The 1,153,433-nt window shown below is 41.0% G+C and overlaps 1 protein-coding gene across 5 annotated transcripts; it reads right to left on the reverse strand.

Moving 5' to 3' along the window:
* Positions 1-96,375: 96,375 nt before the first annotated feature.
* Positions 96,376-813,048, reverse strand: LOC124167603 (RNA-binding protein Musashi homolog Rbp6). Of its 5 annotated transcripts, none has more exons than XR_006866741.1 (14): positions 812,970-813,048; positions 669,377-669,461; positions 643,024-643,065; positions 628,991-629,026; positions 526,501-526,593; positions 377,506-377,554; positions 180,053-180,135; positions 166,509-166,593; positions 158,400-158,432; positions 156,758-156,841; positions 131,739-131,804; positions 126,751-127,130; positions 117,291-118,032; positions 112,192-112,278 (listed from the first exon to the last, which is right to left on the reverse strand). XR_006866741.1 is itself a non-coding variant. In XM_046545586.1 (13 exons), the coding sequence occupies exons 1-13, from the start codon at positions 813,002-813,004 to the stop codon at positions 112,198-112,200; spliced, it is 1,152 nt and encodes a 383-aa protein (XP_046401542.1). In that variant the 5' UTR covers positions 813,005-813,048; the 3' UTR covers positions 96,376-112,197. The 5 variants fall into 5 exon arrangements, 1 of the variants encoding a protein (XP_046401542.1); XR_006866740.1 differs by having other exon boundaries at positions 117,291-118,044; XM_046545586.1 differs by lacking the exon at positions 117,291-118,032 and having other exon boundaries at positions 96,376-112,278.
* Positions 813,049-1,153,433: the final 340,385 nt, after the last annotated feature.

Consider the following 1,153,433-nt stretch of genomic DNA (forward strand, 5'->3'; position numbering starts at 1 on the left):
AGGAACCTATCACAAAGTTAAAATATTTTAGAGATCTCTTTCTTTAAAGGCATTTGTTCTTGGGCAACAAAATGGCTACTAAAAGTCTAATTAAACGGTAAGACAACATTGCATAAATTAATGATGAACAAAAATGATGCATGAGATGGATTTCAGCGTACAACTTTGGGGTGTCAAAAAAAACTTGTTGATTTGTAATTAATTTTTATCTTTCAATTTATTTTATTTACAATGTATCAAGTTTTGTTCATGTTACAGAAAAAGTGAAATAAAGAAAAATTACTTGTTTAAGTGTTTATTCGATCCACACAAGTTCTTGAATTCCCATCATCAGGAAATATCAGACCACTAGTCTGATTTCAAATAAATATCTAAAACAGAAAAAAATACGAATAAAAATAAACGAGTGTGGAAACAAATTTCCCATTCTGATAATTGAGATCATTCCACGTTCATTGACTACAATTAATAGTCCCATTGCCAAGCAGCTGTGAAACAATTAAATACCCTTTTTTCGGGTGCAAAACTAAGACAAATTCCTCCGCCACTCGACCTCTGGAACAAAAAGACGAGGCAGCAGCAGCCCGAGAAATGTGCCCGTCACTTTATTTGTATACCTTATATTTTTTATTTTGAAGCCATTCATGGAGGGAGGTGGATTTGCGACACTTCTTTATTCCCTCACGACGAGCACTGTCGACCCATATTTCAGGCTAAACGATCAAATAACTTCCTTAAGTACCCATTTCCTCGGGGCGCTGAAACAATTTAACGCGACGTTTTTCGCATCCGTCCATGCCTCTGCATCCGTCTCAATGGTGGCCGGAAGGGGGGGGGGGAAGGTGAAGGGGGTGGGGAGTGAGTTTCCATCCACCCCTCTCCACTCTTTGGCGACTCACTTCATTGCAACCAATCTGCAAAACCTCCACCACGACTCCTTCCCGGGGATATATCCTTCCTCCCACCCCTCCCCGCTGCCCCCAATAGTCCCAGTCTCCCCGTCCCGCACCACTTCCCCTCCCCCGTCCCCCGCACCTAAATTACTCAAGCACCGCAGCTTAATCTTCTCACGCCACCATTCTCCGCTCTTTTCTCTCCGTGGCCAACTATTCTTGGTCGGCTGCGACGTGCCCAACAATTAGTCTCCGAGCGGACAACAATGGGCGAAACTTGCTTGCAATCGTCCGTACAATGGAGTTGACAAAGCGAGTCCCTGGGACGGTCGGGGGTTGGGGTAGGGTGGGGCGAGGTCGTAATCGGGGACTTTCAGTTCGGTGGGGTGGGGGAATGGGGAGTACTTGTTTAAGGGTGCTTCCTATGTGGGGAGGTTTTGGTGGGGAGGTTTTGTTGGGGAGGCGTTGGGGGAGTGGTGTAGCAGCCGCGAGTGTGGAAAATGGGGGTTATCCGGCGTGTCCGTGTGTCGAGAAACATAGGTGTCGGACGTGCATGGTGAGGAGATGTGGAGAGTTGGTAAGGCTTCAGAGTCACCCACCCCTCTTGCGAACGACATTCGCCCTTCGCGCATTTGCGTTCTGGGCGGTTAAAGGAGGCGGTCGTCGTCGGCGGTGATGTCTTCAACCCCTGGAGATGCAAACACGGCAATTCCTCGCGAGATTGCCGACTCCTCCCCCCTCGTCCACACTTCCTTTCCTCGCTTGATTAGGATGACCTGCCTCCGTCCTCCACAGTGGAGCCGATTCACCGCTTGATGGTTCCCGTTGTGGTGTGGGGATTTGGTGATAATGAGAATAGTGCGGGCGGAGTAGGCAATTGGCCGCCGGTTCTGTATTGGGGGAACGGTAGTGAATGGAGAGGAAGTGAATGAGATGCCGAAGACGGGATGGTAAGAAATCAAGTTTCGACGCTACAGTAGAGGGAGAAGAGGATACGTGCCCCATTGAAAAAAAGAAACAAGAGGTCACAGGGACATAGATTCTTCACAAAATTATACCAGATCAGTTTCTAAAACTTACTTGTTCGGACAAAAAAGCTACTTCTCAAATATGCATATATGATGCAAAGGTTATATTTTTAATCATGCAACAGTATTAGCATAAGAAATATAATTTAGAAATGGCATCTTAATTCATTGCCCCAGCCCCAACTTTCTACAAAAAAGAACCATTTATAAGGTTACTGAATTTGTTTTACACAGTAGTAGTAATAAAATGCAGTGTTATTCTATAATTTCCGTAATGGAAAGTTTTCTCACATTTAAGCCTGAAGTTACCTGTTACAACTGGTACAAAGTGTGTTTTGCGGCAAAAAAATACTTACTGGTTATTTTCACTATGCGGAAATTGTGTCTATTTTCCATATTTAATTTCACTATATATTTTCTGGCTACAAGGAAATGGGTATCCAAAGGGAAGGACAAAACCTCGGGCACTAAATGATAACATTGGATTGTAAATAAAAGTTTGAATCAACAAAATTGAGTACAATTTGGATTAAACACCGTAGCATAATGTGATACGAATAATTAACCCTACTTACAATAATTTCTTCTTCCGAAAATATAAGATAAAGCAAAATTTAAGCTGTAGCTCAGAATAAAATGAGATACGATTTTAGAGACAAAGCCAAAGTTGTTAGTAAAGATATCTGAACGAGTAGCTATTCTACTTGATTTTTAAAAGCCAAACAATGCGGACCCTCTGAAGGAGAAAAAATGAGAGCTCCTTTTTCAATCCCCAAAAGGAAGATGTATTCTGACCTCTTCAGAGTCTAAGATATTACAAAGTTAAAAAAAGCTGATTACTATCCCTATGCTGTCGTTAGATTTTAAAATGGCATAGCTATCACACATTGCCTCACTATGTGCTATAAGTTGGCATATGTATTGGAAAATAGAATGCTGGTAACGCGGATTGATTTGTATCCAAGTCTTCTCACATATGCCTATCGAAAATCCACTGATTATCCCTTTCATGAAGAGAGCTTACAATTAGTAGTGGAAGTCAATATAACTGGCAATTAGAGATGAAAAGTCTAATTACAGTCGAGAATTATGAATTTTATTGATAAATATTGAAAAAATATCATGAATATAAACCCTTATAGTCTCTCTGTTATTCATAAAATTTGATTATGAAGTCATCTAACTAACAGGAGGGTTAATTCTTTAGTTTTTAATACTAATCGTACCGAGAAAATTTGGCGTTTTACGTAAAATTTTATTTAATATTTATGGAAAGAAAAGTTTATTTCCTAGCCGGTATCCCACTAAGGAGAGTCAAATCCATACGCTACTTTCTTATACTCCATTCAATCCTTTTGAGCAACCACAATTTGCAATGTAACAAATATTTTCCATACATAATGCAACTAGAGATATTCATGGCTGGTAAAATGGCAAGACGCCTAAGATGTCCTACACCCGCAAGATGTCAGTGAAAGGCAAGTGGAAGTGTGGCCAGGGAAGAGAGAGATGCACACACATTGGAGCCAACGAGAGGAAAGACGGAGAGGCGTATGAAGGACTCTCTTTCCCTCTCGTGGCACGGAGGCGATAATGCCGAGGCTCACGGTATAAAATGGAGGTCGAGAAGAGGAGCTTACGTGGCCCGTGTTCAATGGACTACCAGGCAGTCGCGCGCATACTTATGGTAAAGACTGTCGGCGGCGGCCTGCAATATGGGAATCGCAGAGAGGATCTGCACGGCGGAAGGGATCTCAGATGACTACTTCCACCAATCCGTAACAATTTCTCCTCCTACCTCCCCTAACATTCCACTTTAATCTGGTGTAAGATATTCCCACCTCCTTTCTTTAGTCTCTAGGGGGCTTTAGGTGTGTAGGATGATAAACCCCCTCGAAACCAATATTATATTTTCTATTGAGGCAAAAAAATTATCAGAAAATCATAAGAAAAATGAGTTGAGGGTGATGAAAATTCAGGAATAATTATCACGTTATAACCTTTAGCTAAGAATCATAATTTTGGGGTGATATACCTGTGTGATGTGAAAAAAAATTCATGTACCTAAGCCTATTCCCACTAGTAGTACAACTTTAATATTAAAGAAAATACCATGGTTTTCATAAATACGCTACTATAAATTAAATGTTGTTGATATGAAACAGTGTCAGTTATTACAAGTTATATCCTGCACTATTGAGTCATATTTTGATTGCTCTTGAGCTAAAGCATCTAATTTTTACAAAAGAATTGCTATGAGAGAGATAAGCCCTCAAAGAAGAGCCCTCAAAGAGATATGAAATTTGAGCAGTGGAGAGGGAAAGAACATAAATCTTAGATCAGTTGTACAGTATAAAAGTGGTCATAAACGGTTACTTGAATCGAATGGTACTGCAAAAAGAATGTTTCGGCGGGGTAAAAAGCGATTATTCAAGTGTAACAAAAAATATGCTGATGTGTATTTTACCTTTATTAAAAAAATAATAATAAAAATTTTGATCAGACATCAAAAAGAACTAAAAACGTGCACATTTTCCATTTATCTAAGTTTGAGTTTTTCTGAGTATGTACGCTAAATCAATTTCCAAATGACAACTAAATAATGCCATAAATAACTCCCCGTTTAGGATTGATTCCTTATTTGAAAACAGATCCTATCAGAAAAGAAAGCCTGTTGTGACGGCAAATATACAAATTTTTGTTGCATTGAAAATTCAATAGAGTCCAAAGCGTCGAAAAACAATTTTATTTCCATTACCAATAATATTTGTACACTTTGGAATGAATTTGGTCAACTAATACTTAATATAAATTATCAAAAACGCAAATGAGATACAATAAATACAAATAGGTCCTTAAAACTCTAGCGTATTTCCTTTCGAAATTTTTGATTGTAGTCAACGTGGATTATTGCGTTAGTTAATTTATTTAATGGAGAATTGAATTAGCGCTGAACAGATGCCAAAGTAACTTACTTCTGTCTGGAAGATGAAAAGAACGGTGCATCCTCTCAGCACGTGGATGCTGTTCAAATGTATGGTGGCTTTTAACATCTCGATCCAAGTGCTTAAGCATACGGCAGAAATGCCTGAACATAAGCTTCCAACTAGGAGCACGTTATATTACTGCCTAATAATCCCTTGCACTCCGTTTAGTCATCGCTGCCTTGTAACTCAGTAATACTCAATCCACTTAGAGGTAGGATAAAATGAAACAGCAGGAGGTAGGACCCTTATTCTGAGGCAATTAAACCACTATCACACAGGGGAAGCAAAACTTCGTCACGAATATGTGGATAAGAGGAATAAAAAGGTGTAAGTGGGGCAATATTTTCTATAAAAAAAGGTGAGAACAATGACTGTAGTACTTGAATTTTTGCTAACATAATGGCTGATTTTCAATGAAAATGCAATTAAAGAGGAAAGAAAACTTTTAGGTAAATACACTGATATATTTGCATTGCACAGATTTTACTCGTAAATGTATTTTGAAATGAAAAGATGGATACGAGTAGATGTTACCTACTTTGTTTTATTCCGAAAGAATTGGAACGCATATTCAGAAATATATAAAATTTTCAAATTTTAAAATTAAATGCCGTACAATATGATTTATTTTATCTTTTATCCGTATTCAATATATTTTATCATCGTATACGACGAAATGTACTGGACAAGATATATTGTACATTAAAAAATCGAGAATGAACGCTATTGTGCGAGTCTTTCTGAATTAAATTATTCATTGGAACCGATTTCGGTATATCAAGATTATAAACTTATTATTCTCGTCGAAATTCATGGTTAATAATTTTTTAAGCGAGTAACGCTGCATTAAATGGTGCCCCTTTAAGTTTCATTTAAAAAAAGAACACAGATTTATTTTGCTAAGTAAAAAAGGGAAAAAAGAACGTGGTAACAAAAGCAGATATTAGGCAGAGACACAATAATATATCCAACGTGGAGATCACAAGATAAGGCCATAAGGGAGCAAGAGAGACGAAAAGGCGAGGTGATCCCGATGACCTGGGAAATATACGTGTAGAATGCTAGTGACACGTTTATGATATCATTGGAATGAAGAAAATGACCAGCACACGAGGCTATTTATGGGCGGAGGATTACTAGAGAGGAAAGAAAAAGCGTAGTTGCGTGAATAGAAGAGAAATATAGAGACGAATGTAGAGGAGATTAAACGTGTGTGGGTATAACACACAACCTCATAACGCCATACTCACTGCAGCGGTACCCAAACCCGCCGCTAGCCTGCGCAGGTGGCCACGACGTTCCCTGCAGTCGATCTTCTGGCGATTTACGACCGCGACCCGAAAAGATGGAGGAGAGAGCGCCAATTAATGTTACAGACATGGGAGGGCGAATAGAGAGATGGTGGGAGGGTGGCGAAAACCCCGGGAGGCGGCGATGGGTGGTGCAAGGGGAGGCGGAGAAGGCGAGTAGCAAATGCAGGGGCAGAAAAGGTAGGAGAGGCCCAGGGCACAAGTGAATTTCGTGTTGGAGGCAAGTGAGGCTTGGCGGTTATGGCGGCCTCTGCTTCGATACACAATGCTCTGACTGGCCCCACAGTCAACCCCTTCCCCCGTATTTCCTCTTACCCCCCTCCTCCCGCAAAAAGTCTCCTATGCCACACCTCCATCCCTTTAACTGACTTTGTCTGCTGAATTTCACGACTTAAACGTTTTGCACCCGCATAGATATTCTCGTTAACGCCGTTAAGGTCCCGTTTAAGGGTGAAAAGATTGGGAGATAAAATATGAAAGGAGAGAAGACAGAAGAATATCTAGAGAGAGAGAGAGAGAGAGAGAGAGCGGGGCGAAGCTTAAACTCTATGAAATGGTACGTTAAGCGTAACGGAATGTTGCTTAACGAATTCGTGGTTCTCGGTCGTAAATGGGAGGGGAGGATAAAAGGCGTTGCCGTGGAGATGGGGAATTGCTTTTGATGAAGGATGCGTTTTCGGAGAGGCGGTGTTTAAAGGGATAAGTTGTGACTACATTTCAGGGCCGTTACGAGAGGAAACGATTATAACGTGAATTTCCGGGGCTTGCAATTAGAGCGCACGGCCATTTCTGAAAGGAGAACGTTTACAAAGGTTTAACCTCATTCACAAGGCTAAAAAATTGCCGTAGGTCCAATTAAAATAGTCAGAAATTAACTTCGCGATTAAACAACCTCTGTATAGAGAAGGAGAGGCTTGTATGTGTAGTTTTATTGATATTAAAATTATTATAATATTTTGAAAATCAGTAGAGTTGATAATTAATTTTAAAAATTAATTCTTTCGTGTACTTGCTACCAAATGGAAACGGTGTAGAACCAATAAGATTATAATACTCAATTTAAATTTAAAGTACATTCTCGTTTAGTTGCAGAGAAATCGATTAAAATCGTATCAACAGAGGACTGCAGTATCATAACTTTAGACCAAGGGATACTATTAACAACTAAATACTCCCGATCGATTAATAAATCCCATAATTCGTCTTACTCGTTTTGAGATATAACTGATTAAATACAATATTAGATAGACTTATTACATAGAGTAAAATGTGGTATATATCCTGAAAACTTGACTGTGTTAATTTAAAAATTATTATTTAAATAACCATAGCCATCACATGCTCAGAAAAAATGGACAATTTCTCTCATAGCAAATGAAGATATGTGTAAATACTTTTTATTAAATTTTATCAAATAGGTTCCTATTTTATAAAACTACATGGTAAAAATTTTTGGCTGAAGGAAATAAAATGTAGCTGATAAGAAAATATTTACCGCCACTTAGACGATTTTGACAAATTGTAAATCGAATATATTGAAGGCCATATGTATAATTGTAAATCGTATAAATTGAAGGTATGAACCATGTATTGAAGGAAATTGTCAAGGACGTCAAAAATGGTGAAGGAAGGCCCAGCATGTAATACATGGATGAGGTATTGAAGAGTGCAAGGGAAAAATGTGCATGAAGATTAACGGACAAAAGAAAAGAATACACAGAGAGTAAAATAACACATACACCAGCACTGGGGGTGCATACCGTGGCGATGAAACTTATTGAAAGCTTAAACGAGTGGAACTTCCATGAACCTATACATTTTCATTGCATACAATTCAGCATGAAATCATTGGCCAAATGAAAGGAGTATTGAATATGCTGGGGGAACATTCCATTATTGACACTTACATAAATATGTTTGGTTTGTCATCATGCAACAGCTTTCTGATTTGTTGTTGAATGGAATTATGCATAAACATTTTCAATTATTCACATTTCATTAAGGCGTCGTGACAATTCGGGAACTCGAGTCTACGAAAAAGTACATCAACTGAACAACGCAATAATTCAGCACGTAAATATGAACTGCTGTAAATATACCATATGCTTTCACTGCTTAATAATTCAAAGCAAATCGTATCGATTGATTTGATTTCAAATTGAATGACGCACATTTTGTATCAGCTTGAAAGAGGGAAAATAATGCTCCATACCTCTGACTCAACAGACAGCTAATATGGAAAACTATAACCTGTAGTGACTCAGCCATTAAAGTTTTAAGTATACGGAGAATCATTGCTAAATACACATATTATATTTCAGATTACATCATAAAGGATTCTATTGCGGCATTTAACCATAATGCTGCTTTTTTTATAACATATGGTTCACACCGAAGCCTCAGGTCCACCAACCCCTTCAGGAAACATTTTTTCGCGAATTTTTATTTGAATAAAAATTTTTTGGATTATGAAGAAATTCCCGTCCGATAATAGTATTTTGTACTTTAATACAAAAAAAGAAAATCAATAGCATGTTGAGGTTACATGTCACTGTGGACCTCACTTAGAGACCACTGAGAAAGTTATTCTCCGGAATATTTATTGCCCAACGATACAGCAGATGTTATTAAGATAGATCCCCAAAGGTGAATATTATAATTAATGTGCACAGGAGATCAGATGCAGGAGAAAAATAGACAGAAATAGAAAACGTAAATGTAAAAATGATGAGTGATGGACACAACTTGATCCAATAAGAAATTTCAAGGAGGAGCAAAATAAAAAAAAGTATGCTACATAATATAGATTTGAGGTTGGTTGCAAAATATTTTGAGGCTGTTATCCCGTCTTTCGTAGCTCAATTGGCCATTTTTTAAGGTTGTAACTTTGATAACTATCTGCAGCAAGCGGGGCACTTACAGGTACCGGCTTCTACTGATACTGCTTCCTTAACTATGAAAGAAACAGGGTGAAATGCATTAACGTTTCGTGGCATATTTACTGATGAAATCTTGGGCACAATAAATTACATAAGGATTTTGGGAATGCACCCGTGATTGTAGAAAGAAAAAGGAAGGAGTTCAAGGAAGCACAGCAATAGGACTCAACCTAAGTTTAAGGACGTCTAAATATAATTTACTAGTACGTATCTTAAGACAGAGAGGAAAGGGTATATCAAGAAGATAATTGCGATAGCAAAGGAAGCATTTATGAGGAAAAGATTAGAGGATCTTAATGTCACAGGGTAAAGGAAAGAGCATAGCGGATTTGACCTGGAGTAGCCTAGTAACGGTACTCAAAACGCAGACGCTGAGGAGATAGGATGATGAAACACTTCTTTTGTTCGAGATGTGGGATTGAAGGAGAATGAAATATATTAAATAGACTGACATTGAAAGGAGCGACAATGTACTACAGATGTTGAGTGAGGAGAGAAAACGAGAGTTTACTTCTAGATGGTGCGGGCACTATGAGGGTGATGACAGGGTAAAAACCATGTCAGAGGTATGAATGCGTAGTTGGCGGAGAAAGGAGAAAAAATAATAGCGTTTATAAATAGATTGAAAGCCAAATAACCTTGCCAGGGATTAGAGAGGGAACTTAAACAAGTAAGGGAGAAACTCTGTGATTATTTGTAAAATTCTCTGAGTAAAACTACCGCTAAAATGCCATTATCTTTGTTTAATACAATTATATTACTATACAGTTGTTAAATACAATTTCTCGGTAAATTAAGGAGTGGATCACCAATTCCAAATGAAACTAAAGTATGGTGTGGCTTCTAACCATTTTTCACTACCAGCACTTCTCTGCACCTAATAATTTTTACATGTTGGTAAAAGTAATAGATAATACAGCTTGAGGAATATTAGGCTCCCTTGATTAGGCATTAGGACTAAAGAAGGAAAAAAAAGTGTCGAGCTGAATTTATTCCACTACATACTGCTGGTGCCTTCGAGTTCATGTATAAAGACCTACTTCGTGCCCGGAATTGGGGCACAGTCTGCACCAAGAAATGGCAAAATTAGCCACCAGAACTTCTATTGCCAGCCAAATTACAAATCCCTTAATGGCACGGCATTTAAAACGCCCTGAGATGTAGAGGAGGACGGAGTTCTAGCTCTTTTAAATCTACGCGCCCCCCCCAGAAGGCTGAAGAAAAAAGAAGCACAACGCGCGCGATAACTGTCTTGTTATCGCGCAGACATCGCGAGTGAGAAGTGGCTAAGAAAAAAATATGAGGCGTGGGAGGGCAAAAGAAATCTTGCGAGCACATTCTCGCTATATTTTCACCAGCCACACGTGACCTCATTCATTCCTCTCAAAGTGAGAACATGGATCCATGTTAAACAAAAAATATATAAAAGGCAAGTTCGTACAGGCTACGTCTTAATTTTAAATCAAACCTCGCTTCACTGACAATATTGATTTCTGAATACCTATTTTTTTCATTTCCATCTCTTTACATTTGCCTTACTTACAAATTTCTCCTGTTGGACATTGGATATCCTGAAAAAATATATAATCTGTTGAAGCAGTAAGTAGTTTTGCATTAGCAACGGCCATTTTGAATTTTTACACTATAACGTTCCAATTACGCTAATTACTCTGTTGTAGGCATACGCCGTATATTGTTGGTATAGGCATACAGAACGTAATAGCGTAACAATGAAAAATTGCCGTTGTTTTTTTTATCCTGAAGAGATAGAATTTGAGGTTTATTCCTGCTAAAGCCTCTCACTTTGGTGGTGAATGGATAAGGCTTGTATCTAGATTCCAGCGTACGGTAAAAATAGCGCAAAGTGATGAAAACCCCTCATGTGAAGGTTTTTATAACCAGCGAGAGAAGTTTTTATTCCGTAAAGCCTAACCCAATACCATTCTTTTTTAAGAATGCATCACTTGGTTATGCCAGCACTTTTCAGCTAACAATTAGAAGTTTTTCCGCGCTGTTGGTTACAGTCGAGCGAGAAAAATTCCGATAAGCGTGTCATCTTGAGTCTCTGCGCAAAGATTCTTTCCTTGCGTTGCAGATCACATCTATTTCAAATTTTTTTAATGAAAATAGATACCTATACTAAGAAGGCAATGATTTTTTTAGACAAAGCCGTCAAATTTCCAAAGTTGTTTCATTTTAACAAACTCTTAATACTAATTTGAGAATAGTTAAGATGTTTATGGAAGAACATTCAGTATGTACTTTCATGAACTTTATGAGCACTGCTCTACAATGTAGTCGTTCGATATTCAATATCAGTAGTTCGTGATGCATTTTCCTGATGAATAGAAGCTTTGATATTTTGGAGGTTAACATTATATGATTAGATGGAATATAGAAAAATGCCAAAAATGAAACCTTTTATAGGAATAGTAAATAAAATTTATGTGCATAATATGAACCCCTGAGTGAAATGAAAACGAAAAGGTAGATGCCACGAAAATTCATCATACTTTTTATGGTTGTAAGGCAAACTAAAATGAACAAATCAAAACGAATTCTAAATAATAATACAGGTGTATCGTACAGTACAGTTGATAGATTATAAAGGGATTGCTTCTTATTCTAGGAAAACAAATTTTGTAATAAATTTCGAATAAATTGGCAAATAAAATGTATCTGTAAAATATATTCTTTAACAGTGTGCAAATTTGGAATTGAGCTACGCTCTTAGTAGTGCCATTTATTTCCTCATGAACTGCATCTGCTGCGATGTTCCATTTCCTGCCAGAGTACTCGGGGGCATATATTGCTGCAACTTTTTTACAGTCAAGAATCGTTTTCAAGGAACTATATCAGAATGTAACTACGAGAATTTGGCGAGAAAATACCATTACCATTACGCACCTACACCTAGCCTTAATTGTTTCGTGCTCCTTTAACTCGTAGGAATTATAATCACGGAGGTACTTGGGTAGAATTGTGTTGCCTACTTTAATCATCATTTTTCTTACGGACTGTCATTGCCGGCTTTTTTAGAAGAATGATGCTACCCAGTTGCTCTGTTTAAATTAATTGGAGGATGCTTGTGGGTTCTGCTGAATAAGTATGAAAATTCCCCGGGATGGCCAGCAAGTGAGAAAATGGACTTCCAACAGTTTTCCTACCCGGTGTCGTTCGCGAGGAAAGTTCACACACTTCATTGTCCATTAAAACTCTTCGACCATAGATGCTTTTGAATAGAGTTGAAAGCAATTAGCTGCGTCTTTTTCAAACTATTTTCACCCATACTATAATTACCATAATTTTGTTAGTCCATGAAGGATATTTATAGCCAGATTTGCTTCAGCTTTTTTAACCCCATAGTATCGTAATGTCAAGGAAAATGTCTTATGAAATAATTATATTGTAAAATTATATCAGGCCAATACGTTTCCAACGTTAAATTCAGTTCCTGGAATCTCCTCACGCTAGCTGGCTAAGCAATGGAGCCCTTAACTGAAGTAGAATTTTATAGGAGCTTGAATGAGGATTTATTGAGAGAAAATAGAAAATTATAGTGCAGCGCTGCACTGTTTATGAGAAATATACGACTAAATGCTCGTTAAAAAATCAAAATAAACAAATTTAAAGGTCGAGTAATAATTTGAAATTACTTTTCAAGCGTTGGTGTATATTTCCGCCAAACCTAGTCTAACCAATATTCAAGAACATTGCTTCACTAGAGCACCGATTAATGTAGATTTTTGCTCGGCTAAATTGTCGCTCAATCTCGCAAGGTGCTACAAATTACGCGTAATATCCAATTTCAGCAAGCTGTTGCCTTAAGCGAGCCCCTAATCCAGGTACTACCCTATATACTTTAGTGCTGCTTCAGCTTTTAAAGAATGCTTACGGCTTTGTTGCTTGAGCAGTTTCATGATACTCCCATATTCCCCAAATGGAACCCTTCACTTTCAAGCAAGAAAAAAAAAACTGCAAAAAGTTTTAGCTCCAACTGCAAGAAATTTATTTTTGCCCCTTTCCTAGTAATAATTTTACATTTTATTCCAAAATCCTGTAGCTCTTTCTCTACGCTATTTAAATGTTGATTGACATGCAATATTTTCTCTGGTAATTAATACCTTCCTTTGCTATTTCCACGAGTTTGCGGAATTTTTGGAAAGCAATTATATTGCAAGTGATTAGGGATATGGAGAAGGGGACATCTTTCTCAAAGACCTTAATTACTATCAGCAAAGTTTACAATTTTTTCGTTTCCTCTATCGAACGTTTGTGATATTGTTATTCTTGAACGGCGCTTGATTATGTTGTTTTTCCTATGTAAGGTTTTACCCAGAGATAACTTTAATGGGTTCAATTCAATTCATACAATTTTACCAAAGCGTCTGTATTTATATTATTTGATGTCGGAAACTAACTTATTGGAATTGAAGTATCCAAATGGGATCGAATTTTCCTCATAATCATTTGGAATATCGCGAGACCGAAACAAATGCGAGTGAGTCATCCGGTTCAAAAATTCTCGATATTCGGTGGTAAACGTAAAACCTCCATTTTTGCCCCAAAAATGTATTCTCTCACCATATCCCACTCCCTCCGAAATTTTTTCTAGCTACTACTGTGATTCATCACCACACAAAAAGATACGTGGCTCAGAAGGAGGAGATCCAAGCTGATAGCAATGTAAAACTACCCTCTCTCCTATTCTGGACTAGATGGGACACCTCCCGTCGAGGCATTGCATGGCTGAGCGACACACCCGGGGAGAACGGAAAGCGGATAAAAGAAGCTCTCGGGATTGGCGCTGCCCAAGTGGCGGCGAGGACGGCCGCCCCTCCCCACACAGCTCACATGAAAGGAACGATGTCGAGGGCGTGCTGCTCAACGGGGTGGGATGGACCCACGTCAACCCGAGCGCGAGACTGCACCCGCCCCACCTACATGCGCCCCTCCCGAGTAGTCCCCGTTCTGTCTCCTTAGAAATTTGCTTCAGGGGAGAGCTTGGGTGGTATGCGGGTTTCCGACGCTAATATTTTGTTGCCAGTTCACACGTATCGGCAAATAGTTTTATGAAATCAGCCATATATTTCGTCTGCATAGTTCTAGAAGTATAATTCATCGTTGGCTATAGGGAGACGCTGTGAAATGTTACTAAACCGAGAATTTGAGTATCAGAGGATAGATTGTCTCCTCTGCAGAAGTATCGCAAGCAGTCACCGGAAGGGAAATAAAGTGTGGGGTGGGGGGGGACGAAGCTTTCAGTGTGTTCCCCTACTTGCTACTGGCCTGTCGGGACTTGTTCATCGAACGCCCCCAGTGGGGATAGGTGGTGCACGAAATTGAGCTCTGGTTTTGCAATTCAAGAGAACATACATTTTGCCGTCAGGGCACACTGGCCATTAGAAATTTAGGGTTCCATCTCAAGTAATGGCTCATTGTTACCGGAGTTCCTTCATGGTTCCTTCAATCATGGATAATCAAACAAAACCGAATCTAAAATTTAAATAAAACTGCTGGCTTCGTACAACAATTACGGTTTACCAAAAGTAGTCACTCGACTGAAGATCAAAAATATTCCTCATGATTTATCGAATGAGGACACGATTACTTGAATGGTACGATCACATGAGAACTCAATGAGAGACTTTTACAATGAATAAAAGATGAATTCCATAGCAGCAAGGCGTTAGTCAAGTGCAGTCGAGGTACTGAATTAATGTGTTTTCATACCTAGTCTTCCGATTTAATATTATTCGCTACGCAACCCGAGGACTTAGCTGCTTTGATATTCGAATAGCTTGGAATATTCATTGAAGGTGAATGACAATCATCACTGTTTTTCACCAAAAACCATAACCATTGGACCATAGGTGTTAGAGCTTCGTTTCAAGTTCGTGACTCCTCCGGGAAAACCAGTTTTCGGCCTCAGTAGATATATTTTGACGAACTGCAGGAAGAAGGTGACCATTCTCACTGGGCTCTATTTAAAATGCTCTGGCATTTGCTGCCAACCATCTCGCATTTGCTTCCTTAAGATCATTCTATCAGTGTTTCAGCCCGAAGGTTGGTATGGATAGGTGGGAATAGACCTCTTCGCAGACTTAGCCATAGGCCTGTGTATATCTAACATTCAGGGCAGGGTGCCAGTTTATTACCCTAAGCCACCATGCACTACGAATATTTTGTTTTGGTGTCTCCTAAAGCCTCACCCAGGATTTTATCCCGCGATCCTTCGATTAACAGCAAAGCACTGTACCAATTAGGCTACAACGCTCCTCATTCTCAAGATAAACAGCTTAAAACAATACCCTTTTTAGGTTGGCTACCTATCTCTCTCTCCTCCCACTTTTCCATTGGCTGAAAGCGGAAGGGAATTTCGCCTTTCTCTCCAAAAAACCTTCTCTGAAATTGCTATACCCTCTTTTTCCTGCTGTGGCCTCCGTAGTGGTGGGCAAACATCCTTGTCTTTCAGCCCATGAGTCGCGGGTTCGGATCCAGCCTGTTTGAGTTAAACCCCATTAAGGCCATTAATTAGTTGTGATTGCCCAACATGTTAAATGTAAGATAGGACTACGTAGTCCTAATTTTGCTTGGAAAATAAGGATGACATATAATCTAGTTTAATTTTTTTTCGATATGCTAGAAAATTATTAAATAGGTCAGGCAAATGTTGGATTGCAAACCTCCAGAAAGATTGAAAAGAGGGTGACCAAGGGTAATTTGGAGATAGGATATTAAAAGAGAAATAGAATCAAGAGGAATGAGACAAGAGGAGTATGTTATTAAAGAAGGAAATGGAGGCAGGATAAGGACAACAGTCCTAAACAACCTGATGTAGGTTTATAAAAACTTAAAAAAGAGCTTTACACATCCACATATCTACAAAATAACTATTCAAGTCCCAAAATCGTCTACTGCGCAGCACTGTAAGCTTTCGTGGGAAATGAAGCCGACGGTCAACACCACCACCACCACCACCGCCGCTGTCGGCGGCTGAAGGCGCGGACGGTCCCCGCCCATCAACCCTTTCCCGTGCATCCCCGTCTCCCAGAGCCATCCGCCCTCTCACCCTCTAGCCGACCAGCCGACACCTCTCTCCTTTCAATCCCGTGCGACGGGCCGAGACAAAAGAAAGTGTCATCAACGTGAAAGCCCTCCACTCGCGCCTCAGAATCCTTCCTTCACCCACCTACCCCTTCTCCTTTCTCTCTCAAGGTGGTTCAAATAAACTGCAGGGGTTACTGCTGTCACCAAATACATGAAAAACGCCCGGGAATACTGGGTTCTTAGGATTGCAAAGAGTAAGTTATGGGCTCGTCAACTTACTGACGGGGAAAGGGATAGTAAGAAAATTCTCGGGTTTTTCTCCGGGCCCTAGGGTCAATTTCTTCCGATGTTTCGAAAGATATAATATGGAATAGCCTTTATCACCTTGAAGAGAATGCAGACCACCTTAATCAATTACTCTTTCCATTTTATTCGCAATCGAAAACGGTGGGAAATTCCTCCATTAATTTTCAAACCCTAATCGTTCATCAAGAGCAGCTGAAACATGAATATGGCTGACAACGATCTAGAAATATCACAGCTAATATCTATCTATTACCTTCCTACTATCAATTCGCTGGGAAAGCCTAAGATCGTTCGTCAAGGTGTGGGATAAAACTTGATCAGTATATTTTGTCCCGTAAAAGTAACAGATCTAAAATCTCTTCCCTGACGAACGGTAAGCGCGTTAAAATTAACAGAAGAAGTTACTGCTATGATTAAGTTCTGCAAAAATATGTGGAGCAACTGATTTATGAGTTCAGGCCGCGCCAAAAGAATACCTGAAGTTATAGTGGCCAGAATAGTCTAGTTTAGATATCCCTGTAGCAGATAATATATTGGCGGTCGATTGATGACAAAATCAATGGAATATGTAGAAAAGAGAATGATTGAGAAAAGATGATATGTTTAAATGCAATGTTTTGTCATGACTTTTCCAACTTTGTTGGTAAATGTTGAGCCCTGCAAGAATCTGAATAAATAACATGAACGAATAAAAATTTAATCAAACCAAGTATTACCTCATAACATAGGAGTAAATTCTTAACTAACGGCTACCCTGTGAAGACCAAACATAAAAAAACAGGAAAACGAAAAAAATATTAAAAATGAGAACTGTCACTCGCGCTGAACACGGGAATAGAATTTCAGTATTTATCGAAGATTATGAGTTGAAACGATAGTATACCACGAAATACTTCATCAATAAATGCATAAAAAGTTAGCGTTTAATAATCCTATTTATTTTATAAATAGTTAGGAATAAATTGATCTTTAAGAATATGACTATTACGAAGTATATTAATTGTTGCTCCCGAAAAGCTCGAGTTCCAGTCAAGAATAATCGGATCACAATTTTTATTAATTTGACTAGTTCAACCAACATGAGAAATGAATGATCATGATGAGCTATGGCCCTCTAGCCCACTTCATTTTGTTGTATTTGCCAATGCAAAAGATCATTGTCTGGCAGTAAATTCTATTCTCCTGGCTGAAAGAAACCTTATCCCCTTGTACCACTGCGTGAAATACGGTAAAGTTATTTTTTTAAATTATATGGTAGAAAGGTTTTTCATTTTTGCAATAAGTGATAACGAAAACAAGCAGATTTGGCGGGATGAAATATAAATTAAAGAATGAAAAATGTATATCATATTGTTCCATTTCGAAATGAATATACATTTCCAATACTTTCACTCGCATTTTGGACACAAAAAAAACGTTCACAATAGATAGATAGATAGATAGATAGATAGTCTGTTATTAAGCCCATTGTTAAAAAAATGACGCCAAAGAAAATCTCCCCACTCGAAAAGCGATCACTTTCCCAAGTCTCTCCTAAGGGGAGAATGAAACATCGGCGTGGTTAATATATTCCGGGAGGTCATGACCCAAGAAAATTTTGGGCACACAATGGAATCGCGTATCGGGGGAAAAGTTTTGGGAGGGATTCGCAATGAGTGCGTTCATGGTGCACAAAAACTGTATACTCAGTCAATAGCGACAGAAGAGTGCACTAACTTCGGCTTCCTTCCTGCTGATGATAAAATGATGGATGAGTGTGCATATTTTTACCAGTACTGTACAATGCGCTAGCAGCACTGAATATTTCACTCTTCTGAAATAATTAAACAGGAATATTTGACGATTTGACCGTCGTAGACAGTTTCTATTGTGCAAAATCATAGAATATTGCTATATGGCATTTGTTACTATGACCTCATGGAATATTATTGTTAATATGTAATAATTATTATCATAAATAGTTGATACCTGGGTCGTAAATGCTATGAAATTGGAATTATAATTTTCATTCCTGAACATTCTTTGTCACTTATCGAAATGCTACCTTCTAGCATAAAAAGGAACTGTAAGGCGAATTTATTTTGTAATGGAACTCATGAAAATTATTGTTCTTTAAGTACATAAAAAAATAAGGAGAACATTTAAAGACGCGATGGAAAGATTAGTTGACAAGATTATTCTATTCAATGATGTATATGCGTTTACAAAATATTTTCCAAGCTCATCAAACGATTTTGTTTAAAAACGCCCTTCACCATAAATAATGTAATTATTCTACCATTCCTTCACAAATTTTATACAGCTTAAGGCAAATAATTTCCTTTTTTACTATTTTTAAGTTGGTCTGAGAGGTATGACCGTATGTAGCATATTCTCCATTTATAATCACAGGAAGGAAGAAAATGTAAGAAATTTACTTTATACCATTCATTTATTGCTCTACCATTTGCAAGGGGTCATGAAATGTGTGTATACTACTGATCCATATTTGGCTCATCTGTCATCTTTATCCCTGAAAAGCAAATGAAAACGATGTGGATGTAAGATTGTGTAAATATATGACCCTTATACACGTTTTTGTTCGAGTGCATTAGCAAAATTCTTTATTTCTAGGGATTGTGAATAATCAAAGGAAATGTTCGTACGCAGGTTTCCGCGGTGATTACTTGAGTTCAGCATCCTTTCGGGCTGCATCCGCGTCCGTTGTCGAAGAACCACAACAGTTTCGCCAGCTCTCCTGCCAGCGTCCTCAGGTGAAGGATGAAGTGAAGCTTTTAGTCCTCTCTTAAATAGTCAATTTTTGGCGCCAATTCGGTGGATTTCTTTCGACCAATCAGGGAACGTCCTCGTATTTGCGTCGAATATACCTTTTCCACGCGCTGTGCAAAGGATAGCCATCCTCCCTGTTAAAGTTCGCTGGTCTTTTGACTATCTCAATGGCCTCTCTTATTATTCTCGGGAAGTACTTGTCTTCTCTCGCAATTATTTTGGCGTCGTCAAATAAAATTGAATGTCCGGATTCACTCCAGGCGTGCTCTGCGATGGCAGAGGCTTTGAACAGTTTGCTTCTGGTCGCTCTTCGGTGTTCGCTCATACGGGTGTTCAGCGCTCTGCATGTTTCACCAATGTACCATTTGCCGCAAGAGCATGGCACTTGGTACACGCCTGCGGAGAGTACACGCCTTCAAAGGAAAATAATCACAAGATAAAGTTAAAGAAATAAAAGTAAAAGGTACTTCGATACGACTCTTGTTTCGAGTATTTTTCTTTCATCTCTATGTGCCCTCAATCATTCCATTTCTAAAACCTCTTTACGCTTCAATTTTGAAATAAATCATCTGAATTTTCTTATTACAAATTGATTTGCTTACAACACAAAATTAGACTAAAAAATTATCAGAAACGACTATATAACAATATTTTTTACACCTCACCGTAAAGATTATATCCATTCCTTTCTCATATTTTATCCCTCAAGACTATTACTATTGTACATCGCACACTCCCACAGCAGCTCGCAGGACACCACTTACATGCAAATTTACACCATCAGCACGCTCACTCGTGAAACCACCACATTGAGCAGGAACATGTTAAGATTTCAATGCATTCCGTGAAGTTGCCACGCGAAAATTTGTCAGAAAATGTGACGTCAGCAAGACCCGCATGATACCTCAGCTCCCTCGCCTCCCTTCCGGGTCCCAACTTTTCCCCGACGAGGTGGAGGAGGGCAAAACTTCCGGCGAGCGGGCCGCACAATGGAATAGAACCCGCATTCCGGAAAGATGCATAGGAGAGGCGCCCCGAATCCTTCGCCGAAGAATGCAAGAAAACCCCTTTCCCTCCCAACTCCCCACCTCTCCGAGAGAGGGCGCCATCTTCCTCGCCTTCGTGTGCTTCCTTATCACTTATACCCCACCTTTTTTCCACCCCCCCCCCACGAAAAAAACCCTTCTCTCTCACACACCAACGCTCCGCTGCACCCCTTTTTAATTCTTTCAACTTCTCTCGTTTCTTTATTTTTTTCGCACCGAATCTCACGCTGCCCGGGTTCCTTTTTCCATTCTGCTCATCCTCCCCCTCGCCCTTCTTAATTTCCCGCACCGCATCTCTCTCCACGTTCCTTCACCCCGTCTTATCTCCACCTTTCCACACTCGCCCATCTCCGGGTTCTTCCCGAAGCCCTGGCTCCTACAGAATTTCACACACCCCCCCCCTTTACGTCTCAGGGCGGGGTGAGTAGTGGGGGTGGGGTGAGCGGCTGGCTTGCAGCGCGCCCGAGGGAGGGAGAGAGTGGCGAGAGAGAAAAGCCCACGGTGGAGAGAGAGAGAGAGAGGCAGTCGCAAATTAATTTATCGCGTCTCCGTGACGAAGATTGTGTCGCTGCTTTACGACATAATAAAGTGATATGAATGTCGGCGCTCAGTTATGCGCAGACGGAAATTGGAAGAGGAGAGCAGAGAGCGGGAAGGGAGGAGAGAAAAGAGAATGGTAAGGAGAGGAAAGATTGTTTGGGAAAGACTATGGAGGGAGAGGATGGAAACGGGAGATGTAGTTAGGTTTGCTCTATGAAGACGAGAGATATGGTATTTGCGACGAGATGTTGTACGTTCCACGCATAAGGTATGAAAAGGTATGATGAAAAAAGGTATATTTGAGGTGTATTTGATCTGATATAAATGCTAGAAGACTCTTGAACGATGAAAAATATGAATGAAAAAATTCAAATAGTTACAAAACTACGTTATCTCAATGGAAACCTATAACCACAGGTATTATTTCCTACAAAGTAATTCATAAGGAAAGTAAAACTAAAAAACCTCTTATTTGGAGTTTTTGCTATAAACTCACTATAGGGAAATGAATGTCGAAAGAAAGTAAATATGTTGAATTGGCAGTAAAGTTAAGAATATATTGGAAGAATACTTGAATTACCTTAATACTTAGATATGCCAGGCTCTTCCCACTTTATGTCCCACTATACACAGTTACAGAAATGGTCCAAATGAATTTCCATCGAATGTAATTGGAAGCATTATAATTCATTAAAATTTATTTTTATACCTACAGTGTGTGTGTGTTGCATCTATCAAGAAATCGACCCTTATAGCTAATTTCTTTCCAGAAAATAATGAATGGTCGTACATTGCTCATCACTAGCTTGAAACTATTCTGACCCCTCTGGTCTCTTAGGTGGCATTGATTATCTCTGCTACATTGTTTTAATTAAATAAAGAAAAAATATGTTCAAAAATGCAAGTAAGCTACATTGGTTGTGAGACTTTTCACTTAACTCGTTCGACAAAATTACTGCGAAATAGTTCCAATCTTAAAACCCAAAAATATTTTAATTATAATCAAAATTCACGTACGTCGGTGGCCTAAATAAATGCGCTAAGAGATGCTAGGGATAGAAAGTGGCTCTAGGTTTTCTAAGATGCCGACGGTAGACCTAAATGTCTACCGTCATTGCCATTCGTTGCCGTAAAATGTCATAGGTCTGAATGATCAAGTACAAATATGATAAAGTGTCGGCGTATTCAAAAACGCCCCTGAATTAATTGGCGTTGCTATTTTGCCCTCTCACACACATTCAGTTTTCCACCTCAGGGTGTTGATTCTTTTTTTCCGAATTTTGGTTCAAATTCGGAAACACAATGTAAAATACATTTTCATTCGAAATGTAGAGCAACTCTCAGATCCTCAAGACTCAGATCGAATGATATTTGTTTGATTGAAGTGCTATTTGTTTGGGTGGTATCTCTCGGACGAAGACATTGGTAGGAGCTTTAATACCTGTAGTCGGATACCTTAGATCGGATTACACTTGCCTACTTGAATAAGTGTTTCTCTGGATTCTAGGAGTATTCAAACGAATGCATTGGAAGGCACTCGAATACTTGCTTGGGTACTCGAATATTTGTTTGGGAACTAGAATACTTGTTTGGGAACTCGAATATTTGCTTCGGTACTAGAATACTTGTTTCGGTCCTTGAATACTTGTTTTGGTCCTTGAATACTTGTTTCGGTCCTTGAAAACTTGCTTGGATACTCGAATACCAGTCCGTGCGATGGAATACCATCTGGGCAATGGAATGCCTCTGTTCGTATGCGCTTGGCACACTTATAGCGTGAAGGAATGGAGAGAGAGATGGGAAAACGATGGCGGGGAAAGAAAAAAGCGAGAAATGCGTCCGAAGAATACACAGTACAGAACCATTCACATCCCTTCCCCTCGAGATCCACCTGAAGACGAAAGAAAGCCTCCCCTACTCTCTCCAACCCCCCCCCCCCCCCAACTCTTTACCGACACCTTGAGCCGTTCTTCCACGGATGCTCCCCAGCCACTCTTAAGGTGTGAATTTTTGAATCCACTCCTCTCCCACCAACTCCCTCCGACTCTCCGCTACTCCCTGCACCTTTTGAGATCCTCCCTTCCCCCCGCTAACCCCTCTCCCGACTGCTTAACCCTGAACACTTTCCACCCCTTATTCTCAGTCCGCGTTTACTCCCGCGTCGGCCGCTCTCAGGGCTGGCAGTCGATGAAACAGGAATTCCCTCAGAGCGGAGGGCGTGAGTGATAATGATAACGCAAAGGGAAAGAGGGTGACCCTGGAGCAGGTCGAAAAGGAAACCTCTAGGAGGCTGTAAGAATACGTACGCATAATTCTTACTGATCCCACTAAAGATGAAATGAGCAAAATATATACGATAAGATAAGTAGATTTACGAATGAACCAGTCGGTACATATCCATTTAAACAAATATTTATCTTAATTAAGGAATGTGATTTTTCTTCATGCTACAAAAACCACTAAGCTTTCCGTAAAATAAATATGGCATGGCATTAGCGTGTTCAAACTTGGTCACAGTGGTGCAGTGATACATCATATATAGGTATATACTTTTATCATAAATGATGAGAAATAATGTTGAATGAATTATATTTAATACATTTTAACGATTCATTATGGAAAAAATCTATTCATACCTCGATTGGACGTCGATTTAATTTTACTTTGTCCTGAAGCCCAATTTGACCACGGATGGTTGAAGGGCTCCCTAAACCGGTCCATTGAGCCTCTGGATGGACGAAAACATATTACTTTTTTCCCGCTTATTGTTAGTACTCCTACAAATTCTGGCGCAAAGTTCATAATAAGTAGGTAGCTGGAATAGACAGACGTTTTCTTAGGTAGAGACTTTTCGTTGAAATTGATTAAATATTTTTTTCACTTTTTGTCCCCCTCTCAGGAAGGAAAAGTTGTCGTCCTCGGATATTTAGTAAAACGTTGTCATCATCTTTTTATTCAAAGTTTATCCAGGTTTACCTCTTTAATGATATTGACATGCGAAATTGGAGTTATATTAGAGACAAGTAATAGCCACATCAAATGTTTTAAAATTAAGAATAACAAGAGAACTTGATTTATTTCCTCACATTTCGAATACGCGCCGCGTTGAACTTGGTTCGGAAAGGAAAATCATAAATTTTTTTAGATTCTTAGCAGATGACAGCATTGGTGACAGATTTTACTGAAAAAATGGGAGAAGGCGAGAAAAATGAATAAATTGCGAAGATCAGTGAAAATTATGAAAATAAATGAGAGAATTTTTGTATCAATCATACAGATAAAATAAAAAAAAATTTAGTCTGCTTCTTGAAACCTGTAATTAACAATGAAATTTGTGTTCTCACCCTGAATGATCAAAAGTGGTCATAAGCAAGGTAACTAAAAATGTGGTGTCACATTCTAGATGACAAATATTTTTTTCATTCACATCACTTTTATATCAAACGTTTGGAAAAAGGAAAGCATTTTAATCATATATGGTGACTTAATAACTAATCACAGGCAAAATAGCGTCGTAGATATTCCACATCATTACGTGCATGGTACTTGTAGGCATATTTACCTATGACAAACGCTGGACATCACTGTAACATTTCACGAACGTTTAGTTCCATAATGCACAAAATGTTAAGAGCAATATCACACACGCGATGTTACACACGACAGTGCACCTTGTATCCGTAATATCTTCACGCTATAGATTATCATTCTGTGAGAAGGTTACCGTACGCAGGGAAATGCTGGGAAGGAATGAGCGTGGGAAACAGGAGGAGAGAGACACGCACTGATCGCATTCTCGCGTTCCATTATGCATTCATGCTTACATGTGTGCCTGATACACGTGCCAACGTACGCCAGCGTCCTGACGTGCACGGCAACCGCTCGCGCTCCCCAGCATGAACGGCGGTTTTTACTCACGTGCGACACGGCCGAGTACCGATGGGCGCGTGCCATCCTTTCCGTCAGAGCCGAGGGCAAATACAAGAGTCGTTTTCGCGGTCCACGGGAAATAGTGGAGTAAAATTAATGCGCGGAGGAGGGGAGGAATAAGATAACTGCCCAAGTTAAGATATTGCGTACAGAGACTATGAGGGTTCTAGGTGAACCCTCTTAAGGATACAACGCACCGGGGCCGGGAACCAAGCCCGTGGCTTATACGCCCGATCACCCGGGGAGGGGCTGGAGAGGTAGGAAAAAGGATAGAGGCACCGCCGCGATGGGAGCCCGCCGACGCCTCTGGGAAGGGATAGGAGCGAAAGGGAGGGGACGAGGGAAAAACACCCCAAAGCTATAGAAGCGAAGGAGGCCCTACCAAGCGTAGCGAAACCAAGCGTAAGCTAAGCTGTTAATGTTCTACCAATCCTAGTGGATTTTCCTATGAGGAAGAAAAATCCATCGATCGAATCGGTAGATGATATTGCGTACAATTTATATCTAAACCATATGCATTATCCTGCATAAATTTGTAGGTCACAAACAACTGAGCAAACTAAGTATGAATCAAAATTGTGCCTTTTAAGAAGAAGTGCAACATTGCTTCTAAAAGACTTTCAGTTTTACACGGTATATTCTGATAATTTATGCATTGTACATGCTCAAATTGTTCTGTATAAATTACAAAAGCCTGGAATAATGCAAAAATACTTTGGAAGTTAAAGAAATGCGCAAAGTTGGACAAAATTTTTTTTTGGACAAAAGACTCTTTATTTTCCAGCTCACCTTAGTGAACTGTGCGTTAACAATGTATTCCTTGCAATGAATAAATTCGGATTCCTCAGCAGTCGCTCCGGAGCAAAAATACGATTTGAATTCAATTCTTTGAAACAGAGGTACGATTGAAAGATTCGCATATGCACATGAAGGATAGACGTTAATAATATTAACCAGTCAGACTCTTCGCCCCTAAACAATCAGGAAACAGTAAATAAGTATAGCCGTAATGAATGTTTACTTCAATCTGAGCTGATTTTGCGCGCGCTTTTTAGAATTCCACATTTTACCGTTACACTCACCAGCTTGATTCACGCAATATGCTCTTAATTTTGTAATTCTACTCCTTATTTGCAAACGGAACGTATTTTTTTAACACAGACACATTTAAACTTGCGCCCTTCCTCCTCAAAACTGTTTCTTTGTCCGGAAATAATTGAGATACAACGAAAGATATCATTCGCTTTACGATCGGTCCTTCGAAACGGATTAATATCGCAAAACCAGGTTATAATGCGTAAGTGCACCTTGTAGTGAAATTGTTTGCAATTTTTATTTCGCCGGGGAGTAAGCTCTTTCACACGAAATAAATCCAGGAGGAACAAGGGGTTGACAGGCTGAGGAAAGCTTCCCAACATACAAAAATAAACCAAGCAGATTGGGGGAAGGTGGGGGGAACGAAGGGGAGGTTATGGAGTGCGTTGGGGCAGTGAAAGAACTCGAGGGCGAGGGTAGGTGAGGGGTTAAAAGGAAATGATGGAAATAGGCGCTGGGTAGGGGTTTCGCACCACTATTTCTCGCTGAAATATTCATGCGTTCGCGCTCCTCCTTTCCCTCCACGTATCACCCCGTAAAGGACGTCAATTTATGCGATAAAAGTGGAGAACAGCGGATCTACAGCCACCTTCCCCCAAAAACAGTCCTTTCACGCACAGGTTTTACGGATGCGGAAAAAAAATCCATCCCTCCTCCTGCCTTCTAGAATATTTCCGTTTGGGCCGCCATCGCTCCGGCGTTATTTTTTATTTACTTTTTCCCTTTCCTTCGCCTCGCGCTTCTCCTGGGAGGTCTTTTTTACATTCGCAAATTGCATGTCTTCTCTGAGGCGAGGCGATGGTGCTCAAGCGCGCATATTTTGCTCGGGAACAACCTTGTGAGGTAGAAAGAAGTTTCGGAATGAGGGTTAGAGATTTATTCATTTTTACGCGATAGTCATTGGCAAATAATACCATAGCATGAAATTGTACGAAACACTTCTCGGTGGCCTTACCTCTGAGTAACGCATTTATTTCAACCGGTGATAATACTTTCCGTAGAATGTATTGATAGAATTGGTATCTTTCGGATTTGAATATTTGCAAGGATTGGGCGTTTTCACACCAAGGACCTGGATAACCATGACGCATAGAAAAAACAATCAATCTTTGGAAATACTCCCATGTTTACAGTGATAATTATTGAAAAAATTCCAATTTTATAGAATAAAGGTGGTATTTCGCATTTTATTCTCAGGATATCCGCTGGCATAGAGGTATACATGTGGGATTTGTCGTTATGTGAGACGAACAAAGAATTTGCTATCAACAGGATGGAAGATAGTAAATGAGAGAATGAAACTACCCTGTCGTAGATTCTTAAGGTAACTACTATGTCGCTATTTTAAACTCAACTATTGAGAGTCAAGACAATATGTATTTAGTTTCACGCAGGATTTTGCCAATGTCTCTCAAGGGTTCGGGGAATAAATATTATTCTCATTCCCGAGTACAGGAATCACAAACTTCCACAGTTTAAGGAATAATCGTTCAAAAAATTTGTTATTTGATTGATCCTTCTGACTGTGGTTATTTAAGATTCCATCCTCGGACTTTTGGATTTGGAAATTTTAACACAATATGAATTAATATAAATCGCTGCTGGGGGAAATGACCGTCATACATAGATGATGCATTCCACTTCGATAACACTGGACGGCATGAAAATCGGCCCTGACACCATTCCTGCCGATTACTATATTAAATGACCTCCTAAATCCGAATATGAACTCCGTTTTTTCCCATCATACACTATTTTCGGGGGAGCTCCCCCCCTCTAATTTTCATCACTTTTCGGTCATTTGAAGGAATTAAAAGGATTATTTTAGCATTTAAATTTTTTCTAGGGGTTTTTAGGGGAGCACAATCCTAAAAAATTAATATTTATGGTAAAGTGGTAGATTTGGGGGGAATTAGTCTCCGTAAATTGTGTAAAAACGCATTAAAAAAGATCAATTTTGCATTTTTTTTCGCAAATTTTCATTAATTTATTGAAAATTTCCAGCTTCCATTTCACATCATCCTACCCCGAATGATAAAAATATATAACAACTAGAAGCATCAGTAATAATAAAAATATTTTAATGCATAGCATAGTAACAACAATTAAAAAATATAGCAATGGCTAGGAAGATTCACTTTACTACGATGGCCTCTCCCGCCTGTCCCGCTCAGGGTCGGACGGCAATTCTCTTGCTTTCGCAGCTAAAAAAGGAAAAGTAATACTTTTTAACTATACGAATAATATAAGATTGAGATTTTTATACTCTCATTGGAGTTGAAAAGTATTCTCTCTCCTTAATCATGGAGTTCCACAAAGTATCAGCCTCTCAAATCAAGTATGTAAGTATTTTGAAGTTGTCGTCACCTTCCCTCAGTATACCTCTAATGATCGCAGAGTCAACTCTTTCGGTGTTTTGGACAAGGGTCCTTTTTCCAAAGTAGTTGAAATTGTGCAAAGCAGTAAAAGTTGTTGTACTCAGGCTTTTTCCGAGTGAATTTCAGTATGTGGGCTTGAGTTGTGATTTTTACCGTGATTTAATGTGTAATTATGTGTAAAAATCATCCTCATCGCTTCAGCTATGTTTGCGGTGAATTGACTTAAACATCCCAGCAATAACCTCTTTTTGTAATTCTTAAAACTGCATATAAATTTTACTCTGACTGCCAAATTGGCTAGGATTAAGCTCCAAGGGTTTGCTGTACCACTTGTTACAGTAATTTGACGAAATACTTGGTCAAAGTATTGCTGCTTCCTTTGTGAATACAACAGCCGCGCCTGAGAAAAACGTTATATCTTACGGATCTGGCCTCTGCGAGAAATCTTCACACATGGTTATAAAAATGTCGCTCATGTTTCCCTGGCTCCGACAGAAAATGTTCACTTGCCACCATTGCACACCAAACTAGGACAGATGAAATATTTTGTGAAAGCAATCGACAAGACAGGAGCTTAATTTCAATTTTTAACTTAAAGTCTTCGTTTTAGTGAGGCTAAAACCAAGGAAGAAATTCGTGGGCCCCCAGAATAGGAAACTTTTCCAAGAATCGACGTTTATGAAACACCTGAATCATAAAGAAAATTGAGCTTACCTTGGATTCTGAAACGTGTGTTAGAACTTTTTGGGTGACAATGAAGTGATGATTATGTCGCCCATGTCGAGGAATTGCTGTCAGCGTATTAGGCCATGGGGTGTAACATATCACTAAAAATGCATTTCCTTCATTCACTCCTGGACCTTTTCATAGAATATTTTGGAGCAGTTTCAAATTATCATAGGGAACGGTTCCACGAAGATATCACCAAAAGATAGGAGATTTTCAGAGAAGTTGAATGCGGGCATGTTGGTATGTATATTAGGCCTACTGCTGGTTTTTGTATGAGAAACTTCTACTTCAGTATAAAAAAGGGAAATCAAATACCAAATTACTTTTGCTATTCATCGTTATTCACATTTGTTATTTTTCTTTTTGCTGATGCGCGTTTGGTATTGAGGGGGCCAGCGTGGTAGCGTACCTTCTGAACTGTTGGCACAAATTTTCATTATTTTTTCTATACCGTGTTATTAAATATTTTTATTATTGCTAATATGAGCTATTGATATATTTTTCAATCATTCTGGGATATTTCGGGTAGGGGAAGATGAAATGGGAGCTGAAAAATGATGAAAATAAGTGAAAACATTGCGAAAAAAGGAAAGGTTGATAAATTTTAATGCATTTTTTTAAATCATTAACGGAAACTAATCCCCCCAAATCTACATCCTCATCATTAATTATCATGTTTTAGAACTTTTCACCTCCCAAAAACCTAGTAAGAAATATAAATGTTAATATAATCCTTTTCATTGCTACAAATTATTGCAAAAGTGATGAAATTCAGTGGGGCTTCCCCCAAAAAATGGTGGGTGATGGAGGAAAACGGATGTCATATTCGAATTCAGGAGGTCATTTTACATAAGAATCTGCAGGAATGGTGAAGTGAATCCCCATCTTGTATTTTCTTGACGAAAATGATAAATGAATAATCAAGAGTAATTTGGCATTTATAGCAGTGCTGTTTCGTCTCTATCGCCGAAGAATCGTTGGAAAATAAACTGAGATTTGCAGGAGCGCATTTCTCTTCGAATATATTTGATCACTTAACCCTGCAGGACTCGCGCCCCTTCTTGGAACGCGAGTACCCGCGCTGAGCCTGTCAGGCTTTATATTCTTTTTGAGGTCCTCGCCTATGAAAGTCGATTATTTTTCCTCTCTTATTTGTTTAAATCAATCTAATAATGCTGAAATGGTCCATTTCATGAAAATCAAGTCCATTTAAGTCTGATAAAATATGTAATTATTACTTCATATCGAGTGTGATGTAAAATAAATAACCATTAGGTGTTATTGATTTATTGACTCGTAAAACCACTACACAGTGTTAGTATTAGGATAAAAAGAAGGCAAAATTAGCAATAAACATTATTCTGCAAGCATGCGAGTAGAGCCTGAGGGGCTCAGACAGCGTGCATACGAAGCAAAGTATCATATGCCAATCTTATGATAGGTTGATCGGGATATTCTGCACATGTAAAACGTAACCAAAAGAGTATGTAAAAGGTAGAGAAAATCTGAGCGCATTATTGAGAATTGGTCAAGAACTAAGAAAATATCAACAATGTGAGCCTAGCAGGCTCAGCGCGAGTTCCGGAGGGTTAACCATCGTTAAACATCATGGGCATTTTTGATATACCATGAGCACTGATCAAAAATATAAACTCCATTACAAACGAGTCAACGTTAAAAAAAATGGCAACTTAACTTCCAATGCTGAACCTTGTGAATGCTTCTCGCTGAATGCTAGCGTAACACACTAAAATTTTGATTAGTGTTTCTACTGGATTTTACTGGTAAATACTACCAAACTCAGTTATCAGAGCTACTTACGTCTGTTGAATTGAAGATTTTCAACCAAGGAGGTAGCCTAACATTTTACATCTATGAGTGTCGGTCTGAACATCTCTCGAATTGCATAACTTAAGGTGTAGCAATTATTAAATCCCACCGTAAGATATGCGAGAGAGAGACATCACGGAGATACAAAGGCATATTCTCCTAGAATTAATTTTTAACTCAATGAGATGCACGCAGAGCTTGAGAGGCGTGGTGCTTCATAATTCTCCCGCCAGCCCGCTTGCGCCTCGATTTTTAATCCGAGATTCGGGCGAGAAAAATGAGTGAAAAGAATGGGGATGACTCCAGACGGAATCTGCAAAAACATTTAGAAATCTCTCTCCCTCTCTCTTACCCGTCTAAGAGTTGGAGAAAATTTTTCGACGCTATCTCGGTGTTCATCGAAGGTTCCAACGTTCTCGAGAACGAGGTGCGAACGGAGGCAAAGAGGTCTCAAAGGAATAATCGGGCGAGGGCTGAGAGGATGGGAGGGTGAGAAATGGTATGGAGGAAGGGGTGGCGGTGAGTGCTAGCAAACTGCGACGAGAGTTGGAGGGCGCTCTGACGAAAAGAAAAAAAAGGAATAGAGAAGTAGTGTTGATTAAAGCGTACTACTCGGTGAATGGCTGAGGAGACTAAAAAGGTGGAGGCGGTGGAATGTTAGAACGATAGACGTCCGTGGAAGTAAGTTGAGTTGAGACTGTCCAATGAGTTTTGGAAAGAAGGATGAGCCGTTGATTAAATTCTTTTGTCGAGATAGAGGGAGAAAGATTGCACGGGTGTGAGTAGGTGTGTCTGTGAGATAGTGGGAGGACTAGGTTGCTATATAAAGAAGCGAGAGGTTAATGCGTCTCCCCCTGCTCGTCTAAATTTTCCCTTATTCTTTCTCTAATTTTCATGTTCTGATGCCCCGGATTCTCCGTTTCTCGCAGAGTTCCCCACGTCTTCAAACCTCCAGTTCCCCGAACACTTTCTACCCTTCACCCAGTTGAACTGAGAGAAAGCGGGGCTGAATCGACCCTGGAGAAGTGAGATAAAGCCTAGTACGGTGACTATTGGGGCAGTGCGTTAGCCTTTCGGAGGGTAAGAGCTGAGGGCCAAGTAAAGTGAAAGAGGTTTTTTGCATCTCTCACGACTCGAACGGAAAGAAAATGGGGTTCAACAAAGCAAACGTCATCCTGAGAATCTTTCTTCACCAGAAAGAGCTTTACAGTTCCTCCCTTTTTAATCACGTTTACGAGCAAAGGTAACTTTTCGGCTTTCTGCAGGAAAGTTTTCCGCCAATGAAGGTGAGTACAGCATTCGTTTCTCTCGTTCTTTTTTTTGCGCCGTCGCGACAGAAATCTCTTACAATTAGCATTTTTTCAGCTGGTGAAATGAAATCGAAGTCTAAGTAAGTCTAAGATTAGGTAACGGAAAAAGTTATCTTTGAAAATTAGTGAGCTATCACCGTAAGTTATTTTAGTAGACTGACGATGCGATAGGGACATGATTGCGCTGTCTTTTTTCAATTTTTTCCCGTAAATTAATTTCTCCTATTTAATAAACTGGAACATAGCTCGAAAAAAAGTAAAGGAACTAAGTAATTCAATCATTGAAAATAAATTTACAAAGAGTATAGGATTCATTTTTAACGTAAGGTATAAAACGTGCAATCACAAGATATTACAATGAAATTCTCAATTTTTAAGCGGGGCTATCGTAAATATTTCAAAAATTGTTTTTGCCACATTTTGAAGCTTTGATTGATAAAATTTATTCTATCTCCCTGCAGAAGCCATATAACTAAATTCTATTTCATTTAATAGGCTTAAAATTCCATTGCGACATGCATTTAATCGCTCCGTGGAGATGAAACCAGCCGACGCTATGAGTGCTACGCTACTGACCCTGGGCTAGTTCATTTAGAAGTTATGAAGCCTTCCAGGCTGTGATGAAGGGACCATTTTCTCATAAATAACCCATCAACCGTATATATCATGGAAACTACGTTGAGGAGACCCCACGTAGTCCCATGGAATCTTTGTTTATACTGCCATTTCGGGCGCGTTGTAGTTGTTTTCGAAAATGTCCGTAGCGGGGCGATGAGCTCACGGCATTTCAAAGGTTCGAAATATTTTCAGCATATTATTTGAAACCACGAGTAGCAGCATTCATAACTTATGAACTCGATTGTTTACTTCATCACGAATAATAATAATAAATCGTTAGACAGCCAAAATACCGCAATACTGAACTTCTACACCAGCCCAATTTCAATATCAATGGCAATATCTCAAAGATACCTCTTTTTCCGCCTACCTTCTATTTTCAATTCAGTCTCCAATACTTCTTCCTCTCTTGACATCTTCGCCTCCCGCTCTAATTTTAATAACCAAGTGAAAAGTCTATCTTTCTGACACTGACCTTTTGTATCTGTTGTATAAGCTGAAAATGATTGTTATTTATGATATTATTTTTTTACATGTTCATTGTTATATTTATATAATTTATTTTGTTTATAAGCCCAATGTAAAGGCCTTAGTGCTGTTTTTGGTGTGACATAAATAAATAAAAATAAATAAAATTATCGCTAATTTCTGCGAGTACGTCGATCGATCCGCTATTAGTGACGTGAAAGGTGACTTATATAAACCCAGATAAAATCGCGGTGAGTGGCAAAACATCTAGAGCCTCAATAGCGAATCATCTATTGTAATATTCTTGGTATAAATGCAGATGTTCGAGGGAGCTCTTCCCCACTCAGTTTCACTGAAATCTCCTCTAAGAACAAGAGAAAGAAAACTATAACATATAAGGGCGTGGAGCGTAAGAGGAGGAGAAGATTGGATTAAATCACGGTCGTAGAGAAAGAAAGATTTGGATACTTTTCGGCCATGCATGGAACCTTAAATAAGTTCTTTACCTATGCTGGAGGCCGCTAGAGGCGCCACCTATTATGTGGAACCTGCAGATATTTTACCTATACCTATCAGCGAATGAATTTACCGTCATCAAGAAGTTAACCACTGCGATTATAATCAATGATGTGATATCATCGTATCGTCACCATGGCGCTCCTTGGAGAGGAAAACAGCTGACGTAAGCATTTTACGCTCGTGATTCTGGGCTAGCTCATCAAACTTTTATATCAAGGGACTACATCACTGCGATATCATCATTGAAGACACTACATTTATATCAGACTTTTAAATGCCTAATAGTCGACCCATAGAGGCCTCATCATAAACAGCAGTGTCAATGAAATTAAATTTACATCTGCTGGCATTCGGATGAAATCCTCAGCGAGGTCTCCACCATAAGAAGCGAGTAAAATGGCGAGAAAGGGGAAACGATGGCTATACGAGTCAAAGCGTGGATTGAGGTGGAGGGGAGTGGAGTGGGTTGGTTCGGAGGCGTGCTCACGAGGCGTTTGGGTTTGAATGGGGCCGGGTCGTCGATATGAAGGCGAGACGGATGATAAATCAGGCACGCTCGCCGTGCCACGAACACGCCCGGGAAAGAATAGGAGGAATTCCGCGATGGAAGTGGCGAAGTGTCAGACAAGGGGGGAGGAGAGGGCTGTGACCTGGGGAAGGGGGGGGGGGGAAAGGCATACTCCACGATACCATTAATCGATACCAACACCTATAAGTATTAGTCGACGACGATGCCAAAGTTAGTTTGAAAATCGGTTGCAAACATCCAATTTATCTTATCGATAATTTCAATTGTAGAAATTATATTTTCTCCCTCAATAATAATAATAATAATAACAAGAGTATGAGTACCACCCCGAAACAGTGCTTTAAAACAGTGCATTTAAAATTTACTATGATTTGCCTTCCAAATAGATAAAGCTATAGTTAATAACAGACCACATATAATGTTGATTTACAAGAAATATGGAACTTGTAACATAGTTGATATTGCTGTGCCACTGTCGCATAACATCGAAAAGACAGATAAATAAGAAAAATAAAGAAAGAAAAATAAATAAGTACAAAGAATTGGCTATAAAAATGAAAAGAATATGGAATATGGAACAGGTTTATTTAGCTCCAATTGTCATCTCAGCTACCGGTATCATCCCAAAACATATACAACATAGTTTCAATATACTCAATCTTCATCCAAATATATACATCAAATTGCAAAAGGCTGTAATAATTTCAACCAATAATATCACGAGAAAACTTCTCAACGCAATTAAATAGTAAAGAGTTACCTTGGTGAGAACCCGTGCTCTTTACAATAAAACTACGCAGTGAAAACTGAAGAAAATATTAAGAAAAAAATAATAATACTAATAATAATAGCAATAATATTTTCTGAAAAATTGATTGTATTTTTTGAATTTATCATAAAATTTTATCATAAATTGGTTATACTTACAGTAGCCATTTCAACTTGTAGCTTAAGAAAACAGCACTTCCTCATTTTGTCTTGGTTTCATCTCTTGCAGGTCATTATTGATGTATTTATTTCTTTTAAGTCACTAGATAGTGATGTGATAAAGGGCAAAAAAGGCATCAATAATCGCAGACGAGCAGAACTTTGATTTTGTGCTATAATTTGCGGTATTTGCCCTGAAAAGAAAAATTATTGGCTGGAATGGACGGAGGCCGCATTTAAGCTGATTTATTCCGAAATCTTTCTATGTCACAGTTTTGTTGAGGCTATATGGTCAATGTACTGTAGTATCACATTGTTACCTATTTTTTGAGAATTAAATTATAATTGATAGCATTTATTTTCACGGGGCACATGCGCCACTTGGGCCGCGGTTTAACTATCACTGCCGTATGTGATTTTTCTGATTTTTTTTTCAAATCTCCTCAGAACAGGTCTGCTCCCTGACTGTCACGTTTCTACCAGGATCCGGGTTCCTGCTTCCGGCCTGGTGAATGCACGTGTGAGAAGGCTGTGAGGGATGTGCGGAAACAGGGAGGCAATGGAGGGGTTTTCAAAAACTTTCATATCATGTGAGGGTACTGAGGGGAGAAATCCAAGGATATTGTCATGGGAGAGGTACCGAAATGGATGTCACTATAATTGATGTCACTATAATTGATGTCACTATCACTTAGAAAAATTAGCAAAGCATCGCAAGAACATCACGATGATATAATCTGTGACTCGGCCCAAAGGTTAATTGGTAAGAGCTCAAAAGATTCTGGTACAGTAAAGGATTCTCCATTCGTCCGTTAGATGCGCTGCTACTCACTGCGGGATCAAATAATAATAATAATAATGCCTGTTCCCAAATTGGGCGGCATCCTGGTCAGTGTCTGTTCCCATGTTAGGGGCGGCTGTTAAAACACCTGGCAGTAGGTATAAAATGCAACACCCATTTTATGGAGATGAGTAGACGGCATAAAGCCTCGGATGAAAAGTCGCTGCCTGGGGTTCTCCAGGGCACTTCTGGAGCCACTGCTGGAAGTGACAGCACACGAGCCAGTGGTGATAGTGGGCTGAACAGGCAGGCCCCTATCGGGTCACCCGAACAACCGATAGCCGAAAACAGAAGTGGCAACCAAGACCTCGTAGCCACAACTGCCTACTGTGCTTCCCAAGGTAACAGTCTTGGGACCACGCAAGCAGGACGACCCAGAGTACGCCGAAAATGGACTGTAGAAATTAACACGTTTATTATGCGTACATATTATCAGGTAACGTCATTGGAAACAGATCTAACTGGTTATCGCAGTAGCCTCAGGAATAACTTTGTTAATCAATTCCCGCATTGGGCAAACGTCTCGGAACAAAGACTTTCTGATCAGGTTAGAGCTATAATCAGACGAAACCTTATCCCAGAAACAGTATTGAACCAAATAAAAGAGGATATCCAGAGGGAGGCCGATAGTGGTAATGAGAATGATAATGGAATGGGAATGTCAGCTGAATCCATGACCTTGGACATCAATGCTATAGACCAATCTCTAAGTAATGCTCCTGAAAATGACACGGACATCAGTGTTAATGAACCATACGTCTGTAATGCTTTTGAGGGGGAAAACGAAAACAGGAACCTTAAAGCTGAAAATGAAGTTGAAAAGGCGATTATAGAATTCCTTGGTCTTCATCCAACAGCAAGGCCCCGGTTACCAAAGCTAAAGACTAGCAAACAAACAGGAGAAATACTAAAATCCGTAAATTCCCTTATATCTAAGAAAGTTAGGCATAATGCATGCCTAGAAGAAATACATTCGATGATTTACTGTGCAGCTATTGCAGTGCTGCGTCTGCATTGCCAAAAAATTGACTCACCGGGAAGGAATAAAAAACATTGCGAGGAACGAATACCCCCGTGGCAGAAACGCTTACAATATAAGATTGCATGCTTAAGAGAAGAAATAGGAAGGTTAACAAAATATCATCAAGGAGTAAGAACAAGAAAACTCCTTAATAGATTGAATGGTGTATTCCAAAAATTGGACACAAAGGATAAAGAAAAAGATCATCAGGAAAAAATCGCCAAGTACTTAGATAAACAAAAACAGCAGCTCATGGTCACCAGCTCTAGACTAAAGAGATACTTACAGAGCTACAAAAGAAGATCAGATAATAGCTCATTTCATAACAATGAGAAATTTTTTTATCAGAAATTAATTAAAGCAAATGAAAAAATTTTGGAGCACCCAAACATTGCTGACCTAGAATCCCATTGGGCGAGTATATGGGCTGACGATGCTGATCAAAGGATAGAAGAGACAAGTTGGATTAAAGAAGAGAGGAATAGGATGAAAGAAGTTGAAGAAATGGGTGCAATACAAATTACAGAAAATGATGTATCGGAGAGTGTAAGAAACACACAAAGTTGGAAAGCACCAGGGGCAGATAAAATCCAGAATTATTGGTATAAAAAATTCACATCCATCCACAAAAGTCTAGCGTTTGGTCTAAACGAGATCCTTAAAAACCCAGAATCCTCACCAAACTTCCTCACACAAGGAATAACATACCTAAAACCAAAATCCGATAATACAATGGACCCAAATAAATATAGACCAATTACATGTCTACCCACAATCTATAAAATACTATCATCAATTTTGGCAAAAAAGATTTACAAGCATATCGAGACACATGACATCTTGTCGGAGGAACAAAAGGGATGTAGAAAGAAATCACAAGGCTGTAAAGAGCAATTGATAATCGACGGTGTAATTATGAACACTGCGAAAAAGGCCAAGAGAAATCTATTGATAGCATACATAGACTACCAAAAGGCATACGATTCGGTTCCACATTATTGCCTAAAAGAAATCTTAAAAATTTACAAAATAGATATTTCAATTGTGGAGTTTTTAAACACAGTAATGAGCAAGTGGCAAACTCAGTTGGTATTGAATACCTCTCAAGGTCAAATTCAAAGTAGTATTATCCGAATAAAAAAAGGAATATTTCAAGGGGATTCACTGAGCCCATTATGGTTCTGCCTAGCTGTCAACCCATTATCAAATATATTAAATTCAACAAAATATGGATTCAAATTAAAAATTGATAGAAATCAGATACATATGATTAATCATCTTTTCTACATGGATGATCTAAAGATATATGCCCACAATCAGAAGGAGTTAAATTATATGTTGAAATTAACGGAGAGCTTTAGTAATGACATATGTATGAAGTTTGGAATAGATAAATGCAGAAAATTAGAAATTAATAAAGGGAGATACGTTAAAGGGCAAGATATTCTTTTAGATAGCGGAAAAATCGAAAACATGGAAGAACATGAAAAATATAAATATCTTGGCATAGTGCAGAACACTCAAATCCCACAGAAAGAAATTAAGGAAAAAGTCACAAGAGAATATAAAAATAGGCTTCAACTTATACTTAAAACGCAGTTAAATAGCAGGAATACAACAAAAGCCATAAATACATTTGCTGTTCCAACTTTAACGTACCTATACATTTGGTGTAATTCATTGGACTAACACGGATTTAGAAGACCTAGATAGATTGACAAGGAAAGCGTTAACAGATTACAAATCACATCATCCACATGCTGCTGTCGAAAGGTTATACATTAAGAGAAAAAATGGTGGTAGAGGTTTAATACGCATTAAGAACCTACATTACAGAATTATAGATAAATTTAGAAATTACTTTTTCCAAAAAGGCGAGACGACTAACCTCTTTAAGTCAGTCGTAAAAAATGATGATAAAGCAACACCACTCCAGCTTAATGTCAGAGACAAATCGATAGATGAAGAAAAAATAGAGGAGCTAGAAGACACATGGAGAAGCAAGCAAATACATGGCATTCATCACAAATTTCTTCATCAGGAATGTGTAGACACCTCACTATCAAATGCCTGGTTAAAAAGAGGTGAGCTATATAAGGAAACGGAGGGGACAATGGTAGCCATCCAGGACAGAGTAATTGGTACGAAGAATTATAGGAAATATATAATCAAAGACGGAAGCGTATTAAATGACTTATGTCGCAAATGTAATGCAAAGAGTGAGACGATAGAACACATAATTAGCGAATGTACGAATCTAGTAGGTAATGAATACACCAAAAGACACAATAATGTATGCAAAATTATTTATTTAGAAATAGCGTATGTTACCGGATTAAAAGTGGATCATGAACCATATTACCTTTTCACCCCTGCTACAGTGCTGGAAAATGAAAATTACAAATTATACTGGGACAACACAATTTACACAGACAAACCTGTCCAGCATAACAGACCGGACATAATGTGGATTAAAAAAAAAGAAAAGCAGACCTTTATAATTGAAATAGCAGTTCCGGCTGACCACAACCTTAAGAAGAAATACGAGGAAAAGAAACAAAAATATCAAGACCTCGCAAGGCAAATAAAAACTATATGGAAACAGGACGTGGTCACCATCATCCCCATAGTAATATCATCAACAGGAATAATACATTCATCACTAAATTTTGGAATTGAACAATTAAAAATTAAAAGAAACACAATATATAACATTCAAAAATCTGTAATACTGGATGCATGTAGAACAGTTAGATTGTTTTTAAATGAATTGTAACTTGAGGCAGCGTCTTGGCAAGGCCCGACGCTGGCAGACCTCCAAGTAAATCTTGTGGAATAAAGAATAATAATAATAATTTCGTCTTTATTTTTCAAGCAAATTAAGGACAAAATTGACCTCTCTTACTTGATTATCTTGTTAACTTGATTGACAATCACAAAAATCTATGCCCTGGATGTTGGTCAATCAACCCAGGCGGGATTCGAACCATCGACCTCTAGGTTAGCAGTCGTGGACTTTACCCCGGCGTCACCGAGGCCGACAATGGGTTTACATTTGTCTCCACTCGCGTTGCTGAAGTTATAGCGATCCGAGTTCCACCGGGAAATATAATAGCAGTTGAGACTATTGACGAAACATTAGATCACATCAGATCTGTTACAATTTTCTATGATATTATTTTAGAACTCTACTGTAAAAATTTGAAGTAAATGGAGCGCTCTGCATTCATTATTCCGCTGCGGACTCAATTGAAAACCGATTAAAAATAAACCAAAGCGGTTGCATAAATCAAGCTTCTACGGGAAGGGGAAAATACCTCTTCTACGTGGTCCTATTTAATACCTACGCAAGCAAGGCGACGTCCGATACATTCATGTGTCGCTGGCGAGCAGAGAAAAAGATTGACAGGCTCAGAAATAGCGGTTAAGCTTACTGTAAATACCTCTAAAGGAATTATAATTCACGTTAAATACGAGGAAAGATAAAATCATTATTGCATTAAGCTCGACCACAGGAAGTGAGCTATTCAGCCGGAGGACAATATATATGTGCGCTTTCGCATGAGGGTAGACAGAGTAAAGAGTAATTATTTCGACGATTTTTTCTCAATCGACTATTTACCTGAAAAACGCCTATTAATATAATAAAATGTTAATATATTATATATTCCCGTAATATTCTAACATACATCACCATTACATCCAGCGTGGGGATAACACGATTACTCATTACCCACTGAAAACACTTATGTATAAACGAAACTGATGTATCCATTCATGGAACCGAAATATTACTTTAAAATTGAGGCTACAATTGCATGGAAAAGTCACTATGAAAGACACAAAAAGTTTTGACGCCATACACATTTTGAATCATTTATCCATTGCAGTATTAAAAATATTACATTGAAACCATTAATACACAATTAATAAACATTCTGAACACTTCACCGAGGCACAGCCTAAGTAGCAATAGAACAGCATTTTAGCATATGAATTTCACTGACGGATTTATTTATAGAATGTTAGTTATCTTTCATTGTAATATTGACTGAGTTGATTGTTATATTTATGTAAAGCTATAAATTAGACTGAGTAAATCCGTATATTCTGATTTAATTCACGCCTCACATTTAGCAGTTTATTCGTACGCATAATTTTCCCTGTAGATGACATTTCCTGCTTGAGAACTTGGAGACACATGACACCGTGGCCTTAACCACCACCACGACAGCCATTCTAATAGAAATACTTGTGACAAATGTCACCCATTAAGCGAACGACCCCGAGAACGAGGCGAAAAGGGTCCTATTAATTAATTAGGGCACTAAACCGGAACGTTAAACTCGGGGACAGTAGCGAGCTTTCACGTGTAGCGTTCCCAGACCTAAAATTCCTCGCGCCTCTCGACAATACAGCTCTTTGATATACCTACCGGGACCTTATATCTAACTGGCAGTGACGTTTTAATTGACAAGCATCACGCGGTCCAATCCAAAAACAAGGGAAACCCTCTCGTGGGATGGTTGTTTGGGGTGGCAGCGGGTAGGAGGGGTGGTCGGAAGAAAGCAGGGAGTCGTGGAGAGTGAATTTATGCAGATGTGGAGGGTGAGGAGTGGATTTTATGGTAATATGTCCTTTCCTAGTTGCGGGGTTTTGGGTTTCGCCGGCGTAGAATTGTAAATTCGTTAATTTCTTGAGGGTGGAGAAACTTAACGAGCCCCTGCCTCTCACTCCGAGCGGTGAAGATAACAGCTGATGTCATGATTAGGGGTTAATTAATGAGGCATTCATTACCGGAAGCAAAGAATCCGCCATCTGCTGAGAACACCGACTCTTCCTCACCACCTAAACCAATCCCCATGTCCTTTCCGCGCCTCTCCCAGCTACAAAAATCCTAAGTTCTTCTCTACTCGCCCCATATTCAACACCCCCTTTCGAGAAGGCCGCCCACCTAACATCCCCCCCCCCAAAAAAACCCGTCAAAACTGACGTCACACCTTCGCCCCTCTAAAAACTTCCCCTCCGCTTCTCCTGCTCCTTGGCGGAAGATGATCTGTCTCTTTCCGCCGCTCTCCGAGGGTCTATCCGCTCTGAAGTTTGCTCATAATGTGGGCGCGGGGGTGAGATGAAGAGGGTGCGGGTTGATGGCTGAGCTGGGAAAGGGAGGGAGGCGAAGGCCGTGGCGGGGGTTGGTGGGAGGGTGGTGGTGGGTAAGTTAGCCCGATCGAGAAACTGGTCTCAAGTTTCCGACGTCGCACCAAATTTTCCAGGGGATTTCGAAATTTGTGTCGGGCTCTTAACGCACGCGGACCTGGGGAAAATGCATACCACACAGCGTGATGGTGGAGTTTATGAGAAGAAAAGCCTAATCGACCGAGATAGCTATGAAAAAAACAGTTTAATTTTGGGCTATTACACGATTTTACTGAGCTGGCTTTGCATAAGACATTTTTTAATGTGGTAGGATTATTTTAATAGAGATTTAAAGAATTAAGGCATATGATTAGAGATCAACTCGACAGAGCTACGAGCAGTTTCAGCAGAACCAAACTCATCTAACAAGCAGCTCAAATGTGTGTACTAAATTATGGCCTGATGCAGCATAATGTGTTATTACCATGTACCGGCTGAGTTTTCTTGAAGTCTGTAGACACACTGAATCCCATTAGGCGCGTCAAGCAGTAGTCAAGAGGATTAACAAGAAAGGAAGAATGAGAATGGAGCGTGGATTGAGAAATACTTTATAATCATATGAAGGCTTGCGACCGACATTCGAACCAAAAATAGGCTACATTGGAAATATTATATGAAAAAAATTAAATTATCCATAAATTTGACGTCAAAAATATTTAGAATAAATATCTATCGCAGAATTGGAAAAAATTCATATATCTATATATATAAAAGAAAGTCGAAAATCGTGTTAGTTAGAACACTTATAACTCGAGAACGGCTGCACCGATTTCAATGAGATTTGGTTCGTTGGATTCGTCTAAGGCGGGGTTAACATATAGGCCATTAAAAAAGGATAATTTCACAAAATAAATTCATCTCTTTCCGAAGGACATGCTTTTAGGAGTTATAGTAACACAACAATTGATAAGTCGGTCAAAACTACAAATTAAATAATTTGTTTTGTTTTTACCACTTTAATAACTGAATTTAGTAACAATATAACATTTTAATTACTAACTATATTCAAAATATTAATTAAATTGAAATTACATTTATAAAATTTAATTCGAGGTGATTGTAAGCCCAGCCGTGGCCGAGCTCGAGTTGACACTTCACTACCGTGTTTGTAAACAAATCTCCAAGCAATTGTTGACAAACGGTAATGTCCGTGTTCCTGTCGAGGAATCGAGTAGTTTTAACTCATTTCCTTGGAATGATTGCAAATTAGTTTCAGCTCATCAACAAAGAGTTCCAGAATATGAATGATCACCAAAAGAATCAAAGATGGTTGATTTAGCGAGCAAGAACGAAGATGTGGATGACTAAAACGAGGTAAATTCAAATAGTTCGTACTCTGCATGGATTCGAATCTTTTAAATGTGTAACAAACGAAGACGAAATCACCAACTATCTATCTGAATATTTTAAGTCCTTGGACGTACCTGGCTTACCAAGGCACGATTTACAGAAAAATGTAGTGTCTGTGCTCATGATCTTTCGAAGCCTAAACCAACCATAAATATCCAACGGAACGTGTTTGATCATTAAAAAAATTGGTGATGAATGTGATTCACGCAACTTTACTCAAAGTAAAATTCAAAGGTTAGGAAGTCCTCATTCCGTAGATTCCATGATCTCAACTCATATGCCCTTTTTAGCTTAAGCGTATTCAATTTACAATTCGTGTTGCATTCGTGATAACGATTAAAAAATCGCATGGTCAGTCTTTCAGTTTTTGTGTTGTTTGTGCTCATGTGCTAATGAAAACCCATGATTTTTTCATGGTCAATTTAGCGTGCTATGTTCACGAGTCGATAAACCATCCTCTGTATTTCTCCCTTCGCTTCAAGTGCGTAGCTAGGATAGGGTGTTTTGGGCGCAGCTAATACCACGGGTCTTTAGTGTATAGAAAACTCGCTAAGGTAAGCGGGAAGTGTGGGGGCACTTCCCCCAGACATTTTTTAAGATAAATGGTTCAAAATTGTGGGGTTTGTGGCTGTGTGAATAGTTAAATGTGTTTTGTTTGTTAGTCATCCGTCCCCCTAATATTAATAACAAAATCTTTCATAAAAAAATTCTCTTAGCTCTTGGGGGGGTTTATCCCCCAAAACCTCCCCTCGCTGCGTCACTGCTTTGCTTCGCTATATTTATTTAGCTTCATCCGCTTCATCTTGCGCCTGATAACAAAACAAAAACTGTTGTTTATCAGAAGGTGCTTGACGAAAGGCATTAAACCCGAATGCGTAGGGCTCACCGTGGTGCGTTTACGCATGCAGTACGTTTACGCAGTGCATTTTTTTTCAAACAGAGATACTAAAACTGGCGCGCCTTAAGTCATTTAATGCGAATGATGCTTCATAGGGGCTTTTCTTGCACGATTTTGAGCATCAGTCAAGCGTCGGTCTGGGGTCGTGTCAACCTGCCCCCTGAATGGGCCAAGTGTATGCAACAGACTTAGACCTAAAAACATTTTTTACAGCTAATAACGCAAATAGCCAACAACTGAATGCGTGTAATTTTTATTTCATGAACTGCTTTATTAAACCACAACGCCCAAAATTTCTTAAGCTAAAACGTAAGAAAATATGTTGAAAAAAATCCGCGTAAACGTGATCCGATCCACCCTATGTAGATTCAATAAAGAAAATATCTTTCTGACAAACAATTTTGGTACTCATTTACGTAGTTTTATTGAATTTGTATCCTTATTTTATTATAGTAAATTAAACATGATTGAAAACGATACAGCCGCTCTTGATTTATAAATGGTGTAAGTAAACTGTAAGTTCATTGATTGTTAGGCGGTACGAAGTTCGCCGGGTCAGCTAGTTACATATAGAAATCATTTATAAACAATCAATAAATGTGAACTTTTCACCGCGGTACAGCCACAGTAACGATTAAACTCCATTTAACAGCAGACTTTCGACCATCATTGGAACTAGAAATTGTCGATGAGGGAAATTATTCATGAAAAACAATGGAAAAATCTCATTTGATTTTTTTCCGATTGATATCCAACATAACAATGTCAATAGACAAATTATGAAAAGAGAAAGTTGAAAATAAGGTGTATGTGGAGGAGAAATTGCAAAAAGAGGAATGGGGATAGTAGAAGTGTGGGATGAGGGAGTTTTGCGCGGTTTTGGCGATGAGAAAGACCATCGCCGCGTCCTCGGTGCCATGTTGAAGCGGATGGCGTTCGTTTTTTATTTTTGTCATATATTTTTTTCGGAAATTAAAAACTTTGGCCGTGGCTGAGGAAGATCCGAAGCGGAGGGCGGGGGGGAGGGGAAGTGGGTCGTTTTTGTTTCGCCGCCGTGGGCCGCTGCAAATGATGACAACTTGATGGCGACTGAGGGCTAATTGACCGAAGAATGATTGATGACCCCGCCGCGGGGGAGCGTCGCATCTGGCTCGAGAGTTGAAGCGTGTCCTTGTCTAAAGGAGTGGAAGGGGTTGGGATTGATAAAAATTCATAAATAAGGATATTATTATTATTTCGCGGACGGTAAATAAATTTGATTTTTTTTATTGGACATGCCGTCAATAAATGATTGCGGGAGTGAAAGGCAAAATATTTCCATCAAGGTATTACACGCTACAATTACACAGGTTATTTGACAGAGCGTCAGCCATAAACCATCGATATAATTACAAATAGCGAAGTTCCTATTTCCATTTAATAACACGCAACAATATGAGCAACCAAAGACAAAAATATCTTCATATTATTTAGTGCTTCAGAGGTATAACTAATTCCAAATTACCTTTTTTATGGAAAAGGGCATTATGTTTTAAATAATTACAGCAATTAATTAGCATAACAGCGCATGGCGAAAGAATATTTCACATCGAGAATTAACTACTTGAAATGTATATATTCAAGTTCAAATAGCTGACAATGTTATCTTCATTCTTTATCATTTGAAAAATTAATTTCATCTAAGTGTAAGGGAATTATAACAAGGAATTGCAGAATAAATTTTAATATAAGATTAATATTTTTGCGATACGATCTAATATACAACGAAAAATTTCACGAGTTAAAACTGTTTGCAGATCAAAGGTGAACGCTCTAAGAGCATTAAAGTGAAATGCTATAAGTTTAAGGTTAATCAGCGTGCCGGTAACACTTTTCTGGATAATAAAACTAAAGAACTATCAATTCCAAATACGGAAGCGAGTGATTACAAATAATAGATACGACTTAAAAAGATATAAAACGGATACTGATAAATGCGTGAAATTTAACTTGATATATTATAAAATTTAAGCAGTAGAAAAAATACCATAACTATATCGGTACCGATAAACAGTAACGCCCTATTCACAGAATGAACATACGTATACTTAAGAATAAATACACGTATAATGTAGAACGATAAGAGATTTTCTTCGTGAAAAATTATCAGCCGGCGGAATTATGAGTGGGACGCGCTGGATTGGTCGTGTGAACAAGAAGATAGCAGCGAAATTCTAAAATGAGCTATACTCTTGAAAACTTGTCTGTGGTCCACCTCAAGCTCGCATGGATTTATGGCTCCTTCATTTTAGGCCACTCATGGCAGCGTAAACGGGATAAAAAAATCACTATTTGTTGACACGTATGCCCAATAATTCACTCAAAACAATATTTTTTTGCACACACTGATTTGTACAGACATGATGAAAGTGATAACAGCCAAAATAAAATTTCCTTTTTAAAGATAAAAAGCGTTCATTCTGAGTATTAAATACATGTGAAGAGAGGAAAATTTTAACTTAGCCAAAATTTAATTGATAATTCATTGTATAAAGCTAACAGATAGTACCGATATATTATTTTTCTAAAAAAAAAGATATTTCGAAAAAGATATTTAGAATTAGAGGAAACGAAACAATGATACATCGATGAGAGGCGCACGCTATTTAATATCATTGTAGGTATTCCTGCTTAAATATTCATCTTCTGTTCTTCTTTTCTTTCCGGCTTAGTGGTATATATCATCTTACGCTTTTAGCGCAGAAGCATTTTTAGTGTTGCTGTCAATTCATTCAAGTAATGATCAGTTAGCATCATGAATGTGAGGAATGCTGGATGAGTAATGAACAAGAAAACTTTTCCAAAAATGATACGAATCTAATTATTATTAAATTGCCTAAACGTACTTCGGAAAATTAAGTCGCAAACTAAATTAATATTTTGAGTGCACATCTGATGATGAATTAGTGAGATGCATCAAATGTTGCGTGATCCTATACTATGTAGATTTAACAATTAGTTATAAGAGTGAAAGTTTTTCACCTCTGATAAATAAGAACAAGGGATAAAATGTTGTGAGGAACGGCGTTGAGATATCGTTACAGTTTTAATTGGACTGAAAATCGAACCCGAAGGCTTCAATTTCGAAAGAATATATTTTTTAACTTCAGCTATCGAATCATATTCTTGATATGCGTGCACAAACGGAATATATGTCTTCTCAACTACTATAACTATTACTCTATTCACTATAACTAACTATTAAAAGAACTAATTTTTACACTCCCTCACCCGCAGAGAGAAAAACATTCTTAACTGTCAATGAGGAAAAGAAAAATTGTCCACCTCTTCCTCTCACTCCAAGAAGTTTCCATCCCTTGCCCTCATTCACTCTCACGATGTCCCGTGCCTTGATTTCTTTTGCCGCGTCCAAAACTTCACCATTGCGAATGCCCACACGAAAAGACGGGGGTGTGAGGGGCGAAAGAAAAAACGCCACCAAGAGTAGCAACACAGGCGTGTCAGAAAAGTCTTCTTAGACGATACAATAGCAAGGAGAGAGAGAGAAAGACGGAGACATTGACGTGTTTGGGATGGGATTTGAGTGGAAAGAGGAGAGGGAGAAAGGGAACAGGGGTGGGGGGTGAAGGGGAATGGAAGGTGGGGTTCCCATTGTTGAGTGGCTGCCGAGTAACGGGGGAAGTTAGGGGACGGAGGAGGGGGACGAAGAGATTGGTTGGTAAGGATAAATGACAGGGGCAAAAGAGAGAGAGAGAGAAGGAAAAAAATGATACAGATAAAGAGTGAAAGGGGTAGAGGGCGTATATGGGAGGGATGGAAGGGTCAAGGAATAGGGAGAGATGGATAAGTGGAGTGAGAGAGAGAAAGAGAGTGAGGGATCATGTTTTTTTTCCTGGACACCATGATACCCTTCACATCATCCGGATCAAAAAAAAAGAATACATTTTCCTCCCGAGGGAATGTTTCAGTTATGGCACTTGTATGATTTTTTCGCCTCTCGTCGCACTCAGTGCCATCAGAAATTGAGCAGAAAGCGTAAGAGGAAAGGTGATACTAACGAAACCAACAATATCTGTGTATTAGGAATATTAAGGATGGGAATATGATAATATTTGCACTCCTGTTTCTCACAAATGTTTAAGAAAATACTCAAAGATATTCAAGAACACATAGAGAAAAACTTTTTAAAGAAGAATTATCGGGTATTTTTTTCATTGCATAATCAACGAAGCCATAAACCTCTGTGGAAAAATACATAAATTAATTGATGGCATGTGAAAATAACATTCATTACGATTTAAAATGTTGCAAAGTTCAATTTGGACAAGGTTTACCGCACGTGGAAATATTAGGATTTTGGTGAGTGAAACAGCTATGGATCAAGTAATAAACGAAAGATTTCAGCAACAAATGTGTGGTAAACCAGGTAATGAGCATGTGGCAAAAGAAAGGAGAACGGGACAAAAATCAAGCAAGGAAAATAAAAGCATTGGAAAGTGAAAGAGTTTTGCTGCCTAAGAAGTCCAGTAACCATCGATGAATTATACAAGAAAAATTGCAGTTTTTCTCAGGCAAAGAGGTCATTCTGAGTATGGAGAAATCTACTTAAAGTTGATCATATATGCATGGAAGTAAAGAAACAATTCATTCGATGCTATATATTGAGCTCGTTTCTTATTTGTAGTGAGTTATGGACGTTGAAAAGAAGAGAAGTCAAGAGTGGAATCATATGAAACGTGGTTTCACCCAAGAATGTGGACGATAAAATGAATCATCCGAGTAACTAATAAGGCAATGCATTAACGATGAGAGAAAAGAGAAGTATTAAAAAAAAACCCAAAAGGAAGACAGGAAAACCTATCTGCTTCAGCATTAGGCTTGATGGCCTCGTGAAGATAATCATTGAAGGGCAAGTAAAAAGAGAGGGGCTTAAGAGTTTTTCCTCTGGATTCCCGACCAATTTATGCTATACACATGTTTTATTTTTCACACAATATTAGTATTTACACAAATTATTTAGAAAAAACTAAAATGTTACCCACTGGCTCGTTAAAATTTTTATGTGACACCTTCACTTTCAAAACTCAAAGAAAGCGTCAACTTGAATAAGAATTTACAAAAAATCTTCTTTCTCTAACTTTGAGATATGATTTTGATCATCAACAAACCATTCATACACAAAATTAACTTATTAAATAACAAGGCGCCGAATACTCTTTTCTATCGTTAGGAATAACTCTAGATGCCTCAATATTGATTATCTGTGGCAATTAAGTCATACGTTAAGGATAGCGAAATATCACTTAATGGAAATGAAAAGGTAACTATTTGAAATATTAATTCAAGTAACATATAAATTTAGCATAGAATGAAAAGGTTGACTAACTTGAGTTCAGCTTTTCTTCTGTAACGATAAATAAAAACTTATGACTCGGTGGACTTTTTCCTTCAGACAAAGAATAATATGCAAATTACACGTTCGGGATGAGAACAATATGCTCCTATGGACGCTTCTTGGCCTAATTCTGAAACTCAACGAGGCAAATACGTTCCATTTAACCTCCCACATTCATTTTTTTCCCCTCTCTCTCTCTCTAACTCAGGAATCATCCACCACCTTAGCAAACCTATTTACACCATCCCTCCTCGCATATTTCGCACCATCTCCGCCGCCTTGCAATTGCCTCCCAACCTCCTCTCCACGATATTTTTTCTCGGAAGAGGCGCCTGAAACTCACTTTTCTGGGTTCTTTATCGATGCATTCTTCATACAACCACGCCTACTTCCCTACCCCGTGCCCCATTGTCTTCCTATTCCAAGTTCTTTTCCCGTTAAATTTCGTTTTTTTAAAAATATTTTTTCCTCCGCCTTCGCTTGCCATATTCCTCACGTACACACTGCTCCACCTCAATTCGACCCGAAGGCACGAACAGCACGGCGTATAATAAGCCTGCACTCGAAGGTGTGGCCAGAGAGGTAAGAGTCGGGAAGGAGTGGGAAGGAAAGAGATTAGGGTTTGGAACGGGCGTTTCTCGAGAATGAAAAAAAAAATTCATTTTTTTGTCTCCCTGTAGTCCTACAGAGAACCTCGTTCCGTGCTGGAATAACTAAAGCCAGAAGACGTCTGATTAAGTAGAGAATGAGGAATGGAAGAAGAATAAGCACGAGAGGAAATAGGGTTGGAAATCAAATTGCTTAGAAAGGGATTTTATTTCACAAGTTACGGCATCGTCAACTAGTAAACTAAGCCGAGTCATTGTCTATATTAGAAATAGGTATAATAAATTTAAACCTTGGCGGTACCTGACTTCAATATAAGTCCATAAGATACTGTTATAGTAATAGCTACTGCCATATTAATACATGCCTATTTTAAAGCATTTTGGACTCATTTTCTAGTTTCAGAAAAAACGTTTGAGCCTGACAGAGCTTACTAACGGAGTGATAAAAGCAGTAGTTACAAAAAAATGATATAAAGATGTTAAATCCTGTAAGTAAGCGACCCAGTATGTTTCAAATTATATTCCAAGTTCAACCAATTATGTTTAAAATGGGGGAGAAGTATTTTCTTGAGCTTTTACGTTCATTTCGGCCAGTCGAAAAGTTGTAGTCTTGACTTTCAACTTTTTATATTACTTAATAATAATTTTTTCTTAGAAATATTTAGAGCATTCTTGTAAGCATGGATTTCGCGATGGTTCTAATACCTTAGGTAAAATCAAATACGGATAAGGTCAAACGAATTTTGAAACAGTCGCCAGGTAATGAAAATTAATTTTATTTATATTTATGATTGTGTAATAATTATATAGTTTGATTCGACTGATAAATATAAACATTCATCATTGCTGTTGAAAAATGTGTTGCATTCATCAGCCGAATACAATGAAAAAAAATCTAAGTCAATGAAATCTGATACCTTATATTTTCCTGCTCTTTATTGAAAATGGTGAAGCCATGGTTGTGACACAAATCAATTTTGCTATAATTGTTTTTGAATAAAAATCTATAAATGCAAACTCAGAACGGTATCAGGAATTTTTTCCATCATCAGAGCAGGCCAAGGTTCATTCCTTACGCCCAATTCACCAGAAATTCTGAAAAAATGCCCAAGCTTTAAAACAATTGCCACTTGTAAAATAATAATGAATACGTAACTCACTAAAATGTTTAGTCGGCCGCTCTTTCTACGACCGTGAACGAAGAACAAACGCGAGCATTCTGATTGATGCCCGCGCTATACCGCCCAATACGAACCTCACCAGAGATCGCACAGAAAATGCGATTTCTGGCTGAGCACCCCGCGAGGCTCCAGATAAAAGAGAGAAAAACCGCGCTGTCTTTTTTTTAAGCGGCATGCACTCATGCGATGCACTTAACACACAAACACACGTGCACGTGAGAGCATTCCCCCTCCTCCCCACTGCACCCCGTTAAAAGTCACTGCAGCCTGAAATAATGAACCCGGGGCGAACGAAACATGGGCAAAAGTCTCAAAATAAGTTAACGGAAAACGTTCAAATCCATTTCCCTTCGCGACACGGAAGGAGAGGCCGACGGCTGTTTGAGGTCGCCCGTTCGCTCGGCGGCAGTGGACGGGGGCGTTTGCCGACGCATTCGGGAAGCGCTAGCTTGCCTGGAAATGTTCGGAAAAGAACGCAGGGAACGCGGCGAGACGGAGTTTAATGCAGGCGAGGGAAAAGTAAGGGCATTTCTTTGGGGAACTCAGAACGAGGTGCATCTACGATGGAGGTGGGAGGGGTTAGGCAATAGCGTTCCTTAAAAGGTCGCAATCCTCCCGCTCGACTGGTCTTACTTAGTGACGTTTAAACAAACTAGTTTTATCGCATTGAAAATTTCAAGTTATATACAGCAGACCCTGACCAAGATTTTCCTGCACCTAAAATTTGAAATTTTTATTTATAAATTTACATTTCCGGCCTCGGTGTCGGTGGGTCCTTGCTTGCCAAAGCGAAGATCCTGGGTTTGAGTCTCACCTGGATAGCCCGGGCATGGGTACTGTGTATTTATAGTGTTGAAACCCGTTGGAAAAGCCGATATTTGTTGTTTGCGTGGTAGTTGAAATTAAGTAAACAAATAGATAAATATTCTTTCTGGCGTTATATTCTTATATTGGAGACGCAGAAAAGAGTTGACAAGGAATTTCTCTATATTCCCACACATTTCCATCATGATAACGCAAGTTTGAAATGCATTTGTCATGAAGAAAGAAGAAAATACGACCGGTATAGAGGGCGTAGTGCCTCCTCTTAAGGCAGGCATGGCAATTAAACATCTCGTTTAAGAGAAACAAAGTGGCAAACATGAAGGTGGGAAAGTAGGAGGGTAAAAAGAGAAAAATAACTGAAGTTTGATATTTAACCAAATAAAGTAAATAAAGTAACTAATAGGTGGGATACAATGATATTTTGGATAATTTGCGTGCGATAGAGACTGTTAAGGCGGGATTGTCGTGGTTTTCTTGTGCTTGCTTGAGGAAATATATTTACACAATATTCGTAATTCCTTACCTAAATGAAAAAATAAATAGTCGTACAGAGAAAAGGTAAATAATAATTGGTGAAAAAAGCGACAGTTTTAGGTGCTCAACAATTTCATCAGTGAAAACATCACATCCGGTAGGAAATACTGCACGAGCACGTTCAGCGTATCCCTTTCTATATGGCTGGATTTCCTTGCTTACGACTTTAGGTACTGCCCGTATTTCTCTCAAAACAACTATCAAGGCATTCCAATGGAGAGGTTGCGGCTCCAAATGAGTGCTCCAAGGTTTTCCCAATGAGTTAATTGGAACACTTATTTTCCCATGTTTCTGAATTTACCCTCTTATCGAACAGATTTGTTTTACGAAAGAACTTCTTTCTCACAACCATAACTACAAAAAAGACAAAAGTCAAATAGTATGATTCGAAATATATTTGAGAAAAAAATTACTTACTTTCCGATTAGCGTTCGAAATCATCGCGGACTACCAGACTCTTGAATGCATCTCCTGTCTGCTTGGGAATTGGTTCCCCGGCCATGCGGAAGATGTCATCCACATCGTCAATACCCCGCAAAAAGCATTCCGTGCGGAGCTAAGCGTGAAAGTTGGTGAAGACGAAATACCATTTTTTATACAAAATGGTATACAATCCTCACGGATGATGCAGCACTCTGCGATTGCGTTTATAGTGTATATTGGTTGGCAAAATATATATTTTTTAAACTCTTTTACGAGTAAAAAACATTGTCCGGAGTAAATCGGTAAATTGTTTATAATCTTGCACCTCACTGTAAGTGAATCCACTGGGATTAAAAACTAATTGTACTCATCTATGAATCCCTCGTTCGTACACACACTTGCACTTCGTAAAAATGTCTTAAAGCAGTCCAAATCCTAAGGTCAATGAAGGCACAGGCTCCACACACGTAAAACACAAACAAAAAACTCTATATTGTCCTTAAACTGAAGAGATAACGCTCCTCTTGCCTTTCTTTGCTCTTGCAAACTAGGAGGCAACGGGAAAACTGAACTATGCAGGCCTCGGGAGACGCCGAGAAATTGGACAAAAATTCTTCGGCTACCAATGGAAGGTGGAGAGCCCAGGCAACCAACTTTCCTCGGCGAAGAACACAAAAATACTTCCTTTTTCTTCGACTTTTAAGGCATGACGAATATCAGATACGGCCTTATAGCAAGGAGTAAACAAGACGACCGCAAGGATGAGTCACATGTGCGAAATCATTTTCTATGAATCACGCGTTCTAAGTCTCCTTCACAGCCGAGAGCTCATGAAGAGCGAGGTAGAGGAGGTACATGTCTGTCTAGTAAAAGAAGGAATGCTAAGGCTCTGAGGTGTGGCACAATACCGCAATCAGTAGATGAAAGAATAGGCCCAGTAGAAGCAGAGAATTACTCATCCCTCGATCGCCTATCTTCGTAATGAAAATCCCAAACCTCAGCTTATCAGAAGTGTTCCCTCGAACTCTTCCATTTTTTTGGGGTCGTCATTGAATCATTTGATGACATGATTGATCTATGCATCTACTCAAATTATAGATTGCCTTTAAATAAATCGATAAGGGCGCGCATAGGAAACTTTGCGAAATCAGATAAATCCATGAAATAGACAATGGAAATACATTTGATTTCGTCAATCGATCGCTAAGAATAATGGTATGAATTCAATGAAAAATAGGAATGAAAATCTCACTCCACTTCAAATTTGTTTTCAAATTATATATGCTAACCTGAACGTATTTCATTATTCCTAAAGTCGCTTTTATTATTTTGAAAATAAGATAGAATAACTGAGGCCGATAAATTCTTTTAGGTTGCATAAAATTCAATTTGTGTAGCTCTTTGACGATCTTAGAGCAACTATTACTATCGCCGATATCAGCGATGCTTCGATAGCAATAAATTAAAGTTGTTCTATCAGAATCATTCGAAGTACTGAGCATCGCTTACTAAATTTGCCTCCACTTGATAGTTTTTCCACTACATTAGACCAAAACTGAACAAAAATGTGCGTTCCGAATCGAAATAACCGAGAAAGCGATAAAAAGAGAACAAACAGAAGAGTAGCCGCTCAGAATTCCTATCAGGATATGGTATCTTGAAGCGTAATTTATGGTAAATTGGATGCAAAAGAAAAAGCTCTTGAAAATTAAACTAAAATAACCAATGAAATGTTTTATTGTTCGGTGGCCAAGTTGGCCGAAGTTGAACTTTCAGGGAAACTATCTTTCACATTCGTAGATGAACGAAGATTCGAAGTCTTATTTGAAGGGCGCAAACGGGGACAGTCCAAGATCCCTGGCAGAAGAAATACTGCAAGTGAGGGAAAAAGTTAAGAGGCGCGGGTAGCATCTATGTTACTGATCTAAATGGAATGTGCCAAAAAAAAGGAATTGCAGCGTATGCAAGTTCGAGTCGAGATCTCGTGCTTTTATTATTTTTTTGCGAGAGGGCAAATGTACCGATATCTCAAAGGTCTCAAGTTGATAATTTATTGGCAAAGGTGGACTGCAATGCTCGAGAAAATTTTACACAGAGTGACCATCTCAAAATGTGAGGAAAATTCATCATGTTTACTTTTTTTTCAAGCACAATCCTGGAAAGAATGGGAAGATGTTATCAAATTTAACATTCGTGCCTATTCTTTGCTATTCCACATCGTTCAAGTCAGATTTAACTTTGAAAGGAATTGAGTGGCAATTTTGGCACAAAACTTTATTGTACAGAATTATGAAAAAAATGATAAAATTACCAATGAAATAACGAAACCGATGCGCAAGGAAAAAACTATAGTTTTTCTCCAACGATATTTTCAAAATAATTCTGTGATCCGCTCATAAATAATATAGTCCCGCTACACCCCGAATACCAATCCTGTATCCATTTTAAAATAAATGCCAGACTTTGGTGGAGAGATTTAGGGAAGTGAATTAGATTGTTAAAGTACCCTATCAAGCCACATTTTACTTACTTTCAACGAATTTTCACTCATAAAAAATAAAAAAGTAATCGTATAAAGTGTAAAATGCATAAATTTTGAAAACTTTATTGGTTATATGATGAGCCCAGAGACAAAATGGAAAATATAGGGTGCAAAACTTGGATGTCAAAACTCTTTTAGTATAAAATGAAAGTATGATATTTAAAATACATTGCATTTACTGATATACTTATCGTTAATGTAAATCCAAATACATTGTAAACTAACTTTTCATAAGCTATCTAGCTTTAAATATCTTTATTGCTCGAGGATGGATATTCATCTCATTATCTGAGTTGTACTTAAAGTATGAAAAGTATATGTTTATACTAAAAAGGCGTATAAATTAATTTATTTAAAATATTTTGGTTATGAAAGTTTGAATAGATTAGCAGCGGGAAAAATGAAAAAGATAACGAGCAAAATCTGAAAGAACTTCTTTGAGTACTTTTTTTTTAAGAAAATACGAAAGAGACTATGAAACTTCTGACATAAATGGGATGACAATTTATGGAAAAGAGTAACATAGACTGCCATTCGCCAAGTCACATTAAGCCTTTTGCTGTCTATGAGAATAATAGTACGCATTTACTGTTTATCAGCCATACTTTTATTCTTTAAATCACTGTTTTTATCACAAAGAAATGGACATTGAAAGTAACGACTCAGCCAACAAAGGAGGCGCACCCAATCCACAGCGATGGCCTTAGCGTGGAAGATATTATGGTAGTCATCGTTAATATTTGGGAGAAATTCTATTTTGAGGACTCGAAAGGAATTAAAACTAGAACAATTCAAATCCCGTTAATGGGAGAATAATGAATAAATTACCACTCACCCAAGGTTCCAAATTAGATAACTAACATCCCTTTGCTCCTTAGTACAACCAGCTACCAATTTATATGGCATAAGAAAATCAACACAGGCGAAGTAGAAGCTATGGGGTGAAAAGGCAGTAGCAATATGGATTAAGCGAAAAATGAATGTTTATCGGGTGTACAAAAATTGTGGTAAACCTAAAATATAATGTAAATGAATCATATTTCTAGGTGTGACAGAATGAATAAAACTGTAGAACTGCATTAATTATCCTTTAATTGTAAACAACCATTAATCTATTTGATGACGAATGTCTACACGAGTAGTACCATTTCATTACTATTTTTACAGCTTCGGCCTCCTTTATCTTGAGCGATTGTTCAATGATTTCGGGTATCATGACTCCAATGATATTTTCGGGAAAAAGAAATGTGTTTTTGTGACATATCCACAGCATAACTGCATGAGTGGACCAGGTAGCGATTTCATGGTAACTATATACAAGAGCGCTAATGCAACCAACGGCCGAGGTGAAGAAACCCTAACCTTAATAATACAGGGTGTCCCATTTATCTTGACCACCCGAAATAACTTTTTTCCAGATGCAAATTCAAACATTTGTCAAGCAAATGTTCATTAGCCGTCTGGGGGACATAAATCAGCATGATTGCCTTCCTTGTAGATTTGTTATTTACAAATATATGAACAGCCTGTATGCCTGTTTTAAATGGCACCCTATAGTTTTTACTCGGCAATTCATTTCCTCTCCTATAACTCCTCCTGTTCATATCATTGTAAATAACAAAGCTACAAGGAAGGCAATTATGCTGATTAATGTCCCCCTGACGGCTAATGAATATTTGCTTGACACATTTTTGAATTTGCATCTGGACAAAAAGTTATTTCGGGTGGTCAAGATAAATGGGACACCCTGTATAATGGGAAATGGTGATAGAATACAAGTAAATAAATTTTATTTAAATCCTGCAATTACTTTACTATGTATAGCAAACGGGTATGTCATTTCCGATCGAAATAAAACACATAAAAACAAACTTTATCGCCAAATCCAACAGAGCAGACTCATCAGGCACATCATGTGACCTCGGTTTCTTCTATTTCAATCCAGTTATCATTAGCAAGTAGCTTATAATACCTCCTGTTCGTATTTGCTCAGAGGTTTTCACATAGTAAGCTTTCACTGAGTCACTTAAACACTCCTTTTCCTATTTTTCGCAGATCATTATCCCCTCTCCCCACATGGCCTAAAATCTATGGTGGCCTTTCGCTCTATCCCGGTGTCACCCATATGCAAAACGAAGAAATCCCTTCCCACCACATGCACTCGGAAAACCGAAACGCAAAACCCTGCTCCGTGGCCTCGCCTGGACAAATCCGGAACGGGAGGCCCTCCAACACAAGACCTGCACATTCAGTCGCTCCCATAACTACCTTCAAATTCCCATCGACAAATCCATCCGGATTTCCCGGCCCTGCCAAACAAACGGTAACCACGGGACCAGAATGACGGCGGGCTGAAAGGACTAGCATTCGGGAAGGGGATTTCGGAATGAAGGGAAAGGGAAGGAAATGTGTTGTCTCGTTCACAACGGATAGACCAGCAGATATTGAGCAATGACCTTGGAGGAGGGAATGCGAAAGAATTATCCTGCCATCACTGCATCTGAAAAGTGACAGTGTGCAGTCATGCGCACGGGGGAAAGTATACAACATTGGTGACATTTTCCAAGAAAAAATCATTTGGCTAAGCCTTATCTCGAATATCCCAATTGCCGACCAGGCATGCTATTGTAGTTCGTTTCAGTTTAGCTGAGTGGTGTAACTATTAATACTTGCATACCTTACCATCAATCGGGAGATTTGGATTGGAATTCCGTCCAAGAAAATTTAAAATTTTCATGGAGAATTTTACACTTAATGCATCCTCCCGGGATGAACTGGATATAAATGGAAGCTTGTTTATTATCCATATTGGAAGAAGAAAGGACGACGGGAAACGGTCGCTGTTTTCTAAGATCATTATTGTCTATATAGACATGGATCAACGTTAATGCCGTTTTAAAACGTTACAAATAAATTATATTAATATTTACTTACGTTCAAGGAGAACTTACGTACTTTTTACACTCAGAGCAGCAATTTTAATGTGTGGAATGAGTAAGTAAAAGGAATAGAGAGAAAATTTTAAAAGATGCAGGAAGCATGGCTGGCTCACTCAGTCAAGATCGCCGCGTATAATTGGAATTATGAGCATTGATGGGTAATAATCCAAAGGTTAGTGGAGTATTGACAAGTTGGTCAACCTTTTGCCCGCGAAAACCTTGTAAAGAAACAGTAAAAGCCCACCGATTCCAAAAATTTCAAAGTTTTTTCAGATTTTTTTAAACATTTCCATCGCAAATATTAGCTCGCTGGTAATATCCACTGGCGGTATACCAGGTTTTTATAAAATACTCACTGTTGATCGCTTGCTGAAAATTCTATTAGCTTTTGTAGGAGCTGTGGTTAGGGATGAAACGATTTTTCTCTATTGAAAATAGTTGGAGGAGGAGAAGAAATTTAATGTTAAGTTGGTCGTATAGTCCCCGCCAAATCGTAAAGCACAGTGCACCACAAGTCTTTTGACCGGGTCTATTTATTAAACACCTGTTGTCATCAGCGGAGGGTGACAAAAGAAGGGCTAATGTTTATGGTATTCATTGCCAACTTTGAAATTCGTTAAATGCCGTCAGTTTAGTTTAATGTCAACATCTATTCTCATAACTGAGTTATGAAAGGATGCGGCAAATTACCAATATGTTCACCATAGTGGTTTATGCATGTGGCGTAGTTTCTTATTTTCTAAGTGCACCAAGGTAAGTCGAATACATAATTCTGATAGGAATTCGTTGGTTGACATTGCGCTGGTTATTCTATCTTTCGTATTCTCTCTTTCCCTCCGTTTTTTTCCTTCACACCCACCACATATATCACCTCCCCTGACCTTTTTTTAAAAGAAGAACCCTAGCTCTTGCCAGGACTGTAGTACCCAGCATACAACTAGGATCGAAACTAGGGCCTGTACTCATTCTCTCTCGCGCCGTTCGGGACAGGCGCGTAACATTCGTACATGTTCCAACTACAAAGCTTACTCACTCACTCACACACACACAGTCACTGCTATTGTGACGAACTGAACTCGCGGATTCACATAAGAGTGGCGTGGAGGTCGGACAAACGCCGAGACAGACAGACAGACAGTGGGTGGGTTTTAGGGTTAGGGAGCAGAGCTAGGACTGAATAACGAGGCGCCCGCCGAAAATTGCTAACCCATTAGGATTCCCCGAAGAGGAGAAATTTATTCTCACCGGGGAAAGCACGCCAATATTTCATGTGTGAATCGGATCCTTGCCTGAATCTTCACGCATGTGCCCGGATGTGGGTGGGTGCTTAATTCCTCCCTTTGTTTCGCCCGCCGTGAGTTCACGATATTACAGAAAGGAACAGAGGCCTAGTGAATAGGGTTCTCTGGGATCAGAGATATCATTGCCAGATTTTAAAAGAGTTCTTGGCTTGATATTTTTTAATTTTCACACCCTAATAAATTAAACCATTATGTAACTTAGTATGCAAAACCAGGCTACCATTCCAGACACAGAAAGAAACATACAAATAGCAATAAAAATGTCCATTAAATATGGCTGTAAAAATCATCATCTGGTTATTTTAAGTATTTGCAGGATACGAAGTATTGCCTAGGAATTTAAAAAAATCGAGGCCTATTTCAAGTGATATCAAGTGATAAAAATTGTCCATATTTAACCAATGATCACTGTACTTAAAAAAACGTTAATTATAAGACAACGAAGTTGTAACTAAAATTTTATGGTAAAAAATATAAAAATGGTCAATTCCACACATTTTCTCCCTGGTCCTATAAACAGCTATGGCATTGAAAAGGGCTAATTTATTTTTAAATTCAAATGAAAAGTCACGATAATTTTAACGCTATCTCTTAAATCAATCATGAAGATCAATATTTTACAGTAAACGTTAAGGGAATATTATTAAAAAATCTTCTAACATGGGCATTTTCATGTAGATATATTCTGACTTAGTTTAATGGATGCTTCCTTACAAGACTCTTATGTTTCACACTAATTGTCCCTTCTCATTTTTAAGGTAGTAAACTAGCTTAATCTCACCTGCTCGCAGATACGAGGTTCATTTATAAATATTTTATTCTCTTACCTCTGTAATCCAATTTTTCCCGCCTCATCACCTAAAGAGATAAATTCTAAAATGAAAGCTGTTAATGGCTGCATATATGGCCCAAATTAAAATTCGGAGTCGGTAGTGTTCTGGTATGGTCGTGTTTTTCATGGAGAGCGGTTGCACCCCTTGTTGTTTTACGTGGCCCAATCATAGCACAGGCCTTGATGTTTTATGCACGTTCTTGCTTCCCACTCTTGAAGAGCGATTCGGGGATGCCGATTGCATCTTTCAACACAGTCGAGCACGTGTTCATAATGCACGGCCTTTGGCCTAGTGATTACACGGCAATGACATCCCTGTAATAGACTGGCCTGCTCAGGGTCCTGAATTGAATCGTACAGAACAACTTCGGGATATTTTTGAACGCCGACTTCGTGTAAGGCCTCATCAACCTACATCGATACTTCTCGTCAGTGCAGAATCTCGTGAAGAATGGGCTGCCATTCCCCAAGAAACCTTCCGGCTCCTGATTAAACGCATGCTTGAGAGAGTGTAAGCTGTCATCAGGGCTAAGGGTGGGCCAACACCATTTTGAATTCCAGCATTACCGATGGAGGGCTACACGAACATGTAAGTCATTTTCAGCGAGGTGTCCGGATAATTTTGATCATATAATGTATATTAAATGAAGTCACCTAAATTAGGCCGTTTGAGTCACCTCGTCTTTAGACGACGAGCTGTTTTACACAAAGATTTGAAATACACTAATGATGAATTATGATCAGTTACTCAGTCTACAGGTCTGTAGTCTCAGTCTGTAGAAGGTCGGTATGAATACATAAACCTAATCCCGTAAATCATTCGTCACTAGAGTTCCAACTAAACAACAAAATTTACGAATAAGGTAAAAGATATGGTACACCGTTGATTTAAGAATACTTTCAAGGCTATAATTACCAATATATCACTAACGATAAAAAATTAAGTAAGTCTATTATTACAATGGATCGAAGGAATAACTGTATTGGAAGTGAAACTTCAGACAAAACTTTACCAACGTTACCTAGAGTATTAGTTTCCCATTGAAGGAAATATTAATTTTTTTCAATTTTACGCATTATGAAACGAAATCTAACAAAATTTTTATGTAATTTATTCGCATAAAAATCAAATTTCTTTGTATTATCTTCTAAAAGTTGGAAATGCTTTCAAAGGAAAACTAATAGAAAATGAATTTACTGATATTCTCCCGTCTCTGTTCATAAAATTTAGATATATTCTGGATTAGCTATCATACAAACGTTGATTCTTCTCAGCACCCAGTAAAATACAACTTTAGCAGCTTAGATAACGAGAGAAAACAAGACAGTAAGAGATTAACGCAATAAGAGATCCTCTCGCCGTAAGGAGACTTTAACGCTTGGCTAGACGAAAGGAAAAACTTGGATAATCAATTTAAACCATTTATTAAAGCACTCTGGAGGCATTCGAGATGTGGGTGTGAAGAAGAATGGAGGAGATGAAGTGGACGGAGAGGAAGAGGAACGAAGAAGTGCTGGACATGGTGGGTGAGGAGAGGCAGCTTTTAGATATGATACGGAGGAGACAGAAGGTATGAATGGAGCGAGTAATTAGGGGGATGGGATGTTGAAAACAGTTTAAGAAGGTAGAATGTTTGTTAAATGAGGGTGAGGAAGAAAATGGAATAGCATCTTAGATAGGATGAAAGGAAGGGATTAGATAGGAGGAAAGGGTAGTCCTTATTCTGAATTGAAGAGGGAAGTGCTTGATGGAAGGGGAGGCTTCCAAAATGGTTCATAAGTACTCCACGGAATCCTACCTCAATCGGTAGAATACTATAGTTGTAATAAAAAATAATATTAGAGCACTTAAGAATCTACCTAATCATTTTTAATCCCAATAAAATGAAGACAATTACCAAAGCATTATAAAATGGAATGTTCGGGCTAGGATGTTGGCTGGTAATAGAGAGAATGCAAAATGGAAGAATGTATCAAAATCGCAGTATTAATGGCGCCGCACATTATTTGATTTACTATAAGCCGAATTAACTACAGCTGGAACAGTTGAAGAAAAAGTGGTGAGGAAATTGTATTATAAATTAAAGTCCGAATTCAAAGAGAGCAATTCATACTAGACATCACTCATCGAAATACAATGCCGGATTGAAAAAGTTTCCTTTCGGGTTCAGAAGAATTTCATGCAATCAAAATTATTAAAAAGATATCTGGTACAAAAACGCTGCATTTATTACGCAGTTGACGTTTACAAAGTTAACAAGTGTAAGGGGCCGGATGCTAGCTCGTCATGTTCCAAAGCACCTGCCTAAGCGTCCCACGCTCTCTCCGTTCTTTTCCTCTGTTTGAACCTTACCTGCACAACTGGTCGGTTTCTGGTCGGTCCTTTCCCACCCATAGATACTGCAACATCAGCAACCTACGAGCCACACGCCACGGCAATGGCAGCGAATGGGAGAGGTGAGTATGGACGCCTAAGGTTGACTTCGGAGAGCAAGTGGCTTTGCAGCGGGCGGTCGACCCCGGGATGTAGAATGTATAACAATGGGAAACATGCATGAAATAAGTTCATCATGCAAGTAAGTCTCACTGAATAGACAATGTTCTCACGAGTCCAAATATATAAGTCAAAACTCTCCTAGTATTCTACATACGTCATTAAATGCTAATTAAAAGTGCTCGAATATCGCTTGAAGTCACGTGACCTGAAACGCCTTCTGACGTCATCGGATGTTACACCATTCACTTCGCTAAGAAAGTAGAGCAGTAGAGCCTTGAATGCAAGATATTGAAGTAAAAATAGCAATTATTTTCGCCAAATTTGCGTTAGATAGACTGATTTTCTATCCACTTCCTCAGTCTGTCATCAGTGGATACAGTACCGTGACGTCACGCTCCGATGACGTCGTGTTTTCAAGCAGCCGATGAAGATTAATTTTTAAAGACTCATAACTCAGTTAAAATACATCATTCATCCGCCAGATTTTTGGCGAGTACATTTGAGGTAGAGACCTTCATGTTACAGGGTTTTAATAAAAGTGTGCATGTTCCCCATTGATCGGGACGAATAAAATTATGGTCTCAAAAGCGCTAACTCTTTTAATTCTGATCCCTGTACTTCCTCTGAAGGACCAGTCGCGGTCGTAATTCTTACAAAAGTTAATTTGAGAGAGAAAAATGGGCAATGCAGATCTTGAAATGGGATTCTTCGGAAAAGTTGGAGAGAAACTCTAGAAATGGGATAAAAATTAAGGGAGGAAAATATGTTCAGTAATTAAAAGTTCAAAGAATTAATTCTGAGTAATATGGCATAGGATTCGCAAATTTAAAACATTCAGAAATTAGAACCGGGTAAATAAGACCCTCTCTCTAAACCGAGTGCAGCCTTTGTTTTCAATTCCCCCTATAAGATTAAGCGGTAAGCAAAACCGTTAGACAGGTATTTCCCAGAGTTTCTGAGTCTCCCAAGAGTGGGACGGAGATTTTGGTATGAATTTTGATGTAAACATGATCAACCACTTACCATTGTATCCAATTTATGTAACCCGGGTCGTGTGTGTTAAGAAATGTTTAGCGAACCTTGCTTAGTTTTATTCTTTTGAATTCCAATAAGAAAAGGTTTCACACACATTTGAGTCTGAATTTATCAGCCATACGCAGGAGAAATTATCGTGGGGATGGAAATGCTCAATTTTTTTTACGAATTATTCAGAAATTTTTTATTTCCCACTGTCAAAATATGGGTAAATTTAAATTTGCCCGAAAATTGGTAGAATGGGTAGATTCATCGGTAGATCAAAGCACCATTACATTTTGAATTTAATTCGGTGAAAATAAATTATTATAATGTATGTGCACAAGCTGATAAAATAAGGATATAGTACATATCAAAAGATTTCTCTGCTCTTCACAAAAACACTTCTCCTAACTATAAATAAACTACCTCCTAAAAATATCGCGGAAGCGCAAAGGAGCAAATAATGAGAGAAAATTAGGCATTTCACTTCTGGGGAAGAAGAAAAAGCGCGTTTCCGGTTCTATGTTCTGTATTTTAATGTTATGGAACCAATGTGTAGGAAAATAAATTTATCTCCTGACTTCCACCCCGACTACTTATTTCCGACCATGGTTTCAAGAAATATTATATTATCAAGTTGACGATACGTTTATTGGTATCATTGATAGGTATGAATAAATTCGTAACAGGTATGATGCCTAAATGAAAGAATAAATCTGGATAACTTTAAAATGATGGTTATCCGTTAACACTTGAGTCTGTTCATGCTTCATGAAAAGGCGGAAATTATCATGAAGATTTTTCCCGCATCATCGTGATGGAAAAATTCCACAAAATTTGACCAAAGTCTTTGTTTTTAACTATACCTTGATACTAGATACACGAGTTCAGAAACCGTGGTTGCTAATAAATTATGTGTGAAATTATAAATAAGTGTGAAATTCAGGAATTGAATTCCATTTTCCACGTTGACGCCACCGGAACAATATGTAGTAAAGTTTTGCAAGACGGTAGACCAAGCATTTTAATCGCCAAGCAAACCTCTCATTCTCAATCCTCCCTTTACCCCTTCCATTTCCTCTCGCCGCAGCCATCAACTGCCACCGCTTTGCTCTTGGACGCAGCTTCGAGTGGCGGGCGACCGTGGAACGATGAACAAAAATATAAAGAGGACGCGATCTCGAGACGATCTTGAGAGCAATAAAAAAAATAAAGGCGAATCGAAAGAGGCGAATGATCGATTTCACGGCGTTTCATTTCCTTCTGAAGAGGAGCGATTCGGGAGAGAGGGAGGGGATGGAGGTGGGGTGACATCTGAGCAGGAGGTGGGGGACCAGTGCGGAGTAAGGGGTACGAGGGGGTGGGGACGAGAGAGAGAGAGAGAGAGAGAGAGAGAGAGAGAGGGTTGTCGGAGTTTTCAAGAGTGGTGAGTGAGATGAGGGACCAGATTGAAAGGTCGATGCATCTGAGTGAAAGAAAGGGAAAAAAAGGCATCCGAGGAAAAATGTCGCAGAAATAAAAGAAAAACGTTTTCTCCGATAGAAACATATTCTGATTTCAGCTCCGCCGCGCTAACGCTATAAAATTTTGCTCGTTATAATGGAACATGTAAGTGCACTCCGATGGTCTTTATAAAAAAAAAGGCTTCGATTCGAATATTAAAATACTTTGGGGACTGAATGGTTTAGTGGTCGGGTGGACTTTTAAGTTGAGAGTGACATGTGCAAAGCGCGCAAATGACGGGGAAACGCAACCGATGCAATTTATTCGAGCATTGCATAGTAATTAAACGATTATTTTTACAGATAGGTTAGACTTTTTAAGAATATTTAAAAAGCATAGCACTTTGTGCATTGCATTAGCAGTGCACACAATCAATGTATCATACCGAATTTCAGACTATAATTATTCAGAATACCTAAGTTATTCGTCAGCTGTGGTAAAAATTTAAATAAATTTAAGAAAAATTGAAATTAATAACTCACATTTCTATTACGTGGAGAATTATACTGAAATAGATGTAATCGTTTTATTATTTTTTCTTGTTCATCCAAAAAATTTGAAATATTTTATAGGAGGTAAATTCTAAAAATACCGATAAAAGCCCATTTACCTATCCTAATTTGAGATTAAAAAAAACAATTTGACGAGTAAAAGCTCAAAATTCAGCCGCAGCAGTCGAAATCAATGTTACTGAACTATTACGAATTCAAAAAATAATTATCACTCATCACCGTACATGCTATCGATCAATTGCTACATTCGCCCATAAAATTGTTCCGCTAACCAGCGGCGGAACCAGGATAGAGACAAGGAGTAACCTCCCTGCAGTATTGCGGGCCCGAAAAAAAAATACCATACTATCTAGGGTAAATTGGATATTCAAGGGGGGGGGGGGCCCCTTCTAAAGCCCCCTCAGCCCCCCCATAGATCTCCCAATGCCCCTAATTGTATTAATGAAAAACCCCTCCTATTACTAGCCTTTTTTTGACATTCAACGGAATTTGAGCATTTGAGCCCAAACCGTAAGGACTAAAAAATTATCCTGATCCCTCCTTACTTAAGCAATGAGAAATAAGTGGGATCCACCATGATCAATTAGATGCATAAAAACCGCCCATTCATCCAAATATTGAGGGAAATGGGAAGACTAGATGAGGAGGAAGGGCTGTTAGGGTGGGTACGTTCTCTATTCATACTTTTTTTTCTAATTTATTATTTTATTTCCCTTACCTACTCGAATCCCTTCCCTGGATGGTAAGCACGGTGGTGCGCCCATGCCCGTCCCGAGTTGGTGGCTTTTTATGCAACTCGGCTCAATCGATATCTGGCACCAGTCGTCTTCCCTCTCCGCTATAGGCCGTGCCTCGCATCCTCCCCCACCTCTCCGCCCTCTTCACCTCCCTCCTCCCCAGACACCCACGCGTCACTCGCCCCTCCTGCTGGCGGGCAGAGGAACCATCGGCCGCGGCGGAGGAGAGCGCGCCCCGCTCCACGACGGACACGTCGAAATTCTTGGGTCCACAAAGGTGTACAACAGCTGATCTCTGCAGGTGAGGATAAGGAAACTCACTCCCCTATGGCCCCGTGTGGTTCACCATAACGATATCAAGAGTCCCACAAACTTTTATCATTGGAAAATATCATGTATGATTTGTAGCTCGATGTAGTGGAATTTTTTAATATTGATGAAATTAAACATACAATATTTCCAATACGTTTTGTAGAAATAATACTAATAATAATAATAAATTTATCGCAACCATAATTTTAGACAATTACAAAGTATAACAGGTATTTGATTGGAATATTGGTACCCCATTGGGAAAAAAACTGATAATATTTGTTCACGGCTATCATGGTTCTATTATAAATTGAGTCTACATTGATTAAATTAGAAATTGTACAATATTTCTACACAATTTCGCAGAAATATTTATAATGTCTAATTTCATCAATATTAATATAAATAAGTAAAAAAATATTGTACAATTTCTAATTTCATCAATATAGACTCAATATCTAATGGTGAACAAATATTATCAGTTGGTTACTTATATGCTTTAGGACGTAAAAATGTCCAACAAGAAAGTTAACTTATTACATTATACACTTATCTATCATCTCAATTACCATGTAAAACAGCACAATGAGGCCTTTACCTCGGGTGTTGTAAACAATAAACAACAGACGATCACCCACACCCATGTCCTGGAGGGGGCAACCTAACCAGGCGGGACTCGAACCCGCGACATTCGGTATGGTAGGCGAGGACTTATCCCCACCGCCACTGAGGCTGACAAATACAATTATAAACCAACCATTATAAAAATAAATATTTCGTAAAAATTCTCTTTTTCGTCTTAAGTTGACAACTAGCAGTCATCAAGATGAGTTATTTCACTCAATCACAATAACCTAGGGTTAGTTTGAATTGGCGAGGATAGGAGTCAACACATTTGGGGGCGTCCAAATATCTTTCCCTGTTTTTGCAGACAAGGTCCATCGGTCAGTTAGCAAGCACTCCACACTCCAGACTGGTGACTCTAGAGGGATAAGTTATAATATACAATTTCAGCTATTTTTTTTCCTATGAACGTGGATTCCACACAACATAGTTAGACAGCATCGGGAACGTTAGTATTTGCGTTACTAATGACCAAAGCGATGGCCAAGGTGGTAAATGTATCAAAAGCCGATGATTTAAGCAGAAGAATGAAAATTGAGGATTAACCTCCTATTTTTCGGTTAATTAGAAATATTCTTGGGTATCAATTTATATAATGCACTATGTACAGTGGGTAAGATGCGAAATTGACGACGGGTTTCGATAGTTATGGAACGACCAAACATCTATTCAAATACTACTTTTCACCAATAATAAAATTTTGGTGGGATAATTTAGGTCCCTTACCTGCGGAAATGCGCACTATCCTCTCAGTGGTCTATTTTACCTATAGGTAAAATCTTTGCCATAGCTATTATTCCTCGTGAATACAAGTAAAAATGAAGCGCGAAGTTTACAATAATTTTTATATACCAGCAGTTGAATGTCCTATATTCAGTCAAACACCAGAAGCAGGAAAAGAAAAAAACTATTGCTCATTTAGCTGCAACCTACCTTGGAGAAACCTATGTTCCTCAAATGCCTCAGATTACATAAAACCGAATAAATAAATAATGGACAGTGATTTTAATTGTTTAGCGAGCTGCTATTTAGTAGCATGAAATTGATTGAATTATAAATAAATGAGAAATTAAGTAATTTCTACTACGCACAAAAAAGATAGATACATATACATATTAAAGGGAATGATAGGCGGCCGAAAAAAGTTCTTCTTCGTTGAAAACGCTATATTATTTGTCAAATGAGATACGTTTTCACAAAAATTATATCGTGCCACTTTAATCTCTTTGCTATTGAAATTATTGCCAAAACCAGTTGGTACGGAGGAACGATATATTTCATCTATCAAATTAATCATGTTCGCGTTCAATCAAATTCTTGCAGTCTATATCTACACTCCAGTACTTTCACGACGGATATTACTCAAGGATGGTTCCAAGATTTGTTTCCAGGGGTTACACAGGTAAACTGTCTTCTCATCTTTAGGATTAAAACTACATGCAACAATTACTCTACGAAATATACTCTTTAAAATAAAAGTCATTAATATGTATACATTTAAAACACTTATATTAAAATGTACATCAAAAAAATATTTGTATTAAAACATCGTCTATTTTTTATGCGTCTAGGGGGGCACGTGCCCCGTGCCCCCCTAAATCCTCCTGTGATATTATTGTAGTTAAGCCAAATAAATAGCTTTAAAATTGAACTTCATTTCCATTACAACCAAGGTGCACGGAGATGAATTCATGCACCGTTTCGTAAAAATAACTCGAACAATATTTAAAAATAAGTGAGACGAGTAATGTAACGGACAGTAACTCTTGAAGAGTGACAAAAAGTAAACAGAACGAGCATTTTCAAGAAGAGATTAAAAACGAAGGTGACGAGAGTTCTTCTGAGTGAAGGACGGCAGATGTCAAAGCGTAGAGAAGGCAAGAGGGTTATGGTAGACGAGACAGGAAACAAGAGAGAATGCAGGTGCGACGATGGATCTCGCTGAACTGAAAACCCTTTGAATTCATTCTCGCCTGCCACTGTGTTTTCCACGACGAAACACCTCCACAGCCATCCATTTTTGTGATTCATTTCCCCATCTCCACTTCATTCCACCATCATCTGCCATCTCTTCAAATGCATGGGTCAAAATGAGGAGAAGATGGACTGCTACTTCGAAAATCTCCAAATCGATGAAATATACGGATTCGCAAGGCTGAATGAACAGAAGGTCTTTATGGACAAAAAGGAGAGTGTATGGCACCTATCGCAATCCTTTTAAAAATAATTTTTTACCTATAAATTATATTTTTAGAATGTATGTTCAAACAGAAATGCCTTTAAAGACATTCACATTAGAAGCACACATTTTTAAAAAATTGTCCTCACAGAATAGTTCAATGGTTAAAGGGCAGAACGAAAGGAGATCAAGGGTGTTATTTGGGAAACCAAATACTTTATTGGTATCGCGCCTGGCATAATGAGGATTAGCTATGTTTATAGATCCATCTCTAGCGTTATTACTGACAAGAAGAGAAAATCTATCTTAATTATTTTTATTTTAAATTCTTAAGATATACTCATCATCATCATCATCATCAGTGATTACTGTCCTTAGACAGGTTTCCACTGGACTTCTCTCCATCTTTCTCTATCCTGAGCATCCTCCTTTAGGTCTTTGTATTTTCTTCCTCTTCTTATATCATCCAACATTCCCATCCTCCTTCTTCCTCTTCCTCTCTTTCCTTCTATCTTCCCTTCTATTATTCTCCGTTCCAAACAATTCCTTCTTAATATATGCCCTAACCAACTTGCCTTCCTCTTATGAATCATATGTATTAATTTTCTTTCCTCGCCTATTCTTCTTAGAACTTCCTCATTCTTCACTCTGTCAGTCCACTTCACTTTCAACATTCGTCTCCATACCCACATTTCAAAACTTTCTAAATATCTCTCCTCCTTCTTTTTAACAGTCCATGATTCACATCCGTACAACACTACACTCCACACAAAACATTTCATAAACCTCTTCCTCATCTCTATTGGAAAGAAGATTGAAAAAGGATATCTAGATAATATATGCGACGCTATGCCAATTTTTAAAAAGCTGTTTGCAGCAATTCCTGTGTGGTATGGCAGTTCCTACCCAAATTCAACTCTAAATCACATGATACCGCAACACGATGAAACGCAACTGCGCAATCTTATGCAAATAAAGCTTTTACATAAAAAAATGATCGAAAACGTTCGGGTTCGTGTTTTACTCGTGGAAGTAGGAATCCGAAAAACCATCAACGGGAGTCTAACAACTTCATAGTACTCGTGTCACCAAAAACTATGATAGAAAATACATTTATGTTTAAGAAAACCTGACCTGCATTTGTGCCATTTTATAGGTAATACTGATATTTGAGGGGATGTATATTCTGTTACTTTTAAGGTTCTCTAAATCCTTTCAAAAGGGATAATTAGAAGTAAAACCTCGAAATAAACGATTTTATTCTGCATGCTGTTAAATTTCACCTTTCATTCCAACGTCTAGACCTCAATAATTTTAAGTTTTCTTACATAATGAGTTAAAGCATCCCTATTTTATATGGCAGTAAAACTCTACATCGAGGGGATAATCTGTTATTCAACCATGCCTAAAACGTCTTAGCAATCTTTGATTCACTTTGACCCGCACGTCAATTATATGTTATTGAAAGAAGTAAGAGAAAAAAATATTCATGTGTCCAAAAGAAGAGTAGGTACTAGCTGAGGCAAACTTAGTCAATATTTCTGCAAACATTTGATTAGAAAGTATAAGAATAACACTTTTGGAAAATCTTAGACTGAAATTATTTAGTTTCTGATGTTATCACTAACTTCAAGCTCAATTTTCTCCAAATAAATTATTTGAGATAAGCCTAGTTTCATTGCGCATGGAATTAAATCGGTACGTCCTATTGTTGCAGTGCTGAATGCAATTTATTCTTACGCGCAATACTCTAATTTCCCGTCTCTCCCTCAGACGCACGGTTCTTCAATATACGTATACTTGGTCCGCCCTCGCATCTACTTACTTCTCAATCATCCTTATTTCAGCTCCTCGTTTTCGTATCATCTTCCAACCATGCCGTGCCTTCCTTCTTACCCATTCCCTATATATGCATCTCTCTCTCTCTCTTCATTCTTTTCCTTCCCTCTTCCCTCTCCCTCCCTCTCTTCCTTCCCCATCCTACACACTCCATGAAGTTATCTGCAGTCTTATATTTCGTCATAATGGACCGCGGAGTCTTTTGTCGGGTGAGGAATTGCACATAATGGCCGTGCTTCCTGCGAGCCTCCCGTACGTATTTCCGGTTCACCGGACCGGAAACGCGAAGATAAGGAAGGGGGAGGAGGGTGGAGTTAAATCTGAGTGGCGAAGGGGAGGTGGGAGGAGGGGGAGAAGGGGGTCGGGGAGGTTGGGATGAACCCGAAAGGGTGGGGGAAATGGAGGGAGAGGAGGAGGGGGGATAAGGTGTGTGGTGGGGGAAGTCTTCGAGGGAGAGTTCAACGTCGGGGTTGGGCTTTCTGAGGAGGCAGGGGGTGGGACTGTGGATGAGTTTCCGTGGAGAGGAGGAGTAGCAGTGGTTGGTCCCACGTTGTCGACACCATGCCACCGCTGCGATACCGGAAGACATCCCGAAAACACAACCAACACACTCCTCCTCCAACCCTTAAAAAAACTTGCTCGCAAAGACCGTGATGTTGTTGCGAAAAAGTGATGCAATACATTTTTACTCCCTGCTGTTATCCGCACCCTTTTAAAATCTTCCATCCTCCATGACATACTGGAGGGGTAACGTTCTCACTTGTAAAGCCTGAGTTAGCGGGTTAGAGTCCCGCCTGGGTGAGTTACACTACCCAGGGTATGGATGTAAGTGATTATCAGACTAACTCACAGCTTAGGAGGACTGTATAGATTTGATGTCGCCAGTTGAATAAAGGAGTAACCACTGACTCCGTCATACACCATGTTTCCACATTGGATTTCGCTAAAAAAGTTACCTGGTACATAAATTCACCGTGGCTAGTGCCGATATGCTTAAATAAATTTATGCAGGGAGTAAATTATAATATTGCAGATTTTGATATCATTCACTATGAGATTTGAATTTTTTTTTCCTTTTCTTGACCTTGTTTAATATACAATATAATACTTCCTGGAGTTTAGGTCAATTTTAAAACAAGTTTCAGCCAACGTTTCGATTTATTTTTAAAATCATCATCAGGGCTATGTAAGAAAAAGTATGAAAAATATAAAATACAAAGATTAAAACGATATACAATGTTTATACATAAAAAAAGGTACCATCGGGTTTTTTATACAATAATATAATTTAAAAAATATATATAAATAAACAAATATATATAAGAACAGAATGGAATAGACAAAACATTTTGACATACCTCTTAACTTTCAACATATTTACTGATGTTTTGTTGCTAAGGTATTTCCACACCTAGGTTACCATTAATTTTGATGATTTTTTTTATTTTTGACTTTTTTCTTACATAGCCCTGATGATGGTTTGAAATTAAATCGAAACGTTGGCTGAAACTTGTTTTAAAATTGACCTAAACAGGAAATATTATATCGTATGAGATTTGAAGTAATGCGGGTGTCCGGTTGAGCGGTGATGAGCAATTTAAGGACTAATATAAGAAAGGTGGCAAATTTACAGCTATCGATTTTATTTCACGGCTCATACTCATGTTTTTAATTTTACTTGGAATCGATGTTAAGCTGTGCCAGAGGTTGAGCTATGGAGGGCGTCAAGATAATTTTTACGAAGCCAGTAATCGAACCGAAAGAAATACACCTTCTAATCAAATCAAAATCATTATCCCACAGCGGTCGCATTCCAGGTAAATAATTGCTTTAAATGTTAAATTTTAGAACGAATTCTTCAAGAATTCACAGGCTGGAATGATGCAGTTAGGATTAAATTTTTCAGAGATACATAAGATTTTCCTTAGACAAGTCTGACTACAGAACTCAAGCTGTAGGTCTCTCTTGAAGCAATAGAAACCTAGGACTGTTGGGAAAGTTTTTTCTACAGATATCTTTAAACATTACACCTATTAGCTTCAGTGCTCAAGATTAAAAAGCTTCGGTAATCATCAGAAAATGTTATGCTTATCAAGCTAGATATTAGCCTTTCTCAGTTAATAATTTGCATTTGTAGTACTTCTGAACAACAAAGCTCACATTTAGCGTATTTTTCTTCAAGTAAACTCATTCCTCGCCATTTACCCCACCGATAGCTTTTAGGGTAAAATATGAGAGCAAATTTCTTTTAATGAAATCAAAAGGACGGAAGGAAAAAAGGATATATTGGATAAAAAGAGGGTGGAATGTGGAGATACTCGGAACGGAGACCCTGATATGCGAGGTAACCAAAGGATTTTAGGGATAGTGAGGAAAGGAACGCTAAGTCGATGGCCTTAGAGATTAAAAGAGAGAATGTCGAAGGGAGTACGTGGAAATGGGTTAAGAGGTGCCGTCTGATCGGCCGCAGCCGGATAAGAACTTTCATACAAACTCGAGAGAATTGTTAAAAAAAAAAAAAACGTGTTAGGGACGCCTTTTCTTTCATTTAGACTGCCGGTTGAAGGGGAGCTGGTTGGTTAGAATGAGAGGGGAAGGAGGTGTGTGAAATGAACAAAGGTAGGAGGAAAGGCCGCAGGATGGGGATAAAATGGAAAAAAAGCAATTATGACGATAAGGAGGAGCCGATAAGGGGTGAGGTTGGGAGAAGAGAGAGAATTTTGAGTGCGGAGACTTTTAAATCAAGGAAAATTATGGGCGCCCGAAAATTGGAAAGAAATGAAAAGGATTCCGAGCAAAAGTCACTTGAGTGCAGAAGAGCGAAAATAACAGATAACATTTTGCTAAATTATTGATTCTTATAAAAAATGAAGAGGAATTAATTAAGCGGTGACTAAGGTCAAAAGCATTTCCTCCTCTACAACTTGCCTTCGACGAATACACGATTCTTGAAAGGTTTTTAGTGGGCTGGAAGAATTATCTTAATGCTACCATTAATAGCATGTACACTATCGACAGTACGTAGGCACATAATACTTAAAGGAGTTAAATGCAAAGGTGGAGAATCATTTTGTGAAATCGTCTTACACATCATTTGCATCCAATGAAAGATGAGATTCTGATTTTATCAAAAAGGTTCATACTTTTTCCATTTTTTAAAGGTTGACTATCTTGAGAAAGGAAGAAGAGGCCAAGTACTTCCTTCAATTGACATGTACAGTGTGAGAAAAAAGTATCTCGCCATCTGCCATTGTCTTCCCACAAGAAATCCCATTTCTTCTCTTATGGCATATTACACAATAACCAAACTCTGACGATGGACTTTTGAGCTGAAAAATAGTAAAAATAACGAAAAAATAAACCTCGCCTGATGCTGAGCGCAATAAAATAAGTAGTTTATAACCCTATGTAACACGTATTCCCGGAGAAATAATACTTAACCAAAAAGATATTTTTTTACAATAGACGAGTGAACTAATAGGAATGATAAAATCGTCTTTACCTTTTATGCACCTTTCCTGGGATGAGAGCAGTTAGCGTCACCAAATAATGAAACTGAAAAAAAGGGTAGCGTGCCACAAACTTGGCCATCGAGAACACGGAAGCAGGAAGCCCATCGTGCCGCGAACCAAGTCTCATACCTCGCATTAATGCCGCATTGCACGAGAAATAAAAATCACTCATTCGGGCCACGAATGTTAAAAGAAGGCCATAACATCTTTAGAGAGGAATGGATGAGAATCAGGAGGAGTAGGATTATACTTTTATGGCGTCGCGATGCGCTGGGGAGATAAGGCAGGATAAGATGGTGGCACAAGAAAAGAGGAGTAAAAGGAATGGGGCCGAGAACACTGGAAGGAAAAGGAGGTAGGACGGGCGCATGCATATAAAAAAAGACGGGGGGGCGGTTTCAGAGGGGCGCGTGGGGCTCAAGGGACCCTAATGAGGATGGAAATGAAGACGCGTTAAAAAGTGAAGGGGATAGGGAGCAGTTTCGTGAGAAAGCCAGGGTGTGGGGTCGCCAGATAAGCGGATGAGAAGAAAGAAAAGATCCCGCAAAGAGGAGTTAGGAGAGCCACGAAAGAGTGTATACATAATATACTACATACACGGGCTAAAGGGGGCGAACGCAAGAGCAAGAAGACGTGAGGGGAGGTTGGCATAAGGACATTCGTGTCCTGGGGCGCGGAACCGAGCGTTAGGAACCCAACTACGAGCTTTTTGAATAGGCTGCTCTACTTGAAAACGTCTCGTGGAAATCATTAAGTCGCCACGATAATTTGGGCTTATTTAACTTCCTGCTCAGTGAAACCAGGACGCTAAGCTAAGGATTCCCCCGGTGCACTGAAAAGCACCGTATGCTATGTCGTAGTCTCTTGAGAATTTCCTGGCCAGGTTGCGCCTGGCTTCCTCAGCAAATTAAAATTTATACTTAGGTTTTGATACATAAAATGTAGTCACAAGAAGGCAAGGTAATACATCCACAAGAAGACATAGCGAATGCCTCTGTTTTCATCATAATCGAAAATCAATAATATAAACATTAATATAATGCAGCTCTCCACTCTGCTCTCCTATCTGCTAACCTATTCGTATTTACATATTTATTCTCTGTTAAATAACTTGTCCAATGTAACTTTTCCTGTCCGTTCATTGGCTTTCATCTCGTTCATCTGTTCTTCCGAGATTCTCTCCATCAGCCATCATGCCTGATTATTTGGCGAATTAAGTTTTACCGAACTCATGATTTCAATTCTGAGATCATAAAAACAGGCTAGTTCTAATCATTTGACGTTCGAATATGGTTTAGACATAACAATGCCCTCCTCAATTCCTCATCTCTTTCTGCTCCTTATAAATAAATAAGTAGCTCGAAAGTCGCCTTGTGCTGACGTTTATGGATTTTTTGACAGGTTTCGTTGAGGAAGGAATAAGGAGGTTAGGGGAAGCTGAAGGAAATGACGAAACCGGATGGCTTAGGAGAGGGAAAACAGAGACAGACATCGGAGGCCGCAAAGAAAAGCTGCGTTTGCCAGTACATACCCCAACCAGCGAGTCCCCGTGACAGAATGGTTGGAACTTCCAACGCAATGTGCCACAAGGATGAGAGTGGAAGTCAGAAGCAGCGATAGAAATTGTATTATAACTGATCCACAGGGATATTTATGTATTTCACGTCTGTATTCTTGATTTTTGAAACTACAAGCAAGCATAGGAAATGCACCCCAAGTACACGAATCCTTCATTTACGAACAAATGATGCACTGCAATCAGCTTCATTTAATAGGAATATTTAGGTTGATCTTTTCGTGGCTTTGGTTAAAGTGAAGTTATTTCTCAATATGTAAAGAAAAAGATTGTGAAGTATGATATTTAAAGACGTTTGTAATACGTCAACACTCCCAAATATCTTTTGACCGCTTAATAATATATCTTTTATATTAGTTCCTTGGATTTAGATAAGAGTTAAGGCAATGATGGATGAGATACGGAATTATAGAAAGGTTAACCCCTCGATAAGCCCTTCAGGATGGAAGGAATAACCTTGCTTGAAAGTGGTTCAACTGATGGTATACCAGACCGGCATTCAGAAGACCTGGAGTCGAGTCTCGGCAAAGCCAAATAAATACGATGCTACTGTTTGGATTGATATTTACGTGGCTTTGATTATTTTATGTAATTCCTTAAAATAAATTAACTTTTTATGGTGCATGATTATTTTCATCTTTTGTTACACTTGCATCTGTGCGCATGAGTGTTACAAAGGTACTTTTTCCATGCAGTGCTTGAAATTTCGGATTTGACTGGTAAAAAAAAGGTAGCTACAGCTGGTTATTTTTCAATGCCTTACTAATAATACAGTTATAAATTGTACATTTTAACAACAATAGTAAAAAAAACGCCTACAACACAGCAAATATGAAAACATTTTCGCGAAAATCAAGGAGCTCTCCCTATGAATCATAAACTAGAGAAGGCGAAAGAATTTATGTTTGGCCACGGGTATTAATTTTCTTTATCCAAATCTGGCATCACGAAAAGTCTCGTAAAAGTTCTGCGCTGCTAATCGTTGCAAGATATTGTTTTTTAATCAGTAACATAGCAGTCAACTTAGCTGTATGGTGTACACCCAGCGAAGCTTAGCTAGAGATGGACACTAGTAGGGATCTGAAAGCGAGATGGGGGGAGGGGGGGAGGTGAATTGGATCTGCTGCGAGAGCGATGAAGATGTAGGAGGAGATTGGATGGCTGCATCGAAGGGGGGAGGGGGGAAGAGGCGTTTACGGGAAATGGGGGAAGAAGAGAGAACGAGTCAAGCGAACCGGAAGTCGAGATTGCGAAGCTAAAAGGGGAATAAATTGCCTGATACGTTCGCGCCGAACCGCTTTAACCACTCCCCACACTTCCGAAACGTTGCAAAACTTTTTACTCTTTCTTCCTCTCTCTCTCTCTCTCTCTCTCTCTCTCTCTCTCTCTCTCTCTCTTCCCTCATCATCCCACCTGCGATTTTTGTCATTCTCTTTTATTATAACTCTTCTCCCAATTCATTATATGCTAAACAGTTCGCATAGACAAATAATTTGCATGCTTTTCTGAGGTTAGATCATTTGCACTTACTCATTTGTTATGCGTAAGAGTCGTTCACTGACTATGACAATTTGCCTCAGACATTTGGGCATCGGTTCAGACCCAAAGTGTCACCACACGGAGTGTTGCTACTTCCAAACTAATTTCCTTTCCCTGATAATTGTACAACCTATTCTCATGGAGAGGATAAGGCCCTCACTAGGTTTCCCTCATATTAGCTATTCTTTTATTGCGGTAGCCTAGATATATTTGCGTCATAAAAATACCCATGATAATGAAAACAAGTTCCAATAACTAGTAGAGCTCAGTCCTTTTAAAAATATGCTGTCTTTTCACTTACCAAATGATATTTTCCATAATCAGAAAGTTTTCATATTTACATACATTCAATGGACGAGTTTGATGGCCTACATGAAGTTATGCAGTACACTCATGTACGATTACCTTACCTGCCTTTAAGTGACATGCACATTGAATATTTCTTCGGCCCATAAGAAATTACTTCCAACTTCACTGCCCATTTCATTATTCAAAGCTTTGCGGATATGCATAGAATTTAATAATCTATATTTTAGTCAAATAATTTTGGAGTCGAATAATACATAATGTTATATCACGAGAGCATGCGTGGATGGGTCAACGTGGAATATCACGGCGGCAGGGACAAGTAATGGATTCGATACCCGCCAAGTCCAAAGGCCTGGTTACACGGTACATTAGAATGTACAAGATTCTGTACATTTTTCTCAATGGTTTTATGAACAGATTCTTGTGCATTCACATGAAAAAGATCCACGAATAGGTGGTTTCACGGTACATTTTTTCGGACATTTTTACGGACATTTTTTCGAACATTTTAAAACGTTTTTTGAACGTATGTCTCTTTGTCTACCAAATGCTTTTTTATTACCTTTTTGCGATCATTTGTATCTCAATCTTGGACGATTATCGCGCTTCATACATTCAGCGCCTATCCATCTGATCCTTCCTTTTACCCATCCCCTTTTCTTCCGTTTCATCCTTTCGCTACCCATATCCAATCAGTGAAAAATCCAAGACAAGAAAGACGTTAAAATCAAAAAAAGCCGTTGCGTAAACAAAGTCGCCAATTCAAACCATATGAACTGAATGTGTTGTTTTCGTAGTCTTCCACCAGGTGACTCTGTAAGGAGTCCAACTTGTAAGATTTTCTGAACGAAATTAGAACAGGCGTTCAGAAATTCATACATTCTTACATTTTTGCGTGGTTACACTGTGAATTCTCGCGTTTATTCTAAGATTCAGACATTCTCACATTTTGTTGTACAGTCTAATGTACCGTGTAACCAGGCCTCAAAAGACAATTGAAAAAAATTGCACGCTGAGAGGGGTCGCATCACTTTCAATCTTTCGGTCACAATCAAGATAAGCTTAGCACTGCTTTCCATTCTCGTTGTTGGACAAATCAGGAACTACGAAGAACACCTATCTTACTATTAATTGCTGATTTAAATCTCTAGGGTTTTGCAATTGAATCGAAATGTAGGCTTAAGTGATTAAACTCGTTAATTATTAATTGATGACTTCTTCAACCCTATCACTAATCATCAGCACATATTAATAATTCTCTCTATCATTTTCTTGAGATAAACGTATATGTTCCTTCCAAGACGGTGGAACACCAATATAGACAGAATGCGAGCTTGCAACCCTTTGGTTAACCAATAGTCTTAGCTTGGCTAGTATTTTTGTCGCACTCCTTTCGAATTAAACCTGCACTATTTGAAATATTTGGCATCAAAATCAATAAAATATTGACCATTATGAAAACAGTGCTCAATGTACAGTAAAAAATATTTACCTCTTTATCGCGGAGATATTATTACCTCAAAATCTTGTCTTTGTTGTCCATATCGCGTCTATGCGAAGTAATTATGTAAAGTGGACGCACCCACTCATCAATCTGGGAAGTGCTTATGTGAGGATTCCTATCAGTTGATGAAAAGGGGATTCTTGGCCGATATTGAACGGGGTGTGGCAGAGAATAAAGAAAAACATTAGGCAAACAGGTTAGCTAAATAAATGTTTCAGTCGGGTCCGGTTTTCTTAGCTAGAATACAACGCAAAAACCTATTGCTGATTTTTGTAATCCTCGTTCATAAAATCACCTTATTTTTGCGTTGGCCGTTGATATATTAAATATTTTTCATATGCTCATCCACTGGCAAGTTCAAGTCACCGTGGCATTTACCATGTTCTCATGTCAGTATAAAAGAGATACATAATTCAAGAAAAATAAGCAATACCTGACGTAGTACTTCCTGGATCAATAAAGCGTAAGATGTCTTATTATAGTAAAACACTTAAATTATCATTCAAACGTTTATGATACCTGTGTAATATTTTCAAATAAATAAAAAGACCGAAAGAGTAAAACAGTAAACTTTGTAGTTAAAATGCGATACTTTTCCATGCAATGATTTGTTGACTACGATAAAAAAGGCATACTTCCTGGTTGCTAAATAAGAGAACCCCTTATATTTTACGATGCTCGTAAAAAATTATGGTAATGAGTAGAATAAATTTCACCTTTTTGATGATAACAGGAAAGAGGAAGAATGATTGGGTTAACCGATATCATCTGGTTTTCAAATTGTATATCAGAATATCATCAGATTAAATACGCCGAGATGAATAAATATTAAGAGAAAAAGAGCGCAAATATGAAAAATAAACGCAATTTATATTATCTCTCCTCCATTATCATTTTTAATCACAGAAAACTCATTACTAGGTCCATGTCATTGCCAAATCGAATCCAAAGTGAAAAACATCATTATTCGATTGCTTTTTAACATTGTTATTCGAGATATAGTAAGTAACTACATAGCAGTAGTTATAAAACGTGAGAGGAGAGGTCGAACATGAATAGATTTTTGTAATGTACCACTAACGCTTGTTGCGAGGTAATATTTTCAATATAGAATATATATGGAGAATAACAGCAGGAGTATTCCATCTGTGATGCTATAGTTGACGTGGCAATAACATATATTGCACAATAATGAATGAATTACTGACTCAATGCTGTTATTATTCTCGGCGGAATATTTTGCAGCAGTACTATTGCTATTTCGAAAAAAAATTACAGAACTGAGCATCAAAATCGCTAAGGTGAAAGCATTAAAATATCCAGTATTAAGCATTTGTTACTGATGCCGCTCACAGGAAAAATTATTCCCATGTCACGAAAAATGGTCTTACGGCCACAAGTCATCGAAATAAATTGGTTTAGAAAATGTATGGTTTTCTCGTCGCATTAGCGCTCCGATTGGTATCCTGCTAACGGCTGGAACAAGGGTGGGACCAGAGAGATTACTTCAGAGCCCTCTGACCCCGTAGCATGAGCTCAGTCGACGATCATTGAGGATCCGTAGCTCTTACACACAATGCCTTTTAACGTATTTACCGAATTGGTGAGCAATCCCATGTTATCCGTTGCCAGCGTTAGGGGGATCCATCAAGAGATCCTTTTAAATCCCCGTGAGATACGCCAGCGATAAACATTAAGGATTAGTGATTCACGTAAATCGCAATCATATCCGATTGCAGTGATTCCCATTTTGGCCTAAATTCTTTTAGGGGCCTCGTAAATACAAAGAAGCCTCCCTTTTCAAATAAAACTAGTGAGGAATTTTGCAATAATAAACGTGAATCTGATAACAATGGTCAAAAACAATACTTTTTTGTAGTAAGTAAACTAAACTATTCCATTCATCTACATCTGATGACCCTAAATTGTTTAATAAGTACTTATACTGCTCTGATTCAAGTACACAGGCATCAAATTTAGTGTCCAAGGACTTTACAGCTCCATTATAGCGCCAAATGTATGCAGTCAGTCACCGAAAAATATCTTTCATGAACTTAAATACCCACTATAAGACCTTATCCTGCATAGGGCTCTTTGATAGCCATAAATAAAAACTCCTTACAAAAAAGGGCCAATAATTGGTATGAGAAGTCGGCATATGATTCGACTTTAACGATTTTCTTGCTAGGCTAACACTGGCTCCACGTGCTCTAATTCTATTTGCCATTCAGGAGGAGGATACTCCATTTCCTGTCGGTCAAATGCGCCGTGTTCGGATACTTAATTTCCGGATAAGAGCGGATGTGTTTGAATGATCATTCCCGCTTTCTCTAAGGTATGGCAACGAATAATTCCATCGGTATTTGAGGCATCAGGAAGGAATGAAAGATATTCAAACGACCTCTTCACCAATCCTTATGAATACTAATGCTTGCTTACTTTCACTCTCGTGAACGACCGAGGAAAAGAGAAAAGAAAAGAACTCAACCGGTAAAATTGTACGTACCAAGTATGCAGCGTTTTATTTTCAATATTTACGGCTCTTAGGTGACGAGGGAGCAGAAAACATTAAAAGTACAGAAAATGAATTGTTCTGATATTAAATAACATAAAGCATAAAATGAAAACAGCATATTTTTGAGGCATTGAGGGACTTAATTGTTTGAGTAGGAAGAAAATTATCAAGAAAAAACCAGCAATAATTTCCTTAATCAAACGTTCCATATGACAAATGCACAATGAAATACTGGATGCCAGCAAATGTCATGAGACAAAAAAATGTCCATTCATCATTTGGGTACTCATTATTATAAATTTCAAAAAGATATTTAAATGTACTTCCCAGGGATAAATGAGCGACGAATTACTTTTTAGACAGAGAGTAGCGGAAAATTATTAAAATACATTTTTCAAAGGTAAATTGACACCAAATTACTTTTTATGATAGTGAAAACGGCTAAAAAAATATGAACGAAGCCTGAGGGCTAAAAACCAAAGCTATTTCAATAAGATCTCCAACGTCCACCTTAATTTGGTATGTACGTCGTATGAGTGTCCATTAAAGCGTGAATTAATCACCCGTACAAAATATCTAGCGTAAGAGATAGAATTAATGAACCATGAGAGCGATACATATACGAATATTTCTAGCCTATTGCCTGAACAAAAAAGAAGATATTCGACCGCCTGAGGGAAATAATTATTTTTTTCAATACACCTTTGTACACGTTAAAAAACGGAAGAGCGATTCCCGCTGGAAAACATTGGCGGAAAAACAAGGGCCACCGTCAACAAAACAAATCAACTTTGCTCCCTTCTTTACCTCCTGGTGTCCCATACTCCCTCAAACATTAACTCTTGCTATCCTTCGCGACCGCTCCGACCGTAAAAATAATAAATGGCCCGCTACCACTTTTCCCCCGTTGGACGTTTATTGAATATAAAAATATCGATTCAAATTATTACGGAGGATTTTTTTGGGGTGACAAGGTTAAAAAAATGAACAAATTAAACGAATTCCCCTCCCTAACTTCTTCCCCTAATATTTTTTCACTGCTCGTCGTGACCGCTCAGCTGCTCCCTCGTCACCTATGAGCCGTAAATATTGAAAATAGAACGCTGTGTACGCCTGGATTTCGAAAAAATATAAAAATTAATATTCGTTCCAGTTCAGTGATCTGCACGGAAGGAAAAAATCTCCCAGCATACACTCCCCATTTATGGCTATTATCAACAGTAAGCCTCGTCACTTGTCACTCTACCTTCTCAACAGCTCAATTACTTGCTCGGCTTCGTCCACGCTTTTATCAATGATCATACTGCGCAATGGACATGGCCAATGTTGACGATTGGCATCGGCAGCTGTATTTTGCAGATCAATAATCAACAATTGTTAATAAGTAATCTGACAGCCAATTTTCCAAGTTACTGTCGCTTTTCAGGAATTAAAGGGTAATCTGATTAAATGCCAAAATTATACCAAATTTCTGAGAGTAAAATAGCTCGATGAGATGATAAAACACATTTTTAATAAAATAATTGTACTTATATATACACAAAATAAACTCTGATTACAAACATTTTAACTATCTAACCCTGGTTTCCACATACATATTACTGCTGCGATGTATAATGGATGACGTGATGTTTAACCTCCGAATAATGGCCGATGAGCAAAAATATTTTATTAGATAACCAATCGTATGAGCGTACCTATATTCTATCCATCCCCTAAATTGTGTTCAAGTGACTGCTTATGATTAACTTTTCGTTTATGGTCATCCCTGAGTCGATGAGAAACCGATTTAGTATGGTATCTAGTGGTATGGTGTTGGCCACTTCAGCTAGTGGCCACACTTCACTCATGCCGTCAGTTAACCACCAAAAAATACGGCTCAATTTGAAAATTTTCTGCCCATTGCTCAGTAACAGTAATTAACGGATTCATAGCAAACACATAGGTGAGGTGTCTCTCTGTTGAAGTCAATATTTTTAAAAAAATCGTCTACATTGGATCGATTCATGTGTATTCCTGGTATCGCCATTCAAACCATGGTAAACATTTTTGGTTGGAAAACTATCGTCGAAGATCACTGGAATTCCGTTGCTGACCATCGAAAATGGGCAACAAAAATCATTCCTACAGTCGATTTTTTTGTGTGTCATCTGTTTTCATTTATACAAGAATAGAATATTATCGATGATATTGTTAGCTATTGGTTTCGCCCACCTCTGAACGACCTTCTCGGAAACTTTTGGCTTCAGTCAAGCGCAGTCACCCCCTTCCACGCACTTAAAAAAGAAAAAAAAACGTTCTTCCCCTCCACTCCGCCCTCTCGCCAGAATCCACGCACCCGCGAGGCTGCCGCACACCGCACCCATATCCACGAGACGCAAATTGAAGGCGCGATTATTTATCAGCGCATCACTCAGCCGCTAAGTGACGAAATGAAATATGGCCAGCGAAGGGGAAGGGGTGGGGTAATCGGGCGGGAATAACCGAGGAGAGGGGGAAGGGAATGTGGAGGTGGAGTGGCGGGGGGGTGGTGTGAAAAGACTTTGTGTGTGAGGGACGAGGGTGGAATGCGTGTACGTGAGCGTGATCGCTCACGCAATGAAAGTTTTGCGTGCACAAATTATCAGTAGCGTATTCCTTATCCATTACAGAAGGGAATACAGAAAGCAGAAAATTGACGTTAGATAACGAACACTGCTTCCCTAGTGGTAGTTGGTCATTCTGACGCAGTCAGCAGCCCATTCGGAGATCGCTATCGAGCGTATAGCATATATTCGAGCATATATTCGGAGGATCCCCTGAGGATGATCTGCAAGTCGCTGCTCGAAACGTCGGGAGACATGGACGACATCGACCGGTGGAAAACCCGAGAAACTTTTCTGCTTTCGAGCATAGTTTTCACATGAAAATGTCAGGCTCACCACTTTATTTCCGTAGGAAATTTTATAATTAGATTGGCTAAATATCATTCATCCTGTAAGACGGATTATTTTGTAATACCCATTAATTAAAAAAAAAGCTATACTGGTGACTTTATTCCGACTCTGCTCTTTACCCTGAATTATATCACAGTATATAGCACAGTACATTTTATATACGAGTAGACTTTTGGTGACTTATTAGAAGATCACACTTTATGAAGACTTTTCAATCCTGAATGAGTATAATGCAAAGAAAATTTCCATGTGCTCTCTGATTTAAATTTTAGATTATGAAATCTGTAAATCAATAGGTGGAACATAAATAGCAAACAATGAAATTTTTTACGCTCCTCCATTTTCCTCAGTCATCAAATTATATAATTTATGAGATGTATAAAGTTTTATTATTAATTGTAGGATGAAATTCTTGACGCGGCAGAATACAGGAGAAGAAGTAGGTATTCTAATATTTTAGGTATGGTAGGTATTTTATACCAACCATCATCGGTAATATTATGCATATTCATAATGTACGTTTGTTATGAATGGGATTTTCTAATGAAGATTTTCACAGCTTCTTTTTTCATATGTCAATGGTATTCGTAGTCGTGTTGACCATAGATTGAGAGAATCAAGATTCATTTTTTCCCTATTTCATTCGCGTACTGACAGAAACGGGTGCAAACACGCACAGAAAATTCGCTGCGGCAAACAGTGCAGTGAAGTTATTCGATAATCCTCTAGTTTGTTTCCGGAGTTGTCCCAACAGTTGGGGCTGCTATGATGAAAAGGTGAAGGTGTGAAGATATTTAAAGGAGGGGGGAAACGATCATTATGTTAATGTAAGGGAAAGCGTTATCCAAGTTTGCTGTTCCATGATGAAGGCATTAGTGGAAGGCAGCCTACAATATCAATGTCATTTCATGAGAGAAGGAAAGTGAAAAGAGTATACCCAAGTCTTGCCAACAGCGAATGAAAGGCTGTAACCTAACATCCTGTAGGGCAGGGAGTGTGTTATATTTCTATTGCCCAATACCTCAGACAAATAGGGCATCTTCTGACTCATTGGCAAGAGTAGGCTTTGAACCCTGGTCCACGATGTAGGATGTCAGAACTTCGGTTATCACATCATACAGATCCTCCGTTTAGCCCTTAGTGTGGTGTGCAGTTAAACCTATGAGAAAAAACCTGGCAGTCAATTTTCGTCAATAATGACACTATTTTAAGCAGTGATATACGAATCTGGACCGTGTTTTGTATCAAAATCTTTAATGAAATCATGCGATAGAAGGTATAAAATTGCAATCAATATCAATATTGTGAATATGGTGCCATAAACTTCCGCCGGAGATTGCTATGCTCATTTAAAAAATTTTAATTTCAATAACGACTCCCAATATTTGCACTACTAATTATTCTCACCTATTCTTTTATTTTCGTCTTCCTAATAAAGCATGTTTCAACTAATGGCACATGGTAGACAAGTTCGTAAGTAAATCCGGAAGAGCGTTAGAAAGAATTATGAAAAGGGCAAGGTTTGGAAACAGTCGCTCACATGCAGTGCCTTATGTCCAAGGAAATTTAGTGGGTATTTATTTTCTTGCCCTTGACCAGGAGCCCGGATCCTTTTCATACCTGCATATTCAAATTGGCATTAAGAGGGCGAATTACTTCCGATCGACCAGTATTTACGTGTCCTATTACTTGTTTAAAGCGTACGGTATCACGTTAAAATATTACGAGTATGTGATGCAGATCTTGGTCAATACTCGCCTGTATCTACATTTTTTGGCTTTTGGTTGGCTGTATTATTATCCCGAAGGACAAAATGACGGGAAGAGAGACAAAAGAATGCCTTGAATCAGTTTGTGAAGTGAACAAATAAGGATATAAAAGAGAAGAAATACGTAGACATAAAAACGTCAGCTGATAGATGAGTGGGGTGGAGAAGTGCACACAACCAATCTCTAGACTATTGGCTGGCGACAATGACAACGCCCAGGACTATAAAAAAAACTATTCAGGCGGACCTCAAACCCGCAACCTTCGCAACGACAGGCTGGAGCACCTCACCCCTCTGCCATCGAGGCCGAAAAAGGTCTCGTTGGCATGAAGAGAGAAACTCAAGCGACGCGCGCGTGGGGGCTGTTGGTGTGAGCAGTTCGCTGTTATACGTGCGCGGGAGGGAAGAGTAGTGTGGGTGGAGGAGGAGGAGGAGGAGGAGGAGGAGGAGGAGGGAGAGAGAGAGAGAGAGGGAGAGAACTAAAGGCTGATGGAGTGAAATTTGATGCCGTCGTTCCCTTAAATTAGGGCGCGGGAGAATGGGCCGGGGGACGGAGGTGGTTTCTCTCGGGGTTGTGAACGGGGGGAATGGGGGGGAAGGACGGAGGTGTGCCGGCACCTGGATCGGATGAGGGGTGGAGTGGGGAGAAGGGTATCGGGCGACGGTGGCGCGCTCGGTGGGAGGACGGGGAAGGATCCCCCGCGGCGCGCTGCCGCCGCCGCCTTGCGGTGGTAAAGGGGCCGTGAAGTGGGGGCGGAGAGAGAGAGAGAGAGTTTAGGGGCCGCTTGTGCTGTTCGAGGACTGTTGGGGCGGGTGGTGTGGGTTAAGCAATGGTGTGACGGAAGCCCCGTGGATTCCCGTCACGGCGCCGACGGTGGCGCCTGATTAATCGATTGCGTGATTGATTAACGAGGCGATTGGGGCTACTGGGTTGTGTGTGGACCACCTCCTCCTCCTCCTCCCCCCCCAAACCCCCCTTCCTGCCACCGCCTCCCCGAATCCTTGCCACCCGTCTCTGCGACTCTTGTCAATCCTTCCTCGTCCCGCCCCATGCATTGTCCCCCTGCCCTCATCCCCGCTCGGTGCCGTGCCCAAACCAATCAGTCCACCGGGCTAGTCCACCTCTCCCTCCCCGTTTATTGTCCTCACCTATTATATATCCTCACTTATATGGTCATCCCAATATTTGATATGTATTTCTAATTCCTCTTACTTCTTTCTCTTTCGTTACCATTTCATTTTACTGAGCTCCCTACCGCAACATACGAATTATAATTAATCTACCACCTCTGGAATTTTAATTTTCAAAAAGCCACAACAAAAAAGTTATCGTCCCTATGCCACGAAGTCGTCTTGTTGTCGAATTTGTCCACGCAAAGAGAAAGTTTTTCAATCCTAAATTAATCCCTTTTTATTCGTTTATTTTTTTAATTGTTAGCTTACACAAAAAAAGTTTTCTTTGAATTTTAAGATAACTGTTATGCAAGGCTTTAATAGGATGCGATGTCATAACTAAAAGGAAACACCCCATCCGCATTTTGGAAATAATTAAATCCGTTACCAGGCAACGAAAAATTTTATTATGAGTTGAAATATCAAATTGGGCTGCAAATTGTTATTTTCCAACATAAGCCACCTTCTTTCTTAGCCACTGCCTTTTACTCGTCGCCCAAACTACACCGCTGAATTCAAATGCCAATCAAGTGGACTCATTACCAATCCACTCCTAAATCAAATCCAAGGCGTAGCAATTCTATACCGTCATTTGCCCAGAAAGCTACACTACTAGCTGTCTCAAAATAACATGCCAGCTGCCAAATAAATCTACCTTAAAACCGTAATTAAAAATACTGGAAAAGGATAATTTTTCCATATAAATTGAGCCAATGAATTCATTGAATTATACAATGACAATTTTATATTTCTACTTAACCATTTATATTTAAAAAATAGAAAATTTTGATTCATTCATTCGGCGAATTTATAGCGGGAAAAATGTCATTTCCGATTAAAAACATCCATGCATAGGTTGCTGAAGAACCTTAAGTCTTCACGCGAGTCCTACATGTATTCTGCTAAAGTCAGAAAGAGGGTCTTCTGGTCATAGCGTTAAAATATAAGGTATATAAAATCAAGCTACGCCGGTGGGTACTTTCACTCGAAAGTAAGATAAAAATCATATATTAAACCTTGACGTGAGTTGCATTTAAGACCATTTACACCATGGAGCCATCATTTGCTTTGCGGGATGGTACGAAATAGGTAAACGAAATTAGAACACGAGTCATGATTTTAAGGCAAACGGTGACTCTGTACGCAATTGCCCTGCCGGAGCCGTGTGAGGAATTTGTACAATAGAAATTTGGAAGGGGTCAAGATTATTGAACGTGCCATTCGTCTTATATTACTTGGAGAGAAACATTTTTGAATGGCCTACGATTTCAGATAGAACACCTAGATATAAATAACGATAACGCACAGTAAATCTTAAGGGGAAAGCCTCCAATTGGGGGTACAAGGCGAAAGGCAACGCGTCAATATCCACAGAGGCTTGGGAACTGCACATGCGTAGATGATTTTAAAATACCATAAACGTGGGCCCATATTCATTCAATCTTTGAAGACAAGGGCATTACGAGGACATTTAATACTTCCGACTCCCAATTTTTCCCCACCTAACCTCTCGCTAAGGCTCCTTCGTCCTCATCTCCTCATCCAGACGCTCATAAACTTTTCCAATCTGCATTCCGCACTCCCTTCCACTGTTTATTCTCCGGCACCTCATCCGTTCATTTCAATCCCATTCCCCCACTCCGGACGGAAAGCCTTCGCCTTGCATATTCAAGACCTTTCCACGTCGCCATAGCAGGAGGCGGGCAGGAGTTAGCGAGCGTGCGGAGGAGGTTAGAGGGATGGTGGGAGGATGGGGATGCGTAGATTAAGGGGAGTAAGAAAAGCGGGCGGAGGGGACGGGGGTGAAAAGACGGCAGGTGTGACGTGGAGACGCGAAATCAAGGAAGCGTGAGGGTCCGCAAAGGCACAAAAACAGGGAATTTTGGATAGGAAAGCCTTGAGAAGTCGCATCATTCCCATTGAAACTGCGTTTTTTCATGCTGCGAACCTCTCGTTTAAAACTCACGCCGTCGTTTGACACAGGATTCTCAAGTCCATTGCTAGAATTGTTGTCACTCCGCGCGCATTAAAACATATTTCAAAATCGCCACTCGCGGCTCTACGAGACATCCATATCCACTTTTCACGAATAAATGCACGGAAGTAATATGTAATTATGGCACATTTAAACTAAATCATATGAACCACACATTTAACGCATGCAGGACGATTGTCAACTAAAAAAAGACTTCTTCCACTACTGTCAATGACGAACGGCACATTGAACGAGAGTCTGAACGAGACTGACTGGTATGAACGAGTCCAAAGTCTACTAGTCTAAACGAGTCCAAACGAGACGCCTAGTGGCTCCGCCGAATGAAATGCGCTCGTGACAGCAACATATATATAACGCTTGAACGCCATGTTCTTGGGCCTCCTAAAATTGAGTCCCCTTGGATACAGTATATGGAGGACACGATCAAAAGCTCAATTTCTTTGGTCCATTAAAAATGGCTGGGAGGGAAGTGAGGAGAGAAACCCGGCGTCAAGCCAGTCTACTCTAAACAGAAAGCGCCATAGGGACCACGGCTTAACACCACCCCCAAAGGACGCAGTATGGCCTCTTGTAGAGCCCAAAGCAAGGTTCAGGATGACTATAAAAATCTCTGAAATGCCGGTATTTGAATTAGGGCCCGCTAGGGGTAAAGACAAAACACTATCCATCACACCTACGTGGTCCTCCTTCACGCTGTCATGATTGAACTTTTCGGGGGGTAGAATGTCACCATTCAGCTGTATCTCAAATTGGAAAATGTCCCCTCAGTACGTCAGACGTTTAATATTTAAATTTCAAACTCAGAAAACTGTTGGCAAACTTGACTCTATCCAGCATGAATATTTCAAAATGATGACACAAATTTTAAATGGGGTAATTTTCCGGTAATTAAGACAAATGGCCTCTTCTAGAGCCCAAAGCAAGGTTCAGGATGACTCTAAAAAATCTCTGAAATGCCGGTATTTGAATTAGGGCCCGCTAGGGGTAAAGACAAAACACTATCCATCACACCTACGTGGTCCTCCTTCACGCTGTCATGATTGAACTTTTCGGCGGTTAGAATGTCACCATTCAGCTCTATCTCAAATTGGAAAATGTCCCCTCAGTACGTCAGACGTTTAATATTTAAATTTCAAACTCAGAAAACTGTTGGAAAACTTGACTCTATCCAGCATAAACATTTCAAAATGATGACACAAATTTTAAATGGGGTAATTTTCCGGTAATTAAGACAAAATACGACCAGTCGAGAGAGTATGGAGCGTCCTCTGAAATCGGTAGAGGAGGCAAAAAAATACTGCCGGAGCCCACGACGAGATTTACAAGTGGATCAGCCAATACAAGGAAGTAAACTGAAAAAGGCACATGGCGAATACTAATTGACTTACGGATCTCCGGAGGAGCCGCGGCAAACTAACTCCCAGCGTCAAAGATTATAGAGTCAAGAGATTCGAGTGGAGACAGACGATTTCACGCACCCTGGCTCCATCCCTCGGGTGAAGTCGATCCGCCGGAATCCTCGCCAGTGCGTCCATGCGTTATGCGAAGAGTCCGAGCGAGGAGTAAAGCCGGTGATCGACGGAGTACTGCCACGGTGGAAGTAAAGGAGGGACTGGCCGAAAAACCGAATTTCACCGCGCGTTTACCACGCGGGTGCGTCATCGGATGGGCGAGCGTGTTTTGTGTGCAACGAAGTCCCTCGGATGCGACTTGGTTGACCCCGCCAAAGAGACGGGGTCGCAGAGTTCTAATCGCCCGTGGAACCATGCCCGAGTTCCAACGTACCGAACTCGTCCGTCCAGGAGATTGTCAAATTGAGCGCGCGTGCAAGGTGCGATAGGCCGGTACGCGGCCCTCGTAAACCCGGCAGCCGCTACTGACCGAAGGAATTCCTTTGAACATAGCAAACCTTTCGCGTGCAGGAATTCGATTGTTGTAGATCAAATTGGCAAGCGATGAAGTGCGGTGGAAATGTCCGCGATTGGAAGGTAAACATGAAAAAATATTGGGAATGGCTGACAAAAGTCGTCATTTACTCTTAAAACTATCAGAGATGGACAACAGCAACCACCAGGTATTCGTTATAACTTCATTTATATTATTATTGCCGATTTTTATGTTCTTTTAAGTAGAAGTATATTCTTTAAATATTATTTTAACTACAATGAATCATTGTTCTATCATACATAATTTATTATAATAACCTTTGAATAACTGATTTTTTCTGCTAAAATTTAATAGATACAAATTTTGCACCCTTATAACCATTTGTACTGACAATTTTTGGAGGAGGACCACTTATTTCATTCTAGTTTAATTTCTTTGGCATAACGGTGTAGCTTTTCTTGTGCGTTTACTAATTGTAAGTTGCGCTGATCGAACTCTCTACATGTTTCTAGATGTCTCAATAATCATTCAGTGGCATACGATATAATCTGCCTATTGCAAGGAAATTCTGAGAGCTAGTGAGGTACATTCATACAATTCACGACTGAATCAAAGGTAATTCCAAAAACATGTTTTTCAATGAAATGAAAGAATTTATTTCCAATAGCCTCGGATACCACGCTTTGATGAAGCCTACGATGTCGCCTCCAAGGGAGACAGGCAAAATGTGTTTGGTGGAGGAACAGGTGCTTCGAAGATTAGAGGAAGGCGATGGAGGGCAAAGAGGAAGGGAAGAGGTTTACGGTTAGGAAGTCAAAATTTGAGAGAGAAGTGGAAGAGGGAAGGAAGGAGGGAGAGGGATTGGGCTTGAAAGTTGTGACAGACTTGAGTGCGGCGAAGGGTGCGAGCTCAGAGCGGGAATCTTTGTGTAATTGAATTCATCTCCCGGCGACGTGGCGCACGGAGGCCAGGGGTGGGAGAGAATTAAGAAGAGGTAAACAGAGTGGAAGTGGGGGGGGGGGTGGGACAGGGGAATATTCCCTTAGTTAGGTCATCGGGGGAGCATGAGGCAGGTGCGCCACAACGGTGAAATAGAGGGGCCAAAAATGTATATATAATCAACAATAATGCGTATATTAGAGCTGAGAATTATCAAACTCTACTAAGATGTTTTTAGTCATGTAAGGACTTCAATGCACATTGTGAAAAATGGTCACAAGGCTAAAAATTTTTAATTTACTTTGTGATTTGAAGCTTGAAATATTTTTCATAACGTAATAGTTTGAAGAAAGCAGTACCTAATTAGATAAGGAGAGGCAATACCAATGTAGGGACTTGAATAAAAAGATGTGCTGTGCACATTTTAGTGAACTTAAAATCTTGGCAGTAAATATACTTACTGAGGCCTCGGAATAAATTGTTATTTCCGTAAAAAAGTGTAATAGAATACTCAAAATGCCAATGTTGAGACTAATAAAAAATATGCGCTGCATATTTCTGGGAACTTAAGATCTTGGCACTTAATATCCCAAATACTTACCGAAGTTTCGGAATAAATTGTCATTTCAACATCTGGTTGATTTTCCAGTGTATGTCAAATTACCTCTCCCCCCCCTCAATCCCTATTGTGGTGAGGGGGCTATCTCTCCACCCCCGAGAAATCATAGGTTGTGGCTCACTTCCCGATCAACACTGCCCCGTTTGCAAAGTTATTCGCACCCTCATCCCTTTCGACTTCACTTTGATTTTGAATGCTGCACAAAATTTGATGCGTAGAAGATGAAACTCCCCCTCTCTTACATGGAGAATAATTCTTAAAACTACAGTTTTATTTTTCCATTTATCGGGGGTTAGGGAGGGGGGGGCATCCCCCTACCCCAAGCACGAGAGTTCACCACGCTCTTTCGATTCCTTTCGCATTGGCATTTGGCTTGGCATTTCGGTTGGTGCGCTCCTGACAGGAGGTATAAGACGGTGTGAGACGATTGGGCTCAAAACCAGTGAAATAGAAGCGCCAAAAATGTATATACAATCAACAATAATGCGCATATTTGGACTGAGAATTATCAAACTCTACTAAGATGTTTTTAGTCATTTAAGGACTTCAATGGACATTGTGAAAAATGGTCACAAGGCTAAAATGTTTAAATTTACTTTGTGATTTGAAGCTTGAAATATTTTTCGTAATGTAATAGTTTGAAGAAAGAAGTACCTAATTAGAAATAATTTACTCTATACGGCGAGAAATGTTTAATACATCACCCAAAATGCCAATGCAGAGACTAAATAAAGATATTTTGTGAATATTTCTGTGAACTTAAAATCTTGGAACAAAATATCCCAATACTTACCGTGGCCTCGGAATAAATTCTTATTTCAGCAGTTTTGTTGATTTTTCAGCGTATATCAAATTACCTCTCTTGCCTTGGCTCCACCAGCATATTCGATGGGACACCGGAACTTTTCTACTTACCATCCATAAAAACTCTTATTCTTCTACGTTGACAGCATTCCCATGGTGATATCTCCAGTAAGTACCTTGATTATCATATCTGCAAGCTCTAAATATTATTACCTCATTCTTATGTTCCACGTGAGACTGAAAACCTGACCAAGTATTTGGTTATGACTGCAAGGGAGTGGCTAAGACAATTTGCTTCCAAAAAAACACTTTAAATAAAGGTGAAATGAGGACATTAATTTTGACATGGTAGTTCAATCAATTCATTAATGTGAAATTTGCACTTCAATACGTTTTTCATGAATTTCCAATGGATGATATCACAAAGATTCTATCCTGCTCAATGGAATTAAATATATATTATTTAAACTTTTGCCATAAAAGTTTAAATAATATATTTAGGCTTACTCAGATTTTTTATACCTCGGAACGATGTATTTTTTAAAAGAAGGAACAAAACGACTTAGTTACATTCAAATTAATAGGTATTTCTAGCGTAGATTCGACCATGAAACTGATTGAAATGAATTGAAACAAATTACTTACGAAAACCACGAATCCGTGAGTAACATCTTCTCTATATGGAGATTGGAAAAATCTCACGGATCTCTTATGATTGCTCAAGATTACCGTTTGTGATTTACAAAGTTTGCTAATGATATCAAACTTTGATCAATAGGGTAATGATCGTTCCCTTTATTGTTCTACACTATCAGAGAAGATAGAGGGAACAACATGCTATATTCTGAGATGAAAGAAGCCATTCTTTCACTTTAAGGGTGAGCAAATGACAACACACTATCAGTCTCACCGCGGTAAATATTCCGATAGGAAATTTACTGTGACTCAAGGGATGGGGTTGGTTCTCAGTTGCAAGTAAATGAAAATGCAGTTTATTTCTTTGAACAATGTCCATATTATATAATCCCACATACACGCATTGCGTTTTGTGAATCATTTTTATGTATGCATTCATGTATTTTTGTAGTATTATCTTAATCATTATCATAATTATTATTAATATTATTTACAAGGTACAATCATTGTTGTACACAATTACACGCACACCCCTGAAAAAAATGGAACACACACCTTTGCAGTGGGGCAAAAAAAGAGATCCAATTTAATACTCTCTCAGTAATGTCTATTTTTCTCTGGTCTCTCCACTCGAAAAAGAGCCTCACCCACTGAGTCATAGACCGCCCCTACTCCTTGCAGATTCCAGCGCCGCAATTCCAAATGTGGCCACAGAACGAAGCACTCAGATGGCTCTACACAAAATGGCGTCTAAGGGTCACGGGAACGGGGCAGCCGGAGTAATGCTCTTTCAATTTTATTGGGGTGGTCGATCACAGAGAAAAAAATCTCCTTCCACCTCTTATCACACAGTAAAAGAGCAATAATCGACCATAGTATTCACCACATACATCATACATCTTCCTAGCTTTCCCGTTCTCAAATTCAAATGCATGGATGCCTTATAATCAACTTCATGGATTATGAATACTTTTTTCATATTTATATATTCACTCAACGTCTCATAAAAACGTCTTCACCAGACCTGCGTAAAACTGTAGAGCACACTTTTTTTTCTATCCTTCGTTACCAATTGACCAAGAAGCAAACAAATCAATTTTATTCTCTCCCTTAGCAACTCTACCACGGTTTCTTTTCGCAAACCCCTATTTTTGGAAAGAAAACAAAGGTTTAAACATTACTCTACGGTTATTGCTTTCTTTTATTGCAAGAAGCCTTATTTATTTATGATTTCTTTCTTATATGTTTCTCGGCTGATTTTTTTAAAAATCGAGTTAAAATAGATCAAGCAATTTCTTTGCTTCATGTCATTATCCAGCTAGAAATTGTTCCTCTGGGACAGGAAAAAAAATTAAGGAAAAGTTGGACAAAAATCGTGTGATATGAAAAAGAGATGCGTAAGACAAAAAGAATGGCAAGGTCGGTGAACACTTCATTCCTCCTGAATTTTTTTACCATATACCCATCACCCAAAAAAGATGGAAAGGAAGAGTTGAGTTTCTTAAAAATTTGAAGATTTCGCTTTTGTCTCTTGCCTAACAGAGAAAAAATGAAAATTTGGAAAATGCTGAGAAATCCTGAAGATTTGAGGGAAAACTGCAATGTCATTCACGCTGAGATAGTAAATTAATCGCCAAGAAAATTTTCAAAGGCCTTATATAATAGTAAATCTTTATGCATGATAAAAATATTTTTAGAAACGATTCTCTTAATGGAAGGGTCTATTAAACTATCAGGATGGGGAACTTAGGTAAGGGTCTGAGGTCCACTAGCTCTATTCGCTCGCTTTGCTTGTAACATTCAATATTTTTCTTTGCACATATCCCCGATTTTCTCTCCTTCCAATCTAAAACACTACGCCATAGTCCTCTCATTCTCTTATGCCTTATCAAAATTAACAGTCTATTTCAATTCTCTCCCAGTATGGCAAGAGATTTAATCCTTCTGGGATACATGGGTGGAAATCAGGCCGAAAACATTATTTCGTAAATTGAAGGAAATGCAACTTATATTAAGGCAAGAAAATTCATCATCTTCGAATTCTTAAGGGCATTATAAGAAAAAGATATTTAGGATGAGGTATTTATATGTAAAATAAAGTAGGTTTTTGAAGAATAAAAGTGAAATTCATATTAAGAATTTGGTGTTTATATTTAATGAATTAACTATTCGGGAAAGGATTTGAAGGAGCTCAGTATTTTCACTGCACATCAGTCCATCATTAAACTACGTCTAGGTTAATAGACCGCTTACTAATGAATTGATTGAATGAGAGAATACGAATTAAATTTGGCAAACATATACTTATATACGCAAATAATTATGTCGTAATTACATTATGAGAACGAATAACACTTAAATGACCAAAGAACATATGTAATGTAATGAATTAACGTTTACTTTGGTGATGCCTCAAAAAGAAGAACAAGTTTGCCCGGAAAGTACGGACACGTTTCTACATAAGGTACCGTTGATTAAAAGGTGCTATTGAAATTGCGTGTACGTAATTATGGATAATTACTTGAAGACAAAATATATATAAAGGCATGACGCATTTTCTGCTTCAAACAAAGGTCTCCTTCACACTTATTGTTTAATATTTACTGCTTCAAGACTTTCCGTGCTCCATATTGTCAAAAATCACATCTTTAATCATAAGTAAAAATATTCAAGGGGCTTTGTGTAGGACTTTGGACGAAACATGAGTAAAAAATTTAAATATTCGGTTTCTTTGGTGAAGAAGAATCTAGGGCACCATCAAAACCTTGTACAAAAACGATCAAATGAAAGTTCTCATAAGGACGTTCTCCGTGAAAAGTCATGGTTTCAGCGCTATTTCTACTACTCGGCTTTACGGCAAGACCATAACGTATAATGTTCCTGCACCTTTTCTCTATACGCGTTTCCTCGAACTAACACCAATGTCTTATACTTTAATTTAACTAAGCAACAGTCTCGGTCTTCACAGAAGTGGCGCTTCGAGCTCTGTCATATTACAACAAGAAAAAATAACAATAATTAATAACATGTAGAAACAAGTGACATTACAATTGTAATGCTTTAGTTGATTTGGCATGAACAAGATCACTCATTCAGGAGGAAATAATAACAGCTATCTCATAATAGGCTACGTGAAAATTACTCAGGGGAACAAGTGTATTGAAATTATTAAGAAAGAAGATCAACAATATTAAATATAAAATAGGTATTTTCACAAAAAGCTATGAATATGCTACGTCATTGACATTCCTTCTTTCGAAAGCTTTGAGTTTCAAAATTTAACAAATCATATTTTGCTAACTTGAGGATGGGTTCCTAACTAAAATCTTCAACTATCGCGGAAAAAGTTGAAATAAGAGCTTAATTGTAAAACTAGCATTCTACAATCTGCCTAAGATATCTGTTGCCGCACCTCGCAATGAACCACAGTGCTATATTTTTCTTCCCGCCGGCATTAAAACCTCTCCCCATACAGAAGAATTTAGTTTGTTTTTAACGGGATTTTTTTGATAGTGTGGCACATATATTTATTTAATCATTGATTAAAAATTTATTTCGGGTAATTTTAAATAATATTCATTTAAATTTTGATGCTGCTAAAGGATATATTACAAAACTAAAGAGAAATATCATAGTAACGCTTGTATAGCTAGGCAAAATTATTTATCGTATTATTTAAAAATGAAAATTATAAATGCGAACCCTGATGATAATTAAAAATTAAGATATATGAAACTACTTTTAGGTAGAACCTTCGGATATTATTAATGAATGCCAATTAAAAAATGAAGCATCCACCCCAACTGTAACTGACAACGGCTACCAGTAAGACGGAAAGTTAAATTCTTAGTAGGGGAAGGATAAGAAAGGGTTAAGATAATGAAAAATGGCGGATGGAAAGAATTCACACCTACATTAAATTATCTTGGATTCCAAATTCTAGCTTCTCAACTCTTCAAATTAAAAGCCAAAAGTGTGCACGAAAAATACAGAAGAAAAGGAGGAAAAAATCGTCAAACAAGTCAAGAATGAGAATTGCCGAATGAAAAATAATTACTGCACTTGAATACAGCCGTGAGGGAAATTAACTTCAGACCGTAGGGAGGCCAGTTTGTCGCTCGCAATTAATAAACTCAAAGATAGAAGTTTCCTTCGAAAATGCATTTATGGCCAACAGAGAATGATTATGAAAACGTGTCGAAGGACAAAGGGAAAAACTAAAAGCGCACCACGGCAAAGTTTCAGGAGCCATATCCGTCACAGTTAGTTTCCACAAAGTAAACAACGCAAAAATTTCAGACAAAACGTGTTGAGAACTCTCTCTAGCCTGATATCCATAAACCTAAACCACACGAGCTGAGCGGTGTACTTATTGAATGATATGTGAACATTTTTTTTTATAATATTGGGTAGTAAATCACCTTACGTACTACGCGGTGGCTGATGGTGATTAAAATTTTATTTCCATCAAAAAGATTCTCATTCTCCCTTATCATAAAAAATATAATATATTAGCTGAGGAAAAATAGGTCAAAATAAGAATAATTAACTTGGAGTATATTAGAAAAGTTATGGGCACAAAAGGACGATGCAATTATCATAAAATGGAAGTGGCTTTAGGGATAGGCCTGTTTTTTTTAAAAAGTGTGGACAAGGGAATGGCCCGGTCAAAAAACATGTGAGGCCCTCCATTTACCACCACGTGAGCAACGTCTCTCCAAACCAATTTTGGAGTATCGCAAGCTTCTTTATTAGACAAAGCATACTCGACATTCCTAACGCAGCCATTGATTTAAAAATACAAAGCAAATGGGTCAAAATATTTCCTTTCTCTCTTACTACATTATCCACTCCTTTATCGGAGTAAACGTTTTATGAAAAAGCTCGTGTTCAATTTATATGCCGACTACAGTTTTTTTTCCCGAAAATTTAATCGGCTGATTATTCGGTTAAAATTTTAATGAAATTTTTAATTAACTGAATAAGAGTTGCGGAAAAACCTACAGTTTAACACTTGTATATAGAAATGCATTGATGCATTCGCATTAGTAATTGACTCTGTTCACAATTTTGTTCTGAGGGGGAAAATCCTGGGTTCGTCGGTGTTATGAACCAAAACAAACACTTTCATGCCAGACTATTTACCTTAGCAGCAATTACTCTAATGTGACGAATACCAAAGGCTCCACTCCTTTTAGTCTTTACTATTAATCCGAAGGAAACTGAAGAAAATGAAAAATCGAAGGACATAGAACTACAAGGAAAACTTTCAATGCAGAGGGAAAAGTAACAGCAAAATAAGTAGGGTGCATACGCAAGTGTACGGAAGATATTGTAAAAGTTCATGCAAGTATTGATCACAGGAAAAGCTGAGAGGTGTATGAAATAGAAACTTAGCACGGAAATCAAAAAGTGCACACCGTAGTATCTAGTGGCTTTGCCCTATTATATTTCACGCACAATTCTTTGGGTCCCTTGAACGCTTACAAATTATGACAGGAAATTGTATTCACACAAGTCATCATTAGAAAAAAAAAACTTGCTTCGAGAAACGTCATAATATTCCTCGAGCATTCTCACAACTACACATAGGCGACAGACAATCAAATATTGTTGCATTCGACGAGGAGAATTTCATTACTAATTCATTTCTTTCCATCAATTTTTTTCTCCCATAACTAGTCACAAATCTGTCTTTCTATCATTAGCCAAGAATTGTTTTTTTTTAATGTTGAGCGAAATCATTAGTATTCACTCGAGTCTTCCTAGAGCACAGCAACCCTTTTAAATATATGCCTGTCTATTGGGTTTTTGTTTATTATTTTTTTTCCGTAACTAAAGCTATAAATCATGAGAAAGGGATGGGTATTGAACGAAGGATATATATTTTTATTTGAACACATATCATTAAATGTTGTAAAGCGGTAGTCGTATCGCTCAAATCACAGTTTGCAATTATTTTTCATTTTCATCTGTGTAACATCATCAATAATAGCCTGTAAATAACTTTCCTAACTTTTTTTCTCGTAAGAAATTTGATTAATGTATCATACAATATATTTTTTTACAGCTGCTGGGTCTCTGTACTACTGGTTGCTTCTCGTTACACCGACTGGAATATTATTGTTCAGTCCTTTTTACATGCTCATGTTGTCGACGCCCGGTCGATCTTGTGAGTTCTTAGAAAAATTTCTTTCCTTAACGTTTAAAATCGCGTCCTAGACCGTCTAAAGTAGGGAATCAAAGGAAGGGCAGCGAAAATTTTGAATAAAAAAAACTGAAGGTCGAACGCAAACTGCGAGAAAAAAATAACTCCTTCGAGAGGTTGTCATGGGGGAAAGGTGTGGTTCTGGTGCTAATTTCATTCGTCTGCTAAAAGGGTGCTATTATAAGAGGTCATTCATTCACTACAGCAATTTATATATATATTTATATATTATAATGTATGTACACATATGTATCACAACGCCATCAATAATGGTATCTTATGCTGTCCGTTCATCCCTTCCTCCTACGGAAAATTCTTTCCCAATCTCTCCGGTACGGCAGTGTACTCCCGTTCTCAATTTAAAAAATCCTTCCCTGTCCTTTTGTATATATATATAACATGTAATATATGCACACAATGATATACAGGCCACGAAAAGGCTTGTTGCATCGGTTTAGGTACACTCGGTCGCTCCCCATTTTAATTTGCAGACGAGGAGCGGAAGAAAAAGGCCTTGATGATAATTTTTAAAACACAAACAATTTTTTTTTACAAACATTACCATCAACGATTACTCATATAGGCATATTTATCATATTAAAAAAAGACACGCACACACGCATTAATATTATTGATATTAATATTATTATAATTATTATTATCAGGCCAAGGGTGAACAGGAATAATATGTAGTGTAAATATTTGTAAGTATTTCTCACATTAATATTCCTCGCCTTGTTTGCATCTGTTAACAAGTAATGACTTATCTTTACTGCTTGCTTTACATGCATAATGCGTAGTAGAGGGTTGTTAATGTGGCCTAGTATCCTTTGCTACGACATAACAGAGGAAGCTGCCGGATGAGGGCTTAAAATTATTGGCACTGAATTTCTCTATAAGCATCCCACGCACACGAATTTAGGAACTGGTTGGAAACAAAATTAGCGGCTCTCTACCCTGATCAATTCATTTTTCGCACAAAAAAAGACGTTTTTAATCCAAAAAGTAAGAAAATCACGGAGACGAAAAATGTTATTGGTAATATTAAACAAGGTAATTACTCACCCTAGTTGTGAGTGTACGGTAAAAAAAAATAAGCTTCCACTTTTTCTTCAGGAAAGATGCTACCAAGCCTTCACCCTGGATTCTTAAATCGTCAACCTTTCACATTTTTATATACCCACTGCTCAATCTCTCTATTCTGGAGATAATTTTGTTCAATTTTTGTCGTACAGCAAACGATTATGCATGCAATAATCATAATTCCTCAAATAATGCTGTTTCACGAACCCTCATATTTTTTTCTTTTTACGTCGCAAATAAATACCTACATCCATTACCAGATAACCGCAAGGCCCAAGCGTTACCCAGCGAAATTCCATGCGTTGACTCAAGGAAATGAGTAACATCCTATGCACACGATGGTTCAACATGGCCACTTCTCGTAAATTTCAATCTAATTCCTCAAGATCATACCCATTCCAAAGGCAAAGGCCAACTATTCCTTCTTTTAATCAGCATTTGCGTTACTCACACCCAGTTTAGAAAGCCTTGTTTGCTTAACATGAAAACTTACAACTAAGTCCACTAATACGATGCATGTATTACAACGCACATAAAAAAACACAAGCATACATTGCTTCATCTGTCACATGTTGTTTTGGTATTATTACTTCCTTTCATAACAAAGAGGTAACGGTTTCTAGCCATTGTTTACAGATAATAACATACATTTTACAGAATACCATATTGTAAACAGTACATCAACCACAGTAACACTTTTTAGATTAAACAGGATATATTTAACACAATACTTTCATGTTGTTTCATCTCTTCAAATTTTATATACTGCATGCCTACGAAGGAAGACATGCCCAATCTTGGACAATTTACATTTTTTCAATCATATGTTTGCGACAAGGTGTGTTCACATGTGTTCATAGTGTTCTTTGAGACATATATCATTAAATAGCATATGCAATAGTTCAACCGTGTCCTTCTGTGAAATACATGTGTTATGTGTGTGCCTGTGTTTTGTTTATTTAAATATGCTGTTCACATACATACATTGTTTATTTACAAATATGTTTAGAGCCAGACGCTGATCGCTTCTCACAAGTTTTTGACAACCAATCGTCAATTTAGTCTGATCCACGAGTCATAGTCACTCTCCCTCTCAAACACGAAGCTTTTGGCAACGTTCAAGGTTAATTCATGTGGCTCTTTCCTGTTATCCACTTGCTAAAGTAGAAAACGTTGAGATTATATTTGGAATATACCTTTGCCGTGTAAAAACACTCACGAAAAGACATTGACTCCAACAAGAGTGCAGTGATTATGGATATTACTGAGTAGTCAATAAAACGCTGTAGCTATTGCGGCTTTCAGCGTGAACTCTTAAAATTTTTTTTTCAAAATTTGTACGCTCAGAATACACAGTTGCCATTATATATTTTATTTAGATATATGATTTTCATAACACAGCGGTGCAAACAGTTGACTGTGATTTTTGTATGCGCATACGTGTTAGTGTGATTGTGTAGAGATGTAACAGTTCAGTGATCGTATATCATTAATGCATTCATTACTTAATCAAGAATGAAGTACCTTCATAAATCGGAGTGTTAAAGAAATGTAATTTCCAACATTCTCATTTACTTTTTCTTCCATAGTGCGCCAATAATATACATCATTAATATATTTATATTTATATATAAATATATTAATGTATTTATATTTAATAATATGCGTTCACAAATGCAGTGTCACACAAGTATATATATATATTTTTAGAAGATAACATTTACACACTGAAAAAAGTGTTTTCTAAAAGTGAGCAGAAGTCCGAACACGAATCAATTTTTATCCCATATTTCTGCAATGATCTCTTTTCAACACTACCTCGTTCCCTAAACGAATCTACTTCAGTCCCTTGGAATAGGTCAATACCCATTTTTATGCATAACTTCTCCAAACGCGTCTCGCATTCCAATATTTCAGGAAAATCCATAAGTTACAGAGTAAGAATCCATTTTATGTACAGGCATTACGCTCTTTTTTTAAATTAACGATTTAATGTACAGCTCAGTTAAAAAAACTTCGCATCCTTAGTGATTTTTTTTTGTATTTAACGGTCACGACCTTCTAGCCGTCTAATTTAAATATATCAGAAGCTCGAGTGTTTTTATAAGATCTCCACACTAAATACAGAGGCCCATCACGATCACAAAAATAGTATTTTTTAAATAATTAAGTGGATGCTCATGGAGTTTCTTTTCATATCAAATTGGTGTAGCTTTGAGGAGGATATAATATCAATATATCCAACTATATTCATTTTTTCAAACTATCAACTTACGAAGGGAGAGGATGATCTACAGAGCCGAAGCAATCTGTAGAATCCAAGTTATTGCTTTAAATGTTCAGTCAATACATACTAGAGATTACATAAAATTTTCCATGTTTTTGCATTGATGATATTTACACATGAATATTCATGGAATATAGTCCGTTTAATAACGCTAATCCCAAAAAGGTGAAATGGCAAAGTAACTTTAGACGAGGAACAAGAAGAGAAAAAGCGATCAACGTTCGGCTCATAACTCACACACGAGCAAAAATGCTGGATTCTCCTCGACATTCCATGGCCCAACCACACTGTTAATAATAATCATTTTTTACAGATCACAAAAGAAACAATTAATACAGGATTTACTTCAATTCTCAACAATTTCATGGTATCAAAATACAGGTTCAATTAAAATTACTTGTGATATTTATAGTGTATTGCTCTTTGCCTTGCCTAATGGTAAAAATATGACTACCACAGAGAAAAGGAGTAAAAAAATTTAACATATGAATAAAAAGAGCTATTATTCACACATACGTTACGCGTAGAAATCGCCTCTGATTTAAGTCTGTTTTAATTCTTAAAGCACACTTCTGGGCCGTGTTCAACACCTTATCCCGCGAGGTGACAGACAACATGCCAGTCTTTTTTTTTAACATCAGAGGAAGTCACGTGGTCAAAAAACTTTAGCAGTCATGATTGCAATAATTTAAAAAATATATATGTAAACCAACAGAACGCAATACAAATTTTCATAAACTTGTTCATAACTATTATCTCTCATCTGCTATTTCATTTAGGAAACCCAAAAGTTTCCAAGTCCCTGATTTGCAAAATACTCATCACGAATAAGACTTTTGACATATATTGCTTGCATTCATTACCTATCATTTATATTCACACTAATATTTTCCTAAACTTGGGGAATAAACTTTTTTTTCTAAATTAACGCTCTTGCAAAAAAATCACTTCCTTCACAAAATGTAAACAAGAATTCCGCGTGAAAGAGAGAGAAAAATAAACAATATGAAAATTTTAACCACTCTTATTAGGAGACCAATGCGTCCCACAGTATAAACTGTTGCTTAATGTCAATAAAATACATAAAAAACAAATTATACAGTTTATAATAGGACACTTGCTTTTTTGTGTATACATATATTTATATGTATATATAGATATATTTTCACTTTTTCACTACCGACAAAGTTCCTGCCATTTTTTTTTACTAATGATAGATCTCTTGGATTTTAGCCTTTAGTCTTTTTTTCTTTATTAAAGTTGGAGAGGTAACTCTCCAGAAACAAACAAGCGTCTTGAAGCTTATTCCTAATACTCATTCCACATCTAGCCAATGCTTTCCTTATCAGCACTGAGATCTTTTATCCGGCAAACTTTCTCGACATACCCAGAATCATTTGACGATTACATCATTAAAGAAATCAACTGGGAGTGACTAAAGGATAACTTTAGATTGATATAAATTAAAATTTGGCATTCAATTCCAATTGGAGCCCGTAACCCGCACGTCCCTCCAAGAATCACGACACACACAAAAATAAAAGATACACTAAGAGCACAGAGAAATCGTGATAAACATTTGACCTTAAAAGTAAACCGCATATCATAAAAGTAGCTTATCAAATAACGGAAGGGAATTAAGTTCGATCGGGAAAACAGCATATATGAAAAAAAACAAAAGTTGATATTATGCCACGAATAACACTTCTTTTTTTGTACATGTATTCTCTCCCCCTACCTTTGCTGCGAACGTTATATCAGGATGTTTAGATTGAATTGTATTCGCTTTAAAGCGCCATAGTGTAAAATTTTCAGGAGAAAAAGATTTTATGCTTCCAAGAGAAATAAAGTACGTGAGCGAGTGCGGAAATAATCATAGAAGTAGTGATGGGAAAACAGATACCCGGTCCGTAGTTCGACATTAGCGAAGTGAAGAGAGCGGGAGGGCTGAGGCAATGACATGCTACGCAAGACAGGTCGAATATGAAAAGACCACGTCACAGCTTAAGGAATAAGGAAACAAGCCGACGGAAAGTAAAAACTACTCCTACTTTCCCACGCTTGTTCGCACTAAAAACTACATAATATGATCGATTGAGGGAGCAAGAGGGTTCTTTCTACAGTTTCCATTTTTTCAAACTTCATTTTAAAAAACTGTACCGTTTGTTACTTTGCGGCATCAATTAAAAAAAACGCATGACCGAACTAACCGAACTAATTTGGTTACTTTTAATTGAATTTGTTTTCTGCTCTACAGTTATACTTATTAGATTAACGAAATCCATTGCCCATGGCTACTCATCAATTGAATGTGTTTTCCCACGAGGCGATATCGCTGAAGAAGCTGAGATGTTAAGAGCCTTATCTATGTATCGGATATTTTATACAAAAAATTGGGATTCAAAATGCATTGAGAATCAAATTTCACAGCCAAGGGCACCTAAATAATGTACCTCCATCCATTTCAACACTACCCTCGTGCTCTCTCGGTTCATATAAACTTCTCATAGCCATTAGGAGTCGCAATCCTGACAGCAAACAGTAAAATACACAATAATTTGACAACTTGTATGCCATATTTGGCTTCAATTGATCACTTCACTACTAGATGAAAAGTGGTCATATGATTCACTAGATTTAATAATCCTTAAATATATGCCAATATGCAATTGTCTTGCCATACTAGAACACTAACAGCTGGAATCTACATTTACAGTAACAGCAATGTATGTATATACAACATTATATATACATCCACATTTTTTTTTTTAATTTTCCTCGTTTGAGTAGCAAGTGCCTACTCTTAGCTGATCATGAAATTACAGTCCATGAATATTAAACATTCACAATTATATTTATATACAAATGCAAAAAGAATTAAAATATATAAATATGTTTAACATGGTATATTACTCTCAGTGAAGATAGCTCAGATTATATATTTGCCGCTTATTCACCGCGAAACATTATTGACTTAATCAAAAATCAACATACCATCATCAATCAACATCGGATGATACATTGAGAATTACGATGTAAGAAGCAATTCAAGTATGCCATAGCGGATAAAGTACAGTATGGTTATGAGCGAGTAAGCAATAATTTTCAAATACAGACTTTGGCAAACACGCACGAACACGATGATATACCAATTGCAAAATTATTTTTTTTTAATTCATGCTCAAATGAAAACGAATTATGATGCTATATGTACAAACATGAAAATCAGATAGGGAACAATAAGTATACATAATGCACATACATTTCAAGATAAATCCGTGTGTTCTCAATGAAAACATTAACGCATCAATTTTTCTAATACATTGGTCCGTAATATAAAAAAGTGAATAAAATACCACTTCATGGTTAGCTTGACTTATATACCCTGTACTTTTATCGTAGTTACTTGAACAAGATAAGTTACATAATGATAAACGCGAACAACAGCACGACGAACCCAAAATAATCGGAATTTGACAAACAGTTTCCGCTCAAAACAGTTTCCGTTACAATCAAGGAATTTGGTATTTAGCCTACCCAGATCAGTACTGAAACAGGTTTGCAAATAGTGAGACAAAGCCCTTTTGCAATATAATTTAAGCGTTGCATCATAAATTTTAATAATCATCAAAATTGTCAATATATTTCTACGTTTAAAATAAAAGCTAAGAAGCTGATCTCTCTCTCTCTCTAGTAAACAGGCTAAAACAGGTGAAGATTTAAAGATAAGTAGTAATTTTGGCATGACAGACACACCAGAACTCAATTCTGAAGCATAGAATAAACTAATTGAAGTAAATTCATGATCACAGCAGTAATATAAAACGAATTAATATTAAGCTGACTGAATTCATATTTAAAATAGCTGAATCGAAATTCGTACTCTTGAGTCTGCTAAAAAGTGCCGGAAAGTTTCAAGAAAGGATGTCTGACGGTAAAATTAACGAAAATAATTTCTCACCACTTTATGATGGTGACGCAACGAGCAATCATGCATTGTAAGGGGAGAGACCATGTTCTCGAAAGCAAAAAACCAACACATTAAAAATATAAAAATATCTAAACGTAGTAACTGTACGCGTCAACAATGAAAAGGGTGAAAGTGACCTCGGAACATAAACGTAGGCACGTTAAATTTCACAAGACACTCATTTAAAATGACAACCACAGATAACACGAATTAACCACTCATGCAATCATACGTAAAATGATCATCAGAGGGGGTGCCTCAGACTCTTATGATTAATATATCATATGTATATGTACACCCTCCACTCGCATTTGGAGATGTTGTTAATATTCACTTCTCCATTAATTTCACACCATTGGTCCAGGGGGAATTTTTGCAACGAAACATTATTCAAGTAATATTCATCAGCAAAGAAATGAAAAGTTGAAAAACATCTTTCGTCCAATTGAGAGTATAGAGAGGGGGAGAACCACATGTAAACAATTCTACGAAGAGTCGGTCCTTTCGGAAAGAAGCTCCCATACACTCACACGCAAAACAAACAAGTAACACAGCATTTTTATGAGAGCATTTTGCCACGATAGTTCTTCAAAAGGGCGACTTTTTCTTTAGTAGAAGTGGTAATAGCGCACAGGCGCTTACGGATAGATTGAAAGGGTTTCTTGTCAAAGGATAAGTGAAGGAGACGGAGATGATAGGCAAGATGCCGAGACAGCACTCACGGAAAGACTGTTTATGGATGAGCCTGAAGCGTCCCTTACAAGATCAATGGGAACGAAGATTGGAGACCGCGGGTACGCAGGAGCTCTTTTTGAGACTTGTGAAGCACACATATGCAAAACAGAGGTATGCACATTGCCACATTTTACAATAACACATATAGTGTACGCTTACGTGCCTTGGGTTGGACGAGGAAACGATGGCTTCAAGCAATGGAAGGGATTCAAGTCCTCAGCCAAGGCGATTGCACGCCCGCCATGCAACAAAATGGCTGACACTCGACCACGTGACTGGCACGCGACAGCATGACCACCATGAAAGCGGAAACAACGGGAGAAGGGACATTTGGTAGTCAGAAGAACCAATGATCGAGATATCTGCCTTCAGAATCCACGATAATACACCAGCAGAGCGTATTGGCCGGCTCTTTAAAGCGTAGGACGTGAACTGGAGGAGCGGGAGGTGAAAACGCTTGCTTTGTAGACAGATTTATTTTCGCTAACACGTCAACACACGGAAAGCGTGAACAAAGGGACTCGGGTGTCTTTGTCGTAAGAGGCGCGGGCAGGGAGACACACTGGCGTACAATTGGCAGGATTGCGTCTGTAGATAGCTTGCACAATAGAGTGGAGGAGAGTGTTAAGATTATGGAGACGAGAGGAACATCGAGCGAGAGCTCGAAGAGGTAACACATACTGCATACACCATTAAAATATATGGATATATATGTAAATATGTCATACACATGTTCAAATTTGCGATCGCGGTGTGCATGTGGTGGTGGGAAGAAAGAAAAACAGAGGTGTAGCCAGGGGGCATGGTATTCACTGGGGAAAAGGGAGGAAGTAAGACGATAGGTGGGTGTGGTAACAAACAGATCAACTTATGCGTGACTCTCCCTCCCGCCTTCCTACTGCCTATTTTCCTTCTCTCTCTCCACGGCACGTCGGGGGAATCTAGAATTCCCTCAACATCCACAAGTCACCATTCTGGAGGCGGCGAACGATGGTTACTTCGCGAGCACAAACCGAAAACGAACACCGCAGATCCTTAAACCCTCCACAAAACCCTACAGACGAAGCTGGGCCTTCCTCAATGTCCAGCGCCGTTATTGCAGTGTCACCATTCCCTGCCTTCCAACAAGCCAACACCATCCCCCAGACACAATGCACACAAGAAAATTTTAGGGTGGTCGGAGCACTGGGGGGATTGGGTTTACAATAATCAACTCTGCCGATAAATAACAACACCTCCGAAGGCAATCGTTTACCTAATCTCCAAAATTCCTTTTCCGTGGTCTTCTTGCAAAGTTGTCCGCTTTCCATGTCCTCTCGTGATTGACCGTGGGCTTACTTAAAAAGTGTCTTTCATTCCCGTTTGGGGTTGATAGAAGGGAGCACTTTCATCGAATCCATTTGATCCCACCACTACCGTGCTGCCACCTTAATCAAAAAGCACAACACTGGGTCTTTTTCACGGGCCGCAATCTCAAATTTCTTCTTGCACCACATTTAATTATTACCATTTTTTTAATTTCACACCTCACGTAGCGAGAACACTAAATTTACTTGATGCCAATATAACCACAATGAGTACAAACATTTACTTAATACGTAGAAATATTGATGTTGATGCACTTTTCCCAAATAGCTTTCAAAGCGGACATTTTTTTTTGTCTGAGTTAACTGTGTTCATCGGAGATGACAAACACATACACACATATAGATACATGCACACAGGTAGACCTTGTATTGTGTTTCCAAGTCAATTTTTGTGTAAACGATGTTTTCTTTGGCAAAACCCCTCTATCGAAGAAACACTCCGTAATCCATCTCGTCTTACCTTTCCTTAAATCTCCATAAAACAATAATCCGCACCGTCGTAGGCAGCAGTCTCTTCAAGAACGCGTCTACGACGGGAGGAGTTCTGGTCCTGATTCCTCAAGGAAGTTCCATCCGATGCACTTCATCAGCCCAAATCCACTCCATTGCTGCATTGCAAAGGTGAGAGGACAAAAAATATTGAAACTGCATTAGAAATACAAAATGAAGCCCAAAAGTGAAGGAACTTATTCATACAACTAGAATCGGGTATTGAACCGGTAATTTCTAACAGTTTTATTTCACTTTTTTTCAATTGGAAATTTGATACTGCACATTGAAGATAGCACTGATGGAAGTGATAAAAGTACAACATTTGCTCGATAAAGAAAAATTTAGTGCAGAGGCTAATTTTTTAAAGGTACATTTTAGTGTAAAGTCAAATCCATTTTAGTGCCAAAATAATTATCGAACGGTTGAACAATGAGATGGAAAATATATAAAATACCAACTGATCCATGAGCTGCATTAAAAAATATTATAACTTACAGCTAGGTGTGAAAAGGTTCTAGGTTTTGACATTCATAAAGGGAAGTGATAGAAGAAAATAAACACTAATGAGTACATGGGAAGGGTATGTAAATATATGCCGATTTTCCCTAACCGCTTCGGAACCTAGGTTGACTTAACCTTAAGAAGAAGCCAATCTTATTAAGCCAATTATTTCTCCTGGAATCAAATGTTTATTTTTCCCATTTGCTTTATAATGGTACCCACATGACGAAAATGCATAACAATACTCAAACAATTGAAAGGTGAATGTAAGACCGCCCTTGCACATCGACAGCCAAGTTCCCCAGCACGATACCAAACATTGGACTCGAAGCTACCGGACACGTTTCAAGCAAAGTATATTTTTTATATTTCGTCACGCTCAACAAAAAAACCTGAGTAAGGATCGACATTTCACCCTCATTTTTTCCCCTCCTACTTATAAATTTATTTCTTCCGAAGGACGCAACCCCTGCTTTTGGAGAATTTTGCAAGGAAGAGCCCTCATCCCCCGGCCTTTCTCTCTCTCTCTCTCACATCCTTATCTTGTGGAAGAACCGCGCTGCCCAGGGAGTCTTGTGTGAGAGCGGGGGACAAGACGCCGAGGGCTCGCTACTACTTGCACTTGACGCGTCTACCCGACCAACGGAGAGAAAAAGAAGCCCATGCAATTTAATGAGCCGCTATGGAACCTCACCCTGAGCTCAATGACTGCGGGTTTATATTTAGAAGATGGCTGAGGGAGAGACGAACGGCATGAGAAAAATGAAAGGGAGAGAGGTTCGAGGAGAAGAGAGGGGGGGAGAGAGAGAGGGAGGGGGCGAGGTCATGAGGTAAGGTAGGGAAAGGAAGAAAGAGAGATGTGAGGGTGTTACGTCGTGCTTCACCCTTGAAAACACGAAAAAAAATGAGTGAATAAAATAAGGATCATCCCCACTCGCCGTGGAAGCAATTACGTGGCCGACTCTTCATCTTCAGTGCGTCCTTCCTCTCTTACACCCCCTCCCTCACCCCTGGAAACTTCATTTCCCCCCCCCTCCCAAACTCACTTGCCCACCCAAACAGCCTGACACGTACCCCACTCTATAGTCATATACTGGTGCACATCCTCTCTTCACCTCCCGTAAACTTCCTCCGACCGCACTTAGCCCAACCTCCCCGCGGTTTCCCCTGGAAAGTGTGGACACACCGGGGGACTGAAAACTGAGGCTCCATTCAAAAGAAAAAAAAAAAGGTTGAAAAAATTTAAAAGTGAACCTGTTCTTGAGACTATGGAGGTCGCAAGGAGAAATAATCCGCGCTCCCACGGCGGTAGTCTTAATGAAAAACTATTCAACAAAAAAGTAGGATGGAAGCAAGGAAGAGATAACCACGGCAAAGCTCGCAATAAGTGTATTTTTTTTTCGTCTCCTTTTTCTAAGTTGCTTTCGAAACATAAATACATGCATGCATACGTTTATTTTAGCGAATCATTAATTTTTTTCCTACCGAGGCCCGCGTTCCCTTTCCTGCGCTATCCACCCTCTCGTACCTCGCGCTCAGAACTCGTGACCCGTCTGAAAGACTCCACGCTGAGATGGAAATGCGGCGAAATGTATACGCCAAACTGCAGTAAGGACGATCCTGGGATGGTTCCTCATGCTGCAAGACCCGAGCTACGATCTATATGAAATACCTATAGGTATTTCTTTCTCATTAAATATTTTCATCCACCCTTCCGGGCAAGGGTAGTAAGTGCAGCGAAACGAAAGTCAAAACCAGTAAAATTTCAATAGCTTCGTTCCCGGCAGCGAAATGTAGAAACGAAACGAAAGGGAATTCAAATTCGGTGAGTTAGGGCCGTATTCTTAGTCGACCCTGTAGGGCCAACCGACCCTGGATACGTCATCAGCCCCTACATAAACCGATCTCGCCCTACATACGCCACATCGAGCCCTACATATGGCCGTTTTTGGAACTAAACAGGCCCTACTTGATGTAGGGTAGCTGAACCAGTCCTACACCCTACCAAACAATATGCTCGGTCATAAATTTTCGGTCGTCTTTTCTTAGTTTCATTGTTAGTTCCATTACACCACCAGAGTGTAAAATTAGCACTGCGCCATCATCTACGTCATCTCAGAGAACTTCACGACGGAATTACCCCCCACCACTTATGTAGGGTCGACTGAGAAACGCATGTAGGGGCCTTTTGTTATGTAGGGACGGATATGTAGGGTCCACTAAGAATACGGCCCTTAAACTCTGGGACGAAACGAAACGCAAATAACGTTTCGCACCGGAGGGACCACGTGCTTCACCTTCGAACAGTTTGTTTTCGACCCACACACCGAGTACGAAGTATGGCTAAATGAAGCAGAGGTCCGTCCTACCGCTATGAGATGCATGGGGCACTCATATTTTTTTTACCACTAACAGGAGAACGGTGAACGCAAACTTGCCATTCGATTTTTAAATTCAATGTTTTAACCTCTTTACACGCATGTCAAACGTAATGCGTCGAAATTATTCCCTCTCATCCTCCCCCACCCAAATTCTGGGATCGAAACTTAACAATGAGCAGTGGATTTTCGATTAATTTCGTTTCGTTCCCGGGAGTAAAGTCTCGTCCCGGGTCGAAATTAAACTCCATAGTGATTTTAATTTCGTGCGGGAACGAAACTAAACCCAGGCCTCGTATTTTCGTTTCACTCCGGTTCGAAACGAAACATTTTCGTTTCGTTTCACTTGCCATCCCTGCTTACGAGACGATAAGACTCATTTATTAGTGAATAATAAGTTGGCGTGAATGTGAGATGAGGGGACAACACGTGCAAGATTGACGCTAATGCGGGAAATCCAAACATTTACACCTTAATCTACGTACGTATTTCCAGCTCTATCCTAACAAATTAAGAAAAATAGACGGTGGAAGTTTTTTAATGCATTACAAAATTTTAACCCTAACATCACGCGTCATGTTCGCGTGCCAACAATCATCTTGGTGTCACTCGGAAAGAACTGTTGGAGGCAACATCATATCAAGAGAAGGAGACGCAGGACTAGAAAGGCCTGGTAATAAAAGGCGTATCGTTAAAGACGACTAACACCATTTTACCTTTACTTCTGGGAATAAAGGCCACGTGCGACCTTGAATATTGAAACCTATCGTTTCAACATCGGGAAATTCATCGTCGTGGTAGACGACTTGAGTGGGCGTTGAGTGACGCGTATCACAAAAGCCCATGGTTTCACATTACCAAGAAATATCACCGCCTACGCTAATGACACGCTCTCAGTACCATGGGAGGAATGACACAATACGGCAGCAGTACGTAATGATGGAACGATAAGCACATTGACAGTCACGTATTTTACTTTTGGTCCAAGTATTTATTGATTTCTAATCTATCTGCATTCGTACTCTCTGTGCACAGTTCCCGCATTGAAAACATTAACCCATTAATTCCCAGATTATTTTCTTTTCACAAATACTTTTGAAGTGATTTTCTTTCATTAACACCCAGCCTAAGTTATTTGAAAAAAAATGAAAAAATTCTAATTAGTTTATTTAAATAAATATAGGGTGGGTCATTGCCGACCCACCCTATATTTATCGTTTCGTTAAAATTGTTCCTGGCATTGTATTACGAGTATAAATGTTTACACAGCCAACGCGATATCGCTGAGCATTACTTTTTCATAAATAAAATTTAAACGAAATAATATAAATACTTTTTTCCACTTTCTGCTCATTTAGTTCATTAAAAACCATCAAGAGAGAAATAGCTATCGGATTGATGATTTTGAATTTGTATTTCACCCGACTGGCCCTGGTTCAGGATGAAAGGGGACCCCTGGAAAACTCCGACGAAAATCCCTCAATACTTAGTAGATGTTGTAAGAATGGACATTTCGCAAAAATCCATCTTAGAGACTGAAACCAGCTAAGCCGGTATCAATGCGCGCGCATTAACGCGCAAATGGATTAGTTGTAGGTGAGCTTATCCATCTTGTAAAACACCAAACTCTGTGTGAAAATAAAGGCGTTCACTTATAACCGAAATGAACATTTAGCAAAATAATTCGGTATGAAAGGAAAAGCGACGGCGATAAAAGAGTCACCGATATTCAACTATTTTTTCATAGCTTAAATACGAAAGAAACGAAAAAGTTACTGATAACTTTTCGTCCATTCGAGACGTCGTTAGAGTCCCAGTTCATTGACTCGCTCCGAGAGACTCGATCCTTGACGGAAAGAATCGCTCAATAGATAGATAATAACGACGAAACGCGTGAAACGCATGCACGAGTTTGAGAATCGTGAGAAAGAACGAGATGAGCCGCTCGGCATGAGCTAGTGACGCCACCAACTTATCAGCGAAAGGGTTAGACCCGCCGATTTTCGGCCGCAAATGGTTCGATAAGCAAAAGACGGATCACAAAACAGAACAATACGGGCCTCTGCATTATAATTCAAACTCTTTCAATATCCAAAACGAGCCCATTAGCGAGTAAGCAAATGACATTAATGCTAGAGGAAAAATAAGGTTTTTTGACGTTTTAAGAAATGGAAAGGCATGGGACAGAAAATGTACAACATCTACAAAAATGAATGTGGGGTTGAATTTCTCCCCAAACATTATCTCACCTTTCGGTTCTCACCACCATCGCCTCGCCTTCAGAAGTCCACACCCACACACTCCCACAGCAATGAACAAGTGACGAAAGCCATAAAAAGACGCACAGCACCCGCGGACAGATTCTTCGTATAATAGTTTCTAAATATTTTTTTCTCATATAATTATATATTCATATTTATATATGTATACATTTTCTTTTTCAAGAAGGAATCGATCAGATCATCGATTTCTCTCTCAAAGGTCCTCTCTTCTTTGCCACGTTAAAAACTTAAAACAACATCAACACACACACAAACAAACAGACAGACACGCCACTCCCACCCCATATTAGCCAGCAGTCTCTTTCCCGCAGGGGAGGGGGACCCCACAAGGGAAAAAAAAGGTCCTCGGAAATCACTCTAGAATCGCCATCTTCTGCATCATCGATCCGTTAAGATCGAATGCCTTGGGTACATTTATTTTTATCTCGAAGACCAAGGCGTTTCTTCATCAATCCCTCCTCTTCACTCTTCCACTCCATTACAACAATAATCCCGATACTCCATCCATCCTCAGCAATATCCTCTTCCGTCACCTTTCTCGTGGACACCTTTCGCCATCATCATCTTCTTCATCTTCATCATCCTCATCATCTCTCTGATTCGCGACTACGTCACGCGGCTTCCTTCAGTGGTAGCCGTTGGTGAAGGCCGCTGGGATGAGGGGCCCCTGCGGCAAGAAGAGGAGGGGAGAGGGGGGACAGTCCCCGGACTGTGGCGTCGTCTACAGATCAATTCCACTGGGTTTCAAACGCCCGGATAGCGGGCGAGGCGATATCAAAACTTAACATATACATCACAACCACACACATACAAACAATTTCACTTAAAACAGCTTATTTCATCAATATGCCTCTCATTAAGTATGACATCATTTCCATTTGAAATATATTCCATTTTAATCTTTGCCCAATTTTGGCATGGCTTGATAGATGAATTCATGAATAATAATGATTTCAATCACACAATCATATGATCAAAGTGAAGATGAGTTTAAAACTTTGACTTTTAATTAATTCATTCAGCCATAAACTCGGCACAAAGCCGATGGGCAAATACAACAAAAGAGTGATTGATCTTTGAGATAAATTCATTAAAATTTTATGGTCCTTAAATATTAGGAAAAGTTCGACATGTCCCGTTCATGAAGCTTAATGGGATATTTATCAAATATCTTTTGCTTTACAAATAAGACGTGGCAGAGGATTCTCGTAGTAAGTCTTTTCACCGATTCCTTTCTCTCGTAAGAAAATGTTTACAAGTGTTCCTGTCGAAGATTTTGTCCGTCAGTTTAAATTTTGGTGCTTTTTATCGAATGTGCGGTGTGGACGGAAAAGGCGGCGACTGATGATGGAAATCGTGAACATTATTGGCAGTGGGCTACCGTCCCAGATCAGTCCAAAGACGGTAGAGCTCACCGATAAATTCAAGCACGAGTATTTTGAAAAGTAACTACATTTCACAGTGCAGGCATAAAACATCACGAGTAAAAAAATAAAAAAAAAATAATAACAGGTTAACTTCAATAATGAAATAAGATAAAAATAATATCAGGTTGGAATAATAAAATCATAGAAGCAAATAAAAAACAGTTTTCCTAGTTTTTTTATATTGACCGAAATCACACTAAATTGGTGATGAACTCACTAGAAATTTGTCATTCCATACGAAAATCCTCGCCATGACATTGAACATGTCGAACTGAATTCAGATTTAGCTCAAAGAGACCACTGAGTTAAAAAAGTTGAAGGTATGAGAAGCATGATATTTAAATTCCTTATATTTACTTTACGTTAATTTAATTTTCAAAATATCTGCTTAAATTATGGTTATGTTAGTAATGAGATGTTATCATTTACATTCAACAATAATGCAAAGATGATGCAACATGAAACAATGAGATAAGCGTTAGAATGACTTATATTATAAGCACAGATAACATTTTTCTTTGTTACATTAATGACCACTTCCAAAGCCTTTGAAATTCAAACATTAATATGCGAAATCGGAATAGGTGCATTATATCTGACAACGGAAACGTAAAAGGAGCAAAAAAATACGTAAAAATGAGCAAATGGTGATAAGGGAAACATGCCATCAGCATGCGTACGCTCTATTTTCATTTGAAAAACCAGCGCCACACACAGTTTGGACAACACACAACATGCTTGAACACAGTGCAGGTAAGCATATCCATAATATAAACGCATTAATGCCGCATTCTAGGTGGGCTTAAAATATAAATTACGGTATTGCTATTATTTTAAAATATCATCAAAAAGCTATAATTTTTACTCAAGTGCTGCGCATTTTTTTCTATCAACAAAGGATAATGGGTCGGATAACGGTGCCATTGAACCATGCAGTAAAGTACCCTTAAATGTCAGTCCGAAATAACTCCACGCCATTTTCTTCATTCATTATAAAGTATGTGACGTAAAAATCCTTCATTTTCGATTATTAAAATGAAATTATTTTAATAATTATTAAAATATATTTTATTATATATTAATGCGAGATACGGCAAACTAAACAAAAATTCTCAACGAAGATAGACAAGCTACGAATGCACGGGACGTCTCCAAATACTCCTCCACTCGATTTTTTGGCAAAACCAGACAAGGAGAGTTTCCCTTCCTGCGCTGCCGTGCACAGCGGTAACCGGGGGCCGCTTAGTGAGTTCCCGCGGTATTTATGGAATGCAAACTTGACGGGCAATGTGGAGAAAGATGCGTAGGTGGGGAAGAGACCAACGAGGTGGTAACGAACGAGGGAGGCTTACGCGTAGGAGGAGTGAAGAGGAGTGTAAACGGGGTGAATTTTCGGTGCTGGCTCTCGTGGGGGAAGTTGACTATAGGGAGGAGGGTGTCCGGGAATCGGGCGCATTGAAACGCGATTATTAAATTCCCGCAAACATCACATTTCCTCATCCCACTCTCTCTATCTCTCTCCCTCTTCTCCCTCATTCCTTCCCATCCCACTTTGCTCCGACCGCCTCCCCTTCGAGAGAGCTAGTCGAGAAGAAGAAAGTCAAGAAGACTATTGGGAAAAACTTCCTCCTTTCCTCGCCTGCTTCGCCCTCGACTTCACCCCAGCGTTTCTGCAACTCGTTGAACTTTCCCGTGCCACACTTCCCTCGCTCAGAAAGCAGAAAACACGCATCGCCTCCGAGCCATATCGCCATCTACCCTTCCACCGCTTCCGGGTGGACCGATGAAAATTCAAAAGGAAGGAGATGAGATTTATTTCTCCCACCCTTCCCATTTTGAGAGTGAAATTAAAATTTTCTCTTAATTTTTTTTTTTTTATCATTTCGGAAGATTCTCAAAGAAATACGATTCCGTGCGCAGTAATTTAGATGAAAATCAAGAGTATACCTCCAGAAAATACAACCGATCAAAAAAATAAAATTGAGATTTAGCTTCAGATAAGTCTTACTTGTTACAATAACTCGTTTAAGGCATCCAACTTCGTGACGTCCCATCCTCGACCTTCTATCGAAAGAATCTTGATCAAAATATAAATATCGGTTAAAAGCTCCAGGGATTTCGTAGCCTTAAAAGCGCTGCAATAGGGGAATACAGAAAATCCTTTCCATTCAATTAACCATAGTGTATTAAATAGCATAAATAAAATTAAGCATAGGAGACAGATAATAAACATAATAATGTGTGATAAGTAAGCTAAAACATAGAACAAGAAGAGAGGGAGATAAGAGTTGAAATACGGAGTCGAAATAGGAAATGATGATTCACTTTGCACATTCTACTTTAATGCTTTATTCCCGAACATCGTACTTGCAGTATTATTCCTTCAACAAGGAGGGGTTTTGAAAAATATGATCGGAAACATAGCGTTATAGTGGAATATACAGTGAGAAATTTAATTTATCATTGCGTAGTTCCATAAAGTAAAGCAGCAATCGTTAAGCAGAGTCAAAAATTGAAAATAGGGGAAAAATTACGGAGAAATTTGGGGTTGGGAAGGAACGAAACTCCAAAAAGTTGAGTGGAAAAAGATATGATGAAAAGAGAGAGAAACAAAGTTAAAAAAAAGTGAAAAAAGCATAGCAGTGTGGAGTACGCAGAGGAAAATGCGACCGTGAATAATAGTTTTTTGAAGGAAAAGATATATGGTAGAAAAATTTGGCCGCTCCTTTTTCTCTCGTCCTCGTTTCAAGCCCTGCATGTCTTCCTTTGGACGCTTTTCGTACTACTAAGCCCGCCTCTCATTCCATCTCGCTTCCTCCCTCGCATTCTGCCACATTCATATTTTTTCCCTCCCTCCCAGCAAGCAGCTTTTTCCCAGAGGAATGACATAATTTTTAATTGCGTTTTTCTTAGCGGATAAATTTTTCAATAATTCTTATGCCCCTCGGTTAGTTATTAGGACACGCGAAATATATTTTTTTTAGAGGGTCGCATATCTCTCTCTCTTTTTTTTTTCGCCGTTCCAATCTGAATTCGCTTGGCTGCGCGGTTCGTTTTCAAATAGGAAGCGTCCTTTTTCTCTCATTAATTTCCAGAAAACGGAGGAACAAATTTAAACGACGTAAATTTCTGCCGAGAGAAGCCGAGGAAGATTCCGAAAAAAATATTATACCGGCAACATTGGTGATCGCTGAGCAAAGCGTTTTTAGAGTTGGAAAAGGCCTCATTATACATTTTGGTAATTACAATGGAATTATTTCCAATGAATCATTTCCATAATGACTGAATATTGTCGGCCAAAATGTACATCTGGGACCAAACTAGCACCTGAGCACGGAGAAGCCACTCGGAAAATTAAAGCAGTTTGGTGCAAAAAAGTGTAATTAATTTCAAGTAATTGTTACTCAATTTTAATGCTAAATACTTCGGCTTTCTTCCCGAATATCCGTTGCCAGTCAGGCGTTTGGAAAGAGAGTTAAGAATGAATATGTGTCATGCAAGAATTGACAATAAGCCTAAGATCTGGGAAGCAGGATTTAAAAATTACGGAAATAAGAGCATAGAAAGTCGCAAAAAGTTATTGGTCACGGGCAATTTAAGCTTTACGTAGCGAAAATACAAAAATATATATCGCCGACGCCCGCTTCGCTTGCTCTAAGCAAAGCGAAATCACCTCGAATGTCAGGAGATTAAATAAAAATTTGATACGGCGGACGTGGGGTTGAAAAAAATGAACACAAAACAAAACTCGAGGACGAAACAATATATTTCACCTCGTCCATTCACAATATCAAGGCACGGCGCGGAAGCCCTTGAGTCATCTCCGTAGGGTAGTCATATTAAAATATCATGCATGAAACTTCATCTTCACCTATTCGGCTCCGTGAGGCAGTGGGGCAACACGAGGAAAAAAAGTACCGAGCTCCGGGGTAACGATATAAGCTCACCTACGCTGTCATCCTCGCTAAAGTAATCCTTTACGTCTATATCGCCGGCGAGCGATCTGCCTACGGGAGAGCTTTGGACAGGGAACCAGGAAAGGAAGAAGAAAGAGAGACATCGCAGAGTTGGTAGGTAGTAAATGCGACCTCAGGTTTTAATAAAAGTCTTGCCCGCCGGTGCAATGAACGATTCCCTATGTATTCCTGAGATTAAAACGAAAAAAATACGGAAAAAAGGATACTCGCATAAAAAGAATGTTATCTCCCAACCAAGAATAGCCGCCCACATAAACGATGCCCACCCTTTTACGAGCAAGTAGGAATCTTTGAACAACTTATGCTCTCAATAAAAACCGGCCGATATTCATTCCGCTACCCTTCGTTCCCCATAAGGCTCATCCAATCCCATATTTCCTCCAGCTCTTCCACCACCTACGGCTTTTCCAAACTATTTCCTATATACTCCGAGAATTCAACCATTTAGGACCACGCCCACCGTGCAAAAATATTCATTCCACTTTCTCGACCTCCACTCTCCTGCACATTAAACTAGCGCTAGGGGACGATGTACGACAGTACACACTCCACTCATATATTCCTACGCGAACTGATCATTGGGGTGATGGGGGACAAGGACACTAAGTCGGACTGGGAAGGGAATAGATATGGACGGGGTGCTAATGAAACGTAAATATGTTTTATACAAGTTGGTTATGAAATTTTACAATAAGCTTCGAGTTCCAATTACGATTTTTTATCGCTGTCACACTGGAAAGAGTAACATTAGCCTTTTAGGCCGACATTTTTAACTAAACAAAAGCTACACTAACATCCATGCTCGGGATAGGGGCAACCTTCTCAGCTGGGACTCGAACTCAAGACGCGACGTCTTATGTGGTAGACACTACTAGGTAGAACCAAGTAACAGTCACAAGAACTTCAGCGATTACCTTTCATAAATAATTTGTGAAGAAATCCAGAGTTGATTAATACACTAGAATCCATTCCAAGACGCTTCCCAAAACGAAATTTTAACTCACTGCATGTGATGCTCAAAATGCCTATTTTACTTATCCATACATCGATAATGAATAGGGTTTATTCTGTATAGCCTTACGTGTCCGTGTACCCCAAGTCAATTCGCAAAGTGCTAAAGAAATTTTGTTTATTCCCAGGAAAAAAAAACTAGTAAAATGCCAAAAATAGTTATACGCTCAAAATTATTACCATTTAAAATAAAAATTACTGAATTGAATTTTAAGGCAAAATCAGTTACTTTCATCGAATTACACCCTATCTTTGGGAATATGATACAGCGGAAGCAAGGTTTTTGGGAGGATGAGTGTGGGGGATGAAGCAAACGGCACCATCGTTTCGTAAGCCCCGCGAGGATAAATTCCGGGGATTTTATCTCGTAGGGATGGGGAAGCGCCTATTAAAAAAATAAAGGATCACATACTAATTTCCATCGAAAATCCCACTTACGGTTTAATGGCGCCGACTGAGTGTTTATGAAGAAACCAAATCCTCTGAAAAGAACATGTAACACCGGAACACAAGCTAGCAGAGGTGGTAGGGCGGATAATAATAAAAAAAACGGGAAAATTCTACTCCTCCCCCATCGACCCTGTCCAGAAACCCACGCGAAAAACAAAACCCCGGCCAAGTGCGCTTTCCCCTTTACCTTTATTGTGTGTATAACTCGCGGAGAATCCCTGGCAAAAAACCCCTCGCCGAAGAAAATGATAATAATAAAATTAAAAGAACAAAGCCCCTTTTTCCACCGACCTGACCCTTTATATGCGCTCCCCTTTTTTTGGATACCAACGTTTCTTACGCCTGCGTCCCCACCCTTTTTTCTTCCGTCTTCCTCAAGTGCCGACCCAGGATTCGACCCCACCAGGGTTCACATTTTTTTCTTTTTCATCTCTCTTCCCGCCACCTCTTCGCAGCTTCTTCCCAGTAGCCGGCACAGTGGCGATATGCCCACCCTCCCTCGCTAAACCTGTCCTCCATCGTGCTCCCATATGCAAACGTACGAGGAGAAAATTGGCTCTTGAGAGGAAATTGAAAAGACTGTAACAGTTGGTCTTGAAAGTTATATTGCCGAAGGAAATTTTGACCGCCCGCTCCCTGCCGGATGGCGAAATGGGTCCCATGCATTCCGTATGCTCCCGAATAGCTTTTCTAGCATCTTTTATGATAACGGCCGGCGGCTCTAAGTGTCTCACTACAGTTAGCAATGTAACAAGGAGGAAATATGTAGGTTTCTCTCACGAGCGGGAAGTGGGTGGAATTGCGCTAGCTAAAAAAATGGGCTAGCAAGGGTTTTAACGAGCTCACTTCTAGTGCAGTACTGAAACAAATTGAATTTATACGAATTATCTCCGCGAAATCTACAGCAAAATGCTCCATAATTACTGAGATTTTGAAGATTTTTAGTAGCATGAAAGCTGTAATTGATTTCAGAGCTTTCGCATACATTAGACTTGACAATGGCATCAAAACCCTTCCAGTGCGGGAATAAAACGACAGTAATACCTGTTCCCAGCACATCGAACCACTAAAAAGACTTCTTAAGCTGTCCTTCGATGAAACCAAGAAAATTTTTAAAAACTTTCAAAGAAAATGGCAATGAGAACACACCATTAAAATGTTTTTCAGAAGATTCAGGGTAAGCTCTACATTTAAGGGGAAAATTATTCCCTTAATTTCGGAGATATGCGTATATATGATAAGGATGGTACCTTTCTTCAGCTGACATAACATTAAGGACTGCCACTACATTAATAGGGAATATAAGCATGCGAGATGAACTTGAAATTGGGAGTAAAGCATAAGAACGTATCATGGTTAATTAATTTTACAAAATAGGCGAAAGAAAACGACATATTATGCAATAGTGATGGACTAGATTGACGAATGCTGATGAAGAAAAATTAATAATTTTCAGCAAAGTTTTATGAGAAACCAAGGTTTCGATTTTACATGCCATTAAAAGGTAGTATTGGACGTACAAGAAATACAACGAGAAAGATCATCTCGACCTGTATTCGAAACATGCACCTTTTGATAACGAAACCATTCACCAGACTAATTCTGTATCGAGCTTCCCCCCAGAGAGGACTCCCAAATTTGAGGTAAGGCCTTTATGATGATTGCATAGTATACGTATACATTGAGACTCGGGTCGGAATTCACAGATGGAAAATTAGGAATTGTTTTCTTTCATGATGATTAAATTCATCTTCAGCATCCAGAAAATCTCATTTTGCAAGTTAAACCTTATTTTTATTCTGGGATTTATAAAAATCTTGGATGGAAATTTATAAGATTCAATTACTAATTTCACACACCTATTCCAGTATAAAAAATTCCCGACATAAAATTCCGCCACACAATTCCAGACTTGCATCTGAACTGAGCACAAGATATCGGGAAGATTGAAGTTTCGACAGTAAAATCATATATAGACTTTCAACGTCTAGCAATAAACAACAAGCGATCAAGTCATTTGCGAAATTTTACGACAGCCATTTTTAGCCAACAGAACTCTTAAACGGAGTCGATCGAAAGTGTGCACGGAGAATTATTTGCCAGTAGGGGGGATATGATTAGATTTCGTGTGCAAATAATTGTTGGGTATGACGCTACAGCTCATCAATTCCATGGTTAGATCTCAAGAAATTTAAAATTTCCAATTTTTACTCACGCTAATTACTAGAGAAGAAAGGCGCAAATCGATCGGGGAGATAGAAACACCCCCAAAATCTCATTGGTTCGGAGCTAATGATTGAAAATTAATCACGAGAAAATAAGGCAACAAACACGTTTCAATCGAAAAAAAACCACCGAAGCCTACATGAAATTGCTTAATTTTGACTTATGGATGAACCGGCACTGAATAAATCGCCGCAAGGCGATCAAGCATTCTCGTAAAGGTGATTACAAAATGCCATGCCTTGACACCAGACGACATTCACAAACATGGCGACCCTTCTATTAAGGGTAGCCCGTATCACTACAACAAACAGGTAGAGTACTCAATGTCACACTTACTGGGCTGTAGGCGAGCGGTGCGCGACTCACGGCGATCGCTGGGAAGCCCGAGGGCTGTGGGGATGCGGCCTGCACGTATCCCACGCCCGCCGCCGCCGCCGCTGCCGCCGCCGCCTCCGCCGCTCCCGCTCCGGTCACTCCTCCCTGGTTGCCGCCGCCGCCGCCACCGGTGCCACCACCCCCGGTGCCACCGCCTCCGGCTCCGCCGTACATGTCCATGGGGCCGGGCGAGCCCGCGTTGGGCACGAATCCTCGGGAGCTAGCTGCCGCCGCGGCGGCTGCAGCGGCCGCGGCCGCCGCCGCCGACGCGCCCACCGCCGGGAATCCCTGGTGGTGGGGATGAGGGGGCGGGGGAGGAGGAGGCGCGTAGTTGCTCATCACTGAAGCGGGTGGGATTGGAGGAGGATCGGCAGTTGGCAGGGGAATAAAAGAGAAAAAGAAGAGGAAAGTAGGTTAGTCTCAATATTGAATCATTTCGACCATTATATCATAAATTACGATGCGAGAATTTTACTGCGGAGAAATCATTTGCCTTCTTAGTACACCAATGCCCGACATGGATGCCATGACTCCATAACTTGAGAGTTCAAATGAAAAGCGCATTATATGTATGAGGGTCTAGTATGACTCTAGTGGAAGCATTTGACATTTCTGGACGGAAGCATTATGAATGCCCATCACGCTTTTATCGCATGTCTCCTTTGTTACGTGCAGTAATCGTGTGTAGTAAGTGTCAAACGGTTCAAACACATCCCCCCAAATAGAAAATGTTTTTCTGTTAAATATTCGCGCTTCTAGTGAAGTTGCGAAAGACTTCGGAGGAGTTCAAAAAAACATTGCGATGAATTTTTCTCAATTCTAAATGCTAGAAGTTCTGCATAAAATAACAGTATACACTAATAAAAAACATAACAATTAGCAAAGAAAATACAGTAATAACATATAAACCGGTGTGGGTTCATTCAGGGCAAGTAAAGGATGCAATGGACATTATGCGCAGCAGGGAAGAATTCTTCAAGGGAGATTATGATACCAAATAAAACGAACCGCAATATGGACTATATCATCAACTGGAAAGTAAAATTAAGGAATCCGAGATGTACACGAATTTCACTTACATTTGGTTAACAATCACATGGTGCTGAATTAGCATCAATGCCTTGACCACTTTACAACAAAAAATAATAAAATTGCATTTCATTCTCTAATTTTTACAAAAGAAAATCAGTTTGGTAGGAATGGCTGAATTAACAGCTTCCGTCTTGGCAATATGTGCCTATAAATCTAAATAGTAGCTCAACTCACTGAGAAGATTATCAAAACACCTATTTACAATAGTGTATCAAAAATAGAATGACATTAGTGACAAAACAACTCTCAGTCAGAGCATTGAAATGTGATTTCCTTACAGAACTCCATCATACGTAGGCTAAGTACAACGCCATATTGTATCCTTTCTCAACCTACACTCAGTGCGACCTTTCCCTTCTCTACCCCAACCATTGCATCCGGGATTAAATGACCTTAAGTCGATTGCCTCCACAAATAACGGAACCCACTAACCCTGAGTATTTCGAGTCATGAAACCTTAAACCGGGTAATGACGCAGTGCGGTAATTTGCATGGCTAGATCGATCATAACAAAGTTTTAGCACGCGCATGCATTAAAGATTTACCCTCAAATTGATCAAATAATTGAAAACTACTCGATGCACTGGGGACCATCATTCAATTACAGCAGACCATGACCACTCGGTATGAATATATAAAATTTAATCCATGCACCACACCGCGGCCTTCCAAATATACATAACTTTTTGGAGGAACGGTGCCCTCGTCATCTCAATTAACATTTATAAATGTCAATTTAACCAAAACATTGGGAAGAACATGCGGAATTTGCATGCAATGTACAAGTTAATTTCAATTTATGGCCCTGAGACGCCGCAGGGCATTACTCCGCAAAGAGTAACCTCCGAGTGTAATAACCGAAAACTATTTCCGCCAGGGGAACATGGATAGATATTTCTGCTTGTGTTGGGAATTGATTAAATATGTACCGATAATACAGCCGGGCAAAACGCGGCCTGCAGTCAGTGGAGTAGCCATGAATTTCGTCCGTGGGGGGGTCCAAAACCAGGGGGGAGAAATTTATTTAAAAACAGGATACTAAGTAGAGGGTTTTAAACTAATCTCAACAATTTTCATAATCGAAAAAACTCCATGTTTCATAGAAATATTTGGTAAATTCATGATTTTTCAATATTTTGTTTTCATTTGTGAAGCAAAGTAATTGTGTTTTTATACTTCGGGTGAAGGAGGTGTCCCCATCGCTACGCCACTGCCTGCAGCTGAGAATGTAAGCATGCTTATGTTGCAGCGAACTGATGGAGGGGGTGATTTCTTTCCTACCATCCACTCCAAAGTTCCCCAAAGATCCGTAAAATTCCCACTTCCCGCGGCCTCGAAGTTTATATGACGATTTTTCCGTGTTTTCTTCCCCTCCTCCCCCCCCCGCCACATCTCTCCGGCCGTATCATTTATGGCAAGTGCATGATGCAGTTAACGCGCCACAAATTTCCTCCGTGAACTGCACCGTAATGGTGGCGCGTATATATTCGACCTGGGGTTTAATCGAGCGTCACTGGTGATATAAAAATAACCGTGGGTGAAGTAATGGCTGCAGCTGAAAATCTATTTCCAGCCCCCCCCCCCTCCCTTCTCACCCCGCGCCCATAACCCTCCTCCCGTGCGCTCCGTACGCCAATGAGGGCTCGTAAATTGAGGGCCAGCGGGAGTGTGAGTGAAAATGAGGTGGGCAAAAGGGGTGGGAGTTCGGCGAAAGGGTGGGAGGAAGGAGTTCCTCCTCTGCCGAGGATAGGGTTTTAAGTTTACGCCCAATCCACAACACACGCCCCTATCAAAAGAAATTTTTGTATAGTATATACCGAGAAGGATGCAACCCGCTTCGTAAATACTTCCGCGTGGTTTTAGACCGCATTTCACGGAGGAAAAAAAGTGAACTGCCCCCGAGGGTCGAATGTTCTCCGAAAAGGAAAACCGCCGCTTCATTTCCCTTCTGTCTTCCCTCTTCCTATCCTCGTCCTCACATGCTCGCATCTTGAAAATGCCGCGCCCTGCGTTCGTTCTTTCCTCGACCGTTCATTAGCGCCGCCGGTAAAAGTCTCGCCGAAAGTCAAATCCACCACTCTCCTTTCCCGGGCCCTTTCCTTATTTTCCGCCGTTTCTCCACGAAACGTCTTTCCAACTGCTCCTCTCCGAAGAGATGTTACTCTTGGGATGTTTGCCACTCGCCCGCATGCCCAACGTTCATTCTCCCGAGCATTAAGAAAAAACTAACGCAAACAAATGAAGTTTCATCTTCTCCGGGTACAATTCGATTTTGGAACATCCTCAAGGGGATATCTCCTCTGAAATAGCCTGCTGTACCAACCCTCATTGTTAACTAGGATTCTACTTCTGATTTTGAGTCCATCCACGGAGCTAATTAAACACGTCGAAAATACTGAAAAGGAAAGATGCAGTTTTTCGGTTCTTCGGTGGTGATTTTTCTGTACTAGAGCACGGTGGTTACGTTTTTGGAGTACGGTGAGGAGAGAGCATAGTGCATCTCCAAGTACTGAACTTCAATATCTTTGCTGATACAAATTTAAGTTAACCGTATAAATATCTGACGAAATTTTAATTTTATCTGTCCCAATGGCATCCCGTTTCCAAACAGTATTATCGGCATCACATGGATATTACCACTTCCCCATATCATTAGAGGACATATGCATTCTGACATCTGTGAAATTACTTTTCATCACCATAAATTGCGGACGGTAGGTATTCATCCAAAATAAACAATTCTAATAGATAATCGTGCCAATCGAGAATGGATTGCATTATTTAATAACGCTTCATTTGCTACTTCCTGATTAAATTATTGATAAACGAGAAGCATAGGGAATAATCACCTCCTAATTACATCAAATAACGAGGTGTCATCAAAGGGCGATTAGAGTTGAATCCATTTTTGGGTCAACAGCTACATATTAGTCCACATTTAATTGGATACAGTCCTAGGACATCGCTTCATTTACCTAGATAAGCAGGCATGTTTAATTAGAATGTCACCTTACTTGAAGCATATATTTGGTTCAATAATCGGAACTTAGAGGATAAGGAGTTTTGGCAATTAATTACAGAATATCCAAAATTAACATTTATTGTAATAATTAAAAACCCAATTTATGGCACATTTATAATATTTTTTTGGTGATGGGTGTGATGTACAGGAAATAATTCAAATATAAATAATAAATAAGCCAAAAAATTCTTTTGTTCGCGAAAATTTTAACAATCGAACTCTAAGATATTGTTAATTTATGAAAACCGTTGGAGTTTAAAGGCATTTTTATACGTTAGTTTTGCCGTTAGTTACGCTAAAGGAAAAATTATCCAACAAAAAGAACGGAAGAAAAAATATATCTTCATAATGAGCAGAGTCATCGATAAAACGGACGTAAATGCTGGTACATAACGTTATTACGTCACTGGTTTCGTATTCATATGATTTTTGTCCTAAGTTACGACTTATGGCGTCACGAGTCTAAAACACTACTTAGATATACATTTTATCAGGAGTTACGCATATCTTTACCGAATCGTAGATGGAAAATAAAACTGAGTATAAAAGAAAATCCCACAATCACGAATGATATATTGTGAATATGGTCATGGCTAACTTTAAAAATTCATACAATACCACTTGAAAAATCGAACGATTCCCTCTGCGAACAATAAATTTTCCAGTATTTTAATCACAAAAATCAGCATAGATATAATAATTATCAGGCATATAATTATTCGGGCAAGCGATTGTTCAGGAAATTGAAAAGTCGTCGACGTAATGGGCGAAAAATGGAAGGAACAGAGACAGTAAGGAACAAGAAGTGGAAAGGTTAGTTGGGCAGTGCTCTCACCTGACAGTGCTTGGGTAAGCAGCGGAGTGTTATTGTTCGGAGTCAGCTGGCCATTCGTGATGTCCACTGTTGATGGTGAAGTGGACATCGTAGAGGATGTTTCCACGTTACCAGCGGAAAGCGTAAAGAGAGAGAAAGAGAGGAAATATTAGGAAAGTTCAAGACTCTAAAAACTACAAAAATTGAAAAGAATTATTCAAAAAACTTTAGACAGAGAATCCCTATATGCCCAATGTTTCATTCGTTAAAAACTTAAATGGTATAAAAATATGAAAATAATATTTTTGTTAGTTAGAACGAAAGAGATGGAAAGAATCACTGGAGGAGAGATGAAAGCTCCAGCTTAAGAGAAGACGGACACCGCGCATTTGTGATCTTAACCCACACCTGAGTTACATTGATAACATAAGAGGTTACACACATTTATGTGGTATCAATTTATTGCAACACACATTTACTGTGATAGTTTTCCCCTATAAGGAAGATAGATGGATGCACGCTTAAAGACTTAGATTTACACTCTATCCTGCGGTCAAATAATAAATACGGCTCCATACAGCTTCATTTTTGAGAGCGGAGAATACGCATAGCTGCAATAGCGTGATATACACACAGCGCCCTCAAGGAGTCTCTAGTACGTTAAAAATGCTATTGCTGCTACGGATACACATGGAGGGGAAGCACAGCCTTAATGTAAGTACTAACACACCACTTGCGCTAATGAACGAGGTCTAGAGCAGGTAAACTCACTGGTATGGGATATAACAAGCGCAATCGTCGGCCTTTTTAAGCGGTGTAAAACATCAATTCTACATTAAGCCTCTCAAGTCATCCACTCCGCACACCAGAAGTCCTATGTATACTTATGCATATACATGGTGCCTCAGTCACTCGGCAGCAAACATACCCAGCACATGTAACATTCACGCAATATGGCCAACCATTGACCACAGCTTTTACATCAACGCATCCATGCACGAGCCACACATAGAGCGGGAAAGTCAGTTACGGGCGGCGAGCAGGAGGGCAGGAAGTGTGATTATCCCTAGGGGGGAGGGAGGGAGTCGCTCAAAAGATGCAAATCTCTCACGACTGAACAATTCACATGGGCAGTACGAGGAGGACAGGTCGAGCAGACTGGGTGCAACTTCATTCTCAACGGAGTGACAAGAAGCCAGAGGAGGACAGAGAGAGAGAGATAGAGAAAGAGAGAACAAAAATAGACGCTTAAATCTCGATTCTGACGAGCTTACCAAGATGAATAATTTTCAATTGGTCAACTGGGTGATTTTGTAAAATTGTGACGTTCTGAAAACCAATTCCACCTTCTCCTAACGAAAACAACTCATAGAAGACGATGATGGAATTGATTGTCTAAAGATCAATATTCAAAAAGCTACTACGCTGATATAGGCAAAAAAATTCATCAACCAGAGCTACGGCATTATTGTATCTGGGCATCGAAATCGTTCGTCTAACTTTAAAGATGATAAGTCTCCCCTGATTTTGAAGACCCGAGCGAAGCCATAAGAGAGAGAACAAGACATCTAAAAATGACTTGTTCATGAAGGTGAGGCTCGCACACAATGGTGTTATGGTCGAGTTACGATAACCACGCAAAGCTGTTTGACAGGGTGACTGTAGAGAAACTCTTTCTGCTCCTCCAGCTTCATGAAGACCTTTAATAAACGAATGCAGCGGTCATTCATTACGGGAGTACATTCTCTCCTACATCAATCTCTCATCCCTTCCCTAGCAACAAGCATTCACAGTCACACGCGTCCTAAATAATATACAGCCACACAACGGAAAACGAACGTCCCTCCCTTACTCTGGGAACCGGGATTGGCTCGAGAGTTGTGGTGGTAAGCGGCGACGGCCTGGGCGGCGGCCGCCGCTGCTGCGTGAGCCGCGGCCGCCGCCGCCGGGTCCTGTTGGAGGGTGTTGGGTTGGTGATGGTGGTTTTGGTGTTGGTGGTGATGTTGTTGGTGGGGGTTGGGTTGCTGGTGTCGCTGCTGGTGCAGGTGGTGATCCCCACCGCGCGAGGCCTGGTGCTGGGCCGCCGCCACGGCCGCGGAGTAGTCGTAATACGTGGTGCCGGAATGTTGCTGCTGGTGATGTTGCTGTAGGCGTTGCTGAAGATGGTGCTGGGGTGGCCCGACCCCACCTCCTTCGAATCCTCCGCTGTTGCCCGCTCCTTCGCCACCACTCCCGATCCCGTTGGAGGTCAAGTGAGCCAAACCCAATAAGCCCCCTTCCGCACCAGCACCACCACTTCCTCCTCCTCCTCCCATATTGTTGGGGTCGCACCCACCCATGGGGACCCGCACCGCTTCGACCCCGGCCGCCGAGTTGCCGGCGGCTGCGGCGGCCGCGGCTGCAGCGGCGGCGGCGGCGGCTGCCGCGTTCGGGTTAGGGAAGTAACCGTAGCCGGGGAAGCCTGCGAAGGAGCGGAGAGAGGGGGCGTGGCGAGGGGGCAGTGGGAGTGCGGGCCGATAGAACAGATTTAGAGAAGAGAGAGACAGTGGAGGAAGGAAGGATGGGTTTTTCGTGTGAGTCCAGAGAAAAGAGTCGGTAGGGTAGGTAAGGGATGAGAGAGGGACAGTTAAAAGAGTCAAGATTGGAAGAGCCAACCGCTTTATTTTCTCATTTCAATTTTTCTCTCAACTCCTCACCTTGTCATCGACCGAAAACAAAAGAATAAAGGACCAGTCAATGCCGTTTCCCGTTCAGTGCCCAGTGTTTTTTTTCTGACTCAGAATTATGAAGCGTTCCCGGGGACAAAATCCGGATAATTAAAAAGAAATTTCCCAGGCATAAAAAAGCTAAAGAAAACTGTTACTAAATGGAAAACAGAATTTCGGTTTTATAAAAAAAAAAGAATCCGGATTTGTGTGAACTCCCGGGAAGGCCTGGATGTAACCGGGAATCGACTGATAATCTATGACACTCATTCTAAATTGTGAAATGGATTCCGCGTGGGGTGGGGGACAGTAATTCTAGGGCGGGGATTCAAAAACATAAAAACACAACGGTGGAAAAAATGTGACACCTTCACTCAGAGAAAATGTATCCAATAATTAAAAAACCCAGAGCTTCATTGATGTCAACTATTTTATCGAATTAGGTACAACTGAAGGTGCCACTAAAAAGTAAATGGCCAAATTGACAACTGATCTCCCGCAATAAATCTATGGAAACCGTTCTACCGGGAGATACGATGAGGCAAGGGTAAGGGAAATATCTTTCATCCACCCGAGTGAAGATATTTGAGAGAAGAGGTGTAAGGGAAGGTAAGGAAAAATAGGTTATCGCAGGCTTTCCTCGAGGTTCGCCGATTCTGTTTTAGCACATCTGGTTTACAGAATTTGGTGCAGTCGTTTATATTAGCACAAAACACACGGGCACCCAATCTCTCTTTCTAAGGCACGGAGGATCACACAAAACTCATTCATCTCACGGATTTCAAAACATGAAGCAAACAAGCACCATGCATTCGGTCACATATTTCGATCGTCCTTTCCACAACACGTGCCAAAGCTGTTCGACCTTCACATTTCCCAATGTAGACCCCACCACTAGGGTCAAACCACATTCACACAACTGAACTAGAGCAATTTCACAACCTCAAAATCGGTGCTTAAATGAAGAGGAGAAAACAATTTGACATATACAGAGACATACGCTTGAAGTGTCCACACGCTGAGTCCTTATGCTATTATTCACGTTTTGTAACTACGTCTCTCGTGTGCAGTGGATAAATCCCATATTATTTGAGTCTTATCTCTGCTCGTTTCCAGGGAATACGAAACATAAATGCAACGAAGAGCTTAGGTCTCACAACTTGGGACTTAAGCAGGAAAATAGTTTTCACGCCAAATTTCATCCTCGATAAATAGGCCAATCAAAATCTATCGTCACTCCAAAATTGGAAAAAAAACTATTCAATTACACCACTGAAGGCAGATACTACCTGGATTTTAAAACATGAAAAAGGATTACTTCATCATAATTCACTAGGAATTCCCTGAATTTATTCACACACGCAATAAAAGGATTACTCGATTAAAATAAGCGAACTGAAAAGAGAGAGAGAGAGTGAAAAAGATTTTGTTGGATATTGAAAAATGTTACAACCATATATGATACTTATTTTGTGATATGCACCTGATATTAAGTGGTAATTAATATTGATTGTGGTAATAATATTTTATTATTGATAAATCATTTTTCCACATATTAAGGCATAAATGTATCAGTGAGAAATGTCAAGAAAAAACTATCATCGGTATTTGAAGATGAGACTTAAACAGGCATCGAATAATTTCATTTGCAGTTGGTCAGTATTTTACAGCAGGTTTTAGCCGACGCTTTTTGATGGGGCATTAAAGAATCGTAACACGTTTTTTTACAAGAAGTCAAAAAGAGGCAATGAATCGTTGAATACATAAGTGACAATCACTTCAGGACAAGACAACTTTGGGTCCTAATGAAAACTTCCTCTAAGGAACACAATTAGCTACGCAGGGAGACATTTTTGTGGCCAACATCTTCATTGCTGTTGAATGAGAAAGAAAATCACAAGGGTTCTATGTTACGGAGAGATTGGGCTTGCGTGACGAGAATTTGTATCAGAACGAGTCTATCAGAGACCGGAGGAATTTTTGAAGGCCAATATGAAGCCTGAGGACATGGGTTGTGTGAAAGGTGTGGTGCGACGGAAATAGGCAAAAAAGTAGGAATAAATGGGCCAACACGAAGTGAACTAGGAGAGAAAGACTTTTCCAAGACATAGGTAATAAGTTTACTAGGAAAGGTTTACTCTATATTAAAAGACCAATGGGTAGACTTACGCGACCACGAAGAGAGTCTAAAATATTCATCATAGAACTACGGTTTACTCGAAAAGAGTTTCTGATACAAGGTACAAATTTCAAAGTGGTGACAACCATAAATCATGAAATATGAAAAGTAGTTACCAGGTACAGTAAACGGGCCATCTACTCTCGAATGTAAACATTACCATATATTCTATTCGAACAAGCTGGAGCAATTTCATATAAAATACGAAAATGTCTACTTCAATAAGTTTAATAATATTACTACGCTCTACTGGAGTCTAAGTAAGCAAAGGGTGTTTCTACCAACGGAAGAAGAATGTGAAATATCTACTAGTTACAAGGAGACTTTTATTTCACCAATTTGAATATTTACTAAATTCGAAAATAGTCGTTCATGACATCCAAGCTTAAACAATTGTAAAAGTCAACACTCCGGAAAAATTGGCGCATTGACCTTTTTTTAAAAGTTACAAAAACACGAACTTATATGGCCATTGTAAAATAATTTAAAGACAGTATTTTAAGTTCTGGTGAATATTTTATGAATCAAATATCAGCGAAATGAACAACCATTTTCCCATTAAATACACTATTAGTTACACTCCGGCATATATTGTGCTTAGGAGTCATCAATAGAGATTATCCATTATTTTAGGACCAATTATCTTGCTTTAAGATTAACATTAGTGGAGAAAAAATCATTTAAACTTAAAAAGGATGACTTCTGTCGTAGTAAAATCTTTAGTTATTTTTCCCAAGTACTTGGATGATAGTTTATTTAATGGAAGATAGTTGGCCAAACATTTTGGATTTTAAAATTTATTTAAGCTTAAATACAATTTTCTTCATAAGTCACGAATTTGAAACAATTTTTCACATGCATCAAATGCTGCGACGAACATCGTCATGGAATAAAAACGAGAAACAAATGAGGCCATCGAGTTGCACCGAGAAAGTAAGTTAGTGCACTTCGCCGGCCCTTTCGTTAACCAAATGGGGTCACGAGGCATTTCAATCTCGGAACTTTCGACTCTTCGACCTGACGTCCGACCCAACACCTAGCCAATGTTCTTGATCTCCTTAAAACCCTTCCCCGTAGAAGCACTTCACTCGAATGACTCCTCTCGCACGATAAAACTCCCGAGGAAGTCATGCGACCGCCCAAATAAAAATAAAGAAACGAGAGGAGAAAAAAAAGACCCTCCCTTCCGGACTTGTTAAAAACACACACTCACACCTGTCTGTCCTACTGTTAAGGTCTTCATCCCCATTTCTCCTTCTCCACCTCTTTCTCTCTGGTGCGCCCGTGAGAGAAAACCCCCTTATATTTTCCGGAATACCCATCCAAACTGACCAGGGAAAAGTCAGAGAGGAGTTGTACCGAGGAGGGTCCGTAAAAAAAAGGAAACGAAGAAGACTTGAGGGACTTCCCTAAGTGCCAATTGGCGAACCTTAACACGCTCTCTCAACACCCTCGCGTGGGCTCTCTATGGGAGGAAAATACGCAGCAGTCAATCCTCGTTGTCGATCCGAACAGTTTGGAAGCTTACAAAAGTAGTAACGGCAGTAGCAGGGAGAGAGGTTTGTGACAGTGGGGAAAACGTGGGAGGAAGTAAGACCTTTCTCTCTCTCTATATGTACCACCCGGCTGTTAGGTACTTTGCAGATGCCCTAGTCCTTTCCATCTCCTTCCGCTGGCTTTCGTTTAAAAGGCACTCCCGCAAAAAGATCGAAAACTTTCGGCGAGACCGCTTTTGAACTTTGCTTTGAGTTGCAGACTCCAACCGAGTGCCAGACCATTCTTGTCCATCCAAGAATGGTAATTTACACTTTTTCATAGTAAGAGTTAAATGAATGCTTTTTTTGTATTCCTTGCAACACACCGGGTGCCTAACAATGCGGCACGTGTAATGATATATTTTTTTTAAATCCTCACACACATTGGGCATATAAGGCTAGATAAGTTTAGAAAAAAATATATGCATATAGACTCATGAGAGTAACTTTGAAATGGATATATAAATGCATTAGTGTCATTAGCAAATAGAAATATTAATAAAAAAGATCAAGGCATGGCTGTTAATAAGCCATTCGCCCAGATTTGAGCATTTGAGCATAATATGTAGCAAGAAAGTTAAAATGCTTTAAGATTAAAAGTTTTTAAGTTACAGAAGCAGAGCTGTTATAAATATTTCCTTAATCAACAGCAATTTGTTTTTAATATTATGACTCACTACACGCCATTACACTCAATTTAAACATGTAACACATATGCCACCATAAGCTAGCACGTCTAATATACTACAAACTACTACGTCCGTAGGGGATTTACTCTAATATCTCTATGGTTTTTAACACTTGTAATTATTTTAGACGCAAACATATCTAATTAATAGTAAACTCATCTAAGAAGTACTGCACAAAGTTATGGAATTAATGGCCACTACTGCCAAATTTGCAGCTATATTATTCAAACGACAACCCAAAAACATAGAAGCTCCTCTTCATCTATGTAGAATACCATGTTTATGGGCTGACCACATCCTTTTTAAGACCACTCCTAAGCTATGAAAACACACACTCTAAACTACTACATTAAGGATGAAGTTCTAGACGAGTTTCAAATTACTACAAGCTAAGTTCGTTAGTATTAATGAAAATAATATCCAAATACCATACACACATATATAAATATAAAAAACCATCTCCAATTATCTCCTCGACGCCAAATATAGGCGGATGATTGTTAGATCTAGTGAAGAAGCTGCGGTTATTCTAGGAATGAATATACGAATATGAAAAAATATGTTCTATCTAAGAAAGGTTATGGTTTCTCCCCTTGACACCAAAGTAACTAATAGACATCTTCTATGACTGTCGTCTAGGTGTCCTAAAGAGTATTAGAGAGTTAAAAAAAACCACACTCTACTCGCACACACACACACGCACGCACTGGCACACACTGTATTAATGTAAATATTCATTACGGATTACTCAACTATGGGAAGAGAAGTGGAAAGAGGAGAAAACACTGAGTGTTAGTAAGTGAGACTGGTTAATTAGCCACCCACTCTCAAATCTAAAGCCACATATGCACACAGATATATACGATATAATCGAAGGCTGGCTGCTTTCACAAACTTTTGCTAATTAATAAAGCTATTTAAGAATGAAAAATTACATAAAACACATTCTCACACACAAAAATTACACCAAAAAATATAGATAAGATATTATACTCCCAAGTAAGATGGGGTACACTAGCACGACTCTGCACACTACTAAGTATTATTCAAAACGAACGAAAAAGAGGCATGAGTTAAACTCCATTAGAGATTATTTCTAAGGCTGCTGCTGAAACTAATTAAAAAGGTTTTCATTGTAAAATGGGCTAGGGGTCATTAGGCTTGAGGAAAGAAGGATGGAGAGGAGGTGTCAAAAAATATTTCACGCTGAGAACAGATAACGGAAAATCAAACGTTTCGAACAACGAAAAAACACCCTTACTCAGCGTACTTATTCAACAAACAACATAAAAAGTAAAGCAACGAAAACGGTTATTTAAAAAACTGCATGGGGTCGCTCAAACAATGAATGATAGAGGAAAGAAAAAGCTTAATACGGTAAACGAAACAGAGCAAAAACAAACTTACGATCAAACCTGCATATAAAACAGCACGATATACACAGAAAAGACGAAAACTGAAGTAATTCTAATGAAAACAATTCTTTCAATTTTTTTTAAACTTTCAAATAATTATGTGTGCAATTAAATGAATAACAGTGAGAAAGAAAACGAGCAAAAAACACAAAAAATGAGGTATTTTCTTTCTTGAGTCAACTAAAGTTCTAGAAATGAGTTGGGATGTAACCAATACCAGTGGCACTGTTACTTAGTAAAAGAGAAAAAAGGGGAAAATTCAGAAGGAAATGTGAAGGGGTTTTGATATATTTTTTTAAGGGTTAACAAACGAGAAAAGATGGGATATTTTTAGGGGGATGAAAGGAGGGAAGGGGGTTTTAAAAAAATCTGGGTAGTATCAAAATGGCCCTCCCTTTTAAAAATGATTATTTTTTTTCAGGGAGACGACCGGAAATCACAACTACTCGCCCCTTCCAAAGACGGATGTGACGTGAAGACGAGTGAGGAGACAGTGGCGCCTTTATCCCTCGGGGGTGACACTGCATACAATCTCTCTGCCTGCCTGAGAGTCTCAATCTCCTCCCTCTTTTTCTCTCTCTCTCTCCCCAATGCATCACACACTGGCCGCCGCCGAGTCAGCTGTGCCGTCCGTCGACTTTCTTTCTCTATGCTTTGCATAGCACAAGTGCAACGTCCACCTTTGCCACAGTCCTCCCTCTGTTTCTACATCATACCCACATTCACACACCCACGCTTTCACCCTATCACCGACCACAAACATACACTCACACTCAATCACACATCACACATTTTAAGTTTTCATGTTTTTTTTTAACTTTTTTTTTATTTGGATAATAAGGTCTCAAATTCCTTCAGAGCGCCCCTGCGGGAAATGTGTTCCCGTACCCCTTCTTCACCACCTCAGGAATCCTAAACAAATGTTTTTTTTATATTTATTTTTAGTCACATATATCACTATATGGAGGTACACAAATATGTTTGACTATGTTCCTACTCGATTGTGAAAACATTTGCGAAAAAATCTCCCTCCTCAAAGAATTGACCGTTACTTTTTTTAACAGGAAATTAAATTTTGGATACCTAAGTTATCGACAGAAAAAATTAGATAAAACATTTATAACCAACGTTCTGCAGTACCAAAGTCCTCTCCAAAAAAACACACAATACTTTATTGTTACCACATCATTTTAGCTAGTGGTGTTTTTACAAAGTCACTTATGCAGGAACTTGCAAGTGAAACCCAATGATCTAAATCATTAAGCACAGCATCTTTAAGGGTGATAATTCCCCAAGATAATTTTGATTACATACGACGATTATGGAGGACAAGAGGGAGATGAAGCTAGAAGTTTTCACATTCGAGTATTTTCGACAATATTAGATCACTACTATAGCTGGTGACCTTGTGTTTTTTTTTTTTTTTTTTGGATTCCGTAGGTAAAACGTCTGGTGACATAGTAGAGTTTGCTATTGTAGCTAATACAACTACAGCTTGTGTTAGGCAACTAAAATTAATAATTTGGATCATTATTGTATTTCCGTAGTCTTGCGTGATTTCAAAAGGCTTGATGTGTGAAAAGCAATGTTAGTGTGTCTAAAGTAGTCACTTGCTAAGTTGAGGATAGTTAAGCGAGAATGTCCCATGAGCTTTTTATAATCATTGGAAACCTTCATTGACTATGCGATCACACTCAAAGCAATCGCACACCATTGCAGAGGGGCAAAAAAGAAAACTAATGCACTATAGCTTTCTGAAACGAGTAAGGAGGAAATCAAATAAAGAAATAAGATTTGAGAAGTTTAATTTTGAGAGATATGATGCACAAAATTATTCTCCCTGATTACATCCAGCGCGCTACAAGAAAGGGTGCAAACAGCGGTTCAGGAGGTAAGCACATACAACCCCTACGAAAAAAATAACTTAACAGGAAAGAAGGAATAGCCGAAAAGTCACGAGGCAGCGTGGCGAGTCGATCTTTTTAGAGAGGGATGGACGGTAAGGAAAGTTAACTCGCTCGCCTGAAAGGTGCACACGGCTTGAACAAGGGTTGGGAATAAAAAAAGGACGTATAAACATCTTCACGGGCTGCGGAGGTGGTAGGCAGAGCCCCTTCGCAAAACCAAGAGGCAAAGAAATGAGAGTATGGCAAAAAGGTTGGCTATGAGTGGATGGGTCACGCCAGCGGTGCACTTTCTATAAATATAGCAGCTGCAATGCGGGGCTGAGAAGAGACGAGAGGGGGACTTACATTCACGGGGGAGAGTTTCGGAGTGAAGTGGGGTGGAGAGAGCGAACGGGGTTGCAGGGCAAGAGAGAGCAAGGGAGGTGAGGGCGCCATTTTAAATATGCCTGCTAAAACGACCCTCCCCACGTGCCGTCGGTCCAGAGATTCCTTCGCATCATGGAGACTCCACGAGAACCTGGTGGCGCAGAATCAAACTTCGTTAGGCTTGTTCAATGGTCGGAGTTTTTACACAGAGCTAGTGGTTAAGGATGAATTTGGCATCGAGGATTAGCAAGATCAGACTGATCAACTGCCACCGATTCACCAACTGGTGAGATGACTAACACTGAGACCAATGACCACTATACCACCAAATGGTTTATAAGTGGCTGCTAATCAGTGCATTTAGATCAGGGAGAACATCATTCCAACAGCTTTATTACTGCCCAAATTTCTACGGTTGAATCCTGCATTGTTCATAAGACTCAGTAAGGATATCGTCCTCAGGAGGATAGCTATCAAGGCCTGTAGATGACTCGACGATGGATGACTCGACCACCGAAATGTGAGCAGTAACCCAGCGCTGTATCCGAAGGAAAACACGTATTGCCTTTGCAAATAAAATGCGCTGGGAGCATCACATGTTATTTCTGAGGTCGTCACTGCAGAGTTTTTCTGCAAAAATCGTTGTCGAACAGCAAGAACAGTGTAGCATCGAGAATCGTTGGGCTTATTATATGGTTGCAATTACAAATTGCAGGGTATATTAAATACGATAACTGCAGAACATAGCTACGTTTAAAATTGCAGTGTGATATTGAGAGAGAGATTTCAGATTCATAGAACTTGTGAACACTGGAAATTGGCGACTTGAGAACTCCAAAATTGCTTTGTACCGACAGGGAAAATCGCCACTGTTTGTCTATTAGCTAAATAGAGAGTTGATACTTAGAATCATCGTACCATCGAACAAGCCTAGTATTTGGTTCTACTTAGAGCACGCACCGTTCACCGATGAGCCAAACATCGTGTATGGCTGTGGTTGTGTGCCTGCGTGTAGTGTATTATGTGAATCAGCAGCTTAGCCGGCAATAATTAACAAGCACTAATTAATAAGTATAATAAGAGCATTAAAACTTGTTTAAAACTACTCAACTCTGATTAAGGTTGACTACTCTTTAATATTTTAATGTAGTCTACCTAATTAACCGGCCAGCGCAATCGGACTGTCAGTAAGGACGCCGATTGAGGACGGCCGGGGAAATGGGTTGCGATAAATAAAGAATGGTGCACTGCAAGATACCAACAACAACAGTGGGGTGGATAAGGTTTGGGATTATTATACTGGGTTACTAAGGACTGCCCCTAAGAAGTATTTTTATCAAAAGGATAAGCGACATACGTCCTAATTATTTTCTTAATGACTCTCTATGTAAAAAAATGGAATAACGAACAAACAAAAAGGATAAGAATATATATATGTACCGTACGTACCATACAGTCTTCATTAACAAACGATCCGACAAAAAAATCTACGTATGTACCACAAGACAAACGTATCCTTCTACGACGACCTAATTAGACACCATTTGTACCAGGTAAGATTTTATAAAGCATAGAAAAGGGAGAAGAGAGGGTAGTTATTCTAAAAAATGAGACCTAAAAATGTATAGGGAGGCAAGTAGGCCTATAGGGAGGGTGGTAGGTGTACCAGAAGGCTCTTCTTTGTATGGAGGGGTCGACTTGCAAAATAAATAGGTGTAAACGAACTAAGATGACGCATTACTCCCAGTCAACTGATCTTTGTTCATGACGAATTAGTCGTTTAAAACGTAAGCTATCATCTTAATATGTTTAGAGTGGAAAATACAGACCTTTGTCAAAATTTTACTCAATCTCATATTTGAAAATATTACCTCAGTACGGTGGTGGATCCAGAGAGCGGTTAAGGAGGCAAAACCCCATCCTTGGGTATTCAATTTGCACTAGATAAAATGGTAATTTTGTAAAACCCCACCTCCTGCTGGAAAGTTATTTCTCAGGCCCCTACCAAACCCCCCCCCCCTGTTCTTGTCCTGGATCCACCACTGCCTCAGTATATTCTCATGTGTATTACTTTTTTTTCAGAAATACGCAAATACCGGCAAAGTTTCTACTATATGTAGTCTAAAAATTTCAAAATGATAAAGCGAGTTTCAACCAGGCAATCTGTCAACAAAGAGATACGAACTACCACAGAAGGAGTGATGCGTCTCTTAAAAGGGATGAATCATAGAGGAGGCTGACAGAAGGGTTAGGTATCATTTAGGGTATTTATATTGGACAAAATAATAGAAAAGAGAGCTTTACTGGTTGAGGTAGGGAGATGACAAGAAAGAGGAGGGTGGAGACAGACAGAGAGATAGTGTGTGACAGAGAGAGATAGAGAGAGAGGAAGAGGCGGAGGCTTACCGGCCGGCAGGTTCGTGAGACATCTGGTGGCAGATGAGCGAACACTGCTCCGCGCCCTACCGTAGCCCATGGAGGGCGGGAGAAGGGCCGTGGTGGCTAAGGTGAGCCCTTGTAACGATAGAACAAGGAGGTAGCGTAAGCGAGAGGTCAGAGGTGACCAAAAAGAGTAGACAGACTGCGAGGAGGGTCCTTAGGAGGTGGTTTCCAATGGAGAAGCCGGGTTGAGGGAAGGAGTTTGAGGGATGAGATGCGATTAAGGTGGAGTCGACTCAACCACTCGCACAAGCTGGATGGGGGAGACATGTTTGCTGTCATGGCGGCTAGGCCAACTCATGTGGGGGACGCCCGAGAATTATTGCGGGGCGCAATGGTCGGGAATAGACCGGTCGTGCTCAATCGAAGATGACCTTAATTATTCCCGCTGTCCCCCGGCTGTTACCAGGGAACGGAGAGAAGGGAAAAATACTCAAGACAGATGTGACGAAGGAGACAAAATTCACTCTGATCATAGTACAAGTCAGTTTATACAATTCATACAATATGGGCAAATTAAATAATTTTATCGAAGAAAGTCATAAGTTAAAACCAGAAAAATTAGCCTATAAGATACATGTACAAAAATGGCTTATTCTTGCCTGATATTTGAGGCAAAACTAAAAAGAATAGTTTAAAATGGATACTTTATTTCATCAACAAAAGCTATCAAAGAAAATAGACTGGATGAAATTGTTATTTAAAAAAGTGTCATAAAAATGGTTGGTCAAATTAAATGTGGTCCCATAGGATCCACCATAAATAACGAGACATACGTTCAACAAGAATGGTAAGTTTTTCAAGCGCTTGTGATGAGGTCAGTGTTCATATACACAAAGAACGAGTGAACTGGACTCCTTTCCGTAAATGCGAATAGTTAGGAATACATATCAATTCAAATGAAATACGTTAGATTTAGAAGTGTATAGCGTGATAGCTACAGCATTAAAGGATGAGCTCATACGATAAAATCAACCTCAGGAGAATTTACATATTTATAATTGACCATCGGCTATCATGCTGGATGCGGCTTGATATCAGCTTAGGGAAATTTCTTACTAATATAGTCCTCACCGACGGATCGTCAAATACTGAGACGTGAACCTAAGGTATACTCAGATCCACAGTTTTTATAACAATTAATGTTGGCAACACCATACTATGTCCTTAAACAGGTTTTCCAATTTCTGCAATTAAGATTAAACCTTTATTTACAGTATTAATTTATTGATACGCAGGAAAATTACGACGTTGACTATCTTTATCCGCGGGATTGCCATTAAAATTTTCCAACGCGATACCGCCCGAGGTATTTCAATTTATACATTTTCGCGTACATATTTTCTGTGAAGGGTGGGATTGAAGGGTAGAATAAAAGGGAACTGTGCTTATTTGTGAAGGGCGTGGACTTGGGCGGAAAACATCACATATCCTTTGTAGTAGAGTTAAAAAAAGGGAGCTATTGCACACTTACGGCCGTCATTGTTCAATAGATTGGTGAGTACAAACTAAATAGTTGATTTTAATATATACCCAATGCAACAAAAGTGTACCATACAACAAAAATTCGATATTTGGATGAACCGATCATTTTTACCTGAAGAAATTTTGTAAATGAGATTTAAAGTTGAATATACTGCTTACTGATTAGTGATCTAAAATACTGCACCCAACTAGATAAACATGTAAAACGAATACATCCGTGTTATTTAAATGAACAGATGTTCACAGTAACCCAAATAACTTAGATATTTTTCAAGAGGATAACAATCCAAAGAAGACAGGCTAGGAACCCCAATAGTTGATGCTTTTTGAATTTCCTATTCAATTCAGGGAAAATAGCAAAGGTAATAGCTCTAAAAATTTTCATTAAACGGCAAACAAACGCTTCCTTGAAGCATCGTCATTTCTTATCATTAGATGGGACCGATAAAAGGGAATTGTTGACATTTGAACGGTAGCCAATGTCCACAAATATTCGGTCAAGTTGCACATTGGATAAATATCAAACTAAGTTTCTGCATTCCTTCAATTTAATTAACAATCAGCAATTAATCTTTGTTTTATGAACTTCGGAGGGACAATCGTTGGTACTCTAACAATTATAATGCAAGCTAAAATATTGCACGCCTTATAACAATGAGAGTAGCATTCTCTTCGCTCTCGCAATCAGCATGTCACATAAATTTATAGAAAGAACTACATTTGACTTCAGAGCGAGAACTCCAGAAAAAAAAACTTTATAAAAGCTAACTTAGCCACTGTTTGTGAGTGGAAAAAATAGACCAAACATTCAATTCCCGACGAATTTTCGGGCATCTCGCATTTCCTTCCGAAGAAGATAAATTGTTCGACATTCCCAACCGCCCGGTCAGACTAAATGATAATCTGCCGGGCATAAATCAAGGTGAGGGGAAAAAAAGACCCTGGACAAAAACAAAAGAAGAACTGAAACGTGCGAATCGATGGAACGGAGGAACGTCACTTTTTCCCGGCATCGGAAAATGCATCCTCTCTCCTATCCAGCCAAATTCATTTAAAAATCCACCCCAAAAACTCCCATTGCTGCACCAACTCGCCAAACCAACCACCGACCGCTGCTCAAACCCAGACAGTGGGCGACGCGATCGCACCTCGCGGCAACAAAAGAAAAAAAAATAACCCTGACTCTTAAGAGACTCGATCTCTTTCCTTCTCTATCTCAATCCAATTTGATCGCAGCAATTGGTATGCCACTCAGGACGATGGAACCACGGTCATGCGAGAAGGCTCCCACCATGGCTTGCAATCCTGTTAAACGCAGATACATTTTTTAAGGGGATTACACCGAGGTATGAATTGAATGTCATCGTCATGAAAATATTAAAATAATTCCTCCTAATAGCACTTTATTTAAATAGATAAACAATTGGACTTTCTGAGTTATATTTTCTAGGAATTGCATGAGAAAATCACATTTTTTTGCATAATGCGATCCTGACGGAAACCGTGAAAAATAGGCTGATTTTATGTGGAAGATAAATTTATATGTAATACAAATCCTGACTTGAAACATTTCCCGTAGCTAATCTATTTTTTATTGCAAAATGGAAACAAGAAATAATTTATCTAGGACACATGTGTTTTCGTCAATCAATTGATTATATTAAAACAGCTAAAGTTTAGTTATCTTTCGTGACGCACATATATTGTGTAAGAAGTGATGATAAATATAATTTTTTTCAATTGTCTTTGTAAAGAATAAAATATAAGAAATGAACGAAAATATTAAGACATATTAAGGGAAATATAACAGATAAACCGAGTAAAATCAGGTTCATAATACTGCAACAGCTCTGGCCAAAACACAAAATAGAACAAGGATAGAAGAGAAGAAAGCCAGGAAAATAATAATTTGGAAAGGAAAAAGTAAGCCACTACAGTATGAGGAAATGGCGCAAGGAGCATTTCACATGGTGATTCATATAAAGGAAGGTCTGTATCACTACCAGATTTAATATAACTAAATGGCAGGAAGCAGGAGATAGAAGTCTTGAAGCGAGCTGGATGTTCAAATATCAGGAGTACGCTATCATTTCTAAAGGTCTTTCCTCGAGGGTATGCCAACCCTCGAAAACAATTTTAAATGGATTAGAATTAAAAGTTACGTCACTATTGTAAATGTTAAATAATTTGAATATCCATAATAATGCTTGTGTATAGTTGCCTCCACGCTTGCCCCTGAAATCTATATCCTTAATAGTTAAACGTAAGTTAACAGTGCGAATTTATAGCAGCTAGATCGAGGACCACATAACTTTAAAATATGAAGATTTATCGTAATTCACACGTAGATTCCCGCAAAGATCTACTTAGGTGACGAATGAAAAACCTTTTTAGTCTTAATACTATCACTGAATTGCAATATTGCAGCTATGAGTTAGGAATTATGATCAAAATGTACAAGTGAATGAATCTAAATAACCAACCTATCTCATCAATTAAAACTCGTAACATTCCAATGTAACGTTGAGGTAAGAAATGCGAGTGTGTTGATTTGGACGCGATGGAGGATTAAAATTTGTGTAACTTTTTCTATACAACCTTGACTAACAATTCAATCCCATTTTCTGTATGTATGCTTGTTTGATCATGTTACTTTTGCTACGCATCTGCAGCGAAGCCACAACAGTAGTGTACCAAATCGGTATCATACGCCAGCATACTCTCCACAGACTCAAGAGGACGGGGGAAATAGACAATGATCTACACTCAAATTTAATGTTTATTTCATTTATTTTTTTTTCAGACCATCAAATATCCATCCCATAACTGTCTCAAGAGCAAGCTTAAAAAAAACATTTTGCAATATAAGTTTTATTCAGTTTTTTAATATTTTCAGAGGATTAAAAACAAGATTTAAATATATATATTCATATATAATTTACATCGGGGAGAAAGAACAATGAGGGGCGGGTGGGTAGGAAGGACTATGGGAGGGGGAGTGAGGGAGGGAGAGATAGAGGGAATAAGGGTTTCACGGGATATTTATCGGTAATAGGTTCACATGGGGATTTCGCCATGTGACGTGGAGAAACAAGTTGTTCGAGGCACGGTTATAAGGTTGACTCATTAGGAGTTTTAGGTGACATAATCTTAATATAACGCGTTTCCACCCCTCCCCCCTAATAGACACGTAAGTAACACAGCTATATATATGCATATATATAGATTTACACATAAGAGTGGGAGTTTCACATATTTACCATAATCTGCTGTGTGTATCCGTTTCGTCATCATGAGTATGCGTGTTTTCAAAGTGTACATAAATAGGTATGTTTGTGTGTGTGATGTATTTATGTGTCTGTACGTGTGAGTGTGTGTGCTTGTTTTTTTATTATCAACGTGTTATATTGAGTGATATTGAACATATAAACAACTTTCATACATAGGTATGCATGTGTATTGGGCGAGTAGGAATAAATATTCGTGTTTTCATATTTAATAGTTATGCTTTTTCACTGTCATTCTGCCTGACAAGCTCTTGGATTCTCAATTCCCGATCTCTCTGCTTCGATTGATCAAGGAAATCATGTTCATAGTGAACTTTTGTCAACGTGGGATACATTGACATTGCGTAGTAAAATAAAAAAAGTTAATAACAATCAAGACGCAAATATGAAGTGAGCGACGGCTTCTAGAGTCGAAAACGTGAAGACACCGCGGCCTGTGACTGCAAGTGGGTAGTGCACGTTGATCTCGCATTATTTCTCAACATTCAATCGAGTTTATCCACTATTTTTCTTGAAAGAGAATGTTAAATGAGACATAATGACAAGTGGATAGCAAAGAAGTTGCAAAAAAAGGACGTGCAATACACCGGATACGACTCAACATAAGCGGCTCTTTTCGATAGTAGGTGAAAAATTTTAAAATTTACTCATTATGTGCTAAAATTTATGGCAAAATCTCTATCATTTGCGAAGAAATAGTGCATTAAAAAGCACGGAATATCTCCTTATAAGCAAAATTGTGATTTAGATCGATATTACGCATAATATACCGACAATGCATTTCTCACGTGGAACCTGAAAGGCAACATGCTGCTAGTCAATTAAAAATCAAACATGTTTCGTCCACGCTATTGAAAACAAATAATTTTGTTGATGCACGACATTTGGTAGCTGAGCTTACAACTGAAAACCTTTTGCTATGTAATTAAAAATAATAGTTCACTACACCGATAAGTAACTACACCAATTATTCCGGGAGCAAAACATGGGATGAGCCTACCATCAAATGGGCAGGTACTTCCCAACCTAAGCGTGGTCAGCAAGCAGACCAGTGAGTACGGCAGGCATGTTAAAGAATGGCGGCGAGGAGGCGAGGGAACGGCCGGCAGGGAAAATAAAAAATTGCCCGCAAGAGAGAAAGAGAGAGAGATAGAAGGCGGCCCACGCGCGATTCTTGCATGAGCCGTTTGTTGGCAATTAATTGCTACGGGGAAACATATAAATGAAAAAGCACGCGAAATAGTTGAATTAAAAAAGAGAGGGAGAATGGGAGGGGAGGGATACGCTGCCAATTTCATGACCAGTCCCGCCTCGACGCTCTCTCGGCGCGTTGCGTCGTTCAAATGTTTTCTACAGGAGCCGGGGCATGGATGTGAGGCAAAACGAACAATCGCAATGAATTTTCGCTTTGGCTATCTCTCTCTCTCAACCTTCGCCACCACTCCTTAATTAATTTCCACTACAGACTGCGGCGTGCATTCTTTTTGTCTCGCCATACTACTCCACCTCTACGTCATTCTCGTACCAATCGTGGAAAATGCATCGCATCATAATGAATATAACGGACTAAAAAGAAATAATTACGAGTGCGAGAGACTAACCTCGGAAGTTAATAATCTAACGTTGACCACCCTCCGACAGCGGAATAGACCGCGACACAGAATGCAATTTCCGGAGATGCAAAAAAGGAGAAGAAAAGATAAGGATTAAAAGACACGGTCACGTGGCGCACACAGACATTTGAGGTACTACGCTGCCGATCGCATTATTTCTTCATAAATTCGCTCGTAACGAAAGTGATGACCAAACGAAATGAGAGAAGAAGTATCCTAGATATTTCATTCGCCTTTCATCGCATTGCTAAGTGGGTACTTTCCTTGGTAATGCTTTACAAGGCAAATCCCGTAGTATGTTCTCAGGATTGTCATTTTAAAAATTAGTTTCCACGCGGCACAGCTTCGTGAAAAAACGAGCCAATATATTATATCCAGGCGTTTTTACAAAATCGCGATATTTCCAAAAAGCATTTTCTCGCGAGCGAGATAATTAGTTTTGCTTTTATTTACAAATAATTGAGTCAATCTTTCTTGTTACAATAGAAAGTTGCAGTTATAAAACGTCGATAAAATTATAATTCAGGTGGTAATGCAAGTGGATGAAACATTCTTCATGTGCATGATAGAATTCAACATACCGAATTCAACAAATAATTGCATTTTCAACATTGCCTTAAATCCTCTTTTGACATTGATATCACAGCGCAAGTAATTATTTTGATATACAAAGCGGACGTATATGAGTGTTTCACGCTTAATTATAATAAATAAGTATAAAAATAAGGCCAAAATATTCACAAAGAAGGCATCAAAGTGTTTAACTTCGTGACTTCAAAATCCATTGGACGGATGGGAATGAGAGTTTCAAAAAGAATTAAAAAACAATAAAAAAAATTGCAAGTTCTAAATAAAAATCTGCAGGGTTACAAAACTATTAACGCTGAAATATTAATTTACAGAATTATATTAAACTATAAAACATTACAAAAGAGGTTAAAAAGAAAAAAAATTACTGGCAAGCATGACACTGAAAATGCTAATACGTTATTGCAAGTGCCTAGTATACTCGACCAAATCAATAGCTAGAACTCGCGAACTCAGAGAGCGGTGTTATACTAGTAATTTTACGAGTATACAAATATTTAGACACATGATAATAGTAAATAGGACGAATACCTTGAAAGTAGCACTCAGCAATGCAGCGCTTGGCGAAGGAAAATTCAGGAGTTAATCGTTTGAGAAAATTAAATAAAGCTGTGCCCACTTCTGAAAGAGAAACTGATCCCTGGTAGACTCTTCTAACCCTCAATCGGAGCAATTACTTGGCGAAGCAGAGAGATAGGCATTAGAATCCAAAGGGAGGACTGATGACCGTTAGAGAAAAATTAACAAAAATAAATGGACAGCAGTGGATCCTCATTTGAGTGTCATTTTTCAACGCACAAATACATTGTTATGCGCGAAAAATATTCGATTACATATATTATATTCGTAAATTGTTTAAACATGGAATGGCGAAAGAAGGACAACGAATGTGTGCTTTCCTGTGGAGAAATTTTGTCGAAGGCTTACATTTTTCTTTTGAATTTTCTGTCAGAATTTCTCTTTACTTAGGAGTCTGTCTACTGCTACCGTGATGCATGAAGTGTGTGATCAAGAAAAAGTTAGCAAAAGAAAAAAATCTACCAAATGAAAAAAAATGTACCTTATGTCTATAGTACCTATATTTGTGTTATCTTAGAAGACTGAAAGGATAGATGTGGGGGAGATTATGATATTTCAAAAGGATCAACGGCTACCCATGAAAATTTTACGCAAACTCTACCACTCGAAAATTAATTCAAGTCCTTCAACAATCGAAAAAATGTAAATCACAAGCTACAAGAGATTTTTGGTATTTACTCAGCAACTGCATAGAACCAGAATTGATTGAATAAAGAAGTAACCATATTTTTGGATCAACTTCCATCTAAAAATTACTACGAAACTACGATATTTACTATGAATCACGTCTACTATATTATCCAAGAAGAATTTTCTTACTCTACGAGGATGTAAAAGTCAACAGTTTCTACGAGTGTTTTTTTTTCACTTAACATCGCGATCGACCTCTCCACGTTAATTTGGTCCAAAAAGTTTCCAGGGGACCTTATAGGATAGGCTGAACGTCACAAGGAGCATGTGCTTGCACAGAAAAAAAAATATTGTCAGGATGAGGATGAAGGGGTAGACCAATTTTTTTGGCTTTTTTTGCGAACAAAATATTAAAAAATGTTTAGCATCTTGCAACATTGCTTTAAGCCAAATATCAAAATGAGTGCGTTTTAGACTTCTGCTTTTTTTCTAAACTTATTTTCGGGATCATGTAGGATACATGTGGAAAGGAAGGTAAAAAAAGAGAGAAGCAAAGCAGGTTTTTGGTACCAAGGGTATGGTATCAGGGTATTTCCTAGGGAATAAGGGATTCCGTTACAATACCTGTACATCAATAATAACGTCTTAAACATTTATATAATATTTTCGTCATAATATTCAATTGTCAAGTTTTGGTCAACAGAACCAGCATGAGAGCAACAGAACAAGTTCAACTCAATGCATCATCACACCACGCATTCAATACAATACTTTTGGTGCAGTAAAGAAATTATCACCAATTCTGCATCAAATAACAACAGAGAACATGATTTCAGTGAGTGGAAGAGTCTTTGTTTCCAATAAAGCTTCAAATTTTCTTAATCAGCTGTCCAAAGAGCAAGCTGGATATTTCATATATATTTTAGCTTCCTGTTTTTTCATGTGCTAAGAGTTTACGGATTAATTTACGTTTTGAGTGGTTATAATTCCTCAAAATACCTTTATTTAAAATGATAAGTTATGATAGGGACATACTTGGCAAATTTATTTATACCAAGGCGTACACCAGGTAGAGAAACGCAAGTGACCCGATTGAAAACAATTTGAGTGAGAACTGCGGTGCTGTGGAGAGACTTAAGGACTTATTACCCATCAATCTCTTACATAGGTTTTATGTGCGTGTGGTTTTATACTTGGAACATACACATTTAATAATGGCGGAGCATGCAATAGGTATATTCAGCTGGCTTACTCAAGTGAATTCTCGTTTTTTTCTGGATAAGTAAAAAAAACGAGGGAGTAGCAAGGTTCCAATGCACCTAAAACAATTGACAGCAAGAGTAATCTTTGTCCCATTATTAATCATAGTTTTCAATAGGTTTTGGTATGGCGTTTGGATGAGGGTGGGAAAATGCCGATTCACTGATTTTTTTTCCGAATGCGGTGGTAATATTATATATATATATAAAGTACTCGTGTGGTGTATCTTAAACTTTACATACGGGGAGAGGTCACCAAAAAAAAGAAGAAATATACCATTTCCTACACATAATAGCGATGCGTGTGTTGAGGGGAACGGGAAATATGTGGGGAACATAGTGGCGGAGGACCTTTTTTTTTCATTGATAATATGTATGCATCGTAGAGCCAACGTTATTTCACGAGTGGCCCACCATATTGACGTTAACATATTCGCCGAGTAGAATTCTGTTATCTGGTATGACCCCAACCATACCTGAGAAAGAGAGAACGGGAGAGAAAGAGGAAAGAGAGAGGAGAGAGAAAGAGAGAAAAGGAAATAATCAGACACGGAGCATGGCGTCAAAGGGGAATAGAGGGCGTCTCTAGGGACACGGCTCTGCCATAGAATCTATGAAGTCATTACAGAGCATAATTATACATTGCTCAGAACCACATACCTTTCATTTTTGCCATGAAGGAAAATTTGCTCACCATATTTTCTAAGGCATCACACAAAAAAATGAGAACAATACAATCTAAATATTCTAACATTACAGTAACATTAGAAGATAAATAGAAACCTAGTTACTCCCAGTTCCTCAATATATCTGTACAGTTGAGATGGCAAGGATATATCCGACTTAGGCTACGTAATTACTACGAAACTTATCAGCTAAACTGATGGAATCAGTCACAGGCACATCTTGAGAGATATAACCTTTGAGCTCTTTAATTTTGAAATGGACTGCGAGGAGTCGGAAGAAAATTATCAAGAATTATAAATCATTAATATAATACGTAGATTGTTTAAGCGTTAAACACGCTTTTGGGCAAGAAAACTGTGGAATAATATGCCGAATTACATTTGGTTTAAATGATAATTAGCTTAGTTTATAAAATGTTTTGTATAAAACTGAAAAAAGAGATCAATTAGTTTTTAATATTAACTGTAAATTTTAGGAGTCAGAGAACGCTCACATATCATGATGATAATCAAGATTAACTTAAAAAATAGTAAATCAATACAGAAATTTTGGAAAATAAACCTTCTCACCATCAATTATTGCATTAAGTACCAAGTCTCTACAATTATGAAGCACATATTTAAAAATTACGAGCATGTTCGGTGAACATATCACTAAGTCTTCATAAGCACTACATTTAAGAGGGACCAGCTACGGAGCGTAGACGTTTCCTAAATGATCACGAAGTATTCACTTAGTAAAATTTCATCCCTTGCTTTTAAGAATTTTACACCATTTTGAATATGTATATACATTACTTATACCAGTAAATACGAAATAATTTGCAACATTACTACTACATTTAAACGTGCTTCACTCATGAATGGCATAGATTACCATTTTGATTCATAGATAGGCAAAACTTAGTTTCACTGCAAAAACAGCATTAAATCGAAGACATCTAATTTGTAGAAGTCAGTGGATAATATCCACAGATGAATATTCGACAAAATAAGGAAAACAAGCCATTACGGCTGGTATGCATCGCGAACACAATCCTTCCTAATTCTGTCAACATTTACAAATGAAAGTTTTTATCACTCATAAGTGCCTCCTCTTGTAAATGTATATACATGCTAAAATAACCAACAAAATAAATAATTATTTTTTTCAAACTGGGATCGAAATATAAGATCATCCCATGAGACGGAAACTAATTTATTGAAAGCTGAGGTTTGAAATGTCTGAAGTGGATCGCATATTCAACCATTGCAGCATTGAAAGAAATATCGCTCCTAATCGAAAGCAAATAGGAGGAGCAATAACTTCAAAACATTGAAAAAGAATTCACACAGGAATGTATTTACACATCGATCCATAGGGCTTAGATGGGTGGGTCTCAACACGCACCCCATATACGTTATGGTGAGGTAGGGGTTGTAAGCCTCCCAAAACCTTCCAACACCAGGAACAGTTCCCTCACCACCCATGCACCAAACGAAAGAGACCAATACACACTGATTCTCACTCATCCATTACCACCCAACCCCTCAACCCTCTCTAAAGCCCGGATAACCAGACACGAACGCCGGAAAATATCAGACCGACGTCAACATGAACAAATTCATTTACATATAAAAATAGATGAGATATAAAAACACAACATTCGAAGCGTGCGAGAAAAATCAAATCCATTACCTGTCGGGTATGGGAGTCCGAAGCTTGGATAGCCGGAATAGCTTCGGCCAGCTGCGTAGGCCGCATAGGCTGCCGCTGGGAAACCTGTGACGGGGACAGCGAGGGGGTTCGGTGGGGAAGCGGGGGAAGGCGGATCGGCGCATGGAGGGTACATGAAGTGTCGATTGCAAAGGTGATAAAAGTGACGGGACAGGGAAGAGAGAGAGAGAGAAAAGAGGAAGGAATGCGTTAAAAGATGCCGTGGGAAGGGAGAGAGGCACAATAAAAGTGGGATATAATAGAAGGGGGAGTAACGCTAGCGAAAGGAGAGAGCAAGAATGATACCGGACATATTGAAATGACTCCTAGGAATACAGTGGATATTTATTACATGGGCGACTCCCATAATCCTTGGCAACACAAAAACATGACCGTTTAAATATCAAGAAATAGCAGTAAATCATTAGCAAGAAATCAGCAGTGAGGCTTAAATAAATAGGCCGCACCGTAACTGTTACATGTTACATATATTTAAGCACTGATTAGACAACTCTCGCAATTTAGGCAATTATTTTGTTGTCTTTGATCTCAGTTTACTGGATTAAAATTATTCTGAAGAGAAAACTGCAATTGTGTAAACGCCAGTCCACTAAATAGCCAATGCATCATAAACTCGGGCTACTTGAAAACAGTATTTATCGGTGTTCCTCTGATATTAATTCGTATTCATCCATATTCTTTCCATATGTCAACAGCACTCCATCGTCCAGGACGCAGTATTTATTGGTATTTCTCTCGTATTTCACAGAAACAAGGAATACGAACAACTCCTTGGAGGTATTCCGTGGTAATAGCATCGTAGATCTCATATTCCTGGAATATTCCACTTTCGCTCTACCGCTTCGCTCAAGCTAGACCCTGTCGTAGTTGAACGGTTTTCATGAATAATGAAATAAAATGAAATTTTAATTTTCGGCGTGTTGTCAACTTTCTTCGCATAATAAATGAAGAATGAATACAGAAGGAGTACAGATAAATAATTTCGGTGAAATACCAATAAATAAGTGGTAATGCCGATAAATACTGGACGAACATTAATGAATATAGTAAGACCACCGAAAAATATTGAAAGAATACTAATGAGTGCGGTAGGCACTCAAGTCCGTTGTCTGATAACTAAGTTTATTGAAATGAAACACATTTGCTCTCTCTTTTCGCGACAGTTCTCTCATGAAGTAACAAAATCACAAGGCGACACATTTAGATCTAAATTTACAGCATAAAAGTGCAAATTACAAAACTACTTCTATGAAAAATAATGCTAAAAATGGGATCAGTATAGAGAATACTGAATAATGGATATGTATAATGAATACTGGATAATGGTGTTTTGACGGTTTTTAATACTACATTGGAAGAAAATAACAGGGATATACGTTGAGTGCTTGCAACTAGATTGCAAAAGAAAAATAATCTCCGTGCATGAGGTTCAAGAATGATGGGAGTGAAGATATTTCCTTATTTTCAAAATAAATGGCAGCCATTGATTCCAACGATGAAAGAAAAAGAAATATTATACGAAGGATATTAGCTGCCATAAAACATGTCATAAAAAAAGCAGGGTTCGGAGATATACTTTCATATAATTTAGCAGTCTACTCACCGTCAGGCAAAGCTCCCAAAGACCACATAAAATCTAGAAACCCAAAAAGAAAGAAAAAATCAGAATCAGACACATAAAAAACTGTAGTCAAAATACTTTTAAGCAATTTTAAATTGCTTTTTTCAAAGGACACAATTGGAAATATAAAAACATTAGCCCAAAAAAGCAGAAATTGGATACTGGATCAATTTTGAATACTGAATGACAATGCTTTCACTCTACTGACAGCGACTGAGGTCATATATTAATAAAATGACTTAATCGTCCAATTTTTGATGCATAAAGACAATTGTTGCATAAAGGAGATGACTGCATGAAAAATGGAGGAAAGTGATACTCATTACTCTCCGTCACATCAAATCATTATCTAAACACCCAAAAGATTTACAGAGAAGTAATGAAGTAAATAAGTATTAGGGAAAAAAAGGAAAGGGGTTAGAAATAATTAAGAAACACAGCATCCATGAAATTTCATAACTAATATGATGAATGTTTAACTACATTATCACTACTTTTTACAATAGATAATGAATTTACAATTTTGGATAGTAATAGAGATAGAGAAAAACACAAACAATAATAATAATAATAGTAATAAATACGTACAGAATAAAAAGGAAACACAGACTTTACTTTAATTCTTTACTCTACTGTTATTTCTTATAAGAAGACTATTCTGTCTCTTTTTTTTTATCAAGAAAAACAACAGGTTATCATAAATTTTGCCACTAGTGAATCAATACTAGGTAGAGATATTAATTAAAATTTAGCTCTCTAATTTTAAATCCAATTTTCCATTTTTATTTTGTCATCTATTGTTACCGCGGTTTCCCATGGTGATCTCGATCTTATGAAACCCTGTTCGTAGCGTCGTCGTCACCTTGAAACTTCTCATGACGACGACAGTCGAGAAAGAAAGATAGTGGAGAAAGAGAGATAGGCATTTATCTCCTGTCTCTTTCTGGAAGTTGAGGAAGAAAGCAGCGATTTGTAAAAAAAAACAAAAAATAACAATAAAACCCAAGGATTTTTCTCACACGGCCACTCATACACACTGTTACTCATCCAAAAATGATTGAAGTAATTTAGTTCAAATTTAATTCACCTCCAATCACCTTTCGGACAAATTTGAATTTGAGAAATTTTTGTTAATAGAAAATGATATTTAAGAGTCTTCTGTTATAAAGAGAACTTACTCAAATGTTTTCAGTATGGTCTCAAAGCACCACTTTCGCGAGGCGTGGAGTTTCTCTTTTTTTTTTTTCTCATTGGCAATAGTTTTCTTTTGGCCCCGTTCATCGACTTGTCGACTCATGTGGCTTCAACACGCTTCTTTTTCTTGAGGTTACTGTCTACTCACTAACTATTTTTATAAACTACACGGCTTTTTTTTCTACGTCTCCGTATTATCTAGCCTAATACGGATCTATTCTACAGCTTCTACTCTAAGTGTGTAAAATAGACAACAAAGTATGGATGGATTCAAAAACGGAATTTTATTCTAGAAAACAGATGAGTTACAGTCCTTGAGACTAAACTACTACAGAGTTATGGATGTTTCAGCCTTCAAAAGCAAAATAGAAAAAATTATAATCAATTTTTTAAAACAATTGCACGTTATGATTTTTTTAAATCTGTAAATATAAATTATAACGATTTCTAGAATCCACAACCATTATCATAAAGAATAAGAAAAAAGTACATCACATTTTTAAGATTCCTGATTGGATGAATCAAGGAAGAAAGTTATTTTTTTTTAATTTTAAATCTTCCATTTACCTAATATTCTTCCACCTTCTCAAACAGCCATTTACATATGTTACAACATTCACGATAAAACCATATTCTGACAAGATGAATGGAAAAAATATTAACAACAATTGTTAGGAATATCTGAGCTACACATTTGTTTTGATATATAGTATCTTAAATTGCATAGCATAATGTTAAATTGTTATTCAATATAATTATTATGTATTGTTATTTATATAATGATTATTGTTACTGATAGTAATACTTGGGCAGCGGTGCCGCTGACCACGGCAACAATCATTCCAATTTGTGAGGCGTCTTTTCTATCGCCTGAATTTTTACTTCTTTTTGTTAAGACAGGCGAGGGCTGGAGGGCATACTCAGTAGCGCCGCTGCTAACGGAGCGGCCAAAAAGGCAATCATAGGAAAAACGTACAAAATAAATATTCATATCGTTTCTCTTTGGCATGTAAAAACCTACACGCTACAAATAGAAAAAAATACCGTCTAAAAATCCCGGCCCAACAAGCTAGGAACAATCACTATGAAACAATTCGTCCCGTTTCTCGATATGTATCGAAGTCGCCGACGCCAAAAAGGTGAACGACGACGACTCGCACATAGTAAATGAGAACAAAATCATTACTGATCCATAGGCTAAGTAAGTAACACTAATTTTCTCAAATGCTAGCAACAATATCAAAATGGACAAATCAAAAAAGTACGGCACTACCACTACAATTGTATAAACACTACCACTGGGAAAGCATCCCGTCGAACCAAACAACGGAACTACCATTTCCTAAGTCACGCATTGGCAATGATAAATTCCCTTCACCTCCTGATCATATTTCATTGTTATTATTTTGTTAGGGATTTTAGAACGCCCTGTCGCAATATCCTCCCTTCCTAAATTTTATGCACTCTATCCATCGAAAATTCTGTTCAAGAGATATCGTCCACGCGGCGGCACTCAAAATGCCTCTGGAATATCATCCTCTCGAGATAATCTTATCCCTCTCAAAAACCAACCCAAATCCCTCAACCCGTGGTCAAGCCCACGACACCTCAAAATAGATAAAAACATCGGTAAGTATAGGTATTATTATTTCAGCGTTCGCATGTAAGGAAGGAAAAAGGAAAAATATTTTTTCTCCTCGTCTAATTAAAGAGAGTCCTAAGCACACATTAGTAGTAATAGTTAAGTAGTATTTAGTAGTAAAAGTAGTGGAGTATTATAAGCAGCAAGTAGTGACAACATTAGCAAGAGTTAAATCTTTTTGTTTTTTTTTAATCACACACACACACAGGCACACTAGTGACAGTGAAGATGATCAATGGCTTGCAAAATACTTGGCTAAATATTATGAAATTTCATGAAAGTTTGACTTATAACGCCAACAGAAAATAAAGTGAAAATAAACAAGCACAGAAGTGATTAAAAACACATACAATATTCCATTTGAAGAGGCTTGGGAATACATGCCTAGGCAACTGAAACCATACCCGTCATGAATTTGGATTGCCAATCACACTGCGCTCATTGTGCGATTTCCATGAAACTCAAGCTTTTTCACCGAAAGTTGTCCGAATGTACTGACTCAATTTTCGTATTCTTCAATCTGATTTAGTCAAAAAACATCTCGGTTCCCAAATGACATTTGCAATGTTACAGCGCCGTGGATATCCTGGGAATCCAATGGACATGAAGGGCACGATTTCGAACCTCAACAGCTTCAACATGATCAATATTCACACAATTTTACAGACACTTATAAATGACACATAATTTTTTCCAGCTCTTGATAATACCAATAGAAGCACAGTTGACAGAATTGAACAAAGAATATGCAGTAGATAATACTGAATCAACACCCAGAGATTAACTTTATCATGTTTCAATGCATATACTGTAATAGACACAGAATATATATATTTATCCTTTCATAAAATACACCATAATATCGATGAATGTTTCCATTTGGAATGCCAAGGATTGTACACATCACCCTTGATACTGTTGGTACCAATCACGAGATAAATCGACAAAAAATGCTATGTTGTCAATTCAATCAAGAGCAACAGTGACTCTTTATAATACTTTTTTTAAAGATTTAGATCAGTATTGTAAGGGAAAAGAAAGTTGAATTGATACACTTCATAGGCTAAGATGATTAATTTTTTAAGGGGAGGATATACACTTTCATGTTTAGAATTCCGCGGTTAAAACATTAGATGTCGCGATTTGTTATTTCAAACGCATCATGTCATATTAATTTTACCAGTTCGAACAGGCTCGACATTAAGTTTAGTTATCTCTCGAATCAGCTCGTATGCAAATAATTTTCCAAGCTTGCGATCCAACGTCTTTCCCTCATTATTAGTTAACTGCACAGCCCCATTATAATCCCAAGGCAACTACGGCCGATCCTTGATTAATAGGATATTAGGAAAACATTCCCAAGCACGGGAAACTCCCCGCATAACAGTCGTCTTACTCTATTAAAAATATTCAATCACTAGATACAAACAAACCGATGATACTTCAATATTAAGGCTCCACTGCTCCGCTATTTTCAAATATAAATGCAACTATAACAACAACTAATAATAATAATAATTCTTTCAATTTAATCTGTTTCAGAAAACTAGACAAATTTAGTTAGCTACAACTACTTCCTTAAAAAATAAGTTTTTCCTCTCCCTGTCTAGACTTTCCACTAACAATCTATCAACAATACAAAAGACTATTTGAGATCCTATAAAATCTACACTACTACAACGACTACTCTGAAATCGGGTTGCTTTGTCGGCTGGACGATGCTAGTTGAATAATGATTAAGGTAACGATCACAGTAATTTCCCTGAAATTATTTCCAGCGGAGCATTAGAACACACTTGGATTAGAACATGTCAATTCAATTAATGTGATATGAAATAATAGAGAGCATTAGAGATAGCCGGGGTCAAGGAAATTTGATGGGAAATGATTGGGTAAGAGATGGAGGTAGACATTGGGATGGTATGAGAAAAAGCGGGGAACGAGGGAGTCCAGGAGAATGATTGTCGTCGATAATTCCACAAGTTAAATCATTCATGCACCCTAACTGGGCATCGGAATGACATTGGAGTTTTAAACTACAACAACGGCATGGCATCTAAAGCCATCTCTTTCGATTCCTCGCATATGACCAAATATTGGTATAATCCTAAAATGTGGAAAATTAAAAAAAAACCTATCGTCTTTCTTCTCATCCCATTGAGTAAAAAAAAAACGCATTTGCTAAAAATTTTCGCGGAAAATTTATAAGAAATTCTGTATCTTGCTATTACTAATGTGTAAAAAGACCACGTTGAGATTCACCACCGTTTACATTGTTCCTTCATTTTGAGGTTATTCTATAATTATTCAACATTGCATTCCATCGTGTATGAATTGACTTTAAGGCCTCATTATTCAAGAAATAATCCAAAATCCACTTCCTCAAAAGTAAAAACTATTTATTTATCCAAAATATACAAAAAATGAACTAACTACGATACATTCTGAATATTTCCCAATCTCCACTATACTAAAAATACCTAGGTTCAGCTACAACAATTGAGCAAATGATCTAAATTTTCTATCCCTTTTTGAGCAAATATAATAAGGTACACTGTCCTGAAAAATTCATAAAAATCATTATTTGTTTAAGGCCTTCCAATGAGCAGTCTTTCATTAATTGCCCGCCATAAGCTGAAATTTGATTCATTATCAGTCCTGCTTAGGTAATTTTTTTAAAGTTTCCATTTCGTACCTAAGAAAACCCTTAAGTTTGGGCTGAGCAATCATTCACTACACTATAATACTAACGGGGAGAACTTTGTACGCAATTTGATGCATGATTTAAGGAATAAGCTCCATATTTGTAGACTTAAAATAACATTTAACTGACTGATTGGTTAAAAAGAGCTTGGGAAAAAGTTGACGTCCTGAACTTAAGTAAAAGATAACTCAGCAGACTTAAGTAAGACTCTGATCGGATTCTATAAAATTCACCTAATGCTAAATCCATAACTTCATTCGTGAACTCAGTAAAAATGTGACTTAATACGTACAAACTGCTGTTCATTTAGAAGGCACATTCGGGTCATAAAGAGCAAAGGTCATGTCTGTCTTCAGGTGGTGATCTCAACGGTTGTTACTGGCGAGAAATGTATCATACACTGGAACTAAACTGCTTAGCTGATCCTACGGTTCACTACACTAAGAAAACGAGGCACTTGAGGAATTTGAGAGTCAAAATTCGAATGGCACAGTCTCAGGTAGCGGATTTGGATTTAAAAATTCTACTCTTACTACTGAGGAAACAGTCTCTGTCAAAACGAGTTGTAGATAAGTAGAAAACTTCGAATTCCAAACAACTTAAGTAGAATATTCTCAGAAGTGGATTCCCAAGTATGTCATTAATAGAATGAGCCTCAAAGAATTTGACACAGAAAACCGATTACCGATCTCCAAGTAACCCTTTAGGTTCAAATTTAGTGGCTAAGTAAAAGATTAGCCACAGTCGAACTGTGTGCTCTTAAAAAACGTGAAGAAAATGTAAAATCGACACAGCGTGAGTAAAATGACTTTTCAATTATTTCCTGTGCCCATTTTTCTCCATGGTTGTTATTTTCAACGCAAAGAAATCTCTGAAGTAGATATTACAAGCAATATCCTTTACTGACATCCCACACCAGTTACGACCAATCAATCACTTAATATCGTTGGCACAGATCTTATTCAATCGCTTTCACCAACCTATATCGTGAATTAAATCTATATGGACTTAGAGTATTTCCCCACATTGCTGTACAGTGACGCTCAAAGGAGTCATCTTGAGTGAATAACGTTGACTTATCAAAGAAAGAACATCAAAATCCCTCGACAGACAAACAACACTATCAGAAATGAAGCGTTGGCGCCGTCTAATGTCATACATTCGTATAAAATCGCTTTCATTCTGTTAAACACAATATTCTGCAAGAAAGATCGCTAAATTATTCCCTTAAAAAAAGGAGGCCTATTAAAAAGTAGACAACACCCTTTTCTTCCAACCTATCTACGCTTATAATTATAGACTTCTCTCACGAATAAGAAAAAATAATACTCATGCTAGGCAAAATACTTAACCTGAATACGTTAAAGTAGAAACGGCGGGAGGGGCTGAACATAAAAGACCACTAATCACAGTACGACTTAGAAGAAAAAAGTGCGCTACCCAAACACGCAAACTATATCATTCCATACTGCAATATGCTCGTGTAGAAATAAAGTCCGACCGCAAAACATTTTGCATGTAAGTGAGCCACGGAAAAACTAAATATGCAGCCTTCAATCAAGCTAACACGAGTTGGGAGCACCTTCCCTGTGCCAATCCTAGTCCTTTCCCTAGCCCCCAAACCGCGGCGGTGGAATTCTCTGCCCCCGGGGGCCGGCAGCGGGGATGACGGGGGAGCCCACGACTACAACAATCCCCCGCACCCCTGCCTGCACCGCCGCTCACTGGGGGCGCGGCAGGTGTGCCAGCACGGGTCAGAGCCCGACGGGGATGGGTTGGTACATGGACAGATCTAACCCCTGGACTCCCATCAGGTCGCTCATCGAGTAAGCTGTGAGTGGGATCGGGTGCGTGTGGGCGTGATGGTGTGGGGCGTGGTGGTGCGGAGGGTGGTGGCGGGGCGTGGATGCCGCCGCCGCGGCCGCCGCCAGCGCCCGCTTGCACCCGGCTGCCGCGGCGGCCGCGTCGTACAGGGCCGACGCGTACAGGGCGGACGGTCCGAGGCCGAAGGCGGCCGCGGCGGCTGCGGCGGCCGCCGCCGCGTTCTGGTTGGCGGCGGCGGCGGAGGTGGTGGAGGAGAGCTGGGAGGCGGAGGAGGTGGCGGCGGAGACGGGGATCATGGCGGTGGAGGAGGCGGAGGAGGGCACGGGGGAGGCCCCGGCGAGGAGGTGGTGCGCCAAGTGGTGGTGCGCGGGGATGGAGAGGCCGCCGGCGGCGTGGTGGTGGTGGTGAGCGACCGCCCCGGGGGTGGAGCTGCCCCCGCCCCCGGCCACGAGTCCCCCGAGGCCCACGAGGCCGGCCGCGGCGGCCGCGGCCACGGCGGCGGCGGCGGCCGAGGAAGTGGAGGCGGCGGAGGCGGCTGGGGGCACGGAGACGGCGGCGGCGGCGGCGGCAGCGGCGGCGGCGGCTGCGGCGGCGGCGGAGGAGGAGGAGGCGGAGGAGGAGGCGGCGGAGGGTCCGACCGCGCTCACGCTGCTCGGGACCGTGTACGGGGAGTAGCGGTAAGCCGCAGCGAGAGTCGGGAGGCCCGGATTGAGCATGAGTAACTCACCGTATGCGCCCCTTCCGGCGGCTCTTGTTTTGGCCAAGTTCGCGGGCAACATGACTTCCTTGGGCTGTGCCTTCTTGCACTCAACCTGCGGAGAAAAAAAGAAACGGTTGTCAGGAGATTACGAGAAATAATTCGGGAAAATTCTCCGGATATCCTTCAGGAGAGGTTACAAACATGCAAATCAACAGCACTGTACTCGTCCTGAGTGTAAAGAGAGAACATATAAAATCGTTTCAGGCTTGCTTTTGTGGAAGCTTACTATATCCATGATGAAAACATAAATGGTAATTTCCACACTATTGAGGAAAGTGTGTTGTTGAGTGTTAAATTAAATAGCGTGGAATTTTTTTTTATCATGTAAAGACAGATTTATAAAGTTTAAAAGGTTTCCTAATGAAAGGAGTACTCGCAGGTTTCATGTCTTTTGTCTTTAGATCAGGCACAAACATATCACAGTTTAGAAGATCAACAATGCTACCCTTTTCCATTCAAATAGATTTCTTGTTTTAACTCTACATATCCCTTCAACAATGAAGTATTTGTAACTTGTCTGGTGATTTGCCTCGCATCAAACATAACAATGCCTTTTTATAGTTACATTTACATAATAATTACCCAATAAAATACATATTAAGGATTTTAAACTTGAGGGAGGAAAAGAAAGGTAAAATTGATTGAAAATGTTTCATAAAAATACTATTTTCAATCTAATATAAGCTTTAGAATTTCATACATCAATGCAATGCTTAACAGTACAGTTTCTACTATTATACTACGCTATTTTCATGAGGTCAATTTGAATGAAGCCATCTCTATTCACATTCTTTGATCTAACTTCAGTGATATTCAACAACTATGTTTCTGACGAATCCGAGGTTTGATCAGTCTTTCAACGATTGAAGGAGAGGTCTCCTGAAAAACACTACACTGATCCATCAGTTCAAGTTTAACGCAACTGATTTAAAAAATTCCTGGAATGCTTCGGAGACAGAAAAAACTAAACTCACTCATGCAGAATCATAATTTATCAAGTTTCAAAAAAATATCAATGATATCATTAGGATTTTGCAAAGAAAATATGATGACGAAAATCACTGTTCCTCCTTTCTCGCAAATAAAAACACCAAATTCGTCACCCGCGCTCTAGTAGAACAATGACTGGGCCTGCATGTGACTATTTCGGAAAATTGAAAAAAAAATGAGGAAACTTAGCATGCACGCCTAAGAACTATGCACACGGTGACTGTCGATGCTCGCTCAGGTATCGCACTCCGGAGCCAGAGCTCTTCCAACGATGGCAACACCAAAAGCAAGGTGGAGAAGAAAGCACCAAATACAGCGGCAACAACAGGAGCGAGGATCGCCCGAGGGAGAAGGGGAAAAAGGTTCGTCATTTCACCGAGATGTCTGGCGGAGGAAGGATAACAGCGATCCCGGCAAAAAGAGCATCATCTGCATTGTGTTTTCCATTAGCGCAGGAGGGGACTCTGCACGCCTCGGAAAGGTATTCAGTATAACTGAGGTAGGAGAACGAAGGTGGTGGAGGGAGTATAGGAGTCTTGGGCGGAGATCCTTGGTTTTTGCGAAAGCAATCCGTTGAGAGATTCCTACGACTGGGTTTACGGGACCAAAAACAAAAATATAACGAAAACAAAGAAAGGTTGAGTAGAGTGGGGGGATGAGGTGTGTGTGTGTGACGCCCACAAAGCTACGAATGCGGGACGGAAATCCACGCTCCTCTGCTCCTTTTTTTTATACCATCCATCCTCCTCAAACGATAAAGAGATGGAGAGACTTAATACGCCGCAAAGGAGGGCGAGGATACGGAGCGGGCAAGAAAGGGGGACGAATTAGCGTTCTTCAGAAACAAAGGGGAGAAGAAAATATATTGCGGCTGGATGCGGACGCATAAAAAGATAGGGACGGCGGAAGATCAAGGGGGATTGCATGGGACTACAATGCGAGCTTTCACGTTTCATTGCGGTACTTGAGGGTTGGGAATAATTTTCAAACGACTCGAAAAACTGGATGATGGAAACGGCCGAATTTGCTAACGGGTGGGAAGTGAGCAAATCCTTAGCACGACGTAAAAGTATTTCCATTGTCTTGCTCAGTTTGAGGACTCTGGCCATTAGCGGAGGGCTTTTGAAACGTTTCATCAAGTAATGGCTACGCGAAACCATGGGAGGGCTGTGTTTTTTTTTCTGCGCAAGTATAAAACTAAAATCCCAGAAAATATTTTCTGACAATACTCCGGGAGACGAACCCATCAGGCATACGAAGAAACGAAGACTTCTACTAAGCAAGCGGGATATTCGAGAGAAGTGTTTATGACAAAATATGGGCTTTGTTTTTAAGTATGGTACTTGCAAGAGGTGAATGGCACCTGAGGTCATTTGCGACATGAGGGAAGGGTAGGTAAGAAAGGGTGGAGAGAAACCCGGCGTATCCATTAAGCCAACACTCTAGCCACCACACCAACCCGATCCCCCTTTGTTTTTAATTTCCAATCTCTAAGCTACATCTAAAGTTAATTCAAACACTTTATTCAGCACAGGTATGCAGAAGCAAGGATTAAATAGCACCTTATACCACAGGGTATAATGAGGAAAGGATTCAAATTGAAATGTTTAGCCCGAGTAAGAGAAATACCATATTTTCCTAGGTCATTATATTCAGTCAATAGAATGCGAAACAAATGGCAACCTGATAAAAACTGGGTTAGGTCGGAATTTCTACGTTTAGGTATTCACAGAAAATTTTACTTCCACCAGGAAATACTAATGTAAAATGGAAAAAAAATATGAAGTCAAGCAAAATTCGGAGATGAAATTGGCATTAAATTCGGCAGTAGCCTAATATGATGATTAAATTGATGTGTATCATTTTAACAAAGACTTCGACTCAATTTTCACACCACTTTTCCAGGGAACCCAAAACTGACTAAAACTTGGTACCTGAATTGAAGAGATCGAAAAGATTGATAAAGATATAATCCGTCATCAGTGCAAAGCCATGGTTACATAAACATTTTAAACCCTGAGAAAGGCACTTCTACCTCAAGTAAAGCTGTGCTTACTCATAGACTCCACTGAGAGAGACACGCATTAAAATTCCTTCCGTTAGCGAATATTTCCCATGCGGAGCATGAGAGACCCCTTTTAACTTTTCAAAGCACCATTCTGTTTACAAACCTCGAGGGACGACGAGCCAGCAAAACGGATTACGGGCGGGAAAGATGCAAAAAGGCAAGCAGAGTCGTTGGGAGTTCGATGAGAAATTTCATAGGGACGATACGGAACAAAAATTAATACGTAGAACATGAAAACTAATTTTCATAATATTTCGGAAAGTAAAATGATTATCTAATTCGATCACGAAAATACATATCAGTTAACCTGACGTCTTACAAGTTGAGTCTACCAAGAAATTATGAAGACTTATGTCCACAGCTTTTGGGTCGCTCACGTATTGCGCAATACGTTTTGGAGTAATAATGAGTTTGAGACATTTTCACGTCTTCGCTAAGAGGTATTATATTAACTAAACTTAGAAATTGAATAATAAGGAACATGTATTTTTTAGTTTTTCAAAATGGCCAGATGATGTTCTTCCTCGTAAAATTGGACTTCATTTTACTGTTACATCCGTGAAAGGAAGTGAACTGCGGCGGGATATATAGTGACGTGAAAAACATTAGTCCCTTCTTTGCGAGAATGTGTATTTTATATTTTTTCCTTCAAAAAGGTGGGAACGGATTAAAAATATTTATAAGAAGGGTCTTTTTATTATTAGACGCGATGAATGAGGCTGTTTTCATAAACATCGGTATGTGCTATTATGAGACATTTCCGTAAGAATTTTTCGGGCGGTTTTAAAATGCCTGGTTAATATTTTGCAGTGTGTGTTAAATGCAGTTTATGATTGTATATATGTTATCTATTCTATTTAACATGTAACTTGTTTAACTAAACGTTATCCTAAGCTAATTCGCTTTATTGTAGCTTTCAAATATTCTCTAGGTAAGATTGCTGCGTAATTATGTTCCGGCTAACGCTAGCTAACTAAAGTTTTCGGAACTTATTATTTTAAATACTTATTCCAACTATAAGTGCTATAAAAATTCAATGCGCATTAAGTGAGCGGCGAGATATAAATCAGAAGACTTCAATGAAAGGATTTCAGCCGAGGTCATCAAAAAGGCCTCACCGCCAGTTCCGAAACCCAGACCTCGCAGTTTCTAGTGCTACCACGCCCCTGACCTTTCGAAGACACCGCCGGAGAGGGAAAGAGGGGAGTGGGGAGAGGAAAGCACTACTGGCAGGATGAGGTCAGGAGAAGAAGAGGAGGAGGCGAGGTGGAGTCAGTACGAAGCTCGTTTGGCAGTCGGGAAAATTGAGCGAGGGGGAGGCGAAGAGGAGCAGGAGGTCGCGGATGTGGAGGAGGCGGAAGGGTGCGGTGAAGCGTGCCGGGGGTGGAACGTAGGCTGCTGCATTACTCGAGGGGCGGGAGGGTGGGGTTCGACATAGGGGGGGTGGAAGAGTGGAGGGGTGGATGGGGGGTAGAGCCAGAAGGCAAAAGGCTTTTACGATTCCGTAATGGGTCTGTGGGGAGTTGAGAAAGGGGATCAGGGAGGGGAGGGGGGTAGGAAGCGGAAGACAACGGGGAAGAGTGGGCGGGGGATGAAAGTGGTGGGGGAATATTTTTTAGGTTTCGGAGAGCGAGGAAAAGGCTTCGGGAAATTGGTGAATGGGAATGGGGGGGAGGAGAGGTTTTCTTGAAAAACGTACTTTAGGGAGGGAGGGTGGGAGAGAGAGTGGCTCAGGGTGGGAGAGGGGGGGGGGAATGCAACGAAAGGAGCAGATAGATGGAGATATGGAGAGATATTTGACTTCATTTGGCCCGCGGAGGCGGGGTCGGAGCATCGCGAGGTTTCTTCGAGGGAGTTGGCGGTTGTGAGCGGGGCGGGAGCGAAGAAGAGGAGACGAAACATTTATATTGTTCTTTCGAACTCAACACCTAGATTATCATAATACATTTCTCAAACTATTTTGAGCAATTATTCTTGCATATAAACCTGCGAATAGCTTTTTTTTAAGGATAGAGGTGAATTGTTTTGAATGACTCGGATTTAAAATTCACCTTTGCGTCTAGGGGGCATATTTACTTTCATGAAAGATTTTTCTCCGTGTTAGGAAAGAATATTACGATAAAAGTTAATATGCATGAGCAATCATAAGACTTATATTGTTGCAGTAGCAAATATTATGATGACTCAAGGTGAAAAAATATGAAGCTTTTCTTAGATTGCAGAACGTTACCTTTCGTCACCGTTGAAACAATTCTGTGCATGCATTAAAATTGAAAGAAATCACAAAGCGAATACATTTCGAAAAGTAATTTTATCCAATTGTGACGGATATTCGTTTTTTCACGAAAATATAGTCCACAGTACGATGATTGATATTTTAATTCATTAAAAACATCGGAAAATTTCAAATTTACTAGGAAAATTGCTTTAATGTGTTATCATTATACTATTCTGCGAAAATGGAACAATATTGGGCCAGAATTATCTGAAACAACTATTTCAATGCCCAACTTTAGGGAAAAAGGAGATATCTCTATAAGTAAGCTGTCAATCTGTCTTCTGAGAATACAAGCATAGAATTTAGGGAACAATTCATCAGATGATACATATGGAGTATGTTTCTCTATGGAGGCGAGGTATGAACTTGACAGCAGCAGAGAAGCCAAGAGTGGAAGCATTCCAAATGTGGTGCTACCGAAGAATGACAAAGAAGAAATGGATTGACGGTGTAAGTAACGAGGAAATGCTAAGAGGAGTGGGAGAAAAGAGAAGCCTCCTAAAAACCTTGAGCGGAAGACGGGACAGCTTAGTTGGCCACATTTTGAGGCATGGTGGCCTGATGAAGGCAATCGTTGAAGGACAGGTGGAAGGGAAGAAGGGCAAGTGACGGCCCCGAATGAGTTACAAAGGACAGGTTATAAGGGATAAAAAAGAGAAGAAATATGTCGCTATGAAAAGGCAAGCGGATATGAGAGGAATGGAGAGCTGTGTCAAACCAATCTCAGGATTGTTGACTAATGATAATGATGAAGAAAATGTCAAAGTGGGCCTTATATAGCATTATCTTTCTAGTTCAAATATGGGGTTCCCCTTATTCAAGAAGTTTCTTAAAAGGTAAAAAATCTTCAAAAAGTTTTTCGGCAGGTAATATATAATGAGGTATGAAATTTAATAACTTCATCGATTTCATAACATTTTATATTCGATTACCTTTAGACCAAAATTACCTGGAGGCGAAGTGTTTTAAACTTGCGAGTCTTTTTATATCGTATTGTGCATCGCACGTCTGAAAATACAATTCAGATCCATTGACGCAGGTGCGGAGCATGGGTATTTCTCGCGGTCCTGATTCACCGCGCTGCCCATCAAAGCAAATCCCTTCCATCTGTCCCATTAGTCCCGCAGTATTCACAAGTCATTTGGCCCATGCATAACCCCTGGCAAACATTAGCTGAGGATGAAAATCGAATGTACGCGAGCTAATCCGCGGATTAGCTTTCCCTTAGGGCTGCAAAAGTTTTCCGAAACACATTTAGCCTTAGCCCTAACAAATACAACGCATGGAGGGATGGAGACTGTGAGTGGAAAGGAGAAAGATAAACAGCGCAATCGATACCCGGGATACACGCTGCCTCGATGTGTACCCATTATTGGGAGGGAAGAAATCGCATTGAGACAGGCTTCTCTGCGAGCAAAGGCGAGCATCTAAATTGCTCTGGATTTACGTAGGGGAAGTCTCACAGGTCGCGCTTGCACGTACGGAATCAGCGCAGTCGAATGGATTTTTCTTACTTGCAAATAAAAAATTCATTATTAATTTCATTATAAGACGAAAAGCATTGGTCAAAGGCAAAAATGGAAAATAATTACATTAAAGAACTTAGCTGTTTGGATTAAAAGAAATAATGCGTGCCTGCACGTTGCTCATCAGAGGAAATAATAAAATTTTTGTGCACACCATAGAAGTTCAAAATTAAAACGATAACTAGTAAAAGGAAACAAATAGTATTTAATGGTACCAAAGAAACGAATTCTAGTTATGCAGCCATCATGGATTCGTTAAATAACTTGAAAATATCATCGCTGATTTGCTTCTCCAAATTGTTTTTTAATTATTTTCTAGCGTCGTCATCTTATTTTTTATTTACGAACAAAAAAATATTATTTGCTCATATTGTGACCGCATCACAAACTATCACTCAACTCGCGACTCCGATTTTTACCCACCACCAGAGGAACGATATTGACGGCTGAAAATGTCCTCTGACGTCCTCCAATCCCTCCACGCAGCGATAACAATCACTAAGGATGACGCGCATGGCTGTGACCCCCTGGATTATGACTGCGCGAACACAAAATAACGCCACGGGCATCCACAGTGGTGGGGAATGTATAGGGGGTGGGTGCATATGTATGAATATACGCTGGCAAGATTAGAGTGCGACGAGGCCGCGCCGGGCGTATCGGCGTAATTATCTTCGCGCGGACGAGTTTTGCGCGAGTGACAATGAAGGCAGTTTTCGAGTGTGTTGAGGGCGCGCCTGATCCTGGGTGACGTTCGGATGCTGGAAGAAGGTCATCGCGGGAGGGAAGGCCGGGAATCCCCGCGAACCGTTCACCCACCCCCCCTCTCCCGCGCCAAAGAGACCTCGACGCGCACGTGTGGTATATATATTTTTTTCCTTCTTTTTCCTCCGATTCCCGAGCACGCTCCCTCCGCATTCATCACAGTCACAGGTTATCAATCCGAAACCCTTGACGCGCCGGTTGGCTTGCAGCTTTCCGTGCCATTTTCTTCTCGGTGAGCCCACATATTTCTTCCAGCGTTCGCCTGCAACATTACCGTTCGACGTATTCCACTCTCGAATTCTTTCGTTGATGCAAGCTGGCTCGCAGTGTTCATGAAAGAAATCCTTTCTGCCCGAGAGCCGTTCGACGATGTACTCCACGGATTATTTTGAAAATATTTATAAGAAGCTTTCTCGCTATTGCCAGGCGAATACCTTTTTTTTAGCTCCTTTCCCACCCAGTTCCCAGCCACTAGCGCCTATTGCTATTTACTGTTTTCAGAGAATATTTGTCTTGAATTGTTACGGTCTTCATTAAAATATTTTTAACCAAAAGGATAGTTTATCTTCAAGAATCGGTAGCCCAAGACCATATATAAATGGTACACTTTAATCACTCATCGCCTTGCACTAATTAAAGTAAACAATGCATGTCAATTTATAAAAAAATCCACATGGTAGAAAGATAATAACTACCAGCGGTGTACGCCTTTTAATTCTCACAACACATCCTAACACCGTTTCGCTCATTGGAATGTACACTTGAGACCAAGCATCCTCATCGCAAGTCTAACAATCAATACTGAGGCCAATCGTTCTTCTTGAGCCATTAAGATTTTATCATAATGTTACGCAATAGTACACCAATACCGTCAATCAGTATCACTACTATTTCCAGTAGTCGTGGTAAAAAAATGTAGGACACCGAACACTTCCGTCATTCTCAAGGTGTCAAGAGCCAAAAGGGTGGAAACCATGGCTACTAGTGGAGTTGTGATTTAAAGTGTGGAAATTGGTGTTTTATATTTTGTCATGGATATATCATACTTCCACCTCGTTAATCCAGAAGCGATTTCATGCGCTCAACATGAGTTAGAGACGTATTCGAAAAGGTTAAGGCCGTCTACAATTCGTCACGAATAGGTCTGGAAGTATTGGACAGATTGAAATATGAATAAACACGTGTCTTTTTATTTTTAAATCTCTATAAAAATCGATTTAATTAGAGCAAAACAAAGAAATAAATCTCAGTAAGCTTGTTATAGCCAGTTGACGGCTGGAAAATATTAGACGGTTTCGTGTCTAATTGTATTGTATAAATTTTCTGTAATTATGTGCTGGCCTTGGAAATAATAATTTCAGCTCCAATCTATCCTGCCGTATACAGAATCTGCTGAATAGGGAGACAATAAAGGGATAAAAAAGATAAGAGGATCTTGCGCCTAAGAGGCACAAGAATAACATTAAATAAAATTGGTAAACGAATAAAGAATGGAGAATGCGAAGTAAATATACATTGAACTTCGGGAGGTAACGCACAGGTGGATAAATATTGAACATTTTTGAAAAACGATAAAAATGTGACCCAAGTGGCAACTGAAATCAGCCTACTAAGAGATAGAATTGGGCCTCCTCTATGCAGTCCCCTTGAGAGAGGGATAAAAATAGTACAGAGTAGGTACCAAAGAGATATAAAAGTAGCTACAATTTAATAAAAGTGGTAAAAGAGCCAAGTACGGAGAATGCGAGTTAAATACACCCAGAATCAGGGATGCCGACTTACAAAAAATTATGGAGAGGGCCCAAACCGGGGATCTTACCCTGGGAAATTTTATAAGTAGTGAGTTTTAAGTTTTTTAAGCATTTCAGAAGAGTCATATGATCAAAATTAGAACCCTGATAACAAGAAGCTCGATATCTGGACACTCGGGGGAAAATCGGCAATCCTGACACATTTTTTCCTCACACCCATAACGAATTTTTGAGGGGGCTCGGGCCCCCTCAGGCCCCATGGTCTCGGCGCCACTGCCCAGAATTTTGGGCTGCATAGAGAGTCAATGCAGGGATAAAAATAGCACAGAGGGACCTATGAGGTGCAGGACTACAATTAAATTAAAGTGTCTAGGAGCTCAGCACGGCGAATGCGTGTTGATACACCCTGAATTTCGGGAGGTGTCGAGGAGATGGATAAATATGGACCACGGTGGATTTGATGAGGAGATCGCAAGGTGGAAATAGGGGGAGCGGGAGCGTTGACGCGGATCGGAGGAGGGAAGAGTGACGTGAAGCGAAGGGACAGGGAGATATCGCGCGTCCCGGGTGCGTAGCTGCGAGGGAGGACAGGCGATGATACGGCAGCCGATACGGCCCTCGCCGCCTGCGAAGGGGATCGGGATGCGTGGGAGACGGGGTGAGATGGCGTCGGCCACAAAGCGAACCGCGTGGGAGGATGGGCACGGGGTGTGTCGGATCAGCGGATTGCGTGGGACAGCGGGGATTGAAAGAGACAAGCGGGCGAGATAAAAAAAAAGAGTGCGGAGGAGGAGGCGAAGATAGGGGGAAGCACCTCGGGTGGCCCTATTGTAGCTCTATGGGGGTGTCAACGCGCTGGAAACATTATCAATTTGCTCTCACCTCACGGGCCCCTCTCCGTGGACCGAGCACGAAAATAGTGAATAGAAACACCTCCACTCACTAACTTCCCGTGTAGTAACCTGACGCGTTCTTTGACAGTGGGTTCACTCTCTCAGTTGGTCAACGTGAAGGCTGATTTCAGTAGGTGAGGGTAGAAATTACCCATGACTTAACCACGGGTGAGTGATCTACATCTGTATAATACCCCGCAAGCCGCCTAAAAGGCGTGTGGCAGGGGGTGTTAGGACACCAGCCAATTACAGCTAAAAAAAATGAAGTGCTCTAACGAAGTTGGGACTAGCGTCTATTAAAGTCCTTTATGGTTCGCGGGAAAAACGTGATGATCGCACATGAAGGGTAAAGAGGGCCACTTCCTTTCCCGCGTCCACCTCGCACTTGGAAGATTTTATTTTGCGGGAGTCTGAAAGCTTAAACCGGACATTGAACCCAGGACCCTGCCATCTGCAAGTCAAGTACTACACTCACCAGACAACCACGTTCCTCGTAGTGCGTACAAAATATCTATTTACGTCAAAGTCATTGTACGGAATACTTAGGTATCAAAAGATTAGTGCTCTACTGTTCCAGGTAGGTTTCCTGAGTATTTAGAGCAGTTCGGGCATACCGACTCTGCTGTTTAAATATTTCAAAAGAGAAAGTGAGATGTTCAATTATACGTGCGGAAAATAGACGCTATACATGAATAACAGCATTTTTTTATTTTCTCGAGTCAATTCACGCGTTCAGGCTAGGGGCAAGAGTTTATTATAATGAGTGGGAATTTTGGCTAACCCTGGTCGAGGATTCTAGTTTCCGTAAACAAGGGATATGCATACTGTCCCCTAAATTTTACGACGTTGCGCGGTAGACAGTTTAGGAACCGAAAATCTATTTTCTAAAAAGCCGTTCTGATGGGTGGATAGAGAACACCAGCTCGCTCGTAATGCACGATCACGAATATTACTTCTTCTTCCATCCAGAATTAGGCTACTATACGTCTATTATACTACGAATATTACAATAGCCTATAATTATAGATCCACAAGAAGTGCTATTACCCTCCGCGTATTTGAATAGGTTTACCAAATTCTTCTTCACTTGCGTAGCTGACGGCAAAACGGTTCAGTGGATAAATAAGCTACAATATGAGGAAATAAGCTGTATAAATTTAGATTTTTGATGCCATAATGATTCGAATCCATCAATTTTAATGTGAAAACGTTTAAGAACATTCCCTTAAATAAATTGAGGAAGTCAGGAAACACGGGCGTTATAGGAAACCTGCATCCTTAGCTTGTGTCTTCCCTTGACAACTTATATCCTTAAAAACCCTCTTCCACACGTCTTTTGAGGAGGCTTGTGGGATAGCTCGTAGATGTAGACAATAACTGAATGGTTGGAGGAGTTTTGCAGGGACTTCCGGACCACGAAGGGGAACACCAGATTGCTCTAAACCAGAACCGGAGTACATAGAAGAGAAACGAGAGGGAGGGCGATGGTTGGCCGGGGAGCGGGCACTAAACGGAGGAAGGAGAAGTTGAGCAAAATTTCGGGCGAACAGAGGAAATACCGAAGTGACAGCGACGGTTTCGGCGGCCCCTCCCCATAAATAACCCCTTCCGCATTCTTTGACAATCTTCGCGGAACTTCCCACTCATATGATTAATCCCTTTCCCGTGTGGTGTGAGATGGTGGGGCAGGGGTACGTTCTTTTCAACTTCCACGTGGAAAAATGGAAAAAAGAGAGTGAAAAGAGTAGGTAGGGGGGTTGGGGCGAGGGGATAGCAGATGGGGGAAGGGCCGGGGGGGTTGGGGGGGAAGAAAGAAACGTAAAGACAGTGGAAAAAATCGAAGAGGGGTCGAAGTGGAATAAAGAATGTGAGAAAGAGGCGGTAAACGTAGTACGGAGAGGGCGGGGTGAGAGGGGAAATGGGTGGGGAGAGAGAGGAGGGGTGGTGGAGGAAACCTTAGCGTGGGAGAGACATCTGGCGCCGTGGCTTGGAACCTCCTCTCTCTCTCTCTTCCTGTCCCCCTCACTCAGCCTCCAAACTCTCTCGCCCCACTGTTTTAAACTTTCAAATCCACTCTCCAAGTCCTCCGCCCCATCCCGCCCTCCCCGACCCAAATCCCCGAGCCACTACACGCACTATCCCTTTCCATTCCTGCACACTCCACAACCCCAAGTATGTTTGCGCCATGCCTTCCTCTCTCGAATGATATGACATCATCCTGGTACGCTTTTAAAATATTATTCCATTGAATATAATTTTTTCAACAACAACTTAGTGAGACCTCGACAAATCAAAAAGCCACGGACGATGGGGCAAACAAATTTTAAAAAGTTATAACCATGAATAGAAATTATGAATGGCATTTTGTCATTTCAAGGTATGTAGCATTTTTATTTAACTTATACAAGTTTTGGGAATTATAATTTATGCATTTAGAAGTTGTGCTGAACTAACTTTAAAATAAATTTAAACTAGCTGAAAATTTTCTGGCAAAAATAAAAGGATTATGCGGTGATGTTATTCTTTGAACTCTGCTAGTCCTCATAGATATTCACCATAGTAGTTATCACTTGAGGAAGATAGTTGGCGAACGATTACGGTTCAATGATTAGTCTTTCGCTAAAACGAGGTTTAACGTTCACAATACAGCCTTATATATACCCGGTTATAGTTTTCCAATTGAGAAAGTTCAAATAACATATTTTCAATTGGAAAAATAAAAAAAATACAAGTACAGGTGCGTAAAATTTGTGCAATGTATGATAAATACAATGCGATCAAAATTAATGACCAATCTTTCGATGCCTTTATAACAAAAAACTTATCTTCGACAGGATAACTTTTCAGTGGATTATTACAGGATAACTCTTAAGGATATGAAATATGATCGAAGTTTTTCCCGGCGAACAAGTTGAAGGAATTCTTCTCGGGTTTTCTACCGGTTGAGGCTTTCCATGGCCGATGTTTCGAGGCTCGACTCGAGCCATGGAAAGCCTCAACCGGTGGAAAACCCGAGAAGAATTCCTTTTAAGGACATATTCCGAAAAAATTTAGATTTTTTCTTAATTTTATTCAATTGAACGTCCAAATGATTGAAACTTAATGAAATTCAACTCGCAAATTTACAGTTTTAGAAACCCATTTGCAAAGCAATCTACATATATTCTAACATGACCCATTGCTAAAGCGATTCTTGAATTGGGCAAATACTTGAGTTAAACAAATAAGTGGGATACTCACCATTTTATTATTTATTTCGTGAAAGTGTATTTCACAGACTTTGTCCACCACATCTTCGCTCTGGAACGTCACAAAGCCGAATCCTGCAATGAGAGAGAGAAAGAGGGCAGATTAGATTATGTGCGAAACGATAATGATAATCGGCTAAAAAAATCGATTACTGCCGAGATAACAACACATGCAAAATTCAATGTACGCAATCCTTTCGGTCTCTTTGCACCATCAAATGATGAGGGAAACAGAGACGGGAAGATAGAATGAGCGAGGTGTGGAGAGATTGATCGGCAGAGGAGGGTTGCTTGGCAGCGGGCGGTGCTGAACTGCAATGGGGGGGAGAGATTGGACATCGGGGGCGAATGGGGAGATACGGATGGGATTTAGGCATCAGGGTGGCGAGGGCAGAGTGAATGAGTGAGGGGGGGATGGGACTGCAATGAATCAATCACGCCGGCAGAGAGCGAGTGCAATTGAAAACAAATAGAATACCTCCGATTGTTTCCACGCATGAAATCAAGCAAAAATATTTGAGCCGCGAAAGCCACTATAAAAATTGTAGATGCGCAATTTTTTTTCCGTACGCACGCGAATCAATTTGATCAAATACATTTCCGGATGAGTTCCATCCCATATCTACAGGCTGGTAAGTTGGGTTCGGATGAGAGCACTTGGAACCTTCAGTTGAAAGGACGCGAAGACTTCATGACCACACGCAGTGGGAATGAAAGTAAACTGTTTTAGCCACCAACAAGGAGTCTTGAGGGGATATGAAAGCATTCATGAGGCCTTTCAGAAATTACCTCGGTGGTTGGATGGATTGGTGAGGAGAAGGAACTGAAACAGGCTGTAACGAAACATTTAACCTTCGCAGTTTAAGTTACTCATTTTTAACTTCCTAAAAAAGGAAGTATTGAACAATTTATGACGCCGCCATGAAAATTCTATGAAATTATTTTTCCCGATTTCAATAAGCATGAGTGGTGTTTAAATTTACATTTTAATCATATAAAATCGTCCCTTCATGTCACAGTTACTATGACCAATCACATATAACCAGGCCAATTAAGTACTTATTGGTGATATCAAACGTATAATTGATTTAAAGTTCAGGTTTACAGGTAATACATACGCTCTGCGACACACATTACATTCTACGCTCAAGAGTCTGATATTATTCGTAGAATATCACGTATACCAGTTCATAATGAGAGCAAAGACCAATACTATGAAGAGTGAAGACGTTCTATTTAAGAAAAAGCCTCTTCAGTGCTTCGGAAGCTTTTTGGAAAAAACTTCACCAATCGATGACACGTGCGGGGAAATCAAAGCTTTGTCCCCAACTTCCAGGAATTACTTAAGCTCAATAAACGCCTATGCCGACATAACTTCATTCATTCACTTGCAATTCTATACCTCGCCTTTGTAAAGCTATCGTTCTTCAACTGACTACAACACTTACAAGTTCTTCCATGCGCACAACAGTCGGCCTTTATGCCAAAAATGGAGTACAGAAATCCATAACATTACCGCAGAGCATTTAGAGAAAATTCCCTCCGAAGTCCAAGTGCCATGACAGAAAGAGAATTCCTCGGCCTAGCGAAAAACTCACTTACTCTTTCTTTTTCTCAGAGAGACTAATAAAAGTAAAATGTGCGTGCTATAAAATTTTCCATGTTCTTAACGAACTATTCCATTCACAGCATCCAAAAGCCTTTTTATGAATAAAATTTATCATATATAAACACACAAATTTACTCCTAAATTTTATCAGGAGAATTGGTTTGAAATTTTTCCTGAAATGAAAAATGACCTGTGCGAGCCCGTAAGGATGTATTGACTCGCATTTTCTACACTAACGCCAACAGCAAAGCTTAATTTGAATATATGCTCACACAAATTTTGAAGTTGGAGAGCTCGCACCCTAAATCAAGAGAGACTGGTGGAAAGTAATTCCCTACAAAAGCGAACCACCAACTCATCCCCCCGCACACACAGACGAATTAAAATGAAGTCCGGCTGCTCCCTTTGCCTCAACCAACTCCGGCTTCGAATTCGCGAGGAGCAGGGCAGATTAGACTGAAATTCTTCGGCGAGGCAGAGGAGGAGCAAAAGGCAAATGCGTTTCCGGGGACACCGTAAGACGAGACGCGGCTGCTTCTGGGGATGGCGGCGGGCGGCTCACTTCTCAGAGAGAGTACGTGCCAGTTTCTCGAGGTTTGTGGACTGACGGGTCAGAGGAGGAGGAAAGGACGGAGTTTCACGGAGAGAATAGTTGCACGGGACACATGCTGAGGTGAATGTCGTACGAAGGCAAGCGAAATCTGCCAAAAAATAAACTCCTCGGTTTGATTTGCAAAATCTGGTAATGATAACATTTGCACGGAATCCATACGTAATAAAAATGGAAACTATACCCTCGGATGCATAATTTTTAAAAACATGAAATTTTTTGAAAAATCAGAAGATTAAAAATCCTGAAAAAAATCGTTTTTTTTCCTAATATTATTATTGTTATTGTTTTTGATTTGTAACTATTATAGCTATTCACTCCAGAGAAAATATTTAGTGAGATAAAAGCCACGGCGTACATTTAGAGAAACATTTCGCGGGTATGATGCGAAATCAGTCAAAAAGAAGGCCTTAGTTTGCTTGCTCCACGAAGTGCCATAATTTTCAACATGAGTTCCTTAAAAATGACTTCGGGAGCAATAAATGGCAAGCGCCGTCCGTTGAAAAATTTTGGCTGGAGTTATAAAAAAACCTTAGTGTGAAAATATTTTGTTTTCCCGCTCTTTCGTTTGTAACTTAAAAACAATTGCTGACGCAATCGATTGTAGAGAGACAAAAACATAAAAAACAATCAAAACAATATAGAAATATATGGAAGTATAAAAGTTCCTCCGGATATTCCGGAGATGTACCGGTAAAAATTAATGAGACCTTCCCTAACAGTTGGATCGAGAGGGATCACTCCTAGTCAAATGCGTGGAGTCACAAAGGAGGATGTGAAGAGATAAAAAGTGAGGAGAGATAAAAAAGTTTGGGGTCACGGTTCGGAAGTGGAAGCGGCGGTGGATGCGGCTTATGCAACTCTGTGCTGTGACCGTGCAAGGCGGAGTGGCATCCCTCCGAGGGGGATTTAGAGGGGGAGAGAGTTGATGCTCAGACCACGGCCGAGCCCATCATTCCACAGCACTCCCGACTCACAGCGACATGCACGCCGGGAAATCGGAGAGGGGTTTGGCCACCACAAAATCCGCACGGCGGGACATGGGCACCGGGGATGGCGGACGTGGAAGACGAGGGTGGGGCAAAGCGAGGGTGAAATGGGAACTGCAATCGGCTCCAACGGGACAAGGTGTAAAGGGAATCCGAAGGGAAATGTCGGTCGATTGATCGAAAATATTCCAGGATTATTCATACAATTCGGAAAATTACGAATGAATTTCATAATTCAATTTAAGTTATCATAGGTCTGAATGATAAAATAGCATCAAATGGGATAAGCATATAAAGAGACGATGGATGAAGAAGAAAAAAATAGTTTGAAATGAAAATAAGACGGCCATCATATCAAGATAATAGCGCGGATAAATGGGTCAAACAAATCACTGGATTCCTGATCCTTGATGGCGATGTCGATGAATGAACTCGATGTTTTCAGGGTCAAATTCCTTAAATATTTTCTCGTGCCAATGACGAATGATTTTCGATTATTTAAACCATACCAGTCATGAATTCCTCGATGCACAAACATATTTGGGAAAGCTTTGCGTAAGTAATACTACGTTCCCTTAGCCTCTCGCTTCTGCTCTCCTACCTACATGCGAATAACAGAAAAATATGTATTCATAGATGCTCAGAAACGAATTTATCTGGTGACTAAATCATCAAATTTTTGATTAATCAAACATAGAAAATACAGAGTGCAAATTTAAATTTTATATGAGTTATCGATCCATATTTTTAATAATTCTATGTAAGTATTATTTGATAATTCTTCCGGGGACAAATTACTTCAAGTTTTCCTCCCAAAACTTTGAAGGATAACAATTTAACTATTAAATTATTATAAAATATTTTACGCATTTGACACAAACAATTGTGAAGAAAAGGTCAAACGGCAGTAAGGGATGTTGTGGACAGATCCAAGAGATTTTCCACCTCCCTCGCACCGGCACCTCACACAGTGGACAGCCACGACCGCCCGTGGCGTGAACAGAGGACGAAGGAAGAGCGAGGATATCGAAGGGAGGGATGAGAAAGGAGGTAGAGAGAGGGAGAGAGAGAGGACACTGCTTGGACACGAAATTGCAATTCCTCGGCTTTGCCCGAGAGTTCGAGGGGGGCTCGCCCCTTCCGGCCAAAACCTCCGCACGGACTCCAGCGACCTCGCCTTGGCTCCCTCTCTCCGTCCTTCAGCGCCCCACTAAACCCTCCTTTTGCGGAGACTCTTTCTCCGCCCCGCAGAGAGGAGGAAGAGTGCGTCCGACACAAAAGTTGGGAGGAAGACGGGGAAGAAAAGAGGAACGGGACGACCCCGTCGGATTGGGAGTTGACCGCACGGGCCAGAGCCGGTCAAATAGCTTCCTCCCCTCCTAAGAACCCCTTGACCTTACTTCAAAGTCTCAACATTTTTTTCTGCCACCCTCGCCACCCTCTAAGACTCCAAGAATGGTCCCGGTGGACTTTCTTTCTCCCTCTCGGTAATAGACCAAAAGGACCGTGTGAGAGCTGGCAAGATATCGAAAAGGAACTACAGAATGACTATGGGCCTATGAAACGCTATTCTATGACTCACCTGGATAAAAAAAATAGACAAAGTACTTTATGTCCCCTTCATACACGTTGCTCGCGAAGATCGCCCTTTTGAAACGATGGTTTAAGGTGGATAAGCGAAGACATTTTCGAGGGTAGCCATAGGTTTACATTGAATTACATATTAGGGTACCTTCGAAAGCTTATTCCCGCATGTAATAAATTATCTGGTTTTCGAAATAGTCAAAGATCGTTATCAAGAGAAAGGTTATTGGCGTGGCATAAAGAGACGTCGCAACTCCTTGCGGATGGCGTTCCATTAAGAGGAGCGTATGAACGCGGTCCATGAAGTAAGCACCACAGTAAAGGTAATAAGTACATTATAAAGTAATGAAACAGAATTGAAGTCCAAGGATAGACCTGGAATAGTGGTTGAGGTAATAATTTTCTGAGTATATGCGATCTACTGTTGATCTATTTACGCGAGATGCATAGCATGATTTGAACCTGTTTTGAAATTATTGTATCTTTAGTAGAGGTAGGAGTTAGTAGAATACCAAGATTTTACCATAGGACGCTGCAATCACTCTAAAGAAATTTAAATATCATAAGGCTATGAGAGATAAAATTAGTAACCGTTGGTACCACTTGTAGTCATTGTTTGAAAGTATCTACGTAAATTTAATATTAAAGAATTTCTGAACTGACTCAATACTATCATGATGTACAGAAAGAGAAGCTAGACAAAAATGCAAAAACTTATGAATTTGAACGAATTTGGAGAGAAAAAGGAATTCTAAGTAAGCGTAGAAAACTGAAGGCTGGGGGCGATAGTGATTATGATCGCGTTCATTAACACCCAAATCAGAACTTCTGGTTTGACGCGGAGTACTAAATACTTCCCTTTATCGATAACAGAAGAGGTTTCATTCAGTTGAAGAGCCTGTTAACTCCTGAACATAGTCGGCTTATGGCGCTACACAGAGCCGGTCAAAACCTCGTGAAGACTCTTACCCCATATTCCAAGAGCACCCTGGCATACATTTTGTAAGTCGTGGAATGTAGAGGTAGCCAGCCACACACGTGGATGCTGCGGTGTTTATGGGGAAAGGTGGGGGAAATGGAAGGACGAGGGTGCTGGTAAGAGGGATGGGGCAGCAGAAAGGTTTAAGGGCGCCATTTGCGGTCCCAGTGTAGGGGATAACCGAAAAGGTGGCACTGTTTGATTGGATTGGTTTCTTCCTCTCTCTCTCCACACCCCTTCCCCAAAACCAGCCCTCAACCCTTTCCCCGGAAAAGGGGATTTTAGTGCGATGAAAAGGCCAGCTCTCTCTCTCTCTCCCTCTCTTGTGGTGCTTACCGCTGCGGGGGAGGAAGGGGAGGAGAGAAGAGAGAAGTTCGGGGATCCCTATTCATTTGTTTTCCTCAGGCGGAAATCGTTTTTGATACTTTTTCGGGGGCGCCGTGAGATGATTATGCCGCCGAGAGAAAATGGGTGAATGGCGTCCCGCGGGCCGGATCAAAAAGTTTGAACGGAAACTCGGAACGCCGCGTCTTTTTGATTTTTCCAGAATACCTGCGCGGAGTGCTCCGCGGGTCATTATATTCTTGCTTTAACATTTCGAGAACTTGGCAGCCGCGTTATTCCGAGATTAAAAGGATAATTTTTATCGACGGAGCGATTCCATCCAAAAGGGATACTTTTTTTGGGGGGGGGGGGGGGAGGGGGGAGCGCACCCACACAACGTAGTTCGCAGAGGGTTTGCGGAACTGAGACCTTTATTTTCTCTCTATGCGACGCATATAGCCTCTCTCCGTTATATCGCCAACGATCTTTGACTATTTGAAAAACCTTTTCGGAGCACCAAGAATGATATCTACCTCAGTTTTATCTGGCTACAACTGAGAAGAAAAGTTTGAGGTAGCTTCAAGTGGCGCCAACATAGACATGCTTTGTATTTGAGATGAATATAGAATGCGAAATGAATTTTAAATACATTATGAGCACTTTAATGTTAAAATCCATCATAGATAATAAAATTAATTCAGATTTGCAACTTGAAATCGATTGAATGACTGCTATCTTCATGTTCCAATAGCGATTACGATGCATAATTAGAGGAAATAACAGACGGTATCCGTGAAAATTGATGACATATTTAGACTGTTATCAAACATATGGGATAACATCTCACTAGAGATATATTTTTAAGATATACTAAACTTTGAATGAACGACTGAAGGATAGAAATTGTACGAATTGACTGCTATCATTTTATACCGTGAACTTTCGCACCGCACACAACAAGAGATACGTAATGCCTTTAAATGGGAATAAATTCTAACCAACCAGCATCAGCTTAGGACTAATTCTTAACTATTGTGTCTACATTTCCGCGGTTAAGGGGAAATAATATTTTTTAAACAAATCCTACACTTTTTTCTTTTCCCTGATTTAATACTATGGATAATACTTAAAGGAATTCTATGGAGACGACTGAAATAATTCAACCCTAACGCAGAGAAAACTCAATCACTTTTAAAAGAGTATGAATTTTATAAGAGGAGTTCTTGCCCCATACCTCGTAAAACCTCTATTAAAAATTCATCTTTCACAAAATTCCTGTGGTTTCATCGTAAAATATTCAACAGAATCGTTATCGTCGATGGCTTTACCCACCTCACTTCTTTCCTTAACGCACGGCAAATGCGGCTTCGTTTTGCTACACCGGATACTCACACCTCTAGAGCGCCTATAGCTCCTCTTTTGTTCCTACGTACGACAAGCTCATGCCATAACTTCTGCGTTGAGCGCACTCCAATCCTCATTTCTTTCTTTTTTTCCTCAGCGCCCGAGGGCCGTCTCTTGAAGGTTCCGTATGAGCTCCGCCACAAAAATAAGGTGCGGAGAAGATAAATGCGCATTTTCTGGGGCAGCTATGTAAGCATCCTGACATAAACGCATCCTTGTTACGTTTTAAATTCTTACGGTGGAAAAAATTGCTGCGGTAACCCGAACTGGTATATTTTTCCCCGAGGCTGAATCTGCACCGCGCGCCGTCGTTTTCAGTCTTTTGGGGGAAAAGATAGCCAAGAACTATGGGTCCACTTCCAATGAGAGTCACTAAATTACTTTTACGGAGTAGGGCCGCGGCTAGAAATAGGCGACCATAATCGTGAAAGCTACCAATACCTACGTTGTAGTTGGAATTGAGCATAAAAGCCATGTTTATCCAGGAGATTAAAACCAAGTCGTGCGTATTATGAATAAAAAAACACAGGAATAAAACATACGTCGGTTAACATATTGCATAATGCACGAAAGAATAAGCCTTAAGATTGACAAAAATTACATTTTTTAGGGAGATGTTGACGAGATTTGTAATATTCCTCGCAGCTGGTAATGAAAATAATTCTAGTTCGTTGAAAAAGGTTTCTTTGTTTTCAAGGCTAGAGATAATTACCATATCAAATAAAATTTTTATAACTTTTGCAGAGTCAATACCAGCAAGGAGCTGAAAGCTATTTGCAATAAATAATCATTTTATAGGGTTTTTCACTTTCACAAAAAGTTACATTAACTTCCAGCAATTAATTAATTAACCCATTGTTACTAATTCACAATATGATTTAAAAAAATGAGTTAATACATACGATAAAAGACGAAATTTATAGCAAGAATAAATATAGATGAGTATAAATCCCATTAGTTATTGGAAATCATCAAATCCTCAGGCAGAAGAACCAGCGATGAGCGTTTACATTTACTATAAGCTGCCGGGAAAAAACGACATAATAGAAAATGAATTACTACCATCTTGAATTCATCATGACAGTGTAACTTTAGGAGAGCTCTGTATTCATACTAAATAGAATGAATACTTAAATTCTTATCGGGGACATAAATCCTTGTAAAAAAGACCCAAAACATTCGGACAAGTTTGTTGATCTTTCGGTGCAGTCCTTCACGTCACTCCGGGGAGAGGTGGAGTGGGGGGGGGGGGGAAGGGGAAAGATATCAGTCGAAAGTTCAAAAAGTAACAGCAATGCAGCCGCGAAAGAAGTTTTTCGAGACATTCACACACACACACGCTGGCGGACCAGAGGAGACACAGGATAGGGGAAGAGGGAGGCGCTCTGATTGTGAGAAGAGTTACTGCGTAGGATACAGTGCCTGGCCGCCGGAGAGGGAGAAGACGACTACGGAACTATCTAAAACTAAATCATAAACCATTTAGCTTTAAAGAGAGGAATGCGAGTCCTGAGAGTAAAAAATATAAGTAAATATATATTTGTGCGGAGAGAGAGAGACGGAAATAGAGGGGGGAAGGCCCAAGAGGAAAAGTAGAATAGCGACGCAGGCAAAGAGGGCGGAAGGGAAGTTTTTGGAAGATGTCAATTGAAAACGAAGGGTGCGCCTTCGACCGGGTTTGAATGAAACTCACGAGGGATAGGAAAAGAAAAAAGGTAACCAAACACGTCAACAAAGCGATAAAGCGGTAAAAATGAGAACAGATTTTTTTGCTTCGGGAGGACACGTTTTTAATGAAGAAATGGATTCCACTTGAAGTGAACCCATTGGGTGAAGAGGAGAGGTAAAATATCAAATTTTAGACTGAAAGAAAGAGAAAAAAAGGTATCAGACTCGAGAAAGAGGGAAGCATCCGAGTCACAATAAGAATAAAGATGACACTTCCAAATTTTTGGCCTCCAAAGACATGAATTTGACACGAACTGAACCAACCATTAACCAGATAAAATATTTTAGCTCTTCTTCTCACGAGTAAAAACGCCGATAGGTGATCGCTTTTGGTAGCGAGATAGTAAAAAACACATAACCCTGAGATAACCCAGTGATATGGCGAAATAACCCCGTCCAAGGTACAATCCATAGAACTTCAATAATGATTTTAGCTGATATTCAGGATTTAATTAATTTTTCTTTCTGAAGAGATCAATGATTTTAATACAGAGTACAGGAGTAATGTAGGCCAGGTAATCTTTTCGGTAAATTCGGCGGAAGTGAGAGTTTTCCTGACGACCTGAAAGAGAAGGCATTAAAAATCAAAAATTATAAAGGAGTAGTATGGAGTAAACAGAGAATAGCGTGCTCAGTTATATTTGCAAATTACATTTACGAGTTAAGATGGTAACATTTGAATCACTTCCGAAGTAATAGTTGGAAAACGCAGTAATCGTCCGTGTGCGTGCAGCATTTGTTCATGAGGAAACCTATTAGGTATAATGGAAAACTATGTACCAATAAATCTCGAGAGAAAACTCATTTAACGTGCGCGCGGAGGTAAAATTAAAACTATTTCCGATATTTCGGAATATGATTGCCGTAAAAACTTCTGTGACGATAACTTCGCGCTTCGGACACGTAACCGATACCAATACCCCCTAGTTAACTCGAGACAGGGCCAGATAGCAGCTCGAAGGAACCGTGAAAAAAAGAGGAGAGCAAGAGAAGAAAAACCCAGAAAATCAGCGCGACCGATAGGCGTGTGTGATGGTGTGCTCCTGAGAAATAGTTAAGAAGTGCAAGGAAGTGTATCGGCCGGTGGTGGTGGAGTCGGAAGAGGCGGCAGCAGTGTGACTTGAAAGACAGCCCCCTTCAATACGTACGGTAGCGAGCACTGATTGGAGCTCCCCGAGTCAAAGAATAGGGGACAGATTGATTGGGGAACGCGAAGGGATCCACACGGTTTGAGAAAAGGCTTGAGGAGAGGGAGAGAGGAAAAAAAGAGCAGGAAAAAATATAAATCTCGCAAATAAATGAAAAAAGCGAGATAAGAGTGAGGGAGAGATATAGGAAGGACGCTCTATGAGAGAGGAGAGACCCCATTTTCGAAAAACCCCCGATTCCCGCCATTTTGGGAGGCCTCGGTGCGAGAGTGGCGCCGCATTGTGGGAGTCCGGCGAAGCGGCGTGCTCCGCGTGAAGAGCCAGCGCAGGGAGAAAGAAGAAAGGAGAATAAAACATGAAAAAAAAAGCTGAAAAAATGGGGAGGGATGAAAAAATACATAGAAGTGGGTGGGCGTTGAGAGAGGGGACGGAGTTGGAGGACTGCAGAAAAGGAGGAGGAGGGGGAGAAGGTGGTGGACTTTTGCTGAGCTAAGCCACGCGCTGTCTGCCCTTTTCCAACACCACTGAATGCTTCCCCTAACCCTTGGCCATCCTTACCAACACCACCACCACCACCAAGACCACTGCCTTACCCACCACTACCTTTCCTCCTCCTCCCACACAACATCCGTATCTCAAAATGCGAGCAAGAAGGAAGAAGACGGAGGAAGCAGAAGTGGCGGGAAGAAGCGGGAGAGAGGACCCAAGAACGACCCCTGCGGTCCTTATAACCCACTCATCTCTTCTCCCTCCCCCCCCCTCTCTCTCCACATACACTCACCCGAGAAATTATTTTTTCCTCTTTCTTTTTTTCACCCTCTTTTTTTTAACACTCCTTCTTATCCGTGTCCTCACCCTCCTCAAAAGAGTGCTCCTTTCATACTCGGAAGCAACTGCACCAGCGCCTCCGACAAAACCATTCTCGTGACCTCGAGGTGTGTCCTTCTCCTCCTTCAAACCATTCGTCCTGTCTACACGCATACACCCTCTCTCCCTCCCTCATTCGCTCCGATTCTTTCTTTTCCTGAGTCACCATGGCCATCATGGGTCATGTGTGGCATGTCATGGGTGGCCAAGATAGGTTGGGCCGAGAAATGAGGTTTCTTCGGGGTCAAATTTGGTCTGCGCGGTGAAGTAGTGACTTATATCAGGGTTTTACATCAAAAATTGAAAAAAATTACAACTTGGGGAGAATTGGAAAGAAACATCAATGTAAAAGAATTCGATGCAACTAATGAGGCCAGTTTGGTAATGACCAATGATGAAGTTAACTAAACGGATTTCAAAACTTACTTTATAGAATTATGACAAAACTTCTCCATCCACAATCCTCCTGCCTCTCATAGAACAATTCTAGTGATATCAGGTGCATTAGGTGTGTCTTTCTCCAAACCATTCGTCACATTTACGCCTACCTCCATTCCGCCGTCTCTCCAATTCTTTAGTCGCCAGCCTCGTCTCACTCCATCTCTCTACCTCCTTCGCCATGACCCTATAGCACCCTTCGTCTTTCGTGCCATTCAGCGTTTAGTTCGCTTTAAAAGACCCAGGGATTGCGGAAAGATAGGGAGAGATTCTGGCAAGGTGGTCCGGGAGGGAAGCATTGGCGGATTCGAGAATTACGGTGAAGGCAAGGACGAGAAGGTGAAGCAAAAAATAAAGACGGAAAGAATGAGGAGAATGAGTAAGATAGAGAGGCGTGGAAGTGAAGAAGTACCACCACCTCCACTACTACAGTGCTGAGGTCTGGTGAAGACTGGAGATTGAGTGAGGGAAAAGGGCTTTCGTTGCCCGCGGTCGAACACGGAGATGAACCTTTGGCCGTGGTGGATGAAGGGAAGAAGTAGGACGACTGCTTAGTGCTTAGATATGCGTTCTAGAGTTCTGGGACAGAAATTTTAGAGGAGACAGATAGATATACACAGAGTGGAATAAAAAGTGCGACGCACGGAAGGCGATTAATGGAAAAATTAACGGGCTAGAATCGAAAAATCGACACAATCCTTTTGCATTAGACACAAACCACGCATTAGAGAACATTAGACGCTGAGGGAAGATGTGTTTGAGATTATTTCGAGATTTTACTTAGGTGAATTCCAGCTTTCTTGGTAACTACGGGTTTCGTCTTCTTCAAATTCTTTCCAATGGCGGTAATGAGAGGTAAGTGAGTTTACTATATGTTGAAAGAAGGTGAATGTAATGTATGCAGAGAAAAAGGTAGCGATAACCCGTGAGGCCTTAACTAACCTTAAGAGAATTTGAATAAAGGGCCAATAGAAATCTGGACACATGGTACGCTTGTTGAATATACACAAAAACTTCTCTTAATTCACAAGAAACCTGGTTCAAGCCCGAAGGTAAAAGCAATCCACCTCATTCTTGTTATTCTTCATTGTAATAACGTGATGGCAGTAAATCATATTTCACTGTGAGAAGGAAGTGACACCACTCACCCTCATTTATACGAATTACATACGTATTCTACATTAATAATTAAGTGTGTTCCTCAAGTATCTATTGAACCGATCTCTAATTTGGAACACTTAGTGAGTGGCAGGAGTTATATCTTTATACTTTTAATTTGTGGCGCTGATTGAAAGAGTAAAATTCATTTAGAATTATACGGTCCACTTAAAAGAAAGAAGACGATGTTTAGCAACCACGTAAGTGGAAATAGAACGAAAAAGGACGTAAAAACATGCATGGGCAAAAAAACCTGATAAAAACGTCAAAATTTCAAAGATGTGAGAGATTTTTAAAACGAAAACCACATCTCGTAGACTGTATGCTAAAAGACGAGGGAAATTATCATTGAAACATTAAAAAAGAGAGGAGGTAACCGAAGAACAGGAGATGTTAGACACAAACGTCGAGACGCCTCGCGAAAAACTAAATTCCTCAGTAATATTTAAGAACCTTAAAAAAAATAACGTGCTCGATTTTATTTTACTCCGAGCTTTTCAAGGAGTCTGATGTGGCAAGCGAGAAGAGATAAGAAATATGACTACGGCGCGACGGGAAAGGAAGACAGGAGGGGAAGTTGGGGGGGGGGGGAGTGGGGGTATGCACGGAGTGACGTGCTCCAGGTGACGTAAGGGTTAAAGGCTGCTTCTCTTTTTTCCCGTTCAAGTTGATGAGGGCTCCACCGCTCTCTAACCCCACTTCCTCACGACCAAGCAAGGTGCACGGAAAGAGAGAGAAGGGCAAGAGGATGTACCCTGAATGACGAAGAGAGAGAGAGAGAGAGGGAGCGCGCACTTGTTCAAAAGCCTTATGCTGCAAACTTTTTCAATGGTCCGATGCCAGTCTTCGAACTCTTCTTGTTCGTTTCCCTCCTCCAATTTTTTTTTGCTCGTCCCACGCTCTCCCATTCCACTGTAGCTTGTCAAGCGCGTGTACTACGTGTGTGTGTGTGTGAGCTCGCTTTTTATCCTTGCCATAAATCGTCTCCTTTCCCATACAATCGGCTTAAGAAGTTACGAGGGGATGGAATGAGGGGCGGGTGAGAGGGAGGGCCGCAGGCGACTGGGAGATAGAAAGTGAGAGATGGCGGGAAATCCACAGACAAAGCGTCTCTCCCGTGCAGAGGGAGAGAGAGAGAGGATTCAGGGCTCCTTTTTAATTGTGCCGAAACGGTCAAGGAGGAGCCAATGCGAGGGAAATGTACAGCTTAAAAACTCGACAGAATGTTGCAAAACATTCAAAATCACATTTGAGGTCGTTTACGTCTGATAGTCTAGCCATTGGCGTGTTTTTCGTTAAGACCAGGCTAATTTCGACGCCGGGTTTCTCTCCATCCTTACCTACACTTTCCCCACGGCGCAAATGACCTTGATATCAAAAAACGAATCTAGGTATTAAAAAATGATATACAAGAATTGCCATGAGAAAATATTTCCCTAGACCGGGATTCGAACCACGGACCCTTGGCATTCCGTTCCGCTTTCCTTTCTCCCTTGCGTTACCATCCATTATGGACCTCGAGAGCCATTTCCCTATTACCTATTACCATGAGCCTCGGTATAATTGCCATGGGAATTAAAGAACCTGGATAGCGTAGTGGTCTGCGCAGTGGCCCGGAAAGCCAAAGATATGTGGTTCGATTCCCGGTCCAGGGGAATTTTTTATCATGGCAATTCTTGTATATTTCACCGCCGTTCACGCGTCAGGATTATAAATATTACACCTCCTTCAACGTTGTCTACGAGCTACTTTGTAATTTTTGCCCCTCGTACTACATAGGAGAATGCACCACACCCATATCCATCCGAATGAACAACCACAGACACTCCTGCAAAACCCCCCCCCTTTCATGAACCCGTCCCCATTCACACCGCCTCACACAATAGTTCCTTCGATAAATGTTTTTCCCTAACCATCATTGAAATTCTGCCAGAAAAGGCAACCATCATCGAGGGGAGAACGAGGGAAATGGCACATATTTGGGTTGAAAAGGCGTTTGAAACGCCCGGGCTAAACATTGCCCACTAATAGTCAAAGCAAACCCTACCCTCCCTTCCCCCCTCTCCCCTTCCCCTTCTTCCACCCCCACTACTTCACCAAGGAGAGCTTCTGGAGGATCGGCCTGCAGCAGTTCACCTTCAGCACTGACGATAGCGGGTCAACCCGCTGAAACGTTTGCAAGCTTCTTTGTGAGTGTCCTTTTCTATGTGTTCCTATGTTTTTTATTAGTGTTTATTTTGTCCGTTATTTATACTATCGCGTAGTGCGCTTTCCTCAAGACTTTACACATTAATATATGATATTTGGAGGAGGCGACCGACAGCTGAGGTCATTTGCGCCATGAGGGATAGGTATGGAGGGAAGGAAGGAAGGAAGGAAAATCTGGCGTCGATATTAGCCTGCTCTTCACTAAAAGCGCCTAAGAGACCACGACTTTACGCCCCATAAGGGGAAGGGAGTGTATTGCATGAAGTGCCTTCAACAAAGCATTCAAGCAGGGATCTCTGACTCTGCAAAATCTCCTGCTGGGATTCAAACTCCAGTATACTATTCCATCCATGGTGATCCAACTTTCTAGCCACAATAGCTACCCGATTTGCATCTTACTCATTCCAAATCTTCTTGCAGTCATCCAATTAAAAATACTTTAATTCAATAAAGCTATTTTTAAGGATAGCCATTAGTTAAGATTTCACGAGCTTTGAACTAAGTTTGTAGCAAGAAATTTTACTAAATAACTGCATAAAATTTAATAGAAAAATCTATATAAACATTAAATTTACTGGGACTTTTTTTAACGCTTGCATAAAACGAAATACACGAAAATAAAACACCATTATTCCTCGAATTTTTTTCAGGAAAGTAGATTTTCATTGACGAATGCCACCAAAACCTTACACTTTGGTGTCCCATGTCATACTACAAGCAATGCAAATATGATTCAAACACCCACTTGAAAAACTTTCACCAATTCATAAAATAAATATTCTCTGCATATGACGCTCGCTTTTACTCCCAGGGGGAAAAACTGGCCATTTGGTGGAGGAAAAAAAGGTTAAACAAGGGCTTGGTCCACACATCAAATATCGATGAGTGGACGATGAATCCGCATCAATCGAAGTGTGATTAAAAGCCAGAAAAAAGAACATTCTTTTTTACCATTCGCATCATTTTCGAGACTGGAATGAAAAATGGTGTGGTCATTCAAAATTGGGGAATCATTAAACGGAATCATAAGCATTACGTGTTATTTCAGCCGGTGTAGAAAAACGACTGCGTAATCATGAAAAATCAGGATTCTACACGCCACGGTTTATACCAGAAACAAGAAATATAAAAAAATATGAAATATGGAGTTGATGCTGTGCAGAGTAACCTTTATGTTTGTAATAAACCAATATAGTTAAATTTTCAACGCAATTTCACCGTATAATGATGTGAAATAGAGAAATATATTCGATGGGTTCAAAGAAAAAACTTGATGCTGATAAATACATCGTGGTATCGTTAATAAGCAGACTCTTCACTTATTCACTCTTCAGATTATTTAATTTAGACGTGAGCATAAATAATCACTACCACTGCCACTGCCATCATCTTCAGGGTGAAGACGATGGCAGCCTTAGCCTTCATTCACCCTGAAGACGATGGCAGACTTATCCTCCGAAACGTCGGTGCTGAAAAAACCTTGGACCCAGCTGGAAACCCGAGAACTCTTCCTCCAGTCTATTCGCCGGGAAAACCTTAGATCCATCGCATAAACCACAACCCAGGTAGTTAACATTTCACATGAGAAATCGAGGATGGCACCCTGACAACACGCACCTTATCTCAGATTACTTCCTGCCCATATCAGGGAAGTTGTTACGCGACTCTAGCGTTGTTTTCTGCCAATCAATCAACCTAGAACTACCGGGGACACTCGTACTTGGAATATTTAAGCGCAGTCAGATAGGGAGGGAGGCTTTAGCGGGTGCGGGTGGGGGAAGACCGTGGAGGATTAATGGGGAATGGCCGCGGAAGTGAGTTTCAGAAGCGGTCATTAAGGGAATATCGATTAACTAATTAGCCAATCAATCATCGACAATAACGGTGTGACGGTTGCGCAGACATGGGATTGCTTTCAACGTCCCTTGCATGATCGCCCATTAGTCATCTGCAGAAAGACCTCCATCGCCAGAGAGAGAATAGAAATGGAATACGGGGACGAGTATGTGGGGGTTCATGGGATAGCGAGGAGGGGGGGGGGGGTAAAAAGCATCCGAAGCCAATATTTTCCAGGACCTTTAACCAGATCGTCGTTGTAATTAGTTGCTTATCGCGTTCAACCAACAACGGGCTTATTAATTCATCATAGTCTGAGCTCATTCATGGCTCAATTCACGTATTCGAGATGAGCGAAATTAATTTCAGGACAAGTGGCTCAGCGGGAAAATATCTGCGAGGTAGCATTCGATAGGGGATCACGATTACGACGGTCACATATGCGCCCAAATAAGCTGATATAGCAAGTCAATCTTGTTATACAATTTATTTTTAAAATGTAACCATGTGTATTTTCACTTAGAGAATAGTTCAACAATTAAAAGCTACTATTTCTTTAGTTTTGTTAGTAATTTGGTAGTAACTCTTCCTAATGGCTTAATAAAAACAATATTACTAATTAAAATAGAGCTTGTGTCCAACATTATAGCATTAGTTTATTTACAGCAGATTACTAATCACTTTTCTGGCAAATGTTTTAGGATAATTTGTTTTTTTTGTGGAAGAAGTGATATTAAATCAAGTAAAATTTTCGTATTTTATTGCTTAAAACCTAATAAAATTTGCATTACAAACTCAAAGAAGTGCCTTAACTGTTAATAAAAATGGAAAAGTGCGAACATATCACAAGTGCGTCAATTTCCCTCCATACGGAAGGAAAAGACTCGTCAACGAATATATATGCAAACGATTGATATCCATCCCTTTCCATAACTATTTAAAAAAAGGAAGATCTGTAAACATTTGGCAAGCTCATTTCACCCCTTACTATAAAATTGCGCACTTCCCTTCTTGAACACTCTCGCAGACCTTACCCAGGGAGAGAGACAAGAGGACTCTAAAATAAAGTTATCCCCTCGTCTAATGAGGGCGTGAGGAAGATCCGGGAGACACTGCATTTTTCCGCCCAACCCCTTCCTTCCTCCTCCGCCTTTCCCTCGTATCCCGTACAATTTCCATTCCCGGTGCAAAAGCCATATTGGACATATGACGGCATCGCCGCGCACACCCGGAGAAACACACTGCTGTCTCCCGCCCTTGACTTCGCCGAAAAGCCCAGCTATCAAACGGATTCCTGGAGACCGAATTGGGATGTAGATTATTCCTCGGCGCTATCACTCCACAGCAGCTTTTACGGAGCTCCGATGGCTCTCCACCACACGCCAAACCCCCTTTCCCTCCCACTACCCTTTCAGGGTATCCACCAGTCCAATACCACCACCATCCCCGCCCAAGACCAGCGAGAAAACCCCACCATGGTCCCTCATAGCCTCAGTCAAACCCTTACCTACCACCTCCACCTCCTATTACGAACAAAGACGAGGGGAGGTCTGGGGTCATGGGGGTGATTCTGAGAAGCGGGGAAGTGCATACCCCCTTCCCAACTCCCCCACTCTTGCCCAGCCTCCTTCACTATCCCATTCACCGCAGGCCTTCTTAAGCACCGGGACCTTTATATTTTTTACCCCTCCGTCTCTCTCTTTGGGAATAACCGTCGACTCAGCCACTCAAAGTGCAGCCCTCTCTCTCTCTCCTCTCCCCCCTCTTATGCCTTCTCTTCTTCCCTTTTTCTCTTTCCATTCTACCCTTCCGATCCCCCAAGTTCCAATACACCCATCCCTCCGACGATAATTACCATATTTTTTCCAAAGCACTGCATGAAACAAGGACTTAGTGTGCAGCTATGCACACGGGTGCAAAAGCGGGGGAAAACGGGCTCAAGGCTAGATGTTGTGACAGTAGAATACCTGATCGGCAATCGAGAGAACCGGGTTTGATTCATGGCTAATCCAATAGTGTTTTTTCCATGACGTATATCATATTATTTTCATCAATTCGATTGATTGAAGAAACATTTCTTTCCTAAATGCCAGCCAACAAGTGGAAGTATATTAATATTACAATATTATGTGGTGTTTTATGGAAGAGTAAATGCTGAAAGGAATTTAAACATTCGTTTTGCAAGTTAAAGACACTATTTCCTCTTGAAACATCGGCAACTATTTTTATTTTTTCATTGGGTACAGACTTTTGCAATCCTAAACGGACGCATATATATTTGAAATTTACCGCATACAGTCATTGAAAAATAAAAAATATGTACCATACTGTATGAGTGATGTGAATGAGCCCAGCATAAAGAAATATTATTCAGTAACGAGACAACTCAGAGGATTCCGAAATAAAAATCTACTCATAGAGAGAATGGATTCATCAGTGCACTTAATAGAAATATATTCGCGTTTACTTAAGTGTTAAAATAGAATTAACAATAAACTAATACAAGAGTCAACACTAACAAAACGAAACGAAACAAGAACAAAATAATTAATTGCTAGGCATAAATGGGGGCTCGCATGGCTAACTTAGGTAAAACAAACTCGTCTATCGGACAGAAGAGTAATCGTCCTCATTTTTTTCGCCGTATTTATTCCTTTCGCGCTTAGATAAATACCATCTTGAGGGAATCTGTCACACACACTGGCTCTCGTTGTACTGAAAACGCATAACGAAGAACCTTAGAGAAAAATTATCCTCGGGAGAAAAAAATTGATTCGCCACGCAAACGCATTTGGAATATCATACACGTTATTTTTACGGATTAGTCTGGAACGTGAATCAACCCTAAACTCGAAACGGTCTATGCAATCTTTGTGGCATGGTGGGAAGAAGATATAAGGGATTGGTCGGAGGTTGGAGACACGACCATGAGGACACGTATATGAACTGAACAGACACGCATGTGGGCAATCGCCTATAAAAAGGACTGAAAAAAAAATGCACGTGAAGGTTCTTCCACGACACTTTCCAATACGACAGGAATGCGCCACCTTCCAATTCCTTCCGAAACTCAAGTTATATCTCCCTCGACTCACTGCGAAGCAGTTACCTTCCGTTCGAAATCGGCCCACGGGTAATATCTACAGCGGCGGGCGACTCAAAGGGTGGTGAGAGGAATACGGAGAGAAAAGTGCCGGCTGGAAGTTTTTTTTTTATATTCCAAGAGGCCCATCCGAAAAGATGGCCTCGGTAGAGAGAGAGAGCGCGCGTCGGGACATCCATTTCCGATGCCTTTCATCTCGCGTTTCTGCATTAGGGCCGCCGTGAATCGCGGCACTATAAACCTGGCGCATATCCAATAAATGGCTCGCATGCCGTTTTAGTGAAGGAGGGGAGCACCCGGGGTCCGTCTAATCTAATTGTAAGTCGGTCGCTGGAATGCAAATGGCGAGGAAATCCATGATTAATAGGCATCAAAGGGCGTGGGGTTCCGCTTTGTTGTGCCCGCTCAACTTGGCCATATCCGCAACGCAGCTACTTCAGCCCACCACCACAGCCGTGGCCAAATAACGTCGGCTTTTCGCTATCTCTCTTTCCTGCGGGAAAGCAAATTGCTTCCGAGAAGTATTCAGGTGCATGAATGGAAAGAATCGAAGTGATACTTTGTGAAAGCTCAGGGTAGTCTCAAGGTCCCTCATGACTTTTTCAGTATTCAAAGTTTTGCATTATAAAGTAAACCATATTATTTTACTCCCAAGTCCCAAGGAATTGAGTAAGGCTGAATAGTTTACTTTTCGAGAAAAATGATCGTATTTCACTGTCATGAAGTTCCATTTTTATATCAGAATTTTCTCAGAAAACTCAGCGAAGCTGATATCAAACCAAAGGAAAACTATTTCTTATGTTTGAAACATAAATGCTATACGGATCGTACTGTTTAGGTTCCTGATACTTCATTCCATAGTGAATATTATTTGACTTTATTGAAATATTGCGATCAAGTCAGAAAAGTAACTTTACAACAGGGTTACGATCAAAATATCGAAATGGCGTTTAGCAATTGGCAAGTAGAATGAATGAATTGGGTGAATTTTAACGCTAGAATATAGCAGGCAATAGAGCATAGGAAATTAGTAAGTAAAATCAGAGAAAGAGAAACAAAATGATGAAATCGTCTGCTATTGAAATATCTAATATGAATATCAACCATGAAAATAAATTATTGTGAAATGGCAATAGAAATTTTTCATACCCGAAACGAATGCTCCAAAAAAATAGTATACGCTGTACAGTGGCGGATAAACTTCGTTGTTTTGGGGTGATGATTCTTTGCTTTTTACGGCTCCTTGGTAGTATGCAATAACCCTCATCGATAATGCATTTGGTCTGATATTCGCACTCAAGTGGTTTTTGAATATCCATAAATTATTCTTTATCATTGTGCGCTAAAATGGTGAAATAAAAACTTTTGATTGGAGTGCCATCTTAGAGGCCACCATTTTTTCAATTTTTCGAGGAACTACATACACCCCTCAATTCACCATCAATGTTGTGCAATATTTAAGACCGCACAATCAAAAACATGCCATTGAAAGCGAAATAGTAAAAGATTTCGGAGAGGAATGTCTCGAAAGGCATAACAAGAAATATCGATTCCGGGAGCCCACAAGTATAGGAAACGAGCACGGACAGACGTGGTCTTCCAAAGGTACCGTGAAATTTTGATTGCCGATGCATTTGCTTTGGAAAAAAACGGCGGGACCACGGAGCCACCGTGAAAGCCCAGGCCGCGACGGCGGCAGCGTTGGAAGCGGTGTGGAATCTCATGCGGTAAAAGGTCGTCGGCAAAAATCGAACAAATCCTCACGCTGACCTCTTTGCCACCCTCTCTGCAAACTACACACCATTCTTCCCTGAAAATCGGCCCAGTTCTTCTTCTCCGCCTTCCGAAAAGGACTTGGCCCGAGGAAAGCCCCCCTCCACACACCCGCCCAAACGTAATCCCGTCAACCGCTCTCTCGCGATTCTAAATCTTTCCGCTTCGCTCATCCTTCCTCCTTTTATACGTTTCCATCCATTCAACTCCCCCGCTTCCTCCCTCTCCCTACCCACGCGCTGTTTCGGGGCATTTTGTCACATCTGCTCTCCGCTCGTCGGAGAGAGAAAAGAACTCGCTTTACCCTTAACGGGAGGCGGTAAAAAAGAAACGGGTGGTCTGGCTCCGCGGAAGGTGGCTTTAGACTCGATGGGTGGTAGCTCAGAGTAAATACGTACAAGAGTACTTGCGGTGGCTGGACATAAACCAAAAGCTACGGCTAATATTAAATCGGAACCTTCACCTATCAATATTATTATGGGGAGCAGAAAAAAGTTGACAAAAATACTTATAAATTGATTTCACTGCAATAAAAATACTTCCCATTCCTTGTACATGCTTTAAATTAAAAATAAATGTATTTTCCAATCAAAATTTACAATAGGTATACAAGCTCTATGGTAGAAATTCAGAACCATAAGACCCATCACGTGATCTCGGATTTGGCACGTCAGACATGATCATACGCGCAAACGTCAGAATCCGCACATGCTTCCTCAGAGGGTGGCAAATAGATTTTTTTAGACAGAGTGAGGACAAACTGACAATGATGATGTGTCAGTGGATGCAGGAACCCACAATTAAAAACATACCGAACTACAAAAAATATATTAGACGATACACTCTCTTGTGAAAAGAGCTAGAAGCTACAATAACTGTAATCCTATTTTTTATTGAAGCGTAAACTTATATTTCGAATAACTTTAAAGCCTAGCACCTTACACTAACATAATTTCTCTGACTAAAAGCATTATTTGTTCAGCAGTGCCACGTGGTACATGTTGTATAGTTTGTTGCGTGAACTACGTTGATAGACTGCGACACAAACATGTGTATTCAATCAATTTTTGCTCAGTATGACTAAATGGGTGCGTGTGGATTTAAAAAAACTCACTTCACCATACACGTTTTGGTGAGTCCGTAGCCCAATATGTAGCGAAATTAACATCTCCAAACCTTTCCTAAAGTTGAGGCAGGCAATATTCCCATTTCCAACCACCCCTTCATCACCATGCATTCCTCGTCATTTGAATGCGACCCACCAGTTTCTGACGCCAATCCAACCCTTCCTCCTCCGCTCCCAAACCCTTTCTTCTCCCGGCGTCAGTCCTACAAGCCAGCGCCCTCCAGGGTCTCCACCGCGCCTGAACCCTTCCACTCCTGCCTTCTGCTTGCTCTCTGCCCTCCCCACCCGACCAGTTAAACTCTTCGCCCTTTCGCCAAAACCACCTTCAAGTCGCCTTATTTGCCACGCCGTTCTCAAGCAGACTCTCTCTTACTCCCCCATATTACCATTCCCGGTCAAAATGTCTCGTTATTTTTCTCTTTCCCGACTCATCTTGTTTCAAGTTTCCAATTCGCCATTGCGAGTAACAATTCATATTCAATGATCGACATATATACATGTGTAAAAAGTAAGTATAAACAAGGAATCAACATGATTCGCGTAATATCGTTGAAAAGTTATAAATTTGTTATGACAACATTACACGATATGACAACATGATCAAAAACATTAACATCAGTTAACAGCCCCAAATATGGCTCATGTCTCGCAGATATAATAATCTCTCTTTGAGTCATTTGTAAACCTATATCATAGAGTCCACTGGGTTACAAATAATTTAGAGCCCGACTTAAGAATCCTCTACTGCTATAATCGTCGTCAGCGAAATGAAATAAAATTTTTGTTTCGTTTTGCTTTCCATCTCGCATTCTGGAAAGTGGAAAACCCATTACATTCATCGACGGTTGATCAGTCATGAGTTAGCAAGAATTCATTTATTCCAAGAAACTACACAGCTACACATTGATGGCAATATTCAAATTGATACGTTTGCTTCCTTAAAAGCTTTTGCGGTCCCAAGCATTCTTAACTCAATGCGTAAAAATGGAAATTAGTAAAATGCTCTTCACGGACAATATTCGCCAGCTTATTTTTTTGTCATAAATTAGTGGCCTACAAAGGACTTGTGCGGAAAGGTTACAGGAGTAGTAAGAAGTCACCAGAAATAAAAGGCTGGAATTAAAAAAAAAAACAATAAGAGGGAAAGGGAAAGTAAAGCGAGATCAGAATTTACCAATGGGACTAATATTAAGAACAGGGTCAAGGGGACTTCAGAGAGGAGGACCCAGCCCGTGCCGTAGAGACTTGATTGTACGTTGCCACAACGGGGCACTTCAATCGGTTTTTAATAATGTTGGACGGCTGCGATGTGTGCACAGCGATACATTAATTCACAATATTTGCAATATAATATTTGAAATTGCAAGTATATCATTGAAAAGTTATGAGTTTTTTAGACAAAATAATCAAGTACGATATACTTATAAACACCGTTTAACTGCCCCTCATATGGCTCATGTCTAAGAGATATTGAAATTGCTCTTCGCACCACGCAAGTAACAACTTCAGTAAACACATTTCAACGCGCGGTGGATGACAGCCAATCTAGAAGCCCGCTTGAGAATTCTCTATTGTTATAATCGTAGCCAGTGAGATGAAATCAAATTTTTACTTCCTTTATTTTCCATCTTACCTAGCACTTTCACCACGCTCTTCCTCTCCCATCTCTTAGAAACAACTCCTGCTCCAATCTCCATGCCAACAACAGCCACTTTCACCACCACTACCTCCTCCTCTGCTTTTCTTCTCCCCTCCCCCCCATGATATTAGGTCCTTTCTGATTCACCACTCTCGGTTTTCCGAGAAAAATATCCTCCAAACTCCTGTGGCTACAGAAAGAGGGGTTTGGGGAAGTACGGCGGAGTGCATACTTTTTCCCTTCTCTTGGATTAAAAATTAAATTTTCTCTCCGCCCGCCAAGATTTTTTTTAATTGGACCGATTTGTTTTTTATCTTAATGGGCCCATTATCCAAACTAATCCCTACAAACACCGCTTCCCGGGCCGAAAAGTTGATGAGGTCGATTACATACAGTTTGCTTTCCATCAGGAGAGCACACGGTTCGGACGGGGATTAAATATTTTTTTCTACCGGGACATTTAACAATCATGGGTGCATTAACGTGACCAGTGGAGCGGATTCAAAACCATGTAAAACACGCTAACCGACAAGCAAGAACCAAAGCAAACTAATTGTGGAGGAAGCCTCGGAATGTGTGTACATACATTCACGTTAACTCTAGATCCTCTCGTAGCTCGAGCTGGTGCTTGCGCGTGAGTGTCAATGCTATATTTCTTTCGTAGTAACGTGGGCCTTTGCCCATTTATTCAGTATGCAAGCATTTTAAATTTGCTTAATTCAACTTTACATGAATCAATCATGCTTTGCTAACTCTGCTAGGAGACATAAGAGTAACAATGTTACCTCATTATAAATTCACCATCTCGTTTAAAATAATGCATCGTCGCAGAGAAAATAACTAGGAGTAAAATTATGAAAAATACTCAACATAGCGATCGACCTTCGGAATAAGCTGAAATCTTGTTTCCAGGGAATTCATATTTATTACTTGATTTTTGGAGAGGGAGTAGGATCTCCTTCACTACCAAATTTGGAAGGCCAAAGTCACGAAATCAATCACAGTTCACACGAGAAATACAACAAGCATAAAATCAACGTCAACTTCAAAGGAATCCATAGTCATTCATCTTCTGTAGGAATTCGCCACAAACACTATCTCTTCCTATCCCAATTCTATCGCAAAAATCCCAGAAATTCCGCATAGTTTTTGTTTCCGCCCTTATTAATGAGAATACCTTGTCCTGGTTCACAATAATGGGGACCATAAACACGGTCGGACGGGAGGAATGTTTCGCCGTGGAAATATTTGCGAACTTACTTTAGAGTGATTGATCTCTGGGCAAACGCGAAACAAGAGGGCTCATCCTCTCGGCTCACGGCAATTGGGAAGCAGCCTGTAAAACCCCTCCACGACCTCCTCCCCGAGAGCCCACACACAGGCTCGAAAAACACCAATCCCCGCCCATAATCGAATCAGTCATCCGGGCGGATCACGACCTGTCAACATCACGAAAGGCCCCTCCACCCACGCCTTCCCTTCATGCGAGTCGAGAAGGCGTCGGAAGAAGAATGGGAAGCGATGGGGAAAAGCGTCGCGTTGGTTGGAGGAGGAAGAAAAAGAGGGAAAGGCTGCTGCAGACGGGTAGACTGGGTTTTTTATGGCAGGGAAGGATTCGACGTCCCAGAAGACAGAGGAGGGTTGAGGGCATAAAACCATGGAGACAAGGAGGACGAAGGTTAAACAGGAAGGATGATGGAGGGGGACAGAAATGACATGTGTCAAAGGGGAGAGGACAAAAGGAAATGAAACAAACGCAAAAGCTAGAGAGAGGGGAAGGATATTTTACCAGTGGCCTACGATCATGGTGGCAGACTTTTCAGATAGATCGATTAATCGGAAGCATGGCTCTACTGTAGTTTTCCGCGACATCAGCGTCCATCTTCCGGTTTCCCGCTGCATTAGTTGACTTCCGTCGACAACAATTTCGTGGTATGATTTTTGGAGGAGGCGACCGACAGCTTAGGTCATTTCCGGCATCAGGGAAGAGAGGAGAGAAACCCGGCGTCTGCATTAGACTGCTCTTAAAGAAGGTACCCAGCAGACCACAGCTTAATATCCCACCCGACGGACGGAGTTTTGTACTTGAAGTGCCCTCCACGAGGCGCTCATGCAGGGATCGTGCAGTCTCTGAAAAAACACTGCCAACACCGGGATTTGAACCCGGACAGACTGGGTGGGAAGCCAACACCCTAGCCACCACATGAACCCGATCCCCAACACTTTCGTCCCATAGACATCCTCAGGTCGAATCGATGGTCGTTGCATTCTGGCCGATGTATGTATATACTAGTAGCCTGCTGATACAGGAATCCATTGAGATAGGAAAGGATCGAAATTATTTCCTTAGGGAGGATGAATTCTGCTTTCCCTCAGAGTGGAAACTTGCGCTGAAACCACCAACCCATGAGAAGCAATGCAATCTTCGGTTACATTTTGCACCCAGAGTGAAATTCGCCACAAAACATATTCATTCGCGTGGCTGCGAAAAAAAACCACTTGTTTCACACAGAAGTAGATTAGATCTTTAAAGATTGATTAGATTTTATTAATCTTGAAAAAGGGGAACGAGTCAAAGTCCGAAACACCGGCTGCCTTACATTTTACGTGCACGCTGGCAAACATCACAAAATATTTCATAAATATTATTCGCCGGGGAAGAGTCAAATCATACAGAATGACTATCTACTTTTTACAGCTTAATGGAACTAGTACTTGAATGCAGATTGGGACCTAACGTAAGCATAGAGGCTAAAGGTCGCTGGCACAAGGTGTTTTCCCAGCGGGAGAAGGGAAAGCATTAGCCACGCGTCTGTGTGTGTGTTAGTAGAGGACTGCTAGGTGGGAAGGAGAGGCGGGGGAGGAGAGCGGAGGGTGTAGTGAGGGGGGTCTAACGCGGCAAGAGGTCCCTCATTAGGCAGACGGTGGCGTCGCCTCCGCCGCCGTAGATTTGGATGCTCGGCGAGTGTCAAAAACTGCCGTCGCGGATGTGCTGAAAAGGGGAAAGAGTGCGGGGAATTGGTTAGCAAGGCGGTTAAGGGACGACGGACCCCGAAGGGGGTGTGAGCCAACCAGGGTTTGTGAAGCTCCCTTTTTTTTCATCTCCTCCCTCTTTTAGGATGCGAAGGCGAGGGAAAGACAGGGTTTCGAGGGGCAAAGCAATGGTAACACGAGGGAGGGAATTGGAAATGGAAGGCGAGACGTAAAGCCAGAGGTTTGTCACTTTTGCCGGCTACTAACGAGGGGCTTGGGGGGGGGGGGGGAGGTGGGGGTTTGAGCCTTTTAGCGAGTCACGCGGGGACAGGTCGATGGGGCTGGGTGGCAGCAGACTTAAGGGGTCGTGTCGCCTCGCCCGAGGAATAAATACATTGAGCAGAAGGCTCACTAGTTGCCTGTCTCCGACTACTGCTTCATCCACGCAGGAAAGATAACACTTGTCCCAAGCAATGCCTCCTGGATGTTTCCTCCCGATGTGATTTGCTCTTCAAAAACATGGTGGGGGTAGTCGCGTGGATGACAGCCATTATTTTTCGTGTATCAATGTTACGTGAGGAAGGAATGTTTTAGTTTCACATCCCACAAGCTAGTAACGGATCTGCAAAAAAAAGGAGGAGGATATAAATTTATTCCTAACCATCATTTATTCTGAAAACTTGATACGAGCGAGCTGAAAATACAAATCAGCCACAGAAAATACACAATTAGAACTTACTTTGGAGACACCTTTCACTCAGTCAACACACTGATTAGAGTCGTAAATTTTGAATTTTCACTCGAAATTGATGATAAATTACCGTAGAAATCAAATGATAATAATTTGAAATTAGAGAATGTGCGTTTATTTATGGCTACAGATGACAGTAGTGGAATTTTTTCTCGTCACGACACCAGGGTAGTGGATTTTCTTCATTATTATTGAATGAAATCGAACATAATTATTAGAGGATCATGGGCGAGTCTCAAATACACGGAGCAACGCTCTTTAGTATGCAAATGGAGAGCTAAAAATATAGTTGCATGGCAACTCTTGTACAGTAAATCTAAAACTGCTGAAGCATAAGCGAAAATTCAAACCCTTACGCTTTGCGCTGAAAATCTCAAGGGACAGTGGCACGAACAAGTCCAAGATAAAACATTAACTGAATATCAAATCAACTACAATGCTACGCCAACAACATAGATCTTCCATTTCTATTTTTTTAAAAGGTCATAGAATCTGATCATTCAAGGAATTCCCCTCCGTATCAGTACTTCTCACGATTTCGACAAAAATTCAAAGCTCAAAATATCGCGCGTCCTCAAGTAATTGTGTAAAATTTAAGTAAATAACCTGACAATTGCATCTTTCTCTACACTGTTCGTGAAAATGATAAATAAAACATGGCTCACTATATCCAACAGATGGTCACTCGATCACTTCATTCTAAACCACAATTTCTTTTCCTACAGCACTTCAAACCGGCAGTGTAATTACATGAACGCACAGGCGAGTAGAATGCATCTCGCTCCCCACGGGCAGAAATTAGGAGAGGGGGGGCAGTGCAGTGGATTCTGGGACTTCCATCGAATGCGGAGGGAACAACAAAGGCGACCTCTGGATGCACTCTCGCTCAAACGCCTTCGGGTCCATCATTAGCGGTGAGTACCCATCGTGTGTGTGTGTACGTATGAGCCAAGTATGGATGTACTTTGGGCACCGAGCGTGAGCCTCCCTACATGCGTGAGGGAATGGGCCGAGGAGAGGGCGACGTGAGTGAGCCCCGCTTTCATTTGAACAGATGCAGCGACGACAACCTCGCGACGACGGGCGCAACGCGGACGGAAGTAAAAAAAATCAATATGCGATGTGGATGCTCTTGATTACCCCACTGCCATCCTGATTGCCAGCACGTGCGACGCGATGCTGGCCTTCGTGTTTTCACCCGTTCGGCCGGAGAGGAAAAAAAATGTGATGAACAAACACGGAAGCCTCTCATTTCTGCGAGATAAAAGCCCAGTTCGTCAACTTTTGCTAGTTGCACGAATCCGATATGTGCGACGATAATGACATTTTCTCACTTTTGCAAACGTCACCGTCACATGGATGACGGAGTAAAGTGTCTCACGCATCGGAATTTATATCTTCGTGAACCTTTTTTAAACCTAAATGAAGGCACAAGAAAATGAAAATATATTTTATTTGGCTTCATTCCCCATAAATGCTTCCAAAATTTTTAAATACGCGTCAATTATTTAATTTTGATAATTTCGGAACAGGAATAATAATAAAATGGAATTGGTAATTGGCTCATGGGATTGTAGACTGCAAAAACCAATTAAAATGCCGTAATGCTATTTAAAAATGCTTTTCAACTGCTTAGTAAAAGAAAATCATTCTTGTAAATCATGACGGTTGAATTTATAAGTTACATCAATAAAAGTATCGATGCAGAAAATAATATAATTTTAAGAATGAATCAGTTAATAATTATGGTCAAATAGGTGAATAGCATGATTTCTTTAATTCCTGAATTAACTCAAACTAATTAAAGAAGGGCCACAGATTGCTTACATATGATCGTAGAACAAATAAATATCTAAAAGCCATGAATTCCCAGAAAATTTACTCTGATAATTAATTTGTACCTGAGTCAAACAACTCCAGCAATACAAAATTGGAATAAATGATTGCAACAGGATTTACAATGAGCACAGAGTATCAATGGAAGTGAGTTAAATAGTTATAAGCACCTTCATTTTCCTTTAAATATTACAAAAAGCAAAAAAAAAAAAAAAAAACTAAAACAAGTTTCTGGAGAACACTTTTAATGTACATGGGTGCTTGAAAATTAATTAAACAATGCAACCTCTACAAATTCCACGCCAATTTTCTTTACCAAATAAAAGAAGAACCGAAATTCCACGGCCCGCTAAAAATAAAGCGCTAAACCAAGCATAGGCATTAGATTACCTAGCAATATTTTTTCCTCCTTTGCGTGGCCTGTGATGATAAGGGAAGCCAAGGACGTCTATTATTAGCAGTGGAAGCCTAATTACGGGAATGCGCATGCATAATCTAATGCTCCTTTTCGAATTACTCGACCGAAGACGGAGAAAAAGACAATTAACTTCTTTTACTCGGAATATATTAATCCGTATAATATTGCGAGGAAGGGGAAACTTTTCAAACTGAGGAGAAATTCCGATTAAGAAGACCAGAAACGGAGAAAAATAAGCAGAAGCTAAAGGAGAAAAAAATATGGAGGAGGAAAAAAAAAACTTCCCGTTCCCCTTTCTGGCTTAATTAGAGAACCCACTGAGGGAAAAAAAAGACGAGGAATGCAGACGCTGCGAAAGTTTAAAAAGAAGCAAATGTATTAATTAGACACAAGGGAGACCGCGATCTGACTTCTTATTCTTCTCCTTACGTCTCTCGCCCCTTTAAACTTACCCCCTCCCCCCCAATCCACCAGATACGCCAACCCACAAACCTCTCCTCACAATTTTCAATCTTTACGGAACGTCTCCGATTCCGCCAGCACCCTTTCCTTTCACTAACTTCCCCCCACCTCCTCTGCATCAAGTCTCCCTCCTTCAAAGGACTTCTCTCCCTGGCTGCAGCGACGCTGTCGAAGGGCGCGAAGACACAGCGAGTGGCACAAACTCAGTCTTCATAAAGAAAAGATTTTGTTTTTATTTACGACCGGCGAGAAAATGCAAGAGGCGAACCTGTGTGGTATATAGACGGGGGAAGGATGACTATTAGGTGATGGAATAAATTGCAGGAAATGGGGTTAAACGCTCGGCGGGTCATACTGGAAAGAACGACCAAAATAGTTGAGTCGTTTGTGGATGACTGACAATGAGTTACAGTGCGACAAAATATTATTCTCTTCCAAGCGGTGCAAATAGCGACGGAGCTGCCAAGAACTAAGTATTTGTATCTCGGAACCTAGGAGCCAAACACCATTCAAATAAATCTCTTAATACATGGCAGCTTCTATAATTTCTACTTACTCTTACATAATTGATTGTGTAGTCAATAAAAATTTAACTATGTCAGATAAAAACTGATGCATCATCTAAAATAAATACAATTCGACGTAGAGCCGGGTTTTGACGATTCACTTTGGGCAAGAAATGGGCCAAAAAGAACCGAACAGCCACAACGAATTGTTCACTGAAATTAACCGGTTCGAAAAGCGAACAGTTCTCTTAAACTACCAGTTCATGTCTGCAGTGCACTGGCATTCGGCCAGCAGGTAAGCTCACCAAGAGGTGTTTTGAACTGCAGCTCATTCGCTAGCATACTATAGCAATTAACAGTATAATTGACTTTTTGAGTACTACTTTTTGAGTGGTATATACGTCCACAAACCTCATTTGCAATATCGTGAAGTTATATGTTTTTTTTGCAATGTTATATTGCTACAAATTAAATTTTCCGCATTAAATGTATCATAAATTGTACACTAATTCACCATGTTTGTTCTTTCTTTAAAGATGAAGACATTTTTTGGAAGCAAAGACCATCGATTTAAATAACCTATTATTAAAATTATGCTCGGCATCAATATTTTTTGTGTTTTAAAAATCGAAAGTACGTCTGCGGCCAATTTAATTGATTTTTAATGCACTTTTATGAATCTTTATTTCATGAAATATGAATTTACTGTATAAATCCTTTAAAAAAATAGTTGTGCTAGGGCATAGCATGAACTGGTTTAGACTGAAGAATATCTTCCTTTTATACCTCTGAACTGCTTTTGAGGAGGAAGAAACGATTCCAAAATCTCAGGAATGAATAGAGGTGAAGCGGGGGGAATTGGAAAGGGGAAGGAAATCAAGGGACTGGATCCGAATGAGACAGGAGAGAGAGAGAGAGGGGAAGAGGAGGAAATTGATGGGAAAAGTGAGTGGATGGAATAGGAATTAAAAAGAAGAGGAGCACGACTGCTCGGAGAGGTAAAGGTGGAGACCGGAGGGGTTAAAGGGAGCATTTTGTTTGCGAGGGAGTGCTCTCTCCCGCGGCCATATTTCAAGACTTGACACTTTCGAGGCCAATGCATCTCAAGTAGGCGATAGGGCCGAAGGAGAGGGGGGGGTAGAAGGGAGAGAGGCGGAAGGCGGTGGAAGCACCTAAGCACCGCAGGCATGTAAGCTGGGAAGATTTTGAGGTGTGGGTAAAGGCTCGGGAGAAAGGGAGAAAAGACTGGGAGATTATAGCAGTCCAAGCACGGGAAAGATACCTGGGTCTAAAAGCAGTGCCCTAGACCCAAGAGTTGGAGTAAGGGGAGTGAGTAATAGATTGCGACTAAGAGTATATGTATAAAAGAGCGCTGGAGGTGGCGGCGCAGTAACTAAAAGCCGTGCCTGCATTTACACCGATTTTTGATAATGGAACATTTACCTGGTTTTCAGTAGCTTGCTCCTTCATTTTGGCGCATATATTTTGTAAAAGTCATCCATAACCAAGTGGCTAACTATTTAGAATGATTAACTATTTCGTATTGAATAACGTATTTAAAAAAATCAAAGCTTCACCACCTTCTTCTTCTTCTTCTTCTTTGTAAAGACTAAAATGCCCTATGGCATACTCTTATCAATTTTCAATAACTTCAACCCATTTTACAATATTTGAAACCCTAAAAAAAATCCGCTAAAATCTAAATAATTTCTTTTTCGTTTCAAATTAATTCAATCATCCTCATTAGATGCAAATCTTTTTTGGGATAACTCGCGGACCAGCTGCACTTAAATACGCTCCGTCTAACGTGCAAGGGCACTCAGAGGCTGAAACCTCGGCCAGGACCCAGTGTGAATCCCGGGGGTAAGATACTGTGCGCTCCCTATACGCGACGTGCGACATTTTTGGAATGGTCCGGAGTGGATCGCCCAAGGGGAAGCTTCCGCGATGGAATGGTCCACCGATCACTTCTCGGGCATCTTAAAGCGGGTTGTGGGATGGGAGGAGGAGATTCCGGGGGGGGGGGGGTGGGACATAAAAAAGATATCTGAAAGGGCATTTATGGGATTGGGAGTAGAGGGGGTGGGAGGGTGAGTGGAAGACAAAGCGTGGGCGGAAGTTTGCGCGGAGTAAAGAGGGAGCCGTAATGGGATGGGAGACAGTTTGCAACGCCTCTTAAGATTGAATGTACGGACCAAAAAGTTGAGACGGTTTTATCAGCCGTAAAGGCTGAAAGCCATAAAGCACAGAGAGAAAACAATATATAAAGACATAAGTTTACTGTGCAAAGATAAAGAATAAGCCGTTAATACAGTTCCAATTCTATGCATCCAAGAATGAAGAAAAATATCTTCAGTCCTTTTGTTAATTTACTCTAAAGAGTTACATAAATTGTGGCTTCACTATCAATTAGAAACATTATGGCTTATTTGGAGAAAATAAATACTATCATATCCCCTCGAACCAGATGATTTTTAGTCAAAATTAGGCAATAATTTTGACGAAGTCATAAAAAATTATGATATTGCGGATTCCGGTGCGTATGTTAATAGTTCAATTCCTTCCTCAGAATAATCCTCATTATTTTTCAGGTTATAATATACAGGATGTACTATTTCACTCATACAAATTAATAATCAATAATTTTCTTGTTGATTCGAATAAACCAAGGGTAATAAAAATTGAAATATCGCATTCATTTGAAGTTTCACACAGTGATCACGTCTTCAACCGAAGGTTAAAAAATTGGCAAACGAACAATACACAATCAATGCAGGTCGGTAATATCATCTACCTAAAAAATGGCCAGCAGAAAGGAAACATCGAATGTTATCACGATGGAGGAGCAAGACGAAATTCGGAAGGCAAATGAGAAATCAAAACAAAGAAATGAATGTTTCGTAAAAAAAGAGTTTCGAGGGTAATAAAATGTGTATCTAAGTGACATACGTTTAAGATGAGAAGTATGAAGGGCTCCTCGGCGGAAATAAAGTCATGACTGAGAGAAAGTGAGAGGTTGAGGAGGCATGGCTATAAGATACGTGCATTTCTATGATTCTGCGTGCCCCGAAGGCGGAATTTCGAAAGTTGTCAGGTCCGGCGCTGAGGGGGCGGCTCCACGGAGTGGCTAGGGGTGTGCGAATGTCTGCTTTGTAGGTTGCTGAGATTGTGTGCGAAAATGCCTTTCAAAAGCCGCGAATCGGAAGAGCACGTCTGGATGTGATCGTAAATTTACTCTTCCTGAAGGTCTCTCTGAAATTTTTCCGCTTGGCAACATTAAACCCAAGAGGAAGAAAAACAATACTATGGGTTCAAACCACACTCGGGTGACTCATAACCAGAGAAATGAGAATTAATTACTGTATGTGTAAATTCCATAACATTTTCAGTCTTACCGGGTGATGTTCATGTGAGTCATTACCTGCGTGTGTGGTATTGTTCTGGTGATCTGTTAGTCACCACTAACAGTGTAGCCTATTGAGTTTAAGATTTCACAGCAAATGTATTGATATGTTTACGTTATCATTTATTTTTATATTTTCGCTTCCTATGTTCTTTAAGCCTAAAAAGTTGAAAAAATAGAGCTTAAACTGTGACGAAATGAAATATGATTTAACAACATCCCTTAATACTTGCTATAAAATTATTTCGGACGATAGATGTGATTTTTTGCGATATTTTCTCCGTAAGCGCATTAATTTAGGATTTCAAGGCGGAAAACTTCCCCACACCATGTAACGTAATACTTTCACACCTCATAACCTCCTAATCCTAGGAGATGCAAATACAGAAGTGAGAAGAGGCAAACCGCTTCGTATCCCCGTGCAATCCGTCACATACAAACAAACTCACACACAAATACTGGCTTCTCCTGGTGGGCGTGGTCGGGACCGGCATAACGGAGCTCTAGTAAAAGCGACCAATGAGAGTGAATAAAAAAGAGGCGGGCGAGCTATGAGAATAGCAGCGGCGCAGACGCCATCAGTTACTCTTTATCGGGGGTGGCAATCGCGAATAAGGCCATCCACTCGGGGTCTCGGGGGTTGAGGCAAGGGAGGAGGGCGTTCGGGGGGTGGGAGGACCCAACTCCGTGGCCGGCCGGCTGAAAACAGCGCCCCCGGCCCGCCGCCTCCCCACGCTCGCCGCCCCCGTCGTCTTGATCGATCTGCTACGGTCTCGCTCGTTCCCCCACCGCACGCTCGCCCTTGGCCACGCGTGGATGTTATGTTTTACGGGGTGCGGCAAGCTCCCGATCTTTTTAAGACCCGCGCGCTTCGACGGAATAGCTAAATTATCCGCCATAAAATATTCTCCACGCTCCGTCCCTCCCCTGAGGAGTCCCCAGCGATCATGCCGGGCGCACAATATAAAGGAAAAGCTCATATCTTCGTCGTATCATGCGGCACGGCTTGGGGAAACAACGCAGTGCAAGGTATCGGTGTATGATGAGAGTCGGATGGCCGTTATTGTCCTATACTTCAGCTCGTATCATAAGTAGCTCCTTCTCGAGTCCTGCTCATCATTTATATCGTTGTCTATGTCAGCCTCCTTCAAGGTTGGTAGGATTTTCTCTTTATAGAGTGATTGCCACCTTCAAATGGAAAGACAATGGAGATTTTAAGGACTTCCAAGCCGAAATTGCGGTCACACATCAGAAAAAGTTCAAGGCCTATTTAAGAGAATAACCCTAAAAATCGAGTCAAGAATGATTTATGAAAGTAATGAAATAAAAGTGAAGAAAAGAATTACAAGCTTTTTCGTCAAGTTTTGCATCCGATTACATTTCTCCGAATCATCTAATAGTAAAGAAAAAAAAATCCTGTTCTTAAATAAAAACTCTCAAGTCAAAGGTATCCTATTATATTATCAATAGCAATAAATTTTCGCCACCCAATATTTCCAGCTTAATAAGGGTTGATTCTAGTATATTTTACTCACTAACCTTATTAGAACTTCGCTGAATATAATACCCATTATGAACGAAGTTTCGCACCTGGCTCGGACAGTAACGACGACAGGGGCAAAGGAAATTACAGCTCAACAACTAATCCACCACGTGGAGTGGGATACCTGCTTGATTACCTAGACAGAGAACCAGAGCAATGGCTAGTACTCCTCTGAGCAATACCCCCCAGGCGCACAGCTAGGAATTAAGGCTAGGGTTAGAAGCAACTAATACTGGGGGTATGGAATACGGTAGATGCGGGTGCCCTCCCTCAGAAAAATTTAAGATAAATGGTTCAAAATGGCGAGTTTTACGGCTTTCTGAGGGATATTTCAATAATCCTTACACTATTGTATAAGTAATATTTATCCAATTAAGTAAAATGGATTAAATTTGAAAATTTCTCTGAGTTCTGAGGGGGGTTCAAACCCTCAATCCCCCCCTCGCTGCGTCACTGATTCCCCATATACTGGTATTCGAACCTAAGCTCTCGAAAGCACAAGCCAACACCCCAAAATGCCAAGCCAAGCCAAGCCGATCGCCATAGACAAAATTTTCACTGGACAGGCCGAACCTCGACCCCAACATCAGCGTCCATTTCCCACGAGGGTCGAAAGAGCGTGACGCACATAATGTCGGGATGCACACCACAGCCCTAAAACCGCCAATCTACAAATTATTCCGCACGGACTTAATGTTATTTGCCGACCCCACACTGCATCGTTCGGGTCCCGGCACATTATTATCATCCACGCCGTTGCGGCGGCGGTCGCAGCTGGCCCCGAGGACGAGCCGAGTTTGACGCACCTGATCCACGCGCCCCCCCCCCCCCCCCCCAACAACGCGATCGTAAACGTCTCCATTCCCTCTTCCCTCTCCCGCGCGCGTCACCTCCATTGAAAATCTCATAAACAACTCCCGCAGTCATTTGAAAATGCGCGCTCCGGCTCGTAATTCCTCCTGTCCTTCGCGCCCACCATCAACTCCAACCCTTACACCACTACTCCACCTCTAACTCCACCCCCAATGTGCGAGCCACCTGACGGTGGGTTAGCTACAGAGGTACCGAGGCGAGAACTCTTAAAAATCTCTCTGTTCTCTCTCCCACTCTAAACAAAACGCCAACATCATTACTATGTCGCGCCGTTAGGACGGTCATCCATATAGAGCCCAAGCATTAGCACCAGAGTCTCCCCACAATGTGTTACCATCGTGCTCCGAAAGAAATGAACGAATAAAACAAGTTTATGGTTTAAACAGATTGAAAGTGACAAATAAATTTCAATATAAGGATTCAGCAAGAAAATTGATACACATCCGCATTAGACAAATATATATGTACCTTCTGAACTGTTGGCATACATTTTCTTTATTTTTTTCTATGCCGAGTTCTTAAATATTTTTTATTATTGCTGATATAAGCTGTTGATATATTTTTCCATCAACCTGGGATATTTTGGGTTGCGGAAGATGAAATGGGAGCTGAAATATGAAGAAAATAAGTGAAAAAATTGCGAAAAAGGAAAGGTTGATAATTTTTAATGTGTTTTTTTAATCATTAACAGAAACTAATCCCCCCAAATCTTCATCCTTACCATTAGTTATCATGTTTTAGAACTTTTAACCTCTCAAAAACCAAATAAGAAGTATAAATACTAATATAATCCTTTCATTCCTCCAAATTATTGCAAAAGTGATGTAAATTAGAGGGGGGACTTCCCCCCGAAAATGGTGGGTGATGGAGAAAAACGAATGTCATATTCGGATTCAGGAAGTAATTTTACATAAGAATCAGCAGGAATGGTATCAGGGCTCGAGAAAAAATTATTTTTTGTTGTCAGTGTATTTCGGTGGGGAGGGTGGAATGGTTCACTAGGTGTAAGAGTGTTTCGGGGGTCCATTGAAGGGGTACGTATATAACTGTATCAGTCAAGAAATCCAGAAAGTTTTAAATCATCACTGATGCCTACAACCTTGAATGTAACAACTATATTCATCACATTTTAAAGACTTGATTGTAAACGAATTACTTCCTATCACACTGACAATCGCAAGCGTTTTTTCATATAAATGAGCCAAAGCATATTGGCTGAAAAATAAATAGATAGCTCGGAGTCAATTTCGCGATAAAAAAATTGGCTGGCGAGTACTTCTGAGTCACCGTTTTAGTGGCGGAAACATACTTAAAAATTCACATATCATTTTCAATCTAAACACTATTTCTGAAGGTGAGTTCGCTTGCCTGAGGTGCACCAGAGCAGTCTATGCTATGAAGTGTAAGCCAAAATTTGTGTATGTTCATTCCCAAGCATTAATACTTAGAATTACTCTGACAAAACATGGCAATTTTAAAATTTTGAATAAGAAAACTTCGGAAAATAAAAATAAAAATGGAAAAAAAAATCATTTCATAAAACTACTACATAATGAGAACCCATTCGAGCGTATGCGAAGGATGACCTCGATTTTCAAGAGACAAAAAATAAAAAAAATAAACTCCGCGACGAACCCTCCATTAAAATGCGCAAGAAATACTTGGCCACACTCCTTCGTCTCCATTCACCTCGCCACCATTGACTCGCAGCGAGGACTTGAAAAGAGTTCTCCAAAGCGGCCTTTCATCTCCCCCGTGAAACACTTCCCTCCGCCCAACCCGTCCGTTTGACTCCTTTCCAGGATTCGTCGCCGCGAACTCGACTGCGGCAGCGACAGGTCGTGAAATCGACGCCCAGGGCCTTTAATCTTCAAGCCCCCCACCTCCTCCTCTCCCCTTCGCGCCATAGACTCGCACCTCGCCTTTTCTTCGTCTTCAGCCTCGCCTTCGCTCTCGCCACAAACCATATTCGTTAAAACTCAACCCACTCCCCTATCTCAAAATTCGTTCGCGCACTCAAGCGCTTTCCCTACACACACAATGCTCCCTCCACAATAGGCTCTTCTGTCACTTCTCCGACACCTGCTGCGAAAAGAAGACCACCGTTAGCTTGGGCTATGGGGTAGCTCTCACACTCCTCCAGTATTCTTTTACGAGAGGATATCTAATAGAAACGAGTCATTCACCTTCCTTCTAAGACGCCACTATCACTGGTGGGTAGACAATATATACACGTTATAAATATCATCATTATCACTGGTCAACAATCCTAAGATGGGTTTGACGCAACTCTGCACTCAATTTTCTTAGTAGCTAATCTTTGTTATAAATATATCTGCAATATTTAGTTTGAGGAACAGGAAGAGAAAATCCCGTCAAAATTGACGAGCAATGCGTTTGATACGGATTTAAGGGATATCGTCTGACTGGTATACCTAACAACACTTCGTATTAAACAATTTATTCTCCACAACGAATACGATTCTTGTTCAGAGACAAACAGCTAATCGAGTAAGTAAGGGATATCGTCTGACTGGCACACCTAACAACACTTCGTACTAATCAATTTATTCTCCACAACGAATACGATTTTTGTTCAGTGACAAACAGTGGTCGAGTAACAGCTGACATGGCAGGGCCTTGAATTTTCCCCCACTTCCTACCTCGACCTATAGAATCTTGCCTCAACTCTCCTTTATTCGGCTTAAACCTTGCTTCCCCTCTCACGCCTCCCCAAAAACCATATTCTCTGGAGCTCAACTCACTCCCCTATCTTATGTCTTGCTCGCGCTATGGAGGGTTTCACCCATAACGCCTCATATTATGTCTCTTTTTCACTTCTCCAGAGCCATCCAAGGAGATGAAGACCGCTGTTAGTTAGTGCTTTGCAAAGCACGACAGTCCTCACAAAGTTTTTTTTTAGGGAGGCAGGAAAGTAGTGACAGTGACACCAATGGCTAACGTACCACTGGCTTTCACTGTCATTGCGATATGCTGACACGGGTTTTCTTGGCAATTTTTAGGTATAATGATTGCTGCTTAGTTCGTAGTTATGGATTCATAATAAGATGGGTATGCCCCGCGTTGTTATCAGTTTCTCCGGGTGCTACGAAAGAGAGTAAAATACTGAGTGAGCATATTTAGCAATACCTATCTTGTCCATCATCCGAATTCCTACTAAAATTTCCACCCTATCGTCCGGTATGACTCACTCATCCACTTCCCTCTGCTTAGGAGGTCCCTTCACTTGCTCGATATATTTCGCCGTGCCGCGCTTCATCCTCGCACCCGCCCACCCGCTCCTTCCTCGCTCAATTTCCCTCCCACAGCTCCGCTCCGCCGAATCCCCACCGCCTTAAACCTCTCCTCCCACCCACTCAAGCCAGCCGCCCCAGAGGGCACACAACCTCGCCTTCCCGGGATATATCCCTCCAAGGATTCATCCGTTATTCAAATTTAGAGAGGGAGACAGAACGGCGGAGCGGGAGATACAAGGGGATGGGGGCGAAGCGGAGCCTAGTAGTTTCAAGGGGGAGAGAGGATTATGAGACTGAAAGGTGGGCCATCGCCAGAGGGTGGCGCTGGCTGGCTTTCGGAGCGAAGGTGTGGTGATGAAGACAGGGAGCAAGCAAGATGAGGAGACGGAGGCGGAGAGGAGGAGCCGAGTTGGCCCAGTAGGCATGTGTGCACGCAGTAGCTGGTGTGGAAGATGATGATGGTGGTCCTAGTGTGTTGCAGGGGATGATGGAGGTTAGGGTTGGGTCAAAAGAGACTTCCAGCACGTGTACAACTGCGACAGTGTGCGGCTGCGAATTCTCTGGGCAGAACTGAGAAAGTCGAATTAAAAACCGTTTCGAGCCTTGAAGCTGTATCCCTTATGGAAGTCAAGATGATGAGCCTAGTTCAGCCCTGGAATGAATGTGGATCGTAAAGGGAATATGTTGTGTTTCGTGGCGCCTAATTAGGTGCTTAAATACCTTCGAGCACCTAGCTAAATAAAAATGAATTATGAAACTATATGGTGGTGAGAGGAAGGAACTGGCTCCCTCCCTTGAATGCACGCAATACACTTAACTTTGTCAAAGTTAACTCTACCCTCGCCTATCCCAACTAATCATCACGTTGAATCACCGACTGAGTTAGTAACCTAGTCAGGTTGAATAAGCAATAATATTTTTCATGACACCGAGAACTTGGAGTTGCAAAATAACAACAAGCCATGACTGAACGTGAGTGTACATAGAAGGTGAAGAGAATGATGACGATATTGGTTCCAGCGGTGCGAGACCGAGGGTGGGATAGTGGAGGTTAAGGTTGGGTCAAAGAGAAATCCAGCACGTGTATAAATGCGTCCGTGTGTGGATACGACTTCCATGAGCGTTCCTGGACTCCACAGTGACTCCGACCCTTCCCTGCTCCACACCTCCACCGGAGCAGGAAAGGCAAAGCCCACGGCCAAATTACGCCGGCTCCGAAGACCGCAATCAACCGCTCAGGCAAACCCCCGACCATCCCCTCCATCCCACTCCTCCGGCACCCCGTGAAATCCATGGCTTTCCGTCGTCTCACCCTCTCCAGTGAGGAAAAACCATCTCCGTAAAGGGGCTCGGCACGCAAACGAAGAACAACTTCTTTCGGCTTGAGGCAGTGGAGAGCAGAGGAGGAGGCGTGAGGGGCGTTTGTATCATTTTTTTAATGCGCTTACGAGAGTTCGCAAGTTCGATGCCGATGCCGTGACGAAAGTCATTTCCCCATTTTGTCCGCCCTCCAAGCGAGAAGTTCTCCGCGTGAAGGATTGGCCTGGTAAGAGTGGGGATAGGAGGGTGGAAACTTCACGGCTGAGGCGATCTACTCAGTCCATTGAAATTATTCTAATGCGGGGTCCGACGGACCCTGGCGAAAGGTGATAACTCCCTAACCCGAATGAAATCGGCAAAGACAAATGGAATGCAATTTCAAACCTTGAAACTGTATTTATAGATATCGAACTACTTTAGTTTCAGAGCTTTACTTTAAGTGAGATGTACTAGCCCTGGGATAAGTCAGGACCGAAAAGGGGTTTTAAGCGAGTTTTGTGACAACTGATTAAATACTTTTTAGACAGTACGTTTCACTCCAATGCGCAGTAACATTAATCATACTATATATTAATAAATGATGACACTTAAGTATGGTATTTGACAGCTTGATGTACTTGATCACAAATTGTAATCTTGAGCATTAATAGACAATGGATAGTTAAATTCATTTGTAGAAGAAAGTGGTAAGGCGATAAGAGATAGCAATGAACAAAACAAGAGCGGATAAAATCGTTAAATCGTAACCTGCCTCATTTTTCATAATTATCCAAGGAAGCCGCGCTGGTAGAAACCTCATTCGAAAACAAGCGGATAAATAATTTGAAATAAATAAGAATAACTGAAATTCCTCATCCGAAACTTATAAAGGTCCCGACAAAACAATCAAATAGCCAAGGAAAAGGGTCAAGTCTGAGTTCATTTTCATATGCGGTACAATTACGGTAGCTGTCTAATATTTTCTGTCGCGAGTCAAAGACATAGAATGCATTTCTAATTACATTTGGTATGTTATTCCACGATAAAACCCACTTTACCCTCCAATCTACAATCACTTCCATAGCGGCGTCGTTATTTATGACCCTCAGAGATTCAGATGCAACGGAGAACCATTTGGAAGTACGTGAGATCAATAATTTCAGGCGTGCAATCAGAATTAATTTTATGCCATTTCTCGTCAAGATACATCAAACGTCTTCGGAGGCAAGGACCAACAAATAAGAAAAAACTCCAAGACTACACCTGAGGTCATGGACAAATCTATGCACCGCGATTTTTCGCTTCCTTTTCCCCTTTCCAGGAAACTCAATATGTATTCAGACCTCATTAAATTACCATACATCGCACTGTACGGAAAGAAACTAAAAAAACACAATTTCCTTACCTCATTAATTAAACACACGGAGTAACCTGAGAGGATCGACTGCCACAATGGCGATAGAGATTGAAGAGATGCATTCTAATCAGCACTGCTTCGAATAACGAGTATTTTACTTCCTTTACCTGCATATTTTACAACAGCTCTAATTACATTTGTAACTATTCGCTATTTCGGCCATAAAAGGAACAGGTTTCACAATTTACGAATGCTACTTACACCTTTTCCAAGTAGTTTTTCGCTTTTTTACTTTTGTAAAATGTTTCAATAATCTTTCCTTAGTTTGCGTCCATAGCGAAACTCTGCTACCATTACGGAGATGATTTATCACCTATAAAGAAAGGCAGTCAAGATTTTTCAGGACACCACAGCCCTGAGTTAACCGGTAATGCAGAACGAGGATTCAATGATGGCACTACCTCATTAACTCCTCTAAATGTCTTACATTCTAAAACATACCCGTGACTCTCCTCTGCATCATAAAATTTCTGCTACCTTCCGCAGTATATGCCTGAACATAACCCCAATTTTATTGTTGTTATTATTATTCAATACCTTATCGTATCACATACACTATCATAGGAAGAATAGGTGAAGATGGAATTATGGACCACCATGCTCACAGAGGGACCCGGTTCACAGGTAATGTCACAAGGTAAATTAATTCCGTGACAAATATAAAGGAGGGAAATATTGAAGGATAGGTCGTTCGAGGAAGCTCTAGAGATAATAGACTTGGAGTAGATCTAGGAGGACGCAAGAAGAAGAATCTGAGGAAAGTGAAGTTACAGGCTCGGGAGAGGCAGGAATTGAGGGCTTCGGAATAACGAACTTAGGACTGCAATACCATGGATCAATGAATGAAGCACTTTAAGAACAAATGGATTGGGAAAAGACGGTGACTGAAGGAATCCACTATGGATTAAGGCTGAGAGAAACGTTGGAGAGTGAGGGGTTGCTCAGACTTTGAAGTCTGAGCACCCCGTTGCCCGCCCTGGGGGCTATCCGAAGCGAGAGTGGGGGAGAAGTGGGCTGACGTGAATTTGAATCGAGGGGACTGGCGAAATTTCGGCAGAGGCAGCAGGAATGAGAAAGGAGCAATTGCGAGGCCGTTGGGATGAAAGGAAAGGTGGTCGAGAGATAGGAGAGGAGAGACCGCGCGTCTGGGCAGGTGGGGGTGTGTTCTTCGAGAAGCAGTCTCTTTGGAGGCCTGAATGGCCGTATAGAGCAGACGGGAAGAGGTGCAAAGAATATGAGATGTGACGAGTCACAGCTCACTAAAAGACACGGTCCTTATGTTTAATCATTTAGGTACTTTACGCGAGTTAATATTTTGTCTCCATGCTTACTTTTTCTATGTCATCAAATAATCCTGAAGGTTTAAGGCAAGTTGAACTTGCTTTCGCACGATCCATTGGAATTTAAGAACCTGGATGCTATAGTGGTCTCCGCAGTGGCCCGGTAACCCAAAGCTACGTAGTTCTATTTTCAGTCAAGGGGAAGCTTCTATAATAAAATGTAAATATATTACCTAAAGCAGTGGCGCAGCGAGGGAAGGGTTTTGGGGGTTAAACCCCCCCCCTCCCAGAGCTCAGAGAAATGCTTAAGTTTAATCCATTTTACTTAATTGGATTGATATTACTAATAGAATAGTTTAAGGGTTATTAAAATATCCCTCAGAAAGCAGTAAATTTCACCATTTTGAACCATTTATCTTAAAATTCCGCAATCTATTAATCTCGCACCTATCGCTTATCCTGTTGGGTATTCCACACCCCCAAACACCCCGGTATTAGTTGCACCTAAACCTCTCCTCCAGCCTTAATTCCTGGCTGCGCCCCTGACTTATAGAATACTTATGCTACCGAAAAAAATAACTTGAAACACTAAAATATCAGTCACGGCACAGAAATAAAGTCGAAAAATGTAATAATACAAATAATGACATCAAGAGGCTGATTTACAAAATTAAATTTGAATTATCCGTAGGTATTAGATTCACAAAGGAACATAATAAATTATGAGAGAACTGGTTTATTAGTGAACAAACATAGGCATAAATATCCTTTGAAAACCATTCTAAAACAGAACATCAGATCTCCGCCTATATTCAAGCAATAATTAGATGCGGGACGCCGAGATATCAAATCATTGAAGGATTACTTTTGAGGATTCAAAAATATGCTATCCTTCCTTTAAATACGAAGGATGATGCACTAAAATTGCCAATAAATAACCCAAGAAAATTTACAGAATAACTAAAACGAGAAAGGAATAATTAAGTAGAAATATTGCGATTGTCATGAAAATGTCAACAACTGTATACTGAAATACAATCAACATGTGATTTGAACGTGATGCAACTATCACGTTTCATAAATTAACTTCAGCGCCTCCTCGTTAAACGTGATGATGGCACAGTAAGGCAGATAGCTTAATCGAGAGAAATACATAGCAGCGAGATACGATGGACTGAATTGTAGAACGAATGATAATACAACAGACAGATGGCATTGGGAAATTTAATTGAGACCAGGCAGACGCCGGCCCACAAGAGGGAAGATGTAAAGCAAATACATGACCAAGGAACTTAAGAAAATGAGGAAAGAGAATGAACGGAACGGGAAGTTCGGGAGTCCGGGTAAAGACTGTGAAATGACTCATAATTTAATCGTACCTGCACTTTTTACGCCTAAATTCTATTTATAAATGTTTGCACAAGAGCAAGAAAATTATTTTCATCACGTACTGAATATAAACTACTTATAGAACTGTAATATGGAAATTTTAAGATGAGTAATAAGACATGAAAATCCGGTGTACTATACCAATAATTTAGCAAGAACCAAACAATGATTAACCAAACCAATCAAATAAATATTATTATGATGACACTGCGCGGAGCTAAAAAACACTCGTACAAATTACTAAAGCAACGCAAACTTTAAACAAATTATCGGGATATTTTCTCGCTTATCAAAAAAAAATGGAATCTTCAATCCAATGATAGGAGCAAGGAGGTTCCAAACGTGAGAATAAGTTGTAAATTTACGTGAATAATCGAATATCACGGCAGTGACAGAGAAAAACTTCAAATAGGTATACAACAGTTTTAGAACGTAGAGAAGTAATCGTTATTGAACGTAGAGGACGAAAAACGGAATGAAATAAAAAAATAAGACAGGAGAAAAGGAAGACTTGGGATGGAAAACAGCACCCACAGTAGAGGCAGAATGAGATATCAAGAGAGGGAGGGATGACAGAGAGAATGGAAATAAGAGAAGGAAGAGGAGTGGGAGGAACCCATGGAGGAGGATGGGGGTGTATTTGAGCCGAGGACAGATTTGGAAGGAGGGATGCGGGAAAGCGGAATGGGAGACAGACGGCTCCCTGTTTTGGTGGCAAGGGATGCGTATTCGAGGGCTGTGTTTGACGGAAACGGAGCTGGATTGAGAGAGCACTATTGTGGTTCTCTGCTTGGTGATAAAGGCCGCAAGTAAAACAGAACGAATCGGGAGAGAAGAAGGAGAACACCCTATTGGTTGGTCGAATGGCTATATTGAGTGAGTCGACAGACATGTTTTGATTAAAGGATGCCAGTGATGAGACCACTAAGCTTATAAGGAGGAAGGCAGAGACGCATGAACAGGGAAATTTCAACGCAGCCAATTTCAATATGACGTGAGAAGGATGTTTACTCTCGATACCTCAGCGAAGCACAAATTCAGTTGTTCCTTAAAAAAATAAATAACGGAAAAAACGGATAATAAGATGAATAGAGAGCTATCTAGTATATTACCATAGCAGTGAAGACAGTGACAAAATTTGACATCACTTTCGTCAATGTGAGAAAGGAGGTTCTTTCCAATACACGGAATGCTAAAGATGTAATCGCCTTCTATATTTGAATTTGGCGACTATTATGATTTGAAGTCGATGATAATTAGGCGACTAAATTTTACTGATGCATACCATTAGTAAGCTTCGAAAATAACCAAGTCGCAACTTAAAGAGCCAGTTGATTGATAACGTGAGTTATAAATACGAAAATTTTCACTGTGGCTGATACTCCCATGTTAACCAGTTTAGCAACTCAATTTAGAAGGGGAAAGACGGATGAGTGGTGACGGAGGACAGGGGTAGATGGGATTGTATGCGGGGAGAAGGATGAATAAAGAAAGGATTGTTATTAAGAAAGGGACAAGGAGGTGAAGTCAGCATTGGACGGGGTGGGAACGTATTTTGAAGAGAGCCATAGATGAAGGATACGCAGCCTCTTTCCTGCTTGACAGCTCCGGGAGAAGAGATAGCAAAAGGGGTGTGGGAATAAGAGGGATGGGTACGGTCTCATCCGAGCGACGCCGAGCGCAGGTAGAGAAATCGTGAATAAGGCAGAGAGATTGTAAAGTTACGATGGAATAGAGAGAAAATACCCAGAGGATCAAGGATCGGATGTCCATGAATCAATGCTTCCGCAACAACTATTACCACCCAAATCGTTTGCAATAGCGCAAGAGACCTAATAATTCTGAGTGCTTTCCAATCAGCAACTCGTGCGTTGACTAGAGTTGACATAACTTGCTATTACCGGCGTGTAAATATGTGGTGTCTACTGTTTTGTCCCCTAGACACGCACAGTTAATAAAAAACATAGGAAATTAAAGCATCTTCTATGATAAATAGCAATAGGTAAAATGTTTTGGGTTATATAAAAATTTTCTCATCACGAAGATTTAAAAAACGCATTGTATTTTTTTCAAGCTACTTTTCGTGCCGTAAAAGGTTTACTTGTGAATTAAATTTATCATCTATCCCGTTGAAATACAGAGCATTTCCCCTCAGTCGCGAAATCAAACGGGTGTTTAACATCACCAGGTGAGTGGCAGAGGAATCACGACGAAGGCAGAGAGGCTGAGAGGGTAAGGGAAAAAGGAACATAAGGGAAGATGAGATGAAGAGTTTTCGGTTCGGGCACAATGGGAAGGTGGGGGGGGGAGGGGGCGGAAAAGGGGGCGAGACGCCACCCTCACCCGAAATGATTGGAAGAGGTGTACGCACCACTCGGGGAAGAATCACACAGCCTTTATAGAATTCAAATAAAGTGGAAGGCAGGGAAGGCGGAGCGGAAGGCGGAGGGATGGGAAGAAAGGAGATATATATCTCTTTCTCCCTCCCTGAAAAGATAGCGCCCGGGGATTTCTCGGAGAAATTTAAACAATCTGAATTCTCGGGGGAGGGTGCGCATTTTACTCATTCTCTCCCTCTCTCGATCTGTGAGAGAAACCGAGCTAATAAAAATGCCTGAGGTGTACCGCACCATTCCATGGCGACAAATGAGGAGGCGAGAGCTCTTTTCCTCCTGCACTTCTTTTAAACAAATCCAACGGATCGACACCATGTAATTTATCCACTCAAGTGGAGCGATAGGCCATTCCAAGGGAAATCAAGGCCGTGGTTGGAACTAGCGCGTCACCTGTCACAGTTCAAAAACACTCCTTGGGGTGCCTCATTACCAAAGGGATATCAGGTGAGTGTTTTCTGGCCATAATTGGACAGAAAGCGATAGGATCCATCATTAATTCAAGACTAAGGCGTCACAGACAAAAAGGGATTGTTTTTTATTATGATTGTGAAAATTTACATCTAAATAAGTCCACTAGATCGATTGCCATCATTTTAGACCAATATTTGTGGCAGGAAACATAATGAAGACACACTTCTGTATGTACCACAAGAGTTTTAATACCGACCCAGGTTTCGACAGTACACTATGTCATTATCAAGGATGGCTAACTGTCGAAACCTGGGTCGGTATTAAAACTCTTGTGGAACATACAAAAGTGTATCTTCATTATGTTTCCTGTCACCAAGTTGCACCAAGTATCGCCTTCCAGCCTTAAGTTGAATATTCGTGGCCTTTGGCTCGATCAAAATATTCACGAAGGCAGTTTTCATAGAATGGGAATGATGTCATCAGGCCATTAAAAAAAGGTGGGCGAAATAATTTGATTAAAAATTAATTTCGCTTATGCAGTCCATCAATATCATGTCTGATGGGCGATTCCATCTACACTTGAGGTATTTTTTTTCTCGTATCAATATTTCCGACACTCACAGCACGGTTTTGTATCACGAACAAGAGGTTCAAACGACGGAGACCACTTCGAATTCAGGAGACACAATCGCCACGGTCCAAACAGTCCTCCATTTCACTCCCCATCGATGCTCGGATGAAGCAATCTGACCAGAGCCATAAAATAAAAAACCCTCCCCCTCAACTCACCAGGCTGCGAAGGCGTCGGTATCCCTCTCATTTGGACGCATTCAAGTGGAGTGAAAATGGACGAACACTCCACTTACTGCACACACACACAGAAAGAGAAAGATACACGAGGACCGTCGGAGGGAGGCGGGATTTGAGGAATAGAGAAACGGCGAAAGAAATAACAAAGAGAATGCGGGTGGCAGAGATAGCGAGAAAGAAAGCAAAAAGGGTGGACGGTGAAATGGACAGATAGGAAGAAAGAAAGGGATATATAAAGGGACTCCCCAATGAAAAAGGGATGGGTGGGAGGAAATTCTAGAGGAAAATCGCTCGCAAGGGTTTTCCAAAAAAGAAAGGAGAAAAAAAAATAGAAAGGTTTTCTGGCCCTTTTTTTTGGTGGTAGGACGATGCCTGAGGGCTGGATGGGACTGGATAGGAAAGAAAGACGGGGGAGGCCGGAGAAAAAGAGATAAGAATGGGAAAGAATGAGGACTAAAGGGACTAAAGAGGCATTGGAAAAGGGTTTACCCTCGCTCCTCCACGCAGCAATCCTGTAGCGACACACACATATGCACCCCAACCACCCTCTCTCCCTCTTCGCACCCTTAAAAATGGACCCTGCCCAACGTCTCAAAAAAAAAGAAATCCTTCCCCCGCCTCGACGAAACCGGAAGATCTTGGACCTTCCCCACAAACCGCCTCCTCCCAAATTTTCCCACCTCCCCACCCCAACGCACTGGCAACCCCTGCCGGCCACCATCATCTCCGAACGCAACCCTCCTATCCACAAGACCACCCATGCCCTATCTTCCAACACATCCGCCATCCTCCCCGCTCCGAACCATTCTCCGACCGCAGCGGACCTGTGCTCCTTCCCACCACACGCGAAAACTCTGCTCAGCGTGGCAGTAAATAGACAATCAGATCCTCGGGTACGTGGACTGAGTCGGAAGAGAGAGGGGAAACGGGTGGGCAGAGAGATTCTGGATACTGACCGGATTGGATACATATGGTATTGCCAAGGCTCCTTGGTTCCCTAAGATGTACCAGGAGTAGGGCAGCTATTAAAATTGTCCCCATGTTGCACTGAGCCATTTTGCTCCCTCTCACTCACTCAGTGTTACGTTTGAATATGTGATAATATAATCATACAGATAAATTCAAAGGTAAGGAAAGAAAGGGATAGGAAGATGTAATAGAAAAAGGACGAGGACAACGGTGCTGTGGTAGATGGAAAAAGGCAGAAATTAGAGGGTAAAAATGCGGCCTGACCTGATGAACCCTTTCTTTTTTATCTTTGAATTTATTTGTATGTTTGCACTTAAGGTATCGTGTGAATGAATGAAGTAGTGATAATATAACCACTCACTCTTAATTGGTTCTAATATGTTTGGGTAGAGCCCACCTTAGAATAATCCACAGTTGTGTGACATTACAAACTCAGGGAAGGGGTGCCAGTTCCTTTCCTTGCCGGGTGTGCTTGACACTGATCGAAATTATTTCATTCGATTTTCAATCCGAGCGATAAATTCCGATTAATTGGTTACGCGAAAGAAAATTATTGTGTTGAAAATATTATTTCTGTTGGTGATATGAGCCCTCGCAGTAAGTTGTCGGAGTTGGAAAAGGATTCTAATTAAACAAATTCCAATCGTGTTGCAGCCACTAGGAATCAACTTTTTGGAATGAAAACCAATCGGAATAATTCCGAACAGTCTCAAGCCCCCTTCTCCCCCTAGAACTCAGAGGATCTTTAGCTCGAGGGTGTCTGAAATCTTCACCCAGGATTTGAACCCAGGATCTTTAGGTCAGTATCCAAGCACTTTAGCCAATAGTTCACCTCGATCCCTTTTCAAACCATTTTAAGAAATGTTAGCACTTGATTAATTTTTCTGATAACTGGCCCACTTCATTACCTGGAAAATATTTATTGGCACATACGTATATCACAGCATATCAGGTAGGTACTATTACAGCATAATTTTTGCCCCTGAGCTCATCAGTGGCAGGGGTACCCGAGAGGGGTAGTGCTTCCCTTCTGCCCGAAAGACTTAACTGTGAAGCTTTCAAAGCCATCCAAAAACATGAAATTCAGCTGCTTTTGATGGAAAAAAAGCAAGCAATAAAGAATATATCACAGTAACTACTCCAAATATCTGGATGAAATACAGAAACTCACTATATAATTTAAAAAAGTGTATTATTTAACCCGATTCGAATTAAAAAATTGTCGGCTGTGACATGCATTTAATTCATTTCACTGCTTTTCATTTAATTAGTTCTCTTTTCGTGAATTGGTGAAAAAGTAGCCAAAATTATTTTACCTTCCCAAATATCTATCTCATGGATTAGGCAACGCAAGGGAACGGCCTTCTGGGAAGAGTAGATAAGACGGAACAGAAAAAGGGCGATGGAAAAGGTATTGAGTGGGAATATGGAGAGGGTAGGAAAGGATATAAAGGGCGAGAGATAAGGAGAGAGAGAAAGATATATATAGAGGGAGGGAACGGGGGAAGGGGATTGGCGGGGGAAGAGGACTTCCGTAGAAATCGGGATATGGATTAGAGAGGGCGAGATGATCGCAGAGGTGTGACCAATGGCGTCCTGAGCTATTCTCAGAAGACGACCACGTTCCAGTATTGCACGCGGCAATTTGATCTCCATTACTGTTTCGTCGGACACATGAAATCTTACATTTAATATACAGGAATACGTTTTGGGGAGAACGGGGAGGCCTGAGGGGGCGAAATACATAATACACCACTTTGAGTCAGTTACTATCAGTCAGTTGGTTAGCAGTTATTATAAGTCAAAACCAGTTAATATTTTTAAATACTTTTTTTATTTCTCTGAGGCTTTTGGGATGGTATATACCCTCATCATCCCCCCCCCCCCACGCAGTTACGACAATGAGTATAGGAAGGGCACCTAGCAACCTATTCAATAAACACGAGTATCCATCATACCTATCAGATGATGTGAGAAATTTAAACATCAGTGAGCCCGCGAGGAAAAACTAGGCATATATCAAATACATTGTGCCAAAATATTTTTAACTTTACTCACCAATGAATGATCGCAGAGCTTCCCGTGTTTGATTATTCTTAGTATCCAAACGCACAGAGAGTTCACCATTCACCAATTGTAGGCAAATCACGTGACTCACTACGACGTTATCATAGAGATACTCGAGGTATGTAGGGAGCAAAGTGGTGACGTTACCCACCCTGTACTAATCCTTTATCAAACCATGTAATGATAGGGATATTGAAAAAACATCGCGCATCAAGAAACTTTATCCTCACTACCGCAGCAAGAAAATGAATCTGATGGCATCTGCATCTATCTAATAAAGGATCTCGGAATCTCTCTGCATCTATCTAATAAAGGATCATAAAGGATCTCGGAATAAAAATCGGATATTCTAATTCAATGAGCAAAATGGCTATCGAAGTCAAAACTCTGGTCAGGAAATACAAAAAAGAATCAGATTGCAGAAGCAGGTAAAACGTTAAATGTTCATAAAACAAATTCGATCGAAAATATCCTAACTTTACCCATTGTGATTGAAGCATAGAGGAAATTATTAAATGATTATCACATGGCAGTGGCATAACTAGGAATCTAATTTGGGAGGGAATAGAGGGGTTAGGGAGAGAGACCCTCCACTGACAATGGGGTACACAGGAAATTTTTTGAGAACGACATGCCCGGAAATACATTCTACAGGAGATGCATTTAACATACGTCAAAACTAAACTGTAGTTTTAAATATTTTACCTATTTCTCTGAGGCTTCTGGGGGATCTCCTCCACATCCCCCCCATGGTTTCGCCAGTGTCATACGTATCCGATTTAATTTTCAATGCATTTTCCCAGGGATTTTAATATTTATCGGGAAGAAAAGCGTGGTAGGACCATGTAAAATTTCAGGGAGGAGAACGCTTTTACAGCCGTACCCAAAAATTGCGCAAGCATCGAGGATTCCGGGAAGAAAATCGACGAAAACTCCGCTGCACAAAAGGAGAGACGGGAAGAGAGAGATAATTGAAAGGATGGGAGCAGGAAAAAGATCGCAGGAAACGCTATTTGGATGAGAGGTTGAGAGGTAAGAGAAAATAAGGGAGGAGACGACTGCGGTGTGATGGCGCGCAACCCCGAAAAGTGAAAAAAAGAGGTTCGACGGAGAATGGAAGGTGCACAAAAGATGAAATCGGACGCAAGGAATAGATTGGTGCGCGGCGGAAAAAATGAAATGATATTGATGAGGAGGGCACGGGAAGAAAACGACTGTTTTTCGAGGTAAGGGAGCGAGAGGAATGCACGGAAGAAATTTAGCAGGAGCACACTTTCAAAGCGGACGAAAGATACGATAAAGGATACGCTCAAAGTGGTTTTTCGTGCACCCAAAACCCGAGAGGTAAACTTTATGAATAAATCTTACAATCGGTCAAATATTTTTGCAATATGTTTCCCATGCAGTCTCATAACGTACTTTTCTCTTTCATTCCATGCCATTTATGTGTCCACATATGTGCATTGCGTATCGCGATTTAGCTTTTTGACCCGACGCGATGGGTTGTGATAAAATTTTCATAGACGAAGATAGTACTTTCAAATTGCCAGTAAAACTTTGTTTTAAACCGCTGAATCTAATGCAAAAATAATATAAAATTATTTAATAAATATGTAGTTTGCATTTCGTACTACTAAAACCAAGACGTATTTTTCCAAACTTGTGGACTTAATTATTTTAAAGATAAAAAAATCTGGGTCAACATGACCCGACGCAAGTAATTACGTAACTTTATCCCACGCGACTTCTTAAGTATTCGAAAGGGTGCTTGCGAAACGGAGATGTGGGATCTGTGAATTTTTCTCGGGCTTCCCACCAGGTTAGATACTCCATTTCATGCCGACGTTCGATGAAATACTTTTTCATCGTCCTCAGGGCTGGTTGATAATTAATAATTAATCATCATCCAGTTCAAAGGGCGATGAGAAATTATTTCATCGAAAAATCGGCAGAAATGGAGAGCCTAACCCGGTGGGAAGCTCGAGAAATACTCACAGCTACCATTCGCCGGGAATGAATCAAATATTTTAGAGATGTGGGAGGTTTTAAACTAAGAGAATGAGAAAAGGTAACGGGTGCATCGCGATGAATCTACCGAGGGCGATTTTCGCGATGATTCTGGGAGGTGTTGGTGAACATGAGAGGAATGGGAAGGTAAGAAGAACGGATACAGGGATGCAGTAGGTGGAAACAAAAAGCGACGGATCAGGAACAAGTGAACGGTTTGGCCCCCTTCTCGTCACCACCGAAGAGGAGCAAGAGCAAGGAAAAAGAGATCTTTTTACGAAGGTGAGCGCGAAACGGAGGGACACGAAGAGATTTCAACCTCGGAGACGGCAAAAAGGGTGCTGGCCGTCTGAAGGGTGAAGGCAGTCGAGAGGGTGGACGGGGATGCAGAGGTTAGGGGTGCGGGAGGGGGTGGAGGGAGTGCCCGGGAAGGTGAGTTGGGAAAGAGAGAGAAGTGCTGAGGTAGAATTGGTGCGAGAGTCTTGAGGAGATATTGAGGTGCAACCGAGTGGAAGCTGCGTCCCCGCCCCCTCCCTTCTCCCGCACAATGAGGTCCCGGGGAAGATCTGAGGAGGAAAAGGAGGCCTAGGGAGGGAGAGAGAGGTGGGATATTTTCAGGAGTGGTGATGCGGGAATCAAGAGGAAGTGTGTGTGCTGGATGAGTCCCCGTGATGCGAGGTATCAGCAAATCTGGTCGCATCGACGCGACTTTAGAACGATAATAATGATTGATAGGAATTCTAGTGCACAATATACCCACACCTTACGACAAATAATATTACAAGAGGCCGCAGTAGTGTTGAAATAGAAATAGAGTCGCCAATAAAGTGAATTCAATCGTTTAAATTTTTGCATTTCTCGTTCATTTAAAACAGTATAATAACACCAAAAGTCTAAGGGCGGGTTTACCACTATTAATAATCAAACTGCGAAACGTACTTTTCCGCTCAAGAAGAGACTAGAAAACACAAGAATTCGGCACTTAAATAACAACAACATTCTTCGCAATTTAATTTGAAAATATATCGTGTTCGAAAAAATATCCACAAAAAATTCCGTAGACCTGAGAAAAGATTTACCTCATACGTGAAGGATATGCTAACAGTTTTTACCGAGTAAATATGAATAAAAAATATTGATAATATTTAGCGATAAAATAAAAACAGCCATATTTAGTGGCAAACATTAAAATAAAACGAATCCAGCTCTTTGTATGACAATAATGAGCACGCAGAGATACACGAATGTCGAAAAGTTACTACAAACCCCCCACCAATGCCATTCATTTTATGAGTCACATAAAGCATATATTTTTATACTACAGATAAAAGAAGGCTAAAATTATATAATTCAAGCGAATATCTGTTTTCATTTTCAGGGAGACCTGTCTTCGATTGATGAGCCTTTCGCAAAAGCGATCATCTTTTAATCTGTCAGATAGATAGCCCTTATTTCGACCGCCCACGAGTTTAGATGCTAATTGTAAAAAATGTATGACTTATAGTAAAAATAATGCATGCCAGATTAAAGTAAATAGTAAAAGACTACAAATTGCTGAAAACCATTTCATTAATTGTATCCTCAAGTGAAAGAATAAACATTGTGATGCCAGCAGTTTAAGTTGAGGTTAGTACCAATGGGACATATCTTTCTACGGGCATGAAAGAAGTCATTTCGGAATCAGAGCATGTCACACACGAAGAGAGTGTACAGGGTGTGTCCTGAAAGTAGTAGGACTGAGTCGAGAACAAAAAATGTGTGTCTCATATAGGTACATCGCTTCAAAAATCTTCAAAGTAGACCCCTTGGGCATCTACACAACGCTGCCAGCGAGTTTTCCACGTAGCATACGCTTCCTGGAAGGCTGACTCCGGGATGTCCTTTAGAGCACGCGTCACGGCCTTTTGGAGAACTTCCACCGACCCGTGGTGACGCCCTTTCAGGGGGTCTTGAGCTTGGGCAAGAGAAAGAAGTCCGGGGGGGCGATACCAGGGCTGTAGGGTGGGTTGCCACGCCGTGTTTCGCCAGGTAGTCAACGACAATGAACACGGTGTGGGCCGGCGCATTGTCATGATGAAGGATCCACGAAGCGGCGATGGCTGGTCAGACGCGGAAGATGCGTTTTCGCAGTCTTTCCAGTACTTGCACGTAAAAAGCTGCATTAGCGGTTTGCCCTGGTGGCACAAAATCACTGTGGATGACACCTTTCGAATCGAAGAAGCACATGAGCATGGATTTTTGCTTCGATTTGGACATGCGAGCTTTTTTGGGTTTCGGCGATGTCGCTGTGTGCCATTCTGCACTTTGCCGCTTCGTTTCTAGGTCGTATTCAAACGTTGAGCGGTTGATCTGCTCATGGCACTATACCCGTAAGATGCCTTGATGAGTTCATGGGTCTCCTTGCCGCTTTTCTTGAGTTTAACGCAGAATTTCACTGCGTAACGCTGCTCCACTAAACGTTCCATGACGCACCGTGACGAGGTCACTTGACAGAGGTCTGGAAGAAATACGATTCACACTCTGCAAGAGCTCAGAGCCGACTGCCGCGCATTTGCAGCGCTTTATTAGATTCCCTTCCACCACCTGCAACCCAGAAAACTCGTGCCCGATCGTCCGCGTGTGTGGGAAAAAATCAGTCCTACTACTTTCAGGACACACCCTGTAGTATAGCCTCGTCTTTACTTCCCGAGTCCAAAAGCGCGAGAAATCTGCCAAGTTAAAGCCTGCGTGCGGTAAGCACACGAGAGTAATTCGAATCAAGCGGAGTTCGGAAGCATAATAAGTAGCGGATTCGACGGGTAGCTAACAATGCGCTCCAAGTCACCTCGGACTAGTTAAAACCGCAACTTCCAATATCCTACCGCCTCTCCTCCTTCGGTTTAGGTCTGCGGCAGCCAGATATCTACAGACTTACTGTAACCCAAAGGGCATGCAACTGCCCGTTCCCCAACCCGGCCTTGTTCCTTAAGTCAGGCGGCCAACCCGCAACCACGCCGAAACCACATCGCTGAACCAACAGTTTCTTCCTGATCCCTTTTAAGTTATTCGCGCAATTTCAAAGCTCATGCCCGCGATAGCTCAGCCACAGGCTAAGTGAGGAGACGAAAAGTGGGTATCGGGTGGCCAAGCACTTTGAAACTATCGAAATATTTCAGCATAAGGAGTTTGAAACGGCCCTAACCAGATCAGAATGCCCTGAAGCATCCATAGTGCCTCAAAATTTCATTTGAATGGAAGTGAAAATTAATACTCCCCAGAGTTGAACGAATTTCGCCTAGCTTCGTAACCAATATTGGTTATTTATTTAGAATATTACCAAATTCTGCTTCATCCAATACATATGCCTTTTAATAGTTAATCATTGGCTGAATTATTGGTGGCAACTGAAAAGGTAAAAATATGAATATTAACACAGAAGAGTATATGAGGGTTATCTTATTTGAATATAAGTATTCACAGAACCATCGCTCTTTAATAAAGCTTTATTTGAAATATTCCAAGAAATTAGTTCAGAATGTCATGGTTTATCCATAACCTGTAGCAGTGAATAAATATTACTTATAAATTATTCAAAAGGTATCCATAGTAACAATTTTTCATCCGTCTTAAATATATTAAGTACTGAGAATACGTGAAAGAGTGTATATGATGGAAAACTTAATGTTTTCGACGTCTAAAACAAGCTTATGATGAACGTTGGCGAACGCCTTCTTGAGGAGTACTGATACGCCCTTAAAAACGTGAATATGGACTCCATGACAAAGAAACCGTCCTGGTGGCTCCGCAGAATGGTCAAAAAGTATTCTTTCACGAAAAACAAGAATGAAAAAGGGGAATAAAACCGACATTCGTGAATCATTTCGGGCGGTAGTAAAAGTCCTTGCGACGGAGCAAATTGCATGTCCCCTGCGGAGGAAGATATTGCCATAGATCATGACGTCTATACCCAAGGGAGAGGGTAAGGGGGGGGACGAAGAACAACGTGGTGGAAGAGACAGACATACCACCGGAGAAGAGGCGAGATGCAAGCATTTATGCAAACAAATTTACCGACGACGCAACGGAGAATCAATACGCGAGAGGAAGAGACCCCGATCCACATTTATATTCCTCACCATTCACCTGTTTACTGCGCCGTTCCAACCACCCGCCCAGCCCAGTCCTACTTCCCGCCAAAATCTTATTTCGCGCGAGTGGATACGACCCGCGTACGCCTTCCAGATGCATCGCATCGAATACCTTTTCCTTTCTCTCTCGCCTTTTCTTTCCCCACATCGCGACTTATCTCCGACACATTCCTCCTTTTTTCCACAAGAAATGCGTGTATTTTTTTTCCTTCTTTCTTTCCCTCCACTCTAGCAACACCTCCGAGAACGAAACCCCGTGATTTTTCTCGCTCTTCACGCCTCCAACCCCTCCGCACCTTTCCCTAAACTTTTTTACTGCGCCGTTAAAATCTCACTTTTACGGCCCGGCGACTCTTTGGGCGAGATTCCGGAGACGTTTCGCGTCGAAACACGGGGATCAGAGAGGAGAGGGAGGTGGAGAATCTGGAGGTGATCGCTCGGTGCTTCCCGGAGGGAATAGGGCGAAAGATATTATTATTATAGAAGGAGATTCAAAGGAGCACTTGAACACTTGAAGGGGCGTTGCGATCGCGTAGTGGGTGGTGGGCGAGGGATTTGAAATAAGCAAGGAGTGCCACATGGTATTTCCGTGCGTGGTCAAAATATCGTCATCATGGCCTGAACATTACTATACACGGCCAAGGATTCCGACGACCTTCGTCGGCAGTCTGGCTAACGTGGCTGGCTACAGCTACTGGTCTTAGTAAACGCTATAATCCTATTTGCGACCAGTCCTGCGGCCTGATTTCGGACTAGCAGTAGAGAATGAGGATTCGAAGTGAAATTTAACAGCATGAATCCAGCACTCATTTTACGTAGGCAATCCATCTTCACAACTAAAATGTAGTTCATAGTAACTAAGGACTTCAATTCAAATTATTCACAAGGTTTTGCTTTTGAGGAGTATTCCATGCATATGAAACTAATATTTTAATAAATTGAAACTTATGTAACCTCATGCCTTACAAGATCTTTTGAATAGTAACATAAGATGGTTTATACTGAAATCAATGTCTATAGAACATTTCCCTTTCATGAAAGTGGCGAAGTAGGACAGTATTATCTTGCCACGAATGATTTTGGATTGAACGGATTACAAGAGGAAGAATTCATTTTTTTTTAAATACAAACACTAGCACCTTTATACACCCAAATTCATGGTAACACGAATACATTATGGCTGCATTTGTTTGCGAATGAATAATCGAAAGACACATAGCATACGAGAAGCTTGGGGTTTGGTGTATGAAAGAGAAGGATACTCAAAAGAGTGCGATGCACAAGTAAGAGGAAATCGAATACTCTAATCCTAATTCAGAGGGCGATGAATATTTATGGGCTGCAGAAAATGAAATCGTGGCTTTGAAAGTTTTATCACCTCGAGAAAAAATTATTCTGAACATTTTCAGGAATATTAACTTCCAAGTCAATGAAAAATGAGATTCACGCGGAATGGACGGCCTAGGATCTGAAATGGATAAACGTCCTCCAAGAAATTTATGAGCAAATCAAAAGAACCAAGCCATCATTGAGGTCCTATAAAAATGCAACCCAAGGATTAACCGTAAAAATGCCTTCGGAATCATGACAGTAGAATTCATTCGGTTTTTCGAGGCATAAAGATATTCGTCGATGATAAAATATAAAACCAATAAATCACCATCGCGCAATCAGTTACGCTCGAGTTTCAGAGACTGAGTGGTCTTACGATGCTTTAGACACGAAAGCATTTTCTGGTCCCTCAGGATTATTCTACATAGGATTATCTCTCACATTACCCTCGGTCTTTTGGCTAAAAGTTTGATTTCCTAGCGAATAGGACATTCGAAGCATCCTATGGTTTCAATGGTACTTAACTTTTGATAAGGTGCACATCCTGGGAAATACACCATTAATAGGTGCTTAGGTGAACTCTAGCATTAAAAAAGAAAAGAAATAAAGATACGCTTTGAATATGAGGCGCTGGCATTTCCTAAGGCCCAAAAACCATTAATACCACAAAATGAGCTTGGCATATACTCTATTTCACCTGAGTAATACTTTTCAGAGGAATATTTTCTTTGCCGAGATATCTATGCTTTACATCAATATGTAGTGACTTTACTCTAAAATCACCGAGTGAAAACGTTATGGATCGAATTTGCGGTTGAAATGAATCAATTTCACATAGAATATATCGCGCTCTCTCAATCTAAATAAACCTTTGCTGCTCCGTGGGGAGGGAATAAATCCCACGATACTCGGAAAAGGAAAAATACGACTAGGAAAAAAAGTCATTAGATATGATGATCGCGGGGCATAAGAAGTGTCGCCTGGAGGAACTCCAGGGAAGCCGTCATCGAAGAATGAAGACAAAGGGAACGGGCCGAGTGGGGTCGAAGTATAGGGGGGGGGGAAGTGAGAGTGAGTCTGATGAAGAGGGGCCTTAGGGGGTCGCGAAGCGAGGGCTCAGTGAGTGAGATGGATATTCGGGCATCGGGTCCATTGGGCGGCGAGGAGAAAGATGAGGACAGGGTCGAGAGGGGGGATTTGGACGCTCCATATGTCTCCATCTCGTTGGGCGTCCTGGAAGTCCTTCACACCGACCTCTTCACTGAGAAGAACCTGCTGAGGGATCCCAAAGAAATCACTATGGATGAAAGATGGGCGAAATATTCCAACGGAAATGTCTCACGGCGGATTACGTGGGCTCGAATGCGATAATTTTATTTAAATATTTCGATTCTAAAAGATTAACCTTGATTTAATCAAAGGTATCGCAGCCATTGAAAGAACTAAGGCTGAGACGACTATTCTTTTAACTATTATTTTAACTTTTGTTATTTTAATCAATTTAAATCAAATGGGGCTTGTGGATTTATAAAACTTATAATGCTATGAAACATGAAGGACGTTATAAAATGCCAATAGTATTATATCATATCTTAAATTTCCAGTTAGGACGGCTATTTCCATTTGGTTTTGGAAGATTGATTCCTACAGAGCCCTCCAAACTGCTCCCCTGAGTTAATACTTAGACAATGAACTCAATTCACGGGCGGCATAAGCGAATTTAACCGAATGATTCGGATCTCGAAACTTCGGCTACCGTAGGCTAACTCACCCGGCCAAAAATTAAAGAAACATTCATCTAACTCAGACACTTCAAAGCATTGATTGAAGAAGAAACCGTGGCCTGCATCACATTTGCGCAAAAAAAGTGTTAGGTTACGGGGTCGGTGTTTAGAATGTCACACAATCCTCATAAACACAGAGCAATCCCGTGCACACAACTTGTAAAACTATTCATCCTTGTCCAAATGAATCTCTCCTATGGTTTTTCCTACAGGATGTTTCCCTCAAACGTGGTTATATCGATAGACGACGAGTGACGACCCACTAAAGGAGACCAGGATCAAGGTTTTTTTTAGCTATGCCATAATGAGCATTGCTCGAATAACTCTCAAATAAATTCTCATACATCTATAATGTTCTCTTTTGCGAGAAAATCACATACTTTCGCAAAAAATAATCCTCTGATCCCTTAAATAAAAATCTCGACCATTCATTTACTCGCTTAACTTCAGGCCCTAAATGTAAGGCTATAAACATAAAAACATTCCGTGCCTATTATGCTATTTCTTTCTCGCCAAATAAAAATATCACTGCATTGGTACAAAATAATGAAATTGCATCATTTTCATCGAACAAGTTTTCCAGAAGATATATTCGCAAATATCCTAACAGAATAGATGCGAATATTTCCGTAACATCTTCTTGGAGATGGGAACGAGATCGGATATTATCACTAGAATGGTACTCAAGAGGATCATGACACCTCTTACCAAATAATTCTCCCCGTAAAGGAGCATACTTCAAAAGGCCGCAGCGGCTCACGTACTTTTCAGCTTCGAGCTCACAACGAACACACCATTTATTCCCCCGATATAATTTCCTCCTCTTTTTCCTTCAACATCCATAGCTCTCTCTCTTTTCCCCGCTCGTCCGTCGCCCACGCTCGTTCCACATAAATTTCTCTTTCATCTCAAACTCTATCCCTTTATGCATATTTTTATGCTCATAAAGAGTCATAAAGACGGTATCGAGTGCCCCTAAAAGCATCCTTTTCACTCTCCCTCCCACTATACCTTTCTTATATAGTGCTAAAGGAAAATTATTTTTTCTTTATTCCGACGCGGATCCCTCTCTTTTTTTTTTCTTGGTTTGAAGAAGAAAAATATATTTTCGGAGAGAGAAGGGGGATATTCCAAAAAAGGGACTCGCATATGGGGAGAAATAAACATGAGATTCATTTCATTACGGGGATCGTAACGCGAAGGCAGCTATGGAAACCATAAAGTCGAAGGTTCACGGAAAGATTCAAAACCTGTGTTGCGATCGAGGTTTTATAAGTAAGCGCAGGTAAGCATGTTAAAAGTGAATTACATAAACAGCAGAAATTTCCTTATTTTACCTACCTTTAATAGTATAACTGCCTCGATGTGAGCCACGCTTAAATAATTGCAAGTCACGGCAACCAAAGAATAAGAAGTAATGATGCGTCAATGTAATAAATACATGAGGTTCAAACGTAATTTGGCAATTCATTACCAGAAAAAGTAAAACAGAAGCATACTCAGATACTTCAAAATTAGATACCAATTATTAGAGTCCCAGAAAATTCAAATGCAAGTATTTTATTGCAATCAGTAATTCCTTGTACGACCAACTGGCTTTTCTACAAGGTTATCACCCAGTTCAAGCTCACGTTGAAAAAAAACTCGTTTTTTTAAGTCTCAGGGAGAATTCATATTCAGAAATGAATGCGTAAGGCACTTTCATACACTCCAAAAAATTCAATTTAAAATTAAAGATTAGAAAAACTCAAAAATACCCCATCGAATTCGAGAACACTACTGACAGCTACCAAGAAATATATGTCACAGTCACAGAAACCCATCTTGGCTACTGGCTTTCAACACTTCGTTAGGTACAATGGATAAGTCTTCAGCCCTATATGCACAGAAATTCCGAAAGAATATAAGTTGGCAAAATATGTCTCAAACGTAAATAGTAATCGCTCGCTGCTTACGAATAATAATACGCTCCCGCAGACGTCTCGAAGAAACCATGAAAAAATCTGCAATTCATGCTGGACGTCCCTAGCAGAGGGTTACTTGCACAAAATTCCCATAATGAATCCTGCTTACTTGAAGTCTTCAGTTAAATATAAGTCATCATCATTAGTCAATAATACTAAGATTGGTTTGACGCAGCTCTCCATTTCTCTCTCCTATCCGCTAATCTCTTCATAGCTACATATTTATTCCCCCGATATAATTTCCTCCTCTTTTTCCTTCAACATCCATAGCTCTCTCTCTTTTCCCCGCTTTAAATATAAGTATGCATGAGATAACGTGAACTTAGAGCCTATTTAAACCTTTGACCAGACAATTACTATTACCCACGATGATTTTAAGGCGATACAGCTATTCATCTCACAACTCTATGAAAAATGCTTCAAGGGTTAGATGGAAGATGGGACTTTCTAGTCCCAATCTCGCCCAATAATGTCGAATTATTATTATTATTATTATTATTATTTAATACATTTTCATATCATTTTTGCTGGTTTAAGGCGAGGTACGGGTATCACCAAGCACTCTCGTCTTTTTACTCTGAGTCGAAAAATGTTCTGACAATCCGATATGTATTCAAAATTGCTGCTTTTTGTATTGCAATGAACAAGTTTCTCGGCAGTCCAATAGTTTGAAGACCTTGATGGATTGAATGACGCACTACTCCTGTGGCAGAGATAATTATTGGTATTATGTATACTTTATCTGATTTCCACAATCTCTTAATTTCATTTTTAAGTTCTTCAAACTTTTCCATTTTGTTGGTGTAGGCTGTAGTGATATTATGCGAATTAGGTATGGCAATGTCTATCAAGTACGTTTCATTGTAAGTTTTATCTTGCACTACTAGATCAGGTCTATTTCTATGGACTGTTTTATCGGTAATAATTGATCGGTCATAATTATTATTATTATTATTAAAATCATACAGAATGTTTTCCAAAAATATATCTTGCACGAAATTAGGAATAACTACAATGAAGGGTACGCTTTCTACGATGCCGTTCATTACAAATTCATTACGTTCATTTTACGCCGGCAAACAAAGAGCACGAGAGGACTCAAAAGTGGGTTGCAAGTCTGAGCCGTGCTCACCGCATTCCCGGCAAAGGTCACTCCACCGTCGCGATTGCCAACTCGCCCACAGAGCCTACACCGAAATATATATTTACGAAAAGAAGTCATGAAGGTTTCCCCAGAGATGCCGACGCAGGATTAAACCAAACATTCGTCTTCCTGGCGGAACAAAAATCATTTACCCTCCCCAGAACGCCACATCATTTTCATCGCGTCGTCAGAAAGCAGCAATAACATCTTTGCCAGTGCCTTGAGGAAAGTGGTAGGCATCCAGGAGACTTTTTTTCCCCTGAAAAAGAGGAGTAGGTACCCCTTGACTCAAAGGCAGCTGGAAGGTGGAGAGCGAGCTATTTGAATGCAAAAGCTTTGGCGAAGAAGTGTAGGATAAGAAGAGGCGAACAAATTCGAGACTGGAAATGAGCTATGTCGTTCTCCCGAGTCGGAAAATGAGAAGGGAGGGAGGGACGGCGGCGGTGGGGCAGGTAGATCCAGAAATAGTCGCTTTGGACATAAATGTCAGGAGGGGTCATCACGGAGGGGGGGGGGAGATATAGGCTGGTTGGAATGGGTAGGAGGGGGAAGAAGTGGAGAGGGCAATTGCGGCGATATGGTTCGGCTGCTAGTCTTACGGAGTATTAGCAGAGCATAAAACAAGTTTCAAAGTGGGATCAAAGAAAGTGTGATGCATTTAATCCCCGTTTTACCTACTATTATTTAGACTGGCATCGAACTTGGCACACGATTTGAGCTGATACTCTAAATTTTCTAATTTCGCCGATTTTGTTTCCACTCACGCTACATGTCATCAATCATGTACTTTGTTGCCTTAGCTGCTGACACATCTCCTATCTCAGCAATATTTACATGCCGCTGCTCTTTAAACTTATTCTTATTCCGGCATGTATGTCAATAAGATGAAATTTGCTTAACGATCTCTCTGGATCTCTGGAGCGGATAAAAACAGTAAAGCGAAGAGTCTACCGTATAATTACACTTTCTTTGACCCTAAGTGAAATTTATCCCAAAATATAGTAAGAATTGATTTTAAAGTATACATCTATGCCAAAAAAACTCTTGGCAAATTTCAAACTAGTTGTGGCGGAAGCTACCAACAGATTTGCGATAGAATATCTCCGTTAATTTAAAGCCTTTGAATGATCTACTCGAAATGAAATTCACTCTTAAGTTTCAACGCGTGAGTTGGCTCCAATAACGATGCCATTGAATGATTATCAAGATAAGGCCTAAGGACACTTCGGGTGTCTAGAAAGAGCTCTCTTGACTACAGCAACATATTTGGGATAGGTTACAAAATACTTTATATTCAGTATGCTGATGGGAGCTTATTCTTAAACGAGAGCCCTTAAGACTAAATTATTTTCGTAGCAAATAATATTAAATCTATTAGAATAGTGACAAAATTCTCAAGCCCGATAAAACATTAACATTAAATTACAACTAAATCAGAGCTAAAATAACAGTTATGATTGTAGGCAAATGTAATGTGAAAATTTCTACAGAAAAAAACATAAGACTAATACAAGAAATAAAAATAACTTACGTTCATAGCATTAAAAATAGTAACTCAGAAAAATCGACATCGTGCTACTTGAAAAACTTTTCTGGAAGCGCATTAGTCATTTACATTTCAACTTGTCACTCAAGTGCGTACTTTCCGGATCACGCGGTTATCATCAAAACACGAGGAAGGAAGATATATTTTCAAGGCACTAGCCTGATGAAGAGCTGAAAAGGAGACCCTACCGTTGGGAATCCTCATTTAATGGCACTCAATTGCACTGTGAACGGTCGCAAAAGGAAACTTAAAAGCGCACTAAAAAGATGAAAGATAATTTTATCACAGTTTCAACTGTCGCTTTGTTGGGGTACAAATTGTGAGCCTGCGAGAGACAAGAGGGTCGGGATAAAGGAGGGGCAGGTTAGTGGGAGAAGGATAATGTCTGGAAGGGGTGAGGGGGGGGGGAGAGGAAGAGAAGGTCATGGAAGAATGGAGGAGGAGTAGTGGCGGCAAAGCGGCCCATTGGGGAATGGCTATACATGGCTCTCGCATGATGACATTTCATCTCGCCACCCTCCATGTGGCCTGACATTTTCCTTCTCGCTGAGCCGGTTGGGGGCGCCCAGGGAGGGCGGCTAAAAGGCGCGTTTCGGCGCTCGCTTCCTCCTCGTGCCACTGACAGTGGTAGCGGCGGCAGTGGTGGTAGGGTGAAGGGCGGAGCAGGAGCAGAATGTCCCCGAGGGAGCATACGGTGGTGGTTTATTAGTTGGCGTGCGAATGTGTTCGTACTATGGAATAACATGGGGGAGGGACGTACGTAGAGGAGGCCATCGCTGATGTGATACCTAGGGTCTCATAAATAAAATTTAAAATACACTAACAAATCTGGGTAAGACAGCGGGTCATTTCAATAAGGACTGTCTAAACTAACACTCCTTTACAAGTTTGACATAGTGACCTCGATTAAGATATACTTTTGAATAGTAAATAATTCATAAAAATTAAAAGTTGCAACCGTTATATCAGCACAAATTACTGATCGACTCAATAATCTTAAATTATACGACATATTAAGGTTATTTAATGTCAAAGAGTTCAAGGAGAAAATTGCAATAGCATAGCACTCAATAAACGTTTTTCGAGATGCATGTGTTAGCGTTTCGTGAAACTAAAAGTGATACCCGATAAGAAAATCCACTTGATGAGCCAATAAAATTAATATGGACAAGAATTATCATTCATTGTAAGAGTGCTGATGAACTTCAGTCCACGCTATCTTTTTCGCATGACTTGGCCCCAGGCTTTCAGTTATGTTTTCAGCTGTGGTTTTCCTTATTGTAACATCAATGGATCACACTCTAAAGTTATGTCAACAATAACAATGATTATACATTCTTAAAATGCTCCCTGGAAAAAACCATTTGCATCACTTCGGTAATAAAATGTAACAATGATATTAGCAATACCTTCTTCCATGCTTCCACCATAGAATTTTTCACGTTATTACAATTAACAACGACTTAGTTTCCATTTGCGCACTTGGAACAATATGATTTAAACATAACCACAGCCAACAAAGGCTTTGATTGAGATACAGTAGGTATTATGCGTACGAAATACACATTGCAGACACATTCAATCAACTAACGCAATGAGGATAATGGCTTACGACATAGTTACGCCTGAGTCGTCACTAAGGTACAAGTTACCAACGATTCGATGAAAAACGACGCCGAAGTCACGTCGACTTTTCAGCTTTGACTCAAGATAGGAGCGCTAAGTGGAAAAATCACGACGGATCCGGTAAATTTATTGGATAACTATCCATCGATACTCTTGACGCGGCCAGGACTGAGGAGGAAACTGGGAAATGTCTTGGGAAGAGGGGCTTGGTGCGGGGTAAGGGAGAAGTCGAGGTAAGGGAGGGAAAAGGAATCTTTAGAAAGGGGTTTTTAAGGGTATGAGGAGGAACGGCGATAAGGCCCACACACCATTGGATGGAGGGCCACCCACCCGCATCATTTTTCGGGCGGGGTCCGTATGAAGGAAGGAGGTGGAGGAGGGCGTGTAGAGGGGTTGGGTCGAAGGAGGTGGACGGCAGGAAAACACGAGTTTTACGAGGAAGCCGGAAAGGAGGAAGTGGGTTCCAGAATGGGGAGAGCTGTGGGCGAGAGGGAGGGGGGAGGTTTGAATGCGCCGGATGGAAGGAGGGGGGGGGGCTGGAAGCAGTCAAATCGGGAAGGGGAGGGTGAAGTGGAGAAACGAGGGAGATTCCAGAGAACGCGGAAGAACATAGAAAGGGGAAGGAAATAGATGGCCCTTACCACAAGAGAAATAGGCTTGTCCCGAAGCGAAAAATGGTCAATTCCAGCGTGCCTACGGCGTGATATTAATTCAGAAATGCCACGAGGAAAGCTCTTTTTTTTTCAAATTACGCTCGGTTCGAAAACATTCTGCCAGATTTCATGAACGTCTACTATGTTAATAGTAATTCTGAAAATAAGTCAACTGATCACATCATTTGTACATAAATACGGCCTAAATAATTTAACTATGGGGCAAAATGAGTTCAAAGATACTTCCATGGAAAACTCACTTTTTTAATGAATTCACAGGTGTTTAGTTTGTAATGTATGATTTTACACTTTCCCGGCGAATAACTATAGAAAAATCTTCTCGGGATTGCGCGCGGGTTAGATTTTTTAAGAGCGCCGACGTTTCGTTGTTTAGTTTGTAGTTAACTTGAACTCATTGATTGGTAGCTATCGTAAACATAAATTATCAGATAAAAAGCACAGAGAAAAGGCCTTCCAAATTGACTATGACACATCTTTAAAGGAAGATTCGGTAGTAAACACCCTGTATTCAGCCAATTATGTTCACCTAACAAAGGGAACACCTGATTGCCAAATAAAAACGAAATTTCCTGTTTTTTTCGTATTTCAGAATAAATGACAGCTTAGGACATTTTAAAGGCATGCTAGGAGGCAAAATGGATGTTCTTGTGGAGATGGCAAAATATGTAAGAAGGTATCCAGAAAACATCTTAGTGAGTCCTGAGCCTTAGCAATAGCAAGAAAAACGAAGCATAACATAACTGCCGCAAAAGAGCAAAGTTAGCACAGGATTTTTCGGGGGTTAATTTTGCAATAACGTAGAAATATGGTGGCCCCACCACACAAGTCCTTCACCAGTTGTCTTCCGTTCTGGAAAGCGCGGCCGAAATGTTGATCACAGCCGCCTCACCACAAAAAGGGCGAGTTACGACGGTTTGAACAAAGCTATTTGGAACGCAGGTTAGTTGTACGAGCGAATCCTACCGACGTAACGGTCAGATGCCAGCAGTGGGAACAAGGCGGAATCGGCACACGCACGCCCACAAAGAGAGGAGCGGTCGGGTGCGGCGAGGAGCGGCAAGGAGGTGGAGGTGCGGGAGCGAGGCTTTTTGGGGAGCAGTGGGTGCGGCGGCCGAGAGAGGAGGGCGTGGTGTGGGAGAGAAAGAACCCCGGCATGAGTGCCCGGACCATGCTCCAACTATGTTCAACTTGCGGCCTCCATACGGTCTCGGAAACTAGCCGATTAGTTTATCCGCAAAAGGGTACACGTGAAGGAGAGGAGGAGGCGGGGGGAAAGGGCTTTCGGAAAGGAGTCGTGGAAGGAAAAAGATGAAGTTGGGCGGGGTGGAAACGGAAAGGCCGCCGCCGCCTCTCTGGAGGTCCGGGGGTGGGCGCCCGCTTACGGGGGCGGAGAGGGGCGCTTTGCGGTGGACGCTGCTAAAGGGAGAGGAAGCGGGAAAGGGCGAACCGGGGGGGGGGGGGAAATAAGAGTATAGGGCAAGTGGGGGAAGGGCTTTGGGGCAGGGTTTGGTGGCCAGGGGGGGGGGGGGAAGTTGGCTACGGACGGGTTTGGGGAGCAGCAAAGAGTTGGACAGTGATGAGAAACGGTTAAATATCCAGGGGGTTGTGTATTTATGACTGCACAAGTAGTGGGTATATACCCAAATTAATGTTTTAATCACATTGTGAGCCGCAGAAGTCTATTAAAAGGCATTAACTACTTTTGAAAAATTAAAACGTGACTTAAATGAATAATCTCCGTATCAATTGAAAAAAATATCCGCTTTTGCATCCGCCACTGCTTCACCTCTCATAATTGGCGATAGTTTTGAATTAAGTCCTTAACGAGCTAGGAGTACAAGCGTCCATGAAATCGAAAAATACCCGTAATTTCGCGATTTTTTTTTGCATCAACTTAGCTATATTCCCAGAGTAGTAACACTTTCATACATAGCCGGGTGTTTTGTCATCAGCAGGCGGAATAAGGGGCAGTCAGAGAGCAAGGAGAAGAGTTTCAAGATGGGGTTGAGGCGACGTTGGTTGTTGAGGGAGGTAGTGCTCGGTAGGTGAGGAAGGGTATTAGGTGATGGGTGGGCGAGGTGGTCATGCCCGTAGCGGGAAAAGTGTGCGAGGCAAGAGATAGGGAGATTAGAAAGAGTTGACGGAGGGAGAGAAAAAAAACGAGAAAAGATTTATACAAAGACCACGAGAAAGAATAAAAGTGGGAGATGACGGCGGCGTGTGAGGTAGGGAAAGAGGTTTCTGTAAAAGGGAAAGATCTGGTAGGAGAAGAGGCAGGGAAGGGGATGCTAATTTTTCTCTTGGGGAAGAAGGGACGTCTTCGTGCTTTGGGGTAGGGAACAGGGTGCAGAGAGGAAAATAGGGGAAGGGAATGAACGGGTCAAGTGGGCAGATAAGTTCAGGGTCCAGTCGCGGAAAGGGTAAGGGTACGAAAAAAGGGTTTCCATTTCCAAGGGAAGGAGTTGGTCGCTGAGGAGAGGGGAAGTCAGAAAGTCTAGTCGTGGGCCGGTGGAGGAGTTTCCTCCCGCTGACCGGGCTCCGGGAATCGGATAGCATCGTATTGGGGTCGGGGGATTATGTGGGCAAATAGTCGAAGGAGGAAGAAAGAGGGACGATAAAAGAATAGAGAGTAGAATAAAGAAAGAGAGGAAAACAAAAAGAATAAGAAAATCCGTGATATTTTGCGAATTTCGTAGGATAGAGAAAAGTGAGAGTTTTTGGTTGGTTCCTGATTAACGAGGACAGAGAAAGACTGTACGGTTGAAAGGATAAGGGAGGACAGTGATGGTAAGGAAGGGTAGGATTATTTATATATTTTTCTGAAAAGAGAACCGTTTACCGTGACTGGGAAGATTACGTCACCTTCGACAAAACCTACTCCTGTAACAGTTATCGGATCTCCTTTACCTTTATATTTTAGGCCCATCAAATGTTAGCCCATCACGGAATATGCTCGTCAATGGGTTAGTCCATCACGAGCTTTGCTTATCCTCTATGCTATAAAACGAGGGAGCTCATGAGTTTCGGGAATTCATACTCAGATACATTCCAAAGTGGATATGGTCCGCTTGATAGGGATATTCTAAGTATTTACTACGATAATATTTTCCATCTCTGAGGAGGAATAACTAAAATTAATAAGTAAGAAGAAGAAGAAGGATTTTCGATGTTAGTGGAGACGGCTAGATAGAGGGAGGAAAGAGGTATGAAAGCAAAGAGGATGAGGAAATCGGCGATTCTGAGCGATTGTAGTGAGACGAACGTAAAGTAAGAGTTTCCGTAGGTGCCTGATAAATGAGGATAAGGGTAGGTTGAGGGGATGAAAGAGGACGGGGAAGGTAGGGGAGGGACGGAAGGGTAGTTGTTTTTAGGAGGGAGGTTAGGGAGGTTGAGTGCCTGGGTAAAATAGGAAGAGGGGAGGGTTTAGTGGAATTCCGCTGCTAATAAAGAAAGGGATTCGGGAAAGGATAAGAAGGGAGGGTAGGGAGAAGGGTGGATTCGGTGGGAGGGCATTGTGCAAGAGTATTCTCTCGGCTGGGTAGGAAGAGGAATTCTGCGAGGGGACGCCGCGGCGTGGGAGGAAGACAAGGGACAATATGGCCTTCAAATGGATTGCGGTGACGGGATGATGAACGGGGCACGGACGCGTGGAATCCACGAGAAAAATTAGGAATGCAAGCCTTTTCTGCAAAAAAAATAAATTCTCCCGACCGGTTTATGACAAATATTTGCAAGAGGGGTAGAGAAAAGTTAGTGAAACATATCACTTTCACGGTATAACTGCACCATGGTTGTGGTAAAAGCAGATAGTAGGCGAATCCAACAGAAAAATAGTTTTCAATATTCTTTTGGCGCCGCATAAATTAGGAAATTCACGTTATTTTCAGTTGACAGATGTACATAACTGAGTTGACTGAGATTAATTTATTTCATGATTGATTATGAGTTGTGATACTTTCGGATATAATATGTCACTTCCCATTCCATTATATGATACAGGCATTTGATTAATGATGTTACATTACCATTACCATTAGCAGTCGCAAGAAAAACGGATCTGTTAGGAAATGCTTTGAAGAACATTAGATTATAGAGAAATAAAGTATAAGCGAAACTTTCTCATGAACTGCGGCAATCTACTTAAGTACCGACCTTATTTCAATCAAATAATAAAATACTAATTATGAGAATAACACTCAATCAGTGCTTCAACCGTTCGATGGATCTGAATATGTAATGGAAGGGCTAACTCAAACTATGCCAAATCCGCGTGAATTTAAGGTAGAGGGTTCTGGTAAGGTTAAGGGCCAACTCACACTTCATATTTTCAAGAGTACTTCGACCGTCACTTTTCGGAAGTGCATAGCCTTTTCAATTGGTGCCATATGCAAGGGACGAAGTTGTCCGACCATGAGGACAATCTTCATATAGCCCCGTAATTAACGGGACAGAAGAAGTAAAAACAATATTTTACTTACAGTGGCTAGGCTGGTGGCTAATCTATTAATTTTTCCTTTGAAAATTGCTAATTGAACCCTCAGTTGAATCCTCATCTCAGGACACAACCCTTTAACTTTCAAAACCTCTTCCTTCCTTATATCCTCAACTGCTTTTTCTGTCTGTGATAAAACAGTGGCGTTCGATGATGATTTTTCCTTGTATTTCAGCCTCCACAGATACGACTGGAAGGAGAAAACCTGAGTTCTTTCCAATCTGGGGCACTGACATAGGTAACCATCTAGCGATTCGTTCGATGGATTTTTCTTCCTCATAAGAAAATCCACTAGAATCGCTGGAACATTAATTGCTTATGTTGGTTTCGCTAATAGTAGGGCCCCCTTCGCTTCTATAGCGTTGGGGTGTTTTTCCCTCGTCCCGTCCCTTCCGTCCCTATCCCTATCCTAGAGGCGTCGACGGGCTCCTATCGCGGCGGCGCCTCTATCCTTTTTCCTACCTCTCCAGCCCCTCCCCGGGGGATCGGGCGTTTAAGCCACTGGCTTGGTTCCCGGCCCCGGTGCGTTGTATCCTTCGAAGAGTTCGCCCAGAACCCTCATACTCTTGACATAGGTTACCCCCACATGCTAAGTGCTCTGACTTGTTAGTCCCTAGAAATAGTATAGAAATGTTGAAACCAGTTGGATGATAAAATCATTGTGGAATGGTACAAAGCCTACAAGTCTCACTCCAAAGCAAACGCAACACTCTTATCACAAGGCTACAAAGATACCCTACGGTTCCAAATAAAAACAAAAGTAGAAATTTTCCTCTTGATACCCTTGCGTCATATTTAAAAAAAAATAACTTAAATCTTCGAGGAAATGTGAAAAAAACCCTCCGAAGTACAGGACGAAGAACTGATATATCTTCCAATTAATCTGAACCAGAATAACGGGAATCCAATTAATCAAAAATAAACCGTCGGAAACATTACGCAAGAGAGATGGTGGCCAAGGATTTCCGTTTGATTCGCACGGCGCCCAAGATAAACAGTATCTCTCAGTGCTCTCCTCAGCGAACAGAAAATCGGAAACTTCCAGCCGCGATTAATTTCATTCCGTTAGTTTACATTAGTTCCCGGAAACGGGTATAGATTCGGCCAGTTGTCCGTGTGAGTCCAACGGCCGCAACCACTTTAATGAGCTCATTGGGAGTGTGAGTCTTACCTTTTAGCGGCTCCAGCGGCTGAGATAAGCGGTCGGAAGGGAAGGAGAAATGTGTTAGCGGCGCTCCCACGAGTTTAAAAGTTTGAAGGGGAGTTTTTGAACTTGAGGGAAGAGATTTAAGTTCGTGGAGCAACCGGAAAGGAAATCCAGAAACAGCTCAGTGGAACCGCGATAAAATTTTACCCTGTGAGGTTACCGGCAGGGGAGCGGAGTTAATTACAGGCAAGAAATATAAAGTTTGGCAGCGATTGGGCTCGAAATGGGGATATTTAAACAATCCGCGCATTTAAAATTTTATACCTACTTATCCATGGAAATAGATTTGTATGACTTAGGAGCAAAGAGAGATGCCGCTGGAAGAATAAACGGCAAGAGAGGAATCACAACATTCGCAAAAGAGGAAGAATTAAGTAAAACGCGACGGAGCAACTTATCGGTACAAGAATGAATTACTGCGTGGATAACTGAATTCAACAGGCATATATGGAATAACTTAGTAGCCAGATTTCCATTTTTTAACTATAATAAATTATAATAGAAAACGTAATGTTATATAAGCAAGTAGTCGATGCACATGAAACAGAACGAAATCAGGTATACAAAAGACTTAAGCCCTTATAAATGATCCCGGAAATAAATCTAATAAGTAAAACTAATAAAAGCTCTTTTGCTAATTTAAACAGCGCCCATGTAACCATACGATGCATTCATTACGAGCATTTATAGAGAATTCAGAGGCGTTCATTAATAGAACCAATGAAGGAAAAACGTATTGAGGGATGAATACGTGTAAAGGAAGATCACAAACTATAAGACCCGTGAAAAATTTTACAGAGACTCACGAGGAAAAGGATAACCAGGCTATGAAAGTATGATGCGTTTAAAGTAACTTCCAAGTTATAATGGAATTGCATGAACACTTCCAAGACGGCTTGGGAGCGAAGAACCGTTATGGAAGGGATCGCGTGGTTGTGGTTGCAATAGCGTTGGCCTCCCACCATGTGGAAATAGGAGGGAAGGTTTCCGATCCCTACTTGAGTGTACCTATAGTGGAGGCCACATAAGTACACCACTCTGTCCGTCGGATGGAACTCCAAACTGTTGTCCCCTTGGCGCCTTTCGCTGAGAGCAGGCCAATGCCGACGCCGGGTTTCCCTCCACTCCTCCTTTCCTCATGGAGCAATTCACCTCGATTACTGGTCCCCTCTTACAGTACCATATGATACAGAAGTGGATAATAGAATAAGAAGGCCTCCTCATGACTATATCTAATGAAGCATTGACGAGCAAGACGTAACTAGGAACTGAAAAGAGGGAATTAAATGACTGAGTGAGGTGGGGGAGGGAGAGGAGAGAGAGAGAGAGGGAAGAAGAGAGAGAGAGAGAGACAGAGTTTTGGGGGGGGGGATGGGAAACTTCCGAGGAGGGGGTACTTTTGAAGCGCCGCCGATCTGACGCCAACTTGTGTACATGTTTACGGACTCGTATCGCTTGTTTGACACAGGGAATTAATTTTAAAAGGCTTTAACTCGTCTCAAACGCTCTCTTCTCTCCCCTTTTTAACTTCTAAACAAGAATGAGCTATATACACATTCCGCCCCGACGAACTGAATGAAAGAGGCTTCGAAAAGGCGAAAACATTGGATTGGCAAATTTCACAGCAGAAGAACTAGACCGTGGAGAGCAAATCTTGTCGTTGTTGACGCATACGTTCTAACAAGGCGCAAAACAAACACACAAAATACTTTCTGAATGAAATTCCTCATTAGGTCGTATATTTTGGAATTTATAATTAAAAAAACTTACGATTTCGAAAATAGTAATATAAACTTGAGGATGGTGGACAGGATTGTGAAACTGAGATCGCACGGCACGTGAATTAACGGGATCTATCCAATTCAATTCTTACCTGCAATTAATGGGTCGTACACCATAAGCAAGGACTGAAAGCTAAAAATAGGCTTTCAATTGCGTATTATTATCATTACGTTATTTAATGACTCATATGAAAGCATACTTTCTTACACATAGCATTAACATGAGTAAAATAATTTCGTGGTAGACGGACCATCTGAACGAGAATGAGATAATCACGAGGTAAGAAAGATAATAATCGAACTTTAGCTTTATTAAAAGTAATACCATGGCAGTTTAAAATACATTACAAAAAGTACTAGATATACAAAAAGCCCCTAAGAAGACGATATCATATAAATTAACATAAATTTAGCGTCTAAAATTACCTAAAAATCAAAAGTAAACGTTCATAAAGCAATATCAGTAGCTTTTATACTTGATTTCTTCGCTGAATTTGCAGCAAATATACAATACGCAGCAATTTTTAAAATAAAAAATGGACCCTTATTTGGGTGTAGTCATTTACTGGGCAAAGGACTCCTTCGATTAAAAATTAGTCGAGTGGATTATGTGAAAAATGGATTATTCAAAGAAGCTCAAGAGTTCTTTTTAATGATTCGGCGTTAAGTTGTATATAAGTTTTGTCCCATTTCAAGTGCTCACAATGAATGGCTTTTAAGTAACATTCCTTCGAAGTATGATCGCATTACTTTTCATTAAGATGTATTACTTACGTGCATTGGTGTAAAATACTAATCAAGTATGGCAGCAAGTTCTTACCTGAAATGAAAAAGAAAATATTTAAATTTTCATTCTTAAAGGGGCAAAACAAATAAAGTTTAAAATTACACATATATCCATTGTTAAATAGTCACCCATAAATCAGGCCTTACTTATTTATTACCTCACTCCACAAAATCGCTAGTGAACAGGGAAAGCAAAAAAAAGATAAATAAAGACGCAGGGAAAACGATTAAATGCACCATTATTATGGTGGCAAAGATTTTAAAGCCTTGACACGAAGTTTAGGAGGGCATTCATTATGATGGAAACACTAATTATAAATCCTCGTGGTGTTATAATGACGAAAAACGTATAGGAAAAAATGTAGAAACAGCGACCCAATTGAGAATAAAAACTTCGAAGAAGCCTTGGAAGTGTTTCTGGGCAATGGAGCGTGCTCATTATATCTTAAATGCCACACTAAAGCATTACGAAGGGGAAAATGTGCCCATGAGGATAAGTTGAGAAGCGTGGAAAAAAAAATATATTAAAAATAAATATTCCCGATTCAAGACATATAATTGCAATGGATGCATGAACAGCAAGACATAAAAGAAGAGTAATCATTGCTGGGTAGAAGCTAGGGAAAGAGCTTGGGGAACCATTCTCTGGCGATTATTGAGTCATTAAAGGCATACATATGTTCACATTAGCGCCCCCTTTCCCGTATTCCCTTGCGCTTTGTGACACTCTGTAACCTAACCCTGCTTTTAATATTATGCTACATTTTCTTCCTCACTTCTGGAAATATTCTTCGTTTTCAATCCCATTTTTTTCTCGCCAATCTTGAGTTTTCCCCTCCCACACCGAAGCAATTATGTAAAGACCCATTACTCTTCGGAGGTCGAGAAACTGAGGAGGGAGATTTACGGGCGCCGAGGTGGCCAAAAAATATAAAAGGCCGAGTCGGGGGTATGGAATAAGCGCAGAGGGCGCCATTTTCGCTCAGTGGTCGCATGGCAAACCTAAGTGTGCCACCATCCCACTCCGACACGCCCACAAATACAAAAAAAAACACCGGCGTGCGTACGTTTTAAGGAAAGTCAACCTTTCTTTCCCACAATTTTTCAGAAATGATATCCTCCGTACTCAAAGTTTTTAACGTTTTCTACCTCTGACAAATTATTGAAAAAATAACCCCTCGTACAACTCAATAGAACATTTGTGAGAACGTGAAAGAAATCTGATTCTGAAATTATCATCCACTTATCTCACATCTGTACGAGAAAAAGTGGCTTCAAATGCTGACTTCAAATGCTAAAAAAGAATTTGCCTTCATTGCAAACGCATCTGTGATAAAAAAACAAAAACAGAGGCAAATCGTATGGTAACTGGGTAAAAAATCTAACAAAATTTCATTTGAACTATTCTTTCTCGATATTTTTTATTAATATGACCAAGTTGAAAATCGTGGAATGTAGGAAAGTTTCATAAAAATTGGTTAACTCTGGAAAAAATGCGATCGGCCTGGCATGAATTTACTCAAATCTTTACATCTGCCCTCACAGTTTAAATGTGCTTCACTTCCACTTGTTTTTACGTGAATTGAAAATATGGTTGTTCTCCACAGACAATATTGAAGAGTATTTTTAAAAATTTTCTTTGTACATTATTTTAACATAGTTTGTCATCAGACTGATTTCTGTACAGTATATGGAATATTTCTATGTATAATGGTAATTAATGCATTTGTTTTTATGTTTTATGTTTCAATCCTTCACAATATTCTCAAAGGAACACACCTTAAAAAAGGCGTACTTTTACTTATAATTTATGGCATATGCTTTTGTTTTTGCCGCACCAGCCAGCTGTCAGTTCGTTAACTTAAGAGATGGCAACCCTAACACTGGTCCTTACCACCGGGGTGCCTATATTCCACCTCGTAAAAACCATGCTGTTAAAATTTCATGTACCATGATGTGGAATAAAAAAATACTATTATTATCATCATTTTTCTAATTTTTTTTCACAGCAGTTTTGCTGGTTTTAGGAAAGGTACGGGTGTCACCAAGCACTCTCGTCTTATTACTCTGTGTTGAAACATTTTCTGACAGTCCGACATGTATTTAAAATTGCTGCTTTTTGTATTGTAATGAATAAGTTTTTCGGTAGTCCAATAGCTTTAAGACCTTGATGGATTGAATGAGACACTGCTCCTGTGGTAGGGATAATTATTGGTATTATGTGTACTTTATCTGATTTCCATAATCTCTTGATTTCAATTTTAAGTTCTTCATACTTTTACATTTTTTAGGTGTAGGCTGTCGTGATGTTATGCGATTAGGTACGGCAATGTCTATTAAGTACGTTTCATTGTGAATTTTACCTTGCACTAATAGATCGGTGATAAATGATCGGTCATAATAAATTTTACGGTGATCGTTTTCAACGATGTTTTTAGGTTTGTATTTATAATAAGGAACTGCATTTTCTATGAGTTTATATTTTAGAGCTAATTTCTGGTGGATTATGTTGCATATTTGATTGTGTCGGTGCAGATAGTATTCATTATTATTATTCCTTATTCTTCCTCATACTCTGACTTCAATTTCTTTCCCATACACATTTGCCAAGGAAAGCAATCAAAAATATATACGTAAATACATATCGTATCCTATTTACCCCTGTTACTAGTTCACATCCATTCGCTCCCAGATGCTTGGAGCCATTTGTTCCATTTCTTTTCCCGACGGCCGTGACGATGGACTCGGCGGCAGCAGAGTTAAAACGCTATTTCTTCCCAGTGACTTTCCTCCCTTTGCACTCTCTTTCCTCCCCTGTCTCCGCGCGACCGTTCCCCCGTGTGGTTTTAATCGTGAAATACGGTGAAGCGCGGCAAACTCTTTTTTCCCCTCGCTCTTTTTCTCTTTGTCGACGGCGAGAGATATGGACTCAAGGCCCTCACACTATTTAAGTTGATGCTGATGGATCCGTTAAGTCGCACTAATGCACGCGGTGATGACTAATTTTGAAAAGGCTAATGGAAAGATACCAGAGGCGTTTTTTGCATGCCTTCCGGCGTTTATACGTGCCTTTTAAAGAATGGCATGAATGCGCTAAAATCACGTGGAAAGGCGCAACGATACGAGACACCGCAAAACAGTGCGAGGTATTTATTTTGAGATCCACGTCTAAAAATATTTGACATGAAGTTTTGAAAATTTTCGCCCGTTACCAGACGAGATTTAAACGATGTATTTCAACAAAAAAGGTGAAATATTGATTTAAGAACCAACTTATCACTCTATACCATTACATTTATGTTTTAAATTGTCCCTTATATATCAAGTTGATATTTTCTTAACATAAAAGCAAATTCCTTAAGTATTCTTAAATTTTATTCCGACGATGTATTAAAAAATTCTGTTCAACTCAATCAACTTATACAAAACATTTTCGAACATCGGAATTTTCTGGCATTTTTGAAAACCAATTAAAATGCATCTATGTGGCCACATAAATTGATATTTTATGAAGTACAATGGGGCTTTCTCTATTAGTTGATACCACTCCCCTGATTGGGAGTCTCATGCCACCACTGCACAAGCAGTACACATACATTACATGACACACAACCAATAAGTACTACCCTTACTATCGCATTCGGGTGTAAGATGATGATAGAGTGAGATGATCGTAGTGCTAAATAAATGGGCAATTTCTATTCAGGTTGTATGAGTAGGGTATCAACCCAGGTGAGAGCCAAATATTTATAAAAATCCGGACACACTTACGAAATACAATATAACCATGATAGATAATGACCTATCTCCTTAAAAACATAATGCATTGGAGCTCTCTCGGTAAAATATGTCATGGATGGTTAAGGGGGACAACATTTTTGAGCTCCTTATGTTCGAAAGTGAGGGGAAAATAAAATTCGAGTAACCTAAAGAGGATATTTAGATGGGTGGATATTAATCAGAAATTTTAGTCTAATACATTAGCATATCTAAAAACGTGCTTAAAAAGTAAATGCAGGGAAGCACAAATTCCAGAGAGTTCATTTGCATTAAACCCATATTCAACTCTACAGTCGTTGATATACAGTAGAAGAGCATGCATGTTAACTTTTCGCATAGCAGGCATTACCTAAGTGACTTAACGACCGGACCTTCTTTAGAGGGATAAGGGAGAGAGAGATAGAGTGGATAGCCAGGAGAAGGGCATATGGGTGCAGTGGGGTGAGTGGGTGCAAATGGGAGCCAATCAATATGGCGGAGGAGCGAAGGGAGGGAGGTCCGCCACGGTTCCACCCAATCCGATAGTGGCGCTCACTGAACGCAACGTTTGAAGGCCAAGAGAAGCTAGGCAAAACAACTCGTTTTTACTCCCTCAACTATGGGGAGGAAAGCGAAATTCGTAAAAAAACGCGGGAAGACTCAGCAATGCAACTTGAAAGGTTGCTTGGATAGGTGAGGATAGAGCTCGGAGAATAGCTCGAGATATAGCCGGGAATAATCCACAAGAATGTGGAATACATTCAGGGTAGGGGGGCAGTTACTTTCCCAGGGCCACCTTGCTCATTTAAGCCCGGATATGAACCTAGAACCCTTCGCTCAGCCAAGCACTATGAACTAGGCTACCACCCTCCCCATTTCATCTGATTAGGCAAACATTTATAATTTTTTGTTTCCCCTCAATTCCTCATAACATGCGAGCATTGTTTGCACGGATAAAACGGAGGGAAAATAAAATATTAATTCAATATTTCTCTTTCCTTTTAAGTAATTGATTGCGTATTGGTATGCGTCCGGTTGAATGTAGCCTCAAGTCATTCCGGCACCATAAAATACCGATATTTCTTCGTGGTCCACCTTTCCTCTTAAAACTTTGCCGTCCGACAAGATATTACGCAGGTTTTCTTGCCACGATATAACAAACTGCGGATGGCGAAGAGTCCATTCTAGCATTCTACGACGGCGTATTTTACAAGTTGAAAGCCTAGCCTATTGTGTTCTCTAAGATTAATTTCGTGGACAATTTATCACGGTTACTAAGTCGGAATTAAAAAAAACTGACATGCACAGCATCCGCAGAAAGTTTTAAAATATCTATTCATCGAATCAATGCATTGTACTCAATTTTACTGATCAATTTTATCTATACTCCATCTTTTCTTAACGGATAATAAGAGTTCCTAACACTCTCTGCAAAGTATCCTATCCGTTATTCTCCGAACGGAATGTAGATGTATTCCCACCGCCGTCTCCGCATCTTCCTCCTCTCCACTTAAAAACACTTCCGACGCCCCACGCAAAACCCACATTTAAACCACTCCTCTAACCCACCATCCCCCATAAACACCCACACACATGCACAGCGGACAAACTCCACCGTCGAAGCCTTGCGCCGCATTTTAGCGGGAGGTCGCTTGGAGGGAAAGGGGGAATTGATTATCCTGTCCGCTCGGTATGTTGGTGCAGCCAGAGGTGCAAATCAAGTCATTAGCTAAATAAAGGGGACACTCCCCCATCCACACTCTACTCTTTCCCCTGCGCGTCTCTTTCTATTTCTCCCTCGTCCTTGTTTTCCCTCTCTACCGCCAGATGTCGCGCCAAGCCCTTTGCCTTCCCAGCGCGTTTTCGTACTTTTTTTTCAAATGTCGTCCGGGGGCCAATTTGATTATTTTTGACATTTCATTATATTTGTTTCTTCGCTTTGTAAATTTTCAAATAGGTCCATTTCAACGCATTTGATTTTGCGTATGTTTTTGTTCACTAGAATTACGTGTCAGAAACGAAAAGCATAACTGCTGATGAATGAAGATACATGTGACTGATGTAGTTCAAAGTTTGCTGCGGCCATCACAGTTCAATGACCGCGTATTATAAACCGCCAGAGAGCTATAAAATATGGCTAAGATAGCTCTCACAACAGGTGAGTAATCATATTGTCACCGCAATTGCTAATGTAAACTTCCGTCATCATCGCACGGTCAAACGATTTGAATTTACTGTGAGGCATAGTGGATATAACTTGGGAATATTACTATCCAGGACTCACCTTTACTCAAGCAAACCTTAGGCTTCAGGGCAAAACAAACATTACCGATTTTCTCATGTATTAGTCGGATGTAATTACCGCCACTGAATGAAGTTAAACCCTATCTCCACTGAGTGACATGAATTTTTTTCATGGATAATTTCACCGCTGGTGTGAATCTGCACCCGTGAGCGTGACTACGCACAAAGTTACTTGTTATAAGCTTTGCTTTGTATCCTTGGTTTATGTCGCCGAGGGGCCACTCAAATGTGTCCTATAAACATGCACATGTTTAGAATTAGGTAAATGAGGTTCTCAAATGCAAGAATTTGGACAGGAATACTCTTAACATACAAGGAAAATGGTAATGTATGATAACCTTTTGACAATAGGTTTTAAGTGCCGTTAAGCTAATATTCTGGGAATTTCACGGCGTTGTAGGTTCAATTTTTAGCATATACTCAAGGCTAAGCTTACCCTTACATAGATAATGACATCCCATAGATAACGAAAATAATCTAGCATCCAGGGTTTTTTGCAGTGAGGCAAATAACTTTTTGGATTACGGCGGAAGTATTTTAGGACCCAGAAACTAGTCAATACTGAATAGTTAAATCGTCTGTGAAAGAATGAAAATATTTAGTTCTTAGATAAACGCTAAGATGTGAAGAAAACGTTGTCTGTATTCATACATTAAGTTAAGAGCCCACCAAAAATTAATCAATAATAGTTAACATAAATAAGTATGATTTAAAAGAAGAATTTCAGGCTCTTGTTACCCTTACAGAAATAAGCCCATAAGTGACCATAATGGAGTGAAATTTATATTCTAAAAGGAAAAAGCTAACAAAACTTCAACAATCGTGTCGCACACTGCATAGGAGCCACAAAAATGCAGAAAATGGACACACAACGAGTGACTGAGGAATCCACGAAGGAATCCACGAAGAACACATATGGCAAAGGAAAAAATGCCTGAGAGAAGAGGAAGACTAATATCAACTAACCATTTTGATTGTATTAGGTGAATACTGGAAACTTTTAAGTACTCAACGATTGTGCTAGTAGTAATTTTGTTGAAGCATTTGCGTAGACGGCTGGTGTCCTGACACCTCCTGCCACACACCCTTTTAGGCAACTTTCGGGGTTGTATGTAGATGTCGATGTAGAAAGAGAGGCTGGCTAGGATGGCTAGTCACGGCAAGGAGGACAGCACGCGTCGAGTGCAGGACGTTTTGATCCACATGCCGTCAACAAGCATGGACAAAAGCAAACGAAATAAAAAAAACGAGCATCGAAGGCTCCAAAGAGCACTCCGCTTCCACTTTGGACCCTTCGAACGTTAACGAAGCCATGGTGACGCACCGAGTGACGCCGACCCCGCCTCCACCGGCCAATCATGGAAATTCTCTTGCGCTCACGTGGATCACCCTCCATTTGCGCCCTTCTTCATCACTCAGGGGGTCGAAATTGTTTCGGCCGACCGCTCCGACGGCGAGCGACCCCGCTCGGATCTGTACACGGTCGTGAGGAGGGGGCACCCGATTTGTACGGCTCAAAACCGCACCCCCCCTCTCTCAAGAGGGCCAAAACGCAGAAAAATAGGGAGAAACTCCTGCCCAACCTCCAAACTCCCTGCACTGCACTCCTAGGAAAGGGCAAACAATCAAAACGGGAGCGACAAATGACCCCGTGTCCGGTTGACCTCGTCCAATTAGGAGGGAAATGACCGGCTGCCACAGTGACAGCGGGAGAGCGAGACAGCTAGAAAAAAAAGGGAGGGTGATTTGACAAGGTTTAAAGAGAAGGGCAGCACAGAGAGTGCTGGGATCAGGGGCGTCTGCTTAAGGAATTGTGATGGAGTTGGTAAACATTTAACCTACTCGACAACAGATAGGTAGCTAATGAGCATCTTACGAATTATTTTTGTCTAAAACCCTTGCAAAATAAATTTTTACCGCTGCTTACATTAACAGTGACATTAATTTTCTTGTTCATCCTCGAAATTGCTCTTTTCCCACTAATGGTACTACCGAGCAAAGGCGCAAAACTTTGAAGAACAAATCATGCTGAAATTATACACTTTACGTGCCGGGTGTCTCCGCAAATTTCACCTCAGACCGTTCTACATACGCATCATTTCTTCCCTTAGAAAGGCAGTCACTCGCTCTTTGGCGTAAGGTAGGTGTGATAGGTCAGTGTATATCTCATTCTAAATTAAGCCACTGGTATGTGAACATATAGCACTCACTCAGGCAATGCGGGCTATTATATGTTCCTGCGCCCCCTTGCTCCGCGAGGATCTATTGTTAGGAGCTTCTAAAAGGTTTTACCCCATTTTTCGTGAAAACCTTCGACTAGTACCCAAACATCCTCCCCAATAGGTGCTTATATCTATCAAACAATAATAATATATCCTGGCTTTACGATGTAAATCCGTTCTGGAGGACCGTTTTAACAGTGAATCCCATCGTATTGTTAATCCGAATTATTTCCTGACCAGGAATAAATATGAAGAGTATCAGCACAAGTAAACGTAGTTATGTTAAACTTATAATTAGTTGTCTCGAGCGTGACTTCATGGAATCGACTTAACATAATGAAAAGTAAATAAAATTGTAATTCCACATAAATCATTTGAATAAGCATTAAAAAAACTTTGTAATTCATGAGGAATTACAAAATTTATTAATTTTTTTATCTCAAAAACATATTTAATTCACAAAGGAGGCGCAGAATTATTTAACTGATTACGCATTGTGTGAGTGGTAACAAAACCGAATGAGTTTGAACCTTTAAAAATCACGCGCAAAATCGTACACCGAAATCATCGTAAGCGGAATCCATCGTAAAGCGGGAGTCAACTGATCGCTACCCACCACGCTCCTCGAAAACTCCAAGCCCTCCACTCTCTCAAAACGCCATGCGTAATGCTCGAACGTCTCCTACGTATCCCGTCCCCTCCATCACGGACCTACCGAAAGGGGGCGCGCGTAATTGACATCTGGGACGGGGAGTGTGAAACCCAGGGGCTTCTCACGGAACGCAGGAGGCTCGATGGATAAGGAGATGACGTAACAGACGAACGAAGATGAGGATGGACGATGATGCGGGAGCGAGAAGAGGCGCATGGCATCCATTCCCGCCCTCCTCCTCGCGAGAAGAAATATAACAAGGGGCGAGAATAGAAAGAGTGGCAACGAGAGATTTCCGCCGCGCGGAGGGAAACAAATGAGGACTGTTAGGCGGGGACGGGGCTCATGCGCTGCGCTCCGGTAGGTCCAAAGGGAAAAAGGGGCACGGGCGCAGTTTACGACGACTGGTGACCGTCTGCTTATTGCCCGGTCCAAGAGGTTGAAGGCGCAATGTGGCCTCGGGGGTTTTCCAGACAAATGAGGGGAGGGATTCGGCATTGATCATCGGGCTGGGAGACACTAAATGACGAAAAATTGGAGAGATAAAGTGCAGTCAATCGGAGGGAAGAAGCATCGCCTAGAAAAGTGAGGGCATAAAATACAGCACGGTGACCCCCAGTGAGGGATTCCGTTTTGGTCAAGTTTTATTTTCAATGGCATTGTAGGGATTTCGGAAGAGTACTACGATGAAAAATAACGGGACCACAAACCATATCTCTTCCAAAACGTGTTATAATTATAAGCTTATATTCACAATTTTATCAGATTTAAACTTTTCCCCAAAACTTATATTTAAAAATAACTCTCAACGTCGAAAAAACAAATGAATGCAGATGAAAACAAATGAACAAATGAATATATAAAATGAATGCAGATTTTATAGTACCTAGATTAAAATATTGGTGGTGATTTGTCGACTTTATGTTCATGAATTTAAGAAATAGGTGTCGAATAAAATGTATTAAGAAAGCCACAAATAAATAACGTTTCATCACCACAAAATGAAAAAAAAATATTGCGCAATACTCAGTGCGAAACTGCGGTTTACTGTGGTACAGAAAATATTATTAATCGCATGTTTATAATCCCAATGGCAATGAAGAGTAGGAGTTCAAAAATCAGATTGAAAACGTCATCAGTATTTACACAAAATATTTATCACTACTGTGCTAAAAGACCTATTTATATGGCTACGGTGGGGTTAGGGAATAGTCCAGGTTTGAGTCCCGCCTGGGTAAGTTGCACCAATCCTGCATTTGTGATTCTCTATTATTATATGCTGTATCCAACTCCTCCTACCCCCGATTTAAAGGCTCAACGGTGCTGATTTCGGGGTGAAGCATGTACAGAAATTAATTGTATCTGTTCTCGTGAATTACTTCTTCAGAAATGTGTACTGAAGGAATATGAAAATGAATAATTCCCGAGAATATCGATCGTTGTACAGAGGACGAAAATATTGTCATTTTTGATGACACTAACTCCGATGTTTACGCGAAGCGGATGGAATCAAATGACTTCGTGGAACAGGAAAAGAAGGGGAGTTGAAATGGGAGTGGGTTTATACGGGGAGGTAAATAGGCATTTGCCATGGAGCACAACTGCACGGAGTCAAGGAGACGCAAGGGAGACGATCGCAATGTGTCACCAGGAAGGCGCTCGTGCACGAATATTCCAAGATTGCTTTCTTTCCCATCGAAGGCAGAGCCATTTCAATAACATGCCGTCCTTCATATCAAATGCGGTCGGCGCGCCGCAGTTCCTTTACCCAGGATTTAATCAAAGCCGAAGGGAATATGACGTTATCCTCTGCCATCGAGGCGCTTCTATTCATTTCTATTGGGTGGGTACCACCTGCAAAGACAACTGAATTTGTGTCAATAGCAATAGAGCACTGCCCTTCCACTCGATATCATTATAAGTATTATTTTCGTTTACGTCAGCACTAACCGTCGTGTTTTTCGTGGTCCGTTTACTAAATATCACCGTCTCGTTTCCAGAAAAGTTATTTTGACAATTTTAATTCGACTTTTTATTTACAATTCCTTGGACAAAGCTTAATTGGCTCCAGTAGCAGTTAGAGACGATCAATTCCTTAGAATTGAAAATATTTACGTTTTAATTACAATTCATAATAACAAATACCCAATTTAATGAAAACCAATTTCTAAGCAAGGAGTACTGAGAATTAATAACACTACGCTCTTGGATCAAATTTTAAGTCGCCGCCAAGGCACAAAAATGCTAAACATTAATGATAAAATCCATCAATCGGAATGCAATTTCGAGAAAACTCTGTAGGCACTACATTGCGTCAACATCTATGGTCTTTAGCAGCATTAAAACATAGACGTTGCCAAAGCTGATAACTATATTCTGTTTTAATGATGAAAAAAAACATTAAAGAGTTCTTTAAATGTCAACGCATAATAAACATAACGTGCGTCAACTAAATTTTGTGCCCAATTTTTGTACCTTTTCAAAGTGTTTCCATAACACGATAAAAATAAACTTCATAAAGTCCATGCCTGTTGAAATTAAACCAATTAAGCCGACCATTACTTATTCATCTTTTTGAATGGACCAAATGGTTGACTGCAGGCATACATCGGTGCTTCTGGACGTGATGAGCTACACTTTCAACAAATTATGAATTATTTAATAGGAAAATGGGAAAATGCCGATTTTCGAGGATTAAAATAAAATACAAGAAACCTCGAAAGAGAATCTCCTGCTTGTCGGGATACTAACTAAATGGCTTCGAATATATAGCACAGAAAATTATAATGAAAAAATTTCATAAATACAAGAAAAAGATTACACTCTGGCAAAGAATGGAAACTCGATCCATTATCTGCCGTTTGCCGTTGACTTGATAAAAATAGAATATACGGAAAAATTTGCAGAAGAAAGGAAATTAAGAAAGCCTTCTAGGAACAAACAATGGACATCTGGCAATAAAATTAAGATATTATCTGGATAAGTCGCACGTTTTGATATTCAGAACACTGAAATCGGTCGCCGACTCGATGTTCAAAATCTCTGTTAAAATAGATACTCTTACGCAGTAACATACGATAATGTACTGCCAGTACGATGTGTCCGGGACGTCGCGTCGGTTAGAATGGATAAAATGATTTGAAATGGAAAGAAGGAGATCAGGAAGTTCGAATGAATTCGAGGCCCGGTGAAATAGAGGTGTGTCAAAAGCTGAAGAGCAAGTATTGAGAACTGAACAACGATAAAGCAACAGAGGATGTGATTGAAAGATGATTAATACGTTACCGTGGGAAAGGATAACGGGAAAGGGAATCACATTTGTAAATCGCGAGCCTTCAGGTGTGAATTCTAGAACCCGACATTCAATTAATGATTGGGTCAAATACTCACCTTAAACGATAGATGGTCCTTTTTAATCATTTGATTCAAGCGATTTCGCACAATTCGCGCTTTTAATAACACTTGCCTGCCTTCAAAGAGTCGTGCCACGAAGAGCACGGCTTGACATCACTTCCATCGGAATAGTGTAGCATTTGATTTGGTAATCAAATTGCTTCCGAGTATAGGGATCGTGCTTCCTCTAAATTAAACTCTACGATTTGGATGTAAACCCCGGGCTTTAAATTCAACAGTCGACCCACCAAATCCTCCCTATAACTCCAGTTCAATAAAAAATAAAAAATATAATAATTTTACCCGCGATTACCACGGATGTTCCACAAAAAGTATGTAGCACAAAAAATCAGCACAAAAAAATCGAAAAATGGTCTCACCTATTACCCATCCTAAATGGCGCTTTTCACAGTAGCCCGCAAAGTCTAAGGCCAGCATCTTGCGTGAATATAAGTATACGAAAATAGTAAGTGACTCCAGCGGATTCCTTTTGGTTAAGTCCACCAAGGAGAAATGGAAAGTGGTAAAGGGGACGAAGGGGAGGAGAAGTAGGGTGAGTGGAAAGGGTGAGAGTGACCCTTGAGGCCAGGTCACAGGGATCTGGAGCGGTAGTCCGCGAAGGGAGAAGGGATCAAACGTTATAAAGAGCGTCTCCATGGCCCCTTCTCTCTAGATTCCCGCCCACATCTCCTCTACATATGCAGGGGCATAAAGAAGTGGTGGCAGTAGTGGTGAGACAGCAGAAGTTGAGATGAGGGGGCGGCCAGAGGGAGGAAAAGCTATAAAAAAATGGGCAAAGTGGACGGCGGATCTGGGAAACGAATTGGACGGAAAGGTGGGCATCTGCCCGCTTAAATTGCGTTTACTTGGCAGCACCTACGCAACTCAACTGGGAATTTAAAGATGGAGATGAAATGGCATTACCTGAATTGTTCAAACGCTTGCTGCATGCACTTTTGAATGGTCTTAATGAAAAATAAAAGGGAATATGAAGAAAATAAGAGTATGAAATGTCATACTAAAGGTTGATTGCATGTTGAAAAGATGGATAGTAAAATCGAGGATACTAGCCGTTGAGTCATACGTAGAGCGAAAAATATACAAGAACAAGGCTAATATTTAGGCTATATTCAATAAGGGAACGTATTTGAAAAACTGCTCCACCAGTATTGTTACACAATAATATCACTTTAGCATTTGCATTTAAAGATATAATTTCAAAACACTAGATTAGGATAGTTACTAAAAAATAACTTTAATTTCCGCGATACTGTGAATTAAAGAAACATAATTGGGCAAGATAGAGTTGAAAGAAGCATACAGCTAAGCGAAAATGTTTTCAATTTGTAAGAAGCGTTTCGTTCATTTGATCATCACCACGTATGCATGAGGTGGTGACTTCAGAAATGTTCTTTAATGAGGCAATCATTTCCTAGATATCTCGCAACATTGCTCAAGGTTCAGCTAACAATAATTTTGAGTCAGCTTCAGGATCGCTCTTTAGTCACTTCTATAAAATTAGATAGGTGAAATTAAGGTAAAAATTAAGCAGTGAAATAAATCAGTGTCCCGAAAAAACAAGGAGCGCCTAAATGCACACAAATATTAGCAGTATCCTCGAGCGGATTGGGGAACAAGGATTGATTTCTTAAAAAAAAAAAACGGGGTCTCAAAATGAAAATTTGAAATAAAATTTATAATTGAAAATCAATAACATGTCTATTCCATATATTTTAGAGAGAAAATCTACGGAGAAAAACAGACTAGATTGGTGAGAGAGATCGATTATTAAATCCTCCCAAGTGGAGGGAAATTAGAAACACTTGAGGCAGCCAGATGTGCCCGACAACGAGAGGATCTCGAGGGCACCTTAATCCTTGCAGGACACTTTGAGACGAATCGCACGCAATAAATTACGGCGGAGCCGAGGGAAGAAAACTCTCTCGACTCCCTCACCCCATTCTTCTTCCCCTTTCCACCAACTAAAACGGTAACGAGAACAACAGCCTATGTTTCTGCCGGATAGAAAACTCGGCCTTGTAGAACGCCGAAACGGGGAGGCAAAAACATCCACTCTCCTGTTTGCAGGATCGAAAGTTTTGAAAGGAAAAAGAAACCAAACAAGCTAGGCCCCGGTAGTATCTCGCAGGACGTACTTCCAAGCACAAACAAAAACATACACATACATTTCCCATCCCAAAAGCCCCCAAAAACCCTCCTCCCTCCCCAGAAATTTCCCTCAGCCACGCTATACGTACAACTTTCCCTTTCCACGTGGATGGGAGGAAGTGGGGGAGGGGGGGGGGAGGAGACGGAGCAAAATCCTCGGCGAGAAAAATAGGGTAAGAGAAAGACGGATGGCGAGGATAACACGTCGGATGAATCCAAAAGTGAGAGACGGATTCTCCTGAAACAAAACAGCCCGAGAATTAAAATGACTGGGAGCACTAGAGAAAACGTACGGAGACGGAAAAGGCGGAAGACAAGGAGTTGAAAAAAATAACGGGAGAAAAGCAGAAGAGGAGACGGTCCTCTTCGTTTTGACATGACGGCCAGAGAGTCGCCAGTGAGGATACCTTCGGACGATAGGAGGAAAAGAATGGGGCAGAGACGGAGAGAGCGCACATGTCGGCGTCACACGAGTGTATTCCCGACTGGTGAGAGGTACCTGCTAAGGTGCGTATCTATTACCATACTCCTGCACCACGGTTCTCAAAGGAAACAAAGGGTCATTTTTCCTCATCAATATCTCAAAAGCATAATTCTACTTCATTCATGATGTTAGTTCATGCAACAGGATTTTTGTAAAGGATTTTTAAATGCTAAATTCTTTTTTCCCTGCATTTATGCAATAATAAAATCGAAGATTTAATGATTCGTTACAGTTTTACTGAAGACCATAATTTTAATGATTATAAAGGTATTGACTATCTAACAATACATGATATAATCGATCATCTCATTCCATTTACATTGCAATGGAGAATGAGCATGTTACTATTTATATCCTATAAAGTTAGTGACGATGAAGAGACCGAGGGAATATATGCAATTTTATGCAATATTTCACAATATTTCATAAAAGGAAATATTATTATCACTATCAAAAGAAAAAAGTCACGCATCTCTGAAGTTTTCTGTTGAGTAACAGTGATTATAACTGGGTTGACACAAAACATGAATGTTGGAATTCCACAAGTTTTCTACCGTTTCCAGATGGTTCAAAGCTCCCTGCTATGCATGAAACATGAGTACTTTCCTTATATTGCTAATAGGTACATAAGAAACCTATACTAGAGTAAATATAACTGATTGACATCTAATAAATAATTTGGCTGAGAGAAACCGAGGAATTTTTACGCTTTATTCATACAATTTTCAGTAAAATATTTCATTCAACTGTTTTTGAACAAAATTTCGTGATGAGCTCCGTGGATAAGTGGTATGGGGAAGGTGGGCAACGCCTGCTTTTCCACCCGCTTAATAAATCCAAGTCGACGCGCGTCGGAGAGGCGGCGTTGCGGGTGAAAGGGAAGAGGATCTGCCCGCGGGCGGCTGAGATGAATGGGGACAGGCTGAAGGGGGCAGGCTGCTAAGGACGGGGGTGTGTGTATGAATGTATGTGAATGCACGGGGGGGGAAGGACGAACACAAATCCCACAACAAGAAGAAAGGAGTGAGAGAGAGGGAAAGAGAAATTAGGAGAGAGAGAGAGAGGAGAGACTAGTGCGACGTCCGACACGAATGACTATCGCAATCTTCCCGTCGCAACCCGCGTGAAATATCGTCGGGACCTCGACCGAAACAATAAGGCCCTCTCTCAGGGTTTCCAAAGGTAAATCAAATCTTTCTCCTTCCGAGCCGGGTGGGGGGGAGGGAGTAGTGGCGCGGTTGTTGTGTAGGGGAAGGGATAAGTACAAATGGTTTCGCACGGTGAAGTTGAGGGAGGGGTAACGCAAAAGTGAAGCGTTTTACGGACGCGGGGGTTGTACAATTTATTCGTCACAACGCGGGTCTGTCGTGGGACGGAGGCATTGCATCCGAGCATGCGAGCAGGTAAGAGTTATGGCGAAGTCGGGAGAAGTATTACTCCTAGTTTGTATTTCTCATAAAAAGCAGCTGGGTCTGGCACGACTCATGTGAAGATATGTATACTATACCCCAGCAAACGGATGTGATTATCTCGGGCGTTTCTACCAGCAACCAATGGGATGCGCTGGTTCATGAGCCCCTTTGGCTGAGGATAAGTGGGATGGATAGCTCCATAGATGTTCACTTATAAGATAATCTATCGTTTATCATATTTTTTTCGAAAACTTGTGTTCTGATGAAACAACAACATGTTTTCATGTTTTGATTTGACCATAAGTAACGAAAAGAATTTATAAAAAATGTCGCCATATTGTTCCGTCAGTGGCGGTACCTTACCTCACTTTCTTCAACTAGTATCTTCTTCTTCAACATTTGGCTCACTATTTAACGGCTGCATGATCAAAATACTTGGTGCGACTATAGACAAGCGTCATTTTTGATGCAATTCCATTCGTTTTCTTGATCACAGAAATTATGATAGCAACACATTTTTCCACCACAACACAATAAGAAGAATTTTCAAATTTTAGGGGCGTTCTTTGAATGTTTTTGCCTTAGAACGGTAGCTTAGAGAATGGTTTTAGTCTGAAAGTCAGGGATAGGGTCAATTGACCAACAAATCGGAAAACAAATTTCGATTCCAATGTATACGAAATATTAATGTAGGACTTCAGTTTGGAATAGAGACATCAGGCTATCACTATTTCACTCGTTGATTCCCAAGTCAACAGCACAGAAAAATGTCCTTCCCTTGTTGAAAAATCCCAAAATTTATGTGCAATTTAATCCTAGATGAAAGCCTGTTTTTCTTTTATATGCTTGCTTACCCTATAAAGGATATCCCCATAAAATATTCAATAAAAAGTTTTGAAACAGAAAATTCATTTTTATCCGCAATGTTTCTACGGATTATATTATATTTTGAAATTTTCATCCTCATAACACTACCTACAACATAGTAAGTGTAGATAACAGAGACCATGAAATTTGCGGTAGCATATACAGCGTGAAAAGAGTTACGGCTCTTAAGCGGAAATATCAAGATGATAGGCAAAAAAATCCCGGATAAGTACTAACTATGGAGAATAAAGTGACCTTGCTTTCGTAAACAATGGCAATATCAAGAAGAGAAAAACTAGGAAATTGGACAAAAAAATAATAGAAGAATGATGTATAACTCGAAAGGTTCCACCATACATCAAAACACCAAGCTGAATTCCATTCCTAGACAAAAGCCAGACCTAAAAGGTGGAACAGTTACGGCAATAGATTCGAAAGTTCTCTCGTAGGAAAAAAAGTGACCTAGGATCAAAGTGAAAAACAAACTCTTTCAGTACTATGGGACCGAATGATTTTGGGTACAGGAAAAATAAGGAACAATAAAAGTATTCATACATTCCTATGCTAAGTAAAATATTCTTTCTTTATCGACGAAATTGGTGATTAAAGCAAATACATTTATGCGGCAGCGTACATTTTTAATTACCATTAATTAGGAACTACCGTTCTTTTTACTGAAGTACTCTCTATGGCGGAAATCTTGTGAAAAAATAATGGGTGGAGATCAATCAGTATGTAGAGCAATATTTTCTAAATTATAATTTTATCAATGATGTTTCATCCTCATTTTGACAGGATGCTCCACATTGAAATAATAACATGACTCATCTTGACGAATATCTCTTAATGATGGAAGATTATGGTAAAAGAGAGGGAAAAAGAGAAAATCTTCACATTCAGCAGCGATTGCACTGCTCGAAAAATGGCGAATATAAACTCAGTGAATGAAGCCGAACCTATGTTATAAATGAAATCAATGAAGGTTATAACAAAAAATAGACTAATAAGCTGAAAATCTCTTACTGAACGGTAATAAATTGAAAGCTATGTAATAAAAAGGTACAGATTTTCAATATTTATTTCTTCTCCTCCCATATTACACCATATTTGAAGCTAATAATATAGTAAGCATTTACTAAATTATTTTCATGCTACCGGGAACTATTTCATTCAACAAAGGCCGTGCAGCGCAAAACATATACACAATGCGTGCCATAAACCATAAGGGTTTTTGAAGATTTTAGCAGGAATCAACGGCTGGGAAGAACTTAGGGAGTAAAACGCAACCTGCCCTACCCATCGGTGTGCTCTTCCTCCGATCGCGCCTGAGCAGTTATGCCACCAGCTTCTATAAATGTTCCGCGGGGCGTATGACATTCCGGGCGCAGAGCCTGCTGCTGGATGATTCATGGCGGAATCGTTTGAGATGGCGGATGGGAAAGACGGATGGAGAAGAGGCCGGGTTTCGAATGGCTAAGAGAGGGGCGGATATAAAGCCAGGGTTCCTCCTCTTAGTTTTCGCTCACGACGGGCCCTCGCACATGCTCCTTTCGGCCTGACGGGAGAACGGCCTGCTGCTTCGGTTGACGCTGAATGTCCCCAGAAGCAAATTGATGAATTAAAAAAATCCGATATGCCAATAAAATTGGTCGGATTTTATCAAGATTTTCAGTTAGCTGATAAAACTCTCAAACGTAATCATTAATAAGCCAATCCAACCTGGCTTTTATCGATACATACACTACTTTTACATCAAATCCAATGCACTGATTTGATTCCGACAACGGTGATAATTGCATTGAAAAGAAGATGTATCAAGTCGGCAGCTTTATTGCAGAAAATGTATGAATGTCAAGACGTATTGAGTCGTAAAAATTGTTCCAAATAGAAAATAGGTAGAAAAATAACGAACAACAATACTATAAGATGATACTGGACTAACTGAAGATGGCCAAAATATTTCGCACTTTCGACAATATACGCACACAAAAACAATTATCATACCTTTTCATTATGAAATTAATTAGAATAAGTAACTACAATGAATTATTTCATTGATACTAACCTGTTAAAACACATTTTTATCATGCATAAAAAAAGAAAAAGTGTAACAGCATTTAGAAGCCACTTACTATTCCTATCTGAAAACCTTATCGGAGTTTCTAATGGCTTTCATTTATTAAGGCACCTCAAAATTGCAGTATTGACGCCAATCAACATCAAAATTTAAGAGTAAATTTATTGAGTGACGCCAAATTCTAGTCTTGAATGCATCAGATGTGAGAACTAAATCGAAATTGCAAACAAAAAAATAGACTCGCAATCATGAAAATCACTTACTGAAGAAATTAAGTGGAGTCCATCAAATCATTCTAGAGCGTTATATTAATTACTTCTTCCTTTTTCTATTTAAAGTTTTATTTAACAAAATATAAATTCCACCCACCCCCACGCTTATTGGTGAGTAGGTCAAAATGTGAGAAAGCATATTCTGGCTTTGCCGCCGAGATTCGCTCTTTTCTGATGAAAATCGGAGAAATAAAAAGCCTCGTTCCGAATTTGTCACATTGAGTGCTTTCACTTTGAAATGTAAACATCTCGTCTACCGTCTAAATATCACTCGAAAACCTTTGCACGAGTGAACGTTAAATCCGTGCTCCGCTCTCAATGCAAAATTGTACGTGGGAATCATTGATAGAGGCCTTAAAATACAATTAATCACTCATACGCAATCACTTCGCTGGGTCGGGTGATTCGCATCCACTTTAAACTTTTAGAATATACGATGGCACCACAAAATCGACTTAAAATACAATTTGTGATTCAATTTCACCATTCGCCTTTGTCTCCTTCGCTGATTTATAATATTCCCATTCTTTCCCGGTAATGGAAAGCGTTGGAGTTCTAAAACTAACGTTTGCCATGCAGCACTAAAGTCTAAAGGATCGAAAAATGAAAACATTTTTCACGAAGCTGTTACCCTCAAGAAGAAGAAAACGCAAATGTTATATTTCGTTACCACTCTACAGTTAATTTATTTCACTAAGCCTGAGATTCATAAATAGCATAAAAAGGCTTAATATTAACGTAGAAGTACATATATAATTAAATATTAAAATGTACAAAAATACGATAGGATAACTATGTAAGCAATAACTATGTTCATAATTTGATACCGAGAAAACTTAAGCAAATACCACTGAGCGAACTACAGGCTTTGATATCGAACTAAAGCCAATAACAAACACTTGATTAACTAAATTATGCGCATGCATGGTAAAACCAAAGCTGAGATAAGTGAAAAGCAATCGCCCCTCTCAAACGAGAATCCAAGGCGCAACATATTAACGCTAGCTTCACACAAGGGTGTTCGATTCCAGGCAATAAATCATTTAATATGAGCAATGCGGTTGCCAGTAATGAGGAAATAGTAACATGAAATTCGATTTCATTCAGTATCCATCCGTACGATGTAAAGGATCAGCTTGTGAAGGATAGGTTAGGCTGTGGCTTTCTGACGTACAGCGATTTCAATCATTTGAACATCAATAGCCGCCGAACTATTTCGATTCGGTCAAAAAAGGAAGCACAACGGGCGCAAAGATGAGAATGTGTAACCGATGTACCGTTATTATCAAGCGGGTTCATTGTGGCCCGTTTGATGATTTTGATTTCGCCGTCATTTCGTAATTTCCAGCCCAAATTGATATCCTCAGCTGATATTACTCACGCGCAGCTTGGCTTCAATAATTAGACGTGAAAATATTGATGTCCTATCAATGCAAGGCATTGATAACTTGACTGTACGATTAAAAACCAAATTTAATACAAAATACATACTCCTTAGAGGATGTGGAGGAAAAATAAAAGAAAAAGATATATTTCTCCAAAATAATTTCAGGAGCTGAAGATAACACTTGATATAAAAATTAAATGGAGATAATTACTAATACTTTAAGGAAAGAAATTTTTTTTAGTATTACAGCACTCGCAGTTTTGTGAAAACAATATTTTGTAATGTCTCACCCTCATTATCACCATCAGAGCTGAGATGAATTGAAAGAAAAATGTAGTAGAATACATGCATCAATTCAATTTAATAACAAAACCAATTAAAAAACAATTTAAAAGCTCCTATGTACTCGGTCTCGCATTTGACTGCTACCTGGTTACCTGGTAGGAAATCGGTTCACAACCTTTAGTTTTCGCTTTTTTTATATACTTTCCAAAATTTTCACTCCAGCAACGGCCATAACATTGAAGTCAAGGGGGTCGTCATTATTCCTATGTCATCATTTTTCCTATTACAAAACGACTCTCCGTTTTTTTTGCCGGTTAATTCCTATTTAGAACGTGTAAGCAAACAAAAGCACTTGAAATTGCTCGTAAATAAGACCCTGCCCCACTTCGTAGGAAATCTCAGCACAAGAGGAAAATCGCCATTAGCGATGGAATCGCTAATAGCGGGATATCACGCCTTCAAGTACTGAAATAATCTCGGGCTAACCGCAAGCTACAGGGAGCCAAAAAAAGGAGCACTCCCCACAGCTGTACGCCATCCTTGGCCTGTTAACTGTTATCTCATTTACTTCCACGATCCCAGTCTGCGCGACCGAAAATCGGAGCGCCTGCAATAAATCAGTCAGGCAATTGCCAGAAGACCTGGGGTGCGGAGGGTGCGGGAAGGAGGGACCGAAGGGCGCAGCGCTAGACGGACGGCGCGGGCGGCGGCCGCACCCGTGGTTCAATCTGCGGCAACCTATCGCAGCCCTTAATGGGCCAGCGGCTCCACGTATTATAAGAGGCACCATCGATACACACGGGACCCAAGTATTCCTTCCCCACAACGGCTTGCTGCCTGGGTTACGTTTAACGAGATTGGAACTGAATACTTATTTTCTCTAGTTGATATTTTGCTAAGAAAATTGTAGTTCCTAAGAGTTATGCTTCACGTTGATATTGCAAAAATTATTTACTACAATTGACCGTTATTCGCTGCAAATAACATCAAAGACCCATTCTTTACCGAAAAATATATGTGCCGTAAATTCTCAAAAATTTAGACTAGAAAAAATAAAAACTAATTAAACCATAAATTTTATTCTCTACAGTGATAGTTAATCCTGAATAGGTTTTATTTAAAAGTATAACTCATTTAATACATGCTGTTCAAAAGTAGAAGACAGAAACAGGAAAAATTAGGGCAAATAAAAAAAACTGAGAAAGACTACAAGTATATTTTCAGGATTTATTTCTATAATTTTAAGCATGGAGCATAACGAGAAAGAAAGAATAACGAGCAAAGTTATCCAGGGTATCCTCCAATTTGTACACTTAATTGGTCACTAAAACCGTGAATCAGCATACTTTTCTCGCTTTCCAACACGTAAAAACTCGGGAAAATACACATTAATCCATTACTTGACTCAAATACCTTTAATCTGGATTATTCGGGCCTCAAACCGAACGAATTAGCATTAAAATATCCTTTTTTTGCATTACTATAAATACTGCAAACGTAAAAATTATAATAAAGAAGCATAGAAATATCATCATTAAATAATCAATACAGAACATCTCAAAGAAAACTACCAAAGTAAAAATGTATAATAATAACGCATGAATGGAAATAAGGGACATGTAATCTGGCAAATATAAAAGAATACGAAAAAAAAATCAAATAAACTCTGCCAGAGCTTATTTGTGGGAATGACGGCAGAGTTTGCGCCAGGGAAACTAGGGAATAGAGAGCGGTGGCGAGCTCCACTCCGGGACAATAAATTACCCAACGGGACCTCGTTAGGACCCGTTAGACCCCAAATCTTCGAGTACTCAAGGCCGGAGTAAACTTATTACATTAGCGCGGAGTATTCCCCAAATCAGTTCGCGTTAAGGCCCCCACCTCCGAAGACCACCTCTTCGCCCACAAGACGGGAGCAGCCAGGAGAAGAGGGGGATGCTGAGAAAGAGTTAGGTAGATCAGGAAGGGATGGGGAGGATAGGCAGATGGGGTGGCGGGAAGCAGAATCTCCTTGGTGCATGTGAAGGAAGTGGTGAAAATGATCTAAAAGTAAGGGAACTTTATAATGTGGGGAGATACTTAATTATGGAACACCGTAAAAAAGATATCAACTTTTCTTTCCTCAGAGATTTGGGTAGCTGAAATAAAATATTATTTCCACGTGAAATAATTTCACAATATAGCCACATTTTAAATGAAAATTTTACAAAATTAAACTCGAATATGCATCAAAATTTGTTGAAGACATTAAAGTTACCATTAAATACCATTAAAGTTATCTAAATAATGAAAATAATGTTCTCGTGTACAAGTATTCAACTTTTTAATATATCTTTAGCGTATACAAAATTGTACAGATGAAATACGTTAGTAATAGAAATTTTAAAAAATCTCACCAAACAAACTTGAGCCATTGGTGCTTAGTAAACCGCAACAATTGTGGTGAAAAAATCGGAGCTGAAGTCACAGATATCTATTTCCACATGTCTAAAAAAATTAACTAATATGCTCTTTCTTGATCTGTACTAGGTACATCGAGGCCTGAGGTATGTTGCCAATGAATACTATATTTTTTCTGCAGAAGAAGAGAAGCCACAAGAAAACCGACTAAAGTATTTCATATATTTGATTACCGTACATGCTGCTCACGCAGCAAAATATTCCATTCATCAAAAATAACTTAAGGCATTGAAAATTCACTAGATGAAATTTGACCGCAATAAAAACATTTTGATTGGCATATCATAATAATGTGAGCTATCACTTCTTGATTAACTATATCTCTACTGAAAAAGTGTATATACTGAGGATCACGGACGAGGACAACGTCTGTGGGAAATTGAGCTTTAACTCGATCTGAATTTGTTATTTCGATACTTAAAGAACGTCATCAATAAAACCCGACTTTATCTTTAAATGGAAACGAAGTGGCTGGATTGAGTCGTTGAATAGATCCTTGCAGTCTCGGTGGAGTTTCCTTTAGGATACAATGGGTCTTTGGAGCCGATACTTCTAAGCCCGGCAGTACATTGCAACATGGACACTCTAAACTCCCTTACAGCCGAGTCCAACGGCCTCCTCGGAGCCCTACCCCCCTCCCCCCCCAACAACCCTTCCCGCACACGCCGGGTCAAGAAAAAGAAGGAAGACTCTCTTCCAACCCTGTATATCCCGACAATCCGACCAGCTCCTTCTCCTGAGCTACCTGCCAAATAGCCCCGCCTCCAACCTCTATACTATCACTCCTAGGCACATTCTCCCTCCTCTCCATGTATTTTTTCCTTCCCCCACTTTAAATCCATTCAGGTCCCATCCCTCTTTCCATTTCCAGGGACACCCCACTTCACTGCTGAGGAGGTGGAGACCACATCTCGTCCACATGCGAACGCACACTCTTTGCCTGTTTCCAGCTTTGCCAAAGTTTCCGGCCAAACTCTCACGACTCCAATGCGAGGGGTGTTGGAGTGAGGAAGGATGGTAGGGGGGGAGGGTGGTGTAGGAGGGGCATATAGGAGGGGGGAGGGGGTGAGTAGATCTTCGAAGTTGCCCCGTGCGTCTTCCAAACTCAACCAGTCTCCCATTCCGACTCCCTATATCGCCGTCCCCAACCCACACTCCAAACTGTTACTCTCTTTCCTTGTTTTCGTCCTCAAACCCCTCACCCCCCCCCCCTCATCCATCTGCTTAGATTTCAGCTCTCTTCCAATATAAAAGGAAGAAAGTCCGCACGGATATTTCGAAATTTCATTTAGCATGTTTACGATTTGATAGCCATTGTGGGATTGGGAAAAAATTGCAAAAAACATCCTCTCAAAATCACAAACGCCATGTATAACAAAACTTAGCTCCAATATTATCCAATTTATTAGACCATATATCATATGCAAGCATCTAATTTGTTTATATGCGTGCATATAGCAGCTAATACCTAAACGAAAATATGAAAGCTAAGTTTGATTGGCTTATCCAATTCTTATACATACAAAGAAAAATTTTTTTTCATTATGTTTTGTAATCATGATATGTTGATCACGAAAATTAGCTCGATGGCGTAATGCATGGTAACGAAAACATGGAAAATGTTTAGAAGCTAAATATTATGGGCTAACATTTGATATGACATACCGTTCAAGATTATACTGACAATTTATTGAGAGATATGTTGCACAAAAGGACCTCCCACCTTAGATAGATCAAAATGAAACAGGTACACGTATAGTAGAGTTTAAAATCATTCTCATTGTTAATTCCCCTTCATTTTAGCATAAAGAGTAGAAGTTTAGAATTGGATGCTGTGGAACTGGTCTAAATTTTCTGAAGGAGTAAGCTAATTATTATATTAACCGCGAATTCATAAAAAAACAAACATGACGTTATACGAAAAGTTATAAATACTCCGTAAACAGGAAGAAAAATTGACTGCGGTCGTGATTAATAATACTTGTCTTATTAAAAACATTCCAATTACCTGAAAACACGGATAAGACTATCTATCATATTTAATGAATCACCGATTCTATGAGAGAAATCAGTCCTTTGATATCGAATTACATTTTTTTCGCCGATAAATTTTGGAAGATTTCAACGAGACTAAAATTTATTTTATTAAAAAATCCACACGACACTCCTGGGAATAGTGTTCGGTTTCCATCGCGGCCATAAGGAACTCCAGCTCGTCCAAGAGCTCGTTAACGTCAGCAGCATCTCCTTTACCTGCAGTCACTGCAGTTCAACCCAATGCCCCCCCACTCCCATTCTTCTCCAGACAAGACTGCTCCGCACACAGACGATCCCAACGCACTCCCGCACACGTTCCAACACACTCAAAACCTATCCAAGCCTCCGCTCACTTCTCTCCCGCAAACCCCATTTGCTACGGAGTTTGAGAGCGGACTTAAGGCAATGGGCTGGCATTAATTCCTCTTTAACCGCCGACAGGTGTGCTATTTTCTCGTCTTTTCCTTCCCGCCAGCCACCTCACACTCCCTACCTTCCCACATCCTTCTCCTCGCAGTACCTTACGTATTTCTCCACCCACGTATCTTTTCTATTAAACCCTTTCCCTCCCCCGGCACACACACGCCCCCCGGGGATATCCTTCGCTCTCACCGGGACAAAATCCGCGCCCGCACTACTTCACTCTTCGTGTGCCAGAACCGCTCGCGTTTAACCTCTCAAGACGTCGCCGTCTTCTTCTTCGCCTTCCAACAATACGCTTCCAGAAGCTCTATCGCACTCCCACCTTTGATCTCTCCATTTTGGATCTCATTGTGGCGTGCACAACTGCACCTCTCCCCCCTTCTCCAGCACCTCAGATCTCTCCTCATCACAATAGAGTCACCCGTTACCTCATACGACCCCTTCTTTCACATTCCATTAGTTTCCTTCGCAATTCGACTCCTCACTACTTCGTTAAATCCTGATCCTACCACCTAATTTTTGTCAATGGCATTTATGAAGGATTTATGATGATTTCTCATTACTTTACTAAATAATATGAATTACTTCACAAAAAAATATGAATCAAGCGGCATCAATACTCAGGGAAGTGGTCAATACTCAAAAAGTGCCCACAAAAGTTAAATTGTGGCGGTGGATATGCAACGTGTGTAACAGGAGTCGCTATATGCACGGATATAAATTGCACAAAGTATAAAATAAAAATGGTATTAGAAGAAAATATTTGAGCTACAGCGATGAAAAATTAGTTTTGAAGGATTTGGCGATGAAAAAGCTCCATCAATTGAATTGGCTAGTGTTTCTGAATTTGATTCTTTGTTACAAGAATAAAATCCAACAATAACTAACCGATATCAGGTGCTAATGTAAGGATATCCATTGGAAAGAACAGTAAAAATGTTATGATGTGGTCGTTAAGGGGTGAACTAGTACCAACCTGGATAAGAGAAATAATTTAAAAATAATTTCATGCAGGACGTTATGATATAAAACAGCAATATTTCCAAAAGCGGAGGAATTGAATGCACTGGTAAACGCTAGAAAAATTACTTGTCAACTAATACTGTCATTTTTCAATAAATTTGGACAAAAGATTCAATATCGATTGTATTTTACAAATTTACCCAAAAATGGGGTTAAATGGTTTTCTTTTGAAGCTACCTCCTTTTTGTGAACACCGAGAACTGAAATGGTTTATCGCAATACCTGTTATTCCATTGTGAACGAATTGAAAAGGAAAGAACATGAAGAGTGGATCAATGGGATTGATATTCCGAGACTGTCTATTCGTGGATGATTTAAAATCTCACAAAGTGAATGATCTGCTCACTAAACCACAAAGATAAAACCACACAGCTGAAGCCAAGCAAGGGTGAAACCCAACCGTTTCATTCACAAAGGTAGCGCGAGCATTCCGACCGAGTGGGTTGCGGATGGGAAAACTCGAACGCGATGATGGTAATAAACACATTGCTTTCGACATTTGAAGCGATGGGAACAAAGGGAAAGGCTGAACCGGAAAGACAGAAAACGGAATCAAACGGGGAAAGCGTCTCGGATGCGAAGGAGGGACGCGAGGAAGAGAGAGAAGAAGAAGAAGAAGACTGGGATGGAAGGATTCGTAACAGCTAAGTTGCGCTGTCGGCGGCGGATATTCGAGTTTTCGGAGGGCAGCCATGCTTGGAAGAGATGTGATGTCAGATGCGTCGAGTCAGTGACAGGGGGAGGCATTGCTAGCGATTCGGAGAAATGAGAAATGGCGCGGAGTTGTCCCGGGAAGATACGCAAGATGGCTGCGAGAGGGAAAAAAAGAGGAAGGAAAAGATAGGGTGAAAGGTAGAAAACGAAAATACGAATGGGAGAAGCGAAGGGGAAATTCGAGCCAAGATCAGCCGTTTCGCTAAGAGAATCGATGTGGTAAATGAAATGGGATGGATACTGGAAAGTAACCGGAGTGAAGCCGGACGTAACGAAATCAAGGAGAGGGAGAGATAGACACTGAAATATTAGCCAAACCTCACAACTGTCAAAGGAAGTGGACAGAGAACAAATGGAGGTATTTATATAAATAAGCTCAATCGAGTCATTTCAGCTGCAAACTTATTTAATAATAACAAAAATATCAGCTGATTACGAAACAAATATTGAATACCAAATGCTTTGAAAACCAAATTCATATTAACCTCTTTCAACTTCATCACTCAATGTAAGAACGAGAAAAGTTGATGGCAATCTTTAAGTGGATTCCTTAAACCTAGGTGCTACATTATGCAACCAAAGCACAACTTTCCAAAACAATATACTTTAAAGTTAAAGTCATTGGTGCTCAAACTACTACCCTCACCATCATCTTCCTAGCCATCATCAATATAAAACGACCCTGCGCTACGTAAATTGTAGTAAAAAGGTAGCACCATATGCTAAAACATTCAAGCCAATTCCCTCTCCTTTTGTAAAGAGATCTCGGGTTTGGCACCGAGTAACACCAGTAAAGCAGTCGATGACCGAGAGAATTTTACAAATATTACTCGCCAAAAAAACCTCTTTACATAAATAAACTCTCCCTCACAAATTTTCACGCAAACATAAAATCACGATCTGAAATAAATCCGGACCGGTTTCGATATGATCCTTCACCCGTCGACACTCCATGAAAATCAAAGCCGATAACAAATGAGCGAGGCGAGGGAGAAACCCACATATATAGATGAACGGTCTCGAAATAAATAAATAAAATAAGGAGAGGAAGGAGGCAGCAAGGCGGAAGACGGATGATAGCGAGTGAAGTCGCGGAGCCGACGGAAGTGCGTGACGGAGGAGTGACGAGGGAGGGAGAGGAAGAGTGAGCGATGAGTCGAGGAAAAGAGAAAGGAAGACGAAGGCTTAAAAAGAACGAGGGGAGAAGCGCGCGAAAGGGGAGGGGGGGTGGAGACAAAAGACGCTCGAAATTAAGCGTGCGTGAAATGGAGGAATAGGGGGATGTCTTATATACATCTATGTATATAAAAAAAAAGGAACCGGAGAAAAAGAGAAAATTGGCATCACACGGCGACGGGGCGAGAAGTTTCGAACGCATTGGGGCGGAGACTTTTTCAGGGAGGAACGGAGATTAATGAGGAGGGAACAATGGAGAGAGAGAGAGATGGAGAGAGAATGGAGGTCAGAGGGAGAGAGAGTGGAAAATGGTGGGATGCGGGCAGGTTAGTGAAAAAGGGGACCAACTGGAACGCCAATGACGGGCATAGGAAAATGATGCCAAACCTTTTGACGAGAGCGAGCCAGCGAACATTAATTAAAGAAATCCATTTCCATCGGGATCATATGGGGATTTTTTAAAGCTAACACATGCGTTGGCATATCGAACGATTGATAATAGCTGTTTGAGTGTCTAAAATACAAGATTTAATTATTAAAATAATTATTAATCCGGCGAATTAATATTGTCTCTTAGACACTAAAACATTCATTACCAATCGTTCGATACGCTGACGCATGAGTTGAATTCAAAAACCACCTTATGATCCCGATTAATGGTGTTTAAAACTGTTTTCATTATATTTTCCTAGATTAATCTGAGAGAATTGATGAATGGAGAGATAGAAGAAATAAGTGTCAAGGCAATGAAGTGTTTGATTCACCGAGGCCACAGGTATTACACCTACGGTAGAGTTCACAATACGTCTAAGTAGCAACTGTATTCTTGATCTGGTAACTAAAAGTCATAATTAAACCAATGCTACCAGTATGTTCAACATACTAATTTCATACATTCTAAACTCACGATGAATTTACCCGTTGCACTCTTGGCGCCACAAATTATAATATACATTCCACTATTCAACTCGACGCTCGCCACAAAACGCACAGGGTCCATAACTAATCGATGCAACCCAATGTTTAGAGTGGATAATTGAGGGTGGAGCTCACCGTTGACTAAGCCTAAGGCGTACGAACAAAGCATTCTAGGAATGGGGTCAATCCCTTTCCTTGGGCCACTTCACACTTCTAGGATTTGTTTTGGGGCGCTCAAACGCTTCACCCAGGACTTGAACCCGGGCCCTTTCGGTCAGCCACCAATCGTTCTACCCACTACCATGTTTCCATACGCAAAAGCTTTAAGAAATATGAATAAAATAAAATTCGAACACATCAAAAAATCAGCGTCGAGGTACCCGGAATAACACACATTTCAATAAAACGCCAGAGCAGGCAATTCACCAGAAAATACGGATATAATAATACAAGAAAAAGCATAAAGAAAAATCCTCAACTTTTTTTTTTATTGCACCTACTTCAAAACGGTGAAGTTGCGATTATCAATATTAACTAGCAGAACAACAACAATCAGCCACGCTCTGGTAGGTGAAGGAAATAGCACCCTAGCGGGATATCAACCCACGCCTTATATATGGGAAGGCGAAGACTTACCCCAAACGCCATGGAGGCTATCGCTGATGGGAGGAGGCGAGAAAAATACTTGAGAGAGGTCGCACGCCGGAGAGTAAGTATATCAAACCAGGATAAATGGAAGCTGTGGGGATGGCTGAGATTGAGAAAAATAAGGGGAGATACCGTTCGAAACCGATAAAAAAATAAACAGGCCTCCGATCTAGGCATGCGGGTGAGGACCCTCAAGGGGGTAAGATCGGGGCAGGGGGGTTGTTTTGGGGGGTCGGAATCGGGGAGAGTATGGCATGGGATGTAGAGTTGGCGTTGGCTGCGGGAAAAGGCGCGGAAGGTAGCGAGGGGGCAGGAAGCTCTCGCGATGGATGGAGACGGATGAAATTTTAAAAGCCACTCTGTAGAGAATTGAATGGAGGCTTAACTGACTTTTATTTCACGCCAGAGTGGCACTCTTTCTCGCTTTTTTCCCTATGGGCGGGCAGGATGGAAAATAACACTAGCGTCTCTTGGCCGAATTATAATAGGAGTTATTGCCAGTTCGAGAGAGTGAGTGTAGCTTTTATTTTATTCGGGCCATGAATCTCAGTAGGGCTGCTCTCCATATATTGTGCGAACGGTAGGAAAAAATGAGACGACGTGACACACAAATAGGCACAAGGCTCCCATTGGTGCACCCATTTTTTCTAGTGAACGAATGTTTATACCACTTTAATGGCTGAATGGCATTCCCATTATTAAAAGGGCACAGTCACTAGTGTGAATAAAGAAAGCATAAAAAGCAATGGGTGTCAACTTTAAGAGAAAATTTTCGGGGAAGCATTTTTAATTTTAATTTGGTGTTTTCTGGCATCATTGAAAATGAAAACTGGATAAGCCTCATTCTGCATGGAGGCTTTGACGCGAAAGAAGGAGAATAGCAATTTTGCGTCAAATAACATGAATTTGTCCGGAATTTAACAATGTCAATTAATGACCCACAAATCATGCATAAAAACCTAGTCATATCAAGTGGTAAATAAGCGTGGAAATCAAATAATTTTTATCAGTGTTATCAAGTAAATATAGAATTTTTATGTTCAATGAAAACCCATCTTCATTACAATAACTTGGGAAAAAGAGGAAGAAATACCATAAGGAACATTCAGTCAGCAATTACAATGGTAGAAAAGTGTTAAATGAAATTGCTTAAAGCCAACTCTCTCATTATTTACCTCCTGTACCTACGATTGAGAGCGTCAAAAAGACGATTTGACCTCGCAAAAGAAAAATAAATACACCAATACTGGCGATCGGTAGCCATAGACTACAAATTCCTTATCATTTGTTAGGACCACTAACCATAACAGGTGTCTCATTCATGCTCTTAAATAAAATAGCCAATCTCACCATACTCGATCTCATTTAAGACTAAACCACACCACTCACGCAAACATGTTAGCGTATTGAATCGGGAGGCAAAAATTCTCTGCGCCGTGCCTCAATACTCGGTTTATACGAACCTTTTTTCATACATGGGACGACTTCTTGGCATTATATCGTGATAAACGCGGACGATTCAAAATAATCACGAGAGCGAAGAGCAGCTCACCACTTTGTGAAGTATTTCTTCCATAAGAGGGTATAGTTGAGTGACAGCACTCTCGCAAGGAAAGGAAATTTTGCCATGAATTGGAGTGATGGCCAACGCAAGGATTTAGGACAGGGAGGAGGTCGCGGAAGACGTGGGCGGGGGGAGAATTCAAGTCACGTGGGAATATAGGCGAGGAAGTTGCGGTGGGGGAGGGAGAAGCCGGAATCAGAGGGGTAGGCAGAATAGAGAGAGGGGAGGGGAGGACCGTTAACCAAATGAGGAGAGAATGAAGATTTATGGGATAGGATTGGCAAGGGAATAGGAGAGAGATGGATTGAAATCGAGAGTATGAGGCGAGCAAGATGGACACTGAGGGGAAACAACGCGATACGACGCTGGCGGGAGAAGACGAATGGCCGCCGCGATTTGGAGAATTGGTTCAAAAAGCGGACAAACGTAAAAAAAAATAAATTGATGAAAAAGAATGAAGACACTTCAGTTGAGAGAGATAAAATCGGGCATCAAAATGAATAGAGGCCAAAGTGGAGAAAATATGCAGATCACGGGTGAAAATTCAAATAATAAATAGCCTACATTATAAAAAGAGTGTTTTTTCTTATCAGAGTGGTTTCTACTAGGGAAGATAAACAAATATTCATACGTGGAAAATGAAATTCTGTATTCGTACTTATAATCATCTAACTCCTCTTAAGTCATTTTCTAGGCGGCGTAATCGTAGTCATGAGGAAAGTACAAAAAAATCGGAATTATAGGAATTATCGGCATTCCAAATAAATGTCCCAGCAAAATCCAAATACTTCAATCATTTAATTTCAAATTAGGTATTTTAACTCCTCAAGTTTAAAAAAAAACAGGACAGACTCAATGACATAGTGAACACGCGGTTAATACGTGGAGCATATGCAGATTATGAAATAAAATTTAGCAAATAAATACCTAATGGTATATAAAGGAGAATTATGGGATGTATTTTTTAAAAACCTGAAGGAAATATGCATTTAAAATTGCATTGAAATCCAGAATTGGCGAAGCATGAGAGTAGATCGAGAAAAGCACTCAGATCTAAACTAATTTCCTCAAATTTAATGCAAATATATTCCCGATGACACTCGGAGCAACCGACAATGACTATAGCGGGATATAGTGAGAGATTAGGTGCGTAAGAGGAAAAAGGAAGAGCCACAAACATACAAAGAGTGACTAAAAAAATTTTCGCGTCCTGCAGTGACGCGCGACGCTGAGAGAGAGAGAGAGAAATGATTGATAGGTTTTGGCGTGGCCTCGCCGTTGGGGAAGATGGGCAAGGCGCAGGTTGAACGTCTATTTAAGCTGGTCTGATCAAAAGCGGGGGCGGAGAGAGAAGGGGGCAAGAGTGAAAGGTTTCCGATGGGTCAAACTGGAGAGAGAGAGAGAGAGAGAGAGAGAGAGGACGTGGAGGATGAGGAAGCATATGGGGCTGAAGAGCTGCCGAACGAGAATGATGAATTGGCGAGGCCGCCTGCTGGCACGACGAGTCAACGGTGAGGAGGAGGAGGAGCAACGCAGAGAGTGACGAAGGGAGAGGAGAGATGTCACTGCTCACGACTTCCACCGATTGCAAATTGCCAAATATACATGTATAAGAAATTACGCGGACAAAGTTTTGCGAGAGGCTCCCCGAGGTAAGTGAATTTGGAGGAAATTTCTCAAACAAAGTTCTCCCATCCATTCTTGAGGGTACAATAAATATTCATGTCTCCCTCTACTCCCTCCCCCCTTTCTCCATGACGGAGGAAAATTGAGAAATCTGCGCCTAAATTTCCTACGCAAAATTAATTCACAATTCACCCGGTCAAATACATTATTTTACGGTTCGTGAAACTTGTACCCATACCGATAGTAATTCTTCAGGCAAGATTAGATGCGAAATAATATGATGAAGCTTCTGAGAGCACTTTATTAACTCACAAAAAGCAGGACCTTTGAAAACGAGATTAAATGGGTCTTTCGGCAACTTGCGACCCTAGCTTTAAAACTGCCGAGCTTAATTTATAATTTAAAATCTGCAGAGTTATAAATTGCATTTCCCTTCGCTGAATTGTTAGTGGTACTTGAAGAAGAAATGTTCACAGTTCCCACAAATTTTGTACCCAGATTTTGAACAAAACATTGCCACCAGATTGAAAAATAAAAAATAAAATAAAATCATAATATCCAGCTAGTACGTCCGCGAGCAACTAAAAAACCGCTTTAAATACATGAACATTGAGGCATATTATATGAATTTATACTTCCAACTATTTGAAAATTAAACCATTCCCTTGAAGCAGTTAAACCTGCCATTAAAAAAGAAGCAAAATGAGTCATTTCACAGTCAGTATCTTTAAAGGCAATACTTTTTCTCGATGACGGAGTTGTCTGAGGAACAGTGACGCGGAATTTCTATACGATACCCTTAACCCTCGGAACCACTTCATTTCCGGAAGCCAAAAAAATAATCAATTCATTCGTGTCACATTCACAAAAAAAGACAGCATTTCAGTTACCGCTAATATTTCTTTCGCAAATGGCAGGCGATGGACCATAAATCAAATCCGAGGCTAATCCGACCAGCCCGAGCTTTGATGTCTGCGAATCCTCCCTAGGTGAGCACTCCGCCACGGATTTCATCCTATAAAGTGTGTCCCGGAGAGACGCACCTCGCGTCGACTCAGACGCCCTCGGCGGGGATTTACCGGGGTTTTAACCGTGACGGATCCAGGCCTGCACTCGTGGCGATTGCCATTAGCCGCTTTTCTGATTATATCACGCGGAATATTTCATTAAATTTCCCGACCCGGGACAAAGAGTTTATTTTTTCCTCCGAAAAGTCAACTGTGAGAATACTAAATTCATAAAATGTGATTATGAAGTGACAGGAAAATCCCTCTTCGGGGAATATAAGAGGAATTTTTGAGGCATGACAGTGACCTAGTACGTGAGTGGACCCTTTTTTGAAGGCTACAATTTTTCCCACCACTATGCAGCGAAAAGTTAAATTAGGAAGCTTTCCTTCGGTAACTGTGACGCGACAACAGTATCGATACTTCTGAGTCGGTCCTACTTCGGATTCCACATCTCGAAATACTAACGCGTAATTAGTAATGTACAATTTCCCTAACCGGCCTTGGTGGCGGTAGGGAAAGTCCTCGCTTGCCAAGCTGTGGGTGCGGGTTCGAGTTCAGCGTATTGATTCATAATAAGTGGCCGGGATATGGCAAAGGCTACCAAAGGTATAAGCGGGCTTTTCAAATAAAGGTGTCGTAAAAGAAATTTGCTTGCCTCCATCATGGTCCAATGTCCGAACAAAAAGTAGTACACAATGATTTTGGGCTTTGAAGAAAAAAAAAGAAAATGGAAAAGGTGTAACGAATGTAAAAGATTTGCTGCTATACATTACCGATTACTCAAAGTATATATGAAATTAGGAAATTACTGAAATAAATACAAGGCAAAAGAAACTAATGGCCCACGAGTTAATCATATGAAGGCCAACATGGTAAAGAAGGGTAAGTTGGAATTTTGAAAGTCGAACAATATTTGAGACTGGTATCAGTGGAGAGATAAAGAAGTGAGAAATAGCAGCATATCTGTAACAAATTAAAAATAATAATCATGGAGGAATAACTCCACACAATCTTGATCCAGGGTAAAAATATCACAGTGACTCCTGTTTGTACCGATAAAATAGACATTCTGAATATAATGATATTGTTCTATATTTACATATTGACATATATTATTCTATATTTAGAAGTTTAGTTTCACCAGCTGAAGAGAAACACTGACAATTCACAGAAAGATTAACGTGCGATGCACTTTTTACAGCCAGCGTTGGGAATTCAGGTACTTTTCCTTTCCAGCCCCCAATTCACGATGAATTTCTATCGGAACAATTCATGAGAATCCGCGAAGAAATGCGAGTTTAAGATGGAAAAATCAAATGAAAAGTGGCTATGCAGAGTGATTTTTCGGTATTGGATAAAACTGAGTGCCCAATCAATTTGGTAAGCAATACAAACCCTACTTTATTCAGAGTCCCCTACACGATCAAAATAGCCAGGAAAACCTCTCTTTCGCACTCACCCAATATACTCTCTCCCATTCTTTCTGCACCCGTCCCTCTTTTCCTGCACCCGTTCTGCCCTTATTCCACCGTCAGCCCGGAGTATCGGATTATCCGAAATCGCAGTGGAGTGAAAGGAAGAGATTACAGGTTATGCGGCGGGCGGGATACATGAAGGAATGTGGGGTAGGCGACCGCGGTGGGGTTGGTGTAATAGGCGGGAAATGTGAGGGCGGGGAGGGGGGGGAGGGGGAAAGGAGGCATGCGGCCCCGCGGGAGTGGGAGGCTGAAAAACGTCATAATGGCGGCAAAACAGGCCTCCCCAAATAACCACTGCGGGCTTGAGCGAAATAAATATCCCGACTGGAAATCTCCTCCGACTTTTCATGAAATTTTCCGGCCAGTTGCAAAAAAATAACCTATTCCGTCAACAGAGGAGGAAGTAGTACGCCACGAGTGGTGGCTGAGTGACTATTTCGCGCAAACGTCTTGTGCACAAAACATAATAAAATCTTCATCATGAATCTATTGATACTGTATTTTAGCCACTGTTCAGGCTTTGACTTTAATGTAAAGAGCCTTTTTTTTATGTAAATAGCCATTTCATTGCGAGCCATTAAAATTTAAGTTAAGTTTTATGCTAGTTCACATAAACACCTACAGTATACCAATAAAACCAAGGAGATAAAACTTACATTTTTTGGTACTGGATTCTATTAATTACAATGCCGCTTTGATATCGCTTCAACCGTTTCTTAAAGCCCTCTTTAGTATGGTTACTACTCGTGATGGAAATCGCACACTCCATCATGATTGCATACCACTGATTATTTAATACCGGCAAGGATAGTTTCAAATGCCGCTGGACACCGGCCACACCGAGCGGGTATACTATGGAACTTAGAAACACTACAGACTATTTTTCCCCCAGATAATGCAATTTTGTTTATCAGGAAGCCAAGTTTGTGTGAAGCTCAACGATGAAAAATTACAAGAGAACTTTCTTACCACATGAATATTGAAGTCCCTTGGAGATGAATATTTATTTCCAAGGAATAAGGCTTAGAAGCCTTTTCGTAAACTTCCAGAAGACAGTTTGGATCAGAGTGTGATGAGGTGTCTCCCTCCAAATTGCAGTCCCAACAACCCACAAATCGAAAGACTTATCGACGCTATACCCATGTGCGTAGCGTTTCCATGACGGAATGAGTATGATACAAAGAAGAGCGTACGCCCTTAATACGCAATGAAATAATACAAATTAACACAATATTACTGAGGCGGAGAAAGAGATAGATAAATTAAGAGACATGAACGACCCACCAAAATAATCAAACCCCAAGAGAAACCAAAGGAGGCATTTTGAAAGATAAAGCCAGTAGGAAATGGTGAGATGACGAATTAACTAGGTACCGCAAGAGAGGCATTGGCTGTAATAAAACAATGGAGTAGGAAACAAAACTATAAACAGAGAGGATTGAAACGCGCCGATAAGGGCAAGAGATGCCGGAGGATGATTCAGAAAGAGGAAATGGGAAAAGTGAAAACTCCACGAGAGAAGAAAATGAACGCAACGGCAAGTGATCTCAGTCAGGATGAATATATGGATGGGAGGCGTGACGATTTTATGCAGATGGAGACAGACAGAGGGCTGGCTGGGATTGAGTCGAAAGTGGGAGGAGGCTTTGAACAGAAATGAAGAGGGGTCTAGTAGAAGGGGGGGAGGGGAGGAAAGGAAAAGTTAAAGATGGAGTGAGGCGAGGGGGAGGTGAAAACAAAGGAATCGTTATAAGAGACTAGAGAGAAGGTGGAGATGGATGGAGAGAAATAGAAGGCAGGGAAAGAGAGGAGGTGTATAAGGGCTAAGGGGCATGTCTTTTTCGGGAGGATAAATATGGAGCAGAAAGGAAATGGTGGGGGAAAACCAAGAAGAGAGCTATTTGAAGAATTATTATTTAAAAATTATTACCCCCGTAATAATTTTTAGTTATTGGGAGACTTGTAGACTGCAAATAATATGACGCTAGGTGATTTAAGCTTGAGAGCATAGTACCTTAGTGGCTAGAATGCTTGGATACTGATCCAAGGGTCCCTGACTTAAATCCTGAGGAGACCTTTGGTCGCCCTCACAGTAAACAAATTCTCAAAATTAATTGTACCAGGAACTGAAAGGAACCACCGATGTTAAGACTAAAAATTCACACCTGCGGACAGATTTAAAACCATTGTCAAGAAAGAATACCTGAATTTTAGAGTACGAGCATGAGACCCTTAACGAGATTTATTGTCCTAAATAAAGCATTTAAGTGGCGTAAAACGTAATAGGCTTAGAATTAAATAATTATGAAAAGCCCTAACACACCTTGAGAAATACAAAATGCATCGATAACAGTCGTGAGAATAATGTATCAGCGGCAACGTGGTGAAAATTTAAATTTTATCAATTCTTATGGCCCAACGGATTGGGGAGTCTTAAACAAAGGAACCGCTGCAAAAGCCTCAACAGGAGGGAAAATGGAAACGAGAGAGAGAGAGATGCATGAGAGTATATGGTATATCTTCCTCCGAGGGATGAAGAATGGAAAGACGAAAGAGAAGGGGTGTGGGAGAGGATGATAAGGGCCGGGCGGAGTGGGAGGCGAGATAAAACTGGGAAGAGGGTGATCCGAAAGGCAGCGAGGGGTGGAGGGTGTGGTGTCCAGGCTGAATGGTGGGGATAGGGAAGTTGGCAGTTCGGAGATAAGACGTCGCGGGGAAGATAGGGAAGAAAAGCGAAGAATCGGATGGCAGGCGGCAGGAGAGAAGGGGTGGGGGGGCGGGTACAAGGGAAGGGGTGGGGGGGAGGTTTCGAGAGAGAGATGAAACTGAACGGAGGGGGGTGGGGAGGAACAGGAGTTTCAATCCTCACCTCAATTAAGATTTCGCCCGGGAAATGAAAACTTGTGTGACGGAACTTTATCAGGAGTTGGCCTGTCACGGGAGTGAGAGAGAGAGAAAGAGAGCGGGAGCAGGAGGAGGGGCTTCTGTTTTCCGGGAGAGATTGCGAGGGAAGGGGGGAGTCAAGGGGTGGGGGGGAAGGGCATGAGGGCAAGGGAGAGTGGAGGGGGGTGGCAGAGAAGAGATACCCTACATAGTGGTTTGAATGGAGAAGGGGACGAGAGAGAGAGGGTAGCAAGGAGAGAAGATGACAGATGTGTACTCGTCTCCGATATTTCTCTCGAAAGAAGAGGAAGTTCAAGGGGTGGGGAAAGGAATGGTGTAACGGTGGGTCTTGGATGGAAAGGTTTGGGAGGAGAGAGAGAGTGGATATGGAACGTAGAGAGTCACCTGTGAAGCATCTGTTCTGGAAAATTTTGAATCAGATGTGAAGGTGAATTTTTAATATCAAATCGCGTAAATGGTCGAGGAAATGTTGTAGAAAATGAGAACAAAAACGTGAAAGCTGTATCTCAAATTCGGCATTAGTGATGTTGTGACGTAAAAATCTTTCTTTGTCGATGTATTTTAATGTTCATTTCCGGTAGGCCCATATATTAGTGAAATCACTGAAAAGATCCGTGGATCATGAACTTGAAATTTGACATCAGAAATGAGAGAGAAAAAAATTTTACACTACATTAACATTCTTGAGAAAAATGACAGGGACAAACGAATTGGGGAATGAATAAAGTCGTCATATGAAGGAATATGTGGAAAATTTAAGAAAACGTACGCTATGAAAATGATACATAGGTAAAAATATAACCGACTGAATTAATGGCAAAATCGAGACACTATGTCTCCTTTAAACAAAAGTATTAAAATTCCCCAAAACCAAAGCATATTATTTTGAAATAGATGCAACTCACATTGACGAATTTGAATATGGGAGAGGATCTTGCTTCTGCCCGTACAATCGCCCTTTTAGGAGGATGCAGTGACATACTTATAAGGTGACGTAATGCATATAAAACAGGTTTACTACAATTCCACACAATCACTTTCTAATAAAAAGTATTCTACGTTACCCAAGGAGCACTCCCAACGACCGTTGTGTTCCATATTTTATTGTACTCACCTGTAACAAAAGAAATGTACAATATTAGTGATCAAATATCGATAGCTTTGATCAGATGAAGTTAGAGCTATTGGCTATTCAACTACAAATTGTAAACTAAAACTTAATTTCAACCAGCTTCAACTTTAATTTTAATAACAATATATACTAATGAGTGTTTTGATAATGCATATTCAACATAAAACATTATTACATTTTAAACCAATAATGCATCGAAGACTCAAATAACACGCGAAGATGAAGAAAATGGCATGGTCTTAAATAACATTGTATTACATCAAAATATACCACAAAAATGTGAAAGAGTTAATGAACTAGATTTCGTGAGAAAATAAAAAAGATTCGCCATAAAAACGATCAGAATGAAACACGCCGGCTGAAAGAGCAGAATGAAACAGTGCCCAGATAAACTGCGGGAGAAAATAGAAAATTAAACCATAAAAAGAGGAGAAATGCCTAATTTAAATACGAAACCTGTACACGGAAAGACAAAAACTACGTCGTGGCGGTGAGAAAGAATAAAATTAGTCGCCCAATTCACACGGCGAGGATGGAGGGGGAAGGTAGGGTTAGGCGGGAGAGCATGGTAGGGAAGTTAATGTGAATAGCCAGCCGTGCGGCTCACCTCTCTTAACCTAACCCCTTATCTTTAGTGCCTCTTAATCCTCTTTCTGACGCTTTAAACCTTCCTTCCACGCTCTCCCAAACTTGCTCTCTCTTCCCCTTTCCCTCCAACCGGCACCCAACATCATCCCTCCCTTCTTATACACTGCTCGGAAAAAGATTTCTTTCCCTTGCCCGCCTCTAGCATCCACATTCCTCCTCACGGAAACTCCCGCGTGAACCCTCATTCTCCAATTCCAAGACTTTCTTCAACTTCGCTTCCCATGGCCGAACCGCAAAATTGTAATGGCCTCCTTTACTTTCGCCTAATCCTTCCCACCCCCCTCCAACTCTTCCTCAACCCTCTCTCTCAACTTTCCCGGAAAAAATCCTTCTTCCACTTCCCAACCCCTTAGAGTATGAGCTGATTTCACTCACTCTCTCCTCCTCACTCACGGATTCTTCAATCCTAAACGGGCACCATTTCTGTGTAGTTCCTCTATGAACTATGACTGGGTTATATATAATTAGAATACGAGCAGGAAATACAGACATAAAGCACGAATGATTTATTAATCTCTCCCCATCCGCACTCACTTCATAGCACCTACTTCTCCGCAACATTCATCTTGCCCTCCTGCGCTAATACCACCGTAATAGTTTGCCATGAAACTCCACGCAGGAAATTATTTTGCTTCCAGATTACGTCTTTCATGATATAAGCCAGCACTGGTACACGCGAGAGATATAAAGTAATTTCTTTTTACATTCAAAATTAAACATCAATCCTCCCGCACTATTGAAGATGTAAATGGACGGATATAAATACTTTACCGAACGGATAGATGTGAGGATTTTTTGTCACCGTACCATAAAGCATTTTAATAAATGCTATTCGTAATCTTGTTCAAGCATTTGCTTTTAATATTTAAACGGCTGGTGTCCTAACACCCCCTGCCACACGCCTTTTAGTCGCTTTGCGGGATAGTATTTAGATTTAGATGAAATAAAATAAACTTACTAAAAATATCATCCCACGCATTACACACTCAGACTATACGTACTTAATTATTTTACAATAATGCACCGAAATCGAACTTAACAGAAATATAATCAATACATTTAGGGTTCACGGAAGAGTATGAAGGCGCAGGCGCCCTTCAAGACTCAATCCGAAAATATTCAACCTTCTCCCACTCCTCCTTCCGCCCCTGCCGCTACCCCCGCACAGAAGGATCATCACCCCTTTTAGTTCTAACGGATCGCCCGGAGACTTCTGACCTTCCCGAGACTCGGCACTCGGAAAATAATTTGATTGGCGGGACTTCCGGGCGCACCTAATTAGAACGAGCCTTGAGAGTATATGGATGGAATGGGCGATAGCTGGAGGGAACTACTGCCGAGGGTCGGTCAAAAAGGGCAGCAATATAGCACGCAAAGGGGAAAAGGGACTGTAAGGGGTGGATACTAAAGGGTACTGAAGGGTAGGGATAGGATGAAATAGAGGGAAGGGAACGAGGGAAAATTAGGAAGGTGGCGGGTTGAAGTAAGGGGAACGAATAGGCGACGAGAGTTTACAACGCATTTGGACGTCTTTTATACCATCACTGATCAACAAAGGGGTAGATAATAAGTTCTGAGAGACTTCTATGGAGGAGTTTAGAGCTCATACAAATGCCGGTGGAGGTATTTCAGATGTTTCTTACGAGTACGCCTTGGAAGGCAGACTGAACTGTTTAGTAATTAGGTACGCAAAAGTTGATCACTGAATGATAAGTTACCGATTAGCACAAATGAAAAGATTAATTCAAGATATATTAAGTGTAAGTCACATTGAACACACTATTGCCCACCATTAAGGTGAATAAGAGCGGAAAATATGATTCTTTTAGAGATTTTAACGCCCAAAAAATGCTTTCGATTTCAAAACAATAATACTTCTGAGAGAACTTCCACTTATACTCTTCGAGGATGAAGAAAAAGAAATGAATTTACAAGTACTGTTATAAAGAAAGACAGAGGTATCTTCAGTGCTTCATTCTCTTTGAAATTTTTCGTAAAAGCATTCCGTAAAGTGAAAAATACCTCAAATACTCAAGTTTGGGTGAATTGAATAGTTTTCACATTTTTAAATTGATTGCATGCAATGAAGGCATTCAGAGTAATACGTCAAAAATGAGAAATAATTCCTTACGCTGAAAAATAAAGAACGTTACATTTCAAATTAACTTACGAAAAGATATTTTAGAAATTAGAATGGGATTCCTAGAGAGCAACCTCTACTTATAGGTCACGATGAACTGTAATATATCGTGAAACAAAATATAATATTTATTTTTATGGAAAAACTCCGCGGTAAAAAATTCGAAAATTCCAGGATTTTTCCATTATTTTTCTCTACGATTCTCAATTTAATTTCACGAAATCAATCGTAACCCATCCCAGCACCATCCTCTCTCCGCTGCTTTCCATCTTCCACTTCGCCGAACCACTTCCCTCCCTCGGGGTAGAGATGGCTATGGCCAGAAATAAACTTCCATCGCTCCCGAAGACTTTCCTCCTTGAAAAACCACAACGCAAATGAAAACTTCACTCGGAGTCCAATTAAATTTCGTCGCGTTATCTCCTTCGTAAATAGATTACGAGGACTGCGTCCCGTCCCCTATCTTCGGGCCGATGGATCAATCAGTTTTCCGAAACCGTTTGTCTTTGCCCTTCGCCAGAAGTGCGAGCTTTTCCTTTCGCCTTTTCCTCCCCGAAGTGGTTGGCGCATCTGTTCAAATAAAACTGAGCAACAATAAAGTCGGGGCGAGAGGCAAAAACTGATTATGACGGCACTCTCTCGATGTGGAATGGAGGAATTAAAGAATATAAAGGTATTGAGAAATACATGTTTGGTTTCGGGAAAAATTCGATGCTTGATTCGGCACTACAATAATTCTGTCGTAGGTTGACAAAATCTGGGCCGAAAAAAAGGCAAAAAGCAACACACATATAAATAGCTTGTCAAAAAAACGCCATTCAGGCAAACTTTCGCATTTCATTTTTCCATAGTCAAAAGGAACTATCCTTTATTCCTTAAGCATTTATTTAGCGAGAACTGTGTAATAAGCATTTCGAGACATTTAGTATTTAAATACAAGCAATCCTGCGGATAAAATATCGATGAATTCACCAAAATAATTAACTCACTAATTGTATACTCGAAATGCCCAACTATATTTTTAAAATTCACTTGCCAAAACCGATTTCACAGATTTGATCGATAAATTTAGAGCTACTCGGAAAAGTAATAAGGCACCACCCGGCGGGTCAGCAAACGTGAATTAAAAAAAAAGAAAACTCGATTGATAACAAAAAAACGAACGATTTCATGAGCAGTTTGAATTTAAATCACGAACGTAATGATGTATTTAGTAAGTAGCGGAACGCCATGATCGAATTCGAGCGAAGAATTTCGCTTCATTTAATTAAATTGTGGAAATAAACATTAAAAAGAAAATAAAAACCCTTGACGAATAAATTCGACTGGAAGCTCTCACATCATTGACCACGTTAATAATCACCTCGGACGAAAAATAATGCGCCATTTAACCGGACAGCGGTGATCAATCCCGCGCGATTTTTCGTGCAATAATACACCCAAGATGGGTGGGAAGAGGGAGAGATAGTCCGGGGGGGGAGGTAGGTGGGGCATTAAACAACACGGCGGAAATTGAATTCTGAGCAGAAGAGAGGGAGGCAAGGACAAATGATCGGAGGGAGTTGCGAAACGCGAGGTGTGGGCCTTTTTTTTATTGATATGGTGAAGGGATGCTCGCTGGTAGCATGTACGGCAGGGAAAGAGAGAGTGTGGAGGAGGTGGGTAGGTGCGGGGAGAGTGGGAGCGAGCGAGGAAAAGATACGGGGAAAGGCATTGGGAAGAGGTGGGGAGGAAAGGAGGAATGGGGAGATGGAGCAGCAAGGATCCATCCAGGAGGGAGGGAGGGAGAGAGAGGAAAGAGATATATTGAATTGGCAAAATGAGAGTTTTGCAATTCTGATGAGGTCGAATCTCTCCGACTGGATGGGGAGGCAAAAAGGTGGGATGCGAAGGGGAGCGAAAGGAGGTGAGAAGCCACAAGAGAGGGAGAAGGTGGGGGAAGGGACAAAGAATAAAGCCTTGTTCACAGCAACTAAACTCAGCGTAGCAGTGGGACTTGAAAATTAACAAACAAGAGCGTCTATAGGTTAAAAGCAACGCTTGCAAGCAACGCTTACGTTGAGAAAAGCTCAAATTTATCTGAGAACTATTATCTAATAGCGAGAAGGATGGATTTTTTTCCACTATCATCAATACAAGATTAGTGAATACGATTAAAATCGATTTAAAATCTAGGGACCCCACCGTTTAGGGTTTCTGTAAAATCTATACCTTAAATCCTTCAAGTGCAACGTCGCCCAGGATTAGGAAATGGGCCAACGTACCCAGAATATTTTTTATCACACGCCAGTGATTTGGTCTCTATTGAAGTAGAATAGAAGTAGTATAGAATTCAACCCCTACCTAACAAAACCCAACCTTCGGGTTGCATCACCGAATGCGTGAATAACCACGGTTTCTGTTGCAATTGCAGCAATTCGTCATTCGTTTATCTGGTTCACAGTAAGTCAAGGTTCAATAAGTTAAGTGGAAGGGGAGAGAGTGGGCAAGGTTAACTTTTTTGGAATCAGAGCTCAAGGGCAGGATGTTGAGAACTAGGGTTGAGAAATAAGGAGGGTTGGACGGCCAGGAAGAGCAGCGAGAGAGAGAGAGAGAGAGAGAAAGAGAGAGGTATGGAGAGAAAGGGCGAGGCAGCGATGGAGAGGAGAGGATGAAATGAAAAGGTAGCAGTAGTCGGCAGCACGTGGAATTTTCAGAGCGGGGGAGCTTGAGAAAGAATGATGAAAGTCGTGTTCTCGGGGAAGCGGCCTGGGATGGCAAAGAGCAAACAAGCGACAAACAATCTGGGGGAAAATATTTTTGGGCGGCGGCGGCGGCGGTAGGAGACGCGAAAAAAATGACGAACGCATGGAGAGAGAGAGAGAAGGAAAAGACAAACAGGCGAACGAACAAAAAAAAACACATCTGGGGAAAGCGTGGAAAAACATAATCCCAGCTAGGATTTTGGCATGTACCTACCCAATTCAATGGGAGAAAGTAAAAGTAGAGGGGGTTTCGGCAAAAGTGGGAAAAACGTCATTTTGGAACGAATATACGCGCAGGAAAAAAAGGAGCACAATCTGCGTATCACATTCTAGAGAGCTTCTCAACTTGAGGAGATGGAGAAAGGGAAAGCGGGACTGGGGATCAAAAGGTTAAACTCTAATTATAAAGCGATGATGGAAACTGCTGCTGCGCAGGGAAAAAATTTCACATTCCAGGATACCAAAATTAAAAAAAAAAGAACTATTGCTCCCGTAAGAATTACACGTCCATGAAGGGGAAACAAAAAATTGAAGTGAAAAGGAAACACGCAGGAGGTAATTAAACGAATAATAATTGATAGCCCAAGGATAAGGAAAAAAAGAGATGGTTTGTCACCGAATCAAAGGAATGGAGGTGAAAATTACGTGAAAGAAAAGCCTTCAGACAGCAATAAGAGAACTTAAACGATAAAAGAAAAGGAGAGGATGAAGAACACGAGTCGAAAGAACGTATAAAGAGAGGGAGAGGAGGAAAACGTATTGAATGGAAACTAAAATCTGAACTAATTGTGGAAGTAAGAGAAGAGGTAAAGAAACAACAGACCAACTAACGAAGGCGTAATATATAACATAGAAGTGAAAAAGTCCGCTAAAAATAATGCTCCGAACATGAAGATAAACCATGAAAAGAGCTTAAAAGTAAAACCTCTTGAATGAATAGGAAAACTATATAAATTGGAGGAATTAATGTAATAATGTACTACCAAATATATACACAGAGGGGGTTCAAATTTTCCAAAGAAGTGAATTAAATTCAGAAGAAAATTCTTTTAAATGAGACTGGAATATAAAATGTTCACCCGGTGACACAACTTTATTGCAAAATATGAAGTCACGGGTTCGAGTCCCGCTTCAGTAAGTTTCCCCAATCCAGGGCATGGTTGTTCGTGTACGTATAATTGTAAAATTTGTTAAATACCCCGATATAAAATGGCCTACGAGAACTATATTCGGTGGTTTGGGAATAAAAAAATAAATAAAATTTATAAAATTAAATTTTTCGACAAAATCAAAGTATTTTTAATTTCTCGATGACTTCTCTCGCAGCGCTGACCATTTGTCACACGTTGGATAGACGAGCGGACGAGATACTTCAAAGCCAACGCTTCAACCAAGTGGAGTGACTAGCCCGAATATACAATTAACGAGCATCCATATTTCGACCAACTGTCACAGAGCTGTACTCGACGACAGGTACCACAGCTGAAGACGAACGGAACCGATCAACAAAGCGTGAGGCGCTGCGACCAAGATAAACTAAAAAACGCGGAACTGCAAAAGGACCCACGCTTCTGGCGACTGCAAATGGGTCAGATGAAGCACTGCAGTTGGGTTCGCTCCAGCCAAAATTACGAAACACTCCAGAATTTTGGAAAGCATGCACAGCCTTCTTTTCTACAATGGGTGCGAGAAACTCCAATTTCATCATGAATGACATCCTTGACTTACAAAATAATGATATCTTACTTGCATTTAATATCTCTGTGTTGATTGCATACAGATGTGACCAAACGAGATTCATTAATTACCGAACATAAAATCAGTTGAAGAAAAAGGATGGCTTCATAAGAGCTTCCTAAAAATTACTTGATCCTATGATAGCAGCGGAAGTAGCTGTACGTATAAAGCAGTGGAACACAAATATATTTCTTAATGTCTTGGCCTTTGAATCAGGATCAACGTCATTTTGAGAAATAGAGAATATTAAAAACTATAATGAAGAAGCAACCACTTATCTCCTTCAAGAAAGTTAAAACAACACAAAAGGACACATAGTTTGAAGAAATACTGAGGAACATCTAGACTTCCAGCAAATTGATAGAGCAAATAGATGTGGAGGAAATTAAATGAACTTCGAAGACATTTTACAAGCAGAAAACTTAGCATTGCAAAACAAATTTAGAATCAGAAAATGCTGTAAAGCTTATTATTGCTAGCGTTATATTGTTGCATTAAGGGACCATTGTATTTATGTACTACACTCCCACATAGAACTTAATACCTCTTGCACGTACTACTTCTACTAACATATGAGAAGAGTTACCCGAAGCCACTTCACATATCCGGATATAAGATGATATGCGAAAGCAAGGAATTACTAATGAAAGCGTATATTTCGCTATAACAAGCGTCATGTTTAACATCAATGTAATCCACAAAAGCACTGTTTTGATGATAACAAAGACATCGAGAGAGCCACTAAACCACTTTCCCCATTCGATAACGCCGAAAAAGAAAAACGACGACGAGAAGAGAGATTCGAATTGCTCCAAACCGAAGAACAACTCTGACAGAAAGAAGACGAAGAAAATTTAAGGACTTAGTGGGACATCGAAGCGGCGAAAACTGGAGGGGGGACTGGGAAAACTGGGTTGGTTTAGGCGAACTGATGAAAGTAGTTGCGAGAGTTTTTAGGGAGTTGAAAAGAGCGGAGATGGAAAACATTTGGAGGATTGTTTGTTGACGAAAGTGATGGAGCAATTGAGGGACGCCGGAGAGCGAGAGGGAATATTTAATAAAATTTGTGAAAAGAACTTTCTCAAGGTGTCGGAGGAATAAGGCGGATTTTGGGGGAGGATAGGCGGGAATACATTGCGTGTGATGCAAAGGGAAAACTTGCCCACCACGGGAAGGAAAAGAAAGCATTTGGAAAGACGATGAGTAGATTACGATTGTGTTTTTTAGCGGAGGAATTAAAATTTATTTAAAGAAACGAAGGAAATGCGATAATAACGAATGGAGTTTTGCGCCAAATTTTCCAAAAGGGGTGGGCATGAGAGGCTTTTCTTTCCACTTTTCCAAAATGAAAATCTCGAATTATGCGATGAAAACCGGGTAAATAAAAACTCGTTTGGCAAAAATTATTCCCAAACATATAGAAGCTTACACACTGAGAGTCGGCACAAAGTTATGCGAAGAAAAAATTCCAGCAATAATAATATTGGTAACATGAATTTAGAGAAAAAACCAACCCTTAAAAAAAAAGTCAGTTCTGATTGTCAATCAGTTCTGTATGAGAATGTATCACAAAGATTCTAAAAAAATTACAATGAAGATTAAAGCAATTGCAACTTTAAAAAATACCCTGATTACATTGGATTGACTGTTTAAACGCTTGCATCAAAATAGATTATTGAATTTACTCAATAATCATGGCAAATCTGGATTACTGTAAAATTTGATTCACTAAATAGTGTGTCGGAGTAACTCAGCACCAGTGAAAAAAAGATGCAGGAGTGAATTCGGGGACTAAAAATTAGAGAGAAATATTTTACACCCTCTGAATAGCGCAATTTGGAGTGGGAGAGAGAAACAATCGTCTATATACACGTAACCATATACATTAGGTCACGCACTCACCGAAAAACAAAACACGAGCAGAATAAGAAGGTGCAAAAAAAGAAGCTTTCAAGATCCAACACTGGTGAAGACGGCTTAAGGTAAAAGCTAAAATGTATAACAGTAAATATTATAGCAGACATTACGTATATCAATCCCGGAGCGTTGTTAATAAAGAGAATAAGAGAGATGATTGATTCACTGTTTTTAGTCACTGTTGCATGACACAATATGTACACGACACTCCTTCACATGTAAATAATTTCAACTACGTACCACACATTTAATGCCGTTCATATTTTGTCTCTTTGAGCTCGTTTAGTAGAAAGGGTAATGCCTAGCTGAAGAAATGCTGAAAACAGGAAGGGGGACAGACGGTGATGAAAAATATAATGTGTATTCCCAATCCGCTGTAAACATTACTTCATAGCTACGGTAAAAGTAATAATAATTATGAAGTAATAGAGGAAGCGAGTGAATTTATTGGCCATTCGGCCACAAAAAGGAGGAGATAAATGTGTATTTGAGAGCGCTGAAGTGAAGTTAATCCCAGAGTAACGCAAACAATCGGCGGAATGAAAAGCACTAAGAAAAGGTTTTTTTTTATGTTTTAATCTCTGACAAAACTGGGGAGAGATATGAAGGAGCAAGTTGAGCCGGCTCGGGCAAGAATATGACGACTTCAAGAATAGAGCGAAGCCGAAGGGCAGAGGTAAAAATATCAAGTAGGACGAGGAGGTCGTCAGGAGATAGGGAGAGAGAGGAGAGAGAGATGGAATGACAAATAGCGAGAGAGAAAGAGAGAGAGAGAGGGAGGGAAAGATGAAGGAACCCGGGTGAAAAAGTTACCGTGGGGTCGCAGTTCTTTCGGGGGATGGGCAGGTAGATTGATCATCACGAGGCACGAAGGGACAATCGATCACGGGGGAGAATCACGCAATGCCCCGTGGCCGGCTATCCTCCACTCCCACAATTCCTGTCTCCCCCCCCTCCTACACGCCCCCCTCCGCTCTTCCTTTTGATGAGGCGGGGGCGGGGAACGCGAAATTCGCACTGGGATTCCACGCTTACCGCCCACGGAATGCCTCGTGCCGCCCGCCTACAACGCAGGGACAAAATTATACGTGAAATTAGAACATAACGCACCACGAATTTCCACCGAAGCCTTTCTCTCTCTCTCTACTCTTTGTTTAGAGGGACTGGGGAAAAAACATTTTTCGCCACGATTGAATGCATTAAATTCCATTCCGGGCACGAAAAATTTAGTGCAATAGGATTAGACGATGTGAATAGCGCGAAACTTCCTCCCCGAGATCGATCATTTACTTGTAGTTGCTGCGTGTGCTAAATTATGAAGTCCAGACAAAAATATAGTACTTACATTTAAGTAGCAATAAATGAAGTGACTTGACTTTAGTTTATTTAACCTGGGTTGTGTGAGGACAGGAGGCCCCATCTTCCCCCAACCCAGGGGTCTTTGTACAGAGTTTCAAAAAACATGTCATGACATAGGGGTGGCTCGCAGGCCGGTAAAATGTCTGACTCTCAACAGCAATTTAGGTTTCATTTCTGGATCATCCGGCGATCAAGAAGTGAGTCAGATGACAATGAGTATCTCTACTAGCACTGGCTTCAGACATTTTACTACGATTCTCTTAAAAACACAAGCGATTTCTCCATTTAAAACCAAAGTCACTCATTTTTACGTTATAAGTTAAAATGTAAAAACGTTAAGTAAAGATTTTTCTGCATTAAAAGTGCTCACTTAATAAGAAACACGACTTAATATCAGAGAGAGTAGAGCACAATTCAGACTGAGGCAGCAACGAGGACTTAATGCAATCATGGCAATAGTATGGGCCCATAATATCATGAGCCACCCGCTACTTTCTGCAGTCAGAAATTTTCACAGCACGAATTTTAATTAATAAAGTTCACAGTATTTTCCCTCTGATTCGAAGTCAGGGTTTTCAGTTAAATAAATAAACAAACCAGTTCTTATAAAAGTATTGGGCCATCCCACCAGTTGATTTGGACACTCTTTTTATAGTTTCATACTCGAGAGAGATACGTACTTGAAACGATAGCTTGAAACAGCACTCAGATTCACAGCACACATGTGACATCGTTAACTGAGGAGGGTAAAAAGGAGCATAAAGTCTATCATATAGACTGGAAATAGAGGTCATGGAAACATATTCACGATAATTTGTAAATTCGACAGATTATAAGTTAACTAAATTTAAATTACGTTTCCTTTTAGCAAAATCGTATAATAAACTGCTCAAAACAGCCTAGGGCATAATATTCAAGATCAGTTTTATATTTACAGTAGTACATTAGTACAACTCCTTGAAGGCGAAGTTAAAAAAAAAAATGTAGAAGTTCCTAAGGTATCCTTTACATTACATTCTGTAAGCCTAACAGTATTTGAAGATAAAAAGAGATGTCACTACTGGATGTCTCTCCACGTGCATAACGACCCATATTTGACAGAAGGCCTGGAATGGGAAAACACCAGTCTTCTCGGGAGAGAGCGGTCGTCCTTTCTAGAAATTACGATCGCCTTTTAGCGCTGGGGCAAACGGTTTCGGCATCCAATAACATGGAGAATGCATTTATGATCGGCAAGGGCAGCCCGTGATGAGCAGCGCCTTTTTAGGGGAGCGAGGATAAAATTCCAAGTAAACAGACCTCACCCATTCCATTCATTACGATACTAAATGCGCCAAAAAATAGAAAAGGTAGATGTCACTTGCAAACGATGCTACTCATCTAATGGAAAACAAAACCCCAGCCAATTAACAAGCCCATTTAACTATGAAACAACTTAAGAATCCATCGTGATTAATATTCCTGTTAGTTAAATAAAAGCGGAGAAAAAATAATTAATCGCCTAATAAGCATGAAATACTATTGAAAAGATACAGAATTTTTGTATAAATGAATTCCATTAATTTATTTGGTTCCCCTTTGAAATTGGCAAAACTCTTTGGCAATTTGGCTAAAATTTTAGAACCAGCAGACCAATTACCCAGCATTCAAATTTTATATTACTTTCCAGGAAAATGAGAACGTTCCATTCAGACAACCTATTAAAGAAACAAAATAAGATGAGTAATGCGGTATGACATAAATCAACCCAGTAAATGAGTAAATACTGAAAATACTATGATGCGAGGGCTCCAAAAAACAAGCGACATTTGAACGTTTTAATAATGAATTAATAAACTAAGTTTAGGCACGATGTTTTTCTAATTAAAAGGAGACATGCCATTTCCACTCAGTCACCGATATTGATACCAAGCAAATTCCAATCCTATTTTAATTTAATCCACTGCGGCTGAGTTCTGATTAAAGCATGAGTTATTTAAGCAATACTATCTCCAAACTGATTCCTCTCGAGTATGACGCAAATTACATTTCCAATTTATCAGTAAGCATTTCCGTCTGCAGAAGTAAAAAGGCGGCTTCATTCTGGGTATCTGAACGCTAAGATTTCCTCGCTATGGGAAAACCTAAAAGGTGATGACCGAAAAAGAAAATCGTGAGACATAAAAATAACGACGGAGGACTCAAATTAGGTGGAACCAATAAATGGGAAGGGAATAAGAAAGAGGACGTAAAGGCAAGAGGCTGCGACGGAGGAGAGAGACGAGGATAAACAGGGGAGGCGATGGGATCCGAGGAACAAAGTGGCATTCCTTTAACCCACCCCCACTGCGTTCAAACCCCCAAACTCTCCTCATCCTCCTGGCTTATTTAGCCCAACGATGACTTGAGGAACGGATAAAAGAGGGTTTTAAGAGGAAGAGGGCAGGGCCTTAGCAATCAATGCCCGTGGAAATCCTGCAGCTATCAATCCCCATCCCACGTTCCCCGTATATACTCCCTGCAGCGAAACCTAGGTGGGTGTAAAAGTGGACAACAGTCACCAATTTTGAGAAGAAAAAGATAAATCTGCTTCAGAGCCTGATTTATGGAAATGACTATAAAAAAATTATTTTTTTTAATCAAACCAAACATTTAGTACAAAATACTGAGCACAATATAAATAAATATAAATTAACACCAAAGAACACAATATTTAGTATAAAATACATATCTTCAACTTAAGGAAAAACTACTTCAGTTTATTGGTTAAATGAGACATTACAATATTTCCACAGGGTTTCGGTTAGAAATCCTTGTAAATAACTGTATGTAAATGCCGTAGAAATATTTCAAAGTCTCATTTAATCAATATTAAGAACTTCCACCACATTGTGGCGCACATCATACAAGATACTTCAGTTAAATATTCCTGAAAATACCATCTCTCTCATATTAGTGAGAATTTTTATGATAAATCATTAATAGTTTTCATTTTGCTTTTAATTTCCCTGAAAACACTGCAAGGATTGATTTATAATCGCTGAAAGCCCTAATAATCGGTCGAAATGATGTATTTACACATTTATGAGAAACTGTTTTTGTGAGTTCTCAGAGTTATTTGCAAGCGCTTGTCCTGATGGGACGCATATCCGTGAAATATACATTTATAAAATAATATTAACTAGACACAATGAATTGTGATAGAATTGATATCAATAAAACCTTGACTGAAAACCCCAATTTGCGGGGGCAATTCGAATTCTGAGTGGAGAGAGTTTTAACATAGAAAACTTCCTCCAGCTAGGCCGCTGATAGCATAAATAATGATGGACAGCAAGAGCGGAAAGGAGGAGGAGGGATTTGTAGGATGTGAAGCCAATGCGGACGGTGGGGAGAGCAGGAAAAAAAAGGAGGAGAGGCTAGGGAAAAAAGAGGCCGTGGGGAGAGATTAGAGGCGTCGGGGGGGGGGGGGAGGGGACAGATTGGCGGGGAGGAGTGGAATGTATGGGATTTAGAGGGAGGGGAGTAACATCGATGAAGGGAGGAGTGGGGGGAGAAGGAAGGGGTATGGAGAGGAATCGGCTGCGAAGGAGGAAGAGAGATTTGCTACTAATAAGGCTAATGCATTTGAAGATAGCAAGTGGGGAAGGGGAATCGGAGGGGGGAGTAAAAGTGATGGGCTGTTTTGGGGCAGAACTATCACTTAGAGAGGGATAGGGAGAAGTACGGGAGTGAGATGTGAAGTAACAGAGGGAGAGGAAAGAAAGGTGTATGGTAGAAGGTTATTATTACAGATTACCAAGAGGTTAAGGTTGGTTAACACGGAAGACGACACGCCAATCTTACTAATCGCTCTGGCTTGCTGTATCAGCATCAAGAATTTCTGTCTCCAGTTCGCCACACGCCCAATTACTCATTCGTCCATCCAAAACTCCTGTTTACATTTAATCCATTATTCGTTTGTCAAACCCCAGCAGCCTAGTAGATCATGTTTCATTGATACTTGAGCCCTTCTCTCAATCACATCATCTCACCCACATTTTCCCATTACCTCCTCTCCATCTTATCGCCATTTCGATTTTTATTTATACGCTCATTTCGAAATCATCACGCATAAGCTATCCTTCCTTACACAGTGTCAGCATTTTCGCCACGCAGAGAGTTAAGTTCCGTCAAGACATAGCATTCAATGGCTTGAAGGCATAATATATTTTAAAAAATGGATATATTCCACAAGAAGGGCCAGGGTTATCTGCGATTCTAAATAAAACTACTCTCAGACGTATTTTGATAACTGTCGTCCTTCAATAGAATATAAACCCAAGCTCAAGCGTCAATTATACATCCTGCACAATAAGTCGTGACATTAAACATTAACATAATAAGTTGTAAAACGAAGTAACAATGAGATATATTTTGCTTGCAAACAAAATGCTGTAACGTTACTATAAGAGACACCAGTTTTTTTAAATGAAATGAAATACTTAGGGGTTGAAAAAAGAGTCAAAATTTAATATTTGTCGACATTCAACAATATCAAAAAGGTAAATCAAACTTTGAAGACGAAATACGAAGGAACTGCGTAGTTTGGGAAGGAGAGATATACAGGGCTGGAGAGTTTGGGGGTCGAGAAAGCAGTTAATGCGTAAAGTGATTAGGGACTAGGGTCGAAGACTGCGGTGCGCAAGGGAGGGATGGCCGGGGGGTGAGAGGCGTTGATTAGCAAGACGCAGGGAGAGGGAGATGCAAACGGGAAGGAAGGACGTCTCATAGGGGCGAAAGTCGAGGGTGGAGAAGACCGGAGAGTGGCTAAATTGCGCGGTAGCTACCCGGCCGCTAAAATATCTACTTTTACACGGTTTTCCTAGTAATTTTTCCCCGCTTTTTCAAGATAACTTATCAGACACTCTCTGTTCATTAAGTAATACGGAGAGAGGAAAGAAAATTAATGAGGCAGTATTTGGTACAGTATGTTAGTGCAGTTTGGTGTATTTGGTTTGTAGTAATTTCAGTGATTTTGTAGTAACTTTAGTGAAATTTAAGTGAGATTTGTATGATGCAGGGCGCTTCTTATGAGATAAAAATCTACGCATGTGCAATGGAATTTGCAAGGCAGTCTAATTATGTGTGTACAGCCAACCTGATTCGATATTCGAAAGCCAACAACTTCTTTCGATATTATTCTTCGGCCTTCTCGGAGTCAAAATTCAAGTGTTTGCATTTAATCACCGGGAAAACAAGGAAATTAATAAATTCTCTGAGTCAATCTACATCGGAAGAATCAATATGATACTTCGCAAATACAATACTACGAAAATAGACACTATAAAGCAGAATTTCAAAGTGAGCAGAAATGCGTAAGGTAGATATAAAAATTTAATGATAGTGACTTCTGCCGGGATTTGGAGTAAGTTCTTAGATTTTTCCCCATAGTTTCTAATATATTCTATAAAAACTTCTGTATTTTCCGAGAGGGCTGAATCCCTGACATAACTTCGCCTGTCGCTTCGCGTAGTCGGCGGCTGATGTCGCGCTCGGCACTCCTACAGGCAGCGTGAACTCGCATGTGGGACGATTGTGAGACGCGGTTTCGTCCGCTCGCGAGTATCGGAGAGATAGTAGCGGCCGCGAAGGGGTTGACGACTCAATAATCTGGTTAGGGCCGCGAAGTGCACGCGACTAAGAAGATTTGGAGAACGTCTGAGAAACGGATCGCACTGCTCACTGAATCTGGTTTGCACGGTACAAATCACAATAGGGGCGCGAATATCACCTTTCCACGGGTTTCCTCCATATTGATTCACCAAGAAAAATTGAAAAGGCACGGCAAGGGCGGACTTCAAAAATTATTATCCATTAAGTTTCGAATGGCACAAATGGCGACTTAAATTTATTTGCACCCAATGCCTTCGTATTATATAAAGCATTGGAATCAATGAAACATAATACAACAATCACACATAATATAAGAATAAAAATCACACATTATTTAACTATGAAGAGTTTTGGGAATAATAAATAAATGTTGGCATAAATTGAGAAAATGTTTTGAGTGGTGGAAAATGTGATTAGGATCCGAAAAGAGGTGACGGAAAAGAATCATCACATCTCGCTGGATTCACGGCACAAAATCACTGACAACCAGGGGCTATACCCATTATCCGTTCCCATTCCTACCGATTCATCCAGATTAATTCCTTTAGCGCCGATAATTCGTCAGCTCTTACGAGCGGAATGACATTCCCTCACGACATTTGAAAAGCGACGTCATCCGAAGAGATTAAAAGATCGTTATTTGCATTTTCCCCGAAAGGAACGGAAAAAAAGGCAACATCCACTTTGCCGCCATGACACGAAAAGGCGATCCATTTTGATTGGCTTAGGGAGATAAATAAATTAGCGGGAGGCAGGGAGAGAAGGCAAGGGCGTGGTTCTTCGAAGGAAGTAAAAACACTGTGTAGACGGAGGAGAGGAGACGCGGGAGGTCTTCCAGGGGAAATATAAATGAGAAAGAGAAACAAAGAGGGAATGAAGAGAAAGAAGGAGGGAAGGAGAAAGAGGGAGGGAGTGGGATAAGGGATGACGTGGGAGTTTTTGCCTCGCACGAAGGCGACGGACATGGAAGACTCTACACGGGCAATGCGCCCCTTGTGTTGATTGGATCAACTAGATGGACAGGAGATGGCTCCATACATAGTAAAATCAAAATAATAAAGAAATTTAAATATATTACAGAAAATATACCAAAGACTCCATGCAGGGCACATCGGAAAATAGATTTTTGAAATTCCTTTTTCCCGGTGTAAAAACATTCGGTGAATGGTGTTCTTACATCGGTAAACTAAATGGTTGCAGTGAAAAATGAAAAATATATCCCATGCCCTGGTGCAATTCAAGGGAGAATACTCTCCTGAATGATAGATTTTGAATAGCTAGTCCGCAATGAGAAAAGAGAAGAAAAATCTTGCATGGATATTATTATTTGAAATATAAAGTAGTCTCTAAGTGCAGAAGAGTGAGGATAAATTCAAATAATAAAAATACGCATGTAAAAAAATCGTTTAAAGCAAGCAGAGAGATTTATATTAAACCATTGAAAGAGATATTTGTGTTCTTAGGATATCCTAAAGGAAAATATTTTATTTAAAGATTTTATTTGTTTTCATTCTCAAATACGTCGTCACCATTAACCAAAGAAGAACCATAAATAAATACCTCAATATCATTTTTAGACTAACTCTAGAAAATTATACAAATTAGAGAAAGAATAAGTTTGCAAAGCACAGAAAATTGTAGTTCAATAAAAGCAACCAACAAATATTTTGACATGACTTGAAGCCATTCAAATATATAGCAAGGAACCCGGGAAGAGGATTGAAATCATTTCATTCGATAGATTCTAATGAATCGGTTACATTTCAGCAGCAGATTCCCCGAGATAAAACATAACACCATTCAGTGAACTGTACTAGGGGTACAAGGGAGAAAAGGAGGTTAAGATATGAGGCCAGAAGAAAGAAGAATTACCTCCCGGTCTCAAGAGATGAGGAGTTTTTTATTTCCTGACAGCTCCGCATACGCAGTTCTCCTTTATTGTTCTTTCTGGTTTCCGGAACAGAACTTATCTCGCCTTTTGGTCTCAAGCAAAAATTAAAAGAATATATAATTTCCGCCCGTATTTAATAATCTTCTTTTCAAACGTTGTTTCAACCCATAAAGGCACTTTTGAAAACGGGAGAATCAAGAGTGAAAGAGAACCTAAGATATCCCCACATCTTGAAACACTTACGTCACCGGTATCTTAAAATACCGCAATACTTTGCATACTTTCTTTCGAATTTCAACATTTTTTTGACTCTTTGTTTCATTTCTTCAATTTCCATCGCGGAAATAAAATGCCACTTGAAGCAGCGCTGCATTTTATGAATAATATTCTTTTAATAAGACTGTTTTATATTCATTGGAACGACACAGAGATATAAATTAAATAGAGCCATGGGAAAACATATGTAAAAAAAATGAGAATAGTACCGTACAGTCTAGAGAAGATAAAATAACTTTTATGATTTAATATGAATATAAACTAGCGACAATATAAGTTTTAAAAAAAGAATAGTTCAAGGTAGTCCATAAGAAATTCTACATAACATTCACCGCGAGAAATGTAAAAAATACGGTTAAATTTTTTAAATAGAACGAAGTACTTGGAAATATTGTTACGAGACTAATTTATCATCCCACTGTATATCTCATGTGTCGAAAGCTCAGGTTAGATAATGTAATTTCAGAAGAAATGGATTGAAAAGGATAAAATACCGTAAAATGTAACAAAGTGGAATGATTCTTGATCACAAAAAGGGATAGTCTCATTTTACAGCAAGCGAATGTGAGATCACACCAGTGAGCTGCGACTTCAGATTATAGATCCCTCGTCGCAAGAAGGCTAGTTTTTAAGACCCAACGCAGACAACTGCATCTCCCACACGACACCTTTCTGAACTCGAGAACCCAACACGGAGGAGTTAGTCAAGCGGGAAGGCTTAAATTTTCCACCATTAAGATACAAAAGTAAGACCTTTTACCCATATCCTTTTTTCGGAGGAGCACATTGCAATTCTTAAGGGACGTCTTTATTCCTCAACTTCCCCTCCGATTCTCACGCTTAAACCCCTTTCCACATCCCAGAGCTCCACTTTAAATTCACTCCATCGTCTGCTCGCCGAAAACCTTGTCAACTTCACCCGCTCACTCCCTTTTATATATATATCCCTTCCTTGAAAAACCCCACCCTCATTCTCTTCGCCAGACCAAGCACCCGCTGCACTCACTCATTCGCTCCGTTAGTAAGGGCCGGCGCAGTGCAGACGCCCTTCCTCCATAAAACTTTTCACGCGAATTCATTTCGGAGACAGATCAGTTGAGGCGCGACTCGCGCTAACCCCTCCCCCGCCCCCTGTCGTCGTCCCCGCCCCAAAACCTCCATCTCTCTTCCTTCGCTTCCGCGGCAAGAGAAAGCGCTCGCTGCCACTGTGCGATTCTAAAGGCTCCCACCAACTTTTTCCCCGCTGATTGACGAGGAGAAGACGCGTTATAAAGAGAGACGGCCAAAAAAAAAAAGGATTCCCACGAACAATGGTGTCCAAAATTAGGCAGCTGGACGTTACCACATCCCTGGAGATTAATATGCATAAGAGGTATTTTGACACAAAATCCATTAGGTGAAAGAGAACTACCTGCCGATAAAATATTAAAATTGATTTCTCCTACCGATTTTTTTCGGTGACAATGCGTTCCAACAAGTCATAAAGTGATTAGATTAAATACTAAAAGAGCCGGTAGATACATATATCGTTAATTTCGACGTTCGATTTAGGGCGGGCAATATTTGGAAATCCCTGTAGGTATGAAACCAAAGTAGATTAATTAGACAGATAATAATCGTGTTCTTCCCTCGTTTTCACATTCAGTGTCATCCAAATGTCAAATCCTCAATCTGACCTACATATGACGGGAACAAATGCATGCTTGTTTATAAAGATGTGACCCTTACATGAAGCTAATGCGTGGCACCATATATCTTATCAGTGGAAGAAAACAAAGGTAATATTTTAATTGCGAAAATGAAAAAAAACATTCACCAAGCTGAGCCACGAAAGACTTTGAGGAGCCAAAGAATCCAAAGGGAGTGTTACATAGTCCCTCTCTTTACATTTCACCACGGAAAAACCCTGCAGTAAAAAGGCGACAGTCATTTTCACACAATGCATCACGATATTTAATCGCATCCGGTGGGAGATGAGAGACTGACTGTGAGTGGTTCCCCATCTCCACGCGAACTTTTCGTGAACGCATTCTCGAATGCTTGAGGGACCGACGACGGCACGATAATTCGGAAGTCAAACCACGAAAATCCCTTGAAAATACTGCGGGAGCAGTAAGCACGGCCATAAAATCCTGGTTAAGGTTTTATGCTACGGGAGGTGAGCGGTGGGGGATGGAGGAATAGGTCGTAAAAACTAAATTGCAGCCGAGGAGAGGGGGAGGGACACAGAGAGAATGAGCGAACTGAATTTTCTTTTAAGCAGTTTAATGATGGTAGTATTTTAAATTTTCCTCGGGTCCTCTCTTGGTGGGGAAAAATAAACCTCACCCGCGCGAACAGAACTTTGTAAGGCGCTCTCCACTAAACCTCAGACAATCCGAGGCACCGAAGAGGGAGAAGCGCACGCAAGCTTTACACACAAGAGAAGCAGCACAATCAGACACAGAAAGACCCTGAAACGACTGTGGCTCGGGATGAGATTTAAAACTCGCGGAATAAAGTAAAAATAAAAAACATAAAGGGTTTAACGAATTGGAAAGGGAACAAAAGGTGGTGACGGTGGTGTGTGCAGTGTGAGATCCGCGTGAATTGTAATTCTGCTCCAGCGATTTGATCGCTCTTTTCGGAGAGGACGTTGCTAGGGTCACTCGGGAGTAAAGTTTTGGCGCCTGAGAAGCGTCGAACCCCTCGCGCCTGCATTCCTTGAATGGAAAATGGGAAGATGGAATAGAGGGAGCGAATTTTGTGACATGGGCCAAGAAATGGGAAGGATGGGAAGATAAGTAATCACTGAACTCCGTATTACAAAAATATTTCCGTTAATGTCTGCAAAAATATCACAGAAAATACTAGTTCATTTTTTTCGAAATATATAAATGTTGTTTTTTTTGGACAGTAATCGGCCCCTATTCGAGTAAATTTATTTAGAAAAGGTAAAAAGCCAACTATTCGGACACACGAAAAATAAATACTTCTAAGAATAAATGATTAAATCAAAGTGATTTGAGTCAGAAATTGATACTGTGGCCAGAAATTTCACTTCTTATAATGAAGCAAGTAACGACCAAAAAACCAAAAGAAGGTTCAAATTACGAGTTCAAACTTACGGCTCATAAGTTCGAACCACTCGGAATGTGGAGTATATTCCCACCTTAACTTCCGCTTCCCATCCTTCCCCACGCTACAACAAGAAAGAACCTCTGCGAGGGTCTCTCTCCTCGGATCTTTTGGGGATTCAGTCGAGAAACGAATCAAAGATCATTATCATAGAAATTTGAAATAGTATACTCAAAGTAATCAAGCGGCTGACGTTCAAAACATTGCACACATACAGAATTTATTTCATAATTAAATGTGAGTGACCGAAATAAGGGCTATATATTTTTTCACAGTTGGTGGTGAACTCTATTCCACATTCTCTCTATTCAAGTCATTCATTAAAATGCAAATCCGGGTCACAGTGAATAATCCCATCCTATCTCTTCTCATAAAAAACATTTTCCTCTCCACCATTCGGCGTAAAAAAAACTGCTCTCTGCCAAGCGGATCACCCACACTAGAGACGAAACGAACACCTACCTTCCCCATCCGCATACGTCTTCACGAACTCTGTCCCCCTCATCATTTTCATTTACCCCTGGATTCCACCTCCTTCCCCACCTCCCTCACCCGCTCATTCATTCGCTCAAGTTTAATCAACGGTTTTAATTTGAGATAAAACTCTCCACAATTAACCAGGCCTTAAAGGGTTCTTCGGATGAAAAGGAGATCAACACGGGTAGATGAGGAGGAGGAGGATGAAACTAGGGAAAAATTGAGAGAGAAGAGAGAGGATGTGAGTGTAGGACGCAAAAAGGGAATCATTTCGAGCAGCAATTGATTGCAATAAGGTGTAATAAGTGGATAAATAAGAGGTGAGTCAGAAGTCGGCTCATAGCAAATCAGGTTCCTGATAAGGTGAAAGTAGAAGTTTTTGTTGAGTGATTTGAGTCAGAGATTGATACTGTGGCCAGAAAATGCAAAGATGAGAAAGTGCTGACCATTTGACTGGTACCTACCTAATAGCAAAACTAAGCCCAATTTTCAGAACAAAATTAAGTACTTTATCCATACATTTCACAAAATGTACCTAGTCAAGTTTCAATGTTTATTATCAGTTTCAAAGTTATGAACTCAAAATCAGTAGCTAAAATTGGCATCTTATTTGATTTACAAATCCAATTACCTATGGCGTACATCAGCTTACACTGAAGTGCCACACCAAAAGCGCTGGATTTGCAAATAATGTCGAAAAAAAAGTACAAAGTTATGTCAATAGGTAAATAGCGCATGCATTAGAGCTGAACGGAACATCTGTTCCCTCTGAGACTGCAAGGGGAGAGACGGAATACTTTTAGTTCAACGGAGCAACTTCAACCTAGTTGGGTGGTCGGCCGGCGACGAAGAATGTAAAGTCAAAAGACGAAGAAGTGTTAGTCTTGGTCTCACGAATTGGAAGCGACGCGAGAGTAAGGGGAAAGGTTTCCGTGACTCTGTGAAAGTGGTCATCGGTGATGAAGAAGAGAATACGAGAGAAATCGGAATGCAATTAGAGCGTGTGCGTCCCTTAGCTCGCCGTTGTATAAGACAACGGTGGCGGTGGACCCGGAATGGAAATCGTACCTCTTGAAAAGTGAGCTCCCAGGTCTCGGAGCTATTTCGTAATGAATTTTTGGGAGGGATAGAACTGAGTTTGGAGAAATGAACATCTCTGAGAGGTGCTGACCAAGGTTTTGAGGTTGGAAATGGAATTTTTGCTGAATAAAGAGTTTCACATAATAGGCCCATGTTTTTGGCATCTGGTTTGTAAAGCACATTCTATAGAGCCGCTTTATCTCAGAGGTGGAATGCATAACTTTCATCCTGTATATGATCTATTACTTCAAAATTATTAAATTAATTGTATCATTGTCTATGACTCGAAAAATGGCTTGGTTTAAGCCTTGAATTACTTGAAAAAGTAGCGTGAGTTAGATAAACACAATTTTAGAAATATACCACAATTTTACACGAAAAAGAGAATATTCATCTCAGCTAAGGGTATCAAATTATCCCATTATATCCATAATTATTCCATTGAATTTTAGCCCACATACCATAGAATTTGGCAAGTCTAGTGCCATTTTTTTTATCAAACATTGATTGACCGCGATCGTATCACACCAATGCAAGACGAAATCATGAGATATCAATGAAACAAACACCAAACTTCATATCTGAAACTGCGTCTGGAATGCTCTCATCTGTAAAGCTCCAACACGCTGTTGTAGTACAGTAAAAAAATCCATAATTCGTACCAGCAATTTTCTAAAACGAAATTGAATCACTTTTACCATAGTTGTGAAACAAAAAATCCATAAAATTCCAACTAAGGATGTAATTTCCCCGGTTAAAAGTAATGACGATCATGGAGCAGAAACAAAAAAAAACATTATTTAATATTAATAAACCCAAAATTACCAATATGAAATCGTACTCTTGCAAAAATAATATTTCCTCCCCCGCAAAAGAACGCCGACCGAAAAAAAGGAAGGTCGAAAGAAAAAAAAAACAGACCACGGTCGAGAGAGCGAATTGAACCGGCCCCTGTTAGCTAATTAAGAATCTGTCGGCTTGAACGTCGGCGGGTGGGGATTGGGGAAAACTGCAGCGAGTGTTTTGTTCGAAATAGTATCGGCACGGCATGTTAGGAAAGGGATGGGAAGTGGGAGGAGGAAGAAGACAGGGGCTCTGGATGAGAGAGGGAAGGGAAAAAAACGCCAGGGCCGGCGAAGAATCTGTCAGCCTCAGGGACAGAAAGATAGGGATAGGTTTTCGGGGTTTGGAAGGGAGGTGGGAATTGTCGGAGTTGGAAAGGTTCTGGGGGGGAAAAAGCGACGGCAAAAAATCGACATGATTTACGAGAATAAGAGATGGATGTGGGGGATTGAAGGTTGGGGAGGCGTCGGTGGAATCGTGGAGAGGCGGAGAAAGAAAATTGGAGTAATCGAGCAGCACAGTGTCGGGGGGAGGAAACGGGGGTGTGGAGGGCGGGAAAGGATATTGTTTACGCTAGGGACGGGGGAGGGGGAAAGACTTGGGGTTTGGCTGCATTGTGGGTTGTTAAGGCGATGTGCTCCAAACTAGGGGTATTTTCGGCACACGGAGTAGTTGGTCTGAAACACGGATTAATGATAACGATTTTTTTACTTAGGTAATTTGAAAAAAAAAAGTTTTCCAATCAGGCATGATCACGAAGCTATCGGTAAAACGATTAACGGATTTGCTGAATGTTCAGAAGATTTGCTGCCGTTGTTGATCGAGTATCAAAATACGAGCTACATCTCGATATGAAATAGGGATATTGCAAATAAATATACCTTTCTCTAGAGTTCTTCGAATATAATATTCAAAAATTTAATTTTTTCACTAATGATATTAAAATTCTTAGTATTTCTCCAATATCGAAAAATAGGTTGGAAACTACCGACCAGTGTTCTATCCTACGGACTGCCGGATCTCTTCAGATAAACTCAAAAGAGAAAGAGCGGCACACCCTGGGTCTGAGAAAAAATACCAAGGACACAACCACTGACTAACCAGGCGTGATATTGTACGGATATATTCACAATATTACGAACGTACGAAAATATTTTTAACTAGAAATATCATTATGGCGATTAAAACAATCGAGAAGGCTGAAAGAGGACTATTTTGCCCAGTAAAATGTGGTTTAATAATTCAGTAAGAAGTCTAAATCGATTCGTATTAGTCCTCCATTGGGAGAAAACTTTTTCCACCGGTAAATTGTCGCAATTCGCTCCAGAGCAACTACTGCTAGATTTGAACCCAAGAATGTTGACCCAACCTATTTTGGCCAGTCTACTAATCTAACTCCTCTCCTTAATATGGCTCAAATATGGGTTTGAAGATGGGAGGAGTTTTGTCAGCTCCACGCTCGGCAGAAAGAGGAGCGAGGTGGGGCACAAAAGGTAAGGTAATTACGGGGGTAAGAACACGTTTTAAACAAGAAATTTCGTTTTGATCAATACAGGCTGTAAAATCTATCGAGGCGGCTGAAAGAGGATTATAATACCTAGCCTATGTGGTTTGAAAATTCAACACGAATGCGAAATTGATTGATTCTAGCCCTCGACTGGACGAAAACTTTTTCCACTTGTTAACAGTCACAATTCGCTCCAAGGTAACCTTTGCATCCTCGATTTGGACCCAGATACCAGGAGTGGTGATCCAACCTGCTCTGACCAGCCTTCTCATCCAATCCCCTCTTATTAATTACTGTTCAAAGAAGGTTTCGAGGATGGGAGGAATTTTGTCAGCTCCAGGCTCGGCAGAAAGAGGAGCGGCAAAAAACAGGGGCCGCGGTCGTCGTGGGCAAATGAGGGCGCGGCCCATTTCGGGAGCGGTGGGCGAGCGCAGCAATGTGCGTATGTGTGTGTGTGTGTTGGAGTGGAGTGGATGGGGGATCGGTGTCGCTCGGTCGTGTTTGTGCACGGGCGGCTGCATGTACGAGGGCGGCGAGAGGGGAGGCGGGCGATCCCGTAAAAGGTTGAAAAACGAGAAGAGAACTCGGAAGGATCGAGGGCATTTTGCGAGGGCTTGTGACTGCGCGCGGCGGGGGACGGCGGCGGGGTCGCGCGGGTGACCGACGGGTTTTACGGCCGGATAAAGAGGGTGCCGCCCTCTGTGGAGGGAGAGAGGGAAGTAAATTTTTAGGCGAGAACAATTCCGAAACTTTGGTCCAACTGGGGTGAGAGGAGGATTTTCCCTCACACTGTGACCCCCAGGCCGTTAAAATTGTAAATAAAATTGAAAACATCAATTACCTCAAAAATATTTTTATTTGTTAAGTCTGAATGCGAAGTTTCTGGAAGGAACTGAATATATCAATAATGCTACTTTTATAGTTAACGAGTTATTACCCAAAATAAATGTGCGCCCACTTAAAGGCTAATAGGAGGCCGACCTCGGTGGTGGTGGGGTAAATTCCTCGTCTGCCAAACATGAGGTCTCGGGTTCGAGTCCCCTCTGGGTAGGAGGTCCCTGTAGAGGGCATCGTTTTTCGTTAATGTGTAATTGTTGAACTTTTTTTGAACATTTTTTAACTTTCCCCGATGTAAAAAGCCATTATGTGCTATTTTCGATGGTATGGGAATAAAAAACAGTATCTCGAAAGATGTCGAACTTCAATGATGAATATGCACGTTTTTTCCACAGTTAAAATCTTGAAAGGGGAAATATTACCAAGAAAGGTATTGCGGCATGCCACCTTCTTTGCTCGTTCAATTTTATTTTCGATGGATGCATTTCATACCGCATAGTCTAAATCCAATGACTGAAGATTGAAAATGCGTTCTTTGTGGGAAAAAGAGGGGGTAACTACGCGCAGGTGATGTGCCAAATGCTAAGTAAGACGACAATTTACGCGGAATCCACCACTTACTCGCAGTGAAATATCAGATAGAAAAGTTTTACCGTAAAAGCTAAGGAATTTAGCCTATGAGTTGACAGCTAATATGTAAATAGCCAAATCATTGGCTTAATAAGCTTATCATGTATAGATATAAATAAATAATGTTAAACAATGGATAGGCCGTCACTCTATGTATCTATTTCCCTAAAAATCTTGACAGTACTGAAAATACAACATTAGAGCATCAAATACACTAAAAAGCCTCCAAAATCTAAGCAGACCCACGTGGATTTTAAGAGGGAAAATAAAAACTCGGTTTTCCACATGTTTTGCCAGGAATATCAAAGAATAGAACGACTACCCACATCGGAAACACAGGAGGAGCGGGAGATAAAAACTAAGCGAGGGAATTATTGGATTGAAGGCTGGGATTTCTCGCGCTGCAGGAAACCGGACTGGACTGGGGGAGGAGGACACGGGGCCCATCCCATCAGTCGAGGAGGACCGGAGAGACATTAAGTGCTGGTTGGACTGATCCGGGCGCAAACGAGGATGGGTGGTCGAAAAAAGGAACGGGGAAGAGAGAGAGGAAGACAGGAGGGGATTGGCATGGAGTGCCCTGACGAACGAAGAGCGGGAAGTGAGGCTTATATGTTCTTCTCTCTTCCCCCCCCCCCCCCACGATCGAGAGAAAAGTCGGGAGATGGAGGGCTTTGGCATCCCCACCGCAGTATATTCGTCAACGTCGAGGAGAGAAACTGGGAGCTCACTCCCTCTCACTCTAACCTTTCCTTGGCCGTTTTGAAGCGACGCGAAGCCCTAGCGAGCCTTTCCCTGCCAACCCGTCGCGGCCGAATCAATCCCTGTAGCTGACGTCACGACCCTCGTGCCTTGTAGCCAGTAGGAATGCTGTTCGAAGGGAGATAGTTTGATGATCGAGATTCCGAGACTCAGTCTAATGCATTTTGATGACGAGAATCGAATGGTGGTCGTCTACAGTCAATAGTAACGTGACGTCACAACCCTTTCGCCTTGTTTCCAGCAGGAATGCTGTTCGAAGGGAGAGTTTGACCATCGAGATTCTGTGACTAAATGTAATGAATTTCGATGACGAAAATGGTAGCAACAAAAATGATCTATATAGTTGACGTCACGACCCTAATGCCTTGTACACAGTAGGAATGTAGTTCGAAGGGAGAGTATGGCCATCGAGATTCTGTGGTGAAATGCAATGTATATCGAAGACGAGAATCGAATGGTGGTCTTCTATTCTCAATATTAACACAAATGATATATGTAGCTGACGTCACGACCCTCAGGAGTTGTTACCATTGTTGGAATTTTGTTCGAAGAGAGAGCTCAACTATGGGTATCCTATTGAATTAGGTGGAGATAAAATTCCTCTCTCACTTGAACTAACTCATTTTTAGTTTAGAAACACATAGAAAAAAGTACCACAGTAGTAAATACGATACATAATCAATGCTTTTCCACAAGAAATAAACGTTAAAAATTAAATTTTTGCTTTCAATTGCATAATCTACATGATTGCTCCAAACGTAGTTTAACAGTAATTGTCGTAAAGATACGCTCAAAGTATGAAACTTTTATCACGAGAAATCATAATATAATTATCATTGAATTAAATGACAGATATGTAATTGATTTTCATCGCCGTGTCGAAAATGATATACCTAAATAATCCATGTACGAAAATTGTCGATAATTTCATAAATCACTATTGGCTAAGGATAAATAAAATTGGTCTCTTACGTGTACTGACAATTTTTTCGGTTAAATTCAACTCTCGCACTAGTCCCCATTCAAGCTCAACACTTTATCACTAACGCACCGCGCTTGAGAGAGCAACCATGGTTGGAACGATGGCTCTGGGTACAGGGCTTGGGAGAACCTCATACACACAGACACACTCTCTCACGTGAGCCCAATGGTCTTCCTTTCACCATCAGTCCTCCTCCGTACATCCGCACAGCCTCCCTATTCATCTCCCACTCAGCCAGCATCACTCTCTCCCTCTGTTTGACCCCCGCAATTCCCCCGACGATCCGCGGGAAGCCTGCGTGGCAATGCTCCGTGTACATCACTCGGACCCCTCCCACTCCTCCCCACCGCCACTCCCCCTGGTGATTTCGGCCGTTATATTTTTCATACATCTCTCTCCCTCCCCATCCCTCCATCCTCTACGATCCTCCATGGCTCACGGCTCGGCGGATCGCTGGCGCGGCGCTGCCCAAAATCCTCTTGAATTCGCCATGAGTCTGAGCATCCGTGTCTTAACATATTTAGGACGCATAAGTCCGAATTTCGAGGAAGAATATTGGTGGGATTGTGCGCTTTAGTACGCGCATACGGACCCAGTGATCCATCCTCTGCCTTCATAACATCCTCTGGTCGCACAGGAGATAATCGTGCACAGCGTGCGTCCTGGACGTGAATAACGCAATGCAATACTAGCACGTAAATCAGGAGCGGTGATAGTGAGATCTAATCGGGGGTATTGGGTAATGAAGGATGGCCACACCGAGAAGTCGGAGGGGTAATCGTAATTTTTTCATGAATTTTTCAGCTACTAAGTGAAAAGCTCCGTTGAAATGCTGTCTCTTTGATAGTGTGTCATCTTTTTCTATTGATGTTAATCACACCACGAAAATTGCAAATTAAAAATATATTTGCCGGCCTCGGTTGCGGCGGGGTAACGTTCTCGCCTGCCAAACAAGAGGTCGCGGGTTCGAGTCCCGCCTGGGTAGGTTTCCCCGGTCCAGGGCATGGTCGTCTGTCTACGTTTACTTGTTACATATGTTGAACACCCCGGTGTAAAATGGCCAATAAGAGCTGTATCCGGTGGTTTGAGAATAAAATAAAATAAAAATAAAAATATTATCTTGAAAAATGTTTTTTTTTTTAAATTTTGAATAGCCCAGAGAGGGAATCATATTCCAGTGAGTTCCCTCTTCACTAAAGCTCTGAAATAAACTATTTCTATCATGATTTATAACCATTATGACTCTCTTTGTTGCATGAATTAATGTAAGTTCGACGATAAGTTTAATATAATATCCTTTCGGAGTCAAAAATCACTCTCGAGGGGCAATTAATTCAAAATTTTAAAAAGGCTACTGCCATGTGCACTCATTCGATATTTAATTAACGAATCGAACTAGTTACACTTCCCGCATGATGCATGATCTCAAAACTTGATTATTGAGGAATGATATAAAATAAATTTACTGAGTTAATTGGTTTCCAATGATTGGACGTCAAATAACCATGGAGTTAAAAAGTAATCATAAAAAAACTCGAGAATATGTAGATTACTATTTTATCCAACTTTAGTGGAGAGGGTTCTGTTCATAAACCGGTAGGTTAAAAAGAATTAAAAACCAAGACGGTGAAAACTTGATTTAACATATTTATGGATGATTTTTAATCACGACATTAAGTTTCGCTTCCATTCCATTAAAAAAACTCTTTTAATTTTAAAGTGCTTGATGGGCAACAAAAAAGCACAACAGTAGCAGGTGACGGATCAAACTCCAACTAACTCTGCTTAATTTACTTAATTTTAACCAGCACCAGAACAACTTTAAAGCGAGAACATTTTTTTAAATAATCCAATCGATAAAATTAAGGTCTTTGATTCAATAGATTAAATTTCTCACCAACGAAATTGTATTTTAACAGAGAAATGGAGGGAATTGAAAGCGGATATAAAAGGACCTTCAATCCTCGAAGTTTATTCCTATAGCAACTTATTATATTCCCCATCATAATGGAAAAACACACACATAAACAACCAAGGAGCGGTTGTACAAAGCATTTTCCCACTTCATACCAAAACAGATAAGACTGATTTTATAAGCTTACTTTCTGTCTATTTTATTACCTAATTGGAATTGCGGGCTCCGTTTCAGTGCATTGCCTTAGTAAACAGAAAACGTCTTATTTTTTTATTTCTCGTTGCAAGGGTGGAGTTTTCGGGCCGACCGATATTCATGGCCACCCCAGGGGCGACGCGCGGTACGTGACCATATATTTGCGCGTATGCTTGCGTGCGGACGACATATTTTTGTTTTACTCCTCGATCGATGTCCAGTTTATGGCGCAGTCTCCTTCCGCCTGGTGGCTCCGCCAACCACCCGATGTAAGAAACAGAAGCGTGATATATAAACCTATACGGAGTGGAAAACAGCCAAACATATTTTCCCACTATTAGAGAGTCCTGGAGGCCAATAGAATTTTCCTTAACGCGTGTATTTTCTTGTTGGAGGACCAATACAGCCCCGGAAAATGTACGGAGGAATTCCCAAAGCTAAAGAAATCTTAGAGGGGTTAAGAGTACATCAAATGGTAATATAAGCTGGTATAAAAAGTATGCGAATAAAATATGAACATATGGATAATTATAAAAAATATTTCATTTATAAAAATAATACACGTCGCAAAAAAATAATTTAAAAAGTAGGCTATTACACCGGTACTAATAACAACTATAATGTAGAAAGTCAAAGTCTGAATTTATCATTTATTATCAACAAAGGAAGTATGACCGTAATTTTGTAGTGCAATTTCCTCAGAAGGTATCAATAAAATAAAATTTTTTAATCGACTCTAAGGTAAAAAATTTTCATTATTATATTACTTTTTTTGGAAACTTCCAATAATTATTGGAATAAATTCCTAATAAAAATAATTTTTAATGAAAGACAACATAAAACGCATTAGAAGAGGCAATTCAATAATTCAGGCGTAAACATACAAAGTAGACGAAGTAGTCATCAAAATTTTTGATACGTGAAGATATATTGGCCAATAACTGAAAAATGATGAGACAGCAGTCCAATTGAACATTTGCAACGAAGCACAAATGCAGACAACTTCGAGAATCGAAGCGACGTAAAACTGCGTTAAGGAGTACTTTTACGGCTCATCGTAAATTCCGATGCAAACGTAACTCGGAAATGCGAGCAGAAGAACTAAAAAAAGCTTCGAGCTCCCGGGATTATTTTATTCTACATCTCTGCAATGTAGGTCTTGCAGGAGACTGGCGTCTCTTCTCCGGGATAAACGGGATGTGGGGAGAAAAACGAAGAAGAAGAACTTTTAGCGACGGGAAGACGGAAGTGAACACTCCGCTAACGCATGTCCACTTCCACGGGACGCAATCCGCGAATCCATCTCCCGGTTTTACTACGCGTTGTAAAAAGGGGGGTGCCTGACGATTAAAAAAGTTTCACCAGACGCGGGAAATTCACGAAAAATAATCATGACCACTCGAGCGAAATACACGGATAAATTGCAACCTGAGCCCTCTGGAACATATAGTGCTCCTCTAGGCTTCCGTGTGGAAGGGAGGGAGTTGTGGGCACTGGTCATTTCTCTGTTTCATTGTGAGCGGAGGGAGAAAAAACAAAAATTTTGACGGAAATGAAATTGCGCTTTGTTTGAATGCAGGATGCTGTGATGTGGCTCTTTTGTGGTCGCGAATAACACGAGGACAAATGGAACGCAGAAACTCACCATTCTATTTTCCTACCGACCATATTCCATCCAATTTATTAGCTCATGAAGGATTAAAAAATGAAGAAGTTTCGCCTTACAATTACATTGGCAGCAATAACAGATATACAATATGAACAAAATTTACACCATAACAAATCTATTAGATGTATAGTCTCCTGCACATAATGGCTGGCAGCTGAAGTACAACATGACAAATTCATAAATATGAAAACGTATTTTTGGCATAAATCGTTTCATTGGTTTCATATGAGAAGCCATCTAGCAAAATTTAAGTACATATACATAATAACTCATACGTGAATACCACAATAATGCGAGACACAAAATAATAAGGAATACACCACTAAATATATAAAAATCAAATATATTTGAAAAGTTTCGACAAATACCTTGTTATGATCAGCAGAAACGTCTTACTCACAATGAGAGAAAAATTGAAAAATGCGGGTGGGAGGGGAATAATTCCATCAAATAATATGCCTTAACATCCAGATTTATAATGTCGAAATGAATTCAAATATATACTAGAAATTTGTAATGAAACTTCATACAACCTAAAACAATAAAAAGTTACCTACAACTTTGTAATTATATCTATTCCCTCCTCCCAGTCCATGCGACGTCACCGCGCGATGCAATTTTTGCGGACGACAACGTTTATGCAAATGAGTCTGCCCTTAACAGGCGGCGGGAGCGGTGGATGCAGGGGGGAAATTATGCAACGCCAGAGAACACGGCCCCCCCAGGGCGGTGGGCGGGGAGACGCCCAAGAAGCAGGGCTAGAGAGAGAGAGAGAAGGGGCTGTACGTGTCCGACCCGAGGTTACCGTCAGACTCAATGCGCTGGGATGGCCGTGGCACAGGAGAGGTTAGCCCCGTCGTTAACCTGGATGACCGGAAGGTGGCGAGGAGATTGAGGGGCTCGCTTTAGCTTTGGGGAAGTTGGGAAGCACGGACTGCGCGGAGGAACGTTCCGTGAGGAGAGAGAGGGATGACCGCGGTCTGCCGACGGGGGTGCGGGGGTACAGATGAGGCAGGGTGAAAGGGACGTGGACAGTTTGGAACCACAAGGGGGGCAGGTAGGGGGGAGTGGGTCGGGGGGGGGGGGGGTTTGGGGTGGCGCCGGCTACGAGAACTAGGGGAGGGGAGGGTTAAGCCGCGTCTGAGGGGTGAGGATCAGCTGTCATGTCAACCGTTACGATCAAGCCACGTGCGCCATCCATCAACATTCACCCACACCAAAACCGATGGGATACGTGTATACCCTTTAAAAAAAAAGGGTATCCAGGGCGCACCACCACCCCATTTCACGCCCTATCTCCGTCTCCCTAAAAACCATCCCCAGAAACCATAAACCTTCCTCCTCCTCCTCCTCCCGTAGTAAAAGAAAAAATGTATAAACCCTGTAGCGTGTAACCTTCATCGCCCCTGTCGAAGTCTTAAACGTCTAAACCACTCACTGTGTCCATGGCCCGCCCGACTCCTTCAATAAGACCAGGGGATCCACCTGAAGCGGGTCATCCCTTCTCGGCACGCCTTGAGAAATAACCTTTCGGGTCACCGGGGGAAGGACCATTCCTCTCTGAAATCCTCGCCATTAACCTCTAAACCGATTCACGGCGTGTCGGATCTCGTTGGCGTTGGGAAGAGAAGGGAGAGGGAGGAGAGATGGCTGAGCTGGGAGTAGGCAAGGAAAAAGACCGACATAGGCCGGGATGGGGAGTTTGCAAGAACATCACCCGCGCACAAAGAAATGGCTCGCTTGGAAAAGCCCTGTATACTAAGCCCCAGTATATGAGGTAAGTTCACAGCAACTGAACTAGGAATATTTTAGTAAATAAAACTTTTTGAGCCGTGCACCCTTTTTAATGGCATAAATAAGTTAGTTAAGTAGCTAAAATGCGTGTTGAAAGATAGCGACACCATTGAATAGAATTAGCATCATCATGTCTCATAAATTTCACCGGATGATGATACTATTCGTTGAAACTTGTCGTAATTAACACATTTTCACCATTAAAACGAGTGAACAACACAAAAAGCTTTATTTAATTCAATCCACTATTTTGCTCCAGCTTTTAAAAAGTCGTAGAAGAACAAGTGGAAGGGAAAAAGAGCAAGGGACAGTCCCAAATCAAGTTACATAGGACAGGTTACAGAAGAGAAGATGTACGTCATTTTGAAAAGTCAAGTGGATATGAGAACGGAATGAAGAGCAGCGTCAAACCAATCTCAGGATTGTTGACTAATCATGATGACGATGATGTCGTTCCATCAAATTCGCCAAATATAGTTGAGCTCATTTACTTAAGGAACTTTGACTCATAAGAGGCCTGAATATTTTTTATAATTATATGAATTGCACCCCTGCTGGCCATTTTACCTTGATGGACGTCGTAAATGATGGAAAATTTGATCAATAATCTTTAAAGTATTTGATTTTTAACAACGCAGTCACGAACCAACCTTCTTAACACTTTCAATGCTGGCCATGTAAAACCCTGAATCATCCCCCGATGCGGCTCCCGTTTTTTAATGCAAAACGCATGCATTGATGCCAAAAGAGCTGGGAAAAATAATGAAAAAATTTTCTATGCTCTAATTTGTTAGTTATGAATTTTTTTATTTATGACGTGACATCACGTCAGCCGCACAGCGGGATAGACACGTGATGCGGGTTGCATAAGATCGACTTTTCCCCCTGTAGCCAGATAGAAGACGTCGTCCAAGAGTTTTCAGCTCCGTAGTGACTCCAAGTAAAGTTGAGTCGTGGTGGGGGAGGAGGCTTGATCATCAGCCCCCGGGACGAAATAAGTGAGTCAGTGGAGCGGGGTGCGGCGGTGGCGCTAAGTCTCCATCCATTTCTCCGAAATCCCTTTAAAACCGGGGGAGCGTTTAGGGAAAACGTTCCCTTCGCGCCAACCCATTCATCGCATCGCAAAACGCCCCCTTCACCGCTCGACCCCCGCCTCCGAGAGAGGCTTGCTGTGCCGTGCCGCTCGTATCTCTTCCATCTGGGCCATTTGCAACTACAAGACCAGCCCACCATTTCCACGCCCAGCGAACCGACCGACCCCTAATACTAAACCCACCCGCTCCTCGCCTCTCACTCTCCCTGCCTCGCCTAACCGGGCGGTTAAAACTCAGAGACCCCATACACCTAACTGGATGGTACATCCCCACGCACCCATCTCCTGCAGGACACCAGACATTACTCTCTCTCTCTCTCTCCCGGCCAGACCCTTAGTCTCCTCCTCCTCCTATATGCGACCTCCGGCATCTCAGATCGCTCCCTGCTTACGAGCGCATCTCTCTACACCCACCCACGCCCTTCTCCTCTCCGGCGAACTACCGCCACCACCCATCCAGCATCCCAACTATCCTCCGATAAGTTTTTTTCCGATAATATTACATTTTTTGTGCGAAAAAAGTTTAGTTTATGGTCTAAAAAGTTATACTTCTGTATTTTCTAGTATGCTCTTATTTTTTCTCACATTGTACTAACATTTTCTTCACATTTTATGTTTTTTTTGCCACGTGCAATATTTAATGACATAATATATATGATGCATAAAATTTATAATTTTTGTGATTATCATCGCATTTCAATTTAACGATGGTAATAGCTTCCACACTAGTGTTACCGACTGAAACTACCTTCATTTTTGGTTGTTAAGTTTAGACATTTTGAAGAAGTAAGTTTATTATTATTATCAATTGCATAGTTTCAATTAGTAACTTTGTAGCCGCGCAAGTTGTGAATAAAATTGATAGATTCACGTATCATTAGGCGGAAACGACAAAAATTTCGTCCATTAATGTTCAGATGAAAACAATAGTTGAAGGACATTCGAAATGGAAGAACGTTAGCTTAGGCCTCCGATGAGGTACAGAGAGTAGATGATGAATGATTCAAAACAGAGGTTTTAAGTAAATGTTAAAAGATTATCTCATAAGAGAAATGAGTGAAGAGCTGTGAAACAATCTCTGGATTACTTAGTGATGATGAGAATCAGCATGAATGCAGGTAGTTTACCAAGAATTTGGAGCTCATAACACCACGGCCATTTTTAACTCTATGGTGGCACAAATATATTCTGATAAGATTGATTGGTGTTTCAGGGAGATTACGTCAATATCACGAAGAGTCATGAACAATTTCCATTACAATTAAACTCTCATTCGAAACAAAAATTACGAGGCTGTAATATTTACTCTTGTTCAAAACTACATAAAAGGAAACAGATTAACTTGGATACATTCCCGTGTGAAATCTAGCCTCATTCTCCTCTATAGTGGCAGAGTTAGAGGATAATAAGAGAAATGTAAGGTAAGTAACGAGCTCAAGAGTGGCACAAAATGGACGATCAATTTCTACGGGTATAGCGTTCAAATTTGTAACTCAAGCTGTGAACCCTTAATGTGAATCCTAATGATAATTTTCAAATTATCTATTTCTTATTTTCACGAAATTACGTTAATCTTACCCCACCGACATTAAAACACTGCGAGAAAAGCAACTTTAATACCTCCCAAAGATTAATTAACTCTGAACTCCAACGAGAAGATAAACAGCTAAATGATAACAAATTTTTGAAAGCCAAAAGAGAAATGCCTCAGGGGATTCAAAATTCAGCTTCCTCATACAATGAAAAGTGAAAGCATAAACTTTCCTTAATCCAATAGCTTTAAACGATTACACATAATCTTCTTTTGCAAAAAGGTATTTATTTTGGTAGCACTCGTTCATAAGCTAATCCAGCATTATTCTTAATAAACTCATTTTAGTATAATATGTTGTATATTATATTAAATGATAGTATTTATATTCATAATAAACTCATTATTCTTAATCAAGTCGAAAATTCATTAGTAACCAGGAAACTTGTCTTACTACGTGCATTCATGTAAGGTATTTACAAACTAGTGTGAATGGCGATAGCAGTAATTCATTAGGCTTATCTCCAAGTTCACTTCTGCAAGGGATTTTGTGGGAGAGGGCTTCTTCACCTTCAAAAACATCACAACCTCCTCATCCTTATTTTCCCTCGCTCTTTCCATACATATGCTCTCCTCCAATCCGTTCTCCAGCAGCTCCCTCCCCCAACGCTCTCCTCCATAACCTCACACCGAACTCGCAATGGCCGCCATAGCCACCGCATGCAGAGGCCGTGGAGAAGGAGAGACTGTACACAAATCACGAGACCATGATTAACATCGGTACCCCTGGAGCTCTCTCCCCCCTCCCCCCAAAACACCCCACCACCTCCTCCCGCCCGAATCCCTTTTCGTCCTCCCACACACGCCTTCGCCAGGGTCCCCTCAGACCACCGCCGGGGAGAGAGGATATACCCTGAATTTGCAAGGGAAATATTACTCATAAGGATGGCTTACAGATGGCCCCGATTTAAAACGGAACATGCCGTGGAACGCAGCCCGACCCACCCGCACGGCCTGGGCAAAGTGGAATGTTCCGGAAAGCGATTCAACACGGTCGGAGGATGCACTTCAGGACTCACGCGGACGGAGAGGGAAAAAAAAGACGGATTCAGGGCGCCCGCGAGCCTCGGGAGAGGATAGAACACGATGTCGAATCCATGTTCTGACGGCGGTTTGAAATTTAAATGGTAGGACACGCGCTACCGTTTATGCTGCGGGGTACAGTACCGACATCACAACCACCGCCACCGCACCGACAAGCTTACAGAAAAGTGTCATTTTCACTACGTAGACGTGTGTCGTGGGATATATTTCCATGCTAAATTATTTCTGAGTTGACGCATGCCTCCAGCTCGATCGATCATTTTTTGGTGCGGATTACTCGCTTGAAACATATGATATCATCTAGAAATTTTCAGGTTAAAAAAATGCACCGTTTTCAAAATTTGGCCTTACCTCAAATTTGATAAATTTCCCTTTTCCTTTCAATTATTTTCTCAGATTAAATTATTTTATACTTGATATGCACCAGGGATTCTGGGGGGGGGCACCAGGCTCGGACAGGCAAATGGTCTTCTCATATTTGGGATTAAAAACTACATGCTACAATTACTCTGCGAAATATAATCTTAATTTCAATATAAAAGTTATCAATATGTAAATATTTATTACTTTTATATTAAAATATAAATTTTATTAATATTTGTAGTAAAAATCTCGTCTATTTTTTTAAACGTCTGGGGAGGGGGCTAGGGGGCACGTCCGCCTAAATCCGCCTATGGATGCAGGAAAATATTGACCAGGAAATGTTCTACTTGCATTGAAAATTTTATATAGATGGCAAATGCTTTAAGCTAGCAATCTGTCATCAAGAAAGACTGAACGTGAGCGAGGTAGGCGTCCTCATTATGGGGTTGACTCCATGGAATAGTTCCTACCATACCCATGAAAGAAATTTATCTTCCTCGATTTAATCGTAGAAGATGACTTCTTTCGATTCATAGCAATCGATGTTTCCGAGTCGTCTAGAATTACGTGTTAGTATATCCAATCTAGCTTTCCGTAGCACAAAACAATTGCATACTTGGCAGCAAAATATAAATACAATAACATATCTTTCATAAGAAATATTAGCCATTAACCTATTATAGAATATAATAATTAAATAGTCGACGACTGAAATGAAATACAAAACAGAGTATAAACGTAATCCATAAATAATATTCAGAAGGAATTGGCTCTAGCAGTTACCCTTAAATATTAAGATAAAAGGGCAATCAGATTCTTCCTGCAAATATGAAATTAATACTGGTTAGGGTAATTAAGAAACCTTAATTTTAGCTAGAAGACCTTTAAGAATTTTTATAAATATCGAAAAATACTTTTTCAGCCAAGATTCTATCTTTGAGGACTGCGTGAACAAATAGTAACACAGTGCTATCATGCAAACATAGTTTATTACTACTTAATTACATTCCAACTCCCAAGTTCCTCCCGAAGGAACTCCATATATGACAAAATCACTTTAATTCTCGGTATTCCAGGCTAAATTTACTTACGTAATCCAGTCATGGAACTATGACGCTTCAGTATTGCTATTTCCTTTCGTATTATGCTGATCATTCTACCGTCAATTTGTATCGCATGAGGCATTCACATATCCATGTATATTTGGTTCAGGATGGCGGGGAGTCGCTCAGTAGTATGGGAAATTCTGTTCCACGAGAACGCCAAAATCCGCAAGAAACACGCTCAAACAGATACCGCTGGCGGAGAAATGTGCCGCGCGGAAAATTGCCACTCATCAGTCAGACCAACCACCAATTGGAGAGACGAATGCGTGAGTGATGAAGCAGCATTAGGGCATAGAAAGGAGACCAGCATTTCAAGACCTATCGCGCGGATTTGGCATCAAATATAGTCGTTTCCTCATTCTGAATGAGCTTTATACTAGAGATCACAAAATACCTCCATCTTTAACATAAAATTAGAACGATTCCTAAAGCTCCTGTCAAAAAATAAACGTACGCCGGAGAATGATTGCAAAAAAATTCGATACCAAAGCCATAGCTACTACGACAACTTGAAAACATCCATGAGCACGTGGGCATAAAGAAAATACGTACTACAAGAGCAAATTATTGTGATTGGAACAATTAGTATTTAGAAAAAAAATGTTACAGTACATAAGGGCTATAAAATGAGTGAAAAATTAATTTCAAAAGAATGCATTTGAATAAAATCAACTGATTTGGGCGTTACTTGGTGGAATGATGAAATTTTCATGGTGAAACAAAAACTAAGTACTGTTCCACAAACTTTTTATTTATTTAGTATCAACTAGTTTCAAACAGGGAAGGGTCCAAACCTGTTTGTTTTGACAATGACGGAATAGACGTTGAAACTAGTTGACAGCAGATAAATAAAAAGTTTGTGGAACAGTACCTGGTTTTGGTTTCACCATGAAAATGCAGTTGAACGTTATACCTACATACTTTGGACGGAATGATTTCCTTTTCCCAGATGTTGAATATTAAAATGTAATATGGAAAGCGTACAGTCTTAAATCAAGGAGAAAATATAACATGGCTTGTTTTATGTTTAATATCTTGAAATATGGTAGCCCTCAGTATTTAAAGGATCTTTTTCTCCCCAGTTGTAAACACACTAATGTTGTTACAAGACAAGACCCCTGTTTTTTGTATGCCCCACAGTTCCGCACAGCTACAGTTCAGAAATCATTTACTGTTGTTGCCTCAAAGCTGTGGAACGATTTGCCGATACAGGTAAAAGATAGTGCATCACAGAAAATATTTAAGAAAAGGATTGTCACCCACCCACTTTCTGACGACCCATGAACACTGATCATGTAATTTAATAATCATTTATCTGCTCATTGACGTGATTAATACCTATTGTTGTGTGAGAAGTAGTAATTTAGTTCTTTTTTTCCTTTCTTAAGCTAGATTTCCTTTTTTTAAATTGTTATATTTGTTTCTTGGTATATTTAAAGTTCGTTTTTCTGTTAGAAAAAGAAATTATTCTTTTCCAGTTAATTGTTAAATGATAACATTGTATATGTCAATTGGTAGTAATGCATATGACCACTTCCTTCATTTGTTTTTCAGATTGGTTAATTACTATGTAAATTGTACTGCTCACCACTTTAATAATTTCTATGTTACAAAGGAGTTAAAACTCCGAGAGCAATAAATGAGTTTATTATTATTATTACATATGATCCTCTGTGTTAATTTACTGGCTCTCCTATGAGCCCTGATGAAATTTAAAACACCAACTCCATTGTCTACGCCAAAATCGCCCTGCATGAACGAGTGACGCTCGGCAAGATAAATAACCGGAACGAATTTTATTTGAAATGGGAGACTTCACACCCAGCCCTACCCGCATCTCTCGCCATGCAGCGTAAGGGAACATGGCGCAAATAAATCCGCACCCAAACACGCCCTCCTCCACACCGACGTCGCACACGCTCCCACGAGCATTAATATCATTCGCACAGCAGCGCCGCGGGTGGAGATCGTTCGTTTCACTCGAGCCGCAAGAGTGACACAAATCGCTCCAAACAATTTCGAATACATTTCTGAATCTATGAACTCCGCGAGCGATATAACCCTCTCTCTCTCTCTCGGCCCGCTTTCAAAAACTCTCCCATCTTACCCTTATCATCCGACTACATCCCTTTTCGAGTGGGTTAAAACCAGCCAGCCTGTTCTCCCTTCCTCCTCCCCTCCGCTACTTCCGCCCTGCCCTCGCAAAACCCAACGCAAATCCGCCGTATTCAACCCTACCATTTGGCTCCTTCAGCGGTGCCCCACCCTTCAAAATCATACAAACAAATCTGGTGATGTAAAATACCCGGGTCTTGATAATTACGGGTACGCAAACCGTGTAATTACGAGGATAAACACACCGACTTCATGAAAATTTCGATATTTAGGGCTAACACTATTATTAGGACCCGATAGGCACTAGGCTACTAACCCATCAAATATACCCGTCACTTAAATCATAAAGTTCGTAAAATTTATATTATATAGCAGTTCAACGTAACTAATGAATATGACTATTATTTTAAAATGCAGGGAAACTTTTTGAGGATAGTTTATGATCTGATAAAAGTATTTCATGAATGATTATCATTTGAATAAATAACTGATACCCTTTTTTAGCTTAGTTTTTTATAAAACAATAAAAACCATAATTTTGTAAATTTTACAAATGTGGTTACAAATCAGCGGCAGCGGTGAATTTTAATTAATAAGCGACAGACAAATGTACAGTCTATTTACTAACATTCATTCCAAAGCTCTTCCATACCCTCCCTTCCTGCTCTTCTGCTAGCATTGAAGCTCTAGCTCTCACATAACCTTACCGTGTCCCTAAGGATTTGCACTAAAATAACGCTTTCGGACATCTAAGAAGACTAACGTCGACACCGAGTTCCTCTCCACATTGCCTTCCTTACGCGGCACAAATGACCTTGGCTGTCGGTTTCCTCCGAACACCCATACCAAAAGCCTCTTCCCCCTCCAAAGACACAAGAAACTCTCCCGCCACCCGCCTCACGAAGTAAAGTCCCCCGCTCTTCCTTAAAGATTACTCATCACTCTCTCTGTCTCCCATCAATTCCCAAACCGCCTTCGCTCTGCCTGCCTCCGCTTCCTTCCTGCCCCCGAAACGCCACTCGCTATCTCCTCGCTACAACCGCCCCCTCCCACACAAAACCCCTTCTCCCGCATCGAACCCAACCCCGTCCGCCACTCCCCCTTCCCTTCCACCCTCCAACCCCCCGCGGAGCTGTGATACGGTAGCAGTACTATCAAGGGGAAAGGGAACTTGACAGGGCCGCAGAGGAGGAGGGGGGGAGAGGCGGCAGTGGTGGGGAACGGGTTCGGAGGAAAGATGAAGGGCGAGGTACCACGCCGTTCGATGTGCTGGGTTGGCCCATGTATCAAGTGGAATATTAGGTGACTCGGTTCACAAATTGTAACACTTGTAATGGATGAAAAAATTGCTCATTATGATGCAAGTTCATGAAAATTAGGGTATGGTTCCCTGATAAATGCATCAAAATTGATTAAAATTGATTAGTATGATTAAAACTGACATTGGTATCCGCAGATTCTGAATCTCAAATAAGGTCACTTCTCTGCCAAGAAATTCTTCACTCGAGCACAAATTGTGATAATAATGATTGCTAAATCGATTACGCGTTAGATTTTTCATAATTTTATGCGCCTTTAATTTTATTCATTATGATGGCGACAACACACATTGAAATACGTTGAAACTCCGTCGGTGAAAATCACGCTCAAATTCGCCCACGGGATTAACGACGATGCTGCCAAGATATTACGCCTCCGCGGTGTCGCATTTCAATCTACCTTTTGCGCATTTACTCACCTCTCTAAAGAGCAAGGAAAAAATGATCGATTCGAAACATGTAATAGAGTAACACGACTCATATTCAAGAAAATTTTAAAATTCTTATAAATGTTATGCATAGTAGCCATGGTCAATACTGCTTGGTTTATAAAAAATACAAAAAATGATTGTCCATGGTTTCGGCACGTTGATTGGAAAACCTTAATCGTATCAGCTAGATATGGTGGAAATACTTCCAGTTTATATTAAAGATAAAGTTTTTTTTTATTTCAACAATTTTTAACTTGGAAAAACTTAAAAAAATAAGCCAACCATGTTTTCATAATTCTTGATAATAAAGGTGCGTGCTGAATCTGAGAAAGTTATTTCTAATTTATAGAGTGATCGAAATTGTGAAAGTCCACTAATTCAATCTTGACATTGATATAAAACCGAAAATTGACTACCAGAGCCTGGGGAGTACAAGAAGACCTTCAAAGGAGAAGAGGAGGAAAGGCAAGTTCTACGGAAGTCACGAGGAACTGATAAGATGGAATGGAGAAGGATGTGGGCTGTTTTTCCTAGATTGAGATATTGAGATGGGGGTTGGCACGAATACGTCGGAATGCAAATTATTGGGATTGTATTCGAGACGGAGGAAGCGAAGGGGAAGGTTGGGGAGGCACAGGAGCGGGCATTAGGGATCTCGAAATCGCAAGAGAAACGAAATTGGCACGTGACGGCAGGAAAGGGAAGGATAGGAATGATTCCACTCCAGACGCCACTTACGGAATCAAGCACCTTTGCCTTAATTTCACTGATTCTTATATTTGTTACATCCTATTACGAGAAAGGAATTTCGACAGTTCCCTGGCGTGCACGAGTAATATATGGTGTATAGGAAAAGATAAAGGAGTACAATCGCTCAGAAACATTAGATGAGAGATTTTTATTAAACGCATTTCGGCATGTTTTTATCAACATCGTAATTCAGATGAAGCCAAACAAAGATGCATTAATGCATAAACAATATTTTAATAAAGGGAATGCACAATGGCCTAATACTGTCGAGGTTGTGTAACCTAAATTTTGTATTAAAATAACTCATTACTCTATAAAATTATCCCCAAACAAATGCACCAAGACGTGGAGGGTAATACAGAGTAACAAGCATAAAGTAAATAACTTGTCTCACGCATATTACCACAGAAAAGATGGAAAATAACAAACAGAAATCCTGAAAAAGTATAAAAAATAAATAACTATACAAACTATCATAATCATAGACTTTTTTAACCAAAATTCTATCAGGCACAACTATGGAAATCAAAATATTGAGGTAATTGTCGTATAATTTTGGAAAGAAATGGTCAAATATGATCAAGAATGCCGTGATTTCAATTTATATTCTACTCTCCATGTCAACAATTGGAAATGCTGAACAAGGATAAATCATTCATAACGGTTGAAATAAAATTATTAACAGTCTTAGACTTATCTAAATGAAAATTTCATCAAAAAAAACTAAGAAAAGCTAAATTTTGAAGGAACCATTCCCATTATTTTGCCAATGAATAATGAAATGTGATCAAGCATGCCATTATTTCAATTTATATTCCACTCTTCATGTCAAATCCCCGAATTTTACTAGGTGTAATACGAAAAACAGACAAGACTGGGGAGGTCATGCAGTAAAGAAAAAAAGACCCTCTCTTTATCTTCCGGCCCGCAATTTAATTCCGGGCGGCTATAACTACGAAAGAACTTGGCAAGCGAGGGAGACAAGGTGCAGGTGACTGATAATGAAATGAGAGAACTGAAAATGAAAGAAATAATTTGCGACTCGTAGGACGTGGAACGAGGAGAAGAGGAGAGGAAAGGAGGTATGCGAATGGGAAGAAGAGGCCTCTCACACGCACCAACAATGGAAACAGACCGAACAACCCCCTCGCATTTTTTTCCCTGCCATTCTCGGTCCAATCTTTTTCTTCCCGTACGGGGAAAGCGGGAGAGAGGAACGGCCGGGCAGAAGATGGGTCGCCGCCGCCAGGGAACGCTGCCTGCGCGCCATTCCACCACCTTTCTTATTTATCCCCACGCTCCGAGAAACACACCTAACCACCGCCAACCACTCTCCCGCCCCCGTATCAATCTCCTCCACGACGCTAATACCTCTGCCTACTGCACAAAAAGGTGCAGACGCAACCTCTTTATTTTTATTCTTTTTTTAACGCAGAATAGCGGCGCTATTCCTTAGATAGAGACTCTACAATTGTTTTTTCTCTCGAGAGTTAGTCCTAAAGGGTGGGAAATTAAATTAAATTTATCTTACACCTCCTCACAAAGATTCACCATTTGCTCTCGAACATTGAAGCCTTGAAGTCCCACCATGAAGTAGTGATGTTGCATAACTATGCTTCACATGAAATGCACCCCAAACTGAATGAGCTTCGAAATAGTTCATAAAAATCATCATCTAAAATGGAGGCGACGGTATATAATCGTAGTTAGCTAGATCACATTGATTTTACCACCACCATTCACTGATAACCATTTTAATATTCATAATGGCTTGAGAAAGGCTCAGGGAAACAAGATACCTTCGCCATCATAATAAGCACATCAAAGGGACCAACTGTGCGTGAAAGACGTAGGTACTCTGCGCAGTGATAAATCTTAACACAAAACTGCTCATGCACGAAATCGAAGTTCATAGTTATATCTATTATAATCTCGGGTTACTCATAACCTTCCTACAACTTCTATGTAAAGAGGATGAACCCTTATAATTAGCAAAACAAAGAAAGCTGTTGGTTCCAAACGCGGGGAAAAAAGGGAGTTAAATATTTTTCTCGCACAGAACCGCAGAGGAAGACATCTTTCTTGCCTTAGGGGAGCGTCATCCTCGTTATAGCTTTTTTCAATATCATTGTCACCAACCAGCGACCAAAAATATGGAGGAGAAATTTTTCAAGTATATCTTCCAATTCCTATCCATGCAATCGTCTTGCTTTTCCACCAAAATTCACATCTCTTCACCGTTCTGCCGAACTCGTATCTCTTACACGTTCACATGGTGGTTACCTATCTATCTCTTGACTCTAAAATCAATACATTCATCACGTTTAGACCCACAATATGGCCCGAGAGAGAAGAAATAGTGATGGGCTTGCAGAATAAAAGACAAAATCATTAAAAAAATAGACATGCATTCTGTTATATTATATTAAATGGGCAAAAGATGGAGGTGCAAGTTTTGCTTCAACTATACAAGCAAAAATCTCGTGAAAAAATTGATGAAACGTGAAAATAAGTCATCACTCTCTGACTCTCACGAAAGACACTAAAACACTTAACTACTTGTGTAAATGTAGTATATACTTTCCATGGGATTCAATGCCGCCATTTTAACTGCTAAGGTTACAAAGAAACACAAACGTTTTTCGGAATAGGCAAATCTGGTAAAGAATATAGTTAGATCCCAAGAGTGAGGGCTCTAAGATGCATAATTACGGGGGAACTTAAGTGATATCAAAATTTGGTGAGACATGAATATAAAACAGGGCGGGATGAAGGAACATGAATGGTGAAGTTGGATTAGTTAACGACTAAAATGAGCGAACGACATTTTTTTAAATTATAAACTCAGCTCGAATCATTCCTATTCAGCAAAGTATTCCCGAAAAATACATGCACGAATACCGCGAACTATCACGCACTACGTAGATGCCATAAATTAACCCAGCTGAGAATCAAACTATCCATCCCCAAGGAATAAAGAACGAGAACTTAGAATAACGAAAACTAGGCGGTGGGAATGGTGAGGAAGAACATTCTGCTGTGGATTGAGAAGAGGGAGCGAGTAAGGCACGGGTATAAGGAAAGCAAGGAGGTATGTATACCAAAAGGGGAGGAAGAAGAGCCCAGATAGAAGGATGAAGGGGATGGGGAGAGCACACAATGAAGTAGAATACGAATGGGATATGCGCGGTTGACGTCTGTGCGAAGCGCTTGAAATTGGAAGCCTCGGGCAGTTGGAACGAGAGGTGCGAGTGGGAGGGGAGGGGGAGCAGGGATGAGCAGAGGAGGGAGGGGGGTATTTTTGAAAGGAGACGAGGGGTTGGGGGAACAGTGTTGTCTAAAGGGGAATGAGGGTGGGGGAATGGTTGGATGAGGGGAAAGGAAGGAGGAGGCGGTATGGCAGATAGGGAGAGGAGGAGAAGGGGGAAGGGTTTCTGGACTCCTTGGAATACCCTCAAGTTTTCCAAGAAGTGACCCTGTCTCCCCCGAGTGCGCGCCACTCTGGCTGGCCTTGTTGAAGGAGGTTTCCACCGCGACTACGAGAGTCGTTTCCAGCACTAAATCAAAACAACTTCGTTTTTGCTTGTATAGTAAAAAATACCGATTTTAACGGCCACATGTATTCGACATAAAAAGATTGATTTTACGTCCAAAATCACGTATATTTGGTACCGATTATATATCTTTTTAATGAGGACGTTTTCCAGGTGGATAAACCAAATGCAGCATTGTATCCACGCAGCTCGAGAAACATGGGTACGGTTGTAGCAATGAATCAGAGAAAAGGGAGGTTCTAGGCATCTATTCACAGTGTTCCATGATATAAAAACCTTCCGAAAAAGAGTATTTCGCGAATTTCATGTGCATTGTGAGCAAATACTACGCATTTCAGCCCACATAAACAAAATTCCAGCATCAGATAACGCAGAACCTCTTATGATAAAAAATTACTCACAAATAATAACGTTTACAAGTATAGTCAGTCGGAAACCACGGTTTTCTCAGGAAAGGCGTATCATGGGAATGATATTCAATTCGCTTTCAAGTCAACGGACATGAGTGACAATGGAGGTCTTAACAGAATATACTTCGGGAATTGTGCACATTACAAGGTTAACACGCAATGAGGTAGGGAAGAACACATAGGAGCATACGTCACATTTCATTCTCTTTCACTTCTTGTCCATTACCATATTTCCTCACATCTCCTAGTGGTGCAGTCAAAGGGAGTTAAATATGGGAATGGAAAAAAATATTTGGCAACAGGAAGCGGGCTATTGCAAAAAGTGGTTATATCTAGAGTATGAAAAAAATTCCTTGGGCACACCGCAACGCTTGGCACGCAATATGCACTCCTTTTTATATCGCACACCCAGAAAATACCGTGAATAGCCATTCATGGTGGTAGTTTCCTAAATGTGCTTCGGCGGGCGTCAAAAACAACATTTTATGCTCACTACAGAGAATGCTACACAAAATGTCCATTTTTTACGCTCAGTATCGTTTACTTTTACATAAATTTCCTCAATCCCCCACAATACACCCCAAAAACGAGTAATCACACATAATGCCATGTAACGACTAGCTTCATACCGACAAAAATTTGGAAGTAGGGATATTGGGGACACGGGACGTAAAAAAAAAGCAACTTAATTTTGCACAAAAGGAAAGAATTCAGATTTTACTGACCTAATTTTAGAAAGTGGTTCAACGTATGAAGATTAAGCACATAACTATGTATCTATGTGTCTTTTCAATAAATATAAATCATTTATACCATTCACATCATTGTAGCATCCAGGACATTCAAGGGTGGGAGGTAGCCGCCAAATAACCTGCAAGCAAAATATCTCAACTTGGCCTATATCAGAATTTCCGCACATAAAAAGAGAAAAAATAATGGAAAAAGGACAAAGACTCCAAAAAGGTTTCAGCTTATTAGGTTCCAAAAGATCATTCTCAGGTATGAGAGACGGAAAGACATTGATCCATGTACGAACGCCGATTTACAGTAAATGGGACGGAGGAGTTGCGAAAACACGAAGTCAAATAAAAAAGACATCTACGCTCTCCTGAGATAAGGGAAAAAAGATAATTTGGTGACTGAATGCCTCTTTTTCCTCCACGCACCGTATTTTCTAGGAAATATGCAAAACGTATGACTTGGAATCAACTGCTTATGTAACTACCAATGAGGGTAACGATTAGTCATGCTTAATTAAAAAAATGGCAAAGTTCACTTAGCAGCATAAGATAAGATTAAGGCAATGGAATATGGTCAAAAAAATTTAAGACTAAGTGGATGGACGAGGAATTAAGAGCAGTACACATTGAAGATAGCATTATATCTGCAATAAAATAAGTCGCTTTTTTGCATTGTCCTTATTACTTTCACAAAAAAAACATTCGCTTTCAAAATTAAAGCCAACCAAAAATATTGTTAAATTTTTGGTTCGAAAAAAACAACAGTCCAATGCCGAGCGTGCGATGAGATCAGTAAAAAATTGGGAAAAAATTATGTAAAATCATGAAAAGTAATAGAAATAAGACGAGAGCAAGATGCATAATGACACCATGGTTTACCCTTAAAGAATCCAGCAATGTGTCGACGACAAAATCGAAACCTCGGAAGAAGCGAGAGAGAAGAAGTAGGAAGAGAAACAAGATAGGTAAGCGACCCACCACGAGCGGGCATGATACATGAGTGAGAGGAGCGATGATATAAGGAGGGAAGAAGAGAAGGGAAAGAAGAAGATTTCGGGAAGCCTATTTTTCGTAAAAAAAAAGGAGAGAGAGAGAGGAGAAGGGAATAAAAAAATCAAAGACGAAAAGGGGAAGAAGACAAACTGTGGAAACGGAACAAGTTTTGTTTGGAGCTGTGCGTGTGTGTGCCTCCCTCTCCACCAACTCGATGCTGAGGAAGGGAAAGGGGAAAAAAATCACCCCCTTTGCCGCTCAGAGGCATTCGGAAGAGGTGCGGGCGGATTGGAGCCAAGGGTGGAGGGGGCAAGGGAGTACGGTGGGAGGGGAAGAGCAGAGAAAGAAGGAAGGAGTGGAAAAATAGGAGAAGGCGTGGTTACGGATGACTGCTTAAGGGTGCGTGGGTGAAGAATGACGGTTCTCTTCTGGCCTGGGAATAGTGGAGAGTTGGAAAGAGTCTGAAGAACTCTGAAGGGTTTGAACAAGGAAAGAACATTATACGCCTACGAGAGCACTGAAAATTATTCCATTTGATTACATAAACAAATCCTACCATAAATGGCATTTCTTAATTCATACTTATCAGAAACAAAACCCTAATATTACTAGGGTGGAAAGTACTGATTCTTGCTACGAGAGTACTAAAAAATATTCCTCTGAGTTACGTCAACGAATCCTTTCATAAATTGGCATTTCTTTATTCATGCTTATCAAAAACAAAACCCTAATATGACTAGGATGGAAATTACTGATTCTCACTACGAGAGTACTAAATATTATTCCATCGAGTTACATCAACAAATTCTTTTATAAATGGCGAATTTTTATTTATGTATAGAATAAAAACCCTAATATTACCAAGATGAAAAGTTTTGTTCCTCGCTAAAATTTGGCAATCTCAGCTATATTTAAAATATAAAAGGTAATTTTTAGGAAAAATGTACATTTCACACCACCACAGCTTAAAATATTAACATTTGAAGCTAATTCTGCAGAATGAAACAAAAGTTTCGATGGAATGACGCAACATCTCCGTTGAGCTCACAGATTATTCTAAGTCAATGGGTCGACTTCTCCTATCTATCCCACTTCAATCTCAATGACAGGACCTCAAATGCAGCCATCCAGGCCCACTCTTACTGACGAAAGCTTGAGGTTTAGCTTTGACGCACGTCCGTCTCGGAAAGAAAGGTGCAAATCGAATCTATTCGCTCAAAAGTCAACGGAAATGTTGCCTGAACGGAGGAACGGGAGGTGCAGTAGGGAAGAGGATGAATGGAATGAAGAGGAGACAAGATAAGGAAGAGAGGGAGCGGAATAGCAGAGAGAGAGAGAGAGAGAGTGTGTGATGGAATGGAGGGGACTCAATAAGGCCCAAGCTCCCGCGAGAATGAGAAATGAAATAAGAAAAATTCGACAACAAAACGTGCCCGATGCGGGAGGCGAGATTTTACCGCCCTTTCTGTTGGAACATGACGGACGGATCGTGAATAACTTCGCCGCACCCTCTTCTATTTTCATACATCTGTCCCTATTTATCTCCCCTTCCCAAAGAAACCCTTCTCGCCCTCAACCCTCTCTTCCTTGATCGACGTTTTATCAGCTTCGCCGCGGAGCTGAAGTTTCGGACATTTTCCTCGGTTCCCAATACAAACGATTCCGGCTTGGATTTCAGCATCTCTTGGGTGATAAATATTTCTGCTTCGCTCGAGAGAGTTTCTTTAGAATTTCCGAGACCTGAGGAATGGATGCCTTGCTTCAAAATGTAGAAAGCCTCGTTTCCAGCCACGAAAAACGATATAATTATGACAGGAATGACAATAATTCGTAACACTATCATTGGAAAAGGACACAATTAGCTAATTTTAAGTGCGTAACAACGCTCACCGTCTATTTAAAAATACCTCAATGCAATAAATTTACTTTTTGAAACACATAGATAACGTAAATGAGTGAGTTTAGGTTGGAAAATGTTCACTTTGATGTTAACCTTTATATTCTATATTTGTCCATTTATATTAAGTTCTATGATAGTTCTATGAATCCGCCATATAATTACCGATCAATAAGAAACTCGCATACTCTTCATAGTGCCTATAGTGCCTAGAAAAGGCTGAGCTAGAAAAAGATTTCTTAAAATTGTGTTGAGTATGAATTATGATATTTCCACTGTGGCAGGCTAAACTATAAATTTAAAAGCTTTACTATTGCTAGGAGATTTAAATAAAAGTGAATTAGGCATATACTATAAGATAATTTAAACGAAAAAGTGATTGGAAGTGTAATTTTACACCTTTAGAGATAATCATACATGAAGCATGGGCCACATTAGCTGAGAAAACACTAAATTTTGATGTCTTATCTACATCGTACCTGCTTTTCAACCCTACTTACAAGTCGGCTAAAATGAAACGCATGCTACTCAACAGCTTTATGCGTGAACAGCAAAGGGGCCGCGGAGTGGATGATAAATGCATAAAAACTTCACACTTCTTATCGAAGAAGATTATCTACACACGGGGATAAGCGTCCGAATGGCCAGCTAAAAAAACTACCAGGTGGAACGAATAATATACTCGCCTGCCTCACACGATTCCCACCCGTTCGCCACAACCGCACACCAATTATTTCTTCCACCCCTCAGATTAACACTCGCTACCCGTCACCCTCACGCTTCAAACCAGGTCTCCAGCTCCAGAGAACCCTGCCCAGAACACCTTGTGCAGTTCGGGATAACTCCTCTCTATACGGAGGTTAATTTAAACAAACCTTTGCAGACTTTAGAGACTTGCACTTCCTACCAAAGTTTTACGTATTCACATCGTATGTTAATGCCAAGTGTCCATGCATTTTCATACTCAAGTGTGGCAATCCAAGTCCTTGAAACACATTTTCAAATAAAAATACTTTCTTACATGTATTCTGTCTTTAAATCGAAAACATTTCCTCTGCGCCATGAAAATAGGAAATTTCACAATATGGGAAAAAATATATTCGAGGAATTGAAAAAAAGATTTTTCTTATACACTAAGCCTTAGTTCACATAATCTGAAAACTAATTAAAATGAACTTATACATCTAAAAGCTCTAAATCATATCCGGGGAAAAATGGTTTAAGTTCAAAGACAATGAGTAAGATTGGAACAAAAAAAGAGGTCATGGAATAACTTAAATAAATATACAAAGAATAAGAATTCATTATAAAAAAGGACTTTGGGGAAATGTAAAAATGCTCAATTGTCTGCCATGCATAACAAAAAATACTTTGGCTAGCAGTTAGGTCAAATATTCTGCACGAGTATTATAGTACGAGTAGTACACTAGAAATTAGGTCCGAACTGAAATTAAATTCAGGTTTTCAGAGGAATTTTCAGACACCAGGCGATTTTTAGAATATTTTCAAAGCAGCAAATTAAAAAAAAATAATGGAAACAAATGAGCCCATACGCAGCAGCAGGATTTTTGTATGGACACCCATTGGAGCTCGCACCTTCGTGACTTACGAGCATTACGAAGGATTAGCGATATAAAAAGCCGTATAAAATCGGGAGAGGAGATACGGTTTCAGAGCAGATTTGAATGAGGTGGAGTGGGAGGCAATGGGGATTGAAATTAAAAAGACTCGACATTCATTCGCGGTGCAGTAATACCTAATTAAAACGCAAATTGACTGGCTTTAATGATTAGAAACATTACTACTGTGTAATCGAATTCGGAAGCTTTGGTATAACGCAAACTGCAACCCACATGCTTCAACAATCTCCCACTCCCATAGAATTTCCGACATAGACAGCGATTGCGTATTTTTTTCGATCAAATTTTTTTTTCGAATCAGTATGAAACGCACTACCGGGTGGGCTGACCTCCACCTCTTCCAGGAAAGCTTTCTGCCTTCAAACGATATCGATAGCCAACCAGACCCGGGATCTCGCAATGACGAACGGGGCAAAAAAATATATAGCGATGAATCCCATGGATTCGGCTTAACAATAGTAGTTCATCGGGAAGCATTAATTGCGCGAGCTATTTGGAGAATCGTCTCCGATTACCAAAGTGACGGCATGTGTAGGCGCATGAATGCGAAATGTAATGCGTGGACAGGGATGGGGGAAAAAGTCTTTCCGCAAAGCGCAGCTCATACGGATTAACGCACGTGCGATTATCTCCTCGTTAACGATCATTTTGCATTCGGGGTGAGAAGGAAAAAAACATGCTCGGATCGATGATATGAAACGCGTGGCAGTGTGGCCGGCCGGAAGCGCCCACCACTTACCCAGTCCCGATACATTCGCGTAATATCCGGTTGGCGTGGTTCTTATGCCCATACATAAGACTTATCCCCACACCAAAGTGTGATTTTTTTGGCGGGTGGGCAGAACGAAAACGTATATGAGTGTACACCTTTTTATGCTTATTTGTGGAAAAACTACTGCATAAAATACTGTATAATTAATTTTGAACAGTTTTCGCAAAAGCATCTCAATAGAGAATTCCGTAATCTCAAACCTATAGTCATATTTCCCACTTCAGCTCGAAGCTTGGCATTAAAACAAAATACTTTGGGATAAATTGGTGACAAGATTACGTCTTCAATGTTTATTTTGAAGCTACTGGATGAATTTACCGGCATGAGAGGTATTTCAAAGATAGTTTGACGAAGACAGGTAGCTCTTGATATTTTCTTCATGATATCATTCAGTTCTCGAGCAGAAAAGCTTGATAGGTATACACTATCATAATATAAGGGGTTTTACAGCTCAAAAGTCGTATTTTTTTCTTTTATCGCGAAGATTTACCGTCAAAAAGTAACTCTATCACCCAAAAATTTTCTCGGTACGTTAAGAAGGCCTTTTCGAAAATTTGTCTGAATCTCAAATATAAAGTACAGTAGATTCCGTTTAATGGGTCCACCGGTTACTTGGGGAAGACGCTTAATTGGGGCAGATCTTGAAGAACAGAACCCAATAGAGGAATATCCAAGAGTATTCTCCGCTTTATTTGGACAGCATGCCGCTTTATTGGGCCATGAGTCGGCGACATAGACTCTATACTCGCGACAAAATTAATTTTTTTTCTTTTCAGAATACTATTTTTTATATTTTCCTCCTTTGATTTACTCTTATTTTCCACAAATGTTCCTATTCTGGCCCTATTTTGATAGCTCTTGTTGTTATACTATGCGCAAGAGAATAGGACTTTTCTTTAATGGGAGTTAGTGGAAGACATTCACTCAGCGTCGCCCGAGGCTGTGAAAAATGTTTTTAACTAAATTGTTTTAATTCTTAAAAATGATAATAAATTATCTAAAATAGCTGATTTTCATCAAATTAATAATTTAATAAACTTATGTTGCATTATAAACATTCTTTAGTATTCTTTCTATCATTTCAACGTTTGTTTATGCCCATATACAGCATAGTTCGCCTAATTGGGGCAGCCGCTTATTTGGGGCAAAGTGCACAAGTCCCGATGTGTCCCAATCAACCGGAATCTACTGTATATTAATGTAGTAAAAAACTGAAGGAAAATTTTCAAATTTTTGACACAGCAAAACTATATATATATGGGACTATATATGATTTAACACTTTCCCGGCGAACAGAATATTTAAACTTTTCTCGGGATTCCGCGCGGGTAAGATATTCGAAGAGCGCCCAAACATATTACCCGCGCGGAAACCAGGGAAAAGTTTAAACATAACAAGGGGCAACTTAATAGAACTCGAAACTTTCAAGATTATACAGTTACATTATTTTTTTTTAATGAGCGATTCTCCGGGAAAAAGACAGCTCGAGCGGAATGACGCGTCCTCTTATAAATCCCTCGTGGTGGTAAGCCTCCATTTTGAACCTTTCGCTGGCCGCCAGCAATATCGCCGGCCATCACCTGAAACACACACGTCCCAACTCCCAGACCGCCCACCAATGGGGCCACTCATTTGCCTACGTCGATTGTCGCGGCCGCCTGACGTGACTCGCGTGCACCGCCTGCTGCGCGAAACCGCACGGCGACGCCACTAAACTGGCCGGGACCCGACTATCGTCCGAGGCCTGGTCATATTTGTCCCAACACGACCCTTCGCAAAAGCCGACCGACGTTTCCAGCGCCCCAAAATAACAAAATAAGAGCACAAAAACGAGGTCACAAATTTCATACCACGAACGTCACCTCGAAGGGGACACAGACACATGCGACCTCGTTCGCACAGGCTCATACGCGTACGGAAACATATCCTTACCACGCTCTTTTTTTTATAATACTTAGCGTGCAGTCTTGGTGGGAGAGACATATGCTTTGCCCATCAAACCGTTTCCCCTGAACGCTCATACGCGCGGTCGTTCCCTCGAGTTTTGTTTGATCTCGTCGGAAGCGACTCATGGTATCCAAAGCTCTCGCACCTCCCTTAACCGCGCGCATAACCACCCGCGTCGCTTTCCCCGCGGTCGACCGATGTGTGTGTATCCGTCGGCTTGCGACGCTTTTCCAGAGTGATTATGACCCATTCTTTCGACACTTCACACCGAACTTTTTTCCTCCATACAAACCCTTCACCACGCTCTTCCACCGAGCCAACGTTTTACCCATTCCGAACGCGTGCATACCTATTATGTGTTTGAGTTGGGTGGCGGCGTAATAAGAAGAGTTGACCGAGCGGTGTGGGAAATCTGGTCCACCATTTTCAACTCTATTTCCATGAACGCCCACTGCAGCTGCCGAACTGCTCGCGAATCTATTTTTCCGCTGCGATATTTCCCCACTTCAAAATTCACTCACAACCGGGTTTTGGACCGTTCCGCATGTCCGTGCCGAACAATTTTCCATTCCCTACTCCACCCGTTCGAAGCTTCCTCCCACGTGGGACCAAGGCGAGGCGGAAACGCGCCCTTTTTGAGGGAGAGTTAGTACTATGAGGGCTGGGAATATGACGGGCCGTGAGTTGAGTAGCCACCGCAAAAGGGTCCATGCGAGCGTCCCCTTCCCGTAACAACTGGGCCGGCTATATCGCACTGCATATTTTTTTCATTCGACCCCAAAACTTTCACCCTTCATCTGTGCCAATCACCTGCATCCCCTCTCCACCGGCACTAAATGCAAATGATGTCGCGCGTGTGCGATGCCATGCCGGTAAGTGTCACACAAATTTCCTCGAAAAAACGTCGACGTGGATAACATTTTCAGGATGCACAGAACGCGAAACAGCGAATTGTTAGGTTAAACTGAAATATAGAAGTATCATTCAAAAACTCATGAATGTCTTTTTTGTCAAACTTGGATTGCAAAAATACCACTAGTCGATCACTTTAGAGCATGATATAAACCATTGGGAGTGCCTGCACTGTTTATGCATACGAGGGCTGATACAATATGAGTTTTGAGCATGGAAAATTTTCTAACACTGTCTCCAAGATGCATATTCCTTGTAAACGAAAGCGCCTGGATAAAATGCGTTTCTATAAATGCTTAGTTACCCTAAGTTATAGCCACTTCTTGGAAAAATAGAAAGCCTACTCTGTTTTTCATACGGTTTTAAATGCCAAAGAGTTAAAACGCGATGAAAAATTAGAGCGAAAATTAAGAGAAGGAATGTATTCTATCCTAAAAGTAAAATTTCCCTGTTTTCATACAGAATTCGGGTAGATATTTTCATATAAACTTTATATTTCCCAATTCTTGGAAAAGTGTTCTCCAAATATTTGCAAATTAAAGTACCCATGGGGCTTATTCACATGGTGTTTACCATATCGTGGAGAATTTTATTCCCCTCCAACAAATAAAAAAATCCCACCATCAGCTTGACCACGCGCGAAGAGATCCGTGCAAACAAAACGGATCCGCAGCATAACCCAAAAATGCCCCAAAGTCACGCACTCGTCGCCACCATCTTGGCCGTCACATTCCACCCCCACCCCACCCCACTTCACGGTCTGCAACCCATGGCGGCAAAACGCCCGGAGCCAAATACCGAAAAAAAATATATCCCGACTGCTGGAACCACATCCGCGCGCCATGGGAAGTACCACCCACACATACACGGCCCCTTGACAACGCCACGGTCGCCGTCCCTGCGAGAGGCCCTTCGGCCGTCCTACATGATTGCCACGGCCGACCGTAAGCACAGCTGACGCCGCGCGGCGGTGGTGTTGATGGCGGTGGATGGGGAACGGGGACAGGGTGGTGGGCGGGGGGTGCTAGGACGATGCTGCCGCTGTCGTCGAGGCAACTGGACGAAAGGGAAGGGTGAGGAAAGGGAGAAGGAGGAATGGAGAAAGGGAAGAGGGAAAATGAAGGGAGAATATATATAGTGGGGTGGACTAAAACTAGGAAGATGGGGTGAACAGACGAAATTCCAAATTCCTAGAGTAATGTCAATGCCAGAAAAAAGAGTCTTAGTGGATTATTAAGCATTAATTTATTCAGCACGCCTAAAAGTTATTCAAACTTGGATTTCTTTTATTTTCACACTGATTGCAGCATTGTGGACCTAAAGAATGTTTATTATAAGAACATAAGATTAAGAAATTCTAAAATCCAAGAGTAATATCAAGGACAGATACCAGAGACTTAGTGGTGAAGTATTATTAATTTTTGTAGACTTGTTTGTAAAGCATAGGTCATTTTTCATTCCTTAAAAACAGGACCTATACTCCAAGAACAAGTAAAAAAATATAATAAGTGGACGAGAAGAAATTTCATTCTAATGAATTATTAACACCATTGCTTCTTCACTAACAGTCATAGTTCGACGATTGAATAAAATGTCAGTTCCTTCTCCTCTATCACGCCTCTTCTAGCCTCCTTGTTTCTACAAAACCAACCTAGATTAATATTCAACCATCTCCATCATTGCACCCCGTGACAATGAAACACCAAAGGTAAGTGATATCTTCAATCCATGAGTCCTTAAGAGAAACATTTTCTAAGGAATGGTGAGGTTGGAAAGGATATGTGACGGGGATACGAAGAAGGAAACGATAGAAGAGGAAATAAGGAAAACGACCCAAAATAGCCAAAACCCAGACCAAGAATAATTACAAGACAAAGTGAGGGAAACCAAAGATATTCCGCACAGAAAATTCACAAAAACAGCAAATTGAGAATGAGACATCAAATTGGCAACACATCACATTTCATGCTTTCCACACAATTGGCATATGTTTAGGCAGAAGCGTCTGCATAGCCACGAATAGGAGTAGCAAGAAAATGTGAACGCATGAATCGAAACCTACGCAGTTTATTCGTAGGAATAGAACGGCCAGGAACGATATAAAAGGGGAAGGCGGAGATGGAAGTGGAACAGCTAGTGAGCAAACACCATCAATCTACGCGTATAATTCAGGCCGCACTTACACTTAAATGTACGGGAAGCCTAAATTCTAATCATCGCACCGAACCGATTGGAGGGTCTAGTAGAGAGAGGAAAGGGACAGGATAAGGAGAGGGGGCGTGGGTGATGGGGGGGGGGGGGGAAGGACGCGGCAGCCGTTGACAACGCAGGGCCGAAATGAAAGTGGACACGTGGGTGACATGAGCTGAAAGGACTGGTGAGAGGCGAAATGCGTCGCAAAGTGTGGACGGAAGGCAAGGATTGGGACGAGGAGTGGATTAAAACAGGGGGAGAAGGGGGACAGGATTTGTATCGGAATGAGGAAAGGGAGAGAGAGAAAGATACGTGGGAATAGGAGAAAAGGGAAGGGAAGGAGGGAAATGTAGGTGGAGGAGAGTGGGGCAGCGCCCGGCGAGGGAAGAGGCGTAGGCCGAGGACGAGAACGAGGAAAAGCCGGACCCAATGCGGCTGACACTAACTTTATTAAAACGATCGTGTTTTTCGTTCTTTGAAACACAGGAAAAATACGCGTCGGATTGAAAGGGATTCCCACCCCTCATGATGATGGTGACGAATAAAATTGAATACACGGCTCGTGTCCAAACAGGTGGAAGGAGACGTTCGAAGTGTGTATTTGCTTATGAACGAGACCTATGAAGAGGAATAACCTAATCTGTGAGCTGTTTCACGAGTTTTCACCTCTGTAGCCAATTGAATGGACGCGGAATATATTTCCAGATGTTTATTAGAGTGAAAAAACCTTTCTGTAGACGATGTGATCAGTATAGATATATTCTACAACGCGAAAACGAACCGAAAATAATTAATGCTGAACAGAAATGGTTTTCCGTCAATGTAGAAAACAAGGGGTACAAGATGTAAAGCATATGCACGAAACGAAGGAATTGGGGGAAGAAAATCGATTAGTGTAGTTTGATAAACGAGAGTCAGCCATTCCTATAAAGTATCATGATGATGAAACCAAATGCCGCATTCACAATAGATTCGACTATTCAACCTGACCCGTATGGCAACTGAATGGAACGGTTAGGAAGTTCCACGCATGAATTATGCCCAAAATCGTAGCAATGCATATGCATGTATACGCTGACATTCCAACTTAGGCGATCTAAAATATATTAAAGCAAATAGGAAATAGGTCAAAACGAATATGGACCTTAACGCTCACATTCCCACGTAGGCACTCTAACATAAATGGAAGCAAAGAGAGAAAAGATTATCCTACACCCTGAGAATCGGGATAAATTTCTCAGAACGAGGAAAACGGACAGGTCTCATAATCTCACCATCACTTCCTCACCCTGCGTCCGTATCGGGGAGAATTACATGCAACGCCGTCAACTACACAACGTTATCAATGGCGTGCAACGCTTCACGGGAGGGAAGGATAAGCCGTCCTTCCCCATTGGCCTCTCGGAATGCATTCCAGGAATGCTTGAGCGGACTTGGAACGAATTTTTATTCGATATTTTGTCGCTTCAAGATCCGTCGCAATATGAGAGTCGACGTATCCACAGCACGGTAAAATATATGACCATCGAGGATTATGCGGTCTGGGGCCTCTCCGGTCAGCGGCTGCCTTGGCACGGGAGGTTCCGAGAGATGGCGGCACTAACACGCGACGCATTTTGCCGGAGAAACCTGGATGTGGTGAATACACTCTCCACGTGAGCGTGAACCCATTATGAATTACTGGCGGTGAGAGAGAGAGAGGGAGAAAAAAATTTTATCGCCAGCTAGTAACGAGCCTGTCCTCACGGAAAAATGCACATTGTCGTGATTTACCGGGAGTGAATTCATTAAGTCGGGCGTTAAAATTGACTATTCGACGCAGAGAGAGAGAAAGAGAGAAAAAATAATCCGCGCCGACCACCGCTGCGGACCGGCCGCAGTTTCCGTCTGCTATGAAAATATGGACGTTCAGGACACGGGGACAGTTTTTTTAAAATGTTTTTTTTACATATTTTCAGGTCCTCGTGAAAAATAATGACGCGTGAGATCAGTCGGTGTTGACCGAACTGTGGAAGAGAGTCCACGAAAACTGAATCTGCCCCCTCGAACTGAAGCGTATACGTATATAATATACATACGTACGTATATAGATTGAACTTCCGCGGATTCCCGAATCAAAGCGATCACTCGACCCATCGTTTCCGCAGATCGTCAAAAGCGGCCAGCGCGGAATCTGCAGTATAAACCGTGAGTACTCCTAGTCATTCAGTCTCTTTATCCCTCTCAAAATAAAAAGTTATTTTCACGAGGCTTTTTTTGTAATGGACACACTGGATATTGTAGCGATAGATTTAACTAACTTATATATACAAAACATAAACAACAACCAATAATGGGTTGTTGTTTATGTTTTGTTTAGGAGGGGAACAAGGAGTTTATGTAATCCTTTGTACGAAGGAAGAGAGGAGGAATAAATAAGTTAAAGAAAAAGGGTAAGTAGTGATAAGTTAGTTAAATCTATCGCTACAGTTACGATAATATGCTCCCGTGAACATGGCATCACATTTGTTATACATTTAGCTCAGTATACTACCTCCTACGTAAGTAAAGTGCTTAGACACCCTCGATAAAAAAAATCCTTTGTATATTGAGTCAAAATCACAATGTTCGGGAACAAACTGAAAAGATTTTTATTTGCACTTGGATTTTCAATGACTTAGGCTGAAAAGCAATTTTCTAATCTAACAGAGGTCATAGAAGGGACAATAAAAATCATATCACTTAGCCAGCAATTACATTTCTTTTGTTTTTGAGGGGCGTGGGATTCTCACATCATAGATGAGATTGCTATGACGATCACATACCATAATAGAGGTATGTCGAACTAATGAACTTCCTATAAAAAACTCTATATTATTCGAGTCAATGAGTCCTTTCGATCACAATTCTGCAGTATATTACTATTTCTTGGAACACACAACGAGATCATCAGGTTCAGCTGCTAATTTAATCGATTTCTCAGCAATATTTGTTACGAGTAAGCGAATGAAAATTCAGAAGTAGGTAAATTCTTGGAACCGATTTGAAGGATAATCATAACCAATTACGTATCAAATAAGCTGACAACCGCTCACAAGCAAAAATCACGCTTCCCAGAACAAACAAGGACACAAAAACCAACGGAATTGACATAAATATCATCAAACTTTCACGGAATACGCGAAATTCCATGGATCGGCCCTGTCTGACGCACGGCATATCCCACACGTACGCAAAACTGTGGTTTTCCGTCCGACCCGTTAGGCATGGTCCGAGCAATTTCCCACCACAGCGGCTTCCATACTCGAAAAACCTTATGCGACCTATACTATGAGCACCACTCTCGTTAATTCCAAACCGTTTCATGCGTTTTTAAGAGGTGGGTTACTACACGGGGTGATGGAAAAATTTTGACGTCGCGCCGCTGTGTCCACCATCCTTTTGCTGATACTCTTTTCCGCGGGAACCCTGGTGCGCGAACCGGCACCAATCTCTCCAACACCCTGAATGAAAAAAAAAACACTCTCGCACCATCACCGACGCCCTCTGCGAGCATGTGTTTGTTTGTGTGCGTGTGTGTGTGTTCACATTCTCGCGCCATTCATTTCGAATGACGCCAGGCCGCGAGACCGCGGAAAAGTATCCCCTCTCACACCCCCGCGTCGACTCGAATTGCGAACAAAAGCCGTTCGGAAAGCGCCCCAAAATGATGCGGCGGCTATCGCCCCGTCTTTTTTTCTCGCCGTTTCCGCTACCACCTCGCTAGCATTTTTTTCTTTTTTTTTCCCTCATTTTTTTATTAATCCTCCGGACGCGGTGCCATGCGTGGCGGGAGCTGGTCCGGTTGTAAAAGGTTATCCCTGGGCCGCCCACGGCTCCCTCATGCCTTTTGCACCGACGGAACTAAATATAAATGCTCTTTTCACTCCCCTCACACCATTTCCCATCTTCATTCTCCCGCCTCCCCGCGTTAACCAAACATAAACACCACTACCGTTTGCTGTGTATATCGATATGTCGCGATACACCACATAATTTTTCCATAAATCCATGAACATCGGTATTTGATGGTGAACGTGAAACATTGAAAACATTGTATAGCACAGAAGATAAAAATATCAACATATAATACTTTCACCTCACTAAAGTTGGTTCCGGCATGATTAAGTCCGAAAATATTGACTGACACTATCAACTTGGAAACAAATATTAAAGGTAAAAAATCACATTACCCGCTTCACGAACCGATTAACTTTTTCCTAACCTATTATGCCTACTACATATTATTTAAAATTCAATATTAATCTAAAAAATGTCGTTTGAATAAAATTTCTGCCATTGATATGGATGATTCAAAATCATAATTTTTACTTTTCGTTTAAAAAAATTGGTGCTAACCGCTCAATAATGAATATTTATTCCGTTCCGATTGTTCCATTGAGATAAATACTCACATTAAATTACCTACCTATTTCCCGTTTCCTTGTTACTATCTGGGAACGGTCATGCCTAGCGTCCTCATCTATACAAAATAGAGCGATAAGATAGCAAGGGGAATTTAGTAGTTAGTAAGAGCAAAAACAAACGTAGGCAAAATAGCAACTACGATGAGAATGAATGCACACTACATAAATCAAGTCGAGGGTATCCAATAGCAGCAAAGATGTGAAAAAAATCCGCTATTAAAATTTCGTAAGGTAAAACTACACCGGTAACCGTTTTCATACCTCTAGTCCGCAATGTAAACTCACAAATGCTAATTGGAGAAGATGAACGACACTATACGCACCGCTGGACGTTCACGAATTGACGAATTGATTCTGGAAATATTATCGACACGAAAAGGTCACGGAGTGCACTGTTTGGTGTGGGCGCATATGTTTGGATCGTCGGATGAGCCCTCGGATTAAAGTGGAAACAATCGGGAATCGAATTCCTGGGATCGTCACGGCGGGAGTGTGCGTCGACAGCAGAAGTATACACGCGCAGAGGGAAAAACATGTTTGCGTCACAATCGCTGGTGAGCGGATCCCCACGTGACCTGCGACAGCCTTTTCATCTTTCCCAGGAAAATAATATTTCTACTTTTTTTCCCTATCCCCTTTTTTTTCTCCTCCCACTGGGAATAAGTTATTTTTATAATACAGTCCATGCAGGTGACAACTTCCTGGAATTAAAAAAAAAATATTCCGAGCGATAGCCGTTAGGGAAATGATACGGGAATATTGAGATGAACAAATAAAGCCATTATTTATTTATGGAACAAGTTTAATCATTATAAATTGCAATTACAGAAAAAAACCGATTCCTCATTATACACGGAGAGCTGTCACAAAATATAGCTTTTAAAAAAATACGGTCAATTTATTAACTCTATTCTCTTGTACGAGAGGATTATTATCAAAGCTTTAGCCTATGTATTATTCACCTCATACATAGAAAAGTAATTCATGAGAACAAAATAAAATTAGGACATGTTAGAACGTAGGTTTCCGCGGCGATGGTCTAATCTGTGCATTTCCTAAGGGTTTTCGTCTGAGCGAACCAGCTGACGCGGAAGAAAACCCTAAAGAAATGCAGAGATAAAAATTTAGACACGTGGATAAAGAAGGCATGTTATGCTGAAGCATTTACGCGAATGACCATGACCATGCATCTAAATGACAGAGTGTATTTAAGTAAATTGACCATTACCTGTTGAACTCGCATGAATATGATTGAAACCACAAATTCCATTTGTCGGAAGAAACATAAAAGCTAATCTATGGCTAATATAAATAATACAGAAACTACCATATCCGTGACAGCTATAATTTTTCGCAAAACCTAAAAGAGTAGCAGAGCGGTGTGAGAAAATTAAGGTTAAGAGAATGCATTTAAATTAAATTTAAAATGTTTAAGATCTTACACTAGTACTCTTACACTTTTTCGCATTTTCGCCACATCAGTTTCATTCGTTTACTTTTGCGACGGCATTCTGCCATTTACCTAGGAGAGCTACGCTAGCAGCCTGAATAACGTTTTTCATTGGCTATAGCAGATTTTCTGAAAATCCAGCGAAAAATTGACAAAATCAACATAGAGAACTAGCAGAGGGAACAAAACCTCAGAGATGAACCTCTCAAAACCAACCCTACGGAAAGAGTATTCACAGCCACACGTTTCGATGTTTTCCGCAGCCCTGAATGTGGACTACGAGAACACACTGTCCACGAAAACCAAGACGAATGCCGCAGATTATCAACATGAAGCCATCCCCGAGTCTGACATCTGAGAGACAGAGGGAACTTTAAAAAGAAGCAATAACCATTCTATCAGGAGCACCACATTCGGCGCCACTCTTCGGGCCGGGTGCCATGGGACGCATTTCAGAAGAGAGTTCGATGAGAATCCAATGACAAGAGCTTTGTATCCACTTTTCTTCGGAGGAAAGAAACGCGTGGTTTTTTTTTCGGGGTGTAGAAAAAAGGGTATCGCGGAATGAACAGGGTCGGTCTGAGTGACGTTTTCAAGACGTGAGTCGCGTTTGTCGACATCATTTTACGGTTGGAGAAATTCGAATTCTGCATGGCCTAAAATTGGAAATAAAAATATGAGAAAAAAATGAGAGAATCGGAAAGAAGATTAGACAAAAATGAAAATACTGCCATGGTAAAAAAGGGAGAGGTGGGGTGAGATGGAGATATAGGCAGGGAGGGAGGAAGAAACGTTCATTCAACTATGCAGACAAGTCGGAATGGAATGTCAACGGATCTCCATGGGTACAGACATGAGTGGAGCAAAAATGGCGTCGAGAGTTGGAGATGAATACCTACGGTAGAAAAATATGTAAAACATATATTATGTGGGAGATAGGAGCAAATTTGACGAGTCCGTTACAAATATAGAAGAAAAGGGGCCAGAGCATCGAGGCTTGAGTAATTTTGGGCTGAGGGATCCACTAAAGAATCATAGAAAAATACGTATGGGAGACAGGAATGCATTCCAATGAAATTCACCCGCTTTTGATCTTTGCCCGAGAACAGCCGGCAATTACTAGGGCTGCCCTGGCGTATTGCAACGCTGGAGTGATAGTTCGTTCGCACATGGGGATATCAAATTATGCACATGGAAACCTCAAAATTATCGCCTGACTTTGATAGAGCTCATGAATGAGACGATGCAGGGTTATATGTTGAATAACTGCGAATTTAGACCAATATAAACTCATCAATCAGGCCTCGAATATAAAGCACCATACATATTAACATACTAACTATATATATACATAATGACTCATTGAATAACCTTCATTTTTCTTCGGGAAAACACGATTTGAGGCTTACAGCTGAGAAAAACGAATAATTGATATTACCCCAAGCAACACTTAACACTCGTGGCTTAGAGATGAATTTGTATTCAAGCTAATCCAGAACACTAAGTGACTGCAGAAATTCCAAAATGAGATTCACGGTCATCTCAGAGAAAAAAATACGCGACTGGCTACACTTAAAACTCATTGCGAAGTAACCCCATGAACATGCTATTTCATTTGCCACGGAACCATTCTTAACAAAAATGATTATGACGAAAAAAAACCTTTAAAACCTCAGGTCTGGAATAAGACGGCATAGATTCAATCCTTACAACGCTCAAACCTGGAGAAAAGAGTTCGTGGAATAGCGAGGATACTCAAAGGTAAGAGCGATGAGGAACACTGACAGACTCACATGAAAGGAGCCAAAAGGATTGGATATTGCACGTGGAAATCCTTACCTACACATGATTCTAAACATTTATTTTTTCTACATTTTTCAACATTTTCATCCGAGAGATGGCAGGGTGAAAGGGAGATCGGTCAAAGTGACCATGGCGTCGAATGGGGATGGCGTACTGAGGTCAAGGGGTGAAATGGAAGGGTCGTTTTGAGAAAAAAAAAGAGTGCGTGGTCGCGTCACGTGAGAGCGACCAGTTGGATTGACGCGAGGTCGAGATGGAAGTGGATTGGGGGGGGGGGAGAAAAGAGGGGTGGAGAAGAGAAAAATACGAGAGAGAGTCCGCAACCCCATGTTCCCAAGCAAGGTCCCTTCATATCGTCACATTTCCGCGCGGCAGGTTGAGGGAAAAGTGTTATCACACAAACAACCAGACGACTTCGGTCACCTGGTGTTGTCATGGAGAATGACAATATTCCAGCAGGCATTCGAGGCTTCAAAATAAGTACGCTCCTTCCTCAAGACTACGGGAGATTGCGCAATTTTCTACCACTCTACCTATATAATTTTGTGGACTCAGCGCCCACGAGTTCTGTTCCAGAGGAATAAAATTAACATTTGAAATCTCTGCATAACGAGGTCAATTTGGCAAAATATCTTATTATTCACAAGGATATTGTTATACCTTACATTAGTCACGAGAAACTACTCACTGTGTTCTTTATACCAAATAAAGATATATTTTATCATCGATATCCAAGAATAATTTGATTCCAACGAAAAATTATCAAAAAGGAGATCTAAATATTTTGCATAAACACGACTAAAACTAATCTCTCCACAGAAATACAAATTCAAATACATGTTCACAGCTCTGATTATCATGGACATGTCGGAAATTTCTGCTATCTTTTTCTGCGTAGGTTGTTAAAAGAATTATTCAGGCACTTGGCTTAAATTTTAGACAATTCTTTCACCTAGGCAGCTGCCCTAGTTATTCGTTTCTACTTATTGTAAAATAATTTGACAACATTAATTTTCCCTTCTCTTACATTAAGTTCGCGGAACTCACAGACATGAAATATGTCCAAAGCATTTGTAGTAATTACCGAAAAAATTGTCAAACAAACCAGGCTTCACTTCGTGGAATATTCATAATTATGTTCGTACTTTTTACTAAACTTAGTTCAAAGTCTAAATTTTAGTGGAAAAGTAAGAATGTAATTAAAAATAACGAAAAAAGTAAAAACATTATAGAACCTCTGAAATTATTTTCGAATGAAAATAAATGCCTTCCCACTAGCAATTAACTGTTTTCAGCCAGTGATGAATCACAGAAATTAAATGTCCATCAAATAACTTTTACATGCTATCAATGAATTCCAGCAAAACTCAAATTATTTAATGAAACAACAAAGGGACATTTGAAGCCCTCGCGAGAAATTACTTCCATTAATTTCTTCTCTGGCGTAAAAAATTCAAAGCCTGAATAACATGATGAGCAGGAACTTTCCACTACTCCCACTACAACGTTAAAAATTCACTATCCATTGAATTAATGCAAAAAGTAAGCTTCATTAAATTCGACATGGGACCGAAAAATTCTTTGAAAAAAAAAGATCGAGAGAGGAAAACACAAGACTTAAAAAGTAAGCTATACCGGTGACGCAAACAAAAAATTAAACAACTGAATGCGTCCCATAATTTTTATGGAAAACGAACGAGGTCGAGTAGAATGAAATTCGTGCATGATCCACGGCGCCGGTTACGTACTTTATCTTCTATTTCGCGAGCCCTAAATTAACGACATAAATTGCTAGTTACCGATATTAATTGTGCTGTCAAACCATGGAGGAAAAATAGGTGACGTGAAATTAACTCCATTGCATGAATAAGTGAAAGGAAGCAAACTCGAGCGCGTGTATTCTTCATTTCGCCGGAAACCGCATGAAAACAATAGATTGCACTGAGCGACCGCAACCACCGCGACCAGGTGCTGTGACCATTAATCAGGCCGACACCGCGAGGGCAAAGGCTGCGCGCGAAAAGGTTTTTAAGCATACCTGGATAAAACATGGGGTACGAATAACCTTAGGCACGCATATATACACCGAGGAAGCCAATTATTTCTAAAATAAAAAAAGCATGCATGGAATGGATGCCATGATAAGGAATGGGTAGCATGTAAAAGATGCAAGCAGCAATGCTGCTTGACTTTTACCCTTTTTCTGAGTACATAGGATTTTTTCCCTCAAGGTGGCAAATTAATCCTCAATTATGAAAGTTGTCATCGAGTATTTTCCAGTATTGGACTTAAAAAAGGTAACTAAGTTGACCACGACGTATGTGATCCGGTTTTCGCAATTTGTCAGTGGTGATTAATTAATGCCTCGGACTGTAAAATATTTCCTTCCAAATAGCACGTCTACGCAGATATACAGAGATACGCATAAAAAGTCAGAAAATTTTATATTTTTAAACCACAATTTGTAGAAAAAATTGTTTTTTGAAAGCCCTGACTTAAAAATAACAAAATAAAGGCAATGAATACTCAGCGTAACAAAATTTGCTAACTGAAACATTTTCACATCGAATTCAGGGAGTATTTATTCATGAAAAATCTTTCGTAAAAATGTCCGAGTGAAGTGGCTTCAGTGAATCAAATCTACAGCTCAGGGAAATGATTAATGGCATTTAAAAGCAGAGCACTGCCACAGAAATAGCAGAACAGCATTTTAGCATCCGAATGGATCTCTCCTTCCTGCTATTTGAGCATTAATTGGGCTTTTGGGCCATTCATTGCCCGGAGGTAAGCGAAAACCAACCCATTTACGCATGATCAACGGACACTGATTTCTCACGCAAATTAACTGGCACGAAGCAGCTACTACACCGGAACAGAGATAAAATTACCAACAGTTAATTTCTATGAAACTCGGCCTGTTGCTAAAAAGCAGATAAAAGCGTAATCCAACGCCAGATTTTACAGCCTTCAACTATGTTTCCACAACCACAGTATTATGTAAAACAACACTTGGAACACCTAAGCTTCATGTGGTGACCAGCTCCACAGTCTACAAATGACTGCGAAGCTAGGCTTTCAAATTTTTAACGGAATATTAATTAGCATAAAAAAATTAATCTAGCAAGCCTTTATGAACCATCAATAGGTATATAACTTAAAAATGTATATTTTTGCCATGAAAATCAACAAAGTTGGTTGTCAGTCATCAATGTTAATTTAGTCAACAGCTGTACGACTTGAAATCTTGTAACCAACCACCTTCACTAATATTTATCAGAAGTTAGATACAACATTGCCTCACAAGTAAGAATGGCATAATACGAAGAACGCAACATACATGATAAAATTTTAAATGTAAATATGAGGGCTTTAAAATAATTTTTAAATGACCAAAAATGGAAGAAGATACTCCATAAATAGTTAGCCAATGTATATTCCCAGTACTTGCATTTGCGCTGACCTCATTAAATACGACCCAAGAGGAAAGAATACACAATTATTTGTATTCCAATGCTTCACATCACAAAGTACCTTCATTTACCACGCTAAATTGATTCAAACAATATAAACGTATTTACGTAAAAAGTAACCAAAGCGAAAGCACTTCCATAAATTAATGATGCAGATATATGTGGCTGTTTTCACAACACTTCGTACCAACTTATTTTTTAGCTCAAATTAACAGAAATGACAAAAAATAACCTATTAGATAGACTTTGTACATAATTTGGACTTCGAAAAAAATCTGAATTCATGGCACTATTTAGAAGAAGAGAGAAAAAACATAACTTCCTTATTATGTACGGTGTGATATGGGTAATGGTATGAGAGGAAAGGAGGATATAAACATAGCGTCGGCATTAGCCTGCTATTAACGAAAGTCGCCATGAGGACAACGACTTTACGTCCCATCCAGCGCTGTAGTGTTTGAGGTAACCTCCAAAAATCACTTAAGCAGACTCGGTAGTCTCTGAAACACTTCTAGCACTACCAGTTTTTGAACCCAGGCCCACTGGATGCGAGGCCAACACTCTAGCTACCACACCAACCCCAACCCCGGCTTCTAGGGTAGCATGTAGATTTGAATGCGTTGTGGTTCACCTAGGAGACCATCTCGCCCAGTAACAGCCGAGGCTTTGACCCCAAGGCAGTGATTTTTCCGGGTTTCCTGCCGCGTCTACAAATTTTTTGGACAAGAAAATTTTGAAAATCTTTAACTCGCGGAAACCTTACACCTCAAGTATAACCCACCTCCCTCCCCAAAAATATAGGAGGAACAAATACACGCTCAAACCCACATGCACACGCGTGCAATGGTCACGCACGCTTTATAAAACCCCAACCCTCTCTCCGATTCCCCGCCCCTATAAGTCTGCCTCGCATATTTATATACTCCCACCTCCCTCCCCGTTGGGACAGCTGTGCGCGGGAGAAGGGAAGGAGGGACGGGGCCCGCTGACTGCTATCGTCTCCGCGATAGCCATCTCTCCTCGTTTTGCTCAGACCCTTGGAAAACCCACCGCTCGCAAAACCCTCACTCTCTCTCCTCTCCTTGGGGGGATCTCGCTCCACGTCACCCGAGACCACCGCTGCCGTTTCCTTTTCAACTTCTTGGCCAGGCAGAAGAGCACGGGGAGAGGAGATATATATCGCACGGAGGGAAACGAGAAATTCGCTTCCTTAAAGTCCACTCACTCCTCCCCACACCATCACCATTAATTTCACTCCCGTCGCCATATTTATATTTCCCCAGCCACGCATAACGTACCGTAACTCTCGCATTCTCCCTTCCATCATTCTCTTACGTCGCACATCACAACGGAACGGCACGTGGGCAAAACATCTCTGATTTTTCGCTAAACACGCTCGTGTTGGCTTGATCAATTGAGAGCATATGACGATACTACAATGCGCCAAGTGATCGAGCATTTATTTAGCCAAACTTATTCCAGTTGAAAAGGAGGATCATTCAAAGAAAAAGATTACGATGGTAGCAATGCCTTAAGTAGAAAAAACTGCGTTTATGAGTCAGCTAAACGATTATAAGGCTAAAATGGACACTTTGTTTAGTTCATAAGTTGATCTTTTTAGTCTAAAAGATCATCGGAATACAAAGCATGGGAAATCTCGATCTAAGAGCTTAAGACAAGTAACATAAATTACACCACAGCAGATGCCATTTTCGTAAGAGTAAGAGATCGTAGAGCATATATGCTGCTTTAAATTATGCTTATGATTCGAGAAAACTCTGAGGCTATGTTTGGAGGCGATATATGTGTTACGCCCATGACTCCTATCTATCTTCTCGTCTACTGCATACCACCGAGCGAATCTCGGTCTATGAATGACGGAGGAGGATACCCAAGATCCTTGGAAAAAGGAGATTGGATACTTCACTTCCGTTGTCCGATAATAGCACAGGACTGGAACGTTCTGAGGCCTCCAAATCTACCTCGCACATGGAGTTGTCTATCATCCCAATGTCTTGGCGTGAAAGAGAACAAATCTCGTGCTGCACAGGGCAAGTTCAAGACCCTAATCTCACGCGCTCTTCCTTAAAATTAAACTCTCCCCATGGAATTCCTGTCACTCCGTCGGCTTCAGCATTCATCATCACTTTCTTTCATTCCTCGGCCCACCTGCCGGCCCAGATTATGCCTCTATCTCGGGATAAAACGTCAAGCGGAACAACCGACCGACCAGAGCCCCAGACGCGAAGCGTTAAAACAGTCCGGGCATCCACAAATCTGAGCACGCGACGGGCGGGCGTTATATGTATTTTCGCGCACTCCGCGATAAGCATCAAGGCGAAGGGCTGCTGCTGGTGTTGTTTGTATGAGCTGGCGTACTGAAGGAAGCGAAGATATAAGAGCCAGTCCCACGGGAGAGAAGGAAATACTATGGCATCGACCGCCTGCACACGGAGTGAAAAAATTAAAGAGGCCGGTACTTGAAACGTTTGGCTAGTTTAACAACTTTTTAATTCGTCAATCCTCTATATTATTTCTACTGTATAGATACCTTTTTCTCAACTTATACGCAACCAAACTCTACAAATGAGGTACCAAAATGCACAGAATTTATCAGAGAACATGCGACGGCATATCTTACTTCCTAAATATTGCTATTGTTTCCTAAAATTGGTTTTTAAATAATAATAAAAAACAAAAAAAAAACAAAAACCAGTAAATATTCCTGACTTTAACGGCGCACAAACTGATACATTTGTTCATTTGCAACAATATCTCGCATTCTTTAAATAACTATAATCAAAATGCGGCTGATTCCACATTCAAGTCTCCTGTTGATACGAAAGTATGAGTCATCATGTGCGTTTAACAGAGGATAGTGTAATTACTTCCAATGTTGTGTTTAAAGAGGTCCTCTGACCTCAATCTGTACATGAACATTCCAATTAAATTTTTACATAAGACCCTGCCTTTTTTTCTACATTTTAAAATTAGAAACGCGCCTATCCCTCTGGGGATCTGCATTGAAAAGAGCGGGGGAAGCCCATTGGGAGCGGGCGCAGCACGCTCGCTGTGATATACTTTGAAAAATAAAAAATTCTAAATTTACCATATGGCTGGCACTAGAAATGATAGGCTAGTTCAGTAATTTTTTAATGCGTCGATTGTGATAGAGTTTGAGCAATAAAATAGCATATTTTTCCGCACGTCGGTCCGTCGCCTGTTCCTCGAGCAATTGGCGGCGAAAAATTGACGGACATCTCCCTTTTGCGGGGAAATTGTTGACGTCAAGCACTCCCACAGACCAGGTCACCACGTCTTAGTTACTCCTAAGCCCAGCGCATTCCGTTGTTATTTCCACTCGATTGAGCGATTTTTCCCCTGGAGGAGCAGTTATCTATGAACGGGTGCGAGAGCCGAAATTATGATGACGTAACCAAATCATAAAAAATGGACGGTAACTATTCCCTATTTTTTTTTGGCAAAATTGGAGTGTGTGGTGACCTGAATAGAACATTCGGCTTATGATTCCAGACTCTATTCTCAGGTGAAGCTTTCGGACGCACCATAATGAAAACCTCACAGCGGGTAGAAGGAAGACCCTGGGATATGAACTGACACCCCCACCCTGAAATCGAAAGATTGCATGCCTGTGACTTAGTCTGCAGAGGGTTCTAACCTCACCTATCCGAATTGAACACCGGGTCGAATCACTGAAAGAGCGGATGAACTTAAAATAGTGAGGAAATGTCTGAATGAGAAAGATTCTTTCTCCGTCGTAGCTTGCCTTTCCCTTAAAACTACCGGATTCCATTAATAAATTGCCATTTCGGAAGTAAGCAAGCAACTCCATTATGCCCCCTGATAAGGACTAACCACGGGGATAGGAGGGGTATCAATCATGAGGGTCTTTTGGTGGATTTGCGAAAGAACGCGGCGCCATCCCTGAAAACGTGACTTTTACCCTATACTGCATAAAAACAACCTTAACTATCAATTAAGGGTCCGTTAAACACGTCGCCCCAGCGGCGGATATACATGAGCTGTGCCACTCATAACGATGGCTAATTTTAATAATATATCACTATTTTCCGCTCCCTCGTCCACAAAAAAGAAACATCTTCGCGATCCGTTGCTAAAAATCCAACGAAGCGAGAAGGAATGATAATTAAAATTATAGCGACGGGGGCGTATCTTTTTCGGATTCCAAAACCGAATATGCACACCTGTGTTCTCCTCTTTTGCGTGCCAATCTGATATAATTCACGTCCTCGTTCTTGGGAGCGCTGAGGGGCTGGAGGTTGGGGCAGAGCGGGACGAAAATAATTCGACGACCGTTATAATTAAAAACGGCCCCTTACACAACCTCCATCACGGTCAGAAGGCTGGGCCGAGCGAGGGGAAGGAATTTTACTGAGCTCTTTTCATCATCAAGTGTCTTGATTCCAATATAAAATAAAACATTTTTTCGTGAAATTAAATAAGTAATACGACTACGTACACGTCTGATTCACGCCCAAATCATAAACTATGATAGAAGTATAAATTACCTTTATGCCAAGGAAACAAATGATATACGATAAAAATTGGATGATCCTCAGAACAACTCCTAAACAGGCTCTTGTAAAAACCATCACCCGAGGTGTAATAAGATGGCCACTTGTCGAACTTACAATAAACCAACCAGCGGCTTGATAGTAAATGAGAGAACAAAGCAGTGTTAGGTGATATATTTTCAATCAAAAAATTACGGAATATAATTTTTTTTACAAATTGTGATCAAAAGGCAGTATTCTAACGACAGGTGCATGCCAATAACTCACATAGGGTTCTCCTTACCCGCCATTCCCAATTTATGCCGTCCTCACTCAATCAAGTCCAACATTGGTTCATTGAAAAGGCTGAACTGACCACCGTTCCGCAAAGGGCAAAAATAGCCCTGGTTAAAAGACTTTAATTTGGAGAAAAATGGCTGAAATAAAAAGAGCACAGCAATACAATACTCTCGAAGCAATTAGACGAAGGTATACGCGACCATATGACTCCTGAGAATCACATGACAAGCTATTCCATTGCCAGTGGATTTCCTAGAGAACAACTCTGGAAGGGCCTTAAAATAGGTCTCTATCGTGTTGACCATGATTCGTAGAAATATTATTCATAATTATATAACTCATCGAGAATATTTTTTTATAATATAATTGAATAATAATCATAGATAAACTAATAATGAGAACCTTTTACAGGCAACAATTACTAATTAAACATTTCTCGCACTGATATCAATTTTGTATCACTTCCGGCGTAAACAATACGTTTTTATAAGGATAGTTTTAATACCAGCATATTTCCCACACGAGGCCACTGCCAATCTCTAAACTGCAAACACACATAGCCCGCTAACTTCGGCGAGAGGTTAGCCGACAGCGGCTATAATCCGTTACTGTGGTTACCGCAGCCGTTTCCGATACAAAACCTTACTATGGTTCGGGCTAACCGGCGTAAGATGAGCGTATCGGTGGAAACAAGTATTAGACTCTTGAACCTCGGTGGAATGATCTTTCACCCTCTTTCCAAAACCACCTCGCGGTCCCACTCCTCACAGAAGTTCGTTCGTTCTTCATCCCTCTTGCGATACTCTTTCTCTCTCCCTCTTGAGGCCACTACTCTCCTCACCCAGCCTCCCTCCTCGTATCTCTCGGTGCGCACTATCTTTAAACCGCGGTGGCCTCGGCTAGACGAGTGGGTAAAGCGAAAGCCCTTCAGACTCGAGTCACCTAACCCACTCAAAGACCTCTCCCCACCACCTTCCTTTCTCTCCCTCCTCCGTGTTTTTGCACGGCGTTTCGCAAGTGCCTCCCACCGCCTTTCGCCATCCCGTCGTCTGCACTCATCTGTTCACCCTCTTCCTATCTCAATCCCGCTCTCTTCTAAAGCCGACAACATTTTGTTCTTCCTCTCCCTCGTATGCTGTCTCTCCATTTCCTCTCGCGGGGCGGGCCCCCTACTGGGCTCTATTTACCTCTCTCCCTCCCTTAGTCTCCGTGGCTTGAACTCACAACCTTAGGGAAAACACCCCTTTCATTCCCCCTTGTCTACCTGTCCCGCCTTGGGCGGTTATTTTTGAAGGCGACAAGACAACGGAGGTAATTTGCGCCGGTTGAAGATAAGGGGGGCGTGGTCACCTACAGTATTGGGTTACGTAGCGGAGGGTTTACAATTTAATGAAGACTTGAGGTTCGTCCCAACCAAAAATTCTTGCTCGGTAAGGTTTCCTGATTGCCGAAATATGTTGATGTACAGCAGATATTTTAGGGAAAATAAGGTAGATTATTCAATTATGCATTAATTTCACACAAAAATGTATTAAACAACGTTTTTATCATCTAATTCAAACTAGAGAGTGTGAAATGAGTGAAATGCCTCGCCTTCCACGTACACCAACCGCCATAGGTAGATAAATCAACGTAACAATGGCTTATTCCGGCATAAGAACTTCACATAAATATTATATACCCATATTGTCTCCAGCAATGCAGGTTGTTAACTTATCTTAATATTTGACAGTCTCTGCCATCCTCAGGGCTTTAGACGAAATAAAAATATACTTTTAAAATAATAATATAAACTATCGACCAAAAGTAACTATTAACTCTAACCTACAGTCTTGAAAATGTCAATTTTAAATTAAATAGATACATTTTGCGAATATTTTCTCAAAACTAGATTTATTTAAGTAAAATTAGTAACAAAACTCAAACGTTCAGAGTTGAAAACAAATTTAAATATTCGTACCTATACTGACATAAACTCAATTATATATTGTATTAGGCCGAAAAATCGATTTATAATGTACAAGGTAAGGTATTTTAATAAAAAATAATATTCACTCGACTAAGTTCTAATGAGGGACATATGGGCCGTAAAAAACTCCAGTGAAGAGGAATCTCTCACATCTCATAATTTTTCAGCGACGTCCCCTTTTCAAACGAAATCCTCACGATCATCATGAAACTGCATTCAGTCTAGTACAAAACGCCTCACTTCAAGCCCAATCAACCTTTCTTCTTACTGCCCGCAAAACCTAACCGCGCCTGCTCTTCCATGCTACTGCCCCCTAAAGATAGCATCTCGTCGCCGGCTAAAATTAGCAACTCCTCTATCACACACCAACGGATCCTATCACCGGTGCAGATCTTGGAAGAGAACGAGGAGGTCAATGCTAGTCACGGATTGTTTTATTCTTGCAGTTTTTTTGGCGACACCGCTTGTCTCTTTCCGTGTTCCACTCGGTGGGATATAGTTCCGTAACTAAGGTCGAGGCAGAGAATTCAGTCTTATCCAACTTCCTCACGGATTCACGTGAAAAGAACATGCTACAGTGAATAGAGTAACTATTCCAGGTTTCCTTGCGATGACCCCTTGAAATCGTATGGATAGGTACTAGAACAAATTGAGCAGCTCAGATATTTTCAACACCTCAGGCAGCAATATTTTTGTGGGAATTTGAAAATAATACCTGACCTGAAATAGTTTATTTTGAAGATTTGCCTTGGAAGTTTGAAAAACTTTTGAAAGTCTGAATATTCTTTTTATTTTTATTAGGGGCAAATAGATTTGCATTTTCTTCGGAGTAAATCTGTAGAGCCTCAGCCACGCCCCCTTTTCAAACTAAATCGTTACGATCATCATAAAACTTCCCGGTGAATATTTTTCAACCATGGATAATGATTTGCTAAATTTTTACCCGTTGCCCCTTCTTTTTCTTTCAATATCTCTCCCTAGAGACTTTTCCAATTTGACGGGAGCTACGAAATGCGTTCCGGCAAGAGTTTCGATTCCGTGCAAATAACTGTCAGCCATCCGTTTAATTCGTTTATCAAAACTCGTGAAAAGCATAAGGAATGCTAATGCGATCAATTTCCTCCCGTCGAGAGAGCAACATTGGAGATTTTTACGTCACTTCGTGGGATGGATTAATTATTCAGCTGCGACCTCCACTACCTTTTTCCCAAGAGCATGCACATCATGGCAGACTTTTTCTCGTATACATTTTGGGTGCTTCATTTTAATCATTTTTCAGTGCGCCAGTAGCAACAAAATGCGAACGCTGATTTGATTTCGGAAATATATGCGTAAAAAACATCGCTAATTTCGCATTTGACGTTTACGGGGCACGGAAAATTCTCCTATCGCCGTATATTGTAATTTGAGGAGCGATTTCATTTAAATCCTCGCATGAGTCACGAGCGGATGCCTGTATTAGAATGATTGGCACGTATTTACGCAGAGCTATCACTTTGAATTCAAAACTGACGAATTTTTATCCCCTGACATCCTCAATATGAGTATACAATACACTATATTCAAATACAAATGGACGTTTGATATATTTCGATGCAATTTCCCTCTAATAGTGACAAAATAGAAACGTAAAAACACCTACAGTAAAAATCGCTTATAACGATCACGCATGTAACGAAATCCCGCCTATAACGAGGTAAGTTCTCGATCCATTGGATTTTCCTATGATCGCTATGATTCCTATGTTCATATTCCCGCATGTAACGAGTTCGGATGATACGGAATCCCCGCTATTACGAACTATACATTGGTCCCTTAGGTAATTATTTTCTATTTTACGAAGAACTTACGGTCATCTTCGCTACTTAACCGTTCCTTATCTTATCATCAATTGTTCATACGTTTGGCCATCACAACATAGTTCTACCTTTGATTTTAAATCCCTCCCATAACAGCCGTTGGTTGGAAACGGTAGGATGATGGTTAATTGTCGCGGATCTGTTGCTTAAATAAAGACGTTTTACGGAATATTAGCCGAAAATTCTGTGATTTTAGGGAAAAATCCTTCATTATGGATATAAAGAAATCCCGTTTACAACAAAATAGACATATGGTCCTGATTGCCAGGAAATGATTGGTCCTGATGGCCCTGACTTTTAGCGTATTTCGTAAAGCACTAGAATATTAACTTAACTTGAACGATACAAGGGAGAATAGAGAGATAAATTGAATATCAGGACCTATCTCTGGCACAATCCATTCAAGACGAGTCAGTATTCCTCGCTTAATTCACGCGCAATCCGAGCTTAACCTAAATTATTCTTGTAGAAATTCCGGCGTTTAACGTCCTTTAATTAGTAAAGTATGACAAGATAAAGCGCAAACAAGGTAAAAACATAACAACGCGAATCGATAGGGTTGCACTGATTAAGAAAAGGAGGAACTGAAAACCCTGGGAGATAAATTGCTGTAATTCGTCTCATTTAAGGGGCAAAAAATAAAATGAACAGCGGGGAAAGGAAGACAGGCCGCCCATTCCGTAAAATATTGCCGGAGGAGGCAAGGAAACAGATATGGATGGTCGGCGAAAGCAAAAAGGAAGAGTGCTGCCGGCGTAAAAATAGACACACCCCGAGTCTATTACCGATTTTCTCCGCCTAACACGCATGAAATAGCGGTTTTAATGAGCTTTTGTGTATTTCAAACCGAGGAGGTTTCCAAAAATATTTACACATTCTTGCTTCATCCGCCAAGTCTAATGATTCATTTTGGGAAATTCATTGCCAAACAGACAATCCGTCTTCGTTTTGCTTTTGATTTTCGGATAGACTCCAGTTTTCCCACATGAATTTCCGCTATTTTTCAAGAATGAAATTCAATTTTGCTCCATTCAAAAGGGATTTCATTTTTCTTTGCCATCATTATTGCAAAATGAATAACACAAAACTGCTTATGTAAGGATAATAATCTGGGATCCAGTATGACAGAAACTGTACTCACCTCTGTGCCTGTTGGTCTGCTTGTCAAACATAAGCATCGCATCCTCGATCTGAAAAGAAAAACAAATATTTCAAAAACCAGATAAACAAAACCAGAAAGTATACTTTAAATTATCTGAGTTCAGAAACCACTAATGATTACAAGAAATCATACATATATTTCATTCCTTCACCGTAATGGAATATTATACACTTTTACGAAATAAATGAAATAAATACATTGTAGCATAATAACAATAATAATTCACTGTAGCATTCTCTTATTCGAACATTTTAATTTCTTCCAGATTCAAAGGCATAAGACCGCAGATATTAATGGGATGACGTCTTAATATTTTCACCATTTCACATAAAAAGTGGTAAAGGATATGCGTCATGAGAAAACGCTTATTCTTGCTTCAAGGCATTTTTTGCCCCAAGAAGTCACATCAGTAAAGAAAACCTTGTGCACTATTTTTAAAGCATTTTTGTCGTCCTTAAAAATGTACGCTACTTTAAATCAGTAGTATTAAAGACGCAAAACGCCACGCTTATTTTAAGCTCGCTCTTTCTTTTCCCCAACTACAGGCGATTGACTAAAGATTATTTATTTAATTACACAGCACCACGAAGTTCACCATCGTACTCACCGTAAATTACAGTTAACGATTGACTTCCTTTAACTATGCGTAGTTGTTTCCGTTGCGTAGTAATTTTTTGCTGTAATTGAAACCATCAATTTCTGTAAAATTGGCTTCACGCCGAAGGATTGGCATTTATAAATGAAAAGTTACGCTTGGAAACGTTTCATTTATTATAAGCACACCTCAAACTTTACATCGGTTATAACAGTTACAGTACAACAAAATACAACAGTTCTAGGCAGGAAATAAACCAACGACAACCTTATGAATATTTTAACACCGAAGGCCAATTCAGAATCGAGCAGTAGCGAATGAAATAAGATCATAGACAATGCAATCGCCTACATCATGCCTTAAGGTGAACAGCTAACTTTCGGAGGTGGATTCGTCTTTGAAAAACAAAGAGGAATGTTGCGATGACAACGACAAAAGAAAAGAAATACCTAAAGGAAGAGCATGGGGAATGAAAGAAAGATGAGCGGAAATAAGATAAACGTATTCCGAGGAGTACGGTAAGGAGGAGGAAGGGAAAGAAGAATTTTCGACTCGGACCGTTTCCATACATCTACACGGATGAATGGGGCAGCGAAAGCCGAGTCTTGAGTCGGAGGGAACTCTCAGCGAGAGAGGGAAAGAAGAGAAGGGCGGCGCCTGGGCAAGAAGACTGAGGAGTGTGAGAAGATATGGTTGAGCCTGCGACACTGGAAAGGGTGGGTTTTGAAAGGAAAAAAATATATAAAGGGGAGGAGAATACGTCGGACGGCGACGAGAATATTAATATAAAAAAGATAGCTGTGCTGACTGGGATACGTGGATTGGGTGAGGAGGGAAAAGACGAGAAAGAGAGAAACAGAATGAGGGATTACGGAAAGAAGGGAAAAGTTAAAAAAAAATGAAGGAAGGAGTGGTTCCACCCGATTCCACCTTTCCCAACGCCTTTACCCGCCATTTCTTTCGGCATTAGGATGCAAAAAGAGTTCGTCGTCCAACTCAGTTCACATCCTTCCCGATTTGTCGACCGTTTTAACTCGAAGAGTTTGCTAATTTATGCGATCCGAGGAAGTCGGCCGGCGACTTTCATGTCCTTTCTTTTCCCCATCCTCCTCCCAACATTCCGTTTCTTTCTCTTTCTCTCTCTCTCTCGCCCCACCCCCTCTCCCCCTTTTATTCCACCCTCCTCCCACCCCCACACCAGATTCCGAGCACTTTCATATTTAAACTTAATTCCTACTCCTCTTTTTTCTACCTTTGAAACTCCTTTTGAATTATATTTTTCCCTCTCACGCCCGTCTGCGTCCACCCTTATTCAGAATTCCATTCCGAATTCAACTCCCATTTACTTTCAATATTGAATAATTGTAATTGCAACCGCTCCGCGTTCCTGGCCGTGCTGATTGAGAACATGGAGCATGTCCCAAAGTACACGCATCACTCCTAAGGCACAGGACCGTTTTGGCTACATAAATCTTTGGAATTATATAAATGAAAGAACCAAATCCATTGGGAAAATTTCCTAGTCACGATCGTAAAACGGAATTTTTCACTCATGCTACATTTCCATTATAATCAACTTGTGATTGCTCTACTTTACGACTATGTACCATAACTTTTGGATTATAAAAATACATAGGCGTATTTAGGGGGGGATTTACGCTTAAAAAGTAGACAAGATTTTTAACAGGGCTATCATTACGTTCGTTTTATTTTGTATATTACGGAGCCTCAATCATTCAGTTTAATATTAATAACTTTCATATCAAAATAAATAGAATATTTTCTACAGTAATTGCTGTATATTGTTTTTGATCTCAAATATGAGAAGACCTGCGAACCTGCCCCTCCTCCCCAGAAAAAATCCTGGATCAGCCCCTGTATACATAATCAAGGGATAGTAAAAATACCAGAAGTTCATATGCAAATACCTACTACATGGTGAAAACTTAATTATTCATTGGGACAAATAAATGGCGGTAATGGTAATAAGGTAATATAAAATATTACTTTATTTTCAGTTTTAGAATCTTTTTGGCACTATGTGTGCTAGATCAATACCAGTAACAAAGATTCATAAATGAGAAAAGAAAAAATATCATACTAATGCTAGCGATAGATTGTAGTAGAATGAGTAGTCTTTGTCCTCACTTAATTCCGAAATGTAAACTACTCCCGAAATATAAACAGCTTCCGTAGTGAATGCCATTTTTCATCGAAAAATCCGTCCCATCTATTGAGCTGGTTTTTACAAGGTGTTATTTACTCAATGTTTACATATATCCTTCAATGAATAAATTTCTGGCCAAAAGCTACTGTTGTGCCTGACTGCATTACATAAAATATCTTAAACAAAACCATAGCGTATCGTACTCGACAACTCGTTTCATCGATACACGTTTCCAGGTATTGAAGGCCCAATACCATTTGCTCAAGGGGGTAAAAATTAGCCATAAAAAATCATATGACACTGAAAAACTTCAAAACATAATCCAATTTGCATGTAAATTTCAAAATGACCGTAAAAAAAGAACCACATTCCCGCAGTTTCGCGTGACTTTCCGAACGAAAAAAAATTAAAATGTGTTTCCTATGATGTCAGTTGTGAGGCACGTGTTAGAATTGGCCTGACAGCTTTCAAAATTTTACTCAAACAGCGATATGGAATATAAAGGATCGTCATGTAAAGCCTAAATATGGTGCGGACCGAAATAGGATTATATCGATTTAGGGATCAAGGGGGCTAAAGCGTGGAGGGATTGGGCGTGGGGGGTGGGAGGGGAGAAGGGTAGGAACGGGCAGGGAAGGAATGAGCGAACTGACGGAGAGCGGAAAAGGGATTACTACCATGGTTGATTTCATATTCGATTTCCGATTTCATCAGCAATCTATTCCCACCCATATAACCCGCGATTCACGGCGAGCAGAGCGAGAATGAATCATGAATTCAATTTAACAGATTAAAATCGACCGTTATGGAAATATATGGTGGGCTAAAATCAGAAACTCTGAAACTTTCTGATTGCAATTATGCGCCCTGCTGGTTGATCAACAGATACGCAATTAGCGGGCCCTTGGTAGACTCATCAAAATTTAAAATTGAGAGAGAGAGAGAGAGATAATCAGGGCATATAGCATGTGTTGCAATGTTCTACTACTGGCTAGGATAAAATTTATGTAATATTTTGCATATTCATGCAACTAAGCCCTAATGGAAAAAAACGCTCTAAAATATTTCAAACTTCTAAATATTAGAATGTATACGCTATTTAAAAATAGTTTCCCTTTTCTGTAACCCCTGATTTTGCAATCGTTCACATGTATTCCCTGCGTTTTCATAAGAAGCCTCTCATTTTCTTCGATTAATTGAAAAATAAAACTCCCGAAGTTCGCTCTGAGAAACTTGGTGGTGTAACTGGGTGACACGCCCGACCGGCGATTGGGAGATTCGAGTTCGTATCCCGGCTAGGTCAAATATCTTTTCATGGCAAACTTCATCCTTTGGTGAAATTAACATTGCACTCGAGCGCGTGACTGCGTACAAAGTCAATTGTTTCGTTCAGTGCTTCAAAACTACCAGTTTTCCGGATACCATCACCCGTTTGAAAAGTAATTTTGACTCATGAATTAATATAACCGCGTCAAAAATTTTTGAAATATTGTAGCTAAAACTAATTAAAATCCCATTAAATTCCTATATCATTGAAAGAGAGCAGTGAATGATATCATAAACGCAGACTGAGTAAGCTCTTCTGGTTTCCATACACTCATTTCATTGACGTTTCCATTTTCGGACCACCGGAGGAAACCGAACCTGCAATCTGTCACCTATAGTACCAGCAGGTGTGCGTGCAGAAACGTAAACAATGACCGGAGCAGAGCCAAAAACTATAAAGAACACGGGAGACTTACAGGAGGGGGCACAGAAAGAATGTTTGCTCAGGACAACGACCCTGTTTTTGAATAGGACGAGAAAACACATTAAATTGTGGAAAGAATTTTGGAACGAAATCAAATCGTGAGGAAGGGATTGGGGGGGGGGGGGAGAGGGGTCGCAAATGGAGAGCGTTGAAAAGAGTAGCCAAAAAACTTATGCTTCGCATGAATGCGACCGGGGATTGGGTAAGACAGATTAACGAAGGCCGAACGTGTGGACGGGAGGGAGATAATTTGTTTAGCAGCGGTGCACGGGGAAGAACGGACAGGCACAAGAGGGTGTGAGGAGGCGAGAGTAAGCTCAAGAAAGCAGTCAGCCGCGGAGGATGGAGGCAGAGCACGCCTATTACTCTCAAGTGAGCGCTATTTAAAGATGATAAAAATGAATGGCGGCAGGGGGCGAGGAAAGTTAGGAGCAATGACAAGGAGTGCGGGGGGAGGAGAGAGTTCAAAAAAAGAAATTAAAATAAAACCGGAACCGACCTTCCTTCATGTTTTCAGACTGAGTGCATTAAGAAAGATCAAAGTCGGACCCTGTTACTCCATTTCTTCCTGGCGAAGCAAAAACACTGGGGCGAACGGGATGAAAAGTTTATTACAAGGTCAATGCCATAAAATGATACAGGAATAGAATTTATGAGAAGTAGAGGAGCACGGTAGGCAAGTGAATAGAATGCTTGGCTTCTGATCGAGGGGTTTTGGGTTCTATTCCTGAGTGAAGCCTTCATACAAAACTCCCGACATGCAAAAATCCTATAAGTGCGAGGTGACACAGGGAAAGAAAGTCGCCCCCTTCCCTGAATGTGTCTAATTCACAAGCTTGTGGCTAAATTAATGGTGATGCCTACTGTCATCTATTCAAATAAACCTTAGTGTTGAATTTCTGAGCGCGGGATTAAGAAATTTTTTACACCAAATTTATTAATACCGACACAGCAAAGTGAAACGTTGCACAAAGTAGTTATCCAATCCCGCGTTCCAATGTTACATCATCATATACAAGGCACATATTGCGATAAATGCGTTTTATTCGTATTTATTCCAGAGATGGAATTGGAGAAAATGAGAAGAGGGGAAAGAGATTATTCGTTAGAAAGACTGAAATATGTGAAGTCATTAAGATTCAATACAATTAAGCATGTTTTTATTTTATACGAGGTACTACGATATTAAAATCTAAATTGCCAAAATAATTCCCATTCCGATGTATTTTTACTTCCGTATAATTATTATCAAAATTTATATCACTTATTTACCTAATGTATTTCAAATGAAAACTTACAACATCAATATTCCAAGTTAAGACATATATTCCTGAAAGATCATGCTATACTTAACGAAATATATACGTACACTAATTAAAGTAAAGCGATTTTTTTACTAAGTTCATTCCAAATTCATTTTTAGAGTCTCTACCGAAATACAAATTCCCCCGTAGCGACGATAATAATCAGCTTTGGCGTCACATATACATCAGCTTGTACTCACTCGTATTAAAATCCATCACGACGACTGGGACAAAGGATAGAATTGAGGTTTATTCGAGTGCGATGGGTCTATTCAAATTGTTAACCCCCAAAGAGTAGGAGACGTCAGAAGAATAAAAAAAGAGCTAAATCCCTTGTAACCATCACTCTTCCCACCGTTGGGGCTTCATTTAATTCGTTCACGCCGGCGAACGAATAAATAAGCGCGAATTTTTTTTTTTGCTCGGGAGGTGGACCATTTCCAAACGGATGATGCGTGGGAGAGAGAGGGAGACCTTGGGATACATTTAAAACAAAATGGAAGAGAGACACAAAGCGAACGAGAGGAGGGTGAAGAAGAGAATTATATTGCACAAAAAGAAATTATGTGTGAGTGCGGGACCTGCGTACGCATTTGTTTTCCGGGCGGCTAAAAAAAAGGAAGGGAGAGGGAAGGTGAGAATGTAGCGCGGACACTCGTTAGCGATTTTTTTGTTGTTTTTTTCTCGTTTGCCTCGGGCGAAGGACACCAGTCGAGGGGGAGCGACACGTCAGCCCTTCTTTGGCAAGGAAGCCCGCCGCGGGCAAAGGTATCGGACACCCGAGTCGATGCCCTTCCTCAAGGAGGACTAAGTTGAGGAGAGGTCTGCGGGGGGGTGAACGGGGCCAAGCCGAGAGAAGGAAACCTGTCTTTTCAGTGTGAGCTTAGACTTGAGCTTATTACGATGAGGAAATGGAGGGCGGGTTCAATATCTTGTGAGAAAAAAAAAATGATGTAATTATGATAGTGATATACTCTTTGCGACAAACACTTTAAAAATTTAGACTAGCTAAGATATAAATGAATGAATATAACTTCCGGAATATTTTTTGTAAGCCTATTTGAATGAGGATAAAAGGCTCAGCAATATAAGGGAGAAATATGAATGTAGTTATGATTTATTTAAATATCTCCAAGTATGATATTCCTAACAGTTCCAATTCGAGATTTCTCGGCGAGCTAATAAATAAGCGCTAGAAATAAAAATAATAACGAAAGAGGCGGATGCTGAACTTTTTCAATAAATTTAACTTGTATTTATTTATGAACCTACATTAGACTGGTTATAAGTAGAGTAAAAATAATATATACAAACAGAGAGGAAGTGGATTCTTCATTTGCTAAGTACCTAACTTGAGAGAAATGTTGTGTCACAGCAAAGGCATTTTTTTATCAGGTGGAAGAACTAGGAAAATTTGTTAAGATATATTGATAAATTGCATCCTTGAAAATACATTGTTTCCTCACAAAGCGTCCCGTAGAACAATGAGATTGAAATCAGGCAGAGAAAGAAAAGAATATAATAAACGCTTGCTTAGATCAACTAATCCCGTTAGCTTAATAAAGAAAGGAAGCTATCAGCTATTCATGACCAATTTTTTGAAACCTCGAAAATGAATCAGGTTCAGTGTCGTAAAAATACCAAGAACAGATATGAGTTTAACTGTTTGGCTAGATATGGTGGAACAGTCTGCTAAATAAAATGATTAAACTTGCTGTACTGTCTACTAGCTGCGGCAGTACTTACTCATTATTTCTATGTGATGTCATGATGACGCTAAGCGTCGAAACGAGTTGTTATTATTAATAAACCATAAGACAGTACAAAATGTTTTATAATTTTATTCTAAAAATATTCCTAATCCGCAACAGGAATCCACATTATTATTAATAGTATTATCAATAATATTATTAGTTACATCCACGTAATGAAAATACCAACGCTATGCACAAATCACAGTTTCAAACGGAATGATGTTTAACCGAAACGTAATTATATATAAATATGTTAAATTACAAGAGAATCAAGTGATACCAAATGACGTTACAGTAAGTGGTGAGATACCCACAAAGAGAGAGGCAGAAGAGATGGGCCAGTGATCAATTCAGGGCCAGTTTGCCGGCCCCTACCGACGCAGCGGTGACCGAACGGGAGATTGAACGGGCCCTGAATGAGGAGGCAATTTTGACGAGAGCTTTAAAAGGTTTCGATGCTCACTGGTGGGCCTGATTTGACTTGAAAGGACTCCCACTGCTGATGGCTTTCAAATGCTACTACCCCCAAATTGCAGACGCCGAATTTCGCAATGCAGTCGTACCGCAATACTGATAATTCTTCTCTGGGAGCAATATTTTATCACGTTTCGTTTCGGCATTTTCACCGGTCGTGTTTATCATTAGCTTAAGTACTGTCTGAAAAGGATCATATGATATTCTCATTGAAAATAAAAGTTAACTTATTAAAACTAGCATGTTCAAATCCGCTATAAAAATTAACATAATGAGTAAACATGCAGAGAGAGAAAGGATAGTGTTTGTGTGACGCGATGGGTTACTTGAAGCTGGATAATTTGGAAAATCGCATGAAGAGGCCTCATTATTTAACATCTACTGGTCTTTATTCATGTATTATTACTCGTCTAAAACTTATTCAATCACATTGATTATCAAGGTACGCATTTAAAATAATTCAAAAAACCAATTGCTAATTCTTTAGACCACAAACATGAAAATTTCAAATCAGTATAGCCTAACAGTTAAATGTTTTATATATGGCATACAAACAAGAATCGAAAAGGTCTACTGTAAGCATGTCTGAAATTTCAAGGAGATTATTAATATCAAAGTATTATTCCTCGCGAAATAAGGTAAAACTGGACCGAAGGAGATGAATTAACGCGTCATCTAAATTCAGGTTAGACGGTTAAAATGCTCTTGCACCTCAAACGCGGTAGTCTCAAGGAAAGGATACCGTTGTTCACCGCCATTTTTCACTTCAAGAGACCATTTATTAACGCTTTAGGTAACCTTTCCAGCTGTGGTTAGAAAACGGTTGCCAGCCTAAACAACATCAAGAGTAATCCCAAAGGAACAGAAGACGATTTTGATGTGCTCGCGATTAAGAAACGTACGGAGGAGCCAGGCGACAAAAGAGCCTTGCAGAAACCGCAGATTATGCACGCAGTCCGCTTATACAAAGCGCCTAAATCACGTCACACGAAATTTACCCCGAGACCAACACCGGTTTAACTCGCGGGATTAAAACGCACCCATTCGTACAACGGTCATAATTGTCCACTTAGCGACGAGGTAACACAGATTACGGCGGAAACGGACCGTACCCAGGTGTGGATATGGCGAAATTCCTAGGGGCCTAATAAACATTATAGAACCACACGCTAGAAACAGAACCGTTTATAGCCTCCAGAGAATTTACCGAAACCATGTACAAGCTGATAAGTGGTTAGTGGAGGTGTCTGTTAGGGTCATTTTAGATTATTCCGACTGAATTTACTCCACTACTTCACCACCGCGAATTCTAAAAACGTTCGGTTTTTGTAATTCAAACGGAAAGAGTGGATAGCACAGACTATTACTTCCCTAAATCTCTCGCAGAAACAAGCTCAACCTAATTCAATTCCTGCAAAACGTCCCTGCAGAGACACAGACGGTGGGGAAAACTGGCTGGAAATATGGCAAGTAAGAGGATTAGGGGCGATTAAAATTATAACCCTTTTGCGCGCGAGTCTACGCTTAATCTAATTGAACAAAAATAGAGGGGGGGGAAGAGGTGGTGGGGGGAGACGAGATAGTTAACCGGGCGAGGAGGAAGAGAAAAGGTTCTGAGTGGGTTGGTCGGTAGAAGGACTTGGTAATAAGGTTCCATTAAAACGGCCCGGATACACTGCCAACTGACCCCATGCAAATCCAGGAGCGTATTTCACTCGGCCCCCGGCAAGTGCTTCGCTGGTGCTTCGTCCCTCTTCAAAACGGCGGGAACAACACGTTGCCATCACTATTCCCTCTCTCATTCTCACACATTCAACGTCCTCAAACAAAGCCACATCCAGTACCCACGGTCTCGCTTCCATTTCATCTCTCTGGCTTCCCTTTTACTTTCCACCATCATTTCACCTATCCTCACTGGGGTAGTTCTTTATCTTGAGGCCACCCGCGACTAAATTCTGCCACATCTGCGTCTTCGTGTTGCTTTCCCTTTCTTCTCCATCTGCACACTGTAGAAAACCAATGGCAAGCATGCCTTAAGGAGACCGTAGAGTTATGAGGCTACTATGAACGAATTTGAAAATACTGATTTTGATTGATAATGATAGACAGACCAAAATAAATATGTTGATCCTCTCCCGCTGAAGTCTCATCCATTTCAGCTACAGAACGGGGACATCAAACAATGTCTCATGCAAAAGAGGATACAGTCATAACAATGACCCCTTTTACTTCGGAATCTTAACTTTTTCTGAAATTATCTACTTTATGTGAATCATTTAGCCTTAATTGTCCCACTCACAAGTATTATAATACCCAGTAAAACAGTTTATAAAAGGAATAACGCTTAAATTTGTCTGCAAAAGTTTTTACTGCAGTTGCGAAATCGTCTCCAAAAGTCCTATAAAATCGACAATTATCACTCAAAGTACACAAAATTTCAAAGCCAAATGTTATGGTGCAAAACAAAATTTTCTACCGCATGTGCCCCTTTAAGCTTTTGTAAAATTTTAATGCTGATTATTGGAGATAAATTAAATAGCCACGCATACATCCACTAAAAACCGCGATGCTCAACAGAAGAAGTTTTCCGAAATCGGATCACTTGAAAACGGAATGACTCCACGCAATTTATTTCTTGATCATGACGTCTGCTTATACACACAGAAAACAGGTACCCATATAAAATCTTCGCGTAATCAAGGCTCTTCATCCATCTCTTTGATGGAAACGTAATTTATACTCTGAAGGACCATTTTTAATCAATTACCCCCGCCCCCGTAGTTGCCTTGCGTACAGGCATGAGGGAGCCCGTCCACGCAAACACCTAAATCCCTCACAATGGCACAATCCTACAATATGCCTGAGCACCCCGCACACTTTCCCTCGTGAACGTATTATCCACCTTTCTCCTTCCCACCCCTGGGAATCTGCGTTGATTAGTGTCCCTTAGCAATTGTTGCCGCCCCTGCGTGCGCGGGGGAAAGTCCGAGGGAACAACACGGGGGTTCAGATACGGGGGGGGAAGGAGGGATAGGGAAGCCCGGACCGATGAAATCACTCCGCTCCCCTGAAGACGTCGTGCGCAATGAAAACTACAGGATGCCATGTTGAACAAAAACAAGGAGAGCCGACTCTCCAAATTACTGTCAAGCTGTGGGACTCTTCCCCCGGTGGAATACCAAGCGGTTCCCCAATTTTCTTCCCCGTAATCCACTCCTTACCCTATCTGTCTCACCCTTATACCTACTCCAAAATCTTTCGCTCTCGTCCAAGCTACTTCCCCGGTTCGCCACCCTGATCTCACCATTGAACTTTCTAGACTAATTAAACCTCTGCGCAACGAATGCTATGTGACATTCTACCTACCCTCTTCTTGTGCGAAGACATTTCACATTCAATTCATGAGATATTACGGGAAACCCATTAGAACATTTCAAAAATGCAGCTGCGGTTCCACATATATTAGATGCCAATGATGAACAGGTCAAGCTAAAATTTGAAATTGTATTGAGAAAATAATAAATATCAATTGCTTTGCTATGTTATCATATTTCTAATGATACATGACCTCATTAACTACCATTACAAATATGATATCCCAATTATTGACTCTTTGTAAAAAAAATGAAAAATGACGCAGGTCAAAAACCGAGTATTTTTGTCAGCAAGTATTTAACGTTTCGCATTCATGAGGGTTATTTGCAAAATAATAACCCTGCGATGATAAAATATTTGATTTATTAGAAATATTGGATCTATTGGAGCCAAAAATACGGAGGGATATATAAGCAGTTAATTCATTTCAATAGCTTTCCCAACAATTATGCACGCAAAAATTCCACTTTTACATCTAAAATATCCCAATTCTGATGTCTGGTCAGTTGGCAAGGAAAAAATTTAACCTCAATCGTGCTAACCTTCTTTTCTCCAAACAACAAGGGTAAGTTTAAGTACGCAAATCAGTTTTGGGAAAAAAGGTAGCGCAATTTTCTCCGCATCCAATTTGAAAATAATATATTCAAAATGAAACGAAATTGAATTTTTAGAGTTATTGCTTTTTTTAAGAATACTTAGCACAGAAATTCACGCCTTTCATCCCACCTCTGATGGCCAAAAGGAAGGAATAAACCAAGCAATCCATAAGTAACACAATGCAAAATGGCAAGTGAGCACGATGGGCTGCAATTTATCGACCAATTTCCATTCCATTCATTTTGGAATTTATTCATCGTAGAAAAAAGAGCACCCCGAGCGTGCTGAAATACTTTATCAAAAAATAAAATAAACTACCTTAGAGCGGAGAGGCCATTCCGGGGCATGTTATCCAGAGAACGGACCAAAAACCCATATCCATTTAACATGAGACGGGGTAAGAGGCGGGCGGGCGGGAAGTTAGATTACGAACTAAAGCCGGCAAGGGAAGGGAAGAAGGAATGGGCAAGTGGATACTCGAACGATATGGAACGAAGGGCGGAAATGAGTGAATCGCTTTCCCCTTTTCATTTGTTTTTCAGCAGTCCGTTCTATCGGGCGGAAAGTCGCTCCGCAGAATGAAGTTCTCCGAAAAAAGAAATTCTGATTAGGTTTTCGAGTGACAACCGCGTTGATTAATTCCAGGGAAATGGCCTCGGAGGATCTAATTTCCAGTGGGGAACATCACCATTTGATTCCTTAACATTCCGCCTCTACCGACGCTCTCCGCATGGAAAAATGTATTGGGGGTCACGGGAATAAAAACATGTATGCAACTACGACTCGCAAAATCAACGAGGTGTCATTTGACGCCAGTATAAGCCTGCTTCAAGCTAAAATGTATGCTCTGCTCCCATGCTAGCCGAACGAAAATTAAACATTTCTTGCAGCCCGCGGCACAATCCGCTGAGCATCTCCGATTACGAACAGAGAACGACCGCCATGAGCGATATCACATTGAAAAAATATTCTATATTAATATTTCTCTTAATTTACACACAAACCGATTTCAAAGTGTAATAAAATAGTTATGTAAAATTTCGAAGTACAATAAAATAGATATGAAATAGTTCTAACTACAGTAAAAAAGCATTTTACGCATATAATTTTGCAAATCATTTCACGAGACTGGCTATCGGGAAAAATACAGAGAATTTTTATATTTACGTTATAAGTAAAAAATAGCTAAGTTTCCGAAAACGGAAACCGGCACAGAATTAAAAATACATTCATCAAAATCGAAAGGTTTGCTATATAAGTAAATACTGGTACATACGAAGGAAATAAAGAAATATTAGTTCAATTAAATAACTTACGCTCCGACTCTTTTTGGAAAATAATGTTCGGCTAGAATACAAATCGTAAATAAATTTCCAATATCCATACGATGCCCCACCGCTGAGTATTATGACACATTTATATGAGTGTACAAGTATTAAGAGTGTATACGTGTTAAGTAATGTGTACTGTTTGACCGGCAACAGGAAGGAGGGATATTTTTCCAAACAGAAGGCAAAAGGAAAACAATTGAAATATTTCACAGATACAGCTGCCAGAAAACTGGATCCGGAGGCGCCATTCGGTGTGATCGAAGAGTAATCAAAGCATCTGCTCCATGTAACGACAGAATCGGAAAATAATTACAACTAGCAAGCTGTTTTGTGGCTAACGCAGAGGTTTCGGGGGAAAATTGATTCCTGGTACATCGAAAATCGCTTATCGTCGAAACTAGAACTCTGCCAAGCTCGCTAATGGGATAGAAGACCGTATTCTCGGGAATCGTTCATAAGGAGGCAGAAGGACGCCCAAGAGTTGAAAAAAATGTAGATAATCCTCCTTTCAGTTCGAAAATCATCGAGAGTATTGCAAAATACAGTAATTGCTTCATCTAACCAAGATGAATTCCAATACTTTTCCCGACCTAAAACCTTTGGAGTAGGTAGTGATAATTTTAGATCTTGTAGAAAAAAATCATGACTAACAGTGTTTAATCATAGGACTGTAACAAAAAATCAAATTATTTGTGATCATAAATACCTTTTTACCAGCTCATTGGAAAACTTCTCCAATATATTTGCTGCTTAAGATAATTTAGAAGATGAATGACCAATAAAATCGTCCAAGACAGTCAAAATAGTAAGGACGAATCAATTTCAAACCTGATAAACGGGAAGAAAAGATTACATTTTCCAAAGATTGAGGCTGTAATATATTATTTATGGTAGTCATGGGCTTAATAGCTAAGCAGCTATACTTATCAAGTGTATTTCTTTTCAAGAGTAAAAAAAATAAAATGAAACCCAGAAAAAATAAATCCAGAAGAGTTCTCAAATTGTTGAAATAGAGAAAAAAGAATAAAGTGCCAGTGGCCATTAATTTCTCTCATATCCAAACCATTTAACAAAGACAATTTCACTCAAAAATCTTCATCATGAAGCAACGTGAGCTAGGACACTTATTTTACGAAACAACTGCGTCTGTTGGGCCCTGGAATGGATGTAAGTGAATACTGCTCATTGTTTCACTCTTGTGAGCGTCTATTAAAGGACTAAAAAGGCAACCATCCATTCGCGTGGGTGGTGGATATCGGGGGATAAAATAATATTTCCTCCGGCCTATTCGTCAATTCCCTCACTGCCTACATCAACAGCGTCAGTTTCACAGCTTCTCGATTCCCGTAACCCACGGCTCCGCGCTCCGGACAAATAATCCGACAGACGGACGTCCATCTGATGCCAGCCTTCATCCAATTTTCCACCCAGTCGATACGCAATTTGTTTCACTTCCTTTCTCTTTTCCCTCGGCCCGTCTCACCGACGCACACACATACAGAAAAACCCTCCGCCCCATAACGCTACCACTCATGCACACTCCTCGCACAAACAAACGGATGGGAGGAACACAGGCACACGCACACAAACGCTCGCTACATACACCGGCTCACGCAATACAGCATTCGGTTGTTTTATTTGTCATTTCCTGCCTCTTGAGGGCACCTTGTATCGAGTGAGAAAATCAATCCTTTTTTTTTCCTTCCTTCACTCTTATCCCTCTTCACCTCCATCCATGAGCTATTTCTTCATTGAAAGAATGAATATTTATTTAAAATACTAGCATGAACCAAAAATATCACCACCGAAATAGGTCAAAATACCATGCACAATTCCTCTCATCTGACAACCATAGTCCAGAATTCCATCAAAAACTTAAAGAGTGAAATTCTGTTTCCTATAGTATAATCAGTATCCCCATTTTAAACGCATTTAAAACGATTATATATAATTTTTATCTTAAAAATTCTTTATAGGCTGTCATAAAGTTACATTTATCATACCTCCTATCAGGTTTAAATCAATTTTTAAGTATATTTAAGATGGAAATTGTTGGTTTCAGGTGAGATGTCGTGGAACCAGTACTTTATAAATATAAAAATCTGCTAGCTCCTCCTATTTGAATTCAATTCATTCACTTAAAAATATATATTGACTAATCTAATTTATGGCTCATAACTAGTTATTCTATGGACTTACTCTTTGGTGATCTGGGGATGTAAACAATTTTTGATGTAGAGGGATGTATAAACACGGCTGCCAAAAATTCTTTCATTTCTTTCATCTCCCAATCCTCATCCACTTTCTCTACCTCACAGATTTACTTCCTTTCCTTATCGTCGCCCTCCGTCCGACGGTACCACATACTCCGCCGCTCTCTCATTCACGGAATTCACACAGGGGATTGCTTTTCATCACGGTCTTCGCATGAGAGGGGGACAAAAAAATCTTCAGTGGGTCCATCCACCGATTTAATTTACGTGGAAATTTTTGAGCTCCGTTCAGCAATAACAACAACAGCAGCGACGGCGGTGACGAGAGCAACTCGCACCTATGGCGGCCATTTGAAGCTGTTTTTGATCATTCCCCCGCCATTCGGTTAATTATGTGTGCAACTGAAGCAGCGCCCGTCACAAATGTCGTTTGCACTCATTTTTCACGATCGAGGTAGCACTGGAACAATTTTCGCGGATAGTTCAACGCCCCTTTTTTTGCAGGAACAGTGGAGGAATAAAACGCTGCTAGATAATAGATTATTCAAAATTTCCGAGCTTAGTACTAGTTTTTCGACTTTATTTCGTTTGTTAATTTATTAACAATTTGTTATATTTATGCTTTCGAATATTTTTTTTGCTAAATAGGTTACTTTCATCACTGAGTGCCGCGTTTAGACAGTTAAATCTTTCACGTGAGCATATTTAATGTGAATAAATGACTATACGTCACTCAAACAGCTTGAAACACCGAAACTGCCAATACGTGGTGTCTCCGAATAGCAATTAAATACAGAATCGTGCTCGTTAAGGATGAATCAGAGTGCAAAAGTGAATGGACATATATGTTTCGAATTCCATTTCAAACATGTTTACTTCAAATCCATTATCCCTATTAAATAAATGAAAAACGAAAGAACGGTAAATCAGTAAAACGCTATTCGCACCAAAGTCCTGATAAAGTTTATTTCCAGAAGTGGATGTAATACATAGAAATACAAGCATTGAAAATAAAATGATTGTGAACGGAAAATTAAATCCATTCAACAAGGTAATAAGATCATATTTCCGTTGCTCCATTGAATTAGATTAATATTTATATAAAAGACACCTTGCTACAGCTTAATATTTTACACTTCAGAATCCTTAACCAACAAAAATGTAAACATGATGAATTGCAGTTAGTATTGGAAGCAAGAAATTAGTTCTTTTCAACACTCATTTGCAAGCAATAGATTAATTGAATAAATATTTTTTTCTCTTTTGGTCAATCAAAATCTCCGTTAAAACTCACGGCAAGGCAAAGAGAAAATTTATGAATTAACGAATCGTGAGAAAAAGGAAATAATTGACCATGAACCATTGTCATGTAATCAGGTGAAAGACGTATGCAGAACACTAAAACAAAATTGATGGGGGTAAAATATAGTTGGAAGGCTCATGGTCGATGTCAATGTGTGCAGTGATCACTACCTCTCGCACAGGAAATGTAAAAAAAACAATCATTGCCTATAATTTATTTTTATAAATTTGAGCTCCAAAGTGCTCTGTCGGAAACAGCAATTTCAATAAACTAACACATGAACACTTTGAATAAAAAATCCACCTTAACTACCCCAATCTCCCCATCAGTATAAAAAGCACTTAAATATGTCCTATTTTCCATGTTTAGTGTTTCCTCATTCTTCACAGAGGTAGTTTTGGCTGAAATGGGCGATTCTCATGACCAAGTTCCAATGACTGATGGGAACAAAACACACTTAATCTCTCCCTCACTCTCTTCGTATTACCTCCGTTTCCTCCTCCACGCTTCCCAGCCCCTCTCTGTTTGTCTCCCTAATTCTCTCTGGACCAAATGTTTTCTTTCTCTCTCCATTTCTTTTATTTGTGGTCACCTCCTCACACGTCTCCGTCGCTTTTTCTTGATCTCATACACGCACGCGACGCTAATCTGTCAACTACTTGACCAAAGCGTTCCGACCAATCTCACCTCCCGCTGCCACTTACTTTTCTCCTCTCCTCCCTCACATTTTCATTCTCTTTCGCTCCTACGATATCCGCTCAGATAATTCCCTTTTCTTACAGACTGTCATTCAACCTTCGAGAACTTGTTCTAATGCTTTTTTTGCAGGGGGCGCTTAAACTGCTACAGCCTATTCGTGAGTCACATTATACCTAAATATATTTAAGAACAAGTAATGAAACACGCACTATTTTCTGCTATTTCATATGATAAAAAATCTGATGGATAGGATCGTAATTCCATCTCATGAAAATATTAACGGAATTCCCAGAATTAAATTACAAAAGGCAATAAATTTTCCAGTTCCGCGTATTGAGGACTATCTTCTGGTATTCTTGGACATTGAAAATAATAAAAATTATGTATATGGTGAGCCGATACCATTGGTAAAATATAATATTCCCTTGTAAAATTATTTCATTCCAAACACATTGAACGTGGATTTTAATGAATAAAAAAACTTATTTTTTATGTATGAAGGACATATCTACTACATTCTCGATACGCAAAATATAAGTCTCTTTCAAATGAAATAGCTTCACTGTGCCAAAGTAACAAATCAGTCATTGAAAAGTGAAAGAAGAATAAAGTTCATTTGGAATTTTTTAATTAAATGTCGATATGAATTGCAGTCAATACATATAAATTTCATGTACATGAGAACAAAAAAAAAGACAAATTATACCATATTACAAATATTAATTCCAAGATCATACCAAATGACGCCGATGGTAGTGGGACATTTTGGTTAAAATTTCAGATTCGAGGAAAAATTTTGAATGGGTATCAATTACTATTATAATATATCAAATATATTATGCATCACCGATTTCATGAAAAACTTCTTTTCAAAATGCAGAGCAGATATAAGAAATATTTTGGTGAGTCTCAATGACAGGCGAACTTCCATTAAGTCGATTTCTGAGAACGGAACCATAATAACGAACAATAATTCAGTTTTGAAATAAACATATAAATAAATTTCACATTGCTAAATTCGTGGAATAAGTCTCCTGTATTTCCTTCCGCCTGCTTCAGTGGCTGTCCCACACTCTGTTATCGCTCAAGTCCTTATCCTCATTTTATATGCATAAGAGCTTTTAATAATCACACGATAAGTAGATACACTAAAACATAATTTTCATGCATCACAGTTTTCATTAACTAGCTCTCTTTGAAATACGGAGGTCATGATAGCAGTAATTCCTCAATTACTATCAATAAGTCTCCTACTCCTTGAGACTCGTATTCCGAGTACGCAACCGCAAAGCACAAAATGAATCGCTATTTGCTAAGTAAACACAAAAAAGGACAACATATGTACTGAGTTCGCGGAAAAGACTGGCGTCTCCTGTATCCCTTCCGGCTTACAGTCCGGAATACAGTCTTTGTTAGACTCTCCATTCTAACCCAAGTCCGTTCATCCCTTTTGATATAACTAACTGATTTTAATAAGCCCATAATGAATTCATTTACTGTTATAATATTGTTATGCATTCCAGTTTTCAACAACAAGTTCTTATTGAAATGCAATGATCATGCTAAAAGTAATTCTTCAATACGTCTTAATAACTCCACAGCACTCAGAGACTAGTTCTCGGATTAAATAACTTGAGAGAACGAAACAAATACCAATATTTGAAATAAACATATGGAAACGGCCAAGACGCTGAGTTCGTGGAAAAACTGGCGTCTCGTGTATTTCCTCGAGCCGAACACGGTGGCTGTTCCACTCTTGCCAAAAACCCTTACACTCAATTTCTTCCCCTTGGCCTTCCATCCCCCTGCAACTCCCACGGCGTCCATCTAACCCGTCGAAGTGGCGTATCCATTTCACACGTTCCTTCTCCGAGCTCGAAGGAAAAGTAGCCACGGCCCCTCTCAAAAAGGGGCGCACCTTGCTCCGATGAGCTCTCGCTCGCTCGCTCACTCATTCAACCCCTGCCACGCACCTCCCAACCCCCACCAACCCCCTAGAGCAGTCTCTTCTCCTTTTTTGAGCCGGGGAACGAACTTTCATTAATCACTCCCGCACGCCCCGAAGAAAGGACTGGAACTCGAGAGAGAGAGAACGGCGTGGGAGATATAGATGGAAAGAAATCCGGGTGAAGTAAGAAGAAGGGTCGAGGTGGTGGTGGTTCTATCGAGAGAACATAGAGGGGGGTTAGAGGGAAAGTGAAAAAGGAGCCGTGTGAGAGAGTGGATGGCCCTTTCCAGTGGAGGAAGTATCGGAGGAAGGAAGGAGTGATGTGGAAGAGGAAACTCCGGCAAAAAAGAAGAAGAAAAACACAAGCGTGCGTTGAGGAAATTAAAATTAAGAATAATGAGGATGTTTAATCGGCATGATTGATCGAAAAAGTTTGCCGAAGTAAGTGAGCGATTCTGGAATCGGCTGGGGTGGTGGGAAAAAAATTGCTGGAAAGAATGAGTCCCATCGATTTGGTCATCGCTCACCAAAAATTCCATCCACTAAAGAACGTACCATATCGTTAAGGGTTAGGAGAGGATAAAATTCCTTCAGAACATCTGGGCTGTGTAGGCTAATTTTCTACCATCAGTAATATGTATCATTGTAAGCTTCATGATATATACGTAAAAATATTCGCTAGCAATCTAATAGCTATCAGTATAAAATGGCATGAAAATTAAGTGAAAAAGTGTTTTAGCAAATAAAACGTAGTTTAAATATATGGAAATAAGGTATTTTTTATTATTAATTCTTATTAGCACTAATTTATTGGACGACTACATCCTAAAACGGTATTTACACAATCTGCACTGAGTACGATCACCTCATTTCATAATTTGCAACGAGAAAATATTTGCATACAGGATAGTGGTCTGCGCAGTGGCCCAGAAAGCCAAAAGTCCATGATTTGACTCCCGGTACAGGAGAATTGTTTTCTCGTGGCAGATAATGTAATTTTTACCGCTGCTCACGCGTGACGCTCGAAATATTAATGGATCACGGAATGCAAACTTAATATTTTTGATTGAAGATTATCAATGTATTCTCTTAAATTATGTATCCATAGTTACCCTAACCCATGTTTGAAAAAGATTTGAGATAAAAAGGATTATGAATTGACAACTCAAACGCAATTAAAGGTATGACGATAATGCAATTTTTATACAAGTGGCAATGTTTGAATGTAGGATTTTAGGTCGGGTATCACATACTTCACAAGCATGCAACAGACTTTTATTCCATTTAAAGTGGATTACACCAGAAATTATATTCAAAAACAGAAATTAATTATTCCAAAATACCGATTGGATTATCTAATGATCACGGTTGAAACCACCTTAACGTAATCTTAGTTTTTTGTGCATTTATTAGCAAAATAAGTATAGGTTTGTCTGGAATGGACATACAAATCAACCAATTACTATAAACAAGGAGTGAGTCGACAAATACGCCTCACACAAACCTCAATGACATATAAATAGGACTACTACATTAATGGCGAAGAACAATTCACAGAATGACAAAGGATTAGTAAAAGTAAGAGATGGCAAAAATCCGCTTGAGAGGGGAAATACGTGGACAGGAAACGAGGGTGGAGATGAAGGGGATAAAACAGGTTTGTAAAAGAGATGAGAGACGGATGGAGCAAGGGATATATATATATATTTCTTAAGAGGACTCCTTGACTAAGGGAGGGGTTACGGGTGAGGGAGGAAGGCGGGCAGGGGAGAGAGATAGGCCGAGCAGGATCTGCCTCCCGCATTACGCGGGAGTGAAGATGACGAAGGGGGTGTACGTTACGAGATAAGGAAAAGGGATTATTTTCCCTTCAGAGATCATTAATTCCGAAAATATATAGCGCTCCTTGATGAGCTCTCAACGTGCGGATTGTAACGGAGTGGCTGAAACTGTTTCCTCATTTGTTTCTCGATATTTCTGAAATAATTAAGAAAGAAACTTGGGAAACAAAAGTGTTCCTCCATTTGGAACCAAAATAATTTGAAAAATAAAATGAAAAATTTTATTATTTTTTAGGCGATGACAACTAACGATCGATGGTTGCTTTCGTTCTACTGAGACGTAGAGTATAGGTAGCAGAGAAGAATAGTTATATTTCTTTGGAAATACCGGCAAGCAATTTATCCCTTCCGTGACTGTGCCTAGAAAACTTACGCGAACGACTATGTGGGTTATCTCAGGTACCCATTTATAATTTATTCAGGGAGCCATTTATAATTCATAAATTATACTTTGTGTTTTAGTCTTTCTTGAAATTGAACGCCATGGCTCTTTGCTGTGATACTATAATATCTTGTTTTGCATAATTTATAAATAAATTCTTGGCTACATTTAGGTGTTTACATTGATTTCGTGTGAAATGGCAAGAATCTGTCATATTTTGCTATTGTAACTGTACATTGGCTAACATGCTATGAAAAAAACAATTACAACAGGCGCCATGTAGAATATTGGCGTTATTGAAGTTGCACTTAGTTACCCCACCAATAAAAATTGAAGTTTTCCAAAGCAATTTCAATGTAAAAAAATCATTCTTCGCCTAAATAAAACGACAAATTGGTTGAGCTAAAAAAAATATATCAAAAGGACAAAATAAAAAATTATACAACATTAACATAATTTGGGGGATCTGAGTTACCTCGCACAGTCTCGGACACTTGGTGATTATAATACGCCTTTTTGCGTTATATAGCCGTATACAAGGCTATACAAATATTTATAAAATTATAATCTTTGCTAAAGAGGCTTCATTTGACATAGAATCCCACCGCAATGATGGCAGAGAGGATAAGGTAATAAAAGCCCTTCTAGAATAAGAAAGTCATCATAATTTTTCAGTTGTTTCCATTACTTTGTTTCTTATCATAGCAGATTAAATAATAATTAATTGGTGAATGGAAGCGATAAATAGGATACCACATTCACGATAGAAATGAAGCGATAATTCACATAACTTGGTCAGGATTAAAGGTATTTCCTATTATTTCCTAATATTTTGGATCTCCAGCTATTTATTAAGGCTATTTGCATTAATTATTATCAAAACTATTACCAAAAATATGTCATATTTCTAATTGTCTTATCACGATAAAAATAGTTCATTATATTTTCAAACGTTAAACCTGTTCATCTTGAAGCTTGGAAAGAAAGCTAACAAAATTATGAAGACGGGCCCGAATATTAGGCAACCAATCCGCACTTTAGTATGGCGGGTTGCTTTCACGAATATCTAAGGATACTGATTCATCTATTCCTGCGTGAATCATTTGGTGGGAATGTCTATTTCTAAACCGCGCTCATGCCGCGTCCCATTCCGGCAAGAGCCGATTCAGCTGTTCGGATATTTCCAAGTACTCAACGCAAAATTGGCATTCTCGACAGTATTTCCTGTCACCTAAGCTGAGCTTCTCATGCATTTCAAGACACCATTTGGCATTTTTCTTCGGCCCATTCCAGTATGAACTTAAGTTGTAAATACAACTGAGATAAAATAAAATATGTGAGAATGGTCAGAAATAGAATATAATCTCTCAATACGAATTTATATATAGGATATTCTGCTTTAAAACTGACACCACATTCGTAATTTTGCTTTTATTCACCAGCCAAAAATTCATTGGACTACAGCCGCAAACCCGGCTAAGTTTTTAAAATACAGTATTTATGATACACTATTTACATTAAAAAAATTATACTTTTACCTAAATCATTCACACTGTAAAATATATCATGGATGATTTGCGACTATTACGATGCACCGTTATCATTCAAAAATACCAACAAGGAGTATAAGAAATCTCACCATTTTCACATACATATACATGTGACTAGACAAATGTTTCAAACAGTAATAATGAAAACACTATTCCTACGCATATTTATAATTGGATTCCCACAGGGAATGCATTAACTATACCTAATAACGTTACCCTAAAACTTCATCCGTTTCCCTTGTATTTGCTTACCTCACGCCTAAAACTGAGTGCTGTCTCCCATCCACTAATTTGAATTTATGCATTCGATTTTTAAAACTGGCACGCCATTCGCAATTTTGCTTGTATTTAGCAGTCAAAATTCATTGGACTCAAACGTCTGGGAACCTCTCACTCTCCGACTTCCATGCAGCACACCTGTCCACTAGTCCATCAACGCAGCCCCTTCGTAGCCACCTCCTATCTTGCGCGTAGTTGTGCCAGCTCGACTTCTCGAAGTAATTATTCGCCGAATTCCGTAAACATAGGTTACCGTCTTACTCCAAAAAGTGCTCTGGAATAATTTTACGTCATACTATGAAGAAGACTGATGGGCTATGATAAGTCTCAATACCCTCCAATAGACATAAAATCACCCAAAATTCATCTTTGCCAATCTAAGTTAGAGTGAACTCAACAATTAGTCAGCGTAATAGAGGAATTTAAGATAAAATCGGTATTTTCATGATGCAGAGCAAAAGAGACCAATAGCTTTTGTGATGGCTGTTGCGTATTTCATCATTCATATACACTATGTAACTCAAAGAACCGGAAAAATCGTCATGGCCTAAATTTATTAAGCGCCAAATTTCTTTCTAACCCCTTACTTACCCCTTCCACTTACCCAGAAGGAGCATCTACGAACCACATCCACCTTTATAAACTTCTGCAACTAAAATCCAGAGTACACATATGGCAAAATAACCGGACGTCATCTATACTTCTCTCAATATCCCCTAGAACTCTCAATCCTACGTTCTCAAACCATTCAAAGGCCTTCCTATTCCTCCACCGCTCGCTCAGTCTACCGCCAAAGATACTCCAAGATCGACCAAACCCTCCGTAAACCACGATCTGTCTTCCCATTCGAACTTCGCTCAATCATGTGCCATACGCCGTTCAAAAGCAAGAGGGGAATATCGATGAAAGCGCCACGTGGGAGAAATGGAAAATGGGGGAAGAGGAGACGAAGAAAGGACGGACATGAAGTAAGGTTTGGCGGGATGAATGCTTCCGATGGAACGATCTGAGGAGAGCACTTCATGCGCGAACATCAGCAGGGTGGACGTCAGACGCTTCCAGGTACACGAGAGGAAATATAGGGGGTAGAATTATATGTAGAATTCCTTCGCAAATATGCCGACGACCGAAATATAAGTATATATATTAAAATCAATATAACATGGCCTAAGTCCCATCAGGCCGCATTTTTACCCTCTGATTTCTGGCTTTTTTCCATCTACCGCAGCACCGTTGTCCTCGTCCCTTTTCCATTATATGTTCCTATCCCTTTCTTTCCTTACATCTGAATTTATTTGTATGTTTTCGATTAAGGCGCCGTGTGAATGAATGAAGTAGTAAATCAATATAACAATTGTTACATTATCAGCTACATTCTTCCATTCACTAGCTTTTCATCAAAATCGCTGGTCAACAATCCTAAGATTGGTTTAACGCATTTCTCCCCTCATTTCTCCTCTCAGCTAATCTTTTCACACTTACGTACTTCTTCTCTTTCACATCCATCTCTACCTGTTCCATATATCTTGTTCAAGGACTTCCTGATCCGTTCTTGCCACCTACATGTCCCTAAACGATTGTCTTCATCAGGCCAACATGCCTCAAGATATGGCCCATAAGGTTGTTCCGTCTACTTATCAAGGTTTTCATGAGGCTTCGCTTCTCTCATACTCATCTTAGGGCTTCCTCATTGCTAACTTGCTCGATCCATTTGATACTCATCATTTTTCTGTAGCACCACATTTCGAAGGCCTCTTCCCTTTTGCTTTCTACCGTTGCTTGCTGAAAGCATAGTAGCGGGAAAGGATTCAAACTATTTTTGCTCTCTCTAGCTTCTCATCGTGGTAAATTAAATGATACTATTTGGTCAATTAAATAGATGAATAATGTGTGTTCCCCTTCACTGGAACATAGTAATAATATTAGGAGAGAAAGAAAAAAGGACAAAAAAGGGACACGGGGAAGGTAGGGTTGGGTGTGGAAAGGGATAAAGGTAGGGGCTTAAAGGTCACACGAAAGCTTTAGACTCAATTCCTCGTCCTCTTTAATTTTTTTGCTTCCTTCTCTCCTATTTGAGTCCCCCACGCCCACTTCTGCAATCCCACTCACTTGCTACAACCTCCCGGTGCGTTTGAAAAGAATTGGATTATGAGTCGCAGATAGAAAAAGGGAGGGTTGAGAAATAGAGGGAGGGGAAGATGGAAGGGCTGGCAGAGTGGGACGATATCAAGGAGGTAACTAATTGTGAGAGTCTATCTCATCCGCTGGTGATAGATAATATACAAAGAGTCATGATTAAGAAAGGGGAGGTGAGGATATGAGACTAGTTGGTAGTCAGAGAGGCTCATGACTTAATCGCAACTAGCCAAATACTGACACTATATTTATTCTGTCCTTACAACATCGCTTAAGCTCTGCATAAGAGTAGCGGTTGCGAAATCTTGACGACGGTGAGCAAAAATGGTTAGAATGCTTACCAGCTAATATGTCTTCAGCAAGTTACAATTCGCTTTCGCGAATAGTGAAGATGGTAATTTTTTACCAATCTTTGGCTTTGAATACATAAGATAAATGATCAGTATTCATGTTGTAAATTAAAAGAGAATGCGATAAAGAGGTATTGTCTATTATAAATACATACGCTACTAGCAGTAACAGTAGCATCGTCGATAGAGTAATAAAATTTAGTTCAACAGAGGCGAGATAGTTTCCTTTTTCTACGACTGGATAATAGCATTTCATACGCAACATGCACAGGCAGGAAGAGATATCTAAGAAATCTTATTTTCTTTGTTAGTTATTCGAAATGAAAAGGCTCTACCAACCATAATATAAAAATATTATGAAGGTATGTGAATAATTTCATCCCACATAATCCCACATCTTCTGAAAAACCAGCCAGCGCATGCGACGCAATTATAGAAAATTAATTATATCAATTACATTCTTTAAATATAATCGGTAAAAAAATATGCTAAATTCACAGGAAGTAGTCTGAAAAATGGATGGTATAAACTCAGAAACCTAGGTTATTTTTATTGATGTGATACCTACTTACACGCTTCCGTATACTTCAGTGCTAGGTTTAAATTTGTGTTCACTAATTTCGGAGAAAAACAAAACAAAAAATTCCGCTAGCAAAAGCAAAACATCACGAGATTACACTACCGACCCAAATTAGTCTCTACGTCAAATTAGTTGGAGATGCATGAGACAATTATCGATGGTAAGGGTTCTTAAATTTCCGTTATAAAAAAAGCAGGCATTCTCCTTTGATGACTCGGGGGTAAACAAACCCCGTAACGGAAAGTCGATATCGCCGCGGAACAAAAAGACGAGGCGAACTATCCCCATTAATGTGACTGCGATGGCTACCTTGCCCCCCCCCCTCATCATTTTCTATATCCCTCTCACCCTCGAGAACTTCTGCGGTGAGCAAACGAGAGAAGATCTATCCCACGAGATTAGCGGCCTAACGACATAATTATAGTCATTACAGTCTCGGCATCGCCTTCCCGGCTTCATACCCTCCGCTCCTCCTTCACCTCCTATCCTTTTTATTTCCACGACGCCCTCTTTCACCCGGCTTGCAACGCCCAAAGGATACCTCACGGCACGCGAAAGGCGGGACCACCAGGAAATAGACTTAAGACAACGCAAGGAAATGACTAATAATAGACATCCTACTCAAGATATAGCTTTAATATTAGGACCAATGTGTATTACAGAAATAACTTGAGCTCGTATTGCGTCATAAAACTTCAAAATGAATACAAAATCCATGGTAAGAATATATTCTTAAAAGACGTCCCACTTCTCATATCTGGGTGTCTTTAATGTATTGATTCACTATCTTTACATCATACACAGAAATAAGCAAATCTTTGCTATACCATTTTTCTATCATTACCTGCCTACATTTTTTTAAACTAACACGAATAATCGATTGTTAACTGAGCGTAAATATTCATCTGTATTGGGCTACTCAATCCACTTACACTTTTTTCTTCAAATTATTTTCCAAATCTATATCAATTTCGATAACCAAATACTATTAACATGTCATTCAAAATAATGAAGTTGAATGGAAAAAAAATAAAATCTGGCGTATTACCTTTATGTCTATACGCATCATGCATAGGATAAGTTGGAAGCTACTCACACTTTACATCATTTTAAATATCAGAGCTAGGAAAACTAATCCCACAAATGTGTCTGATAGGAAGAAAAAAGGACTACGAAAATACATATCAACATCTTTACCTACAGCTGGGGTCCGATTTCTACTAGTCCGAGAGCTTTAAATTTAGGAGTTTCTACCGTACCATATCCATCAGACACTAGAGAATCGTTAATTGAAACAGGGCTCAGGTTAACTATCGTTTTAATCTAAATTTCAAACCCGCATAAAATTGTAGAGGAAACAAGACGAATATTTCGATTGATTTAGGACTTTTTCAATCCCGGTCGAATTAAAAAGAGATTGAAAATTCAAAACACGAAATACATAGCATATCTAAATAGCATAAAGCGATATAAAGTACGTATCGTAAAATTTTAACAGTAAAAACGTATAGAATGCCACTTGATTTAACTAAATTATAAATTACGCAAAATTTTTTTTAGGAAAAGGTGCCTCTGACAGTTTGTGCTAATGAAAGGCGATGCTGGAGGTCATACGAAGTCAAACAATGCTGTTACCGACTGCCGTCCGCGAATTTTGACAACCAACCTCCCACAACGCCATAACCCTTTTTAAGCCTCGACCGCAGCTCCCCTTTGCATATCCTTCCGGTGCCCCGCCTTAAAATTTTCTCCGCGCAAAAATCCTGTCTTCACTCCATCTCCTAAGCTCCGCATCTTCCTTGCCTCGCTCCACATCCTTCCTCCCAATCCCCACCCCTTCCCCCATCCTTCACTTCCTCTTCTCCCCCCCCCCCCACCTCCTCCATCTTCCCATCCCAAACCAACTATCTCAATTTGTACGTTGCCAGAGAACCCTGAAATTTTAATGGAGATCTTCCTGCCACTCATTCCTCTTCCCGGGATTCTCTCCTCCTCTCCCGCTCCCTGCCCCCCCCCCTCTACGCTCCCTATAACCAACCACCCAGCTACGCTCCTAATAAAAATTTTCCCTCTTAAATCCGAGCAACATCTCTCTCTCTCTCCCTCTTCCCTTCCTCCTCCTACCGCCTGCCTGCTTCCTTGAGAGAGCGCGGTCCGGCAGCTCCTTCTTCGCCCTCGCGCCTCGCTGCCCGTTCCCGCCACGGGCGGAGCCCTCCGTACCCTAGAGACGAGCTCCCGGAACCAAGGAATTTCCGCCGAGAAATTCGGCAAATGTCCTACCCTTGAAAATTCCGACGCATTTTCTCCATAATGCACTCGACTGTTAGCATTTCTTCAAAATGAGATGTATACATATATTTGGAAATTACGTCCAATCTATTAGTTTCTGAAAACTCGTGGTAATTCCCACATGGGCGAATATGACACTCTGATTAGAATTCAAGTATATTTTAAATAATCAAAATTGATGGTTATTCGAGTATTATCACAATATAAAATGAGAAAAAAATTAATCTTTAGCGTATCACAACACTTATTTTCGATTAATCAGCAAAGTAGAGCTGAAATGTTGGTAACACTAGGTAAACTCATTCAATGATAATGAGTCTAAACTGGGTTCAAGTGTTTTGACGGGGTGATGTTTAAAATTAAACTCAATATTTATTTTCGGTACAATCGTGTATTTGTCAACAATACTTATTGGTTCGATATCTATTTCTAGGGCAATAAAGTTACCTATCATGAAAGGATATGTATAAAATAATTCAAAAGGCTTTTGGTTTGATTCGATGGATTTTGAACATCTACAGCCGTTTGTTCCATTTCAATCCATTCTCCGGTGTCGACGAAGGGTATAAAATGTAGTTACTGAATCAATGCCCGAAGGAAAGGAAAAACCCAAACAGATATAGAGAAAAAGAATACGGTTTGAATCGCCCCGAACAAAGTCAATGCTCCATTTTCTCAAATGGATGCCACATGCTGCCTGAATCCGTGAGCTGTGAACTTAAGTTAGCACTAATTCCTCAACGCTCTTTCCATTCTAACTCCCGGCATTGCTAGCGAACGCATGGGAGCATATAATTTCCCTAGCTACGAAATTTTTGTGAGACCTTTCACCCGCGATGCGTGAGTAATTAGCTACAATTGATGCGTCAAATTATGAAGGGGACACGGTAATGAGGAGCTAGAAGCAATTCATGAGGGGTGCGAACACCTCGCGAATATTTCTACTCACTGCGGAGGATTTAGCTTCCGAGCCAGTTCAATTGTAATTCAGGGAAAATTTTCGCTATTACCGGTGGTAATTTCTCTTGAATAATAAGCATCTCCGTACTACCGAAACGTTAACCGTGAAAGGTTGGTTCTTCAAAGAGGAATGTAGGCAATTAGTAGGACTGGTGGAGTAATTCAAACAATAAAACCCGCCTTCATTGAGAGGACCTGCAGACCCAAGGTGCGAAAGACCGACACAGCTAATTACAAGGAATAACCTGTTCGTTCTTCCGGTTCAACTCATCTCCCGCTTGTCCTCCAATCAAAAGCTGCCAGCAGAATCAAACCTCCTTCCTCTCACCGTACGAAAAAAAAGGCACAAGAGAAAACGACGTTCACGCTCACATCCTCGTGAGCACGAAATCAGAGCTCCGCCGAACGAAATGAAAAGATGGAATGAGCGTGGGTACCCGGGAAAGGAATCGAATCACCTCGAAGCAAAGGCCTCGTGAAGTAGTTAGTTGGATTTTCACACAACGGAGGTCCTTCGGAGAAAAAATAAATCAGATTACGTCACGCCGCTCGCGGATATTTGGTTAAGGCAGCAGAAATAAAACTGAGCGTGTAGACGGGGGAAGGAAATTGTTTCCTTTTTTTTTTGGAATTACCCGCCGTTTTAGCGGATCGGAAACGCTCAGAACAGCCCTATGTTACGCAAGAGATATAATCAATCAATAAAGGTTAATCCGATAATTTGCACAAGGTACCATTTCCTGAAAGCGCTAAATATGAGAAATAAAGAAAATATATAACCTGCATATGGTCGATAATGATAAATGACTGAATTTCAGGTAGGTATATTGCAATACATGCAGGTGTGAAAAAAAACGGATGATTTTATAAATAATTCAATTCTTTTTCATCTTCCAAGAATAAGGAAACGATTTCAACTGGAACAGCAGTAGTTACGCTAAAATTGGGTAATGTAATAACGCTAAAAGAATATTTTAAATTAATTTAAATTTTCGCAGCTACATTGCGCTGAAATATCTTTTACTTAAATGTTATGGCTTCTCCTCACTGAATATATATTATTCAGGGAAGTCTGTTCGTGATGGATATCCAGTTTGATATTCGCCAGATACTATTGAAAACGAAATACGGCCACAAAGAATAATTCAATATCTATCAGCAATACTGTAGCCTATTGCGAAATCTCCAAGCTCATCATCTGCAAAATAGGATAAGGAATCTGGCTGGCTATTATCACTCTAGAATGGGACACCTTCTGGTAGAACCTAGTGAGATAACCAAGATTTACCCATAAAACCTTTAATCCGGATTAAATAAATTTTAAATATTTTGAGAGTTCCTTCATCGGCGAACTAAAAATAGTTGTAAACCTATGCTACAAGAGGAGGAGTAAAAGTGATATCTAGAGCGAACCAACACAAGCCAAGCATCCAGAAGATGGACCTTTATTTTCACTTCACTGACTTTTACAACAATAATCATTAAACTGTGAACATTGGACAGATTACATTATTTTCAGTGAAGTATCAGTCTTGTATCCATTCTTGTACTCCAACGACTATCACACCAGAGTTATAATTAAAAAAAACACTCAATGAATTATTCTCAACTATTTTCAATCCTTCTCCACAATATCCACGAATTGGCTAATGACTGAGATATAAATATTAAACAGGTAGGCACGAGAGATAATAGAGAAATATTTGAAATTGATATTTTCTCTCCTCAGGATATTTCCACATTTCTTGGACGGACTTTATACGTAATAAACCAAAAACACATGAGTTTTTACCAAAACCGACTTAGACTAAAAAAGATTTTAGGGCGTAAGGGGTCAAACTTTCTGGGCGCGAGTCAAATTACGTGATAAAAAGAGGAAAGGTTAGGGAGTAGGCGTGGCAGAATGGACGTAGGAGTCTACAAAAGCAAAGAATGAGACCACTAGGGGAAGAAAGAGGTAGACGTGTTCCCTTTAACCCCAAAAGCACTACGACCCTCTCCACTCGGAAAGAGCATGGGGTAGAAGTTGGTTTGGGGAGGATGAAAGTATGGATGCCGGTAAAAGTCGAATTTTCCTTCACTTAACCGCTCCCCTCAACCATGAATTACCTGCCACCTGGTGGAGAGTTTGGTAATTTATCAGGCGTTCCTCTACTTTCTTCCTCTCTCTCCCCCTATCTCCTCTTCCCTCTTTCCCTCCCTTCCGTTTATTCGCTTCCCTTTCTGATTTCCTTGCGGATGAGCGCAAACGAAGAGAACCGCCGTTTGCCTCAGCGATCATGCCCTCCAAGCTCTTCTTCCGCTCGGTAACCGACAGCTAATCGATTACAAACAGCCATCTTGCCTGCAGTCATTGTTATAAACGTTTCTCAATGATCTTAAAATTTACTATTGCTATCCAAGTGTCAATTTAGGATCATTTCTATCAGGTTCAAGTGCCATAACTAACAGGACGCAGGTAAAATATTCGATTACATAATCAGGTAGTTTTTAAATCAAAAATCACTTTGGACTTTTCATGATGACTTCAATTGAAAGATATTCGCAACAGCTGTTTAGAGAAAAAAAGGTATTGAAGTACAGATATACCGACCATACACCTAGCTTATCTGTGTTTAACGAGTGGTTTCGACGAAATAAGCGTTGAAGAATCATAATATTATTATCCGATACTCCCCGGTATACATGCGAGGATCGGACGTCTAGGATACTTAGTTTGCGAACTCAAGTGGAATTAACGCCGCAGTAAATATAGTTGTTCTTGTATACCGGAATCAATTTACATCCAATCTTTCATATATTAAAGAATATATTCAAGATAAAGAATGGATACAAGGTGCATGTTTACCTTTCACTGGGTACTCAGTAAGGCGCTTCAAAAATGAATACAATTGTAATTATCAATCAAATTATCCGTAAAAAATATCCTGAGAAAATATTTGTTCTATGATGTAAAAGAATATATGAACTGTGTCTTTTAAGATTAATCTTGTATACTGTTCTTAATCAAAATGACTTTCTTGTTGTACTTTTTTTTTGTAATTGTAACTCATTACAACAAGTTGTATATTTTGTTTTGTGATGTAACTGACTTGATCTTTTTTATGTAATTGTACTTTTTACCGACTCCATGCAAATGTATTTTGCCCACGGATAATAAACCTTATTACTATTATTATTATTATTATTAACAATCCGAAAGAGGAAGTGAGTTCATGATGCTAACATGCACCAAAGAAGAATTCTCTCGAGATATTCATTGCAGAATAAAAATAGACAATTATCCAAGAAAATGGATAAATATATGGCTAATGATGTTACAAAATGAAGAATTCAAAGACTTTTTTCGGGCAGACAAGGTCTTATGAAAGTAATTGTACACTCCAATGCCTTGCAAATCATCAATGAAACAATGGCTCAACATCTTATAGACTCATCTCTCTTCTTTTTAAAACATTTACCATTTCCATAATTATATTTTCCTTCAATGAACCTAACAGATTCTTAATCCCAGGCATGAAATTAGGAAAAAGTTCCTTTCAATACAAAACTTGAAGAGATCAAAACTTTTAATTAGCTACAAAGCCGGGTTATGAGAACTTTCAGAGAATGGTATCTCAAAAAAAAAAAAGTTCAATTCCACAAACAGCGAATTTAACGGTTTCTCTATGTAATCATAGCTTTTATGTGGAAACAAGGGTAAAAGCTGCCTTTTCGACAGTTATAGCTAATTTAATTACTTCCTTGTACTACAGAGAACTTTAATTAAATGACGCCCACCGTTAATTAAAGTCAGGTGCGGAAAAGTGGTATCGGTTATCAATTAACACCGAAATAACTTCCATTTCTGCCTTAATTTTTCTTTCTTCCTTTCATCGCAAACGCAATCAATCGGGTTTCCTCCTACAAACATTTTTCGTGAGCGTTGCTCGCCGATTGTTTAAAGAGCACCTTTTTCACCCGTTCACTGCAGTATTTCTAGGCCATTTTCTCCGAATTAGAAAATATACCTATGAAAGAACTTCATTCTCAGAAATTGAAGCAAACCTTTCTTTCAATAGGCAGTCGATCGCATTATTTTCCAAATGAGAATCCGACCTCCGTTAATTTGAAACGCTACTACCCAGAATGAGTTGGCTTTCCTTTTACCTGCATGGCATTAGATGTAGTTTCCTTAATAAAACGGCATACGGAACGAGTTATATACACGAAGTAGCATCCTCTACGCCGTGTCTTCTTCCCTTTATACCTGTTATGTTCTATTCTTTTTGAGTCCATTTTCTTAATCTCCGGCTTTGTGGGCTATAAAAGGAATAGCAAGACGTTACACCACTCGCAATTGCCATTTCACTGTGGACTACTAAAACCCACCGCTTTTTCCTTTAAGTAAAAGACGCCAACGTTTAGATATTCCACAGCAATGTCCTCAAAAGTTTGTTCGTACTCCATTTTCTCGACAGATTTCAAGCTCTTTGCGCGAGAAAAATCGATCTCAGGCCTCAACCCGAATCTTCTTTCCCGCATTAATTAAAAAAACAGCCAAGCACACCTTACTCGAGCAAGACACGGAATTTCCGCAGGAAGGATGGAGACACTTTGATACTCTTGGGTACCCACCCAGCAAACACTTCAGGCCGCGCGTGCATTATAAAATCCTGCTATCACATTTCCTCTTCTCAAAAGAAATGAAATTTATACCGCATCTTTTGCCACTTGCTTCCAGAAATATTTATTCATTCATATTTTCTTTCATTCCACAACCTTTCTTTCATTTTTATTCACAAAGAATGAATGGCTGACATAGCTAATACGCCTTCACATGCTACTCACTGCATTGAGGTCCAATAATAGGAAAGTACATATTTGACCACTGATTCAAAAGTGCTGAGCTTCTACCGTAACGGTGGTCTGCAAAAGTATGTAAACCCATTGAGTGGGTATCCTTCGTATCTTAAAATATTTATCCATTCAAATGAAACATTTGCTTTAAAACGTCTTGAGTGAGACATAAATAGAGACTAAAACCATTAAATTCCTTCGTTCAGGGCAAAATTAAAGCCAATGTAAATTTTACATTGACCATAATCTCGTTTTTAAGCTTATACAGTTTACAAAGGAAGCGCGAACTTCATAAAAAAAACTTTATTAGTAGACAAAATTAAGGGTACAATCACATAATACATTCTCGACTATTGTGCCGTTAAATTTCGGCAAAACTAAAGATTCACCACAACCCAGCAAAGGGCTTGATGCAGTACTACCACACCTTGATAAAAATCACAAAATCATTTTCACCAAATCAAGCGGGTTTACATGACTGTAAACCCCCAAATCTGGTTCGGAGATGACACATGGACAACCAAAACATCCTTATTTCTCGACCAAATCCCCTTGAGAGTAACACTGATAGCTTTATGTCCGGCTCACACTCTTCATTGGCATTCAAAAAAGGGACTCAGAACATCATCTCGAGGTCTGGGACGTTGGGTAGCAATCCAACCAACCAACAGTTTTTCCCCGACACCGCATTTTCGGGGGCTCAGCCCTCTTCCTCCCCAGCTCCCTCTTAACCCTTCGCTAATATCCTTCCACTCCTCATTGAACCTTCCATCTCCCCCCCGAAAAACATCGTCCGCGTAACCTTTCCCGCAGTCGGATATATTTTCCCACGGCCACCCGCACAACACTCAAATTCAAACCACGTGGCATTCTACCCACCCACCCTTTTAATCTCCCCTTCCATCCCTTTCGTGGGGGACTAAACCGTACCCCCACCCTTTGACTGACTCCCTAAACCTCATATCCCATCCCTGATATCCCAACACACAAACATCTCCCCCCCTCCTCTTCCTTTAAGTCACTTCCCTCGCCTCCCACCCCCCCTCCCTCAGAAGATTTCCCTACCTCATATCCCAAGCGTCGCCGAGCGACCAAAATCTCCATTGGAGCGGGAAATAGCTTCTCAGGTGCCGATATAACCTTTTCCCCCTCCACACTCCACTCCTCCGCCCCCTCCTCCTCCACCCCGCCGCCCTCCCCCGCACCTCCTCACGCAACTCGCACACTCACTGCTCTCCTGACCCCCTCGAGAAACTTCCTCCTTCCCAGAAAACCCCCGTCCTCCTCCTCATCGCCCCCAACACGACCTCCTCCTCGCTTGCAGAGCCCGAAATCACCCAGCCGTTTCGCAGGCCGGGCTCGCATGAAGGAAGGCGATTGCCTTGGTTCGCTCGGTCAGACTTCGGCTTGCTCCCCCGTCCCCACCCGCCACCACGTCTGTGTTGCTCCACTCTCTCAACTTCCCGGCCTCTCTCCCTCGCTTCTATTTCTCTCTACTCATATATTCCTCTCTTCTCTTTCCCTATGACCCATCTTCTAGGACCCACAATATGTCCACTGCCGGGACTGTAGATTTAATGTGTCGATATTTGATTTTCTAAGTTCAATAATGTTCTAAGTTTAATAATATAATTTTCTAAGTTTAAGGGCAATAGACAATAATGATTCAAATGGCAAGAGAAGAAATGGATGTGAAGAATGTTTCAGGTTTAGCATATAATAAAATTGAGGATAATAAATAATGAAATTAAATAGGTAGAAAATGAGAATAAAGTATTTTTATGAAAATTACAGTCATTCTTGCTTTTATTACAAAAAGTAGGCTAAGCTGGACTAAAAAAACTATATAAAACGAAAATCTAATGAGAAGTAAATTGAAGGTAAATATTAGATTTTTAATGGAAACAATCCTTCCTTAAATACTATATTGAAGACATTCTAAAAAAAAACTAAATATGAGCCATACAAACTATATTCAATCATCATTATTGCTGCATCTTCTATTAAATCAGTTTCTATTAACCCTTAAACCCAGATTCAAAATCACCACAGGAATATATCAATAGAGAAGGTAGTGCTGGAATTGACATGACGGCTCCGACACAAAATCGATCAGGGTTTTCAATGATATAGTTACAGTCGTGCCCGTTATCGCTCGTGGATTATAGCGGGACAATTAATAAGTAAATAATCATAATAGGCGGTACATTTGTGATTTAATGCACTATGCAACCTAGAAAATGCGACTCACAAGTGTCCTGGAAAATATTGTTTTGTGTTAAAACAGGCTCCGTGTGAAAAAAGAAATCGTGAAAATTTTTATATTTAAATTTGATAGTATGCATAAATTTTATGCATAACCATTATTTCCATAAAATGTAGCCACAAATACTAATATGCATTCCAAATATTAAATGGCACTTCCGTTAACGACCAATTCTATTTCTCCTATACACAATGTATTCTCTTATTGACACTTTCCAGCATCCAAAACTTAAAATGCGAAAATAAACCTTGTATTCACAGCAATCTCATCTGTAAGTGATCCCTTGATGAAGATGTATTTGCAGGTGGCCGGAAAAGTTTTTAACGCTCGTATATGGGCTGGACGGTAAAAATGTGTATAATCTGGAGGTTGGTCAACGAGATTGATCTGCTTTAAAGCAATCTTTCAGCGGCGAGGCGTCCAAAACTCCGAACCTCGTCGCCGCACTTTGTTTGAAGGACCTGAAATCCGCCCAAGGGTCGTGAGCAAAAACCAAATTTCGAAAATTTCCAGCCTGCTGGATAAAAAGTGACTCTCTCTCTCTCTCCTTCCCTCACTTTAAAGATAATATTGACGTTGATAAAACGGTGCGTCCCGAGGCATTATTCATCTTGATACGGGGGATGAATTTCCCTCGTCTTTTTTTTATACGGGAATTAAAAAAACCGTCGCGCAGGACGCGGCAATTTACTCCTCGTGTCACGCTGTGCTCTCATTTGCGGGAAAAACATTAATACGCGAAATTTTTTCCCTCGGAACATGAAGCTGTCAAGAGAATATGAAATTTATGTCACTTGCATCCCAAAAGATTACAAAAATCACACTAGATGAACGATAATTTCAAAGAGTACGAGCACTAACTGATGAAAAATCTGACAGCCGATTACGCCGCGAATAAATCAAGGAATAGTAATAAATAAATCTGCGATAAAATTATTACCATCGTGAATGCACTGCAATTTCAGAAATTTATTCCGCCAGCTTGTCTCGGTTGATGATTAACTCTGAAAATCCCCACCAGGTCCGATAAATTAAGTACCAGAAAAGGAGTTAATAAATTCTGCAAGGTAATTCATTCGCCTTTACCTGAACTGAAACTAGTATCCCTAGGGTATGCTTGGATCGCCATATAAAATCGCTCTCAATTAATTCAAGGGATACGAACTGGCGATAGTTTCCCAAATCATTTCGAAAATGAAAGTATAATAAATAGCATATAGGGTTAAGAGTTTGAATTCGTGACTAATAATGACTTCTAATTCATACCCAGGATTATCAGTATAATCAGTATCAGCCATCTGTCCATATATTTAAGGATTTACTATTCGGTACACAGATAAATGCAGAGTAATAGAATTTTCTACCGTGAAAGAATCATCCAATTTTTGCCGCATGAAGGAACACATCGCACATTACTTTCGGAGTACCTTTTACTGAAAATAGGACCTGACCAATGGAGGCAAATGTTTCCCTTCAAATTATGAAAGAGCTTTAAAAAATCGATGAAATTGTTCATCCAAATAAGCTCCTTTTAGTGCCTAAGCTGGTTTAACCAGATAACAATAAAACGTAATAAACTTAATCCCTAATGCGGCAACATCAAAAGACTCGTACATTATGAAAAGCGGTCAAATCACATTAATGATTAAGGGAAAAATAAAACTGCCGAAAGAATGAATTGCCTGCTAATGAAATGATTTTTAGGAAAAAATGTAACGAATTTTAATAACACTTTTGATCCATGCATTTCCCAAAAATGTCTGACTATTGCAAGTAGATAACTTTCTGTGCAAAGTTATACGCTTCATTTAGCAATCTGGAAAAGCGAAAATAATTCCTCGTAGAAATACAATAATAAGCCAGATTCTTGGAGAGTATATATACAACGAAGTGATATTTGTACCGTTAAGAATTTATTCTGACAATTTCCGCCAATTTTAGTGAGAAATTCGTGCAGTTTCCGCGGCGATGTTCATAGTAGTGCATGTACTTAGTCCGAAAGTTATAACTCACTGTTGGCTGACATGAACTCAGCTAACTTACCTGCAAAGAAGAAAATAAATATAAGTACAAAATAGCATTAAATTGAACACAGAAATACACTTCAACAACTTAAGTATAGAAACGACTAAATTTTTAAATAATCAAATTTTCCCATACATCAATAGCAAATAAATAAATAATAATCAGCACATGTAATGAAGTAGCAAGTAAACGTAAATTAATCTAAACAGTGTTTAAAATTTGCAACATGAAGTCTAAAATGGCATACATATATGAATTAATGAATTGGCTTAATAACTTCATCTCAACGCGCAAACTTGGAAACGCGTAAAAGAACACGATTGGCTAAGTATTTTTTTTATCTCCACCGACCGATTTGAAGTCAAACCGGGGATATTAAAAGATTTTGAACACCACCACTTTTTGACTATATTGCACTTGGTCGAGGGTTTATTTAAGGGGGGTTATGCCCTCCAAATTTTAACAAACTTTTTTATAATTTGTTAGTTCAATAGTTTTTTTTTACCCTTGAATGTCAAAAATGGTTCAATTTCATCCGTTGTCAAGAATAACATTATAGTTTAGGCTCCAAATGTTTACAAAATGGGCATAAAAGACGAAATTTAAACGGCAGAACGACCCTCTCTCCCGGGGGTATTCCATACTCAAGGACCCAGATCATGACCTCCCCCTAAATTCGATGCTGAATCCGCCCCTGCACGTGGTATCACATGAACTTCTCCGGCTGCCAACATGCCTGAGAGTCAGAAAGAGCAATTTAGAATGCCAACTAATACATGATAGGAGTAAATGTTCTAAACTCAAGTTACTACGAGTTACTTCCAAATTTTCCAAGGTATGAGCGGCAGTGTTTACGAGCTCAGTAGAGCATTTTAATTCAATAAATTTTGGCCCTACTTAGAGAGATAAACCATCATAGAAGTACAAATAGCTTTGCTATATTCAACACAGCTATTTATTAACCTGATCGGCTTCGACAGTTACTGCCCTATAATCAAGGATAACTTCTAACTTGGGGATCGGGTTGGTATGGTGCCTAGAGTGTTGGCTTCTCACCCGGCGGGCTCGGGTTCAAATCCCGGCAGTGAGAGAGAATATTCAGAGACTGCCCGATCCCTGCTTGAGTGTTGTGTGGAGGACATTTCAAGCGCAACACTCCGTCCGTCGGATGGGACGTTAAGCCGTGGTCCCCTTGGCGCCTTTCGTGAGGAGCAGGATAATTCACGCCTCACAATTTGGGTGAAATCGGATTGTCGGAAGGTAACGGGAACACTACATGGCCACTGGATTTACAGTTAAAGGGCTTATATATCTGGGAACCTTGGCCGTGCTGCTATTGCTGCGACCATCAAACACACTCGGTGGCCTTCACTTCCTCCGCGCCGTGTCTGACACAACCCCGCGTCACCTTTCCGCAGCCTCTTTGTCCCGAGGCTCGAGAGAATATTCCTGCAAAATGGGAAACGGGTAGTTTGCCGTCCTTCCCAAGCCATCTCACCGGACTTCCCTCTCCAACGTCCCGTTTCTCCTCTTCTTCACCCAATTCTTCCTCTCTTTATCCCTTTCCTGTCTTCTCCTGCTCCAAATAACCTTTTTCCGTCTTCCTCTTTCCCCCATTCATCGCTCCCTACCATTCCATTTATCCCTATTACACCTGAACATTGTCATCAAGATCATAGATATCGTTCACGCATCCACACTAAAATGATAACAATAGTGCTGCCCTCAAGCGCCCAAAGGCTCTATGATTCTCCTCCTGAGGGTAATTGAAAGCAGCATGTTTCATAATGCCGCCATTGACCCTGTGATTGTGAAATCGTAAAATTTGACTAATGGAATTCGCTAGGAAAATGATTCTACAATGGCTTTTTCTTTCAAAGAGCAAAATGTCTCTCTTCTCTTTTAACATGCACTTCTGGCACCATAAGCAGCGCTCTGAATTACGTATTACGACTGCCCCGACATGGATACTATTACACACGAAGATTTCCACAAACGGCCGTACCGATGATTGTAAGCACCATAGTAGTGGGAACGGGTTATTACATCACCTTTCCTCTTCTAGATCTAGCTCTTCCTCTCCCGTCTCCTCCCATCTTCGTCTGCTCCAAACATTATTCCTCCTCCACCTTCGTCTTTTCCTCATCCATATCTCTCTCCCATTCCCTCCCACTCTCTACGGAACGCATGGCTCCGGAGCACTGCTGACGTGAGCAGGATGAGTGGGTGTGGTTTTTATGCGAGGATAAAAAAAGAAATGCAAAGAGGGAATAAGGAAAGGGGGAAGTATGAGTGAGATTTGAACGATCTGAGTCGAATAAGGCGGCCTGCGGTGTGGAAGAGTATAAACGGATGAGATTGGGGTGGACAGTCACGATGAGAGGGACAGGGTTCAGAGAAAGGACACCGTTGGATGGCATTGGCTCATGGAGAGGGAAAATATTCATTGATAGGTTGCATAGCACGTTTCAGAGATTTTTGCGTTCATATAAATGCTCGATATATTTACACCCCAGTTTTGTGCCTTCGAAAAAAAAATCTTTTTTGTCCGGTATTTTGATCAATTTAGTGCTTGAGATGAAGCACAATGTGACTTCTTCGAAAGAACGCTTTGCTATCGAGGTAATTTATCGCAATGTTTTACTTTTATGAGAATTACGACCGCTTTGTAATGAGGCATTAAAAAAAAAACAATATAGTGAAATTTGTAATAGGCAGAAAAATAATGAAAGATGCATTCTATTCGTAATGGAATAAGGGTACACTGCGTACTTGAATAATGACCGATATTTCATCATGCATTCACCAACATTATAGATTTCAAACGAATAAAATTCACAGAGATTTCAAATTAACGTGACGATATAATTTTTTTACTTAACATACAAGTGGTTTTCGAGAACGAATTTATGCATTGCGCTGTTTTACAGCACAAAATTGGAAAACAAAATGCTATTCTCGATTCTCAAAATCATATGTATATTTTTTCATCAAAAATGAGATACATACAACGCAAACAGTCACTTTATTTACAGCTAAGCACCATGGACTTTCCCTGAAGTAATAAGTCTAGCTATAGTTAATAAGTCTTGATTGAAACAAACGCTGTATCTGAGTACGGTGCCATACTTAGTGGCGTCCCACCAGAATCGACTCTCCCAACAAAGTCTCGGAGGATAGAGAACAGGAGCTCAGTCCCGCGGACGGAAAAGTACGATTTTCCTTCTCCATCTCCCCCTAATCCCTCGAGCACGCCCAACTGGAACAATAATTTCATCACGGGGCGTCCAAAACCAAACAACTTCCACTGCCAAGCCCACAATTCCCCACACAACTCTCCCTCCATCTCTCTCTTTGCCATTTGGCGTCCGCAACTACCAAAATATTCCATAACTAAACATCTCCCACCATCCCAACATTCGGCGGCACAGCCCCCGGCGCTAAAACCCAACACAAATTCCTCCACCTCCCTTCCAATATCTCTCAAACATCCCCGGACCGATTTAAATTTCAACTCCAGCCCGCTTATCTATATCGCTATTCTTCCCTCACCCCTAAAAACACCAATTGCGCCCCAATTCAAGCGTAACGTAAAAATACTGAAGAAAATGCCATGTTTCTGGCAGAGAGAAAATCAATCTCTCCTATTTATCAAGCTGGTGTTCTAAGTTGGTTAAAAAAACCCAACGCTTCGTTCCACCCATAAGCCAATAGATAAAAATGGCTATCAATATCTCAGTTACATGAAGACATGAGCTGGCTGCTGATAAATATCTGGCGATAATTCTGGCGCAGATGAGAACCTCATCAGGTGGTAAGGAATCATTTCAGTTAACTCTTGGCAAATAAATTTACTTCACCATCAATTCAAAGCTCAATATGAATAATATAAGGCTATTTAAGATATAAAAATATATAAAATTAAAGAACGCCCGTTAAGAGGCGCAAACAGAAGCATCAAATCCATTCAAAAGGAAAAAACCGGAAAGAATATCGTTTTCCTGGATTTTGCAAACAAATCTTTCAGGCGCAGGCCGCATTGAAATCACACTCGAAATTTCTTTCACGTCATCCATATTTTTTTAATATATTTCATCAATACCATTGTTCTCTAAAAGGCTGACGCTTTTTTCCCTTGAAAAAAATTCCCGTCTTTTCCGATTTCAATTCAGAGAAACCGCCTATCTTCCATCGATATTTCAAAAACTCCACTGTTATTTTCATAATTGCTTCCCTAATACCCCATTTCTTCAAGCAGACGGTAAAGCACACCCTTTTAGACGTTAAAAATAAAGCCCATCATACTCCCCACCACGATTCTAGTGTGTCCCCTTAGCCGAACACAAACATGGGGAGACAAAAGCACAAGAGAGCTGACGGGGAAGATACTCATCGCTTACGGGGAAAAGAGTTCCCTTCCCCTCCCTCCCACCTCCCTTCCTGACGACCTGTTTCCTCCTGCTCTATCTTTTGTCTCCTTCCCGCTGATCTCAGGGCGATCCTCCTGCGCATTCCACTCGCTTTCCCGCACCACACTAAGCCCACTACTAACTCCCCTCTCTCTCTCTCTCTCGCACCAATCCCCCGACGCCCAAAGGGCCCTACGCTCCGTACTAGCGCCCCCGGGACCACGGTGGTGATTTGGAACCTCTCTCTCTCTCCTTCTTCCCCCAAAGAATCCATCCTTCCTACACTCACTCTCCCTCACGTCAAGCCATTCTTATTTCATTCTCTTTCTCTCTCTTCCTCTCCTTCCATCGTATATCCTCCGGGCTCTCCTACGTCAACGACGACAAATATCCCTGCCAATACAGCCCATCGCTCTTCTCCGGCTTTACAAACCTAAAACAGTTCCCCCCATCACGAGGCTTGCTCGATCTCCTCCGTGGCCATTATATTCGCGTCTTCCCGAGACCAATTTATTCCTTCCTCACTGCATTATTGTAAACTCGACCGCGTTGCTTCTTCCGCAGTACCAATATCCACTGATCCATTACCGCGAGATATTGCCCGCAACCAGACGAGGTAGCTTGGAGAAACATTTCAGGCTTTTTTACCTAAAAATAATTACGAAGAGAAGGGATTTGTCTGAAAATATTCATTCATATACCTTAATTCACATTGATCAAACTTATCTATGATAAACGTTTATCTAAGCCCCACATTTAATAAAATATTTGAGGAAGTTATGATCACATGAAATTTCTTAGTGTACAATAATTATGCTCAGCTTTTTACTACGTCTAGACAAAAATTGGCGCAAACCACAGCTTAAAAAATAACTGCTACAATTTTTAACATTTCATCACAGCTACGTCAATACTATGCTCAAACTTTTATCCTACAATTATAAAGGAATTTTCTGAAAAGCAATAAATCAAATCCAGACTAATGTGCAAGAGATGGTGGAACAGAAATTATTATCACCAATAATGTCCTGCCGCACTTTTCAACGAACTTTTGTTCTATCCCTAAGATATTCCATCATACTTTACCTTGGACCCCCATCCCCTCGCCTGAAAGCCTGAATTCCCATCATTCTCTTCCCTAGATCTACTGACGTGAGTACTCCCTCTGCTCAAATCTCTTATTTTCCCGGAGAGTAACCCCTCATCCTGGACAAAGACTTCCTTTTAAAGTTCCAATCGCTTGCTGAAAGAGCCATAACCGATCCACCCACACGCCCCGCACTACCCTTCCTCCTGAACGAAGGCACCATCCCTCTTCCCACACCACCATAGTCTCCGAGGACCACCCCTACCCGTCCACTCACTCACCGGTGGCAAAGGAAGCGTTTTCAGCGTCGATCAGGAGGAAGGTGGAAGGAAATAATCCTCCATCTCACGCCCCAGAGTCCCTCCTCTTTTTATTTTCCATTCTCCACCGCCACCATCTCAAAATCCTATCCACTGCCTCTACCCTCTGAGATGGCGAGTGAGACGTAACGTTAGGTACGGACGGAGCTCCTCTAAATTAAAACTTGAAAAAGGATCCTTCCACCATCCTTTCGAAAAGGAGATGGATAGAAAAGAAAAGCAGACAGAAAAGAGACCACCTACTCGCTTCACTCACAGCTCAGAGCTGGGGGAATGGGGGAAGGGGTAAAGGCGGAGGAAGGAGGTGAGAAAGCCTTCCAACCCCCCCCCCCCTTCCAAATCTCCCACTCCTCCACAAAATGTGTTTCCTTTCTGAAGGCCTCGATGGGAAAATAATTGCTTCGAGAGTACGTTTCCGCGATGGCCCAGAGAGGGAGGTGGGGGGGCTGTCTTCGAAAAAGGAGGGGGGAGGTAGAGAGGGGGCAAGTATGGCGGGGAGGGGGTGAGGTTGAAGTGAGAAGTGGGACGATTATGCGCAATTTCAGGCGCGGGATCCAGTCAGGAAGATGGCTGCGCCGCGCATTCTCTATCTCTGTTGACCCCCGCCTCACCATTCCCCTCTGTTCCCCTTGCCCCATCTTCATTAATAGCTCGGGCATCTTAAAAGAATCCGATTGTCGTCCCCATTGCAAATTGTTCGCTAAAGGGAAAAATTCTCCCTTTCATTTTTTTCCTTCTTTGACGGAGAAAATAGTATATTTTATCTGCCTCTCTCTCTGACAGCCGCGATATGCGTGGCGCGTAACCGTCTTCCTCCCGATCTCTCCAAGAGACTCTTTTCTCCCTTTTCGGAGCTGAATAAATATAATAATCCAGCAGTGCAAGGCATTCAGAGCATTAATCTACATTTCATTTATTGGGACTAGCTCATATCTCCGCTCAAAGGAATAATGAATTCTAATTACGTAGTCCCTTCCTGCGTAGAAATGATTACTTTCGCGAGGAGAAAAAAAAAATGGAAAGAGCTCGGTTTCAAGAAATCGACTGAATTTCAAAGAATGCTCCCGCGCTAATTAAACGAGACCTTTCATAGAGCATGCAAAATAATCTCTATAAAAGGGCTAAGTATGTAAAAAGGCCGCGCGATTTCAGGATCAATGACGGTCACCTGAGGGGAGCAGATGCCATTTTAGAGGGAAGGACATTTTGAAAAATATGGCTGATGCTTTAGAATATGCCTTTCAATTAAGAAAAATAATTCAAGGTATTACATGAATTCTGCACTTCGACCAATGAAAGACATAAGAGTACACGTGGGTTTGCCGTGGAAGTAAATTAAGAGATATTAAGGGCTCTTTTTAATTACATATTGGGAAATTTTTTTGCCTTTAAAATGTTTAGACATGAACGGTATATGAGGAAAAATAATTATGAAGTGATAAAAATTACCCATAAATAAATTGATATAAACAGTTTTATGCACCACGAAAGCTTCAATCAGTTTCATAAAGATTCCAATATATATGAAGTTTCTTCATTAGAAAAACATCATCAGGAACATGTCAGTTCACTGCAGTTAATAATTGATTGAGCTCCGGGTACACCAATATAAAGATTCATGAAAAGCATCCTATTTTACCGCAGTCTTATGCACCACAAGCATTTTCTAACGACCGTTCATTCGACTAGGTTCTTCAATTTTGCGGGTCTAGCAAACGATTGCATTCGTCGGCAGAATTTTATGTATCCACCAATGAAATTTAAAATTCCAAATTAAATGATCTGCTGAGATTATTACTCAAATATCTGAGAAAACTTCTCACATGGCAAACCAATAATGCCATACTCCATACGTAATACTGTCAAAAAGTCATTTCTCACTGTACCACTATGAGACACATCACACCGAAGCGTGTAATCTAAAAAAAAATATGACATGGTATAAAAATTCAGGCCAACACCTGCGGCACTAGAGTAAAGAAAAGAAGAAAACTGCAGCGAATCAAAGGACGTTTTTGATCTTCCGATACCTCGAGAATCTATCTGCAGCGCCTTCCAGTAATCCCGGCACCAATTGCATTCTATCTTGAAGGCGATATCGCGGAGGAGGATGTGGCAATCTCTCCATAGATCTTGCCTTCCTTGCCCTCCATAGCTAATCTTCGCAGCACCCGAGATGATCTCCCCCTTCCCATGACCATTGCCTAACCTTCGACGGAACTTATCGTCAAACTCGACGATGCTGCTCGCGGAAAACCATCCCATCCCTTAATCTCCCAACCGCCTCCGGAAAGAAGAGGAAAACAGAATAGCTTCACTTCCCAGAAGAATCCGATGGCATTTCAAATAGGTGCCCCGAATCATCTTCCTTCTTCCAAAGCACCGTTCCTCATTTCTCTTTTCACCTCAACTTTGCCCTTTCTTAGTGCCACTTCGATGGTTGGCATTAATCGATAGACTTTGATGCTGATGATCGACATCCATGCATAGGATACTTAGCCAAATGTAAGTTATAGTATAATGGTACACTGAACCTTAACCCTGTACAATTCCATCTTAAGTTAGGAAAAATAACTAGAGTGCATTGAAACTAGTCGACAATTAAAGATTAGGTTGTAAATATCAAAGTTTTTATTTGTCCTAACTTTATGGCTGAATTATCTAAAAAAAACATGATTGTGCCCATTATATTTAGTTACAAGAAATATTTTATTTGGTTTGATGTGTTTCGGAAAATAAACCAGAAATTCACTACCATAATGGCGCGCCTTATTTTGTAAATGAATAAATTGGGCCAGGGAGCCACAGATACAATACAAATATAAAGACGGGCAGAGATTGGGACCGACAAGTTCCCAAGATAGCACCTCATGTTTCTGAATAGTATAAAATAGAATAAAGTTGCAGAAACGGCTAAAGAGAGCTGGACACGGAATTTGACACGGAATGCATAAGTTATGGAGCAGTAAAAGTAACTGAATCGTGTATACGCGAGAGGGAGAGGGAAAGGATGAGAGAGCGCAGGCATGTATATGAGCCATATAAAGCATGTGTGAGTAAGGAAGGAGCAAACGCTCAAGATTCTGCTTACACCATTATTTTTCCCCAACTTTTTCTTCCATATCCAACGGTCTCGGGTGCGTGAACCGGAACTGCGATAGGCTAAAACTGCGAATTGACTGTCGGGACCGTTGCGGCTTTGCGATAGGTAGTCAAAGCGAAAGTTTATGGCAACGCTTTTAGTAGTGTTGAGACAGTGAGACAGAAATGGAGGGAAAAGTGGTTGATGTGGAGAGAGAGGGAAGAGAAAGGAAGGACGCACGGTTTTGTTGGGTGTTCAGTTCCGCCCACCATTCACACTAACATTGCATTAATATCGAGGAAGGAGGAGGGAGGAAAAAATGCTGGACTCGCTCCAGTAATATTCCATTGTCACGACAGGGGTGGGAGGAAATGAAAGCGAATTCAGACGTTACCATATGGACGCACTTCGTTTTGTAAATGAATAAATTGGTCCAGAGAGCCACAGATGCAATACAAATATAAAGACGGGCAGAGATTGGGACCGACAAGTTCCCAAGATAGCACCTCAAGTTTCTGAATGATATAAAATAGAATAAAGTTGCAGAAATGGCTAAGGAGAGATGGAGACAGAATTTCACGTGGAATGCATAAGTTATGGAGCAGTAAAAGTAACTGAATCATGTATATGCGAGAGGGAGAGAGAAAGGATGAGTAAGCGCAAGCAAGGATACGAGCAATATAAAGCATGTGTCAGTAAGGAAGGAGTAGCAATCGGGGGCAAGAATTAAACTAATACAAATTATGGGAAAAGGGATTCAGTCATGGATGATCGCGACGACGCAGGATGTACAGGAAGATGTTTCTGAATCACACAACATCACTACTTGACAAAGTCCTTTTATGTAGCAGCCATTATCCCCGGATGAAGTTGATAGTGGGTGAATTTACTTTTTGAAAGTTATGCAAGTTATGAAAGTAATAATAAAAGACACAACAGCACAAGCAGTTATGGCGTAGAATACGCTGAAACCGGTTTCTGAGTATTAAATCAGTGTGGCGAGTAAAAAATGCCTTTTATTATTATTATTATTATTATCCTCGGACTTGCAAGCCAAGACATCGTCACGCACGTGACTGAGTCTTGCATCGCAAGACTCAGTCACGACAATAAAACAAGGCTATGCAGACGGGAGGACGAACGGTGAATTCTACCGGGCCCCAATCCCAGAGAAGCAGTGGCGCCGACTCCATGGGGCCTGAGGGGGCCCGAGCCCCCCCAAAAATTCGTTACAGATGTGAGGAAAAAATGTGTCAGACTTGTCAATTTTCCCCGGAGTGTCCCGATATCGAGATTCAAGTGATCAGGGTTCTAATGTTGATAATATGACTCTTCTAAAATGCTTAAAAAACTTAAAATTCACTACTTATAAAATTTACCGGGGCAAGGCCCCCGGTTTGGGCCCCCCAATATTTTTTGTAAGTCGGCACCCGTGCAGAGAAGGGGAGCAAAAGCAAAGGGTCAGGATGAATAGCTATAGCGAAGGAGGAGATGAAATAAACGCGGGAGGTGGAATGATGGGAAAAGAAGTCGAGAGTGAGCGGCGCGTCGTCGGATGAGTCGTCAAGTTTTCCGTTTTATTCCGGACGAAAGGACACGTCCGCTGCGAGGGCGAAGGTTTTTCCGAGCGTCAAGTGCTGAAGAAATGTGGAGAGTGGAGGGGAGTAGATATTATATTTCTCTCCCCTCGCTAAAAAGAAACTTTCCTTTCAGATCAGTTCGAGCATCGCCCTTCGGAAATGAAAGCAGCCGATAGGAATTTCCATTACCTATTAAATGCCTGCCTTCACAAATAGTCATTATATCCACTTTGATGCCTTCAACCTCTCTAAGTATCATTTCCCTCGTCACAAAGTCTCATTTAATACTTGTCTTACTTAAAAATATAATTCTCAATAGGTTACAATGTGCATTTATCCGATTAGTTTTCCTTAGCATTTCTCATTACGCTGGTAAAAGCAAACTTAAATGCTCAATAGAATGTATTAATCACCATCATCTGCAGGAAAATTCATTACAATGGAAGCCGGAAACTGAAGAATTTTCAATCCATGCTCATATTGCTTACAACAGACTTAATATTCCAAACCAAAAGAAAAAGATGCATATAACCATACAAGCATTATTTTCATGCCTATAGAAGGCATTAGTACATGGTACTAATAAAAACGATGATATATAGATAAAGATTATGAGATTGTAAAAGGAAACCGATCTGATTCCATTCTTAAATGCAGCATGAAAAAATCTGATAACAAGTTTCAAAATCTTTAAGAAATTTCTAAAAATCGTATGAACTAAACCCACCACTTGCCATAACATAAAAGATATGCATATTTACGGGGAAAATTGTGAGTGGTGCTATATGTGGAAGACGGAGAAACTCAAGGCATACCGATAATATTTTTGGCAAATAAACTTCACTGCCGGAATCTGACATTACTTTGATGAGATATTTGACTTTTCACATTTAGATGGAAAAAATCATAGCTATAGATTAGAACACACGTACCTCTTATCCATTACATTTAAGGCAGCTTTGTAAGCATATTTATTTTCATTTCAGCAAAAATTGTTTTTACATAACCTGTTAAAAGAGACTTTTTCACTTTGTATCTGAGTGATAGCGGTTAAAGATGATACAAACCGTTATTTGAAACAGTTTTTAACCTCCTCGAGCCTGCGTTTGAAACCTTTCCTTTTTTGTTTATCGATTTCCTTCAATATTTATCAAGAAAAAAGCTCGACGAAAAATCGTCGAACGGTGATGGGGGGTTGCAATGACAGAGCGGAATAGGGAAAGCAAAGTTTCTTCCTCCTTCTCTACCAAAGCTGGCCGTGGGAGAAAATGGAAGAGGAAAGTTTGGGACATGCGGGAGGAGATTGATTTCAATGGGAGGAAAAGGGAATTAGGGTTACCGAGGAGAAATATCCTTTGTGATAAATGAGAAAGAGGGTTCAGAAATACATGGTCATAAATATGACAACATAACAATAGATTATTTCATTTGTATCTTATTTAAACCAATGTTATGCCCTTCTTATTAACCATACGTTAAAAAATTTACTAAGGTAGGTCGATTATTTTCTGTTTTGCCACGTCTTAATCATTAAGCACGAAATTTATTCCAGTTTTCCTTTTTGTAATCGTGAAATAAACCTAATTATAACAAAACTCCGCCGCCAAAAACTGAAACTAAAAATTTAGTTATCCTTCTAATGCAAAGGAAAGAATATTTATGACTGCTGTACGGGCAGAGTAAACTTTTACATCCAAGAACTACGTACAGCAAAAAGCTGTGCTAGGAAAAATGTAGAAAAAGGGCTCCAAAAAGCCCTTTAAGATTAGTATAGATCTGCAGGAATATATCTCCAAATATGTTAGCAGCGTCACCAAAATGAAGTCCCAAACACACCATTTAAATCGATCAAATTTACCTACTCCTGGGATAGGGTGGAAAAAGAATGCTCCAGAAAAGAGTAAAATAAAGTAATGTGCTGCGGGAAAAATATTAAGGAATATGCATGACACAAAAAACTATCAAAGTATTACACGGTTAGCACGGTTATATAAGAGTCAAAATATCCACATCGATCAGCTTGACCGATTTCTAGGAAAAGCCATTGGGGTTGCTAAGAGAGGCAGCGAGCGACAGAGTAAATTTTGGAGCAAAAAAGAGTGAGGAGAAAAGACAGGAATATGCACGACGCGCGGTTATGACCGAGAGGGAAAGAGGTGTGAATCACCTCGATCTTTATGTGCGTGTGCGGTGGGGAGGGGATGGGAGAGGGATGCTGGAGAGGGCGGTGTCCTGGGAGAAGAAAGGAAGAGGGATGGACGTGCGGACACGAGGGTGTGTGGTGCGGGTTGCCGCGCCCGAAGTGGTGGGAGGCTCGGACTTTTGAGGCCTGCGACCGGGTTGGACGGACGGTGTGGAAGTTGGGAGGAGGAAGGAGTGAGCTAGTGTGCGGGATCGTCCCAATTGGAACATCTCAATTTACGGCCTTTCCTCGCCTATCTCCAGCGTCCAGTCCCCGCGGTACCTCCCCCCACCCACCACCCACCCTTCCTCCACACACAACATCCACTTCCGCCGTCCCTTTGTACCTTTTTCGCCGTGTAACGAGAGGGGAAGAAGAGCTCCCGAGGAAAAAGTGACCGCAAACACCCAAGAGGAGATGGACAGAACCGAGAGCGAAGAAAAGCGGCATACGTGAGACGACACGGGTTTTTTTTTCGAAGAATTGAGATGCGTGCCTATGGACTGATAAAACCTTCAGAAAAACCATGCACTGGAAACGTTCTTACACGTCTTAAAAAAGCCTTAATACTACGGAAAAAATAAATATTGCAACCATTTTTCCGGTTGCAAATCGAGAAATAGTTAGTACCCGTGTTTCTAATTAGGGTTTCAGCGAGACCTACAATTATCCCGAGCTTGAAAATTAGTCTTCTTCAGGTCAGAATCAATTTGCCAAATGTTCACTGGAGCCTGGAATTCTCTGATCTACTTCTTATATCACATGACGAGGTTCCGCAAAGACACGATAGAAATCAGTATTCTTTTACAAAATTTTCCTCTCTAAGTAAGACAAGCATTTATAATTTTAACTTTGCTTTATAAGAGAGGGCATTGTAATAAACTGTAATTTCTACACGAAATAATATAAACTAATTTTGAAAAAAACAACAAAGGATAGAATCACTGGGTGAGAAGAGAAGTATGAAAATAAAGGTCCTCTCTTCCCCTCTTGCTTATAGGAAAAAGAAGCGTAGAAGCACAAAATGAAAAGAGAGTCGAAAATAAATTGCATTTTCTTTGTCCATAAATGCCCACGTGCGTTGTTATTCACAAAAAACATTTTCCCCATTTTTCCGAAAAATCATAAAAAAAGAAAAAAATGTACGCAAACGGAGTATGCGCAGGAAGATACGCATCCATTTGACTTTTATTTTTAATATTATTATTCGAAAAAAAAATGAAATAAATGCGACAGGACCGGTTCGTATGTATTAAAAAAAAAATATATATATATATATATATATATATATATATATATATATATATCCACATTTTTTTATATCTCGTTCCGCCTCTCTATTACGTTGCTTCGCTTTTTTCCTTCAAGCATATCGACCTCCCATCCCTCCGTCATGGTCCTCTCCTCCCATTCCACCATTTTGCGGCGGCTTTTCGGACTATCTATCACTCCGATAATGTCGAGTCACGGAGCTTCCAACTTCCCGCCCTTTCCCCTCATCTCCCTTAGGCTACGCGACTCTTCCGCGCCACAATTCACTCCTCTTTCCATCCCTTCCTTCCCACATCTCTCTCTATTGCTGACCGCACTCCGACTCATCTTCCTCCATACTCTCCTTTTCATCCCTCACACTCTCTCTCTCTTTTTGCCTTCCGGTCTTATAAATATATTTTCTCTTCTTTCCTGGACCACACATCCCCATCCCAAAAATTCCCTCTCCTCATGCCTTCCCAAAAATTATTCGCATGAACAGATATTGTTTTTTTTTAACTTTTAGTCCCCTAGCCATGACCTGTCCAACAGTTTGGATATCTTACGACCTCCATGTTACAACTTATTGTTCAAATAGCTGTTTCCTGGTCTCTCCCGAAATATTTCGCCCTGATTTGCGAGGGCATCTTTTTAAAGCAGCAGCATATAGGCGCTTTGTCCACTTTGCTTTTTTGGACATAGCAATGATAACATCAGTAACATGATTGCCTAATCGGGGTATTTAAATGCGAATAAAATAGCTATAACGCAGATTGGTTAAAGATTGGATAGCGATATGTGGTACGTATTTATTAGATAATTGGCTACAGATAATCATCCTCGATGTCTGTAGGCCCTCATTTTTACCCGTTTTCTACGAATAATCATATCTTTCGTAGTTTTATTTCGCCTTCGCATCCAGCACAGTAGATAATGTTCCTCTTCTATTGCTAGTCTAAAGAGAATGCACGAGACTCTCTCTCTCAGCTCTCCACTCAGCAGATATTTCACACAAGGAGTTATTGCCATAACCGAGTGAGGGCAATTTTCAATTTGGAAATGTTTCACAACGATCTTTTCTTAGTTTTACGAGATATTACAGTCACTTCAGAGAGCATTTCGATAAATATCTCTGAGGTAACTATTATTTGACGTCAGAACAATATTTACATGAACAGATTCATCACAGAGTCCACAAATATGTATAAATAATTTTATGTGTGTTGAGCAACTCATACAAAAAAAACAGGCGAATATTATGATTTTTTCCATTCATTTTTATGACTAAATACCCAACATACAGATATAGGTAATGTAAGCAGTTCAAATAAATACTTATATGATGAATGACATGAACAGCTGATACCAACCCACATTATTTCCTCAACGGTTCATTATTAGACCGTTTCGACCACAATTTACTTAACCGTAATGAAATGATTCTTGTCTACTTCGGGGTTCCGACACAGCCCTACTTCTCCCCGCAAGCCTTATTTTTTTCATCCCCGACTCCATTGGCTTGGATAACGAAAACTATGGGCGCCTGGGGCAGCGACACGACCTCTCGAACGCTTTTCTCCGCCGCCAATGCTTGCCTCGCCCCAGCGGTCGACCCCTCCTCCGCCGCCGCCGCCGCCGCCAAGCGCTCTCCCTGGGAGGCCCAGATAACGGAGTCGACATTCGAAAAATTATGTCTCAGTTCCCCCGCCACCCCCCTCCATCGCCCATTTCCTCCTCTCCATCCCCTTCCCTCTTCCCTCACTACTTCCGTTGCTAAATCTCACACTCATACGAATGCACAGGTCGTCGTATCTTCACCACTAAAAATCACCTTCGTCGCCAGGGAAAAGGGAATCACGTACACTCTACAAGATCCCGGTTCGATGGCCAAATTTGATAGTGAGCAGTAATTGATAGGCCTCCGCATCAATCACAGGCACATAAGCAATCGAAGCGTGTGACAATGGTCGTCTACTGTCGATGATTGTCGAATGCCTAGCATCACACGTTTTTGATGAGCGTAAATTTTTGCGATGATCGATTGTCGCTGGTCGCCGAATGAAAGCGATATTTGGTCGTCGATTAAGGTTAATTGTTTACCGTGGTTGACAATAATATTTTTCCGTCAATTTACATCGATTATTTGAAGTATTCGATCTGTTATCGGTGACGAATATCAAAATTCATTCATATATTTTGATAACGGGTTGTCACTCTGCTGACAGTCATAGACTCTTATAATCGCAGATCTTCAGCGCATTTGAGAAAAAGTAAAAAGCAGTTGCCACCAAGTCCAGCCACCTCATTAATAGTAAATCTATGGACATTATTTGTTATCAATTCGAGAGCGTGAAGAGCCTATTCTTTGGTGCTTGCACAATCCAACAAGTTCTGAATGCACATATCCTCCCTCTCCTTACACAAATAAAAGATTAACCTTGTGACTCCCCATTTTTTAATCAAAAGCCTAACATGTTTTCAACTGATAGAAGATACTTGATCTTCGATTAAGGTTAATTATTCATGAAATTCACAGAGTTCATCTTATGTTTGTGTCACCTAGATTTCCACAGTGATAAGCACGAATCTTTTCATTTTTCTGCCCTCTCCTAACAATCCTACTCGCTGCCAGCCTTTTCTTTCAACCGCATCCTCCCCATTTCACCACCCCTCCCTCTCGCTGTACATCCCTAGGCGACCCCCTTTCCATCGCTAAAACCCTTATTTCTCACTTCCTCACCCTTCGCTTCGCGCACTCATCTACACAGTTAAGCCCAGTCGTAGATTCAACCCACCACCCGTGGAGCCTTAGTATCTCTTGCAACCTTAAGGTGTGCCAGAACCCACGCCCCTATCCCCTCTTTCAACAACGTAGTAGCCACTCCTTTTTAGGAATAGCGTTCAAAAGTTTTTCCCATGAGCATTTTCGTTTTATTCTCAATTACAGCGCAAAGGTTGTTATTTTTGTTTATTGAAATAATTTACCACAATGAAATCCCATAAAACTTGGGGAAACATATTTTGATATCAGGAAACCTATATTCACTTGGAATGAACTGACTAACAGCAGTACATTCTATAAAAGCAATACAATTATTTCAAAAGGCATAGGCTGATGGAAATATTTCAGGGCGAGAAACAGTATGCAACGACGGTGGAGTAACTGGATGCTGCGAAGCTGTTTGTAGAGGAAGCAGAATAATTTCAAACTTAAAAATATTCCGAATAAGTTCAACAGATTCAGACTTCAATTGGTGGAAGTTAGACATATTTAAATAAATAAAAGATCGTAGCAATTTTATTTATTTAAATATTAAACATATTCAGTAGCTATAGCAGACAGTAAAAAATTCAGGGTGTTTACCAGTATGTAATACACACAGCATAATTTCAGATACTTTGTTCACCGGTAACTTAAGAAAAATTCCTGGATATTCCAGTTACTTTCGGTAGTTTTCCCCGTAACTAGCAAAGATACACTCCTACGTCATCAACTTCCTCCTTGCCAGCAGCCCAACCATTTGACCCCCTATCTACTCTTCCTCCCAGCTTCGCTAACCTTGCTCACATCCTATCTATCAAGGCATAGCCACTCTCTCTCTCTCACACACACATATTCAGCCGCGAACTCACCCTAAGGGGAACCGAAAGGGAGGGATATTGGGAGGAAAATAGTTTTCGATATATTTATACTGCCCCTTACGCTTGTCTCTTTTGGCGGAGGGAAAAAACGAAAGCGAAGTTTTTTTCATGCGACCGCGCCACACCAAAATCGTTTTCTGTGCCGCACCATTTTTTCCTCTCATCCTCGACCGAGGTCTGGATTTTTTTTCTCCTCAAGCGCGATGAGGTTTTTGTTTCGCTGCTCCTTTTTTGTGTGTCGGCACTCGTAAATTTACATCGATGGTTCTCCCGTGGTGGGCGCTTAGTATGCCTTTGAGGTGTTTCGTGTTCTACAAAACAAAATTATAAGGGAAAGTTTTGTTGTTCAAAGATTTATCCGAAAAAATTCCATCAAAAAATGGCCATTTTGGTTGCCAAGATTAATTTATCAATAGCCTTATGGTAAGAGCAGAATAAAAATCAACATTTATCACTATCACAATAAAAGTTTGGGATTCACGATTGGGTAAAATACCCATTTCGCATTTAAACGAATAAATAAACCTTTTTTTCAATTGTATGAGCCAACATTATATTAAGGACATGATAAACAGAGTAAATTGGCCAACAGATGAAAAACTCAGGCTAAAATATCACTCTTCCACTCACGCTACTAGAAAAAACACTGTTTCATACACGCAAATTATACTTTTTAATCAAACGAAAAATTGAAGCAACCACAGTATTTTTGGTGTCGAAGAGATAGGGAAAGAGCGTACGGATAAAATACCCATCCGGGACAAAGTATTTGTTTCAGACCATTTATCCATTTCTGAAGGAGCGTGGAGAGCTTTTCTACCTCCTGGAAAAATGAAGTCCATCCATAGCACAAAGAAACGGCCATCAATAGTGACTCACAATAGTAGATATTGACGAGGATGCTTTATTCGAGCTGATTAAAAATAAATTATACCTTCGGGAAAAGTCTTCCCACATACCAGGCGGCGAGAAAGATCAGCAGTCAACCGTCGAACACCAATGTATCGAAAGATAAGGATTCAATGCCCATTAATTTGCAATGTCACACGTTGACGAAAATATCATTTGAGCATCGACTTAAAACGACGCATAATATCCGGGTGCATAACGCACGACAATGTGAGTACATTGGCCAAAAGGTGAACATCCCCAGCTACAATTTCCCTCTTCCACTCACGCCAATCGAAAAACGCCAAATTTCATGTCCACATCCGTCGAACACCCATGCAGCGAAAGATAAGGATTCAACACCCAGCAATTTTCAATGCCACATGTTGACGAAAAGATCATCTGAACATCAACAGAGTACGACGCGGAATGTCGGAGAGAAAAAATTATGAAATTATAACCGCAGCTTCACTCCGGCAAGACGGCGGGGAAAAGGTCCGAGCTGGTACGCCACTCGTGGAAGGGGTAATGACTACACGCGGGGGAGGACTCCAGGGGCAGGTTATGACAGGGCAGCGTTGAGAAGGGCGAAGCGAACCGGGTTTTGCAGGGGGAGGGGGGCCGGGTTTAAACGAGAGAGGGGTGGGAAGGGTGGAGGTGGGGGGAACGGGGGCAGTCTCATCACCGTGATGATCGTGAAACGGTGTTCGCAGTTCCAAGCTAATAGTCCCCGTGCGGTTCGTTTCAATTTGCAGAGTCCGCGCGCGGGCATCACTACCTGAACCGACCCCACCCACACTCCCGGAGAGTCTCCCAGGGCCACCTGACATGCACCGTCCGTTCGACAACCTACACCCTGCGCCCCCCCCCCCCTTGCGGGGTCTCCTCCTCCTCCCTCACACTACTTCATGGCCCCACTCATCCTGCGCGCCGATCGGGCATTCCCTTGTAACTCAGCCCGGAGCTGTCACATCCACCTCGCAAGCAAACGCGTAGGCGTAAAATGGGGTACGCGTATGCGTAAGAAATGCCTGAACACTGCAAAGTTAATATGCCCCGGAGAGCCAGGAAGCCTAGTAGGTAGAGCAATTGGTTTAATAAGGAAGGAATCAGGGTTCAAGCCCCGGGTGAAACCCTCGGAAAAAATAAAAATAAAATCCTCCACACGCGAGGTGGTCCAGGGAAAGAAAATGGCCCCTACCCTTTGTGGATTTCACCCGCCTGTGGTTAAGTCCGTGGTGTTCTTCATCCTCACCTATCCACAATCCGTTTTCGTTTAATTGAGTTATTGAGAATTGGGTAGATATGGGATAATTGAGAATTTAACTGAGAAAAATTTTCCCCCGAAAAATGGAGAGGCAAGATATTTATAAGTATTTTACTAGGGCATGGAAAGGGGAGGAGAAAGAGAGGTAGAAACGAAGGGTTCTACGGAAGAATAGAAGAAGGGAAATCAATCAGGGCCACCGTCAAAAGAGAACGTAGTGACTTGTTCCAGTCATAAAACATAACAACTACAAAGGAAATATAACTCCGGGGAATACATGAAATGAGATCCCCTAGGGAAACCAACTGTACTGGGAAGAAGAATGGGAGGAAATCAAGGGCACTGAGTTGGGGATAGGGAGAACTGGAAGGGGGCCGCATAGGAATTCGATGATTGCTACACCATACCAGTGAAGGTAGGCGGAATAATTTAAAAATGCAAATAACTTTATGAGTACATTCAGGGAAAGGATAATCCAAAACCATTTAAATCACGGAAATTAACTCTCCGTATCCGGTTTATTAAATAACCATAACCGAAAAAGAAATATCGTCAGTAAATCAATAATAATCAAGCTTATAACTCTGTTGGTCACACCGAAAAACTTAAGTTTCGAATAGGTGAAACGAACTTAGCCTATATCCTTGCCTGTGAATCTCGAGGGAATTTTGAAAGAGCATCACTCCATAGGCTGTGATTGACGGAGGATATGATGGGAACGAATTGCTCACCACTATTCCGACACCAAAGCTAAGTAACCACAAAATATATCCACGGAAAGTAGTGGGTTTATTCGCGCAACTGAACAAACGCGTACTAAGAGACCACTCACACCACTCATTTGATTGACGGGCACACTCATTTAGTTAATGGTGGAATGTTTCAAAGTGTGCACACGAGTCCAATGCATTAACTTTTGGGCTTTCATTATATGGCCATAAATTTTTAATTATTTCAGTGAACGATGTTTGGAATTTATCGCCAGATAACTCGGGTATACAAATTTTCAATGAATAAATTAATCATCGCCCGTTAAAAGTCTCAGAGGACTGACCATACAATAATTCACCTCCAAGGGCAAGGAAAAAATGATAAAAACAACTAATTAAGGTAGCTCACGCATCATGCGGAAAATTGTGCCATAGTGATATTTTCCTGCTACTGGGTAAACATGTCATTTTCAATTAGATTGCTACGGTCTCCCATTAATCAAATGCATTATTCAGATATTATATTGAGTTACTAGATCTCATCCCTTTTTCCAGTAGGCCTTTGGATTATGATTATTGTAAGCGTATTCAATACGAAAAAATAGACTAAAGAACGACAACGGAACCAATTCTTAAGCACAATTTTCCCAATATTCTCGCCTTGATAGGTAGCGCCCCGACAGCATATAATGCTGTATAATAGTGCAATGAAATTTTAGACGCCCAAATTACAATAGAGAAAGGGGTTTTTTACGCAAAATAATACTGAAAATCTTATAAGAAAATAGGCGGAGGCAAGGATGTTAACAAAAAGTACTTCTACGTAATTGCATCACAATGAACTGACCCTACGACACCATGCAGAAAGTTTTGGAGAGATGGAATAGAATTTAAATGGGAGAGTTTTCTATAAGAAAAAGATTTTAGGTTTTGAACAGTATCTTACAATGTGATTAAAGAATTTCAAAGAGAACATACCTACTTCGACAATTATTTTAACCACGAACCACCATCTCCCTACCTTAAATCTCAGTTCACAACACTCGTTTCGGCTCTAGAAGGGTAGTTGTGGTCGGATGAGCATCCATAATCAGTCCTGTGACGAATATTTACGAGTCTTTGCCTAGATGACTAGATGTAGCGTCGCCATTCTTAGCACGTGTAATAGCACAAATCTACCACTACGCAGCAAGCGTTATGGCATTACCTGCCTTCGATGACGGAGATAGAAAGGACCGAGGGGGGAGGACGCGAGGATGGCATTGGCAGGAGGAAGAACGGAGAGGCGTAGCTCGGCGGCAAAAGCAGGGAGGGACCCCAGAGCACGCATATATGTACACAACACGGGCGGGGTCGCTCCGCTGGGCCCCCCGTCGCTGTCCTGTAAGCCACCGCCGAAAACACATCCCGCGGCTCAACAAAAGGGCGAACAAGCCTCCCGTCCTTTCATGCCAAAACACATCTACCCCTCCCTCACTCCCTCTCCCCGACACGCCCCCTCTCTCCTTTCACCGCCCCCTCCCACTCCCAACCCACGCGATATACGAAAGCATTCCTCCGCGTGCACATAAATGATAATTTCACCGCTTGCCCTCATAATGTTCCCGCTATCCCGAGCCCCGATCGTATTCAAGGGTATTTTTTCCTCACTAGAAAAACAAAAAAAGTTTGCCGTCTCACACAAGGGCTAAAACTGGAGAGTATTATTTTTTTATCGGGATGGGTTACTACTGGATGTGGTAGGCGGGAGTGACTGGAGAAAAAAAACCGCTGCGTGTGATACTTTTTAATCTTTTTTGTAGTTCCCTCCACCCCCGCGCCTCCCGTATATATGGTGGTGGGTGCACTTGCCGGAACGGAAAAAAAAACTGCTGATGCCATCGGTATCGTTAATTTCTCTGAACACTGTGGGAAACCGGGGTATAAAATACGCGTTCGGGCGAAAAACGTTTGCCGAAGAGCCGCCGAGTGAAAATGGGCTCTTGAGCCTCGCTCGGTACACCCATTCGAACGCGCGTTTTAAAATATGATTTGACGAACTGGCAATGCTCACGATAGGGCCATTACCGCGAGGTGAACTAGCCGCAAATCAGTGCCCATGAAAAAAAAACGTGAGAGCAGATAAATATGATTGCGTGGAAATGTTTGCTTACCGAAATTCTCGTATCAAGCTAAGTTACAATAAAGCAGAGAATCTCCATGAGAGTCCTGCGGAATACGCTGAACCGCATGCACGTTTTCGTATTCATTCATATGCTTCTATAAACCGCAAAAAATTTGAAAAAATCGCAAACGCTATTTCTTAAATTTAATTTTCAATGTATTTTTCTCCCCTGCAGAAAACAGGATTTGCTCTGTAAACAAAATCAGATCCAATTATTAGAAAATAAATAGGGGAAAAAACGATAAACTTTTAGTGCTTGCAGTAAAACTTCATGAAAGGGTGGCGAGAAACCCGGCGTCAGCATTAGCCTGCAACTAAGGAAATGCTAAAATGGGACCATGGCTTGGCGCCCTATCCAGCGGACGGAGTGTTGCACTTCAATTGCCCTTCAAAAAGCACCCCAGCAGGGACAGGGAAATCTTTCAAACTTCTCCGCCTGCGTCGGGATTTCAACCCGGACCCACACGGTTGGATGCATACACTCAAGCCACCACATCAACCACATCCCCCTCGTTCCTCTCCAAGCACTTGGTACAAGAGCCTAAAGCATAATGTGAACAAAATCCACCACCAGCTTTCCTAGCATTGAATCCCTCATTGACGAATCAATGCATCCGAAAGAGACAGAAAACAAACGGAGATGACAGACGTGTAGAAGAGGAGGGGTAAAGGGGGGGGGGTTAAACGAGCGAGAGGGGAACGAGGTGGGGGTAGGAGGAGTACGATAGATTAAATTTAACGGGTAAGCAAAGTTCGCCAAAAGTCTTGATGCTGCACTCCCAAAAGAGCAAGTTGCAGCGGAAGAGATTTGGGGAAGTCAAAAGTGCTTCAAACTCGTGGGGAGGGAGGTTTAAAGACGGTTGGGGAGGAGGTGAGGGTTAATGCAGGTGAAGGAGTTTGGAGGACCGAGGGCGGAGGAGAGGAAATGGTTGAGCGGAGTCAAGTGGGGGCGCAGTTGGCAAAATGGGCGGAAGGGAGTCGTCGTCGTCTTCCCAGCCGTCCTGCCGATTAGCATTCAGAGTCGCTGTCTGTTTCACCACATCACTTTCCGACCCACGGACCACGCTCTCTGAATCTCCCTCCTCCACAGACCCAAAAGTCTTTTCACATCCCCTCTCCATCATGGTCCTTCTCCAACTTCAATTTATGCGCACTTATCCTACCCTTTATCCTTCACAATATATTGCTCAGCAAATAATTATACGTGAGCAATAATAGGTAAATAATTCACAGGAAACTCATAGCCATATCGATGGCTATTTTCTAACAACACGTATTTCAAAAATAGCAACTTTTTAGGAGAGCAAAAAACGATTTATTTTTTCATTGTAGTATATAATTTTAATTGAAATTAAAAACAAAAAATTCACAAAACTGGAAAAGGAGCATACATTTGCAAACAAAGGGTTGTTTTTTTTCTTCAATTTTATTTTTTATTAACAGCACTTTTTAGAGGTATTAACTAAGACCGGCCAAATTTTGAGATGCGTATTGTAAAAACTTAGCCATCGACATGGCTCACTCCTTTCGTGGCACAGAGCAGATGTCACCATTCCTTACAACGGATTATTAGATCGGATGATCGGATACTTGGCATTATTACTTAGCCCATAGAATGAAATGTAGATTCATGCTCTGAATGCCACAGACGGATTATTACGTTTATCCAGTTCTGCAAAGGAAAAGAGTCATAGAGAGATCTAAGGGTCGTTAGATAGAATATGAAGGGAAGGTTTCCTACATGGCAGAGCCGTTTTAGCGAGAATGTCACACATTCGCAGGTAGAGGGTCAGTTAGTCAGCCAGTAATGCGGCAGTACCGTGAGCTTCCCCACAAGTAAGAGGACTAAGGGATACCCAATAGCTTAATTAGGATCTATACTAAGGAGCCTTCGGCCACCAGCCCAACGCTTAGATTTGAGGCCACCATGTCACCACCCCCTGCAAACGTCAAAACATTAGAAATATTTATTTGGCCTTCGAGCATGTTATCGCTTCCCATTTTCTGTTACAGAGAACATATATTTGGATATTTCAAAGACGTAATTCATAGCCTAACACGGTTATGAATTTTCTCAGTTATTTTTGTTCACACACATTGCCAAAATTTCTAACTTCCCATTAAGCTCTTCTCGGCTCAAACATTTTTAGTTTTAAAAACATGAAAACAGTACACCAAAATCCATGCATACAAAAATGCCACAACAGGTGAGAGGAGGAATAGGAATTGCTTACAGAAACGAAATGCAATATATACTATGTCCAAATGAAATACTTCAAGCGTCAACTGTCAACGGTATCAACCTTCATGACTCCTTAGTGTAAGTATATAATCTCTTTTATACTTGAGCAAAGGTTAAAATATGTATACATCTATATTATAGCATCAATAATCTTTTATGTTATTCCAATAAATTTGCTTCTTAGAAACGCTGGTAGAAGCATAAAATGACTTGTAAATTAAGCAAAAAAAGTAAAAGGATGAGTTTTAGCATAAAATAGATCACTTTTCTCACAAATTTTATTTCTCTTATATGTTATTGCAAGAAATAAGTCGGAAAATTGAGCTTCCACTTATCAAATTCGAGCGAACTTTTCAACTGAACGGAAGCCTTTGCAAGCCAATAAAATGATAACCCACAAGCGAAACGTTCTCCACAGAACGTCTAATGAGCCACTAAGTGAGAGAAAATTCATGGCGCCAGCGTTCGCGCCTCTATCATCTCCTTATCTCAAACTAATATCTTGCTAATTCCATCAAAACGATCCCACGCTTCCACAAATCCTTGTAAAACGAGCAAGCCAAATCACCAAATGATAGAACGTCGACAAAAGTGAAGGGCTTCCATATCCATCACGTGGGGATGAACATTCTAAAGCTGATTCCAATCCCTCACTCCTTTTGATTTCCTCCATCAACCAACTTTTCATCTTTTTTAATTGCACCCTAACAAAACCTGATCTGATTGGTGATGGAATACCACTCCCTCCCGGCGATTTTCTGGGGAGGAGGGAATGGTGGTTAACAGGAGCGCATTCTCCCTTTCCACTCTCAACCCGTCGATCTTCGCTTAATCACCAGAAAAGTTTCCCCCCAACCCCTCACAGTTATTCTTCAACGAGTCCCCGTGGCATTATTCTCCTCTTCCCCTCGATCATCATTAAACAATTCATTAAATAGTAATCTCTACATCGTACACCATTGTTTTCACTCGTGAAGGCATACCACTGTAGTCTCCCCTATTGCTGCTCCCAAAAACACATTGCAGGATCTGAAATGCCAATTGGAAACGCATCCGGAAAACATGAGTAAATCCCAGCTATGTTTCAAGCCTCTCATTTAGTTAATAAAAGCCATATACAATAAGCAATAGATTCATCACATCGGCGAAAAGGAAATAATAGAAATACGTATTTGTTTGGTAAGATAATAAAACTTGCAACTTAACCGGAGACAGAGCTATCAGTAACAAGTACTCATAGTAAATTCGAGTCACGGTGAGAGCGCCTCAAATTTATTTCTCTATACAATTAATAGAAATTTTAGCTCTATAGTTTGCATTCCAACGCCTAGTGACATTCCTACAGATTTTGGGTTCCCACCGGAACTGACTCAGATTTCCACAAAATTATAAACAATACCGCTTGAGCCTTTAGAGTCTGTAACGCCAAAAATGACCGTAGTCGTTTAACTTCACGACATACAAATTGAGCACTTGAAAATTTTCAAAGAACCCCCAAAAATAAACTAGGAAATTTTTAAAAACTATTTGAGCGTCGAGATGGACTAAGAAATATGTGGTGGAATAAAATGTATGGTTGAAATTTATGCGAATGGGCTTAGATTGAGCCCAATGAAATACGAATTGGGAGTATAGCAATGGGTACACTGATCAGCATGACGACGAGAGAATAATTGCAAATGACAATTAAGAAGAAAGCGACGTCAGTGGAGGCGTTAGGACACTTTTGAAAGAGTGAATGAACATTTTTCGACCCATACATTTCAGAGTGAAATGTTGCAGGCTGAAATACAAAGGCGGTAAAAAGAAATGAATTTAAAAAAAATATGATGGAAATTATATCCATGTGAAAACCTAATTAAAAGCTAAGAATTTTAGAAAATCCATTCGTGCACAAGAATTAAATTTCTCATCTGATGAATAAAAACAGATAATAAACCTATGATCAGCAGAAATAAAAAAATCTGCGTTCTGATTCATGAGCCAAAAAATACCGGGAAGCAGGTGGTCTTAATTCATTACTCCTGCAAATTAAAAATGGCGTTTATAGTTAAAAGCTAATTGAGACTGATGCTACGACTCATCTTATACCATTGACACTCATTACGCGTGGAGAACGAAAAAGCAAATTGATTCCCCCAGACGTCTACTTGGCACTGTATCTTTCTTCTTCATCATTCCTGAGACGGACCAAAAAATACAATGCTGCATAAACTGAATAACTTGATTTTCCAAAAGTAAACTCGATAGATTTTCGCGCATATCTCTCCATCCTTTCGACTCGGAGGAAACATAAAACGGTTTCCCAAATGGCGAACCAGAAAAGATATCTCACGGGGAAGGACCCTTCCGAAAATTCTGGCCTCCGATGTAGTATTTCATGCTTTCCTAACTCTATCGCACTATGGGTATTCAAAATCCTTTTGGCTTTGTTCCATTCGAACCCCCATTCCAAATGCTTCTTCTTCTTCTTCCCAACCGTTTCGACTCCCCACCTCCGCTTTGCGTGGTCTCTTTGTCTCCCGGAATCCCTTGATTCCACCGAACGGTCGGCGGTGGAAGTCGGAAACGCCAAGGGAGAGAGGCCTCCGCAGTTCCGCCAACTTCCCTTTCCTTCCATCTCGACCCTCGGCGTCATCAGCATCTTCCTCTTCTCCCCCCGTCTATTTCTGTCCCCTTCCAAACTCCCGTGGATCCCAGAACAATTCATTCGCCACTCATTGTTGTAGAGCACTGATCTCCATTTCCCTGACGAATCAATGGCAATGATACTTCAGGCTGAAAATTTGTGTTGATTCTTCACTCCTGGGAGTGATGTCTAACCTTTTCCTGCCCTATGACAAATTTTAATTTTGATCACAAAAAAAGTATCACGATAAGAATATGAGCATTAGATAAGCTGATCACCGGTACCTACCGCACAGGTGATTGGCTTCGGTTTTTAATTTTTCTATCATATAAATAAACCCTAATCTTCACAGGTAGTTACAGAGAGTCCCAGGTTTTGAGAAATAGGTGACATAATTTGCTAATTAATGCCAGTTTATTCTATAGATAATCGTATAGATGGCACGTAAGCCTTCTCTCATCTCTTAATTTTACATGCCAGCATTTTTAAATCCCCCACATACAACTAGCACATTGCGTACCGAGGCAAACGCGTGGCTAAGTAGAAATTTTGGTGAAATTTCTTCTAAATCTCTAATTACGATATTAAAGTATGGATTTTAAAATTAAAGAAAGTGATTCACACCATTAGAAGAGTAGTGTTACGATGAAAATATTAAATCATGGTTTAGAGCAGAGTAAGAACGGCACAGGAAGGTGTATGACGAGAACGAGATATTTGTGAAAGTAAAGAAATTAAGACAATGGTTTCGTGGAATGTAAAAATAGCGAAAGAAAGAGTGGGTTTAAAAAGCAATGATTGCAACCTTTACTACGATCCTCTTGCCTTACCAGACAACGTTGAGAGGGTATTCGTGGAATTCACTTAGCGTCGCATGTAATTGAAACGTAAAAGAATTCAATGGAAATCGTTCAGAATGGCCAGGGTCTTTTCCGCCTCTAAATCCCTGAATGCACACGAATGTTTCCCCTCCCGAATATTCATAGGTATTTAAAAGATCCCCTCAAATTTCACGTTTTACCTGTGAAAAAAGCAGGCTATTCCTGGTCCAGCAAATGAAGAAATGCACGATGCCTCTTTCATCGATCTGACTGAAATAATGTAGTCCAGCTCGGGAGCTATGACTCAAACTATCCTTATATTGCTAATAAAATCAATATGGAAATAAATACGGAAGCAATTCATCCAACGAATTCCAGTTTTAAGCTAGATGCTACGTAAAAAAATGAAGTACTTACAATGGAAAAATTAATTACAGTCTTTAGCGAAGTCAAAAATTATCATATGCAGTTATAAGCCAAATTTATACCATGCCGTATTAGTCGTGAGATTTTGAAAAATAATAAGGCACGTGTAACGACATCCTTTGGATCTCCCATCCAACTTTCCCCGGCCACAGTCTCATAGAAACCAATGCCATAAACTGTTCCTTCTCCTTTTATATTTATGGCCGGTATTACCCACTCCCAAACTACGTCCATTTCTTACAACAAAAAAGTTTCCTCTCCTTCCTCGGTAATTTCAAATCCTTTCAATCGCCATAACACCCCATGTCCCCGCAATGACTCAGCATCCTTCAATCACCTTCCCTTTCTGCAGCTACCCACCCATATGAGCAGGTTCACTTTCCATCCAGAAACACCCCCTATTCATACTAAAAAATCTTTCAAAGGTAAGCTTGTTCTACGTATGTCTTTTCAATCTAGATTCGACAGCTTACTTTAATCTATGAGCTTCACTTTTCTATTGTGGGCATTAAAATTTCTAATGCAACGGTAAACTGGATATCTGCGGTATCTTAATTTTTTTCAAATTTATCACTGGCCAACGATCAAAGGCAATTTTCCAATATAAATGGCTAACAATTTTCATGTTTTCCTTTGCCAGAGCTGTTTTATTGCCGCTTTCTTTCAACAAACTACCATAACTAACTACAGTATGCTTCATATTATGGATAGTTGCTCATTTTTATCAATAATACACGATCTTAGACAGACGTTCAAGGTTTGAGAGTTAAGGATAATCGGAGGTCGTCTATGATTAAACACAAACGATTGTTGTTGCTGATGGTGTAAGGCTATTGTTGGACATAAACAATTCCAAATAAATACAATAAAGTAAACAGCTGAATTAGCGAAGACTAGAGAGGACATAGATCATTTAAAAAAAATTCGAAACAAAGAATTAATCTTAAAAATCGCAATCGCACTGCCGCGGGTTTCGATTAGAGAAACCTGGAAGATATCCGTAGTGGCTTGCTGGACCAAGGGGTACTCCTCTTCAACTGGCCTTTCCGTCCGTCCACCACCCCCAGCCCAGGAATCCCATCACACTAGACACCCCCGACTTTCTCTATTTCGTCGTCCGTGGGTACCTGTTACACCGCACTTAAAGTATTATGCCCAGGCCAGGAGGGAATCGGACCGACTCGGGTCGGATCCGCCCGTCGCACACGATCCGATGAAGAGAGCCTCCCTTCACACGTCTCAACAGCCTTCCTCCCGCCATCTCCTTTCCTGCCCTCTCACGTCACAGCCTCCTTCCTCCCACAACGCTGAAAGCACCTCGCAAAGCATGCTTCCCTTCCATCACTTAAGACTCCTCTCTTTCACGCTGCCCTCCGATCCAATTTTCGTCTCCAGTCCACATTCCGATCATTCACCCTTCCCAGATATTTCTATATTTTCCTTCACTTCGGAGGTTTCCAAAAATCGCTCCACGCCACTACCTACACTACTATATATTCAGTTTATTTGTTATGTCTTCTGATGATTGCACGAGATCTGTGATGACTTTTTTTTCTACAGCTCACAGTTTCCATAGATAGATGGTAGCACAGAGTGGCTACAGAGAAATTTACGCTACACAATGGCGTGATTTAGAGGGACAGTACCATAATGGGTACGCCCAATTTATCCTATTATTGACATACTGCCCCTATTGTTAATATACCGCCATGGTACCGATTCGCTACAATTTATGAAAGATGAGTATGATTCAATAAAACAAAACGTTAACGTTAAGTTACAAAGCACCTATCATTAGCGGAATATAGTTAATTCATTAATTTAATCACTTCTACAATTTGAAGATAGAATGGAGTTAAGACTAGAACTGAAGTGGAGACGATGAGTAGGGCTTGAATAGCCTAAAAATAGTTCACAAAATCTATCAATGGGACACGATTATTCAGTTTTGATAATGTTAATTATGATCTTCTTTAGCATTCCAGCTTGAAAGGTACATCTGAAAGGTTGGAGCAGGGATAATCCCAAATTACGCAAGAGGTGTAAAATACTAAGAGTAGAAGTACCATTTTAAATCCTTCAACTACCTGCGATTACGCATAATGAAGTGCCTGGCAGAAAATCGGATCATCAGGCTCATAGAGTTTCCACATGACTACGACACTAAATACCTTTTTATATACAACAGGAATAGTTAAATACCTAAAATCCGCAAGTTACAAGGCATTAAAATATGTGTTTATTTTTAAGCCTGGGCCAATTAACAGCGCCATCTTGTATCAGCGAAGTTAAAAGGATACGACTACGGTTCATAGAAAATATAGAGGCTTGCGGTGTGTGTCCATCATTTTCACTAAGATTTAAACCTATTCCTTTCCGTTCCGAAGCAAAATATTCTATCTATGACACTCAATACTCCATCTTCCATCGGGTCGAAAACAAAAAAAATCAATTTAAAGAAAATGGAAACCTATAAAATAAACTATTATTTAAAAAAATCGTTTAACAGCCCCCCAACTCACAGAGGCGTTGTGAGAAGGAGACTTCGACTCAGCTGCCGGAGAAAGCGAAAATATAGGAAAGCTGTGCTAGGGGGAAAGAGAGCGGAGCTCCGGAGGGCAATCCATAACCCGTGTACGCAGCACGCGCAGGAGGCAGCGCGGCGGCAGGTCCCCGGCCGAGCCACGGGCGGGCGCCGCCGCCAGGGACCTCCGCCTCTCCCCTGGCGCGGCGGGAGAGAGAGAGCCCGAAGGGTCCCGGCGGCAGCCCCATCGGCACGCCCCCCGCCCCCACTCACTCGCTCGCTCGCCTCGTTATTTGCTACGCTCCGCGGCCCCTCCGCTTTACACGCAGGAAATGAGAGACGCGATCCCCGTCCCTTATCCACGAATCTTTCAATTTCCCTTCTCCCGCCTCCTTCCCCATCCCTCCACACCCTTCCACTACCTCCTGCAGACTTTCTTTTTTTTATCTTTTTGCACTCCTCTTCCTACCTTCCTCATCCTTTATTTCCCTCCATCTTTTTCCTCCTTCTCGAATCTACCGTTATGCTATAAACCGGGACACGGGGACTCGTGGCCTCCCTTCGCAAAATTCCGGGGTTCGAGTTTAAAATGGAGATATTTTGCATGGAAAATATTCACTTATGACGGCAAATAATGTGGAGAGCCGCTTCAAAATGGAAGCTTTTCGGGTCCTAAACCGAGTCAAGATATCTCGCATAAAAATTTCCACTTTCGTTATTCATATGTTTGCGTTCATTCGTGTTACGTTGAGCAAAGTTAGCATTTACTTCTATTATTAGGGACGTCACGTATTTACGGACGACTTTGCTCTCGAGCTACGATACCTAAATCAACGAGTGAAATAATCCACCTATCACAGCTCATACCTTGCAATAATCACGAAATCTATATTTCAAGACTTTTAACCACTTTGACGCAATAAAAATACCTATATTTATTTTTAACTATGAACTGATGAAAGAAAAATGGTCCACTAAGAACTAATGTCGACAAAAAGTCAATTTGCTCCGCTCTAAGTCGTGGAGAATAAAATCTCTCGGAACCCAAGTGACGCCAACTTACGTCAAACTGAGCTGTTTTGAATGAGGCCTTAGGGTTCCCGGCTAGGGAATGTTCACCCAAACTCGCTATTCCAGACAGGAATAACTGAAAAGTCGAATAATTTTATCACGAATATTACAAACGTGGATCTTCAAGTAGGCCTATAAATGTGTTGACACCCACCGCGCATTTAAATCTGTTTAACAAATTCGCCACTCGCGTCGCCGAGTTTCACTGTATACTAAGGTATAATTAGAATTATTAACCGAACTTTATGCACTTGATGATGTGATCGATCAAATGCATTACTTTCCAATGCTATTCTTCGCAATGACAAAACGCCATATTGCAAAATAATGGAAAAAAAAGTGGATCGCATTGCACTCATCACCGCGCCGCGAACATTTTTTCAAACCAATTGAAACGCAACCGAAGTGTCAACAGCACGGACTTGGCAACAGATATCAGCTTTATATGGAATGGAATAGGTCCTCCTCTATACAGTCCCCTTGGATTTTTAGGAAAGAAGACGACATCAAGCTCTCATCTCAGCAATCGTTTCCTTCCTTAGTAAATATAAGGCTAAATTCTGCCTTCAGAAAAGTTTTTACTCGAAAAACATTTCAGTTCTTTGTACCCAAAATCCGGTAATTCAGAGCAGAAATTCAGTTTCATACATCTACCGCTGATAATTGATATTCAAATCACAAACTTTCGATTTGAGTTTAAAAAATTGAAGTAGTCCTCTTTCTTCAAGCTCAGCTGGTCTCGGAATCGTGGAAAAGGGCCAATTCCTGAGTCAAAGAAACTGTATCTATCCACATACAATTAACGATAAAAAATAAACTCCTGCGAACACTCTTCGTATTTATCTGTCATTGGCATGCGTCTATTCTCATGTATATTTTAAATGCAATATTGTAACCTCCAAACTGATTATATATTTTCGGCGTATGATTTACCTAGCCAGCAAAGACTGCTTTAAACGTGACCTATGGCTTTCAAGAAGTACTGAAATTTTGAAAATTGAACTTAAAGGGATGACTCCTAAGGTTTACCTCACATTGCACCAGGAAATCTTCCATCCACAGCCTAATTAGTTTTTTTAGCTATTAGAAGCACCTCGCAAATTGAAGGTATGCAAACCGCTATAAATACCATTACGCGTAAAAAAAAAACAGTGTGCAAGTCCCACCGTAATTCCTAACCTCCGAGAGGAATGAAGATAACATGAAACGTATTTCACCCTCTCCAAAGATTTAGCGCACCACTTATTAAATATATATTCTCATACAGAAGCCCATGAATGAGCAATTCAATTAAATCTGCAAATCATATCAAGAAATAAATAAACCTAGAAAAACCTTCTCGGCCCTAGATACCTATTCGCTCTCAACTCTCTCCATCCTTGCATAAATATAGCACGGAGATATCCTCTCCTTCATTCCTGACCATATTCATTGTTGCCACCCACTCGATGTTGAATCTTCGCTAGTTCCCCCTCTGTCTCTTTTCCATGCCCACACGAATCGACGGGCATTCCCGCAGCGTTCCCCAGCCCGTGGCCGGTGAGAGGGAGGGGGGGAGGCGGGTGACGTTGGATATGGGAAAGCATTAGGCAGATTAAAAGCAAGATGAAAATGGAGAGGTGGGGGAGAAGAGTTTGGGGCAGGAGAAGCACGAGTAGGACAGAGGTAAACCAATCATTGAAGAGGAAGCTGAATTTTTGTTTGGGACTCCTCTCCCATTGCTACCCATCCTCCTTAACTCGAGACTTGGATTAGGCTCCTCTTCATTTTGTAAAATTATGTTTTAAATGTTTTCAGCATGAACTTCCTCCCTCGTTTCCCAGAATGGTATTTTTCCCGTTACCAATACGGTATCTCAAGGCTCCCTTGCAGGTTTATTTCTCTTGCTCTTAATCCATCGTGCAAAGCGTTCGTATGGATTATATGAAGCTATATTTTTATAAGAACTATAAAAAATATCTAGGTTTAAATAATAAAATAAATTTTAGCATAGCAATCATCATCTATATTAAGGATACCGCGGAGTCGTTCAAACGAAGCTCTCCGGTTCTCCCTGAATTACTCCGCGTCAATTCCAAGCCTAACTTGATTGACTCAACACTGTCATGAGGCTGATAGTTTCTTCATATTATTTATTTGACATTACCATTAACGATGTCCATTGACGAAGATTCATAGCTCCGTCCATTCACTCTTTCATAGCTTTTCAAGAAAACATAATTTCATACCTAGCAATCCGAAAGGGCTCACACCTTTTTGCCTATTGGTGTAGTTTCAAGGTTTAGGTGTGAAAAGGAGAAAGAGATGAAAAATTTAGTGCTTTCCTCGGCCATCGTTCTCAGGGCTGTGAATGCCGAGTGAGATTTTTCCTTGGTTATGTACAGTCTTACTCGTGGTCAGGTGAATGCTGATTGGCTGTCATCAGCGGCGCGCTCTGATTGGCTGGCGTGTTGGTGATGATTTTGCCTACCCATTTTGACTGTTTTGAGCAAAGATACCCAAGTGTTGCTCAATGCATATCCGGAATCTCTATTGAGTGTGTTTTTGGTCACTCTAATTTCAATTGACTCTTTGATAAGCCGAACCCAAAAAAACATTTGTTCGGCAGAACATCTTAGTGTCAGGCATTGCATTTTTATTCGTTGCCAGCTAAATTGGTGTGAATCCTCCTGTCTATGAGTGTTTCGTGGTTTACGCTTCAAAACAGAGAAACAATGCGCACTTTCGGGGAGTGTTGCGAAGGCTGAAAAATAAAAATGGAGGAAGAGTTCTCCGTTTTGCAGCCGGGTCCAAGGGTTTTTCTGCACCGACGTTTCGAAGGCTAAGTCTGCCATCGTCTTCAGGGTGAATGTGGGAAATTTCGGTGCAGAAAAACCCTTGGACCCGGCTGGAAACCCGAGCACTCTTCCTCCAGTCCATTCGCCGGGAAAACCTTAGATCCTTCATGAAAAATAAGAAGGTGCACTTGAGGGGGTGGGGGGCGCGGTTGTGGGAACGGGAGCGAGGGGGAGACGGCACACGGTGAGGCAGGCCATGGATCGAGGAATTTGGTGACGTAACCCGAGAATCAAGCGCGAACATTTCCCCCCCCCCCTCTCGACGTGGCGCTGGGAGGGTTGAGGCACGAGGGTGGAGAGCAGAGGCACTGCCAAGTATAGGGATGAGATTCGTTCAAGACGAGTGACTGGAGACATAAAGAGCGAGATTCACGTTTAGAGAAGTGAGCCATACGCTCCAGAAACTCCATTTTTTTCTGCGTTAGTGGTCGAAGATGATTAAAAAAACATACCTTCCACAGCCATCGTGGCTGCACCGAAGACTGATTTTGAATGCTTTCGTGAGAAAACCGAGTGCACGTGTTAGCGTTCATGGAATGGTTTGAATATTCATCAATCATTTCGCCCTAAATAAAATATTGAGTATCAATACCTAAAGCAAAGAGAGAAATTATTACGGTGTGACTTATAATAAATATGATGGGCAAGAAGTAGTTAATCTGTATTAATTTTCCTAGGTTAATAAAGGAAAATATATTGATTTCCCATTGATGCTGGTAAAATATTTTGTAAATATATATATAAAAAAACAATGAAAGCTTAACCTGATGTATAGTTCAATAACGAAAGAATTTTTTGAAAAAAGTTGAGCACAATCAGTTAGCAATACAGCCTGAAAATAATAAGTCAAGGCATTTAAGAAAATGATAAAACATACGATAAAGCTACAGGCCTTCAGATAAATGAACTTCTCCCACTAAAATCTTCATGAAAGCTTGCACGTGAATTAGGCCAATAGATATTATTGTTATCTTTATTTCCCTTGCTTCAGGAGAATAGAGGGAGAAAATTAAGAGTAAACAAAGTATGACATAGCTAAGTACAAAATCGCAGCTACACCTTGAGTATACCTTTGAAATGGTCGACAACCACAAATAAGAATGTAAAGAAACCGTTAAGACAAAGAGCGATGATATTACTTGAGAGAAGTTGAGGTACCTTTGAAAAAAATAAAACTTGAAAGAGTGCAAGAGTCTTTTCCCTCCACATTATTCAGCATGCGGAGAGAGCATAATCCCCAGCGGCATAAGTGCAAAGAAATTATTTCGTGGGGGAGGGCAGACGAGAAAAAAAATAGACCAAAAGCTTTCAAGAAAGGAAGAAATGCATTAAGGGAGAAGGGGTTGGGATATTGTGAACCACACAATGGATCAACCTTTGAAGAAGGCTCACTCACACCGTACCTCACCCCCATATGTCGCCGTGGAAGGGGGAACGGGGTATTGCTGGTGAGAAGAGAAACCACCCGTGCAAGGTAGAAGAACAAAAGCGAAGATCTGAGATAACACATAAGTAGTATGAAAGAGGATGCCACATTATTCCTTATTAACTTCCTAAATCACGAACGTGTTTTTAAGACGGATTGGGGTGCTAGAAAATCGTAAGTGCCCCAAGACAGGAAAATGGGGCAAAAAAAAAGGACAGAGTTTATATAGATCGAAATAGCAGGTAAATATGAGTGGCAACTGGCGAGAAGAAAATTTTTTAATATTTAAATTGATTTTTTCCATTGAGTCACAATGAACTTGGCGATATAAAATTGTTTTCACCTTCATAAAAACAAGAATTTATAATAACAGAGTTAACAAATAAATAAGAAACTTCAGGGTAAATCAAATTTTTGCCTTAAATTTTTATATAAGATTATTATTTATTATATAAATATTTATTATTATAATTATGATTATATTTATGAATTTAGAATATTATTTAGCTCTTATTCATTTTCCTCCGAATACGTATCGCTGGTAACCCTTATGGCGATTTTAGAAGCAATTCTTACCATACACTCACCTTGGATCTTAAATGTCATATGTTACGATAAAGGCTTGAAATTTCAACTTCATTGTACCCAGAGGTGGTAGGAGCGATGGAGAATAGGTGGCCAAGGGTATGAGAGACGGAACTATATCATCCATGGTAAGGACGGATGGACACTAAAGAAAGAGAAGAACAGGGCAGGAATCTGCGCCGAAAAATGGGGTGGATTTTGACATGGAATGGAGTTGTTTCCGTGGATAGCAGCAAGGGGATATAGGTACCCGAGCGCAGAATGCGAGCAGAGGGAGGGAGAAACTGTGTTTGACGGAGAGGAGTCGGATCTTGAATTTCAATGAGCCAGGAGCAGGGCACGAGGGAGGGATCGTTGCTTTAAGACGTAACGGAGTGAAACGGAGCAGGGGAGGCCAGAGGAAAGGACAGTGAAGTCTGGCGTTTAACTCTAACCACTTTCGTCCATTCCCTTGAGGCTCGTGACACGCTGGAAGAACTCACTTCGTTCTTTACGGCACTTTTATTAGAAGGCATTTCTTTCAGCTTTATAACATCCAGCAGAAAAATGTTTTCTATTGCTACGACCAACAGTGATATAAAATATATGATGTAAAGACGTAGGGTAGAGAGATAATCACGATTTAGGCGAAATAAAATACTTCTCAATTGATATTTTTATAGTATAAGTAAATCGGTAGTCAATCCAGATAAAAGACACGACCTCTATTAGATCAACAAGCAATGCATGCATTTCAGCAATATCTAATGCGGCTTGATGAGCAAATTCTTCTGTGTGCAATGATAAATTTGTTCATCAGACACTAACTTGTGCTTACTATTTCAACTTAACTAAGAGAATGAAAGTATTAATATTTTGAATAACGGCTCTTTCAATATTCAAGCTAAATTTTCTTTTTTTCTTTGATGAAATATATTGAAACATACAATTAGAATCCCATCGTCATTTAAAATGTCAATGCCAATTAGCCACAACTACACTCATTATCACCAAGTTCGAGTAAAACATGATATTTCATTAAAACCTCTTACGGAAAATAATGAGAAAAATAATTAAGGAACCAAATTCATTTCTTTTCAACTCCAACTTTCTCTTTAAATCTACAAATAAGGAAAAAAACTGTTCATAGCACTTTTATAATCAATCGTGTGGAATTTCTCTCTCATTCAAGTCATTTTCTCAATAATTAAATGCCCGAATAACACCACGAATATCTACTCAACTCGTAGAATATTTTAATGCTTACATAATAAATTTTTTTCAAATATACAATATGGTAGACACATTCGGTAACACTGTTATTCCTCCGCTGATATGCAGCGATATGATCATTAACAAAGACATGTAGCTATACCTATTCCACTTGATCCAGTTGAGACGCATTAATTGAATACCTCACTTTGAGGAGTAATTCTAGATGCACAGTATTGTGCTCAAGGCGCAGTAGCTACAGTGCTAATTAGGTAATGCAAGCGAGTACTCGATGGTAACAGACCTAAGACGATATCTGAGTCAAAGAAAATAAATTTCAAGACTTTGTTGATTGTTTAATATGATCAGAATGGCTTACATCTGTGCATTAAAATTAATAACCGTAAAAATACCGAGGGTATAGAGAGGTACCAAGGACTAAATGGAAAAGGACATAACTGTACCAAAATATTGAAGTAACCTCCAATTCCTCTAGCGCCTTGTTGATACGTATTAACTCCTTCACATCCCAATGGGCAATAATTCTAGTTTCGACTGCACAGAAGGCGCGCTAGCTATGGCAGTAATTCCGTAATTCCAGCAAAGGATACCATGGAAACAGACTGCTTTAAACATTAACCGCCTCTCACCTCGCATCGCTCCCTGAATAAATGAACTTCTGACGCTGGACAAATACGATTCCCGGAGCGCAAATCCGAAATCACTTCCTTAGTGCGAGAGAGATAAGCGAACGGGAGATGACACAAGAGGCTGGAGAAGCGGAGAGAAAGGACCCGAGAGGAGGAGAAGGAGCAACTGCCTTACTCGCATAATCCGATCACCTAATCAGCGGCCCTCACTCATGCGCATTAATGGCATCCGACAAGGATATATAAGGCACATCCCATCCCCGACTCGTGGATACATTCCGACGGAGACAATTCCAGAACCGTGGAGACCAACTGTGGAGACGGAATTTCCTCAGCCTCTTCCTCGCTCAACATGAATAGACAAGCCGAGGAGGCGGGCGGGCTGAAGTGGGCGTAGCTGTGAGAGTTTTCGGTAGGTGCGGGAGGATGACCGGGAGGCGGCGACGAAGTGCGGGTGTGGGTGGAGGCAGAGGTGCCTGCTCCCCGCTTGATAAATGCAGGGGGCTGAACCATGTTGACTCCCGAAGACCTGGAGCCGCTAGGCCATTTAACATAGTGGTGCGGATCGGTAAAGAGGGTTCCTCCTGGGTAGAGAGAGGGAAGTAGATAGGAGGAGGATAGCAGACGCGGCCGATACTGCGGCCCCGGGCATCTGCTTCACCCACCCCACACCCCGGGGAGATAGCGACGAAGGGAAAGGGATGTGCGATAATTTGTTAAAACATTCCCTCACGGGGAGCAAATACGATAAGTTAAACAAAAACCGGGTCCGTAGGCGAGAGAGTCGGGAGTGGCGAAACCTGATTAGAATGTTTTTATTTATCTAGGTTGGGGAGTAGGAGGGAGAGAGAGAGAGGATTGTCCTGAGTAAGCAAGCGATGACGCGATGATAATAATCGGTTATGATCGAAGAAAATGACATTTTCGCATCGTGTTTATTTTTGCCTTTATGGCTGCACGATGCAGACCTGATAAGTGGCGATGGTTTGCGTGCACCTGACCAAAGGGGTGAGTGCTAAGTTCAATTTAGTGCCTCGAGTGTGTAGGGCGCTTTGCGAGAGTATCCGAAGCTCGAATTTCCCATGTCCCCGATGGCTCCGGCATTTATTCCGCGTCAATAGTGTGTAACAAAAGCTTTTAGCGCTTCGAAACATTCTTCCCGGCAATAGAAATTTTTGAAGCTGAAATCCGTCGCATTCATCGGAATAACATGCGGTTGCATTTCGGAAACACTATACATTATTTATATTTATTACGTGTGCCCACATATTACGACACATACCATTTCGTGAATTACGAGCGGTTAAACATCAGCAATGAAAAGAAAGCCCAAATAGAGAGAAATGAGAAGCACCTAACAAAAGAGTAGCTGCCTAATTTTTCTGTAAAGCTCGTTATGATTTAAGGCAATTTATAGACTGACATATATCTATGCCAGAAAAAACTACTGCAAGTCCTAAAGAGCCTTAAACAGGTGTCTTCTTTGTTTTAACGTATCCCTGCGGGTAACTATTTTGAATGAATGGATACAATCCACTATCAAAATGAATAGGGATTCAACTATGAATCAAAAATATTTTAAATCCATTTGAAGTGTTCTACGCATACATAACTCATGTATATACGGCCTTGAAAATTTTCAAATGTAATTCCAATTACATTATTCGATTCAAAGCGTCATTCTACTCATCAAAATTTATTAGAATTACTTTCGACTGGAATACGTCAGAAGGATCACTATAGAAACTGTTGTAAACGGCAAAACTGGACGCGGTACAACCGAGAAAATGGAAATCCATAATTCACTCCGCGGAAACTTGAGAAGCAATGTTTTTTTATTTTCAAATTTGTTTGTACTAAAATACCATGAAATTTCACTCTTAGTTCAAAATTTTAGCAGTGAAAATAAGAAAAAATTATTTGCTATCAATGACTAAATATCGTCCGAAATTAAATATTTACGCCATGTGTATAGTTAGAATGGAGAGCTGGTTATTGTAGAAAACAATAGTTTTTGACAAAAAAGATAAAGAAAATGGAAACGAAATAAACTGAGGCAATTAGGACGCGTAGATGTAAAAATTCGCGTCTGCAGGGAGCGTAGGCACATAAAACAATGTCATACCAAGACGAAAAAAGACTAAATGATTGCCTTCTCGCAGGATTGTCAATACAAACTAGGGAGGGAAGAGCCGGATAATACACTCTTATGAGACGACACGGCGGTGGGATGGACCGAACTGCTTCGACGGCGGATGAACTAACAAGCAAGCGTGAGGGATGACTACAAAGCCCTCCATTCACCCCACGAGGGAAGGAAAGTAATATTGGAAGGAAACAGAATAAGATAGGGAGAGAAAGAGAGAGAGAAGGAGCGATAGTAGAGGCGAATAAGGGTGATAGGTGGAAAGCCAGTTCGAGAGGAGATGGATGGATAGGAAAAAAATAAGAGAGAGACAATACAAGCTTCGAAGGAGAGGATGAAAACACGAAGAGTACGTCAAGGATGGCCAGTTTGAGAGGTAGTGAGAAGACAGCGGACCAGTGATAGGATTACGGGGCGAAATGGGGAGTTCAAGGGGCATATATGTATTTGACCATCGGAAGGAAATGGGGATCGACGGGAGAGGCCGCCGTTGGGGAGGCGTTGGGCGAAAATTGGAAGATGGACTGATGGATATTGAGAGAAAGAGAAGAGGGAATGAAACGGATTATATACGCCCCCTCCAGAGACAACGGCTTCTCCGAGAGGATTTCTCTCTCTGTCGTGCACGAGTGCGTGCGTATCGGAGCACCGTGTCAAGGGAGTGCCGTCAATGAGACACTGGGGCGAGAAAATCACGAAGCAATAAAGAGAGATCCAAGAGGAGTATTTCAAACGACAAGTCATAAGCAAACAACAGCCTACCGTAGAAATGAGGTAAAGACTATCACACGTAACAAGGGATATATATATGAAAAAAATCAAAATCCAATGCATCACAAATGATAAATGCAATGTGCCAGGAATTTTATGACTGGAAAATAAATATTCACATATCCACTCAGAGATGAGTTTCAAGAAGAGACTGGGGTTTCTCGAAAAGATGCTTATGATTACACGACAGTGGAAAAAAACAAGGAGCTTTCAGAGTTGGTAATAAATCTAAGACTATCTCGCCATTATTTAACTCTTACTACTGCTCAAAACGTTGGGCCGACAAATTCGTCCCACATTCATCCGGAAAGTATCATTTTTTACAATGAATGATTTCCGTTATACTGTATAAACTCATGTGCTACCGTAAAAGTTCCTATAATTATAGCTAACTAGGTGGTATCCTCCTTGCAAGTACCCAATCATCTTTATTTCTTAAGAAGCTTTCTTCATCGATTCGCCTGATCGTAGGATACGATTTCTACTTTGAGCTTAATTAGACGAGAAATAACCCTTACACTAAAGCAAGGAAAAATTCACAACAGCAACGGCTTCTTCATTAATTTTTTCTTGATAAGGCCACCTAAGTTTCAAAATATAAAACTTGTATAAAGAAAAGTAAAAGCAAAACTGTACTGATAGATTTATAAAGATGACAATTGGCATTCCAAATAATGACACTCAACATCTGTCAGAAAAGGTTGTAAAATGTATTCTTAGCTCAACAAACAAGCATAGTTACAGTGAATTATCAAGTTTCGTTTCTGCGTAAAATATATTAATAAGTAAATTCTATAAACTTTAGTCTTCACTGTAACTTGGAAAATACCCTAAAAAACCGTTTATTCCACTTCAAACATCTGATAAAATGCGAGCGCTATGAAACGAAAGTTTACGAGGGTTTTGGCGTGCATCGCAAAAGGTTTGGGAGAGAGATGGATGGTGGGTCAGGAAGGCAAAAGATTGGAGCAGCAGCGAAGTCAGCAGAGGAAGCGAGTGAAAAACGGCATTCGGAGTGAATGCGAGATGAAATAGACAGCGGAGAGATAAAAAAAAATATCACCACCGGAGACAAAGAGGCGAAGGCATGGGGCAACGATTAGGCCGAAAGAATGAAATGAGAAAAGACCCGAATACGAATGGGGCGGAATGAACGGCGGAGAGAATGAGATGAAGTCAAGAGATGAAAGAATGGAGAATTATGGGAAGGAGGAGGAGGCTGGTGGGAGGGGACCGATAAGAATTCGGAGAACGAATGCGAAGAGATATACTACGGTCGCATTACAACATTCCAGGAGTTCGGGTCTGCTATTTCAGCGAGCCACGAGGTAAAGCAAATATTTTTATGCAGTTACCTACCCATTTACATGCATGAATTAAATATGCACGGTAAGGCTGATATAAAATACGCTTCAAAATTAATGGAGTTCGAACAGCACTTCGTTTTATCTCATTTAGGAGATAACTAACAGCTCATACAGAGTAGAATGGCTTGCGGCTGGCAGTTTTAATTTCCTCCCTCCCAAAATTCATGCAGTCTTAAACTATTGCTGCGAAAACGATAGAAGTTTAATATCTAATATTAAAAAAGACGCATAAAGAGTTTTATTTTTTTTCTAAAACTTGTAGATATAAATAAAGGCTCCCTTTTTTAATTAAATAGACACTTTCCCGCCCCTTAATACAGGAAGGTAGACAAAGGAAATTCTCAGCTGAAAAAAGTGAAACAGATGATAATAGAGGAGAACAACAAAATTGTGAAAGTATTAGCGAAAAAAGAAACCTGAGTGAGTGGAGAGCTTTACCAAACCTATCCTACGATTTTTGACCAATTATGACGAAAATAATTAGCTTTAAATACAACTCGAGTCAAACCAAAGATTACAACGCACATTTAAGGATTTATAAGTAAAGTAATGAGATATTTAATATTTTACGGACACAAAGTTAAATTTACATTTTACGAGAATGAACTACTTTGATAATCCATACCCTTTAGTAAAAAAATAAAACAAAAACCAAATCAGCCCGTGAACTGAAAATTAACCTTCACGGAGGATTCCCGCCTGGTGGCATTATCATAATAATCACATCACCACCTCTCCGATATTATAATCTCTCGAGACGAGGGTCTGCGGTGCGTCCACGCTGCCCTCTCTCCCTTCAAACCCAACCTGGTAAGCCATTCTTCAGGCGCGTTATTACCTCGAGAAGCGCTTCCTTTTTAAAACCCCCTTCCTCTCCTCCTATCACCGCTCTTTTGAAGCCGTATCTCACCATCCAGAATACCCGGGGATGGAAAATTTTTAGCCTAATGGATCTTCTATATTTATGTGCTCCGGAAGGGAGATGAACCGGTCAGCCCTTAAAGCAAACGCGTGCGATGAGGAGGATGAGAGGGGGATGAGAGGGGGTGTGTTAGAGGGGGATAGTTGCAGGAAAGGAGGGGGAGGGGAGGGGAGGGAGGGAGGTAAAGGAAAGAGGAATAGATAGGGAAAGAGAGGAGGGGAGAGGAAAAGGTTCTTTTCCGAGGATTAAAAATATAAAAATTTCTGAAAAAATGGTCGGGGAGTGTCGTAGGAGGAGATGTCGGAGGAATACGGGGGTCAGTTGCAGGACCAGAGATGGGTAAGCATGGACCACACGAGAATCGGGCGGAGGAAGTGGTTATTAAGGGGGTACTCCACCTCGGCGAAAAGTGTTGCCGTTGTGCATCACAATTTCTCTTATCGTAGCTATTTCTCGACACCAGGGACATTTCAGTTGTCAAAATATTCTATTGAAAAGGATATATAATTTCAGCCATAGCTTGAAATTTTCTATTCAACATTTGATTCTGAGGAATAATAGACAACAATAACGTTTACTCCATTTTTCGACATACCTTCATTTAATTTTTGGCAAAAAATAGAAAGAGAGTATAAATAATGCGATGACTATAAATATAAGTCTTTCATCTTAGAATGAAAACATTGTGCATTTCTACAACCATCACAATGACGCGAACACATCTGGACAACACGAACCCATTTTCTGATTTTTTTCACAAGATGTTTCCGCCTTGTGAAGAATAAAAATACTCCAAATAAATGTTCGAATCATACATCATTTTACTGCTACAGTATGGAGTACAAATACCTAGTTTGTGGAATCCTTCACGAAACGTTTCCGCTTTGAGAAGAAAAATAAGTAATAATTATTATTCTATCAATTCGCACCTTGTATCTAATTTAGCTCAACTTCGAAGATTTTCGGAGATGAGCGCTTGCAAGGGTGTTCATAATGTAAATGCCTAGGTAAATGTCCTCCGTAAACTAAATACATGCTGCTCGATTGAGAGTTAACGTAATTTTTGTCATTAAGAGTCTTTGAAGTGACATGTGATAATTAGAGTTTAATACGCTTAGTATCTGGATCAAAGACAGACGACAAATGACAAGAATAGTATAGCGAGCGTTATGCTTACCACCGAGGAGGTGGGAACAAGAGTGAGTTAGTCTGGACCAGTAAAGGAGGAAAGCGAAACGTGAGGAGTAATCGGCGTGAATATTGGAAGGGGGAACTTGCGAAAGTGAGTGGGAGGGTAGAGTGGGGGGTGGAGGGGAGGAGTACGATGGAGGGGTGAAAAGGATCGCGAAGACTCGGATACAGCGCGGGGAAGAGGAGGAGAAAAATAATACGAAAAAAATGCACGGGATTGGAAAGTGGTGGTTACGGAAATATGAGAGGAGAGTCTGGATATGAGGATGGGGCTTAAGTGGAAATATAATGGATGCAAGGAGAATATTTCTGCGGAGAGCGTTGGGCAATTTATAGCGCCATAAACGAAACTGCTTACGCGTTTGGTTGGCGTAGAAATTAACTCGAGAAGAAACGGAAGGGTACGTGGTGGTGGACGCAACGGAGATTCCGCCCCAACTGCCTGATGCGCCGCCTTTATATTTCGCGCTGGAGATGAAGATGTTTTATGCCTCCCTCCGGAGAGGGAAACTTATACTGATTAAATAAGGCGTAAAATTCGTGCAAAGCAATGATTTCTCGGCGTGAAATGATTTAAAATGTATGGTTATGGCGTTATTCGATACGAAAATGTGAGCTAAGATGTAGAGCCACGAGAGCTTGGAGACTAATTTCGTGGAAGATAAAGTGAACAAATCAACTCGGATGAATTCATTTCTTATCGTATGAGGAAATGTAAATTGCATTTATTTCCCGTTTTACGATAGAGAAAGAAATATTCTTGCCATTAGCCATTCATAACCCAATGTTTCTTCGAAGCTACATCAAAAATGTATTCAATTTCAGCTCTATTTATATAAAATATCTAAACTACATATTATATTGTGGTGTATAGTTAAATGACAAAATATTTAGCTGTCACGATAACTATGATTGAGTGCAAAATTTCAAGCAATTTATGATTTTAAATCTTGAAATTTGATTTCTCCCAGAAGCTGCCCTGAGTTAGAAAGGGCTAAGACGCATAACATGAACTCACTTATTACATCTTAACGTATTTATGTATAGGTGAAATAATGTTTATGTTTATGTCACTTTAAAGACTGTTAATATCAAAAGTTACGTCGACTCTCAATCGAGCTGCATGAGAGCACAATAGTGAGTAAGTTTAGACCAGTAAGGGAGGAAAGCAAAACGTTTTAGTACATGAAAATTACGGAGGAGGAACCGAGGAATTCACATTAAAAACACACTTGCAAGTGGCTCATCTCCAAAAACTTCGACGTTGAGCTGAATTAGATAAAAGGAGCATGGTGCGAATTGATGAAATTCAGTGAAGCATACGGCATTTTATGAAAAACGTAGAATTCCAGTCGGCAGTGAGAGATCAGTGATAGATGGGGAACGAAAGAGAATAAAAGAACATAAACTCGTGAAAACGAGAGCGAGGAGAATCTTAGAGAGAAATTAAATCAACAGAGGAAGATAAGCAGTCACTCGTCGTAAACCAATGGAAAATACTGTATCCTGAAATTGGTATCAGTGACTTCAGCCTTTCCCCAGAATCCTGAAATATTCATTCGCTATTATTTATAAATAAAATATATGGACGCCACCATAGGAGCAGGGCGGAGATCATAAACTAAGCCACGTCTTCTTCTCGTTGTATCCCATAAGAACACAAAAAATAACAGTGCTGTTCCCCAAAAAAAACGTGCGTTGTCATAAATTGCGGCGATTTCTTTATGTATTCGACCGGCATGAACCCAGGTATCCCAGAAGGAAAAATCTCCAATGCTTTCAGAAACAATAGCAACAACATATATCTATCTCTTCGAGGCATAACGCTCCAAATCCTTCAAGATTGATCGAAAGTATTTTTTTCGGTATGTACGAAGAATTAATGCGAGAAGGTATCGGTGAATATAGGGAGATGAGCAAGGAATACATTTTTTTAAACCAGAAAGAGAATGAGATAACTGAAATGACTGGTTTTAAGGCTAGTAATTATAAATTGATAAATTATTTAAAAAACACGTTTGTTTCCAATATCAGCCAAAAGTACTGAAAAGTAACTTTGTTACTCGAAGATAAATTACACAGGAGTGTAGTTGGAATTGATTGGCGAAGGAATGCAAAGTAATATAAATATCAAAAACCTAATCACCACACCAGCTATTTTCTACGAAAGATGAAAAGCTTTTTTACTTTTTAGTGAATTTTATACTGTTTTTAGAAAAAGCGTGTTTATTTTAAAATTTTATTTTCTACTTTTTAGTGAATCATGTAATTGCTTAAACCATAGCCATTACAGAAATTTCTGCCTACGATTACCTTGCTAACACCATCTATTAAGGACATTTTAAACGACTTTTCACGTGGAAATTTGGTTAATTGAAGCACAATGGAAGACAATTTCAAATGTTTGATGATTAGATGTTGTATTGTCATCAAAAGCAAACCGGCGCGCAAAATTTCAAGCCGATACGAACATGGAAAGTAGGTTAAAATCAGTTTATGTTTCTATCGATAAGATTGACAAACAGACGACGCAAGTTAAGAAAAAGCGCGTAAAAGTCCTCCCCCTGGTGTAAATTGAAATAGAAGAAGAGTAGGAGACAATGTTAGCACGATAAAAAGAGCAAGGAAAGGAATAAAGATGAAGGAAGGTGATGAAGGATGATGAAGGAAGAATGAAGGGAAGGAGAAAATGAGGATGATACAGAATTGCGAGTGCAAGTAGTTCAGAAGTTTAGACTCTATACCTTTACCCCTATTCTCTTCATTCTTTAAGAACATTTTGATAGTGTTATTTTCTGACTTTAAACGCTTGTGAAGGTGTTTAAGGACACCTTATTTTAGTACCCATAATTCACTTCGAGTTAGAGAGAAATGGATAAAGAGTGGTGGACCAAGACAACACGACAAAGGGAGTGAGGGGAAAATATGAGACTAGAATAGAAAGAGAGGAGAGGGATAGGTAGAAAATATGGTGGAGAAAAAGAGAGCTGCGAATGTATGTATAACAGAGGTTTTGGGTTTATTTTAAGCTCATTCTGACACAGATATTTTCTGAATTTCAGCACTTGCGAAGGTGCTATAGGACTTTTTATCTTACTATCCATAATTCACTTCCGGAGAGAGAGAAAAGTATGAAGAGTGGCGGACTAAGGTAACGTGGCAAAGAGAGGGAAGGATGGGAATAGAATAGAAAACGGGGAGAAGGATAGGGGGAGAATGAGAGAGAGAGAAAGGGAGGGAGAGGTGGGAATGTAGTAGAGGGGCCATTTTCCTCCTCTGGGGTGGCATGGGAAAAAACAGCAGCTGCCGGATTCGCCTTTGCCCGGCCTAAATCTTCGCCCCTAGAACCACTCCACCCGCCGAAATCGCCCCAGCCCCACTCTACAGGGACGGTCCTCTCCTCCAGCGTTCAAAGCTGCCCTAACCCCATCCCCCAACTTCATCTCCTCGGCCCGGCAAACTCTAACACCCTTCCTTACCCTCTTCTGTCAACCTCCGTAACTCGTGTCCTCCTCGGCCACAAGGACCTTCTTCCCAATCTCCCGAAAACCCTTTTTCGGGGGCAGTTCCTCCCACCATCGGCGGCGGCGGCCCTCGGTCCGCTGTCGGACCGATAGCCACCCGAACTCGGGTCTCTCTTCACATTACAAGCTCTAGTTGCAATTTTAGAGCGATAATGTTCCATACCCGACCTATGAACGATTTCTTAGTTGTTAAGGTGGAGTCATGCACGTAGGAGACGGGTTAGAATCAAAACTTATTGAGGAATCCTCGTGCTGACTGTGATGACTCACACCCTGCTTTAGCCCAAGGGTTGGTAAAATCGGTGAGGGTAGTGCACAAAACCCCAGATTAAGCTACAGGGGAAAAATAACAAACAATCAGGATTGGGTTATTCCTTTTCCATGTGCAAACCCGCACTTCGAGGAGTTTTTTTGTGGAGATTTTGAAGGTTTCATCCAGGATTTTAACCCGGGACTCTTCGGACCAAGGCCTCCACCCGATCAGCCATTAATATCCGCAAGTTTGTTCAGAGGTTAAGAAATGTAATTTTGATGACACCCGACATATAACAAGGCCCATTTCAGTGAGTAAATAGATTCAAATAGCATAAAGAAAATCGGAATTATTCATTTGAAATTCTAATCTGGAAACAAAATTTAAAATACAAGGCAAACTCGACACAAGGTAAATCCGAGCATATAAATTCGTGCTAACCCTAATGTAAAACCAAAACTCCTATAAGAAGATTAAATCTATGAGTTCAGAACCTTATTTTTTAAATGGAACTATTTTTAAAATTTCGAATATATTAACTCTATATAACTAATAACGCTGAAAAACAGAGGGTAATTAATTCACCACATTAAGATGGTGAGGAATTTTTCAATAAGTTTACTTACATACGAGCACGAGGGGCGGGGTTAGCCATATCATGACACTTACCTGAAAAGAAAAAGATCACATATTATAATCTCATTCGAGGAATAAAAAAATAGCTCTGAATCCACATTCACAATCAAAAAATAGCAGGCAACGAAATTTACTCTAATAAAGTCAACTCTTCTTGTAATAATAGTGATGGAATGGCCTCACCATCAAAACCATTGACGTAGGTGCTACAAAATTCACTTTTTTAAATAATAACTCCACTCAACCTCTTAAAACGTTGGGTGAATTGGCCAATCAAAGGCGATAAGGCAACATGCAACTGTGTACAAAATTAGGGCTACTTTTGTGACATGCTAAGTAAGCTAAAGTATGCCCTTTTTTAGTTTGTTTAAAGTAAATTATATATTTATACATGATTTTATGACCAAATAAATACGAAAAAGATGACGTCAGGGTTTAGGGTTTATGGTACCTTATACAGAGAATTTCTACATCACTCAGAACGCAATTTTCGTAAAGCACCATACGTACGATATCACAAATGTAGGCTAGCTTGCCACCTAAAACATAAATATCTGTTCATTTCCCGGCGAATAATATAGGTGAAGATCTCTCACATTTCATTCCAGACTCCTTTAGGAAGGAGAGATGGAAAACCTCACCCAGTGTGAAACGCGAGATATCTTAACCAACTTAATTAATTAAAAAAAAAATAGATACTCGTAATTCCACCAATATACCCTCAAATATCCCACCATCCTTTCAATAAAGATTTTAATGCTTAAGATACATGATAAAAATGCAACCAAAACCAGAGAAAAATATACGCATGAAATACGACTGGAACCACGGTAAATTCAACCAGCCTTCCAACATATCACTTCTTGCTACTTCTTGCTAAACCTTATTAATTAAATAAACTAATTTTAGAACTTAAAAATGCTCACTTAAAATTCAAGGGCCAACTGAAAATAACCACGGTATTAGCCCTTAGATTAAAAATTTACCACAACCCTTATTATCCCCCGAAACACTTGCTAATGCCCCAATAAACGGAATCTCCCGAGAGCAGCTTTTATTTAACACCTTCATTTCACCCCCAGTCGAAGTTTGTACCTATATTTCTGGACTTATTATGGCGTGCCCTTTACGCTGGGAACAACGCGACGCCTGCCTAATTATGGAGCCCAGGGTCCATCACTCCACGCCACGGCGGCTTATAAGGTCCGGCGCTCAGCGGGACAGGGCTAAAACCTCGACCCGGATTCTCGACGTCCTTCGATTCACGGGTGAATAATGACCAAGGAGAGGAGTTCGGTGTGGTCGGGTTAGGAAAGGGCGTCTCCGCTAGCCAAAAAAAACAGCATCGCACCGTAGGAGAGAACTAAGGTGACGGTTTCGGGAGACCCGGGTCCTTTTTGTGCGCGGCCGCCGACACAGTAGGACAAGGAGGACGCCTCCCGACGAGGTGACGGCCATCAGAATTTCTTACACGCCCCGTAATTGATTCGAGTTACGGTTGAGAGCATCGGCGACTATCCCGCACCACGTGCATCAGTGTGCTCGTCTTGATCTCCCGAGTGAAGGGACGATTTGTGAGGGCTATTGGGGAAGTGTGTGGGGCCTCATTATCAAACGCGAAGGGCCGGTGGCACTGGACGAAGTTCACTCGCACAGTGATTCGACTTGACGGTTGGGCAGTAAAGTTGAGGGCAGAGCTCACTCCAGTAGACCACAAGCGTGTAAACGCTCAAACCACGAGTGATAAAAAAGAGAATACTGAAGTCGGCCTCTAAACGTGTTGTCACCCACCGCGCATTTAAATAAGTTTACAAATCCACCACTCGCGTCGCTGACGAACAAATTGATCCGAGTTTCATGGGAAGATGAGGTATAATAGGTGGTGTTAACCGAAATTTACATTCATGGCGATGTCATTTATCAAATTCATAACTTTTAAATGCTCGCAATTGCAAACTTTATAATGCAAAATATTGAAAAAAGTGGATCGAAGTGCACTTATTACAGTGCCGCGGACATTTTAGATAACCGATTAAAATGCTACCGAAGCGGCAACAGAAATCAGCCTTCTATGGGATGGAATTGGGCCTCCTCTATGCAATCCCCTTGACTCAAACATTAAGGTTAGTCGGCCAGTTCTTTTCCCAGAAAATCTCGTATGGTTTTTGGTTGTGCCATTCAAATAAATCAGCGAGATTTGAACCCTAATCCCTCCGTTAAGACGACAGGTGCTCCACTTAATGAGGTACCAAGCACCTCCTTAGGTAGACTTAAGAGGAGCTATTAGGGGAGACTATCGTATCTCTAAGTAATTCCTCAGAGGATACACATGGTAATGATTAACATTTTTTCATTTTTTCTACTTTTCCACTTAATAAACACAGGACTCAGTGTTGTGGATATTTTTCAGATTTATTATTTCTTCTAGCAAGAAATTTTTCATGTTCCACAAATTAAATTATTTCTCGGGATTTTTGCCTTGCGATTTCGAGAAAACGTAAAAGATAACAATCGCAGAGAACTCCAGCGCTGAATTGCAACAACAAGGTCTTGTCTCGACCACACATCTTCAAGAAAACGAGACGAGGCAAGAACGTTGGAATTGGCTGCAGGATGTAGAGGGAATGTGCAAGGACCAGAGCGTGGACAAGGGTGTGCGTCGAACGAAGGCGACTCAGGCGAACACCCTCGATGGCTTCCGGGAGAAAGAGAGGGACGACTGTATTTGGAGGGGGAGAGGGGGTGCGAATGAAAGGGCCGCATCGGAAGGCCAGAAGGAACTGAAATAAGGGTTCTCGAGGATTCTGAAGGGAGAAAATTCTCGGGGGAAGCAAGGGTGGAATAAAAGGATAGAAGGAGAAGGAAGAAGGGAAGATTGAAGGAGGATAAGAGAGAGGGGGATTTGCGGGGGAATGCCAAGAGGGAGTGAGAGAGAGAAAAAAAAGCCCTCGAGGATTTTGACCACCTTGGAAGAGACAGGCAGAAAAATCAGGATGACAGACGGCTTGGCTGGCGCGTGGGCGAGGCTTTGCTCATGACATATGGGGAGGGATGGACCGAGGCGCAAAAATGCCCGCAGTTATGAATGAGTCCGTTATATTAGACTCCTTAACCGACGGATCAACAAATCAACCTATGCAGTACTACACTTTACAGGGTCTGCATGATATTTATAAAATGAAATAAACCATTCAGATCAACGAATAATCGCCTCAGTAAAATGTTAGCATTTATCCATGTTATAAGGAGGCATGAAAAACCTCTCAATACTAAATAATACAAGGTTTCAAGGCCTAACACTACAGTGCATACGAGCACACTCCAATTGAAAACTACAGCCATTGAAAAGGATTATTATTAATCATTATATAAGTACTTCTCTTATTTGCCAAGGTATATTTCAAAGCTACCACAACCCCAAGAGTTAAGAGTGAAACCGTGATTCCAATTTCACATATGCATACTCCTTGATTTCATGAAATAATCAATAACAGATTTACAGGAAATTGATTCTGTTACAAGAACGTCCCTCTATCCAGTAATAAATGAGCGCTATCTCACCCTTGAGGGCAACTATAGGGCCTAGGTTACAGGCTAGCACGGAGAACCTAATGGGTAAGCATTAATAAAGAATGGAGAGGAATACATCTCAATAGAATGAGGAACTAGAAAGAATCAGGTATATGAATAAATTGGAGAATCTCGTATGCATACGTTAAGTTCGGAAATGGAGAAAAAGAATGGGTGCGAACAAACTGCATGAAGCTAAAAGACCATTGAAAAGAAGCGATTACTAAGAAAATGAAAATACGAGGTAGGCTGCAAGGTAAAAGGTAATGTAAGGCAAAAAAACTCACGAAATAAAGGCAGGAAATTAAATATGCAGATTTTCACCGTTCGTACCAAGCATGGCTGAATTGGTTCCCGGGATGGATGGGAGGGAAACTGAATGGCGAAGGGAGGCATAACATTCAAATGGCCAGTGGGGAGGGGGTGAGCCTAAATCGTCGGGAAAGATGTACTGGAATTTCGGGGCGGAATACGAGCGAGGTGAGGAGGAGAGCTGAGAAGAATGAGAAAAAAGAAATAGGATGGGAAGAAGAAGTAGAAATAAGCGACGTAAGGCCATCAGAGGGCGTGAGGTAGGTGGGAGGCGGGTGGCGCCTCGATGTTGGCGGGAAGATGTTGAGCCTGGCGAGCCGTAACTCGTGGATGCAGAGCGAAAAGCCTTCTGCCGTCGTAGGGAATCCCAAACCAACGAGCTCCGCCCGAGAAAAGGTGCCGGAGTATGAATCCTCATGAAATTCTAACTCACAATTAATAATACCTCGTATATCCACGCTTTCGCGAGTGCTTCCTCTCGCCCCTTCAACAAACCCTCCTCCCACTATCTTATGCGATCCCTTCAGAGCCTAACCCGTTTCCCCTCCCCCCCCCCAGATTTCCAGAATGTGTGCGCTTGCTATCCCGGCTCAATCCCGCTCTCCAGTGATACGCTTTCCTCCTCGGCCATAAGTCTGCGGGGCGCACTCTTCCGAGATGACCGCTTTAAAAGGAATGAGGTTCGCGATGGGATGATGTTGAATCCAGGTGAGACAAAGGAAAAGCGTGCACTTCAACGCATAATTCGACACGACGCATTGAGGGAGCAGTGAAATTTTGATGCAGCTATTGATGCAACACATACCAACTAGATGGCGGGTAGAAAGTGCAAGACTATTAAGTAGAGCCCAAATCTAAGTGTAGAGTCATATTTTATTACATTTTCACCTACCCCCCCCCCCCAGAAATGCCATGTATTTTCTCCGAACATCACCAACTCTCAACAACGATGAAAAATAAAATAGCTATGAGATTACTTCAAAAATCTCATTTTGAAATAGCAGTTGCTCTTGAATTCAAAAACTTACACGGACTCCGTACAGTACTCCAACGCGCTTCAACTTGTAGCTAGATATCTGTACTCAGATATTCTCATTTTGTGCTTAGTTTGTACCATGTAATGATAACAAATCATCCTACGTATGAGAGAAAATCTAAATTAAACGCACTCCCCAAGGGTTTTGCTCCCCAAAAATGGGTTCCTACAGCACATTATGATTAACATGAATCTGAGCCTAAAAATTAGGATGGCAAAAGATAAACCATACCTATTTTGATCAGCGCATATGCATAAAATAAAAGCAATTTCGTCAAAATTTTAAAAGATAACCCTGTTCCCAGTCCCAAAAATAAAAGCAACCCCAACGCAACCTCAATTTGTGAAACATAGCGAAAGTGTGCTAAACCCCAACCCACACGGCTTCCTGCTCCCCGGAACTTCTCCATCAACAACACGGGAGGGAAAAGGGCACAAACACCAACCCCACACCCCCTAGGGGACAACGTTAACAACTCCTAGCTGATAAAATAGTAAAGCGGATTTCCTCGCCTTCCATAATAGAACGAACTTTCACGCCGTAAAAAAAACCGGTAGGTCAGGAAGCAGGGTGGAAGACAAGGGACAGAAGAGAAGGATGGATAAAGAGAGGAGAAAGAGGATAAAAAACCGAAGGGTAGGATACAGGAAGATAAGATAAGAGAAGGAATAGGGAAAAGGTTAAGGCAGGATAGAGGTAGAAAGAGAGGATGAGGGAACAGAATGGAAGTATCTGAGGAAATGATAATACATTAATTGTCCTCGATTAAAATCCTTAGGAACATACGGAGCATAAAGTTACATAACTGGACTCCTTAATATGACAATATAGGGTGATATTAATAATCTATATTATAAATTAATAATAAAATGAGAAAAAATGCTTTGCAGAAAAATTACAACAACAAAAAAAGATTAAGTACGGCACAAAACCATAGCCGTTAAAACGAAAAAAAACTTGTCAATCAAGAATTAGCTTAAAGATGTGTAAGGTTGATTTTTTATAAAAACGGGTTCTAAATGGGAGAGGAAAGAAGGATTCGTAGAATTGGGAAGCAAGAGAAGAAGGAGAATGAAGGGAAGAGGGGAAGCGGAGAGTGATCGAAAGTTGGAATGAAGGAACGGGAAGGAGATGGAGAAGTTATCGGGGAACGGGAGTTTCCGATGGAAATCGGGGGGAAGGGATTTTTGCGGACTCCACGAGAGAATGGAGGAGAAGGAGAGTGGGCGGAGAAGTCGCACGATAAAGAAAGGAAAGGTAGGGGACGAATGGGAAGGGAGTGTGGGAACGGAGGGAATGGCCTCATCGGATGAACTGGGAGGAAAACAGAGGAATGAAGAAACGAGGAGTGCTGATAAACGGGTGGGAGAAATGCTGTGCAAATGAAATAGACGCCACATACGTGTGTTTTTAGAAATAGATTGGTGGGTATAATGCAATGTTTGGTTCCTTCCCAGCGAACAATGGCAGTGACGATAACTCATGTTTTGCACCGTGTCGGGTCCTCCATGTGTCTTTCCAACTTTTCGACAAGAAACTCGCCCATCGTCTTAAGGCATTCAGGAATTCAATAATTGTAATCATCGGATTCCTGAATCCCTAAATACGATGGTAAAATTGCCTGTCGAAACGTTAGGAGGAGACATGGAGTACCTGACCAGGTGCAAATCCTTAGAAATCTCACTGCTAATTTGTTGGTACCTCAACATTCTGAGACACTTAATTTAATATTTCAGTTTGGAATGGGCTTACAGGAATGTGAATAAAATGAGGAAGAAATTTGGATTGCATAGCATTCTCTACTTCATTACATCAGCATATTCTCGGAAATATAATCTGATCAGCATATTTCTTAATAGATGCGAAAAATGATCAATAATGTGGAATAACGACGTTTTCCATCTTCCACCGAATTATAATCATGAGACTATCATCAGTCCTATCGAGATGCTCTTCAGTTCATGGCATATGACCTTAATATAGCAGAGAGTGTGGAAGAATCATTTGGGACTCGTATATTGAGTAAAAAATGTTTTTCAACGAATATGGACGGCATAAAATCATCTACAGGTCTACCTTGACTATTTCAGGGTTAGAGCATAGCAATCAATTGGTAGTTTTCGCGATTAAGGATCACAAGTGGAACTCTAACTCGTACTTCACCCATAATAATCTAACTGGTACTAATCACTGCTGGATTTATATATTGTTTGTATGCACCAATGCGTTTCAGAAACTAACAATACCTCGTAATAAATAAAAACAGATTGTTTAGCCTACAACACACTCTCCTTTTACTTCGAATTAGTATCCATTAAAACGATAGTAAAATGACTCGAAAACACTCCACAAGGTTGAGATCGTACTGAAATGGGCAAGTGAGGCCGAACTAAAAGGGAAAGAGAAAAGATGGCCCCCTTGCAACATTCCCTGCCGTGTCTATGCTTCTGGCAAAGGGGGAAAACGAGGGCGAAGGATTCTGGGAAGAGCATCGTAGGGAACCGGAGGGACACGGGAGCATTGGGGGGTACTTTTAGGGGGGGAAGGGGAGGAAGGGAGAAAGGAGGAGAGGGGATACCGAGGAGGGCGGTATCACAGGCAGGAGACTCAGTCGGTAGCGCGTGAAAAATTCATCTTCTCGCTCTTTTTTCCCCTTTCCTCCCGAAGCACCCCCTGCCTTAACCTTTCCTACCCACTTCCTCCACACCCACCGCCTGCCCCGCCGCACACCCTCCCCCTGCGTACACGGAGGTGGGCAAAACCCGCCGGACTGGCGCCAGAGGAAGAGCGCCACGGTTATAAAAGGGGGAGAGGGAGGAGAAGATGGGGGAGGCAGCAGAATGGAAGATCGGTTGCGCGGGGGAGGGATGTGCGGGGGAGGATTGGGACGGTGGAGGATGGCAATGGGGAGGACGAGGTAAAGGGGATGGGACAGGAGAAGAGAGGGAATGGCTGTGGAGAATAAGAGAGAGAGCGGCACGGTGCAATGTTTAAAGGGAAAGCAGAATGCGTTAAAACGGTATGGGTATGGTATTTGAATGAGGCGACCGAAAGCTGAGGTTATTTGTGCCATGAGGGAAGGGTATGGAAGGAAGGGTGGAGAGAAACCCGATGTCGGCATTATCCTACTCTTGACGAAATGCGCCAAGGGGACCACGGCTTAACGTCCCATCCGACGGACGGAGTATTGCGCTTGAAATGTCCTCCACACAACACTTAAGTAGGGGTCGGGCAGCCTCTGAATATTCTCTCTCACAGCCGGGATTTGAACCCGAGCCCACAGGGTTGGGAGCCTATACTCTAGCCACCACACCAACCCGATCCCCATCGCGTAAAATCAATAACAGGTTCGGAAAGAATTCATCAATGCAAAATATCGTAAATCGAGGAATTTTCACGCAAAATATCGTAAACTGAGGAAATGTAACATGAGAGTTTGTAAGCTAATGGGTATATCAGAAGGCTTCGTCTCGTTTTCAACACAACCACGCGTATATTCCCTGTAGTATAATCAAGGTTCAATTTTTTCTGTTTTCATTACTTTGTGTCCTTTTTCCCTTGCTTCTACCTTTCCGGGAACTTCGGGATGACCGTGTGATTCAAGAAACTATGGGTCGAGCGATCACTCTTTTGGTCTCTGAAAACCACTGTTTTCACCCTTTTGGCCACCCTTTGGGGCTATCATTCTGAGACACGGAAAAAATGGTCGTGTGATTCAAGACAAATATTCATTATCAATTGGTACGCACATTGACACTATTTTCATTATGATTCGCCTTACATGATCTTTACTAAAAACATGATCAACTTGATGGAGGTATCTACTTACGTTCAGAGGGTTATTTTACATAATATGGCCTCGTGGTATATGAAAGAGATGCACTTAAGATTTTTATGGGCTGCGTATGGCTCGCGAGCTGCGGTTTTTCAATAACTGTCAGAATTTACTCTCACCTCGAGAAGGCCCTTTTTCCATTGCTTTTTCCGTCACTTTCCCTGTTGACTACTGTCGTTCAGTTAAAAGCCAAGCGTGATGTTACAACCGCTATTAGCGACCGAGCGTCCGAATTGGTAGAAGGACAGTGCCAACGATGGCTACAGGAACGACAAAAAGCTCGTGCAGATTGATGGAAAAAGCGATAGGATTTCCATATTCCTATTGGTCGAGCCATCGAAAAAAATTGTCATTTATTTCCGCCATAATTGAAGCGGTAGCTAGAGTTTTTCCTCGACGTAAAATAGAATACCATCATTCAGGCTTTAGTTAACGAAGTAACCTATTCAAATATTGGTGCATGGATATGTGGACAATGCATTTCTGAATAACAAAACGAATGCCGAACACTGAGCTATCAGAATACGGCGACTTAGACGAGAGGAAGGAGAAGCCGAACGCAGGGGATCGGAAACGGCAAAGAAACATCAAAAGAAGGAAAAGGAAGCGCAGAGAAGAGGGAAGAGATGGATCGGTGACGAGAACAGTCCGCGCGGGAAGAGGAAAGAAACGCTGTGGAGGGGCGTGTCGTATCGGGGTGTGTAGCGAATAAAGTGCCGGCCGTCGGGTGGGAAGCAACGCAATGCCTTCTAAGGAGGGACAGAGTGGACGGGGTGGAAAAAAAAAATTAAGGTCGGTTGGTTGATGAACCCTTTGGGCGGAGGAGGGGGAGTAAGTAAGGGGAAGGAAGGGAGTGACGGACGGGCTGCGTGCCGGTCGAACTCGAGAGTCATGCTTATGAGATGAGAGGGCGGATTCCGTGGCCAAGGTAAACACGACGCGCGGTGGCAGGAAAAAAAGCATGCGAGAATTCCGACGGAATGGAACGGACTCCCACCCAGTAGGAGCGATTCCGAAAGGCCACGGCAATGCGTAAACACCATAGGTATGGCCATACGAACGGTATCATACGAAATGAAGTGTCCCAGAATTTTTTAAAAGGTAGAGTATTATGTTTCCGCAGATTCGATTACTGTCGCAATCAACTAATTGTAGAACATGATTCGATAGGCAACCTTCGAAAGTAGGCACCGAATATCTTATGTAGAGGGAGACCTAAGAATGGCAATATAAGCAAAGAAATACAACTAAAGGGGTGGAAACGCAATATCTTATTTCAGCTTTCTTAAAAATCGACTGTATTATAACAGGAATTTACACAGGATTTTATTCAGGTCAAATACGGAATTCCAGTACGGAAATACAGTACCAGTAAAGATTACGAATTTAATTTCAATTCTTCCTTACTTACCATAAACAGAAATGCGGGAAAAGGTATTCATTAAAACGTAGAGATTCTTTGGCAAAGACGGAAGTCTTCTGGGTAGTTAGTGAAAGAAAATATGCTAAAACATCTAGTCATCATATTGGTACTAAAATAGAAATCTTAACATGCATTTTCCTTGCCAGAAATTACGTACTACTCAAGATCCTATAATTTCCAACCCAGGTATTCTGTCAACTGTAATTTAGAAATTCTAATATTTCCTGGGTCTCATCCCGATTACTGGTTGTCTCAGACGCGATGCCAAGCTATGAAAGACAATTTCTACTCACATCCTGCTCTCAGAGATCTCTTAACCATTAAAAAACTTCCTCCTTATCGACAATAATAAATTTTATCCTCTGTTTTCCCTCTCACGTTCATGTTCACAACTTCTCACAATCAATAGTTCTAATACAACTCAAAAACATCCGATTTATTACTTCAATTTTCTTTCCCTCCGTGCCTCATGCTATTTATGTCAATGTTTGGCCCCCTGAGCACTTACTCCCTCAATTTCAAGTCACATATGCAAGGCTTCCACCAAATCTTCGTCATACCAAGGCGAGGTAAATCTTTCGTTTATTATATCACCTGTTCAAGATCACTCCAACGAGCGAATTCACTCGCCCTTTGTGCGACAGCTATATAAATACTTTCAAACAACGTTCTCTGATACGCTTCTCTTTCATCGGGAACGAAGCCAAGGCGTAAATTAGGGCGGCTATCCCCGAAGTGCTCGAAACACAATAGGGGTTACAGGGAACAGTAGAAACGTTAAAACCAGTTCAAAGACCTCACTCCATTTGTCACCATATTCATGAAACAAAGAAGAAGAAATCAAGCAGCTAACGGTATTTTGAAAAAAATATCACTCCCAACATAAAGAACCGGAAAATTTGGAAAAATTTTATCACAAATGTGTGGTGGAATAATAAAGAATGGATTGAATTCCCATTGAAACGTTGAGTAAACAACAGCTTCTAAATATTTAGACAAATATAAAAGCATCGGAAATAATATTCCTTCTGTGAAAGCGGGTGTAATGTAGCTAAATGATTCTGGTACAAGTTAACTAAAGGTGTCATCCATTAAACAGGTGAGGAGTGAGTAAAAGAGAGAAACATCAATAAGAGCTGAGCGAAGAATGAAAAATGGAATGTGGGAAGAAAATGTTGTGCCCTATTTCCATTCTCGTAAAAGGGGGCCAGACAAAAATGTAAAATATCCTTGACACTGATAGGGAATATTTTCAATTCTACATAAAGGACTGGGAAAATATGTATTAATTCTAAAAATGGAACCATTGCCAACCTTATTTCATTCTACGTTTTCCATGCAAATTCAGAAGGATTCAAGTCCCCGAAGATGAATGAAGAGATAAAAGCTACGATGAATACTCTTTTTTTTGCCATGACTTCAAAATGGTGACACAGATAAGGAGTTATTTTAAGGCTGGCATGCCTTTTTGTGGCAGGATTTCCATATAAGCTGAGGGTAAGGTGTCAAGTAAATAAAAATTCTCCAAGAAAAAGGTGGTTCCATTTTTCAAAACGACGATATTGACTTAAAATTCTTTTCGAAATATATTCATTTTCTATTCACCAGGGGACAAGATAACATATATTTTGTCAGAAAAAGAAAATGCGTCCAGTTCAAAATCGATGATACTATTGACAGTGAGAAGATAAAATGGCTACTCCGTCGAATAATTTAGCTATTTCTTTAAGTTATTTTTCATTTTTAATATCAAGAGGATTAAAAGGCTTTTGAAACGTAAGAATAATATTTTCAATTATTACGAAATGATTACAACCCACAAAAATAGTGCATTCTTTAACATTTTACTCTAGGTAATTCCATTATCCACAAAAACATGTCAATTACTGTCAGAAAAGATTATATTTAAATGAAAGCGTAAAAAAATCCATTAAAACTAGAGCAAGGCCCATGATATAGCAGCTTTCGGCGTAAAAACGTATACATTACCCCCCATCCTGTCTCTCTCCCCATCACCTCACGCCAACGCGTAAAAGTAAGGAGCGGCAGTCAGCCGAGGCGGGTAAAGCGTGACAACTCTCTTAAAAATCGTAAAAAAAAGAGAGAGGGCGACCGGGTGGAGGGGAGCAAATATTAGTACGATTTTTTTTCTTCCCGGAGCACCACACTATATCATTCCGAGCAAACCCTGACGCGAGAGTAATGTCTTTTCATCATTCAAAATGAGCCACGGAAACTTTTATAAAGGGCGTAGCGGGGAAGAAGAAGAAGCAGTCTGTTGGGAGAGTGGGGGTGTGAAGGCAAAATTTCTCGGCAGAAGAGAACGCGGAATGGGGGCAAGAAACGCGAAGGACTCGGAGGAAAAATAAGAGGCGGCGAGGAAAAAAAATCGAACCTTTCTAGCGGGTCGGTAGAGAGAGGGAAAGGGGAAGAGAAGTGATCGAGAGGGGATTGACTAGACCAAATGGGGTAATAGAGAGAGCAAGAGGATAAGAGGGATAGAGAAGCAGGCTTGGATTGAGGGAAGGGAAAGCAGGGCAATTTTATACATACATATATATGTATATATATAAATCGAGAGCGTGTAAAAGTGTGCGTTTTCGAGCGCGGTAGAAGTGGGGTAAGGAAAGGTAATGGATGATCGGCTCTCAAAAACTTTAGCGCCGAGCAGTTATCAATTTGCACGTGAGGTGGAGCTGGAATCACCACCGCGCGCGCGGAAAAGAAGGGGAGAAAAAAAAAGACAGTGTCGGGGCGCGGAAAAGTGGGGGGAGTGGAGATAGAGGTTTTCGGGGGAGAGTGAATGGTAAGCCTTGGCGGGTCGATGGTACATTTGGGGGGGGAAGTTGTTGGAAAACTGAGTTCCACACTCTCAAGAATTGTTCGACTGTTTGATGCCTTCGATCGATGGGCAGCAAAATCGATGATGAGTGTCAAATGGTAATCAATGAAATTCGCCTATTGCGAAATCGATAGCTTTTGACCGCGATTAGACGTCGATTTTCAATCGATGTTCTGAGATGAATGACCTCCTGGCCAATAAATACCGATGTACCACCTAAAAATGGCCGATTATACACAATTGGTAATTATACCAGGTGGTAGATCATTCACAATCGGAAGCCCATCAATAATTAATGAACCATGGGAAAACGATAAACAACCAAAAGATTTAAAATTTTTCATCAACCAAAAGATTGGTACGCCAGCGATAAATATATCGGTATAAACTCGATACTTTTTCAAGGGTACCGAGCGCAATGTAAAATTGTATAAATCATGGAAGTTCGTTTTGGCAATGCAAATGTCTGCCATTGAAATCAATTTTAAAGCCCTAAACGACAATTTCCATCGATATTCCACCAGTCCCTCAATGAAACCAGAGAAACAAGGAATTCCACCATAGCATGAACAAACACCCATCGACACCCACTCCCTCGAAACCCAAAAGTGGACTCACATCCCCTTTCCTTCCCACAGTTTCAAAATCTCTCTCTCTCTACACCGCTCTCCCTCCTGCAATTCACTGCTAGATGTTTAATGGACCTTAAGACATTCGTGGATGGGTATCTACTCTTTTCACCCCTCCTGCCTTTTTGCCTCGAGTGCGATCCCTCACGCGGGGAACGAGGCAGGAATGCTTAAAACGGTGACCCCTTTGGTAGAACAAATGGCGGGGTGGAGGAGGAAGGGGAACGGTGGAAGGTGAAAAGGTCACGAAGACTTTGCCAGCCACTCTTCCCCCCCCCCCCTCCCCGCCGCCATTCTCAAAAGAGCGGGAAATGCGCAAGAGACTCTCGCGGTCCGTGAGATGTATATACATATACGAATAAACAGACGCACGAGCAGTGCAAGGAAAGATAGCGCGATAGAGGTGCAACGTTTGATATTGAATAATTGATGCTGATGTTGTTAAGTATGGTATTTGGAGGAGGCGACCGACAGCTGAGGCCATTTGCACCATGAGGGTAAGGTATGGAAGGAAGGGTGAAGAGAAACCCGGCGTCGGCATTAGCCTTCTCTTAACGAAAGGCGCTAGGGGGACCACGGCTTAGCGTCCCATCCGACGGACGGAGTGTTGCGCTTGAAATGTCCTCCACACAACACTCAAGCAGGGATCGGGCAGTCTCTGAAAATTCTCTGCCACTGCCGGGATTTGAACCCGAGCCCGCCGGGTGGGAAGCCAACACTCCAACCCGTTCCCCCACATGTTGTTAAGGAGTTGTTGATGGGAGGAGAGGGAGGATTTTTGAGGAGAGAGATAAAAGGGAAATTTTTATGAAATACGTAGCGAGACAAAAGAAACTGCATCCTTAATAAAATAAAGTTGATTTGGAACAAAGTAAACGTCTGACTTTACAGAGGGCATTAGTGGTTACGCTCACCTTCGCGTTTCTTTTCGAGAGTATTACTGAAATCCGATTAACATTATGACATCAACATTGTTTCCCACACAATATCAATCTACTAAAATACAGGTGAAACATAATAAATAAGGTGATAGCATTATGCCGAGGCAATATGTACCATTTTAGTTGCTTGAATATCAAAATAAAACAATGTTCAAACTACTTTATAAACTCAAAATCCAAATGAGAAATGGAAATTAAATCCATTCGCTCAACAATTTGGCACATTGAAAATGTGAGAAAGTGCTTAGTCTAAAATTAGTGAGGAAAATAATAAACCCTCGCCTGAACTGAAGCCATAAAAAATGCAAAAAGAAAACATTTGAAGAACAACGGAATAGAAAAGGCAACACATGTGTACGCGAAAGTATACATGAGAGCAACCGCAGTGACCGCCACTTCATCGGGTGGACCCACCACCACATTTTTCAGCGGTTCTTACATTCATGAAGGAGGAGCAGGAGAGAGAGGAAGCGTGGGCGGGCATTGACGGAAACGAGGGGGGAAAGATTTCTGGAAGCACTTACGGACGAAAGGGGGTGGGGGAGGATGGGGGGAAAAGGCTCAAAGCATGATGGCAAGAGGTGGAGGAGGGGGAGGGAAAGAGGGAGGAAGGAAGGAGGGAGAGTGTCCAAACACCCAACAAGGCAACACTTCATTCATCCGCTTTCATTTTTCAACGGTACCCCTGAATATTTCTGCCCCATAAGTGGACGAAATCCCGGCCGACCCTCATTCCCTCCCCCCAACGCCATAATAAGTCGAAAAAGCGTCAGCGAGGATGATAAAGGAGGCTGCTATGTGAGAGACAAGGGTTAGGAGAAATGAGGGAAGGATATAAAAAAAATCCAACGGAGAGATGATGGAGAAGGAGGAAGGAAATCCTCGGAGAGGGAAGAAAGCGGGCGTGGGAGGAGGGTGGAAAATTCAAACCCCCTCCCCCAAAAGGGGACGGTGTGGGAGTTTAAAATACGGAGGTACGAAAGATAGGGATTATCACATTAGCAGCAGGGCGGGAAGGAGATGGGGATTGGGGGAATAAGGAAGGGAAGACTAGAGGGAGAAAAAATATGAAGGATGAGGTGGGAATTAGTTGGGGAGTAAGAGAGAGAGAGGGAGAGATTTCTGGATAGAATTTGAGAAAATAAATTATCGAAAAAAATGCACTATCGTTCTAAGAGGGAATATTACTATACCATTTAATTACGAACAACGCCATGGGAAGTGAATGCTGTCATTATGTGATATTAATATATGGGAGAAAATTAGCAACGATTGGTCGTAGACTTTAGTATGTTAAAATATTAAACAGCTCTTAGAGTTTACTGACGTTTTGCAAGTGGTTAATCTTTACACTAGATATCATTCATACCTCTATACGAACTGCTCATCTCCACGTAAATTAACTATAGGGCACTGTGCTTTTAGATCCGTATGTCAAATTTAAGAATAATGATATGTTTGGCATTGGTTTTATTGAGAAAAAAGGGACCTACCACAGGAACAGTTAAAGGGAGAGTATGAACCTTTTTCAGGGTGGAAAGTTGATGAATGAAGAAGAATTCCAATAACACCGCGCGTAGGGGATTTAAGCAATTAGATATGGAGGAAATTTGAAGATATGAAGCAGTAACAGCGTGTAAACAATGTGAAGACAGCACCGTGAACTAGGAGTAAAAGTAACAGACTAGACGACGTAGGTAGGAACTTATGACCACTGTATTGGCAGAATATGAACATAAGTGTTTATAAAGCGAAAATACGGGCAGAAATCGAAGGCGAAAAGCGTTTGTAACCTCTGAAAGTAACAGTGTAGCATACGGATAAATACAAAAGAGAAGGCTGAAGGAGAAGACGAAATCGTATGGAAAAAACTAAAGATTATTGTAGGTTGATCAAATGCAATAGTGTTTGTAGTGGGAACATGTAGCAGCGAAGGACTGAAGTGAAGGGAATAAATAGAGGGGGCGAGACACGGACGAAGATCTTAAGAGGAGCAGAATCCCAAAAACAAGGGGCAAAATCTACGGAAAGGTGGAGAAAAGCGGAGAGGTGGAAATAAATATATGAAAAGGTGGCGTCAGTCTGTAAGAGGGTGGGGGAGGGGGTCAACGAGGGATAGGATTCCGTGGAAAAGGGTAAAGGCAGGAGAGGGGTTTGGGGGCGAGGAAAGAGGATTGCGGCGGATTAAGATGAGCGCAACGGAGGGAGGCGTGGAGGCACGGGGGAAGGAGGAGGATTGGTGGAGGTAGAAGCAGAGAGAGAGAGAGAAAGAGGTTTGATTATTATCATCCATAATGCATCTGGGGCGAGGTCCCTCCGCTCATTCCAGCCCCTTTCCCCGTCCGCATTCCCTCCTTTTCCTTCGCCTCCCTTCAGAAAAAAAAGCCTTCCCCTTTTTTGATCAGGGTTGACCTTCGCGGATTGCCTTTTTCCTCCGTCCGACACTTCCCGCTCGCCTCACACGCTCAGCAAACTCCCCTCTGGTGGGAGGAAGAAAAAAAAACATGATAAGAGGGGGTGGGAAGATCACAGGAGGAAACCGAGGCACTAAAGAATTCTCGAAAAGGGTATCCCCTATTAGCCTTTGTTGTCCCTACCCTTAACTCATCACGGAAACAGTCATTATGGACTTTAATACTCTCCCTCGTTCCATCTCTTCCCTTTACTTATATACACGTTCGCTCGCAATCCCCCAGTCTCGACCTTATTCTTTGGCGCTCGTGAATAATCAAGCGAGGAAATATAGCACCCATGCGAGCGCTTCTTAAATCCGCTTAATGGCTTGATTTCTTCGAGGAAAATTAAGGGGGTGGAAGGAGAAAAGGGGTGGGGCTCCTTTACCGGGGGGGCGTGGCGCTTTCTGGTCTTCAGTTGTTCGTGCCCGCGGCACGGGATGGCTTTTCCTCCCTCGCGGGGGCCGTGGATTGAATTCCAAGCGAGGCCAACCCTCGCGGAATGGTGGGGTTTTCTACGGCACGTGAGGCATTGATAAGATAACACCATTCATCCTGATTGTATTCAGATTACACTGGATTGGAACGAATGGACGGCTTGAGCAGAACAGAACACGCAAATTGAATAATATCTTGAGCCGAAATAAGACGCTACTAGTATCCCAAGCTGCACAGCCATAAAAGATATAAACTTGTGTGTTTCCTAATTGTAATGTGGATAGAAAATATATTGGGGTCAGTACATTCTTTTGATCAAAAAACAACATCTATTAATAATCTGAACGATTACACAACTGAATCACTGTGATATATATAGATTAATTTAATTCATACACTCCAAAAATTCGCAATAAACAGATGTTAATATCCTCCTAGCCGATCCACCGTTTAGTTATGAGACAATTGGACAACATTTTATGGATTTAATCTATGGTATCATCTCATTTTTCTTAGCAATTATAAAAAGCAGGAAAATACCCTTCACTAAATTGAGCGAGCGGTTTTTGAAATATTATTTCCGAGGATTGAGTGAAAAAATTGATCAGCATTAACAAGAAAATTATTTATGCCAATTCAATATTTATTCGTGCTTCTCTTACATAACCCTTCAGTTTTGATATTTTTTTCAGGAAAAAAAATTGGAAAAGTAAGAAAACGAACTGCAATTTATAATTCCCTAACAAAGGAACTACAGCAGCGCAATTCAGATAAATACGAAAAATATCACGTCGCAGTAATTAGTAAATGGTTCTTATAATCGAAATCAAAACCAAAATTTCAAAAAAGAACCTTTTATCTTTCGAAGGACAGCACAATAAATGTACACCTATTTGTATCTCGAATATCATCGCAATCTTTTTCATTGATTTCTGAGAAGATAAATCGTTTTCCAATAAACATGACGGGCCGTATTTACAGCTGACAAGGCAGATCAGGAATGATAGCACACCGATGCTAAACAGATGGCTGGGTGTTACCGCATGGAGAGAATGAGCAAAGCACCCGAGCGTGCAGTTTTCCACTAGATTTAGAAATGAACGGAGAAGCTTAAATATCATGCGCCTACTCGAGAGATGAAAAAATTGCCGAGTCACTGAACATATTACAAACTTTTAGCGTCTACATTTCCGCAAAGATGATAGCCGCTGCCATTGTTTCTTCTCGAATCTTATTCTTCCTCTAAGGAAAGTGAGACCAATATTTTCTGCAATTAGTCACTTTTCGCTCTTAATTTCTACAAAATCCTAACCTTATCCGAAGGCAAAAGTTGTAAGCGATAAATTCTTTCATCAAATAAAGACGAAAGTAACGCACCTAGAGAAAATGACAAATGTTCTATTAGCAAAACACAGTATTTCCATATTTACTAAAACCTACGAACCATGCTCTCGATGTTTCCTCTGATTTGAAACTGAGTACTATACTTATAAATAAGTAGATGCCCCGCTCACCCACTGATTCAACCTGGAGGTAGGTCTGTACATGTTAGGTAAGAGCTCAACCAGGACAATAGGCGTCCAATCTCACACATTCTGGATATAAGGGTCTCGTTCATTTCCCTGTGCCACCTCGAATTTCGAGGGTTTTATTATTGAGGTCGCAGGAAGACTTCACCGGGGATTTGAACCCGGGACCCTTCGACAATGAAGTTGATGTATTTGAGGGTAAGGCAAGATGAAAAAAGGTGTGCATGTAAAGTGTAACTGACGATATACAAAATCGCCTCGTGGCTTGGGTATGATTAAAAAGGAATCAATAAATGTTAATCTTAAGAAAGGCTGTGAAGGGAAAATACGGGATAATTGATTCGGAAAATCCAACGCAACCCCTCCCAATCACCCATTCCTTCACGAACAACCCGGAAATTAGGCCGAGTAGCAATGAATCATAAAAAAATAGATAACAATGTAGGTACGACATGCCGATGATGAAAATATAAAACGAAAGAGGCGCGTACCCGGCCGTGATTCTCCACGAAAAAAAAATGTGCGAAGAGCTAAGAAATGCGTCAGAGACTGGAGCATGGTATTGCGTTGGAGGACGGATTAACTACCACTGGGTTGAAGGCGCAAGGGTAAAATGGTAGAAGGAAGCTACTGTGTGCGCTCGGAAGAGAAGAGGGGGAAAAAGGAGCGGAGGAAAGATGTCGGAGCGAAAAAATAAAATGGAGTTTATGGGAAGGAGAGCAGGAAGAGTATAGGGGTGGAAGAAAAAAGAATCTGGGAGTTTGTGGAGAGGAGACGCTGGAGTGGAAGTAATATGACGCATTTCTAGTTTAGATGGGGTGGGGGGGTTTAAAGGCACACTTTTTCCAACCCTCCTCTCCCTCCCCCCCCCCCCCCCGCGAATTTCTTCCTTCAGCCTCCGCTCTGTCTCTCGGTTCACAAGAGAAGAAACGAGAGAGTTATGGGAGGAAAAACACCCCTCGAACAGATCACTCCGGATCAAGATAACAAAAGAAAAACGCGGGAAGTCATATCTCATATTATGGAGGAAAATAAACGTGGAATGCATCCCCGACGAGTGCTGACGAGAGATGAGATCTTGCTCCGCGGAAACGAGTCCTGAAATCTCTTGTAGGAGAGAGAGAGAATCCAAGATGAAGGGAGAAAAAGATATGGGTGTGAGTGCGCTTGGAATTAGAGTGACGATAACCGCGTTACATCAGACCTCGTAGGGAAAGAAAATTTCTTCCTTTTTTTCCTCATAAACCAATTCCGCGAGAGAAATTGAATTACGCACACATGTTGCGTGGCTCGGTAGTGGAAAAAGAACCGATGCGATGATACGAATTACTGATTTTTGCAAATATCAAGATCGCGAATTTAAAAGGATTCGCTCATGGACGGGGATGTTCAGGGACTACGCACGACTTAGTCAACGTTTAGAGGAGTTATCATGGTGAATGCAAAACAGTAGCATTAATTTAAAGACAATGCATTAGTGAATACCTCAAAGGAAGATACAATTCTTATTCTTTCACTGTCAAAAACAAAAAAAAGGTACATCCTAAACGAAAAGGTAACGATAAGTAGACTAAAAATCATTTAAAACCACGGTTTAAGTTTTATGATTAAAAAGGAAATATGTGAAATTAAACACATCTATCCATTCATAAACTTTATAAATTAATATCACCCAGTTTTGAGAAAAATGAAACAGATTTACGTTTATCATCATCAAAAAGCGGGGACATTTCATAAAATTTTCTGAACTTTAGGGAATGAATAATGAAAATTTCAATTGAAAATTCCCTATCTGTCGATTTCCTGCAATCTAAGGAGGAATTTACTCAGCCTGTAAATTTTGCCTTCAGTTAGACGGAGAGGAAATTAAAACAGAGCTCCCTTTTAAAAGTCAATTTAACCTGTTAATACGGGAGTACTCGGTCACTAATGGGAATAATCCAACCCGAAAACTAATGCCCGGGACGACTCATCGAAAATTGGAGAAACAACTCAGTTGCGAGGCGGTAATAATTTTTTTTTCGCCTGAAGTGCATCCAGCCAAGCGATGACGCGAACTAACGCACGCCACCGGAAAAATCGTCACAGGAAACAACACCAGAACGCTGGACCGACGTTACAGTGTTAGGGAGCCGGATGATAAAGCTACTATCCGGTCGAATACAGAATAACCAGCTCGAATAATATCGCAGCTATCACGCTTTCAGAGACCATAACGTGCGCATTACGCAACCGCCGCGTAAAATCAACGCTATCAATAAGACATTCGGATTCAATTTCCCCGTTGGAAATGGAATTCGAAACAGAAAGGCGCGTGTAAAAAAAGAAATAATACCTGGCTACATCCTCTTCTCAAAACTGAGGGAATCCGAGAGACGAGAGAGAATGTAAAACACGTACTTTATACATTGCTTCTGTCCTCCCTACCCATCCCTGTGGCTCTGTTCACAACAACTTGAATTGACGTAACTTAGCGTAAATATAAGTCTTAAAATTGAAATAAAAATTTCTGGAAATAATGCACAAGTTTTCCATTTTTTATGTAAAATTAACAGTATCTTTTGGCATGATTTGTAATACACAAAGCCTCATTAATAACAACTAAGTAAATTTGTAAAATGGTAACCTCTAGTTCACATAAAATTAACTTGCTTAAATTTCACGTAGCCTTAGAGTTGAAAGCTCTGCATGACAGTGTCTTGTTTAAAAAAAATTGAAATGGCTCATGATGCACAAAGGTTAAGAAAAGACTTGCTTGAAAAGCATCGCATGAAATGGCTCAACTCAACTTTTTGCTGCCATTAGTAAAGAAAAGCTTAAATTTCTCTTGATATTAACCATTAACAAGGAATATATTCGGGTCTATTGAGATAGGTATTGAAAATCTCCTTTAAAATGTCGCAATGATCGAGGCACTATTCGTTCTGTGATAGAAAGAACAAGCCAGGTTCATAATACGCTAAGTTACGCTCAGCTAAGCCGTAGTGAACGGCTTTAAAGCCTAGTTTGAAACATCTTAACTTGCATTACCTCAGGTTTTTTAATCTTGAGAGGAGTTTCAACTAGTTCAAAACAACTTAATTCGGCGAAATTGACTTCGAATAGCCATAAGTTAACAAAAAGACAAAATTCTCACACAAGTAGCCAACAGTAGGAAAGGTTGTAATGGTTATTGACAGTGGTATGAGATATCTAAAGTTATTTGAAATCGGTTTTCATGATAATACATGATCTGAGCACTGATTGGTGGAACATTTCAAAAATAGTTCGCGTTGAAGTTAAGTCAAGTCACGCCGAGTTAAGTCGTTGCAAAAGGGGGGATCCAGTCTCATCCCTGATAACGTACCGCAGCCATCAATGCCCGCCCCGAATAAAATAACAATCCGGCCACGGACAGGGGGAGAGTGAGCAAGCGGGGATTATGGACGAGAACTGAAGGGAACGAACGCAGAGTGAGGGAACGAGCGAGTGTAAAGGGTGATAAAATGAAAAGGAATACTTTTACGATCCCTCTCGCGGCGAAACCAGAAAAAAGTTTTTTGACGGCGGCGACTGAGATTAAATATGAAAATTTGTGCGGCCGCGACTCTCAGGAAATGGATGGGAATAATGAATGAAGCCGAAAGTAATGGATGGCAGAGAGAGAGAGAGAGAGAGAAAGAGGTTAGGTGCGTGGGAAGAAAAGGGGAGGAGGATTTTTTTTAGTACACACAGAGGAGAAGATAGGGTAAGATGAGGAAAGGCTGATGAAAGAATGTGGGAAAGAGATGGAGATAGGGGAAGTGAGGAAAGGAGGAAAAAGATGTAGTGTAACGGTGTTAAGGGTTAATGCTTGGAGGAAGAGGTAAATCGGGAATATGACGATGTTCGAGGGAGAGAGAGAGAGTTAGCAGAGGGAAAGTTCTTTACTCCGGAACCCGCAAAGTGTGAGAGAGAGAGGATGGCTTATTGGGAACGAAATGGAGGGAAGAAGCGCTAAGTAGAGGGAGCTCCTCATATGAGGTGGTTCGGAAGCCTTAAGGCGGAGGAGCCGAAGATGTTTGAGACTGCGTAAATGAGTAAGAAGTGGGATTTTGAAGAGGAGAGACTGAAGGGGATGAGTCATGTTGAATTCTATCTCCTCTTACCCCAATATTACTCCCATTATACATAACAGGAAAGTAAAAAAAGCTTGAGCAGCACAGAATTCAGCGAAAATTGAATATTAAGCGTCCACTCAATATTTATATAAACCATGTGGCAAAAATCTAAATTGAGGATATAATTTTCATGATTCATAATTAAATTGCATTTTATAAGAGGGCATAGGGTTAACACTAAAGCATTTGCAGGCATAAATGAGGAAATTCGTCCCATAAATATTTTATTGGATTTGAAAAACTACTCGTATCGTTTTTTGCCGGTCAAAATATTATTTCATTTAATTGGCAGGCAGTATTTCCGTGTTTGTTCAAATGATCTCTTTAGATGATAGGCAAAATATGAAATAAATAGCGCAAAAAAAGAGTATTTCTGTTAAAAAAAAGGTGAATATAACCAGATTTGAAATACAATTATGCAGGATTCACTGGGATTGATCAGATTACAATGACTATTTTTTTAAATTCGATCTCATTCAGAATTTTATTTCATTAATTATAATTAAAATCTTTTAAATCTTTAAATTTAAATCAGGGAGAGTGGTGATTCTAAAAATACTAATAGTTTCATACCACTACAAACGGTAGAAAATTAATTTTTGTTCGTCAAAATGTTCCATGGATCATCAACGATAAAACATTTTAATAGCTCTGACAAAATATGTCCTATGTTTGGCATAGAAAGGGAGAAAACGAGTTATTATTTACATTAATAAATTTATCAATACTGAATAGGAATAAATATTTTAAACAGAGGATCAGTCCTTCATTTTCATTTTCCAGAATACCTTCAACGCCTTCGCTCTCAATTAAATATTTTGGCAAAATAAGCGGATAAAACATGACGGCTAAACAAGTAAGTTACCCTCGCATTTATAGATACGAACGCAAACCTGAATTGTGCATTCTATAATATTTATTTCTCCCAGCACAAGCTTCGACCGCTTAATTCAGCTCCACCAGATAATCAGTTCTGAAACCAAACAGTAGCGTTTGCGAGCCGCTACTAACTAGAGAAGCTACGCGCGATGATTAGAATGCTCAAGTTATTAAGAACACATCTCTATCAAAGTATATAGAGAACATTAAATACAAACCTTAGCATTTTCCTAGATCTAACAAAAACGATAAAATAACAGAGATATATAGTATATTGGAGAGGATTAGGAGTTCAATTTCCCTCGAGCAATAAAGGACTTCTACGTGGGACTTCTAAATTCTCCATAGGCATTAGTAGCCAATGCTATCCAACGCGCAATAGGGTAGTTTCCTGCATCAAAGAAAACGAAATTGCGATTCGTTAACCACCATTTGTGTATTCATAATATACAAATTATTTGGTTTTAGAAATACCGGTTTAGACGAATGGCAAGGGTCAATTTTATCCTCATTTGAAAAAAGCCAGATTGACGCCCATGCGATGCCACTCCACGTGACGTCACAGGGACCTAGTTTCTATACGAGTAGGTAGGAGTTTTACATCTTCTGAGGTTACTAATGCAAACATGTCTTATTAATCACCTATTAAAACTGGCTAAGGTCGGAAAGTTTTCTTCATTTGATAAGGTATTAATAATCCTTATTTAAGCCAAGCGCTACCAGCCAGTATGGTACTCTGCTACCTGCTAGCATCCTGCGTCGTATCAGCGCTCAGAGCCTCGCCCCAAGGTCACCTCAGTAGCGGTAGCGGGAACCAGAACGACGTCACATGGAGTTTTTCCCGGCATTCATACTTACCCGTCGCGTTTTCGCGCGCTTGAAAATTTTCACTTTTCATTTAATCGCGAAAAATAGATATCGTCATTTAAAAATCTAAAAGCGTGAAATGCGTACCCCAGGAGTAATAATCTTTCGATTTAGGCAATAAAAAATAATAGGAAACCACCCTATTTATTTAAATTTCACTAATTTCATTATTCCATCAACGATTGCCATCCTTACCCCACCCGCCACACTCCTATTAAGCTCTTTGCGAGGTAGTGTGTAGAATTAGTGCGTACCTTCACCATTCGGGGACAGTCTTGAGCCTTCCGGAATCTCGGAAAACCCGCTCGTACAATCCCTCCTTCAACAGCCACGCCGCAGGATTCACCGCGCACGGATCATCCACCCCTCGCCCTTCCCTCCCCACCCACTCCCGGGGACCCGCGACCGACCCCACGGGGAAACACGTCTCCACCCCACACGGCCAGCTTCCTCTCCCTCTCTCTCTCCCAGGCACTTCCCAGGCAAACCCTTGCCGAGAGTTCCACGAAGCCGCCTCCCCCGTGCCTGGTCCCATTCCAACCCCGCCACCTTCCTTTCCACAACTATACTTCCACTCTGAAACGCTTTAAAAACAACCCCACACCCCTTCACCTCCGATTTCACTCCTTCCTCCCGCACATAGGCACATGCAGATAAACGCTGGGTACAAGAGCGCATATTCACAACAATTACTCCCGTTGACAACCCATGATTGATTAGTGACGTAATTTTAAAAACACAATATTAATGAGCATGGTGAGGGGCCTGTTAATATTTAAATATTAAATACTAATATATCAATCTCATTCAAAGTATTTAGTACATTTAAAAATGCGAACAAGATTGCATACACGCACAATTATTACCATTGATAATCCATGATTTATTATATTTATATGGACGTGATTTAAAAAAATTTCCGAGAATGGATGAGGATCTTAATTAGGAATTCAATTTTAAAATACTCCTATCGTACTTTTCTATGAAAGACTCGATTCATTTCATTGGCTGGCAATATTTCAATACAACTTCATCGCTTTCTATGCCTCCGTAACCCTCCCCACCATCCTAGGACCCTAACAAACATATCCTCAAACCCCTATGCCACCAAAATCCCATCTTCCTCTCCTTCCACCCTCCTTCGCCTGGGCACATGCCTCCGAAATCCTGCTCCGCCAAAGCACCGAGTTATGCCCACTTTCCCCGCCCGCTTGCATCGCCCCCTTTCCGCACGCACCGCCCCACCTGCCCCTTAAAACCCACACTCCCTCCTCGAGATGAGACCACCCCCGCCCACCTCCCCTCGAGGCATTTTCCCACCTCCACTCGAGAGAGGACCTCCAGGGGACTTCACGCCTGCGAGACGCAGCCCGTCTGACGCGTCACCTTCAACAATGCTTCCTAGCAAGGATTACTACTACAAGCGGTGAAGATAAGGGAAGAAGGGGAAGCTTAGCGTTTAGATCCCATCCAGGATCAAGAATTTGAAATCACGGAATAAAAGTACTTTACATGTTTCATGGCATTTTCAAATATTCATTCATGATTCAATATCCATTCATGACTCAAGAGTACACGAAAGCTGCAAATTTACAATGGGTATCGTGTAAGTGCACCTTTTTGTTACTGACTCAAGTTCTATATATTATCAGAATTTTTTCCATGGCTCCAAAAAAAAAACAAAGCTTAAACGAGTTTTAATGTGTTTTTTTATGCACCTCACTGAAAAATCACGGTACGGAAGTCAGTTTCTTTCCCGAGACCACTAGCAGCCGCGAGGACTTTTCAGCGGCATAAGGCTTCCTCTGGTAAACCAGTAGCTAAACAAGCAGGAGCCCAACGTTCTACTCATTAGGCCACCAAGTTATCGCCAAATCCGAAGATATTATAAAAATAAATATGCATACCTTCACTTCAAAAGCATGTATGTTTTAACGACATTGGGCACACTGACGCAGTAGATACACTACCAGCTCACTTTTTCTATCTCCGCCCTCGAATTTTTTTACCTAAATTCAATAAATTAACTAGTTTTAAATTACTACAACATGGTTTCTTTAAATTGTATTTTTCTCTTTCTCAATACAATAATAATTTTCTCGTTAGAGTACTAAGTTTTCGGTACCGTTTTGTTTTGGTACCACATTTATCCTTCCAGATGACCACACTAATTATAGATATGCACGAAATGATAATGACTTTATTTGAACGCACTCAAAGACCGACTGTTAACGTGACTTTCCTCGTTTTGAACATTGATAATTGTCTCTAAAATAATTTAGCCACGACGTTCGTCCAACATTTTGTGTCAGGACAGAGGTTAAATTATTTGCTTCCCTGCCATCCCACGCTGCGGCCCCAGATTTGAAAAGGGTGAAATGCGCCCCCACGCCCATCACTCGCATGACCCTGCCTTTCCCTCCTTTCTTTTCCTCCCTTATCCCTTCCTTACCCCTTTCCCTCCCACATCCTGACCCGCAATCCCCGAAGAAACTGCCACTTTCCCATTCTTCCACGCGGACTCAGATTTGAAAAGGGCCACACGCCTTCCCTCTCTCTTCTCGATCCCCTTCCCCACCCGCTCTAGCCGGCCCTTGTCAAAAGAAAATACTGACTCACGGAACAAGCGATAGAGACCTCCAGGGTCCGGGGAAGAAGGGCCAGAGAGTAAAAAAAAGACCGAGAGGAAAGCTTTTGAGACCTCGTGGGGTACGGAAGAACCAAAGGGACTGTGTATATGGACAGCGGGTTCAAGGCGACAGCAAAGAATACAGGGCACAAAGTATTTTCGAAGTGCGTTGGATTGTCAGGCACTTCTCTCAATTTTGGCCACTCCTTCGTGAGCGTACTTCAAATACCTAGCAATTTTGCTCATTCAACGAGAATTTCATTTACTTATCTCGTAATCTGGCTGCAAAAAAAGCTTCAGCGCGTTTATAAAAAATATATTTATTTTAAAAACGATTAAGTACACGACAACAGCCACGAATTTAAAATTTTAACATAGGTTTACTTTCAATCTAAAAAATAGACTCGAATTAATTCCCAAGAGACATTAGCATATGGCTCACTAAAACTTGTGATGCAGTATAAAATGGAACAATGATTTTAAATACCAAGAGCGAAGTCTTTGCGTGTTTTGTCTGATTAAGGTCAAAACTAACCTTCGGTATACTTTCACGCTAATTTAGTATAATCAAGTAGTTTAGATAAGAGGCAAATATATAAGCCGAAGCCTTTGAGATTACAAGTACACTAATACTATTTATGTTAACTCGTATCATAATGACTCAAATTCAAGCTCTTGACCCAGCGACTTAATTACGACTAGATAATACTTTTTTTAGGCCAGGATGCTTTTCAGGAGCAATAATGGATTTTGTTAAAGCTATTCACGAAAAATAATGGCTTTAATGATATTGATAATTAATATTTGTACAGAACTATAAATCCAATAAACAATTTAGCAATTTTCAAATAGCAACACGGCTGAACGATTTATTATTTATTAAATCTTTATTCCCGTAGTTCGATTTCACAAGAAAAACTAAAAGAAGCCTGTGGAATGAATTGTCAGTCAATATATATTTCAGTGATGCATTCACTAATAAAGTTAAATTCCAAGAAAAAGTCATTATTTGACTATCTCCGTAAGTAGGGACCATATTATAATGATGTACAAGAAACCTGCCTCAATGACCAAAATATTTCACATGTACACACCGGCTCAGTTCCACTGAATGTTCGAAACGAAAGGTCACCACGCAAGTTTACTAGTAATCAGATGATTGAAATGGAGATATTACACGAAATTATGACTAATAATAACCCTTAAATGTCACTTGCCATTGGATATACTACTTGCTATATACTTCACAAACGAAAATGCAATAACTGAGGTACAGTTCAAAATCGGACTCATAATAGCAAGTTACATGCGTGAAATAATGAAGATCCTCGAAAAGCATGGTCGATTAAGGAAAATATTGTAATAAATTTCTACGAATTAACAGTAGAGTAAATTTATTAATTACTATTAGGTAATTTATACCTATTGCTTCATTAAATTATTACATTTGAAACAATTTCTTGAAATTGCGTCGAAGAATTATGATATTGACGCCATAATACCACAATAAAATAAATATATTTGAAGACAAAATTACACGGAGAATAGAATTAAATAAAATTTAAATTGTTCACAACGGAATTGTTACAAAGCAGCTCTTAGAAATTTTCCACCTTGTTCATAAATCCTCCTCTTTTATAAGTAAAACGCACCCTATTTATTACGCTTGCAAAGATTATATTTGATAGTTCAACAATATCCTGATCGAATGCGAGTAAAAATGTCATTCTAAAAGAAGAAAATTACAAAATCTGCAAAGGAAATGAAAGATAACAGGGCAAATATCTGGTGGACGTCATTTCCATGATAAACTGCCGGAGAGAAATACTATATAATTCCTCTGATTTAGAAGAATTTGAACTGCTCAATTTTCCATAAAATGGACCAATCTTTCTTTTTAAAAAAATTTTAACTTCCACCAATTGAAGCCTGAACCTGCTGAACTTAAATGGACCAATAGTAAGCACTTCTGGAAGAATGCTTTGGCGAGAAAGATGCGGAGCGGGTGAAAGCGCGTGAGGTGAGGAGATGAAAGGGTGAGAGAGAGAGATGAAGAAAAGGAAGGACAATAGATGCATACGAATAAAGAGAGAGAGTGCGAGAAATGTATGTGGGACTCTTGTCGGGAACGGTGGAAAGTAGCGACTGAATCCAGTCCACTCAGAGACGAAGAGGGCGCTGTTTCACCTCCTAAATTACAGGCCACAACTACCTACAATCACTCTGCGCGCGCTCCCTCAACTCACCACTCCTTTCCCCTTGGATTTTCCATCGCCGTACCTCAAAAGGCAATTCCCCGCCGCGGTTTTACACTTGTCCTCCCTCCCGTCCTCTCATTCTTCCCTCTCATCCGGGTGCTCGCCATGCTAATGAAGACTCTTGTCGTCACAATTTTAGACCCTCTCCCGTTAAAGCTTATTATTATTATTACTACTACTGCCACCACCACTAAGGTCTGCCCTTGATTCTTCCCCCCCAACTCAACCGCCCGCAGCGCCCCCTCGGCTAGTGTTAATTTAGTCTCCCGTCGCAGAACTCTTTGCCGCGGAATTAGCGGAGCATGCTTCGCTCAACCGTCAGCATGGAAATTCCCTTCCGAGGGCCATTATTTTTGGCTGCGTTTCAAATTCACCGCGTAACCTCACTGAACAAGCCGCTGGATGAAAAATAAAAGTCGGGAGTGGAGTGTGGTAGGTAACTTTCCCTCGCAGATCCGTCGCCCGTCAAAGTTCACTTGAAAGGATTTTATGAGCCAATTGGTCTACTAATGCTTTGGTAACGTTTGGAAGAATGTATTTTTAGAATATCATAAACCAATTACAAAATAATTGATTTTATTTCAACGAGACCTTATTAAACTGGCCATGCTTATTTTTTATGAACCTTATTTTGTATTTTTCCTCACATTTTGTGCAATTTTCTAGAGATTTATGGAACTGTAAAACAACTGTAATGAAATATAACTAAATTATATACAATCAGAGGATCCAACAAACAGAAATTTTGGGGATGGAAAATAAAACATGGCTCTAATCCACAAAATTTACTGACGCTTATCTCCCAACTCATCCTTCCCAATCCATAAAAAAAACTGTGCCTGCCATGCATTCAGTCCATGCACCTGTACGATCATTCAATTCCATCCCACGAAAATACTGGAAATGATGATGGCCTTAGAGAAAATATAATTAACGAGTATCTTTATTTCAACGAGACCTTGTTAAACTGGCCATGTTTATTTTTTACGAGCCTTATTTTATATGTTCGTTAAATTTTGTGCAATTTTCCAAGGATTTATGGAACTGTAAAACAAATGTAATGAAATTTAACCAAATCACATACTATGTGAGGATCCACCAAACAGAATTATTACTTAAGAAAATTAGCTGTACCTGTCCGGAATCACCATTAAGTACACATAATGCTGAAATCCTGGACGAGGCAAATGATTATTCCTCCGTTTAATTTTCGCACATTCTTAATTTTTGCCTTCTAAATGAATACGTGCCTGTTTTTACATTAAAAATAATACTTTCCGAATCCTTGCCCGTTTTACCGCCAACACATACATGTCTCCACACCCTCCTATCCCTTCAACCCTATCAAGTAAAAACCCACCAGCAAACCCACTCACTTACTCCAATAAGGTCGCCCAACGTATCTCCAGTTCACTCTCTTAAAACGGGCCACGCCTTTCGCTTTAAGTCGAGGCATTTATGAGGCGAGCATTTATGCCCCCGGAGGAGGAAGATATGGGACCTCGTCCCCAGCAGTGGCGTTTGGATAGGGGGCAAGAGAGAAATGATATAGGGAACAGTACCACAAGGTACCCCAGGCGAGGAAAGGAGGGGATGGGGGTGGGCAGGGTAAGTATGGGACGAATAAGTGGGTAAAGGGAGGGGTTAGGAGGAGGGGAGAGGGGTCTAACAGATGGGAAGAGAATGGGGATAGTAAATATAAAGGGTATATGTGAGGCAGGGTGGGATGGAAACACGACGTCAGGTTATGTGCCATAAAAGGTGGAGGTTACCGCTGGAATATGGCACCCCAGAGACAATGGGATAAAAATTAACGCCACCGGACTCCCTTGGCAACGTTATCGCGAATTTATTGCACGGATCAAAATCGCGGTTTGTGGAGGGGAGGGTTTTAGGGAGGGGGAGGAGGAGGAGGTGGAGGCAGTAGCGGAACTCGTGCAGGCAGTGGAGTGGGGGGAGGGATAGGTGTGTGTGGGTGTGTGTGAGCATGTGTGTGACCGGACACGGCTTTGGACCGTGGTTTCCGGAGGGCCGGAGTAAAATGTGAGCACAAGGCGGAGGAGGAGGATGGAGGAGAGAAAGGTACGGAAAGGGGAAAGGCCGACGAATACTACCGAGTCCTTGGAGAGAAGGGTTGGGCACGTGATGGCCAACGTATTCCAGGGACGTTCTCCGTGCGTGTATGGCGCGGGTGCACTAACAGCCATAAGCTCGCGTCGGCAGTGAATCTGACGTCGACGACCCTTATTAGCCGGAGATTCGGGTCGTGGGCGGAGAAAGAAATGATGGTGTGAGTGGAACAAAGAGGTAGGAGAGGATATGAGATATGTGACGGATGAAGAAAGGGGAAATTACTCCACAAGAACGAAACGGAGACAAAGCAGTAATTTTGTGCGCCAGCCGCAGAAATTAAAATAAATTAAATTAATAAAAGTATATGCAAAGATGTAACTCTAAATTCAGGTTGCCTATTATCGTGGTGAAGATAGCATCATTCACTATTTTGAATGCGCTTAAGCATCGGTCAAGACGGCAACCCTTGTATACCACGGCACGGTAAAACGGGACATTTTTTGTAGTAGACGGCTATTTATATGTCCACGAGCTAAATTAGCACATTCCAGAAGAAATACATACTGGAAACGAGAAAACGTATATGTACTGCATTAATTAGGATTTTCCGCATTTTCGCATCTATAGTGTTCGTATGGTATTTAGTCGCAAAATATACCCGTATCTTCGATATTTCCAAATCTTTCCTATTAAGTATTTAGGCATCAAAAATGCATTCCGAAATTAAAATCAGTTCCACTCGTCAATCACTGAATATGCTTTCGAAAAAAGAACTACTGGAATGAAATTAAAATCTCTAATATTCTTAGCCGGCTATTATCAGGTTAACTCATTGCAATCCTATGTTGCTTTTAAGCAACAAGAAAAATGTATAGATTTTTAGCACTTTCAGAAAAGATTTAAACCGCATGTTCATTTATGCTGTAAAATTTAAAGGCAAAATATGTAGCTGCCACAAAAAGTATGATTGAGAAGAAAATTTCAGCATATTTTAAATGAGAATTCTTGTAATTTAATATCTCCCAGAAGTATCCCTAGGTTAGAAAGAGTTGATCAATGTGTTAAAGTAAACTTTGAGCAAAAAATTGCAGAGTAAATGAACTTAATAAATATTAACATTAAATAATTAATAATCAATACTATAATGAAATATCAACTAACACAATTTTAGGAAATGTTTATAGACTCACTAAAATCCAAATAATTGCAAGTACTAGAAGACCACACGATCAAGAAGGTATCTTCAGCTTTATAATTTCCCGGAGAAACAGCTACAACTTCCTGGACAATGACCTGGTAGCTATCCGATAGGAAATATACAATTGATTCACAAAGCTCAACAGATAATGCATGACCTAGCTAAGCACCCAATATCTAGTACAGCCGTCGATTTCTTCCACTCGCGTTTTTTTGCTATTTTTAATTACCATAAACCATAATATGGTAATAATAGTCATTGACCAGGTAGTCACCGTATATTTCGGTGGATCTCTCCTTTCAAATCCATTCTCGTGGATCCGAGATTAACGTCCTTTTTTAAAAATCCTCGGTTGTTATTCCAATAACAGTTAAAGCGAACAAAAAGGTAATGGCGATAAACCCGGTCAGAGTTAGCAGCGATCGCTTCGTGGAAGGAGAGGAGTTATTAATTGACTTTAAAACGGAATAGGATTACTAGGGCTAGAGAAAAACGCGCGCGCATTAGGCCTCTTGGGAAAGGTAGGAATCCAATTCTGGATTACTTCCCGAAAAAATGCTCCCATTTAGAAGAGTAACGCAGATGGAAATATGATTATGGAGATATGTTCTCCTAAAAAAAAACTTCCCCTCATTTAATGTCTCCCACTGGAAATATTTTTCGCATGGAGGATTGTTATGATAACCAATCTCACCCAAGGTTTACTTTTAAATCTTTATAAGTGACTTAAGTATTTGTCTTTACTACAAAAGTGACAATAGCTCAAGATATCTTTTGCACCTCCACCCTGAGTTTTTTCTCTATGAGCTTCTACCATGGGCAGCAATGGCTGGGGCGAGGATGGGCACAAAACCCTAAAATTCACGTGTTGGTTAATATATACGGCCTCAAATTCGCGTGGTAAGGCGCTGACACGACGCAGGCGCTGATACTACGCGCTTATACGACGCAGGCTGCTAGCAGATAGCTGAGTACCCTGTTAGCAGGTAGCGCTTGGCTTAAAGAAGGATTATTATTCCCCTATAGGAAACTTTCGAACTTAGGTATTTTTAATGTGTGATACAAAAAATCTCACCCAAGGCTTACTTTTAAAAATAAATATGTCATAAACGTAGTAAGCTAACTCCGAGAAATATATTAAAGGTCACACACGGCGTTTAAAAGATATATAGAACCCGAATTTATATTTTATAGGGAATAAGGCGACAGAAAATGAATGTTTCTTCCACTGTGGAAATCGATTTATAATGCAGAAAACCAAGCACTTACTCCAGAAGCGCAACAATTCTTAAATATTTAAACAACATACTTGGAAAAAGACAAGATGAGGCACTTAGGGATAAAAAAAACATAATATTCACCCAAAAGCACAATTTTTACCCACATAAAAGGACTCGTGGGGGACTCACATAAAAGGACTCATTTATTCAAAAAGACACTTCACTTATTTTTATTGAGGGACTGGATTCATTCACTACTGAACAATTTTCATACTGGCGGTTTAAACGGTTCCAGCCATTTTTATTTCAACGGTTCACAGTTACATTCCAATTTCTCATGAATCTATTAGTTTGAAACTCAAAAAAATTGTAGCAATATAAAATACTCTTTCAATGCGACTATTAATGGAGCAGCGCACTCTCATGTGGAACAATGCGCTTCAGCTCATTCCCCAGCAACTGAGCCACATCTCCTAAACCCGCATCGCCAGCATTATCCACTGTTTCTTTCGTTTGCCGTCCTACCGGTCGCGCTGTACCTGCACTTGGCTCACGACCAAGAGATACCGTGTTCACTCGGAAAGCCACCGGGTGCGAACGCCTGTACTTGGGCGGGGAGCTCAGCGACGGACGCCCCTTTACAGCGCCCCGGACTACCACCCTCGACTCAATCCAATCCGTCGATAACATAGGCGAAGGAATCCTTCGGTCATGGACGACTTGGAAAGCATTCGAAACTCATGGGAGACTCAATATCCGAGAATGTGGATGTCGACTCGAAAATGAGAAGCTATCCAAGGAGGAACAAAACTGTAGACAAAAAATTTATTTTATAAGTATGGGACACGGTTGAAATGAAAGGTTGTAGCGTCTTTCCAAAATTAACTAATGAGTACGACTCGTTTTGGCTCACAGATGCATGATCTGGTACAGCCGAAACCCGTGGTACACATTAAATAATTGTGGATAAGTGCAACTGTCTTTCATTTCAATATGTCGACCTTCCAATATACACACCACGCCTGAATCGGTTGAAGTAATAAGACAAGGAGTACATTACGCATCATTTACATTTCATTCATGCAACATTACATTTCAGAAGGCAATTATAGGAGTAGGTACTCAGTGGAAGCTTTTAGGAAAAAATAACCTACATGAGAAATTAGTAGGTAGAATTTTTTTTCAATATAGTGATGTTGCAATACATTTTTTCCTTAGATAACATTTTTCTCGAATAGACCATCATTCATTACATATCAATGACAGGTATGGATTGAGTGAGCATAACTTGAGACCTCCTACTTAGAATGTAAATAGATTTAAACCCCTACCCTTCCATAAAGCGCCCTCTATATTGCCCCTCTTTCCCATTCCTTTATTTTCGCCACTCTATCTTAAACTACCCTCTCTTCCGCCTCACGCGTGGTAGGAAGAGGCCGAGGAAATCCCCCACTCCCTCCCCTTGCCATCAAATTCACCCCCAACACTCCCAGAGGCCCTCATTATACGTCCCCACCCCACCCCTCAATATTTTTCCCCGACCACCCCATTCCTCCCGCCGTGCGTTCATCCATAAGGCCATTCCACGCCGCCTGGCCGTTACCCAACGAGGGTCTCATCTGGAGGGGCACACGGAGGCAGGCGTGCTCTGAGCCTCAAAACCTACCCCGCCCCCTCCCTCTCCCAATAATCTTCCTCCCCCCACCCCCTGAGCATATCCCATGCCGCCCCCCACCTCCCCACACGTCCACTCCCCCCACCTTTCGGTCCTTTTGGATCCAAACCCCGGTCTCTGCGTCACCTGCGCTGCTTTTGGAACAGAGTCATTAAGGTGGGGAGAGGCTTTGGTGGGGGGAAGGGGCGGGTGGGAGGGGAAGCATTGGTTAGACACGGTAGGGGGTTGAAGGCTTTACAGAGGAAGCATATGAGGTTAACGGGGGCGCCGGCGACAAATGGTCATTTTATACGAGGTGGAAAATAATGTTACTAAACACATGATTACGATTAGCTGCGAGAGATTCACGACATCCACCCTGGTGTGAAAATTTTAAAAATAAAGTCGAATCTCTTCAATAAAAAATTTATAAATTAACATACTGCGCAACCTTACTTCCCAGCTTCGGCAATAAAAATATTTGGAGTTATTTTCTACTGGTTTATCTCTTTCAGTAAGCACAATCAAACTATTAATTCCGGAAGAATTTCTTTTCAAAATGATAGGTTTCTTCTTTTTGACAATGCAATCACTAAATTTCACACAAAATTAATTGAAATGAATTCCTAGAGGTATTAAAAATATATGAAAAGACGAAAAAAAACTATCCGAAAATAAAAGCACCTTTGGACGTACGTAACACAAACTCCATGCTACATGATTTTTCATTTTACAGGAAGATTATTTATACAAATAATTTATAATAAAATTCATTTAACATCATTTGCAGTAATATTCTGGATAAAAATATTCAGTTTTTTTGTCCACTGAATCTCAATCCCAATTGACCTAAATCAAAAACTAATTTTGGCTCTGGGGATTCTAGCATCCACCTGGCTGCAACCACTCCTATTGGCTCTTGAAATCATGAGTACTACAAGGATGAGGATAATCCTATCGGTTAACAGATATCTCATCACCTATCACACATTAAATGGGTTTAAAAAAGTTTGCACTAGAGTCGCTGACGTCATATCTATCATAAATCCACAAGGTAATTATTTAGAAGTGTTAGCTGGAATTTAAAATCTATCACATTCTAGCTTTCCTTAAGTATTCCGCCAGAGCTCAAATATTTTAAAGTGAATACTAAGAATAAATGGATTGCTCCGCGTAATATTCCAAACCCTGCCGCGTGAACGGCGGTGAAATATACAAGAATTGCCATGAGAAAAAATTCCCCTGGACCGGGAATCGAACCACGGACCTTTGGCTTTCCGGGCCACTGCGCAGACCACTACGCTATCCAGGTTCTTTAATTCTCATGGCAATTATACCGAGGCTCATGGTACTAGGTGTTAGGCCCTCGCGGTCCATCAAGGATGGCAACGCGAGGGAGAAAGGACTTCCAAGAAGCCGCAACCAGTTGAGAGCCTCAAACCTGCGCTAAAGCCACGCAAAGCGGTATGTGTAATATTCCAAACCCTGCCGCGTGATTTGGATTGCTCCGCAATCAACCCCGCGATTTGGACATTTTTGTAAGACGATTCACATTCGCCGAAAGTTGGGGCACAAATCAATTTCCTACGGATCGGGCTAGGGCCTCCTTATTTTGCTTCAAGCAATCCGTCACTTGCCGGCTCCTCCTCAATGAGCCGAGTGACCTCACTTGTCAGCAGTCTCCCCAAATAACCGACCGACGGAGGCAGGGCGGAGAGGGAGGCAAAGAGTGAAAGAGCGGACTGTTTGGCCGGGAAGCAAAGAGAGGGATGTGTGTGGGGGGGAGACGGGCGCAGATGAGGAGGACGACGACGCGCGGATGCACTTTTATTTTTAGAATGGGAAGAAGCGCGGGGACCCGTTGCCTTATACCGCCTCCTGTGGGGGGGGAGACTGTGACGCTTCAAACCGCTCCCCCTCCCACTTCGCTCTCACGGAATTTCGTCGGCAGGGAGGACCGCCGCCGGGAGACACCGATGGAGTGCCGGGCTGTCTCCACCTCGCTTCGGTCCGCGCAACAGTGCCAAATCCGCGGATTCCGGGACGATCCATCTCGGCCGCACGGGACTTTGGGTCACGAGCGATCGCTTGCAAAGGAAGTCGCGAAAGAGTAATGGCCCCGACTGATCCAGATAAACTGGGAAAGAGGGCGAATTAGTATCTGATCCGAGCCGATGGACGCATTCACGTGTTCGACCATGTTCATTACAACGAGCAGTAGGGGAAATATATAAAATTTTCAGGACTTTTGTTCAATTATTCTCCATGAGAATTTGGTGAAACTAGTCCATGTGAACCAGATGTACGAATTTTGGCTTAGTTCGTAATTAAAGCGGCCATCGGAATGATGAAAAGTGATAATTTATTTCCAAGATTAGCTTATTTTATGGAATAAATAATTATAAAATATCCTCTTTCAAAACAAAAAATGAGCAATGGAAAATTCTATTCTCATTAATTTTTGATTAATTTTCGAACAATCAATTTCCAAGAAAATAAAGAAGTTTCATCGTCATTTATTCTAAAAAAATTCAAGCATGAAACGCGGGTAAAATTGTTAATGGCATGTTATTAGTGATAAGTGAATACCACAATCACCTTCTGACACATGAGCGCGAGTATGGTAGATGACTACCGTAAATCCAAAATGTGACAACTCTAAGTAGAGCTGAATTATTTTTGTACAAATCCACCTCATTTGCGGCCTGTAGTTAGCTTCTATATCGAGGATAGCACTATTTTCTCATGCATATGTTCAGTCAAAGGATGGAATATTTCCAGTAGCATCATAATATTAGGCAACTGAGACCAGCACCCCATTCGTATGACTTTCTTCCGACTAATTTCCGCCATCCACTTTCTTGCTTCCCTTGTCCTTCTCAAGCCCGCCAACGCTTTTCTCAGATTATGAATGAATTCTTCCGGTTTATTTACATGGGCGAGGTGTTTTCGTAAGATTCCGGTGGCAGCAAGGAGAAGTTTGAAGGTCTACAGCAACTGGAAACGGCATAAAACCCCCCAGCGAAAATGCTATTTCCGGGAATGAATTGAATTCCAGCATATTAAGAAATTCAATTACCCTAAGGGAATCTCACGCACAATAATATCCGCGGCACTTAAATGTTGGGTCTTGGATTTCTTTCGAGCCATTAAATAAAACGATTTAACCAGTCATCATCGAGGATAAACATATTTAAGGAATAATAACGCAGCCATCATAAACCTTTGCCCAAACAACTAAAGGGAACTCACGTACAGTTATGTTTCCCAAAGAACGAAATAAATGCGTGAAGTGGGCAGTAACATTTTCAATAATCTAACCTGGATTCTTCCTGGATTCATGCTCGGATCTCTCATAAAAAATACAGTGATTATTCCAAGAAGTATTCGCAACAACGTTTCAAAAAATATAGATCCAGGCCCTACCGTTTCGGGCGCTTAATGCCCATGCGTTCCGGGAACTTTTATGGCCCGAGATAAATTTCCTACGGCAATGAAAATTCCCAGAGCACTTAAAATATACCTCCTTTAGATGGAAACAATACACTTCCCTCGAGCTACTTAAGTACCTCCGTTTAACTGCGGGTTGCTAATTACCTTTGCTTTCCGATAGGTACAACACTGACGTCTCGCCTAAGCGTAAACGGTCTCTTCATCCCACCGTAACCAGCCCTAGTGCGCAATTAAAATTATATTGCATCGCCTCGCTTAAGCAGCGCACTTAAACGCCCGCTTGAGGAGAGACAACGGGTGATATTTTTTTTCCTCCTTTGCTTTAATTCAATTTTTCCGCCGTCTTTGCCAGGGCAAACATTATACGAGTCGCTTAGAGATGAATCGTAATTGCTGAAGGAAATCCTCATCCTACCACTTTCACCTTCGCGGCATGCTTGCGAGGCGGAAAATCCACGTGATCTCACCAAATACCGTCTTCTAGCCGCGCATATAACGGACCCCTTACGCTGAAACTTAACAATCTGCTGCTTGGAAACCGAGCTTCCGCCTTCTCTTTCTCCCTGTCTTCCATCCCTCCCCGTGTCCTCCAACTCCTTCGCTCCCCTTCCTTCTCCCTCAAGCCCCAGAGTGGTGGGGGTTGGAACGGTCTCCCCAACAATCATAAAGCCCAAAGACTTTCACCGAAATTTCTCATCCGCCTATCAGCTATTCCGTTTGCTTTCCCACCCCGACTCTCTCGCAGGGGCCATTCCCTAAGCATGCATTCCGTTTGCGTACCTTTGTCGTCCAAATTCCTCCGCTAATCCCTTAACTTCCCTCAACACCCTCCCCCGTCCGCCCACGCTCTTACCCCTTCCTGCCCATTCCACGACGCCTCCGCTACCCCTACTTCCTTATCAGACTTTCGCATCCTCCTTACCATCTTACATAGGAAGCAACCCCAGCTCGGGGGTTCCTCCAGAATCTGAATTTTTTAACCGCCAAAGTTTTACAGGTGGGTGCGTGGAATAATTTCATCTGGGTTTTCAAAAATAATTTAGTAATGCACCATCAAATTGAGTTCATACCAGTGAATCAAATACAAATAAGTGAAAGCTGGTTTCCTGACAGTCAAGCAGTAAGATTATCTAATATTTACATGGACCGCAAATTGACGAAACGTTGCCAACATGGCGATCTTCAATGATGTGATGGTAAAAAAATACTTGTGCAAGAAACGCGGTATAGTAAAAAAAAAAAGCGCAACAGTCCTCTTGATTATAGTACAACAAGGGCATTGAGGGATGGTAAAAAAGGATGCTAGATAAAATATTTTTCGGTTTTAATGATTTCCATAACCACTCCTAAATTCATTAATCTTTACCGTTTCCTTCGTTTCAATTCGCGTGTATCATAGTCCTTGGGGTGCACATATTCAGAGACTCGAACACAATGTCTCGAAAGGAGTTCTCTCGTGCCATTATTAAGGCAATTTATCAATGATTATGATTTCTATTTCCGTTAAAATCTTTGATAATTGTCTGTACATCCTTGGAGACTTAATAGAAACCATGGTGAACTAAACAAATCAAACAGAGGAATTCGTTAGAAGTGAAAAGAAAATCCTTTGACACGTCTAGATTTCTAAGAACATTTGCAAACTTTCTCACATCTCTGTTCCCAGTGTTTTTCATATCTATAGCAATTCTATCGGCTTCTCACTTATATCAACCAACCAACCCTGTTGCTTTCTCATTTCTAAACCTTCTTCGTTATTCACACCCGCAGCCTCGCTTGGGCTACAGTCCCGATGCCTATCGCATCCCTTCGGGGGGCGGAGATGAAGGTAAGAGAAGGGTTCAGCCTATGTCCTTCCACTACACACACCCACCAAGCCTTCCAACAGTGGTGCGCCCCCTACCCCTCACCCCGCCCACTCCTGACGTAAAATCCTTAACGTTCTCCATTTTCCCATCCCCCGCCCTTGGAACCCAATCCCTTTAATCTCTGTATGCGAACATTTTGTCTTCCCCGAATCCCATGGATTCATCGGGACCTTGCTCTTCCTCGTCTTCTCTCCTCCTCTCTCTCTCCCTCTCTTCATATTGCTTTTCCCATTCGAATTTCACCATCCGCCGTTTCCTCTCCAACGTTTGCAGTATCTTTACAATCTTGTCTCGTTTGCCTCACTCCCTTCCTCACTTCGGATAATTTATCCCTCTCCCTTGCCGATAAATTCGAGGGGAACCAGGAAAGCCATCGCTCGAAAAAAGTTAAGATGGATTTTTTTTAAATAGAAAACCACCTCTTCCTTTTCAGGAGCCTTGATTCTCATTATGGACTTTAATTTAATACTTAAAATTACCAAGGTGATTGGATACGAGTTAGATTTCGCACTTTATTACCCAAAAGAGAAGTTAGGAGAGGTATTTCAGCGAATTTAACGAAAATTCGAGGTTCAACGGATCGTAAGTAAGGTTCCAACGTGAAATGCGTTTTTCTCAATCTTTATTACGCAGTAATAGCCTAACACTCAAGTTAGCTCGTTTCCGACACAGGTACAATTTTCGTGGCACGCTCATGCAATATTTTTATAATAATTATTGTATGAACCTTCATTTCAACTTTGCCACAAATTTATGACGCGGGCTGATTTAAATCTACTTCGCCACAATGTTTTCAAACATTAAATTTCCTTTACTAACCCAAAGGCTATAAATGAATGCCTGGCGTATTCAATTTAAAATTAATCCCATTAAAGGCTATCTCTATGAAACGATCACTTCCAAAAATCAACATTTTGTGATAAAGTAAAGAGCTCTCACAAATCTTATCCATTTTCGGAATTTCTTTCCTGTTTTGTGCACCTTACACAAGACGAGACTACCTATAGGTACTTATTTATATAAATATTCGTTGGAGAGAGGCAACAGATGGGAGTTAGCATTTCCACGAAACCAATCTGAATTTTCCGCCTCGCGGCTCCTTTAGAAAAGATTAGCCAGTCGCCTCTTCCTCTTAACAGAGACTTTAAAAAATTTATTTCGGCACCAAGGCGCATGTTTTTTTTTCAGAGAAAGCGTTTCATATTCCCACCTGCAACAAAAAAATTCCCCTCTTTAAAAAACACGATAGATTTTGAAATAATTCTAAATACCAACCAGTTATGAAAAGATCCCCATATATTTCAAACGGCTTGGAACAACCACCGAAGAAAGCACCTATTCAACAAACCTAAAATATACCTGCGTGAGCCTCAAACATAAAATGACTGATTAAGAACGATATCGTACACCCCACTATTTTTATAACAGCTCGGGACACGTGTTTCGATTGATTTACAATCATAATAAGGTACTATCTCTAGTTTTACAATCATCATCAGTACCTGATGATTATTGCAAAGTTATCAAAACACGTGTTGTGAGATTTTAAATAAAATTAGTTGGCAGTACTTTTACTTATCATTCGACATGCTGTTCCACGGTATTTCTCCGGAAAAAGTTGACTTTATACAGAATAATATGATGTTGGCCTAAGATCGCTTCTACTTCAGAGAACGATTTTCAGTTTTTCAGCTTCTGAGAGGATCGTTATGTAAGAGTTTAAAGAAAAGGCTGGTGAAGAGTTTGATTTGGAGTGTAGCTCTCTACGGTGCGGAAACGTGGACACTGAGGAAAGAAGACGAGAGAAGGTTGGAGGCATTCGAGATGTGGGTATGGAGAAGAATGGAGAGGGTGAAATGGACGGAGAGGAAAAGGAACGACGAAGTGCTCGACATGGTGGGTGAGGAGAGGCAGCTTTTAGATGAAATGCGGAGGAGACAGAGGGTATGGATGGACGGAGTACTTAGCGGGGAGGGGATGTCGAAAATGGTGTTAGAGGGTAGAATGTAAGAGAAACGAGGAAGGGGAGGGAAGAGAATATGAATTTTAGATAGATTGAAAGGGAGTAAGGCCTTTCAGTGAATTGAAGAAGGCAGCGCTGGAAGGAAAGGAAGGCTCCCATTTCACTTCTTTAAAACTCCATGGAAACCTACCTTAATCGGTAGAATACTATAATAATAATAATTTACTGCATACAAACCAGCTTTTTAGAGAAAAAACGAGAGAGATTGGGGATAAGCCTTGCTATTGATCATTTATATAGGGTGGCCCTCACTTAAAGCGACAGGGGACAACGGTGGAGAGCACCCATTCAACGAACCGAACGAACCCTTTTGAGCACACCTCGAACAAACCGATGAGAGAACGGGGAGGAGGACTCGAAACGATTAACTAAATTAAAGTGCTTTTTGTTTGGATACCCCGGGATATGCCGAAGAGGCGGCAGCGGTGGAGGAAGCGGCGGTTATGTTTTTTAGTACTCCACCCTCACCCCCTCCTCAAACAGAGCTCCGCGTCCCGAAGTGATTTAGGAAGTATTTTAGCCGAAAGCGAACGATCATTTAATGCAGCCCACCTTAATGGCCTCACGGATGGAAGGAATCCGTACATTTCTCCGGTTTAATTACCCAGGATTTCGGGTTGACTCAATGCAGTTTCTCGCTTTTGTTCGGTAATCGATCACCCTCAAATCCCCGCCTCTCTCGAAACTGCGAACGCCGCCGTGCGCATGCGCGATGAATGGCCGGAGAGGCGGCAGAGCCACGACTCCCACGGCGAATACGTAGCCCTGCCTCTCCGCACGCGAATCAACCCCAACACTTCAGCCGGTAAGTCTGTATTTCGGAATGAAAACGACCACATTCGGAGAGCTTTTGGATCTTCAAAGGAATCGTTCGATGAGTCAATCATTGCTCGAGGTAAAAACGAAGACATGATAGGAGTAATAATGATAATAATAATTGAAGGAATATTTGTGGGAATTGGATATACCCTTTTAAAATATCATTCTACAAAAATTAACCCGATTATGTCGTTTCCCCCACTTCATCAGATTTTTACGAGGCTGAAAACGTTAATTTACATAGTAAAATGCTCAAAACTGACAAATCAGTCCACCATGTGGAGAATTTTCATTCGTAATTCTCATGCGGGCACACTCAGCAATTCAGCCCTGAGGCTGCCTGGGATGGATAAGGATAGAGTTCATCCTGGACTAAGCTATAGGTCAATTATTTCCATAGAGATTAGAAGGGCCAGCTACTTCCCCAAGGCCAACTCGCACATGCATAATTGATTTTGAAGGATTTTAAACCATACCATATTTTATTGGAAGCGTTCTTTATGAAATTTTTGAAATGATAGTTATGATTCAGTTCATTCAATTCGTGCTCCTGAGCCTTTCATGTATAATGAGTCTCTCATGAACGACTCATCTCTATTCCTCATTCTATTCACCCTCCTTGCCCCCTCCACCTCGCTCTCTTCGGGTTCAGTCTCACGAACGAGTAATCCTCGGCAATGCTCACACCACACCCAATCCCTCCCTCTCCCACTTACCTCCCCCCGCACCGCACTAAAACAATCCCTTCTCCCAACTCACCCCAACCCACCCCACGTCCTTTCTCTCTCGTTTATCGCAAAATTTTATCCCTTCCAAATCCCGTTTGCGCATTTACCTCCCAAAGAGAAAACTTCAGTATAACGTCCTCTCAGTATTCAGTCAATGTAGTCTCCACTTTATATACCTATTCATGTATAAATGATTTTTTTTGCTCTTTCCGCGGAGGGAGAAAGGGTGGGTGAGAAGAAGAGAAAGAAGGTTTTGTAGGTAAGATTCCTCTTCAAGGGGAGGAAAAAATGGCGAGATGAAACGGGAAGCCGGGATTACGTTCCGGGGATTAGCGGATCCCGTTCTAACAGGAGACGAGAAACGTGTGGAGAAGTGGAAGAGGTAAGGGGAAAGACAAGGGATACGAAAAGTGGAACGTGAGCCTAAAAAAAGGTTGAGACAGAAGACGGCCAGACGAACTGTAGGATGAAAGAGGTAAGGTAACCGTACAACATTGAGCGATTTAACAAAAGCTTCAGAAGTTATTCCAAGTAAATTGCCGGCCCCAGTGGCGGCGGGGTGGCCAGGCAAACGAAAGGTCGTGGGTTCAAGTCCCGCCTGGGTAGGTTACCGTTATCCAGGACATTGTTGTTTGAACACGTATAATTGTTGAAATTATTAGTAAACCTCGATGCAAAGGGTCTATATGTACTGTTTACGGTGGCGTGGAAGTGCATAAATAAAGAATGTAAAAAAAACCTCTCACACCTCTTCCAAGAAAAACCCTGTTGAATTTTCATGGACACCCTAATACACACCACACCCAAAACCTATGGATAAAAAAATTGCACAATTTTAGACATCATAACAGCGGATACTAATTGGAATTGACCGTAGTCGGCCGGAGTACCCATTCGTGCCAACTTCTAGGAATACGGGATCTTATTCAGATAAAGACGAATCAAGTTTCCCTATTTAGAGTTTTCCCTGTGTGGTAGCTACGAGTAGCTCCACTCTGCAATTACAGGCTGTTCCCAATTTCTTCCATTTTCTGTTATAAGATAGTTCTAAATTAAATATACTTAAATTAAAGCTGAAATAAATATCAACGCTGATAAAATAACTTTACCAGCCTGTAATATGGCATTGACTATTTTTAAACAAATTTATCGTGCGAAAGCAGCCGTTTTATAAGACACAAGAATAAATATGGTAAATTACACGAGAAATACACAGCAGGACGTTGATTAGTTATTTGAGAAAACGGCTGTAAATGTCGCCTATGTTGGGTCGGTAAATTAAGGTACTAATTTCTCCATTACTAACAGGATTCTAAATCCACACCATCGTATCTTAACCAGTTAATTTACCTACCACAAAAATAAAAATATTTTGTAGTTAAATGGAGCTTGAAGGCACAAAATATTAAATGAAGCAGATTAAGATAGAGAAAAGGCAAAGCTGCATTAAAAAGGAATCGGAAGAGAGTGGATAGCGGCGATGAATGAATGAGAACAAGAAGGAAGACTCGGAAAGGAAAATGCAAAAGCTATACCCCTATATTGGATTCGCAGGTGTTCGCAATTACCGGAGAGAAAAAATTCAAGACTGATAGGAACTAGAAGCTACGAAGACGGGTAAGAAGGATTAGAGGGGAGATTATTGAGTGTAGAAGCCCGAGACGATGACATCAGGGGTGTGAAAGGTTAACGCACGGATTTACGGAATCCGTAGATTGAATGGATTTTTTTTTTGGGGGAGCGGAGAAAATTTCGGATCGTAAAGAGGTTATCTTCACGCAAATGAAGGCATTAGCCATCCGACGAATTTCGGATTTTGAAGAAGCGCGCCAATAATCAATCTGTGATTGCCCCTTTCGCGAATTGCCGACGCGCCCAAGGATTGCGATAAAAAATACACTCGATCACCTTTAAGCTTCACTAATTGGCTATTGAAGCGAGACCTTTCCGAAAAATGGTAGATTTGGTGTTGAATAAGTGGTTTCTCATCCTGATTCATTGATGGAATCTATTTCTTTACATCCCTTGCCCTCCTGCATGACGGATAAATGAGTTCATAATGAAGAGGATCGTAATACTAAATTCTTTCGTCGGATACAACGATCTGCATATTCCGATTATTGCATTTCATTAGCTATGCTGATTCATATAGCTTTCAATAAGACGGGCATATTAAAAAGGTTTCGCATTTTCATGAATTCGATATAAAATTAACACAAAGGTGTTCCACGGTACATTCTAATGAATAAAACCCAAGAATACTAATATAAATTTTTCTTGAAGAACTTCAAATATTAGGGGAATATTCAGCCTTCATCCGAATTCAACCTCTTAGAAAAATCCAAGATATTCTTAGGAAAAACAAATCGAAATTCACAAAATATCGCATATGTACCTACTTCTGTTGTAACAATTTGAGATCAACTTTTCGGTGAATCATTTTCACAAATTCCACTAATAAATAGGATAACGATGGTAGGTAAGAGCTTATCTTCAATATTACTATCTCCTTCCGATGAAAGTTATTGGACTATGGCGTCAGAATTTGAAACTTAATAATAGGCTTGGACACATAATAATAACTTAAAAAGTATTGCTTCTAATCTAGCAGTGGATGAATTATCATTGTGTGTAAGGGGATATAAAAATGAGTAAGGTTAATTAACCAACATTTATCTAAATTGGAATAGAAGAATCTTTCAAACTTCATTTTTTAATTGATAAATTGAGAAATGTGACGTTCGGGTTGAAAGAAAAAGAATGGAACAAGAGAAACGATATTTTACGGTTTTGCAGCAAGAAATGCGAAATATACGGTCAATATATGGAAGTTATTTCTAGTAAGGAAAATCCGGAAGTCGCTTCGATGAAAATTTGTGGTCTACTTTTTAAATCAAAATTAAGCATACTAAAAACATACAAAAACGGAATCAAAAAAACTGGCTGATAATAAAAATTAGTATAATGAAGACGTCACTAAAAATATTTTAAAACTTTGGAATATGAACTAGGCATTAATTATATCAAATATTCTAAGATTATTTCATCATATGTTAGGGAGACAAAAATCAAATTTTATTAGCTAAAAGGGATATAAATAGATAAATTTAAAGGGATAATGAGATTATAAAACTAAACTGGATTCGAAATTGAAACTAACTTTGCCATTCTTTTTTGGCAGGAAAGCTTACAGATTAAGGAGTAGTAGCCAAATAATTAGTAGTGCCAGCAGTTTTCCTTTTTTCATTCCACTTCCTAGAAGAACAAAATCTCTCTAAATAGAGCAAAAGGGACTTGACTCTTCGAACTTGCACGTCTATGATAAAGCCACGCGGACGTCAAAGCCAAAAAAGTACATGAGAACGGATTTTACACAAAGATTAAGGACGAATCGCCGATGAAGCAAACACACTTTTTCCTCTACCTCCTCCTTCTGTGACGCCATCAAAGCCAAACGCATTCGGAATGAATAATTCAGACCGAATCTTTCCCCCTTTTGCGCCGGGCAACGGAGGAGTAATGCGTAATGAGCCTCACTCCGGGCTTAATCAATAGGAACGATGGGATGCGTAAAAAGGAAAGAATACACGAGGAACGGAGAGTCTTCGGACGGATTTATTCAATTTTTCTTTTCGACCCATCCCCGCGTCGTCGAATTCGAGCAAAAGAAAAGGATTGCGCGGGGAAAGAGAGAACGGAAAAAACTTGGCACCGTAGTGGCCCGGCCGAGAGAAAAATCTAAGGAAAAGGATGGTGGAGTGAAAAGTTTTTGAAGGATTTCTGCTTCGCTTCGGCGGCGGAGCGATGAAGAGAAGAAGGTTTTTGAGGGGGAGGAAAAAAGTGGAAAGAGATCGAAAGGGGAGAAAAATAGGAGCGAAAGAAGGAGATAAAAAAAATAGTTTTGCAAAAGCTTTCGCGGAGCCGTTTCCCTTAACTCGGCGAAATGGTGGACGGAATGGAATAATTAATCACGTTTTCCTCCTCATGTGAACGAGGAGAAGAAAAGGGCCTCCGAGAGAGGAGAGGAAACGCCAGGAAACAGGGGTGCAGAGGGCCAAGTAGGGTGAGCTTCGTGCTAGTGATGGGAAAGAGACGGATATGTTGTAGGGTGGGCGAGGGTGCCGAATGGGGACTTGTCGCCTGGCTAGAATCCAGTAAAAAAACGGGGGTTCCGCCCCCCTGGGATGAGTATTGGCCGAAAAGCACATGTGGAGTCGAGCTACGTAGATAGCGAGCCGACAAGTAGGAGGGAACTCAGAAGTGCACGACTAATCGCATTTTCGTAAGAGAGATAAGAAAAACGGGGACATCGAAAGCTTCAATTGAGATGCGATCAATATGATTAGTATGCCAAAGCTTTTCAATCGGATGAGATTCCTCCTGATGGAATGAATACTAGATAGATCGCAAACTATGCAAGAGAATAATTCACCTTTCCATTTGAAGATCTAGAAGTATTCCCTTTCGCCACGAGAGAGCTTAAATGCTCAAGAGTGCGATACTCGGGCGGTTGATTCGGAGATTGGCTATGAGGGACAGACATCCAGCTCCCGGGGGTAAACAAAAGTACTACTGACATACTGATACTAAATAAGGTCAGCAGGAAAATCAAGATATCCACAATCACTTCAATTATGTAATATTTTCACTTTTATAATGCTAATTATTTATAGAAGGTAATTCCCGTACAGGTGAGGCAAAAAGCGTTCTTTCATCAGAATTTTAAATTAGTGCAAATTTTTTTAACCCTGTCCAGTTAAGTAATTAACCATGTAAAGTACACCTGCGTGTGGCACTAACCGGCGTAAGATGATTGTATCGGAAGCACGGGAGTAGAAACAGGAGCATGGAACGGTTAAGTAGGAAATTTGGCACCAATGGTGGTCTACAGGTAAATATGAAGAACGTTACTTAATGGACACGCCATTAGAAGATACAAATATTTTGCAATAATTACTCAAAAGCAAAATTCTCTATAAACCTCGATTTCTGTGATATTTGTCTCCAACTACAGTCCTTTCGGCGATGTCTTGAAGAGGGGTCAAAGAAATGCGCTATTATGGACAATAGCTACTCGAGCAAAACTTAAGCTAACTTTCACTACCGATCCATCCACAAACGAAAAGGGGATGGGGAGGGACATGGCGATTAAGGCCGGGTTCTCACAAAAACGGGGGCTCTCCGGTCTTCCATCTCGGTAATCGGGGATCTCCATCATGCGCATCTTGGATTGAAATAGCTCGTTATGCATTGCAACGGAGGCGATCATTAATCCTGCAGAAGATCCTTACAGAGAGCATTTCGGAGGGATTCCTGCGTTCTTACAGGTTCGGGCTCATCCCCCATGCTTACACTTCAAACAAACCTAATTCATTCTAGACTCGCAAAATATTGGGTCGCTTAGGGTGGTTTGGGGTCTCAGTTTTGCATTACGTGAGAAACATGAATATTTTAAAAGGGATTGACAAAGATTATGTCAAATAAAGGAGAAACCGAGACTTTTTGAAAACTTGTTTCTTCATTCATATATTGTGCTCCCATCATCAAACTGTGACCGATAAGCAGTCGAAGTCCATCAAAGGTGAAATAATTTATACCTGCATTGAAATTATTAAACACTGCTTCCCGTAAAAAAAATTCCCCCATCCATGTGTATCATTCCCAATTAAGTTTCCTCCCCTTCAATAATTAATACATAAAAAGCAATTCGTATGTTTTGTTGCACCTTACCTCTATTTTTTCCAGCGAAATTTACACTCGTTAGGTAATCCGTATGTTTTATTGGCATTTAGAAGCATATTAATGCCTGATGAAATTAACTTATATACACATTTTTTTTATTTTGCGAAATAGATACCTGCTAAGTTTCACGTACCAACCATCTCAACACACCCTCAATAATGACCCCACTCCCTTACACTGCGTAGTAAAACACGGCCCATCCATCTCCCAAACTGCTTCCCAATCTCCACCTCGGCCACTTCCGCATTCGGTGGATAGATGGGGCGACATTCTCTATCTTGCTCTTCCTTCCATCTCAAAATGGCGGGGGTGGGGATCGCAGCGAAGAGGTCATTACCGGATGAAGGGTAGAGGGAGGTTGCGTGCCCTGAGGAGGCCTAGGGACAAGGAGAGCGGGGGAGGAAGGGAGCCTTCTGAGAAGCGAGGGCGTGGCTGGGTATTAAGTTCCACACGTCGGGCCAAGCCCTTCCCGCATGTCTTTTCCCTCGCTCGACGCCCCCGCCGACGCGGATTTCTCGTGAAGGGCGCGAGGCATCGCCTCACGGACGATCTACGCCCTTCCTGAACACGCAGGGCTGTCCACGCTTAGAGGTGGACAACGCTGCGTGAGGCCGCGTACTCGAGGAAATTGAGCTACGAGTCCACAAACCCCGCGGCCGCAGTGGTGCAGTGCTTGAATTGCCTCTACCGGGGCTCCTAGCGTGGGTGCGTTCGAGCTGCAATGAGTGGGTGGGAGATCAAATCCATGAGGGCATACTATGGAATATAATTCAGGCTCCATGTCGTGGAATTCCAATACATTAATGGAATAGAAATTGTTGGTAATTTTCCATAAGTATTTTTGGGCAAAGAGCAGTAAAATGAGAACGGCGCCAGTAGAAGTTCGAACTGGTCAGAGCACTTGATGCTAAACCGGAGGATTCTGGTTCGAATTCAGGTCAAGGAATATGGTTTTCCCTAATTAATTATTTCAGCCAACTTTTCTATTTTTCAATAACTTTTCCTGACTTCATTCCCATTCACTGAATTATATCCTAAGGATTTTGGGAGGATAAGGGTGTAAAGTGACATATTCCGCCAGAAAGAAAATGCGGCGCAAATCACCGCATTTTTCGGGGTAAAACCTGAAAAATGTGTCGATGCATGTTTTTGTTAAGCGCTAATCCGGAAACATTGACTATCAAAAGTACATTTTCACAACGAATTCCCACTAGCAGCTTTGAACATTTTTGTGAAACTACCTAATGAGTAATATTTTAACAAATATACAAAAATCGACCTCTATAGAGCCTGCAACCACTTTCAGAATTCCAATGCAAAAATAAAATAATACATTAATGTATTAAAACGGCACTACAACCGCATTTTACTCCATTTTTAGACGCTGACTAAGCAAGAAAGTGCAATTAATTACAGTCATAGCTACATGTACAAAACAAGGTTATTAAATAGACCATGACAAGCGTTTGAATCGCGTGAAAATTTAAAAGATGCAGGAGAAACCTTATCGGGAGAGACCTTATCTTATATACTGAGGAGAGATTTTCCAATTGAAAATGATTAAGCAGACGTTAGCCCTCACAAAAAAATCTACGCTCATTTAAAAACGACCAACGCACTCGAAACACTTGCCGAGACAAAAAAAATTTATTCAAATCACTTGAGCGAGCGGGAAGATTGGAATTAACCTCCTCTCGGGCGAGAAAGCAATCTGACAATCTGGGAGCAGGAATCGCCGACGCATGCAAAACCCGGGGTCGGCGTCAAAAGCGAGAAACGCGTTGGAAAAAGTTGAAAAGCAGAACGGAATGAGGTCAGGAACGTGGGAATGGGTTGGGGAGAGAGAAAGAAAGGCGGGGTGGAAAGTCGTGGAAGGGGTTTGGTAGAGAAAATATAAGGGCATTGTGCCCCCCCCCCCCCCCGGTAGGGTTTAGGGGAATTGAAAGGGTTAGTGGGGAGAAGGAAGGAGAAAAAGATTCGTACGGCCCGGTCCGGGCATCCGTAAGAAACGGCCGAGCGATAAAATGCTTATCCTTACATAATACGCAACAAATTAATGAATCCGAGGGAAGAGGGAGGAGGTGAGAGAGAGAGAGAAGGAAACTTTGATCAGGAAAAATTATATGACGCGGAAAGTGAAGAATGAGATGAGTCTCTCTCTCTCTCCCTACAGAGAGAATTGATAACGGTTATAAATCGGGGTCCAGAGATTTGGAAAAGGATTAAGGGGGTTACGAGGGCCAGGGAGGGACGGCGGGGGATGCAGAAAGGGGTGGCACACAAAAAACGAGAAGAGAGAGTTGGAAAGGAGGGAAAGAGGGAGAGAATGATGAAGAGCAAGGAGAATTGGCGCAAAACAAGGAGGGGAGAAACTCCAAGGGGAAACTTCCACGAGAAGGACAGGAAAAGAGAAGACGAAAACAGGAGGATATAAAACTTCAAACAGTCACAGCAAATAATGTAATATGAAAATGGACCATTTATGACAACAAAATAGAAATGAGTATGCAGAGACTAGAGGGATCATTATTTAATGAACTAGAGTGAGAACAGTAAACACAAGTTAAAAAGGTAAGCTATGATTTTTCGAGCTGTAAAATACAAGCATAAGTTTGAGCTAGGTGTGCTCAATTTTTCCCTACAAGTATTACTGTTTTTACTCGCCATTCGCTGAATCAATGACGAGAGTAAATTTATCACTCAAGAGTAAATCAACATGGAAGAATTCACTGACACGATTGTACTTGCACTATAGCGGCGGATTCCATTCCGTCAGTTGAACAGATAAATGAAGTACATTTCAGTCATTAAACACCACGTTGTGGATACTCGGCTTCTCGAGAGAGAGCAATTGTGAGTGCTTTAACGGCCCCTGCTTGGATCACCTTCTCATCATATGTGATCATCTTATGCCAGAGACATACTGCCACTTGAATAAAAGAGAGGCTATTCTCACGCAATCCATCAAGTAAAGAAATTCCTTAGGCCTTTATTAAAAGCCATTACAACTTTTTTATGACCTAAAGAAGCAGAACGGATTGAAATAACACAAAGAGTCAGAAAGGATGTGTCAGAAAATTATATTCAACCTTCTCAGATTGCTCTTCCTGCAATTCGGATTTGAATAGAGCCCGATTGCTACGCTTGCGAAGTCTAGAGTTAGCAAAATCCCAGGCATAATCCTGGAAAAAGAGCATAATTGAAAAAAAAATCCACGCATTAATATCCACCTCCTAGGAACTGGGAAGGCTGCAGTTTGCATTCTTCGACTCAATTTTCTAACGGCAGAAACGGCACCGGAGTCACGGAACGGTCTGTATTCCGACGCGGCATTAAGATGAAAGCGGAGAGGAGTTATGAGAGGGTCCACGTATAATGAGATGCGAAGTCAGATAATGGGGAAGTATAAAATCAACCCGTTTTAGGGGGAGGTATTCGGATCGGGAGGAGAAGAGCCGATGTCGGGGATAAAACCGACTGAATGCGGGGTGTACGAAAGTGATATGGACCCTGGAGGATGGGCGCAAGGGCTTTTGAAGGGGTTAGATAGGGCAAGGCGGGGGGTGGATCGGAGACCAGGCCAAGGGTGTAGGGAAGAGCGATGGCAGGCGGTGCCCAAGGTCCACGAGAAAGGGTCAAAGGGTGCGGGGGAAGGAGAAAGGGATAGCAGAGCGTTTCTGCGGGTGGCCTCCATCTCAGAGGAAGGCTGAGTAAGGGATCCAAGCGGACCGGAAGAGGGGATCCTAATATCGGCCTCTCCATCTCATCTCCCTCCAACGAAACCATTTCCCAGCACCCACTCTTAACTGTCTCAACCGCCCTACCCAATCCACGATACACTCCAAACTTTCTCCACCCCTCTGCATTCTTCATCAGCGATCCTTATATGGGCCTGCTTCGTTTTGGGACAAACAAAGTTTAATAGACGGAGGATGACAAGCTAAGGGAGTACTATAAACGGTCAAATGTTGGTGCCGTAACACCTCCTGCCACACGCTGATTTATGCGGCTTGCGGGTAGTATGTAGATGCCGACCGTGGTTAATATTCTAACCGCGCATGGCCGTGTCGTTTCCACAACTCAGAGGTAACATATACTAGAGCTCACATAATGGATGCGTAGCAACCAAAATAATAATATAATAACGATAATAATAATAATAATAATAATTTTATTTACCCCTACATTTTGATTTTACAGTTGAATAACGAAGATAACAAAGATAAGGAGCTTTAGGTGGTCTACAAGGTCATAGGACCGAAACTGCGACATCATTAAAAAACAAAAAAGTATGCCAATAAAAGAAAATAATAATGCAGTAAAAGAATACATGACTGTTTTAAAGAAATAACATCAAAATAAATGTTAAATTAATTTGTAGCTGCAGATGTAAATCAACTCCAACATTAAAAGCCAGACTACAGCATTACTGCGGGAAATTTAAACAGCAAATTAAATTCATTCGAATATATTTCATTTAAACCCTAACAATTCTTCTACTTCGTTTGAATTACAGTTAGAGGAAATAAAATTTCAAACGGAAATAACAAGCATGTAAACAAGCGCTATCGTCATAGTCAGGGAATCACACTAATCAGATCCATCATGTGATCCCGGATTTTGTCATTTCTATCTAAGTCCCGGGCGCGAAAACCGATGATTACTCTACCATAATTTTTTCTGAGTACCACAACAAAATAAACCATGATATCTACCAGAGGCGGATCTACGGGGGGTCTAAGGGAGCTGTAGCCCCCGCTTTTGGGTATCCAATTTAAACTAGATAGAAAGGTAACTTTTTTCCAACCCCACTACAACTGGATTTTTTAACCCTACTTAGCCCGTATAACTTGCCCTTGTCCCTATCCTGAATCCGTTACTGGTCTTCATACAGTTTAAGATGAGCGTAGTGGGAACAAGGAAGTGTGGACGGCAGCATGGGGGCGTGGTATAAGAAAGAGAGAACACGGGGATGAGAGGGATGAGGAACACGGAGGAAGGATGGATGCAGAAGGGTTGAACGGCGCCCACTAATCTCCAAACATCATCTTAGCTAAGGGAAACTGGCAGCGCCACGCTAATTACGGGTGGAGAGGCGGCGAGGACCTGAAGATGATAGTGTCAGAGGACGGGGTGGAGGAGGATATGGGTAGATGGGAAGGTTAGACCAGAGAGAGGGACTATAGAGCATTCTCCCCGACCAACTAGCCCTTCCAATCAGCCCCCTTGAAGAAGGTAGAAACGCGTCAGATGTGGATGAGGAAATGGCACATCTGGGCTTGACTGACGGATCAGCCGATCTAAAATCATCACCGAGATGGTCAAGAGGGTGGTGAGCAGCGATGATTACCACATACGTCAACGGCCAACTTCGGTAACTTTATTTCGATGGTCGACCGATAGTCGATTTTCACCCAATTTCGGACAGTTATCGATTTCCGATGGTCATTTGTGCGTTGAACAATATGCGACATCGCAACTAGACTGCAAAACTATCCACCGCGCTTTACTGGGAAGAACCTGACACAGATAATCATGATACACATCCTTCTCAAACAATCGATTCGAAAAAAAACAAATGAACTGAGGAAAGCAGAATCCACCTAAGTGTAACGAAATCTCAAGCAAGTCAATAACACTTTTCAATTTACATACGCCAGTATGAAATAAATATGCAATACATCCTCGCCCTACGATAGGTTCAACTTATGGTTCAAGGTCCGGCATATTATCTACCCGATTTTGCACGCGCTTTTTAAAATTCCCAATTTCGCTAATATTGTTTCCCTCGCTCAATACGCCACCAATTATTTGTTTGTGTAATTTATGTAATAAATAAGGTATATGTAATTGAACTCCTTTTTTGAGAAAGAAACACATTCTTAATAGAATACAGAAATCACATGTTATTATGGTCTTTGAAATAACTCCCAGTCCGCAATTAATGCAGATTTAACATAGAATGGGATTCGCTTTACGAACGAAAAAGATCGTATTAAACCAGGTTTGACTCGGTGGAAATGCGATACACCCATGATAAAAACTACATATGGTAATTTCCACAGTTAAATGATGAATTAATATCGCATAGCGACGGAGGAATTCATAAGCATATAGACCAGAATAAAATAAGGGGGAGCCACGCAGAGAGAAATGGACGGATTGCAGGGCGGTACGGGAAAAGAGGGGAGACGTGAGCTTTGGGTGCTGTGCTGTAGTGAGAGGGTGGATGAAAGAGAAAGAGGTTGACCGACGGGGGGTATGTAGAGGGGGACCGAGGGGTTGAGTTTAGATGTATTCCCCTTACAGGATGGGGGAGGGAGGGTCTTGTGGCCGGCTCGCGAAGGGATCGGTCAACTGCGGACGGGGAAACATTTTCTGCCGACTGATAAAGGGGTTAAACATCAAAGTTTGCTGAGGGAGGGAGGCCGGGGCTGCTGCTTTGGAGGAGACGGCCAAGGGAACGCCGGCTAAACAATGGAAGCCGCCGCAGAGGTAGAGAGACGAGGCGGGCGGTCAAGCGGTAGAGGAGTTTCGGGATGAAGTTTGTGATACAATTCGCTCGAGTGGAATTAAAGTACCCAATCAGATAGTCACTCCCACTACCAACAGCGATTAGTTATATATTGGCCACGGAGGCTTTCGGGATGTTTCTGGTTAGACAAGGCCGATTAAAACTTGAGGGCTGAAATAATAGCAAGACAATGTGCAGATGAAATGCCTTCAGGTATGAGCAATTGCAACGTTTCGACGTTCAATGGTATTGAAGGCCATGAAAATGTTTTCCCAATAAACGACCAACGAATTCCATACGATAGTGTAAGAAAAAATTATCAAACCATTTTCAACCCCGAAATTGACAAGATTACCAAGAAAGGGGATCAATAACAGACTCGGTTTTTACGTGACAATCTCAGGTATTACAGGAATTTACACGGGATGGTAGAGATTCTAGATTTTTTTACGTACCAACGAATAGCCTTCCGAATTAACTGCAATCAGAATATACTGAATATCATTATCATCAGAAAAACAGCTACCAAGAACCTGATTCTTTGAAAGAGCTCTCCAAAAATGTACCATAAATTAGGTATCTATTCCCTAAAAGAATAGTATGTATTTTAAATAAATGGATGCTGGAAAAAAGATACAACATTATTTTAGCCTCAAGAACGTGCAAATTTGCCATTTGAACATGACCTACCACCTATTATGTTCTGTAAGACATCTTAGTAACGCTACTGGTTGATCAATTAGCACCCTTAGTTCTTAATCGACACTTATCTACAGATTTTATGCTATAACAAACGATTAGGATACCACACTACGAATACTTTCCCTATGAAAACTGAACTACCGATATCCTTAGTGTCATAAAATAATTACAAGCCTAAAAACATCATGGGAGTAACGGGATTCTTTCGATCTGTAAGCATCTCTAGGATTAAAACGCACACGGGATCGCGCAAAACCGAGTTACAATAAATAAAAAAAACAACGCGGGCGCATCAGAACGAGGAAGCGAGCGCGCTTTCATCAACCATTTGCTTTCATCCAACGAGTACATACGCTGGAGTGAGCTTGTGTGCGAGATATCTAGAGAACTTGAATCATCCGGCTGAATGCATGACGAATTACCTGTCTTACGAGGCGAACGAGCAGACGGAGAGAATGTACATTATCCACTCCAGCACTCTATGACGAGCCTGCCATTCACGCGCGAAACAAATTGGCCGTGATAGGAGGAGGAGAAAAGGTCGACGAGATCTCTGGGTGAGATGCAAAATATTTCGAATATTTAGGCTCTATGTGCTTGCTCACACCAACGGGCGTAGTGGAGCTGCAGGTGGAGGTTGTCTTCTCCTTGGAAGGAGGGCTGGGTATCATTAAGGGTTGGGTGCTAAAATGGAAGGAGGGTGAGGGGTAGTGAGTGGTCCTCTTATGTGCGAGGATGCTTAAGGGAAATGCGGGGGTGAAAGGGGGAAGGTCTCGGGGTGGGCTCTCCTTCGGATGGGAGAGAACAGTGCAGCAGGACCCAGACGAAAACCCGACGCGGATGGAAAAGAAACGTTGAGGAGGCAGGGCGGTAAGATCTCATCTAAAAGGGACGGGCGGCGGAAGTGGTGGGGGGGGGGAGTTTAAAGGCGTTTGAAGGGACGATTAAGAGTTTCTTGAAAGCATGGGATGGCTGGGGAGAATAACTCACGCCCCCCTCGGTAGGCTAGCCCCTCCTTCCAGCGTTATTTTCCTCCCCTCCTAGTCTCACCACCCTGTAGCGCCCCTGCCGAGCTAGAAGATAGAACTATATTGAAAATAGCGATTTTGGCTCGACATAAACCAAAAGGAATGGGTATTTATGAATATGTGTTTGTCCAAGCATAAATACGAGCGGCAAAAAATGAAAAATGCCTGTATATTATTCTGAATGACCCGAAGGCTAAGTGCTAAGCTTGGATTGCTTGAGCTATTTAGAACAGATATCTTTCGGAAAGAAACATCATTTAAACACCTTACTACGTTTTTTTTATTTTCAAGGTCCGACTGTAGCGATGAAATAAGAGAGATATTATGCCGAAAATATACGCATAGAAATAGGTTTTTGCTCCTAACTATAAAGGACTTCAATAAGAACTAGGTGTGACCCAATAGCCACATATTTCCAACTGAAATCTCTTTTTATTTTTTATCCTTTTCATTTTTTTTAATGGATGATGTCTTAACATACCTTGCCATACGCCCATTGAGGTGAATTGCGGGTTAGTTTGTAAATGCAGATAAAAGGAATGAGAGCGCTCGGAAGTGGAAATGAGAGGGCGGTGTGCTGCCACCTGCTTGCGTGCGCCATCCTGCTGAACTAACACCCCGAGTCCCTAGCCAGTGCTCCTCTCAGGAGGAACACGCATTATAGGGGATATAACGACGCATCGGATGAACGCCAAAGGGAGCTTAGCCATGCTTTTCCTACGCACTGCAAAAGTGGCGTCTTTGCTACAGACACGCGCAACACATCATCATGGGATGCCTGAGACCATCAAATAAAAGTTAAGAAGCCCTAACTAGCAGAGATTAAAAACCGTATCTGCATTTACAAAATACATTTCCTCAGCGTTTATTCCTTGAAAGTAGTCTAAAAATCTCAAATACATGTCCCACAAAAAAGTTAGATTACTGATCAGCATATGCATTCAAATAGTACGAAAATTTAAACTTCATCACATTTTTTAGTAAATTAAAATGTTGCTAAAAATGGTTTAGAGCCTGCCAAGTAATTATCAAGAGTAAGAATGATATATTTAATCCCATCCAATACAGCTAACGTAAAATACATGCCGTTCAAAATGTGTGCGCCTAAAAAACAAACATCGGATATTTGAACATACAAATGTAATTAGAGCTATTTTTTACTCTGAAAAAATAACAGCATCTGGTAAAATGGTATTCAATCGTCTTTGTACACTGGCGGATTTTCATCCGTATTTGATATTTTATGACTTTTTAAGTCTATATTTCTACTGCGCTTAAATACGTCCAAGAATGGACGCAAACATGCAGAGATCTTCTCAATAGCGTCGCGGAAACCTTCTTACGTAATAACAGGAATAAAATGTACTCACCGGTCCAAACTGCTCGAAATAATTCTTGACGTCTTCTAGTGTGGTCGGCGCGGATAGACCTCCGACGAATATCTTCTTCGTCCGGGTCACCATCTGCAAGTGAAAGACACGAGAGTTAGAGAGAGGAGTCGTGCGTGGGATACGAGCGGCGAGGTCAAAAGACATCGGAGCGATAAATACACGGGCACACTTGACATGAGTGGGAGACGGAGAGAACGCCCGGGGGCGAAAAAATAGGTGTGGATTGGCGGAGGGGAAAAGAAGTGAAAGTGAGTACCTGGGAGCAGGGTGGAGAAAGGAATAGTGATAAAGTGGTGGAAAAAAAGGTTTATTATACATCCTCACAGCCTCTTCCGAGAGAGTGTGATGGAGAAAAGAAGAAGGGATCGTGGAAGAATCTCCATCTTCGCTTCTTCCCTCAGATCTGCCTTGGAAGGGATCAGGGAAAGGAAGGGGACCGCACCCTTTGCTTCCCTTTCCTCCAGAGTATCGTCGGGAACAGAGAGGGAGCAGATAGTGGGCGGTTCCCGGGTGAGAGTGAGGAAAATTCTATGGGAATCCTGCCAAGGAATTCGGTTCCGCATGAAGTAATCCCATACGAACGTCTTTAGTATTTTTCTTATTTTCAGTTTTTTCCCCCTCACTCTTCATCTTTAAGACCCACACTCACTATCCACTTCGGTCTTTTAAGCGGGAAATATAAAATAAAATGCAGCAAGCAATTACTATTCAAGCACAGAAACATGTAGTAATGTATGTACGTTGGTGGAGCCTGAAGGAGCAACTACCGCGATGACAGACAGTTTTAAAAATAGAGCATACGAATTCCATAAATAATGTTCCCAGAAAAAAGTAACAAAGAATAATTAGAAATACCACCTCTATTTTTTAGAATGCCATATGGGATATTAAATTGGCAAGGCAGACCATAAATGTTATCTTTAAATTGATGAGCGTTATTTCAAATCAGTTTCAACAGAATTAATAATAGATGAGGAATCCAGTACTGGTATCACTGCCATTTCATCATCACCACGCCATTGAAAAATGAAACGCAAGCAGAAACTGAAAGGAAACAATAGAAACGTCTGCAAGCCTATATACGATAACATTTGTTATACTTTCCTTTATAACGTGTAGCTGAGGCTTTCAAATGTACCTCTATTTGCAAAAGCCTCACATTCAAAAAGGGCATGAATGGAGGCACAAATTTATATGCCCTCGAAAAATCAACTACCGTCCCTACATAGTTTTATCCCCATCTCTCTTTCTGAATAACATTAGAACGCGACAAAGAAACAGTAAAACATAGAGAAAAGAGAGGGAAAGTGGCGGCAAAGGTGAATGTGTACACAGAGCGTAAAGAACAGATTAGCTATGACAAACATTTATCACTGTTACTTTTCAACTATCCACAATTTATTTAATAATTACCACCGGTTTCGGCTGTTAGGCCATTATCAAGTACACACATAGATCAAATATGGAGCCCTTCCACCTCATACTTCAAGTTTCGATTTAATGTATAGAATAGAAACAAAAGGATGGAAAGGATTAGACAGAAGGGAAGCAAAAATAAAGGCAGATTTAGAGAGGAAGAAAGAAGGTTCAAAGGAAGATAAAGAGGAGAAATACACAGAAAAGCGAGAGAGAGAGAGAGGGAGTCGTGGATAAAAAAATGAAGTGAGCGGTGCGGCGAGAGAGAAATACAGGCGGCAGGGAAGCCCATCTGGCATTAATGCCTTCCCTCCGCTCCCAAGCTTTACTTTCGCGAAATCCACCAGATGTCATAATCTGCATGGGCTGCCATGGTGGGATGGTTGGTGTTCATCCGCGAGCATTTGATAGGGAAAGGCTTTAGTGTCCTGTTTCCTCCCCTCCTCCCCCACCCTCTCCCCCCACCCTCATCGTCCACTGTCACTCTACACACATACGCGTATCCATAATCTCTCTCCCTCTGGGTTCCATTCATTTTTTTTCAGTTCTTTTTCATCTTTTTAATTCAACCCTCCTCTGTTTTCTACTCGGCACCACCTGCCAATATACTCGTGACAGTGGAGGGAAAGAGATGGGAAGAAATGTAAATAATAAAAATTTAAAAAATATATATATCGAGTTTGAGAATATGAACCGAGCATACAGGAAAAAGTCCACACGTCGACCACAAAGTTCCCTGACCACCACAATGAGCTAAAATAACTCTCTCCCTCCGGTTCCCCTCTTCCTACTAGAATTTCCCACTTCTACTTTTTTTCAGAAAATTCTGGTCCGTAAAATTATTTCGGCAATGACAGTAGCGCGCATAGTACATAATAAACGTGAGAATCAAGGCTTTTTTCCTAGGGTCGTGACCGATAACTCTTTACCAAAAGGCGAAGATGGGCATGAATGATAGTGCGTACATTGCTTTTAAAAAATGTCTGTGCGATTTTTATGGAAGTAAAAAGGAGTAATACATTGTATGCATCCGAGAACGGAGAAATTTGAATGAGGATTTTCATCCGTTTGCCCACCATCTCCTCACGGAAAAAATACCACCACCTACACATGGAAAAAACAATTCCATGACGCCACTGTTCGGCAATGTCGTCATGGAATTGCATGGCGTCACCCATACAGCATATATTACTATTATTTATGGACTTGTCCATGACTTTCCAAATAGAGAATGTTTAGAAGGAATGGGGAGAGAGGTACTTTGGCACATTTTGATGATCTGGGAACTTTGTGGTAGAGTAGAAATCTTCTTGAGCATGCTAAGTTCATATTTTTCATGAGACGGTTAAACGACTTCTTACAAGGAGGCAAGCGGACTGGCATGAAAACAAAAAAAAAATAAAATGAAGAATATATAAGCTTCTGTAGTAGTTCGTCAATAACATCGAGAAAAATAACAGTCTGTCCTAACAAAATGTATTCAGGAGCATATCTACATCCGCTTAGTCAGCGTCGAGATCTCACCGAAAAAAATTGAAAATAATAATATTTTACTGCGTAAAACATTTAAGTTGATGGATATGTCATAAAGAGATTGTCCTGCAGTGTACCTACAAACAATCGGATAAAGGATAGGTACCCACTGCTATCATTTATCACAGCGAGTGCCACTATTGAGCTCTGATAAAATACGTATTCCATGCTCACTTGAAGAAATAAATAACTCCATCAGTCTAAAATAAAACTATTTCCTGCAAGCATTAACTGCCAGACTAACATTGAGGGATTAAAGTTTTCTCGATTAGGAATTATCTCAGTCGAAGAGACAAAAAGCTAATAGTTAACTCCTAGCACCCAAACGGCTCTTTTGTAGACCTTTGAGTGACCGGACGCAGAAAGGGAGGGTGAAAAAGCCGAAATTTTAAGGCCACAAAGAAATCGGTAAAGCTGCGTGAGAGGAGGAAGGGGGAGTACGATCGGATCCTCCTTTGCACCGATTCCTTTGTCGTCCGGAATTTCTCCATCCCGCGATGAAAGACCAAAAGAGAGAAAGAGAATTCGAGGATGGAAAAAAAGGCAGTGTAGACTCCGGAATCCGATCCTCTATACTCGGAAATCCCCTCTAAAACGCGAGTACTTATTCCTGCAATCCCTCTCTTCCAAAATCCCCAATGCGGTGACTTCCTCGACCGGCAAAGCCGGAACGTACATCGAAGCGAGCATACTTCATATCTTAGGGAGGTTTTCCCGACCCCATCTTTGCTGACCCTTTTCACTTGGGTCTGTTAAGGCCCTGCCATGACCGCATTTTTATTGCTGCATGCACACTATGGTGGCATTATAAGTTAAAAAATAAATCCAGAGTTTTTTTTCGATTTTTTCGAATGCATCTTCATGTTTTCGTCAGTAATTCCACAATAATTCGTCAATCATGCGTTTATATTGCAGTCAGTACAATTACAGGGTGCACTGCATTATTCGTAGCAAGATGTCTAATATCAAAACAACGAGAACAGCACGTAACGTAGCTTCAGAAGCCTCACCATTATATAAAAAAGACTGTATAATTTCAGGTAGTCACAACATACCCTTTTATTTCAGGGTTAATTTAACTTATGAGCCAGTGATTTTCATTATTCATAGCATTTGCCGAAGAAATATGATGTATGCCTCAAACTCTGAGGGGATATTTCTGTGACTATGGACATATACATTTAAGATACAATCAATGAAAATGAATAATTGGATTTTTGTATTATAATTTAAATTTAATGTAAGCAGGGTTCCTGCATTAACTATTCAAATTAAAATGAGAAAACGTCAGCATAAATGTTTCGATTCCCTTTCTTTTCGGTTGAAGAATTCAAAATCTACATCATTCCCCGGTTATTATAACAATATTATCAATAAAAATATATATTGCAGAGAGTACAATTATAATGTGCACAGCAATGTTCTTAGCAGTAAGTATAATCTCATTACGCTGAGAACAGCAGTGTATGTGCCTATACTTTTTACCGTTACCGCGACAAAATCCCGGAATTCAATCGGTAGTTGGTAGTTAGCAGATTCCGCTGGTGAGTGGCCTTCTTGATACATCAACTTAAGGCTGGAAGGCGATACTTGGTGACAGGAAACATAATGATGATACACTTTTGTATGTTCCACAGGAGTTTTAATAACCGACCAAGGTTTCGACAGTATACTATGTCATTATCAAGGTGAATATACACAAATTTGCGAGCTAATATAAAACCTTAGGGAGGGGGGGGGGTTAAGACAGGGAGGAGGTGGTGATGGTGGGAGAGGGGAGAGCTAACGAGGAAATGGGTTCCTCGCTGACCTTGAGGTCGGTTATTAAAACTCCTGTGGAACATACAAAAGTGCATCTTCATTATGTTTCTTGATACATCACTTACAAAAACTTTTCTCTTCACTTCGTTCCTCTCCTCTCACTGATAGTGTCCCAACAGCACTCGGGTCGCAGACTTTTCTCTCCACACGCGGGAAGCACACGGCCAGGCCGTTTTCTCCCTCTCTCTGCGATTACATGTCCGCACGGGACGAGACTCTTGAGCGGCAGGCCACGCGGCGACTCAGCCTCTTTATGAGCGCAGCTATGACCCGTCCTGTGGTCTCTCCTCGCCCTTGACCCAACCTATCGAAATTTTGATCACGCAAGTTTCAGGGTATCACTAGATGTTCCTTTTTTATTACACGAAACGCTCCTACAACGCAAGTGCCGTTTTCCAGGAAGAAGAGGAAGGGATTCTTATATGAAATGAACATCTTTTCCGCACAACTTAATTAAATTATGATGTACTGAGCAAGCCACTAAGCTGTGGATATTCTAAGACGCATCTAGTTCTCCTTAGCTAATGAAATGTTAACCTAACACATTAATGGTACAGTAGTAACGAGCACTTTTCTACTATGCACCGGTTTTTTCCACCAAAAAGATTTTGAACATTCAATTTGGAATACTTATTGAAATTTTCATTTTTGTATCGCCGGGAGTATTCTATTCTCACTTCCAGTTCCGATAAACTATAATGAGGCAGCAACCAAATATACAGTACCGACGTACATTTTCTAGCTAGAATGTTTTGTGCCTTAATGTGCCTGTAGATCAAATTGGAAATATTAAATTTCGTGGTTGCGTCAACAAGAGCTTGAATTTCTTCGTAAATTACATTAAAGAAATACTAAAATTCTCACGGTTTCCTCTCCAATGCTATAAATGATATGCGATAAATTAAGAGAGATGTTTTGCCGAACGGATAGATAAGCGAATTCGTTTTTCCCCCGAACCATAAAGGACTTTAATAAACGCTAGTCCCAACCTCGTTAGAGCCCTTCATTTTTTTATAGCTGTCAACGGCTGGTGTCCTAACACCCCCTGCCATACGCCTTTTAGGCGGCTTGCGGGGTATTGTGTAGATGTAGGTGAATGCTTTGCATTTCCACCTACATTAAACATCCAGCTAAAGGTATCCAGTGTTGCAAACGGTTTTATTCAAAGCCCAGAACTGGTTCAAGATATGCTGTGGCGCTCAGCCCTAGCCGTGCCTCCCAAACAATATCCTCTTCAAAAATGTCTAATAGTAATAATAAAACGTCTTTATTGGGCGAGATTAGGACTACAAAGTCCCATCTTCCATCTAACCCCTCGTCAAACATGAAATATATGCTATTAAATACATAATGAAATTGCTCATGAAATTACACGCAGAGAAATTACGTAAAGAGACATAGAAGTTCCATTTTCAATTAAAAAATAAAATTATAAGTTAAAAAAGTTACCATTTACCAAGCGTAAAAAGATGTTAGCAAACGTTGGAAAAACCTAAGGATATTGACTGTCGTCCTTATCCTTGTCGTCTACAGCGTTACGATGAAAGCATAGCGATACATTAATTCTTAACATTTACAACTGTGTATTTGCACTCGCGTTTACATTGATAAGTTTGATAGCGTAAGTTCATTACGGCAATGCATTTACTTTAGAAGTACTGGTCACAGATTATTTCCCCGTGAAATTCAAATCGCTTTGTCGTCAGCGATGCAGCTAGACATTTTCGTGAATCCATTAAAATGCACGTGAGGTGACATAATATTCCAGTGGTCCTCTGGAGAATCCAATGCTGTAACATTCGCGGTCCCCTCATTCATTCTCTCCTTGTGCCCGTGCCACAAAATGCCTCTTCACCCACGAAAACGTCCGAAGCAACGGACAGGGCCTCCGAAGCCCGTCGCGACCTCCTACAGGAGTCTCTCCTCCCCTTTTAATGGTCGCATTGAATGTCCTCAGCCGAGTGCGTGGAAGTTGGAAGGGGCAGAGCGTACCCCGTATAAGGGAAGGGTTTGTCGGCATTCGTGTATTGCGGGGGTGGTCGGATATAAGAGGGACGAATGGACGGAGTGTCGGCTGTTCGAAGCGTCGCTCGTAAAGCGCCGCTGACGTCCGTCCGCCGGGATCCCCCCCTCCAAGGGATTGTGTGAGGGGAGGGGGGGGGGTTGAGCGGGGGTTTATGAGCACGTGGGCCTTATACGGGAATGCGGTGGATTATAGGAAAATGAATATTGAGATGCTACGCTCAATTCGGGGAGGGACGTATATAGGGTTAGGTCTTAGGAGAGGTTTTTTTAGATAACCTCAAAGTAAGATGCGGAGTGTGTCCGTTAAGGGTAAAATTAAGATTTTCCAGTAGATCAATTGATATTCATTGAAAACTTGACTATTCTTAGAGGAAGACATTGATATTTATTGAAAATTATTTTTTATTCCCGCAAAGCTCAAAAACCAACGGATATTCTAATCATACAAAGCTAAATAACAAATAAGAAATTTAAAAATCAGAAATAATATACAGATGATGGAGATAAAATCCATATAGTCTCATATCGATATCCGTGAGGATTGATAAACTCATCAGACGCAATATCGCCCCATAAAGGCGATTATAATTACTTTTTTTTTCTTTTTCCTCTGCTTTTAACGCCTTTTTCACTGTCATTCGGCGTACGCGATTTTGACCTGACTAATTAATGCTTATGCAGCGTTGTCACCATTTAGGAAAACCCTAACTGAACGAGATGTGCTAAAAGAACTGATCCTTCTGTATTTCATCATATGCAAATTTGTCTATAATGCAAGTTCTAATGTAAGTTGTAACTTACGCACGTTAAAAATTAAGTTTCTATCATTATAATTATTACCATCTTTTCATTAGGTTTTCTCCAGTTTCCACCGACTTTTATTTAAAGACCACGGGTTTGCACCGCAGTAACTCCTTACGGCGGCCTTGAGTTGAGAAAAAAATGAGAGAATTGGACATAAATATTGCTTTTTGGCAATTTATATTTTCTATTATTTTTTTAAGTACTTTATCACTACTTTGTGCTTGTTAAGGGTTAATAACAGTATCAGAGATAATAGTAGACGCAATTGGAAGTTCTAGATTATCTATATTTTTTATTTCTATTATCATTTTAAATTATTCCCAATAATGCAATCCTTTTACAGCTCTCACTTACTCTCGCTTCGACTCTCCTATTTGAGCAAGCATGAGCACGAGCGCTCCACACCCCCATCAACAGAGAGCCATCCCCACACACACAACACACCCTCCGACCGCGCCCACGCACATCCACTCCACTCCGCCGCGCCTCCTCCTACACGCGCCGCACACACCCTCGAGGGCGGAACGCAGAGAGAGAGGGAGTGGAGCAGATTTGCTGCAGTGGGCCGCGACCATAACTCTGGCCCGTGCCATCCGCAACAGCCGCGCATAATAACGCAATCCGGTCTCGGTAGGATAAAAAAGGGGTTCGCGATGGGAAGGGGCGGAAAAAAGAACAAAAGGAACATTCCGACGAAGAGAGGGGAGGTGGAATAGGGGAGGAGGAGCGAGGGGAAGTATGCATTGTACAATGGGGCCGTGTATAAACTACGCCACCAATTTCGCGGTAAGGACGGAGAGGGTCCTGTTCAGCAAGAAATTGACGAGACAGAGCCTCAAAATATTCGGGGGTATTACTTAAAAATGCCCGCACCCACACTTAAATTATATGTGAACCGATTTTATTCTGGAGTCAGTTATTTATCATAAAACATTAAGGGAAGAGTAATAAAATTAACCTGTCAACAACAAGAGAACCCCTTTCTGGACGAGAGATGACATCTCAAAAATATCGAACGAAAGAAAAAGTGCCAACGATTTCTTTTACTACGACTATAATACTTGTCTTGAAACGACAGATCTTTATTCCCGAAAACAACAATCGCAGAATACCTCGTCACAATTCTTAATTAATGCATCAACTGTTACAAACATAAAAATCAAGATTAATATTTTATCATTACTTTGAATACAATGGTAAACTTGCGGTGCCAGAATATCTCATTAAAAAAACTCAATATTTTTTGGGAAAGAGGAATCTTCAGGTATCATTGTCAAGCACTGCATAAATCAGGAACTGTTTCAAGTGAATGAATTTCAGGAACTAGAACGCTTGACACGTTTCATGACGAAATCTAACAGATATTAAAAGTACTTCATATAAATTACCACCACCTTGTTCCTATGGAATACACGCTCTGTGAAAGTGTCCAAGATAATCAGTGCCACAGAGAAGAAGAGAACTGAAGAGAAAAATTACAAACGGAAGCATTCGTCACTAGAGCGGAGATAAAACAAAAAAATGTACATGGAAGACCGAGAAAAATGAAGTTCGACGAAGCAACGAAAAGCAAGTGGAGCAGGACGAGAAAAATTGGGAGGGATGAAAAATTTTAGAGCAAGGAAGGAAGGGAAAAAAATAAAGAAGAAGAGATTCGGTGGGAATGTAGAATATGATACCATTCCCGGAGAGAGACTTGTAAAATGAAGGGGACACATAAATTGCGACAGGAAAAATGAAAAGGCGAAAGATATACTAATGAATTCTTGGGGAGTCGAGCGTGAGGAAAAAGCGGGAGGAGAAAAATGCTTGATGAGACGCCGTTAGCTTACCAAATTTCGCCGAGATGCAATCTTTCCCCGTGCGTAGCAAATCGTTTAATCTCATTAATCTTTTCGCGGGTAAAAAAAAATAACAAGCGACTGAAGCACCAGAGATTTCACCCTCGGGTCTCCTGTTTTTCCAAGAAAATCCTTCCCCGTGGAATAAAATCCAATGAACTTTTTAATTACTCCCACTCTCTCTCATTGTTAGTGCTAATGTGATTCCTTCCTCTTCACTCTCCATCCTTCAACGTAAATTCGAAGATCGCCGGGTATCTAAATACAAAAGTATTGCGACATTAAGCAAGAAAAAGTCCTACTTCAACGGGTAGTCAAAATACATACGTGGAATATTATTTCATGCAATCGACACTGTAAAATTCCGAAGTATTAAGCAATTATGAAAGTTTCCATGCGTTCACCCACACTTTAAGTTATTCAGCCAACTATCTAAGACATTTTACTTTGAATTAACTGACTTGCTTGCACTTCAAAGTGTAGACCACATTAATTTTAGGTATCAACGTTAGTCCGGCTCTGGCTATACAGATATATTTTACTCTCTATGGTCTGGCATAGCTAAAACTGAAAAAGGTAGTGCAAATAATCAAAGTAACTCAAATGCATGATCCACTCAGCAGATGTATTCCAATAAATATTTTCTCAATGAAATTAAGGCTTTCCGAATGAATTTACAGAAAACTATTGAATTAACTCCACTGAATTCAAACATGTTAAGTGAAATTTGAAAGCCCTGAAAGAGAAAATATGAAAGGTTACAGCTAACAGAACGAGAACAACAGAGCACTGGCTAAATATTTTTTAACTTGCTGGTGAATAAATGGGCTTGTTAATTCGTACGAGGTTTTATGTAAATCACAATTATATTTGACACTACCCTATCCTCTACCGTAACAATTGGGTTTCTATTCTTGGAGATAATATACACCCCGGCGATTGCTCAATCAAACGCTTCCGTTCAAACAGTCACTAACTGCGAGTGAATTTCTTCACGTTTCTCCTTACGTCTAACCTAATTGGAAAAGTATCCTTTGTTACACCGTCATCCATTTACGATAAATGTGTGTCCAATTGGTATTCATGTCACATGCGTAGTCCTTGCACGTAAATCGATACATTTCATTCCTTTTACTGGAATGCGAAGGTGAATTTGCCCTCCTATAAACTGCGCGCTGAAACCGGAGCCCAGTTCAAACGACCTCTTCAACGGCTGAGTACGTTTACGGTCCTCCTCATTGTCCCTCCGCCACTCTCACTTCCCAGCTCTGCTGCCTCACCGCCCCGACCAAACTCAAAACCCTCCTGCTCGTTTCTAACGAGGGGCTTTGGCGGCAGCGGATTAGTGACGTCAATAGTTGATGGTTGAGCCAACCTGAGGTCGGCTGCTCTTTGATGGCCGGGCGATCCTCCATGCGATTTTGTGGCGCGTTGGCCCCATAATTAATGCTCTCTTCGGCACAAGTAATCAAAGCTTCCGGCCGAACGATGTTACACTTGCTGATGCGGATTTGGGTGCTCGCTGCAAATCGAGCCGTAAAGTCAAGATACGCGGACGCGGGGCCACAAGCCAGGCCCGTCCTTCCGTATTTCAAAATTACACATTGCATTCCACTCGATGCAACATCGATCACAAGCACCGAGTTAAGCGGCGTATTTATGCTCTTTTCCGCGGAGCGGATCCCAAACTAATAGGAGCCATTGGAGTTTGATACTTATGGATTTCTCACGGAGAAAACTAACACTGTGGAAAATGGTGTCCATACTAGCCCTAACTTGTGGGAGATGTTCTATTCCCAAACCTTCATTGGCACAACGTAAAATGAATTTAATCGTCTCTAGATGTGATATTCAGGAAAAATAATCATAGTTGTGTATGATCTTAGGATTTTCCGGCGTATCAGTTGCTGAAAAGTTTCTCGGGTTTTCCACCGGTTGATGTCGTCCATGTCTCCAGACGTTTCGATCCGCGACTTGCTGATCTTCGGAAGATCCCCTGAGGATGATCAGCAAGTCGCGGATCGAAACGTCGGGAGACATGGACGACATCAACCGGTGGAAAACCCGAGCAACTTTTCAGCAAATAATCATAGTAAGTTGGCTAAAATTTACCCTCCCAGTAATTTAACCTTCAGAGGCTTCTCTACAAGACAGTAGAGCACACCCTTCATTAAGCCAAAGGCGTTCGAGTTTCTCAATATCGAGGTACACCACTATAGCACAAGAAGGTTAACGGAGAATCCTAATGTTTTTCCCGCTGTTTCAACACGGGATACTAGTCATGCTCTCTGTCGCTAGATCACCACGCTCCCCCATGCCGTATTAAGTAATGCCAAATAATTAGCATCCAATACCTAATTTCAACAAAAGTGATTGATACGTTATTTCAAAGCCACGCGTGGATTTATAAAAAATGGCGTTAGTGACGGAATGGGGTCAAACTAAAATCTTTAATTTAAGTAATAGAACTGCTCAAGGGCTGCGTAACCCCAAGGCAATGACTATAATTACGGGCTCAAGTCTCCATGAAGACGAAATTAAGGCCATTAGCTAAACTATCTAAAACTTATTCTAAACTGGTATTCTATTATGGTATCCTGGCCAGCATTTGCCTCGGTTTTCGGGTTAAATGAAACGAGAACACGCCATTCGTGACTTCGAATCGTTGGGGAATACCCTTCCAGGACGTATCACGCACGCGTTCGTCGCCTAACTTCTTCACTCTCACCTGAGTAAAGACATTCAAGAAAAACAGTTTAACTTTACGTCCCATTAAACAAGAGATTGCGTACTTTTTTAACGGCTTCGCCCGCAGGCAAGAATGAACCCCGAGATATAAAAAGAATATGACATGAGCGATAAAAAACTTCGAACAAATTGACGCTCTACCCAAACGATAGATTCCCATCACATGAGTAGACTGGTTCAAACTAAATTAATTTTCTTTTCTCCGCTCATTAAGGCAAAAGAAGTTTTCGGCACCGTTTGAACACGGAGCAAAGTCTTTCCAACAAGTAAGTAACGTGATTACCCATTAAACGTGGAAAGGAATGAGGCTGTTAGAACCACGGATTTAGATATCAGGCTTTGAGCGGTTGCTTTAGTTCTTCACCAAGAAAGCAAGGATGTTACTTCCAAGGAAGGTTAGAGGTTGTTAAATGAAATGCCTTCACTTGACCGCGTTATAAGAACACCTGCCGTATTTTTCATAAAATAGAACCATTTATCTATCCCATCATAGGAAAGAATTATGTACATTAAGGCATCATATACAACGACCAATTTGATTTTTTGCTCTCATTTTACTCCACTTCCACGCGATTAATTGATCGTCAGCCAATTAACTTGCTCGATGTACAGCAATACATCTGTTATTTCAACCAACAATGGTTTTATTGGTGTTAGCATGTATAATTTTCTTTCCCAATGGAGGGGGTGAGAAGCCAAGGGGTACAAGTGATTTTTTCAGAGTTAACAGAGTTAGGTATAGGAATAATTTTAGTAAAACAAATGAAACCAACTAGATATTAAGTGGCGCATTCCACTCGATGTCAGAACAGATCAGACACTCACTTATATCCCTCATCCACAAAGTTTTTATACATTTCTTCTATCAATTTCTGTACCAGTAAACTCTGTTTATAAAAAATTGGTTGTACCACATGGATTCTCACCACTTCAACTATAGGAATTGTTAAGTAGCTAGAAAACGAAGTCCCGTGGGAGCTTATGCGACGCTTAAAATCGCCGAATTGACACCGTGAAAAAAAGTTAAAAGAAAAACAATAATCGATATAAATATCGTGCAGTAAGGCTGGAGAATAGCGCTGAATTACGCTCGCATTAAAGGTCAGCATCTGGACCTACAATCTTTTATCTCGCAACCCGGTGACGATTGGCAAAATATCAAACCACGGAAACAGCTTAACGTGAAAAATTCCCTCTTTCTATGTACGCATAACGAGCGCAAACATTTAGAAATCTCCCGGAAAAGCCTTCAATTCACCCACACCTCTCAATCTTCAAAGCAACTACATACGCTTTCCGACCTTTTCTCTCCTCCACACAATCCTCCAGCTTAAATACCTCCGCTCAGGCAAGAGAGAGGGCTAATCACCGAAAATCTCCATGCGCCGCATCGAAAAATACAAAACACACGATATTACCGCGGTGCGCAAAAAACTCTTGGGAGAGACTCTTATCTCCACGTTGCCCCACACTCCCGAAGCCCACGAAATCTCATTTCACGTCGTTTCAGTAACTGCTCGTATCGCGGGAGCTGTTTTCTGGGGCAACGATGGAGTTAGTCGGAGAATGCAGACAAGCGACACACAATTATCTCAAGATTCCCCCTGAAGAAGATCAAAATCCTTCTTGCCCCTGCTCATCCACACGTTAATTCGAGGAGTAATCAGTTATTCCACAAGGCTATAATACTTAGAAAGACTTTGAAATTACAAACACGACATGGTGAGGAATGCGGGAATAATTTTTACAGACCTGAGGTAAGAAGAGAGAGGAGGTAGATCTGTCGTCATACATGACATGACAAAGATAACCAGTAAGTGTTCCAAGCAACCTCTTGCGTGAGCCATACTCATCAAGAATACGTTATTAATGCAGTCTCTATTACCTTAAACAGTTTTAGATGTTCTACAATATGACATTACATAAAAATCAAAATATTAGTCTGAATATAGCTGCAGACAATGTGAACGAAGAATTCCATCGGTGTAGCTCAGCGGTATCACTCAGTTCGGAACCCGAAAACTTCAAATCAACGCTTGCAAATTAATTGCAACGCTAAAATTGCAAAGGTAGATGAATTACAAAGGATTATTAGATGGGGAATTAAAATTATAAATGAAAATTTTATGGCGAAAAAAGACAGTTATTCAAGGATGTGATGCATCAATGAGTGTAACCCAAGCTACAGCCTCCGCACACTTTGTATCACTCAGTAACCTTCTTACACTGCCGTCATTTTGATAATAATGAACTCGTAAGTTGTCGCTCTATCCCGCCCGGTTGCGTCCACGTCATCATCCTCCCCTTCCTCTCATCCGCTAATCTTTTCCATGCGCACGCTTCGGCAACATAAACACCGAACAAGCGTGATCAATTAGCGACAGAGTCAAAAACATGAGTGCGCGCCTGTTCCAACAAAAAGAGTGGGAAAACTGTTGGCGACAGAGGTGGGATAGGGATGCTGGCGTGTTAACGACAGTCTGCGTGAAATGGCGACTATGCGAGAGAGAGTGAGGACATGACTTTGATTCGCGAAACAAATACTCGAAGCAATAGATGGACTTGAACGCGGTAATCCACGCGCAAAGGCAGCGAAAAATATAGAATAACAGTAATACGCGAGGTCAAAGGTCACATAGTGAAACACAAACATTTCTTCGTCAATTAAAAAAGGCTAAAAATTATGACATACTGATCAAGTACACTGGGCGGGTACTGCATTAACGATGAAAATATGTCGGAAAAAGGGTCGTTAAGAGAGCGGATGATTAATCATAGCCTATACTCCACAAGCAAATCATGCTTACTGCATCAAAAATTTTATTTTGAAATTAAACCTAATTTTTAAACAAAACCACAAAAATGGATACAAATTAGCGAAATGAGTTTATTTTATTTGGCTACGTTGAGGTAGGGAATGAATTTCCATTGGTCATTTTTGCCACCAAATAATGAACATAATCAAATTATAGTGATCCTGATAATACGTGACGTTGTAAAGTAGATTGAAATTCAAGTAGAATGAATCGTATATTATTTTCTGAATTGACCACGTTAATGAGACACATAATCCTGTAAGAGGAAAACTCACAAATACCCTACAAATCACATTTAACGGAAAATTTTATTCGCAAGCGACAGTTTTTTGAGTCGGTCGCGAATGATTGACGACCGACATAAAGACACCAGCAGTGATCGAAACACGAACGGCCAAAAGATTATGCCCTTCGTCGGAGTGATCCCGTTCATCAATCCATCACACAAAAGATCTCAATCGCTCATGACGGTCGCTCACGACCGGCCCATCACCGACTGCATGCGTGACGGTATCGAGGATCCAGGGGCTGCGCTCGCGGTCTCCATAGGGACGAAGCACGTGGCATTTGGCGGAGGCGACCGACAGCTGAGGACATTCGCGCCACGAGGGAAGGGTATGTAAAGAAGGGTGGAGAGAAACGCGGCTTCGGCGTCAGCCTGCTCTAAACGAAAGGCGGCAAGGGGACCACAGCTTAGCGTCCCATCCGACGAACGGAATGTTGCTCTTGAAATATCCTCCACACGTCATTCACACAGGGATTGGGCAGTCTCTCGAAAAGTTTCTGCCACCGCCGGGAATTGAACCCGAGCCCACGAGGTGGGAAGCCAACACTCTAGCCACCACACCAACCCCATCCTAACAAAGTATGTGTCCTTCAAAACGGCGAGGGTGGATGAAGAACGACTCACATCTCTAGGCACGCAGGTTATACTCAAGGAGAAGGAAAGGATAGCGTGCGTTCGCAAGGTAGGAAAATGAAGAGATAGGGAGACGGTGCCGACGGTAACAAAAACGAGTGAAATAGAGGGTGAGTGAGAAGGGGAGGGGGAAATTCATTAACAGAAAGAGAGGGAGACTTCTGGGTGGAGGAGATGAAATTAATGGGAAAATTACATGAATGGAGAGGGAAAGGGGAGGGGAGGAGTGACGGAAGTTGGAAACGAAGACGAGCGGTGAGGCGAAGGGGTTGCGGTGTGGGCGAAAGGGGCGGGAAAAGGGCGAAGCGGGGGCGGGGGATTAGATACAAGGGTACGCCACCTACCATGGGCGGGAGGGGCCGGATCAAAGGAAACGAGGATGCGCGCAGTGAAAGCGGCAGGGAGAGAAGGAATTTGGAGCAAAGGTGATGATAAAACGCTTTGCTCAAAGATGACGACCTTGCATCAAAATTGGTCTAATATTTGAAATGGTTAATCTTATATTAATTTACGTGCGGATTGATTCGCATACATTTCGGAGACATGATAGGTATTGCAATGATAAGAAATCACGATGTTGACACAAAAAAGACGAATCTCATGTTGTGGAATGTCCGGTTGAATTGACGCATTGCTCAAACATGAGGACCTTGCTTCAAAAATTGGTAAAAATTTTAAAATGATTAATCTCATTTTCATTTTAAGTATGCATTGGGTCCTATAAATTTTGGAGACGTATTTGGTAATACATTCACACAAAAACAGGATGTTAAAACAAAAAATGGCGAATCTCTATCTCCATGGAGAAGCATGTCGGACCCGCTTTAGTCCATGATTCCACACTGTGATTTTTCAAGAAGTTGATCCTCTCATTCACGCTTACTCCTAGTCTCTATACCACTTAGAACCTGAAGGGAAGATATATGTAACAAAAAGTGACAGTGAGTCTCACTTGGCGCGTGAGGAAGTAAGCTAATAGAAATTTTCCACCAGTTCTTCCAATTAAAAGACCACAACTACCATGGATTTTGAGGGACTTTTAAAGAACATATTTGACAAAAAAATCAAAATAACGATGGCATCAAAAGGAAGATTATTCTAGAAGGCAAGGAATTAATATCTCTACCGGTAAAAAGTTCACCCCAAAATGTCGTACATTTCTAAAGAAAGAACGCTTTTGGAAAAAGAAAGCTTAAAATGACGTTTTGAGAAATGAAGTAGAATCTTGAACCCAAAAACATGGTACCAAGCCAAAAAAACTCAAATTAAATACCAGAAAAGTATCACCTTCGAATAAATGCAAGAAAATACCTCAAATCAAATACTACAATGTATCGCCTTCGAAAGAACTCAAGAAAATCACGAGACACTTTCCGTTGAATAGCCTAGGAGGGCATAGGATACAGCTATGCTTGAAAATAGCTAATAAGCTCGGTATCTCTTTTTCAGGTCACTTTTTGCCAACCTTGCAAAGCCCATGCATCCTTTGAATGAAAACCCTTGCGCTGGCATCAAATGACTACAAATTTAGGCCCTCTCTCTCTCCGGGACTTCCATTCAGAATCCGGTCCCGATCTCTCCTCACGCCAATTCCATTAATCTTGCATCCCCTAATTATCCTCACACACAAAGCGAACGGGATGAAGTGGGGACGACGCCAACGCCCGCACCCACAATTCCCACCCACCAAGTCTCCAGATACACCCCCTCCCCGTCTCCCAACCTCACTTTCAAATCCACCCCGACATTTCGCAAACCTTCGCGGAGAGCTTCCCCTTTCTCAGTACATACACAAGTACACGCGATACATGATTTTTTCTTTCTTTGCGTAAGATACTGGCGAGATCATCTCGGGTTTACTACCGGGTGAGTTGCTTGTGAGCTGAAGTCTCAATGGCTGCATCTGACATCGTCCTCAGGGCATTCATGCATTCCCTTCACAAGTATACCCGATTTCAGTGCAGGAGTCAAAGTGCCAAATTTTCTTAAATAAAAGATATACTCCTGACTACTCATAGAGAGAGAGTGGTAGCCAGTGGCGGATCTATGGGGGGGGGGGGGGGGCAAAGTGGGCTTTGCCACCCCCCCCCCCAATTGCCCACACCCCAGACAAAATCGAAATCTTTGGAGGTTGCTACTGTACAAAATTATTTAGCTGTATTTTCCTACATATTTACCTTATTTAAGGAATTTAATTAGCTCTAAACTTAGGGCCTATTATACACGCTTTAGATATGTTACAATCCAGTGGTAGATCCAGAGAGGGGATAGGGAGGGCTCTAGCCCCCTTCTTGAGAATTCAATTGACACTAGATAGAATTGCATTGTCCCCCTTGTCCCTATCCAGGATCAGCCACTGATGGTAGCCTAGTGTGTAAAGCGCTTGGCTTCTAATTGAGGGGTTCCAGATTCAACTCCCTGGTGAAGCCTTAGAAAAGGATCTGGCCTCCTTGTCCGGAATGTGAGAAATTCACACGCCAGTGGCTTAGTTCGTGGTCAACCATACCCTCTCATAACCCAACCATCCTTCGGGGTCAATCACTGAGTGACTCTTGACTTATGAGCTTACTCACTGAGTGATATCGTTTTGACAGGGTGTCAATAGAGTAACCAATGATTTTATAGCATGGAGATTTTGAATCATTCAAACTATTTTTTATCTTAACAATATCTTACTCGTCTTTCCCATCCTGCAATCCTCAATTATCATGAAATATTGAATTAAAGTGGTTCAAGAGCGCAAATTTTGCAAAACCAGTTTTTAACATATCTCTTAAAGTATATGTCTTCCAGCTTTCCAGGAGACCCAACTCCAGCTTGCAATCTATAATTTGGAAGATGGGAACTGCATACGATCAGTGAGTTCAAAAAAATAGTGAACGAAACAAATATCTCCATCCGACCTTAGCTTAGACTCCATGATACTCAACGTTCATGAAGGTGCCTCGGCTGCCTAATGTCCCCAAACCCCTTCAACTCGCAACTACGAAGCCCTGGGGCCATTAATCTCACGAAATCACCTCAAGCGCCCGACCCCTTGGCGGGCGCGCATCGAAATCACCGGCCAATCGCACGCCCACCCACCGTCTCTCGCCTTGCAACCGAGTTCGAATCCAAAACGGCGACACATGCCACCCTTCGTATATTGCTCCAAGCCACGTGATTACCGTGCCACGAGATCTTTGCCTCCGGGCTCGCTCAACTCAATCCCAGCATATCGAATGATCCCTTGGGCACGCCACCACAGTCGAAATCTAATTGGTCCCAACCGCTGCAGAGAAAGCGTTATGGATTTTTTTCCTTCAAATCAGTCCTCGCTTCGAAAAGACGGCAACGACGTGCTTAACTAAAACGAAATTCATATAATATTACGGTATGATGGAGCAGTAGTTTATATCATGCCTTCCTACCACCAATTCTAGTGTATATTTCAATCAATGAGTTAAAATATCTTATCATAAATCAATGCATTTACATTCCTAAATTGATAAATTAAATTTTCACTTCATAAAAAGTTTGTTTCGCAAAACTTCGCTAATTTGTTCAAATTTTTGCAGCGCCGATCATGTTATATTTCAGTATGAAATTTACAGCGATGTAGACAAAGTAATTTCACTGAGGACCCATTTTCTAAAAGAAATTAAGACTAAACAGAAAAGGAGAAACAATGCAAAATTAAAGACATCAATACTTGGATGGTATTAATAGTTACATTCGCACTAAAATTTACTATAAGCTTTGTATGAATACAGGAATACTCGGAAGAAATTATAGGAGAGCACCAGACAGGTTTTAGAAAACAAATGTCTACGATTGACCAAATTTTTATCATTAAACAAATCTTATCAAAGTATTGGGAGTTCAATAGAGATGCGCACCTCCTCTTTATTGATTTTAAGAAGGCGTACGACAGTATCAACAGAAACCAAATGTGGAAATATCTCAGGAGAATGGGAATCCCAAACAAACTAGTCAAACTGGCTCAGATATGTACAGAAAACTCAAGTTGCAAAGTACAGATAAATAATGAATTTTCAGAAGGTTTTGATGTAGTCACGGGGGTACGACAAGGAGATGCACTCTCACCATTGCTTTTTAACCTGTCATTAGAAAATGCACTTAAAGCCGTAAAGGAGCAACAACCGGGGATTGAAGTCGGCAAAAAGATAAATCTGCTAGCTTTTGCAGATGACGTGACCTTATTGGCGGAGGATGCAAATGGGTTAAAAACTCTTGCAGAGTCTCTGATAAAAGAAACCAAAAAAGTAGGATTAGAAATTAGCGAAGAAAAAACAAAATACTTAATTGTTGGTCGACACGCAGAAAATATAGAAGCAGAGGCTTTAAAAGTCCAAAATTATACCTTTGAAAGGACAACAAATTTTAAATACTTAGGAGTAACCATAGAACAGGAAAATAAAGAGGAGGTAGAGATAAATGCAAGGTTACTTCTCGGGAACAACTGTTATTGGGCTCTTAAATCATTGCTAAAATGTAAACTTCTGTCAAGAAAAACTAAATCAAAACTGTACAAGACAATAATACAACCAGTAATACTCTACGGATCCGAAACCTGGACTTTAACACTAGGAGGACGGGAGTTTCGCGCTACCTAGAAGGACGGCTAGGGGTCATTTGACCCCTAAAATGTATTTTGGAATAAAACGCCTAATTTTCAACCAATATTCAGTTTAATCGTATTAATTGTTGAATCAGTTCATTAAAAACACTATTTAACGTTATTAAATATTATTTCCATCGTCAAAAGTTAATAACAATTAGTTTAAAGAATCATGAATTAAATCGTATGTAGTAGTCGATTGCAAATCAAATAATGAAAATACATGCACTCAATACAAAAGTTGTGTTCCATGTATAAACAATAAGGGTACTGGGTTTACAAAATTTGCATTAAAATTTTTAAAACTTATTACTTTGTTGTAAATCTCAGACAGACAGTATTTTTTCAGCGCTGTTTCCATAAAATATTTATTTGCGCTGAATGCGTTCACTGGACGATTTATTCATCTACATCTAAATCTACACACTAACCCGCAAGCCGCTTAAAAGCGTGTGGCAGGGGGTGTTTGGACACCAGCCATTTGCACATCAAAAAGGAATTTGGAAAATGGAAAGTAAATTGGTGCAATGATTCAATTTGATGGTATTTGGCACCTTTTTCTTTTTTGCGCCAGTGGAGATATGGCTGTTGGGTTTGGAGACGTGTAAATAAATTGATACATGCTATCCATCATATCTACTCCCGCTTTGTTTTTATTATGAAATAGGATGGTCTCTGGTATTCTTTTATTCGTTTCGGAAATAGTGTCGTCTGAGATCATGCTGCAGAGTGAAAGTACAGTCACTTTCAAAAGTAGGTCCCCACGGCCAGCGCGAGCAACTACGTTTTTCTCGGAGGTCGAACTTCGGGTATTGGCTATGACTTCTGTGTCTTGAACGGGACAGTTTGACTTACTCTCACCGTCCGCGCAAGTCTTCCCGAGGCATTCTTCACTATTCCTAAATTCTTCGCGACTTCCCCGACTCCCAGTGCCACAACACAAGGCGAAGCATATGTTCTCAGTCATGGGATTCCCACCCTGATAGTATTCTGAGATGGATATTCCGAGTAGTCTGGCTTGCACTAAAAAATAACGAGACGTATCTGCGTCGCAACGCACATATGAGGAAGAAACGAAAATTGGAATTTACGTCTGAAAGAGTATTCAAAAGTTTCCTACAAAATAACCTTCTATATTATACCTTTAACACATTATTACCAACACCATCAATATATATTGCTCTATTTTTAAGTATTTCAAACACATTGTTTGGCGCATTCATTATTCCAAACCATTTTCTTATGATACATATGTTTACCATGGTTTATACTACATTTTTTTACGTGTCTCATCACGCGAGAAATCAAAAATATTAATGTGCGCTAAGTTGTAATGTTTAATTCTGTATCATATTTATTCCAGTCGTTACTAACATATCCTATATGAACAAATATTTAAATGATGCTTTATACATTCGAGCTATCAGGAAGTAATTAACCGACATCTTTATGTTCATCGAAAGTTCGAATGTCTTAATAGTTACCATAAATATATTTTCCATAATGAAAATACCAACGGAAGCATTAATTACATGACTTGTGTGCCTATTTCCTACCATTTAAAGGCACATTAATACTATATGTTTTATCTTTGCCCCTTCATTGAGAGGTTAACCTAAGTCTTCCCCCTTTTTCGTTTCTTTTTTTTCTGCTAAAACCAGTCGTAATTGGCGCCTGCTGATATCATGCAGGGCAATATCCTACACATTATTATGTATAAGTGGTTTTACATCATAAATAGAACTTACACTCATGTAATGAATACCTTGAGTCAGTCTTACGTGCGAACAAATACTGATCATATTCCTACTGACACTAAACTACGCACGCATAATATTCATCCGATAAAAATATACCGTGTTGGGTACCTAATGACTATTTCTGCTTTATTAATACAAATTAAACTTATGAGCTGCCAAATATACTGCTTGGGATGTAGCGTTTGACGGTGTGGAAACTTAGGCGACGACAAAAGAGGGACAAGAAAAGAATGAAGGCATCCGAGATGTGAGTATTAAAAAGAAAGGAAAAGGTGAGAAGGATGGAGAGGAAAAACAGAAGTGCTATCCATTGTCGAGAGATTTTTGGTAAGGGGGGAGGGGAAGGATGAAAGTAAGAATATGGTTAGAATGAAAGGGCCTAATGCGGATTGGCGTCACTTTTAATTAAAGGGGTAAGTTCAAGTTGGGAGGGGCGCAGGCACGGTGATTCGTGAAATCTTCAATTCAGAAGGGCAGACAAATGATGTTTTTCTATGACCACCATAACTGGTTGACTCACCATCATAACTCCACGCACATGTTGCTTGTACTGTTTTTCTTAAAAAAATGAACAATATTAATGTAAGAGTATTTCCCATAAACAAAAGGACAACACTTCCTACGACGCATTATGGTCTAACAGCCTGCCATTTCACTTGATGCCAATTAACATCTCGCTGCTTCTTTTAGTGAAAATTTATGTTTATCTTAAAAGCAATTCAATAAAATTTAAAGACAATCCAATTGCTTATTCGAAAAAATAATGCAAAATTATCTTCTCCCATAAAAAATTGCCGTACCGGTAGTTTTGACCGGTAAAAATTAAAAACTTCTTCTGATTTTCTATTCACAGTATGGGAATAAGTTGCGTTATTCAAAATGTAGGCACTACTTGTAGTCCGAATAACCTACTACTTGGGGAGTGACTGCTATTTAACTTGTAAACATTGAAAAAATGTCTGAAAATCTTTAACCGCCGGCATGGATGAACGCGATGACGGATGGTAACCGTGACGCAAATGACAATATTTACATAGGCGTATATATTTACGTATTTTTCACCAGGCGATGTGAATAAAAAATATTGGAGTAACATGCTTGAAATGCTCCGTAAATTTATTTGCATAATATGTTTTGTATAAGTTTACCAAACTGCACAGATGTCTCCTCTCTTCCTCGTGCGATGGGTTACTTGCCGTAAAAACCCATATATTCTTCTCCGCTTTCTTCGGTGGTGGAATTGTTTGGCTGTGTGTGTGTGGGGGGGGGGTAGGTTCACGCGGCCTTCCTACCTCTGTAATCGTGCGTGGGGCTCATGACGACGGTTAAAGTAGTCAAGTTGCACCATTTGTACTACCTGATCAAGTCGAATCGATCCCCAGTGGTCAAGGAACGTGTAAGCAATACGCGAAGGTCGACTTCGGAGAATAACGGAGACGGCTGCGCCAGGTATGGGGACCGACTTTTGAAAGTGACTGTACATTATTGCTCTAGTTCGCCTGATTCTACGAAAGAGTATGGCCTAAGGTATTTTTGAACACTCGCGTTGAATGGATTACATGGCTATTTTAGGGATCATGGATATTTGTGCGTCAAGCCTGTTTTTTTCAGATCGTCCATGTAAGAGAAGTTTTCCATTTTTTTATGACTTCCTGCCAGCAGGATGGATGGAAAATAATTATTACAAGTTACATTTATTCCTGAATTCTTGTATGTTACGGTCATTTTAGTAACTATTTATTTCCCCAACGCTTGATTTGATGGCCAATCATCATCTTTGCCACAATATGGAAATTCATTTAGGCTGTATTTTCATTTCACATCTGTCAAAACCCAGTACTCGATTCCAAATTTGTCTGGTTTATTTGGAATTTACCTCATAAAAGGACAGCTGCATTTTTTTGGATAGAGCTGTGCATTTGCTATCACGCCAAAGTCGCCATCGGATTCACTATCTTGAACTTCGTCGCTTCCACCACACGCAGATGTTGATGGATTGGTCAGAATGTCCTTGAACTGATGTTTACGATTCACTTCCAGACTGATCTTCAATATTCCCTCCAGCTATTTGATTCGCGACGATTCTCTTCTCTTGATATATTTTTCGACTTCTTACTTTCTTCCTCAACTCGCTCCTGATATGCATGTGAAAAAATCTACAAACGAAAGCGCATTATGGTAGAATCTTCTCTAGTTGAATTGGAGGTATAGAGAGCTGGAGAGCATTAGAAATTCATACAAAAGAACAAAATCTTCAGAAGTAACGCTAATTGCCGTTCGAAAGGCAGGGACTCAACCGCCAACCGTATCCTGATTCGTATCTTCCAGGAACTTGCAGTAATGCTTCTTCTTCGACCTACGTGCGGATTCCAAGGGTAGGATTTACAGTAGAATTTTACAGTCCACCCAATTCCTCCGCTCTCTCAAAAAGAGAGAAGATTTTTCCCCAGGACGTAGCGTGCAGTCAACCCGCCCCAAACCCCGACGGGGTCAGGCGGCACTAATGCTGGACACACGGCAAAGGGTCTAGGTCAAGTGACAGTGCCGTCAGGCCAGAAAAATGAAAGTTATCCGTAAACCTGATGAGTTGATATTGAAAATAATGTCTCTAAGAGCTCTGAATCATGGACGACGGAAAACAATTCTTGGGATACGTGACGATTTTCCGGTGTGGGTAATACAATAATCATTGAACAATAAATAAAGCAAAATTAAAATATCATAATTACATGAATTTACGCAAATCAAGGATTGAAAAGGTTTTATTTTCCTTTGCTGCCCAAAAAATAACGAAAGATTTTGCACAAGTCGCTATGCTTAGGTTTTCGAATACAGATTCCCTTCCCTTGGGACGAAACTGGCATTGAACCGGGTACTTTCAGATTCAAAATGAAGCAAATCATCTACCACACTAGCCTCTTGCTGATTATATGATATGCATGGCACTAAAGTGCCCACGGGCAAGAAAATAGCGCGAAAACCAGTTGTGGGTCAAATGACCCCTAGCCGTCCTTCTAGGTATAACACGTCATAAAAATTTAAAACAAAACATTATTGTTGAATTTTTACTAATTTATCAAAATATAGACCAAAATGAACAAAGTCAAAAAGTTTCAAAATTTAAAAAAATATTTTGATAAGAGAAAAATAAATTTGAATTCTGAAAATGGGCCAAATGACCCCCTCCGTCCTTCTAGTGTTAACAAAAAACCAGGAGAGGAAATTGATAGTTTTAGAAAATAAGATCCTCAGAACAATATATGGTCCTATTAATGAAGATGAAGTATGGAGGATCAGAACCAACAAAGAGCTCAGAGAATTATATACAGATCCGGATATAATAGCGCAAATAAAAAGCAGGAGATTAAGATGGGCCGGTCATGTAAAGAGGAGAAAAGATGAGTCCATGCTAAGAATGGTATCTGAAAATCAACCCCGAGGAAAACGTCCGCTTGGGCGACCCCGACTAAGATGGCAGGACCAAGTGAAAAGGGACTTAGGGAAGATGAGAGCAGATGCAGAATGGATGGCGGATAGAGATAGATGGCGACATGTTGTTGGTGAGGCCAAAAACCTCCTGAGGTTTGAGTGGCCACATAGGTAAGGTAAGGTAATAAGCTTTGTATAGTTACGATAACTCTGCATTGTTATTTTACTTCCCTATCATTTTTTTCTGTTCAATATTTCATTCAATGATACAAAATAATTTAAAAATATCATAGACATTCAAGGCAATCATGAAGTTAGAAACCTAAACTTCAATACTATATCCTCAAAACAATGAAATAAATGGCTTTCCAGATATAGAAAACCAAAGACCTCCGCTAATATCAATTAAGAAATATATACAGCATATGAAAATTGAACTTAAGAAAACTCTTAAATTTAACCGATGACGAGCTTCAATATAGTATTTCTCAGTTGATCGCAAGCCAGAATCGTTCAGATTGCCTGTATCGCCTATATTTTAGGGAAATTATCGCTAAATAATTCTATAGACGAATACTAATCTAAGACATAACGATGTAGCACAATGAACAAGGCACGTCAATTCTCGTGTATTCAAAGTATCCCAACGGTTGTGATTATCTTATGATAAGGGAGCACCTTGAATGGAGAGAAGAAGCTCAGAAGGGATGGAAATTGATAGGTAATTACCCAGATATTGAAGAAGCTAAAGGGCTAATGGATCTCTTCAGAGGGTTCATAAAGTGTCGGCGAGGCAAAATAAAAAATATGCAAGATGAAGGAAAAGAGGGAAATTGCTTCTGCCCCCATTTTTTTTCTAGAGTCTTCCCCGAAAGAGGATGAGGGATGCTGGCGAAGCGGAGGAATTCGCCTCGGGAACGTCGTCAGATCAGCGGCAAGAAGGAGATAGGGACAGCATGAAAGGGAAATGTGGAAGGCAATTAGTTTTGACAAAAATGAAGGGGGCCCGGCGCTATAAAGAAAGAGACCGCATTAACGTAGGGAAAAATAGAAGACAAGCGAAGAATGCTGCCAGTGGAAAGGCGACCCTAAGAAGGACGGGAAAGGATAGTGAATGCATTCAAGAGCAATATATATTTTGGAAGAATCGACAGTGGCTACTAGAAAATACGATGGTGAAAACAAGGCAGTCGTCTTTCCATTTTCATGTTAAAATTAATAATAAGGAGTGGTGATGGTGGAATGAGGATGGGGAAGGAGGAATGGTGATTTGCTTATATGGTCATGGGGAACGAATATCACCGAACATAACCATGCAATTAATAATAATGTTCATGACCTTTTTAAAGGCTACGTCCGAATGACTATCCAACAAATTAATAAAAAATAATGACATATTCTTTTAACAAATCGTACGGCTTCAAGGGTAAATATGCGAAATGTTTGCCCAATGGAAAAATATATAACTCTCGAATTTCACTCATGAATATTTTCACACTTACGAATAACTTCTCTTTTTTCAGTGAAATTCGCAATTTTTCATCTATTTCCATCGTATACATTTGAAAGAAAAAGCATTATTCCATTCACTAATTGAATTCGAAACTAAACGTATTTCATGAACTAATAAATTAGCTGTCAACCCGGGTGCCAAACTAGTCCAGCTTGCTTTTCTACGAGTGAGAAGTTCATTAGCAACAAGGAAGTAGACTTGACAAGAACGGAACGAGCGACATAACCGTAAGGATCGATTTGATTCATCGACCAGGACCAAATTAAAACCCCTTTATCGCAACTTTATACCGCATGCAAGAATTAACACGAGCCAACAGCATTGAGCCAGGCACGAAATGCAGCTCCGAGCGTGGCGAGTAATGAAAATTTTGTCACGCCTCCAAACAAAGCCGCCATTCTGATTTGTACAAGGCGTATAGAGACTTCTCCCCTTGATACGTCCCATGCATAACGCATATCCCTTCTTCGAGCCTAACACATTACACCTCTTGAAAACGGCCGAGCCCCGCCGAAATTCCTCGGTCGGGATCTCTCATATACCCACGCATTCACTCCCACTCCAAACACCCCAGACTAAAGCCATCTCATCCCTAAAGGGGGTAGAGCTCTTCCCTTTCCCCCTCCGGCCTCAGCTCCTTTAACCATTATGTCCCTCCTCCTCCTTTCTTGCCACCTTAACTATCGCCGGGAGCACAAAACGAACATGGTCTACGGATATCCCAATATCCTTCACTATTTCGCGATTCATTCAACGTGGGGCGGATGAAGGTGCAATATCAACCTCCATGGGCGTGACTACACACGCATAACGAGGGTGCCCCACGGGCCGTCGTGGTGTTAGTGCGTTGTGTTTTGGTGCGGACGGGAGAAATGTGTTAAGGGATGAGAGGGGAGGAGCAACAAGGAAAGACAAGAGACACGGTTTGTGAGAAGGCAGGAGAGAAATTTTTATCCTTGCCACGAGGGACTAATGGCAAATATATCCCCACCGACTTAAAATATACATTTTAGCGTATAAATTTTAACCATATGCTCACGTATATGAAAATATTTCTATGGAAAATGATATTTCATTAAAATTTCAAAACAATAACAAATATAACAACAAATACCATTTAACCAACAGCGACAGCGAGAAAATTCACCTAAATTTTCGGCGAAAAATGTTTACCTATTTGAAATACTTAAGTATTTTAAGCGGCGTTACGACAGGCACGTAAGTACGATATTTCATGCACCGTTTCTTAAATGGAACAAATGTTTCATTTGATATCATGAATTTATAAGCTCTGATTGAGAAAAAAATACTCAAAATGTTGGTGAAGGTGATGCATTATTTGTTCAAAAATGCTGATCAAATTTCAGGAAAAAATAAAAAATAGCAGTCACGTTTTAAGAAAAATAATGGTGATTCCAATTTTCCACTCATACCGAATACATATGTTATATTCAAGTACTCACTGTAACAATGTGATGAATATTCACTTTTAAAAAATTGAAATAAAAAATTGAGTACTTCAATAGATTTATTTAGCAACAGCAAGATGCTTTGGAAGGGGATTTACCATCCCTTAGGTTAAATTCCACAAGGGGGATTGCCCCTTCACTACTCCCACGGTAAGGAAGTGGGTGCTAGCGAGGGGGAGAGAGTTTATATTCGGTGCGTATTGGGATTAAGATGGGATCGGAGAGGACTCGAGGAAGAGGAGGAGCGGAGAAGATTGAGAAGCTCTGGGGCGCGGAAAGCGGGTGTAGGCAGGCAGTTGCAGGGATAGGCCGCGGTCGCTATTCAATGGGAAGGAGGAATACGCTCCTCGCAGGGTGACATCAATAACGTGGGAAAAGCAAACACGGCGTGCCTCGGCTGATCCAATGCTCTCTCCGCACCCGATCGTTCCCGACCAAAAGAGACCTTTGCCACCCCGTCGCTCACTCTCTAACCACCACCCTTGCTATCTCCATTCGCCGAGTGCCTAGATTCAACAGCTACTGTCTTTATTACCCTCCGCTCGCATCGGCCGCTGGATAAAGCGCTCCACTTCGGCACTTCAATGCAACACAAAAGCACTGCAACCATTCATTGCATAATTGTGCCCATGAATTTTTAAACATCAAAATCCACATATGGGGACTGAGATAAAATGCAGTTCTACACCAACAGTGGGAATCACCTTTGTAACACCAAGAGTTATGATACCGAAGAGTAAACCTCGTCCAGGATAAAGCCGCTGAGGTGTGAAAGCCATAAGTTCATAGTATAGGAGGCAGTGTCTTTTGCTGAGTATTCTTCTGGGTAATTGAAATACACTTAGCTATGCAAGAGCGTTCATGACAAGACTCAAAACTTACGATGATACCGTTGAAAATATTGTGATAGGAACTCAAAATTTGAATCCATGACTTACTTTTCGTCATGTTAAACCACCAGATGTTAAATTCAATCATATTTTCTGGTACAAATCAGGATTTAAACAATAACGTCTTTCTCCCTACTATAAAGCTTGGAGCACATACAATAATGATCGTGTAAACATAATCAAATACAAGAATTAGCTCGCAGTGGAATTGTGTAAATAATAATGTAAACTTTCAATAAACAATTCCGCACATTCATACGATAATGCAAGGTCAAACTTGAGAGAGTAATTCTCCGGATTCCCTCAAGAGTTACTCCGCTTGCACTTCATTATTTCAATGCATTTGCACCCTCGGATCATCCCTCAAGCGTCCCAGACAGAGCTGAATAATTCACCCTCCCGGGATAATGCGCAGATCACCACAAATGTATATAACATCCAGCCCGGATGGGGGAAAGAAATATGACATCAGAAACAGTCACATTAGCCAGTGAACCGTCCTAACGCGACGGTAGAGAGGGAGAAAAAAAACTAGGAACTGTCTCCGAAATCAAGGGAAGAAGAAGAAGATTATAAGCAGAAGAGAAAGGGGCGGAGTTCCGTCCTCTTTTCCGTATGCGAATTCAACATTCCGCTCGATTTCCCTTTCTGTCGCTTAATTCGTCCCCGGGGACTTCTCCTCCTCCGCCCCCGGACACTGCCGCCGCGGTTCAACCCTCACCGCCTCCCCCCTCTGCACCCCCTTTCAACCACCCCCACCGGCCTCACCCTCATTGATAATGTACGGCTTGCTTTTCTGTCACACGAAGAAAAGGGGGTCGCCCACGGGGTTGAGGACCGATGGGGTAAGGGATCCATAATCACCCTCTAACCCCCACTCTCCTCTCCTCCCTCCCTCCCTTCCTTCCACCCCCATAAACCGCACCCTTTTCCGCTTCCACTAACTTGCGCCATATTCCTCGTCTCTTTCTCCTGCCGACCTCCCGGCCGTCCACGGGGGGAGAGGTGGGTGCCGCTGTCGGAGAAGGTCGAGGAGGAGTGTTTTGCCCGGAAAAAATGGAAATTACGGGAAAAGATGATGATGAGGAGGAGACAGAGGTTGATCTGGACGGAGAAGGAACCAAGGTATGGGTTGATGAAAGGAGTTGTGAAACTAGATTAAGAAAAAGGAGATAGGAAATAATACTAAATGAATTGATGGACTCGAGAGGTCACATGAAATTAGTGTAACAAATATATTACACTTTGTAAATAGAATCGTTCAATGTATACAACAAAAAAAATACTCAGGGGAAAAATTAAATACTCTCACAACTAACGGTATGCAAATCATCGTGCCAATCATAATCTCGATAACGACAGTGTTTTCAGTCGCATGTAAGACGAGTTTTTTTAATGACATAGTGAAATACCACCTAAACGCTATTTTGACACTGATAATGCATTCTAGCAAATTAAAAAAATCATGTGACTCAAATCTAGCCAACAAGTATTGACAAAAGAAGGAATGGACATGAACAATTAATTAGTCCTTTGTTGCCCTTTTAGACTTGTAGACTTTTTAGTACTTAAATTGATTCCGTGGAGAACTCAGAAGAGGAGAAGTAAAAGGTGGGAAGAATCCTCGGCATAACAAGAGGTGCTAAGAGACAAGTATAATGAAGCCCCATCCATAAGCCAAAAATCTGCTCTTCATAAGCACTCCATAAAGTGCCTCAAAAAGGATTATACCTCCGCTAAAAGCTCTTCAACAGTGCCAGAAACCTATCGTTGTGGAAGACTGGCATATGAGTTATCACACATACGAAATCACTTATACAAAGAGAACCATTATGATTCACATCATGACTTAACTCATGAATAAAAGGATTAGGCATGAAGTGAAAGACCATAAGCAAAAATAAATAACTCAAAAGCGTACCCAGGTGGTGAAAGGCACCGAATATTGATTTCAATCTTAACCCTTGACGGAATGAAAGCTGAATTTCGTTTTTTTGTCGACCTATCACATTCGTTCTTTTTGCAGTTTTTTCTACGATCGAAAGAGTAATTTGGGACTATGATTTTCAAAGTTTTTGAACCTAAAATTTTAATGGCGATTGCATCTCATATACATAGATAGGAATATATTTTAAAATTGTATAATAAAAGCAGTGATTACGTTTTCGACATTCAGTACCATTTCCAAATGAAATTACTATCAAAATTTCGGGTCGGTTCCTATAGTTTTACTATGATAATGTTAAAGTATAAAAATAGCATTTTTATAAAAAACACGTTTTATTAATAAGAAAAAATACGGCCTACGGCATGGTAAATTTCTGAAAATTTAAAATGCTATTGGTGAGAAAGTTAAAAGTATTAAAAGTTAAAAGTTTTAAAAGAAAAGAGAAAGTTAAAAGTTTTAAAAGAGCATTTCAATATGAAAAACTAAAAACGTGGAGCGCAAGTAGGATTATATTCGCTTTCGCCAAGAAGCAAGTCTGATATGCATTGACCAGCAAGTAATAAATTTATTATATAATTTATTGATCATGAACTCGTAATTTTTTAAACTAACGATTGGAGTCTCAGCGCGTTGTAACTGCAGATATTAATACCCAAGCATGAAGAAAGACGTAGGGGAAACCCTGAACAGAAGAGGGCTAGTGGAGGAGAAGGGATGGGCTGGAAAAAAAACGGTTCCAAACGAATAGCAAAGGAGCAAACTTCTCCATCTATCGAAGGGGGAAATCCAGAAAATCCCTCGCCCCGCCACGAAAAGAGGCCGGATGAGGAAGCTGGCGTCTAGCAGGCGTCACCCACCGGGATATACCCAGGCGACCGGCAGGAGAGAGAGAGAGAGGAGGGTAAACTCGTGTGGAGGGTGCGTGGAGGATGGAGAGTTTTCAAAAAGTCCCCCAAAACTGTGTGTGAGCGCGGAGGGAAAGAGTAGTAGACTGCTTAGGAGATGAAGAGAGCGGGGGAGGGGCGAGGCTCCGGCAGGGCGGGGTCCTTGGGCGACGGGCGTCGGCGATCTTCCCCCATCGCACTGGAGAGGGTGGGGCTGGCGGGCGGGCGCGGGCGGACCGAGAGCGGCAGAGGGTTTCCCTCTTCCCTGCACCCGTGGGGTTCGTTCCAAAGGGTGTGGTTCCCTCCTCCACAAACCCTACCTCTCAATCCGGGTACACTGAAGTCTTCGCCCAGAACATCTCTACGTTTTCTCCCTCTCTCTATCTCTCCCGCAAAAAGAACGCCGAAATCAAATCGGAAGGGTTAAGGTTGAAAAGAGAGCAAAGGTGGCCAACCAAATTTATCGTGCTGGCCACTCTGGATATGTACAAGGACGGACCCAGGATCGAAACTGGAAGGGGAAAACCCGAGGTCGCTCAAGTCGTAACACAGAAAAGGTAAACCAAAATTTCAAGAAAATTATAACAGCGCTTTATTAGTTTTGAAAATTATTTGCTCGAATAAAATATATCTATTTTAATTAAATATTTTTTGCAACAATATCATAATATAACAATTTTTATAACAATTCTTGGTTTTAAAGAAAATTTGTTCAAAATTTTCGTTACTCTTGCTTCTAGGGGGGAGGGCAGCTGCCCCCCGGTCCCCCCCGCTGGTTACGCCCATGGATATGTATCATAGTTCTGCGAAAATTCCTCAGAGAAAAATTCACTCGCTTTGACTAGGATACGAACCCGGATCCCTAGATTTCCGATCGAGTGCTTTAGCCAGTTAAACTACCGAGACGTCTTTCCCCCCTGTAAAATCCTGGTCAGGGCGAATGATTTTTTTCTCCGTAGAATTTTCACATTATTTGTGCATTGCGGGTGACTCCGTTAAGTTTTAACCGCGGTTAGTCCCGGTATACTTTAATTACTCTCATAATTCTGCGAGCTGCATACAAAATTTCTTAAGTTCAGTTTTGAATACGTGTATGCTAAACTAATAATTTTTTTTCAACTTATATCAATATTCACCACTTTTACACAAAAATAAACAACGAACATCGTCAAAATCGAATGTAAACGATGTGAACAGTATCAACTCGACGCGGTTCCACCCCGAAGACCGAGATGGTGAATCTATTAATTTTAACCGCGGAAGCCTAACTTTTATGAAAATATTATAAGATTTCAAATAAAGTCAGAAAGGTATACATAATGACAAATGTATATCGCTGAAGTTATACTTGCAGAGCTTTTTTTAAGCCTACACATCTTTTTCGTTACTTTGCTAGAAATAATTTTAAAGATATTTTATCCTAATGCGTAAAACCCCGAAAGCTTACTATTACCTTCAACGGAACCTCATGTAAATTATTCAGAGAAAGGAACACACCACGCAGTTCGAAAGAGGCCGTAAACTTCCAGAGTTTTGAGTGCACGGAGTAGCTGAGAATTCGGCAAATTCGGTAAATAGGTTAAGATATGGAGAAATATTTTATATAAGAGTCATTCACGATTTCACAGATATGACCTCTTTGATTTGAAGGAGGCTCGATGAAAAAACGGAGATATTCTCTAGGTAAAGCTAGTTCAAAGCCGTGAAATGAAAAGCTAAATTAGCATTAATTGGTACTTGAAGAAGAAGTTGATTCAAGGTCGAAGATGAAGGTGAGTGAATCGAAGGAAATGAGAGGAATTCCCGGGAATCGAGGGGGCGCGATTCCGCAAACGACAGGTAACATTTGAAGACTTGGATCCCCTTTGAGACCCGTGGGGAGCCCTAAACTAATTCCGGATCTTGGAAAGAGCACAACGGAATGGTCCCTGCTAATATTACCCATTTGCAAGTATAATGACTCCTTTAAGGTTACCAATTTCGGTAGGCATCTTTTTACATAGTTATGTGAAACTGGTACCAACCGACATATAGGTATAAAATGCCACACAGCTTCTTAATGAGCTTCACTTCAAAAAGGGCGCTCACATAGGTAACCACGCAGAAGATAAAAAGAACATAAGAAAGAACCTAAAACGTAAATTGAAGCAGCCAAGACAGCACCATTTTCCTCCTAACAAGAATATACCACCGCAAAGAGCAATAAATTTAAGTTTATGTCTAAGGGTATAATGTAGGTAAACGCCTTTCAAGTTCTAGGTAATGCTATCAGGGAGAGAAACATCAAGACGCAGATGACGGTACTAAACGATACCTTGGTAGAAGATCCTCACGATCTCGTTCCGGATCAAATTCCTTATTAACTACCATGTATTAATTTCTATTTAATGCCTTCTAATAATCAATCCAAAGTTCAATTATCTTACTTTTTACAACTATTATACTATTAGAATTTCAAATTGAGTAAAGGCAATTGAAGCATCTTATAAGTCACGCCTTCAATTTAGAAAAAAAAATTAGGAAGAAATACGTCTTTGCATTTCATATTTTCCACAAAAATGGAAAAATGCCCGACCTGGAAACGTGAAACGATTCTCGTAGCTGCAAACAGCTGGGCCCTGTTAATCGCGGAAATAGTCAAACTGCCAGGTCTCCCGAACTTGTTACATCCCGACTCCCGACCGAGCGACTAAGTGAGCCGAACACTCGATTCCTCTCTGATGGAAGACCGCGGGGGTTTTATGTGAGGGTGTTTTGCTGAGAAGGCGAGGTGGGGGCGAGGATGTGGTACAGAGTGAGAGAGGGAGAGAGAGAGGAAGAAGGGAAGGAAGCAAGAGGGTGGGCGTCTTGCAGTTCGGGAAGGGGTGGTATGGTCCACGGTGATGGAGCGGATTCTTCCCGGCGAGAGGAGAGAGGCACTCCGGCAAAACTTTCGCTCTGCAGAGAGAGAAGGAGGGAAAAATAAATCCGCCCACCTCGCAAGCAGTTTTAAGACTCTCCTCTCCTTCCCTTACTCTTTCACCCCCCTTGTTTTGCGGTGATCCAGAGCACTGCGTACACGCACTCTCGAGTGACGAACCTTAAAGCTCTTTCGATCGTACGAAGATTTGTGGCTCTACCTCTCTATAGGCCATAGAAACAACCTCCGAAGTCACGCCTTCAATTTAAAAAAAAGTGATTGACGTAGAGAATATATCATTGAAATTTTCTCTTCAGGTATTATTAATGGAATTATTTCAATGTTTATGGTGTACATGAATTCATCAATACGCAAATATATACTTATGAACAGCACCTGAGACGGCTATGAGCAATCGGAGCTACTGATTACTCATGATTGACGCGGAAATTTCGAAGCGTCCTTTTTTCTAGCCATATCACCTATGAACCATATCATTCGGTTCCTTCGTTCCCATGCCTCGGCTCTGATTGATTCACCACCTCCGTAGGTAATAACGGAAGCCTCTCAAGCCTCTCAAGAAAGCACTGCGATGGCATTCATCAAGTCAATCACCAAAGAACTGCCTCTGTCTCGCAGGACTAATTCAAAGTAGATATAGAAGTAGATATAGGGAAGCATATGTCATAAAGACTGGCCGCGGAGCTGATAAGAGTTAAACTTAAAATTCTTCCGACCTCACGTATAGCGTATTAATCTTCCCGCATACACAACCCACACGCTATTTCTGCTTGATGGAATAGCACCCCTACATGTAATGCCGGAAACCCACTGTCTCATCAGTTTACCCCCTCGTAAACACTGCCGCCCTTCGGCAACGTTCGCTTCCTCACCTCACGAAACAAGTGCGACGATGCGGTAAAAATCAATGCGGCAGGGCTTTAGACTTGCGTTGCCATGTCGCGTGTGTACACAATATTTATGAATGCCTGCAACCTTCATCATCTTATCCAAACCTCTCACCCTGCAATCCCCCAAACATCCATCGCCCTTCGCTCAGCCTTAAACTCACACACAAACACACAACTACATGCTGACTTAGCGTTAAATTCCCTTATCCCACCAGTTTCTCCAACAACGTTAATTCCCTCGTTCGGACCTCCTCGGAACATCCCTCTCCATGCCCATGAACCCTTTCCTCCAGAACGCCTTCGGATCCAGAAAGCTTCGCTCTCGCCCCACCTTGCGTTCCTGCCTCTGGAGAGATCCTCATCTAATACCGGCGGTCTCTTGTCCCAGGTTGGCTGAGGAACCGCTCAACTCCTTAAGCCTGCCTCCTCCGTTGACTTAGCCCCTTTCTTCGACGTGTTCTCCCAATGTTTCTGTTTTCCCTTCCTCACTTTCGTGACCTCTTCCTCATAGGTTTCGTACCACTCACTCTCCTCCACCAACCACGCAAAACTCCGTTCCTTCCGTTCTCATACCTCCGCTACTTGACTTGATCTCCACTAAAATTCTTCCCTCCTCCTACTATAAGCCCTACTTTTTCCGTTAAGTGTAGCTGTTACACTCTTTGCACGCAACGCAATCTTGTAGACTTAAATGCTCACGAACAGCACTGACTTCTTGGCTCTCTCCAAGGAAAAATGAGGGAGAATGGGTACCCCTCAACATGGCAATGGGTATATAACATGGATTGCGAACAAATTGTGGAAAAAGTGATGGAGTCTAAGATATATTTAAAAAAATAAGTCGGAGAACGGTCAGAATATTTTAGTGGTAATAATATTTCAGGACTATCTCTAGACAAATTAATGGAAAATCATTGACCCTTCTCTACTTTCTGGAAGAAATTTAAATGAAAATAATAAGTCAGTCAGAAACAAAAGACCAGAGTAAATGATTTGTCATTAGCTTCAAAGGCACTATTTTCTAGAGGAATACATATCGTTATTCACTTAAGCCCATGGCAATAATATAATTAAGAAATTAATGAAATAATAATGCCTCAATACTGCTTTATCTTTATTACTTCTTGGAAAAATTCTTAGCTTCACAAAAACTCATAATCTACGAAAGGAAATAAAAAATTGCTGACTTTGAGGCACCATTCCAACTGATTGCTAAGCAAAGTATGCATCATTAAAATTATAATTAATAAACTACATTTTATTTAAAAGGCCACGTACAAGAAGTTATCCTTATACATTAACTATCAAAAACTACTACCAAGGTTAACAATTAAAAACTATTAACTTGTTCTTCGTTCATATCATTATGGATGAAAATATGTTCCTTGGCCAAACTAGAGCCATATTCTAAGTACCTACTTTCCATAAATTTTCCTCAAGATACATGATAATGTTCTTGTTGGCAACAAGGAAAATATAATTAAAATTGATTTGTTCTTAAATTTCTAGTTAATATTTACACGAGAAATGATACCTTTTCTTGTGTACGTAAACACATCCAAACAAGAGGTGGTGTACACCACGCGTTATCCCTATCTGATAGGATTACAAGCTGTTTTTCACGAAAAAAAATCAAAGCCAAAAGCGGCTCACACTCATCACCCAGGATTAAACACTCCAGACCAAAAAAAAGCGCAAAACGTATATTTCTTCCCCAAGGTCCGTACTTACTTAAAGCTTGATAACTCCTTAACTCGCCATAATCCTCCTCACCAGGGAGAACATTTAAACGCTAACTTCCTGTTTTCACCCCACCCTGGCTCCTAATTCTCCGTTTCCCCTAGCGCCATCCACAACGCCCTAACACGGACCTCTTCTCCTCATTCTCGGGGCGTCTCTTAAGAACCATCTCCTCTCCCCTTCTGAAGGGTCGTTCTACTTTTAGTCTAGTGTTCCCAAGCGTCCTTTCCCTTCCACACTCTCCTGCCTCCATTCCTGTATCCTTCCTCGTTCCCTTTTTTTCCTCCTCCTTCTCTCTTTTCCTCCCTCCTGGCTGTTCTCACACGCATACCCCGCTAGCAGCTTCCCATCAGCTGTCACACTTTCCTCCAACTGCGTCAAGGACCCTCCAGGGTGGGGAGGAGAAGGTCTTTTAAGCCCAACGTTTATCTTCAAGAATCTTCTTCCCATTTTCCCTGTCTTTTCCCCCAGGTTTTTACGTCCCCCCTCTTATAAGCTAAGCATTAGTTACTGCGCCACCGCGTATACTACGCGCGAGTGCCTTCTTCGACGCACAACAATTCTCGGGAGATGGATCCATTGCATCATACGGCTAGAGGTTCAAAGTGAAAAAAGCTGGGAAAAGTTAAGAATATATCCAATTTATAGCTGGGAGCTCATTGCGCAGATGCTTGTGTACGGGACAACAACTCAATTCATAAGAACCCCAAACGAAGATTTTTTATAATTTTTTTTTGGTACAGCAAGAGTGACTTAATCAACAACATCAATAACGCTCCGGTCCAATTCATATATTATCTCTGCTCTCATCAGATAGTAATTACAGTATTTCTCAAAGAATGGCTATTTATCAACTATAACTTCTTTAGTTTTTACTGTTTTACTAATATCGGCAAAATTACCCTACTATACGGTATTTTTAACAACCAATATAAGTTCTGCCGTAGGTATATAAGTAGATCATGGTATTAATATACAGAAAAAACTATCTTTTCCAATCAAGTACTTTTAGAAAAACTATGCCCAGACAAGTACCTCAAGAAGGACATACGCGAACATCGCATATCTCTCTACACTCTTTCTCAGCCGACTCGTAAACCCCAAAATATTACGGTAGATACGTAATATTTCACGAGGGAATGCAAGCAGCACTATCTAATTTCCATTCATTCCACATTTAACCCTTTTTCGTCTTTTTTTAATAAAGGAGAGAGAAAAAAAAATGCAGGGGCGCAGAAAAGCTCTAAATTGATTTCATATCATAAGCGGAGCGAAATTTTCCTTTCTCATTTTCAGGAATGACGGTTTAATCGGGTTGGGCGCAGGCAATATAATTCACGGATCTTTGAGGACTTTACGGCGAACTCCATTAGTCTTGGCAAGGCTTAGCGTGAATTCCGTGACTAAGTACCACAATGATGAGATCAAGTGGACTGAGCGCACACTCGAATTCAAACAAAATTCAAAACAAATAAAAAAAACAAGCAGAATTAAAAAAAAACGATCGAAATAAAAAAACGTGCGAAAATTAACAGGTGATGCACAAATGTGAGTGACGTCCACTTGAAAGAGTAAAATCCATCAAAAGTATCTGTTGCATATACGAAATTTGCCGGGTTCCATTCCCATAAATAACTATGAGAGCGAGGCGATTCACGAGCCAACATCGCATGGAAAATACTTTCTTAGCCAAACATTCATGGGTAAAAATTTATACATAAGGATCTATTCCATCATATTCAGCTTTCCTCTTCGCTCGATCAATCGTTCCCTTATATATAACCAATTTCTAGCTTAAATTCGTAGATAGTTCATTGAGAAGAGGTATTGCACGACACACGAATGCCAAGCAAGTCCTGACCTGTGTTTAAATATTCAACACATTTCAGCCCAGAATCTAGAAAGCGATATGTACAAATAATACGTCTCTCTTAATGAGTACAGAAACGCCAATCTTTCGTGAGGCTAACCAAAGTGACAAAATCCTACACGATAACGCAATCTCAAATTACCTGAAATATAATCATAATCGTAAAAAGGATAATAACTTCAAACACAGCACGCAATAATTTTTCACCGAAATCTAAAAATTTCTTTTAAAGAACGCAGAGAGGATTTGAGACGCTGAACATTCTTCCTCCAGACTCCTTGAGACGCTCAAATTTACCGTTGGATGCAAAATCAACTCTAAGAGAAGGAAGAGGAGGAGGAAAAATAATACGAGGAAATTCAAAGGGGATATTCGCTGATGACTGCCGCTCATATTTTCCGCGAACATCGCATTTATTCCGGGGCGGTAAACCAAGGAGACTGGTCGGTGAATAAATTCCGCGAAAATTCGCCCAATTACGCCTCCGCAAAGAGATAAGGAACGCACACAAACACATACATGACCCTTTTAAGGATATGGGGGTGGGGGGGGGGAAACAATAAAAAAAAATATGCGAGGAACCCTTAGAGTAAAGGCGAAGGGAGGAGAGAAGGAGCGTGCTTGAACTTAATCAACTTTTTTTTTTCGTTCTTCAAAATAAATAATAAAAAAATCCCAGTTTTCTAGGTAACGCCGCAGACTTGATTAGGGGGGTAGGAGGAACTCTGGGCCATCACCAGCACCACCACAGCCGAATGGGGTGGCAAAAAAGAAAGCCAGATAGGCGGTGAGGGAGGGGGAGGTTTGCAGATGCATCTCTCAGCAGTTAATGCCCCTCCACTGGTTGCGGAAATAAAGGATTAGCAAGCAGCCGAGACGAGCTAAAGGATTTTAAGGAGGAAAAGGGGATTGGTGGAGTGGAGGGGGGTGAGTAGCCGAAGGAAGTGGAATGGAATACACTACTATGTATATGTAAAGGGTCTAGGGCGAGTAAATAAAAACGTGAAAAGGATCGTGACAGAATGTTTCAACGCTCCTTCCAGTTATTTTCTTTTTTTTTAACTCCTCGAGAGATAAAACAGGGAGAAATATTCCGGGAAGGGATCCCGCCATAGTCGAGAGCGTTGGGTGGGACGCACGCCTGGGAAGAAAGATGAATCTTTTTCGGGGTGAGCGAGAAATGAGGGAAGGAATGATCCACGGAAAAGCCCCCGCGGGAGACAAGCTAAACAATGGGCGCGCGAAAATTGTAATGCGTGCCACATAAAAAGAAGAGAGGGAATATTATCATTTTTGTTCCGAACAGAGTTCGCACGTCTCCGTATTTTTCCCCACCTCATTCAAGAGAACCCGTCCACTTTTCGCGATGTGCGAAAAAAAATTACTCCCGACGCCGAAATTAAGTCGCGAGCGGAGCGAATCAATCTGTTTCCGCGAGAGAACACGTCGTGGAAGTGTCATCACGGCGAGAGACCCCCGCTGCATAATTCCAGAATAACCCCTTCTACACCCTTAATGCATCCACGACGTGCTCTCCGTACCTGTCTACTCCGAAGGGAATTTGCTCGATAAAGCGTTACACCTGCCCTTTTATGAACCCAATATATATTCACGGCCTCCCCATCTCCATATCTCTCGTCCGACAACAACGCTACGCTTAGTTGATGCTTGAAAAAATTAGAGTAAAAAAGTAAACACGAAACGAAAAAAATGGGCCTTCGTTTCCCTCGTTGGCGCTGCTGCCACCATGCAGAAAATTAAAGACTGAGACCATTAGGAAATTTCGGGAGACAAATCTATTCCGGAAAAAGAGGGTGAAGGAGGAGACGATGTGGAGGGAGGGAAGATGCAGCCAGCGACGGACTAATTATCCTGCCCCAAGTAGCGGGAGGCTTGCGTGTTTCTTTTTCTGGAGTGTGGGGGCGTTGGAGGGAGAGGGCGGGGATAGAAAAGGAGCTGCCGGGGAGGGATGGGGGGATGATGCGGGAGGGTAGCGGTGGATTTTGGGTGCTTGTTTGCCCGTAGCAGGAAGGGAGATACCACCGCGGCAGGCTCTCGGCGTGCTGGTGGAAGGAGAGAAAGGTGGGATCGGGGGAAGCTAGTGCGAAGGATGTGGGCGGGGTACGGTCCCTGGGCCATGGGAATTAGGGAGCGAAAAGAAAGCTGGTATTGCGGGAGTGTCGAGGGAGAAAGGGAGAAGCGCGGAAGGCGCTGGATAAGGGACGTCGGTCCATAATTAAGACGGTCGCAGGCAAGGGCTGTTGGAGCATCGCAAAAAAATACTACTACGGCAAACGCAGAGGGAGATGAGTGTATTTTTTAATCGCAAATAGACGAAGGGAGGATGGTAGTAAAGAGAGAGAGATAGCAGAAGACGGGAAATGAACGTTCAGGCGATTGCACCCCGTGGTGAAGAAATTGTTGGTAATAGGGCAGACAGCAAGCGTCACCACTTAAGGCGGGTGGCGAGGGGTTTCGATGACATTAAGTCTAATGACCACAAGAATGCGCGACGAGGAAAGCAATTACAAGTTCTTGTTTCCCCAAAAAGAAACATTTGGGTTTAGAAAAGGAAAAAGAAACTTGATCTATCCAACAGGGTAAGTTGATACAACAACAGGATAAGTAGTTTAATCATGGAAACACCTTAAAGGAAGTTAAATACTATGAAAACAACCATACTTGCTATTAATTAAAAAATATATAATTATTTTATTGTTGAATTACTGAGCATCAGTGTGAACATACATTCTTAAACTCCCACAGAACTTAATATAGGAAATCCTATATGTTAGATAAGTTAGTGAAAATACTGTAAAATAAACTACATCACGCTGTGACACATCAAATAATAACCACATAAATTACGATTAATAAAACTCTTCATTTTTACATTACAAACATTGATTAAAATTAATTTTCCATCGAGTGTAAAAAAAGGAAACATTTTTTCCACTCACGCTTACATCACTCATGCTTCCCCGAGCATTTGCAAACGTCAGCAGCTTACTTCGAGAAGAATCACTCCACATTGTTTGAATTGACGCAAGGCTTACCCGAGAGAAAAGACGAGGGAGGGAGACGAGGGAGAATAAAACTCTTTGCACAGTTTCGACTGCTTTTTGAACTATTCCTCGTTTTCTTTTTTCAGATTCCCTCGTCATTTTGATTAACTCCATTCTTCGGCACGTCCGCGCTAATCTTACATTCCAGCCCGAGATGATCTTGAAATCATTATTATTTCTTTTTCTTTACAACTGCGAGAAAATGTCTCGAGTCGTGAGGATGACAGACGGGAGGAGGGATACTTAATTTTTTTTTCACTCGCTCCATTCTCCTCACTGAGAAGTAGATGGATATAAAAAAAAGGTTGGATTGGAACTCTAATCTAAAAGCTGGAAAATACTTGGCAGACATAGAGGCTGCTCGAATATTATGGAATCCGAGGCACGGAGGAGGAGGAAAGGGTGGTGGAAGAAGAAGGGTTTGAGGCGGCACAGATAAGGATTTTGGTAGAAGCGGGAATGGTTGGGAGGGAGGGCAGCGGCAGGGTTCTGCTGGCTTGAACCCCAGGGTGGGGTGGAACCCTGGGGGGTTGGGGGGGGCAGAGAGCGCCGAAGAAACGCCCGCTGGCGGAGGCAAGATTAGTAGCTCGGTTGGCACAGTGATTAGACGGGTTTTCCGTGGACGTGTACAGTCGTCCCATTCGGCCTAACAATGGGTGAGAGATATTCCACATCCGCGGAGGCTGGAAGCGAACTAATATGCCGCGGGGCAGCGGGGAAGGCGCGCACAATGGGCCCCCAGGGGTAAGGATGCGACAAATGGAGGGCTGGATCGGGGTGGTGGAATGGAGGGGTAAATGATGAGGACGGATGTAGTGATCGAAAGAAGAGACAATAAAGGGGATGGAGAAGGAAATGGCACTTCCAGGCATGATTCCGCTCGACATCATTGGATGGCCACAAAGTCCCACTAAGTTCCAGTTGAAAGAATCAGGAGAAGTATCCGGGATCCAAAATCAATGGAAAAATTTAGCTTTCTAGGTATTTTATTGAATTTGGAAATTTATCTTCTCCTATAATCATAAGTGTAAGGGAGGAAGGGTGGAAAGCGACTCAGCGATACAGCTAGTCTGTAACTAAGGACAGAAACCAGAAGGGGCTAAATTTTTTATCCTAAAGATCAATTTATGAACTTAAATCTGTTCCATAGAGTTCATAAATCCCCAGTGATATCACCGCAGCGAATAGGAGTTTAAACTGGATTCCAGTGCAAACATTTTGATATTATTAAAAAATAGTAGTGTCCACTTAAGGCATGAAAGAGACTAAGGAGGAGATACTCATCAAATGATTTCTCTGAAAATTAAAGGCAGATTATGGACATCTCTGCATAAAAAACGTTAGAACTAATAGTGCTTAAGCAACTGCTAATTATTTATAATGGCCATAGGGTCATACTTTTAGATTTACAAACACTTGTGTTAAATATGAAAAGCTGATGCAGGATGAGGAAAAATAGAAGTGATTCTAACGTACATATATTTACATATTTATTATATTAATACGGCTAAAATTAGCTCCACCATTCTTTAATTAAAATAACATAACTACCTACCACCACAATGGCCGACTCTAAGCCTACCTAACTCATGCATACGAATTTAAATTTTTATTCACGACTGACCAAGACGTAAACAGGAATAAAAGATCGCCAGCTCAGACATCATGAAATCACTGTATCTACTTCAGAGAGCGTCCAAGGCTGGCTGCTTGGAGACAGCGGGTTACGACTCCGATCAACATCACTTGCCCACATTCCTCGGGTGCACCGAGGTCAAGGAAAAATCACATGACGTATAGTGGGGTCAAATAATTGGTCAAGCAAGAATACGAAAGCGAAGAAGACGAGAAAGGTCAACTTGAAAACAGACCACGGCAAATCGTAGAGGCTCTGACATGAAGCGTTATCCTACGCAAGCAGCTGAAACATTTTCTTTATAAATCGATTTTGCATTACTATTGATGATTCACCGCTACATTCAGAAAGTATCACATTAAAGCTTTCCAATGGTTTTACATCTGGTAAAAGGTATTGGAATATCCAAGAAAACTACCTTCTCTTACAAATCGAAGCTCAAAGAAATACTTGGCTGTATTAAAAACCACTGTCAATCATTCATTTCCTGTTGAAGCCTTGAACAAAGCTAAGTAAAAACAAAATAATAAACTTCTGCCTTGTGCCAAGAAATTAAAAAAATACATTCGATCAAAATCTCATTAATGGATATAGTTGGAAAAATACAGTCAAATCGCCCGGTAGTAATATGGGAATCCGATTTTTACAAGAGCACCAATCCAAAATTCTAAAGCCAGTAAAATTTATTTCATATTCCGATAATGGCCATCGGTTGTTTCAATTTTAATCCCAGGTAAACTCGATGAGCTATTAACTTGTACCCATGTTGAACGAGCGAGCTCTTAATGGATCAATTTCATTGGTCCCAACAAATAAAAATTCACATAAATAAAAATCACCTCATTTCTATCAAACTAGGAGAGAGTAACTCATTTAACGGGCCCTCCACTGTGAGGGGGGCGTGAGGGGAGGGGGAAAACGAAACAGGAGCTACATCCATTTTTCGCGAGCCATTACTTCCGCGGACGAAGGGCCTTTCACCTCCCGAAAGAGAGGTTGCAAAGCGGCGGGCGAGCGACGCAAACACACAGACATAGATGGATAGATAGGCATCAAAGCCCATCGGCTGAGCCGAAGCGCGCACGAGCGAAATACATCAAACTGATTTATTCAATCACTACGATGGAATCCACGTCATAACGAAGAGGAACGGGCGGCGTTTCGGGAAGTATAGATAGAGAGAGAGAGAGAGAGAGACTGAGAGACGCGCGGATTTTATAAAACTCTTGCGCTTGGACGATGAAAATAAATAGAAAAATATGTACAAAAATAAATGGAAGGAATGAGAGAGATAGCGATTCCGGTGGCAGAAAGGCTGTGCAGGGATACACCACGAGGGAGGGAAATAAAAACAGGGGTCAGAGAGAAGAGAGAGGAAAAGCAGATGGAAAAATAAAATCCCTTCAAAAAAAAAAATATATATATGATGTGGAGAGGGAAGGTGGCAAAGGATAGCGAGAGAGGTCGGTGGCGTTTGAAGAGTAACAAGGGGGGTTTTTCGGGAAAGGGAAACTTTGACAGACTTCGGCGAAATCAATGGCCAATGGAGAGGGGGAGAGGGAGAGTTGGGGGGCGGAGGTTGAGCTCATTTAGATGGACCAGCAGGGGTTTCGGGGACGACCCCGCCGGCATTTCGACTTCATACCGTCGCCACTGTTCTGATCGTCTGCGCCTCAAACGCCTTTTCCCGCCGCCTTGCCTGTGTGCTTTGACTACACAGCGTTATCTCAGTTCCGGTTCAAATTCAAATCGTTTTTACCTTCACACATAAAGTTTCCTAATATTTTATATCTCACCGATGTAATTTTCCCTGCCCTCAAGATATTGTCCTACATTAGCATGTAGAATATTTACGGGTCCGATGTAGAGTGCAGAAAGCATTACGAGGCTGAAGTATTTTGGAATTATCATTAAGAAGCGATTTAGGCATATGATGGTCATACCTGATATCTTAAACACATCTCGTCCACGTCTAAATAGTCAATACTACATCCAAATATTACCAAATGTCATCAAGAGAAAGTTCGACAAGGCTGTAGAATTTTACTATGTGGCAGTGATTAGAATCCTTCTCTTCATATTTTAAGATCAATGGTTTATGTCACCAGATTCAGCCAGTACGAGAGAAAGTTTTGTTAAGATTTTCATTGTATACAATTGAAGAATATCCTCCAAAATTACCTTTGAATGACAATATTTTGTGCAGCACGAATACATTGAATAGCCAGGTAAAAATCTCTTCAGAAGCAATATTCTTAAATACTGACTTCAAATCGCAGTCCAGCACATTCCTTCAGCGTTTCCTCATATTTCTTCCCAAGAAGATCGTAAGTAACCCCTTGTGGTCCCTCAACATAGCCTTCAAACGAGGAGTCGAAAAACGTCGCCTTTAAGAATCAACCACTCTTTCCCTAACTACACTACAATGGGCTCTGAATTCGACCAATACAGCCGCTGTCGGACGACCGGCAATTTGCTCATACCTATCCATTTCCTCGCAAACTCCTTTCTCCTCGCATACAGCCATTTCCCTTCGATCCGAAACACAGCTCCTCTAAACACAACACAACGGCTCCCCCAAACCACCACCCGCCCACCTCTCGACTGCCTGCGGCGCCGACCCCTCCAGCGAAGCCGGAGCGAAGGAAAAACAAATATAAAACCCCCTTTACCCTTCGACCTCCCTCCGAGTGACCTAATGGCCTCTCAATCCCCGGATGAGAGGAAAAGAAAGCAATAAAGGAAGAGGGAAAACAACCGTCAAAGTCACAGCGGCCACCGTCGCTATGTTGACAACCCCCATTGCCTTGGAAGAACAGCGGGGGAACATTCTAATTTTCGAGTAGATGGACACCTGAATTGGAAAGGGAAAACAGAGAGCGAAGAGGTTGTACGCGAGATACAATACCGACGAACGTTGTGTTTCCTTTAAAAGCCTTATGAAACAGTCAAGGAAAGACATTCTCGATAAAATATTCAGGGTGAGATACAGCCAACTTGAATTCTCTATAATTACATATCTGGCATATAGCAAACTTCACTTATTTTTTCAACCAAATTTCTGTATCACATCATGATAACGCTATGCAAAATACTAGCAGAAGTACTACATATGAGGGGGAAGGAATATAACCTATATGTTACTTAAATAATATTTATCATGACCAAATGATTTGGCAGCAGGCATACCATAAACATCGCAATATGATGCCAACGCTTCACTTTTCTCCACCCCAAAATCTAAGTTATCACGGAAAAGACACCTGTCAAAGACTGTTAGACACATAATTGAAACTGGAGGAAATACATCATACTGTTACTTAAACTAAAACTAAAGAATAAGCTAATACGGGGGGCTGAACTCCATTAAAAAACCTCCACCACATAACGAAACACCAAAAGAAGAAAAGAGGAGCTTTAAAGGAATTACCCGCTAATGAGCAAAGTAAGGTGAGAATGTGGAATGGTAAGGTTCTGGTTTGTTTGAAGAGACCACTCACGGACCAAGTACATACACTGAAAACGTAACACGCACAGGGGTCGCAAGGAACGAAATTAAATGATCAACGGAGGCTTAAAAGGAAAAAAATCAAGGAGAAAGAGAGAGGGAGAAAAAACGAAGAGTGAGAAAGACAAAAAAAGCAAACTGAGATGTAAAATCAACGGAATACAATCAAGGGGGCCGAGAGTGGCAGAATTATAGGGGGTGAGGAGAAGAGGGTGAGGAAGAAATGATGGAATGGGAGGTTGAAACAGAGGGGAAGGATAAGGTCCTAAAAAGGGCGAAGGGATTCGGAGAGGTAAGGGCACAGTTTTTTTTCCTTTCCGTTTCCTCGCCAAAAGGGCTTGAAAAAAGAAAAGCGAGTCGGCGAACTAAAGAGAGCAAGCGACGGTGGAGAAGGTTTAAAGAGAACTGCGAAGGAGAGGGAGAGAGAGAATAAGAAATAAAAACGTGATGAAAGAGAAAAAGACGGTGAATTTCACCGGAGAGTAATATTTTGCCAGTGGCAAAGAAGCTGGGGGGAGTTTCGAAAGAGAACAAGAGAAAGGATACGACCGAAGATCAAAAATAGCACATTGACAGTACCACAGCCGTAGTTAAAGTCCTATTATATGTATTTCACTGATTGAAAAGTAAAGGCACAATCTTAATGGGCCTCAATGACAGTAGGCAACATTCCTGCACCCATAGTGTCTTCAATACTTGCTGGGTAAAAAGTGTTCACGTTCGTCGAGCACAAAATGATTATGACCGCAAAGAAAATATATGAAAAAGCACTTCATCGGCCTTTGTATATGGTACCACGATTGCATGGACAAAGCCAGAGATCATGCGATGGATTACATGTGCTTCATTGATAGACTAAGGCAATAGCGTAAGTTTTCACATTGAACACCTCAATAAGAAACTTTATTTCCATTAAAGCTGACACTTACGAAGAAGGAGGAACAGAAGGAACTAAATCAAATCATTCAATACGACTTACGAAAGTAAAATGGGCTTTCAATGCAATTCTTGGCTCTTTTACTGCGTAGCCATCACGCACGCTCTATAATATAAATAATCTGAAAACATATCATTTTAAAAATACCACCGTGCAGTAATTTTCAAATTCACCATGATTGCAACCACGATTTTTAAATGCCAACAATCCACTTAGGAATATTGAATGAGGTGGATAACATTGGTCGAATTTTTTTTCCAAATTTTCTTCAAAGTAACTACTTCAAAAGAGATAAACAGGTGTGTTTGAGATTTTGTGAAGGAAGTATTCTTTGACAACTTCCGCTACGAATGTGCAGCTGCTTACTCTGGTATTCTCTCGACCCGTGCTCTTTTCAATCAACTCACTTATCCCATGTGACGCAAATGACCTCAGTTGTCGTTCGTCTGCGACGATAGCGAACTCACTGATTCGCGACATGGAGAGGTTAGCGACGGAAGGGTTAAATAGAAAGCGGAAATGACGAAAGGAATAGCTGCTACATTAAGAATGGAGCAGAGGAATAAAACATAATAATGTGCATATATTGACCTCGAATGACAAAAGAAAATCAATTCACGTGTAGGCATATTTCTCTGCATATGGTCATTCTAGACTTTCGTTTATCATTGAGATTAATCGGACTGAATTGAGTTCCACCACAAATGAAGGCATCGCATGCCTTACATGTGATATTATGGATGAATTAAATTGAATACAACAACAATTTATGGGGGATCATTTTTACCTTATGTTTTCTGCACCTAGAGGCCCGATTAATAGCAATTCTTGGTTAGTATTATATCGATTAAGATATGGAACATATAAGGATTATGAGGAACCATATCTGTGCACATAAGCAAGTTGGAAGGCCATTCGTTGTCCAAATTATGCTAGTAAAATAGAGAAGTACATTATAATTGAGAGCTAAAATATGCTTAATGCATGATTACGGTAATTGAAATGTTATGCATAGCGCTGAGCGCGTTTCAAACATTTCTTTGTCATCTTATTTGTAAACGAACCTTCCTATGTAATCAATAAATCACTTCAAATGTCCCTTGCCAATTGGTATCATCATGCCAAATTGTACACGACGAAAATAGGGTAGAGAGGGTTGATGGATATTTCCAACATTAAAAGACGTATTGCAGAGAGATCACCAAAATTTTGAAGCAGGCAATGAGAATACAGAAGGACAGGCATTCAAATCAAATGTAAGGCTTGAGTTACGGGAGGTATGGTAAGCAATATGCGATGTGCAACACTCACTAGATAAATGTAAGCCAAAATCATATACAATGGTTGACAATTTGCTTATGCGGTACATCCACGAGAAAAATAAGGAGACGTAAGCATCTAGTAAAATCGAGTGGTGAAAAAGAAAAAAAAATTCATCTTTCTTACTCAAAAACTGATCTTTTGGACACATATTTCATCTAAACGTATAATTTGAAAAGCTTAATTATTTCTAAAAATATATTTTTTAAAACAATATATAAAACTATTTTTAACAGATCGAACAGTCAATAGCCTTATTTTCTTCGATAAACACTTCTTTTTCAATCCCGTTGACAAAATGCTGACACTGACATATGCCCTTAAGACGGATTAAGAAGACAGAGTAAGCAAATGTTTTAGGGGGAAGTGAAAAGGGCTGCGCGAAAGTGACGAAGTGATTAAGTGCGAGAAGATAAGGTTGAGGAGAGGAAGGGGAACAGAAAGAAGTTGAGGCAAAGGGCTGGCAAGTAGAGCGAGGGGAGTGTGAGGAAAAGATTGGTCCACAAGTAAGGGTCTGGCGCCGCTGTTAATTAAACCAAAACAAATTATGCTCCCAGTTTTCTCCGCTGATTGTGAGTCCCCAAAATGAATGGAAGAGTGAAGAGATTTGGGGAAGAACAACTGAGAGGGAAGGAAAGTGAAAAAGATGAAAGGAAGAATAAGGAAAAAGCTCAGTTTAAAGTTTGACCAACAATAGTTTAAAAAGAAAGTGCTGACAGCGTGGTCTGATTCTGTGCCGTGTGATCTACAACGAAAGCTAAACTATAAAAATGGCAGCGTAAGATGGACATTTCCAAGCTTTCATTTTTTAAGACGTTAAATTACCAAGCATTGAGATGATTGACTTGAAAATTGTGAGGTTCAATCATTCATTTTCTAAGAATAATAGAAACGCAACAGAATTTAACCCGTTAGAATATCTTGTCTTTCGGAAGGCAGCGAAACTATTTTCATTTTATGGCCAATTAATGACCAATTCATTTTATTACCAGCTAATGAGCAGAGCCGGCAGATAATGGAATTTTTGATTGTCTATTGTTTGCGAAGAGCATTTAGTGTCGTTACCATAGCTATTCGAGCAAGGGAACGGCACGAGCCTATTTTCAGCTAATCGTAGCCATGTAAAAATCAAAACAGCATAAGTAAATTAAAGGAAAGTAGTGAACACTAAGAAAATAACGAATCTAAAAATTGCGGAGGAACGTAACCAGTGACTCAGGTTGATTCGCGAAGGCGCTCAGCGCGAGAACTTCTTCCTGTTCCACTCGAAGGCTATCGCAAGCCCTATGACCAGCAATTACTCAATCGCTACTGTGACTCATCAATGATCTCTCGGCCGACGATCGATTCAAGGGCGATTGGGGAGGAACTTGACACTCTATTAAACCGTGCGTGGACGAAGACCATTCCGAGGTCACCATGCCATACAGGGCATTGGATTGCTAAACATCCGTTTCCATACGAAAAATAGTTCATCCATTGCACAAAATGTTACAACAAAAATCAATTTTTAAAAAATAGGAGACTTGAAATTCGTTTCTAACGTATGAAAAAAATTCAAAGAATGAAAATAATCTCAAAGTTAATTTCATTCAATCACAAACACAAAAAAGGAAAGATAACCAAAATAAATGGTAATAAAAACACAGCAGAAAGTATGTAAAAATCGCGGAATATGATCGCAAAAAACGGACATTTTTCCACCATCGCTGGAGATGTCCTTCCAAACGTGATGAAAAAAACTATTGCGCGATTCTGGCTTCACATTGAATCGGAATTATTTACGGACGAGGAATCCGTTTGAAGGGCACCAACGCGTTTAAATATCACTACGTTAAAAAATGCTTCGTTAACAGAGAAGAGGTGGAATCACATAACTCATGACAGGATTCGAAACATTACGCAAGATTTGAAATTTTCAACCCGGATCATATGCCGAAACCATCTTAAATCGGACCCATAATAAAGCGGGTGTACGTAGATCCATTTTCCCGCCACCTTCCCCTCTCACTTCCGAGGGCATCCTGGGGCCAGGCGCGGCGAAAGCTACCTACTTTCTCCTCCCACGTCATCCCATCCCACATCCTTCCATTCTCCTCCACGGACCACTTCAGCCACCGTGAACGACACGCCGTGTTTTTCCTCTTCCCCCAGGAGCAGGAAGAGTGGATCCGAGGCAGAGGAGGAGGGCTCGCACACACCAAACATGGGCCCTGGACCCTAAACACATCTACTACACACACCACCTCTCCCCCTCCCGCTTCACCTTCTCTTCCTATTATTCCCCCCACCCCACCCTCCCTCCACGCAACTGAAACTCCACCCGCACCCTGTACAACGCCATCCCTCAAGAGAGATAGGCGCCACCCTCGCTTTCCCTCATCTGACGTACATGCCCACCAACCCTTCCACTTATATCTCCCGTCCACACCAGCTCACCTTCCTCCACGCGAAATTCTCGCACGGCCACTCACACGCACTCGAGTACGCTTATTAGACACGAGCCTGGTCACACAAAGGGCGTATCATTTTTAAAGGTGAAACAAAACACCACACATCAACGTTGCGACGAAAACGCAAACCAAACTATTTAAGGGAGAGGGAACGACAATTAGATGCGCAGGTGTTTTGAGGGTCGTAGAGTAAATGTCAGAAGGTAGGTAATCGCGTGGGTGAGTTTACATGACATGGCAAAGTGGTTAAATCCATTTAGAAATGTAAGCAGTATTTTAGCGTTTCTACGTGTAATTTAGTAAACTACATGGACGACATTGACAGGTTCAACTGTATGATGCGAGATCTGGTATGACAATAAAAAGAAAGAAGTTTTTTTCTGCTCACTTTTGAATTTCGAAGTCATAATTTTAACTCAGCGATATCATATGGCCATTTGAAAAGTAACAGAAATATTAAATTATTAATATTTATTTGATTTAATAATGACGCTAGTGACACGCTGTGCAAAACAAAAGTCCGCAATTAAAAATTGGACTAATCAGCAAGTTTAATTTTATTCATGCATCTAGATAACAGTCATCAGCTATTTCTAAAATCGAGACCCTAAATGGTAAGTATTTGGTTTCAGCATACTAAAAATAATAATAAGAATAAAGTAAGAATAGCAGTGACAAATACAAGAAAATTAAAATACCTGCATAAAACATATTACGTACATATTACACATTTCACGAATATTCTCTGACGTAATGTTGGAATGATGAAACGAAAGGGGAACACGCTTCTGTATCGGAGTCGAGATCCCTGTCAGAGATGCCCCTCACAATTTTCTTTTTCACCCAACCAGCCACGACTCAAAATTTCCGCGTAACTAAGCGTGAATACTGCAACACGTGTCCTCCCACATACATATATTTCTCAGATATCTCCTCAAGCCTTTCTTACATCCTCCCGAACGCAGCCGAACATCTAGGACCGCCGAAACTCAGCTCACACACTTCCTGGAGAGGATGTATGGCATACATTGTATGCATCGAGGAGGATTGCCTTTCACTTCGCCCCTCTCATCCCCTTAATTATCGAAATAAAAGTTACGGGGGAGAAGATGCCAAGTGATTTATCGCGACGAAATTTTATTTCAAATATTTAGATGCGAGGGAGAGTGAGTTTTTGAGTGAATTTGGGAATGTGAAAAATAATTAATAATAATAATAATAATACAAAGAAAAAAACTACCTAAGTGAATGTGGATAAGAAGAATGGACGATAGTCTGAACGAATTGAATAAATTATCCTGCAGAATTACCATAATTTTCAATGTAAATTAGAACTTAAAATGTATTTCAAGAATAAACATAAGTATATGTACGAAAAGTGAAATTAGCTCAAGAGTGTTCTTCACTATAGGTTTCCTGAGTGCTATGTATTCTAAGAGTCTTCTCAAGCTAAAACCTTTGCTATAAAGATCGTCTGTCCAGGAAATAAATAACTGAGACGCGTGGTATGCACGCGGTGCTTTTCAATCCACTATCGAGGATTGTAAAGGTTTCTCCAGGATAATTATTTGCTTACCCTTGAAAACAATATAAATTCAATTCTATAAGCATCCGATTCAACTTTTCCCAATTTTTGTACAAAAAGGTGGTCATACAGTTTGAACTCACAATGAGCCATTCAGTTTATTATAAACGAGCTTATAACTGTCACGCATATTTTTTATGGGGGGCAACCAGTCATCCTCGCTCGAAAATAAAATAGTTAAATAAAATATTAAATAATTAATAAAGATTTATAATTAAATATTCAAGTGGCCGCTTTAATTTCCACATTACCTGAATAACTTTTACGCAAAAACAAAAGAGGTCCAGCAAGTCTGTAACCATCGCCCTTAAGTTGGAAATAAATTCTATCCTGATTAGACAACCCTACTTCAAGAAAAGCAATTTGAAAAATGCTTTGCTAAATCTCAGGCATGGTACACGCAACTACTTCTACCCCCTCAATGGCGAAATTTCTTCAGTTTCATGACTGTCACCTAAAAGTGCAACTGCAATCCATTTTATTCAAATGCATAAGCCATTCCTGGTCTTACGAGAGCGAAGTCCAACTAAATTAAAGAGGTAAGCACGTTTTTTAACGTTGTTTTTCTTTAGCGAGCACGGAACAGGAAACTCATGAAAACTCATCGTCTTCATCGAAAAAACACTCAGTATGAGGCCCGAAAAATGTTTATCAGTGATATCTTTATGATAGTTGGGACGAGGAGGAGGGGCAAGGATTATTCCCGGGAACATCTCATGTCTGCGAGGGCTTACTACATGCGGGGACGTAAAATGCTAATAAAACGGGTCATTACAGTTTCGCATCGCAAGTATGGGGAGAAGAGGAATAAGGACGCCGAAGCCACGGCTATTCATGCGAGCATTCCGTGATGATACTACCCTTCCAAGGGCTTCATATATTCCCGGGCGCGTTCCCGCTCATCCCGTGCCAGCGAATGGCTGCCGGTCCAACAATGTCCTCTCGTCCCGTCGCGTCCTCGTCGTCGCTCAAACAAATCCGTTTCCATGGAAGGGGAACGGAAAAATCAATTTTTTGTCTCCCTCCCGACACGCACTGTCGCGGGTAGATGGATATGCGTGGCCATTGAAGCGCGCTCTATTTCTCGCCGAACGTGGAGCGAACGCCGCGACTAAAACAACCATTGTGCGGTTGGTTGTTCAGAAAACCTTCCCGTTCCCAATCGCGAAGTTTTCTTTGAGGGTTTGTAAGAGTATATTATTACTACTAGTACGCTGGTGATGCTCCGATTTGGAGTAGGCAGAGGATTTTGTTCAGGGGCTTTTTTTTCGTTATTCATAGAAGAAGCGATGGTCATTCGCACTAATCAATTTAAGTTTTATATGAAACCAAAGGCCTTGTATCAATTTTAAGGGTCAGTTAAGGTAGATATGCGACTTTAGATTTTCACAACCATTCTTCCACTAAAAGCGGTAAATATGGTAAATACAATGTGCTTTCAGAAATAATAAGTATCAATTTATGTCCAAGATCATAGCAGAGAAGTAAAATGTGATTCTAAACATAACAATTAAAATAACAATTTCCTTCAATTAAAACTCGGCATATCATACACAAAATGGCTACGAAACTTGACGGAGAAGGTTTACTCCAGTATTGCGGTGATGGTGCTATAGTTCAGGAGTATATAATATCGGATATGAGTTATACGTCGGTGTTCAAGTGAGCATACATCAAAGAGTACATCGAATAATACGGCTTTTATTTAGCTCATGGCATAACATACGAGACCAAGTGATCAGTTTTAATAAGCCTAAGCCAGCATACCACCATAGTCACATTAAGGTCACAAATTGAGAAAACACGAAACCAATTATGGATACTAATATTAACAAGAGTGAGTATATCCTTTCGATAAAATTACAAAGCAAGTGTTTTATACGAGTGAAGCCGAGCTATTTTTTATTTGGGTTACGGAAAACCCACGCTCATAAAACACGTCGCATAAATAAATGTCCTTCTGTATCAAACGCAGACTCTGCACGAGTCTCGAGGCAAAAGAGTGAGGGATATGAAGCACATCTTCTACATTTGTGCAGGATTGAGGAAAAAAAAAAAGAGTTACGAGAAATCTTTACACGCATTGTTAACTCCTATCTTACGAGGCATACAACTTCTTTGGGAGCATCATAAGTCGGGAATAGACGGGGAAAAAAATCCAAAATCTTCCTTGACTGAAGTGAGCGCGCACGAGAAACCTCAATGACTATGAGTAAAAACCGCATCGGATGACGGCGTGTACTTCTAAAAACACTGGGCACATTTTGCGCCTTCTCGCGAGCGTTGATAACGAGACTGTGAGGCGCGTATTCATAAAATCAACTCCGCGAGCCGAAGGGATTTGGAACGCGAATTAATGTGCGGCTTCGTGCGAGGATATGGGAAGATTGAGGGAGTTATTTTTTTTCTAAGCAGTCCCTTGTAGCGGCGAAGGGAACTTGCGGCGAGGAGACTCGACAAGATTGATAGAAAAAGACAGAAAAAAACGGCAGCGGGAGGACAAAAAAGGGAAGTATTAGAGACGAAGAAATGTTGGCAAAAAGATGGGGAGAAAAATAATATGACTCCGAAGGCACGGGTGGAGCGAGCAAAAAGAAAATCACGAGCAAAAACCGAGCACTCTTAACGAAACAAATTCCAAACGCTTTTTCCCTGCCAATGAGAAGAAAGCATTGACGGAGTGGTAAGACAGCGCGATCCACCGCTCGGCATAAAGAAAATATAAATGGGGAAATTCCTCAGCGGGATTAAAGGCAGAGGATGGAAGTGGAAGGGTGGGGGTTTTTGAGCGGGTGAGGTTGGGGGAAGAATCCACAATGAGGAAAGGATACGAGGAACATAGGGGCGGGGAGCAGGAAGGAGAGAGACGGAAAATAGGAGAAAAAAGGCGAAAAAGGGACGGAGAAAAATCGAAGTAACCAGCATCGGTCCGGAAGGGAGACGCGAAAAAAATTAGGACAGAGAGATGGAGAGGGAGCCGGTCACAGTCATCACCGTCAATTTTTCAATCGACCGGACGGCGGAAAATAATGATAAAAACGATACTTGAAACCAAGAACAATGGAAAACAAATAAAAACTAATTGTTAAGCAAACGAAACATCGGAGATGATACAGACATGAGTGGGAGGAACACGAGGAGGGTAGCGTCAGATTTTCTTATTCTTTTCCATCGATAACTCACAAAGTCAGCACTCGAAACCGCACTCAAATGTTTATGTTGCGTCAAAGGCGTCTTCGGTTACCTAGAGAGGAAGCGCGGAATCACATCGATACCCTTAAAAAAACACACAGTCACTGGTGTGCGTCGTAAAAAAGGCGGTAGCTGAAGAATCCGAGAATATAAGAACACCGCGCATGGTTATATTAACGCTTCGTGTGGTATATTTTCCCGGGAGCCACAAAGAAATATCTCGCAAATGGAGAGCGCGAGATATGGAAACCGACCGGAGAAGAGGACGACAAAGTAAAAGTACGTTCAGCGTGGCGAAAAATGATGCGTTCGTGGGAGCTGAGTGATGTGCCGAAATCTCTGGGTTTGAAATAAGACGAAAGGTAGGTAGGTAGGCTGGCCGACTACAGTAGAAGATGGAAAAGAAAGGAATTCTACCGAGGAATAAGTTTCAAGCTATAGACCCACGGAATGCATGAACGCGGGTGAGGATTCGTTCCAACAAACGAAACGACAAAATAACGAAACGACGTCAGACTTCTACGGGGAATTTTTAAAAACGTCCCCCAGAATGCAGCAGCAAGATTGTTCCAACCGAACGCGAGAATACGAGCACTGAATATAAGCTTTCGTTTCGCAGAAAGAAATACGACTCAATGCTGCAATTACAATGCGGATATTCGAGATATCCTTCCGCTCCGCCAAAGAAATACGCGCATTATCTTATTGTTAGACGCTCAACAGCACACGACGCAATGCTCTTTCGAATGCGAACACTAATCACAAAATGAATTTAGCCAAAAATTCATTATTGTTTCACCCTAGAGCCTCTGGTATGGGTGCTTCAGTTTAATCGGCACATGTGCTTGGGAATTGTATAGGGTTTCTCAGCCTTTGTTAGTTTCACAAATTTTAGGAATGTCAGAATTCTGCGAAAGAATATTAATATAAAATTGGAGCGCTCGCAATACGAAAATTGATTAGTACCTACTGCATTAATCCTAGATGATATTTCATTCCTTGGCAGCTCATAAATTCGTCAATAATTATTTCCTACAAACATGCTCTTTGTGCAAAATAAGTTCATTTTCTGAAAGCAAAAAAAATTATAAAGAAACCAATTCAAAAACCAACCATAAAGTTGTTCTTCCAGAATACGGTGGGGTACGTAAAGAATATAGACCTATTTAGCATCTCCCATTCGAAATTTCTGAAAAAGTAGGTAAGAAATGTTTAAAAGTATAGCATAATATATTTATGCCACAGAATTACGGAAAGTATTCTCACCACCCAAGAAGGGAATGGTTTACTATTGATATGGGAACATAAGATCGAATACCATGAAGCCGCCAACTTGATGCACCAACCAAAATCCTACATGGATAATAATCATTAAAATAAGTAAGATTAAATGAGAGAAAGAGAGAGAGACAATGACGAAGAAAAAGTGGGAAGAAGCATGATGGATTGCGAAGAATATGAAGGCATGGCAATGCAAGGAGAAAGAGGCAGGGCGAGAGGGAATGAAGATCGGGACGGATGCCGCCGCCGGCTTCCGACGGCTTGCGTGATGCTATGCCTCGTGTGTATCGATCATTGGGGGGAGCAGAGGAGCGGCAAGTGGTTATGAAACTAAATAGGATACTTACTACCAATCTCTTCCCTCCCCTCATTGCTGGGAGCAGGCCGGAGGAGGAGGGGGGAGGGAGAGACGAGGGGTGAGGGGGAGGAATCGGGCGAACGATCGGGAAACGGAGGAAGTGGCATTCAGAGAAGAGGGAAGAGGATTTCTTTGACGGTCGCAACGATCTCATCCCTCTCTCTCTCTCTCTTAACGTTTTTCCCCTTTGTTTTTCCTTTATATATATGTATAACGAAACGCAAAAGAGGCCTCAAAGACTACTACCACCCTCCCTGCACAGGGAAATACCCTTCCTCTCCCCTCCACGTCCTTACCCATACGCCATATAACCCCTTCTCCCCCGTGTCTTTCCTTCCGCCACCCTCCCCTTCCACGGCAATCTCCTCATTCCCATTTCATGGCTTTCGTGATTGCTGGTCCGTCGGGAGCGCAGAGAAGAAGAGAGAGGAAGAAGACACGGGCGTGATGGGGTATAGCGATGGGAGGGATATATATATTTTTTTTTTTTATCGAAAGACGGGGTAATCGGATATAAGATGGGAATATTCACTCACGCGATATACAAAACTCTCCCCCATCCGATACGAAACCGGCCCCTTCCCCCTCCCCTTGCTCCCACCTCCCTCTCCCCTTACCCCCCCCTTCCTTACCCCTTACCCCCTCCTCCCTGTCCATTCTCCTCCCCATCCTCTCCTCCAATCCCTTCAATCTGCTCTCCCCCACCACCCGCGCCCCCTCCATTCCCCTTTCCACAACCCCCTTCTCCTCAGATACTTGTCCCTCCCATCACAGTCATTTGCTCTCAATAAGTTCCTCGATACATTCAATTTTCATCCCCGATTCACTCTCTCTCCCGACGGGGAGCTGGCTTCATATTGTGCGAGCATTCAAGGCAGTAAATGACGCGTGGTCGGACATGACTGAAGTTCATTAGATAAAAAGAGGCTACTCTCATTTTTTTGGGTGAGGAATCTATAATCGGTGTACTGAAGAGAATAAAAAAATAAAACTTGCAAATAGTTTCGTTGCTTTAGCCTTTTCTCACTCGATAATAATTAAACATAATTCGACGATTCATGATAAAATGTTGAAAACTACAAATGGTAATGTCCAATCTTTAATCTAAAACTCCACTACCTATCATGGTTTCGGTATACTATGCCATTTTCAGGATAAGGTTTAGAATTTCAAAGCCATGGTCCGTAGTAAAGTTTCATATTTAAGTGTGAAAATCACCATTTATAATTTTTACCATGGATACATCGTATGTCCACCAATTGAAGCCTGGAGCGATTTCATAATTCGAGGATGCCTCATGAATAGAGCCTCAGAATAAACTGAAATTTAAAATATAATTCAACAATAATCACCACTAGTGTATGCGTGATATAGTAAAAAAATTGCACGTATTGACAGTATAATAATATGTCCAATGCCTCTGACGATAGATCCTAATAAGACTTTGTATGAGTGACTAAGGTTGTGGATAATAAATAACAAGCAACCAATATTCAAATCGAAGCACAAGAAGACTAATCCTAAGATTTTTATAAGGGAACAATATAAATCTAAAGTTTTCAAAATATCTAATTATGAGAAATAAAATTACATTTTTGTGCATCGCACTAGATCTACCTCAATGCTTATTAGGACCTTCAATATCATTACAAGAATTGTTCTAATGTTCAGATATTTTGAAAGCTATAACTAAAACAAATGTAACGGTAAAAGCGGGGTGGATCGATGCTATCTAAATTAGAAATTATTTGTCGAGACTGGAGGAAAAAAGAAATGAAAGACTCTTATCATTCAAATCTTGTCATATAAGTTTCTCAATAAGCCAAGAGTGAAGTGAATAAAATATTGATTCCAAAAACTTGAGGCTTAATAACTTTTCAATACATTCCCAAAGTCTTTGGCTGATAAGAGCTACACGTCAACCCCACGGGGTTTAAAGGGGATCCGCGCTTTTGGGCGTCAACGCAGCGGATATTGGAAAAAAAAAGGAATGGAATTACGCCCATACCGCTGCAAAACATTTCAATTATTGATCACGCGCACTTTTGAGACAACGGGCACGCGGATGCACTCCGCTCGCAAAAGGTCCCTTTTCCCCCGGACTCGAAAAAGGGCCGTGAAGTCCTGTTTTGTTATTTCTTTCCGCGCGAGGGAGTAAAATTGGAATTTATCGTACTCACACGGGGTCTCCGAGCGTGAGGGACTCATTTTCGTGGAGAGGAGGAGATTGGGAGAGTGCAGAGTGAGAGAGAGAGAGAGAAAGAAATCGATAGCCGAACAAACCACCTTCCACGTGGAGGGAAAAACCGTAAGGTGAGAAAGGGGAGGAGTGTGGGGTGTGAATGGTAGAGAATACCCATGGGGGATGAGGAGGTAGGATAGGGATGGAAGGGGCGATGGCCATCCACGTTGGGTCCGTGCGTAGCGGAGGTCGGCACGAGAAATAGCTCAAGGCCTTGTCGTGCCCAACAACCCAGGTGAACTGTAAAGTTATCATTCGCCAACTAACTACCCCCATCACGGCCATTCAATGAAGTAAGTCTCCAACTGAGAGATAACTACATTTAATTATTGTTACTCTACGCAACATACCCACAATTTGTAAAAAAATTACCAGTTCCACCCGTTTGCGATCATGGTTACATTATGTTGAGGATTTAAATTATACACTGCTATAGTTACACAAATTTAACGTGATTTACATAGAATATTACTGTACAGAATTTTCGTGTCATATATTATATTTTTATACAAATTAGTATATGTAATGACCTGGTTGCATTGCCATATCGGTCATGTTATCGCTAAATGTTTGTGCATTTATAAGCATCACTTTGAAAACAAATAATAAGCAATAACTTGTAGAAAATACATATCAATCCCATATCAAAACTAAGGCGACATCTTCCTTTTTTATTACTAAAGACGACAAATGACCCTTTTTCTTACAATACCCCATGAATGTATTTCAAATCAAATATTGTACAAATACACTTTATCAAACAGACATCGAGGAAGAACATCCACTACTTAAATAATCTATCAGTACCGAGTATTGTCGGACAATCACATTCTGCGAAATGGTAGCAAGTAATAGAAGGAGAATTTCGCAGCTGTTCATCGACCAACCATTGAAAACGCTCTTAATATACGAAACTATATGAAAATATGAGAAAAAAGGGTTTTATAAGAGGAATGGGAGCGAGGTTTATTTCTTACCAAGACTGGGCAATATTTAGGGCTGGCGCATTGAAAGAATTACGTTTCATCACACGTTAGGCCTTCAAGGCTGCTTCATTATAGAATTATAAAAAAGATTAAATATAATGATTTCCAACAAACTTTTACTAATTTTATCGTACATAATTCAAATGTTATCTGAATAATTTTATGCCTCTTCATGGTTAAATAAAAAACACAGTACTATTCCACAACCTTATATTTTTGCAGTCTACTAGTTTCAACGTTACAACGTCATTATCAAGACGTTGTAACGTTGAAACTAGTAGACTGCAAAAATATAAGGTTGTGGAATAGTACTGTGTTTTTTATTTAACCATGAATATCTCATCGTTCCACCAAGTAACGCCTAAATCTGTTGATTAAATTTTATGCCTATTCCCTTAAAAAACATATTTTCGCTCTTTTGGGCTAAATGTTTGAGAACCTAGAGCAGTAAATGAGCATTCAACAATACCACACAAATTTCACTTTTATGTCACTTTCACATTTGATATAAGGAACCGACGAAACTTGAGCTACACTCAAAAAACCTCTACATTTCAATGCATCTGAACCTTCCCCTTTCTCACGTGACTAATACTCGAGAGCTTCCATCCCTAGCGTACGTTGCGACTGATTGATAAGACATTATATAAAGGTAAAAACTTAAAAAAATTACCTGAGGATAATTTAACTGAAGAAAAACTTAAAAAATAAAATAAAATATAGACGGCAATTCGCCTCTTCTGGAATTTCTGGAAAGTTTGACTGAGATCTCAGAGTGGTAAGCTGAGGAAAACAGGGATCCAATACTTTCTACAACTCAAAATAGGAGACCAGTATACTTACTGCGTTGGTCACGAGGTGGAATTGAGAAGAGAGGCGCGCGTCATAGAGTGGCGAAGAGTAGGAAGTTGAAGTCGGTTGTGCCGTGAGGCATCATTCCCGTCGGATGGAACCGGAAGGGATGAGATGCGGGAGTAAGGAGATAGTGGCATGTATGAGCAGCGGTAGTGTGGTAGAATGAGTGGGGGTTGGGAGGAAAAGGGTGGAAGGAAAGAGGAGAGAGAGAGAAGTGGCAGTCAGCCATGTATAAATAAAGGGGAGAGGGAAGAAGGGCCGTAGCCGGCAGCGATGGAGAGGGACAGAAAAGGAAACGACGTTTCAGGAGTTCCCGAACGGCGACGCCGGTTGTCATGGCGACGGGTATGGCGTCACAAGACGCCGCCGCGTCCTCCTCCTCTTCCCACGCCCCCCTTCCTCTCCTACCCATAAACCCCTATCTCCCCCTCCTCCCCCCTTCCGTCTCCCACGGACCTGCACCAACCTGCCCACTTTCACAAACCCCCCACCGAGCCCCCGTTTACACCCGCACGCACCCATCAAGCAGTCCTTCCAACCCCCCCTGCACATATACGCAACCCTACCTCGCTCCACGCTACTTCAACGCCGCTGCCTTCACGCAGTAGTGTCTACCAAAGGCGCTTTGCTAAGCCCCAGCAATCAAGTTACTTTGATTTTGAGGTTAATTGAACATCAAGGACAACGATGACACTTTTCGAGCTATCACCAATGAAAGAGACATCCAACGGCCATTTTTTTCAAAACAAAAGGGTAGAATGTTAGGGAAACGAGGGAGGGGACGGAAAAGAATAGGATTTTTAGATAGATTGAAAGGGAGTAGGCCTTACAGTGAATTGAAGAGGGTGCGCTGGAAGGAACAAGAGGCTCCTAGATCACTTCTTTAGTACTCCATGGAAACCTACCTTAATCGGTAGAATACTGTAATAATATTACAAACTAAGCAATCTGCATTTTGATTGTCAAATTTTTTCACCATTATCATCACCACTTGACAATTCTTAGTTTGGTTTGACGTAGCTCTACATTCTTCTTTTCCATCAGATAGCTTTTTCACAGTGACGAATATCTTCTATTTCATATCCTTAATAACATGTCCGAAGTGACTTATTCGGGGCTCTCCCTTGCCATTCTCCCCGTCCAACTGTCTTCGACGATAGTTTTCATTCATTTAAAAGCGGTGACGATTGCTTGGTGTCTTTTCCGCGGTAAGTAACTAGAAAAGTCATATGATATCGATATCCTTGATTCTCAAGTGAACTGGAAATGAAGTTAACTTGATTGCTGCACTTTAGAAAACGGATGAAAACTACCCCTCACTTTCATCACTTAGCTCGGAGATGGAAGATAACATTATATCAATAAAATTGTATGTATCATTCGCCAACCACCTCCTTTTAAAAGTTTTTAGAATCATAAATAATGGTCTTTTTTATTGCAATTCTAAAACACCACCGAAGCTAATAACTATATGCCAAACCCTGAATGAATAAAATGAACCTGCATATCGTCAGGTAAGGCATATCGCATCGATCCTTCAGCTCATTCTATCCCCCCAAAAAAAAACTTTATTTGAGTCCACAAGCTAACATGTCTTGTTCAACAGAACATGCAACCACATCTCACTAATACGCTGGAAGCAGATCAAATATAATGGCAACACCCTCGACACTCCCTCAACAACAAACGTATTCAACCCGGCAGCGTTTGCGATCTTAACCCAAGCGGGTATGGGGGAGAGGGAGTTACCGCTGCGTTGCCCAGGGTAATTCCTCTGTTCCAGAACTTATTCGGGGCAGGGAGGACGGTGGACAAGGCCCTGGGCGGCTTGATTGGAAGGAGCCGACGGTGACAAGGCCCTGGGGAATATCGGGGACAACCCCTCGCGGTTTCGCCGGAACACGGCACAGCGTCGGCCGAGAGCGTCGGGAGGATAGTGGACGCGACCGAAATAGGCGAGTTTCCTTTTGCTTTTTGAAATGCGACCGGGGGATTGTGGGTAGGGACGTGCGGGAAAGGGGTACGAGGGAGGGCAGAGTACGACGCCGACCAACCAACCCAATCCATCCACCTGATAGTGTTCGAGTGGACTAGAGGATCCTAGCCTTGTATACGCCTCCATTGTCTCCCCGTTGGTTAGATTGCCATCGTATTCCGGAAGCGAAGAGGTTTGAGTGGGGCAGAGGAGTGGGAGGGAAGAGCAGAGGGAGGTTCGGTAAGGAGACGCACTTGTATACGGCATGCGGGCGTGAGGACGCGTGTCCAGCAAGGGACGGGAGGACAAAGGGTCCTCTCCGGGGAGAATGAGAGGGGGACGACCGGTAAGGAAGATCCGACGACTTCGGGGAGAGCCAAGTATACGCTGAGGGGGTAAAGGGGAGACACACTATGCAGAGAGGATGACAGAGAGCAGGGAGGAAGAGAGAGGTATGGGGAATTCGGACATATGTATGTGCATGTATGCGCCGTACAACACCCGAATATTCTTGCAAATAACGTCCTCCGGCAGGCTCACACCAGATATCACAATGTTGAAAATTAAATAATTGGAGCAGCTTCTGACGTTTTCGCGCGCCTAAAATTAGTGGCAAAAAAGGGGATGGAAACATCAACCTCCAAAAGGCTCACAAAATAGAAATAGAAAATTCGGCATGAGTCCTTCAATATCACTAGCAAAGCTAGAATTCACTACGAACTTTACGGCCGTGTAGTACAGTAGCGACATACTGTAAGAAATTTGACCCGGCACGTTGCACCATTTTCAGTTCAAAATAACCGAATCGCGCATGAGAGAATTCATTATATTTAGGAAATAAATATCTACAATCACACCATTCAAGGAATTCGGGAAGATAGGATACGGAGCGCAAATAGCACTGAATGATAAGTGTCTTGACTTCTAATGGGGCTTCAGTGGAAAAAAGATCCGAATGAAGTAAAAAAAATAATGAACTTCACAGAAACCATTCCATCAGTGTAGCGACTAGCCCTCATCTCTCCTCTAACGACTACATTCCTTAGATCGCAAACAAAGCAATACAATCACACAATTCAAGGAATTAGGGAAGGTAAGGGTACGGAGCGCAAGTAGCACTGAATGATCATCGTCTTGACTAAACTCGATTGTTTCTGGCTTTACTTTGTGAAAATCCATTCTGAACAATAAAAAGTTATGGTACCTTTTCACAGGATTCATTCAATACGACCGGTTTCGTCGCAGAGGCGACATCATCAGGTACAGAAATCGTTATATTACCAGTTATTTTAATAAAGTTATTTAATAAAGTTAAAGTTATTTTATTAAAATAACTGTTAATACAACGATTTCTGAACCTGATGATGTCGCCTCTGCGACGAAACCGGTCCTATTGAATAAATCGCGTGAAAAGGTACCATGACTTTTTATTGTTATCGCCTTGACTTCTAATCGGCCTCCAGTGGAAAAAAAGAACTGAATCAAGTAAAAAAATAATGAACTTCAAGAAAGTCATTCAATCGGCGTAGCGACTAGCCCTCATCGACTCCATCCCTTAGACAGATCGCAAACAATAGCGAGCAAACGACCGAAAACAGAAATAAAATGGAAAGCCGACGACGACCGATCAGCCTTTGGAGAAATAAATTTCGCGCGGTTTAAGGGCACTGCTACGTCATAGACCAACTGAAGGAGAAAAAGAGAGAGATAGAGAGAGATGATGGAAAAATCGTTTTCAGCAAGGGGATTGTGCAGTGGGTGAAGCACCCGACGGCGAGGAATGGCAAAGATAACAGATCCACTAACAAGTCAAACGTTCAAAGCACATCAATACGACCTTTTGATCCCGAGAGGCGGTCATTTTATTTTCACCTCCAACGGCGATTAGGTCGGAAGTTCAGAAACCGGATGAACGCTCGGCTGTTTTGTTTTGTTGGGAAAGCGTTGAACGAAAAGTTCGTGGATCACGCGTGATTTAGGTGGCATTGGAAAACAAGAACTGAGGGGATAGATGAGGCGATGAGGAGTGGACAAAAGGAAAGACCAAGGACACACTAAGCGACAAAGGTGATCGCTCAAACGGGAAAATTGGGGCTGCACCGCTTACACTACCTAGGTATTCATACGTTAGTGAAGCTGAGACATGGCTTGCTGAGTAGTGGAACAGATGTTACACCCACAGAAATGGTTCGAGCCTCACAGTTAAATTCTCATCCTCCAGAATAATTGCGGCGAAGAGAACCAATTACTCTCCTAAATGGCAAAAGATGTACTCATGAAACTCGCATCAAATTTTGTTTTCTTCATGAAAATAAACAAATATTTCCTGCAATAAGTCAATTAATGTAAGAAGACATGTAAAATGATATAGCAACAATTTTATATGAGCTTCAGTCCAATAATATAATTAAAAAAACACTCAGGGGAATTCAAATTACATCTATTACCTATTAATGTCATGTTTGAATGCCACGGCGTCTGTCCATTAACTCCATACACGACGTGAAATGCACCCATATGGTGTCCCATATTTAAGTAGGACAAGCCGGTCAAGTAAACTTTAAGTATCTAGAGAGTGTGCGTATCTAGTTTGAAGTTCGGGTACGCTGGACATTTGATAAGGATCCTCTCCACACACTAAGGCACTACATGGAGCGAGGGCATGAATAATTATTTTTTTCCTATAGAAAGTTTTAACTTTATATGAGATTAGAGATAACCTATTAAATTTATCCCCAATGGCCAAATGGAATTGAAAACATTTATTATACTTGGATGTTTAGTGCTTGAGAGAATATTATGGTAGTAATCGCTATTTTTACTGGTAATATATGTTATTTTTCAACCCCTACTAATGTCTTATCCTAGGTCTCCATTTGGGTTCTTGCATCTGGATCCCGGCAGCAATGACGTCTCTGTTAAATAGAGGATACCGTAATACGCAGTAAATTGCAAGGGGAAACCAACAGTGTCTTTTTAGCATCAGATCACTCCAAGCATTTTTTTCTCAACGTTATGCTTTCATAAAAGCCCACGAATACTCAGCCATTCAAGCAATTCAATACCCCTATTTCAAATAACAGACCAGTATCGGTAACTATATGACATTTTTCCCGCTCCAAAAAAAAGGAAGGGGACAAAAGAGAAGAAGTCAAACGAGGACCATGCAGTATCAGCAAAGGAGGCACCGAACATGGATTCACATTGAAATAAAAGTAATCAAAAGAGAAAAACATTACCATTTTGAGCTACCGTGATTTTTGCATGACGCAGTCCCCACAAAAGTCGCCCTCCCTTCAGTATATCCTTGACCCTTAACAAAACGCTCTATCTTTTTCCCTAAACCTCTTAGCTTGAAAAGGTTCCGGTGTCAAAGGGAACCCCCCCCCAATACACTCCACATCAACTCTCCAAAAAAAAAAGAAGGCGGAAAAATCCCATGCCCTTTCCATTTATATCTGCTTCGCTAGTAGAAATTTCTTTTCCACGACAGCCTTAGCTGCCTCAGAATTTCAATGACGCTCCTTCCTCGCATCGAATTATTTAAGCACAAAGAATATGTGCTCATACGTGTGCGGGTGGCATTGGGACATTATCTGCTCCTGATCTCTGCAAACTTATCGGCGAGCCATTCCCAACAGTCGTATCGAAGAATTCATTAGAATACGCTCCCCAGCTTATCTCGATCACAATTAAAACTCCCTCCTACTGAGGCACTACTTGTTCCCCCACTTACCACCTCCCTTACGCATCATGAATTTTTATTTTTCTTTCATCGAGATCATCGAGCACGCGCTCCTTAGCAAAAGGTGATTCTACTTTTTATTCTGCCATCAATTTTCATTTCTCACAAATAATTTTCTCGGCATCATATTTCATTACATAAAAAATTTTATAATTTCTTGGGTTTATTCTACGATTGTCATCAAAACTAGCATACCGAGTTGAATCACTCTCACGGAAATAAGGAAATGTGGAATAACGGTATAATAGCATAATGGGCAGTATACTATAAATGGGAAATATAGTAAAATAATGAAATAAAATAAATAATAAAATAAAAAATATAATAAAATGGGCAATTAGAAGAAGTTATACAGTTTCATTAAAAGCAATGAAATTATTGTCAACGGTCTTAAAAAAAACTTACTTTGCTTTGTGCATAAACGTGGTCTGCGACAGTCGAATGAGAAAAGGTTGAAGGCTAGGCAAATTACGCACATGGAGGCACGGAAGATGAAGAGAGGATATTCTAGAAATAAATGAGAATGAGGAAGAGGGAATTGGAATTTGCAGATCGAGTGTAATGCGTAAGAAAAAATTTCTTGAGCCCATTAAAAAAATATTAGAGCTAAATTATTGTACATTACATGCAACTTTTATACGACTGGGATTTTATTTTGATTGATTGATTGACGGATAACTGTTATCACGCCATGCAGCAAAAGATAAGAGGTTCAATCTCGTCCAATAAAATTAAGACCTTCACCTCCGCACTCTACTCTCGTTCACCCCTCGCTGATGGAACTAGCCCAAGCGGCTCCGTCCACTCCGCCTCTATTCTGGACACTGGATCCCTGGAGACATCGAGTATTCCTTCTATCCTTCGCATCCTCCATAAACTACTCACACGACCGGGACCTCTAGACCGGGCCATCTCCGCTCAAACTCTGACACCTCTATTACTTTCTCCGCTGCAGCCCATATCATTCTCAACTCCCTTGCATCACGAAAACTCCTTCCCTGTCGTCGGAGCACGAACAGCGTTCCATAGAATGTGAAAGATTGTCTCTTTGTCCGTTTTCATGAAAATATTTATTCGACATTTACAAAACCTTGATAGAGTAATATTTCTTTTGATATTTCCTTCTATGTCATTTATCACTTGAATGTATCCGCCTATGCTTATTTTTTCCAATTCTAAAATTTGTAATTTGTTATAATGAGCTATTAGAGCGAAATCGTGAGTTACTTTTTCGCTTTTTTAACCGCTTATGGACAATTAATGAACACACGTGACACAAACATGTTACTTCCCGATTGAAGAATTCAAGCACTAAAATACTCGTTGTTATTATTATAAATCCAAGCGCGAAAAGCGTTAAACCTCCGGATCCCCAGGATAGTAGAAGATGGAAAGACCCGGACCCCAAGGGGCGGGTGGTGCACGGCAGTTCGTTGCGGTCCAGATCGTGGAAGGAGGCACCATCGGATTTGGCGCACGAGGGAAGAAGGGGAGAGGGTGGGAGGGATAGGCGGATTTATATGGGGACGTGATGGGAGATGGGATTTCCCACTACTCCCATTGGGATGATCCTGATTTCACGATGGTCATTCGCAACAAACCAATTAGTGGGATTTTGATCGCACGGCCCGAATGGACTGAAGGTATACGCACCACTGTTAATATTCGGCAAACGACAATTTCATCCGATAACCCCCACGCCGTGCCAATAAAAGCAAGGGACACATCGATTTTTGGGTTTTAATTAAAATCAAAACACCGTAAATCTATTGATGAGGGGCAAAAGCTTGATTAGCGATAAAAGGAGAATTTTGCGTTGGAATGACGACAGTCGCATCAACACATATAATTCAACGTACATTGGCCAACCCTCCTTCATCGACGCTATAGTAATAACAGCATGATGGAATCATAGAAAGCTTACTAGTGGGCTCTAAAAAGTGAAAGCAAAAAGAATGAACTAAATGGAGCGTAAAGGATAATTTATTGAAAGAAATATTCAACTTTAACCAGGTAACTTTTTAGAGTGAACCAACAAATCGTTGCACCCTAGAAATTGCTAGTTCATAGGAAGACTCTGCACAATGGTGCGAGGACATTCAGTTTCAGCAAATTTCCGCGAGCAAAAACTTAACTGCACGCCTCTTAACCTACAAACATCCATGACACACGCATACTTATTCCGCAAAAACCGCATCCCGCTAAATGTCAACTTCAACCTCCTCACTGGGGCTAGGAGAAGAGAGAAAAATATAGAAAAAAAAAGAAATTCACGGGGGCTTAAACTGCCACACGATATATAAATTCCGACCAGCGCTAGATAACGCTTCCTGCGGAGAATAAACAGACTCCCGCAGGAATATCGGCGGGAAGGTAGAAGAGAGAGGAAGGACACGAACGAGGAGAGCGGGTTTAAGAGAATGGCTGAGGAATGGGGAGGGACGGGAAATAGGGAGGATAGATAGGAAGAAGAATGGAAGGGGATGGAAGAGAGGAAAAGAAACAAGTTGGCAGTTGGGCTAGAGTAATTAGCAGATAAGCAGGGGTTTTGGGAGGAGGTTCAAGGGGGAAGGATAAACGTGGGGGGCGAAATAGTGGTCGGGGGGGGGGGGGTACATAAGAAGAACAATCGTCTTGAAGGATAAAGGCTGGCATATCTGGAGGGAGCTGTACTTCGGGCTTAAGATGTTGGGAATAAGGAGTCAGGGGAGGAAGAAAAAAACCCGCGCAAGATGCTCTCTCACGGTCGGGAGATTAGTGCTAAGGGGTGGTGGTATGGAAGGAGGGTTACTCTAGCCCCCTCCCTCAGTTGTTGTTCGTGGCTGCACTAGTTGAAGACGATAAGGCGACTGCGGCGGAGACCCCGGCCGGGTAGGCAGGTATTGTGGACGCGGTTCCTCCCCGGGCTCGGCGTATGCCGTGGGAAGTTCCCGCCGCCAAATAGGAACAGCTTCGGGATTAATGGGCGAGCTGATAAATTAAAACACCGAAGTCCGCGGAGATTCTTCCGGATACCGAGACGTAAAAGAAAACAAATATCCTGCTGCTCACATGATTAATACTCTTATTATCTTCCCTAATGACTGTCTCCGAGGAGCACTAAATATTTTCCGTAACGAGCTTCCAGAAGGCGAAAATAAAATGCCTGCGTAGTGATACCTTACGCCCAGAACAGTCGTAAGGAAATAATAATGCATTTATCACGTCATTAAAATCAAGAAAGTATCTTTGCATATCACAGTATCAGCTTCATTAATTCTTTAAGATTATTTTCGAAATTTCTTTTCCATATGAGAACTATTTAAATCGTACCACAACTATTCTTTGCTGATATTAATACTGAACATTGACTCACGTAACAGCAACATACAGTATTTCACCATGAAACCATTCAAGGTAACTTACCTGCAAAGAAAAGAAATAATACAATAGTACACGTGCTTTATATAAACCATATGGTATAATATTACCAAAAAAACACACAACACATTTTCCATGCAACTTATTTACTAAATTTTAGATTCAAGAATGGTATAATGCTACTAATTAAAAATGTCACAAGCCAACTGCATTAATAAAAACTATGACTAAGAAACTCCATGTATGCATTTAAGGTGCCATCATGATGACTGTGATTTACAATTTGAGAAATTGTCAATAATCCTCTGATCTACGTCTCGGTGATTCTAAAAGAGTCAATTCTCAGACAGAGAGCTACTCTCCCTTTTTCCTGCATAGCCTACAAAAAAAGCGACCGATGTTAAAAATATCACTGCTGCGCTCCAGAGGGAGACCAATTACTTTGTTGTTGAATAGAGTAGAAAACAGCGGAAAGCTCTTCTAGCATAGCCTATAAAACCACTTCTCCCAAAGTATAAGGCAAAGCCCATAGCATAAAACGACATAAGAAACTTATACGTATGGTAGGAAAGAGGATAAGGGAGAGACGGGAGAAAACCAATAAGTCCCACATTTTCCGAGAAAACTGTGAGTGTAGGCTGAAGGAGGCTTTTTACTGATGCAGAAAGAATGAAACGGCTCTTCGGGAATCGTGAAAACTGCTAAAGAAAAAAGAGACCGTCCTTGAAACACAAAAGCCCGAAATAAAAAGATTCGCGCAAACTTTCCCTCCGCAAGATATTCCTCCATAGATATTCATTCCGTCCAAATGATAGAATGAGAAAAGAAAAACATCGACTGCGGGGCTTGACTCACAAACCTAATTTACTTCCTAATGCATTGATAATAACTTAAAAATTAAGGACAAAACGAAAGAGAGTAGACAGTTACAGACACAGACAACACACAACTTAAAAATTTTGATTGTGTTTTCAAAAAATGAAATTAAAAGTAATGAGACTGTGTTAGTATATGACAGATTGTAGCCGTGAAGCTCTGTTTATAATTCGGACGCGTGTAAATATGGATGACACGAAGAAACACCTTTACTGGTAAATTTATAACATCTAATTCCTGACAGAAGAATATAAATGAAAACGATATCTAGAAATAATATGGTTACAGACAATTGTTACTTGCAAAATAAAAATTTAGTTTTAATGAAAAATTAAGCTCTACTACGACAAAAAATTTCTCCATAATCAACAAACTTACAGTGGGAAAGATAAATAGACACAACGAGTAAAACAGGATATATTGTAACGTAGACGAGTTAACCATTTATAACACTGAGGAATATTAGGAATATCAAACTCGAAGGTTTTTCATTTGGAAAATGAGTACATTTTAAGGTCAATCACAACTGTCATAGCAGCTTCATATTAGGCCATTTCATTTTGTAATACAAAATCACCACTAGTTCATATCTGTCTTAAGTACAGTTGATAATTCACAGTGCACATACTTTTAAATGACGTTTCTTCATGCTGCTCAGAAGCAACACTGGGATAGATAGGATTAAATAACGGTAACTAACAAACAAAATTAGTATCAAATGTAATATGATAGAATTTCTGAATAATAAAAACGTAAAGCAATTTTCCCCTGGTAACAATTAAAACGACGACGAGGATTTAGATGACCTTCAATAACTTGTAAGCATATGTTTAATTGTGGCTCTTGTGAAGGCAACTCATTGTTGTGGGAAAAAATCTTGTTCAGCGTCAAATTACTTGTCAGTAACTGATTCGAATAGGAATCACATCTTACCACTACGTAATAAACATCGGTTTGAAACCCCACGCGAAATGGAACAGATTGTAAGCCCTAAATCAAGGTAAAGTCTCCACACGAGGCTAAAAACCACGATTTGTTCACCGTGTGTAGGGTTATCCTTGGCACTTTATCGATCGTGAAAAATTCGTTTTCATCCGGATGGGGGATGGGAGGGAAGATAGCCGCATGGCGCTAAACACCAACGAACAAATTTGAGCGTTGATGACCCAAGTCGATTGAAACTAACGATCGACCAATTAAAAATAACGAGCGCGAGATTAAAATCGGGGTTAATGACCCCACACCAGTCAAAAGGATGGGTGCACACACGGGGAGGAGGGAGAAAAGGGGGTTGAGGGTACGCGAGAGAAAGAGACGGAGATACCCTGAAAATAACGCCAACAGGCAAATGCCAAAGGCAGCCGTTCACACGGGGAAGGGAGGGGAGTGAGGAAACGAGTGGTGACATAGGACAGATAACTCGGGAGATTGCGAGAATAATTTTAAGCAGAGGTACTACCAGCATCCAGCGCTATTTCGAAAAGGAGCGGAAAAGTGACTGGGCATAAGTTACAACTCCGGACAAATGATGACCTTAAAAGCCAATGAGATCGATCAATGAGCTCCGATACCGTAATCCACAATGAGAATAGGTTAGATGGAAGGGAAAAACTAAGCAACTATCTTCAAACTCCACAATAAGAAAAATACACAATTTTGCATCATATCTCAATCAACAAGAAGAAGAAATTGGCACGGCTATCAAAAAAGGTAAGCATAAAAGAGGAGTTTATCTGCGTTGGCAACAATAGACCGAAAATTAAGAGAGCATTGGACTTAAAATTGATTCACCCTACATTTGGAGTGGGCCGAACCGTCACCAAGTTTCTTTCTACCTTGGTAAATTTGAATAAATTTATTCTATTTTTCGGTGTAGGCTGTGCAATGGCATTAACTCTAAATTCATCCCAGCTAAAACTTTCTTGCCTGTAAAAAGAACCTTTGCCACAAATAAATTCCGCGAGAGTAGTTTAATTAGAGCCTGAACTTCACCGCGCAAAAGCTAGTTTCGGAAAGACTCACCTGACAAAACCAACCAACACCAAGAGAATGATGCAGATGAAGATAACGGAAACCGGTGCAGGTAAGACGGCGGAGGAATGATCATGGTATGTACGGGAATAACTCACTCGGCGGGAGCAATTTGGTGCCAACAAGATCGACCAGGGAGTTTTGTAACGAGAGGGAAGGAAACAAACGTAGTCGCAGAAGCGAGGAGGAGATTTTTTTCTTCCTCCCTCCCCATCGAGAAAAGGTGGAAGCGAGGCAAGAGAGCGGTGAGGAACGCGTGTGCGTTGGCCGTGGAACGCATCCCAAAGAACAGATGCGGGGGCCAGTTGGCGTAGAGCAGGAAAAAAATCTGTGGGAAGAAGAGCCTCTCTTGTGAGCGGAGTCGGACAGGTGTGGAACCGAAGCATCGCGGGCCCACTGCGTGGGGGAAGGGAATGACTCTCTCGGAGTAGTAGACGTGAGCCAAGAGTAATCACTAGTCGAGGACTCAGATGCAAAGGGATACAAGTGCAATTTTCATAATTTCGGAGATAAGTGCAGATAATGATTGGTGGGGTTCACAATATTGCTGTGACAAAGGGATACAAGAGAATAACTGATAGACATGCATGTATACATCTACATCTACATAATACCCCGCAAGTCCCTTAAAAGGCGAGTGGCAGGGGGTGCTAGAACACCAGCCATTTACGTACAAATAAAAAGGAAGTGCTCAAAGGATATTACGACTAGCATTTATTGAAATCCTTTATGGTTCGTGGGAAAAACGAATTTCATATCTATCCGTTCGGTAAAACATCTCTCTTAATTTATGGCTTCTGTAGGACCTGGAAATATAGTGCGGCTCTAATATTATGTATAGATGTGATTGATTATAGATATCAGTGATTCACTTGTACCCCTTTGAATCAGCAATATTGCGTACCACTCCAACCATTATCTGCACTTATCTCCAAAATTATTAAAATTTCACTTGTGCCACTTGGCATCTAGGGTCCTCAATTGTCACCGAAGAAACCGAATGTAAAGAAGACCATCGTTTATCGACATGAATCCCTTCCGGAGATACTTCCGATCGTAAGGCGAATTCCATCCTATTGACATTATCACCATTCAGTACCTTATATCAACTTTATACACTCATTTTCATTTCAAGCCCTGATGAATGTTTAAAATTTAACAGAAACGCTGGCAAAAATTATATTTCAATTTTTCCAAGACCAACGCTCCAAGATACTGATTCAATATTACACATAGAGGACAGAAAAAGGAAGAAAAACTCATTATAACCATTATTTTCCGACAAGGAATCATTCTAATGAGAATCAGCGCACGTTGCTATGCTGAAAAAATAGTTTCGTTAACAAAATAAGGCGAAGAATTACATGATTGATGGCATATTGCACGGGTGGAATCAAAATCAGCGAAATTTGAGATTTTGGAATTCGAGAAAGCGCGCGTATAATTAGGTCAGATCTTAAGTCATTGTAAGTCGTAACGCGAGGATCTAGCTAACATCTTAAGTAGTAATTTTAAGTTGTAAATAAGATTGTAAGTTGAACCCATCGTAACGTGAGGGTCTACTATCTACTTCAATCGTAAGGTTACTCGAGTGCTCTCATGAATGAGGGTCCGAATGTTAATTTGAGAACTCAAGTAGATACTATGTCAAAGGCTAATGTGAATGATATCAAGGCAAATACCACAGAAACTAAGTCCAAGGTTCTGCCGTAAATGCCACTGTACGGAAAAACTTGAAATATACCGGCGAGTAATCAAGTTTAGCGGCTGTTTTCGTGGGGGAATGGTTTCAGTTGAAGAATAACATTTGCCCAAACTAAACTGCCAAAAATTTTCTAACTAGAAGAAAAGATAAAGATATTTGGTCGTGAAGAAAGGGTTGGGAAAGAAGGATTAAGATAAACCAAGCTCTTAAAGAAAGGTGCCCACTGGACAATGCCTTAGAGACACATCCGACGCACGGAGTTCTGCACTTGAAATTTCCTCCACATAACACTCAAGTAGTGATCGGGTATCCTCGGACAATTCTGCGTCACCGCCGTTATTTGAATCCGGGCTCACAGGAAAGTCTAAGCTATATACACCACACCAACCCGATTTTCGCAATTACCGTGAGGCACACCCCTATCAGGCGAGTGCGGGACCACGGCAGCGCGTGCCCCCTGGCGGAGGAATAGGATGACTCTCTTGGAGAATTGCTTTATTCCGGAGGAGGAGTAGGAATGGTGTTTAGGAGGAGCTTCGTCTAGACTAAGCTGCAACGGAGGAAGTCGGATGAAATTAGAGGCGAATGGAAGTAAAGAACTAAGCAGAGAGGGACGGCCCCTGCGGAGACGACCAACGGATCTTGACAGTTCGGTGGGGAATCCGAAAGGGTGGACGACTTCCAGCCATGTTTGTGCTTAAGGAGACTCGATGCCGAACTAACTCAATGGAATTTATCCAGATTTAATGTGGATCGACGAGAACTTTGCGATTCTATATTTATTTTTTCTTAAAGACAGTTTCAGCGTATTATATTACATCGAGGCAGCATGTTTTTGCTAATATTTATCGGAAAGCTGTCGGAGTGGAATGATACTTCTCTTCGTTCCTTATTGATGGAAGCATAATAAATTAGGTAAATATAATAGTTCCGTTATTCCATAATAAATAGCATTTTATGGAATCATTAAAGAAAATAAATTCTTCAGGTATGCACTATTTAAATCCTCGGATATGAATGAAAATGCCTAAATGAAAAGTGGCTAAAATACGATACCGCCTGTAAATTTCAATACTAAGTAAAATATTTATAAAATATGTATATTTAAAAAAATCACGACAATTATATGTAAAAGTAAATAAGGCAGCCAAAATTTCAGACGCTGTAGAAATAGTTTATTTGGCGCATTACTCATGAATTGAATTCTTTGTAATTCTTCGCCTTGTGCGGGAAAGAAAAGGCTTTTGCTTACATCAAAAGCCTAGCTTTAGCAGTAAAACCAGATTGAAACAGATGGATTTAGAGGAGTAGCTATTCCGAGGGACATCATATTCAATCGGAAGCGGCAAGCAGAGAGAAGTGCAGCGTGTCTATGCACCCAGGGGGCTTTGAAGGCATCCCCTCCCACGAACTCAGCTCCTCCTCTGTCAATAGTGACTAGATGCAGAGCGCATGATCACAGATGGCAGGACTAAGCTAATTCCCGTAGGGATTCACCGAGTCATCTCCGTTGTATTTTGATCGGAGTCCCTTTCCTAGAAATAATTCACTGCGTACGGTCAGGTCCCATATGGGATGGCCGTCTATGAGAAGAAACCATCAACACGAAATGTAACAGTCACTTGCCGAACTAAAATTTCATATTGATTTCTTTTTAGACCACCGCTATTTTTATTGCACGGTGCCATTCTACATACTCATTCTACGGCATTAATAAAGTTAAGAAATTTCAGTTCAGAAAGTCAGTTTCGCAAGTTAATTTTATCAAGTACACCCAGAGAAATGGGACTCTTTGATTCTTCTGATTTCCAAAAACTAGTTTTTGACAGATGAGAAGGATAAATTTCATGGGAAAATAAATTTTACAATCTGAAATAGAAAGAAATAGTCTTTGCTTCCTCTTAACGTCAATGTCGATATAAATTTACGCAAGAGGATATTTTCTTACTGTACTGAGTACTGAGAGAGATTTTTCGCTGATGTTTTTATTAATTAAATCCTTTATCACGACTCATTAGCTAGATCCGTTATCAAAAACCAAAGGGATGGCCAAAACAACAGCAACCACGCCAGCACTGGCCCATAAATGTAATCTTTTATCATGAACCTCGCCTTTACGCCATCCGACGAACATAAAGAAGCATCATTATGCCCACCACAAAAGCATTCGAACCTTCATTACAATGGATCGAATTAAACGCAGATAATACAGAGCAGAGCTGTACAAAGAGACACATGAGGGATGCACAAAAGAACGGCGCTGACGGCGGCATTGGGAATGCGAGCGGGAATGCGTGGCGTGGGAAGGAAGCCGAGAATAAGGAAGAGCGGGAGAAGAGGAGAATGAGGGAAGGGGACAGGTTTCCCCGAATGCGGTTTATTTCCATCCCCGGAAAGCAATGTTGGACAGGTGGAGTGCCTACTGGCGCGTAAATAAGAAGGGGGCGTGGAAAATCGAGGCGGAGCGTGTGCGCGGGGCATTTGCGTCTCCTGACAAGTCTTTCCGTTCCTTCGAGAGAGAGGGAGGGGGAGAGGTGGGGTAGGACGGCCACGGACACACACACACAACGGCGGATAAAAGAACGCGACAGCGACGGCCCCGCGGTTTAAGGGATAGGGACCTAGCAGCGGCAGCAAAGAAGTCCATGGAGAGGAAAAACCTCGGGGGTCGTTCGGGAGCGATATTTGGCAGTCTTTTTATTTTTCATTTTATCCGTGCGCCTTCGCAGCCGTCGCCGTTCCGAACCGAGCGGACGCAAAGGAGTCTTTTTTAAATTGGTGGTGGAGCCCTCGTCCTCAGCCCGTCGTGGTGGAGTGGGGGGAACGGTTGCACAAGACTCGGGCGCATTCTGCACGGAGCGAAGGAGAGACTCCGTAGGAAATGAACTGAGATGGGCGAAAGATCTCTCTCTCTCCTCCGTGGACCAAGACGCGAGTAAAAATAAACTGCACCGCAGCACGAGTTCACCAGCGAATGTACTCGGGCCTTGACAAGGGAACGGTTTTTGATTTTTAAAAGCGGAGAAAGAGGATCGAAACATTAAGCCCGAGGATGCTATTGATTTTCAAACGTCACAGTTACACTGATTTAAGAAAAAGTAAAATAATTCAGGCGCCTAAATAAATGGAATCGGCTTAATATCGCTAGTTAAGATAATGTCTAAGAAAATGTATTTGCTCTGCGTGAAAAACTGTTAAGGATTCTTTATCAGGAGATAGCGATAAATAAAATATGAGTCCACCAAATATAAATATCATTTAATAAAAATAAGATAGGAAGCTTAGAGAATATTTATCAAAATCTCCTAAAACAGTAGCGACAAAAAGCGCTAGCACAACGGCAATATTCAAGCAACTCTTGGTGTAAAAATACATCGCAAACGCCTATGCTTCAAAAACGGGGAGCCAATTCAACTCCGTACCTTGGCTGGAGTAAGAGCGCGAGAGTGGTGGCAGTACCACGTCGGGTTACGGTAACTATACGTTTTAACTAGTATTTTTTGTATGGTCGATCGACCCAAAACCTGAAAGCTGGATCAAAAAACATGTATCCCTTACAATACCATTTCCTAGAGTAGTGAATGAACGCGATCTGATGATGACACTTCTTTCCCATTCCTTGTGGAACTAGGTTAACGTGACACTCGATAAAATCTAAGAATCCGAATGTATCTACTAAGGGAACAATTTTAATTCCTAAACTTTCGGAGTCTTAACCACGCACTGGCTGAATGAGGTGTGCCTAAATCCCTGCTTAAACGATGTCGTGATAAAAATAATTCTAGCTGCTACAACTTTCCGAGCCGATCGTGGTTTACCCCGAAGTTTTCTCATACAGCTCTTTCACCAATTTTGTCTATTTTTATGGAGTTTGAAAAATGAAGGACCCGTTTTTTTTACTCTTTCTGCTCGATCTACATTTCGAGCTATTCGAGGCGAAAAATCGCCGGTTACAACCCTTTCGCAGATAATCTGATGACGTCATAAACTCATGTCTAGTGTGCCATTGTATCTCTACTAATCCTCGGTCATGAGCACAATCCTCATGCACTTCACTCTTGTCTACACTCGCTAGCGATCCCTTTCCTCAGTTCAATATTCTTCCTGATCGCGTAAACTACAATAACGTTACCAATTCATTGAATTTGGGTGGCAACTTTGACGTTTCCTTATTCGTAACAGATGAGAGGATGGCTAGATGAAGAATTTTCATTTTTCCGTCATAACTTATCTTTCCCTTCCACCAACCTAATTCTTTCACCAAACCGCGATCTAAGGTCTGAGTGATAGACCAAATTTCCCGAGACGATCGCGGTGAATCCTGAAGATAACACAATTACCACTCAAAAAAATCTTGCGAGCGCAATTGAAATAAATTCATCCAGTGAGCTAAAAAGGGAACCGTAGAAAGGGTCAGAGTACGATCCACAACCTGCGAAGTAGACGAGAGAAATGGAGCGAGGCGTGATGACAGTTTTACAGGACACTAAAAAAGCAAGCAATTCAAAACGCACATTGGGACGCGAGCAAGTGCGAGGCAATTGAAGAAACGAGATGTGGGAAAAAGAAGCGGCAGAGGATAGGGGCAGGACAGCATTGTACGCATGAGAGGGCATTCATCCACGGTGTATGGATTGTGTTACATGGATGCATAGGACCGCGAGAGGTCAGACTGGAGCGGCAAAAAGGCAGGATTTCGAGTGAGTTCCTCAGAAATTGACTGCCAGAGGCTGGAAGGGAAAAGGGGAGATTAAATCCACACATACGGATAAATTTGACTTGCCTCCGTAATACTCAGACATGTGTTTGTTTAGCGACTACCTATCAAAAGAATAATAGATGGAATTTGTCGGTAAGTTAACAACAGTTATAACTATAAATATTCTACTGATTGAGGTAGGCTAAGATGAAGAATTTTATGATCCACCCTGGCTCATCACCCCACATCACAACTGAACTTCATCCTTCAAATCACAATGGATCATATTGAAAATTTCAGTGGTAAAAGGTCAGAATTTTGAGTGAGATAAGGACAGGAAGGAGGGAAGATTGAATCTACAAATTTGTGAATACTGAAGGAATGTGCCGGTAAGTCAATAACTGTTCATCATCATCACCGGTCAACAATCCTAGGATTGGTTTGACGCAGCTCTCCACTCAGTTCTCCTATCAGCTAATCTTTTCACTCCCACGTATTTCTTCTCTTTCACATCTCTCTTTACTTGTTCCATATATTTTGTTCGAGGTCTTCCTTTTCCATTCTTGCCTTCCACCTGTCCTTCGACGATTGTCTTCATCAGGCCATCATGTCTCAAGATGTGGCCTATAAGGTTGTTCCGTCTTCTTATTAAGGTTTTCATGAGGCTTCTCTTCTCTCCTACTCTTCTTAGGACTTCCTCGTTACCAACTCGGTCGATCCATTATAATTCTAAATATTACACAGATATTACAGATTAAGGAGAATTTTACCATTCACCCGGGTAACCGCCCCTCCCACATTGAATTTTCATTTTTGATTCACATTTAAAGCTTATTCCTTAATATACTACCCATGAACTCCATTCTCTTCTTTAATCCTCCCAACTTAGGGTAACATTCTTCTCTGTTGGCCGACATAGATTTCCTCTCAGTGATTTAAAGAGAGTAATATCACCATTTTAAAAATCGCCAAGCAAAAGAGAATTTCCTAAACCAGAAATAGAATAAAACTTGCGCTCCCTAGAATACCATGCAAAATTTACGCAACGATAAGTTCATGATTTGCAGAGGCATTGCCGGGTCTTCCTCAAAAGCTTCAACGGGCAAATTAAAGCTCTGCCGCAAGCGCGACACAGACTAGTGCCGGCATTCGTAGCGCCAGGGCAGAGGGTGGCGTGTGATGGAGGGAGAGGACGGGAGTTTTATGGGGAAAGTAGTAGAGTTGGTAGTAGGACGGCAAAAGGGTGATGTGGTGATGTAACGTGGGGGAGATTACGGCACGGATGGGGGGGGGGGGAGAGAAGAGCGTGTGGAAGCGGCGGAGGAGTTGCGGGGGGGGGGGGAGGGAGGCGATGAAGGCAATGAAAGGTCCCCGAGTCCATTGAATGATTAATAAGAGTCGCCGAGATTCGTGCAGATGGTCCAATTGCAGCGTGAGCTGGAACTGCACGGCAGGGAGTGCTTCGGCAAGGATAACGCCCGCTCTGGAGTAAAAGTGAGGCGCTGGCAGAAGGAAATGACCGAACGGCGAAAATCACTGGGGAATGCGTAGTATACCTACCTCTTCCAAGTACTAACGCAAAGTAGGAAGATAAAACTGAGTTTGCCATCTCTCATAAATTTAAGAGAAAATGTTCGTAAAATCACTAATTGTGACGAATAAATCTCGTAGATGGAGAAATCGTGTGGCGTTACATCTCAATTTTTACGCCATTCACCGATGAGGTTTTAATTCCCAGCGAATACGTTTTTCCAAAGAGTCTGAGTTATATTGTTAAAAATATTGAAAATCAAAAACTTGAGGGAACAGGAATAAGAACAAATAAATGGAATTCCTCAGTGCCTACTTTGTACAAAAACTATCACTCCAACCTCCACTACGACAACCTTAAAAAATAATGATGCAGATATGGAATTCTAATCGATTTATTAAGAAATTGCATTGGCCTGTAAGTTTCAATTCAAAACTTGCATACCAGCAAGAGATACGAGTCTATACAAGAGAACGTTAACAATTATGGATACAAGGAAAACTGTTCGACGAAAAATCAAGAGCATAGAAAGACGGTGAATACCGTTGCCTCAATAAATCAACCTTTTCGTTAGTCAAACGTAGACCCATCCTTAAATTCTAATGAACCGAAAAGAAAGAGTTTATGCACACTAACTACTCAGGCCTATAAACGTGAGGCTTTTAAAAAGAAGTTGACGCAGTATAGGTGCTGGCGAAGCAAAAGCGAAAACACCTCCGCCTAAATTGCGCAGAATTGGGCCAGTCTGGAAATTAGAGACTCGAGCAAAGAGGACGGGCGCGAACTGACGGCGGAAAAGGCGTCCTTCGTGGTGGTTGGTCTAAGGAAAGCAGCGCGCACCGTTTGAATGGTGGGAATGACCGGGCGCGCTGCGCGGTTAGGACGCAGACGATAATTAGAGGGAGATTGGTGGGCTGGGGCAACGCCCTGAGAAAACCGAGCCTTTAGTGGCTGCTCCGAATGAAGTGGACACAGGAGACAACGGGATGGACCGCAGGTGCGGCGGGGACTTGAAGCAGAAGCGCTGCTGGTCGAAAAAGGCTGACGCGTCGCACGTGCATTCACGGAATGCTTTAGATGCACCCTTTCAAGGTTCGCGAAAGAGAGGGGAATAAATGGCCTAGAGGTGACTCATGTGCCGTGTCGTCGTTAAAAAAACTATTACACCTATTATGTCTTGCTTCCTTTGCTCATATATTCAGTGTTTCAACCCCTAGGTTAGTTTAGTTAGGTGAGGCTAGAGCTCACCCAGGATTTAGCCACAGGCGAGTAATTCAGGGTAAATGGTCAGCTGCTTTCTCTGGGTCACTTAGAACTTCGAGTATTTTGTGTCTGTGGTGTCCGAAGGCTCAGTCTGGGTTTCGAACCCGGAATCCTTTGGCCAAGCGCCAAAATCACCTGGCAATCACGCTCCCCCAGCCTTTTTTCAGGAGTTTCCCCTATTTTAGGAAGCTTCCACGAGGTTCTCCGTTTCACGGAAGCTTCCATCACTTTCGGTCATTTTCCAATTAATGAACGCATCTATACATTGGTATCGTGTGTCGTTTCAATTTTCGGATGTTTCCATTTACTGTTATCTTTCTATAACTATTTCCTCAGCAAAAACTGTTCCTTCCACTTCCATCTCCGTATTCCGCACGCATTGTCACCAATTCCTTCGTCTAATATTTTCAAAATGATAGCTACGAACACCCTCCACGCAAAGGCTTGCTTAAAAGGTAAACCACTATCTTATTCCATCAGCAATATTCTTATATTGAGCCCATCGAAAAAGAAGACTGCTGTGAATTAATAGGAGACGCCGTGGTGCGCAATGCATGTGTAGGTACTTCCAATGGCAGTAAACCTCCTTACCAAAATTTAATAGACAAAGCAGTCCTAGTAACAATAAAGATTTGAGTAGTCCACTGACGACAAGAAAGCAGCTGATGACGGCATGCCGCCGCGGCACCAGTAAAATGCGAATGTCTTTAGGCGTAAAATTAAAAAATTATTAGTTTTACCAGGAAACTGGATTTTTAATCAGATGAAAACTAGTAAACTTACAGTTACCCCCCGTCCTCCAATCTTATACTGGTAATAGCAGACGGCAATAATTACTGGAAAGGAATAGATGCCGAATACAAGGTAACTTTTCTCCTCGGTAATTTTCTCATGGCGAAGAGGCATTTTAAGAACATGTTCTAGGCTAGATCTCGGTGCGTAGAATTTGCGTTCAATCAGCAGGACTCTAGCAACCTTAAATATTTCAACAGATGTAGGTTTCAATATTCAATGCCCAGACCCTCACCACTTCGGGCCAAGGCTCTCGCTAGTAAAAAAAACAACCCTTTTTTATTCCCCTGAAACCCCATCTCCGAGGTCCGCCCACGAAAACCCTGGCCAACCCTTCCCTCTCCTTCCTTCATCGCATCTGACTGCACACATCCGACCCCCCATAACCCTGGACCCCTCCCTTCTTCCGCCCCACCCCCCTGAGGTCCCATCTCGAGACCGCCGCATTCATGCCGGCAGAAGTCATGCCGCAGGAGAGGGAGGGAGGCCAACCAACCCTTTGGCCCCAAAACCCGCCTTCCTATGGTCATCCAGCGTGCTCTCACGGGACACTCTTACATGTAATTATCATGAGGCAGTTAATGGCATTCGGTTACGCTCCTTCGGCCACGCCACACCCAGCCCCCCTCCCAACATTTCCAGGGACCCCCGCGACCTCTTGCCTCAACACCGCAGCACAGACCAGGCAGAACCCCAACCTCCTTTTGAAAAGCGTTCTCTTTTCAAAACCCTCATCCCGAACCCTTCGCGCACCCTCTAGCTACAACCCCTGACCGGTGGGCTTGTACCCTCCACAGCTCTCAGCACTTCTCCAACTCTCATCCTCGGAGTAATTTTTTTTTTCATCCTCATTCTTCGCTTAATTCCTCGCATCAAATCCCACGACGCAGCAAACACAAACCCCTCCCCACACTACGAGGAGAACCCTCGGCCTATACCCATGCTCCATTCATAATTCCGGCGCCTCTTCCTGTTGACGACGAGACAAACGTCGCCTCGGCCTTATCACGTGGCGTGGGGCAACGAAGGCTCATTGGCGCTTGAGATCAGATGTGACCCTCAAGGGGGGTTTCCATTCCCTTATTCTTTCGGGATGCTCCACGTTTCCGCAGTTTCGTCCCGGGAAGAATTTATAATGGTACTTCGAGGCGCTGAGGGACTTGCGGCACGATGGTTAACAGGAGTCCTACAGCGTCCGGGTACATAACGTTGGAGGTTTGTTGTGCCTCTGGGGTGATAGTAATTGGAATGGTGGTCATAGCACGTTGGTACACGATTTTGAAATTAGTTAACTCTAATTTTCTCCGCAATTGAGGGAGGGTGGAAAAGAAAATTTATGATAATCATGCAATGATGAATTCAATAGTTTCTCAAGGGTCAGGTGCCCAATCTCTTCCATCATCGAGTGCCCCCTTCATTTCTTCATTTTAAGTTACATAAGATTGAGAAACAACATAAATATTATCATAAATGGCTCAAATTTACTAGTAAAATAACTGAAAATAGTATTGAAGTATTATATGAGGAAAAACAAACAGGAGGAAACAAGATATTAAATGAATATAGAAAAAATATCGAAGATAAGATTACATAAAGCAATTGTTACCCGGGAATAAATCTTATGCTAGGAGCTTCATCTTATGGCTGTTCCTATCACTGCTGAGTGAAAACTATTCACCCAAGACAATCTATTCTCCAACAAAGAAGGTTTTTATGTATTTGAAATTTACCAACTGGCTCTCACGAGGGTAATGTTATTCAGTGATAAATCAATTAGCACACAGTTAAGCCAGACTAATTCAGATAACGAAATTACGACTTCTTTTCATGAATGAGCTCAGATAAAAATGAAAATAAAAGATACAGAAAAGAGGAAATACATAAAATGTTATTTTTATGTTTTCCCATTATAACTTCCTCGAAGTACAATACTTCCTAAGGGTTAGATTATGTACCAGTATTTCGTAAATAGTGGATGTTCTTGGGACAAAAGCTTAATGACTGTAATGTTCTCAGCTTTCTCAAATCAGTAATCTTTTATTGTATTTTTAACTTTAAAATCTTTAATTAATTCCATTGAGTAATAAATTCTATTTTATTCCCTCGATTTTTCTCAACGTCAAGGTTTTACTAACTACAGCAGTTTACGGTAAAACAAGTTCTCACACATTACCCTTCAAAATAGCAAAAAGTAATCTTTTCCCTCAAAAATGCCATTATTTATTTCAAGATTGCATCGTGAAGAGAGAAAAAGTATTTTCTGACGTAAGAAAAAACTCATTTCAGCTTTCTTTCCCCCTCTGCCTATAGCATCCACGCACTATTGCTTCCATGATTCCCGTTTTCCTCCCACATACACGACACTTAAAGATTCTCCGAAGCTACTCCATCGAAAAATTCTCCCTCACTGCAACCCACCAACTACTACCTAAGAACATGTTTCCGACGGCCTTTTCCATGCCCTTTTTTTGTGCCTGACTTACTGCCTTAAAAGGTTCCGCCCGGCTAAATATTTGTAGCTGTTCCGCTTGCAAAGGAAAAGACATCGCGGGAGCGGGGCGCGCGATTGTATATACATATTGCCTCTTTCGACTGGAAAGGAGAAACTTAGAAAAGCCTCTCAAACTCCAATGAAACGAGTAAGGATTAGAGTTCGTCGGGGAATAGCTCCATCGTGGTCTTTTTACGTGATTGCGTCGCATAAATTTCACAGACCGTAAAACTTTTCGATATCTGAGCTCTGGTGGAATTTTTGAAGTGCTCTCGAAGAGGAAAAAAAAGTTCTTGAATAACTTTTCAGAGCTACAACCGCTCCCGCATTTTTAAATTTCCCATAGGTTGGTCAATGATACGGTTTAGAGCTCGTTATATGCATATCTAATGTGAAAAAGAACTCGAAAATAAAAACAGAAAAATCAGAATGAATATACAAATGGGCAATGGAACATGATAATGATGCAATTATTCTTTCTTCTTTCCTACATGGCACAAAAAATATGAAAAATTATAATTTTATTGATTAATATGTATTAAATTACTATACAGTTACCTATGGAGACAGTAGCTTTTGGATTTTTAAGGCCTACCACTCCTGCCTTGGGTAGTAGTGGCTCTTCTTTGCCATTATCTTTGCTCCTTCAAATTCAATCTTATGTCCTGCCAAACGTGTTCTGCAATGGCTGACAAATGGTGTTGTCTTTGTTCTGTGGCCCTTACATGAACCTTAATCCTAGTGGCGATTCCTCGGTATGTTCCTTCCAACATTATATTGCCCGCAGGAGCATGGAACTTAGTACACGCCTTCACACAGTTCTTATGTGATGCGGTCCTTGATGCTGCTTCGAATCTTGGTTACGTATTTTAACCATGTGCCTAAGTCATGCTTCCTCAGGATCCTTGCTATTCTTTCTGATACTCCCGCGTTGTATAAGATTGTCACTCAATATTCGGGTTAGGTTGATAGGTTGATTCCTTCTCTTCTGTGGCGCAGCGTTCCGGGTATGGTTGTGAGTGTATCTTATGCACCTCAGCGGCCCTTCCAAGGACCATTCTCTTGTTGTAGCCAGTGAATCTAACGATTTTACCACTCTGGTCTTATGGGCAGGATGTTGGTGTGATACAGTGTTTAGGTATCGATCGGTGTGTGTAGCCCTCCAATATATGGCATGTCCAAGACTGCCCTCGTCTTTCCTCTTGATCATGATATTCAGGAAGGATAACTGGCAGTATCTCTCTCTTTTTCAATAGTGAGTCGCATATATCGGTTTTGCCTGTTTAGATGTATACGAAATTTTACATGGCCAAAGCAGGACGGGAGACGAGAGCCATAATCAAGAAGTACCCCATTCTTCTTCCATTCTTGGCTCATCAATCTCGACTTGGAAGTCGGAAACAGAATGGCTTTCGAAACTGCTGGCACTTATAAAAAAATATGCGGCTAAAAAAACGAAACTGCACATTCATCCATAATTCTTCGTAATTTAAAAATTTTATCCTGCGAAACCTAGTTCGTTAGCCGAAAAGGCTCAAACGTCACCGCCAAAGTTAATAAAATGTTAAATAGAAAATAAATTGGTTCCATTTGCTTGCTTCACTACAATAAGAGCTCACTTTCGATGAACATTTTCCTTTGTAAACAACCAAAACAGAAGTCAATAATAACTCATATCACGAAATCGTCAAGGAAGGTGACGTATTCAACGGTGTTCGGCGAGATGTTGTGGAACATTATGATACAATGATAAATGAAGAGCAAACTTAGTGCATGTCCACAGTAATTTTATTTGGTACGACGCGTTTCAGCGACCTTACTTCGCTATCATCAGGTAGAAAAATCTGTACCTGATGATAGCGAAGTAAGGTCGCTGAAACTCGTCGTACCAAATAAAATTACTGTGGACATGCACTAAGTTTGCTCTTCATTTATAATTGTAAGGAAGGAGACACCAAAAAAAATAAAAACTAGAGACTCAGACAACAAAGGAACGCACACGACCCTTACTGCGTCTCGTCCTAGCGTGCAATCACAGAAAACCCATGAACTTCATAGAGAACTAAGAACACCCATTAATTTCCTCCCGATTGGCCTTCCCCAGACAACCCTATCTACACTCCTCTCTCCTGTGCACATGCAATAATTTCAAACCCTCGGAGAGTTTCTAGAATCCACTCGAGAAGGGAGCCCGACATGATCCTCTGAAATCTTGAGAAATCTCGGGCAAGCGGAGACTTAGCCCACTTCGATCCCTGCGTCTTCCCTGCGCGAGATTCTTCCTGTTTCAACTCCCTTCTCCACACGACGGCTGGCGACCGCCTCGATACAGAGCTCCAAAGAATCTTCCCCTACCACACATCTCGAGAAGGCTACCGGTAAATTCCTAGTATTTAGCAAGACAGATCGCAGTATTATGGAGCGGAGCAAGGCGTCTGATATCTCCCTATCTTCTACTTTTCTACTTAGTTACGCAAGGGAAAAAATCCCACTTGTTTGCGAGGTAGCTAATTAAAGAGAAAGAAGTCGAAAACAAGCAAAATGTAGGAAAATAGGTGAATGGAAGTGGTGGGAGAACGCTAACAGTGCCCACAATCAGGACGAGGCGCTCAACAGAGTTTAGAGCACGTAGTAGAGTGTTTTTTGGAACTTTTAGAGATTTTACAACCAAATACACGTAGCATAAAGCGTCTCTGCCTCATCATCGCCCTCAAAGTTTCATTCTATGAGCTTGGCGATGGTATTGCTACAAGTAAATGCACGTGATATACGTGGCAATCTCTAGAGACAGCTTTATACTTACCTTGTTAAAAAAAACACCATCTCAAATTGATTTTTTTACCTAAACTTTATTCCTATCGGCAAGAATATTATCTATGATTCAAGTGTAATAAATTTATTATATCTATTACCGCTGTTAAATTTCCAAAAAGTATAAGTAAATTTCTCCGGAATCGTAAATACCATTCCAAATCCTCCAAGCAAATCAACGTCACCAGCCCCTATTCTCTCCCCCAACCGCAGAATCGATGAGATAATGAAATATCTACATTCACGGGCTCTAATCTAAAGCATCATTCGGATTTTAAAAAACCAAAGGGACACAAAAATAAATAAATCCGAAGCGGCAGCGATTCTTTCAGAACGAAGACGTAATTCCCACAAACGGAATGTCACTGGGAATAAGCGGTGGGGGGGGGGGGGGGAGCTCTAAATGCCTTAACAAGACCTCCGATATAAGTGGGGAAGATAGGAGTGGGAGGGACAGGGAGGGGAGATCTTTAATCAATCAAAAGGTTAGAGAGAGAGAGACAGTGGGAAAGGGAGGGAGAGGTCAGAAGACTAAATAAAGGATGAGGAGAGGTTTGAAAGTGGAGAGGGACGGGGTTGGAAGGAAGGATGCGAAGGGATTAATGCAGTGATTGCAGGGAAGCGGGGACCAGGGGGGGGGGGTGTTCCGGGGGGTTTTAGGACGGGGACGGAAACGAACCGACTTGGCCAGAATTTCAGGGAACGGAGAGGAAGCAAGGGGGGGAAGGGAGGGAGGGAGGAATCGTCGGAGAAGGACAGGAATCCTTCCACTCCGGTCCTTCTCTACGATTCTAACCCCTGGGAGACGGGAAGGAGAAGACCGCCTCCACCTCCGTATCGTCCCTAACAAAACCACCACTCAGCTTCAACTCCTAGCCTATTCCAGGGTGGCCACCCAATCGAAAAATCCGTGAAAAACGCGGGGATTAAAAGCTTCCGAGAAAAATGCTGGAGCTGACTGAAGTAACAGACTTGAGTTTTTTGATGTCTAACAAGAATGGTTTGTAACCTAAAATAAAAGGAGAGGAAAGGATATAAGTTTTTACCTACAATAATGCTTTACTATCTACGCTATTTGAAGCCTTAAGGAAACTTCACATTAAAATGCTTAAGACGCGTGTCTTTTTTATAGAAGGGATCTGACCTTGTAACACAAGCGTATGGCTAAGTTTGAGGTGAGCTCTACCTTCTTCTATCCAAACAGACCTTTAAATTGAAGCACTTCGGAATCTTAAAATTCAGAGAAAATATGAAACAACCAGGCAGTTAACAGTGCGCTTTGCACACCTATTAATGGCATGGATATATGCAGCCCACCGCACATAAATGCTCACTCTGAAACCACTCTTTCCTCAAAATTTGCGTCACAACCTGAAATTATAAACCCTCCGTCACTGCATTTTGAAATGATTGTTTAGCTGCTATGCCAAACACCACTTCTTTGATCTATTATTATGTTTGTTGAAATAAATATTACATTCCTATATCCGATGCTTTTTGAGTTCCTCATCGTAACTCATTATTCCTATTCAGTGCAAAGGTGCTTAAAAACTAATATTTTTGGGCATAAGTGGTACTTTCTCACACACTTTTAATTGATTCAACGACTGTTTTCGTACTTTAGCTACATTTTCGGATACCCTGCTGAATTTAATCCAACAGTCGCTTATTTAAATGCACCTACCGGCAACTAAAAACTCCAATGAAAAACTTGACACTATATAGCCAATAGAAAGAAATTTAAATCCCCTTCTAAGAGACATCTGAAAATTCCGTAAAGAGGCAAAACTAGCGGCAAGATAAATAAAAAAATTTGTAAAAAAGGGTGAGCTATTATAATTAATACAACATACTTCCACAAAATGACACCTAATTTGGCTCAACATACATAGGCCAACAGCGAATCGAGAAGAATGAAAATGCGTTCGGTTACACTTGGGTATTTTATTTCTTTCAGTGGCCACCCCGTAATTCCTACCTTCTTCCTCATACCCCCCCCCCCACCGACCCTCCTTTTCCTCACCTCACCCCCTTCATTATTCTTCGCCAACCATTTCCTCGAGAGATCCTTCATCCCTTACCTCTTCTCCAAATGAGACTCACATGCACCCACATACGAAGACCACATGGGACATCCACATTCCCCCATCCTTTCCCATCCCCGAACCCTTTCCATTTGCTGAATTCCCTGGCCATCTTCAGGGATGGGGGGAAGGACCCAAGGAAATCTCAATCCACCCATGATTCTTTGGTTTCCCCTGAGAAAAAGAGATTTTCGGTGGTTGTGGTGACTGGGTTGAAGGAGGGGAGAGGGTTCTCTTAGAGTCAGGAAACCATAAAAACGGCTGGAGATCGAGTTTCGCCTCGGATATTTGGGAGATTGTTTCCTCCTCAACAATAACGAAGGGACCACACGGTAATGAATGAATTCAAGATTAAAAATGTTCCGAGTATTATGCGCTTTATGACGAGTAATTAATTGCTAGTTAAGAGCTAAGATTTGAGATAAAATATATGGCGAACTTTCGCGTAAGGAAGGGATTTGATGTCAATAAACAATGTCAGGAAATGATAACCGAGCTTTAATAAATACTAGGAGTGTATATAAGTGGACGTAATTGAAAAATAGTATTGAATTCTGTAATCCATTTTTGTGACAATGGACGTATGGGGCATCTAAACGTCGGATACATTCGAGAATATGCTTCCGTTTAACAAGAATAACGAATGCACCAGTGAACTTTTATCGCCGGTATTAGAGATTTAAAAATCCCCCATTGAAAATACAACAATGGAAAAATCTACGTTTAACAACGTCTATACTCCGTGATAAGAGATGTAATGCCTTGGCATGGAATTACTATGACTCAGGCAAAGAGCGAACGCATATGAAAAGCACAGAAATAAAAGAGAGCCGAACTCAAGAATGATTGATTCAGAGTTAACCAAACGGGAAAAATTGAATATTGGTTTAAAATTCTTAAACACCTGAAAATTCTTTGATCAAAATTTTGCATCCTGTTTAAAGATTAAAACGGATTAAAATCCAAGGGATCAAATTGCATTATATTCGCTGGGAAAACTCCAGTCCTGCATCACCGAATATCAAAAGATTTTTTGAACGTTCGCGTGATGTAATCTTTTATATGAGGTAAAACTAACAGAACTTAAGATAAAGAAGTGGTATTTTTGCAGACTTACTTGGATTGGCAGAATGTAATGCTGTTTTGACTATAATACATAGGAAAGGGTCCATCGATTCATCATAAAAGCGTTGCAAGATTTTGCCTCAAAAGCCATAAGCCACCTACACCTAACGAATTTAACAACACAAAGCACATGAGCCACTTCCATAGAGGTATACGCCGATGTATTAAGTGTACCTACATAACGAACAGTCATAAATAAATTGTTTATTCATGCGTCAATGTCAATTAATAATGAAAAACACAGAAGTTACATTCCCCAGGTACAGCCTCAAAAAACTCTTTGCAAGAAAATTGATTCCAAATAATTGGAAGGAAAGAAAAACCACTAAAAATTTTCACGCAACACTTTTACGGGTTATTCAATATTTCCACTCTAAAATTGTACGTAATTCTTTGCATAAACTTAAATTAGCAATATCGGCAGAAAAGAGTGACTAATGGATCTAGTAATATTAATTTAAAATATTTATCAAACACAATTATAGCTTCATTCTCATCTGTACTAATGATACGTGATATGAAAGGAGATTTTGTTTAAAAAGCTAAGTGATATTTGTAACATGTAATGAAAGCTCAAACACCAAAAAATCGTATATTATAATTTTGATGGAACGTGAACAGTAAATTGCGGTCGACAATGTATGTTAATAATTAATGATGAGCTATCATACTGAATTTAAAATGTTCTTTGCACTTTGATATTAATATCCACTTTCTAGCTCAATGCTTACGACCACAGCGCATTTATCAACGCGTTTGGGGGCAATGATATTGAAATTTCGTAATCTCTGTTTATTTTATGACTACAAAAAAAGTAGATTTACTAATAACGTTTGTTTTGGGCTGTGACAATATTTACCCTTAACGAGACATTAATTACGATCATAATACTTTAATACAGCTGAAGCAATAATAAAATTAAGAAATAACTAATTAAAAATATATCGACGCATGTTAAGGGAGCTTGCTTGAAATCCAGATAATTTCAGCTACCTATTAGTGATAACTACGGTACATAGAAAAGGTCTAATTAGCGAGCAAACCAAAACGTTCACGTAATAGAAATTATTAGGTCTAACTATTATTAGTTCATAGTTTCATGTTTCAAGGAACGGAAAATAGTGGGGCACATTCCATATAAATATGCATTGGGTCTCTCTCAAAAATAAAGATTAACCGTAAATATCCTGAATATATTTCTGGAACCGTAAAATAGCATTTAAGATTGAATTTTATATGCTAACCGCATTATCAATGTTTTTTTTTTTTGGTACCTCAAGGTGAGAAAAATTGAAAACAAAATTTTCTTAAAGCCCTCATAAAATCGATTTCGTAATTTTTTATTATTGGATGGACTTTTAAAAGCCGGTTTAAAGCTATCACTCTCTTGCTACACCTAATACCAGAGCCAAAGAAAATGTTTTATTCTTAACTTATCGAAATTATGTTTTTGAAGAAAAATTAGAGCTCAACTTGTTATGCAGCCAATAAAAGAATCAGATGTTTAAATAAATCTCTGCCAGCAGCATAGAGAACACGGGTAAATTAAAAATGTATCGGCCGGAGCAGCAAATTTCACAAAAAGGTTGCATTAATTGTTTGAGCATAATATTTGAAAATAGCTCCGCAAAAATCACGAAAAAGTTATGCTATAAATGGTTAATTTTCCGGTTTCCGGCATATTATAAACCCAAAATAATCACATTAAACCGTAGTATAATAACATACTCTGAATGACAGTGGATCTCAGCTAGCCAACGAAACTCTACTTGGAGGTTAAAAAGAAATAAGACGACAGAAAATACCGCGCGAGAGGCGGCAAGGGAGAGAAAAAAAACAATGTCAACACACTTCCGATAGCGCCTGGGAAAGCAATACTTTGGTGGCAAACGGGGAAGGCTCTCGGAAAAATTGGGATCGGTAAAAAGAGGAAAAGGAGGGAGGAGAGGACATGGGCCTCTCGCTGGAGAAACTGCGGGAGAGGGCAGGCGACGTCGGAAGTTAGCGCACAGCGGGGACTCGCAGGAGAGGGAGGAAGAGTTCTTCATATGGGGGACGACAAAAACCGCCAATATTGACTTCCGGGCCACTGAGAGAGTGGCGGGAACACGTCTGCCGCGTGCGATGGGCCACATGGACTCCCAGGCAAACGAGAGAAGGCCGGGAGAGAGAGAGAGAGAAGATATGGGCTCAGACACGCTCTTCCAAATGGGCCTTATGACACTTACGGGCTGGGGCGGGAGAGCAAACCCATCTCCGGAGTGCTTCGGAAGGCGCGGCACCGTAGTCCGGGTGTGTGAGTGAGTTTGCGAGAGCCGCACCACCCCAGAGTCTTGGTGTGTGTACTCTACCGGAGCGGGAAAGAAATATGGCCATCCGACTCATAAAAAAATTCTCCTCGAGAGAGAGTACGCTTGCGGAAGAACAAAAGATGGGAGAAAAAAATTTGGAAAGATTTTCGTCCCTCTTTCTTTCACGGCCTGCACTGGACAACCAAAACAACAAATGTGAGAGGACGATCCGGCAGATAAGGGTTCTTGTATGGCATTTAGGGATAGAAGAGTCGGCGCGTTATAAGAAGAGTATACCGATGAATGGGGTCACGTTTGCCATTAAGTCGGGTTGAGAGGACTAGTCAAAGATGGATTGAATGGGGAAGGCAGAAAAAGTTCGAGTATCGTGAAGTAGTCCCACTTCTTTCTATATCGTGAAAAGAAAAGAAGCCGATACAGCAAAATATAAAGGTAATTCTAGGGCAACCACCCTAATAACTCATGACACACGATTTCAAATACCCTTCAGCTAAAATATTTTCAGTGATCTGACCTTCTGCGCCTAATCATAGGGTCGTGAATCTCGTCCAATTTCGATTTTCCTCTGGGAACTGAGTACAGGTGGCAGAGCTGCCTCACGTGAATTGAGCAGTATGCAAGCCAAAATAAAAATGAAATCGTTAAGTATTTATGTCTCGGAAATAATTAATGAATCATCAACATTCTCTTTTCAAATGATAATGGCTAATGATGAGGATTTCCTTGGGCGAGAATGTATGGACTAATTTTGGAATGATATGAAAGCTATAGGTAACGATGACTCACAATAAACGTTCTTTAAGTACTTAAATTAAGTTTCAAAATTAGTTCAAATGCAGGATGGTAGATCACCACACAAATAAAAAACTATTTTTCTTGGGACCGCAACGGGTTGAGCTAGCTTGCCCCCGTGGGGGCTGGAGTGTTTATCGACTCAATACGCACGGCATAAAGTGACTACAGCGAAGTATCCATTAGTATAGCGAAAATTTACCAGAGGGAACAATTTTCTAATCGAATTTATTTTTAAATTAAAAATATATATGTAAAAATAAGTTCAAAGAATCCGTTACGCTATATTCTAATAAGGTAAATCAAAAGGATTTGCCTACCGTGCCCAGCACTATAGTAAACAATTGAGTAAAGATCGTATATAATCAAGAATATACTCTCTGATAGTGCATATTTTTTAGAATAAAGAGTACTAAAATCCCCAGCAATGCGAAAAACCTTACCGGGCCAACAATGTCACAGGAGAGGGAGCAAGGGAAGTCAGAGCAGGCGTAAAAGAAAAACGGAGCGACGACGTTTGCCATCTGAACGGGGAAACAACTAAATTTCGAACCTCTTGCGAAGGAAACCTTCCGACTTAACTCTCAATCCCGCTCTTTTCAATCTCAACCTCAATTTCACTCTCTTCTATCTCTGCCCTTTTCTCGATTCCGCACCATCTAGACGTCGAGCCCCCTTTCAGCCTCACTTCTTTGAAGGAAACTCGAGAACCCATAATGCTGAGACAAGGGTGTACAACTCTACTTTATATCACATGCAAACACATGCACGCTTCCTGCTACCGTTTTTCCGCTGCTGCTGTGGATGTCGGCAGTGACTCCAAGTGCGATACATTCTTTGCGCTTTCTTTTTGGGATACTTGGATGGAGAAGTAGTGTGTAGATCTGGAATAGGTGAAAATATTGGCGAGCAGCACGGAAGAATGAATAATGTTTAGGAACAAAGGGTACAAAATAGGACCACCACGCCCCCCAATCGCATTTATGGAAATTTATGGCTACAATTTCGACACACAGTGTAAAACAAAATGATACGGAAACGTAAAATTAGAACATTGGATACAAAAAATGAGTTCGACACCTGGGCATACATGAGAAAGGGGAATGTGTGATGAATGGACATGAAAATAAACAAGTGCGTTTACTTACTACATGATTGGCGAGGAAAGTTTTGGATGAGAGATAGAAAACTTTTTGACATACCTAAAGCTGAGGAAATCTTTGACTTTATAATTAGGACAAAAGTGATAGCCAAGCGGGGATTGGGAAGGATTAAAAAAGGAGTTCAAATCGGTTTATAAAAGGTATATATGCCTAGCCGAGAAAAAATATAATTGAACACAGCGGGATACAGCCATAACTAACAACGCTCGAATTTATTTCACTTATACTTTTATTCACTTATTGAAGCTTTACAACGGGTGAAATGCAAAAGCCACCCGAAAAAGGGCAATTTAATCCTTATAGACAGTGAGCCGGACATAGACAAGAGAGCCTGTAGGTTTTTCATTATATAGCATTCATTGCGCCCCAAAAGAAAGGATTTGCTGTTACTCAGATGAAAAAAACCGGCGGAAACCTTGGGAAATCTTATAAGAAAGCGTGCGAGTGCTCAATAATTTGCGGGATGAGACCAAGAATGAGATTGCACTACACCCGAAGCCAATTCAACCCAAAGGGAGTGACCTGGATAAGGGAACGTGACACTCAGATAAATAACCAATTTTCCTCAGAGATGGCAGCCGGTTCACTTTTATTTACCTATCGCATTACGGAAGTTTACTTCTTCGATCGCAATACGTTCTTAAATTACGCAGAAGTAGATAGGAAGGAGATTAAAAAAAGGGAAAAAAATCATTGAAATAAGCCAGTAGTTGAATAGAACAATGCTGCATACATCATAGGTGTGACTGTGCAAGATGACATTGAGGATGACAGGTTACGAAGCTTCTTCAGAAGAATCCTTCAGTTATGCAAACTAATTGATAAAAGATATGCAGTCAAAAGATTTGAAGAAACAAGGGGGAGACATGATTCCCGGCAGGTTATAATTCGGGTGAAAATTTTGGAGACAAGCTAGATATATTTGGTAGAAGACTAGGATTTAGAGAAGGGTTCCGGTTTTTATCCCCCATAGTATATCAAGGTAACAAAGCTCTAAACTAATGAGTGAGCGCGAAAAATGCTGTCAGTTTAACAGTTAATCGACAAGCTAACAGTGATAATGATACCCACGCTTTCTTTTGGTGAGGACTTGGGTAAAAATTCCATTACAGTTGTTTGGTAATGTACCTTACAAGTTGATTTGGAGGTAATAAAAAATAAAACTTCTCTACAGCTAAATAACGAAAATTCGCAGGCACTAGCGATAATAGAAATTAAATTACAATCCTAAAATTTCTAGAAATCAAATAAAAACTAACTACACATATTTCATACCATTTTATGAGCTAAATTCATAAATCTATGCATGTTATTCACTCTCAAAATATGATCTATATAGAAGAAAATTATTCTTGGCCAAACATCAAGATAATTTTCAATTAAATACTGACACAATAACACAAGAATGCATGCCAAACAAAAATAGCCAAATTTATTAAAATCTACTTCCAAACTACTGCATGGACAAGCCAAAAATAAAATAAGCTGCATGATAAGAGGATCAAATGTTTCTAAGCCTTAATGTTATGTACACTGCAATGAAGATGGGAATATTTTTTACAACTGTCACATCATTCTCAGGAAAAGAAGCATACCCCTCAGCAAATTCTTACTTTCCTTATATAAGCACACATACTAGCTTAAAGCTCGCTAAAACACAGTGCTCACGTTATCTCCCTTCTTAATTCTACGAAAAGTCAGTGTTCTTGTTTGACTAACAGGATCTCCGAGAAATTTTTCATAAAATAATGGGATGAAGGTTCCTTAAGGGGTCCTCTATACTTTTTATGTGCACCCTTCAGTCCACTAAAGCCCCTAAGGTGTTTAAATTAATGCCAAATGATATAGTATAACTTTTAAATGGGAGTTTTATAGCGTTTGATTAATGATTTTATGTCATTTTACAAAGCATCGAAAAGAAAAGCGATAAAGTAGGTAAGGTTATGGTCTCACGAATATCGAAGGTAAAAAAAGGAATAAATCAAAGGATACGAAAGAAATGATAAGAAAAATTACAAGGATTCATACTATCTGCAAAAAATATGCTAATGTGAAACCAAGTCTGGACTGAATGATTTTTCCTCAGTGGAATTTTCACACCCTCGAGTGCGGGTACTTGCGTGCCATTCCGAAAAGATTTACATCTTAAATATTTTTATCCTATTATTCCTATCGATTTTATAAAAAAAGCTACTCTATGAATTAAAGGTTTTCACTAGTTCGACCTTTGACAGCTCCTAGCACAACACTAACTAGTCACCTTTCCAAGTTTCCTTCCGTCAACAATGAAAATAGGAAAAACAACACCGGATTCCACACGTTCATTATGGTAAAAAATGAATTTAAAAAACTAAGATAACAGTATAACGACTGAATATCATTTAAATTCCAGGGTATGGATTAGTGGGAAAAATACATTTCACAGCTGTCGTGGGCTTTTCATTACTTTCTGTATCCCTATTTCCTTCAAAATGAAATTGAAGGTTTTTTCCGCACTCAAGTCTGTTGCATTTCTTAGTGAGTAAGACGCAAGCGACCCTCCGTACGTGATATGTGGTAGGATATACGAAGACAGAAAAATAGGAGGGATGCGTGAAAAAGGAATCGTATAAGTCGACTTCCACGAAAATTCCCTCCACTCACAAATGTTTTGTGCGACCCTTGATTAAGTTTGGGAGGGACAATAAAATCGTGGCTAGGGGACACTTTCTTATGCGGAATTAATTCTCATACGAAGGCACCTATGTACCCACAGATAGGCTAAGGGATTGAAGATGAGAAAAATAAGGTAATGGGTCATACAATTGAAACAAAAAGACCACTCCAGCAACTTTTCGTACGATTCAGCGCAATGAAATGACCCCTCAGTATCTTCAAATTTGTTATTATTTAAATTTTATCACCGCTTCCCGACTCTCGGTTATTACTCAACACTCACCCCTGACTTGTTTTCGAATCCCACGAGACTTGTCTCTCCATTTCCAGACTCCACCATTATGGATTATCTTAGGCACAAAATCTATGAAGTCCAATCTGTTCGTCGTGCACGCTCCCAAAGCTAAGGAAATTACCCAACCTAGACGTCCATAGGCTCCGGAACACATTGTACATGGAGCTAAACTAGCTTAGTCAACCCTTCCTCTACTATATCCACTTTCCAATGTTTATTTAACGCCTTAGTATTGAGTATTCCCATTCGGGTAGCATGATAGAGAGTACCATTGGGAGTGCTCTTATTTACTTATGAGAAACAACGTCAAACAAAAGAACTATCAAAAATTGAGGATGAATGAAGATAAACACGTCGTCTGCTTGTATACACCAATGATTAACTTCATTAGGCATCTTAAATGGATGGCAAACAAAATAGAAGCGAATTTTAAAGATCTCGTTTGCAAGGTTCAAGGAATCTCATGATATTAGTCTATAACTAATTATTGGTTTAACATGAATGGTATTCTACACTAACACCTGACAGCTTTTTATGATGGGTTGGATAGAAACTAATATCCAGATTTCAAAAATAGATAACTGAAAAATTAGTCAATTTCACTCTCTACAGAGTTAAAATTAGTCGACCCATGGTAAATGGTACAGCTAAAATTATTTACAAAATATTCATAAGTAAAATGTTGTCTTTTCATGACATAAGATGCATCCCATTATTTTCCTCGACTAAAATGAAGCCCTGAAGAACATTTACAATTCAAGTATTGGTTGAAGTAACCCACTAATTAGCAACATACGCCTATGTGGTTAAAAGAAACTTTTCCTGTCTTTTTAACCTTAACAACGAGTAGGATATGTTATTTAACTTTTTGCACAGCAATGCCCGGTTTCATTCCTAAGCTAAGTAACTAATGAGGCTGATGGGAAGGTTATAGATACTTAAGATCTTGTTTCCTTTCGTATATTCCACATGAAATACAGCCAAAAAACGCTAACAGTTTAATTAGACAGGTGTAGCCTAATCTGAAACGTCTATGTCCATAACTGACTAGTAACAAGACAATAATAACAATGTATCCAATTATCTAGTTAAAGATCTGGAAAATACAGCACAAGGAACACAGGAAAAATTCTATCCGCTTGACAATATCAACTACTTCGGGCTACACACATCAGGAAACTCTTTTTCTCGATTATCAGTTTAATTGAGGAAACTCTTATTCACCTTGAGGAACAATAAATACATTTACTAAGAACTTCTATTATAGTGATTGAAAAATTACCTAAGTAGGTATAAGCTTGATGTAAATAGTCGCTGGAATATTAGGCTTAAACATATGATTCTTTTCCTGATACTGTTTGAACCAAAATGACGAAATCAGCATGAAAATGTGGCTGGCGTATGCGATAGCTCAATGAGACAGTTAATAACATTAGTCACCACCTAAATTGCACTGCATCCATCAATATCTTTACTCGTATCTACTTACGCAGCCGCTGGGAGATTCCAGCTCTTCGAGTTCGTCCTGCAAGCAACATAATTTTCAATTTTTAATAATGTCAATCAATTAATATTGTTGCATATCCCCTTCGCTATTTACTTAATTTTAATGGCAAACATTAGTTCTTACAAGTGAGAAGGCTTAATTTATTCAAATCATTAGCTGAATATCTACTACTTGCTATTTACACAATAACTGACGGTAACAAAGCTATTATTCTTGAAGGCTTCAAATTTATAAAAAAATTCAAAATATGCAACAGTAACAAATTATTTATACTAATTCATTAAAAAATAAGGCAATCGAAGAAATGCAGAGTAGACTGGCATTAAACAAAAACACCTTTCATGACGATCTCTATTAAAAACATCTCCAGCTAGCATAAAAGCGTATGTTAACGTTTTAGTTAATTAAAGGAATACTGAATCTATATGAGTTTTACCTACAAGTGCACATGAAATCAATAAATATTTCATTCATTCATTTTTAAGAGACGCCTTATCTTTCTTGACTGATTAATTTTAAATATTTAGGTAGCGCCAGTAATGCTAAATTTTAGGCAATACCGGGCACTAAGCCCGCAATATTTGTAAAAACACATCGCTCCTTGATTTTCTGGAGTAAGGAAATATTTATCATGACGTATAACTTTTTGTTCGTAAACACCCGTACCTCAACCATATAAGATTACACTGATTCCATGATAGTAGAACGTGTACATTCACGAATAACTAACGAAATCAATGCGTTTGCCACACGATAACAACTTGACCAAATGCAAAGTCTATGAGTCATGTTAGCAATAAAAGACATTGGAATAATTTAAAAAAAATGAAAAGATAAATATTCAAACGTCAGGTAACGACTGATCAAAAATTGATGTACTTGGGGATTTTTGAAAAGTTACAGATATCAGATTGGAACTGAAGAACGGAGTAAATGTGTTAGTTAATTTTGTCCGATAAAATGATGCATCTAACAAACTGATGCCTCTCTTTCAAATAGAGTGGCAAAAACCATTCCAATTCTCTTATATCGGATTATCTCGCAGTAATAACATCGCTTCAAATATTTCTCGGAAAAATCCCAACGACGGATCCAGGAATCAAATGACTTATTCAATAAATGAACTTCCCACATTCTTGAGCCTATTGAGTTAGCTTACTGTCAGTCACGATCCACACCTATCTTCCCCGATCAAAATGAGCTAAATTTTCCGTTGTTCTCCCTACACATGCGTCTATACGGTAGCTCATTCACACAGATATATTTACCATGACTTCATTAATAGGTTACGTACAATGTCCCTGCATGTTTCCACATAAATCGCAGATTCTATTTCCCGCCAATAATTCCAACATAAGGTATTGTATTAAAATAGAACTTAATTATTACTAATCCAGTTAAATAGGTGATCTTCGCTACTAACTAAATAACTCCACAGAGTTTCACGATAGGTGTCGCGGTAAACAGCGCGGCTTCCACAATTCTGACATAAAAATCTTTTCGTGAAATTTTCAAATTACCATTGTGTAGAATACGTATCACTACACCCGGGCAGTACCAAATGTCTAAAATCCGCAGAGCCATTTCCAAATAGGAGAGGAAAAAATACAATGAACAGATTATGAGAATCTACCATGAATTTGGAGGAGCTTTTATTTGCCTATCCAACATTCTGTACTTCCTGATTCCCAAAAGGAGAACAACCCACTTAAACCCAATGAAAACCCAGAGATTTCTTCATCCCTCACCACCCGAGTCTTGACTGCCTTCCGCCAACTCAGCCTCTACGTTCCAACCCAACGGCTTGCGCACGTCCGCCATCTCATTAGTACCAACCTTCATGTCTTCCCGCATAATCTTTTCCCACTCCCCGAACGAATTCCAAAATCACCTTCATCTGGCACCTTCATTCCTATTTAATATACCTCCACGCCCATTTTACACTTAACGTCGCTCAAGGTAGTTGCATTAAGCCCCTTTGCTGTTGCTACCACGACGAGAATTTTTAAAATATAATTAGCACCGGAGTCCTTCGTGAAAATTTAATGAGCATTCTAAAAAGTCTTCATAAATAAGATATCTTTATATGAAAAATAGAATGCCATCATTTCTAGTCCAGTTAAATAAGTGATCCTCGCTACTAACAATATAACTCAACAGAATATCACGATATGTGTCGCAGTAAACAGCACGGCTTCCACAATACGTAAGACGATAACTGTTCGCACAACTAAAAAAACTGATACCGGCATATTTTTCAAATTATCAAAAACATTACTAAATCCAGTGCAACAAATAATACGAGTCAATTAGAATATTTATTCAATCATAGCGAACTTAAAAGTGGTCAATGACTGCGACGGAACCACACACCTGTAACTACGCTACGTAAATAAAAACATAAAAATCCATATTTGGTACAAATATAGGTAAAAACAATGAACCTTTCCAGTCTACACTACGAGTATTCGAAATTGTCAGTATGATAAATCATTTAGCCGCTTTTGCATGAGAAATATGACCAAGGCATAATACCGGAATGGCTTTAGGAATTACAGAAGTTAATAGGTCAGTTCGTACACAATTAACTTCTTCAATTTTTTAAGAGGATGTGGGGACAAATTATACACTCCCCTATCATAAGCGAACAGAGGTTTACTATATTTCACTTTACATAGATAACGAATTCTAATAAAATGCTAGAGAGATAATGGTTACCATAAAATCTACTATTGAGAACAACCGATTTTAGGAAGCTAACTATCGACAGCAATTTCAACAGCGCTGGTGTCAAGTGGAATGCAGTAATTCTGACATAAAAATCTTTTCGTGAAATTATCAAATTACTATTGCGTAGAATACGTATCATTACCCGGGGAGCACCAAAAGTCTAAAACCCACACAGCCATTTCGAAATAGGGCGCAAAAAATATAACGAACTGATGAAAGAATTAGATTTATACACGCGTGAATATCTCAAAAAAATGCCACTGCTCTGCGCTTAATAATATTTCAGCATGTTTCACTCAGACTAACCTTTCTAAAATAATGTCGGGACAAAGACGTTATTAGTCGGGCGGATGTCACTCTAGCTCTCTCCCCGGCAACGCTCATGTCATCGTCTACGCGATACCCATTAAGAACTCATTTGATAATTTTTGATGTTCATATTAAAAGGGTCTCGCGGAGAGGGAAAGAGAGAGAGAGAGAGAGAGGAACAAGCCGGGAGTATCGTGTTAAACAAGCTTTGCCTTTCCTTCAGAACTTTTTGATTCCCCTGCCTCCCCAACCGAAAATCTTAATCTACCTCTGTCACACTGCTCCCGCTGCCACATACGTCTCCGGCCGCCAACGTTACCCAACCCCGACCCTTTGCCCGTAATTCCGCCGTAACTGTCCCCACCTCTTCCCGGGCGAACACCCACCGCCTCTCCCGGCAGGTCAGGGGGGGGGGGAAGGACGGGATGCTCGCCACTCTGCCGGCGCGCGCGCAACGCCCCCTGTCCGGGGAATGGTGCCCGCTATACCCCACTCAGTCCACTTCCCCGTCCCCCGCAACTTTACCCTCCTCTATCCCTCTCTCGCGTTCCTGAATAAAACCGGTAATTGAGAAATTAATATTTGAGGCACGGTGAGCTGGCTGCATGAATATTAACGACGGTGCGGCCGCGAGAGAGAGAGAGGGAGCTTCCCTACTCCCCCTCCCCTCTCCTCTCACTCCAAAATTCCCACCCCACCCCCTCACCTCCCCCCTCCCTCCTCCTCTCCACACGTTACAACGCATGAGCACACACTTCCTTTCCCCACGAATCTATGCATTAGGAGTGCGCCCCTTCTCTTTCGCTTCTTCATATGTTTTTCATTTCGCTCCACCAATGTAGCGTTCTCCTCACCTCGCCAAAAAAAAATAAAAAAAAATAAACCCTCACATACGAGTCTTCCTTCAATCCATGCCATCCTCATTTTCAGTGTCGAAATGATGTTTCGTTGACGTACTTCTAAAACTCATGTTGGTTTGCGTACATGATAATCTCGTCACTGTTGGCGACATCGTTTCGTGGGCCATTTTGTTTAATTATTGAAGTATGTACATTAAAATCTGGTCAACGAAAAATATTCGGATATTTTTGGCCAATCCATGGCCATCCCCTTAACCTCACAAAAGAAAAACAGGCATTAATTCTGAATCTTCTCTCAATCTCCCGAACCGCTAATTATTTTCCCGTTATGTAGTCCTTTAACCATGGTGGTACAGGAGGATAATTGCGACAAAATATAAGTCATATGATATTATAACCCATATGAAAATGCTCCTCATTCTTTTATTTTCCCAATCCATGACAAATTTCATAATCGCAACTTAGACAAAAATAACAATTGGCTCCGAATCATCCTCGTTCTTTCTTACCTGAAAGTGAGTATATGTACGAGTTTATTCCTTTCCATCAATTATGAATACAATAATTTTAATATCTTAAGCATAAATGCGTTGAAATTTTAGTTACGTGATAACTGAAAAATAGGCTTTGTACCTAAACCTTGCAAATCTTAACAGCTTAAAAGTGATGAGCGGTTACTTAACATCCCTCTGTCTGAACGTCTCACAATGAAGAATTTACCGCAATGTAAAAGGTAATTGCATTAATACCATCACTTATAATTTTGTAATTCCAAATATTTCCGATGCCAAATTCATATAAAAATGACAGTACCCAACGTACACCCTTCTGCCAATCATTCGTCTTATGCACAGAGGCAGTCACTAAGTTCTCGAAGTATAGTCGCCTGCGCCGCAATATTAATAGCAACATTTTGAACAAGGAAATTAAATGGGAAAGGAAAAGGATTAGGTAGGAAAAGGCAAAGAAGTGATAAAAAATACGAGGAACAAAAGATAACGAAAAAAGGAAAGAAATAAAATAAAATTAACACAAGAAAACTCCAACACGCACACGCTGGCTCACTCACCTAGCAGATTTGCCTTACAGCACTAAGGAGAACGGGCTTGGGGAATTCATTTATTGTACTGCTACACAGCCGTAGATCGTACATTGAGTGGTATATCATGGATATTAATCAGTCAAAATCCCTAATATATATCTATTTTAGATCAATTAATTTCTCATTACTAAATGCAATATCACCATAAAGACGGCTGACAGTGAAGTATGTAACTACCACTCACTGAAGAGACTTATCGTACTAAGAGACTCGATAGCGTAGGATTCAGGGATTGATAAAATGTATAGTATAGGGTTTTAAACAACCAACATTAGTCACGTTTAAAAACAAGGAATACATTTCGTTAATTGATAACTTATGCCTAAAGAGAGCCATGATCAGTTCAGCGGTGAAATGAAAGTGAATCGTAAAATAGTAAGAATTGGCACACTAATACGTAATCGCTTAGCTAAAATCATTTACCTGTATAAAAGCCGCACATTTTACAACTAAAATGCACGATCCATCAACTTATTCCACAAACCAAACCCTGGTGCAAAAATCAGAAGCTACAATTGATATTTTGTGCACTTTTAAGGTATATTACAAAGCTTTTATCTGATAAAATATTCCATCCATTAAACGGTTTTGAATATTTCAGACGGCTATATTCATGGCTACGGGGACATTTAGGATTATCTCATGTATTATTCGGTGGCTTTTTGTCCTTCGGCGCGCCAAAGGTAAAATTTTCAATTAAACTTGGATGCATAGTGAAAAATAATACACCATGATGTAGAAGCAACCAAAATTAAAAGATTAATCAAAACGGTTGGGATTTAAACTGAGAAAACTCATGGCATATTAATTGATGCGACAATTATATTAAGCATAACATCTGCACTGCCTATTTTATATCCCCAGACAAATTAAGCGCCGACCCACATCAAAGTTTTATCCAATTTATTTGCTAGCAGGATAAAAAACAATTGGAAAGAGGAAAAAATACCAAGAATGGTCGTAAATAAATGACCACAAAGAATTCATTCGTAACCTCCGTATACGCGGAGAATTATCAAATATTTTCATTGTTTGCCGTCAAAATTAATTCTCACCGAGCTACGTTTCCAACAATGGATAAATATTTCATCCCAATCACATCCATTAGAGCTTGAAAGGTACACTTTTGAGGCTTTAACAGTTGGAAATCATTAGTAATTACATGCCATTCATAGGTGCTGTACGCGGCTCAAGAATCCCACAGATTCTATGCGTTATAATTCTATGAGTTACGGTCAATTTTACGATGATGTCCCAGCGTATCAATACCGTCGATACAAGGAACCACATTGAAACAGATAGAGCTACTGTATACCTTATTGCTGGCACCGAAGAGAACGTTTGCGTTTCAAATGTTCTGGGCAGGCAGGTACCGCGAAACTACCTCAGAGCATGAATATTTCTTCTCGATAACTCAGCCCTCTATTTTTGCCTATTTTCAAATCCAAGATCATCCGTTACGAGGTTTATCTTCCACTCTAAATGGCCTCTTTGGGGCACGCAAACCAATAGTGGTCGGAATGGTGTCAATATTTCTGAAAAAGTTTTTTCCCCCGAGGGCTCGAGCAATACTGATAAAGACAAATCGATTAACCTTCCGACTTCATTTAAAATCTAAAATGCAACGAATTAGAAAATAAGGTCCCTATCTAACCAGAAAGTATAAGTAAACCAACAATTTAATCTGGAAAAATAATTGAATATAGTAGGATATAGTAAACTTAAAAAACATTAAAATTCAGCTGAATATATTCGACGAGGTTTTCGATAGGGAAGGCATAATCTGCAACTGGGCAAATTGCAATAAGGGCATTAGAAACCCTTTTTGTGATTGTAAAATTCTCTCAAAAATAAAAACACTGATGGAATTTGACTCTAAGTTCAAAAGGAAAAAAATTACATCAATTAAAACAAATTCTGAAGCTAATAATTCCAACGATAACCTGTAACAAGTATGAAGAGGTCCAAATTTCTAGATCTAGAGTTCTTACGGCTATATAGCTAATTGAAAACCTTTCTAAACTGAAATACTACCCTAATACGACTAGCCCCATCTCATTTATCTTACTTCGTCTTACACGTTCAATCTTCACACTTTGCCACAAGCATCGACGTGCACAAATTTTTCGCGAATATCTTTGATAATAAATACGTACAAAAAGTTGTGCTCACGATTCCCTGCCAGTTAACCTACACATAATTAACGTATGACATTAAGGAACACCTACAGAGTTAAAGCGATAAAAATAGGAGCAGGAGGTGATCCTCGTTCAACATTGCAATCAATATAAATGGGCGATTCTCCGATTGAGTTTAATTTCTTGACTTCAATAATAAATCTTATTCAAACGAATAGGAATGTTCACGAGCAGTAAAATTTAAAAAAATCAGGGCATGGTTCAGAGGGAGAAAAAACAAAGAAGCTATGAAATTAACAGGAGAGTAGGGTGGAAAACAAAACATGCGCAAGTAAATATAGATTTCGAGTGATGACGATAGTAAAATGTTGGCGGTGGCAAGGAAAGCATTAGAATGACGTACTTAATGCGGAGACTTCCGACCAATATTACAAGTCTAATTACCACAATCGGTTTCAATTGATTACTTGAAAACTTACAGTGAAATAAATTATAATAATCTCGAAATTTTTCTCCAGAATGAAATTTGACGTAAAAAAACTGCCGCTATTTCTACAGAGAAATCATTGCTACTTTCTCGGTTTATTTTTAAGAAAAGGTAAAACTTCAACCGAGGCTAACAACTGCATCGATTGAAATGTTTCACAATTGTTTTCCTTTGACTCCAGCAGCATCAACGATTATAATTACTTCTCCAGCACGGTTTAACCTGCAGCGTGCAATAATAGACCCGAGTAACAGAAAAAGAGAAGCGGGCACAACGAAAAGAAAAGTAGAAGAGAGACAAAGAAAAAAATACCGAGAGGCGTGGGTGCGCAGCAAGGGAAACAGGAAGTACTATTCCGAGGGAGTTGAAAACAATGCAAAAAGTGACATGGAGAAAGGTGCATAAAATACAGGCGATGACGAAGACTGCATTGCTACAAGGAGCTCTCGAACAAACGACCCACTCCTCTCCTCCATCATTTCCTCCTCACCCACCCACCCCTCTTCGATTCCCGGGCACACTCAACAAGGCACGGCCTTTTCCAGGGGCGTGCTCGACTATGCCCTTAGTGCCCAGGGGGGTACAGACCTACCACCTTGCATCCAACCGTAGAGCAGACAAGATTTCGCACAGCCACCACAGTGCACCCTCCAAACCGAATCAATTTTTCCCGATGCTCATTTTCTTGCCCTGACAATCCTGCCTCCGGCACGACCTCGAATATGGCCCTGGCCTTTAAAAAGAAGCTCAAATCTACGTACCTCCACTGCGACCCAAAATCCAGATAGAGTTCTTAAGCCTCGCTCGTGAACACTTAAATTGGCTATTTTTGAGCACGCAAATGCATGTAATTTATTAAACATACCATGTAATCCCGACGCTCCTTCCGATTGAAAGAAGAGTGAGACTCACAGGACATAGCCCATCGCGGCAAAAGTGAAGTGAGGCTCCTCAATTATGAGGACCGATAGTGCGATAGTTTTCGAGGTTGACGATTCTTACGAAGAAATTTCACAGAAAATGGTGGGCATCGCCCACGAAATTAAATGTCAAGTAGTCGATCATTCCTAATGGAAGCACTAATAAGCTCTCCAGTAAACTAGAGAAAATTCTCAATTGTTTTATCCGAGACCCTTAATCAATCAAAAGGTTATATGACTATCTAAAATTTCTGATACCTACTAGTATTGAAAGTTTAGTTTTGATCAACAAAAGTCGAATCCTGATACCCTAGGTCTTAGTAAACTATCTGATCACTGCATGGACATAAGTCCACAGTTCAGCATGGTAAATCCAAGTTAATTTGTTTCAAACTAGGCTATGACTAACACGACCGAGCTTGGAGTAAAATACCTCCTCAATTTACTGACATTCAGTTTCCTCTAACGGCTCGTATCCTCAAATTACTCAACCGTTTGAGTGAAAAACAAAGGCATGCTCTAAATAAGAATGCTAAGACGAGTACCACAAGGTAAGTATAATTAATTCAAAAACCAAATCTATGTTTAAAACGCTCACTTCAACTCGATCGATATCTAAATGACAAACAGCGGAGGAATTTATTTCGACTAGTTGGAGGGGACCTTCCATAAAACCTATTACTACAAGTGTGCATCGTGCTAGCCGTAGTCTACTTTCACCATGCGTGCAATCAGTGTAGCTCTCTAACATCATGGCATGTCTAGAAACCAGGTGAATTTGGTTATTTTCAGTATCTACCTTACCTTCGAGTCCCTACCATCACACGTACCATCCTTTAATATAGGCACGACCATAATATTGCCAACAACCCCAACTTATAAATCTATATCAGCCGTAATTTTATTTTTAAATGAAAGATTATTATAATTTGATAAAAAAATAAGAAGTCACATCATATTGAGTATCATCTCAGGCCTCGAATCCTGTTTTTATGCCACTAAGCTTGATTTCCTATTTATTGGTGCACCAAAAACCCGTCAGTCTGAAACATGTCACTGCATAGCATCACCACCATCGAGGAATAAACAGGCCCAAATCCCTTACTACCTCAAAATTACTATCAATCACGCCTACTTCTACCCTCACAAAACCTTGCTAGGAGGTAGCCTAAACCTTAAGTAAGGACAGGGGGGTGGCACGAAAAAAATAACTATGTCAACAATCGACTCCCCTAGTACCTCCACCAACTTCAACCCAGCTCAGGCGTCGCAGAAGTGCTATGCCAAGGGGTTGGTGCGAGGAGAGAGATAACGACAGAGAGGACAACGCACATTTGGGGAGAGCGTAAAGAGGAAGAAAATGTGGGAGGAGACAGAGAGGGGGGAGAGAGAGAGAGAGAGAGAGAGAAAAGACAACGGAAAATGTGGACATTTTTTTGGAAAAAAAATTAAGGCAGGTTAAGTAGTGGAGGGCTAATGCACGCACGAAAATTGTAATGGAGAGAGGTAGGTAGGAGAGTGGGGGAGAGGAAAGGAATAAAAATAAGAGGGGAAGAAAGTTGAAAAGGATGAAATGTGCAGCAAGGAAGCGAGAGAGAGAGAGATGACAAGAGCGTTTGCTTCGGCTTATTGCATGGGGGTCGGGGGGCACGGGCACCAAGCCATAAGAGCAACACCACGGACTAAGAAGGCACGGACGGTCTGCGTGAGAGGCGGAGGAGGGAATGGATGGTTGATTTTTTTGGAAGGAGGGGACAGCGTTTAACTCTGGGCTGGGGAGAGGGGTTTAGCAGTGGAAAACCTGAGACTTAAGCAGATCTCACTACACGTGGAACTACTGGTGCTTACCGCTTCGGTGCACGGAAGTAGTGGGGGTAGGTAGAAGTAGATTTCAGGTGGCCGCGTGTGGACTCTTTGAGTGTATCAGTCAGGGAACAGTGGAGCGGGGTGGGGGAGAAGTAAGAAAGAGGTGGGCAGCACCTCTAAGGATTAAGTTTCATGGTTAAAAGGAAGTGGGAGGACTGGGTTCACGGCTTGGGGGGGGGGGGTGGCACGAGGTAGCCAAGCAGCTAGCCTTTTGGAGGCAAGTGAACGGGAGAAAAAGGAAGAGGGAGGGAGGAGGACAATGCATTCGCAAAAAATGAAAATAATGGACAGGGAAAAAAAACAAACGTCATGCTCGAGCAATGACGGCTTAAAGGGATTGTAAGGTTTGTATGAAAAGAGGGAATGAAAGAAAGGCCAAGGGAAAACAAGGAAAAATGGGTATGAAAAGAAGAAAGAACACATCTTGAATCTTATCCCGTTGACGTCAACCCTATTCTGATCTCATTCTCCTGCGAAAGGATGGCAAAAATACTCTAACCTCATCAATATGCCTCTAAACTCGATGGCGACCATGACCATCCATTTTCGTTGAGTAAGAATCATCATTCGTTAGTGATGACCAGTATGGTTGTAATAGGAGAGCCAAAAGTGGTAACCGATAGTCGATGTATTTTTGATTGATCGAATCACGAATCAAATCACGGTAACCAGAACAGTAGCCAAATCAATACCAATCAACAAACGTTTAACCATATATGTGAAGTTTCTGTTAATTGACGTAATCGCTCTATGACACATTCGCTATCAAACTTTATTGGACTCTAGGTGTCCACATGGTCACTATTCACTGTTGGACGAATAGGTAAAAACCCTAGATTCTCAAAGACATAATTTCTCCTAAAATACAAACAACTTTACTCGTGGCAAGACTTTACAAGTAAGCATGGTCTTCCTTCTCTGATTTTATAAAGGAACTGACGTCACAACTCTTAGAAGAACCCTAATTGCCATTATTAAGACTCATTATACGCCGTGCGATATATGTCCGCACTAAGACGGACTAGTGAGAGAAACGGAGTGAGCGTGAAAGAATGGAGATTGTACATGCTAAAAAGGAGCTGGGGTACACTGAAGATGAGGACCCTTGAATACTCGAAATGTTCCGCTCCGAATGTCAATGGAAGAGGGGCGGAAAAAATTACTTCTTGAGGAGAATGCTTTAAAAGGAACGAAGAGGTGGGAGAAGATGGAGAGAGATAGAGAAAAGTAAAATAAAAACTTCGACGGGAAAAATTTCAAATCGCATTTACAGCACGAATCCATCCAAACAACCTAAATCCCTTCCCTTCAATGTGTGTCCCTCCTCCCTGACGAGTGCTACTAAGAAAATTCCAAGGAAAGCGCTGCTGATACGCACGAAGCCATTTATTTTTATGCAAAAAAAACTGTGAAATATTCTCAAGCACCGTTGGAAGGGCAAGCACGAAATGTTTTCATTCGACGAAGCGAGTGGCGAGGCTCGAGATTTTGCTTGTTTCGAAAAAGAGGAAAATTTTCCAGTTTTCCACGCAGGCAGATATCATGGTGTGTCTTTTTTCACTTCAGGCTTGGGCGTGATTTACAAAGAATCACTTCGCGAAAGGGAAAAACTTACTATCAGAAAAATATTTTGTCGCAAAAATGTAATTCTAAAGTCATGCTATGCACGTGTAATGCGTCTTCAATGATATTTTCAAAGCTGCTAATCTCACAATCGCTATTAGTCTATCCCCGTTTACCGATTATTTTAAATGTAAAATTGATTAAATTGGATCCTAAGCAAGTTACTGAATTTATTCTATAATCACAGTTTTTAGAGATGCTATATTCTGTCAGAAAGTTACGAACCATAAGATACTGGTACACTTGATACGTGTTAGTAGAATGCTTGCTTCCGAATTAACCTTTGTATACAACGACCTACTTCATAGTTTGCCGATTATCTCCAATATTTAATAGGTTCCAGTAAGCATTACCCAGAAACTTCATTCTAAACACATCTTTCGACATTTCACGGAGAGATGCTGTATGGTGCTCCATAACTTCTACATCATGAGATAATGGCACCCTGGATTGAAAAATGCTTTCTAAAAGCTCATCGAAAAAATGAGAGAGCAAAAAAGTAACTGGAGATAAAAATATGTAAGAGTCACCAATAATACGGCAATGTAAGGAAGATAGGAGGCAACTGCGTCATTTATATGGGTATCGAGAATAAAATGGAGCGTGCCCACTTCATTGGGAGCTTTTCAATAGGTCGCCCTGCAAGTCGTAATGACTGAGATAGTGGCGAGTGGAAAAGTAACATGTCTCAAGTGGGGCATACTTTTATTCCCAAGGGAACTTCAGGTATTCAAGTGAGCGTGTCGCGTCTGCACCGCTAAATAAGACGATAAAAAAATTCCATGCTTTTTCCCTACCAAAATATTTCTCCTACATTCAAGAATTAAACTTCTAAAAATGATTAGAAGGTGAAAAGTAATGAAAATAAATAATAAGATGCGAGGGAAACTAACTAACATAAATTAGAATGCTTTTAGCAATAAAAAGCTTTCATATTGAAAAACGATACGGATTTTTTGGGGTTGACATTCATTAGGTTATACAAAAATTTCGAAAATGTATGACCACATACACTATACCTAACTCTTAGTGAGAGGTATGAAAATCAAATACCTCGCTTCATACACTATTCACATTCCCTGAACCACTAGTAGGTATATTTAATGGTTTCGCATTTTTCATAGTACTTATATAAGCAGAAATATATCTCCTACGGTTGTTTTCATTAATTAGTTAGTCCAAAGAGCATTAATAAATAAAGTAATATTAATAAATAAATGCTACACGAGGCTATCATTTTAAGCAATTGAATTTGAATTATGGAATTTTCTTAGTTCAAAATCTTATTTCATCATAGCCCACGCTTATGAAAATTCAGTTCATTACTAATACAAGAATTTTGGTTACCTACATGATGGGTTGTCAAATTGATTCCCATAATTTTGTATTTGAGGTATTTATATCTACTTAACCATGCAGTCATTGTTACCTAGCTAGGCCAAAATACCGTCCGGAAAAAAAGAATAGCCATTAATAACATTTTATTAATTCTTCACGAGTTTAGAATGTTTCTTTCTGGGACCATTCGGCATAAATCACCTGCTTACTCAATCGACAATAGCAGAGGCAAGGAAATATGGAAACAAAGAAGCAACTCAATTCCATTATGAAACGACTTTCATGAAAATTGTCTCTTCGTTCACTCGTGGACACTAAAAAGTATTAAAATACTAATCAGATGCGTATGGATAACTAAAAGGCATGTTTAAAAAAACTAAGGCGATAATATACGATCTAACGAAATAAAATTCGCACTTTCGGTGTTCAATTTATATTCTTCGTAAAATTTCCATTTACTACTGAACTAAATTCCCCTAAGTCCACAAGAAATCAACACTGGGTGATAATGTTAAACTTTTTAATCATGCTATTTATCTCTAAAAATTAGTATTGCTACATTTATTAATGCAAGGGGAAATTTGAACACTAATTTTTAATGTTAAAAAATTGTTAACTGATTTTGTAGGCTAACCAGCTTACCTTTGGATGAGCTCTCCTGGGGAAGGCTACCTTGGGGTCAATCTGCAAAACAGAAAAGAAAAATTCGGAATTATATTTTACTCTATTAGTTATTGCATAATGATTAACATAATTTTCATGAAAAATTGTAATGCCAATTAACATTAAAGCAATAACACACTAAATATACAGTTTAGAAATTAATATTACATCACAAAGATAACGATAATAAAAATTATTCCAAAATTCTTAATACTAGAGCTTAATTAATATGAACAGTATTAATTAAACTAATTGTAAAGCATTAAAATTAATTACCGTCCTCAATAAATTCTTTACCAACTAATGTAACCCCCATTTACTATTTGAATACATCGCCAATACACAGAGCCGACAAGAAAATTAAAGGCGAGCGTATTACCAACATCCAGAGAGGAAGTCCTATTTTAAGAATTGAAAATTTTCCCTGAATAGTGCATAAAGTTTTTTATAACTTATTAAGACCACCAACACTCTAAACGAGGTATATAAACCTGAAAGTATCATCATAACAAGGTCAAAGACTATTAAGGCAGGCTAAATAATGCCTTACCGGATTACAGGAGAGCTTTTGTTTTTTTTCTAAAAACATTTACTACCTATTGGTTATTTTCCTACGTCAAGTATTTTTTTACAAAAAGAGGAAACATTGGCCACAGAGATTTGAAATAGATCTCTCTGCTCAAAATCCAATTGCCTATTCACACAGAGTTTAGGAAAAGGAGTGTATCAGAATAACGCCACCGCTAACCTCAATCAGCGATGCATCAGACGCCGCCTTAAGATCACGTGCCCGGCGTAATAGCTTTACAAGTATAATAGCATTATGCAGAGCATGGTCTTACGAACGGTCCGATGCAGAGCGAATGCACTGCCCACACTCCGACGTGCGTGGCTCCCATGGCCAGCGGCAGTCCAAGTGCTTAGGGAGGCGGCTCACACGCCAACCGGCATATGGAATAATAGGGAGGGGATTGGGCGGTGACGCTGCCCGGGTACATTAATGCCTCGCCGTCCGCCCAATCATCGGTCAGGTTAATATTAGAGGTCGTGGAATTGTGCGGAATGGAGCGCTGAATATTTGATGCGGGGGAACGGATGTTTAAGCGTAAGATTAGCCGGGATGGACGTCGAGTAGAAAAAGGAGGACAAACGTGGCGATTAGTACATCGAAAAGGCTATATATTATGCATATCCATATACAACGAACAATAACGGCCGAAAGAAAAGTAACCTATCACGCACTAAAACCGTAGAATCAATAATGCGTCGAGAAAGTCGTCACGGAAACTTTGTTGCAATATCTCCGTGCATAAGTTTTACAATGATAATGCCATAATAATCGGCGCAAAATATTCAACAGCCATTGAATGAGAATGTAGAGGACGGATCAATGGAAGAACGGTTAGAGTTCCCATCAGTAAAACCGTACCCATGAACGAAGATTCATTTATCAAAAAACCAATATCCTAAATTTCTTTCTACTCAAAATTAGATGAAATTACCACATAGGTCAAAATAATGCGTGTAACGATACCAAATACTTAAATATATTTACAATTATATTTTAATTAGCACCGTGAGATGTTGAACATGAAATATGACCATGAAATCTGGCGCTTTCTTTCTAACTCGCTCTTCAACACAAGTATCGATTCCTCACACGTGAAAATTCCGTAAATAAATATAAATCATGCGCGAATTCATCCTAACAATGAACATGACTGTGAATTTTAGTTAATTTAACGAAAAGATTCAAAAATGTGTAACGATCATGGCCACCCCAAAGACTTCAAAGTCACATTCCTCCGTTCTCGAGCTCAATGAAAGCGAGAATTCGACTTAGTAAATTCTAAAGCAGTCTGGAAAAGAGAAGAAGATGAAAAAAGAATGGGTGCGAGTGATGGCTCTGAAAGAGGAATTACGGTTCGAATTCTTAAGTCAGCTAAAATGGAACACAGTATGTGTCCACTGACTCCATCTTGAAATTTCACTATTTTCATCTATTATCTTCCTCGCTCTCAATGTTTAATCCTTCTAAATAATCTAGATTTTATCTTTTTGTTTAAAATCAAGAAAGGTAAACCCTATTTTCTGGATTGAAAATTTCCTCTGTCTGAGTAGTATTAAAATATTTTTTTTAGAATGCCCGAAGGCTTCACCCTAGGTTTAATCCCAGGACCCTTACATCAGCACCCAAGGGCTACCGCGCTCCCTTCATAAATTGCTTGAGTGTACCAAATTCCACAAAATAACATTATGTGCGGAATTACGCGCATAAAGCATGGTCGATACGAATATTACGTGCCAATTTATAACTTACGGACGAACGTATGAGTGAAGAAAATTACATTTTCAAGTAGTAGCAGTAGAAATAAGTTCTTAAGGATGTCTCGTCTACAGGGTCATTTGCACCGCTAATTGTTCATAACGTAAAAGGAAGCTTATTTCTATCTGCTATGAGTATCCATTTAGAAGGACCAATGCCATGTGTTCTGGGATGAGTCCATACGGATCTATCGCTCCCTGGTCCGCGGTCGCTCCTAAAATCGAGGTTGGCATCATTTCACCGCGAAAAATCACGTCTCTTCGGAGTCTGTATACCCTCCCGAGGCGGAGGGATGGGGTAGCGAGGAACGTGGAGTGCGTCCGTGTTGAGATGGTTGCAGAAATCAAGGCGAGAACGGCGGGGCGATCTTGATCGCCGGCCATTCACTCCGAGAAGCGACTCTCTCCATCATCAGCGCTGTTTGTTCCCTCCCCATGTGAAACCCTCGCCTTGAGCGCCATGCCTGCACCCCCTCCGACCATCCCTTCCTCCCATTTAATACATATATCCTTCCTTCCGCACAAAGACCAAATACAACCTTTTCCAGGAAAAAAAACGAGTAACTTCCACGGTGCTTTTTTATCCACCCACCCTAGTCCCCACCTCTCTCTCTCTCTCTCATACGTTGCCAACATCCAACCACACCCCATCCCGCTCCTTTATACCCCAAAAATGGGATGCCGTCCCTGCACCACAACCTCATCCAGCACACATGAATGAAGCAAAGGAAGCAAACACGCCGAGCGAAAAAATAAATTAGGGGAAACGGAGAAGAAGACGGAGGAAAAACAGCACGAGATAACTCCTGGGCAAGGGGGGCAGGGAGTAGGTGTACGTTCTCCATCCAGAAGACGAATTATAACACTTTTCACTCTTACAAGGAGACATCGCCAAAGTGATGTTCGAGATCTACATGCGGATGTTATTTTCTGAAACTCTATAGGTAAGGTAGAAAAAGTGTCACGGCTTTCTTCCACATAGACCCGGGTTCGAGAGATATTCACCCTCTAATTCGCCTGGTAAGGCACAATGCGGAGTTTTGTTTAAAATCCAAAAATTGATATTAAATTTAAAAAATCGTGAAGTAAGTAAATAAAACGAATGGGGATAAAATGCAACAGTGATTGCAAAAACTAGAAGAGATAAAACTTATTTCCGACACTGGGACTCGATCCCTAGATACTTTCTATAGGTATAAGGACTAGCGCCCTAGACCACACCACCATGGCCATATTTGACAGATGGAGATTACTCAATGGATGTGATGCTGCGCGAAATTTTTACAAGCGAGTATCTCTCGAACCCGGGCCTATGTGGAAGAAAGCCGTGACACTTTTTCTACCTTACCTATATAGTTTCAGTAAATAACATCCATATCCAGATCCCAAACATCACTCTGGCGATGTCTCCTTGTTAGAGAAAGGAAAGTTATTCGGCGTACATGCATGACTGGGAATATTTTTCGGTTTTTCTAACGATAATACGTAGAGAAGGAAAATAAGATTACAGCTTGGTATTATTTTTTCTTTCCTACCAACAAGTCGAGCGTGTTGCGCAGCACGTGTAGGTACGAATGCATGAAGCGGAGAGATGTTCGCTCAATAATTAAAGCTCTCCCGAGTTCACCTCTAAGAGCGGTAAAAATTGTTTGTTTCGTTTCTATCACCGTTTCCTTGATCGGGCATGTAAAATGAAAACCAATCAAAATAGGATGGAAAGATAGCTATGCAAAACGCACCGTGATATTTATGAAGCACAATGCCTCGGAGATAACTCATTCAGAACATCTGTTCCCTCTCTAAGCACCATGAAACACATGGGGATCGAAATGGTACAAGTATCAGTCACATTTCTGATCCAATAAAAGTTTGCCATAAAATGTTTACCAAATTCCATGTATTTTAAAAATATATTTCATATTATAAAATTTCACTTATATTTATAAATGTTGCAGTACAAATTTAATAGTTTTCTGATAAATGGTTAGATTTGAAATTATTTTGCAACAGTGCAGATGGCGCCACAATAACATCGGCAGCGATTATCACTATGCGGACATGAGGCTTACCACAAGAGTGGCTACGGAAAAAAGGCATGCGTCTAAAAGAAAATGTTAATTGACTCTCGCATGGAAGACGCATGCACATGTATTTGCAGCAATATGCTCTCAAGAATAAGACAAAAATAGCAAGGATAAATTAATTTTATCCCCTCTATATTATTACCCATTGCGATGAGAATTATCAAATATTTCTTTAGTGCACCGCACTATCAGTTCATAAGAAAGATTATGTCGTAGACATATAGAATCCCTGTATACCTATGGCTGTACCTTAGGCGGTCTTATCATCGATAACCTAAATGTGATTACTTTGAAAGCTTTAGCTTGTAAGGCCATCCATGAATCACAATTGCAATTGAGTACATAAAATGCATTATTTATATGTAAAGTAAAGACGCATCTTCAATGAGACTATGTACTTGGTGAATAGTGTGGTAAGGCATTATCACTGATTAAAATATTGCTCTCAGAAATAGGCCATCCAGCACGTATAGCATCACTTTTCCTTACAAAAATAATAATTTTGAGCTCAAACTGTAAACGTGAAGCAGACTGAAAAACTAATATGCTTCCAATGTGACGGAAAACAATCATTCGTAGCTATGGCCAAAAACATGATTGCCTGAACGACCCAGCCCCGATATCACGGAAAGGGAAAGAATAGTGGCCATGGAAAGAAAAAAAAAGGAATCACGTCAGTCTTTCGATGAGAACGGAAACATTCTCTCGAAGGGATTTGAAAACGCAATTGATCGATGGGAAATGGGTGGTGAGGAATTTGGACAAAGGGACAAAAAACGTATATATTTGAAGACCGGTGGAAGGACAATTCTCAATTAAGGTTGGCATTCAGAAGATGATACTTTACTGCGTCGGAGGGAGAATAAAATGGCAGAAAAGGGTGGAATAAAACCCTGATATGTTAAGAGGGGATCAAAAGAGGCATGAGAATGACAAACGAATAAAATGGGAAATAAAGGAAACGGTGGGTTATTGCGTACTAGGAGAGCGGATTTGAAGGCCATCGGAGGAAGGCGGTGCCAGGGATATTTGAATGCCGAGGTACGCGGACACGAACGGAGGAAAACGATGAAAAATGATGGTTATCGAAAGTATCTGGATGAAACGAGTCGAGCATGAGGCAATTTAAACGATTCCCGAAGCAATACTGCGATTCTCAATCAAATATATGTCATGAAAAACAAGTGGTCCGTCTTGGAACCGTTAACTGCTTTCTCCTAGCAAAAATAGGCACGAAAAATATGGATCAAATTCTGAGGAAATGAATGTATTTGAATTTTAATACGTTACTTTTATTCTTAGGTCTATTTAATTCTCTGTCAAAATTTTCCGACTAATAAAACATGTTTTTATAGTTTTTCTTGAGATCTACTAAAGCCAAGCCATTAGAGCCACCAAATAACTATTCCCGTAAAGATAAAAAAATAGGTCACACGCACATGATTCATAGCGTATGCGTCATACAACAAGCAAAAATGCTACGTGAAGCAAAAACGATTAATCAATGAATTCCATCATAAAATAACTCATAACGATCCTCATCAATTTTCATTTTTAAGTGAAATTGATACATAAAATTTTAAAACATGAACCAAGTACGTATGGCTGTTCATGGCGCATTGAAAATGCAGCCTTGAGATATATTTTGCGAGGGATTTTCGGTGCGAAGTAATATCTCAAGGCCCGCTCTTTTTTCCCCAAATATTCCAATACATGCCTTCGCAAAAATATAAATGCATGAGCCATCAGTCCGATGTGAATCCTGCCATCTCCACTCCGAGAAAAGGATACAACAGAGGGATATTCGACAAGATGAAAGCCTTACAACCAAACACCTTCCAAACGCCGATATCGCACCGCCTTCCTGAGCCTCGAAAACACCTACATTCACTCGACGGATGAGCCAAGGAGATAGCAAAAGCGACGGAACGTCTCCGGCAGATGTCCACTTGGTTTGGGCATTGCCGTTTTCACGGGAAGGCCTTCGACGTACACGCTCGTCCGACAGTCAAATTCAGCTCATATCCTCACCCCACAACCATGCGGTCAGTTTCGGGAGAAACATGAGTCGGAAGTGCGTTGAAAGAGGATGGATAACCCGGGGGTGGGGATGGAGCAGAAAAGACATTTCTCGGAGGGTTTGCGGATTTCTTCCGACGAATCAGATGACGGACTCCGCAGTGCTCGCGAAGTTTTTTTCTCTCACCAGTTTGTCAACTACGTTTCAACGCTAAGCGTGCGATTGAGGAGTCAGGGTTCTTTTGACGCAGTACGAATCATGAAATATTATATTGACACGCATGAATTAATCCTTAAAAGAATTTTTTTACGATTTTATTTTATTTATTCTTACGCTCTACTTAATTCTGTCGCATTTGTTTTAAACCTTTTTAAATACAAAAATAATATCATTATTACACACATCGTAGAGATATCTAAGTCTGTCCTCACGCTTTCGTTCTTCATTAGGTCGTTAATAATATTTTCCAAAAGTTTACCAATTAATACCGAATACACAATAAATAGAACGTTTTATAAACTCATTCGGCTTTGACAGTACCTCCAATGCAATGACTATCTCTAACATTTTAGGCTACCTCATGATTTCATACACTATTATGATTCAGTATGTATTTATATAACAACGCGCTTCCTATTTTAGTAAGTACTGCAGATGGATCTTGGGAAAGCTATCGTCATGAAACAGCATCAGACCATAAATAAATCACCTAGAATGGGGACATATGATATATATCAAAATGCAGAAGATTATGTTTCGAAGTCCAGGAGAAATAGAGTGAAAGTATTAACAGGAAACTTATAGAAATAAAATAAAAGCCATCAATGGCGAATACAGCAATACATTTCCCGGCTCTTATATCGACAGATCCGACCAGGCACATAATACACTGCCTGGTAATTCATAAAGTTTACCAATAAAAGAAAGAGGCGTCTGAAGGATCCTGTTCGGATAAAAACACGAGGAAACTAGCATCTGTAGGGACGGTAAAGGAAGCAATAAAATCAACGTACAGTCAGAGGAAGAGGATAAATAGCCGAAGTTTCTGAGACCCTTTAGAAATGGTGTGGATATCGAAACGATAAGTGAAAAGAGAAGGCAAGAGATGATGAAGGAGGTTCGGTTCGGGCGATGGAACGGCGAAGACGGGGAGAAAATATGAGAATGGCCGAGGAAGAGGGTCTACGGTGGACTTTGAGACTGAGAAGGATAAAACATCACGCAGTCCAAGGGATGCTGCCAAAAAGAATTTCTAAAAGAAGTATAATAAAATGGAAGGAAGCTTAGTGGAAAAAATTGGTGGAAATTCCAGTTTTGGAATTAAAATGCAGAGTTACTTTAGCTCAAAATATGTTTTAACTTAAAAAATGGGATTGAAACTTTCAAAACGCGGACCGTATCCCCCAGTGACCCATGAAAAAATCCTATATGCAAACAGTCGAAAGTGTTATCGATAGCTATCCGAGTTTACATTTAACCTGAGCATGGTGAAAATTTTCACCAACTCGAATCGTTCCACAGTGATCCATCAATTCTATTTCGTCACAATAAATCAATTGTTCACCGCAAGTACCTCATTAGGGTATACGTATTATCATTGAAGTTTAAGGTAAGATCAAAGTAGATAACAGTGAAATTATGGTGGCTAAATTACCTAATCGATTTTTCTCTTCTGAATTCTTTCGATTCGGTTTATATCAGTACTCAATTGTTCAAGGCACAGCATAACTTGGACGTACAAGTTCCAAATTATGGACAAGTGGAACAATTTAAAATGTAAATACCTATTGCAAATTTCATGACTCAAGTTCCATACATATCATAAATAGGCGATTTATGAAAGCAGTAATTTTATTTCAATCCGACCATGAACGGTAAAAAAGATTTGATATCATCCGCAGCAAAAACCAATTGGTAGTGCCATACACATTAGATTCGATATTCAATGCAAACAAATAACTCAGTACAGGGTACATAACATTTACCGACTTTTCCAAGATGTAGTGCAACATTCAGCGATAATTTCAATGAATTGTAAAATACCCTACCATTAAAGCCTATTACTCCCTTACATTTAAATTAAAGTTACTTGATTTTTGCCTTTAATAATGAAGATAAATGTAAATTTCAAGGCAGATTTATTGGAGTGTCGTTTAAGCATTGTCCATCGGAAGTTTAATTTTAAAGAAGAAGCATGAAGCTGAGAAGACAAAAGGGTAAAAGCGTTTATTTTCGCATTTTTATTTGTTCCGAAAACCCCGTGAAAATGAAAGCGTCATTATTTCAAATGAGAAATTTGTTGTTCTCGAAACAATAGCCTTTTGCGTGCGCATAATACGAGGGCGTAAATTTCCAGAGTCCCCATTGTCACACTGTCACTTCACCGCGAAAGAGCTTTGAAATGAATTACAGTGCTTTATTATGAATCAAAATCTCCATTATTTTGCGGAATTCTCTGTTGTTAAATACTGTATTTTCAAATTTTACGGCGTCATAATTTTTGCCAGTAGAATATTCTAGGAAGACCGTGAATAATAGAATGATAAGCCAACGTTTGAGTGAATAAAAATCCCGTAAAATGTAACTCCAGGGCATATTTTCCTCGGCATAAATGATTTCTAAGCCCTTGTCACTGCGAGAAACAGCAGAAACATTTCGGCCAATGAAGACTGAGACATGGGATTTGATCATCGGAACAAGTTACTTATCCTAGGCTGGTCACCAGCAGGTCAAATGATTGACAAGCTTTGGTCACCAATTATGCCTTTTCCATTACAGATTTATCTAATAACCGTACCCAGATACAAGCTTAAACTCAGAAGATAAGGCGTGATGAATATCAGGATTAAATTTGTACATGTTATTAATGTTAAAACCTTGTAAACCAGTTTGGTACTTAGAACACAATGCCCAAATGAATACAGACATTAAATGAACAGACTTAGCACGGTGGGAGGAGCCATTATAAAATAAAAACATGATTAGAAATGAAAGTGATAAGGTATTTATTTTTCACTGAATTACTGAATATTTCAAGTTTAGAGGAGCGTTTGGCACTTAAAAAATCTTTGAAAGTAAAAAGAACTCGCAAAGCACTGCAAGAGGAAAGGACACCGCCCTCATCACCGAACACAGGTGAACTATATGGATATAAGGTAAGTGTGGGGAGAACTTGACGATATTTACCAAATCAACCCACAGGGCGAAAGCCTGAATGAAAATTGCAAGTACTCCACTTGTTTCCAATTCCTACTTAAAAATTGACGCTTAAAGACTTCCCGACGACGCCTTCAGTTCGGTGATGGAAAACGAAAGGGAAACGAATAAATCTTCCGGCAAAACTCATTACAAATCGTTCACTCTTATACTCAACTTCATTTCAAAACTGCCAGCTTTGTCTGCGCGCATCCTTGGGGAGAAGTGTTAACTCATCGATATGTACAAAATTTAAATCTTTCCAGACGCGAAAGAAAACATTAAAGGTTCACAAAAAAAAACCTTGTGGGAGACAAGAAGTAGAGATGCACGTGAAATTTTCAAGGAAAGATATAAGGGTGGAGCAAATGCATTTAAGCTATGCCGAGGGCGTATAGGTAATTGGAAATTGAGAAACTTGAGACATGGCCTTAGTGCGTGGAGGATAGTTGACAGGTGCACTGGGAACAGGAGTAGACTAGTAAATTAGGAGGTACAGTAACCATTTACTATCTCCATTATAAATGTAAAATTACCCTTTATTCATTCGTACCTGAGAAAATGCCTAAAGCATAGTGGATATTCATGTTTAAATAAGACTTAGAAGCTTTATGTATTCATTAAAAGTCTAAGTGAAACAATATGATGTGAACTCAAAATAGATCCTAAATAATGTGCTGTAGAACCAAAAATCAGGAGAGAATTATTTGTTTACATCACAAGCCAGAGAATTGATTTTTTTTACCAAAACAAATTCAAAATTTTCTTTTTCTTGACTATTTTCCTATTTTATTAGTTAACGCATGAATCAGATACTTATTCTTACTCATACATTTTATCACTTAGGCTATTTCCCATTTTTACAACTAATACCATCATTCCGCCCCAATTCAATTCTGCATTTGCTCAAACGCTTTGTGTGTTGTACTAAACGCTGCAGCTACATCTAGGGGACCATTATGGGTGGTGACCATCGTACACTTGATAGATTCGAAGAAGTAGATGAATCTTTCGATGTGCAAAGGGGCATTTAAAAATATAAGCTCCCTTCTTTTTACTCAAATAACCAAGTTTCCTCAATAATGGATGACAAAATTCCTTGGTACTAGACAACAATAGCCGTGAAAGGAGCGGCTCATCAGGGCGTAGAGAGAACGTGAAAAAGAGGGACTACATAAAACACCAACGGCTGATGGGTTTTCGTAGGCATGAAATTAGTCTGCGTGAAAGCGGAGGGCATGAAAACGAGGAGGTGTGAAGAGACTAGAGTGGCAAATGGCGGGTGCTTGGCTGAACTCGACCCGGGCGGAGAGATGAGACTTACGTACGGAAAAGATGGGAAGGAGTACGAAAAACTGGGAATTAGTAGATGGCTGTAAATTTCTCTGAGGGTGTGCTCTCCGCTCCCCACCTCTGTCCCTATCTCCTAGGGTGCGTCGGCATTATTTCTCCCTGTAAAACAAACCTACCAGTCTCCTTCTCTAGCCTCTCACAATCCCTTACATCCTCTCTCCACTCAACGCATTTTGCGCGACCTTCAACTGTTGCACGGTCGAAGACGTCTCCGCGTCACGCGGGTAACGTAATTAAATTGGCCAAAATTTACGAGCGAATCGGAAGAGGGAACACGAAGAGCTTCTTCCGAGCAGTTTTCCCACCGTCTCCAAAACCATTAGTTACGAGAGCGGAGTAGGTAAATAAGAACCTGGAGTTTAATATGTAAGATTAGGTCAATATTAAAAATGAGGAGCATATTTTTCCCGATTTGTCTACTCCCTTTTTATCCATCTATCAAACTATTAAGTCTACTTATTTGACACAAGACTGCCGTTAATCGAAAGGTGTTGGCGCGTGATTTCTCCTCACATATTATCTAGTGGTGGTTGTGAGATGTAACGTAAAGGATGGCTACTTTAATTCATGTAAAACTCGATTTGATTTGTTTGAAACTTGATAGTTTTATAGGAACGTATGAATAAAAATTGAAATTTCTAAGCTATCGCCCGCGATATTTCAGTTTTTATTGCTTAACAAAAGCTCTAAAGAAGAATTCTTTGTCGGAAAAGAAAAAAACTCGTAGACATATACAAGGACAAGAAACTATAGGTACAACTCACACACTGGTCACTTCAATGCATGAATAAAATGCAAATAACCAAAAATTAGAAGAGTCAGAAAACACTTAGAATGGTTACACCACAATCTCTTTTACGGTCATCGATGATCTTTCAGGTGATCATAATGCGGCTAAAATGAAAGCAGGTAGAGAAGAGAAACTGCATAGAATTAACTATATGGTTCACAATTTTGCACCCACTTCCTACTTCCCTCTAAACGGAAGTAATCTAGATATAAAAATGTTCTGTGAATTACAAAGATAGCAAGAAAGACCCGTTCCAAGCAGCCCTATTGGCATTTTAAAAAGTCTGAGACGATGCTGGTAAATAACGCTCTCATTTCTTCTGATTGAGAAAGGTATACAATGGCGCATATGAAGTCTTTCTGTGACGAAAATTAACTTATTAACCACATAATTCACCAAGGACTGACAATAATCACGAACACCTCACGTCTCCGGTAATAAGAACTCCATACAGGTGGAATTATTATTCCATCCATAATGCAAAAATGGTATGACAATCAAAATAATAATAAACTACGTGGAGCTTAAACAAACTCATTGGAGAGGAATTATTATCTAGGATAAATATGCTGTTTTCTGGGCAGGGCGAAAATAAACACCACGGAAATGGAATAAAAGGAGAATCCACACCATTTTACGAGCCGACGCGACGGACAGATGGTGACGCTGGCTACTGGAGACTTTGGACACAAAAGGAAGCTTATGGAACGGCCGCCCTCATTTGCAGGAGTCGTCTCAGACGCGGAACATGCGGCGAGGACGTGAGAAGAGGACAAAAGAGGGGAAAATGAATGAGAAAAAGAGAAGCAGGAATGGGAATAAAATGGTTTCGAGTCCGGATAAACAGTGAATATCCATATAGCTTAGCAGAACACCAATTTTGTAGGGATATTCTACCTTTGCGACAGCCGAACCCATCAGTGCCGTGCTCATTAGCAAGCGCAGGGGCCTTTTCTTCTCTCGCTCCCACCTCGTACCCTCGCGTCAAAACTCCTCGAACACCACCTCTTTATACCCATCCCCCTGGACCATCGTCCCGTCCCGTTCATTACGAGATCACTACTGAAGTCAGCTCTCCCTCAAAAAACACCGTCTCCTCCATCTCACCCCGACAGGGTCCCGAGCAAAAACTCAACAGGGGGTATGTATGTACGTAGGTGGTGGTATTAGGCTGCCTCGGCACTCAAACCCATCGCAGCCGTCTCCTCCTATTTTCCCACCCTCAACGGACACTCGAAAAATTCTTTTTTGGCAGTCCTCCCGCGTCCCCCCCATTCTCCTTCACCGAAAAAGGACCTCCTGGAGAGAGGCTTGGGAGAGCGCATCCGAGCCCTCATTTGTTCTCGCCCACGGAGAAAGGATATATGGGTGGGGGAAAAGGGATAGGTGGCATTTATTTGTGTTTCCGTGGTTCTTCGCTCAAGCCGGTAGCCTTGCCCATACTCGCCTTATCCACCTCCCCGCGCCCCCTCCCCTCGCAAGACCACAACCGTAATGTTACAAGCCTTCTACAGGGCTCCGAAGTAAACTAAGTACACTACGAATTCGTGGTAATTGGTGAGGACTCAAGGAACCACATGGAATTTTATTAATTAAAATTTCACGCAAAACACAATTATAAACTGTACACTTATATTAATGTTAGCCGACTAGGGTTTCGGTGTCTCAGTGCCACTTTCTCGGTCAACGAGCTGACGAGGCCCTCGTCAGAACATTTCGCTTCCTTTTTAAATATGAAAAAGTATTGAAACGATACTTAACTTTCCACTGATTGAAAAGTGGAAGTGTAATCACTGGAAGCTGATATAGAGAAATGTTGCTGAAAAATCCCTTAAAGAACTAAATTTAGTTCATTCCGAAGGAAAATAATAATTTCCGAAGATTTAGCATGTAGGCGACAATGTGAACATAGATTTCAACGTTTCGTTAAATACCAATAAATCTAACGGTAATGTTTATTATATTCATTGATTCCCTACGGCGAGATGGGAAATCCATCACGATATATACTCGTCACAGATATCTAACGTAGAATATTGGAAAAATGTTTGCTTAAATTTATCAATCAGGAAACAAGCACTGAAAACATGAAAAATCGTGCGACTCAACGCGCTTGAAGAATGAAAATTCCGCAATTTCTTGATGAAAGCCTGCATTCGTTGCAGCCTCTGGGTTGAGATGAGAAATCAAAATTTCATACTCGGCGTAATTTAATGCGGGGGAAATTTCAGTCGTTTGTTAAAAAACAACCAGCTTCCCCCATCCCGTTCCGTTCATTCCGGTGAGTAATAACTAAAGGATGTTGGAAATATTTACATTGTTTTTGGCAAAGTTATTTTTGCTTGATGAAAAGGGAAACACATCCGAGTGGCATTTCCGGCCGAATAAGCAAATAAAAAAAAATTCACCGCGCCTGTGTCCCTCATTCGTTCGCTGCGCCACGCTTTCTGCGCTCCTGCAGATTGATCAAATCCAATATTGGTAGGAAATTAATCACAGGAAACTTGAATTGAGGACGCCAATGAATTTGAAAGGCCGGAAGAAAATCTCGACGGCCATTAATTCAATAATTAATGCATCACGGGAGATATTTCACCGCATGAACAAGCAGACAGGCTTAATTAAGATGATTTCGGTCAATTTTGATCTAAGGAATAATACCAATAGCAGATAAATTCAACCAGTGGTTCAAATGAAAAGCACGGAAGCGGTTAATAACAAAAGTCGGAAGTCCATAATTCAATGACAGCCGATGGTGGGTGCGGCTGTGCAGGAAATGAGGGAGATGGATATTAAATGTGCATCAAAAAGAAAGTTGCAGTGGAACTGACGCAACAAATACATAGGTACACATTACAAGAATAAAAACTGGAATAAATTACAATAAAATTCAATATATTCTGCTAATTAAGCATAATTTGTATTTTCAAAATGCTCAACGAAGCCATCACCTATATAATCTTCGTAAAGAGGACCCTACGTCTAAGCTATGAAGGAAAAAATATAGTAGTTCTACCATCGCGAATGTTCAAAGTTTACGTGAAATTAATGCTGAAGTCATCAATTTTTCAAAATATACTGATTGAAAGAATCATTATAAGTTTTCTTAAATGATTAAAACTCAGTAAAGGTGGAAATATGCGTCATCGATTATATTTTAAATCGATGAAATACCAAATAAATGAATCAATGATTATAATGGCAACTAATTAGAATATAAAGTATCGTTTCATTTTTTCAAAGGATGAGTCACGGAGCAATGAACAACTATAAGTATAAATGCAAGATAATTATACATAACCATGTATCGAAAATTCATTGACCATAGCCTATTCAACAGTGTTTTACGAGGAACGGCTAAATCGTTGAAAGCACTGGAGAGTAAGAAGTATAAATAATGCAAAAAGTTATCGAATAAATAAAATGATGCTATTATCACTAGTTACAAATGGGCAAGCCATGCAAAGGAAAATGTATACCCGCGGATAGTATTTTTTAATAAATTTTCATCGATATAGATATCTCGAAAGAACGTAGCGATATAGTGGGATGTGATAGCAGGAATGTGATGGAAATAAAGATGTGCAAACATTCAAATAAAGACAAAGGGAGTAAGCGATAAGATATGGGAGGGTCTGCACTCCTCAGCATCGCCGAGGAAAATCGAGTTAGGGTAGAAGGGTCGAGATGGTCAAATTCACCAATAGAGGAAAACAATAAGGGAAATTGAAAAAGGGCGGCAAACGCAGGTTTCAGTTGAAAAACTTTGGTCGATACTCAATGTATGTATATGCGAGAAAATAAATTGCAAGACTAAAGAGGAAGGATGAAATGAGTATGATGAGTGATGATAAATTGAGAACAATGTTTATTATTCACAGCAATAGAAATTTTCAAAATTAATTCATTAGTATAAATTACGTGCGGGTGCTATGCTGCGTGGGGATAGTTTTGAAAACTAAAACGTTTCGTTCCTCATTCTGGGAACATCTAATCTCCGTGAAAATCTATAAACGATAATTATTTTATTCATAGCCACGAGTGGTGAACTCACGAACCTTAAATAGAGGATCATGAAAGGTGATGTACATTATCAGTGACTTGATGGGAGGAGACGATATTTCCCGACGCAAAGTGGAGGAAGATGGGAGTAGAGCAGAGGAATGCTGCGAAATAATCAAAGACTAGCTTCGACAGAGGTGAACCCCAAAAATTTATTTAACTTATTACGAGTGGAAAACTAATGACTATATGAGTCCCAGCGAGGTGGCTAAGGCTCTTGTTTACGATGTCAAGGTTCCTACCTCGGGATTTCCACCGGATTGAATATTCCATTGTTGCCATGGTTTCGAGCTTTGACCAGGGGCTGCTGAGTCATTTCATTTGCAGTTTATTCTATTTTTAGCCGATCGCAGCCGTCTTCCGACCCTTCAACCACAGTATTTTACGATTATGTATCTCTTTATTTTCTTAGATGTTACAAGACCGCTGAGTCGACGAACATAATCATCAACAACCGACCATTCCACAATATGCAAGGAATGGATTAGTTCAACATGCAAGACGAATAGATAGTAAGTAATTAAATATATGTGTGTATTTTTATTCGCTGTCTAAGTTTGGGTGCTATCACTACCTCGAGGCTGCACGTAAAACTGAAATTTCATTTCTGCACCCGTCGCGATAATGCCCACAATGGAGAAATAAACAGGTCAAACACTCAATTAAAGAGAAACGTTTGATGAAGCGATACACACCAAAGGAAACAGGCTGGAAACAGCCTTACAAAAACATCAGGTTGGACTTCAATTGAGCATCTAGACCTGACGACTATGGAATTGCCGCCGAACGTGAATGAGGGGGAAATTGGGAGGGTTGGGGGCGTTTGGACGATGGGAACATGGGCGAAAAAGGTGTCGAGAGCTGCTTTCAAGAGTTTTGCGGCGGAAAAGGGAATTGTGTTACGAGCGGCGGCAGAATGAGATGAGGAAGAGAGTGAAACAAAATGAGTGGAGGTTCGGTAAAACCTGAGCGGGGAGTGTGGCAGCGATGGCCGATAAAAAGTAAGGACATCGAAACCGAAACGGTTGAACGCCGTGATACGAAGCGAATGGTAACTGCCCGAGAGAAAAGCGAAGAGGTCCAGGTTGGAAGAGAGAGAAACAGCTTCCACCGCTTCAGGATGACTATGGCATGGAGAGGAAAGGCCGTTTGGACGAGAGGAAAGAGAATCGAATTTGATATGGAGGAACGACCACACACCGATGAAGGTTATACACGAGGTCCCCATCAACGATAGCTTCCACAGTTCCTTTTCACTCTGGTCCTCGAAGCTGAGTGTGTGCACCCAGGGTAGAAATGTATAGGAAAATGGTTATTTGTATCTGTAAAACGTTTTTGTATTTGTTCTACGAGAAATCCTGAGGGGTTTTCTCACATTCATTCCATTAACGGTCTTTATAATGGCGGATGTCGTTAACAGAATACAAGTAAGATTTACATAGAAAGTGAACGCCATTTGGGGCAACTCTTGAAATAAATGAACGCAACTATCCCGTGAAACAATCACCGTGGTATTTAAAAACAAAATAAGTAGTTAATGAAGATATATTAACATGAGGCGCCAGTAAAACCATGTTTCCAGCTTAAGGGCTTCCACTTGTGCAGGAAACAGACATTCCGTAAGTATTGCTTTATGCAAACGACTATAATTTACAGCCTAAATTTGTAGTCACAAGACTAACTAAATGATGGATTTTTTGCCAAAACTCAACTTATTGATGAAAATTATAATGAAAAAACAATTTTCATATTCAATGCAAACGCAAAAGTTCCACACACATTGCTTATCACCACAAAATTATAGAATGATATTTCCCTCCGGGTAACAAAGATTTGCTTGAACTTTGATTGAATGATTTCTCCTTCTGAGGCATATTTTTTTACAGAAATGGAACAAATAACATGACAAAAGATTTTCCCCGCCCAATTGTGCTGTCATATGGAAAAGACGGTATCTTTCTCGACTTCTGAATTAACAAATGAGGTAATGGGTAACAGACAAGGAAAAAAAATGGAATATGAAACTTTTCGCAAAAAAATAAAGTGATATTTAAACCTTGTCTCTAAACTTAAATGATTACCGCTTCATTAATCCAGTATTTTAAAGTTATAAATTTACTACATTTAAATCCGTAGTACAAGTTGTCACAAGACCGCATTTTATATGGCATTTTCTCTTCATGTTACCCTTTTTCCTTCGCGAGTAGGTAGTAAGCCCATAAAGCAACAAGCAATAGATTTAAAAATAAGCCCACAAAATGCACAATAAAACTTTCTCGCCATCTCTTTTGTAATAGAGGGTAAATTGGAACACCGTAGCGAGCACACCGATCGCGTCAAAACATTAAGGCTAATCCTTCAAAAATGAGATCAGGTTAAGCTCTTTGAGGAGAAAAACCAGAAATAATATAATGAATCAAACGCGTGTGCGCACGTCCACGTACACAAGAGAAAACGGGCACCTCTTTTACCGAGTGCGACAAGAGATGGGAAGCGTCACTAGCACGGCAGTTGAGCACTGCGGAACGCAAGAGTAAACTGAGTGTCTAGACGTAACGACCCAAATTATTTAGTTGGTGAGGCATTTAGATTACCACTACTTCTCCCACCGATTCCCTTCCTTTCCTTCGGCCCTCCTATTCGCCCTACGTTCCATCAACAGCCACCAGCCTACCAGCAAAGGAGAGAGGGGGGATGAGGGGAAGGAGGAGGTCACGGGAACCCAGGGAAAAGGGTTAAAAAGGGTGCGGGGACAGGATCGTAGGCAAGGGAGGCAAGAGGGAGCAGAGGGGAAGACCCCTTGGCGGTCGTGAATCGTTGGAAAAGGATTTCAGAGGGGTTTGCAAGGGACAGAGAAGCGGACCAACCAGGGCCCGGTAGGGGAAGGAGTGAGTGGGTCACCCGCGCAGGGAGCCACAGGATAGATAGTTGCAGGTGGACCTTTGGGGGGGGGCGGAAAGAATAGAATGTGAGGGGAGGTAGGATAACGAAAGGAAAGGGGCACTCGAGAAAAGATGCAGAAATAGAGAAAGAAAGTGTAATAAAAAAATCGAAGAGAGGAGGTATGGAGGAGGGAGGTGAAGCCCCCGCCCGAAAGGGTGGCTTCAATTGCCGGGGCGGGCGGAGGGGAAATGTCGGCACTGGGACTTGGGCCGGCTGCATGTGAAACGAAGCCGGGGAACGAGGGAGAGAGAGACCTTAAGGTTGACTGGGAGACTGAAGGAGAGGAAATGACATTTGGCCTGTTTAAATCGGCAGTGGAGGGGGAGGTATTGAGAGGGAGAAGAAATTTCACCGGGGACCGTAGGAGGAGGAGTAAAAAAAATAAGCATTTCGTCTGTCAAACGCTAGCCGGTACAAGGTACGAGGACGAAAAAATCGCCGTGGAGGATCGAAACACGACGGGAAAATGGTACGTTTATGGCAGGGAAGGGAAGGGGCCGTCTCAAGGCGAAGCCCAAGAATTCGACATGAGAGGAAACGAAAAAGTGACGATATGGTGGGCGAATAAGAGAAGCAATTTCGGGTAAGCTACGTGAAAGCGAATCTATAAAGAAAATGCAATGAAAGAAATTTCAGGGTTAAACGATATAAGAATGCAGCCGGAGAGAAAGGTTTTATCAGCATTAGCACGGTATTTTTCAGTAAAACTACTGTTGATACTGAGATATATTGATAAACGTATAATACGATGTAGTGCAACATAACAACTTCCAAATTTTTAAAAATAGGTGAAAACAGCTAAATCATACATTGGCCTCGAGCATAATTTTTTTAATGAATAGTTTTACTGCTTAAAAATTGATATAGAATTAACAGATGAGCTAGCTAAAGTGGTAAAAAATTAAAAAAATACTTATCTATCTTACACACATATTAATAGTAAAAGGTTCATGGTAGATAGCCTCAAAATTACCTAACTTTCTAAGGAACCATCTGCTGTACACCCAACAATAACATGAATATGTGTAAAGACATCTACATTAAATTTTTCAGGGAAGGTGGGCAGTATTAGGTAAAAAGATCAAACTGAATCAAATTAATATTTTAAATAATAATTGGAGTAAGCAAGAGGTATTTTACACGATATGTATAAGCAAAGACATCTGCGGAACTCGGGAACAGGAGCGTGGAGACAGGAGGAAAGAACAGCCCAATAAATGAATTACAGCTTCAGATAAATTTTAAGATTCGAGAGAGAGAATCCTAGCGAAAGGGTTTGGGGCCTGATCCTATTAAAGAAATGACAGACTACAAAATTGTTGGCCCTTTGAAGAAGAATTTCGAAAAACACAGAGAAGCGATAACATTAAGATCCATGATACGAGGATTCCTACAGATAAATCATATTTTTTTCAGCCCATTTTTCACCAAATAACATCAATGATTTAGCAGCCACGTTAAGCCGAAAGAAAAATAAAAATTTTCCATTGGACGTTTCAAATATTAGTGTACTAGAACACATTAAGATTATTTCAAGGTAACCAAAACGATTCTAACGACAAGACATCGATATCTAACTTAAGATACGAAGGCCAAAAGAGAGGGCTGAGAAAGTAGCATCAACATTCATAGGCTATGATCACATAATTATGTTAAGTTAAAATTGATATTCGAGAAAAAATGGGTGCACAGTGGTATTTTGTTCGAAACGTGCATAATGCAATACACCTTGCTAAAAACGCAATAGAAAATATACCTCCTCCAACGTAATAAAATTAATCTCTTAAAGCCCGGAAGATACTTTATCTAGAAGTGAAATAAATGATGACCACATATATATCAGGCTAAATACCGATTTAAACGGTAAGGAATTACGTGTATGCGTTAACTATGTGGACTTCACTCATTAATTCTGGCAATAATAAATAAGACGCCATCAGGAGATACTAAAAATGGCTATGATGGTTTATTACTCCCTGCGAAATTACATTTAATGAGCAACAACAAATTTTATTGGAAAAAAATTCATGCCATTAGACAAAAAAGCTTGAAATAAATATTCTGTAAATTTGGATGAAAAATGATCCAAAATTTAATTAAATCGTTAAATCATACTCTAATAACTGACAATAGCAAAATTAGCCAATTTGTACTCCAATTCCTACCCTTATCCCCGATCCTTCAATATACGGAGTTCAAATATTTTCTTCGGTAGCGAAGGTATCCGGCAACGGTAGGCATCACGCACTTCAAATAAAAAATGCGGGTCGCCGTTCACCAGGAGTTACGTTTTGCTGGCTGCATAATATTGGGAACATAAGATTTCAACACACCAGAATTGCGCTAAAATATAATCGATTAATGGAAATCGGCTCGCAATTTGACAAAATCCAGCAATCAAAAAGACAATAATATACGGCCCTAAGCATGAGCTCAGTATTTCGGCATCGATTTCAATATCTGTATTATTTGACTGGATTTCTTACTTAGGTACCGTTAAGTATAGTGCCAAGGCTTTCATGCCAATGGCCACTCTATGGTACTTTTTCCAACGCTGCTTATTAACGATTTGAGAAGTAAGAAAATTACCTTCAAACAAAAGAGTTATATCCGCTAAGTCAAAAGAGTTATCTTGAAGAACGATTTAAAATCTCGTAAAAACCGATGGCGATAATATGAGATTAAAGCAAACGTGACTGAGGTAAATGTGAAAATCATGACACAAAATATAATGCAACCATTTGATCGTGGAAAAGTTAAAGATCACGACGCCATGAGTGGAAATGGACAGAATAAATGAAACAGAAGAAAACAGCAGAGGGGAGTGGAAAGGTGAGAGGAGTGTTTGGAACGGAAGAAGGTGAGATAGAAAGTGGGACTGCGGAAAGCAGAGGGAAGGGAAAGGTGGTACAAAGGAAATTACTCCGCATTCCGAGAGGTCCGAGGTAGGAAGGTAGATTGAATTGAAGCGATGGAAATTGGCGAGGGATAGTAGACAGAGAGAGAGAGAGGGAAATTTTCAGAGTAGATCGGAAGAGAAGGGAGAGCAAACAAGGCGAATGGTGAAAAAAGAGTGCAAAAAAGGGATCAGAAGGAGAATAAAATGCTTGAGATGCTGGGAAAGCGTTCACTAAAAGACTTTTGCAAGAAAACTATTGCTTCCTCGATGGGAGTGCCCATTCTAGGAATAAGATCCAGAAACGATAAGAAATACCAAAGCGCAGGGATGAAATGTCGAGTGTGAGAACGAGAGGGAATTACAGTCGAAATGGAGGGGAAATTGTATACATCGAGGAAAAAACAAAAAGGAGGATACAAAAAAAGGGTAGCCACAAATATGAAATATAAACTTATGGTAATTCGAAAAATCTGAAAATCAATTATTTTCTTCATAAAAACTAAACATTATAAAATAAAAATACTTTGTTCTATTCCACGCTTTATTTTAAATAGTACGACGACTATCACCTGATGATAGCATGATATGCAGAAACCAGGGTCGTACTATTTTATATGAAGTTTGGAATAGAAAAAAGTATTTTTATTTTATGATGAAGCAGTTCCACAAAGTAACGACGGAGACCGTGACTTATATTAAAACCAAATATTAGAATAATAATCACTGGCATTTGATCTATTATAACGGGACAGTTTACCGATGAGCGCATGGTCTTGTTAAAAACGTATAAATGATTCTAAGCCTTTTTTTTGAGGTCCACGATGGTACACAATGAGAATCGCCCATACCTAAGACGCAAAATTTACGCATATCAAATATTAATTCTTACTTAACAAGCAACAAATAAATACATTTTTACACCAATGCGTCTTTCACCAACTACTACGCGAGGATAGAAAACGATTACCAATATTAAGTGAAATAGCTCCACTATTCTCAGTCAATTGAATGTATCCAAATATTTACGAGATTTTTTCATCAATCCCACCGTTTTTGGGGATTCTACGTGCGCCTTAAGGAAAAGAATGGAAACGACTACCTTGGCTTAACTTCAACCTGAAAGCCAGTTGTGCACAACTAGTGGTAAATTAATCCATCTCTTAAATACTCGGCATCACGTCGTTTTATCGAGGTCTGCTCATATATGGTCAAAAGACGAGCATAGCGGAAATGCCTCCAGCCTTTGGATTCCCATCTATCTGGTCTAGTTGTGATCGCGTGAGATTTCTTCCGGGAAAGGAGGAAGGGAAGCAGGAAAAAGATAAAAAGGCGTTCGGAAAAGTGGGATAAGAGCGAAAAGGGACCCATGCCGTCTTTTTTTGGCCAAAAGCCATTTCTTAGGACGGGGGATTAAAGAGGGATGGGGATTTTGGAGGGTGGAATGGGAGAACCGTGGAACTGCCCCTGATGGAAGAAAAGTGGGACACGCGAATGGTGGCAAAAGAGAAGAAAAATGTCACTGACCATAAATAAAAACTCGAGAAAAGGAAAGAATAGAGCGCAGAAGAAGAAAGAATAGAACAAAATAAATAAAAGAAAGAATAGAACGAAACAATTTGACTTAACCACGCGTAACTTAAAGTTGAAAACTGGGCAAGGACATCCACTGGTTCGCAACAGCATAAAGCAAAGTAACTGGAAATGGCCAATAATTGGGATGATCACAACTTTCTCTTTAAATTAAAAAGTAGATAGAGAGATAATAACGTGTATGGATAGCTGTAATAACAATGGAAGTTCCCTTAAATCCTTTTCACGATTGATAAAACTTCTGATCTGGGATTGGTGGAAAATTTGGTCTGAGTGATGTTATGTCAAATTACGCCAGCTTAAGTAGCTTTGGACGGAGTCTAAGGTACTCCGTATAGGAAGAGGTTGAGGAGTCACGAGTGAGAATGCAAACAATGAATGCGTAGGGTAAGTATCGAAAAGGACGATATAGGGGGAGCTGAAAGGACAGAGAGAGGAGGAAAGTAAAATATTTGGCTCCCAATCCCATTCCTCTCACTTCCCCTGCAACTCCCCCGCCGATATTTCTGAAAGACGGCGAGGGAGGGGGGAGGAATACTGCCCAGATATGCTGCCTTCCCGTACCCTGGAGTTCTCTCTCCCTCCAAGCCCTCTCGCACACCATCGGAAAAACATACCCCCCTCGTAGCGGTCCCGCCTACTTTCCCCAGGGCGAGGATGGGCTCCCTGGCCGAAGGGACTGGCTGTGGGGAGAACTTTCACTGTTTTTTTTTCCTACCGGCCTCGGACCAGGGTTCGGGAGATGGGAAGTGCTCAGAGAAGAAAGAAAGAAGGGTTACCGCTGTATTTGTAGTAGTGTGTAGGAGAGAGAAAAGAAAATCGAGAGAGAAAGAGAGACCGGCAACAACTTATCCAAACGGTTTCCTCACACACTTTTCCCTCCTTTGCAATAGCAATGGATTTTTACCCTTCAATGAGCCAGGCCCCTAGAAAGAAACTCTCTAAATGGTAAGAATTTTCCCCGCCAGGAGCTTTCCCGGACCCATAACACGCTGCCTTACGGTGCATCGTTTCTCCTGACAAATGGGAAAGTTTCGCCGGGCAAAGGGATTTCTGCGATATCTGGCCCTGTCTATTTTTCATGCCGTAATTTCCATTACCAGCGGTTCAAAATTGTTCTCCAAACCATCTACCTCAATCTTTTCACCATTCCTTTATACTACTCATTTTTTCTGAGCGATTAATGCTGAATTTTCCCAAGCTTCGAGCAATGCTAACAGTCATCATGATTCCTGAAAGAAAAACCTAACAAATCCGAGTTCGAAATCCAGAAATAATAGATATTTTGCACCAAATCTGTTCATTAGATTCGTCCAAATTTGTTCACTCATGAATTCATCGTGACAGACGCGTTAACTTTTCTGCGTCAAATTCCAAATCTCGATAAAAAAATTTTCAACCAATTCTACCTCAAATACACTTCTAAAGTGTGCAATTGTAGAGTACTTAGAACTAGACAGGTCATAATGTAACGGGCCTCTAAAATATGTTGTCGGTATTTCTGAGAATGATTCAGCAAAACCCGTGAAAATAAGAGAACTGGATAGTATCAAATTAGCATGTTTGGACTTGTAATACCAATTCTCATAGCCATTCAAGCATAAAACTTACCTTAGTAGAGAATGGCCCAATTTTATTCTTATCCTTAAAACACAAGAAGCTCAAATACCAAAACACAATTTTAACAAATTGAGAATTTTTTAATCAAAAACCATTATAAATAGTAGTGCTATTTTTCATAAATAGCTGAGAAAGCAAGAATATACATAATCATAGTTAAACTTGAATATTCTGAATTTTTGGTTCCTGAAAAATGAATTACAAACATAATTTTACCAAATAACATATATTCCCAATGGATACTATGTTGATACTGAAATATGGAAAAAAATATCGATGCCAAACATATTACCCAAATACAACACGCTGGTACCATAATTATGAGGAGTTAATGAAAATGTAATAAATCAGCACAACAATATAACAGTTCAATTTAAAATAATAATTATCACCAAACTCTCTGGATCCATGATCTATTTATTCAATCTATGCATTTGGTACACAATACCTTGTTTGTTTTCCGTAGCTCCAATAGCTGGAATCTTGATATCGAAACGCCAAGATATTACCAAGTCACAATTTGAATCTTTTTCCTAAGAATCCCGGGCCAATTAGAATTCTTTCGAGCTTTGCCAATGAAATAGGTGGCTAATGTAAAAATCTGTCTAACAATCACTGAATCCACTACCCTTACCGTGCAAATCCAACTTATACCCACCAATAGAAATATGGCATTAGAAACACTAGGCTAAAAATAAATAAGATTGTCCAAAACCCACAATTCTTCTACTAGATATGTTATATTACCTAACATTTCTATAGATACCCTCTGAAGTTTCTTCTATAAGCAAAGTTTAGTTTCTCCATATAATTATTTATTTATTTCAATTATCCTTTCTAAAGAGTCACTCTTCTAATGCAACACTAAGTGCAGCCACCATTGCTATGAACAATTTACTTTTTCTATACAATGACTATCTATCTAAAGAGATCAGTCATCTTCATTAAAAGACTTGATTAAATAACTACCACAATAAATATTCAAAATACTTAATCTTATATTACACTACTGATTTCATTTAAGTCTATACAGTAACTTATTAGCACTCCACTCATTAAGACTGTAATATGATTCATTTCTCTGAAGACAAGACTGTTTTTACAATTTAACTTTAACTTTAACATTTAGCCTGAAGCAGTTCATTGTACTCAGAAGGGAAGAATCATATCACAGCGTAAGGTAATTTAATGTACACATGATTCAGGGTATTTTCTGACGATGTCGAATCATTGAAATTATTTTTCGATACTAAAAAAATTTTAACATGGAAAACACTCACAACCGCTCAAACTTGAGAGGCATAGATGAGCGTGGAAAAAATTATAAAATTGCAATAAATAATTATAAAATTATAAATTATATAATCGACTACAGTCAAAAATCAACCTGAATCACTCTTTAGTTAAAATTAGTTACTACAATGTATTAGTTAAAAAATGTTCTACGGTACCTTTTTACCGTCTAGCTCGTGACTGCCTTGAGCTAAAACCTTATCTACGCTAGCTGGATCGGCGAAGGTGATAAACCCGAAGCCCCTAAAAACACAAATTATAGTCATTACTAACACAGGACTACTTAACGAGTAAAAATGCACAAACACTAACAAAAGTTATCAAGATAAACCGATTTTGACTTCAAAAATATTTTAAAATCGGTTTTATTACAGAAATCAGTCAAGAGAATGTAAATCACATAGGTAATAATTTATAAACGACAAGACATCTACACTGACTGTGCCAACTATTGAAAAAGTACAACGTGGAATCGTTAAAGACGACAGTTTTAATTTACAATTTAATTTCCACGATAACTATGATATGTAACACAGAGTATTTTCCAAAAAAATGCACACGCGCACACACACACACACACTCAATAGTTGAATTTTATCTTGCATTAAAAATTCAAATGCACCCGTAACCACACTCTCGCAAGCACACAACCAATTTCACACCACAGGGAAAATGAAAGAAGGATGGAAGGTTCATAAGTCCACGCTATTCACCCAGAAGGACAGACGCTCAAGATACCTAGTTATAAAAGTCTATATTATGGTACGAGTTCTTAAAAATAAAACTCAACATTTTTACCTATAAGATTAATATCCTATGGATCATGCCAAATAAAAAAATATTTAAAGGCCCTAAGAAAAAACTCTAGACATACAAAAATGCATAGTCTCAAATATGCCTATGTTGTTAAGTCTCCTATGATATGAGCAGAAAGTATCTAAGTTAAGGAAAAAAAGACAAAAGTATATTTATTAAAGAAATACATACACTCTCTAATACGCTAAGTTTTCGAAACCTAATAGACTGTACCTGCATATTACAGAAGACAAAAGATAAACACTGGCAACTAAGTTAAACTCGCATATTGAAAAATCTACCAATTTTTTTTCTCTCTCAGTCCTCAGCTGTAAGTTGGCCGTCTCGCCGTCACAAATATATTAATTCCTTGGACTTGGCGGCGAGCAATCAAGAAGATAGCGTAGGAGAGAAGGAAGGCGCTCATTATCCCACGTCAAGACGCACTTGGAAGTGTGAACAAAAAAGATTTCGTGAGCTGTCATTTCTTTCAAATTAACCAACACAAAGAAATCAACAAAAAATAAAAACAATCTTTTTTTAAAGTGATCAGTTTCATGGGGGCAATGTGTGAAAGGAGGTTAATGAAGAAAACCTCTCTGAGCATAAATGCATCACGTCCATGGTACATCCGCCCTTCATCTCTAATCTACAAGCCTATCTTGAAAATGGCGTTGTACAAATATATAAAACTACGTAAGTAATTAGGGATGGATTCATTTTGCTCTCAATAATCCTTTCACATATACCCATTCTGAAAATCATTTACACAGGCGCCAAGCATTCATCCATTACATGGGTTGTGGAGTTGTAGGTAAGAAAGAAGGCAATGAATATGATGGAGTCTGTGTAAATAAATTCAAACTTTTTCAAATTTACTGTGGAAAACCAGCACTCAATTTAAAACATTTGGTGGTGATATTTCCACGAATATTTTTAGTAATAAGAAAAGAGATGATTTATTCTAAAATATAATAGATAAAACTACATCCTATAATACTTAATATAGTTATTATAACATGGATAAAAAACCAACACTTCATAAACCTCAACTCCCATCACATAGAAAAAACAATAGCGTAATACAATTTTTTCTTTTCATTCCCAAAGATAAATAGCAGAAAAATATCCATTTCCATCCCAACCAAATAAATATTCCCATATCAAATTATAAAGAATATTGGCCCATTTTTCCTCATAATGAAAGCGAGAAATCCTATTCTCGGCATAAAAGGTTAACTTTGAGGATGACTATGGAACATGCCGAGATACAATTTTGAAAACTTTGTACATGTTGACGAACATTGTTCTCTCTGTGTAAATCAAACAAACCTCACTTATTTTTAAAGACGATGAGGAATAAATCTGAGCCCCGGAAACTTTTATCCAGTCTGGAATTCTTTCAAACAGAGACCAGCAACCGTTGCAATAACCTCCCTCGCCTCCCACCCCTCTTTCCAGCATTCTTCCACCCCCATCACCCAACCCCCGCAAGGCTTTAACCCCCCCCAGGGTTCCCCCAACTTTCTTCCCCCTCACTCCATCCACTTGGGCACACTCGCTTATCTGAAAATCGTTTATCAAAAGCGATCCTCCCCTTTGAAGGTATGCGGGACACCCTCCTCGTGGTTTCCGAATGCGAGTCACGAGTCGAGGAAATATTGCTGGGAGAGGATGGGGTTCAGAGAGGCGGTGGAAAGGAGAATTCAAGGGGGTGAAATGGAGGAGGAAGTGATTGGTGGTAGGTTAGGGGATGTGAGGAAGGTGATATAAAAACTATGGAAATGTTTTTCGTCACCCTGTTAAAAAATGGAGAGGAACAAGATATCCCAGACTCTGAAAATAAAAACTTCCCACCACCAAAATAGTACAAACACCCGCTGTTTATATTTTACATGTTATCATTAGAAAATTCACTCATGCACCCTGATGATTTGCACATGAACAAACAACAATCATAAGGTAACATTCACACACCACAACTCCAGAGATAAGATAAGTAATAGGAAATAAAATGAATAGTGGAGGGTCAAGACAAAATTGCCAACAGTTTAAACTTAACGGAATTTCAAATTAATTGATACCAAACATTAAAGTGCCTTTTTTTTGTTTTACCATAAATTTTATAGGGAATTTTATATATATATTAATCTATTTCACAATTTATGTCATCTATGAACAATGAAGCTGAGTAAATGGATGCCTTGGAGAAGTTAAACATCTAGTTCAAAAGATTTAGATGGGTTTTAGGGGAAGATACACCAAGATAGCTAAAGCGCTGGCATCGTTCCAGATAACATGCAACGTAGCTGCAGAATATATTCCCGCTGATCCCGCCCGGCAACGGATACAGCCAAAGGGAAAGCAATAAGGTGAATTATATCCACCTACTGTCCTTAAGCTAAACTGCCTCATCATTGCCAGACTCATACAATGAGGATACCCATACGAGAGATCCCGAGCTCATTAAGGCCAACATCTACAGACACACACCCCGTTCCGCTAGTGCCATTGGCTCTCTAAATTCCAAAGAATGGCGAATACGAACCTTACAATCTACGGTACTAATTAGATTCAAATCTCTCTTTCTCTCTCGACGCTGTGCGACATTATCTTTTCCTGGAGCGGCTAACGTCTTGAGATACCCGTACTTCCACACGATTCCCAATTATTTCCTCTCTTTTTCACCAGTAGAGAATCACCCCACATTATTTCAACAATTACTTAAAATTATTCAAAAATATAAATATCACATGAAAGCCCCTGGCTAGATAAGTAAGATACGCATCATATAGGGGAAATGTGCAGCACAGTTGAAACAAAGACTTTTTAAACAAAGATTTTCGACTCCAATTTCTACCTCCTAGGGGATACATTTCTCCGGCTAAAGGAAGGAAGCAGAGTCAACGTTGTTCTCCGTCGGAATGAAAAACAAAAACGTGCTTCTAAATGGAAATTCTCTTTTCTTCCTTCTTTTACCCCATCCGTACCAGTGAGGTTAATGGGAAGGGGTTTTGAATATGCAAATCGCGTTAGAATAGAACCTACACTGAAAGCGTTAATTTCCAACTTGAATTCTGGGAACCCCTTGAGGCTCAGGGTCCTCTCCCTCCACTTCCACCCTGATGCCCTCGTACGCTCAATCTCGCACTGCTCTGAGGTGAGGCGAGATTTTTGTCTGCGTTTTCAGAGTGCACATCTCCCTGCAATCTTGCGGAAACCTATGTACCGTTCTCCCTGAAAATATTTGCGATTTCTCTTCTATGGATGAATTCAAAATAGCACAGAGTTTTCTTCATTGTAATAATCCATTTTAAAACTATTCACCAGTATCAAATCACGGAAATTTAACAATGACATATATTTTAAAGAGCCGAAATAAATAAAAATTCTCAGTGAACGAAAAAAATTCCTTTCACGGCCTTTCCCGGCAAAATTCTGAAGATTAACGAGTAGTTATACTTGCGATAAAAGGTAATAGGCCCATAATTCTTCCTCAGAGAACGAAAAATTGGATATTATGTTACTTAATGTCAGTTTTTCACTCGATCGAAAATAAAAGCATAGAGAATGAATGAATTACAATACAACGTCTCCTTCATTCGAAGTTGAAGGATTTTTAGGATCTAAACACGCAGAAGCAAATTTATACATTAAGCACAAGGAAAATGAGGAATTCAACTAATGAATCGAGGAAATTAAAAAAGTATATCAGCTAACCCGATATAGAATTTCTCCCGACCAGTTCTGTTATTCAGCTCTGTTACATACGTATACCTCGAAGGGAGTATTTTAAATGTCTTAACATTACACTAGGATATTTACATCAGCAACAATAATAATTTCTCAACAAACATGAATAAAATTTTTCAGGCTTTCCAGACCGCTTGGGAGACAAATTACAAATCGTCCTCATTATCATCGAGCCACACGTACCTCTAACGATCCTTACCAAATAAATGGGTGCGAAAACAACCTAAGAAATCACGGTTTTCTGTCAATACGCGCATCAATACTGTCACGACTATTGCGTCGCCCTTTCAAGAAAAATCTTTCGCGAGATAACAAGCCGACTAAAATTAGGGAGAATCCCCACCTCCCAAGCGAGCACTGCAGTCCTTCGCTACTCCATCGCGTTTTCTCTCAAAGCTGCTCTTTCGCCTTCCCCTTGCCGCACGGCTTTGCGCCAATCTTCCGCCGATTTCAAAGGCTCTCAAACAGCTGAGGATCGGCTGGGCGCACGCCGCTCCCACCGCCTCATGACCCAATTACGCATGGGACCGAAATTCACCGAAAGCGGTGCTCATTCCTCGCTAATTCCTCGCCTCTTTTCCCATCATGCCCCAGCACCCATCCTCCCCGAAGCGGGGGCAGGAGGGTGGCTGGGGCGAAACCGCTGCCGTCCCCACCACCTCCGTCTTCAGTCGGCCTCCAACTGAATCTCCTCCACCTTCAGCCCACTCCGCACTATGGGTCCATCTCGCATCATGCACGTAAGAAAATAATAAACAAACAATACAGATTTGCACATTACACCACCTTGATCACAGCACCAACCCAAACCACTCGTGCACCACGTGGTTAACATTAATGCACGGCAAAATATCGTGGATAAAATTCGACATATATTTGAGTAACCGGCTACTTATTGCGCAGATGCCGAAAATAGTCTTTAAAATTTCTTTCCGGCTATTCTCATTACGTAACATCAATTCTAAGCTATCACACAGGGAGCTCCTTCATAGCCAGTACTTACATGCTATAAACTAAACCTCGTGCAGATCCTTCAATGCCGAAATGTTATTGGCCAATTCCGAGGATAGAGTTTTCATACATTTTTTTATATTTTGAATAGTTATCATATTTACATCACATTTGATTTTCAGGAAGACGGACAATGGCGAGACTTAATAATGTATATTTATACCTATTTCTTTATCTAGCTCTTTCATTTCTAATTCAGACTGATATAGAAGGTTATTGATTTCCAGTCACTGAGCAACCACTTTCGGAGCACTTCGGCACACAGAAAACGTGTCACCATTTCAATGAAATTTCTAAGTATTTCATTAGCTAGCTTTTTTCAATTTCCCATTGAAATAATGAATTTGGGGGTTTCCATGCTGGCCTCAGCTAGTGATCAAGGTGGATTAGCAGCCGACTTGATCGGCCTCCTGCATATACTCTCGTGCATATTTATTACTTTCGTATAGATTTAATCTCGTACACATCTACCCTGAGTGTTTGCTCAGCGGAACTGTTCATTTTCAAAGATTCGCTGTTCCCTCTTTCGCAATGCCCTTGGTTTCGAAGCGATAGCGTTGATAATCCCACCTCGACCTTGCAGTGAATTACAACGCATCCGCTGTTTACATGATCGACGGTTTCCATAATATCTCGCCTCGCTCCGTTCCACTTCGCCTCTACTTACCACTCCCGCTTCCCCCCCCCCCCCCCCCACCTTTCACGCCCCCCGCTCTCGCACCGTTGGCGTGACATCTTTGACCGCACCGATTGCTCACACACCATCGCCCATTATTCTTCCTGAAAGGAAGTGGATAGGAGGGAGTGGGGCGGGGAAGGGGGAGTGAGATGGGAAGAGGGTGAGGATGACACCGAGGGTCAGCCGACCGTGGGCTTTTGTGCGCCGCTGAGCAGACTATAACGGTCATCGATGCGCTCACGCAGTCCAGTGGAAAAGGCGGTAAGTTAGAATATCACTTATCTTCTCAAGACAGGCCGTATATCCCTGCTGTGGCATCGTGACCGGCACAGATTACGCGGTTTCATTGGGACGGAAAAACTGCGCTCTAAGCTGGAAATTTCTTTCGGCCAAATTTCTTTCAGCCGTAAGGAATATTTTAAAACTTCGTTTCAAAGCCATTGATTTGAACCTGGGGATCGAAAATTCAACCAAGTCGCACAGGTTTTTGTAAAAAGAGAGAAATATTTATAAATGAACTGGTTCTAAAAACAAATTCCGATTTTAAACCAGAAAACTTATTTCCCTTACTTACTATCAGACACATCACATGATTACACATCGTTACCATATTCCTATTTCATAATATCTGTCTCGTTTTACTGTAACACATTAAAACCCATTTAAAAGGCTAACTTACAAGAAATCAAACCATCCGAATTAACGCATAGATGTACGAACGGTTGTAGGACCAAAATGGAACATTTACCAATTCATCAACAAAATTAGAACAGGTTCTATTTCCTCTTCATGATTTCGTTTAAGTTGGGCAATTACACGGTGCAATTTCGCGTTCATGCATTTAGACTTAAACTTGCATGTTAAGGCATCGTGTAAATAGGCCATTACGCAAGGAATCCATCCCGTAAAAGCGGCGTGCCTTGAACTGGCTTTCAATGCAACTTTGTTCCTAGAACAATGAAAGCCGCTGCTGCCCTATTTATAATTTTCGAACGGGAAAACGCCACACGCAACTATGAATGAAAAATCTGGTCGATACACGGAAGGATAGTGAAGGAAAATATAAGAGCCCCGACACGAAAAGAAGGCAGGTGAATACAAGTGCTCAGCCACTCGTCGAATAGGACGCGTAGAGACACGCAGACACGAGTCCACCCACTCAACCGCACTCGCGCCGGCTGCCTTTCCATAGAAACGATTCCCTTCACCTGCCCTGCGGCCGATGAAGACACGAGGAAACGGGAAGAGAAAAGGAATCGAGGCTTACTCGAGAGCTCAACGGAATGAAGGCAGATGTAAGAGGACGAAAGAGGAGGGCTAGAACAGCAGTGGCGACGACCATCGGTGAGAAGGGGAAGTACAAGAGAGAGAGGGCACAGGCTCCGATAGGAAGGAGAAGAGATCTCGGGGGCGAAGACAAACAAGAATAAAACACGGTCGAAATCCCGCAACATCAGCATTTGTGGTGCACATACATTTGGAGGAGGGAAGGGGAGCCGTTCGAAAAGTTTCCGGATTTTCGACGGGGTTGAGTGGAAGCTCACAGTGGGTATCCCTACCAAACCCCACTCCTTCTATTCCTACACCCTTCCCCTTACCTCTCTCTCTCTCTTTCTCTATCTCCTCTTCCCTATCCCTTTGCCCTCCCCCACCCATAAGACACCCCACCCCCATTATCTCTCCCCCCACGCTCGAAGTGGAAGTGAAGCAGTTTTGGATTACGTCCCTGAATGGCGAGGAGGGACATTTTGCGAGCGAGGGAATGAGATGGTGGGGAGGTTGCGTTTCCCATGGATAATTCCGAAAGAAGGAGCGACGCGAAAGAAAATCTCCTCCGCCTCCGTGGCTGCGCGTTTGGGTCATGCAGAGAGCGCTGCTCACAATCGTGAGGGACACAGTTTTTAAGAGCACGCGATCCGACTCCGCATTCACAAGAGCAAAGTGCAAAGCTAGTTTATGGTTTAATGGAGTGATCACCACATCTGAGCGTGGAGATAGGTTATCGTACATATCGCAATACGCTTTCTCGTGCCGTTTAATTTACGGGGTAAAATTCAAATCAAGGATTTTGTGAAGAGTACGGGTGAAGAGCTACCTGATAATAAGCAGCCATGAAATGCCTGAATAAGACCAAGTAAAATTTTCACTAGGAACAATCGCTAAAAATTGCATTCGATTGCCATTATGAAACGAATGGTACGTTAAATCTGACTTCATTTAAAAACAAAGATAACTTGAAATGAAAGCGAAGAGATGACAAAAATTTTTGTTTAACGTAGATGCCTGCTTTGAAATAAAATCAAGAGCTACGAATTATTATTGTTGTAGTAAATAGTGGATACATGAACTTCATCCAGCTCCAACCACAAGATTATTTGACTATTCTGATGCAAAAGTATGTATAAATTTACGCGTGCGCATATGGTGACGGATACACTGAGATAGAGAAAGTAATTGTACGGAGCAAGGGAACGTGCAGCTACGAACACTTCTTTATAGTCTAGCTACCAAGCTACCACGTAAACTACCTTATTCATCAGATTACCACCACTAAATAGAAGAAACAAAACCACCAATCCGAGCTAAAATACCGAGGGGAACGCTGCTGTGACAGAAACTTAATTCCACTCTTGAATATACTACGGGAATCTTTTTCCAAGGGAATAAAACTGCGGCACTACGTACACACACGGGCTTTGTTCCGTTTTTTTTTCTCTCCCCAGGAAGCAATATTTACGGAGAGTGATACAAAAATGATAAGAGTACCGTTGTAACGTGTTAGTTATTTGGGACGGAAGCCGGAGCGGACGGAGGCGACCCCTTAATGGAAGTGTCGCGCTGGATTGCGTTTACATTAAAGGCGTTGGAAAAGAATGACCGGGCGAGAGGCCCACGGAGGGAAGGCACGGAAGGAAGGGAGGAAGAGAGTGGTGGGAAGAGGCTGGACGTAAAGAAAGAAAGGAGACGAGGAGGAAGAGAGGAAAAAATTCTCCCTCGGGTTTCGTGGGTGTCCAAGGACCACCTCGTGTCACGTGAAAAAGGGGGAGAGAAGACTTTGGAATGGAGGACAAAGACATCAGAATGAACGATACTGCGAGAAGGAAGCGAAGAGACATCCCATGAAGAGAGAAGGATGAAGAAGATGAAAATAAGAAAATAGTAATATTAGGAGAGAATGGAATGAACAAAAAATGAAAATGGCAACATGTTCACATAGGGCCGAAATGGAAAATGCATGAAAACGAGAAGGTAACACAATAAGAGTTAATTCATTTTTATGATTCGAAGCATAACTGAGACCAAATTCCATTGCGACATGGAGCTGAATTTCCACTCTTTTGACATCACTCGTGGAGGCTACTGTTTCAAAGATTGCAGAGTTGCAGAGTTTGAAAAAAAATAATACTGCATGCTCTAGTTTATTCTGAAACATATTTTAGCTGAATGAATGTTTGATTTTTTTAACAAAAGACGAATATAACCCGGAAAATATTTAAGTAAAACTGAATCGAATATTTGAATCTGTGGTACTCTGTTAAGTTTATAGGGCACAATGCACAATTAGCCACATATAAAATCTAAGGAACAAAGTATTTCACGCAAGAAGTGTTACACATTGAGAGCACCCTCAGTACCAGACGATAAAAAAGAATTAAATATATTCCCCTAAATAATTTCCAGCATCTGAATGAGAAAACGCGTCTACAGGGATAAATTGATACAATAAATAAATTTATGCATAACTGCTGATATGGCTACAAACGGCAACATAAGATGGAGAAATGTAAGAGATAACATCGGGATAAAGAACGACCCATACTAAAAAGAGATCCATACTGGAAATATGGTAGAAGCAGATGGTCAACAGATCGTCGATAAGGACAGACATTTCGCGAAGACGGCGAGTGAACAGTGCAGAATGAAGAAGAGGTGGTGAGAGAAAAAGGACGAGACAGAAAGTGGCGCTTCCGTTGCGGCGGCACCGGGTGCATGTATTATAATGCTAACAGCGCCTCTACCGTTCGAGAAATGAGATGGCTGTGGTTTGGGAGAAGATGAGTGTTGCCTTAACGACCGACCGACGTAGCGGGGGATTCGGAGCCGCAGAGGGAACAGGAGAGAGGGGAGGTGGGGGGAAAAGGAAGGGAGAGGATGTGGAAGGGGGAGAGAGTCAGGGGGAGGTTATCAAAGTCCACTTTTGGATGATTACGACAGCAACAGCTTAAGGACATACTCTGCAGAGAGAGAGAGGGAGAACTTCGTGGAGTGAGTAGAAGATTGAGTTAGTGGGGAGAGAAAATGTTAAATTACACAACTGCAACTCATAACTGAAGTTCTATAACACAGAAAGGGCGCACGCCTCGTCGGCGAATTTCTTATCACGCCGACCGAGTCAAGGATGTGGAGAAGGAAGATTTCGAGGTGACGATAATAAATGCATTCCGACTTAAACTTTCAGTTAATTAAGAAATGCCGCGGCGTGTCGCGGATCTGGAGGGAAGTGAGGCTGTGCTCTTCCGTTTTCTTACCCAGATTAATATTGTTTTACAGCTTGATTGAGATTGCATTCGTAATATTCGTAATTCCATCCTACTTCTAAGATAATACAACAAAAATAGATACCAGTATCATTTAACTGTGAGGTACCACGTCAAAAAGCCAAAATTCAATTTTTGCCAGAGCGCTTCGAGTTAGGAGTAAAAACTTTTAATGAGAACACCAAGGCCAGCAAAATTATATTCTTATCGAAAGTGCATTATATATTTCAAGAGAGTATCGGTTGCTACAAGAATTAAAAACTAAATACAAAAGGAATTAAAATTCATCTAATATTTCAAATTTACATTATTGATTTATGAGCTTATCCACTCTAACAAAAAGCAAAAAAGGATAAGGTCAAAAGGATAACAAAATTACAGTAACATGAATTCGAGTACCAAATATTTTACAATATTTAGTGGATGGATTGATTAAAAACGTCCATTAATTCCTCAAAGATCGAGACAATAGCATCAAAGTCCTTACCCGCGAGAGGAAACTTATTTTTTCATAAGGCAAGGAAGGTAAATGCTTAGCCTATCTGTACTAAGGTGAATATTAAAAAGGATTTCAGAAAGAAATGGGAGTCTAAATATGTACGCGGCCATAAGGTGCATAAGGTTCCAATAGGAACGATTACGGCATCCCAAAGAGCGATAAAAGTGAATATTTTTAGAGGGCGCGAGGCAAGAAGGGAGATATGATTATGTAAATAAATGCTTGTACTCATCTTCTTCACATTCGAGAGAGCTGGAGAAGAGCGAGTTTTATCCCCGTTGTGGGGATTCCCCGACTCCTTTATCAGGTCCGAGTTATTTCCAGAGAAGGAGGTGGCGCTCGTAACCCCATTCCGAATGTACATAAAAAAAAGTTTACGATCACCTTTTCAACTCGCCAGCAAACACGCACACCCGAACATAACAGCTCACCCAAAACACCTTCCTCACACGCTCCTCGAGTTCCCAAGGGAGAATGAAAGTAGTCGCGATAAAAACGAACAAAAAAATCGAACATTTGAAGGGAAAGAAGATACTGGAAAACAGTGGTATTGTTTATAACTCTCTCTCTATTACAAGGTTTTATTATAGTCCGCTGGGTTCTTCTTTTCATATATTTCGGACAAAAAAAAAACAAATGAAAGGAAAAACATCACCTTCTGTTTCCCCTCATGGCCTTTCTCTGCACTCGAAAAATTCGGTTACAATATTTTTATGAGCTAAAAAGAAAATAAAAAAAAGTTTGAGGCTTTATCACTTACGTCGCGAGCTCCTTCATTTATACGCATCGGGGGATGGGGAGAAGGAGATGTTTTGAGTCTCTTTTCTGTGGGGGATTGGCGAAGGTAGGAGAGGGAAAACATTTTTCCGTGCCGTGTTGGTGAGGGGCTCAACCGTTCCGAGCCCTTTTGCGTAGCCGGGCACTCGAGTGGAGTGGGTGGGGCAGGTGGAGGCGGTCGGGGGATGGACGTCGGGCCCGGGGAATGGGGTTGACTGGCGCGGCTTATGCGTGAGGCGGGGGAAAGAAAGCCAGAGAGGAGGGTTGTGCGTTGGGAGGCTCGTCAAGGGACCGGGATATTATTATTTTTTTCATATTCCTGCCGCCCTTAAAAATGAGATATGGAAATAAAAAACGCATCTAAAACTGTAAGACGCCGCTTTATCCCTTTTAAGAATGGAAAAGGCATAACGGGTAGGGTGGTGGAGGAAGAAAAATGAATTTTATATCGCACGACACATTCTTCGAACATATTTTTTTGTCCATGATGCCAATGGAAAATTGGGTATGATGTAAACGAAAGGGCATGAAACAACAATTGCGCAATATCAGAATCGGTTTTGAAATTTAAACAACTCGACGCAGTCCCCCTTAAAATTGATGAAACGAACTACATGAAAATTTGATTCGTGCGCAGTCACATAAAATGAATGCATTTTCCCGCACGCATTGCCATCGAAAGAGAAACAAAATTGGGAGTTCCTGAATCCATTAAGGGAATTGAAAATACTGACACGCTGGCCAAGTAACATTGAATTGACATCCCTTCAAACATTTTAGCTTTACGACGGCCTTCAGGGTAGCATATAACACTATCAATTAGTTTTCGAACAACACTTGCTGGCAGCTTCACATAAATGAACATTTGCGCATTCACCCTCTTCAAGCGTATTTTTTCATCTTCCTAAGCGCCTGCAAAGCCAAATATTTTGCATCCAATGACCACTCACATATTACGTGCACCGGAACCGTATACTATTGACAACTGAAATTTATATTCTCGGCACTACTGAAATTCATACACGCAAAACAATTTTGATTCAATTTACTGACTAAAAATTTGAAAACTTCAATGCAATTTATATAAATTCTCCACCTAGTAATTCTTATGCATAACGCACACACGTTCATCTTATGCATACCGCTCATGAAATAAGTTTGAAACATTTGCGAGAAAAAAAACCTGTACAACGCGCGCGTTTCACTCGCGAATTTAGTGTTCTCTACACTCCCCACTTCAGAATTATTATTTATAACACGACGTCCGAGAATTCCATTCGAAATGGTTAGTATCCAACATACTCCTCACACGTTTCTTCCATCCCCTCCAACTACAAAACAATTCGCGCACTTTTTTCCCGACCCTGGATACTCGGAAGTTAACGAGCACTCTTCATCACCACCGAGCCCTTACTTTCCCCCTCAGACACTCTAATGCAGCACATCATCCTCCTTCCGCCTTGTGACAACAGTCGTCTTGAATATACATGCATGAAAAATGAGGTGGCCGGAGGAAAGGGGGGAGGGTAAGATACAGGAGGGAGTGGGGGGGAGGAGGGGAAGGCAGGGGGGGGGATAAACCAACGCCCTTGCACGCACGAGAGCGGGAAACTGGGTTGCAGAGGGCTGGGAGCCGAAAGAGCGAGGATTACAGAGGCAGGCAGTGGATGCTTGAAGAGCGAGGAGGGAATTGAGGATGCTGCAATATTCAGCGGGAGGAACGGAGCTAAGCAAAGATTTGCGACTTGATGAAATGAAACGGCCGCGTGTGGAAACTCGGGAAAGGACGGCGAAGAAGAATATGCGGAGGGTGAATAGGGCAAGACAACAAGCATTCGCTCGTTTAGCAGGAACTAGTACCCAAACTCGGGATTCAAATGCACTAGGATCGAGTTAAAACCCGTCAACGCCCACGGGTGCCATTTGGCACCCAATGCAGTGCAGAGCCAATACTCCTGCGATGCGTATAATATGTGAATTTTAGCGTACATTTCGGTGCATATACTTAGTAGAAGGTTTCCTCTATTATTCAGTCAGTTTGGATTGTGTTCACTGTGCATAGCTCGTATGTATCATATTTTATAAAAATGAACTATGTGCGATTTAAAAAAAAACTTTGGGCGCTGACGGGAGAGGGTCGACAATATTCTAGTCACAAAGGATATCTATTCCAATCTCGATTGCGGAGGTTATTTTTAAATGAAATATAATCCTCACCTTTGAGATAAAATTTTCACGTGCCTCCCCCCACATGCCACCAGCAGGCAAAATATTCGATCCTAGGTTATGGGAATAACTCATGACTTTTATATAAGCATGAAGGATTATGCATGTAAGAATTAATAGATGAAAACTTTGGGATACCACCCATGTTTTTTTACTAGCACCAAGTATGCTGGTTTGCACCTTGATAGCGAAATTCCACTGGAAAATTTACCCATTATTAACGTTTACTCTACGAATTCTATCAACCAGAGCGAAGAGAATTCGCCAATTTGTATCAACTCTCCGCAAAAACAACTATGCTATAGAATTGATGGAAGTCGCTCATTGTTGAGAAACTAAATGCTCAGTGATTCATGGCCGTGTACCATTAAAGCAAGGCGCCTAGGATTAAAGCTTTTGATCCAAAATCGCGCGACCCAAGTTCGAACGTAGACCAAAGTGGATGATTCTTTCTAAGATAAAAAAACTAGGGCGAGGGGTAACCGTGCACGATGAATTGAAGTATAATAAGCACAGATATTTGGCAGATAATAGATCACTCCACGCTAAAAAAAGCAAGACAGGAATCTTTTTTAACGAAAAAAGCGACGCGGTGAAGACCTCTCGAAGGAAAGCATATGAAGGAAGGTGGGGAGGGTAGCTCGAGAAGGAATAGGAGGGCACATGTAATAACGTCTCCAAAGGAGGAGATGAGTGCGGAGTTATCCCCTTTTATGGAGCAAAACCAGGGTTTGAAGGGAAAAGGAGGACGAAAAGGCTGAAGGAAGATATCAGATCAAAAGACGAGGTCGGAGGAAGGGAGATTTCCGGCACTGGGAGATGAAGAATTTGGACCATGGCTGAGGAAAAAGTGTAAGGAAATGGTGAGCGAAGGAAAAGGATAGCGGAATATTAAGGATTTTGCGAGAACCTGAAAAAAAAGGAGTAGGAAGGGTCTCAGACAGAGAACAAGGAAATGGGAAAGTTGGAGGAATTAAGATTCCGTACGGGTAAAAGGGTGGCAATAGGTGGATACTCCTTATTGCTGTGGTTTCAAATATGCGACGGAATGGATGGGACAGAGTTTCAGTATGAAAAGAGGCCGAGAGTAAACCTTCAGGGCTAATGAAAGAGGACAACGACGGCGCAGACTCCGGGGGAATGCTGGCGAAAAGGTTCTCACAGGCTGCGTGGATAGTACTTGTTAAGTCGAGCGGATATTTAAGGCCCGCACGGCTGGGAGGTGGCCCACTCTCAAGGAGCAAGAATCTCCACGAATCGCAAGAAATACAGAGACTACAAAAAAATCGAAATTGGAAACCGAAAACAGCGAAGATATCACTCTATGTTTTTTTTCCTCTTCTATGGTTCCCAAATATTGTTATTGCACTGTATAAACAAACTCGGGAGCAAAAACACACTCGCACGCCACAACTATTACAATCCAACTCCGCATACACTCCATCCCGCGCCGTCAACAACGAAAGCTCCATTCCATCTCTGCTGCTCATTATTAACCGCTTCATTGTCCTCCTCCCATCAATCGCCACACCCACATCCAATCCAAAACAACTCAAAATTTAGTGTTACAGGCCGTATGCGATCAAATCATCCCTTTGATATTTCCATTAAAAATTTCGCCCCAGTTTTCTTACAAAAATGTTTCTTTCCACAGTGCTATAAAAATGTATTATTGAAGCTTGCATTGAAGGATAGACTGAGGATAGAAAATTACCTCCCCCTCCACTTCCGATTTTGAGATCCAGGGTGATACATGTGGAGATATGTACCGAGACAGTGACGAGGTCAGAATGCATGCACACACATGCAAAAGAACATGAGGTTTTTTAAGCGACCAAAGTAATAACGTATGTATTAGCTAGTAAGACCAAAGTAATGTATTAGCACGTATATAGAATTACCTTCAAGTTGCTTCATATCATATTCCATACCATGTAATCAAATAAATACGTTAGTTTCTTTAAAAGCAGAAGCATGTATTGATAATTTTAAGAACGAAACATCATTCTATAAAATAATAAACCAGCTCGCAACACGATTGGATGGATGTGAAATTTACTAATTATAAGAAATAAAGGGGAAAAATGAAATACTGTAGCTGTACTCGGATGACGATAAATCACGTGAAAACGGCGACGGTAAAAGGGAAGCGCAATGAAAAAAAAAGAAACGCACGACGCGAGCGCGACGGACCGAAACTGAGTGAAATTACCGAAAGTCATCGGGGATTATGCGAGAGAAAATTAGAGCCAAAAATAAATCCCCCGACGCTCCCCATGGAAATGGAAAACAAACGAACGCGGTGCGAGCGATGCCTTCGACGCTTTCCACCCAGTCGGGTTTCGATCGCGGAGAGCGTCCGACGCATCCCCGGAAAGCAATCGGAACGGGTTGACGCCTCGTGATTGATCTATTAGGTCGTTTCCTCCAGAAAGTGCCACCGCTGCGTGATTGGGTTCAGGCGTCACGTGCTGTTCAGATGGGAGCATGGTGAGGAGCAGCGGAGGTTGAGTAAGGAGGGATTGTAGGAATGAAGGCTGGAAAGGACGGAATGAGAAAAGGGGGGTGACCGACGAGGAGGGGAGGAGGATAGGTTCTGAAGCACTGAATGCAGAAAAAAAATGTACCTAGCAAAATCCATGGCATTACGGTGGGTGTGTTGCGTGAAACTCACGCATTATGATTTCCTGCATAGCCGCGAGCTAGTTTTTACACATCCCAAAATTTTCAGTGATAATGGACACACCAAGCAAATGTCCTGATGGCATTTATTCCTCACTTTTTCAGTTTCCATCCCGTGATTCGTTCAAAAAATGTGGATTATCTGTGCAAAGATTTTCGATCAAGCCAAAAATATTTGCATTTGTCTCCTTATGCTGAATTAGCACCAAAAATAATATTCGGCCAGATTCGATCCTGACGCTACCGTCAGGTGTAACGCCAAGGAAACTCAGCAGTGCATCCATCAATCGTGATTACGCTTTGTATGTTTTTGCTTATTATATTATTTAATGCACTACAGCCTAGCTTGAAAATAGATTCCAGAATTTTCTGGGAAAATTACTTGCTAATACTTTCCGGCTCACTAATCGAGACTTCCTTTCCAACATTCACTTAATACAGAAAAATAAATCTTACCACTTACTTTTATTTATACATATAGAGGAAATTTTTACTTGCAGTTTTATAAAGGTTATGAAAACTGAAAGTTATTTTGCTTGGCCATTTAATTTTCTATCATTGAAGCCACTTCAAGAAACACATTCTAAGCGTATCGTGAATATATCTTGAGAATAACAGCGATATAATGAAAAGGACCCATGCAAACGAATTGACGTTGAATAACTACAATTAATAAAGATATAAGATATTGGAGCCTCTGATATTTAAATCCATCAAAAATGTGGTTTCGGTGATTGAACCCACAAATATAAGGCGTTCTCTTCCTATCACTCACACTTCTTACGTGACAATACGCATGTTAGTAACGATGGCCAATGCACATGTCCAACAAATAAATTATAAGTTAATATCAAAATTATAAAGTCTTAAGATATAAATACTTAAGCTTTTTACAAAAAAAATCAAAAAGACGTGACGCCATAACAGGAATGGAGATGATGGGTAGAATAGCCGTGGAAGATAAGAGAAAGAGTGTATGAACATAGAATGATGAGAGGTCGGAATGAGCCAATGCGTGAGAATGTTGAGGTGAGCTTCAGTGAGCCAATCTCCGTGCTGATTGCCGGTCGTAATGTTAACGCCCAGGAGCGAGGAGGGAAACGCCCACGAGACGCCAACGCCATATCGCGGGAACGAAAATAGCGATGGACGCTGAGAAGGGGTCTGAGTGACGGGCATAAGGATATCAAACGCACGAAACACAAGAACAGAGGGATTGGAATCCTTCATGAAAGGGGATGACTTTCAAATTTTACGATCAGTCACCTGCCGACAGATGACTTTTAAGTCACCTCATGAATCGATTTATCAAAGACTTGGATATAAAATTTCATGACAACTAATATTCATCCTTCAGCGTGACCGTCCTTCCTCGTTACTTCGACATTACGGTCAACATTTTAAACAAAAATGATAACTCGAAGATTATGAACCCATTTTCACCCCTTAACCTATTCATGATGAGTTTAAGACAATGCCTATCTTTATTGGAAATAAAGAAAGAAAAACTTTGTAAGGTTCACAGTTATTTAATTATGTGCACGACCCTGGTTTCGTAACTTGGTTACATCGTCAGGTGACTGAACTTGCATGCATCTTATATTTATACACAAAGTACACATATATGACAGTGAGGACATCTATTGGAAAGGAAAAGGACTGTTTGAGAGGGCGATAGATGTCCTCACTGTCAAATTTGTGTACTTTGTGTATAAATATAAGATGCATGCAAGATCAGTCACCTGACGATGTAACCAAGTTACAAAACCCGGGTCGTGCCCATAATTAAATAACAGTGAACCTTACAAAGTTTTTATTTCTTTATTTCCAATACGGAGAGGTTTCACAAAGTAAAGCCTGAAGATATTAGTTATACCTACCTTTACTGTTCGTCATCTCTCCGAAAAATTTAAAAACTATGAACAAACATAAAACAGTTTACGAACGAGAGAAAAGAGTGAAACAAAGAAATCGGGAAAAAACCATACCACTTGTTTCCAGCGAACGTGGGCAAAAAAAAATACAAAAAAAACGCGTGAAATCGTAAAAATGTAGGTTTGGCGGTAGGAATGGAGGAAAAGTGGTGTGGATAGAGGGACAAAGAGAAAGAGAAAAGAGGAGATTGTGCGAGGGAAGGGCGAAAAATTGTCGAACTGAGGCAGATGAGAAGTGATTTTGATATCCAACAAATTTATCTGAAAGGCTTCAATTTATCTCATGGCATAGCCGGAGCGACAAAAGCGACATGGCCCCTCACTGCCACGCGGCAGTTTGTATATCGCGACGCGACGGAGGCGGAAAAATATGACGGGAGAGGAGAAATATTTATTCAAAATAAAATAAAATTATTAACACTCATTCCATCGAGCGAGAGAGAGAGAGTGTGTATATCCCCTCTCACTTTAATTTATGGCCCGTAAAAAAATAAGAGGATTTATGGCGGAGAGGAATACCCTGGGCCGATGTCATTGAGTGAAAAATGAAATGCACGAGAGGATTTTTTTTCGGGAAAAAAAATCCTCGGAGAAATATGCCCACCGCACGCCGTCATATCTAAAAAAAAATAAAATATATCCTTCATACTCTCCTTTCCATGAACAAACTCACCCACACCAGCAGGTAGAGGTACTCGTGATGGCGAAAAACTTGGAGGGAGGCAGGCATTGGAAGAGTACTTTTACTGAGAACGCTGAGAAAAATTATTATGCCGCACCGCATCGCTCTAATTAATTTGACTAGTTTGGCGGCATAAATCAAGGGGCGGGAAGCGAGCTACTAAGTCGAGCGCCGAGATTAATTGTTCGGCATCATTTCCCCCTTCTGGTTTTTGCCATTCCGAAGCCCTTCACAAAATTCCCCGGCCTCTCCCCTCCTCTCCGTCCGCCACACGCTCCCTCACACACCATCCATCGTGGAAACTAGCGCTGTTATCTGGCCGATATTCAGGAGAGCCCAATTGCGTCCGAAACACTCGCATGCCCTCCCCAAGCCGCAAGAGGCGAGCGGCGGTGCGAAGCCCACAGCAAAAGGAGCTGCCGGGGCATTTATTGATTGACGCCGCGCGCCAAATCCCTATTAACTCTTCTTCGCCCCCGAACGCATGCTGTCATTTATTAAAACTTTCGCCCCTTCCAAAGTGCCATCGGTGGACGGGAACCTTAGGTAGGACGCTGCAGGTGGCGTAAATCATGAAAGATTTAGATATTCCGCGTAAATATTAAGCAAATATGTACTTTTTTAGTTCCCACGCACCGTGTGAGACAATTTTTTAATGGTTAATCATATTTACCTTCTGATATACATTCTATGATATGTAATTGAAATAGTTTAGGCCATATAAACTGTAAACTCTAATGCGTGCGTAAGTATATCTTTGGGCAGGCAAATGTCCGGTAAAAGGGAAATATAAGAACTGTCACAAATAGTAAAAATCAATATTCATACGAATTCGCAGAGCACAGAATTCTGCAATAAAGAGGACCCTAAAATTTCCATCTTCAATAATTTTCTTTAAACAGGCATGTAATCTAACAAACGACAACTATACTTGAGAATTCAATTTTCTGCAACTAGTTTTTCACTTGTATTAATTTGACTCAGCTTACCTACGCATCAACCTATCAACTCTGCTCCCCGTCCAGTTATCATTCAACATGCTAATTCCAAAGAGAAATTCGAGGCAGACTTCAAACTGAGTCCGAAATAACTGTCCGAAACTAATATTACGTGGTCCAAATAAGATGGAGCCATTTTTATGAAGTGCTGATGACGTCATGTGGATGAAGAATGTTTTATTTCGAAATAGAGCTTAAAACAGAAACGATCACTCTGTCAGGAAATAAGTTTGCGTAGACATTAAAGAGAATTTTCGAGAAAAATATGGATAAAATAGGGTAATATAAGGGATTTTTCTCTCCATTCTGAGAATAGGATAATAATCAGATATATTGTAATGACTTAATAGAAGAAAGCTAATACGAGGATGCGTTACATGATGACCTGCCTGCGATAGAGTAAAAAAAAGAAAGCTTCCAAAAGATAGGAGGATAATACGTGTTTTAGGAGCCATGCAGTACAGAAAATGGTCCAAATTTGGCTCGAATACAGGGTGAATTACAACCGCGCTTACAAATGAGAGAAAAACACTGGGGCACAATTAGGAGAGCAATTGTTAACTAATAATGTTCAAGAAAGGAAAAGCAGAAAAGAGATGAAGACGAGATGAAGAATTCCGAAATGATATTCGCCAGGATGGACTCAATTAAGGAAAAGGTCTTTCTCTCTCTGGGAGAGAGAAAATGAGAGAGGTAAAGGAGCAGCAAAAGTTAATTTCCCCGAAAGTGTTTCTCAACATACTGCTTTCGACGCGGTCCCTCGCCCCGTCCTCCCACCCACTGCACGCTCTCCTCCCATCGCCAAACGATTTTCAATTTTCTCTTTTCACACTCTCCCTCCTTTTCATCAACCCAACTCTCCTCCGCCGCCTCCTCCTTTTGGCTCTGACCCTATTCCGCCCTCGATAACGCCCTCTGCGGACCCTTTTCGCCGCTGCCTCCGCCACTTCCATCCGTTACATCTTTTATCCGCCCTCATCCTCCCTCCAAAGGCAACCTCACCTCCTCCACCATCGGGGTGAATTCATTAAGAGTTTTTTCCCCACACCTTCCTTTTCATCATTTGGCCATCTTTCACGAAAACGAAATGTGCGCTTCCCTCTTCCCCACCCTCGTTCGCCTTTGATTCCTCGGGCCGGTACACTCACTCCCTGTCGCTGGGAATGAGCCTCTATTGGTATGATAAGTATATGTGGAACCCAAGGAATCCGTATAAAATTTCTAGGAAACTCTCCAAACCTCACGAAAAAACGATAACGGTAACCATGCGGTACACCCAACTCCTATTTTATGGCACTGGCACAAGTTTTCTCGTGAAAAAATATCCTATTGTAAGCCAAAAAGAAAAATTGTCTCATCTAAAATAGGAGAATCCAAAATTACTGGAAAAATTGACGCCCTTGAGAATTAATCTGTGTTCTACTGTATCCGTTTATATTTTTATTCCCGATATACCAAATCAAAACGGAAAGCACCCATAATAAATTACTACCGCATGAATGTGAATAGGGATTCACTTTATGCTAAAAGAGATTAGCCATTTTTTTATGGGGGCAGACAAGAGAAAAGCCTCCATTGAATATTTTCCCTGACTAAAAAACTGTTTGTACTCGCAAATTTGTCGAAAGAGGACCAATTAACACATTCCATACCGCAAATGAACCCGGGAAGCACAAAAATTAGCTTGAGGTATGAGAACACTTATGATGACTATGCCTGATCATTACATTTAGGAATTTCCACACCCCGATATATTGCAAAATTAAAACAAACTGCGGTGCAGAAGTTCCACGAGAGCAATCTAGTTCTACATTGCTTTGGGGTCCGACATTCCTCTCTTTTTCTGCACATATCATACCCTTCCATACCGTCCCGCTCATCATCTCCGTTCATTGAAACATGCTCTCTCTTTGACCCGAGCCTCCATGTGCCCTCAACGTCGGCACCCAACGCTCCTCCGCCTAATCCACCCCTTTAAACTCCTCCTCCGCCTTCTTCCGCTCTTTTCCATGAAGCTGAAAGCCAATCAAGAGCCGTGGAGTGAGAGATAGGGAGTGGGTGAGGGGGGGAGGGGTAGGTGGAAGGAAATTGAGTGGCTGGAGTGGATGGAGGGGAGGAGTGAGAGAGGAAGAGCAAGAGGAGAAGGAGGGAAAGAGAAAGAGATAGGAGCTGGAGAGAGAGGGATCGGTGAGAATTGCCGCAGCGAGAGAACCCGAGGTGCCCGAGGTCTGCGCGATTCCTCCTCGGTAACTCAGCACTTAAACGCATACCAAAGGATGAGATTAGCAACAATGTTTTGTACTTCAAATGCATGTATCTACGCCGAAAAATTCCATAGGGGTGCACAAATTCGGCTGGGTTAATAATCAAAATCATGCCTTAGTATGGGACTAGTAGCGATGGTTTGGATTTCAAATACATGTATCTACGCCGAAAAATTCCATAGGGGTGCACAAATTCAGCTGGGTAAATTATTAATTAAAATCATGCCTTAGTATGAGACTAGTAGCGATGTTTTGGATTTCAAATACATGTATCTACACACCGAGCACGCAGAAAGAGCTTACTAATGAGTCTACCGGCTGAGCAGTATATGTAATAAACTGAACACTTAAATTACACGAATTACACCTGCCTGTGTCCATTCCCTCGTCAGTTAAGCGTCTCCTGAAGCTTTGCCTTTGACCAATCATTCCCCATCCTATCTATTAACCCGGCTATCGTCTTCCCATTTTTCTCACTTTACTATCATTCTAAAAATCCAGAAGGCTTTCGTAAAAAGTGCGGTACGACAAAATAATATTTTAAATCCCTATAAAATGGTACACGAAAATAATGTAAATTGATTTCTTGAAATATTTCCTTACCAGTAATACACATGAGTTTAGTATTTAGGTTTTAAGTCCAATTATTATTATTACAACTCTTTTACAGAGTACGAGCTATATAGCATTTTTAAACTTTCAAATGAACTTACACACACTTATAATGCTGATTTTGGAAGAAAAAGTACAGTCCGCCGTAGACATATATAATTATGTCACTCGCGAAAACTTTCTATTTACTTTAAATATTCGAGGCAAAAATTGCAAAAAAAAATAAATGTACTTTCATATATTTTCGATAAAAGTATTTATATAGAATTAATCGCGGCCACTTGGGTTAATACCACGAAAATATCACCCCATACGGCAAAATAAACAAAACATATTACTCCTAATGAGTATGCTCCATTCACTCGAGATATGTATGCAAAGACAAATCGCATCACCGTAATGGATGGAACAGAAGAACGGCATCGCGTGTTTTATTTGCGAAATGATGTTGTCAACTATTTATAAAACAGGAAATCTCCCTCGGTTACAACAAATAATTTTGGGACATCCATCAAAAATGATTTCGTAAAAAGAGTACTTATCACACAGCCGCCCTCTTTTCCCTCAAACTTATAGTCGACCTGGTGAAACATTGTTCGGGGGGAATTCGTGCATCCAGAATGTCTCGAGGCCATTTATAAATTCAGAAAACGACCAATCCAACCTTATCATCGGACGAGAAAGCTATTTCCCCGAAAAACAAGAGCTGGAGAACATCAAAACTCTGTATACATGGGAGGAAAATGGGTTAACAGGATGAGATATGTCTCAAGGGGCACGTTGACTAGCGAAAGAGAGGCAGGGACACAAGTGGGGGGTGGAGGGGAGGGGAGAAAGAAAAGAGTCGGGGGACGTCTCAGGGGGCGAGGGCGGACGAGGCGGTGGGTGGGGGAGGCGTCTCAAGGAATCGGAGCAAGGGGTGGGGGAAGAAGAGGGAGGAGGAGGAGGGGGAGGCAGTCGATCTGTTATATAAGGGAAATGAGGGACATTTTGAGGGCATGGGTGTAGTCGCCGTGAGACCGGAGCCCGCGGGGTGCATAAGCGGGGAAACGATTTGATATTGGCTGAGAGAGGGCACTGAGGAAGGAGAAAAAAATATATAAGGAGAAGAAAGGGAAGAATGGAAACGGGGAAGGAGGACGATAATGAAGATGGAGAGAAATGCAGGGAAGAGCGGAAGTGGGTGAGTACTTAAACGGGATGTTCGAAGGAGCGAGGAAAGGCTCCGCATGGGTAGTGAAGGAGGAAATGCATTTGAGAGAGCAAGCGAATAAAAAGACGTTGGAGATGAAGAACAGTGAGAGGAAAGCAGGACGCTTACAATAATGTCCCAAAATAAGCGACCATCAGGTCGTTTATTAATCATAATCATTAGTTTTAGAAAATCAGCAAAGGGAGACTATAATTATGGCTCCGCAAAAGAGTGGATCGCTCTTTGATCGGTCTCAATCCGGAAGAATGCTGATATTAAACTGAATTTGTTGAAATATGTACATGGCAATGTTTACACACAAAATCAAGGTGAGGAAAATGCTCTGAATGAACGTTTTCGACTCTGATGACAGTAATAATGAAGAATGCTGGTACTAAACTGAATTTGTCGAAATATGTACACAGCAACGTTTATACACTAAATCAAGGAGTACAAAATACTATGTAAAAACGTTTAAGACTCTGATGACAGTAATAAAAAGAGCGGCAAGTAGGAAAAACTACATAAGAATTCTGCAAAAATACAACGCTTTAATTTAACAAAAACCAGCGAGATGGAATAAAAGACATAGAAAACTACGTTAATACCTAAAGTCCGTAGTCAAACGTGGTAGTAAAAATCCGCCATGGCGACAAATGAGGAAGAACCGCTGCAACCGAGGAGGAAGAAGGAGAGAAGAGCATCCATACACCAGCGCACATCCGCTCGTGCAAGAGGGACGAACCACCGGCGAGGATCCGAAGGGACAAGGGATGAGAAACAAGAAGATGGGACGTAAAATTGATGAGAAATAAATCGGAAATGGAGAATGGGTGGAGGCGGAGAGGTTGTGGGCGGGGCAGCCAAGTGAAAAAAACTATATATGTTTGTGTGCATGTATATATATTTATTTTCATATACATAAACGTGGGTAAGGGAGGGGCAGCGCGAAGGTGGAAGGGGGTACTCATGTGTAGTGTACGGGAGCGAATGTGATTGTTTGCGGGAGTGTGGGCGGACTGTGTGTGTGTGTTCTTATAGGGACTTGTTATGGGGGAAGGGCGTTGAGGAAATCGAATTCGGAGGTAATTGGGCGTGCCGGGGGTGGAGGAGGGGGGAGGAAGGGGTGTGGAGGGGAAAGAGGGTGCGCCCAGAAAGATAGAAAGAGAGAGATTCGGTGAGGGATTGTAAGGGAGGAATGGTGGGGAGGACGATAATATGCTTCGACGGATGGATGGGAGGTCGGGGGGGGGGGGGAGTATTTCTGGGCGGAGGAGGAAATTGCCGTGAGGGTAGAGTGGGAGGTGAATAAAAAAGCACGGATGCACGTCTACTAAGAAGCGTTTGACCCGGAACACTAAAATTACAAGTCTGAATATTGAGGGTTGTTTCGGGCTTAATCTAGAGGAATTCTAACGTATTTTTAATATAAGACACGGTCTCAGGCGTTACTTTGTGGAACTGCTCCATCAGAAAATAAATAAAATAAATTACTTGGTTTTATTCCACACTTTATTTTAAATAGCACGACCCGGGTTTCAGCATCTTGTGCAACCTGATGACAGCACAAGATGCTGAAACCCGGGTCGTGCTATTTAAAATAAAGTGTGGAATAGAACCAAGTAATTTATTTTTTGATTTTAACGTATTAACAAAATTAAAACTTGCTGGACATTGTCCACAAATACTCTTGATTTTCTCACCACGACCGGCCGCAATACATTTCGTATTGTCATCAAGTGAGGTGACCTCACCTGATCGCAACTGACGGTAATATATAATTTCTTTAAACCAGAAACATAATGCATTAGAAGACAATTTCCAATAGGTTTTACTTTACCAATATATTTTGGCAGGGTTGAATGGCTAAGGGGTGGCTAAGATACAGGACAACCTGGATACTTGACTGGCTCCATCGGTAGAGGAAGAGGTAGATTATTTTTTGGAGTCTGAACTACTAATTGGATATTTTGTGGACAGCAGCTGAGTGAAATCTTTTACCCAAAACTAGCATAAATTACAATCGAGAAGAAACGGCTAAGGTAACGACTAACCTCGAGAGGTATGCAGGAGTAGACAAACACTGGTATCTGTACATTCATCCCCTCTAGCCTTCTGTAGGGAATAGTTTTTGCCGGAGAGTGTGGTTACTTGTTCGGTAGATCGCTTGGCCACAAATCGTAGGCTTCCGGATTCAAATCCAGGATAGAAGCTTTGGATAACCCCATAACAAAAATCGTAGAGACGTGAGGTGACTCAGTAAAGTAACGAGCTTTCCCACCCCCAATCATGAAAATTCACGCGGCCGTGGCTAGCGGCGAGTGAAGCCTGAACGTTTGATATGCACCTTCACTTATTCGAGTGGCTGCCGCCGCCGCCCACCTCAAAATCATAGGGCTTATATACCCGCGGAAGGTCCAGCTGCCGGTGAGTATATATATCACCTCTTCAGCGGTGATGAATTTACGCAGAGTGCGTAATCGGGACAAAAATGACAATTCAAGTGTAAGGGTACCAGTGTAACATTTCCAGTGTTAGTGAAGGAGAATCAGAAAGACAGGCTTCTAGTGAGCGCGTGCAAAAGCACTCTAAAATTACGAAGACTAAAACCTAAATGGCGTCGGAAGCCGAGGACGGCCCTGATTGGCCCAAAATATAACATTTCAAATTTAACATTTTTCTTTGATTTTCATAATTATTTCATTTTTTTGGTGCATAATTTTGCATTTTGTTCATTTTTATTATTTTTTGCAGATATTTTATCAAGTTATATCATTTTTTTTATTTTGAACAATTTTATATGTATATTTTTTGTTTTAAGTATTTTCTTATTTTTTTCTCAACCACAATGAACATGTTTGACAATTAAAATAATGATTTGAAGAAAAGACATAGGAAAGAATTTGAGTAAGACGTTGATCCGTCGTCCCCTAAAGGGGTTTTAGCAATTTTGTTTGAAAGCGGGCTATACCTAGAGCGATGCTCCAACATAACCTCCCTCTACCCTAACTGCCACTTTTATCCCGACATACAAGCACATCTTACAAGGGTGCAGGAGCGATTGGGACTTGAGATAATAATGATTAACTAGGACCTCTTAAGAATAAAAGTAAACAGGGAATAGATAAGACTGATTTACCATAAAAATGTTTAAATTTTTAGTATTCCAGATCTTCCATGAAATTTCGTCTACTCTTCGAATATTCCAGCTATATTGTGCTTTCCGCTTTGTTTGGGCCCGTTACATTTAAAGAGAAAATACAAACACTTTGGCTCGTACACTGAACAATAGAAATTTTGAATGATAGACATTCTTATGTTTAGTCTTATCAATCCAGAGAGATCACATGCGTCAAGCGAAATAAGCCATAAAATCGAAAATGAGCATTGGATCGGATGACTGAAGCTGTCATTTAAAGGGAGCGGAGATGAATTCTTAATTGAGGAAACTATTTGCGGCTGCGTTGGGAGCAAAGCTATTTCATTGGAGCCCTCATAAACCAATCAACGACCCACTGAACTGTTAGACTGAATAAACCGTCCAAAAAAAATGACTTCTGTAGCCAAAGCAATTTTGATAGGGAGTGGCAAAATGAAAACAGACAGCGAAACACAAATCGTCAAAGGCAAAAAACAATCATTGCCCCATACTCCAACGCACACAATTTCACGTCAAGATTAACAATGGAAACAGCTTAATTAATCATTAAATCTGCAATTCGGCCTTTCTCGTGGACTTAATCAGAGCACTTGCGGCGTCAGTCATTTCCCCAGAGTAGGGTATTATTCATTGTGCCGTGAGCGTTGACGGCCAGTTTACAATCTATGCCCTCGTTTTAGAAAGCCAACAACTTATTCAATCAAATTTTTGGTATCTTTTATCTCCAAGATATCAAACAAAATTCCCGCGATGTATCTCATTAAGAAATTTCCTCAAAAATGATAACCTGATATTTTCATGCCAACAAGCATTTTTACGGAAGTTCTTCGTCCACCTGACACTTTTTGCTTCCTCTAAACGTTTTGCCCTCCTCAACTAAAAACTCCTCAATTAGTGAATATAATGCGTAACAGTACTATAAGAGCTTCTTTGGCTAACTCTTTGACGAGCATCTAAAGTTGAAATGCTATCTCACAATCTTTAAACTCGTTTTCAAGATAGTTCACAGCGAAAAATTAAAATAATGACCGATCGCGAATGATTATACATTTTAAAATCTTCAGCGAATGGGCTAGGCTTATTCCCAATCCCTGAAGTCCAACCCAGCAGAAGTTACTTCAAAGCAAAAATATTCTTCAAGCTTTAAATATATCGAAGCGAAGACTAGTGTTTACATACATGGAATATCATAAGCGGAAATGACGATAAATAAAGTCACGGTGTCTATCAATCCTGAGGAGAAGTAATAAGATTTAAGTGAGGCAGGATTGAGTGCCCACTCACAGGGGGGTACAACGCACCCGTCACTCAGGGACAATAAAACCCGAAGAGATTGATAAAGAAGAGGAGCGAAGCGATGGGAAAACGTGTCAGACAAACAGGACTCCCAGGGGCGAGGTATGTTCGGAATTAAAACGCCCTCGCCGGGAGCAAGAAAGGCACAATTCCCCTCGGTGAGAAAAATCCTTCGGAATAAGAGGGACGCAGTGATTGATGGGTGGCAAGAAGATTGATTAGATGGATGAAAAAGAGGAAGAGGCCGAGGAATGAATGACACGCGGATATAAATACATCAACGGGGTAAGGGAGAAAAAATGACGCGACGAGGAACGGACGGTATAATGAGGTCCGGTTTTGCCTTAAAATTTTATTTACCAAATTATGGGTCAGAATAATGCTCCCGGTTAAAACCAGGATCTTTTATAATTATTTAGAACATCATAAAAACATTTAGAACAGAGAACTGCAAGTAGGGCTATTATTAATTTCCAAAGTCGACACTAATAGACAACAACGTGAATGAATTGCAATAAAATGCACTGCACACAAACTGTACACACTTCGAAAATATGCAAAAATAATAAGAAATAATATCATGAATCATAGAGATTGCTATTCCAATCATAATGATTAGTGGATACCAAAGAATGCACTATCAATACGTCAATTTTGAAGGAGAAGAAAGGGATTATTTTTTAATTAACACACGTTATGGCAATGAATGATAATCTGTCCAGAATGTAATTGGTTGAGATTAAAAAGTTACAACAGTGCTTAGTCAATTAGATGGTCTAGTTGGAATTCAGATATTTTTCCGGTATTATAAGTAATTATTGAGCTTTGACAAGTAGCAAATGCGTTCATAAAGGAATACTTTTGAAGTACTTATCACGGTGACTCCCAAAATAACCATCACTAATAGGCACCGACAACTTGCAACCTCCTACATAGCAAGGTCACTTTCAACAGACCATTATAAGTGATAATAGCATATTTTGAAATTGGAGAGGTAAGAATATTTAAAAGGTTAGCTAACCGTGCCATAAGAAAAACGTCACCGATCAGAATCATAGGTCACACTGAAGTGAAGAAGTCTGGGAGTCAAGCAGTTTAGGTGGAGCTGTAGAGGGCAGCGACCCAGGAGGAGAAACGGTGGCATGAAGGATAGTGAAAGGAAAGAGGACCCAGGCGTGGGGGGGGAGTTACTCGGGCTGGAAGTGCAAAGGAATGGGGGAGGGGGGTGGAAGAGGAGGAAGATACGGGCGTGGGTGTAATGAAATCAAATTACCCGGCAGATGAGGGAATCCCGGATTGCACGGCTAAAGTAGTAATGTCGTCGGAAATCGAACGCGGGAGGGGTTTGGAGCAAACTTTATGAATTTGGGTGGGGCAGCGGGGAAAAGGAACGGGGGATGGGTGAAAGCGTTTGGCGGGGGAGGGGGAATAAGAGTTCCGCAAGGCGGGGGAGGGAAGGCGGGTCGGGAGGGCGGCAGCTATATGGAAGGTGAGTTACCGAGAGCGGGACGACCTGAAGAGGGGAGAGACAGCGAAGTAGGCGGAAGGGAAGAGATAGCAGAGAGAGAAAATGATAGCCATACTCCAAAAGTATGTGGACTTGTGAGAACGCAATTCATTGGCTGAAACGGCCTGGGAAACGGACTGATACGAAAGCAATATTTATGAGTAGTTAATTCCGTGAATAGTTTCATACACCATAATCATTATATTTTTATACATATATTCCTGTAAATTTCCTTAAGTATTACCACTGTTTTGAGCAATAGTATTCATACGTTTGTATGGACGTAGACAGGACTTGATTGCAACGGCCCTATGAGTTAGAGATCAGAGCATACTGAGTCTGGCCCTAACTTACAAATTCCGAATTATGCACGCAAAAAAATCCGAAGGGAGGGGAATCTACCACTAGGGACAAGAAAGGCTTCCATGTCCAGTTGCAAAAATAACTATGCATCATTATTATAACCCGTTAGCAATATTTCAAAAGTGACAGCAATTATAGACTGAACGGAATTATCACCTCTGTAGTTTCTTCGACTCATTATAAAGTTAATTTCCCCGTTGGAATTGATTATTTCTTCAGTCGAAATAATATTTCGTTCGATATTTAGATAATAACTACAATTTACGTTGAAAATAACGTAATGTAATGCCCAGGCTCTTTCAAGTGATACCAGCAGGAGTGTATATGCACATCAACATAAAAAACTATGTAAAAGAGAGAGAGGAAAGACGAGGAAGACCACAGTTTAAGGGGCATAAACTGGCCATCTCGAGAGGTTACAGGTAGAGGGAGGACTGAAGACGGAGGGAAAGTCAATCGGTATGGGAAAATAGGAATCGTGGCACGGGAAATTGGTTTTTGGGATGCAAAGTGGAGGAGGAATAGGAGTTGAAGACGGTTAAGGGCGGGGAGTGAGGAAGTGAAGGGAATTTACTAGGGTAAAGAGGTTTGGCAGCCCATGTGCGGGCGGTGGTTAAAGAAAAATACCCACTCACTTCAGAAAAGGGGTTTCGGCAAAGCCATAGGATAGGGTGGTTCTTTTTCCTGCACGAGGGGTTTGGTAAAGAGAAGAGAAGGTCCGCGAGGAAGAACCTGCGGCTTACCGCCGACGGCAACCTCCCGCTCTCCGGGCGTAATTTAAGTGCTTCAAGAAGCGCACGTGCGAACACGCTAGTCGAACGCGACGTCATTGGAAATCACTTTATGGGAGAATGGACACTGCTCGCCCTTCTCTCTCCCCTGAACGGTGCCCACCACCTCGGGACTGCCTCCGCCCTAACCATCGACTCATTCTGCCCATCCATCTTCCCTTCCGACCCGCCAACCCTGCCACACCGTGGTTGTGATAATAGACTTCCACCACAGAATTGATCCTATCGTCCTGTTTTTGTGGACTAAAATAAGCATTTTAGTGGGATAAATTTGCCCATGGGGTATAGCAAGACAAGATCGCGAAAGAAAAATCCATACTTCTTAGACTCCAGAAACGGATCGATACGGTTGAAGTTATTTTATCTCGGATTCAACATAATACTATTCCCACAGTACTATAAATACGTGTATGTTTCCCTTTCATGCCATAATGTACTAAGTATCACAAGCAATTCTAAAGACCTGTTTACACGGTACATTAATACTTACGGGTTAATGCCTAAATGTATGAACGCGAGAATGAACGCCAAAATGCACCGTGTAACCACCCAACTCGTGCGAATGCATGCACAGAAAATAGAACATGTTCTAATTTGGTTCATGCACTCGTACACGTTCCGTTCCGGTCCACAAAAATCATTCATGCAGACAGACATTGACTCGTACGTGTTAATTTGCCGTGTAAACGGGCCTTAAGAAAGGATATTAATGGAGATTTTCAATTTAATTCGGTCCACCCTACGACAATACACGAATAATCATGAAATACACACATTCAACGCCAACCCTAGGATTTAGAGAACGGAAAAGATGTGGCCAATAGAGATGATAGAAAATGAGGAAGTAACCGAGGAGGGTGAGGAGCAGAAAAAAATATATAGCACTAATAAAACATGAGCCATGTGATAAACACGTTACTGAGAGCGATTACAATGATAGAGGGGTATATTAAGGCAGGGAAGGCGAAGGTAACTATTAGAATTTTTTCACAGATGAGATGAATAGGTATACGTGGATTACTAGGAGCAGAATCAGAGTCGATTCCATGAAAAAAATTTCATTTATTTGAATGTATAAATTTCCCTAAAAAGAATGGTGATGACACATTAGGTAGAGCACTTGGCTACTTAAGAGTCCTGGGTTCAAATTCCGGGCGATGCCTTCACACACACACACCACACAAAAAATTCCCCACAGTAGTGAGGTGGACCATGGACACGGATTGGGCCCCTAACTCCGACGAGTGAATTTATACTAAAGTGTCCTAGTCCGGTGTGAGCTCTAACTTTACCAGTCTAAACCAACCTACTGGTTGAATAACTGAGGAAATGATACGCTAGGAGGTCGGTCGAAGGCAAGAGCGTATTTGTAGACGCTGCCAGGACAGAGCACGGCAACGAGAAAAAAGAAAAGAATGAAGCACCTTGCATGAGGATAAACGGGAGGGAAGGCGTGAAAAGGAGAGCTCGAAGGAGGAGAAAAAAATAAGGGAAGGAAGCAGATTAATGATCGCTCCCACGAACGGAATTTTTTTTGGACGTGGATTTGAGGTTGACTTGCCGAACGGGTGGGAATTTTGGGGATGGCGGGGGATGGATTGTCCCAGGGGAGGCGGTGGGATGGGAAGCAAGAAGGATGAGACCGTGTTTTGTTCGGGTGTTAAAAGATAGGCGGGAGAAATGGTGCTTCTGGGGGCAATTAGGTCCCATAGTCATGGGATCTTTCCGGGACGCTATCGATGATGGAAGAATATCTTATAGGGATTGCCTACGCATAAAAAGAGATCTGCTAGGTGACCACCTAGCGATATCACAGTAGACATTCATGTCAATCACGTCAGACTTAATGTAACAGTATCTAATTCATCAAGGCACCTAGTTATAGCACGAAATTTTCAACTGAAATACTTTAGTTCTTCTTGTAGACTTAGAAAGTGAAAATTCTACAAGACCACTATCTGAGGGACTATGACTGATCACACTGCCATGCCCTTTAGTTCATGAACTACGTGAATGAGTTGACTTAGGTAAGTTGCCTGTGCAAAAATAAAACTTGACCATTTTACCTTAAAACTATCACTCCGGCAATCCCACATAATCGGGGTATTTTAACTATAAGCTGGCGGTAAGTATCAAAAAATATATATAGGAAAAAACAGGATAAATTGTTATAGGCCAAATTAACGAATATTTTATGCTTAAAATAGAAATCTTGGGTCCTTGACAAAATCAACCAGTTATTTCAGACCGCACAAAAAGTTCACAGCATGTGCACATGAAGGAAAAATTACAATAGAAGAGGGTTGGAAACAATGTCTGGGGTTAAGGGGAAAATCGGAGCATGGCAATGGTTTTATGGTGGGAAGAAGGGCGCGGTGGGGTGATGGCGTTGTTGCGGCTGGTATGAGAAAAAGAGGGTGTAGCCGAGCTTTGCGAAGGAGAGGTGGCGGCAATTTAGGGCTTTGGCCATGACGGGGAAAAATACCCCGTAGGAAAGATGGATGGACGAATGAAAATTCGGATCCCTTCCCCCACCACCCACAAGCCCCTTTCTTTACACCATCATCATCCTCCACGCTCAGGCTGCAAACTTAAGATGACTTAACTTGGTATAGCTATGGAGTTGAAACATTGAAATAAACGTCTTCTTTTTCACAACTACTTTAAATGGCTTAACTCACTGAAGACAAAGATTAGTCGAGAAAAACTTCAATTTTCTAATTAATTCTCCAACACAACAAAATAAGACATTTTCGTCAATCAAGACATAAAAGATATCTAAATAAGTACTCCAAAATCGATACTACGACTGATGTGCAGTTGGTATAGTGATGGAAGGAACATCACGTTAATTATTTGGTTTACAGTAAGACAGAGCTAAAGAAGAGATTTTCGTTCATAGATTCAAAAAATTGTTGTAAGTACTCCAAAATCGATACTACGACTGATGAGCGGTGTGTGCTGTGATTGAAGGAACATCACGTTAATTATTCTGATTTATGATAAGTCACCTTACGCGAAGTGAAGTTGTTGCGAACGAGGCTCAACATGCCATCCCCTCTTCAAGAGGGCTAAGAATCCTCCGCATCCAATGCCACCTTCCCTCCACACATCCGTCGACCCACAAACCCATGCATAATCGGGGCGCGGCTCTCTCATCCCCTTCCCATCTGCACCCTTTGCCTCTCACCCCCCACAACCACCCACAACAACACCGGAGATGGATTCACACACCCCAAAAAACTCGATGCCCCACCTCAATGTCTGTTCGCCTTCCCAAATATTGGAGCGAGTACCGCTTTTGAACATCCCGAATTCCGTCCCCTGAAGTACTGCAGATTGTTTCCCGGTGGCATTGTTCAACCTCTAGACCGCAATAGACCTTTGAAAAAAATGTAACCTGTGACGACCGATGAAATTATACTACATATTATAAACTCATTCTTGTGTACTCATAAAAGGACGCTAAACACAGAAACCGATTACACTTAACATTGGCATCGCCTGGTAAACTCCTACTTTCCATATACTTGGTAATAGCTTTTCAAACAAAAATCAATTGAAGTGATTACTTTTACCAGTATAAAATAAATTAATAAGGAAAATAACTAGGTATAGTGCCTTGCTTGACTATCAACGCCCGATATTTTCATTGATCTTACCTAACAGTATCAAATATGTTCAAGGAAAGGTTCTTCTTACTTGGTTAAAGGGATTTGTAAGTAAACTCGAAAAATCCAACCAACCACCAACTTAACTGGTAACTAGTAAGCTTCACGAACAGGATGAATCAAATTTCCTATGCGAAAAAAATAATGCAACAATGCAATTTCTATGAATAGCACAAAATTAAAAAATTGTTCGCGGAAAGATTCTTTTTGTCTTCATTCATTAAAAATTACGTTTCAATACAAAGTATTGATAGGGATCAAATGTTTACGCCTGTGCCTGCACACCAATTCGTAATTAACTGAATTGCAGACGTAGATCAGTAAAAAAAAGGGGGCACTGCATCGAGCTTCTCACCTCTCCCATTTTACTCTCCAGACACACCGACAATTCCCTTCTTTACCCGAAAATTCTTAATAAGTTGAGACACCATTCTTAGGTCACTTCCCCCAGAGCAGCAGTCTCTCTAACCAATCAACCCCTTCCCATCACCTGCCAGAGTTTTCACGCCCCACAATCGGTCTCGCCGGAGTTTCAAGACCCTTTATCTGAGCAGTGCGTGAAGTAAAAAAGACTTGGAACGACGATGAATTGGCCCATTTTTACGGTAGGGGCTTTTTCCCTAAGAGTCTTTAAAAACGGGCCCCTGCTAAGGCCCCCCTTCCTTTCTCCCTCATTTCTTCTTCACCTCGTCAACTTCTCCCGCCGATCGATCTTATGGCCTCTCACTCTCTCTATCCCTCCTATTCCATCGCCGCAAAAAAACGACAGAGGAAGAGAGAGATATCCTGCAACCTTAATTTGACGTGGACTCAGCTAATAAATTGGGAATGAGAAAATTCCAACAGGAAAATAAATCCGGAAATTAAATTTATCTCTAGGATGGGCCCAGAAACACCCGCGGGATTACGGTACACCTAAATTTGATAGAGTACTTCCCATTGAGATGCTTAGTCGATTCGACGAAGTTCTTTGGTACATTCTGGGGTTGAAGAAAATTATGCAATTCAACTGATAAGAGTAGTACGTCAAACCATGCAAAAAACTAATCGGAGAGATGGACCCATCACTGATAGAATGGTAATACATGATAGAGGAATATTGTTTTGATTAATGAATCCGACGATATTTACACGAGTAAAACTCACATGCGTAGCCAGTACGCCATACTTTCACTCAAGGATGAAAAATGAAGACTTCCGGTTGTCAAATTATGATCTTGACACATCATTCTCGACCATCTAAATTGACCGATACAAATTCCTTTAGCATTACCTATTTTTACCTTACCTCACATCCGATACATCTCTATCCAACAGCATCTATTCTGATACCAAACTTGCCATTTCGTCTTGAAAAAAAATGAAAACACCTCCGGAAGAGCAAACGATCTTAATGAGGTAAGGATCAGACCACTCTCCGAGCATAGCTACAGTAAACCAGCCAAATCCTACGCGCACCACACCTGTCTGCGACGATTGCAAGAAAAAACGAGAAAAAAAATAATCCCGCGTCTGCGATATCGGTACCGAGAATTAGCTCGGGGCATACCCTCACACAAGTCCTCGCGAGATTGCCTCGCGAAAATAAAGGAAAAACGCGAGAAAAATGCGTTTTCGCCCGTCGGCGGCGCATGACATTAGGCTGGCTGAGTGAACCCGTGAGGGAGTTTGGGAAAGTGCCAAGGAAGGGAATTTTTTAAGAGCGCAGCAGACGGAAGGGGACAATGGGGCGAGATGAACGTAGGAAGGTGGAGCTCTCCGAGCGGGACGAGAGACAGGGGTGGCAAGGGGGGGGGGGGGTTCAAAATGAGGTGCAGAGCGGTCGAGGAGTCACACAACTTGTGAATGCACGTGGCGAGCGAGAAAGGATGGTCGGGTGTGGGATAATTAACAGCCGTGAACAAGCAAGGCGGGAAACTTCTTCCATCAACTCTCTTTTCTGATTAGGATGTGTCAGTAGAACTGGACAATATTTGGCACGAAATCGATCGATTCGGCTTTCACTTGGTGAAAACTCATGCTAAATGAATAAATAAAACCTTTATAAATTTTCCCAGTTTGGAATTAAACGAAGGTCGTCCATATGTAAAAAAAATCTGCTAATATTTACAAAGGTAATATATCTCCATCCGATATTGGGCATACTCTCAAGCGTAAGTAGAAATTGGTACATTTGTACGATCAAAAAATGGAATTCAAACTGCACACATTTCACATAAAAGCGTAATGAGAAGAATAAAATCACATTGGTAGCCCACGAGTTCTTATAAATGGTGAAATGCTAAGCTAAATAAGGGGAAAATCGGCCTCAACATGCTGAAAGTGGGAAAAACTAATAAAATACACTCTCAGGAATATTATATCATAAAATGCAGTGGCTAACATGATACCAAAAACCGCATCAATGAAGATAGTACAACAAAAGACCAGTTTTTGCCCGCAGTTACTTTTATTTCACCTTCATACAAAAATTACCATGCATGAAACAAATAGGATCAGACCGAAATATAATTACGATCCACATCTTACATATGAGAGGGTGTGAAGCAAAGGGGAACAAGTGATTTTTTTCTAAACAGAGTTAGGTACAGTTAATTGTCAGAAGAGATATACAAAAACTTGGTTGCCAAAGAAAACGAGTAATTCTATGTTCTGTGGTGATATCGAGAGGAAAATAAAATGCATTATTCAATATCTAGTTGATCTGGTTTTTTATCATTACCTAATTTCTGTACCTAACTCTGTTTAGAAAAAGGAAATCACTTGTACCCCTTGGCTTCTCACCCTCTCATATTAAATCTGACATGGGAAAATTATGTAAAAACTTGAAATATGTCCTAGCAAATTTATATCATACATTAAGTGAAAACAAGTTCTGTAGTTCTCGATTATTTCACCTTTTTATAATCGGTATCGACATTTCCACTAGAGAAAATGGTACTCTAAAAGAAAATATATCAAGACAGCAAAAGGCACGTAAAGAGTTCTTCAGTGGGGGGATCTCCTCAAAAGAAGAAATTCGAACTCATCAGGGTAATTTGGCTCGTGCTAGCACGCCACAGCAAGATCGTAACGTGAGATGACGTGATTATTGAATGCCTCGAGCAGAGCATCCTTCTCATGCCGTATCTCACACATGTGTAGAGCACGCACCAAAAGGTCAAAATACTTCTGGGGTGGCACTCATCACTCCCCTGAATCTTGGCATCTGCAAACGGCATTTAAGGCCGATAAGGAGAAGGGAAGAGGATCGAATGACGGAGAGTGGACGGGGATCGGCCGAGCTTTTTTTTTGGCCAGTGAGTCGCGCAAGGATGGAGGAGAGGAGGGTGATGCGGAAGTGCAGAATGCGGAATGAAAATGAGTTGACTAGCGGGAACTAGACATTAGACATGAATGCAGCCGGAGTGCACGAGAGGCGGGTTCACGCTTTTTTGAGAGGACGAGGCCAGGAGGAGATGGGAAGACGGATACGAGGTTATTTCGGAGCGACCCTTCCTATCCTCTGAGAGAAACTTCCCGAGAGGGTGAGCCACCGCCCTATATCCTACCATGCCATCGGGTTGGAGACGGGAGGGACAGAGTCCAGTTGCTTCCACAGCCGTCTCGGTTATTTATCAAAAGACAGCAGTGGACAGCAGTGGCGTAGAAGTGTCAATGACTCAAAGAAGCACAACCGCACAAGGGCCCATGACGTAAACAGGCCTAAGGAAGGTCCTTAAGAGTCTCGATGACAAGAAATCATAAGGATGAAATTTACTGTGACGTCTATGTTGAGGGGGTTAAATAACCCAACAATGGAATGAGCTATTTGAACGTAAAAACCATGAGAATCTAATGAAAGAATCAATCATCGACATTTCATAACCTATGGGAAACCAATCCCAAAGTAAACCAAAGAGCTATGTATATATTCACCAGCGTCGCTGAAAAAGCCTACTCTCTAGGATTAAGGCTATAAGTTTCATTCAAGATGAATTTAGATTTCAATGCGATTGAAATGAACTAGATTATGTTGCCTTTAAATAACAGATATGTCGCAATTCTGAGGGCTTTCAGTATTTCAGTATATACCGTTGAAAATAACCTAACCGCTGGATCAAAAAAAGTTTTCCTTGAGTAACTCATTTGAAAATCCAATGAGGATCAAAAATGATGGGAAAGTTAAGGGAGCAAGAGTGATGGGAAGGTAATATGTGTGATAGATGCCGGATAATGACCAAAGACATCAAGGCTTGAAAAGAAAACGGCAGCCGCTGGCTACCATGAGGGGGGGGGGGGAGAAAATGAGAAAAACAAGAGGAAGATGGCAGCGACAAAATTGAAATAAACGTTAATAATTTGTTCAAACGGGACATCCTCTCTCCGCAAAAATAAAGAAAAAATGGAGGGCTTAGGGTTAAAGAGAGGAGAAGCGGGTAGTAAGGGAGGGGAAGGACAGTGATGACGATGGTGTGGAAATTATGACGGAAGAAGGATAGATAGTGGAGTGAGAGGAAGCTATGTGCGGGAGGCCGGAGAGAGGCCTTAGGGTTAAGGGGTTTAAGAAGAGAAAGGTAGTTAGCCAGGGTTGGAGTTGATGAGTGTGATTAACGGCGCGTTGAGAACGGGTAGGAAGGAGTGTGGGTATCACGAGGGAGCAAAGGACGGGGAAGGAAACTAGGAAGCAGGAAGAGAGGGAGGAAGTGAGGAGGAAACGGCGACGGGTCGTTTGGCCGGAATTTTTGCAAAGAGGGACCCCCCCCCCACCCCCCCTAAAGTTCACTTTTTCGAGCAAAGGGATTTTAGTGAGGCCGCATCCGTGAGATATGGGTTGTGAGGTGTGGGCGGGACCCTTGCTTTCCTTTGGGGCCCGTCCCTTCCGACCCAAACGATATACCGACAGACAGACTCCTAAAGAATAGGAAACCCCCCCCCCCGCTCACATCCCTCAATCTCAATCAATAGGAATGGTGTAAGTTTATCTTTCCATCTGGCATAGCATGAAGTAAACGTATAAAATATCTCATAAATGTGTTAATTTTAAATAATACTTATAAGGTTGGAGGTTGATGCGATGGAGATAACTTGCAAGGATTGCTATTTTTTGCTGTATCCCGGCCAACCATTCGCTCATCATCTCATATGTATTACCCTCTATTTCTGTAATGGTCTTCTGCACTGCTTGGTAATGTAACTGTGCATTATTTTCACTGGGAAAATGCATTGATGTCATGAACGTAACATGCATAGAACCTATAGTCGGAAGGACTAACTTCTTGAAATTAATACTATTATAATACCATACTATACTACTGTTACCCAATCGGGTTAGGTCTCACCATTTTCTCTTAATCTATTTATTTTTTGCTTCATCCTCAACTTGACATATAGCCATTTTCCAAGTAGACAGCTCAGTTTTAGCACTTTCCATTATAGGAACTCCGGAAACTAGTATCTTAACGAGACCGCGACCCACAGCTGCCCTTTCCTGGAAAGCGTCCTTTCCTCATTTGATCCCGGGCAGAGGCAATCCCATACCCGCCGACCACGCCCATCCAAATCCTCATATTTCAACCTGGAATTGAGTCCAGGGAAGGAAACCGCATGCGTCGCGTGGCATTTGCGTCACGGGTTGACGGGTGAGCACCGCCAGGAGTTCCCTTTCAATACACAAGCTTTTCATCGCTAATTCCGCGCCTGTGAGCTAGGTAACACATTGCCATTGATAGGTTATTCCAATGCGAACGGATATGTTGCCTGAAAAATCCTGAAAAAAGTACCGCTGAATTGCGATGAGCTAAATCTAAATATTACCTATACGTACCGCTGTGTTTTAACATATCTTGTATTTCGATAACGTTTTCTACATGGAATTAATATAATTTAAGTACGTACATGAAGATGACTCTACATATCGCACGTAGTAAATGTATTTAGGTAATTCCTTCCACGCTGATAAACTAAATTCAGCAAGATTCTGACTGAAAATTCATTTTTGAGTGCTCCAAATTACAAAAACAAAATGTAAAAATTGATATGTATGGGGCTCAAAAGCTTCTTCCTCGAAGGAATCTCCCCACCATTTAGAAGTATTCCAAAAAAAATCCACATGCACCTTTAACAAGGGCACAGAATTATCAAATATGAAAACAATTTCATATCATTTCGATACCGCATTTCAGCGGCACAAAAATTATAGTTTGAAAAACGCAAAACAAAAGGTCTATAAAAGAACAGCCACCACTAAACGAGGAACAGTCAATGAGGGACCGCCCAGCCGCCCATTCTATTTCTAAGTCCGTATGCCACGGACGGAATTTCATAACAGTCTCATAATAACGGTTCAAAATTAGCCGACCCAAAAAAAAAAGATCACGGAAAGCCCTTGGCACCACTTGCTGGCCTAGCTGAAATACGATAATATACGCCCGTTTAATCCGCAAGAAAAAAAAATGAGAAAAAAACACTGGGTGCTTACGCTAAGCATAGAGATAAAATCAGCCAGACTAGCTGGATCTCTCTATAAAAAAATTAATAAATAGGTCTAAAAAAACGCCTAGGAGAGAGAGAGAAAACGTACAGAGCACCCAGACTTGCATAAACGTAATAGCATCAACATAAACCCACGAGTAGAGGAGGGGAAGAAAAGACCTTTTTTAGAAAGGAAAAAAAACGAAAGAAAGAAAAAAGGTTATTGCCGTCGGGAGTTTATCAGCTTGTTTTTGTTTCAGCTACTGCTTTCCTAGGCGATTAAAACGCACAGCTCGCAGTTTCCTTCCACAGGAGACCGTGCTTCCCATTTTATTTTTCAAAGAGTATATAAGACAACCCCCGACCCCTTCCTCTAAATCCCCGGGCACTGCTTCAATTACCATTCTTGAGCGTAATCCAGTCCACGCTTAAACCGCTCCGTCTCCATTAGAACTTACTCCTCTCTCTCTCTCCTCGTCTTCAACTACATTTCGGCCCCATTAGGAACGCCCGAGATTGCGCCAGGAGCTCCTCGGTACGGTAAAGGAAATGAGATTGAGAAATAGAGACGCAGGGGGCGGGAGGTGGGAGGGGTTTAGGGAGAAGGGGTAATAAGGCCTGAGGGAGTTAGTAGGTCCTCCTCGGGTTAGAATTCAAGAGCCAAAGCAAAAGACCTCCTCCAAGGCGGTAACGTCTCCATTTAACTATGGACCCGCACCTTCGCCATGATTAGGGATCGAAAATTCCTCCTCTTTTGAAAAGAAGAGGTGGGATTTTGAGAAAGAGAAAACTTTTTTAAGTACCTACCAACTGTCCATTCCATTGCTGATAGAAAGAGATGTATATATCGGGACGCAATGATCATATAACTGCTTGAAAAAGTTGTTGGAAATGGCATTCAAATGCTCTGCGACTTGTGCTAAATAGCACGGTTTTTTTCTAGCGGTATTATTTGAGTCATTTACCGTAGGCTCATTTAAGTAGTGCAATCGGACGACAACCCTAAAATTGTTTTGCAAAATTAGAGACTATTCGTAAAATTCTTTAATTCCAACACGTATGGGATCGAGTGCATAGAAGAAAACGGTCAAAAACAGGATAACCTTAAGCAAAATAAATGAATTAGCATTAATTATAGCTTACAGACTGCACTAAAATATGTAAAAAATGAAGGTTAATCAAGACGCTACGAAAATATGCAAATGCTTTCATTGCACATTTATAAAATTGCTTCGGGAATAAGGAAAGATCAATGGTTCGTTCACCTAGACTACCTTCTCAAAACAGACCTCAACGTGAGTGATAACGTAAATATTAAGTTAGACATTCACGAAATAAAAACTCTGTAAGGAGAAAAATTGAGCATTTAGAACAGAATCATTAAAATCCCATGCACAGGTATTCCACACCATTTTAAATACAACGAGAAAATTACCGTTCCATTTTCCATGATCGCCAATATCATTTTATCGATTCTATCCTGATCTATCAGCCCATGAGTGAGCAATAAAACTTTTTCCAATCTCTCCCGAAGATAGTAACTTCGGATATAAAAGACGGACGTGACAAAAAAATGCAGCTGGCTGCTTTTATCAAATAAAAGCAGGATTTCGTCTTTGTGGAAAGGCTCGGATTGAAAGAGGCGTCGTTGAAACCTAACTCTCATCGGCTCATCCATATCTCTCCAAAAGTTTTACCTTTCCCATCTCCCCTTCGAGTTTATCCCCATTCAACTCACGTAAACGCATCCTTTATGCGTGCAAGAGGATACGGCCACTTGTGTTTCGAGGTTCTGGGGAAAAAATATAGATGTAGAGAAATAAAATCTTCTTAAAACCAGGTCGGGGAGATTGGAGTGATTTTTATGGGAAACTTTTTATTATATCCGCGAGAAGAATGTGACGACAGTAGTGAGAAAAGTAAACGCATTAAAATCATAAGTTTCGCGCTGAACTCCTTTGCGAAGTGCAAACGAATATGGAAAAAGTTTTGAGCTTGCCAAAGAAAGAGTGTGGTCATTTCTCACAACGAAGACGTATAAAATGGAATGTGAGGTTGGATGACTATCAAAATCGTAATCAGAGCATAGGTACATGTGAAACTTAGTACCTATAATGACTCACTATTTGAATATATGCAGAAAAAAAGCATGCGGACTCCCACGCGGCAAAACTTTACGCTAAACTGACAAGAAGTCGATAGAAAAAACCTGAGGCAAGACTAACCCACCACGTACCAAACCACAGTAGTCCAGCAGTGCACAGAAATTGGCTACCATTCCTCTAAAAACCTCTCCTTTCCAAACTAAATCCTTCCAATTTATCGCGCACGGAAAATAATAATTCCAAGTACTCCGATACTAGTTTAATTAAAACATGAAAAAGGTACCGACAGATAACTCGTTTTTCTCCGCATACGTTAAATTAAAAGTCAGCCTTGATTATATAGCGGTCCTCGGCAAAACTACGTCCTCATCATTTCCATTTAACATCAACTGATTCAAATCAAGAGTTAGGAGGACGGGCGGGCGAAGGGAAAGGAGAGGGGAGGGAGGGAAGACAGGAGAGCAGAGCCGAGCGTAAATCGGATTTTGCGACGCGCAAAAGCTACGAGAGTGGAATCCTTCGCTCCCCCCTCCACAACACATTCCCTTCCCACTCCTCCCCACACCCTCACCCACCCCTCTTCCCCCACCCCACTGAAAAGCACACGCAGCGACACGAAATAAAAAAAGTAAAATAAACTTGGGGATTCCTTATCCTTTCCCCAGATTTCCCCCGCATACCCGACTGACTGCCGTACTTGCACACACCCATATATTTTCCGCACACACCATATCCACAAACCAATGCGCGCAAATTCCACAACTACGACCAACAATGCGAGCGGTGGTTTCAGTCCTGGCTTTTCATCTCCCAAGAAATTTGGTCCGAATACCATCAGTGTTGGACATTTTCCGTATATATAAATATACGAGTACAGAGCCATACGTTGCAGCTGGCAGAACACTTTTTGGATGGATGAAAGATAAAGTGGATTTTCTTAAATTTGAATTAAATTGCTTAATCTTTTGGTAGAGGGGTAAACCTGAATTACTTTCACCGCCTTCATTTAAAAGTAGACAACCCAAAAATATGGTTTACTTCCACCATTCGTTCCACAATGGCGTAAATAAACACTAAAATTTGAAAAAAATAGCCACCCATTAAACCAAACCGAAAAATCTTATCCTAATTAGATTTCTGAAATAAGTGATTATCTAAAACAATCTAACTGCAGATGGTGAATATCAATAAAAGAAGAGTATATATTAAAAAAATAATTTATTTCAGGTCCCATCCTCACAAATAGGTGCTTTAGATGACGTGTAGCAAAGTTGTTATCGTGAGTGAAATAATGTAAAGAATCAAACCAGCTCCGTATAGGTACGCCAAAAATATTTAATGATATTTTTCTATGCATTCAATTATCATCAGCGTATTCAAAAACAACTCGGAGGCGACATTGAAGTATGACTTCCATCTTTTTCACTCCAAATAAAAGAAAGCTAATTCAAAAATACACAGAGGACAAGAGAAATGATAATTAAAACATTTTTCCCCGCGATATTAATAGAAAAAGATATATTCAAAGCACATTAACACTGATCGAAAAATAAAGTCGGGTGATAGAGGAGGGGCTGAAAACCCAAGGCATATAATCCATGAAACGTACACAGTAAATGTATTCCTGCAGAAATGAAAGCAATTTAGCCAACGCTCACGAACTTACATGATGGCAGAAGGTAGAAGAGGACAACAATCGCCCAAAATATATTCGGAAAACCATGAATTCGACACAAATGAGACGAAACGGAAGGGGCGAAGTATAGTGCGATGCGACCAAGTGGGGCAAGAGAAGCGTGAAAGTGCACGGGGCGAGGGTTCAAGCGGAATAGGGCTCAGGGGGCGGCGGCGGTTAGGCGGGAGAGTGCGATACAGGGGCGGCAGGAAGGTTTGGGGTGGGGAGATTTTTGCGCGGGGGACGTGAGAATCGGTATGCGGGGATTAGATCGCTTAATGAGGAATGCAAACAAGCCAACGGGGTGCGGGGTGGTGCGAACAGGGAAGGGGAGACCACGAGAGAGGGTGATGGAGAAGAGTACCGGTGGGGGGGGGGGGGGAGAACTTCATATCGAAGATTCAGCGAAAGGAGTGCGGAGAGATAGAGATTACAGAGATACGGGATTTTTTTCGGCAGCTACGGGAGAGAGAGAAAAATGGTACACACTCGGTTGGGTGCGCGGTGCGGTGTATAAAAAAAAGAAAGAAAGCGGGGGTGGGGCAGGGGGAGAGAGGTTTGAAAAATAATTTTAGCAATACGAATCACACAGAAAAAAAAAACAAAAAAAATTCGCAGCTACAGAAAATTTTTTTAAAACCTTTTGGTAGTGTAAGGGTCGATGCGTGAAATATAGATGGGGGGAGAGATTTGAAAAATAATTTTAATAATACGAATCATACAGGAAAATAAAAAAGCAAAAAAATCGCAGCTTCAAAAAAATATTTTTTTAAATCTTCTGGAGGGTCGATGGTCCAATAAGGGTCGATGCGCGGAGTTAAAAAAGATAGGAGGGGAGTGGTTTGAAAAATAATTTCGGCAATACGCATCATACAACACAAAAAAATCGTGTCCCGTAAAAAAATATTTTTCTTTCGGGGATATGAGGGCCGATGTGTAATCGGGTGGCAGGGATGCGGATATGGAGAGATAGGGCGCCGAAAATCGACGTTTGGGAAAATTCCGTCGCGGGGGGGAGGGGAAGGCTAAAAGGGAGGAGGAAGGGGGGGATGGGAATAATGATGCTTGAACCGAGCCCAGAGAGGCGAAGGTATTAAAAAGTTCTGCCACATTGACCCCGTTTCTCATGGCAACGGCGAAAACCCCTCGATGGCCTCCCGTTACCGTACACACCTCTACCCCCGCGACGCCCGTACGAACACCACCGCCCGCCGAATGGATTAATTTCTAAACCCGGGACAGCCACACTCACATCCAAGCCAACATACATATTGGCAAGCACCGCCCCTCGCCCTCCGGGCACGAAAGTAATGACGCCCGACCGATGCCGCCAACAGCTCTTGACACCCGCATCACACAAAGAGGTACTTTATCCACTCAACCGAAACCGTAAAATAAAATGAAATATATTCGGGAGCGCTTAAAATCCCGGACCCGATTACGCCAGGCATTTCGGGGTTTTCGTCGCAGTCGAGCAGGTGGGTCGTCAGACTGTTTTTGTAACACGTACCCGAATCGACTCGAAAACATGATTTGGATGCCGTTCGTAACCAGCGCTAACGCTTACTTCCGACGAGGCGACAAATAAGTGACAATATCCCTCCGGAATATTCATGAGCATTATCAAACCGAACGACGAACGCGTTTCGTTATGATCGCACTCGGTCAGGACAGGTATTCGGAGCCTCCAATAGGGATTGAAATGAATAGGAAAAACGTCCGTATTTTAATGCACTCCATAAACAAGAGGCTTTGCATGCAGTCGCGAATTCCTAATCATAGTGCTTGGATTTTGCTCGCTTCTTTCTCTGTTATAGGTATTTGTATATAATTATTTCGATTTATTTCATCAATTTTACCTCGATTCGCATTTTTTTCTGCCATTTCTTTATCATTAAAAGGTTAGATTCGCGACTCCGATATTAAAAATAATACACTTCGCAAATGCTATAACTACTAATGATTTGTCATCCTAGACGACATCCGTTGAGTTGAACAAGCTGAATATAGGGAGCAGAGAATATGAATATTTTCTACCTTTTTCAGCCGACCGCAGAGTTGTTTTCAAGTAGCGATTTCACTTAAGTTACATCTTTCGATAACTAGCAACTCAGTAAGTAGTCCGACGAAGAGCATGAAGTTTATGCCATGATTTAGATGCCAACGACTACTGCATCAATTTTTGTCAAAACAACGAATGTTTTCTAGCAGGAATCATTACTTATCTTCTGTCAAACAGATTAGGCCTGAGTAAAGATGCAGGATTTGAAATTTACTAGGTATACAAAACATATAGCGTAGAAAGCCTATTTTTTGTGAACGCCAGACAACGAGATACAACTGGAAGAGCATTTTTCGAAATTTTATGTAAAGAACATGTAATTCGTGTTTTTAGACGAACCTCTTTAATGCATAGTGCTTTCCCCAACATTTCCCATCCCTAACTTTCACAAGATAGTTTTGGTTTCGTTGGTATCCACCTGTCTCTTACTTCTTTCATTATTCCCACCAGCACACGCTAAACCCTCTCGTGCTTTAATAATCGAAAGAAACATTCCGCTTTATCTCTACCGCACAGTCCTTTAGCGCAACTCCTTACACTCTCCCTTTTTAACAATTCGGTATCTTTTGAAAAATATACATCCCACAAAAACCCAGCAATATTCGATAAAAGCCCAATCCTGAAACATGAAATATCCCTCAAGGCACCCGAATTTAAACGCATATTCCGCTGGAAACATACTCGGTTAGGCCACCAAACGAAAAAATGAGAAAAAAACGTTCGCATTTCGTTCGAGTCGATTTCCGTAAAAGATAAAACCCGAGGCGCAACCCTAGCAAGGTTACCCCTCCCCGAGGGTGGAAATGGACGGTTAATAATTTTCTGGCAATTAAATCACGCCTGGGTGGCCCTACCTGGGGCAGACCACGCGGCAATGCACGCGCATGAGCGCTAACATGCTCGCATGCACAACTCCCGGCTCCGGCAAACCCACCTATTCCCCTTGCACCTCCTGGGGCCATAATTCCTCAATAATTGCACCGCCTGAGAGTAATTTGGCCCGCAATTGGTGTCACATACTCAAAACACTTACGAACGACGGCACCTGTTTTCATAAAACCCCGTTATGCACGGACCGCATATTTCTAACGTGCATGGAAAAAAATGCTGACTTCGGAAAATATTATGACTCCAATTTTGCCTCGACAACGCGCTCCTCCAGCCCCACAATGCAAAAACCAACGGAATATATTTCCTAGGGAAAATAAAGGAAAAATGACCGCATGCGTCAAGGGATAAAGTGAAAATATTCAACTCTGCTCCGATTCGCTTTTCATTTTTTTAAATTAAACTTATAATATCCGTTTTGGTGAAAATAGCATATATATATATTCCGTTTAAATGACCAATTTTGAACCAGTATAATGGTCTGCAACGCATAATTGTTAGCATTATGCACTACTGAAGAAAAAACTGCAGCAGTTTAAAGCAAAGAGCCTGGGTCATTTCGAACAAAACACTGTTAAACGGTGAAATTACAGAGGTGAAAATACTCTCCAAAACTATGAGTTATAAAAGCCACATTAGAATGAGAGATTTTTTAATATCGGACGGATAATGAGGAAAAAATTAAATTTCAAACAATCTCCCAGACTAATTGCTCGCGTTATTAGGATTAATAAAACACTTCTACTTGTTAGCAGAAAGCTACTTATCATTCCCGATATAGGCTAGAACCTTTGGAGATAATTACAACGTCTGCTTCTATAAATTAAGGTTTGAGCAAAAAAAGATAATTAAGCACTATTATAGAAAGCAGCATTTTCAACCAGTAGTATTAACTGTGGAATATAATTTTTAAAGCGGTTTTTATTGAAGTAATATGTCAAACCGCGTGGAAAAATATAGATATATATTTACATTTGATAAACTTTAATATTTAAATGAATGCAAGATTAAAATTAGATAAATATGTCAAAATTGCTGTCACTACTGTAAGAAAAATATCTAAACCCACACTTTTATATGCAACACTCCTGCATCATTTCCGTACACTCATTGCTGATTTCATCTACCTCACGAAATTTTCAGACAACCTGAAGCTCTGACGAAGCTAAAATTTCCACTCGGCAAACGAGGCGAGGATTTTTACTGACGCCCATCTACGCATTCTAACTCACTTTACGGTGCATCTCATTTACGGCGTGGAAAGAAAAAAAAAGAAAATCTCTCTCCTCCCCCTCGCCATGAATTCGTACAACCTTCCGCAGAGTCCATGTAAAAACATATATGCTAATACGCTCAAAAGGTGTCTCTCACGTATACAATAGGCGAGGAGCTAAACTTTTGTGCGCCCTTGAAGTGAAAAGTCAAGACATCGCCTTCCTGACGACGGCTCGAGATATTCCGAGACGTCGAGACGTCCGACATCTCCAATTGCGATCCTTTTATTCCTTCTCCCCTTCCCAGAGCTTCAACCCTCTCCCCCCACCACTCTCCGATCCTTCTTGATACTTGCGCTTCCCTCCTGTGACCCAAGAGCTTCCTTCATTAGCACGCAGCAGGCGGGAGGCAGTGGAGTGGGGATAGAAGATATGAAAGCGCGTGGACGGACAGAAGGAAAATGAGGACATTCATGAGGAGGAGGAAAAGGAGAAAGAAATGAGTAAATTTCTATTCATGACAAATTACCCAGGAGAAATCTGAATTATCGTAAATCAGACAAATCAATTACTTATTCCCTCTATCTAAGCCAGCTTAAAGTCGATGCAAGAGGGCTTACGATAGTTTTTACTTCCTTCCATAATGTTTATCTTCTAACTATCTTCCATGGTAGCGATCAATTTCAAGAGATATTTGCACTTAACTAATGGCTGCCCAAGGTCCTGGTGAGATATTTTGAGTAATTACGAACCAACAGAGGCAATATATTTTCAACCGCATTTTTAGGCTTAAATTATTGTTCCAAACGAGTTAACTCGATGGAAATAGGCGTAACTATGGAGATGACAAAAAAGAGCGTTTGTTGGCCCTCAAAAACTAAAAATGGCGTGATTTGACTTGAGAATATGATTCTATCAACGACATTAAAAACCAAGTCCTCTAAAATCTACAGCACGATTGATGAGCGGTGTGTTGAGCTTGAAGGAATATATAATAGGAATCGTTCTGATACATTATTACGTTGAATTAAGTTGAGTTACGCCAATTTATTGTTCATGGGGGGCTTAAAAAGAGAAGAGACAGAAATGGGAAGGCGGGAAACATAAAAGAGTAGAATGAGGTGGACCACCCAAGTACGAGGGGGATGAATAAAATAGAAGGAAAACAAAGAAACGCCTTTTTAGCGAAATAGAGGGGTCCTAACATATACCACAAAGTTCTCCCTCACCGTAACACAGCTTTCCCGGGCACTAATACGATTCGAAATTAGAATGATAAAATTAAATGAAAGCCCGAATAAATTAGACCACATAGTCAGATACGAGTTTTAATTTTGCGCACTTGTTTTCACTAAAATTAAAAGACAAATGACAAGAAGTACATTTTCTTAATGGAACGAGGTAATGATACAAGGAAATTCTTTCCACTTAAAATATTTTATAATGGCCATTAAAGATTTAGGGAGCAGAATACGATGCAGACAATTTAGGCAAACCAAATAATAATAAAAATGTTTCATATTAACATAATATTAGGTTTTGGCTCTGATCACCTCCCATCTTAGAAATTCATAATCTTATAATTCAGATGCAAACGAAATAATTCCATATCAACCACTCTTGAATTAATTAAAAGTAAAGGAGAAACAAAAGTAGAGTATATTTGAGGACATTACAGTTCAAAAACTAAAATACTACAAAACACACCGACAATTAAAACAGGATTTTACAACTAAATACCAGATGTAATAGTATAGAGATGATAGACCTAATCGCAGCTATTGTCGGCAATGCCATTTGTTACCCGGTAGCCTGTTTGAACCTCAACTCCCCTCGGGAACCTAAAAATATATTCGTTGTGAAAATAATTTCCTAGCCACTAGCACTGGCGATGGAAGCGAGATAATGGCAGAGGAGGCGGGATGTGGAACACAAGGGACAGAGGGGGCGGCCGTGGAAAAACGAACGTTCGGGGGCGTTATGTGCGCGTTGGGAACGCGTTAGCCGGTGGAGGACGGAACGAACACAACGCTGGCACCAAGGGTGAAGGATGAGAATATAATGGCGGGCGGGATGTATCGGACAGGTAGGCAATTTTGTCGAGCATCAACCCGGGAGAACGGATAAATTTGGCGGCTAAACGACGACAGAGTTTCTGGAATAATGCCTCGTCCAGAAGAGCAGCGACCTCAACCACAACCTGCTCCCGATAGAGGGCGAGTTTTTCCAACACACCAATCTCTACCGGCATTATACCGAGGAAAGATTCCCAACGATCGTTCCCAACTCATAGAAAAACATTACATGGAGGCCGCCATCGGCTATTTGCTGAAATATAATACGGCAAAATTGATTCACTGATGATTTACCATAGTCGTTTCACTCTATCAGAATCGGCCACTTAAATTTGACGACATGTTTCAAAAATCGTTTAAATCAAGGAACATGATAGTATATCTAGCACAATAATAAGTTACCAGTAGAGGTAATAACACTTAATAGCCAACAAACCTACGCAAGCCGCAATACCTATGAATTAGCTGACCAATCATATTCAACAAAAAATTACAACAAAATGGCGTTCCAAAATTTAATCTTATGGCCGAATATTTTATGATAATTATTTCGTATGAATTGGTCACACTATTCAATGTGACACTTCGTGTTTCAACGAATTATAATTACCATACATCCCTTACAAAAAATTTTCACACAATATATACTAAACTTACAGAGAAGTTAAAAACATGATTAAAATAAATAAATTCAAATTTAGAAAATGCTTGGAATTTGCAAACATGAAAAGAGTTTACCACAAATCATGGTCAAAAATATGACGTCTGTGGTGATATTGATGTCGGATATCCTGAACTTTGATCCAATCTGAAGGAACGGGATTGCAAGATGACTCCCACTCATTGAACCACGCGCTCAGTACACAAAATAGAAGAACGCAGATTCGCGGCAGGAATACACCGCTGCCGTCATAGGCGGACCATAGACGGGAGGAAAAAGGTCTTTCCCATCAAAGCAAACTCTCTCCCGGCCGCCCCCTCGTGTCCGGGCACGAAAATAGTCGCGGTCCCCTCACACCTGCTCCGATTCCTGGGAGAGTGCATAACACCAGCACATCCCCTGACCAACCTAAAACCCAACCCCCCCCCCCTAAAACCCAACGGAACTGAAAAAACAACCCGCTCCTTCCCATGCGGCAGACCAAAAAAGAAAAAAAAATATCCTAGATCATCCTCTTCCAATACTTCACCTATCTTGCCTCGGACCCAACCGAACCCACACAACACCGCTTGCCATCGAAAACAAGGGGGGAAAAAAGCACGAGCGTGGCCTAAAACAGCGACACCCTACCCCAAGTCCTCTCATACCACCACCACTTCCTCGCCATACATGCATCGACATCCATAAAACAACAGGGGGGGTGCCCGTCGCGCGGACCTTAGCCTCGAAATACAAACAAACTCTCACAAACAATGTATGTTAAACATATGCGGAGAGCGATGTTGTTTTTTTTTCTTTTTGGACCAGAGAGAGGGAGAGAGTTTGAAAAAAAATATGGTCGGGGGCGGGACAAAAGAGGAAAGTTTGATGTCGGTGTCTGGCGGAACATATGACCACGAATACGCTATTCGCTTAGTTGTTTTTTTTCCCTGGGAGAGATCAAGGCCGCCGTCCGATGGAGGCTAACAGGCCTTGTTGCCCGACACGTATGCATCGTACAACAGCGTCCACCCAGGCACCCACGCGACAACAACAACAAGAACAGCCGACCGGGACCCCTTACCTCGACTATTCGAAGCATATCACACCGGCGTCCCTTCAACGACGTTTTTCGGTAGGTATCCCCATTTATTTGCACCTGAACTATTAATACATAGCCAGTCACGCCCGTAAGTAGTAGGGTAGGAGATACTCTGTAGGTTAGTCAAATAACAATTATGGGAAGGCTTTCGCGAGCGAGATGTTTTATCATCATCGTACCGAACAAACTTGTTAGGAAAAATATTGAAGTACCACAACTTGTTGGGAAAAATATCAACAAAGAGTACGTATATCATGATTAAAGATAAGCCATAAAACTATTTTATGATAATATTTGATAAAAACCGCTATGCATTTATAGATTGATAAAGAATATCATACCTCGATAATTGTAAGTCCATGGAGGTTTTTTATATCTAACCACTCCAAAACCTACACCACTCCAAAATTGGAATCAGTCCGATGGACAGAATTTCAATAATCCTAGATCAATGATTTATCGGTGATTAAGTGTAGTATGAAAAGTTTATTTTCCATCGTAACCGCTTGTTAATAACTTGAAAGTCATCGATTAGCACAATTTGTAGAACGTTTACACAGTTTCAAGCTATCATTTTGTATTAACAGCATATAATAGCCTATAATAAAGTGGTTTACCCCAGCCAACCACACGGAAGGCCCCAATCAGTGCCAAGTTTAATATAACCATTAATAACCCAATAGCACATGTCAGTGCGTGTAAACATTACACGAATTTCGGACGTTCTAAGGCGATTAAAATCAATTTAAAATCGGGAAATAGAATAAAACGAACTTGATATCGAAATCGCAGAAAGTAAATCAATGTTTTCTCAAAACAAATAATATAGTTTTTCGCCGGTATATGAGGTTCAAAAATTTTATTTTTAGAATCTTGGAGCCTAAAATGATTAATTGAATCGTGTGTTGTTGGAAGCTGTAATAGATGGGGCCAACCTTGCCGGCATATTTTCCGTCCTGCCTCACGTGAGCCCACCGTATTCAGATACATGCGGCGGTCGCCTCCAGACAGACCTTCTTCGCAGCGCAGACTGTTCCCGACTGCGATGTCCATTTCCCAAACAGCACCGACCCCTGCCTGCCTTTATCTATCCGTTCCCATCAACGGGATGGCATGGACAGAGTGCCTTTGGCGCTCACCCCGACCGTGGTCCGCTTCGATGTCCTCCTGAAGGGCCAATGATCCGTCGGATCTGCGATTCTAACAGCCAGACAAAGTGTCGCAACGTCTGTCTTGCCGATCACAGCGCCCGCTACCTCCATCTCATCGGCGACGAAAGTGCCGCATGCCGCCACGGGAGGCGAGTCTCGCATCGCTAACTCACACCAATCCTCCCTTTCAACCTTCCCCCTACAACCTACACTCCAATCTCTCTCTACCTATGTCACTAAGAGACTTAATGACCAGAGGATCCAATCCCACCACTGCGCCGGGACCTGCTGCGGTTGTAATACCGTGCATGACGGGAGTTTAGCCTTAGGAAGGTCGCCGGACGGATGGGAAAAGTAGACGAAGAAATTCTTCAGACAGACATCAGGCGGGTGTTATTTATTTATTTTTTGAAAGAGGTGGGACGGATTCATAGGGGAAGATAACGGCCTTTCAAGATCGCTTCGTCCAGAGTATATAGGAAAAGCAGCGTTGAGTATGTCAATGTCACGTTTTCACTCGGCCACCTTATTAAACCAGACCTCGTTCTACCAACTCAATAATGATAAAAACAGAATCAATTCTTAAATCACTTTAACTCAAAGACAGATAAATTAAATTAAATTTATAACGACTACGGGCAACATTGCTTCAGTCATTTATAGAAAGCCACTTCATTTGTACAAAAATAATAGCGGAGTAATTAGAAATCCCCAAAGAAATACCATTCTGCTGCGCAATTTCAGGTCAACGCCATCTTTTTCGTAGCGAGCCGAAAAAACAAAGAAGTAAATGGTCGATAAAATATATTTAATCACGCCATAACATTATTATTGAGGTAGAAAATGTCGCTACACCATCACGTTTCATGCCACAACGCAGCAACGAAAAAAAAACATTAATTAACGTGCAGTTAAACAAAATAAGTATAATAAACTCGTAAAGAATGCTCTAAACACACAAAACATGACGTTCAGAGACCGACATACCTAAATACTCACCGTCGGAGCAATAAAAAAAATTACTCGGCTTTCACGGCAATTTAAACAAACGGCCTGGAGACGGAGCAAATGGATAATGAAAATTTGAACTTGAACGCCAAATTAACGAAGATTCTGGGCCACGCAAGAATGCGTAATTTACTGCGAGCCCCCCCCTCTCTCTCTCTCGGCAGAACGAGACGACGGTGTTAACACTACATTAGGAGAATGTGCAACCTGGTATAAAACCTCTTCGCTACTCCCTCACCTCAGGTTAATCACCCATCACCGCGGAGGAGGCTTTAAGCCACCCAACGAGGGCTTGCTCTCGAGATAAGGGGAAAACAAAACTGGAACAATCTCCTCGATCAAGGAGAGCATCGGGACAGAGAGGGAAGAACATGGGCACGGGTGCGCTGGGAAGGAAGGTGGCGGAGTAATTAAGCGGATCCGCTGACACTTAATACGTCGCGGGTGGTGGGAGGGGAAAAAACGAGCTGAGGGAAATCGGGAGACTGGTTCGAAATTAGAGAACTGAAAGCGAGAACGTGAAACTGTGTAGGTAAACTGGAGTGGGGCTGGCGGAGTCGCGGGTGTGACACTTTTATGCGCGACTGCTCCAATGGTATATGAGAAAGAAAATGGTCTTAAAACGAAGAATGACGATGAATGAGGAGAGATAAAGTACTGACTGCCTTGTTCACTGAATATTTATCCGACTTAAGCGTGCCACAAAAATAAATTAAAGATTCAAACAATGCACAACACTGATTGATGTTTCCGTTAAATAGTTAACTTAAGCATGAAATTACGGTACGAAATATGAAGGTAATATAGAATGACAGAGGATTGAAATTACTTACAAAATATTTAAATCGATAGTCACCTTTCGGCGGATACAAATAGATGCTAGATAAGCTTCAATCAATTTTGAATAGATCTTAAACGAGGTCTATTCAAAATTGATTGGAGAAAGCAAATTGAAAACAAAAAGTGAGGTTTTCACAATGACTTTTAAAAACTGTGAAACATTATAATATTACCTAGTAAGTAATTCGTCCGGCAATGAGCATTTAGATTTTTTAATTATTCTATCACATAGGTGAGACTGCAGCAAATATAAGGCATAGAGAAAGAAATGAAAGACTTAGAAAATGAAAACATACACGTAGCGTGAAACTAGGCCAGAAAACAAATTCCACAGTGAATATCTGCAACGCGCTTACTCACTCTAAAATTAATTAGAATTAAGAGTTTTACCTTAATTACTCGGCAACAGGAAGAAGAATAATTTTTCTGTTTTGACCTTGAGAAGGCATCCATTAATAGTGAATAATTCTAATTGATTCGAGCTCCGATGAAAAATATCACGTTGAGGACCCTACAGAAATTTGTTTTCTTATGAAGCAGAAATATAAATTTGGCAAATTTGATTCGACCGGGATATATTTGGCCATTTCGTCGTTGAAGGCAAGCAAAGAATGAACAACCTTGCGTTTCAGAGATCGCTAGCGCAGAAGATGCGCATTTCTTACCTCTCCCATCCCACCGGTGTGTTTTTTCCCTCCAGTAAGTGGTAGTACAGAGTGATATACTGATCGTAAGGCGGGAGGGGGGAAGATGCGGCCGAGAACATCCCATGCTTTCCTCGTCCTCCCCACTCCCCAGCACACAGGCCGGATGATGGCAGTGGAGTGATCGCGAAAACCCGCCCACCGACTCGGCATTAACCTCTCTGTTATACGAGCACAATGGAATTTCATTTGAGCGTTCCAGTCCTCCCCCAACAGCTAAAACCTCCGCCCTTCCTTACATTATTCCCCGGCTCAGAAAACTCGTCTCCTTCTTCGTCCTGCTGCTCCGCCTCGTGGCTGGTACTCGCACCCTTTTTCACTCTTTAATTTGCTAAGGGGTGTGTCGGGGAAGGAGTTTTAGGGCGCGCACGACCCTCGCCGCCAGAGTGGAAAAGAGGAGGAGGAAGAAATGGCGATATAGTACGTGTTCAGGGGCGGCCATTTATCAATGGGGTACACTTCAGACCCCTCGGTGACCCCTTCCTCAGCGTCGTGATAGGTACTTGAATAGTGAGCGAGATTTGAATGCCCTGTCGCTAGTGGAGTCGCACATTAATTTTTACATTTAATAAAGTATTGTGCAAAATGGTGTAAATGTTTTCATCTGGCGAAATTGTAAAAAAGAAAGGTAAAATGAGATAAAATGAAAATCCAAGTGTTACTCGAAGCCCATACCACAGCAAGCCAGGGTTTTAGTAATTTTGGCCGCTATCTTCCTAAAGTAAACCGTTGGCATTTAAATTTTATGCACTCTAGATAAAATGAAAATCTCCGTTTCCCTAACTTACTTTAAATTTAAATAAACTGCTATCATTAATAAATGACTAATTTTTCTGAATTATCTTATAAGTACATACCTAAAAATAAGTCTTTTGTATTTGATAAAAATAAAAGTGATTAACTACATTACCTCCTGGGTTTCGATTTATAACCGTTCATCAACGACCTAGGGGCTTTCATAAGGGTACGTAATACATGCGCGATGATAAAAGGAAAACTGAGATCAACATTGAACGGACGAGACCTACCACAATATTCAACTGAGGGAATTCAAATTCTTTGAAAATATTTCAATTTAAAAGTTGACAACGAAAATTGTACACTAAAAGACCACCAGCGCTATCCAAACAACCTAGACATCCAATTTTTAATATAAAGACCTCACCAGTATCAAAATCGCCAACTACGCAACACTGTAAGCTTTTTCTAGGACAGCACTCACCAATTATTTTGCGGGATACGCGCGCTCGTTCCCCACCGAACGTTTTTGGGCGCGCCCCCATCCACCGCCCTGTTCTCGTAGCGCAGTTAATGCACGACCCCTATGATGATTGTTTGCCGGTTTCAAGGAGTAGGCGGGTGAGGCCAGGAAAGAAAATCGGGAGGAATAGGGAACGGGGTGTACGCGTAAGACAGGAAGAGAAATGGGGTGCGTAGGAGGGGGAGGGTGGGGGGTTGAATGATAATAAAACTGGAGCACCAGCGACGGAGACGAGGAAGGGAGAAGGGGGCAGCATCGCCTCGCCCGCTCCCAGGGCCGCATATAAAAAAATAAACTAAGAAGGAAGTGATTATCTTCGCGAGTAACGAGAGGGCTTCCCGAAGGGTGAAAAACGCACTAAAAAGAGAGGGATACGAGGTCTTCCCGCCTCCGGCCATTACGTCGACGCAATACGCCAAATGTAATCCAACGCGGAAACCAATGGAAGGTAGACGCGCAAACCCCATAAGGGATGGAAACGAATGAGGGTGTAAGAGGGCACGTCCCACGCTGTAAAATCATCTTAAAATGTTGAAATGGCAAAAAGGGTTAATTTCGTTCCACGACATTCCATAATGAAATTTAGTAAGATGAGAGATTAAACCCACCGGAATGTCATCACGCAAAAGTACGATTTTATTTGTATAACAGTTTCATGCAGAATAAACTACCAAACAGATTATTAACAGAATTATTACAAGTTATTCGAAGAACTGCACAGAACTAAAGGAGAATAAAAATAACTGTTTAACAACAAAATAGAGGAAGTAACACCAATCTTCTCAGTACATTCTTTTATATGATTGGTGATATTGAAACGATATACACGTAAACTACTGCAATATTTTGATTTGAAGTTCATCTCATTACGCAAAATGAGAAGGTAAACGTGAAATTTAAAAAGGTTTGAATACCAACATGAATAAGAGAGACGAATCAAATTTTGACAGCAACACAAAACCGACAATTATAAACAAGCCTTTCCAATACTAAACAAGAATTGACTTAATTATGAATCGGAAACGATTAACACCATAAATAAAATGATTTTAATTCCCTAAACAATTCTTCCCGAGGCCCACATCAAAGTTCAGAGAAGCCCATCTAAAGAGTAAACAAGAAACAAAATGATAAGAACTCTAAAGACATCTGATTCCTGGGTGGAGATAATATGTTATCATCATAGGTAACGTGAGATAGGGAAGAGAAACGAACTTTTGAGTTGATACGGCCCAGTTCCGTGAATAATGAAAGGAGCTCTAAAGAGGAGAGGCGATAAAGGATTTATAATCACCGAGAGGGCGTATTGGCGAGGATGGAAATGGAGATGAGAGCGGCGTAAAAAAGCAAAAGAGGGCAGGGGAATGAAAAATGACACACAGAAATGAGAAAAAGGAATTAATATGCAAAACCTCATCAAAGGAGAATAAAAAAGGGTCGTTACCTTCCGGGAGGGGGGGTGCGTGGGAGAGAAAACATTCCCAGGCTACAATAAACGGAAAGAGCCATAAATATGGCCATAACACACACGACGAATATCAAATAGAGCATTAAGAGCGAGGCTCGTTTATCCTAGCCCAAGTCACCTCTCCAGTCACTATTAAAAACTGCGCAAACTAATGCGCAATAACATGTCAGGGCAGTAAAATGAGCAGGGGTGATCGTGATTTTTGTCCTCATTTTGTTCAAAATAAAACTAGCCATTAATGTGCTTTTGAAATTACTTGAAACCCGATAAATAGCGCGTCTCCACAGTCTCGAATACATAAACAAGGCACAAAAGAAGGCATAGTCGCATTTTAGAAGGCAAAAATGACTTTCCGGTTTTAAAGAATCAAAATACAACTATCCTGGTATTGAAACAGCAACACATCAGTTGCATACAACCCTTAATTCAAATTTATCCCCGCCCAATCAGCCAAGAAATTTTTCTGAGAAAATATGAAGGAAAGAGTACAATAAGCAATTATTAAGCATTAAAATTTTTCTACTCTAAAGATAATAACTACAGGGTAACGTGTACTACGTAGATACAAGGTCCAACGAATTCAGATTTTTCGGCCAGCACTCTCAAAAAAAAAAAAATGTTGACGTCAACTCCACGACCTACTATGCAGGACGACGAGCAACTGCGGTTTAGTCGTGTACTCATTCGCATTTTTTTCCTTAAATTTCGACTCCGCGAGCTCATACATTTCGCCAACCTCCCGCCGACTTCACCTGCAACCAACGGGGCCCCACACAATCTATGCCTACACACTGGAGGCAAAATGCACCCACCTAAACTTGAGCGTGCGACAAGAGGCTAAAACCCAGACAGATAAATGGGTACGTAAAACAGCGAGGGCTGCGGTGTGCAATGGTTAACAGGGAACAATAAGAATGAGGCACACAGTGCGAGGAGTTTTAGGGCCACGCGAGCAGCAAGTGAGCCATTTGCGTGAAAGTTTCAAACCCAACGGGTCGGGGTTTTAGGGAGAGACTTCCGAGACATACGAAACGCGAAATAAAAAAAATAATAACACAAAAAAAAACAAAAGACGCGAGAAGGAATGGGAGGGATTGGGTGTGGTACGGCGAGGAGGATGCAAAGTTAAATGCGGGTCCATGTGTGTTTGTGCGGTGTGTCTGCATTCTGGTGTTCCTATGCAGGAGAGGGAAGGGGTGAGTGAAAGAGATACGGGGAGGGAGGAGAGAAGGGAAGGGTGAGGGAGGGGCTGGCGCTACAATTACGAAAAGCGTTTACCCCTCACCCCCCCCCCCAAAAAAAGCGGGCTTAACTGGAAATTTATCGCCGGGATGAGAAAGGAAAACTTGTTTAGCAGGTTTTTCGAGCGAAACACCAAAAAAAAGGAAACAACGATGGAAATAAAAAGGATTCGTGATTCGACTTTTAGTTAGGACGATTCGGAACGCATATTGGCCGGTAGTCATTCTAAACGAGCAATTATTATTTTTTCTCACTCTGACAGAGCACGACTTTTTTTGTCTCTAAAAAAAAAGGATCATATAGCTTAATTGCCGAATACATTGGGAATATCAAGCCATTTATGCGAGAAAGGGGATCAACTTTTGGGGAATTTTTAAATCAAATACGAGGTAAAATTGTGCACTTCCTCAACTACCGTCCCACTAACGCCACCATTAGAATAATCTAAACACAGAAACCGAAAAATAAATGGAGATGAAAAGGACAAAATACAAAACGAACTCTCGTTCCGTTTGCTTCGCATTATATTTTGATGAAAATTAAACTATAATTGCCGTCGACTCATTTTCCTGGCCGTATCGAAACATGTTCCAATGCTCCATTGGTTATTATCTTCAATGATCATATAAATTCAAAATGTTTAAAATAGCAAGCTTTGCTATGCAACAAAAAACATATGCATCGAATGAATACGAATTCAAATGAATCAAAACTGATCAGCTGGAGCTAAAATAAAAAAAAAAATATTCACAGTAAATAATACGCAAGAGTTAAAATGAGAAATCGTGAAGACATAAAAATAAGCATCAAAATCTACCAAGTCGTTATATTAAATGCTGATAATTTATAAAGGAACTATTTTTTGGTCATTTTTAAGCATGTACCTTAAAGTGAATACCCTCGTTGTGACATAAAACGTAAGCAACTGGAAAAAGAACACGAATTTAGAGGATGACATGAAGTGATATATTGGGAGGTCACAGCGCAAACAGTGCTATGCATCAAATACATATTTTCCCATCAACAATTAACTATCGGGATTATTAGATGGTACCCTTATTCCGAATTATTAAAAAAAGCAATTAACTCAGCCTTTTCTTGTGGAATTTTTCAAGCATGATAATGGAAGAAAAAAACTTATTTAGCGATTATCCACATTTCATAAAATGCGCGACTTCATAAATTATAAAAGAAGTGTGTATCCTCCGTCGACTACTTATTTTCTTCGATTGACCACTGATACAGCTGCAATCACGCTTTCGCCAATCGCGTATTCATCCTAAAAATGTAGAACAAGCACTAGCAAAAAGAGACAAAAGGATGTAACAGCAAAATAATCACGCATAAAGGAATGCGGGAACGGGGCATAAAATTGCACGCGCCCGTGTAAACTCCCGAGGGGCCGAACAGGGAGCGAAACGGAGTGCGCAGCGAGATTAGCGACCGAGTTCAAAGTTGGGTCTTTTGATGTGGCGCAGACTTAAGTATTCCGGAGGCGCGCAAGCGAGCGAAACAGCCTCTCGATGGAGGTTTGGGAGAGGAAGCAGGAGGAGAAGCACTGTGGGTGTGAAGTGGGTGCAGTCGGACACAGGCGGCGGAGGCGACAGCCACCACACGGGGTAGGAGGAGAGTCAGTTAGTCGGTGTCTCGAAGGGAGTAGTTAACGAAAGTGTGCTGAAAAGAAAAGAGCCAAGGCGATTTTCGAACGTCGTGACGCCAGACCGTGATGTCTGTGTTTAAAAGGTCCTTTACCGTCTCCCGACGATTTATAACTCAGTGCCGCCGCCCGAGGTGGCTGAGGGACTGGTTCGCGTATTTTCCCCTATTTCTGGCATGGCTATACCCGCCTCGCTTCTTTACATTATCTCCTTGGGCCTAGTAGGTGAGTGAATGAGCAATCGCGTGTTTATGTTTCCTTGTGTCAATTTTCTACCCCTTTTTTCATAACCTTTTGTTCTTTGTATCTTAATCATTTTATTTGCCCTTTCCTGCCCAATTTGTTCTACGCCCATTCATTTCCTTGTCAAAAAAGTATTAAGGGCTTGGGGAATCTTTTTATTCAACTGTTAACGGCCACAGAACGTTCATTAATTGATACAGCCATACCCAGGTTCAGATTTTTCCCTTCCCCTTCATCCCATGTATTTTTTCGCGTCTTCGAAACACTATTTCGGTGGTAAGCTTATCTCTAATGACGCAAGAAGCTTTGAATTTATAATTCAGCAAGGTCTTAATATAGATTATTGTAACGCAAACTTTGAATTTTTTTCGGTGACGACGCCCAAACATCAATAAAAAACCTCGGCATTTCCGAGAGCATTTTTAAAAATTTAGCTTTTAATCGATGAATAAATCAATGGACACCATTTATATTTGACAGTAAAGGATTAATATTTGCATTTGTAACGGTTTTTTTTTGTTTAGTGTCGAAACTGAATGAATATTTGTACTTAAACTCGATAAAAACGTACAGTTTTAAGTAAATTTTTCCTCCGCTTCAACAATAAAAGGAAGTGTCTCGTTAGGTGTAAAAATCCATCCTCAAATTCGAATATAAAGAAAATTTTAAGGGCACCATGGCCGACAATAACGATATGGAAAATCGTGATGATCAACAGCAATGTTTTTGCCGCAGTATTAAGCACCCTTGAACAATCCCTCTTGACTCTTCTAGACAGAATACGTCGCGACGCATCGTCTTCAAAAGTCGCCGCCACACGCTGCCTTTAAGATTACGCCCAACACTCCAAAAAAAAAAGACCACGAGAAAGAGCGAGGAGGCAAAACGACTTTTCCACCCAGAAAGTTGCCCTTTCCAATTATTTTTTTCGGCTTTGCTTTTCATTTTCCCCCAAGGTGGTTATAGCTTCTGCATCGGATTCCCATTAAAGTCGTCGGGTGACACTTAACCAAAAATTTCAATATGAATCTGAATCCTATTTGGAACGAGAAAATTCTACTCAACCTCACGTTGGCTCATTCTTCATTCTAGATCGTGCCTTCCACGAACTTCTGCATATGGAAACGGAAGCTTAGAATGACCCGTTACTTCCATAATTAATTACAAATTCGCGCTAAACACCCTATTACGGAGCAGATGTTGAGATGTCACTGGGGATACAAATCGGCCAAACGTTTCTTTCTATTTACTCACAAATGACACAAAATGAAAATGGTAAAATATTGGCTAAAGGACAAGAGCATATTTTTTGACGGATAGCAGACCGCCAAGAAACTGAATAAGTGTTTAAAAATAATGCCATTCATTCTTTTATTTTCAATAAATATTTACGGGGAGATTAACTTCACGGCTTTATAGACGTCTTCTCGATAATATACATGACAGATTAGCGCAACGCCATCTATATTGCACCACTAGAACTTCGTTTTCGTCGGCAGCGTGATATTTGAAAAAAAAATTACGTCGTTCTCAATGTTTCGCTGAGAATCTTGCACCACCTCAGGCACAATTCGCACTCTGCACGCATACAGAATTGCATTAGCATTACTTAGGAGTTGAGCATGAGCGCACTCGGAAAAGGTGCGCGCGGCAGACAATTCCTGGAGTGGATGAGCATGCACGCAAGAAGCCCCTCATCACCGCGTCTTGGGGCGACCACAAAACTTGGGAACAAGTAGGAACATGCCCACGAGGCAGACAGACTGAAAGAGGGAAACCAAATTCCTGGCGGCACATAACGCTCAGTTGCAGACGGAGAGGGAGTTTAACGAGAGTGACGAGAAGGAACGTGGGCCCATGTGGGTTGTGGTAGACAGTCAAGACCATTTTCGACAAATGAATGCAAATAAGACTCCGTACCAAATTTCGAGGATATATTAACTTCATCCATTGAAAGTCTCGTTATTTTTACATCCACTTTGACTTTCAGGATCCGCAAGCATAGCTTGTAGCTTTTGCTGGCAGTTATTCATGAAGTTCGTGAGAGAAATTACAGAAAAGACAATAAGAATCAGGAGTACATAAAGAAACCCCACTTTCAAAGGCAAAAAGGTATCATCAGATGAGGTTTATTAGCACCAACGTTGTACACTTCAGGGTGGAGTAACTGCAAAATTAGAGTTTCCAAACCTCTCCTTTCATGCACCGTTGCAGTCCTATAACTAGGCTATTTCCAGAGTAATCTTCAGATATTTCGCAGATACTAAACCTTTCCTATTAGTACCTATTATTATTGCTAGAAAACGCCGATGCGACCAAGATTTGTTCCCTACAACAAAGAGGGTAAATATTTTCCACTAATTTTGCCACGTCTTCAACTTCCACCGGAATATCACTATAACTCCCCTTTTTACAATGATAATAGCATGATTTTCAAGGAAGTAGAAAACGTTACCTTTTCAACAGCATTTATCGAATCCTCATAACCATTCAACCTACTCCGGACTGAACCCTCCGTGGCCGGCATGGAGGAATTTGCTGAGTGGAGTCGCTACGCGGTTGGACGCACTCGAAGCGTAACAAGCCATCGGAACAGCCATCAGAGCACATAGAGACGGTCGTAGAACGACACTCGTGCGGAGTTGGACGTCAAGGAGAACCACGATACCCAAGATTCTTCGCTAGCAATAGGGCGATGATTGCCTCTCTCAGATATCTGCTATCGACGACGAGGTTGGAAGGAAATTTCCAGAAAAAATAAAATTTCCAAGCACAGAACATTATTGAATACTAACAACGCTGAAACGCGCCTATAAGAAATACCACTTAAAAACAAATCTTTCGACACAACGATGTCGCACTATTACGTCCACCAAACGATTCCAAACCAAACAAGAAATGCACCATTATTAATTCAATCTTAAATTTAGAAACATTTTGGAAGCTTTACAGTGGTACATGTTCGTGGGTATCATGCCTCCCAAGTTTCAAAGCAATATTATTCCAATCGCAGAGTAAGAAATGTCAGCAATCTTCAGCTTCAAGAGAACAGCAATAAGTTCATTAGTTACAGAAACTTAATAAGATAAATCAATGGGATACTTTACAAGCCCATGTCATCAATTTCATGTACTATTACCCGGGTTATATTAATGCGATGCAACATCCGAGATATCATCACCAATAAAAAATAAATTTCGGAAAATCGCCACTGTAATCCCAATTTCATTAGCATTTTACTATCAATATTTAGCTGAATAAATTATAGCTCAACCTAAAATATAAGTCCGACGCTTCATCAAACTATCTCATAACAATAAGAAAATAAACGTTTGTATTCTTCATGAGCCTCCTTTTCTTCGGTACTATTCATGGAGAACCAAAAGAAGAATTTGCTGACTCTCCATTTTGAGCATAAATTCCCTGCGCAATGGCGGCATTACGGTGAATGAGTTCACATTTAACCCAAAACGAGCAATGAAAGGCTGGCATTGCCTCATCAAGGTATCTCGGAAAGGCATTGATTCGATTAGGAGAGAAATCCAGGAAGTAAACAATTAAAACCCAGTGACAACTTTCGCTTCACCAAGATGCGCGGAAAACAAAAGAGGAACGGATGCCGAGACCACCCGATACCAGCTGAGCTGCGCCGAAAAATAAAAGAGCGGAACAAAACGTGCACCATTCAGGGCCTAATTCCGGGAAGACTACAATGCGGCATAACGGCTGGCGTGCAACGCATTGTGAGCATGCACGTCGCGTCTATCTGGATGGCAGTAAAAGTTCGCTCCCGGGATACAGCGAGTGGTACGCTGCAGCGAACAGGTTGAAAAGGAGGAGCGCGCGCGCGCGTGGATCCCCGCGTCCATCTCTCACTCCGGCCTCTCGAGAGCATTGTCGCGCAAGAAACTCGCCCTCGCTCGCTGAAGAAGACGTCCATCCGAGGAGAAGAAGAAGTAGAGGAAGGGTACGACGAAGGAAGAAGAACAACAGTCCCTCCGCGCACACGCTACATATCCACGCGACGACTACCGACTGACTTGTGTGCAGCTTTAGTGTGTGCCGAAGTGGGTCAGCACAGTTAGAACAAAAAGCTTTCCTTCCCTCTCGCTAGAAGGAAGGAATATAAAAAAAAGAAAAGATGAAGAGAGAGAGAGAAAAGAATGGACCTCCTCTCGTCTCCAACCCCGGAGGAAACAATAGTCTGCAACATCAACCAGAAGGACTCAACGGGTTCCAGCAGATGCGGGGGCGGGTGGGGGAGATTTGATAGGGGGGTGGGGGCGAAATGACAAACATGGAGACAGTGGCGTGAGAGATGGTGGTTGTGGAGGGGGTGGATCAAGATGGCGAAGCAGCGTCGAAGAGTTTGTGCCGAGCAAGCCTCGACGAAAACTCTCTCAACGGCGGGCGTATAACGCACACACACACACAAGCAGGCAAGTCCCGAGCAATTTTCATTTCTCTTTCAGAATCCACACAGTCAAAGGGGCATTGGGAGTGATTATGCTCAACAATGGCGGACTTCCGATTCGACGGACGACGGCTATGGAAGAGGAAGAAGTGCACGTATAGCCACATGCCATGCAGCGGTGGTGGCGCGCTCGCCTCCAAAGCGCGCGTTTCTCATTGTGCGCCTCTCCCCCCTTCGTCTTTCTTGTTTCTTATTGGTCCGAAATGGCGAACTTGAAGGGAATGGAGGAGGAGGTTTGGGGTACGAGGTAAGATTTTTCGAGATTTCAGCCTGGCGATGCTTGCCTACCTCCTGGGGCGGAGCTGGGAGAACTTCCAACAACGGAGGCACTCCCATTATACAAGAGAAGACAAGTCTCCGAAAAAAAAATGAAAAAAAAACATTTCCATACTATCGGAGACTCTTTTCTCTCTTCAAGGGAAATAGGGATTCGATACGTTTTGAAATCCCACGCTTACTTGACATATGTCGAATAGGTGGAATAAAATGAAAACCATCCGAGCGGATGAGTGCTGGTATCGATATATATATAGAGAAAAGGAACTAATGGGCAGAAGCAAACAAAAACGTCTCATTACTACTTGCTATTCATAGCAATTTAACATTGAATATGAGTAAAGCGATATCACTATAAACGATAAAGGAGCGTGACAATACATTGATATTTATTTACTAGAAGTGAAAAATAAACAGGTGCAAAATATATAATAATTTGTCTGGAGAGAGTGAAATCTTAACGGAATAGTACTCAAATTTGGACGGATACTTTTAAAGCTTCAATAATTATGCCTATTAAATTTCCAATAATCCATGGTTATAAAGGGTGCGCATTTTTGAATTCGTTATACCAAATCACGACTAAATACCATATTTTACGACGCCACATTAATACGTAGACTCCTTACTTGTCATTTCTCAGTCTTAGTCAGCTGTATATACAACCACGCTCGTGGGAAAATCAAGTTTTACCGAACTTTCTCAGTCAAGATCCTTTTTACTGAATTTTTAATTCGCGGTCATTTCCTTTTATAGGCCAACCAATTCACTCATAACTGAAACAGGAACATCCACATGAACCACACGAGAGAAATCCATATTCCTCAAAGGTCCAATTCAATACCCCGATGGCTTTAATCCTTTGAGTGCCAACCGATTTTCTAGGCACTATGCAAAAAGTGCCGAGGCATTTCTGCTGATTTTGCCGTAGGTTAGGGAAAAAAATTAGGTCTCAAAAACAAGTAAATGTATATGTTCAAAAACTTGCATAAATGTTTATAATACGTGATTTAACCTTTTTATTATATTATTTGACGAATTTTTGGGGGGGTGGGGTTGGTATGGCGGCTAGAGTGTTGGCTTCCCATCCCGTGGGCTCGGGTTAAAATCCCGGCAGAGGCAGAGAATTTTCAGAGACTGCCCGATCCCTCCTTGAATGTCGTGTGGAGGACGTTTCAAGCGCAACACTCCGTCCGTAGGATGGGACGTAAACCGTGGCCCCATAGGCGCTTTTCGTTAAGAGCAGGCTAATGCCGACGCCGGGTTTCTCTCCACCCTTCCTTACCCATCCTTCCCTCGTAGCGCAAATGACCTCAGCTGTCGGTCGCCTCATCCAAATACCATACCATACGAATTTTTGGTAAAATGAGTTAATTTTTATAATTTAAAGAAAATAGTTGTTAAAATAAAATGAATATTGACAGTTGCATGATTAATAATTATCAGCATCTAAGAGTGACATTGCATGAGGAGCGCGATAGCGCTTCTGGAACTTTTCGCGAGGGATAGGATTAGCACGATGGCGCTTCCCGGCACTCTAAGCGTTAAAAAAAAGAACTTCCTCACATGTGATTGTTACGAACATTGTGGCCGCACTGCCTTCAATCCCCGACATTAGTTCAAGGCGCAGCAACACGGCAAAAGCGTGTCCCTGCGATTAATCTCCTCCCTCCCGCCTCCTTTCCCACCAATCCCCTTAAGGCCCCCCCAGTATTTGCATGGGTTCACAGCAGAACGCAGCGCGGCGCGCCAGCCAGGGCTCAACTGCCGCCGCCGCCGCCACACGTGGACCTCCGCCGAACCCAGTCACCCGCGGGGAGCGTTTGCACGACGCGGACTGCAAACCTCCCTCCTCTTCCTTATATGCGAAGCGGTCAAAGGTGGATGTCAGGAGAGAGAGAGTGGGGCGCGCGAAGGGGCCGCCGCGGACCCAGAGACCGGCTCAGACGGCGTCATTTTCTCCCTGCCCCCACCTCTTGGGCTCAGTGGCAAGTTGGAGATTGAGGATGGCGGGAGGCGGGCGGCGTGTGCAGGGCAAACACGGACCTCTGATTGGACCCCTCGAGAGGGTGGAGGAATTAGGGGAGTGAGAGACGCGCCTCGGGAGAAGGAGAGACGCTACGTTGTGCATGCGGGGGGAGGCGAGGGGTGGCACGAGCACACAGTCAGTCGCACTCGGCATTGCGGAGGAGATATGAAGATAATTGGAGACGCCGTAATTGGAATGGAGTCGGACGGGGGATCGATGCAAGTGAGATGCCCATTGGCTGCCATTGGGGAACTTTGCAAGTATGAATGCGATAGCGGCGCACGAAAATATTTGGGCGTAAAGTGCTGGGAAAAGGAATGAAAACTAGGAATCAGATAGATTTAGCGTAATTTTTTGTACCGGGAGAAGTTGATAACGATTATTACGATTTCTCCCAATTAATTTTAATTAATTATTTATATATTTCCACATATCCGAAAACAGTGCTATTCAGCCTTTACATCGGGGTTTCAATTAACATTCCAACAATCAAACGGGCACAAACATCCATGCCCTGGATAAGGGTAACTTACCTAGGCGAGATTCGAACCCACGACCTACGGTTTGGCAGGCGAGGACTTAACGCCGCCGCCACGAGGCCGGCAAGTTTCATCGTTACAAGTAGCATGAAGGTTTTATAAAGAAAATATTGCGGAGCAAGTCAAACCATCTTTTTCCTCTCATCATGCTGCACCGGGTAAAGTTCATCAGTTATTTAACCACCGAGAATTAAAAAAAATATAAATTGAGCCAAAGCTTGTGCGTACAGAATTCGAAAAGATACCTTAACTTGAAAATAAATTCACCCTCATTTAAACGTAGGTGTGGTAGCAAAGAAAAATACATTACGACTAAAAAATAAACATCTTCTAGTAGCGGAAGTTGAATGTCAAAGAGTTGAAATAATAAAAATTAAAATAAATCCATCTAATTATGTGTGCTACAACGTCCCACAAATAACAGCAATAATGTTAGCTAAAATGGGAAAATTTTATTCTTTTTATTCTCACATCGACCGGTATTACGATAAATACAGAGTAAGGTCCCTTTTGGCCAAACTGAGTTCCATTACTGCAACCTTAGACACTGCGATGCAAGCAGAGTTAACTATTAGACATTATCTGACTCGACAAAAAGATAAAATTATCAGCCAATAAGGCCTAGAAATTTCAGCAACGCTTGCCCACTTCCACTACTTTTAATTATTAATTTAAAAATAATAGAAATTTATTCGGGGTTACAGCCATTCCCACGACGGAGAACGGCTTCCGTGCAATAACCCCACAACCATTTCGGGGCCCAAAAAAGACTCCTTTCAATAATCAGCACGTATTACAGCCATAAGAGTGCAGCAGCGCGAGTAAATCTCATCTTTCGTCGGCCGCATTTTTACCACGCTGCTCACGTAGAAACTTTTCCGAAAATATCGGAACTAATCGGACTACGTGCAAAACTGCCTAACCTATTTCCTTAAGCACTGGCGCAGCCGCGTGGACACGCATACATGCACAAAGTTAAGGGTGACGTCCTCGCCGCACGGAGCCTTCGTCCCCGGACTCCCTATACGTAACCACCTCCTTCGAATTCTCCACATCCCATCCCCTCTCTCTGTCTCCCTCTCTCTCCTCATTTCACTCCCACACACCCTGCGACGTAAGGGAGACAACCCTTCCCCGCCCAAGCCCACTCCACCACCCACCCAGAGCAACTACAACTCCTCCCTTACCCCTTATTTCACTCCCCCCAAACCCTTCCCTCTAATAGAGAAAACCCTTCCCCCCCACACCATCCAACCCCGCCATCACTACATTTCTAGGAGTCTCGTCGCAACCTTTCCACCAAAGCCGCAATAATAATCCTCTTAAGTTCCCAACACGGCCTTTTACAGTCTCTCTGTATTTGGTACAGGCTGGCGATTTGCTGAAACAGCGATGCTTCCCCCTTTTCCCAACCCAACCCTCTGTATGTGTGTGTGTGTGTCACGTCTGTCCTCTCTCTCTCTCTCTCTCTCTCTATCTTTTTCCCTCCCACTGTTGGAGCAATCCTAACGAAAGGGAAGGACGAGATAAGTAGGGAGGATAGCGAGGAGCAAAGGGTTTCTTAACGCCCCGACCGCAGGCCGTTGGGGACGAAGCCAAATGGGAAGAGAAGACATGAATGTGAGGGGGTGGGACGGGCCAAGGCGGAAGAGGGACCAAGATTGGGATCAGAGATTGGTAACTGAGTTACTGGTAACGATTACTTTTGAGACAATTTCCACCAATAACCGTTACATTTTCAAATACGTAATTATTAGTTATACTGTTATCATTCTTTTTAAAAAGTTATCGCTACTTCCGTTCCACTACCTTGCCTATACACCCAGTGTGGACACGTGAGGATTTCCTAAATAATTGTATCACAACTTCACCCAGAAATAATTGGTAAAATTCATTCATTATTTGATAATAAAAAACGGTAGCTTAAGAATCAGGTCTTTTTTCATGAATTCCGCTCGTCGGACATAATAAGAACGCAAATAAATTATATGAAATGTACCCGTATCTTGATCTTTTTTTTACATACACTTTTAATTTAGCTTACAATTGGCCCTTGTAACTGATTTGAGATTTTCAAAAGTAGTCGCAAATCAAAACCAGCTTCTTCTTAAGTGCGGTTTACCAAACAAGGACATGGCTAAATAGGAGAGCCATCGGCTGGGAGATGCTGAGACAGGAAGGAGACCTCTCCACCCTTCTTCCATTGGGAGAAGAGAAATAATAATAAATTCCGCTAGTTGGGGAAGTGGTGCGGGCGGCAGTGGTGGTAAGGCCGTACGGAAGATCAAAAGGAGTGGATTAGGGGATCCAAAAGGAGTCCTGAATGGTTCTCGGGGCGAGAGAAGAAAAAGGAACTAAATAATGGAGTCTTGAGGGAGCATTTAGAGGAAATGGTTCCATTGGCAAGAAGAGGTGGAGCAGGTTTCAGCGCGTAAGCACACGGACGTAATAAGCTAAAAAAAATAAAGTAAATCAACGGCTCAGTCAACTTCTAGTCGCGTTAAACGAGCCAAGAGCTGAATGGAACAGTCGGCCATTAATAGCGCACCTACTATACGAGCGAAGATCTTCACGAAGCAATTAACAAAGTCGAAATTTCGAAGGATTATCACATATAATTTACCTTCATTATCCACACGAGGGTATCGAGAATTGCGTGGGAATCACATACATTATTCAAAAATAAATTGGGAAACAATCGAGGATGCCTGCCAAACATTGTCTCGAGCTCGCTAAAGGAATACAACATAGGTATGCCACAGTAGGAAACCGTGTATTTAGAAGATACACTCATTTTTTCATTCAGAATACCAGCGATTCGGATTCAAAGACTTGAGATCATTTTAAATATATGTATTATTTGAAATTCATACACGGAAAGCAACGAAAAAAATGAAAAATTATTACTGAAATAAGGATAAACACAAGAAAGATTTTCTTTAACACGGTGTTTTCTCACCTCATAAAAACTAACTGGTCAGGCTGGAAACGAAGGAAGAAAAATCCTTCGTCGAGTTCAATTCCAATGGAAGTCAGATTCATTTATTATTATAATTATTATAATGTACACCATTCGACAGAAAACAAGGGATTATTCAAAATATCCTAATTGGAATTTCAACATCTTCAAACGATGTTCAGCGATAAAAATACGAAATCTACGCTCGATCACCCGTCCTATCTTTATGAGGATGAATTTCAAAAAACTCAAGGGAAAAATTGATCCTTTTAAGCGATTATTGAAGGATAAACGTCAACTGGAGGGAGATAAATTGCCCTTCGGGCGTGGAAAAAAATATATCAGCTCCAGAGGATGCCTCAAGCAGATTCCGATGTTTACTCCTCCACCGGGTCGGCCTGAATTTGCACACGAGACGATTTGCTAGGGGAGAAAAAGGGCAAATTATGGTGATTCTTTTGAAAGAAATTTTTCCAACCAGCAATTCCCTGCATTCATTGCGTCAACACTTTGATGGCTTGAAAAAAAAACATATCGCTCCACACTTGGAAGGGTAGCAGCGTAATTTTGAACGTAATTGAGGTAAGTATGGTTGGAACCGACAGAAGCCTAAGAACACATTTAGATAAGAAACGAATGGATAGCAGGAAGGAACGAAGAAAAGAGATGTAAGGGGTGACAAAAACCCACAGTGGCGAGAGAAACGCATCGTCACCGATCGTGCGAAGGAGGCAAGTCCCTGTGTCGCCTTAGCAGGCGGCGTCGATGGTGCCTCATCAATCAAACGCAGGAATAACGAACCGATGAAACAGGCTAAGACGCACCTCAATGGCGAGATGGCGCGAGCACTTGAAAACCTAAAAGCAAGGGATGTACTTCTTGCATAGAAAGAGGTTGCGTGAGAAAAAAAAACGCGAAAATACGTACCTAAACACTTATGTATGCATATAGCTCTACAATCCTAGAATTGGTATACTGCAGCCATTTCTCCCTTTCCTAGTCTAGTTCCTTCAGTTCTAATACACTTTTTCCTTGTGCCCTTTTCATCTGCCCCTAGTACTTATCTCTAGATCTTCCTTGGCGGAATTCTCCCTTTATTTTTCCTTCGACAATATTCCTCACATAATGGATGCCCTATAACGTGACCCAGTGGCGGATCCAGGATAGAGACAAAGGGGGGGGGCTAAGTAGAGGGTAATCTCCCAGCAGCAGTGGGGGTCGGAAAAAATTACTATTCTATCTAGTGTAAATTGAATATCCAATACATAAAAAATGCTCTTTGGTATAGCTCCGTTACCCCCAAATAGATCTGTCACTGACGTGACCTGAAACAACTTAACCATTTAAGCAGCAAAAATACGAATACGAAAAAAAAGGCTCAGGCTAAAAAAAACTATATTTTGAAGGCCAGAGTTAAAAATGACGAATATTTTCATAAAGGACATTAAAATAATGCTTTGAAACCGTATCAGAAAACAGGTGTAATGAGAGCATAAATTCTACCGTTGCAAGAGACCGCAATGAGAGAAATACTGCTAATTGTAAGCCAAGCAGAAAAGGTAACCAATAATATATTGCGGATTAAATACCGAGACTAGCTAAAGAAGGAAACATATTAAATCTTGGAACACGAAGTTACTAGTACCTACTCACACAGCCCGTTCCCTTCTTTCTTCTCGCACAAAGGAAAATAAAAATTAAAGAAAATGGATACTATAACCTCCAGGTAGAAAGATACCTACTTCCCTTGAGGAGCAAATTAAGGAGTTCGGTAACACGTCTGCTATCGACACAAATACCTTTCTGTGAATGACTGAAGTTAACCATAGATTGACAGAGATGATGAAGCTTTACCTTCACTAAGTCTTTTGAAAATTCTGATGAGGGATGAGGATTCTGTCCCAATCACCAAGCAATAATTTTAAGAAACTCTCATGACCTATTTAGAAGTTTTAAGTAAGAGAATATAGTTTTCACCCTTTTTCATTAATGGAGTTTAAAACGCGAACAGTTACTTTGCGGGATACAATTCTTCGAGTGTCAGATTACATCATTAATTTTTAAGCGACGATTTAGAAGCACTTCATCGACTTTGTGAGGAGCCTGATACGGCTTGCTTGTCATCACTATGCAGTCCTACTTCTTTTCTTAACTGTTCAGGCGCACCCCACTTCTCGATTATTTAAACGTCCCCCTCCTCGCTTTTCCCTGACGGCACTTCAAAATTTTATTTCGAAACCGTCTCCCGGACTCAATATTCACTTCTAAAACTCCCTTCTTCTTCTTCTACTACTACTACTTTCCAAGTTATGCCCAGCACCTTAACGGCATTAAAACGGTCGCATTACCCGTCCTTATGAGCTCTGCAACTTAGCCCATTCTTGAGAAGTTTCTGTTGATGCCCGACGCTAATGGATACGCATTTTTTTCTTCTCTTCTCCTCCTCACACGAGTCTTTTCCTGCGTGTAAATTTTCACGCCGCCCTCAACGCTACTTCTGTCACGACTTCACCCACACCACGCGCGCCACGAACCCTCCATCGCATCCTCCCTTACCCATACCTCTCCACCTACATCGAGTCGCCCTCCTCAACTCGCCGACACTCTTTCCAGAAGTGTTTCCAGTCTTATGCCCCAGCCGATATAGTCCTCCTTTTTCTTCGACGACTGCAGGAACCCATTCCGCGGAGATTCTTAACCTTCCTCGTCACCCGGTGATATAACCCATCCCCAAAATCCCCGCACCACACACTTCGCATCTTCGCACGTCTTTTGAATGACTTTCAGTTAACAAACTCGCATCAAGGAGGAGTTGCAGTCTGAGCGCCAGACTTGGACGTATAAATCGCTTCCGGGAGGTCCCGGCTGGATGGGAGAGGGATTAGCTCGCGTTAAGTATGAAGAAGGCTCGATCGTGAAATCTGGAGATAGAGAGAGCTTTTGTGGCGAATGGATGAAGGGTTGGGGTTTAGAGACGAGGCAACTGGAGTGGAGGTCGGATCAGGGCAGTGTCTATGACACTGCATAACGACGCGTAGAAAGCCCTAATTCAGATCCTGCAAGAGATAGAATTTTTTCAGAGATAGCCCCACCCTTCATTGGTCGCTGGCAGGAAAAAATTTGAATTTTTCAAACTCGGTCCGTCCATGTAACACTCGGTCCATCATATGCAACTTAAACTGCGGGTAATTTACCATCTCTTGTAGATTGTAGGCTAATACTGGAGAAAAAATCTTCTCATCCCGTCCTAAATTAACTACCATTCCTATATTGCAGAATTTAGACGCTCATAAGAACATAATATATTTGATTTAACGTACGGATGACTGGGAGACAGAACACCAAAGAAGACAGATGATGGCCAACTTCGAAAATGTTAAAATAAGGGTAACGAGAGAGGAAGAGATTATATCCTAGAGTTAAGGGATACAAGGAGTAAATAACTTAAATTGAGACGAGGGAAAAGAGAGCATATGACCCAAGCGGGAGAGTCTGGCATTAGTGCGATAAAAAGTCACAAAAATAGAGTAAAAAGCAAAGGAAAGCAATTTTTTGAAGTTGGAGAGCGAGAATGGGACTTTTAGAAGACAGTTTAAAAGCGGGAGTGATCTTCTTCTCATACTCCAAAGTTAATGTGAAAACTGCGAAGTTGTGGCGAGCGCCAGGCTAAGCGATCTTCTCATCTACAGAGGGGGTGATCAAAAATGTGGTACTCAGAAAGTTGAGAGCTTACGGGGTGGATATGTATTTTATCAAGACTCAAGGAACTTACGATCACTCAAGGAAAATAACTACATGTGCATCTATTTTTTTAAATAACCACTCGTAACTATAAGGTTGAAATATACTCTCAAAAAATGAGGCCATAAAAGTTAATTTATTTACTCTGCAATATTATCTTCTTAAAATTCCTGAAAGTGTGGATTTTAAATTTCGCTCGTGAAATGTGTTTATATGAAAATATCGACAGTCAGAAATTAAAGCAATGGGAAAGCCTCAAAACAGCAAATTTGGATTATTTTAAATACAGAGGTCTTAATGTATGAGAATTAAATTGACAGCATTATAATTACTATGTTGCTTCTGGCGGTAATTTAGTTTACTCAAATTTAAAAGTGATAAAGAAAACAATCTCTCACGCCTTAATACACAAGATTTTCGCAAAAAAAAACATTTTCATAAACATCTCGAAAAAGTATCTAGCATCAGTAAAGCAAGACGAATCATCTACAGCCACCTAAAAACTTTCACGATATTTACAACGGAGGGCCACGAAGTCATGTTCTGTGCGCTTTTTCAACAACTAGTATGGCATCGAAATTATTTATTCGGCATTTAATCTATAGATCAGATTCTAGTACCACAACTTCAATATATATTTCGATATCAAAGAGAGTAAATGAGATCGGAGGCCTTAGAAGGAAGGCGATGGAATATTAGCCAGCTTTCATAGGTTTAAGCTTAATATAAAAACGTTCAATGCTCAAAAAGTGGTATAAAGGTGTCGGACAACAGATTCAAAGATAACGTCATTTGAAGAACTCCTGCAGTGGAATTTAGATCTATGCTTTTCTTCTCTCAACATGAACCGCATTAAATCACCCGCCATTAACCACATGTAATCATGCCATCGGGGCAGGCATAAGAAACGCATGACAAATACCACGCTGGTGCGGCAGAACCTACCAAAAAATATTACTAAGCACACCACCCTGTCATCGGATTTTCCCAGTCGTCCGCACAATATCCAGCAACGTCGCACGGCCAAAATTACTGGGTCGTTACGGACCTACGTAGTGGATAACCAGTGGGGAACACGTCCACTTTTTTCCTCTGAGCGCGCGAGCAGGGGAACGCAGCGGTGAAGATGCAGAGACAAATAGAGTGAGAGAGAGATATAGATATGAAGGAAAGCAAGGAGAAGAGAACCTCGAGGGCGAGCAACACATAAAAAACGGATTAAGAGAGAGTACTAAGGCACGGCGAAACTGAGGACCGAAAAAAAAACCCAAAGGGAATCCACGCGGTCTTTCCCATTTTTTTTCCTTCATTTTTTTTTTTTGACAGGAGACAAGTGTTTCCAAGAGAATAAACGTCAGGGTACAGGACGTGACCCGGATTTTTGCCGTTTTCAACCGCGAGAGGTGAAGTGTGACAAACACACACACACACACATACGTATAACATGCAGAGAGAGAGAGAGAGAGGTGTATTCGTCGGAGACCCGCTGCTCTATGAAATGCAACAAGGAGGGGAAGGAGGTAAAAGCAGAGGACTTCGTCGACGCAACATGGCTTGGTCGGTAAGGGCGGACGGGAGGGAGAAAAGGCGAGGTTATCCGGGAGGAGGCGCATGGAAACAGTGGCATACTCACAGTCTTCCCTCGACTCTTTCACACGTACCTACAATGGACGAATATTTTTATTTTCCTCCGCTCTTAATCATCTCAAACGCGATACGAGGGAGGAGGGGGATCGGGGGGGGGGGGTACCTAGACGGGAAGACGACGCGTATGAACACAACGGCCGCGGGGAAAGCTCTTGGGCGCAGCCCGTGGCGTGGATCGTCGGGTCTAGCGTGGTAGCTAGAGAGGATATGAAGGCGAAAATAATGATTCTGTTGCTTTTCCAAGAGAGAGAGAGAGAGGGGGGCGGCGGAGATCCGGATGCAGAAATTCGCCACGTGCACACTTAAAAACAACGGGCGGGAGTGATGCGCAAGATGCATTATTCTTGAGCCGATGCGTGCTCACAGAGTATGGGAGGTATGCAGGGAGTGGATGAGGAACGCTACGAAGTCGCGGAACCAAGGAGAGCTCATCAGAGACGGGCTCCTCGACGAGCGAAGATTTGTGAAAATGTGATGAAAAGCTTTCTTCCTTCGCACGTCGCGTGAAAATGTGCGCTACTCATTAAAAAGAAAGCTCTTTAACACGGATTAATTTCCAGTAACATGCGCTTCATTTGTTTGGCAAACCTTGGATGGGAGTCGGCAATCAAAATGAAGTAATTTATGCCGTGGATTCTTTGCGCCAAGGACCGAGGCCGAAATACGAACCTTATATTGCAAAAAAATTCGCTCCAATTTTCTCTTGAATGAAGTTATAAAAAATTGGGTTAATATCCTCTTAACTGCCGTTCTCATGAAAATACAAAAATATTTCATCACTAGCGTTGGATTTATTGGTTTCACAAGTATGCATATATTTAGCAACTTAAATATCAAGCCGCAGTTAATGGGACAATTTTGAACGCATTTATAAGTGAGTTTTGAAAGACAGTGGCGACTGCGTGTACGGGAGGTTGAGTGAATGAAGATGGACCAAAATAAGCAAGTTAAAATGCTTGGAATTATAATAGAATGCACAGCAAGAGACAACCTTAGATGAAAAAACCTAATCAAAGTCCCAAATGGCGCAGGTTCAATTCTTAGAGACCCGATGAATCCTTTGCGACTGGCGAAGGAGAGGATAAATAGATAAACAATAGAAAAAACAAATGCAGGTGCTTTACGCTTTACAAACAGATATTTTACTGCACCTACTGTGGCAGTAGCGCCTCCATTGCATTTAAGTGGCCATTTTTGGAACTCCATCCTTAACTTTTACTTCTGAATATTACTCGAGGTGCTCGTCCAATCGTGGTAAAAGTGTAAGAATATTGCATTGCCTCAGTTCTGAGTTCTGAGCTATCCTGAAAATTTCAGCGCTCTAGTAAATCAGGAATAGGTAGAAATTTGAGCGACAGGATTTTTCCCGGAAGGACAAACAAGAAAGCGAGTGTAATAACACGTGGTAAAATCCACATAGGAGACATATAGTAATAATATTAATAAACTACACCACTACTACTAATAATATACATGTTTACCCTTAGTTTCGAACCACTAGTGGGAGGTGGAAATAGAAAAAAAGGCTAAACGACGAAAGCAGAGTGATCGAAAAAGACGAGAGAACGGAAAGAGGGTGAGGTACAAATTGGCGAGAAGGAGACAATGGGGAATCGAACGAGGTGTGTTTTGGCGGCGATGGCGAGGGGGATGGCTGGGGAAGAGGAGGAGTCGCGGGTGGGCGAAATAATGACGAGGGCCGATGATGAGTACGCAGCGAGCGCAAATGTCGCGGAAACGAGAGCGAGGCACGCAAAGGCGAGGAGGAGAAAAATGGGCCGCGCGGCTTCAAGTCGACGGTGCGAGTAGGAGCGTCGGGGATAATTGGAGTGTTTGGGCCCACCGAGCGTCTCTCGCGGAGAGGTTGCGCTGCAATTGGGACGAGAGGCGTGCAGGTGCGCGACGAATGCCGGTGAAATGGCCGTCACCCAATGCAGGGGCCGTAAGACGAACAACAAACCGGGTACCAAGGGCGCTGCCAGGAATTAAGGCTAGGGGGGGTTTCAAGCACAACTAATACTGGGGTGTCTGTGGGTGTGAAATAGCATCGATGCAGTGTAATGTGCTCAAGTAATATTATTCTGTTCCAAGGAGATTGGTTTTACTAAGGAAACGTTGGTATTCCGTTGCCTAAATCGATTGAAATTGTTTCATTTTTGGCAATGAACTGGTGAAATATTTAAAGGTTCGACAAATACGGTACAGTAGGGGAGATGAATTGCTGAAATCTTTTTCGAATGCGCACAACGAGTTGTCTTACAAATACTGCCAATCGCTCATATTACTCCCGATTTGTGATTACTTAACGTATCCATTTCTTTTTTTCTTCCATCCAACTTGTGTTTTAACACGTTTCAGGCACAACTAATACTGGAATGTCAGCGGGTGTGGCATACCTTCCAGGGTAAGCGGGAGATGCGAGCGCCCTCCGCCAGAAAAAAAATTAATACATTAAACTTAAAAAATTGTCTGAGCTCTGGGGGGGGGGGGGTTTATCCCCCAAAAACCCCCCTCGCTGCGCCACTGCCGGGTACACATGCAAAATGCCTAAGTTCTGGTGATAGTAAAACAGATGCAACTATTTGTTTCATTGAGAGCTAAAAATTGAAGCCTTGATCACATTCATATGCCATTCACATTCCCTGCGCTGAAACGACGAGTCTAGCTCGTCATGAATTTCCGGTGAAAAATCGCGCAATGAAGAGTGAAGCAATGAAGAATTTTAGCACTATTTAAAGGATCAATATGAATATTTTTAAAGCTTAACAATGTTAAAACATCCATATGGTACTTAAGAACTAGATACTTTACAATATGAAATAATAATCAAAATTAATTTCACTGTCCTACATTGATTACAAACTACGAAACATCGTTTCATTACCTACCATTCCATTTAAAAAGAACCACCGAAAAAATAAATAAGGGGATAGAAGCACGACATTCAGAAAATAAATTGAAGTGGAAGGGGTGGAATTGCCACAGTTAAAAACACTCCTTCACACTCGTTGACGAACCCACGGGTATAATGGATGTCAATCTCTCCCGCTTAAGAACCAACATCAACTTCCACTTTGGGTGAGTCAAATTCCTTCCCCAGAGCAAAAATTGAACTTAATATAGCGCTTCGACCAAGTTTTCGTCGCGCTTACAACAGAGAATTTAATGAAAACACTCTTACGTATGTTACAAGACACGTAATTATACGAAATAGCAGTTTATTGCAGTGGAGTAATCACGATATAAAAATGATTAAACCCAACCCCTTCCACTTGGAGCCGTTTACGGCTACGGTATTACATCTAAACAGTGATGCTATGAAGGTATTTCGGTACGATGACCTTCAGGTAACGGATCATTCAAAACCAGATATACAATTAGAGTAAGTTAAATTGAGTTAATTTCCAACGTTGATGTAGTCCCTCCATCAAGGAAAACATGCTAAAATTGGAAGCTACATTGATCAATGAGTATGATCCTCATATTTCTTGAGTCCCGATTTGATAAGTTTTCAAGTATTAAGCAACTATCGAGTCCCTTAATGAGAAAATAATGAAGGATTAATAGTCGATATCAGGAGTGAGTATATAAATAGTTGCATTAGAGTACAATTTATTTTGTTTTATCACTTCTGTCTATCTCATAATAAGTATACGTGATAAAATGGGAAGGCAATTGTAATGAGCGGGTCAAAAAAAGCAAACGGTGCAGGAAAATGGATGCGAGTTGGAATTCCAAAAAGAAATATGAGTCTAATTAGCAAGCACATTTTTTTGTGGAAGAAAACGCCTCTGGCTTCACAGGGAAGAGAATATATTCAGAGTTAAATAGCAAGAATTTACAAGATATTAAAACAGCAAAATGACACGTTTTCCCAAGGCCTATTGGATTATTTTTTTCTAAAAGCCGTTTTTTACGCAAAGGTCACGTTCGACTAACAAACATACAAAGGAGATTAAAGACTGACCATAAAAATTGACGTTTCCAAATGTAATATGAACAGCTACTCATGTTTTTTCCCAAAAGATCTTTATCCCAAACAATGATATCGTTATTACAGGAGTCTCAGATTAACTAGTACACTGAGATCGCCGGAAAAACAAGTTTCGAAGCAACAGCCCTAAAATAAATATTCTTTTATTTTATCCCAAAGCTATTTCATGCTACAGAAATAATGATGAAACTTTTTATCCGAAATAACATTTTTCGTTTTTCAATGGTAAAACCCTTACACTCAATTCATCCATACATTATTACTCTTCGCAGAAGTTGACATCTAACAAAATTTCTATTAATACAAGTTTTCCAGCACGTAATAACAACAAAACTATGGGACAATCTTTTTATGCCACTGTCTGAGTGCTGGGGAAAGATTCGATAGATTTCAAAGAACTACGGTCAACTTCCGTCGGGACAGGAATAGAGGGGGGAGAAAAAACGAATTATTAAAAGAGTAAGAAAACGAAATACAAGGCTGCGCAAGCAGAGGAGATAGCTCGAAAGCTATAAGGTAAACACGACCTGAGGAAAAAAAGGAACAAACGCAAAAGGGCACGGAAAGAAAATAAATAAATAAACGACAAATGCCAGGGAAAAAATCCTTTTTCGAAATGGAATAGTATTTCTCCTGGGGGTCCAAAAACCCCGAGCTTTCGGGCTTGACGGCAAGAGAGCGTACGAGGGAAACGAGAAAGGAGAAAAAGAGAGAGAAATGGCTAAGTGAGAGAGAGAGAGAGATGCAAAAAGTGGCGGAGAACGGAGACCCAACCAATAGCCTTCTTCCACGGCAGTCTGCGTACGACTCGTGGGTCACGGAGAAAAAGGTAATTGAGTAAAGCCAGGAAATGGAGGGAGCGCCTTACATTTAAAGGAAAGAGTTTGATCGGTGGATTAAGGGCATTAAGTTCACGAGGGGAGCGCATCTCACTCCGTGATTTTGTTCTCAATTCCACATTTATCTTCGAATCGTCCGAGAATCCAGATAAGTACGCGTACCCCTTTAAAATGTCTAATAATTTCAAGTGCAAGACGAGAAAATACTGAAGATTTTAATTCGAAATCTTTACTCTTCAAGATGGAAATTCTCCTAACTCTCAAAAAGTTTTTCTCTGATAAAGACACCCTACAAAAGCCGAGTCCTAATTGGTTTCAGATACGATAGGGAAAATATTCAGATAGTTATCGATGATCCTGAGACAGCTGTCAACATGCATCACATCTCAATATGAAATAGATTTATGTGGTTTCCGGTCATGCATGCAAAAATATACTTTGGCTCATCACAATATCTGAGGAAATATGAAAAAATGTAAGTAAGTATTATAAGAACATTTGTCGTATTTGAAACATTTCATTTATAATCTAAACAAATATTAATATGTATTTTCAATTTGAATAACTTTGATATTTTAATTTTTCTTCCATATTTTACTACTACACCCAATAATGATTATGTGAACATGTATGAGTCAATTTCAACATGTGTTCAAATTTAAAAACCTTTAAAGTCTAATAAAATAAATGCGTTGTGCAAGGGAACCACAATTATTGACAGTAAATAATAGAAAAAATTATTGACTAAACTAGTAAATACAGGATTCCTTAGATCAACGATGATTAGAATTTTCGCGGAAAATGACTCCAATAGCCTGGGAATATATTCCAAAATGATAGAGTTGACTTCTACCAAGTTAATCCACTTTTTTGTAACCTACTTGTTTATGTTACGATTTTTTCCCCAATTCCACCGACTCATTTCCGCTAAATAAATCTTTCAAGGCGTATGCATCCTGTTACACTGCAAATGGCATCGTCGATATACTCTCTGAATGTTACTGTCAGACAATGACTGTTACTGAATACTCTGTAATGTCAAAATTCACGCACCATAAATGTACAGTGCAAAACAAGATGATATCACTCGGACGTTAAATGAAATGGAATTCATAGAAATCGACTTTCCTTCACTTACAGTTGGACCGAGAATTTGGAAGTCGACGTTCACAATTGAAGGAAGAGAGTAAGTAAAAGTGAAGACAAGTACAATTGAAGAGAGAAAGTATAAATTATCACTCTTAAAATGATTCCAATCTTAATGCTTTTTAAATGTAGTATGATTATTTTTCGTTCCTCCACTGCGCTTCCTCGATATTACACTTTTTCCTTGCGAGCAAAAACATTCTTTTCGTGTTAACAATCGGGAGACAGTTGTGATTACGGCTATTCGGTATTAATAAACTTTAAAATATAAAAATAACAATTAAAAATACATTTCTCAACCCAAAAAATGCAAAAATATATAATATATGTCTTGAATTTATTCCGCCAAAACAGAACCGCAAATCGTGAAGACCAATTCATCGCTCCGACAAAATAAAATTTTGAACAAAACAATAAATCAAATGTATGTGTGAATGATCTGTAATCGATTTAAGATTCCTTTTCCGCGTGTTCCCATTTGGGTTACCATTAATTTTAAATATTATTTGTATTACGCCACGTAAATATATTCAAGACCGACCATTGATCAAAAAAAAAGGCCGACGAATATCCATCCATCATTCGTGTGTCGATCATTCATATTAAACAAAAAGATTCAACAAGGCTCGAGGTCCTCCGAACGTCGAGGAAATAAAGGGAGGAAGGAAGTAAGGGGTTTCGCAGTTGTTAGAGCGTTGAGGTGGGGTTTGTGCAGAGGGAAAGGGCCGGGGGAGGGGGCTGCGACGCGGCGTCTGGATTCAAGAAGGAAACACTTCCACGTGAGAGAGAGAGACGCAGGGGCACGCTGTCGCAGTTTCGCAGTTCCCAGGTGAGGGAGAGGGAGCGGCACCCGAGGTGTGTTTACGCTTGCGGGTGTCGCAAAGCAGACACGGGGGTGAGGAGGACAGAGGAGTATCCCTGGGAAATGGAGATGCTGCGGAGTCTAGCCGAGGTAAGGATTTCATTTGGGGAGGGAGGGAGGAAAGATGTCAAGGGAAAAAGATACGCTTAAGGAAGTACAGCGCACGTGTATTCGGAGAGTAGGGGTTCGATCGCCGAAATAGCAAATAAGACGATGCGAGAAGGTACCCTACGAGCAGTTTTCAACGTTTCGCCCATCACGCATTATAAATCGTGGAATAAAACTATATTTAATAAGAATTTTTCCAGCGTATAACGAGGCATTTGCAAAACTGAAAGAGGTAGTTTCCAATAGGTTATGGAAATTACACACTCATTCACTGCAAATAAGACTTTCCTTAGCGACAGCAAATATCATGGTAAGGTGGTTTTTTTACTGTTCTCACAATAATCTACGACATAAATTCGATACCACACAACTTACATGTTCTACATGCGGGAATGATACTCAAGTCTACGATTGAGAAAACTAATTTACTATAATGAAAAATTATTTAGGATACCTAGCGGCGATCAAAATATTATACCATTGCTAAATCCTACTATTAAACGAAGTGAGAAGCAGCCCACCCTAGTTTTTAGCATAAATTTAATTACTTGTTGATAATTTGATTTTTTTAAATTTACAATGCACTGTAGCATTGAGGAAATAAAGGTTCCTTCACTCGATAGAAAAGTACAAAATACTTGGATAAAATTATTTTAAAATAATTTTTTAATAATGATTAACATGATTTTCTACATCACTTATTCACTCAGTGATGAAACTCATCCTTTACTTTGAATTCATGTGAGTATAGCTCACTCCAGACTTAGCGCCTGTAGCGCCTGCAGGCGCGTGAATTCACAAATCCATGGTTTTAGACCAATTCCTTTACCGGGGCCACCTCTTGTAAAACGATGGTATCCAAAGGCTTCACACAGGGATTGAACGCGGAAATCTTTGGTCAGCAGAAAAGCGCTCAAACAACTAAGTTACCACGCTCCGCTTTCCTCAACCTAACAAAGAATAATACTGGTACTTAATGAAAATCTACTTAGACTCTACAAAACTGATGACCTACACCCCAACCGTCGTAACGTCACTGAAACCACACACACGCACCACGGAGGAGTACGTTATGCGTGCGTGCCCAGAAAGGAAAGAGAGAATACGAGAGACACATAAGGTCCTTCTGGGAGCGGATTCTTTCCCCGATACCTCCCACGCCCACACGACACCCGCCCACCGCGTCCTGCCTCTCACGTCGCGAGCCGAATGGAGGTTGTGTGTATCGCTGTGGGCCTTGTTTACAAAGGTCTCCCGCGGAGAATAGGTCGTCACCGCCCAGGGCGAGCTGCCCTTTCCCGCCTCCCTCCCTCGGTTACTTCGGCGGCGTCTTCATCCTCGACCCCTTGGTTGGGAGTCGCTTCCCCCTCATTTATTTATTCATTTTTTTTACCTACATTCCCTCTCCTCTCCCAGAACGAAAGGATCCATTTTAAAAAGTAAATCTTTTCGCCACCGCAATTCCTCACGAGGAAATTAAATATATAAAGATGTTCCCCGGACTGAAAGCTCTGTGACGGCTGGATGAAAAAAAAAAAGGAGAAGAAAACATAAAATCGAAAAATGTCACGGAAATGCTGCTCTTGTCGCTCCGTCCGCAGTGCACAAACATCCAAGAAGAGCGCTCGCAGTGATTTCCGATTCGTGGAATTGCACATTGGGAAATTGAGCGGCACGGTCAGACGAGAGAGACATCGGTATGAAACTCTGCCCGCACGTTATCTGCTGGAAATGTTGGATGCGTCCTCACGGCGACCACAAAATGCATGTATCACAGCAACAATAGGGTTGCGTGCAGAATGTTGGATCCATAAATGGATTCCGAGAATTTACAACGGGAATCTTCTATATTATTTCTAATGTATAGATACCTTTTTCTCAACTTATATGCAACCAAACTCTACAAATGAGGTACCTAAATGCACAGAATTTATCAGAGAACATGCGACGGCATATCTTACTTCCTAAATATTGCTGTTATTTCCTAAAATTGGTTTTTAAATAATTAAAAAAACGGTAAATATTCCTGACGTTAACGGCGCAAAAACTGATACATTTGTTTATTTGCAACAATAAACAAATGTATCAGTTTTTGCGCCGGCGGAAATCGGAAATCGGAATCGGAATCGGAAATCACTGCGAGCACTCTTCTTGGATGTTTGTGCACTGCGGACGGAGCGACAAGAGCAGCATTTCCGTGACATTTTTCGATTTTATGTTTTCTTCTCCTTTTTTTTTTCATCCAGCCGTCACAGATTATTAAATAACTTTTATCAAAATGCGGCTGATTCCACATTCAAGTCTCCTGTTGATACGAAAGTATGAGTCATCATGCGCATTTAACAGAGGATAGTGTAATTACTTCCAATGCTGTGTTTAAAGAGGTCCTCTGGCCTCAATTTGTACATGAAAATTCCAATTAAATTTGTACATAAGGCCCTGCCTTTTTTTCTACATTTTAAAATTAGAAACGCGCCTATCCCTCTGTGGACCTGCATTGAAAAGAGCGGGGGAAGCCCGCTGGGAGCGGGCACATCACCCTCGTATAGAATAAAATTCGAGGAGTGAATTTATGGCGAACGCTCTAGAAAAACCTAGTTTGAAACTAGCGTCAAATATAAGCCAAGGAACGAAAATAACAGTCCAAGCAGCTACCGCCGAAAGGGACCTCAAATTTAATCTTCTCTATCAATCAGCCAACATGTTTCATAAACGCTCGTTTTGAGGCACGAGTATCTGCGAAAAAGTAGCATACATCTTTTTTTAAGATCCCAAGTACGCTAGTTCGCGCATTTTAAAATATTGTTTGCACTTCAGGGTGCAAGCTAAATTTGTATTAACGAAATTAATATTTTAGAGTTATACCACAATTATAACTAGCGATTTTCGTATTTATTTTATTTTGTCTCATATTTTAGTAAAAAAAAAAGAAAATTAATATTTAAAAAATTCTGCTGACAGTAATTCAGGGTCTCACTATCAATATCTAATGCTATGGCACATAAAATTCCTGTCGTATGCACGCAACTGCTAGTTTTGCTTTTCGTTCGCTTCGTTTATAAAAGTAAATTATTTATCAAATTTCATGATATCTCAGGCCCAGAAAGAACGCTTAGAGAAAAAATTGATTGATAATCGATTGAAATTTCCATGAAAAACGACGATAACTTCGTATCTGGGCGAATTCCCTGGAAGAGGAAAGAGCAGCAAGTGCATTCAAACGGCAATTTCAATCCAATTATGCTTTTGGTTTCAGACGCACGACCGTCGATGGCCACTCATTACCGCTTAGTGTTCCGCGAAACGGAAATGCACGCCCACGACAAAGGGTTTACCACCGAGTGCAAATTTCGACGTGTAACCTCAACTAGGCGATGCGAGGAGGAGGGACGAAATCAGGGCTGCGGGGGAGGCAAACGCACTTACATAATATATACAATAGGAAACTAGGGAATTGTCACCGTACAGATCATGGGAATAAGAATGTAGCGAAGAATGTGCGGACTTATGGAGTACTAAAGGCTGAAACCGTTGCATCCCTTTGAAATCAAGTACTTGATCGCCACTCCGCAAATAATAGTCCTCTGTATAACAATATTCAGTTTGAGAATAATGCGCATTATACAGAATGCTGGAAGAAAAAATGAGCTGTAATTACGAAGGAAAAGACGCGAATTTCATACAGTGATTGATATATTGTATCATTTATCAAATCTCCGAGATAAATATTAAACTCTCGAAATTATTCCCACCCTGTTTTGCGTTTTTCGGGTTTACCTCCGACGAAGACTTACTTATCTTATAATAAGAATTGTGTTTATGTAAAATGTATCTGAAAACTGACTGATCAACAAGAAAACCCATGATTGAGCATCAACGGCAACATTAACTTAACAGGAGGACTGATATTGTAAATAATCTGGAATTTTATCGGTAAATAAAGGAACAAATGTAGATATATTGTAGGGTTTAATAAGGAGACATCTCCAGCATTTAAAGAAAAGAAAAATAAAAGAAAACTTGCTTACGCTTGGGCGAGACCGAAAAATCGACGACGGAAAGGGTAGCAAATCATTCCAAGTTCATCTGACATCCGACAGAAATAATGGAACAAATCTAAACTCGGTTCAAATTAGTGGAGAGAAATGTTTTCCGCAACGCTGATTCGGCAACGAAAGTGAGCGAAAATAATACCAAAGAGTTAGTAAAACATGCGTGCACGACATCAAATTCTGAGTGGTGAGACAGCGGGAAGAGAAAGGTTTATGAGTTAGAGATGCATGCACGAGCATAGTACAAAATCACAAATGACTCGGAAGAGCAAAGAAGAGAATTTCGGGCCAGGATGCACTCCACATGATTCCCTTGGAGAATACTCCGGGGCGCGGGAGAAAAAAAGACAACGGGAAGAGCAGGCGGGAACAGCGGCGAGAGAAATAGAAGGCACGTGCTGAGGGCGGAGGGAGAAGGCATACACTCGTACCAACATGGGTAGACGCTGAAGTGCGGCGAGGTCTACCGCGCAGTCCGAAAATGTGATGACATGCAGTGGTTGTACGGTCACGCGTTCCCCATTCTTCGAAGCTAGCGTCAAACAGAGGCCAAGGAATGGAAAAACAAGCAAAACAGCTTTCATCGAAAAGGATCACAAATTTCATCCTCTCCGCCAATCAACCAACATGCTTCTCAAACGCAAATTTTGAGGTATCTGCGACGAAATATTTATCTCGTTTCAACTAAATTGGGCGCTGCTACATGCACACTGGCCACTTAAGATAGTTTAACTTGCAACTTAAGTACGCCACTTCGTGAAATTGTTTTGTCTTTTCCGTAATTCAAGGCGTAACTTGATTAGATATTATCGAAGGTAAGCTTATATATTTTGTCCTTAATATAACCAAGGATATACGCACTTCTTTTATTTTTCCTACATTTTGGCGAGCAAAGTAAATGTATGTACCAAAAAATTAAGTTTTTATGATTTAGCATGATGATACTCAGTCTCTATGGAAGCCTTTTAACTAAAGCTTCCAAATCCTGGAGCTGAACGTACAAACATTCCACCATGAACTTTGATTATGGAGAAATATGTACCGTTGAAACAAGTGTGATAGGTGAATTTTTCATATGAGCTTGCTTGGAATTACTCGGCACTGACCCAAATAACTACGGCTAAGTAACAAAAAGTCCTTCATCCTTGACCTTAAGCCATAAAAACTTGAGACTCATTTTAGATAAGTCAAGCAAGTGTGGAAAGCAACGTAGAAAGGCGAAGACGGCAAAGGGAAGCAAATTTACGACCCAGCCCGATGTATATGCTTTTTACGCAATTATGCACTTGAGAGACTACCATTGCATATGGCCTTCGCTCGCAACTCGCAATTCTAACTCTTATAGGTAATTAACCAGCAATTATGAGTCGGGGCACATTACAACACGGAAGAAAAGCGGCAAATGGAGAGGACAAAGATTTTTAAAAACAGCGCAGGCAACATTGAAATGTAAAGGGAATACCGTAAATTTCAATATTTTTTAACGCAAGTAAACGATGTAAGAGACAACAGCGCTTCACGCCAGCCAGGTTGCAATTACGGAGATGTAATGACAGGATAGGCAAAAAGAATAGCTTGCCCAGTCAAAGGAAAAAAAAACAAGACAGTTCACCCTCATCCGACAAGCTCATATAATGCTGCTCAAAATGAGACATACAAACGCTTCCCTCCGGTTCCCGGACACGAAAAGGTACACCTGAATGGGTGCTAAAGCGTATATTTCCTCTCTCTTTTCGTAATTATAGGGAAAGAAAAATAACAAAACCATTCTGAAATAATAATATATGGGATCCCAAAGTAATGTAATACCGTTACAGTAAACGGGTCATAAATTGCCAATGGCGCGCCTTGAAGCCTATAATTAATGTCACTCTGCGAACTGTTCCCTTCTAATAGTCAGGAGTACAGAAGAGCTCAAAGCCAGAGAATAGAACGCATCTTCATTTCCAGTGAAATCCACTCGGCACGCGTCTCCGATTCCAATAACGGGGAAAAGTGAAAGAGGAAGGTAGGAGAAGATAAATGGAGACGACGCGGCAACAAACGGAGAAGGAAAAACAAACGAATACACATTCCGCAACGCTAAAGGCAGGGATTTCGCAGCGTACAACGGTGGATGCTTCAGTCCCGCACAGTACAAACACACTGCAAACCAACTGATGACGACCTGAGTTACCTTCGAAACATAGAATTGAAAAATAGATCATCCGCTCATATTCACAAATCTTGCCATTGATTTAGGGATTCACATTCGAGGGGAAATGACTAAAATGCATTAGATGCTTATCAAGTACAAAATGGAAATCTTTTTATAATCCGAAAGTTTTATTAAAACGACGCTTTGATAAGTAGCAAAGCCATTTTGAAGTTCCAGGTCTATTGAAGATCCAATCACAGATAGTTGGCGAATAATTATGAATAATAGCGCGCTGAACACTTTAAGCACACGAATCAGTGACAAAAAAAAAACAATTCGGAGGAATTCAACGACTATTCGGGACTACCTGCTCTTAGACAAAGAGACTATTAACAAGGCATGTGAGTGGCAAACACAAAAATACGTTAACTAGGCAAAATAACTGAAATTTAACACACAGAATTCATTTTGTAGGCGATAAAAGCTGAAAACCAAACTAATCCGACATCTAGTAGGTCAAGATTATATTAACAGGAGGATATATTCCATTTATTGCACATACCTCGATAGCAAGACACGTGTGCCGGAGTTTGAGGAGTTGCCACCTGAGGTGTATCAGACGGAAGTGTGTTCCTGGAAGTAGAAGCACCCTCTTGTGCTACTGTGAGAACCACCAGCAGGTTTCACGGAAACTACCAATAGAGATGAAGGAGTATACGTACAAAACAAAACGTAGAACTGAGTGCAGCAGCAAAAGGAGATGGAGCAGATATTCACGCACGGAAGAGACGATGCAAGAGGAAAAATGACATAGGCGATAAAAGAAGGGTATAAAAGACGGTTGAGTGGATATAGTATAATGAGAAAGAAGTGATTGGGCGTTTTGAAGCGAAAGCTCAAGTAGCTCCATAGATATGGGGATAGGAGAGCGAGCAAGATCATATTTGGGTTGGAACATAAGGAGGAGAGATAAAGAGGATTAGAATAAGGCTTATTCTCTATTAGAAATGGCAGACATGCATAAGATGGTTATTGAGCAGATAATGGACCCGAAAGATTGTTTTGTAAGCTGCACTTACTCTTACATCCATGGGCATTAAATCATCAAATTCCGAGAGGACCACTTGTATAGAAAGTTTAAAAAAACCGAAGGATGCATTGAAAAAGCTTACAAAGATTTAACGCCATTGGGAAAGTAAAGCATAAAAATATCTGGTTCAGATGAATTTGGACAATGGATAGATGTTAAACACTATGAGCGTCAACATCCCCAAGAAAGAATAGAGCACACATAAAGGTTGGGTAAAAAAATATTTACGTGAGGTCTGTGAAAACCATCCTCAAATAATTATGATGCACCTCGCAATATAAGTAAAATTCTGGTAAACAAATGATACACCTTGAATGTCCCGACAACGGTGAAGACCTCTTCAGAATACTGCTTCACGGGACTCACCATGACGCTTGGCAGTAAAAAGAGGATACCTTCCTTACCGATGGAATTTGGGCATGCAAACAACTAGGGAAGGACCTCCTCGTTACGGCAGGAGCATAAAAAATATATTTAAAAAACCTGAAAGAGTTAACGACGAGGATAGTAAGTAAAATAGAATGAACGCCACGAGGAGAAGAAATTGGTGAAGGAGAACGGGGAGAAGAAAGTGGTATTTAATGGAAGATACAGAGAAGAATATAAAGTCGGGAAGGAAGCAAAGGAAAGAATTGGAGAGGAACGACAGTCTTCTTTTTATATCCCTGGGAGGGTTGCGCTCTGAGCCACAATGAGTTATCTGAAGAAGGAAAAACGACCGCGGAATAAAAAGGAGATAGGGAAAGGAACGAGAAGGCGGTAAAAGCGAGGCAACAGAGATCCAGGGAAAATAAAGAAAAGACAATAAAGCACGGGAAAGCAATCCGACATCAATAAAGCCATGAAAAGTATAAGGTTACTATTGGTTTTACAAGAAAAAATTGTCCTCGGTACAGAGGTAAAACCCTAGGGCTACAAAACATAATTCGCCGTGAAGAAAAATAATATGCAATATAATCGGGAAGCCTCTAGGTACCTAATCGAGTAATGCGCTCTCACTAACAATAAGGGAAGAATTCCTTCAGAGAGAAAAATAGTTTTCGCGGAGGAGTAATATTGGCGGAAAGCAGGGAAAATTACAGACTGAATGCCTCTCTCCGAGACGGAAGATCTCGTGGGATACGAGTCATATCCTCAAGCATCCGACGACATAACCACGACGGTATTCCGCGGCATGCCACCAATATCCAAAGAGAAGAAGGCTTAGTGGATCTATGAAACCAGACAGCGAGGAATTCTGCAGTTCGAAATCATGAATCGCTTGGAATTAACGGATGGCATAGAAGAGGAGAAGCACATTCAGTAAATGGCCACTCAACAAATCCTGACAGCGTAGACGAAAATACAGCTATGAAATGCCTACTGATCGACTTATAACCCACTAAGCTTTAAGGAAAAAATTCCTGTCCCAATATTGTTCAATCGAGTTTACCAAAGGCATCATTGAAGAGCAATTTCATTGAGTCTGGAAAACCTCCGAGTCAAATGATATTTTTATATCATTCAATTTATTCATAAACTCGATTTCTCTCAGCCGAATTTTGTGAGCAGACAACGAATAAAAGCATAGGGAAAAGGTGATGGAATCAGAAAATGTAACATAAGTTTCAGGACAAAATGTGATGGCTGTGATAAGAAACAAATTTTACTACACGAAAGTCGGAAAGCAACTTATTTCTGTATTTTATTTGCGATGAAATATGGAAGAGACAAAATTTTGTCTGCATTAGCATATGAACACCCAGAAAGTGAACGTCAATTTTGCATAGTTGAACGGTGGTATTTGACACAGTAAAAACAGAAAGGAATTATTATTTTAAAAACCTGATCTGGACTCAGAATGCTCCCGACGAACTTCAGCCATTCATGTCATTCCACCTTGGCAAAGGAAAAAAGAAGGACATCTCTGAATTCCGGTCAGCCTCCTTGGGATCTTCAGGGGCCCAAGGGTAAGTAAAACATTGGAACAAAGGGTTTTCGGAACCAAGATGAGGGACTATAGACAACGGACCAGATCGAGGGCATGGTCGGGTGGTGACAGTTGAGAATGATACCAGGGAAAAAGGATCGTTGAGGCAAAGGAGAAGAGGATCGAGCGAAGAGATAGAGAACGTAAAGTACTTCGACGGACTTCTGAATGGGAGGGGCTAGAAGAGGCAGTTACGTAGGAATGGAGATCGAGAGTCTACGTACAGAAGTGACGAAGGTCGGTGGAAACCGTGAGAGATATGGGGAAGTTTATTCAGTTGGAGGAAGCAGGCCTAAGACGTGTGGTAGGAGGGAAATGGATATGAGAATAAGCGGACAGTAACAGAGGAATATCCTTAGAGACAATATACCAATTTAAATTACATTATAACAAATTTAAAGGGAAAAAATTAAGGTAAAAGGGTTTTTCGCAAACCTTCCATTATTTCGCCGGGTGATCATAGATAAATAGAAATAATATTGTCTTTTTATTCAAAACATACAGACGCAGACGGTAGGATATAAAATCGTACACACTTGGATTCAGCAAAACCTGAGCAAATAAAATTACCTAAAAATAAATTAACCAAATGCTATACAAATCAAGATATCGAGCTCTGTGAATAGCTTTCAAAAGTTAATTTGCACCAGTTCAATGCATTTTATTGTCATCTAGCATTGAGTTATCCTGTAAATTTCAGCTTGATACCTAATCGGAGAGTCGGTTAAAATTAAGATGCAAGATTTGACCCGGACAAGAAGACGAACAGCAAAGCCTGTTTAAAAACACATTGCAAAATGCGGGTAGGTAGGTGAGCGATTGAAACCATAGAAGAGCATGAACATGGTTTTGAGAAAAAAGAAAGAGATTTTAACTAGATATAATACTAGAAGAACGCGCACAGCCTAGAGAAAAGAGGGTGAGTTAAGAAAACCTATGAACGAGGCGAGGAGGAGGAGAATATAAGGAGGCGAATTAAGATTTCGAACGCCCAAATAAATGGGAATGCATTAAACTGAATCCAAAATAGGAAACCGTGAACTAGCGAGTTACGCACATTTACGAAGCGACTGTTAAGTGCAAAAATTCGGCATACGAAAATGATCTCACTTCATGCGCACTCCAAGTTTAGACCCCCCTCCAAGGAGGTCTTTAAAAAGAATGACACTAAAACGTCCTTCTCACAAGCGAATTGTTAGTGCACCTTTCATTCGTTCCCGCACATGCTATTTCTCTCATACCGTATTCCACTACCGTTTCAAAATCTAGTGAATTACTTTACACCTTTGTAGTTTTCACAATCGCAGAATAATATCTCCCGTGAATCCGAGCGATTCCTAAAATTAGGCAGCCATAAGGATGGCACAACCAGCTCGCAAAAATGACTCACACACACCTACACTCATAAAAGGTTTTTATCCCACAATAAACAGAAAGGACCACAGAAGACACGTACCTACCTATATATCTTTCACTAAATCCTGGATTCTTTGGAGCATATAGACTCTTGTTATAAAAAGGAAACACACCCCTTCAAAGGAATAAAGCAAGAGATTCCCCTTCCTTCTCCTACCCCAAACAAAACAAAACACGGCAAGGAAAAAAATTGAAAACAAGAGGCCTCTATAAGATTGATCTGAAAAGTTAAAATAGGTTTAGGTTATATCTTCGCACTGCGATTGGGTATAAAAAACAGAGCAGCATTACCGGTTTCTGTGGGAGAGAGAAAGAGAAGGGGTTTGGTTTGGGAAAGAGGAAGAGGAGAGGGGTCTGCCCTTTTAAAAGATTTAGCAGTCGAAATAAACAAGGAAACGCTGGAAAGTCATTAAAAAGAAGAAGAAAAAAACAGGAGGGGGGGATCGATTGATTCGGGTAGAGCCCGCGACCCCCACGCTATGGACGAGCGATGAGGCCGAGAGGAGGGGAGGGAAGGAGCTTGGAAGGAGCCTATGGGGCAGGGCAAAGGGAGCGGGGAGAGGAAGAGCCGAATTCTGTAGGATTAAGGGCGGTTCTCGGAGGGAAGAGAAGCCGCTCGGATTTGGAGAGAACGATAGAAAGAGGATAGGGCGAGGGTTTGAAATAGGAAGGAGAGAAGAGTGGAGAGGGAGATTTGAAGTGGTCGGAAGCTCTCGAGACGGTAGGAACGATGGGGATAAAGGAAATGTGGTAGTGAATCGGCGAAGAGAGAGGTGAAGAGGAGGGAGAAAAGAAGTTGCTCCAGTGATTTCCGAAGGATAGAGAGGGAAGTCATGAGCTTCAATGAGGAGTGGAAACAAATTCTCAAAATGTATTCCTCGAGGGGAACCCATGGAGGGAATCGATACCTTTGGTCAGTGGCTGGATATTTACGGAAGGGACCGAGAGATTTGAAGATTCGGGTTGGTCGAGTGTGCTATTTGGAGGCGGTGAACGACAAAAAAGTCGTACAAATCCCTTAGTGTTCCTGAGGTACGATGTTGACAAATTGCTCTTGGTTTAAATCCGGGTCAGCCCCACCATTATTAACATAATTAACAGCGTCCGGCGATATCTTGTGGAAATGCTTGATCTCCATGAGACTAAACTATAAATGGTAAACTTCCACACGATTTGATTTTATTTAAATACCGACCCGGTTTCGACACGTAGTGTCATTATCAAGGTCTTATCATTACCTTGATAATGACAATACGACAAAACTCCCTTGATTGAGAGGTGCGCTGGGAAGGAATGGTAGAGGGAAACCCAATAGGCGTCCAAGTGTAGTACTTAGTGCAAAAGTTGACAAGTGGATAAATGACTTAACGCCTCATCCGACCGACAAAGCGCTGTTTTAACCGAAGATACTTGCGGACAGCACCTAAACAGGGATCGAAATTCCCCTGATTAACCTCAACCACAAGGAATTGAACAACTTTTCAGCATGGCTAATGTTCTACGTATAAGTGGAGCAAGGTAACAAGGTGGCGGTATTAACAAACCAATCCTCAAAGAAGGGTACCAAAACAGAGCAATTGAGCAAAACACATAACGTACTACGGGAGTTTTCTTGAGGTTATGAAAACTGCAGTTAGACTCTCTCAGGAAAGCAAAGAAGAAAAAATAACGAATATCGTCACGAGGACTTTCAAGAAAGAGGAATAAGCTTCTTTGAGGTGAGTGAACAAATTTTTTAAATGTATTCCCAATGAGAAAACCCGCAAAAATTGTGGCGTAAAATGAAATTCCGAACAAAAATGTCACCGCCATCGTCATTAAAGTAATTGTTTTTAAATTATCACAAAAAAATACTTTTCGCAGGTAGAAATCATTCGGTGAGCCAAATTCAAAGACGGAGAGGCGGGCGATTCACTGAAGAAAGGATATCCCTACGCACTGACGTGGAACAAATGTGTGGAAAATGACGGCTGAGGTAACGGCTGAGGTAACGGCTGAGGTTCTTTCCCTTTGAACGTCCAGAGAGAGAGAGAGAGAAACGCTTCCACGTGATCGAAGCCGCGAGACGTGCGACGCAAAGCGAAGGAACGGTGCGGGTCGTGTGACGGGCTGACGACGGTTCAGGTGAAGAGGGATGTGGGGGGGTGGGGTGCAGAGAAAAGACGGTTGCCTCCCCACCCACACTCTGGTTTTCATTTTTTCGAGAGGGGGACTCCAGAAAGAGAATTCGAAAAAATCAGATGAAAGGATATAAGATGATAAAAAGGCACGAGGAAGGAAGGCAAAAGAACGGCAAGAGGAATGGCACTCGACGAACAGATACTATAAGACGTATTGAAAGGTTGGCAAAATCAGAGGGCAAAATAAGAGGTTTTATAATGATGAAGAGGTAACTAACGGTATAACCAGTATACAACTATGAAAGGGAATTTCATGGTTGATCGATTTTTTTTTATCGTGAGCTTTACCAATAATGGACTTATTTACCTTATTTATTGCAGTTTAAATACTATCTAAGGGCATAAATGGGTATGTAAAATAAAAATATTCTTCCGTATTTTGTCGTAAGAGGTAAATTAGCGGGCCAACCTACCACCTGAATAATTGGTATTAGAAGCCTTGGGGAGAACGCAACTCTCACATATTTAAAAGTAACCTTAACGCAGTACCACTTAGCGATTGTTAAGCGTCGGAAATGGGGTTTCACATTGTTTTTCAATCCGAAAGTTCGCAACGATAAGTGAAGGTAGAGCTCACACCGGGCTAAGCTTAAGGCGTTTGCATTCGGGGTAGGGATATTTCCATTTCGAGAGCTTCTGCCACCTGCGTTGCTTGAGATTCGTCGCAAAACTCTAACTTGTATTCTAATTCTGACTGTCAATTTTACCTGGATTTTGGAATTCACCCAGAATATAACCCCCCACAACCTAGACTCTTAACTAGACTTCGATATGCTGAGTTACCTATCAGTTACTAACTTAACTATGGCTTTCATGAAATTAGACGGTTGCTTGGTATGAAGGATGTAAATAACTTATTTTTTTAATACTTCATAAGTAATTAGCGAGGCAGCAAAGGACGAATATTTGTGCATCGTAATGTATCTAAATTTGCATTAAATACAGTACATGTTCAATCTCTCCATATTTTTTTCGCTTTTTTGTCTTTTGAAGGAAAAATTATATTGTTCCATACTATACTCTCACGGAAATGTTCGAGATGGTGACCTCAATACGGTAGACTGTTCTCATATACTCCTCCTTCCAGGACATGAATTTTTCTGATACTACGATTATATCATGAGATGAATTCCGGGATAAGTTTGAACTATTATAATTACATTTTGGTAACCTACATCACCTTAATGGCAAGTACATGACGGTGGAAAGGTTTAAAAGGACGGTAAATAGAATAAAATAAATGCTAAATAAAAACGAACGAGAAGTAAAAGAGAAGGGAAGGCAAGAAAGGTTGCTGCATTGGGAAAAAGAAAAGAATGGCTCACAGAGGCAGAAAAAACACCAAAAGCTCACTCCCCTCACTCTAGTCTTCCAATAACACGGTCGTTACTTTGATCGCGGGAGCTTTCAAAGAAGGGATCGAGTCATGTTGGGCTCCTGGATAGAAATGTAGAGAAGTGGGGAGGGGGGGGGAGAGGCACACAAGTCGAATATACCTTCAGAGTCGGAGATGCAGAAAAATAACTGTAGAGGCGGTAGTGGTGGAGGAGGGATAGGGTGGTTTGAAGGCTGGGTGGACCACGAGAGATTCCGGGACCAAGTGTAGGAGAGAAAGGGCACGAAGGAAATTGGAGAAGGGGGTTAAGTGGAGTGGGAAAACAAGAAACAGTCAAAAGGATGAAGAATTCGAGCCTGCAAAAGAGTAACACAAGGGAGAGACGGGGAGCTTTCAGAAAGAACATTTCGTCAAAATCGAACGTATTGAGACGCAAAATACGCGGAAGAATATTTTCTCGAGGAGAACAAGAGGGAGCGGAATACGGAATGAGAAAAGATTTCTGGAGCAAGAGAGTCCATGCGTGCGGCAAATAAGTTGGAGGGATGAAGGAATATTTCTCGTGAGAGATTACAAAATAAAGTCGGGAAAATACATGTAGAGTTACTTTCGTGCAAATACATTCCACTGCGATAGAAAATATGGCGGTGAAGTTGGTGGAGAGAGGCAACAAGGCCTGAATACGCGTCCGGTATCGGACAAGAAGGTGTTCGAATTTGTTAGGATGTACTTTCCTTCATTCGCTTGAACATTTTAGCGTAGCTTATACTATGTACTAGCGCATCGGTTCGGTGCCATGAGAAGCCAAATATAGCTATTCGTATTCCTTCTAAATGCAGAGTTCAAAGAATAGCAGTGTAATCCCACCAAGTAGTGGACACAAATTCAGAGAATGGAATGCTTTTACTTCTACAGGATAATCGTTACTTATTCATGACAAAATAGATTCAGGTCTGTCCTCAAATTATATTTCAGGAACTTGATAGAGGAAGTGAATGGTATCTGGGATTGATACATATGCATATGAATATGAATATAGTACGTAAAATTTCAATCCTGGAAGCCCTGGTACATTTTACAAAATAATTATTTATACAATTTCAAATTACTTCAGACTCCTGCCATTGGAAACTACATGTAGAATTTACAATCTTATGTAATGTTTACACAGGGAAAAAGAGTCTCAAAACATTATACCCCTCATACACTTGATTATAGATTAATAAGAATAAAATACTTGGCAATTAGCGGATTCACTGAATATTTTTATCTCAATTAACGCACAAGAGATAAAGATACAAAAATTATAAAAAAATAAGCTAAACCGAGTACGATATAGATTCTCGCCGCCATTTTCCAAGAAAAAGAATTCAGGGTTATGAAATGTTGTGGTCTCTCCCTTTAACGAGGGAAAATTCACAATCGAAAGACGAGGACCGCCGAGTGAAGTACGAAACCATAAAACGGAAAGCCCTTTTTCGGTCGGTTGGCGAAAGAAACGAAAGAATCGGAGGGGCTATGGATGGTTAGATCGAGGAAAAGAGGCGGGCCATCTCCGCTGCCTTTATGCATTCCCATCGGGGACGTCAGGGTGATGGAGCCAATAAGAAGGAAGGCAATGGAAAATAATAGATGAAACCGCTCTGGTAAGATCTACCAGGGACAGATAATAAAAGGAAGCGGTTAAAGATGCACGCCATCCGAAAGGCCCATACAATATGCTTCATGTGGCCGAGCACAGTAACGACCCTGGGACAAAAAAACGACCCAAAACCAAGTGTCCATCACCATGGAACCCATAGCCTTGTTCCTTTCACGAGTCGAACCAGGTACCTATGCAGGCATTTTTTCTATTGATGCTCACATAAATAAAATCTGAGCTGTTTTGCGTAAAGTTGTAAAGCATGCATTCCAAAAATTCCAAACCTTTTCATTAAAATGCCACACTGTACATAAAAATATTTTACTTATATGCTATAAGAGGCTTACAAAGGATATTTTTATAAAAAGCTTTTTGCCATGATTGAACACATCAAATACTACATTTGGGCATTAATATATTTAAGGTTAAACGGAATTACTAAGGAGACAGAGTGTATTTAAAACACTAGGATATAGCGATGAAAGAAGGGACAAAAATCTACTCTTCACCTGGTTTTCAATGCAAGGAAAATTAAACTATGGAATCACCTCGAAATTTTAGCATCATCTCGCTTGTTATCGAGTAAAATTCAGATAATTCAGATACCAACGTATTTTTTGTGTATTCCGAGACGTTTTTGCCGTCATTGCCATTTTAGAATCAATTCTTTAAAACTTTGATATCACCTGAATGATGAGATTTTTAAAAATTTACAGGCGAAAATAGCAAGAAATTTATTTCGCACGTAAAAAAAAGGTAGATTTTTACATTGACATAAACAAATGACGCAGCTGTGGGCTCAATTTCCCTTTTCAGTCGAGCACTTCTGCCCATACATTGTGGCATTGTGAAGCAGAATGGTATAGGGAATGGCTATAGGGACAAGGTGTGATAAAAGGAAGACAAGTGTCTTGGAGTTAAGGAACTTCTGGGAAATCGGGTCATCTCTTGTATTATGCATCTTGGCGACCTTCGGCCCGGCGACAAAGAAATAGTTATGCGCATTCATCGAATTTTAACAATGACAACCTCCGTATTCCCGGGTTTCCTTTGAGAAAACACCAGAAGCGAGAGGAGAGGAAATAATAATAAATGAATGATTCATTAGGTATGTGTTTGCATTAATGCTAAGATAAACAAGATTGCAGGTAGCCACGTCTCAAAGCGAACGCTCTGCTGTCGGCATGTTTCAAGGAATAATCGTTTCTTCTCACAGGCAAGTATTTTACAGAATTACAAGTAATTTTTGTCGCTATTTTAAAAAAGGCATCAGCTACATGATCAACATAAAATACCACCGAGAAAATAATAATAAATAGAACAGGAATGGAGAAAACTGGATCGGAAAATTTACCAAATAATACTCGCTAAGTAATTTTCAATGTTTTCGTACTTTTGCCGCATCTTATGACTCAGTTGAACGTTTAACATTCACAAAAAATAATTAGGCACTGTGAAAAATCAAGAAGCAGCAAACTTTCAACTTTTTGGGTTCCAAAGAATCCAGTCCTGATGAACACGCTTCAAAACTAACCACAGACATGATTCTCAACGACAAAATGGCAGACATAAAGATTCCTCAAATTTTTAACAGCGTATAAACACAACCGAACACTTAGCTGGAATTGAAAGTACACACTACCATTGTAATACGAGATAAAACAACCACGTGGCGATACCCGGAGGTAGTCCCGACTCCAGCCTCCCGAAATACAATGAAGGATTTGAGTAGAGGCGAACCGGTAGAAAAGTACACCTATTGTTTTATTTTGAACAAACACAAAATAATGGTGATGCGCAATTTAAAAAAAGCGCAAACGTCACAGCAAGAGAGAGCATACTTTCCCATGGAAAGAGTGAGGGAGAGTTGGAACTTCTCTACGGTAAGACATGCACGCTTTCGAAGGGTAAGTCACAGTTAGTTACGACGATGAATATGAATTCTTTTGTTTTCTCCTAGCTGGGAGCGAGAGGCGAGCGCAAGGAAGGGAGGGGAAAATGAGGGAGGGTACTGTTGGGTATATGGAAAGGGATTTCAGGGGAGGGGGGTAAAAAAAATGGAGGGAGAGGGGGCGAGAAGAGACAAAAGATAGGGTGGGGTTAAAAGGGATGGGAGAGGGTGGATGCGCGGGGAAATCAGCACTCATTCTGATGAAACGTGGGAAGAGGATCTCCGCTTTCCGGATGAGGAATTAAGCAGCTGGCAGGGATCAAAGGCCTCCCATAAGCAGCCCGAGCCCGCATCGCATGGGTCGCTACCCCCACTACTCTCCCAGACCCGAAATCAACATATATGGAGCAGCATCGACGCTTGAGATATTGGACCGGTAAGAAAATAAATGGAGAAAAAAGAAGACACAGAAACGGAAACAAAAAAAACGCCACGCGCCTTAACCTAGTAGCATGCTGTTCCCTTCGCCTTTGTACACTTTGTGCTCTCCGCGAAGTGAGTCGGTTGCATTATGAGCTCGTCTTTTCCTCCTCGGCCTCTTTTCTCCGAACGTTCAGCGGGAGGGTACAGGGGGTATGCGGTTACAAAAGACGACTCCGGAAGCGTGATTGAAACCTAAAAAATGACTGATGGGAAAGGTGGAAATCAGAGTTCAACAGCAAGAAGAAAGGGGCGCGGAAAATAGCCACAGAATGAGAGTAGTGGCAAGCTCATAATGGCCACAGAGACTGAGCCGTACGATGAGCGAATCTTCCTAATCAAATAAGGATCCAATTGGGTACTCAAATAGAAAGTAAAACACGCCTGACATATATTACTTCGTTGCATATGAGGCAGCTTAAGGGTGTTATCAAACGAATGCAAGAGCGCTTTTTTTCTGGTAGTGTAACGTGATAATTAATAGTAAGTCCTAGTCTCCGCTCAAAGTTCTAGGAAACACGAATTTCTCCAAAATAGATAAATAACTTAAAAATGCTTTTTTGGAATGAAGGGTAATTTTTATATTCCCAAATTAATAAATTCCGCAATTTAAATGTGCAATATGTTATAAATTCATTGCAAATCAACTAAATCTCTATTATTTCCGCATCGGTGGTGCATGCGCAAAAAATTATCTATCATTCTCAGAACAGAAGATCACCTCAATAATCAATATTGACACAAAAATAGACAAGAGAATAATTTTTTGTCAATAAATGTCATATAAATTGTAAATATTCCTAATAACTGGATATGACAAAATAAATGACAGCTATTAAATATTCGGTGAAATTAAAATGAGCTGACGACTAATATAAAATGCAATGAAAGGGATTTCGTTCAGCATTACCATAGCGGCAGCAATTGTCATCTGAATTATTACTTCCTAAAACTTATATAAAAATTAGATGGAAATAAGATGAAGCCATGAAAAGAAACGAAATCGAAAAAATAAGAGTAAACAGAATCATAAATCTGCGCCAAATATATTTTGGTATACATTTAATCATAAAAAATAATTATCATAAAAATAAACAAATGCATTTTCACATGCAGCCCAGTGAAATACATTATATGTTTTTAAAAAATTAGAATCTAAATTTTGTAAAATTGATCGGCTAACTTTCAACAGCCAATTCTAGCGGAGAATTGCACTCATGAATTCTTTATTGTGCTATTGATGGAATGAAACAAGAGACTACAAGATATCTAAAACGCGAATTAACTCAGTACAACGCCACTCTTACAAGCAATGTCACGGCGGTTGAGGCGTCAAGTGACTAAAAGTGACTCCATTGTAGAACTGCGGTCGGATGGAGAACCCGAGGAAAGTGACTGGGGGATGTAAAAAAAAAGAAACTACGAGATTTATATCACTTTTAAAAGTGAAGACCGTGCGATTATCAAGTGCGAATTTCCCCAGGGTCCTCAAGGAACGCTCCTTCAACCAGTCACCATTGACTCGTTGACGGAACAGTGCGAGGCTCGCGGCCCGCCAACCCCACAGCTCGACTCTTTGTTAAGGGCACTCCAGAGGCACCCTGCTCTCATTCATATGAATTATACCCCACGAAAACACTTCTCCCACGCCCTCCCTATCGCTCACGCCCTTCACCTCTTCAAGTGTCTCCCTCCGAGAGCGGAATCCCTGCTCCTCTTCCCGTCTCGCCTTCGATTAAAAAACAAATGAAAATAACTCGGCGATGGCGAACAAAATAAAATCTCCCCAACCCTTTCAGTTCTTACCGCCACGTTTCTGATGGTATTCACAACCCAGCGTGTGGGACATTTATTACGCTATAATTATTAGTCTCAGGGTTACCGGACGAAAATAGTATTTGGAAGTTGGATTATTGGAACAGCCATTTTTCCAGCCTTTATATCAACTCACCAACCTGTCTGTTTGTTTGTCTGTTTGTCTGGTACAAATCTTGTAACTCAAATTTGACTCACTTCCTGTGAAGCAAAAACGCTGAAATTTTGCACACTTCTTCATTTCCGATGACAATACATGAAAATATAACTTTTTCTCTCCAACCCCCCTTTAACCACCCCCCAGTCAACCTATAGCCCCCCAAAACATGTTTTTGATCTACGAAGTTCCAAATGGTCGATTTTCGTGTTTTGCGACCACAGTAAAAGTTATCCACTTTAGGCATATCCACATAGTAGGCATTTAAAAGCATAGGGGTGGCATTTTGAAACATAGGGGGCTTACCATTCACTGAAAATTAAATAAATATAGTGACTTTTTTAATACGTCACTTTTGGTTTTTCGGGGTCACTGAGTTTTTTTGCTTTGTGTCATATATAAACGTTGCTCATCCCCTGTAATCTAAATATAAAGGCTGGTTTAAAAAAAAAAATTTTTATAAGAGCTTATTTTCTCGATTATTATTGTCACAAATTATTCCGCGGACTGTGATGGAGAATAATTGCCGCTGAAAAATGGTTTATAAAAATGGTTGAAGTTGCTATTTGGTGCTCATATAGTTCTAATGGTTACTTGTCGTTAGACACAAACAGTCGTTGTCAGTGAATTCTAAATTAATTCCACGTATAACTACTGCTGCAATCAAAAGACGAAAGTAATGAATCACCATTGCTCCTTAATTGACACTCCAGTTCAATTCCATACTTTGAGTTTGAGTGTTAATAAGGGGACTTTAATTGGAGTGATATTTTAGAATGTCCAACTTTGTAAAAACTATCAATGAAATTTCCTCGTGGAATCTCTTATTCCATTTCTTACCGACAAATGCTGAAAAAATGCGAAAATTAAAAAGTGGCCGTCATATAAAGCAGAAACATATTAAATATTATCTAAACTGTTTATTGAGATAATTCATTAACATGACAATTCCACCCAAAAACGAGCGAAAATTTTCACCGAGAAGGGAAAAAATAATAAGAACACACCATAATTTTATATTTTTAAAACATTTCGTGCAAATTGAGGAATCATTGTATTGAATAGAGTAATGCAAAAATGTAAAATATCACTTATGGATGATATTGCGAAACCTATTTCGTATAATATATTAATACCGAATAAAAGGGACAAAAAATGTTTTGACGCCGACATTCCACCACACCTATCTATCCTTTCTATCCTTATATCTATCCTTTATCTATCCTTTTAGGAAAAAAAAACAAAAGGATTGAGGGCTACTCTGGTATCAAACGTCATCGAATTCGTTACTTGCGATTGATTGGATGAAAACTACAACACTGCGCAGTGCGGCTGTTGAAGCTTAACGTTGTTGACGTTGGCCTCGTCCGCATCCCAACTCCACTCCATCCGCCAGAGCAAGCCACTGATCACACGAAACCGCGGGGGACGGCGAAAAATCTATGCGTGACAAAGGAGGGCCCGACGGAAAGAGCCAAAAATCGGGACCTCATCTCGATGGCAGCGCACAATACGGGATACGCAGCTTCCTCCTTTGTTTGACCCCACTACTCCCGATCCCCATGAACCAAAAAAAAAAGCTTCCGCTGATCCGTGGAAAGGGGAACATGGAACAAATAAACATAATTCTCGAAACTTCAAAAGGGAGCACGCCTTTTTTTTCCAGAGTTTTTCATTGATGTTTTCGTTCCTCTTCAAACGAAAATCAATCACAGATAGAGCTAGAAATGGAAGGAAATCGATAGGAGAGGAATATTCACAATGGAATGCTACTGGAAAATGCTAATATCTCCGATGATATCCAATCTTATTTCAAATTAGACTCTTCTCCATCTGAGCGTGAACCAAGCGGTGGATGAAAGATGAATGACTCACCGAGAGAATATTCATAACAAATATGCATGGGTATGTTTGACTTGAAAGACATTTTTCAGCATTGGATTCAAAATTCGGGAAGAGCTTATACAGTGACTGACTAGAGCAAGTCCATCCATCCATCACTGTTAATTAAGACTAGAATTTTGAATGGTTAGTCCATAGACTCATCAAAGAAAGGTTTTAAAAAATAATAGCTATATCTTTCTCAAATGATCGGAGTAGAGAGTATTTTGTCCCCAATGATGAGGAGAAATTTGAACAGAGATAATACCATGCGAAAATTTCAGCAGAATTATTTTTACTAGAGGTGTCACACACCAAGTAATAGCTGAAATAATGAGTAACACTTTAAAAATAAAGAATTTATCTTAGATCATAAATATTTTATTTAAAGAAGGAGAAAACAGGTACATCGCAGCGAAGATTTTTGATCATATACCTATAACACCGATGTTGAAAACGTAACTAAGAGTCTATTTCATCCTACCGATGGTAACGAGAGGCACACTTAATCGCAAAACGTAAGATAATATCTTCGGAAAACACATAATTACATAAAGCTCATGCGAAACAAATAAAAATTTAGTGTAACAAAACAACTCATTGGAAGGATGAGGAAAGGGGAGAAACAGACGCATGGAAGCAAATGATTAAAAATGTAGGAGAGGAGAGTCAGGGAGAGAAAATGGAACGAGGGAAGCAAGTGTAGATTGGAGAGCGTAAGTGCATATCAGCCGGGTGTTATTTCCTCCAGGGGTCACACCACCACCACCAACCTTCACCATCTCCGCCCCACCCTCGACCCTGCCGCAGAGGCCCATCAAACGGCCCTCCCGCTCCCAACTCCATCAACGCCTCATCCCAATCTCAATCGACGGCAACAACCCATTTCCTGTTCCCATCTCGGCCGAAAGAAACTCTCCGAGGTGCCCTAATCTCTTATTGCTTCGTCTGGAGGAGCGAAAACTCCTTGGCGATGACCTATCCGGTGCCCTAGGGCGCGCGAGCCCCTCAAGCACGCCAGCCTCCACCCTTTCGGGGGTCGGTCCAAACTAACTAGAGAACTAGAGGCACACCCCAAACCCAATTCAACCCCCATCTCATACATAGATTGAGGTACACGTGAAGATAGTCATCATTACAAACAACAGAGTAAATATATATTGACATGATAATGCAAAAATTTAAAATATATTTATTAATGCTTTAATATAGATTAGCAGCATTAAAATTGCAATGCTCGAATTATCTTGGCAGGAATAAGTAAAAAATATGCGGAAAAATTAATCATGACAAGGATTATACATTAGAAGAAACCATTTTTGCAGATAATTTATCGATAATTTATAAAAAAAAAGGAATTTTTTTTCAGAAATAATTCCCCTTTTCACATTTCTTGAATGCTAAGATCCGTATTAAATACTTGCTTTTCAATACTGTTTACGTCTCCAATTTTCCCACCGTATCCCGCCCACTTCTCAAACATATCCTACTCATTTCTCCCTCCGATCCCTTTCCTATCTGCCCCATATCCCCATAATATCTCCTCCAAGCTCTCCACTCCTCGGGAGAGTTATCCGGAACCCTTCCCCCATCGCCATCCCCAGGCCCATTGCCGCCAAGATAAAATGAACGGGAGAGAAGCATGAAAGGAACAGCCTCCGCCTTCCATGAGGAGGCTCCAGATTGGGAAACTTCTCACCACCGATGTGGAGGAGAAAAAAAAAGAGATAAGTATAAAATTTGATACGGAGCCAAACCGCGCCGTGGACTGTCCGACGCCCCATCGTCCCACACCCTCTCCGCCGATGGGATGGAACGCGGCGGCCGGCCTTGCCTCCCTCTCCGCCCGACAACCTAACCCGCCTCCCTCCCCGCCAATTCCCACCCCGCGTTAGATGGGTAAAAAGGGACGCCGGAATGGTGGTGGAGATGGCCCGCAGAATGGACCTCCTCCTCCCCGGTTATTTCTTCTTCCCCACATCGCAGCGCAGCCGTTTTCCGCCAGACTTGCGAGATAGATGATGAGATATTAAGAAGACCGCCCACGGTCCTTCCCCCACACAGCAGCCTCGTCGTCGTCGTCGCAAGTGACTCGAAGCGCAGGCCGATACGGGTCCCATTGAATGGTCCTTAATTTTCTCCAAGAGAGCGAGCGGCGCTAGCGGGATATGTATTCCGAAATGATCGTGCACGGAGCACCAGGCCCACCGGAGACGCTTTATGGGAAAATACGAGAGTGGCTGGCGGTGATGTGTGAATCCCTCCATTAATTGACCGTAGAATTACGTGTGTAAGATCTCATTGCGAGGGATATTAGTGATTACCATATGTTAACCACAGCTGGAGCAAACCCGAGGTCCAAGCCAATTCTACAACTACATAATAAATTATCGAGTCGAAGTTTCAAGTTCATTCTGCAACAAGCCAATTATTAAGAGGAATATTTGAGCAAACCTAACGACGAACACCTCATGAAAGCCGGACGAGGAATTTAGCGGTTTTTGAAGGGAATTTATACATGGAAATATTTTATGCGCGCCACGATTGTTTACCCATAAAAAATTAGTACCACCATATGGTAAATTCAATCAACGAATGAATTTAGGAGTGTAATAAATAATTGGAGAAAATAAAATGCCAGAGTAACCATGTGTCACAAGTTTAGGTGGTCTTATGAGATGCACAAATATTTCCTTAGCAATTAATCATTTCAGGATGTCAAGTTACTGAGACCAGGAAATTCACAATAAGCATTCTCAAATGAAGACACACTTTGAAATATTTCGCAATGAAAAAATATTATAATCATTATCCTGGTATCTCAATTATTCCCCATTGATAAGGAAACATTAATATAATGTATATATTAATTAGCAATTTTCCTCATCAATTACGGTAAGATTACTAAGTAAGCATATTTCTTCAAAGGAAAGGCTGAAAATACAGTGAGAGTTTTTTTTCCTTAATGTTCGTTTGATGAAAAAATTTCTCAATCTCTGCATAACATTACACCAGCAAAAATCACAATTTTTAACTTAAGCTTCTTCACCAAAATTATTCCTTGAAACCACGTCAACAAGCGCGAAAAATTTCCCGTTCATCCGCAACTACCACCATTTGGGTGCGAATCTGAATGCAAAATTTAACCGGACCGAGTTCCAACCTCCACTTCAACAATTTAATTCCACCATTACGTCCCGCGAGGAATAAAAAATAATATCGAGCAATTCTTTTTCACAGCTGACGTCCCAACGCTTTAACTTCGCACCTCCTCGCCCGCATGCATTTTTTTAAATAATCCTCTGCTCCTTACCAAATTTGTAATCAAGGATTTTACATAATTAACAAAAAAAAATTACGTCGTCTTTGTATGCACTCCTCGGGACTTCCAGTGAGCGCTTTCCGCCGACGTAATTATTTTAAGATTCCGCCGTGCGGGGGCCACGGCGGCGAAGCATTCGACATTAACGCCACCCCGACCTTATCGCTGTTTTATATCTCCGAAGCGTAATCCTTTTTTCTGTTATCTCACACCGCGCAGACCCCGGCCGGAGGAAGGACGGTCAACGAGTTAGGTGGGGAAAATATGATTAAAAGAGGAAAATGTCCGCTGCTGAGAGATGCAAAATGCAAAACACCTTTCCTCGACGCTGGAAAAAATCATTCACATTACGAAGAGGGGTTCTCGCACAATGCAAGCGGGATGGCGATTCTCCTAGGTTTGTCCTTTTCTCCTCACTTCTCCATTTTCCACCGACCTAGTCTGAGTTCCTTCCCATGATTCATGCCCAGTCGCCTCTGTGAGAGTCCAACCCTGGTAGCTGTTCCTTCTATAACCCACCTCATCTCCAACTAGCTTTATTCAACCATGATACATTTATTACGTAGAAGTTACCAGACGAACAATTAGCTAAAAGCAAGGCTTTTTTGGGCAACAATGACGGATACTGTTTTAAAATACTTAAGTTATTAACTAAAATTTCCCCCATTTCCTCCATACTCCGCAGGAAGTCACCACTATGCCTGTAGGGATCGGAATTGCAAAGGTATTTCATGATGTAGCTGGGTAAGATTCCCGTCACTTTGTTTCTCATTGTGCGTTCTCTTCACATGCCAACCGATGATTGCATATAAATCCAATACCTTGTAGTTAGGAAAAATAGGGTTGTATGCGAAAATTATTGGGACAAATTTCATCAGCCCCTATACCAAGGAAATATATTGATCTAAGAAAAAGTTACTAGATTCTCGGGAACAAATTACGACCCTATTTTAAATATACTTTTCCTCGAAGTACAATTGTGGTTAGTCCAGGGGCGATAGGTGGGCAAAGTGGAAAGACATGGGTGGACCTCAGAAGTACCAGCGATGGCACCTATATTTCTATACAACAGTATTTACGTTTATTCTCTTTCCAGACCATATAATATACCTCCCTTTCTTCCCTCACTTCTGCCTTACGTTACCCACGCGGTTACATCCGAGACGATAGGTAGAAACGTTAGGATCGCGGGGATGGACGATGGAGGTGCCGGGGAAACGAGGGATGCACAAGCGGGCGGAGGACGTTGGGAAGAGAGGGACGAGGCCACGAAAAGCTTTGCACTTTCCGCAAGAGTGAGGTGCGGGAGCGATGAGTATAAGTGTGAGGGAGGGGAGCACCCACCCAGACGACACACACACACATATATATCCAGGAGAGGACACTTGCATATTCATGACGCCGAAAGGGCGTCAGCGCTTCTGACCAACCCTGGCCCTTCCTCCCACCCCACCTTTCACCCCATTTTCCTACTTCCCCCACCCACCCACCCACTCCCCCAACAAGCAAACCCATTTCCTAAGCTCGCCCCCGCCAACCTATATTATTCTTTCTTCCATTACCACCCGGCTCCCCAATCTCTTTTGCATCTGGTCGACCTCGCAAGAGTCGCTCTCCGCCATTTTGCCCACCACCGACGACGACGCTAGCTCGCCTCTTCGTGACTGTGTGTTTTCCTCATTACAAACAAACCCATTTCCCAACCAAAAAAAAAAAAACAACTCCATTCCGCGTCCAGAAACATCCAAGAAGAGGTGAGGGAAAATCCTAGGAGGTGTCCGTGAATCAATACAGTCAAAGAGTTGGATTTTCAGTATCGAGAGTAATTAAACGCATGATATAATGCCCTGATTATAAATAAAATGTTACGGCTCGTAAATAAAGTAAAAATATTCTACGAATACTAGGGTACTGCAGTGTCCATTAGGACAAACCTTAAGTTCAGACTGTGAATCGTCAGCTTATGTTAAATTCACCTCTGCCATTAACGTTGATATTTTTATTCCATTATTTAAATTGGTCAAATCCGGAAGCATAATACATTTCTAGTCGCAAGGTAAAATTTTAAAATTTCATTCGAAATCAATTAATTACAACAAGCAAGCTATTAATTCCAGCAACTGATATAGTGGCTAAATGATTACGTAATTATGTACCTCAAATATTCAGTCATAAAATTATCTAGAATTAAAAAAAAACTAAGCGAGAGAATATTTTTCCTTTACCACTCCTGGAGGCAAAAAAAAACTTGAATCACTAAGTAGGTACGGATGTATAGAGCCATTCATGGCTCTCATCCATCTTTCCAACGCAGCATCTTTCCAGAACCAGACCCACCAGCACCCATTCCCTCCGCCTTAACAACACGTATTCTGCGCGTGGTATTTAATTCCATCATTTAGCGAGCGCACACAACCTCCAGTTCAGCTGTTATCGGAACACCGCGGCCGAGTACGACTTCATCACGCGTTAACACCGTGCGTCACGGCTACGGCACCCCGGCATACGAGCAGCGGCAATCAAGGCACAGTTTCCGCTCCGCCGCTCGCATTACCACACATCCCGCGCCGGAGTGGCCATGAGGTCCAACGAGCGCGAGCCCGCATGCAGCCCCGGGACGAGAACCACTCCGCCCGGAGAACGCGGGATCTCCCTTCCAGGGGAAACCGCGAGCATCAAGTTATGAGGACGCATCATTCACGATCGAACGGTTACGAATTACTCGTTTAAAACTTAGGCTACCACGTTGAATATCTTGTGTGACATGCGGCACGAGGACATTCAAGTTCTTAATATGACTGACAAAAAAAAGAAAAAAAACATCAAGCATATGCAGTATTATGATCTATGGTGTGTCGCAACTTCATTCTAAGAATAACATTCTTTGGAGATAATTAAGAAATATATCGAAAACATATTATTTAACGTTCACTTCCACTGCTCAAGATTTTTACCGACATGAGTAACACGTATCGCGATCAAATTAGCATCGCATACGCTGACAACGAGCCAGGAAACAACTTCACATAACGGGCGAACTATGAAGCACCACTGATACAAATTAAGAGTCGCCCCAGAGCCAAGTACTTACATCCACCCGTTCTCCACACAATGATTACTTAAATGAGACATACGAACTTCGTAATGTTGTTGTAACAACGAAACGTGTCGTGTTCGAATGAATCCAATGGATACATTGCAATGTCTCATTTAACTAATACTACGTTAAAATTTTCAGGGCATGTGCACCAGCAACATCCATACGTGCACTCTTTCCTGGATCATAATTTTAGCATTTGAGAATTCTCAAAATATCACATTTGCATCATTTTGAGATCTCATTAAACCAGAAAATTTTAATATCAAACCTTAAAAAGACTTAAACGAGTAATTGACTTCATTATTTTTTTTAATTTTGAAAATCGTTCCCCAAGTTTGGTCAGCGATTTTTTTTAAATTACTCATCCCCACATTAATATACTCCCACATAGCAATAGACATTTAATTCATTCTCAGGTGAGAGGAAGCCTCTTTGAATAAAGTTCATGCACACTTTCCTATACATCAAATTAAGCATCTGAGAAATGTATTCTCAAAATATCAGAGATGTACCATTTTTATATTTGAGATACAGTCAAACAAAGGCGTAGTTCCATTTCATATAAACTGAAATTTTACGAGTAATTGACTAAAAAACTAATTGTAATTAAATGAATTTTGTAAATCGTTCCTTGAGTTTAGTCGGGATTTTTACCACATTGATGTTCTCCTACTTGTAAGTAATAAATATTTAGTTCATTCTTAGGCGAGAGGACACCACTTAGACGCACTTTTGTGTTTGGAAAATACAAACGCAGCTTCATCTCAAATGAATAAAAACATTTCCGAGCCTGGTAAATGACAGTAGAGCACCGCTTGAAGTTTCCTAGTCCACATATATATATATATAATTCAGTGAACGAACATGGTTTCAAGGATTAAGAAAAGATAGCATTACTTGGAATGATATGCAAGTAATTTACCCTCTGCAACTTGCTTCAGATTAAGTTTTTGTACAGTACAAAGGCAACTCCAAAAATAACAACCACTTCGCATTCGATTGCATGAGTTTGCCAAAGGAATTACTTCGCCCATAATTTTTTCAATATTCATGGATGGATTCTTTCCAATCCAACAAAGGAAACGAAATCGCATCTGAGATTTTCCGCACGAACGATCAAATTTTCGAAATAAACTTACGCGAAAAAAAAAACAATCTCCATCCATTGCATTATTTCGCTCGTCATCTCAAACGTTTGTGTCCGAATAAATCCGACTTCCCAACCAGCAATCTTAGGACAAACATCTTTTGTCTCATATTAAACACTCTCTTTACTCGAGGCAATGGCTTCTCGGGTCCAATTCGTTCCATTTTTTTTGTAAATTCGCTTTTGATGAGGGAAAAAAAGACATTCGTATGAGTGGAGCCGGGACAAAAATATGAAAATCGGCGTCGAGATGAGGATATGACGAGTTCCTTTGGAGCTAGAGAACGGAGTCGGTATTGCCAATTCGTGTCATATCATCTATTCTCCAGATTACTTCCCCGTCGGGATCTCGTTCTATTTCGCTGACAAACTACTTGTACAAAAAAAGTATACATGACCAAATATCCGACTCCAATCTTTCCAGTGAAAACGGAAATGTCTGAGAGAGATAGAGCAAGATATTTCTCACATAGTTAAGAAACAAAGTATTTTTACCTCCAAGATCATGAACAATAATTATGATTCCCCATTAAAAATGGTGCGAATTAAAAATATTCATTTAAAAATATTTACCAATACACAAAAATAATACGCAGTAAAAATACGAATCATAATATTTCTCGCAGTTCATCAAGCCATTTCCCACACTTATTATCCCAAATTAAATAAATATTTGACGATATATATTACAGAACAGAAATGCAATCAGGCTGATGTATTTTTATGCTCTATGGTGAGTCAAAATTGCATTCTAAGAACCACATTCTTTGGAGATAATTATGAAATATATCCTAAATAAATTATCCAACGTTCATATCCACTGCTCAAGATTTTTACCGACATGAATAACACCTATGGCGATCAAATTAGCATCGCATACGCTGGCAACGAGCCAGAAAACTACGTCACATAACGGCCAAACTATGAAGCACCAATGAGATACAAATTAAGAAGAGTAGCCCCAGAGCCAAGTATTTACAACCACCCATTCTCCGCACAACGATTCAATTTAAAAAATGAATAAATAAAAAATGTAATACGAATAATAGACGCGCTCTGGAAGCTTGACAACGAACTTATGTCGCATGAATACAATAGGAAGACGGGGATGGGCGGAGGGGGGCAAAAAAAAACGCGAGCGAAGCCTAAAGGCTGCCGCATTTAACATTTTTAAGTGGCGCTTCTGAGAGTGGGGAGAGAGAAGAAAGAAGGGTGGGGGAAGCCAGGCAGTTACAAGAACGAAAAAAAATAAACAGGGAGGAGAAAAAGAGGCGGAGAGGAAAAAGCAACATGAAAGTCGTGGGACGGGAAATGGATAAAAAGAAATAACAAATCAGAGGAGAGAGTAAACTCAAAAGATGGGGTGAGATGGAGTTGAGGGAAATGCGCAGCCTACGAAGTCCGCTTGCATACATCTTACCGCTCTCCAATTCTGATAAAAAGAGGGCCAGGAAATTGAAGGGGGAGAGAAGCATAGAAAAATAATAATGGCTATAAGTTCATCTATTTATGCCCTGCATCAAGAAACACAAGAATAAATTACCATTGGATAAAGAAAATTTTAACACTCCACACATAAATATGAGTGAAATATGAAAATTGAACATTCACTTTCAGTTATCAAAGATTTATACTGGCAAAAATTAATGCTAATTATGTATACACTTAGCTACGGAGATATTTAGGAACGAAAAAACTTTGAAGAATTGATCGTTATTGCGATTTCAATTTACCAGGATGAAAACGGTGAAAAAACTGAAAATCTTATTATTATATTATAAATAAAATGACATAAAGAAAATAAAATATGTAAATAGAATTTTACAATAGACGTTATCAAGCAGGTGGCTATAATAGATGCAATAAAATAGTCAAAATTGGTCGAACTGACTGTATGATTCAACAATTTGGTGGCACAAGCAAAAAGTGATTAATCATTCGTGTTGCTCTTAAAGAAAAACTCTCACACTAAACAGTCTAGTTGAATATTTTTGGGGTTGTATGAGGTGTGGAATGATTACGGAGTGAAGGACACGGCGAGGAGGAGTAGGAGGAGTTGGGTCTTCAAGGGAGGAGACGTGGGAGAGAAAGAGGGGAGCCTTAAATCCCACAGACGCGGAAGGGGGTATGGGAGGGGCTTTCTGGACCCTTTTAAAAAAAATTATCAATATGGGCAAGGCGCCCGGAATTCCGAGGGGAAGTTTAAAATAACTGAATTGGGGTTTTACCCGAGGAGGAGGGGGAGAGCGGGAGGTGGAGGGGGTGGACACACAGCGGGTTCGCTCAACGGAAGGAGGATCTGCAGATGAGAGGGGGGTTGGGTAAGGTTGGACGAGGGGTCTAGTGTCACGAGGGGTTGAAGATGTAACAGAGGGCGTAACTGATGGAGAGGAGAAACGAAGGGAACTAGATATAGAATACGTTTGAGAAGCCCGGCCGGCCGTATGGCGGAGATCTTGCCGGGAAGATGAGAGGAAGGACTAATTCCAAGACACTTGGTACCCGTCCGAAATGCCTTCCCCACTCAAGATATGGAAGGGAGAAACGCAAGACGACATATCGCGCCGTAGCTTGGATAGCCTCCGGTGAAAATGTTGTTTTTCATCGCCAAGAAGGTGGAGAAAAATGGTGGCATGGAACACGAATTTGGATGAATGCATTGGTAGTAAAAGAAGCGAAAGCCGACTTTTGGTTTCTGAGCTTATCAACCAAAAGTATTAATACTTTCATACCGAACACCATTTAACCTTTTGCAGCTTCCCATTTTTTAAGAAAATTTGCTTTTCTCCTCCAGTTTCCATGGCGATGGCAATGATTCAAATTCCGCCTGATTAAGATATGAATACGACGCAACCAGTAATTTATGACTAAAATTTGGAATGAGCTGTACATTCTTATTTCTTTCGAGAATATATTTGTTCATTGCAAATGCTATTAATTATCGGTAATTACCTCGAGGAAGGGGTGTGCCTCGAAATTAAGGTAGTATAAACAATGTCATTAAACGCAAGAATAAGCCATTGCTACACTAGAGTGCTGGTAGTCATAGCAGCAATGATTATTTTTATCTAATTCAAATGGAAAGCACACCGCAATTAGCAATTATATAGCTTCAGAAAAACGTCTATCTTACTACACGAATATTAGAGGAGGATGGAACAGCTGCATCAGCCGTATTCTCGACTTCACTTGCCTGCCAATACGGATTATGAGATACCAGCTAAAACTACAGCTACGAGGCAAGGATAAGAGAGAGGTCCAGCGAACCTTGATTTAAGGGATTGCCAATTAGAAGCGTCTGACAGACGGAACACAGCGAAGGGAATTTTGATGAAGATAAAGGGAAGTAGATTGCTCTACTAGTGCCTCATGGACGGTTTCCCGAGAATGACGCTCAAGATAAGCCGTCCTTTGTGCTGATGAAGACGTCAAAGCCGTACGCAAGTAATTGGATCGATGCTTGCAAGCCTCCAGTTTATCTCAACAGGAATGAGAATAGAGTGTTTCATTTACTAAGGCGACACCAAGGCCGTTTCCAACGATATAAAGCTCTTGAGACTCGCTCGAAAACATATAAATATTTCATTCAGTGATTATTTTGTATTCGATCTGATTTTCAAAAGAATGGGAAACTTCATTACTAATTTACCTGCAACAAACAATGAGGTCATCATTCATCCTCCACAGGGAAAAGTTATTCCTATGTCGTAAGTAAAACTTCTACTCCGGCAACATTTATTTTAAAAACATTGAGATTATCGATACGGTTAGGCAAGTGAGGGAATCCAAAACTTAAACAAGATGAATATAAATTTTACATAGCCTCCCCTGGAAATACAGCACCAATTTTTTTTGTTAATTTATTTTCATTGGTGGGGCACCATAATTTATATTTAGAATCACGTATAAACGCATCACGATTTTGGCGGATAAACACTAGAGCCTTCGCAAAAATTACTTTCTATCGCCCGTTTACTCAAGTATGGGCAAAGCAATAACAAACTGTCAGAGGATAAGGAGTAAAAAGGGACAGATATTTCATCATAATTGGTATGAACAATCACAACTGTATCCTTTAATTGGATACTTCATACTCAACTCTTACACTTTACCCGATTTATACTCAAAAGCTTCATACTTTACTGACTTGATGCTAAGAACTCTACACCCATAACCATAGATGGCCATTGTGTGCGAACGCGAGGCAGCCTGAAAAAATTATGATACAAAATTATAAATATAATTCATGGAGTAAGCGTTACAACCGTATGAGAAAACAATCATTCAAAAGATGAATGAGAAAAGGGTAGATATGATGGATGGAGGTGCGAAAGGCCAAATAGAGACTAGCTAGACTTGAGCCAAGGAAGGGACACGGAGAAGTAGCTTAGACTGCGGAAGATTGCACTGGACGAGGATCCAGGAGAGGAAAAATGTAGGAGATGGTAAAAGTGTGAGAAATATAGGATGTTGCGATTCCCGAATCCCCGACCACCCTTGCCACTGCTACGTGAAGGGACAGTCGTCGCCCAGACACCAAACACTCCTTGCTCACACAATTCCCACTACACCCTCAGAGACTCCTCCAAGGAGTCGAGGGGGAGGGGGATGTGACATCCTCCCGGACCCCTGCAGCCTGTGAACGCGTGTTCCCGGAGACAAAAGTCGACGCACAGTCTCGGAGCGGAAGAGAGAGAAAAGATGAAGTCGTAAGGGTTGGTTGATGTCACACGCGCATCTACACCTTTGAGGAGTACGAGATGTGTAGAATAGGAGGACGTAAAATTGGCAAGGGAAGAAAGGTAATGCTTTATGCGGAATACATCCACATGAGTGCATCCAAAGCAAGGAGCATTGCAAGTACAATATTGCAGAATACAATTTAAATTAGAAAATGCAAATCATTAACTTTTCTCATTGCAAAAAAACCGAATGGTTTCATCGATTGGTATAAAGTTGAGATGCAGTTGACAATAAGGTACGGTATTTGAGGTACGACAATTTCTTATTCTAAAATTATGAGCACTTAACAAGTACATTACGTTTATTCCCTTGGTCAAGCATACACTCACTACTAAGTTATGCTGCTGTCTGCCTTCCTTGTGAATATCTTTCAATATCGCAGTGACCTTAGCAAGCTCTTCAAAGCCTAGGTTGCATTTATATATTAATTCGGAAATCACTTTAGTTTCGTCATATTAAACCCTATTCAAGGTACTAAATCTTACTCTAGAAAAGCGATGATAACTGCCATTTAATTTCCATGTTTAACCTTCAGCCTACACGTGTTCACTACTCCAATCCTTCTCCAAAAGGAGCGATTGAGATTTCAGCCGGTTCTACCGTAAACTGATGCGCTCACGACACACTTGGGGTGGAATATAGCCGTGCCAAACATTCTCGGGGTAGCTTACACGACACTTCTTAGTCGCAGATAGAGATGAAGCGTGCGGGCAAGGCTAGCCTCCGGAGTAGATATGGATCTGAAGAGTGAGTGTGGTGGGGAGGAACGGACGGTCCGCAAGCGATGACGGACTCACGTAGGCCATTTGTAGCATCGTCACGTCCAGAGGGGCCACCGCACCCCCTTAGCAGTTGGCGCTGACCGCACAACGCCCAAGAAACCCTTCCTCCGCCGCCCCAAACCCCAGGGTAACTCTGGAGAAGGGATCCCCTCCTCCCCAAGCACTCCACACCCTGATCCCACAACCTTGCCTTCTCCACGCTCCTTGTTCACCAGCGTCAAGACCGTCAAGCACCTCGGGAACCCTGGAGAGAGGGAGGGTGGAGGCGACCCCACATCCCCCTTGTCTTGACCCCCACCCTATTTCACCCCCCCGGACATATAAACCCTCAAACACCCTGCTCCCCCCACCAAGGGAGAAAGGGTCACTCCCTTCAACGCGTCGAGACCAGCTCCTCACGTAGCCAACTCCTCCGGCACAAGGCGCGGCCCGAATCATGTCCTCTTCTTCCCTTTTAAGCCTCCAAAACGTTCACCCGCCTCCCCCTCCTCACACGCGCCTCTCGCCTCCTCCGCCCCCGTCCCCATAAGTGCTTTTTCACGCTTGGCTACCTCAAAATACAGGGAAGTGATAGCGGAGAAGGAAAATGGGTCGAAAGGGTGAGTGCGTGTGTGTGTGAGACGCAAGTGAGTGTAAAAAGGCGGGTGGGAATTGGGTTGAAGGCTTATTCGACGGTTCAAGATTGTCAAAGACGGTCCATAACCACGGAGGATTCGATTTTGTTCCCCAATATCGATTTAGCCTTGGGAAAAACTTATGTCAATTGTATTCCGTTTGTCTTTTGTAACCTATTTTCAAATCTTCGTCGATTTCCGTAAAAAAAATCTATCATCCTTGATTTAAGTAAACGAATGCTGACTGTGACAAAGTAACTGTAGCAATGTAAAAATAACTTGACACATCTAGCTATCATCAATCGCCAACCATAGATGACACGGCTATCGATGGTGATGAAATGGAAGGAAATCTCCCATTAAGTAAGGACAAGATAGAAGTTTTGGAGAAAATGCGGAAGGACACGAGTAAAAAAATCAGAATACAAAAGAAATTGGCTAGGGGAGAGAAAAGATGAGAGCTGGAAAGAACCAATCTGAAAATAGTACCACTATAAATGAATAAATTGATGAAAACGACTATGGCCACCGACAGAAGTGGACAACCGCTGAACTTTTGAAAGAGGTGGCCATCTCCGACGAACGGCAGTAAAAGACGGTTGGTGACCAAGTCGCATTTTTCGACATACTTGAAAGCGTCGAATATTAATCAAAAGTAGTCTAATATAAATGTTCACAACTTGTCATAAAACCAGCCAGGAGCAAACACTCATGAACCTCACGTGTCATCTTCTAACACCGGATCCTTCTCCTCCTCTCCGTAGGTACTTTTTCACGCCCAGCTGCCTCAAAATACTGGAAAGTGATAGCGGAGGAAAAATTGGGTGGAAATGGCAAGTGAGGGGAAGTTTGATGGCAACGGGGTTGTCTGGGAGTCAGTTCGGTTTACTGAGTGCGGAGGGGTTTGGAAACCAGCGACGACGGTAGAAATGCTTTTTTCCGGGTTGATACAATAAAAAAAGCGAGGGAAGATTTCCAATTATTTTAGTTCGCACAAACACCATCAATTTAAATTGTTTAACGGGTGTACGTAATTGGATTTCAAAACCTGAAAGAGGGAGAGAAAAGAAAATTATTTTGGCACCCCTTCCGAGTGCTAATTTGAAGGGCGTGTCCTTCCAAGATTACAGAATTTGAACGTGTAATTCCCATCGAACCTCTTGAAAAACTATTGAAACGGGAGGCGTAATTCAGGCTCAAAATAATCGATCATACGAAAATAAGAACGTCAGAACCGTTAAATTTGACTGAGTTATCGATTTGAATAAGTTTTCTCTTCAAATTAACATGGCGCTCCGGAATATTGCCATGATGGATTGGAAACCGTTTCATTTTTTGGAGCGATTTCAGCCCAGCAGGCGCGAAATAAATCAACGTGATGGACACGGTTCAACTAATGCATATCATTAACACTATCCTGAAAAAATATTGGAATAAAATTCCATTCTTTAGAAGATAAATTTCCTTCGCTTAGCTAATGTCCGGTTATCGAAAATTGGATCTATTCGAGAAAGTCACAAAAAAAATTTGAAAGCAGTCACAACAAATGATACAATCACGAACGGAAGAAAAAGCACGATGTTTCTAAGGCATAGGCAAAATTATTGAGCGGCAGAGAACGTGCTGAATGTAGTGGAAGTGACGCATCACTAAAGGGAAAGTCCATACATTGAATTCAAATAGAGGATAGGTAAACACGGCCGCCGACCTATTGCACATGAGGAAAGCTGAAACCAAAAGTGTGTTCAACGAATTGCCCGGATTCTGAAGTGTAAGATAAGAGAAAAAAGATTATCTCAAAACTTAAGGGAAAAGTAACATTACATTTGACTTCTTTTGGAAGTCAACACTCACAAGCAATAAATACATAAGGTATGTATGCAAGGAAAAATCGTATAGAAATACAGAAATTTTCCTAAACCCAGAGTAATCTTTTGCTTGGACTCCAGTTGAACGATTTTACGATCATGAATATCTACATCTTTTATAAGAATTGGGACGCTCTGACCTCACATATTGTTCCGCTTAGCCTAAAAAACATGATGAGTGATACTACAAGTCTTCCAGATCTAACATACGATTAAATCAAATGGCCTCGGATTCGATCAGATTGACTGAGCAGCATTGAAGAGATAACATTTCTGCTACCCTCTAACAAATTGTGATAAGGCACGGCATCGTCCGCTCGTTATCTTTTAGACAAACACTGCATTCCACGGAGGTTTATAAATATTCAAAGGTAATCATTATTGTATAATAATTAGGAAGAGATAACCTTCAACAAAAGCTCGTACCTTCAACAAAGCAAATATTTTGGCTATTTCATTCAGTTGATCAATTCATCTAGTCATCTAAACACATAATTAAATACCCTCAAAGTAATAAATCATAGCTCTTAATTCAATGCGAATAGGAACAGTGACTTCAGGTCATTTAAAAAATGATCGCTTAGTTATTTTACTGGATATTAACAAGGTAACATGAAAATGCAAAGCACTCCTTAGAGTATATATAACTATTAAATTATGAAATTCCGTCAAACTGAATTTTGACGTCACTATTCGTGAAAATACAATGCAATGTATTAACCGTATTACTTTCTACACGTTTACCACGAAATCATCATTCCATTATCTTCGGGAAAGGGTAATATTAATTAGGATATGGAATCGAAAGATAAACAAGCAATGAAAACATTCCTATGAGAGAAAGATATAGTAAGAGAAAGACAAAGGGAAGCAAAAATAGACTTTATATTCTTCTCTAATGATTTTATTACCCAACCGAATCCAGCACTTCAGAGCCATTTTCAAGGCAAGTAGTGAATGGGTGATCAAATCACCGTGGTAAAGTATAAAGTCTATTTTTTTACAGCGGCATGGACTTTTACAAAGTGACGCCCGAATTTGTCTACATAATTAAGAGAGAGGCAGGAAGAGACGATGGAATATTCACGACCACCGGGAGGGGAGCGGCGGGTAGGGAAAGGAGCGTTCTCTCTTATCTCGGGGAGTCGAGGAGTTGAAAGACACGCGGGTGGCTGCGCGTGAGAGTGGAGGATCGGAACGGAGAGAGACGAAAGTGGTGCTCGGGGTGGGAGGGGGTGGAATGGTAAAAGGGGATCGCTGGGGTGAAAATAGTCGAGGAAGGGGGGCGGGGTTTGAGGTGCGTAAGGATGGGTGGTCGCCCTCCCCCCCTCCTCCTCTCAAATTAAGTGGAGGGAGACAGAATGGGCGTTATGGGAGCTTTGGAGTGAGGGGGGAAAGACCTCCTCCCCCAGAGAAGAGAAATAGTAAGGGAGGAAGAATAATGCGCATACCTCGTTAACACTAACATCTTACATACTTCCCTTGAGAAAACAATCCACGCTGCCTTTCGAACTGTCGCATTGTGTTTCCGCGCCGGACCATTCCAGGATTCGCAAGGACAGTTAAAAATGAAGCGTTGGCACGCACGGATGGCATAATTATAAAACTGAGGCATGAAGAAAGAATCGAGCCGGAGTACCGTAATATTCTCGACCTTAACTGTTGCGATCAAGAAACTTACTGTCAGTCTTCGAGAAATTCCCTGGACCATGGAATTGCAATACACATTCATAGCTCCTATATATTCTTTACGATTCAAACCAGAAATGCGTCCACCCAAATCATTTGACAATTATAAAATGTTCCATCCTTCTCTCCTATACCTTTCCCACTTCATCCCTTTCCATTCAGTACTTTGTAATTATCTTTATTATCTTTGTAATTATCTTTATAACCTGGAGACCAGTATCAAATAAACGTTAAAATTGATGTGCAAATTATATTATGGGAATAAACCAAAGTTCAGGTGATTATTACGAAATCCATCAGCACAGTGGACGTGGACCCCAGTGAATCACTTACCCTCATTATCTCCGGCAACGTCAGGGCACTGCACGACTCAAAAACGAAGAACAAAAAGCTACGATGCTGCCGCCATCGTGCGTACAAACAGCTCTCAGCGATTGAAAGGGTGTACGTGCGACGTTCCACCACTCAGTCGAGTAAATGGAACGAAAGAGTCGAATAGGACGTCAATGAATGAGAGAGCAAATGAGCAAGCAGGTTTCTTTTAAAAGGTGGCGAGGGATAATTTAAGGGAGATGTGACGACCAAAAAAAATAAAAACAGGAAAAAAAAACAATCACGGGAAGGACGGAAAAGAGAAAAACGGGAGTGTTTAAAAAAAAAAGAGTGGGACGGTGAAGGGAAGAGGAGGAGATGTATACGAGAGAGGAAATGGAAAAGATGGGGGAGGAATGGAGAAATGGGGAAGCATCTTTGAGGAGAAGCAGAGATGGTCATGGAGAGCGGCGGGAATGAAAGAAAGGGTTTCGAACGGAGGAATGGGCGGAAGTGGACTTTTGACTGAATGGAACAGCTGGGTAATGAGATGGGGAGAGAGAAGAGGAGGGAGGGGTGGGGAGGTGGACGAAGGGGAGAAGGCGAGGAAGGAGGAGAGGAGAGAATTTCGGGGAAGGGCAGAGGGGAGCGACCGACGGGTGGAGTGGGATGGATAAACTCAACGGCTCGAAAGAAAGAGGGGGAGGAGGTGAGGCGCTGATGACGAGGACTTTGGCTCGAACGACGCACGTGAGGGTGGAGGGGGTGGATTTTATGGGCACAGGGGGGAGAAAACGCCATGGCCACGAATATTGCATTCACGAACATCACAATAGGGTAGTTTACTTCATCAAAGAAAACGAAAGGCATTGATTGCGATTCGTTACCCACCATTAGTGTATTCATAATATACAAATTATTTGGTTTTAGAAATCCCAGTTTAGACGAATGACAATGATCAATTTTTACCGCATTTGAAACAGGCCAGATTGGCGCCCATGCGATGCCACTCCACGTGACGTCACAAGGACCTAGTTTCTATACGAGTATATAGCAGTTTTACATCGTCTGAGATTACCAATGCCTGCATGAGGCACAGAGCTCAGGGAAACATCTCTTAATTATCACCAATTAAAATTGCCTACGGTCGGAAAGTTTCCCTCGTTTGATAGAACATTAATAATCCTTATTGAAGCCAAGCACTACCTACTAGCAGGGTACTCTGCTACATGCTAACAGCCTGCATCGCAGCGCCGCGGCGCTCATATCCTCGCCCCAAGGTCACCTCACACGGCGGCAGCGGAAACCAGAATGACGTCACACGGGCTTTTCCCAGCATTGATACTTAGCCGTCGAGTTTCGCGCACTTGAAAAATTATCACTTTTCATTTAATCGAAAAATAGATATCGTCATTTAAAAATCTAAAAACGTGAAATGCGTACTTCAGGAGTAATAATCTTTCGATTTAGGCAATAAAAAAATAATAGGAAACAATCCTATAGAGGATTCTTCAGTGGGCCTCTACGTGCGCTGTCACCCACCGCGAATTTAAATGAATTTACGAGCTGATAGGAAGAGCAATCCAAATTTCACCGAAAAATTAGTTATAATTACGTAATGTAACCAAAACTTATATTTTTTATTATATCATCAATCAAAATTTTAACTTTTCATTGCTATTCAATAAAAATGCTATTTTACTCGTATTTGATTTTAAATAAGAGGTTTCCCATAGAGATGGAATGTTCAGCAGACGGACTTTCTCACTGACTTCAGCGCTAATATGCAATAAATTCAGATCGTCGAAGATAGTCTTCGTTACAAAAACCTTCCTCAAATACCACCGATCGTGATAAGATATTTAGGTTAAGGCAAAATAAAGCCTAGTCTTTGCGAATTATTCGTATCTTGCTACATTCGTATTGACGGAACGTGTGACACCCAAATAAAAGGTCACTTCCGCAATACATATCGGGAAAACGTAAATTATTTGATATACCTATTACATTCGAAAATTCTATTTTAATTAAAATATACAATTTAAAATCGCGTTCGCAGATAAGTGCCCAGTTTTCAGCATTTATGAATGCCACATAGGTATTTTAAAATCCAAAATCAACCCCTCCATTGCAATTCCGTGGATGGTAGGAAGGGATTAACGCCGGAACTCGGGCGCTGATGAGGCCTTTCTCCACAGCACGAGGACTCTATTGGCGAGCGGGGTAGACTTAGAAACTCGAGAGGGAGACATGATAAAAAAGGACTCTCACTGGAGATGATACAAAACGCGTTGAGAAAAAAATATAAGGCGAAGACTGAGAAGAGAGAAAATATGAAAGAATAAAAGGAAATGATTCCAAAAAGATTCAACCAAGACGAAGATAGGGATGTTGAAGAGACTTTGAAGGAAAGGGAGTGATAATTATCCAGAACACTGGAGGATGGAACAGGGTGAATGGAAAAATAATCGGGGAATTCATTCACCTCGTTCCCGGAAAGAAATGAATGATTTTCAAAGACCATAAAGTTGAGTGCAGGAGAATAATAAAAATACGAAAATAAAAAAGATATTTTTTCGCAAAATATATGAAGCGTGGTAATTTATGATTGCTACTTAGTAACAAGTACTGATGAAAATGAGCAAAAACGGAACGGAATATTAAAAACTTTAATTAAGTATTTCTCATTCAAACCTACGAGCAATGACATTAAAATTTCCCAAGAAACCCATGCCTCATACAATAAGACCATAACAGTCGGTTCTAAGTAAAATCTAATTCAGTAACAGATAAAACGATACTTCAATTCTCGGATCGAGGACAAAATAACTATTTGAAGTGCCTCCATGGTCCCAAGCATTAAGTTTACTTAAAAATTAAATCGATACCACGAAAATTTTAATTATTTCTAAAGATGATATTAACAATAGAATAACCTGAATTTAATTTTCCCTTATCACTTCTAAATACCTGCTTAATAAATACCTACGCTTTCTAATATTGTGGAGCTTATTTCTACATCTACATCCACACAATACCCCGCGATCCGCCTAAAGGCATGTGGCAGGGGGTGTTAGGACACCAGCCGTTCTTACATAAAAAGGAAGTGCTCTAAGGAAATTACGACTAGCATTTATTAAAGTCCTTTATTTCGGGGGAAAACAGCACGACGAAGCACACAATCCAAGACAATTCATAAAAAAGAAACAAAACGTGAAAACATTCCTCGCACCAGATATGAATCTTCGATAAAATAGTGTGAAAGCTTTCCGAGCATAAATTCACTAGAATTTGTCGACGCGTTAAATGAACTCACAAAAAAAGCAAATCGGAGAGTGTGCAGTGCATTCATTTTCATAAAATTAGCATCCAGAGGCAGATTTTCCCCCGCAACGTCTAAGCGGATTTCCTGGTGTGTCTTGCATGACCCAGAACGAACGCGCCTGCATGACACTCCAGATAGTATATACGTGGCCGAAGAGAAAAATGCATGCTGTTCCAATTAAGGTGTGAATGTGTAACCACGACGCCGATAAAAATTCTCACACATACCAATCCACCGTTGATCCTCAAAAAAAAACATTGTTGCACTTGATATAACCGAAGGGAATTCATGATAATTTCTCAATTTACACCTCAAAAACTTCAAGAACAAAGATGAAAAACGCCAGTTATGGCTCGTTGAAACGAGGAAATGCTAGACAGCACTAGAAAAAGCATCTCTCTGAGAGACAGTTATGCAGACAGAATTTGACGTAATTCACGTGAAAATAATGCGTTGGTCGGAGTAAAAAAAATCTGTAAAGACTAGGTTATAAAATGGGAACGGAAAACTGCCGATTCATGAAGTAAATTAGTACTGGTGAGGAACAAATTTCACGCGAATTTTCATCGAGCATCCTCGCTAACCTAATAGCATTTAAAAATGTATCCTCTTTGAGTAATGCACCATTACTTCACAGCATGACTATAAACACGAATGAAGTTCGTGTGCGTGGATGATAATTTATAAACTTTTCCCCAAAATTCCGTTCGTTTAGATCTAGCATTTGGACTAAATTTTCATGATTTTTATTGAACCAAGAAATAAAATTCTTGTTTCCATTTGTGGTCATCCAGCAATTTATTATCGAATTCAAACGCTAATAAGAAAAATACATCGCTATATTAAAATTCAACGTTTCTCCTTTATGATAATCAGAAACGCCTCTCACAAATTCTTTGGCAAGGAAAATTTGACGCAGGTATACTATCACAGAAGCCAATAAATATCTCTCCCCATCAATATATCGCTATACTACCCTCATAAAATTATGTAACGGATGCGTACTACTGCAGGATGCAGCAACATAACTTCATTTTTTAAATGGGCGCCATTCGGTCGGTTGATGCCGTAGCGGAGCGCTTGTGATCTCGTTCGAGAGTCGTGACTATAAAGTTTTGTTTCTGCAAAATCCAATTGCTATCATGCCTCGTGCAGTCGGCTCAAACTTCAAAAGCATAGATGGCTGTTTAGAAGGAACACTTTCCTGAGCGCTTCATCTCAACTAGGGGCGATTTTAAGTGGCCGCCCCCTCTCTCCTGATTTGGCCCCTAGTGATATTTTCTATGGAATATTTTGATACCTCATGTTTATGTGCACAGTCCAAGGACCCTGCAAGCTTTGAATACTAACATTCGGAATGAATTTGCCAGCATAACTCCTGATGTGCTAGTACCAGTCATGACAAACGCCAGAAACCGGTTTACATAGTGACTGGAGAATGGGGGACGTCACCTACCTGGCTTTGTCTTCAAAATTCTGTGAAACAGAACTTTAGACAAGTGCCTACATTATAAAAAAACAAGTAAATAATTTCTAATCGATACAAGGGGGTTTAATAAGTTTTGAAAAAAGGAAATTAAGTTGCCTCACCCAGTATGATCGCAAGATTTGAGCAAAAGCTGTCAATCGGCGCGGGCTTTCAGACTCGAGGCACGTGAAGAAGAGAGGGAACGGGTAAAGATGACTCACGAACGTGAAGGAAGAATAAATAGAAGCAAGGAGGAGGGCGGGGGGGAGAGGGAGGAACGAGGAGAGGAAAGACAGGTTGGCAGACGAAAATCTCCCCACCGAGGTCGGAGAAATGATGAATGGGTAGGAAGCATGGCATCTTTATACGGGAGAACGGATCTTTCAAGAGAACCCACGGAGATTGAGCGTGCACGGACGAAGTAAAATACATAAGGGGCAGCCCTTGGTACGAGGTTCGTTCTCCTCCCGATGGATGTGGCGATATGGACGCTAAGTGCAGTGCGTAAATATAGAAATGCGTGTCTAAAAAGCGAGCGTCGGAAGCTAAAAGATGCCAGCCGAAAAAATAACTCAAGCAACTGTCTTCCTCCCTTCATCCCCTCATAAAATCATATGACATCGACGAAAATCCCACGCGACGCGATCGCCAAAGAGATAACGCTCCAGGAATGACGGCAACCGATTTTACAAGGATGTATCTTAGCGTGCAGATAACCGTTTCTTCGTCGGAGACATTCTAAAATATTGTTGGCCTATTACTGATTTTGAAATTATACTGAATGCGAGAAAAACGGGCACTTTATTTGTTTACTAGGTTTCCTACACTCATATTTTTCCTGACTATTCTAGGCAGTAAGTGAAACGTTTCTCGTAAGTTTTACACACTTAGGAGTTTGAAGTCTTTCACGAGGTTCAACAGCGCTTTTCATTATAATACTTATCAGGTATTACTTTGACATGAAGCGAAGGTCACACTAGTTGCAACGTCCAGTTGACGAGATAAGTCTTTCCCATTATCGAGAGAAAATGCTCTATCTTCCAAAAACAGTTGAGTAGCAGGAAAAATAAGGGTCAAATTGATCAAATACATAAATGGCCTAATTAGGTAAGTGACTATAAGGACCTTATGACTTTATAATGTCTGGTTAACGCTAACCATAAGATGATGCAGCTTTCCAATTATCCTGGTGGAGGCTGAAGGTTCTGGTTAGCTTATATCTAAGATCAGACTTCAAGATAACCAAAAACTTCAGCCACAGCAAAGTAAAGTGGAAGGCTGTAACAGTTTATGATTAATGCGAACCAGACATCGCCTCAATTTAAGCGTCTACGTTTAGCGGCAAGTTTTGAAAATAAAGATATTTCCCCGCCAAACTCGTTCCTAGAGAGGGTAATGCCTTATCTCCTTAAATAACCCTGATATTCTACCTACAAATACCCACTTTGAAAACGATGAGGCATGCAAAATGTCTATCGAAGCGCCTCGAGCTACAGCTACGAAAATAAACTACGTGCCGCGAACGGATTTGCATCATTACGGAGAAAGGGAGAACGACGCCCACGCAACCTCGTGTAACTAATTAGGTTAAGTTCCTATCGACTGCGCCTTTCGCTTCCTACGCCGTAAAGGACATTGTATCGTAATTATTATGACTCACGCCACCATCACTCACTCGCCAGTGGAACGAGGGGAAAAAATAAGAGAATCACTTTCGCTATCAAGCGAAAAACTCGGGGACATGCGAAGATTATCCATTCTCCGGAGAGAATGACGAGGAAAATGCCGGCGAGGAATCTCGAAACAATGGGGTAAAAATATCAGCGCCGAGGCGGGGAAATGAGATCTCACCGAGGTAAATCCAATGGTGTGAAGCAACAAAAGGTACGAGGGGGTTAAATGGGATCCTTGAGAATACGAAAGAAGACTAGGGAGAAGAAAGAATAAGGTCTAGCATGCACCGGAGTGAAAATTTCATGCCTAATGGACAGAGTTCAATGACGGAGGGATTCACGCAAGATAGTTCAGACAACGTTTTACTAACGAGAAAATATAATGGACCCCGAGTGGAAAAATGAGAAAGATGATGAAAGATAGGTGGTAATCGTAATCAAAGGAGCGAATCCATCAGCGAAAGGCCGTCAGCAACTACGGTATCACAGTGATAAAACTGAGTACTTTGACACGTATTATTGAGACTCCTAACCATACTAAAAACTAGGGAATAGAGCAATTGCGATGATAGAGATTGCATGAAAAAAAGAGATAAGGCCACTCCACAGCAACGAAAATACGACGTACGGAAAAACCCCCAACGATGAATCTGGCGGAGAGAAGACTGGAGAAAAGATATTTTGGACACAGTCTAACTGCAACAACTATATAAATAAGGAGATATGCTTATAATTAAGTATTCGGAGCACTGAAATGAATTTACACAGCAGGTACATTCAATGCCAATAAACAAGAAATACAAGGTAAAGTAGGTTTTTGCCGAATGAAGCAGATTCTTTACTTGGCAGCAAAGTAGTGTATTCAAAAAACCATTCTTCGGCTTGCTCCTTTATTGGCGATGATCTTGAAAAAATAATCAATGCAAGCAAAGCAATGGCTCAGTAACTCGTTCTTGTTATCATTTTCTTGTTAATAATTCGTTACAGCGGATGCAGTCACAGACGGTAAAAAAAATGTCTCTATCCGAAATATTGCATACAGTGAGGATGAGTCTAGTTCGGCAGAGAAGATAGCTAGAACAGTTAGATATTGGAAAATTATAAAGAAAAGAATGAAAACTATTCAGAGCGAGAGAAACATTCGAGGCGAAAAGTGCATGACGTTTGGAAGAATTTTTATTTACTTTTACTTTTCACCCCACGGTACCAACCGGCTCATTTTCAGATAGATTACAGCATTGGACGACAGGTTTGGCAATTAACGTTAAGTTTTAAGCTAGATGTAGAGGAAGAACTTGATAAACATGGATAAAGGAACAGAATCAGACTCTCGGGCCTTCGAAAGAGAAGCTACGATAGAACAATCGAATGGATATCAAGGGGGTGGAAGCAGAAATACCCTCTATGGAGCATAGCAGCAACTGTGGAGATATGTGTCAACGAATATTACAAAATATGATTCTCAAAAGGGCCTCCCCAATGTGTTGCCGCCCACCGCGTATTTAAATGGGTACACTGGAGTCGCCAATCGTACAAATTGATCCGAGTTTCATGGGAAAATGAGGCATAATCAGGGGTGTCAACCGAAATTTACATTCATTATGATGTGATTTATCAAATTCATTACTCTTCCTCGCAATCACACATATCAAACTGCAAAATACTGGAAAGAAGTGGATCGCATTGCACTCATCACCGCGCTGCGGACATTTTGGAAAGTCTATTGAAATGCGACCAGAAGTGGCAAGAGAAATCAACCTTCTGTGAGATGGAACTGGACCTCTATGCAGGCCCCTTGTATCTGACTAATGCGGTGGGTAGGGAGTGAAGACCGGGAATCGGACGACAGAAGAATCGGAGAGCTGAATTCTCCGTGGCTGCCAAGTAGAGATAGCAGGAGAATGAAGTGAAGGATCAAGAGAGCGTGAGACAGACCCCCAAAAATTTTGATTCCAGTACAGAGAGACAGAATGGACGCGAATCGGAAAGGATAACGGAAACGAGGGGGAGCGGAGGGTGTATTTCGTGAGGGATACGGTTTTTGAATGCATTGGCTCGTGATGAGAAGGTGAGCGTGAACGAGGAGAAGAAGCACGGGAAAATCTGGAACGGCGATGGGGGAGTTAGTGATTGCGGCGGGAAGGATAAGAACACGATAAGGACGGGTTTGTGGGAGGCGGAGGAGTTTTGATCAAAGGGCAGATACACGGAGAAAGCTCAGGCGGGATGTTTATGACGGCCAGATACCCCTCTTCATCCTCCGAAATAACCCAGGGACTGTATTTATGCCCGGACAACCCATCATCTATCTGGAGGTTCGGGGGAGCTCACTTGATTAAGCTTTCGATTCGTCGGGACAAGTGAATGAAGAGGGAAGACCCTTTCGGTGATACGAATGTTATTTTTGAACGTGAATTGAGGTAGTCGGGAATCATTATCCTTACTCCAAATCAGTGGAAAGACTTTATGACTGAATTATGAAATACTGATATGAAAAATAGATATAATAATGACATCTTTAGATTAAATTATTAGATAAAGTTAGGGATCAGATTTTATAGCCACCTCTAAATCAAATCTAATCGCCGTTGCAGTGATTGAGCTCCAATATTAAAAATCAGTAATTGACGGAACCATAAACGAAAAACTAAATAATCATCAACAACACGGCACGCATCTTATGGCCATGAAAAAAGAGAGATATATGCGTCAACTGTATTAATTAACGCCAAACACGCAAAATAAATAGTTTCCGTCACAATCGATAGGATACTTTTGACCTCTCTTCACGCAAAATTTTACATCGGCATAGTGCTTTATAAGTCACGAATAGGTGACAATGAAAGGAGCAGTTATGACTCCACAGCATTTGGGTAGAAATGGTGGTGGCAAACTTTAAATACACAATAAAACGGGAGAAAACCAGAAGATAATCTAGAGATAACGAGGACCTCTATACCAATACATACAAGCACATAAAATGGACATACAGTTGGCGCGTTCCTAATGAAATCATTAACCTCTGCTGAGATTATAATGCAAGAATCCCTATTAAACATCGGAGCAGAAAGTAAAATGGCAATTTCATATTTTGAAATAGAAATTATACGCGAAAAACTGCTGTTGAGAAATCAATCTTACGAACCCTGTGATCTGTGATCTTCGGTATCGTTTCAGTGAATAATGTTTGAAAACATGAGGCAGATATTTATATATGTCCTATTCCTTTCAGGGCTAAAAACTAATGGAATTGGAGCATTACTCCACGCAGTGAAATTGATTAATGGATCCGGCGAGAATTCTAAAAGGCATTTATGCCTCTTGATCGTTAATGAGTGGACAAAGGAACTCTTTGGCATTGCTCGTAAACAATGCGCGGCGAGGGAGAGCCATTTCGTTGATGAATAAGAGGGGATTTTAAGAGGGTGACCGAGGACGCGGGGGAAAAGTAAAAAGAGCCCTTAATCTTTGACAAAAAGCCATGAAGCAAGCGTTTCCAGAGGATATAAAAATGCGGACGGAATAAAGGGATGAGTTGCAGGGAAGAAAATACGAAACGAGCAGGTGCCCTTTGCATCAAAAGCAAAAGAAAATGGACTCCAGGGCTCCAAAGTTCTCCAGGCAAATGGATAAAATAAATTTTTTCCCAAAGGCAGAAAAATACAAAGAAGTTTTCACGCCAAACTATGATTAAAAACTTTACCACAGAGAAGACAGCCAGATGATAGGATTTCCTCGGCTACAGGCGTAGTGTATCACGCAAGGCATTACGGTACTTGCTGTATAATTTGGTAAGTGAAACAACTTGAGTGATAACGAGAGTTCACTCAAGCATTTATATAACTCGTAGAATACGTGAAATAATTTTCTGAACAACAAATTAAATATTTATTATTATTAATAATAGTTAATTATATTTCAAATTAACCGATTTTACTACCTCATTACTTTCATCATCTTCAAAAAAATCAATGAGGAATTCTCTGAAGTATTTCTGGCTTTATTGAGACGGGAAATACAACCATATCATAGTTGACTATCATACTTCCTATAGTTAATTATAGTTCCAATTGCAAATCAGAACCTTAATTTTAGGCCCGTCCGTGATGATCAGCATCTCCTTTCCCTTCTGAGATCCGAGGTGTAAAGAAGTTCGAAAATAATGAGCTATGCCTAAATGTATTTCAAGGGGGCTCAACTACCAAGTTGCATGCTATAATCAGGAAACGTTCCCCTACTATCCACGTTTACACTGTGCATAGGACTTAACCCAGGCACACTTTCCGTATGCGAACTCGGAGAAACCTAATCAATGAATAGATGAACCAACTGGGAAACCAAATTTATCATCATGTAATCGATGTTACTAGAGAGAAACAGAACAATACGGGAATGCCTTTTCTGTTCGGGGAATTGTAATAATAGTTCGCACGTGCCTCGCATAAATCATATTTTGTGCGTTCAAACAATGTGGCTACTATCGAATTACTGAACCCTACAGAGCGTGCAGATTTGCCGCCTCGAAATTCCAATTATTTTATTTCGTGCCATGTCCGAAGTTTTGAATGGACCAGTCCTTTGAGCGGTCGGCAAGAGACATGAAAAATATTCTGTGCGTCGCGGAAAGGAGGAAGTGAGCGGCGAAGAGCAATAAAAGCGATCGAAAAAAGTTTCGAATGAGGGAATGCACGGATTGAGTTTTAAAAGCCCCTTTTAGTCCCTCTGCAGCGTCCGCCCAGCCGAGATCATCATCATCACCACCGCGAGAATCCCTTCCCAACGCCTTTTAGAGAGTGCATTTTTACAACCACCCCCTTTCCCATCCCTCCGACTAAATACATGGGCTCGCATTTTTCTTTGAGATATCCACACTCACATTAACACACACCACATGCTAAAGAAACGCCCCTCCTCACTCCACACTCTCTACCACGGCCAAAATGCCATTCAAAACCACTCTTCCTTCAGGCAACTTGGAAATATTTTTTTCCTCCCTATCATACGATTTCATTACGTTATCATTCCTTCGAGGAACATGAGTTGAAGATTAATCGTAAAAATACGAAGTTAGGCACTTATGAAAAGAATCACGGGCAGGGAATGCGAGGCTAAACTTGAAAATAGATGGGCACAAACTAGAGCACATGGAACAGCTTATCTATTTGGGCAGCGCTTCAGAGAAAACGGACACAGAATTAAGGATATCAGGAATGGGATTGCGTTTGCATAGAAAACGTTCATGAAAAGGAAAGAGTTGGATAAAAGATCGTTATGTAGAGCTTAAAGGAAAGGTTAGTCAGGAGTCTGATCTGAATGTACCATTTTAGGGTGCGGGATCGTGGACGTTGAGGGAAGATGAGAAAAGGCTAAAGACTATCGAGATGTGGGTGAGGAGAAGAATGGAAAATGTTACGTGGACGAAGAGGAAATGGAACGACGAAGTGGCCGACTACAACTAGACATGGTGGCTGAGAAGAAGAAACTTCTAGTTCAGTTACGTACGAGATGTGGTATGGATTGTGCGATTAATGAGTGGTGAAGGGATCCGAAGACTGAGTTGGAAGGAAGAATGTTAGATGGACAAGGGAGGAGGATTCACAGATAAGATGAAAGATGATTGGATAATTACTTCCCCAGGAAAAGATATAAATACGAACTTTAATAAAGACCGACTTCCACAGAATAAGCCTTACATTTTAGAAGCAAAAGACAAGTGCTAGAGAGAGAAAATACAAATATAAACATTTTAATTCAAAATTATAAATAATTAATCAACTTTCACCACAAATTCCACTGAAACGATAATAAAGTTTCAACGCATTCTCATTTTCAATTAAATTTACCAACAGTGGAGTTCAGTGTGGGGAGTAAGACATGAATTTAAAGAGGGAAGTTCAACTTGGAAAAGGAGACTGGCCGGAATCATTCGCAAAATGTTCTGTACAAACCTACCTTAAGAGTTATAATACTTAAAAAATAACAATCCGGATATCTTATCCTTTACAATTAGTGAAACGACTTTTCATCGAGGCAGCCTTCCTCGCATGGACGGGCCCCTCACCGGCAAACCCAAACTCCTTCCCCGATGCCTCCCCCCGCGCTTCTTTGTCCTACGATGACACCACGCCTCCTCAAGAAGAGCTCCACGCTGCCGCTACTCCCTCCGAAAGCATTCTCTTTCCCTCCCCAAAAAACACGAGCCCATTCTTTTCCCTTCCCACTCCCTCCCTCCTGAAGTCTTTTCTTGGCCTGGCTTCAAATGAGCGGTCTCTGACAAAACAGTGCAGATGGCTCCCTTCCCCACCGAAGGGTATGGGCCGAGGGGGGATTAGAGGGAGAAGATGAGCAATGAAAGGAGATGATGCGAGACGAAAGAGCAAAAAAGGAGAATGAGATGAGGAGGAAGGGCAAGGCAGGGCATTGACTAGTAAGTAAAGACTGTTTAGACGGGGAGAGGGCATAAGATCTGCCACCACTAACAGCAGCAAAAAAATTAATTTACATTAAAATTACTTCAATAATTTAGAAAATGCTGTATTGGATGATACTGTTTAGTTTCGTTTAGACTTCGTTTCAGTGGAATTTATGGTGAAAGTTGATAACTTATTTCTAATTTTCAATTAAAATGTTTGTATTTGTATTTTCACTCTTTAGCACTTTGTCTATCGCTTCTAAAATGCAAGGCTTATGCTTTGCAAGTTGGTTCATATTTATACCTCTTCTTGAGGAACAAATTGTCCAACGCTGCTGATGTTTGGAGTTATAAACTCGATGCTGCTGCTAGATTCTCGAAGCTTAGAGAATGTAACTAGAGAGAGAGAGAGAGAGGGTCACGGGCTTTCTCTCTATTTCTTCAAATTAGCAGTACGTGCTTCATATTGATAAACAACAATGCATCGATGATTCATCACTTATAATCGACATTGATTCAACAGTGAAGTTAAGGGATTATGGACGGCGAAGAACAGGGGAGCTGAAGTGAAAAATACCGCGCAAAACCTAGAACTTTTTAACGGGGCCTAAACTCATCACAATTGTTTCCAATATACATTATGCATACGATAACGTATGCCAATTTTCATAGATCACCTTAGTCACAGAATTTTTGGCCTCAAAATTGAAAAAAAATCCGCCAAAATCGAAAAATGTTCCTTCATTCATCATTTTCAAGCTTACATTTTTGTAGCAATTCAACGCAAGCAAAATTAGACGCACTCTTGTTGGTCATTAATCCTCATTGCCTTTCATGTCTTGATTGTTGTTTCTATCGCTGATACGATGCAAAATGGCTGTCCCTGGTTTCCTCGTCGCAGAGGGAGAGTGGCTGTGCGGACATGCTAGACGATCTGTGGCGAGAATAAGAAACGTGCGCTTCGGACGGAACAGAGGGAGATGGCGAGACGGGAGAGACAGGTGGAGGAGAAGGGATTACACACGCGAGAGCTTAAGAGAGGCCGAACGGTGAGTAAATCCTGTAAACGGAAAGTCGACGGTGGGAATCGAACGGATGGGAGAATAACATTTAAACCTTTGTGACTTGGAGCAGGGGTGGAGGATGACAGCCTTCCTCCATCATGTCTATCATAATGACAGTCTAAAATCATGCAGAAAAAACTATTTATGATAGCTTCAACAACTCATGAACATTTTGATTGGAAAAAAAATTTAGAGAAATACAGTCTATGTGTATCCAGTGGCTTCATGGTATATGTAAAAGCGAAAAGAATCGAAAACTTGAAAGACCCGCAGGGATCACGAAGGCGGATATTACTTCGACACAGTTTCCCCGCCACAGGTGAATAAATGGATTTAAATAGCTCTAAGCGTGAAATTTACAAGTTTAAAAATTTCTAAAAAGAACAACATATCCTAAGACAAAATAAAAATATTTATTTTACTCTTATTGAATGAGGATCAGAATATTATCAGTCGCTTTTATTTGAGACGTTCCCATGTAATTTACTTATCCTTCATCATTGATATATTTTGGCACATTTTTCGCCATGAAAAACCACTTCCGCCACTCAAAAAGCAGCTTTCACATTCTTATACTATTCATACATATAACGGACCTTATTTTTACCATACGAGTTAATTTTATTTCTTCTTTGTATTATTAAACGATGCCTGGATTTAGGGAGAAGCAAGGTACAGGAAAATGCCATGAAAATGCTGACTGGAAGAAGAAAATTGTTGGAATTTATGCCAATGCCCTCAACTACAATTTTCATTACTCTTACATCTGCAAATCCATGTAATTTTATATACAGCCTGAAGTGACAACCAAATTGTTACAGCTGGATTTGATTCAGCGTGAAAACTATCCGCTAACTCATATCCGGAATGGAAATGGCCCCACCATCCCTCTCAAACGGAAGAACTGTTCGGGCCACGAGTGCGAGACGCTTCAGCTCATTCCAAACCAACCAGCTTATTTTTTTTCATTCTTCCCTTCCCACTCCCATCGCGACTTCCCCCCTCTCCTCCGACTCCCATCCCCGTTCCCATCCGTCCACGAGGTCGCCAGTGGGTGGAACAGTGCCAGTACGGTGATGCAAGATAGCCGCGTGCGCGAGCGCAAACTCAGGAAATAACCTTTTGTCTCCCCCCCTCATATTCACCCCGTACCCCACCCCAAAAAAATTTACGCATTTTTTTTCCTCGTTTGCTCTTTTCGATTTTCATATTTATTTCCCCCCTCCTCTGCAGTGCTCCCTTTTTTTATTTTCGGGAGCGATTCCATCGATTTGGACTTATCGAGCGTATATATATTTCATGTACGGGCGTGGGTTTTAACTGCGTGGCCATATTATCGCGTGCGACCGAGATTCCGAGAAATATTCGTCCGAGCGCGAGGTCCTCACATGACGCTCGTGTGAGCCACGAAAATCGACGCTCCGCGATAAATTGAAAGCGGCAATAAAAAAAAGAAAGGACGATGAGAGAGAATTTCATGCACTAACTGTACGACTCGCCATTTTCCGTTTATACTCGGTATACCTTCGTTTTCCGTCATACTACACATGAGAAAAAGGTAAGGAGAATATGGGTCTCAAACAATCACCATTACCGGTTAGAATTCAATGTTTTTAGCCTATTTATCTCAATGCTTATCCCAGATGAGACTGGATTTGAATTATCAGTAAAACAGAGTAGGCAGTACAAGAAAGGTGAAAGTTAGCTACGGAAAAAAAATTAGGAGACCCTTAGCCCCCACTTTGAAATTAGGCTATGACTTTCAAGCATATATATTTTTAATAGCTTGGATTGGCATTCAGTCACCAACTTTCAGAGCAAAAAAAATATTGCAAGCCTCATAGTAGTTTGATACATTCAGTTCTCTCTGATACAAAGTTGGAATACCGAATGATTTGAGCCTTTAATATGAAAATTCAGTATCAAATAACGATAAAGAAAAATTACACAGAAACGCCATTAATTTTCACTTTCATTCACATTAAAACGAACATTGTCCATTGTGTCCATATAGTTCTGCGTTCCATATAGTTGATATTAACAATAAAATTTGAAGTAAACGCAGGAACAGTGCGATAATTTCGTACTAATTTGATTTTTTACGTTACTAAATCACTCACTGATACATTTAAACCAAACCCACGGTTGGAGGACCTTCCAGGCAGGAGTTAACGGTGAACCGCTAGGTAAGCCAGCGCCTTCCTGACCGAAAGCCGGCGCAGATGTCAGGGTTATGTTGCTATTAACAATAAAATTTGAAGTTAACGCAGGAACAGTGCGATCATCTCGTACTAATTTGATTTTTTACGTTACTAAATCACTCACTGATACATTTAAACCAAACCCACGGTTGGAGGACCCAGCGCCTTCCTGACCGAAGGCCGGCGCATATGTCAGGGTTTTCCATCACGCAAAGAGACAGCCACATAGACAGAGCTCCCCCTCCCCTCCAAACCAATATTCTTAGACGGCGAAGTGATGAAATCCGCCGCTTCAAAAGCATCGGGAGAGGGACGAGCGAGCGCCCGGAGACCGACCTTTCGACGCAGGAGAAAACAAGCCAATGAGTCACTCCCTCCATTTAAGAGTATTGGCCAATTAAAAGAGAATATATGCATGCCTGTGTCCAAAAAAATAAACAGGCAATCCTCTGAAACCACGGACAGGATCCTGCCTCTTTTTTTAATTGAACGAGGAAGAAGTTCATTTTTTTCCTCCTCCATTTTTCAGCTTGTCAAATCAAAACGCACACCTACATGAAGCGCCCCGACTGTGAAGCAATATTTTTATTGAGTGAAGGAGACCCTGACTACATAGACAACTTAAAAGAAGAATGCTATACTACGGTAATTTTATTCCTTAAAATTTGTAGCATGTTTGACGCCATAATTTTGAAAGAAACAATTTTTCCAAGAAGGATCTAAGGTTTTCCAGGCGAATAGACTGGAGGAAGAGTTCTCGGGTTTACAGCCGGGTCCAAGGTGCAGAAAAACCCTTGGACCTGGCTGGAAACCCGAAAACTCTTCCTCCAATTTTTCAAAGAAGTTAAACGTATATTTTTGGCTTGCCTTGTACATTTATATCATGCGGGGAGACTCTGCGGTTCTTCGGTAGAAACCCGTTTTCACCCGTAAATCACCATTAAACATTCTTACATTATGACTACGTAGATTTCCGCGGTGTTCAGGTTCCAATTTTGGTTGGATTCTTACATTATTAATTAAGCATGATAAAAATTTTATATAAAAATACAATGAAAATCCTGATTCCAACCCTTTTACCAATAACATCCTCATACAAGAAGTGAATGGAAAATGATCAGCAAATAAATTGATGATTAGCGAAAAAAATCATTTGAGTTGAACAGTACTAGAAAGAGGATATGCTAATAGCCTGAAAGTTGTGCAAACAGTGACTCTGTAGGAATTCCAGGACTTGAAACCCAATAAAATCGCATTATTTTCTTCTTCAATTGGTGATGACATCTATGAACCCATAAGCGTGATAGTGATTCGTACGAGCGATTTAACATTTTATGTTATTAAAAAGTCAAGCTGCAATTCGGCTATGTAATGGCCACAGTCATGGAATGTTTTTTTATTCCCAATTTTCATACTGAAAAAAATGCCCCCATAATTCTAATAAATACCTTCTCTACTACGACGTGCAGCTGAAGTAATTTAAGAGAGATATTTTGACGCATGATATTCGGAATATAAAAGCTCCATTACAAACTAAATTCTCAGTTGATAACGGTCAATCAATTTATTATAACTACTAAACCCTATATTACATAAGAACCCTGATTTATTTGGACGAAGATCAATTCTCGGTCGCATTCTGGGATATTTATTTTTGGCATCCAGGAAAATCATTTACCTTATCTCATAACTTAACGTGTTTTTAATCACAGTCACAATACACAGAAACACACCATCCACACAAATATTCAGAATGAGAGCACCTTTTTGAGCAGTGGTTTCTAATCCGCGATATGCATACTCTTTACGTGTTGACATTAAGTGATGACTGGGCACAAGAAAAAAATGATATTCCTTTTCACATCACTTTAAACATAGAGTTTTATACATTTAAATTTAGTTTGAAAGCAAGGAAAAATAATTTAAAGACCAAGCCATGTCCGTTTAGAACCACTGCCGTCGAGGAGCTAAAGCACTCAAGCTTATAGAAATAAGAATAGTTAAAAATAGTTACCTGAAAATTGAATGGACAAGGTAAAACTTAGTTATAATTTCTTATCATATAGATAAAACTATACGGTATTCTTAAATATATTTACTGTTATAGATAGTTTGGAATTAAAAGAAACAAAGAAAAATCTCTTTGTACTCACCTCGACCGTCTAGTGGTTGGATCCTTCATTACCATCACCTCCGTAATATCTCCATATTTGGCAAAATACTCTCTGAGGCTCTCTGTAAAAGAAGATAAAAAATTAATTAGATTGTTTATAGACTGACGTTGATTTCTGATGCACAAAGTCATCATGAGAATAATGAAAGTAAACCGCATGGTATCGAAACTGAGAGCAATTCACTCTTTATCCCCCACGCGATTACCGACCAACCTAGAACGTTCTAGTGACGAAGATATCACTCACTAATAGAATTATTTTCCGAATTATAGTAATTAAGTAATCATAATTTCGTTAGTTTTAAAATAAAATTATAAAAAAGATGTTACGAATTTCAGCGAGAAAAAGATATTAAAACTCAAGGAATCACATTCATTTATGTAACCATCTCATTTTTATGGAAAAGAAAAATATGCCTCACTTGAGATTTTTACCAGTAGGTACTCAACGCACACTATTCTGGTGCCCCAATTTTTCATCAGATAAACGCAACACTTTGATGAAATAAAAATTCTGAACGTTTTCAAATGTAATGTGACTCAAAGCTGAACACGAAGTTTTTAATACCTGGTTATTTTTACGTGCACGACCTTCGTAGCGCAACACGAACTATTGAGCAGAAAATAGAATCCTTCACGCAAATACGGAGAAAAAGAGACTTGTATTCGTCGCGACCTGAGAGGAGAACTGCATTTATTATTACACATTCCGTCAATGGGATGTCCTCACGGGCACTCGACACACGCGGGAGAGCAAGCCGGAAGGAAATGGAGTGTGACAACGAACAATGAAGCGTCGCAAGCCGGAATAAATCCCTCTCGTGGTAGTAAGAGGAACCGTCTCCGCCAATCCTATCGCAAATGTATGCAAGGGATGGTGAAGTGAATAGAGCTAGCTGGAGGGAGACAGGCCACGCAAGAAAAAAAAAAGGAAAATGGAGGAATTGAGAGGAAAGAAGGAGACTTCCAAGAACACACATACACAGCACAACCCAACCAAGCATTTCACCACCTCCTTCCGTCTTCCTTTTGCCTGCGTCACCGTCTCGCGTCGCTCCTTCCCATTGCCGTTGCCATAGATACGCGCGTCCTCTGAATCTCCCCCACGACCCACTGCATCCATCACTGGATACGTGCACACGAGTCAGTTACGGAAGCTTTTCTTCCCTTCCTGAGAGTTGTAATTGTTAATTTTTGAAACAAGTTTTATAAAGGACCACCTATATTCTTTTAAAATGACAACTTATGAGTATGCCCAAGATAAACGGTACTGTTTTTCCTACGACAGTATTTTCAATGGTGACACCTTGGGAAAGGGCTCTTATTTATTTTATTTTTATAAGTATGAAAATGTATCTCAATTATTGTGTGCCGTAACAATATTTGGTAATTACCTATATCAGTATCCATTGCTGGATACGTGCACACGAGTCAGTTGCGGAATATATGAAGCTGCTCTTTCCTTCACGAAGAGTTGTAATTGTTAGTTTTTTAAACAAGTTTTATTAAGGACCACCTTAATTCTTCTTAAATGCCTACTTAGTTTGCCCAAGATAAACAGTCTTACTGATTCTCCAGTGACAATAAATTTGTTTCACCATTTACAAAGGCAGCACCTCGGAGCAGGGCGGACGGACCAGTCATCGCCGGACCCACTCGGCTGCGATGCCCGAGATGCGACGTGAGTGGCGTCGCCCGAAGTCAGTCAAATCCCCTCACGTGGGAGGAAGACGTCAAAGCCACGCGCCTAACTCCCCCACATATGAATCCCACACTCACGACAAACCCAGCCTCTCCACCTGCCATCTCTCCTCCCTCCTCACATTCCCTTCATTCAGACACATCTCCCACGCACGCCGAAAATCGCAGGCGATTATAGCGTCCCTACTATGACGGAATACCAACACAAGCCACCACCATTTTAGCCGCGTCGGATTCTTCTCCCGAAGGATAATTCTCGGTAAAAACAGCTCATTGTTGGTAACCCAGCAATCCGTTCATCAAAAATTTAACCATTAAAATTTGTAGCAGTGTTCATAATACGGAACAGTGTACAAAGTTATTTCATTAAATGGCCATCATTTTAACACATTAACAAACTCGTATGTTTGAATCAGCCGTAAAAATGTTCCCTCGATTTTCAAGCAATGGTAACGTAAATATATTCTCCCAATCTGAATACACCACTATTTCTTTTAATTGCACCATTAAAATCCTGAAGTCACCATCCTAACCTGAAAATAAATATGTAAAGTGTAAACCCAAACAAATTTTTCATTTGGTTGAGGTAGGTACTGAATGTGAACCCAATATGGCATGCGCAGTATAAAAATTGCCCCAAGATCATGACTAAAAATTATCACCATTAAGTCAACGCTCTCCGTGTCAAGCGTCCGATTGCTGCAGTACTTCGACCTTCGAGTCAGAACATAAACCGAGGACCAATTTCGGAAATGCGTCACGGCCTTGCGAAACAAACTTGCCCCACTCACGGTATGAAAGATAGGCCTCGGGAGAAGAGAGAATGGGCGTGCCACTAATAATCCAAGGCCCCTCTGGAGGAGCGTATTTCTGGAATTCGGACTTCTCCCGGAGTGAGTAAGGAAGGCGGAAAAATCTGGGAAAACTCCGCTCACCGTTATATAACACAGCTTCCGTTCCCAACCCGATCCCCTACCCCAAAAAGCAGCAGCTGGATCCGACCTACACACCCGCCCACCTGACTTCCAACAACCGCCAACCAACCACCCCTTTACCATCCCCAGAAAAAAAATAAAACCTTCAACATCCCCCTTGCTCCAGCACACAACTAAACCCACCTCCTCTCCAACGGAACGAACATCTCCTTTGCCCCCTTCTCCAGCCCGACCAGCTCTGCTTACCCCCCAACCAGCACACACACGCACACACCTACAGACCGCAAATTGCATTTACGTGTTTTGGTAACTCAATTTCTGCGGAGGAGTGTCGGGAGGAGGATGAGGAGATGGAAACGCAGGGAGATAGAGGCGCGTAGAGAGTCAAAAAGAAGAGTCGGAGGAAGAAGAAGGAAAAGGAGAAAGACGGGGAGTGGTTGGAGGCGTGATGAGAGAGAGTTCATTCCTTGGAAGAAGGTAGGCAAGCGAACCGAGTGTTGAGATGAGCCAAAGAAATTTTAAAGAGAGAGAGAGAGAGAGAAGGAGAGGTCGTCGAGGGGGTTTTCGAGTGAAGAGGGCGATATGCAAGGAAGGTGCGGAGAGAATACGCACGGGGAGATTGGAGGATGGAGAGTTTTAGACGTCGAGTAGAAGAGATGTCTGCGGTAGACTATTGGGGTTAGTGCCTCGGTGGAGTGGAGCTGTTGAGGTGGATAGAGAGGTGGAGCAGCCTCGTCTCTCTCTCTCTCTATCGCATTCGGGAGCAGATGGAGGGTGAGAGAGCGTGTGCTAGAGACACCAGGGCCAAGGGCCCACTGGCGGCGGGGAGAGAATGAGGCACGACAGGCGAGACGGAGGGAATATGGGGAAATAATAATAATCACGGACGAAGAGAGATCTCACGAAACACGGATTTAAATCACTCGGGTTAGGTATGAATTATTATTTTATAAATGAAAAATGGTCGATTCCATTTATGCCTGTAAGATAAATTAAATCGTTAGTGGTTTCATCAAAGATGTCATTGAATGTAAATCATTTATTGCACGAACCGAACTCAGCGTAGACTCCAACCTGAAGGAAGGTGAAAGATGATGTGTGATGCATATATAAGTCAGAAATTATGCGAGTAGCACAAAATTATAGGTCACTAGCGAGTCACTGTCACTAAAAACAGAAACACATAAGAGGAAAAAATCACCAAAAACGGGAAAAAAATTATACTGGAGCTTTCGATGCCAATAGCTTCATTCTCAACGTCCAACGAAAAACTGATTCTGAGTTAAGACTTCGACGACGTAAAACGACGTTAAAACGTTACGACGTAAAGCTGAGTCTTTCCTTAAACGTTGAGATTGAAGCTATTGGATTCGAAAACTCCAGTATAATCTTTTTCCCGTGTCATTGTTTTTTCCTCTTATATGTTTCTGTTTTTAGTGATAGTTACTCGCTAGTGAACTAACATATCTACCACAGCACAGTTGCCCTCGTCCTTTTTCCATTATATGTTCCTATCCCTCTCTTTCCTTCTCTATGAATTTATTTTTATACCACATATTATATGAATTCATTAGCATACTAAATATTTGTATATTATATGAATTTATTTATATACTATATATTCTAGTTTTTTGGCATCCAACAGGACCGCCTCACAGAGTAAGTATTTTTCGGCGATTCCTAGACTTATTAATTTGAACCATAGACTCTTCAATCCATACCCTACGCTCTAACCACTAGACAACAATATCTCCGACAAAATAATATCAAAATGACCCGGTGGTTTAGAATGTCCCATAATATGTGCGCGTGAGTGTCAGAACAGAAGATTCTGTGAGACATTATACAGAAGGGACGGGAGAGTAGATCTTGAAGTTTTGCGAAAATGATAAATGAAATGGGTTTAGCGCAGAGCCGCCTTGAGACGCTCAGAAGCAGCAGGCAGCAGCAGAAGCAGCGGCGTTTTGGGCGTGATGACTGGGATGGGAGGAGGTGGCTGCCGGGGGGAGGAGGGGAAGGGAAGGGGGTGGTTAAAGTGACGAAGGAGGAGGGAAGGCGCGGAGACGACGACGAAGCACGACAATCTTATGAAGCCTCGGGGGAGGCAGGGCGGTTCGGCGGTGGCACTTTCAAGAACGCGGCCCGAAGAGGTTGTCCCGCGCGGTCTGAGGGCATGAGACGAGCCGAGATGAGGAGAGGCTGGCAGGAGGGTTAGAAGACGAGGAGAAGAAATTAATATCCTACGTGGCGTGAGATTTGAGGACGACGACGTGATCTCCAGCACTTGATGCGAGGAGGAAACTGCCACGATTCCGCGGAAATATTCCGATCAATAAAATTACCATACCTGAGAGCTTAAATCTACTCCGCTCTCTGAAAAAAAGAGATTTTAAATCCTTCGTGCCTACTGGTTTGAATGTTCAGCAGCTCAGAAAAAAGTAGGAAATTCTTTGCAGTTGATATGAGTGAATTTCACTCAAAATGGAATTTTAATAAAACCTCAACACTTGGTAAAAGAATGAGAAAATATTTTACTTTCCTCAATCAATCCCCGTCACCACGACTACAATTGCATGACCCAAATCTCAACCGAGTAGTAACAATGAATTTATGAAAAAACCTGAAATTTATAAATGCATAGGAATGCATAACACAAGCGGGTACCTAATGCTAAATTCCTCCTGTTTAGTAGGAGAGGGATTTATAACCGCGAAAACGACGCGGTCAAATGGATGGAAATTGATTCGCGTGCACTCCTCAGACTGGTTGAAGGCAGAAACAGCGTTATGAATACATCACATTACGTAAATATTGTGCATTATGAAGAAGCAGCCGAATTAAAAAATTTTAATCTTTATGATTTACCTGTGCAAAGAACGTGATAGGCTAAATTAATCAGGACGGGAGTCGAGCTGAAAGCTATACAAGTTACAAGGAATTTGAAGACAATTTACGATCTCAATGATATAATGCTTCGAACTCTTGTTTACTTGCTGGTGAAAATAAATAGATTTGTGTCGCTTAATTTTCCACAGTAGTACAAAATAAGCATTATGACCACATTAACTTCCGAAAAACATGAGAATGAAAAGGGAGATTAAAACATCTCTGGCCTTGGGACGATATTTGAGATAGAGTTCATGTTTTGAAATGGAAATTTACAAGATTTTCCTCAACACTCAGCGCCTGAATTGTACGCCCTGATATTTAGGTTTCACGAGAAGCAAAATCATTGCTCCTAAGCACACTTTCAGTTTTTGCGGACCCCAGAAATTTCACCTATTCGCATCTGGTAACGCGACTCATCAACACCAGAGGCCATAAAATAATTCACATTTGCTGATGGCGTAAGTCGAGGAGCGATTGGATGCGCTCGTCAACACATCAGTCAGCTGTTCGGCGAGAGCCCTCATTATTTCCCATGATCCTCTCTCGCCTCCCTGACACCCCGCTCGCATCCGCTCCAACCCGCCACCACGGCAATCCCTCAAAATATTATTATCCCTCTCCGCCAACACCACGCCCTCATCAAATGCTTTTCGGCCAACCGGCGGCTTCTTGAGGAATAAAAAAATAAATGAATATTAAAAATTATTTTTCGATCATCCCCCGCTCTTTCATCTCTCACGGACCGTCCTCTCAAGATCCCCTCCCCCTCCTCCGGATCTGATCATAATATTCCACCCTCCATGACAGCCTCTTCCTTCATGCCATGCACCCAAGCACCCCCGGAGCCTCGTTTAGCACCCATCACTTGCAGCCGTCACTCGTCGGCCGATGCGCGCACAAACTCCCGGGGACTCCGCCCTCCTCCGCCCGCCGAAACTGGGTCCCTCCCTTCAGGTCGTATTTCCTCTAATACCCCTCCCCCTTCACCGCCCTCGAAACAGACCCCATTAAATAAGGAAAAGGTGATTGATGCCCGGGGATATATATCCCCGGATAAGCCGCTTGAGCCAACCTTGAGGCATAAAAACCCGTTTTCCTCCTCTCCGGAGCTACAAAAATCACGTCTCGCTAGGATACAGTTGCGTATTCTTGGTTTTTACGGTATACCTTACTCCTTTGCATTGCCCCGAAAGAAAATAAACGAAGGAGCGATGAAGTTAGGCAGAACTACTTCCTCTTAAGGTATGCTTCAAGCTCTATAGCGAGCCGCTTAAAACTCGATAATGCGCCTTATTTCACTTGACTGGCGTCGCATGATTGAACCTGATTAAAATTTAATCTGTATTAAGGGGTGAGTGCTCAGCAAATGCTGACATAAATTAAAGAGCTGGCGCGTGGAGATAATTGAAGCTGGTTTAAGAAATTCTATTAGAATTTTTTATTGCTTGTAAATTTTTACCTCGAGTGAAGTATATAAAAATTTCTGCGCAAATAAAAGCAATCATCAATATTCGATAACTGCCTCTCTCATTACAAACTTCTGCATTGTGAGAACTTAAATAAAGTGTATGATAATCATTTGCCGAGATGTATGTCATAACGAGTCAATACATCAAATTACTAATATAATAGATATTCCGGTAAAATAAAATAAAAAAGATTTTAAAAGCGGCTGAGTTTAAAAAACAGCCCCGATTGCAGCTAGGGGCACGTTCCACCATTTACTATGTTTCGAAACATCTTACCTAAGGTACAGATATTTTCGAAAATCACAATAAATATTATATTTTCCTGTAATGGCCATTCAATTACGACGAAAACTAGCAATGAAAGTTACGATGATAGTGAAAACGGCGCGGCATAAGCTCCCCTTCTCTGTTCAGTTACTTGATTCCGAGACGTAAACTCAAGATCACGTATTGGACTAAGACTCAGAGTACATTATATCTCCAGGAAAGAAAGCAGAAGTCCTGGCATAAGCTCCCACAATACAGTTCTGGCCAATGTTTACCCTCTCATTCTTATAATTTTTTACGTGTGGAATCTCCGTATGTCCTCATTCTGACCACCTCACTCCAAGACCTTTGAAAACTAATGCCCCCATGTAGACCGTATCACGCCTCTTCGTCCCAAATCATACTTCTATCCCAATAATCTCATATTTCTCGACTTTCTCCCGACGTTTTCATCTCACCTTGATCATCACCTTGACGATCACAATTATCAACCCCAGAAATACCCACGCGAAAAACCCACCACTACCATAATGGGAGAACAAGCCAGTTTAACTCTGAACGGCGTTTTCTTTTCGTGACTTGAATATTCTTAGAAGAATTTATTTAAAAAGTTATAGAACCGAATAATGCAAAACATAGCTATATTTCATAAAGGGGTTTATTTACATTATTATGCACAAAAATAATTAGGTGGGATATAAAGCAGCATGATTTTTCTCACCTTATATTCACCGCAAATACAAAAAAGGAAAAACCACGGCCATTTTTTCCAAAATAATACTGCATTACACTAGTTGTAATCCACATTTTTTTACAGGCACACACAAGGATCGCGATCAAAACCTATTATAGCCATAGAACTTTTGATGGACATAGTACACAGTATAGTAAAAAGGTTTTTTTTAGATTTAAACAAAATGAATACGTTCGTTTCACAACGCAGCCTCCTCCACTTCTCAGTGACGAGCATCAACACACAAAATCGAGCGCAGAACTTGCACCGTGCTTCATTCCGACCCTTCACCGGGACTCGCCCTCCTCAAACTCCCGGCTGACGAGTGCGCCCTGGGAGCGGGAGACAAAATCTCGTCCCAGACAGAATCCTTCGAGAAACACGTCGACCGCACTATCTTGGTTGTAAACACCAAGCTCTTGATAACCGCAAAGTGGGAGACTTCCCACCCTAATCGCTAACAGTGGCTTGTTCACGACCGTGACTTGCTCGAGTTTACATCCAACAACGACTAAAAGAAAACCCTAACGCGAGGGTGGATTCCCAAGTTTCCTGTATGCCGGCTAACGACATATCACTGGGGCATCTGTCAACACGATAGTAGTAGCATTGAGTGTTCGGGTGCGTCGACGGCTAGGCCATTCTGCACCACTGCTCACTCATTTAATTCAAATCTTTTAATAAATAAAAGCGAACAAACTATGTATAAATCCACCAATTTTGGATTTGGATTGAAAATTGGTGGATTTATACATAGTTTGTTCGCTTTTATTTATTAGAATGAACCTCCACAAAGTTGAGCCTGTTACGATAGAGATTTTCAAATCTTTTATTCAAATGGTCGTTAATTCGTCAATTGACATAAAATAAGTGGGAAATTTTATTTTTTTATCAGTTTTAAAGTGTACCGGGACTAGCCGCGGTGATAACTTTCACGGGAGTCACCCGCAATGCACAGTCGTGCGAAAGATCCACAGAGAAAAAATTAGCCTTAGAAAGATATCCACAGGGAAGAATGGCACCTCGATAGCTTAACTGGCTAAAGCACTCGACCGGAAATCGGGGGATCCGGGTTCGTATCCCGGTCAAGGCGAATGACTTTTTCTCTGTGGATCTTTCGCAGGAAATTTTATATTTTGCTTGACAGACCGATTTCCTTGAGAAATAATATTATATTATTCAAATAAGTAGGGTGGTCTCCTAGAAGGGATTCAAGGTTTCCCCCCCCCCCAATATTGAACCGTATCCGATCGTCACGGTATTTGTCACCAACTGTAAGGATATGTCGGATACTTAAGGGGCACCTACACTCATCACACTGTGGAGCTTGCTTCTTCTCGGTAAAGAGAAAGGCATGAGTCAAAGGGCAGTCAACACGATTTGGGCATCTCACAGCAGAACAGTTGTGCTGCCTGGATATCCGTTAGTAAGGCTGGTGGCAATGGCGTCCGGTAAGTCAACCCAACAGTATTTCTCACGCTCGTAAGAGAATATCGGTTCCGCTTCGACCGCGGTCACGCCTGATGGACGTCATGACGACGGGTGCGACAATCACTGAGCGTGTGTAAAGGTCGGACTTTTATATATGTCTAGAAAACAAATGAAGACAGTGTTATAATATCATCAGCAAGTTTCTTCAGCCTAATTGCAAGCGCTTATTTTTTCCAGAGCAGTTTTTAATTCGTACAACATAAACTATGAACAGAGATATTCTCTTCGAGAAGAAATAATACAAGACGAACGCTCTGATTTTCCACAAGCCGACAACGTGCATGAATGATGTGTATAAATATCGGATTCCATATTCCTTAACCTAGTTTATTTTTAAATTCCAAATTCAATTAAGTGCAAGCATTTTACTTCAACCAACTTTACCAGCATTTGATATTGTACCTAGTATTCGAATGATAGGCACATGACCAAACGTTATGACGAGAAATCTTATTGAAAATATAAATTAAAATATGTAAATAAAGAAACTACGCGTCCAATGAAGGCTGCGAAAATCTACAACGAAGGTCAACGCTAACAGTTAACGCGGGCACTTCAGAGGCGACGCAATCGTAATGCTCCTGAATCCAGATTGGTTGTGACGCCGTAACTATGTGCTGGTAAGCACGGCACAAAGCCTCCGCACGATGTATCTTGCAACGCACTTATGGCTCAGGGTAATCTCAGCTTTGGCTAATGGCTTTGAGGCACAGAACAGGCTTCGGGTCTTTTAGAGAAGGCAAAAAGCCACCAAACTCACGTTGTAGTAGCGCCATCGCCAGCTTCACACTTCGGACTTAGTTACATCACATACTTGGAATTCATTAGAATTAGACTATCAGATTTTCAGCCTTGCTCTTCGTCACAAATCGATCATAAAATTTAAGCTGATCCCGAAACATAGTCATTAACGTTTGAATAATTGGGAAATTAGGAAATCATATAAAATGTCATATTTTTTTCTTCGAATGTTGATAGAATTCTAATCTAGTGATTTTTGCAACTTTATCTTCAAATACCTATCCATTGATGCAACTGAATAATAAAACTGCCCTTGAACCTATTTTCAACCTATTTGCATGTGGCTCACAAGCACTCCCATGCATACCGCACAGCTATTAGTTGTCAATAATTTTGTACCTGAAATGACTAGGATACACGGGGGGAAATTGTTTCAGTTAAGAGAAGTAAACATACTATTACTAGAGAGGCAAACTAACTATTCATTAAAATATCTCCGGTAAATATTGTTTACGTTAAGTATTTACGGCCCATGTAAAATCAACGATCTTAAAAATTCGGGCCCCAAGTAAAATCCGCTTATAACAATCGGTCTGAGGTCATGTAAAGGTTCTCGGGCTACTGTTCATAAGGATGACGATATAGAATTATAATAGGATAGGTGTGGCACAATGGCTTCACGAGACAGCACGATAATGCCAGCACAAAGGCCAAAAGGTGAGAGAGGCTGAGGTTTCGTAGGAGAGGGGGAAAGTACGGAGACTGGTGGGAAGGGCGATTAGGGGGTGGAGAAAAGGAAGTGGGGTGGAGGAGTTTGAACTAAGTGAATGACTCTTTATTTTTCCCACCAGAAGTACTTTTTCCAGACCGTGAGCAGTGGTCTTTTTTTTTCCTCCATCCGTGAAAATCCCACCAAATCCATCCCCCACCCCTCCACGACCCCTTCCCTCCAATACCACCACCACCGCCACCTTGCTTTCTTCCCTTTGCCGGCCAACCCCACCACCTGCACAAAACCTTTCTCCACCCCGGCTCCTTCTCTCCCCTAAACGCCGTTGATATCACTTTATGTCTCGTTCAGAGACGCCTTTTGTGTGCCAGCGCCATAGAAACAAGAACGGAGGTGGGAGGGGTGGTGGCAGTTCCCTCCACACCTCCTGCCCTTTCCCAACTCTCCCTTAAAAAAAAAATGACGAAACAAAAATTTAAGAAAAAAGGGCAAAAAAATAAAATAAAAATCTTTCTCCCCCTCCGTCCTAGTCGTTCCGGCATTTTCTTTTTCCCCCTTTCCTCAGTTTCCCAAAAACCGTGTGCACTACGACTCTCGTTTTATGGCAGAAATATCCCAAATTACTCATTTTTTTCTCTACCACCCACCCACCGCTACCCAGCTCCATAAATACCATTCCGCTCCCGCCTCGAAACATCTACGAACCACCGACGAAACCCCCTCGTCGTCCCGATCATCAAACACCCCAGGGTCCCCCTCCCCCAGTCCGTCTCTCCTCAACCACTTCACGTCAAGTCCCCCACGGAAGTTCCCCACTCCCTACCCTGGCATCATAACCCCTTACCTCCCGGCAAACTAGCTCCAACGGGCACCGCTCCCGCGATATAAGCGGGCAGACGTCGTCGGCGTGACTTTATTTCGCAAAAAAAAACAAAGGGGGCGCCTTCAAGAGGGGAATTATACAAGGTTTACGGTGGTAATAAAAAAGGCCATTTTTACCAATTACGAAAAAAATATGAAAAGAAACAAAACGAAATGAGACACACCGACTTTCCCTTTCTCTAAGTTTCTAAACCTTCCCCTTCTACGCGCGTACGATAAAGGCTTGGAATTTATTTATTTTTTGTGTTCTTTCATGATAGCTCCCTCTTCCGTATTCACCGTACGTCTCCAAACCTTCCATTCACATCACCTGTCCCGCCGTCCCCAAATCTTCTGGTTCTGGAGGCCGCCAAGCGTTTGTGGACGTTAATGATAAGGCACCGTAAAGTTTAGTGCGCAGTTGGTAAACAAGCTGTACGGTAATCATTTCTTTCGTTTCATTGAAAATAATGGGACTTTTATTCATTAATCAAGACGAAATCTTGTCATTACCATTCACAGTAGCACTCGTTAGGATCATTAAATGTCTCCTTATCCAAGCACTCAGGAGAATTAGAGAAACACTTGAGCGATATAAAATTAGCATGGCAAATAACTTGAACGCCAAAAATCTCTGGTATTACGTATATTAGGCAGTGTTTCTTGCAATCTTAACTACTGTCGCTAATACTGAAACCTTCCTTTATATATTAATCAAATCAAACATTTATTTATCAACAGGACTATTAAAAAAATCCCCATCTTGACAATTTAAGAGATCCAGGAGACAATTTAATGGAAGAATTATCCTTTAATGCAGACTTAAATGTTGCTCTCAGCGAAATTTCAACTAAAAATGTATGAGATAGGATGTAAATTATACGAGCTTTGAGTAATTGAATGAACGCGAACGAAGCCCACGCTGTCTCTTGCTTGAACTATAAATAGAGGCTAACAGAATAATTCGAAGCAATTTATTTGACCAGAAAACTATTAAGGCAATTAAGATCTTGAGAAATGTTTGTGATTTAGCCTTAATGTGTGTCATTTAAGATCAATGAAATGCCAAGCCCAGCAACTCAGGAAGGGAATTAAGGGAGGTAACCTGGCATATTTAGATACATGTCCCAGCCAAGCATTTCTTTTTTCCAAATGTGTAAGGACTTTGATGACCCTCAAAAAATAGGAAGAAGCGGGACGTGTCTCCGAAATAAAGACGAAAATTTATGCTTTTTAGACAGATTTTTCCATCTTTTTACTCTCAAGAATTCCTCCAAGTTTTGTCCTATGCTGTATCGGGGTTTATCATCAGGAACTGAATATTCGCGACTAGTGAAATCTCAGAGAGCAGGTAAAAGATATCTGTTTACAAGGTAGACTACATGGAAATTTTCATCATAATCTTTAGGCATAGTTTGTAAGTATATTATAATTTTGGGTACGAATATCATTGAAATAAACTCTACTTGAAATTGAAATTAGCGAAAATTTGGTGCCTCTCGTCCTCATCAATGATGTTTATGATACTATAGTCATAGTTTTTAAACGATAGCCAACAAAGTTTTTTATGCCAATGCGTATGTTTAACGCCAATCCTTGTGTAATCTTTCTTCCTTTATAAACAATTTAAATGAATTACTATGGAATTATTTTAAAATAACTTAAAGTCGAAGTTTCATCACCAAATGTCAGCAATCTTATTATTGGTTTGGTGAAGCTTTCCACATTATTTTCCCATTTTTGATCATTAACATATTTCGTACCCTTTACATCCTTAATCACTAATGTATATACCTTATGCGGGGCCATCCGTTATCGTTTCCTCCGTATGATGAAACGGAGATAACTTCATGGCCGAAGTTTGAGCAATTCAATAAGCCTTTTCGTTAATCACGTTCGGTATGAATCACCACCGAAATTGCTCCAACATTCAATGACCTTAAAGGACAGAGAGTATGAGGGTTCTGGGCGAACCCTTTGATGGATACAACACACCGGGGCCGGGAACAAAGCCCGTGGCTTACACGCCCGATCACCCGGGGAGGGGGCGGAGAGGAGGGAAAAAGGAAAGAGGCGCCGCCGCGATAGGAGCCCGTCGACGCCTCTGGGAAGGGAAAGGGACGGAAGGGACGGGACGAGACAAAAACACCCCAACGCTATAGAAGCGAAGAGGGCCCTACTATTATTAGCGAAACCAAGCATACGCAATTAATGTGCCAGCGATTTTAGTGGGTTTTCCTATAAGGAAGAAAAATCCATCGATCAAATCGCTAGATAACCTTAAAGGACAATAACACTTGCATGAACTCTGAGCCCGCGTCGCTCGGATGGATACTCTCGGGCCCTGAGGCTCTGCCGAGTCTCCCCTCATCACTGCCGGCATGCGGGGGAAGTCGCGAGGAAGGGGAGGGGGAGAGGCGGTGGTTCTACGGCCGCCCTTCAAATGCCACTCTCGGAACGGCTTTAAATAACGCGGCGAAGTATTTATGTCCGACGACTCCTCCTCCGCCCCCCCCAGAGACGACCGCAGCTTCCTCCTCTCGCTGCCGCCGTCGGATCTCCTAAACATCCCCACCACACACGCCGACACACTCTCTTCAACCCGCCGCCGTCCCATTCACCCGATAGGTAGAGAAAGAGGTCTCACATGGATCGTCATCTGAGCGGAGCTCAGCAACGTCCGTCCCGCACGAATAAGGAGAAGCCCGCAGCCGGTGTTAAGCATGGTTGCTGCGCCTGAGAAATGTCTCCAGCCAAGGGGACCCGAAATCCTCTTTCTACACAAGATGTGTGCGAGAGTATTATACAACACGTACAAATTCTCAAGGGGAATGGCCAGGATATCTTCTGAGCTCTGATGCACATTCATTTTTACACATGTTATGGATTGAGTTTTCAGCCAACCAAAAAAATAGGTCGGATATTTTATCTAGATGTATTCATGGGGCCTTGTGTCAAATTTTTCCTAAGGAGTAGTACGGTGGATTTTAGAATCGCAAGTAGTAAGTAAAACAAATTAAAATGTGCATATTCCCTGTAGCGTTAGCCTAGAAAAGTCAATACTGTGGCTTCTTTGATATGCAACCCCCCCTCCTGTTACACTCTCAGTTTCTTCCTATGCATCTCATTTCTTCCACAACTAGTGGTTTTCCAAATGGATAATATTGCTTTTTTGATTCTGAAATTGCGAATAAAATTAAGGAAATACTTTTGATGATGCAACCATTGCGGGCTCACAACTTTGAGGAATATCGCCGTGTTAATGGTAGTAATAACGATGGGGGTAATTTTCCACACAACGTTTATTTAACCAAACCGGTGTCGATCCTCACTGTATAATTCTCAATGGAGCAACTCCAAAAATCCGTGTGAATGACACAGTAATTTTCGAAAGCGGTTGTGTTAAGTAATAGTTACGCGGAAAATTAACGAGCCATTATTAATCCCTTTAGGGTATAATGTGTACAATTTTCTAAGGTGATATTTTATCATAATCCTCAAAAATCGGACTCGTAAACCAGTTGGAAAATTGGAGTACATTAAAAAAAAATACAATTCCATTAAGCTTCTACTATTTTCAGGATATTTATTCAACGCATTTACACGTTTCTGAGGAAAGAAAGTGGCATCATTATCGTAGGCTAATTATCTAGGATCAATGCCTATCCATCCGCTTCCACAATGCTTCTTTTTAAGAGCTTCACCATCCTTTCCGGCACCCTTAATCTTGCCTTCCACCCTGATGCTCGAGGAATACGTTGGAAGACTCATTGTTGGTCCTCGAAGGCATGCCTCACTTCCTCCTCTATAACCGCCCACGGAGGCGACGGAAGTTATGGAACTTCCACCGCGGAGTAATGGCCCCACATTAACTACCGATCTAACAGCTCATCCCAACTATAATTATTTGCGGCCTCGCATAAAGTACGAGAGATGCGGAGCTAGGTGCCAATCTCTTAACCGGGCCCTCTTCACGATCTATTTATAAGACAGACGCAAGGCCGTACTGTGGTTAGCAGTCGTCAGCGCAGTTGCGGCTTTGAGAAAGATCACCAGGACCATCTTAGCCGTACACCGCAGACAGTGAAAATTCCACAGAGGACATATTGTTTTCCTTAACCGGGATTATAACCTGGATCTCCTAAATGCAAACGATGGAAAATAAAATTTCCTCTGTGGGATTTCCGCACTGTAAATGGCCTTGCGGGTAACTAAATAACGGTTCACAGCAGGTTAGGCCACGGATATTTCCCAGAATAAGATAAACTTTATGTTGGCTTTATGAAAGGAGTCTTTATTCTTGGAAAATAAGGTCTACTAAAATATCTATAAGAAAAATCTAAGAGAAATATTTTCAAATGTTTATGCAAGTGCAAACAGAAATCGCTACGTCGCAGGTCTCCGCATATCAGAGTTAAAGGCAATCGCATTTTCCATGCTATAAATTTGTGTTCTGAATACTTTCTAGTTTTCTGGAGTTAAAACAATTCTTTTGTTAAGTTATCGATGTAAATTATGTTTATTACAATTTTTATCAAAGCGCAGATCCAGGTTTATAAATAAATCGAAAAGTTAGAAGTGCCTAATATCGCTTGTCTTTAACCTCAAAATATATATATTTACTTTCTAGAATTTTTATCCCATCAAATGATTGATGCATGATCGGTTGACTCACCATTTACCAAACACGTATACATGAAATTGCCATGAAAAAAATTCCCCCGACCGAGGGTCGAACTGTAGTTAACGCTTAAGATGTAAAATACACATTTACATGAGCTTAATAGGGTTCAATATACATGTGGCATACATCGTATATAAGCACGAATGAATACTGAGTGGCTAAACATCGAACCCACCCATCTCCCGTGACCGGACCCCTAATTTTTCCGTCCCTCCCATCACTCACTCGCGATGCCCAATCCCTCCGCCCACTACCCCAACCCTTCCCCCGCACCACCACATCCTTCCGAACCCCCAACACCCACCCACCCGCCCGGCAGACGAGCGGAAGGAGAGGCCAGTGAGCTCGCACACGCCTTCGGCCCGACGAAGACGCCCGCGTGGGTGGGGCGTGCGCCAACCTCCGCTCTATCTCTCTCTCTCTCAACCGTTCCACACGCGTGCATTATAAATCATGGGGAGGAGGAAGACGAGAGGGCCTCCGGAGATATGGAGACGGCGGGATGAGAGTTTGTTCGCACGAGTTCTCTCTCTCTCACTCTGTACCTCGTGGTGGTGGAGAGGGGAAGGCATACCAGTCGCACAGGGTGGGCGGAGGAGATAGGAAACCTTTGAGGGAAAGGGTATTTTCGTGGATGGGTTACGACGACGGTATGGGACCGGGAAAATGGAAAGATTGAGCCTCTTAAACACTCTTGACGTATAACTTTCTTTACGCACCGCTCAATCCAAGTCTGGATCCAGTCCTCAAATATAAAGCCACCTCGTAGATTTCACACTATATTTTTGACTGACAGTTGTTTAGATACAATGCGTCTTCCACAAACTTGATGATAGTGAGCAAAAATTGAAATATTGTGCCTCTTAAAACACTCCAAGCGCATCATCTGCTTTACGCACGGCTCAATCGAAGTCCGGAACCAGCCCTCGAGTATAAAGCCGCCTCTTGCGTTTTACACTATATTTTCACTGACCATGGTTTAGATGCAATTCGCTTTTCCCACAAATTTGATGATAGTGAACAAAAATAAAGTAAGGAATGCACGTTTTCACTAGGCAAAACATGAAGCCTTATGAAAATCACATTCAGGGTTACTTATAGTTAGTACTGGTCACAACATGAAATACGACGTTAGAAAATACTGGTAAAAGGTTGAATGTTGGAAATTCGTTTTTTTTTCCTTTCCTCATTCCATCAAATGAGAGGCACGCCCGACGTTAGCGTAATGTTCGATCCAGCTTAAAATATTCCGGGGATTGCTTCAATGACGAATTTACGATACCTACAAGGACCTCTCAAATATCACGCTCATCAGCCTCACGAATTGAGCCAAGTTTCCACTTTAAAAACGTATTTTTTTAATTAATACTGTTTGCTTTCTGCGATTCCACCCAGAAACTCATTCTTTGATAATTTTTTTCCAGAAATACCAACGGATACATCAACCGCTTTCTATGATATTACTAGCGTGTGAAACTACCAGAAGCGAATTTGCTAAGTTTGCTGGTTATTTTCCCTTACTGTTAGTTTAGAGCAGCTTCCTGCAGTCATTAATATTTTTGTATTCAAAATTAATTAAATCAAAGCCCATATGACAAGATGAAATGAAATTGAGAAACATGCTTACATAAATTATTATAAGTATAGATTATCCTGATACCATGGTACCTTTTACAGAGAAACAAGTTAATTGTATTCTTGTATATAGAACACTGAAAATTGAAAAGAAAGTGAAAGAACAACTTTTATTTTTGTTTTTTTTTCAAATGATTTAAACCTTTCCATATGCATTCGTAGGATAATCAAAGGACTCAAATGGACTTCAAGAATAGTCACTGCGGCAATTTTTGTTTGGAACGACTGGAGTCCACCAACTTAATTCATGAAAAATAAATGGAACGACTGACATATTCATCTCAAATACACCACTAAAATATGCGCTTTCCGGGGACTTTTATCGCGAATTCTCAGGCATCTCACAGGACTGGAATGAAGAGCATGGTTGCGGCAAGTTTTATACCCGAGTAGGTATATCAAGCTGTTGCTTCGGGAGAAGAACAAGAGAGTGCAGCGCTGGTTCCCGTTCAATCCGTTCTCATATCTTCACACGGTGCGGGATTTGCTCCCTCGCCTCGGATCCCAGAGCCAACGCTCGCTCCCCTAAGACCACAACACCCACAACTTTCCATTCATAAGATTTCCCTCCCTCTCCCTTCCTCTCTCTCTCTCTCTCCTGCCTGAGCCTCTTCTTCCGTCCGAGGTCTAATGAAAGAGCGAGGGCTTCCCATTCCTTCTGCCGCAACACTCCATTTTCACCAACGTCAAATCCCCCCCGCTCCTTCAACGGGACGAAATAGGCCAGTAGCGAGTCGCTTTTTTTTTCCTTTCCAAAAAAAATAAACAACACTTCAATTCGAAGAGGCAGTATATCTTCTCAATCTCCTCCGAGCGTAAACGGCAAATAAACTCACTCCAAAGCAAATGATATTCCATCAAAATCTCATACCTACGCCAAGCGATAAATAATGAACCGATTCTCAAAATATTAGGCGCGCCTGGTGGACGAATATCCTCATGCAGAAGCCATTTGAAAACGAATTTTCATACTAATTTTGGTTAGCCCTTAGCCCTAGATTGACTATTTAATTGGTCGAGGGAAGAAGTGGTCGTTACCTTCGCTTCTTTTTGGGTAAACTATTCAAAATTGACTTCATTATTTAACATTTAATCATTGTTTCGAGAAATGCTCTGGTTCAAAACTGCGATAGGCAATTTTAATACGTTCAGTCGCAACTGTAAGTAAGACTTATTTGTGTAAGAAATAATTCTAGTCATAAAATTAAAGATGAGAATGTCAAAAAGCCGATCACGACCTCTACGGTTTGTCGTGACGCGCTTTCCGAGCGTGTGACGCACTAAATCTGGCTCATCTTCAGCGTCCATAACGAAGATGACTGCCAAATTCCAGGATGACAGGTTAATTTTTGGTGCCGCATCAGGTAGTCCTTTCTTTAGCACAAGAACTACATCCTTACCACTAAATTGGGGCCAAAACGATCTTATGCCCAGCATTTCATCAGAGGCATTTGGAGCTTAACAACGGAATTCCACCATATTTAAGCTTATAGGTGAACTATATCCATTTTAATAGAATAAAACGGATTAAACACTAAGTAGAAAGCTGTTGAGACTGCCATCGGGTCAGGAACTTCAATGTAGCCAACGCTCCAGCAGCCGACTCGGCTGTCATCTTCATGGCTGACAGTGACAGACAGACACAACCATATTTAACCATCAGCCCTTATGAGGTTGGCCCAGTCAGTCGTCGAAACATCAACAGCATTTCCGTTTCTGACCCGGGGGAGTTTTACGCAGTCCATTCCCTAGGAAAGCGCTCAATCCTTCTAAACGGAGTAAAACGTTAAACAAGGATAAAATGTTTAGTTCTTTCCCGGCGAACAATAGAAGTGAAGATTTTTCGGGTTTTGCAACAACGTTTTGCTCCTTTCAACGTTTCGATAAGCAACTCGCTTTTCTTCTTCAGAGATTCAGGAATCCAATCTTACTCATTGGATGGTTCCTGTTATATGCCAAGGTCTTTGATCTACCACAAGGTGAGGGTGATTTTGATGTGTTGACATTTATCTACTTCTCTAGAGTATAGTGCTCTTAATACAGCAAATGTCCGCTTCCATCAGATCCTGGATTCCTGAACAAATGAAGACGATGGGCGAGTTGCTTATCGAAACGTTCAAAACCCGAAAAATCTTTACTTCCAAGTTTAACCCCCTTTCTCAACGGCATAAAGGTGATTTTCAAATGTTTTGCAGTGTCTTGTACCAGATGATGGCTCAGTGAGCCGAAACGCGTTGTACGCAGTAAAAAATTTTTGTAGGAAAGTGCGACGATCTTTTATTCATTTAAATATGTCTAACTTCCACCAATTGAAGCCTGAATCTGTCGAACTTATTAGAGATATCGAATAGTGAACGTGCCCACAATACGGTTGGACACGGAGCAGGGCTGGGGAAGCAGGGCAATGCGAGTGGGCATGGGGAAACTGAGAAACGCCTCAAAGCAGCGGATGAATGAATGCTAACACTTGTGACTGTGTACGCGCGAGCTGGAGTGCTTGAAGGGAAGGAGTGTTGTTACGCGAGAATGTTGGTATTTGCGGAATGATTGAGCACACGCACGCAGCAGAATGGCGAAGGAACGTTTGCGAGGTATTCGGATCCAAAGATGAAATGAAGTAGGGCCCACACGTGGTTGAAACATCTTGATCTCCGAGGGAGAGAGAAAAACGCCTTCCGGCAGCGGGGTCGGCCAATGATAAAGCGTCAAGGCGAATATGACACGTACGCTCCCGTCGGGATACCTACTCCTGAAAATAGCCCCAGCCTCCTCTTCGCACGGACAAAATCAGATCTCCTAAAGCCAAAGCATCAGGTCACTTCCAAGCTCGCATCAGCGGGTACGAAATAGGAAAGGTGAAAGAGACGCCATATTTTCTCGATCAGGCAATCCTCGTATCCCCTCTATTCACGTAAGTTTATTTGATATTTTGCGTGCATTAATTGTAACTGACGATACAAATCTTTATGATTTTCGTAACATGGGCGTACCCAGCGAGGGAAAGCGGAGGGAAACTGCGCCCCCCCTAGAAGCGAAAATAAACTCAGTTCAAAACAAAAATTATTTAAAAATTTACTTTTGAAGAAAAAATATATTAGTAAAAGACATGGAACTAAAAGTCATTATTTTTTCAAGCAAATAATTATAAAAAACTAAGAAACTAGCTTCATAATTTCCTAAAAATTTTGGTTTCAGTAGCCTTTTCTGTGCAAAAAAGTTACAACTTGAACGACCACAGCTAATTTTGCCCCCTCCCCCCCGGTTTTGATTCTGGGTACACCAATGTTTCGCAATTATTCAATGACGAGGGGGAAGTATGGAAGAAGGGACTTTCTTGTCTCAATCTCTCATCAATAAAGGCGTTTCATTATTAATAATATAAAAATTACCATTAACTTAGCGAAGTAACAGAGCTTAGTTACCGACAAGTACATTTCGAATTAATGTCATCTCATACTACAAAAATTTTATATTTTTTCCGTTTACCCAAAACTACACAACACTAACTCGCAATGCTAAAGAAAACTCAGTAAAATGAATTTTCATTTCGTCTCTCTTACTTAACATTCATTTAAAATTACCTGCGGGCAGAAATTCCACCTATCACATGGAAATTTGAGGAATCGGCTCGTTAATATCACTTATAACAGACCCTGTCACCTACACAAGTTTCACCGTTTGTACGAGAATCAACAAAAGGTACCAGAGGAGAAAGGCCGGAAAGCTACCCATGCACCTAAATTAACTATAAAGCAGAATTATAAATACTTATTGCAGCGCATTATATCCCGAATGAAAACAAAAGCTGTAAAGTAGGCGCATTTTTCAGCTTGATAGTAAAAAGGGATTCCTATAGATAAATTGCGTCTCATGGATCAACACTGCATAAGAGTGCCCACAAAAACTTAGAACCGGAACTCAAAAAAATTTATTACAGAACTTGACTTAGCGTCGCAAAAAAAGTGCAGGCTCAAGAGGAAAACCACGAAAAAAAGAAGTCATTTCTTATCCTTAATCCTGCCCAAAATTGGGATCTCTCAGGATACGCGATTGCGCAAGTTATACGAGAAAAGGTTACTTGAGATATTATGAGGGCTTTTAACATAGATCAAAGGCAATGAATACGACAAAATATACGCACATTAAGGATAAGGTTTACTGCAGAGAATGATTTGGATAAATGTATCAACCATAACTGTTTATCGGCAACTCAGTAAAAAAAATAAAACTGAGCAGGGACGCAGAAAATCAACTCATCAAAGCCTTTCGCCAGCCTTTTTTATGACTACGGGAAGCTCACGGAGGAAATTTATCTGCAGAGTAGGTGCTGCTGAGCAGTAAACTCGGCTCCCTTTTCTTCAACTGCGAGGCGTAATTTCCAACGGACACTTAGACGTTCCGTAAACTCGGCCAGCTATTTCTGGAAGTCAAGCAACGAAAGAGACCTAACCGTGAAATGAACACGAGCAAGGATAACAAAAACGCCCGTAATGTTTCGTTGCGTAGGAAAATGTAGACATTCCAATTTTTTCTCTGTAGATAAGAAATCTAACTTCAATGGGAATATTCTAAAGCAGGATGAATCCTTATTTTTTTTAAATTCCACAGGGCATTCATGATGGGAGTGCACAAATACAGTCTTCCTCCTATACTTTGTGTGTACTCATTAGGCACAGTAAGTCATTTCCTGATTAACGCAACACATATTAGTACGTAAAATGATTTAAAATAAACAAGCATGGTTAAAAATTAGACAAATATCCGCATATTCCACCATAGGCGGATCTAGGGGGAGGGCACGGGAGCACGCCTCCCCCCCAGACCCTTAAAAAATATTCCAAATTTTTAATACGGTCCCATTATCATTGCGTTCGTTTTGCATTACAAGTTCTCCTTGTGCTCCCACCCCCAGAACAAAATCCTTGATACGGCCTTGCTTGTGCCCCCCCAGAAAGAAATCCTGGATCCGCCCCTGTATTCCACGCAAGTTCATATTGCAAAAATTAAATGGCATTCTGTCTTCGAAAAATGCTTCACTGGCTTGTCAGTAATAATTTTTATATTCAGCAATAGCCATGTCACTCGCGCGAGTGTAAAATGCAAGACGAGATTAATAGAAAATATAACACCACGATGAAGTCAAATGCAGCAAAATGAAGAAGATACCTAAATCTTCACGACTGCATTCCACTCCCCGACAAGGATTAACATCAAGACATGAGCACAAAATGAATGTGCTTCACCGCTCTTTGCACTCCGAACAACCGATTTTTCACATTTTTTCCATAAATGCTCACCCGATTTCAGAGTACGCAGAAACCGACGCGCGTAAACGATTTCAAAATAAAACATTCCGCTTTCGAGAGAGCCCGCATCGAAAATTCCCGAGTATTCCGCACGACCATCAATCCACAAGCGAAACGGATCGCTCCTCCATTAGTATAAATCCCCCGCGTCAAGGGGCAGCGAGGGGGAATAAATAATGGCGGCAAATAAAAGAAAAAGACAAACCGAACGTCGATAAATCCACTAAAATAACAATTGAAACACTATCAGAGCAACAGGGGCACGACCTATCTTTTTCTTTTTTCTCTCAACCTTTCTACTTTTCCAAACCCCCTCCTCCCCCCCTCCCCCCCCAAATCGTATCTCCCTTTGATTTATGTGCGACCCCCCGAAAACGGAAACGCAATGAATCGAATCAAAATTATCTGATTTTCTATAGAAAAATTCATTGCATTTAAAAGGTAAACAATTAAATAAGAATAAAGGCAAAAAGTACCTGCCTTAGAGTACCGTTCCGTGATTGGAGGCTAGTGAAGTTGATGGTTTATCAATAGGGAGTGGAGTAAATTACTGCGGATTTTATAACTTCCGGATAATTCCTATGATGTATAGCCACTTAAATGTCATAAAATCTATACATAACTGGTTATGATTTACATTATGATCACGACCCAAAAGAGGCTAACCCTTTCACTGCAGAGGCGCGCGAGCTCACCCCATCCATTTGCGAGCAATGCTGAATACGAACGGGGAGAGTTCTCAAAAGTGGGTGACCACCATTCTTAATAGCTATGTTTTAAGGAGGAAGAGCTTCATCAGTACACCCAAAGGCCAATTTAATTTTATTTCGTGATCAAATCATTACTGAAACTTTTTTAAAAACACAATGTTTAGATGAGAAGTTAATGAAATCATAAATGTCAGTGCATAGGTAATTGGCAACTGGTAATACCATACATAAATTCACCAAATTTAACGCGCACAGATAAATTCATCGAATTCGCATATGAAATAATCCAATCCAGTGGGTTCGGTTATTTTATATGCGAATATACCAACGAATATGCCAACTGGTAAAAGGCAAAGTCGGTGAATTTACCTACGGTATTACCAGTTAGTATATTCGCATGTAAAATAACCCAACCCAGTGGGTATTTACACATCCCAACCACTATTTGTGAGGCATAAAATTGGGTGGATTGTGTCGGCAGGAATGCGCATCGCATCAATACCTTCGTATCGCCACAAGGGACGGTATGGGGAGATCTGGGTGGGGAAGGTAGGTAGGTATTCCGTGCGCCGCCGCGCGGACCTCTTCAATAAACTTCATCGGAAACATCCGATTCCATTTATCCTCCGACATCCATTAGTTACCCCACTCTTCCCGAACTTATCACTCAGCTATTCGAACCAGCCTCTCTACCTCTCTCCATCCACGCTTCCCCCAACCCCAGCAACCTCATCCTTTGCTTTTTTTCTCGTTTCGCACTCCTGCCTCGCTCGCAACTCAGGCTCGTGCCTTCCCAAAGCGAAGTAACTTCTTTTTTCTCGAGGAGAAAAGATACGGATCCGCCTTCCAGGCGGAAGGAGCTTCACGTGGGATATCGAAGCCTTGCCCTTACCTCCCGAGGATGGAAGACTCGCAGAAGCGTCGACATACTCGTTGGATTCAGTAAATTACCTCCCAAACGTATCGAGCTAAGAATAAGGATAAATTTATCCTCTTTCGTGACAGTTTAATAACGTCCGTAAACAGCGTTTTGCTGAAATTTAAATTTATGATCCAAAATAATCAGATGAAGTTTTGAAAAAAATAATCTATTGAATATATTGGCCGGCCTCGTTGGCGGTGGGGTAAAGTCCTCGCCAGCTAAACCGGAGGTCGCGGGTTCCAAACCCGCCAGGGTATGTGGTCCCTATCCATGGCATGATTGTTTGTATCGTGCTTTGTTAATTCTCCGTTGTAAAGGCCTCTATGTGATGTTTACGGGGAAGTTGGAAATAAATAAATAAAATAAGAAATATGTAACAGCCACAATTTGAATGAAAATCTACCCTCTTCATAACAAAAATATTCAAGAAAATTTCTAATATTTCTACGAACAAACTTTGACTTGAAATTAGAGCCAAATTCAAATTGCCTTATCGCAAAGTAAACCTCAAATCTAATCCCATCACTATACTTAGTCAGGTGAGAGAACAGTAATGGCTGCATTTCGATATCCAGCGTGTTCATTTCGACGTAATACGCTCCTTATCCATTTTCCTACGACACCTTGAAGCAATAAAAAGCCCTTCCACGTCTCCCTGTCGTCCGAAAGTTTTTCATTCTCCCTGAAACTCTTAATCCCCCAAACCAAAAATATAGACACCGAATCTTCTACGCCTCCCGATGAGAGATGGCAAAACATTCCGCATCACAATACGTAAAGTTATACGATTCTGTTCGCTGCGTCACAATTTAGTGCCGACACTAACCAATGTCGGACGTGACTCGCTGTATGTAAGACGGTAATTTTGTACACGTCTACTAAATCCTTCACAACTATCCGTGCTGATCCGCGTTTCTCATGCAATCACCCTTCCATACACAGCTTATTGTACAGATACGGTTCAGATTTGTAGATCCTTGAACATATATTTCTACTAAAAAAATACTGCTAGATGGGCAAATCTCGGAATTCAGTCAATCGTGTGCAGTATTCAGATAAACTCTAGAACAAGTATTCATACCCTGAACACTCAACAAGGAGTGAAAACTTTTCAAACGATGGCAACATCAATAATGGAAGCAATCTGACCGGTCACATTCCGAGTCAAAGTTTCTAGTTGCGTCCAAATATGAGCCAAGTACAACACTAACTAGTCAGATCAGTACAAGGTCAAAAATCTGGGAAATATCTACCACATCTTTTGTCCTGCATTTTTTCAGGCTCCACTCAATATCATCGCGTTCGTTGAAAGTAGCGAAATCGACAAAATCTTCTTTGCCCAAAGAGAGGACGACAATTAAAGCAAACCCAAAATTAAGGGGAAAATATTCACGATTCAAACGAATCTAGCCATGTTCATGGAGCCACAAATACGCTGAACACGCTCAAGAAAGTTGGAGATTGCCATTAACTGCTCAACTTGGGCGATCACAGTTTGAGAACAGCTAATCATGTTTCCCAGTCTGTTAAAACACGCCCGCGCCAGAGAAGAGTAGCATTTACCCACATTAAAACAAAATGTGCACACTGGGGCGAAAACACAAGCTCCCCGATTTACCAAACGAGAAATTTCCGACGACAGCTTAAAGCATTTGAGAGAGAGAGAGGAGGCTTGTTGTGCTGGGAAAACCCCCAGAACTATCCTCGCGGCAACGCAGGAGTGGGGCAAAGGTGAGGTGCGCGGGGGAGGAACATAAAATAACGCAAACACCCCTCTGCAAACACGAGCTAACTAGGCTCTGAAGTTTACCCAACATTTCTACTACTACACCATTACGGCGTAAACAATGCGCCCTTGCCTCGTGGCGGCGCTGCAAAAAGCCAGAGGGCGCTCTCGCAGCAACCCTCGGAGTCCTTGCGCGGAACGCAGGAGGGGATATCGCTAGCGTAGAAGCACCAAAGTGGGAAACCTTGAAAGAGCCCACCCACGAGAGAATTCGATGCAGATGGGAGATAAAAGAAAGCTGAGATGCTGCAGAAACCAAGCAACTTGAGGTGGGTAAACTGCTCTTGCGGGATTCCCACCGGGTTAATTCGTTCATAACGGCAAACGTTTCAAGCAAAAGGAAATTGACTGTTTCATATAGGTACGATATAAGAAGTGGCATCATTATTTTTATTTCATTATATTTTTTAAAGTATTTTTTTAATTAACTAAATTTATTGCAACAATGAGACTTAGCAACCAAAAATTTAAATGAACCAACATTCAGCCCTGATGATGAGTGCCGAGAAGGAGTTTGAACCGTTGGCTGTTATGAAAGAATTAACACGGTGGGAGTCCTGAGAACAGTTTACCCACATAATTCGCCGGGAAAGCATCAAATCATACATCACAACTTGAAGTGTTCTATTCTGCAACAAATGTTAGATCGATTTCATCATTTTAGTAGAATTAATAAAATAAATTAGCAGTAATTAGTATTAGTAAAATTATTCAAAAAGTAGATTTTACAAAAAATAAAATTACTACCAATGTCATAACCAATGCAAACGACCACATATTTGAGCTTTGTTATTAGTAGGATGATGTTGAGACGATGAAAAGACGAAAACTTTATGTTGAAGGCCGGCAGTTTCTTGATACTGATGGAACAACAGACTAGTCCTAGTCACTTAACGGTGCCGGGTTTGATTTATCTCATATTTTGTATTTTAAAGGTGAATTTGAAAAAAATGAAGTTTTTACATAAAAAAATAAGTATGCATCACCCGCATTTCCAAAGTCAACATAGGTTAAATAATAAAATTGACGTTCGAAAAAGAGGGTGATGAAGGATTCTATTAAAAAACCATTAAAAAGTATATTCTATACTTTTTCGACATAATTTATTCGCTACGTAGTCGTTTCCAGAAATATGCTCTCTTTGAAAGGTCATGGTAGAAGAATTACATCATACCCTCCCACTGCAGAGTCATTTACTGGATACGTTAGCGCTAATATGGCATGCGTGCGTACAAAGATTCTGCTGTTTAATGACTATCAGGAACAATACGTAAAAAACACCTGATTGCTATCGCTTATTAATGAAATTTAAAATTTATTAACGAACATGTCTGACACCTAAAGATAATTTTTAATCTTACCTTATATCAACGAGTAGGTACTTTAAAAAAATTATATTCTGTAGCCAGTAATCCTTACAACAACAAAAATTATTAATAAACAACCTAATGCAAATTATAAACTTATCCATCAATCATCATCGAGGCAAGGGTTCTTTCTGAATGGGTTGAAGGAGCACTGTGTAGGCAGGTAAGGAGGAGACTCATGAAAATGTGACACAACAGAAGAAATAGATAAAGGATTGACACAAAACACACTTGTACAGCTAACAACACACGGGAAGTGTGGGAAGAGCAAGTGTGTCGCTGGTAGCACGTCGTGAGATGTTCCCGGGCGCACGGAATACCTTTTTTCCAAAGTTTATACGCCGGAATAAAAAAAAACACGAGGAACTTGTGAGGAGCAAACTCTGAAAAGCTTATATCGGGCTGAGAGCGAGGCAGACGCGTATGCATTCCTCCACTCCGATGCAACAGACCAGGAGACACACAAAAAAAAGTTGAAGAACGTCGCGGCGTCGCATCCACAAATCGCCGAGTATGCTCACTTCCCTAGGAAAAAAAAGAGAAGCGTACAGCTCTTAAGATCCTGTACCTCCGTCTCTTCTTTCCTATATGCATCATAACTCATCCGTAGAGTGTTCGCCGAAATGGGAATCCGGCTTCAGATACGTTCAATAAAAGGCCTTACACCATAAACTCATCGCTCATGTTTGCATGTGCATGGATCAAACCGCAGATATTAGCGTACGTATGATTTACAATCGATTTTTTTCCCTAAATCTCGAAACTCGATTTTCCTAACTTGTCCGATGGCAGACTCAACGAGACATCCATACTGCTCATAGCAAAACATTACTTTTAATATGAACCTCAATGCTCACAAAACTTACGAAAGATCCATAGCACTTAGTCAGGAAGTATAAAGTTTATGAATTTTCTTCCATAAGCAGCTGTGCCTTGAATTAAATAGGGAGACATGAAAAATGCATCTGCTCTGACACATAGCCTCACGTTCCTCCGATCAGCCGGCTGGGGAACGAGAATTTTACCATGAATTATGAGTACAAGAAAACCATTATAGCTGTTAAACATATTTAGGACACTGACACCTACTAGTTAGTATGTCAGTTGAGTCAGTTGAGGGGGTCACATATTTCAATCGATTAAATGATTACCACCACTTTCGGTGGGCCAATGAGGTACCAGGAAAGACACTAGCCCCCGTACACATATGGGAGGTCCCCAAGCTACTGGCCTACAAACAAAATGATCTTTCCTTTTACCAATTAAACAGCTCCAGTACTGATATAATACAAAAAAGAATTAAATCAAAGGATTCAGATAGGATTCAATAACATCTCGTGAAAGATAAAGAATGTAACTATCCACTTCTACTAGCTGAAAATAAATTCGTTAGAGAAAAGTTTTGTAAAAAAATAGTGCCCACTCCGTCCTCTGGAGCAGTCAACTACAAAAATAGATCAACACGTATCAGGCGAGTTTGGATGAACAACATTTTAAACGGTGATAAAACTTTGTTTTGGTGACCATAAGGTTGAAAATATTTATAATTCGTTCCCTTTAGAAAAACTGTGGACAGTATGAAACTAGCAACTATTTTTATTGTTCACGCAGAAGAAAGTATGTTCAAATATACGAATGATTCAGTGGTCAACAACTGAGAATTATACAACGTGCAGTCTCCTGCCCGGCAGAAGCTACCGGGAATGAACCACTAAAAATGTTTGATTAACTTCTCAGCGCACATGAAGAGCTAAAGAGCGTTCCCACCCATTTACGTACAACTTAAGTGAGATCATTATTAACTTTCATGAGGAATGTAAGTTGCTTCCTCTGCCGACCTATCTCGTGTTTTATACCAAATTGTTACGCATAATTCAAAAATTTTCATTCCACCATTGAATTTGAATGAAACGTCTGCACTTCGAATCATTGGATGATATAATAAATTGAAGCTAAATTAATCCGGGCTTATGCTTTCAAGGATTATCCCATATCCCACTCCTTACTTCAGTCTCTCGTTCCTTCAACCGCCTCGAAGAGGGCCAAGACCCTTCCGGCACAGATGAAGCGAGCATCGCGACACCAATTATTTCAATTAAATGTAGAGCGGATGGCTGCGGGTGGGTCGGGGGGGAGGCAAAGGGTGGGGACGGGTGGTTCTGAGGAAAAGGAAAATGTTTCCGCACCCCTTAATCCGCCCTTTAAACTCCTTTTGTCCCGCCCCTTTCGCGCTATTCCCAGCCCCAACCACCCGTTCACACCACTTACCGCTATCCTCGTCATCCCTACGGGCATTATTCGCACATTTTCCCTAATCGTAATCTAATTGCACGCTTTGTCCTCGAGCTCACTCTCTCTACCTCTCTTCCCTGCTCCCGTCACGCCTCTCTTTCCACACAGGAAAAAAGGTTTCCAGCACGCCAAGCCAGACATTTTCCAAGAAAATCCCTACGCACGTCCCGTTTTCCTGGATCTCAAACAAAGTACGTACCCAAGGAGTTGAGCCGATTACATTAAATTATTCGAGCGAGAATTTCGACACATTATCACCTAAACCTCCTGCGCCTATAAATGCCATTCTCTGGCGCAATAGTTGTCGTCTTTTTTCCACATGCAGAACCTAACAGTCCCCATTGTAGCCCCAGTAACAACCACCGCAATCCCATGGAATCAATATCCCTACATTTAAAACGCACCGGATTCATGAATATTTTCTCCGTCGCCGACAGACGATGCGATCCCTCGCCATAAATTATTCAAAGGTATGAAGACTCGAGCTTACTCTTCCCGTCTCCTCTTCTTTCTTCTTACGGATAAAATTATTTGAAAAAAGTTTTGGCCAACCCTCCACTAACTATTGAAGTCCTCTCACCAACGCGGAAATACCTAGAAAGAGACACACCGGAATCGCATGAGACACGGATGAAATGACGGGTTTTTAGGAGCGCCAAGGAGTGGGCATCGGTTTTTAGTCGGCCAAAACTCCATCCTAAGACGAGCACACGATCCCCATCACCACGGCACTTCTGTTTCCTTTTGGACCTCGCCCGTAGTCTTAATGCTGAAAAGGAAACTTCGGTTTTTCCCACTTAGCCTCAAGGAAGTCTCTTTCTGGTTCCCCATTATTGTTCAGGCCATCCTCTTTTGAACCACGGCAACTTCACCGATATGCCACTCTTGTTCTGACCCTTCATATAACTTCTCCATTTTTACAGGCACTCGGGGCCCCACATCGATGCCATATCTCTATCCATATTTTTGCTTGTCTTTCCCGCACCCGGCCACAGGGGATAGGCGGGTGCTTAAACCCCGAATAACCACTTCTGCGGCTCTGAGTCCTAGCCAGCCGCACCGTTATAAACCCCCTATACTGTGTGATTCGCATTTAGGTGGATATGCTCAACACAGAGCCACGCCTTAAAATGCCCTCTTCCGAATTCAACACCTGTTCACTAGCGGACGTAGAAAATGGAGCGAATTTTGGCCCTAATGGTCTATTAAATTGTGCGTTGCCCCTAAAAATTATGTTATTTTAAAAAATCGGGAAAATTAAATGCTATTGCATTTATGCTCTTTGAGCGACCTCTAAATGTTAAACAATCGAGCTGAAATTTTTATGCTATCCATTCTGCACCCCATAGTGTATTTTAAGAGGTAAAAGTCATACATCCGAGAAATAATTTTAAAAATAAGCAACAGCCTACTGTTCTCTCTTCCTCGCCTCACAAAAGATATTATGTAGGTACTATTATCCTTTACACGAGAGTAAGAACGACTACGCAATTTGCTACACATCGCCTATTTGATACCACCTGTATCATTCTCAAGGACACACCTCCCTCCAAGCCCATGATTTCCCTGACCAGTTTGAGCCCTGTATTTAGCCAAAATCACAGTGTCTCCCATTCCCTAATATGATGGGGTTGACTGCACCTACGGCGAAGTAGCGATCCGAGAAAATAGATACAGGAGAAGTAAAACTTGGTAAGAAACAATACCTCAATTGCATTATCCCGTGGAAGGGAACACAATGACTTCTTACATTCTTTTCTTCCTTCGCCTCTTTTTCCATCCTTGCCTCAACCCTCCCTTCATGTGCCGGTGAGAATATCCTTGCGTTCGGCCATTTTACTTCCGCGCTGGCAACTTTATTACCCCGCTCTCAATCTCCCCCTGCTCCTCTTCCCGCACTTCACACGGTCTTAATCTCCCCCTTCCACTCCATAATTCCTCCAACCCCAACCCCTTATCTGGCTGGCTTCATACACTCTGAAGTCTCCTTCCTCTTCTTGGGCCCACGCCGCCGAGCGCCATCTCAACCGCCACCGCCTGCTCGAATTTTCCCTTCCCACGACACGCGTGTACCCTTCGAAGCATGCAGGCGCACCAATCACCGCTTGGTATTGTCTTATGATAAACCTTTTCTCAAGGTACAGGATATTACTTACAATAAACAATAGAAACTATCATTAACTACAATTCATTGCCTCAGACTTTATGGAATCGACTTAACATAATGAAAAGTAAAACGCTGTTAGTAATTTCACATAAATTCATTAATGGAGGGCCCAAATTTCGACCTGGCACGTGATCATCTGGTACACGTGCCACGTCGAAACCTAGGCCGTCCATTAATAGGTTTATGAGGAATTACAATGTTTTTCTTTTCATTATATCATAAAGTACTCAGTAAATATTTCCGTACACGAGCACCACGCGAAATAAACGTATTCTTGACTTGAGTAGTCAGGAACAAATAGACTCGTAAACTAATATTTTCACTATCGATCCTAACAGTACTTAAAACCCAAGGCTAAACACTTTTCCGTGTATTTAATGGCTATCTATCTTTTCTACTGAGAAAACCTATCATTTGCGTAAGCAAGCTTTTTGAAGGAAACACACTTAAGATAAAAAAAAAAAATTCAAATGAAATATCGTGACACGGTGCCATATAATGTGCTCTCAAATGTTTCTAACGGGCTATCGCCATCTATGGAAAGTCCTGATACCGTTTCCCCCTTCACGATGCATAGCATTGAACGCTGTACACAAGCTACTCCTTTCTTTCCGCTTAAGACTCCTCCCTAATCCAGCACTAAACCAACCTCCCATATCCGAGACTTTCTTAACTTACTTGAGGCCCACCCTCCCGCTAACCACCTTTCCCTAACTTCCATCCACGCTGTGCCACCCTTTGAACTTGCACACCTTCCGCATAACTTCTTCGCTCATCTATTATTCCGCATCCCACCCTCCCCGCTCAACACTTCCCCAAACCTATTCTCTCTCTCCCTCCACCTCACCATCTTGATCCGCTCGCCAACCGACCTCTGAAAACCCGGGCTTACACCACTATGCCGGATAATGGGGTTTTATAAGATACATGCGCTTTTCATAAACCTGCTTCTCCATGGCTCTATGGTTACCATTAGTCAGTTCTAATTTGGCATCAAATCTGTCCGGATGAAAAAATCGTACATTCGTAATTCAGCTAATATGTATTATTCCAGGATTATTTCAACACAATAAAAATGTATTAGGATCTATGTCCCTATAAATCTTTGATTTTCCATAAGAGATAATAATTCAATAATGCATGGTAACCGTGGTTTTTATTATCTGCATCAATTTTATCGAAATTTACAATTTCATAATAATAATTTATCATTCATAATTCGCAAATAAAGTTTAAATCTTCTCGAAATGATGAGAACTAAGCCTTTCGGCATATTTTTATGAATACGTAGTACTTATATAATTCGTTCACTAACCTCACAATAAAGATTATTTCCTTTCTAACTCACTCCGCTGCATTTTTCCGTTCAGAGTCGAGAAAACTAATTTTTCATTAAAAAAAGAGCCGATGGAGGGTGAGGAAGCGTGGTTTTTTGGTGTCGACGTGAAAATGCGAGAAGAAAAAATAGCTGGGTCGCCGCACCGAGAGGAGATAAGCAGGATTCACGACCAAGTGGGAAGAGGGAGCATTTAGATGGATACTTGATCCCCGCTGAACACACTTTACGGCGAAAGATTAGATCCAGCGTCCTAAGCGATTCTCACCCAAGTTTATGCTCTCCCGATGCGTTATAAGCCGAGGCACTTCGTCGATCATGAGGTGGTCGGAATACCCGCTGATATGGGCCTAGTCCATCCATTTCTAGGCAAAAAAAAATCGCGACGCCCAACAATTTTTCACACTTTCACATGAAATTCGAACGAAATTTCCAATTTTGACTTGGGTCTCTCAAATTTGAGAGGAATATTTTGAGACACTGAACATATTTATTTGGCCGAGCATATCCTTGAGAAGGAAATATCCATCCCAATAATCCGCAAATGAATAAACTAATATAAAATTCACATCTTTATACAAAGTCTAAAGTGATGACAGAAAACAACTGGTACGCAACGATATGAGCTTTTTTGTGCATTAACTAAATACGAGAATTACAGAAACTGAACTCATTCACAACAGTACCTGTAACTTTTCAGTAGTGCAGTAGAACGATGAATATTAGTTGATGTCTCGTTCAATTTGCTTCCTAGTTACTGTGTGTTACAATGTACTACATGTTCAATCATATCATAACGCTCCCAGACTACTAGTAGCTTCTCAAATTTAATAAATATCCGTATAAATTCATTATAATTCTTTATTTTCATCAACAATAGATACAATCAAAGTCATAAATAAAGAGAATTCTACATCATATTCATTTATGACTCGCGAATCCCGTATAAATCATTTTTATCGGCACCTTTAAGGGACTTGGACAAATTACGACAGCCTAGCACTTTAAGAGAACGCATCCTGCAAGTTTCAATTATTGGAGAACAAGCCCATACCTCTCGCCCAAGCCACTTACCCGCGGGAAAGATAAGCAACTCAAACCCTGTCTATAACAATCTGTAGCTTCATTCTATAGCTGCCGGCTCACGCCGAGGGACTACATATATCCATCTCACCCTCCTCAAACAGTCATTATTCCTCGTTAAAGCGGCGCTTACAATGGCCGGATTGAATTCAACCTTTCACCGTCAGCCTTGTGTTCCTAGTGTGGCCCCGGAGGAGGCGGGGTAGGAAAGGAGAGAGTCAGTCAAGCTCTCACCAATCAGCCATCGCTACTGCGCCCTGGCGGTAGAGAGACAGAAACACACACATGCAGGCAGGGGTGGCGTTGGAGGCGGTGGCATTCTCATCGCGGCGGCGTCGTGGCAAGCAGTCTCAGAGGCCTTGTTAAGGGGCGCCATAAATTTTAGTCCGACGCAGAGAGAGAGAGAGAGGAAGGAAGAGAAATGGAGAAGGGTGAAAGGAGTTCGTACCGGTGCAATGGGAAGATGAGACCGGAGAGGGAAGATAAGGCAAAGAATATGACAGATAGATAGATTGACAAGATTCAACTTTCACGACCAGAGCTCGGTTTGCAGAAAAAATATTCGCAACACATTTCGATAGTGAACTTAAAGAAAAATTGAAGACTGGAGGAGCTCGAGATGTGTTCGACTCATAGCACAACAATACACCACCAGTGCTCTTCATCCTAGCAACGGAGTATATGGGGCTATTGCTGCCCTACGAGTTGCAAAAATTAAGGTGTTTTCTTGTTACTTATCGCCGCTAATATCTTGAAAATTATCGAGCGTTGGCAGCTGAATCAAGAACTAAACCTAATGGATACCCATTTCCTATTGCTTTTGCAAACTTTGAACGAGATGTTGTGATGACACGGAGGAACTTTCCTTGTGAGACAAAAACTCTAATAGGATGCGCCTAAGGATGTAAGAAAAGAGAGCAACGTCAGAGGGAAAAAATATTCGACGTGTGGGAAAAAGAGAAAAAATGTGTCAATTGCGTGAGAAAAGGAAAAATTTGAATGCACAGACAAAAGGATAGGGAAGAAGTTATAGATAAGAACAGGGAAAAAGAGACAAAGCAAAAATTGGGTATGTAACTGATAAAAATAGAGTAAAGGAGGGACAAAAAATAACTCCAAACCAATAAAGAGGGAAAACTTGAAATTTTTCCTGCTATGAGTCTCTTCGATGAAATCACTCTAGGAATTATTTTTATTTTCAATTCCCACTGAATATGTTTCGTAGTTACTGGAGACGCTGCAAATAATATCGTCGCACTAGCCGTGATAACTACGCATAGACTCGAATGAGAATAAGGATTACAGAAGAGAAAGGAAGTTGAAGCAATATTACTATTTGCATTGAAGGTATCTAGGACATGCTCCTTTCCCGTCGACAACTCATAGATGTTTGACGAGTGATAACCCCAAGGGAAGAAAATATACGCGTAAATGAAAAGCTGTGCTAAGACACTGTAGTTGAAACAAAATTAGAGGAATAAAATAGTCGCACAATGTATATGCCCCTAGCTAACACCTTCGGTAAGCCGTATACTTAGACCTTAGAACAGCCCAGTCTTGAAGACTTCTTTGAACTTAAACTATTGCTATTTATCGCACTTGGCTTTTCAAAGCCCTTCGCTTAACTTTACGTTGTAAATAAGCGACCCAGACAGATAACTGCTTTTAATGGATCGTCAATCAAAATTTTATGCCTCAAAGGACTTCATCCGGTTAGGATCGTAACGGCGGCGAATTTTTTTTTTACGATTGCTAAAAAAACAGTTAAAATGCCTCCCATAAATCAAACAGCAATTGCCTATGCAATGGGGAAAGCGTATTGCAACATAAAGTTCCTATGTTTATAATATTCAGTGCAGCAGGTATGAGAAAAAATGGAGAAAACGACTCTTGAGGCTGATTTTTACAGCTCACTCAACAATTAATAGTGCATGATATTTTTTATATTTTATAATATAACTAAAGCTGCAAGAAAACAGCACCCGTATTGCATAACAACATCGAAAGAATAATATGACCGTAGAGAGATAGACGCTGTTAACATTATTATACTTTCTATTAGGACTGATATATCTCTTAAACGACGAAAGGATGTTTAGAACTAGCTAAATCATATAACCAGACTGAACTACCACTGAAAGGATTATGGCTATGTTTGCCGTAATATATCCACTATTACTCAGGAATTAATAAATTTACGACAACATGGGCAAGCAAGATATTCATAAATGTACTGGAAAAAATGAGAAAAATCAATACCATAGCAATTCACAGATGGAGTTTTCGGTAAATATTGTTTCTATGTCATGGGCCTCGCCAATGTATTCATTTCCAATTTACTTCCCTAGTGTCTTTAGACGGAATTATTAAAGGACAAAATGCAAAAAAGATTTATTTAAAAACATTCAAATACACATTTCCAATAGATCTTAACATCAAATGAGAGGAAAATTATTCTTTGAACATGATAATATTTACTCAAGAAATAAATATCAGTAAAGCTGTGTTTAACCACCACCTAAGTCTATATCCATAAATACTGATAGAGCATCAGAAACGATCAAGTGATATCACACCGCTATTTTATGTGCACATGATTAGAAAAGAAACCTGAAGATAACTTGAGTTTGATCAATTTTTATCATTCGCGCCCATTTTCGACTCATTTACATAGGCTCAGTGACAGTAATGTTACAATAAAAAAATGTGATAGCAAAGTACTAAACTTGTGAAAAATTAGATCCATCCCGAATGTAACGCATACTAATCACAAATATTTGTGTGTTTGAGCAAGTCATCATTGCTTTCGCACTCCAAACTGACATCAAAGTATTTACATACCTTTCACGTATTCAGTAATGTGTCACACCGTACCTTCCAAACTGATAAAAGCACCCTGTAAATGACAGCCATTGAATGCCTCACCTGTAAAAGAAGAAAGCATACAGTTAGTATACGTGAGATATAAAAAAATCCAAATAACGCAAACAAGAACTAAATCTTTCTAATTCCCACTTAACAATTATTTATTCATTAAATGTCATAATTCAGCCACTATGCACAACTATTTACGTGAGTATTTAATTGGTTGCGCCGAACAGACTGTAAATGTATCCCAAGAAAGATCCGCTACATTGAGGAATTAGATGAGAGAGCTGGAAGGACATTTCACCACAATTTTTATAGTAAAATAAGAAGTACACTACGTGAATCAAGCGAACGGTGCTTACAACAGATAGCTTAACTTAGGACTGAATAAAACTCATGGAGCGCAGTGTACAGGAACGAGAATGTTTATCAAAGACAACTCAAACGAAAATAGAATCACAGATAACGAGATAACGAGAATATAGCTTTAGACGAAACCGAAAAATAAATGTTCCCATTTACCATTCAGCACAAAAATACATTGGCACGTTATATGGTAGGAGGGTCGCAGACATGGGTTTTCCGATGGAATGGGAGAAGAGGAAATAACCACTGCGGCTGCAGATGGAAATAGGAGGCTTAAGTAGCGCGCTTGAATTTCATCCGAGGTGGGGAGGAGGAGGAGAATTAATGGAAAAAAAGGAAGGTGAGCATAATAAAACAAAATACGAGAGCGGAAATGAATCGATCAAATTGGCAAGGCCGCGAGCACGCGAGACGGAATCCTCGCAAAACGGCAGCGCAAAAATAAAAACAAAATAAAATCTCGGCGCGAGATGGGAAGGTGAACCGTGAAAGGGGTAATATAAAGCCCCGTCCGATTGCCCTCGGCGACCTTAGTCGGATTTAAAGGGTAGACAGAGAGAAAGAGACGAAGGGATAGAGAGGGAGGCAAATAAAATGGCGTCGAATGCTGCGCGTAAACAAAACAATACTTTATAGGTGCCGCCGCCGCCGTCACCGTCTGCGAACGCTAGTCTCTAGACTGCGGTCGAGACGGATTGGAGAGGCCTTGACGTAGGTGCAGCAAAAGGGATGAAGGGGATAGATTCACGTCGCACAGGGGTCCGGATCGCGAAGAGGAGTAATGAAAATTAGGTTTTTGTCAGATTGCTTAGTATATTGTACCTTATGCGCTGGTATTAAGATGTCTGGTTATCTTTGACTTGAGTATGAGACTGCCGTAACTTTAACTTGAGAATATTCGAAAGTTATCATGCATCTACTACATCTGGAATATATACAAACATACATCTGGGAGACAACAGTATCAATCAATTTTCAATTGACTAACTGGTTTCGAAGTTAGCATAGGTTTGCGTTGTTTACGACAACTCCATTAATTTTAGTGGTATCAACAATTTGTTTTCGGCAAACTGATAATAATAGATGTGGCTTCTTTATGTCAAAATGGAAAGTTATAGGAACGAAAACTACGGGAATGCCAAGCGCTCAAAGTTGGGCAACTTTATTTTACGCGCAAAAAACGGGTACTTTTTTGAGAAAATTAAGTACTATTGAGCCGCAGATTTTTTAAATTACATGGTACAACGTAGAAATAAATTCTCTTTCGTATGCTTCTTGTTGCATTGAAATTGATTGCTTCGTTTAGACGCTAGAGTTCCTCAAACTCGAGTATCTTGCTTTTTTTACAGACAGCTTTTTTTTAAGTAAGCAGTTTTGAACAACGTTTATTGAAGCTAATGCCCTTAAATGGATGAATAAATAAATTATTACAACCGGCCTCGGTGGCGGCGGGGTAAACCAGCCTCACCGATGGTCCGGGTTAGAGTCCCGCCGAGGTAGGTTGTCCTAATACAGGACATGGTTGATTGTGGCCGTGTTAATTCCCCACTATAAAGGCCTTACATGAACTGTTTTCGGGGCGATGGTGATATTTTTTTATTGCAATTTGGATCTTATGTAATGCGAGGGTGCGATTATATAAGAGGATTTATTAGAGTTTTAGAGGAAGGAGTTTCGTTAACTAAATTTATCCCACGAGTCAGTTTTTAAGGAGACAATATGGACAAGACAAATTCGGATTCTATGCATGCGGCGTAAAGTCAAAATCAGATATCACTCTATTGATTCCAACGAAAGCGTAGTTTTACTATTTTTCTCATTTCGATTGGAATTCTATTTTCTATTTAAGTTGATAATGAGCAAGAAAAAGTACCTAATTACAGTATATCGACATTTATTCACTTTTTAGCTAAATTTCTCCCATTTCAAGGGGGGAGGAGCTTCCCCGACGAACAGTGGTTTTGAAACACCAAGAAATAGTTAAAGCATTATTTTTTCCAGTTAAAAGGCGTGGTGAAAGTCTGTCAATAGAGATTCTGCAAAGGAAGCTTAAATAAAAACAAAAGACTCACACTCAGCCATTCAAGATCCGGTGATGTAATTTTATGGGCAGGGGACCCGATTGATGGCAGAGTTAGCAAGGAAAGGTTTCGTGAAGGCCAGTGAACCTCTTCTCGCATTGCATGGGTCAGCAAAACCACAACGAGAGGATAAGGAAGGAAATGACTCGACAGGAAAGGGGCATACTCATAAACAGTCTCCTGAAGAATGGAAAGAGGGCATAAAGATAAAATGGAGTAAAATAGATGAACTAAGTTAAAAACCAGGAGAGAGAGAGAAATGATGAAAGACAGGGTGGAGGAGAAATTGGAAAGGAGGGAAAAAAATGAGCATATGTCTCTTCATTGGGTTGTATTGAGATTACAGCCTTAATCCTCCGATTCAAATCCTTAGCAAGGTAAACATTGAAAAAAAGATAGACTGGATGAAAATAATGTTACGAAAAACGATCCCTGACCGAAAGGTAAAAAAAATCGGTCTACTGAGAAAAAAAAATCTGTCATCTTCAAATTTTAAGACTATAAAAGTTTACCATTGCCATAATTTGCCTGAATGTAAAGTTTTACCCAGATATTTTCTAAGATGTCATGTTTATGCATTTGAGAAACCAGCCATATTTTACAACGGTTTTACTTAGACACCCCGAAAAATTAATAATAATAGCCTGAGAACTAGAAATACGCCACTAAAAAATAGATAAGAGAAAATGCGACCGGGTTGAGAGAGAATGAAGCGACAGCTCAAGGGTGGGGAGCAAAAATATACGGGAAAATATGTAAGACGAGAGAGTGACGTTAGGCGAAGGAGAAGGGAAGTCAAGGAAGAAGGGTTTGGATAGCGTTTTGTGGAAAATAATAGAGGATGTTGGCGGCGAAGATGATGGGCGACTGGGTGGATTTAGGTTCGGGGGAAGAAGTTTAGAAAGGTTAGACTTTATCGGGGAGGAATTAAACTCGAGGTCGATAGTCCTTCACGGCAAGACGGGGGAGAGAGGGAGAAGTGAATTAACCCGCTCACTGCCGCCGCAGGGCGCAGGGAGAAAAGAGAGTTATGGGAGGGCGGGAAGATGGAGTGGCAGGCAACAAGGCGCGGGGAAGGGTGCTGACATGACAGCCGAATCGGTGAGCAAGCAAGGCGTCGAGTCGCGGGAGCGTTGGTCCGGAATTTTTTCATCGTAGACTAGACTATCGTATTCGACTAGAGGTATCAATAAGGTGTTTCAGAACTTCCAAAGAAAAGGGTTCAGTTTCAGTGAGAAAGACGTGCACTGCGTAGAAATAATACATAAGGTCTTCCGAATCACTCCAAAGTATAAATACATCCTCTGTTTAATCAACTAATGTGCAATAAGTGTGACTCAGTAGCGATACTTTTATCGTGGTTCTTATTGCTAGTGAAGCACCAGCAGTCATAGACAGGGCTACACCCAAAAGTGCTTGCGTAGTCTGAAGAAAATATAAGTTTCACGCTGGGTCCAAATATTTATACCATCATCTGGCATGAATTTTTCTCAGTTCAATTGAATAAGCTGGATTCACCCTCCTTTCCAGCCACCAACCGACTAATATACTTTGCACCTCACAATTTTCTTCGCAGAAAACTTGTAATACAAAGTTCTTGAAAGGCTAAAAAAATTAAATACTGATTTGCAAGGACGACTCATGTTAACTAATTGAACGGTAACTTTACGTGAGCTAGAAGAACTCCAGCGGGTATCTTGTTCTTCAATCGTAAGAAACATATAAGTTGCTAATTTGCCATTTTTAGAAGGTAACAAGATACCAAGATGCGCGGATTTTATCAAATATTTGTTATTAAAAATGCATTTACATCGGTTTACTACTTTGCAAGGCATTGCGATGAAGCAGAAGTGAATTTAAGACTATTCATAACTCAGCTTGAGTGTTGCTTGAACTTTTTCAATCCGCAACCAACATATGCCATTACCACGCATAGCAAAAACAAAACAAATGTGACTCTCATCCATATCCTCATTTTAATTCCTATGAATGAGGATTTAAAATTAGGATTTACTCGCTCGGGCTAAATTAAAACAGGGCGCCTTCTAGGGAGCCACCGACACCAAATCTCTACTGAAGCCCATGCGGACCTTGTCGACTAAACCACTGCAGAGCGAGGAATGTTAACCCTATATGCCGAGTAAAAGACTGCAATGCATAAAAGAAACGAGCCTATGGTATCCAAGATTTAGGATGCCACTGAGCGAAGAAAAGCCACGCCATCTCCAGAGCACATTCATCTCAGCAAACCCTACGTGGTGCACTTGTTCAAAGCTGTTTAACGATCTCAAATACAAAATGAAGGAAAAGAAATATCTCGGCACCTCCTAACAAAGAGGACCGTCTCCCGACTTTCTTCGTTGGGCAGTGCCCTTTGTGGCTTCGCACTCTTCCGCCAGCACCGCACAACCGTGCACGGGGAACTTTTCCCTCGCTTCGCCCCTCTTCCGTATAGCGTGGTGCTTCTTTCATCGCCGTTTTCGCGTGCGCGTGCGGCGTCGACACTTTTCGGTCTTCCCCAGAGCGCGTCTGTCCGATGCCCCCGGCCTCAACGGCCTCCTTGGCGGCAGGGGGGCCGCGCATTTCAGCCGGGCGGTTGAACTCCACACGCTCGACCGGTGCGGCGGCCGAAGTGAAAAAATGCTGGGGCCGCTCGCAGGGAAAATGCGTACAAGTGCTCTCTCAAGAAGCAAGAAAGCTTCGCAGCAACGACAGACTGAGGCCAATCCAATGAGGAATATTTAAAGCCTAACTTCAATTTTATGTTATAAGTTCACCATAAAACAAAACTGTGCGAATTTCCACGGAATTTTGCTCGATTTGTGTGGGTAATTTCCGTGATTTTTTAATCGACTGACGTAGGTAGGTTGGACTGCTAAAAGAGCTCTTAACTCTCATCTACTTTCACATGGTATTCTTGTGGAACAATCCAATTGTGAGCCAAGTGCTTTACAAGACGAAAGGGAAGGTACATTTGCAGTATTCAGTAGGGGTAAACCACCAGGGTCACCAAAACAGATATGCAATTTAGATATTTTGCGTAACGAACTATAAGTGGAGACAGAGGGGAGTAACCTCAATGTATTTGGCATTTAAGTGTCGTCTACTCGAGTTTTACCATCAAATTAGGTTAAAAACCTTTCAAAAAGTGGCATTTATGTCTTTCATTTACATTGAAGCATTTTTATACTTCCACCCATTCCCAGCGCGTAGAGAAAGCCATATGACACAGCATCGATGATTGATTTAAAAAAATGCATTTAAATTGTATTTCCTTCCTGCTAAAACAGCCTCAGTTAAGTGGGTCTCTTATAAGTACGTTCATTTTAGGTGAAACTTGGTTAATCAAATGAGCGAATACAACATTAAAATTAACGGTGAAAGATAAGGGAATAATTATTGCCTAAGCAGAAACCTGATAAAATTTCTAACGCGAACCATATCTTGTAATAGGTACTTCTGCCTGAGTGATAAACACGTACTACATGCACAAAGGTTATCGCCAACAAAGCATCAGTACTCCGGTAAAAACGGTATTTAACAAGAAAAATAATTTGATAAAGATCGAGGGAACTACTAACGCGAGAGATCTCCCAAATAAGCTGACCATGCTGGGATAAAACGAGCTGACACAAAAAAATATCCACGGAGCACCGAATAATAAAAAGTCCAAGTTTCTACTCGAAAAACTCCTAGTCAGCCGCAGGAGCGAGGGAAATTATAGAAAGAGAGCGGAACTACAAGGTCGATAAATACTCATTATTGCTTTGCGTGACTCACCTAAGCTCAGCTGAAGTAGACTACGTTGTACTAATTAAAAACTTCGCGAAACTTGAGTTTGTTTTTATCATAGATGGGGGCACGAAAGTTTACACATGCACCATTTTGGCCTCCCCCCACCTCCGCACCTCCCCTCAGCCCCCCTCCCCAACTTTACCCCTTCCCCTACCTCACCCCTCTCTCCCTCATACCACCCCTCTTACCCAGCAGTACCCCCACCCCTTTTTTTCTCTCACCGGAAACGAATCTCTGACAAACAGCAACCCCTTGCGTGCGCTTAATTTTTAGAATCAGAGGACGTGAAAACTTAGTCGCGGAAGTGTAAGAGAGAAACATTAAAAGCGATAAGCAGTCTTTTTACGAAAAAAAAAACTGAGAGAGAGAGAGGGATTTCAGCACAAATGTTCATTCGGGAAAAGGGTATCTTCTCCCTTTTTTTCATTTAAATTTCCCCCGTCACGATACCTTTTAAAGCATCGGATGAAAATTCCGCGACTCGTACCGACGCAAGGAGTTAAATGAAATATTAAATCACCAGCGTTAAAAGGTTTGTCAGTCGATGTAGAAAGTTACGTTAAGGACTTCTTCTTAAATTGTCAAACACGGTGAGTTCCCGAAGAAAAAGATTATTTTCACTATTTCAAGAAGTTTTCAAAATCCAAAGCCCGCGAGTGGTCTAGTGACAACGATTTGCTAAAAAAACGCAATAAAGAGCAGAAATATATGCACGAGATTTTTAGCTAAGACAAGTCGTGATTACTCTTAGTTATAAGAGGAATACATATCCACATACTATAAAAAGGAAATGATAAAAAATAGAGGAAATGGGACATTAAGCTGATAAACATAATGACTTTAATGTACTTTGATGAGAGGATACTATTCAAGAAATGTAGAATCAACAAGAAAATAAGTACTCAAAATTTTCAAAGAGCCTATATTTATTCTTTCTCCACACCCTATAAAAATAGCCATACCATAAACCCTACGCAAGGTACCATCGATACCTATTAATTGGCACTCGATCAGATATCAGATATGAGGGAAATTCAGTGATTACTCTACATTAGTGACTTCTTTCAAAACAGGGGTACAATAAAAATCATCCATGATTGTATTACGGAATCTTCTGAAAATACAAATTACTATGGAAAATATTTAAAATATAACATGAAATTAAATCAATATTTCATCGTGCATTAACACATCTATGAAAAAAATACCCTAAAAAGATGTTGGCTTACGATAAAGGGTGGTTAAAAAATACCTTTACTTTGTAGTTCACTAATTTTGCATATTTTCCAAGAATTAACCTTGGCATCCGTCAAAAATGTTAGCTAAAAAGGAATAGAACCAAAATAATGCAGGGAAAATCTCGCGGACACGTAAGAAAACTGTTTCCAATCACTACAAAGAGATTGGTGACTGTTAAAATTATAAGTACACGACTGATTCTCTAGGTATCTCTCTCTCCTTCCCTTGTTGAGGAAATACTAGCAGAGATGAAAGCAATTAAATCCTTTGAATCAATACTCCGTCTGAGCGTTACAAATGTATGCGCGTCCTGAGATAATGAGTCCAAAAATCCTTGATGTTGTTCTCGTTGGAGTGTGAGACACGTTAAAAAGAAAAGCATGCTTTGGCAGAGAGAAGAGAAGGCATTATTCTGAAAAAAGGCGCAAATTTTGAGGGAATCTGTTTCCAATTAGCAAGAGTCCACGCAGGAATAAAGGCTTTCTAGAGATCATTACTCACAAAGAAGATTCATCTTATGATTGAAAATTAACGACTGATTCACGGATGGCTTACCATTCCCCTTGCAGAATGAAGTACTGCCTCTGTGCTTATTCAACTTAGGGAAGATGACACTCACAGGCTGGAACGCACGGAACACAAAATTGCTATCTCAAACAGTCTTCACATAAAAGATACTCATACAAATTCTCTAACAGTCAAATCCATGAATTTGAATTCAACGTTACTACTTCATAGCACATGGTTGTTTTATAAGCGAAGAACACTTACACCATTTCCAGAAAATATTCTAGTTCTTAGGGATGTGACGAAACGATATCAAAATTCCCGAAATTCTCACCCCGAAGATAAACTCTAGTGAAAATTCACTAACTAATAGCGCAATAACAAATATCTAATTGCGCCCCCCGAGAATAAAATTTAAAATATTGAAGTCATTTTCCTGATTGTATAATTATTCGACTTAAACTACAAGATTCATTTTTCACTCGTGGAAATAACATCTCATGAGAGATCCTCAACTCATACCCTAGCCAGGAAATATTTCTGTTTTCAAGGCGAGGAATGAGACGAAACCACATAAATATCAATGAAGCTGTCATAAATATTATGGGTACAGTATTTCAATGAGCTTAACGAACAATTACGCAATCGTACGTTAAATATTCATCCGCAGAACAACGGAAACGAGGCAATTTATACCAACGCTATCATTCCCGAATGCCCTCCTTGTAGACTACTAACTGAATGAGGACATGCAGAATAATTGCGTACAAGCCACCATTTAAATATCGATACAGCGGCTCCTAGACAAAAAAAATAGTTGATTGTCCCAATGCCCCCATCTAACTGCTACAACTACCACACCACAGACACGTATTTTATTGAAATAAAATCTCACGAGATCACTCCACGCCCCACCACGCTGCTCCCTTCGATTCGGCAGGGAACGCCACCTCGGATAAAATCCAATCTCGTCGAACAATGAGCACGTATTGCGCGTGCGCGGAGAACAAAGACATCGCCGTCATCATTCAAAACAATCGAAAAGTACTCGACGGGAGGGCACACACTCGTATATGAGGAGACCGTGCGGTTTTCATTGGGAATCACGAATTGAATTCCGTGCCCGTAAAACGATACCCGCCCAGTTCCGCGAACACACACACACATATATACGATACATGTGCAAAGTAGAAAGCGAGCGAAGTGCATCGTCATGGAAACGGCGCACAGCGGCGGCGGCGGCGGCAGCGGCAGGGGATATAGCGAGGGCAATGGCTCCATTTCCACACACAATGTCGAAGTCGTCGCGGGGAAATTTGATTTTTTAATGGCGTCGCGGGAGGGAACAGGGAAAGAGCCGAATCGCGAAAATTAGCTTATGGTGCCGAGGGGCTCGAGCGGGAGAAAAGAGGCAAAAATAAAGGAGAGGAAACATATACCGCTTTTATTTTTCAAATCGTGCAATTCCTAACCGCCCTATTCAGGAGCTCGAGGGAGAGATTTTCATGCAAAGAGATAAGAATGGACAGAAAGAATTGGAAATACGTATCAAGTATGAGAGATGATATCAGAGAATTTTTGCATGAATTTTATCATATCAATATGTTTCGAAATTCGATTTCGAATTAGGAATCGCCGTTTTATCGTATTATTACTTCAGTGAACATATTTCGAAATTTTAACGTTTTAAGACAAAGATCAACTTTCAATATGAATAATTGATCCACCAAATAAAAGTATTATGTCAAGATAAAAACTAAGAAGCACAAATGTTAAGGTGTAATCAGACTATCTAATAAATATCATTCAGTAACCATGACAATAACTACCTTCCCATCACAATCATAACTCTGATAATCATCAAATATAACTAAATCAAAACATTATGAAGGTATTATTATGGTATTTTGTGTCTTTCTAATTAATGATATTAATTAGAAAGACACAAAATACCATAATAAAGGCACACAAGACCAAGTATTCAAAAATGGAAAAAAAGGGTGGTGACCACGTGAAATTGTCGTGCAGGAGCACAGGCGAAAATACTTCGAGGAATATGAAAGAGAAGAGTAATACGGAGAAAAATAAACAGCTAGTCGAGGGATTGGGAGAGCTAGGCAAACCCTTTCCTCCCCAAGCCATTCCCCCGCCCATTCTCTGAGGCACACGAGTGGAACGAAATTCCAGCAGAGGGCAGTAGCTTCGGCAGCAGCGGCTTCTCCCAGCGCGTTGGCGTAGCGAGAGTTGGATGAGGAGGTGGGGGAGGCGCTAGAGTGGAAGGCGGAGTGGAAGGGGGTGGAAATGGACGAGAAATGGCCTCCAGAGTGCCTTGAATGCGGCCCGAAATGAATTGGCGACAGATGCCGAGGCGAGTCCCGGCCTCGCATTTACAACGCAAAACTAGCACAAATTGGCCTCTCTCCCTCCGAGAGAACTGCGACGGTGGTGGTGGTGGTAAAAAGAATATCCCCTGCGCGCCCTTCATGTGGGACACAGGAATATATATTTATATATGTATAAGAACGCGTACATAAATGTGAAAAGACCACGCTTAAACGTGACATTATGGGCCACTTTGTGCACAAGCATGTCAGTGGGGGGGGAAATTCGGAAGGGATACGACTGAGTAACCGAGCAAAACGGATTTTCTGGTGAAATATTCTCTGATAAATCTAACCAGAAAAATGTAAGCTAGAAGAGTAATCTTTCGAGCCCACGGATACCTCAAAGAAAAATTTTTCAAGTACCAATGGAAACGAACTGCAGATGGTGTGTGATACCCCTCCCCTCTTTAAAACAGAGAGTATGATTTCACACGCCATTGGCTACGTCCTGGGCGAGCTCTAACCTAACCAACTTTCGGGGTGCAACACTTGAGTGGGACATAAAAATTCCATCTGAATGAATTTAAGAAGAATTTGAATGAAATAATTTTAACATATTATATCAGAAACGTATTGATACATTAAAAAAATAAAATACATTTCTTTTCTATACGCAAAAAATCCGGGGCCTGAATTGACAGAGTTCGGAGGGATGTTCCATTTTAAAACACATTATGTGCAATCTGAACCGTTTAGCAAGACAACCGTTTCAACAATAACCCCCACTTCAAGTTCACGATTCAACCGACAGGGGTAAAAAGAATATCACGAATGTACAAAAATGATCGAATGCATGAGAGATAAATCATAACCCATAGTCTTCCGAATCAAGAGTGCATTTTTCCAGTATTTGAGGTGAAATACGAAGTTTTATGCACGATCGACATGTTTCGATAATATAAAGATAAGAAGTACAAAAACTCGGAGCATTCTCGAGGCTTCGGTGAAGATGCTGGCGAGTGCAATTTTTTTTTGCACAGTCGCGATAAAACGAAATCACGTCGATGGAGAGAGAGAGGGAGGGAGGAATTGTGGGAACGGGAGAGGACACCAAATGGAACACTTTTACTCGGGTCAGGAATAACTCCGGGGAACAATAACCGCGCCGCCTCCCCTTAAAAAAGAAATAAGACAAATTTTTATTCGGCCATTGAATACCCCGCGGCAACTCCAGAGCTATGACGATAACGATAGCGCGAAGGGAATGCCGAACCAAAAACACTGACTTTTTAACAATGGTGGGGACGAAAAACGACACAGGGACGAGATCTGAATGAATGCGAAGAATTTTACTCCCTCTCGTGGTAAAGATAACTCCCATTCTATCCGATTCAAAAATGGTTGCAAAAAATCGGCGTAAAAAAGGAGAATCTTTCATTGTTTCGTAGGCAAAGCGCGACATGAAATTGCTGTTTCAGATGTCAGATACGACATCACCTGAACGACGTCCGGGCATTGTTACGTGAAACATATTGCACCTACATTGAGCAGAGGTTATAGAGGAGAGGAAATGGTCCAACTCACTTCAATGAACATCTGATGGTAAAAATATGGAAATAACATGTTGTGTCACACACGAAAAATTTTGTCAAAGCATCCCGTCAAGACTATTAATGGATAGAACTTATTAACAAAATAAGCAAAAACAAATGAAAAATGCTAGCCAAAACAATTGAACTCGAAAAGTATCCATTACTTTTATAGTCCGCATTAAGTTTGTATGGAGACAGAACTGGTATTTTGGCATTTAAATTTGCTGCAAGAAAATTTTACGTTCATTTTATACCAATAAATTTCTAAAGAAATTTAGACAGGCAAAATTAAGTCATTCGCTACGGCGCAAAAACCCCTACGTCCAAAATTGTGTGATCATTTTTACGCGACGATGCTTCTTTTCCACAAACCACAGGGATATTTGAATTCTATATCATATATCTTTTGTAATAGTTTCGTCTATTTTAATACAAATCGTAATTAAACGATTTGGAAACTGATTGGTTGTCTGGAGCACGAGATCAACCCAAAACCTACGCGAAGAAACTCAACAAAAATCAATTCCTATCTTCAATATGCCACAAAAATATTCCGAAAAAATGCGTGTTTAACTAACGGGGTCAGTGCTGGCACGGACTGGTTTTGATGCCTTACAAACAACTCCAGACTTTTCCAATTCATTTCGCCAGGAGGAGAATCCGACGTCATCCGCGCGGTTGCCAGTCGGTGGAGCCATAGGCACTCGACGAAAAAAGATTCGCGCGCGTAAAAATATGAAGTTATCGAACAACTTGGGCGATACAAAATTTATGTCCATAGACGCTTTCCGACGTCCTCGCCGAGTTCCTTTATATTTTATCATCAAAATTCAGAAGATAGCGAAGGCGCCCTCACATTGCGGGATTCGTTCCAGACGCCCTCAATGGCACCTTGCCATCGAACGGCCATGTCAACCAAGAGACTTTCGTACACACACTCACGTAGACGAAATTGATCGAATCGCACATGCATCATTCCACCACGAGGAAGGGCTGGCAGAAAAGAAAACAAGAGGAAATGCACCGCCAGGGATGGAGTGCAAGAATGGAACGGGGTAAAATATCACGGTGACGAAAAAGGACGTTTGAGAATACGAATGGGTTGGAATTCATAAATCAATCAGACTCAAAGTCCCTACTTCGCACAATCACGTTCCGGGTTAGCTCGCTCATACCTTCTAAGATTTCCGAGAGAAAGAAAGTGAGGATTGTAAATTTTGACACACCATTTCAAAACCCATCCATGGTCTTATCTGCCTCTATCAACGCAAACCTAAATAAGGGCAGAAAAAAGCGCTTCAACTAAATTAAAATAGAGGATTCAGGATTAGGCTTCCCACATTAGCAAGACATCCAATCAACTGGCCATGGGCCATTTGGCATGTCTTGGGTTCAATCAAGTGCTCTTATTCGAAGGTCATATGATCAGCTATATCAAAGTCCTCTTTCCGTGCACAAATCACAAAAGTATGGTAGAGGGGCCAGTCACTCTTTCTATCATAATATTAAGGGCGTAGCCTCAAAAATACGTACATAAAATCGGTCGGAACACTACCTCCCCCAATTTTACTAAGACGTAATAAGATACAAACAGCTGTAGTCATTTTCCACAATATTTTTTTCGCTCAACCGGTTTCAACGTTTACAAGTCATTATCAAGAGCTGTCTCTGACGGAACTACAGCTGTTTGTTTCTTATTACCAGTGGCGTAGTTACTATGGAGGTATGAGGGGATAGATCCCCCCAAAAGACTGAGAGAAATAAAAAAAATATTTAAAATATTTATTATTTAGTTTTGACAGATAATAACTGCATCTGGTTGAAGTTCAGTTTTTATAGCCAAAATGATGTAAAATTTAATTCCAGGCATGTAATTTTTCAAAAACTTTACCAGATCTTGCTGGGGGGAGGGGAGTATCGACAAGCCAGGCCATCTCATCCCTCCCCCCCTCCACCCCCCTCCCCCCCGAGGCATATTCCCAGTTACGCCACTGCTTTATGAAATGAATTTACACAAAGCAAACTCGTCAAAAATCTGATTAATGTCTATGGCCTAAGCTTAGCGCGGGAAATGCGTTTGCAACGGTATTATGGCAGTGTTCAACTTTAAATTTTAAATCTTGTCACACACCTCATTTATTTTCCAGTTTTTCATTTAAATTATTTATGCACTAAAGAAATTGCTAATAATATTTGAGGCGAAATTTAGGCAATTAATACCAGAACACAAAAAAAGTTTCGTAGTTTACTGCGGTGGCAGATTTCAAGAAATATGGACATTATATTGGATTATTTTATGCGTCACTACCCTTTCATATAGAATTACAATGCATAATTGTCTCGTAAGGAAAACATAGCCAGCAATGGCCAGTCTTTGCTAATTATATCAAATTTTCAATTCTTCCTTACGAGATATATATTTTAAAGAATACCCACGCCAGCTCCGTCTTGATTTACCTCCCAGTACGCACCGAGAGCAGTCGTGAATGAAACGCGATAGAAAAGAACCTCTCACCTCGGCATTATGCCGAAGAGCGAGGGACACGAAGCCCTACACTCGAGGAAAGGGGGTAGAGCAGGGGTCAGCGCGCCCCCCCTGTAGGCCACTCGGAATAAAATCACGACTGAAACGCCTTTGCCATGCGTCTCTCCCGAAATACTCCACCCTCCTCATTCTGCCTAATCTCCAAACCCTTGTCATTCCACATTTTCTCCCCTCTCCACAACAGGGAGTCCACACTCAGCCACGCACGAACGGAAAAAGTCTCACGCACTCCTTTTCGCTCGAATTCACTCTCAGAAATGAAGCGTAACCCTTTTCCCCCTCTATCTCCAGTCAGGAGACCTCCACCTCAGTTCACCTCCCCCGCACTAGCCGGACGGCTGAAGCCACCCCACGGACGGACTGACGTTTCCCAACTCAGCACCTCTGGGCCACACCTTATAAACTCCCTCCCTCACCTCACCCTTTGCCACCCGTCCCCAAAAAGCATATTCCTTATGGGGAAGAAAACAAAATCCCAACGTTGGCTTGCTTCACATCTTCTATGAACCTTGGGAAGGCTCTTATATCCCATGAGACACGCAATTGGCAAGAGGCGAGGAGTCGTGGAATGCGCGATATAGAAACATATAAAGAGATTTAATCTTTTTCTGGCACATAAAAGTCACTTAAAGGATTTGAGGTGTACGGTGGTTAGGAGTAAATGACTGATACCCGCATGCGTATCATCGCTTAGTAATATTAATTTTTCTGTCATGACCGCGAATACTTAGCAGGCTGTGACTATGATAGCAATATGGTCCAAAGTACGCCTTGCCTTATTTGGAGCACACGATAAGTAATTTTTAAGGGAGATAATACTATTATGACTCTCAAAAACTCAAATCCTCTTCAGGAAAGAAAACTAACTCCCAACGCTGACTGGCTTGCCATATCCACTCCACCTTAGGAGAGCTCTAAAAAAGTACATCAACAAATTCGTCCAACGAAAACACAATTATTGAAATTATTTAAAATTACCATTTGGTCACGGAGTGTATTGTACAGCGAATGTCTATTTTATCGGTCATTTCCGCTCCCCCACACTGTGGGCTCAATTCGTAACTTAGAATAGCCTCACAACCTCGAAGCAAATCCTGCCAATAAGCAATTCTCCTCCTACCCCTTCCACCCCAGAAAAATTCCCACCCTCGCCACAAAAACCCACTCAACCTGAACTCCTCCCTCCTTTGCTTTTTCTCTTTCTCTCTCTCTCTCCCCCTCTGCCCGCATTCAAACGACCTTTATTTCCTCCCCACTCAAAGCGACTATCACACACCTTCGAGCACCCCCACCGTCCAGTCGGGGTGCTGATCACGCGAAGGTCTTCCAGAAGGTGAATCAGCGAGGGAGGGGTCGGAAAGGGATTACAATCCCAAAGAGACGTTTCATACTCAGAATAAAGGGTTAGCTTATTCCTCAATTCATAAGATTCCAGTGCTATATCGCAGAAAGTAAATAAATCTTAACAAGAAAATGAGGAAATATAAACAGAGTTCGTTGCCTCTAAAAATATTCTTTAAATGAATTCCCCATCATCATAATCAAGCTACATAATTTATACGGATGAAATGTTTTTGCATCAAATATAAAATCAGGCTAACCAATGGCAACAGCACGTTACTTCCTAGATGAAAAATTAAAATAATTATCTTTAAAAATCGAAGAAACCAAATTACTACAATTGGCGGAATTGCAAAAACATTTTACCAATTTTAAAAAGTTTTCTATGCGGTTTCTATTTTGATTTGTATAAATTATTCCATACCTCGTCCCGGAATGGAATTTTAAACCATGAAATTTTTATCAGCCCAATTGTGCTACTTTGAGATTAATATTTTTACCGAGAATCACAAGAATCGTGATCCCAGACTTATCTCCCACGGAGAGCAAATAGCTATTATGTAGATATTACGCCGCAAGCCTCCTAAATAGGCGGACTGACGGTAGGCGATAGCGCATTCCGGTTTGTTTGCCTGAGTTCTACCATGCAATTATTTGAGTCCTATGTAGCTCGAGGGAAAAAAGAATTCCTACATCTGTCTGTTCGCCAAAATTGAATGATAAGAGAAGCTTCCTTTTTCAAATATCATTGTTCAAAAAAAATCACTGTAACCTAGGCTTCGAAGATGATCTTCATAATTAGGCATACATTGGTAATAGAACACAACGAATCAGCAGTCACTTAAACTTAAATTCGATGTCTCCCATAATCAATATGCCTAATGATGAAGATCCTCTTCCAAACCTAGGTCGCGTTCAAGTTTTATAGTAAATATATGTGAAAAACGAAGCTATTCTTTTAATTTCACTATGACTAGTATCCCGAGTACATATTAGGAAATTCCACCGATTCATGCCCGAAACAACAGAATACATTTATGCATCATTTATGCATATGTATGTTTCTGTAAGGTGAGATAAGGGAACGGATTCGCCTCGCTCATACAGCCGCTTACGCCACCAGAGCACAGAGAATATGTATTCCGAGGTTTAGGGGAAAAACAAGCTTGCGTTTCGCGACATTTCCTCCCTTCTCCACCTTTCAACAGGGATCAGGGGATGAAAAATCACGGCTGATAACTCCTCGCGCGATTAATAACAAACACCTGACACAACCTCATCCGTGACGACATCTCCAACCCCACGCTACCCAGAAAACAGCCGCGTATAAAAGACTCCGACGAGGAGGCGTAAAGATAATTTCCCTCCCACGGGTTTATCAAGGAGGGTGGCGCGAGGCTTAATGGTCGAGGCGTTGCGTGCAGCCGGAAAGTCCAGGAAGGGCGTAATCCCCGCAAAGTTCAACCCTCTCTCCTGCCTCGCTTTCAAGGCGGGAGTGATTAAAAATTCCATCAGCGTGCCATCTGTTCATCTTGGGGGCAGTGGCGATTACCTCCTCCGACCACCATCCCCGTAACGACGATTTGCCATTGAAATGAATGCCCCAGTCTAGAAAAAAAATTCATGGGGTCATACACACCGCGTTAAATCAATAATGCTCATCTTGCGGGGTAAAAATGTACTTGCTTGGCCAGTAGCAATGAAATGCCCAATTCTTTACCACTTGTACTCGCTAACTTTTATTTCAAAAAACGCATTTTATTGAATATACTTATCATTGGATAACAAATATAAGCATTCTTCTTTCCGAAAATTACGAGTTTTTCGTACTAAATTACACTAAGTCGAGGGGTGGTTAACCAAGGTGTATACAGCGACTCGCTGAAAAAAATGTACCAAAGAAATTAGTCAATGGCAGATCGGAGAGAGGGGCTAGGGGTATCTAATTTACATTAGATAAAATAGTTATTTTGTTCGGGCCCTCCCTATTCCTAGGAAGTTACCTGCAAGGCCCCCACCTACCCCTTCTTTTCCCTAACCTGTATCCGCCACTGCAATTACTAGATTAGTATATTTTCGTCATGGGTGCGAATTTCCTGAGAACCCCTTACTACAAACCTAAATAACTATTTTTCTTAGCCTGGCTGCGGTGGATGACTCGGATTATTTCTACCATATGGCCACTCATCATCCGAGAAGAGAGTTCGATTTTTATGGCCGGACACGTGCCGCGTTAAGGCCGGACCCGCTGCACACCACCGTTTCGATCCCGGTGACTTCGTTACTTCGAGTTGCTACCATTGTTGCGGCCGGAACGCCGCGCCGCCGCCCGCGCAGTCACCAGGAAAGAATTAGGCCGAAGGTTGAAGGTTGTTCCATGTCTATTTTTTAAGGGAAGACATGGGTAGGAAGGCAGGGGTAGGCGCGTGGCAAACAGTTGGTGGAAGAGAGAGAGAGGTAGCGGCAGGATACCCGCGAACTGTGTGTTGCTGGCGTTTCGTTTCATGCAAGAACGGCTCCATATCTCGCACGCACACATTCGAGCTCTTTCCTTTTTTATTATTTTTTTTTACTCCTCCCCGATGTCTTTTTTTCCTCCTATTTTTACCTTCCTTTTGTCTGCGACTCGCTCGCGCACTTCCCGTTTCGCCTTCCGTTCCGTGTTGTTTCGGGTGCTTCTCCGCCACCTTTTCCTCTTCCCTCTCTCTCTACCTCTCTCCCTCGCTGAGTAGGAGTGGGGGGGAGGGAAAAGAGGGAAAGAAATAACAAAATGTTTCGCATAGGCACGATGGCGGCGACCCCGCTCTTCCCCCCTGCCTACCGGCTTGCGCACGCTTCCCCCCGAGTCGAAAGAACGGACGTGTCTCTCCCGATCGATGGGAGACGAATAAAAGAAAAGGGAAGCAGAAAGGAGACGCCTCGTGGAGGAAGTAAGGAGAGAGAGATTGAAGGAGAGAATACGCAGGAGGAATGAGGCATGGAATAGAATGCAATATTAATTATTCTGGGGGACTTATGCCCCTTATGAACAGAAGTTTTAAGAAACTATTCTCGAGACAAATAATTAAATCAAATAAATACTGATGAACAACGACACTCGATGCCTCAAAATTGATAATACAAAAATTTTAAAGTATATGCAAATTAAATTATTCATCTTGGGGCCAGTGGCATGCTATATAAGACAGCACATTCACTTATACACCTGTAATAACATTTTTCACTGCCATTTACTGAATTTTACATTTATAATTATACTAAGACAGATGATTTCACATGAAATGGTATGGAATGAACTAGCATAAGCAGATTTTCGGTATCAAGGAACATAAAGTTCTTCCGTGTGGCTCGATGGACGTTTGTTTGTAGGAGATAACGCAATGCACTCCATCACATGCTTTCTGTTATAAATATGCAGAGAGTTCTGTGATTATCATCATCCAAATAAGAGTCCCCTTACCAAGTATGAGGTAGAGGGATGGAGAAGGGTAAGCACAGATCGAAGAATAGGAGGTGGAATCGAAGGTAGGGTATGAGTGCAAAAGAGAGAGGGAGCTGAGGGTATGGGTTGACGGGAGGTGTAGGAATCTCTCGTCCTGTTGTACACATTGATTTCCGCGAATCCGAGTAGATTCGTTTTGTTAAACGGGAAATTTTCGATCCATTTTCGTGTATTTTTTTCGACTTTTTTTTGTTCACGGCGAGCGAGGATCTTCCGTCTCCATCCACAACCCTCCCTCCATCCCTCACAGTCTCACTCGTCTCAAATGGGAGCGCTGTAGACCTCGTCATCGCATACATTCGTTTCCAGGATAATGATGTTGTTCTTCTGCATTGTTCGAGAGCCGGTAAATTAAAACGGCAACACACATACGTACACGCAGGCAAGCCTCTCGTGCAGTGCCTCCCAAATCCGCCAGCACCCTCTCCCACGAGAGCGAATAGACAGGCACAATGCAGCTCTCAGCGAATGATTGCTTCGCACGTATAATTAGTCTTTTCGTGAGGCAAGTATCTTTGCGGAGATTGATTCGTGATTATCAACTCTTAATCAAGACTTCTAACAGTTAGTGCGCACAAAACTGTCACCAAATTCGCGCGGAATATTTGTCCGCGAATAGAAAAATAAAATTTTATGAAAGACCCTGAACAGATTACGCTGGATGCTCGCCATCGCTGGATACCAATGCGATTATTTATCGTATTGTTTTCAGGTAGTCTTGTAGTTTCCCGTATTGTTAACAGCTTGGTTTTTCTTTAATTATTTTCAGGTTTATGGTATAAATTTGATATTTTCTTCTTGCTAAGATGGGAATAGGTCGATGGAAGGCGTAAACAAATATAATTTTACAGCCGATCATGAAAGATTGCAAATTTGTACTGTCTTCATCCTCTTTTCTTAATCCATTGCCTTCTCATTGAGTCATCGGCGGGGTGACGTCTAAGTTTGTAATATTATCTTTTCGCGGAAAGAGGCGTGGATAGTGGATGACAACTCACCCCATCCCCTTCCAAGACCTCTTCCACATAATGCAGTGAGTAAATCAGGTTTCTGGATTCATGATGATGCCAAAAAATTTAAGAGCTGCATGCGGACTGTATGATTTAATGGAATTTACGATCAACTCATAGTATTTTTTTTCCTGATGAGAGAACAGGAAAAATTAAGATTTTTTTCAACTTAGAATATAGAATAACATATAGTGCGTCCTGAACATAGGATATACCGTGCAACAAATAAATGACAAGACGACAGTGTCAGGGGGAACTTTTCAATTAACAAACATTATTTAACACACGTTTTTCGAATCCACTAAATATTGTTGTACCCGTCGACACCAACAAATCCAGTCGAAATGAACTGAATATTTTTAATCACGTTTATTGACAAACGTTTTATGTATCTCAAGCCACAGTTCCTTTTCACCGACGGTTGTAAACCCGTCAGGAAATGGTACCCATGAAGAACGCTCGTTTCTCCCTGGCAAAACCGCACACGAAAACACAGAATGTAATTCGAGAATCATCATCTTTGAAAGATATTTCCTTTAAACGACCACGCTTCATGAGGCCATATTGGCAATAACCGCATAAGATGGCACGGGATTACACCCCCCAATCGACCCAAACGGCGTGCCGTAAGTAGCGAACCGAGGCGGATATCCAGAGCTGCATTAGATAATTACGATTACTGCCGCGGATTTCCTATTGCCCTATTCCCCCCTCGCAATCTCCCAACGGCGGCGGATCCGTTTTCGGCGAAGTATTATTTCGGAGAAAGGGAAGGAATATTTAGCGCGCACGGCGGTTCCTCCTCTAACTTCTCAGCATTTGGCTGCCATTCAGCCCTTGAGTGAATGCGATGAAGGAAAAATAAATATTAATCCCGTCAAGCTCACGGTTAAGTAAATAGAAATTTTTAGTCAAATAAACTATTCAAACAACAGTTGCCCGGGACTCTTTACAAACAACTTATATAATACGTTACAGTCCTTGAGAATAAACTAATTAATCAATATAACTAATAAATAACTGAAAATAAGGTCAATAATTCGGTCAACGCTAGTGAAATATAAAAAAATCACTTAGCAAAACCTAGAGGGTCATGCGGAACAAATTATGATCATAGTCACAGAGAGGTTGCTGCATCGGTTTTATGATTTACTTCACTGTGATCAAACGAAAAAAAATCACGCACGGTTTAGAGGAAAAATTCCGTTGAAACGTTAATAAAATCGCTTTACGAGAATATTTTTTGACGCTACCAACAAGCATAAGATTACCGGATGGGGAAAGGAAAACGATTGTTGCGGAAGACGGTAGGCAGGAGTCGGTAATAGGACATAAAGGATGGCTGGAAGGAGAGTTATATAAGGTCGGATACGAATCCTCCGCATATCCATCCCCTCTCAAGTTAATGTCCCATCTTCTCTCCCCAACTGCTTCCCAGACTGCTTTTATTCCTGAACCCCTTCACTCCTCACCCCAACTCCCCCCCCCCCCCGAAACTCATTGCCGTAACCCACCGACGACGTCTATTACGACCCTCTCGCGTAACCCCTTCTTCATACGCACTTAAATCCCACGGATCCCTCTGTGCTCCGGTGGACTCCACCTCCGATTAAAACCAACCTCCAACCTCTTTCGGAACACCTATATGAGCCCCCTTCCCCCATACCCACTCCCTATCCCCAACTACTTTCCCCTAACCTTTTTAGTTCTCCTTCAACCCGTCAAATTGAACTATTCCATTTCTTTTCGAACAACGAGTCTCTCTCTACCCTTCGCACTAAACAAGGTGAGTGCCTACTGTAACTCGCAATGAGCGAGGTATAGACCAGAAAGCTGGTCTAGACACTGTGATTGTGATGTCAAAAAAGTGGGCCAAGGAGCAGATGTCAAATGATGAAAACGACGATTGCAGCGCTAAATAACTTTTTAAATATCCTGATGCTGCTTCCGCTGTCATTTTTAAAACTCGGCAAGATATCTTTTTTAAACAAGGTATTTTTTGTAATCCTCGGTCAGTAGCAGTTTGTCCCGAAAGTCTTTTGGCCTCAACTGACTGCTAATCTTTTTAATGTTACATCCTACACAACATTGAAAACTTCGAATTTGTGATTATTCCTCATGCAGACCGTATTTATTGATATTTATTTTAAGAATTACGGTCTGCAAGACCAAATACTACATTCTATTTGGCCACTCATAACAGCCATTTATTTGGAAATCCTCCGCGACCTCTTCGACATCAAAACTGCAACCTAGAGGGAAAGGTACCCCTCTACCTTAAATTTGAAATTGGATCTTCATAGGAGCCATCAATGGAGACAGATGCACCATTACAAAATATCGGCACTGTAATCTCTCCCACTCGACCGAGGTAATTCGACGCGCTTTTTTTATAAATTCAATCAACTCAAACTTGAGGAAGTGAAAACCGAAGAATATTTACAAAAGGCTCACTCTCCATCTTGGTGATCACTGGCGATGAAATTATTGCTGCCGTCTATTCAAATGTGCTTCTGTAATCTCGCAGTTTTTTATCGTTAGCGATGTGAAATTTATTTCCAAACATTTTAATTGCAGCTAAATATGAACCATAAGAAAACCGAAAACACCAATTATCTCAAAAAGAACGCTTCTCAATGAGTTGTTACGTCCACCATACATTATATAACATTAATTTTTCTCGTAAAAATTCTATCTAATAATGCATGGAAAAATAAAAATCTAGGCATAATTTTCATATTTCTTTGCTGTTAATATTCAGTCACTCGCATCAAGCTAAAGCAATCTTCTTCGAGAAATATAATTAAGTGAGGAAGGATATATGAAAAAAATGGTTTATTCCGGTAGTAAAAGAGAACTTGATATGGGATAATAACATGGGATCAGAAAATTCACAATGGCATTTTTCTCTGCCTCCCAATCTTACCGATACCCAAAAAGCGAAAGCATTCACAGATAAAATTATTTTGGAAGTGCATGAACAAACTTCAATAGTGCATAAAAAAGAAAACAACTAAGCGTAATAATCTAAATTATCGTAATTTCAAACTAAGTTAAATATTTACCTATCTACTAAATTAGCAGAGAAAAATGAGGCACAATGCTATACTACTACTTAGGATTGACGCGTTATGGATACATGGGAATCACACAAAAGCATGCACTACGCTTAGCTGCAATTAAAAAGTTTGGAAATAAATTTCACATCGATAACGATAAAAAAAAAACAGAGAGATTAGAGAAGCACATTCGAGTAGACGGCAGCAATCATTTCATCGCGAGTGATCACCGAGAGAGAGAGAGCCGTATGTAAATATGAACACAGACAGCACGATTGCCGGATGCAGATGGATATGGGCAAAGCACTGAAAGATGGGAAATTATAGAAAACAGCTCGTATCTCTCACGGTCGAAGTCGCGGGAGCGTTTTCAATTGGCGCACACATTCACGCACACGTCGACCGGCGGGCACGAGAGATATTTGGATCGCGGACGAGCGCGCCATGCGACGACTGACGGAAACAAATAATACGAGAGGGGGTAAGTGGGGAATTGGCACAGTATATCGTTTGATGAGACGTAAATTCGACGTCAGCCCCAGTCCGTCACCATGCCAATTTCATATTTACGTCCCGAGCCAATACACTATCCCTCCTCCCACCGTTGGTCTCTTTCACGCACGCAGGATCCCACTGCCCTTCATACCCTTCCCCCCTCCCGACTGCCTCAATAATGCTGTGCACCGCACAGACCACTCATCCGAGCCATAAGAGGAGAGGAATGATTGCGCCAGGTCTATTACTAGCTCATGGAGGGGAGGTATAGGTAGACAGAAAGATACAAAGAGACAGAACGGAAGATTAGAGAGAAGGGAGGATGAGGGAATAAGCATTGGAGATTTCATGTTTTAGATTTGCCATTAGCCTGACGAGAAATTTACGGCCAGGTAATAGCATATGTTTGTACAGAATATTTTGCACGTTTTCTTCACTAAACCAAAATGTCACTAAACAACCACTAGACAAAAATTTGATTGACCTGGTTAACAAAAAATTCTGCGACTATTTCAAGTATCGCAAAAACATAGAAAAAAACTAATGGGTAAAACTAATAGAATTAAGCGTTGATGCAACAAATTTTAACAAGGGGAGATTTTTAAAACATACACTACCTAAAAAAATTAAAACCAATAGAAGTTACAACGCGAAATACACATTGTATATCCATCAGACATTTGTTCCCATTCTCATTGTATCCACACTTCTAAGCTCTCCTAATTGATTTAAATTAGAGCGCAAGTTGAAAACATCCACAATACAAGTCTTGACTCGCGAAGAATGCCGATTACTTGAATGCCAAGTCTCCCAACCTATCCTGCCAACTATCTTATCCATCCTTCCGAGATAAGCCGACAAGGCTAGACGACTCTAAACAAATCTAACACCTCCACTTGAAATATCAGCTGTGGACGGATTTCACAACGTATTCATTACTTTAAACACTATCTAAATATCAATCTTAATGACTTAAGTAGTAAGAGATTTACGACTTCCGTACTATTTTGGAAGCATTTTGGCAGTAAAGTTATTCAACCGTTGCTCAGAAGGAACAACTTTCTGCTAATATTGAGCACTCATGAAAATTTAATATTTTGAAAGGAAAAGAAGAGAAGCTGCTTCAATAAAAGAGAGAATATTTCCTGCCCAACACTGAGAGAGCATTAGTAAGGGCGAGAACCCAATCAAATACGACATTAAACAACTTGGCCGCTGAATAACGGGAATCGTTCATTTCCTTCTGCCTCAGTAATTCTTTTCAAATTTAAATAACAGATACGCAGCGTACGGGATAAAACAGTATTTTTAGATAAAATAAAATATACGATAGCGTATACATAATGTCCACAGCTCAAAACAATATTTTAACTCAAAACTTCTCCACTTGGTAAATGTTCAGGGATGTTTTAGTCTTATACCAGGGATTAGAAGCTCATCATAATGAATAGCTGAAACGTTGAGCAAGACAAGTGTATCATAAATCGGCTAGGAGATGTGAAACGTATCTATTTTCATCCTGGGAACAAATTTGTCAAAATAATGGAAGCAACTCTAAGAGATAAAAATTGCGAGAACACTCGAGGCTTGAAAAAAAAATTCAAAATCAACCATAAAAAGCGTTGACCAACGAGAGAGTTCCGTTGATCACTTTACGATTCATCAAGAGGATAGCAAATACTACGTATACTGCTGAACGTAGAAACTGAAAACACAAAGTTAGGAGGGGAATGGTAAATGGCAAGGTGACGTCAACTTGGGGACGAGGCAAGCACTGGAATTTCCTCCGATCGCCTTAATCCAATGAGGAAAGTAAGCGAGAGACATCAACAGAAGTTGTAAGAGGACAGAGTTGGGGCAGAAAACGATTGAAATGGAAGGTCAGCCTCCTGGAGAGGGATAGGCTGGAATGCAAATAAAGGGAACTGAAGTTTATAAGCGGACAATAGAAACAACGTTTCAAGGGACTTCGACGGAGAGTTACGGAATCGGTAAAGCCCTTAAAGGAATTAACTCCCCGGCTCAAGTGATCGTATAAAACCTCCCCATGCATTTCCTGAAATAACTCGAATCCGTTCCACGGGGCACTTCACTCCTCCATCACACCTTCAACCTCCTCCTCCTCCTCCCCATCCTTTCTCGCCCATCAATCCCCTTCTCCTTCTCAGCGGCAGCTACTTCTTCCACCTCGTCCCATCACCTCCCACTTAAACTACTCCTCACTCCTCTTCGGTTCCTCCTTGGCGCAATAACACTCTCCCCTCCAACCCTCCAAATAGTCTTTTGTCTACGTTCTTAAAACTGCTTCCCCGTCATTTCCGTTTATACGAGTCTCTTTATCGAGTACTTCCACCGCTTTTGACCTTCGTCGATTTCACTTTCCCTTCACAATCGTTTTCCAATTTTATCATGAAAGGCCCTACTTCTTCCCATCCCCTTCCGAAACTCACCGGATCTTTGATTTTTTTATCGGTTTCCGCTACTGCTCACTCCGCTCCCCCTCCCCCCTTGTCTTCATTGCCGACGTAATTCCGCTGACACACGTCCGATTACTCCAACTCTTTGGTCTCAAATCACCGCGACGATATAAGGACAATTGTCCCGACGAAATCAGTACGGGAGGTATGGGAGAGAGAGAGAGAAATTAATTTATTTTTATAGCGGAATGCAAAGAGTTCGATTTGCGTCATGAAAGATATAAAGTTTCAGACAAAGAATGCATTGGTGTAGCGTTACAAGGAGAAAAGAAAATACAGTGAAGGTACCTTGACAAGCAGACCCAAAAGTTAGAATTAAACTTAATCCAGCAACGCGTATCGGTCACGGGTGAAAATGGAGGACACTGATGTAAGTAAAAGTAAAATTGGAAAAATAGAAGGCCAAAGCTTTTCAGTATTTGTGCAAAACACTTCTATACCCACCCAATAATGATTTAACGGGAAATTCCGGCGTGATGAGAAACTCGGCCTAGCTACATTTTATTTATTTTGATAACACTTGAATAATTTTCGTTCCCTCCCACCCCGTAGAAGGATAGTGCAAAACACTTAATGAAGGTTAGCAATGTAATTTATGTTAGGCACATGCTATTTATTTTTCATTAAAATTTCCAGATTAGTAGTGATCCAAATTCACAACTTCTTAAAAACAAAGTTGTTTTTACTAATTGTACTTCAGTTGTATACAAAATCTTGCCTAGGCCTTAAAAGTGAATATTTTAACTAGGGATACGGTTAGTTTCTTAAAGTAGTTCAAATATGAAAAAATGCTATATTTCTCATTCTATGAATATTTTTCGCAGAAGAAAATTCCTTTGCTCCGCCGTGACGTGCTCCGCCAATACCCATAATGGGACACTAAAATTCAATGTACGCCCATCTTATAACTTCCACCACTTCATGTTTTAATTAAAGCAATTGACGTAAATAATAAAATAATGTTTTCATTCATTCTCCATAAACCGCGACGCATAAATATGTTAATACTTTACACACCTTTTCAATAAAATGCTGTTTGAATTTGGGATGGATGTGGAATACATGGGATAGTAACGCATAATTGGTTAAATAAGCAAAAAAATCTTGGACACGATTTAACAACAAAATTTTTAAGGATCACGATTGAAGACACAGGGACATTCATTAGGGACAGCAACACTACCTCAATTTGCATACGGAAAAATCGACAGTGATGATTACAGTTCCACTACCCACAAGTACCTTCTCCATAGGAAGAGCGCTTACAGATTCTTTTATCACGCTTCCAGAGTCGAGTTCTTTGATAGCATATCCAGCTAAAAGAAGCGTCATCCTCTCAGAAATTCAACCATACATCCAGATTCAGTTGGACTCCTTAGCTCGAATGCCTTTGTAAAGTATGATAATCTTGGTCATCACAGGGCGAACCATACACAATATTCTTAACGAGAGTAGGAGGCTTGATTTTAAATCATGCTTACAAATTAATAACGATTCTTGTCCTACCGTAACTTCCATCGAATTTAAGAAAAATAACGCTGCAACATTATGCTAAAGTACATATTCTGAAAATCTTCCAATAGCTAAAAAAAATAAAGCGAGCTAGTGCCGAAAATGTAAACGTCATTAAAATAGCCATGACGAGAAACTGGGACGCTGACATCACAAGAGCGATCCGCAAGGAAGGAGAGAATTTAATTTCACGGGTTTTTTGGAGCGGGCGGCAGACTAGAGCATGCATCAATCTCGCTTCATAATTCCATACCGAGTTGAGAGAGAGAGAGAAATGAAAAATAAAAACTATCCGAGGCATCCGACGAATTCGTTGAAAATCAACTTATTTCGGCCGGCTATCATTCATTTCCGCTCCGATTCACAATTTCCGAAACACCAAAAGAAAAAAAAAAACATTTACAAAAGCGCCGCCGGAAACCAGATGAAAGAAGAACACGACCGCAGGCGAAATCCTGCATCAAATACCGAAAACATTTGCGCCCACGGAAAGAACAGTTTCGCCCGCAAGGGAACGTGGGAGTACGGATGGAGATGGGGGGTGTAGGAGGGACAAAATGAGGTGCAGAGTTGGATTACCGTCACATATAGTGGACTAGTGGACGGTGTACCCACGAGTGGTACCTCACCTCACATTTCTGCACCGTTAGCAAATCGTCCACCCGAAGCCGATTCAGGTCTTGGAACAGTACTTAGAAGAAATTGGAAACGATGAATAGTTTCACGATCCGAGAGCGATTAAAAAAAAATAGATTATGGATATGTTTCCGAGTAAAGCCCTCTATATCTCACGGCCTCGGTTGCGGCGGGGTTAACTTTCTCGACTACCGAGACAAATATCGCGGATTCGAATACCGCCAGCGTAGTTTACACCTCTTCCACGGCATGAATGTGTGTTATCTTCTGAACGAATTGCGAGAGAGGGCAGTATTTCCCTAAATACACTCGGAACATAGACTGTACCTCGTGATAACGTTCGAATTCATATTCGTTATTCTTAGAAAAAAACTTACTTCTTTTAGTGGGTCATTCGTCCTCATCCCCCGGACACTCCAATATATACTAAACTAACCAAGCGCATTTCACCAAAACTCGTGTGCTCAGATTAGAGCATTCAAGAACAGTTTTACATCTGTTGGTTGGGATGCTAATACACTTACTACTTCCCATTTTCCAATCTATATTCCTTCTTTCTTGTCGGAGATAACTGAATCTGGCGGACCAGGCTTGAAATGCGGGTATGATACGGAAATGCATGGATAGTTAAGGTTGAGCCAGGATAGTGAGAACGGGATAGGAAGACGTTGTCGAGGTCTTTCGAGGAATTTATTGAAGCAAAGAAGGCCTAAGGGTGGGATTGATAAAATTAAAATATCCGAAATTTAAATACGATTTGACATATTCAAATAAAATCCATGCGAAACCTGATTCAATCGCCCAAAACCACAGAATATACACGAATATAGAGTAGATAAATGCTTCATTGCAGTGGAACAAAACATTCCTTAACCATTTTATTGAGTGAGATACGAGGCCTTGAACGAAAGACATGAATGGTCTGCTGCCACTTCCTCCGCCTCTGGAACGGGGAAATATCCGTAAACACCTAGTGTCTGCTTCCTCGTAAACTGAGAAAGCGCACCTTCTCATCAAGCTTCACATCCGCGTGATGCCCGGAACACATCTCCGGCATAGACATGGAATAAAGCTCACAAGCCTGAAAAGCGTGTGTGCACGATTAGGACGGACAGCGCAGTAATCTTCCTTCTCGGCTACCCACAGTACGTATTCCACACCTCCCCTATCCTCCTCTGCCTTCCAGACCCAGCGCTCCCTCCGGCTCGACGCACGACTGCCCGCGACGATACAGCTTCATAGACAAATGGCCGGCAACGGGTCTGCAAAATGCCCCTCGAAAAGTACGTCAATGGCTCGGATCCGCGTGCCTGGAGGGATTTTAATGGGTGCTCCGCCGTACATAACACACGAGACGAATGTCATGCACCTACTTAGGAGTCCCCCGTCCAATATTTCCTTCCGCTATTCTCGGAACCACAGCACACGTTTTCGCGTACCCCAAACCGATAATCCACTAGAAATATTCATTTCGCTCCGATTCACTCGGTGGTAGATGTAGACTGGTCCGTGGGAAGATTTTTCTGCCAAATTTCGAAGGCCTATTCAATCGATCTCATACCATACCGATGAATGACATCGACAAATAGCAATCAGGGGCAACGGTAATCAATTGGGCTCTATTGTCAGGTGGTTATGTTGATGAATTATCAACTAAACATCAACTATACCTTGAGGCCATAGAATACTTACTTACAATACTTTGTCTCAAGCAAATAATGCATTTTCGGTTTCCATAGAGAAAATGAGCCCTACGACAAATGAGATGAAAATGACATCAAAATGTCCAAGTAAAAAACAGAAATTTTCACACAGCAAATGTTAATAACACGAATCTCTTTAAATAAGAGCCATGTTGAAACAAAATACATGAATTCCTTAAGTTGAACCTAATTTTTCTCTCCCAAACGCACGGTATTAATATGAGTAACCACCCGAACATCCATTACAAGAGCATGAAAGGAAGTCTCAATATATTCATATGCAATACCAAAACCAGGGTAGCCAATAAAACTAACCAGCAAGTAATTAAATCGAAGTATTTCCATTTCGCATGAGACAACGGCTGAGAAATACAAATACACCAACTCAAAGCAATGCAAAAAAAGGAAAATTCACGCATGTTTAGGGGAGATAGCAAATAAAAGACCAAAAATTTTAACATTTACAAGATTCGCGGGGGACCTCTGTGAGGTCCCCCGCGAATCAGACATGGGTGCACAAATTAATGAAGGGAACTAGTGGGAGAGGGAGTACTTTGGAGGGATTGGGCCGCAAGGAAAAGCAATCAATGCGCGGGAATAATCTTCCACCACATTAGTGTCGTACGTGACGATGGGCAATGATTCATGCATAGACTGCTGAGTGGAAACGACTGGCTATAATATGGATCCCCCCACTCTCTTCATGGAACAATGGCAAGCCGTGGCACGCGGAATGCATCGCATGGGCAATAATACCTATCGTGAAAGAACTGAATACCTACCTTCTACAATCACATGATTCTCAACGCATGAGGAGAGACCTACGAGTTTTTCGAGGGTAGAATACAGCCCTATTCACTGAGGCAACGAATTAGACGAGACATAGTGCAATCATGCACATGAGTACTTTCATACAAAATTTGCCATTATATTTTTAAAATTTCAGCTCTAAACGTAGCACAGAAGGAGAGAAATAAGAAACCACGATATACATTTACTAAACATTCCGCATGCATAAAGCAGGTTCGGTAATACCTACGCGCTCGTATTTCTCAAATGGTTCTCCTTAATTTTCACATTTCAATCGATAAAGCCGATTCTTTTAGACCTCCTGATTTGGGCAACAATATCCACGACATAAGAAGGATTTTCAAGGTAAAAAAAAAACAAACGGAAACCAAAAAATCTGGAAATATTCCCCCCCCCCAACGATTCAGAATGTATTTCCTGCTTTGTAATTTAACTCCTCCGAATTTCCCGCAACCCACAAATACACCTTCAAGTTTCTTCCAATTCCAAAACATTCCCTTGAATATCTTTGTTCGCAAGGGAAGTGAATGTATTCAAAAACTTTTCTAAAGATATCCGAGCCCTCTTATTTGGCCTCAAACTGGCATGCAACCAAGTGTTCTCGCAACCGTTAGTCAAGGAAATCATGCGGCATACTTTAAGTGGAAGAGCTCTGAATTGGTTGCAAAAACACCCGCACAAGTCTCGAATAAATAAGAAGGTGAATTCCTTCTCCAAGGAGTAGACTTCAGAAGATTTGAACAATGATGTCTGCAGAGATGAGTACGAGAATTAATGCATTCCATTTCTTTTTAAGGTCGAAATATGCCACCCAACATCCCTCGCTTGCCTTGAGAGAAGTTCTTAAGAATTTCCTCTCATGATAAAAGCATGGTGGAATATCTCTAAAAATTGGACAACCATTTTGGTGTCAGATATTGTGAACCAGATTCAAACAGTGAAGACGTACGAAATAACCAACAATGAGGCTATTCAAAAATACTGAGAATAGTCATTTTAATTGCTTAAATGATTTTGAGATATCATAAATGGAACCAAGCTATGATTAATAGTTAAACGGCTACTGATAAATTAATGAAACTTCCCCAAAAATCATTAAAATAAGGAGAAAAGATTAGAATTAAAAATTGTCAACATGTCAAAGATAAATAATTTAATTCCATGCCACCAAAGACAAACCTCTCAGTTCAATGAATGCCCTTCTACAATCAATGAAATTTGACAAATTTTTAAAACATCAAAAGGAAACGTGTTTTGCGCATTGCCCTGTGATAACAATGTCTTGTGATCCAAAAAGAGCCTATAGAAAAATAAGCCTATACGATATTTTAACGAAGTGATTTATTTTCAAAAAAGGGTAAGTATAAAAATATAACCCCCGGTAATAGTTAATGTTACATACGACAGAAGGAAAAAGTACCTACAGAAGATCCGCGCTCTATGATTGCTTAAACTGATGGATGGATTCGGCATGCGATCGGAGCTGATTATGCACTTGCTTTTTAAAATTTCATGTCCAGCAGATTTTGTTTCCATTTGCTCAATATGTCACTGATTTTGTAATTCTACTCGTTCTTTGTTTACGAAACACATTTTTTATCGGAGCAACGTTTACATTCTCTGATGCTCTATAAATGATCCTTCGTCCGGAAAAAATGTTGATTCAAAATGCTATGTAATTCGCATAACAATAAGTCTTATAAACTTTATTAATGTCGTAACGCAAAGGTCCATTGTATATTAATGTTAAAGAATTATAACACTGCAGCAAATTTTTATAATCAATGTCGAGAAAAGCAATAAAAACGCAAAACAATGAACACTATGTAAACCACTATGTGCCGAAGTCGAGAGTGGTGACTAAAAATGGAAAAAAGTCAACATTTAACCAATTTTTCCACAGTAATACTCCACAATACGGTAATATCTTGTTATTAATAAATCCTCCATATTTTAAAAGATAATCGCATACAAATAGAAAACTATGCACTTAACTCAATTCCGATCAATTTCTTTAAAACCAATCATCGTATTTACTTGGTGCATTTCAAAAAAAGGAGCGATTTTTTTTTCGAGGAGACGCATTTCCCCTTTCACCGCCTCGCAACCCCTTCCATTTCGTCCCCCGACTAAGAGGACTCCTCCACTCGCATTTATGAAAACATATTCCATCCGCCTTTTCCGCCACAAAGCACACGTTCCCACTCTTTCCCTCCGCCTTTCTTCCGCCACTTTTCCACAAACAAACAGCAATTATACCCAGAGAGAGAAAGTTCTCTTACTCTTCCTTACACACCCCCCGCCACCATCTCGGCATTCCACCACCATCTTATCTTGAGCACCTCACCCCCCCCACCATCTCTCTTTCCGCGGAATAATGGAAAAACCTATTCCCACTCAACACTTCCCCGCCATCATATTTTTCAGCGCTTCCATCCCATCCCCGGCATCTCTCTACCAACCCCGAGGCCCTTCCTATCGTGCCGCCTCTTCCGCGCAATACTGCAAAACTTTCCTATCTCTTCTTCCACTACGAGCCTGCGTCGCGGTCCGCCGAAACATTTTATACGGCAAGGGAAAGGAGGAAGGGTTTAAGCAACGCTAGGAAGTTATCTGAAGGCGGACACCCCCCCCCCTCGACTATACCCCCCCTCTAAAACTTCCTCTCCTTACCTCCCCTTCAACGGCCTCCGCTCTTACGCGAAATTTCCCAGCGCCGCAACATCTTCACCTCTTTTAAGCCCCCCTCCACCTCTCCAGACCTCCCACCCCTTTCCTTGAACATCCGAGAATGCCGCTTACAAGATATCTCAATGTAGACAGGGTGCCACGTATATCCTTTCCGGGGATGGGAGAAAAAAAAGACAGGCAACTCACCGAAGGCTTAACGTAACGGTAATGCTGCGGTAAAAACTACACCGAAAAAATGCGTGTGGAAGTATCCTAAAAGATGTCCCTGTTGGAAGGAAGTTTTAATACGATGAAGTGACGGAAACATCCGCTGTGTTTTTGATCGGTTATTCAACTTTCTTCATTTATTTTTACTAAATAGATGAAATTGCGAAAATGAAGAGAAGACAAGCCAATGACGAGACTTGTATTTTTTTCTTTCAAAGGAGAAATCAATGGTACTCATTAACTTTTCACAAATATTCTTTCTCAGACAAATTAATTGTTGCTGTAATTAATTGCATGCCTGTGTTTAAACTAGAGAATGCTGCTAATAACAAATTTGTAAACATATATTTACATTCACATTGCATCAAGACTGATACCTTTATATAAATTCAAGTGCTACTCCCATGTTCAATAAATATATGTCAACCTACTGCCCATCGAGTAACGCTTATAAGGTAATCACAGTGGTGACAGGGTGCATGGATCCCAACCTGGATAATCACAAAGGTTATAAATTCACCCCGTCGAAAATAACAACGCGGTTGAATAATATAAAGTAAAAAAGCAAAGGAAATGTGCGCGATAATAACCTTAAGGAAAAATATCAACCCTATTCTAGTTCTTGACAGGCGTTGTCATTCCGGAGTGATAATTCGATCGTCTTCCGACCCAGTAGAAGAAACATTTCAGCCACATTGAGCGACCACTGTCGGCGGATTTTCCTTACCTAATTCACCTGGAAGGGAAATTATTCTAAGATTTTGAAATCTATACCAATCCCATAGAAGGCTTATTTTGGTAATCTAAAATATATCTGACATTTCCTCGTAAATAAAGTTGAACGAAGAGCATTCTGAGAGTTAAAAAACCAGTAGGTGAATGTAAATCTGAAAAGACCAATCTTTTAGAGATCTAATCGAAAGATCACTATCAACTACTTTCCTCATTGCGCATTCGTTTAACCTGGCACAAGTCTTCCTATGTAACATCGGATGGTTTTCTCGATTAAAATGAATATGAGGGATACCGGCGATAACTTTGAGCTGTAAACAGAACAGCCAATTTTCGGAAACAAATTGCATTAAAAACTTCCCATCTCAAGGGAGAGAAAAGGCAATTCCTCAGAAAGTACGCATGCCATTTAAGAACAATTAATATTCATTGGGCACTCGATACGTCGGCTTATATATTTTGCTTTTTAATTAGTAACCTTCTGCATTTTTAATTTCTCATTCCAGAATGAATTAACCATTGCGATCCAAAAACTTCCAAAATTGTTAATTGCATTCCTCACTCCGCTTGAAAGAAGAAAAAAAACAATATGAGGAAGTTAGGCGGGAAAAATGAATCCCAAGAGGAACTCTGCGTGAACGATTGCGCTTTTAGTAAATTAATAATTACGAACGCACTTAATTTTCACAAGCGCCATTCAACCGATGAAGCATTAATTGAAAGCATTACGGAGGAAAATTTTATTTTTCACATTATTAGAGAGATAGCAAAATTATTGGATACAAAATAGACTTATTAATGATTCAACTTTTTTTAAAAGTAGAAAAAAGTTTTAACAAAAGTAAAAAAGACATTGGTACTTCATTTCGGAGCAAAATGAATTAGTTGTCATCTGAAATAATTTAATTTATGCATGAACATGGATATGAAATTTATTAAAATATCATACTGGGATTACGTAAAAATAAACCATATATTAACTATGCAATTAATGTTCAATGGACATTACCCATCGAGGCGTTCAATAGGCCCCTTTTTTGACGCCATTTGACAAATACGACTCCAGCACAAAGGAAATAACTGCATAAGCGACAGCTACGGCGTGTCAATTTTCGATGCAGTTTCATCACTCTGTATCCCATCTACACTTGATATCTAGCAATAAAATATTTTCTTCAATATAATAATGTTAAAGTTATCCTAAAATTCCCAACGAAAAAAAATACAACTCAACAACTACTGGTAGCAGGACGGCATGCATCAACTTTTTTTAAAATAATTTCCACAAACTTTATTTTTGAACAATGGGAATCTAAAAAAGAGGTAACACATCATTTAGAAATTTTTACCCAATTCACAATCGTATATTGGCATAAGCCTGGGCAGAAGAGTCCTTCAATTTATGCCGTTGGCTTAGTATTTTTTATCCGATACACGTTAAATGTAAAGGTACATTAGTCGAGTCATACATGAATACCTAGCCTCAACCTCGTCAATAAATAGCATAGGATATGTCTCTGAAGCAACCACTTCAACTTACATAACCACTTCCACTCAACACTCTCGTGCCTGCTGATACATTCCAACTGAATGCCTTTTCATGACCCCGGGCGCAAACAGAAGCATCGGATAGAGACGTCAAGTGTGGGTCCCTGTTTCCGCATGTGAAAACGAAAAAGCCTCTACAGTGGTAAGAAGATGTACTTCGTTTGCTCCTTTTTTCCGGCCGCACTTTAACTGGACCTCCTTTGTGCAATGCCTTAGCCTTCTCCGCTTGTCCTTCCATCCGACCTACGTTATCATACGGACCGGCCTTGCGACCTTCTTCAGCGTCCCTTTCTCTTGACCCCAGTCCCTAGCCATGTAATGATCCTTATACCGATGCAAGGCGGCCCTTCACCATCATGCGACCTCGACCTGCCGTACCCTTTCCCATTACCGAAGAGCTAGCTCTCTTTCTCTAGCAAGATTTTTCCTCCGAAACTCTGAAGTAACCAGGGTCCGATGCGTTTTGAAAATTCGAAATTATGGAGAAAATAATGTGGGAGATCCATAAGCTTTCTCTCTCTCTCTTCCGGCACAATATCACCCGCACTCGGAGAAGAAGAAGTTACAATAATATGTATCTTTATGATGCTTGTGCATAAACAGATGCGATCGCGAAAGCCAGTACCTGCCCAAAGATAAAATTAAAAAGTGAACATCCTCCTCCACACTGGATGTCAAGAGATGTTTGACGTCCATGATAATGGTTTGCACCGAAAAATAAACGGTGGAAAAGAATAGCAAAATGCGTTAAAATAGATCTTAGATAAATGAGAAAAATATTGAGTTTTCCTCAGATCGTGTCCGTCCCATAAGATCCAAATGATGGTTAAGCTATTTCTAGGGATGGGCGATTCAAAATCTGGTAAGAACATCGTTGGCGATAATTGACCGAGAAGGTATTAACCAATTAATTAGTTAAATAAATCCAGGAGGAAAGTCCAAAATGTGGCTTGGAATGTATACTTTTATCTACCGCTGTACGATTATAATGCACGGAAAAACTCAGGAGGGAGTCAGTGCCTCTCTCCACAACCACCGCTCAGAATTCACCAATGGTCGAAGGTGAGGACAAGGAGGAGGGGCAACAAAGAGGAATGGCCCAGAAAGAGAGGGCGCAGAGGAGCCCGAGGCGAGAGAAGAGGAGGGTCAGAGGAGGAGAAAGGGGTGGGAAATTGGTGTAGGGGGAGGGACTCCCCCATCCATCCATCCCTACACATCTCTCTCTCTCTCTCGCCTCCCTTCAACACGCACACTCGAGACATACGCACACCCCACCGAAAACCCTTTGACCAAATTGCGTTCCACGAAAGGATATTGCGCGTGTGGTTAGTCCGGCCCAAAACACACCCACCTCCCCGTCCCCACGAAGAAAGTTTTCCAATTCTGGCCGTTCCGCGGGGAACGAAAGGGGTAGTGGGGGAGGGAATTCTTCCAACCCCTACCTCTGGCCCCCAACATACTCCCACACTCATAACGAAACCCCTTCCCTTCCCCCACCCACCCTGCTGCCAAAACCCCTTCTCCCTCCTGGGGAACCCCTCCCTCTCCCTTCGTCTCCCCCCTCGTCCGCCGACATATCCTGTCGTACCATACCCGCTAAAGCGAGCGCAGACTCGTAGATGAATTAGTATAATCAATTAGTGACATGGAATGTTGTATCGTCGTCTTCCATGGCGTTCAGAAATCGTGGATCTCTTCATTTTCCGGTTTTTCGCCGCGTTTTGTGAGGTGACGACAGTTTCGCCAGAATGTCACCAGGCGACTTCGAAGACGCCTGGTGAACGAAGACGCCTGGTTGACAAAGACGCCTCGTGGAATCCTGGCGAAACTGTCGTCACCTCTGACAACAAAACGCGGCGAAAACCCGGGAAATGGAGAGATCCACGAATACTGATATGTAGCACGTAGAAGGAAAAACCGAGGGTGCAGAAAGAGTTGAGGGTTGGTTGAGCGGATGGGGAGGAAAGCAGACTAGCTAAGGCGCCAGGGACAAGGAGGAAACCGGTCGACGGGTCCCCTCGTGTTTTTGAGATACGAAACATGTCTTTTTCAGTCCTCTGTAGGAAGTTCAAGCAACGAACCACTGACCGATTAAATTTTCGATGGACATCATATGATGATCAACGGTCACTTGACCACCTAAGTTAGACTCAGAACTTTGAAAACTGAAAAAAATAACCACCGAAAAATGAGCTCATTCACTGATTTTTGCCAGCGGATAGCACCGTTCGGATGCAACATCTTTCCTTTCAAGCAGCCCAACTGAAATCGAGTTATTCTACGACCCCGAAAACTCTAAAATAAATGAGAGCGGGTTAATAAAATCCGAAGATTCAAGCGTAACGGAGTGGAATTTTTCCACATTGAAATGTACACTTGAAATTGTACACGACTATATACGAAATAAACACTTGCCATTTTGAGAGCGGGTTAAGTGGGAAAGGGTTGTGATCCCCATGATCCTAACTACTCCCCTGAACACGCGCGGCATGAATGCAAGGAGAGAGAGAGAGTAAGGGAGGAGATGCTGGCGAGAAAGGGCGAGTTTTGGGGCCGTTAACGGGGGCGATTGGCAAGGAACCTTCCCCGGCGGCGGCGGCCTCGTGTCCCGGGCAGAAGAAGGATGGAGAAGCGGTGGGTCGATTTCCTCATTCTCCTCTCTTACGTGCGGGGGCGAGTGACGGTCCTTAATGCGTGTGTGAGCCCCTCCTCACCGCCCCGGCCCAGACAACGGAATTTCCACGACGACGGTACACCGCGCTAATGCCCTGGTGCGGTGGTGATTTCCCGGATGATAGGGGGAAACTATTAAATGGGTCCTCACGCCCCTGGAAGAAGGGGCCGGGGGCGATGTAGAAGAGTCATGAGCGGTGGAGAGGAGGCACGGAGAGGGGAAAGTGTGAGACAAAGGCCATGCACGCGCATGATGATGGCGGAATGCGTCGTCGCCGATCGCTAAAATTGCAATAATGGTAGCTAGGTACACGGTGGCATGCAGTAGCACTTCTTCGTCCTCAGCCAACTCTCTTGCGAGCCAAGTTTATGGGCAAAATAATACAAGATTTAAAACAATTTGGCCAAAAGAAAGATCGAGTAAAGCGAACTTTCTCGTGAAAAGTGCAAGTGACCAACTTGGTTGAAAGTGCATGAATATACTTTACCAGGATCTTTACTCGGAATTTAAAAGCATAAAGTTGTTATGCACGTACTTGGTCTTTCCTTATCTTCCATACAATTGATTCCAAGCTAATTACTTTGGAATCATCTGTATGAAAGAGAAGGAAGGACCAAGTAGGCAAAAAAACTTTAAAGTGCGTACCTAACATTAATAATTCACTCGATAGAGGCGGTTTTTTGAACGCTCATGCACGCTCAGCACACTACTTCCGTTTTCTGAGCCTCTAATGTATTTTTTTGATCAAAATATATACACAAACTGGCCAAAATGCGTCATTTTCCTAGGCTTAACTATTCAGACACTTGTATTTGCTATTCATTCTCACTCGTTTTCACAGTGACATTTCGAGGCTTTATAAATCTTTCAAAAACAATTATCAAACACTAGCCTTGTTTGATGCAAAATCATTGAAATTTCATGCAACTCCTCAATACCACAGAATATGGCTGTACGACAAACTCATAGTCGGAAGATGAAGGATTCGAATTATAAAACAGGATGGGAAAATTCCAGAATGGGTTGGAACATGAGTAGATATTGTGTTGGCGGTGTAAACAAAACTTACGTGAATGAATACACAATATCCCATCAAGATAGCGAGTTCCTCCAAGTTGCCCGTCACGCGAATATATATTGTCCGTTTTGCAACGTCCGCCGGAAAATAAGACGGCCGGCTGTGTGCGTGACGGATATAAAAAAGACCATCGTAATATTTCCCGTCTCCAGGCAATGATATCCGCAGGAATGGAGGGAATCCCCCTGAAGAATAAAAGGAATCCTTCTCCTCGTTGCGTGTAATCTCTTACCCAGGCGTTTTTTCCCACCCGTTCTCACCACCCCGCTTCAATTCTCCGCTGGGCGGCGCTCATCACGGCGTTGGAGAAAACTGCTGCTGAGGGAACAGTAGCAAAAAGCCGATGGATGAAAAAAAAACGGGAGAGGAAAGACAAACATGAGGAGTGGTACAAGAGAGAGAGGAAGAGAGGGCGAGAGACAGTGGGAAAAGGGTTTTTGGAGGAGCAGGTCGTGTAATTCCGACCCAATCCACTTCTCCCTCAATCCCTCCAATATCCCTCCAGTCCGGCACCTTTTACCCCATCGTTCCTCGTTTGAGCAAAACGGCACTCGACGGCCATTCTGCAAAGGGCGCCCCTTTCTCTAAACCCCACTCCCTTCACACCCATCCGTTCCTCTTGTCTTTGATGCGCAACCTCTCGTGCGCTCAGCGCGTCATCCGACTCGTCTTCGTCAGCAGTCGTCAGACGCTTCGACCTCCGACCGCTCGAATATTTGCCGGCCTCGGTGGTGGCGGGGAAAATTCATCGCCCGGCAAACCGAAGGTCGCGGGTTAGAATCCCGCTAGGATAGATACCCTTATTTAGAGCATGGTGGTTAATGATTGACCATCGCTGACGCTGATGCGCGATGATGAACGATCTATAACGAAGATGTTATTCGTTAAATTCCTCCGATGTAAAATCCTTCAATGTGCAGTGTCGGAGTGGTGAAGGTAAATAAATTAAATAATAAATAATAACTAAGCAAATAAATACCACAATAGCATATTATAAAAATGGTAACTACATATGCTATTAACTCCACCGCGCATTTAAATGGGCTTTCAAAACTCGCTCCTCGCCTATTTGGCGTCACAGCGATCCTAATGTTTCGGGGAGTTAAGTCATAATTAGGGCTGTTCACCGAAAATTATATTCGTTATTGTCCCTCAATCGTTGGTTCAACCCATTAGGTTGACTTGTATAGATGAGGGTTGGCATCATCCCAGACTAAGCAAGAAGCGTGAGATAATGTGTTCCCGCTCGAATACACGGCATGTTTATAGATGATCGCCGCATTATACATTTATTGATTAACATGTAAGAAGAGGGAAAAATTGGAAGAAGTTACTTTTTTTCAAAAACTAAGAACTAAACATTATATTCCTCCACAATGAGTCACTTCCGTAATAATTATGCTATTTACATGGTGCAGTACTTTCTTAATAAATACTCGAAATATAAATTAATAACCATTTGAGAATGAAGTTCCTCCAAAAAATTTTTTTTTCGCCAGGACATCTGGAAATATTACCATCTTATCTTTGCTTAGCGACGCTGTTCTTGAATTAAATGTACTAAAAATTTTACGAAGCTTATATAGTTTTCATTTTACCTGGAAAATAATAAGTCTCTAGATCTTGATTGAATGCAGATCAAACTAAACGACAAGGATCACTTATGCGCAGCATTCGGAGGATTTCACCTAATGGCATTTGAGACGGGGAGAATATTTCAACCCCACGCAATAGCCCACTAAAATTGTTCACGCGAGGATTCATTTTCACTCACCTCCAACATCCCCGAGATTTTGAGCGAGACTTAATAAGCTTCTAAACCTTTAGAACGACATGAAACGGTACTTGAGCGGCCAAACTACCCACGGAATAGCAAAACAGAAAAAAACAACCTAACGACCCACGCACCGAAACCGAGAAACCCCGACACCACTCCTTTCTCTCCTAAGCATCCCTCGGAGTCTAATGCTCGCTCGTAAGCTAATTCCAGGGAGGAGGAGGAGGTTCTTTGTCTCGCGCGACGATACTTCTACCCCCGTAATGAATACCGAAATATCCCGCACTAAGCCCCGCACTCCGCCACTGAAACGCAAACTCTCTCTCTTTCTCTTACGAGTCCGCAGGAAGAGAAGGATATGCTCGCCCATAAATAACCAGCGGGTCGCGAGAGGAGCTACCATTTCGCCGTCGCGGCTGGATCTCGCTGTCTCGCGCCCGCGGGAAGGGTGAAAGGGGGAGAAAAATGCATATTAATACGCACGCCCGGTGGATGTGAGAAAGTGAAGGGCTGCCTTAAGCCCGTTGACACTTCAGGTGAGAGAGAGGGAGGACGGAGAGGCTCGTGGAGGGAGGTGCAACGGGGTTGGGATGTGTTTGGTCGGGATGGAGCGTGAAAGAGCAGTTGAGAGAGAGATATACATAGGGACGGTAGAGGGATCCTCCGGGTGGATGAAACACAAACACGCAGACGTACACACGGAAGGGTACCCCAGTGCTTGCGGCGCTTTTGATATTTCCCGCAAGGAATGGCGAAAATTGCCGGGTTTGGGGGACGGTGACGAAAATCAGGAAAAAATTAGGGTCGCGAAATTCACACTGATAAGAAATTGAATAGAAGTACTAAGAAATGCTAGGAACAGCAATACAGGAAAGAATGCAGTCGGACTGAATAATTATATGGAGAGAATTGCTGGGTAGAGACGCCATAATTTCGAAGAAACAAACATCATGAAGTAAAATGAGTTGCGGTTTGCATAAATGATTAAATTACTTTTATTGATTTGAATGTGGATTTAATTCAAAATGCTTACGTAACTACTGAAATAAACAAATGCATTTTCCTTCATTTTAGATTTTTCGATGGCAATAGATACATAGCACGGCATCTTAAACTCAAGTACCACGACTTTTAGAGTAAAGCAGACACCATTCCTCCAAATCCCAGCGCTCTCTACACAAAACACTGAGACCCTGCTCCATCTCGACACCGACATTTACGCGGACAGGTTACAAGCCGCGAAATGTAATTTCCTCCGTCTTTTGTTGAGCTAATTCCCAACCATCGCCACCGTGCCCCTTGTCGCCACCTCGAGACGGTAAAAACTCAACTCCTGCCCCCGCGTCATCACCTCTTCCCTCCTCTTCCCCACTCTTACATCCCCGTATCCCTTCCCTCCACTATCTCCCTCTTTTGAGAACCTCTGCATGTGCCACCGAGAGAGAGAGAGAGAGAGAGAGAAAAAAAGTGATATTCCTCGGGGGAGATCCCCAGCACGTTCCCTACCATCGTTTTAATCCCATTTATACACAACCCCTCCACGAAAGCTTACACCCCTTCACAACACAACACACACCTCCTCTCATGATGAACCTCCACCTACTTACCCACCTATCTCCTCCAAGGGAGAGAGAGAGAGAGAGAGAGAGAGAGAGAGAGAGAGACAATCCCTCCCCATTTCCTCAACCAACTCCGCATAATCTACACATCTTTCGTCTCAGAAGCATGTTCGAGAATAAATAAAATGCCGCCTCCGAGAAGTTTTGTTCGCGTCACGATGACGTTACTTATCCCTTGTTTTATTAAAGCGACGAAGGAGGGCTTCCTGTAATTACCTTTTCCTTTGAACATTTCGTAGAAAATCTCCCCTCTTAAATCTCTTTCCGCCTTATCCCTTACCCCTTCCGCGACACCTTGACGACGCCTACATTCCCATCCTCGTACGCTGAGATGGGAAGAGGACGACTGATGTAACTTCGCCGTCGCAGCACCGTGAATGCATAAGGTGAACATCATGCCCCACGACAAAACTCTCAGCAATAATTGCGCATCATAAGAAGTGAGAAAGAGCGACGTTTCCTACCCCTCTTACGCAATCCCCCCCCCCCCTGATTCCCCTCCTCTTCTTTCGGCTCTCCGGGAGACTGGAGCTCCTTTAATGGTTTTGACGTATCCTCGCGTCTCCGTCAAGAGAGAGAGAGAGAGAGAGAGGGACGGAGAGAAATGATGATGTGGACTAAAACACAGTGGTGTTGCTGCTACTTCCATGACAGCATTAACAAAGCGATTTGGCCCTGTAATCCGTTAGAGTTGATGACAAGCGTATTGAGGCATAGGCGGGCGCGCAGAGTGAGAGAGAGCTTGAAATACTGCCGCATTCATACTGTATACTCCCTCACGCCACTCAAACGACGCGGACGTTAAATGCTGACAAATGTTCATTAGCAAATTGCAAGTTTCCCATTCGACTAGCGCGGTGCCGAGCCAAGCCGAGGCGGAAAGGTATGTCGCGATAACAACAATTGTTGATGATAGAAGAGAGGCATGTTTTGTGAGGCTTCATTAGAGAAGTAATCGACATGTTTCTCTACGCAACATCGTGGCTGAAGGTATAACAAAGATCTAGCACTCGAGGAGAATTGACAGTTGATGATCTATATGAGAGGACTGTCAGTGAGTCCATCCGTATGGAAACACTATTTATTAGGAAACATTGCTATACATTTAAACATAAGGCATTTTTATGCCTCGAATATGAGTTTTAAATAAATAAGCACCAACACATTACTTCACCACTGAAAGCATGACATAGATTCATTACCGTTGAATGGACAACTGACAATCTATATTATAAAAAGAACTTTGAAATAGTCCTCTGCAGAGGAGAATGTATTTTTTTCTCATACTACGGCATTGCTCTTTGGAATGCATTTTTTTCTGAGCACATAGTATGACTTTTAGAGTTTGTTGAACATACCGGTCGGTATTTACTTTTCTCGAGTATACCATAGTATTATGCGACGGTGAGGTCATGACATCCAGTAAGTTGGTAAGCTCTTTACACTATCATACTAAATTTTCTGGAGCAGGCCACACCAATAGAATGGAAGCTTTAGCACGACCAGTAAAGGTTTTTTTTAAATTCAAAGGTAGTATACTACATGTCCAGCTCAGAGGCGAGGTGATAAATTTGGATATCATGGGGTTTGCTTCAACTGGGCACAACATCAGACACTCTAGACATGAGCAGTTCGAACAAGATTGAAGCGCGGGATTCAGTAAAAAAAATGAGAAGTTAAAAACCAGCCTGCGGGAGCAGTTTAAATAAATAATATTTCACCATTCTTAAGGGCCACGTGATGTACGCGAGGGTACTTCCCACTTCGAAGAGGAAACCGCCTAACCATAAAATCAGCCGTTGTACGGCTTAGTTGGCCAAAAAACATTAATTTTTCTCGAACAAGTGCTTACTGCCAATTATTCTCTCCCATCGATGTGATTATCCCATTTTTACGTCAATACACGGATAACGTAAGAGAAACAATAGCATATTATTCATTTTATGATAATGAAAGTGTAGTTTTCCACCAATATGTGTAATATCGGTGGGAAACTACGACAACTCCAAGCAAAAGTGACAGTGAAGTCACCGCGATTTACGCTTAAAATTAGTAAATATGATTAATTGATACATACGGTACATCGGAAAAATACGTAAACGGGTATAAATTTAAACTCATTTAATGATTCGAAATTCTATATCATTAGTCGACGGTAGAAAACGTAGTTCGTCTTTAAATATGACTGGAGATAGAATGACCTTCCAGTGCTGGCGCATTACTTAGGGTTCTATTCAAAGACGAGGCATTGTTTTCAAAAGTCATTACTTGGCATGTCTCACTCAATCGCTATGCAGAAGGACCCATTTGGCAACGGAGTGCTAATAATTCACTTTATGACGGGTGTTTCAATTCGCATCGATTATCTAGGCCATAAACCTCACAAGCCATGTGCATTGCATTAATAGAAGGACTTAAAAAAACATCAGGGGATAAGATTCAAACAAATCCAAGTCTCCTTAATCAAGACTAAAATCCCCTTCCGCCATCATTATCACAATCGAAAGAAATTCTTTTAAATCGATAGTATATTATGATCATCAATCCAAACTGTAACTTGAAAGTAATTATGCTAGCAGCTTTTCTCTGATTATCCGAACATTTCTTCAACTAATTCTCCTAAGATTTATTTCTTTCTGTTTAAATATATCCCCGTCATCACAAACCTACTTCTTCGCTTTAAACAAAAACAATCGATGCGAAAACTCGCACATGAAAAAACAGCCACAACTACATGCCAAGTTAAACTCACTAAAGAATAAAATGAACAAATTGAATTCTGCAGGGCAATGCACGAATGATTTTTCGAAACATATTTTAGAAAATGACATTTTTTCACCATATAGATCCATCAGACATTCATTATCCGGCACTGAGGTCAAACTTAGAATTTAAAAAATAAAGTAACCATAAAATAACACTTCCTAACACGTGGGTACAAATTGAGCTGATTTGAGTCTTGAATCTGATTTTCAACAGATGGCCTAGAATAAGAAAGAATTAAGCGAGGCTTTATATTTTTCCTTTGGAGTGAGATGGAGAGACTCATTAGCTGCTAGTAAAGTGCAGTATACAACATAGAAGAAATCTAAAAATGCGAGACATTAACAAATATAAAATATAATAACTCGATGACTTGAACAAAAGATAAAAGACCACACCTGAAAATTCTAACACCTCTAACATTCAGGAACATACTAATCATCTAGGTATGATGATCTAGACATGTTAATTATGTTGAAATTTCTACGCCTACGAACTCAAAACATTTAATCCCCGCAACTACGGCATAAGGTCAAGAGAAGAAAACCAGGGGAAAAAATGTAAAAATAAAGCCAGAAGGGGCAAAAATTACGAGAGGGTAAAATTTATCACGGACTAACATGGGTGGCGGACAAAGCCCACGGAAATTTCCACCTCGGAGGCGAGAAAACTTATGATTATGGCATTTAAAGAGATAAAATCCACCCCGCCCCAAAGGGGTCCAACTGCCTCCACAGCCTCTCATGGCATGCACGCGACTCCTTCCGCCACCGGACATTACCATTCCCACCTCCCCTTCCCAGCTGCCCGTGGCATTCAGCCTAGTTGGGAGAGTGATCGAGAGGGTGCGAAAAGGACAGCAACGGCCGTTCCGGAGACTCACTGGGCAGCGGCAAGGCGTGAAAAATGAGCGGAAGGGTGGGAAGATAGGGTGAGAGGGGTTGGCTAGGGAAGAAGGACGACTACGAAGGGAGGTTTTAATAGAAGGTAGCAGAATCAGAGATAATAATACACGTTTACCACCCTATGCCTATAGGGTCACACAGACGTTTTAGAAAAAAAAAACATTCAGTTTGGATAACATGCATAGAAAATAATAAAAAAAGTAACGATTGATAATTACAGCATGTAATTAATCACTTTTTCATTCAGTTTTGATAAGGTACTTATTAAATAATAAAAAAGTATAGACAGAGAATTACGGCACGTATTTAATTACTTGTTTTGCCTGCTACAGTTGACGGCGTTTTGTATTTTTCCTGCGAACCTAGAATTTTCACCAGTTTAAACTTACATTGAAAATGATGACGAATTAAGTTTGAAAAACGCATCATTAGGCAAAAAAGACAAAATAAGACCAGTCGATCTTCAGTGATGTGTACTCTAACGATATCTAGCAGGGATTCACGCATATATTTCAAAAGAAACTCACACGGAGGGAAGAAGGAGGATACCCGAAGGGGGGCGGGGCAGGGTGAAGCGACCGACGGCGAACTTTATCCCGCGTCTGAATGCGCGCGGAGAGGGGGAATGGTGCGTGCGAAATGGCACCTTTTGGCGACGGCGGCCGCCCCCAACGGGAGGGCGCCATTACTAGGAGTTAGAGGGGGTTTATAAAGGAGAGGGATCTGGATGCCTAGGAGGGAGACGGAAGGACAGGAGGAGGAAGCGGATAGTTTGCTGGCTGCCGGTCGGCCACCTTGGATCTGGTCCAGGGAAACCGCCCCACACACCCAACGCCGCGCCTATTCCCACACCGCAGAATCCCCACTGCGCTCTCGGTGCGACCGCCCCCTTCGGCCGCCGCGGGTCCCAACGGCGGCGTCGTGTGCACTCGCTCCATCAAACAGCGGACCCCGAGGCAGCCTAGCAGCCGCCTCCGTTCGTGCGATGGAAAAAATAAGTGCACTCGGTCACACTTCCTTTGAAAAACCACGCCCCACGCACTCACTGAAATGCTCCAAGCCGAGCTTCGGCTTTTTCCTGCCTTTATTTCAACGAGGCTCTAGCCGAGCCACGCGGGGTAGACTGGTTCTATGTGCGATTCTGGCAAACCAAATATACATGAATTCGACCGCTGAAAATAACAATCAATGCGCTCCGATATCAAACAAACATTAGTTTTGCTCATCAAATGGCGACAGCCAACGATGGCGTTTGACATTCTATAGTATTTCCGTTTCAAAATTGATCTCCACCCAAACGATGGGAGATCGGCCATATAAACTTGTAAGATCGTAGAAGTTAAAAAATCGATAACAGCCGACGAATCCAATTTTATCACATGAATAAACATGGACCGCTAACATTAATTTGATCTTTATTAATTGGTTAGCCACCGTTTATATATAAAAGGCTTAAATTATTTCAAGCTTAGGAAATGGCCACCTTGGCAGTTTCGATTATTCGAACCAACTAACAAGACTAATAAGAGATAAAAATTCAGAAATCATATCCGCGCCTCACTCCAGCACCCAAAGCCTAAAACTTAGGAGCATGTATTTCGTTGAGGTGTTACATATTTTGCCTAAAATGATCGCTTACTTGATCTGGAAGCTTATTTCAGCCCTTCAGGACGACAAAGAAAATGCCCAGGGACGTTCGTTGATAGGCAAAATTCCTGATTGCATGAGGTAATTCCAAGCAATCTGAATTGCTTCAGCCTGGAAAAAGGCATTCGCACTATCACTGAGCCCGAATATGGTACCTTACACAGGCAATATCCCCAGTTCAATGGAGGTAAAATCCACACTACCTTAGCGTAATACCATAGAACCTCGCTCTTCGATACTAACCTCCTGCAGAGGACCGATAGCAAGGCGAATTCCTTCGTAATTTGAAACGACATAACTTGTGGACGAGGAATCAGCTTCGCGAGAATCAGAATCAGGCTTAGAAGTACATGAATGCTGAAATATTGAGCAAGTGGAAAGAAAAACGACGAATTTTGAGATTTCAAAAAGCTCTCGTAAAATTAGCTCGGATCGTATGCGGAACGAATCGTAAGCCAACTCTATCGTAAAGCTGAGGGTTGAATTGGCTTCAAGTTTACACAACAATCTGAGTCGTCCAGCTTCTCCTTCGTCCACCCCATAGAGGGCACACGTGGCATCACCCCACCCCCGAGGCAATGGCGCCAAGAGGAAGATACGACCCGACGGCTCATTGCCGGAGGAATCCGTGTACACCACCGCCCATGCCAGGGCGAGACGGCGAGTCTCCTAAGCCACGGTGGGCTTGCGTCCGCATGCCTCAAAGACGCCAATCACCCAAAAAGATGCAAAACGATGGAAGTTATTCTTCTTTTCTATATTCTCGCAGAGTTTACAAACTTCCCTACAGAATATCCCGCACCACACCAAATATATTCACACCAAACGCGAGCCATGTGAACTCACAGATCTCGACGACGACAAGTGGAAGACGAAAGATCGAGTAACGGAGAACACTAGTCAATTCATTTTTCATGCTAGATCACAATCGAACACATACTACCTCTCTTCTAAATTACATAATTAATAAAACAAAGCATCGAGACAAAAGACCAATATCCGGATTGGATAACAAAGTGAAGAAGCCCAGTGTAATGAAAGTAAGATTGTAGATGCGGATGGTCCCCGTGCATTTCTCCGCTCAAATAAATACTTTGCAAACAACATCATCTACTCTACTTTCAAGAAAGCTAATTCTTTTACACTTGCAGCCCGAACAATGAACTCCGCACAAAGTAAAAGATACGTAAAAAAATACTAAAGAATCAAGTAATTAAAAGTATGTGACAATTTCATCACAAAATTATTGACACTGGCCGTAATGCGTCGCTCTTTGGTTCCGACAAGATCCTACCCCCGAGTGAAGTTAACATCCCACTTGAGTACCAACTCATCCGTTTCTCGGGAATCTTAACTCTCCTTCAGCGGCTCACACTCGCAAACACACTCGCCCAAGGAAGTGCTCCTGAATCTTGCCGCGAAAGACGGACTCTCAACGGCGGGCGGTCTTACTTCGAAAACCGCCGGGCGGCAAGTGTGGACAAAGAGAGGGACTGAGATCTGCGGTCTCATACTCAACTGAGGCCTCCTCTTTCCTCACTCATCCGGAGTACAGCACTCGTGACATCTTTCCCACATTTATCTGCGCTCCGTGACGCCACACCTTTTCGCCCTCGGTCTCAAACCTTCCTCTCTAACACCTCCGCAATGTAAATCCTCCGTCTCACTTGCCCACTTTCGAAAACCTTTAAACCTGAAATTGGAACGGAATGGTATTTTGAGGAAGCAACTGACCACTTAGGTCGTTGAAGTGCACGCCACAATCCACTCCAGTAGGAACCTCGTAGTCTCTTCGGCACTGCCGGGTTTAAACCCGGATCTGTAGAATGGGAGGTCAATACTATGGCCCCCATATCAACTCGTTCTCCCCCCCCCCCCCCATTGTTTCTTACGCCTCTGCTCTCAAAGAGTTCCCTCCGATGAGTGAGAAGAAAAATAGCAGTAATTTCACGAGACGTACACGCTTGATAGGCATCGACAACAATTAGGGCAAAAACTTAAAGTAGGTTTAACAAAACGAGAAACATGACAGTGAAATAGCCTCAATCACTACCCAAGTGGATGAGATATTGGAATAACAAGAAACTCGAGACCTCGAAACATTTACCCTTGAGGCTACTGAATACATAATTTCTTTTCACGTGAAGGCTTCCAGTGAGTCTCAGAGAGAAAATGGTTGTTTTTTCGGGTCTCTCTCCGAATCTATCCATAGATATCCACATCTCAAACAGCAACTTATTTTACTTTTAGGAACATGCAAACGGTGTCTGCCCACAAAAGTCGGAGCTTATTTAATCGCATTATCGCTGCAATTTTAAGAAACGTCAGGGAGTCCTAATCAGAAGCATGATAAATAACTCCAAGCCTTCCATGTTTCTTTCCTCCTCTCAATCGAAATCAATCCCGTAGACTCACTTTTCCAACCGCTGTCCAGAAAAAATTCACTCGCCAGACCTCCACAACAAATAAATATTGGCGCTACTGCGTGGTGGAAAATTTCCCGAGATTCCAATGAAAAGTTTTGTTATGCACGCGGGTACGTGCCTGCGGTGGGATTTAAATTCAGACAACGCTCCACTCGGCTATTACCCCGAGGAGGAGGGAGGGAGGGAGTTGGGCAGGTGACCTTTTGTTCTTCCCATTTCAGGAGGTATACGAGGCGGGCAGTGGATCACCCCACCACTCTGTCTTTCTCCCAAGCATACCGTGGACATTGTGACGGACGAGCACTACCTTTGATTGGCCTCTGAGCAGATAAAGAAGATAGAGGGATAAAAAAAGGGGGAGCATGTGCAATCCGTGACCTACATCGATAATGAAGACCAAGCAATGCTTCCGCGGGGCAATGATGCGCTACTTGCTCTGCGAACGATGCACTCGTCCCCACGAATGAATGGAATTTTTATTTCTCCCGTAATGCCTTAATGCTGCGTGCACTATGTTCCCTCCAATTCTACCAATTTTTCGACACACGAATTAAACTCGCTAAACAAAGAAAACAATAAACGTTTTTTAAAAAATATGCATAAACGGAAATGTTTTGAAAACACTCATCCCAACCGATTTTCTGAGAGAAAAAACTTGTCATTAGTCCAACTGGAAATGAAGTGCGCCATGTAATACAGATAGTTCATATTCTTTTGCATCACGGAGTTTGCGATGAAGAGTTTTATAAGTATCGACTGAGAAGTACCATATGTTAACAATTTATTTTTCCTGAAGATATTTTTAAAAGCCCGCGCTAATGTTGATGTAACCCAGTTTAAGACCACCAGTTTGATTTCGAAAACATACTTGGATTTCAAATCAATGGGAAATAATTTCTCTCTCTCCAAAACTAGAATGAATACTATGATACCGAGGAGGAAACGAAACTTTTAGTAGGTACGTTAGCTAGACCAAGTTGCAATCATACACCAGCACCCAAAGATAAAAATCATGAAGCGGTAGGAATGGTAACGACGATAACATTTGACTAACGATACCCGCCCTGGACAGTGGCAACCCTTTGGAAGCGAATTGGGTGCGACTATCACGGAAATCACATCGTTCACATGGCGCGGAGAACGTTTCCTGAAGGGATTTTGGAACGAAAGGGAGAGAGATATAGGGAGATAAAAAAATCAATACATTCTGGTTGCACACACAAGCGATGAATTTTATTCCAAGCACTACTGCAGCGGCGGGATGTTATTTCTTTGAAAAGTACACCCCGGGACCACGCGCGCGCGCACACAACCGTCCATCTACATACCATAAACAGCGTCAAACGGAAAATCTGGCAACTCAAAGAGCTCAACAGTGTGGAAGGAAAGGTCCAATGATGAAATGTGCATGCGGGCCTGCTCCTCTGGGCAGTTATTCTTTCCATTTCCCATCCCCTCCCACTCCTCCTCATCCCACACCACCCCACGACCGAAACTGAAATGCGCCCCCGCCCCATCGACAAACTCCCATCCGTCTCCACCCCCTCTCCACAAGTCCCAACTTTTCTCCCTCAAAAACCACCCCCTCCCTCCCTCTCACTCCCTGTGTGACCCACCCTCCATCCGCACTTGCGCATGAGTCTGGGCACGAGCCAGACCGACGATCACCAAAGTACACATTTCTGCCGGTGCAGCAATTTCGCGAGGGAATAAGAAAAAATAACAGGAATAATAAAAAAGGACAGATGAACAGAGAGAAAGAGAGAGAGAAGAAAGAAAAATCATAATAAAATGAGCAGGTTAAAAAGAAACGAATGTGAAAAAAATTTTTTTTTATAAAAGGAAGGAGAGGAGTGGTAAGAATCAGAGGGAAAAAAGGACACCGCGCGTTGCCCAATTGAATTTTTCGAGAGTGTTGGTACAATTGGAATGGATTTACAAGTGGACGAGGGGACAGGGTGACGTGAGACATAAAATGGTTGCAAGGGGGAGGAGGTTGTTAAGACGGAAGGAAGAGACCATAAGCTCCGAAGAAGCAGAAAAAAATCTCTTGCTAGCCTTTTTTCATTGAGACTTTTTTTTAATGAGAGGCGATTTCAGTGAGAAAGACAAGGAAACATGCAAGAAAAATAGATGCAAAAATCGACAGTGAAATACGAGGACGGGGTTAAAGAAACGGACATTTATTATAGGAGCGAGAGAATAAAAAGGAGCACATGAATGGTCAACAGATGGTAAAAAAAATGCGCCGCCATCTTTATTATCTCCACCGACCATACTCTTTGCGGGATGGAATTTTTTGTTAAAAAAATCACTGCAGCAGTTCGAAAGGCGATTATTTCTTTTATTTTTTTAATACTCGAATCTGTAAAATTCACTCTGGGGATGGCCATCAACGAGAATGTACGTAAAATTATTTTCCCGAAAGTGACCATGACGGAAGTACTTCAGGCTAAAATTTTAAGTGATTAATAATTATCTTCCATCAAGAGTCATTTTAAAACGTAAAAGCAATACCACTAAGCGATTATCAATTTATTATTTATCCCTCTCCTCTAACCCTTACCGCACCGATTTTGATATCACGATCCAAAACATGAATTGAAATAAAAACACACGGCAAAAACATTTATTTTTCCGGCGAGAAGAGATGAGTTCATAATTAGATATTAGCCTGAGTGATGCGTTCCATCAACATCGCTGCATTAGTGTAATCAATCAGAGAGGGAATTGACGGAAAATTCTGCTGAGCATAGATTTTTTTTCAAGTGAAACATTTTAAGCACGTTCTACCTAAATGCGAGCTTCGGTACCTCCCGCAATTCACAACCGAAAAACTTGTTAAATAACTCAACAGCCAAAAAGCACATCACCAGCTATAAGAGGCCTAACTGTATAACAATTAGTTCTTCTACGAATTGACGTGATTAATTATTCATCACTTCTATTCGTTAAAACGTCCGAGAGTAGTTACGTTCGTCTGAGGTCAATAACTATGAAACAGATAACATGGTAAAATAGAATTTCATTGTTATATGAGTCAATGAGAGAAAAGAGATTTCTTGGAATGAGAAAAGGAATGCTTTCAGTTCATGCTGAAAGCAAATACTTAACTAGAAAATAGTGCACCCAAAGATATATAATACAAGTTACGTTCATTCGAGTACGTACATATTTCTCCCTTATATCCTAAAACATGAACGCACATCTAAAAGGAATTAAATCCATTAGGTATGTAGCTAATTTAAGGGTGAAGTATAACCGACTTTAACTTTGGCATTCACATTTTTTCGCTAAAAATAAAGAAAAGACTAGTTCAGGACTTAGTAGGGAATGTTTTTCCCTGAAATAAGGGACTTAGTAGGGAATGTTTTTCCCTGAAATAAGGGACTAAGTAGGGAATGTTTTTCCCTGAAATAATGAGTATTAGACTAACTGAGAGGAATAAATTGAGTTTTAAGGTGCGGTGTGTGATTTAAATGTCTAACATAAGCTCGGCATAAATAGTAGCTAATGAGGGATATTAAGCAAGATCTATACTGCACTACAAGCTATATAAATACAAGATTTAAACTGTACATGACGAGCAAAACCAGAGAAGAACAACCAAGGGATGTATCTGCCGACGTAGTGTAGGCAACATCCACTGAGGAATGAAGTATTGGTAAAAATGATTTAAGAAGATATAATACGAATGAGAGCGTATCAAGGGAGACGTATACTAAAGTATTAGCAGCAGAAATGTATTGAAAGTAAGGTGGTAATGGCCTTTTGGAATAAACAAGACAGAGAAAGGCTAAATAGAAGTGAAACATTGTCGCAAGTCAATACCGATTATGGACGTCGGAAGAGATAGGATTGGAAGATGGTACTGGAGTTTGTGTCGCAATATGTAATCATATCAATGTTACTCAGCCGCGCAAAGATTTTACACGATTTAAAAATAAAATAAGTCCTCAGTAACGTTATCCTTATTTATTCCAATAAGAAAAGGAAATATTCCATAATAACCAGATAAGGAGGAAATGGATCGAGTTCATTTCTACAAAATCATTTTTTTAACTTGACGACTTAAATGCCCGGTCGAATTCATGTCAAGGGCGAGCTCCCGATGGAGCCGTGCAATCAGCCCTATCTAGTAAGCACCTGCGAGCGACAATGACTTTTACTTCACGCGGATGAGAAACGTGCATTCACGTGCGTGCGGCACGCAAGGCAGCATAAAACACTTTCGGTTCCCACTCAGAAATTCGTGTCCCTTAGAGACATCGTCACGCGAGGCTATGTCTGGAGCGCGTGCAATAAAGTGTGTAGAGTCTTTACACATGGATCAGACGTAGTCTGTATTTCCGTCATGAATATTCAGACCTCGTCGACGTGAACTGAACCCTTTGCCGCCATTGCCTCGGCTAATTCTTGAATAACGGCCAGAGAATAAAAGTATAAATATAATATAGAAATTATATTTAAATACTTAAATATCAATATTGACTGAGCGTAAATTCAGCCCATCTACCGCTGCTTTTGTTCGCAGAATTGGCCAATATACAAAAACAACGGCAACATATTCTACAAGCATCACGATTTTGAAGCCGATTGTTACCTAAAATTGCAATATTTTTTTATGGTGCGGTGTCTTAGGAAGCAGCCATAGTAGTTTCTAGGTAGATGCACCCCCGACCCGATGTTAGCTCAAAAATGTCTAGTTTGCTCCGCTTAGCGTCAAAATTTCGACGCTGCTCTCAAGCCGGATTGAATGGGACAAGCGAAGCGAGACTATGGTCACACGGTACAAGTGACAAGGTCTTCTTCTGCATCGGGCATCCGAGGCAGAGAGAAAAAATGAAAGCAGGGGCGCGACGTGATATCCCCAACATTCCAACCCGAGCGGCATCCCCTCCGACTCCGGAGTTATCCGTCCCGCTAGCCACGGAGTCGGAAACTAAGGACACAAACAAGAGAACCAAGAGAATGATCATTGAGATATGGTGCAGGTTTCACGAGATCCAGGGGGACGCAGGCAATTTTTAGGGAAATTCCTTAAGCAGTCACCCGAATAAAGCCAGTAATTCGATGAAGGTGCGCAATAGCTTTCCAGCAATTAGGATCCAAGCATCGAGACTGTGAGGTTTTTGTTGCTCAAAAAAGTTATATTCGCGGCTTCTGGTTAACATTCTGAAGTCAAACAGTTCCCATTAAGTAATGAAAATTGAGTTGGATCGACTAACGAAGAGGATGGGTGATAAAATAATTTATGAATATCCAAGACTAGAAGTGAGAATTCGTCAATGATTCTCTCGTATTCAGCACGCCGAAAAAAAATAATTTATTCCTAACGTCCGCAAAATAAATCCTCAGCGAATTCCGCAATGACAAAAGGTAGTCAATCAAGCATTCGTGCCAATTGATGGTACACGCTAGAGAAGTGGTCGTCTCTTATGTACTCTAACAATCGCGAGATATGAACAGTTTTCTTTAGACAAACAAGCCAAAAAAACTAAAACTCACGATGGAATATGGCATTAATATCCAAATAAAATGGCAAAGGAAGTTACCGAAAAAATCTCCGTATTGACTATCGCTAAAAATCAACATATCACAAACATAATAACCTTGATGTGACCGAAGGGTATATATCCACAGGCAACCATTGAATACCACATCTAAGCTTTTGAGGGTGGTAGATTCACAAAACGGTGAGACCAACAAAGTACACGCGTCAAGCCCACAGCACTGAAAGAGCAAAAATGTGGGAAAGCACACTCGACGACGACAGGTCAGATAATCATAAAAATGGCGCCCGAGCCAAAGTAAGGCCGGAACGAATAGAAGCATCAATCCGGTAGCACTTGCGCCACGTCATCCTTTCACGTACCTTCCGCCCAGCCGTGCCATGAATAACAATACCCACCGCCGCCGACCACCCCGAGGCAAGGCGCGTGAAAAACCAACAAATGATACGCGATAAAACCCCTATCACGTGTCAACCAAAGGCGCTCCACGTCAGACAGGCAGTATGGTATTATAGTACGCTACACCCCCGCATGCTTTCCCCTTCAGAACGGCCTCTATGAATGAGCAAGAATGGGGGGAAAGGTCTTCGACAACCAACACGGCGAGAACTGCCTGCCTGCCAGCCTTTCGCCGGCCGTCGCACATTCACGTCTCTTTCAAAAGCCTCCTTCGCATCCAACACATTCCACACCCGTCACCCGCACCCTCCCATGACAACCTAACTCTCAGGGCACCACTCGAGAACCATGCGACCGCACCATCGGTGTCGCCATATCCACTCCAAGGACTGTTACCCGGAGCGTGACCCAAACCGCACCCCACCCCCCAAACGCAAGCACCTGGCATTTCTTCTCCCCACTGGACCAGATATCTCCGCTTCACCTGACACACTTCGGATCTATCTCTTGACTCATTAAGGGAGGTGCTTATGTTGACGAAAAAAAGAGTACGATGATTTCGTGAATGGATCATCTATGTAGAAAGATGCTTTCTTTATTCGGCCATTTAATGCTCGATAACCTCCAGTATTTGAGGAGTGGAGAGGTAGAATGAGAGGTATTACGCAATAGTGTGTGAGAGTTGATAGGAGATTTTTAAGAGGTGAAGCGAGAGTAATAACGCAATGGAGTGGATAGACCGGTCAAAGTAGCAATTATATTGATGTCATCAAATTATGAATTATAAACAGTAAGCGTATAAAATTACTAGTTTATGCATAATACAATCTCGGGCTTCACTGCGATAAGATATTTGGAAAAAACTTAACTTTACAAAGTTTGACAGAAATTATTATTTACCCTCTTAAGTTTCCACTCATTTCCTACCCAACACATTAAAGGTGACTTTCATTATTCCCCACTATCGTTTCTTGTTAATAACAGCCAAAGCTTTTTCAAGAACGATATTATGCCAATTTGCTGTTTTTTACATGGCTAACTGCACATCGCATAATTATAACCTAATCCAAAACTGCGATTTCTACCAGAAAATATACATTTTCAAGAGGATTTCAAGCATTGAATGACCCATCTTGGGGATTCGAGACAAGAAACTAAGCATCAGATAGTGGTGAATTGCAAGTAAATTTTCCCCACGAAGATATTTGAGGAGCTGGATTTAGGGAGCTAAAACGCAAGAAATGAGCCGTCGAGCAGTTAACTCTAAAGCGAAATTTCAACCCCGCACTAATTACTTCCGCAAGAGAGTATTGAATTGCCGCCGCGTATGAAAAAGAGGCGCAATTCAGGGAGTCGCGCAGTGCGGGGTCAGCGAGCCTGAAAGACTTTGGCGCCCGCCTCCCCATCACCGCCGATTTAAGGCCTTTCATTTTCCACCCTTGGCCTCGTCATCGAATTTTCCTCCTCGAGGTATTTCTCTCCTCAATCATCCCCCGCCTCCACTCTCGCCATTATCATCAATCTTGTGCGAAAATGGGCCACATGATACCAAGGAAAGGATTTACATCAGCCCCTTTCGATATCCTCCACGAACAGCTCGTTTGGGGCTCCCTCAGGAAGGGGCTTCCTCTCATAAAATTGACGCTCACCGTAAGGTACTCGAAGATACTTTCACTCGTTACAACCGCCGCAACGCCGAGGAAAAAAAATCGAAAAATGTGGGCGCAAAAATTCTTCGCTAATGGAACTTGCAAAATTTCTCAGAATGGTTACTAGAAAACGTGACATGAAGGTCCTACAATAAATTGAAGCTTGAGTCAGTTCAAGCAAGAAATCAAGCTTACTTGCTTAATGAAAATGAGGAAGTTGCTGTATAGTTTTTTCATATAGAACAGGATCAGCTTAGTGAACTCTATCAATTACTCCGGCTCTACAAACGTTTTAATTCAAACTGTATTCGCCTTCCATACAGATATTTAATGCGTCAAAATGCGTCCAAATGTATAACTCCAAGCACAAGACTACTAAAAAAATAGAAGTTATGGAATCCGCACATCAATCTCGTATTTTGATAGGAAAACAACAAAAACGTCAGCTTGCACTCAAATATTACTCACCCACAATATGACGTTGGAAGATAAACAATGGGAAACGATCGACTCACCTGAAAAATAGAGAGATAAGAGCATTAGACAACATATTTAAAATCGTTTACAAAATATTGCACAGAAATTTACAGTATCTAGAAATCATTAGGACCCAACATTCGAATTTAAACGAAAACAACCGCATATAATTCCCACCAGAAAATTAAATATTCCAAACATATCAACAAAGTATCACGGTTACTTTGGAACTATTCACAATCGTCTCTTTACCATACTATTCACCCCATTATGGTAATTTCACGATAACAAACTGTGTGTCATCTCTATTAAACCACAAAATAAATTTTTAAAGCTTTCTAAAGAATTTTACAAACATTACAAGATTGAAAAATCCCCAAGAAACACTGGAAAAGGAATAAAAGGTTTTGATAGTGAACAGAATTCATTCGTTCTTAAGGTTTCTTCGCTCTCTTTCATTTCTCAAAGCCAATATCTCGAGATTCGTACACAAAGCGCGGCTAAGGAACTAGACTGCGAGGTCAGGGAGTGGTCAGAAACGCCAGACATCAAAGCGAGGGATACGTTTCCCTCAATGCGAAGTTTCGCCACCACTCAACTCGACTCGCTCGCCCGCTCCAGAAACGCCCACCATTTCACTCGACCCGCATACTTTGATGCCTCGAATCCTTTGCCTATGTTTTTCCCACTCACGCGTCGCTCATCGAGTTCTCTTGTCCTCTAAGCCACGCCCTCTGTCTCTTCAGCTCCTCTTGGGACGACGCGCCATCAATCCCAGTCCCCATCAACCACTCTTCAGCCACCTCTCTCCCCACACCCCCACCCCACTCTTTCCCCTCTCGGTGGCTGTTAGGCCATCGCGCAAGTACATACAACGCAACCGAAACACTTCAGCTCGCACATACATTTAAGATACCCTGCAGAGCGGGTCTGGTGACAGAGGGTATACTTTCACGTAAGTCACACATATTACACTCCAATCACACCCCCAGCACTTTGCCACCCTTGTAACCAATGAAAATTTCACAGATGACAACATTTGCGAAAAACGTTTTAAATACCATCAAGTTTCCTGAATGTATATGATAATTGATATAATTAAATGACAACTTATTTTATGTTTACAAAAAAATGGCGAGTTCGTTTCTTGGCAACGTTTTAGCGGTCACCTAAGGCCCACCAAAACCCTACCCATGTTCGTAGAAATTCCATTCCTCTTTTTCTCCACGGTTATTTTATCTTAAGCATTTCCCCTACGACAACAATTTCCTCTCAACTTTCGTAGCATTGATATCCTTCTATCTTGTAGCATTGATATCCTTCTATCCAATTTTCACATATGATAGATCGTTAAATAAGCTGAAGCGTAAATCGAAAATTAGCTTTATTCGAAATTTCTCAATAAAATCAGTCTTACATACTTATATATCCATTTATCAAAACGCTGCTTATATCTGCACTCTAAAACAGCATTTCTCTTGTCCGTTAAGGCCGATTTACACGGGGCACGTCATTGCGCAATCTGACGTATGCACGAAGGCGCAGTGAAAATTGCGTCGTGTAAAGCGGCGAAGTGCTAGAACGAATGTGAGAATGCATTCACGTGAGATGGTAAAATAGCCCCTTACCTGTTCTAATTCCTAGCTCGCATTCTCGCAATTTCAAAAATGTTTTCAGTGCGATCCTCCGCGATGACATGCCCCGCATTTAACGGCCTTTATGCAAACTGCGTCAGAGAGAGGGCAGAATCAGTCGGAGGGAGAAAATGGGCAGCACCCAAGACGCGTGGGAAAAAGAAGACTCTCATTGACCTACAGTGTGAGACGGAAAGGTGACGACGAGTTCCACCCTTGTATCACGCTGCGCATCGACTTACGTAGCAGTAAGTAAATCGATATAAATTGAAAACTTGAACCTAAAAAAACAAAAATTCAGCCTTAGTATACACTAAAAGTAACCCTTAGCGCTGTACGCAGAAATATGAAGATCCATGAGATTGTTAACGGACATACTCATGACGTTTGGTCATTCGAAGGTAAAGTGGAGGTTTATCAAGGATATCTTCTCATGTGAGTATATATTATGGATAGAGTCTCAGGAATAAATATGTCGGCAGCATCGAATTAAATGGCTTGGTAATGATTTAAGTGACCATACATCGGAAATAATGGCAACGATACTTCTATAAGTTCTTCTAAGAATATACTGACCCTGAGATGCGGCGATGCGATCCAACAAAATGTACAAAATAGTGCTAGACTCAATTTTGGGATTTTAATAACCGCATCAGGGTTTTATTCTACAGTATGAGAAAGGAGGATTTAAAAAATATAAACTGCACAGATATTCTACATTTACTCAAATATGGAGTACAACAAAAACACATATAACAAATCACTATGGATTAGATTTTTAGTGGCAGTTTTAATATGAATGGGGTATTGCTCAGAGAAATAATAAAAAATACGTTAAAACTCAAAACTCGGAATGAAAAATTAAGAAGCCCTCTGAATTCAAAAGATAAACACAAAAAGTTGTAGATATCTAGAGTTGGGGTAAGTACAGACTAGTAGTAGTAGTACTTTTATTTAAAATTAGGGTGCGTCGACGGCTAGGTCATTTTGCACCACTAATGTGTCATTTAATTCCAAAATTTGTGTAGAAAGAGAGCCACTGCATATGGTGTCTTCGTGCAAAGAGTGAGCATAATTACATTTTATTAAAGATATTTATTTCTTTGAGGAACTGAAATGTATAATTTAAGTTGGTAGGGTGGTCTCCTAAAAGGGCTTCTAGGTCTCCCCCTAGATTAATCCGTCTTCGCGCGTCGCGGTACTTAACACAATCCATCAGGATATGTCTAATAATTAACGGGCACTTACAATCATCACATTGGGGAGGTTCTTTCTGTACAGACTAGTGCGATAGGAATAGGGTAAGGCTAAAGGAATCCAGCGATGAGGGACGGTCAATGAATTCAAGCATCACCTGTGACCTTCACGGGACAGTAGTACAGCAAAGTTTCAGAGAGGACGTGGAAATCATAATTCTAGGAAGTTAAACAGATCAGTGATGCGGAAATAAAAAGAAGAGTTAGCTCAAGAAATAAAAACAAAAGCTTTTGCCAAACACGCCATTTATTTCTATTCGATGCATGATTCAATTAAATAAGTCTCTCAGAAAATACAAAAAATAAACGAAGGAAGCTCTACCATTGTATTACATAATTAGTAGCAACGGCTGTGAATTCAGTGAATTAAAACGAACAAAACCTTTAATTCCTCATTAAACTGTTAAATTATTAGATAGCATATTAATGAGATTGATGTAATGATCTGCTCAAGTATGATTTCCTTTCACATACCAACCGTCTCCAGGTCTGTACAGTCGAAAACATTGTACGAAAACTTAAGTACTTCAAATAAATAATCATGCATCCGATACCAAATAAGGAGCAACATCTGTAACTGTATTTATCTGTTTTGTACTTTACACCTAAATCGTGAGTCTAGGTACACATCTAGTGGGTACCCAAGATTTCGGAATCACTCGCCTACTGAATCGGGGATTGCAATTGTAGCGTGACCCGAAGAAACAATGAAACACGCCTCCGGTGGACGCTCCAGAAGACATCCTTGCGCTCTCGGAAGGAACATACAAACGGGGAGGAAAAACCATTTCTTAATTGGAGTGCAGAGGGTCTGTTTCTTCTTATTCTAAGCACGCTTTGGCGCAAAATAGAAACGGACAGGCGGGAGGAAATAAATGGCTGTGAGGAGGAGGGGGGTTAACGAAATGGTGAGGGTAAGGTGTGTAAGGGTTTCGCGGAAGGAGAACATTTGAGAAAGCCCTTGAACGAGATGGAGGAGGAAACGGTAGGAGGGGGAGGGAGAGAAATAGGGGTAAAAAAATAGGAGTGGATCGCGAGCGAGTAGGTAGATGTAGTGAGTGGAGGTGGATGGCAATGTGAGGAGAGAGAGATAGAGAGAAGGAACAGCTAAAAGGTGGGGAGGGGATGGCAAGCAGGCTAATGGAAGTGAGAGGAATATAAATGGGAATCTGAAGGAAAGGATATGAAATTGGGAAATGGGTTGAAAGGACGAGGGAGGGAGGGGAAAGTCGGTGTAAGCGACTGATGCGATATGCCAGATGAGGAGTTGTATAGGAGGGGGCGATGATAGGGAAATGTAGGAAATTTAGCAACGTGCGGCTCAAGAAAACACTTATAGTATACCCGCATCAATTCACGACATAGCTTCATCCGTGCTCATATTTGAGAACCAAATGCCTCCAAGCAGAATATTTACTTTTTATTGAGTAACTAAGACCATTCTGTAGCATGTTCAATGAGTACATTGAATGGCAACCGCTCATACGACCATGATGGTGTGAAACTGCGTGGCTTTCGAGACTTAAAAGAGCATAATAGAGATGAAATCTGTAATAATTAAGGTCATTGAATTTGAAGATAGGATGAGAAGAAACGCAGACTTAAAGGAAGTTGCTGTAAGCTGTATACAACTGGGAAACCGAGGGTATGAGGAAGACCATGAATATCGAAGGAGTTCTTGGTCCATAGAAATAAGCGCATTTAAAAGTAACACTAATTCATGTAATAAATTGCATTATTTGATTTTTTTAAGAAAAGTTAATTCATAACCTTTGCTTCTGTTCCACCAATGAAATAATTCAGAGGAAGATGCAACAGACTCTAAATAAGCCAGCATTTAAGGCACCAGAGATTTTAAAAATTAAAGAAGATCACAAGGATAATTAAACAATAAAAATTATATAAGGCATTAAAAATATGAGCGTTCACGTAAGTTTAAGCATTAAATTAGAAGACAGCGGGTCGTTCACGATGAAATGAAAAAAGTTAAGCCAGTCTACGAGCATGAGAGGAGATAAAGAGAGAAGTGAGACTAAATTATTTTAAAATTGGGATAATACAGTGGTAAGCCTACACTATATTACACCAGATCATAAAGAACCAGGTGGCAAGATTACGCCGGCCGACAAATACCAAGAGACCATATCCCTCCCCACCTGGGGACGACCACTAATGCTCCAGAATGGATATATAACCAACCGGAAGCCCCGCCGCGCGCGAGCGCAGCCATTCGCTCGAGAAGAAAAAAGCCCGCCTCTCACTTCCGGTAACCTCCGCTCATGGGGGGAGGGGGGGGGGAGATATCTCATGTGCCGTAAACTAACCTCACCGCATATACGCCCCACACATGCATACACACGACCATCCTCAACCAACACACACACACGCCCACCTACGAGCAAACACCGAAACTTCACACATCCCGTTCTCGATTCTGCGAAACCCTTATGACCACCAAGGAGCTACCTCTGCTGTACCTCTCTCGACATATTATATGACGATGATTAAGTTATTGGCCCATGTTTTGATTAATGATTTTCCGCGCAAATGCAAGCAGATTATTTATCTAAACGCTTAAAACAATTTCATGAGTCAATAAATCTCGGTGAATTTTCTACGCTCTAAGCATGAACACTGATCTTTCACGCAGACTTGATTAAACGCACTTAGAAATTCACATTACGCCAACAGGATAGACTATTGGTTTTATATCTGCATTTAAGTAAGGGTAATAATCTAATAATAATAAAATAGTCAAAATAGCACCATGTCAAACGGTACACCTAGTATTAATATGAATCTTACTGAGGCAGGAAAGCCAGAGGAAATTTGCAACGAATAATAAATTTAGATGAGTTATTTGATTTTACAAAATTGCCACAACAGCCAATCGTGCCTAATTTACCAGATGTATGACGTATATGTATTGAAATTTGCCTAGCGTACAAAAAACATAACAATTCACTGCATCAAATTCAATTATTATTGGAGAAAACCGTAGAAGCAAAATGTGCTGTTCTCGAAGGGAAAGTGCTCAAGTGATAGAGTGGCCAGCAATCTATCGTCTAACTTCTAACGTCGGCACTTGACCCACCTCCAACACTCCTCAGAACGCTTACACCCACCTAGCACACCAACGCAACCCTCGCGCCATTCAAACACTCATTCACTCACAAAAGCCTAGTTTCCCTTTCGCTCCCCCGACGCAGTGGCGCTTTTAATCCAGCACCCAACCCCCTTCGCAAACACCCACCCCCACTTTATTTACACCCGCACCTAACCCTCATGCTTTCCACCACTCCTTCAACTGTGCCTAATGCATCCGTTAGGCGCTACACGAGGGGGCGGGACCGCTGCCTTCCTGGTGAAATAAGCGACTATGTGTATAGTCCTCGCGAAAGCTTACGTCCTCTGTGTGCGCAGAGGAGGGGAGGCGAAATGTGTGGCAGGGGTTGGAGAAAGGAAACAAGGGGAACGTGAGGCATGGAAGGAAGAATGATCAGCATACACCTAAGCTTATAAATGGTATTCCAAGTCGTTTTAGACAAAGGACACGAGCACGAAGCAAGTGGCCGAATGGAAACCCACAGGCTTATTATTCGTTTTGATGATTTTTGGAGGTGTGTATAGTACATAAGTTAGAAGTTAGTCGATATACTGTCCTGTCAAGGAAGGGACAGCGCCTTCACCAATTTACACCGCGGTGAATAGAGGCAACCGATTTCATTTAAATCACGCAATAAAGTTGAAGGATAATTTCATTAGTTGATGGTATGATAATGTAAGCCTTGAAATAAAAGGATAGGTTAGAGTCTGATGCGGAAAGAAGCGCTTTACGCTACGGGAACATGACACTTTGGAAGGCGGACGAGAAAAGACTGGGCGCGTTCGAAACGTGGGCAGAGAGAAAGATGGAGAGAAGAAGTGGATGGGGAAGAGGAGGAACAATGAACTGCTGAACGTTGAGGGTGAGGAGAAAGAGCTTCTACTGGAGAAACGGATGAGATTCAAGGTTTGGGTAAAGGGAGTAGTGAGCGGAGAAGGGGTGTTGAAAACAGCGTTACAGGGAAGAATATTAGGTTAGAGAGGAAGGGAGCGTTTGGAATGCTTTTATGTAAGACCGCGACATATCCATACACCTTTAGTACAGAAAGTGAAAGAGGTACCACGTAAACACAAATATGAAAAATAAACGCTGTTACATATTAAAAAACAATTAAATTCCTATCATCCGGGTTAATAAGACTCTATAGAGGGCTGCAGCCGAGTTGGTTCCCATCATCAGTCCTGAATATGAGAACAGAAACTCGAGTAGCCTTCCAAGATGCGGCACGCCGGGAAAAAAACAGAAAATACTTCATGTGCAGTGGCGTAGCAAAGGGGGAGGTCCGGGGGGTCCAGACACCCCCCCCCCCCCGAAATATAAAAGCACGCTTACTTTGCATCACGAAAGAAAAGCAAGTATTGAAAAATCAAGAATTTACAAGATATTTTTGAAAAATGAAGTTTTTTCGATTATGAATAGTGTTAGAATAAGTTTACACCCCTCAAAAATTTCCCCCCTGGTTTTGAACCCCCCCCCCCCCCCCGGGACAAACTTTCTGGCTAAGCCAATGTTCATGTGTATTAAAAAATAAACTTTTACAAAACCGGTGAGGAAGTTTTCTAAAACGCCCACCAATCGCCTCGTTCGAGCAGAGGAATTTTTCATAGAGTTTTCTTTGGAGTGATTCTTTTTATCAGCCATCCACGCTGCTGCCCAGCCCCTATCTCCGTGTCCCCGTCCACCAAGAGAGAGGCATTTCCATCTTCCCTCTTCCAACCCCGCGGTCCTTCCCCAATGCACTTTCGCCACATTTGCCACACTAGCCATTCCAGCTGGCACCTCTTACGACCACTCCTCTTCCTTCGTTTCCTCTCCCCCAAACCAAACCTATTCTTTCCTATTACGCTGAACATTCATTTCCCTCAACCCTCCTACCAACTCCACATAAATTCAACCGGCCTCCGCACTGCTTTTTTTCGTTCTCCTCCCATCTTTTTTACTTTCTTCCGCGCAATACCCTTTCTCTCCCTTCCCCCTGGACCTTTCCCGAAACCACCTCGCTCACTCATTCCCAGTTTGACCGTTATTCTTTTAGTCCACCACTCTCTCTACGCCAAAGCTTTCATTTTTATACTCTACCGTTTCCCTTTTTCCAATCTGAGTGGGTAGCTCCGAGGCCCTTTTTTTTATTTCCTTTCAAACCTCCCGTTACGAATGAGGGTACTTCATCGATTTGCAGACGGAGGTGTCAGGAAATGAATGGACCGGTCCATTTCCCTATTTTTCGCAAATCTAATTGAATATGCGATGCGATTTTTAAATAAATAATTTTTAAGCCAACGAGCTCACCTAACAGAGTAATTGCCCGCTGGATTTTACTGCAGCGCAGGGGAAAAGCATGAGCAAGCGATAAAAATGTACACACCCAATTCCTTGCAAAACAATATTGAAAGACTATCCGAGATTTAGGCGTGAGGGAAGAACTTAGGCTGATTTTTTACTAATCAAATTTTATCGTATATATTAATGCATGCACACACAAAATAATAAGTTAATGCTTAACCCCTCAATGCAGGTACATGCACGCCAAGGGGTCAGAATCAAAGGACGTTCGCAATAATATATTCTCTAGTACATTCCAGATGATATAATTGTGAGTTACTTGTAGCGCGAAATCTGAACCCTAACGAATAATGATGGGAATTGTGAATGACCAATGAATGACTTAAAACTCCACATAAGGATAAAAAACCATTACCAGTAATGCATAGAAATATGCATTCAAATTTATTCTACAGTGACCATGTTTCGAGATAAAAGGATTTAATGGCTAAATTTCAAAAGCATGTCGCGAGGCAATTAGGATGCGACGAGAAAGTATTACTGTCGGGAAAAATTAAACGATCATTCTCTCCCAACGAGCGCAACACCGTCCCATTCCCGTCGCTTGCACCTGCTCAACCGGTTCATTACGGCTTTCACTTAGCCGAATGCTTGGTGAATTAAATATGCGGGAATAATAAGTTTTGCACGCGACGCACCACTAGGGGATGAGAAAGGCCACCTACCCACTCAGCATGGGGGAAGATGGCACGAAAACGAAACGATAAACCCAAAGAGATTGCATAGAGAGAGAGAGGAGAACGAAAGCACCGAGGATAATGTTCCAAAGCGAGCAGAAAATATTCCTCAGAGGCACAAAAAAAACTCACAAACGCTAATTTGGGAACGTAGTCACGAATCGAGGCTAATTTAGCGAGACAAAAATAATATGAAACCGGTCCGAATTGAGACTTTTTTTAAATATTTTTTCATCATCCATCCCCACTGCCTCCTCTCGACCCACCATACATCTCTGAAGAGAGTTGCATTAATGTGTCCATCTGAATCCAGTCACACGCGAGTCCCTCCATGCATATACACATATATTTTTCCCTCTGCCTCGCTCTCGCATTTATTTCCCCCCCCCCCCCCAGAATACCCCTTTCCCGAAGCACAAATGAGTGCAAAATCACCGCTATTGAAATTCTCGAAAAGTTCCTCCTCCAACCTCCCTCACTACCCATTCCCCTTCATCGTACCCTCTGTCCAACCCCTTCCACCGCCTTTCCCCCTCCACTCTCCCATATATTTACCCCTCTTCCCCACTCCACTTTTCCCTCTATATTCCCACTCCACTATTTACCCCTTTCCTCTCCCACTTTTCCCTCTATTTACCCCTCTTCCCCACTCCACTATTCCCACTATTTACCCCTTTTCTCCCCCCACCAATGTTTCCTCTACTTATCCCTCACCCCACTACTTACTCTCTCCCCACACCACCACCACGTGTCCTCCACCCCTACCTTCCCATCCCTGGCCATCAAGTGAGGCCTTTCTCTCGATGTGCATTTCAACGTGCACCCACCTCTCCCCCATATAACTACCCATACCTACCCTCTTTCTCCTAATCCACCCAACTCACACCACAGCACCTCCTCCTCCCTTTCCCTTATTTCCTCCGTCACGCACGTTTTTCGAGTTCCAGCACGGTATTATGCTATTTTATTTTCACTTTTTTTCATTCCCCATACCCTTACTCCGACTGCGTTCTCCCACTCTGGACGTCATCGCTCTCTCTCCCTCTCTCTTCTTCCGGCGATAGCGCCCTAATCAGCCGGATTTATTCCCAGACGCGTCGAGATTTTCGTCGTCCTTTTTACACGCGTGCGCACCACCACGCAGACGTAATGCTGTCCCCCGGGCAGTCTCGCCGAGTTGGAGAGGTAGGGTTGGGGGGAAGGAGGAGGTGGAATACGTGTTCCACCAGACCGCTGAAATGTGCCACGCGAGTGAATACGACGATTGCAGCCCTGGGATGCATTCGAAAAATCCATGCATCGCTCTGTGCGAGAAGTGAGGTAAATTAAAAGAGTTGACATAAGTACAGTACAGGAGACTCGTTCTTTACGATAGATTCGGTGTACGGTGTGACCTGATTCCGCGCGCGATTTTTTTAAATTTCATTATTCGCCGATCTTTTTTCCACTCACACAATATGTCATCAATAACGTAATTCTGCGTACTACTATAAACGACTCATTTTTCTCAAAACAACATACCCGTGCGCAGGTGTAAGTAAATAAAAGTAGCATCAATTAATCATGAAATTATTAAATATTACATCCTCGTAGTGTATTCGTACAAGAAATGGGAACACAGTCAGTCACAGCATAGAGTAAGTATATTCTTACTCTATGGTCACAGTGCCCGAGAATATTGGGTTATTTAAGACAGATATCCCAGCAGGCATTTCATGGCATATTTAAGGAGATGTGATGGCTGTTATACCAGATCATCATTAATTCAATCTCCAACGAGAAAAAATAAATTAATTCACCAATGTCTGAGCTGCGACGCTCAGGGGTAATAAATGATGAACATAGCTATGCCAATCAAATGAACTACAGCTTTTACAGGGACTGAAATTGAAAAATTGAACGAATATAAGTCATAAAAATCTTGTTTTCAAGTACTGAAGTCAGTAAGATGACAATAACAATGCAGCTATTATGGTGAACCATTAGAGGCAACGAGAGTATCAAAATTCCCATAAAATTTAGCGGAAATAATGCACGAAATACGTGAGATCCAAAACGTTATGTATAACTACCCACCTCAAACCTTCAATGTAACCAAATCATTCATCTTCGATTTTCTCTGAGACTTCAGGACGACCCCTTGCTTCGCCTACCATTGCCTTGATCTATATCCCCAGCGCTGCATTGCCGCTGTCCCTTTTCCTTTCCCCGAGTACCTAAGGCCGATTTCCCATCCATCACGAACCCCACCCCAAATAAAACCATTCCTGGCGAACTGGACGCAACTGAAAGCAATTATTCTTCGCCCCCCCACCGGCCTCCCTGCACTCTTATCTTTCCCCCCCTGACCTATCTACCCTTGTCGGCACAGAGACACGACTCCATCCCCTTCCTACGAACCTTATCGCGTTCCCTTCGCCGAATTATATATATCATAGCATCCACCCTTATCCTTGACCATCACTCCTTCAGTACCATCCCCCGAATTTCCTCCCCGAGTATCCCTCTCCACAGACCCCCCCCCCCCATTCGCCTCCTTCCGAGGAAAACCGCTCGCTTCCCCGAGTCGCCAATCTCTCTGCCCCCTCAAATCCACCTATACGACCATTCCTTCTACGCTTTCGGTATCTTTCGAAATCCTGAAATTACCTATCCCAGAAAAAACGGATCACTTACAGCAAGGAAAGAGTATCGACGCCGAGAGATGCAGGTAGGGTATATAGCCGAGGGTAGAATTGTGCATTTATCGGTATTTACTCGGGAAAATTGACCGAAATGGACGACAGAATCCTCTTCGGCATCGATTGGGCAGGAATGTTTCTCATAAACTATAGGTTGACCGTCGAGAAAACTATCACGAATGCCAATATCCCGTCAGATTATTCCACACACATAAGGAATTTGCCCAATATGAGTTTCTATCATCCTCTTAGTTCTTAATACAACCACTCACTCACTCAGTGATTCAACCCAAAAGTTGGTTTGGATAGGCGAGGGTAGAGCTCACCCCGAATTGAGCAAGGGCTTTTAAATTTCACATTTTGAAGATCAGTAGGTCAGTTCCTTTTCCTTGGCCACCCCGCACTTCGACGAATTCCCTTCGGGCTGTTCGAAGGCTTCATACAAGATTTGAACCGGGTACCCCTCGATCGACAATCAAGCGCTTTAACCGCTAAACAACCACGCTCCGTCTTAATGCAATAGGTAACTTATTCATTAATTTTGGGAATCAATCCTGGAACACAAAAAGGCTGACGGTATTTACAATGAGTCAAAGTCACTTGGATATTTTACATCTAATCCTCCACTCGGTACATTAAACCTTTATATCCATTCCGCAATCGATTTGGTACCTTGCAGCCTTCCAAATTCGCATTTCCGAAGGAAAAAACTGATCTCCGACGCTGCAAAAGGATAGCTTTACCCCATACTCAATCCCATTCTGTTCCCCTTCCACTCTAAACTTATTTTTTTCTTTGCCTTCCGCAACTTCCTCCCGCGCTCCGCGAGCAGAGAAAGAAGGTCCTATTCCCCACCTCTTTCGTTTCGTTTCCCTTCCCAGCGAACGCCGAACACTTTTCCCTTCAACCCCCTTATTGCTCCATTTCTCACCGAAGCCACTACACCCTGTCCACTTTTCCTCGATCCACCTCCTCCACGCTATTGCCCCCGGCCACCCCTTTATCGCTGCCCCCTCTCAGCGTCTCTCTCTGCGAGCCCATCCTCGTCTCCTCCCAAAGCTCGAAAGAAAGGGAAATCTTAAGTGCCTCGCCACCCCTTACCCTCACTAAAAAACGCTATCCTATTGCAATGGTAAAGTTTATATAATCGAAGAAGGAAAAATCAATCAATAATGTATATAAAATAAAAAAATTCCACACACGTTTATCTCACTAAAACACCAGAGTTACGTACCTAATATTAATTTGAAATTTTCCATGTCTATTAAATGTTTTAATGATCACTCGATAAAGAGTACCATTTTAATATCTAGGAAATATTGAAGCGTATCATAAGAAGTGGTTATTTAATGCTTTATGAATGTGGAGTAATGAAAATCATTTTGTTTCCCATGTTTTATCCAAGTCCGCTCGTTCCAAATCTTTGCACGTCCATAAACCACTACAATTATGCTTCAAAAGAATGAGATACCACCTACCTCCCTTAGAACAACGGTCCACAGAATTCTATTGCAACCCTTTCCTCACTGTCCTACACCTGATCCTCCTCCGCCCCCGGATATGAGGAAAGGGAGGGAGCCTTCCCAACCCTCACTTTCTCTTCCCTCCACGCAGGGCACTCCTTATAAGAAGGGCTTTTATGGGGTCCCTCGAGAACCCCACCTCTTCATCCCCCCTCTCACCATTCTCATATATGCGGCCCTTTCCCATTCTCCCTCACGCACCCAACACTTCTTTCCTTCCTTCGCTTTTTTATACGCACGCAACCCATCCTTTCAATTTCTCTCCAAAGTCTTCTTAAGGCGGGAAAAATACCACAGTAAGGTCCAAAATAGTTAGACTGATTGGTCGCCTATTTCTGTAAAAAAAAGCTCTCTTCAATGCTGCATACATATATAATGTATGAACTTCATAAGAAACAAACGCACATTTTGAGTTTCTTAAGACAACATCATATATACTAAACTGAAAAATCACTAAAATCCGATGCAAAAAAAAAGACAAAATAATATTAATCTAAAGAGAGGTATGCGTTCTCTCTCCACCCGTGGTCATGCCCGCACTCTAGGCATAGATAAGTGACGCTCGCATACTTTCTTGCCCGCCCCACAGCACCCTCGTTGCACCCACCCACATGGCGCCCTCTCTGTGGGGAAACTAACCACCATCCTCGGGCGGGTGAACATATTGCTTTCCTGGGATATCGCCACTCTCTTGAGAGAGAGTGTAAGGAAACGGGCGTGTGTGTGTGTGATGGGATGGTATCACCAAAAAGGAAGCGTTTTGGGACGAAATATATCTTGAGCTCATAAACATACTTCTTTTATGGAATTTGAAGGTATCCTGAGGTATTTAAACCGGAATACGATTTAAATTATCTTTCGGGATTGATCGACATAGAGACCTTAAACTTTAATCAAAATCATGGTGACAGGTAGAGCTGAGTCTGAAGTTAATTTAAATCCCTTATTTTTCTTTATAAATAATCTTTTCCTCCTTTCACCAAGCCAAACATGAAACCAATTCGTTTAAATTGAAAATAAGTACATATTTTATTCCAATCCTCCTCTCGTGGACATTAGGAGCTATCTTTTAATTGATCTGTTGGAAATGTCGAAAAAATTACACGCAATACCATCAGAACACATATATGCATACAGATATAAAAACAGCTATAATTTCATCCAGATTAACGAGGGTAAAAAAAGAAAAATTCAGTGCCTTAAAACGGCACCAAAGAGGTGATAAAAAGTGAACTCTACAACGGCGTTGGACTGATGAGGAAGAGGCGAAATCGAAGTGAAAGAAGAACTGACATGAGGGGAATTTTCTTTGGAGAGAAATTACACTATCTAGTCGCACGATGACGACATTTATTCGAGCACTGGTCATTTTGATTTAAAACTCTTTCACATAACCAAATCTGTTACGATATTCAAAAGAGGAGTAAGATAATAAAATTAAAATGTATTTCACTGCGCAGATTTCAATATAAGAACCACTTGGATATCAAAAACAACGGTGAGCGACCATAGATAAGCGTAAAACTCGGAACGGAAAATATTCAATGCAAAGAGGAGAATGACAGGACACACGTGTAATTTAAGGCTGAAAGATAAACGGAAAAAGTAATGACCTGAAAGTTTTTCATACTATTAAATTTTTATTGGTAAGCCTCTGGACAAGAAAATTCACAGTAAGACTTTAATATGTCAATAGGCTAATGATTAACGAAAACTTGATTTATTGTGATTATGATTTCCACGGATAAAGATGCTCATTAAGTGACGAAGAATGATACTGGAGGGAAACTACGAACATTTTATCACAAAACCTAGAATATCTCATAAAAATTCAAGAATGAGATGTAAAAAGATGTACCAATCCGAAGAAAGCATGCACCATTTCAAATTGTACCTCATGACTTAGCCATTCAATAAAAAATAAGTTTTCATTTCTCGCCCACTCGATAAACACCATGTCAACCCACAAAACTCCTTCAAGAATAAAAATACAGGCTGCATCTCTTTTAATTTTTGTTTCACCTAAATAGTCTTGACTAATTCGTTAGTAGATAGTTCATTAAAAATTTCAAGAAAAAAGAATATTCACGGTTGCAAAAACGAAACGAGCGGAATAACTATTGCACACATCGCCGGAATAGAAAAATATTTCAAAGCTATAATTTACAGGTTTAAAAATAGAATCGCCTTTTAAAACGTCATTTCTTATTCGAATGAAGGAGAAAACTTATCTTTTTTGGAGGTACATAACCTTTGCGAGTAACCCCATAACGCTCCTTTAGGAAAACATTTCCCACAGCCACAGCCTATAGCTGTGTAGAAAGGTAATGGGAGAGAGAAATGGATCGCAAAAAGTCCATCCCGAACCACCCACACCTTTCCACGAACCACCAACCCCTTGTTCTCGCCCTCCCTCTCCCCTCAACTTCCTCTCCACAGTCCCCAACAGCTCCAGCCATCTCTGCCTCGCATCCTTCTCTTATGCGTGGTATCCACGACCGCTATCCTCTCCCTTTCACTTCCGCCTCCCCTACACACCTTCCTCCCCACCCATACTCATCAATTCTCCCTTCTCCCGCACCTCATCCCAAGCACATCCCCTACAACCTCCTCTTTACCACACCTCTTGGAGCCTGGAACTCTTGAGTTCGCGCGCCATATACAAGTGCAAACTCATTCCGGGGAAAAATAAAGAAACAGATACGAACACATCACATGTATTCAACCTCTTTGTAGTTTTAACATTTTATAATCATCCAGCATTCCAAGTCCACCCCAATCTTACATAACCGCTCGTTATTCCAACTTTTCCTGTTGCTATTACTTTGCCCGACCGTAAATTCTGCTGAAAAAGCCATAAATAATCCATCATTGCCTTCCCAAAGGGTTGATCAGAGGCTAGAAATAACTTGATTCTAATTCTCCCAATTCACGATGGGATTTGCGGAATACATAACAAATTAATTCCAGAGGACCATCAAAAACTAAAGCAATTTCATCTATTCACCAATTTCCACACGAACTATCAAGAAGGCGCGGGACAAAACGTGTTAAAACACAAGTTGGATGGAAGAAAAAAGGGATTGGATACATTAAGTTATCACAAATCGGGAGTAATATGCGTGATTCGCAGTATTTGCAAGACCACTCGTTGTGCGCATTCGAAAAAGAATTTCAGCAATTCATCTCCCCTACTGTACCGTATTTGTCGAACCTTTAAATATTTAACCAGTTCAGTGCTAAAAATGAAACAATTTCAATCGATTTAGGCAACGGAATATCAACGCTTCCTTAGTAAAACCAATCTCCTTGGAACAGAATAAGATTACTTGAGCATATTACACTGCATTGTGGTTACACAACAAAAGTCCAAAATTCACGCCAGGTTCATGGAACACCACCTCTCGGACGACTTCTCCCAAGCGTCTTAGGTCTCCCCTTTTCTCGCACAATACCTTCTCCTTCCGGACCACCTACCTCTCTCTCCCACGCTTCCTCCACACTTTCCCTCCCTTTTAACGTTTGCCACCACCCCCCATACACCTTCCTGTTCAACCCTCTTGTCTCCTCCACCCCTTCTTGCCCCCCATACTCAGAGCCACCTTCCCCTCTTCCTCCTCCACTCTCCTTCCCCTCCAACAAACCGTTGCCTTGGATACGGGCAGGTTCCTTCCGCCTTCCCCATTCCCCCACAGCTTGATCCGAAATTGCTTCAATTTGAAAGGAGGCGAGTGGGAGGGTCTCTCTCTCCCTCACACACACACACACCGAGTGTGTGGCGGAAGGTGAAGACGAGGAAGGGAGGAGAGGATAAGGTAAAAGGTGAGACGTAGGTAAATGAGCGGAGGGAATGGAAGAGATGGAAACAGACGAGAGAGGGTTTGGTGGGGAAGACGAGATAAAAAATTGAGACCCCCATACCACGCGTTAAACGCGAGCAAAAATTTAGAGTAGGCTAGTGTTAAGCAAGTGGTAGTGTTGAATCTGAGATTTTGCACCAAGGAATAATTGGAGAATTGGTTAATCGCCAATGAAGATTCGGAAAACTTATCCAAGATAGTATTATCGCACTTCAGAGTGCCATTTTATACAATGCACATCGTGGCTAATGATGAAATAAATGGAAATGTGTTAAAAGGAATAGGCTCATTCCGCAAACGTAAACGGTTTTGCCTAACTAAGGATATATCATTTGGCAAGAGAGGATCACCAGTAATAGGGAGTCACTTGAAGGTTTAGGTTTGAATTTTCTAAAGGATGCGTTTCACATCCACAAATAGCACAGCTCTTGAGGTCGTCAACAAAACATCGAAGTAATAAAAACAAAAATTATATTTACACAATCATTTTGTCAGTCAAAGGCACAAAGAAGTGCAATGAGCACAACTTCACGGCGCCTACACTATCAGTAGTCATGAATCACAACACGAAGACCTGTGGCGGGAAAAGTTTTTAATACTACACCTAATGGCACACCAAGTTTACCACCGTAAGCGATAACTGCCAATTATGACATGTTTCTCAGCCAAAAATTAAGATTTCATGTGATTAAACTAACTGAGTAAGAAAACTGAATGAAAAGAAAGGCTGGATAAAGATAATTGAAATAGGACAAGAACGGAAGGAAAACGAAGAAAAGACAACGCAAGGTGAGGTAGAAATGAAAAGGGAACACAAGCGTGAGTAAATGAGAGGGAAGAGTATCAGTAAACGGCATGAGAGAGAGAGAGGCCATCATCGCTAGAGGGAGAGGCGAAGGTAAGAGGAGCGGAAAATGGAGGGATGAGTCGCTTTCAACCCGAGACAACGACACTGAATAAGAAGAGAGGAGACGATCGAGGAGAGGAGAGGGAGAGAATTTAGACGTGGAAGAAGGAAAGGGGGGCAAGAGAGGGATTTGGGGACGATTAACGAGGGGAACAGATTGGATATGGATTGGAGAGGGGGCAGGAGTAGTCTTTACGCAGTCCTCGGCGGGAGGGCGAGCCATAATCACCGGCAAAGAGGGAATAAATAAAAGGATAGCTTAAGGGAAGATGATCCCGAATGAATAGCGGAGAGAAAATAAAAGGGGAAAACTAGAGAGAGAGAGAGAGAGATACAAGCTAAGGTAGGAGTGAAAGAGTTGCGCGAACGATTACGGTGAGATGCGGAAAATAGCCCCCAACAGGGCAAAGATGAGGGGAAACAAAGGACGGAGGGAAATTACGGGGCAGAATATAATAATGTAAGAAGATTCGGGTGAAATGAGGCGAAGGAGCCGATGGCGGGTGCAGCTTGAGAAAGGGAAAAAAATTAATGAACGAAATAAGGCGTAGAAAAGGAAAGTGTATTCAGCTGGGCTCATATAAAAATGAAATGAGAATTTTGTATTAGAGTTAAACCATAACGGAAGCAACGGTCACGCAGAAAAAGATTAAGAGGCATTTTAAGAACATGAAAATATTTATAATTCAAAGAAAAGAATGGTAGAACAGTGTATTTCTTGGTGAAATTCTGAACGGTGTATCTCTCTTGAACGCTGTTAGGAGGAAGTCCAAATATTTGATCCAAATACCCAAGTAAGTAAAAAGAATAAATTACCCAGAGCAGGAAAGAAATTATTTAAACACTAAATCAAAAAATTTTAAAACGAAGAACTCGAGATTCTAGTTGTTTTTCGTTTTAACATGGCGTATTCTTATGTAATATTCTACGAGCATTAAAATAATGAACAATACCTAATTTAATAAAATGCCAATACCACCAATAATCAACAAAAACAATAAGTAAGTTTAACTTAAAATATGCGTTCATTACATTTATTTTTTTAAGTGATTGTGAGAGAACGGCATTGAGAAACCAAATATATAGTGATAAACCATAATAAATGGATTTCATATTAAGCCTAATCGCACTCCCCACCACATGCATTAATGTATCGAGGAATATCTATCCATATTACAACAGCAATTTTCCAAAGTAGCTCATGGAAGTTGTTAGAGGATACGCTAACGAGAAGAAAGATGAAAAGAAATGGAGGCTGATGAATGCTTTCCGTTCCTTTTCGTTGTTGGGATCTTTTTGTTCTTCCTCCACGGTAGACAAGAAAAGTGGGCATTTCTTAGCTCCCGCAGCGAGAATTGCATGTCCTGGTGATTGTGCGGACATGAGAGAAGAGTAATGTGCTAGAGAATGGATGGAAAGAATTGCCAATGCCGCGGTCGTGGGGCTTTCCCATTCAAATGAGATCCCCGACGCCGCAACGAATGAAAACGGTTTGATTACAGTCAAAAGGAGCAGAGCGAAAAGTTGGAGTGGAATGGTCAAACGACGAAAGAGAGCTGATTAAAGGCCGCGTGATGGAGGAAAAAATAAGATGCCGGCGACCGAAAGCGGATTTATTCATTCTTAAATCCACGGTTGAGAATAATATTTCTCACAACGTCGATACGCGACTGATACGGAATTCGAAATATCAAAAAGGGACCAAGAGGATAAATTTCCACCACGTCGCGTAAGGATAAAACAGCGGGGTAACCAAAAAATGGGTGGGAACTTCTTACCAAGAATCGGTCCGGAAAAGTTTCTCAATTAACCTTTGAATTGCTTGGGGATCACCGAAAGCTCAGAAAAATAAATTATTCACCGCACATGGAGATTTATGCTCGGGGGAATTACGTTGGGTATGTTAAAAAGTTAAGGAAGAGGATTAAGTAAAGCCCGGCTTCTAGAAACCTGGACTGTCGATGCTCGCATTTACTGCATGAAAGATAAGAAAAAATTCCAGTATTGTGACTTTGATCCATTATTTCATTGGACCATTTTAAACGGAACGCATGCTTACACATTTCTTGGGCCATTTTTTGGGTGAAAGACTGCGCGGAATAAATTGCACTAAGTTAAACGTCAAGTTGTTAAAACAAGAGTTTGAATTTCTGAATATATTTCATTGTACACCCATTCCAACTCGTATTCAATGCCATATTCATTCGTTCACCATAAAACTTACTACACTTCAAACATATGCTTGCCACAATCGCAACTGATTGTTAAGCGAACTGAACGGTGCATTTTTAAAACGAGAAATAATAACCAACATTTTTCCACTGATACGAAAGTAGTCAGTGAACATCTCAAAAATGGGACATCAAATTTATTTTCGTGGTTGGGCGATCCTGTAACTTCTAAGAGAGGCAAGAGAACGAGAAATGAAGATGAAAAAATGAACGTGGAGCCCGGGTCGAGGAATAAATTCAGAGGCATTCGCACAGTCTCATCCCAATTTCAGTGACATGTAAATCCTCCTCGCATAGAGGAAGACCTGGAGCCGCGAGCACGCATATTAAGGAATAGATTACGCGGCACCAAAGGAGAGGCAGGTAGCTATTTCGCGAAATAACGCAAGAAAAGGAGAGAAAGGCCGCGCAGAAATTACGACGAGGAGAGGTTCTCGACTCTAATAACCCTCCTCCTCCTCGTGAAGTCCCCCACAGCTGCACGACAATGTCTTCCCCGCGAAAAAGCTCTAACCCAACCCACTGTACCCACCCGCCGCGCCGCCCCATAGCCAACCAAATACTCTTCTCCGCGGGAAAATTCAGTTTTGGCGAAAAAAATCCTCTCTCTCTCCTTAAACCCGCTCGCACTCTCTCTTTCTCTCCTTCCCTCCGCAGGCGCATGCGCAGTCTGGATCTCTCTCTCCATTTGCCATCATTAGCTCCCTCGCGCGGGCGTCTAAATGACGATGTTCCGGGAACTTCGAGCACTTCCATCGGCAGCGTGCGTAATTCACCCCGCGCACGCCGGGGTGAAAGCATCGCAAGAAAAATGACGATCGGAGGATTCGAGCAAAAAAGATACTAAGCTCCTCTCTCTCCCTCTCGCTCTTGAAGTAAATTCCGATTCAAACGTGGAAAGAAAAGGTAGTAGGAGAGTGGGGCGCAACTTGCCATAAAAGCGCGAGATGCGAGAATATAAGGTGAAATACAGGTAAAAGGTGTCCCATAAAAAAGAGGCGAAAGGAGAGATCCCTATCAAAATGGGTTACGTTTACGCGCACATGACACAGTTAATTAAACCAGCTTAAATTTTGATCTCAATTGAGTTCCCCAAATAGAGTGCCATTAGGCAGTTTGTATTGAACCGATAATCCATAAAGATAAATTGTAAGGATAGATATTCCTCGATGGTACATACCTGCAGTTTGCGATTATAAGTAATTTGGATTCTGAAGTAACTATGCAGGTAACTATACTTATGTATAAATACTTCTTTTGATTATAGGGATTTAATTAATTACTAAAAGAAAGAATTTCATCTGATGATGATAAAATGGCGTTGAAACAATTAGTGCTAAGAAAAATGCTAGACGAATATGAAAGGATTTTTCCGTAGTCGGATATAAAAGTTATAACTGAATGGGTACCATGAAGTACCTATCCCACACTTCATTTAAAACTTCCAGACAACATATCGGAGAAAATAGTTGAAAAAATTAACACTAAAATCTAGGAATTTTGAAAACAATATAAATTACAACGCACTCTTATAATGCGTACATATTCATAAATACAACATGGGATATATAATAAACCCTGAAGCCCAGCACAAGAGTAACCCATTCACCAAAGACCAACACTATAAGCTAATTAGTGTAAGTTCGTCCAACTGCAGTATAGGTATATGATTCATTTCCGTACATAGATAGTGACACATAAAATGAGCCTGATTGCGAATCTATTCAGAGGAAGTTAGTGCGGTGAAAAAATTAAAGACTACTTTTTGGCCCATATAATTTTAAATTTCGCGTCTCATAACTTCCAGCTCTGACGAGCCACCTCATCATTATTCATCGAACCACTATAATGTTCCTGGCGAATCAAAAGAGAGTAAACAAGGAAGGAACATTATTTCCAACTAAATGAAGTTTAATGCCCACACGTTTTGAGAGGGAGGTGGTTGACTAATTTGGAAAGCATAACGTATGACGCCACAATATCATCGGGGGGGAAGAGGGGGTGGGAACATAAATCGCGCGAGGAGAGAGCGCTCGCATGGAGAGGACGCTAACTGACCGTATTTCGCTTAGGAACCGCATCCCTTCACTCTTTCTCCGGTCCATCACACACTGCACACGCCCGCACTTTCACGGGAATATAATTTATAAATCGCGCGCACCGCGCGTTTTAACATATTGCCTCCACCCCTTACTGAACACATTACCATCGCCACCGACGCGCTCTCCTCCACGGCACCCTTACGTACACCACTCCCGCCCACCCCACCCGCCTAATTCTGATTTGCCGGCGAAATAATGAGGAATAATTAATTGCGAAATGCATTAACTTTCTGCGAAAACGGTCTCGCAAAACCACCCATGAATGAAACGAGTCGCTGACCGTAAAATGAAAATGGCCTCGTTATTCAGCATAGCCTTTGACATAACGTCCGCACACACTCACCGCAATGTGCTCACTTTTTGCGACACTCGCAAAACACGCTCATCCAACCCCCGACTCCCCAACTCTTCACCACCCTCCTCACCCTCCGACCACTCTCCCTGACGAGCGGACTACGTGGGTTCAAAGTGTGTGGAAATTTTTAGCAGGAAACCGCGAGCCCACTTGATCGAGGCAAGGAGAACAATTCGAGTACCCCCACCCAGTGCGTACGGTTGGACTCAAAACATAGTCCGCTAAGCTTCTTTTGAGATAAAAGCAGCCATAAAGCCGCTCTAGCGTAGCCAGAAAACGACTAAGGGATTTCCTACTGAGTTTCTTCTGTCATTACCACTTAACCTTCATTAATTGAGTCGTATAGTTTAAAATACTAAATAATATGATACAGACTTAAAGAATCCAACTTATATCACGCAACATAAGCCAGGTTTACACGCTGAAGTAGGGAAAGAGCAGCGTCTCAAGCTAATATCCCGCTAATATTATTTACACAGGAGTATTCCCAACATAAACGCGCCGATGCGTTTTGTGATGGCATTGTTAGGAAAGAAAATAAGCGGCGATTGCGAAAGGGAAATAATTTTATGTCCTTTACTTCGTGAGAAAATTTAATCAATTTTTGGACTACCAATATTTCCACTGAGTTTTATTATGACACTACGCTTTTCGTCGTTACAAATAACATCATCAAGTATAACAAGTCTTAAAGAGTTCCTCCTTATATATCTCGGTGCTTGAAGGGAGGGGGTAAGGTGGAGGATGGGATTTGGGTGACGAGAAGTGAGGATATTGAAGGTTGTGGGTACACGATAATGTTGTTTGCAACGAAGAAACGCGTAGTGTCATAATAAAACTCAATGGAAATATTCCAATGCCTTATTACTAATATTAAGAACTTCCTCCATATCGCGCCCAACATCACACAAGATATTTTTGCACTACCCTTGATGCCTAATAAGTAATTAACGAAAGCAAAGCAACCTCTTCGCCTACGAAGTTAAATCAACCATAGCCGCTTGCGATATATCCATAGCCATTCAAAACATTGGCCGACAAGAGTCGAATCGGGTGAGGAAAGAGTTGAAGCCGCAGGGGTGTTGAAAGCATTTGAGGACCGGGATTCCCCAGGGTGGGCCTGACTGTTAACCCCGTGGCCGATGCTCCTTACCCGGTAGAGATGAGGAGGACCGCGCACTTCGTGGAGTGCCCTCTTCCGCCTCTCCATCGCGGCGGGTGCCAAAAATAACCCCTTCCTCGCTCCATCTGTGCATTTTCAAATTCCCCGCATTCCTCTCTCTCTCTCTCTCTCTCTCTCTCTCTCCTCGAGTGCACTGCAACCCTCGCAAGAGACTCGGCACCCGACGCACTGTCAGCGGACCACTCATCCCCCACCCACCCACTCTCCAAACCATTAAATCCACTCCCCGGGAAGCTTCCCCTCCACCTTCTTCCACCGCTCCCCAAATGCACACGAAACTTCATCTCATCCTCTGCTATAAAGCAAGGTGTCCTGAGTGACTGATCCACTCACCTATCAGCGCACAGCCCAAACTACTGAAGGTACAGGCTTGAAATTGTTTGGAACAGATTTATCGTGTCATGCATGGGCGCACTTTTAAGAATTTTCGCGAGAAACTATGTTTGGGCTGTTTCAACCCCATTAATGTCATTATTTTTTCAGTTCCGCAAGAAAAAAATCGAACTCACCGGAGACTTCGCTTTTTTTTGTCTCTTGAGTTGCTAACACTAGATAAATTATTTTATTTTGAATAGAATGGTATTCATACAGCAAGATTGCCAATTCAAAGTGCACTTATTACAAATAAATGTTAAACAAATGAGCGAATAAAAATTTCAAATCATGCAAAGAAAAAGCAATAACCGAATACCGTGGCCACAATCCGAGTACCTATATAGAAAGCTATATAGTCAATTATGCATTTTAATTAAATGAGATGATGCCAAGTGAGTAAAAATTTTGAGAAATAGTTGATAATTTGTATTATCGCGCGGGAAAGGGCATGCTGTAATTAATTTTTCTCCACCCTCGTTTTCTTTTGATTAATGTACTTTTAGACACATATTTATCCATTTTTCTTTAAATTCTTCCTTTCAGCAAGAGTAATTATCCGTACCATCCAGGAATAAATATATTGATCCCCCTCCCCCAGCTTCGCTGACAGTTTTAACTACATTTAATTGCACACGACAATCACCTCATTGGTTCCGAAGAAAATATTCTCATTGATGTCTCACGCATTAAAAAAATTAAAATAATAGAGAAATTCAGTCGTTCCTTCTGAGAAAATTCAAAAACTCGTTCGATGCCGCTAAAATGAATATACTCTAAGATCCACAATTTTCAGAGATCACATTCACAATATCAGAAAGTACAACGAACACATCATGGTTTACCAGTATCAATATTCTTATTGCATCATGCCATTAAGGTTGAAAAAATAATCCAAGTACAATATGAGCTGATACCTTGTTGGATTCAAGGTAAAAGTTCACAAATAGTGCTCACAAGTCACAAAAGTCCTGCAAATACAATATCTCCACGTCTTAGTTTAGACCTACCTAAATGTACAGGAAATACGTTAAGGCTCCGAAGAACTTCCCGACTTCTTCACGACAAGAATGTGACCTTCACATCCGAGAGAAAAACAAGTTTTTCCACCTTCTCTTCCGTTCACCAAACTTCGCACAAAGCGAAGCAAAACCCACCGGCGTGTAATAGAAATTCGGGGCATTTTAGGCAGGGTTCTCCAAAAAAAGTATATAATCACATAGGCTCTCTCATATTTCGCAATCCGGGAGAAAAAAGAACAAACAGGAGAAACCTTTTACCCTTTCGCTTTCTCCAAACTACACACGCATCATCCTTTTCTGTGTTTTTCTTTTCCTCAGACTCGACCTTTCCTCTTCTTATCTCAGAAACGAGAGGATGCAGAGGAACCTTCAGTCTAGTTCATAACAACTTAGCTTGACGTAAATTAGAAGCAGGGACTTAGAGAAGTGAGCGCGCTGCATCATCTTTACTTAAAGTGGAGTAACTCGACTTAGCGTGACCAAAAAAATCCTGTAAAGGAAAACTATACTTAACTTGGTGTAATCGTGGAATTGAAAACTCAAATAGAGCGTCTCTAGGTTAAAAACATTTTAAATAACAATACTCAACTTAGGATGTACATTCGTTCAAAAAAGCTAAAATATCTCTTGAAATTGAACAGCAGCAAGGAAGATAGTTGTGTCCACACAAGGAAATATAAACTAAAGTAAGACCTCTAACATCCCTCTCTCGATTGACGCGCGTTTTGAGCTGCAATTGAAGGAAAATGCCATTTTTTCGTCTCGGTCATTTAAATTAAGTTGTAATGAATGTGGGTTTACGTAAATCAGATTCGCATTTTTCATAATTTTAGCGAAGTGATAATTTTGGCCGAGAGCAAAGGGAAGACCAATGGCTTTCGGTGGTCTTCAAATATCTCGAAAGTCCTATGCATTCGATTTCACGAGTTTTTTTACAGTGTGAACTGCACTATACATCGCTTAATGGTCTGGGTCAGAATAAGCTATGTTACGGGATGATAAGTTACTGTGAACGGGACTTCCCAGGCCTCTACTATGCCGGAAAACCCCTTTCTCCTCCCCAATCCTGCATCAAAAAACCTATCCCTCTTTTCTTTCCTTTCCTTCCGCCCCGACACCATCACCCCCTGTCCCTCTGTCGCTTGCTCACTCTTCCAAAACAAACCGAATCGACGTTTTCGCATTTTTTTTTTTAATCCTTCCGACCCGTCAAGTCTGTTTCCTCGCATCCAAACTTTTTGGAGCACCCGACCAGTTTTTTCCGTCTCCCTTCTCCACGGCGAAAAAGCTTTGCCAATCCCAACATGCCCCACCCGTGACATCTCCTGCGGACTCGACCCATGTGCAAAACAACAACAGCGACCATCACTCGCAGCAACAACAACACACGACCGACCATGCACGCACAAAAAAAAGTATTTCTGTCGCTTTTTTTCCACGAGTGATTACAACGGCAAGCTAAACATATCTCCCCCATAAAAGGTTCTCCTGTCGTGATAAATCAAAAAGCAAATTGATAGCGTCATCTCTATTGTACATCACACATATCACGCCTTTATGCCGAGCGTTGCAGTTAAGCGGGGCCGGATTAATGATTTTCACTTTAACGGACTAAATTACACGGCAGATAATGCGAGAGGATGGTTCACGCCTGACGAGAACGAAATTGAAAATTTTTTCGTTCCTCTTTTTTTTTGGACAGCGAAATGACGACCGGGTGTTCTCCAGCATCCTAGTTCGGCATCAATTAGCGGAAATTAATTGCATAAAATGAGTCCTGTGCGCGTATGCCAGCATATGTGAGACGCAAAGAGATTTAAAACTTCACTCGGCAACTAAGGAAGAACGTCAGAGAGATATATCCCGTTGTATGAGGTGAGATGGAGCAGAGATCATATTCGAGTGTTAGCTAAAGACTCTCACCTTCGCTCATTATTATAACACAATGCTGCTCCTACAAAGCATCAAAAATTTATAAATTTTCAGCTCTATTCAGGAAAAATTTAAACAGCGTGTTGTTTTGTGCCGTTAAGTTTAATGGGGAAATTTGTACCTGCCACAATGATATGAATGAGTAGAAAATTTTCACATTTTTCAAATGAGAAATAATGAAATGTAACTTCTCCCAGAAGCAGCTCTAAGTTAGAAAGGGTTAATTGGTCTTCAGCTTGTACTATGATTTGGCCTTACACAGTGGCGGCGGGGGGGCTAAAGGGGCCTTCCCCCCTTGGGTATCCAATTTACACTAGATAGAATGGTAATTTTTTCCGACCCCCACTACTGCTGGAATTTTTAATACCACTGCCGTAATTTTTAATACCCCTTGTCCCTCTCCTGGATCCGCCTCTGGCCTTACAAGCCAAGATCAAAGATTATTTCACACGTGAGCGTCCAATAGAGAAGTGGTATGTCTTTCAAATTATACACTTAGATATCGGACTTTCTACTTAAGTTTTAATTTCACAAACTCTTCTTCACGTTTTTCGACTGGCTTACAGTCATAATCTGGTACTCACTGAAATAACCCGGTAATACTGAGTAACTTATGATGACTGCAAACCAGTTAAATACGTATAGTAGAGTTTGTGAAATTAAAATTAAGTAAACAGTACGATATCTTTGTGTATCATTCAATGTGTTCTACGATATCTCTCCGGAAAAAGTTGACTTCATGGAACATCTTTCGACAAACGAGAGTCAAATTATATACGTGAAATGGTAGTACGTATATTCAAGACTATCTTGTCACCACATCCGCTGAGAAATATGTAACCATATTCTTTTATCCTCGGGAGGAAGAAGACATTTAAATAATAAAAAGCAATTTCAAAAATTGCATTCAAAATATAAAATTAGAGCGAATATTACATTTGGGAGGAGTGAATGGAAAATAATGCATCCATGCGGCACAGGAAATTCAAAAGAGACGAATTCAAAGGAAGTCTTCCAACAGCAAAGGCCAGTCGAGTTGAATTACGTTTTATTCAATTATGATGACTCCCGCCTATTCAAACGTTTCCCCATGCTAACACAGGTATCTACATGAGATCCTTCCTCACTAGCAGCAATTCCCCACCTTCCTCCATCTCTTCCCCAAACATTCTTCAATAACCACACTCATCTTTTCGTTTTCCTCCTCGCAAAAGGCTTTCCGCACGTGGTGAGATCAAATTTCGCCAACTTTTTCCGCACGGGGCGAGGTCACCGAGGCACCCAGAACTTCCGCAAGGCACCCACCAAGCGGAGGATGGCCAGGAACTCTGGCAGCATGCGAGGTCTGCCCGGTCGAACCCAATGACTCGCACCCGGCATGACCAGGATCGCACACGCCGTTGCCTAACCAAGCGGGGACGGGAGGTGGTGGTGGGGGGGGGGGAAAGAGAGGGAAGGGGGAGGGGGTGAATGCGCGAGGGAGGGCCATCGACGCACCATATCGCCAACGAGCGTAATGGAGTTTAATTTTCGACTAAAACGAAACGATCCCCCAAGGGATACGCCTCTATTCCGCATCCTTTGGTAATCTCCTCAAAATCGCTCTCCCGCCCATGGGCCTTTCAAAATCCAGCGGCGGATCCCCATATCTCCCCTCCTCCATTTTCCCCCGGCGCGCCTCCCACTTTCGAGCTTTTTTTTCCATTCTTCTCTCCTTTCCGTATCTGGCCTCGTTTCCCCACGGCGTTCATCACGAACGCGCTTCCATACCTCGGAATAAAGGTGCAAAGAGAGAGGAATACAATGCTGCTCCCGTTAACATATTCATCTGCCAGTGGATTCTGACGTGGTAACAGCTGAAAACTCAAGTTATTGATTTTGTACGTTAGCAATTTCTACTTTTACTCGACAAATTTACGACCTAATTTCTCCATTACATCACGTATATGGAGTCTGGAATGGCAATTGTGCGATTAAAACCATGGCTAGGCTATAATTTACATACGTGTCGTATATACGCTCGGAAAAGTGCATGGCATGCACAATTATTGCAATGGCCAATTCATTGCTCCTCATTCATTCCCTTCGCGCTGGGATCACTAATTTTCATAAACTCCGTAAATGCGAGTTTTATTAATATATAAGTAGATGATATAATAGAGCTATAGAGCTATGAAGTGCTAAGGAGAGTAGGAGAAAAGAGAAGCCTCCTAAAAACATTAAGCAGAAGAAGGGACAACTTAGTTGGCCACATTTTGAGGCACGATGGTCTGATAAAGACAATCGTTGAAGGACAAGTGGAAGGGAAAAAGGGCAAGGGACGGCCCCGAATGAGTTATATCGGACAGGTTATAAAGGATGTAAAAGAGAATAAATATGTAGCTATGAAGAGATTAGCGGATAGGAGAGAGAAATGGAGAGCTGCGTCAAACCAATCTTAGGATTGTTGACTGATGATGATGATAGAGCTATAGTAGAGCTATATAGATAGTATAGAGAGAGTGAAAATATGTGACTTTGGTACATCATGAAGGGTAAATATTTTCCCACAGTACGAAGTTTCCTATATTAATGGGGATCATTAGCTAGGAAACCGAATTAGACACCGAGAGGACGATATTCTATTAGTTCTGTGAATTCTCTTAGTCCTTCCTTCTGCTTCGCAATTGATTCTTCACTTTATTTGTCACCGGTCTTAAAAATATCGAGAACTAGATATATAAATCCCATACTTTCTGGCATCTTGGAGCAAATCAACGTTTAATTCTCACTCAAGAACTACTGGTATTCTCAAATCGGAAATGATCGCAGCGTCTCTTCCCCGTATTTCCTCCTCCGTACCTCTCGTTTCCCTTCCATCCTTCCGTCCTCACAGATTCCTTTCTCCTGTGGCGTGCAGCGACCGTGTGATCCTGGAAGGTCCGCTAAGGGGAAGCTGCAAAAGTCAGCAGTGCGTGAACGCTGCTGCCCTCTATTTCCTTGAAATAATAATATCATCACCGTCGTCTCCGTTGCAATTTAGGCGATCCCATTAAGCGGTGAATATTTTTCCATCACCGTTTTGCACTTTTACGCGACCAGCTCGCATTAAAGAAGGGTCCAAACCGACCCTAAAACGAGGTGGAAATGTGCCTGATTCGACACAGGCTCGTTTCTTCCACGTCTCGGTTCGATGTCACGTATATTCCTGAAGAGAGAGGCTGCCTGAAGCTGTTTGGTGGAAAGGAAATAATTAAATATTATACAACGTGGGAATACGAACGAAGTGTTCACAGTTATTAGGAATCCTGTCATCGTTGATATAAGTTAAATGATGCAGTTACTTCAACATATTTTAAGCATTCAAATTTACGCCAAATATATTAGGAAGATACTTTAAGTCCGTCTACCGAGCGAGCTACACTCCAATTGCATTACGTCATCATTGCATATTATTTTTAATGATATTCTTATTTTCATAAGTAAATTAGTAATTCCATAACCATTGAATTTCTCGCTATAACTCAGCATGTGGCTTCAGTCGAGAGAAATTTTACTCTTTTCGCTCGCTTACTCAAAAACCGAGATCGATTTCTAATCAGGAATAAAAACCAAAATTGAACTATAAATTTTAAAGGCTGAATTTTGAAGTCAGGTTTTGATTTATACTTGATCGATTTAAACTTGAGATATATAACAAAAATCTACGAAACCAAAAGATAGTTTCTTTTCGCAAATAATTAAATCCGATTCAAAGTATCCAATTCATTAATTCAAGAACAACTCGAACCGTTTTATGAAACCTCAACGAAACTTTGAATCGATTACGGATTCCTTGGGATTATTTTGGACAAAATATTGTGCCTTGGAATCCCAAGAACTTTTTTTTTTCAATCTCCGGAAGATAAATATCTAGTCACAATGAGCCGGGTCGAGCGATAAAGGGGGTTAGGAAAACATTTTCCGACTCGCCCACTTCTCTCTCTTTTCTTCCCTTCACTTTTCCATTCAACCCTCCTACCCACCCTTCCGACCTCACCATCCATACATACATATATATATATATATTCCCTTATCCAATCGCCAGCACACCTTCGGGTCCTGGGAAACAGACCCACGGCCTCCCAAGAGTCGAGTCCCAGCTCCCTACTCACCCACGATGATGGCCTTCTTCCTTCCTCCCGGGATAACTTCTTTTCTTCCGACTCCCCAAACTCCCTCCGCCCAGAAAGAAAGACCTTTTTTTTCATTCCTTTCCCACCAAACAAATCCGCAAAATCATCCCTATCGCCATCCCCAAAAGAGCTTTCTCTCCCTCTATCTATCTATCTCCTCCTTTCCGCAAGAGTGAGCCATTGTCTCCTGAGTCGCTGCCTTTCCCTCCCATTCGAGAAAGATCCATCCCTCCCCCTTCCCTTATCGGCATCGCACGCATTCCATTAGCGGAGGGGTGTGGGGGGTAATCGCGCCTTCTTATCGCTCATAGAGGCATTTGGACCGGAGACCACGCTCTTGAGGTGGGGCAGAGGAGTGTTGGAGACGATTGTGCGGGGAGGGGAAGATTTGAATTTCGGAATCGAAGGGGGTCGGACTGCGTGTAATGGATTCCCGGGGTGGTGTGGAGTGGGCAAGCCGTTGAATTCGTCTTTCCTGTGCGAGGAAGGAACACGTAAAAGTGCAGAATCGAGCTGAACAAACCACACCGAGGAGGGAACCAACGAATGCGGACACTATCAGGCTCTTCAGACCTACAAGTGTATTTTTCGCAGAAAAGTTGCGTTAGCCTCGATTTTCCACAGAAATAGAGGTGAAAAATATAAATCCGCTTTAAAATATGTTGAATTTTGCAGAATGTAAAAAATACGATTAAATCGGCGCTCATCTCTTGGAGACACTCTAAGATCAGGATATGATAAAAAAAAACAGATTTATCGTTCATGGTACACTGGGACTGAGGAAGATATGCATTTTCCTGTCCCTCCGAGGTTGACTGCGCATTTACTTTTTTTAATATAATATGATAGCATTTTCAAACATAGAGCATTTTGAAATTTTCATATCGTTAAGGGTAGCAATTCGTCTATCTTTTCCCGTATCTCAAGTATAAATATTTTATGCATTAGAAAATACTGAATGAAATTTTCAAATTCAAGACAATATATCGCTGATAAGGGTCTACATTGTAAGCACTGGAATTTTGAAGGATACTGCAACCGTTTTGAGTTAGACACGAGACACGGAAAAAAAGCGGTCGATAAGGCGGAAGGTCGAGCGGGAATAACTTTACGAGGATACACGAGAGGCAAAGACCAAGCAGATGGTGTAAATTAAAATATACTTGACCGGTAATTGGGAACAATGGGTTTTGAATTCCGGTCAACTAAAACGATTTTTTATGTCTTGACTTCATCCTATGCCGTTAATAATTACACTTCGTGAAATTTCGTTGTTAAACCAAAAGAAATTCCTAGCGTTAGCCCAAGGGGAGACGGCAAGGATTTAACGTACTGTGCCATCCGCTGGCGGAGAGTTAACTGGATAAAGAGGGGAGAAAGGGTTAGAGCATCTGGAGAGAGAGATTGCACAAGAGAAGAAGAAAGGAGCGACACGAGGATTATAATGAGGGACATGACTTCTGCGTTCGCACAGAATGCGAATCATGAAGGGGTTCCCGGGATATGGCCGAGATTAAGCAGCGAGCATTGAGAAAGTGGAACGAGCAGGACGAAGCGGGAAGAGGAAGAAGATTAGGCAGAGGGTAAAAGAAGGATGGAAGATTCTAAAGAGAGGACGTGAGAACACGGTAAGGCGGGGAGATGGAGGAGAGAGCTGAGTAAGGGAGGGACGCAAAAGGAGAGTATGGCATCGAGGCCACCCGCCACACTAATTGGGAGCTAAAAGGTATTTATGTAAAACATCTTCCTCCAACTCCCACCAACCCCACACCCCTTGTCGTCCCCCGGCTATCAAACAAGATGACGTGAGGTGAATACCGGAATTACGCGGACCCCCATCCCTCCCCGTCTCTTCAGCCAGCACCAAGCGTGCGGTCGCGGGAAATACGGAGAGAATATTAAGAACGATACAATGGTGAAGACGGAATGGAAGGTAGTATTCAATTAAAGCATTAGCTGGCCGGAAAACCGAATGAAATTCGCGCGTCAACAATGATTAAGACGAATTTCCGAGATTAAGTCCCGAGATGGGGAATTTTCGACGCAGCGTGAGAGGGCTATAGCCGGCAATTCTAGCCGTGAATGTTTCGAACGAGTTGGATGACTGACGCTAGAGGAAAGAATTTTCAGGAGGAGAAAAAACTGAATCGCTCGGGTTGGAAATGTTTCTCGTGATGTAGCGAGTTCCCTCTCACACGCTAGGAGCGGAAACGGACGGCTGTGTTGGGATCCTTATGACTCGCGTTTTGCTCTATACACCATTCCACTCGTGCGTTAACACGCCCGAGTGAATGGAAGGAAAATCCCAAGCGCGGAAGTTGATCTGCATCGAGGATAAAGACGAGGATTCCATGGTGTCACGGCACACATGCGAGAGTCCCGTGCGCGCGCTAATAAAAATTCGATGAACTCGCTCACAGTTATCGAGGGAATGGAAAATTTACAACACGTAGGGGAACTACAGCATAATGAAATTCTGTCTTTCGCATATCAGTAGGTGTATTGAAAGCGAAGGAAGTTTAAGAAGAAGTAATGACGATACAAAAAAAAACGGCTGTACTCGTGTTTGTACCCTTTATTATCCGTGCTTTTATGCACGTAGTTTAAGAATGCCAAATGAAACCCAAACTTCGAATAAAAATAATTAAACGTGGACCTCATAGCAATAATACGGTCAGTTACTACATACACCAATGATTAGCGACGCAATATATGCAACATTATTCATCTTAGAATTCATGGCTCCAGTACATATAATAAAGAATAAGTAGTCTTCAGGTAAAGGGTCAAACGGACTAAGGAGTTGGCGCTGCTCGCGATCCTTCCATTACTAGCAAGCAAGAAATTATATGATTACACGGAAACCCAATTCCGGAAAATCATTAGCGGTTCAATAATATTTAAAAGTAGGAAATAGACATAACATATACTGTGGCAATAATATCACGCAATTTGCGCCAATTTTGGACGTTCTCGGATTTTCAATCTGCTAATTATTCTACAAAGAAAGAAATCTTACCTAACCAGGGATTCATCTCTTACTATCAAAATTTAATAAAAAAAATATGAAAGAAAGTACTTAAGTCCTTTGAATAAAAAAAATACCGTACAAAGTATGCCGATAAATTTGCAAAATAATTTTTTACACGTATACAATTTTCCTCTACGTGCATACATTGCTGGTACCAAAGAATCCATTGTCACGTATTTTATTCTCTCACTTCAAAAGGAAGAAATTTACTTAAATTTTACGGGTAAAGTAAGAATGGTCTGTTTATATAGTTCAATATTTACCCCCATAAAACCCGAGGTGCGTTCAAAAAAAGAAATTTCTATGCACCTACTTTAGGTATGGCATAATTTAGAAATATGCTTTACCTATTTATTATTGGGAATGAATGCATACAAAATAAATTACTATTTATCCCCACTGCGAAAAGAAAAAAAATACAGCGCTTCGTTCCGAATTGCCCGTAAAGAGAGCACGAAAGGGGGAAAGATACGCCCATACGGTCGGCAAATGGAGGAAAAAAGACAAAAAATAAAATATTACGGAAGGATGGCCATGAGAAAATGTAAGGCACATAGGGTGGTGGTGTCGGGAATGGAGGAAAGAGCACATTCCGTGTTATCCAACCATTTTGCTCATCCCTCCCCTCCCCCCTCTTTTTCCAGCCTCCCGTCGTCCTGGGTCCTCATCGCACTCAAGCCCGTTCCGCACCCTCTGCAGCCGCCCCGGCCTCTTCCCCCGTCATCTCCCGAGCGCTCTGCTGGCTGCGAGACGTGCGTGACATCCGAAGGAGGATTATTAGCATCTCTCTCCCATATCCAGAGAGCGTTTATCGCCCAGACATTCCGCTCGCAATGAGATTGGCCCAGAAAGAAGAGTGGACGGTGACAGGAGTAGGTATGGCCGGAGATGGAGAGAATACGGAGTGAAGTCGGAGCGTTTATTTGAACGAGATGGAAAATAGAGTGGTCCCTCTCAAATAAATAAGGAAAGAAATCATGATCGAATTGAATCGTGGAAGCGAGAGGGCTGCCAACCTAGGAAGTTTATTCTACAGCGAGGCGAGAGAGCAAGGATGGAAAAATCCAGGTGTAGACGGAGCGGTTGAAAACAATTCAAACTCTTTAAAAGGTCTACATGACGAGGGAATAGATTGAATGTGTGAAAGTGAAACATTCTAGGGAAAACGTGAATGCATAATTGGACTCTCAGCGTGAAAAGATCTGCATTAACTAGTCTATTTGATACAGGTGAGGAAATGCACATGTCACGAAGCGGTAATTGGTCCCCTTTCATTTCTTGACCTATAAAAGTTGTGGAAATATCGAGATGCACAAGTAAATCTGATTTTAACCTCCGCGGCCAGGCGAAACCTCTTTCTTTATCATGGGCAGGGTAACGATCAATTTCAGGCATAGTTCGCCGTTCATTCGGCAGTTAAACAATTGTATTTATAGGAATTATATTTTATCGCTTCTTAGAAACTCGAGGAAATATTCTCAACATTAGGTCTTCTCAATCAATGACGACATGAATTTAAAAACTTGCATTTTTATAGCAGACCACATATACTGCTTCCCCCGCACCCCAATAAATCACTTTAACACCAAAGTGTTTGGATTACCATTAAATTTAAGCGGTAAATATTTATCGCTAACATTCATTATTTATATCCAAGGGTTAGGTTTCATCCATACCGAGCCCAAAAATAAGAGACCCAAGTCTTTCCTTAATTTATTCCAATAAATGCATTCAATAGGTGGAAAGGTTTTGAGAGAAGAACTTAAATTATTACTAAGTACATTATAAAGGTCTGGACTGCACACTAATTTTGGCCCTGGTGAGGTGCGAAAGGGCACACTAAACACCCTTAACTTTCCATTACTGCCCCCTGTATGTTGCTCGTACATCCCAAACGTAGTGTATATAACATTAATGAGGCTACTCGAGATACCTGATACATAAATATAAACAAGTGATACATAAATTTCAATGAGTCGTTAACGTGACATAAAAATAGACAATCGATGAGGGACAAGTAGATGGCAAGAATGGAGATGGAAGACCTCGAATGAAATATATGGAACAGCTAAAGAAGGATGTAAAAAAGATGAAATACGTAGGTATGAAAAAATTAGCTGATAGAAGAATTGAGTGGAGAGCTGCGTCAAACCAATCTTAGTTAACCAGTGATGATTATGATAAATATTAATACCACCTAAATCCTTAAAACCTTACATTTTTCAACAAACTTAGACATTTTTTATAGCGGCAATTCAATTGAGTAGCTTAGTCCTCATCCATCCAACATATTTTCTTCAAACCACATACCAATTCCATGGGATTGCAAAAGACTTCCAAGTTTCCCTCGGCCCACCGCGACGACACCCTAGGCTTCCGACCAGATCCCGAACTAGTTGAAAAACGCTCGCACGCATTGGATCGGCACGCACTAATGACGTGGATGAGATATGACGGGTGCTCCACGGAGGAAGAGCACGGCATCGCCGAGAGACATCACATCCTCCGTATTCCGCGCTGTCACCCGCCACCATGCCAGCGAACCCAATCCCGCACGCCCATTCCCCCGGTCACATTCACTTCCCTGCACTACATCATCCGAATACAATCAACACAACCCCCACTGGTCGCTGAATGATCGGATGTTTGCCGGTAGAGACGACTGACGGCGGAAATCATTTGCGACGCAAAGGAGCGCTTGCAAGGAAGGGTTACCAGAGGGAATCGGTCAGAGAGAGAAACTTTGAATGCAACTCATATTAACGCACAGAAATTTTTTTACTACGAGAGTTTAAAAAAACAAGAGAATATAGAAAACATATATCACCCATTAAATTTAGTAGTGCGTATATTTTACCACACGCTAGCGGTCTAATTTGGGTAAAATTTTCTATATTTTAGTTAGTTTATGCACCAGAGATCCTCTAAGAAAATTAGAATTTCACCTAGATCTGACAGATCCAATGTGACTCGACAAATGGAACTACATCTATTGGTCGAAGAGTGCCCGGGTGTCACTTACAGTAGGCATAATTTCCCCTTAATTAACGCCTTAAAATGACGAATGCTTAGGTCAATACAAGTTAAATGCGTTGGAAGTGGAGTTGGAAGTCCCTGTGACCAAATACGAAAAAGTTCGAACCATAAAATTATTTTCCAACGCGAGTGAGTAAGGATTTTTTTTAAGAAAAGCATGACAGCGGCGAACTTTATGAAGTTAAATTATTCAGAAAAAGAAACTAACCTAAACCACCACGATCGCACGATAATGGCATACTATAATGATACAATGGTAATTGTATGAACATAGTGTAAATTTTAAGTCTTTGGAATAAAGGTAAATAATTTTATGCACATGAACCAATAAAAATTAATTCCGAGAGACACTATCTCCATCCTATCCTACATTCGCCCGTAATTTTTTTTTGCGTATTTTAGCCTATATCTGGTTCATTATTAATCGATTACCTTTCCTATGTTTGCATTCTAGCTTATATCTGGCCGTTCCCGAAGTCATAAAGCAACACACTATGGCTCGAAATCCAAGCGAACACTAATGCTCCACATCATACGACCAGGATATTAAATTTCGAGGAGCAATACGAGGCGGAGCCCTAAGCTGGTGCAGTGTAACTTTTCATAAATGAAACAGATGTTTGGCCTTATTTCACAGAGCGAGAAAATTCCAGTGGAGCAGATTAAATCTGCATATCAGTAGCAATTGCCAAACTTTTCGTACAAATTGGCATATTTTCCACAAGCGCACATTTTTATACCAGAGCAGCTGTAACTGAACCACTGAATAAAGCTACCGAGAAAGTCCAATAACATAACTTCAGGAAATAAAAACACTATTTCAATTGTAACTGAAGCCACTAGAAGGAAAACTACGTGACGAATCCAAAAATGGGTATTCTACGAAAAGTTCAGTTGACCTATCATCGCTACGTCCGAATAAATTTTATTCGGAATAAATGAATTGTGGCCAAACTAATGCCTCTACTGAAACGCACTTTGTCTGATGAAGAAAAGGGGAACGGATACACCGTCAGCAGGAAAGTGCGCCCTGGGAAAATCACGGAAATTGCGGAACATCGGAATCCTCGGGTCGCTTCACCCGACTGCAGTTTGGGCGAGCTCCGCACCCAGATATGTATAAATGAAATTAGATTTCAATCCCACAAATCTTTCGAGGGCGCTTCCCTTTCTGTATGCGCGTCCCTTTCCCCTTCAAAACGCTCCAAATTTATGCCCGCCCTTCGCCAACGACCCCTCCCCGCACATCCCCTGTATCAAACCAAACACCGCACTTTCCACATTCCATTCATATCAGAGCGCCTCTCCGAACGCGCACCCCGAACCAATGAACGGAAACGGCCTTTCAGTGCGAGAACGTCCCAGTTACCGAATGGCATCACGGGCCAACCCTCTCCCCCTTTTCCTCGCACAGTGTCGGATAAAGTAAGACTGGAGGGGATAATGATAATACCTATCTATGCGATATCGACACCACTAATATCTTTTGCTCCACTATCCACTAAAAGGTTTTGAGAGCAATGGTGACTCCGCACCGGTCAAGGCTAAAAACGAATTGCATCCAATCGAAGAGAGAAAGCCAATGGCAGGGGCCTGGGGAACCCAGTGCACTGGCGTAGTGACAGTGGGACAAAATACGGGGTCCTTATGTTTACAGGGGTGCTGAAGAGCGCGAGATGATAAAATATCAGGGATATTCAAGGTATGAGTCCAATACTTAGGATGGAGAATGAGGGCACTAGAATTATTTCTGGTACATTATTTTAGGCATCACTACATTATGAATTGAATTCGCACTCTGCGGGAAAAAAATTGAAATATGCGACGTATTTGACCACAACAATGGCTGCCTCCGACATAGCTCAACCAATCCATGTGTCAATGCTATCCATTCAAAAAAAATTAAACCATCATTGCGCCAGGCTTAATGGGGTTACCTCATTTTGCTATCTACAGGATCCAGAAACTATATCCTACTTACAGGCAAGTGAGCAAATCCTGAACGCCTGACTGAATATAGGATAACCATAGTTTTCATACATGTCAATGCATTCCACGTAGTTATCGAATGGAGTACACAAAAGTTCCGCAAACTCGGAAATTTTGCAGATGCACAGATCACCCATCTTCGATGATTCTCGATACCACGATCACTAAATTATACGCAGAGTGCATAACCAGAATTTGTAATTATCAGAAGCCTGCGACTAACTAGGCTTCATCAGCCAGAATCTTAATTAAGATATCTTACTCAATCACAGAATAACATCTGTTATTAAATAAACAAAGGTAAATAACCAGTTATTGAAAGCAAATTTCATCCCGAGAGTGAAATTCTATCGTTGCAGCGAACTTCTTTCAGGACTCATGCTCTATTTAAAGCAAAATTTGAAAAAAATGAGATAAAAGGGGAGTATCGCCTCTCCCTCGGTAATAGTAGAAAGCGTCACTAAGGCATCGCATCCTTACGAAAGATATCGCTGAGATTGTTACATCATACGACGCCTCATGTACAAGAGCACCCTTCAGGACCATATTTAAACCTGAAATGGGCAACTTTCCGACACGCCTAGGGTGAAAACAATTACGGAGGTACTCTTTCCAGAAGAAAATTCTCGGCAGTGGGCCCCTGGCGCATAATATATAAGATAGCAAGGACGGGAAATGACCGAGGCTCCAAATTGCGGGGAATATAAATAGCTCGTGATTTTCAAAATAAAGGGGGTCGCTAAAAACACCCCGCATTAAATGCCCTCATATTTTGCCCGCGCCGCTGACCACAGCACTTAATATGCTTTCCCTTAACTCACGCCCCCACGCCACCCCATCCCCACCAGTAACAGTATCCGGGCAGCCCCCTCGCCCGTTCATCTCATCCAAAACCTCGAAAAACTCATTTCCTTCCCCGCGAGCGACCAGTTACCCATGCACCGTCCCCTTTTTACGCCGCATTTGGTCAAGTTTTCACCCCGCTACAAGAGCAAAATCCTTTCAACACTGGCCCCAGCCATCCACCGACCCTTATCCTCGAATACACTCGCGAAAACACCAAAAGCATATGGAGGAATTAATTTGAATTATAGTACCAAACTGTTCCCATTTATTAACAGCCAAGTTTTTTTAGCATAGTCAGCACTTAAAACTGGCCCCAGCCATCCACACAACCTCATTCTCAAATAGATACATTCGCGAAAACACTACTGCATACTGAGGAATTCCTTTCGATGGCAGTATGGATCTGTTCCCATTGACGCCAAACCAAGTTTGCTCCTTATCACAGTAGCAATGAAAATTCAGCATTGCGCACTGAAACTCTTTCATTACGGAATACAGAGCTATTGATCTCAACTTTCTCCAGATTAAAGATTAATTAGTTCCATAATGGTGCAACCTGTAAGTTTCAGTTTTAATATTTCCTTCAGGAAACTTTAAATTTTGACATTTAAAAATATTAAGATCAACTAACTTACTTATACTGTAATGTTCAATAGTGCTCATTAGAAATTTTGAATGAGCTTCGATGCAAATTTATCAGAGCTAACGTTTACATCTAATTAGAGGCAACGGAGCACAGCGTAACGATTAATTTTTCCAGAAGCAGAATCTTTCATGAAAATGTTGCTTCCACGTCCCACGTTTATCCTCAACAATCACCTCTACCCTTCGATACACATCCCACGAGCATTAAAAATATTACTACTGCGCGCTTCACTGTGTACGAACCCGGTGGACAGGCTCTATAACGGAGAAGACTGAATGCTGTTATGGCCGAGAGGGATGACACGCACAAGCTATTCGGTCTATTAGGAGCTGGGAGGATCCAGACCATTTTCGGGCTTGCAAAGGCCCCTCCTACCCCACTGCATAAAAATGCTCGCTCTCAGAGACGCATGTGAAAATTCCGCGCCTTCAAATCCGTGCATTACTCTCGTGAATAAGGATTGTCCATTCCGCCGTAAGAAGCAAGAGGGGTGCGAAATACTACGTACGGTAGGAGGGAAGAGATGGCGCCGGGTGATGGGGGACAGTCGGGAGTTTTGGATGAAAATGACTAGGGAAAGAAATCAAGTTGGGTATCCGAGGAAGGGCTTGGAGGCGGGTTGGTAGGATTGCCAGTGCGCGAAAGGTAAGGGCGCAAAAAAACATTTCGAGAGGATACTACCGCTATAAATGTCAACAAGGTTTTCACACGCGCTGCTGCTGAATGCTACCCTAATGGTTAAGATTATTTCCGATGCATTAAACCTGGAAATACACGTACAAAGTAGATAGAGAGGTGTTTCAGAAGTGATTCGATGAAATCGTAGGACATCCATGGTGGTAAGGACTGTAAAAAGTCCAAAGGTTTTTCGAAAGTGGCCTCACACAACACTGGCAAAGGTTGTAATTTCTAAGGTTATTGTAATAACAGTGAGTTCTACACCACGACAAATGTGAAACTAGGAAATGAGATAATTTTTAAATGGGACCAACCCTACCAGGATATGCTCTAAACACAAGAAAATACTAGGATTCTCAAAACCATGACAATTCAACGAAATTGGTCACTGATGCGAAATGATCCCAGGAGAAACGTATTGCTGAAAATTGCTGCATCCAGGATTCATTCCGGGTATTATTCTCAAATTTTCACGGGTATTTCGTCACTACTTTAATAATTTTCATGAGTATGTTATAAAGTCACTACCTCCGCCTAATGATTGAATAATATATTTGCGGATCACAGTGAAATCTTTTTGGGTTATCATGTACACGAGATACTATTTTAACATCGATGAAAATGTGAAGTGGAGATGTACAGTGTACCCATTTAACACATTAGTGCCAACACAGCATTAAACCTACATGACGCAAGTGGATACGGAAATAAGGAAGAAAGAGATGGATTCAGGCACAGCCATTTCTTTTCCACCCCCGACCCCTCTCATCCTTTCACACTGCATCACTTACCACCCTCATCCCCAAAATCTCCACACAAAGCCATTCCACTTCCTGCATATCTCATAGCGAATTCTTTTATTAACTCCCCCGAACTGAATTGTTTCGGGCCAGGATATTAATAACGGAGGGCTTAGATTGGGGTGGGGAGGATGTGAAAGGGGGATGAGGGAAGATTGGGTATTAGGCTGATGGGAGATGTGGCAACGATAGAGAGGGGGAGATGCTGGTGGGAGAGTCCGGTCGGAAAGAGCCAGTTATGGCGCCGGCAACAAAGCAGTATTCAAAAGAGGAGGAGAAGAAACGAGTCGGAGAAGAGAAGGAGAATATTAAGATTTAATGGCAAGAATAATTCGAGGTTCAGAATATTGGGAATGACAACGAAATGTATGCCCAAATGGAAAAAAAGTACCGCCCTATTAAGAGGCCAACTAAAAAGGCATTCAAACGATTCCCGAATAGGAAAAAATTACAATACTTTACGACATTTACTACACACTCTAGAAGTAAGCAAGCAAAGCCGATACGTTGTTACATAATGACAATAAACACTCGATAAAATAGGTTTGAACGACGTCAATTAATAATGAAAATTAAAATGACACACCAATGCATTTGGAAATGTTAAAATTTATTGTAAATATTTCCTGAAAACTATCATCAACACGCATGAACGAACGGACCGAAATTTGATAAGATAATGCACGAGGAACAACTGTACCACATAGAAAACACCTAAATCAACTGAACATAAAGGACTAATAATAAATCATCCGAAATGCAATTATCCGCATAAAATAACGAGCGATAGAAAATACAGGCGCACAAAATAAAGGCACATGAAGTATTTGTGGCCACGCCAACAAAACTGGCCGGGATACTGAGAATAGGTAAAATGCATTTCCTCCCCACTGGATAAACCAATTTATTTCATTTGTAATGCACGGGCGTTAATAGGCTGCTGCACAAAAATAAAATCAAACAATGAAAAAGCCATAGAGATTTTGTGTCTGACGCTTTAAAATGGTCGGATGCAAAAAATCAAAACTTATCGCATTAAATCATCTTTCGAAATCCATTAACTAAGCAATAATTTAAGCTTTTAAATTTATTAAATGCGCATTTCCACGAAAAGCTATATTTTTTTAAATGAAGTAGTACTCACATTTTGTCGGATACTGACGCTCATTACGGCAGAAAACGCTCGAAAAACAATTACGGAGAAAGCCAATGATATTTTTTCGAAAGTTTTTTTTCCTCCCTCTCCTACGCTCAAAAAATTAAACCTATTATGTTTCTCCTCTCACAATGCTTTTGACATCCCAACTCACGTGGAACGCATTAAAAAAAAATTATCGTGCAGGAGAGAGAATCGGGGGAAAGGCGTGAGGGGGGGGGGGTGGACGTGTGGAAGGGATATTTTGCCAGAATCGGGGAGATGTGGGATGGTAAATGACGCATGCCCGCTATATAGCGTAGGAGGGAGTACGTAGCCGCGATTGAAATGAATTAAAGAAACTATGACTTTGGGATTTTTTTCAAATAAATTCGCTCGTGGCAGGATAGTGCTAAATTGAAATGTTTACTCAGTATGGAAAGAGCAATACCAGAGCATGCTCGAGAGAAATTAAATAATTTTACAAAATTTTGTTTCTTAGATTGCATTCGTAATTAAAAAATGATATCCTTCAGTAAGATCTTATCATCCTGTGATAGAAAACCTTTGATTAAATTGGTAGGGTACGGCAGTAATGAGCAATCATACTAGTTTTAGTGAATAGTCCTCGGTATCGCCACCGGGTCAGGAGCTGCATAAATGCCGACGTTTCGATGTCCGACTCGGTCGTAGAAACGTCGGCAGTTATGCAGTTCCTGACCCGGTGGCGATCCCGAGAACTCTTCACTAAGCCTATTCGCCGGGAAAGCACGAAACCTTTCTTAATCATACTAGTGCACTAAACTTTCCCACAATACTGCTAAAATGACGAATACCGTGCCTGTCACAGGCGCAATGAAGAAAAATATCCATATGATCACCTCACTTCGATAAAAAAATACTTTTCAATTTCTAAAAATATGTTAAATCTTAAAGATTAATAAGGATAAGAGTAATATTTGGACGAAAACCTCGACTCGACAACTTCTCCTTTCCGCACGCGTTCCTCGCTAAACTGAATTTCTCCTCCGTCACCATAACGCGTGTCTCTTCCTCTTGCCCCTGGGGGGTCCGCGTCGCCCTTCCCAGCAACAGCGGAACATCCCTGCCCTCCCCTCCATCCACGAACACCAGCTTCACTCCGAATCATAATGCACTCATTCTCTCCCGTCCATTACGCACACCATGCCATTAGGGACGTCGCATCCGAGTTCACGCGAGCCCGGCGCCGCCAATCCCTCCTCCACAACCAACGCTGGCACCAGCAGCCATCAACAACCCCGTCCACCCCGACGAGCACTTCCTGAGTTCCCAAATCCAGAAAGACACGTGAAGGGGGGAGGGGGGCAGAGCCAACGTTCTACAAGATGTGGTTGGGGACAGTCGGACTACACGGGAGGATACGAGCAACCACCTCCTCCTACACGATTGTAAATACTCAAAATCTTTCACACATGGTATTTGGCACTATTGCACACTATCATCAAAATTGGACGCTGATGAAGGGAAAGGAGAAAACACTAGGAGGATGGAGAAAGTGAAGAAGACAAAGAGAAAGAAGAACAAAAAAGTGCTTTACATGGTGGGCGAGGTGAGAAAGCTTTCAGAGGAGACACTGAGAAGATGGAAAACAAACCTGTAAAACAAAACTACAGTGCTTTGTCAGCAAAGACGCGTGACTATTCCTTGCAAAAGGCTCGGAGATATATTCTCCCAGGTAACCAAAGACATATTACGCTAAAAAGGATCTGTACCTCGGCAATTAGTTAACAAGTAACAGCGCTTTTAAACGCCCAGTAAACAATCTACTTCCCAACGGGAGAATTTTATCAACCAATTACCGGGCGCTAACCAAGGATCGACCAGTTCTAATGTCATATCGAGTTCGCCAACGAAACGAGAGAAACAGGATGAGCACACGAGGGTGAAGGGAATCCAGTTGGAGTGCGCGCCCTTTTAACTTCTGGGCCGGGAATATGCACGGGGGGGGGGTGGGGGGCGAAGGGAGGAGGCGCATTCATCGGCGCAAACGAGGTTTGCAAAGGGTTAACGCCGCCACGCAATAATTGCGCGAGCGTGTAAAATTGGAGATTGGGGGTGGGAGGGAGTTGGTCCGGCGCCCCCCGCATCCATTCACCCCTTCGGGTGTAACTTTCTCCTTGACTCGGGGAAATCCGATTGCGAATGTGTACACCCTTCCCAAGTACCCTTTCCCTCTCCGCCGGTAATGGAACTGGGAGAGGAAATTACTTTCGCCGGAAAGTAAACTGAAAGATGCATGACCATCACATTTGCGCGAAGGTGATGAAAGGGGGTAAATGTACTTGTGATATTAATGGTAAGTTAAACGTTGTGATAAGTGTAAAGGATGCGTACTTAGCTACGAAAAAAAACAGAATGATGACATTGAATAATAGTTAAGTTCCCACTCAGCTCTTTCAAAATGAATTTTAACTGCCGTTCATTTTTTAATTATGAAAATAACGAAATCTACTTTGGAGAAATAATGAAGACTCTCAGAAAGAAACGGTATTGTTGCCATTATTCATGCTCATTTGAACAGTATAAGTACACGCCAAAGTGAAAATATTACTTCTTTTTTAAGTATTATAGATGATACCTATCATTTTATTACTCGCTTGTGGAAAATATGGAGAGAGCTACATTTGTTACCTCCAGTAACGGTTTCATCTCCAAAAGCTTTTGGCAAAGATCACCTACATAGACGCAAGCATAATTTTAATGTAAAATAAGGAAGTGACTCGGAATCAATTGATTGATGGGAAGAATAAATAATGAATACATGTCTACAGATTTTCATCTTCCCGTCATATTTTTCTCTCCACGCATAAACTCAGGGGTTCTACAACTCTAGTGGCGGTCCTCAAAGGCTCATACTTTTTCTGGCCTACTTTCCTGACGCTCTACGTCCCTCTGATCGACCCCATAGCATGTACCGAAAACATGGTACGTCACACCGAGTACACAAGGGCGAGATCCTTTTTTCGCATCGAAAAAAAAGGCACTAAAAAGCCCATAGAACAGAGCCGTGGCGCTTTACTTGGACGTATGAAAATTGGGACAATGACTTCTAGCCGATGCAAACCGACCAGCAGCAGGGAAATTCCCCGAACACAATAAGCACGTGTACATAGGTACATTTCCGAAATACTTTTCGCTTATCTTCCAGATTCGAATTTCCCTTTGCTACCAACACCCTCTCCAACCTGCCCACTTCACACACGCTTTGTTGATGGAATGTTGATGGATCTACCCCGAGGGTTAGAATATACTGTACAATATACAATAAAATATAATATAAAGAAGGTTAACCGATAGTAAGCGATTCGATGATTGGAATTGAGAATCAAACAGTGAAAAGAGGATATCTTGATATTTTCCATAATGGCAATTACCTACAATATCAACTTTTGCATCATTTCATGCAGTTGCAATTCATTGCGAGAAGTACTGATTTTGTATACATGGGCTACACTAAATCGAGCGGAGTAAGTAAATCCATATGGGGTTGCAGTGCAAAATTACACTCAATACAATGTCCTCTTACGGATGCAGAGGGCTAATACATAGGAAAATACCAGAACGTACGTGATTTAACTCCATCACATTTCACGATAATTACCGACAGTTACCGAAATTAGCCTCTGCAGCAGCGGTCGATTATAGATTATTTGATTTTCCTAAATATAAACGCCATAAAACCATCAAGACTTTCAATGCATACACTCACTACCCTTACTTTGATCAGAATTTAACGATGATTGAAATCCAACAAAGGTTAACAATGAATAGCCATCGACAACCAAAAACGAAGGGCTCAGAATCGAAATTTGTTTGCGTGAATCGAACCATCGGAATTGGTTTCGATAATACGAACTATTGCACAAGCATGTGCTCAGCTCCTGGAACCGCCTACGACCCTCGCACTACGTCTCCAGGGCCCATTCAGGACTCCCCTGTCCCGCATTGACTGACACATATCGCTTTCCCCACCCAATTTTCTCCATGGGGCCACACAAAGATTCCTGCCACCGACGAAAACCCTAAATCCCCCACAGTTCGGCACATAAATCCTCGCATATCCACGCACATACACGCTCTGGGCACTCGGCCAAATACGCCCGAGTTCGAAGCCACAAAATGCATACATCGGAACCCAAACCTCTCCCCATACCACGCCCGCGTCTTAGCCTACACTCGCAAAAATGAGACCGTTTCCCATTTTGTTCTACCCAGGCTCTAGTCGAGAGGGCAATGATTCTGTTGGATCAGAGGCTTGAATTACCTCTCTTTCACGACAACTTAACTTTGCGTAGCTCAACGTATTAACGACCAGACCAATAAATGACATACTCCGTAAATCACAGTGCAAAACGCGCATAGATTCTGGATCGGATGAATTACAGCAGTAAAACGATATTTTTTGTCTCTCAATAAACAAAGTCCTCCTCACTACGGTTTATTTTCAAGATAAATTTCAACTACCCTCGACTAATAAATTCAGTCGAGTTGCGCCATTTTGAGTTGTTATGAACCAAGCAGAAGCTCTTTGGAGTTTTTCAATTTATGATTCCACCACGTTAAGTCAAATTTTTGAATTCCACATAATTTATGTGGAACTACAAAGTTTTAAATGAAATCAATTGATTTTTGCGTGACTTGGTGGAACGATGTGATATTCATGGTGAAGCATAAACTCATTACTGTTCCACAAAGGAACGCTATGACGCTATGGCCGTCGAAATTAGTCGACATCAAATAAAATTTTGTGGAACAGAACTGGATATTTGCTTCAGCATGAATACAAAGTTTTACTTTTCATTATGAGGAATCGATTCCTATGAAGTCACGCCCAAGATAACGAATTATAGTTAGTTAACCCAGGTTAATGCACTGAATTGTTGAGGCCTTTACTTTGTAGAATTCCATATTTAATGTTTGGAAGGAAATTTCTTAGCTTTTCTACAAAAACACACACTTTATTGCCGACTAGTTTCGGTTACACTGTACCATTTTCAAAAGACTAGTCTTGAAAATGGTACAGTGTAACCGAAACTAGTCGGCAATAAAGTGTGTGTTTTTGTAGAAAAGCTAAGAAATTTCCTTCCAAACATTAACCCAGGTTAAGTTGTCGTGTACGAGATTATATAGGCATGGACAGTAGTGGAACCAGGATAGGGACAAAGGGGGGGGGGGATGTATGGGGTAAACTCCCAGAAGTATTGCGGGTCCGAACAAAAATTACCATTATATCTAGTGTAAATTGGATGTCCAAGAGGGGGATTATTATTTATATATTTATTTATTTCGACCTTCGCCTACTTCTCGAGCAATTCGAGATTAAATGCCGAAGGCGTTGATCCTTTCGTAAATAAGTGGATGGCATCACAGGGCATTGCCTCCATTCTTGTCTTCCATATTGCGATTTCTGGTCTAAGTGAACGACCCCACATATCTACTTATGCACGAAGTACAGTAAAGTGAACAGCGGCAAAAATCGATAGACTAATATCCCATTGCTTTCACACCTTATCAATAGATATGAGTTGCACTGGCATTATGGTGAGCATTATAATTTTCTCATGCATATTAAAGAATTTAATCAATTCACAATATTGACACTTAAATGAGTGTTTATATGCCAAACAGCATCGAGGAATCAATAGCTCCTTCCCCCCATAGATCCGCCACTGGGCATGGACGGCTATGAGAAGAGAATAATAGTGGATAAATAGGAAAGAAGAGGACATGAAGCATTTTCGGTCACACTCCGATGCTCGTCCCCCCTCTATCTCTATTAAACCTCCGCTTTTCTAGCTTCGCTTGTTTTATTATTTCCCTCCCAATGACGTCTCCTCATCTTTTGCCTCCTTTCCCAGCAATCAATCCACGGATAGAACAATGTTCTTTTGTGTTCCCACCGCCCCCGCCTTGCGTCATCTCCTCCTGTGGTCCATCCGCCCGTTCCTCTTCGCTGCCTATTATCATTCGAGGTTACATCCCCCTCCCCCCTCCCCCCTCCTGCCCATTGAGCGCGTGTGCTCTGTGCGATGTGAAGTGTGCGGCCGCCAAGATGAATCCTTGGCGCGCACCACGTGTGTGTTTTTGCATTGTTTGCTCTCTGGGCTCAGGAATCCGCGTTCCCCACATACATGCAGCGATGCGTTCGGAGAGCGCACAGTGTTGGCCATTCGCTTCTCTCTTTTCCACGCCACCACCCACATAAATCGTCCGATTCCGAACTTAAATCTTTCATTGCGTGAAATCCGCGATTTAGCTTGGCTGCACAATGGTAAGCCGCAAAATAATTCATAAATTACCCATTTTAATGGGCCCAGGTAATTTTTTAACCTTCGATACTGATAGGAATTGAAAATTACAGGGGAACGTAATTGCACTTGTTTCGACCCTCGACTACTTCTCGAGCCATTCGAGATTAAATTTCGAAGGCGTTGACCCTTTCGTAAATAAGTTGATTACATCACAGGGCATTGTCTCCATCCTTGTCTTCCATATACCACAGTCTAATAATGAATTGCGATTTCGGGTCTAAGTGAACGACCCCACATATATCTACTTATGCACGAAATACAGTAAAGTGAACAGTGGCAAAAATCGATAGACTCATTGCTTTCACACCTTATGAATAGATATGAGTTGCAATGGCATTGTGGTGAGCATTATAATTTTCTCATGAGTATTAAAGAATTTAATCAATTCACAATGTTGATACTTAAATGAGTGTTTATATGCCAAACAGCATCGAGGAATCAATAGCTCTATTAATTGTTGCTTCAAGGATCGGAATGTCTAAATAATCTTAGTGTAAAATTCACATTTTCTAGACCATGATGATCTGATCCTAAAATGAAGATTAAATTTTCATGAAACCACTAAGATTTAATTGTAATGATTTTCATAGAAACTTCAATTGGCTGACAGTATTATATCGAAAATACGTAGGAAAAAGCAGTTAAACAATATATAATTTTATTATTACTCCATCTACAGATAGCGACGTAACATCCCAAAATTTTAGAATTGTTGTCAATCAGTGTGAACGCAGAGTGAACCGAAATAAAGGTCATCGCCTATTCTCGAACAGAGATCGGTTGAAACATTTCCAGAATTGAATTTACACACGAAATAGTCATCACGCTGATTCCAACTCAATCAGGTAGCACGCATTATGCGATCTCAATGTTAATTATACGTGCTCCGCAATGAATCTACAAACTCCCTGAACTCACTCCCTCACTACGAAAAACCCTCAGACGTGTAATTCGACATTGTTTCACAAAGAGAGTTGATTACACGCACAAAGTAGACAGATGCAATGGTTTGTCTCCACGTGCGAGGTGAAATTACTATAGTGATCATAATCCACTAATGAGCGATCGATCACGGATTACTACAAATACTGCTACAGACTCAAACCATTAACTACCTACTTGTGCATGAATCTCTCATTTCAAATCCTGTTTAAGTACTACTATGTGTCGCACGGACGCAATTATAACAGTCGAGACGAATAAACCCATTTTGTTTTTTTGAAAAAAATAGCGTCAAGCCCCATTTTACTGTGGAAACCACAATCGATGGCTACACGGGGTGCGCGGGGACGCGGCCAAACACATTTAGACAAATGCAAACACGGCGACCGACCCAATCCCGGCGAAGCCCTGGATTTGTACCTGGCGGAGAAATGAATCCTCGCGCCGTGTACCGGGCGTGGATAACTGCCGAACAGGATTGGCCCCGAGCAATTTGCAAATCGTTGCTTGAAACAGGATAACGGCTCGCTGGGGTCTTCGGCGCCGCGGCCAACAGGGGCGGGTATATGGGATTGTATACAAGATATATACATAGGTGGGAAGGTAGGGCGGGAGTGTGGGACGTAGGTATTCGGAGACAGGCTTTATTCGATGGGCGGTTTTGACCATCGAGATTCGAGGGCTGAAAATAATCGATGGGGTCCGATTTCGATTGTTGTAATCAAGCGATAGAGCCATGGCAACCTTCCCATTCATTGTCACCACTCAATTCCTTGTCTATTTCAGCAAGGTTGTCCTCCCGTCCTCTACCTTTCTTTTTATTGGAAGCGCTTTTTTCTTTCAGCTCGCTGAGGAGGGCCACTTCGTGTGCCGAAATACGTATTCGCCTGTTCCTTGTCCTCTTCTGACCATCGACCACGCTCTTATCGGAGATAACTTCTCCCTCAGTTAGGAGATATTAAACCGTCATTTCAGTTTTTCATTGCATATTGAATCAAATGATTGTCATTATCAAAATACAACAGTCGGTGATGCCCCTTGAAAATCAATGATTAGCAAATAAAATGGATATTCGACGATTTCTGGCGGCAATCAAATTCCTCAGTTCATCAATGCATTTATTATAAATGTCATCATTATTTTATAGTGAAACCCGCCTTCAAATGACAAAGGTCAACGATAAAAATCCAGTCCCAATGGTCAGGGTCAGATTCTTAATGTTAAAATACGTATGATTCCTGAGAATGTTGCACTGTGGTTAATAAATTAATAATAAAATTTATCTCATCACAAAGCTTATTGACATAATAGGGATATTGCTGCTAACTAAAGGATAATAACTGCTAAAAAAAGCTAACAAGATATCAGTCTTGATCTGTTGCCATAGAAGTCCACATCGGCAGTACGCCAGGTTTCCAAGTCGGCATACGCTTTTGACGATAGTAACCTCCGTACTCATGAGACAGCAAGGGAAAACGGCGCCGAGGAAGTACAAGGCTAGCATGGAAGCTAAGTAGAGTAGGAAACCGACCTACGGCCTTACCTGGGATGGAGATAAAAGGCTTTAGGAGATGACCAGCGGAGAGCGGGGCTTTACTGCTATCGGCTGGGCACATTCGCAGGAGCAACGCCCACAGAGTCAGCGACTCGCGAACTGTGTACCTCGAAACGACCTCTACACCGAAAGAATAATAGGCATGGCACGCAAGCGTCTAGGGACGCATTAGCAGTATATAAACTACTCGAGCAAACAGAAGTGCACACGCCCACATTGCCCTCGCCAGTACGCTTAGTACGTCTCAGAGGATCACAGCGTCGATACGGAGGTTGCGAGAGCCGTTTTGCGGTCGCGTCTGAGGTCGAACGAGGGCTCGGGCGCGGGTATTTGTCGTCAAACCGATCTATAACTTCGCAGCAAACAGCCCACGATCAAGAGGCGTAGGGAATTCCTCCTGCTAATGCCACGGACGAGACCCACCGTATGAAGGTACCTGCGAGCTAATCGGCTCAACGGAATAGCCTGGGCACAGGGATCGAAAAATAGTGCCAAAAACTTCCAGTTCACATCCAAATCCTCGTTCAACTGTCATCCAATTGATATTTGTTTCCAATCGGATAAGCATAGAAATTCTTTTTTTTCCTCCGAATGATACATAACCTCGATACATCATATGTAGAACTTTTGCAGTCAAATAACTCAAAACGCACACCTAATTTTTTTGTTATCTGGTTAATGGCTGGTGCCCGAACACCTTACACCACATGCCTATAGAGGCTGCTTGCGAGGCAGTAAGTAGATGTATTTCGAACCGGGGCTCAGGAAAACTATCACCTAGTTAAGCGGTAAGAGACATTAATTTAGCAGTTCTGGGATAAAAAGATAGCAAGGGCGAATGAAATTTCCAGCAATTATTAATCATCCCAAAGAGATTAAAAAATTTATTGATCACACCTATTCTAGGCAGTTGAAGTCCCATTTTTATGTAGGTAAAGCGGAGTAGCATTCCACGTTTCTAGGTAAGTTTATGAATCAAGTTCCCCTTTCCTGAATTATAACAATTTATAACAGCTCATGAAATCAGTCAAAATTATCAAATAGAATTTCGAATACTTCATTGAATTTTACGGCAGGCATCTACGAAGACGGCTACAATAATATTGAAACTAAATTTTTCCGGGCATTTTTTGTTGCATTGAAAATGATTGCTTAACTTGCTTCATGATTTCAGAGATTTCAAAACATGGCTACGCGGTCCAAATTACAAAACATACTAGGTCCCAACGAAACTGCATTAGATTTGTTACTTCCATGTCGAAGCGCACTAACTCATAAATTTGAAGCGAAGATCACAAATCACAAGTTTATTGCATTTCTAGTTGAATAAATTAACAAGCTGGCCTTCGATCTAATTCACTCGCCACGTCAGACACTCTACACCAAATTAAAGGCATTCAATGACGGACGTGGCTTTATAACAAACTCATTCTGCCCCAAGAGGCATCTCCCATTTCGCAAGCAAATCTTTTTATTGGCTTATAAAAACATCAACACGCAAACACAAAACACCACAGTGCTCGCCTATATAAAAAATTAACTCAAAAACTGCGCGCGTAAAATGTAAATTGAATGCACAACTGGGGGACGATTAATTTTACAACCTCTCTCAATTCATCCTCCAATCGAATTCCCCCATATTCTCAGCGACCAACACCACGCAGCCCGATGCAAAAAAAAACACATACTGATTTTCTCCTGACCTTTAGCCTTCCGAATGAAAGAAAACACGGTATGAATACGAAACGTGAGCGCCAAAGCCCGCATCATTCATTCCGCGAATAAAACAGGTTACAAAAAATGCCTGCCCACCGCTATCTAACTCAAAAGAAAATGAAAAATACACGTATATGGATGTATTTATCCATATCCCACGGCAGAATATTTCCCACGCACGTGGAAGACCTGATTAATAATCGAAAACCCTCCGTGGGGAAAGAGAATTCGTGGAGAAAAATTAAACAAAAAAAACGGAAACATTGAAAATTTTCGAAACAAAAAAAAATCGATGGAAAAAAAGAAAATTGAGAGCACTGGACCGATTGATTGCAGCGGGGCGGATCGGGAGTGAAGGTGGTTAGGTGTTGTCGGGAGGAGGGCCTCATGTTCGGGCGGAAAGCCTCCGGGCCGGTACGCCGCGCAGCGGAGGTAAAGGGCCCGAGGAACGGAACACGCGCGGATAATAAAAAGTAATCAGGTGGGCAACAGGAAAAATTGATTGGGATGACGGCTATACACGAGCGAGAGGGAGAGTGGACGATGGGAACAGAGGGAAACAACATATCTGCGGCATTCCTGCGTGAAATTCATTTCGCGACCGTTCATCCCGGGGGAAATTAAGCAGATCGGGAAAACCGGAAGGGTGGTGTGGGGGGAGTTAAACTTCTCCCCCCCCTTCCCTTAGTAATGGGGGGAGGAGGAAGTCGAACCTTCGGCCACGCATACCATTCGATGCTCATTGAAATCGCCCATCGGTGAATATGCATCAGGTTTCGGGATAGAGAGAGAGAGATCGGGAAGCGAGAAATGCTGGCTGGAGTGTGGGGTTGATTGATTCTTACGAAAAATCCAATTCATTGCGTCAATTATTTATGAATTTATTTGTCACTTAATTCGGTCCCGTCCCGCGTGGCTGAAAATTTTTCATCCCTCTTCTCTCAAATCGATGACGTCACAGGTTCAAAGGTCAAGCCACAGTGGCCATGTTAATTCTCGATACGAAGCCGATGGTGCGTGAAAAGGCTGGCGATATTCCAGCAGTTGTGTTGAGCGAGGAATTTCGATTGATTATTCCACTTTTGTTCGCAACGGGCAAAAATGGGCTAGCATGCTGATTTTACTATGTCATTTCCCAATAAACAGCAGTGATGAGAGGACATACATTAATTAGTATTTACGGGAATTCAAGAATCAGTGATCGTAAAAGTCCCTCTCCCCTCAGCCATAAGGTTTTAAATTGCAATAAAAATTTTAAAGTAAGTGGTACTTATATGATTTGAATTTCTTAGAAAAAAGGAGTATTACTAAATATTAAAGTATCAGACGCATGTCGCTGCTTCCTTTTAATCGCATTAAACACAACACATCGGCCCTCGATTCTAAGGTTCTCTCAAATTACGGACCACTGAAGTGGACAGCAAATATATCAAGTCAAGTGCATAATTTCCAAGTGACCTGAATGAGAAAAATTTTTCCCTAGAACTACATTCCCTTGTGGAATTCATTCATAAAATTGCGAATTATTGTCCAAGTAAATAAAAAAAAATGGCAAAAAAAACTCCATTTGAGAAAACTAACTCTTAGCAGGTTTCCTGGTCAGCACATACTTTTAACGCAGCTAATCATGGCAGAGAAACAATTTGATGATAGAAATCAACCAAATAAATGAAACTCCTCGTCATGAGGCATCCCACGTACCTCAATTCGAACTATAGTCACAGCAATTCATTTCGCGGCCCAAACGAAACGTGGCCACACGCAGCCAGCTGGCTACTACGTCTGGAATCAGAATACACATCGCCCCGAATCTTTAGACCACGCATCCACTCTCATTTACTCCATTTGCGAAGACGAGGGAGAGGACGATAAGAGAAAGCAAAGGACAAGATGGCCCTCGATTCGGCGACTATCTTTCCATCCCATCCGCACTCGCAGGAATGGCGAACGCGACGAGAAGAAAGAGAGGACGAAGGGGATGCTGGGAGATCGCTGGGTGACGAAAGGAGTGGAGGGAGAAGGGGCATGGGGGGGTGGGGAAAGGAGGCGGGGGAAGGGGTAGACCATCCCTACAAGTGCTTGCCCAACAATGTTTGCCGATGCTTCGACTTCCATTGTGCCAGATTCGCAGAGTGAGACAACGAGTTGGGGATATTGGTTGCTACGACCCGAGGGGCGATAAAAAGGAGGACTTTAGTGGGTGTGGTGGGTTGTTGGGAGGGTGGGGGGGAGAATGGGAAAGATTGGGAGGAATGGAAGGAGGGATGTAAAATTGTGGGCAGATGGGAGTGGAGAGAGAGGATTGCGATAAAATAAAGAAGAAAAGTCAAGAAGAAAAAGGAGAGAATAGGAGAGGGTTCGATTGCAATGGAACCGAAACTTGAGAGGACCAGAAGATAGTCTTGTTTGAATGGCGATATTTACAATCGACTTTCGATGGATTCGAGGAGTCGATGACCTCGAAATATCGATTTAATTAACAGTCGAACATAATACTGAAACGACTGTTCTTGCTGATAACCGATGGATGTTGAAATTATTTTTTAATGGTAAGCATAGATAATTAATTTACGACCATAACTAAAAGCAAATCCTAAGGCTATTATTTCGATAGTGAGCATAGAAAATTAGCTGACGTGAATCAAAGCCAATTCTAAGGCAAAATCATTACGTCGATACTTGAGAACGTAATCAAAAATAACTATTTTACCACCCTTGCTTATAGCCAATCTTCTAAATTCAATGAATTGATAAATTTTCATTAAAATTATACAATAATAACAATTAATAAATGATGCTCCACACTGAAACTGAAGCAAATCGCTCACCTTGGGTTATAGCTAATAAATGACCCAAATCGACCATAGGGATAACTTAAACGAAGAATAAAAGAGAAAACAAGAGACGAACAGTACGTCGGAACCGAAGCATTTGACTTAACTTACCTGCAACCCGCTCGAATCCTCCAAGTAATTTAGCTCATCAGATTTGCGTATGGAAATGTAGCCGACACGTGTTCCCCATCGGAAAGCCAACCCTTCCCTTAATGCGCAATTTTTTTGTATCGCTCCAAGTCGTCTATGCTGCTACCTCTATTCCAACCTCCGTCCGCGCCGCTCGTCACCGCGATGAAAGATTAATTGCTTCGAAAGAGTGGGGTGGGGAAAGGAAATAAGGCGGACGTATGCAGCATATGAGAGAGAACACACACACACACACCTGCCGTGCCGAAGCGGAGACTGAAGCGGATTCCGAGGAGCGGAGAGAGAACAATCTTCGGCGTTCTCTCCGCAGAGCGGCGGGGAAGGTTGTAAAGGAGGAAGAGTCGCAGCTTCCCAGCATTTGGAGGCGAGAAATTAATTACCGGCGTTCATTTCGACGGCCTCGTTCTTCCCCGGGACGGAGATTCAAGAAAAATTGTTACTCCTGCCGTTATGTCGGGTTTTGCTTGTGTTTTTATTTTTATTTTTTCATTCCCTCCCGGCCTTCCACGCGGGTTACAATTCCATGTGGCTATAGTTTTTTTTAATGAGACCCATTTACAGATATACCGAGTTTGGTGCATACTAATTCGAGAAGGGCGCTTGCATTATGCAAATGAGAGAGGTGGCCATATTAATATGGGAGTAACTCGGTCCGCATCACCGCCATGTATTCTTTCGTGGATTCAGTCAATCCAAAAGCCTGTTAACTGGAACATTTCGATGGATTCGCCTTGTGTATAATTATATTCATCATGAAAAGAGGTGTTAATTTATCCATAGATTAACGATCAAAATAGACATTTTAAGTAAAATAGATACAAGTAGTTATCACAAGTAGTTTTCGTATCATTGCTGTATTCTTGCATGAGATGAAACTGCCTTTGACTCTGAGGCTTATGATTCCAATTTTACTAATCATTCCATTTACAATACCTGCATGCATCACAGCTAGGTATTCTTTGATTCACAGACTCAACAATTATCGAATTAAAATAAATGTTTACTTTGTACAGGTTCCTATTCTCCAATTAACCAGTACCTGCTGGGATTAATACATGTCACAAGCAGCAAACAAAATAATTATTTTTTTATTCCTTCATTACCTTCCCCTAGTTAAATACAATAATTTTGCCTAATTTATTAGTTTTCTTGTCAATCAAGCGTAGTGATTTTCACATAGCCTCCTGTTTTTCTTTCCCAACACATTCTGATTAATTGTGAACTTGGGCCTTATTATGCATACTAGGAAAATGATTCCACATATTAAAAAAGGCTCAACCAATTTTAAATGTTAACCAAGCCTTAACACCTTCTCTCTCTAACTGATAAAAATAAACATGCAGACAAGTGTGAGGATCGGTTCTTACAATAATGGATCATTCGTAAAATCAGTATCCGAATCCATAAATGATTAAGGATGGAAATAAAGCGAAGGATTCGACTATTTTCGAATGGACTAGGGGTCCGGGCCGCAATTCTTTTAACCACGAGTGCAAAAAGCGCATTCACTGAATTTCCCAACGCCACCACTCCCTTTAATTTACACACCTTCCCGCATCCTCATCCTCGTCTCCCGACCTCACAGCTCAACTCATCGACTGCCGATCACGGCGCGCGGTAAAACGTACAAAAAAAAGAAATCTCGTCCCCCCCAATTACAGCATACTCCAGCATCATATTGATGGACACGACCGAACTCATCTTCGTGGGGGGGGGGGAGGGAGCACAGATGATTGCTCCGACGTCAACGGCCTACATGTTCGCTCGCGTGGCGGGATCGCCGTCACGTGCGAGGGAAGCGCTCGAAAAATGAAGCGTACGTACACAAGCACTGTAAGGGAGCAATGGAAGCCCTCCCCCCGTACCCACTCCTCACCGTAATGTTTGACGGCACCATCGGCAGATGAGAAGCTCAGTGTGGCGTGTTAGGTGGAAAAAAAATACAACTCAAACAAGATGATTTATTCGAAAATTCCACGCGTTGGCATAGAATAATATCCACATCAATCAAGGGAGCGCAGGAATAATAAAGAAGGGGGACGGCAAGAAATTGCTGCAAATAAAGTCAGCAAAGATGAATGACGCGGAACATCGCGACAAAAAATTTTGGCGAGCAAAAACAACGTCGAGGAAGCTAGTGATAGGGTCATGTTTAGGAGTTGAGTGAAAGGGTTGACAAACTGCTCTTTCCAAAATGGCGCACGTTCGCCGGAGAAGAATATTTGCAACGTCCTGGTGGCTTATTCTACTCTAAAGTGGATAGAATTCTTGCTTTGAGCTGATTTTTCTCCAATAATATCCTTTCATTTGTAGAGAAAGAGATTGTAAGTTGATTTTATTCAGATGAAAACCCATAATAAGGACTTGTACGGCTTGCGATGAGGAAAAAATGCGGGATTCCCATTCATAGTAGGAAAACTCTACTAGCTACTTCTTAAGGGAAAATTACAGTTAATAAGTCTTTAATTACTTTCCGGTATTTTAAATACGTTGCTCTATATTTCGATCAGTCACAAAAATTGGCAAAACAACTTTACGACACTGATAGACAGTCAATATTTCGACCTAATTAGAACTCTTGGTTTCGATACACATCACTGCCGAGTTGAATCCCCTTTTTTGGAACTGAAATCTTAACCCATCATAAAACCATCTTCTGACCGCGAAATTAAAATGCCGCTAAACCATACCTTATGAAGGCAATGCATGTGACGAATATTAGATAACACGAGAACGAATTTTGTAATTGACAGTTTACACTCGCGTCCTCTTATGAGGCAATGTTTAATAAACTATGCATGTGTTAGTAATTATGGCTCGTCCTACTCATATTACACACGTCCACTAGGTACTCATTCCCGAACAATTAGAACTGTCAAATATTTCACATGTTAATTCCTTCATAGAGAATAGTTATAACGGTCAGCTAGTCATTCTTCTTATTTCATTGCATAATGCTATCGAAACGAAATCAATTAGGGAGCGAGACTATACATAATCTACGTCAAAACTAGACGATTAAAAATTGGCCTGAGTAACAGGGAAACCAAAATGCCCTCATTAATATAACATCATTTCACATTTCCAAATACAATAACGACACAGTGTTACTGACATTTTACGTAAAAAGTGCTATTTCTCAAATATGCCAAAAAATACTTAACACACATAAAAATCACTTTATGATTAAACAGGGCATTTTTACCCTGAAAATGGCATTATATGCTAAAAACTAGGTTGGTCCATAGGGAAGAGTGTGGAAACAAGAGAAAATTATTTCATCGTGTTAAATATTAACAATTTCCACGTAATTGCGACGGAAATTGTATCATTTTAATTAGAAAGACCTTGGCATTCGATTTAGATTGTCCAATGGAAATAGCCGGAGATTGTTACGCCATCCTTTAGACGATGAGAGGTGGCATGCTACACGAAGAAACCCACAAACTCAATGATCGGCACACCTTCCACCGCGTAGAATGCATAGGTATGGCAGGGTAAAAAATAGCACATTTGAGTCCGGTGAAGGGGTAAACAAACAGCAATTAGAGTAATGCATTGTACCAGAAGTTGGAACGTGACGGATTCGAGACTTCCGTCGATGGCAACGGGGTTTGCGCACCACCACCACGTTGCGCCCGACGGCCATATTTTTTTCCGAAAGGCACGATTCCACTCGCACGGCGATTAAGAGTTCAACGGTCAAGTGAGGGATGGAGCATGGCATGCTACACACATCGTGGCTTTCTCGCACACGTTTAGGCATACATGCGGAAAGAATGCGCGCGCCGCGCGGCAGAACACGAGACGCGAAAGCGCGCGCGCGTCCAATGCAAAGCAATCAACGGCGGTGTACCGGAATACCGACAAACGGAGGAAACAAACAAAAAGGCACGGAGAGCGGACGGCTGCTGGCTGGAACCCTTGGCCTCCTCATCGATGGCGGACAAAGGGTGAAAGGGCGGCGGACGAGAGCGCAAACACTTCGCCGCTCCTCTTCGGACGACCACCACCGGATTCGCAATGCGAGGAACGGGATTGACACCACGACGGAGCAGTTCGGCGAAAGATCAAAAATTAATGCGTGGCGGCCTGGTGATATCGGGAAGAAACACTCGGCTATCCGGGACGTAAAAAGGCCGCGTGTGAGAATTTAAAAAATTAGGATTGCTTTTCGACAGATTTGACTGCCTAAGTTCGACCCAGAATTTATTGAAGTCCACTCCTACTCACGGAAAAACGAATTTCTATGCCTATCCGTTGGGAAAAATATCTCTCTTACTAAATCCTTTCTATCGGAGCTAATTATGTCATGCGGTAGTAAGTTGTTTTTTCCGAGTTTCTCAGAAGGATAGCTGTTCTTATTAGGTCAGGAATGAAGAATTATCCTATCACGCAACCTGAGAGTCTCCAGGAACTCTCAGGTTTATTTCTGTAAAATCTGAGTAACGCCCTACAGCATACACTAACTCAGAATAGTCAACTCCATGAAAACTGATCAAAAGTACGCATTTCTAGGAATTTTTCCACGCTAAACAATGACGAAGGAGCCCTTCAAACCACCTACGAAAAAATGTAAGGACTCCGAAGATACACACGGACGACATATGCAAATATCGTTCCGTTTCCGCTTTAACTCTGCGGATTGACCAATCTGATCCGTGCTTCAGGATTTGTACGCGGAGCATGAAACGGGACCTCGGCCGCAACGCCGCCTGGAAATGGGGAATCAAAGAGAGGCCGTGCGTCACTCGAGGCTTTCTAATTGCACCGCATTGTCCGAGATCCCTCCACCTCCTCCCCCACGTCTCGAACTTTGACCCGGTGACAACCTGCAACAACGGAGACGCCGTCGGTCGGCGGCGAAAGGAACGTGAACAGGGGAATCCGAGTGGACCCTTCCTGTCCGCACGACAACTCAACCGGCCCCAGCACCGCACCCTGCAGTACACGACAGGATGAGAGGCGAATGCTTTCCGCGGTGGCCTAGTCGGATGCGTGAGATGGAACACGCCACGTGTGGAGACCCGCGTGCGTTCCTCTGCATGTCGTCGGCTCTTTCGTCCGTGTACTGGCACTCATCAAGTAGCACCGTCACCGAATAAAATGCGGAGGTAATCAGTAGCATTATTTTCATGTTTTTCTATAAGTAGGTATTATTGTACCTCGGGAATAGATTTTTTTTAAACCCGCTTTAGGTACCTGTGGCAAACAACTAAACATTTGGCTCAAATGGCCCACGGTTCAGGGAGAGGAGTTGGCCCCCCTGAATGTGTAAAATTCACAGATTTGATTCTGGGTCCGAAGTTAGCTCTACCTATGTGGCAAACTCAGCTACCCAAAACCAACCTTAGGGTTGAATCACTGGTTGAGAGAAAATAGTTGAGCCTACAGATCTAAATATCAAATACCAAATTAAATAAAAATAATGAAAAACTTGTAAGATGACAATTGCGTTTGCTATAGTAATCGAGTCTCCAGGAAAATAATAATTTGGCACAGACACAGTAAAAAATATTGCTCTCATACATTTCCGCGGGGTAAATAAACGCAGGATTGATCTATTTCTTACTTGAGCTGGAGGATCCTGAAGGTTGGTAGCATAATAATTAAAAAAATAGGTACTCGAGAAGATCCCGAGAAAAAACTGCCTTTTTACGGAAACAGTTGGAAGACATTAATAGTAATTTCTGCCATAATTTTCTTCTGAAATACATTTTTCACCGAGTGCGACCAGCTTAGTACGGAGTGTAACGTGAGTGAAGAATGAGTGAGCGCAAGATGATGCTCAATCGTTGAATTAAATGAGCGGTTGTTCTACACATTTCAAATTTCCACTTCCGAAATCCCGACTGTACCTATTTATTTTAAAATTAGGTGTTCACATTATTCTTCTCAATTTCTACTCTTATAGCTTGGTATACGTCCAAACCTGGGAGAGAGCAGTCATCTACATGCATAAAATTACCTAGTGAGGAGGATTTCCAATTTAGAATTCAAACTACTGTAAAGGTAAGCACAAATCCTAGGAGTTCCACCAAAATTGGACAAAACATGGCACCAAATCCCTATGGCGCACCCGTGTCGGCTACTATTTCGGATTAGAGAAGATTGAGTTATATAATCTTCTATGTTATTTCTACTGTATAGATACATTTTTCTCGACTTATACGCAACCAAACTCTACAAATGAGGTACCAAAATGCACAGAATTTATCAGAGAACATGCGACGGCATATCTTACTTCCTAAATATTGCTATTGTTTCCTAAAATTGGTTTTTAAATAATTAAAAATGAAACCGGTAAATATTCCTGACGTTAACGGCGCACAAACTGATACATTTGTTCATTTGCAACAATATCTCGCATTCTTTAAATAACTTTTATCAAAATGCGGCTGATTCCACATTCAAGTCTCCTGTTGATACGTAAGTATGAGTCCTCATGTACGTTTAACCTATACATTTTAAAATTAGAAACGCGCCTATCCCTCTGTGGACCTGCATTGAAAAGAGCGGGGGAAGCCCTCTGGGAGCGGGCGCAGCACGCTCGTATAAAATATAGTACAAAATGGAAGAAGAAAATAAGTAAATACAATTCCGTATATCTACTTCGGCGGAGCTATCTCCGCAGCAATATCTACACATTCTTATTATACTGAAATCAAAATCCCTGCCTTAGATACGCTCATGGCCCAGAACTCCTCCGTGGTTAATTTATTTGTGATGAATATTTCGTGAAGTTTAAAACAACATTTTACAGTCACCACCATTTAATCGCTGCATAGAGCCATCCAAAGCAGGCCCAATAGCAAGCGAAAACAGATCAAATCACCTGATGATGCAATTCAAATATAAATAAACCAGGTTGTGCTATAATTATATTACCGCTGAATTTGAGAAGGGTTTTATTTAGCTTGCAATATAGCATGCTTTGATATTATCTGAGCGAGGTTAAAAAGAGAGATATACGCAAAAATACTTCGAGTCGTCAATTGGTTGGTTAGTCTACGTACAACATTTCGGTAGCTCACTCTGCTGGGGTCATCAGGGGTTCTTCAGTACACCGTCTTAAAGGTTTCTTCAAGTAACCGTCTTCAGGGAGTGAGAGAAAAGAGACACTTCTGAACACAGCAACAGAGTGAGCTTCCGAAACGTTGGAGATGGATCCATTCACCCGATTGACAACCCAAGAAGAATTTCTCCCATATATCCATCGCGACAAGCTCAATTCCTACGCCATGGAAGAGATGGTTACGAGGTCCAGGCGAGGACCTGATGACGTCACTTCGTCCTATCACACACAAGCACACCGAGGGATTTCGATCCGGGAAAAATTTCTCCGGTGTCGTCAGGAATTACTCCGACGGAAAAATTAAAGTTGACGGTGCTGGCGGGGAAAAAAGCAAAGCGGGCGGGGGACTTGGAGAGTGCTGCAAAATGCGTACGCAGCGCCACATACATCCCGCGCCTCAACTCACTCGCTGCGACCCCCCTCCTCCCATATTTCCACTATCCCTGCGGCGGGTGCACGGAGATGTCCCTTTTTCCCGTCGCGAGAGAGAGAGAGAAAAAAAGAGACACAAGGGGCCGGCCCTGATGAATAAGACATCCGGTGACGAATTAATGGGAGTGAGTGAATTGGAGCGCGGCACGGGAGAGTGTGAAAAATGCATGGGGAATATGTGCGAGGGGGGGTGGGGAGGGGTGAGGAGGAGATATATACTTTTCCGTCAGGCATTTCATAGCTTTCGCTTTGAGGGCTCCCAGAGACTGCAGCACACACACACACACGAGGCAAAGCGGACTCAAGAAAAAGGTCGACGCGCGGGATGAAAATGAAGCGGCTGAAAAGTGACACTGGATATATTAAATTAAAATTATTAAAATTAAAATTTTTTTGTAATTTCCGCGAGCGGAGGGGAAGAATTTCCTTCCAAATTGGAGACCTCGTGAATGCGTACACGATTAATTTTGCACAGTCTGTGTCATGTAAGAAGGGTTTGCAAGCACCAACATTGAGGGGGAAATTAGCCAGTGTATAAAGAATTATTAACGATTAGCCCACGTTTTCGTACATCACTGAAATGCACTCGCATTTCTCCTCAATTCATTATCGAGTATAGCTGTACGTTTATAGGAATAGAAAATAAACGCTCTATTATTAATAGATGTGCATTTACCACAGATACGAATATTTTAAACCCATCCAATAGTTCTACACACCTCAAGTATCCAACATTGGCTTCATTTACACATTTTGCTGCAATACTTACGTTGAGCAAAATTTAGACCGGAGATGAAATAAAAAATTCTTATAAACATAAAATTGATCGTAAAAATTAACTTTAAAAAATAGTCATAAAGATACAAAATCACTCCTACTAGTCCGATAACTGATACAGATCTAAGAACAAAATTAGAGTATGCGGCTTCTGATAAACGCACAAAAATGTGCTAGAAGAATTTAAATAGTTAAATATGCACGGGATTATAATGTCAAATAATACATCATAATGTATCGAAATCTCGAAATCATACTCTCGAAATCGATACGAGGCTGAGCCTGAAATTTTTTAAATTAAAAAGAAATATTTAATTTAAAATACAGTTCCGACGTTGCAATCTACATGAATCTAGACCAGAAGAAAAAATTGGGAAAGAGAGCGGAGGAACGAAGGAGGAGGGGAATGGAGGAATGAGGAGAATGAGGAATGTGATGGGGAATGCAAATCCTTTGCCGTTTCCATCGCGTAATTTTACGGCTTTTTCAGAGCGGAGAGACACGAGAAAGTGCTACGAGGAATTTTGATGGCCAAGTCCACTTTTAGCTTGCACAGCAGTATAACGGTGCGAAACGAGTTGTTTAGTGTGAGGACCGCCGCTTATGTGCGTAGCATGCGCATACGGGTATTCATTTGTTTGTTCTCAAGAGAGAGAGAGAGGGTAGCACTAAAGGAAATTGCTTCCGGCGATTGCTCATTTTTTTTTCTCAACGGCGTTGATGAAAATATGGATGGGCGTCAAGACCGAAAGCCTTATTCAGAAATTAAGCAACCTCTTACGGCCGTTCATTCTTCACTTACGTTGGACTCCGGACGACGCAGCTCGCACTCAACGGAGAATATATCGCACGAGGAAATTATAGCGTAGATTAAAATTAATGACTCATAGCTGTTTCCGTAAGAAGGCGGTCTTTCCACGGGATCTTTTAAATAATGGCTGTTACAATTATGCCTCCAATCTTCACCATCCGCCCCGTTAAGAAAGAAGTAGGTCGATCCTGTGTTTATTTATATTTTGGAAATGTCGTGGCGATAATATTTTCACTGCACCGGCGTCACATTATCATATTCGAGGAGAGTCGTTCATCACAGCAAACGTGATATGAATCATGATACGTTTTCCATTTATTTGGAGTAGTATTTAAAATGTCCATCTGAAGGTTCAATCATCATCGATCAACTTATAAGAACTCAGTCAACACTATCATCAGTGGCTTCATTTTGAAACCATTACATAAGTACTATAATGAAACACGTTAAAATTTTAGACTGATTCAGTCATACGGAGCATGCCTACGCTTCAATTTATGCCTAAAGGTACAAAGTAATTGTAAGACTATTTTTTTAATGATAGTATTAATAAGCTATCGAAGGACTAAATACTTTTTCAGGCAATTAATTATTTTAGGCTACAATATCATTCGTGTGATTTTGTGGAATCGTCCACGCTTCATAATTGTATTTATTGCCAAATTTTATAATTAAAACGAAAAAGTATCTACTTTTTACCTCGTTTTTTTATGCCAATCCTTCACGTTGACTTAAAATTTATCCTTGTACTAGTGCTCTTCATCAAAATTCTTTGATACTAGATGCTACACCACGTTAATTTTTTTAAGGAATCGACAAAACGTAACTTTTCACAGAATTCCTAATGTCCGCAGTCTATTACATTGAAAAAGCCGTTGTTAAAATTATAAAATTTCGGAAAATAGGATTCCATAAAAATTGAAAACTGTACGTAGTAAAACACGCATGACAGATTTACCTCATGATGAAGATGGATCGAGAGGGGAGATCCCGAGCGAAAGATGGGCTGTTCCTTGCACAACGGAGGCGTCCTCTACTTTTTTGCATTCACCCCATCATTCGACCTCTCCCCAGATCGACTCTGCATGCCCTCCGGTTCACCTTCCAACTGCTTCGTCACCTGACTGCCTTCACCGCCATCCCGTTCGGCAGGTAATGCGTCCCCTGCTCGGGAACACTTATCCTATGCTCCGAAAAATAACCTACACCCCCGTATTCGGTGATTTCAAAGAGCGGTTGGGTGTTTTCTCCCTTTTCTATCGAAGCGATGGCCATAGTCAGTGATATCTTTATAAACCTGCGATTCATGCTATGAGGAGGAGATTCCATGATATGTGTACAACATTAAAATAGCTTTAACGAGCATCGAAAAGCAAAGACTAATTTTAGTGTGGCATGGCTCATCGCAAAATAGGGATACGATGGTGCATCAAAATATTTTTCGTTACCTAGCAAGCTGAATAAGCTGACCTTTTGTGTGAAAAAATACATCCATATTCCGGAATAATTGAAGAAAAGCGTTAGTACGACCAAAATGGATTTTAATTAAACTTTTATTTAATCAGAGAGTCATCAAACTTGGATATACATATTGCAATATTTCCTATCTCCAAAACAAATCATTTTAAATAATTGAATTGGAAACTTGTTCTAACACTTGTATAATAGAGTTTCATGGAAAAAAGTTTCGTTGGTATGAAATATACAATAAAAAACGATTTTCCAATGATTTTTGCGAGGAAATAGGGTGAGAGAACCCTGAGCAAGGAATTATATCAGCATTTAGGTACCATAGTCTTTAAACATGCCTATGATAACACTTGTAGGATTAGACATTCAAAGATATATAAAATACTAAAAGGAAACATAACAAAAGATACACTGTTGTATGTTTCACAGAGGTGTACTTAACCGACCCAGGTTTCGAAATTACACTATGTCATTTTCAAAGAAAAAACCTTATCACCATTTTTTCAACTTCACAATTTCACCTTTGAAAGTGACATAGTGTAATGTCGAAGCCTGGGTCGGTTAAGTAAATTTCTGAGGACCATACAGCATTGTATCTTTTATTATGTTTCCCGTCACCAATTTCCACCAAGTATCGCCATCCAGCCTTAAGTTAAATACTTAAAGTTATATCTGTTCATCCCATAAAAGCACACATTTAATCCAGTCTTCCACTCGCTATCATATTCGTCGCGACGCTTCCAAAAAATAATTCACACTGCAAAAATTCCAGTACACAATGCCGGTTCAAAAGGTGCAAAAATAATATCTGAAGCACAAAAAAAATGAGAAAAAACATACAGGCAGGCAGTGTTATTTCGGAACTTCAGAGGCACGACTTGTCGAACAACATACGCGCAAACTTTGGCGTGTTTCAGACAGAAACCTGAGCTCTCCTTTGGCACGAATTAATCGTTGATCTCATGCGACAATGCGATTGAAAACCGTGCCTCTCAGCTTCCAAATCTCAAGTTTTGTTCTTGCCAAGCGGATTCCACGTGGTAGGTAGGGGAGCGGATTAATTTTTTTTCCGCATAGACACTTTTGGCCATGGGAAGAGCCGTAACAAATCGACTTCCCCAAAAACCCTCAATGCTCTTTCTTCCTCCTTCCCTTCGGCCAACCTCACCGGCCAGTGGGCACAACAACAAAAGCGCCTACAAAAGGCTCCCTCAAAACCTCGCGTTTGAAACGCTACAGCCATTTTTTTCTGTTCTTTTTCCCCCTAAATCCGCCTGGAGGAGAAAAGGACAAAGGAATAGCAGTAAAACAAAAGCAGCACAATGGGGAGAAAAAATCTCGACTAGCAAGCGCGACACATAAGAGAATTAGTAAACATAAGTTTTCCCTCTGTCCCTCCCCCCCCATGCATTCCTTCTTTTATTTTCCATTAGCAACTGCACACGGCATTCTCATTTGCAGAACGTTGCGTCCCTCAAAAAGAATGTAAACTAGAGAGAGGCAGCAGTAGGAAAATATCAGAGACAAAGGGGGAGAGAGATTGCAGAGTGACCAATCCCCTAGATAGCAGCATGCTGGGGTCCCTTTCCACGGAGCTCGTTTCGAGTAGAGCCAGCAATGGTCATGTTTCAAATGTCCAACAATCATAAGGTGAGGATTGCATTGAGAGAACTTCAAGGGAGAGCCTCGGCCTACCACATGAGACATCAATCTTTTTTTTTGCGACATCAAGGTTTTCAGTGGCGTAGCCAGGAATTTCGTTCGGGGGGGATTCCAAAACCAGGGGTGAAAATTTTTGAAAAACAGGATACTAAGTATAGGGTTTTAAACCGATTTTTAACCCTTTTCATAATCGAAATTACTCTCATGATTTTTCAATACTTTGTTTTCTTTTAAGAAGAAATAATTGCTTTTTTATATTTCGGAGGGGGTCCGGACCCCCTCCCCTGGCTACGCCACTGAAGGTTTTCCAGTGTCTGTCTTGCACGTTAGCATTAGGCATAATTAGGTATTTTGAAGCCAAATTCCTCTTTCACCAAACAGATTTTAATGATTAAAAATTCTTCACATGATTAATGGCATGAATTGATCATTGAGACAAATTCGAAATAAAAAGGTATTATAAAAAGCCGTGGAGTCCCATTACGGTCACTTCGTGGTCCGTTTTCCTACTTTCATCGACTGCAACCTAATGCAGACGTAAGAAGAGTTGCTCTATTCCCTCTCCCCATACAATCTATCTCATGGCAAACCAACTCCCTGAGCTTAATACCGCAAATGACTCCCCCTCACACACATGCACCTAAAGACCAACGAAACCGAATACCCCAAAATTTACGAGCGCATTAATAAGCATAAACGCACGCATGGCCTCGTAGGCAGGCACCTACCCACTCGTCCTCGTTTCATTTCCCTCACGTTACCCACCCAACATTCGTGAGGGCCGTTAAATCGAGTCTTATAGGTCGAAACTATCCGACTAAATTCACGATCCCGAAACTCGCAAACTTTGGGCAGGTACAGCGGCACCACCTGCGCCGAACGCGCGCCAACTCTCCCGACGCCGATATTAAATTAGGACTGCACGCGGCGATTAAAACAATCTGATCATAATGTACCCAAAGTGGTCGGTTGCCTATGGGTGGTGGAATTATCCTGCACTCGGGGTGGTGGTCAGTGTAGGATAATTGTTGCAGCGGAGCGTGGGGAAAAACAACAGAATGCCGGAGTGCGCGCGCGCGTTCACTCCCGCCACGGCCGCCATTTTGCCACCGCCGGCAAGTGGTGCACGGCGCGCGGATTGAGGTTGAGTCGCTCGTAACGGGGCATTTTGAGGATTACGAAGCCCGGAGGGAGAATCCCCTCGCCGCCGAGACAACCAACTGGTCGGGCTCTGCAGTGGATTGCATCGAAACTCAATAAAGCCTATATGTACGGCATTGCAATATTCCCACGACATACATACATATACACGAACATACGTATGCGGCGGCAGCGGGAGCCACCAAACCTGATACTGCGCAATCACTCCACAAATACCCCGCCGGTAATGTTTGTCCCCCGATTCGAACGGCAAAGAAAATAAACAACGACGAAGCGAACAAATGCGGGGATGAGTATTATTTTCTGAACGTCGCTAACTGTCCATTCGCATCGGGATTTCCATCGTTAACCGTGGACCCATACGGACTAATAAAGCGTCGATATTGAGCCTCGGTCAAGAAGATAAAATGCTACTGCGAATTGGAGGAAGAAATGGCAAACTCAATCACGATGCGGAGAATGTTCTCATTTCCATGGAGTTCCCTGCCCTTAACGGTACCATTTAGACGTTAAAATAACTACCTCCTTCAATCTATGATGCCGAAAAAAATGGAATATTTCCTAACTATGCTTTCTCTGTATTAATTTAAAAGCTCACAATCATTTACTGCCTCCATATGAAGGTTGATTTGGATAAAATAATCTCTGTCCAAATAAGATCGGGATAAAGACTTAGTGCCATATTAACGAAATTAAATTCGTTGAAAATTTTTTTATCTACTTGTCTCCTTACGAAAAAAATATATTATTCCACATGCTTACACTCTTGGTAGCTATTGCTGTCATCGAAAGAAAATTCACTCAGCCATGAAGTTAACGCGATATTCAATGGAATGCGTGAAAAATAGATCTTCTTAAGGAAAGCCAACGTCTATCTCGCATTTTATAATAATATTACCATCCGCCATAATAGAGATCTGAGAGAGCGACCACAAAATTTGGCGCATGCCGAATAGAGGTTATCCTAATAATAATACAAAAAATTGGAAGCATGCGCTGAAGTTTGCGATAGTGATTTGATGTGAGGACTCGATTCAAATGCATTCTAATCCATTCACGGCCAGTGGCGCAGCGAGGGGGGATTTTGGGGGATAAAATCCACCCACCCCCAGAGCTCAGAGAAATTTTAAGTTCAATGCATTTGACTTAATTGGATTGATATTACAGTATAATAGTGTAAGGATTAATAAAATATCCCTCAGAAAGCCGCAAAACTCGACATTATGAACCATTTATCTTAAAATTCCGCAATTTATTAATCTCGCACCTACCGCTTATCCTGATGGGTGTACCATACCACCACACACCCCGGTATTAGTTGCACTTAAACCCCCCCCCCCCCCAGGCTTAATTCCTAGCTGCGCCCCTGTTCGCGGTGCCTCAATTTTCTTAATCATATGCAAAGATGTAATAAAAAATATACATAAATTCGTGTATCGGTGTTGGAAATTGCCTAGTCCCCTTGAATCCGGTACAGTGAACAGCCTTCCGCATTTGACCATCGCTGGGCAAATATTTTCCCGGAGGAACAATAAGTGAGCGGTGTTGCTCGGAGCCACATTTATTGAGAACACATTCGATGGAGGTGGGAACGGGGCGATGGGTGGTCTAATGCGCGCGTGATAAAAGAAGGAATTTCTCTCCAACGCCTGCCTCTCTCCCAACAACCCTCTCTCTCTCTCCCGTAACTAAGGTTTACCTTTCCCACCCCATCTCCCTCCACCCCTTCCGTGAGCACATCCCTGTGACGGAATACGACAAATATTGACGGGTAAAGATCGAGGGGGAGGGAGGGAGGAGAGGAATGTGTTTCCAGTGTGTTCATGGAGGAGAGGGAAAAGGTGTGGAGGAAGGTATGCAAAGACTTGGAAGGATAGTAGCGTGCGAATCAAGGGGTTTTAGCTTCGACCCGAGCTGAATGGACGGCGACATGTATATTGAGTTTGGAATTGACATCCTCACTGAGCTCACTGATATTTGACCTCATAGTCTCAAAAAAATGTTTAGTTAAATTGATAAATCATTCGAGGCGGTGACGTCATTTTCACAACATATTTTGTCACTGCCACGTTGTCCTTACATAATAACTATTGCCTCTTAAAATATTTTTATCGAAGAAAAAATGTTTTAGGATTGATTTCTTTAATGCTTGAGAAATCAAGAATTATTTTCCGAATTGCAAAATTCAAGGGTCAACGGAATATAGCCGCATATACTTGTTTGGATAAGTTTTAATAATAATTCAGGTAATAAATAATAAGGCAGGTGAATTTTTTAAATTAATTTATTCCCCTGCCTTTTAGTGAGTCCTTGCTACGAATTTCTTCTGGCATAAAATAGGGAATGCTTGACGATGACATTCGGATTTTTCGTTAATGAATCGAATATTCTGGTACCGAAGCAGTTCCCTTCACACAACTCCGACCACATGAAGAATAAAACATTTAGCAGTACACTATTACGCTCGATTCCTTCGTGTGGTCATAAACTGTGAAGCAGTGAGAAGAGATTACGAGTACATTCTATTTAATAATAAAGTTCAAGCATTTTAACCTTCAACCAAATAGAAAGCGATGGTCGTGGAGATAACGCAAGCAGCAAATGTTGATTAACTACCCAGGCGAAGAATATACTCAACAGATTGCTATTTTCGAAATCAATCCTTAAGAGAAATCAATGGAAAGTCAAAATTAAATTAAATTTTCTCATTAAAAAAGCAGATGAAATTAATTATCATTCGCAACCGTTACTTTTTTTTCTTTTTCGATCTTCAACATCACAAGGCACATTAGCATTCTCGGGAAATTTCTGAGTTGATGACATCAGTAAGACATCGTTTCGAAGCTACTTCTACAGCAGTCTACTTGGGCGTGTAAAACCAGGTTTAACCGTGAGCCTTGACGTAACTGGGGTATGGAGAGGTGGAAGACGGGGTGGGAAGCAAAATCAAGAGAGGTACACTACAAGGAGGGGTTGACGTGAGGCCTTTTGGGGATTCCAGCCTTCTGAGCCACTCTGCAAGCGAGCACTGAGCACATACACACACACAAACACGTGTATAGATACCCTTCCCGTATACACACACCTCGCAGACGTAGCCTGGGAGGCGGTAGGGATTGGGATATATGGAAGAGTCGCAGGAAGGATTGAATTTTAAATCACACCCCTCCCCGCCCTGCCCACTACCCCCCATTGCCGCGCCGCCGCGGGCAAAAGAGCGGAAAAAGGCCACGGCCTGCGCGCGCGCGCGAATTGATACATAAACACGGGACCGCATATTTCCGCGCACGGGACTCCGGTGTGTGTATGTGACTCGCTCCCCACCTCCCCGATCCTTGATCTACTTCTCTTGGAAATGGCGCACGTAGCCGGCGGACCCTTTGGTATGCTCCACAGACATCACCTAACATCCTACCCTACCACCAACTTTCTCCATTTACTCCAGTAACTTAACATGAAATGATTTTGCATGGCTCCAATAAATTGGTTCAGTAATTGGCCGCTGCAATAAATCCAGGTAAAACGATCTGTTTGGATGGTTGTCCCCGTTGTTTAGTAATAGTCGCGAAATGCGCATTTAAATAAATTGCAGACGTAAAAAAATCCACGAAAAGCAAGATGGTATGGGATGAGGAACTGCCCCCTACCATGTATGCATGTATTTCACAGGCCAGTGGCCTTTACGTTGGCCTGCGATTACCTCCACCCTCATTGATTCAAACCAACCGATTTAAATTGAATCCTTGTGTGCGCAAATTAGATTTTCATGGGCTATGGAATTCGTGACTATCATATTTTTTTAATAAATGGTCGTCAAAATATTACATTGTATTGTCGAAGTCAGCAAATATGTGTAAACTTCTGTTTCAATATATCACCTTAACATTAACAATAGATTGCAATCCAGAAAATCACCCATCGCAAGCGTAGGAATGAAAAACGCTAATATGTTTCTTATAGTTATCGGACCCAATATAGACGTCATAACGAGGGGATTACAGACAGAGAATTGTACTTGCATGTTAAAATCTCAAAATCCAAGATCACGAAAGATTATCACAAAAAATGACTCGTTAGCATGAAAATCACCGCACTTGCCAACGTAACTACCTACTTAATTCTTAGATTGCAATACATTCAAATTTACCTGAGCAAAAACTAAATAATTCGCATAAGATAAATCTTCCGACTATGATATAAATAGACATCAGGTGAATTATATTATCTTTACTAGTAACGTGAAATCCATATTTGGAGTTTGCTTTGGCTGGTTATTGAAAGAAGTTATTCCATTCCATGTCCTCCATTCGCCAAGAACCCTTCAATCACCTCTATAATGAAGAGTGATCATCAAAAAACAAAAATAAGTATATAAACTACCAGAAGATAAAAACCTGTCATTATTTTTTAGAGGTTGTTATGGTTGTTATAGAGGTTATTGAGAGAGAGACCTCTTGTTTTAAATGACGGCGCCGTTCCAAAACCCACCAATTCAGGCTACTTGGCATACGAATCAAGCGCGCTCCATCTCACGCTGATTGAAACCTCGCCCACAATAGTCTAGCATATCCCACACACATGCGAAGAAGATCCCGCTGCCTTTTCCCAAGAGCATTCCCAGCCACTACAACAACGCATAGCAGACACGGAGACGCAGATTCGGGGGGAGCTCTCCGAATCGTGGACAGCCCGTGCGACAGAGTGAAAATCAAAAGGCTAAAACCAAATTAGTATTCCAAAGGCGTGCGTGCAACCAGCCGCCGAATCCAACCCTCCCCACTCCGCCACGCTCACTCCCGCGGAGCGTATCCGACATTCCGTTTGGATATGGCGGGAGGAGGGAGAGGGAGGGGGGGGGGTTGATGCGAGACAACAAGGTGGCATTATGTACGCAAGGCTCTTAGCACGCCGCCACCCAGACTGTTCCGAACACAGCGAATACACTTCTTACTCCCGTCTCCCTCCGCGGCATCCGATACGTGCATGTACGTGACCCTTTGACCCGTGACGGCAAAGTCTCGAGTGCCACCAGGTCGTAGAGTAGCGTACCTACGTAGTCCGACTAAATTACACCCTGTGTGCTCTTCTCCGAATTTCGCGAGGGACCCGCTTATCTCGCATTCGGGACATGCACCCCTCAAATGATCGCCTTTCTCTCCACGGGTCATCCATCAGAAATCAAATCAACTCGAGAATTGGAAGAAATGGAGCAAATCGTCAAATACGAATATTTAAAAAAATATTCTCGCGGCTTATATTTTATTGCAAAGTAAAATCGCCGTATATGCCTACAATAATGAAAACCGACATTGATATTCTAACCAATGCTGTCATCGAAAATGTTTTGCGCCACGCTTCAAAAACATGCATCACTAGCATTAGCGTATCGTAATCGTTTCAATTCGGCATTGATATAAGCAGAATAATTATAAATGCTTAACAACAATTCCTATATGTTACATTGCAACACCATTTTGTTTTTCAGGACACCATACGCTCATTATGTGTCACTCAATAAGCCTATCTAAAGACATTAAAAGTGCATAATCTGAGAAAATAATGTTAAAAGGGATAAAGATGATTTGATTGAACTATTATGTGAATGACGAATTTTTTAAGAAAGAACGCCAAACGTCAAAACGTATGAGGAGCTTTAGAGAATCAGACTTGATGATATACCGGGGTAGTAAATAAGAGCAGAAGAATAAATCCCAAGGCACTAGGGCTTACGCGTGTAAAGATAAGAGTTCCTCAATTGTGAATTATATTTGCTCCATCAGCATTTTTTATGCTTTGTCAGTTTAAAGAATCGATTGCATCACTCAGGATTATCTGTTTTTTAATAATGTTTCACTAATACTAAGAACGATTTTAATATTACAGAGGAGATTACAGTAAAATTAGGACAATACTATCAAATAACAAGTAAAGCCATCACAAGATGGGAATAATATTTCTTTAAAAATGAAAAATAAATAAAGTGTTTTGTATAATATCTCAACAAAACTAGCGAGCTATTTCGAGGTAAACCGGAAGGTACAGTAAGTGTTCTTCCCTCAACAGACAAAGAATTGCATCAGATTACAAGTTAATTATAAAAACTACTCGCCTCCATTAAAACTAGAAACTATCAAAGAATCTGAAGAAAAGAATATGAGGGACACACATGGAAAAAATCAGGCTCATTTGCTTTTCTCTGGCTTTCAAACATAGCTGAAAGGTTAAAAGCAAACTTTCACGGGTTATGAGAAAAAAAGAAAGGTCCTACTTTTCCAACAGCTCAACTCTATCTAATTTCCATTGGGTTCCCCCTAGGATTCTCCTTTGAACTGAAATCCTCCTGAAATCATGGTAAACAATCTGCCTGATTACGATCCCAAGTCAAAAAGGGGTAGTCGATTCCGTCAGATCTTTACGCCCACATTTGAGTCCTCGTAATCACACTTAATTTAGTCTGATTTTCCAGGGTTCGACTCAAATAATCAATCGAGGTAAGTTCATTTCGCGATATCAAAAGGGTCTCTCCAACATCACTGAAGGAAAGCAGGCAATAAAGTACCTCCCATCGGCCAACCGGAAAAAAGATGAATCGAAATGATTTTTTTGTTCAAACTTCAAACAAAGAATCACCCTTCTCATAAATATGGACTCTTAGTTTTACTATAGTCGGCAGCCACTAATATTTGTCTCCATTTGCATTGCAATTCATTTTCGCAATTCCAGTTTCCTCATTTCAAAGTCTATCGATCACGAGGAATTCCAACTCCCCCTCCCCTAGTTTTCTTCCTGCTTCTGTTTCTCGTGTCCCACCTTGTGATCAACAAAAGACCTCTTTTTCTCTGTCCCTATCTCTCTATTCAACGGTGATGGTCAAAGGGGCGAAATAACACAAAGTCACCAAGCACACAGTTACACACCGGTTCCAAAACGAGCTGGCAAACAAAGGCAATTGCCGTGTCCACTAGATGGAACGTGAACCCGACGGAACTAACTGAATGTGAGGAAGGGGAGGCTCTCGGACGGACTGGACTTCGGAGTAAAAGGCTAATTTTTAAATGAACACGACAAAAAGACACTCCTTTAAAAAGAGACGGAGATTTAACGAAATACTTCCATGCAAGGCCTTTTGAATGGCTCACGATCTTCATTGACTGCTAATGATAAATAACTCCAGCATTAACAAGTCACAATGAAGACGAAATATCAAGCATTAAGTAATTCCGTTCGAAGCAATGTGCAAAATTAAGGCAGCCAAATAATTCTCCTTTTTAAATTTTCCTGATTCAACAAAAATCAAAAAATCTCATCCTAACTAGAATATAGACAGGGAAAACGGAACTCAAAGATCATATTAAATTTACTGGCACATGTTAAATGCTTAGCTATAGTAAAATATCTGATGGAACTATGTATTTTTAGGTAACAAAAAGAAATATACATCTAAAAATGTAAGATTATACAAAGTTAATTGACTCAAATATTGTCTACATCTCTACAATAGTAAGCTTAAATTTGTACAGGCACAGTTTCACGGCGTATCTGGTGTAATTAAAAGGAAAGATTGAAAATGACAATGCTCACAGCCGAAAAAAAATTGCTATTGATTTAAATTCCACACGTCAATAAATATTCAAAATTAAAATAAAATGTCTCAATAAATTTGGAGTTCCCCGCGACCCTCAACGAAAAAGTATTTCTTTGAGTGATGGAAAGAAATTACCTACGTTATGCTCACAGGCGAACGGCACGCATGGATTATACATGCACGGCTCCGAACGCAGGACGAAAGGAGGACGCGAGTTGATTTGCGACTGGCAATTTAGCCACGGACACTGAGGAGAGAAATATGCGACAACCCCGCCGGATTTATGCTAAATCAATGCGGGAGGTTAGGCGTTTCTATTATTGGCGAGAGCAGTAATGAGGGGCCTTGGTGAATATTCTCGGACGGAGCGCCATTACGAATGCGGCTGCATCACCGCCAGCGAAAAGTATAAAGAGGAACACGGTGAAGGTGACAGTACCGAATGAAGAGAGACAAGAGGGAGCCACACGGATATGGGACGGCGAAAACAGAGGAGGAAAAATTCTACTAAGCTTGAGGTGACAAATGGATCCGGGTTAGAAGTTCGAAGCTAAGGGTGACACAGTTAGAACTAACAGCTCGGGTAAAACAATATTAATACACAATGTATCAATATAAAATACACGATATATATTTATACTGTAAGCTTTTACGAAAACTAATTATTTTCAACTATCAGTGGAAATTACTGTGAACGCTTACTAAATGTTATATTTCTTGACTTTTTTGCTAAAATTACGAGACTGAAGGTCATGTTTAAGAATTAAGAGACGAAAAACTACATGTGAATCGCAACCGACTACCTTGGTATATCATTTAGAATTATCATTCGTTTCTGTGTTTCTGTATTGATTGGAGGTAATGGAATTCTCCTAGGAGTTACAAGTAGGGAAAATCAGCACCATTACACAACATGGGTGACAAATTTTTACAAGTTTGAAAAAATTAAAGTTTCACAAAATTTAACTTTGTTTCCTTCGAGAAATTTAATTTCTCTGAACAATTAGTTTCGAAACATCGCTGTCTTCATCAGTTTAATAATCAGAAACCTAAGAGGTAACAGTTGATGACTGTGATGTGTGGTAACGTGTCATACTGATGACAGCTCAATGATTCAACAGTCGCAATAACTAGATTACCTTTTCCTAAAAAAAACTGGACCCTTGAATATCGCAACGGAGGAGTTTGACTATACTCAGGAATGGGGATAATTGAGGGGTACAGTGCATGATATACCGCGATAAACTGAGGCTTAGTCCAATGCAGTGAGAGATGAGAGGGGGGAGAGAACAGGGAGAAGGAGGGGGGGTATTATCAAGTAATGGGAGAGAGGAGGAGGAGGAGGGTATGTGGAGGGGGTGTGGAGGAGACCTGGGGCAAGGGAGAGAGGACTGATGCGATTTTCAATGCTAATGCGCGATTTCGAATGGGAAACTAAAGGTAAACAAGGGGCACTGCCTGCCTTTCTGGGGCGGAGGAGAGGGGTGGGGGATTCACGATGCAGTCGAAGCTAAGGGGGCAGGGTGAGGTGAAGGGGAGTGGTCAGCGGCGGAGGGGAGGAGGGGGAGTCGCGAACTCCATCGCTGGCCCCCGCCTTTCATCATCCTTCACACTGCACACACGGTGTTATTGACATATCGACTATCTTTCCTTTTTAATTTTCTAAGGGACGGCACATATTCTTATTCGGGATTGTATACAGATTGGAACCACACTTTATGTTTGACTTAGGACGGATTAGGCAACTTTAATTACAACCATAATGGGCCACCACTTCGTAGGGAAGAACAAATGTTGTTAGTACTCACTACACCCACTTCATTCTTTCAAAAGAGATCTAATAAATAGCACCTCAAAAACTCATGTCCACAGAAAAATTTTACAAAACAGAATATAAATGGCGGGTACATGAAAATATCTTTTCAGAAAAGGAATGAGATATGAAAATGGAAGCCCGGGGAAGAGGTGAAAACAAGGAAGAACTGGATCTGCGGAAAAATAAGCGGGATGTAGAAGGAGAAGAGCATGATACATCCCAAAACGAGGTGCACACAGAGATAAGAGAGAGAAAGAAAGATGAGCGAGGCACGAGGCACTCGGGAGGAGAGAAACGGCGCGAGGCGCGTGGGAAGAAGCGCAGAAAGGAGGCAAAGTAATAAACTTGGTACGAGAGGTAATAATTCTTTAAATGCTCCCAACTTTGCAAGGGCTCGAATCTCTTCCATTTCCTCCTCTCCCGCGGAGGCGGTGCTCCGCCGAAATTCGCGCCCGAGGAAAAAAAACCACGCCTCGCTCTGCACTTCCATAACCCCCTGCACCCCCGTAACCCTTTCCTCGTCCTGTCTCACGGCTCCCACCACTCCCAACCCCACGAAAGAATCCCTAGGTTTTCGCGCGGCGGGAAAGCCTTTTACAACTTCAGATGACGAATCATCCCTTTCATCCGGAGCGTGTCTATTCGCTCACCTTCGCGCCTCTTAAACTTTCACCCCGCTCGCAACTTACTCGTTCTCATTTCGCTACGGGGAACAAATTGATTTTCGCCCCCACTCGACCGGGGAAAACTCTAAAATTCTCAAGCTTCCCGACAAACTTTGAGAGCGGACTGATCGTAGGTGAAAAATGTGATAAAAATAGGATAATCACAGGAAATACAAAATTGAGATGGATGGAATACATAGAAAAGTAACCTCGACGAGACAGTTATTTTTTGAATCTCCGTTCATCAAAAATACTGAGTCGACGAATGCTATTATCGAAGTTTAAAACGCTATGGAATAATTATTTGGCTAATCCACTTACGTTCTATATACATGCGCCTATTTCATTAAAATTTTATGACAAGAGCCGCTTCACAGGATCATATAAGAAGAGTTACGTCCCTAATAATAACCAAGCTAGCTCATACACTACTGAGGCGATTCGATCCACGAAAAGTAACAGGAAACGGTACGCAAAGCAAGACCTTTCATATGATTACTTCGTGTCGTGTAGGTATCCAACACTCGTTGCTCAGTGACAACAGCCATCACAATCATTACCGAATTATTCGGCAAAATGCCATTCCTGGAATTGAACACCTTTTCAGTTATTTTCTTTGATTCCAGCATCAAAGACGCAGCGAGATAACAAAAAAGGAACTGCAATAATTTAGATCTCTGAGACAAACAAAATCGCATTATACTGTAACGCAGTAGGTACGCGAAATACAACAGATGAGTATCAAAATTGCAAAAAGTAGAATCACCGCATGATTTACTGCAATGTATGAAATTATGGAAAGAGAAAAAGAGCAATGCAATGCCAAATGCTCAACTGCATACGACATACGAGGGCACGTTTGGCTAGGGCAGCAATATTAAGTTTCCTTCGGGCATCCGAAAAAACAGGAGAGGCTTATTATGCCCCGTGTTATCCATTCCAACTTTAAATTAAGTTTACATTACACGACCAGGGCACAGTCCCCGCAAAACTACAGCCCTCGCAAAAGAAGATAACACCTGCTGTGGTGGCGCGCGGGGAGGGAAAAAAAATACTCCCAACCCGAAGCACCTGTCGGCCGAAAACCCTGGCGAGGCGAGGAAAAACGGAGGTGACTCCGTGGGAAGCAGGAGTATTTGCATACGGCCATAATTCTCGGGCGAAACCGCGCCTGAAAGTGCCACCACGGCTTCCTCTTGAAGAGGAAGAGGAGAGGGGAAAAAAAAAAGGAAATAAAAACACGCGAAACGAAAACAGCCCCCCATTCCTCTCTCCAACATTCAGGGAGCCGCAAAGCAGCGCTCTTGGCCAGGCGTTCTGCTGATACGGATGCAGTTCTGGCAGAAAGGATCGGGGGAGATGGCTCAGAAATTCCATCGCTTCAAGTGAGTGAGGGAGGGGGGGGGGGGGCTTCTGCTGAAACGCTCTCCCGCGCCACGGCTTTCATTCCTTGCGTCAACGCCCTCTGGCCCGCCCGACTTTCCCGCAACCCGCCGCGCCGCAACCATTTGAACTATTCTGACGACGACGACTGCGGGAGAACCCCGTTCCCAAAATTCTTCCCCATTTCGACTCCGAAAATCCACTCTGTATACACGAGAGCTCCTCAGGCTATATTTCCTCCTGACCACCCCCTCCAGGAGAATTTAAAAAAACACGAATTTATTTTTCACAATTTCCGCGGTTTTTTTTCTCCTCCACTCCGCCCTCAATTTAAAAACATGTGCCTGGAGGATTTAGGGGATCCGACTTGAGCTCTGCGCATTGCCATTCAAGTGTTCTTCCATCTCCTATATCCTCGCAATGGCGTATCCTTGAAACCCGTATTCCTCGATCGTATAGCGTGGGTATATGGTGGCTGTGTTCCAAAATTTGCGAGAGTTTAATTTGTTTTTCCTTCAGTTCAGTACAACTTTGTCAACCATTTTTAATCTTATTAACCACTTGAATTTAGCTATTAACGGCATATTGGTTACTTCAAATGTCATTAATTGTTACCGCAACTTTGGTGGGATCTAAATATAAGGATTAAACGAGTTACCGAATGTTGCAGAAAAATAAAGGATTGATTGGAGAGATAATTTATAAAGGTGACTAGTGAAAAATTAACGCTCCTAGAAAACTATCTTAAAACGTAAGATTACGAGGCTAACATAAGGTCAGCAGTAAAACCAGATATAATTACCCATACTCCCGATTGAAAGAAGACAGTGTCATAAATAAGAGCGGAACTCGTATTTCATGAGCTATTGCTCACTCACTCATATGATAATCAAACACCAGAGGGAAATTCAAGGAAATCACATCCAAGAGCATTTGCATTTAGGCCAGCGTCATCCACATTAGAACTAAACAACAAAAGGACTGCATTAACCCACGAAATTCTCCGAAATGGCTGATTTGTGAGCGGAGGGCGAAATGAAAACAAGGGAGTCGTAATATTTATACGACCCGAGCACACAAAAGGGGATTGGGACTACGCAGCGTAGGTAGAAAATTGCTTCCCGCTCTAAAAAATAACTGGCGATGCCCACTCCTGAAAAAAAAATCACGGCATGAAAACCCCCCCTAAAATTACTTGGAGAAATTCGTTGCGCGATTCTTTTGAAGGGATTCCGTTAATGCCCTAGCATGACGCCGTGCGATAAAAGATTCGACCGCACTTCATTAAAACCACCCGCTCTCCCACATAGGATTGCACCGCCCATTCAGACATAAACCACGTAAACCCGCAGGATCCATTACACCACATCCCGACAATGCTTCTCTCTCACTCCCACTAACTCAAACGGCACCCAAAACCTCGCTCTCTCCTTTTGTCCCGCATCCCCCCAGGAATCACGCATGACCACTCACTCCGACAAAAGGGGGACCCGGAGTGGATATATATCCCGGGGTCGATTTTACAACTCACCCACGACCGCCACGCCGCCGAGAGAAGGAGAAGGGGCGGGGAGAATGGGAAGGTAGGCGCGTTACGTGGAGGTGAAGGGGACTCCCAATTGATCGGCGGGAATGATTTGTTCACCAACCTGAAAAGAGAGAGAAGAGAGGCGTGAGATAAAAATTAATGCGGATATTCGAGTGTCATCAAGAGGTAGGTATATAGCAAAAGGGTGACTGGAAATTTGTGAAAGTCAACTTCTCTTATGTGTATGATATCTGAAACCGGTTTAAGGTGTCGTACCATCATGAAAAGTTTCGGTTAAAAAAATTCGGTTTTATTTATACGTGAGGAAATAATCACATTGTGAGTGAGAATGTAAGTGATCGAGAAAATGTTTCCACTAAATTACAACTAGCCCGGCTCAACTAAAAAGAACTCAACTACAATCACTTGGAATACATTCGAGGTCATAGATTTGAAAAATTAATTCAAAAAATTTCATCATTCTGTTTTCAGAAAAATTCACGTCTTTTCCAATTTTACCACTGAATAATATGATTAGGGATGGTGCTCATTCGCAATTGAAAAGGAATGGACCAAACTGTGAATGCTCTATCTCTAGACACCGGAATCGGAGTACAAGCAATACACATAATAAATCTAAAAGATAATACTTAATCGCGGTCTTTGCTGGCTGAACAGTTAAGGAGCCAACATTTAGAAGGCTACCTCTACCATTTTTATTCAATGAAATAAAAGCATTATACAACTATATATCCGGCTCAAGTAGCGAGAAAATGATATGCATGAGATCAGACGTAGAACCATATCCAAAAAATTAGGGACGCCTTACTACATGCAAAGGTGGTATCCACCATTAGGCCACAAGAATGAATTCCCTAAACCAATATTAACGATAATAAATAATTATGATACGCAACAATAAACATTATTGCTAGCCGACTAATTAAATATCCCAGTCCAGCTACTAAAATACTTAAATTACGTTATTTCAACCAAAACCCTTAAAAGCCTTGTGAAATCCAAGAATGAAACCCGGAAAGAGACGGTCAAGAAAAGAAAAACACAAGGCAAACAATTACAAACAGCATAAAAAAATGAATTCCCGACAACGCATTAGATTCTACCATTATTCGGTTACATTCGCATGCGTTCATGTATCAAAGAATGTACTCGTAAATATTGGGACATACAATAAATGTGCGCATATAAAACTCGAACGCAACATCTCCAACCCTCTTGGCCATTGAGATGCAAATGTTCCTCGATCTCATTCAACTTCTCTCCCCTCCTGAAAGTACTTAGAAGATCGGGCAGAAAGGCCGTTCCGTGGGCAACGTAAAACCGCATTCGCACGGGGAAGTTGTAGACTAAAATGTAAATTCACGTTCACACGCCACCCCGTTTACCAGAAACAAAGTTATACAAGGGGTTTGAAACCATATGCGATTACAACAGGGCAAAATATTTATAGTTTTTTTCGGCTATATTTCCTAGAATTATAATATAACATAATAAATTTCCAGTAAGTTTTGATCTACAAAATAAATAGGATACCATGCAAAGGTAAAGGACGGCTAGAGCTCATTAGTGTGCACTATAAAAGGCGAAATAGAACCTAAATGTGCTTAGAAGATTTGAAAACTTCGATTAAATAAGGCTAAAGTCGCTAAGAGACGAAATTCTTGGTCCCAGACTAAGATAACTTCAACAGAAACATTTAAGCCACATGATCATGCACAAATATATAGAATAGGTCTTTACTCTTATAGATTCGGCATCAATTAATCCTTGAAGTGTCTCATGTATCTGCCTCATCAAACTACGAATTAACTTAAACTCGTAACAATGTTGAAAACTTGGATTTGCAATAGGAGGTTATTTCATTTATTAATCCACCGCCTAAAAATAAAGTCTGTTAAAAACACGAAAAGGAAGCAAGAAGTTAAGATAACTACGTATTTTCAATGGGTACTAGGAATCACAATAAGTTCTACAAGGTAAAAAGTTATACATGATTCATGCAGCGGTCAAGAAAAAGTGAGGGATATGAATCATGCGATGAAAGAGATAACAGTACACCAAAATTAGTAAAAATCAAATAGAAAATGAAGCTGCAGATGACTTGCTACGTAACTTATTGCAGACAAATTATAGAAAGGAAAAAAACACAATTTCATCAAAAAATTAGAAATTATAGTTCTCAACCAAGGAAAAATAATGAAAATATTGTTCACAGCCCATTAAAATGTTGTAAAAATTGCGGTAAGGAGGAGTTGATATTAGTTCACTAACGGATTTTGAGTATTTTCGTGAATTTGATATCGAATTCCAAATAGTCGAAGGTGAATCTGAATAGAGAAAGATATGTGGAAAGCGAAGCAAGGTGGAACGAGGACAGGGAATGCATGCACGGGACTCGCCCGGGCGATAGAGATGGAAGAAAAGATTATGTCGCGGCTGTGTGGCGTGCCACCGACCGAGCCATGGACGTGGGTGGGGACGATGTAGGATTGGGAGGACGAGTGGGGGGAGGGGTCAAAAGGAGGCGGGGTTGGGGGAGGAGAGGGAGGGGCTGGCTCCGAACAACACGGGGAGCGACAATTACACGTCGTCAACTTAACGAGGCGTCATATTCAAAAGCGAAAGCAATGCGATGCACGCACGTTTTCAACCACCCTTTTCCCTACCCTCTGGATACTTCGCACAGCAATCGGCGTGAGTTCAATATCCTAAACCATCTCTCACATTCCCTACGACACAGACACAATCGTCAGTTCGGTTATCCCCTATCATCACTTATTATTCACCCTCTTTCTCTCTGCATTACATTCTACCAAAAAAAAAACCAACCCTTCCTCTCGCGTTTCGCTCCAAAATCGCTTGATACCGAATATTTCCGAGCGATTGCTCAGGAAGCGGTAACGTCCCATCCCATGATAAAAACACGAAGAAAGAGAGAGAGAGGAATATATAATCAGACAAGGAAGAATGGGGAAACTGCGAATTGCCAATCGATGGAATTTCGCCCTGGCTTTTGAGCTATTCAGTCCGGATTCCGAGAGATCCAAACATTAACGAGCCTCCCTATCCCTCCTCCCTGCAATAAAACGCTGAATGAAACATTAGGAGGAAGGAGAAACCCATCACCATTCATCATTCCGAATAAGAACGTCATGCACAGGGCGCGTATTCCACTTTTAACCCTTTTGGCCACGTCCACTCATCAGATTGGCGTTATTAATGGGAGCGCGGAAATTTTCTTCCAAATCAAATTAACTCGTCGAGTTCAACTACTGTAGCTCTTCTCCGTTATTTCCGTTATTCCGTTGTATCGTCCCAGGGACACTGCACCGGAAAACACGTCCCTCTATCGACGCATAACAAGGCACTTTTTTGGTGAGAAAATAGCGAAAGTGAATGGCCGAAAAAATTATAAACGGTGATATTTGATGATGCAAATACAGATTGCATACACAGAGTAGGTCACGAACGTAATTATTCAATCATTAATTCAAAACGGCAACAATCTGGTAACTTTCTGATCAGGCAGGTATTTTCCAAACACACTCGCTGAATTGAAATCATATTTATGAAAAGAGACGAAAGATAATTTGAAAAAATCCCCGAATTTAATTAATGTGGAGTGGTGCAAATTCTTTTGATTTCAATGCGTCTAACTTCCACAATATCACACCTGAATCGATTTAACTAATCTTAAATTATTTACTGTTTATTGATAGAGAGAAAATAACACAATAATGACAAAAATAGTAGACATTAGAGTCACCTAAATACTGAACACATTCCTCATTTCTTAAAAGAAAAAAATGTATTCAATACTTTCAGTGAGTTCGCAAACCAAATGACACATCACCACAAAAATAGGCATACGGTTGTGCGGTGTTATCCAACATGTTACTTAGTTCGATAAATTGGTGACGTAAGATTAAAACTGCCCATAGAGTGAAATCAGGACTAAACTGACCATAAATGGAAAAAAAATCCAAACACGAGATTATAATCAATAAATCATACATTGAAATCGTAAAGTCGAATATTTCACCCAAATCGACAAGGTTGGGACGATGATCATGGATTATTGGAATGGAAAATATTGGACTGATGGATTACCCATCACGGTGTCCAGTATTTTTTTAAAATTTATCTTCACTCGCAGGAAACGTATGAGAGACATTTTCGATAGATTATTTCGATGTGGAAAGCTCTAAATAAATTAAGTCGCGAATTTGTGCATTAAATATCGATATCTAAAGATTAGAAGAAAGGTACACACAAACACAAAATGTTTGCAAATGTTGAATGTTTTACCCAAGATTTACTCTCTCCAAGAATCAGGAAAACACTTTAGTTTTGATTACAGGCTGAAAATACCCAACTATACAATGGTATAAAAATTAAAATAAACTCACCTCAAATAGGAGTTGTAAACCCCTCACAGCAACTACCACGTGCCTGAGAACCTCAGCAACTCACATGAGTCGGCAAACGTGAAATGTGGAGGAGGTTTATCAGGTACCAACACAAATTTTATCCCCCAACTCCTTTAACCCCGGAAAGCATCCGAGCAGAACCACTGATAACGACAGATTTCCTCCCTAGCTTTGAGACCACACACGCCCTCGCACACAAAAATACAATATATAACCGAATCGAGGAAATATCCGAATAATCCCCTCGAAAAATCGCTCACGCGAGAGATAATTTACACCACGACGGAGAGTTAAAAAAAACCTAACGGTGGGTAGTTCCTCCCCCCCATTCCCACTCCACTCCAATTCCCCAGCTATCATTCTTCCCCAAACGCTTTTCCTCAAATGGCCCCAATTTCTTTCCTTCCCTCCTTCCCTCCTTTCCTCCTTTCACACACGCACCGTTTTCCACCTTATTACGGCCGCTTTCCTACGCCTCGCCCTCCCGGTCGAAAACCTTTTCCCGAATAACAATAAAAAGAAATAGATGGCAATAAAGTTCCCTTCTGCTCTGGTTGAACCAATCGATACCATCAATTCATCGACTTGGTTTCCCTTTTTTCTCCCTCCCGCCACTCTTCTTTCCCCGCTTCGCTCTTAACAGTGAGGAAACAATACCTCTTTCCAAACGAACGCATCACCAAATGGATTGGATATGCAGGGGGATGATTTAAAAAAACCGTAGAGGGTGAAAGAGAAAGTATTGCCGGCTTTTACACGCGAGAAGCAGACATGCGGGAGACAATACTTGCAACGATTTTTTGGATTAATCCGCGGAAGATTAAGAGTACGAACACAGTGTATGGAATGCTGGTGATCCTGGCGTTAAAATATCACTTGATCACTCTCTGTAAAACAACAAATACATAGTTAAGTTGTGACAACTCGAAGAAAATGTCTGAGTTGGTCGCCAGAAACAAATATACCTTTGGCGGATGAGATAATTTTATCGCACACTTTTCAAGCACAACGGTTAAAGGTTACGGTTAGTGTGTTTTCGTGTAAGAGTTCCTAAATGAATGGGCTAAGTCAATGCAAAAAACTGAGCTCACCTATGACCTACTGAACTATACATTTCTTTCCATGAGAGTACATTTGGCTTGATATGAAAAAGTTTCATATCGTATAATTTTCAAGAGTGCCTAAGCAATAATCTTCCATTCGACCACATTTGGGGCAGCACACACCAAGAAGGACGCATTGATGTAACAGATATTCCATCAATTGCAGCCATATGTGAGCAACTCACAAGTGAACAGTCAGCGAACGTGACCCTTAATTCCATACACGCTGCATTCAAAATCATCCGAACGTATACACACATGGGTAAAATCCTTGAAATTTGAAAGACCGCGAGGTGAATCCGATAGCTTGCAGGTTTGATTACTTCCCCCCGTAACAGAAGCGAGAGAGTGAGGAAGGTGCACGGAGAAAAAAAAACAGTGGGAATGGATAGCAGCAACGCTCCTTGCACTTATTTCCTCGCCTATCCCTACGTGAGAGGGGAACGGTAAAAAATGCAAGGTTCACACCCGCACCTCGTCCGGGCATGTGGACGACGTCATTCCGAGAGAGGCGAGCGGTAAAGTTTTTACTTTTTTAACAGTGTTTTTTTTTCACCCATCCCCCACTCCGTCCAGGTACCTTGTGTGTGTGTACGTCTGGGCCTGTGTTCGTACGTGTGAGCGCTTTGAGCGCAGAAATCCGGCGGGTTCCACGAAAAAAGTCCGCTCCCTTCGTTAGCGATGCAGCTGCGGCAGCCGAGAAAGTGAAGGAGAGAGCTAGGGAGGGATATCGACTCGCTCCATTGGCCTGTTCCCGATTTCAAGGGCAGGTCCGAAAGACGGTTCCAACACGGTGACGGACATGAACCTCGTAATCAAACGGAATTCAGTTTTTTTTACGCCACCATACCCTTTTGTAAGAGATGCCAATTTCCAGCATGATAATTATCGACCGTAATCATTATCAATCCCCTTTTCCTCTGAAGCCTAAAACAAAATTCGCAGAGGAAGAAGATACCATTGTATTTCAAGCAGTAGAGCACCAGGTGTGGACTCGGGAGATTCGAGTTTGAACCCCGGCAAATACAAATGACTTTTACTCTGTGGAATTTTCGCGCATTAGGTACACTTGCGAGTGACACCGTGAAGGTAAGCCGCTGGCTATTCCGCGGATACTCATTGAATAATGATCACCATTATAAAGTACAGAGCCAAATCATTTTTTTTAAACCATGCATAAGGCTGCTTGATTTTCACGAATGTATTCATTATTCATATTGCTTGGCATGTTTTACTTAATTTTTTGCATTCATGGCGCAATGTTAGATTTTTCCAAGATACTGAACTATGTTCGTACCTCACCGCCACATTCAAAAAATGCAATTAATGAGACCGCGAAATTTCGCATTCGCTAAACTCAAGATGCTACAGCAATATCTTCACTAATGCCGTAGTCTGGAGGATAGGGTGGGAAGCTAAAATAATGATCCTGAAAATGTTATAGCCGATATGAATGAGTCCGTATAAAGTTTCGCAAAAAACAGATTTTGAATACAAAAAAAACGTGCTCAGGAAAATATAAACGAAGCATTCAAGCATTAAAAAAAATAATCCTGAAGACAGGAACACTTTTAATTTGTCGGTGTCAAAAATAATTGATTCACTGTAAAATTGAACCGAATCGCGCCAAATATCCAAGTTTACCATTAACCTCCTCATAGACTACATAACTATACATATGTTCTACCTCATATATCTACTCCATATCTACTATACAAATAGAGGTGACAGTAATAAGCATTTTATTTCTTAATTCCTACCCCACTGTTGTTCTACATAATAATACATGATCAGTCCAATCACATCAACGCTTGCCTACATGATACCACACCCTTCTGCCATCCTCATTTCAAGTTCCTTCAATCAATATAAATCTACAAACCTGTCCTATACAATTAATTTACTTCCTTGATACTCCTTAGGCCCGTCATGTCATCCATGGCCAACAACAAAATACGTCTTTCACCGTTATTCAGTCCTAAAACATTTCAAAACCTATAGGCCTCCACATGATCATCGTTTGTAGCTTTATTTGCTCTAAATTATTAGAGCAATTTAAGGCTACAATCTATGTCCAATTTCTCAGTAAATTAAACCGACTGAGGTGAAATAAAACGAGAGAGAGTTAATACTTGATCACCCTAATTGTAGCCATTGACAGTGAGATTTATTTTCCTGTCAAATCGCAAAAAAATTGTTCTAAAAGAATGGAAAATCATCACTGAGAGATACCCAATCCCTTTTCGGTCATGTACATTGAATGAAAATGCGGAAAAGTTCGGAACCCATCAAAGAAAACGAGATCAATCGCATTTTGGCATGATAGTCGAATCTCTCGTTGGCCCGGAAAAGAAGCGGGAGAAATGAAGATTTTCACACAAATCAACCAAATGGGATGAGAGTAGAATGGGAGTGCGAGCGAGTAAAAAAGAGCCAAATTCTCCAACGGGAGGGACAAAATTTCACACCCCTAGAAAAAAAGAAGAAAGATTGAAAAGAGGACTCCAAAAAAAAAGAAGAATACGGAATGGATTACTGAGTCAGGAAGCCAGGGTAGAAGTGGTGAAACTTTTAAGGAGGTATGTTAAAGATTGCGTTAGGCAAAACATGTACTTTTCGCGTGCGTTGATAGAAAATTTTTACCATCAAAGAGGATAGACTCCGAGGTGAAAATAAAATCTGGGTGCACAAAACTTAATTAATACTGTTTTTTACTCAATACTTAACACGGTTATTTGAGCCGACCACTTTGCACCACTTAAACATCACTAATGTGTTCTAAACTCAACTACAGCAGTTATTTTCCAGCAACTCAAAACGTTGTACGATTACGTGCTTATATTTTATTTTTCAAGTGATTCTAATGATTAATTGAAAACAATATCAGTTTTTTGCCAAGAAGACAAATAGCTCAAAAGAAAACAGTAATGTTTTGCTTTGACAAGTATCGGCATTCGAGCGAGTGAAAAAACCATTGTGTTCAAACGTAAGTCGGCGGAGTACAATGAGCAAAGCATAATTTTAATTTTGCATAAAAATAACGCATGCTAAATTTAAGATCAATCGGCCATGAATCAGCTAGCCATTGAAATTCGAGAGACAGCTCTTGAGAATGTAATGTGTCGTAATTTGAAATTGGTAGAGGAAAACAATAAAAAGCGTGGAAAATTACTGTTTTAATCCATCTGGTAACTTCTTTTGCCGCACCAACCTCCTTAATAGAGGAGGTAAAGAGGAATGTCAGGGTATAAGCGATGAGATAGCCGCGTAAAAAGGAGGAGGAAGTGGAAAAGAGTTCAAGGAGGGATGAGACGGATGGAAATTGGAAGCAGGACGGGGTTGAAGACACGAAGATGAAACAAGGGATAAAGGGATGAGGGCGGGGGAGTGGAAGTCCTTATAAATTTCCCGTCACGCCATAAAGAATTTGAAAAGAAGGTATGGGAGTTGGTAGATTGGATTTGCATAGATTACTAGAGGGGAAGAGATCGAAATGGACCTTTCCCCCCCCCCCCCCCCCTCACACCCTTACCCATCTCGGGAAACAAAGGAAGGATAAAAAAAAATGTTGCGAGAAGATTTTCTCGAGGATACCACGGCGGAGAAGGAAACGATGTGTGCGTGGGGGTCGGGTTGGATAAGAGAGAAGGGAGGAGAGGGGGACGCAGGATGAGGAGGTGGAGTGGGCGCGGAAGATGAGACTAAGAAAGTAAAAAGTTAAGTGAAAGTGAAAAGGTTTCAGAGGGACGGAGGGAGGGGCTAGCGAGAGTGGTGGAGAAGGGGCTTGGAAGGGTCCTGGAGCAGAGGGAAGAACGGGAGGGTGAGGGATACACATGGGGCGAAGGAAGCAGCAAACTCGCTCTGCACTTCGTGGATGTAATGCAAGGCTTCCGGAGACGTTTTTTTTTTAACCTTTAGTTCGGTCAGAAATTTGTTGATGTGTGCGATGTCGCAACTTTTTTTCTCTGAGACAACAATAATCACTTTTACTATTAAGCGCTTTATTTCATCCCCTCCATCCAAAATGGCTCTCTCTCTAACAATCTCCTGATTACTCCTCATCACCGTAGCGCCCTCAACTCCAAAACACCAAATTAAATACAAATATGCATACAAATAACAAAAAAAAACAATTTAAACATCAGTTCATAATTAATTACGCCAAACACCATGGACACGACGTTACATGTGTTACCATTTCGCGAGTTTGAATAATCGGGGAACAACCTGATACTTGTCGGCTTAGAATGTTAGAACAATTGAGAATGGATATCTTTAAGAGCGACACGGAGAACATAATATTAGAGCCTCACTATATTTCCAGGTCCGATTGAATCGATAAATTGAGAGAGATATTTTGCCGGACGGATAGGTTTGGGAATTCCTTTTTCCCACGAACCATAAAGGACTTAAATAAATGCCAGTCGTAATTTCGTTATAGCATTTCCTTTTATGTGCAAATGGCTAGTGTCCTAACACCCCCTGCCAAACGCCTTTTAGGCGGCTTGCGGGGTAGTATGTAGATGTAGATACGATGGTAGTAAAGGCTGTTCGGATGCTCAACCGGGTTATCTCATCCATGGCTGCCGACGTTTCGCAGTACGAGTATTACTCCATCATAGGGGCTGAATGAGCCCCGAGGATGGAGTATGATTATTGCTGTTCAGCCCTGACTCGTTGGAGTTGTTCAGCTCTTTTCACCTCATATGATAATAATCTCCCGAGGGAGCGTGGGAGAGGGAGCCTGGCAGTTAGCAGCGCTTGACTGCTCATCGTAAGGTCCCGGGTTCATACCCCGGGTGAAATATTCGGGATCCTCCAAATAAAATCCACGAAGCGCGAGATAATCCGGGGAAAAGAATTGGCTCCCATTTCCTGTATGTCCGATATTCACCCGTATTTTGCTAAATATGAGGTGAACTCTACCCTCTCTTATTCAAACTAACCCTCGCGTTGACTTCACGTAGTGAGGGAGGGCTTACGCAAGGCAAATATTTTTCAGCATTGCTAATGTTTTGACTCTGCTTTAGCCAGACAATACACATCCATGTGAATAAATGCACGTAATCACGAAGCTCCTTACCCGGTAAAAATCGCGAGGATTTTGACAACCAACACATCTCTACGCATTTCAGTTCTTATAAAGCAAAATAAAAATGTTGAAAATAATATTTTACAAAGTAAAATATATTGTCAATTCTCACGATGCACCAGCAACAAATTCTTTTGCAACGTCATTACTTTATACCACCGAAGATTGACAGCACAAAAAATGATACATAAAGATCGCACCTTAACTACCATCAAATTGCGTTTGGGAAATTTATTGGAGACGGCGGGGCTGTCTTGAAATAACCACACACCGATTAAATAAACATAAAAAATCATCGTTAAACCATGCCGCTACATCTCTCAAGCCATTACAAAGAAAAACGGGACATATGAAAGATCTGGAAAAATTTCCTGAGGAAAACACATCGGCAATTTTTCTCTCGAATGCCAAGGAAACAGCCGAGACGCCTATTTGCCGGCACCACGTGCAACATCCAAAACGATCAAGGCGAGAGAGAGAGAGTTAGAAGAAGAGAGAAAAACATGGAGAGAGGAGGCATGACGGCTATCCATCTCTCAAATGTGATGGGCGACAGCTGTAAGGGACCCGCGCACTAAATTGGCGACGTGGAAACCCTAACATATGCGGTGGAAAAAATTACGATTCAATGTACGCCGTAAGCCTCCGGAATCCGAGGTGGCATTAAACATTCCGCCGGCCCGAGGGCGGGACTCGTCGAGGACGGGGAGGGTTCGTTCGTATAAGCAGTGTCGAGTCGAGGAAGGGAACGTGCCGAGCAGAGGATGCGAATGGATGGGAGGAGAGAAAAATCCCGGGACAGAGAGAAAGAGAAGAGTGCTGAGGGTGAGGGAGGTAGGAGGAAAAGCGATGAAACGAGCATTCACATTGAAGAACAGTAGGACTACAACAAAGAATACGTTTTACGCCTTAGCAACTCAGTTCCAGTGTCTTAACTAGAACTTGGCTTTCGGGAGGAAGGTGGAAAAAATTTAATAGCACACCACACCTAGTATTACTGCATGAAATTTTGCTTTATAGCATTTATGGGAAGAAGGGCAAGGGAAAGCCCCGAATGAGTTGCATAGGACAGGTTATAAAGGATGTAATAGAGAAGAATTACGTCGCTATGAAAGCTTCGTCAAAACAATCTCAGAATTGTTGATTCATAATGATGATGATGGGCATTTTTGTAATATTTCAAACGTGGCTACGGTTAATATTTGTGACACAGAAAGTTAGACGTTTTTTTCACTAAAATGAAAGCAATTTATCACGACAATTGTGGCGAGAAGAGAGATCCGAGATGGTTCTGGGGGGTTCTAAACCCTAAGCCCTTATTGTCACTCCGGTGCTTACTTCCGTACCTCTAAACGGCCTATCACTCCAGCAATACCGGATTTTTTTGTAAATCATTTATTATTAAAAACTTATACTAGCACCTCGAGCATTTTATGAGATATACAGCAGATATATCTCCATGCTTCCTGCATTTCATATTTGAAAAATTTGCCTCTGTATTTTCTCAGATTCGTGATTTTTATTTGATATGGAGAAAACTGCTGAAAAAATGTACAGCACAGAACCTAAAAATTTCAAATTGATACAGAAAGTTTAAAACGAGCAACTCGACGCGAATGAAGGCAAAATCCTACCAGGAATGATACTCCCTCTTAAGAATTGGATTAATCAGTCTGATTTGGCTACTCATTCGAGTCAATAATAATAATTATATCGACGTATGTAATCTCTCCGGATAAAATATGATTCTACATCCGACTCTTACTCCCTTACCAACAATGTGTGTAATGAGACAGAGAAAACAACTTTTTCCCTTTCTGGCCGCTAAAAGCACGTGTAGAAGAAAAACTTTGCTATTTTTAAATTCCCTAACTTATATGTTTAACTTTAATAACTGCACAATGTGGCTTATGTACTATCATTACGGAAACATCCGCTTGGTCCACTTCAGTCAGGAACAGCCGTAGGGAAGTGGTCGCCCTCACTAGGCTTAGAACAGGTAATACCGCACTCAAACATGCAAACCTTTTCACCGAAGAGAAGCAAGTCCCTCGCTGTGATAGCTGTGACTGCCATCTAACTGTGAGAAACGTTCTGGAAGAATGCATGAAATACTCTCTTAAACATAGGGAACTAATTGGAAACCAAGATATACGAACCGCTCTGGGAAATATTCTAGATAGTATCAATTATGTAATCCAATATATCATGAACACGGGCATAATCAAACTCTTGTGATTTACATATCATAGGAGGCTCCTTTATTATTGAAGGCAGTTATCAGAATTCAATAAGCTTCCTTAATGAAAAGGAACGTTGAGCGGTGCAAATGACCCTGTTGTCGACGCACTCCTAAAAATCATTTATACTGCTACTATCACCCCCCGGAATTATTCCCTCCCATCTCTTCACCCACTTTCAGCCTTAGCCTTTAGCCTTTCAGCCTTAGGTTACCTTAGCTGATCTTTTACCATGGAAATTCACTATGAATATCGCGCGTGTTTCTAATAGGGTGTCTCTCCGTTCTGTACTTCAAGCCAAACGAAAGACGCAACTCCGGTCTCCCTCATCCGAGCATCCCTAGAGCATGCCACTTTCCCGTTTTGTCAATAGCAGCAGCAACGAGGGACGCCCACTTCAGGGCACAGCGCGTACTAGACAAAGCGTTAAAGAGCGTGAACAGAGGAAGGGAAACGAAGAGGGATACAAGATGAGAAAGAGGAAAAACAGAGAGGGAGATCGTATGGCCTGCTACCGTGGGAAGGGGAGGCAAAATGTGATTGATTGATCCTCAGATAGGTACACGCGTGGGCCAATCTCATGCAGAATATGCGGAGGCGTCTTTCAAGAGGGCTAAAATGAGGAGAAAGAGAAAAAAGTACGTGAATGATGAAGAATAAAAGATATAAAAGAGATTTTTACCAGCGCTGATGTAAAGGTTTCTGTGGATTAATTTTTGATATTGTGCGCGGGTGCCAGTTTATATTGTGAGTAACTCATGCACGCCATGAAAAGGAGTTATAAATAAGTTGTATCGGCGATACCTCTTTTTACCACGAATATCAAAGGCCAAAATTAAAACACAAACTTTTAAGCAGACGACAGAACTAAAAGAAATAGAGTACTGAGTTCACGACAATTGAGAAATTATTTTTACGAATTAAGGATCGAAGGCGATTTGCCATTTTTGTCTAATTTCCAAAAATAGGCGACGATTTTCTACGCCCTTTAATCATCAAAGGATCGTCGGTTGTTCTAAAAGTCGTCTCTCGATCAAAACCATTTGCTGAAAAAAGATCGGCCATCAAGAGACGTAACACATCGATGGTCAAAAACTAGTATCGCCTGCCATTGTAATAAAATTCGATGATTGCAAAACTGCGATGACAAAACTTTCACGCAATTTTAGGGTAATAGCGATAGATAAAAATGTTATGAGTGACTGAAACAATACTCCTTCAGAAATTCATCATCCCATCGCAGGCAAAATATCGATTAACCGACCCGTTATTGTACGTTTTAGATTGACGTAAATATCGCCGATAGTTCGATTCATGGAAATATCAAGTTTAATTTTAAGTATACCGGGAATAGCCACGGGGATAACTTTTAAAGGAGTCAAGGAGGCAATGCGCAAATTGTGCGAAAAATCCACAGAGAAAAAATCATTCGCAGACAAAAAATCATCCTGGTCAAAGCAAATAATTTTTTTTCTCTGTGGATTTTTCGCACAAAGTTTAAATTTTCAGTCATAGAACCATAAGCAATTGTATGGATTAATCGAAACTTAAATGATCTAATTCATTATTAGACCCATCTAGCCAACATAGACTTGGAACAGGAAAAGAGCAGAGGCTTTCGCGTTGGACGCTACGCAGATGAGACAGCGGGAAGACGCGGGCGTCAGAGTGAAAGGCAGCTGGTGGAGGGAGGAATGGTGGGGGGGGGGGGGGGGAGAGGGGTCGGGCGCGCAAAAGATTGATGAAAGCAGGTACACGAAATTTGTGCCGGGATGCTCCCGCGGGGGCGGTGCGGTGCGGGGCGCGGGAGAGAAGGAAAGAGTGGCGCGCGCGGTAACGGCTCCTTAAGAGTGAAGGATCGGGGATGGCGTTAGGGGAAGGGGAGAGGGAGGTTGCCGCTCCCTCGCAGGGGAATTGGCAGGGGTTGGTGATTCAAAGGAGGGTGTGGGAGGGAGGGAATAGGAGATGCGAAGGGTATGAATCGATTCGCAAATGGGACCCTACGTTTTAGGGCGCGGCCGCAGGGCGAGGAAAACGAGAAGGAAATGTGTAGGTGGTTACTTTGATAGAAGTGGCAGGCGATGCTTTGGAAAATTGAAGGATTGAAAGGCACAAAATATGAATTTTTCCACTAGATTAATCAAACACCAGTCGAATTTTGACACTCACGCGTCATTACCAAGTGTACCCCGACTGATTAAATAGAGTAGAATGAAGGTATTCGTTTGATATGACACCGAGGTGTCGAGTCCATTCGTGCGTTTTATGCATTGAGTGGAAACTTACATTGAGTAGAGATCTCCCAAAACTATTCCACAGGCGTGATTAATTCACTTATCAGGCTAAGGGGTCATATTTCTTTCCCGGGCCACTTCGCACTTTGAGGATATTCCTTTCTGGTTTCCGAAGGCTTAACGCAAACTTTGAATACAGGACCATTCAGTCGGTAGCCGTATACTCTAATGCAAAGAGTATATGAAATGGCTATTGTACTGACCGAAATTTGTTTTGGTGAACATGTTTTCGCATCCGCACATTTCCCCATGACATTAAAAAATCAGAATTCAACAGAACCAATTTTTATCGGCATTATTGCAAATTAAAATACGTTATAGAGATGAAGAAGCAAAAAAACGCAATCAATGAACAATGACAGAAGGAAAGGCATATTTAAGAGTGAATCATACCAACAGTAAGATCCATGAATAATACCTCAAACGTTATTTCTCACACTGCCTCTTCTAAAAGAGGACTTTATTATGCCTCAGAAACCCACTCGACACTGAAAGACTTAAACGAACGCAGTCCAATCTAAAGTTTCGGTTAATCGTAGCAGACTTGCTTAGAGAAAGCGTGCGTCGTATCACAGTAATCAGGGAGCCTTAAAAATACCCCGAGTATTAAGCCCAATAAAATAATAAATCGCTTCATACTTCCCGAGTGATAAGCGAAAAATCTTTCGAAATTATACCAGTGAGAGCGAGCTATCCCTAGCTTAAGAATTTCACAATTTAAATAAAGCTCCTAAAATCCACCAACTCCAAGAGAACTATGGTGCATATTGAAACACTTATCTTTAAGATACGGACTCCTTCAGGCACATGAAAGAAGTCCGCCATTTAAGGGTTTTTAAGTAATAGTCAGATTTGTGCTTAAACGCAAGAAAATTCCATCGCGTTGCCGCAATGCAGAGTGAAAATTTATCCTAAGGAATTTCACTATTTTTCCCGAGCAACAAATCGCGTTAAATGCGTTATCCAATATACTTGGCCAAACATTTTTACAATAATAAAATAGAGGATACAATCAAAATCATACTTAATAAAACCATTTGAGCCATTAATCCCAAGTCGTACATAAAAAGAAAGGAATAGCAATCCATTTTTTACCTTTCCACAAAATTCTCCTTGTCCAAGAATTGAACCACGGACCTTTAACTTTCCTGGACACTACGTAGATCACTTCACTATTCAAGTTGTGCCGTGGTATGGCAATTTTTCTAATCGCTTATTTATTTATAATTTACCACCGTCCACGCGACAGGCTCGATATATTAAGTAGAACTTCAATTGCGAAGACAATTAATAACAACAAAATGACGAAGCGAATCAATTTTTAATGATAAGGTTGGACGATGCAACGTTTTCGCAGCCAATTCTACGAAATTCCCTCAGGTGACTAGCCCGAGAAAAGTTTGACACAAAAAGTTAAAGCTCCTAAAAACATTCCATTAACTGTACCTGATAATGAGTTCCTGAAATCATTCCAATAATCTCTAAAACTGAACTCATTCATTTTCGTTCATTACTGAACTCTAATTATTTGAAATCTTGCGAAATCTCTCAGTTTTGTGGAGTATATATATTTTTTCTACACTCTTTAAAAAGGTAAGCTTTTTCGTGGTTCTATCATTCGTTGCAAAATTGTCTCCCCTAAAAAACATGTTTCGCCCTCGTGTCTCTGGTAACCTCATTAGACAACGAGACACTTCCTCCTTGAACGCCACATGCAACCCCATTTCCTTCCTTTCTCCTCCAATCTCTCCGCACTAAGTGCAATGCCTCCACTACCTCCTGCCGACCAGGAAATTTCTCCCAAAAATGCTCAAACTTCCTACGTTTCACGACGTCATAATTTACTTTTCTTATTTTGGCCTGATCCCTTCCTCACTCTACAGCAACTTACTTCCTGAATAGCAACCTGCAATGCATAACTTCTCTCCGCCAAAGACAGCCACATCACCCAAAAATGATTACTGAGAGGCAATTGAAGAAACTCCACGCAGGAACACGTATTAAGTATTATACCATTATGATAAAATATAGAACCGAGTTTCAATGATTGATTTAAAAAAGCGTCCAATTCTCAAACTATTAGACGGCCTATGGTTGACCGAGTCTTGGCCTGAGGTGCATGAAAGGCCTGATTCTACCTAAAGTAATAGAGCTTATGTTTTAAAGAATAAATCTTGATCCTTCCTAATTATTCACATTCCAAAATGATCACTTATACCCGAAGGCTTGCATGAATAGGCGAGAAAAGAGCTAACCGCTGTCCAAGCCACAGGCGTATGATATCACATATTCAGGTTAAGGGGTCCAGACCCATTTCCTGGGCTGACTCGCACTTCTAGGACTTTGGTTTTTAGGTGCACGAAGCCGAAGCTAGCGGGATCTGAACCCTGGACCCTCCTATCAGTGATGCCACACTCCACAGAAGCACAGATACTAGCATCTACTAAAACAAACAATATTAGTAAGGAAAACATGGTAGAGAGGAGGGTAGAGCATTTGGCTGAAAACCGAAAGATCCCGGGTCCAAATCCTGGATGAAGTTTAATCCGGGTACCCCAAAATAAAAATTCCTCATAGTGCGACATGGCCCAGGATAATTAACAATGAATTTGTGAATTTTACACGCCAACGATTTTATCCGGGGCGAGCTCTAGACACACCTATCCAGACCAACCTTCGGGAAAATTTACTGAGTGAGTGAGTATCTGAAACCTGAGTGAAACAAATCGGTCAACGCAGACAATGTACAGCAAAGAAGAAGATCTTTCTCAGCTGAAAGAAAAAATCAAGAAAAGAGCGAGCGCAACGCATAGTCGGGAATGAAAAGGAGTCAGTTTTACATAACGAAAAAATCGATCCCAGGGGCGAAATTTCGCCACATTGCAAAGTACTTGGATCGTGCTCTCTCCACTTGCACACTCCGACTCCACACGCCGATGCTTAGAAGGAAAGAAAGAGAGAGATGCACGAGCCTCCGTTTATTGACACGCGCACGTCTGCCAGCTCACATTCCCCCCCACTTCATCTCCTCCTCCAACTAGTAGCTTCCTTTTTTTCTGCCTCATCCTCGTTTTGCGCCGCAGGGCGCCAAGAAACTCTTTCGCCTCCCGGCGGGAGAGGCGCTCGTTTGCCGCCATTGTGGGCGGCAGATGAGTCTGCCTCCAGTCCCACTACGACTGCTACTCTCCTATCTCCACTCCAACCACCGTTCCCGCCGATACCAAACTACCCTTTTCCCAGCGGCGGATCACGCCTCACACCCCTATTCCTTCCACCTAACCCGCACTTTACCAAGACTCCACAATCCTTAACCCTCCCCAGGGAACCGGCTGCTTCCTACTTCCTCGTTGACGACTGGTTCAGGATGGAGGTTAGCCATCAGATTCTACACCTGCACGCAATTCAGAAAGTTAGATGTTGAGGCGTTGTAAGGGAGGGAATGGCTTGAATCAAATAATAATAATGCATAATAATAGTTCGACTTTGTTAGGTACTATTGGGACTAGAAAAAAGGTAGAATATTACTTGCATAAATAAATAAAATATAATAATAATTCGACTTTATTAAGCGAAATTGGGACTAGAAAGCGCCATCTACCATCTAACCCTCGTCAAACATTGAATATTTTAAGGGGAATGCATTTTCAAGTTAATCTATAAATTAAATGCAGTCAAATTAGAATAAATGAGACACATAAGTATGAATTAATAATATTCAAGGAGAAAAATAACATTTTATATAAACCACGTTTTGTTAAAAGGAAGAAAATAACTGCCTATGGCACCTAAAATTATTGAAAATTTCAAATACGATTGATGAGAAAGTAAAATAAGTTTTAGAAGAATATTTCTGGTATCAAATAAGAAAAACGTGGAGCAATGTGAGATTATATAATTAATAATTTCCAGTCAATATAAATCAGATTTTTCTGCGAAAGAAAGCAAAGGTACGTATAAATTTCATGTATAAAATTCCACGGGTAAAAATTCCATGTATAAGCAGTAGGAAGACTTAAGAATAACTACTTCATCCTCTCCATATTGAATGTTAATTGCGTCTAAAGCAATAATAATGAAGTTAAAATGTAGTTTGTCATCAAATCAATTAAGACATATTATGGATTTCACCGAAAAGAGTATAATCATTATATTGAATAAAGCACACCATGAAAGGAGCGATTTTGTACGCATTCACGCGCACGGTTACATATGTACACCAAGTGTCATGAAATTCGTTATGGAAAAATATTTGGCTTAGCAGAGACTCGAACTCCCACCTCCCTAGCTACTATTATTCTACCGATTAAGGTAGGTTTCCATGGAGAACTAAAGAAGTAATCTCGGAGCCTCCCCCTCCTTCCAGCACTGCCTTCTTCAATTCACTCTAAGGCTTACTCCCTCTCAATCTATCTAAAAATCCCACTCTCTTCCTTCCCCTCCCTCCTTTACCCAACATTCTACCCTCTAATAACGTTTTCAACATCCCCTCCCCGCTAAGTACTCGCTCCATCCATACCTTCTCTTCTCTCTCCTCCGGATCTCATTTAAAAGCTGCCTCTCCTCACCCACCATGTCCAGCATTTCGTTCCTCCTCCTCTCCGTTCATTTCACCTCCTACATTCCTTTCCATACCCACATCTCAAATGACTCCAATCTTCTCTCGTTCTCCTTCCTTAGTGTCCACGTTTCCGCACCGTAGAGAGCTACACTCCAGATCAAACTCTTAACTAACCTTTTATTTAAAGTCTTACATAACGATACTCTCAGAGGCTCCTTCCTGTTCATGAACGCCTCCTTTGCTAATGCAATTCACTTCCTGAAGTCTTTACAACTGCATCCGTTTTCCTCTAACATGCTGCCTAAATAGCTGAATTGCTCTACCTGCTCAAGTTTTTCCCCATCTACTTTTATCTTGAGCCTCACATTCCTCGCTTGCGATGCTTTACGAAACCGAATTACCTTGGTCTGCTGGAGATTAATCCTCATCCCATACTCCTCGCACCGATAACCATGCGAAATTCCTTTCTGTAAGTCTCGTTTCAATTCACTCCACACGCCGACCACATGACCTTTCTTGCTCTCCAATGCAATTCTCTTACAGTCCCAACACATTCTTAACACCTTTAACCTGAGTCTACCGCATGGATACCGAGTTCACCCCGCTTCTCGTAAACTTCATTCTCGTATTTTCTACTCGGTTGCCATAAATCAGCCAGAGCCAACAGAACGGTTACCTCGCTCCCCTTAACATTTCTGTCCCCGGAAATGAGAGAGAATCTGAGGAAGGAGAACGTATTATAAGAGGAATTTGGAATATAAGTGGAATTTAATGGATGTGGATACTAGAAAATGGCAGGGAAGAGCTGGTTCGAGGTGGATTTGAGAAACTTCTGCTTCACAAAGGGATGTGAAACGTATTCATTTCCACATTAATGATTATGACCTCAGTTCGGAATTATGATGAATTGACGCAAACCCTCGAACATTTTTTCTCGACTTTCAGTCATCAGAAGTAGCAATGCAACATAAACGAAGATAACTTAGATACTAATTTGAGATTTAACTATATTTATTAAAGTATGCATCTTAAAACTTGCATAAAAATATATAAGAGCGGGTCAATGTCACATCATATCATCAGAATGCAGTATTATTTGTTTTGCCTATGCATCTTAGATTGGATGTGATATCACAATTTAGTTGGAACAAGATAAGTAGCAAGCTTTTACGCAATTGTAATTCGCAATCAACCAAGTACTTGGCTTGAAAATGTTTTTGGACTACGCCATATATTAAAAAATTATATGATTATGAAAATAGTTTGTCAATACTGGAAGTATTTAGCAATGCTACAAGAAATTCCAGCAAGAACATTTTTAACAAATAACTTTTACAAAAGTATATCAAACTTAGACAAAGTTATAATTGCAGCATAATTTTACAACAGTTCAATTCTCGGAACCAACGACAAATGAGGCTACAATCAATGACCATGGGCAATCATTTCAGCCTACGATTTCTCAACGCACATTTATGTATTTCAGTGAAGCTAATTTTGACCATCGAAAATCGAAGGCAAAAATCGCCCACCGAACAAACCAATCTTAACTTCATCAAGGAAATTACGAAAGTAAAACAAGGTATTTATACAGTTGGTCGTACGAGTAATACATTAACTAACAAGGAGAACGCATATCGGCATTCCATCACGAAAATTTTCCTCTTAAGGCAACAAACCCACGCCGGCGACCACTCGATCTAATCCGAACACAGTTTACAAACCCTCCAACCCAATAAAGCGAGTGATATTTCTATTGCGTCCCCTCACTCGCTTCTCCCCTTTACAGCTCTTCCGCAGTTTCAATGACACTGTGGAAAGATTTGTGGCCAGGGGCAGCCCTCTGCACGTGACGTACTATGGGGCAACAGAACAGGGGAGAGGACAATCCCGCAGAGAAGGGCGGTTGGGGCGACGCATTGGCCCACATGGGAGGAGTCCCTCCCCGGCACACGAAGTACGGGCACCGGTGAAAAATGACCGGCGCTCATCTAAGGGGAGGAATGCAACTCGAGTCCACGAAGAAAGGAAGGAATAATATACCAACACGGCAGATAGAGGCGGAAATAATCACAATTTTTTAGTTTACCATGAGGCCTACAGTTAAAAATAGATGATATTCAGAATGAAAGTTAGTATTTGCTCGTAGAATTATAAAATATCATCAACTGATTCTCCGCCTTTCACATAGCAGTTCCCACACATCAAAGTCGTCTCCACTCCTTCCCGTCTCTTTGGTTTCCTTGTACCTTCTTCCTAACCACGCTGCGTCTGCCAACTCCATCCTCCATAAAGAACTTTAGTAAATGCTAGTCCTAATTTCTTTAGAGCACATCTTTTTTATGTAAGAACGGCTGGTGTCCCAACACCCTCTGCCCCACGCCTTTTAGGCGGCTTGCGGGGTATTATGTAGATGTCTCTTTGGTTTCCTCATACCTTCTTCCTAACCACGCTGCGTCTGCAAATTTCAGCCTTCTTTTTCCTCTCCTCTTTTCTCCTTCCACTGATCCCTCGACTGCTGCATTTAAAATCCCCCTCCCTCTTAAGATATGCCCAATCCAACCGATATGCTAAAATAATAAATACGATAAAATGTATACACATCAAATAATTTTTATAACTAAATTCAAAATTAATTTGATCCACACCACTTTAGATACGTAGCGTTGCATGTTCATGTATAAACTGACTCGATATAATATAAATAAGATGTGGCCATATTCAATTTCCCACGGACCATACATTTGCATACTTGGCTGGTGATTAAACATGGGAAGAACCAACTCGCGACCGCGGACAAGGTGACGGAACGAAAGGCCTGTTATAATGTTAAAATAATATAGATGATAAAATGTATACTTATCAATTTTTTTAAGTAAATGAAAAATTAATTTCATACACACCAATTTAGATACATGCATAGCATTGCATGTTCATGTATAAACTGACACGATATAATATAAGGAAGATGTGGCCATATTCAATTTCCCATTCGCATACTTGGCAGGTGTTAAAACGTGGGAAGAACCAACTCGCGAAGGTGATGGAAATGTGGATAGTCGAAAGGCCTGTTAAGCAATGCAAGGTGCGGTTCGACGCGGACCTTGAAGAGGACTTTTGATGGGGGTTTTTAGGGTATTCGACGTTGGATTAATGCAAAAATAAAAGGAGGAGACGGAGAGGCGAGACAAGGAGGAAAGGGTTAGCGCTCGTGCGAGCGAACGCGCCTCGGTGCGAAAGGTTCGCTCAAACGCCGCCACCGCCGTCGGTTCAATCACCTCCGGCCCCGCTCTCATTCAATCACACAGCAGTCTCATTTCCTGTCGCCCATCCAGACGACGCTCCCACCCTCCCCCCCACTCTCCACCATCTCGTCCCGTCGACAGAGTCCTCCCATTACTACAGAGCCCTCCCTTTTCCAACTCACCTGTCTGCCTAATACCAGAGCCGTTCACGCAAGATTCGTTCAATGTTCGATTCTCGTTTCGATTGAATAGAATCATAGTTTTCAGCGCTAAAATTCTTCAAAATAAACGATCCGCGCCACTAATTTTTATCATCTGACAGGTGTCCGAGCGCAAATCGTTAAACAGAGTTCATACAAACTTCCTTATCCAATTTCCCTCATTTCCAGTCGGCATTTTACAGTTAAAAAATAAAATAAATCATTAAATTTTTAATTAATGGCAAAGCAGCCGTACTAAGTGATTATAAGGAAAAAATTCAGCAAGGTATATTTTGAAAGTAAAGCCACGAAGCGCCAATTAGGGGCTACCGCGTGCCGTGAAGCCAGGGCAAATACATAACGCCCACCTCTCCGCACGAACGCAGAATTACCTTGCATAAACCGAAGAGCCACGATTCACTCACACAATCGACCGGTATTGATCCATTAACCTTGAATTGATTTCGGTTCAATTCACTGAATCGTGTTAATATTCCTACCTTTCGTTCATTACGAACGATTTGAAGAACCGAATCATATGAACCGAATCACACGTAATGACCCGGAATTCCCCCCCCCCCCCGTACCCAGGCACACGCTCGGCGATCTCTTTCGCCCATTCACGTCCCGCCAGACTGCAACTCATCTCCTCCGCGAAATCCCAATAAAGCGACACAAATATTCCCGATGATGAAAGCAACCCTCCTCCACTTCCAGCCGAAAAAGGCCACATGCCTTGAGGCAGGCCTCCCTGCACCACTCACCCCCTCCAATACTCTCTTTGATATTTTCATTTCCGTCACAAGAGGTGCGTTTGATTTTTCCCAAAGCCTTTAATTACCACAGAGAAAGAGAGAGAGCATTCAGAAGGAAATATCGACGAGGAAATATCTTCCAACGGAGGAATAAGGTCGCCTGAAATTTAGTGTGGGATATAAAACGGATGAACCGTCATCTCCTATCGAGTGTTAACTAATGACAACGAGATCAAAACCCTCACATGTTATACTAAATGGACAATGTCGACCCTCTAGATTATTCGAAGATTTATAAGATATTAAAAACAATACTGCCTTAAACGATAAAAGTTAAATTTTTATCACAAAGGCTGCTATGGCAATGTATTCCTGAGGATTACCTTCCAAAATGCATGAAGTATCATAGATTTCCAGCATTGCCAACTCTACGAACCAAATGGAATTTTAAATGAAGATAAATATCTGAAATAACGACACCACTTTACACAAAATCAAATTTATATGTCAGAAAAGTAATCCTCGCAATCCCATAGATCGCGGATTGGAATGCCATCAGGATAGAGGACACCACTAGACTGAGGTTTGCGGTTTTATTCCATTTTTGGTGTCTACAACTTCAGTATATGCAGAAGGCTTCTGTGAAGAAATTACTAAATAAGGATCCAAACATGCTGTTGTGCCCTAGCTATTAAAAATAAAAAATACCAGTACGCAAAGATTTTGAAATCAAGTATTTTAAATAAAATATTATAAATTTAAATTAATTCTACATCTTTGAATCCATTTTTTCACATTAAAAAACACCATTGCATCTACTAACACAAGTAAATAGGTATGAAAATATCCACTGCTTTCATTGCCATAAAAAACAGCTGATATCTGAAAAAAAAACGCTGAGACAACGCGCCGCAATATAGCATGGTCCCTGACGGAAATTTCCCAACAACACCCGATATCGTGACGCTAAAATGGGACGTTTGTCTTCACAACAGCCAAGTTAGAGAAATTATAAAACCGTTATAAGTTCGTTCACATTTTATTTCTCTCGAGGCAAGTCAAGTCAAGTAACCATACTAAAAATGTATCCCTACCCATATCAGTCGCAGCGTGCAATTCACGTTTTCGCTCCAATGTTCACAAAGATTATGTTCTGACTGCAAGCCCATTTTCATTTGCCAACGTATATTGGCTTTCAATAAAGCATGAAGCTCATAGCAATAAAAAAAACCGGTACCCATGTTTTTTATTGTTACCCACGGTACCCACTTTTATTTTGATTTTTTTACGTTATGCATTTCAGACTTCCCATGGCTAAATTATGCTCCAATTATGCCTTTCAAAATATTTTTCTGCAAAAGCATTTCTTCAACAGCTTGTAGAAATACATGACTCAAAAGCAAAATCTAAAAAATACAACTCGGACGACCTAGAATTTTTCGGCACATTCAGTGCAGTAGGTGTAATAAGAAGATCGTATTTTGAAATTTTCTCGAAAACACATTTACTCCGTTTCCCGACTGAACATCCTCAGGCACTCGATCATGGGGCCCGGGGGGGAAAGTATGACACGGAAGGATTTGGAAGGCGAGAAATGGGTGGGCAAAGGGTTGGAAATTGCGAAGGTGAGGTGCATCATGGGCCGGAGGAGGAGGCGGGGGCGACCCACTCCCCACGTAGGGAGGAAAGGTGAAATGGAACAGAGTTCATTACGAGACGACTCAACCGTCCCACTCTCAGGCATCCACACTAAAAAAATAAAAGAATAAACGCCACATACCCTGAACCCTACTCACTCTCAAACCCTGAAAACACACACCCATGCCTCTGAAACCCCTTTCTCTCCCATCCCACCCACCCCCACCTCCTCAGAGCAGTAATCCCTAAAGCGCTAGGTAATTACGAGTTCTCCCCCCTCCGTTCCCTTAAGCACCTGATGGCGGCAGGCGTCGGCAGGTTTTGAATTCTAGCACCCCCCCCTTCACCACCGTGGGTAACGTGAATGCGTGTGTATGCGCGCATATATACATGTATATATATATAAACGTGGGGACGTGTGCGAGATGGGATAGGAAGAAGTGAGTGTATGGGGAGACGTGGGAGGTCGTTTGGCATTTCACACGCCAGGTGGCGGGAACGGGGGTGCCCGCGCTATGTTTATAGCCGAGCCTAGATTCCTTATGGGAAAAGAGCTTTCCGCCCGCCCCCCACCCCCCTGCCCGTTATCCCCACCAGCTGCGCATCTGCCATCCCTAAGTCGTGTAAATTATCCTGGAACGCTTAATTTTCCAGCTTTGAAGTGAAATCAGCACAAGAAAAGAGAGAAAGATAAAGAGGGAAAAGGAAGAGCATCGTATCCGGGTATGGTAATTCTAGACATTTTTTTCGTAATAATGAAATGAATGTCCTCCATTTTTAAGTTTTGCTTATTTTTTTCACCACAAGCCGATTAAATTAAGTCGTATTTTTGCGGAGGAACACGTAGTAAGCAGCTAAACAAGATTTGCATGAATTTTCTGCACGCGGCAGTAAATTACGATTATTTTCAACCGAATCCGCGAAATTAGAGCTAGGATGCCAAGGTTTTACTGATCCTCTTCACATATGAACTTCTCAATATAGGCCGAGGATGGACATAAAATATATAAGTGGCAACTAACCGCAGCAAAATTAATAATAATTTCTTAAGTAGTGACACCAACCTTGGGCTATTAACGACGTAAGTCACAACATCGCCGATTGATATGATACACGGGTGAGTAAAAGATTTATAAAGTTTACACAACGATTAATTAAGATATAATAGGCAGACTCATTATTTGGTCAATCGCTCTCGGCTGTTCATATTCCCACTGGCAAAATCGTTTTCAACAAATCCGAAGAAAAAGATTTTCTGAAATTTCACTTTGAAAAAGAAGAACGTATGATTTAAATCACGCGATAATGGCGAGGATAAGGATACACGGGGCAAAAATTATCTTTGCAACATTTTACACTTTCCCGGCGAACAATATGTATAAACTCTTCTCGTGATACCACGCGGGTAAGATTTTCTAAGAGGAACTGAGAATGGGTAACGAGTCGGTACCCGAAACGTCGGCGCTCTTACAAAATCTTACCCGCGCGATATCCCGTAGAAGAGTTTATAAATATATTTGCAACATTATTTACAATACGCTTTTTGTTCTTTCACCCTTATTCCTCCACTACCGAACAACATTCCGTGACAATAAAATTACTGAACTTAAACTTCAACTGTCGAATACATTTATTGATACTATGTACTTATTTTATCGACGATGAAGTACATATCATACTTTTTTTCCTCACGGCAGGTCACGTAGGACATTATTTCTGTTTTACGCCAGAAATCTATCAGGGAGTAAAGCCCCACACACTCCAAGCGATAAAAAGTACAAGATGACAAAAATGTAGAATTAAATGGTGATGAGAGAGCGGTATTTGCAAACATTTAGGGGAAAGATTATTGTTAAAAAAATACCAGCAAAAGATTGACAACGACCAGAGCAGTAACAGTACTTGACCAGCAATGCATGACAAGAGTCGTTCCATCTCCATTCCCGGTACCCCACCCTCTCACGGAGTAACACGCTCCACACTGGGATTTTGCAAGGGTTTCTGGGTCAAACGACGAATTAAATGGAAAGCGGTCATCGGCTATGGGATTAATGCTCTTCTCCTCCTCTCCTCCCTCCCTGAATGAAAATGGGCAGACTGAGATTAAAAATGGTTTAAGCCACCGGCTATGGTAATGGGTGCAGGAGATAATGGCATAGGGATCGCAGCAGGGGCAAAAGGAAAAAAATAGAATCCCAGCGGAGAGGTCTCTGGCCTGCTTGCGCTAGCGAAAAGCGCCGCAAAGGAAAAGAAATGGCCGGCGAACGAAAGAAGGATACTGATTCCCAAATTGCTTACACGAAAAGATTTTTCTTTTTTTTTTTTCAATGATAACCGCAGCCAGAATAAGGGTGATTTATGAATTGACTCGCTAAAACAAGAGGACTAAGAGGAGAGACGGAATTATTATTTTTCCCTTAATCGTGCGGATAACTTCGAAGTTGGTCGCAAAAATAGATTACGATGTTTTCTACCGAGTTTAATACCAATAAACTACTTCAAACCTGAATAAAATTGATAGCCATGAATCCTTACTCACGATTCGAAACCGAATCTTCTTATGGCCGGACAGGTATACTTAGGCTACACTATAAAAGTCAGAAGCACTCAAAACAACATGATTTTCAAGCATATCTTTCCATTATAAATAATATTTAATTAGAGTTTCACAATGAAATATACATTCCTCAAGGTCACTTCACCACAACCGACGATCAAGCATTTCAAAATAAATAATTACATAATGCATCACACGCACAGACATTTATTGTAGCGGATGGCGAATTACTCATTCGTCTCAATTAATTTTGCTTCATTGAGCGCTAGGCTTATTTACTTGAACAATTGAGAATGGATATCTTTCAGGGCGTCACGGAGAAAATAATATTAAAGCTACACCATGTTTCCAGGTCCGACATATGCGATAAATCAAGAGGGAAGTTTTGCCGAACGGATAGATATGGGAATTCGTTTTTCCCCCGAACCATAAAGGACTTTAATAAACTTTAGTCCCAACTTCGTTAGAGCACTTCGTATTTTTGTTTAAACGGCTGGTGTCCTAACACCCCCCTGCCACACGCCTTTTAGGCGGCTTGTGGGGTATTATGTAGATGAATGTGTACATTGATGCATGTTTTAAGCAGTTAATTGTATACATATTAGCAACGACAAACTTATAGCACAGTCTACACATGGCTATGATAAAGTTTCAAGCATTTAAATCAATATTTGTCATCGATGTCCATATCGAAGTTCTAAAAACATATTCCTGAATTATATTTGCCCTTCAACGATCCATCATGAATTAAACGACGCACTTTGGAAGGCGTGTATGAGGCAGTCACATTGAGCCACTAACCAGACGGAATTGAGTGGACGGAGATGGAGAAAAAAAGATCGATGCGGATCAAACTAAAAGGGCCGATTAGCATTATTTACTTTGCAAATGGCCGTCCATTACACGGTCTTCCCATCCATTTAATACACGCCAAAGACTAAATCACGTGAGCTATGCATTTTTAAAAGGGTGAAATGATGCGTACGCCATCGTTTACTCGTTTGAGAGCAATTGTAAAACAGATGGCTGCGTTAAATATTCAATGTCTTTATTACCCTAGCACTCACGCTCAGACTGGGATTCGAGATGAATGATACTACTTCGTCCAGTACAGGATAAATAGGAAGTAACATGTATGCGGCAGAAAAGAACTTGCTCATGTAAAAAAAATCTGACTGACGTTAACCGAAGGAAAGACTGACCACCTAATAATCAACCTGTAATGATAAAACGGATTTTTGGTTAAGAAAATCTTCTAAATGATATAGATATGGAACTCGATAAGAGCATATATTTTTTTAGTTTCTTGATACACAATATCCACTATAGTGCTCAACCGTGGATGCATATTCGAGTGAAATAAGTAAAAATTGAGATGCGAAGTAATTTTTTATATTAAAAAAGCTGTGTTAGCAACAGTTGGCAATTAGTTACTAAAAAGAGAGTTCGAGCGCCAGGAACACCCCACACAACGTTATTTTCAAGGATTTACAACAATTTTAAATAGCATTTAATTTGAGTACTATAGTAAAATATATAGTACCCCTCATGGTCACTTCTCCGCAGCTGACGGTCAAGTGTTTCAAAATAAATAATTACGTAACGCGTACGGAGGTATTTTGCAGCGCATGATGCTAATTTTAAAAATTGGAATCAAGTTAAAAAGCAATCTGCCGTTTACAACAAACAGCAATCGTAACGCAACGTTTGGATTCAAAAAACTTTCCGATAGTTTATCTCCATTTTCCTCGTACATTCCAGTTTTTCAAATCTGTACTTCACTACACCGTATACATGTATACTACTTGACACCTTTACTTATGTATCCAGGTAATTTATCAATTTATCGCCCAACTAGGTTTTTTTTTAAAAAAAAGGAAACCTACGCCAGCAGCACAGAGGTTTAGCAGCGGAAAAAAAACTCTCTCCACCACTCTCAGCAAAATCCTCCAGCGGCGTCCGTTATAAGCATTCCGGTCGATTGCGATGATAACGACACAGAATATAAAGCGACCAAAAAAAAGGAAACGAACGAACGAGCTCTGGAAGGGACATCGTGTTCCATTTTTACCTACGTGTCAAAATATGACCACAGGCTTTCAGGGCCGTGGGCTGGAGTAAGCAGGGAAAGAGAGAGAGAGAGATAAACAAGTTTAAACGGCCAGCGACGGAGTCGCATTATAACCGGTAATACTAGTCACATAAAAGAGACTTAACCCTCTAGCGAAAAAAAGAATAAGCGACGCATAAAGAACACGCGAGCTAAAATGAAGGAGAGTTTTTGGATTGGGTGAACGAGGATGCGGAAAAAGAAGAGAACAGGGAACGGAAGACAGCGATAACGGGCGAAGTAGCGAAGACAGAAGTAGCGAGGAGAATGAAGGAACGCAGGGGCGTGGTGACTTGAAGGCTAGCGGGCTGCGCTTCTAACTGAAAAATACCTGGTTCAAACCCCGGAATATACGTATGATGTTTCCACATCAAGCCATTTATTGAGTGTCAGAATGTCCATAATGTTTTCAAAACGTGGCAGGAGTTGTTACAAGGATGTTAATGTATTTCCCTTTGGGAGTGCGGTGGTTGGCCAAGGCCTAACCTGAAAATAGTGCTATAAACATTCCGTAAACGTCCCAAAGAAAGAAAAATAAGACGACAGCAAAATATATGGATAAGCTTTCGCCGTTTTAGAACCTGTCAAATGTGGTCTTATACTCTCCCTGTACCAGGATCTCTCACCTCATATAGACCTTAATTTTAGCCTTTATCAGTTTGCATAAGTCACTCCCACCAAGTTTTGCACATCAAAAAATTATGTCTCCATTAATTGACAAGTTACATCAATTGGTTCTTCATTTCACTCAGGTTCTGCCCTCGACAACTATCGCAAATCGTGATTACTTCATGTGCCATTAGAAACGAGCTCCTGGCGCAATTTCGAGCATAACGTAAGTAACACCAATCGGTGTATCCCCCCTTACACTACCCCCTCCGTAGGAGAATCACCTTCACCTAAACATTTTTCTGACCACGGCCTTGCTGCCGACAAAGTGACGACAACACAGTTCGGGCACGACAATACAGACTGAAAGAGTCTGTTGGTGACGACGAAAGCTTCCTGGGATCTGCTTTCAGCGCAAGTACGGGTCGCGGACGGCAGCGAGATGGGAAACGCAGAGTAGTGTGGAGCGGGGGGGAGAGGTCGGCCGGTGGTTACACGGAGACTCGTTCGGGATGGGAAACGGAGAGTGGGTGGGTGGGAGGGCGGGGGATGGCGGTCGCGCGGGCTGGACTCTGGCATAAGCAGCGGCGGTGGTAGGGGGGAAGTGGGGGGAAAAGGGCATCAGTGGGGATTAATTCTCCGGTGGCTAATCCGATTTCGGGATCATAAAGACTCGCTTAGCGGCCGAGAGCTCCACTCGATTCCAGTTGTGTGTACGGCCCCACCGCCACCGCGACTGCCCGTTGCTCTGGCGGGTGTTTCCATCAGGCGATTTAGGGAAAAATGGACTTTAAAAAATAAACAAATAAATGAAAACGGGGCAAAAAAAGGAGAGAGAAACGAAGTCCGCCGCTGAATTCGGGGCGAGGGAGGGGAGAAAAAAGTTGAAAAATCGATTACAGCCCTCCAAAAAGCGAATCGACGGACGTCCCCAAAGGTCTGTCGTATCAAAAATCAAAGAAGTTATTTTTTTTCGAGAACCTACATGATCCCAGAACGTACAGAATGGTATGTTACTAGAAAGCACATGCCTTTCCAATTCTATTACATCACAATACATAAAAAAATCACTAGGCAACTACGCGAGTTAAAATAAAGAGCCGAAAACGAAAACAGGATTGCTACTTTGATTGATGCGTGAACTCGAGGTGTTACTAGCAGAATATATCAACATGGCGTCTCGTAAGCCGATGCCAGGGAAAGCGTTTTTGAATCCTATAATTAATGGGACAGGGATTGCGGATAAAAATCACGCAGTAAATGACGGCGTATTAGGATTTTGGAAAGATTATTTATTTTATAATTTGAAGGTGAGAATATTGATTTACAACCGAGTCACTCGGAGCTATCGTGTTTGAAACAAATTTCATAAGAACACCGCTATCTTGTAGCTAACATACTTCCAAGTTAGCTGAATTTTAATTTTAGATATGGGCATTGGTCAAAGAAACCTTTCATTTATTACTTTGATCCCTTTGCTTTTGAGCACAAAGTAAAGTTTTATTTAAATTTTTATTAAAACTTTCTCTAAATTCTTTGAGGAAATATCATTTTAAGTTCAGTCGTATGGTCATGAAAATATAAATTTGATGCCAGTAAGTAGACATCAGTAAACTTTGTTGAAATATTGATGTATCGATGCGGTTTGATCCCTCAGCAAATTGTGTTAAGCACATAAAAAATTTGTATTTTGTGGAGATTTCCAAAGATGGAAACATAAGCCATACTGAGTCTTCCATTGGAGAAAAATAATTAAAGCACACTTATTTTATAAATGTAGGGGCATTTTGATACCAAGGATTAGTTCCAAATCTTCATAAAATCATTTTATTCGAAGAATAAGGCTAACACTACCTATCTCCGTGATCGCCGTAGCGCTGTGATGAAGCGATGAGGATTGAAGAGGATACGAGAGACTATATCGGACAAAAAGCACGCAACCGAAATTCCAACAGGAAATTGTGAATAAAACAATTTTATTTTAGGTTCATTTCCATAAATGGAAAAAGAATTAATACTCAGTCTTCAATTGGAGAGAAATATTTGAAGTTCGTGCATTTCCCAGATGTGAGGACATTTTAATGCCTAGGCTTAGATCCAAATTTTCATAAAATCATTTTGTTGGAAGAATAAAACTTTAACTACCTATCGCAGTACATGCCGTAGACATAGCGCTGTGATGAAGCGAGGATTGGTGAGGAAACGAAAGACTATGTCGGACAAAAAGCACGCAACCGAAATGGCGGCTGAGTTTGGCGTGTAGGGAGGAGCTTTGGGCTCAGAGAGCAAGCACACTGCAGCAACGAGGTGTCGGAGCACATGTCCTCCCGAAGCCTGAAAACTAAATGAGCGCTCAGATTGGCGAACCCAAATGGACCGTTTTAAATGTTGATAACCCTTGTACTTTTCGGCTCAGCTCAATTCCCATCCTCCGTGGCCGTATCTCAAAAGATGTCAATGGGGTCATTTGAGCCGGATTACTCCGCAAAGGATGGAGATCGCGCGCACACCGCAAAAACCTCGGCAGGGCTAATTGAACTTAACTGGAGCCGACGGAATAACTACCGGTGAGAATCATGCCATGCGGACCGAACGCTGGGAAGGGGGAGTGGATCCAATTGCCCGAACGACTACTAACTGCAACCCACGTCGCACATGCATACATACATACGTGCCCACGCACGTGAAACAAACGCTGATGTAATGACGCAAACTTTACGCTAATGAAACAACCCATCTAAAAATAATTGGCGGTGTGCACAACGTCGAAATGTTATATTTTCCACTTAACTTCTAAACTCACAAGTTTAAAAAACTCAAAGCAAGAGGATTACCATTATATTATACAAAATCATCAATTAAATAAATCCATGCAGATATGGTATTATATTCGGACAGAAAATGCATAACATTCAAATGATGTAGCACTCATGAAAAAAATACTCGAGAGGCGAAAAAATGGAAAGACCTCTCACCGTAATAATGGAAACAAAGCTAGTTTTTCAAAGCTATGAATAATATGGCAAACCTATATATGGCATAATAACGGCATCATTATCATAGATAATTAAGAATTGCATGAAAAAAACTCTTAAGTATGTCACTGATATATTTCTCGGTATCAACGTGATAACTAATAGTAACGTATTACATTGACGATTAACGATATCCTAATTTTTTAATTCATAAGAGACTTCAGCAACTCTGAACCCAGGAGTGAATGATATCATTCAGAACCCATGCCATCCGAAGGAACCCAAATCCAACCGAACAGACCCATCTCAATACATTGCGTAGTGCGGAAAGTCGTGCAACGTTACATTTAAATTTTTTCCGACTTGAACATTTTTTCGCACACGAGGATTATCATTTTAGAGTGGAGCAAAGAGAGTATGAAGTGGGATGGACTCAATATTTCACGTCGGGGCGCTCCACCAGACATACTCCATCACCACCACCGCCCGAACGGGATGGAGGAGCATTAAATTGCGTAGAGCATCCGCGGCCGCTGCACTAATTGCTTAATTAAAACGCTCAACCTAGTCGTCAACGAAACAGAAATGCATGCCGCAGCTCCCGAAAAGGGCTGCGAGCCACGGGAAAAATAGAGTGTCCTGCCAAACCATCGATTCGAACGATTTGAAAAAGATGCATTAGACAAGATTTTCCGCCAATTAAATAGAGATCTATGCACGCTCCAGGGTAGAGAACCGCTACAGTCATCTAGTTTGAAAGCATGTATATTTCGTGACAGAGGGTTATATACCGTTACATGAGTACTTTAGAACGGTAGAGAATTGCCTACGTTAAAATTCAGAAGCTTATGAGTATTAAAAGAAAATAGAGATGGCACTTTTCCACAGGTTATTTTAAAGTACTACGCGTTTCAACCGTTAAGTCATTATTATTATTAGGTCATCATTAAGTACAAATAAATCTGTGGAAAAGTGCCATCTCTATTTTCTTTTAATACTCATAAGGATGTCATTCCATAACATTTCGTCTAATTCTGTTACTTTTATTCAGAAGCTCTTTGAATTTCTGCCACTTTTTGTTCCGTGGAGACCCTGAAAAATATTAAGTGGATAGAGCGTCTCACTGGTAATTGAAAAAGTTTCCGAGGACATTCGAATGAATATATTTATATTAACGGGCTGCCATCATTTAACTGTCAATTATTGAGCAAGCAACGCAATAAATATAAATGAATGTAATATTTAAATTTAAGAGTTTTTTAATGCGTTTGATAATCTCTTATTTAGTCAATGTGGTACACTTGATGGAATATTTTATGATGGAAATTATAGCCCGGAGCATTAAAACTAATTCTAATGAATATGTACACCAGACGATTAAAAATGTTCATCAAATATACATCCCGACAAAATGCGTGATAAAAGATGTGGAATGCTTTGAGTTATTTTTTCAAAAGCTTCACTAATGAAAAACCGTAATTTTAAAAATGGTTCAGTTTGGCAAAAACAACTAAACGAGGGATTACGGATGGCTTTGAAGAAGAAATTTTATTCCGCGGGTACAATCTGCAGAGTTTAAAGGCTTTTATGTGGAGATAGGAATTGAGTTCCCGATATTAGATGCGTCTGCAACCATGAAAACATCATTATTTCAACAAAAGTACTACGCTTCACCTTCACCATAGAGAAGAAATCGTCGTTTAAAGGAGTTGGGTACACAACACCTGGCAAGCAAAACTTGGAAACTTCAGAACGGATGAAATTAATACGGATCACAAATTCAAACTCTTAGAACTCCCTGAATAAAATGAAAGAGGCACACAATTTACAAATACACCGTAATCTCATCTGCCGCTCAACATTAATGGACAGACACGAAAGTTAAACACCACGTCGTCGAAGAGACTACGAGTACACATACTAAAACTGATAATTCCTCCCTAATCCTCTTTATATGCTCTCCTCCCACAAGTAAAGCGTGCAATACTACCCAACGAATTCCGAAAAATTATTTCATAAGACCTTTTACGAGTATAATGTAACATTTGGATCACCAACAAAAACGGATGCATTGATATGTATGACCTCTCATTAACTGAAGTAAGATTAAAGGATCAAAATATTTCTAGGCCCTTAATTATAAAAAAAAACTGTGGTATTAAGGTCCAAATGCATTGTTTCTCAGCGGAAGCATCCTCTTCGGTGTGAAATCATTTTTAAGTGCCACATACGCAGGAGAAATTTAGTTTATTTCCTTATATCTGAATATGATTTTGGTCAATGTATATTTAAAAATAGCGGATACATTAGTGATTGCATGTGCATAAAAGTTTTTTTACTCTTCACTTTTTAAAAAAACTATACACTTTCCATTACGGCTTGAAATACACAGGATACAGTGTACTATAAAATATTTTTTTTCAGGTCAAATGGATCGCTAACCAAATGCATTGAATATGGTGTTTTTCCTTACAAAATTGTTAGTTACATTCTAACACCCTCGTGCCTCACGCACTCGACAGACATATCTCGAGGAAGTGACTAAACACACGCCACATATTCAGAGCTCACATATTGCAATTCCAAAAAAGAATTCATTTCCCACCGAAGCCAGTGTTATCCCATAATGTACAGCCTTCCAGAAGCACTCGCGTCCTGCCCCACTTCGACAATTCCCTAAAAAATACCTTTCTTGGCACCTCAATCAGCATTCCTGACTATTTCATTACACCATCGTCAATTATAGAGCGAGGAAACATCTCTCCATCGGCATTCATACGCCAAAACGTCCAAACACATAACTTGTAAACAACATAATAGTTTTCAAACGAACAATTCTCGAAGAAAACTGCCATTTTTTAAACCATGCTAGTGACAACATTTCCCACGACAAAATCCTCATCGTTATTGACGGCGGTGAACCATCGATTTACATCAGATCAAAGGATGCTTAACGTATAATATGTATTTCCTGAATGCTTTCTATAATACTCTGTTAACTACAGTCAACTGCCATGGTCTACATTTCTGATTCTGGTTTAATGAGTGGTAGCATTCTCTCATCAATCATTATAGGCGAATGTGAAATAATTATTCAGAAGAAACTTCAATGTTAATTTAACCCAGAGGCAGAGAATACATAGGAAAAGATAAAACCAACAAAGATGACATTTTTAAACCTAATACTTTTTTAACGTCAAAATTATCACGATATTACTAGAAATTCGTTTTCTGCTCCGTTATAAATATGCCTCAATATTTTCATTTACAATCAACATGTTCTAATTCCTAACGACCAAACTGTGGAATGAAAACATGCTTTTCTACTAATTGCAATGAGATGCATTATTGTACAAAACCGCAGCGCACGCAGATTCATCGACACCAGCAACCCCTCTACTCCACACAAAAACTTCCATCAAACCTCTTCGCCAATATTTTCCCTTCCTCCTCATTTTCCCCGAATCCTATGTGGCGAGTTAAATTCTTCCGTCGGTGGTGTGGCCACAGGGCGCGAACTTTTTCCGGCATCTTTCATTCCATCCAAAAATATCATTTATTGCTCTCCTGATTCCTGAGGCTATTATTTCTGTAATAAATGCAACGGTAGCACTAGTGGAATTTTTAGGGCTTTTTGAAGTCACGAGAAAAAAACTGCGTGAGAGACTGAGGGAGGCTTTTTCTGAAAATATTACTTTAAACTTTCTCGTACCCGCTTCCTGCTTCCACGGCAATTAAAACAAATAAACACTCGCTACGTTACCCGCGCACCAAAATTTGCGGCTGCGAAGACAAACGGTGAACTAATCTTGATAGTTTGCCCTCGTTGAGACTAACAAGAACAAAGTTATCACCGTTATGAATGGTTCAGCGTAGAGAGATTTCTGCTGGATTATTAATCCACAAATATAGAATGAAAATTTTCACGTGCCATTTCGAGGTTGATGATCTTTGTCGCACAGGTTACTACAAGAAAATGCGATACTGCTCTTTGATCACAGCTCTTTGATTATTGTCATCACCTTGGGTGAGCTGAATGCAACATATTGATGTAATGAGATGTGATATAATTAAGAACAGCGATTGAAATTTGATTTCAGTGTTTGATAATCAAATTATAGAAGTTTAGTAATTCAAAATAAGGGCATGCTCCGATAATCAAGACTTATCACAAACTTATTATACCTGAAGGATTGCTTCATAAAAAACCTAAATTATTCTACGAAATATATCGAACATCCCACTTGATGCGATCAGTTACATCCACAATAAATCAACCCAGCAATGTTGAAGTAAATAACTTTGGAAAAGCGAAACAAATTATCATCATTTAACTAACATAAAATTTCCGTCATCAATTTGAAGATCGATTAAGCCAAGAACCATGAATGAATTGAAATATAAATTACATTTTTTAATAAATTTCAACCATTTAATGAAATTCACGAATCAAAGAAGAACCATGTCGTCTTCTTTTTTATCGTCTCATCGCATAAAAACCTTCTAACTTTCGGCTTTTAATTTGATTGCCGAGTAAAACTTACCCGTGTATTTTCTTCCTTCGTATACAAAATGAGCTATCGATAACAAATTACCACATAGACTTATCATGCAAAACGTCCTTGACGTTGGTGGGTGCTGGGAAGGCGAAGTAGCCAGGCAAGCGGGTGCTATCAATCATTTTAGTTCGCACGAAACGTACTTTAAACGTCCGATTAACGTCACATTTCGGACGGCGCGGGACAATATATATGGCACAGATTTCGGATAAAAAATGAGTTTACAACTCTAGCCTTTCAAAAGCACCAGCAGGGGAAGCATAACAGAGAAACATAAAAAATAAGGCCGAAAAGCGCGGTGTTAACAACAAGATGATATTTTCAAAATCAACGCTCTGATGCTAAAAGCGGTGTTATTCGCTAAAATGTCAATTCTCTGGTGAAAAATTTGGTACGTATGTATAAAGCTGTATCCAGAGATTGGTATAATAAACTTTTTCTTCCTTTCCAAAGGGGTTTAATACTTTTCCATGCTCTTAAAGTTTATTAATGGTTATGTAATGTACATTTACATTCTCTAACCCCATAAAACAATATGCATAAACAATTTATAAAAAGGATGTACTCATTAACTCACGATCTCAAATCACGAAAATGATATCTGCCACGATTCTTACCTGTAAAGAGAGAAAATAGGTGTTACTGAAGAGCATGAATTAAGTTGCAATTACATAGTTAAATTTTTACACTAATACTTACTTTACTAATAAACTCATATACATGTAAAAAAAGGTAGCCCAGGTGCCACCAACAAACAATGCAGCGAAATATATAAGGCACAATAACATAGTTACCATGTTCGGAATATATAAACGCGTTTAAGCGATGGCTTCCGGACGGCTTGCAGAATTGAAGTGAAAATCTCTGAGGTAATTTGACTCTTTACCATGCCCACTTCACTGAATAGAAAAGCTTATGTTGTGACGTTCCTCATGAACATCAAGTTCAGTAAATGGTGTGAAGGTCAACAAAACTTACGATAAATAATTATCGCTTTCCTTTCAAATATACTCCCCAATTTTTCATGTACAGGCAAATGCTGTAGAGAAAGATGGAAACAAATAACTCTGAGCTATTACGGGATTGGGAAAAAATCCAGGTGATGTGAAAGAATTGACTAGAAGGTGTCATTCTTGAAGCTCAGCCCTCCACCACTTCCTTTTAATTCGACTCCCTCTCCCTACCATACACCCGAAGAGCCATACAAGAGATGCATGAAGGGGAACGGAGGATCAGAATATTAGTTTCATGCCAAAAATATACGGACCGCAAATAAAGGGAATACTCCGAAATATTTTAGATTAAGAATCACAAAGAAGCAAGGAGAAGAAAGAATTAGAGGAGAGAGACAACAAAAAACGAATATACTTGAATATTGAGAGGAACCGAAACGGGGAAACACTGTTGCCGAACACGCACTCCGTCAAGGAGGGCGACAAAATAATGTAATGTACACATCCACTGAGAAGCCAGTCTCTTTCCCCCATCCCTCACGACACGAACCCCCGAAATGTCTCACCTAAATAACGCAGAAGACGCAACCTTTTTTTTCTTTCAATCCCCTTCCAACACAAATCCCCACCTGCCGAGGATATAGTCATCTCGCATACAACCGCCGTCCAAATTAGCTACCGTTCACCTAATTCCCACCCCGCTCAAAGCCCACACAATCACAAATATATACATATATACACACACGCAGCGTAGCACGCAACTCGGACCACAGGCGCTCATCTTTCATGCCCCATCCTTCCGGGGGAGGAGGACGGGGGAAGAACCAACCTCCCAGAAGACGTCGCTGAGGACCCCGAGGGACGAGGGGGTGGCAGGCGGACGGTAAAACACAAAAGAGGGGAGGAAGACACCGTCCTTTCGGGAACGTGTGAATAAATAACGCACGGGAGCTCTTGGGGAGAAAGGGCTGGCCGTCCGTCCCCTATCGTCCCCCTCCGCGGGGGGTGGTCGTGTTCTGTTTTCCTCGACGTCTCCCACATTAAATCTTCCGGTGGGCGACGCAGCGAGGCTAGTATATCATAGCAGGGAAAGGCTGTAGGTGGTGGGTGGATGCGTGCGGGAGGGGTGGGAGATTGTGTGGATCGAGCCCAACGGGTGAGGGAGAGAAAGTGTGGTAGGGCCAGCGGGTGGTTGGCGGGTTGCAGGTGAGCGAGGCGGTGTGCTATCGGCTTTTCTGACACGAGAGGGCGAAGAAAGGACGAGGCGATTTTTTCGTCCGATAGTTCGGAGCAATGACCAATGTTTTCGGAAATAAAAGAAGTATGGATGGTGAATTTTGGTGACAATTAAAGGAATAGCTACTATATGCATGAATTGATCTAAGAAAAAATTCCCCTGGACATGAAATCGGACCATAGACTTCGGGCTTTCCGGGTCAATGCGAAGGCCCCTATGCTATCAAATTTCATTTCAAAGTTCCCATTGCCATTATATCGGTAATTTAATATTTTTCTGATGGTAATTAATGTATATCTCACTGCCGTTCACGCGGCAGGCTTCGAAATATGTACTACCCATAAGCCACTTTATTTGGCAAGAAAATACTTGGATGTTGCAAAGAAAAAATTTATTTCCGCCAATGGTTTCTGAACGTTTAATATCTCAATAATGATGGAAGTGCGTAATGCAGTGGTTCAAAAATGTAAGCCGGAAACTTTAAACTCTTAACTGGCCGTCGGACCTTTGAACATATATATGACTGTTTGCTTGTAAAACTCAAATCGGGCCCAGTAGAACGATGTGCCATCAAGACGGGCAGTAAAAAATCCATCAGAAGACTTCATTGAGTTTCAATTTTTAAGTACAACTGTTCCGTCTCATCTCGCCAATTATTCTTGAATTTATTCGATCATAGGCCTCCGCAGGCTAAATTAAGATTGCCGTTAAGCTCGTCTATGATATGATCACACGGGACAAAAACCGAAATAAGAACTAAGATGGCTGATTATAACCAAAAATTGGTTACCAAGTGACCACCAGAAAATCAGCGTACTGCCAACTAAGCGATATTATTGAATTTTTAAATACCATAGTCGTTATCATCGGACGTCAATTTTTTTATTCTAGCTAATGAAAGTAGATGGCAAAATTACCTATTTCAAAAGAAATCGAATTCAAGCCATCGATTCAAGGTTCAATGGAATATTGTTAGCATTTAGCATACATACACGATCTTTTTACTTGTAATAACAATCTTTGACAGAAGTGTAAAGTAATTATTGGGCGGACTACTACCACTGTCACCATAATATTTATGAAGCAAGCGTTGCCGCAACATACATAAAGAACTGAATTCAACTCTTCCCCAGCATGTTATACATCGATTTCTTCTATCCATCGTTGATAATAAATGTATTACATTCCCCAAGGCGAGATAAAAGATTAATATGCACTCCAAATCCTCCCCGAGTTTTAAATCGTCAATGTCACTGGGTGATTACTCCTTCTTATTAATACTTAGTCTTTCTTTGAAATTGTACTTTATGCTGCCAAGTCAAATTTGCCATAAAATCAAGGCCGAAATGGTGATTGCAGTATTGGCATATGCCTTGCATAAAATATTTGCGGCCAGCAGAACCTGCATATCCCGTTCACCGCGTTCACAAGCTGAACTATCAACGTTTGCTTCCCAAGTGTGTCCACTCACCACGGGCCGAAAAGCAAAAAGCCCTCGAGCGACTATTGGTGGACAGACGCGGTACTTTGAACGCAAATCTCTCTGCCCACAGGGCTTCATGGAGCGGGGAATTTCACACATGTGCTGAAGGTGTGCCATACCACCTCTCCGGTAAATTTGGCGAAATCGGATGGGTACATTACGGGAATGTCCCTTACTATAACGGCCACCTAAGCTTAGCGTTGAACGTTGGACTGCCCGAGAGGCCGAATGACAACAATGGGAAGTAGGACGCACACGGTGAGTAAAGTTTTGCAACAACACGGAAATAATATCGGAAAAATGCGCTCTAAATAATGCCAATGCATTAATATTTTCTTTTTGTTCAAAATATATCCTGGTCTATTTTAAACCCCTCTTTCATACACTGGCGTAAATTAAAAGCAGAAAATTGCCGATATTTTGTGACAATAGTTCTCCCAAAACTGTATGCGAATGATTCCATGAAGTTAACTCGTTCATTATCAAACAATTTCTGCTAAAATTACTTTACATTTATTCATGAAATTATTCCGTACGGTGGCAAAATATATCTACAGAAATCTTCTCTAAATCTCGTAGACGAAACGCACATTTGTGGCATTTAGGATTTTTTGGGGTCATCTGCAAAGAAATGAGCAACCATTAATCCAGATACTTGAGGAGTGGAGTGTTGGTCTAAGACAACAACTATATAGAGAACACTATTTCGCGCCGCTACGGTAAGAACCTGGTCTCCAAAGGATGTACTCATAGCTAGTTTTCCTAATTCTGTTCACATATGATACGATTTCGATAAGAAGATATTAAGATAATGATCAAACAGGAGATGATGAAGCAGCAAAAAGATTGAAGATATGGAATGAAGAACTTGCTTGAAAAAGCGTGTAAATCTCAGCTCACGTTCACCCTGTCAAATTCCCCTGTCCGTCTACCACTCCAACGAAGTTGTTTCGACACCGCCCACCTGAAACACCAAGTGTGCTGCACGTACAGGAGGAGAAACGGTAGAGAATATGCGACGATTCGTGCCGCTAGACCAACATGAAAGACGAACCGATATTTACACCGATTAAAAATTCAAATGCTCCTCCGCTGGACGGAATAATGGTCGAGGGAGCATTTTTGATGTGTTTATGGAGCGACCCTTGTCGTGGCCGCCCCATTGTGTCTGCGTGTGTCCAAGGGCTCCCGCTGGACCAACACAATCAAGCGACGAGGCACACGAGCAGGGCGCTGACACAAAAGGAGAGGATTTAAAATATTACTATTATTACAGCCACTGAACCGCTGTTGTGACCTGCCTGAGTAATGGTCTCCGAGGCTGAGCAAGGGTGAAAAAAATCATTCTAACCCGATTTCACCCTTCGTGTGTCCCACAGAAAGAAGTCAACAGATAATATGCGTGCAAGAACCCTCAATGGGCAAGCAGCGGTTGTTATTAGGACACTAGCTGGTAACCCCTTACACGATACATATTATCTATTTAGAATTAAGACTTGCTTTGTGAAAGATATGACATTCATAACAACTTTTCATTGGTAGAAATAAAATTAAATTCCTATGGCTCTGTTAGAAAAGCATTTCCATTATTTTATCATTTCTGACGTACCTACTTTGAAATATAGAGCGGAAGGTTCTCAGTTTAATTTCGCTGCGCTGCTCGTTAAGGAATCTGTTGATAATTGCTCAAGATATAGCATTAAGACTCCCGAGACTGGTGGATCGCAAACTAATCCGTTTTAAACCGTACAACGCTCTGTTAGAGTTCGCAGAAGATTTATTTTAACGAATTGCGCCTTTTTTATATTCTATTCAGTTCAAGGATTATATGTTTCGAGCTGCAGCTTGACGAGTGAGAACCTTTTCACTGATGAATGCGAGAACCCTTCCACAATAATTCCAAGGAGTTCAAGCTTTCTAGGGGACCTACCATTTGTATTTATTCCCCAAATAGGTGCTTCAAGTTCTCGTGACTCGCAGTTACTTGACATCATCTAAAGCCTCTATGTAAACTACATCCGCAACTAATACATGGCGATTGTAATACGTCCTATGTAAGACATGTTCTGACTTGCAATTGTAGAGATTTACAACTAAAAAAGAGCCCTTCGGCTCATTTGACCTTTTGAATGGGATGCATCGAAAAACGATGGATCTCCTCCTCTCCACGTAGTTCCACGTGCGCCTAAGAGATGGCAACGCGCGCTCACGAGCTCGGCCTTACGAACGACGTTCCAGTCAAAATAAGAAGGGAAAAAACTGTAACCCACAGGCGTATTGCGGTATTACTCCTCGTTACGCCCATGCAAGTTTCATAGCGGGAAAATGACTCGATAATCAGCGAGGACTTCGCCGGCAAATGCAGACGCGCAACGTGGACCGTGCCTGCACGTGGAAACAATTGAAGGGAAATCTCTCGTCTTCCAAGAATTCTGAAATCGATAGAGGAAAACGCCCACGTAGCAACCACGACAAAAAATACGCACAGAGGCAGAAATGGTGTACATTGTATCCACAATTCCGTGAACTAATTGGGATGAGGCAACCGCATACGGATCATAAAACCGTTACTAACCTGATTAGTTAATTTGCTAATAATTAATATTCATGCTTTTTCCTTGATCCAAAATTCGAAATTATTTTTTTTATTAAAGCAAATGCAGAGATACGAATGCGAATGTAAAAATTCAGAAAATCCTAAATTCTCTACCTCACTACAAAAAATGTTATCAAAAAAATCCCTTCTTTGCTCTATAACAATAAATGCAGCATTACTATGCATGTAGATGAATATCGCTAAATTTAACTGTAAATAAATAATGCACTCATATTTGAACAGCGTGCTGAGTACAGTTTGAGGTGATTCGATTTTTAAAACTCGATTAAATAGACATTAAACAAAAAATCGATGAAGCATGGCAGTAGTGTATACTCTACAACGTGCCACCGTAGGAAATTTTCCAAACAAGAAGTATCGATATCGATCCACTAGTAAGAAACGAACTAAACATTGATTTTTCAGAAAGAAAGCCCACGTTGCCTTATTTTCGTGGGGCAAAATTCCTTCTGCTGCTCTGAAATATGAGGTAAATAATTGTCGGACGAGCTTCACAACAAACAATTCGACAAGGTGCAACTCGAAGTCCCACCAGAGAATTAAAAGATATACCAATGAAAGCAAAGCTTCCGCTAGCGGCTAATTTGCACAGACACTCTAATGAGCCTTCCTTGTTTTTTTTCTTTACGATTGATAAGGCGTGATGCCCTTGGAGAAGGTGTTAATGTAAGGCCAGGCTGAAGACAACGCTCTGAATAAACTGGAGCGAGGCGTGCTACCTAGATGGTCACGGTTTGAGCTGGTGCGAATTGAAAACTTCAACAAAGCAGCTCAAAGTTCCTATTTCCTGCACCTTAAATCAATTTTTTAATATTATTATTAGGAAATGAGAAGGAAATCAGAAGTACATAATAATATAGTAGAAAATACTGCGTAAATTCGTAAATACCATAAATTAAGACCACTAACATATTGTATATAAATGATAATGCATTAGAAGCACCTTCTGATAAGTTAACTTTCAGTGATTTGGTGCTTAATGCCCTATATTATATTTTTTATTAGGAATAAAGACGAAAATTCATTTCTACATGGAATTAAAAAGCTGCATCAGCAAAAATTTATCATTTTATTCATAGCAAGACATTAACCAAAAGTGCCAAATATGCCATAAATTAAATATTCGTATTATCCGTAAGTTACCAGTGTTTGTAGTATAATTATTAAATATGTATGTTCTCAAATATTTCTCAATTATTGAATAGGGGGCGCTACATAGCTAATTGTTAAATAAAAATTATGAAGTGAAGTAGAAAAGCATTATGCAGTAAAGGCGGTTTGGTTAAAAATTATTCGCAGAGATTGGAAACTGATAGGCATTCCATAAAATTTACTATTCTTCCGCCACAGGATGAGGGAAAGCGTAATTCCTCATTAAATCTTCATAAAGACACAAACGCCACAGAAAATAGTTACCAACCAAAACAAAACAAGTCGCCCGCAAATTCTAGTTGGCGGCGGTGCAATAAAAGACATTTTTACGTTTCGCTTGTATTGCACACGTTCTTCCCATTTTGTATTAAATAAAACGAGAAGATCCGTCGCTTCACGGTCTGCTTTACGAGCCTCAAAAAGTTTCATTTCACGTTCCCTTCCACCGAGCGCGGCGCATGCGGTATTTCAGTGACATCTGGCGGATTGAAAGGCCGGCTGCCGTTGCCTTGGCGACGGACCAAACAAAAGGAAGGGGACCAATCATCCGCGCGCTCCCTAATGACGTGTGGACAGAGCGGCCAAAAGGAGAAGAAAAAGAAGGGCTCACGCTGCTGAAGAGAATATGCAAAGCTCAGCAGGTTTCCCGGTATTTGGAGAGCGACATGGGGGACGGATTGACATAAAGAAAGTAAACCCACAAGGGAAGAATTCGGGAGAATGAAGTCTCTTCAGAACGGTCATAATTGTTTATGTTTCCGGATTTAATAAAGCACGAAATAATTTACCAATGAAAGAGTAGCAGGATTAATTTTATGGAAATATTTCACATTCACCATGACATCGTATGATCTTCATGCACACATGGATTTTTCCAAACAGACTACTTTTCGGCTAGGTAGCAGGCTTAAATTTTATAACGGCACGAGGTGTTGAAACTATAAGAACTTTCCTTGACCAGTTTCGCGTCCCTTTCAAGCTCATATTCCCTCCTTCCCAATCCTCCATGCTTCACTGCCAGGCCATGCCACCACAAGGTCCATCCCTTCGTTCGACACGCCTAACCGGTCATCATATTACACTCCCATTCCACGCAGGATCTCATTGTCAGAGCAACTTCAGAGCGCACACAACATGAAATATATTGACTGCTTTCTTTTTCTTCTCCGAAGTAAATTGACCTTGGGTTACACCCAGAACCGAAGGAAATAATAATAATAAAAGTCTTAGTAAATATGAAAAAAAAAACTTGGAAAAGAAACCAAGGAGATCAGGGACTAAATTCGAAAAGGAGTGTAGAAAAAGATAGATCATAAACCTTGCATGATCATTATTTCGTTTCAGTGAGAGTAAAGAGACTAAACAAGAAGAAGTAAATGACAAAAGGAGCCTGGTTCGAATGATTATGAGAATCGATTAGTTCATACAAAACCAGAGGATTAAATACATTATCGATTCATTAATGGAATCCTGAAGAGAATAGTAGCAAAGAAGGACTATATTTGAAACTCTAATTGCTACGTAGTAGATTCGAATCCATGCGGAAAAACGCTATAAAATCAATAAAAATATTGCGACTATCGGAAGCATTCGAGACTTTGTCGGAATTTAGAGCGAATTCTGTCGGAATTTTAATCACAAGCTGCAAGAGAAAGATAAAATATTACATTTTCTACGATTAAATTACAGAGGCAACTCTATCACGAGCCGAGCTTCTAAAAAAGCAGACTTTTTAAATCAGCAGTGGAGATGAGATAAATATTATAATACTTGCTTCTAAAAAAGCAGACTTTTTAAATCAGCAGTGGAGATGAGATAAATATTATAATGCTTTTTTACACTATGGGAAAGCTGAATGAGTTTACATTCAAATTATTTGCTCCATTACCACCGTATGCGCAGCAAACTTTACATTCATCTATGGAGATACAAACCAACTATCCGCTCAAGATGACGGTAGCTGAGTCAGGTCTACATCCTTCGATCATGGAAAAAACTATCCGGATTAATTAATTCCAATTCATGATCCTCAGGGAAAACGTGAATGAATAATTATTTACGACAGAATTCTATACTCCTTTAACAGAGTAAAGTGGAAACGAGACTCCAAGGCGGGCTCGCGGGGTTACACTCCTGGGGCAGGGACTGTAAGCGCGAGCTGTTCTCTTCTGCACCCAGAAGGGGGAGGACAAGGTAGGAAAAAGGAGTGAGGCGCCGCCGCGATAAGATTCCGACGACGCCTCCTGGGATAGGATAGGATTGGAAGGATAGGGAAGAGGATTCCCGCACCGTCACAGTGGCGGGCAGGTCCTACTACTAGCGAAACCATAATTTAGTGTTTCTACAGAAAGGAAAAAACATCCCTATGAGGAAGGAAATTTCTACGATGTTCCGTAGATATTTAACAGAGTACAGGGATCTCATCCCATTCGTGCGGTGGAATACCACGGTGATGATGATGATGACACACAAACGGGTGGTGTGCTGGCCTCTTTCCCCGGACCCATGCGCAAAGCTCGAGGACAAACAAAAAAAAGAGGTTCTAAGCGCAAAATAAATATCCCCACCCACTTCCCTTCCTTCCGCTCCCCCTCATCCATAACCCGCGCGAGGGGAAAAACAGATTTTCAAATAGTCCGACGCACTTCGTTCAACTCTTTTCTTCTCGCCTTCCAAGACTTCATCCAAAAGCTCGTCACAGACTCCAAAACCCACACCACTGCAAAACACCCTCCTCCCCACTCATCATGCACTCGTAAGCCCTCCCCCGCCCCTCCATCCATCCAATCCGAAACCCTTCCCCCCTTCGACAGAGCCTTCGGGCGGTGATTACATGTGTACACAGCTGCCAGCGAGTTCCTCCCCCGACTCCATGCGGTTATATGCACAAGGGGAGGAAAGTGTGTGAAAGGGTAAAAGGTGGAGGTACGAAGTGTTGCGATAGGAAGTAGGCTGGTATTGAAACAGGCGGGGGCGGCGAGGAATTAAGGGAGGTGAGAAAGACCGTATAAGACGATTCATGCATGCAGTCCGTTTCGGACCATTCAATTTCTATAGAACGGGAAACATTGAAAGAAAATTCGTATCAGACGATATTTTCAGGCAGCAGTACAAGATCAATGTTTTTTTAAATGACTTCTATTGAGGAAAAATACTTCAAAAGTAGAAGTAAAATATTTTGAGCCCTATAAGAACTATTAAAATGGAAAATAGCATCAAAGTACGACCAGACTCAGATTTTTGGTCTCCTATAAAGAGATTTCATAATTCCGCGAAGACTCATTTATCACTATTGATTACAAAGCTCCTGATTCTTAAAAGCGTTCGTAACGAGAGATAATATAGCTAGATGTCACGGGTTATTAAACCAATTATATAAAAAGAGAATAACGTGGTAAGGGCTATAATCTGTACGCGAAGACATTTTTCTTCTATAATAAACACTTTCACAGTGGCGAGTAATATGCCCATGTACACGTTTTCCGTGGAAGAAAATTGCTGGAGCTCATACGCAAATACCACAGCTTCTATTATTAGTAAGCTAAAAAATAGATTTAATATATCGAGTCGGACAGAATCCAATGAATACACTGGGGTTTCAGCTAACAGTCCCATTTAAATGTTCCAGTTTGGTCAGATGTAGGAGTGAGAGACGGAAAACGATTAATCCAGTAGGTATACGACTTGACAGAAAGGTAGGTATAGACAGTTGTTGGGAGCAGTTGGATTACTCCGATACCGGCTGCTGTTTTTAAAAGGGTGCAACGCGAATGGCGGTAGGTATCTAAAAGGTGGATAGTGGAAGACATGGGGAGACAAGAGAGAAAGACTAGCAAAGCTGGATTTATGGGAGTTGAAATTTAGAAGGAAACATATAGGAGGCCGAGATTAATGGGCGCGTGCTAAAAAGGAAATACGCGCGTTGTACGTCTCACGCAGGAACACATTGCCGCCGGCCCGGGTTATCCTTAGCCTTTGAGCATAGGGCAGAGCCCGGTCATAATGTCAAGGCGCGGCAACGTGCGACTTGTTCCGCTCATGAATGTAAAGCTGGAATTAATACAGCTCCCCCAAGTTGAAAATGTTGAAGGGCGAAGGATTCATGATTAATTGGACGAAGAGCGGAATGGTTCTGTCACATTCATAAGGGATGCGCGAGGAGGAAATGAAACATGTTCGAAACGGAATTGAAAACATTAAGAATCTAGAGTTTTTGGAGCATTTGAGGATTAATTAATCGGGTACATTTCCACCTGGTCAAATTAAATATCTCGGTTTGAGAGGAGTTTAGTCCTCTTAGCTAATTCAGAGAGGGATATGTGATGAGCTCAAAGGGTTCAGGGCCTGTAAATGGAAGCCCAGCTTAGGACTACGCCTGCTTTAAGCATTGGAATTTTAATTTTTATGAGTCATCCGACAGAAAAATCACTGATGACTTACATTTCCCAACAGAGAGCCGACATATTTAAAATAGAATTATTCTGATATACCGTTGTAGTTGGATCTCATTTAATAGGGAATATAAATTAATGCATCAAATCTATTCCATTCAATGTCAATGAATACATTTCATTTCAAATTAAATATGGCTAAGATAGGAGGATAATGCATATGAAGACAATCATTTTAAATTCTTCAATTCCTCACCTTAGGAATGAAAGGTTTCCGTTATACTGATATTCTTCGCGATACAATTACAGTAACCACAACTTAACAACGTTTCATAGCATGTTAGAGCTCTCTATCAGATTCTAAAATGTTTGTCACGTCAATTCGGTCAAATATCTATACAAAGTGAGATTTGAACAACGCGCCGAGATAAAACATTGACCATTCCTTAACGTTCATAGTAAATATCTTTGAAGAACGCCATGAGTAATACAATATTAATATCTTTAAGTAAAACGCAATATTTACCTTCAGATAAATATTCCTACGGAGGGCCTTCTTGAAAATTTTCAAATGATCCAAAACGTTCTAATTTTTATGGAACGCAATGGTTCACAAACGGTTTGTCAAGGTTGGCAAGAGGAACAAGCTAAATGACACTTCGGTTATTTCGTGAGGAAGCACTTTGTTCCACGGTAAAAAAATGAAGAGAATAAACAATACATCCATCCAGAAAAGGTATCCCAAATTGAGGAACACTGTCTCCCAAGACGACAGTGGTAGAAGGCTTCTCGTTCGGGCAACTCGAAATATTACCACCTCACGCATCCACGCACATATTTACCCAACTATTTGCACCATATCCCAACCACCTCCATTTGTCCCACAATTAGGGATAAGTTGGCAAATAGATTTGAACAACGGCTTTTGTTGAGGAGGGTCGAATACCTGAGGACTTTTAAGTAATGCGAGATAGAGAAAAGACGCTTATTGAACGACGCCGACGATGTATTGAAAGCATAAACGCAAAAGGAAGAATAAATTATTTAGCCGGACAGACAGGCAGGGTCTCGACCCATGCAATTTAAACTCGACAATATGAATAAATGTTACTGTGACCCAATTTCATTTTCAAGAGCCGAGAAATCGTCACGCAGCTAATCGAGCCCAGTGACTTATCATATATGAGGCAGCCAAAATATAATTGAGTGAACCGTTGTAAATTGCTAAGTATATATAATAGAGATATCCAGCGGTTATAACCGAAGTCGAAAAATATGAACAACGAATTTCTAATAAGTACGTAATACCCGTAGTACCGAAGTCGTTGATGCGGCGATGACCGATAGATCTGCTCCGCTGGTAATTCGTAATTCAGATAATAAATCGATTTTCTCAGACATCAAATTAACTCCAAATCAAGTTTACTTAGTCATTGGTGACTAGGAAACGCCCTACGGAAGATTTTATTCCCATATCGATTTGACTCGACTTCTTTCACTTCATGGAGGCAACCCCAGCCCATCTGCTGGCTCCGACGTTTTTCCCGGCCTGCTCCCCATCCCAACTCCTGCCCTCCTCTTACCTTTGCTACTCAATTCCTTCCTTAATTCCGACGTCGTGGTCCCGAGGCAGTCTCATATCCTGTAACCTCAGTTTACCGTGAAACTCCAATCCTCTTATCCGTCTAAGCCTCCTTCCATGTGAGTGAGTGTTCCCTCGCCACAAACCGTTCTCCCATTCGCACATCGCAAAGAATTCAAACAGAGAAAGCATCTACCTGTCTTTCTCATTCCTTAGAGAAGGTCCGCAAGAAATTTAAATTACAATAAAACCAGCATTTCCTTACTGTCGCAAGATGAAGCTAGTCCAGAAATGTTCTCCCTCAGGCGCTGAGAAATAATGAATTTGAGCGAAAAATAAATAATGGAGGCATTCCATAACGTCTTCAACTGCCATGGTGATTAAAATTAATGGCATACATAAGGAGCATCTAGACAAATAACGAGAACCTATGCTACAACAAACACCGCGATCACCTGGCGAAGGATATATTACAAAGCAGGCAAACCTCACTTCCAACATAAACGTTTGGAGATTTGCCTCTTAATATAATTCTACACTAGCATCAACCTATACTACTATTTTTGCTTCCATCCAAGGAGCACGTTCACGAAATTGAACCGCAGGCGTAGCGACAAATGAAACGTGTAACACCTGTAACCCAGAGATAACTCTTCATGAAAAAGCCTTCATGCTGGGACCAATAGTTTGCCCAAGAAAAGCATCCACTGTTTACTGTAAGTGATCTAGGAATCTACAGCTAGACAATGGATCCACGGTAAGTGGAAACAAATGAGCGATGCAATGCGAAACCGGAGCATAAAATAATAATGTCGCTCGTTATGTCTTTAAAATCGTCTTTCTCACCCCTATGCTTAAGAATACACTGTTTAAGTCGCGAAATTATTCCGGCAGAGGCTATCATGAAACATCATGCAAGGGGCGTCTACGGGAGGTAACGACAGATCCCCAATTCTCAGCCGCCATGTATTTCAAAGACTAAATAAACTATAACGTTTCACATAAAAGTAAAAGCACGGCGCTATGAAAATAACGAGAAACGGGACCCAATGGAGGAATTCTCTCCTCGAAAAAACTCGGTAACCACCCTTTTATTCTACCCCCACCTCCCAGTTGAGACGGGCCCCACACACTTCCGCTGATCCCCTAGAACAGGGGGGAACTCACAGCCACTTCGAAACGCCACCTCCGCATGAAATAAGAGCATGAGACTTCGGGCTCCGTTTTTGAAGTCCTCGAAAATGCTTGAAAACATCTGCCACCACCTATTTATGTACAGCAGCGCCTAACCGGAGAAGCCGACCCTTACCCCCCCAACCCTCCAGACATCAAACGCACCCCCTGAACGACCTCCACCCCCTCAAAAACATCCTTTTTCCTGCCTCGCTACAACTCCATTTTCTTCTCTCCTCCCGGCAGCAGCGGGCGCCTTCATCGAGAGCTTTTCTCGATTGGCCCGAGGGACTCCTCGTAGTGAGATCAATGCCATACGCAATACAATGTAAATAACCCTCTTATACTTCCATTTCCCTTTATTTCCCCCGAAGTGTTAGGCTCTGCTTCCTTCCCGCGTGATTTTTTCCTGCTGTACATGTGGCGGGTCTCAGGACGCTTGGAGGAAAGCTCTCGGGTTCCAGCGTTTTGCTTCTGCTTCGAACGTTTCTCTCTCTCCGATACAGGAGCAAGAATGTTAGATCCTGTTAAAATGCTTCCTCTCTTTGTAATTTTTTTGTGAAGGGCACGAAAGGAACTATCCTCTCCTTTATTACAAACCCCAGACATTACTCCATGGCGCAAGGATACCTCTTCGTTCCATTACTATAATTAGCTTTATTAACAGAATCCATTTACTATTGAAAATTTTCAAACAAAAAAACACTTCCTCAAAGATCAGTCTATGGATAAAAACGAGTTAATGCTGAACTATTTACCTTATGCACCCATTACTTTGAAAAGCTTTTCAATTGAAAAATATCTCTCAGCTTGCCGCCTTTTCTCAGTTGGAATGCTTCTAAGAACAAACAATGGGCGTCGTTTTTTATTATTTGAAATCACTTTTCACATATCACCAGGAAAATAAAAAGAAAGAAGAGCTTTTCTTCTAAGTTCTGCAATCATTCGCCTGTTAAGGACAATTACCAACGATTTGTAATAATGACCTTTGCAACCCTCATGCATATCGTCATGTAATTTCACATCTTAAAGCCTTTGCTCTAAAACGTAAAAAACTTAACTTTGAGCCAACAATGGAACCCAGTAACAAAATAAATGGTGACATACTGTTACCGGTCGGACAATTCGTGAGGTATCAATGAATTGCAGAACCATAGTTTCCCGGAAAATATAAACTCCCTTCAGGACATTGATTTTTGTCAGTTCCTGACAACAGTTCCCGCAAGGTAATCGAAAAGTGCAGATATGGCGATTGCTAGAGGAGGACACGCCTAGAGATAGTGAAAGGAAGTGTTTGTCTGTATCGAGGTCTGTATGCTCCCATATTCTACTCGACCCCTAAACCTAATTTTCCTTTCTTCCCCACTCGAGTCCAACCCTCAAAGCGCCCTCTTTTCCCACTGCTCGGACTGGATGAGACAAGGGGGAATGCCTGGTCCAAAATCCGTCGGTAGATTTACGGCCCAAAAACGTCTTCTCCCTCTCGGTAAGGCATCTCCCTCCCATCCTCCCCTTTGGCCTCGCGTAAAACGGACGGACGTTTGGGACCACAGCCGCCGAAAATTCAGGGTGCGTACAGAGAGGTTACCCGAGAGAGGGTGGCAGAGGATCGAGGAGCGGTAAGAAACGCACAACAGGGGGCGATATGGAAAGGGGGGGACAAGGGCCAGCGAGTCATAACGAACTCTTGGACATTTTTTATACATATTTTCGCATCACTGAGGAAATTGAATCTCTCTCGCCCCCCCCCCCCCCCCCCATCCATTCCGTTCCATTTCCACATTTTTACATCTCCCACGTGAACGAGCCGGTAACGGCCATTTAACTTTTAGACGTGGGTGCGGGCGGATTTACGGAGAAAAAATGGACTCGCTCCGAATGTGTGAGAATATACTAGAGCCAAAAGAAGGGTAGGCCACGCTTCCAATGCTACAGGAAGACTCTAATATTTTGAAAGAAGAGGATTTGTGCTTCATATTAATAGAAGTAAACATGGTCTTTCGATCTTTCTGGAGCCACTAACGTACAAACAAGTTTATTTCCTCTCCTAATTGCAGGACAGTAACATTAGCTTTCGGTTTTAAAATCATTTCTGAAAATGGCTCAGGAGCTGAAAATTTTTAATTCAAATGACCCCCCGCACCTTTTTACCGCGTTTGAAATACATATTGTCCTCGCAAATTATTTTCAGGGATATGATATTTCAAATAAAATCTGACAAGTTATTCGAATTATTTGACTTGGAAAGAGCTCATGATGCAAGGAGAAAAACATCAGCTCCCCTGAAGGAACTTAATCTATTTCCGCAATACCAATGAGATTTAGTGTCATATCTAGATAAACGATAAAAAATTGTGAGGTGAACGGATGTCGAAGAGGCAAATAATTGGAGCAAATTACACGAATTCAGCCATGGACCCTTCATATTACTCCTTTCGTAATTTTCTCATAAAATGTCGTGAAGTTTTTCATCATTGCGCACACATGATTATACAAACCATTGCATCATATCTGGCCTCTAATTTGGACACACAGACCCTTGCATCAATAAATATGTATTCAAATAAAAATGTACTCAAATTAAAACTCAAAGAAACATGTACTCAACATCACTTCTCACCTTAGAGGAACTAACATAGAATACTAGCTCGAGTTTTAGTATAAATCTCTGTGCGAAATTACTATTTGACATACATGAAAATATCTTAAACAAATTCGAAGAAAAAGGTCTCGTTAGTCGATTTTCTATTGTTCGCGGAAGCGTGAGCATGGTAGAATCAGATTGCTTCGGCGATAATTCTCCGGAAATTTATGGCATAGAGCAGAAAATTACTCTAATAACCATCGAAGATGTTTTTACGATTGACTTTCCATTAGAACGAGAGTTTCGAAACAGCGTGTAGGAGATATATCCGGCCCGAGGCTTGAGGTATAAATTGTTTTTTATGTTAATGCATCGCTAAATTATGAACAATAACGGAAAACCGCAGCAATAAAAGTAGATTATTCCAAAACATTCGGAAATGCCGTTTGCCTTACGAGAATAAAAATAATAGTTTCCGTTCAACTGGCCCCAAGCGTTCGTGACAACGGGTATAATAAATCCTAGATAATCAATAAATCCACGCAGCTGTTTTTTTCTGTATCGCAATCATTGCGCTCGGCTCCCAACGTTCTCCAATGGAGGCTTATCTCGTCGGGGTATCAATGATACGCGATAAAAATGACCCGCACCGAATCACATGTCAGCCGCCGAAAAAGCAAAGCCACCACTAATCTTTCGATTGCGTGGCATAAACGGATGAGTGACATCATCCGCATGATGTATGAGCCTATACTAAATTTATAATCGAAAGCATTTGGGGATAATTTATTGGACTTTTTACTCGTTTTCATCCTCAAAAATCCATCGTTTTGAAACCAAATCCACAGTATTTCCCCAAGCGCATCGGACGTATGAAGCTTATCATTAATAGAGTCAGTGACGTGGCCGGAGGAGGTTTTTGAGCATGAATTTTCCCCCCTCAACGGCCCATAATTTGTTTTCGATCGAGTTCTAGTAAAATTGAATATCTGTTGAGGAATGTGTGGAGGTTCTTGCAAGAGATCACTGAACAAATTGATTTATCAATAGCCTACATTTTTAAAATGGCTAATTGTTGATTTATTAATTCACTTTCGAGAGCAACGATCAAAGTATAAAATATACTAAAATCTTTCAAAGAATCGTTTTCTATTTACGCTATTGCTGGATGTGCGAAGTTTTCTTAGGCATGCCTCGTCGGACTTTGCCACGCATATTGGAAATGAGAATCCAGGACTTGGCGATAACACATTATTCCTATTAAAACGACCGAAGTTTCGACGTAGCAGGTGATAATGCGGGACCATTGTGTGTGTATCCCTCATGTTGACGTGTTACGTCGTAACATATGTCGGTTCAAAAATATAATTTGGAATTACGGTGTCCTAGCTTTTCATTTCTAATATGCCAGAAGTATTACACCTGCTAGGGTTGACGTAAGTTTACCGCAGTTCATAGCATTTATCGTCTCTCTTATGACCCCTCTTCATTCCGTCTGTTATAAGTGTTCCTCTGACTTTCCCCCTTCACCTTACACGTCCGTAACTTTATCGTCTTTATCATGGTCTTCATCATATCCTTTCGTACTTTGCTCTTACCTTATCCATGCTAGGTACTGGAAGTGATTTTGGAAATGTTCTGCAATATTCATTTATTATGTTATGTTTCGTTGCTACATGAAAATATTGATGAGATTGCAAAGGCAGGAAAATAACTAAAGGGGAAATAATTTCTTAGCATAACAAGAAAATGTAGCCATATACCTACTACTTCTATGTCGTAAAACAGCAGATGTGTTTAAACGCCGACGTAGAGGTCACCAACTTATTCATAAGCAATAAAGGCACATTTGCATGGTAACGCTCGTCGCCCACGCTAACCTTTGCTTCTTCTTGAGAAGCAGCAACTTCTTAACAAAGATAATGCCTGATTAAACAACATAGAAGAACGAAAAAATGTACAAAAGCAAAGAATAATCCGTAGGACGGAACCACTTGATATTATCGTCACGATAACTCACTTCCGGAAATGAGAAGATCGCAATTATGGCTATCAACTCTTAAGATTCAGGATCTTAACGCAAGCCTCTCTAAATTACTAACACTTACAAGAATCCACATATGCATTTAAATGACCAATTCTTTTCATCGTTCCTTAAAAAAATCCAGATTTTACATTCCCGAGCACAAAAAAATCACACCCGATGCAGAGTGAACTTTTTCGATTACACGCAAGGGGAGAGAATAAACGAATAATGAAGGCAATTTTACGACGGAGACTGATGGCTGAGAGACAAAATTTACCTACACGAACAATGTATACGGTGTCTCTTGTTAATCCCAAAAAAATCACAATTTAACTTGTTCCAACATAAAATATATACTCAATGCGTAATGAACTGCTCCTATTACACGCAAGGAGAGAGAATTAACGGCAAGATAAGGCGATTTTATGACGGTGACTAATGGTTGAGAGGCAGAATGTACATATACAACCTGCGGCAGGAAGTCGTCAGAGAAAAGGGGAGTGGAGCGAACTGCGAAGATATGTATAATTAGACACGATTACGTTACGCGATGCTAATTTTGAGCGGGCGAGAAGGCTGGGGTCGAAGGGAGGAACCCCCTTCACAAATTATTTCCGTATTTATAAACACAAACACATATACATGCGTGCGCGCGCCTGCGGTGCGTATTTTAACCCCACTTCCGTGCTCGAACCAAACCCTTGTGACTCCAAACATCACGCGCGGCGCGTGTCACCCCGACTTCGGACGTAACGTTCACGTGGTTCCGAGCGGCCACTCGCGCCCGTCACGAGGGATGTGTGGAGAAGGGAGGGAGAGGCCGGCTTTTTTAAATTTGGATTCTTCATCCCTCGGTTCTTTTTATAATCTGCCGAGATTAGTATGAGAGAGAGAAGAGGGTATAAATGTAGAAGAGGGCGAAAAGCACAAGAGTGAGCATTAGAGAAAAATATCAGCATATTTAAAATCAGCCTTTAGATGCTGAATTCCCCTCCGAATGCACAGGAGGATTTTTTGCAACATTCAAGAAAACTTAACGTTTCCGTAACTAAAAACCAAAGGATACGTTCCAACGTTTTTTGTCGGGGTTATTGCTAAGTAGACGAAGGGATGTATGTATGAGAATGAAACATTTTTTCAGATTCTTTAGACTTAACGGTTTACTTCCTGCAGTAAAATAAATGAGAATCATGTTAATTACGATTTTTATTCCATTAAAATTGATCGAAAATGCTTTATAAGAGTTCCCAAATTGTAAAACAAAAACACAAACTTTACATAACTAACACTTTCAAACGGTATAGTCAAATTTAAAGGGACCAAGTAAAACTTGTATTTAATAAACTCTAAATTATATATGGGATATCTAATATAATACACATAATTGAGTACGTTTATTGAAAGCAGCTGTGTATTTTATGTTGGCATGGACAACATGGGACATGGGCTCACAACTAACATGCAATCAAAACAGAAAGGAACGCAAAGCAATTGTATCCATCGGGTCAGAACAGGTGCCTCATTCGACCAGCTGTTTCCACGGGGCATGAAACTAGGTGCGCAAGTGCTTAATACTCATAACATAACCATGAGCGGTGAGTGGGCTTCCACCTCACAGGTAATAATAAGCGAACACGGAAGAGAACTATTCAGTAGCTGTTGAATGAAACTCCCGCAAGGCGAGTAAACTAAAAAAAAATGCTCCTTGAACCGTAGGATGATGATGACTGCAGTGATTACGAGGACTTGAAAAAAATTAACTTGAAACAAAATATTAATCACTCGTTTTTGCCTCGAGAGCACTCGCGGAAGTTCCATAAAGAAAGATCCGAGGCCTAAAGATAGGAGAGGAAGTGAGAGAAAAGATATGGAATAATGATTGCGACCCTGCCAAAGGATCAAATGGGGAAGTACACAGCGCGGTGTCGCAATTAATGACACTCCCTATGAATGCGCGCGGAAAATTAAATGCGACAAGCAGTAAATTTTATCGAAAAAAAAGATGCGGCTGATTAACGAGGTACATAAAATCCTAATGAGCGTAGCCTTGAGGGCATTAATTTGACGAATGCCCACCCACGTGAAAAATATCATAGAGACTGACGATATGATCTAGAGATGTTCTGTGCATGGGGTGAAAGTAATTATGGCCAAGTAATGCTTCTTTACAACTCGCTCACGAAGACAATGAAGCACGTGCGATGTAATGCGAATGATTCAGCAAAATTAGGGCACGGTTTCTAAAACACGATAAGAAATGTAATCAAGAATCCAAGTGTGAAAAAAAGATAATTATTCATCACTTGGTTTTCTCTCCAATGTTGTGGCTATACGATAACTATAGGGCTTGCTCAAGTTACACGATGATAGAGAGTAACCACCCTAATCAAAGAGGAAAGATCAACCCATTGTAGCAAACTAATGTACTAATTGTACTCAAAAACAGACAGATTTTACGTTTAAAAAGATCGTACCCCATTACACTTGTACGAGTAATTCAGAAAATCTTCATTCCATATATTTTCATTTGTTCACGGTACTTGTCTACAAGGTTCTGCTAGTCTGCAAGCCATTTTTAATACCAGATCTGTGTTCAACACTTAAAGAAGAAAAATGTATCAAAGAGGAGGATTAATAGTGGTGGCTGGAATTATTTATTACCACAATTGCTGTGTTGCGATGGCTAGTCATTAATACGTGAGCTAAGCACAGAGCAATACCTCCCTAAAAGGGTAGCAATTAATTCTACTTATACCTACTTAAATACTGTTCCTTATGAATGGCTAATCCTTCGCTACATTCATTTTTCCTTTCAAAGGAGCCACTACGATTTCAAAAATAAAAAAAATTTGTTCCTAAATCAAAAAATAACGGTTTCAACAAAAAAGCGTTCGAGAACAGACGATATTGCTAAAAGCTCTAGTTTCTTGTGATCTCTACTCACCCAAGAAACCTGTTATCAAGTTATCCTTACATTCTGGTCACCCAAAATGTTTTTAACAGCTTTCGGATAATTAAAATAATGAATAAACTTAAGCAAACCTAAATTTTTGCTAGTATGATACGTACAAACGTTGAGAAATGAAGTCAACGGCGAAGTGAGATATAAATGGTATTTTAGGTAGGTTTAGATGGAAGATGATGGTCTAATATTGCTCTTCAATCTTCCCTGATACCTTTCCGACATTTTATTTCATTCTTAAATCACGCAAGAAAAATCTTGTATACGTTTAAAATTGGACGAAATATACTCAATCCATTAAATTTACCTCTGATACGTGGCCACGTCATTGAAAAAAACACCGTAGAACATAAATAAGAGAATATATTTTGAAATGTAAACGCTGGCATCCGGCAAAATTGGGGAATAAACGAGCAGAATGATGATTCATGGTTGACGTGAACCGACCTTGAGAAACTTAAGACGAAAGGGCGGAGGAGAGATCTGCGTGGGTGTAAAGCTTCAGCGCGGGAGGGCGAGGAGGGAATCGTTTTGAAAACGGAGGGAGGCAAAGAATGAAGATATTCGGAGGCAGAAGCAGGAAGGGTTTCGGGCGAGACGAAGCGTAGATACTCCCACACCCCTACCCCACCTTCTCATTCCCTCCGCTCGCTCTTTTCCCCATTCCGAAGGCAAGGGAAAGAATCGAAAAAAAGGGCCTACGTCACGCGGAGGGACGCTGACGTCACGCCTCTCGCGAGGACCCACGCACGCGCCTCGCAGGGCCGGCTATGGGGCTCTTTCATCTGCCGGAGATCTCTCCCCTACCCCATCTCTCCTCCACCCCTTCTCCTCTCTCGCTCCCTCCACGCCCCCTCCCCCGTCAACGGCTTGTCCTCCTCGCCGTAAAACCCTCACCCACACATGCAAACTCCGCAATGGCAAAGCCTCGCTCACTTCTGCGTTGTAGTCTCACCAAGTCTCCTGAACGCCACACAGTATGACTTCTTGTTTTATTATTGGATGTACACATTTTACTAACATCACTTATCCCACATTAACATCAGTTCACAAAAGTATGAAAAAGTGACAAAAAAAGTATTAAGCGCTCGAGGAAGCTTTTTACGGTGTATTTTTCGGGCTGTCTGGACATCCATGAGAAAAAAGTACAAAAAACGAAAAATTGTTTGTATAGTAGGTAATAGACACTTCCTGCACGCTAAAGTCGCACATAACTTATGTTCTACACTTTTATAATTAAAATCCAAAAATCTTCAACACGAAAATTTCACTCGTAACATTGAACAATATACATAATTAATAATCACTCTCAAAAGAATTCCCTGAAAATATGACGTTGCATTTAATTTAACAATACTCGCTGAATATCGACCACAGCTTTTTAATAACTAATAAGAAAACCTTAGCTTCAATGAGATATAGATATGAATTTGGGAATGGTTGATAGGCCAATTAATAATTCCCATATGTCAAATGCATCTTGAGTTATAGAATTAAACATTATTACCACACGATGTGGTAGAATAGCACAAAAATCGATTTAAAAAATTGCAAATTCTAACAAATCGATTTTTTTCTTATTACCCTATCGTTACGTTGTAAGCATAACTTTTGGCACAAAAACTACCTTCCCTCATTTAATTATAACACATTCCCTCAATCGCAGAAATAGCAATTATTCACTTACCATGGATTTGTTACGTCCAGTTTTCGAAACACTGATCGGTTGACATACTCTAGATCTTGCGATGCAATGCTTCATCCTAAGATCATTGCATCGAAAACCGGTCGAAATGAATCTATATCAAAGGATAAATAGACATTTCTTTGATTTACCATGGTGATTCCTACGATTAAAAAAACGATAATACCCACTCAATATCGACAACAGTATTTTCATAACTCAAAAAATATTTGAAGCAAACCACAGCTTCAATTAGATAGGTATATACATATATAGGTATTGCAGATTTGAGAATGGTTAATAGGAAAAACTATTTTGCACTCAAATAAAACTATATTGCAAGTAAAATTACAGAGGGACGAGTTGAAATGTTTTCAGTGAATAAATATAGGCTAGGCATATCTGCGTGTGGTAACTGGTACACCAAACCACGGCCCTCCTCTCCACCCGATGCGGCCCTTCCACCACTTCCTAAATTCCCTCGACCGCGCACACAAAACTCCCCAATAGCAGAGCAAGCCGAGACCTCCGCATTCTCCTCCTCTCAAAACCCCTCCCTCCCTCCCTCCCAACTCAAACCCACGTTTTCCTATATTTTTATACGAGGGAGGGGAAAAATAAAATCAGTCCCTTTTCCTTCAAAAAAAAAGGAAAAAATAAAAAAAAACTCGGCGAGAATCCTAGCTGCCTTCCCCATCCATCCCAGTGGCGGGAACAACCCAACCGACCAAGCAACCAACCCCCGGCACGCGCCTTCCTACCCTCCCCACGAATCTCAACCCCCACTCCCCACTTACACGTATAAGAGTCTTTCACCCTCCCCCCCCCCTCAAAACCCCCCACCCGTCCAAGCACGGGGGCACACAAAATACTCACTTCCCTCTCTATCCACTCATACATCTGTCATATCGCGTTCCCCTTATATACCCACGTCCTCCTTTGCCTTCTCCGCCCTTATAACTGAAATCTCTTCCTCCTCCCACTTTACCCATTCCAACCACAACTCCGACCGTTCCACGTCCTTTTCCGGGATATGTTTTTTTCCGTTTTCGGGAGAATAAAAAAATATGTAGAGAAAATCAATTATTTTTTTTTGTTCCGAAATAAAGTCTTAACATCCCTACCACCACGAGTGGAACTTCCATCTTTTCCCGCCCGCGCGACGCCTTGCTTGGGGCGACGCAGCCGAAATTCGAAGAGCAAAAGACTCAGTGGCAAATATATGTGAGTAAAAAAGTACAATTTATGTTAACAAACAGAAAGAGGAAAACCCCAAAACTCTGCATATTAAAAATATGTCTCAAAGCGAAAGGACGGATATCGAGTGCTACGATCACCGGTGAAGAAACATGTGCTCAAATGAAGAAGGTTAAGAGAGAACCGTATGCTGTTCAAACATGAGCGCAGAGAAAGTGACAAAGACGGCGATGAAATACAGCAAGCTCGTACTTTAAATCGCGAGCGAAGAAAGGGGAGAGAAAGAATGGACAGAAGAGATTAAAGTAATTCAGAAGAAATTAAACGTGGAAAAAGTGACAGAACGGGGTTCATACTTGGTGAGAAGAGAAGTACATAACACGCTGAATTCGAAAAAGAAGTTAACTATACGAATGGGGCGCAGGTACGAATAAAAATATAGATGTGTACTGGCTTTCAAGTAAATCAGCCATAACCATATAACATTCCTTAAAACGTGAGGAAAACCCTACTTCTTTATAGCAACGCACATCGAAATCCATTGCATGATATGAATGTGAAACGGAATTTTTCCGGATGAGTAATGTTGCAACGATGAATTCTGAATCCTTCATATAACTGAGCCATCGCGGATAGTCACCACTTGAGTCAAACATTTACGAATCAACCAACCTAATCACTCTTACCCAACCCAACCGAGAAAACCCTTTTACTAACACGAGTATCTTGTCATCTTCCCATACTACAAGCCTTATTTTTAGGCCTTGACTCCCTTTCGTACCGTTTCTCAATCCAACGCTTCTCCTCTTCTTCCTCCCTATCGCCTTAGGGTATCTAAGACCTTTTTATTGGGTAAATATTGTCAGTGGAGCAAGATTTATATCTTTCATGTCGCGCTGGAGGGATATAAAAAGGGAGTTCTCCAAATCATTTTCCATCGAGTAATTATATTTTCGTGATATACGATTCGTGTCTATATTGTTTCCATCTACATCCACTTAACCTAAAAATAGTGGATAGCAACGAGAGAGACCAAAGCTGAACCAAAGGGCATCGACGAGTTTTTCGTCTTTTATGCTTTATTTTGAGTGAAAAGAAATTTAGTTCATAATTGCTTATCTCAACAGAGATAAGTTATAAAACCGATGCTGAATGCCTGAGAAAATTGTTTCATAAAGTTCCTTATAGAATAGATTATCAGCTTCTTTACTCGGTTGAGTGCAATCATCTAATTTCCATAAAATGAATACTTGAAATGATATCGGACTTGTAAATTTTTGCACTTTCCAACCAATCAAAAAATTCAACTTTGCCTATTTCTTAATTTAAATTCACTTGTCTTTAGCAGGTGTATATCTATATCGTCTTTGTAATTAAAAAATATCTACCCCAGAATCCAAGCATGAAAACTATATATTAGCTCACCTCACATTAAATCTTCCATACTATCTTCAGCTAAAATAGATATCCCATCTCCACCCAAGCACTTCGAGAAACGCTCACAGCGCGTAACTTGATCGGAAGATAGGCGTCCACGTAAGACGGATAATCCCGTCACCTGCACTGTCAACTAAGCCCGAATTCACACAGCGATTAGAGAAGGTCCAGTTCCATTTCCGGTGCCATCTGCAAATTCCCATCACGTCATAGGATCAAGAAAATTAAACTGATAGGATTACACAGCACTCGGGTATCTCCGACTGTTCCATAAGATTGATCTCGGGTCCCTTATTTCAGGAGGATCAAGTAGGCACGGTAGCAAGTGACCTGACTTAATGCACCAACGTAAGATCGAGTTGCATTTCTGAAACGTCTATATTTTTTCAATAGAATAACATTTCGAGTTCTGTGGAAATTCTGGAAAATAATCCATATAATTTTGAGGATACTTTCTAGTAAAAAGGAATTCGATCAAGCTTGCAATTAGCTGCATCTACATCACTTCTGTTCCTTCCTCGACAACGATTAGCTGCCATACCTACTAGAAATCTTAATTTAATTACAATTTATCACGTTCGCTAATGCCTTTACCATCAAAGTAGAGCAATGATTTTCACGTACAAATTTTTTTACTCTAATAGATTTTAATTCTCTTCCGTGCCCGAGAACATATCTTTCCAAAAACCAACGTATAACGCAAGCGCTTCATTTCGTTTACGAATGTTATCAGCAAGATCGAGAGGGAACACTTAAACACAAACCTTAATGAAATATGCCCCACCTCACGAGGAGAATCCTCAACAGTGGCAAATGCGACCTATCTCCTTGATCCCCAAAATATACATAAATGCACCAGCGGAATTCTTTCAGTTTGAGCCCACGTCAGGCATACATACCCTTCCCGAAATAAAGGCACTTTATTCGACCACTTATTTTATCATGAAATGCCAGCCGTAACCTACACGAGTCCTCTTGGCATTTAACCCCAGCGAGTACCTAAACGGCTCCGAGTTTCCGCAGCAGATATATATCTCTCTCTCTCTCCCCTTTCTTTTAATACCACGAGCCATTCACGTCACGCCATTCCTGGTACGCAAGACTTCCCGCTGATCACCCGCCTCCTCCATACCATCCCTCTCACACCCCCCCCCCCCCATTTTCTCGAGTGTTCCCCTTTTAAACAGATTTAGATACAATGGCCGAGCACTCAGAAAAGAGTCGCTCCCCACATTTCGCCTCCCCCCTCTCTCTCGTAGCGACCCAAACACCTGCTCCTCAATTTTATCGTCCTTAGCTCGTTTTCTCCGGCCGCCAACCCTCATCCTCCCTTCTTCATAGACCCTATCAATTGGGACTTTTCATGTGCTAGGTGAGATACGGAAGAGACAGAAGGTTTGGATGGAGCGAGTACTATTGAAAACAGAGAAAGGAAGAGAATAGGATTTTTTTAGATATATTGACAGGGAGGAGGCCTTATTGTCAATCGAAGAGGGAAGTACTCCATGGAAAGCTACCGTAATCGTTAGGATACTTTGACAAAAATAACGGGTCTAAGAGGATTCCCAAAAAATTGAGTAGCGGCACTTATACCCTTTGATCATATTTGTCTCTCTAAATAGCTGAAAATTATTCAAAACCAAGCGTAAATATCTAACTAATTTGCGAGTCCCATATTCAAATTTTAAGGAAATCATACAATAGCGCACATTAAGACATTGCAGTAATCATAACTGAGGCAAACATTTTAGCCCCGAATTTCATATGAGTGACGCCACTTATACACTTTAACCGTATTTGGCAATTTCTACTGTTGTGAGTTAATCAATACAAAGCTTGAATGTCTAACAAATATCGCAATTCTAATCTTCTAACTCATAGGAAATTATACAGAAACGCACATGACGACTGCGCACTAACTAAACTGAACCAAATATTTCCAAATATCGGGCATTAACAGCGATAATTCCGATATTTCCAGCCAAACAAATTTCGTATTACTACGGAAAATGGAAAGACTACGTGAATTCCTGTTTTCTTCTACCGCCAACCCCTTCTCCCATTTACCCGCTTCAAAATTCCTTCCCCTCCGTTCTCTCCTCTGCCATCGTTCCATCCCCCATATTCTCGTCTTTTCCACATCGCCACACATTCTTCGTTTTAATACCCTTCTCGCCCCGAACAATCGCCTACCCTGCTTATATACCCTATAACTCCCTGCCTTTTCAATATCGTCTCCGACCTCATCGAACTTGACCTATAAGCACATTTTTCAGTGCCACCATTCTTATTCGCTCCTGTTCCATTTCACAAACCTAAATTATCCTTCCAACATTCGCTTCGTACCAACTTTCTCAGGACAGAATTCTTTCATTACAAACGGATATTTTAGTGTTAATACAATTAATAAATTGTACAGTTACTTACAGAAATCAAAACTCGCGATTTCAGCGTTACTTTTACGCAAAAAATATTAAATTTCTGGAAGTCGTCATTAAACAAAAATACAATGAAGACAAAAAATAATTAATTACAAGTAAATTTCAAATAGTTAGAGAATTTAACAAAGCATGTAACTGTTTTAAATAGAATGAATGCCTGTAACTTTGTAATAACAAGTGATGTTATTCACGAACGACCCGTTCTGTATTGCCCACAATTCCAAATGCCTCTCAGAATTCATTTCTCAGCGATTATATGCTTGATAATTTTGTGTCTCATCCAACTCCATAGGGGACTGCATAGAGGGCAAATGACATCCCAAAGAAAGGAGATTTCTATTGCCGCTTCAGTCGCATTTTAATCGGTTTTCAAAAATGTCCGCGGCGCGGTTATGAGTGCAATGCGATCCACTTTTTTCCAATATGTTGCAGTCTGGCCTTTGCTAATGCGAGAAATAGCATTGAAAAGTAATGAATTTGATAAATGACATCATCATGTGTATGAATTTCAGTTAATACCCCTAATTAATACCTTATTTTCCAGTGAAACTCGGATCAATTTGTCCGTCAGCGACGCGAGTGGCGACTTTCGTAAGCTTATTTAAATGCGCGGCGGGTAAAAACACATTTAGAGGCCGACTTGAGGATCCCTTTTGTAATCTATGTGTCCTTACCGCATCTGGCACACGACTGGCAAAGCATCCATTCCATTCATTCCATTCCAAGAACATAAAACGTAATTCCTAAATCAAAATCGGATGCTCGCTAACACACAAGTTCCTACTAACAAGGGAACAAGACGCGGTGGTATTGGGTTTGGATCCAGGTGAATTTACTCTTCCCACTTTGACCCTCGCAATTTCCCCGAGATTAGATCCCAAATGTGGAGAACGACAATCCTACGTGAATGCAATGGCTAAGGTATGTATTCGGCATAACTAATGACAGCAATTGGCCGCGGGAATACAGTCTCCGGGCTTACGGTCACGCTGTTAATTTCCGATATTTCCCTCTTACGTTCGTTTTGCCACGTTGATCGGCTCATTCCTCCATGCATTCCGGTCTTCCTTAAACCCCCAAGTGTCCCATCTCTCATATCCCTCGCCTCCATTTACCTCCCTCCTTCGATAATCTCCTCCATTTTAGCTTTCCCCATTTCCCCACACCTAACACACGTTCACTCTCTCCCCCCCCCCCATCCATATCCCCCTGCATTGTTCCCACGGACTTCCCCCAAACCAGTCCCCCCCAAAATCCCCCACACTTTCCGCTCATATTGGACGAGGTTTGGTACCTACCCCTTTTTACGAAAGAAAGAACTTTCTCGAGGCCTTTATCCGAATATATACATAAAGCAAAACGCCCCCTTTCGAGGTGCTTAAGGATAGCGAGGGGTATAAATGGTTATATAAGGCTTAATAGCGGGCGAATAAAATTCAACTTTTTTATGCTACGTGCGCATGCCTCCACGGAATCGCTGAGGGAAAGATTGATTGCAAAGGACTTAAGCCGCAGGAGAGGTTGGTTCATCTGCAGTATGGGTTTTATGCGGCGCAGGTATTTTTATTAGGTAAATTCCACCACTGGCAACCTTTTAAGGTTTATAGTAAAAACTTTATCACTAAAATTTAGAATCCATTATTTTCAAAGAACCCCTTTTTATTCCTAAGGTAATTACGTCGGGGTCTACTTGAAGGTGGAAAGACTTATTCTCACGTCTTTCCAGCGAGTCAAGTCAAAATAAAAAAAATATTGCTCAATGACATTTGCGCCCATATCGCTCATGTTTCCATGTCTGTAATCCGTTAAAAGAGAACACCGCTCCAGCCATTTATTCATTGGTAGCCATGCGAATCACGCAATAAAATACTTCCATCACGCCTATCTAAACTATAGGTACGCATGATGCACAATTATCAATAACATCTTGGACGACAATCGCGATAACAAAGAGTTATTTGTCATGAGAAAGGTATTACTGGCATACATTTTCACAAATTATATTTAAGTTTTATCCCTAAAATCTTCTTTAATTTACCTTGAACGAGAGCAAAAATCTAAAGGTATTTTTCTGACTCATTACATTACTCCTCTTAATATAAAATTTAATATAATAATAAATATAAAATTCCGAATCAGAAATTCTCACAAACACGGAGCAATACCAATAAAACCTTTGACTTTGTCCTTCCTCTATTTACGATTCGCACGTGGTCATAACGTAACCACATATTTTCTTGCTTTGAAATATATTTTCATTATGGTTTCATGATACAAACAGTCATTTTTCCAGACCTTCTCGAATTAAGGCCATCTGTTTTCTTGCATTACAAGAATTACCAACAACACACCATTACACCTGTATTGGCGACCCGTGATTCAACCTTTTGCTCAGACACTGGTTAGAAAAATATGAAACTTGTTATTTCATCCGTAATAAATATAACATTCAACAGAAACAACTGCCGGCAGAATCAGGATCTTCACTACAAAAACATTTCTGAAACAAAATTAGCTCTGCACATTCTTTGCACCCATAGGAAACCATGGATATGGTAACTTATTTGTTTTTGGCCAGTGAAGGAGAGAGAGAGAGAGACTGAGAAATAGTGACCACTACCGGATACAGAGAGCCAACTATTTCATATTTTCGCTACCTGGAGGGACGTGAAAAATGTCTCCGGCAAGAAGAATGTAACTTTCCATTTTACTCCCACGCCTTCGCCGGGAAAAAAAATCACCTCTGCCTATTCCCCACAGGGATACAACGAGATGGGGACGCGAGAGAGAGAAATAATGAGAGAGAGGACAGAGATATGGGCAAAGGGAGGAGGGTGAGGAAAAAAAATGGTTTCCCTTTCTCTTCGTCGGCATCGCTCTTGTTTCCATCCTATCGTGTTCGGCCCCCTTCTGCGTCTTACAGGAGACTCCCACTCCCAAACAACAGAAACGCACACGCGCGAGGACCCGTTCCTCGGAAAGGGCCTCCCTCAAAGATTGATGTATCGTCGAACGCAACTACGGGAACACGCTCGCAAGTTTACGGGGATAAAGAATCCGCGTCCTCGGGAAATATATGGTGAAAATTTTCGGGGGATACACAAATCTGTCCGTATGAGAGGCGCGATGAAAAGAATCCCATTCTCCGGACAAGAGCTCTACATCTTCGCGATTTGAAAACCGGGAAACGATTGGCGAAAAATTAGACTCTCGCGGGAAGGATTGACAAAGCATTGATGCTGCAAACGTATGGGAAAGAAGTTGAAATCGTTGAAATGAACGGTAGGGACTCCAAAGTAGCCTCCTAAGTCCTTCACTCACCTTGAAATTATGATAACCTTGGTTTTTACTGAATAAATTAAATATTTTGTGGTGTGTTCACACGGACTTATGTTACTAACATAATCTACTCGTCGAAAAATTAGGGATGAAAGCCCTTTCAACAAATTTCACAGATTAAATTGCCAACGTAAACAGTGTTAGGGGTGAGTGAAGGAGCAAACAGAGACAAACCATTGGTGACCTGATCTAAAGAGAGCGGAATTCCATAGAGTACATTAAATACTCAGTCACGAAATTTGCTTCAAGATGATAAAGTAATGGGGAAGATGTTCAACAAAAAGGAAATACGGAAACTAAGCAAATGGAGCTGGCATAAAATTTGGATATACAGCAACCAAATCATAAGAGATTATTGGGTCATGAGACCAGAATTACCGAAAGAGTTACAGTGAATATAAGGCGAATCTACATGATACTTCAAACTATGTTGCTAAAACAGATTGACCATACACCTTGCATAATAGGAAACACTGCTACAAATCATCGATATATTTTTTGAATATCATTGTAACAATTGCTATCCTGGAGACTTTAAGTAATCATGATACTATTTTTTACGAGAGTCAAGGTAATAAAACCAAAGTAAAAACAACTACAAACTTACACGGCAAAAGATAGCTGAAATTTATTATAAATATGAACAAAACAGATAACAGGCCTAACGAATTTACACAATTCAAATCGAGATAAAACAAAAGTAACTAATAGATCAACACAAAAACCTAGGCAATTCCAGATAAGCCTGACTCAATAAACCACTGAGCGTGATGATTCAGCATTCCAATTATTTTGTGTCACTTGCATTAAAAATTAAGAATACCCTGTTTTTCCGCAGTGATAATCTAGTTAATAGTCCCACAGTAAGGATAGTGAAACCCATATTTGAATAGAGAACGAAAAATTTTGTATAAAAAGTATGTGGAGAGGGAAAATAACAATAGTAAATTATATTCGGCCGAAAGCGGTACGCAAAAGGAGAATGCTTAGCATTTATCTTGGGATTCCCAACTGCACACCACTTGTCTGCGAATGGATCGGTAAACCAATCAGTCGTGTCCCTGGAGTCTATCATTCAGTTGTCTCCAATCGTCGATCCATGTCCTCGCCATCCCCTTGGGACATATATATGTCTCCCCATTTCCAATTCTTCCCTCCAAATGCCTTCGCCGAAGTCTCCATTTTCCAATTCAGCAGAGCTAACAGCGCCAACCAATTGCGCCCGTCAGCTTGTCCGTCACGAAAGACGAATGCAACGCTAAAGATGCTGAGCGTGCTTCAATGGCATCACCAAGTCCTTCCCTAGGAGGAATTCGGTTAATTCGTTTCCTGATCAAGTTTCAGCTTCTTCAGAATCAGCCAGGGAAAATTTACAGATGTAATACGAGGGCAATTAAAATCAAGGAAATATTACGCAGAAAAATGTATTGCTGCACATACTAAGATGAAAACAAAATTTAAACCTACCGTCGATTGTAACATGGGTTACATCTTTTGAGTTCAAGAGTATTATTCCGATGTCATTCCACTTATCTAGGTGATGACCTGATAGGACTTCCTACATCGAAATACTTCAACAAAGAAAAGAGTTTATTTTTAGGAAGAGAGTTATTTTAATACCGTCAATAGCTATTCTTTATAATAACTAGAATATTATTATGTGGCATCCTCCGAAAGAATGGCATGAGGAATAAAATTGAGCTCTCAATCATACACAGAGCGTTCACGCGTAGTGTTTGATAACTTTGATGAACCGACTATCACCCCTAAAAAAATTTGATGAAGCATGTAATCACGAATATTTCCTATCGTTTTTATTATCATTGACTTTGCACGGTATTAGAATGATTAAAAATAAATAAAATCCCAAAAAAATACCGTATCAAAATTCAATTAAATACAAATATTTAAAAATATGAATGCTTTTTACACTGATAGGGTTAGCATGTTTATTGTAGCTACAAATAACTTGCGATTAAGTTCACACACAATGACACATGAAAATTAATATTTTTATTTTGAAGCATTCTTCAAACACAATTTTCCTTGAAAACGAGCGATTGATAATGCAAATATTGATATAATGAAAATAGACGATTGAGTGACGATTTCAACAAATTACTTTCCATGATCACTACATTCGCAAATCAATTTTAAAAATCTACGAATCCCTCATTTAGAAAAAGCCTCACCTTTACCATTCTAAAAAATAACTTTTAAGGAAATATTTATCACGAAAAAGATATATGTGATCGGTAATTAAATAAACCGTGCGTAACATCCGACATAACATTGGAAGGGTACGTGGATTAAAAATGGCAAAAATAACATTCAACAGATTGACTAGAGCTTCTTTTATTAGGTATCCAAGTAGCGAATACCCGCTTGATGACATTAAGCAATAAAGGCTAAGAAGGATAAGCGGAAGAGACGGTCATTTCAACCAATTAAAACCACGCTCTATTTCTTTGACCAACGCTACACATTACGCAATCCACCTAAGTGATCAGGTGCCTGCATTACATCTTCCGCGCTCCCTCCAAATTCCTACGCTCGAAAATCCTTTCAAGAGATTAATCTTTCGCCGGGAGGTAGGTAGGTAGCTACTCCGGTTAACATTGATCAATTGACGCGTGATCATTCCACCCCGGCCGCGATAAAACGAGGAAAGGGAAGAGAGAAAAGGCAGGAAGCAAACCGCAGAATAACTTTCAGAGAGGCCGCAGATACCTTTGCGCACACACGATACCTCACACCGCGCCGCTTTTTCCCCCCCGTATAGTTTTTATTTCCATTACTTCTCCCTCCTTCACCCCGGTATTAATTTCACAAAACAGCTTTCCTTCCATCCCTCTCTTGCGAGAGCACATACAAACACCACAGCATCCTCTCTCGCTCCGTCTTCTTTTCCCTTTTAGCTCTCCTCCTCGGTAAGAGGAGCGAAATTAATGGCTTGAGGGCGTGGGAGGTGAGGTGAGGTAACAGTGTGGGCTCGCGGGAGTGGAATGGAAGGAGAAAGAAAGAGAGCAGAGTAGAATGGAGGGAGGAAGGAAGGATAAGGAATGGAGGGGGAGGAGGGAGAAGGGGTCCATGACGAACTCGTGTGTTAACATGCGTGAACGAGAATCGTTATGAGCGTAGCGCTAAGAGGAGGAGCGCTTTCCAGACGGCGGAGCGGGGGTTGGGGAATTTTCAGAGAGCGGTATACTTTCTAGCGAAGAGGTGGAGACGAGAGGGAAAGGGAGGAGGACCATGAATGAGGTTGCGAGAGAATGAGAGGTAAAGGAATAGAGAATCAGGAGCGCCCATGTGCAACCCTTGAGAAAGCGAAAGAAAAAAATCACGTGACGCTATCGGAGGACCCCTTAGCGCCCATAACCGCGATGATTTTTCCAGCAAAACAGCCTTGGGAAACGATAATGATCCCTGGACAATTGCGCCACCAAGGATTCCGGTTGGGTATATGCAGGAAACCTTTTCTTTCTATCGTGGGTAGAAAGACGCAAGTGAAATAAAATGTTGCCTATTCAATCAGGCAATTCACGGACTTCGCAAGAAAAGGACGCCCTCCCTCGAGACGAGGATGTATAGTAACTCAAGTCAACAAAAGCATGGTATAGTCCCATAAACTTCCGCGAGGAACAAAATATCAAGAATATGGAGATGTAAATTGATGCAATTTCACGTCGAGGCAGTCAAAGAAAATGGAAATTGCTTTGGAGAAAAAGACAAGTGCATTGGTATGAATACCATCAATTTTAGCAACTACGTTTAAAATTTTCATTCGATTTCGTAGCAATTTTACGATGATCCGAAAGCAATCGAGGTCTTTGGTTCGATTCCTGGTCAAGGCATACAACCACGCAGAATCCCATGCCATGAGTCTTTCGAAAGTAACAAAAGGATAGGATATAAACGATCTCCGGGAGTTTGAGCAGGAGAGTAGAAGGGAAAACCCTACTCCGCAAGCGCCGGTGGAACTTAGGTTGGAAAAGGCATGGAAATATAGAGAATGGAGGAGGTAGAGAGTTCACTCGATGATGTAGGAAAAATAAGAATAAATGCCCTCAATTAATTGTAAGCATGGACCGTAAGGTTGAATAAGGTAGGGAGACAAAGATGGAGACGATTATAAGTTGAATGGAAGCAAAAAGGCATTCAACAATTGGAGGAATGCGAAAGGGGAAGGAGGAGGAAGTTCCCATAAAATTGCGCGGACCATCCATGACGCATATTACTACCGTAAACGGCAATCGGTGGCTATTACCGTAATCAAGGAAAATATTCCACATAAAACAAATTATTTCCGTATCCCGAGGTAAAATGCGATACATCATTCGTATGTATGTATGCATATCACCTGCCAGTTCGGGGTGAATCTTAGGATTTTTTTTTAATTTCACAATATTTGTGACTTATTCCCCTCTTTTACTTACGTCTTCTATATTTCAAATTTACATACCTTTATGAAATAAAAAATTTTATGCAGTTTTTTAGCGGAATTAAAATAATATTCTGCACTCTACACTAGATGTTAAAATCCCTAGAGGACTGAATTCTCTCGTAAGAAGTTCTAAGGTTTACTTTTTACCAACGGTAGAGAATTAAAAAAATTAATCCAATTAAATCCACCCAAATATTTTCACCAATGACTTTATGACGGAAAATAAAGTATAATTCCCAGGAGACGAAGAAGAAAAAAATGCGGTGACTAATTAATTCCAAGAGGAAGAAGGATATACATCTCCTGAGAAAACCTTGGAGTAAGTCTTTCATTTCCGATAAGGCACACTCCGCTGTCTCCCCTTCCTCGTCCCCAGTGCAAATAAAACATCACCACACCGAAAAACAACCCGTCACGCATATCGAATTCCAAAGCCATCCAGAAATACGACCGCTTCCCCCTCCCACATGACCTTGACGGCAACTAAACAGCGAGGCGGTTGACTAAATATGCGCAGGCAGAGAGAATTTCTCCACGACAAAAGCTAGCGAGCGCCGGAATAGTGTGACATGCTCCCCCTAATCCACTATTCACCCGTAGGTACGACTCCACACGTCACCGGGCACATTCAGGCTGCATACCTAATCGGGAGCAGCGATCAAAATAACACAGTTGACACGAGCGACGAAAATACATGCTTAATCTGTGTCAGGGGCGAAATTGAATATCGTGACAAAATGCTGACAGATGAAAATGTGGCGTACTCTTGCGACGCCTTTTATTTTTTTCACAAAGTACCGGTACTACAGAAGCGGGAATGGCTGAGAAAGAAATTGAGCTCCGTCGATTGTGCAATTTCATGCAACAACAGGCAAAACTAAAAGCTGCGAGCATCTATTAGGTATTTGCAGAAAACTTAGCAGAAAATGCAACAATAACCAGACACCGGGTTGAAGCACAGTTTATGGGTGAGATCGTGTTGATTAAATATTTATAATGGTTCCTGATTCCGCTTCAGGTTGCTTAGCATCAGAGTGTGCAGGAAATTGATAAACTAGTAGAATGAAAAAAGAAGAGGGAAAGAATATCGAGAGAAGAAATGTCAAGAATAATAAAATAGAAGACTCGAAGAAGGATAAATAGAGCTTTGAAGACAAGACACAATTAGGTGGAAATACATTAATAACAAAACGTTTGAAAGACGTCAAGGGACAAATGTAAAGATGAAAGCTAAAACGGAAATAAAAAAAATGACATCGGCTGTAATAAGCTGGAAGGCGCAATGGGAAAAGAGCGCAATGAAATCAAACATTAATTGTGCTTTCAAACAGACCACCTCAGCAAGAAATAAGTACAGAAGAAAACGGAGAAAAATAACCGACGAATTTGAAAAAAAATAAATGAAAATAATAAATATTGGAAGAGCTTGGAAGCAAATAATACGAAAGCCGAAAATTGATATCCTTGACCAAAAATAATCTACTTCTTCTGCTTCCTTCCAGGATTAGGCTACTAAGCATGTTCCGGCTCCACATTGCCATCTTTTTCTTGGTCTTCCTATACTTCTCTTGCCAAAAGATTGATATTCCATTTCTTGTTTCGGAATTCTTTCATTTTGCAATCGAAGTATATGCTCCTTCCATCTGTGTTTGTAGTCTTTTAGTTTATCAGTGACTGCCTGGATACCCAGTGCATCTCTTATTTGAGTGCTATTTAATTTATCCAATCTTGTGCAGCCTTTCACTGATCATAAAAAATTCATTTTCGATGATTCTATCTGCCTTTATTAATTCTTTTTTGGTACCCGAAATTCTGATCCGTATAATACAGTAGGGACTGCCATCACTTTATAAAATTGTATTCGTGTTTCTTCTCTCGTTTTGTTTTTTTTAGAGCTCTTCATATTGTGCCATATATTCTCTGGAAAATATTAACTTTATTCGTAATATCTTTGTCCTCGTCACATGTTATATCGCATCCTAAGTACTGGAAGTGCGACACTTGCTCCAGGACTTGATCCTCAATAGCAATTTTTGTTCGAAACCAAAAATAGAAACACCTCCAAGAAGACGATAGGAGAGGGTGAGAGGTAATGGGGGAGAAGAGGGAAAACAATAGGTGGAGGTGAAATCAAAAAATCAAAAAGACGAAGGAAAATGGAGGAGGTCGGGAGTGAGAGATTAAGAGGGAGAGTCAGAGAGAGAGAGAGGGATAGAGAGTGTTACCGACATACACACTCACCGACCGGACTTGGTGAAGAGCCAGATTTATACTGACCCACCCTAACCCAAATCTGAAGGAGGAGTCGTGGGACGAGTCGGAGTCGAGCAAAGAGGAGGCTCGAAGGGAGAGGTGGGTGGGTGGGAGGGAGGGATGGAGCGTGAGGAGAGAGGGGAAATGAATCGGCGTTTACGTGCGAGCGAGTGGGTGCAGCCCAAAAGAATGAAGTGATGAGATGGAGAACGGGAGGACTGCTCAAGGAAATAGTCGTCAAAGAAGAGGAGAAGTTTCCCGAGCGCATCGTTTGAACGTTTACATCACGCAGTCGACAAAATATTTGCGATGACCATCAGCGATGTCGCGAGTTTAAAATAGAAACGCCGTAAGTGTACGCCTTGTCGCAACACGTATAGCGTTCACGAGTGACTTTCGGCGCGACTTATTTGTCGAACGTGTGAGGTAAATGAAGAGAGAAAAAAACAGCGTCAATGACGGCGCAAGAATGAAAAAGAGTGGAAACATCATGAACTCTGGCAGAAGGTATGAGAAATAAATGGACTTTAAAAAAAAATGAGTTCTATGACTAACAGATTGGAAAAAAACTATAATTAGTCGAGATGTAACTGCATTTTTGCAGTGAACTTAAGAGATATTACGGTATTTTAACACATTGATGAAATATACCATATTGAATGTTAAAATTACAATGACAGAGAATCGTGAATAAGGGTATGGCTATTGGCGTATTCACGAACTCAGGCATAGTGAAAATATAAGGCTAAATTTAAAAAAAAAAACGAAAAATACAACAAAATACAATCATGAGGCTCTGAAGTTGGCGCAAAAGAGTGCCTCCAACTCGAAGTTGCATTAAAATTTATAATCTATTGATGCATTAAAAAATTTAAACGGCAGAGAAAGTGCCTGAAAAAATTGAAGTTACTATAGAAAGGCATAACCTGATATTCATTAAGAGAATACGAGATCCGAAGCTTGGATTGTGTACATTACTGAATATAATTTGGAACATAGAAATTGTCAGCATATTAATTTTTGAAACAACGTCGCATTGCTCTGGAAGGCTGAAAAGACCAACGACTTAGAAGACCCGAATAAGAAGAAGATTCCTCGAACACCGCTAGCACGTCAATGAGGAAAACTTCGACAAAAGGCAACAACACGAGGAATGAATGACAGGATTAACACCTAACTCACACCTTTTGGAACCGAAAAAAAATATTTCAAGCTGAAGGCAAAGAAACCCGAGATGAAAGAGCAATAAACAGCATCAATGCAGGTGCAACACCAGGATGCGTGGATTTTTTTACCGACAACGATCGTCAATTCATGGATTAGCATTCCTTCAAATGGATATAACACGCTTCCTTCTTCGTTCCGCCTGCATTTTTTTCCATTCCATCCAACGATGCTTCTTACGTCAAAATTTCAATAAAAATAAATACAAGATATAGGAGCCCATCACAAACTAAGATTTATTTGTCTGTAACTAAAAATATTAAATTGTTACTGAGTTGAAGTCGCAACATACTAGGCAACTCTGAAAAACAAAAATAATGCCTCCATAAGTCCAACTTTATAAATGATGATTTTCAAAGTAATCTATGAAGATGCGTCACGTTTCTTGAAGGATGAGTCATTATGGTTTCTCAAAAAATGCATACATACTTTTAAAGAAACTTTTCCCCTTGGGACTACATAGTCACACATCCTTTAGCGAGGAAATAATTGATAAAGAACAATATAAAAAGTATTGTATACTATAAAGGAAATACCAGGATTTCTACGGATAGGAATGAACGTCAAGGCCTTCAAAATAAGTGCGAGTGGCATAATTAAAAACAATGCATTGATACAAAGAAGGAATCGAATACCAAACATATTAAATGACATTAAGAGTTATATCAGATGAAAACCCAATTGCCCATTACATTTTTACCTAAAAACATACTAAACTTTTTGCAAACCAATAATGATTAACTCGCAGAGTGATGAGAGCAGACAAGAAATAAAGCATGCATGATAAAAAACGATGTTTTCCCGCGAGCATCTGCCCAAAGCAGAACTGACGCAAATAGCAAACACCTGCCGCTAACAGTTTTCGATTCCATCGAACCAACCAATTAACACGGCGTTAACATGAAAAACAAACAAGCCAAGCTCTCGCGCGACACCACTGAGCCTGTCTGGTATATCAACCGTTGAAAACAGCCAAACGTGTGATTCTCATACAGTGATGCAATCTCACACCTACACCGATGGACTAAAAGAACTACCTAACGATACACCACACGACCATTGGGATCATTTTCAAAGTACACGAAAAAAATTAAAGTAGGTATCGTACAGAAGAGTGAGCGGTGCGAAGAAAATTAAGACGCATAATTTACCCACATTCACTCAACGCTTTCAAGTGGAAAGTTGGATTGGATAGATGAGGGTAGAGCTCACCTCGTACTAAGCCTCAAGTCTATTAAATTTCACTTATCCCGACTAGTGCGGCCATTTATTTTTTTTGGCAGAAGCACAGCGTGCAGCGAAAATATATACTTGGGGGCGTCACAATATTCTCATCTGGATACAGATCTGGCACCCTTTGATAACCAGACTAACGCTCTCACCCATTGGGCACCATGCACGCCCTATAGTGCTTAGTCAGACATAAGAACATCTTGATTCAAAATATGGTCGCGACCACTGACCCTACATTGCAATTCAGTACTTGTACCCAGTAGCCGCACGATTTAAGGGTTTGCGGCGGTTACAAAATTATTCACAACCGCCCAACCTTTCGAAAAAGTGGGAACCAAAGTTAAAAAAAAAGCCGCCCCTCATGGGTTCATCAGAGTGCCCGTTCAGCAATGAATTCGCCTGCTAGAACCGCTGCGTGGCATGGCTTACTTAACTATTGCATAAGAGTATTGAGTTACACCAAATTCTATCTATCCTTTCCAAGAAATGTCTAAGAGCTTCATCATTTCATCGCTTACCGTCCGGAGAACTAACGGATGAAATGTACGATGAATAAATATGCCCACACGCTGCCGCCACTAAATTTAACTGCCGGCGCTTACATCTCAACTCATCAGGTATTCATCAACTTCAATTAGTTGCGGACGTTTGAAAATAAATATGCATAAGTTACTAGCATTTTGAGAACAATTTCTAAGGTAGCCATGACACTAAAAAAGATGCATGGAAGCGAAGGAAATGACGATGTCTCATCACAGAAGAAACATTCTCGACAAATGCTTTCTACAATACACGCAGTAAAAGGCATTGCGATGTTGTTCAGCATATCTACAGACATTTTACGGACATAAATGTAAGTTGAGCGTGATTTCCACAGCAAGCGTGTTTGGCCACGGCCGTGCATACATTACCCCGGTGACTTCTTGTGAAGCATTAAAAAGCACGACAGGCGACCTTAAAACAGAGCCGTAAAAAAAAGATATGCGAGGCAAAGGAGGCGAACTAAACAACGTACTAGGAAAACGGATGCTTTCGGGTGGACTCATCAACGAGCTCAACACAGTTCTTCCTCTGAGATCAGGGCGCAAGAGGCACGTTTTGCCAATAAACAAGCAATAAAGGCAACCGTTCTCTTCAGTAGGCGCAAATAAAAAGGAAGAGCTTTCACTCAAATTAGATCTTTATCTTACAGATCCTCCAGAATGTAAATAAGATACCATCAGGTAGGTAGAACTGGAATAAAATACCGTGTTCTTAATAAATACCTCCAATTACGAGGATACATTTTAACGCAACGATGGCGCTACCGCAAAAGCAAGGTCGAAATAATGTGTACTCAGCAGCATTTTGTCATACTAGTGAGGGCAGCTTTGGAAATAGAGTTATTTTCCCTATTACTTTGATTAGCATATACCACTTTAAAATTTAAATACATGTGCGAACTTAGAACATCAACCAATGAAATAAATTTCAAATTGTTTTAAATGATAAATCCTAAAACTCTATCGAAAGATCTAAGCAGTCATTTACAAATAAATACAGCACGATATCAATTTACATATCGGTGTCAATATTTTTGTTCTATGTCAAACCAATATACACAAAATGAAATGCTTTCTCCATGATTCGTTGCAAATTATTATGCATACAGTCCAATAATTCATTTCCAGTAAAATTCCTTAGCATAGATTTCACACTAAAGTCGAAGTGGGAATAATAAGGTAGCTTTTTAAATTATGCTGGTAATGTTCCAACACCGCGCTTAATGGAACGATAAATGTTCGAAGGACTGCGTAATCAAAGACTCACGTTTCTTTCACCGCTAATCTACAAGTGATAGCAGAACCGCAAGGTACCAACCTGGAAAAGAGAAGAAAAGATTATTAGTCTTTCAACTTGAAGCAGTTACTAGAACAACATATTACATGAACAACATAAAATTATGCCACCTTAGAAAACAAAAATGGAATACGATAAAAAACTTCAGGTTAACTAAGGTGCATCAAAATAACTGTTCTGGTTTACTTTTCATGCCGTAAAAAGATACCTAAGTATATCTTTCCATGCAATCACACCTAGAAGTGTAACAATGTTCCTGGGTGGAATGAATGAATTAGAAAAAAATATTCCAGAGCATGGGGAGAAAGCAAATACACAGGTGAAAAGAAATGCCATAACTCAGATCTCACGCTGTGCAGAAGAGTCATGAAAGTGAGCAATATTAGAGCATGTTCAAATTTGTAGTCCATCCACGATTCAAAAGGTATCACAGTAAGAGAGATACTTCATCTTCCAGGCAGCACAACTTCCGCCATAAAAAAAGCAGTCTCTCCTATTCAAATCCTACTGGTTCCCTTAAGTAAAGTTAATTTTGCCAAGAGAAAAAAAACGTGAACTGAATGCTATCCCGTAACGACAACCACATCGGTTCCCATACTTTCACTATTTTCAAATCATTCGTCAAAACGGCTGATATGCGCTCTTACGGATGAATGGACTTCAACAAACGGGAAAGGTTGCAAGAGGCAAGAAAGAGAGACGCATGACCAAGGGTAGGAAACGCGAAATAGCCAAAGGGTTCTCAGTATCTGGTTGTAAGAATCATTTTGAATATGAAGAACTTAGAATCTAACAATAAGTGGTTTAGATGCGTTAACCACGAAGAACTACTTCCTTTGATTACAAACTTCCAAAAGCCGGAAGATTTATTCCAATATCCTGAAAAATATAAGAGAATTCCCACAATAACAAATTATCTAGTAATTCCTATCAATGAACAATCTCCATTCTATTCGAAAAATACACTTTATTCATGTATATCTTTCTCCAAAAATATCAAAATGACGTTACCCATCAGATGGAAACATAGATCTTATTTGCATGAGTGCTATTAAATAACTTTGCAGAGCCCATATAAATCCGTTCAGGCAACCTGTATCTCAAGTAAGGACTACTTGCTTCATCTGTAATAATGCAGTGAAAATGGTAGGAAACGACTGCGGAGATGAAAACACAAGAGTCAAAATTGAACATATATGAGAGCCAAAACAAGCGTCGCGGATAAGTTCCGACTCTCCCATTCCATAAGCCCAAACATTCCATAATGGTCAGATTTATCGTTCAAATTTGCATGCTTCGCATCTTCCTCAACCTCTTGACGACTTTCAGCGTGGTTTAAAGTTCCGCGGGAGCCTGAGCCGGCAGTTCATGATGGCTCTGCGATAGACGAGAGACAGTGTCCTTCTAGGTAGTAAAATATACGCACGCTTGAAGGTCAACGCGGAAAAGTATCCCGAACACCACTAGAGAATACCGCCAGCTGGTACCGCCAACGCGACGCAGTTTGCGAACGTGGCAAGTTCGACCGATCCATAACCGGCGACTCATGGCTGACCAATGTTTGCGCGGGAAGGGTCGAGAGCCACGGCAAAATTTGTGGAAGACTATAAAATTACGATATGAGCCAAGAACTTCCCTGGTGTTACGTTCGAAAATGAGGATTTATTAAGACAAATATAATCCCCGCAAGAGGTAAGTTTACCAAGCGATTTCACGAGTAAGGACCACGCTCAAAGTTAAGAGGCACCACCAGGCGCATAAAGGACCTCAATTTATCGATGCTGTTTTGCTTTGCGGTGAACGCAGGAAAATTACCAAACGACATACATAAATCCCTTATTAACACTACGTGTGGTCTACACTTATCAAGAATTGTTATCACCGCCAACACAGAAACTGTACGCTAGCTACGGATCTATTAGAAAAATGCAAGTTTCACAAATAAATATTAAAAGAGTCGCTAAATACCCTTAACATGTGTAGTATAAATCGGTCGATAGCTCTTTACACCTTAACAGATATAGCAATATGACCAAAAGGGATTCGTCGAGCTGACTGCAGCAGGAACAGGAGTTTTTCTACTTCGAAAATACTGCTATTATCTGAGCCAAAAACGGAGCATACGCGTCAAGAAAAGTAAAAAATACCCTCTATGCCATCACTTTTCCAATAATAGGAAGCGGCATCATCGGGGCCACAACGCCCATTTCACATAGATCTATTATGCAGAGAACTATTGACGAACAAATACGTTCGACAGTTTCAAGAAGAGAAATGCCGCAACGATCACCGCAATAAGAACTGTTCTGAGAGGTCGTCGTAACACAGATACGCCTGAGAACTTGGAAAGGGAAAAACTCAGAGGATAAATCGGATACATGAGGTAAATAGATGTTGACATCGCCAAACGGACGTCAGCACTAGTGGAAAAATGCCTAGGTGACAGTTTATGAAAAACAATAGGTAGCGATTCTCCATAATCACGAGCTCCTTAACGAGCCCCACGCGGGTAAAGAGGGTCGGGATTTAGCGGCCAATAGATAAAAATTAGAGGCTCTCACCGCAGAGATACCGCCTTATCTCTTTCCCCAAAGCGGGTCACGCAACGTACACAGCGCCATATAGCGGGGGTGGGTGAGGAAAAGGGCTCAAACGGGGATAAAAGGGGATAAATGATAATGGCCATCCTTCTCGTGCCCCCGGTCTTCACTCTTCTTACCCTTCCTCCTTTCCGCAAACACATCCAAAAATCTTCCACTCACTCCTTCCAAACCCCATTCAACCTCCTATATCGTTTCCCCTTCCACGCTGCTGTTACGCCGTCCGCCTCTATCGCTTGCTTTTTTTTCGGGTCACACACAGCATCTGCGCTCCCCGCGAGAAGAGATGAAGTTAATCCCACACTCTCCACGAAGGTAGCGACCCGGGAAAACTTAAAAGAAGAGTCAAAAGCTTTGTGTGTTTTCTGTGCTTAACATGAATCCTCTCCACACCGATGGTGTCCCCATCAGCCCACTGCCTACCTCCCAGACACGACGTTAGCACCTGACTCCAGGGGAGGGGCTTCCGGATTCGCTCCGCCAAAATCGTCCATCCCTTACGGTCGTTCTCGCCTTCCACGACGGAAAATCCACGGACATTATGTCACATCCCTCACACAGATAGACCTTTCCCTTCCCAAACACACATACACACACGGTAACGCACTTTATCAATCCATTTTTTTGTCGCAAGTTTAATGACATCTTTTTTTCTTCCTCCTCCACGTCAAGCCGCGTGGGAGGTTAGAGAAAGGGCTCCGCCTTCCTTGATGCGTTCGCACACAGTACACACCATTAAAATTCAGGGAGATCAGCGACGCCGTCATGGCGTCGCGAGAAATTCATTCTGCGCCATTCGACTGCGGTGTCCTCAACGACGCCTGTGCTTCCTCCTGTCGGTAGCGAGAGGAGATAGAGAAGGGGCCCGGGACGATGGCAAGGCCCGTTCTCATTTGAGCGGGAGCCATATCCGTCAAGTGACGACGCTCGGAGGATTTCAGATCGGTTGATGGGGAAATCCGGAGGCTTTGCGTCTAAAGCATTAACAACGCCATAACGACGGACGACTTGTGCGGAAGAAGTCATGATACGCAAGTTTATTTTATGGTATCCACACGCGAAACACCCAATTTTGAGGTCATTTTCTTCGAAAATTACGTTTTTCATTAACTTTAACGACTTCTTTTTTTAAACCACGAGAGGCGCCTGGTCCATGTGATATTCATCGCCAGCACTATACCTCTTTTCTGGTTTGACAGCCAGGAAGAAAGAATGGCGATTTATAAAAGCAAAATCCACATTTCATCGACGGACCAAATTTTTATTTCAGCATACAGCTCCTCGAATGAAGCACAAAAAGCACACCGAGGACACTTTTTCGATTTAAAAAACTGATATTCTCTTAATAAATCGTCATATTTTCAAAGAGAACATTGCGGTGAAAGCCATTTTTTTTAATATAATAAATATGCTACGTTCGAGAACACCCTTAGATGCACCAACATGATGCAAAGTCAAAACTCACACGATATTTACTTAAGGAATAACTATTAAAGCACCGTTTTTGTAAATTATAATCGTAATAAAGCGCTTTGCTCATTCACAAAACTCCCAGTCCACTAAAAGTAGGTAAAATAAAGCATAAATATAGGGCTTCGTGAGGTAGGTACAGTTTGCTTAACATATGATTTTTACTCTAGAAAATGGGTATATATCCACTGCTGCTGAAAATTCCACACTAATCTGTCAGTGCCTTAATGAAACCCAAACGCATCTACTTCACAACTCATACAAAAGTTATTGATTTCAAAGTGCATGGACAATTATTCTCAAAATAGGGTCGTCAGCAATGTTCCTTCTAAAGTTAACTGCCGAAGTTCAAGAAGTAATCATGTTTTATATTTCTTTCCACATACTGAATATACAGACGTCACCTCATGCACGAAATTTGTTTGAAATATAAGGAGCTCGTTTTTTTATATACCTAGAATCTAATTATAAGCTAAACTGCTACCACCAGATATAAATCTAGCAGCAAATATGATAAATATGATAGCGCCAACTAAAGCAGAATATTAAATAGCCCTTCCCCACACCGTTATCATTTCCTAGTATAACACCGAACATGATAGCCTGATACCATAGTGGGTACTTCAAAGCCCCAACTCACCCAATTCAATACTCGGAGATATCTCTCCCTGTTTGAATTTTCTGGTAGTTGAGCGAACCGACTCCGCCAAAGTCTCCACACGCACTTCTCCATCGCATGTAATTCAATCTATATTCATGCACCAGTCTAAATTTATACACACATGAATAGGGTCTGGAAAGAAACTAATTCTATGCTATAATATTTTGATTATAAATGGAACTTTGATGTAGAGATGATTTTCTTACAGCGTCGTAATGAAACCCAAACGCATTGCATCACAACAAAAAAACAGTGTCATGGTTCTCAAAGCGTTGAATGGACATTTATTATCGCTCATGTCCATTCTCATTCGAAAGTTCCTAGGTGGAAATTCTTAAAATAATCATGTTTAATATTTAATTCCGCATACTGTCTGTACTGAACTTTAAAAAAAATCTCCGGGTCCTATTGACATATTTGCTCAATTCGGAATATCAGTGTACATATATTATATATATATATATCTCTGTAAGTAAATGCGCTCCGCAAGGGTTGCCATAAAGCTGTCACTGATTCCGAAACTACTAAATCAGGCCGCTCACTCATATCGCCCGATTCCTCGCCTTCGGCGAAAAGGCCCGTCGATCACAATCCCGAAATCTCTTCCGGACCCTTCTCCAAAATCCATGACACGTTCTCTCCAACCATACCAGAGCATCCGAGCCTCTCTCATCTCTCCAAACCCCTTACCCTTCACCTCTTCACATGCTTCCGGCATCAGAGAGAGAGAGAGAGGGAGAGATGGTGGCCCTATAGAGCAGAAGGGATCATAATATAATCGCGAGAGCAAATCGGATCGAATGTCGGTAGTTTTTGTTTTCTGGCACACCGCCGCGGGGGTCCTCCCCGTTGATGGTGTGTTTTCGCGCCCGGAGTTGTCACACTGAGTTTCGCGATAACTCGACTTCGCCATTCCTCCTTTCACTTCCTCTCCACCTATCCCTCACACACGCACTTCCCATCATCCCACGCACTTGCAGATGTCAAACCAATCGCGGGCGAGTTCCCATTTACCCCCGAGCATCCTACACCACCCCGGGAGCTATTCAGTCTCAAAACCTCCTCCCCTTCCGAGTCAAAAATTTTGCCTCCTACCACACCGTCTCATTTCCTTGCTCTTCCATGTCCCTGCCATCACCAGTCGCAAAGATACCATTAGAAAAAGCTAGCGTGATGCATGCTAATGCCCAAACACCACATTTGGATATGTTCTTTAAACAAAAAAAGCGGGATAAATGTCGAATTGAAGCTAGCATAGCAGAATTTCGACAAACTTGAATCAAGTACCTCGGTATTCTTCCATGAAATTGGCAAAAATATGCCAAACAATGCGAGTCAATTAAATTAAATCAAACGCAAATCAAATGAAAGTATTTCTCGGCGACCTATTAAAGGTTGAAAAGTTCCATAAGAGCAATTAGAAAGGCAGTAAATCATAAAAAAGACTTTTCACAGCTGGTTACTAATTAGTTAGAATGATATTACCGGAATATGATGAAAATAACGTGTCAAAAACGATTTAATTGAATAAAATGAATACACTAAATATGATGCACATGTTATATTCAAAATTGATTCAATTGTTCAGAATCTGATCTGATTGCTATTCCACCATTATCAAGACCAACCAGATTGTAAAACTTCTTTTATGATAGCGTAAGGTTTTGCGTGATTTGTGCATAATATATCCTTGAAGTTCAATCGCACGGATGGATACATTTTCAAATCGCATAAAAAGTATATTAGCATATTCTTAATTCAACAGCATTCAGGAGTGAGGTCAAATTTTGAGCTGAGGCTATGCGAATTATAGTGTGGGTCAGGTATGGCAGGGAAACTCAGCCCTTGAAAATACAATAGAGGCACCACAAACATAGGGTAACGTAATTGCAATTGTCGATTGGATGAGACGGCTTTCCATCGCAATCATTGAAGTGGATCACAACGCATCCCACATTCCTTCGCATATCACGTGTCATCATCATGTATTCCTCCGAAAAGCATAAGTAACCGCAATGGACATCGTCATACCTGATTGACAAACGCACACTCCAGTCAAGTCATCCAAGTATCGCAAAGCCCACTACAAGAGTCCCCGTGGCGAAGTAAGAAAACGAGCCCGAATTTCCAAAAGGACCAAACTTCATGGAAGAAACCCTTTCGGTGCCAATATTTTGTTTCCTATCGAGTTTCCAATAGTAACTACTATTGAAAGAAATTCCACAAAGTTTTTTTTTTTTTTTTAATGTTGCAAGCCCCACTTTGTTTGGCTGATAACCATTTTAGATAAAATAAATGTTTTAAAGATCAATTTCGAGCGAAAGATCAACTGTTTACACGTTGACTAAGATGTAACAATACAATACAAGTAAATATTCTAACTCATATGGATACATTATCCGACGAGAATCCTGATTTGCGAATAAAAACTTAGCTAGGTTAAATACCCATTATTTAGAGCTCCGTCAAGGGTAGAGCGCGCAAGCATTCAGGATGGGATAACACAATCAATACCCCACTGATGAGATTTTTCTCGTAGTTCCTTAATATTATCCCAGATAACTACTATTTCTACAATAAACTACCAATTCTAAAACTACAAAATATTTCTATAGTACCCAAATACCAAGAAATTTGCCCATAAATCCACAGCAGCAGCCCAAAACGATTTTCGGTCGATAGCACATTCATCTTCCCGCTGTGAGTGAACGACCATGATGTCCAACTGTACATAAATTGGGTGTAAAGAACGACCTTGATAATAAAATGCATCATTCCGACCGAAAACCAAATGCCCCGAGTATAGCTTCAGGACCGTACGCAAGTACTCTCAAATTAGACCTAATGCATGACGAGGCCGTTTGCATAAACGAAGCTCCATCCCAAACGGGTGACACTCACGCGCATACACAGATTAGCATCGCTGTGCGGAGAGCAGCAGAAGAACTCGAGGAGCATGCTGTAATCACGCATGCACTTAAATGCGCCGAGACATCTGTAACGTTATCCGCGTGAGAACATTACGCCGTGCGACCATGCAAACGGAGCATACGCAATACGCAAAAGCGTATTGCAGGCCAAAGGGACGGTGTGAGGGCCTAACTTCGCGCAGCATGGAAGTCCATCAATCCGAAAACCGACAGACCGAACGCCGTCAAAGTGCCGCCGAGTCCCTTGACGTCAGTAAAAGCAGACCCACCATCGGCCCCCTCTAACCGGATGCCTAATGGCTTATTATCGACAAGCTGAGCGGAGCATAATATTATTCCTGGTAACCCGAATTCATGACGCTTTCCAACAACCACCGCTCGAACTTTCAGTCGAATTGGATGAGTCGAAACGGGGGGAGGATGAGGAGGTTGGATGAAATGATTTTGAGTGGGGTGGAAATAGAGCTAAATTGGAACTAGAAGGATGGGAATACCTCCCCAATCACTAAAGTCCTCTTTCCCGAATTTAACACATCATTACTAATCGACACCACTGCTAAATATGTATCCACAATTTAAATCAGCATCAAAGGTACGCAGAATGTTGTAGCAAAGTGGTACAGACGACGAAATAAGTCATGCTAATGACTTTAATGATTAAAATGGTACTTTTATTGATGAATTTCCTTCCTGCAAGCATTTGCCTAAGACTTAGATCATGGAAGCACTAAAATATGACACCTTCTATCCTTTTTCCATAAATAATTGGAATAAAAACAATGTTTACACATATATACTCCCCCTGGATGCCCAAAATCGCCCACGGAGCAATGGCAATATGCCTCGACTCAGGCTGTACACATTGTCTCTTCACCATATTCCATTTTAGAGTCCCACCTACTTGCCGCATTAAAACTCCCATCCTTCATCCCGTCATCTTAATGCCTATCCAACTCCGCCTTTATTTCATCACCACCCAGTGGGTGGTCCACCCACCAGCTCCCGAAACATACACACAATTGCGTGAGCCTATTCTCTCTCCTTCCTTGCTCAAGCCCCATTACCGATGATACTCTTTCCTAAAAGGGAGACTCAGACACCACTCCACAAACCATATCTCTACCTCCACTACTTCGCCACATTCCTACTCCTCACACCCACCACCCAGTCCTCATAAGTTGGCGACCCATCTTGCCCCCTCCTTCCCACGGTTAACCCTCCCTTACCTCCCTCCTGAAATCCACCACACCCCTCCCCTCGCAGCCTCTCTTATTCCATTCCACCAGTAAACCCCGGCGGCTTTAATATCTTCGCGTGCCCGCCACAACGATGTTTGCACTCCAGGTCTCTCTCTCTCTATCTCTCTCTCTCTCTCTCTCTCTGAGAGACTAAAACACCTCTTCCCACTCTCCTCTCCCCACTTGCTCATCCGAAAACCTTTTTCCCGCCCTTCATGAACTTCCCGCGCTTTCCCTCTCTCTGCTTCCCGCCATCCCTGGCTATCATTTCCCGCTAAAAAAATTGTCGAAAAAAAACGTATTCCTCTGCGCACACAAACAAGCAGACAAAAGGATGAGGAGCCAACGCCTACTACGTACCACCCCCACTTAACTCTCCCACCCCCACCCTCACCATTTTAACCGGTCTCTTTCTTTAGCCCCCTACCCCCGCCATCGCCCTTTCCTCCCTCACACATTGCAATCCTCCCGCTCTCTCTCCACCGCATTTCGCGGGTGCAAACAAAACACGCTCGCAGCGCGCGCGCACACACCAACGGGGACACCATATAACGCGCGCACTTTTTACATACGATTAACTATGCACGATTCCACAAGCTTTCCTGATGCTTGAGGGAGGCAGAGTGGGTGTCGGAAAAGTCACGTCCCATGACGTAGCCAGACTACTAAGCGCTGCATCGCTTCGCCGCGGGATCGCTTCGTTTTCCCCCTCCGTTTGGTAGATTAAAAAAAATTAGGAAAGCGCTCGCCTCAGGGAAAAAGTTCCGACCGTCAGCGAGGAACCAAACCATGTGCATGATAGTGAAAAGGATAATATTACGCGAAAAACGAAGAGCCATCAAGGCATCCAATCGGTCAAGACGGTTTGTTGAATAATATCTTGGGAACCCACGATACCAAGCTAAGCCGTGATTTAATGTATTGAGCTTGTTAATATTTATTTATATTTTCAACGACGGAGTAACGTTTAACGGTAGCAGGACGAGGCACTGTGGGTAACTGCGTGAGAAAAGAGTGCTATTCAAGACATTGATTGGGAACAATTTTGGTCGCAAAAGAGAGAGCAGCAAGGGATTTCGCAGAAATATCATCTTGGTTTAACAGCCTTCCACGCAGATTGACAATTACATGCGAGGACTGAGCCATAAAAAATCATGATGGCTATCCACTAAACGCCTACCTCCATCGTTTAAAAATGGTACAAGAATCCCTTGCAGAGATATTCATTATACAAGCCTCATCATTGAGTCTCTTACGGATCGTACCATTAAAGAAATAAACTTAGACCACCCAGTGAACAACGACGGACGATATATATTCATACAGGAAACGCGGCCCAATATACATTAAGGAAGTCCCATTCAAAAGGCCGTTAGATGGCGCCACGTGCTTGAGCGACCGCGAGTCGTTGAACACGCTCTTCAGTACTCCACGGAGGCTAAATCATCGCGGTGCAAATTGATTACGATGGTGTATATTTTGCGAATTCTAGGATCAGGGTCCTCCGCGCTAAAGCCTAGATTTCGGGGAGGGGCACTCATCAGCACACGCCACTGATAGCGCAACCGTCGATGACGATTTTCCGTCCAGCGGTGCGACTTATCGGCAAAATTGATGACGGCGTTTCCATGGCGACGTCAATGAAGCGGACGATATGGATGATTATAACTGTGGTACATTCCTCTTGACTCACTCCGACGCCTTTCCCAGCCCACGCTCAGAATAGAGGAGAGAGGGTGAGGTATCCTTCCATTAGCAGTCCCCCGTTAAATATTTAGCGACATGAACGCACGCTCGCAGAACGAGAGAGGAGTGTTGCTATTTTCAATTAATTCTCTTTGCATCGCCAAAGTGTCGGAAATCCCCGCTCCGCTGCGTCTAAAATCTCAATAATGAATGAAGAATTTCAATTTTTGAATGTTTAATTGAGTTAATATAAGAACCCTTGAAGCTTCATATTAATGCATCAACCTCTTTCAATAAACTGGCTTTGCAAATTTAATCTCATGCATTTGTGAGGTAATGGATAATCATTGATGCCAGGCAATTATTCACATCAAATATCAAACTTACCAACTGTAATATCACTGAATATTTTATATCATTAATGAGACAAATATGATATTGTTTATCTTGCATCAGGTGGTGGATTGTCTCCCCTGAAGTGTTTACATTGGATAGAGGGATGTCTCCAAAACTTATTTAGCAAAAATATAGTAACAGCACAATAAATCTCAGAAAATTACCAGTTGAGTGAGACAGACTAATTAACAATTGAAAGAAGGTATAGTAAATAGAACAGTTTCAGCAGAAGATAAGACAAATATCCAGCATACCTGTAGCTATAGTGCTAACATAAGAGATAATTTCCTTACCAGGGTCAAGTACTCCGACAAGACAAACCGGCTCCACATCACTCGGCCAATCACAGTGTTTGGCTCTAAATGCCGGTAACCAGAAGCCGGGGTTTCAGACGAAATCGACCCGCAGGGACGTATCGGACAACCACGACGGACCATTCCGGGGAAAACACGTAAACTGACGTCAATTACCCGAGCGCGTAGCAGAGAACATATATGCAACACACACACATCCGAGCACCAACGGTTTCAGCTTCCCCTTTTGACGGGGGGCCACTTATTACACAAAGGCGGCGGCCGGCTGCTCCAAAAGCACAAGGCTTCGGTCTTTTGAACCCCGAGTATTGCGCGGTGCGGGAGCGAACAACAACAACAGCAACTACGGCAACTACAACTTGCCTAACGAGAGCTCACGGAATTAAAAAAAAAGCGGACGAAAAAAAAACTAATAATACCCGCACTGCAGCTAGCTGTGCATACTTTAATACGGGCTCCTGTCCGTCGGAACGCAATTTAGCGTCGCCTCGGCAACGCCCAAAAACGCTTTTGCCACCCCTTCTCTTCTCCAACACACGCGGAATCCCAACGCGTGCTACCCTATTATCGCCATCACGGCCGTCATCATCGGCAGGGTCCGCCACGTTCGTTAGGCCGGCAACGCAAGCACTGTGAAGGCTCTAACAGAAGACGAGCGATAATTAACGCCTTCGATAATCATTTGCGAAGGACGTCGGCCCCACCATGACTGACTAACGCTCCCTGAGTACGGGGCAGTCTCGCGCGAGGACGGGAGGTAGGGGTTGGTAAATGCGAACATGACTGCGATAATTGAAAACGTGAGAGAGGAAACTACTGGGTTTGAGTTTAATTACCCCCTTCCCAGATCCAACTACGATAAAAAAAAGTAAAGTTATTTTAAATTAACAACCGTGAGAGTCAACACCCAGTCTTTAAAAAAAGGAAGGAGGTGGGATCTTTACGGAGATCCAATCGCGCAGCGTTTTCTCCACACGTTCATTTACCTGCCACACGAACTGAAAGCGGAACGTTGTAAACATCTTTATTCCAGGATGGGAGCTGAAAATATTTGTTCCACATGGATGAGCTTAAAGCTTTTCAAGGAATCAATGAACAAATAGAGGCTAGGGCACCCGCATTCCCTGGCGTTTAGTTTCTTTGAAGAATGAAAACTCGAGACCAAAGCAACGTATCACATGGCACAAGAATTAGCGCAAAGAAATGGCGCATTAAACTCAGTGAACACATTACCATGTAACATGTTGGTCCGTCATTACACACACCATCACTTAGTAGTAAAGCAAATCACAAAGAGGGTACTCATTTGTGGCATTGGGAATAAGATACGTTGGTCAATGTTATGACAAAAAATAGGATTCGGAAAAATTAATATTGAGCAATGAGGAGAGAAACAAAGAGATCACTTTTATGCGATACATTTTTTCCAGAGTTGTTTCTAAAACTATTCTTTAGTAAAAAAGCACTTAATGAAAAACAAACTTGCTTTCACAAATATGTAGCTGATACTCTTGAATCTTCCTAAAAAGTTGTTACCGAAGAAGTCAGTTCTACGGCCAAATCACTAAATAAATATTTTCCATGAGGAAACTTGTTCGTATTTCTTCAAACACGGATAAAAAATATCATATATTGAATAAAATCTAAACCTCAACCAGGTTTTTACAAAATTTGATTACGATTAAATTCAATTTAATACAAATAAATGCAAGCAGTACATTCGCGATCGGTTTCGAATAAACTTTTGCGAATAAATGTCAATTGGAATGACTAAGTTTCCACTTTCATTCATTTAAAACATTAGAAACATACTCCACAAAGTTTCACCTCGCACGATTAATTTGAATAAATCTGGGTGTCCGAGGAGAGAAATCAAATTGACGACAAGACAAACCAACCCTGGGAGTGTATTGTGTCCTGGGTGGGTCTGCTTAACCGGACAGCGGCGGAGAATAAGGTCAGGACCCCGGAGGCATGACGGCGGGGATGAACCGGACTTCCGACCCGAGAGGGACGGCAAACAGGAAGAGCAGACACTTGCAACGCACACATTCGCGCGGACGACACAAACGCGTAGCCTCGGGAGAGGCGCGCTGACTCTCCGCCGTGAATCGGTTGACCCTCGCGCTCACAGTTGCACACACGCTTCTTGCCAAACACACGACGCATTGGTTAGTACAGGATACAGTGGTAGGTGTTTCAAATCCTTCCACGATGAACTGGGATCTCAGACGGCACTATATGTTTAAGGACAGGATTGGAAAGCGGGGTGGAAAGGGAGAATGGGGAGTGACCCACAGCATTATTAGCCTGGTCCAAATGATCGACGCCAAGGGAACAACTGATTAGCGTCCCGTGTGACCCTAGAAATACGACATACTAAGGTTCGCTTTAACACGCCTAAGTTGGTCAAGCAAGTAAAGAGTATGAGGACGAATTATCTCTGAAAACTTACTTGTAACTACCAGGATTTGAACAAAGCCCATTACAGCATTAAATAAAAGAACAATAAAATATTATATAATAAACCAGAGCGAATCATATTTCTTTGTGAGATTCGATATTCTGTACCAGCAGAGGCATAGTTAGTTTCTTCGAAGATAAAATGAAGACCAGTAATTCAGGTAATAGCAATGTTGATATTCTCTGGAACAGATATGGGTAGAGTTATCGGAGTTCCATCGTAAAGATTCTGCTAAATAGTCGGGAGATAATTCACATGGACCTTGACCGGAACAAAATAGATAATTTCAATCGGCATCATTTATTACTTTCAAACTTAACTCGCAATCAAAATACGATTTCCACTCAGTTAATACCGAAGTGAGTACTATAAGGAAATACTCTTTCGCATACACTCGATCCATAAATATGATTGCAAGTTAAAAAATGCACCTTTCACCGTTTCATAATACTGATGAAATACACAAGCGGAATTTAAGCCACTGTTTATCCCCAAGTCTTGATACTAGAAAGTGAATATGCCGCCAAGATGGAATCGTCTTATAGGCAGAGTTTCTGCGTCAGATCCCTCACGACGAGTTCTTGAGTTAAGGAACAGCAGAACACGGAATCAAATCTAAACTAAAATCAAATCACTCCTCAGTCTTCCGCCACGGCGGAGAGAAATTTCTCCGCACGTCACCCAGCGTAAAACACGACAGTCCCAAGATGTCATTCAATCCAACAAATTTGGCACCCGGCGGGTTGTAGGGAAGCAAATTTTTCCGGTATGAAGATCAAGGATAGACAGAATGCTAGGGAGAGACGGAGAATACAGTCACACAGAGGGAATATAGGGAAATAAATGCTCCCTCGTTTCTTTGAAGGGCATAAAAGCAAGTCTAGCGAACCATATTTCTCCCAACCCTGCTTACCCTATTACCCTCACGAGCCTAGTTTCCTCAAACTTAACCACACGAGTAGGGATTTGCAATACCAATGAAATTATTCAATTCTGATATTACGAGGCTCTGATTATGTCAATCAGGTGAAAGAGGATAAGTGAACTTATGGCTAAATAAAAACAAAAACATTTTATAAAAATAACTTTACAGCCTCACTCATTCCAAAAAGTCAATTTTTAAGTTTCAATTTGGCAAACAATAAGCCTGTATACAGAAAAATAGATATTCCCAAATATTTTTAAAAGACTACGTGACTTTGAAAAACACTAGGACAGCTAGTAGGATATTTTTATAAAATAAAATACAGGTTGAGCCTGAAATATAGCCACAAAATAACCTCGGATGAATCAGGGTCTCCTGATTGACGGAATAGGCTTACTTTTAGGTTCAAGGTTATTGTTAAGGATCATTTTCAGAAAAGCTTTTACTCGTGTAAAATTAAATTAAAATAATCAATAATATAAAATATTAACCCATTCTTGAAAACATTTTTAAACCTAATTCGGTTTTTAGTTGACACCACACATCTTCTCCCCCTAAAGGTTTGTTTCACCACAGGGTCTTGAGAAAGAAAACAGTAATTATCTGTGAAAGAGACTCGTAAAATTTTCATTTTTTTCAGTGCTAATGAAATTAATAGTTATCTATGGTTTTCTCGGGATCTGCATTCGACCAACATATCCAGGGGATTGGGCTGGCAATCCTGGCCCAAGAGTTTATTTCTCGCTCCGCAGCCTTCTCTCTCGACCTCCACCCCATCGTAATGCACGAATCTTTTCTTACTTTTATCAGCCCTGAAAAAGATGACCCGTCGCCCACAGGCTGGGACGAGGAGAAAAAAAGACACCTCAGCCTCCGACCCATCCCTGCCTCTGAGGCCTCTTTCCTGCGTCTCACTCCCCAAGTCATTTGCCAAGAGGGTTTTCCTGTTTGAGATGGTGGTGTTTGGAGGTGGAGGGACTCCCGCTTCCTCGTCACAACCAACTCCCCCAAAAACTCGCATTCCAACCCCCCTCATTTGCTTCTCCAGCCTCCGCTCCTTCACAGGGCCTTTTCTCCCCTTGTCAACCGCAACCCACAACGCACTATTCTTTGACAAAATTTTCACTCGCACAAGTCCTCAGATTTCCTCACTTTTATGATATCCACGTCAGTCAAATATATGACAGGTGACCATCATAAAAAGGTGAACAACAAAATAGAGTATACATATAAAATGTGGACATATGTATGAACTATTTTTTCAGCTGATACGTAGTTACAGCTACACTATCATGGAGGGCGCTGCAATTTATCAGCAACGCTCAAAACATAAATAGTCGATCAACTTTATGTGAACTTGAGTTTTATAAACAATTTTATCCGAATTTTCAACTCAAACATTCCCAAAGACATTCCCTATATAAGTATGAAATGTCCCCACATTTTAAAATGAGTTTCCACACGTCGCTCAAGCTTAGTCCTTGGCCTCTGTTGTAGGTTTATCCTCGGCAGACATTGGCACAGTCAAATGCTCGAGAAAGATTCATCGCATCAGTTCACCCGGAAAAATATCAAAATCCTAACTTTATGCATTCGCCTTGTCTAAAAAATTTACTTCTACATCACCATTGTCGGAATACTTCCCTAGGTCCTTGTCAGCCTCTACCTTTCCTCCCACGGACCGTATGCTCTGCTCAACTACACACCTCGCCTCGCAATCCCACCGTCTCCTCGCGAGAGAGCCCGTTCTTCATATTTTTTTGCTCGCCGGGGATGAGGTGGAGAGTCGTGTGAGCGTGTTATCACGCCTCATGGCCTTCTCCACACCGCTTACGCGTCTCATTTCTCGCGAGTCCTCATAAATAAGGGTGATGGCGGCGCGGGGGAGGAGTCGGGTTTTTTTCCACCCCCTTCTCCGCGAGAGACTCCTCATTGCCATTGGGGGAATCATCCCCATACACCAGTCTCACTCCGATTACGAGGTTTTTTTCCAGGAGAACTACAGCGATTTTTTAAAGGGGTAAAGCATGGCTAAATTACGTTGTCCGACTGTAATATACAAGGCTTACATTCAGCAAGAACATGTGAGGATAAAAATTAAATGGGACCAAGCCAGAGGTCTGATTAACAAACCGCCGATTTTTCCTACGATTGAATAAATTATTCACTGGAATGTTCGTAAACATGTCGATTGCTTCGGCTCCCCAGGAAAAAAAACGAATGCCATTCGTTACCACTGATTTACAATGCAATTAATGATGGCCTGCATGCTTACTACCGTTCTTAACGCTTGACCAACCTCGATTATGCTGCAGTGTAAACGATAAACTTCGTAACCTCCACAGATTATGAATATAATAGGTATTTAAGTATTTCGACCAAGAAAAGGTTTGATGATAACGATGTGGCCATTGAACATCCATAGGAAAGTCTCCTTTGCGTCACTTCATACAAATCTTTGGAACAATTTTTAATGGAATCAAACTTTCGCTATATTCCGCACTTGATTTAAAAAAATAACATCTGAGCTCGGTTTCCGGGTGAAGGTAGTTTCAAAGGCCTTGAAGATTAGTTTGAGGAGCCGATAGGGGGATGGGTTTTTGTTTTTAACAGGGTGAACATTCAATATAAACCTCGTCTTATATAATACGCTCACTAATTAAATCAAATAGAGGACATCCACATAATTGTGATGCTATACCATTTGCTAAGCTCATCTTGACGACCCATTGCATCCCAACATATACCATTGAATTTAAATTACGTAACATGCTGCGATTACTATCATTCTCCTGTTCAAGTCAGGGGACGACTCAGGAGACAAAACGTTGATGACTCTTTCATAGTCGTCGAGACAAAAGTAAAATTTACAGCCTCTAGAGGGCAGTCCACCGTTCCCTCACCTAGCTACAAACAAACGCTTGTGCTCATCATCTTATCTCTCTCTCCTGTGTCCCTCCACTAACGTCTACACCATCCTTCCTCCTCTTATTCCCACTCTCCTCACCCTTCTTTCCTACCTCCATCCTTCTCCCGTTTTTATCATCCTCCTTTTCCCTTTATTCATCTCCGCACATGGAGTTGGCGGGGGTGAGTAGGGTGGGGGGGGAGGTGGGCCACTCAGTTCTACCCCCCTCCGCCGGTGTCGCTGACGTATATTCCACCCGAGTTTCTCAACCCGAGAATCGTAAATCAGTTCGCAGAGGGTAACGGTAATTCATGCAAATATCTCCGTAGCCGCCTCCTACACTCCTCCTTCCCGCCGTTCCTTTTTACACCATCCGCCTGCGCTATCTCCACTCAAACCCCCCCACACCTCTTCCGCACCCACCAACAGCATTCCCCTTTGAACCCTTCCAACGACTCACCACTCCAGAGAACAAGAATATACTTTGCTGAGTTCACTGATAACATTTTACGCCCGAGACCCGGGTTCCGATGGACAGTTGTGTCACCATCGGGCACAAATAATACATTTCTGTCTTGTGAGATCGTAAAGTTTTTAACCATTCAACTGACGCAAATAACGAGAATAAAATTCATCAATTGGCCACATATATTCAATTCCTTGGTTCGACTACATATTACTTAGGACCTATTCGTTAATAACGTGGCAGCGTAAAATATTTGTGCCAAGGTAAAACAAGTTTAAGAGAAAGTTTATATCCAAAATCAGACTAGGACTAGCAAGTTCGCGTTACGTTGTTTTATCATTAATCGTAATAAATTGATTCATGTTCTACGATTTTTGCAATATGAGTGAACTCCGAAAAGGTCCATTTTAGACTTGTCCACAATTGTCTCCATATGATAGTGAAGTTCATACAAGTCCAAACACATCAAAACGAAATATTCGTAAACCTGATTGTGTTAGTGCTTGAAACCTAGGCGGTGATTCCTTATTAAGCAAATCTCTGAAGTTATTGAAGGAGCGAGTAGGTTTTTGTGCATTCTTTCGTTTGTTTTAATTTTAATCTTGAAGTATCTCTCACACTGAATTACTACTTCGCCTTACTTCTACCAAATTACTTCCTTTGCCCTATCATTTTTATTTTCCCATCAAAGAGGGATAATCATTTTATTCAGAGCCTAAGCACGTTAGTAATATTGTCCTCCACTACCTTTTCACATAGAGATAGACAATGTTCCTCCACGTGTTTCACCCGTCTCCTTTGCTTCTTCTCATTACATTCTGTGCGCCGGAGAGTTAGCAGAGAGTAAGTGTACACATACATTTATGCCAGGGCGTAAGTATGAAGGAGGAGAGACGCAAAGAGAGGGAGAATTATGCCTCTTCCCCTGCCCTTTCCCAAGAAAGGAACCATCCAGCCTCTCCTTCCTCCTCCCCGCGCACACCCGCCTGCTTGCCTTATCCTCCTTCGCTCTCCTTAGTTCTACAACTCCCTCCTACTCCGCCCCGCTTTAAAAGTTATATATTATGTATGCTCTCTCTCGCGTCCCCACACTCCTACGCCCGCGTATGTGCGCGTACAATGGAAGCGCCATCTCCTTGCGAAACTCGGAAGGAGTTGGCGGCGGGAGGGCAAAGAAACAACAAAGACGGGCTAACATGAAGATTTTTCGGCACTCAGGCCCTCTCCCTCTCTCCCACCCCCCCCCCCTCTTCCTTACAATAGTGTGTGGGTACCAGCGTATTTTGTGCGTAATCGCGTGGGTAATTATGAATTCCTACTAACACGCGCGTTCTTTCGACCGTGCTCGGCGTTAAATTTCGCAGAGAACACCGATGCGGAAGGAAAGGAGTAGCTCGGAATGAGTAATTTTTTTATGAAAAATAGAATTCCACCTCGATCCCATTTACTTATTTATTTTTTAATTCTCAAATCATCGAATACAGCTCATATTGGCTATTTTACATCGGGGTATTCAACAAATTAACAAATTTTAACAAGTAAACGTCGGCGAACAACCATGCCCTGGGCAGGGGAAACCTACACAGGCGGGACTCGAACCCGCGACCTCTTGTTTGGCAGGTAAGGATGTTACCCGTCGCCACCGAGGCCGGCAAAAATTGCCGCGTCGAAGGATAGATCCTAGGACCCCCGGAAAGGAGTCGAATACCGTTACCCCCGGCCTACCGCTCCTTAAGGGACATTTAGAGCTCCGCTCATTTTCAGGGACACGATTTGATTTCCAAAGGTGAATTTAGCAACGAAAGACATAGGTATTCTCACAAAGCGCATTTATTTCTCTTGGAATATTACCTAAGCTGCTAGGTTAGGCATCTTTGAAATAGCCTTGTCATCGCATATATTCATCATCGTATCGTAACCTTGAAAACTGACTACCGGAATCGTCACCCAAAGACAAGTGTGTGAATTTCGGGGAGAAAAACTACAGGAAAATGTACGTAGAGGAATTTTATGCTCATATCCTTATATTCCATTACCTTATAATGATTAGCAATGTATAGTTCCTTAATTATCGTAGTCGCCCTGCCAAAAACGAATAAATAACCCGTGTTGACAAAAATTTTCGTACGAGATGGAAAAGAAAAAATATAACTTCAAGGAGGTCAATCATCTAAAATTGAAATCTAGGTATATGATAAAATTGCTATCAGCATTAGCATTACGCATTGTGTTTCATTACTAAAAACAGAGAGTAAAATGAATAGAAATGCGGAAGTTGACCACCACGAAATTGCTATAAAGAAGAAGTCCCAGCAAATAGCTCAGCAAAATATTTTACACCCTCATCCCTTGCCCGCATTAGAAACCCACCGTCAAACTCCGCTCTATTCGCGACCGACATTGCCTTCTCCCTTGTCACACCGAACTTCATGCGGTCTCCTCTTGCACATCACCCCATGGTCGGAAGGAGGCCGAGACAACCACGCCGCAGTGATGCCAACAGAATGCTTACACGACGTCAGCGGCCACGCTCGAGGAATCGGTTGGAGACTGAGGGACTGGGGCCGAGGGATGGCCAAGAGCGAGGTTGGGAATCATGCTCCAAAGGCCAAACAAGGCCCGCTTATCGCAAAGCACACAAATCCGCGGGAATCTCCCCCACAGAGAAATGCATTCTTCTTTCCCACTCTTTGCCTCCATGCCCACGCAGCTCACGGCAGAGCTGGGGCAAACATCACCTCCCCGACGCGTTCCACTGCACGTATTTCGAACTGTGCTTCTAAATTGGGAAGATCGTACTCCATTAATTCCCCATTTACTTGCTAACAACCGTTCTCCGTACGACTATTCTTATCGTTACAGCGTAAATAAATGCTATTGACTAATCATATTTTATGATCCCATTGAAATCACCGTAAAACCTACGACCTTAAACAAAACCATCGTACGCGAAAAATAGAAAATTGACTACGAGACCATCAGTGATGCATTATTTATATGAGGGAAGAACATTGTAAACTTTTAAATTTGTTATTAGGCATTCGTTTCATCTTCACAGCACCATCTGTTTTAATTTATGTGCTCTGACAAAATATTTTGTAAGGAATTAGAATTGTATTTATGAAAACATTATCACATCAATCAATCAACGGTTGATTTAATCATAAAGATTATGTGTTTCGGTTAGTGCCATCCCGAATAACTTCAAACTGTAGCCATTATTTCTACTCAAATATTTCAGAGCTATTTCACAGTTATGTTTATAACCGCAATTAAAACTTTTAGCACTTGAACTAAGCCCCTAATTATAAGCGATTGCGATATACCAATGCAAAAATCAACACTGCGAAAGTCAGACGGTGCACTGGCCTGATATATTAATATGAGAACAATAGGGATGTCTGCAAAAATTAAAAATTCAGCTACTATCTCCATTAAATTGCATAAAACAGCGAAGAATACCTCAAGATGATTTGCGCGTCATATCAATGGGGTACTAAAAAAACTTTACCTAAGCTCTCAGGAACATGATACGTAGATAACACGAAAGGTGTTTTCCTTTATTCATTCTCAAAGTTATGTATTTATCCTCGGCAACGAAAGGAGTGACCTTTGTACAAATCCCCTACAAGGAATAAAACTCTCAAAAAACATTAAAACCTATCAAAATGAAAGTGTTTTTCCTTATGAATACGTAAAGACTGAAGACAAGTTGCGAAATGTATCAAGGCGACTTACAAATATTTTTTTTTTCTTTCAAATAAAGTGCAAGCGTTGGAGAGCATTTTTATTAGCTACACGCAGCACCTTCAAGGGATGCATGGATGAAATGGTCGAAGAAGAGAGAGAGGGGGGGGGGTAAAAGAGAAAAAAATGTGAGAATTAAATCACAAAGGAAATGCAACTGCGCCAAGTTAATAAGCCCAGAGCGCAAGAGTGGAACCTCAAAGGAAACCCTGAAAACTAATAACTACTTCTCCCTCTTACCTCTCCCCATCTTTTACTGCCTAAGCCGTCTCTGCTGAAGTCTAGCTTATCACCAAGCGCCACCTTGTGAACGAAAACTCAATTCCATTTTCGTGAGCCTTCAAACTTTGAACTTTTCTGCGGTCGCACGTCGTTAGCAAGTTCATGCATATTCCGGCTAAAGAGAAATATTTTAAAAGCCTTTATGCCCTGGAGTCTATTTAACAGTTTTTATGTCTCTTTAAAGAAGTGACTAATAGTTGAAATCGGGCACTAATTAAATACTAAAACGCTTAAAGGCAATAAAATGATATCAAATCATTAATGGATGATTAAAAGAACTGGCATGAATATCGTAGGAAGCATATGGATGCGGTCATGGAAAGCAAAAAAAAAACCAATTTGTTACAAATGAAACAACCCCGAGTTTTAAGCAAACCTACATTGTGACTTAGAAGAATCATCCATCCCAGCTCATGCACTTGGAAATTTGTGTCATGGAAATCGTTCAATGAAAACCTAAAATGAAATTTACAAGATATGTATTCAAAGAGTATAAACCAACTGTCGTCTACGAATCGTGAGCAACAAAGAGAAATGAAGATTTCCACGTAGATTAATGACCTGGAGATCTCCAAAAGACAAAGAAACCCGTACAGGTAACTGCATCCACAGGAACAAAGCATGTGTGGCTGCTCTTAAGTCGACTTGAGGGATGAATAAATCACCCACTGCCATCGAAGAGGACGGAAAGGCTACGAAAGAGAACTGAAAATAATGACGGTGGAGCAGAGGAAGAAGAGAATATGGATGACAGATGGGAAGGAAGAGAGCACACTCACGAGGAAGATATGCGGAAGAATATAGTTCGCGAGAAGGGAATACGAGGAGGTTGAAATATAGTACGGGGAAGGAGGAGGAGGAAGCTCTGAAGGGATGGAGAAAGGCGAGAGAGCTGAGGGTTGGAAGGAGGAGGCGGGGAAGATATGAGGTATGGAGGGAAAATAGTGCGAGGGGAACGGAAGGAAAAATGGAAGAAAGTAAGTATCTACACGAGCAACGAGGAACTGAAGCGAATAATAGGAAAGGAAAGGTTATTGTGGAGTACCACACGTCAGAAAAGGACCCCGTAGATAGGTCATATCTTTGAGGCCGAGTAACACGTTACGTCACGCGTAACGGAAGGAATGAGGAAATAGAGGAGAACGGAAGAAAAAGGAAGAATGGAAGAAAGTAAGTATCTACACGAGCAACGACAATCTGAAGCGAACAACAGGAGATGAAAGGTTATTGTGGATAAACCACATGCCGCATAAGGACACGGTGGATAGGTCATGTCTTGAAGACCTGGTAACACGTTACACTAACCCGTATGAGTTACAATAACCCGTGTTCGTCTAATAGCAGCTTTTATAATGTCTGGTTAACAATAACCATAAGATTATATAGCCTTCAACTTTACTTGGAGGTGGCTGAAAATTCTGCTCAGCAGGAAGTCTGATCTTATAGGAGGCTAACCGGAACTTTCAACCGCCTCTAGGTAAAGTTGAAGGTTGTACAATCTAATGGTTAGCGTTAACCAGACTCTATAAAACCGTCCCTATATGTGTAAAGGCGGGAATGAACGAAATAATGCGCCGTGTAACCACCCATCTTGCACGAGTGAATGAATATAAAATAGAGCCTGTTATAGTGATGAAAATCTCACAGATTTCACACCGGGTGAGGTATTCCATCTCTCTTTCCAACATTTCGAGCTCTTTCGCATGAGGAATGGCGGGGTAAATAATGCGAGGGGAGGGAAGAGATAGTCCTCAGGAGGAAGAAGGAAGAAAGAGGATAAGGAGAAATGGAAGAAGGTACATGGAGGAGGAAGGAGGCTCTTCGCGGAAGAGTACGGGAGGAGGCGGATGACCGACTTGTCTCGCGAGAGAGGGGCGGTGCTATCTTATCGCCTTACAAGAGAGATAGGTGTGCAAGAGGTGCGTATTTACCTTCCCAGAATGATACTCTCCCTCCTCCATATCAAAACCACCCACCTCCCCACTGCCAGCGTCTCTCACCACCCCCACACCCACTAGTCTCACCATTACAAGCGCGAACACAGCCCGCTACTGTGCCTCACGGACCCACGCGAGCATAACTCTTAACGCTAAACACTGTATTACACAACCATCCCTCCACGTTGAAACACGTTGAAGCTTCCTATCTCAGCCCCCCTACCATTAATTCCCCTACCCACGTTCTCCGATGGAATACACGTGCCTACATCCCCATTAACCAATAACGGACGGAAAAAATATCTCAGGGGTATAGGTGGATGCTTATTCCTCCATAGTAAGATCACTAAATAAAAGCCAAAGTTTCATTATACAAACAATAGGGTGCACACAGCATTAAAATGACAGCCATGTGATTACTTTTATAATGGAAGGAATAATAACTTTGCTATTTCCACATGGTAATTTATTGAGACCGACCATGGTTTCGTTACAGCGTAACATTATCAAGGTCTTTGGCAATGTTACGCTGTAAGGAAACCATGGTCGGTCTAAATAAGTTACCATGTGGAAATAGCAAAGTTATTATCCTTCTACTCCTGCGATTATGGATTTACACCCGCCATTATAAATTATATTTTTATAATATTTTTCAGAGAACATATCCATGCTCTCCTCGATTGAAACTCATTCTAATAAGGCCTCAGTTGAAAACGATTTTGCTTCTTATGGGAGCGGGTACTTAGCACCCACACCCCCTGACTGTAACAAATCATGTACCGGCCTGACACTGCCCCAGATCTCCACTTTCCCACAATACCTTTTCAAAACCTTTCTCCATATTATTTTGGTCTTTTCAGAAGACGAAGAATACGAAAAGTCAAGACACAGTATGCTCATTGCATATATATCTGCCACACTGAGAATATATAGGAAGATTAGAAAAAAATACTAAGTTTAAAAACTACGATGTTCAAGGAAGTGAAGGCCCACCATCGAATTTTTACAGGGGCCTTTCCTTGGTCTACAACTCCACCTTGTTCGTTGCTATCTTTAGTTGCTCCTGGAGGGCAATCCACTTCGCGAATTCCCCTTCCTGCGAAGCGTGGATGGTGAAAAAGGGAGTTAAAAAAGTTTGGGCGAATTTTCTTCCTCCTCTTCTCTACTTAATTTCTCCTCAGAGCAGGGGCGCTCCGAGGGCGAAAACAAAGGAAAGGAATCGACGAAGAAGTATGAGCCCCCACACGCTATTCTCACGCAAGTTCTCCCCCATATTTCGACCCCGGAAAGTTTTCGGAGCCCCCAACGTAGTCATCATTTCATCTTTACCATTTATCATGTTTCTCGCGTATCTTGAATGCCAGCGGAACGGAGAAATGTAGCACGATACCGCTGTTGAATAACCGTGTGAAACAACCCAACTTATATCCTCAAAAAATCGCATTATCAATTTAACATTCTCCCAACAAGAAAACGCTCTATCGTTGAAAAATATTTATAATAGCTTCAGGTAAGTTGCGTTCTATCAAAAAGATGAAATGGAATAATCATACAAATATTATGTAAAATTGTATGTAGTACTAATGTATTATGTAGGGGAATATTCTACGGAATCGGGTTAATTATGTCCTTAATTATATAATAGAATTATTCAAAGAAAAATAATCCCTACTTGCTCCTCATATATCATCTACTCATCTATTGCCTCACAGCTAAAACAACTCCATACAATGAAGCTAACTTATTTAATAAAGTCAATGCCGTGGGCAGCTTACACTACGGAATAAAAATATCCACGGCATGCATGATGGATAAGATAGACGCGAATAAATCAACAGGAGTTGTTCTCTTGCACCGCAACGTAACATTTAAGGCACGCAAAGCATCGCGCATCCCGTCATGCCTCATTTCAGCGACACCAAATTCCTCCCGTGACATTAGAAGCTAATGCGGAGGACCGCATCCGAGTCCCCGTCGACGTTTTCCGAACATCTAAATCCCATCACGAATGCCGCTTATTTAACGGAATCAAACAGGGGAGGCACTTCAGGCGATTGGAGTGGGGGGAGGTCCCGAATGTCACCGGATCCGATGCCCCGAATCCCACAGTCACGTGCGCAAACATACTTAAACAGGCCCAGCAAACACGGGGTCGCTCCAACGCTCATCCGACGCAGGAATAGACTATGATCCGAATAAGCTCAACACCTTCGCCCACCTCCCCCGATTCCTCGGGGCGTGTCGTTCGCTCTATCCCGGAATGACTGTCATCCGATCCTACTGGACAACCTGCACTTGTTGGTAGGTAGGTGATCAACACTGCTTCTAGACCTGTGTGTCGGCTGCAAGAATCGAAGGCGGCGTCGTTCATGGCGACGAGGAGCGCGCTCGCGTCCATGTTACCGATGACGACGGCGCAGAGTGGCGTTAGGAGCGTCGCAGTGAAGTAGCCTGTTATATCACTAATAACGTCATACGCTTGTATCCATGATAAAAACACAAATGGTAATTTCCACATTATTTAATTTAAAACTCAACGACCGACTGTGGTTTAAACACTTCGTGTCATTTTCTTGAAAATGACACAAAGTGTTGAAACCACGGTCGGTCGTTGAGTGTTAAATTAAATAGTGTGGAAATTACCACTTGTGTTTTTATCATGGATATAGCAAGGTTCCGATGAAAAGATTCGGCATCCGCTACCCCGCAAATTTTCCGGCGTCAGCGGCGAGGCGCATCTGCACACAGGACTGCTATACCACACCTTCGTTTAGCGCTGAGCCCTCGAAAAAAACGGCCTTACTTCCCCATATCTCTACTGCATCATCTCGGTTTCTCGCCGAGTGGAGATTGAACGATGAAGCCAAAATTCGCGTAGCCGTGGTCCAAAGCACATTGAACTTAATCCTGCCTGCCCTTCATCGGGCGCCGTTTTGTTAAACCAACCCTCGACGATGCCATAAATGTCACGCCGCTGAACTTTATCATGGTATCGCATTAGCCAAGTCACACTGAAGGAAGATGCGACGAGAATTTTACCGGCCCGCGCTGGCAGTTTACTCCAACCCGATGTCTTAAAAATTATTTTTTATGAATTCTCCAAACTGAAGTTTTGAAGCAAGGGAAGGTTCAAAGTTAGTTACACCTGTATTTGAAGTAAAAAAAACGAGTAAAATTCGAGCCACTAGCAATATGGATAACTTTTGCGTTAGGATCTCAAAACTGTGAATTAAAACCATATCCTCATAAAACCATTATTTTCCGAAAGTTTAAATCATACTTATCCAAACGCCAACTCTGTTTCACTCCTCCTGAGGAAACTTCAACCCTTTAGCTTTTTTTTGTTCATTTTGCTCGCCACTCTCCTTCATGTACTGCTTGAAACTCATGCACGTGTTGTTCAATGATACATAATCCTTTCCTCCAAAATTATTTGCTCAAATACAGGTAGAAGTCTTCAAATACGTGCAATTTGGATTTATATAGGAGTAAGCGAACGTAGCAGGAAGTTTATTCTTCTAACATCGCCTGATAAAAACGAACTAAACCGTTAAAGCGATAACGCTCCTTCTACCAAGTCCAAGGCTGCTACTACTAGCGTCATTAATTTTCTTCAAACGATACCGTCGTTGCTGGTGTTGTGAGCTTGCACTACCGTGCAACCCCGATCTTGCTCAACACTGATAATACTAGAAGTTTTGGAGCCGAAGGAACATTGTGAACACTGGAATCAAGAGAAATTTGAATTGTACGCTTATTTCCCCATGATAACTCAATAAAACTAGGAAAGTGCAATAGAGTCAGCAAAATACAGTGAATGAGATAGGTTGAAAGGAGAATATACTCAACAATCAAATTAAATCAAAGTTGAGCACATACTACTCATTGATAATATTAATACTATGTCTTCGATTGAGATATTGAGAGGATGACCGAATACAACTGATCGCGAAAAGAAAGTGGTTGCAATGAAAATTGGTCACACAAATGGACAGTAAAACGTATAATCCCATGTTAGGCATAGTAAATGTACCGAAAAAATATATTTCCACAAAGATAATAATGTTAATGAAAAAATTATATTTGCATTCATTGCGGGGGGAATACGACAACAAAAAGGTAGATAGTGTTGAACTCGGAAAAAGAACACCGAAAAAAAAAACATCTTTTAGATATAAAATCTACGGACGATTTTCAAGTAAATTGATGGAGGCGAGACGTTCAACATGAATTTTCCAAAAAATTGATGGGATGTTCACGAAAAATTGTAGGGCTAAAAAGAAAGAGATACAACAGTTAACAGAGTCGACAAAGAGCTAAACTCTTCAAAAAAAATACCCATAAAAAAAGGAAAAGCGAGCGTTGATTTTTGCACGAAAAATGCAGAACTTCCAACGGTGTCGACAGCTTAGCAACGCGGCGGCGTAAGATCACCACGATAACGCCTTAAAAGAAGTCTGCCAGCCCGTCCCCCCCCCCCCCCCCCACCCCAAACCTCTCGCGGACTAAAGGCCACATTATTTTACGATGTGCTCGGCGCCGGTCGACTCCAGGGAGGGTGTTTCGCTACGAGCACAAAAAGCAGCAGTTGAGCCACGCGCCCCCAGCCCCTCCGGAGTTACCGTGTCTACTTGAACTCCACCGTCCATCATAAAGCCAATTCATGAGGCCGCCACTCCACGCCTCCAGCCAGCCAGCCAGCTCCAGACGTGCTACAAGCACGAAGGCAGCGGGGATAGGAGATTTCTGCCCGAAGCCATCTCGCCCGCCTAAACTGGATCGCGTGCGATAACTTTGAAACATCTAAGCTATGACAATTTTTACGACGCTGAGAGAAACGCTGCTTTGAGCACCCTCTTTTGTACGGAAACAAGAAACGTTCGTGGGTGGGGATTAGTGTCTTATGGCCCCTCGGAAAGTGTACATAAAACTGTAAAAACCCGTTCTTGAGTGGCTCGAGAAAGAATGAAAAGTAACGCGGAGTAAAAGTAAACGTCGCAAAATAACGGGAAAATAATACTTTGAAATTTTCATGCAGAGGTTCGCGCGTCACTCACAATCGGTAACATTTCAAGGCATTCGCATTTGATCCTCTGATCTTTCAGAAACCAGGAGAGGGACTCTGGCAGCTCTATTCGTTACATTTTTTACACAATGCATCTGCTACCACGGATTCATGCTTGAAATACTGCGGAGCAAAATTTAACCACCCGACGTGAAAAAATAGTGTGAACGGTGGACCAGGAATTGGAAACCTACCATTAGACTTTATAAGAGCGCTATTACGGTGCATTCGCTCTTTTTAGTATTTTTCACATGTACAAAAACACTAAAGTTAATTTTCACGACCACAGCGGCGTATTTATGCTGCTGATCATCAAGTTAGTCATTGAAAAAAGTTAATTTCTAGGAAGCAAAAGAGAACATAAGATAGACTTTGAATTGATTTCGGTAACTGGAAGCAAAAAGTAACTTTGTTCGCAGCAACGCGCACGAGTGCGAAGTTATTTCCACCAAGGATGAAATTAGCCATTAAAAAATCGTATACCTTAGCCGGGATTAGAGCCCGGATCTCCCGATTGCCGGTCAGGTATGTTATCAGTTACGCCACCTAGCCATCTTCTTCTAAGGTGAATCTAGCAAACCTGACCAGCAATCCGGGTTTGAACTCCGGCTAAGCCAACTGATTATGCCGTAGCGAATTCCATCCTTGGTGACAATCATTTGGGTATTTCGCATTTCTTGGATTACTGCCACGAAATGGTTTCCGACGGCCATGTCGCGCATATTTGCGCACGCCCTCGTACGGCGGCGAGAGAAGCGATCACCTCCTCGTATCGGTAAAAACTCCCAGCATCCTCGCGCCCGCCAATGTTCCGAAGCAATATCCACGCAATCCCGATGCATCCATCCAAATGGCAATCAATGTAGAGTCCCTTGAACACAGTAAACACCCGACTGCAACGTTCCTTTATACGGCCAAAACGACGCTAATGAAATTGAGGCGGTGCTTACGCGCGAGAGACGAGATGCATCCGATACTACATCTGGAAATTTATTTCACGCCCCTCCTCTTCCCCCACACTCCCGACACGAACGACTATCGAGGGAGCAATCACTGTTATGTCCCGGGCCCACACACATATTTTTCATCCCAACCGGCGTGTCTCCACGAACCCATTGAATATCGGACCGAACGAAAGGCGGCGGGAAAAATTTGCTCAGGTTCCGAATTGCATCGGTGGTTCGCTGACAGAATGGGGAAGAATTTCGGAAGCGATGGGGGAGGGGGATGTATAACCATCCCACACATAGCATTATGAATGGCCTCCCCTCACGTATCCTCCTCCCCCCTGAGGGCCTTTATCTAGATGTAATTTGTCTAATCCATACATACATCCGAGCCGAACCGATTCCAGCCATTCATCCCTTTGAAGCGGGGAGAGAGAGAGGAATCCGCGCTCAACCCCACACCGTCCGCCAAGCCACACACTCTCGGTCCGCGCTTGCCCGAGCCGCTATAGCCATCTCGTACCCAACGCAGACGTTGCTTCTGCTGCTCCACATTCCTCTGCCCCCTCCTCTCTCTCTCTCCCTAAGCCGAGGCAACAAAGCCGCTTTCACAAAGCAGTTACGGTTCGCAAACCAGCAGTGCTTTATACACAGCCTCGTCGTGGGGGATGGCTCCGTGCTGAGGGTGGAAGGGTGTAGTAGTTGGACTGTGTTGCGAGGTGGGTGGGGACATATTGCTCGTGAGTGCTGGGGGGAACGGGGAGGATACCGTTGATATTGGGTGGTAGGGAGGGAGGAAGTGGGGCAAGTTATTCCAACCCTGGCTGAAACAACCCCCTTCCCCGAAATCCCGGAGATATCTCACCACAAAACCATTCCAGGGTAAGTTATTACAGCTTTCCCCGTCGAGAGGGCCCTTAGGGATGAATGCTCGGAAGTAAAAAATCAAACACGCAGCAAAGGAGGAAATTTTTGCGGAATTAGATTAAGTAACTCAAAAACTTGGAGGTGTCCATTCTTTTTCTGAAAATACACCGAGACATTGATATGATTTGATAAATTTGCCACAAACAGGAACAGTCCCTTTGAAAAATAAGTAAGATGTTTCCACGATACTTACTTTTGGTATCACTTTTTATTTCATTTTAATTCGGTTGAAATTTTTCCGAAATTGAACAATTGTAGGTTGAATTATGATCACTTTCAGCGCTTCCCTTCAGCCTAGAGGGAGTACCACATTTCTTTCATGTGAGCTTTTCAGAAGAAATTTTTTTCGATGAGTGTCGGAAAAATTTGAATGTACGCTTATTTCCCCTTATATCTTGATATATTTCAATGTATTTCCTCAAGGCTACCAGAGGCACCGTCTCCCATGATGTTCACTCCGATTAATTCACATTGTTACCAAATTGTTTTGCAGGATTGAGGAAATTCTGATCATAGAAAATCAATTAAAAAATCAAGATAATGAACTAGTCTGGAAACATACTAGGAAAAACGGCAGAGTAATAGGGAATTTATTAAAGTTATATGGAGTGTTTACAGTATCTCATACCAATAGGAGGACTCAAAATCTGCGTTGAAATAAATGTTACACTAATGGCCACGCTCAAATTCAATTCCCTCTGCTATGGTTCAACTGTGCACATATTACGCATCTATCAACATATCCTCTTCCACACCATACCTGCACTCCAATCGTAACAATCACCATTCCTGGAATCTGGGTATGACAAATTTCCGCAGCTATTCAGTGTAATCCTTCGTGCACATCAAGAACGTTCCACAGAGGAAATATAAAGGCATTATCACTCGGCTTTTCAGCGGGGACGAACACAAAAAGGGGTTAGATGTCCTCAAATGCGGAGGCACGCATAATATCCCCTCCTTTTCCTCAGCGTAAAATTCTATTTCACCTATCCACGGGCTTCAAAGACAAAGGTATTCATGAGAGCTGGATTTGCGTACCTATCCCGTCTGCATAAAGAGATCTGAAGAATTTCCTCAATTGGTAGAAATGTTCGGCCACTTATAGAAATTTCCACATTTTTCTCATACTCAGTCAGCCGCTTTCGGATTCCCAAAGGGAATATCCCGGAAAAAAGCTCATAATAATTCAAAGGCGAATTAAGGGCGAGAAATATGAAATACCTGAACTATCATCTCAAGTCTTGTCGTCTATCCGACGCTTATTTCAGAAAGAGAAAATTCCTTGAGACGCTACTTCACGCTAGAACGTCAAATAATATTACTTCGTGGAATGTCTTCAAATGAAAATGTTACCGACAGGAAAAAATTAATGTCTTTAGGCAGAAAATTCACCAATATCAGATAAAAATGTTTCTTTAATTTCCTTTGAGATGAAAGATCACATTTAATAGGCTTAGAATGTTAAGTACCAGCGACAAAGCCATTGAGAATCATACAGTGGGGTTGGGTAAATAATAAAACGAAACAAGTAGTAAGAAAATGAGCGAAAGGTTTTAGGTACCTTTAAAATGATAATATATTTTTAAAAGCACGAAGTATGAAACAACTGAGAGATGACTCGTACGGAAAATAATGCAAAATAAAGTAGTGGTCGCCGAAGAAACGCTTAAACGCGAGGGGGTTTCCTCTACCACCCAAATGAGAGAGGAAGACGTGCTTAAACGTAAGCGGATATGAGTTTTGGAATGCGAGTTTAATGAAAAGGATTAGGCAAAAGAGTTGAATTAATTCGCCACATAGAAATGATGAATTAATGGTAAAAGAGGCTTCGAAGATAAAACTGTGATTATTACTCATACCTAGGTGGGTTCTCCTGAGAGCAAGGATGTATAACATATAATAATATAATAGATAAGGGACAACAAGTATTGATTTTTACGTAATAGTAACTTCAGCGAAAATTATAAAGATAGTTCTTTGAATCATACGACGAGAAAGACGAGAAATAGGAGTAGATGGGGATGTTATATAGCACTTGAGCTAAATGCACCTCTTTAATGACCATGTGTTCAAGAATTTTATTTAGCTCTGTGCAGAGCAAATGTTTTCGCAGAACACATTTCCATGACTAGTAAGCAGATAATGCATTTCAAAAGTGATTTACCTAGACTACAAAATTCTAAAAACCGTGTTTCCGTATAGAAGTAAGCACAAAGATCTTCCGGATACGCTGCATGAGAATCCATGGTAAATATTACATCAGAAATAATCCGGTTCCATTGGACATTCATACCTTGCTCATTGATGAAAATAGATGCATTAACATTTTTTTAATAATTGAGATAGGCAAGTGCCTAAAATTTGCGACTGAAAATAATTCTTCATGCTTACTACAAACCGAAATTTTACCAATTGATCTCTGCATTTCTCCAGGGTTTTCTTCCGCGTCAGATTGTTGGTTGACAACAGTTTCGCATATACAAGGTGCCCTGCTCCTGCGGAAAATCCTACATAGGGGAAACTTGCCGCTCCATGCATGTGAGGATTAAAGAACATCAGAGGGCGACCAAGAACAAGCAGTTTCAACTCTCTGCCATCGCCGAACATGCATGGTCGGAACCCGGCCATGACATTAAATTTGACGAGAAGAAACTATTAGTTAAGGAGTGCCGATATTTCCCTAGACAAATCAGGGAAGCAATAGAAATTCAAAAAACACCTTTGAATTTCAATAGAGAAGATGGATACTTCCTTCACAGCGCCTGGAAAAGAGTGATCAAAGAGAGAGCCAACCAGAGAGAAGCACCCAGTCAGACAGCCAATCACAGTGCAGCTCCCATCCAGCCTACAGTATATAAGCGAGGCAGAAACCAACAGCCGACACCTTCGACCTGAAGACGCTGGCAGGATAGCCAGCGAAACTGTTGTCAACCAACAATCTGACGCGGAAGAAAACCCTGGAGAAATGCAGAGATCAAACCATCGCCGCGGAAACCTACGCTTTTACCAATTGTTAGGTGTATGGCCAAAAATGGTTAGAACTCATTTGTAACGGATGAAAATTATTCAAAACTACCATAGACTAACAGTCCATCTGCTACAGCTACAAGCAGGTAATAAACTGCGACTAAATGATTCTCCAGTCTATAATTATCATAGAGCAATAAAACTAACAGCCGCAGTGTCATACCAACAGGATAAAAACCTATGAAAAAAGTGATAAGAAAATACAAGCGATTTTTAAAAAAATAGATACACGAATCAATGCAATTTTATTTATGGCTACCTAGAAACCATTTCGTGGGAGCAGAAGTCTTCACCCAAAGGAAATGTACCATTTTATCTGGAATTCCTTCGCCCATAACCCACGTCACATAACCACTACGGCTTCGGGAGAAAAAAGCATTTTCAACTTTCGACTGCCGAGTATTCCCTCGCCATCTCGTGCCTTTCTCCTATGAAAAAAAAATTGGGGAGGCCAAATGCCTACTCGAAAGAAATCTGATACGGCAGGGAAGAGAAAGAGGGCCAAACTAGGCAAAAAAAAACAAATTGATAAAAGTAAAACATACACAAACTCCGCGGAATTCTCGCAGCAACGGGCAGAAATAGCATCTAAAAATTGCTCTCTCGCACCCAATGCTCGCGTAAAAAATTTGCAAGCTTAAAGAAAGAAAGAAGGTGGTCCTTCACACAAAATCTGAGGGATCGTGAGAGTTCGATCCCCGGAAACGCTATGCTCCAGGAAACGAGAATGTCACGTTCGTCCTATCCTCATTTCATGGCGAACATAACGAAAATGATTTCACAAGAGAATAATAATTTAAGAATATGTTTGAACATAGAAATCAAAGGCTTAAAAGAATGTTAGTTTGCGCTTGCCAGATTAAAAATGACTGCATTCACCCAAATAATTAACTAAGAATGAAAAGCAAAAATAATCATTAAACCAGTCAGTAGAATAATTAGGTTAATATCCAGCTGGAGAATTTTAAGGATACGTGAAAAGAGGAAACAGCTACACCAGGTGAACGCTATGACTACCCTGCCTGATGGAAACGCCAATATTGAAATTATTCATATTCCGCAGGCCTTGACTAACTGAAATAAATTCCCCAGAGGATGGTCAAGAAATGAGTACTTGGGGCAGATAAAGAAGGGCACAAGGGAGAAGAACATCAAGGAACTACGGATACCACCTTGGGAAAGGGAGAATCGAAAATATGCTGTATACCAATCGTATGATTACATAAGTACGAATGAACTGGCGAATATAAATACAAAAAAAATTGATACTATGTATTTATCGATGTCGTAACTATAAGGGGTATGAGCGGGAAAGAAGCCTCCCCTCCAGAACTCTAAAAAAAGACAAAATATATTCGTCAAGATATCGGATTTCTTTGAAATTGTGTTAGTAATTGTTCCAGTTGTAATTTGGCCTCTCTCATTTATTCAAATTAGTATTATTCTGGCCATTTAATCACTACGCACATTATTAAGAATATTTTCATGCATAATAACCCGGTGTGATCAGCTATTCCACTTGATTCATACCGCCTTCTTTTTGGCACGACACTGTTATATATTATCACACATCTTCCCCACCAAAAATATTCACTCCTCAACCAATCACACAATTTCAACACAGCCCTCTGCAGTGCGTGCTTGCGCCCACAGACTGAGTGTGCGAAATAGGATGGGGGGGGGGGGGTAGGGAGGGGATATCCCTGACTACTACTCTACAACAACTTTTCCACGTCCATCGCGGCCATTCCAACACTCTCACGCACACGGGCTAAGGGAGATAGGCGGGGGAGTGTGAGAGAGAAGGGGATTGTGGAGGGAAAAGGAGCGGGAGGGGTGCGGCGGGGCGCGGCTCCCTCGCCGTGGCTCGCCCCCGGGGCGTTACAAAGGGCCGTGCGCTCTCATCGATTCGCAGTTGAGGGCCGAGGGACGAGGAAAGGGGACTCCTTCGCCCGGGAGAACGGCGGGGACGGAGTGGAATGGAGGAGAGAGAGAGAGAGAGAGAGAGCACGCGGACGGAGAATAGGAAGAGCGAGAAACGTGGTAGTCCATACTGGATACTTGGATAAATGACGTAACTTATCGCCGCAACTTGGGAAGTAGCTCCTTAAAACACGTGGTTTTCAACATGTAGGTGGTGAAGAGGGGATAGAAATTCGGTGGTGGATTGGTGGAATAGGGATAACTAGGAAAAGGGAGTCCAAATGACGTAACTTATCGCCGTAACTTGGATAGGCCTACCCTTAGAACACGTGGTGTACCACAAGCATGTAAAGAGGAGATGGAGAGGGGATGGGAATTCGGAGGTAAATTATCGGAATAAGAACAACTAAGGATGTGTAGTCCGTACTAGGTGGAATAAATGAAGTAACTTATCGCCGTATATTGAAGAGACCCTCCTCAGAACACGTGGTTTTTAACAAAGGGTTGATGAAAAGGGGATGCAATTTTGGAGGTGGATTAGCGGAATAAGGAGAACGAGGAATGGGGAGGCTATACTATATTTTTAAAACTACGCAACTCAACGCGTTAACTGAAACAGGATTTAATAATAAGGAGTGATTATTTAATAATACAGAAAAATAATCAAATAAAGTAGAGAAGATAGCAATCGAATGGAGAATCAGGTTAGGATAACGAAAAACACAGACGCGTCCATGGTGCAAAGAAGACATTATGTAACTTATCGTCGCACCTTAAAGAGGCCTCATTTGAAAAAGTGATATTTCAGCAGACAGAAAAAAGGGGAAAAGTATAAAAAAACGTACTGATAGACGTTTCGATACACGTCAGGCCAAATAATATAAAAACTGATAAAATTTAAAACGAATTCATAATTTGTTCAAAAGCTTTAAGAATCATCCCTTTATTTGCAGTTTGCGACGATACAATAATAATGCCTGAGAAGTTTACCTCCAAAAAGAGAAACAAAAAAACCACATTGATTTATTCAGCAAGATATGAGGATGATGAACATGAAAAAAATTGGTGGTAAAGCAAATTAAAAAATTCCTACTTTAGGAATTTATAATGGTATGCAAAACCATTTCAAAAATGAAACAAGATTTCCAAGGGAATAAGATGGAACTCCAGGCGAATTAAATTGTTCAAAGAGCTTTCGAAGAGGATTTTAAAGGAATGCAGAGAAACAAAAAGCTTCTAGTTAAATGATACTGCTTTGTCATTGCAGCCACCAGCAATGATCTAATATGGATCCTAGCAAGTATATAAGTACATTTATCCCGCAATAAAATGGTAATAGAAATCCTCATCCGAACATGGGGAGAGAATAACGAGCCAACAAACCGAAAGACATAAAAAATATGCAAAACCGTGCAGGCATTCTTCTATGTCTCTCCAACTCTCACAATAAATTTTATAACAAACCTGGTGCAACTTATCTACGTTGAATGCTACAGAAAAAAAAATCGCAACAAATGTGGATGTTAAAATTTAAAAATACCGTGTGTCACATAACTTCTGACATGTATCTAAAGGCATTTTCCGTTGATACTATTTCCATATTCGAAAACCATCGATAATTTGAACGCTCAAGCTCCCAGTACTTATATTCCACGAGGGGAATTAGAATGAAGTCGAGAATTATCGAGAGATGTATTTTCATCTTGTAATCAAAGTAGCGGTAAATAGTTCGACCATGAAACAAAAATAATACCTAGCATTATATGAATGCTAAAATAATATCAGACCGATAGATTGAATTTTTCCGACTCATCAAGTACAGCCTGTTATGTAGACACAACAACCTGCTCAGGAAATTCAAGGAGCGATTATAAAAGCTCAAATCGAGAGCTCAGTAACAATATTCCTCCACTTCGAACAGGAGCCCTTCTCGGAATACAAAATACACAGAGAGGAGATCAAATGAAGAGAGGTAGCCTAGAGAACGATGTTTTACAGATCTTTCTCACGATCTATCAGAATCCCTCGTACCATTAACACAACTCCGTTTCGAAAAATACCACCCTCCAAGATATCTGACATGAATTCCACCGTTTGAAATGGCATTCACGGCGAAATAAATGAAATTTTCGTTTGAATTCCGACTAAACATTGAGGAATTAAGAAATAGGAAATAAAATTCAGTTTACGATATCATACTCAGCATCTGCTCCATTCCGGAATCGAAGAATGTTTGTAAAATATTACAGCTGAAAAAAAATGACCTTGCAAATGGTTCGTTGTTCTCTCATATCGAAGAAATAAGGTACTGAATCTGTTTCATTGACATTAACATTAATCAGCGCCAAAGCTATAAATTAACCTGTAGGCACCATATATAAATAGGATTTAAATACAGGCGATTTACACTTTTTTCCCATTAACTGTCACATATTCAACTCTCTTTACAACTTTTTTTTCGAACAACCTCCAAATTCGAGATAATTTCTGCAACCTAGTACGGAGAACGATTCACCTAAGTACTAACGATTACGTGTAATCATGGATTATACATGAGCTTAAATGACCTAATTGTCATATTACCATTTTTCCTTATAATTAATACCCATTGGTAGTCGCAATTGATTTTCCGTATTATAGATTCCGTATGGATTTACGATTTCATTTTCAGGGCCTCAGAGGTACAGAAATTCAGACAATTGGGAACCCGTATGCATAAAGCCGATTCCGCTTCATATCTCGCCTTTCTCTCGTGTATCTAGGGCGGGAAATTCTATCCTTTTCGTAATTCTACGCGTCTCTTTCCTTCTCAATCCATTCCTCTTTAAGCTGCTAAATTCCATCGTTGCCGCGGACAAACGTTTCGCTTAGGAGCCGCCTTCTCCATACGACGTTAGCCACGGGCCAAACGACGGTATGTACTCGCCGAATTCCAGGAATACGTATAAAAAGAGTTTTTACGTCCGCGCGCGATGTTGGAACACAATCGCGTCGGACGTGAGCTATGACTCCCTGGATTTCTGATTGGGATCGCGTTAATTTCGAATGCAGCGCGGCCGTGAATCATGTTTGCGAAAACTAATTTCGCTGCTCGATTTATTGCGCAGCGAATTGAAAATGTTTAGCAGAGGTTACTACCACCTCTGGGCCATTTACGCGTACTTCAGTTTCCAGCGATTGGATGCCACCCAGGCTATCAATAAATACTGCTTAGAATAAAAAAAAGATTGAATTCCGAAGCGATGAAATTTGCAAGTTTTGCCTCGAAAAGAATACTTGCAGCAGATGCGACATAAAAAGGAAATCAACCGATTCAGTTTACTACCTATTTTTTTTTCGTGCACTTTACTCGCGAATGGCTTAAATACATCCACTGGGATTTTAAACACGGACTTAATTTCAATGCAACGGGCATAGAAAGGTGGTAATACTAGGCAAAATTTTCCGAATACTAAAAGGGTGGCTCACAGTAATGTTCACAATACGAAAAAGTGTGATGCAACAGATAAATTTTTTTCTCACTTTTTCCTGATTTAATATAAACGAACTAATCATGTCACCAGCAGGAATAATAAGGAATAATATCAAGGGAATGGGCACATGGAAATCAAATATAATATGCTGCCTTACTTTGACATGTATAAAGAAATAACATTTTTTATTCGTACCAGAGGAATACGTTTGAAATTACTCTTCAGCACCACTTACACGCTAAAATGGCCCCAAATGAGGCTTATATACAGCCATTTTCAGATTTACTATTTCAAAGATTTCCTGTCGCAGCTCAATATACCTTTCTTCTCAATTAAATATAGAGTCACAAACAAATAATTCTTTAACTTAACTCCAAAGAAGTTCAAATACCTATATAAAAATGAAACATTTAAAATATATACTTATTTGTAGATTTAAATTCCTATTACAATCGTGCGTGGATTATTTAAATTTTGAAGTTCCGATACGCAATAAATGTTTGCTCTTTGAGTTCATTTAAAGACAGATCTAAATTAGTTGTCATCTTATGTTACAAAATTATATGATTTATACGATGCTGCCATGATTATTATGTTCGAAATGAAAATGTACCCATTAGAAAAAAAGATTTTTTGAAAAGTTCTATTTTATTCCAGAAATAACCCCAGGTTAGAAACGGTTCTAAAATACACATTCCTTACAGTTACATATTCCTAGCAATGAATGTGACTGTCTTCTCCACTGGACTCAAAACTCTAAAAGGTAGGTGCGAGCGTCCTTTCACCCAATATCTCGTCTGGCCCTCCACGTTTCCGTCCTGCATTCAGGCCGATAGCCACGCCCCCAACCAACAAGAGCCCCACCTTCATTCAATCGATACCTTTCCTACCTATTCCTACGTCGCAATACACCTCCCTCATAACGATTTTACGCTCCCTACCTTTCTTCTTGATGATACCCGAAGCCATGATATCTCCAGGATTTCAGGAATATTTTATGAGCACTTATAATCCAGAGCTTGTTAATGTGTAATAGAAACTAGGTGGGTAAATTTTTCTCCCTGAAAGAGGTACTAGTAGCGTAAAACCTCTCAAAATACAGGCAATCAAATCCGCTGACAGTATTAGTGGAGTAGTCCAGGCGTCTTCGAAGAGGTTCAAACAATTCTAAATGGGAGTAGAAAGACCTGAATTCACTATATGTCAATAAGAATTTGGGAGCATACAATAATGCATCAACATACTAGGTAAGTATTGTGATTCATGAATAGCAACAAGTACAAATATTAAAGAACTTTAATATAAAACTTCATAATTAAAAAATTAATATAATTGGACATATTGACCCGAGGTCATTGGAGCAGTCAGAATGAAACATTTTCTGAACCATTAAACAGTTGCGAAAAAAATACTCTACGACTGTCCTTACTTTGCCAAAGGGTTGATGTGCTCATTGTTCACTGATAATTGATATTCAAAATCTCATTTCAAATAGATTCAAACCAATCAATCAAAAATTACTCCGTCAGCGAATCATGACTTTAAATTAAAAGTTATGTACTCTTATCAGGCTTGAAATCACAAATCAATCTTAATTATTCAACTTTGTTTCAGCATGATCGTGCATACATATTTATCTAAATAATTTCCAAGTTAATAACTCGTAACTTCCCAGGGTTAAAAAAAATTTATATGGTGCGAAAAGGAGGACAAACAATCATTACATTTTATCCCTGAAACATTCGCACGTCATCACATTTGGAATTATTTATCAAATGGGAGACAACGTCCAGGCTTCAACAGTAGAGTATGGCATCCATACTTCAAACAGAAACGTTACTGCTTTACGCACATAGAGGAAATAAGATTACTGTGACGTAATTTGAAAACACGGTAATCAAAATATTTTTTAAATTCTCACGCACACACTTACACAGTCAGTGAGCACGGCGCTGGGACGAAATGAGGGAAGAATTTATGCACGTACCGCTGCTTAATTTAATTCTTCCCTACGCGAATATCCTTCACTACCCCTTCACTCGTGTAATGTGATATGTTTCATTCATCCCTATCTCCTCATCTTCATTACTCGCGCACCACGGACGGGAGCGCCGGAGGAATCTTAGGGGCGAAAAAACGTCTTACCCGTCGTTTGCCCCATCCAGGATGAAAAAAAAAGTATTCCAGGATATAAAAAGGAAGAGAATCCTTTTCTTCCTTCCCCACTCTCGAGAAAAATAAAAGAAGGAGAATGATATATATATAAGACAGAGAGAAGGAGACGATATCACCTCTCCACCCCATGAAATTTTTCCATCTCCCATCTGCCCCGACAAACTCCTACTACTGATTAACGGCGACCCCCCCCCCCCTTCCACGAAGCAAATCCCTCCCTTCCCGCCTCCCTCACCTTGGTGGAGCCTGGTACCCCAAACCCTCACGTATCCCCGGCCGCTGAAAAAGAAATTGTCATGCGTCCATAACCCCTCCTCCCGGTTATACGTCCACCTCCACCCTTAAACGTCTCCACCACGGTGACCTACGATTTCTTACCCTCCTCCTACCCTTCCAGCAAAAATGTCCTCTTCCCCCACCACACCGCAATATCTCTTATCCTTTCCTCACTCCACTATCACACGACCAGCCACGCAGTGACCCCCTTCCACGATAATACTTACCCCCAACCGACTCCTACTAATCTTTCCCCATACCTTCTCCACGGTTATCTAGCCCTTCCACCCCATCACTTCCCCATTCCACTCCTGGAGCACTCAACCTTGGCCACCCCACCCCATATCGTACCCCACCCTCATCATCTCTACCCTCACCCTATCCTCCCAGCTATTCTCTCCCCACCCAAAATCTCCATGACGATTCCCCTCCATTCCCCTCCCGTCCCATTCCACCGTCTCTGGCTATCGCCACGTCTCCCCCACCCTCTTCCCATCATGCCCAATACGTCTCCCCCACCCCGCTCCAAATCCCTCCCCCTCTCTCGCTCCCGTTCCCTCTCTCTCCTAGTCATTTCAGACCCGTTCTTTCCTCATTAGAGGCTTACAAAAGAGTCTCGTGAGCAACTGGGACCAGGCAGGGCTTCTTTCTCTTCTTTTCCATCTACCACATCAACTCTGCCCATTCCCCCCTCCCCCCACACTCCTTAACCCACACCGCGACTTGCCGCTCGACTACCGCCGTCCTACTCGTTTCGTGCGATTCTCCCCCGTCCACTACGCCACCTTTCCCCTGCCACTCCTACCCCATCGAAATTTTTCCTCCACATCGTGCGACACACACACCGACATTTTCTATTTTCTTCCTCGTCCTATCGCGGATTTTAGCCTATGAGGGAGAATGGGTGACGCTAGAAAGATGGCAGGGGCGGAGGTTGAGGGAAGAGGATCTGAGGAGTTGTAAAGAGAGAAAAATATAGGCATCGCCTCACTGCGATTTCTCCAAACAGAATTACTGCATTCTTTCTATCATGTAGAGTCTATGCTCGCAGACCACGACTTAGCTCTGTCACCACGGCTTACTCAAGGCTTGATCGTTGCAACAGCATTCCCTTAAGCACTGCGTAGAGCTGAGGAACAACTATAGAAAAGGCTTACATATAGGCAAACAAATAAGATCTTAGTCATAAAACCTTAGTCAAAGGCTGGGAAAATATTCAACATTATTTACTGTTGCGCGAAAAAAGAATATACGGTTCATTTGCATCACATCCATGATTGAGCTTGAGACTTGAATAGTTTCAGACGTGAAAAACAAAGGATGAGCAGTTGAACAGCATCGCGTTTTCATTGTTTCGACTCAAAAGAAATTGTCAGATCTCACGAGAAAGTTATTTCTATAGAAATACTCTCAATCAAGTCTGTCGCCACAAAATTAATAAAAATTCATCGCTATTTGAGTGAGAGACGTAATAGGTTATTTTGAGAACAGTGATAAAAGCGTGAGGAGAAACTTTAAAGATGAAGAAATAAATATATTATACATGAAATATGTTAATACAAAGATTAAGATCGCTTTGAGACAAAAAAGGTTTCTCAGAGAGGACATAACATATTATAGACAAAAAATGCCTATGTCATATGTGAATGATGACTGATGACAACAAATCTGATTCCACAAAATACAATAATATGTTAACACTGAAACTACAGATTAACTACACATTTTGCGCGAAAAATCCACAGAGAAAAAAATCATTGTTCATTCGCATTCAATGAGAAGTAATATGAGCCCCCAATGCAATCATTATAAAAGTTTCCCATTCTGTGCTATGCTCTTTCAATTAAAACTGGCTTGAAGGAGGCAGTAATTGCCTCCTAGATGCCCACCACAAGCTTTTGAATGGATTTTTATCTTTATGACCCCGCGAGGAAAATTTTCAAAAATTCAGCATCCGTTTCCCAGAGAGAATACAAGAAGAATTATGCATTTAATGGATCCATTTTCCGATGAATACCGCTATACGGTGCAATTTATAATTTAGTAACACAAATATTAGAGGAAAGACAATCCCAACGCGGATTTGACGCGGGAAAATTGAAAAAAAGAAAATAAATTTTAAAATAAAGTTACCCTCAATGAAAGAATAAAGCCTTAAAATCCGCCACAGGTATTACAAATTGGAATGGCTGCGCGATAGATTAAATGATCCTGGATGATGTTCGTTTAAAATGACTCCAAACCCTTTTGTAGCGGTAAAAGGTGGTGCCAATACGAAGACGAGAACTATAAGCTGCCTTAAAATAAAACGGGAATGAAGGGAGATAGGAGTGTATTGGTAAAATATTGAGGGGAAGGAGTGGAGCTGATGAAGGATTAGCGGTGAGCAGGATGAAGAGAAGAAAAGGAAGAAACAAAGGCGGGTAAAATGAGACGATGAGAAAGATTTCCAAGGAGTGATTTCGAAAAATGGGAAGAATATTGCTTTGCCAGTTGAGCAAGAGGCTTAGGGCTTTAAGTAACAATCATGAGAGGTCAATGACCTTATAATCCAAGAGAGAAATTCCAATGGGGTGAAGAGGACGCTATATATACAGCAGTCCATGCGCTATTACATCTCTTTTACGAAAAGGGAGTATTTTTCCACGGAAATACGATGCCGTTTTTCCATTTCAAAAGTAACTACCGCCAAAAATTTGTAGAAGCAGCATAAATTATAGGTACTAATGATAAGTCTTGGCTGAATGCATTCGTTCCTCTCGTTTCCTCCTTTGGAAACTGATTCTGAATTTTTAAAGATTTTCCTCGCGGGGCACTAAAGGTAAAAATTCGTTCAATAGCTTGTGGTGGGCATCTAAGAGGTAATTACTGCCTCCTTCAAGCCAGTTTTAATTAAAGGAGTCTACCACATAATGGGAAATTTTTAGAATGATTCCGGTGGGGGCTCACATTGCTTCTCATTGAATTTAAATGAACCAGACGCTTGAAGTTAATCGCTTGAGTAGACGTCACCTTTCATTCTCTCACAAAATTACCAACATCAAAAAATACTGCGTAAAAATACTTTTTACGATCATCAATATTAGTTTGATACGGTCTACTTCACTCCATATTTTAGAGGAAAGGATAATGATAAATTAAATTCATCGAAAGATCAAAAGAGTGCGGAAATGTATAAAAAAATTTAATATATTGCACTAATAGATACAATAATATTTGTTTAAGCAATACCTTAGACTCTACAAGGTCACTTATAACAGAACAGAAAATATTAACGCTACTATAAGAGCACAAAACATTTATAAACTACAAGGCTATAAAGATTAATATCAAAGAAAAAGCTTGCTTGAGTTCTGAGTACTGCCATTGAAGCAACTTGAATCTCAAACTCAGAATATTCGACAACAGTTTGAATGCCCTTATTTTTCAAACATTTCATTCGATTAGATTACAAATAGGAGTTTTTGTAGAAGGACCTTGGAGATAAAAGAAATTCTAACCAGCAAAATAATTAGATAAAATAAATGTAAATGTTTCGTCTTCACTATGGATAAATTTCACAATACATCACTCGCTGTCCAAGGCTCTCCTTTCATCATTGATTAAGAATAGAACTCGGGGCTTACATCCTAACTCCACTGGACCTAAGCAGAATGCGTATTCGGCTCACAAAGAAAACCAGAATTTGCACAGAAGGATTTTGCAGCGTTGAATCCGGGAGTGGAGGAAAATCCCGGCGACTGCTAACCCGCAGTAAAAAAATTGCAAAACGTGAAAGAGGTACATTGTCAGTTGAGGTCATGAAAAAGGATAGCGGATAATTAGGCAACCAAAGTGCCAATAATTGGATGAGGCAAAAGAATGGATAGTACGCATTAAGAGGGGTAGAATCGGAAAAATGCTGAATCGCAGAACATGGCCTACGCGTTATTATTACGAATCGCCCACGAAAAAGAAGTCTAAAAATATCCCTCCACAAACGATAACTGAGCGTCTATTATTAAAGAAATATAATATAACGACTAAAAGGACTCCAAAAAAAGTGAATAAACGTCACAAACCGAATCAAAAGTCGCTGAATTCAACGACAACGCAGCAAAAAACTACTCCAGTATAAAACAAAAAAGGTTAAAATTTATTGCACAAGTTAGTAATTAATTTGAAACGGATTCATTCAAGCGAAATAAATTGTCAGGTAGCAGTTAAGTATCTGTGCATGTAGACACGAGATCTAATGTCATTGAAGGTGCGCCCGAGTTACTCGCAGGAACATGCACACACAAAAAAATTACGAGGGTGAAACGCGCAACAAACCAGCAAAGTAAGCAAACTCGGGATGCAAAACCAGGAGGGACGAATGCCGCGAATCTAGGAAACGCTGAAATGGCGGAAAGCTCGCGCGCTCACATACACACACATACAAACACCATAGCCCAAAGGCACTTAATCCCGAAAACTTTTCGGGGGTGGGTGGGGGGAATTGAGAGGGAACCAAGGTCAGAAGCAATTCAACGGCCGAAATCTCCTCTCTGGATTAAAAAAGAAATTGAGGCCGCCGCAGAAATAATAAACAAAAGGGTCGAGAGAGAGAGAGAGGAAGAGATACAGCCATAATTCGCAGGAGCGCTCTCTCGCATCCCGGACTGAGATACAACTGTAGCCGCCGCTGCGGGAAAGGGGTGTACTCGCTGGGGGAGATTCCGTGCGAGAGGATGGAGACGGGAAAAGAGGTAAAAATCGAAAATAAAGAGAAGGCGACGAAAATTCCATACACCTATATACCTCTAACCGAGGGAGAAGGCATAATCACGGTATATACTAGCAGTATATAAATTGTATATTGTAAAGAATGGAGACAGATAAAGAGGGAAAATTCGGAAAAAAAAGAGAAGACGACGATAATCCCATACACCTATAACCGTAAGAGATGGTATAATTACGCTATATTCTAGCAGTGAGTGTATAAATCGGACATGGATTGGGCATTGTAAAGGCATTGTACTACACGGGGCACGTCATTTCGCAGGTTGGCACTGAAAAGATTTATTGAAATTGCGAGAATGCGAGCTCGAAATTAGACCAGGGACAATTTTTCCGTCTCGCATCCACGCATTCTCGCATGTGTTCTAGCAATTCCCCGCTTTACAAGACGCAATTTCGATTGCGCCTTCGTACATGCGTCTGAGAGCGAAATGACGTGTCCCGTGTAACAGTGACGCATCTATGGAGGGGGGGCTAAAGCGGTTATAGTCCCCGCTTAGGTATCCAATTTACACTGGACATAATGGTAATTTTTTTCGACCCCACTACTTCTGGAATTTTTAATCCCACTTCGCCCCTCCTTGTCCCTATCCTGGATCTGCCACTGCCGTGTAATACGCCTTTACCCTTTCTAACCCAGACCTGCTTCTGGGGGAAATCGAATTTAATTATTTTTCACTTTGAAAACTCGAAAATTTTGCACCTAAACATAATTATTGTGGCAGCTAAAGATTTTGTCATTACAATTTACACCACAAAGTAATCCGTAGTATAAACATTTACTAAACAGAGCAGGTAATTTATAAATTTTTGAAGTTGCTTAGAAGCAACAATGGGTTATTATGGGTTAAAGGAAGGAGACAGAAAAAGAGGGAAAAATCGGAACGAAAGAGAATAATACGAAAATGCCATGTACTTATAACCAAGGGAGATGGAATAATCACGGTATATACTAGCAGTAGGTATATAAATTTAAGGGGGTAAGGTTGCAATGACACGGCCGCAAGGGGTGGATGACTGATGCCCCAAATTTCCCCTGCCTCACAGCGATTCCATCCCCGCACACAGTATTTATCTCCCACCGTAAATTCAATTATTTTTCATGCGACGGGAGAGCTTCCCACTTCTTTCGTGACCTCTCATCACACACTAATTAAACATTCACCGCCGCCCCAACTCCGGGGTGAGACTGGGGGTACAGAGAAGAGAAGTGACGATGATGTTGGGGGACAGGGGGACGGGAGGGTAGAAGGGGGTCAGAGGGCAAAAGGGGTTGATGGACGGGGTATTCGGATCCTTCCGTCAAATAATATCAAAAGCTTTCTTCCGGTATGGGCCCGCAAAAATCTTTCACACACTGGAACGAAAAAGATTCAGCATTCATTCCTGTCCTCTAGAGCCTCAGCCTCTTTTATTTTTTTCTTCACCTCCACCTCTACACCCTCTTTTTTATTTCCCTCTCTCCTCTTGAAAATCGTCCGTCTCTTTTTTATTAGGAAATTTCCTCCAGTAGAGGGATCTACCGGGATAGGGCCCCTCCCTTCGTCAACTCAAGCCGCTGACCCCGCCCAGGCCCTTTCACTCCCTCCCCTCCTTCTTCCCCGCGTAATTATCCGCTCGGTTTAAATCATTACGCTCTTAACGCACGCCACTTTTTTCCTCTCTTTCTCTCTCCGTCTGTCTTCTCTTTTTCCCACCTTCCAAGTCTTTTTCCGTGCCCACGCTCTGCTCCTCGTCTTTTCGTTTTGACTCAAGCTCGCTTTTCCATGTCTCCTCTTTCTCTCTCCTTTCCGTCCCGAGAGCCTCATTTATAACCGAGGGAGATGGAATAAATACGGTATATACTAGGAGTGAGTATATAAATTGGTCATGGATTGGACACTCTGAAGGATGGAGACAGAAAAAGAGGGAAAATCGGAACTAAAAGAGAAGACGACGACTACGAGTTACGGAGAAATCTAAATTTTTCAAATTAGTAAGAATAGGGACCTATTTGAAAATAGTATACGAAGTGGATGACTGTAGAGAAAACATTTTTTTATCCTAAGCCTTGGGACGGTTAATATTGGATTGACTCGTAGCAAATTCAGTTTTAATAGATAACTGAGGTAGATGAAATAATTACGGTATATACTAGCAGTAACTAAATAAATTTCTCTTCTACTTTACGTTCCGAGAGCTTCACCGATTCCAACTCCTTGCTTCAATCTCCGGATTCCATTCTGAATCGATAATGATGAACGGAATGTCTTGGACAACGAGCGATGTATGGCGGAAGTAATCTATAGTAATGAGGAAACGTTTACATTTATTTTGTCTAGTTATTTTGTTAACTAGAACTTCATCTATCTCTCGGATCCTTCCGCAAAAAGTTGTATTACTAATCTTCGTGAAGGAAATGTAAGCAAAATGAGGGAATCCAAATTCCTGTCGATTATTCCGAGCTCGTGATTCAAGATCTGTCTTTCTTCTCTTTTTCCCATCTTCCAAGTCTACTATTTCCCTCCTTTGCGTTCCGAGAGCTCACCGATTCCCTCTCCCAGCTGCATTCGGCTCCATTCCCATCACTAGCATCTCTATCTTTCTCTCCCGGAACCTCTTGCAAATCTCTCTCCGTCATAACACGTCTCCCCCCCCCCCAGGAATCGCACAGACATCACGAAAAAGCCGCTCTCAGAGCGTGAACCCCCCTACACAGACCAGAACCCTCTACAGGCTCGTCTTTGCCTTTTTGCAAAAATTCGTCCCCACATATTTTTCCTCAATGAGGCAGAAGAGAAGTCTCCTGGAAACTCTGGGAAAGATATGTTACAAGCTAAATCGCCACATTATGAGATCTGCAGGAGATGGCAATCATGGAAGGGAAAGTGCGTGGAGATAACAGTAAAGTGAGGATGGAAATCTCGCGTGAGAAAGCTTTATCAAGTGATGAACGATTTGAAGGAAAAGAAACATGTTCAAATGTAAATAATGGCTGGTAGGAAAATTAAGTGTAGCGCTTCGTCAAACCAGTCCAACATTTGTTCTCCTAGAATTTATTTTTTCGAAATTGATGTTTATGCATGCATAATCGTACAGATCTTGCTCTTGTAAATTTTCAGATCAAGCAAATCAGCTCGCGAAAGGCAAGCGAACGAAATATAAGCAGAATAAAGGTATTAAATCTACGCACGGGGAGAAGAGGGATGGGGAGAAGGTCAGAGAAGAGGGTTGGAAGGATAGAGGAGGACGGGCCGAGGCGGAAAGGATTAAAAAGAAGAAAGTTGCCGAGGCCCGTGCAAATTGTTTTGGATGCAGCTCGTCGTTTCAGATTAGAGTGGTGAGCGGAAGAAGAGGGGAAAGGGGGGGAAGGGAGGGAGGGGAAGGTGCTTGCTGGAATGAGGGAGAGGAGGGGGGGGGGGGAAATCCCGCTTCATTTTTGCTCTTGTTGAGAAATTACGCACCGACGCACCGGTCCATTGGGATGTGCGGGAGCGCTAAGAGAGATGAAAAAATGAGGCTCCCGTTTTGCTGACATGCATTATTCCGTCAGACGCGACCTAGATGCCCGCTAGAAATGAAAATAAATACAAAAAAACCTTCCGCGCGGGAAGGCGCGAGGAAAATCCTGAATTATTCAATCCTCCCAGTCTCCTTCCTTTTTTTTATAATGTCCCCTCCGTTTATTTTTCTCCATCCCACTCTCGACTACTCGTAAAACGCGCACCATGATACCTCCCGGCCTCCGCTTAAATCCTCCAAGTGCGCGCGCGATAAGCCTAATTTTTAGCGGCACATCGACGTGAGTCCCTCCTCTCCCGGGCATTCCAAGAACAAAAATAACTCACACCGCTCGACATCACGGTTCGAACGCGTGCGTGAGACGTGGACGACGGCTGATCGGAATTGATCGGCCTTTGTTTATGGATTGGGATGAAAAAGAATCGGGACGCTATGGCCTCCGCGACATTTTTAGAGCCTTTGTGACGACGTGCATTTTTGTGTAATAATTCCCCAAGGGGCCTTTCTCTCTCTCTCTCTCTCTCTCTCTCTCTTTCTATCTCTCTGCTCTGACAGGAGGCAATCGAAAAAAGATAAATTTTTGGAATTCAAATCGTCAACGGACGTCAGGAGATACGTTGGGGAAAAAACGAGGAGGGACGACCGTTACGGCAATAACTTCACTGTGGAAGGATATGGAGCTGGAACTACCACGACGGCAAAATTAGGGGAAGATACCGCAGTAAATCATCAACTCGGAACATCATAAAAATAAAAGATATGCAAAGAAAGAGCAGTCGAAATCTATCAGTTACGGGCACGCACGTCTCTTCCCGTACCGACCATCGCTTCTCAAATGTTCAGGGGAAAGGGAAGTCAAATAAAAGGCAGAAAATTCACCCCTGACATGAGTCGGAGCAATGCGTGCCACCGAAACACAGAACCATCATCCTTCCCTCTATACCCACACACAAAAGACCCAACAAACCCGTACACACAATATAAAAATCGATGGGCGACTCAGGTATACGAGCTTCGGAGGCTAAACACGATTACCAAGAGGTGATTACGTTCGACGAAAATGTGCCTACTTTGGTCGGCCGTTTATTGCCAACGATGATCTTCAACTTAAAGGTTTCCGATTTTCGATTGGCAATAGGAAGACAGAAATGACTGGCAAAATAGGTATCCTTAGGCAGTGTGAAAGCCAGATACAATTATACAAAATCCATTGACAGTTAGCACACCATTAACAATTTGTAATCGCACCGAAGTGCACTACTACTTATAGCTGTCGACTAAATGCGTAAAAAAGAAGAGTCAAGCTGTAAAATACGGTCTAAAAAATCTGTCATTCAAAAAATTCAATTCCACAATTCTTTTCGATTAAATTTTGCGAATTGTCCCATTTAAGTACATGGTAAAAATATTTAAGGCTGTTAGGTTTGGAGATTCAGTACGGGCTTCAGCCTGGTTTCAACTGCTTCCGTGCGAGATGCATAGCGACCAGCAAACCATTTTTTTTCAGTACTGTGCGTGCAAACAAGGATTCAGCAACATCGACTATCGTTTCGATTCATCGAATCGCGGAGGAGGCGCATCGAGCACACACATCGCGCACCCCAACCATACCTGCGTCCTTCATGAATCCGCCCCGCCCTCGGAAACCATCTTCTTCCGTCCCAAAGACCCCTCAAAAGACGTTCTCCGACCCCTCTCCTTCCACCCCTTCGCCTCCTATTCATCCCCTATCTGCCTCCCAAGCCCCCGAAACGCCCCCCCCCCCCCGTGTCTTCCCCGCCTTCCACTCCCCGCACGAAAAAGAGTTCGATCTGCCACTCTCTGTTAATCAAAACAGAAACCGACCCCAAGCACGCGAGACATTCAGACTCCTCTCACGCAAACAACCCTGCCTTCCCTCCGTTGGATTTCCCACCCAAATGCTCCCCTTCAAAAGCTATGACTCCTCTTTTCCCGCATCGCCCAACCTTCCTTTTCTCCTCCCCGTAAGAAAAACTTCTTTTCCATCCCTAACTCCCCTTTCCGCCTCTAGAAACCCCCCACCGCCCCGCCGACCCTCGCCTCTCCGACACACACCGCCCTCCTCCGCCGACATTCCACTCGCAGGCTCTCGCTCTCCACCCCCTTCCCTCACTACCACCTCCGCACAAAACCCACAAACCCTCCAAGAGGAGCACACGCCATTCCTTCCCGTTCGTGTCTCCTCACTCACGGAAACTACCCCTCAACCTCACCCACAGTTGGATTGTTAAAGTCGTGAAATGAAGTTTGGACGACGCAGTCCAAGTGCATTAATGATACAGTGAAACCTGTATCAAGCGACATGTGACATGTGATTCTGTTCTTTCCCGGCGTATGATACTGGTAAAATCTTCTCGGGTTTTCCAACGGGTGAATTACTTGTAGGCCGAAGTAACGATGGCTGCATCTGCCATCGTCCTTAGGGCATGAGGACCAATAACCAAGGGAGAACAGTTTCAAGAACCATTTTATACACATTTCATACTTATTTTTCACTTCATTCCACCATTTCAATTCATTAGAGATTTCTTTTGGGAAATAAGCATTCGAATGATTTTATCGTGCTGAATAACGGCATGAAAATCTTCCGTAGAATTTTAAACTCTAGGATAAAAGGAAGACAATGAATAATCAGATGAGGAAATGTCCACGACAAGGAAATAACCTTGATTCTGAATTATAATTACATTTGAAATCTGCAGCAGGTAAATTGAGAGATGCCTATATGCATGATATCACTAAATTCAGTGCTAGGCAAGTCCGTAGCATTAATTCAACAAATTATCTTCCGTAAAACAACGAACGGAAGATGATGAACGTCATCCATTCACCTAAACAAGTTTTTTAAAGTACCACTTCTTTGAATGAAAACAGTAAATCCATATAAATACAATAGAAATGGCATCAAATCTTCTTCACGCAAAAAAATTAAATGCTGTTGATGAAATAATCAATAGTTGGATAGAGGAACATATCTTGTCTTGCAAGGAAAACAAAATAAGTAAAATGCGTGGAGCGCACAGTAGCTTCGTGCGCACAAATTTAAACAAAATTTCCGAGACATCTCGTCATCCAAACGACTCACAAGGAAATCACATACTTACGCTCACATTCTTGAGCGATGGGCACACTAGCAAAAACACACAATGGATGGATTGTTATCGAGCTGCAGATACCGTATCCAATTAAATTCGATTCACTGGCATTAGGAACAATTTCGCCCCGTACTATGAATACAGGATGATTTACTGCATCGCACAGAGCTGAGCGGAATTAGAAATGCGGAGCGATATTGAGTTTTATCACGGAGAGAAGAAATTCTATCTCGCGGACGCGAAACGAACTGCTTAAAGTCAGCGATACTGGGTCAAAGAGATGCAAAAGATACGCGATTTGAAAAGACGATTTGGGAGGAGGAGGAGGAGACTTGGGATACAATTCATGCGGAGACGGGCGCGGGGCGGGGATAGACAGGGAGGGAAAGGAGGAGGAGGAGGATGAAAATAAAAGAGGAGACGGCACACACAGGGAACGTCGGCTAGTGACCTTAAGGAATATAAAAGAGACCATAGAGGTCGATGCAATGGCTCTATCCAATGGAGGGAGTAATGCCGTGGAGGCAGGATGAGGGTTGCGAGGGAAGACGAAAAAAAAAAAGCGTTTCGAATCAGTCGATCGGAAGCGATTGAGCATTTTCGTTGTTCTCTTCTTTTTCTTATTTTCTTATACAGTCCGCCATCATCGCCAATTGGAGAAACCGCTTAAGAGACTCCTCTTTCCCAACGACTACCCCCTCCCTCCACCGTTTTTGCCAGGAACCCATCCCCTCCCCTTATCCAGTGTCTTTCTTTCGCCCCTTCCCCGATCAAATACGATTCTCCGCTCCCCCTCTCCCCCCCCCCCTCCCAGGGCATATTATATACATCTTTGTGTTTCTGGAAAATCTCCTAATGGTTACAAAAGCCGTCCACGGCGTGAATCACTGAAAAATGGCTAATGCGATCAATTTGGCGCATTTATCCTTTTCACGGCTGATGATCACACACGCGCGTACGCGCTTCTCGAGTGGACGAGGGTTGGTATTGAATTATCACGAGCGGTCAAGCGGAATCGAAAGGTGTAATGTCCATTTCATTTCGCACTCGTCAGCATAATTATTCATCAGAAATTGGGCGAAACATGAAAATAATTAAGCCTATACGGTGATACTAAAGTGGTCCCATTAACATTGTTGATTAACTCTATCCTACCATTAACATCCAGGAAGTTTCTGACGCATCAAATGAATTTAAATCATTCACCTAATATTAATGAGATTACTTGCTTAATTAGCGTTGAGCCAAAAAGTTGTAGCAACGTTGAATCAAATATTGGTGAGCCGAAAACTTTTATCAATTCCCACATGTACGCAAAGCAAAGGTACCTTTAATTTTTAAAATTACCTTTTATTTCTTCCAATAAATATTTAATGGTTGAGAGGGAAGATTTTTGACCAGGGCTGTACTAAAACCATGAAATTAGTGTGCCAAAAACTTTTATCAACTCCCTAAATGTACGAAAAGCAAAGGTGCAGTTAATTTTTAAGTTACCTATATTTCCTTCCAATTGATATTTGACGGTTGACAGGGAGTGGGAATATTTTTGACGAGGGCTGTGCTAAAACCAAGAAACACGGACACATTCTTACAAAATGTGACGGTGAAACTAGTGTAAAGTCTTTGTTTACAAACCTGATATGGCCAGTCACATTAATGATCACACGAATATGAGAACAAAAAAGTAGTCTTAGGCGTAAATTATCCTCTTTTCTTTGCATCACATTGTCTACAAAACAGTATATCCAATAAAACCGTGAAAATGAAGACATTTTACGACCAACTCCACGGAAGTTGACGATAGAGTAACAGCACATAATTTCTCACGCAGCAGCGGTGGAACCTAATGCCTTAAGAGATAAGAAGTGTCCCTTAGGCAGCCACGCTGATCCAAGTAAAGATTAAGCCGAGAAATAAAGATTTATGGTGTAAGAACAATAATAATCTCTCTTCATAAATACGTTTCCCTCCGATTCCATAGTCACCTTTGTCGCAATGATCCTCAGATAGGTAAATACATAGTAGCTCTCCGCAATTCTCCGGTCGTAACTAACTCAATAACGCCCAGCAACATCATTTTTTCCACGTCTTGTACACAGAGGCAGTGAAAACGAGGTTGCATCATCCCACAGAGCATTATTTATTGTATCACAAAACGATTCAGCCCTTAAACTATTATTACGCGTAAGAACTTGATGACGGGTGGTTAATCGTAAAAGTGTTCCGCAACAATTTTGGAATATAAAACGAAGAATTCACCTCGTTCAATAGACGCATCCAATAAACTTCCGATTTGTACCTTGCGCACTTCATTTTTTTTCAGGAGCATGCTTCGCGATGACATCACTGCCTTACTTTCAAACCGTGATCGTAAGAAAATGAAACGCCGAATTTTCTGAACGAAGTTTCTTTTCCTGAAAAAAATTAACATCAATTGTTTGACAAAACAATTTACCATTTTTCGATACGTAATATAATTTATACACAATCCCATGCACCGAAAAATCCGAATCTTTCACAATTTCAAACACAAGATAACATACCACAGAGAAAAGATGAAATAGGCTTAGCCTAAGAAACGGTAAAAGATACAGGACCCAATGAATACGCTTTTCTCACCTAAGTGCGTAATTCGTAATGATTCTACCATATAATTCCTTGCACAACAACATCCTACTCTTTCATAATTTTAAACGCAAATAAGATAATGAATATATGAAATAGGCATTACCCTACGGAACGGTAAAAGATACAAGACCCATCGAACACGCATTTCTCACCTCACGCGCGAAAGAATTCGCCGCTCATTGAAGGGTGGTATTGATGCGACCTTGCCTGCGACGGGTCCCTCGCAAGTGGACGACGAGAGAGAGAGGAGGCGAGGGAGAGAGAGGGAGAGATGCACTTGCGTCCAATCATCCGGGCGGCGGCGCTCAAATTCTATCGAGCGGCGACGGCGTCATCGAGAGAGGCTTAACCTCGTCCCCGTGACGCAAGTCGCTCATAAAACCTCCTCACGCCACGCCCACTTCGCCTCCTTTAAATTTCATTCCCTTCAAACCCCCCGCACCATACCCATCCTGGCACCGTGCGTCTCCAAGTGGCTCCTTCACGTCAGTCCACGGCGCGGAGAGAGAGAGAGAGAGCTCGTATATCGGCTCGTGAAGCCACGCGATGGGACCACGCATCAAAATCGTTGCTCTCGCCTCTTGAGTGATACACTACCTGCGTCAGAAAAATGTGGATGACAAAATGAATGAAATTACATTCTAGTGGAGAGCTCGATGCCAAATGTCGGAAGTATGGCGATCACTTAACCCTTCCTAGTCGCTCTTTCTATCAACAATTCCTCCTCTTTATACTATTTTTTGCCAGATTCTGTCCTCCTTACCTCCGTCTAACCCTTATCTGCCAGGTTAATCCTGAAAGCGGAGTACTTTAATGTGAAGCTTTGAGCCTTCGCGAAAATTCTATCATCACTAAAATCACTGGTACTAGTAAAATTTGACATCAAAACGTACTTATTGACTTAAATATACGCCTTCTCCAGATAAATGCCTTAACGTGCTTGGCTGGGATGAGTAAAACAGCCGCTGATTAATGGTTAGCAGCGATTTATCATTTCGTTCGACGGACGGCATTTCGAACGACGCATTTCAATACGAAAGAAAGAAAAAAGTTTGCAAGTTCGAGACGAAGAGGAGGAGGTGATATGGACGGAGGGGAGGAAATTACGAGGCCTTCTGTAGAGCAGGGTCCCGTGAAGACAAATTGAGAATGTAATATAAACGAAGACAAATTAAAAAGAAAGCAAGATATTTTTCAGAAATTAAATTCCAAAAAAATAGGATAAATAATTAAAGTTGATTAAATTTGCTAAGCATTTTGCGGCTCACTTCCGTCAATAAAAGTATATTTTGAAGTAGCTCGCGTCAAGATTTTAAAATGGCCAATTTCAATGTTGTTGAACAACTTATATTGATAGAACGGACAGAAAATTAGTAAAACACGGCTTCCAGTCATTTTTAGAGAGAAAGACATCCGAAAACACTCTGACAGCAGCCATACCTTGTGGGTGACAATATATCTAGAGGCCGACTGGAGAATATTGTAATATACATGGTCACCACCTTTCCCTCACAAGCTACCTCACACCACTCCACCCTAAGCCCTCGCCTACTCCTCTTCCCCCTCCCTCATCCCATACCGGCACCACCCACCCCTCCTCCCCCCCTCCACTTCCCTTCTCCTCGAATCCCCATCATCTTGTGCCATTACCAATCGTTACCGTGCTCTCTCCCTCCCACGGAACACAATCGAATTGGACGGGAAAGGATTTTCCCTCGGAAGGAGGGAGGAGAGTGGGAGGGTGGGTGGGTGGGTTAGAGGCACTCTTGGAGGTAGGAAAGGGAACGTAGGAAAGAGACGTGCAAGAGAGGAAAGCAGAGCGTGCGACGAAGAAGATCGGGGAGGAAGAGGAAAAGATGGCCAGGACAAGGGAAAGCGAGTTAAGAAGCATGGTAATGCCGAAGGAGAATATTAGAAGGATTACTACTATAAAAAAAACTCACAAAGAGATAACAAGATCACAAAAAAGATACGCTTCCTTTTCAAACGGAATTTAACAAAAAAAAAACACAGAAACGACTGTTTACGTCATTTAGCCGGCAAAAGAGAAAATGCATACGAAAAAAAATATTTTATTGGAAAAACACAATAGCCCGTTAAATTAAAGTCTGGTGCCTATTTTGATCAGACCACATATTTTTCCAATAATGCATTTTCATTGCGTTCATCACTTTACAATACTAGCAATAAATTAAAATTCAAAATGTTAGAGGAATTAGGTTCGCGTAGAATGAGGAGAGGGGGAAAGAAGAGGAATGGACAGGAAATACACAATGAAAAATCAAGTTCGTGAGGAAAAGGAGTAACGTAAAAGTGAGGAAATTATACGGTTAAGACGAAAAGAGTAGACGAGAAAGACTCATGGAAGGTAAGGAATAGAAATAGAATTGAAAATGAAATTTATAATTCCGGGAAAAGTGTGTCATTAGCAACATACATGTAATAGTCAAAAATATTACATACAATATGAAGATTCACATTAAACATCGGTGTCACAGAATGCGACTTAATATATGACAAAATATAACAAAAAAATATTTATCAGCAAGACAAACGTATGAATACTCATTTTAAAAATCTAATTTTGTTAGCTTTAGCACAATATTCAGTTTACTTATAATATATTATTCACATGTAGCAAATATTTCAATGTATTTCTTTTTGAATTGACTTGCAGGAAGGTGTAGGTCGGAGATAGTATGATAAAGAGCGCTGGGAGAAAGTAAGAAGTGAGTGCAGTCAGCCTCCAACTTAACTCCTTCCCCTCCCTCAATATCCTCGCCTCGCCCTCTTGCTAAAGCTGAGGCACCCAAGGGTGCGGGGGGAGGTTTTGCGGACCGGCCAAAGTTAAGGTGCGGAGATGGCGAGGACGGCAAACCCTCCCCGCTCCACACCGCACCCACCCTACACGATCGACCAATGGGATGCGGGGCAGGCCGTGTGAAGGACCTGGGCACATATACATTCACCGACCTCTCGACCTCTTTCCTTCCTTGCCAGCCCTTTCTTTCTCGCACCAACGGCTTTCTTTCGAGGTTGGCAGGATTAAATATGCAGGGCTCAACAGAGGCGAAGTTCATTTTGGCACATCACGCGTTTCAATAAGTATAAAGTTTACCACTAGGGTTTTGTCATTATTTATGAAAATAAAGGTGATCTTTCCTTAAGTTATAGGATTTTATGTTGAGAAAATTTTAGCAATATGGAAATTTTTTCCTCGTAACTTCTAACTTCGCAAGTGGAATCAATACAATATAAATTAATATCATAAAATAAGGCCAAGAAAGGAACAAAATCATTATAAATCATAAATGCTGATTAACCACAGAATTACAAACCAAATTACCTCATGTTCGGATTCCAGTGAAGACCCTGACTGCAATATGTTAAGTCTTTACGACGAGGTTTTTCTTTCTTTCCTGGATATAGACAGTTACTTATACCACTTATCTTACCAGTTACTTATAGTAACTGTCTATATCCAGGAAATAATGGAATACCACAAAGTTAACCAAGAGTTAGTGAGGTTTTTCTTTACGAACTGGTCAATTTTTGGAGGGAAATTTCAAGCTACCTTCAAATAGAATACCAACCATAGTCAAGACTGCAGGCCATTCCCTTCATGAGTGTGGGGTGACTTCTATCCAAGCGTATTAAACCAAATATGATTCGAAACACGGTGGCTATGTTCAGAAATTAACATAAAAGAATGAGTGACACGGTTAGCCGCATAATAATCAAGACTACCGCCGACACTCTCATGGTCATCGATTAAAAAACTCGATCTTCAAAAATTCAAAGTTTGGAAAAAGAACAAAGGAATGTTTATACTCTACAATTGTTCCCAAATCTGCGCTAAGAGTAAAATTTCAAATACATTTAATGTGGGAATTACGTATGTATTTCACTTCCCTGACCTGCCAAAACCTATATTGCCAGTTACATCTTCCACTTTGAATTTACGCTGGTGGACGTAATATGACCGATGGAGGGTGGATAAAGTAAGGATATTTACAGATTCATTAAGGGCAACAGATAACAAAGAAAGAAAGAGGAGAAGAAAGTAAACATGAAAGAGAGAGGAGACGTTGTCTTGGAGAGGGAAGTTAGCTCCTGTCTCAACTATTGATTCATGTGAAGAGTCGTAAATTAGCGCGAAGAAGCTAAAGAGATTTCTGGTTTTCGCCGAAGAGAACGGATTGATTAGAGCGATGAAAGGCGATTAAAACAATCTGACTCTTGGCTTTCAAGGAAGCTTAACGTTTCCGTAAATGAGTTTCGTAATAATTTTGATAGGCGTGAGCTAAATACCATTTTCCTCATTTCTTAGAACTAATTTTCAGCAGTGAATTTATTACAATGAATTCAAAATGATAATGAATAGCTTGATGCTAAAATAATGCAGCCGTCGTATACAAAATTTGGAGTATGAACAATCATACCGGCTAAGAAAAGACAGTGACGAGTCATTTCTTACCAAAGATAGGACCAATTGTTTCAGTCAACTTAATATTCATTTAAAGCCAGGAGTTAAACTAATTTTATAAAAAAATCACGCCATTTTTTCATATCGGAGGCAAAAATAGTCGAAGCTAACAATGAGCAAAAATTACAATTTCACTCGGATTAATTCTTTAATGGAAAGTATTTAAAGACCAATTTGTGCTGCGAGGACCTTTAATGAGGAAAAACGTTCATCGAAAACGTCTAAGGTATTTTTGACTGACATTACAGGAAACACATTCTAAAACAAAACAATTTATAATCACCGAATTGGTGATGAATGTATTTCATGAACGACAAACCCGAAAAAAATATCTTCATTGCGTTCTTCAACAACGGTAGCGAGCATTTACCGGTAAAAGAGAGTATATCACCCCGCAAAGGCGAAGAATTACGACCAACCCCAGAAAATTAAGAGTGAAAGCGACTTCGATAGATGCGACCTCTTTACATCATCGCATATTCCTACCTAACGCCCAGGACGATGGACTCTAACCTCTTATCCCCCGGAGATAGAAAACGAAAGACCAGGAATAAAAGACGAACAGGAGATCCATGAAGTAAAATACCCTCCCACGAGTGCATGAAACACCGCTTTCCCGTGGCGGCAAGAATGATGTCGAATACGAGGGAGGTGAGAAATATCCGTGCTCCAGCTGGGCATCCCGTCCTTTGAAAACAGATCCAGGGTGAAAAGATGGGGATGTAGACAGATTAGGATAACACTATTAATGATGTATTCATCTATTATCTGTGGCGGAGAACAATTCCAGGAAAGAGATACGATTTGAAATTCGTGGCATCGAAAACATGCAGTGAAACATAAACAAATTTCGTCAGCAAGAACAAGAGGTTCATTACTGTAATTAAAAACAGAGAGGTGATCTTGGGAATAGGTATGACGTAGAATTCATCGAAGCTTTTTCGAAGTATCATTATTTTTCATTTTACGAAAGATTCTAGATGTTTTATGCATGCCCACTGCCCGATTTATTTCAAAATTTTGGTATTTTTATCTTAAAGGTTCTCTTTCTATTATCTATTTCTTGCTTTAAAAACCGCGGTACTTATTTTAGCAATGAATCTGGCTCCTTGATTTTCACGAATGCGAATCTTCGCGATGCCAGTATTCCTTGCAATTTTTTAATGGGTCAGTACGGTGTGGATACCATCCAAAATCAGAGTTAAAATAGTACAAAACAGCACGAATACTAAAGGTTGTTTAAAAGAAAGCAAAAACTAAGATGCCACGAAAAATTGTACTATTTTTCCTTGCGAAAATCAAGGAGCTCTGTAGGTGAGGGATGGGAATAAAAGAGAGCGGATAGAGAGAGAGAAATAAAGGGGGAAAAGGAGGGAGAGGTGGAGAATGGGAGAGAAGGAAAGTCTTTAGTCACGCGATTCCCCCTCTTGTACAAGAAAGAAGTGCCCGCCGCCGACTGCCTGATGGACCGATTCTCCCCAAAGATGGAGGATGGGGTGGGGTAAGGGACTGAGGAGGGCAGGAGGGAGGGTCGGTGGAGTGTGGAGGAGTGCCGTAGGAGGTGGAGGACACGCGCCGATGCACGCCCCCCACCCCCGACTCCTCATCGTGCCTCGATTACCACCTTCACCCCCCTCCCCCAACTCAGTCTTCTCGCTTTCTTGAGCAGCTCTACGCCGCAACCAAAGAAACATTCAAACACAATATTCAGCCATATCAATCGCATTCTTAAAATATGCCACTGACTCTCATTCCATACCTTTGATATTGATAGCCCAAAAGTCGATTTTTATACATATTTGCCGACGATGTCATTTTTACCCAGGATTATCACCTCCATGTTAATCGAATAAAGTGCCACTTACATTCATGCTAACGCGAGCAGAGTACAGCTAGGGCAGAACATACAGGATCGATAAAAGCTAACCAATAAGATCCTCAAATAAAATGGGAACAACATTAAAAGGAATATAAAATCTTCTTACCAAAGGTTTTTTTTTCGTGAAAAGTGAATTTATACAAAGAACATACTAATTTTATATTTTTACGCAATACCGCTATAAACTTGTACGTACCTACTGTTTGTTATAAATAGCAACTGAGTTGGCTTAGAAAAATGTGATGGCGAGATATAAAGAAAAGTCGAACCAAATATGCTAATGTAAAGAAATATACATCGCCTACCAGCACAAGAGTAACGTCCTACACGCACATACAAATTTAATTAGGGAATACCCTTTAGACATGAAATTGCTGCCAAGTGTATCGGAGGGAGGCGGAACAGGAAGGGGAGAGAGTTAACGCTCGCGCTGTCTCTCCGAAGCGGAAGGATTGAGGCAATGGAAGAGAAGAGAGAAGAAGAGAGGAGGAGGGTCCCTAGGGAAAGAATGCGAGAGAGAGAGAGGTCGGCGAAGGAGGCGGTTGATAAACGCGGACATCACCGTGCCATCGTAACTCTTTCCCGCCACCCTCTCCGCGGCACGAGGAAAAAGGGAACAGAAAATCTCACAATGAAGCAGACCCGGCACATTCACTTTGATATACAGCTGAAACGGGAACGAGGGGAAAAATGAAAATAATTCCGTGCAGGCGATTCTCGCATTAAACCATAGTCGACAAAATGAAATTATGACATTGGATTCATATGGCCGTCAATCAAACGCTGATGCACCTCAAAAATCGTATCTATAAATTCACTAATTAGATACACTAGAGTATGGGAAATTCAAGCAGCATTATGCACGTACAAGTCAATTCAAAAAGTAATTGATGATTCCTGAGCTATTATCAATGCTCGAAGAGGATGAATTTCTTCCTTGACGCCCTGAACAATGACAGTTTAAATTCACATAATATTCCATGATCTTTCTCTAATAAGAGAAACTCAGGTACCGACCTCTAACAGGCTCACGTACGCATACATTAATATTCAGTTTAATGAGAGCATTCCTAAGCTAACACCCACATTCCGGGTGCATTACCCTACCAATGCTGACCAACTGAATATCCTCATTTTACCTCATTCCGTGCATGAGCCAACACATTTCAGGACCCAGAACTAAAATCCTTCCGCGCCGTAATCTATAACGTGCCAGGTAAAACACGTCACGACAAAGTGTTTTTATCTCCCTCTTCCCTTCGGCCGGAGATGCATGGGAATCATACTTACTCCCACGGCCCCCCACGAGGCGCGCTAATTCCTTATGCCTCCCCACATTCCTCCTACACACTCACTCTTTCTCTCTCTCTCTCTCCAGTCTCCCCATCCCATTCTAGCCGGCGCGGCGAGGGCCTTTCTTCTCTCTTCCCATGCACCCCCTGCTTTCCACCACCGTCGTCTTCTTCATAGTTTTTGTGTGAGCTCTGTTTTGTCTTCGCCCACCCCCTCCTCTTCCGGATTTCATGGCCACCCACCGAGGAGACGGTGTTCCGAGGAGGGCAGCAGGCTTTAATTTTCATTTTTTTCCACCACTCCCCCACCTCACGTTCCCCTCGTAAAAAAACGCGACAAACCCACCCTACTCCTCCAGCCAATCCGGATGGGTGAGACACAAGTGTGAGCAAAATATCAGCAGCAATGGATCGGGCAATAAATGTCAAAACACATGATTAGGAGTCATATTAGTGATCATTAAAAATTAAGAAGGTTGGAAGACTGATAGATCTCAGAGCGAAAGCAGGTAACCCATGCAATAGGGTTTCAATATCCTTGTGATTTGCAGAAAACAATCATTGTCGCATTCTTATATCTTTTTTTTACAATTAATGACCCTTTAATTATAAAGTAAGATGGTTGATAAATACACATTAGATTGAAAATCTAATTACGAGGATTTTTTACGAGGACTCTCTTGCTAGGTTTTAACTCTTACAATAGGCTGTTACACAGCAATCTCGATCGGCTAATAAATTTGCAGAAACAGGTGTACAGTGTGCACGACGTAATTTACAGGGCAGAGTAAATAAATCATCAAGCATCTACGAAAGTAGGAGAGTAGAAATGTAGGAATAAAAACAACCTCGGTTGAACTGGATGGGAGGACCTTTTGTTGAGCGCATGGACGTTGACGAAAGAATGCCACGTTGCAACAATCATACTAGGTAATATACAGGTCAGAAAAACGGTCGGATTATGAATCTCACTGGAAATAGCAGTTAAGATTACAGCAATTTCTACCCATCAAAAATATCATAAATTTTGTAACACATATGACGCCAAACTCAACTCTCTCTCCTACAATTTCTGCCTGATGTCCTCTACCTACGTCAAGGTATTAACTACCAGTTGGCACATTTACCACTAAGTAGTTCAAAATAGAGGGAAATGATTTCCGTTTCAGTTTCTCAACTAACAAGGTAACGTTTTAACTGTTTACCGAACTACAAAGCAAAATATTTTTTCATACTAGCAGTCAAAGTATTTTATCAATTTTACATTTTAAGAATCGCATAAATAGGTGAATGATAAATATATAACACTACACTCAGTGGAACACCTTGATTACTGAACGCAAACAAATAATACCACGCAAATTCCACAGAAACACAAATATCAGCAGGTTGACCTCTATAGTATGCATTAGGCAAAAACATTTTTAAAAATAATGATATTTTTTATGCATAGGAACAAATATGTACAGTATGCATTAATGCAAGTACGTTTAAAACCAAAAGTGACTAAATTGTAGAATTATTTCAACGCCACTTACTTTAGCGTATTCATTAATGATGCAGCAAAAAGACTGCACTCTCCCTAAGCACGATTCAGCATTATCAAAGAAATATTTTTAACAATAACACACAAGTGATGCCGCTTCATTACACGTGGCGACTGCATTCTTAGCTGGAGCGTGTGAAGGTACGAGGAATGAATAAAAAATAATCGGGAAACTAGATCAATCCCTTCCCATTCAGTAAGGTGCCGCAAGGGCGAAAAGACGTTTCGTGACCAAGTCACATTACATCACGAGGCAAACATTCCGCGATGAAAAAATAGACGGGAAAAGCACAAGAAATGAGCATCCATAATAAAAATGATGTGACCGTGAACTGCCCTTCCCTCATGCTAAATGCATCGCGTGCCACTACCACAGCGCCTCCCGTACACCCCAGCCTTTGATTTCTTCATCTCGACAATTAAAAACCTAAAATCCTTGCACGCATGAAAAACTCATCTACACACGGTAGAAGTGGATTCCTGAGCGTAATATATTCCTGAATTGAAATAAAATTTAAATAAACAAGAAATTTCCACGCGAATTTGTTGTCGTAAATAGCAGAAAAGGTTGATTATAGCGTAATAATGCATCAAAAAAATCGAAAAAACGGAAGCAATGCATATTTCGTCTACTCTCAAATAAATGCTAAGACTCGAAAGAACGAATTACTACACTTCAATTGCTTTCCTTCAATTGTTTCACTTACATACTTCTTTCATATTCTTTCGAATTTGTAAGCGTCTGTTTCTATACTCGAAAGAAATAGCTCCTTAACAGGACTTCAGCAAAATTAACTACACCCATCTAACTATAAAGGTCCATATACTTACTAACTCCACCCATCACAATGACTAAACCACTTCCCTTATTTCCCTTCCCACGTTTTGCATTTCTGCTTTCTACGTCTGAGTTAAATATTTTTTTAAAGTTTAATCCTAACACCAGCCAAACCGACTCTCTCCTAATTAATATTTGTCTCCGTTCATTTCAATGTCTCCATTTTCCACCATAATCGCATAAACTCTCAATTCAAACCACGTTTGGATATTTTTGCAATCGGCAGAATGCAATCAACGATACTATAATTTTCGCCTTCTTGAACAAACACCCGTAATAAGGTAAGGGATATTGTTACGTGCCAATGAAATGGTATTTCAGTAAGTAAAGTGGCTATTACGAGATTTCTTAAGTCATAACGGATCTTTAAAGACAAAGCCCGTATATATCAACAATATCTATCTACCTATCGAAGAGCAGGAAATTTAAAATCGCCAACACAAAACAGTAAATGATTTACTACTATCAGAGTAACTAAAACTGGAAAAACGAGAGGATTTCGCGAACTGCATCCATAAATACGGTTAATCTACCGTTTAAGGTTAGGTTTGCAAAGAACCAGAGAGACCAATCTCGAGCCTTCACACCCGAGGAATTTCGCATCTCTAAATGAATAACGATGAAGAATAAGAAGGACAAATGCGTCACGTTCCGCGCAACGAGCGTGGCCCGAGCGTGGAGCCGCGCGTCACACTTCCGGACTTGCATAACCTCTCGGCAGAGGTCACCACAAAAGTCTCCAGAAAGACTACGGAGGTCGCTCTGAGGAGGAAGTCGACGAGATGGCGGTGAAATAAAACAAAGGGGGAGGAAAGGACGGAAGAAGAAGAAGAGGCAAGGGAAAATAGGGAGTCATTCGTGGTGGGTCACCCTCCCTCCCTTTCGGAGTACGACTCAAAGTGCCCCAGAAAACACTCAAAACCCCCGCACACTCCCTCTTTCAAACACTCCAGTTCCGCCTCCATCCACCGCTGTCGCCACCGTCGTCCGCCCTCTCTCAACACACGCCGCGAGACCCGCCAGGCGCCGCCCCGGTCCCCTTCCTATCGCCTACTATACTAGACGTTTGGCCCTTAATGCCCATTCCGCGGCCGTCTCTTCCATTATCACGCGTATCCTATCCACCCACCAAACCCACCTAAACCCCAACCCCTCCTCCCCCGCTTCCCTAACACCTAGCGATGGTCCCTCCACCCGCCCACCTCATCTTCCTGCTCTTCCCTGAGACGGCTTCCCGTTTCCCGGTGGCCTTCCATTCTTCCCAGGATCTTCCTTCCGTGTTCTGACGTCTCAAAAACCCTCTCCCACTTCCTTCTACCTCTTCTTCGGATGTTTGGATGACAAGGGGAGCATAAAGAAAGGGGGAGAAAGATAGCAGCGTAATGGCCATGGAGGGAATATTTGGCTTTACTGCGACTGATGGGAGTACACTGCGTAAAGTACCAGGCCAAAAATGATAATGCCGCTCACCACTACTTGATTCAAGGTAACTCAAGATTGAAATTCAAAAATTTGCTGGGCATGAATTTGGGCGAGGAGAAAACGGAATCGCATGATTGAGGGAGTGGTACTGTTCGCCAATTCATTTCAGATTTTTAAACGCTAGCGTCATCAATGAAAAAATACAACGCTAAAACGCCCGCTACTATTAATTATAATTGATCTCCAAGCATTGCTGATTTGGATCTCAGTGTCTCAGCTGATGTTGTTGTGGTTGATGCGGACCTGAATGGCTTCCTTGACAAGGCGGTCCCAGTATACATAGAGAACATCAACCGGTGTAAAACTCGAAAAACAACTCTGTAGAATATAATAGTCATTACTACATTATTTTGCAAATTAGAAATAATTTCATTGCATAACGCCTACTGTTTCAATGATAAATGAGCATGTTATCAACTGTATCACCTCCTCCTAACTCCTTTTAACTGCTATTACTCCTTTCCTCCTTTCTTCTCAGTCCTCTTCCACTCTTCCTTCGACCTCATTAGTCCGTTTCCCCGCCCTCGTTCCCATCCTAAGCCGTCGCAATGGGAGTTCCTCTTTGTAAAACCATTTCCGAGTCGCGTGTCCATTGGACAGCTTTGAATTAGTTAACCTCGCGGACGGGTTGCTAAGCGACGACCCGATTCTACTCCTTCCCCCCCACCAAACAACGCCCACTTCTCCCCCCTCTCCTCCACCCCCTCCATCTCCTTCCTTCCCGACACAATCCTCTACTTCCTCATCCAATCCTCCCCATCCCTATTATTGGCTCTATACCTCTGACCTATCCTCCACTTCCTATCCAACCTTCCTCCCCAGAATTCGAAAGGGGCCCATTACATTCGAATAGCAAAGCCATTTGTGCGTTGGAGAGCTTCAACTCCCCAATTCCTTTCTCTCTCTCTCTCCAAACCTAGCCCGCTCACCGACTTGAGATGCCTCCGTTGCTACTCTGAGAATCCATTGAAAGACAGAGTTCAGCGATTTTGTGCAAAGCTCCCAAGCAAGCCGCGTTAGGCAATGAAATGCCTCTAATTTTGAAAAAAAAAACAAATGATGGCCACTACAATTGCTTTGTCGACGGTTTTGACGCTAGGTAATTATCCTGTCGGGTAGACTACATCGTGACTTTACATTGTAAGTCATATTTTCGCTAGAACTATCATCATAATTATAAACTATTGGCACTTCTACGCGCACATATGTAATGACTACATAACAAAACCATAGTCATACCATATTTTTCACGAAAAGTCATGGTCTCCTCCAAATTCCCGTGTAACCAGTGGAATCTTAGAGCACGAGTCAAGTCAAGAGAGAGAGACGAATAATTTTTCTGCCGTAGAATTTTCGCACTGAGAAATTAAGTGTGCCCCCAAGAATCCAATCCAATTTACGTACCAACAATTTAAAATAGATTCAAGTTTCAGCATATTCGAGCCATGACCAAGGAAAAATAATTCACATTACGGGAAAAAATTATTTATAATGATTTCCATAAGCTTAATCCGGAGACTATTCCTTGCGACTATTCCCATTTTTTACTCCAGGCAAATCCACTTTTGTTTGAAAACTATATATTTTAAAATCATTTTGACGAAAATAAAGCTTCAGAGCCACCCAGCAATTTCCTCCACCCTCATATTACCTTAGAGAAAACCTTAAAAGGGTCTTTCAATACGGTTAAAGCTTTCGCGGGTGTTAAAGCTGTATTTAGAGTTTTTGGGCTTGCATCGCATCGAGTTTTATGGTTTTTCGGCTTCGTAATAAATCGGTTGTTTCTCGAAGTTTCGTGGTCGTTGCCGCTCACAATTCCAAAATGGATTCAATAAATAAACATTTGGGTGGAGGGCTTTGTATGCCATGAAACTTTATGAATGGCAACCACTCTTACGCTGACTTATTTCCTGAGAGAAAAAGACCGGCCACGAAACGGTGGAAAGTAACAGATAGAGTAAAGGATGTACACCTGAAAACTATAAATATTTCCACATATACAACCTCACCAACTTTTTGTTCCAGCCAAAACACGCACCGCACTCCCCAACCCACTCACACGAACTCTTCAACCTTTTTTGAGCTCTTTGTTTTCTATATTAGGCCCGAAATCTCTTTCTCTTTCCGCCATCGGAAATTTCGGGGGCGAGCGCGGCAAAGTAGTGGCTTGTCTGTCGTCTAGCGAGCGCATACACATTCGGGCGCGGGAGGGTACGGTAACGACCTTAAGGCAGCGTAGGGAACCTAGGCACCTCGGCTGTACACACACACTCACAACAAAAAACGTCCGACTCAGCGAAAATGCTACATTACCGTATCGTCTTGCTAACTCTTCCTCTCTCTCTCTCTCTCTCTTCGCTCGTTACGGAGCATTTGACTGGCTTACGCCGCGATGCCCCGCCACCGGAGACGTTTTCCTGCTGGCGTAGGCAAACTTGCGAATTTCATGAAATCCTGGCAGCGTTCACGAAAAAGATCAAATATTGGGGCGCTTCGAACCTTCCAAGTTCTGCGCTCACCACACTATGAACACATTTTCTATTTTTATTTGTTCTTTCGGGGGAAAATAACGAACACTCAGAGTTTGGGATGAGGCGGCAAGTCAGAGAAGTGTCAGCCAAAGTTGATTGCGTAACGAACTAGATGAAATCTTTTTATTCGCATAGAATAACGAAACCATTTGCAAAAGTTAACACTTAATTCATTCCTCCCCCGTGAAGGAAAGCATATTAACCGAAACAGTATTGGCATAAAAATTTTTTATCTGAATTTTTACTGAATTCTTTGTGATTCTCTCTCGCTGTTATACTGATTTATGACTTAAATTTCATTACAAAACTCAAATAATCAACTACATTGTCTTAAAATTGCTTTTGACACGAAATCCCTGGAATCAACAGTGGATTAGGTTAGTCGCTAATTACATAAAAACTCAAAAAAAAATTCAATTTCTAGCTCCACGAGAATAATTTTATGGCGGATGTAAGAACATTGTCTTGAGTGTAGACGTCATTCGTGCTAATCAACTTTTTGAGAACCTATAAGGTCATTACAGCTGCCAGGGTAAGCCAACCCTGTTCTATAAATCTGCATCTACATTCAGCCGGGAGAAAATGGTCACTGCCTTCTATCTCACTAGAACTCCGCGAGTCCTCGAAAGAAAATCTTACATGCCCAATGCTATCGACACGTGTTCCTACTCGCCGAAGACAACAACGAAGACTCTGCTTAACCCAACTCTTTTTACACCATATCTCCATAGGATTTCTTTTATTATCCTACCCTCTCCTGGAAATTCACAATAGTCCCTCTCCTCGCTCCGTTCCTCCTCTCCGACTGAGAGCCCCCAATCTTACATCTCATACGCGTTTACGCCCGAGCTGTAACCCCCCCCCCCCCCCCCCCCCCACCACCACCCCCTCCTCCCGCCGCATCTTCCCGCCCCCTTTCGCTCGTCCCCTCGGGGGTACATCTCGCGCTGGCCCCGCGAGGGGGCGTGGGACACGGCAGGGCGAGAAGGGTTGAACCGCCACTCGAGGAGTTATGGGCCCGCTATCTCCGGAGGCCTCGAAATGCTGACCGCACAAATAATGTTCCTACGCCGCGCGGACGTAAAAAAAAAAAAATTGCGCCGGAGAGGGGTTTGGTGGAGAGAATAGAGTCCGACCGTGCATGTTGCGTGAGCGTTGCGTGCGAAAGCCGTGACCTCTTCCTCGTGCCCGCGTGATTGGTAGGAGAAGAGCACGACGCGAATCCAAAGTAGACCACCGCAAAGTGCATGAACTTTCAACGTTAGACGAAAAAAAAAATTGAACCACTCTCGCCTCTAATCAAATTCACGGATGGTTTTGACCTCTCAGAATTCAGCGATGAAAGCGTTTTTTTCATTATTCGTCAAATCTAGAATATCAAGACTAAAACTGTTCAGCAAACTTTAAACACTCATTTACGTGTCTCTATTTCTATTCTCTGATAAATAAAGATACTCAAATTCAATAAAGTCACTCAACTAGATGCGGAGCTTCATGGATAGACGAATTAAAATTATGTCTCACAGTTATAGCTAACGGCGTAGTAGTGAATTGCATCGTAAAATGAAAGCTAACTATTTCATAGTGACTTAGATGTAGGTAACCAAAAAATGAAGTACCTTTTCAACAAAACAATTATATTTTGTGCCCGAAACCTGAAAACCACGCTTGTTGGACATGAAAACTAGTAACATCAAAATTCTGAAGTGATAAATAACATTTCCATTCCTAAACAAGCCAGTTTAATATTATTTAAATGATCCCTAACACAATAACGCTATCGGTAAATATAGAGAGAGTAGGAAAATCGATTGAGAAACCGTCTGACAAAGGGAAAAATTAAACCAATTCTCAACCGAGGAGAGCAATGGCTGGAATGAGGAAATATTTTTGAAATAGTATTTTGTAAAAGGACCTATGTATCCACACTCATCCAAGGGATGAATATATTTGGAAGTTTAGGGTGAAAAATACAAAAGCGAATCAAAATCAATCGCAGGAATCACAAAATAGAGCAAAATATAGGTAAGTACGTCACAGAGTGATAGCTTTATGGACACAAAGAAAAAGAAAGATAAGCCGGACGGTCGATTTAAATTATGCCCGATTCAAGTCGGCTCGATTCCGGAGTGTTCGCATAGCTATAAAAAGGAAGAATACCTCTCCACCCTCGTGGTATGACGCCAAGGCGTAAAGAAAAGGGTCAGGTCTCGGCCAATCGCCGGTTTTTTTTTCCAAAGGCGTGGTGGGGAAGGCGAAACGACACTCGCGAGCGCTTGCCCATGCGCGTTTATTTCGGGATGGCCGAGACGGCCGTGAAAACGCTTTTGTATTACGTGGGAGAGAAAAATGCACTCAACCCCTTCCCACCCGTTCAACCCTTCCAACGTCGACGTACGAAGGAAATAGTCTCTGCGTCCGAAAGTTGCGCGCGCTGCGGTGGAAGACGGCAGAGAGCGGAAAATAGCGCGGCCACTTTTAAGTGCCGCCGCTAAAAATGGAACATTTATTTCGCCTTTCTTTAGCGTCTCAAGGGGGGAGGTGGGAAAGGAATCAGATTTTGATAGAGAAAGAGAGGGAGATAGTGGGAGGATAGAGTGATGCGAAGACTTCTGGATGCGGATCAATGAGGTACGTGTGCACGTGTTTGAGCATCGATTACGTAGAGAACCAAGCGACCCCAACGCCTACACAGCTAAGTATGTACCTCGGTGATTCATCCAACGCATCACTTTGCAATCATTAACAGGTGCATAGGTAAGTTGGTCACGTACATATTACAACATTTTCCGCTCGCCTTCATTTAAACTTCTGCATTGTGGAAAGAAAACTCCATGCTACAAACGTTTTATGAGTTATTCTCAGCAGTATTATTTAAATTAGGGGAAAACTAGAGAAAGCGTTGTAGGAATACCATACGAATCAAAGCGTCAAAAAAAGCTTAGAATTTAAAGGACATTGGAAATTTTGAGGCCATTACAATAAGATAATTATATCTTATTTGAGCTACCCTTCGGAAGTGAAGGAAAAATATTTTTTTTAATACAAGAGGAAAACACCTAAAAGGTAGGAAAAAATCCTATATCCAATAAGCCTTTTATATTTACTCTTCCTATTTATTATGATATTTTCAAAAAACCCACTGCATTATTCGATTATTCGCCCTAAATAACATGCAATGCCTATACTTATATCAGGCTTTTACAGTATTCACCACATGAGTTTTAGGAAGGAATCACCCTTCCAATGGGATAAAATAAGGAAAAATTGTCGGTAAATAAAAAATATTGAAAAATTAGCAATATCTACGCAAGTATAATCAAATCGCAACGGGAATATTAGGCCTTAAAATTTTGGAGGAGAGATATACTACTTCGGAAGCAATTCATAACAGTTTCCCATCCATCATTGCGCATCGAAGTATTGTTGCATTTGCATGATACATAACTGTCGAGCGATAAAGAGAACTATAGATGAGAGGTAAGCCATGCGAAAGCGTAGAGCCACTAATGAAAAAGCAGCAGGCGACCTATTATGTACACCAGGCTGCCCTCGCGAGACCGCAACCGGAAGGAATAAAAGTACACACCAACGTGCCCACCTCCCTTCCCGGACTGGCTAAATAATTGAAAGACTGGAGGCGCCCGAGGAATTTTCCACTTTGCGAACGCACGGCATAATGCACGACAAAAATCAACTAGACCGGGATCACCTGATGGAACTCGAGATCGGAAATACCACGCCCGACAAGAGGGCAAAAATATAAAATAAAATTACCACCAGAATGCCAAGAGCCTTCCAGGAGAGGAGAGAGAAAAGGTAAAACGCGGCCGGTGAGAGGGATTCGAATGGGGCCGGAAAAGGTTGAGCAAAAGCGTCGAGGACAGCGACATACCCAGACAGCGGAGAGAGGGAGCATAACTTGAAAACACTCATCTCCTCCCCTACCCCTCCCCGCCCGGCTGCGACTTCAAATGTGATTTCCTCCGACACGCAAGCCCCGTATATGCCTGCGAACGGGGAAGGCGGCTCGACGCTGCTCCTGCACACGCAAAGCCCATCCAATCAGCCCGCGTAAGCCACTTAACCCCGTGGAGCATGACCTGTCGGCCCCGCGGAGGCAAGACGAAAACGCGCTTTCGGAGCGGAGGAGAGGGCGGGCAAAACCACTCCGAAGCTTTTTCGGCTCCTCGAGAACCATCAGGACTGATTTGTGTTTCGTCGCCGCCGCATTCGGAAAGGACACACGCACTCTGAACGCGGGGCTGAAGAGGGGGCTGGCGGAATGGGAGGGACATTAGCTCTTCGAAATACTACCGCGATCCTGAAATGGGATTCCAAGGGATGGAAAAATATATTGAGTCGAGCACCAAAATTTCAGAACCAGGAGGGAGGCATTAAATAATTTGGGCGTGGTATTTGTCTGGAGGAGAAACTAGGTATCATCATCTAGTAAAGGATTAATGCCGGGACAATATCCTGCATAGAATTTATTTTTTATTGGAAACATTACAATATAATAATTTTAAAGCGCTTAAACGAATCGATCAAATCAAATTGATTCAAACTATCAGTTCTTCCTTGCTATCCTTAAAAAGCACAGCAATGACCCTCTCCTCTCTCTTTCTTTCTTGCTATTATTTCGGCGTGGTACTGAAGTACTAGGAAGCATTTTCAGAATTATCACAGCAAAAATAGCTATTTCAGCACAAAAAGACAAGACTGTATAAACCTCCAAAAATATTAACATTATTAACATATCAGAGCATCATTTAATCCCCAAACTGGTTTCAAACCAAGAATGTTTTAGAAACCACACCTAATGTATAATATTTTGAAAGAAATATTGGGCAAAAATTTCTCAGGGAGAGTCCAGCCGTGGAATTTTCTTTCATTCTAAAATTATTTCATACAGAACTTTCTGTAAATAAAAAACTTCGGCGCGATTAGGACTCAAAGTCATCACACAAAACGAAATTAAGTTTCCCATAGGGATTTAAAAAACAAGGAGATTTAAAAAATTTTTAACGTATTTTTAAATGTTATCGTACAACAGTTGACTTAATGGTTTACTCCCTATAAAGGATCCAAGTTTTCCGAACGATATCCCAAACCGACCGTCGTGGAAGACCAAACACAACCTTGCACGGTGGTTTCCTTACTGCTCTCTATGAAGCAATATTATATGTGATGACATGACGGTCTAAAAAATAATCTATGCCTCTTTTTGTATAAATTTTATTATTTGCGAGAGTTTCTACGAGGAAGACCGCACCGTAATTCATACGCATAGCGTTTTATTGCGTTTACTCGTATACCCTCAACCTCATGAGAAGTAATGCACGTAGGCAGTAGACACCCCACTTACCGGTTATCGATTCCATACATTTCCCCGTCTGGAGCATTTTAAGGACGAAAGGTGCACGAAGTGGATAATGTAAGTGGAGGATTGAATGACATGGAACGCATATCTTTACGCGCCATGTGAAGGCTATGTACGACCGTACTTCAAAGAAACCGAGCCACTCCAATAAATCCCGCTTTTGCGCCTCTGCAGATAAAAATTTCAACATTGTCATCTTTATGGAAATATCTTATAAATTTGAGTATATAAGCAAAATTTAAAAGAAGCATAGAGGTAAAAGTATACTGAATAAAAACTACGATATGAACTTAAACTTATAAACACTTAATGACTGGAAAGACGCACAGCTTGAAACAAGTGACTTCGCAAACAGTAAAGCGCACGCGTGCTAAGTATTTACACTTAGCATGAAATTTGCCATTACAAACTTTAGAAATAAAAAAATATGCAACTAGAAGTATTGGCATAAAATTTAAACATGAATATTTTTTCAAGGCAAAGAAAAACATCATACTAAAACGTGGAGAAACACTATGAACTTAAACTCAAAATTAAACGAATAATAGCTTTCAACTGCCATCAATTAAGTTTCTTTTCAAGCACATAATATTAAAACTCCACCCCATCAAAACATTGTATAAAACCTAATATCACGTAAAATTTAGCGATATAATAACTTCAACTGATACAAACATGTTTTCAATGTACGCTATACATCGAAATTATTAATAAATGAAAAACTCACAGGTCATGTATTGTTTTGAGCTATCGAAATCGGTTTTCTGTGGCCTGATATTCAGCAGTACACGGAGCTAAGCCCTAGATTTTTCATTAATTCAATACATTTTTTAAACCCCAGATGGGAGCAGAGTCGCGTGACTGAAATCGCCGCCTTCGTCCAACCGCGACAAGTGCCACACAAAAGGTGTGTTTTGATCGAATCCGGAAACTCTCGAAAGGCGTGACCTTTTAACTCCTCCGAGGCATGATGACTGTCTGTCCGCCCAACCCCATACCACTCCCACCCAACCTCGACGTATAAAACCTTTTTGCACACCTTTTTACTCGCTCAATCCTTCATTCAGACGCATAATTGAATTCTAAAGGAGGAACGTCACAACTAATCCATATTAACCATTAACTCCGTGAACATCTCCTCTGCTTACAAAATTTTCCGCTGGTATATCACGCAAGACTAAAGCCTATAATATTACATACATTTTTCCCGACTCCGGAACGATTAAACTGAGTTAAACAACAACAGCGCACTTCACAAAACCATATTAAGCATGGGAGTGACCTTACTTTTCTAAAATAAAAAATACTGACATAAACGTCTTACTAATACAAAACATCACATTGCTCTTGAATTTTTTAATATGAATTTTATAATTCACAGTGCTTCATAAAGAAATGGAGGCACAGAGCCATGTAATACTACCCGTATCAAAATCAACGTATTCCTGCCCTATGAACCACAAAATTTCAACGTCAGTTTTTCGCATTTATAACGAGGGTAATGAACAGAAAAAATTCGCACACTGTACAAATTTTACCCTCTTAAATGCAAAAAGAAAATTTTTCCCTCTAAACACCTGAGTAACGTTAAGCTGCTAAAACCTTGAAAGAGTTTACCGAAAACACAATTACTCGAAATTTAATTTCAATTCTGTAACTTTATCCAAGATGTTTAATGAAATAAATCAATAGACTCACGCACGGGGAAACATAAAATCGAGGAAAAAATTATCCGAGACTAAAATACACGAAGTAAATATTATTTAAAGCTTGAAATATGCCATTAAATTCCATTGTAACTACGAAGTGTGCCTCTCAATGAAGCGCAATAACAACGTGCAATAAAAAAACACAGATTTTTTTCATTTCTTGGGCATTCAAATCCGTACCTGGAATCCTACGGGACGTGAATAGATTCATTTCATAAAAAAGAGAGAGTCGAATGAATCAGGGAATTAAACAGAAATGTCATTTCGCACAGAGGACCATCGTCATTTTATTCTTCCGAGGACGTAATCCGCACTTTCCTGGGGAATTCCCCACTTCAAATAAACGACTTCGTAAAAACTCCGCTAATCAAACACTTTTCGCAATTCCACAGTTATATGTTTCACCAATTTCTATTCTACTCTCAATAACCTCGACGAAAAAAATGGCACTGACACGATTTCAAATACTCGTTTCAAGTTTTAATGATGTAATGGCTTTTCGATCAAGCTCACCTCCAAGAGAAGAAAAAAAATAGACATAAATTCGAACGAATTTTCTGCGTTAAATAAAAACGGAAAAAATAGGCTTTGAAATCATTGCTCTCCGCAGAGTTTACCGTGACAGTTAAGAATGAGGTAATTACAGTTAGTAATCGAATCACAGAGAACTGAGGCGCTCCAAAAGAGACGAAAAATAAAAAGACGACCGAATGGCGGAAAATATAAAATCCGCTGTCATTTCTTTGTCTCCTCTTTCGCCTTTTCTTCCATCTCCGAAAGGAGCCTCCATATACTTCATTCCTTTTTTTTTTCACTTTTAAAAATCCACCCACATAACCACCCCCAGGCCTACACTCTCTTCACATCCCCTTATCACCTTTCAAGCACTCACCGAACAAGCCACTTAAAAACGAGGGCTAAACGTTGACGCGTTTAACCAAATCGCGTACATCATTAAAATCCATAAACAAGCCCTTTTTATGTCGCCACCGACGGTATGGGGCTTTTTGGAGTGGGGGCGGAAAGAAAAAAAAAACATATATACCTACACAAGCACATAAAACGTGCCCTTTCCTCCATTTTTCCACTTCTCTCACTTACAGACCAGGACAGAAATTACCCATACATACATACACATATATTCCGACGCGATAAATCTCCTTCCCTCCGCTCGAAGAAAGCACTTTAATACCTTGGGCTGTCGCATGGCCACACAACAAAGGGAACGTGGATGGGGCAGGCAAGAAAAGAAGATCACCGGCGCACTTCTCCAGATTCTCCGCCACCCCCGCAAAAACCCACCCCAAAGCACCTCGTTTACCCCCTCCC

This window comes from Ischnura elegans, chromosome 1, assembly GCF_921293095.1.
Source record: "Ischnura elegans chromosome 1, ioIscEleg1.1, whole genome shotgun sequence".
NCBI classification, from domain to species: Eukaryota; Metazoa; Arthropoda; class Insecta; order Odonata; family Coenagrionidae; genus Ischnura; species Ischnura elegans.

Excerpts from the sequence above, each read along its gene's own strand:
- LOC124167603 (XM_046545586.1), bottom strand. The coding sequence starts at position 813,004 with ATGGTAATGAAGGATCCAACCACTAGACGGTCGAG. Across the intron at positions 526,594-628,990 it reads TGGAATCTCCCAGCGGCTGC|ATGGTGACCCGGACGAAGAA; the intron begins GTAAGTAGATAC and ends TTTCACTTGCAG. Across the intron at positions 158,433-166,508 it reads CGCCGGAAGGGGCGCATACG|ATTTTATGTGGTCTTTGGGA; the intron begins GTGAGTTACTCA and ends TTGGGTTTCTAG.